Source organism: Dipodomys merriami, unplaced genomic scaffold, assembly GCF_024711535.1.
Source record: "Dipodomys merriami isolate MVZ:Mamm:240054 unplaced genomic scaffold, mDipMer1.0.p SCAF_47, whole genome shotgun sequence".
Taxonomy (NCBI): domain Eukaryota; kingdom Metazoa; phylum Chordata; class Mammalia; order Rodentia; family Heteromyidae; genus Dipodomys; species Dipodomys merriami.
The window spans coordinates 6,317,172-7,435,572 of NW_027206035.1; positions in this window are offsets into that span (position 1 = coordinate 6,317,172).

The window sequence follows — 1,118,401 nt, forward strand, 5'->3', positions numbered from 1 at the left end:
GTTAGGGTTAGGTTTAGTGTTAGGATGAGGATTAGGTAAAGGGTAGGTTTAGGGTTAGGTTGAGGACTAGGGTGAGGGTGAGGGTGAGGCTAGAGTTAGGGTTACAGTGAGGGTTAGAGTGAGAGTAAGGGTTAGGATGAGTGTTAGTGTTAGGATTAGGGAGGGATAGGGTGAGAGTTAGGGTTAGATTTAAGGTTAGGGTTAGGGTGAGGGTTAGGGTTAGGGTTAGTGTGAGGGTGAGGGTTAGGGTTAGGTTTGGGGTTACGGTTAGAGTGAGGGTGACAGCATTAGGTCTAGGATTAAGTTTACGGTTAGTGTTTGGCTTAGGGTCAGGGTGGGAGTGAGGATTAGAGTTAGCATTAGAGTTAGGGTTAGGGTTAGGGTGATGTTTAGGGTGAAGGTGAGGGTTAGGGTGAGGGTGAGGGTTAGGTTTAGGGTGAGGGTATGGGGGAAGTTTAGTGTTACGGTTAGGTTTAGGGTGAGGTTTAGGTTGGGGTTTAATGTTAGGGTTATTGTTAAGATTAGGGTTAGGGTTTGGTTTAGGGTTAGGGTGAGGGTAAGATTTAGGGTGAGTTTTAGGTTGAGGGTGAAGGTTAGGGATAGTGTTAGGGTTATTGTGAGGGTTAGATTTAGATTTAGGTTTACAGTAAAGGTTACGGTTAGCGTTCGGGTTAGAGTTAGGTTGAAGGTGAGGGTGAGGGTTATCGTGAGGGTGAGGGTTAGGTTTAGGGTTCAGTTGACGGTTAAGGTGACAGTGATGTTTAGGGTGAGGGTTTGGGTTCCTTTGAGGGTTAGGGTTAGGGTGTGGGTGAGGCTTACTGGTAGGGTGAGGGTTAGGGTTAGGGTGAGTGTTACGGTGAGGGTGCGGGTTAAAGTGAGGGTTAAGGTGAGGTTTAGTATTAGGGTTAGTGTGAGGGATAAGGTTAGGGTTAGGGTTAGGGTGAGAGTAAGGTTAGGGTGAGGCTTAGGGTGAGGTTGATTGTTAGGTTTAGCGTTAGCATGCAGGTTAGTGTTAGGGTGAGGTTTAGGGTTAGGGTTAGCGTTAGGGTTAGGTTGAGTTTTGGGTTAGGGTTAGGGTTAGAATGAGGGATAGAGTGAAGGGTAGGGTTAGGGATAGGGTGAGGTTTGGTTTAGTGTGAGGGTTAGGGTTAGGGTGAGGGTGAGGGTTAGGGGTAGGATGAACTTTAGGGTTAGGGTGAACCTTAGTGTTAGGGTTAGGGTTAGGTTTAGGGTGAAGATATGGGTTAGGGTGAGGTTTAGGGTGAGCGTTAGGTTAGCATTGGGATTAGGATGAGGTTTAGTGTGAGGGTTAAGTTTAGTGTTAGGGTTAGGGTCAGAGTGAGGGTGAGGGTTAGGGTTAGGGTAAGGGTTAGGGTTAAGGTGAGGTTTAGGGATAGTCTTAGGGTTAGGATGAGGGAGAGGGATAGGATTAGGGTTAGGGTTAGAATACGGGTGAGAGTGAGGGATAGGGTTAGGATTAGGGTTAGGGTTAGGTTTAGGCTGGGGTGTGGGTAAGTATGATGGTGAGGGTTAGGGTTAGGGTTAGGGTTACGGTAAGGGCTAGGGTGAGGGTGAGAGTTAGGGTTAGGTTTATGGTGAGGTTTAGGGTGAGGGTGAGGGTTAGGGTTAGTGTTAGGGTGAGGGTCAGGGTGATGGTGTGGTTTAGGTTGAGGGTGAATGTTAGTGTTAGGTTAGGTTTAGGTGAGGATTAGGGTTAGGTTTAGGGTTAGGGTGAGGGTTAGCGTGGGGTTAGGGTTACGGTTAGGGTGAGAGTTAAAGTTAGTGTGAGGTTAGGATTAGGGTTTGGATTAGGGTGACTGTAAGGGTTAGTGGGAGGGTTATGGTTTGTGTGAGCGATCGGTTTAGGGTGAGGGTTAGGGTGAGGAAATGCGTGTGGGGGAGGGGGAGGTTTAGAGTATGGGTGAGGGTTAGGGTGAGGATTAGGTTAAGGGTGAGGATTAGCGTTAGTGTGAGGGTTATGGTGAGGGTTAGGTTGAGGGTTATGGTGAGGTTAAGGGTTAGGGTGAGGTTTACGGTGATGGTTAGGGTTAGGTTTAGTATGAGGGTTACGGTGAGGAGAAGGGTCAGGTATATGGTGAGCGTTAGGGTTAGGGTGAGGCTTGGGGTGAGGGTTAGTGTTAGGGTTAGGGTTAAGATGAACCTGAGGGTTAGGTTTAGTGTGATTGTTCAGGTGAGGGTGAGGGTTAGGGTGTGGGTGAGGGTTATGGTTAGGGTGAGGGTGATGTTTACGGTTTTGGTTAGGTTGAGGGTGGGTGTTAGTGTTAGGCTTAGGATGAGGGTTTATTTAGGGTTAGTGTTAGGTTAGGGTTAGGGTTAGGTTTAAAATTAGGGTGAGGGTGAGGGTGAGGACTACGGTTAGGATTAGGTTTAGGGTTAGGGTTGGGCTGAGGGTAAGGGTGAGGGTGAGTGTTAGGTTTAGGATTATGGTTAGGGTTAGTGTTAGGCTCAGGGTGAGGGTGAGGTGAGGGTGAGTGTTAGGGTGATGGTTAGGTTTAAGGTTATGTTGAGGGTTAGGGTTAGTGTGATATTTAGGGTGAGAGTGAGGGTTAGGGTTAGGTTGATGTTTAGGGTTAGTTTTAGGGTGAGAGTAAGGGTTAGTGTGAGGGTTAGTGTAGGGTTAGCTTTTGCATGAGGTTTAGGGTTAGGGTAAGGATTAGGTTTAGTGTTAGGTTTACGGTGAGGGTTAGGGTTAGGGTTAAGGTTAGAGTTAGGGTGAGGGTGAGGGTGAGGGCTAGGTTTAGGATTAAGTGTAGGGTTAGGGTTAGGCTGAGGGTGAGGGTGCGTGTGAGGGTGAGTGTTAGATTTAGGATTAGGGTTAGGTTTAGTGTTAGGCTTAGGTTGAGGGTGAGGGTGAGGTTGAAGGTGCGGGTTAGGGTGCAGGTTAGGTTTAGGGTTAGGGTGAGGGTTAGGGTTAGTGTGATATTTAGAGTGAGGGTGAGGGTGTGGATGTTGGTTAGGGTGAGAGTGAGGGTTCATGTTATGGTGAAGGTTAGGGTGTGTGTGAGGGTTATGGTTAGGGTGATGGTTAGGTTGAAGGTGAGGTGTAGGTTTAGGGCTAGGCTTAGCGTTAGGGTGATGGTTAGTGTTAGGGTTAGGGTTTGGGTGATGGTTAGGGTATTGGTTAGGGTTTTGGGTTAGGGTTAGTGTGAGGATTAGGGTTAGGGTTAGGGTTACGGTTAGGGTGAGGGTACATTTAGGGTGAGGTTTAGGGTGAGGTTAGTGTTAGCGTTAGGTTTAGGGTGTGGGTTAAGGTGAGGGTTAAGGTTAGGGTTAGGGTTAGTGTGAGGGTGAGGATTAGGTTGAAGGATATGGTTAGGGTTAGGGTTATATTTAGGGTTAGGTTAAGGGTGAGGGTGAGTGTGAGGTTTATGGTTAGGGTGTGGGTTAGGGTTAGGGTTAGGGTTAGGGTGAGGGTGAGGGTTAGGGTGAGGGTTAGTGTGAGCATTAGGTTTAGGGTTAGGGTAATGGGATGGGTGAGTTTTAGGGTTAGGGTTAGTGATAGGGTGAGGATTAGGGTTAGGGTTAGTGTTAGGGTGAGTGTTAGGCTGAGGGTTAAGTTTAGGGTTAGGGTGAGGGTTAGCTTAGTGTGAGGGTTAGGGTTAGTGTGAGGGTGAGGGTGAGGGTTAGGGTTTGGGTTAGGGTTAGAGTAAGGTTTAGGGTGAGAGTTAAAGTGAGTGTGAGGGTTAGGGTTAGTGTTAGGGTGAGTGTTAGGCTGAGGGTTAAGTTTAGGGTTAGGGTGAGGGTTAGCTTAGTGTGAGGGTTAGGGTTAGTGTGAGGGTGAGGGTGAGGGTTAGGGTTTGGGTTAGGGTTAGAGTAAGGTGTAGGGTGAGGGTTACAGTGAGTGTGAGGGTTAGGGTTAGCGTTTGCGTGACGTTTAGGGTTAAGGTGAGGGTTAGTTTTAGGGTTAGATTTAGCTTAAGGGTGAGGAGTAGGGTTAGGGTTAGGGTTAGAATTAGGGTGAGGGTGAGGGTGAGGTCTATGGTTAGGATTAAGGTTAGGGTTAGGGTTAGGCTGAGGATGAGTGTGAGTTTTAGTTTTAGGTTTAGGATTAGGGTTAGGGTTAGTGATAGGCTCAGGGTGAGGGTGAGGGTTTAGGTGATGGTTAGGGTGAGGGTTAGGGTTATGGGTAACGTGAGGGTTAGTGTTAATGTGATGTTTAGAGTGATGGTGAGGGTGTGGATGAGGGTTAGTTTGAGAGTGAGGGGTCAGCTGAGGGTGAGGGTTAGAGTGTGTGTGAGGGTTTGGGTTAGGGTGATGGTTATGTTGACGGTGAAGTTTAGGGTTAGAGTTAGTGTTATCGTTAGTGTGATGGTTAGGGTTAGGGTTAGGGTTAGTTTGATGGTTAGAGTTAGGGTTAGGTTTAGGGTGAGTGTAAGTGTTAGGGTGAGGTTTAGTGTGAGGGTTAGGGTTGGTGTTAGGGTTAGGGTGTGTGTTAGGGTGAGGGTCAAGTTTAGTGTTAGGGTTAGGGTTAGGGTGACGGTTAGGGTGAGGTTTTTGGCAAGGGTTAAGATTACGGAGAAGGTGAGGGTTAAGGTTAGGGTTATCGTGAGTGTTCGGGTTAGGTTGAAGGTTAGGATAAGAGTTAGGCTTACCGTGAAGTTGAGGGTGTGGGTTGGATTTAGGGTTAGGTGATGGTTAGCGTTAAGGTGAGGGTTAGGGATTGAATGAACCTCAGGGTTAGGGTGAGGAAATGGGTTTGGGTGAGAGTCATGGAAAGGGTGAGGGTTAGGGTGAGGGTGAGGGTTAGGTTTAGGTTTAGGGTAAGGGTTAGCTTTAGGATTAGGGTGAGGGTTAGGGTTAGGGTACGGGTGAGGATTAGGGTGATGGTGAGGGTTTGCGTTAGGGTTAGGGTTAGGGTGACGGCTAGGTAAGGGTTGGGGTTAAGGTTAGTTTAGGTCAGGGGTAGTGTTAGGGTTAGGGTTAGTGTTAAGGTTAGTGTCAGGGTGAGGGTTAGTGTGAGGATTAATGTTAGGGTTAGCGTTAGGGTTAGGGTGAGGGTTAGTGTTAGGGTGTAGGTTCGGGTTAGAGTGACGGTTAGGGTTAGGGTTAGTGTGAGGCTGAGGGCTAGAGTGAGTGTGAGGGTTACGGTTAGGGTTAGTGCTAGGGTGAGGATTGGGGTTAGAGTTAGGGTTAGTGTGAGGGTTAGGCTGAGGTGTAGACTTTGGTGTAGGGTGCGGGTCAGGGTGAGGGTTAGGTGTAGGATTAGGGTTACGGTTAGGGTTAGGCATAGGGTGAGGGTGAGGGTAAGGTTTAGGGTGAGGGTAAGGGTTAGCGTTAGGGTGACAGTTAGGGTTAGTGTGATGATTAGCGTGAGAGTGAGGTTTAGGGTGAGCGTGAGGGTTCGGGTGAGGGTGAGGGTTATTGTGTGGGTGAGGGTTAGGTTTAGGTTGAGGGTTAGGTTTTTGGTTTGGGTTAGAATGAGGGTGAGGTTTAGGGTTAGGGTTAGGGTTACAGTTAGGTGAAGGTGAGGGTCAGGGCCAGGGTTAGGGTGAGGGTTAGACTGAGGGTGAGGGTGAGTGTGAGGGTGAATGTGAGTGTTAGGTTTAGAATTAGGGTTAGGGTTAGGCTTAGGCTTAGGGTGAGGTTGAGGGTGACGTTGAGGTTTAGGGTGAGGGTTAGGGTTAGGGTTAGGGTGAGGTTAAGGGAGAGTGTGATGTTTAGTGTGAGGGTGAGGGTTAGGGTGTGGTTTAGGGTGAGGGTTAGTGTTAGGGTTAGGGTTACGGTGAGAGGTAGGGTGAGGGTTAGTGTAAGGGTCAGGGTGAGGGTTAGGGTTAGGGTTAGTGTGAGGGTTATTTTTAGTGTTAGTGTTAGGCATAGGTTTAGGGTGAGAGTGAGGGTGAGGGTCAGGTTTAGCATGAGGGTTAGGGATAGTGTTAGTGTTATTGTGAGGGTGAGTGTTAGGGTTAGGGTTAGAGTTAGGTTGAGGGTGAGGGTGAGGTTTAGAGTTAGCGTTAGTTTTAGAGTTAGGGTGAGGTTGAGGGTGAATTTTTGGGTTAATATGAGAGTTAGGTTTAGGGTTAGACTGACAGTGAGGGTGAGGGTGAGGGTTAGGGTTAGGGTGAGGTTTAGGATTACGTTTCAATTTCGGGTAAGGGTTAGGGTGAGGATTAGGGTTAGGGTTAGGATGAGGTTTAGGCTGAGGGGTATGGTTAGGGTTAGGGTGAGGGTTAGGGTTAGTGTGAGTGTTAGGGTTAGGGTTAGGGTGAGGGTTAGGTTGAGGGTGATGGTTAGGTTTAGGGTTAGGGTTAGGTAGAGGGTTAGATTGAGTGTTAGGGTTAGGGATAGGGTGAGTTTGAGAGTGAGGGTGATGGGTAGGGTTAGGGTTAGGGTGAGGTTTAGGTTTAGTGTAAGTGTTAGGGTTAGTGTGAGGGTCAGGGTTAGGGTGAGGGTAAGGATTAGGGTGAGGGTTAATGTGAGAGTGACGGTTAGGGTGCTGGTGAGACTAAGGTTTATGGTAGGGTTCGTGTTATCGTGAGGCTTATGGTTAGGGTTAGGCCTTGGCTTAGGGTTAGGGTTAGGGTCAGGGAGAGGGTTAGAGTGAGTGTTAGGGTTAGGGTTAGGGTTAGGGTGAGGGATAAGTTGAGGGTGAGGTTTAGGTTTAAGGTGAGGGTTAGGGTTAGGGTAAGGGTTAGGGTTAGGTTTAGGGTTAGGGTTAGGGAGAGGGTTAGAGTGAGTGTTAGGGTTAGGGTTAGGGTGAGGGTGAGGGTGGGCATGAGGGGTAGGGTTAGGGTTATGGTGAGGTTTAGGTTTAGTGGGTTAGGCTTAGTGTTAGGTTTACGGTGAGGGTAATATTTAGGGTTAGGGTTAGGGTGAGAGTGAAGCTTAGGGTGCCCGTGAGAGTAAGGTATAGGGTTAGGGTTAGCGTTATCGTGAGGCTTATATTTAGGGTTAGGCTTAGGCTTAGGGTTTGATTTAGCGTTAGGGCGAGGGTTAGAGTGAGTGTTAGGGTTAGGGTGAGGGTGAGGGTGAGTGTGAGGGTGAGGCGTAGGGTTAGGGTTATGGTGAGGTTTAGGTTTAGTGTAAGGATTAGGGCTATGTTTCATGTTAGGTTGAGGGTTAGGGTTTGGCAGAGGGTTAAGTTTAGGGTTAGGGTGATGGCTAGGGTGAGGGTTAGTGTTAGGGTGAAGTTTACGGTGAGGATGAGGGTGAGGGTTACAGTTAGGGTTAGGGTTATGGTGAGGGTGAGGGTGAGGTTTAAGTTTAGGATTATGGTTAGGTTTAGGGTTAGGCTGAGCGAAGGAGGAGGGGGAGAGTGAGGGTGAGGGTTACAGTTAGGGTTATGTTTAGGATGAGGGCTAGGGTGTGGGTTTGGGTGGTAATGGTTTCGGTTAGGTAAGGGTTTAGTTAGAGTTAGAGTGAGGATTAGGTTGAGGGTGAGGGTTAGGGTGCTGGTTAGGGTTAGTGTGAGGTTTAGGGTTAGGGTTAGGCTGAGGGTGAGGGTTAGGGTGAGGATTATGGTGAGCATGAGGTTTAGGGTTAGACTGAGGGTGAGGGTGAGGGAGAGGGTTAGGTTTAGGGTGAGGGTTAGGATTAGGTTTCAGTTTCAGGTAATGGTTAGGGTGAGGATTAGGGTTAGGGTTAGGATGAGGTTTAGGCTGAGGGTTATGGTTAGGGTCAGGGTGAGGTTTAGGGTTAGGGTTTTGGTTAGGGTTAGGGTTAGGGTTAGGGTGAGGTTTAGAGTTAGGGTTAGGGTTAGGGTTAGCGTTAGTGTTAGCATTAGGGTTATTGTTAGGGTTAGGGTGAGGGTGAGGGTAAGGGTGAGGATTAGGTTTAGGGCTAGGTTTAGGGTGAGGTGAGGGTGAGGATTATGGTTAGGGTTAGGGTGAGGTTTAGGGTTAGTTTTAGGATGAGGGTTAGGCTGAGTAGTAGAGTTAGGGTTAGGGTGAAGGTTAGGGTGAGACTGAGGGTTAGGGTGCAGTTGAGGGTAAGGTTTAGGGTTAGGTGTAGCGATAGAGTGAGGCTTATGGTTATGGTTAGGGTTAGGCTTAGGGTTACGGTAAGTGTTAGGGTTAGGGTTAGGGAGCGGGTTAGAGTGTGTGTTAAGGTTAGGATTAGGGTTAGGGTGAGGGTGAGGGTGAGGGTGAGGTGTAGGGTTAGGGTTAGGGTGAGGTTTAGTTTTAGTGTAAGTGATAGGGTTTGGTTTAGTGTTAGAGTGACGGTAAGGGTGAGGGTTAGTGTTAGGCTGAGGGTGAGTTTGATGGTTAAGGTTAGGGTTAGTGTTAGCTTGAGGATGAGGGTTAGGGTTACGGTTAGGGGTAGGGTGAGGGCTAGGGTGTGGGTTTGGGTGAGGGTGAGTGTGAGGGTGAGGGTTTTAGTTAGGTAAGGGTTTACTTACAGTTAGGGTGAGGATTATGTTGAGTATTATGGTTAGGGTGCAGATTAGGTTTAGGTTTAGGGTTAGGTTTAGGGTGATATTTAGGGTGAGGGTGAGGGTTAGGGTGTGGATGAGGGTTAGGTTTAGAGTGAGGTTTAGGGTGATTGTTAGGATTAGGGTGACGGTTAGCGTTAGGGTGTGGTCAGGGTGAGGGTAGAGTGAGTGTTAGGGTTAGGGTTAGGTTTAGGGTGGCGGTTAGGGGTAGGGTGAAGGTTAGGTTTAGGGTTAGGATTAGGGTTAAGTTGAGGGTTAGGGCGAGGTTGAGGGTGAGGGTGAGACTTAGGGTTAGCATCAGGGTTAGGGTGAGGGTTAGGGTTAGGGTTAGAGTTAGTGTGAGGGTTAGGGTTAGGGTGAGAGTTAAGGTGAGGCTTATGTTTAGGGTTAGGTTTAGGTTGAGGGTTAGGGTTAGGGTTGGGTTAGGTTTAGGATGAGGGTGAGTGTTAGGGTTAGGGATAGAGTTAGTGTGAGCGTTAGGGTGAGGGTAAGTGTTAGGGTGAGAGTTAGGGTGAGGCTTATATTTAGGGTTAGGGTGAGGGTGAATGTAACGGTGAGGTTGAGGGTTAGAGTTAGGTTGAAGGATAGGGTTTGGGTGTGGATTAAGTTTAGGATTAGGGTTAGGGTATGGTCTAGGGTGAGGGTGAGGGTTAGGGGTAGTGTGAGGGTTAGGGTGATGGTTAGGGTGAGGTTTAGGTTTAGTGTGTTTGCGTTAGGGTTAGGGTTAGGGTGAGGGTTAGGGTGTGGGAGAGGGTAAAGTTTAGGTTTCGGTTGAAGGTTAGGGTGAGGGTTAGTTTTAGGGTGAGGGTTACTGTGAGGGTGAGGGTGAGGGTTACATTTAGGTTTAGGGTTAGGGTCAGGGTGAGGGTGAGGTTAGGGTTAGGATTAGGGTTAGGGTTAGGGTTAGGCTGAGGTGAGGGGGAGGGGGAGGGGGAGGATGAGGGTTAGAGTTAGGGTTATGTTTAAGGTGAGGGATAGGGTGTGGGTTTGGGTGAGGGTGAGGTTTTTAGTTAGGTAAGGGTTCAGTTAGAGTCAGAGTGAGGATTATGTTGAGGGTGAGGGTTATGGTGCGGGTTAGGGTTAATGTGAGGTTTAGGGTTAGGGTTAGGATTATGGAGAGAGTGAAGTTTAGTGTTAGTGTGAGTGTTAGGGTGAATGTTAAGGTGAGGGTTAGGATTAGGGTTAGGTTTAGGGTGAGGGTGAGGTTTAGGGTTAGGGTTTAGTTTTCAGTTAGGGTTAGGGTTAGGGTGAGGTTTAGAGTTAGGGTTAGGGTTAGGGTTAGTGTTATTGTTAGCATTAGGGTTATTGTATGGTTTAGGGTGGGGTTGAGGATGCCGGTGAGGATTAGGTTTAGGGCTAGGTTTAGGGTCAGGGTGAGGGTGAGGGTTAGGGTTAGGGTGAGGTTTATTTATAGTGTAAGTGTTAGGGTTAGGATTGGGGTTAGGGTTAGGGTTAGGGTGAGTGTAAGGATTAGGGTGAAGGTTAGGGAGAGAGTGAGTGTTAGGGTGCCAGTGAGGCTAAGGTTTAGGGTTAGGCTTAGCGTTAGCATGAGGCTTATGGTTAGGGATAGGCTTAGGCTTAGGCTTTGGTTAGGGTTAGGGTTAGGGAGAGGGTTAGAGTGCGTGTTAGGGTTAGAGTTAAGGTGAGGGCTAGGGTGTGGGTTTGGGTGAGAGTGAGTGTGAGGGTGTGGGGTAGGGATAGGATTAGGTTTAGGTTTAGGTTTAGTGTAAGTGTTACGGTTAGGGTTAGGGTTAGGGTAAGGGTTAGGGTGTGGGAGAGGGTTAAGTTTAGGCTTAGGGTGACGTTTACGGTGAGGGTTAGTGTTAGGGTGAGGGTTTGGGTGAGAGTGAGGGTTAGGGTGTGGGAGAGGGTTAAGTTTAGGGTTAGGGTGACGGGTATTGTGAGGGTTAGTGTTAGGGTGAGGGTTTGGGTGAGGATGAGGGTGAGGGTTACGGTTGTGTTAGGGTTAGGGTGAGGGTGAGGGTGAGGGTTAGGGTTAGGATTAGGGTTAGGGTTAGGATTAGACTGATGTAAGGTTTGGGTTAGGGTTAGGGTTAGGGTGAGGGTTAGGGTGTGGGTTTGGGTGAGGGTGAGTATGAGGTTGTGGGATTCAGTTAGGTAAGGGTTTAGTTACAGTTAGAGTGAGGATTAGGTTGAGGGTGAGGGTTAGGGTGTGGGTTAGGGTTAGCGTGAGGTTTAGGGTTAGGGTTAGGTTTAGGGTGATGTTTAGGTGAGGGTGAGGGTTAGGGTGATGGTGAGGGTCTGGGTGAGGTTGAGGGTTAGGTTGTGGGTGAGGGTTAGGTTTAGGGTGAGGTTTAGGGTGACTGTGAGGATTAGGTTGAGGGTTAGGGTTAGGGTTAGGCTGAGGGTAGGGTGAGGGTTAGGTTTAGGGTTAGGGTTAAGGGTAGGAGTAGGGGTAGGGAAGGTTATGTTTACGGTTAGGATTAGGGTTAAGGTGAGGATTAGTGTGAGTATTAGGGTTAGGGTTAGTGTGAGGGTAATGGTAAGTGTTAAGGGGAGGTTTAGGGTGAGGTTGAGACTTAGAGTTAGCATTAGGGTTAGGGTGATGGTTAGGGTTAGGGTTACTGTTAGAGTTAAGATGAGGGTGAATGTTAGGGTTAGGATTAGTGTTAATGTGAAGTTTAGGGTGAGGGTTCGGTTACGTTGAGAGTTAGGGTGAGGCATATTGTCAGGTTTAGGGTTAGGGTGAGGGTTAAGTTAAAGGTGATGTTTAGTGTTATGGTGAGGGTTAGGGTAACGGTGAGGCTTAGGTTTAGGATTAGGGTTAGGGTGAGAGTAAGTGTTAGGATTAGGGTTAGTGTGAGGGTTAGGGTTAGGCTTAGGGTTAGGGTGAGGGTTATTGTTAGGGTTAGGGTTAGGGTTAGTGTTAGGATTATTGTTAGGGTTAGGGTTAGGGTTAGGGTGAGGGTGAGGGTGAGGATTATGGTTAGGGTTAGTTGTAGGATGAGGCTGAGTGTGAGGGTTAACGATAGGGTTAGGGTGAGTGTTAGACTTAGTGTTAGGGTTAGGGTGAGTTTTTGGCTGAGGGGTAGAGTTAGGTTCAGGGTGAGGGTTAGGGTGAGGGTGAGGGTTAGTTTTAGAGTTAGGGTTACCGAGGGGGGTAAGGGTAAGGCTTAGGGTTAGGGTTGGGTTAGGTTGAGGGTGAGGGTGAGGGGTAGGGTTAGGATTAGGGTAATTGTTAGTGTTTGTCTCACACGGTTAGGGTGAAGCAAAGTGTTAGGTTGAGATTTAGGGTGAGGATTATGGTGAGGGTGAGTGTTAGGTTTAGGATTAGGGTTATAGTGTTACGGTTAGGGTTAGGGTGATGTTGAGGGTGAGGGTTAGGTTGAAGGTTAGGGTGAGGGTTATGATTAGTGTGATGTTAAGGGTGAGGGTGAGGGTTAGGGTGAGTGTGAGTGTTCGGGTGAGTGTGAGAGTTTGCGTGAGAGTTAGGGTTAGGTTTAGGGAGAGGGTTAAGGTGACGGTGAGGGTTAGGGTCAGTGTGAAAGTGAGAGTTAGGGTTAGGGTTAGCAATAGGGTGAGGGGTAGGGTTAGGTTAGGGTTAGGGTGAGGGTTAGGGTTAGGTTTAGTGTGAGATTTAGGGTTAGGGTTAGGGTTAGGTTGAGGGTTAAGGATAGGATTAGGGTTAGGGTGAGGGTGAGCGTGAGGGTGAGGGTTATGCTTAGGGTTAGCGTTAGAGTTAGGTTGAGGGTGAGGTTGGAAGTTAGGGTTAGTGTTAGGATTAGGGTTAGGGTGAGGGTTAGGGTGAGGGTGAGGGTTAGGGTTAGGTTTAGGTTTAGGGTTAGGTTTAAGGTCAGGTTTAGGGTTAGGGTGAGGGTTAGGGTTCGGTTTACGGTTAGGGTTAGGGTTAGAGGTAGGGTTAGGGTAAGTATCAGGGTTAGGATTAGGGTTAAGGTGAGGGTGAGGGTGAGGTTGAGGGGTAGGGTTAGTGTCAGGGTGAGGTTTAGGTTTAATGTATGTGTTAGGGTTAGGGTTAGGTAATGTTTAGGGTGAGGGTTAGGGTGAGAGTGAATGTTAGTGTTAGCGTGAATGTTAGGGTGGGGGTTAGTGTCAGGGATAGGGCTAGGGTTAGGTGTAGTTTTAGGGTTAGAATGAGGGTGAGGGTTAAGTTTAGGTAAGGGTCAGGGTAAGAGTTAGGGTGAGAATAAGGTTGACTGTGCGGGTTAGTGTGCGGATAAGTGTTAGGGCGATGTTTAAGGTCAGTTTGAGTGTTAGGGTGAGAGTGAGGGCTCGGGTAAGGGTGGGGGTTTCGGTGTGGGTGAGGGTTATGTTTACGGTGAGTGTTAGGGGGACTGTGAGTATTAGCCTGAGGATGAGGTTTAGGTTAAGGTTAGAGTTAGGGTGAGGGTTAGGGTGAGGGGTATGGTTAGGGTTAAGGTGAGTGTTAGGTTTATGGTGAGGGTTATGTTTAGTGTTAGGGTGAGGGTGTGGGTTAGGTTTAGGGTGACAGTTTGGGTTAGGGTGAGGGTTAGGGTGAGTGCGAGTGTTATGGTTAGGGTTAGCGTTAGGGTGAGGTTAGGGTGAGGATCGCGGTTAGGGTTAGGTTGAGGTTGGGGTGAGGATCACGGTTAGGGTTATGGTGAGGTTAGGTTGAGGGTTAGGGTTTGTGTGAGGGTTAGGATTAGGGTTAGGTCTGGGTGAGGGTTAGGGTAAGGGTTAGGGTGATGGTGAGGGTAAGTTTTAGGCTGAGCGTTAGGGTGAGGTTGAGACTTAGGTTTAGCACTAGTGTTAGGGTGAGGGTTGGGGTGAGGGTTAGGGTTAGGGTTAGCGTTAGGGTTAGCGTGAGTGTTAGGGTGAGGGTTAAGGTGAGGTTTAGGATTTGGGTTAGGATTAGGGTGAGGGTGAGTTTAGGGTTAGGGTTAGGGTGAGGGTTAGAGTTAGGGTTAGGGTTAGGGTTAGGGTTATGGTGAGGGTGCTGGTTAGTGTTAGGTTTAGGTTTAGGGTTTCGGTTAGGCTTAGGGTTAGGGTGAGCATTAGAGTTAGGGTTATGCTGAGAGTGAGGTTGAGGGCGAGGGTGAGGCTAAGGGTTTGGTTCAGGGTTAGTGATAGGTTTGGTGTTAGGGTTAGTGTGAAATTTGTGGTTAGGTTTAGGGTTAGGGTGAGGGTTATTGTTCCCGTTAGGGTTAGGGTGAGGGTGAGGGTGAGGTTTAGGATTAGTATTAGTGTTAGGTTTAGGGTTAGGCTGAGGGTGAGGGGGAGGTGGAGGTTGAGGATTAGGTTTAATCTTTGGATTAGGGTTAGGGTGAGGGCTGGGTGAGGGTGAGGATTAGGGGGAGGGGGAGGTTTTCAGTTAGGTAAGGTTTAGGGTGAGGGTTAGGGTTAGTGTGATGTTAAGGGTGAGGGTGAAGGTTTGGGTTAGATTTCAGCTGAGGGTGTGGGTGAGGGTTAGGGTGAGGGTGAGGGTTAGGGTTAGGCTGAGATTTAGGGTTAGGTTTTGGGTTAGGTTAAGTGTGAAGATTAGGGTTAGGTTAAGGATAAGTTTTAGACTGAGGAGTAGTGTTAGGGTTACGGAGAAGGTTAGGCTTAATGTGAGGTTTAGGATTTGGGCTAGGGTGAGGGTAAGGTTTTGGATGAGGTTTAGGGTGAGCGTGAGTGTTAGGGTTAGGGTTATGGTTAGGGTGAGGCTTAGGGTGAGAGTTAGGATTAGGGTTAGGTTTAGGGTGAGGGTTAGGGTGAGGGTGAGGGTTTGGGTTAGGTTTAGGTTTTGGGTGAGGTTTAGGGTTCGATTTTGGGATGAGGTGAGGGTTAGGGTTAGGTTTACATTTAAGGTTAATGTTAGAGTTAGGGTTAGAGTGAGTGTTAGGGTTAGGATTAGGGTTAGAGTGAGGGTGAGGGTGAGGGTGAGGTATAGGGTTAGGTTTAGGTTTATTGTAAGTGTTAGGGCTGGGTCAGGTTTAGGGTAAGTGTAAGGTTTAGGGTGAAGATTATGGTGAGAGTGAAGGTTAAGGTTAGCGTGAGTGTTAGGCTGAGGGTTAGTGTGAGGGTTAGGTTTAAGATTAGGTTTAGTGTTAGGGTTAGGATGAGGATGAGTGTTAAAATTAGGTAAGGGTTAGGGTTAGAGTTAGGGTGAGGTGAGGACTAGGTTGAGGGTGAGTGTTAGGGAGCAGGTTCGGGTTCGGGTGAGGTTTAGGCTTATGGTTAGGGTTTGGGTGATGTTTAAGTTGAGGGTGAGGATTAGGGTGAGGGTGAGGGTTCGTTTGAGGGGGCGGGTTAGGGTGTGTGTGAGAGTTCGGTTTAGGGTGAGGGTTAGGGTGACTGTGAGTGTTTGTCTGAGGGTGATGGTTAGGTTTAGGTTTAGGTTTAGGGTGAGGGTTAAGGTGAGGGGTATGGTTAGGGTTAGGGTGAGGTTTAGGGTTACTGTGAGGGTTAGGGTTAGGGTTAGTGTGAGGGTGAGGTTTAGGGTTAGGGTGAGGGTTAAGATGAGGGCTAAGGTGAGGGTCATGGTTAGGTTTAGGGTGAGGGTTAGGGAAAGGGTGAGGGTTAGGTTTAGGGTGAGAGTTGGGGTTAGGGTGAGGGTTAGGGTGAGTGTGAGGGTTAGGGTTAGAGTTAGGGTTAGGGTGTGGGTAGGGTGAGGATTAAGGTTAGGGTTAGGGTGAGGGTGAGGTGTAGAGTGAAGTTTAGTTTTAGGTTTAGGTTTAGGGTTAGTGTTATGATGAGGGTTAGGGTGATGGTTAGGGTTAGGATTAGGTTGATGGTTGGGGTTAGATTGTGGGTTAGGGTAAGGGTGAGTGCAGTGTTTAGATTTAGGGTTAGTGTGAGGGTTAGTGTGAGGGTTATAGTTAGCCTAAGTGTTAGGGTGAGGTTTAGGGTTAGGGTTAGGTTGAGGATTAGTGTTAGGGTTTTGTTTAGGGTTAGGGTTAGTGTGAGGGTTAGAATTAGGGTAAGGGTCAGGGTTGGGTTTAGGCTGAGGTTGAGGTTTAGAGTTATGGTTAGTGTTAGGGTTAGACTGAGAGTGAGGTTGAGGTTGAGGGTGAGGATTAGGGTAAGGTTGAGGGTTAGGGAAAGGCTTAGAGTTAGGGTGAGGGTGAGTGGGAGGGTGAGAGTTAAGGTTAGGGTGAGGGTGAGGGTCAGGGTTCGGATTTGGGTAAGGGTTAGTGTGAAGTTTAGGGTTAGGGTTAGGGTGATGTTGAACGTTAGTTTTAGCGTTAGGGTTATGGTGAGGGTTAGGGTTAGAGTTAGGTTTAAGGTAAGGATAATGGTTAGGGTTAGTTTTAGAGTTAGGGTGATGGTGAGGGTGAGGTTTAGCGTGAGGTGAGGGTTAGGTTTCGGGTTCGGGTTCGGGTTCGGGTTAGGGTTAGGGTTAGGTTGAAGTTTAGGGTAAGGGTGACGGTTAGGGTTAGGGTTAGGTTTAGGGTGAGGCTAAGGGTGAGGGAGAGTTTTAGGTTTAGGATTAGGGTTAGAGTTAGGGTTATATTTAGGGTGAGGGTGAGGCTTAGCGTGAAGGTGAGGGTTAGGGTATGGTTGAGTTGTAGCGTTAGGGTGAGGGTTTGGGTGACGATGATGGTTAGTGTGAGAGTGAGGGTTATGGTTAGGGTTAGCATTAGGGTGAAGTTTAGGGTTAGTTTTCGGGTTAGGGTGAGGGTTACGTTTAGGGTTAGCATTAGGGTTAGGGTTATTTTTAGGCTGAAGTTTAGGTTTAGGTTAATGTTTTAGGTGAGGGTTAGGGTTAGGTTTAGGGTGAGGGTTAGCATTAGGGTGAGGGTTTAGGGTTAGGGTTAGGGTGATGGTGAGGGTGAGGGTTAGGGTGAGGATGAGGGTGAGGGTTAGGGTTGGGGTTAGAGTTAGGGTGAGGCTGATGGTGAGAATTAGTGTTCGGAATACGGTTAGGGTTAAGGTTAGGCGGAGGGTGAGGTGAGGGTTAGGGTTAGGGTTATGGTGAGAGTGAGGTTTAGGGTGAGGATGAGGGTTAAGGTGAGATTTAGGGTTAGGATTAGGGTTATGGTGAAGGATAGGGTGAAGGTGAAGTTTAGGGTTAGGGTTAGGGTGAGGTTGATGGTTAGGTTTAGTGTGATGTTTAGGGTTAGTGTTAGGGTGATCATAAGCGTAAGGGTGAGGGTTAGGCTGAGAATGAAGGTTAGGGTTAGCGTGAGTGTTAGGGTCAAGTTTAGGTTGAGAGTTAGGGATACGGTTAGGTTTAGGGTTAGGGTGAGGTTGAGGGTGAAGGTTAGCATTAGGATTAGCGTGAGGTTTAGGGTCAGGTTTAGGGTTAGGGTGAGGGTTATGGTTTTCTGAAGTTTAGGATGAGGTTGACGGTTAGGGTTAGGGTCAGGGTTAAGTTGAGGTTGAGGTTGAGTGTTAGGGTTAGTGTGAGGGTTAGGGTAAGGGTGAGGGTTAGTTTTAGGGTTAGGGTGAGAGTGAGGGTGAGGTTTAGGGTTAGGGTTATCTTTAGAGTGAAGGTGAGGGTTAGGGTTAGGATTAGGGTTAGGGTTAGAGTTAGGCTGAGGGTGAGGGTGAGGGCTAGGGTGAGGGTTAGGTTAAGGTTGAGAGTGAGGGTGAGGTTGAAGGTGAGGGTTTCGGGTACATAAGGGTTAGGGTTAGGGTTAGGATGAGGATTAGGATGAGGTTGAGCCTTAGCTTGAGGGGTAGGGTTAGGGTGAGGTTTTGGGTTTGGGTTAAAGTGACTGTTAGGGTTAGGGTGATGTTTATGGTCAGGGTGAGGTTTAGATTGAGGGTGAGGATTCTAGTGAGGGTGAGGGTTAGTGTGTGCGTGAGGGTTAGGGTTAGGTTGAGGTTAGGGTGCGGGGTAGCTTTAGGGTTAGGGTGAGGTTTAAGCTTAGTGTGAGTGTTAGGCATAGGGTTAGGGTTAGTGTGAGCATAAGGGTTAGGGTGAGGGTTAGGGTGATGGTGAGGGTTAGGGTTAGCGTTAGGGTTAATGTGAGGGATAGGGTGAGTGTTATGCTTATGGTTAGGGTGAGGGTTAGTGTTAGGGTGAGGTTTAGGGTTAGAGTTAGGGTTAGGGTGAGGGTGATGGTTAGGGTTAGTTTTACGGTTTGGGTGAGGGTGAGGGAGTCATTTAGGTTTAGTTTTGGGGTTAGTGTTAGGGCTAGGCTTAGAGTGAGTTTAACGGTTAGGGTTGGGTGAGGGTTATGGTTAGAGTTAGGGTGAGGGTTAAGGTTAGGGTGATGTTTAGGCTGAGGGTAAGTTTTAGGGTAAGGGTGAGGGTTCTGTTGAGGGTTAGGGTTAGGGTGTGATTGAGTTGTAGTGTTAGGGTGAGGGTTTGGGTGACGGTGACGGTTAGGGTGAGGGTGACAGTTAGGGTTAGTGTTAGCATGAGGGTGAAATATAGGGTTAGGGTGAGGGTTAGGGTAAGGTTTACAGGTAGGGTTAGCATTAGGGTTAGGTTTATTTTTAGGTTGAAGTTTAGGTTTAGGGTTATTGTTAGTTTGAGTGTGAGGGTTAGGATTAGGTTTCTATTGAGGGTTAGTGTTAGGGTGAGGTTTAGGGTTAGCGTTAGAGTGAGGGAGAGGGTGAGTGTTAGGGTGAGGTTGAAGGTGAGGGTGAGTTTTCGGGTTCGGTTTAGGGTTAGGGTTAGGTTGGGGGTGGGGGTTAGGTGTAGGGTTATTGTGAGGTTGAGGTTTAGGGTTAGGATGAGTGTTAAGGTTAGGGTGAGAGTTAAGGTTAGGTTTAGGGTTCGGGTGAGGGCTACACTGAAGGTGAGGTTTAGGGTTAGGGTTAGATTTGGGTGAGGGTGATGGTTAGGTTTAGTATGAGGGTTAGGGTTAGTGTTAGTGTGTGCGTAAGTGTTACGGTGAGCTTTAGGGTGAGAGTGAAGTTTAAGGTTAGCGTGAGTGTAAGGGTGACTGTTAGGGTGACATTTTGTGTTAGGGTTAGGATAGGGTTAGGGTGAGGGTTAGGGTTAGGGTTAGGGTGAGTATTAGGGTTAGGGTTAGGATTATATTTTGGTTTAGGGTTAGGTTTAGGGTGAGGGTGTGGGTTAGGTTTAGGGTTAGGTTTAGGATTAGGCTGAGGGAGGGTGAGGGGTAGGATTAGGGTGAGGTTTAGTTTTAGGGTGAGGGCTAGGGTGAGGGTGAGGGTGAGGATGAGGGTTAGGGTGAGGGTTAAGTTTAGGGTTAGTGTGAGGTTTACATTTATGGTGATGTTTAGGGTGAGGGTGAGGCTTAGGGTGAGTGTGAGGTTTCGGGTGAGGATGAGGGTTAGGGTGTGGGAGAGGGTTATGTTTAGGGTTAGGGTGATGGTTTGGGTTAGGGTGCTGTTTAGGGTGAGGGTGAGGGTTAGGGTGAGTGTGAGGGTTAGGGTGTGGTTGAGGGTTAGGTTTACGATGAGATTTAAAGTGAGGGTGAGTGTGAGGGTTAGCGTTAGTGTTAGGGTGAGGTTTAGGGTAAGTGTTAGGGTTAGGGTTAATGTTAGGGTGAGGGTTAGGGTGAGTTTTAGGTTTAGGGGGAGGTTTAGGGACAGAGTTAGGATTAGGGTGAGGGGGAGGGTGAAGGTTAGGGTTAGGTTTAGGGTTAGAGTTAGTGTGATGGTGAGGGTGAGGTTTAGGGTGTGGGTGAGAGTTAGCATTAGGGTGAGGTTTAGGGTGAGGTTGAGAGTTAGGTTTAGCGTTAGGATTAGGGTGAGTGTAAGGTTGAGGGTTAGAGTCAGGGTTAGAGTTAGGGTTAGGTTGAGTGTTAGGGTTAGGATGAGGGTTCAGGTTAGGATTCGGGTAAGAATGAAGGTTAGGCTGAAGGGTATGGTTAGAGGTAGACTGAGGGTTAGGGTTAGGTTTAGGGAGAGCGTTAGGGTTAGGGTTAGGGTTAGGATTAGGGTGAGGGTTAGGGTTAGATTTAGGGTTAGGGTTAGGGTGAGGGTGGGTGTTAGGTTTAGGGTTAGGGTTAGGATGAGGGTGATGGTGAGGGTTAGGGTGAGGGTTGGGGTTTGGGTTAGGGTGAGGGTTAGGATGAAGGTTAGGGTTAGGGTTAGAGTCAGGTTTAAGGTGAGGGCTAGTGTGAGGGTTAGGGTTAGTGTGAGGGTTAGTGTGAGGGTTAGGTTTAGGGTGAGGGTTAGGGTTAGGGTTAGGGTGAGGGTTAGGGTTAGGGTGAGTTTTATGGATAGAGTTAGGGTTAGGGTGAGGGTGAGGTTGAGGGTTAGGTTTAGGGATAGGTTTAGAGTTAGTGTGACGGTGAGTGTGAGGGTTAGGGTTAGGATTAGGATTAGCGTTAGGTTTAGGATGAGGCTGAGGGTGATGTTGAGGGTTAAGGTTGAGGGTTAGGGGGAGGTTTAGGGTGAGTGTTAGGGGTAGAGTTAGTGTTAGGATAAAGCTGAGGGTTAGGGTTAGGTTTAGACTTAAGTTGAGGACTAGGGTGAAGGTGAGGTTAGGCTTAGGTTTAGGATTAGGGTTAGGTTGAGAGTGAGGTTTAGGGTTAGGGTTAGGGTTTTTGTTAGGGTTTGGGTTAGGGTGAGGGTTGGGGTTAGGGTGAGGGTGAGGGTGAGGGTTAGGGTTAGTGTTAATGTTAGGGTTATTATTAGTATTAGGGTTAGGTTGATGTTTAGGGTGAGGGTGAGGATGTGGGTGAGGGTTAGGGTTAAGGTTAGGGTTAGGGTAAGGGTTAGGCTGTGGGTTAGTGTTAGGGTTAGGGTGAGGTTTAGGGTTAGGGTGAGGGCTAGGGTAAGGTTGAGTTTTAGGTTGAGGGTGAAGGTGAGGGTGAGGGCGAAGGTGAGGTTTACGGTGAGAGTTAGGTTTAGGGTATGGTGAGGGTTAAGTTTGGCGTGAGGTTTAGGGTGAGCGTGAGGGTTAGTGTGAGTGTGAGGGTGAGTGTGAGGGTGAGTGTTAGGTTTAGGGCTACGGTTAGGGTGAGGGTGAGGGTGAGGCATAGGGTTAGGGCTCAGGTTAGGTTTAGGGTTAGGGTGAGGGTTAAGTTTAGGTTGATGTTTAGGATGAGGGTGAGTGTTAGGGTGAGGGTGATGGTTCGGGAGAGGGTGAGGGTTAGGTTGTGGGTGAGGGATAGATTTAGGGTGAGGGTTAAGGTGACGGTGAGGGTCAGGGTGAGGGTGAGTGTTAGGGTTAGGGTTAGCATTAGGGTGAAGTTTAGGGTTACGGTTACGGTTAGGTGAGGGTGAGGTTGAGGGTTAGGGTTAGGATTAGTGTGAGGTTCAGGGTTAGTGTTCGGGTGAGGGTGAGGGTAAATTTTAGGATGAGGTTTAGGGTGAGGGTGAGGATGAGGGTTAGGTTTAGGGTTATCGTGAGGGTGAGGTGTAGGATGAGGGTGATGGTAAGGGTTAGGTTTAGGGTTACTGTTAGTGTTAGGCTGAGGGTGAGGGTTAGGGTTAGCGTGAGGTTTAGGTTTAGGTTTAGGGTTAGGGTTAGGGTGAGGGTTACCGTTAGGGTGATGTTTAGGGTGAGGGTGAAGCTTAAGGTGAGTGTGAGGTTTAGGGTTTTGGTGAGGGTTATGTTGAGGCTTAGGGTTATGGTTAGGGTTAGGGTGACGGTTAGGTTTAGGGGGATATTTGGGGTGAGAGTGAGGGTTAGGTTGAGTGTGAGTGTAAAGTTGTAGGTGAGGGTTAGTGTTACGGTGAGATTTACAGTGAGTGTTCGAGTTAGTGTTCGGGTTAGGGTTGGGGTGAAGGTTAGGGTGAGTGTTAGATTTAGTATTAGGGTTAGGGTTAGGATTAGGCTAAGGGTGAGCATGAGGGTGAGTATGAGGGTTAGGGGAATGATTATGGTTAGGTTTAGGGTGAGGGCTAGGGTGAGGGTGAGGGTTATGGTGAGGGTGAGGATGAAGGTGAGGGTTTCTGTTAGGTAAGGTTTAGGGTTATGGTTAAGGTGAGGGTTAGTTTTAAGGTGATGTTTAGGGTGAGGCTGAGGGTTAGGGTGAGAGTAATGGGGAGGTTGTGGGTTAGGGTTAGGGTTAGCTTTGTGGATACGTTTAGGGTGCTGGTTAGTGTTAGGATGAGGGTTCGGTTTAGGGTAAGGGTTAGGATGAAGGTTAGGCTGATATGTATGGTTAGGGTAAGGGTAAGGGTTAGGTTTAGGGTTAGGGTGAATGTTAGGTTTAGGGTTAAGATTAGGATTAGGGTGAGTGTTAGGTGAGAATGTGAGGGTTAGGGTTAGGGTAAAGGTTAAGGTTAGGGTTAGGGTTAGGTTGAGGGTGAGGTTTTAGATTAGGGTTAGAGTTATTGTTAGGGTTAGGGTTACGGTGAGGGTTAGGGTATGTGTGAGGTTTAGGGATAGATTTAGGGTTAGGCTGAGGGTGAGGGTTAGGTTTAGATTGAGAGTTACGGTTAGGATGAGGTCTAGGGTGAGGGTGAGGTTTAGGCTGAGGGTGAAGGTGAGGTTGAGGGTGAGGGTGAGGATTAGGGTGAGGGTTAGTGGATAAGGTGAGGGTCATGGTTAGAGTGATGTTTAGGGTGAGGGTGAGGGTTAGGGTGAGTGTGAGGGTTGGGATGAGGGGGAGGGTTAGGGATTGGGTGAGGGTTATGGGGAGGGTTAGGCTTAGGGTTAAGTTTAGGGTGAGGATGAGTGTTAGGCTTAGGGTTAGGGTGAGGGTTAGGTTGAGGGTTAGGGTTAAAGTTATGCTTAGGGTTATATATAGGGTTAGGTTTAAGGTTAGGGTGAGGGTGAGCATGAGGGTTAGGGTTAGGGTTAGGTTTAGGGTTAGGGTGAGGCCTAGGGTGAGGTTGACGGTTAGGATGAGGGTGAAGGTGAGGGTGAGGGTAAGGGTGAGGATTAGGGTGAGGGTTAGTGTTAGAGTTATTGTGAGGGTTATGGTTAAGGTGATGTTTAGGGTGAGGGTGAGGGTTAGGGTGAGTGTGAGGGCTGCTGTGAGGGTGAGGTTTAGGGTGTGGGTGATGGTTAGGGTGAGGATTAGGGTTCTGGTTAGGGTGAGGGATAGAGTTAGTGTAATGTTTAAGGTGAGGTCAGGGTTCGGGTGAGTGTGAGTGTTCAGGTGAGGGTGACGATTAGTTTGTGCGTGAGGTTTAGGGTTAGGGTGAGGTTTAGGGTGAGGTTGAGGGTTAGTGTTAGCGTTAAGCTTAGGGTGAGGGTTAGGGTGAGGGTGCAGGTTAGGGTTAGGGTTAGTGTGAGGGTGAATGTTAGGGTTAGAGTTAGGGTGAGGGTTAGGGTTAGGATGAGGGTTCGGATTAGGGTTAGGGTTAGGATGAAGGTTAGGCTGAGGGTTATGTTTAGCGTTAGTGTGAGTGCACAGCTGACGGTGAGGGTTTCCGTTAGGTAAGGGTTAGGGATAGGGTTAGGGTGAGGGTTATGTTTAGGGTGATGTTTAGCGAGAGGGTGAAGGTTAGGGTGAGGGTGAGGGTGTGGGTGAGGTTTAGGGTTAGGGTTAAGTTTAGGGTAAGAGTGAGTGTTAGGTTTATGGTGAGATTTAAGATTAGGTTAAGTGTTAGGGTTAGCGTTATTGTTAGGATGAGATTTAGGATGAGTATTAGGGTTAGGTTTAGGGTTAGTGTGAGGGTGAGGGTTAGGGTTAGGGTGAGGTTTATTGTTAGGTTGAGGTTTAGGAATAGAGGTAGGATTAGGTTTAGGGTGAGGTTGAGCGTTAGGTTTAGGGTTAGGGTGAGAGTTAGTGTGAGGTTAAGGATGAGTGTTAGGGTGTGGGTGAGGGTTAGAGTTAAGGTGAGGTTTAGGGTGAGGGTCAGAGTTAGGGTTAGCGTTATGGTTAGGGTGAGCGTTTGGGTTATGGTTAGGATTAGTGTGATATTGAGGGTTAGGGTTACGGTTAGGGTGAGGGTAATGGTTAGGGTTATGTTTAGGGTGAGGGTGAGGGTTAGGCTTAGGGTTATGGTGAGGTTTAGGGTGACGGTTAAGGAGAGGGTTAGTGTTAGACTTAGGTTTATAGTTAGGGTTAGGATAAGGGCGAGGGTGAGGTTGAGGTTTAGGATGAGGGTTATGGTGAGGGTGAGGTTTAGAGTTAGGGAGAGGGTTAGGGTTAGTGGGAGGGTGAGGGTTAGGTTTAGGATTAGGGTTAGGGTGATTGCTAGGGTGAAGGTGAGGTTTTGGGTTAGGGTTAGGATTAAGGTGAGTGTTAGGGTTAGGTTTAGGGTGAGGGTTCGTTTGAGGGTTAGGGTTAGGTTTAGGGTTAGGGTGAAGGTCAGGGTGAGGGTTAGTGTGAGAGTGAATTTTAGGGTTAGCCTGAGTGTTAGTGTGAGGGATAGATTTAGGGTTATGTTTAGGGTGAGGGTGAAGTTGAGGGCTAGGTTAAGGGCTAGGGTGAGCGTTAGGGTGAAGGTTAGGGTGAGGGTTAGGTTTAGGCTTAGGCTGATTGTGAGGGTTAGTGTTAGGGTGAGGGTTAAGGTTAGGGTGATGGTTAAGGTTAGGGTGAGGTTTAAGATTAGGGTGAGTGCTAGGGTGTGGGTGTGGGTTAGGCTGAGGGTGATGTTGATGGTGAGGTTGAGGACTAGGGTGAGGGTTAGGCTTAGGTTGAGAGTGAGGGTTATGGTTAGGGTTCTGTTTAGGGAGAGGATGAGGACTAGGGTGAGTGTGAGGGTTCAGGTGAGAGTGAGGGTTAGGTTTAGAGTGAAGGTGAGGGTTTGGGATTGGGTTAGGTTTATGGTGAGGGTTATGGTGAGGGTTAGGGTGAGGGTTAGGGTTAGGGTTAAGGTGAGGGTTAGGGTTGGGGTGAGGTTTAGGGTTAGTGTTAAGGTTAGGCTGAGGGTTAGGGTTACAGTTATGTTTAGGGGAAGGGATAGGGTTAGGGTTTGAGTTAGGGTATGGGTGAGGGTGAGGTTTAGGGTGAGGGTGAGGGTTAGGGTTAAGGTTAAGGTGAGGGTTAGGGTTAGTGTTAGGATGAGGGTTAGGCTGAAGGTGAGGCTGAAGGTGAGGGTGAAGATTAGGTTGAGGGTTAGGGTTAGGGTGAGGGTTTGGGATTGTGTGAGGATTAGGATTAGGGTTATGGTTATGGTGAGGGTTTGGCTGAGGGGTAGGGTTAGGGTTAGGGTGAGGGTTAGGATTTCTGTGAGGGTTAGGGTTAATATTAGGGTGAGGTTAAGGGTTAGGGTTAGTGTTAGGGTGAGGTTGAGAGTTAGGTTTAGTTTTAGGGCGAGGGTTAGCTTTATGGTGAGGTTTAGTATTAGGTTTAGGGTGAGTGTGAGGGTGAGGTTTAGGGTTAGGGTGAGGGTCAGGGGTAGGTTAGGGTTAGGCTGAGGGTGAGGGTGTGGGTTAGGGTTAACGTGAGGGTGAGGTTTAGGGTTAGAGTTTGATTTAGGGTTAGGTTTTGGTTTAGGGTTAGTTTGAGGGTTAGTGTTCGCGTTAGGATTGGGGTGAGGTTTAGGGTGAGTGTTAGATTTAGTATTAGGGTTAGTTGTAGGATTAGGCTGAGCGTGAGGATGAGGTGAGGGTGAGGGTTAGGGAAATGGTTAGGGTTAGGTTTAGGGTGAGGGCTATGGTGAGGGTGAGTGTTATGGTGAAGGTGAGGTTGAAGGTGAGTTTTTCGGTTAGGTAAGGTTTAAGGTTAGGGTTAGGGTGTGGTTAGTTTTAGGGTGATGTTTATGGTGAGGCTGAGGGTTAGGGTGAGGGTGAGGTGAGGGTTAGGGTTAGGGTTAGGGTTAGGGATAGGTTTAGGGTGTGAGTGAGGGTTAGGGTTTGGGTTCGGGTTAGTGTAAGGGTTAGGATCAATGTTAGGCTGAAGGGTATGTTTAGGGTTAGGCTGAGGGTTAGGGTTCGGGATAGGTTGAGTGTTAGGTTTAGGGTAAAGTTAGGAATAGGGTGAGGGTTAGGTTTAGGTTTAGGGTTAAGGTGAGGGCTAAGGAGAAGATGAGGGTTAGGGTTAGGGTTAGCATTAAGGTTAGGTTTAGGGTTAGGGTGAGTGTGATGGTTTGTGTTAGGGTGAGGGTTTTTGGTTAGGGTTAGGTTTAAGGTTACTGTTAGGGTTAGGGTTAGAGTGAGGTTTAGTTTGAGGGGTAGGGTTAGGGTTAAGGTGAGGGTTAAGTTTAGTGTGAGGGTTAGGGTTAGGTTTAGTGTTAGGGTGAGGGTAAGGGTTAGGGTGAGGGTTAGGGTGAGAGTGAAGTTTAGGATTAGCGAGAGCGTTAGGGTGAGGGTTAGGTTGAGGGTTAGGTTTAGGGTTAGGTTTAGGATTAGTGTGTGTGTGAGGGTTAGGGTTACGGTGAGGTTTAGGGTGAGGGCAGAGTTAGGGTTAGCGTTAGGGTTAGGGTGAGCGTTAGGGTTGGGCTTAGGGTTAGTGTGAGAATGAGGGTTAAGGTTAGGGTTAGGTTGAGATTTGGGGTTAGGGTTAGGTTTAGGGTGAGTGTGAGGGTGAGGGTTAGGGTTAGGGTGAGGGTTAGGTTGACGACTATGATGAGGGTTATTGTTAGATTTAGGGTTAGGGTTATAGGTAGGGTTAGAGTTAGGGTTAGGTTTATGTTTAGGCTGAGGTTGAGTGTTAGGTTTAGGATGAGGGTGATGGTGAGGGTGAGGTTTAGATTGAGGGAGAGGGTTAGGTTTAGGGTGTGGGTTAAGGTTAGGATTAGGATTAGGGTTAGAGTGAGGGCTAGGGTGAAGTTGAGGTTTTGGGTTAGGGTTAGGGTGATGGTTAGGGTTAGGTTTAGGGTGAGGGTTAGTTTGAGGGGTAGTGTTAGGTTTAGGGTGAGTGTTAAGATTAGTGTGAGCGTTAAGGTTAGGTTAAGGGTTAGGGTTAAGGTCAGCGTTAGGTTGAGGTTTAGGGTGAGAGTGAAGATTAAGGTTAGCATGAGTGTTAGGGTTAGGGTTAGTGTGAGTGTAAGTCTGAGGGAGAAGGTTAGGGTTAGAGTGAGGTTAAGGGTTAGGGTGAGGTTTAGGGATAGAATTATGCTTAGGGTGAGTGTGAGTGTGAGCATTAGGGTTAGGGTTACAGTTAGTGTGAGGGTGAGGGTGCGGGTTAGGGTGTGGGTGAGGGTTAGGGTTATGGTGAATTTTAGGGTGAGGGTGAGAGTTAGGGTTAGCGTTAGTGTTAGGGTGAGGGTTAGGTTTAGGGTTAGGTTTATTGTGGGAGTGAGGTTAAGGGTTAGGATTATGGTGAGTGTTAGAGTTAGGGTGAGGTTTAGGGATAGAGTTAGACTTAGGATGAGAGTGAGGGTGAGGGTTAGGGTTATTTTAATGATTAAAGTTAGTGTGAAGTTGAGAGTGTGGGTTAGGGTTAGGCTTAGGATTAGTGTTAGACTGATGGTGAGGGTGAGGGTGAGTTTATGGGTTAGGATTTGGGTTAGTGTGAGGTTTAGGGTGAGGTTTAGGTTTAGGGTTAGGTTTAGGGTTACGGTGAGGGTTAGGGTGAGGGTGAGGGTTAGGGTTAGTGTGAGGGTTAGGATTAGGGTTAGGGTGAAGTCTAGGGTGAGGGTGAGTATTAGGGTTAGGGTGAGGGTTAGTGTGAGGGTTAGGGTGACGGTTAGGGTTAGTGTTAGGGTGAAGATTAGGTTTACTGTGAGGATTAATGTTAGGGTTAGGGTTAGGGTGAGGGTAAGTATTAGGGTGAGGATTAGGGTGAGAGTGAGATTTAGGGATAGGTTGAGTGTTGGGGTGAGGGTTAGGGTTATGGTTAGGGTTAAGGTGAGGGTGTGGGTCAGGGTTAGGTTTAGGGTTAGGGTTAGTGTTTGGTTTATGGTTAGGGTTAGGTTTAGTGTTATGCTTAGTGTTAGTGTTAGGGTTAGGGTTAGGGTTAGGCTAAGGCTGAGGGCGAGGTTGAGGTTTAGGGTTAGGTTGAGGGTTAGGGGTAGGTTAGGGTTAGGCTGAAGCTGAAGGTGAGGTTTAGGGTTAGGGTGAGGATGAGGTTTAGGGTTAGAGTTAGGTTTAGTGTTTGGTTTAGGGTCAGGGTTAGGTTTAGGGTTAGGTTCAGGGTTAGTGTTCGGGTTAGGATTGGGGTGAGGATTAGGGTGAGTGTTAGATTTAGTATTAGGGTTAGGGTTAGGATTAGGCTGAGGGTGAGGATGAGTTGAGGGTGAGGGTAAGCTAAATGGTTAGGGTTAGATTTAGGGTGAGGTCTAGCGTGAGGGTGAGTGTTATGGTGAGATTGAGGTTGAAGTTGAGTTTTTCGGTTAGGTAAGGTTTAGGGTTAGGGTTAGGGTGTGGTTAGTTTTAGGGTGATGTTTATGGTGAGGCTGAGGGTTAGGGTGAGGGTGAAGGTGAGGTTTATTGTTAGGGTGAGTGTTGGGGATAGGTTTAGGGTGAGGGTGAGGGTTAGAGTTCGGGTTCGGGTTAGAGTAAGGGTTAGGATGAATGTTAGGCTGAGGGGTATGGTTAGGGTTAGGCTGAGGGTTAGGGTTCGGGATAGGGTGAGTGTTAGGTTTAGGATTAGGTTTAGGAATAGTGTGAGGGTTAGGGTTAGGTTTAAGGTTAAGGTGAGGGCTAGGGAGAAGGTGAGGTTTAGGGTTAGGGTTAGCGTTAAGGTTAGGGTTAGGGTTAGGGTGAGTGTGAAGGTTTGGGTTAGGGTGAGGGTTTTTGCTTAGGGTTAGGTTTAGGGTTATTGTTAGGGTTAGAGATAGAGTGAGTTTTAGTTTGAAGGGTAGGGTTAGTGTTAGGGTGAGGGTTAAGTTTAGTGTGAGGGTTAGGGTTAGATTTAGGGTTAGGGTGAGGGTAAGGGTTAGGGTGAGGGTTAGGGTGAGAGTGAAGTTTAGGGTTAGAATGAGTGTTAGGGTGAGGGTTAGGTTGAGGGTTAGGTTTAGGGTTAGGTTTAGGATGAGGGTGAGGGTTAGGGTTAGGGTTAGGGTGAGGTTTAGGGTGAGGGTTATGGTGAGGGTTAGGGTTAGAGTTAGGGTGAGGTTTAGGTTGAGGGTTATGGTGAGGGTTAGGGTAAGAGATAGGTTTAGGGTTATATTTAAGGTTAGGTTGAGTGTGCGGCTGAGTGTGAGGGTGAGGGTTAGGTTTAGGGTTAGGCTGAGGGTGAGGGATAGAGTGTGTGTGAGGGTTAGTGTTAGGGTGAGGTCTAGGGTGAGGGTAAATATTAGGCTGAGCGTGAAGGTGAGGATGAGGGTGAGGGTGAGGATTACGGTGAGGGATAGTTTTAGGGTTAGTGTGAGGGTTATGTTTAGGGTGATGTTTAGGGTGAGGTTGAGGGTGAGGGTGAGTGTGAGGGTTGGGGTGGAGTGAGGGTGAGGGTGTGGGTGAGGGTTAGGGTGAGAGTGATATTTAGGGTGAGGGTGAGAGTTAGGGTGTGTGTTAGGTTTGGGTGAGGGTGAGGGTTAGGGTGTGTGTGAGGGTGAGGCTGAGGTTGAGGGTTAATTTAGGGTGAGGGTTAGGGTTAGGGTGAGTGTTAGGGTTAGGGTGATGGTCAAGGTTAGGAATAGGGTTAAGTTGAGGGCTAGGGAGAGGGTTATGTTTAGGTTTAGTGTTAGGGATAGTTTGAGGATTAAGTTTAGGGTTAGGTTTATGGTGAGTGTGTAGGGTTAGGGTTAGGGTTAGGGTGTGGGTTAGGATTACTGTGAGGGTTAGTGTTAGGGTTAGGGTTAATGTTAGGGTGAGGTTAAGGGTTAGGGTGAGGTTTAGGGTGAGGGTGAGGGTTAGGGTTAGCATTATGTTTATGGTTATTATTACACTGCAGGTTAGGGTTAGGGTAAGTGTTAGCGTGAGGGTGAGGGTTAGGGTTAGGTTTAGGGTGAGGGTTAGCGTTAGGATGAGGGTTGGGGTTAGCGTTAGTGTGAGGGTTAGGTTTAGGGATATGTTGTAGGTTAGAATGAGGGGTAGCTTTAGCATTAGGTTGAGGGTTAGGGTTAGTGGGAGGGTTAGGTTTAGGGATAGGATGAGGGATAGGGTGATGGTAAGGGTTCGGGTTCGGGTTAGGATGAGGGTGAGTTTTACTGTTAGTGTTAGGGTTAGGGTGTTGGTTAGGGTGAGGGTTAGGTTCAGGTTTAGATTGAGGGTGAGGTTAACGGTTAGGGTTAGGGTTAGGGTGAAGGTTAGGTTTACGGTTAGGGTGAGGGTGAGGGTTAGGTTTAGGATTAGTGTTAGTGTTAAGGTTAGGGTGAGGGTTTCGGTTCGGGTTAGGGTGAGGGTTAGGGTTAGTTTTAGGGTTTGGGTAAGGGTATGTGAAGGTTAGATTTGGGGTTAGGCGTAGGGTGAATGTAATGTTAGTGTTAGGATTAGGGTTTCAGTTAGGGTTAGGCTGAGTTTGAGAGTGAGGGTTAGGGTTAGCTTGAGGGTTAGTTTGAGGGTGAGGTTTAGATTGAGGGTTAGGGTGGAGGTTAGGTTTATGGTTAGGGTGAGGGTTTGGGTGAGGGTAAGGGTTAGGGTGGTGGTTAGGTTAGGGTTAGGTTTAGGTTGAGGGTTAGGGTGAAGGGTATGTTTAGGGTTAGTGTGAGCCTTAGTGTTAGTGTGAGAGTTAGGGTTAGGGTTACCGTGAGGGTAAGGGTAAGGGTGAGGGTTAGGATGAGGGTGAGGGTTAGGTATAGGGTTAAGGTGAGGGTGAGTGTTAGGGTGAGGATGAGCGTTAGGGTTAGGATTAAGGTGAGTGTTAGGGTTAGGGTGAGGCTTAGGTTTAGGTTTAGGTTTAGGGTGAGGGTGAGGCTTATGGTTAGGTTAAGGGTTAGGGTGAGGGGTAGGGTGAGGTTTAGGGTTATGGTTTTGGTTAGGGTCAGGGTGAGGGTGAGGGTTAGGGTTAGGGTTAGGGTGAGTTTGAGGGTGAGGTAAATGATAGGTTTAGGGTTAGGGTTATGGTTAGTGTTAGGCTTAGAGTTGGGGTGAGGGTAAGGGTTAGGGTTAGGGAGCGGGTTAGGGTTAGGGTGATTTTTAGTGTGAGGGTGAGGGTTAGGGTGAGGGTGACTGTTCGGTGAGGGTTCGGCTTAGGGTGTGGGTGAGGGTTATGGTTAGGGTGAGTGTTAGTGTGACGGTGAACTTTAGGGTTAGGTTTATTGTAAGTGTTAGGCAGAGTGTTAGGGTGAGCGTGAGGGTTAGGGTTAGGTTTAGGGTTAGTGTTAGGTTTAGTCTTTGGGTGAGTGTTAGGGTTAGGGTTTGGGTTAGGGTTAAGGTAGGTTGAGGGTTAGGGTTACTGTTTGGTTTAGGCTGAGGGCTAGGGTGAGGTTGAGAGAAAGGGTGAGTTTGAGGGTGAGGGTTAGAATGTCGGTGAGGGTTACGGTCGGTTGAGGGTTAGGGTGACAGTGAGGATTAGGGTGAGGGTGAGGTTTAGGTTGATGGTTAGGGTTATGGTGAGGTTAAGGGTTAGGGTGATGCTGAGGTTTAGGGTTAGGATTAGGGTTAGGGTGAGTGTAATTGTTAGGGTGAGGGTTAGGATGAGGGTGAGGTTTAGGGTTAGGGTGAGGGTTAGGGTGATGTTTAAGGTTAAGGTTAGGGGTTAGGTTAGGGTTAGGGTCAGGGTGAGAGTTAGGGTGAGGGTAAGGGTTAGGTTGATGGTGAGGATTAGGGTGAGGATTAGTGTTAGGGTTAGGGTTAGGTTTAGGGTGTGGACTAGGGTGAGGGTGAGGGTTAGGCTGAAGGTGAGGGTGAGGCTTAAGTTCAGGGTATGGGTGAGGGTTGGGGTTAGGGTGAGGGTTACCGTGAAGGTGTGGGTTAGGATGAGGGTGAGGGTTAGGGGTAGTGTTAGGGTTACGGTGAGGATTAGGTTTAGTGTAATGGTTAGGATGAGGGTTAGGTTGAGTGGTAGGGTAAGGGTTAGTGTCAGGGTTAGGGTTAGTGTGAGGGTTAGGCTTAGGTTTAGAGTTAGGGTGAGGGTCAGGGATAGGGTGAGGGTTAGGATGAGGGTGAGCGATAGGGTTAGGGTGAGGGTCAGCGTGATTTTTAAGCTTAGGGTTAGGGTTAGGGTTAGGGTGAAGTTGAAGGTGAGGGTTATGGTTAGGGTGAGAGTGAGGGTTCGGTTTAGGGATAGGGTGAGGTTGAGAGTTAGGTTTAGGATTAGTGTTAGGGTGAGGATTAGGCTTAGGGTGAGGGTGAGGGGTAGGGTGAGGGTTTGGGTTAGGTTTAGGGTTAATGTGAGGTGAGGGTTAGGGTGAGGGTTAAGGTGAGGGTTAGGGTTAGGGTTTGGGTGAGTGTCAGGGTGCGGGTGAGGTTTAGGGTTAGGGTTAGGTTTAGGGAAGGGTGAGGGTAAGGGGTATGGTGAGGTTTAGTTTTAGGCTAAGAGTGAGGTTTATGGTTAGGTTTAGGATTAGTGTGAGCGTTAGGGTTAGGGTTTGGGTTAGGATGAGGGTCAGGGTGAGGGTTAGGTTTATGGTTAAGTTGACAGTGAGGGTGAGGGTGAGGTTTAGGGTTAGCTTGAGGGTTAGGGTGAGGGTGAGGGTTAGGGTTAGAGGTAGGGTTAGGGTTAGGTTTAGGGATAGGGTGAGGGTAATTGTTAGGGTGAGGGTTATTATGAGGGTAAGGGTTAGGGTTAGGGTGAGGGTTAGGGTGATGTTTAAGGTTAAGGTTAGCGGTAGTGTTTGGGTTAGGGTCAGGGTGAGATTTAGGGTGAGGGTAAGGGTTAGGTTGAGGGTGAGGATTAGGGTGAGGATTAGTGTTAGGTTTAGGGCTAGGTTTATGGTGTGGACTAAGGTGAAGGTGAGGTTTAGGGTGAGGGTGAGGGTGAGGCTTAAGATTAGGGTATGGGTGAGCGTTAGGGTTAGGTTGAGGGTTACCGTGAAGGTGAGGGTTTGGATGAGGGTGAGGGTTAGTGTTAGTGTTAGGGTTAGGGTGAAGATTAGGTTTAGGGTTATGGTTAGGATGAGGGTTAGGTTGAGTGGTAGGGTTAGGGTTAGGGTGAGGGATAGGGTTAGGGTGAGGTTTAGGGTGATTTTTAAGGTGAGGGTTAGGGTTAGGGTTAGGGTGAGGGTGAATGTGAGGGTTATGGTTAGTTTGAGAATGAGGGTTAGGTTTAGGGATAGGGTGAGAGTGAGAGTTAGGTTTAGGATTAGTGTTAGGGTTAGGATTAGGGTTAGGGTGAGGGTGAGGGGTAGGGTGAGGGTTTGGGTTAGGGTTAGGTTTAATGTGAGGTGAGGGTTAGGGTTAGGGTTAGTGTTAGTGTTAGGGTTTGGGTGAGTGTTAGGGTGCGGGTGAGATTTAGGCTTAGGGTTAGGGTTAGGGAAGGGTGAGGGTAAGGGTGATGGTGAGGTTTAGTTTTCAGTTGAGGGTGAGGTTTAGGGTTAGTTTTAGGATTAGTGTGAGCGTTAGGGTTAGGGTTAAGGTTAGAATAAGGGTTACGGTGAGGGTTAGGGTTAGGGTTAATTTGAGGGTGAGGGTGAAGGTGAGGTTTAGGGTTAGCGTGAGGGTTAGGGTTAGGTTTAGGATGAGGGTTAGGGGGAGGGGTCGGTTTAGGTTTAGGGTTAGTGTGAGGGTTAGGGATAATGTGTGGGTTAGAGTTAGGGTGAGGGTTATGGTGAGGTTTAGAGTTAGCGTTAGGGTTAGGCTGAGGGCTAGGATGAGGGTGTGGGTTAGGGTGAGGGTGAGGGTGAGGGTTAGGATGTCGGTGAGGGTTAGGGTAGGGTGAGGGTTAGAGGGACGATGAGGATTAGGGTGAGGGTGAGGGTTAGGGTGATGGTTACGGTTAGGGTAAGGTTAAGGGTTAGGGTGATGGTGAGGGTTAGGTTTAGGGTTAGCGTGAGGGTAATTGTTAGGGTGAGGGTTAGTATGAGGGTGAGGGTTAGGGTTAGGGTGAGGGTTAGGGTGATGTTTAAGGATAAGGTTAGGGGTTGGGTTAGGGTTAGGGTTAGGGTGAGAATTAGGCTGAGGGTAAGGGTTAGGATGAGGGTGAGGATTAGGGTTAGGATTAGTGTTAGGGTTAGTGTTAGGGTTAGGGTGTGGACTAGGTTGAGCGTGAGGATTAGGGTGTTGGTGAGGGTGAGGCTTAAGTTTAGGGTATGTATGAGGGTTAGGGTTAGGGTGAGGGTTAGGGTAAAGTTTAGGATGAGGGTTAGGGTGAGGAGTAGGGTTAGGGTTAGAGTTAGTGTGAGGGTTAGGGTTAGTTTGTGGGTTAGGTTTAGGGTGAGGGTTATTTTGAGGGTTAGAGTTCGCGTTAGTGTTAGGCTGAGGGCTAGGATGAGGGTGTGGGTTAGGGTGAGGGTGAGGGTGAGGGTTAGAATGTCAGTGAGGGTTAGAGTAGGGTGAGGGTTAGGGGGACGATGAGGATTAGGGTGAGGGTGAGGGTTAGGTTTATGGTTAGGGTTAGGGTTAAGGTCAGGTTGAGGATTAGGGTTACAGTTATGGTTAGGATGAGGGTTAGCGTGAGGGGTAGCATTAGGGTTAGTTTAAGGGTTAGCATGAGGGTAAATGTTAGGGTGAGGGTGAGGGTTAGGGTTAGGGTTAGGCTTATGGTGAGTATAAATTTTAGGGTGAACATTAGGATGAGGGTGAGGGTTAGGGTTAGGGTGATGTTTAAGGTTAAGTTTAGGGTTAGGGTTAGGGTTATGGTGTGGGTGAGGGTTAGGGTGAGGTTGATGGTTAAGGTTAAGTTTAGGGTTAGTGTTAGGGTTAGGGTGAGGGTTAGGGTAGGGGGAGGGTAAGGGTTAGGTTGATGGTGCGGATTAGGGTTACGTTTAGGGTTAGTTTGAGGGGTAGGGTTAGGGTTAGGGTGAGGGTTAGGTTTAGTGTGAGGGTTATGGTTAGGGATAGGGTTAGGGTGAGGGTAAGGGTTTGGATGAGGGAAGGGAGAGAGTAAGGTTTAGGGTTAGCATGAGTGTTAGGGTGAGGGTTAGGGTTAGGTTTAGGGCTAAGGTGAGGGTTGGGTGAGGGTGAGGGTTGGGCTGTGGTTCAGGGTTAGGGTAAAATTGAGGGTTAGGTTGACGGGGAGGTTTAGAATGAGGGCGAGGGTTAAGGTTAGGCTTAGGGTGATGGTGAGGGTGAGGGGTATAGTTAGGGTTAGGGTGAGGGTTAGGATTAGTGTGAGGGTTAGTGTTAGTGTTAAGGTTAGGGTGAGGGTAAGGGTTAGTGTGAGGTTATGGTGAGGTTTAGGGTTAGTGTTAGAGTTAGGGTTAGATTGATGGTTATGGTGAGGTTTAGAGTTAGGGTGAGGGTCATGTTTAGGGCCAGGGTAAGGGTGAGTGTTAGGGTTAGGTTGAGAGTTACAGTTAGGGTTAGGGTGAGGGTGAGAGTTAGGGTTAGTGTTAGGGTTAGAATTAGGGTGAGGGTGAGGGTGAGGAATAGGGTTAGGATTAGGGTTAGGGTTAGGCTGAGGGTGAGGGTGAGTGTTAGGGTTAGGGTTAGAGTTAGGGTGAGGGTTAGGGTTAGGCTTAGGGTTAGGATGAGGTTTAAGTTGTGGGGTAGGGTTAGGGTGCGGGGGAGGGTTAGGGTTAGGGGGAGGGTAACGGTTAGGGTGAGATTTAGGATGAGGGCGCGCGTGAGGGTGAGGGTTAGTGTGTGGGTTAGGTTTAGGGTTAGGGTCAGGGTTCCGGTTAGTGTGAGGGTCATTTTTAGGGTTAAAGTGAGGTTGAGGCAGAGGTGTGAGGGTGAGAGTGAGTGTTAGGGTGAGGTTTAGGGTTCAGGTTAGGGTTAGCTTGAGGGTGAGGATGAGTGCTATTTTTTGGATTAGTATTAGGGTTAGGGTTATTCTGAGGCTGAGCATGAGGGTGAGGGTGATTGTTAGTGTTAGGTTTATGATGAAGGATAGATTTATTGTGGGGGTTAGGGTGAGGATGAGGGTAATGTTTAGGTTGAGAGTTTGGGTGATGGGGAGGGTTAGAGTGAGGATTAGGGTGAGGTTTAGTGTTAAGTTTAGGGTTACTTTTAGGTGAGGGTTAGGGTTAATGTTAGGGTTAGTTTTAGGGTAAGGGTTAGGGTTAGGGTTAGAGTTAGCGTGAGGGTTACGTTTAATTTTAGTGTGAGGGTTAGGGTTAGGTTTCGTGTTAGGGTGAGGGTGAGGTTGAGGGTTAGGGTTGGGGTTAGGTTTATGGTGAGGGTGAGGTTAGGATTAGGATTAGGGTTTGGGTTAGGGTTAGGCTGAGGGTGAGGGTGAGGGTTAGGGTTAGCATGAGGGTTAAGTTTAGGGTTAGGTTTAGGTTGAGGTTTAAGGTGAGGGGTAGGTTTAGGGTTAATGTTAGGGTGAGGGTGAGGGTGAGGGTTAGGGTGAGGGGTATGGTTAGGGTTACTGTGATCCTTACTGTTAGTGTGATGGTTAGGGTTAGGGTTAGGGTTACAGTGATGTTATCGGTAAGGTTGAGGGTTAGGATGAGGGTGAGGTTTAGGGTTAGGGTTTGGGTGAGGTTGAAGGTTAGGGTGAGGGTTAGGGTTAGTGTTAGGGTGAGGGTTTGGGTGAGTGTAGGATGCGGGTGAGGGTTAGGTTTAGGGTTAGGGTTAGGGAAGGGTGAGGTTAAGGGTTATGGTGAGGGTTAGTGTTATGCTGAGGATGAGGGTGTGGGTGAGGTTTAGGGTTAGGTTTAGGATTAGTGTGAGTGTTAGGGTGAGGGTTAGGGTTAGGATGAGGGGTAGGATGAGGGGTAGGCTTAGGGTTAGTTTGAGGGTGAGGGTGAGGGTGAGGTTTAGGGTTAGGGTGAGGGTTAGGGTTAGGGTTAGGGTGAGGGTCAGGATTAGGTTTAGGATGAGGGGTAGGGTGAGGGGTAGGGTTGGGTTTAGTGTGAGGGTTAGGGTTAGGTTTAGGGTTAGGGTGAGGGTTAGGGTTAGGGTTATGGTTAGGCTGAGGGCTAGGGTGAGTGCCTGGGTTAGGGTGAGGGTGAGGATGAGGGTTATGGTGTCGGTGAAGTTTAGGGTAGGGTGAGGGTTAGGGGGACGGTGAGGGTTAGGTTTATGGTTAGGGTTAGGTTCAGGTTGAGGATTAGGGTTAAGGTGAGTGTTAGGATTAGTGTGAGGGTTACGGTTAGATTTAGGGTTAGAGTGAGGGTAAGTGTTAGGGTGAGGTTTAGGGTGAGGTTTATGGTTAGTGTTAGGGTTAAGGTTATGTTGAGGGTTAGGGTGAGGTTTAGAGTTAGAGTGAGGGTGAGGGTTAAGGTTAGGGTTATGGTTAGAATTAGGGTGAGGTTGAGGGTGAGGAATAGGGTTAGGATTAGGGTTAGGCTGAGGGTGAGGGTGAGTGTTAGGGTTAGGGTTAGGGTGGGTGTTAGGTTTAGTCTTGGGGTTAGGATAAGTGTTAAGTTGAGGTGTAGGGTTAGGGTTAGGTTGAGGGTTACGGTTAGTGTGAGGGTAAGGGTTAGGGTTAGGGTTAGTATGAGGCTGAGGGTTCGGTGAGGGTTAGAGTTAGGCTGAGTGTTAGGTTTAGGGTTAGGGTGAGGGCCAGGATGAGTGTAAGTGTTAGGGTGGAGCTTAGGGTTAGGTTTAGGTTTAGATTGACTGTTAGGGTGAGGGGTATAACTAGGGTTAGTGTGAGCGTTAGTGTTTTTGTGAGGGTTAGGGTGAGGGTTAGTTTTAGGGTTACCGTGAGGGTAAGGGTAAGGGTGAGGGTTAGGGTGATGGTTTGGGTTTGGGATAGGGTTAGGGTGAGGGTGAGTGTTAGGGTGAGGATGAGGGTTAGGGTTAGGGTGAGGGTTAGGGTTAGGTTTAGGGTTAGGGTGAGGGTGAGGTTTAGGGATAGGTTAAGGTTTAGGGTGAGGGGTAGGGTGAGTTTTTAGTTAAAGGTTTTGATTAGGGTTAGGATGAGGGTGAGGTTTAGAGTTAGGGTTAGGGGGAGTGTGAGGGTGAGGTTTACTGCTCGGTTTAGGTTTAGGGTGAGTGTTAGGTTTAGGATTAGTGTTAGGTTTAGTGTTAGGCTTAGGGTTAGTGTGAGGGTGAGGGTTAGGGTAAGGGTGATGGTTAGGGTTAGGGTTAGGATGCAGGTTAGTGTTAGGGTGATTTTTAGTGTGAGGGTGAGGGTGAGGGTTCGGGTGAGGGTGAGCATTAGGGTGTGGGTGAGTGTTACGGTTAGGGTGAGTGTTAGGGTGATGGTGAGTTTGAGGGTTAGGTTTAGGGTAAGTGTTAGGGTGATTGTTAGGGTCAGCGTGATGGTTAGGGTTAATTTCAGGATTAGTGTTAGGGTTAGGCTTTGGGTGAGTGAAAGGGTTAGGGTTATGGTTAGGGTAGGTTGAGGGTAAGTTTTAAGGTGAGGGTTAGGGTTAGGCTAAGGTTGAGGCTCACCCTCAGGGTAAGGGTTAGGATTAGGGTTAGGGTGAGGTTTAGGGTGAGGGGTATAGTTAGGGTTAGGGTTACAGTTAGAATTAGGGTGTATGTGAGGGTGAGGAATAGGGTTAGGATTAGGGTTAGGGTTAGGGTTAGGCTGAGGGTCAGGGTGAGTGTTAGGGTTAGGGTTAGAGTGAGTGTTAGCGTTAGGCTTAGGGTTAAGATGAGGGTTAAGGTGAGGGGCAGTGTTAGGGTTAGGGTGAGGGTTAGGTTAAGGATGAGGGTGAGGGTTAGGGTTAGGGAGAGAGGGTTAGATTTAGGTTTAGGGGTAGGGCTAGGATGAGGTTGAGGTTTAGGGTGAGGATGATGGTGAAGGTGAGGGTTAGGGTTTGGGTTAGGGTTAGGGTTACGTTCAGGGTTATGGTTAGGGTTCGGGTTAGGGTTCGGGTCAGGTTTGGGTTGAGGTTGAAGGTGAGGTTTAGTGTTAAGTTTATGGCGAGGGTTAGGTTTATTGTGGGGATAGGGTGAGGGTGAGGGTAAGGGTAACGTTGAGGGTTAGGGTGAGGGGGAAGGTTAGGTTTAGGGTTAGGGTTAGTGTGAGTGTTAGGGTGAGGGTTAGGTTTAAGTTAAAGGCTAGGTTTAGGGCGAGAAATAATGTAAGGGTTATGTTTAGGGTAAGGTTTAGGGTTTATCGTTAGGGTTAGGGTGAGTTTTAGGGTTAGGGTGATGGTTAGGGTTAGGATTAGTGTTAGGGTGAGGGCTAGAGTGAGTGTGAAGGTTAGGCTTAAGCTTAGGGTTAGTGTTAGGGTTATGGTTAGGGTGAGTGTGAGTGTGAGGGTTTGGGTGAGGGTGAGTGTTTGGTTAGGGCGAGGGTTAGGGTTAGAGTGAGAGTGAGCCTGAGGTGAGGGTTAGGTTTAGGGTAAGGGTGAGGGTTGGGTGAAGGCGAGGGTTGGGTTGTGGTTGAGGGTTAGTATTAAGGTTAGGGTGAGGGCTAGGGTGAGTGTTAGGCTTAATGCTTAGGGTTAGGGTTAGGGTTAGGGTTAGGATGAGGGTGAGGGTGAGAGTTAGATTTAGGGTTTGTGTGAGGGTGAGGGTTAGTTTTAGTGTTAGTGTGAGTGTTAGGGTGAGGATGAGGTTAAGGTTTAGGTTGAAGGTTAGGGTGAGGGTGAGGGTTAGCGTTAGGGTTAGTGTTAGGGTGAGGGTTAGAGTGATGGTTAGGTTTAGGCTGAGGTTGAACGTGAGGGTGAGGGTGAGGGTTAGTGTTAGGGTTAGGGTGAGTGTTAGGTTTATTGTGAGGTTTAGTGTGAGGATGAGCGTAAGGATTATGTTGAGGGTTAGGATGAGTTGGAGGGTTAGCGTGAGGGTGAGGGATAAGTTTAGGGTTCGCTTTAGGGTGGGTTAGGGTTAATATTAAGGTTAGGTTTATGGCAAGGGTTAGGTTAGGGTGAGAGTTACGGTTAGGTTTAGGGTGAGTGTTAGGATTAGGGTGAGGGTTAGTGTGAGGGTTAGGTTTAGGGTTAGGGTTAGGGTTAGGATGAGGGCTAGGGTGAGGGTTAGGGTTAGGGTGAGGGTGAGGTTGAGGATGTCAGTGAGGGTTAGGGCAGGGTGAGGCTTCGGGGGACGTTGATGGTTAGGGTGAGGGTTAGGGTTATGGTTAGGTTTAGGGTTAGGGTCAGGTTGAGGATTATGGTTACGGTTAAGGTTAGGGTGAGGGTTAGGGTGAGGGTTAGGTTTAAGGTTAGTTTTAGGGTTAGGATGAGGGTGAGGGTTAGGGTGAGGGTGAGGGTTAGGGTTAGGGTTAGGGTTAGGGTTAGGATGAGGGTAATTGTTAGGGGGAGAGTTAGGGTGAGGGTGAGGGTTAGGGTTAGGTTTGTGTTTAAGGTTAAGGTTAGGGTTAGGGTTAGGGTTAGGGTGAGAGTGAGGGTTTGAGTGAAGGTAAGGTTTAGGTTGAGGGTGCGGATTAGGGTTAAGATTAGGGATAGTGTGAGGGGTAGGGTTATTTTGCGAGTTATGGTTAGGGATAGGGTTAGGGTGAGGGGAAGGGTTAGGATGAGGGTAGGGTGACAAAGAGTTTTAGTGTTATCATGAGTGTTAGGGTGTGGGTTAAGTTTAGGTTTAGGGATATGGTGAGGGTTGGGTGAGGGTGAGTGTTGGGTTGTGGGTGAGGATTAGGGTAAAGGTGAGGGTTAGGTTGACGGGGAGGGTTAGAGTGAGGGCAAGATTTAAGGTTAGGGTTAGGGTGATGGTTAGGGTTCGTATTAGTGTTAAGGTGAGGGTTAGACTGAGGGTTATAGTTAGGGTTAAGGTGAAGGTTAGGATTAGTGTGAGGGTTAGGGTTAGGGTTATTGTTAGAGTGAGGGTAAGGGTTAGGGTGAGGTTTTGGGTGAGGTTTAGGGTCAGGGTTAGAGTTAGGGTTAGGTTGAGGGTTAGGGTCAGGTTTAGAGTTAGGGTGAGGTTGAGGGTTTGGTTTAAGATAAGGGTGAGTGTTAGGGTTAGGGTGAGAGTTAGAGTTAGGTTTAGGGTGAGGGTGAGCGTTAGGGTTAGTATTAAGGTTAGAATTAAGGTGAGGGTGAGGGTGAGGAATAAGGTTAGGATTAGAGTTAGGTTTAGGTTTAGGCTGAGGGTGAGGGTGTGTGTTAGGGTTAGTGTAAGGTTTAGGGTGAGTGTTAGGGTTAGACTTAGAGTTAGAATGAGGTTTAAGGTGAGGGTTAGGGTTAGGGTGAGGGTTAGGGTTAGGTTGAGGATAAGCGTTACGTTGAGGGTTAGGATGAGGCTGAGGTTTAGTGTGAGGCTTGGTGTTAAGGTGAGGTTTAGGGTTAATTTTATCGTTAGAGTGAGGGTGAGGTTGAGGGTTAGGATTGGGGTTAGGGTTAGGGTGAGTGTGAGGCTTAGGGTTAAGATTCGGTTTTGGGTTAGGGTTAGATTGAGGGTGAGAGTGAGGGTTAGGTTTAGCGTGAGGGATAGGGTTAGGGTTAGGTTTAGGATAAGGGTTAGGCTGAGGGTGAGCTTGAGGGTGAGGGTGGGGGTTAGGGTGAGGGTGAGGGTAAAGGGTGAGGGTTAGTTTTAGGGTTAGGTTTGGGTTTTGGGTTAGGGTTCAGGTTAGGGTGCGGGTTAGGGGTAGCGTGATGTTTAGTGTGAGAGTGAGTGTTTGGGTGAGGGTGAGGGTGAGGATGAGGGTGAGGGTTATGGTGTGGGTGAGGGTTAGGGTTAGGGTGTGGGTGAGGGTTAGGCTTAGGGTGAGTGTTAGGGTGACGGTGAGTTTATGGTTTAGGGTAAGTGTTAGGGTGATTTTTAGGGTGAGGTTGAGGGTTAGGTTTAGATTTAGGGTTAGGCTTAGGGTTAAGTTTGGTGTGAGTGTTAGGGTTAGGGTTAGGGTAGGGTGAGGGTAAGGTTTAGGGTGAGTGTTAGGGTTAGGCTGAGGGTGAGGGTGAGGGTTAGGTTTAGGTTTAGTTTTAGGGTTAGGGTGAGGGGTATAGTTAGGGTTACGCTTAAGGTTAGAATTTGGGTGAGTGTGAGGGTTAGGAATAGGATTAGGATTAGTGTTAGGGTCAGGGTTAGGCTGAGGGTCAGGGTGAGTGTTAGGGTTAGGTTTAGGATGAGTGTTAGGGTTGGGCTTAGGTTTAGGATGAGAGTTAAGGTGAGGGGTAGGGTTAGGGTTAGGGTTAGAGTTAGGGTTAGGAAGAGGGTAAGGGTTAGGGTGAGTGTTAGGATGAGGGTGAGGGTTAGGGTGAGGGTTATTGTAATGGTGAGTGTTAAGGTTAGAGTTAGGATTAGGGTGAGTGCTAGGGAGAGGGTGAGGGTTAGCATGAGGGTGAGGGTGTGGGTGAGGGTTAGAGTGTGGGTTAGGGTTAGGGTTAGGGTTAGGTTCAGGGTAGGGTTAGGGTGAGGGTTAGGGATAGGGTTAGGGTGAGGGTGAGGTTGAGGGTGAGGGTTAGGTTTTGGGTTGGGGTTAGGGATAGGGCAATGGTTTGCGTGAGGGTTAGGTTGTGTGTGAGGGTTCGGGTAAAGGTGAGGGTTAGGTTGACAGGGAGGGTTAGAGTGTGGTCGAGGGTTATATTAGTGTTAGGGTGATGGTTTGGGTTCATATTAGTGTTAGGTTGAGGGTTATGGTTAGGGGTATAGTTTGGGCTAAGGTGAGGGTTAGGATTAGTGTGAGGGTGAGGGTGAGGCTTTGGGTTAGGATTAGGGTTTGGGTTAGGGTTATGCGGAGGGTGAGGGTGAGGGTTAGGGTTAGCTTGAGGGTTAGGGTTAGGGTTAGGTTCAGGTTGATGGTTAGGGTGAGGGCTAGGTTTAGGCTTTGGGGGAGGGTGAGGGTGAGTGTTAGGGTTAGAGTTAGGGTGCGGGTTAGGGTTAGGGTGATGTTTAGTGTGAGGGTGAGTTTTAGGGTGAGGGTTTGGTTTCGGGTGAGAGTGAGGGTTAGTGTGTGTGTGAGGGTTAGGGTTAGTGTGAGTGTAAGGGTGACGGTGAGTTTGAGTTTTAGGTTTATGGTAAGGGTTAGGGTGAGTCTTATGGTGAGGTTGAGGGTTAGGGTTAGGTTTTGGGTTAGTGTTAACTTAGGGATTGGGTTTGGGTTACCGTGTGGGTAAGTGTAGCAGTGTGGGATAGGATGAGGGTGGGGTTAGGATTAAGGTTAGGGTTAGGGTTAGGGTGAGGGGTAGGGTGAGGGTTAGGTTTAGGCTTAAGGTTAGTGTTAGGGTGAGGGTTAGGGTTTGTGTTAAGGTTAGGGTTTGGTTGTGTGTTAGGTTGCGGGTTTTTGTTAGGGTTAGGGTTAGGGTGAGGGTGAGGGTTAGTTTGAGTGTTAGGGTTAGTGTTGTGGTTAGGGTTTGGTTTAGGCTGATGGCTAGGTTGAGGGTGAGGGTTAGAGTGATGGTGATGGTGAGGGTGAGGGTTAGGGTGTCGGTGAGGGTTAGGGTAGATTGAGGGTTAGGGTGAGGGTTAGTGTTAGGTTGAGGGTGAGGGTGAGGGTGAGGTTTAACGTTAGGTTTAGGATGAGTGTGAGTGTTAAGATTAGGGTTAGGTTTAGTATGAGGTTCAGTTTGAGGGGTAGGGTTAGGGTTAGGGTTAGGTTTAGGATGAGGGTTACGGTGAAGGATACCGATAGGGTTAGGCTTAGTGTGAGGTTTAGGGTTAGGTTTAGGGTTAGGGTGAGGCTTAGGTTTAGGGTTAGAGTTAGGCTGAGGGCTAGGGTGACGGCTAGGGAGAGGGTGAGGGTGAGGGTGAGGTTGAGGTTTACGGTGTCGGTGAGGGTTACTGTAGGGTGAGGGTTACGGGGACTGTGAGGGTTAGTGTGAGGGTTAGGGTTAGGGTTAGGGTGAGGATTAGGTTTAGGGTTAGGGGGAGGGGGAATGTTTGGTTTAGGATTAGTGTTAGGGTTAGGGCTAGGCTTAGGGTGAGGGTGAGGGGTAGGGTCAGGTTTTGGGTTACTTTTAGGTTTATGGTGAGGTTGAGGGTAAGGGTGAGGGTTAGGGTTAGGGTGAGGTGTAGGGTGAGGGTTAGGGTTAGGGTTATGGATAGGGTAGGGTGAGGTTTAGGGTGAGGTTTAAGGTTAGTGTTAGGGTTAGGGTTAGGCTCAGTGTTAGGGTTAGGTTGAGGTTTAGGGTTAGGGTTAGGTTTGCTTAGGGTGAGGGTAAGGTTTATGGTGAGGGTTAGAGTGAGGGTGAGGGTTAGAGTTAGTGTGAGGGTTAGGCTGAGGAGTAGGGTTAGGGTTCGGGTTAGGGTTAGGGTGAGGATTACGGTGAGGGTTAGGTTTAGGGCTAGGTTGAGGGTGAGGGTTAGGGTGAGAGTTAGAGTTAGGGTTATGGTGAGGGTGAGGGTGAGTCTTAGTGTTAGGGTTAGTGTGAGGGTAGGGTGAGGATGAGGGAAAGGTTTAGGTTGAGGGTTAGGGTGAGGGTTAGTGTTAGATGTAGGTTTAGGGTGAGGGTTAGGGTGAGGGTTATAGTTAGGCTGAGGGTGAGCGTGAGGGAGAGGGTTACTATTAGGTTTTTGGTGAGGGTTAGGTTTATTGTGAGGGTTAGGTTGAGGATGAGGGTAAGGATTAAGTTGAGGGTTAGGGTAAGGGGGAGGTTTAGGGTTAGGGTGAGGGTTAGGGTGAGGGTTAGGGTTAAGTTTAGGGTTAGGTTTTGGTTGAGGGTTAGGGTTAATGTTAGGGGTAGATTTATGGTAAGGGGTAAGAATAGGGTTAATGTTAGGGTTAGGTTTAGGGTTACGGTTAGGTTTAGGGTTAGGGTTAGGGTTAGGGTGAGGTTTAGGGTTAGGTTTAGGGTTAGGGTGAGGGTGAGGGTGAGGGTTAGGGTGAGGGTTAGGGTTAGGGTGAGGGTTACGGTTAGTGTTAGGTTTTGGTTGAGGGTAAGGGTGAGGGGTAGGGTTACGGTTAGTGTGAGCCTTAGAGTTAGTGTGAGGGTAAGGGTTAGGGGTAGGGTTAGGGTTACCGTGAGGGACAGGGAAAGGTTGAGGGTTAGAATGAGAGTGAGGGTTAGGGATAGGGTTAGCGTGAGGTTTAGGATTAGGGTTAGGGTGAGTGTGAGGGTTAGGTTTAGGTATAGGATGAGGGTTAGGGTGAGGGGTAGGGTTAGTGTTAGTGTGAGGGTTAGGCTTAGTGTGAGATTTAGGGTTAGGTTTAGGTTTAGGGTGAGGGTTAGATTTAGGTTTGGGGTTAGGCTTAGGACTAGGGTGAGGGTGAGGGTTAGGGTGCGGGTGAAGTTTAGGGTGAGGTTTAGGGTGTCGTTGAGGGTTAGTGTAGAATGAGGGTTAGGGTGACGGTGAGGTTCAGTGTGAGGGTGAGTGTTAGGTTTAGGGTTAGGGTGAGGATTAGGTTTAGGGTTAGGGGTAGGGGGAGGGTTTGGTTTAAGATTAGTGTTAGGGTTAGGGTTAGGCTTAGTGTGAGAGTGAGGGGTATGTTGAGGATTTTGGTTAGATTTAGGGTTAGGTTGAGGGTGAGGGTTAGCGTGAGGGTTGGGTCTAGGGTGAGGCCTAGGTTGAGGGTTAGGGTTAGGGTTATGGTTAGGGTAGGGTGAGGGTTCGGTTGAGGTTTAAGGTTAGTGTTAGGGTTAGGGTTAGGCTGAGGGTTAGGGTTAGGTTGAGGTTTAGTGTTAGGGTTAGGGTTAGGTTTAGACTTAGGGTGAGGGTAAGTGTTAGGGTGAGGTTTAGAGTGAGGGTGAGGTTTAGAGTTAGTGTGAGTGTTAGGCTGAGGAGTAGGGTTATGGTTCCGGTCAGGATCAGTTTTTGTGTGGGGTTTAGGTTTAGGGTGAGGGTTAGGGTGAGGGTTAGGTTTAGGGTTAGGGTGAGGGTGAGGGTGAGAGTGAGGGAGAGATTTAGGTTTAGGATTAGGCTGAGGGTGAGCATGAAGGTGAGGGTTAGTTTTAGGGTTAGGTTTAGGGTGACGATGAGAGTCAGAGTGAGGGTGAGGGTTAGGGTTAGTGTTAGGATTAAGGTAAGTGTTAGGGTTAGGGTTAGGTTTAGGGTGAGGGTTAGGGTTTGGATTAGGGTTAGGGTGAGGGCTAGGGTGAGATTGAGAGTTAGGGTTAGGTTTAGGATTAGGCTGAGGTTAAGGGTTACTGTTAGGGTTAGGGTAAGGGGTAGGTTTAGGATTAGGGTGGGGGTTAGCTTTAGTGTGAGGGTTAGGGTTAGGGTGAGTGTTAGGTTTAGGTTTAGGGTTAGGGGGAGGGGGAGGTTGAGTGTGAAGTTTAGGGTTAGGGTTAGGGTGAGGATCAGGGTTAGGGTGAGTGTTAGGGTTAGGATTACGGTTAGGGTGAGGGTGATGTTGAGGTTGAGGGTTAGGCTGAGGGTGAGTGTGAAGGTGAGGGTTAGGGTTAGGATTAGGGGTAGGGTGAGGGTGAGCGTTAGGGTTAGGATTAGGGTTAGGGTTAGGCTGAGGGTGAGGGTGAGGGTGAGGATGAGGGTGAGGTTTAGTTTGAGTGTTAGGGTTAGGGTAAGGTTTACGATGAGGTTTAGGGTTAGTGTGAAGATTTGGGTTAGGGTTAGGGTTAGGTTTAGGGTTAGGGTGAGGGTTAGTGTTAGTGTGACCGTTAGGGTTAGGGTTGGGCTTAGGTTTAGGGTGAGAGTAACGGTTAGGTTGAGGGTAAGAATTAGGTTGAGAATGAGGGTAAATTTTGGGGTTAGGGTTAGTGTGAGGGTAAGAGTTAGGGTGAGTGTTAAGTTTAGGGTTAGGTTGAGCGTTAGAGTGACGGTTAGGGTGAGATTTAGGTTTAGGATTAGTGTTAGGTTTAGGGTTAGGCTAAGGGTGAGGATGAGAGTGAGGTTGAGGGTGAGGGTTAGGATGAGGTTTAGGGTTAGTGTGAGGGTGTGGGTTTGGGTTAGGGTTAGAGATAAGGTGAGGGTTAGGGTTAGGTTTAGGATTAGTTTGAGTGTTAAGTTTAGAGTTAGGTTAGGGTTAGGGTTAGTGTAAGGGTTAGGGAGAGGTTTAGAGTGAGGTTGAGGGTTAGAGTTAGCCTTAGGGTTAGGGTTAGTGTTTTGGTGAGGGTTAGGGTTAGTGTGAGGGTTAGGCTTAGGGTTGGGGTTAGGGTTAGGTTGAGGGTAAGTGTTAGGAGGAGGGTTAGGGTTACGGTGAGGGTTAGGGTTAAGGTGAGTGTACGTTTTAGGGTTAGGGTTAGGGTGAGGTTTAGGTTTAGCATTTGCGTGAGGGTAAGGGTTAGAGTGAGGGTGAGGATTAGGGTTAGGGTTAGGGTTAGGGTGAGGGTGAGGGTTAGGTTTAGGATTAGGTTAGGGTGACTGCTAGGGTGAGGGTGAGAGTTAGGGTTAGGCTTAGGGATAGCGTGAGGGTTAGGGTTACTGTTAGGGTTAGGGTGAGGGTTAGGGTTACTGTTAGGGTTAGGGTGAGGGGTAGGTTTAGGATTAGGGTGGGGGTTAACTTTAGTGTGAGGGTTAGGGTTAGGTTTAGGGTTAGGGTTAGTGTTAGGGTTAGGATTACGTTTAGGGTGAGGGTGATTGTGAGGCTGAGGCTTAGGCTGAGGGTGAGCGTGAAGGTGAGAGTTAAGGTTAGGGTTAGGGTTAGGGTGAGAGTGAGTGTTAAGGTTAGGATTAGTGTTATTGTTAGGCTCAGGCTGACGGTGAGGTTCAGGGTAATTTTGAGGGTTAGGTTGAGGGTAAGTGTAAGGTTTAGTGTGAGGTGTAGGGTTAGTGTGAGGATTTTGGTGAGGGTTAGGGTTGGGTTTAGGTTTAGGGTGATGGTTAGGGTTTGTGTGAGGTTTAGGGTTAGGGTTGGGCTTAGGGTTAGGGTGAGGGTAACGGTTAGGGTGAGCATAAGAGTTAGGTTGAGAGTGAGGGTTGGGGTTGGGCTTAGGATTAGAGTGAGGATAAGGGTTAGGGTGAGGTTTACGGTGAGGGTGAGGGTGAGATTGAGGGTGAGGGTTAGTGTGAGGGTTAGGGTTAGGGTTAGGGTAAGAATTAGGGTTAGTGTGAAGTTTAGGGTGAGGGTGAGGTTTAGGGTTAGGGTGAATGTTCAGGTGAGGGTGAATTTAAGGGTGTGGGTGAGGGTTAGGTTTAGGTTGAGGGTTAGGGTGATGGTGAGGGTTATTGTGAAGGTGAGGTTTAGGGTTAGGGTTAGGATTATTGTGAGGGTTAGGGTTAGGTTAGGGTTAGGGTTAGTGTAAGGGTTAGGGAGAGGTTTAGGGTTAGGGTGAGGGTTAGTGTTAGCCTTAGGGTTAGGGTGAGGTTTAGGGTTAGTGTGAGGGTTAGGCTTAGGTTTGGGGTTAGGGTTAGTGTGAGGGTAAGTGTTAGGGGGAGGGTTGTGGTTACGGGGAGGGTTAGGGTTAAGGTGAGGGTAAGGGTCAGGGTTAGGGTTAGGGTGAGGTTTAGGGTTAGGATTAGGGTGAGGGTAAGGGTTAGGGTGAGGTTTAGGGTTAGGGTGAGGGTTAGCTTTAGGGTGATGTTTTTGGTGAGGGTGTTTTTTAGGGTTAGGTTGAGTGTTCCGTTGCGGGTGAGGGTTAGGGTGTGGGTGAGGGTTAGGGTTAGGGTTAGGGTTAGTGTCACGGTTAAGGTTAGGGTTAGGATAAGTTTAGGGTTAGTGTAAGTGTTAGGGCGAGGTTTATTGTCACGACCGCCTTGACCAGCAAGGAAGACGCGACACCAAGCTCTTCTCTCTGCAGTTTATTCTGGACCTTTGAGCAATCTTCTGACCCCAACCCCGGGGAGAATTCCCCACAGCCTTAAGTACCCGCTGGGTAGCCAACCCTGATATACCACGTGGGAACCACCAATAGGTTCAGGTGCGCGGAAGCAAGCCAGATTCTTTGCCTTAGCCATATAAGGAGTTGTTTACCACAGAGAGCACTCGCCATTGGGAAGGCGGAGGGCAGAAGCCAGCACCATCTTTCAGGTGCGGCTGCACGCAGCTCTCTAGAGTTTATGGTGAGGGTGAGGGTTAGAGTTAGCCTCAGGGTTTGGGTGATGTTTAGGGTGAGGGTTAGGGTTAGGTTTAGAGTTAGGATGAAGGTGACAGTTAGGGTTAGGTTTAGGGTTAGGTTGAGTGTGAGGGTGGGGCTTGGGGTTTGGTGAGGTTTAGAGTTAGGGTGAGTTTAGGGTTAGGTTTCTGTAAGGGTTAGAGTTAGGGTGAAGGTGAGGGTGAGGGTTAGGGTTAGGATTAGGGTTAGGGTTAGGGTTAGCATTAGGATTATGGTTAGGGTTAGGCTTTGACTGACGGTGACGGTGGGGGTGAGGGTGAGGGATTGTGTTACGGTGAGGGTTAGGGTTAGGTTTAGGGTGAGGGTGAGGGTTAGGTTTAGGTTTAGGGTTAGGGTTAGGATGAGTGTTAGTTTAAGGGGTAGGATTACTGTTAGGTTGAGGGTTATATTTAGTGTGAGGGATAGGGTTAGTGTTAGGTTTCGGGTTAGGGTGAGGGTTAGGGTGAGGGTTAGGGTTAGGGTTAAGGTAAGGGTTAGGGTGAGGGTTAGGTTGAGCGTTAGGGTGATGGTGAGGGTTATGTTGACAGTGAGGGTCAAGGTAAGGTTAAGGGTGAGGGTTAGCGTGAAGTTGAGTGTTAGGTTTAGGGTTAGGATTAGGGTGAGTGTTAGGGTCAGGGTGAGGTTTAGGGTTAGGGTTAGGATGAGGGTGAAGGTTAGGATGAGGGTTAGGGTTAGCTTTAGCGTTATGGTGAGGGCTAGGTTGAGGGTGAGGGTTAGGTTAGATTTAGGGATAGGGTGAGAATTAGGGTTAGGTTTAGTGTTAGGGTGACGGTTAGGCTGAGGGGTAGGGTTATGGTTGGGGTGAGGGCTTGGTTTAGTCTGAGCATTAGGGTAAGGTTTAAGGTTACGCTTAAGGTGTGGGTAAGTGTTATGGTGAGGGTTAGGGTGAGGGTGAGGTTTAGTGTTAGCATTTCGGTTAGGGTGAGGGTTAGGGTGAGTGTGAGGGTGAGTGTTAGGGTTAGGGTAAGTGTGAGGGTGAGGGTTAGCATTAGGGTTAGGGTGAGAATTAGGGATAGGGTGAGGGTTAGTGTTATGACTAAGGTGAGGGTGAGGGTGAGGATGAGGGTTAGGTTGAGGGTGAGTCTGAGGGTGAAGTTTAGGGTTAGGGTTAGTGTTAGGGTGAGGGTGAGGTTGAGCGTTAGGGTTAGGTTTAGGGTTAGGGTTAGAGTTAGGCTGAGGGTGAGGGTGAGGGTGAGGGTAAGTGTTAGAGTGAGGTTTAGGATGAGAGTGAGGGTTAGGGTTTGCCTGAGTTTTAGGGTGAGGGTTAGGGTAAGGGTTAGGCTGAGGAGTAGGGTTATGGTTATGGTGAAGTGTAGATTTAGTTTGAGGGTTAGGGTTAGGGTTAACATTAGGGTTAGGGTAAGATTGAAGGTGAGATTTAGGGTTAGTGTGAGGTTTAGGGTTAGGGTTAAGGTGAGGTTGAGGGTTAGGGTGAGGGATATGTTTTGGGTTAGTGTTAGGGTTAGTTTGAGGTTTAGGATTAGGGTTAGGGTTAGGGTTAGGGTGAAATCTAGGGTGCGGGTTAGCGTTAAGCTTAGTGTTAGGGTTAGGGTTAGAGTTAGGGTGAAGGTGAGGGTGAGATTTAGGTTTAGGACTAGTTAAGTTTAATGTTAGGCTTAGGGTGAGTGTGAGGATGAGGGTGAGGGTGAGGGTTAGGGTGAGGGTTAGGGTTAGGGTTAGGGTGGGGATTAGGGTTAGTGTGATGATTAAGGTGAGGGTGAGGTTTAGTGTTTGGGGGAGTGGTCCCCTGAGGGTGAGGATTAGGGTGTGGGTGAGGGATAGGTTTAGGGTGAGGTTTAGGGTGACGGTGAGGGTTAGGCTGAGGCTGAGGTTTATGGTTATGGTTAGGGTTAGGTTGAGGGTTAGGTTGCAATTTAGGGTTAGGGTGAGCGTTAGGTTTAGGATTAGGGTTACGGTGAAGTTCAGGGTCAGGGTGAGGATTAGGATTAGGGTGAGGGTGAGGGTTAGGGTGAGGGTTAGGTTTAGGTTTACTGTTGATGATCGGGTTAAAGTTAGTGTTCGGGTGTGGGTTAGGGTAAGGTTTAGAGTTAGGTTTAGGATTATTTTTAGGGTTAGGGTAAGGGTTAGGGTCAGGGTGAGGTTTAGGGTTAGGGTTAGGTTTGGGGTGAGGGTGAGAGTCAGAATTAGGGTTAGGATTAGGATTAGGTTTAGGGTTATGCTGAGTTGGAGAGGGAGGGGGAGGGTGGTTTAGGCATAGGGTTAAGTTTAGTATTAGGGTTAGGGTGAGGGTTAGGGTTAGGGTTACGGTTAGTGTTATTGTAAAGGTTAGGGTGAGGGTGAGAGTGATGGGAAAGGTAGGGGTAGGGCGAGGTTTCGGGTTAGGGTTAGGTTTTAAGTGAGGGTGAGAGTGTGGGTTAGGTTTATTATTTGGATTAAGGTTAGGGTTAGGCTGAGGGTGAGGTCAGGGGTGGGTGAATGTTGGGTTTAGGGTTAGGGTTAGGGTTAGGGTGAGCGGGAGGGGGAGGGTGAGTGTTAGGTTTAGGGTTAGGGTTAGGGTTTGGGTGAGGGTGAGGGTTAGGGTTAGGGTGAGGGTTAGGCTGGGGGGTAGGGTTAGGGTGAGGGTGAGGGTTAGGTATAGTTTTAGGGTTAGTGTTAAGTTTAGGGTTAGGTTTAGGGTGAGGTTAAGGGTGAGGGTAAGTGTGAGAGTGAGGGTGAGGCTTAGGGTTAGCATTAGGGTGAGGGTGAGGGTTAGAGTGAGGGTTAGGTTTAGGTTTAGTTTGAGGGTGAAGGTGAGGGTTAGTTTAAGGGTTAGGGTGAGGTTTAGGTTTAGGGTGAGGGATCAGGTTAGGGTTAGGGTTAGGGTGAGGTTGAGGATGAAGTTCATGGTGAGAGTGAAGGTGTGGATTAGCGTTAGTGTTAGGTTTAGGGTGAAGGTGAGATTGAGGGTTAAGGTTAGGATTAGGGTTAGGTTTTGGGTTAGGCTGAGTGTGAGTGTGAGGGTGAGGGTGAGGGTTAGGGTTAGGGTGATTTTTAGAGTAAGTGTGAGGGTTAGTGTGAGGGCGAGATTAAGGGTAAGGTTGAGACTTAGGGTGAGGATGAGCGTTAGGGTTAGGGTTAGTGTTAGGGGGAGGGTTCGGATTAAGGTTAGGGTTTTGTGTAAGGGTCAGAATTAAGGTTAATGTTAAGTTTAGGATTAGGGTGAGGGTTTGGGTTAGTGTGAGGTTAGAGTAAGGGTGAGTGTAAGGTTTAGGTTGAGGGTTAGGGGGAGGGGAGGGTTAGCTTCAGGGTTTGGTTTGTGGTGAGGTTTAGGTTGAGAGTTAGTTTAAGGTTAGGTTTAGTGTTAGGGTGATGGTTATGGTTAATGTTAGGGTTAGGGTAAGGGTTAGGATGAGGGTGAGCTTTAGTGTTAGGGTGAGGGTTAGGGTTAGGGTGAGGTTTAGGGTTAGGATTAGGGTTAGGGTGAGTGCTAGGGTGAGGGTGAGGGTTAGTGTTAGGCTTAGTTTAGGGTGAGTTTTAGGGATGCTGTTAATGTTAGGGTGAGGGGTAGGTTTAGGATTAGGGTAAGTGTTAGGGTGAGGGTAAGGGTTAGGTTGAGGGTTAGTGTGAGAATGAGGGTTAGAGTTAGCGTGAGTTTTAGGGTGAGGGTTAGGGTGAGGGTTAGGGTTAGGATTAGGGTTAGGGTTACAGTTAGGTTGAGGGTGACTGTTAGGGTTAGGGTTAGTGTGAGGGTTAGGGTTAGGGTTAGGTTTAGGGTGAGGGTTAGGGTTAGGGTAAGTTTTATTATTAGGGTTAGGGTTAGGCTTAGGGTGACGGTGATGGTGAGGGTGAGGTTTAGGTTTAGGGTTCATTTTAGGGTGAGGTTGAGGGTGAGGGTTACGGTTAGGATTAGGAATAGGTTTAGGGTTAGACTGAGGGTGAGGGTGAAGGTGAGGGTTAGGGTTAGTGTTAGGGTGAGGTTTAGGGTTAGGGTGAGGGTTAGGGTTGGAGTTAGAGTTAGGGTGAGGGTGTGGGTGAGAGTTCGGGTTCGGGTTAGCTTTAGGGTTAGGGTGAGGTTGAGGGTGACGGTTAGGGTTAACATTAGGTTTAGGGTGAATTTAGGGTTAGGGTGAGGGTTAGGGTTAGGCTTGGGGTGAGGGTGATGGTGAGGGTGAGGTTTAGGGTTAGGGTTCATTTTAGTGTGAGGTTGAGGGTGAGGGTTACGGTTAGGATTAGGATTAGGTTTAGGGTTAGACTGAGGTTGAGGGTGAGGGTGAGGGTTAGGGTTAGTGTTAGGGTGAGGTTTAGGGTTAGGGTGAGGGTTAGGGTTAGAGTTAGAGTTAGGGTGAGGTTGTGGGTGAGGGTGAGGTTTCAGGGTAGCTATAGGGTTAGGGTGAGGTTGAGGGTGACGGTTAGGGTTATCATTATGGTTAGGGTGAGGTTTAGGGTTAGGGTGAGAGTTAGGGTTAGGGTTAGAATTAAGGTGAGGGTGTTGGTGAGGGTGAGGGTTAGGGTTAGGATTAGGGGTAGGGTGTGGGTGAGGGTGAGGGGTAGGGTTAGGATTAGGTTTAGGGTTAGGCTTAGGCTGAGGGTGAGGGTTTGGTTTAGGGTTAAAGTTAGGGTGAGGGTAAGGGTGAGGGTGAGGGTTAAGGTTAGGGTGAGGGTTAGGAATAGGTTAGGGTGAGGGTTGGGTTAGGGTGATGTTTAGGGTGAGGTTGAGGGTTAGTGTGAGGGTGAGGGTAAGGGTGAGGTTTAGGGTTAGGGTTAGAGTTATGTGAGGGCTAGGGTGAGGGTAAGGGTTAGCGGTAGGTTTAGGGATAGGGTGAGAATTAGGGTTAGGGTTAGGGTGTGTGTTAGGGTTAGGGTTAGGGTTAGGGTTAGGGTGAGGGTGAGGGTAAGGGTTAGTGTGAGGGTTAGAGTGAGGGTGAGGGTAAGGGATAGGTTGAGGCTTAGGGTGAGTGGGACGATTAGGGTTAGGGTTTGGGTTAAGGTGAGGCTTAGGTTGAGGGTTAGGGTTAAGGTTAGGGATAGGTTTCGGGTGAGGGTTAGGGTTAATGTTAAGGTTAGGGTTAGCATAAGGGTTAGGCTGAGGGTTAGGGTTAGGGTTAGGCATAGAGTTAGGGTGAGAGTTAGCATTAGTTTTAGGGCTAAGTGAGGTTTAGGTTTAGGTTTAGGGTGAGGGTTAGGTTTAGTGTGAGGGTTAGGGTTCGGGTTTGGGTGTGGATAAGCTTTAGGGTGAGGGTTAGTGTGAGAGATAGGGTTAGGGTTAGCGTGAGTGTTCAGGTGAGTGTTATGGTGAGGGTTAGTGTGAGGGTTAGGTTTAGGGTTGTGGTTAGGGTGAGCGTTAGGGTATGGGTTAGGGTTAGTGTTAGATTTAGGTTTAGGGTTAGGCTTAGTGTGAGGGTTAGGGTAAGGGTTATTTTTAGGGTTAGGGTTAGGCTGAGGGTGAGGGTGACTGTGAGGTTGAGGGTGAGGTTTCCAGTTAGGTTTAGGTTTAGTCTGAGGGTGAGGATGAAGGTTAGGGTTAGGGTTAGTGTTATGCTTAATTTTAGGTTGAGGGTTGGGTGTGTGAGTGTTAGGTTTAGGGTTAGGTTTAGTTTGAGGGTAAGGGTTAGCGTGAGTTTTATGGTGAGCGTGAGGTTTATGCTTAGGGTTAGGGTTAGGAGTATTGTGTAGATGTGAGTGAGTGTTAGGGTTAGGGTGAGCTTTAGGGTTAGTTTGAGGGTTAGGGTTAGGGTTAGGGTGAGGGAAAGGCTTAGGGTGAGGGTGAGGGTTAGGATTAGGATTAGGGTTAGGTTTAGGGTTAGTGTTAGGGTTAGGCTGAGGGTGAGTTTGAGGGTGAGGGTTAGGGTTAGGGTGAGGGTTTGGTTTAGGGTTAGGTTTAAGGGTAAGGTGAGGGTTAGGGTCAGGGTTAGGTTTAATATGAGTTTTAGGCTGAGGGTTAGGGAGAGGGTTCGTGTGATGGTAAGGGTTAGGGTGAGGGTTAGGGTGAGGGTGAGGGTTAGGGTTAGGCTTAGGTTTAGGGTGAGGGTTATTGTTATGATAAGGGTTAGGGTGAGTGTTAGGGTGAGGGTTAGTGTTAGGGTGAGTGTTAGGGGTTGGGTTAGTGTTAGGTTTAGGGTTAGGGTTAGGGTGAGGTTTAGGGTGAGGGTAAAGTTTAGGGTGAAGTTTAGGGTGACGCTGAGGTTTAGGATGAAGGAGAGGGATAGGGTTAGGGTTAGGGTAATGGTTAGGGTTAGAGTGAGGGCTAGTGTGAGCGTGAGGGTTAGGGTGAGTGTGAGGGTTAGGGGTAGGGTTAGGTTTAGGGTTAGGGTTAGGCTGGCGTTTTGGTTAGTGTGAGTGTGAGGGCTACTTTTAGCATTAGGGTTACGGTTAGGGTTATGCTGAGGGTGGGGGGGAGGGTGATGATGAGGGTGAGGGTTAGGGTTAGTTTTAGGTTGAGGGCTAGGGTGAGGGTGACGGTTAGTGTGACGGTTATGGTGAGCATGAGAGTTTCCGTTAGGAAAGGCTTAGGGTTAGGATTAGGGTGAGGATTAGGGTGAGGGTGAGTTTTAAGGTGAGTGTTAGGTTTAGAGTGAGGATTAGGGTTAGGGTTAGGGTGAGGGTTAGGATTAGGGTGATGTTTAGGGTGAGGGTGAGTGTTAGGGTGAAGGCAAGTGTGAGGGTTAGGGTTTAAGTGAGGGTTAGGGTTAGGGTGAGTGTTAGCGTGACGGTGAAGTTTAGGGTTAGGGTGAGGTTTAGGTTTAGGGATAGGGTGAGGGGTTGGATGAGTGGTAGGGTAAGGGTTTGGTGTGAGGGTTAGGGTTAAGGTGAGGGTTAGGGTTAGGTTTAGGGTTAGGGTGAAGTTTAGGATTAGGGTTAGGCTTAGGGTGAGGGTTATTGTGAGTGCTAGGGTTCGTGTTGGGGTGAGGGTTAGGGTTAGTGTGAGGGTTACGGTTAGGGACAGGGTTAGGGATAGTGTGAGGATAAGGGTTAGGTTGAGGGTTAGATTGAGGGTGAGGGTTAGGGTTAGCGTTAGGTTAGGGTGAGGGTTAGGGTGAGTTTTAGGGTTAAAGTGAGTGTTAGGTTTGGGGTTAGGATGAGGGTTAGGGTTAGGGTGAGGATTCGTTTTAGGATTGGTGTTAGGGTGAGTTTTATGGTTAGGTTTAGGGTTAGGGTGAGGGTTAGGGTTAGGAATAGTGTTAGGGTTAGTGTTAGGATAATTGTTAGTGTTTCCGATTGGGTTAGGGTGAGTGTAAGAGTTAGTGTTAGGGTTAGGGTGAGTGTTAGGTTGAGGTTTAGGGTTAGGGTGAGGGTTAGGGTTAGGAATAGGGTTAGGGTTATTGTTAGGATAATTGTTAGTGTTTTCGATAGGGTTAGGGTGAGTGTAAGAGTTAGTGTTAGGGTTAGGGTGAGTTTTAGGGTGAGGTTTAGGGTTAGGGTGACTGTTAGTGTTAGGGTTAGGGTTAGGGTGAGGGTAGTGGTGAGGGGTAGGTTTAGGATTAGGGTTAGTGTTAGGGTTGGGGGAGGGGAGGGAAGGGGGAGGGTGAGGTTTAGAGTTAGGGTTATGGTGAGGGCTAGCATGAGGGTGAAAGTTAGGGTGAGGGTGAGGGTGAGGGTGAGTGTTTCGGTTAGGAAAGGGTTCGGGTTATTGTTAGGGTGAGGATTAGGTTGAGCTTGAGGGTTAGTGTGAGATTTAGGGTTGGGTGAGTGTTAGGGTTAGGGTTTTGGTGAGTGTTAGGATTAGTGTGAGGTTTAGGGTGAGGGTGAGGTTTAGGGTGATGGTTAAGTTTCGGTTGAGTTTGAGAGTTAGGGTGTGGGTGAGGGTTATCCTTAGGGTTAGGGTGAGGGTTAGGTTTCGAGGTTAGGTTGAGGGTTAGGTTTAGGGTGAGGGTATGGGTGACTGTGAGGGTTAGGGAAAGGTTGAGGGTGAGGGTTAGGGTTAGAGTTAGGTTTAGGGTTAGGGTGATGGTTAGGGTGAGGGGTAGGGTTAGGTTTAGGGTGAGGCTTAGGGTTAGGGTTAGTGTGAGTGTGAGGGTTAGGGTTAGGGTTAGGTTTAGGGTTTGGGTTAGGATGAGAGTGAGGGTCAGGGTTAGGGTTAGGGTTAGGGTGAGGTTTAGGGTGAAAGTGAGGGTGAGGGTTTCAGTTAGGTAAGGTTAATGTTAGGGTTAGGGAGAGGATTAGGTTGAGGGTGAGGGTTAGGTGGACGGTTAGGATTAGGGTGAGGGTTAGGGTTATGGATAGAGTGTGGGTTATGGTAAGTGTGAGGTTTCGGGTAGGGTTAGGGTTAGGGTTAGGTTAGATTTAGGGTTAAGGTTAGGGTTAGGGTTAGGATTATTTTTAGGGTTAGGGATAAGGTTAGGGTGAGGGTGAGGGTTATCCTTAGGGTTAGGGTGAGGGTTAGGTTTCGAGTGAGGTTGAGCCATAGCGTGTGGGTGAGGTTGAGGTTTAGGTTGAGGGTTAGGTTGACGGTGAGGCTTAGGGTGACTGTGACGGTTAGGGATAAGTTTAGGATGAGGGTTAGGGTTAGGGTAAGGGTTAGGGTTAGGGTGACGCTTAGGGTGAAGGGTAGGGTTAGGATTAGGTTGAGGTTCAAGTTTAGTGTGAGGGTTAGTGTTAGTGTTAAGGTTAGGGTTAGGTTGAGGGGAAGGGTTAGGGTGAGTGTTAGAGTGAGGGTAAGCGTTAGGGTTAGGGTTAATGTGAGGGTTACTGTTAGAATTAGGGTTAGGTTTATGGTTAGGGTGCGGGTGAGGGTGAATGTTAGGGTTAGGGTTAGGGTTAGGCTGAGGCCGAGGGTGAGGCTGAGGGTTAGGGTTTGGGTTAGGCTTACGGTGATGGTGAGGGTTTGGGTGACGCTGAGCTTTCGGGTGAGGATGAGGATTGGGTGTGTGTGAGGGTTATGGTTCGGGTGAGTTTTTGGGTGACGGTGAGGGTAAGGGTGAGGGTGAGTGTTAGGGATAGGGTTAGGGTTAGAATTAGGGTGAGGTTTAGCATTAGGATTAGGGTTAGGGTTAGAGTTAGGGTGAGGGTGAGTGTGAGTGTGAGGGTTAGGGTTTGGATTAGGGTTTGTGTGAATTTGAGGGTTAGGGTTAGGTTTAGGGTTAGTGTGAGGATCAGGGTTAGGGTGAGGTTTAGAGTGAGGGTGAGGGTGAGGGTTAGAATGAGCTTGAGGGTTAGGGTGAGGGTGAGGGTTTGGGTGAGGTTTAGGTTTAGGGTGAGTGTTAGGTATAGGTTTAGGGTAAGGGTTTGATTTAGGGTAAGGGTGAGGGTTAGGTTTAGAGTTAGTGTGAGAGTGAGGGTGAGGGTAAGGGTTAGTTTTCAGGTTAGGAGGAGGGTGGGGGTGAGGGTTTGGTTTAGCATTAGAGTTAGGTTTAGGGTGAGGTTTAGGTCGAGTCTGAGGGTGAGGGTGAGGTTTAGGGTTAGGGTGAGGATAAGGGTGAGGGTGAGTGTTAGTTTCACTGTTATATTTAGGTTGAGGGTTAGTGTTGGGGTTAGGGTGAAGGTTATGTTTAGGGTGAGGTTTAGGTTGAGCGTGAGGGTTAATGTGAGGGTGAGGGTTCGGGTTAGCGTGAGCATGAGGGTTAGGTTGTGGGTTAGGTTTATGGTTCGCGTGAGTTTTAGGGTGACGGTGAGGGTGAGGGTTAGGATTAAAGTTATGATTAGGGTGTGTGTTAGCGTTAGGGGTAGGGTTAGGGTGAGGTTTAGGGTGAGGGGTAGGGTTAGGGTTAGGGTGAGGGTTAACGTTAGTGTGAGAGTTAGGGTTATGTATAGGGTTATTATTAGTGTGAGGATAAAGGTTAGGGTTAGGGTTAGGGTGAGGGTGAGGGTTAGGGTTAACCTTAGGGTTGGGGTGCGGTTTAGGATGAGGGTTAGTGTTAGGGTTAGGGTGAGTGTTAGGGTGAGGTTTAGGGTTAGGGTCATATTTAAGGTTAGGGTGAGGGTTAGGGTGAGACTGAGGCTTAGGGTTAAAGTTAGGGTTAGGGTTAGGGTTATGGTGAGTGTGAGTATGAACGTGAGTGTACTGGCCAGGTTGAGTGTTAGGTTGTGGTTGACGGTTAGGGTTAGGGTGAGGATTAGGGTTAGGGGTAGGTTTAGGGTTATCGTGAGGGTAAGGGTTAGGGTTAGGGTGAGGGTGAGGTTGAGAGTTAGGGTTAGCACTAATGTTAGGGTCAAGGTGAGAGTTAGGGATAGGGTTAGACTTTTGGTGAGGCTGAGGTATAGGTTTAGGGTTAGGGTTAGGATTGGGGTTAGGTTAAGTTTAGGCTGAGGCTGAGGGTGAGGATGCGTGTTAGGGTTTTGAGAGAGGGTTAGGGTTAGGGTTCGGGTTAGGATGAGCGTTAGGCTGAGGGTTAGGTTTAGGGTTAGTGTGAAGATTAGGGTTAGTGTTAAAGTTAGGTTGAGGGTAAGTGTTACGGTGAGGGTTAGGGTGAGTTTCAGGTTTAGGGTTAGGGTGAGCTTTAGGGTTAGGGTTAGGGTTAGGGTTAGGGGGAGGTTTAGGGTGAGGGTTAGGGTGAGGGTTAGGGTTAGTTTTAGGGTGAGGGTTAGGGTGAGGGTAAGGGTTAGAGTGAGGGTTATGATGAGGGTGAGAGTTAGGGTTATGGTGAGGGTAAGATTTAGGGTGAGGGTGAGGGTGAGGGTTAGTATTAGTGTTAGGTTGAGGGTGAGGGTTAGGGTGTGGGTGAGGGTAAGGTTTAGTTTTAGGGTGAGGGTTAGGGTGAGGGTAAGGGTTAGAGTGAGGGTTATGATGAGGGTGAGAGTTAGGGTTATGTTGAGGGTAAGATTTAGGGTGAGGGTGAGGGTGAGGGTTAGTATTAGGGTTACGTTGAGGGTGAGGGTTAGGGTGTGGGTGAGGGTGAGGGTTAGTTATAGTGTTTGTGATAGAGTTAGTATGAGTGTAAGGGTGAGGGTTAGGGTGAGGGTGTGGGTTAGGGTTAGCCTTAGGTTTAGGGTGAGGGTTATTGTTGGGGTTAGGGTTAAGGTGAGGGTTAGGGTAAGGCTTAGGATTAGAGTTAGGGTAAGGGTTAGGGTGAGAGTTAGGGTTAAGGTTAGAGTTAGGGTGAGGGTGAGGGTTACGGTTAAGGTTAGGGTTAGAGTGAGATTTAGGGTTAGTGTTAGGGTTAGGGTTAGTGTAAGGGATAGATTTAGGGTGAGGGTTAGGTTTAGGGTTAGGGTGAGGGTGAGGTTTCGGGTTAGGGTTAGGGTTAGTGTTAGGGTGAGGGTGAGGTTGAGGGTTAGTGTGAGGTTTAGGTTTAGGGTGAAGGCTACGGTGATGGTGAGGGTTAGAGTGAGTGTGAGGGTGAGGGTGAGTTTTTCCCTTAGATAAGGGTTAGCGTTAGGGTTAGGGTGAGTATTAGGTTAGGTGAGGGTTATGTTGAGGGTTAGGGTTATGGTGAGGGTTAAGGTGAGGGTGAGGGTGCAGGTGAGCGTGAGAGTTCAGTTGAGGGTGAGGGTGAGTTAGGGGGTGAGGGTTAGGGTGTGGGTTAAGGCTAGGTTTAGGGTGAGGATTAGCGTGATGATGAGGGTTAGGGTGAGGGTGAGGGTTAGGGTTAGGGTGAGGGTTAGGGTGAGGGGTAGGGTTAGGGTTAGGGAGAGGGTTAGGGTTAGTGTGAGGGTTAATGTTAGCTTTAGAGTAAGGTTTAGTCAGAAGATAATGGTTAGGGTGAGGTTTAGGGTTAGGTTTAGGTTTAACGTTAGGGTTAGGGTGAGGTTTATTGTTAGGTGATATTTAATGTGAGGGTGAATGTTAGGGTGAGGGTGAGGTTGAGTATGAGGGTTAGGGTGTGGGTGAGGTGAGGTTGACGGTGAGGGTTATGTTTAGTTTGAGGGCAAGGCTTAGGTTTAGGATTCGGGTTAAGTTTAGGGTTAGGCTGAGGGTGAGGGTGAAAGTGCGGGTTAGGGTTAGGGTTAGGGTGAGGGTTAGGGTGCGTTTGAGGGTTAGGGTGAAAGTGAGTTTGAGGGTGAGGGTTAGGGTGAGGGTGAGGGTTAGGTTTAGGATTAGGGTTACGGTAGGGTGACGGTTAGGGTTAGGATTCGGGTTAGGGTGAGGGTGAGGTTCAGGGTTAGGGTTAGGATTAGTTTTAGGGTGAGGGTTAGGTTTAGGTTTAGGGTTAGGGTAAGGGTTAGCGTGAGGGTTTGGGTTAGTGTTAGGGTTAGTGTGAGAATGAGGGTTAGGATTAGGGTTAGTTTTAGGGTTAGAGTTAGGGTGAGGGTTAGGCTTAGGGTTATTTAGGGTGATATTTAGGGTGATATTTAGGGTGAGGGTGAGGTTTAGGGTTAGGGTTAGGGTGAGGGTGAGGGTTAGGGTTAGGTGTAAGGTTAGTGTTAGGGTTAGGGTTAGAATGAGTGTGAGCATGAGGGTGAGGTTGAGGGCGAGGTTGAGTGTTAGGGTGTAGTTGAGGGTTAGGGTTAGGGTGAGGATTAGGGTTAGGTTTAGGTTTAAAGTTAGCTTTAGAGTTAAAGTGAGGTTTAGGGTGAGGGTGAGGTTTAAGGATAGCAATAGGTTTAGGGTGAGGATTAGTGTAAGTGTTAGTTTTAGGGATAGGATGAGGATGAGGGTTAGGTTTAGGATTAGGGTTAGGGTTAGAGTTTTTGTGTGGCTAAGGGTGAGGCTTAGGGTTAGGATTAGCGTTAGGGTTAGGGTTAGGATGAGGGTTAGGTTTAGGGCGAAGGTTAGGGTTAGGGTGAGTGTTACTGTGAGGTTTAGGGTTAATGTTAGGGTTAGGGTGAGGGTTAGGGTTACAGTGAGGGTTAGGGTTAGGGTGATTTTTAGGTTGAGGGTGAGGGTTAGGGTTAGTGTTAGGGTTAGGCTGAGGGTGATGTTGAGCCTCAGTGTGAGGGTTAGGGTAAGGTTGAGGGTTAGGTTTAGGTTTAGAGTTAGGGTTAGTGTTAGCATGAGGGTTAGGGCTAGGGCGAGGTTTAGGTTTAGTGTGATGGCAAGGGTTAGGTTGAGGCTTAGGCAGATTTTGAGAGTTAGGGTAAGGGTGAGTGTTAAGTTGAGTTTTAGGTTTAATGTTAGGGTTGGGGTTAGGGTGAGGGTTAGGGTTAGGGTTAGGGTTAGGTTTAGGGTGCGGGTTAGGGTGAGGGTTATCTTTAGGTTTAGGCTTAGGGTTAGGTTGAAAGTTAGGGTTAGGGTGAAGTTTAGGGTGATGGTGAGGGTTAGGGTGCGGGTGAGGTTGAGTGTGAGGATTAGGGTGAGAGTGAGTTTAAGGTTAGGGTTAGGGTTAGTGTGAAGGTTAGGATTAGGATTAGGGTTAGGGTTAGGGTTAGGGTTATTGTTAGGGTTAGGGTTAGGGTCAGAGTTGAGAATGAGGTTTAGGTTAGGGTTAGGATGAGGTTTAGGTTTAGGGTGAGGGCTACGATGAAGTTGAGGTTTAGGGTGAGTGTGAGGGTGAGGGTGAGGGTAATAGTTAGGATTTGGTTTAGGGTTATGTTTAAAGTGAGGATGACGGTGTGGGTGAGGGTGAAGGTTAGGGTTAGTGTGAGGGTTAGGGTTAGTGTGAGTGTTAGGGTTAGGGTTAGTGTTAGGGTAAGGGTTAGGTTGAGGGATAGGGTGAGGGTGATGGTTAGGGTTAGCGTTAGGGTTCATGTGAGGGTTAGGGCTAGGGTTAGGGTTAGGGTGAGGCTGAGGGTTAAAATGAGGGTTAGGGTTAGGGTTAGGGTGAGGATGAGTGTTAGGCTTAGCATTAGGGTTAGATTGCGGGTGAGGGTTAGGGTGAGGTTTAGGGTTAGGTTTAGGGATAGGGTGAGGATTAGGGTTATTGTGAGGGTGAGGGTTAGCTTTAGAGTTAGGGTTACATTTAGGGTGAGGGTTAGGATTAGAATTAGGATTAGACTTAGGATTAGAGTTAGGATGAGGTTGAGGGTGAGGGTTAGGGTTTGGATTAGGGTGAGGGTTACGGTGAGGTTTAGGGTTAGGGTGAGGGTTAGGGCTAGGGTGAGGTTTAAGTTGAGGGTGAGGGTGACGTTGTGGGTTAGGTTGAGCTTTAGGTTTAGGTTTGGGGTGAGGGTTAGGGTGAGATTTAGGGTTAGGGTGAGGATTAGAGCTAGGGTGATGTTTAGTGTGAGGGTGAGGGTTAGGGTGAGGGATTTGGTAAGGGTTTGGGTTAGGGTCAGGGTGAGGCTTATGGTAAGGATTAGGTTTAGGTTTAGGTTTAGGGTGAGGGTGAAGGTGAGGGTTAGTGTTAGAGTTCGGGTAAGGGTTAAGTTTAGGGCGAGGGCTAGGGTAAGGGGGAGGGTTAGGGGGAGGTTGAGCATTTCAGTTAGGAAAGTGTTTCGTTTTGGGTTACGGTGAATATTGGGTTGAGGGTGTGGGTTAGATTGAGTGTTAGGTTTAGGGTGAGGGTTAGGGTTAGGGTTAGTGTGAGGGTTAATGTTAGGGTGATGTTTAGGGTGAGGGTTCGGGTGAGGGCTCAGGTGAGGGTGAAGATTAGTGTTAGGGTAAGGGTTTGGGTGAGGGTTAGTATTAGCATTAGGGTTAGGGTCAGGGTTAGGGTTAGGGTTAGGGTTAGGGTTAGGGTTAGGGTTAGTGTGAGGATAAGTGTTAGGGTTAGGTTTAGTTTGAGGGTGAGGGTTAGGGTTAGCTTTAGGGTTAGGGTGAGGGTTTTGTTTAGGGTGAGCGTTAGGTGTATGGTTAGGGTGAGGGTTAGTGTAAGGGTGAGGGTTAGGGTTAGGTTTAGGGTTAGGGTGAGTTATAAGGTTTGGTTTAGTATTAGTGTGAGAGTCAGCGTTATGATTAGGTTTAGGGTTAGGGTTACCGTTATTCTTAGGGTGAGGGTTAGGGTTAGGTTGAGGGTGAGGGTGCGGGTTAACATTAGGGTTATGGTTAGTGTAAGTTTGAGTGAGGGGGTAATGGTTAGTTTTAGGGTTAGGGTTAGGCTTAGGGTTAGGCTGAGGCTGAGAGTGAGGCTGAGAGTGAGGCTGAGGTTGATGGTAAGGCTGATTGTGAGGGTTATTTTTAGGATTAGGTTTAGAGTGAGTGTGAGGGTTAGGGTTTGGATTAGGGTTTGGTTAAGGGTTAGGCTGAGTATGAGGGTGAGTCTGAGGGTTAGGGTTAGGGTTAGGGTGAGGGCTTGGGTTAGTGTGAGGTTTAGGGTGAGGGTGATGTTGAGGGTCAGGGTTAGGGTGAAAGTTACAGTGAGGGTGAGGTTTAGGGTTAGGATTAGGGTTCAGGTGACTTTTAGGTTTAGGGTTAGGGTTAGTTTGAGGGTTAGGGTTAGTATTAGGGTTAGGGTTGGGGTTATTGTTAGGGTTAGGTTTAGGGTTAGGGTTAGGGTAAGAGTGAGCTTTAGGGTTAGGTTTAATATGTTTTAGTTTAGGCTGAGGGTTATGTTGAGGGTGAGGTTTAGGGTGAGTGTAAGAGTGAGGGTGAGGGTAAGTTTTACGATTTGGGTGAGGGTTATGGTTAGGCTGAGGGTGATGGTGAGAGTGAGGGCGAAGGTTCGGGTTAGGGTTAGGGTTAGGATTAGGCTGAGCGTGATAGTGAGTGTGAGGGTGAAGTTTAGGTTTAGGGTTAGGGTTATGGTTAAGGTGAGGTCCAGGGTGAGTGTGCAGGTTAGGGTGAGAATGAGAGTGAAGGTGAGTGTTTTGGTTAGGTAAGAGTTAAGTTTATTGTTTGGGTGAGGATTAGGTTGAATGTGAGGGTTAGTGTGAGGGTTAGGGTTATGGTGAGGGTTAGGTTTATGGTTAAGGTTAGGGTGAGGGTGAGGTTGAGGGTGAGGGTGAGGGTGAGGGTGACAGTGAGGGTTAGGTTTAGGGTGAATGTGAGGGTTAGGTTTAGAATAGGGTTAGGTTTTGGGTTAGACTGAAGTTGCCGTTCAGGGTGAGGGTTAGGTTTTTGGTTAGGGTGAGTGTTAGAGTTACTTTGAGGGTTAGGGTGAAGGTGAGTTTGAGGGTGAGGATTAGGGTGAGGGTGACAGTGAGGGTGAGGGTGAGGGTTAGGGTTACGTTTAGGGTTCGGGTGATGGTGAGGGTGAGGGTTATGGTTAGGTTTAAGGTAAGGATTAGTGTTAGGGTGAGGGTTAGTGTTAGGGTTAGTTTGAGGTTTAGGGTTAGGGTTAGTTTTAGGTTGAGGGTTAGGGTTAGGGTTAGGGTGAGGTTGAGGGTGAGGGTGAGGGGTAGGTTTAGGTTTAGGGTAAGGGTAAGTGTTAGGGTGAGGGTTAGGGTTAAGTTTAGGCTTAGGTTGAGGGTGATGGTGAGGGTTAGGTTTAGGGTTAGGATTAGGGTGAGTGTTAGCGTTAGGTTTAGGGTTACTGTGAGGTTTAGGGTGAGGGGTATGGTTAGTGTTAGGGTGAGGGTTAGGTTAGTGTGAGGGTTAGGGTTAGGTATAGGGTTAGGGTTAGTGTGAGGATGAGGGTTACGGTGAGGGTGAGGGTTTGGGTTAAAGTTAGGGTTAGGCTGAGGTTACGATGAAGGTTAGGGTTAGGGTTAGTGTTAGGGTTAGGTTTAGGGTGAGGGTTAGTGTTAGGGTGATATTTTGGGTGAGGGTGAGGTTTAGGTTCTAGGGTTAGGGTTAGTGTGATTGTGAGGTTGAATTTTAGGGTTAGAGTTAGGGTTGGGTTGAGGGTAAGGGTTAGGTTTAGGGTTAGGGGAAGGGTTAGGTTTTGTTTGAGGTTTAGAGTTAGTGTTAGGGTGAGGCTTAGGTTTAGGGTTAGGGTTAGGGTAAGAGTTAGGGTGAGGGTTAGTGTTAGGTTTAGTGTGAGGTTTAGAGTGAGGTTTAGGGTTAGGGTTAGGGTGAGGGTGAGGGTTAGGGGGAGGGGGATGGTTAGGGTTAGAATAAGGGTTGAAAGACCCTAGTCCCCTAGGATACTTTCGTCAATGGGAGTGCGCCCCAGAAAACTCAGACTCCAGGCCTGGAGATGCAATAAGCAAGAGGAGTTTATTCAACGTTTGTGCAAACGGACTCCCTGCCCCGGGTGGTCAGGGAGCCCTGATCAGCGGTTAGAAGCCTTCTTTTAAAGGCAAAAACCACAAGATTAATGCATAACACAACGCATGCCATGATTGGTCCATTTAAAGGTCATCATATACGCCAACAATCACTTTGCCAAGCGGGAAATTTTGTAACACTCTTTGTAAAATGACTGGCCCATGGTTGGTTTAAGGGGGGGTTTACATGGTTACAGGCCCATGATTGGTTGACACTTGGCTCAGCTTGTGGTCTTGCCAGGTGGTCGTTATCTCAAGGTCCTGTCTGGGGAATTTCTAAATGGGAACTGAGGAACACGTACTGTCTGTTCTTTATCTATGACCACTGACCTTGTCCTGGGGCCGGCATCTGGTCCCTGAAACTTCTTAACTCATTTCTGGGAAGGGAAGGGTCAATGCTAGTGTAAGCAAGTTTACAGAAGCAGAATCAGCAGTTAGCAAGTTAGTAATGGTAATGGTCAATTTTTAATCTTTCATTTTCCCCACTTCTTCTCTGAACTAATTTTAATCTTAAAATTTAGGGTGTCTCTATATTATTTTGTGGGGTGTCACTTGTTCTTAGTGCTTGGTAATGAGACCCCAGAACTAATAGACGGACTGCGCTGATTTTTTTTTTTACAAAAGACATCAGTCTGTTGAGTATACAAGGTCCGATTGTAACAAAAGTAACAGTACCAGAGCCCCTTACATTTTTTTTACCTGTCCTGCATCCGTGTATCACAGTTAACTTAATTTTATACCAGTTGTACTTGTAAGCTCCAATTTTAAGACATACTCATACTATTTGCGACATACTCATACCATTTGCGACATACTCATACTATTTGCTACATACTTAAACTTTCTGAGGTTTGTCTTCTTTCCCTTTTCCAAACAATAAAAGACAATCCTTACTTTTCAAATCCTTTCTTATCTAAAGGGGATACCAATTTTTCCCCAATTCCCTTCCCAAGGCTTTCTTTACTACCCCCTCTCCTTTATAATTCCTTTTCCAAGGCTTTCTTTACTACCCCCCTCTCCTTTACAATTTTCATTGATAACACACTCAGGTTATTACCATACCAGAGCCAAACTAGGCTGTGACCATAGAGTGGATTTTCAGTCACTATGCACAGAAGTGCCTAAGACAAGCAAGCCACCGTTATCCTTGTCCTCAATATCCACTGTGGGAAGAGAGGGTTTCTGGATATCACCCAAAAGAATGTCCCACAAGAACTTAGATTTAGCAGCAGTCAACCAGGAAGCAGACTCAGGTGATGGAATCAGGCAGGAGTTCCTCCAGGTGGCTGTCAGGCCGTCGTTGAACTTTACCCATCAGGGTATGCAGCAGCAGCAGCAACAGCAGCAGCAGGGTCTCTCAGTGGCTCCAAGGGACTGTCACACCTCATGCTCGGCTGTAAATTCCTACACAGACTGGCTAAAAATACATTGCATAGGCTTGGCAGGCTTTGATCCTGCTGATTGTTATGATCTTTAAACAATAGTCCAGGACAATTTACCAAAATCACAACTTTCTACTAACCAGATATTTTTGTAAATAGACACAGAAGGCTCAGAAGGCTTAGTCTTGTAGCCATCTCTGACAGATGCAGTCTTTACACCTTTACACCGACAACTGTTAACACTATTTTTTTATGCCATCTATTTTGTCTCATTTTTTTCAAAACTGAATCTGGACCCTTGATCTTAAAATGGGGTAGAAGGGCGAAGGTCCATCTTCTGTAACTTCTTCAAGCTGACTTCAGGGGAGTTGAACCTACCTAGCCAGGAACCTATAACCTTAGCCTATTTTACAAAGAGGCCATCAGGGTTAGATGTCATTAAGAACAATATTTAACTGTTGACAACTCCACAGACCTTTTTTCCGGCTACAGCAGTGTAGCTTGTTTAGCACTCTGGTTTGCAAAAGCAACTTTCTAGATGGCTTAGGAATGTGATCTCTAATGATCCCAAACAATGCCTAAGTTACCTGTGTAGGCCTTTAGACAGATATCAAATAGAAACACACTCTCAGGTTTACAAACTTTTTCCTGAGCAGATGAACTTCATGTAACTAGTGTCAGCTCAATTAGAGCTTTTGGCACATAAAGGGGTTGAGATTTAAACTATCCCCCACATTTTATAACATTGGCTTTTACTGTCACAGAGGACTGGCAAGTTCCTGTCCCTTACAAGGTAGATAGTCATGGACATTTGGCATGCTTATAAACTGTTTTTATGACCTCCCGGCTCTGACCAGTTTTGAAGGGCCACGCACAAGTGACTCTAGGATCTGACATTTTTGCCATCCAAGCAATAGCTTACTTCCTCTGGATGCTCCTCCATTGCTTTTGTCCCAGGAGTGTCTTCTTGACATTGGAAAAAATGCCTCATTGGCATTTCCCGTTAGCTGGTCGCTGGACTTGAACTCGGGGCCTGAGCACTGTCCCTCAGCTCTACAGCTCAAGGCTAGCACTCTGCCACTTTGAGTCCCAGACTTGGGGCTTGAGTGCTGTCCCCTAACTCTTCAGTCCAGGGCTAGTACTCTGCCACTGTGAGTCTCGAGCTTGGGGCTTGAGTACTGTCCCCTGACTCTTCAGTCCAGGGCTAGTACTCTGCTGGCTGAATAGAGGTGACAGTCTCACAGGAACCTTTTTGTGCCCGGGCTGGCTTTGAACCAGTTTGCAGATCAGTGAGTCTTATAAAAGGCCATTTTACTCCAATTAAAAGCAACAAGGTGGTCAACATAGAAGTAGCTTTTAAGCATGCTCTTACCTGAAACTTATTAAGAGTCAAAGTTACATCTGACAAACTTTTAAGAATCCTCTGTGCTTTGCTCTGGGCTTGCTGGAAACTTAAAAAAACAACCTATAAGACCAAACTGGAATAGCAATTATTTTGGTAATCCTAATTTTTTCCTTTGTGTACATTGAGGCCAATTTTAAGGACAATTTTACATTTAAACTTTATATCCAAAAATCCATTTCTAATTTTTTTAAAACCTCTTATTTGCATTTTGAAAAGATCCCTTGAAATCTTGAGGCCAAGTGTCACTCATTGCCTCTTAGTTGCTTGTTTTAAAACAGACACACATTAAGATTTTTAAACTCAAATGACAATTTTTCCTTAATGCGAAAATAACAATCATCATAACTGAACCAAAAAGCCAGACTTAGCGTCTTTATGACCTTTAATCATCCTAATTGTAAAACATTAAAAGCGAGTCACATTATACAAATAACTTTTTAGCCCTCTTTTTAAGGCCTTCCTAATTTTAATGTTAACATATCCAAGGGGAAGTTTTAGCAATACTAATCAGATCATCACATCTCTTATTTTAACCATCATATTTTCAGTGTCTATCTGCATGGAAAAGAGAGAACAAAGATGGGCCACTCAGCCCCTTCTATGGAATGGGTACACACCCAATCCGACGTTTTAGGGTTAGATGAACTGCGTTTGTGCCAGCTTGCCATCTTTCACCATGCATGGACTCTTCCCAGGACCTGTCCCACCATGCATGACTAGCTGAATTGCAGTTCTGCTTGTTCACCCCTTATCCCTAAAGATAGGTCTTCTGTTGGCTTCTAAGTTTTTCCCCGTCTCTTTTCTTGGTTCTTGAATGAAATACACAGTTTTTAGACAGACAGAACAGGTAATATCTTTGACAGTGTTAAACTAACTTTTACATTTAAATTTTTAATATTTATCCCAAATTTTAGCCAAGGGAACCAGATCCCAAACAGCGAATGCATTTTGTTAAGCCAGATAACTTGATTACAGTAAAAGCAGTCTTATGCATTTAAAATATTAGTTTTTTAAAATACCAGATTTTCTAATTTGCAAGTTAAAAAAATCTTTAAAAAGCCATTTAAAACAATGTGAAGATTTTTTTAGAATTTTTGGTAATGTCCAAACCTCATAACCTTTTGAATTTTAAATTTAAACTCACCCAATTGTTACAGCATGCTGACAATTCTTATCTTTGAACATGTTCACAGACACACACAAAACACTCACACAGATAGACAAGAGCACTTTACAAATTGTTACATTGTCAGGACTAGCTGAAAAAGTCCAAACTAGGCACACAGCCTTCTACACCCTCCCTGCTGGCAGCCTCCACAAGGAGAAAATGCAGCCTGAGGCTTGAAGGGAACCAAACTAGCTCAGTAACCTTCCATGCCTCTGGGGGGTGGGGGTGGGGGGTGGGCATAGCAGGTCTGTGACTGAGCCCAGCTGGAACTTTTATTTCCCCAGAGATGTTCAAATAAATAACAAAAACACAGATAAACACAAAAACCAAGAATCCACATTTAAAACTGGTACCAATTCTAAAACAGAACTAGACAAGAACTGAAGGCTGAGTTGGGGACTCATGGGCCCCAGTTTATCCCTACCGGAACTCTGTGCTGTTCTCACTCAGCAAGCTGAACCCAGAGTCTGTTGGGTGAGCCTGCCACACTCACCCAGAACTTCCCTATCCCAGAAAACATAAAACAAACACACACACTAAAGTAAACAAGACAAAAAAGTGACCACAAACACAAAATCAGGTCTCAGTGAATGGGGCGACATCTCACCACCATTCACTTACCAGGGGACTCAACACCACTACTCACCTCCGGAGGATTTTTCTCTTAGATTCCTGCAGATGTTGACCCAGAGGCCTTCCAAGGTGGAGGAGAATTGCCAGTCATCTTGGGGCAAGGGAAAGAAGTCCCTAGCGGCCATCTCCTCAGACTGACAGGTTCTCCCCCACGTTTAGACCCCCCCGAGCCAAGGCCCGAGGCTGAGATCTAACTGAGGCCACTCGCAGGTGGTCAATGGCAGCTTCATAATTGACAAACAAGCAAGTTACAAAAGCAGAACCAGCGGTTTTTGTTTTTAAATGAACTAGGACAAGGTCTCAGGTGTCCTAGGAGTGGATTCAATTTTTGACCCATTTCCTTGAAAGTCACAAAACAAACACCAAAGACAATTAACGTCAGACAGACACAGACAAGACTAGACAAATGCCGCGCGGTCCCCGAGTGAGCACAAATGAGGAGAGAAACTTCAGAAGGGAGAAGCCGGCTGTGCCTTAACTCCCCCGAACACAGAGACACTCGGATCTCATCCCCCCTCCACGCGACCCTGGAGTAGGACTCCAGGGCGGGACTAGGGTAGTGGCCACGTCTGCTTTTCCCTCTAGTACACCACAAATTCATGCACCCTGGAGTAGAACCCCAGGGCGGGACCAGGGTAGTGGGCACGTCTGCTTTTCCCTCTGGTCCACCACACACTTACTGTACAGGCACTTTTGGATCCCCAAAACATAAGACGAACACGACAAACACGAAAGACAAGAGCTCTATCTTACCTCCTGCTTGTCCTGGAATCTGGGGTTTGGGGGTGCCTGGTTCCCGGCCAATGCACCAAATGAAAGACCCTAGTCCCCTAGGATACTTTCGTCAATGGAAGGGCGCCCCAGAAAACTCAGACTCCAGGCCTGGAGATGCAATAAGCAAGAGGAGTTTATTCAACGTTTGTGCAAACGGACTCCCTGCCCCGGGTGGTCAGGGAGCCCTGAGCAGCGGTTAGAAGCCTTCTTTTAAAGGCAAAAACCACAAGATTAATGCATAACACAACGCATGCCATGATTGGTCCATTTAAAGGTCATCATATACGCCAACAATCACTTTGCCAAGCGGGAAATTTTGTAACACTCTTTGTAAAATGACTGGCCCATGGTTGGTTTAAGGGGGGGTTTACATGGTTACAGGCCCATGATTGGTTGACACTTGGCTCAGCTTGTGGTCTTGCCAGGTGGTCGTTATCTCAGGGTCCTGTCTGGGGAATTTCTAAATGGGAACTGAGGAACACGTACTGTCTGTTCTTTATCTATGACCACTGACCTTGTCCTGGGGCCGGCATCTGGTCCCTGAAACTTCTTAACTCATTTCTGGGAAGGGAAGGGTCAATGCTAGTGTAAGCAAGTTTACAGAAGCAGAATCAGCAGTTAGCAAGTTCGTAATGGTAATGGTCAATTTTTAATCTTTCAGGGTTTGGGTTAGGTTGAGGGTTAGAGTTAGGGTTAGCGTTACGGTGAGGGTAAGGGTGAGGGTGAGGGTTAGGGTTAGGGTTAGGGTGATGGTGAGTTTGAGGGTTAGGATTAGGGAAAGGGTTAGTATGAGGATAAGGGTTAGGGTGAGGGTTAGGGTGAGGCTGAGGTTTAGGGTTATCGTTATGTTTAGGGTGAGGGTTAGTGTTAGGGTTAGGGTTAAGGTGTGGGTTAGAGTTAGGGTTAGGGTTAGGCTGAGATTTAGGGTTAGAGTTACAGTAAGAGTTAGAGTTAAGGTGAGGGATAGGGTTAGGGTGAGGGTTAGGGTGAGGGTTTGGGTTAGGGTTAGTGTTAAGGTCAGGGTGAGGGTGAGGGTTAGTGTGAGGTTTAGGTTTAGGTTGAGGGCTAAGTTGATGGTGATTGTTAGGGTGAGTGTGAGTGTGAGGGTGAGGGTTTCTGTTAGGTTAGGGTTAGCATTAGGGTTAGTGTGAGGATTAGGGTTAGGGTGAGGGTTAGGTTGAGGGTTTTGGTTAGTGTGAGGATGAGGGTTAGGGTTAGGATGATATTTAGGCTGAGGGTGAGGGTTATGGTTAGGGTTAGGTTTAGGGTAAGTGAGGGTGAGGGTGAGGATTAGGTGTAGGATTAGGGTTAGGTTTAGGGTTAGAGTGAATGTGAGTGTTAGGGTGAGGGTGAGGGTGAGTTTGAGTGTTAGGGTATGGTTGAGGTTTAGGGTTAGGGTTTGTATTAGTGTTAGTGTTAGGGTTAGGGTTATAGTGAGCTTTAGAGTTAGAGTGAGGTTTAGGGTGAGTGTGAGTTTTAGGGTTAGCAATAGTGGTAGGGGGAGGATTAGGGTAAGGGTTAGGTTTAGGGATAGAGTGAGGGTGAGGGTTAAGTTTAGGATTAGGGTTAGTGTTAGAGTTATGGTGAGGCTGAGGGTGAGTGTTAGGGTTAGGTTTAAGATTAGGCTGAGGCTGAGGGTGAGCATCAGTGTTAGGGTTAGGGTAAGGGTGAGGGTTAGGTTTAGGGTTAGAGTTAGGGTTAGGTTAGGATGAGGGTTAGGGTTAGGGCGAGGGTTAGGTTTAGGGTGATGGCAAGTGTTAGGTTGAGGTTTAGGGTGAGTTTGAGGGTTAGGGTTAGGGTGAGTGTTAGGGTGAGTTTTAGGGTTAATGTTAGGGTTAGGGTTAGGGTGAGGGTTAGAGTTAGGGTTAGGGTTAGGGTTAGTGTGAGGTTCAGGGCTAGGGTGAGGGTTAGGGTGAGGGTGAGGGTGAGGGTTAGCGTGAGCTTTAGTTTTAGAGGTAGAGTGAGGGTTAGGGTGACGTTTAGTGTGAGGGTGAGGGTTAGGGTTAGGGTGAGGGATAGGGTTTGGGTGGCGGTTAGGGTGAAGGTTAGGGTTAGGGTTAGGGTGAGGGTTATGGTGAGGTTTAGGTTTAGGGTTAGGGTTAGGGTGAGGCTGAAATTGAGGGTTAGGGTTAGGGTGAGGGCTAGGGTGAGGATGAGGGTTAGGGTGAGGGTGAGGATGAGGGTGAGGGTTTCTGGTAGGTAAGGTTTAGTGTTTGGTTACGGTGAGGATTGGCTTGACAGTGAGGATTAGGTTGAGGGTTAGGGTTAGGGTGAGGGTTAGGGTTAGGGTTAGGGTGAGGGTTAGTGTTAAGGTGATGTTTAGGGTGAGGTTTCAGGTGAGGGTGAGGGTTCCGGTGAGGGTGAGAGTTAGTGTTAGGCTTAGCGTTAGGGTGAGGGTTAGGATTAGGGTTAGGGTTATTGTTAAGTTGAGTGTGAGTGTGAGGGTTAGCATTAGGGTTATGGTTAGGATTAGGGTGAGGGAGGCGTTGAGGGTTAGGTTTAAGATTAGGGTTAGGCTTAGGGTTAGGCTGAGGGTGAGGTTGAGGGTTAGGGTTAGGGTGAGGGTTTGGGTTAGTGTTAGGATGAGGATTAGGGTGAGGGGTATGGTTAGGGTTAGGGTGAGGGATAGGGTGAGGTTTAGGGTGAGGGTTAGGGTTAGGGTTAGGTTTAGGGTTAGGTTGAGGGTTAGGGTTAGTTTGAAGTTTATGGTGATGGTGAGTGTTAGGGTGAGGGTGAAGTTGAGGGTGAGGTTAGTGTGAGAGTGAGGGTGATGGTGAGGATTATTGTTAGGGTTAGGTTTAGGGTGAGTGTGACATTTAGGTTTAGGATTAGGGTTTGGTTAAGGGTTAGGCTGAGTGTGAGGTTGAGGGTGAGGGTTAGGCTTAGGGTTAGTGTGATGGTTAGGTTTAGTGTGAGGGTTAGGGTGAGGGTGAGGTTGAGGTTCAGGTTTAGCGTGACGGTGACAGTGAGGGTGAAGGTTAGGGTTAGGATTAGGGTTAGGGTTAGTTTTATTGTTAGGGTTAGGATTAGGGTGAGGGTTAAGTTTAGGATTAGGGTTAGTGTTAGGGTTATTGTTAGGGTGAGGTTTAGGGTTAGGGTTAGATTTATGGTCATGGTTAGGTTGAGAGTTAGGATTAGGGTTAGGGAGAGTGTTAGAGTTAGTGTGACAGTTAGCGTTAGGGTTAGAGTTAGGGTTGGTATGAGGAGAAAGCTTAAGTTGAGTTTTAGGGTGAGCGTGAGGGTAAGGTTTATCGTTAGGGTTACGGTGAGGGTTAGGGTTAGGCTTAGGTTTAGGGTAAGGGTTAGGGTTAGGGTGATGTTTACGGTGAGGGTGAGGGTTAAGGTGATGGTGAAGTTGAGGGTGAGGGGCAGGGTTAGGGTGAGGGTGAGTGTGAGGGTGATGGTGAGGGTTAGGTTTAGGGTGTGGATGAGGGTTAGGGTGAGGATTAGGGTTAGTTTTAGGGTTAGGGTGATTTTGAGGGTTAGGTTTAGGGTTAGGTTGAGGATTAGGGTTAGTTTGAGAATTAGCGTGAAGGTGAGGTTGAAGGTGAGGGTTAGGGTGAGGGTGCCAGTGAGGGTGTGGGTTAGGTTTTAGGTTTAGGGTTAGGGTGAGTGTGAGAGCTAGGGTTTAGTGTTAGTGTTAGGGTTATTATGAGGATAAAGGTTAGGGTGAGGGTTAGGGTTAGGGTTAAGATCAAGGTTAGGTTTAGGGTGAGAGTTAGGTTTAGGGTGATGTTTAGGCTTAGGGTGAGGGTTAGGGTGAGGGTGAATTTGAGGGTGATGTTGAGGGTGAGGATGACGGTGAGGGTTAGGTTTAGGGCGAATGTGAGGGTTAGGGTTATGATTAGGGTTAGGTTTAGGGTTAGGCTGAAGTTGAGGGTGAGGGTGAGGGTTAGGGTTAGGGTTAGGGTGAGATTTAGAGATAGTTTGAGGGTTAGGGTGAAGGTGAGTTTGAGGGTAAGGATTAGGGTGAGGGTGACGTTGAGGGTGAGGGTTAGGATTAGGATTAGGGTTAGTGTTAATGTTAGTGTTAGGGTGAGGGTGAGGGTGAGGGTTAGAGTTAGGGTTATTGGTAGTGTGAGGGTTAGCGTTATGGTTAGGGTAAGGATTAGGGTTAGGGTGAGGCTTAGGGTGAGGGTTAGGTTGAGGTTTACGGTTAGGGTTATATTTAAGGTGAGGGTTAGGGTTAGGGTTAGGGTGAGGGTGAGGGTTAGGGTTAGGTTTAGGATTAGGTTGAGGGTGAGGCTTAGAGTTAGGTTTAGGTTTATGGTGAGGGTTAGGGTAAGGGTTAGGGTTAGGGTGAGGTTTAGCTTTAATTTTAGGTTTAGGCTGACTGTGATGGTGAGTGTTAGGGTTAGGTTTAGGTTTAGGGTGAGGGTTAGAATTTGCGTGAGGGTTAGGGTTAGGGTGACCCTGAGGGTTAGGGTGACCATGAGGGTTAGGGTGAGGGTGAGGGTTAGGGTTAGGTTTAGGGTGAGGGTTAGTGTTAGGGTTAAGTTTAGGCTTAGGGTGAGGGTTAGGTTGAGGGTTAGGGTTAGGGTTAGGGTGAGGGTTATTATTAGTGTGAGGGTTAGGGTTATGTTTAGACTTAGGATTAGTGTATAGTATAGTGTATAGTTCGTTTGAGGGTTAGGGTTAGTGTTAGGGTTAGGGTTAGATTTAGGTTGAGGGATAGGATGATGTTTAGGTTTAAGCTTAGGTTTAGGGTGAGGGTGAGAGTTAGTGTTAGGGTTAGGGTGAGGGTTAAGTTTAGGGTGAGGGCTAGTGCCGAGGACCGGCTCTGTTGGGACGACTGAGCATACTTAGGGGAGGAACCTGGAATAGGGGAGGAGATGGCAAACAGACAACTCACACACAAGAGGAGTGGATGCTGAATGCGATTTAATGCAGAGGATAACAAACTTTTATAGCAGAAAGTCTCCATATGAAAAGGGCAAAAGTTTACACAATCTTGCTACAGGGCTTCATTCTTGGATGGTCACCAGCTGGTCGCCTGAAAGGGCTAAAGTTTAAACAATCTTGCTGCAGGGCTTCATTCTTGGTTGGTCACCCCAGCTGGTCGCCTGAAAGGCACTTGTTTCCAGCTTATCTCTAAGAAATATAATGCGTTTCGACGTTTGTCACCATCTATAGAGGCCTTAATTGTCCCATAAGATTTTTCCTGTTCCTTCTTTAATAGTAAGGTCATGGAGGCCTACATCTAGCAAGTCTCTTAGTAAATGAAAGAGAATAACAGGAAGTTCTTTCTCCCAAGTAGTTATCTCAGCAATTGCCATACATTCTTTCTGTTCTAGCCGCACCTACAGCTTCTTGTAAATCTCTTACAGACAATTCCTTCTGCTGAAGTGACTTGGTGAAACCCCCAATACTTTTATATTTGCTTATGACTTGTCTACTAGTGTCAATAAGAGGGCTTCCAGGGTAGCACTTAACTCTGGTGAGTTAGTCATATTTTTAAGAAATTCATCATGTATTGGAGTCGTCAACACTCTTAAGAAAGAGCTTTGACTAAGGGAACGTTGACAATGAATAAGTACAAAGAGCAGTAGAAACAGTAAAAGATTAATAGGCACTCATACAGTGAAGAAAAGAAAGGCAGAAACACATCTTTCCCAGGGGTTTGCCAGCCTTTCCAGGAGTAGGCCTCTTAGAAGCCCTATTCTCCGAGGTAGACTTTGGTGAAATCCCAATACTCAGAGATAGGTCTCTGAAAAACCCCATTCTCTGAGGTAGACTTCGGTGAAGTCCCAATACTCAGAGATGGGTCTATGAAGCCCCATTATCAGGTCTGAAAGCTGGTTTCCCATCCTAAGAAGACTCCACTGGAGTAGGCATGGCAGGCTAGGGAGAGGGTAAGGGTTAGGTGGGGGTGAGGGTGAGGGTGAGGGTTTCGGTTAGGTAAGAGTTCGGTTTAGGTTTATGGTGAGGATTAGGGTGAGGGTGAGGGTGAGGGTTAGGTTGAGGGTTAGGGTTAGGGTGAGGTTTAGGGTTAGGGTTAAGGTGAGGGTTAGGTTTAGGGTGATGTTTAGGGTGAGGGTGAGGGTTAGGGTGAGGGTTAGGGTTAAGGTGAAGGTTAGCATAAGGTTAGAGTTAGGGTCAGGGCTAGTGTGAGGGGTTGGGTTAGGGTTCAGGTGAGGGTTAGGGTTAGTGTGAGGTTTAGGGTTAGGGTTAGGGTTAGTGTGAGGATAAGGTTTAGGGTGAGGGTTAAGTTGAGGGTTAGGGTTCGGGTGAGGGTTAGAGTTAGTGTGAGGTTTAGGGTTAGGGTTAGGGTTAGTGTGAGGATAAGGGTTAGGGTGAGGGTTAAGTTGAGGGTGAGGGTTAGGGTTAGCGTTAGGGTTAGGGTGAGGGAAAGGCTGAGGTTTAGGGTTAGGGTAAGTGTTAGGGTTAGGGTTAAGGTGAGAGTTAGGTTTAGGGAGAGGGTTAGGGTTAGGATTGGTGTTAGGGTGAGTTTTAGCGTTAGGTTTAGGGTTAGGGTGAGGTTTAGGGATAGGATCAGGTTTAAGGTTAGGGTAAGTGTTATTGTTAGGGTTAGGGTTAGGGTTAGGATTGGGGTGAGGGTGAGGGTTAGCGTTAGGGTTAGGGTCAGGGTTAGGGTTAGGGTTAGGTTTAGGGTTAGTGGGAGGGCTAGGGTGAGGGTGAAGTTTTGGGTGTGGGTGAGGGTGAGGGTAAGGTTTTCAGTTAGGTAAGGGTTAGGGTTATTGTTAGGGTGAGGATTAGGTTGAGGGTGAGGGTTTGTGTGAGGGTTAGTGTTAGGGTGAGGGTTAGCGTTACTGTTTTGGTGAGGGGTGGGGTTCGAGTGAGGTTTAGAGTATGGGTGAGGGTTTGGGTGAGTGTTAGGGTTTGGGTGATGTTGAGCGATAGGGTGTGGGTGAGGTTTTGGGTAAGGATGACGGTTAGGGTGACGGTGAGGGTTAAGGTGACTGTGAGTGTTAGGGTGAGGCTTAGGGTTAAGTTTAGGGTTAGAGTTAGGGTGAGGGTTAGGGTGAGGTTTAGGGTTAGGGTTACTGTGAGGGTGAGGGTGAGGGTGAGGGTTAGGGTTAGGGTGATGGTGAGGGTTAGGGTGAGAATGAGGGTGAGGGTGAGGGTTTCGGTTAGGTAAGGATTATGGTTAGGGTTAGGGCGAGGATTAGGGTGAGGGTGAGGTTTAGGTTGAGGCTTAGGGTTAGGGTGAAGGGTAGGGTTAGGGTTAGAGTTAGGGTTACGGTTAGGTTGATGTTTAGGGTGAGGCTGAGGGTTGGGGTGAGATTGAGGGATCAGGTGAGGGTGAGGTTTCGGGTGAGGGTGATGGTTAGTTTGTGGATTAATGTTAGGGTTAGGTTGAGGGTTAGGGTTAGAGTGAGGGTTATGGTGAGGGTGAGGGTTAGTGTTAGGTTGAGGATGAGTGTTAGGGTTAGGGTGAGGGTGAGGGTTAGGGTTAGGGTGAAGGTGAGGGTTAGGGTGAGGGTTAGGGTTAGTGTGAGGTTTAGGGTTAGGGTTAGAATTAGTTTTAGTGTGAGGTTAAAAGTTAGAGTGGGGGTTAGGGTGAGGATGATGGTAAGTGTTATGGTTACGGTTAGTGTGAGGGTTAGGGTTTGGATGAGGGTTATGGTTAGGGATATGGTGAGTGTTAGGGTGTGAGTACTGCTTAGGGTGAGGGTGAGGGTTAGGTTTAGGGTCAGGTTGAGGGTGAGTGTTAAGATGACTGTGAGGGTGACGGTGACGGTGAGGTTTAGGGTTAGGGTAAGGGTGATGTTGAGGATGAGGGTTAGGTTTAGGATTAGGCTTAAGTGTTTGGTAAGGCTTAGGGAGAGTGTGAGGGTGAGGGTCAGAGTTAAGTTTAGGGTGATGGTTAGGGTTAGGGTTAGGGTTAGGGTTAGGTTGAGGGTGAGGGTGAGGTTTAGGTTGAAGGTGATGGTGAGGGTGAGGGTGGGGGTTAGGTTTTGGGTAAGATTTAGGGTTATGGTTATGGTTAGGTTGAGGGTGAGGGTGAGGGGTAGGGTGTGTGTGATGGTGAGGTTGATGGTGAGGGTGAGGATTAGGGTTTGGGTGAGGGATAGGGTTAGGGTTAGGGTTAAGGTTAGGGTGAGGGGTAGGGTTAGCTTTAGGGTTAAGATGAGGGTTAGGCTGAGGGTTAGGGTTAGGGTTAGTGTAAGGGTTTGGGTGAGGATGAGGGTTAGGATTAGGTTTAGGGTTAGGGTTTGGTGAGGGTTAAGGATAGGTTTAGGGTTAGGGCGATGGTTTTGTTTAGGGTTAGGTTTAGAGTTAGGGTGATGGTGAGGGTGAGGGTTAGGGTTTGGATTAGGGTTAGTGTTAGGGTAAGGTTGAGGGTGAGGTTTAGTGTGAGCGTGAGGGTTAGGGTTAGGGTGAGGGTTAGGTTTAGGGTTAAGGCTAAGGTGAGGGTTAGGGTTAGGGTTAAGTTTAATATGAGGGTTAGGCTGAGTTCGTGTGAGGGTAAGGGAAAGGGTGAGTGTTAGGGTGAGGGTTATGGTTAGGGTTAGGCTTAGGGTTAGGGTGACGGTTAGGGTGAGGGTTAGTGTTAGGGTTATGGTTAGGGTTAGGTTGACAGTTAGGTTGAGGGTAAAGGTTAGGGCAAGTTTTATGATGACGGTGAGGCTTAGTGTGAAGGAGAGGGTTAGGGTTATGGTTAGGGTGAGGGTAAGGTTATGGGTTGTGTTTGGGTTAGGGTTTGGCTGAGGTTTAGGGATAGTGTGAGGTTGAGGGCTAGTTTAAGCATTAGGGTTAGGGTTAGGGTTAGGGTGAGGGTGAGGGTGAGGGTGAGGGTGAGGTTGAGGTTAGGGTTACCGGTAGGGTTAGGCTGATGGTGAGGGTGAGGATGAGCATGACGGTGAGGGTTAGGATTAGTTTAGGGTGAGGGCTAGGGTGAGGGGGAGGGTTAGGATGATGTTTAGGGTGAGGGTGAAGGTTTCAGTTAGGAAAGGCTTAGGGTTAGGATTAGGGTGAGGATTCGGGTGAGGGTGAGGTTTAAGTTGAGAGCTAGTGTTAGGGTGTAGGTGAGGGTTAGATTTAGGGTGAGGGTTAGGATTAGGGAGATGTTGAGGGGGAAGGGGAGAGCTAGGGTGAGGGCGAGTGTGAGGGTTCGGGTGTAGGTGAGGGTTAGTGTTAGGATGAGGGTTAGGGTGAAGGGGAGTGTTAAGTCAAGTTGAGGTTTAGAGTTAGGGTTAGGGTTAGGGTTAGGGTTAGGGTTAGGGTGAGGGGTTGGGTGAGGGGTAGGATAAGGGTTAAGTGAGGGTTAGCGTTAATGTGCGTGTTAGGGTTAATGTTAGGGTTAGTTGAGTATAAGGGATAGGGTGAGTGTAAGGTTGAGAGTGAGGGTTAGGGTTAGCCTTAGGGTTAGTGTGAGGTTTAGGGTGAGGGCTTATGTGAGGGTTAGGCTTAGGGTTAGTGTTAGTGTGAGGATAAGGGTTAGGGTGAGGGTAAATTTGAGGGTGAGGTTTAGGGTTAGTGTTAGGGTTAGTGTGAGGGTTAGGGTGAGCTTTAGGGTTAGTGTGAGTTTTAGGTTTAGGGTTAGGGTGAGGGTTAGGTTTAGGGTGAGGGTTAGGGTTAGGATTGGTGTTAGCGTGAGTTTTAGCATTAGGTTTAGCTTTAAGGTGAGCGTTAGGGATAGGATTAGGGTTAGGGTTAGGGTTATTGTTAGGGTTAGGGTTAGGGTTGGGGTCAGGTTTAGGGTTAGACTGAGGGGGAGGGGGAGAGTGTGGGTGAGGTTTAGCGTTAGAGTTAGTGTTAGGGTTAGTGTGAGAGCTAGTGTGAGGGTGAAGTTTTGGGTGACGGTGAGGGTGTGGGTAATGGTTTCAGTTAAGTAAGTGTTAGGGTTATGGTTTTGGTGAGGGTTAGGGTTAGAGTGAGGTTTAGTGTATGGTTGAGGGTTAGGGTGAGTGTTAGGGTTCGGGGTATGTTGAGCGATCGGGTGTGGGTGAGGTTTAGGGTAAGGATGAGGGTTAGGGTGACGGTGAGGGTTAAGGTGATTGTGAGGTTTAGGGTTAGGATTAGGGTTAGGTTGTGGATAAGGGTTAGGGTGAGGTTTAGGGTGAGTGTAAGGGTTAGGATTAGCGTTAGTGTTAAGGTGAGGGTGAGGGTGAGGGTTAGGGTTAGGGTTAGGTTTAGAGTGAGGGTTAGGGTGAGGGTTAGGGATAGAGTTAGGGTTATTGTGATGGTGAGGGTGAGGGTTAGGGTTAGGGTTATGGTGAGGTTTAGGGTGAGAGTGAGGGTGTGGGTGAGTGTTTCGTTTAGGTAAGCGTTATAGTTAGGGTTAGTGTGAGGATTAAGGTGAGGGTGAGGTTTAGGTTGACGGTTAGGGTGAGGGTTTGGGTTAGGGTTAGAGTGCGGGTTAGGGTTAGGGTGATGTTTAGGTTGAGGCTGAGTGTTGGGGTGAGATTGAGGGTTCAGTTTCGGGTGAGGTTTGGGGTGAGTGTAACGGTTAGCTTGTGGGTTAGGTTAGGCTTAGGGTGAGGGTTAGTGTGACAGTGAGTGTTAGGGTGAGAATGAGGGTTAGGGTTATGTTGAGGGTGAGGGTTAGGGTTAGGGTGAGGGGGAGGGGGAGGTTTAGCGTGAGGGTGAGGGTTAGGGTTAGGGTTAGGGTTAGGGTTAGGTTTAGTGTGAGGTTAAAAGTTAGGGTTAGGGTTAGGGTGAAGGTGAGGGTAAGTGTTATGGTTAGGGTTATGGTGAGGGTTAGGGTGTGGGTTAGGTTTGGGATGGGGGTTATTGTTAGGGTTAGGGTGAGGGTTAGGATGAGACTACTGCTTAGGGTGAGGGTGAGGTTTAGGCTGAGGGTGAGATTGAGGGTGAGTGTTAAGGTGATGGTGAGGGTGACGGTGACGGTGACGGTTAGGTTTAGGGTTAGGATTATGGTTAAGGTTAGGGTCAGGTTTAGATTTAGGGTGAGGATGAAGGTGAGGGTTAGGTTCATGATTAAGCTTAGGTGTATGGTAAGGCTTAGAGTGAGTGTGAGGGTGAGGGTCAGAGTTAAGTTTAGGGTGATGGTTATGGTTAGGGTTAGGTTTAGGGTTATGGTTAGGGTTAGGGTGAGGGTGAGAATGAGGGTGATGGTGAGGTTGATGGTGAGGTTGAGGGTTAGGGTTTGGGTGAGTGATAGGGTTAGGGTTAGTGTTAATGTTAGGGTGAGGGTTAGGGTTAGGGTTAGGGTTAGGGTAAGCTTTAGGGTGAGGGTGAGTGTTAGGATTAGGTTTAGGTTTAGAGTTAGGGTGTGGGTTAGGGATAGGTTTAGGGTTAGGGTGATGGTTTTGTTTAGGGTTAGAATTATGGTGAGGATGAGGGTGAGGGTTAGGCTTTGGATTAAGGATAGGGTTTGGATTAGGGTTAGTGTTATGGTTAGGCTGCGGGTGAGGTTGAGGGTGAGCGTGAGGGTTAGGGTTAGGGTGAGGGTTAGGTATAGGGTTAGGATTAAGGGTAAGGTGAGGGTTAGGGTTAGGGTTACGTTTAATATGTGGGTTAGGCTGAGTGTTATGTTTAGGGTTCTTGTGAGGGTAAGGGTTAGGGTGAATGTTAGGGTGAGGGTGAGGGTTAGGGTTAGGGTTAGGTTTCAGTTTAAGGTGAGGGTTAGTGTTAGGGTTAGGTTTCGGTTTAAGGTGAGGGTTAAGGTGAGGGTAAGGGCTAGGGCGAGTTTTAGGGTAACGGTGAGGGTTAGTGTAAAGGAGAAGGTTAGGGTTGGTTTAATGTGAGGGTTAGGTTTAGGGTGATGGCTAGTGTGAGTGAGAAGGTTGGTGTTAGGGTGAGGGTTAGGGGCAGGTTTAAGGTTAGGGTTACGGTTAAGCTGAGGGTTAGGGTTAGTGTGAGGGTGAGGGCTAGTTTTAGCATTAGGGTTCGGGTTAGGGTTAGGGTGAGGTTGAGGGTGAGGGTGAGTTTGAGGTTAAGGTTAGGGTTAGGGTTAGGTTGAGGGTGCGGGTGAGGGTGAGTGTGAGAGTGAGGGTTAGGGTTAGTTTTCAGGTGAGGGCCAGTGTGAAGGTGAAGGTTAGGGTGACAGGGTGAGGGTGAGGGTTTCGGTTAGGAAAGGCCTAGGATTAGGATTACAGTGAGGATTATGGTGAGGGTGAGGTTTAAGGTGAGAGTTAGGTTTAGGTTGAGAATTAGGGTTAGGCTGAGGGTTAGCGTTAGGGTTACGGTTAGGGTAAGGGTAGGGTGAGGGTGAGGTTTAGGATTAGTATTAGGTTTAGGGTTAGGGTGAGGTTTAGGGATAAGTTTAGGGTTAGGGTGAGCGTTTTGTTTAGGGTTAGGTTTAGAGTTAGGGTGAGGGTGAGGATGAGGGTTAGGGTTTGGATTAGGGTTAGTATTAGGGTTAGGCTGAGGGTGATGTTGAGGTTGAGCGTGAGGGTTAGGGTGAGGGTTAGGTTTAAGGTTAGGGTTAAGTGTAAGGTGAGGTTTAGGGTTAGGGTTACGTTTAATATAAGGGTTAGGCTGAGTGTTAGGGTTAGGGTTCCTGTGAGGGTAAGGGTTAAGATGAGTATTAGGGTGAGGGTTAGTGTCAGGGTTAGGGTTAGGTTTAGGGTGAGGGTTAGGGTGAGGTTAAGGGTTAGGCCGAGTTTTAGGATGACGGTGAGGGTTAGGGTGAAGGAGAAGTTTAGGTTTAGGGTGACGGTGAGGGTTAGGGTTAGGGTGAAGGCTAGTGTGAAGGAGAGGGTTAGGGTTTGGTGAGGGTTAGGGGTAGGGTTAGCATTAGGTTGAGGTTTAGGCTGAGGTTTAGTGATAGTGTGAGTGTGAGGGCTAGTTTTAGCATTAGGGTTCAGGTTAAGGTGAGGGTGAGGGTGAGAGTGAGGGTGAGGTTGAGGTTAGGGTTACGGTTAGGGAAATGCTGAGGGTTGGGGTGAGGGTGAGGGTGAGGGAGAGGGTTAGGGTTAGTGTTATGGTGAGGGCCAGGGTGAGGGTGAGGGTTAGGGTGACGTTTAGGGTGAGGGTGAAGGTTTCGGTTAGGAAAGGCTTAGGGTTAGGATTAGGGTGAGGATTAGGGTGAGGGTGAGGTTTAAGGTGAGGGTTAGGTTAGGGGGAGCATTAGGGTTAGGGTTAAGGTGAAGGTTCGGATTAGGGTGATGTTTAGGTTGAGGGTGAGAGTTAGGTGAGGGCGAGTGTGAGGGTTAGGTTGTAGGTGAGTGATAGGTTTAGGGTGAGGGTTAGTGTGACAGGGAAGGTTAGGGTCCAGGTGAGGGTTAGGGTTATGGGTAGGGTGAAAGTTAGGGCTAGGGTTACGGTGAGGGTTTGCGTGAGGGGTAGGGTAAGAGTTTTGGTGAGGGTTAGCGTTAATGTGAGGGTTAGGGTTAGGGTTAGAGTTATTGTGAATATAAGGGTTAGGGTGAGGGTTAGGTTGAGAGTGAGGGTTCGGGTTAGCGTTAGGGTTATGGTGAGGTTTAGGGTGAGGGATAAGGTGAGGGTTAGGTTTAGTATGAGGGTGAGGGTTAGAGTTAGTTTTAGGGTGAGGGTTAGGGTTAGGGTGAGGTTTAGGGTAGGGTTCACGTGAGGGTGAGTGTTCGGGTGAGTGTGAGTTTTAGGGTGTGGGTGATGGTTAGGGTTAGGGTGAGGGTTAAGGTGATGGTGAGGATTAAGGAGAGGGTGAGGGTTAGGGTTACTGTGAGCATTAGGTTGAGGGTTAGGGTTAGGGTTAGTGTTAGAATTAGGGTTAGGTTTAGGGTTATAGTGAGGCTAAGGTTTAGTTTGTGGTTTAGGGTAGGGTGAGGGTTAGGGTTAGCATTAGGTTTATGATTAGGGTTTGTGTTAGGATTAGGGTGAGGGTTAGCGTGAAGGTTTGGGTTAGCTTGAGGGTTAAGGTTAGGGTGAGGAACAGGGAGCATGTGAGTGTGAGCATGAGGGTGAGAATGAGGGTGAGGCTTTAGTTCAGGTAAGGGTTAGAATCAGGGTCATGGTGAGGATTATGGTGAGGGTGAGAGTTAGGTTGAGGGTGAGGGTTTCTGTTAGGTAAGGGTTAGGGTTAGGGTTAGGATGAGAATTAGGTTGAGGGTGAAGGTTAGGTTGAGGGTTAGATTTAGGGTGAGTTAGGGAAGCGGTTAGGGTGAGGGTTAAGGTTAGGTTGATGTTTAGAGTGATAGTGAGGGCGAGTGTTAGGGTGTGGGTGAGGGTTAGGTTTCAGCTGTGTGTTAGGGTGACGATGAGGGTTAGAGTGAGGGTGAGGGTTATGGTTATGGTTAGTGTTAGCGAGAGGGTTAGGGCTAGGGGTAGTGTTAGGGTGAGGGATAGGGTTAGGGTTAGGACCAGGGTTAGGGTGAGGGTTAGGTTTAGGGTGATATTAAGGGTGAGGGTGAATGTTAGGGTGAGGGTGATGGTTAAGGTTATAGTTAAGTTCAGGGTTAAGTTCAGGGTGAGGTATAGGTATAGGATTAGGGTTAGGGTTAGGGATAGGGTAGTGTAAGGGTTCAGTTGAGGAATCGGGTGACCTTGAGTGTTAGGGTTTGTGTGAGTGTTAGCGTTAGGGTTCATATTAGTGTTAGGGATAGGGTCAGGGTTTTGGTGAGTTTAAGGGTTCGGGTGAGGTTTAGGGTGAGGGTGGGTGTTAGGATTAGGGTTAGGGTGAGGGTGAGGGTTAGGGTGAGGGTTTGGGTCAGGATTAGGGTGAGGGTGAGGGTGAGGCTTAGGATTAGGGTTCTGGTTAGACTTAGGGTGAGCCTGAGTGTGTGGTTTAGGGTAAGGATTAGGTTTAGGGATAGGGTTAGCCTGAGGCTGAGGGTGAGGCGGAGGGTTAGGGTTAGGGTGCCGTTTAGGTTTAGGGTTATGTTTAAGGTTAGGATATGGTATAGGCTGAGGGTTAGGTTTAGGGTTAGTGTGAGGGTTAAGCTTACTTTTTGGTTTAGGGTTAGTGTGAGGGTAAGGGTTAGGATGAGGGTGAGGGAGAGTTTGAGGGTTAGGGTTAGGGTGAGATTTAGGTTTAGGTTGAGGTTTAGGGTTAGGGTGAGGGTTAGGGTTGGGTTTAGGGTTAGGGTTTTGGTGGTGGTTAGGGTGAGGGTAAGGGTTAGGCTGAGGGTTAGGGTTAGATTTAGGGTTAGGGTGAGGATTAGGGGTAGTGTGATCATTAGGGTTAGGGTTAGGATTAGTGTTAGGATTAGGGTTAGGGTGAGGGTGAGAGTGAGGGTTAGGGTTAGGGTTAGAGTTAGGGTGATGGTGCAGGTGAGGGTTAGTGTTAGGATTAGGGTTAAGGTTAGGGTTAGGGTGAGAGTGACGGTGAATATTAGGGTTAGGGTCAGGATAAGGGTTACAATTAGTGTGAGGATAAGGGTTAGAGTGAGGGTTAGGGTGAGGGTGAGGTTGAGGGTGAGGGTTAGCGTGAGGTTGAGGATTAAGGTTATGTTGAGGGTTAGGGTGGGCGATAAGGTTAGGGTTAGATATAGGTTGAGGGATAGATTGAGGTTTAGGGTTAAGCTTAGGTTTAGGATGAGGGTGAGAGTTAGTGTTTGGGTTAGGGTGAGGGTTAAGTTTAGGGTGAGGGCTAGGGTGAGTGTGAGGTTTAGGGTGAGGGTGAGGGTGAAGGTGAGGGTTTCGGTTAGGTAAGAGTTAGGGTTAGCATTATGATGAGGATTAGGGTGAGGGTGAGGGTTAGGGTTAGGGTGAGGGTTAGGGTGAGGTTTAGGGTTAGGGTGAGTGTTAGCGTTAGGGTTAGAGTGAGGGTTAGGTTTAGGGTGAGGGTTAGGGTTAGGATTGGTGTTAGGGTGAGTTTTAGCGTTACATTTAGGGTTAGAGTGAGGGTTATGGATAGGATTAGGTTTTGGGTTAGGGTTAGGTTTAGCGTTAGGTTTGGGGTGAGGTTGAGGGCTAGCGTTAGGGTTAGGGTCAGGGTTATGGTTAGGCTGAGGGGGAGGAGGAGTGTGTGGGTGAGGTTTAGGGTTAGGTTGAGGGTAAGGGTTAGGGTGAGGGCTAGGGTGAGGGTGAGGTTGAGGGTGAGGGTGAGGTTTAGGGTAAGTGTTTTGGTTAGGTAAGGGTTAGGGTTATTGTTAGGGTGAGGATTAGATTGAAGGTGAGGATTTGTGTGTGGGTTAGTGTAAGGGTGAGGGTTAGCGTTATGGTTTTGGTGAGGGTTAGGGTTAGAGTGAGGTTTAGAGTATGGGTGAGGGTTAGGGTGAGTGTTAGGTTTTGGGTGATGTTGAGCGATCGGGTGTGGGAGAGGTTTAGGGTAAGGATGAGGGTTAGGGTGACAGTGAGGGTTAGGGTGACTGTGAGAGTTAGGGTTAGGGTTAGGGTTAGGTTGAGGGTAAGGGTGAGGGTGAGGGTTAGTGTGAGGGTGAGTTTGAAGGTGAGGTTTGGGATTAGGTTTAGGTTTACTGTGAGGGTGAGGGTTAGGGTGAGGTTTAGGGTTAGGGTTAGGTTGAGAGTTAGGTTGAGAGTGAGGGTGAGGGTGAGGGTTTAAATTAGGTAAGGGTTATGGTTAGGGTTAGGGTGAGGATTAGAGTGAGGGTGAGGTTTAGGTTGAGGGTTAGATTTAGGATGAGGGTTAGGGTTAGGGTTAGAGTGAGGGTTAGTGTTAGAGTGAAGTTTAGGATAAGGCTGAGGGTTGGGGTGAGATTGAGGGTTCTAGTGAGGGTGACTATTAGTTCGTGGGTTAGTGTTAGGGTTAGGGTGAGGTTTAGGGTGACATTTAGGGTTAGGGTGAGGGTGAGGGTTAGGGATAGGTTCAGGGTGACGGTTAGGGTTAGGGTGAGGGTGATTGTTAGGGTTAGGTTGAGTGTGAGGTTCAGGGTTAGGTTTAGGATTAGGCTGAGGGTTAGGGGAGGGGTAGGGTTAGAGTTAGGGTGAGGGTAGGGTTAGTGTGAGGGTTATGGTTAGCGTTAGAAGGTTAGTGTGAGGTTAAAGGTTAGGGCGGTGGTTAGTGTGAGGGTGAGGGTAAGTGTTATGGTTAGGGTAAATGTGAGGGTTAGGGTGAGGGTTAGGGTTAGGATGAGGGTTCTGGTTAGGGTTAGGGTGAGAGTTCGTATGAGAGTACTGCTTAGGGTGAGGGTGAGTGTTAGGGTGAGGGTGAGGGTGAGGGTGAGTGCTAAGGTGACGGTGACGGTGACGGTGAATGTTAGGTTTAGGGTTAGTGTTAGGGTGAGGGTGAGGGTTAGGTTTAGGATTATATTTAGGCCGAGTTTTAGGGTTAGCGTTAGGGATAGGGTTAAATTTAGGGTGAGGGTTAGGGTTAGGGTTAGGGTTAGGATGAGGGTTAGGCTGAGGGTTAGGGATAGGTTTAGGGTGAGGGTGAGCATTTTGTTTAGGGTTAGGTTTAGAGTTAGGGTGAGGGTGAGGGTAAGGGTTAGGGTATGTATTAGGGTTAGTGTTAGGGTTAGGCTGAGGGTGAGGTTGAGGGTGAGGGTGAGGGTTAGGGTTAGGGTCAGGGTTTGGTTTAAAGTTAAGGTTAAGGGTAAGGTGAAGGTTAGGGTTAGGGTTAGGTTTAATATGAGGTTTAGGCTGAGGGTTAGGGTTAGGGTTCGTGTTAGATAAGGGTTAGGGTGAGTGTTAGGGTGAGGGTGAGGGTTAGGGTTAGGCTTTGGTTTAGGGTGAGGTTTAGGGTGAGGTTTAGTGTTATGGTTAGGGTTAGAGTGAGGGTTAGGGTTAGGATTAGGGTAAGGGTTAGGGTGAGGGTTAGGGAGAGGGTTAGGGTTAGGGTTAGGGTGAGGGTAAGGATTAGGGCGAGGTTTAATGTAACAGTGAGGTTTAGGGTGAAGGAGAGTGTTAGAGTTAGGGTTATGGTTAGGGTGAGTTTTAGGGTTAGAGTGAGGGCTAGTGTGAGGATGAGGGTTAGGGTGAGGGTGAGTGTTAAGGTAGGGTTGGGGTTACGGTTAGGGTTAGGCTGGGGGTTTGGTTAGTGTGAGGGTGAGGGCTAGTTTTAGCATTAGAGTTAAGGTTAGGTTTAGGGTTAGGGTGAGGATGAGGTTGAGGGTGAGGTTGAGGTTAGGGTTAGGATTAGGATTAGGCTGTGTGTGGGGGTGAGGGTGAGGGTTAGGTTTAGTTTTAGGTTTAGGGCTAGGGTGAGGGTGACGGTTAGTGTGATGGTTAGGGTGAGGGTGAGAATTTTGGTTAGGAAAGGCTTAGGGTTAGGGTTAAGGTGAGGATTAGGTTGACGGTCAGTTTTAAGGTGAGGGTTAGGGTTAGGGTGAGGATTAGGGTTAGGGTTGGGTTGAGGGTTAGGCTTAGGCTGATGTTTAGGGTGAGGGTGAGTGTTAGGGTGAGGACACGTGTGAGGGTTAGGGTATAGGTGAAGGTTAGGGTTAGGGTGAGGGTTAGCGTGACGGTGAGTGTTAGGGTTAGGGTTTAGGGATGGGGTGAGGGGTTGGATGAGGGGTAGGGTAATGGCTGGGGTGAGGGTTAGGGTTAATGTGAGGGTTAGGGTTAGGGTTAGTGTTAGTGTGAGGATAAGGTTTAGGGTGAGGGTTAGGTTGAGATTGAGGGTTAGGGTCAGTGTTAGGGTTAGGATGAGGTTTTGGGTGAGGGATAAGGTGAGGGTTAGGGTTAGTATGAGAGTTAGGGTTAGAGTTAGTTTTAGCGTGAGTGTTAGGGTTAGGATGAGGTTTAGGGTTGGGTTAGCGTGAAGGTGAGTGTTCGATTGAGGGTGAGGTTTAGGGTGTGGGTGATGGTTAGGGTTAGGGTGAGGGTTAAGGTGACGGTGAGGGTTAGGCTGAGGGTGAGGGTTAGGGTTACGGTGAGCGTTAGGGTGAGGGTTAGGGTTAGAGTTATTGTGAGGTTTAGGGTTAGTTTTAGGGTTATGTTGAAGGTAATGGTTAAAGTGAGGTTTAACGTAGGGTGAGGGTTAGGGTTAGAGTTATGTTTACGGTGAGGTTGAGGGTGGGTGTTAGGGTTAGGGTGAGGGTTAAGGTTAGGGTGATGGATAGGGAGAGCGTGAGCGTGATTGTCAGGGTGAGGGTGAGGTTAGGGATTTTGGTATTGTAAGGGATAAGGTTAGGGTTATGGTGAGGATTAGGGTGAGGGTGTGTGTTAGGTTGAGGGTTAGGGTTAGGGTGAGGGTTAGGGTTAGGTTTAGGGTGAGGGTTAGGGTGAGGGTAATGTTTAGGGTGAGGGGGAGGGTTAGGGGGAGGGTGATGGTTTGTGTGAGGGTGAGGGTAAGGGTTAGGATTAGGGTTGCGGTGAAGTTTAGGATTAGGGTTAGGGTTAGGGTGTGGGTTAGTTTGAGGGGTAGGGTTTGGGTTAGGGTGAGGGTTAGGGTTAGGTTTAGGGTTAGGGATAGTGTTAGGATAAGGGTTAGGGTGAGGGTTAGGTTGAGGGTGAGGGTTAGGTTTAGCCTTAGGGTTAGAATGAGGGTTAGGGTGAGTTTTAGGGTTATGGTGAGTGTTAGGATTAGGGTGAGGATTTGTGTTAGGATTTCTGTTAGGGTGAGTTTTAGGGTTAGGTTTAGGGTTAGGGTGAAGGTTAGGGTTAGGATTAGGGATAGGTTAGTGTTAGGATTATTGTTAGGTTTCCCGATAGGGTTAGGGTGAGGGTGAGGTTCAGCATTAGGGTTAGGGTGAGGGTTAGGGTGAGGTTTAGGGTTAGGGTGACTGTTAGTGTTAGGTTTAGGGTTAGGGTGAGGGTGGGGGTGAGGGTTAGGTTTAGGATTAGTGTTAGTGTTAGGATGAGGGGGAGGGGAAGAGAAACGTGTGGTTTAGAGTTAAGGTGAGGGTGAAGGCTAGCATGAGGTTGAAACTTAGGGTGAGTGTTTCGGTTAGGAAAGGGTTAGGGTTATTGTTAGGGTGAGGATTAGGTTGAGCTTGAGGGTTAGTGTAAGATTTAGGGTTGGGTGAGTGTTAGTGTTAGGGTTTTGGTGAGTGTTATAATTAGGGTGAGGTTTAGGGTTAGGGTGAGGTTTAGGGTGAGGGTTAGGGTTCGCGTGAGGTTGAGCATTAGGGTGTGGGTGAGGATGAGGCTTAGGTTGAGGGTTAGCGTTAGGGTGAGGGTTAGGGTGACTGTGAGGTTTAGGGATAGGTTTAGGGTGGGGGTTAGGGTTAGAGTTAGGGTTAGGGTTAGGGTGATGGTTAGGGTGAGGGGTAGGGTTAGGTTTAGTGTTAGGGTGAGGGTTAGGGTTAGTGTGAGGGTGAGGGTTAGGGTTAGATTTAGGGTTAGTTTGAGGGTAAGGGTTAGAGTGAGTGTTAGGGTGAGGGTAAGCCTTAGGGTTAGCATTACGGTTAGGGTCAGGGTTAGGGTGAGGCTGATGTTTAGGGTTAGGTTTAGGGTGAGGGTTAGGGTGAGAGTGAGGGTGAGGGCTTCAGTTATTTAAGGGTTAGGGTTAGGGTTAGGGAGAGGATTAGGTTGAGGGTGAGGGTTAGGTGGACGGTTAGGATTAGGGTGCAGTTTAGGGTTAGGGATTGAGTGAGGGTTATGGTTAGTGTGAGGTTTAGGGTAGGGTTGGCATGAGGGTGAGGGTTTGGGTGAGGGTGAGTATTAGTGTGTGGGTGAGGGTTAATGTGAGTGTGAGGGAGAGGGTGAGGTTTTTGGTTAGGTAATGTTTAGGGTTAGGGTTATGGTGAGGATTAGGGTGAGGGTGAGGATTAGGTTGAGGGATAGGGTTAGGGTGAGGGTTAGGGTTAGGGTAATGTTTAGGGTAAGGGGGAGGATTAAGTTGAGGGTGAGGGTTATGGTTTGGGTTAGGGTTAGGGTGAAGATTAGGATTAGGGTTAGGTTTAGGGTGAGGGTTATTGTGAGGGTAGGGTTGGGTTAGGGTGAGGGTTGGGGTTAGTGTGAGGGTTAGGGTTCGGGTTAGCGTAAGAGTTAGAGGATAAGGGTCAGGGTGAGGGTTAGGTTGAGGGTGAAGGTTAGAGTTAGCTTTAGGGTTAGGGTGAGGTTTATTGTGAGGTTTAGGTTTAGGGTGAGTGTTAGGTTGAGGGTTATGATTGGTGTTAGGGTGAGTTTTACGGTTAGGTTTAGGGTTAGGGTGAGGATTAAGATTAGGATTAGGATTATTTTTAAGGGTAGCTATATGGTTAGTGTGAGGTTGAGGGTTATCATTACTGTTAGGGTGAGGGTTAGGGTTCGAGTGAGGTTGAGCATTAGCATGTAGGTGAGGTTGAGGTTTAGGTTGAGGGTTGGCTTACGGTGACTCTTAGGGTGACTGTGAGGGTTAGGGATATGTTTAGGATGAGCGTTAGTTTTAGGGTAAGGGTTAGTGTGAGAGTTAGGGTTAGGATGAGGGTTAGGGTTAGGGTTATTTTTAGGGTTAGGGTTAGGGTTAGGGTGAGAGTGAGGTTTAGGGTTAGGGTTAGGGTGAGGTTTAGTTTTAGGGTGAGGGCTACGGTGAGGTTGAGGTTTAGGGTGAGTGTCAGGGTGAGGGTAATGGTTAGGATTTGGGTTAGGGTTATGGTTAAGCTGAGGATAACGGTGTGGGTGAGGGTGAAAGTTAGGGTTAGGGTTAGTGTAAGGGTTAGGGATAGTGTGAGGGTTAGGGTTAGTGTTAGGGTTAGGGTAAGGTTTAGGTTGAGGGTTAGGGTGAGGGTGAGGGTTAGGTTTATTGTTAGGGTTAATGTGAGGTTTAGGGCTAGGTTTAGGGTTAGGGTGAGGGTTAGGTTTAGGGTTAGGGTGAGGACGAAGGTTAGGGTTAGCATTAGGGTTAGGTTGAGGGTGAGGGTTAGGGTGAGGTTTAGGTTTAGTGTTAGGGATAATGTGAGGATTAGGGTTAGTGTGAGGGTGAGGGTGAGTGTTAGAAGTAGGATTAGAGTTAGGTTTAGAGTTGGATGAGGGTGGGGGTGAGGGTTAGGGTTTGGATTAGGGTGAGGGTTAGGGTGAGGTTTAGGGTTAGGGCGAGGGTTAGGGCTAGGGTGAGGTTTAAGGTGAGGGTGAGGGTGTGGTTAGGGTGAGCTTTAAGGTTCGGGTTAGGGTGAGGGTTAGGGTGAGGTTTAGGTTTAGCGTGAGGATTAGAGCTAGGGTGATGTTTAGGGTGAGGGTGAGGGTTAGGATGAGGGATAGGGTAAGGGTTTGGGTTAGGTTTAGGGTGAGAGTTATTTAAGGATTAGGTTTAGGTTCAGGTTTAGGGTGAGGGTGAAGGTGAGGGTTTTTGTTAGTGTTAGGGTGAGGGTTAAGTTTAGGGTGAGGGCTAGGGTGAGGGTGAGGATTAGGGTGAGGGTCAGGGTGAGGGTGAGCATTTCGGTTAGGAAAGTGTTACGGTTTGGGTTACAGTGAGGATTGGGATGAGGGTGAGGCTTATGTTGAGGGTTAGTTTTAGGATGAGGGTTAGGGTTAGGGTTAGGGTGAGGGTTAATGTTAGGGTGATGTTTAAGGTGAGGGTTCAGGTGGGGGTTCAGATGAGGGTGAGGGTTAGTGTTAGCGTTAGGGTTAGGGTAAGCGTTAGGATTAGGTTTAGGGCTAGGGTCAGAGTTAGTGTGAGGGGTAGGGTTAATGTTAGGGTGAGGGTTAGGTTAAGTGTGAGGGTTAGGGTTAAGGTTAGGTTTAGGGTTAGTTTGAGGATAAGGTTTAGCGTTAGCATTACGTTGAGGGTGAGGGTTAGGGTTAGCTTTAGGGTTAGGCTGAGGGTTAGGGTGAGGGTTATGTTCAGGATGAGGGTTAGGGGTAGGGGTAGGGTGAGGGTTAGTGTTAGGGTGAGTATTAGGGTTAGGTTTAGGGTTAGGGTGAGTTATAGGGTTAGGTTTAGGGTTAGAGTGTGGGTTAGCGTTAGGCATAGGGTGAGGGTTAAGGTTAGGGTTAGTGTTATGGTTAGGGTTAATGTGAGGGTAAGGGTTAGGGTGATATTTCGGGTGAGGTTGAGTGTTAGGGTTAGGGTTAGGGTGAGGGTGAGGTTGAGGGTTAAGTGTAGGGTTAGTGTTAGGGTTAGGGTTAGAGTGAATGTGAGCATTAGGGTGAGGGTGAGGTTGAGGTTGAATGTTAGGGTGTGGTTGAGGTTTAGGGTTAGGGTGAGTATTAGTGTTAGTGTTAGGGTTAGGGTTATAGTGAGCTTTAGAGTTAGAGTGAGGTTTAGGGTGAGCAATAGGGTTATGGAGAGGATTAGGGTAAGGGTTAGGTTTAGGGATAAGGTGAGCGTGAGGGTTAGGGTTAGGATTAGGCTTAGAGTTTTGGTGAGGCTGAGGGTGAGTGTTAGGGTTAGGATTAGGCTGAGGTTGAGGGTGACCGTCAGTCTGAGGTTTAGGGTAAGGGTAAGGGTTAGGTTTAGGGTTAGAGTTAGGGTTAGGTTAGGATGAGGGTTAGGGTTAGGGCGAGGGTTAGGTTTAGGGTGATGGCAAGTGTTAGGTTGAGGTTTAGGGTGAGTTTGAGGGTTAGGGTTAGGGTGAGTGTTAGGGTGATTTTAGGGTTAATGTTAGCCTTAGGTTTAGGGTTAGGGTGAGGGTGAGGATGAGGGTGAGGGTTAGCGTGAGCTTTAGGTTTAGAGTTAGAGTGAGGGTTAGGGTGACGTTTAGGGTGAGGGTGAGGTTAGGTTTAGGTTGAAGGATAGGGTGTAGGTGAGGTTTAGGGTTTGGGTTAGGGTGAGGGTTTGGGTTAGGCTTAGGGTGAGGGTTATAGTGAGGATTAGGTTTAGGGTTAGGTTTAGGGTGAGGGTGAATTTGAGGGTTAGTGTTAGGGTTAGGTTGAGGGTTAAGTATAGGGTGAGGACTAGGGTGAGGTTGAGGTTTAGAGTGAGGGTGATGTTGAGGGTGAGGGTTTCCAGTAGGTAAGAGTTAGTGTTTGGGTTACGGTGAGGTTTGGGTTGACAGTGAGCATTAGGTTGAGGGTTAGTGTTAGGGTGAAGGTTAGGGTTAGTGTTAGGGTGAGGGTTAGTGTTAAGGTGATGTTTAGGGTGAGGTTTCGGGTGAGGGTGAGCATTCCGGTGAGAGTGAGGGTTAGTGTAAGGGATAGCGTTAGGTTGAGGGTTAGGATTAGGGTTAGGTTTAGGGTCAGGGTTAGTGTGAGGGCTAGGGTTAGTGTTAGGGTGAGGGTTAGGTTTAGTGTGAGGGTCAGAGTTAGTGTTAGGTTTAGGGTTAGTGTGAGGATAAGGTTTAGGGATAGGGTTAGGTTGAGGGTGAGGGTTAGGGTTAGGTTTAGGGTTATTTTGAGGGTTAGGGTTAGGATTAGGTTTAAGGTTAGGGTAACAGTTATTGATAGGGTTAGTGTTAGGGTTAAGTTGGGTGTGAGGGTGAGGGTTAGCATTAGGGTTATGGTTAAGTTTAGGGTGAGGGAGGGGTTGAGGATTAGGTTTAAGATTAGGGTTAGGGTTAGGGTTAGGCTGAGGGTAAGGGTGAGGGTGAGGTTGAGGGTTAGGGTTAGGGTGAGGTTAGGGTTAGATTTAGGATGAGGGTTAGGGTGAGGGGTAGGGTTAGGGTTAGGTTGAGGTTTAGGGTGAGGATTAGTGTTACGGTAGGGTTTAGGGTTAGGTTGAGGGTTAGGGTTAGGGTGAAGTTTAGGGTGACGGTGAGTGTTAGGGTGAGGGTGAGTTTGAGGGTGAGGTTGAGGGTGAGAGTGAGGGTGATGGTGATGGTGAGGGTGTTTGTTAGGGTGAGGGCTAAGTTAGTGTGAGGGTTAGGGTTAAGATTAGGGTTTGGTTAAGGGTTAGCCTGAGTGTGAGGTTGAGGGTGAGGGTTAGGCTTAGGGTTAGGGTGAGGGTTAGGTTTAGTGTGAGGGTTAGTGTGAGGGTGAGGTTGAGGGTCAGGGTTAGATTGACGGTGACAGTGAGGGTGAGTTTTAGGGTTAGGATTAGGGTTAGGGTGAGTTTTAGGGTCAGGGTTAGGGTTAGGGTCAGGGTTAGGGTTAGGATTAGGGTTAGGGTTAGGGTTATTGTTTGTGTGAGGGTTAGGTTTAGGGTTAGGTTTACGGTGAGGTTTAGGTTGAGGGGTAGGATTAGGGTTAGAGAGAGGGTTAGGGTTATTGTGACGGTTAGCATTAGGGTTAGAGTTAGTGTTAGTATGAGGAGAAAGCTTAAGTTGAGTTTTAGGGTGAGCCTGAGGGTAAGGTTTATCATTAATGTTAGGGTGAGGGTTAGGGTTAGGGTTATTTTTGGGGTGAGGGTTATTCTTAGGGTGATGTTTACGGTGAGGGTGAGGGTTAAGGTGATGGTGAAGTTGAGGGTGAGGGTTAGGGTTAGGGTGAGGGTGAGGGTCAGGGTGATGTTGAGGGTTAGGTTTAGGGTGAGGGTGAGGGTTAGGGTGAGGGTGACAGTGAGGGTGCGGGTTAGGGTTAGGATTAGTGTTAGGGTGAGTGTGAGAGTTAGGGTTAAGTTTATGGTGAAGGTGAGGTTGAGGTTTAGGGTTAGGGTTAGGGTTAGAGTGAGGGTAAGTGTTAGGTTTAGGGTTAGGGTAAGCGTTAGGTTTACGGTGAGGGTTAGAGTTAGGGTTAGGGTGAATGTTTTGGTTAGTTTTAGGGTTAGGGAAAGATTTATGGTTAGGGTGAGGCTTAGTGTTTGGTTTAGGGTGAGGGTTATATTTAGGGTTAGGTTTAGAGTAAGGTTTAGGGTTAGGGTTAGGGTGAGGGTGAGGGTTAGGGTTAGGTTTAGTGTTAAGGTGAGGGTTAGGGTTAGGGTGAAGTTTATGGTGACAGTGAGGGTTAGGGTGAGGATGAGGTTGAAGGCGAGGGTTAGGGTGAGGGTGAGGGTGTGGGTGATGGTGAGGGTTATTGTTAGTATTAGGGTTAGGGTGAGTGTGAGGGTTAGGGTTAGGATTAGGGTTTGGTTAAGTGTTACACTGAGTGTGAGGGTGAATGTGAGGGTTAGGCTTAGGGTTAGGGGGAGGGCTATGGTTAGTGTGAGGGTTAAGGTGAGGGTGAGTTTGAAGGTCAGGGTTAGGTTGATGGTGACAGTGAGGGTGAGGGTTTGGGTTAGGATTAGTGATAGAGTGAGTTTTAGGTATAGGGATAGGGTTAGGATGAGGGTTAGGGTTAGGGTTAGGGTTAGGATTTGGGTTATTGTTAGGGTTAGTTTTAGGGATAAGGTTAGGGTAAGAGTGAGGTTTAGGGTTAGGGTTACAGTGAGGTTTAGGTTCAGCGTGAGGGCTATGGTGAGGGTGAGGTTTAGGGTGAGTGTGAGTGTGAGGGTGAGGGTAAGGGTTACGATTTGGGTTAGAGTTATGGTAAGGCTGAGGGTGACAGTGAGGATGAGGGTGAAGTTTAGGGTTAGGGTTAGGGTTACGGTGAGAGTGAGTTTGAGGGTTAGGTTTAGGACTAGGGTTAGGATTAAAGTTAGGCAGTGGGTGATGGTGAGGTTGAGGTTGAAGATTAGGGTTAGGGTTAGGTTTAAGGTGAGGGCTAGAGTGAGTGTGAGGGTTAGGGTGAGAATGAGGGTGAAGGTGAGGGTTTCAGTTTGGTAAGAGTTAGGGTTCATGTTGGGCTGAGGATTAGGTTGAATGTGAGGGTTAGTGTGAGGGTGAGGGTTAGTGTGAGGGTTAGGGTTAGAGTTAAGGTGAGGGTTAGAGTTAGGGTTAGGGTTAGGGTGAGGGTGAGGTTTAGGGTGAGAGGTAGGTTTAGGTTTAGTGTGAGGGTTAGGGTTAGGTTTAGTGTGAGGGTTAGGGTTAGTGTGATGGTTAGGGTTAGGGTTAGGGTCAGGTTGAGGGTAAGGGTTAGGTTGAGTGTTAGTGTGAGGGTAAGGTTTAGGGTTCGCGTTAGGGGTAGTGTGAGGATTAATGTGAGGGTTAGATTCAGGGTTAGGGTTAGGTTGAGGGTGAGGTTTAGAATGAGAGTTATTGTTAGGGTTTGGGTGAGGGTGAGGGTGAGGTTTAGGGTTAAGGTTAGGGTGAGGTTTAGGTTTAGGGTGAGTGCTATGGTGAGGGTTCAGGTTAGGGTGAGTGTGAGGGTGAGAGTGAGGTTTTCAGTTAGGAAAGGATTAGGGTTAGGGTTAGGGTGAGGATTAGGTTGAGGGTTCGGGTGTGATTTAGGGTTAGGTTTATCGTGACGGTTAGGGTGACGGTAAGGTTTAGGGTTAGGGTTAGGGTAAGGTTTAGGTTTAGGGTGAGGGTGAGGGTTAGGGTTAGGTTTAGGTTTAGGGTGAGGGTGAGGGTGAGGGTTAGGGTTAGGTTTAAGGTGAGGTTTAGGGTTAGGGTTAGGGTTAGGGTTATGGTGAGGGTGAAATTGAAGTTTAGGTTTAAGTTTAGGGTTAGGATTAGGGTTAGGCTAAGCGTGACAGTGAGGGTGAGGGTGAAGGTTAGGTTTTGTGTTAGTGTTAGGGTGAGGGTGAGTTTGAGGGTTAGGTTTAGGAATAGGGTTAAGGTTAGTGTTAGGCTGAGGGTGACCTGAGGGTGAGTGTGAAGATTTGGGTTAGGTTTAGGGTTAGGGGTAAGGTGAGGACTAGCGTGCGTGTGAAGGTTAGGTTGAGAATGAGGTTGAACGTGAGGGTTTCGGTTTGGTAAGAGGGAGGGTTATTGTTAGGGTGAGAATTAGGTTGAATGTGAGGGTTAGTGTGAGGGTTAGGTTTAGGGTGAGGTTTAGGGTTAGGGTGAGGGTGAGGGTTAGGGTGAATTATAGGGTTAGGGTTAGTGTGAGGGTTAGGGTTAGTGTGAGGGTTAGGGTTAGGGTTAGGGTTAGGGTGAGGGTGAGGCTTAGGGTTAGATTTAGGCTTAGTGTGAGGATTAATATGAGGGTTAGGGTTAGGGTGAGGGTGAGAGATAGGGTGAGGTTTAGTGTTAGGGTTAGGGTTAGGGTGAGGTTGAGGGTGAGGTTTAGGGTTAGGGTTAGGTTGAGGTTTAGGTTTAGGGTGAGGGCTACGGTGAGGGTGTGGGTTAGGGTGAGTCTGAGGGTGAGGGTGAGGTTTTCAGTTAGGTAAGGATTAGGGTTAGGGTTAGGGTGAGGATTAGATTGACGGTGACGTTTACTTTGAGTGTTAGGGTTAGATTGAGGGTTAGGGTTAGGGTGATGGTTAGGGTGAGTCTGTGGGTTAGGGTGAGGGTGAAGTTTTGGGTGAGGGTGAGGGTGAGGGTGAGGTTTAGTGTGTGGTTTAGTGTTAGGTTTATGGTGAGGGTTAGTGTGACGGTGAGGGTTAGGGTGAGGGTGAGGTTTAGGGTTAGCTTTAGGATGAGGGTTATGGTTAGGTTTAGGTTTAGTGTGAGGGTTAGTTTGAGGGGTAGGATTAGGGTTAGGGAGTGGGTTAGGGTTAGTGTGATGGTTAACTTCATGGTTAGAGTTAGCGTTAGTATGAGGATAAAGCTTAGGGTGAATTTTAGGGTGAGCGTTAGGGTAAGGTTTATCGTTAGGCTTAGGGTGATGGATAGGGTTAGGGTTAGGGTGAGGGTTAGGGTTAGGGTGATGTTTACGGTGAGGGTGAGGGTGAAGGTGAGGTTGAAGTTGAGGGTGAGGGTTAGGGTGAGGGTGAGGGTGATGGTGAGTGTTAGGTTTAGGGCGAAGTTGAGGGTTAGGGTGAGGATTAGCGTTAGATTTAGGGTTAGGGTGAGGATGTGGGTGAGGGTTAGGGTTAGGGTGAGGGTGAGGGTTAGGGTTAGTTTGTGGGTTAGGGTGAAGGTGAGGTTTACGATGAGGGTTAGAGTGAGGGTGAGTGTGAGGGTGTGGGTTATGATTAGGATTAGGGTTAGGGTGAGTGTGAGAGTTAGGCTTAAGTTTAGGGTGAGGGTGACGTTGAGGGTTAGAGTTAGGGTGAGAGTTAGGGTGATGGTTAGTTTTAGGGTTAGGGTTAGGGCGAGGGTTGGGGTTAGGGTGAGGTTTACGGTGAGTGTGAGTGTTAGGATGAGGGTGAGGATGAAGGTGTGGGTTAGGGTGATGGTGAGGGTGAGGGAGAAGATAAGGGTGATAGTGAGGTTTAGGATTAGGGTGAGGGTGAGGGTTAGGCTGAGCATTAGTGTTAGGTTTAGGATTAGGGTGAAGGTGAGTCTGAAGGTGAGGGTGAGGTTAGGGTTATTGTGAGGGTGAGGGTTAGGTTTAGTTTGAGGGTTAGTGGAAGGTGAGTTTGAAGGTGAGTTTTAGGGTGAGAGCGAGAGTGAGGGTGTGGGTTACGTTTAGGATTAGGGTTAGGGTGAGTGTGAGAGTTAGGGTTAAGTTTAGGGTCTGGTTGAGGTTGGTGGTTAGGGATAGGGTTAGGGTTAGGGTGAGATAAGCGTTAGGGTAAGGGTTAGGTTTAGGTTTAGAGTGAGGTTTAGGTTTAGGGTTAGGCTGAGGGTGAAAATTAGCGTGAGGGGTAGGGTTAGGGTTAGGTTAAGGGTTTGGGTTAGGGTGAGTATTAGGGTTAGGGTTAGTTTGAGGTTGAGGGTGAGGGTGAGGGTTAGGTGTAGGGTGAGGTTTAGTGTGAGTGTTAGGGTTAGGGTTAGGGTATGTGTTAGGGTTAGGGTGAGGGTTAGGGTTAGGGTTAGGGTTAGGGTTAGGGTGATGGTGAGGGTGAGGGTTAGGTTTAGGGTTAGGGTGATGTTGAGGGTGAGGGTTAGGGTTAGGGTTAGGGTTAGTGTGAGAATAAGTGTTAGGATGAGGTTTAGGATGAGGGGGAGGGTTAGTGTTAGTGTTAGGTTTAGGGTGAGGGTTAGTGTTAGGGTTAGGGTTAAGGTCAGGTTTAGGATGAGGGTGAAGGTTTGGGTTAGGGTTAGGGTTACGGTGAGATTTAGGGTTAGGTTTAGGGTTAGGGTAAGGGTTAGAGTTAGGGTGAGGGTTATGGTTATGGTTAGGGTTAGGGTTAGGTTGAGTTTTAGGTTTAGGTTAGGGTTAAGCTTAGGTTTATGGTGAGGGTGAGTGGTAGTGTTAGGATTAGGGTGAGGGTTAAGGTTAAGAGTTAGGATTATGGTTATATTGAAGATTATGGTGAAGGTTCAGGTTAGGTTGAGGGTTAGGGTTAGGTTGAGGTTTAAGGTTAGGTTTAGGGTGAGGGTTAGGTTTAGGGTGATATTTAGGGTGAGGGTGAGGGTTAGGGTGAGGGTTCGGGGGAGGGTGGGAGTGAGGGTTAAGGTTAGGGTTAGTGTTATGGTGAGGGTTAGCATTAGGGTTAGAGTTAGGGTGAGGGTTAGTGTGAGGGTTAGGGTTAGGGTTCAGGGGAGGGTTAGTGTTAGTGTGAGGATTAGGGTTAGCGTGAAGGTAAGGGTTAGGGTGAGGGTTAAGTTGAGGGTGAGGTTTAGGGTTAGCGTTAGGGTTAGGGTGAGGGTTAGCGTGAGGTTTAGGGTTAGGGGGAGTGTTAGGGTTAGGGTTAGGGTGAGGGACAGGTTTAGGGTGAGGGTTAGGGTTAGGATTGGTGTTAGCGTTAGTTTTAGCATTATGTTTAGGGTTAGGGTGAGGTTTAGGGATAGGATTAGGTTTAGGGTTAAGGTTATGTTTAGGGTTAGGTTTCGGTTGAGGTTGAGGGTTAGCGTTAGGGTTAGGCTCAGGGTTAGGTTTAGTCCGAGGGGGAGTGGGAGGGTGTGGGTGAGGTTTAGGGTTAGGGTTAGGGTTAGGGAGAGTGTGAGCGCTAGGGTGTGGTTGAAGTTTTGGGTGCGGTTGAGGGTGAGGATAAGGGTTTCGGTTAGTTAAGGGTTAGGGTTATTGTTAGGGTCAGGATTAGGTTGAGGGTGAGGGTTTGGGTGAGGGTTAGTGTTAGGGTGAGGCTTAGCGTTACTCTTTTGGTGAGGGTTAGGGTTAGAGTGACGTTTAGAGTATGGGTGAGGGTTAGGGTGAGTGTTAGGGTTCGGGTGATGTTGAGCGATCAGGTGTGGGTGAGGTTTAAGGTAAGAATGACGGTTAGGGTGATGGTGAGGGTTAGGGTGACTTTGAGGGTTAGCGTTAGGGTTAGGTTGAGGATAAGTTTTAGGGTGAGGGTTAGGGTGAGTGTGAGGTTGAGGGTGAGGGCTAGGGTGAGGTAAGGGTTTTGGTTAGGTAAGGGTTAGGGTTATTTTTCGGGTGAGGATTGGTTGAGGGTGAGGGTTTGTGTGATGGTTAGTGTTAGGGTGAGGGTTAGCATTACGGTTTTCGTGAGGGTTAGGGTTAGAGTGAGGTTTAGAGTATGGTGAGGGTTAGGGTGAGTGTTAGGTTTCGGGTGATGTTGAGCGATCGGGTGTGGGTGAGGTTTAGGGTAAGAATGACGGTTAGGGTGACGGTGAGGGTTAGGGTGACTTTGAGGGTTAGCGTTAGGGTTAGGTTGAGGATAAGGTTTAGGGTGAGGGTTAGGGTGAGGGTGAGGTTGAGGGTGAGGGCTAGGGTGAGGTAAGGGTTTTGGTTAGGTAAGGGTTAGGGTTATTTTTCGGGTGAGGTTTGGTTGAGGGTGAGGGTTTGTGTGATGGTTAGTGTTAGGGTGAGGGTTAGCATTACGGTTTTCGTGAGGGTTAGGGTTAGAGTGAGGTTTAGAGTATGGTGAGGGTTAGGGTGAGTATTAGGGTTCGGGTGATGTTGAGCGATCGTGTGTGGGTTAGATTTAGGGTAAGGATGAGGGTTAGGGTGACAGTGAGGGTTAGTCTGACTGTTAGGGTTAGGGATAGGGTTAGGTTGAGGGTAACGGTTAGGGTAAGGGTGAGCGTGAGGGTTTCTGTTAGGTTAGGGTTATGGTTAGGGTGAGGATTAGAGTGAGGATTAGAGTGAGGGTGAGGGTGAGGGGTAGGGTTAGGGTTAGGCTGAGGGTTAGGGTTAGTGTGAGAGTGAGGGCTAGTTTTAGCAATTGGGTTAGGGTTAGTGTAAGAGTTAGGGTGAGGGTGAAGGTGAGGGTGAGGTTGAGGTTAGGGTTAGGATTAGGGTTAGGCTGAGGGTGGGGGTGAGGTTGAGTGTGAGTGTTAGGGTTAGTTTGAAGGTGAGGGCTACGGTAAGGGTGACGGTTAGGGTGACAGTTAGGGTGAGGGTGAGGGTTTTGGTTAGGAAAGGCTTAGCGTTAGGGTTAGGGTGAGGATTAGGGTGAGGGTGAGTTTTAAGGTGAGGGTTTGGTTTAGGGTGAGGATTAGTGTTAGGGTTAGGGTTAGGTTTATTATTAGGGTGATGTTTAGGGTGAGGGTGAGAGTTAGGGTGAGTTCAAGTGTGAGGTTTAGGGTGTATTTCAGGGTTAGGTTTAGGGTGAGGGTTAGCGTGACTGTGAGGGTTTGTATTAGGGTTGGTGAGAGTTAGGCTGAGGTGTTGGATGAAGGTAGGGTAAGCGTTGGGGTGAGGGTTATGGTTAATGTGAGGTTTAGGATTAGGGTTAGTGTAAGTGTGAGGATAAGGGTTAGGGTGAAGTTTAGGTTGAAAGTGAGGGTTAGGGTTAGCATTAGGGTTAGGATGAGGATTAGGGTGAGGGATAAGGTGAGGGTTAGGGTTAGTATGAGGGTTATGGTTAGAGTTAGTTTTAGGGTGAGGGTTAGGTTTAGGATGAGTTTTAGGGTAAGGTTAGCATGAAGGTGAGGGTTCGGGTGAGGGTGAGTTTTAGGGTGTGGGTGACGGTAAGGATTAAGTTGAGGGTTAAAGTGACGGTGAGGTTAGGGTTAGGGTGAGGGTTAGGGATAGGGTTAAGGTTATGGTGAGGGTAATGTGTAGAGTGAGGTTTATGGTAGGGTGAGGGTGAGGGTTAGCGTTAGGTTTAGGGTGAGGTTTAGGGTGAGTGTTAGGGTTAGGGTGAGGGTTAAAGTTAGGGTGAGGGATAGGAGAGGGTGAGGGTGAGTGTGAGTGTGAGGGTGAGGTTAAGGGTTTTCGTTAGGTAAAGGTTAGGTTTAGGGTTATGGTGAGGATTAGCTGAGGGTGAGGGTTAGGTTGAGGGTGAGGGTTAGGGTGAGGTTTAGGGTGATGTTTAGGGTGAGTCTTAGGGTTAGGGTGAGTGTTAGGACTAGGGTTAGGTTGAGGGTTAGTGTTAGGGTGAGGTTTCAAGTTAGGATTGGTGTTAGGGTGAGTTTTAGGGTTTGGTTTAGTGTTAAGGTGAGGGTTAGGGTTAGGATTAGGGTTAGGGTTAGGGTTAGGATTGTTGTTAGAGTTACAGATAGGGTTAGGGTGAGGGTGAGGGTTAGCGTTATGGTTAGGAAAGGGTTAGGGTGAGGTTTAGGGTTAGGGTGACTGTTAGTGTTAGGTTCAGTGTTAGGGTGAGGGTGGGGGTGAGGGGTTGGTTTAGGATTATGGTTAGTGTTATGTTTAGGGTGAGGGTGAGGGGCGGGGGAGGGTGAGGTTTAGGGTTAGGGTTAGGGTTAGGGTGAGGGCTAGCATGAGGGTGAAAGTTAGGGTGAGGGTGAGGGTGAGGGTGAGTGTTTCGGATAGGAAAGTGTTAGGGATATTGTTAGGATGAGGATTAGGTTGAGTGTGAGGGTTAGTGTTTGAGTTAGGGTTGGGTGAGTGTTAGGGTTAGGGTTTTGGTGAGTGTTAGGATTAGGGTGAGGTTTAGGGTGAGGGTGAGGTTTAGGGTGAGGGTTAGGTTTCGGGTGAGGTTGAGTGTTAAGGTGTGGGTGAGGATGAGGGTTAGGTTGAGGGTTAGGGTTAGGGTTAGGGTTAGTTTGAGCTAAATGTTACAGTGAGTGTTAGGGTGAGGGTAAGTGTTAGGGTTAGCGTTAGGGTTAGGGTGAGGGTTAGGGTGAGGTTTAGGGTTAGGGTTAGGGTTAGGATGAGTGTTTGGGTGAGGGTTAGGTTTAGGGTTAGGATTAGGATGAGGGTGAGGGACAGGGTTAGGTTTAGGAATAGGGTGATGGTTAGGGTGAGAGTGAGGGTGAGGGTTTCTGTTAGGTAAGGGTTAGGGTTAGGGTGAGGTTCAGGGTTAGTGTGAGAGTTAGGGTTACTGTTAGGGTTAGGGTTAGGTTGAGCGAAAAAGTTAGGGTGAGTGTTAGAGTGAGGGTAAACGTTAGGGTTAGCTTTAGGATTAGGGTTAGGGTGATGGTTAGGGTTAGGGTTAGGGTTAGGTTTAGGCTTAGGGTGAGCGTGAGGGTGAGAGTTAGGCTTAGGGTTAGGGTTAGGCTGAGGGCGAGGGTGAGGGTGAGGGTTACGGTTAGGAAAACGGTGAGGGTGAGGGTGAGGGTGATGCTGAGGGTTCGGTTGAGGATGAGGGTTAGGGTGTGGGTGAGGGTTATGGTTCGGGTGAGTTTTTGGATGACGGTGAGGGTTAGGGTGACTGTGATGGTTAGTGATAGGGTTAGGGTTAGACTTAGGGTGAGGGTGAGGGTAAGGTTTACAATTAGGATTAGGGTTAGGGTTAGAGTTAGGGTGAGGGTGAGGGTGAGCGTGAGGGTTAGGGTTAGGATTAGGGTTAGTGTGAGGTTGAGGATTAAGGTTAGGTTTAGGGTTCGTGTGAGGATCAGGGTTAGGGTGAGGTTTAGAGTGAGGGTGAGGATGAGGGTTAGAGTGAGCTTTAGGGTTAGGGTTAGGGTGAGGGTTAGGGTTAGAGTGAGGGTTAGGTATAGGGTTAGGGTAAGGGTTTGAATTAGGGTGAGGGTTAGGGTTAGGTTTAGAGTTAGAATGAGGGTGAGTGTGAGGGTGAGGGTCAGGGTTAGGATTAGGAAGAGGGTGGGGGTGAGGGTTTGGTTTAGGATTAGAGTTAGGGTTAGGGTTAGGCTTAGGTCGAGTTTGAGGGTGACGGTGAGGGTTAGGGTTAGGGTGAGGGGTAGGTTTAGGTTTAGGGTTAGGGTGAGGGTAAGGGTTACGATGATGGTTAGGGTGAAGATCAGGTTTAGTGTTGGCATTAGGGTTAGGGTTACGGTGAGGGTGAATGTGAGGGTGAAAGTGAGGTTGAGGATGAGGGTTTCGGTTAGGTAAGGGTTAGGTTTAGGGTGAGGATTAGGGTCAAGGTGAGGGTTAGGTTTAGGGTTATGTTTAAAATGAAGGTTAGGCTTAGGGTTAGGTTTAGTGTTCGTGTGAGGGTCAGGGTTAGGTGAGGGTTAGGTTGAGGGTGAGGGTTAGGCTTAGGCTTAGGTTTAGGGTTAGGGTTAGGGTGAGTGTTAGTGTTATGGTTAGTGTTAGGGTGATGGTTAGGGTGAGAGTTAGTGTTAGGGTTAGGCTTAGGGTTAGGGTGAGTGTTAGGGTGAGAGTTAGGGTTATTTTAAGGGTGAGGGCTAGGGTGAGGGTGAGGGTTAGGGTGACGATTAGGGTGAGGGTGAGGGTGAGGGTTAGGGTGACGATTAGGGTGAGGGTGAGGGTTTCGTTTAGGAAAGGCTTAAGTTAAGGGTTAGGGTGAGGATAAGGGTGAGGATGAGTTTTAAGGTGAGGGTTTTTGTTAGAGTGAGGATTAAGGTTAGGGTTAGTGTAAGGGTTAGGATTAGGGTGATGTTTAGGGTGAGGTTGAGGGTTAGGGTGAGGGCAAGTGTGAGGGTTAGGGTGTAAGTGAGGGTTAGAGTTAGGGTGAGGGTTAGCGTGATGGTGTGTGTTAGGGTTAGGGTTAGGGTGAGAGTTAGGGTTAGGGTAAAGGTGAGGGTTTGGATGAGGTGTAGGGTCAGGTTTGGGGTGAGGGTTAGGGTCAATGTGAGGGTTAGGGTTAGGGTTAGTGTTAGTGTGAGGATAAGGGTTAGGGTGAGGTTTAGGTTGAGAGTGAAGGTTAGGGTTAGGGTTAGGGTTAGGGTGAGGTTTAGGGTGAGGGATAAGGTAAAGGTTAGGGTTAGTATGAGGGTGAGGGTTAGAGGTAGTTTTAGGGTGAAGGTTAGGGTTAGGATAAGGTTTAGGGTAGGGTTAGCATTAAGGTGAGGGTTCGGGTGAGGGTGAGATTTCGGGTGTGGGTGACGGTTAGCATTAGGGTGAGGGTTCAGGTGACAGTGAGGGTTAGGGCGAGGGTGACGCTTAGGGTTACGGTGAGGGTTAGGGTGAGGGTTAGGGTTAGGGTTAGTGTGAGGATTAGGGTTAGTTTTAGGGTTATGGTGAGGGTAATGTTTAGAGTGAGGTTTAATGTAGGGTGAGCATTAGGGTTAGCGTTAGGTTTAGGGTGAGGTTGAGGGTGAGTGTTAGTGTTAGGGTGAGGGTTAAGTTTAGGGTGAGGGATAGGGAGAGGGTGAGGATGAGTGTGAGTGTGAGGGTGAGGTTAAGGTTTTTGGTTAGGTAAGGGTTAGGTTTAGGGTTATGGTGAGGATTAAGGTGAGGTTGAGGGTGAGCTTGAGGGTTAGGGTTAGGTTTAGGGTGTGGTTTAGGGTTAGGGTGATGATTAGGGTGAGGGGGAGTTTTAGGGTGATGTTGAGGGTTTGTGTGAGGGTGAGGGTTAGGGTTAGGGTTAGGTTTAGGGTGAAGATTAGGATTAGGGTTAGGGTTAGGTTGAGGGTTAGTGTGAGGGGTAGGGTGAGGGTAAGAGTGAGCTTCAGGGTTAGGGTTAGGGTAAGTTTGAGGGTGATGGTTAGTGTTAGGGTGAGGGTTAGGGTTAGCGTTAGTGTTAGGGTGAGGCTGAGGGTTAGGGGTAGTGTGAGGTTTAGAGTTATAGTGAGGGTGAGGGTGAGGGTGAGATTTAGGGTTAGGGTTAGGAGGAGGGTGGGGGTGAGGGTTTGGTTTAGGATTAGAGTTAGGGTTAGGCTTAGGTCAGGTTTGAGGGTGAGGGTGATGGTTAGTATTAGGGTGAGGGGTAGGGTTAGGGTTAGGGTTAGGGTGAGCGTAAGGGTTACGGTGATGGTCAGGGTGAAGTTCAGGTTTAGGCTTGGCATTAGGGTTAGGGTTAGGGTGAGGGTGAGGGTGAGGGTGAGAATGAGGGTGAGGGTGAGGGTTTTGGTTCGGTAAGGGTTAAGGTTTGGGTGAGGATTAGGGTCAGGGTGAGGGCTACGGTGATGGTGAGGGTTAGGGTGAATATGAGGGTGATGGTGAGGTTTTCCCTTAGGTAAGAGTTAGCGTTAATTTTAGGGTGAGGATTAGGGTTAGGTTGAGGGATAGGTTGATGGTTAGGGTTAGGATGAGGGTTAAGTTGAAGCTGAGGGTTAGGGTGAGGGTGAGGGTTCAGGTGAGGGTGAGGGTAAGGGTGAGGGTGAGTGTTAGGGTGTGGGTTAGGGTTAGGTTTAGGGTGAGGATTAGAGTGACGATGAGGGTTAGGGTGAGGATGAGGGTTAGTGTTAGGTTAGGGTGAGGTTTAGGGTTAGGATTAGGGTTAGGGTGAGGGTTAGGGTGAGTGGTAGGGTTAGGGTTAGGGAGACGGTTAGGGATAGTGTGAGGGTTAGTGTTAGCTTTAGAGTAATGATTAGGCTGAAGATAATGGTTAAGGTGAGGGTTAGGGTTAGGGTTAGGTTTAACGTTAGCGTTAGGGTGAGAGTTAAATTTACGGTGATGTTTAGATTGAGGGTGAATTTTAGGGTGAGGGTGAGGTTGAATAAGAGGGTTAGGGTGTGGGTGAGGGTGAGTTTGACGGTGAAGGTTATATTTGGGGTGAGGGTGAGGGTTAGGGTTAGGATTAGTGTTAGGTTTAGGGTTAGGCTGAGGGTGAGGGTGAGGGTGGGGGTTAGGGTTAGGGTTAGGGTGAGGGTTAGGTTTCATTTTAAGGTTAGGGTAAAGGTGAGTTTGAGGGTGAGGTTTAGGTTGAGGGTGAAGGTGAAGGTGAGGGTTAGGTTTAGGATTAGGTTTAGGGTAGGGTGAGGGTTAGGGTTAGGGTTCGGGTTCGGGTGAGTGTGAGGTTGAGGGTGAGGTTTAGGGTTAGGTTTAGGGTTAGTGTAAGGGTTAGGTTTATGGTTAGGGTAAGGGTTAGCATGAGGGTTAGGGTTAGGTTTAGGGTTAGTGTGAGGATGAGGGTTAGGGTGAGAGTTAGGGTTAGCATTAGGGTTAGGGTTAGGGTTAGTTTTAGGTTTAGGGTTAGGGTGATATTTAGGGTTAGGGTGAGGTTTAGGGTTAGGGTTAGGGTTAGGGTGAGCGTGAGGGTGAGAGTGAGGTTTAATTGTAGGGTTAATGTTAGGGTTAGGGTTAGAGTGAATGTGAGTGTGAGGGTGAGGGTGGGGGTGAGGTTGAGTGTTACTGTGTGGTTGAGGGTTAGGGTTAGGGTGAGGATTAGGGTTAGGGTTAGGGTTAGGGTGATTATCAGGGTTAGGGTGAGGTTTAGGGTGTGGTTGAGGATGAGGGCTAGGGTGAACTTGAGGGTTAGGTTTAGGGTGATGGTTAGGTGAGGGTGAGGGTTAAGGATAGGGTTAGGTTAAGGGTTAGGTTTAGGGAGAGGTTTAGGGTTATGGTTATGGTGAGGGTGGGGTTGAGGTTTTGGTTTAGGATTAGGGTTAAGTTTAGGGTTATGCTTAGGACGAGGTTGAGGGTGAGGTTGAGGGTTAGGGTTAGGTTGTTGGGTAGGTTTATGGTTAGGGTAAGGGTTAGGGTTAAGGTTAGGGTTAGTTTTACATTGCGGTTAGGGTGAGGGTAATGGCAAGAGTGAGGGTTATGGTGAGGGTGAGGGTTAGGGTTAGGGTTTGGGTAAGGGTATGGGTTAGGGTGAGGGTTAGTATTAGTGTTAGGTTGAGGGTTAGAGTTAGTGTGAGGGTGAGGATGAGGGTTAGAATTAGGATTAGGGTTAGGATTAGAGTTAGGGTGAGGTTGAGGGTGAGCTTGAGTTTTAGGGTTAGCATTAGGGTTAGGGTGAGGGTGAGGGTGAGGGTTTCCCTTAGGTGAGGGTTAGTGTTAGGTGAGTATTAGGGTGAGGATGAGAGTTAGAATGGGGGTGAGTTTTAGGGTTGCGGTTTGGGTGAGGGTTAATGTGAGGGGTAGGGTTCGGGTGAGGGTGAACGTTAGGGTTAGAGTGAGGGGTAGGGTTAGTGTTAGGGTTAGTGTGAGGGTGAGGATTAGGGTGAGGGTGACAGTGAGGGTGAGGATTAGGTTTAGGGTGAGGGTTAGTGTTAGGGTTAGGTTGAGGTTTAAGTTTAGGGTCAGGTTTAGGGTGAGGGTTAGAGTTAGGGTGAGGGGTAGGTGTAGGGTTAGTGTAAGGTTTAGGGGTAGGGTGAGGATTAGGGTTAGGATTAGGGTTAGGTTTAGGGTGAGGGTGAGGTTTAGGGTTAGGGTTAGGGTGAGGGTTAGAGTGTGGGAGAGGGTTAGGGTTAGGGTGAGGGTTAGGGTGAGCGTGAGGGTTAGCGTGAGGGTGAGTGTTAGGTTTAGGGTTAGGATTAGGGTGAGGGTTAGCATTAGTGTTAGGGTTAGCGTGAGGTTTAGGGTAAGGTGTAGGGTTATTGATAGGGTGAGGGTTAGGTTAGCGTGATGGTTAGGGTTAGGGATAGGGTTAGGGTAAGTGTGAGGATGAGGGTTAGGGTGAGGTGAGGGTATGGGTGAGCGTTTGGGCTAGGCTGAGGGTTACGGTGAGGGTTAGGGTTAGGATTAGTGTTAGGGTTAGGGTGAAGGTTAGGGATAGGCTGATATTTAGGGGGGGTGAGGGTTACGGTTAGGGTTGGGTTAGGGTGAGGGTGAGGGTGAGGGTTAAGTTTAGGGTGAGGGTGAGGTTGAGTGTTAGTGTTAGGGTTAGGGTTAGGGTTTGGGTGAGGGTAAGGGTTAGGGTTAGGGTTAGGGTAAGGTTTAGGTTTATGGCGAGTGTTAGTGTTAGGATTAGGGTGAGGGTTAGGGTAAGGGTTAGGGTAAGAGTTAGGGTTAGCTTGAGGGTTAGTGTTAGGGTTAGGGTGAGGGTTAGTGTGAGTGTTAGGTTTAGAGTGAGGTTTAGGGTTAGGGATAGGGTGAGGGTGAGGGTTAGGATGAGGGGTAGGGTTAGTGTTAGGGTAAGGGTTTGGGTTAGGTTGAGGGTTAGGGTTAGGTTTAGGGTTATGGTGAGGGTGAGCGTGAGGGTTAGGGTTAGGTTTCGTGTTAGGGTGAGGGTTAGATGGAGGTTTAGTGTTAGGGTAAGTGTTAGGGTTAGGGTGAGGGTTAGGGTTAGGGTGAGGGGTAGGGTGTTGGTGAGGGTGAGGGTTATTGTTAGGGATAGGCTTAGCGTGAGGATAAGGGTTAGGGTGAGGGTGAGGGTTAGGGTTAGCGTTAGGGTGAAACTTAGTTTTAAGGTGATGTTTAGGCTGAGGTTTCTGGTGAGTGTGAGGGTTCCGGTGAGGTTGAGGGTTAGTGTTAGGGTTAGCATTAGGGTGAGGGTTAGGATTAGAGTTAGGGTTAGGGTCAGGGTTAGTGTGAGGGCTAGGGTTAGTGTTAGGGTGAGGGTTAGGGTTAGTGTGAGGTTTAGGGTTAGCGTTACGTTTAAGGTTAGTGTGAGGATAAGGGCTAGGGTTAGGGTTAGGTTGAGAGTGACGGTTAGGGTTAGGTTTTTGGTTCATATGAGGGTTAGGGTTAGGATTAGGTTTAGGGTTAGGGTTACAGTTTTTGTTAGGGTTAGGGTTAAGTTGAGTGTGAGGGTGAGGGTTAGCATTTGGGTCATGGTTAGGATTAGGATGAGGGAGGGTTTGAGGTTTAGGTTTAAGATTAGGGTTAGGATTAGCGTTAGGCTGAAGGTGAGGCTGAGGGTGAGGTTGAGGGTTAGGTTTAGGGTGAGGGTTAGGTTTAGGGTTAAGATGAGGGGTAGATTGAGGGGTAGGGTTAGGGCTAGGGAGAGGGTTAGGGTTAGGGTGAGGGTGAGGGTGAGGGTTAGGGTGAGCTTTAGGGTTAGTGTTAGGGTGAGGTTTAGGTTTAGGGTGAGGATTACAGCTAGGGTGATGGTTAGGGTAATGGTTTGGGTTAGGGTTAGTGTGAGGTTTATGGTAAGGATTAGGTTTAGGATTAGGTTTATTGTGAGGGTGAAGGTGAGGGTTAGTGTTAGGGTAAGGGTGAGGTTAAGTTTATGTTGAGAACTAGGTTGAGGGTGAGGGTTAGGGTGAGGGTGAGGGTGACAGTGAGCATTTCGGGTAGGAAAGTGTTACGCTTTGGGTTACAGTGAGGATTGGGTTGAGGGTGAGGATTAGGTTGAGGGTTAGGTTTAGGGTGAGGGTTAGGGTGAGGGTTAGGGTGAGGCTTAATGTTAGGGTGATGTTTAGGGTGAGGGTTCGGGTGAGTTTTCAGGTCAAGGTGAGGGTTTGTGTTAGGGTTAGGTTTAGAGTGAGGGTGAGGGTTAGGATTAGGGTTAAGGTTAGGGTCAGGGCTAGTGTGAGGGGTAGGTTTAGTGTTAGGGTGAGGGTTAGGGTTAGTGTGAGGGGGAGGGTTAGTGTGAGGGATAGGGATAGGGTTAGGTTTAGGGTTAGTGTGAGGATAAGGCTTAGGGATAGGGTTAGGTTGAGGGTGAGGGTTAGGGTTAGATTTAGGGTTAGGGTGAGGGTTAGGGTGTGGGTTAGGGTGAGGGTTAGGTTTAGGGTGAGGGTTAGGGGTAGGGTTAGGGTGAGAGTTAGTGTTTGGGTGAGGGGTAGGGTTAGGTTTAGGGTTAGGGTTAGTTATAGGGTTATGTTTAGGGTTAATATGAGGGTTAGCGTTATGATTAGGTTTAGGGATAGGGTTAGAGTTGTTAGGGTGAGGGTTAGGGTTAGGTTGAGGGTGAGGGTTAGGGTTAACATTAGGGTTATGGTTAGTGTTAGGGTAAGCGAGGGGGTGAGGTTTAGGTTTAGGGTTGGGTTAGTTTTATGGTTAGGCTGAGGCTGAGGGTGAGCGTGATGGTGAGGGTTAGGGTTAGGGTGGGGGTTACGGTAAGGGTTAGAGTTAGGGTTAGGGTGAGGGTTAGGGTTAGGATGATGTTATTGTTAGGTTTATGGTGAGGGTTGGGGTGAGGGTTAGGGTTAGGGTTAGGGTTAGTGTTAGAGCGAGGGTTAAGGTTAGTTAGATGTTTAGGGTGATGGTGAGGGTTAGGGTAAGGGTGAGGATGAGGGTGAGGGTTAGGGTGAGGGTGAGTTTTAGGGTTAGGTTTAGTATGAGGGTTAGATTGAGCGGTAGGATTAGGGTTAGGGAGAGGGTTAGGGTTAGTTTGACTGTTAGCGTTAGGGTTAGAGTTAGGGTTAGTATGAGGTTAAACCTTACGGTGAGTTTTAGAGTGAGCATGAGGGTAAGGTTTATCATTTGGGTTAGGGTGAGGGTTAGGGTTAGGGTTAGGTTGAGGGTGAGGGTTAGGTTTCGGGTGATGTTTTCAGTGAGGGTGAGGGTTAAGGTGAGGTTGAATTTGAGGGTAAGGGTTAGGGTTCGGGTTAGGGTGAGGGCTAGGGTTAGTGTGAGGGTTAAGGTGAGGGTGAGGTTGAGGGTCAGTGTTAGGGTGAGGGTGAGGGTGATTTTGAGGGTTATTGTTAGGTATAGGGTTAGGGTGAGTGTGAGGGTTAGTGTTAGGATTAGGGTTTGGTTAAGGGTTAGGCTGAGTGTGAGGGTGAGGGTGAGGGTTACGGTTAGGATTAGGGTTAGGGTGAGTTTTAGGTTTAGGGTTAGGTTTAAGGTGAAAGTTAGGGTTAGGATTAGGGTTAGGGTTAGGGTTATTGTTAGTGTTAGGGTTAGGGTTAGGGTTAGGGTTAGGGTAAGAGTGAGGTTTAGGGTTAGGGTTATTGTGAGGTTTAGGTTTAGGGTGAGGGCTATGGTGAGGGAGAGGTTTAGAGTGTGAGGGTGAGGGTGAGGTTAAGCGTTATGATTTGGGTGAGGGTTATGCTAAATCTGAGGGTGATGGTGAGGATGAGGGTGAAGGTTAGGGTTAGGGTTAGGGTTAGGTTGAGGGTGAGATTGAGGGTTACGTTTAGGAGTAGGTTTAGGGTAAGGTTAGGCTGAGCGTGAGGGTGAGGTTCACGGTGAAGTTTAGGGTTAGAGTTAATGTAAGGGTTAAGGTGAGGTCCAGGGTGAGTGTGCGGGTTAGATTGAGAATGAGGGTGAAGATAAGGGTTTTGGTCAGGTAAGAGTTAGGGTTATTGTTAGGGTGAGGATTAGGTTGAATGTGAGGGTTAGTGTGAGGGTTAGGGTTAGGGTGGGGGTTAGGGTTAGAGTTACGGTGAGGGGTAGGGTTAGGTTGATGTTTAGGGTGAGGGTAAGTGTTGGGGTCAGGGTTAGGGTTCGGTTGAGAGTGAGCGTTAGGGTTTGGGTAAGGGTTCGGTTTAGGGTGATGTTTAGGGTGATGGTGAGGGTTAGGGTTAGGGTTAGGGTTAGGGTTAGGGTGAGGATTAGGTTGAATGTGAGGGTTACTGTGAGGGTTAGGGTTAGGGTGGGGATTAGGGTTAGAGTTAGGGTGAGGGTTAAGTTTAGGGTTAGGGTGAGGGTTAGGGTGAGAGGTAGGTTTAGGGTGAGAGGTAGGGTTAGGGTTAGTGTGATGGTTAGGGTTAGGGTCAGGTTGAGGGTAAGGCTTAGCTTGAGGGTTAGGGTGAGGGTGAGGGTTAGGGTTAGCGTCAGGTTTAGGGTGAGGATTTATGTGAAGGTTAGGATTAGGGTTAGGTTTAGGGTGAGTTGAGGGTGAGGGTTATGGTGAGGGTTAGGGTTAGGGTTAGGGTTAGGGTGAGGGTGACGGTGAGTGTGATTGTGAGGGTTATTGTTAGGTATAGGGTTAGGGTGAGTGTGTGGGTTAGAGTTAGGATTAGGGTTTGGTTAAGGGTTAGGCTGAGTGTGAGGGTGAGGGTGAGGGTTAGGGTTAGGATTAGGGTTAGGGTGAGTTTTAGGTTTAGGGTTAGGGATAGGGTGAGGGTTAGGGTTAGGATTAGTGTTAGGGTTAGGGTTATTGTTAGTGTTAGTGTTAGGGTTAGGGTTAGGGTAAGAGTGAGGTTTAGGGTTAGGGTTAATTTGAAGTTTAGGTTTAGGGTGAGGGCTATGGTGAGGGTGAGGTTTAGGCTGAGTGTGAGTGTGAGTGTGAGGGTAAGCGTTAGGATTTGGTGAGGGTTATGGTAAATCTGAGGTTGACGGTGAGGCTGAGGGTGAACGTTAGGGTTAGGGTTACGGTTAGGTTGAGGGTGAGGTTGAGGGTTACGTTTAGGATTAGGGTTAGTGTTAGGTTTAGGCTGAGCGTGAGGGTGAGGTTCACGGTGAAGGTAAGGTTTAGGGTTAGGGTTAGGGTTAAGGTGAAGTCCAAGGTGAGTGTGAGGTTTAGGGTGAGAATGAGGGTGAAGGTGAGGGTTTTGGTTAGGTAAGAATTAGGGTTATTGTTAGGATGAGGATTAGGTTGAATGTGAGGATTAGTGTGAGGGTTAGGGTTAGGGTGGGGTTTAGGGTTAGAGTTAGGGTGAGGGTTAGGTTTAGGGTAAGGGTGAGGGTTAGGGTGAGAGGTACGTTTAGGGTGAGAGGTCGGGTTAGGGTTAGTGTGAGCGTTAGGTTTAGGGTCAGGTTGAGGGTAAGGCTTAGCTTGAGGGTTAGGGTGAGGGTGAGGGTTAGGGTTAGCGTCAGGGTTAGGGTGAGTATTTATGTGAAGGTTAGGATTAGGATTAGGTTTAGGGTGAGGTGAGGGTGAGGGTTAGGGTGAGGGGTAGGGTTAGGGTTAGGGTGAGGGTGAGCGTGAGTGTGATTGTGAGGGTTATTGTTAGGTATAGGTTTAGGGTGAGTGTGTGGGTTAGAGTTAGGATTAGGGTTTGGTTAAGGGTTAGGCTGAGTGTGAGGGTGAGGGTGAGGGTTAGGGTTAGGATTAGGGTTAGGGTGAGTTTTAGGTTTAGGGTTAGGGTTAGGGTGAGGGTTAGCGTTAGGATTAGTGTTAGGGTTAGGGTTATTGTTAGTGTTAGTGTTAAGGTTAGGGTTAGGGTAAGAGTGAGGTTTAGGGTTAGGGTTAATTTGAGGTTTAGGTTTAGGTTGAGGGCTATGGTGAGGGTGAGGTTTAGGGTGAGTGTGAGTGTGAGTGTGAGGGTAAGCGTTAGGATTTGGGTGAGGGTTATGGTAAATCTGAGGGTGACGGTGAGGCTGAGGGTGAACGTTAGGGTTAGGGTTAGGGTTAGGTTGAGGGTGAGGTTGAGGGTTACGTTTAGGATTAGGGTTAGGGTTAGGGTTAGGCTGAGCGTGAGGGTGAGGTTCACGGTGAAGGTTAGGGTTATGGTTAGGGTTAGGGTTAAGGTGAAGTCCATGGTGAGTGTGAGGTTTAGGGTGAGAATGAGGGTGAAGGTGAGGGTTTTGGTTAGGTAAGAATTAGGGTTATTGTTAAGGTGAGGATTAGGTTGAATGTGAGGATTAGTGTGAGGTTTAGGGTTAGGGTGGGGGTTAGGGTTAGAGTTAGGGTGAGGGTTAGGTTTAGGGTTAGGGTGAGGGTTAGGGTGAGAGGTAGGTTTAGGGTGAGAGGTCGGGTTAGGGTTAGTGTGAGCGTTAGGTTTAGGGTCAGGTTGAGGGTGAGGCTTAGCTTGAAGGTTAGGGTGAGGGTGAGGGTTAGGGTTAGTGTCAGGGTTTGGGTGAGGATTTATGTGAAGGTTAGGATTAGGATTAGGTTTAGGGTGAGGTGAGAGTGAGGGTTAGGGTTAGGGTTAGGGTGAGGGTGAGGGTGAGTGTGATTGTGAGGGTTAGTGTTAGGTATAGGTTTAGGGTGAGTGTGAGGGTTAGGGTTAGGATTAGGGTTTGGTTAAGGGTTAGGCTGAGTGTGAGGGTGAGGGTGAGGGTTAGGGTTAGGATTAGGGTTAGGGTGAGTTTTAGGTTTAGGGTTAGGGATAGGGTGAGGGTTAGGGTTAGGATTAGTGTTAGGGTTAGGTTTAGGGTTAGGGTAAGAGTATGGTTTAGGGTTAGAGTTATTGGGAGGTTTAGGTTTAGGGTGAGGGCTATGGTGAGTGTGAGGTTTAGGGTGAGTGTGAGTGTGAGGGTGAGGGTAAGCTTTACGATTTGGGTGAGGGTTATGGTAAATCTGAGGGTGACGGTGAGGCTGAGGGTAAAGGTTAGGGTTAGGTTGAGGGTGAGGTTGAGGGTTATGTTTAGGATTAGGGTTAGGGTTAGTGTTAGGCTGAGCGTGAGGGTGAGGTTCACGGTGAAGGTTAGGTTAGGGTTAAGGTGAGGTCCAAGGTGAGTGTGAGGTTTAGTGTGAGAATGAGGGTGAAGGTGAGGGTTTTGGTTAGGTAAGTATTAGGTTTATTGTTAGGGTGAGGATTAGGTTGAATGTGAGGGTTAGTGTGAGGGTTAGGATTAGGGTGGAGGTTAGGGTTAGAGTTAGGTTGAGGGTTAGGTTTAGGGTTAGGGTGAGGGTTATGGTGAGAGGTAGGTTTAGGGTGAGAGGTAGGGTTCGGGTTAGTGTGAGGGTTAGGGTTAGTGTTAGGGTTAGGGTCAGTTTGAAGGTAAGGCTTAACTTGAGGGTTAGGGTGAGGGTGAGGGTTAGGGTTAGCGTTTGGGTTAGGGTGAGGATTTATGTGAAGGTTAGGATTAAGTTTAGGTTTAGGGTGAGGTGAGGGTGAGGGTTAGGCTGAGGGTTAGGATTAGGGTTAGGGTGAGGGTGAGGGTGAGTTTTATGTTTAGGGTTAGGGTGAGGTTTAGGTTTAGGCTGAAGTCAACGGTGAGTGTATGGGTTACAGTGTGTGTGAGGGTGAGGGTGAGGTTTTCAGTTATAAGTATTAGTGTTAGGGTTAGGGTGAGGATTAGGTTGAGGGTGAGGGTTAGTTTGAGGGTTAGGTTTAGGGAGAGGTTTAAAGTTAGCGTTAAATAGAGGGTTAGAGTTAGGGTGATGTTTAGGGTGAGGCTGATTGTTACAGTGAGGGTGCTGGTTCAGGTGAGGGTGAGTGTGAGGTTTAGGGTGTGGTTTAGGGTTAGGTTTATGGTGAGGGTTGGGGTGACGGTGAGGGTTATGGTGAGGGTGAAGGTGAGGGTTAGGGTTAGGGTGAGGGTTAGGTTTAGGTTTAGGTTTACGGTGACGGTTAGGTTGAGGGGTAGGATTAGGGTTAGGGAGAGGGTTAGGGTTAGTGTTACAGCGTTAGGGTTACAGTTAGGTTTAGCATGAGGATAAAGCTTACGGTAAGTTTTAGGGCGAATGTTAGGGTGAGGTGACAGTGAGGGTGTGGGTTAGGGTTAGGATTAGGGTTAGGGTGAGTGTGAGAGTTAGGGTTAAGTTTAGGGTGAGGGTGAATTTGAGGGTTAGTGTTAGGATTAGGGTTAGGGTGAGGTTAAGGTTTAGGTTTAGGGTTAGGGTAAGCATTAGGTTTAGGATGAGGGTTAGAGTTAGGGTAAGGTTGCGGGTTAGGGTTAGGGTAAGAGTTAGGGTTAGGGTGAGGGTTAGTGTGAGGGTTAGCGTGAGGTTTAGGTTTAGGGTTAGGTTTAGAGTTAGGTTCAGGGTTTGGTTTATGGTGAGGGTGAGCGTTAGGGTTAGGTTTAGGGTTAGCGTGAGGGTTAGGTTTAGGGTGAACTTTAGGGTAACGGTGAGGGTTAGGGTGACGGTGAGTTTGAGGGTGAGGTTTCGGGTGAGGGTCAGATTGTGGGTGATGGTGAGTGTTATTGTTAAGATTAGGGTTAAGGTGACTGTGAGGGTTAGGGATAGGATTAGGGTTTGGTTAAGTGTTAGGCTGAGTGTGAGGGTGAGGGTGAGGGTTAGGGTTAAGGTTAGGGTGAGGGCTAGGGTTAGTGTGAGGGTTAGGGTGAGGGTGAGGTTGTGGGACAGGGTTAGGGTGACGGTGACAGTGAGGGTGAGGGTTAGGGATAGGATTAGAGTTAGGGTGAGTTTTAGGTATAGGGTTAGGGTTAGGATTAAGGTTAGATTTAGAATTAGGGTTAGGGTTAGGGTTATTTTTAGGGTTAGGGTTAGGGTTAGGGTAAGAGTGAGGTTTAGGGTTAGGGTGAGGTTTAGGTTCAGGGTTAGGGCTATGGTGAGGGTGAGATTTAGGGTGAGTTTGAGAGTGAGGGTGAGGGTAAGTGTTACGATTTGGGTTAGGTTTATGGTAAGGCTGAGGGTGACAGTGAGGGTGAGGGTGAAGGTTCGGGTAAGCATTAGGGTTAGGGTGAGGGTGAGGTTAAGGGTAAGGTTTAGGACTAAGGTTAGGGTTACAGTTAGGCTGAGGGTGATGGTGAGGGTGAGGGTGAAGATTAGGGTTAGGGTTAGGGTTGGGGTTAAGTTGAGGGCTAGGGTGAGTGTGAGTGTTAGGGTGAGAATGAGGGTGAAGGTGAGGGTTTCGGTTAGGGAAGAGTTAGGTTTAATGTTAGGGTGAGGATTAGGTTGAATGTGAGGGTTAGTGTGAGGGTTAGGGTTAGGGTGAGGGTTAGGGTTAGAGTTAGAGCGAGGGTTTGGGTTATGTTTAGGGTTAGGGTGAGGGTGAGGGTTAGGGTTAGAGGTAGGGTTAGGTTTAGTGTGAGGGTTATGGTTAGTGTCAGAGTTAGGGTTAGGGTTAGGGTCAGGTTGAGGGTAAGGGTTAGGTTGAGTGTTAGTGTGAGGGTGAGGTTTAGTGTTAGCTTTAGGGTTGGGGTGAGGATTAATGTGAGGGTTAGGTTTAGAATTAGGGTTAGGATGAGGGTGAGGGTTAGGGTTAGGTTTAGGATGAGGGTGAGGTTTATGGTTAGGTTTAGAGTGAGGTTTAGGTTTAGGTTGAAGGGTACGGTGAGGGTGTGGGTTAGGGTGAGTGAGAGTGTAAGGGAGGTGTTTTCAGTTAGGTAAGGATTAGGTTTAGGGTTAGGGTGAGGATTAGGTTGAGGGTGAGGATTAGTTTTAGGGTTAGGGTTAGGGTGATGTTTAGAGTGAGGCTGAGGTTTAGGGTGAGCGTGACGGTATGGGTGAGGGTGAGAATGAGGGTTAGGGTGTGGTTTAGGGTTAGGTTGAGGGTGACGGTTAGGTTGAGGGTGAGGGTTAGGTTTAGGGTTAGGGTAAGGTTTAGGGTTAGGGTGAGGGTTAGGGTTAGTATTAGGGCTAGGGTTAAGGTGAGGGTGAGGGTGAGGGTTAGGGTTAGGGTTAGGTTTAGGGTGAGGGTTAGGGTTAGAGTTAGGGTTAGGGTTAGGGTGAAGGTTAGGTTTAAGGTTAGGGTTAGTGTAAGTGTTAGGTTTAGGTTGAGGGTTAGGTTTAGGGTGATCTTTAGGGTGATTGTGAGGGTTAGGGTGAGGGTGAGGGTGAGGGTCAGGGTGACAGTTAATGTTAGGGTCAGGGTTAAGGTTACGGTGAGGGTGAGGGTTAGGGTTAGGGGTACAGTTTTTGTTAGGTTAAGGGTTAGGGTTAGGGTGAGGGTAAGTTTAAGGGTTAGGGTTAGGGTGAGAATGAGGATGAATATCAGGGTTATGGTTAGATTTAGGTTTAGGGTGAGGGTTATTGTGAGGGTTAGGTTAGGGTTAGTGTAAGGGTTAGGGTTAGGGTGAGGGTTAGGTTTCAGTTTAGGGTTAGGGTGAGGGTGAGGTTGAGGGTTAGGCTTAGGGTTAGTGTGAGGATAAGGGTTAGGGTGAGGGTTAGTGTGAGAGTTAGGGTTAGGGTGAGAGTAAGTGTTAAGGTTAGAGTGAGGGTTAAGTTTAGGGTTACAGTTAGGTGAGGGTGAGGGTGAGGGTTACTGTTAGGGTTAGTGTGAGGATACTGGTTAGGGTGAGGTTTAGTGTGATCGTCAGTGTTAGGGTTTGCATTAGGGTTTGAGTGAGGGTTAGGGTTAGGGTTAGGGTTAGGGTTATGTTGAGGGTTAGGTTTAGGGTTAGGGTTAGTGTAAGGGTTAGGGTTAGGTTGAGGGTTAGGTTTAGGGTGATGTTTAGGGTGACGGTGAGGGTTAGGGTGAGGGTGAGGGTGAAGGTGACATTGACGGTTAATATTGGGTTTAGGGTTAGGGTTACGGTGAAGGTGAGGCTTAGGGTTAGTGTTAAGGTTAGGGTAAAGGATAGGATGAGGGTGAGGGAGAGGGTGAGAGTGAGGGTTAGGGATAGGTTTAGGGTGAGGGTGAGGGTTAGGGTTAGCGTTAGGGTTAGGGTCAGGTTGAGGGTTAGGGTGAGGGTTAGGGTTACGATTAGGGTCAGGGTTAAGGTGAGATTTAGGTTGAGGGTTAGAGTTAGGGTTAGGGTGAGGGTGAGGGTTAGGGTTAGGGTTATGTTTAGGTTTAGGTTTAGGTTGAGGGCTATGGTGAGGGTGAAGTTTAGGGTTAGTGTGAGGGTGAGGGTGAGATTTTCGGTTAGGTAAGGGTTTGAGTTATGTTTAGTGTTTCAGTTAGGGTTAGGTTTAGAGTGAGGGTTAGGTTTAGGGTGATGTTTAGTGTGAGGCTGAGGGTTAGGGTGTGGGTGAGGGTTCAGGTGGGGGTGAGGTTTGGGTTTCAGGTTCGGGTTAGGTTGTGGGTTAGGGTTAGGTTTAGGGTGAGGGTTAACCTGACGGTGAGGGTGAGGGTGAGGGTTTGGTTGAGGGTTAGGGTTAGGGTTAGGATTAGGGTGAGGGTGATGGTGATGTTTAGGGTGAGGTTGAGGGCTAGGGTGAGGGTTAGGGTTCAGGTTAGCATGCGGTTTAGGGTGTGGGAGTGGGTTAGGGTTAGGTTGATGTTTAGCGTGAGGGGTATGTTTAGGGTTATTGTTATGTTGAGGGTTAGGGTGAGGATGATGGTGAGCGTTATTGTTAGGGTTAGGGTTAGGGTGAGTGTGAGGGTGAGGGTTAGGGTTAGGATTAGGGTTACGTTGAGTTTTAGGTTTAGGGTTAGGTTCAGGGTGAGGGTTAGGGTTAGGATTAGGGTTATGGTTCGGTTTATTGTTAGGGTTAGGGTTAGGGTTAGGGTAAGAGTGAGGTTTAGGGATAGTTTTAGGGTGAGGTTTAGGTTTAGGGTGAGGGCTATGGTGAGGTTTTCGTTTTGGGTGAGTGTGAGATTGAGGGTGAAGGATAGGTTTAGGGTTAGGGTTAGACTGAGCGTGACAGTGAGGGTGAGGTGAAGATTAGGGTTAGGGTTAGGGTTAGGGTTAAGGTGAGGGATAGCGTGAGTGTGAGTGTTAGGGTGAGAATGAGGGTGAACATGAGGGTTTCGATTAGGTACGAGTTAGGGTTATTGTTAGGGTGAGGATTAGGTTGAATGTGAGGGTTAGTGTGAGGGTTAGGGTTAGGGTGAGTTTTAGGGTCAGAGTTAGGTTGATGGTTAGGATTAGGGTTATGTTTAGGGTTAGGGTGAGGGTGAGGTTTCCTGTGAGAGGTAGGGTTAGGGTTAGTGTGAGGGTTAGGCTTAGTGTGAGGTTTAGGGTTAGGGTTAGGGTTAGGGTCAGGTTGAGGGTAAGGGTTGGTTTAAGGGTTAGGGTGAGTGTGAGGGTTAGGGTAGCTTTAGGGTTATGGTGAGAATTAATGTGAGGGTTAGGGTTAGGGTTATGGTTAGGGTGAGGGTGAGGGTTAGGGTGATGTTTAGGTTAGGGTTAGGGTTAGGGTTAGGGTGTGGGTTAGGGTGAGGTTTAGGGTTAAGTTTAGGTTGAGGTTTAAGTTTAGGGTGAGGGCTACGGTGAGGGTGTGGGTTAGCGTTAGTATGAGGGTGAGGGTGAGGTTTTCAGTTAGGTAAGGATTAGGGTTAGCTTTGGGGTTAGGATTAGGGTGAGGGTAAGGGTTAGAGTTATGGTTAGGGTTAGGTTTAGAGTAAGTTTTAGGTTTAGGGTTAGGCTGAGGGTGAGGGTTAGAGTGAGGGGTACGGTTAGGGTTAGGGTAAGGGTTGGGGTTAGGGTGAGTGTTAGGGCTAGGTTTAGGGTGAAGGTGAGGGTGAGGGTTAGGCTTAGGGTTAGGATTAGGGTGAGGGTTAGTGTGAGGGTTAGGGTTAGGCTTAGGGTACGTGTTAGCATTAGGGTGAGGTTTGGGTTAGGGTTAGGTTTAAGGTGATGGTGAGGGTGAGGGTTAGGTTTAGGGTTAGGGTTAGTGTTAGGATAAGGATTAGTGTGAGGGTTAGGGTGAGGGTTAGGGTTAATATTAGGTTTAAGATGAGGGTTAATTTTAGGGTTAGTTTTAAGGTGAGTTTTACGGTGAGGGTGAGGGTTTGGTTTAGGGTTAGGGTTAGGGTGAGATTTAGTGTTAGGGTTAGGGTTAGGGTAATGTCAGAGTTAGGGTGAGGGTTATGGTAAGGGTTAGCGTTAGGGTTAGGGTGAGGGTTAGAGTGAGGTTTAGGGTTAGGGTTAGGGTTTGGATGAAGGTGAGGGTGAAGGTTAGTGTGGCGTTAAGGTTTAGGGTGAGGGCTACGGTGATGGTGAGTGTTAGGGTGAGTGTGAGTATGAGGGAGAGGTTTTCTGTTAGGCAAAGTTTAGGGTTATGGTTAGGGTGAGGATTAGATTGAGGGTGAGGGTTAGTTTGAGTGTTAGGGTTAGGGTGAGAGGTAGGGTTAGGGTGAGTGTGAGGGTTAGGGTAAGGGTTAGGGTCAGGTTGAGGGGAAGGGTTAGGTTGAAGGTTAGTGTGAGGATGAGGGTTAGGGTTAGCTTTAGGGTTAGGGTGAGGATTAATTCGAGGGTGAGCTTTAGGGTTAGGGTGATGGTGAGGGTGAGGGTTAGGGTTAGGGTTAGGGTGAGGGCTAGGGTAAGTGTGAGGGTTAGGGTGAAGGTGAGGTTGTGGGTGAGGGATAGGTTGACAGTGACATTGAGCGTGAGCGTAAGGGTTAGTATTAGGATTAATGTGAGTTTTAGGTATATGGTTAGGGTAAGGATGAGGGTTAGATTTACAATTAGGGTTAGGGTTAGGGTTATTGGTAGGGTTAGAGTTAGGGTAAGAGTGAGGTTTAGGGTTAGGGTTAGGGTGAGGTTTAGGTTCAGGGTGAGGGTGAGGTTTAGGGTAAGTGTGAGTGTGAGTGTGAGGGTAAGTGTTATAATTTGGGTTAGGGTGAGGTTGACGGTGAGGTTGAGGGTGAAGGTTAGGTTTAGGGTTAGGGGTAGGGTGAGGGTGAGTTTGAGGGTTAGGTTTAGGACTAGGTTTAGGGTTAGAGTTAGGCTGAGGGTGATGCTGAGGGTGAGGGTGAAGATTAGGGTTAGGCTTAGGGTTAGGGTTAAGGTGAGGGCTAGGGTGAGTGTGAAGGTTATGGTGAGAATAAGGGTGAAGGTGAGGGTTTCGGTTAGGGAAGAGTTAGGTTTAATGTTAGGATGAGGATTAGGTTGAATGTGAGGGTTAGTGGGAGGGTGAGGATCAGGTTGAGGGTTAAGGTGAGAGTTAGGGTGAGGGTTAGTGTTAGGGTTAGGGTGAGGGTGAGGGTTAGGGTTAGCTTTAGGTTTAGGGTGAGTATTAATGTGAGGTTTAGGATTATGTTTAGGGTTAGGGTGTGGATGAGGGTTAGGGTGAGGGTTAGACTTAGGGTTAGGGTGAGGGTGAGGGTGAGGTTTAGGGTTAGGGTTAGGGTGAGGTTTAGGTTTAGGGTGAGGGTTAGGGTGAGGTTTAGGATTATGGTTAGGGTTAGGATGAGGTTGAGGGTTAGGGTGAGGGTTAGAGTTAGGGTTAGTGTGAGGGTGAGGGTGTGGTTTAGGGTGAGTGTGAGGGTGATGGTGAGGTTTTGAATTAGGTAAGGATTAGGGTTAGGGTTAGGGTGAGGATTAGGTTGAGGCTGAGGGTTAGTTTTAGGATTAGGGTTAGGGTGAGGGTTAGGGTTAGGGTTAGATTGAGGGTTAGGTTTAGGGTGAAGTTTAGGGTGAGGCTGAGGATTAGGTTGAGGGTGAATTTTCGGGTGAGGGTGAGGGTGAGGGTTAGGTTGTGCTTTAGGGTTAGGGTTATAGTGAGGGTTAGGGTGACGGTGAGGGTTAGGGTTCAGTTTAGGGTAAGGTTTAGGTTTAGGCTGAGGGTTAAGGTTAGTGTTAGGGCTAGGGTTAGGGTTAGGGTTAGCATGAGGGTGAGTGTAAGGGTTAGGGTTAGGGTTAGCGTGAGGTTAGGTTTATGGTTAGGGTTAGTGTAAGTGTTAGGGTTAGGTTGAGGGTTAGTGTTAGGGTGAAGTTTAGGGTGACTGTGAGGGTTAGGGTGAGGGTAAGAGTGACAGTGAATGTTGGGTTTAGGGTTAAGGTTAGGGTGAGAGTGAGAGTTAGGGTTAGGGTAAGGGTAAGGTTCAGGTTTAGTGTTAGGTCAGGGTTAGGGTGCAGGTGAGGGTTAGGGTTAGGTTTAGGGTTAGGGTTCGGCTTAGTGATTGTTAGGGTTAGGGTTTATGTAAGGGTTATTTTAAGGGTTAGTGAAAGGGTTAGGTGAGGGTGAGGGTTAGGTTTCTGGTTAGGGTTAGGGTGAGGGTAAGGTTGAGTGTTAGGCTTAGGGTTAGTGTGAGGATAAGGGTTAGGTTGAGGGCTAGTGCGAGTGTGAGTGTTAGGGTGAGAATGAGGGTGAATGTGAGGGTTTCGGTTAGGTAAGTGTTAGGGTTATTGTTAGGGTGAGGATTAGGTTGAATGTGAGAGTTAGTGTGAGGGTTAGGTTTAGGGTGAGTGTTAGGCTCAGAGTTAGGTTGACGGTTAGGATTAGGGTTAGGTTTAGGGTTAGGATTAGGGTTAGGTTTAGGGTTAGGGTTAGGGTGAGGGTCAGGGTTAGGGTGAGGGTTAGGTTAGGGTTAGGGTTAGGGTGAGGGTGAGGGTGAGGTTTAGGATTAGGGTTAGTGTGTGGTTTAGGTTTAGGGTTAGGGCTATGGTGAGGTTGTGGGTTAGGATGAGTCTGAGGGTGTAGGTGTGGTTTTCAGTTAGGTAAGAATTAGGGTTAGGGTTAGGGTTAGGGTTAGGGTGAGGGTAAGGGTTAGGGTTAGGGTTAGGTTTAGGTTTAGGGTGAGGTTTATGTTTAGGTTTAGGCTGAGGGTGAGGGTTAGGGTGAGGAGTAAGGTTAGGGTTAAGGTAAGGGTTTGGGTAAGGGTGAGGTTTAGGGTTAGTGTTAGGGTGATGGTGAGGGTGAGGGTGAGGGTGAGGTTGAGGTTTAGATTTAGGATTAGGGTGAGGGTGAGGGTGAGTGTTAGGCTTAGTGTTAGTGTGAGGATAATGGTTAGGGTGAGCGTTATTGTGTGGATTAGGGTTAGGGTTAGAGTTATTGTTAAGGTTAGAGTGAGGGTTAAGTTTAGGGTTAGGGTTAGGGTGAGGGTGAGGTTGAGGGTGAGGTTTAGGTTTAGGGTTTGTGTGAGGATAAGTGTTAGGGTGAAGTTTAGGGTGAGGGTGAGATTTAGGTTTAGCATTAGGGTTAGGGTGAGGGTTAGGGTTAGGGTTAGTGTTAGGGTTAAATTGAGGGTTAGGGTTAGGTTTAGGGTTAGTGTAAGTGTTAGGGTTAGGTTGAGGCTTAGGATTAGGATGATGTTTAGGGTGACGTTGAGGGTGAAGCTTACAGTGATGGTGAATGTTGGGGTTAGGGTTAGGGTTACGGTGAAGGTGAGGCTTAGGGTTATGCTAACTGTTAGGCTAAGGGATAGGATGAGGGTGAGGGTGAGGTGAGGGTGAGGATTAGGGTTAGGGTTAGCGTTAGGGTTAGGGTGAGGATGAGGGTTAGCATGAGGGTTAGGGTTACGGTTAGGGTTAGGATTAGGGTGAGGTTTAGGGTGAGGGTTTGGGTTAGGGTTAGGGTGAGGGTGAGTGTTAGGGTTAGGGTTAGGGTTAGGTTGAGGCTGAGGTTGAGGGTTAGGCTTAGGTTTAGTGTGACGATAAGGGTTAGGGTGAGCGTTAGTGTGAGGGTTAGGGTTAGGGTTAGAGTAATTGTTAAGGTTAGAGTGAGGGTTAAGTTTAGGGTTTGGGTTAGGGTAAGGGTGAGTTTGAGGGTTAGGGATAGGATTAGGGTTAGTTTTAGGGTGAGGTTTAGGTTTAGGGTTAGGCTGAGGGTAAAGGTTAGGGTGAGGAGTAGGATTAGGATTATGATAAGGTTTTGGGTTATGATGAGGATTAGGGTTAGTGTGAGGGTGAGGGTTAGGTTTAGGGTTAGGTTTAGGGTGAGGGTGAGGTTGAGGATTAGGCATAGTGTTAGTGTGAGGATAAGGGTTAGGGTGATCGTTAGTGTGAGGGTTTGGGTTAGGATTAGAGTAATTGTTAAGGTTAGAGTGAGGGTTAAGTTTAGGGTTAGGGTTAGGGTGAGGGTGAGGGTGAGGGTTAGGTTTCGGGTTAGTGTGAGGATAAGGGTTAGGGTGAGGTTTAGGGTGAGGGTGAGTGTTATGGTTAGCATTAGTTTAGGGTGAGGGTTAAGGTTAGTTTTAGGGTTAGGGTTAAGTTGAGGGTTAGGGTTAGGGTTAGGGTTAGTGTAAGGGTTAGGGTTAGGTTGAGGGTTAGGGTTAGGGTGATGTTTAGGGTGACGGCAAGTGTTAGGGTGAGGGTTAGGCTGAAGGTGACGTTGACGGTGAATGTTGGGGTTAGGATTAGGGTTACGGTGAAGGTGAGGGTTAGGGTTATGGTTACGGTTAGCGTAAGGGATAGGATGAGGGTGAGGGTGAGGGTTAGGGTTAGTGTTAGGGTGAGGCTGAGAGTTAGGTTTAGCGTTAGGGTTAGGGTTAGGGTGAGGGTTAGGGTGAGGGTTAGGGTTAGTGTGAGGTTTAGGGTGAGGGTTAGGGTTAGCGTTAGGGTTAGGGTGAGGTTTAGGGTTAGGGTTATGTTGAGGTTTAGGTTAAGGTTGAGCGCTACGGTGAGGGTGAGTGTTAGGGTGAGTGTGAGCGTGAGGGTGTGGTTTTAGGTTAGGTAAGAGTTTGTTTACGGTTAGTGTTCTGGTTATGGTTAGGTTTAGATTGAGGGTTAGGGTTAGGGAGATATTTAGTGTGAGGCTGAGGGTTAGGTTGAGGGTGAGGGTTCAGGTGAGGTTGAGGGTTCAGGTTCGGGTGAGGGTTAGGTTGTGGGTTAGGGTTAGGGTTAGGGTGAGGGTTAGGCTGACGCTGAGGATGAGGGTAAGTGTTACGGTTAGCTTGAGTGTTAGGATTTGGGTTAGGATTTGGGTGAGGGTGAGGGTGATGTTTAGGGTGAGGGTGTATGCTAGGGTGAGGGTGTATGCTAGGGTGAGGGTTAGGGTTAAAGTTAGCATGAGGTTTAGGGTGTGGGAGTGGGTTAGGTTTAGGGTGAAATTTAGGATGAGGGGTAGGGTTAGAGTTAGTGTTACGGTGAGGGTTAGGGTGAGGATGATGGTGACCATTATTGTTAGCATTAGGTTTAGGGTTAGGGTGAGTGTGAGGGTTAGGGTTAGGTTTAGGGTGAGGATTACGGTTAGTTTGAGGGTTAGGGTGAGGATGAGGTTTAGGGTCAGGGTTATGGTGACAGTGACAATAAGGGTGAGGTTTAGGTTTAGGATTTTGTTTACGGTGAGTTTTAGGTTTAAGGTTAGGGTTAGGGTGAGGTTTAGGTTTAGGATTAGTGTTGGGATTTGGGTTATTGTTAGGGTTAGGGTTAGGGTTATGGTTAGGGTAAGATTCAGGGTTAGGTTTAGGGTGAGTGTGAGGGTGATGGTGAGGGTTAGGGTTAGTTTTAGGGTTAGGGTGAGGCTTAGTGTGAAGTTTATGGTTAGGGTTAGTGTAAGGTTTAAGGTTAGGGTGAGGGTTAGGTTTCAGGTTAGGTTTAGGGTGACGGTGAGGTTGAGGGTTAGGCTTAGGGTTAGTGTGAGGATAAGGGTTAGGGTGCGGGTTAGTATGAGGGTTAGGGTTAGGGTTAGAGTAAGTGTTAAGTTTAAAGTGAGGGTTAAGTTTAGGGTCAGGATTAGGCTGAGGGTGAGGGTGAGGTTTAGCTTTATGGTTAGTGTGAGAATAAGTGTTAGTGTGAGGTTTAGGGTTAGGGTTAGGTTTTGAGTTAGGTTTAGGTTTAGGGTTAGGGTTAGGGTAAGGGGTAATATGAGGGTGAGGGTGAGGGTGAGGGTGGGGGTGACCTTGAGGGTTAGGTTTAGGGTGAGGATGAGGGTTAGGGTGAGGATTAGGGTTAGTTTTAGGGTTAGGGTTAAGGTGACGTTGAGGGTGAGGGTTAGCGTTAGTTTGAGGTTTAGGGTGAAGGTGAGGTTGACGGTGAGTGTTAAGGTGAGGGTGACAGTGAAGGTGTGGGTTAGGGTTAGGTTTAGTGTTAGGGTGAATGTGAGAGTTAGGGTTTTGTTTAGGGTGAGGGTGAGGTTGTGGGTTAGGTTTAGGGTTAGGGTTAGGGTGAGGGTAGGGGTTAGGTTTAGGGTTAGGGTAAGTGTTAGGTTAAGGGTGAGAATTAGAGTTTGGTTTAGATTGAGGGTTAGTGTAAGGGTTAGGGTTAGGGTAAGAGTTAGGGTTAGGGTGAGGGTTAGTTTTAGGGTTAGGCTGAGGGTTAGGGTTAGGGTTTGATTTAGAGTGAGGTTTAGCTTCAGGGTTAGGGTGAGAGTGAGGGTTAGGGTTAGGTTTAGGATTAGGGTGAGGGTTTGGGTTGGGGTGAAGTTTAGAGTGATGGTGAGGGTTAGAGTGACGGTGAGGGTGAGGGTGAAGGTTAGAGTGAGGGTGATGGTGATGGTGATGGTGAGGGTTATTGTTGGATTTTGGTTAGGGTGAGTGTGAGGGTTAGGTTTAGGATTACGGTTTGGTTAAGTGTTAGGCGGAGTGTGTGTGAGGGTGATGGTTAGGGTTAGGGTTAGGGTGAGGGCTAGGGTAGGTGTGAGGGTTAGGGTGAGGGTGAGGTTGAGGGTCAGGGTTAGAGTGACGGTGACATTGAGGGTGAGGTTTAGGGTTTGGATTAGGGTCAGGGTGAGTTTTAGGTATAGGGTTAGTGTTAGGATTTGTTTTAGAATTAGGATTAGGATTAGGGTTAGGTTATTGTTAGGGTTAGGGTTAGGGTTAGGGTAAGAATGAGATTTAGGTTTAGGATTAGGGTGAAGTTTAGGTTCACGGTGCGGTCTATGGTGATGGTGAGGTTTAGGTTGAGTGTGAGGGTCAGTGTGAGGTTAAGGGTTACGATTTGGGTTAGGGTTATGGTAACGCTGAGGTTGACGATGAGGGTGAAGGTGAAGATTAGGGTTCGAGTGTTAGGTTGAGAATGAAGGTGAACGTGAGGGTTTCGGTTAGGTAAGAGTTAGGTTTATTGTTAGTGTGACGATTAGGTTGAATGTGAGCGTTAGTGTGAATGTTAGGGTTAGGGTGAGTTTTAGGGTCAGAGTTAGGCTGAGGGTTAGGGTTAGGGTTAGGGTTTGGGTGTTGGTGAGGGTGAGGGAAAGTGTTAGGGTTAGGGTGAGGGTGAGGGTGAGGGTGAGGGTTAGTTTTAATATTAGGGTTAGGTTGCGGGTCAATGTGAGGGTTAGAGTTAGGCTTAGGGTAAGTGTTAGGGTTAGGGTGAGGGTTAGGGTTAGGGTTAGGGTTTGGGTGTTGGTGAGGGTGAGGGAAAGTGTTAGGGTTAGTGTGATGATGAGGGTTAGGTTTAGGTTTGGGTTAGTTTTAGTGTGAGGATAAGGGTTAGGGTGAGGGATAGGGTGAGGGTTAGAGTTATGGTGAGGATTATGGTTATCGTCAGGGTTAGGGTTAGGTTGAGGGTTAGAGTGGGGTTAGTGTTAGGGTTAGGTTTAGGGTGAAGGTGAGGGTGAGGGTTATTGTGACGTTTACGTTTAGGGTGAGGGCTATGGTTATGGTGAGTGTTAGGTTAAGTGTGAGGGTTTCCATTAGTTAAGGGTTAGGGTTATGGTTAGGTTGAGGATTAGGTTGAGGGTGAGGGTTAGTTTAAGTGTTAGGGTTAGGGTGAGGGTTAGATTTAGGGTTAGAGTGAGGGTTAGGGTTAGGGTTATGTTTAGGGTAAGGCTGAGGTTTACCGTGAGGGTGACGGTTCGGGTGAGGGTGAGGGTGAGGGTTAGGGTGTGGTTTAGTGTTACGGTTAGGGTGAGGGTTAGGGTGACTGTGAGGGTTAGGGTGAGGTTTATTGTTAGGTTTAGGGTGAGGGTTAGGGTTAGGGTTAGGTTTACTATGGGGGTTAGATTGAGGGGTAGGATTAGGGTTAGTTAGAGTGTTAGGGTTAGTTTGACGGTTAGCATTAGGATTAGAGTTAGGGTTAGTATGAGGATAAAGCTTACGGTGAGTTTTAGAGTGAGCATGAGGGTAAGGTTGATCGTTTGGGTTAGGGTGAGTTTTAGGGTTAGGGTTAGGTTTAGGGTGAGGGTTAGGGTTCGGGTGATGTTTTTGGTGAGGGTGAGGTTTAGGAGGAGGGTGAAGTTGAGGGTGAGGGTTAGGAAGAGGGGGAGGGGGAGGGTGATCTTGAGGATTAGGTCTAGGGTGAGGATGAGGGTTAGGGTGAGGATGAGGGTTAGTTTTAGGGTTAGGATTAGGGTGAGGGTGAGGGTGAGGGTTAGGGTTAGTTTGAGGGTAGGCGTGAAAGTGAGGTTGACCGTGAGGGTTAGGGTGAGAGTGACAGTGAGTGTGTGGGTTAGGGTTAGGATTAGGGTTAGTGTGAGTGTGACAGTTAGGGTTAAGTTTAATGTGAGGGTGAGGTTGAGGGTTAGGGTTAGTTCAGGGTAAGGGTTAGTTTTATGGTTAGGGTCAGCGTTAGTTTTAAGGTGAGGGTTAGAGTTAGGTTTAGGGTGATGGTTAGGGTTACGGTTAGGGTAAGAGTTAGGGTTAGTGTGAGGGTTAGTGTTAGGGTTAGGGTGAGGGTTAGGTTTAGGGTTAGGTTTAGAGTGAGGTTTAGTGTTAGGGTGAGGTAGAGGGTTAGGGTTAGGGTTAGGGTTAGGGTGAGAGTTAGGGTTGGGGTGAAGTTTAGTGTGATGGTGAGTGTTAGGGTGAGGGTGAGGTTGAGGGTGAGGGTTAGGGTGAGGGTGAGGGTGAAGGTGATGGTGAGGTTCATTGTTAGGATTAGGGTAATGGTGAGTGTGAGGGTTAGGGTAATGGTGCGTCTGAGGGATAAGATTAGGATTAAGGCTTGGTTAAGTGTTAGGCTGAGTGTGAGGGGTGAGGTTTAGGGTAAAAGTGAGGTTTCGGGTTAGGGTTAGGGTGAGGTTTAGGTTCAGGGTGAGGGCTATGGTGAGGGTGAGGTTAAGGGTTAGTGTGAGGGGTGAGTGTGAGGGTAAATGTTATGATTTGGGTTATGGATATGGTAAGGCTGAGGGTGATGGTGAGGGTGAGGGTTAGTGTTAGGGTTAGGGTTAGGATGAGGGTGAGGTTTAGGGTGAGGGTTAGGGTTAGGGTTAGGGTGAGGGTGAGGGTGAGATTTAGGGTTAGGTTTAGGTTGAGGTTTACGTTTAGGGTGAGGGCTATGGTGATGGTGTGGTTTAGGGTGAATGTGAGGGTGAAGGTGAGGTTTTCAGTAAGGTAAGGATTAGGGTTAAGTTTAGGATGAGGATTAGGATGATGGTGAGGGTTCTTTTGAGGGTTAGGTTTAGGGTGAGCTTTAGGGTTAGGGTTAGATTGAGGGTTAGGGGTAGGGTGAAGTTTAGGGTGAGGCTGAGGGTTACGGTGAAGTTGACGTTTCCGGTGAGGTTGATGGTGAGGGTGAATGTTAGGGTGTGGTTTAGTGTTAGGTTTATCATGAGGTTGACGGTGAGGGTTAGGGTGAGGGTGAGGTTTAGGTTTAGGGTGAGGATTAGGGTTAGGGTTAGGTTTAGGGTGACGGTTAGGTTGAGGGGTGGGTTAGGTTTAGGGAGAGGGTTAGGGTTAGTGTGACGGTTAGCGTTAGGGGTAGTGTTAGGGTTAGTATGAGTATAAAGCTTAGGGTGAGTTTTAGGGTGAGCGTGAGGTTAAGCTTTATTGTTAGGGTTAGGGTGAGGGTTAGGTTTAGGTTTAGGGTTAGGGTGGGGTTAGGTTAGGGTGATGTTTACGGTGAGGATGAGGGTTAAGGTGAGGGTGAAGTTGAGGGTGAGGGTTAGGGTGAGGGTGAGGGTGAGGGTGATGGTGATGGTGAGGGTAAAGTTTAGGGTGAGTGTGAGGGTTAGGGTGAGGATTAGGGTTAGGTTTAGGGTTAGGGTAAGGGTGATGGTGGGGGTGAGGTTTGGGGTTAGGGTTAGGGTGAGTGTTAGGGTTAGTTTGAGGGTTAGGGTGAAGATGAGGTTGACGGTGAGTTTTAGGGTGAGGGTGACAGTGAGGTTGTGGATTAGGGTTAGGATTAGGTTTAGGGTGAGTGTGAGGGTTAATGTTAAGATTACGGTGAGGGTGAGGTTGAGAGTTAGGGTTAGTGTTAGGGTTAGGTTGAGGGTAATGTTTAGTGTTAACCTTAGGGTTAGATGTAGAGTGAGGTTTAGGATTAGTGTTTGGCTGAGCGTGAGGGGTAGGGTGAGGGATAGGGTGAGGGTTAGGGTAAGGTTTTGGGTTAGGGTGAGTGTTATGGTGAGGGTTAGGTTTAGGTTTAGGGTTAGGTGAGGGTGAGGGTTAGTGTGAGGGTTAGGTTTAGGGTTAAGGAAAGTGTTAGGTTTAGGGTGAGGGTTAGGGTTAGGGTTAGTGTTAGGGTGATGGTGAGGGTGAGGGTTAGGGTTAGTCTTAGGGTGATGGTGAGGGTGAGGGTTAGGATTAGGGTTAGGATTAGTGTGAGGATAAGGTTTGGGTGAGGGTTAGAGTAAGTGTGAGTGTTAGGGTTATTGTTAGGTTTAGTGTGAGGGTTAGTGTTAGGGTTAGGTTTAAGATGAGGGTTAGGGTGAGGGTGAGTTTTGGGTTAGGGTTAGGGTTAGGGTGAAATTTAGGGTTAGGGTTAGGCTTAGGGTAAGTATTAGAGTTAGGGTGACGATTATTTTTAGGGTTAGGATTATGTTTAGGTTGAGGATTAGGGTTAGGGTGAGGGTTAGGGTTAGGGTTAGGGTTAGGCTGAAGTTGAGTGTAAGGGTTATTGTGACGTTTAGGCTTAGGGTGAGGGCTACGGTGATGGTGAGGGTTAGGGTGAGTGTGAGGGTGAGGGTGAGGGTTTCCTTTAGGTAAGGGTTAGTGTTATGGTTAGGGTGAGGATTAGGATTAGGGTGATGTTTAGGTTGAGGTTTATGTTCAGGGTGAGGGTTAGGGTGAGGGTGAGGGTTAGAGTCAAGTTTAGGGTTAGGTTCAGGGTGAGGGTGATTGTGAGGTTTAGGGTTAGGGTTAGGGTGAGGTTTAGTTTTAGGGTGAGGGCTAGGGTGAGGGTGTAGGTTAGGGTGAATGTGAGGGTAAGGGTGAGGTTTTCAGTTAGGGAAGGATTAGGGTTAGGTTTAGGGTTAGGTTTATGTTGAGGGTGAGGTTTAGGTTGAGTGTTAGGGTTAGGGTGAGGGTTAGGGTTAGGGTTAGATTGAGGGTTAGTAATAGGGTGAGGTTTAGGGTTAGGCTGAGGGTTAGGGTGAGGGTGACAGTTAGGGTGAGGGTGAGGGTGAGGGTGAGGTTTAGGGTGTGGTTTGGGGTTAGGTTTATGGTGAGGGTTAGGGTGACGGTGAGGATTAGGTTGAGGGTGAGGGTTAGGGTTAGGGTTAGGGTGAGGGTTAGGGTTAGGGTTAGGTTTAGGGTGAGGGTTAGGTTGGGGGGTAGGTTTAGGGTTAGGGAGAGGGTTAGGGTTATTGTGCCGGTTAGCATTAGGGTTAGACTTAGGGTAAGTATGAGGATAAAGCTTAGGTGGAGTTTTAGAGTGAGCATGATGGTAAGGTTTATCGTTAGGGTTAGGGTGAGCGTTAGGGTGAAGGTTAGGATAGGGTTAGGGTTAGGGTGAAGGTCAGGGTGAGGGTGAGGGTTAGGGTTAGGGTGAGGGTTAGGGTTTGGTTTAGGGTTAGGGTAAAAGTTTGGGTAAGAGTGAGGGTTAAGTTTAGTGTTAGAATTAGGGCGATGGTGAGGGTGAGTGTTAGGGTTAGGGTTAGAATGAGGATAAGGGTTAGGGTGAGGTTTAGGGTGAGGGTGAGTGTTAGGGTTAGGATTAGGTTTATAGTAAGGGTTAAGGTTAGGATTAGGTTTTGGGTGAGGGTAAGGGTTAGGGTTAGGTTTAGGATGAGGCTGAGGGTGAGGTTTAGGGTTAAGGTTAGGGTGAGGTTTAGGTTTAGGGTTAGGGTTAGTCTTAGGTTGAGTTTTTCCCTTAGGTTAGGGTTAGGTTTATGTTTAGGGTGAGGCTTATGGTTAGGTTTTGGGTAAAGGTTAGGGTTAGGTTGAGGGTTAGGGTTAGGGTGATGTTTAGGGTGAGGTTGAATATTAGGGTGAGGGTGAGGTTGAGGGTGAGGGTTAGTTTGAGTGTGAGGGTGAGGGTGATGTTGAGAGTTATGTTTACGGTGAGGGTGAGGGTTAGGGTTAGGATTAGTGTTATTTTTAGGTTGAGGGTGTGGGTTGGGGTTAGGGTTAGGGTGTGGGTTAAGGTTCGTTTGAGGGTTAGGGTGAAGTTGAGATTGAGGTTGAGGGTTAGGGTGAGGGTGATTGTGAGGGTGAGCTTTAGGTTTAGGATTAGGGTTATGGTAGGGTGACGGTTAGGGTTAGGGTTAGGGTTAGGGTGAGGGTGAGGTTGAGGGTTAGGGTTAGGGTTAGGGGTTAGGGTAAGGGTTAGGGTGAGTGTTAAGGTTAGGGTTAGTGTTAGTGTGAGGATGAGGGTTAGGGTTAGGGTTAGTTTTAGGGTTAGGGTTAGGGTGAGGGTTAGGGTTAGGGTGATATTTAGGGTGAGGGTGAGATCTAGGGTTAGGGTTAGGTTTAGGGTGATGGTGAGGGTGAGGGTTAGCTGTAGGGTTAGTGTTAGGGTTAGGGTTAGAGTGAGTGTGAGCGTGAAGGTGAGGCTGAGGGTGAGGTTGATTGTTAGGGTGTGGTTGAGGATTAGGGTTAGGGTGAGGATTAGGGTTAGGGTTAGTATTAGGGTTATAGTGAGCTTTAGAGTTAGAGTGAGGTTTAGGGTGAGGGGGAGGTTTAGGGTTAGCAATAGGGTTAGGGTGAGGATTAGTGCAAGGGTTAGGTTTCGGGATAGGGTGAAGGTGAGGGTTAGGTTTAGGATTAGGGTTAGGGTGGATTTTTGGTGAGGCTGAGGATGAGGGTTATGGTTAGGATTAGGATTAGGGTTAGGGTTAGGATGAGGGTTAGGGTTAGGGCGAGGGTTATGTTTAGGGTGATGGCACGGGTTAGGTTGAGGCTTAGTGTGAGTTTGAGGGTTAGGGTTAGGGTGAGTGTTAGTGTGAGGTTTAGGGTTAATGTTAGGGTTAGGGTGAGGGTTAGGGTTACAGTGAGGGTTAGGTTTAGGGTGACATTTAGGGTGAGGGTGAGGTTTAGGGTTAGGTTTAGGCTGAGGGTGAGGCTGAGCGTCAGTGTGAGGGTTGGTGTAAGGGTGAGGGTTAGGTTTAGGGTTAGAGTTAGGGTTAGGGTTATGATGAGGGTTAGGGTTAGGGCAAGTGTTAGGTTTAGTGTGATGGCAAGGGTTAGGTTGAGGGTTCCCGTGAGTTTGAGGGTTAGGGTCAGGGTGAGTCTTAGGGTGAGGTTTAGGTTTAATGTTAGGGTTAGGGTTAGGGTGAGGGTTATGTTTAGGGTTAGGGTTAGGTTTAGGTTGCGGGTTAGGGTTAGGGTTAGCGTTAGGTTTAGGTTTAGGGTTAGGGTGAATGTTAGGGTTAGGGTTAAGTTTAGGGTGATGGTGAGGGTTAGGGGGAATGTGAGGTTGAAGGTGAGGATTAGGGGGAGGGTTAGAGTGAGGGTGATGGTGAGGGTTATTGTTAGAGTTAGAGTTAGTGTGAGTGTGAGGGTTAGGGTTAGGATTAGGGTTTTGTTAAGGGTTCGGCTTAGTGTGAGTGTGAGTGTGTGGGTAAGGCTAAGGGCTAGGGTGAGGATTAGGTTTAGTGTGAGGGTTAGGGTGAGAGTGAGGGTTAGGGTTAGTGTTATTGTGAGGATAAGGGTTAGGGTCAGGTTTAGAATGAGGGTGAGGGTTAGGGTTAGCATTAGGTTTAGGGTGGGGGTTAGGGTTAGGGTTATTGTTAGAGTTAGTGTGAGGGTTCGGGTTAGGGTTAGGGTAAGGTTTAGCATTAGGCTGAGTGTTAGGGTTATGGTTAGGGTTAGGGTGAGGGTGAGGGTGAGTGTGAGGGTTAGGTTTAGGGTGAGGATTAAGTTTAGGTTTAGGGTTAGTGTAAGGGTTATGGTTAGGTTGAGGGTTAGGCTTAGGTTGTCGTTTAGGGTGACAGTGAGGGTTAGGGTGAGGGTGAGTTTGAGGGTGAGGTTTAGCGTGAGGGTGACTGTGAGGGTGAGGGTGACGGTGAATGTTGGGGTTAGGGTTAGAGTTATGGTGATCGTGAGTGTTAGGGTTGGGGTTATGGTTATGGTAATTGTTAGGATGAGGGTGAGTGTGAGGTTGAGGGTTAGGGTTAGGGTTAGGGTGAGGGTGAGTGTGAGGTTTTGGGTTAGAGTTAGGTTTAGAGTGAGGGTGAGAGTTAGGGTGAGGGTTAGTGTTATATTTAGGTTTAGGGTTAGGGTGAGGTTTAGGGTGAGGTTTAGGGTAAGGGTTAGGCTGAGGGTTAGGTTTAGGTTTAGGGTGAGGTTTAGGTTTAGGGTGAGGGCTACGGTGAGTGTGAGGGTTACATTGAGTGTGAGTGTGAGGGTGAGGTTTTCGGTTAGTAAGGTTTTGAGTTAGGGTTCGTGTGAGGGTTAGTTTTAGGGTAAGAGTGAGGGTTAGGGTTAGGGTAGGGTGATATTTAGGGTGAGGCTGAGGGTTAGTGTGAGGGTGAGGTTTCAGGTGAGGTTGAGGGTTCGGGTGAGTTAGAGGGTTATGTTGTGGGTTAGGGGTAGGTTTAGGATGTGGGTTAGGCTGATGGTGAAGGTGAGGGCGAGGGTTAGGGTTAGGTTGAGGGGTAGGGTAAGGGTTAGGTTGAATGTGAGTGTGATATTTAGTGTGAGGTTGAGTGCTAGGTTGAGGGTTAGGGTTCAGATTAGGGTGAGGTTTAGGGTGTGGGAGAGGGTAAGGGTTAGGGAGAAGTTTAGGGTGAGGGGAAGGGTTAGGGTTAATGTTAGGGTTAAGGTGAGGGCTAGGGTGAGTGTGAGGGTTAGGGTGAGAATGAGGGTGAAGGTGAGCGTTTCGGTTAGGTAAGACTTAGGTTTATTGTGAGGGTGAGGATTACGTTGAATGTGAGGGTTCCTCTGAGGGTTAGGGTTAGGGTGAGGTTTAGGTTTAGGGTTAGGTTTAGGATAAGAGTTAGGGTTAGGGTGAGGTTTAATATTAGGGTTAGGGTGAGGGTTAGGGTTAGGTTAGGTTTACAGTGAGGTTTAGATTTAGGGTTAGGAGGAGGGGAGGCTTAGTTTAAGGGTTAGGGTTAGGGTTAGGTAAGGGTTTGGGTTAGTGTGAGGGTTAGGTTTAGGTTTAGGGTGAGGGTGAGGGTGAGAGTTAGGATTAGGATTCGGTTAGGGTGAGGGTTACTGTGAGGGTTAGGGTTAGGGATATGGTAAGTGTTAGGGTTAGGGTGAGGCTTAGGTTTAGGGTTAGGGTTAGGGTGAGGGTGAGGGTTAGGGTTAGAGTTAGGGTTAGTGTGAGGATACGGGTTAGGATGATAGTTAGGGTGAGGGTGAGTGTTAGGGTTAGCGTTAGGTTTAGTGTGAGGGTTAGTGTTAGGATTAGGGTTAAGGTGAGGGTTAGGGTGAGGCTTAGGATTAGGGTTAGGGTAAGGGTTAGGTTTAGGGTGGGAGTTAGGATTAAGGTTAGGGTTAGGGTGAAGGTGAGGGTTAGGGTATGTCAGGGTTAGTTTGAGATTTAGGGTTAGGGTTAGGGTGAGGGTGAGGGTTAGTGTGAGGTTTATGTTGAGGTTGAGGGCTATGGTGATGGTGAGGGTTAGGTTGACTGTGAGTGTGGGTGTGAGTGTTTCCCTTAGGTAAGGGTTAGGTTTATGGTTAGGGTGAGGTTCAGGGTTAGGGTGAGGGTTAGGTTGAGGGTTAGGGTAAGGGTAAGGTTTAGGGTGAGGCTCAGGGCTAGGGTGAGTGTGAGGGTTCAGGTGAGGGTGAGGGTTCCGGTGAGTGTGAGGGTTAGGGTGTGGTTTAGTGTTAGGTTTAGGGTGAGGGTTAGAGTGACGATGAGGGTTAAGGTGATGGTGAGGGTTAGGGTTAAGATTAGGGTGAGGTTAAGGGTTAGATTTAGAGTTAGGTTGAGGGTTAGGGTGCGGGGTATTGTTAGGGTTAGGGAGAGAGTTAGGGTTAGTTTGAGGGTTAGGGTTAGGTTTAGAGTAAGGGTTAGTCTGAACATAAAAGTTAGGGTGAGTGTTAAGGTTAGGGTTAGGATAAAGGTTAAGGTTGGGATGAGCATTAGGGTTAGGGTGATGTTTAGGGTGAGGTTGAATATTAGGGGGAGGGGGAGGTTGAGGATTAGGGTTGGGTGAGTGTGAGGGTGAGGGTGACGTTGAGGGTTATGTTTAGGGTGAGGGTGAGGGTTAAGGTTAGGATTAGTGTTAGGTTTAGGGTTAGGCTGAGAGTGACGGTGAGTGTGGGGTTTAGGGTTAGGGTTAGGATGAGTGTTCGGGTTTGTTTGAGGGTTAGTGTGAAGGTGAGTTTGAGGGTGAGGGTGATGCTGAGGGTGACGGTGGGGGTGAGGATTAGGGTTAGGATTAGCGTTAGGTTAGGGTGACGGTTAGGGTTAGTGTTAGGGTTAGGGTTGAGGGTGAGGGTGAGGGTTAAGGGTTAGGTTTATGGTGAGGGTGAGGGTTAGGTTTAGGGTTAGGGTTAGGGTAAGGGTTAGGGTGAGGTTTAGGGTTAGGGGTGGGTTAGGGTGAGGGTTAGGTTTAGGGTTAAGTTTAAGGTAAGGGTTAGGTTTAGGGTGAGGGTTAACGTTAGGGTAAGGGTGAGGTTTAGGGTGAGGGTTAACGTTAGGGTAAGGGTGAGGTTACGGTTAGGGTTAGGTTTAGGGTGAGGGTTAGGTTTTGGTATAGGGTGTGGGATAGGGTTAGTGTTAGGGTGAGGATTAGGGTTAGGGTTAGGTTTAGGGTTAGGGTTAGGGGTAGGGTTAGGGTCAGGGTGAGGTATAAGGTGAGGGTTAGGGTTAGGGTTAGGGTAAGTGTTAGGTTTAGGGTGAGTGTTTGGTTCAGGGTTAGGTTTAGGTTGAGCGTGAGTGTGAAGGTGAGAGTTAGGTTTAGGGTTACGGTTAGGGTGAGAATTAGTGTGAGGGTTATGGTTAGGGTTAGTGTAAGGGTCAGGGTGAGGGTTAGGTTTAAGGTTAGGGTTAGTGTGAGGGTGAGGTTGAGCTTTAGGGTTAGGTTTAGTGTGAAGATAAGGGTTAGGGTGTGGGTTAGTGTGAGGGTTAGGATTAGGGTTAGGGTAAGTGTTAAGGTTGGAGTGAGGGTTAAGTTTAGTGTTAGGGTTAGATTGAGGGTGAGGGTGAGGGTTAGTGTTAGGATTAGATTTAGGGTTAGGATGAGGGTTAGGTTTAGGCTGGGAGTTAGGGTTAGGGTGATGTATATTGTGAGGGTGATGGTTAGGGTAAGAGTGAGTGTTAGGGTGAGGGTGAGTGTTCGGGTGAGTGTGAGGGTTAGGGTGTGGTTGAGGGTTAGGGTTAGGATGAGGGTTAGGGTGATGGTGAGTGTTAGGGTGAGGGAGAGGTTTAGATTTAGCGTTAGGTTTTTGGTGAGGTTTAGGGTTAGTGTGAGGTTTAGGGTTAGGATTAGTGTTAGGGTGAGGATGAAGTTGAGAGGCTGAGGGTGAGGGTGAGGGTGAGAGTTAGGGTTAATTTTAGGCTTAGGGTGAGGGTGAGAGTGAGGGTGAGGGTGAGTGTTAGGGTTAGGATTAGGGTTAGTGATATGCTGAGAGTGAGGGTTAGCATTAGGATTAGGTTTAGGTTTAGGGTGAGAGTGGGGTTGAGTGTTAGGGTGAGAATTAGGGTTAGGGTTAGGGTAAGGCTGAGGGGGAAGGGGAGGTTGAGGGTTATGTTAATGATTATGGTTAGGATTATGGTTAGGGTTAGCATGAGGTTTAGACTGATGTTTATGGTTAGGTTTAGTGTGAGGGTTAGGGTTAGGATTAGGGTTAGGTTTAGGGTGAGGATTAGGGTTAGGCAGAGGGTTAGAGTTAGGGTTAGTGTGAGGGTTAGGTTTAGGGTTATGGTAAGTGTTAGGGTTAGGGTAAAATTTAGGGTGAGAGTTAGGGTGAGGGTGAGGCTAAGAGTTCGGTTGAGGGTTAGGGTCAAGGTTAGGTTTATGGTTAGATTTAGGTTGAGTGTTAGGGTGTGGGTAAGTGTTAGCGTGAGGTTTAGGGTGAGTGTGGGTGTTAAGGTTCGGGTGAGGGTAAGGGTAAGGATGAGGGTTTGGTTGGGAGTGAGGGATAGGGTGAGGGTTTGGTTTAAGGTTGAGGATAGGGTGAGGATTTGAGTTAGGTTTAGGGTTAGAGTTAGGCTGAGGGGTAGGGTTAGGTTAAGTATGAGGTTTAGGTTTAGTGTGAGGGTTAGGGTTAGGGTTAGGGTGACGGTAAATATTAGGGTGAGGGTTAGAGTGAGTGTGAGGTTTAGTGTTAGAATTAGGTTTAGGGTTAGGGTTAGGATGAGTGTTAGGGTTAGGTTTATGGTTAGGGTTAGGGTGAGACTGAGGGTTAGGTTTAGGGTTAGGGTGAGGGTTAGTGTTAGGGTGAGTACTAGGCTTAGGGTGAGGTTTAGGGGGAGGCTAATGGTGAGGGTGAAGTTTTTGGTAAGGTAAGAGTTAGGGCTAGTTTTAGGGTGACTATTAGTGTTAGGGTTTGGGTTAGGGTTATTTTGAGGGTGAGGGTGAGGTTGAGGTTTAGTGTTAGGATGAGGGTTCGGTGAGGGTGAGGGTGAGGGTGAGGGTTAGGGTTAGGGTTCATGTGCGGGTTAGGATTATGGTGAGGGTTAGGGTTAGGGTGAGGGTTAGAATTAGGGTAAGTGTGAGGGTGAAGTTTAGGGTTAGGGTGATGTTTAGTGTGAGGGTTAGGGTGAGCGTGAGTGTTCAGGTCAGAGTTAGGATTAGGGTCACGTTTAGGGATAGGTTTAGCTTGAGGGTTAGGGTGAGGGTGAGGGTTAGGGTTAGTGTTAGGTTTAGGGTGATGTTTAGGGTGAGCGTTAGGGTTAGGGTTAGTGTTAGTTTGCAGGTTAGGGTGAGGGTAAGCGTTAGGACAAGATTTAGGGTGAGGGTTAGGGTGAGGATTAGGATGAGTGTGAGGGTTAGGGTTAGGTTTATGGTTAGTGTGAGGATAAGGGTTAGGGTGAGGGTTAGTTTCAGGGTGAGGTGTAGGGTTAGCGTTAGGAATAGGGTGAGCGTTAGGGTGAGGGTTAGGTTTAGGGTTAGGGTTAGGGTTAGGTTTAGGGTGAGGGTTAGGGTTAGGGTGATGTTTATGGTGAGGGTGAGTGTTAGGGTGAGAGTGAGGGTGAGGGTAGGATTAGGGTTAGGGTTAGGGTTAGGGTTAGGTTGAGGGTGAGGGTGAGGGTGAGGGTTCGTGTGAGGGTGAGGGTTAGGGTGTGGGCAAGGGTTAGGGTTAGGGTGAGGATTAGGGTTAGAGTTAGGGTTAGGGTTATGGTGAGGGTAAGGGTTAAGGTGAGGTTTAGGGTGAGGGTTTAGGGTGAGGGTGAGAGGTAGGGTTAGCATTAGAGTTAGGGTGAGGCTGAGGTTTAGGATGAGGGTTATGGTTAGGGTTAGGGATAGGGTTATGTTTAGGGTTAGGGTGAGGGTGAGGGTGAGGGTTAGTGTTAGGATTAGGTTTACGGTTAGGGTGAGTGTTAAGGTTGGACTGAGGGTTTGTGTTAGGGTGATGTATATTGTGAGGGGGAGGGTTAGGTTGAGGGTGAGTGTTAGGGTGAGGGTGAGGGTTAGATTTAGGGCTAGGGTTATGGTGAGGTTTAGTGTTAGCGTTAGGGTTATGGTGAGAGTTACGGTGAGGTTTAGGGATAGGGTTAGGGTGAGGGTTAGGGTCAGGGTGAGGGTTAGGGTTAGCGTTGGGGATAGGGTGAGTGTGAGGGTGAGGGTGAGGGTTAGGGTGAGTGTGAGGGTGAGGGTTTCGGTTAGGTAAAGATTAGGGTTAATTTTAGGGTGAGGATTAGGTTGAGGTTTAGGGTTAGTGTGAGTGTTAGGGGTAGGGTGAGGGTTAGGGTTAGGTTTTGGGTGAGGGTTAGGGTTAGGGTGAAGTTTAGGGTGATGTTTAGTGTTAGGGTTCGCGTTCGGGTGAGGGTTTGGGCGTGGGTGAGGGTTAGGGTTAGATTGAGTGTTAGGGTGACTGTGAACGTTAGGGTGAGAGTGAGGGTTATGGTTACGTTTAGGCTGAGGGTTAGGGTTAGGGTGAGGGTTAGGGTGAGGGTTAGTGTGAATGGTAGGGTTAGGGTTATGTTGAGAGTTAGGGTTATGGTTAGGGTGAGGGTAAGGGTTAGGGTGAGTGTTAGGGTGAGGGTGAGGGTGAGGTTGAGGGTTTTGGTTAGTTAAGAGTTAGGTTTAAGGTTAGGGGTAGGTTTAGGTTTAGGGTGAGGTTTAGGGGAGTGTGAGGGTTAGGTTGAGTGTTATCGTTAGGGTGAGGGTTAGCGTTAGGGTTAGGGTGAGTGTTAGCGTTAGGGTGATGTTTAGTAGGAGGGTGAGGTTTACTGTGATGGTTAGCCTTAGGGAAAGAGATAGGGTTAGCGTTAGGGATAGGGTGAGGGTTAGAATGATAGGTAGGGTTAGTGTTAGGGTTAGGGTGAGGGTTAGGGTTAGGGTAAGGGTTAGGTTTAAGTTTAGGGTTAGGGTGAGGTTTAGTGTTAGGGTGAGGGCTAGGGTGAGGGTGAGGTTTAGTGTGAGGGTGAAGGTGACGGTGAGGTTTTTGATTAGGTAAGGTCTAGGGTCAGGTTCAGGATGAGATTTAGGGTGAGGGTGTGAGTTAGGGTTAGGGTTAGGGTGAGGGTGAGGGTGAGGGTGAGTGTTAGGATGAGGTTTAGGGTGAGGATGAGGGTGTTGGTGAGGTTAAGGGTTATGGTTAGGATTAGTGTGAGGGTTAGGGTTATGGTGAGGTTTAGGGTTAGGGTGAGGATTAGGGTAGGGCTTAGGGTCAGGGTTAGGTTTGGGGTGAGGTTTAGGCTGAGGGGTAGGGTTAGGGTTATGGTTAGTGTTATGGTGAGGGAAAGGGTTAGGGTGAGGTTTAGGGTTAAGTGGACAGTAAGGTTAGCGGTAGGATTAGGATTAGGGTTAGGGTTAGGGTGAGGGTTAGGTTTAGTGTGAGTGTTAGGTTTAGGGTGACGCTTAGGGTTAGGGTAAGGTTTAGGGTGAGGGTTAGGGTTAACGTTAGGTTTAGGTTGAAGTTCAGGGTGAGGGTTAGGGTTAGGTAGTGGGTTAGGGTTAGGCTGAGCGGTAGGATTAGTGTGATGTTTATTGTGAGGGTGAGGGTTAGGTTGAGGGGGAGTGTTAGGGTAAGGGTTAGTCTGAGGTTTAGGGTGAAGATAAGTGTTAGAGTGAGGGTTAGTGTAAGGGTGTGGGTTAGGGTTAGGTTAAGTTAAAGTTAGCGTTAGGGTGACATGTACGGTTAGGTTTAGGGTGAGGTTTAGGGTTAGTGTGAGGATTAGGGTTAGGGTTTGGGTTAAGGTTAAGGTGAAGTTGAGGGATAGGATTAAGGTGAGGGTAAGGCTTAGGGTGAGGTTTAGGATGAGGTTGAGGGTTAATGTTACCATTAGGGTTACGGTTAGGGGTAGGGTTAGGGTGAGGGTTAGGGTTATGGTTAGCTATAGGGTGAGGATTAGGGTTAGGGTTAGGTTTAGGGTGAAGTTTAGGCAGAGGGGTAGTGTTAGAGTTAGGGTTAGGGTGAAGTTGAGGATGAGGGTAAGGGTTAGGGTGAGCGTTAGGGTGAGGTTTATGTTTAGGATGAACATTAGGTTTAGGGTGAGGGTTAGGGTTAGGATTAGGGTTAGGGTTGGGGTGAGGGCTAGTGTTAGCATTAGTGTTAGTGTTAGGGTGAGGGTTAGGGTGAGGGTGAGTATGATGGTTAGGGTTAGTTTTAGGATTATGATTAGGGTTAGGGTTAGGCTGAATTTGGGGGTGAGGTTGAGTGTGAGGGTTAGGGTTAGGGTTAGTTTTAGGGTGAGGGCTAGGGTGAGGGTGAGGGTTAGGGTGAGGTTCAGGGTGAGGGTCAGGTTTTCGGTTAGGAAAGGCTTAGGGTTAGGTTTAGGGTGTGGATTAGGGTGAGGGTGAGGTTTAAGTTGAGGATTAGGGTTATGTGAGGATTGAGGTTAGGGTTAGGATGAGGGTTAGGGTTAGGGTGATGGTTAGGGTGAGGGTGAGTTTTAGGGTGAGGGTGAGTGTGAGGGTGAGGGTGTAGATGAGGGTTAGGGTTGGGGTGAGCGTTAGGATGACAGGAGTGTCAGGGTTAGGGTTAGGGTGAGTGTTAGGGTTATGGTTAGGGTATGGATTTGGATGAGGCTTAGGGTGAGGGTTAGGTTTAGGGATAGTGTTAGAGTTAGGGTGACGGTGAGGGTGAGGGTTAGGGTTCAGCTTAGGCTTAGGGTGTGGGTGAGGGTTAGAGTTAGTGCTAGGGTTAGTTTTAGGGTATGGGTAAGTTTTAGGGTGAGGGTTAGGTTTAGGGTGAGGTTTAGGGTTAAGTTGAGGGTTAGGGTGAGCGTTAGGGTGAGGCATAGTTTTAGGTTTAGGGTTAGGTTGAGGGTTAGCGTGAGGTTTAGTGTTAGTGTTAGGGTTAGGGTGAGGGTGAGGTTTAGGGATAGAATTGGGGTTAGGGTTAGGGTTAGGGTGAGGGTTAGGGTTAGGGTAAGGGTGAGGGTTAGTGTTAGGTTGAGGGTTAGAGATAGGGTTGGAGTTAGGGTGAGGGTCATGGTTAGGGTTAGGGTTAGAGTTAGGATGAGGGTGAGTTTGTGGTTTAGGGTTAGGATTAGGGTTAGGGTTAATTTAGGCTGAGGGTGAGGGTGAGGGTGAGGGTGAGGTTTAGGTTTAGGTTGAGGGTTACGTTTAGGGTTAGGATTAGGGTTAGGTTGAGGGTTAGGTTTAGGATTAGGTTGAGGGTTGGGGTTAGGGTTAGGAAAAGGTTTTGGCTGAGGGTTACTGTTAGGGTTAGGGTGAGGGTTAGAGTTAGAGTGAGGGTTAGGATTAGGGTTAGGTTTAGGATAAGGATTGAGGAAAATGTATAGGGTCAGTGTTAGGGTCACTGTGAGGGTTAGGGTGAGGGTGAAGGTTAGGGTGAGCATTAGAGTCATTGTTAGGGTTAGGTTTAGGGTTAGGTAGAGGGTTAGGATGAGGTTTAGTTTTAGCGTTAGGGTTAGTGTTAGGGTGAGGGTAAGTGTTAGGGTTAGGGTGAGGGTAAGGGTTAGAGTGAGGGTTAGGGTGAGAATGAGGATTAGAAATGGCATTAGGTTTAGGGTTTGTGGTAGGGTTAGGTTTAGGGTTGCGGATAGGGTTAAGGTGGGGGTAAGGGTGAGGGTTATGTTGAGGGTTAGGTTTAGGGTTAGGAATAGTGTTAGGGTGAGTTTTGGGGTTAGGGTGAGGGTGAGGGTTAGGGTTAGGTTTAGGGTTAGGGTGAGAGTTAGCGTTAGAGTGAGGGTTAGTGTTAGGTTGAGGGTTAGAGTGACAGTGAGGGTAAGGGTTAGGTTGAGGGCTAGGGTTAGGTTTAGGGTAAGGGTTACTGTGAGGGTTAGGGTTACGATGAGGGTTAGGATATGTTGAGGATTAGGGTTAGGGTGACGGTGAGGATAAGGGTTAGGTGAGTGCTAGGGTAGGCTTAGGCTTAGGCGGGGTTTTAGGTTTGGGTGAGGGTGAGGGTGAGGGTTAGGTTTAGGATTAGGATTAGGTGTAGGGTTAGGCTTAGGGTGAGGGTGAGGGTGGGGGTGAGGGATAGGTTTAAGGTGAAGGTAAGGTTTAGGGCAAAGTTTAGGGTGAGGTTGAGGGTTAATGTTAGCATTAGATTTATTGTGAGGCTGAGGGTTAGGGTGAGGGTTAGCGTTAGGTTTAGGTATAGGGTAAGGATTAGTGTTCGGGTTAGGGTTAGGCTGAGGGTTAGGCTGAGGGGTAGGATTAAGGTTAGGGTTAGGGTGAGGGTTAGGGGAGGGTTAGGGTTACGGTTACTGTTAGGGTTAGGTTGAGGTTGAGGTTGAGGTGAAGGGTTAGGGTGAGGTTTAGGGTGAGGTTGAGGTTTAGGGTTAGCATTTGGTTTAGGTTTAGTGTGAGGGTTAGGGTTAGGGTTAGGGTTAGGTTGAGGGTGGGGGTGAGGTTGACGGTGAGGGTTATGGTGAGGCTTAGGGTGAGGGTGAGGGTAAGGGTTAGGGCTAGAGTGAGGGTTAGGGTGATGGTGAGGGTTAGGATGAGTTTGAAGTTTAGGCTTAGTGTTAGGGTTAGGAAGACGGTAAGTGTCAGGTTTAGGTTAAAGTTAGGGTTAGGGTGACGTGTAAGGTTATGTTTAGGGTGAGGATTAGTGTTAGTGTGAGGATTAGTGGTAAGGTTAGGATGAGGGTTAGGATTAGGGTTAGGGTTAGAACGAGGGTGAGGCTGAGGGTTATGGTTAGGGTTCAGGGGAGGGTAAGGGTAAGGGTGAGGGTAATGTGAGGGTTAAGGTTAGGCTTAGGGTTAGGGTGAGGATTAGGTTGAGGGTTAGTGTTAGGGTTAGAGTGTGGGTTAGGGTTAGGGTTAGGTAAAAGTTAGGGCTAGGGTGACATATACTGTTAGGTTTAGCGTGAGGTTTATGGTTAGTGTGAGGATTAGGGATAGGGTTAGTTTTAAACTTAGGGTGAAGGTGAGGGATAGGGTTAAGGTGAGGGTAAGTGTTAGGGAGAGGTTAAGGGTGAGGTTGAGGGTTAATGTTAGCATTAGGGTTATGGTGAGGGGGAGGGTTAGGGTGAGGGTTAGGGTTAGGGTTAGCTATAGGGTGAGGATTAGGGTTAGGGTTAGGGTTAGTGTGAAGTTTAGGCTGAGGGGTAGTGTTAGGGTTAGGGATAGGGTGAGGGTTAGTGTTGGGGTGATGTTTAGGGTGAGGGTGAGTGTTATGGTGTGGGTGAGGGTGAGGGTGAGGGTGTAGGTGAGAGTTAGGGTTGGGGTGAGCATTAGGGTGATGCTGAGGTTTAGGGTGAAGGTGTGGTTTAGTGTTAGGTTTAGGGTTATGGTGAGGGTATGGGTTAGGATGAGGTTTAGGGTGAGGTTGAGGTTTAGGGATAGTGTTAGATTTAGGGTGAGAGTTAGAGTTCAGGTTAGGCTTAGGGTGAGGGTGAGGGTTAGAGTTAGTGTTAGGGTTAGTGTTAGGATGTGGGTAAGATTTAGGGTGAGGGTTACGTTTAGGGTGAGGTTTAGGGTTAAGTTGAGGGTTAGCGTGAGAGTAAGGGTGAGGGTTAGGTTTAGGTTTAGGGTTAGGGTGAGGGTTAGGGTGAGGTTTAGTGTTAGTGTTAGTGTTAGGGTGAGGGTGAGGGTTTGGGATAGCATTAGGGTTGGGGTTAGGGTTAGGGTTAGGGTGAGGGTTAGGGTTAGGGTTAGTTTGAGGTTTAGTGTTAGGTTGAGGGTTAGGGATAGGGTTGGTGTTAGGGTGATGGTCAGGGTTAGGGATAGGGTTAGGGTTATTGTGAGGGTGAGTCTGAGGGTTAGGGTGAAGGTAAGTGTTAGGGTTCGGTATAGGGTGAGGATTAGGTTAGGGTTAGGTTTAAGGTGAGGGTTAGGCTGAGGGGTAGGGTCAGGGTTAGGGTTAGTGTGAGGGTAGAGGTGAGGGTTAGGTTTAGGGTGAGGGTAAGAGTTAGGGTAAGAGTGAGGGTAAGTGGTAGAGTGAGGGTTAGGGTGAAGGTGAGGGTTAGAAATAGCATTAGGGTTAGGGTTTGGGTTATTGTGAGGGTTAGTGTTACGGTGATGTTTAGGGTGAGGATGAGTGTTAGCGTGAGGGTTAGGGTGAAGGTGAGGGTTAGGGTTAAGGTTATGGTGAGGGCGAGGGTGAGGAGTAAGGTTAGGGTGAGGGAGAGGGTTAGGGTTAATGTGAGGGTTAGTGTTAGGGTTAGGGTTAGTGTGAGGATAAGGGTTAGGGTGAGATTGATTGTTAGGGTTACCGTTAGGGTTAGGGTGAGGGTGAAGGTTAGCGTTAGGTTTTGTATGAGGGTGAGTGTTAGAGTTAGGTTTAGGGTGAGGATTAGTTTTAGGGTGAGGTAGGGTACGGTTATGGTGATGGTGAGGGTTCGTGTGAGGGTGAGTTTTAGGGTGTGGGTGACGGTTAGGTTTAGGGTGAGGGTTAAGGTGTCGGTGAAGGTTAGGGTGAGGGTGAGGGTTAGGGTTGCGATAGGATTAGGGTTAGGGTTAGGGTTAGGGTTAGGGTTATGGTGAGGGTCAGGATTAGAATGAGGTTTAGGGTGAGGGTGAGGTTTAGGGACAGCGTTAGAGTTAGGGTGAGAGTTAGGGTGAGGGTTGGGGTTCAGGTTAGGGATAGGTTGAGCGTGAGGGTTAGAGTTAGGGTTAGGGTTAGGTTTAGGTTTAGGGTAAGGTTTAGGGTGAGGGTTAGTGTGAGGGTGAGGGTTAGGGTTAGGTTGAGGGTTAGGGTGGGCGTTAAGGAATGTGTTAGGTTTAGGGTTAGGGTGAGGTTAGGGTTGGTTTAGTGTTAGAATTGGGGTTAGAATTAGGGTGAGTGTTAGGGTGAGGGTAAGGGTTAGAGTGAGGTTTAGGGTGAGGGTGATGGTTAGGGGTAGCATTACGGTTAGGGTTAGGGTTTGGGTGAGGTTTAGGTTTAGGGTTAGGGTGAGGGTTAGGGTTAGGTTGAGGGTTAGGGATAGGGTAGGTGTTAAGGTGAAAATCAGCGTTAGGGTTAGGTTTAGAGTTAGCATGAGGGGTAGTGTGAGGTTTAGGGTTAGGATTAGGGTTAGGGTTAGGCTGAGGGTGAGGTTGTGGGTGAGGGTGAGGTTTAGAGTTAGGGTGAGGCTCAGGTTTAGGTTTAGGGTTAGGGCTAGGCTGAGGATGAGGGTGAGGGTGTAGGTGAGGTGAGGTTTAGGGTTAGGGTTCGGGTGAGGGTTAGGTTTAGAGTTAGTGTGAGGGGTAGGGTGAAGTTTAGGGTTAGTTTTAGTGTGAGGGTTCGCCTTAATATGCGGTTAGGGTTAGGGTTACTGTGAGGATAAGGGTTAGTGTGAGGATTAGGGTGAGAGTGAGGGTTAGGGTTAGCGTTAGGTTTAGGTTGAGGGATAGGGTGAGCTTTAGGGTGAGGATTACGTTTAGGTTTAGGGTTAGGGTGAGGGTAATATTTAACGTGAGGTTAATTGTGAGCGTGAGGGTTAGGGATAGCATTAGGGTTAGAGTTAGGGTTAGGGTAAGGGTTGGGTAAGGGTTAGGGTGAGGTTTAGTGTTAGTTTGACGGTTAGGGTTAGGGTTGGGGTTAGGGTGAGGGTGAGGATGAGGGTGAGGTTTAGGGTTAGGGTGAGAATTAGGTTTAGGGTTAGGGTTAGTTTTAGGTTGAGGGTTAGGGTTAAGGTTAGGAAAAGGGTTTGGCTGAAGGGTTAGGGTTAGTGTCAGCGATAGGGTTAGTGTGATGGTTAGGCTTAGGGTTAGGTTTAGGATTACGGTGATGGAAAGTTTTTGGTTGAGTGTTAGGTTGACGGTGAGTGTTAGAGTTAGGGTGAGGGTTAGGGTGAGCGTTAGGGTGAGGGTTAGTGTTAGGTTTAGGCTTAAGGTGAGGGTTAGGTTGAGGTTTAGTTTTAGGGTTAAGGTTAGAGTTAGGGTGAGGGTAAAGTTTAGAGTGAGATTTAGGGTAAGGGTGAGGTTTAAGGATAGCATTAGGTTAGGGTTATGGTTAGGGTGAGGGTTAGGGTTACTGTTAGGGTTAGGGTGAGTGTGAGGTTGAGTGTTATGTTGAGTGTTAGGGTTACGGTTAGGGTTAGGGTTAGGGTGAGGGTTAGGGTTAGGGTTAGGTTTAGGATGAGGGTTATGGTTATGGTGAGGTTTAGAGTGGTGGTGAGGGTAAGGGTTAGGGTGAGGGATAAGGTTAGGTTTTGGGTTAGGGTGAGGTTTAGGTTTAGGGTTATGGTTATGGTTATGGTGAGGGAAAGGGTTAGGGTTAGGGTTAGGTTAGGATGAGGGTTAGGGTGTGGGTGAGGTTTACGTTTAGAGTGAGGGTTAGGGTGATGATGAGGGTTAAGGTGAGTTTGAGGTTTAAGGTAGGTTTAGGGTTAGGGTGAGGGTTAGTGTTAGGGTTAGGTTAAAGGTAGGGTTAGGGTGATGTGTACGGTTAGGTTTAGGGTGAGGGTTAGGGTTAGTGTGAGGATTAGGGTTAGGTTTAGGGTTAAGTTTAGGGTAAGGTTTAGGGTTAGGTTTAGGGTTAGGCTAAGGGTTAGGGTTAGGGTTTGTGGGAGGGTAAGGGTAAAGGTGAGTGTAATGTGATTGTTAAGGTTAGGCTTAGGTTTAGGGTGATGATTAGGGTGAGGGTTAGTGTTAGTGTTAGGTTGTTTGTTAGGGTTAGGGTTAGGTTAAAGTTAGCGTTAGGGTGACATGTACGGTTAGGTTTAGGTTGAGGGTTAGGGTTAGTGTGAGGATTACAGTTAGGGTTAGGGTTAAGCTTAGGGTGAAGGTGAGGGATAGGGTTAAGGTGAGGGTAAGGGTTAGGGCGAGGTTTAGGGTGAGGTTGAGGCCTAATGTTAGCATCAGGGATACGGTGAGGGGGAGGTTTTGGGTGAGGGTTAGGGTTAGGGTTAGCTATAGGGTGAGGATTAGGGTTATGGTTAGGTTTAGTGTGAGGTTGAGGCTAAGGCATAGTGTTAGGGTTAGTGTGAGGGTGAGGGTTAGGTTGAGGATTAGGGTGAGCGTTAGGGTGAGTTTTAGGTTTAGGGTTAGCATTATGTTTAGGGTGAGGGTTAGCGTTAGGATTAGGGTTAAGGTTGTGGTGAGGGCTAGTGTTAGCATTAGTGTTAGAGTTAGGGTGAGGGGTAGTGTGAGGGTGAGGGTGAGGTTTAGGGTTAGGTTTAGGATTAGGTTTAGGGTTAGGGTTAGGCTGAAGTTGGGGTGAGGTTGAGGGTGAGGGTTAGGGTTAGGGTTAGTTTTTGGGTGAGGACTAGGGTGAGGGTGAGTGTTAGGGTGAGGGTCATTGTGAGGGTGAGGGTTTCGGTTAGGAAAAGCTTAGGGTTAGGTTTAGGGTGAGGATTAGGTAGAGGGTGAGGTTTAAGGTGAGGGTTAGGCTTATGTGAGGATTAATGTTAGGGTTAGGGTGAGGGTTCGGGTTAGGGTGATGTTTAGGGTGAGGGTGAGTGTTAGGGTGAGGGTGCGGGTGAAGATGAGTGTGAAGGTGAGGGTTAGGCTTAAGGGTGAGGGTTAGGTTTAGGGTTAGGGTGAGGGATAGGGTGAGACTGAGGGTTAGGGTGAGCTTTAGGGTTAGGGTGAGGGTTAGGGTGAGGGCTAAGGTGAGTGCTAGGGTTAATATGAGGGTGAGAGTTAGAGTTAGGTTTAGGGTGAGGGTTATGTTTAGGGTGAGGTTTTGGTTAGGGTTAGGATGAGGGTTCGGGTTCGGGTTAGGGTGAGTTTTAGGGTGTGGGTGGTGGTTAGTGTTATAGAGAGGATTAAGGTAATGGTGAGGGTTAGGGTGAGGGTGAGGGTTAGGGTTTTGGTGAGGATTAGGTTTAGGTTTAGGTTTAGATTTATGGTGACAGTAAGGGTTACGATGAGGTTTATGGTGAGGGTGAGGTTTACAGATATGGTTAGATTTAAGGTGTAGGTTAGGCTTCAGGTTAGGCTTAGGGTTAGCATGAGTGTAAGATATATGGTGAGGATGAGGGTCAGGTTGAGGGTTAGAGTTATGGTTAGCGTTAGGGTGGGGGTGAGAGTGAGGTTTAGGGTGAGGGTGATGGTGAGTTTGAGGGTGAGGGTGAGGGTTAGGGTTTGGGTGAGGGTTAGGGTTAGGGTTAAGATTAGGGTGAGGGTTAGGGTTAGGGTTAGGGTTAAGGTGAGGGTTAGGCTGAGGGTGAGGATTAGGGTTAACCTGAGGGTTAGTGTAAAGGATAGGGTGAGGGTTTGGTTTAGGGTGAGGTGTGTGTAAGGGTTAGGGTGAGTGCTAGGGTTAGGGTTAGTGTTAGTGACAGGTTTATGTTTAGGGTTGGGGTGGGGTTTATTATTAGGCTCAGGTGTAGGGTTAGGCTTAGGGAGAGCTTGAGGGTGAGGGTCAGATTTAGGTTTAGGGTGAGGTTTAGGCTTGTGTTGAGGGTTAGTGTGAGGGTGAGGTTGAAGGTTAGGGTGAGGGTAATGGTGAGGGTGAGGGTGAGGGTTAGCTTTAGTGTGAGGGTTAGGGTTATGGTTAGGGTTAGGGTGAGAGTGAGGTTGAGGGTTATGGTGAGGGTGATGTTGAGGTTGAAGGTGAGGGTGAGAGTGAGGGTTAGGGTTAGGGCTAGGATTAGGATTAGGGTTAGGGTTCGCCTGAGTGTGGGGATGAGGTTGAGTGTGAAGGTTAGGGTTAGGGTTAGTTTTAGGGTGAGGGCTAGGGTGAGGGTGAGGGTTAGCGTGAAGGTTAGGGTGAGGGTGAAGGATTCGGTTAGGAAAGGCTTAGGGTAAAGGGTAGGGTGAGAATTAGGGTGAGGGTGAGGTTTAAGGTGACGGTTGTGGTTAGGGTGAGGATTAGGCTTAGGGTTAGGATGAGGGTTAGGTTAGGGTGATATTTAGGTTGAGGGTTAGGGTGAGGGTGAGGGTGAGTGTTAGGATGGGGGTTAGGGTGTAGGTGAGGTTTAGGTTTAGGGTGAGGGATAGGGTGACGGTGAGGGTTAGGGTGAAGGTGAGGGTTAGGGTTACTTTTAGGGTGAGTGTTAGGGTGAGGCTTTGTGTGAGGAATAGGGTTAGGTTTAGGGTTATGGAGAGGGTAAGGTTTAGGGTGAGGTTTAGGGTGAGGATGAGAGTTAGGGCTAGCATTAGAATAAGGGTGAGGTTTAAGGAGAGTGTTAGGGTTAGGTTGAGGGTGAGGGTTAGGGTTAGGGTGAGGGTTGGGGTTCGGGTGAGGGTCAGGGTTACTGTTAGTGTTAGAGTTAGGGTGATGGTGAGGGTGAGGGTTAAGATTAGGGTTAGAGATAGGGTTAGCCTGAGGGTTAGGGTGAGGGTTAGGTTTAGGGTGAGGGTTAGGGTGAGCATTAGGCTGAGGATTAGGTTTAGGTTGAGGGTTAGGGTGAGGGTTAGGGTCAGGCTTAGTGTTAGTGTTAGGGTTAGGGTTAGGGTGAGGTTTAGGGTGAGGGTAAGGGTTAGAGTGATGGTTAGGTTGAGGGTGAGGCTGAGGATGAGGGTGATGGTGAGGGTTAGGGTCAAGGTGAGTGTTAGGAGTAGAATTAGGCTGAGGGTTAGGGTTAGGGTTAGGGTGAGGGGTAGGGTGAGGGGTAGGTTTAAGCTTAGCGTGAGTGTTAGGTTTAATGTGAGGGTTTGGGTTAGGGTTCAGGTTAGTGTGAGGATAAGTGTTAAGGTGAGGTTTAGGTAGAGAGATAGGGTTAGGGTTAGAGTTAGGTTTAGGGTGAGTGTTAGGTTTAGGGTGTGGTTTAGGGTAGGGTTAGGGTGAGGGTGAGGGTGAGGGTGAGTTTTAGTGTGGGCGTGATGGTTATGGTTAGGGTGAGGGTGAGGGTTAGGATTACGTTAAGGATTAAGGTTAGGGTTAGGGTTATGGTGAGGGTAAGGGTTAGGATGAGTTTTTGGGTGAGGGTGAGGTTTAGGGATAGCGTTAAAGTTAGGGTGAGGGTTAGTGTGAGTGTTAGGATTCGGGTTAGGCTTAGGGTGAGGTTGAGGGTTACAGTTAGGTTTAGGGTTAGGGTTAGGCTGAGGGTAAAGTTTAGGTTGAGGGTTAGGATTAGGGTGAGGTTGAGGGTTAGGGTGAGGATTAGGTTTAGGGTTAGGTTGAGTTTGAGGGTCAGGTTTAGGATTAGGCTTAGGGGTAGGTTTAGGCTTAGGGTGAGGATGAGGGTGAGGGTTGGGGTGAGGGTGAGGGTTTCGTTTAGGAAAGGTTTATTGTTAGGGTTAGGGTGAGGATTATGGTGAAGGTGAGGTTTAATGTGAGGTTTAGGTTTAGGGTGAGGATTAGGGTTAGGGTTAGGGTGAGGGTTAGGGTGAGGGTTAAGGTAAGGGTTAGGTTTAGTATGAGGATGAGGGTTAGAGTTAGGTTTAGGGTGAGGGTTAGGTTTCGGGTGAGGTTTAGGGTAAGGTTACGGTGAGGATGAGCTTGAGGGTGAGGGTGAATTTTAGGTTGTGGTTGACGGTTAGGGTTAGGTTGTGTGTTAAGGTGACAGTGAATGTTAGGGTGAGCGTGAGGGTTAAGTTTGTGGTGAGGATTAGGTTTAGGTTTAGGGTTAGGTTTATGGTGAGGATAAGGGTTAGAATGAGGGTGAGGGTGAGGGTGAGGTTTAGGGACAGTGTTAGAGTTAGGGTGAGGGTTAGGGTGAGGGTTAGTGTTCAGGTTTCGCTTAGGGTGAGGTTGAGGGTTAGAGTTAGTGTTAGCATTACCGTTAGGGTGAGGGTAAGTTTTAAGGTGAGGTTTAGGGTTAGGGTGAGGGTTAGGGTTAGGTTTAGTGTTAGTGTTAGGGTTAGGGTTAGGGTGAGGGTTGGGATGAGGGTAAGGGTTAGAGTGAGGGATAGGGCGTGGGTGAGGTTTAGGGATAGAATTAGGGTTAGGGTTAGGGTGAGGTTGAGGGTTAGGGTTAGGATTACGATTAGTGTTAGAGTTAGGCTGAGGGTGAGTGTGAGGCTGAAGGTGAGGTTTAGGGTTACGGTGAGGGTTAGGTTTAGGGTTAGGTTTAGGGTTAGGCTAAGGGTGAGGGTCAGGGTGTATGTGAGGGTCAGGTTGAAGGTGAGGGTTAGGGTTAGGGTTAGGGTGAGGATTAGGGTTAGGGTTAGGGTGAGGGTTAAGGTGAGGTGTAGGGTTAGGGTTAGGGTGAGGGTTAGCATTAATGTGCGGTTTAGGGTTAGGGTTAGGGTTGGGGTTAGGGTTTGGCTTACAGTGAGGCGAAGGGTTAGGAATAGCTTTAGGGTGAGGGTGAGGTTTAGGGATACCATTAGAGTTAGGTTGAGGGTTAAGGGTGAGGGTTAGGGTTGAGGTAAGGCTTAGGGTGAGGGTGAGAGTTAGAGTTAGGATTTGGTTTAGGGTTAGGGTGAGGGTAAGGTTTAGGGTGAGGGTTATGGTGAGGGTCAGGGTTAGGGTTAGAGTGAGGGTTAGTATGAGGTAGAGGGTTAGGGATAGCATTGGTGTTAGGTTTAGGGTTAGGGTGAGGGTTAGGGTTCATGTGAGGGTTAGGTATAGTGTTAGGGTTAGAGTTAGGATAAGGGTTAGGGTGATAGGGTGAGAGTGAGCATTAGGGTTAGTGTTAGGGTTATAGGGTGAGGATTAGGGTGACGGTTTAGGTGAGCGTTAGGGTTAGTATGAGGATGAGGGTTAGAGTTAGGTTTAGTGTGAGGGTTAGGGTTAGGATGAGGTTTAGGGTAAGGTTAGGGTGAGTGTAAGGGTTTAGGTGAAGGTGAGTTTTAGGGTGTGGGTGAAAGTTAGGGTTATGGTGAGGGTTAAGGTGACGGTGAGGGTTAGGGTGAGGGTGAGGGTTAGGGTTGCGGTGAGGATTAGGATTAGGGTGAGGGTTATGGTTATGGTGAGGGTATGGGTTAGGATGAGTTTTAGGGTGAGGGTGAGGTTTAGAGATAGCATTAGAGTTAGGGTGAGGTTTAGAGTTCAGGTTAGGCTTAGGGTGAGGATGAGGGTTAGAGTTAAGGTTAGGGTTAGTGTTGAGGTGAGGGTAAGGTTTAGGGTAAGGGTTAGTTTAGGGTGAGGCTTAGGATTAAGTTGAGGGTTAGGGTGAGAGTTAGAGAGAGGGATAGGTTTAGGGTTAGGGTTAGGTTTAGGGTGAGATTTAGTGTTAGGGTTAGGGTGAGGGTGAGGTTTAGGGATAGCATTAGGGTTAGGGTTAGGGTTAGGTTTAGGGTAAGAGTGAGGGTTAGTGTTAGGTTGAGTGTTAGGGATAGGTCTGGAGTTAGGGTGAGGGTCAGGGTTAGGGTTAGGGTTAGGTTTAGGGTGAGGTTTAGGGTAGGGTTAGGGTGAGGGTGAGGGTTCGGGTGAGGGTGAGTTTTAGTGTGGGCATGATGGTTAGGGTTAGGGTGATGGTTAAGGTGAAGTTTAGGGTTAGGGTGAGGGTGAGGGTTAGGATTACGTTAAGGATTAGGGTTACGGTTAGGTTTAGGGTTATGGAGAGGGTAAGGGTTAGGATAAGTTTTAGGGTTAGGGTGAGGTTTAGGGATAGCCTGAAAGTTAGGGTGAGGGTTAGTGTGAGTGTTAGGATTCGGGTTAGGCTTAGGGTGAAGTTGAGGGTTACAGTTACGTTTAGGTTTAGGGTTAGGCTGAGGGTAAAGTTTAGGGTGAGGGTTAGGATTAGGTGAGGTTGAGGGTTAGTGTGAGGATCAGGTTTAGGTTTAGGTTGAGGTAGAGGGTCAGGTTTAAGATTAGGCTTAGGGGTAGGTTTAGGCTTAGGGTGAGGCTGAGGGTGAGGGTTGGGGGTGAGGGTGAGGGTTTCGTTTAGGAAAGATTTATTGTTAGGGTTAGGGTGAGGATTATGGTGAAGGTGAGGTTTAATGTGAGGTTTAGTTTTAGGGTGAGGATGAGGGTTAGGGTTAGCGTGAGGGTTAGCCTGAGGGTTAAGGTATGGGTTAGGTTTAGTATGAGGATGAGGGTTAGAGTTAGGTTTAGGGTGAGGTTTAGGGTAAGGTGCTGGTGAGGATGAGCTTGAGGGTGAGGGTGAATTTTGGGGGGTGGGTGACGGTTAGGGTTAGGTTGAGTGTTAAGGTGACAGTGAGGGTTATGGTGAGGGTTAGGGTTAGGGTTGTGGTGAGGATTAGGTTTAGGTTTAGGTTTAGGGTTATGGTGAGGACAAGGGTTAGAATGAGGGTGAGGGTTAGGGTGAGGTTTAGGGACAGTGTTAGAATTAGGGTGAGGGCTAGTGTTCAGGTTTCGCTTAGGGTGAGGTTGAGGGTTAGAGTTAGTGTTTGCATTAGCGTTAGGGTGAGGGTAAGTTTTAGGGTGAGGTTTAGGGTGAGGGTGAGGGTTAGGGTTAGGTTTAGTGTTAGTGTTAGGGTTAGGGTTAGGGTGAGGGTTAGGGTGAGGGTAAGGGTTAGAGTCAGGGTTAGGGCAAAGGTGAGGGTTAGGGATAGCATTAGGGTTAGGGTTAGGTTTAGGGTTAGTGTGAGGGTAAGGGTTAGAGTGAGGGTTAGGGTGAGGGTGAGGGTTAGGGATAGCAGTAGGGTTAGGGTTAGGGTGAGGGTGAGGGTTAGGGTTAGGATTACGGTTAGTGTTAGAGTTAGGCTGAGGGTGAGTGTGAGGCTGAGCGTGAGGTTTAGGGTTACGGTGAGGGTTAGGTTTAGGGTTAGTTTTAGGGTTAGGTTTTGGGCCAGGCTGAGGGTGAGGTTCAGAGTGTATGTGAGGGTTAGGTTAAAGGTGAGGGTTAGGGTTAGGTTTAGGGTGAGGTTTAGGGTTAGGGTTAGGGTGAGGGTTAGGGTGAGGTGTAGGGTTAAGGATAGGGTGAGGGCTACCGTTAATGTGCGGTTTAGTGTTAGGGTTAGGGTTAGTGTGAGGATAAGGGTTCGGGTGAGTCTTAGGGTGAGAGTGAGGGTTAGGGTTAGCGTTAGGGTTAGGGTGATGGTAAGGGTGAGGGTTAAGGTGAGGGTTAGGCTTAGTATGTGGGTGAGGGTTAGAGTTAGAATTATGGTGAGGGTTAGTGTGAGGATGAGGTTTAGGGTAAGTTTAGGGTGAGTGTGAGGTTTCGGCTGAGGGTGAGTTTTAAGGTGTGGGTGACGGTTAGGGTTTGGGTGAGGTTTAAGGTGATGCTGAGGGATAGGGTTAGTGTGAGGTTTAGGGTTGCAGTGAGGATTAGGGTTAGGGTTAGGGTTCGGCTTACAGTGAGGCTAAGGGTTAGGAATAGCTTTAGGGTGAGGGTGAGGTTTAGGGATACCATTAGAGTTAGGGTGACGGTTAGGGTGAGGGTTAAGGTTCAGGTAAGGCTTAGGGTGAGGGCGAGAGTTAGAGTTAGGATTAGGGTTAGGGTTAGGGTGAGGGTTAGGGTGAGGGTCAGGGTTAGGGTTAGAATGAGGGTTAGTATGAGGGAGAGGGTTAGGGATAGCATTGGGGTTAGGTTTAGGGTTAGGGTGAGGGTTAAGGTTAGGGTTAGGGTGTTGGTTAATGTTAGGTTGAGGGTTAGGGACAGAGTAGTGGTTAGGGTGAGGGTCAGAGTTAGGGTTAGGGTTATTGTTAGGATGAGGGTGAGTGTGAGGGTTAGGGTTAGGATAAGGGTTAGGGTTAGGGTTAAGCTGAAGGTGAGGGTGAGGGTAAGGGTGAGTTTTAGGGTTAGGTTGAGGGTTAGGTTTTGCGTTATGGTTATGGTTAGGCCGAGGGTGAGGGTGAGGGTGTAGGTGAGGGTTAGGGTGAAGGTGAGGGTTAGGGTTAGGGTTAGGGTGAGATTTAGGTTTAGGTTTAGGGTGAGGGGTAGGGTGAGGGGTATGCTTAGGGTTAGAGTGAGTGTTAGGGTTCATGTGAGGGTTAGGGATAGTGTTAGGGTTAGAGTTAGGATAAGGGTTAGGGTGAGAGTTAGGGTGATAGTGAGCATTAGGGTTAGTGTTAGGGTTATAGGGTGAGGATTAGGGTGAGGGTTTAGGTCAGCGTTAGGGTTAGTATGAGGATGAGGGTTAGAGTTAGGTTTAGTGTGAGGGTTAGGGTTAGGATGAGGTTTAGGGTAAGGTTAGGGTGAGTGTGAGGGTTTAGGTGAGGGTGAGTTTTAGGGTGTGGGTGAAAGTTAGGGTTATGGTGAGGGTTAAGGTGACGGTGAGGGTTAGGGTGAGGGTGAGGGTTAGGGTTGCGGTGAGTATTAGGATTAGGGTGAGGGTTATGGTTATGGTGAGGGTATGGGTTAGGATGAGTTTTAGGGTGAGGGTGAGGTTTAGAGATAGCGTTAGAGTTAGGGTGAGGTTTAGAGTTCAGGTTAGTCTTAGGGTGAGGATGAGGGTTAGAGTTAAAGTTAGGGTTAGTGTTGAGGTGAGGGTAAGGTTTAGGGTAAGGGTTAGGGTTAGGGTGAGGCTTAGGATTAAGTTGAGGCTTAGGGTGAGCATTAGAGAGAGGGATAGGTTTAGGTTTAGGGTTAGTGTTTGGGTGAGGGTGAGGTTTAGGGATTGCATTAGGGTTAGGGTTATGGTTAGGGTAAGAGTGAGGTTTAGTGTTAAGTTGAGGGTTAGGGATAGGTTTGGAGTTAGAGTGAGGGTCAGGGTTAGGGTTAGGGTTAGGTTTAGGGTGAGGTTTAGGGTAGGGTTAGGGTGAGGGTGAGGGTTCGGTTGAGGGTGAGTTTTAGTGTGGGCGTGATGGTTATGGTTAGGGTGAGTGTTAAGGTGACGTTTAGGGTTAGGGTGAGCGTGAGTGTTAGGATTACGTTAAGGATTAGGGTTACGGTTAGGGTTAGGCTTATGGAGAGGGTAAGGGTTAGGATGAGTTTTAGGGTGAGGGTGAGGTTTAGGGATAGCGTTAAAGTTAGGGTGAGGGTTAGTGTGAGTGTTATGATTCAGGTTAGACTCAGGGTGAGGTTGAGGGTTACAGTTAGGTTTAGGGTTAGGGTTAGGCTGAGGGTAAAGTTTCGGTTGAGAGTTAGGATTAGGGTGAGGTTGAGGGTTAGTGTGAGGATTAGGTTTAGGGTTAGGTTGAGGTTGAGGGTTAGGCTTAGGATTAGGCTTAGGGGTAGGTTTAGGCTTAGGGTGAGGCTGAGGGTGAGGGTTGGGGTGAGGGTGAGGGTTTCATTTAGGAAAGGTTTATTGTTAGATTTAAGGTGAGGATTATGGTGAAAGTGAGGTTTAATGTGAGGTTTAGGTTTAGGGTGAGGATTAGGGTTAGGGTTAGGGTGAGGGTTAGGGTGAGGGTTAAGGTAAGGGTTAGGTTTAGTATGAGGATGAGGGTTAGAGTTAGGTTTAGGGTGAGTGTGAGGGTTAGGGTTAGTATTAGGGTTATGTTTAGGGTTAGGATGAGGGTGAGTGTTAATGTGAGTGTGAGGTTTAGGTTTAGGGTGAGGATTAGGTTTAGGGTTAGGGTTAGGGTTAGGTTGACGGTTAGTGTTAGGGTTAGTTTGAGGGTTAGGGTTAGGGTTAGTAAGAGGGTTTGTCTGAGGGTTACGGTTAGGGTCAGGGTGAGGTTTAGGTTTAGTGTGATGGTTATTGTTACGGTTAGGGTTAGGGTGCGGGTAAGGGTTAGGTTGAGAGTTAGGGTTAATGTGAGGTTAAGGGTTAGGGGTAGGGATAGGGTTAGCGTTAGGGTGAGTGTGAGGGTTAGTGTTAGCTTTAAGGTTAGGGTGAGGGTTAGGGTGAGGGTTAAGTTGAGGGTTAGGGTTAGTATGAGGGTATGGGTGAGGATGAGTTTTAGGGTGTGACGGTTAGGGTAAGAGTGAGGGTTAAGGTGACGGTGAGGTTAAGGGTGAAGGTGAGGTTTAGGGTTGTGGTGACGATTAGGGTTAGGGTTAGGGTTATGGTGAGGGTAAGTGTTAGGACGAGGTTTAGGGTGAGGGTGAGGTTTAGGTATAGCGTTAGAGTTAGGGTGAGGTTTAGGGTGAGGGTTAGGGTTAAGGTTAGGCTTAGGGTGAATGTGAGGGTTAGAGTTAGGCTTAGTGTTAGGGTTAGGAAGAGGGTTTGTCTGAGGGTTAATGGTTAGGGTTGGGGTGAGGGATAGGTTAATGTGAGGGTTAGGCTTAGGGTTAGGGTTATTATTAGGGTGAGGGAAAGGTTTAGGGTTAGGGTTAGGGTGACACTGAGTGTTAGGGTTAGGGTGAGGATTAGGGTGAGCGTTAGGTTGAGGGTTAGGGTTAGGTTTAGGGTTAGGATGAGGGTTAGGGTGAGGTTTAGTTTTAGGGTTAGGGTTAGAGTTAGGGTGAGGGTAAGGGTTACAGTGAGATTTAGGGTGAGGGTGAGGGTGAAGGATAGCATTAGGGTTAGGGTTAGGGTTAGGGTGAGGGTTAGGGTCACGGTTAGGGTTGGGGTAAGGGTGAGGGTGAGGTTTATGTTGAGAGTTACGGTTAGGTTAAGGTTAGGTTGGGGTTAGGTTTAGGTTTAGGGTTAGGGTGAGTGTGAGGGTGAGGGTTAGCGTTAGGGTTAGGGTGAGGTTAATGGTTAGGGTGAGGGTTAGAGTGTAGGTGAGGGTAAGAGTTAGGTTGAGGGTTAGGTTTAGGATCATGCTTAGGTTTAGTGTTAGGCTTAGGATGAGCTTGAGGTTGAGGGTCAAAGTTAGGTTTAGGGTGAGGGTTAGAGTTATGCTTAGGGATAAGGTGGTGAGGGTTAGGGTGAGGGTGATGGTGAGGATGAGGGTGAGGGTGAGATTTAGGTTTAGGGTTAGGTTTATGGTTAGTTTTAATTTGGGGTTAGGGTGAGGGCTAGGGTGAGGCTGAGGTCTAGGGTTAAGGTTAGGATTAGGGTGAGGATTAAGTTTAGGGTGAGTGTTAGGGTCAGGGGTAGAGTTAGCGTCATTGTTAGGGTGAGCATTAGGTTTAGTTTGAGGGTTAGGTTTAGGGTTAGGGTTAGGGTGAGTGTAAGTGTTAGGGTTAGGTATATGGTCAGGATTAGGGTTAGGGTTAGGTTTAGAGTGAGGGTTAGGCTGAGGGTTAGGGTTAGGGTTAGGGTGAGTGTGAGGGTTAGGGGGAGGGTTAGGTTTAGGGTGAGGGTAAGGGTTAAGATTAGGGTGAGGGTAAGGGTTAGAGTGAGGGTTAGTGTGTGTTTGAGTGTTAGAAATAGCATTAGGGTTAGGGTTAGTGTGGGGATGAGGGTTAGGGTTGCGGTTAGGTTTAGGGTGAGGGTAAGGGTGAGGGTTATGTTGAGGGTTGGGTTTTGGGTTAGGAATAGGGTTAGGGTGAGGTTTATGGTTAGGGTTAGGGTTAGGGTGAGGGTGAAGGTGAGGGTTAGGTTTAGGGGTAGGTTGAGGGTTAGCGTTACGGTGATTGTTAGAGAGACGGTGAGGTTATGTGTTCGGGTGAGGGTTAGGGTTAGGATTAGGTTTAGGGTAAGGTTTAGGTTTAGTGTGAGTATGAGTTTGAGGTTTAGGTTTAGGTTTAGGCTTAGGTTTAGGGTTAGGCATAGGTTTAGCGTGAGGGTGAAGGTCAGAGTTAGTTTTAGGGTGAGGGTTAGGGTTATGGTTAGGTTTAGGGTGAGGGTGAGGGTGAGGGTTATGGTGAGGTTGATGGTGAGTATGAGGGTGAGGGTGAGAGTTATGGTTAGTGTTAGTTTTATGGTTAGTGTTAGGTTTAGAGTTAGGGTGAGTGCTAGGGTGAGGCTGAGGGCTAGGGTTAAGGTTAGGATTAGGGTAAGGTTTATTGTTATGGTGAGTGTTAGTGTGAGGGGTAGGGTTAGCTTTATTGTTAGGGTAAGGGTTAGGTTTAGTGTGAGGGTTAGGCTTAGGTTTAGGGTTAGGGTGAGTGTAAGGGATAGGTTGAGTGTTAGGGTTTGGTTGAGGGTTAATGTTAGCATTTGGGTTACGTTGAGGGTGAGGGTTAGGGTAAGGGTTAGGGTTAGGTTTAGGGATAGGTTGAGGATTAGGGTTAGGGTTAGGTTTAGGTTGAGGGTTAGGCTGAGTCCTAGGATTAGGCTTAAGGTTAGGGTGAGGGTTAGGGTGAGGTTTAGGGTTAGGGTTAGATTTATGGTTAGGGTGAGGTTGAAGGTGAGGGTAAGGGTTAGGGTGAGGGTTAGGTTGAGGTTGAGGTTTAGGGTTAGTATTAGTGTTAGGGTGAGGGTTAGGGTTAGGATTAGGGTTAGGGTGAGGGTGAGGGCTAGTTTTAGCAATAGAGTTAGTGTTAGGGTTAGGGTTAGTTGAGGGTGAGGGTGAGGGTTAGGGTTAGGTTTAGGATTAGGTTTAGGGTTAGGGTTAGGCTGAAGTTGGGGGTGAGGTTGAGGGTGAGGGTTAGGGATAGGGTTAGTTTTAGGGTGAGGTCTAGGGTGAGGGTTAGGGTTAGGGTGAGGTTTAGGATGAGGGTGAGGGTTTAGGTTAGGAAAGGCTTAGGGATAAGGTTAGGGTGTGGATTAGGGTGAGGGTGAGTTTTAAGGTGAGGGTTAGGGTTATCTGAGGATTAAGTTTAGGGTTAGGGTGAGGGTTAGGTTGAGGATGAGGGTGAAGGTGTATTTGAGGGTTATGGTTGGGGTGAGGGTTAGGGTGACGGTGAGAATTAGGGTGAAGGAGAGGTTTAGGGTTAGTGTTAGAATGAGTGTTAGGGTTAGGGTTAGGGTGAGGGGTAATGTGAGGGGTAGGTTTAGAGTTAGGATGAGGGTTAGGGTTTATGTGAGGGTTAGTGTTAGGGTTAAGGTTAGTGTGAGGATAAGGGTTAGGGAGAGGTTTAGGGTGAGACTGAGGGTTAGGCTTAGCCTTAGGGTTAGGTTGAGGGTTAATGTGAGGGTTAAGGTGAGGGTTAGGCTTAGTATGAGGATGATGGATAGATAGGTTTCGGGTGAGGTTTAGGGTTAGGGTGAGGTTTAGGGTAGGGCTACGGTGAGGGTTCGGGTTCGGGTTCGGGTGACTTTTAGGGTGTGGGTGGCCGTTAGGTTTAGAGTGAGGGTTAAGGTGACTTTAAGGGTTAGGGTGAGGGTGAGGTTTAGGTTTATGTTTAGGGTTAGGGTTGTGAGTGTTAGGGTGAGGGTAAGTGTTAGGATGAGTTTTGGGGTGAGGGTGAGTTTTAGGGATAGCGTTAGAGTTAGTGTGAGTTTGAGGGTGAGGTTTAGGGTTCAGTTAGGCTTACGGTGAGGTTGAGGTTTAGAGTTTGGTTTAGTATTATTGTTAGGGTGAGGGTAAGGTTTAGGGTGAGGGTTAGGGTGAGGGTGACCGTTAGGTTTAGGTCGAGGGTTAGAGTGAGCGTTACGTTGAGGGCTAGTTTTAGGTTAACTTTAAGGCCAGGATTAGGGTGAGGTTTAGTGTTAGTGTTAGGGTTAGGGTTAGGGTGAGGGTTAGGATGAACATAAGCGTTAGAATGATGGTTAGGGTGAGGGTGAGGGTTAGTGATAGCATTAGGTTTAGGTTTAGGGTTAATGTGAGTGTTAGGTTTAGGTTTAGGGTGAGATTTAGGGTTATGGTTAGGGTGAGGGTGATGGTGAGGTTGAGGTTGAGGCTGAGGGTTAGGGTTTGCGTGAGGGTAAGGGTTAGGGTTAAGGTTAGGGTGAGGTTTAGGGTTAGGGTTAGGGTTAGAATGAGAGTTAGGCTGAGGGTTAGGCTTAGGGATAGGGTGAGGTTAAGGTTAGGTTGAGGCTGAGGGTTAGGTTTAGGATTAGGGTTAGGGTTAGGGTGAGGTTTAGGGACAGGGTTAGGGTTAGGGTGAGAGTTTTGCTTAGGGGTAGGTTTAGAGTTAGGGTGAGGGTGAGTGTGAGGGTTTGAATTAGTGTTAGGGTTAGGGTTAGATTGAGGTTGAGTTTGAGGCTGAGGGTGAGGGTTAGGGTTAGGGTGATGGTTAGGATTAGGGTAGGGTTAAAGTTAGGGTGAGTGTTAGGGTTAGGGTTAGGTTTAGGATGAGGGTTAGGCTGATTGTTAGGTTTTGGGTTCAGGGGAGTATGAGGGTTAGTGTGAGGGTTAAGGTGAGTTTGAGGGTTAGGGTTAGGCTTAGGGTTAGGGTGATGGTTAGTGTTAGGGTTAGGGTTAGTGTTAAGGTTAGGGTGAGGTTGAGGGTGAGGTTAAGGGTTAGGGTGAGGGTTACGGTGAGGTTGAGGTTTAGGGTTAGCATTAGGGTTAGGGTTTGGGTTAGTGTGAGCGTTAGGGTAAAGGTTCGGTTGAGGGTGGGGTGCACTTGAGAGTGAGTGTTTAGGTTAGGGTTAGTTTTAGGGTGAGGGCTAGGGTGAGGGTCAAGGTTAGGGTGAAGGTTAGGGTAAAGGTGAGGTTTAAGGTGAGGGTTAGGTGTAAGATGAGGTTAGGGTTAGGTTTAGGGTGGGGTTAGTGATAGGGTGATGTTTAGGGTGAGGGTGAGGTTTAGGGTGAGGGTGAGGGTGAAGGTGAGGGTTAGGGTGTAGATGAGGGTTAGGGTTAGGGTGAGGGTTACGGTGACAATGAGGGTTAGGGTGAAGTGGAGTGTTAGGGTTAGGGTTAGGGTGAGGGTTAGGGTTAATGTGAGTGTTTGGGTTAGGGTTAGGCATAGTGTGAGGATAAGGATTAGGGTTAGGGTTAGGGTGAGAATGAGGGTTAGGGTTAGTGTTAGAGTTAGGGTGAGAGTTAGGGTGACTGTTAAGTTGAGGGTTAGGGTTAGTATGAGATTGAGAATTAGAGTTAGGTTTAGGGTGAGGTTTAGGGTTAGGGTGAGGTTTAGGGTAGTGCTATGGTGAGGGTTATGGTTCGGATGAGGGTGAATTTTAGGGTGTGGATGGCAGTTAGGTTTAGAGTGAGGGTTAAGGTGACAATAAGTGTTAAGTTGAGGGTGAGGGTTAGGGTTATGGTGAGGATTAGGGTTAGGGTTAGGGTTAGGGTTATGATGAGCGAAAGGGTTAGGATGAGGTTTAGGGTAAGGGTGAGGTTTAGGTATAGCGTTAGAGTTAGGGTAAGGTTGAGGGTTAGGGTTCAGGTTAGGCTTAGGGTGAGGGTGAGGGTTAGAGTTAGGTTTAGGGTTATTGGTAGTTTGAGGGTAAGTTTTAGGGTGAGGGTTAGGGTGAGGGTGAGGTTTAGGGTTAGGTCGAGGGTTAGGGTGAGCGTTAGGCTGAGTGTTAGGTTTAGGGTGAGGGTTAGGGTTATAGTTAGGGTTAGGGTGAGGGTGAGGTTCAGGGTTAGGGGGAGCGTGATGGTGAGGTTGAGGGTGAGGGTGAGGGTTAGGGTTTTGGTTAGGGTTAAGTTTAGGGTGAGGTTTAGGGTTAGGTTTAGTGTTAGGATGAGTGTTAGACTGAGGGTTAGGCTTCGGGATAGGGTGAGGGTAAGGTTTAGGTTGAGGGTGAGGGTAAATTTTAGGAGTAGGGTTAGGGTAAGGGTGAGGTTTAGGGACAGGTTTAGGGTTAGGGTGAATGTTATGGTTAGAGTTACGTTTAGAGTTAGGTTGAGGGTGAGGGTTAGGGTTTGAATTAGGGTTAGTGTTAGGGTTAGTGTTGAGGTTGAGGTTGAGGCTATGGGTGAGGTTGTTAGGGTGAGGGTTAGTGTGAGGTTGAGGTTTAGCGTTAGGTTGAGGGGGGGTCATGTTGAGGGTGAGGGTTAGGGTTAGGGTTAGTTTTAGGGTGAGGGCTAAGGTGAGGGAGAGGGTTAGGGTGGGGTGAGGGTTTCAGTTCGGAAAGGCTTAGGGTTAGGATTAGGGTGAGGACTCGGGTGAGGGTGAGGTTTAAAGTGAGGGTTAGGGTTAAGGTGAAGTTAGGGTTAGGGTAAGGGTTAGGGTTAGAGTGATGTTTATTGTGAGGGTGAGGGTTAGGGTGAGGGTGAGGGTGTAGATGCGGTTTAGGGTTAGGGTGAGGGTTATGGTGACAGTGAGGCTTAGGGTGAAGTTGAGGGATAGGGTTGGGGTTAGGGTTATGGTGAGGGGTAGGGTGAGGGGTAGGGTGAGGGTTAGGGTGATATTTAGGGTTAATGTGAGTGTTAGGGTTAGGGTTAGGAATAGTATGAGGATAAGGATTAGGGTTAGGGTTAAGGTGAGAGTGAGGGTTAGGGTTAGCGTTACAGTTAGGGTGAGGTTTAAGGTTAGGGTTACGGTTAGTATTAGGGTGAGGGTTACAGTTAGGTTTAGGATGAGGTTCAGGGAAAGTTAAGGGTGAGGTTGAGGTTTCAGTTGAGGGTGAGTTTTAGGGTGTGGGTGACTGTTAGGGTTAGGGTGAGGGTAATGTGACGGTGAGGTTTAGGGTGATGTTGAGGGTTAGGTTTGCGGTGACAATAGGGTTAGGGTTATAGTTAGGGTTATGCTGAGGGTAAGGGTTAGGATGAGGTTTAGGGTGAGGATAGGTTTAGGGAGAGAGTTAGAATTAGGGTGAGGTTTAGGGTTTGGATTAGGGTTCAGGTTAGGCTTAAGGTGATGGTGAGGCTTAGAGTTAGGGTTAGGGTTAAGGTTAGGGTGAGGATAAGCTTCAGGCTGAGGTTTAGGGTGAGGGTGAGAGTTAGGGTTAGGTTGAAGGTTAGTGTGAGCGTTAGGGTGAGGGTTATGTTTAGGTTTAGGGTTAGGGTGAGGGTTAGGGTGAAGTTTAGTGTTAGTGTTAAGGTTAGGGTTTGGGTGATGGTTAGGGTGAGGGTAAGGATTAGAGTGAGGGTTAGGGTGAGGGTGAGGTTTAGGTATAGCATTAGGGTTAGTGTTAGGGTTAGGGTTAGGGTGATGTTTAGTTTGAGGGTGACGGTTAGGGTGAGGTTTCATGTTCGGGTTAGGGTGAGGATTAGGGTTTGGGTGAGGGTTAGGTTTAGAGTGAGGGTTAGGTTGAAGGTGAGGGTTAGTGTGAGTTTGAGGTTTAGGGTTAGGATTAGGGTTAGTGTGAGGATTAGGGTTAGGTTTAGGGTTAGTGTGAGTGTAAGGGTTAGGAAGAGAGTTAGGGTAAAGTTTAGGGTTAGGGTTAGCATTAGTGTTAGCATGAGGTTTAGGGTGAGGATTAGGGTTAGGTTTAGGGTTAGCGTTAGGGTGAGGGTTAGGGTTAGGGTGAGGGTTAGGGTTAGGGTTAGGGTAAGGTTGAGGGTGAGGGTGAGGGTGAGGGTTAGGGTTAGGTTTAGGGTGAGGATGAGGGTTTGGGTTAGTTTTAGGGTGAGGGTTAGGGTGAGGGTGAGGGTTAGGGTTAGGGTTAGCTTTAGGGTGAGGTTTAAGGTGAGGTTTAAGTTTATGTTTAGGTTTAGGTTTAGTGTGAGGATTAGGGTTAGGATCAGGGTTAGGTTTAGGGTTGGGGTTAGGCTGAAGGTGAGGGTGAGGTTTAGTCTTAGGGTTAGGTGAAATGTTAAGTTTAGGTTGAGGGTTAGGGAGAGAGTGAGGGTGAGGGTAAGGGTAAGGATGAGGGTGAGGGTGAGGGTGAGGGTGAGGGTTAGGCTTTGCATTAGAGTTAGGGTTAGGGTTAGAGTTAGGTTTAGGGTAAGTGTAAAGGTTAGGCTGAGGATTAGGGTTAGGGTTATGGTGATGTTTAGGGTAAGGGTGTGGTTTAGAGTAACCGTGAGTGTTTGGGTGAAGGGGAGGGTTAGGTTGTGTGTGAGGGTTAGATTTAGGGTGAGTGTTAGTGTGACGGTGAGTGTTAGGGTGAGGGTGAGGGTTAGGGTTAGGGTTAGGGGTAGGGTGTGATTTAGGGTTAGGGTTAGGTTTGGGTTGGGTTTAGGTTGATGGGTAGGGTCAGGTTTAGGGTGAGGGTTAGGGTTATTTTGAGGGTTAGGGTTAGGTTTAGGTTTAGTGATAGGATAAGGGTTAGGGTGAGTGTTAGGGTTATGGTGAGGGTCAGGGTTAGCCTTAGGATTAGTCTGAGGGTTGGGGTGAGGGTGAAGGTTAGCGTTAGGTTTAGGTTGAGTGTGACGTTAACGCTTATGTTTAGGGTGAGTGTTAGAGTTAGGGTGAGGGTTACGGTTAGGGTTTGGTTTAGGGTGAGGGTGAGGTTGAGGGTTAGGTTTAGGATTTTGGTTAGGTTTACAGCTAGGCTTAGGGGGAAGGTGAGGTTGATGGTGAATATTAGTGTTAGCGTGAGGATTAGGGTTAAGTTTAGGGTTAAGGGGAGGGTGAGGTTTAGGTTGAGGGTGAGGGTGAGGGTGATAGTGAGGTTTAGTGTGTGGGTGAGGGTTAGGGTAAGGTTTAGGGTTAGAGTAAGGGTTAGGGTGAGGCTTAAGGTGAGGGTGAGGGTTAGGGTGAGGGTGAGAGCGAGGGTTAGGGTTAGGGTTGTTTGAGGGTTAGGTTTAGGGTCAGGGCTAGGGTGAGGGTGAGATGGTGAGGTTGAGGGTGAGGGTTTCAATTAAGTAAGGGTTAGGGTTAGGGTTAGGGTTATGGTTAGGGTAATGTTTAGGTTGATGGTCAGGGTTAGGGTGAACGTGAGGTATCAGGTGAGGGTGAAGGTTCAGGAGAGTGTGAGTGTTACAGTGTGTGTGAGTGTTCGGGTTCTGGTGAGTGTTAGGGTGACGGTGAGGATTAGGGTGAGGGTGAGGGTTAAGGTTAGGGTTAGGTTTACAGTGAGGGTTAGGGTTAGTGTTGGGTTTAGGGTGATGCTTAGTTTGAGGGGTAGGTTTAGGGTTAGGGTTATGCTAAGGGTTAGTGTGAGGATAAATGTTAGGGTGAGGTTTATGCTTAGAGTTAGGGTGAGTTTTAAGGTTAGGTTGATGTTTATGGTGAGAGTGAGGTTTAGGGTGAGGTTTAGGTTTCGGCGGGGGATGAGGTTTACCGTTAGGTTTAGGGTGAGGGTTAGGTTGAGTGTTAGTGTGAGGGGTAGGCTGAGGGGTAGGGTTACGGTTAGGGTGAGGGATAGGGGTAGGGTTAGTGTGATGATAATTGTTAGGTTGAGTGTTAATGTGATGGTGAGGGTTAGGGTTACAGTTATTGTTATGGTGAGGGTTAGGGTGAGGGTGAGGGTTAGGATTAGGGTGAGGGTTAGGGTTAGGGTTAGCATTAGTGTGAGGGTAAGGATTAGGGTAAGGGTTAGGGTGAGGGAAAGGGTTAGGGTGAGGCTTAGGTTGAGGGTGAGGGTTAGGGTGAGGGTGAGAGTGAGGGTTAGGGTTAAGGTTAGGGTGAGGGTTAGGTTTAGGGTCAAGGCTAGGGTGAGGGTGAGAGTTAGGCTGAGGGTGATGGGGATGTTGAGGGTGAGGGTTTCAGTAAGGTAAGGGTTAGGGTTAGGGTCAGGATGAGGATTAGGTTGAGGGTGAGGCTTAGTTTGAGAGTTAGGGTTCGGGTGAGGGTTAGTGTTAGGGTAAGGGTTAGGGTTAGGGTGATGTTTAGGGTGAGGGTCAGGGTTAGGGTGAAGGTGAGGTTTCGGGTGAGGGTGAGGGTTCGGGAAAGGGTGAGGTTTAGGTGTGTGAGGGTTTGGGTTCGGGTGACTGTTAGGTTGGCGGTGAGGGTTAGGATGAGGGTGAGGGTTGAGGTTAGGTTTAGGGTTACAGTGAGGATTATGTTAGGTTTAGGGTGAGCCTTAGTTTGAGGGGTAGGGTTATGGTTAGGTTTAGGTTTAGGGTTATTGTGAGGATAAGTGTTAGGGTGAGGTTTTGGGTGAGGGTGAGGGTTAGGGTTAGCGTTAGGATGAGGGTGAGAATTAGGGTTAGGGTGAGGGTTATGGTTAGGGTTAGGGTGAGGGTTAGGTTTAGTGTGATGTTTAGGCTGAGGATGAGGGTTAGGTTAGTGTTAGGGTGAGGATTAGGCTGAGGGATAGGCTTACGGTTAGGGTGAGCATTAGGTTTAGTGTGAGGGTTAGGGTTAGGTGTAGGGGTAGGGTTAGTGTGAGGATAAGGGTTAGGGTGAGTGTTTGGGTGAGGTTGAGCAGTAGGTTTAGTGTGAGGGTTACGGTTAGTGATAGGGTAGGGTTAGTGTTATGATAAGAGTTAGGGTGAGAGTTAGTGTGATGTTGAGGTTTAGGGTTACCGTTAGGGTTAGGGTGAGGGTTAGGGTGGGGGTGAGGTTGAGGGTGAGGGTTAGGATTAGGGTGAGGGTTAGGGTTAGGGTTAGCATTAGTGTGAGGGTAAGGATTAGGGTAAGGGTTAGGGTGAAGGGAAGGGATAGGGTGAAGCTTAGGTTGAGGGTTAAGTTTAGGGTGAGAGTGAGACTGAGGGTTAGGGTTAGGCTTAGGGTGCGGTTTAGGTTTAGTATCAAGGCTAGGGTGAGGGTGAGAGTTAGGCTGAGGGTGATTGTGATGTTGAGGGTGAGGGTTTCAGTAAGGTAAGGGTTAGGGTTAGGGTTAGGATGAGGATTAGGTTGAGGGTGAGGCTTAGTTTGAGAGTTAGGGTTCGGGTGAGGGTTAGTGTTAGGGTAACGGTAAGGGTCAGGTTGATATTGAGGGTGAGGGTCAGGTTTAGGGTGAAGGTGAGGTTTCAGGTGAGGGTGAGGGTTCGGGAGAGGGTGAGGTTTAGGTGTGGATGAGGGTTCAGGTTCGGGTGAGTGTTAGGGTGACGGTGAGGGTTAGGATGATGGTGAGGGTTAAGGTTAGGTTTAGGGTTACATTGAGGGTTAGGGTTACTGTTCGGTTTAGGGTGAGCCTTAGTTTGAGTGGTAGGGATAAGGTTAGGTTTAGGGTTAGGGTTAGTGTGAGGATAAGTGTTAGGGAGAGGTTTAGGGTGAGGCTGAGGGTTAGGGTTAGCGTTAGTGTTGGGGTGAGGTTTAGGGTTAGGATGAGGGTTACCGTTAGGGTTACGGTGAGGGTTAGGTTTAGGGTGATGTTTAGGGTGTGGATGAAGGTTAGGGTGACTGTTAGGGTGAGGGTTAGGCTGAGGGGTAGGCTTAGGGTTAGGGTGAGCATTAGGTTTAGTGTGAGGGTTAGGGTTAGGGGTATTGTTAGGGTTAGTTTGAGGATAAGTTAGGGTGACGGTGAGGGTGAGGTTTAGGCTTAGGGTTTGCATTAGTGTTAGGGTGAGGGTTAGGGAGAGAGTTAGGGTTAGATTTAGGATTAGGGTGAGGGTTTGGGAGAGGGTGAGGTTTAGGGTGTCTGTGAGGGTTCGTGTTCGGGTGAGTGTTAGGGTGACGGTGAGGTTTAGGTTGAGGATGAGGGTTATGGTTATGGTTAGGGTTACAATGAGGGTTAGGGTTAGTGTTGGGTTTAGGGTGAGGCTTAGTTTGAGGGATAGGGTTAGGGTTAAATTTAGGGTTAGGGGTAGTGTGAGGATAAGTGTTAGGGTGAGGTTTATGGTGAGGGTGAGGGTTAGGGTTAGCGTTATGGTTAGGGTGAGGGCTAGAGTGATTGTTAGGGTTAGGGTGAGCGTTAAGTATAGTGTTAGGTTGAGGGTTACGGTTAGGGTTAGGGTGAGGGTTAGGATTAGGGTGATGTTTAGGGTAAGGTTGAGGGTTAGGTTGAGGTGAGGGTTAGTGTTAGATTTAGTGTTAGGGTTAGGGTGAGGGTGAGTGTGAGGGTTAGGTTTAGGATTAGGGTTAGGTTTAGAGTTAGAATTAGTTTTAGGGTGAGGGTGAGGGTGAGGGTGAGTGTTAGGTGATGGGTGAGGGTTAGGGTTATGGTGAGGATTAGGTTTAGGGTTAGGGTTTGGGGTATGGTGACGGTAAGGGTTAGGCTGAGGTTTAGGGTGAGGGTGAGGTTTAGGGATATCGTTCGAGTTAGGGTGAGGGTTAGGGTGAGGGTTATGTTTCAGGTTAGGCTTACGGTGAGGTTGAGGTTTACAGTCAGGATTAGGTGGAGGGTTAGGTGTAGGGTTCGGGTTAGGGTGAGGGTGAAGGTGTGGGTTAGAGTAAGGGTTAGGTTTAGAGTTACGTTGAGGCTGAGGGTGAGCATTGGGGTTAGGATTAGGATTAGGTTTAGGGTTAAGCTTAGGCTGAGGCTGAGGATGAGGGTGAGGGTGAGGTTAGGGTTAGGGTGAGGGTTAGGGTTAGTGTTAGGTTTAGGGTGAGGTTAAGAGTGAGGTTTAGGTTTAGGGTGAGGGTTAGGCTGCGGGTTAGGCTGAGGGTAAGGGTTAGGGTGAGGTTTAGGTTCAGGGTGAGGCTTAGGGTTAGGATGAGGGTAAGGGTTAGGGTGAGGGTTAGGGTTTGGTTTAGCATTAGTGTTAGGGTGAGGGTGAGAGTTAGTTTGAGGGATACGGTTAGGGTTAGGGATAGGTTGAGGGAGAGGGTTAGTGTGAGTGTTAGGGTTAGTGTGAGGATAAGGGTTAGGGTGCGGGTTAGGTTGAGGCTGAGGTTTAGGTTATCGTTCGGGTTAGGTTGAGGGTTAGGCTGAGTGTTAGGGTTAGGGTGAGGGTTAGGTTTTGGGTTAGATTGAGAGTTAGGGTTAGGTTGATTTTTAGGGTGTGGGTGAGTGTAAGGGTGAGGGTGATGGTGAGGGTGACGTTTAGGGTGAGGATGAGAGTGAGGGTGAGGGTTACGGTAATTGTTAGGGTTAGGGTGAGGGTTAGGGTTAGGGTTAGAGTGAGGGCTAATGTTAGGGTGATGTTCAGGGTGAGGGTGAGTGTAATGGTGAGGGTTAGGGTGAGGGTGAGGTTTAGGTTGAGGGTGAGAGTGAGGGTGAGGGTTACAGTTAGGGTTAGGGTTAGGGTGTGGTTTAAGTTTAGAGTTAGGGTGAGTGTTAGGGTTAGGGTGATGTTTATGGTGAGGGTGAGTTTTAGGGTGAGGTTTAGGTTTCGGGTGAGGGTAAGGTTTAAGATTAGGTTTAGGGTAAGGGTTAGGGTGAGTTTTAGGGTGAGGGGTAGGCTGAGGGGTAGGGTTAGGTTTCGGGTGAGCATTAGGTTTAGTGTGAGGGTTAGGGTTAGGGATAGGGGTAGGGTTAGTGTGATGATAAGTGTTAGGGTGAGGGTTAGTGTGATGGTGAGAGTTAGGGTTAGCGTTATGGTTAGGGTGAGTATTAGGTTGAGGATTAGGTTAGAGTTAGGGTGAGGATGAGGGTTAGGTTTAGGGTTAGGGTTAGGGTGATGGTGCGAGTTAGACTTAGGATTAGCGTTAGGGTTAGGCTTAGGGTGAGGGTGAGGGTGAGATTGAGGGTTAGGATTAGGGTGAGGGTTAGGGTTAGGGTTAGCATTAGGGTGAGGGTAAGGGTTAGCGTAAGGTTTAGGGTGAGGATAAGGTTTAGGTTGAGGCTTAGGGTGAGGTTGAGGGTTAGGGTTAGGGTGAGAGTGAGGGTTACGGTTAGGGTGAGGGTGAGGTTTAGGTTTAGGTTCAGTGTTAGGGTGAGGGTGAGAATTAGGTTGAGGGTGATGGTGAGGTTGAGGGTGAGGGTTTCAATAATGTATGGGTTAGGGTTAGGGTTTGCATGAGGATTAGGTTGAGGGTGAGGCTTAGTTTGAGGGTTCGGGTTCAGGTTCGGGTTAGGATTAGGGTAAGTGTGATGTTTAAGGTAAGGTGATGTTTAGGGTGAGGGTCAGGGTTAGGGTGAACCTGAGTTTTCCGGTGAGGGTTGAGGGTTCGGGAGAGGGTGAGGGTTAGGGGGTGGGTGAGGGTTCGGTTTTGAGTGAGTGTTAGTGTGACAGTGAGGTTTAGGTTGAGGGTGAGGGTCAAGGTTAATGTTAGGGTTACAGTGAGGCTTAGGGTTAGTGTTAGGTTTAGGATGAGGCTTACTTTGAGGGGTAGGGTTATGTTTAGGGTTAGGGTTATGGTTAATGTGAGGATAAGTGTTAGGGTGAGGTTTAGGGTGAGGGTGAGGGTTAGGGTTAGCGTTAGGGTTAGGGCGAGGGTTAGGGTGGGGGTGAGGTTTAGGCTGAGGGTGAGAGTGAGGGTGAGTTTTACGGTTAGATTTAGGGTTAGGGTGTGGTTTAGGGTTAGAGTTAGGGTGAGTGTTAGGGTTAGGGTGATGTTTATGGTGAGGGTGAGGTTTAGGGTGAGGTTTAGGTTTTGGGTGAGTGCGAGGTTTAGGGTTAGGTTTAGGGTGAGGGTTAGGGTGAGTGTTAGGGTGAGGGGTAGGCTGAGGTGTAGGGTTAGGGTTCGGGTGAGGATTAGGTTCAGAGTGAGGGTTAGGGTTAGGGATAGGGGTAAGGTTAGTGTGATGATATGTGTTAGGGTGAGGGTTAGTGTAATGGTGAGTGCTAGGTTTAGCATTAAGGGTTAGGGTGAGGGTTAGTGTGAGGGTTAGGGTTAGGTTGAGGGTGAGGGTGAGGGTTAGGGTTAGGTTGAGGGTGAGGGTGAGGGTTAGGGTTAGGATTAGGGTGATGGTGAGGGTTAGATTTAGGATTAGGGTTAAGGTTAGGTTTAGGGTTACAGTGAGGTTTAGGGTTACTGTTAGGTTTAGGGTGAGGCTTAGTTTGAGGGGTAGGGTTAGGGTTATTGGTTAGGGTTAGGGTTAGTGTGAGGATAAGTGTTAGGGTGAGGTTTAGGGTGAGGGTGAGGGTTAGGGATAGCGTTAGGGTTAGGGTGAGTGTTAGGGTTAGGATGAGGGTTACGGTTATGATTAGGGTGTCGGTTAGGTTTTGGGTGATGTTTTGGGTGAGCATGAGGGGTTAGGGTGAGTGTTTGGGTGAGGTTTAGGCTGAGGTGTAGGGTTAGGGTTAGATTGAGCATTAGGTTTAGTTTGAGGGTTAGGGTAATGGATCGGGGTAGGGTTAGTGTGATGATAATTGTTAGGGTGAGAGTTAGCGTGATGGTGAGGTTTCGGGTTAGCGTTAGGGTTAGGGTGAGTGTTAGGGTGAGGGTTAGACTTAGTGTTAGGGTGAGGGTGAGGGTTATTTTTATGGTTAGGGTTAGGCTGATGGTGAGCGTTAGATTTAGGATTAGGGTTAGGGTTAGGATTAGGGTGAGGGTGAGGGTGATGGTGAGGGTTCTGATTTGGGTGAGGGTTAGGGTTAGGGTTAGCATTAGTGTGAGAGGGTAAGGGTTAGTTTAAGGTTTAGAGGGAGGGTAAGGTTTAGGGTGAGGCTTAGGGTGAGTGTGAGGGTTAGGGTTAGGTTGAGAGTGAGGGTTAGGTTTAGGGTTAGTGTGAGGGATAGGTTTAGGTTCAGGGCTAGGGTGAGTGTGAGAGTTAGGCTGAGAGTGATGGTGAGGTTGAGGGTGAGGGTTTCATGTAGCTAAGGGTTAGTGTTAGGATTAGGATGAGGTTTAGGTTCAGGTTTAGGCTTAGTTTGAGTGTTAGGGTTGGGGTGAGGTTTAGGGTAAGGGTTAGGCATAGGTTTAGGGTGATGTTTACAGAGAGGGTCAGGGTTAGGGTGAAGGTGAGGTATCGGTTGAGGGTGAGGTTTCGGGAGAGGGTGAGTGTTAGGGTGTGTGTGAGGGTTCAGGTTCGGGTGAGTGTTAGGTTGACGGTGAGGGTTAGGGTGAGGCTTAGGTTTAAGGTTAGGGTTAGGGTTACCATGAGGATTAGGGATAGTGTTGGGTTTAGGGTGAGGCTTATTTTGAGGGTTAGGGTTATGGTTAGAGTTAGGGTTAGTGTGAGGATAAGTGTTAGGTTGAGGTTTAGGGTGAGGGTGAGGGTTAGGATTAGTGTTAGGGTTAGGTTGAGGGCTAGGGTGAAGGTTAGGGTTAGGGTGAGGATTATGGTTAGGCTTAGGGTGAGGGTTATGGTTAGGGTTAGGGTGAGGGTTAGGATTAGTGTGATGTTTAGGCTGAGGGTGAGGGTTTTTGTGAGTGTTAGTGTGAGGGTTAGGCTGAGGGGTAGGATTAGGGTTAGGGTGAGCATTAGGTTTAGTGTGAAGTTTAGGGTTAGGGGTAGGGGTAGGGTTAGTGTGATGATAATTGTTAGGTTGAGGGTTAGTGTGATGGTGAGGGTTAGGGTTATCATGAGGGTTAGGGTGAGGGTTAGGGTGAGAGTTAGGGTTAGGGTTAGGGTGAGTGTGAGGGTCATGGTTAGGGTTAGTGTGATGGTGATGGTTAGATTTAGGATTAGGGTGAGGGTTAGGCTTATGGTGAGGGTGAGGTTGAGTTTGAGGGTTAGGATTACGGTGAGGGTTAGGGTTAGAGTTAGCATTAGTGTGTGGGTAAGGTTTAAGGTAAGGGTTAGGGTGAGGTTAAGGGTTACTGTGAGGCTTAGGGTGAGGGTGAGGGTTAGGGTGAGGGTGAAGTTGAGGGTTAGGGTTAGGGTTAGGGTTACGATGAGGGTTAGGTTTTGGGTCAGGGCTAGTGTGAGGGTGAGAGTTAGGCTGAGGGTGATGGTGAGGTTGAGAGTGACGGTTTCAATTAGGTAAGGATTAGGGTTAAGGTTAGGATGAGGATTAGGTTGAGGGTGAGGCTTAGTTTTAGGGTTAGGTTTCGGGTGAGGGGTAGTGTTAGTGTAAGGGTTAGGGTTAGGGTGATGTATGGGGTGAGGGTCAGGATTAGGGTGAAGATGAGCGTGAGGGTGAGGGTTCGGGAGAGGGTGAGGGTTAAGGTGTGTGTGAGGGTTCGGGTTCGGGTGATTGTTAGGGTGACGGTGAGGGTTAGGGTGAGGGTGAGTGTTAAGGTTAGGGTTAGGGTTAGAGTGAGGGTTATGGTTGTTTTTAGGTGTAGCGTGAGGCTTAGTTTGAGGGTAGGGTTAGGGTTAGGGTTAGGGTTAGTGTGAGGGTAAGTGTTAGGGTGAGGTTTAGGGTGAGGGTGAGGGTTAGGGTTTGCTTTAGGGTTAGGGTGAGGGTTAGGTTTAGGGTGAGGGTAATGTTTAGCGTTAGGGTGAGGGTTACAGTTAGGGTTAGGGTGAGGGTTAGGATTAGGGTGATGTTTAGGTTGAGGGTGAGGGTTAGGGTGAGGATGAGGTTTAGGGTTTGGTTTAGGGTTAGGGTTAGGTTGAGGGTGAGCATGTGTGTTAGGTTTAGGATTACGGTTAGTGTTAGAGTTAGGGTGAGTGTTAGGGTGAGGGAGAGGGTGAGGGTGAGTGTTAGGGGATGGGTGAGGTTTAGGGATAGGGTGAGGATTAGATTTAGGGTTTGGGTTATGGTTAGGATAAGAGTAAGGATGAGGTTTAGGGTGAGGGTGAGGGTTAGGGATAGCGATCCAGTTAGGTTGAGGGTTAGGGTGCTGGTTAGGTTTCAGATTAGGCTTACGGTGAGGGTGAGGATTAGAGTCAGGGTTAGGGTGAGGGTTACGGTTAGGGGTCTGGTGAGGGTTAGGATGTGGGTGAGGGTTAGGCTTAGGATGTGGGTTAGGGTGACGACGAAAGTGAGGGTGAGTTTGACGTTTAGGGTTAGGGTTAGCATTAGTGTGAGGGTAAGGGTTAGGATGAGGGTAAGGTGAGGGTGAGGCTTAGGGTTAGTGTTAGGTTTAGGATTAGGGTGAGGATGAGGGTTAGGGTTAGGTTCAGGGTTAGTGTGAGGGTTTGGTTCAGGGTTAGTGTGAGGGTTAGGGTTAGGGTTAGTGTTTGGCTGAGGTTGACGTTGAGGATGAGGTTTAGGGTTTGGGTTAGGGTTACGGTTAGGTTAAGTGTGACGGTGAGGGTTAGTGTTAGGATTAGGGTTAGGTTTAGGGTTAGACTGAGGGTGAGGTTGAGGGTGAAGGTGATTGTTAGGGTTAGGGTTTCTGTTAGTGTGATAGCTAGGGTGGGGGTGAGAGTGAGTATTTCGGTTAGGTAAATGTTAGGGATAGGATTATGGTGAGGATTAGGGTGAGGGTTAGGGTTAGGATTAGGGTGAGGCTTAGGGTGAGAGGTAGAGTTAGGTTTAGGGTGACAGTTAGGGTTACTGTGAGGGTTAGGGTTAGGTTTAGGGTTAGGGTTAGGGTTAGAGTTACTGTGAGGATAAGGGTTAGGATGAGGGTTAGTGTGAGGGTGTGGGTTAGGTTTAGCGTTAGGGTTAGGGTGAGGGTCAGGGTGAGGTTTAGGGTTAGGATTAGGGTGAGGGTGAGGTTTAGTGATAGGGTTACGGTTAAGTTGATGGTGAGGGGTAGATTTAGGATTAGGTTTAGGGTTAAGGTTATGCTTAGGGTGAGGATGAGTTTTAGGATTATCCTTTGGATTAGGGATAGGGTTAGCATTAGTGTGAGGGTAAGGGTTAGGGTGAAGGTTAGGGTGATTGTTCGGGTTTGGGTTAGCATTAATGTTTGGGTGGGGGTGAGTTTTAGGGTGAGTTTTAGGGTTATTCTTAGGGTTAGGGTGAGGGTTAGAGTGAGGGTTAGTCTGAGGATTAGGGTTAGGTTTAGAGTTAGTGTGAGGGTGGCGTTGAGGCTTAGTGTTAGGGTGAGGGTTAGTGTGAGCGTTAGTTTGAGGGGTAGTGTTAGTGTGAGAGTTAGGGTTAGCGTTATTGTTAGGGTGATGGTGTGGGTTAGGGTTAGCGTTAGAGTTAGGGTGAGGGTTAGGGTGAGGGTAAGGGTTTGGGTGAGCGTACGGTGAGGGTCAGTGTCAGGGTTAGGGTTAGGGTGAGGGTGAGGATTAGATTTAGGATTAGGGTTAGGGATATGCTTAGGCTTAGGGTGAGGGTGAAGGTGAGGGTGAGGGTTAGGATTAGGTTGAGGGTTAGGGTTAGGATTAGCATTAGAGTGAGGATAAGGTTTAGGGTTAGCGTTAGGGTGAGGGTGAGTGTTAGAGTTCAGGGCTAGAGTTAGTATTAGTGATATGGTGAAGATTATGGTTTGGGTAACGGTTAAGATGGAGGTTAGTGTGACGGTTAGGTTGAGATTTAGGCTGAGGGGTAGGTTTAGTGTTAGTGTGAGTGTTAGGTTTAGCGTGAGTGTTAGGGTTAGGGTACAGGTTAGGGTGAGGGTAAGGGTTTGGGTGAGGGTAAGGTGAGGTTGAGGGTTAGTGTAAGCATTAGGGTTAGGGCTAGTGTTAGGGTGGGGTTTAGGCTTGGGGTAAGGGTTAGGGTGAGGGTGAGGGTGAGGGTGAGAATTAGGTTGAGGGTGATGGTGAGGTTGAGGTTGAGGTTTGCAGTTAGGTAAGTGCTACTGTTAGGGTTAGGATGAGGATTAGGGTGAGGGTGAGTCTTAGTTTGATGGTTAGGGTTAAGGTGAGGTTTAGGATTAGGATGAAGTTTGGGGTGAGGGTGAGGTTTAGAGTAACAGTGTGGTTTCGGGTGAGGGTGAGGTTCAGGAGAGGGTGAGGGTTAGGTGGTGGGTGAGAGTTCAGGTTCTGGTGAGTGTTAGGGTGACGGTGAGGGTTAGGGTGAAGGTGTCAGTTAGGGTTAGGGTTAGGGTTAAGGTGAGGGATAGGGTTAGGGTTAGGTTAAAGGTAAGGTTTAGGTTGAGGAGTAGGGTTAGGGTTAGGATGAGGGTTAGGGATAGTGTGAGGGTTAGGGTTAGGGTTAGGGTTATTGTGAGGATAAGTGATAGGGTGAGGTTTAGGGTGAGGGTGAGTGTTAGGGTTAGTGTTAGGGTTAGGGTGATGGTTAGGGTGAGGTTTAGGGTTAGGGTTAGGGTTACGGTTAGGGTTAGGGTGACGGTTAGGTTTAGGGTGATGTTTAGGGTGAGGGTGAGGGTTAGGGTTAGGATGAGGGTGAGGGTTAGTGTTAGGTTTAGGGTGAGGGTGAGCATGTGGGTTAGGCTTAGGATTAGGGTTAAGTTTAAGGTTTGGGTGAGTGTTAGGGTGAGGGTGAGGGTGAGGGTGAGTGTGAGGGTGGGGGTTAGGGTCAGGGTTAGGGTGAGGATTATGGTTAGGGTTAGGGTTAAGGTTAGGGTGAGGATTATGGTTAGGGTTAGGGTTAAGGTTATGGTAAGAGTAAGGGTTTGGATGAGGTTTAGGGTGAGGTTGAGGGTTAGGGATAGCGTTAGAGTTAGGATGAGGGTTAGGGTGAGGTTTAGAGTTAGGGTTATTGTGAGGGTTAGATTTAGGGTGAGTGTTAGGGATAGGGTTAAGGTTAGGGTGAGGGTGAGGTTGTTGTTTAGGGTTAGAGTTAGGGTGAGGCTTAGGGTGAGGGTTAGAGTTAGGATTATGGTTAAGGTTAGGGTTATGCTTAGAATGAGGCTGAAGCTGAGGTTGAGGGTAAGGTTAGTCTTAGGGTGAGGGTTAGGGTTAGGGTTAGGGTTAGGGTGAGTGTAAGGGGTTAGGGTTAGGTTTAGATTGAAGGTGAGGCTTAGGGTTAGGATGAGGGTAAGGGTTATGGTTAGTGTGAGGGTTAGGGTTATCATAAATGTTAGTGTGAGCGTGAGGGTTAGGGTGAAGGATAGAGTTAGGGTTAGGGATAGGCTGAGGGTTAGGGTTTGTGTAAGTGTTAAAGTGAGTGTTAGGTTGAGGGTTAGTGTTAGGGTTAGGGATAGGGTGAGGATTTTGCTTAGGATTAGGGTTAGGGTGAGGCTGAGGGTTAGAGTTAGGGTTAGAGTGAGGGTTAGATTTAGGGTGAGTCTTAGGGTTGGAGTTAGGTTTAGGGTGAGGGTGAGGGCGAGGGTTAGGTTTAGGATTATGCTTAGGGTTAGGGTTAGGCTTAGGCTGATGTTGAGAATGAGGGTGAGTGTGAGGTTAGGGTTACGGTGAGGGTTAGGATTACGGTTAGGGTTAGGGTGAGGGTAAGGGTGAGGGTTAGGGTTAGGCTTAGAGTGCAGGTTAGGGTGAGGGTAAGGGTTAGGGTGAGGTTTAGTTTGAGGATGAGGCTTAGGGTTAGAATGAGGGTAAGGGTTATGGTGAGGTTTAGGGTGAGGGTGAGGGTTAGGGTTATCATTAGTTTTAGGGTGAGGCTGAGGGTTAGGTTGAGGGATAGGGTTAGGTTTAGGGATAGGGTGAGGGTTAGGGTTAGTGTGAGTGTTAGGGTTAGTGTGAGGATAATGGTTAGGGTGAGGGTTAGGGTTAGAGTGAGGGTTAGGGTTAGGGTGATGTTTAGGGTAAGGGTAAGTGTAAGGGTGAGGGTGAGGTTTAGGTTGAGGGTGAGAGTGAGGGTGAGAGTTATGGTTAGGATTATGGTTAGGGTGAGGCTTAGGGTTAGAGTAAGGGTGAGTGTTAGGGTTAGCGTGATGTTTAAGGTGAGGGTGAGTTTTCAGGTGAGGTTTAGGATTCGGGTTCGGGTGACGTTCAGTGTTAGGATTAGGGTGAGCGTTAGAGTGAGTGTTAGAGTGAGAGTTAGGTTGAGGGGTATTGTTAGGGTTAGGGTGAGCGTTAGGGTTAGTGTGAGGGTTAGATTTAGGAATAGGGTTAGGTTCAGTGTGATATAAGGTTTAGGGTGACGGTTAGGGTGATGGTGAGGGTTAGGGTTAGCGTTAGGGATAGTGTGAGGGTTAGGGTGAGGTATAGGGTGAGGGTCAGGGTTAGGGTTAGGGTGAGGGTGAGCGTTAGGGTTAGGGTTAGGGTTATTGTGACTGAGAGGGTTAGATTTAGAAATGGTTTTAGGGTTAGGTTTAGGATAACGGTGAGGTTTAGGATTACGGTGAGGGTTAGGGTTGGGATTAGCATCAGGGTGAGGGTAAGGGTTAGGGTGAGGGTTAGTGTGAGGTTGAGGTTTAGTGTTAGGATTAGATATAGTGTGAGGATTAGAGTTTGGGTAAGTGTTAAGGTGAGGGTTAGGGTGAGGGTTAGGTTTCGGGTTAGGGATAAGGTAAGGATTAGGTTTAGGTTTAGGGTTAGGTTGAAGTTTAGGCTGTTAGGTTTAGGGTTAGGGTGAAAGTTAGGTTTAGTGTGAGTGTTAGGGTTAGGGTAAGGTTTAGGTTGAGGGTAAGGGTTAGGGTGATGGTTAGGGTGAGGGTGAGGATTAGGGTTAGCATTAGGGTTAGGGTTAGGTTTAGGGTGTGGGTTAGGTTTAGGCTTTGGTTTAGGGTAAGGGTGAGGGTTCGGGTTCGGGTTCGCGTTAGAGTGATGTTTAGGGTTAGCGTGAATGCTATGGTGAGGGTAAGGGTTAGGTTGAGGTTGTGGGTGAGGGTGAGATATTCACTTAGGTAAGGGTTAGGGCTAGGGAGAGGATTAGGGTGAGGTTGAGGGTTATTTTGAGTGTTAGGTTTAGGATGAGGGTTAGGGTTAGGGTTAGGGTGAGGGTTAGGGTGAGGGTTATGTTTAGAGTGAGGGTGAGCTTTAGGTTGAGGGTGAGGTTGAGGGTGAGGTTGAGGGTTGGGGAGATTGTGAGGGTTAGGGTGTGGGTGAGGTTTCGGGTTTGGGGGAGTGTTAGGGTGACGGTGAGGGTTAGGGTTAGGGTTAGGCTTAGGGTTAGGGTTGGGGTGAGATTTAGGGTGAGGGTCAGGGTTAGGATTAGGATAAGGCTTAGGGTTAGGGTGAGGCTTAGGTTGAGGGTTAGGGTGTGGTTGAGTGTTAGGCTTAGGATGAGGGTTAGGGATATGGTGAGCGTTAGGGTGAGGGTGAAGTTTAGGATTAGGGTTAGCGTTAGTGTGAGGGTGAGGTATAGGATGAGGGTAAGGTGAGGGTGAGGATTAGGGTTAGGGTTAGATTTAGGATTAGGGTGAGGGTGAAGGTTAAGGTTAGGGTCAGGGTTAGGGTTAGGGTGAGGGTTATGGTTAGGGTTAGTTTTACGTTTAGGGTGAGGTTGAGGGTGATGGTGAGGGTTAGGTTTATCGTTAAGTTTAGAGTTAGACTGAGGGTGAGGGTGAGGGTGAGGGTGAGGGCTAGGGTTAGGGTGAGGGCTAGGGTGAGGCTGAGGGTGAGGGTTTCTGTTAGGTAAGTGTTAGGGTTAGGGTGAGGATTAGGGTGAGGGTTAGGTTAGGGTTAGGATGAGGGTGAGGGTTAGGATTAGGCTGAGGGTCAGGGTTATGGTTAGCATTAGGGCGAGGGTAAAGGTTAGGTTGAGATTTAGGGTAGGATGAGGGTTAGGGTTAGGGTTAGCATTAGGATTAGTGATAAGGTGAAGATTCGGGTTTGGGTTGGTGTTGACATGAGGGAAGGGATAAGGTGAGGGTTAGGGTTAGGGTTAGGTTGAGGTTTAGGCTGAGGGGTGGTTTAGGGTTAGGGTGATGGTTAGGTTTAGTGTGAGTGTTAGGGTTAGGGTAAGGTTTAGGGTGAGGTTTAGGTTTAGGGTGATGTTTAGGGTGAGGGTGAGGATTAGGGTTAGCATTAGGGTTAGGTTTAGGGTTAGGGTTAAGGTTAGGGTTAGGGTAAGGGTTAGAGTGAGGATTAGGGTTAGCGTTAGGATTAGAGTGATGTTTAGGGTTAGCATGAAGGCTATGGTGAGGGTGAGGGTTAAGTTGAGGCTGAGGTTGAGGTTGAGGTTTTCAGTTAGGTATGGGTTAGGGTTAGGGTTAGGGTGAGGATAAGGGTGAGGTTGAGGGTTATTTTGAGGGTTAGGGTTAGAGTGAGGGTTAGGGTAAGAGTTATGTTTAGAGTGAGGTGAAGGTTAGGGTGAGGGTGAGGTTTGGTGAGGTTGAGGGTCCGGGAGAGGGTGAGGGTTAGGCTGTGGGTGAGGGTTTGGGTTCGGGTGAGTGTTAGGGTAATGGTGAGGGTTAGGGTGAGGGTGAGGGTTAGGGTTAGGGTTAGGGTGAGGTTTAAGTTGAGGGTGACTTTTAGGTTTAGGATTAGGGTTAGGGTTAGGGTTAGGCTTAGGGTGAGGGTTAGGGTGTGGGTGACGATTAGGCTTAGGATGAGGGTTAGGGATACAGTGAGGGTTAGGGTGAGGGTTAAGGTTAGGGTTAGGGTTAGCGTTAGTGTGAGGGTAAGGGTTAGGATGAGGGTAAGGTGAGGATGAAGATTAGGGTTAGGGTTAGGTTTAGGATTAGGATGATGGTGAGGGTTAGGTTTAAGTTCAGGGTTAGGGTTAGGGTGAGTGTTAGGGCTAGGTTTATTGTTAGCTTTAGGGTGAGGGTGAGGGTGATGGTGAGGATTAGGTTTATGGTTAAGTTTACTCTTAGACTGAGGGTGAGGGTGAGAGTGAGGTTGAAGGGTAGGGTTAGGTTTAGGGTTAGGGTGAGGGCTAGGGTGAGGCTGAGGGTGAGGGTTTCAGTTAGGTAAGTGTTAGGGTTAGGGTGAGGATTAGGGTGAGGGTTAGGTTAGGGTTAGGCTGAGGGTTAGGGTGAGGGGTAGGGTTAGGATGAGGGTGAGGGTTAGAATTAGGCTGAGGGTCAGGGTTATGGTTAGCATTAGTGCGAGGGTAAGGGTTAGGGTGAGGGTTAGGGTAGGATGAGGGTTAGGGTTAGGGTTAGCATTAGGATTAGTGATAGGGTGAAGATTAGTGTTTGGGTAAGTGTTAAGGTGAGGGATAGGGTGAGGGTTAGGGTTAGGGATAAGGTGAGGTTTACGGTTAGGGTTAGGGTTAGGTTGAGGTTTAGGCTGAGGGGTGGTTTAGGGTTAGGGTGAGGGTTAGGTTTAGTGTGAGTGTTAGGGTTAGGGTAAGGTTTAAGGTGAGATTTAGATTTAGGGTGATGTTTAGGGTGAGGGTGAGGATTAGGGTTAGCATTAGGGTTAGGTTTAGGGTTAGGGTTAAGGTTAGGGTTAGGGTAAGGGTTAGGGTGAGGATTAGGTTTAGGTTTAGGATTAGAGTGATGGGTAGGGTTAGCATGAAGGCTATGGTGAGGGTGAGGGTTAAGTTGAGGCTGAGGTTGAGGTTGAGGTTTTCAGTTAGGTATGGGTTAGGTTTAGGGTTAGGGTGAGGATAAGGGTGAGGTTGAGGGTTATTTTGAGGGTTAGGGTTAGGGTTAGGGTAAGAGTTATGTTTAGAGTGAGGGTGAAGGTTAGGGTGAGGCTGAGGTTTCGGTGAGGTTGAGGGTTCGGGAGATGGTGAGGGTTAGGTTGTGGGTGAGGTTTTGGGTTCGGGTGAGTGTTATGGTAATGGTGAGGGTTAGGGTGAGGGTGAGCGTTAGCGTTAGGGTTAGGGTGAGGTTTAAGTTGAGGGTGACGGTTTGGTTTAGGATTAGGGTTATGGTTAGGGTTAGGCTTAGGGTGAGGGTTAGGGTGTGGGTGAGGATTAGGCTTAGGATGAGGATTAGGGATACAGTGAGGGTTAGGGTGAGGTTTAAGGTTAGGGTTAGGGTTAGCGTTAGTGTGAGGGTAAGGGTTAGGCTGAGGGTAAGGTGAGGATGAGGATTAGGGTTAGGGTTAGGTTTAGGATTAGGGTGATGGTGAGGGTTAGGTTTAAGTTCAGGGTTAGGGTTAGGGTGAGTGTTAGGGCTAGGTTTATTGTTAGCTTTAGGGTGAGGGTGAGGGTGATGGTGAGGATTAGGTTTATGGTTAAGTTTACTCTTAGACTGAGGGTGAGGGTGAGAGTGAGGTTAATTTAAGGTTTATGGTTAGGGTGAGGATTAGGGTTTGGTTTAGGGTGAGGGTTACGGTTAGGTTTAGGGTTAGGGTAAGTTTTAGGGTTAGGGTGAAGGTTAGGGTTAGGGATAGGTTTAGGATTAGGGTGAGGGTTAGGGTGAGGCTGAGGTTGAGGGTTAATGTTAGGGTGAAGATTAGGGTTAGGGTTAGGATGAGGGTTAGCGTGAGGGGTAGGGTTAGGGTTAGGGTGAGGATTAGGGTGAGGGTTAAGGTGAGGGTTAAGATTAGGGTTAAGTTTGGAGTTAGGGTGAGGGTTAGGGTTAGGGTGAAGTTTAGGGTGACGGTGAGGGTTAGGGTGAGGGTGATGGTGACGGTTATTTTTAGGGTTAGTGTTAGGGTGAGTGTGAGGGTTAGGGTTAGGATTAGGGTTTGATTAAGGTTTAGGCTGAGTGTGAGGGTGAGGGTGAGGGTTAGGGTTAGGATTAGGGTGAGGGTTAGGTTTAGTGTGAGGGTTAGGGTGAGAGTGAGGTTGAGGGTCAGGTTTAGGGTGACTGTGACAGTGAGGGTGAGGGTTAGGTTTAGGGTGAGTTTTAGGTTTAGGGTTAGGTTTATTGTTAGGCTTAGGGTTAGGGTTAGTGTAAGAGTGAGGTTTAGGGATAGGGTTAGGGATAGGTTTAGGTTTAGCGTGAGGGCTACGAGGAGGGTGAGGTTTAGGGTGAGTGTGAGGGTTAGGGTTATGGTAAGGGTGAGTGTGACGTTGAGGTTGAGGGGGAAGTTTAGGTTTAGGGTTAGGGTTAGGGTGAGGGTGAGGTTGAGGGTTAGGTTTAGGATTAGGGTTAGGGTTAGGTTTAGGCTGAGGGTGACGGTGAGTGTGTGGGTGAAGGTTAGGAATAAGGTTAGGGTTAGCGTTAAGGTGAGGGCTAGGGTGAGGGTGAGGGTTAGAGTGAGAATGAGGGTGAAGGTGAGGGTTTGGGTTAGGTCTGAGTTAGTGTTATTGTTAGGGTGAGGATTAGGTTGAATGTGAGGGAGAGTGTGAGGTTTAGGGTTAGGGTGAGGGTTAGGATTAGAGTTAGGGTGAGGGTTAGGGTTAGGTTTATGGTTAGGGTGAGGGTTAGTGTTAGGGTGAGGGTTAGGGTTAGGGTTAGGTTTAGGGTCAGGTTGAGGGTAAGGTTTAGGTTGAGGGTTAGGGTGAGTGTGAGGGTTAGGGTTAGGGTGAGGTTGAGCATTAGCGTGTGGGTGAGGTTGAGAGTTAGGTTGAGGATTAAGGTGATGGTGAGGCTTAGGGTGACTGTGAGAGTTAGGGATATGTTTAGGTTGAGGGTTAGTGTTAGGGTAAGGGTTAGGGTTAGGGTGATGGTAAGGGTGAGGTTTAGGGTTTGGGTTCGATTGAGGGTCAGGGTTAGTGTGAGGGTTAGTGTTAGTATTAGGGTTAGTGTTAGGTTGAGGGAAAGTTTTAGGGTGTGTGTTAGGTTGAGGGTAAGCGTTAGGGTTAGCATTAGGGTTAGGGTTAGGGTGAGGTTAGTGTTAGGATCAGGGTTAGGTTTAGGGTGAGGATTATTGTTAGGGCTAGGATAAGGGTTAGGGTGAGTGTGAGGGTGAGGGTTAGCGTTAGGGTTAGGGTTAGGGTGAGGGTGAGGGTGAGTGTTAGGGTTAGGGTTAGGGTTAGGTTTAGGCTCAGGGCGAAGGTGAGGGTGAGTGTAAGGATTAGGGTTAGGGTTAGGGTGAGGGTTAGGGATAGCGTTAGTGTTAGGTTGAGGGTGATAGTTAGGGTGAGGGTTAGGTTTAAGGTTAGGGTGAGGGTTAGTTTTAGTGTGAGTATTAGGGTTAGGGATAAGTTTGGGTTAGTGTGAGGTTAAAGTTTAGGGTAAGGGTTTGGGTGAGGGTGAGGGTTAGGGTTAGGGTAAGGTTTAGGGTGAGTGTTAGTGTTAGCATTGGGGTTAGGGTTAGGGTTATTGTTAAGGCTAGGGTCAGGTTTAGGGTGAGTGTGAGGGTGAGGGATAGCATTAGGGTTAGTGTTAGGGTGAGGATGAAGTTGAGTGTTAGGGTTAGAGTTAGGGTTAGGCTGAGGGCGAGGGTGGGGGTGAGGGTAAGGGTTAGGGTTAGGGTTAGGGTGAGGGCTAGGTTGAGCGTGAGGGTTAGTGTGAGAGTGAGGGTGAGGGTGAGGTTTTCGGTTAGGGTGAGGTTTAAATTGAGGTTGAGGGTGAGTGTGAGGGTTAGGGTTAGGGTTAGGGTTATGATATGGTTTAGGGTTAGAGTGAGGATTAGGGTTAGGGTTAGGGTGAGGGTGAGAATTAGGGTTAGCGTTAGGGTTAGGATGAGGGTTAGGGTGAGGGTTAGGGTTAGGGTATGGTTAGGGTGAGGGTTAGAGTTAGGGTGACTTTTAGGGTGAGGGGTAAGTTTAGAATTTCGTTGAGGGTTAAGATTAGGGTTAGGATGACGGTTATGGCGTGGGTGAGGGTTAGGTTTTGGATTAGGGTAAGCATTAGGGTTAGGCTTAGGGTGAGGGTTTGAGTGAGGGTCAGCGAGAGGGTTAGGGTTAGGGTTATAATGAAGGTTAGGGTTAGTGTGAGGGTTAGGGTGAGGGTGAGGTTGATGGTGAGGGTTAGGGTGAGGGTGAGTGTTAGGGTGAGTTTTAGCATTAGGGTTAGTGTCAGGGTTAGGGTGAGGTTGGGGGTTAGGTTAAGATTAGGGTTAGGGTTTGGGTTAGGCTGAGGCTCAGGGTGAGGGTGAGTTTGAGGTTTAGGATTAGGCTGAGGTAGACGGTGAGAGTCAGTGTTAAAGTTCGGGTGAGGGTTAAGTTGAGGGCTAGGTTGAGGTTGAGCATTTCGGTTATGTAAGGGTTAGGGTTATTGTTAGGGTGAGGTTTAGGTTGAGTGTGGGGGTTAGTGTGAGGTTTAGGGTGAGGGTGAGGGTTAGGGTTAAATTTAGTGTGAGGGTTAGGTTTAGGTTGACGTTTAGGGTGAGGGTGAGCGTTAGGGTGAGGGTAAGAATTCTAGTTCATGTGAGGGTTAGGTTATGGGTGAGGGTTAGGGTGACGGTGAGGGTTAGGGTGAGGGTTAGGGTGAGGGTTAGGTTTAGGGTTAGTGTGAGGGTTAGGGTTAGTGTGAGGGTTAGGTTTAGGGTTAGTGTGAGGATAAGGGTTATGTTGAGGGTTAGGAAGAGGGTGAGGGTTAGGGTTAGCGTTAGGTTTATTGTGAGATTTAGGAAGAGGGTTAGGGTTAGGGTGAGGGTTATGGTTAGTGTGATGTTTAGGGTGAGGTTGACGGTTAGGTTGATGGATGAGGGTGAGGGTGAGTGTTAGGGTGAGTGTGAGTGTGAGGGTGACGGTGAGGGTTAGGGTTAGGGTTAAGGTTAGGGTGAGGGTGAGGTTTATTTTTAGGATTACGTTTAGGGTTAGGGTTAGGCTGAGGGAGAAGCTGAGGGTTAGTATTAGGGTTCGTATTAGTGTTAGGGTGAGGGCTAGGGTAAGGGTGAGGTTTAGGGTTAGAGTGAGTTTGAGGGGGTGTGTTACGGTTAGGGTTAGGGTTAGGCTGAGGGCGAGGATGTGGTTGAGGGTAAGGGTTAGGGTTTGGGTTAGGAGTGTTAGGGTTAGGTTGAGTTTGAGGTTTAGGGTGAGGTTTAGGGTGAGAGTTAGGGATATGGTGATGTTTAGGGTGAGGGTGAAGGTTAGGGTGAGGATTAGGGTTCGGTTTCAGTTGAGGGTTAGTGTGAGGGTGAGGGTTAGGATTATGTTTAGGATGAGAGTTAGAGTTAATGTTATGGTTATGGTGAGGGTTAGGGTGAGGGGTAGGGTTAGGGTTAGGGTGAGGGTTAGGGTTAGTGTGAGGGTTGGGTTTAGTGTTAGGGTTAGTGTGAGGATAAGGTATATTTTGACGGTTAGGATTAGGGTGAGGATTAGCGTTGGCGTTAGGGTTAGGGTGAGGTTTAGGGTGAGGTTTAGGGATAGGGTAAAATTTAGGGTAAGGTTTAGGTTTAGGGTGAGGGTTAGGTTTAGGTTTAGGGTAAGGGTGAGTTTGCGGGTCAGGGTTTGGTTTAGGATAAGGTTAGGGTTAGGGTTAGTCTTAGGGTGAGGGTGAGGGTGCGATTGAGGGTTACCGTTAGGTTGAGGGGTAGGGTTAAGTTTAGGATTAGGGTGAGGGTAAGGGTTACGCTGAGGGTTTGGGTGAGGGTGAGGGTTAGGTTTAGGGTTAGGGTGAGGGTGAGGGTGAGGGTGAGGGTAAGGGTTAGGTTGAAGTTTAGAGTTAGGATGAGGGCTAGATTGAGGGTGAGGGTTAGGGTTACCATGAGGGTTAGGGTTAGGTTTAGGGTGAGGGTTAGGCTTTGGTTAGGTTTATGGTGAGGGTGAGGCTGAGGGTTAGGGTTAGGTTGAGTGTTAGGATTAGGGTGAGGGCTAGGGTGAGGGTGAGCGTTAGGGTGAGAGTGCGAGGGAGGGTGTGGGTGAGGGATTCGTTTAGGTAAGGGTTAGGGTTAGGGTGAGGTTTAGGGTGAGGGTGAGGGTTAGGGTGAGTGTTAGGTTTTTCGTGAGGGTTAGGGTTGTAGTTAGGGTGAGGGTTAGGGTTAGGTTGATGTTTAGGATGAGGGTGAGGGTTCGCGTGAATGTTCGGGTTCGGGTTCGGGTTCGGGTTCGAGTGAGGATGAGGGTTAGGTTGTGGGTGATGGTTAGGGTTCGGGTGAGATTTAGAGTAAAGTGTGGTCTAGGGTGAGGCTGAGGGTTAGGCTTCAGTTTATGATTAGGGTGAGTGTTAGCGTTAGGTTTAGGGTTAGGGTGAGGCTTAGGGTGAGAGGTAGGGTTAGGGTTAGATTGAGGGTTAGGATTAGTGTGAGGGTTAGGGTTATCTATAGGGTTATTGTTAGTGTGAGGATAAGGGTTAGGGTGAGGGTTAGGGTGAGGGTGAGTGTTAGGGTTAGGGTGAGGTGAGGGTTACTATGATGGCTTGGATGTGAGTCAGGGTTAGTGTTAGCATAAGGGTTAGGGTTAGTGTGAGGGTGAGGTTGAGGGTGAGGGTGAGGGTTTTGGTTAGGTAAGGGATAGGGTTAGGGTGAGGATTAGGGTGAAGGTGAGGGTTAGATTGAGGGTGAGGCTTGGGGTTAAGGTGAGGGTTAGGGTTTGGGTTAGGGTGAAGGTTAGGTTTAGGTTGATGTTTAGCTTGAGGTGGAGGGTGTTAGGGTGAGGGTGAGGGTTAGTATGAGGGTGAGGATTAGGGTTTGTGTTAGGATTGAGGTGAGGGTTAGCATTAGGTTTAGGGTTAGCTTGAAGTTTAGGGTGAGGGTTAGGGTTAGTGATAGGGTGAGGTTTAGGTTTAGTGTGAGGGTTAGGGTTAGGTATAGGGTTAGGGTTAGTGTGAGGATGAGGTTTAGGGTGAGGGTGAGGATTAGGGTTAGCTTTAGGGTTAGGGTGAGTGTTACGGTGAGGGTTAGGGTTAGGGTTAGGGTGATATTTATGGTGAGGGTTAGGGTTAGGGTTAGGGTGAGAGTGAGGGTGAGGGTGAGGGTGAGGGTTAGGTGTAGGATCAGGGTTAGGTTTAGGGTTAGAGTGAGTGTGAACGTGAGGGTGAGGGTGAGGGTGAGGTTGAGTGTTAGGGTGTGGTTGAGATTTAGGGTTAGGGTGAGGATTAGGGTTATTCTTAGGGTTAGGGTTATAGTGAGCTTTACAGTTAGAGTGAGGTTTAGGGTGAGGGTGAGGTTTAGCGTTAGCAATAGGGTTAAGTTGAGGATTAGGGTAAGGTTTAGTTTTAGGGATAGGGTGAGGGTGATGGTTAGGTTTAGGATTAGGGTTTGGGTTAGTGTTTTGGTGAGGCTGAAGGTGAGGGTTAGCATTAGGATTAGGTTTAGGTTTAGGGTTACAGTTATTGTTAGGGTTACGGTTATGGTTGAGTGTGTGTGAGGGTTAGCATTAGGGTTATGGTTAGGATTAGGGTGATGGAGGGGGTGAGTGTTAGGTTTAAGTTTAGGGTTACGGTTTGGGATAGGCTGAGGGTGAGGGTGAGGGTGAAGGTGAGGATTAGGTTTAGGGTGAGGGTAGAGTTAGGGTTAGGATGAGGGTTAGGCTGAGGGGTAGGGTTAGGCTTAGTGTGAGGGTTATGTTTAGGCTTAGTGTGAGGGTTAGGGTGAGGGTTAGGTTGAGATTTAGGGTTAGGATTAGGTTTAGGGTTAGGGTGAGGATTAGGGTTAGGGTAAAGTTTAGGGTGAGGGTTAGTGGTAGGGTTAGGGTGAGGGTTAGTGTTACGGTGAGGGTTAGGGTTAGTTTTAGGGTGAGTTATAGGGTTAGGTTTAGGGTTAGTGTGAGGTTTAGGGTCAGGATTAGGGTTAGGGATAGGATATCATTCATTGTTAGTGTTATGGTTAGGGTTAGGTTGAGGTTAGGGTGAGGGTTAGCATTAGGGTTATGGTTAGTGTTAGGGTGAGTGAGGGGGTGAGGGTTATGTTTAGGATTAGGGTTAGGGTTAGGCTGAAGCTGAGGCTGAGGGGGAGGGGGAGGGGGAGGGTTAGGGTTAGGGTGAGGATTAGGGTTAGGGTTAGGATGGGTGTTCGGGTGAGAGTTAGAGTTAGGGTTAGTGTGAGGATTAGGGTGAGGGTTAGGATGAGGGTTAGGGTTAGGGTTAAGTTTGGGGTTAGGGTGAGGGTTAGGGTTAGGGTGAAATTTAAGGTGATGTTGAGTTTTAGGGTGAGGTTGAGGGTGAGGGTGAGGGTTAGGGTAAGCCTGAGTGTGAAGGTGATGGTGAGGGTTATTGTTAGGGTTAGGGTTAGGGTAAGTGTGAGGATTAGGGTTAGGATTAGGGTTTGGTTAAGGGTTAGGCTGAATTTGAGGGTGAGTGTGAGTGTGAGGGTTAGGCTTAGGGTGAGGGTTAGGGTTAGTGTGAGGGTTAGGGTGAGGATGAGGTTGAGGGTCAGGTTTAGGGTGACTGTGACAGTGAGGGTTAAGGTTAGGGTTAGTATTAGGGTTAGGGTTAGGGTGAGGGTGAGGGTTAGGGTTAGGATTAGGCTTAGGTGTAGGGTTATTATTAGGGCTAGGATTAGGGTTAGGGTAAGAGTGAGGTTTAGGGTTAGGGTTAGGGTGAGGTTTAGGTTTAGCGCGAGGGCTACGGCGAGGGTGAGGTTTAGGGTGAGTGTGAAGGTAGGTTGTGGGTAAGGGTTACGATTTGGCTTAGGGTTATTGTAAGGCTGAGGGTGACGGTGAGGCTGAGGGTGAATGTTAGGTTTAGGGTTAAGGTTAGGGTTAAAGTGAGGGCTAGGTTGAGGGTGAGGGTTAGGGTGAGAATGAGGGTGAAGGTGAGGGTTTCAGTTAGGTAAGAGTTAGGGTTATTGTTAGGGTAAGGATTAGGTTGAATGTGAGGGATAGGGTGAGGGTTAGGTTAGAGTTAGGGTGACGGTTATGGTTAGGTATAGGGTTAGGGTGAGGGTTAGGCTTAGGGTGAGGGTGAGGGTTAGGGTGAGAGTTAGTGTTAGGGTTAGTCTGAGGGTTAGGGTTAGGGTTAGGGTCAGGTTTAGGGTAAGGGTTAGGTTGAGGTTTATTGTGAGGGTGAGGGTTAGGGTTAACGTGAGTTTGAGCATTAGCGTGTGTGTGAGGTTGAGGGTTAGGTTGAGTGTTAGGGTGACGGTGAGGCTTAGGGTGACTGTGATGTTTAGGTATAGGTTTAGGGTTAGGGTTAGTGTTATTGTAAGGGTTAGGGTTAGGGTGACGGTAAGGGTGAGGGGTAGGGTTAGGGTTAGGTTGAGGGTCAGGGTTAGTTTGAGGGTTAGGGTTAGTGTTAGGGTTAGGGTTAGGTTGAGGGAAAGGTTTAGTGTTTGTTTGAGGGTGTGGTTAAGCGTTAGGTTTAGCGTTAGGGCTAGGGTTAGGTTTAGGGTGAGTGTAAGGGGAGGGTTAGCGTTAGTTTTAGGGTGAGGTTTAGGGTGAGGTGTAGGGTTAGGGTTAGGTTAAGGGTTAGGATTAGTGTGAGTTTTAGGGTTAGGGTTAGGTTTAGCGTAAGGTTTAGTGTTAGGGTGAGGGTGAGGGTTAGGGTTAGGGTGAGGGTGAGGGTTAGGGTTAGCGTTAGGGTTAGGGTGAAGGTTAGAGTTAGGGTTAGGGTTAGAGTAAGGTTTAGGTTTAGGGTTAGGTTTAGGGTGAGGATTAGGGTGAGGGTTCGTGTGAGGGTTCAGATTCAGGTGATGGTGAGGGTTAGGGGGTGGGTTAGGGTTAGGGATAGGGTCAGGTTAGGGTGATGGTGAGGGTTAGGGTGAGGGTGAGGGTTAGGGTTAGGTAAGGGTGAATGTTAGGGTGAGGTTTAGGTTGAAGGGTAGGGTTAGGTTTAGGGTGAGCCTTAGGGTTAGTTTGAGTGTTAGGGTTAGTGATAGGGTTAGGGTTAGTGTGAGGTTAAATTTTAGGGTGACGGTTAGTGTCAGGATGAGGGTTAGGTTGAGGGTTAGGGTTAAGTTAGGTATGCGGTTATGTTTACAATAAGGGTTATGTTTAGGGTGATGTTTAGGGTGAGAGTGAGGGTTAGGATGATTGTGAGGTTTCGGGTGTGGGTGAGGGTTCAGGTGAGGGTGAGGGTTAGGGTGTGGGTTAGGTTTAGGGTTAGGGTCGGGTTACGGTGACATTGAGGGTTAGGGTGACAGTGAGGGTTAGGGTTAGTGTTAGGGTGATTGTTAGGGTGAGGGTTAGGTTGAGCGGTCGGTTTAGGGTTAGGGTGAGGTTTAGAGTTAGTGTGAGGGTTAGTGTTTGGGTTAGGGTTAGGGTTAGTGTGAGGTTAATGTTTAGGATGAGGGTTAGGGTGAGGGTGAGGGTTAAGGTGACAGTGAGTGTTAGGGTGAAGCTGAGGGTTAGGGTTAGGGTGTGGGTTCAGGTTAGGGTTAGGGTGAGGGGTTAAGTGAGGGGTAGGGTAGGGTTAGGGTGAGGGTTAGGTTTAGGATGAATATGAGGGTTATGGTTAAGATTAGGGTTAGGTTTAGGGTTACGGTGTAGTTGAGGGTGAGAGTGAGGGTTAGGGTTAGGTTTAGGGTTATGGTGAGGGTAAGGTTGAGGGTGAGGTTTAGGTTATGGTGAGGGTTAGGGTTAGCGTTATGTTTAGGGTGAGGCTTAGGCTGAGTGTTAGGTTTAGGGTTGAGGGTAAAAGTTAGGGTGAGGGATAGGGAGAGGTTGAGGATGAGCGTGAGGGTGATGGTGAGGGAGAGGGTTTTGGTTAGGTTAGGGTTAGGGTTAGGATTATGGTGAGGATTAGTGTGAGGGTGAGGGTTAGGTTGAGGCTTAGGGTTAGGGTGAGTGTTAGGGTTAGGTTTAGGGTGAGGGTTAGGGTTAGGGTGATGTTTATGGTGAGAGTTAGGGTGACAGTGAGGATGAGAGATTGGGTGAGGGTGAGGGTTAGGGTTAGTGTTAGGGTGAAGGTTAGGATTAGGGTTAGGGTTAGGGTGAGGGTTAGTGTGAGTTGTAGGTTTCAGGTTATGGTGAGGGTTATGGTTAGTGTGAGGGTTAGGGTTAGGTTTAGGGTTAGTGTGAGGATAAGGCTTAGGGTTAGGGTTAGATTGAGGGTGAGGTTTAGGTTTAGCGTTAGTGTTAGGGTGAGTTTTAGGGTTATGGTGAGTGTTAGGGTTAGGGTTAGTGTTAGAGTTAGGGTGAGGGTGAGGGTGAGGGTGAGGGTTAGGTTTAGGTTTAGGTTTAGGGTTAGGGTTAGTGTTAGGGTAAGGGTGAGGATGAGGTTGAGTGTTAGAGTGTGGTTGAGGGTTAGGGTTAGGGTGAGGATTCAGGTTAGGGTTAGGGTTAGGGTTAGAGTGAGCTTTAGATTTAGAGTGAGGTTTAGGGTGAGTGTGAGGTTTAGGGTTAGCAATAGGATTAGGGTAATGGTTAGGTTTGGGTATAGTGTGAGGGTGAGGGTTAGGTTTAGGATTAGGGCTAGGGTTAGAGTTTTGGTGAGGCTGAGGGTGAGGGTTAGGGTTAGGATTAGGTTTAGGTTTAGGGTTACAGTTATTGTTAGGGTTTGGGTTAGCGTTAAGTTGAGTGTGAGTGTGAGGGTTAGCATTAGGTTTATGGTTAGGATTAGGGTAAGGGAGGGGGTGAGGGTTAGGTTTAAGATTAGTGTTAGGGTATGGGTGAGGCTGAGGGTGAGTGTGAGGTTGAGGGTGAGGGTTAGGATGAGGGTTAGGGTGAGGAGTAGGGTTAGGGTTAGGGTGAGGGTTATAATGAGGGTCAGGGTGAGGGTTAGGGTTAGGGTTAGGTTTAGGGGTAGAGTGAGTGTTAGGGTGAGGTTTAGGGTGAGTGTTAGGTTTACCAGTGGGTGAGGCTTGGTGTAAGGATTAGAGTTAGGGTGAGCGTTAGATTGAGGGTGTGGGAGAGGTTTAGGTTTAGTGTTAGGGTGAGGCTGAGGGTGAGGTTTTGGTTTAGGATTATGGTTAGGGTTAAGGTTAGGCTTAGGGTGAGGGTGAGGGTGAGGTGGAGGGTTAGGGTTAGGGTGAGGGGTAGAGTGAGAGTGAGGTTTAGGTTGAGGGTTAGGGTTAGGTTTCGGGAGATGTTTAGGTTGAGGGTGAGGGTTAGGGTGAGGTTTCGGTTTCGGGTTCAGGTTCCGTGAGGATGAGGGTTAGGGTGTGGGTGAGGGTTAGGTTTCGAGTGAGTTTTAGGGTGATGGTGAGGATTAGGGTGAGGGTGAGGTTTAGGGTTAATGTTATTGTTAGGGTGAGTGGTAGCGTTAGGGTTAGGGTTAGGGAGAGGGTTAGGGTTTGGGGTAGGGTTAGGCTTAGCGTGAGGTTTAGGGTTATTGTGAGGGTTATGTTTAGGGTTATTGTTTAGTTATTGTTAGTGTGAGGATAAGGGGTAGGGTGAGGGTGAGGGTTAGGGTTAGGATTAGGGTTTGGGTAAGGTTTATGGTGAGGGTTAGAGTTAGGGTGAGTGTGAGGGTTAGGGTTAGGGTGAGGGTTATTGTTAGAGTTAGGGTTAGGGTTACGCTTAGTGTTATTGTTAGGTTTACGGTTAGGGTGAGGGTGAGGGTGAGGTTTAGCGTTAGGGTTAGGGTTAGGGTGAGGGTGAGGGTGAGTGTTAGTTTTAGCGTCAGGGTGAGGGTTGGGGTGAGGGGTAGGTTAGTGTTAGGGAGAGGGTTAGGGTTAGGGTTAGAGTTAGGTTTAGTATGAGGATAAAGGTTAGGGTGAGGGTTCAGGTTAGTGTTAGCGTTAAGGTTAGGGTTAGGGTGAGGGTAAGGGTTAGGGTGATATTTAGGGTGAGGTTGAGCATTAAGGTGAGGGTGAGGTTGAGGGTAAGGGTGACGGTGACGTTGAGGGTTAGGTTTAGGGTGAATGTGAGGGTTATGTTTAAGATTAGGGTTAGGTTTAGGGTTAGGGTGAAGTTGAGGGTGAGGGTGAGGGTTAGGGTTAGTGTGAGGGTTAGGATTAGTTTGAGGGTTAGGGTGAAGGTGAGTTTGAGGGTGAGGTTTAGGGTGAAGGTGATGGTGAGTGTGAGTGTTAGGTTTAGACTTAGGGTTAGGTTTAGGGTTAGGGTTAGTGTTAGGTTGAGGGTGAGGGTGAGGGTAAGGGTTAAGGTTCACGTTAGGGTGAGTGTTGGGGTTAGAGTTAGGGTAAGGATTAGTTTTAGGGTTAGGGTTAGTTTGAGGTTTAGGTTTAGGGTTAGGATTAGGGTGAGCTTTAGGGTTATGGTTAGGGTGAGGGTGAGGTGTAGGTTTAGGGTTAGGGTAAGGTTTAGGGTTATGGTGAGTGTTAGGGTTAGGTTTAGGGTTAGGTTGAAGGTGAGGGTGAGCTTTAGGGTTAGGGTTAGTTTTAGGGTGAGGGTTAGAGTGTGGTGAGGGTTCGGATTAGTGTGAGCGTCAGGGTGTACGTGAGGGTTAGGGTGAGGTTGAGGATCAGGGTTAGGTTTAGGTTGAGGCTTAGTGTTAGGGTTAGGTTTAGGCTTAGGGTGAGAGTTAACACGAGGTCTAGGGTTAGAATTAGGGTGAGGGTTAGTGTTAGTGTGAGTGTTAGGGTTAGGTTCAGTCTCAGGTTTAGTGTATGGTTAAAGGTTAGGCTGAAGGTTAGGGTGAGGGTGAGTGTTAGGGTTATCGTTAAGGTTAGGGTGAGGGTTAGTGTGAGGGTTAGGTTTAGGGTGAGGTTACGGTGAGGGTAAAATTTAGGGTTAGGGTTAGGGTTAGGGTGAGGGATAGGGTTAGTGTGAGGGTTAGTGTTAGGGTTAGGGTTAGGGTTAGTGTGAGGTTAAAGTTTGGGATGAGGGTTAGGGTGAGGGTGAGGGTTAGGGTGATTATTAGGGTGTTGGTTAAGGTTAGGTTGAGGGTTAGGTTTAGTTTTAGGATGAGGGTTAGGGTGAGGGTGAGTGTTAGGGTTAGGATTAGGGCCAGGGTGAGGGCTAGGCTGAGGGTGAGGGTTTGGTGAGGTTGAGCGAGAGGGTTAGTGTTAGGTTTACCATGAGGTTTAGGGTGAGGGTGAGTGTTAGGGTTAGAATTAGGGCCAGGGTTAGGGTTAGGCTGTGGGTGAGGGTTTGGTGAGGGTGTGTGAGAGGGTTAGGGTTAGGGTTAGGATGAGTGTTAGTGTTAATGTTAGGGTTAGGGTGAGGGTCAGGTTGAGTGTGAGGGTTAGGGTGAGGGTGAGTGTGAGAGTTAGGGTTAACGTTAGGGTTAGGTTTAGGGTTAGGGTGAGGTTCGGGTTAGGTTTAGGATTAGGGTTAGGGTTTGGGTTAGGCTGATTCTGAGGGTGAGGTTGAGGGTTTTAGGGTTATTCTGAAGTTGAGAGTGAGAGTTAGGGTTAAAGTTAGGGTGAGGGTTAAGGTGAGGGCTAGGGTGAGGGTGAGGGTTTCACTTAGGTAAGTGTTAGGGTTATTGTTAGGGTGAGGTTTAGGTTGAGTGTGGGGGTTAGTGTGAGGTTTAGGGTTAGGGTGAGGGTTAGCGTTAGAGTTAGGGTGAGGGTTAGGTTTAGGGTGATGTTTAGGGTGAGGGAGAGGGTTAGGGTGAGGGTTAGGTTTCGGGTTCAGGTGAGGATTAGTTTATGGGTGAGGGTTAGGGTGAAGGTTAAGGTGACGGTGAGGGTTAGGGTGAGGGTGTGGTTTAGCGTTATGATTAAGGTGACAATTAGGGTTGAGGTTAGGGTAGGGTGAGGGTTTGCGTGAGGGTTAGGGTTAGGGTTAGTGTGAGGGTTAGGGTTAGGGTTAGTGTTGAGGATAAGGGTTATGTTGCGGGTTAGGAAGAGGGTGAGGGTGAGGGTTAGCTTTAGGGTTATTGTGAGGTTTAGGGAGAGGGTGAGGGTTATGGTGAGGGTTAGGGTTAGGGTGATGTTTAGGGTGATGTTGAGGGTGAGGGTGAGGTTTTGGTGTGAGGGTGAGGGTTAAGGTGAATGTGAGAGTGAGGGTGAGGGTGAGGTTTAACGATAATGTTAAGGTTAGGGTGAGGGTTTGGTTTATTCTTAGAATTAGGGTTAGGGTTAGGGTTAGGATGAGGGAGAGGCTGAGGGTTAGTGTTAGGGTTAGGATTAGGGTTAGGGTTAGGTTGAGGGCTAGGATGCGGGTGAGGGTTAGGGTTAGGGTGGTTTAGGGTGAGTGTTAGGGTTAGGGTTAGGCTGAGGGCGAGGATGGTGTTGAGTGAAAGGGTTAGGGTTAGGGTTAGGGTGAGGGTTAGGGATAGGGTGATGTTTAGGATGAGGGTTAGGGTGAAGGTTAGGGTTCGGTTTCAGGTGAGGGTTATGGTGTGGGTGAGGGTTAATTGTAGGGTGAATTTTAGGGTGACAGTGAGGGTTAGGGTGAGGGTGAGGGTTAGGCTTATGTTTAGGTTGAGAGTTAGAGTTAATGTTAGGGTTATGGTGAGGGTTAGGGTGAGGGGTAGGGTTAGTGTTAGGGTGAGGTTTAGGGTTAGTGTTAGGGTTAGTTTTAGGGTTAGGGTTATTGTGAGGATAAGGGTTATGGTGAGGGTTAGGATTAGGGTGAAGGTTAGGTTTTGTCTTAGGGTTAGTGTGATGTTTAGGGTGAGGGTTAGGGTTAGGGTTAGGGTAAGGGTAAGGGTAAGGTTTAGGATTAGGTTTAGGGTTAGGGTTAGGCCTTGGGTGAGGGTGAGGGTGAGATTGAAGGTTACGGTTAGTGTGAGGGGTAGGATTAAGGTTAGGATTAGGTTGATGGTAAGGTTTATGCTGAGGGTTTGGGTGAGGGTGAGGGTTAGGTTTAGGATAAGGGTTAGTGTGAGGGTGAGGTTGAGGGTCAGAGTTAGGTTGAGGGTTAGGTTTAGGCTGAGGGCTAGATTGAGGGTGAGGGTTAGGGTTAGCATTAGGGTTAGTGTTAGGTTTAGGGTGAGGGTTAGGCTTTGGTTAGCGTTAGGGTGAGAGTGAGGGTGAGGGTTAGGGTTCAGTTGAGGGTTAGGGTTAAGGCTAGGGCTAGGGTGAGGGTGAGCGTTAGGGTGAGGGTGAGAGGGAGGGTGAGGGTGAGGTTTCGGTTAGGTTAGGGTAAGAGTTAGGGTGAGGTTTAGGGTGATGGTGAGGGTTAGGTTGAGTCTTAGGTTTAGCGTGAGGGTTAAGGTTGGGGTTAAGTTGAGAGTTAAGGTTAGGTTGATGTTTAGGTTGAGGGTGAGGTTTAGGGTGAGGGTGAGTGTTCGGATGAGGATGAGGGTTAGTGTGTGGGTGAGAGTTAGGGTTCAGTTTATGATTAGGGTGATGGTTAGCAATAGGGTTAGGGTTACGGTGAGGGTTAGGGTGAGGGTAGGGTTAGGGTTCAGTTTATGATTAGGTTTAGCATTAGGGTGAGGGTTAGGGTGAGGGTACGGTTAGGGATCGTGTGAGGGTTAGGGTTAGTGTGAGGGTTAGGGTTATGTATAGGGTTAGTGTTATTGTGAGGATAAGGGTTAGGGTGAAGTTTAGGGTGAGGGTGAGGATTAGGGTTAGGGTATGGGTAAGGGTTACGGTGATGTTTAGGGTGAGGGTCAGGGTTAGGGTTATCATTTGGGTTAAGGTTAGTGTGAGGGTGAGGGTGAGGGAGAGGTTGAGGGTTTCAGTTTGGTAAGGTATAGGGTTAGGGTGAGGATTAGGGTGAGGATGAGGGTTAGATTGAGGATGAGAGTTATTGTTAGTGTTGGGGTTAGGGTGAGGCTTTAGGTTTAGGGTGATGTTTAGGTTGAGGGTGAGGGTTAGGATGAGGGTGACGGTTCATGTGAGGGTGAGGGTGAGGGTGGGGGTGAGTGTTAGTGTGTAGGTGAGTGTTAGGGTTCGGGTGAGTTTTAGGGTGATGGTGTTAGTGTGAGGGTGAGGGTTCGGTTAGGGTTAGGATTAGGGTTAGGGTTAGTTTTAGGGATAGGGTTAGTGTGAGGTTTAGGGTGAGGGGTAGGGTTAGGGTTAGGGTGATGGTTAGGGTTATTGTGAGGGTTAGGTTTAGGTGTAGGGTTAGGGTTAGTGTGAGGATGAGATTTAGGGTGAGGGTGTGTGTTAGGGTTAGCGTTAGGGTTAGTGTGAGGGTTATGGTGAGGGTTAGGGTTAGTGTTAGTGGTAGGGTTAGGGTGATATTTAGGGTCAGGGTGAGGGTTAGAGTTAGGGTTAGGGTGAGGGTGAGGGTTAGGTGTAGGGTTAGTGTTAGGGTTAGGCTTAGAGTGAGTGTGAACTTGAGGGTTCGGGTTCGTGTGAGGTTGAGTGTTAGGGTGTCATTGATGGTTACAGTTAGGGTGAGGATTAGGGTTAGGGTTAGGGTTAGGGTTATAGTGAGGTTTAGAGTTTGAATGAGGTTTATGGTGAGGGTGAGGTTTAGGGTTAGCAATAGGGTTAGGTTGAGGATTAGGGTGAGGTTTACGTTTAGCGATAGCGTGAGGGTGAAGGTTAGGGTTAGGATTAGGTTTAGGGTTAGGGATACAGTTATTGTTAGGGTTAGGGTTAGGGTTAAGTTGAGTGTAAGTGTGAGGGTTACCATTAGGGTTATGGTTAGGATTAGGGTGAGGGAGGGGGTGAGGTTTAGGTTTAAGATTAGGTTTAGGGTTTAGGTTAGGCTGAGGGTGAGCGTGAGGGTGAGGGTGAGGGTTAGGGTTAGGGTGAGTGTTAGGTTTATGGTTAGAATGAGGGTTAGTTTGAGGGTAGGGTTAGGGTTAGGGTGAGGGTTAAGTTGAGGGTTAGATTTAGGGTTAGGGTGAGGGTGAAGTTTAGGGTGAGGGTTAGGGGTAGGCTTAGTGTGAGGTTTAGTGTTAGGGTGAGGGTTAGGGTGAGTTATAGTGTTAGGTTTAGGGTTAGTGTGAGGGTTAGGGTTAGGATTAGGGTTAGGTTTAGGGTTTCAGTTATTGTTAGGTTTAGGGTTAGGGTTAGGTTGAGGTGAGGGTGAGGGTTAGCATTAGGGTTACGGTTAGTGTTAGGTTGAGTGAGGGTGTGAGGATTAGGTTTAGGATTAGTGTTAGGGTTAGGGTTAAGCTCAGGCTGAGGGTGAGGGTGAGGGTGAGGATTAGGGTTAGGTTGAGGATTAGTGTTAGGGTTAGAATGAGGGTTAGGGTGAGGGGTAGGGTTAGGGTTAGGGTGAGGGTTAGGCTTAGGGTTAAATTTGGGGTTAGGCTGAGCATTAGGGTTAGGGTGAAGTGTAGGGGGACGGTGATGGTTAGGGAGAAGGTGAGTGTGAGAGTGAGGGTTACAGTAAGGGTGAGGTTGAGGGTGATATTGAGCGTTATTGTTATGGTTAGGGTTATGGTGAGTGTGAGGTTTAGGGTTAGGATTAGGGTTTGGTTAAGGGTTAGGCTGAGTGTGAGAGTGAGTGTGAGGGTTAGGGTTACGGTTAGGGTGAGGGTTAGGGTTAATGTGATGTTCAGGGTGAGGATGAGAATTAGGGTGACGGTGAGGGTTCATAAGAGGGTTAGGGTTAGGCTGTGGATGAGGTTTAGGCTTAAGGTGAAGGTTAGGGTGATGCTGAGTGTTAGGGTGAGGGTTAGTGTTAGGGTGAGTGTTAGGGTGAGGGTAAGTGTTAGGGTGAGGGTTAGGGTGAGGTTGAAGTTTAGGGCTAGGGTTAAGGTGAGGGTTAGGGTTAGCATTAGGGTCAGGGTAAGGCTTAGATTGAGGGTTAGGGTGAGGGTGAGGTTTAGGGTTGAGGGGAGGGTTAGGTTTAGCAATAGGGTTAGGATGAGGGTAAGGTTAGGGTGAGGTTTCGGGTTAGGGTTAGGGATAGGTTGAGGAATAGGGTTATGGTTAGGTTTAGGGTGAGGTTTAGGCTGAGGTGTAGTGTTAGGGTTAGTGTGAGGGTTAGGTTTACTGTTAGGGTTAGGATTAGGTTTAGGTTTAGGGTGAGGTCAGGGTTAGGGTGAGGGTTAGGGTTAGGGTGATGTTGAGGGTAAGAGTGAGGGTTTCGGTTAGGTAAGTGTTAGGGTTAGGGTGCAGATTAGGGTAAGGTTGAAGGTTAGGTTTAGGCCGAGGGTTAAGTTAAGGGTTAGGATGAGTTTTAGGGTTAGGCTGAGGGGTAGGGTGAGGCTTAGGTTGAGGGTTAGTTTTAGGGTTAATTTTAGGGTAAGGGTTAGGGTGAGGGTTAGTGTGAGGGTTAGGGTTATTGTAAGAATTAGGGTTAGAGTGAGGGTTAAGTTTAGGGTTAGGGTTAGGTTGAGGCTGAGTGTGAGGGTTAGGATTAGACTTAGTGTGAGGATAAGGGTTAGGGTGAGGTTTAGGGTGAGGGTGTGGGTTAGGGTTAGGATTAGGTTTAGGGTAAGGGTTAGGATGATGGTGAGGGTGAGTTTTAGGGTTAGGTTTAGGGTTAGGGTGAGGGTTAGTGTTAGGATTATTGTTAGGGTTAGGCTTAAGTTGAGAGTGAGGTTGCGGTATATGTTTAGGATTAGTGTTATTGTTAAGGTTAGGCTTAGGGTTAGGTTGAGGGTGAGAGTTAGGTTTAGGATGAGGATTAGGCTTAGGTTTAGGGTGAGGGTTAGGGTCAGGGTGATGTTCAGGGTGAGGATGACGATTAGGGTTAGCTTGTGGGTGAGGGTTAGGCTTAAGGTGAGGTTTATGGCGATGGTGATGGTTAGGGTTAGGGAAGGTTTAGGGTTAGGGTTAGTGTTAGGGTGAGGGTAAGGGTTAGGGTGAGGGTTAGGGCGAGGGTAAGTTTAGGGTTGGGCTGAGGTTTAGGGTTATTGTGAGGGTTAGGAGTAGTGTTAGGGTTTGGGTTAGTGTGAGGATAAGGGTTAGGGTGAGAGTTTGGGTGAGGATTAACGTGAGGGAGAGGGTTAGGGTTACGATTAGGTTTAAGCTGAGGGTTAGGGTGAGGGTTAGGGTTAGGGTAAGGATTAGGGTTAGGGTGAGGGTTAGGGTTAGTGATAGGGTTATGGTGAGGTTGAGGTTGAGGGTTAGGGTTAGGTTTATGGTGAGGGTTAAGGTGAGGGTGAGATTTAGTGTTAGGGTTAGTGTTAGGGTGAGGATGAGGGTGAGGGTTAGGTTTAGGATTAGAGTTAGGGTTAGTGTAAGGGTGAGGGTAAGGGTGAGGGTGAAGGTTCAGGTGTGGGTGAGGGTCAGGGTGTGGTTGAGGGTTAGGGTTAGAGTGAGTGTTAGGGTGAGGGTTAGGGTGATGGTGAGGGTTAGGGTGAGGGTGATGGTGAGGGTTAGGTTGAAGGTTAGTGTTAGGTTATTGTTAGGTTGAGTGTAAGGCTTAGGGTGAGGGTTCGGGTGAAGGTGAAGTTTAGGTTTAGGGTTAGGGTTAGGTTTAGGGTGAGGGTTAGGGTTAGGTTGGGGGTTAGGGTCACGTTGAGGTTAAGGATTATTGTGAGGGTTGACAGTTAGGGTAAGCTTTAGGGTTAGGGTGAGGGTTAGGGTTAGGATGAGGTTTAGGGTGAGGGTTAGGCTTAGGATTAGGGTTAGGGTGAGGGTTAGGTTTAGGGTTAGGGTGAGGACTAGGTTTAGGGTGAGGGCTACGGTGAGGGTGCGGGTTGCAGTGAGTGTGAGGGTGATGGTGAGGGTTTCAGTTAGGTAAGGGTTAAGGTTAGGGTTAGGTTTAGGGTTAGGGTTAGAGTGAGTGTTAGAGTTCTGGTGAGGGTTCACTTGAGGGTGAGGGTGATGGTGAGGGTGGGGGTTATAGGGTGTGGGTACGGGTTACGTTTAGGTTGAGGTTTAGGCAGATGGTGAGTGTGAGGGTGAGATTTAGGGTTAGTGTGAGTGTTATGTTTAGGATTAGAGTTAGGGTAATTGTGAGGATAAAGGTTAGGGTGATAATTAGGGAGAAGGTGAGGGTTAGGGTGAGGATTAGGGTTAGGTTTAGAACTAGGGTGAGGATTAGATTTAGGGTGATGTTTAGGGTGAGGGTGAGGGTGATGGTGACTGTTAGGGTTAGGGTCAGGGTGAGGATTAGGGTTAGGATTAGGGTTAGTTTTAGGGTTAGGCTGAGAGTGAGGGTGACGGTGAGGGTGAGGTTTAGGGTTAGGGTTAGGTTGAGGGTTAGGGTTAGTGTGAGTGTTAGGGTGAAGGTGAGGGTGAGGGTGAAGTTTAGGGTGAGGGTGAAGTTGAGGATGAGTGTTAGGATTAGGTTAAGGATTATTGTGAGTTTTAGGGTTAGAGTTAGGGTTAAGGTGAGAGTTAGGGTTAGGATTAGGGTTAGGTTTAGGTTTATGGTAATTGTTAGGGTTAGGTTTAGGGTTAGGGTGAAGATGAGGGTGAGGGTTACAGTTCTGTTTTTGTTTAGGATTAGGGTGAGGGTGAGGGTGAGGGTTAGGGTTAGGATTAGGGTTAGGGTTAGGGTTAGGCTCAGGGATAGGGAGAGGTTGAGGTTGAGGGTTAGGTTTAGTTTTAGGGTTAGGGTGAGTGCTATTGTGAGGTTTAGGATTAGGTTGAGGTTGAGGGTGAGGTTTTCTTTTAGGGAAGGTTTAGGGTTATTGTTAGGGTGTTGATTAGGTTGAGGGTGAGGGTTAATGTGAGGCTTAAGGTTAAGGTGCAGGTTAGTGTTAGAGTTAGGGTGAGGGTTAGGGTGAGGGTTAGGTTTCGGGTGAGGGTGAGGGTTAGGGTGTGGGTGAGGGTTAGGTTGAGGGTGAGGGTTAGGGTTTGGTTTAGGTTGAGGGTAAGGGTTAGGGTTAGGGTTAGGGTGAGGGGTAGGGTGAGTGGTAATGTTAAGGTTAGGGTGACAGTTAGGGTTAGAGTGAGGGTTAGGGTTAAGATTAGTATTAGGGTTAGAATAAGTGTTAGAGTGAGGGTTAGGGTGAGGGTGAGGGTTAGTGTGAGGGTTAGGGTTAGGATTAGGATTAGGGTGAGGGTTAGGGTTAGGATTAGGGTAAGGTTTATGGTTAGGATGAGGGTTATGGTTAGGGGTAGGTTTAGGGTGAGGGTGAGGCTGAGTTTGAGGGTGAGGGTGAGGGGAAGGTTTAGGGTTAGGTTGAGGCTGAGGGTGAGGGTTAAGTTTAGGATTAGATTTGGGGTTAGGTTTAGTCTTAGGGTGAGGGTGAGAGTGAGGTTGAGGGTTAGGGTTACCCTGAGGGTTAGGTTTAGGGTTAGGGTGATTGTTAGGGTTATGGTGATGTTTAGTTTGAGGGTAAGGGTTAGCGTTAAGTTGAGGGTTCGCGTGAAGTTTAGGATTATGGTGTGGTTGAGGGTTAGGCTTAGGGTGAGCGTTAGGGTGATGGTGAGTGTTAGGGTGAGGGTTAGTCTCAGGTTGAGTTTTAGGGTTAGGATTAGGGTGAGGGTGAGAGAGGGTTAGGTTGAGGTTTAGGGTTAGGATGAGGGTTAGAATTAAGGTGACTATTAGGGTGAGCGTGAGAGTTAGGGTGAGGGTTAGGGTTAGGGTGAGAGATTATGTTGAAGGTAAGGGCTGGTTGAAAGTTAGGGTGAGATTGAGGGTTAAGGTTAGCATTATGGTTAGGGTGAGCGTGAGGGATAGGGTGAGGTTTTGGGTTTCGGTTAGGGATAGGGTGAGGATAAGTGTTAGGGTGAAGGTTAGGATGAGGGTGAGGGTTTCCTTTAGGTAAGGGATAGGGTTAGTTTTATCGTGAGGATAATGGTAAGGTTGAGTTTAGGGTGAGGGTTAGTGTTAGGGTTAGGCTGAGGGTTCGGGTTAGGGTGATGTTTAGTGTGAGAGTGAGCGTTAGCGTGAGGGTTAGGCCGAGGGTTAGGGTTAGAGTTAGGGTGAGGGTGAGGGTTAGAGTTAGGGTGAGGGTTAAGGTTAGGGTTAGGGTTAAGGTGAGGGTGAGGGTTAGGGTTAGCGTTAGGGTTAAAGTGAGGTCTAGTGTCAGGGTGAGTGTTAGGGTTAGGGTTAGGGTTAGGGTGAGGGTTAGCCTGAGGTTTAGGGATAAGGTTAGGGTGAGGATTATGGTGAAGTTTAGGGTTAGGGTTAGGGTTTGGGTTAGGGTGAGGGTTAGGGTGAGTGTAAGGGTTAGGGTTAGTTTTAGGGATAGGGTTAGGATTAGAATTAGGATTAGGGTTAGGGTGAGGTTTAGGCTGTGGAGTAGGGTTAGGGTTAGGGTGAAGGTTCGGGTGAGGTTGTGGGTTAGGGTTTGAGTGAGGGTTAGGCTTCGTGTGAGGATTAGGGTTATGGTTAGGTTTACGGTGAGGGTAAAGGTTAGGGTTAGGGCTGAGGCTAGGCTGAGGGTTAGGGTTAGGTTTAGGTTTAGTGTGAAGGTGAGGGTTCGTGTGAGAGTTAGCCTTTGGGTTATGGTTAGGTTTAGGGTTAGGATAAGGTTAAGGTGAGGTTTAAGGTGAGGGTGAGATTTTACATTAGTGTTAGGGCTAGGTTTAGGGTGAGGGTGAGGGTTAGGGTTAGGATTAGGGTTGGGGTTAGGGTTAGGATGAGGGTTAGTCTGTGGATTAGGGTTAGGGATAGTGTGAGGGTTAGTGTAGTGTGAGTTTTAGGGTTAGGATTAGGGTTAGGGGTAAGATTAGGTAAGGGTTAGGGTGAGGGTTAAGTTGAGGGTTAGATTTAGGGTTAGGGATAGGGTTAGTGTTTGGTTAAGGTGAGGGCTAGGGTGAGTGTGAGTCTTAGGGTTAGGGTTATGGATAGGGTGAAGATTAGGTTTAGGGTTAGGGTTAGGGTGAAGGTTAGGCTGAGGGCTAGAGTTAGGGTTAGGGTGAGGGTTAAGTTTAGTGTGAGGTTTAGAGTTAGGGTTAGGGATAGAGTGAGGATAAGTGTTAGTGTTAGGGTTAGGGTGAGGTTTATGCTCTGGAGTAGGGTTGGGGTTAGGATGAGGGTTAGTTTTAGTGTGAGGTTTTGGTTTAGGGTTAGGGGTATGGTTAGAGTTATGGTAAGGGCAAGGCTTAGGGTAAGGGTTAGAGTGATGATGAGGTTGAGGGTTAGGTTTATGTTGAGTGTTAGTCTTAGTGTGAGGGTTAGGGTTAGGTTTAGGGTGAGGGTTAGGGTTAGGGTTAGGGTGAGGATGAGGGTAAGGTTTAGGGTAAGGGTTACACTGTGGGTGAAGGTTAGGGTTCGGATTAGGTTGAGGGGGAGGTTGAGGTTTAGGGTTAGGGTTAGGGTTAGGTTTAGGGTGAAGATTAGGATTAGTGTTAGCGTTATGTTGAGGGTGAAGTTGAGAGTTAGGTTTAGGTTTAGGGTTAGGCAGAGAGTGAGGTTGAGGGTGAGGTTGAGGGTTAGGGTTAGGTTTAGGGTGAGGGTTAGGGTGAGGGTTAGAGTTAGTGTGAGTTTGAGGGTGAGGATTATGTTTACATAAGGGTTAGGGTTAGGGTGAGGATTAGTGTTCGGGTGAGGGTGAGGTTTCGAGTTACGGTGAGTGTTAGGTTGTGTGTGAGGATTTGCATTTGTGTGAGGGTTAGCGTTAGGTTTAGGTTGAGTGTGAGGGTGAGGATTAGGGGTAGGGTGAGGGTTGGGGTGAGGGTAAGGGTTAGTGTGAGGGTTAGGGTGGGGTTAGTGTTAGGGTTAGGGTGAGCGTTAGGGTGAGGGTGAGCGTTAGGGTGAGTGTGAGGGAGAGGGTGAAGTTTACATTTAGGTTTAGGGTTAGGGTGAATATTAGGGTGATGGTGAGGGTTCGGGTGAGGGTGAGGGTTAGGGTTAGGATGAAAATTAGGGTTAGGGTTAGGGTGAGGTTTATGGTTAGGTTAAGGTTTAGGTTGAGGTTCAGTGTGAGGATTTGGGTTAGTATTAGTTTTAGGGTTAATGTAAGGGTAGGATGAGGGTGAGGGTTAGGGTTAGGGTTAGGTTGAGGTTGAAATATAGGGTGAGGTTTAGGGTTATTGTGAGGGTTATGGATAGGGTTAGGGTGAGGGTGAGGTTTTAGGGTTAGTGTTAGGGTGAGGGTGAAGATTAGGGTTCGGATGAGTTTTAGGGTTAGGTTTAGGGTTAGGGTGAGTGTTAGGGTTTGTATGAGCGTTAGGCTGAGGGTTAGGGTTAGGGTTAGGTTTAGGGTGAGTGTTAGTTTTATATTTAGGGTGAGGGTTAGCGTTAGAGTGATGTTTAGTATGAGGGTGAGGGTTATTGTTAGGGTTAGCATTAGGGAAAGTCTTAGGTTTAGTTTTAGGGTTAGGGTGAGGGTTAAGGTTAGAGTTAGGGTTAGTATGAAGATAAGTGTTAGGGTGAGGATTAGGTTGAGGGTGAGGTTTAGGGTTAGGATTAGGTTTAGGGTTAGGGTTAGGCTGAGGGTGAGGGTGAAAATGAGGGTGAGGGTTAGGGTTAGGGTGAGGGTTAGGTTTAGGGTGAGGGTTAGTGTGATGGTGAGGATCAGGGTGAGGGTGATGGTTAGAATGAGGGTGAGGGTGAGGGTGATGTTTAGGGTTAGGATTAGTGTTAGGTTGAGTTTTAGGGTTAGGTTTATGGTCAGTGTTAGGCTTATTGTTAGGGTTAGGGTTAAGTTGAGGGTGAGAGTGAGGGTGAGGGTTAGCATTAGGTTAGGGTTAGGGTTAGGCTGAGGGTGGGGTTGAGGGTTTGTGTTAGGATTGGGGTTAGGGTTAGGGTAAGGCTGAGGGGGAAGGGGAGGTTGAAGGTGAGGGTTAAGGTTGTGGTGAGGGTTATGGTGAGGGTGAGGGATAGGGTGAGGGTGAGGGTTCGTGTTAGGGCCAGAGTTAGGGATAGGGTGATGTTTAATGTGAGGGTGAGTGTTAGGGTGAGGATGAGGGTTAGGGTTAGGGTTAAGTTTAGGGTGAGGGTTAGCGTTTGGGTGATGTTTAGGGTCACGGTGAGGGTTAGGTTGAGGGTGAGGGTTTGGATGAGGGTGAGGGTTAGGGTGTGGGTGAGGTTTAGGGTTAGGGTGAGGGTTCGTGTTAGGTTTAGGGTTAGTGTGAGGGTGCGGGTTAGGGGAAGTGTTAGGATTAGGTTGAGGGTTAGGCTTAGGGTTAGGCTTAGGGTGAGGTGTAGGGAGAGGTGTAGTTTTAGGTTTAGGGTAAGTTTTAGGGTGAGTGTGAGGTTTAGAGTGAAGGTAAGTGTGAGGGTGAGGGTTGGGGCTAGGATTAGAGTTAGGGTGAGTTTGAGGGTGAGGTTTAGGATTAGGGTTAGGGTTAGGGTTAGGGTGAGTGTTAGGGTGAGGGTGAGAGTTAGGTTGACAGAGAGAGCTATGGTGTGGGTGAGGGTTATGGTTAGTGTTAGGATTAGGTTTTGGGTTAGGTTTAGGGTTATGGTGAGGGTAAGGATTAGGGTGAGTTTTAGTGTGAGGATGAGGGTTAGGGTGAGTGTTAGGGTGAGGGTTACGATCAGGGTGAGGGTTAGGGATAAGTTTAGGGTTAGGGTGAGGTTGAGGGTGAGTGTTAGCGTTAGGTTTAGGGTTAGAGTTAGGGTGAGGGTGAGGGTGAGGGTTAGGATTAGGGTTAGGATTAGGGTTAGGCTGAGGGTGATGGGGAAGGTGAGAGTGAGGGTTAGGGTTAGGATGAGGGTTAGACTTAGGGTTAGGGTTATGGTTATGGTTAGGGTTAGGGTGAGGTTTAGACTGAGGTTTAGGGTTAGGTTTAGTGAGAGACTTAGGGTTAGGGTTAGGGTTAGGGTGAGGTTGAGGCTTAGGGTTATATTGAGGTTTAGCGTGAAGGTTAGGTTTATGGTTAGGTTTACGGTGAGTGTAAGGGTGTGGCTAAGTGTTAGGGTGAGGGTTAGGGTGAGAGTGAGTGTTAGGGTTCTTGTGAGGGGAAGGGTAAGTGTTAGGTTTAGGGTGAGAGTGAGGGACAGGGTGAGAGTTTGGGTTAAGATTAAGGATAGGGTTAGGATTTGGGTTAGGGTTAGGTTTAGGGTGAGGGTTAGGCTGAGGGAAGGTTTACGTTAAGGGTGAGGGTTAAGTTTAGTGTGAGGGTTAGATTTAGGGTTAGGGTGACAGCAATTGTTAGAGTGTGGCTTAGGGTGAGTGTGAGGTTTAGGGTTAGGATTCGGTTTAGTTTTAGGTTTAGGATAAGTGTTGGGGTTAGGTTTATGGTGAGGGTTAGGGTGAGGGTTAGGTTTAGGATTAGGGTGAGGGTTAGTGTTAGGGTGAGTGCTAGGGTGAGGGTGACGTTTAGGGTGAGGGTAAAGGTGAGGGTGATGTTTTTGGTTAGATAAGGGTTAGGGCTAAGTTTAGGGTGAATATTAGGTTGAGGGTATGGGTTAGGGTTAAGGTTAGGGTTAGGGTTAGGTTGAGAGTGAGGGTGAGGGTGAGGGTTAGTGTTAGGATGAGGGTTAGGATTAGGGTGAGGGTGAGGGTGAGGGTTAGGGTTAATGTGAGAGGTAGGGTTTTGGTGAGGGTTAAGGGTTAGGGTGAGGGTTAGGATTAGGTAAGGGTTAGGGTGAGGGTTAGGGTTAGGGTGATGTTTAGTCTGAGGGTTAGGGTGAGCGTGAGTGTTCAGGTCAGATTTTGGATAAGGGTTAGGGTTAGGGATAGGGTTAGGGTGAAGGTGAGTGTTATGGTGAGGGTGAGTGTTCGGTGAGGGTGAGGGTTTGGGCGATGGTGAAATTTAGGGTGTGGTTGAGTCTTAGGTTTAGTGTGAGTGTTATGGTGACGGTGAGTGTTAGGGGAGGGTGAGGGTTGGTTTAGGGTTAGGGTTAAGGTGAGGGTTTGGATTAGGGTTAGGATTAGGGTGAGAGTTAGGTTGAGATGTCGGGATAGGTTTAGGGTGAGCGTTAGGGTTATGATTAGGGTTAGTGTGAGGATAAGGGTTATGGTGAGGGTTAGAGTGAGGGTGAGGGTTAGGGTTAGGTTTAGGGTGAGGGTTAGGGTTAGGGTGATGTTTAAAGTGAGGTTGAGGGTTAGTGTGAGGGTGAGTGTGAGGTTGAGGGTTAGGTTGAGGGTGCGGGTGAGGGTGAGTATGAGGGTGAGGGTTAGGGTTAGGGTTAGGGTGAGGATTAGGGTTAGGATTAGGGTTAGGGTTAGGTTTAGGCAGAGGGTGAGGGTGAAAGTGAGGGTGAGGGTTAGGGTTAGGGTTAGTATGAGGGTTACGGCAGGCTGAAGGTTAGGTTGAGGGTTAGGGTTAGGGTGAGTGTTAGGGTTATGTTTACGGTGAGGGGTAGCATTAGAATGATGTTTAGTATGAAGGTGAGGGTTATTGTTAAGGTTAGCGTTAGTGAAAGGGTTATGGTTAGGATTAGGTTGAGGTTTAGGGTGATGGGTATGTTTAGGTTTAGGGTAAGGGTTGAGGTTAGTATAACGGTAAGGGTTAGGGTTAGAGTTAGGGTTAGTGTGAGGATAAGTGTTAGTGTGAGGATTACATTGAGGGTGAGTTTTAAGTTTAGGATTAGGGTTAGTGTTAAGGTTAGGCTGATGGTGATGGTAAAAGTGAGGGTGAGGGTTAGGGTTAGGGTGAGGGTTGGGATAGGTGTTAGTGTTAGTGTGATGGTGAGGGTCAGGTTGAGGGTGAGGATTCGGTGGAGGGTGATGTTTAGGGTTAGGATTAGGGTTAGGTTGAGTTTTAGGGTTAGGGTTAGGTTTATTGTTAGGGTTAGGGTGAGGGTGAGGGTGAGGGTTAGCATTAGGGTTAGGGTTAGCTTTAGGCTGAGGGTGGGGTTGAGGGTTAGTGTTAGGATTGGGGTTAGGGTTAGGGTAAGGCTGAGCGGGAAGGGTAGGTTGAGGGTGAGGATTAGGGTTGGGCTGAGGGCTAGGATGAGGGTGTGGGTTAGGGTGACGTTGAGTTTGAGGGTTTCATTTAGGTAAGGGTTAGGTTTAGGGTGAGGGTTAGGATTTGGGTTAGGATGATGGTTAGGGTTAGGGTGATGTTTAGGGTGAGGGTGATGGTTAGGGTGAGGGTGAGGGTGAGGGTGAGGGTGAGGGTTAGGGTTAGGGTTACTTTTAGGATGAGGGTGAGGGTGTGGGTTAGGATTAGGAATAGGGTTAGAGTTAGTGTTGGGCTGAGGGTGAGGGTCAGGGTGAGGTTGTAGGTTATGGTTAGGTTTATGGTTAGGATAAGGGTTACGGCTTGTGTGAGGGTTATGGTTAGTTTTAGGGTTAGGGTTAGGATGAGGATAAGGGTTAGGGTGAGGGTTATGTTGAGGGTGAGGATTAGGGTTAGGGTGAGGGTTAGCGTTACGTTTAGTGTTAGTGTGAGGCTGAGGTTTACTGGTAGGGTTATGGTTAGGATTAGGGGTACGGTTAGGGTGAGGGTTAGGGTGAGGGGTAGGGGTAGGGTTAAGGTGAGGTTTAGGGTGAGTGTGAGGGTTAGGGTGAGTGTGAGGGTGAGGGGTACTTTTAGGGTTAGTGTTAGGGTGATTTGGAGGGTGAGGGTTAGTTTTAGGATTAGGGTTAGGTTTAGGGCTACAGTGAGTAATAGGGTTAGGTTTAGGGTTAGGGTTGTGTTAGGGTGAGGGTCATTGTGAGGGTTACGATTAGGTTGAGGGTTAGTTTTAGGGTGAGGGTTAGGGTTAGTGTTAGGGTGAGAGTTAGGCTTAGGATGATGTTTATTATGAGGGTGAGGGTTAGGGTGAGGGTGAGGATTAGGGTTAGGATTAGGTTTCGGGTGAGGGTGAGGGTGAGGGTGAGGGTTAGGATTAGGAATAGGGTTAGGGTTAGGGTTAGGCTGAGGGTGAAGGTCAGGGCGAAGTTGAAGTTTAGGGTTAGGGTTATGTTTAGGGTTAGGGTGAGGGATACGGTTAGTTTGAGTGTTATATTTAGGGTTAGTTTTAGGGTTAGGGTGAGCAAAAGGGTTAGGGTGAGGGTGAGGTTTAGGGTTAGGGTTAAGTTTAGGGTGAGGGTTAGCGTTTGGGTGATGTTTAGGGTGTGGGTGAGGGTTAGGTTGAGGGTGAGGGTTCAGGTGAGGTTGAGGGTTCAGATGAGGGTGAGGGTTAGGGTGTGGGTGAGGTTTAGGGTTAGGGTGAGGGTTCAAGTTAGGTTTAGGGTTAGTGTAAGGGTGAATGTTAGTGGAAGTGTTAGGGTTAGGTTGAGGGTTAGGCTTAGGGTTAGGGTTAGGTTGAGGGTTAGGGAGAGAGGTTGGGTTAGGGTTAGGGTGAGATTTAGGATGAGTGTGAGGTTTAGAGTGAAGGTGATTGTGATGGTGTGGGTTAAGGCTAGGGTTAGAGTTAGGGTGAGTTTGAGGGTGAGGGTTAGGTTTAGGATGAGTGTTAGGATTAGGGTTAGGGTGAGTGTTAGGGTGAAGGTGAGAGTTATGGTGACGGAGAGAGTAAGGGTGTGGGTGAGGGTTATGGTTAGTGTTAGGATTAGTGTTTGGGTTAGGTTTAGGGTTATGGTGAGGGTAAGGATTACGGTGAGGTTTAGTGTGAGAATGAGGTTTAGGGTGAGGGTTAGGGTGAGGGTTAGGGATACGTTTAGGGTTAGGGTGAGGGTGAGGGTAAGTGTTAGCGTTAGGTTTAGTGTTAGACTTAGGGTGAGGGTGAGGGTGAGGGTTAGGATTAGGATTAGGATTAGAGTTTGGCGGAGGGTGAAGGGGAAGGTGAGGGTGAGGTTTAGGCTTAGGATGAGTGTTAGGGTTATGGTTAGGGTTAGGATGATATTTAGACTGAGGTTTAGGTTTAGGTGTAGTGTGAGACTTAGGGTTAGGTTTAGGGTTAGGGTTAGGGTGAGGATTAGGGTTAGGTTTAGATTTATGAAAAGGCTTAGGCTGAGGGTTAGAGTTAGGGTTAGTGTGAGGGTTAGGTTTAGGGTTAGGGTAAGTGTTAGGGTGCGGGTAAAGGTTAGGTTGAGGGTTAGGGTGAGGGTGAGGATTAGGATTAGATTGAGGTTTAGGTTGAAGGTTAGGTTTATGGTTAGGTTTAGGGTGAGTGTTAGGGTGTGGGTAAGTGTTAGGGTGAGGGTTAGGGTGAAAGTGAGTGTTAGGGTTACAATTAGGTTTAGGGTTAGTGTTAGGATGAGCGTTGGTGTTAGGTTTATGGTTAGGGTTAGGGTGAGTTTTAGGGTAAGGATTAGGGTGAGGATTAGTGTTAAGGTGAGTGCTAGGGTGAGTGTGAAGTTTAGGGTGAGGGTAAGGGTGAGGGTGAAGTTTTTGGTTAGATAAGGGTTAGGGATAGGTTTAGGGTGAATATTAGGTTGAGGGTGTGGGTTAGGGTTAGGGTTAGGTTTAGGGATAGGTTGAGGGTGAGGGTGAGGGTGAGGGTTAGTGTTAGGATGAGGGTGAGGGTGAGGGTGAGGGTGAGGGTGAGGTTGAGGTTTAGGGTTAATGTGAGAGTTAGGTTTTCGGTGAGTGATAGGGTTTGGGTGAGAGTTAGGATTAGGGTAAGGGTTAGTGTGAGGGTTAGTGTTAGTGTGATGTTTAGTGTGAGGGTGAGGGTTAGGCTGAGGGTGAGGGTGAGGTGAGAGATAGGGTGAGCGTTAGGGTTAGGGTTAGGTTTAGTTTGCATGTTATAGTGAGGGTAATGGTTAGGGTGAGGTTTAGGTTGAGGGTTACGCTGGGGTGAGAGGTAGGGTTAGCATTAGAGTTAGGCTGAGGGTGAGGATTAGGGTGAGGGTTAGGGATAGGGTGAGGATTAGGGTTAGGGTGAGTGTTAGGGTTAGGGTTAGTGTTAGAGTTAGTGTGAGGATAAGGGTTAGGGTGACGGTTAGGGTGAGGGTGAGGTGCAGGGTTTGTCTTATGGATAGGGTTAGCGTTAGGCTGAGGGTTAGGTTTAGGGTGAGGGTTAGGTTTAGGGTTAGGTTTATGGTGAGGGTTAGGGTTAGGGTGATGTTTATGGTGAGGGTGAGCGTGAGGGTGAGGTTTAGGTTTAGGGTTAGCGTTAGGGTTAGGGTTAGGTTGAGGGTGTGGGTGAAGGTGAGGGTTAGGTTTAGGATGAGGGTTAGCTTTAGGGTTAGTGTGAGTGTTAGGGTGAGGATGAGGGTGCAGGTGATGGTGAGGGTTAGGGTTTGGGCGAGGGTTAGTTTCAGGGTTAGGATTAGGGTTAGAGTTAGTGTTAGGTTTATGGTGAAGTTAAGGGTTAGGGTGAGGTTTAGGGTGAGTGTTAGAGTGAGGCTGACAGGTAGGGTTAGCATTAGAGTTAGGGTGACGGTGAGGGTTAGGATTAGGGTTCGGGTGAGGGTTAGGCTTAGGGTTAGGGTGAGGGTGAGGGTTAGTGTTAGGATTAGGGTTAGGGTTTAGGTGAGGGTGAGGGTTAGGCTGAGGGTTAGTGTTAGGGTTAGGGTTTGGGTTAGGGTGAGGTTTATTGTTAGGGTGAGGTTTAGGGTCAAGGTGAGGGTAAGGCTTAGCGTTAGGGTTAGGATGAGGGTTAGGGTGAGGGTTAGGTTGAGGGTTAGCGTTAAGGTGAGGGTTAGAGTGAGGGTGAGGTTTAGTGTTAGGATTAGGTTTAGGGTTAGGGGTATTGTGAGGGTGAGGGTCAGGGTTAGGGTTAGGGTTAGTGTGAGGTTTAGGGTTAGGGTGAGTGTTAGGATGAGGGTGAGGTGTAGGTTTAGCATTAGGAATAGGGTGAAGTTAGGGTGATGGTTAGGTTTAGGCTAAGGGTGAGGGTTAGGGTTAGTTTTAGGATGAGGGTTAGGGTTTGGGTGATGTTTATGGTGAGGGTGAGTGTTAGGGTGAGGGTGAGGGTTCGTGTTCGGTTTTGGATTAGAGTTAGGGATAGGGTGAGGGTTAGGGTGAGGATTAGGGTTAGAGTTAGGGTTATGGTGAGAGTAAGGGTTAGGGTGAGTTTTAGGGTGAAGGTGAGGGTTAGGGTTAGCGTTAGAGTTAGGATGAGGTTTAGGGTGAGGGTGAGGGTTAGGTTTAGTGTTACGGTAAGGGTTAGAGTGATGGTCAGGGTGAGGCTTACTGTTAGGTAGAGGGTTAGGGTTAGGCTGAGGGGTAGGGTTAGGTTATTGTTTATTGTGAGGGTTCGGGTTCGGGTTCGGGTTAGGGTTAGGGTGATGGTTAGGGTGAGGTTTAGTGTTAGGGTAAGGTTTAGGTTTCGGGTGAGTGTGAGGCTTAGGGTGTGGGTGAGGCTTTGAGTTAGGTTGAGTGTTAGGGTGACAGTGAGGGTTAGGGTTAGGTTCAGGATTAGGGTTAGGTTTAGGGTGAGTGTTAGGCTTAGCGTGAGGGTTAGGGTGAGGGGTAGATTTAGGTTTAGGGTGAGGGTTAGGTTTAGGGTGAGGGTTAGAGTTATGTTTAGGGTTAGGGTCAGGGTTATGGTGAGGGTTAGGTTGAGGGTGAAGGTGAGGGTGAGGGTTTCGTTTAGGAAAGGGTTAGGGTTAGAGTTAGGGTGAGGATTAAGGGAGGTTGAGGTTTAGGTTGAGTGGTAGGTTTAGGGTGAGGGTTAGGTTTAGGGTTAGGGTTAGTCTTAGAATGATGTTTAGTATGAGGGTGAGAGTTAATGTTAGGCTTATAGTTAAGGAAAGGGGTAGGGTTAGAGTTAGGGTGAGGGTTAGGGTGAGAAGTAGGTTTAGGTTTAGGGTGAGAGTTAGGGTTAGTGTGAGGGTTAGGGTTAGGGTTATAGTTAGGGTTAGTGTGAGTATAAATGTTAGGGTGAGTGTTAGGGTAAGGATTAGGGATAGGATTAGGGTTTGGGTTAGGGTGAGGGTTAGGGTTAGGGTGATCTTTAGGGTGAGGGTGAGGGTTAGGGTGAGGGTGATGTTGAGGGTTAGGTTGAGGGTGAGGGTGAGGGTTATGATTGGTGTTAGGGTTTTGGTGAGGGTGAGGGTTAGGTTTAGGGTGATGGTTAGGGTTATAGTTAGGGTTAGGGTTAGGGTGAGTGTAAGGGTTAGGGTTAGGGAAAGAATGAGGGTAATGTTTAGGGTGAGGGTTAGGGTAAGGATAAGGTTTAGGGTTAGGCTGAGGGTGGGGGTGAGGTTTAAGGTTAGGGTTAGTGTGAGGGTGAGTTTTAGGGTTAGGTTTAGGATTAGGGTTAGGGTTAGGGTTAGGCTGAGGTTGAGGGTTTGGGTGAAGGTGAGAGTTAGAGTTAGTTTTATGGCTGAGGGTTAGGGTTAAGTTTAGGTTGAGGTTTAGGGTTAGTGTTAGTGTGAGGGTGAGGTTGAGGTTTAAATTTAGGGTGAGGGTGAGGAAGAGGGTGAGGGTTAGCGTTAGGATTAGGGTAGGGTGAGTTTTAGGGTTAGGGTTCTTGTTAGGATTAGGGTTAGGATGAGGGCGAGGTTGAAGATGAAGGTTAGGGTTAGGGATAGGATGAGGATTAGTGTTTTGGGAGAGGGTGAGGGTTAGGTTTAGGGTGAGCGTTAAGGTTAGGGTGATGTTTAGTTTGAGGATGAGTGTTAGGTGAGCGTGAGGGTGAGGTTTAGGCCTAGGGTGAGGGTGAGTGTGAGGGTTAGGTTTAGGATTAGGGTTAACTTAAGGGTTAGAGTTAGGGTGAGGGTTAGTTTTAGTGTGAGGGTTAGGGTTAAGGTTAAGGTGAGGGTAAATATTAGGGTGAGGGTTAGAGTGACAGTGTTAGGATTAGAGTGTTAGGATTAGCGTGAGTGTTAGTGTGAGGGTTAGGATGAGAGTAGGGTGAGGGTGAGGGTTAGGGTGAGGCTGAGGGTTACTGTTAGGTTGATTTTTAGGGTTATTGTTAGGGTTAGGGTTAGGGTGAGAGTGCGAGTTAGGTTTAGGGAAAAGATGAGGGTAAGTTTTACCGTGAAGGTTCTGGTGAGGATAAGGTTTAGGGTTAGGCTGAGGGTGGGGGTGAGGGTTAAGGTTTGGGTTCGGATGACGGTGAGTTTTAGGGTTAGGTTTTGGATTAGGGTTAGGGTTAGGGTTAGGCTGACCTTGAGGGTTTGAGTGAGGGTGAGGGTTAGGGTTAGGTTTAGGGGTGAGGGTAAGGGTTAGGTTTAGGTTTAGGGTTAGGGTTAGTGTGAGTGTTAGGGTGAGGGTGAGGTTGAGGGTGAAGTTTCGGGTGAAGGTGGGGAAGATGGTGAGGGTTAGCATTAGGATTAGGGTTAGGGTGAGTTTTAGGGTTAGGGTTAGGGTTATTGTTAGGATTAGGGTTAGGATGAGGGCTAGGTTGAAGATGAGGGTTAGGGTTAGGTATAGGATGAGGATTAGGTTTTGGGTGAGGGTTTGGGTTAGGTTTAGGGTGAGGGTTAGGGTTAGGGTGATGTTTAGTTTGAGGGTGAGTGTTAGGGTGAGTTTCAGGGTGAGGGTGAGGCTTAGGGTGAGGATGAGTGTGAGGGTTAGGTTTAGGATTAGGGGTAGGTTAAGGGTTAGTGTTAGGGTGAGGGTTAGGTTTAGTGTGAGGGTTAGGGTTAAAGTTAGGGTGAGGGTAAATATTAGGCTGAGGGTTAGAGTGAGAGTGAGTGTTAGGATTAGCGTGAGTGTTAGTGTGAGGGTTAGGATGAGAGTTAGGTTTAGGGTGAGGGTGAGGTTGAGGGTGAGGGTGAGTGTTAGGGTTAGGTTTAGTGTGAAGGTTAGTGTAAGGGTGAGGGTTAGTTTTAGGGTGAGGTTTAGGGTTAGGGTAATGGTTAGGTTGAGGGTTAGAGTTAGGGGTAGGGTGAGGGTCCGGGTGAGGTTTAGGGTTAGGCTGAGGGTTAGGGTTAGGGTGAGGTTTAGGGTTACTGTTAGGTTGAGACTTAGGGTTAGTGTGATGTTTATTGTGAGGGTGAGTGTTCGGGTGATGGTGAGGGTGTGGGTGATGGTGAAGGTTAGGCTGTGGTTGAGGCGTAGGGTTAGAGTGAGTGTTAGGGTGACGGTGAGGGTTAGGGGAAGCTGAGGGTTAAGCTTAGGGTTAGGTTTAAGGTGAGGGTTATGGTTAGGTTTAGGATTATGGTGAGAGTTAGGTTTAGGTGTCGGGATAGGGTTAGGCTGAGGGTTAGGGTTAGGGTTAGGGTTAGTATGAGGATAAGGGTTAGGGTGAGGTTTAGGGTGAGGGTGAGGTTTAGGGTTAGGGCTAGGGTTAGGGTTAGGGTTAGGGTGAGGGTTAGGGTTAGGGTTAGGGTGAGGGTTAGGGTTAGGGTGAGGGTTAGGGTTATGGTGATGTTTAAATTGAGGTTGAGTTTTAGTGTGAGGGTGAGTGTGAGGGTGAGGGTTAGGTTGAGGGTGCATGTGAGGGTGAGGTTGAGCGTGAGGGTTAGGTTAGGTTTAGGGTGAGGGGTAGGGTTAGGGTTAGAGTTAGTGTTAGTGTGAGGATAAGTGTTAGGGTGAGGATTATATTGAGGATGAGTTCTAGGGTTAGGATTAGGGTTAGGGTTAGTGTTAGGCTAATCGTGACGCTGAAAATGAGGGTGAGGTTTAGGGTTAGTGTGAGGGTTAGGGTTAGTGTTAGGTTTAGTGTGATGGTGAGGGTCAGGGTGAGGGTGAGGGTTCGAATGATGGTGTGGTTGAGGGTGATGTTCAGGGTTAGGATGAGGGTTAGTTTGAGTTTTAGGGTGACGTTTAGGGTTAGGGTTAGGCTTATTGTTAAGGTTAGTGTTAGGGTGAGGTTGAGGGTGAGGGTTAGGGTTAGGATGAGGGTGGTGTAGAGGGTTAGGGTTAGTATTGGGGTTAGTGTTAGGGTAAGGATGAGGGGGAAGGGGAGGTTGAAGGTGAAGGTTAGGTTTAGGATTAGGGCTAGGGTGAGGGTGAGGGTGTGGGTTAGGGTGAGGGTGAGGGTTTCGGTTAGGTAAGGGTTAGGGTTAGGTTTAGTTTTAGGGTGAGGGTGAGGTTGAGGGTTAGGATTAGGAATAGGGTTAGCTTTAGTGTTATGCTGAGGGTGAGGGTCAGGGTGAGGTTGAAGATTATGGTTAGGGTTAGGGTTAGGGTAAAAGTTACGGCTAGTGTGAGCGTTATGGTCAGTGTTAGAGTTAGGGTTAGGGTTAGGATAACGATTCGGGTGAGTGTGATGGTTAGGATTAGGTTTAGGGTGAAGGTTAGGGTGAGGGTGAGAGTATGGTTTAGGGTTAGTGTTAGGGTGAGGTTAGGGTTAGCATTTGGGTTTGGGTGAGTGTTAGTGTGAGGTGTTGGGATAGGGTTAGGGAGAGGTTTAGGTTTAGGGTGAGGGTTAGGGTTAGGGTTAGGGTTATTGTTAGGATTAGGGTTATGGTGAAGGTTAGGGTGAGGGTGAGTGTTAGGGTTAGCGTTAGGGTTAGGGTGAGGGTTAGGGTTAGGTTTTCGCTTAGGGTATGTTTTAGGGTGAGAGTTCGGTTTAGGGTCATGATTAGGGTGTGGTTGAGGGTTAGTGTGTGGGTGATGGTGAGGGTGAGGTTGAGGGTTAGGTTGAGGGTGCGGTTGAGGGTGAGGTTGAGGGTGAGGGTTAGTGTTAGGGTTAGGTTTAGGGGGAGGGGGAAGATTAGGGTTAGGATTAGGGTTAGGTTTAGGGTTAGGCTGAGTGTGAGGGTCAAAGTGTGGGTAAGGTTTAGCGTTAGGGTTAGGGTGAGGATTAGGGTTAGTGTGAGGGTTAGTGTGATGGTGACGGTCAGGTGAGGGTGAGGTTTAGAACGAGGGTGAGGGTGAGGGTGAGGGTTAGGGTTAGGATTAGGTTTACGGTGAGTTTTAGGGTTAGGGTTAGGGTTAGAGTTAGGGTTATTGTTAGAGTTACGGTTATGGTTACAAAGAGGGTGAGGGCAAGGGTTAACATTAGGATTAGGGTTAGGGTTAGGGTGAGGGTGGGGTTGAGTGTTAGGGTTAGGATTAGGGTTAGGGTAAGGCTGAGGGGAAAGGGGAGGTTGAGGGTGTGGGTTAGTGTTAGGGTTAGGGTTAGGGTGAGTGTGAGGGTGAGGGAGAGGGTTAGGCTTAGGGTAGGGGAAGGGTTAGGGTGAGGTTTAGAGTGAGGGGTAGGGTGAGGGTGAGAGGTAATGTTCGCATTAGAGTTATGGTGAGGGTGAGGGTTAGAATGAGGGTTAGGGTGAGGGTTAGGGCTAGGGTTAGTGTTAGGGTGAGGGTGAGGTTGAGGGTGAGGGTTAGTGTTAGGATTAGAGTTACGGTTAAGGTGACGGTTAGGGTTAGGCTGCGGGTTAGCGTTAGGGTGATGTATATTGTGAGGGTGAGGGTTAGGGTGAACATGAGTGTTGGGGTGAGGGTTCGGGCTCGGGTGAGTGTGAGGGTAAGGGTGTGGTTGATGGTTAGGGTTAGGGTTAGGATGAGGGTTAGGGTGAGTGTGTGGTTTAGATTTAAGTTTAGGGTTATGGTGAGATTTAGGGTTAGGGTTAGTGTTAGGGTTAGGGTGAGAGTTACGGTGAGGTGTTGGGATAGGGTTAGGTTGATGTTTATTGTGAGGGTGAGGGTTAGGGTGAGGGTGAGTGTTCGGTGAGGGTGACGGTTCGGGTGAAGGTGAAATTTAGGGTGTGGTTGAGAATTAGGGTTAGGGTAAGTGTTAGGGTGAAGGTGAGGGTTAGGGTGAGGGTGAGGGTTAGGGTCAGGGTGAGGGTTAGGGTTAGGGTGAGAGTTATGTTGAGGTGTCAGGATAGGGTTAGGGTGAGGGCTAGGGTTAGGGTTAGAGTTAGTCTGAGGATAAGGGTTAGGGAGAGGGGTAGGTTTAGGGTGAGGGTTAGGGTTAGCGTTAGGTTTTGGGTTAGGGTTAGGGTTAGAGTGAGGGTCAGGTTTAGGGTTAGTTTGAGGGTTAGGTTAAGGGTGATGTTTATGGTGAGGTTGAGTGTTAGTGTGAGGGTGAGTGTGAGGGTGAGGGTTAGGTTGAGGGTGCGTGTGAGGGTGAGATTGAGGGTGAGGGTTAGGGTTAGGTTTAGGGTGAGGATTAGGGTTAGGGTAAGGATGAGGTTTAGGATCAGGGTTATGCTGAGGGTGAGGGTGAAATTGAGGGTGAGTGTTAGGGTTCGTGTGAGGTTTAGGCTTAGTGTGAGGGTTAGGGGAAGGTGTGATGGGTAGGTTTAGGATGATGATTAGGGTTATGATTAGGGTGAGGATTAGCGTTAGAGTGATGTTTAGTATGAAGGTGGGGGTTACTGTTAGGATTAGCGTTAGGGAAAGGTTTAGGGTTAGGGTAAGGGTTAGGCTTAGAGTTAGGGTTAGTGTGAGGATAAGTGTTAGGCTGAGGATTAGGTTGAGGGTGAGGTTTAGGGTTAGGATTAGGGTTAGGGTTAGGTTGACGATGAAGGTGAGGGTGAAAGTGAAGGTGAGGGTTAGGGTTAGGGTGAGTGTTAGGGTTAGTGTGAGGGTTAGTGTGATGGTGATGGTGAGGGTGAGGGTGAGGGTTAGAATGAAGGTGAGGGTGAGGGTGATGTTTAGGGTTAGGATTAGGGTTAATTTCAGTTTTAAGGTTAGGTTTAGAGTTAGGATTAGGCTTATTGTTAGCATTAGCCTTAGGGTGAGGGTGAGGGTGTGGGTGAAGTTTAGCGTTAGGGTTAGGGTTAAGGTTAGGGTGAGGCTGGAGTTGAGCGTTAGGGTTAGGATTGGGGTTAGGGTTAGGGTAAGGCTTAGGGGGAAGGGGATGTTGAGGGTGAGGTTTAGGGTTAGGGTTAGGTTGAGGGCTAGGATGAGGTGAGGCTTAGGCTGAGGGTGAGGATGAGTGTTTCGGTTAGGTAAGGGTTAGGGGTAGGGTGCAGTTTAGGTTGAGGGTGATTGTTAGGCTGAGGTTAGTTTTAGGGTGAGGGTTAGGGTTAGGGTTAGGGTGAGGGTGAGGGATTGGGTTAGGGTTAGGGGTAGGGTGAGGGTCAGGGTGAGGGTTACTGTTAGGTTGAGGGTTAATTTTAGTGTGAGGGTTAGGGTTAGTGTTAGGGTGAGAGTTAGGGTTAGGGTGATGTTTATTGTCAGGGTGAGGGTTAACGTGAGGGTGAGGGTGAGGGTTAGGGTTAGAGTTAGGTTTTGGGTGAGGGTGAGGGTTAGGATTAGGAATAGGGTTAGGGTTAGGGTTAGGCTGAGGTTGAGTGTCAGGGTGAGGTTGAAGTTTAGGATTAGGTTTAGGATTAGGGTTAGGGTTAAGGTGAGGGTTACGTTTAGTGTGAGGGTTATGGTTAGGATTAGGGTTAGGTTGAGGGTAAATGTTAGGGTGAGGTTTAGGGTGAGTGTGAGGTTCACGGTTAGGGTTAGGTTTAGGGTGAGGATTAGGGTTTGGGTGATGTTTAGGGTGAGGGTGAGAGTTATGGTGAGGATGAAGGTTTAGCTGAGAGTGAGGGTTCGGAAGAAGTTGAGGTTTAGGGTGTGGGTGAGGAATAGGGTTAGGGTGAGGGTTAGCGTTAGGTTTAGGGTTAGGGTGAGGGTTAGGGAGAGGGGTAGGGTTAGGGTTAGAGTGAGGGTAAGGGTTAGGTTGAGGGTTAGGGTGAGGGGTAGGTTTAGGATTAGGATGAGGGCTATTATGAGGGTGAGGGTTAGGTTGAGGGTGAGGGTGAGGGTGAGGTTTTCGGTTAGGTAAGGGTTAGGGTTAGGGTTCGGATGAGCTTTAGGGGAGTGTGAGGGTTAGGTTGAGGGTTAGGGTTTGGATGAGTGTTAGGGTTAGGTTAGGGTGAGGGTTTTAGCTTTTGGGTGATGTTTAGTAGGAGGGTGAGGGTTACTGTCAGGGTTAGCCTTCGGGAAAGAGTTAAGGTTAGTATTAGGGTTAGGGTGAGGGTTAAAGTGATGGGTAGGGTTAGCGTTAGTTTTAGGTTGAGGGTTAGGGTAAGAGTGAGGGTTAAGGTTTGGGTTGGGATGAAGTTTAGTTTTAAGGTGATGTTTAGGGTGAGGTTGAAGGTTAGTGTGAGGGTGAGGGTGAGGGTGAGGGTTAGGGTCATCGGGCGGGTGAGGGTGAGGTTGAGTGTGAGGATTAGGGTTAGGGTTAGGGTGAGGGTGATGGTTAGCATTAGAGTTAGGCTGAAGTTGAGGGAGAAAGTGAGGGTGAGGGTTAGGGTTAGGGTTAGGTGAGGGTTAGGGTTAGTGTAAGAATAAGTGTGATTGTGAGGGTCAGGATGAGATTGAGGGTTAGAATTAGGGTGAGGGTGAGGGTGAGGGATTGGGTTAGGATTAGGGTTAGGGTGAATTTTAGGGTTAGGTTTAGGGTTAGGGTTAGGGCTATGTTTAGGGTTAGGGTTAGGGTGAGGATGATGGTGAGGGTTAGCTTTAGGGTTAGTGTTAGTGTTAGGATGAGGGTGGGGTTCAGGGTTAGGGTTATGATTAGGGTTACGGTTAGCGTAAGGCTGAGGGGGAACGGGAGGTTGAGAGTGAGGGTTAGGGTTACGGTTAGGGTGAGGGCTAGGTTCAGGGACAGGGTGAGGGTGAGGGTGAGGTTGAGCGTTTCATTTAGGTAAGGATTAGAGTGAGGTTTACGCTGAGGTTAGTTTAATGGTTAGGGTTAGTGTTAGGGTTAGGGTTATGGTGAGGGTAAGGGTTAAGGTGTGGTTTAGTGTGAGGATGAGGGTTAGGTTTAGTGTTAGGGTTAGTGTGAGAGTTAGTGTGAGGGTTAGGGTTAGGGATAGGATTAGGGTGAAGGTGAGGTATAGGGTGAGGGTTAGAGTTGGGGTCAGGGTTGGGGATACGTTGGGGTTAGGGTGAAGGTGAGGTATAGGGTAAGGGTTAGAGTTGTGGTCAAGAGTTAGGGTAAGGGTGACGGTGAGTGTTAGGGTTTGGTTTCGGGTTAGAGTTAGGGTGAGGGTGAGGGTGAGGTTTAGGATTAGGGTTAGGATTAGGGTTAGGCTGAGGATAATGTGGAGAGTGAGGGTGAGGGTTCATGTTAGGATGAGGTTTAGGGTTTGGGTTCGGGTTAGGGTTATTATTAGGGTAAGAATGAGGTTTAAACTGAGGGTTAGGTTTAGGTATAGTGTGAGGGTTAAGGTTAGGGTTAGGGTTAGGTTTAGTGTGAAGGTGAGGGTTAGGTTTAGGGTTATGATAAGTGTTAGGCTGAGGGTTAGAGTTAGGGTTAGTGGGAGGATTAGGGTAAGTGTTAGGGTGAGGGTAAAGGTTAGGGTGAGGGTTAGGTTGAGGATGAGGCTTAGGTTTAAATTGAGGAATAAGGTGAAAATTAGGTTCATTGTTAGGTTTAGGGTGAGTGTTAGGGTGTGGGTAACTGTTAGGGTGAGGGTTAGGTTGAGGATGAGTGTAAGGGTCCGGGTGAGGGTAAGGGTAAGAGTCAGGGTTAGGGTGAGAGTGAGGGATAGGGTGAGGTTTTGGGTTAAGTTTAAGGATAGAGTGAGGATTTGGGTTAGGGTTAGCTTTAGGGTGAGTGTTAGGCTGAGGGCTATGGTTATGTTAAGGGTGAGGGTTAGGTTTAGGGTGTTTGTTAGGGTTAGGGTTAGGGTGTCGGTAAGTGTTAGGGTGAGGTTTAGGGTTAGGGATAGGGTGAGGGTTAGTGTTAGGGTGAGTGCTAGGGTGAGGGTGAGGTTTAGGGTGAGGGTAATGTTGAGGGTGATTTTTTTGTTAGATAAGGGTTAGGGCTAGGTTTAGGGTGAGTATTAGGTTGAGGGTGTGGTTTAGGGTTAGGGGTAGCGTTAGGCTTAGGTTGGGTTAGGGGTGAGGGTGAGGGTTAGGGAATGGTTTAGGATTAGGGTAAGGGTTAGCATGAGGGTTAGGGTTAGGGTAATGTTTAGTGTGAGGGTTAGGGATAGGGTGCGGATTTGGGTTAGTGTGAGGGTTAGGGTGAGGGTGAGGTGTAGGGTTAGCGTTAGGGATAGGTTGAGCATTAGGGTGAGGGTTATGTTTAGGGTGAGGGTTAGGATTAGGTTTAGGGTGAGGGTTAGGGTTAGGGTGATGTTTATGGTGAGGGTGAGTTTTAGGTTGAGGGTGAGTGTGAGAGTGAGGATTAGGTTTAGGGATAGGGTTAGAGTTAGGTTGAGGGTGAGGGTGAGGGTGAGGGTTAGGTTTAGGATTAGAGTTAGGGTTAGGGTTAGTGTGAGTGTTAGAGTGATTATGAGGTTTCGGGTGATGGTGTGGGTTAGGGTGTTGGCGAGGGTTAGGGTGAGGGTGAGGTTATGGTTTAGAGTTGGTGTTAGGGTTATGGTGACAGTAAGGTTTCGGTTGAGGGTTAGGGTGAGGGTTAGTGTGAGGGTGAGAGATAGGGTTAGCATTAGAGTTAGGATGAGGGTGAGGGCTAGGATAAGTGTTAGGGTGAGGGTTAGGGTGAGGGTGAGTGATAGGGTGAGGGTTAGGGGGATGGATAGGGTTAGGGTTAGTGTGAGGGTAAGGGTTACTGTGAGAGTTAGGGTGAGGGTGAGGGTTAGAGTGACCGTTTGGGTTAAAGTTAAGGATAGGCTGAGGATTAGGGTTATGGTTAGGTTTTGGGTGAGGGTTAGGCCGAGGGTTAGGGTTAAGGTTAGAGTGAGTGTTAGGTTTAGTGTGGAGGTTAGGGTTAGGGTTAGGGTGAAGGTAAGGGTTAGGTTGAGGGTTAGGGTGAGTGTGAGGTTTAGGGTTATCATTAGGTTTAGGTTTAGTGTTAGGATGAGTGTTAGGGTTAGGATTAGGTTTAAGGTTAGGGTTAGGTTAAGGTTAGGGGTATGGTTAGGGTTAGGTTGAGGGTTAGTGTTAGTTTGAGGGCTAGGGTGATGGTGAGTTTTAGTGTGAGGGTGAGGTTTTTGGTTAGGTAAAGTTTAGGGTCAGGTTCAGGGTGAGAATTAGGCTGAGGGTGTGTTTTAGGGTTAGGGTTAAGGTGAGGGTGAGGTGAGGGTGAGTGTTATGATGAGGGTATTGTTAGGGTGAGGGTGTGGGTGAGTGTGAGGTTGAGGGTTAAGCTTAGTGTGAGGGTTAGGGTTACGGTGATGGTTAGGGTTAGGCTTAGTGTGAGGGTTAGGTTTAGGGTGATGTTTAGAGCGAGAGTGAGAGTTACGGTGAGGGTGGGTGCTCTGGTGAGAGTTAGGGTTAGGGTTAGGGACAGGGATAGGGTTAGTGCGAGGGTAAGAGTTAGGGTGAGGTTTAGGGTGAGGGTTAGGGTGAGCATTAGGTTTAGGGTTCGGGTTAGTCTGGGGGTTAGGGTAAGAATAAGGGTTAGTGTGAGATTTAGGGTGAGGGTTAGGGTTAGGATGAATGTAACGTTTAGGGTAAGGGTTAGGGTGAGGGTGAGACTTAGGGTTAGCATTAGACTTAGGTTGAGTGTGAGGGTTAGGGTTAGGGTTAGGGATTGGGTGAGGATTAGGGTTAGTGTGAGGTTTAGGTTTAGGGTTAGTGTTTGGGATAGTGTAAGGAAAAGTGTTAGCTTCAGGTTTAGGTTGAGGGTGAGGTGTAGCGTTAGCGTTAGGGATAGTGTGAGCGTTAGGGTGAGGGTTAAGTTTAGGGTGAGGGTTAGGGTTAGGTTTAGCAAGGAGAGGGTGAGGTTGAGGGTTAGGTTTAGGATTAGTGATAGGGTTAGGTTTAGTGTGAGTGTTAGTGTGAGGATGAGCATTCGGGTGATGGTGACGGTTAGGGTGTGGGCGAGGGTTAGGTTTAGGGTGAGGATTAGGGTTAGGGTTAGGTTGAGAGTTAGGGTGAGGTGTAGGAATAGGGTTAGTGTGAGGGTTAGGGTGAGGGTGAGGGTTAGGGTTAGTGTTAGGTATAGGGTGACTGTTAGGGTGAAGGTTAGGGTTAGGGTTAGGGTGAGGGTTAGGGTGAGGGTAAGGGGTAGGGTTAACGTTAGGGATAGGGTTAGGATTAGGGTTAGGGTGAGGGCTAGGGTGAGGTTGAGGGTTAGGGTGAGAGTGAGGGTGCGTTTTTCATTTAGGTAACGGTTAGGGTTATTTTTAGGGTGAGAATTAGGTTGAGATTGAGGGTTAGTGTGAGTGTTAGGGTTAGGGGGAGGGTTAGGGTTAGGATTTGGGTGAGGGTTAGCCTTAGGGTTATGTTTATGGTGAGGTTTAGGGTTAGGGTGAGGGTTAGTGTTTGGGTGAGGGTGAGGGTTAGGGTGTGGGTGAGGGATAGGGTTAGGTTGAGTTTTAGGGTGACAGTGAGGTTTAGGGTGAGGATGAGAGTTATGTTTAGTTTTAAGGTGAGGGTTAGGGTTATGCTGAGGGTTAGTGTGAGTAGTAGGCTGAGTGGTAGTTTTAGCGTTAGGGTCTGTGTTAGGGTTAAGTTTAGTTTGAGGGTAAGGTTTAGGGTGAGGGTTAGGTTGAGGGTGAGGGCTTCGTTTAGGTAAGGTTTAGGGTGAGGGATAGGGTGAGGATTAGGGGAGGGTGAGGGTTAGGTTCAGGTTTAAGTTTAGGGTGAGTTTTAGGGTTAGGGTTAGGGTGAGGGATTGCGTTAGGGTGATGTATACTATGAGGTTGAGAGATACTGTTAGGGTTAGATTTAGGGAAAGGGTTAGGGTTAGTGTAAGGGTTGGGTTGAGGGTTAGGTTGAGGGGTAGGTTTAGGGTTATGGTGAGGGTTAGTGTTCGTGTGAGGGTAAGGTTTAGGGTTAGAGGTAGGGGTTAGTGTGAGGTTAAAGGTTAGGGTGAGGGTTAGGTTGAGGGTGAGGTTTAGGGTTATCGTTAGGGTTAGGGTGAGGGTTAGGATTAGGCTTAGGGTTAGGGTGAAGGTTAGGGTTAGGGTGATATTTAGGGTGAGGGTGAGGGTTAGGTTGAGGGTGAGGGTGAGGGTTAGGTTGAGTGTTAGGGTTTGGTTTAGGTTTAGGGTTAGGTTTGGGGTTAGGCTGACGTTGAGGGTTTGGATGAGGGTGAGGGTTAGGGCTAGGTTTAGGGGTGAACGTTATGGATAGGTTTAGGGTGAGGGTTAGGGTTAGTGTGAGGTTTAGGGTGAGGGTGAGGTTGAGGGTGAAGGTTAGGGTGAGGGTGAGGAAGAGTGTGAGGGTTTGCCTTAGGATTTGTGTTAGGGTGAGTTTTAGGATTAGGGTTAGGGTTATTGTTAGGATTAGGGTTAGGATGAAGGCTAGGGTGAACGTGAGGGTTAGGGTTAGGTTTAGGGTGAGGTTTTGGGTTAGGGTGATGTTTAGGTTGAGGGTGAGAGTTAGGTTGAGGGTGAGGGTGAGGGTGAGGGTTAGGTTTAGGATTATGGTAAGGTTTAGGGTTACAGTTAGAGTGAGAGTTAGTGTTAGGGTTAGGGTGCAGGTAAGTGTTAGGTTGAGAGTTAGGGTTAGAGTGAGGGTTAGGATTATTGTGAGTGTTAGTGTGAGGGTTAGGGTGAAGGTTAGGGTTAGAGTTAGGTTTAGGGTGAGGGTGAGGGTAAGGGTTAGGGTTAGAGTGAGGGGTAGGCTTACAGTGAGTTTTAGGGTGTGTTAGGAAGAGGGTTAGGGTTAGGGTGGGGGTGAGGGTGAGGGTTAGTGATAGAATTAAGGTTAGGGTTCGGGTTAGAGTGAGGGTGAGGGTGAGGGTTAGGGTTAGGGTAAGTGTGAGTTCTAGGTTTAGGGTGTGGGTTAGGGTTAGGGTAAGGGTTAGTGTGAGGGGTAGGGTTAGGGTTAGTGTGAGTGTTAGGGTTAGGGTGAGGGTTAGCGTTAGCGTTAGGTTGAGTATTAGGGTTAGGGTGGTGTTTATTGTTTGGGTGAGGGTTAGGGTTAGGGTGATTGTTCGGGTGATTATGAGGGTTAGGATGAGGGTGAGGTTTATGGTTAGAATTAGCATTAGGGTGAGGGGTATGGTGAGTGTGAGGGTTAGGATTAGGTTTAGGGTTAGATTTAGGTTTAGGGAGAGGGTAAGGCTTAGGGTGAGGGTGATGGTGAGAGAGACGGTTACTGTGTGGGTGATGGTTATGGTTAGTATATGGGTTAGGTTTAGGGTTACGGTTAGGGTTAGCGTGAGGGTAAGGTTTAGGGTTAGGGTGAGGTTGAGGGTGAGGTTTATGGTAAAGGTGAGGGTGAGTGTAAGAGTTAGCGTGAGGGTTAGGGTGAGGGTGAGGGTGAGGGTTAGGGTTATTGTTAGGGTTTGGATTAGGGTGAGGGTGAAGGAGAGTGGTAGGGTTAGGGTGAGGGTTAGGGTTAGGGTGAGGGTTATGGTTATGGATAGGGTTAGGGTTAGGTTTAGGTTGAGGTTGAGAGTAAGTGTTAGGGTGAGCTTTAGGATGAGGGTGAGGGTTAAGGTTAGTGTTAGGTTTAGGATTTGGATGAGGGTTAGGGTTAGTGTTAGGGTTAGGATTAGGGTGACTGTGAGGGTTAGGATTAGGGTTAGGGTAAGTGTGAGGGTAAGGGTTAGGGTGAAGATTTGTTTGATGGTGAGTTTTAGGGTTATGCTTATGGTTAGGGTTACCTTTAGGCTGAGGGGGAGGGGGAAGGGGAGGTAGAGGGTAAAGGTTAGCGTTAGGGTTAGGGCTGGGTCTCGGGTGAGGGGGAGGGTTAGTGAGAGGGTGAGTGTGAGGATTTCATTTACCTTAGGGTTACGGTTAGGGTGAAGATTAGGTTGAGGGTGAGGTTTAAACTGAGTTTAGGGTTAGGGTGAGGGATAGGGTTAGGCTTAGGGTGATGGTTAGGGTTAGGGTGATGTTTAGGGTAGGGTGAGCGTTCGTTAAGGGTGAGGTGAGTGTCAGGGTGAGGGTTAGTGTTAGGGTTAGGTTTAGGATGAGGTTGGTTGTGAGGGTTAGGATTAGCAATAGAGTTAGGGTTAGAGTTAGGCTGAGGGTAAGGGTCAGGGTGAGGGTGAAGTTTAGGGTTAAGGTTAGGTTTAGGGTTAGGGTGTGTGTTATGGTTAGTGTAAGGATTATGATTATTGTTAGGGTTAGCTTTAGGGTGAGGGTAAGAGTTAGGGTGAGGTTAAGGGTGAGGGTGATGGTGAGGGCTAGGGATAGGTTTAGGCTGAGAGCTACGGTGAGGGAGAGGGTTAGTGTGAGGGTAGGGTGAGGGTTTCTTTTAGGTAAGGGTTAGGGTAATGGTGAGGATTCGGGTGAAGTTGAGGGTTAGGTTGAGGGTTACGGTTAGGGAGAGGGTTAGGGTTAGGTTTAGGGTAAGGGTTAGGGTTTGGGTGATGTTTAGGGTGAGGGTGAGTGTTAGGTGAGGGTTCAGGTGAGGGAGAGGGTTGGGGTGTGGGTGTGAATTAGGGTTAGTGTGAGGGTTAGTGTTAGGGTTAGGGTTAGTGGGAGGGTGAAGGTTAGGGATAAGGTTAGAATTAGGTTTAGGGTTAGGGATAGGTTTAGTGTTAGGGTGAGGGTTAGAATGAGGGTGAGGGTTATTGTGAGGGTGAGGGGGAGGGTGAGGCTTTTGCTTAGGTAAGAGTTATTGTTAGGGTTAGGATTAGGGTGAGGGTGATGGTTATGCTGAGGTTAGGTTTAGGGTGAGGGTTAGGATTACGGTTAGGGTGAGGGATAGGGTTAGAGTGATATTTAGGGTGAGGTTGATGGTTAGGGTGAGGGTGAAGGTGAGGGTTATGGTTAGGGTTAATTTTAGGGTGAGGGTTAGGATTAGAAACAGGGTTAGCGTTAGTATTGGGATGAGGGTGAGGGTCAGGGTGAGGGTGAAGATTATGGTTAGGGTTAGGGTTAGGGTAAAGGTTATGGTTAGTGTGAGGGTTATGGTCAGTATTAGGTTTAAGGTTAGGGTGAGGATAAGGGTTAGGTTGAGGGTGATGGTTAGGATTAGGGTTAGGGTGACGGTGAAGGGTAGGGTGAGCGTGAGGGTTAGGTTTAGGGTTAGGGTTAGGGTGAGGGTTAGGGTTAGGGTATGGGTTAGGGTGAGAGTTAGGGTGAGTTGTCGGGATAGGGTTAGGGTGAGGTTTAGGTTTAGGGTGAGGGTTAGGGTTAGGCTTAGGTTTAGGGTTAGGCTTAGGCTGAGGGTGTGGGTGAAATTGAAGGTGAGGGTTAGGGTTAGGGTGAGCGTTAGGGTTAGTGTGAGGGTTAGTGTGATGGTGATGGTGAGGGTGAGGATGAGGGTTAGAATGAGGGTGAGTGTGATGTTTAGGTTTAGGATTAGGGTTAGGTTGAGTTTTAAGTTTAGGTTTAGGGTTAGGTTTAGGCTTATTGTTAGCGTTAGTCTTAGGGTGAGGGTGAGGGTGTGGGTTAGGGTTAGCGTTAGGGTTAGGATTAGGGTGAGGGTGGGGTTGAGCGTTAGGGTTAGGATTGGGGTTAGTGTTAGGGTAAGGCTGAGGTGGAAGGGGAGGTTGAGGGTGAGGGTTAGGGTTAGGGTGAGGGCTACGGTGAGGGTGAGGATTAGGGTGAAGTTGAGGGTGAGTGTTTCGGTTAGGTAAGGGTTAGGGTTAGGGTGAGGATTAGGGTGAGGTTGATGGTTAAGCAGAGGTTAGGTTTAGGGTGAGGGTTAGGATTACGGTTAGGGTGATTGTTACGGTTAGGATGATGTTTAGGGTAAGGGTGATGGTTAGGGTGAGGGTGACGGTTAGGGTTAGGGTTAGTATTAGGGTGAGGGTGAGGGTGAGGGTTAGGATTAGAAATAGGGTTAGCATTAGTGTTGGGCTGAGGGTGAGGGTCAGGGTGAGGGTGAACGTTATGGTTAGGGTTAGGATTAGGTTAAGGGTTAAGGCTAGTGTGAGGGTCATGGTCAGTGTTAGGGTTAGGGTTAGGGTGAGGGTGAGTGTGAGGATTAGGATTAGGAATAGGGTTAGATTTAGGCTGAGGGTGAGGGTCAGGGTGAGGGTGAAGGTTAGGTTTAGTGTTAGGGTGAGAATAAGTGTTAGGGTGAGGGTTAGGGTGGGGGTTAGTTTTAGGGTTAGGGTTAGGGTGAGGGTTAAGGTTTGGGTGATGTGTAGGATGAAGGTTAGGTTGAGGCTGAGGGTTCGGTTTAGGCTGAGGGTGAGGGTTATGGTGTGGGTGAGGATTAGGTTTAGGTTGAGGGTTAATGACAGGTTTAGGTTTAGTGTTAGGTTTAGATTTAAGGGGAGGGTTACGGTTAGGGTTAGGTTTAGAGTGAGGGTTAGGGAGAGGGGTAGGGGTAGGATTAGGGTGAGGTTTAGGGTGAGTGTGAGATTTGGGGTGAGGGTGAGGTTGAGGGTGAGGGTTAGGGTTAGGGTTAGGTGTAGGGTGAGTTAGATGGTGAGGGTGAGTGTTAGGGTTAGGATTGGGTTACTGTGAGGGTAAGAGTGAGGGTTGTGTTTAGGTTGAGGGTTAGTTTTAGGGTGAGGGTTAGGGTTAGTGTTAGGGTGAGAGTTAGGGTTAGGGTGAGGTTTATTATGAGAGTGAGGGATATGGTGAGTGTGAGTGTTCAGGTGAGGGTTAAGTTTAGGGTTAGGATGAGTGTTAGCGTTAGGGTTTGTGTTAGGGTGAGATTTAGGGTGAGGTGTCGGGATAGTTTTAGGGTGAGGTTTAGGGTTAGTGTGAGGGCAAGGGTTAGGGTTAGGGTTAGGGTTAGTGTGAGGATAAGGGTTAGGGTGAAGGTTAGGGTGAGGGTGAGAGTTAGGGTTAGCTTAAGGGTTAGGGTGAGTGTTAGTTTTAGGGTGAGGGTTAGGGTTAGGGTTAGGGTGAGGATTAGGTTTACGGTGATGTTAAGGGTGAGGTTGAGGGTTAATGTGAGGGTGAGTGTGAGTGTATGGATTAGGGTGAGGGTGTGGGTGAGGGTGAGGTTGAGCGTGAGGGTTAGGTTTAGGGTTAGTGTGAGGGTAAGTGATAGTGTGAGGGTTAGTGTGATGGTGAGGGTCAGGTGAGGGTGAGGGTTAGAATGAGGGTGAGGGTTAGGATTAGGATTAGGTTTAGTGTGACTTTTAGGGTTAGGGTTAGGGTGAGTGTGAGGGTGAGGGTTAGCGTTAGGATTATGGTTAGGGTTAGGGTGAGGGTGGGGTTGAGTGTTAGGGTTATGATTAGGGTTAGGGTTAGGGTATGGCTGAGGGGTAAGGGGAGGTAGAGGGTTAAGTTTAGGGTTAGGTTTGGGGTTGGGGTGAAGTTTAGGGTGAGGTTGAGGTTTAGGGTGAGGGTTAGTTTGAGGGTGAGGGTGAGGTTGAGCGTGAGGGTTAGAGTTAGGATGAGGGTGAGGGTGAGGGTTAGGTTTAGGATGAGGGTGAGAGTGAGGGTTAGGGTTATGTTTTGGGTTAGGGTGAGGGTTAGGTTTAGGGTTAGGCTTAGGGTGATGGTTAGGCTGTAGGTAAGGTTTAGGTTGAGGGTTAGGATGAGGGTGAAGTTTACGGTTAGGGTTAGGGTAAGGGTTATTGTGAGGGTTAGGTTGAGGGTGAGGGTTAGTTTTAGCATGAGGGTTAGTGTTAGGGTGAGGGTTAGGGTGATTGTTAGGGTTAACTTTAGGGATAGGGTGAGGATTAGGGTTAGGGTTAGGTTTAGGGTGTGGTTTAGGCTGAGGGGTAGGTTTAGGGTTAGTTTGAGTGTTAGGTTTAGTGTGAGGGTTAAGGTTAGGGTGAGGGTAAGGGTTAGAGTGAGGTTAAGGGTGAGGATGAGCTTTAGCTTTAGCATTAGGTTTACCGTTAGGGTTAGGGTGAGGGTGAGGGTTAGTGTTAGGGTTAGTGTGACGGTTACTGCTAGGGTGAGGTTTAGGGTTAGGGTAAGGGTTTGGGTTAGGGTTAGGTTGAAGGTCAGGGTGAGGGTTAGGTTTAGGTTGAGGGTTAGGGTTAGGGTGAGGGTTAGTGTTACGGTTAGGGTGAGATTTAGGGTTAGGGTGATGTTTATTGTAAGGGTGAGTGTTCAGTTGAGGGTGAGCATTAGGGTGAGGGTGAGGGTTAGGGTGTGGTTGAGGGTTAGGGTTAGTTTGAGTGATAGGGTGACGCTGAGTGTTATGGTGAGGGTTAGGGTTAGGTTTAGATTTAGGGTAAGGGTGAACGTTATGTTTAGATTTAGGTTCAGTGTGATTGTTAGGGTGAGGTGTCGGGATAGTGTTAGGGTTAATGCTAGGGTTAGGGTTAGGTTAGGGTTAGTATGAGGATAAGGTTTAGGGTGAGGGTTAGGGTGAGGGTAAGGTTTAGGGTTAGCGTTAGGGTTAGAGTAATGGTTAGGGTGAGGGTTAGTGTTAGTGTGATTGTTAGGGTTAGGGTTATGGTTAGGGTTAGGTTTGGGCTGAGGGGGAGGGGGAGGGCAAGGTGGAGGGTAAGGGTTAGTTTTAGGGTTAGGGTGAGAGCTAGGGTGAGTGTTAGGGTTAGTGTGAGGGTGGAGGTGAGGTTTTCATTTACCTTAGGGTTAGGGTTATGGTGAAGTTTAGATTGAGGTTGAGGGTTAAGCTGAGGTTAGGGTTAGGGTGAGGGTTAGGGTTAGGGTGATGTTTAGGGTGAGGGTGAGCGTTCGGTGAGGGTGAGGGTGAGGGTGAGGGTGTGGGTGAGTTTTAGTGTTAGGGTTAGGTTTAGGGTGAGGGTATGTATGAGGGTTAGGATTAGGAATAGGGTTAGCGTTAGTGTTAGGCTGAGGGTATGGGTTAGGGTGAGGTTATGGGTGAGGGAGCGGGTTAGGGTTAGGGATAGGTTTAGCCTGAGGGCTAGGGTGAGGAGAGGGTTAGTGTGAGGGTTAGGGTGAGGGATTCTTTTAGGTAAGGGTTAGGGTTATGGTGAGGATTAGCGTGAGGTTGAGGGTTAGTTTGAAGGTTACGGTTAGGGTGAGGGTTAGGGTTAGGTTTAGGGTAAGGGTTAGGGTTTGGGTGATGTTTAGGGTGAGGGTGAGTGATAGGGTGAGGATGAGTGTTCGGGGAAGTGTGAGTGTTCGGGTGAGGGAGAGGGTTTTGGTGTGGGTGAGGATTAGGGTTAGGTTGAAGGTTAGTGTTAGGGTTAGTGTTAGTGGGAGGGTGAGGGTTAGGGATAGGGTTAGAATTAGTTTGAGGGTTAGGGTTAGGGTTAGTGTTAGGGTCAGGGTTAGGGTAAGGGTGCGGGTTATTGTTAGGGTGAGGGTGAGGGTTAGGGTTAGGGTTAGTTTGAGGGTGAGGGTTAGCTTTAGGATTAGGGTTAGGTTTAGGGTTAGGTTGAGTGTTACGGTGAGGGTGAGGGTGAGGGTTAGGGTTAGTGTGAGAATTAGGGTTAGGGTTAGGCTTAGGGTTATGGTGAAGGTAAGGGTTAGGGTGATGTATAGTGTGAGGATGAGGATTAGGGTTAGTGTTAGGGTTAGGGTGAGGGTTAGGGTGAGGCTTAGGCTTACATGTAGTTTTAGGTTGAGGTTGAGGTATAGGGTGAGGGTTATCGCTATGGTAAGGGTTAGGGATAGGGTTAGATTGAGGGTGAGGGTGAGTGTTAGGTTTAGTGTTAGGGTGAGGGTGAGGGTGAGGGTTAGGAATAGAGTAAGTATTAGGGTTAGGATGAGGGTGAGGGTGACAGTAAGTGTGTGGGTTAGGGTTAGGTTGAGGGTTAGGTTTAGGGTTAGGGTTAGGGGGAGGTTTAGGGTGTGGGTAACTTTTAGGGTAAGGGTTAGGGTGAGGGTAAGGTTTAGGGTTAGGGTGAGGGAAAGGGTTAGGTTCAGGGTTAGGGTGAGGTGGAGGCTTAGGGTTAGCATTAGGGTTATGGTGAGGGAGAGGTTTGGGGATAGGGTTAAGATTAGGGATAGGGTGAGGATTATGGTTAGGATTAGTTTTAGGGTGAGGGTTAGGATGAGGGGTAGGTTTAGGATTAGGTTGAGGGTTAGCTTTAGTGTGAGGTTTAGGGTTAGGGTTAGGGTGAAGGATAAGTTTAGTCTGAGGGTTAGGGTTAGGGTTAGGGTGAGGGTAAGGTTTCGGGTGAGGGTTAGGCTGAGGGTGAGATTTAGGGTTAGCATTATATTTAGGGTTAGGGTTAGGATGAGGGTTAGGTTTAGGGTGAGGTTGAGGTAGAGGGTGAGGAAGAGTGTTAGTTTTAGGTATAGTATGTGGGTTCGTGCTAGGGTGAGTGTTAGTTTTAGTGTGAGTGTTAGGGTTAGGGTAAGGTTTAGGGTGAGGGTTAGGGTTAGGGTTGGGTTAGGTTGAGTTTCAGGGTGAATGTTAGGGTTAGTTTAAGGCTTAGGTTTAGAGTGAGGGTTAGGGTTAGTGTTAGGGTGAGAGTTAGGGTTAGGTTGATGTTTATTGTGAGGGTGAGCGTTAGGGTAAGGGTTAGGGTTAGGGGGAGGGTGAGGGTTAGGGATAGGTTTAGAATTACGTTGAGGGTTACGGTTAGGGTTAGTGTTAGGGTGAGGGTTAGGGTTAGCGTCCGGGTTATTGTCAGGGTGAGGGTGAGGGTTAGGGTTAGGATTAGGGTAAGTTTGAGGGTGAGGGTTAGGTTTAGGATTAGGGTTAGGGGGAGGTTTAGGGTGTGGGTAACTTTTAGGGTAAGGATTAGGGTGATGGTAACGGTTAGGGTTAGGGTGAGGGAAAAGGTTAGGGTGAGGGCTAGGGTGAGGTGGAGTGGTAGGGTTAGCATTAGGGTTAGGGTGAGGGTGAGGTTTGGGGTTAGGGTTAAGATTAGGGATAGGGTGAGGATTAGGGTTAGGGTTAAGTTTAGGGTGGTTAGGATGAGGGGTAGGGTTAGGATTAGGGTGAGGGTTAGGTTTAGTGTGAGGTTTAGGGTTAGGGTTAGGGTGAGGGATAGGTTTAGTCTGAGGGTTAGGGTTAGGGTTAGGGTGAGGGTAAGGTTTCGGGTGAGGGTTAGGCTGAGGGTGAGATTTAGGGTTAGCATTATGTTTAGGGTTAGGGTTAGGATGAGGGTTAAGGTTAGGGTGAGGGTGAGGTCGAGGGTGAGGAAGAGTGTTAGATTTAGGTATAGTGTTTGGGTTAGTGCAAGGGTGAGTGTTAGTTTTAGGGTGAGTGTTAGGGTTAGGGTAAGGTTTAGGGTGAGGTTTAGGGTTCGGGTTGGGTTAGGTTGAGTTTCAGGGTGAAGGTTAGGGTTAGGTTGAGGCTTAGGTTTAGGGTGAGGGTTAGGGTTAGTGTTAGGTTGATAGTTAGGGTTAGGTTGATGTTTATTGTGAGGGTGAGCGTTAGGGTAAGGGTTAGGGTTAGGGGAAGGGGGAGGGTTAGGGATAGGGTTAGAATTAGGTTGAGGGTTAGGGTTAGGGCAAGAATTAGGGTTAGGGTTAGGGTTAGGGTTATGGTGAATTAAGGGTTAGGGTGATGTATAGTGTGACGATAAGGATAAGGGTTAGTGTTAGGGTTAGGGTGAGGGTTGGGGTGTGGCTTAGGCTTTCATTTAGTTTTAGAGTGAGGTTGAGGTATAGGGTGAAGGTTAGCGCTATGGTGAGCGTTATGGATAGGGTTAGGGTGAGGGTGAGGGTGAGTGTTAGGTTTAGAGTTAGGGTGAGGGTGAGGGTGAGGGTTAGGAATAGGGTAAGTATTAGGGTGAAGATGAGAGTGAGGGTGACAGCTAGGGTGTGGGTTAGGGTTAAGGTGAGGCTTATTTTTAGGTTAGGGTTAGGGGGAGGTTTTGTGTGTGGGTAACTTTTAGGGTGAGGGTTAGGGTGAGGGTAAGTGTTAGGGTTAGGGTGAGGGAAAGGGTTAGGGTGAGGGTTAGGATGATGTGGAGGGTTAGGGTTAGCATTAGGGTTAGGGTGAGGGTGAGGGTTGGGGTTAGGGTTAAGATTAGGGATAGTGTGAGGATTAGGGTGAGGGTAAGGTTTAGGGTGAGGGATAGGCTGAGGGTGAGATTTAGGGTTAGCTTTATGTTTAGGGTTAAGTTTAGGATGAGGGTTAGGTTTAGGGTAAGGGTGAGGTAGAGGGTGAGGAAGAGTGTTAGTTTTAGGTATAGTGTCAGGGTTAGTGGTAGGGTGAGGGTTAGTTTTAGGGTGAGTGTTAGAGTTAGGGTAAGGGTTAGGGTGAGGATTAGGGTTAGGGTTGGGTTAGGGTGAGATTCATGGTGAAGGTTAGGTTAGGTTGAGGCTTAGGGTTAGCGTGAGGGTTAGGGTTAGTGTTAGGGTGAGAGTTAGGGTTAGGGTGATGTTTATTTTGAGGGTGAGGTTTAGGGTAAGGGTGAGTGCTTGGGTGAGGGTGAGGGGTCGGGTGAGAGTGAGGGATAGGTTGTGATTGAGGCTTAGGTTTAGGGTGAAGGTTAGGGAGACGGTGAGGTTTAGGGTGAGGGTTAGGTTTACGGTTCAGATTAGGGTGAGGGTTAGGGTTAGGGTTAGGTTTAGGGTTATGGTGACAGGGTGAGGTGTCGGGATAGGGTTAGGGTAAGGGTTAGGGTTAGTTTGAGGTTTAGGGTTAGGGTTATGGTTATTGTAAGGTTAAGGATTCGGGTGAGGGTTAGGGTGATGGTGAGGGTTAGGGTTAGTGTTAGTGTTAGGGTTAGGGTTAGGGTGACGGTGAGGTTTAGGGTTAGGGTGATGTTTAATGTGAGGTTTAGTGTTAGTGTGAAGGTGAGGGTGAGGGTGAGGGTTAGTGTGAAGGTGTGGGTGAGGGTGAGGTTGAGGATGAGGGTTACGGTTAGGGTTAGGGTGAGGGTGAGGGTGAAAGTGAAGGTGAGGGTTAGGGTTAGGGTGAGGGTTAGGATTAGGGTTAGGGTTAGGATGATGTTTAGGCTGAGTGTTAAGATTATGGTTAGTGTGAGGGTTAGGGTTACGTTGCGGGTGAGGGTGAGGTTGAGGTTTAATTTTAGGGTGGATTTTAGGGTTACAGTTAGAGTTAGAGTTAGGGTTATTTTTAGGGTTATGGTTAGGGTGAGGGTGAGGGTGAGGGTTTCGTTTAGGTAAGGGTTAGGTTTAGGGTGAGAATTAGGGAGAGGGTGAGGGTTAAGCTGAGGTTAGGGTTAGGGTGAGGGTTATGGTTAAGGTTAGGGTGAATTTTAGGGTTAGGGTGATGTTTAGGGTGAGGGTGAGGGTTAGGGTGAGGGTGAGGGTGAGGGTGTGGTTGAGGGTTAGGGTTAGTGTTAGGTTTATTTTGAATATGTGGGTAAGGGTTAGGATTAGGAATAGGGTTAGGGTTAGGGTTAGTCTGAGCTTGAGGGTCAGGGTGAGGGTGAAGTGTAGGTTTAGGGTTAATTTGAGAGTTACAGAGAGGGGTAGGGTTAGGGTTAGGGTGAGGTTTAGGGTGAGTGTGAGGATTAGGGTGAGGGTTAGTGTTAGGGTTAGGGTTAGAGCTAGGGTGAGTTTGAAGGTGAGGGTTAGGTTTAGGATTAGGGTTAAGGTTAGGGTTAGGGTGAGTGTTAGGGTGAGGGTGAGGGTTCTGGTGAGGTTTAGGGTGTGCATGAGGGTTAGGGTTATGGTGAGGATTAGAGTTAGGATTAGGGTTAGGGTTCTGGTGAGCTTAATGATTAGGGTGTGGTTTAGTGTGAGGATGAGGGTTAGGGTTAGTGTTAGGGATAGGGTGAGGGTTATGTTGAGTGTTAGGGTTAGGGTTAGGGTTAGGGATTCGGTTAGGGTTAGGGTGAGGGTGATTGTGAGTGTTAGGGTTAGGTTTAGGGTTAGAGTTAGGGTGAGGGTGAGAGTGAGTGTTAGGATTAGGGTTAGGATTAGGGTTAGGAGGGTGATGTGGAGGGTGAGAGTGAGGTTTAGGATTAGGATGACGGTTAGTGTTAGGTTTAGGGTTAGTTTTAGGTTAAGGTTGAGGGTTAGGGTTAGGTTTAGGGTTAGGATAAGGATTAGGCTGAGGGTTAGAGTTAGGGTTAGTGTGAGGGTTAGGTTTAGGGTTATGGTAAGTGTTAGGGTGAGGGTAAAGTTTAGGGTGAATATTAGGGTGACAGTGAAGTTTAGTGTTAGGGTGAAGGTTTGGTTTATTGATCGGTTTAGGGTGAGTGTTAGCCTGTGGGTAAGTGTTAGGGTGAGTGTTAGGTTGAGGGTGAGGGTTAGGGTTCAGGTGAGGGTAAGGATAAGGGTGAGGGTTAGGGTTAGGGTGAGGGATAGGGTGAGGTTTGGGGTTAAGGTTAACGATAGGATGAGGATTTGGGTTAGGGTTAGGTTTAGGGTGAGGGTTAGGCTGAGGGGTAGGGTTAGGGTTATGGTTAGGGTTAGTGTGAGGATAAGGGTTATTGTGAGGGTTAGGGTGAGCGTGAGATGTAGGGTTAGCGTTAATGATACGGTGACGTTAGGGTCAGGGATAGGGTTAGGTTTAGGGTGAGGGTTAGGTTTTGGTTAAGGATGAGGGTTAAGGTTTGGGTGATGTTTATGGTGAGGGTGAGTGTTGGGGTGAGGGTGAGTGTGAGGGTTAGGTTTTCGGTTAGTGTTAGGGTTAGGGTGAGGTATCGGTTGAGGATTAGGGTTAATGTGATGGTTAGTGTTAGTGTTAGGTTGAGGGTTAGTTTGAGGATAAGGGTTAGGGTGAAGGTTAGGGTGAGGGTGAGGTGTAGGTTTAGCGTTAGCGATAGGGTGAGAGTTAGGGTGAGGGTAGGTTTAGGCTGAGTGTGAAGTTTAGTTTTAGGTTTAGGTTTAGGCTTAGGGTGAGGGTGAGGGTGAGGGTTAAGTTTATGATAAGGTTTAGGGTTAACATTCGTGTGAGTGTTAGGGTGAGGATGAACGTTCGGGTGATGGTGATGGTTAGGGTGTGGGCGAGGGTTAGGTTTACGGTGAGGATTAGGGTTCGGTTAGCCTTAGGGTTATGGTGAGGGTAAGGGTTAGTGTGAGGATTAGGATCAAGGTGAGGTTTAGGGTTACCGTTAGGGTTAGGGTTAGGTTTAGGGTGACGGTGTTGGTAAGGGTTAGGGTTAGGTTTAGTTTGAGGTTTAGGGTTAGGGTAAGGGTTAGGGTAAGGTTTAGGATTAGCGTTCTGATTAGTGTGAGGGTCAGGCTGCGGGGTATGTTTAGGTAGAGGGTTAGGTTTAGGCTCAGGGGTAGGGTTAGGGTGATGTTTATTGTGAGGGTGAAGGTTAGGGTGAGGGTGAGTGTTAGGGTGAGGGTTTGGGTTCGGGTAAGTTTAGGCTTCAGGTGGGTGTGAGGGTTAGGGTGTGAGTGAAGGTTTGGGTTAGGTTGAGTGTTAGGGTGACAATGAGGTTTGGGGTGAGGGTGAGGGTTAGGGTTAGGTTTAGGGTGAGGGTTAGGGTTAGGGTGAGGGTTAGGGTGAGGGATAGGGTTAGGATTAGGGTGAGGGCTAGGGTGAGGGTGAGGGTTAGGTTGAGGGGTAGGGTTAGGGTGAGGGTTAGTGTTAGGGTTAGGGTGAGGGTTAGGGTTAGTTTAATGTTTAGTATGAGGGTGAGGTTTATTATTAGGGTTAGCGTTAGGGAACGGGTTAAATTAGGTTTAGGGTTATGGTGAGGGTTAGGTTTAGTGTGAGGGTAAGGGTTAGGGTTAGGGTTAGGTTTAGTGTGAGGTTGAGTGTTAGGGTGAGGTTTAGGTTGCATGTGAGTGTTAGGTATATCGTTGAGGTTAGGGTGAGGGTTAGGGTGAGGGTGAAGTTTAGTGTGAGGGTGAGGGTTAGGGTGAGGGTGAGGTTGAGGGTTAGGTTGAGGGTGAGGTTGAGGGTGAGGGTTACACTTAGGGTTAGGGTTTGGGTGAGGGTGAGGGTTAGGGTTAGTGTGAGGTTTAGGGTTAGGCTGAGTTGAGGGTGAGGTTGAGGGTGAGGGTTAAGTTTAGGGTTAGGTTGAGGGTGAGTGTTAGGGTTAGGTTTAGGATTAGGGTTAGGGTTAAGGTTAATCTGAGGTTGAGGGTTTCGGTGAGGGTGAGGGTTAGGGTTAGGTTTAGGGGTGAGGGTTAGTGTTAGGTTTAGGTTGAGGGTTAGGGTTACTGTGAGTGTTAGGGTGAGGGGTAGGTTTAGGGTGTAAGTTAGGGTGAGGGTGAGGAAGAGGGTGAGGGTTCGCGTTTTGATTAGGGTTAGGGTGAGTTTTATGGTTAGGGTTAGGGTTATTGTTAGGATTAGGGTTAGGATGCGGGCTAGGGTGAAGATGAGGGTTAAGGTTAGGGTAGGATGAGGGTTAGGGTTTTGGGTGAGGGTTAGGGTTAAGTTTAGGGTAAGGGTTAGGGTTAGGGTGATGATTAGGGTGAGGGTGATGGTTAGGGTGAGGGTGAGGGTGAGGTTGAGGGTGAGGGTTAGGATTAGGAATAGGGTTAGTGTTAGTGTTGGGCTGAGGTTGAGGGTCAGGGTTAGGATTAGGGTTAGGGTTAAGGGTATTGTGAGGGTGAGGGTGAGGTTCAGTGTTAGGGTTAGTGTGAGGGTTAGGTTTAGGGTGATGGTTAGGTTTAGGGTGAGGGTTAGGTTTAGGGTGAGGTTTAGGGTGAGGGTTAGGTTGAGGGGTAGGTTTAGGGTGAGGGTGAGGATTAGGGTTAAGTTTAGTGATAGGGTGAGGATTAGGTTTAGGTTTAGGTTGAGGGTGAGGGTTAGGCTGAGGGGTAGGTATAGGGTAGGTTGAGTGCTAGGTTTAGTTTGAGGGTTAGGGTTAGGGTGTCAGTAATGGTTAAGGAGAGGGTTAGTGTGAGTGTAAGGTTTAGGGTTAGAATTAGGGGTAGGGTTAGTGTTAGGATCAGGGTTAGGGTTAGGTTTAGGTTTAGGGTGTGGGTGATGATGAGGGTTAGGATTAGGGTTAGGGTGAGGTTTAGAGTTAGGGTGATGGCTAGGGTGAACGTGAGGTTTAGGCTGAGGGTGAGGGTGAGGGTGAGGTTTTCGGTTAGGTATGGGTTAGGGTTAGGGTTAGGGTGAGGATTGGGTGAGGGTGTGGATTAGTGTTAGGGTTAGGGTTCGGGTGAGGGTGAGGGTAATGGTGAGGGTTAGTGTGAGGGTTACGGTTACATTGAGGATAGGTTTAGGGTGAAGGTTGGGGTTAGTGTCAGGGTGAGGGTTAGGATGAGGGTGAGGGTTAGGGTGAGGGTGAGGGTTAGGGATAGGGTTAGGGTTAGGGTGAGGTCAATGGTTAGGTTTATGGTGAAGGTGAGGGTTAGGGTTATGTTTAGTGTTAGGGTGAGGGTTAGGTTTAGGGTTAGGATAAAGGTTAGGCCGAGGGTTAGGTTTAGGGTTAATGTGAGTGTTAGGTTTACGGTTAGGGTTTGGGTTAGGTTGAGGGTAAAGGTTAGGGTGACGGTTCGGTTGAGGGTGAGGTTTAGGGTGAGGGTGAGGGTTAGGATGAGGGTTAGGTTTAGGGTTATGGTTAGTCTTAGGAAGAGGCTTAAGGTGAGTGTTAGGTTTAGGGTTAGCATTAGGGTGAAGTTTAGGGTGTGGGAAAGTGTTAGGGTGAGCGTTAGGGTGAGGATGAGCGTTAGGGTTAGGGTGAGGGTAAGTGTTAGAGTGAGGGTTAGGGATAGGGTTAGGTTAGGGTGAGGCTCAGGGTGAGGGTTAGGATTAGGGTGAGGGTTAGGATTAGGGTTAGGGTTAGGTTGAGAGTTAGGTTGAGGTGTCGGGATAGGTTTAGGGTTAGGGTTAGTGTTAGTTTGAGGGTTAGGGTTAGGGTTAGGGTTAGTGTGAGGATAATGGTTATGGTGAGGGTTGGTGTGAGAGTGAGGGTTAGTGTTAGCGTTAGGGTTAGCGTGAGGGTTAGGGTTAATGTGAGGGTTAGGTTTAGAGTGATGTTTAGGGTGAGGTTGAGGGTTAGTGTGAGGGTGAGGGTGAGGGTTAGGGTGAGGGTGCGGGTGAGGGTGAGGCTGAGGATGAGGGTTAGGTTTAGGGTTTGGGTCAGGGTGAGTGTTAGGGTTAGGATTAGAGTTAGGGTTATGGTTAGGCTGAGGGTGAGGGTGAAAGTGAGGGTGAGGGTTAGGTTTAGGGTGATGGTTAGGGTTAGTGTGAGGGTTAGTTGATGTTGAGGCTCAGGGTGAGAGTAAGGTTGAGGGTGAGGGTGAGGGTGAGTGTGAGTGTTAGGGTTAGGATTAGGTTTAGGGTGAGTTTTAGGGTTAGGGTTAGGGTTAAAGTTATGGTTATTGTTAGGATTAGGTTTAGGGTTAGGGTGAGGGTGAGGATGAGGGTTTCCATTAGGTAAGTGTTAGGTTTAGGGTGAAGATTAAGGTGAAGGTGAGGGTTAAGCTGAGGTTAGGTTTAGGGTGAGGGTTAGGGTTAGGGTTAGGGTGAGGACTAGGATTAGGGTGATGTTTAGGGTGAGGGTGAAATTTAGGGTGAGGGTGAGGGTGAGGGTGAGGGTGAGGTTTAGTGTTAGCATTAGGTTTACCATTAGGGTTAGGATGAGGGTTAGGGTTAGGGTGAGGGTGAGGGTGAGGGTTATGGTGAGGGTTAGTGTTAGGGTTAGTGTGACAGTTACTGTTATTGTGAGGGTTAGGTTTAGGGTGAGGGTTAGGGTTAGGGTAAGGGTTTGGTTTTGGGTTGGGGTGAGGGTGAGGGTCAGGGTGAGGGTTAGGATTAGTTTGAAGTTTAGGATTAGGGTGATGGTTAAAGATAGGTTTAGGTTGATTGTAAGTGTTAGGATTAGGGTTAGGATGAGCGTAATGGTTAGGTTTAGGGTTAGGGTTAGGTTTAGTGTTAGGGTGAGTGTGAGGGTTAGAGTCAGGTTTGGGGTTAGGATAAGGGTTAGGCTGAGGTTTAGGGTAAAGGTTAGTGTGAGTGTTAGGTTTAGGGTTAGGGTTTTGGTTAGATTGAAGGTAAAGGTTAGGGTGAAGTTTAGGGTGAGTTTGAGGGTTAGGGTTAGGGTGAGTGTTAGGGTCAGGGTTAGGTTTAGGGTTATGGTTAGGTTTAGGTTGAGGGTTCGGGTGAGGGTTAGGTTTAGGTTTAGGGTTCGGATCAGGTTTAGGATGTGGGTAACTTTTAGGGTGAGGTTTTGGGTGAGGGTGAGGTTTAGGGTTACGGTGACGGTAAGGGTTAGGGTGAGGGTAAGGATGAGGTGGAGGGTTATTAGGGTTAGGGTGAGGGTGAGATTGAAAGTGAAGCTGAGGGTTAGGGTTAGGGTGAGTGTTAGTGTTAGGTTAGGGTTAGGATGAGGTTTAGACTGAGTGTTAAAGTTATGATTAGTGTGAGGGTTAGTTTGAGGGTGTGGGTGAGGGTGAGGTTTAGGGTTAGTTTTAGGGTGAGGATGAGGGTTAAGCTGAGGTTAGGTTTAGGGTGAGGGTTAGGGTTAGGTTTAGTTTTAGGTTGCATGTGATGGTAAGTGTTAGGAATAGGAATAGGGTTAGGTTCGGGTTAGGCTGAGCTTGAGGGTCAGGGTAAGCGTGAAGGTTAGGGATAGGGTTAGTGTTAGGTTGAGAGTTATGGAGAAAGGTAGGGTTAGGGTTAGGGTGAGGTTTAGGATAAGTGTGAGGATTAAGGTGAGGGTGAGCGTGAGGGTTAGGGTTAGGGTTAGAGTTGGAGGTAGGGTGAGTTTGAAGGTGAGGGTTAGGTTTAGGATTAGAGTTAAGGTTAGGGTTAGGGTGAGTGGTAGGTGAGGGTTCAGATTCGGGTTCGGGTGAGGGTTAGGGTGTGCATGAGTTTTAGGGTTATGGTGAGGATTAGGGTTAGGATTAGGGTTAGGGTTCTGGTGAATTTAAGGATTAGGGTGAGGTTTAGTGTGAGGATGTGGGTGAGGGTTAGTGTTAGGGATAGGGTGAGGGTTACGGTGAGTGTTAGGTTTAGGGTTAGGGTTAGGGTGAGGGTGAGGTATAGGGTGAGGCTTAGCGTTAGGGTGAGGGTTAGGGATAAAGTTAGGGTTAGTGTCAGGGTGATGTTGAGTGTTAGGGTTAGGTTTAGTGTTAGATTTAGGGTGAGTGTTAGGATTAGTGTTAGGATTAGGGTTATGCTGAGGGTGATGTGGAGGGTTAGTGTAAGGGTTAGGGTTAGGATGATTGTTAGTGTTAGGGTTAGGGTTAGGGTTAGGTTTAGGGTGAGGGTTAGATTTGGTTTATGTTTAGGATAAGGTTTAGGCTGAGGGTTAGTGTTAGGGTTAGTGTGAGGTTTTGGTTTAGCGTTAGGGTAAGTGCTAGGGTGAGGGTAAAGTTTAGGGTGAATATTAGGGTGATGGTGAAGTTTAGGGTTATGTTGAGGGGTAGGTTGAAGGTTAGGTTTATGGTTGGGGTTAGGGTGAGTGTTAGGGTGTGGGTAAGTGTTAGGGTGAGGGTTAGGTGCGAGTGAGGGTTAGGGTGAGGGTGAGGGATAGGATGAGGGTTTGTGTTAAGGGTAAGGATAGGATGAGGATTTAGCTTAGGATTAGGTTTAGGGTGAGGGTTAGGGTGAGGGTTAGGGTTAGGGTTAGGGTGAGGCTTAGTTTTAGTGTGAGGGTTAGGGTTAGGGTTAGGGTGACAGTAAGGGTTACAGTGAGGGTTAGTGTGAGTGTGAGGTTTAGGGATAGCATTAGGTTTAGGGTTTGGGTTAGTATAAGTGTTTTGGTTACGTTTAGGGTTAGGATTAGGATGAGGGTGAGATTTAGCGTCAGGGTTAGTTTGAGGTTTAGTGTTAGGTGTGGGCTAGGGTGAGGTTTAGGGTTAGGGTGAGGGTTAGGTTTAGGGTTAGGGTTAAGGTGAGGGTGAGGGTCAGGGTTAGGGTTAGGGTTAGGGTGAGGGATAGGCTGAGGGTTAGGGTTAGGGTTAGTGTGAGGGTTAGGGTTAAGGTTAGGGTTTGGGTTAGGGTGTGGTTTAGGGTTAGTTTTAGGGTTAGGATAAGGGTTAGGCTGAGGGTTAGGGTTAGGGTCAGTGTGTGTGTTAGGTTTAGGGTTAAGGTTTGGATTAGGTTGAGGGTAAAATTTAGGGTGAGTGTTAGGGTGAGGGTGAGGGTTAGGGTTATATTTAGGGTTAGGGTGAGTGTTAGGGTGAGGGTTAGATTTAGGGTTAGGCTTAGGCTGAGGGTTAAGGTGTAGGTAAGGGTTAGGGAGAGGGTTAGGTAGAGGGTGAGGTTTAGGTTTAGTGTGAGGGTTAGGGTTAGGGTCATGGTGAGTTTTAGGTTTAGTGTGAGGGTTAGGGTGAGGTTGAGGGTTATTGTTAGGGTGAGGTTGAGGGTAAGGTTTAGGGTGAGGCTTAGGGTGAGGATGAGGTTTACGTTTAGCATTAGGTTTACAGTTAGGGTTAGGATGAGGGTTAGGTTTAGGGTGAGGGTGAGGGTTAGGGTTAGGGTCAGTGTGATGGTTAGTGTTAGGATGATGGTTAGGTTTAGGGTGAGGGTTAGGTTTAGGGTAAGTGTTAGGGTGAGGGTTAGGGTTAGGGTTAGGGTTAGGGTTAAGGTGACGGTCAGGGTGAGAGTTAGTGTTAGGTTGAGGGTTAGGGTTAGGGTAAGGTTTAGGGTTAGGGTTAGGATGCGCGTTAGGGTTAGGGTGAACTTTAGTATAAGGTTGAGGGTTAGGGTGAGGGTGAGTGTTCGTGTGTGGGTTAGGGTTCGGGTGAGTGTGAGGGTTAGTGTTAGGGTGAGGGTTAGGGTGACAGTGAGGGATAGGGTGAGGGTGAGGGTGAGGTTTAAGTCTAGAGTTAGGGTTAGGTTGAGGTTTAGGGTAAGATTTATGGTTAAGGTGAGAGTTAAGGTAAGGTTTCGGGATAGGGTTAGTGTGAGGGTTAGGGTTAGTGTGGGGGTTAGGCTTAGGGTTAAGGTTAGTGTGAGGATAAGGTTTAGGGTGAGGTTTAAGGTGAGGGTTAGGTTTAGTGTTAGGGTTACAGTGAGGGTTAGGGTGAGGGTTAGCATTGGGTGAGGGTTAGGGTTAGGTTTAGGGTGAGGGTTAGGTTTAGGGTGATGTTTAGGGTGAGGGTGATGGTTAATGTGAGGGTGAGGGTGAGGTTTAGGGTGAGCATGAGGCTGAGAGTTAGAATTAGGATTAGTGTTAGGGTTAGGGTTAGGCTGAGGGTGAGTGTCAGCGTGAGGGTGAAGGTTAGGGTTAGGGTTAGCTTTAGGGTTAGAATCAGGGTTACGGTTAGTGTGAGTGTTATGGTTAGGGTTACGATTAGGGATAGGGTGAGGGTAAGGGTTAGGGTGAGGGTTAGTGTGAGGGTTAGGGTTAGGGTTAGGGTTAGGGTGCGGGTTAGGGTTAAGTTGATGTTTAGGTTGAGGTTGAGGGGTAGGGAGAGGATGATGGTTCGGGTGAGGGTGAGGGTGTGGGTGAGGATTAGGGTTAGGATGAGGGTTAGGGTTAGGTTTAGGTATCTTGTGAGGGTTAGTGTTAAGGGTAGGGTTACGGTTAGGTTGAGGGTTAGGGTTAGGGAGAGTGGTAGGAATAGGTTTAAGGTGAGTTTTTTGGGTTAGTGTGAGGGTTAGAGTGACGGTGAGGGTGAGGGTTAAGTTTAGGATTAGGGTTAGGGTTATGTTGAGTTTGAGGGTGAGGGTTAGTTTTAGGATTAGGGTTAGGGTTAGGGTTAGAAAGAGTGTTAGAGTGAGGGTGAGGTTTCGGGTGAGGTTAAGAGTTAGGGTTTGGGTGTGGGTTAGGTTTAGGGAAACGATTAGGGTTATGGTGAGAGTAAAGTTTATGGTGAGGTTTAGTGTAAGGATGAGTGTAAGGTTAGTGTCAGGGTTAGGGTGAGGGTTAGGGTGAGGGTCAGGGTTTGGTTTAGGGTTAGGTTGAGGGTGAGGCATAGGGTTAGGGTTAGGGTAAAGGTAAGGGATAGGGATAGGGACAGGGTTAAGGTTAGGGTGAGGGTGAGTATGAAGGTTTGGTTTAATGTTAGGATTAGGGTTAGGCTGAGGGTGATGGGGAGGGTGAGGTTGTGGGTTAGGGTTAGGGTTAGGGAAGGGTGAGGGTGAGGGTTAGGTTTAGGATTATGGTTAGGATGAGGGTTAGGTTGAGGGTTAGAGTTAGGGTTAGTGTGAGAGTTAGGGTTAGGGTTAGGGTTAGGTTTAGGGTGAGGGTTAGGGTTAGGTTTAGGGTTAGGATAAGTCTTATGCTGAGGGTTATGGTTAGGGTTAGTTTGAGGGTTCGTTTTAGATTTAGGATAAGGTTTAGGGTGAGGATAAATGTCAGGGTGAGGGTTAGAGTGAGGATGAGTTTTGGGATTAGGGTTAAGGTTAGGGTGAGGGTTAGTTTTAGGGTTAGGGTGAGGTTTAGGTTATGGTTAAGTGTAAGGGTGAGGGTTAGGTTGAGGGTGAGGGTTAGGGTTAGGGTGAGGGTACGGGTTAGGGTGAGATTTAGGGTGATGTTTAGTGTTATTGTTAGCATTAGGGTTAGGGTGAGGGTGAGGGTTAGGGTGGGGGTTTGGTTTATGTTTAAGGATAGGGTGAGGGTTAGGTTTAGGTTTAGGTTTAGCGTGATGGTTAAGCTGAGGATTAGGGTTAGAGTTAGTGTGAGGTTAGGTTTAGTGTGAGCATTAGAGTTAGGGGTATGGTGATGGTATCAGTTAGGGTGAGGGTTAGGGTGAGTGTGAGTTTTAGGGTTAGCATTAGTTTTAAGGTTAATGTTAAGATTAGGGTTAGGGTGAGGGTGAGGGTGAGGGTTAGGGTTCGGGTTAGGGCGAGGGTTAGAGTTACTGTGAGGGATAGTATGAGGGTGATGGTTAGGTTGAGGGTGAGGGTGATGGTGAGGTTTTCTGGTTGATAAGGTTTAGGGTTAGGGGTAGGGTGAGGTTTAGGTTGAGGGTGAGCGTGAGGGTGAGGCTTAGTGTTACGATGAGGGTTAGGGTTTGGGTTAGGGTGTGGGTGAGGATGAGGGTGAGGGTTAGGATTAGGGTTAGTGTGAGGGTTAGGGTTAGGTTGAGGTTTAGGGTTAGGGTGAGGGTTAGGGTTAGGGTGATTTTTGGTGTTAGGGTGAGGGTTAGGGTGAGGCTGAGTGTTCGTGTGAGAGTTAGGGTTAGTTTTAGGTTTATGGATAGGTTTATGTTGAGGGTAAGGGTTCAGGTGACGGTCAGTGTGAGGGTGAGTGTGAGGGTTAGGGTTAGTGTGAGCATTAGGGTTAGTGTTAGGGTTAGGGTGAGGGTGAAGGTTAGGGTTAGTATTAGGTTTGGGATCAGGTTTAGGATGAGGGTTAGGTTTAGGGTTAGTGTGATGGTTAGGGTTAAGGTTAGGGTTAGGTTTAGAGTTAGCGTTAGGGTTATGGTGAGGGTTAGGGTTAGGGTGAGGATTAGGATTAGGGTTAGGTTGAGGGTTAGTGTTAGGGAGATGTTTAGGGTGAGGTTGAGAATTAGTGTTGAGGGTGAGGGTGAGGGTGAGGGTGAGTTTGAGGTTGAGGGTGAGTGTTAGGGTTAGGGTTAGGATGAGGGTGAGTGTTACGGTTAGGATTAGGGTTAGGGATAGGTTTAGGCTGAGGGTGAGGGTGAGGGTTAGGGTGAGGGTTAGGGTTAGTGTGATGGTGAGGGTCGGGATGAGGGTGGGAGTTAGCATTAGGGTTAGGGTTAGGGTGAGGGTCAGTTTGAGGTTTAGGCTTAGTATTAAGGTTAGGTTTAGTGTAAGGGAAGGGGAGGTGGAGTTTGAGGATTAATGTTAAGGGTAGGTTTAGGGTGAGGGTGATGGTTAGGGTGAGTGTGAGGGTTTCGGTTAGGTAAGGGTTAGGGTTAGTTTGATGATTAGGGTGAGGGTGAGATTTAAGCTGAGGTTAGGTTTAGGGTGAGGGTTAGGGTTAGGGTTACGGTGAGTGTTAGTTTTACGGTGATGTTTAGGGTGAGGATGTGGGTTAGGGTGAGGGTGAGGGTTAGGGTGAGAGTGAGGGTGAGTGTGAGGGTTAGGGTTAGGGTTAGGTTTAGGCTGAGGGTGAGGGTGAGGGTTAGGAATAAGAATAGGGTTAGGGTTAGATTTAGGTTGAGGGTTAAATTTAGGGTTAGGGTGAGTGTTAGGTTGTGGGTAAGTGTTAGGGTATGGATTAGTTTGAGGGTGAGGGTTAGGATTATGGTGAGGGTAAGGGTTAGGTTGAGGGTTAGGGTGAGTGTGAGGGTTAGGCTTAACATAAGCGTTAGGGTGAGGCTGAGGGTTATGGTGAGGGTTTGGTTAAAGGTTAAGGATAGGGTAAAGATTAGGGTTGGGGTAGGTTTAGGGTGAGGTTTAGGCTGAGGGGTAGAGTTAGTCTGATGATTAGTTTTAGTGTGAGGGTTAGGGTTAGGGTTAGGGTGACGGTAAGGTTTAGGGTGAGGGTTAGGGTGAGTGTGAGTTTTAGGGGTAGCATTAGGTTTAGCGTTAGTGTTAGGATGAGTGTTTGGGTTATGGTTAGGTAGAGGTTGAGGGTGAGTTTTAGGGTTAGGGTTAGGGTGAGGGTTAGTGTTAGGGTGAGGGATTGGGTGAGGGTGATGGTTAGGGTGAGAGTGAGTTTGAGGGTGAGTTTTTCGGTTAGGAAAAGTTCAGGGTTAGGGTTAGGGTGAGGATTAGGGTGACCGTGTGGGTTAGGGTTAGGGTGAGGGTGAGGATGAGGCTGAGAGTTAGTGTTAGGATGAGGGTTAGGGTTAGGATTAGGGTGAAGGTGAGGGTGAGGGTGAGGGTTAGGGTTAGGGTTAGTGGGAGTGTTAGGGTTACGGTGAGGGTTAGTGTTAGGGTTAGGGTGAGATTTAGAGTTAGGGTGAGGGCTAGTGTGAGGGTGAGGTTTAGGATGAGGGTGAGGGTGAGGGTGAGGTTTTCTGTTAGGTAATGTTTAGGGTTAGGGTTAGGGTGAGGTTTAGGCTGAGGGGAAGGGGGAGGGTGAGGGTGAGGGGGAGGGTTAGGGTTTGGGTTAGGGTGTGGGTGAGGATGAGTGTGAGGGTTAGGGTTAGGGTTAGTGTGAGGGTTAGGGTTAGGGTTAGTGTGAGTGTTAGGGTTAGGTTGAGGGTTAGGTTTAGGGTGATTTTTGGTGTTAGGGTGAGGGTTAGGGTGAGGCTGAGTGTTCGTGTGAGAGTTAGGGTTAGGTTTAGGTTTAGGGATAGGTTTATGTTCAGGGTAAGGGTTAGGGTGAGGGTTAGGGTGAGGGTGAGGGTGAGGGTTAGGTTTAGTGTGAGGATTATGGTTAGTGTTAGGGTTAAGATGAGGCTGAGGTTTATGGTTAGAATTAGGGTTGGGATGAGGGTTAGGCTGAGGGTTAGGGTTAGGGTTAGTGTGAGGGTGAGGGTTACAGTTATGGTGATGGTTAGGGTAAGGGCTAGGATAAGGGATAGGCTGAGGATTATGGTAAGGGTTAGTGTGAGTGTTAAGTTTATGGTTAGGGTGTGGGTTAGGTTGAGGGTAAAGTTTAGGGTGAGGGTTAGGGTGAGGGTGAGGTTTAGGGTTAGGTTGAGGGTTAGGGTCAGGGTTAGGCTTATGGTTGTGGTTAGGGTTAGGGTGAGGTTAAGGGTGAGATTTAGTTTTAGAGTTAAGGTGAGGGTTAGGGTGTGGGTAAGTGTTAGGGTGAGGTTTATGGTGAGGGTGAGGGATAGGGTTAGGGTGACGGAAAGGTTTAGGGTGAGGGTTAGGTTTAGTGTGAGGGTTAGGGTTAGGGTGAGGGTGAGGTTTAGGGTTAGCATTAGATTTAGGGTTAGGGTTACGATGAGCGTTAGGGTTAGGGTGAGGGTGAGGGTGAGGGTGAGGGTGAGTGTTAGGTTTAGGTTTAGTGTAAGGGTTAGTGTTAGGGTGAGGGTTAGGTTTAGGGTGAGGGTTAGGGTTACCTTGAGGGTTAGGATTAAGTTGAGGGTTTGGGTTAGTGTTAGGGTGAGAGTTAGGGTTAGGGTGATGGTTATTGTGAGGTTGAGGTTTAGAGTGAGGGTGAGTGTTCGGGTGAGGGTCTAGTTCTGGTGAGGGTGAGGGTTAGGGTGTGATTGAAATTTAGGGTTAGGTTGATGCTGGGGGTTACGATGAGGGTGAGGGTTAGGCTTAGGGTTAGAGTTAGTGTGAGGGTTAGGGTTAGTTTTAGGGTTAGGGTGAGAGTTAGTGTAAGTTGTCGGCATACACTTAGGGTGTGGGTTAGGATTAGTGTGAGGGTTAGGATTAGGTTTAAGTTTAGTGTGAGGATAAAGGTTAGGGTGAGGGTTAGGGTGAGGGTTAGGGTTAGGGTTAGCGTTAGTGTTATGGTGAGGGTTAGGGTTAGGGTCAGGCTTAGGATTAGGGATAGGTTGAGGGTTAGTGTTAGGGAGATGTTTAGGGTGAGGTTGAGAGTTAGTGTGAGGGTTAGGGTGAGGGTGAGGTTGAGGTTGAGGGTGAGTGTTAGGGTTAGGGTTAGGATGAGGGTGAGTGTTAGGGTTAGGATTAGGTTTAGGGATAGGTTTAGGCTGAGGGTGAGGGTGAGGGTTAGGGTGAGAGTTAGGGTTAGTGTGATGGTGAGGGTCAGGGTGAGGGTGAGGGTTATGATGAGGGTGAGGGTGTGGGTGAGGGTTAGCGTTAGGTTTAGTGTTAGGGTGAGTTTTATGGTTAGGGTTAGGGTTAGGGGTAGGGTTATGGTAATTTTTAGGCTTAGGGTTAGGGTTAGGGTGAGAGTGAGGGTGAGGGTTAGCGTTAGGGTTAGGGTGAGGGTTAGGGTGAGGGTGGGGTTGAGGGTTAGGTTTAGGATTAAGGTTAGGTTTAGGGTAAGGCTGAGGGGGAAGGGGAGGTGGAGGGTGAGGATTAGGGTTAGGGTTAGGTTTAGGGTGAGGGCTAGGGTGAGGGTGAGGTTTAGGGTGAGGGTGAGGGTTTCGGTTAGGTAAGGGTTAGGGTTAGGGTGAGACTTAGGGGGAGGGGGAGGGTTAGGGTGAGGGTGAGGTTTAGGGTTAGGATTAGGGCTGGGATGAGGGTTAGGCTGAGGGTTGGGGTTAGGGTTAGTGTGAGTGTTAGGGTTAGGGTTAGCGTTACGGTTATGGTTAGGGTTAGGTTTAGGGCTAGGATAAGGGTTAGGCTGATGGTTAGGGTAAGGGTTAGTGTGAGTGCTATATTTATGTTTAGGTTTTTTGTTAGGTTGAGGGTAAAGTTTAGGGTGAGGTTTAGGTTTAGAGTTAGGGTTAGGGTCAGGGTTATACTTAGGGATGTGGTGAAGTTTAGGGTGAGGTTTAGGGTGAGAGTTAGTTTTAGGGTAAGGGCGAGGGTTACTGTGTGGGTAAGTGTTAGGGTGAGGGTAGGGTGAGGGTGAGGGTTAGGTTTAGGGTGACGGAAAGGTTTAGGGTGATGGTTAGGTTTAGTGTGACGGTTAGGGTAAGGGTGTGGGTGAGGTTTAGGGTTAGCATTAGGTTTAGGGTTAGGGTTAGGATGAGGGTTAGGGTGAGGGTGAGGGTGAGTTTGAGGGTGAGGGTGAATGTTAGGGTTAGGTTTAGTGTGAGGGTTAGTGTTAGGGTGAGGGTTAGTTTTAGGGTGAGGGCTAAAGTTAGGTTGAGGGTTAGGATTACGTTGAGGGTTAGGGATAGTGTTAGGGTGAGAGTTAGGGATAGTGTTAGGGTGATGGTTATTGTGAGGGTCAGGTTTAGGGTGATGGTTAGTGTTTGTGTGAGGATCGGGTTCTGTTGAGTGTGAAGGTTAGGGTGTGGTTGAAATTTAGGGTTAGGGTGAGGGTTAGGGTGAAGGTGAGGGTTACGGTGAGGGTGAGGGTTAGGCTTAGTGTTGGGGTTAGGGTGAGGATTAGGGTTAGTTTTAGGGTAAGGGTGAGAGTTAGGGTGAGTTGTCGGGATAGGGTTAGGGTTTGGGTTAGTGTGAGGGTTAGGTTTAAGTTTAGTGTGAGGATAAAGGTCAGGGTGAGGGTTAGGGTGAGGTTGAGGTGGAGGGTTAGGTTGAGGGTTAGTGTTAGGGTGATGTTTATTGTTTGATGAGAGTTAGTGTGAAGGTGAGGGTGAGGGTGAGGTTGAGGTTGAAGGTGAGTGTTAGGGTTAGGGTTAGGATGAGGGTGAGTGTTAGGGTGAGGATTAGGGTTAGGTTAAGGGTTAGGCTGAGGGTGAGGGTGTGGGTTAGGATGAGGGTCAGGGATAGTGTGATGGTGAGGGTCAGGATGAGGGCGAGGGTTAGGATGAGGGTGAGGATTAGGGTGAGGGTTAGAGTTACGTTTAGGGTTAGGGTGAGATTTATGCTTATGGTTAGGGTTAGGGCTAGGGTTATGGTAATTTTTAGGGTTAGGGTTAGATTTAGGGTGACGATGAGGGTGAGGGTTAGCATTAGGGTTAGTGTTAGGGTTAGGGTGAGGGTGGGGTTGAGGGTTAGGTTTAGGATTAAGGTTAGGTTTAGGGTAAGGCTGAGGGGGAAGGGGAGGTGGAGGGTGAGGATTAGGGTTAGGGTTAGTTTTAGGGTGAGGGCTAGGGTTGAGGGTGAGGGTTAGGGTGAGGGTGAGGTTTTCATTTACGTAAGGGTTAGGGATAGGGTGAGGATTAGGGTGAGGGTGAGGGTTAAACTGAGGTTAGGTTTAGGTTGAGTGTTAGGGTTAGGGTTACGGTGAGTGTTAGGTTTACGGTGATGTTTAGGGTGAGGATGAGGGTTAGTGTGAGGGTGAGGGTTAGGGTGAGAGTGAGGGTGAGGGTGATTGTGAGGGTTAGGGTTAGGGTTAGGTTTAGGCTGAGGGTGAGGGTGAGGGTTAGGAATAAGAATAGGGTTAGGGTTAGGTTTAGGGTGAGGGTTAAATTTAGGGTTAGGGTGAATGTTAGGGTGTGGGTAAGTGTTAGGGTGAGGATTAGTTTGAGGGTGAGGTTTAGGTTTAGAGTGAGGGTAAGGGTTAGGGTGAGGGTTAGGGTGAGTGTGAGGGTTAGGGTTAACATAAGCGTTAGGGTGAGGATGAGGGTTATGGTGAGGGTTTGGTTAAAGGTGAAGGATAGGGTAAAGATTAGGGTTGGGTTAGGTTTAGGGTGAGGTTTAGGCTGAGGGGTAGAATTAGACTTAGTCTGATGATTAGGTTTAGTTTGAGGGTTAGGGTTAGGGTTAGGGTGACGGTAAGGTTTAGGGTGAGGGTTAGGGTGAGTGTGAGTTTTAGGGTTAGCATTAGGTTTAGCTTTAGTGTTAGGATGAGGGTTAGGGTTAGGGTTATGGTTAGGTAGAGGGTGAGGGTGAGTTTTCGGGTTAAGATTAGGTTGAGCGTTAGTGTTAGGGTGAGGGATTGGATGAGGCTGAAGGTTAGGGTGAGGGTGAGGTTCAGGGTGAGTTTTTCGGTTAGGAAATGGTTAGGGTTAGGGTTAGGGTGAGGATTAGGGTGACCGTGTGGGTTAGGGTTAGGGTGAGGGTGAGGATGAGGCTAAGAGTTAGTGTTAGCATGAGGGTTAGGGTTAGGATTAGGGTGAAGGTGAGGGTGAGGGTGAGTGTTAGGGTGCAGTTGAGGGTTAGGGTGAGTATGAGGGTGTAGGTGAGGGTTAGGTTTAAGGTGAGGGTTATGGTGAATGTGAGGTTTATTGTGAAGGTGAGGGTAAGAGTTACGGTTAGGGTGAGGGTTTGGATTAGGTTAAGGTGAGGGGTAGAGTAATGGGTAGGGTTAGAGTTAAGATGAGGATTAGGCTTAATGTGAGGTTTAGGATTAGGGTTAGGGTTAGTGTGAGAACAAGTTTTAAGGTGTGGTTTAGGGTGAGAGTGCGGGATAGGTGTAGCGTTAGTGTTACAGTGGGGGTGAGGGTAAGGGTGAGGGTTAGGCTGAGGTTGAGGGTTAGGGTTAGGTTTAGGGTTAGGGTGAGGGAGAGGGTGTGGTTTAAGGTGATGGTAAGGGTTAGGGTGAGCATGAAGATTAAGGTGAGCATTAGGGTGAGGGTTAGGGTTAGGTTTAGTGTGAGGATTAGGGTTAGGTTAAGGGTTAGGGATATGGTGAGTGTAAGGCTTAGGGTGAGGTTTAGGGTGAGGGTGAGGTTTAGGGTTAGCTTTAGGTTTTGGGTGAGGGTTAGGGTTAGGGTGACGGTGAGGGTTAGGGTTAGGGTGTGGGTGTGGGTTAGGTTTAGGATGAGGGTTAGGGATATTGTTAGGTTTATTGTGAGATTTAAGTTTAGGATTAGAGTTATTGTGAGGGAAAGGCTTGGGATGAGGTATACGGTGAGGTTGACGCTTAGGGTGAGGGTGAGGTTGAGGGTTAGGGTTTGGATTAGGGTTAGGGTTAGGCTGAGTGTGAGTTTGAATGTGATGGTGAGGGGTAGGGTTGGGGTGAGTGTTAGGGTTGGGGTTAGGGTTAAGGTTAAGGTGACAATTAGGATTACGGTTGGGTTAGGCTGAGAGTTGGCTGAGGGTTAGGGTTAGGGTTAGGGTGAGGGTAAGGGTTAGGGTGAGGTTTAGGGTGAGAGTGAGGGTTAGGGTCAGGTTTAGGTTTTGGGTGAGGGTTAGGGTTAGGGTTAGGATAGGGTGAAGATTAGTGTTAGGGTTAGGATAGGGTGGGGGTTAGGCTGAGGGATAGGGTTAGGGTTAAGGTTATGTTGAGGGTTAGTGTGAGGGTTAGGGTTAGGATTAGGGTGAGGGTGAGGGTGAGGGTAAAGGTTAGGGTGAGTTTTAGGCTGAGGTTGAGGTTTAGGGTTAACATTCGGATTAGGGTTAGGGTGAGGGTTATGGTTAGGGTTAGGGTGAGGGTTAGGTTTAGGGTTAGGCTGAGGGTAGGGGTGAGGGTGAGAATGAGGTTTAGGGTTAGGTTTAGGTTTATGGTGAGGGCTAGGGTGAGGATGGGAGTTAGAAAACGGGTATGGGTGAGGGTGAGTGTTTCGGTTAGGAAAGGCTTATGGTTAGGTTTAGGGTGAAGGTGAGGGTTAGGGTGAGGGTGAGGGTGTAGGTGAGTGTTAGGGTTAGGTTGAGGTTTAGGGTGTCTGTGAGGGTTAGGGTGAAAGTGAGTGTTAGGATTAGGGTTAGGGTATGGGTTACTCTTAGGTTTAGGGTGAGGGGTAGCATGAGGGCTACGGTTAGGGTTAGGGTGAGGGTGAGGGTTAATGTGACGTTTCAGTTTAGGGTTAGGGTTAGTGTGAGGATAAGGTTTAGGGTGTGAGTTATTGTGAGAGTGAGGGTTAGGGTTAGTGTTAGGGTTATGGTGGGGGTTAGGGTTAGGGTGAGGGTTCGCGTGAGGGTGAGGGTTAGGGTTAGGTTTAGGTTTAGGGTGAGAGTTAGGTTTATGTTTAGGGTGAGGGTAAGCATGAGGGGCAGGGTTAGGTTTTGGTTAAGGGTTTGGGTGAGCGTGAGGGTTAGGGTGTGGGTGACGGTTAGTGTTATGGTGAGGGTTAAGTTGACCGTAAGGGTTAGGGTGAGGGTGAGCATTAGGATTAGGGTGAGTGTTAGGGCTAGGGTTAGTGTGAGGATTAGGTTTAGATTTAGGGTTATTGTTAGGATTATGGTGAGGATGAGGGCTAGGGTGAATGTGAGGGTTAGGGTTAAGGTTAAGATGAGGTTTAGGGTTAGCTGAGGGTTAGGGTTAGGTTTAGGGTGAGGGTTAGGGTTAGTGTGATGTTTAGGTAGAGGGTGAGGTTTAGGGGGAGGGTGAGGTTTTGGGTTAGGCTTAGGGTGAGTGTGAATGTGAGGGTTAGGTTTAGGATTAGGGTTAGGTTTAGGGTTAGATTTGGTGTGAGGGTTAGGTTTACTGTGAGGGCTGAGGTTGAGGTTTAGGGATAGCATTCGGATTAGGGTTAGGGTGAGGGTTAGGGTTACGGTTAGGCTTAGAGTGAGGGTGAGGGTTAGTGTTAGCATTAGGGTTAGGATTAGGTATAGTGTAAGGGTTAGGGTTAGGGTTAGGATTAGGGTTAGGTTTAGGGTTTGGTTGAGGTTGGGGGTGAGGGTGAGTGTGAGGGTTAGGGTTAGGGTTAGGTTTAGGGTGAGGGCTAGGGTAAGGGTGGGTGTTAGGATGTGGGTATGGGTGAGGGTGAGGGTTTCGGTTAGGAATGGCTTACAGTTAGGGTTATGGTGAGGAATAGAGTGAGGGTGAGCTTTAAGGTGAGGAATAGGTTTAGGGTTATTCTTAGATTGATGTTTAGGGTGAGGATTAGGGTTAGGGTGAAGGTGAGGGTAAGGGTGACTGGAAGGGTTAGGGTGAAGGTGAGGGTTAGGGTTAGCGTGAGGGTTGGGGTTAGGTTTAGGGTGAGGGGTCCGTTGAGGGCTAGGGTTAGGGTTAGGGTGAGGGTGAGGGTTAATTTGAGGGTTAGGGTTAGGGTTAGGTTTAGGGTGAGGATAAGGTTAATGGTGTGAGTTATTGTAAGAGTGCGCGTTAGGGTTTGGCTGGGGGTTAGGGTTAGGTTGAGGGTTCGGATTCGGGTGAGGGTTCAGGTTAGGTTTAGGTTTAGGGGGAGGGTTAGGGTGAGGTTTAGGGTGAGGGTAAGCGTGAGGGGCAGGGTTAGGTTTTGTGTGAGGGTTCGGGGGAGGGTGAGGGTTAGTGTGTTCGTGACGTTTAGGGGAATGTTGAAAGTTAAGGTGATGTTAAGGGTTAGGATAAGGGTTAGGATTAGGGTTAGAGTGGGCATTAGGGTGTGGTAGGGTTAGTGTTAGTGTGAGGAATAGGGTTAGGGTTAGGGTTAGGGATATGGTGGGGGTAAGGGTTATGGTGAGGTTTAGGGTGAGGGTGATGGTTAGGGTTAGCGTTAGGGTTTGGGTGAGAGTTAGGGTGAGGGTTAGGGTTAGGGTGAGGGTGAGGGTGAGGGTTAGGGTTAGGGTGAGGTTGAGGGTTAGGTTTAGCATGAGGGTTTGGGTTAGGTTGAGAGTTAGGGTTAGGGTTAGTAATATTGTTAGGGTGAGTTTAAGGCTTAGGGTGAGGGATAGGGTGATGTTTAGGGTTAGGTTTAGGGTGAGGGTGAGGGTAAGTGTTAGGGTGAGGGCTAGGGTTAGGGTTAGGTTTTGGGTGAGTGTTAGGGTTATGGTGAGGGTGATGGTGAGGGTTAAGTTTAGGATTAGGTTTGTGGTTAGCATGAGGTTTATGGATAGGGTTAGGGTTAGGGTGAGGGTGAGGGTTAGGGTTAGGTTTAGAGTTAGGGTGTGGGTGAGGGTGAGGGCAAGTTTTTGGATTAGGGTTAGGGTAAGGGTTAGGGTGAGAGTTAAGCTGAGGGGTAGGGGTAGAGTTAGGGTTAGGGTGAGTGTGAGGGTAAAGTTGAGAGTGAAGGCTAGGATTTGGGTGAGGTTTAGGGTTAGCATTAGGGTTAGGGTTAGGCTTAGTGTGAGATTTAGGATTAGGGTTAGGGTTAGGGTGAGGGTTAAGTTTAGGGTTAAGGTTAGAATTAGGGTGAGCGTGAGGGTGAGGGTTAGGGTTTGGATTAGGGTTAGGGTTAGGTTTAGGCTGAGGTTGAGGTTGAGGGTGAAGGTCACGGTTAGGGTTAGGGTGAGTGTTAGGGTTGGGGTTCGGATTAAGGTTAGGGTGATGTTTAGTGTTATTGGTAGGGTTAGGATGAGGGTTAGGCTGAGGTTTAGGGTTAGGGTTAGGGTGAGGTTAATGGTTAGAGTGAGGGTTAGTGTGAGGGTGAGGGTTAGGACTAAGCTTATTGTTAGGATGATATTTAGGGTGAGGGTTACTGTTAGGATGAGGGTTAAGGTTAGGTTTAGGGTGAGGATAAGAGTAAGGGTGAGTTTTAGGGTGAGGGTGAGGGTTAGGATTAGGCAAAGGATTGGGGTGAGTGTTTGGGTGAGGTTTAGGGTTAGGGATAGGGTTAGGATGAGAGTTAGGCTGAGGCTTAGGTTTAGGGTTAGGGTGAGTGGAAGGGTTAGGGTGAGGGTTAGGGTTAGGTTAAGGGGTAGGTTTAGGGTTAGCGTTAGGGTGAGGGTTAATGTGAGGGTTAGGGTTAGGGTTTGGGTGAGAGTGAGGGGAAGGTTTAGGGTGAGGGTTAGGGTGATGTTGAGGTTTAGGTTTAATATTAGGGTTAGGGTTAAAGTTAGGGTGAGGGTTAGAGTTAGGGTTAGAATGAGGGTGAGGGTTAGTGTTAGCATTAGGGTTAGGGTTAGGGTTAGTCTGAGGGTTAGGGTTAGGGTTAGGGTGAGGGCGAGGGTGAGGGTTAGGGTGAGTGTTAGCAGTAGGGTAAAGGTTAGTTTTAGGCTGAGGGTGGGAGTGAGGGTTAGGGTGAGGGTGAGGGTGAGGTTTAGTGTTAGCATTACGGTTAGGGTTAGGTTTAGGGTTAGGGTGAGGATTAGGGTTAGGCTTAGGGTTAGAGTTAGAGTGAGGGTTACAGTGAGGGTAAGGGTTAGGGTGAGGGTTAGGTTGAGTTTGAGGTTTAGATTTAGCATTAGGGTTAGGGTTAGGGTGAGGTTTAGGAACAGGGTTAGGTTAGGGTTAGGGTCAGGTTTAGGGTTAGGTCTAGGATTAGGCATAGGGTGAGGGTTAGCGTTAGGGTTAGGTTTAGGATGAGGGTTAGGTTGAGGGTGAGGATTAGGGTGAGGGTTAGGATGAGGGTGAGGGTAACAGTGTTAGGGTGAGGCTTAGGATGAGGGTGAGGGTTAGTGTTAGCATTAGGGTTAGTGATAGGTTTACGGTTAGGTTGAGAGTTAGGGTTAGGGTTAGGGTTAGAGTTACAGTGAGGGTGAGGTTGAGGGTTAGGGATTTGATTAGGGTTAGTGTTAGGGTTAGGTTGAGGGTTAGGCTGAGGGGTAGGGTTAGGGTTAATGTGAGATTGAGGGTGAGTGTTCAGGTTAGGGTGAGGGTTAGGGTGAGGTTGAGGGGTAGGGATAGCATTAGGTTTAGGGTTAGGGTTAGGGTGAGGGTTAGGGTTAGGATTAGGATTAGGTTTAGAGTAACTTTTAGGATTAGGTTTAGGGTTAGGGTTAGAGTTAGGGTTACTGTTAGGGTTACAGTTATGGTAAGGGTGAGGGGGAGGGCATGGGTTAGCGTTAGGATTATGGTTAGTGTTAGGGTGAGGGTCTGGTTGAGTGTTTTGGTTATGTTTTGGGTTAGGGTGAGGGTTAGGGTGAGGGTTAGTTTTAGGGTTAGGCTTAGGGTGAGGGTTAGGGTTAGGGTAAGGGTTAGGGTGAGTGTTAGGATTAGGGTGAGGGTTAGGGTTAGCATGAGCATTATTGTGAGGGTGAGGGTTAGGGTGAGTGTTAGGGTTAAATTTAGGGATAGGGTGAGTATTAGGGTTAGGGTTAGGTTTAGGGTGTGAGTTAGGCTGAGGATTAGGTTTAGGGCTAGGTTGAGTGTTAGGTTTAGTGTGAGGGTTAAGGTTAGGGTTAGGTTCAGGATAAGGGTTAGAGTGAGGTTTAGGGTGAGGATGAGTTTTAGGTTTAGCATTAGTTTTACCGTTAGTGTTAGGATGAGGGTTAGTGTTAGGGTGAGGGTGAAGGTGAGGTTGAGGGTGAGGGTTAGTGTTAGGGTTAGTGTGACGGTTACTGTTAGGGTGAGGGTTAGGGTTAGGGTAAGCGTTAGCATAACGGTTTGTGTTAGGGTTAGGGTGAGCTTTAGGGTTAGGGTGATGTTTATTGTTAGGGTGAGCTTTAGGGTTAGGGTGATGTTTATTGTGAGGGTGAGTGTTAGGGTGAGGGTGAGTGTTCTGGTGAGGGTGAGGGTTAGGTTTAGATTTTGGGTAAGTGTGAACCTTAGGGTTAGGTTTAACGTTAGGGTGAGAGTTAGGGTGAGGTGTCGGGATAGGGTTAGGGTGAGGGTTATTGTTAGTGGGAGGGTTAGGGTTAGGTTAGGGTTAGTATGAGCATAAGGTTTAGGGTTAGGGTTAGGGTGAGGGTGAGGTTTAGGTTTAGCGTTAGGGTTAGGGTAAGGGTGAGTGTTAGGGTGAGTGTTAGGGTGAGTGTTAGGGTGAGGGTTAGGGTTAGGGTGCGGTTTAGGGTGAGGTTGAGTGTTAGTGTGAGGGTGAGGGTGAGGGTGAGGGTTAAGGTGAAGATGAGGGTCAGGGTGAGGGTCAGGGTTAGAGTTAGGGTTAGGGTTAGGGTGAAGGTGAGGTGTGGGTTAGGTTAGGATGAGGGTTAGGGTTAGGGTTAGGCTGAGGTTGAGGTTGAAAATGAAGGGTGAGTGTTAGGGTTAAATTTAGGGTGAGAGTTAGGGTTAGTGTGAGGGTTAGTCTGATGATAAGGGTCAGGGTGAGGGGGAGGGTTAGAATGAGGGTGAGGGTGACGATGAGAGCTAGGGTTAGGATTAGGATTAGGGTCAGTTTTAGGGTTAGGTTTAGAGTTAGGCTGTGGGTTATTGTTAGGCTTAGGTTTAGGGTTAGGTTGAGAGTGAAGCTTAGCGTTATGGTTAGGGTTAGGGTTGGAGTGAGGTTGGGGTTGAGGGTTAGGTTTAGGATTAGGGTTAGTTTTAGGGTAAGACTGAGGGGGAAGGGAAGTTTGAGGGTGAGTTTTAGGGTTAGAGTTAGGTTTAGGGTGAGGGCTAAGGTGAGGGTGAGTGTTAGGGTGAGGGTTTCAGTTAAGTAAGGGTTACGGTTACGGTGATGGTAAGTGTTAAGCTGAGTATAGGTTTAGGTTGAGGGTTTGGGTTATGGTTAGGGTGAGGGTTAGGGTTGGAGTGATATTTAGGGTGAGTGTGAGGGTGAGGGTGAGGGTGAGGGTTAGGTTTAGGGTGAGGGTGAGGGTGAGGGTTAGGATTAGGAATAGTGTTAGGTCTAGGGTTAGGCTGAAGGTGAGGGTCAGGGTGAGGGTGAATGTTAGGTTTTGGGTTAGGATTAGGGTTAGAGAGAGTGTTACGGTGAGGGTTTGGGTGAGGGTTCGGGTGAGGGTTACATTGTCATTGAGGGTGATGGTTTGGGTGAGGATTAGGGTTAGGTTTAGGGTTATGGTGAGGGTAAGGGTTAGGTTGAGGTTTATTGTGAGGATGAGGGTTAAGGTTAGTGTTAGTTTTAGGGTGAGGGTTAGGGTTAAGGTTAGTGTTAGGGTGAGGGTGAGGGAGAGTTTTAGGGTTAGGTTTAGTGTTAGAGTTAGGGTTAGGCTGAGGGTGATGGGGAGGGTGAGGGTGAGGGTTAGGGTTATGGTGAGGGTTAGGGTTAGGGTTAGGGTGAAGGTTACTTGAGGGTTAGGATTAGGATGAGGGTTAGGCTGACAGTTAGGCTTAGGATTAGTTTGAGGGTTAGGGTTAGGTTTAGGGTGAGGGTTAGGGTTTGATTTAGGGTTAGGATAAGGGTTAGGCTGAGGGTTACGGTTAGGGTTAGTGTGAGGGTTAGATTTAGGGTTAGGATAAGGTTTAGGGTGAGGGTAAATGTTAGGGTGAGGGTTAGTGTGAGGGTGAGGGTTAGGGTTGGGGTGAGGGTAAGTGTTATTTTGAGGGTTAGGGTGAAGATGAGGGTTAGGTTTATCATTAGGGTTAGGGTTAGCGTTAGGCTGAGGGTGGGGTTGAGGGTTAGTGTGAGGTTTAGGGTTACGGTGAGGTTAGGGTTAGGGTGAGGGTTAGGGTTAGTGTTAGGTTGAGGGTTACGTTTAGGGTGATGTTTAGTGTGAGGGTGGGGGTTAGGGTGAGGATGAGTGTTCGGTTGAGAGAGTTAGGTTTAGTGTTAGGGATATTGTGAGGTTGAGGGTAAGATTTAGTATGAATGTTAGGGTGAGTTTGAGAGTTAGGGTTAGGGTGAGAGTTAGGGTGAGGGTTATGGTTAGGGTGAGGTTAAGGGTTAGGTTTAGGGTGAGGGTGAGGTTTAGAGTTAGGGTTAGGGTTAGGAAGAGAGTTAGGCTGACGTTTAGGTTAAGGGTTAGGGTGAGGGTTAGGGTTAGGTTTAGGGTGAGGGTGAGGGTTAGGGTTAGCGTTAGGGTTAGGGTGAAGGTTAGTTTTAGGGTGAGGGTGAGGGTTAGAGTTAGGGTGATGTTTAGGGTGAGGTTGAGGGTTAGTATGAGGGTCAGGGTGAGGGTGAGGGTTAGGGTGAAGTTGCGGGTGAGGGTGACGTTTAGGATGAGGGTTAGGCTTAGGGTTAGGTTGAGGGTTAGGATAAGGGTTAGGCTGGGGGTTAGGGTTAGGGTTAGTGTGAGTGTTAGGTTTAGGGTTAGGGTTTGGGTTAGGTTGAGGGTGAAGGTTAGGTTGAGGGTTAGGCTGAGGGTGAGGGTTAGGGTTATGATGAGGGTTAGGATGAGGGTTAGGTTTAGGGTTATGTTTAGGCTTAGGTTACTGAGAGGGTTAGTTTAGGGTTAGGGTTAGGTTTAGTATGAGGATAAGGGTTAGGGTGACCGTTGGGGAGATGGTGAGGGTTAGGGTTAGCGTTAGGGTTAGGGTGAGGTTTAGGGTTAGGGTGAGGGTGAGGGTTAGAGTTAGGGTGATGTTTAGAGTGAGGTAGAGGGTTAGTATGAGGGTCAGGGTGAGGATGAGCTTTAGGGTGAGGATGCGGGTGAGGGTGAGTTTGAGGATGAGGGTTAGGGTTAGGATTAGTTTTAGGGTTAAGGTTAGGGTGAGATTCAAGTTTTGGGCGATGTTTAGGGTGAAGGTTAGGGTGAGGCTGATGGTTCGGGTGAGGGTTTGTGTTCAGCTGAGGGTGTGGGTGAGGATTAGGTTTAGGTTGAGGGTTATAGTTAAGTTTAGGATTAGTGTGAGGTTTAGGTTTAGGGGTAGGGTTAGGGTTAGGGTTAGGGTTAGGTTGAGGGTTAGGGAGAGGGGTAGGTGTAGGATTAGTGTGAGGTTTAGGGTGAGTGTGAGATTTGGGGTGAGGGTGATGGTGAGGGTTAGGGTTAGGGTTAGGGTGAGTTTGATGTTGAGGGTGAGCGTTAGAGTTAGGATTAGGTGTAGGGTGAGTTTTAGAGTTAGGTCTAGGGTTAGAGTTATGGTTATTGTTAGGGTTAGGTTTAGGGTGAGGGTGAGGTTGAGGGTTTTGGTTAGGTAAGCGTTAGGTTTAGGGTGAGGATTAGGGTGAGGTTGAGATTTACACTGAGGTAGGTTTAGGGTGAGGATTAGGGATAGGGTTAGGGTGAGGTTTAGGGTTAGGGTGATGTTTAGGGTGAGAGTGAGGTTCACGGTGAGGGTGAGGGTTAGGGTTAGCGTTAGGTTGAGGGTTAGGGTTAGGGTGATGTTTATTTTGAGGGTGAGGGTTAGGGTTTGGGTGATTGTTCTGGTGAGGGTGAGGGTTAGGATGAGTTTGAGGGTTAGGGTTAGAGTTAGGGTTAGGGTGAGGGGTATGTTGGGCATTTGGTTTTGGATTAGGGTTAGGGTTAGGGTTAGGATTAGGGTTAGGGTTCGGGTTAAGATTAGGGTAAGGGTAAGGATTAGGGTGAGGTTGAGGGTGAGAGTGATGATTAAGTTGTGGGTGAAGGTTAGGGTTAGTGTGATAGTTAGGTTTAGGGTTAGGGTTAGGGGTAGGGTGAGGGTAAGAATTAGGGTTAGGGTGATGGTGAGGGTGAGGGTTTCGGTAAGGGTGAGGGTGAGTGTAAGTGTTAGGGTGAGGGTTAGGGTGAGGGTGAGAGTTAAGGTTATTGTTAGTATTTGGATTAGGGTGAGGGTGAGAGAGAGGGTTAGTGGTTAGGTTTAGGGTTAGGGTGTGGGTTAGGGTTAGGGTAAGGTTGAGGGTTAGGTTTAGGGTGAAGGTTTGGGTGATGGTGAGGGTTAGGTTTAGGGTTATGGTTAGGTGTAGGTTTAGGCTGAGGGGGAGGGGGATGTTGAGGTTGAGCGTAAGTTTTAGGATTAGGGTTAGGGTGAGGGCTATGGTGAGTGTGAAGGGAAGTGTGAGGGTGGAGGTGAGGGTTTCATTTACCTTATTGTTATGGTTAGGGTGAAGTTTAGGTTGAGAGTTAAGGTCAGGTTAGGGTTATGGTGAGGGTTAGGGATAGACTTAGGGTGAGGGTTAGGGTTAGGGTGACGTTTAGGGTGAATGTGAGCGTTCGGTGAGGGTGAGGGTGTTGTAAGGGTGAGGGTTAGTGTTAGGGTTAGATTTAGGGTGAAGGTACATATGAGGCTTAGGATTAGGAATAGGGTTAGCGTTAGTGTTAGGCTGAGGGTATGGGTTAGGGTGAGGTTAAGGGTGAGGGAGAGGGTTAGGGTTAGGGATAGGTTTAGCCTGAGGGCTAGGGTGAGGAGAGGGTTAGGGTGAGGGATTCGTTTAGGTAAGGGTCAGGGTTATGGGGAGGATTAGCGTGAGGTTGATGGTTAGGTTGTGGGTTATGGTTAGGGTGAGGGTTAGAGTTAGGTTTAGGGTAAGGGTTAGGGTTTGGGTGATGTTTAGGGTGAGGGTGAGGTTTAGGGTGAGGATGAGTATTCGGGGAAGGGTGAGGGTGAGGGTGAGGGAGAGGGTTAGGGTGTGGGTGAGGATTAGGGTTAGGGTGAGGGTTAGTGTTAGGGTTAGGGTTAGTGGGAGTGTGAGGGTTAGGGATAGGGCTAGAATTAGGTTGAGGGTTAGGGTTAGTGTTAGGGTGAGGGTTAGGTTTAGGGAGCAGGTTATTGTGAGGGTGAGGGTGAGCATTAGGGTTAGGGTTAGGGTAAGTTTGAGGGTGAGGGTAAGGTTTAGGATTAGGGTTATGTTTAGGGTTAGGTTGAGTGTTACGGTGAGGGTGAGGGTGAGGGTTAGGGTTAGGGTGAGAATTAGGGTTAGGGTTAGGCTTAGGGTTATGGTGAAAGTAAGGGTTAGGGTGAGGTATATTGTGAGGATGAGGGTTAGGGTTAGTGTTAGGGTTAGTGTGAGGGTATTGTGAGGGTGAGGGTGAGTGTTAGGTTTAGAGTTAGGGTGAGGGTTTGGAATAGGGTAAGTATTAGGGTTAGGATGAGGGTGAGGGTGACAGTAAGGGTGTGGGTTAGGGTTAGGGTGAGGGTGAGGGTTAGGAGGAGGTTTAGTGTGTGGGTAACTTTTAGGGTGAGGGTTAGGGTGAGGGTAAGGGTTATGGTTAGTGTGAGGTAAAGGGTTAAGGTGAGGGTTAGGGTGAGGTGGAGGGTTAGGGTTAGCATTAGGGTTAGGGTGAGGGTAAGGGTTGGGGTTAGGGTTAAGATTAGGGGTAGGGTGAGGATTAGGGTTAGGTTTTGGGTGAGGGTTACGATGAGGGGTAGGGTTAGGATTAGGGTGAGGGTTAGGTTTAGTGTGAGGTTTAGGGTTAGGGTTAGGGTGAGGGATAGGTTTAGTCTGAGGGTTAGGGTTAGGGTTAGGGTTAGGGTAAGGTGTAGAGTGAGGGTTAGGCTGAGTGTGAGATTTAGGGTTAGCGTTATATTTAGGGTTTTGTTTAGGATGAGGATTAGGGTTAGGGTGAGGGTGAGGAAGAGTGTTAGATTTAGGTATAGTGTCAGGGTTAGTGGTAGGGTGAGGGTTAGTTTTAGGGTGAGTGTTAGGATTAGGGTAAGGGTTAGGGTGAGGTTAAGGGTTAGGGTTGGGTTAGGGTGAGTTTCAGGGTGAAGGTTAGCGTTAGGTTGAGGCTTAGGGTTAGGGTGAGGGTTAGGGTTAGTATTAGGGTGAAAGTTAGGGTTAGGGTGGTGTTTATTGTGAGGGTAAGGTTTAGGGTAAGGGTGAGTGTTCGGGCGAGGGTGAGAGGTCGAGTGAGGGTGAGGGTTAGGGTGTGGTTGAGGCTTAGGGTTACGGTGAAATTTAGGGTGACGGTGAGGGTTATGGTGAGGGTGATGGTTAGGTTTACGGTTAGGGTTAGGGTGCGGGTTAGGGTGAGGGTTAGGGTTAGGGTTAGGGTTAGGGTGACAGTTAGGTTGAGGTGTCGGGATAGGGTTAGGGAGAGGGTTAGGGTTAGTTTGAGGGTTAGGGTTAGGGTTAGGCTTAGTGTGAGGTTAAGGATTCGGGTGAGGGTTAGGTTGATAGTGAGGGTTAGGTTTACTGTTTGTTTTAGGTTTAGGGTTAGGGTTAGGGTGACGGTGAGGATTAGGGTTAAGGTGATATTTAATGTGAGGTTTAGTGTTAGTGTGAGGGTGAGGGTGAGGGTGAGGGTGAGGTTGCGGGTGAGGGTGTGGTTGAGGATGAGGGTTAGGGTTAGGGTTTGGGTGAGGTGAGGGTGAAAATGAAAGTGAGGGTTAGGATTAGGGTGAGGGTGATGGTTTAGGTTAGGGTTAGAATGAGGTTTAGGCTGATTGTTAAGGTTATGATTAGTGTGAGGGTTAGGGCTAGTGTGCGGGTGAGGGTGAGGTTTAGGTTTAGTTTTAGGATGAGTTTTAGGGTGAGGGTTAGAGTTAGTGTTAGGCTTATTTTTAGGGTTAGGGTTAGGGTGAGGGTGAGGGTGAGGGTTTCGTTTAGGTAAGGGTTAGGGTTATGGTGAGGATTAGTGTGAGGGTGAGGGTTAAGCTGTGGTTAGGTTTAGGGTGAGGGTTATAGTTAAGGTTAGGGTGAAGGTTAGGGTTAGGGTGATGTTTAGGGTGAGGGTGAGCTTTAGGGTGAGGGTGAGGGTGAGGGTGAGTGTTGGGGTGAAGGTGAGTGTGAGGGTTAGATTTTCGGATAGGGTTAGGTTTAGGGTGAGGTATAGGTTGAAGTTTTAGGTTAATGTGAGGGTTAATGTTAGTGTTAGGGTGAGGGTTAGTGTGAGGATAAGGGTTAGGTTGAGGGTTATGGTGAGGGTGAGGAGTAGGTTTAACGTTAGTGATAGGGTGAGCGTTAGGGTGGGGGTTAGGTTTAGGCTGAGGGTGAGGTTTAGGTTTATGTTTAGGGTTAGGGTTAGGCTTAGGGTGAGGGTGAGGGTGAAGGTTAAGTTTATGATAAGGGTGAGGGTTAGGGTTAGGCTTACTGTGAGGGTCAGGGTGAGGGTTATGTTTAGGTAGAGGGTTAGGGTTAGGCTCAGGGGTAGGGTTAGGGTGATGTTTATTGTGAGGGTGAAGGTTAGGGTGAGAGTGAGTGTTAGGGTGAGTGTGAGGGTTCGTGTGAGGGTTAGGGTTAGGGTGATGTTTGGGGTGAGGTTTAAAGTTAGGGTAAGTTTTAGGCTTCGGGTGAGAGTGAGGGTTAGGGGGTGGGTGAGAGTTTGGTTTAGGTTGAGTGTTAGGGTGACGATGAGGTTTGGGGTGAGGGTGAGGGTTAGGGTTAGGTTTAGGGTGAAGGTTAGGGTTAGGGTGAGGGTTAGGGTGAGGGGTAGGGTTAGGATTAGAGTGAGGGCTAGGGTGAGGGTGAGGGTTAGGTTGAGGGTTAGGGTGAGGGTGAGGGCTTCGTTTAGGTAAGGGTTAGGGTTAGGGTTAGGGTTAGGGTTAGGGTTAGTTTGATGTTTAGTATGAGGGTGAGGGTTACTATTAGGGTTAGCGTTAGGGAAAGGGTTAGATTAGGTTTAGTGTTAGGGTGAGGGTTAGGGTTAGTGTGAGAGTAATGTTTAAGGTTAGAGTTAGGGTTAGTGTGAGGATAAATGTTAGGGTGAGGTTTAGGTTGCATGTGAGTGTTAGGTTCATCGTTGGGGTTAGGGTGAGGGTTAGGTTTAGGGTTACGATTTGGGTTAAGGTGAGAATTAGGGTTTAGGTGATGTTTAGGGTGAGGGTGAGGGTTAGGGTGAGGGTGAGGTTGAGGGTTAGGTTGAGGGTGAAGTTGAGGCTGAGGGTTACGGTTAGGGTTAGGGTTTGGGTGATGGTGAGTGTTAGGGTTAGGGTGAGGTTTAGGGTTAGGCTGAGTTGAGGGTGAGGGTGAGGGTGAGGGTTAAGTTTAGGGTTAGTTTGAGGGTGAGTATTAGGGTTAGGTTTAGGATTAGGGTTAGGGTTAGGGTTATTCTGAGGTTGAGGGTTTGGGTGAGGGTGAGGTTTAGGGTTAGGTTTAAGGGTGAGGGTTAGTGTTAGGTTTAGGTTGAGGGTTAGGGTGTGAGGGTTACGGTGAGGGGTAGGTTGAGGGTGAAAGTTAGGGTGAGGGTGAGGAAGAGGGTGAGGGTTAGCGTTTTGATTAGGGTTAGGGTGAGTTTTATGGTTAGGGTTAGGGATATTGTTAGGATTAGGGTTAGGATGAGGGCTAGTGTGAAGATGATGTTTAGGGTTAGGGCTAGGATGAGGGTTAGGTTTTTGGGTGAGGGTTAGGGTTAGGTTTAGTGTGAGGGTTAGGGTTAGGGTTATGTTTAGGCTTTGATCGAGGGTTAGGGTGAGGGTAAGGTTTAGGGTTAGGGTTAGGGTGAGGTTTAGGGTGTGGGTAAGTGTTAAGGTGAGCGTTACGGTGAGGATGAGGGTTAGGGTTAGGGTGAGGGTAAGGGTTAGGGTGAGGTTTAGGGTGAGTGTGTGGGTTAGGGTTAGCATTAGGGTTAGGGTGTGGGTGAGGGTTAGGGTTAGGGTTAAGTTTATGGATAGGGTGAGTATTAGGGTTAGGTTTAGGTTTAGTGTGATGGTTAGGCTGAGTGGTAGGGTTAGGATTAGGGTGAGGGTTAGGTTTACTGTGAGGTTTAGGGTTAGGTTTAGGTTGAGGGTTAGGTTTACTATGAGGGTTAGGGTTAGGTTGAGGGTGAGGGTAAGGGTTTGGGTGAGTGTTAGGCTGAGGGTGAGTTTTAGGATTAGCCTTAGGTTTACGGTTAGGGTTAGGATGATGGTTAGGGTCAGGGTGAGGGTGAGGTAGAGGGTGAGGATGATTGTTAGGTTTAGGTTTAGTGTGAGGGTTAGTGTTATGGTGAGGTTTAGGTTTAGGATGAGTCTTAGGGTTAGGGTAAGGTTTAGAGTGAGGGTTAAAGTTAGGGTTAGTTTAGGGTGAGGTTCAGGGTGAGGGTTAGGGTTAGGTTGAAGCTTAGGTTTACGGGGGAGGGTTAGGGTTAGTGTTAGGGTGAGAGTTAGGGTTAGGGTCATGTTTATTGTGAGGGTGAGGGTTAGGGTAAGGGTGAGTGTTAGGGTGAGGGTGAGGATTCGGGTGAGGGTGAGGGTTAAGATGTGTTTGAGTCTTAGGGGTAGGGTGAGTGTTAGGGTGATGGGGAGGGTTAGGTTGAGGGTGAAGTTTAGGTTTACGATTAGGGTTAGTTTGAGGGTTAGGGTTAGGGTTAGGGTTAGTGTGAGGATAAGGTTTAGGGTGAGGGTGAGGGTCAGAATTAGCATTAGGGTTACGGTGAGGTTTAGGGTTAGGGTGAGGGTTAGGGTTAGAGTGATGTTTAGGGTGAGGTTGAGGGTTAGTGTCAGGGGGAGGGGGAGGGTTAGGGTGAGGGTGCAGGTGAGGGTGAGGCTGAGGATGAGGGTTAGGTTTAGGGTTTGGGTCAGGGTGAGGGTTAGAGTTAGGATTAGAGTTAGGATTAGAGTTAGGCTTAGGGTTAGGGTTATGCTGAGGGTGAGGGTGAAAGTGAGGGTGAGGGTTAGGGTTAGGGTGATGGTTAGGGTTAGCGTGAGGGTTAGTGTGATGTTGAGGGTCAGCGTGAGAGTGTGGGTTAGAAAGAGGGTGAGGGTGCGGGTGAGGGTTAGGGTTAGGATTAGGTTTAGGGTGAGTTTTAGGGTTGGGATTAGAGTTAGAGTTATGGTTATTTTTAGGGTTAGGGTTAGGGTGAGTGTAAGGATGAGGGTTTCCGTTAGGTAAGGGTTAGGTTTAGGGTGAGGATTAGGGTGACTGTGAGGGTTAAGCTGAAGTTAGGTTTAGGGTGAGGGTGAGGGTTAGGGTTACGGTGAGGATTAGGGTTAAGGTGATGTTTAGGGTGAGGGTGAAGTTTAGGGTGAGGGTGTAGGTTAGGGTGAGGATGAGGTTTAGGGTTAGCATTAGGTTTACCGTTAGGGTTAGGATGAGGGTTAGGGTTAGGTTGAGGGTGAGGGTGAGGGTGGTGGTGAGGGTTAGTGTTAGTGTTAGTCTGATTGTTATTTTTATGGTGAGGGTTAGGTTTAGGGTGAGGGTTAGGGTTAGGGTGAGTGTTAGGGTGAGGGTTAGGTTTAGGGTTATGGTTAGGGTTACGGTGAGGGTTAGGGTGAGGGTTAGGTTTAGGTTGAGGTTTAGGATTAGGGTGAGGGTTAGGGATAGGATTAGGTTGAGGGTGTTAGGATGAGGGTTAGGGTGAGGGTGATAGTTAGGGTTAGGGTGAGGGTTAGGGTTAGAGTTAGTTTGAGTGTGAGGGTTAGGGTCAGGTTTGGGGTTAGGATAAGGGTTAGGCTGAGGGTTAGGTTTAAGGTGAGTGTGAGTGTTAGGTTTAGGTTTAGGGTTTGGGTTAGATTGAAGGTAAAGTTTAGGGTGAGGTTTAGGGTGAGTGTGAGGGTTAGGGTTAGGGTGAGTGTTAGGGTGAGGGTTAGGTTTAGGTTTATGTTTAGGGTTACGGTGAGGTTGAGGGTGAGGGTTAGGTTTAGGGTTAGGGTTAGGGTGAGGTTTAGGATGTGGGTAACATTTAGGGTGAGGGTCAGGGTGAGGGTGAGGTTTAGGGTTAGGGTGAGGGAAAGGGTTAGGGTGAGGTTTAGGGTGAGGTGGAGGGTTAGGGTTAGCGTTAGGGTTAGGGTGATGGTGAGGTTGAAAGTGAAGGTGAGGGTTAGGGTTAGGGTGAGTTTTAGGGTCAGGTTAGGTTTAGGATGAGGTTTAGGCTGAATGTTAAGGTTAAGATTAGTGTGAGGGTTAGGGTGAGGGTGCGGGTGAGGGTGTGGTTTAGGGTTAGTTTTAGGGTGAGTTTTAGGGTTAGGGTTAGGGTCGGAGTTAGGGTTAGTTTTAGGGTTAGTGTTAGGGTGAGTGTGAGGATGAGGATTTCATTTAGATAAGGGTTAGGGATAGGGTGAGGATTAGGTTGAGGGTGAGGGTTAAGCTGAGTTTAGGTTTAGGTTGAGGGTTAGGGTTAGGGTTTGGGTGAGGGTTAGTGTTAGGGTGATGTTTAGTGTGAGGGTGAGGGTTAGGGTGAGGTTTAGGTTTACGGTGAGGGTGAGGGTGTAGGTGAGGGTTAGAGTTAGGGTTAGTTTTAGGTTGCATGTGAGGGTAAGTGTTAGGAATAGGAATAGGGTTAGGGTTAGGGTTAGGCTGAGGTTCAGGGTCAGGCTGAGGGTGAAGTTTAGGGTTAGGCTTAGTGTTAGGTTGAGAGTTATGGAGAAGTGTAGGGTTAGGGTTAGGGTGAGGTTTAGGGTGAGTGTGAGGATTAAGGTGAGGGTGAGAGTGAGGGTTAGGGTTAGGGTTAGGGTTAGAGTTAGGGTGAGTTTCAAGGTGGGGGTTAGGTTTAGGATTAGGCTTAAGGTTAGGGTTAGGGTGAGTGTTAAGGTGAGGTTGAGGGTTCGGGTGAGAGTGAGGGTTAGGGTGTGCATGAGGTTTAGGGTTTCGGTGAGGATTAGGGTTAGGATTAGGTTTAGGGTTCTGGTGAATTTAAGGATTAGGGTGAGGTTTAGTGTGAGGATGAGGGTGAGGGTTAGTGTTAGGGATAGGGTGAGGGTTACAGGGAGTGTTAGGGTTAGGGTTAGGGTGATTTTGAGGTATATGGTGAGGCTTAGGGTTAGGGTGAGGGTTAGGGTTACGGTTAGGGTTAGTGTGAGGGTGATGGTGAGTGTTAGGGTTAGGTTTAGGTTTAGAGTTAGGGTGAGGGTGAGGGTGAGTGTTAGGATTAGTGTTAGGATTAGGGTTAGGCTGAGGGTGATGTGGAGGGTGAGGGTAAGGGTTAGGGTTAGGATGTGGGTTAGTGTTAGTGTTAGGGTTAGGGCTAAGTTTAGGGTGAGGGTTAGAGTTAGGTTTAGGGTTAGGATAAGAGTTAGGCTTAGGGTTAGGGTTAGTGTTAGTGTTAGGGTTAGGTTTAGCGTTAGGGTAAGTGCTAGGGTGAGGGTAAAGTTTAGGGTGAATATTAAGGTGACGGTGAAGTTTAGGGTTAGGTTGAGGGTTAGGTTGAAATTTAGGTTTATGTTTAGGGATAGGGTGAGTGTTAGGGTGTGTGTAAGTGTTAGGGTGAGGGTTAGTTTGAGGGTGAGGGTTAGGTTGAGTGTGAGGGTTAGGGTTAGGATTTGTGTTAAGGTTAAGGATAGGATGAGAATTTGGGTTAGGTTTAGGTTTAGGGTGAGGTTTAGGCTGAGGGGTAGGTTTAGGCTTAGTGTGAGGCTTAGGTTTAGTGTGAGGTTTAGGGTTAGGGTTAGGGTGACAGTAAGGGTTACAGTGAGGGTTAGGGTGATTGTGAGGTTTAGGGTTGGCATTAGGTTTAAGGTTAGGCTTAGGATGAGTGTTAGGGTTAGGTTTAGGTTTAGGATTAGGATGAGAGTGAGGTTTAGGGTTAGGGTTAGTTTGAGGCTTAGTGTTAGGTATGGGCTAGGGTGAGGGTAAGGGTTAGGGTGAGGGTGAGGGTGAGGTTTTAGGTTAGGTAAGGTTTAGGGTTAGGGTTAAGTTGAGGATTAATTTGAGGGTGTTGGTTAGGGTTAGTGTTAGGGTTAGGGTGAGGGTGAGGTAGAGGGTGAGGGTGAGTGTTAGAATGAGGGTTAGGGTTAGGTTTAGGGTGAGGGTGAGGGTGAGGGTGAAGGTTAGGGTTAGGGTTAGGATGAAGCTTAGGGTTAGGGTGACGGTTAAATTTAGGGTGAGGGTTAGGTTTAGGGTGACGTTGAGGGTAAGGGTTAGGGTGAGGGCTAGGGTTAGGGTTAGGGTTAGGGTTAAGGTGAGGATGAGGGTCAGAGTTAGCATTAGGGTTAGGGTTAGGGTGAGAGTGAGGAATAGGATTAGGGTTAGGGTTAGGATGAGAGTTAGGCTGAGGGTTAGGGTTAGGTTTTGGGTGAGTGAAAGTATAGGTTGAGGGTTATGGTGAGGGTTAGGATTAGGGTTAATTTTCGGGTGCGGGTTAGTGTGAGGGTTAGTGTTAGGGATAGGGTTAAGGTTAGGTTGTGGGTTAGGCTGAGGGTAACTTTTAGCGTGAGGGTTTTGCGGAGGGTGAGGGATATGGTTAAGGTGAGGTAAAGGTTAGGGCGAGGTTTAGGTTATGGTTGAGGGTTAATGTTAGCAATAGGTTCATGGTGACGTTGAGGGTTAGGGTGAGGTTGAGGGTAAGGGTTAGGGTGAGGACTAGGGTTAGGGTGAGGGTTCATGTTAGGTTTAGTGTTAGGGTTAGGGTGAGGGTTAGAGTTAGGATATGTGTGAGGATTAGTGTTAGGTTTAGGGTTATGGTGAGGGTAAGGGTTGGTTGAGGTTTGTGGTGATGGTGAGGGTTAGGGTTAGGATTAGGGTTAGAGTGATGGTTAGGGTGAGGGTTAGGGCTAGTGTGAGGGTTAGGTTGGGGTTAGGTTTAGGGTGAGGTTTAGTGTTAGGGTGGGGGTTAGGGATAGGTTTAAGTTTAGGGTGAGGTTAAGGGTTAGGGTTAGAGTTAGGGTGAGGTTGAGGGTGAGGGTTAGGTTTAGGATTAGGGATAGGGTTAGGGTTAGGGTGAGGGTTAGGGTTAGGTTTAGGTTGAGGGTTGGGGTTAGTGTTAGGATGAGGTTTAGGCTTAGGCTTAGGGTTAGGGTTAGTATGAGGGTTAGGTTTAGTGTGAGGGTTAGTGTTAGGGTTAGGGTTTAGCTTAGGGTGAGGTAAGGGTTAGGGTGTGGGTTAATGTGATGGTGAGGATTAGGGTTAGGGTTAGGTTGAGAGTGAGCGTTAGGTTGAGAGTTAGGGTTAGGTTTAGGGTTAGGGTGATGGTTAGGGTGAGGGTTATTCTTAGTGTTAGGGTTAGGGTTAGTATGAGGGTTAGGTTTAGGGTTAGAGTTCGGGTGAGGTTGAGGGTGAGGGTTAGGGTTAGGGTTTGGTTTAGGTTGAGGTTGAGGGTGAGGGTTTCAGTTAAGATAGGCATAGGGATAGGGTTAGGGTGGGGGCGAGGTTTAAGGTGAGGGGTAGGGTGAGGGTTATTGTGAGGTTGAAGGTTTCAGTTAGGAAAGGCTTAGGGTTAGGATTAGGGTGAGATTTAGGTTGAGGGTGAGGTTTAAGGTAAGGGTTACGGTTAGGCTTAGGGTGAGGGTGAGGGTTATGGTTAGGCATAGGGTTAGGATGACGATTAGGCTGAGGGTTACGGTTAAGGTTCAGGTTAGGGTAAGGGTTAGGGTGAGGGTTAGGGTGAGGGTGAGGGTGAGGTTTAGGCTTAGGGTTAGGGTGAGGGTTAGGTTTAGGGTTAGTGTTAGGGTTAGGATTATGGTGAGGATTAAGTTTAGGGTTAGGTTTAGGATGTGGGTTAGGCTGAGGGGATGGGTTAGGGTTAGGGTTAGGGTTAGGTTTAGGTTGAGAATTAGGGTAAGGGTGAGGATGAGGGTTAGGTTGATGTTGAGGGTGAGGGTAAGTGTTAGGGTGCCAGTTAGGGTGAGGTTGAGGTTGAGGGTTAGCATTAGGGTTAGAGTTTGGGTTAGGGTCAGGGTTATTGTTAGGGTTAGGGTTAGGGTGAGGGTGAGGGCTAGTGTGAGCATTAGGGTTAGGGTTAGAGTTAGGGTTAGGGTGAGTTTTAGGGTTAGGTTTAGGATTAGGGTTAGGTTTAGGTTTAGGCTGAGGTTGAGGGTGAGAGTGAGCGTGAGTTTTAGGGTGTTGGTGGTGGTTAGGGTTAGGGTGAGGGTTAAGGTGATGTTGAGGGTTAGGTTGAGGGTGATGGTAAGGATTTCGATGAGTATTAGAGTTATGGTTAGGGTTAGGGTTATGGTGAGTGTAAGGGTTAGGGTGACGCTTAGTGTGAGTGTGAGGTTTAGGGTTAGGGTTAGAGTTAGGGTGAGGGTTATTTTGAGGGTAAGGCTGAGGGAGAGTTTTAGCGATATACTTAGAGTTAAGGTGAGGGTTTGGGTGAGTGTTAGGGTTCAGGTTTGGCTTAGGGTGAGGGTGAGGTTAAGATTTAGGGTTAGGGGTAGGGTTAGGGTGAGGATAAAGTTTAGTGTGAGGGTTAGTGTTAGGATTAGGGTTTAGGTTAGGGTGAGGGTAAGGGTTATGGTGAAGGTTAGTGTGAGGGTGAGGATTAAGGTTAGGGGTAGGTTGAGAGTGAGTGTAAGGTTGAAGTTTAGGGTTAGGTTTAGGGTTAGGGTGATGGTTAGGGTGAGGGTTAGTGTTAGGGTTAGAGTTAGGTTTAGTGTGAGGGTTAGGTTTAGGGTTAGAGTTAGGGTGAGGTTTAGGGTGAGGTTAGGGTTAGGGTTTGGTTCAGGGTGAGGGCTAGGGTGAGGTTGAGGGTAAGGGGGAGGGTTAGGGTGAGGGGGAGGGTTTCAGTTAGGATAGGCGTAGGGTTAGGGTTAGGGTGAGGGTGAGGTTTAAGGTGAGGGTTAGGTGAGGGTTAGTGTGAGGCTGAGCGTTTCAATTAGGAAAGGCTTAGGGTTAGGGTTAGGGTGAGGATTAGGGTGAGGGTGAGGTTTAAGGTGAGGGTTAGGGTTAGGCTTAGGGTGAGGGTGAGTGTTATGGTTAGGAATAGTGTTAGGATGAGGATTAGGCTGAGGGTTATGCTTAGGGTTCAGGTGAGAGTAAGTGTTAGGGTGAGGGTTAGGGTCAGGGTGAGGGTTAGGGTTAGGCTTAGGGTTAGGGTGAGGGTTAGGTTTAGGGTTAGTGTTAGGGTTAGGATTATGTTGAGGATTAGGTTTAGGGTAAGGTTTAGGGTGTGGGTTAGGCTGAAGGGATGGGTTAGGGTTAGTGTTAGGTTTAGGGTTAGGGTGAAAATTAGGGTGAGGGTTAGGTTGAGGTTGAGGGTGAGGATAAATGTTAGGGTGCCGGTTATGGTGAGGTTGAGGTTGAGGGTTAGCATTAGGGTTAGAGTTAGGTTTATGGTGAGGGTTAGGGTTAGGGTTAGGGTGAGGGTGAGTGTGAGGTCTAGTGTGATCATTAGGGTTAGGGTTAGGGTTAGAGTCAGGGTTAGGGTGAGGGTGAGGTTTAGGGTTAGGGTTAGGATTAAGGTTAGGGTTAGGTTTAGGCTGAGGTTGAGGGTGAGAGTGATGTTGAGGGTTTGGGTTTGGGTTAGTTTTAGGGTGAGGGCTAGGGGGAGGGTTAGGTTTAGAGTGATTATTAGGGTGAGCATGAGGGTTTCAGTTAGGAAAGGCTTAGGTTTAGAGTTTGGGTGAGGTTTGGGGTGAGGGTGAGTTTTAAGGTGAGGGTTAGGTTTAGGGTGAGGATTAGGGTTAGGGTTAGGGTTAGTGTTAGGCTTAGGGTTATGTTTAGGGTGAGGGTGAGAGTGAGGGTGAAGGTGAGGGTGAGTGTTAAGGTGTAGGTGATGGTTAGGTTTAGGGTTAAGGTGAGGTTTAGGGTTTGGGTGATATTTAGGGTGAGTGTGAGGGTTAGGGTTAGCTTTAGTTTTAAGGTGAGGGTTAGGGTGAGGGTTAGGGTTAGGGTGAGGTGAGGGTCAGGGTTAGGGTTAGGGTTTGAGATAGGGTGATGGTGAGGTTTAGGGTTAGGATTAGGGTTAGCTTTAGGGTTAAGGTGAGGTTTAGTGTTAGTGTAAGGGTTAGGGTTAGGGTGAGGGTCAGGGTTTGGGTGATATTTAGGGTGAGTGTGAGTGGTAGGGTTAGCGTTAGGATTAGGGTGAGGATTAGGGTTAGGGTGAGGGTCAGGGTCAGGTTTAGGGTGAGTGTTGGGGTTAGGTTGAGGATCAGGGTAGTATTAGGTTTAGAGTTAGGGTGTGGGAAAGTGTTAGGGTTAGGATTAGGTTTAGGATTAGGGATAGGCCGAGGGTGAGGGTGAGGGTTAGGGTTCCGGTGAGAGTTAGGTTTAGGTTTAGGGTTAGGGTTATTTTGAAGGTTAGGATTAAGTTTAGGGTTATGGTGAGGGTGAGGTTTAGGGTGAGGGTTAGGGTAATTGTGAGGGTTAGGGTTAGTTTGAGGATTATGTTGAGCATTAGGGTAACGGTTAGGTTTAGGTTTAGGGTTAGGTTGAGGGTTAGGGTGAGGTTTAGTGTTAGTGTTAGGATTAGGGTTAAGGTGAGTGTTAGAGTGACAGTAAGGGTTAGAGTGAGTTTTAGCGTGAGGGTGAGGGTGAGGGTGAGGTTTAGTGTTAGCATTAAGGTTAGGGTTAGGTTTAGGGTGAGGGTTAAGTTTAGGGTAAGGGTTAGGTTGAGGGTGAGTGTGAGGGTTAGGGTTAGGTTAAGGTTAGCTTGAGGGTTAGGTTGAGGGTGAGGGTGAGGGTTAGGGTTAGGATTAGGCTTAGGTGTAGGGTTAGGCTTAGGGTAAGGGTGAGGGTGGGGTCAGAGTTTATTTTAGGGTGAAGTTTATGGTTATGTTTAGGGTTAGGGTGAGGGTGAGTGTGATTGTTAGGGTAAGGGTGATGGTGAGCGTTAGGGTGAGGGTTAGGTTTAGGGTGAGGGTTAGGGTTATGGTTAGGGTTAGGGTGAGGGTGAGGGTGAGGGTGATGGTGAGGTTGAGGGTGAGGGTGAGGCTTAGGGTTTGGGTGTGGGTTAGGGTTACGGTTAATGTGAGACTTAGCCTGAGGGTTAGGGTTAGGGTTAGCGTGAGGGTAAGTGTTATGTTGAGGGTGAGCGTTAGGTTTTGGATTACGGTTAGTGTTAGGTCGAGGGTTAGGCACAGGGTTAGGGTTAGGGTGAGGGTTTTGTTTAGGGTTAGGTTTAGAGTTAGGGTGAGGGTGAGGGTGAGGTTTAGTGTTTGGATTAGGGTTAGGTTTAGGGTTAGGCTGAGGGTTAGGTTGAGGGTGAGGATTCGGTTTAGTGTTAGGGTGAGGGTTAGGGTTTGTGTTAGGGCTAAGGTCAGGATGAGGATTAGGGTTAGGGGGTTAGGGTTAGGTTTAGGATGAGGGTTAGGCTGTGGGTTAAGTTTACTGTTTGCTTGAGGGTAAGGGTTAGGGTGAGTGTTAGGGTGAGGGTTAGGTTTAGGTTTAGGCTTAGGGTTCGGATGAGGGTTAGGGTGAGGTTTAGTGTTAGTGTTAGGGTTAGGTTTAGCTTGAGGTTTAGCGAGAGTGTAAGGTTTAGGTTGAGGGTTAGGATGAGGGTGAGGGATAGGGTTAAAGTGAATGTAAGTGTTAAGGCGAAATTTAGGGTGAGGTTGAGTGTTAATGTTAGCATTAGGGTTAACGTGAGGGTGAGGGTTAGGGTGAGGGATAGGGTTAGGGTTAGGGATAGGGTGAGGATTAGTGTTAGTGTTAGGTATAGGTTGAGGATAAGGCTGAGCGTTATGGTTAGTGTTAGGGTTAGGGTGACGGTTAGGGTGAGTGTTAGAGTGAGGGTGAGGGTTAGGGTGAGAGTTGTGGTTAGGTTTAGGGTTAGGGTGAGGTTGATGGTGAGGGTAAAATTTAGGGTGAGGTTTAGGGTGAGGTTGAGGTTTAGGGTTAGCATTAGGGTTAGGGTTATGTTTAGGTGAGGGTTGGGTTTAGGGTTAGGGTTAGGGTGAGGGTTAGGTTTAGGGTTAGGGTGAGGGGTAGAGTGAGGGGTTAGGGTGAGGGTTAGGGTTAATGTGAGGGTTAGGGTTAGCGTTAGCGTTAGTGTGAGGATAAGGGTTAGGGTGTGGGTTAGGCTGAGAGTGAGGGTTAGGGTTAGCCTTAGGGTTAGGTTGAGGTTTAGAGTGAATGTTAAGATGAGGGTTAGGGTTATTATGAGGGCGAGGGTTAGGGTTAGGTTTAGGGTGCAGGTTAGAGTTAGGTTGAGGTTTAGAGTAGGGTTAGGGTTCGGGTGAGGTTTCGGGTGAGGGTGAGATTTAAGGTTATGTTTAGGGTTAGGTTGAGGGTTAAGGTGATGGTGAGGGATAGGGTGAGCGTGAGGGTAAGGATTACGGTGAGTATTAGGGTTAGGGTTAAGGGTAGGGTTATGGTGAGGGTAAGGGTTAGGATGAGGTTTAGGGTGAGGGTGAGGTTTAGGGGTAGCGTTAGATTTAGGGTGAGAGTTAGGGTGAGGGTTAAGGTTCAGGTTAGGCTTAGGGTGAGGGTGAGGGTTAGAATTAGCGTTAGGGATAGGGTTAGGTTGAGGGTTAGGGTGAGCGTTAGGGTGAGGGTTAGGTTTAGGGTGAGGGTTAGGTTGAGGTTTCGTGTTAGTGTTTGGGTTAGGGTTAGGGTGAGTGTTAGGCTGAGGGTAAGGGTTAGAGTGAGGGTTAGGGTGAGGGTGAGGGTTAGGGATAGCATTAAGGTTAGGGTTCCGGTTTGGGTGAGAGTTAGCCTTAGGGTTAGGGTGATGGTGAGTGTTAATGTGAGCTTTAGGGTTACGGTTATGGTGAGGATGAGAGTTAGCGTTAGGGTTAGGGTGAGGGTTGGGGTTAGGGTGAGGTTAAGGTTAAGGTGATGGTGAGGTTAAGGGTTAGTGTGAGGGCTAGGGTTAGGGTTAGGATTAGAGTGAGGTTTAGGTTTAGGGTGAGGGTGAGTGTTAGGTTTAGGATTAGGCTTAGGTGTAGGGTTAGGCTTAGGGTGAGGGTGAGGGTGAGGGTCATAGTGAGGTTTAGGGTGAGGGTTAGGGTTATGGTTAGGTTTAGGGTGAGGGTGAGTGTGAGGGTTAGGATGATGGTGAGGGTGAGGATGAGGGTGAGGGTGAGGGTGAGGGTTAGGTTTAGGATGAGTGTTACAGTTAAGGTTAGTGTTAGGTTGAGGGTGAGTGTAAGGGTTAGGGTGAGGGTGATGGTGAGGTTGATGTTGAGGGTGAGGGTTACGGTTTGGGTGAGGGTTAGGTTTAGGTTTAGGGTTAGGATGAGTGTTAGGTTGATGGTTAGGGTTAGGGTTAGGGTGAGGGTAAGGTTTAGGGTGAGGGTTAGGGTTAGGGTAAGGGTAAGTATCATGTAGAGGGTGAGGGTTAGGATTAGAATTAGGGTTAGGGAGAGAGTCAGGGTTAGGGTTAGGATTAGGGTGAGGGTTTTGGTTAGAGTTAGGTTTAGAGTTAGGGTGAGGGTGAGGTTCAGGGTTTGGATTAGGGTTAGGATTAGGGTTAGGCTGTGGCTGAGGTTGAGGGTGAGTTTGAGGGTAAGGTTAAGGTGAGGGTGAGCATTAGGGTTAGTGTTGGGGTTACAGTTAAGTTGAGAGTTAGGGTTAGGTTTAGGATTAGCCTGAGGGTTAGGGTCTGGGTTTGAATGAGTGTAAGGGTTAGGTGAGGGTTAGGGTGAGGGTGAGGGTGAGGGTTAGGCTTAGGGTTAGTGTGAGGGTAAGGGTTAGAGTGAGGGTTAGGGTGAAGGTGAGGGTAGGGTTAAGGTGAGGTTAAGGGTAAGGGCTAGGTTTAGGGTTTGGTTGATGTTTATTGTTAGCATTAGGGTTATTGTGAGGGTCAGGTTAGGGTGAGGGTTAGGGTTAGGGTTAGGAATAGGGTGAGGATTAGTGTTGGTGTTAGGTGTAGGGTGAGGGTTAGGCTGAGGTTTAGGGTTATGTTTAGTGTTAGGGTGAGGGTTAGGTTGAGGGTTAAGGTTAGGGTTAGGGTTAGGTTAGGGTGAGGGTTTGGGTTAGGGTTAGGTTTTGGGTGAGGGTGAGGGCTAGTGTTAGCATTAGGGTAAGGGTTAGGGTTAGAGTTAGGGTGAGGGTGAGCGTGAGGATTACAGTTAGGGTTAGGATTAAGTTTAGGGTTAGGGTTAGACTGAGGGTGAGGGTGAGGTTGAGGGTGAGTGTTAGGGTTAGGGTAAGTTTTACTGTGAGGGCTAGGGTGAGGGTGAGGGTTAGGATGAGGGTTAGTGTCAGGGTGAGGTTTAGGTTGAGTTTTAGTGTTAGAGTGAGGTTTAGGGTAGGATTAGGTTTCGCTGAGATTTCAGGTGAGGTTTCGGGTGAGGGTGAGTTTTAGGGAGTTGGTGATGGTTAAGGTTAGGGTGAGGATTAAGGTGATGGTGAGGGTAAGGGTGATGGTGAGGGTAAGGATTTCCGTGAGGATTAGGGTAGGGTTAGCGTTAGGCTTATGTTGAGGGTAAGGGTTAGGATGAGGTTTAGGCTGAGGGTGAGTTTTAGGGATATAGTTAGAGTTAGGGTGAGGGTTTGGGTGAGGGTTAGGGTTCGGGTTTGGCTTAGGGTGAGGGTGAGGGTAATATTTATGGTTAGGGTTAGGGTTAGGGTGAGGATAAGGTTTAGTGTGAGGGTTAGGATTGAAGGTGAGGTTTAGGGTTAGGTTGAGGGTTAGGGTGAGCATTAGGGTGAGGTTGAGGTTTAGGTTTAGGGTTAGGGTAAGGGTTAGGTTGAGGTTTAGTTTTAGGGTTAGGCTTAGGGTTAGGGTGAGGTTAGGGTGAGGGTAAGGGTTAGGGTGAGGGTAAGGGTAAGAGTGTTAGGGTGAGGGTGAGTCTTAGGGAATGCATTAGTGTTATGTTAGCTTTAGTTTGAGTGATAGGGTTAGGATTAGGGATAGGGTGATGGTGAGGTTTATGGTGAGAATTAGGTTAGGGTTAGGGTGAGGGTGAGGGTTAGGATTAGGGTTAGGTTTAGGGTCAGAGTGAGGGTGACGCTTAGGGTTAGGGTTAGGGTGAAGTTTTGAGTTAGGGTGAGGGTTAAGGTTAGGGTGAGGGTTAGGGTTAGGGTGACAGTAAAGGTAAGGGTTAGGGTGAGGGCTAGGGTTAGGGTTAGGGTTAGGGTGAGGGTAAGGTTTAGAATGAGGGTTAGGGTGAGGGTGAGTGTTAGGTTTAGGATTAGGTTTAGGTCTAAATTTAGGCTTAAGGGTGAAGGTGAGGGTGAGGGTCAGAGTTAGCTTTAGGATTAGGGTTAGGGTGAGGGTGAGGGTTAGGATTAGGGTTAGAGTTAGAATGAGAGTGAGGGTGAGGGTAAGAGTTAGGGTTAGGATGAGGGTTAGGCTGAGTGTTAGGTTTAGGGTTCGGGTGAGTGAAAGGTTAGGTTGAGGGTTAGGGTGAGGTTCAGTGTTAGCATTAGGGTAAGGTTTAGTGTTAGTGTTAGGGTGAGAGTGAGGGTGAGGATTACGGTTAATGTTAGGATTATGGTTAGGGTTAGGGTTAGACTGAGGTTGAGGGTGAGGTTGAGGGTGATGGTTAGGGTTAGGGTTAGTTTTAGGGTGAGGGCTATGGTGAGGGTGTTGGTTAGGGTGAAGTTTTCGGTTAGAAAAGGCTTAAGTTTAGTTTTAGGGTGAGGTAAGGGTGAGGGTGATGTTTAAGTTGAGGGTTAGGGTTATGGTTAAGGTGAGGATAAGGGTTAGGGTTAGTATGAGGGCGAGGGTTAGAGTTAGGTTTAGGGTGAGGGTTAGGGTTAGGGTGAGGTTTAGGGTAGGGTTAGGGTTCGAGTGAGGGTTCGGGTAAGGGTGTTTTAGGGAGTGGGTGATGGTTAGGGTTAGGGTGAGGGTTAAGGTGACAGTGACGTTTAGGGTGAGGGTTAGGATTATTGTGAGGATTAGGCTTAAGGTTAGGATTATGTTGAGTGTAAGGGTTAGGATGAGGTTTAGGGTGAGGGTGAGTTTTAGGGATAGAGTTAGAGTTAGGGTGAGGGTTTGGGTGAGGTTTAGGGTTCGGTATTGGCTTAGAGTGAGGGTGAGGGTAAGAGTTAGGGTTAGGGTTAGGGTTAGGGTGAGAGTAAGGTTTAGTGTGAGGTTTAGGGTGAGGGTGAGGGTTATGGTTAGGTTGAGGGTTAGGGTGAGCGTTAGGGAGAGGTTTAGGTTTAGGTTTAGGGTTAGGGTGAGGGTTAGGGTGAGGTTAGTGTTAGGGTTACGGTTAGTGTTAGGGAGAGAGATAGGGTGAGGTTAAGGATTAGAGTGAGGTTTAAGGTGAAGTTTAGGTTTAGACAGTTAGGGTTAGTGTTAGGTTGAGGGTGAGTGTGAGGGTTAGAGTGAGGTGATTGTGAGGTTGATGTTGAGGGTGAGGGTTACGGTTTCGGTGAGGATTAGGTTTAGGGTTAAGTTTAGGATGAGTGTTAAGCTGACGGTTAGGGTTAGGGTTAGTGTGAGGGTTAGGGATAGGGTAAGGGTTAGGGTTAGGGTAAGGGTAAGGATCAGGTTGAGGGTGAGGGTTAGGATTAGGATTAGTGTTAGGGTAAGGAAGAGGGTTAGGGATAGGGTTAGGGTTAGGGTGAGGGTTTTGGTTAGTTAGGTTTAGAGTTAGGGTGAGGGTGAGTGTGATGTTTAGGGATTGGATTAGGGTTAGGGTTAGGCTTAGGCTGTGGCTGAGGTTGAGTGTGAGGTTGAGGGTTAGGGTTAGGGTGAGGGTGAGCGTTAGGGTTAGTGTTGAGGTTAAAGTTAGGGTGAGGGTTACGGTTAGGTTTAGGATTATTCTGAGGGTTAGGCTGAGGGTTAAGGTCTGGGTTCAAATGAGGGTAAGGGTAAGTACGAGGTTTAGGGTGAGGTTGAGGGTTATTTTTAGCATTAGGGTTACTGTGAGGGTGAGGTTAGGTTGAGGGTTAGAGTTAGGGTTAGGAATAGGGTGAGGATTAGTGTAGGTTTTAGGTGTAGGGTGAGGGTTAGGCTGAGGGATATGGTTAGGGTTAGGGTTAGTGTCAGGGTTAGGTTGAGGGTTAGGGTTAGGGTTAGGGTTAGGTTAGGGTGAGTGTTTGTGTTAGGGTTAGGGTTTGGGTGAGGGTGAGGGCTAGTGTTAGCATTAGGGTAAGGGTTAGGGTTAGGGTTGGGGTGAGTGTGAGCGTGAGGATTACAGTTAGGGTTAGGATTAAGTTTACAGTTAGGGTTAGACTGAGGGTGAGGGTGAGGTTGATGGTGAGTGTTTGTGTTAGGGTTAGTTTTAGGGTGAGGGCTAGGGTGAGGGTGAGGGTTAGGGTGAGGGTTAGGGTCAGGGTGAGGTTTAGAGTTCGGTTTAGGGTGAGTTTTAGTGTTAGGGTGAGGTTTAGGGTAGGGTTAGGGATCGGTTGAGGGTTCGGGTGAGGGTGAGTTTTAGGGAGTGGGTGATGTTTTAGTTTAGGGTGAGTATTAAGGTGATGGTGGGGTTTAGGGTGAGGGTTTGGGTGAGGGTTAGGTTTTGGGTTCGGCTTAGGGTGAGGTTGAGGGTAAGAATTAGGGTTAGGGTTAGGGTTAGGGTGAGGAAAAGGTTTAGTGTGAGGGTTAGGATGAGGTTGAGGTTTAGGGTTAGGTTGAGGGTTAGGGTGAGCATTAGTGTGAGGTTTAGGTTTAGGGTTAGGGTTAGGGTGAGGGTTAGGGTGAGGTTTAGTGTTAGTGTTAGTGTTAGTGTTAGGGTGAGGGTTAGGGTAAGGGTAATGTTTAGAGTGAGCGTTAGAGTGAGGGTGAGTGATAGGGACAGCATTAGTGTTAGGGTTAGGTTTAAGGTGAGTGTTAGGGTTAGGGTGAGGGTGTGGTTTAGGGTGAGGGTTAGGGTTAGTGTTAGGATGAAGCTTATGATTAAGTTGACGGTTAAGTTTATGGTGAGGGTTAGGGTTAGGGTGATGGTGAGGGTAAGGGTTAGGGTGAAGGCTAGGGATAGGTTTAAGGTGAGGGTGAGGTTCAGAGTTAGCATTAGGGTTAGGGTTAGGGTGAGGGTGAGGATTAGGTTTAGGGTTAGAGTTAGGGTGAGAGTGAGGGTGAGGGTAAGAGGTAGGGTTAGGTTTAGGGTTAGGATGAGGGTTAGGCTGAGGGTTAGGTTTAGGGTTCGGTTGAGTGAAAGTTTAGGTTGAGGGTTAGGGTGAGGGTTAGGTTTAGGCTTAGTTTTCGGGTGAGGGTTAGTGTGAGGGTTACTGTTAAGGTTAGGGTTAAGGTTAGATTTTGGGTTAGGCTGAGGGTAACTTTTTGGGTGAGGGTTTTGGTGAGGGTGAGGGATATGGTTAAGGTGATGGAAAGGGTAGGGCGAGTTTTAGGGTATGGTTGAAGGTTAAAGTTAGCAATAGGTTCATGTTGACTTTGAGGGTTAGGGTGAGGTTGAGGGTAATTGTTAGGGTGAGGACTAGGGTTAGGGTGATGTTTAGGGTGAGGGTTCATGTTAGGGTAAGTGTTAGGGTTAGGGTGAGTGTTAGGGTTAGGATATGTCTGAGGATTTTTGTTAGGGTTATGGTGAGGGTAAGGTTTAGGTTGATGTTTATGGTGAGGGTGAGGGTTAGCATTAGCATTAGGGTTAGAGTGATGGTTAGGGTGAGGGTTAGGCCTAGTGTGAGGGTGAGCTTTAGGGTTAGGTTTAGGGTGAGGATTAGTGTTAGGGTGAGGGTTAGGGATAGGTTTTGGTTTAGCTTGAGGTTCAGGGTTAGGGTTAGGTTTAGAGTTAGGGTGAGGCTGAGGGTGAGGGTGAGTTTTAGGATTAGGGATAGGGTTAGGGTTCGGCTGAGGGTGAGGGTGAGGGTGAGGTTGAGGGTTAGGGTTAGGGTGAGGGATAGGTTTAGGTTTAGGTTGAGGGTTGGGGTTAGTGTTAGGATGAGGTTTAGGCTGAGGGTTAGGGTTAGGGTTAGTGTGAGCGTTAAGGTTAGTGTGAGGGTTAGTGTAGGATTAGGGTTTAGCTTAGGGTGAGGTAAGGGTTAGGGTGAGGGTTAGTGTGAGGGTGAGGATTAGGGTTAGGGTTAGGTTGAGAGTGAGCGTTAGGTTGAGGGTTAGGGTTAGGGTTTGGGTTAGGGTGATGGTTAGGGTGAGGGTTAGTGTTAGTGTTAGGGTTAGGGTTAGGGTGAGGTTTAAGTTTAGGGTTAGAGTTAGGGTGAGATTGAGGGTGAGGGTTAGGTTTAAGGTTGGTTTAGGGTGCGGGCAAGGGTGAGGGTGAGGGTAAGGGGGAGAGTTAGGTGGAGGGTTTCAGTTAGGATAGGCGTAGGGTGAGGGTTAGGGTGAGGCTGAGGGTTTCAGTTAGGAAAGGCTTAGGGTTAGGGTTAGGGTGAGGATTAGGGAGAGGGTGAAGTTTAAGGTGAGAGTTAGGGTTAGGCTTAGGGTGAGGGTGAGGGTTATATTTAGGGATAGGTTTAGGATGAGGATTAGGCTGAGGTTTCAGGTTAGGTTTAGGGTGAGGGTGAGGTTTGGGGTTAAGCTTAGGGTTAGGGTGAGAGTTAGGGTTAGTGTTAGGGTTAGTGTTAGTGTTATGGTGACGATTAGGGTTAGGGTTAGGTTTAGGGTGTGGGTTAGGCTGAGGAGATTGGTTAGAGTTAGGTTTAGGGTTAGGGTTAGAGTGAGAATGAGGGTAAGGTTTAGGGTGAAAGTTAGGTTGAGGTTGAGGGTGAGGGTAAGTGTTAGGGTGCGGGTTAGGATGAGGTTCAGGTTTAGGGTTAGCATTAGGGTTAGAGTTAGGGTTAGGGTGAATGTTAGGGTTAGGGTTAGGGTGAGGGTGAGGGCTAGTGTGAGCATTAGGGTTAGGGTTAGATTTAGGGTTAGGGTGAGGGTGATGTTTAGGGTAAGGTTTAGGATTAGGGTTAGGGTTAGGTTTAGGCTGAGGTTGAGGGTGAGAGTGAGGGTGAGGGTTGGTGTTGGGTTAGTTTTAGGGTGAGGGCTAGGGGGAGGGGGAGGTTTAGAGTGATTATTAGGGTGAGGGTGAGGGTTTCAGTTAGGAAAGGCTTAGGTTAGCGTTAAGGTTAGGGTGAGTGTTAGGGTTATGGTTATGTTTAGGGTGATGGTGAGAGTGAGGGTGAGGGTGAGGCTGAGGGTGAGGGTGTAGGTGAGGGTTAGGTTTAGGTTTAGGGTGAGGGTTAGGGTTTGGTTGATATTTAGGTTGAGTGTGAGGGTTAGGTTTACCGTTAGGGTTATGTGGAGGGTTAGGGTAAGGGTGAGGGTGAGGATCAGGGTTATGGTGAGGAGTGGGGTTAGGGTGAGGGTCAGGGTAATGTTAGGGTTAGAGTTAGGGTGAGGGTGAGTGTTAGGGTTAGGATTAGTGTTAGGGTGAGGGTTAGGTTTAGGTTTAGGGTTAGGATGAGGGTTAGGGTGAGGCTTAGTGTTAGTATTAGGGTTAGCGTTAGCGTGAGAGTTAGGGTGAGGGTTAGGGTTAGAGTGAGGGTTAGGGTGAGGGTGAGGTTTAGGGTTAGCATTATGGTTAGGGTGAGGGTGACATTTAGGGTTAGCATTATGGTTAGGGTTAGGGTTAGGGTGAGGGTTAGGCTTAAGGTTAGGGTTAAGGTGAGGGTGATATTTAGTATTAGCATTAGGGTTAGGGTTAGGGTTAGCTTGAGGGTTAGGTTAGGGTTAAGGTTAGGGTGAGGGTGAGCGTAAGGGTTAGGGTTATGGTTACCGTGAGGGTTAGGGTTAGGGTGAGGGTTAGGGTTTGGTTTAGGGTGAGGGTTAGGCTTAAGATTAGGCTTAGGTGTAGGGTTAGGCTTAGGGTGAGGGTGAGGGTGAGGGTCACTGTTAGTTTTAGGGTGAGGGTTAGGGTTATGGTTAGGGTTAAGGTGAGGGTGAGGGTGAGGGTTAGAGTGAGTGTGATGGTGAGCGTGAGGGTGAGAGTTAGGTTTAGGGTGAGGGTTAGGGTTATGTTTATGGTTAGGGTGAAGGTGAGGTTGAGGGTTAGGGTGAGGGTAATGGGGAGGTTGAGGGTGAGGGTGAGTTTTAGCGTTTGGGTGTGGGTTAGGTTTAGGTTTAGGGTTAGTAGGAGAGTTAGGCTGATGGTTAGGTTTAGGGTTAGGATGATGGTTAGGTTTAGGGTGATGGTGAGGGTTAGGTTTTGGATTAGTGTTAGGGTTAGGGTGAGGGTTAGGCATAGGGTTAGTGTTAGGGTGAGGGTTTTACTTAGGGTTAGTGTTAGAGTTAGGGTTAGGGTGAGGGTGAGTTTTAGGGTTAGTATTAGAGTTAGGGTTAGGTTTAGGCTCAGGGTGAGTTTGAGTGTGAGGGTGAGGGTTAGGTTCGGTTGAGGGTTAGGGTTTGTGTTAGCGCTAAGGTCACAGTGAGGGTCAGGTTTAGGGTTAGGTTTAGGATGAGGGTTAGGCAGAGGGTTAGGGTTAGTGTTCGTGTGAGGGTAATGGTTAGGGTGAGTTTTAGGGTGAGGGTTAGGTTTAAGTTTAGGCTTAGGTTTCGGGTGAGGGTTAGGTTGAAGGGTATTGTTAGGGTTAGGGCTAGGGTTAGCGTAAGGGTTAGGGTGAGTGTAAGGGTTAGGGTGAGGGTTAGGGTGAGGGATAGGGTTAAGGTGAAGGTAACGGTTAGGGCGAAGTTTAGGGTGAGGTTGAGGGTTAATGTTAGCATTAGCGTTAAGGTAAAGATGAGGGTTAGGGTGAGGGTTAGGGTTAGGGTTAGGGATAGGGTGCGGATTGGCCTTAGGGTTAGGTTTAGGTCGAGGATTAGGCTGAGGGGTAGGGTTTGGGTAAGGGTGAGGGTGAGGGTTAGGGTGAGGATAAAGGTTAGGGTGAGGTTTAGGGTGAGGTTGAGGTTTAGTGTTAACCTTAGGATTAGGGTTAGCGTTAGGGTGAGGGTTAGGTTTAGGTTTACGGTTAGGGTGAGGGTTAGGTTTAGGGTTAGGGTGAGGGTTTAGGTTGAGGGCTAGGGTTAATGAGAGGGTTAGGGATAGGATTAGCCTTAGTGTGAGGATAAGAGTTAGGGTGTGGGTTAGGCTAAGAGTGAGGGTTAGGGTTAGCGTTAGGGTTAGTTTGAGGTTTAGGGTGAAGTTTAAGGTGAGGGTTAGGGTTAGTATGAACGTCAGGGTTAGAGTTAGTTTTAGGGTGAAGGTTAGAGTTAGGGTGAGTTTTAGGGTAGCGTTAGGGTGAGGGTGAGGGTTAGGTTAAGGGTGAATTTTAAGGTGTGGGTGATGGTTAGGCTTAGGGTGAGTGTTAAGGTTATGGTGAGGGTTAGTTTGAGCGTGAGGGTAAGGATTACGGTGAGTATTAGGGTTATGGTTAGGGTTAGGGTTATGGTGAGGGTAAGGGTTAGGATGAGGTTTAGGGTGAGGGTGAGGTTTAGGGGTAGTGTTAGAGTTCGGGTGCGGGTTAGGGTGAGCGTTAGGGTTCGAGTAGGCTTAGGGTGAGGGTGAGGGTTAGAGTTAGAGTTAGCTACAGGGTTAGGGTGAGGGTAAGGTTTAGGTTGAGGGTTAGGATAAGGGTGAGGTTTAGGGTTAGGTTGAGGGTTAGGGTGACCGTTAGGGTGAGGGTTAGGTTTAGATTTAGGGTTAGGGTGAGGTTTAGTGTTAGTGTTATGGTTGGGGTTAGGGTGAGTGTTAGGGTGAGGGTAAGGGTTAGAGTGAGGGTTAGGGTGAGCGTGAGAGTTAGGGATAGTTTTAAGGTTAGGGTTAGGGTTTGGGTGAGTGTTAGAGTTAGGGTTAGGGTGATGGTGAGTGTTAGGGTTAGATTTAGGTTTAGGGTTAGGATGAGGGTGAGGGTTAGTGTTAGGGTGAGGGTGAGGGTTAGTGTGACGGTGAGGGTTAGGTTTAGGGTGACAGTGACGGTAAGGGTTAGGGTGAGGGCTAGGGTTAGAGTTAGGATTAGGTTTTTGGTTAAGGTTATGGGGAAGGTGGGGCTGAGGTTGAGGGTGAGGGTTAGGGTTAGGGTTAGTTTTATGGTGAGGGCTAGGGTAAGGGTAAGTGTTAGGGTGAGGGTGAGGGTATGAGTTAGGAAAGGTTTAGGGTTAGGTTTAGGGTGAGGATTAGGGTGAGTGTGAAGTTTAAGGTGAGGGTTAGGGTTATGTGTGGATTAAGGTTAGGGTTAGAGTGAGGGTTATGATTAGGGTGATGTTTAGGGTGAGGGTGAGGATTATGGTGAGGGAGAGGGTGAGGGTGGTGGTGTGGGTGATGTTTAGGGTTGGGGTGATATGTTGGGAAACGGTGAGGGTTAAGGTGAAAGTGAGGGTTAGGTTTAGGGTTAGAGTGAGGGTTAGGTTTTGGTTTAGGGTGACTGGTAGGGTGAGGGGTAGGGTAAGGGTTAGGGTGAGGGTGATGGTGAGGTTGAGTGTGAGAGTGAGGTTTAGGGTTGGTGTGAGGGTTAGGGTTAGGGTTAGTGTGAGGGTTAGGGTTAGGGTTAGGGTTAGTATGAGGGTGAGGTTTAGAGTTAGGTTTAGGGTGAGTGTTAGGGTTAAGGTGAGGTTTAGGGTTAGTGTTAGGATGAGGTTTAGGGTGAGGGTAAGGTTAAGAGTTAGGTTTAGTGTGAGGGTTAGGGTTATGGTTAGGGTTAGGGTGAGGGTGAGGGTGAGGGTTAGTGTGAGGGTGATGGTGAGGGTGAGGTTGAGGGGTAGGTTTAGTGTGAGTGTTAGTGTTATGGTTAGGGTTAGGTTGAGGGTGAGGGTGAGGGTTAGCTTGAGGGTGATGGTGAGGTTGAGCGTGAGAATGAGGTTTAGGGTTTGGGTGAGGTTTAGGGCTAGGGTTAGTGTGAGGGTTAGGGTTAGGGTTAGGGTTAGTATGAGGGTGAGGTTTAGAGTTAGGTTTAGGGTGAGTGTTAGGGTTAAGGTGAGATTTAGGGTAGGATTAGGGTCAGGGTGAAAGTTCGGGTGAGGGTGAGTTTTAGGGAGAGGTCGATGGTTAGGTTTAGGGTGAGGGTTAAGTTGACTGTGAGAGTTAGGGTGAGGGTGACGGTTCGATTATGGTGAGGATTAGGGTTAGGGTTAGGTTTGGGGTTATGTTGAGGGTGAGGGTTAGGATGAGGTTTAGGGTGAGGGTGAGTTTTAGGGGTATCATAGTTAGGGTGAGGGTTTGGGTGAGGGTTAAGGTTCGGGTTAGGCTTAGGGTGAGATTGAGGGTTAGAGTTAGGGTTAGGGTTAGGGTTAGGGTGAAGGTAAGGTATAGGGTGAGGGTTAGGGTGAGGGTCAGGATTAGGGTTAGGTTGAGGGTTACAGTGAGCATTAGGGTGAGGGTGAGGTTTAGGTTTAGGGTTAGGTTGAGGGTTTGGATGAGGTTTAGTGTTAGGATTAGGGTTAGGGTTAGCGTGAGCATTAGGGTGAGGGTTAGGGTTAGAGTGAGTGTTAGGGTGAGAGTGAGGGTTAAGGATAGCATTAGGGCTAGGGTTAGGGTTAGGGTGAGGGTTAGAGTTATGGTGAGGGTTATGGTGAGGGTAAGGGTGAGGGTTAGGGTTAGCATTAGGGTTAGGTTTAGGTTTAATGTGAGGGTTAGGGTTAGAGTTAGGGTGAGGGTGTGGGTTAGGGTTAGGGTTAGGGTGAATGTTAGGTTTAGGTTGAGGATTAGTGTTAGGGTGATGGTGAGAGTGTTAGGGTGAGGGTAGGTTTAGGCTTAGGATTAGGCTGATTTTTAGGTTTCGGTGAGGGGGAGGTGGAGGGTTAGGTTTAGGATTTGGGTTAGGTGTTGGGTTAGGCTTAGGGTGAGGGTGAGGGTGAGGGTCAGAGTTTGGTTTAGGGTGAGGTTTAGGGTTATAGTTATGGTTAGGGTGAGGGTGAGGGTGAGGGTTAGGATGAGGATAATGATGAGGGTGAGGGTGATGGTTTGCTTTATGGTGAGGTTTAGGCTTATGGTTAGGGTTAGGGTGAGGGTGAGTGTCAGGTTTAGGGTGAGGGTGATGATGAGGTTGGGGGTGAGGGTGAGGGTTAGTGCTAGGGTTAGTGTTAACATTGCAGTGAACGTTAGGGTTAGGTTTAGGGTTAGTATGAGGGTTAGGCTGAGGTGTAGGCTTAGCGTTAGGGTGAGGGTGAGGTTTAGGGTGAGGGTGAGGGTTAGGTTTAGGATTAGGTTTAGGGTTAGTGTGATGGTGAATTTGGGGGTTAGGGTGAGGGTTAAGGTGAGCGTTAGAGTGAGGGTTAGGATTAGTTTTAGGGTGAGGATTAGGGTTAGGGTTACATTTAGGGTGAGGTTTAGGCTGAGGGTTAGGGTTATGGTTAGGGTTAGGGTTAGTGTGAGGGTTAGGGTGAGGGTTATGGTTAGGGTTAGTGTTAGGGTTAGGGTGAGGTTGAGGGTGAGGGTAAGGGTTAGGGTGAGTTTTAGGGTGAGGTTGAGGATTAGGCTTAGCATTAGGGTTAGGTTTAGGTTTAGGTTGAGAGTTAGGATTTGGGTTAGATTGAGGGTGGGGGTGAGGGTTAAGGTGAGCGTTAGAGTGAGGGTTAGGATTAGTTTTAGGGTGAAGATTAGGGTTAGGGTTACATTTAGGGTGAGGTTTAGGCTGAGGGTTAGGGTTATTGTTAGGGTTAGGGTTAGTGTGAGGGTTAGGGTGAGGGTTAGGGTTAGGGTTAGTGTTATGGTTAGGGTGAGGTTGAGGGTGAGGGTAAGGGTTAGGGTGAGTTTTAGGGTGAGGTTGAGGATTAGGCTTAGCGTTAGGGTTAGGTTTAGGTTTAGGTTGAGAGTTAGGATTTGGGTTAGTTTGAGGGTGGGGGTGAGGTGGAGGGTGATGGTTAGGGTTAGGGTGAGGATTAGTGTTAGGTTTAGGTTGAGGGTTAGGGTAGGTTTAGGGTTTCGGGTGAGGGTTCAGGTGAGGGTGAGTTTTAGGGTGTGCGTGACAGTTAGGGTAAGGGTGAGGGTTAAGGTGACCGTTAGGGTTAGGGTGAGGTTGAGGGTTATGGTTGTGGTGAGGATTAGGGTTAGTGTTAGGCTTAGGGTTATGGTGATGGTAAGGGTTAGGATGAGGTTTAGGGTGAGGGCTAGGGTAAGTTTAGGGTTTCGGGTGAGGGTTCAGGTGAGGGTGAGTTTTAGGGTGTGCGTCACAGTTAGGGTTAGGGGGAGGGTTAAGGTGACCGTTAGGGTTAGGGTGAGGTTGAGGGTTATGGTTTGGTGAGGATTAGGGTTACTGTTAGGGTTAGGGTTATGGTGAGGGTAAGGGTTAGGATGAGGTTTAGGGTGAGGGTGAGGTTTAGGGACAGCGTTAGAGTTACGGTGAAGGTGAGGTTGATGGTGTGGGTTCAGGTTAGGCTTAGGGTAAGGGTGAGGGTCAGAGTTAGTGTTAGGGTTAGGGTTAGGATGAGGTTATGGCTGAGGATCAGGGTTAGGGTTAGGGTGATGGATAGAGTTAGTGTGAGGGTTAGGTTTAGGGTTAGGGTTAGGATTAGCGTGAGGGAAAGGTTTAGGTTGAGGGTTAGGTTTTTGGTGAGTGTTAGGGTTAGAGTGAGGGTTAGGGTGAGCATTAGGGTGAGGGTTAGGGTTAGGTTTAGGGTGAAGATTTGGGTTAGGGTTACGTTTAGGGTGAGTGTTAGGCTGAGGGTTAAGGTTAGGGTTAGTGTGAGGGTTAGGGTGAGGGTTAGGGTTAGGGTTAGTGTTAAGGTTAGGGTGAGGTTGAGGGTGAGGGTAAGGATTAGGTTGAGGTTTAGGGTGAGGTGGAGGTTTAGGACTAGCATTAGTGTTAGGTTTATGATTAGGGTGAGAGTTAGGGTTAGGGTTAGTTTGAGGGTGAGGGTTAGGTTGAGGGTGAGGATTAGGGTTAGGGTAAGCTTTGGGGTGAGGCCTAGGGTGAGGGTGAGGGTTAGGGAAAGAGTTATGGTGAGGATGAGTGTTTCGTTTAGGAAAGGCTTAGGGTTAGGGTTAGGGTGAGGATTAGGGTGAGGTGGAGTTTTAGGACTAGCATTTGGGTTAGGTTTAGGGTTAGGGTGAGAGTTAGGGTTAGGGTTATTTTGAGGGTGGGGGTGAGGTTGAGTGTGAGGGTTAGGGTTAGGGTAAGCTTTAGGGTGAGGCCTAGGGTGAGGGTGAGGGTTAGGAAAAGAGTTATGGTGAGGGTGAGTGTTTCGTTTAGGAAAGGCTTAGGGTTAGGGTTAGGGTAAGGATTAGGTTGATGGTGAGGTTTAAGGTGAGGGTTATTGTTAGGGTGAGGATTAGGGTTAGGGTTAGGTTGAGGGTTAGGATTAGGGTTATATTTAGGGTGAGGGTGACAGTTAGTTTGAGGGTGTGAGTGATGTTGAGGGTGAGGGTGTAGGTGAGGGTTCGGGTTAGCGTGTTGTTTAGGGTGAATTGAGGGTTAGGTGGAAGGTAAGGGTTAGGGTTAGGGTTAGACTGAGGCTTAGGGTTAGGTTTGGGTTGAGGGGTAGGATGAGGGGTTGGGTAAGGTTTAGGGTTAATGTGAGGGTTAGGGTAAGGGTTAGGGTTAGTGTGAGGATAAGGTTTAGAGTGCGGGTTAGAGTGAAAGTGAGTTTTAAGGTTAGCATTAGGGTTAGTGTGATGGATAGGGTGAGGGTTAAGGTGAGGGTTAGGGTTAGTATGAGCGTAAGGGTTAGAGTTAGGTTTAGGGTGAGGGATAGGGTTAGTCTGAGGTTTAGGGTAAGGTTACAATTCGTGTGAGGGTTTGGGTGATGGTGAGATCTAGGGTTTGGGTGTCGGTTATGGTTAGGGTGAGTGCTAAGGTGATGGTTAGGGTTAGTATGAGGGTGAGGCTTAGGGTTGCAGTGAGGATTAGGGTTAGGGTTAGGGTTAAGCTTATGGTGAGGATAAGGATTAGGATGAGGTGTAGGGTGAAGGTAAGGTTTAAGGATAGCGTTATATTTAGTGTGAGGGTTAGGTTGAGGGTTAGGGTTTAGGTTAGGCTTAGGGTGAGGGTGAGGCTTAGAGTTGGATTTAGGGTTAGGGTTAGGGTGAGGGTAAGGTTTACGGTGAGGTTTAGGATGAGGGTGAGGGTTAGGGTTAGGTTGAGGGTTAGGGTGAGCGTTAGGTTGAGTTAAGTTTATGTTTAGGGTTAGGTTGAGGGTTAGGATGAGGTTTAGTGTTTGTGTTAGGGTTAGGGTTAGGGTGATGGTAAGGGTTGGAGTGAGGGTTATGGTGAGGGTGAGGGTTAGGGATAGCATTAGCATTAGTGTTAGGGTTAGTGTTAGGGTTAGGTTTAGGGATAAAGTTAAGTTGAGGGTTAAGGTTACGGTTAGGATGAGGGTTAGGCTGAGGGTTATGCTTAGGGTGCTTAGGGTTAGGATGAGGGTAAGGTTTAGGTTGAGGGTGAGGGTTAGGATTAGGATTAGGGTTAGGGTTAGGGTGAAGGTTAGGGATAGGGTTAGGGTTAGAGTGAGGTTGAGGGTTTTGGTTAGGGTTGGGTTTAGAGTTGGTGTGAGGGTGAGAATTAGGGTTTGAATTAGGGTTAGGTTTAGGTTGAGGTTGAGGCTGAGGGTGAGGGTTAGGTTTAGGATGAGGGTTAGGATTAGGGTTGGGGTTAAGGTTTGGTTGAGGGTTAGTGTTAGGATTAGGTTTAGGATGAGGGTTAGGGTTATGGTGAGGATAAGGGTTAGGGGGAGGTTTAGGGGGAGGGGGAGGGATAGGGTTAAGGTGAGGGTAAGGTTTAGGGCGAGGTTTAGGGTGATGTTGAGGGTTAATGTTAGCATTAGTTTTATGGTGAGGGTGAGGGTTAGGGTGAGGTTTAGGGTTAGGATTAATTATAGGGTGAGGATTTTGGTTAGGGTTCTTGTTAGGGTGAGGGTTAGGTTTAGTGTGAGGGTTAGGGTTAGGGTTAGGTTTAGGGTGAGGGTAAGGTTTAGGGTGAGGGTTAGGTTGAGTTTGAGGGTTAATGTTAGCATTAGGGTTACGGTGAGGTTGAGATTTAGGGTGAGGGCTAGGGTTAGGGTTAGGGATAGGGTGAGGATTAGGTTTAGGGTTAGGTTTAGAGTGAGGGTTAGGCTGAGGTGTATGGTTAGGGTTACGTTTAGGGTGAGGGTTAGCGTGAGGATTAGGGTTAGGGTTAGAGTTAGGGTTAGGGTGAGTTTGAGGGTGAGGGTAAGGTTTAGGATGAGGGTTAGGGTGAGGTTGAGGTTTAGGGTTAGTATTAGGGTTAGGGTGAGGGTTAGGGTTAGGATTAGGGTTAGTGTGAGGGTGAGGGCTAGTGTTAACATTAGAGTTATGGATATGGTTAGGGTTAGGGTGAGGGTGAGGGTGAGGGTTAGGATTAGGTTTACTTTTTGGATGAGGGCTATGGTGAGGGTGAGGGTTAGAGTGAGGGTTAGAGTGAGGGTGAGGGTTCCGGTTAGGAAAGGCTTAGGTTTTGGGTTAGGGTGAGGATTAGGGTGAGGGTGAGGTTTAAGGTGAGGGTTAGGTTTATGTGAGGATTAAGGTTAGGTTTAGGGTGAGGGTTAGGGTCAGATTCAGGGTGAGGGTGAAGGTGTAGGTAAGGGTTAAGGTTGGGGTGAGGGTTAGGGTGATGGTGAAGGTTAGGGTGAAGGTGAGAGTTAAGGTTAGGGTTAGGGCTAGTGTTAGGATTAGGGTTAGTTTGAGGGTTGGTGTGAGCATTAGGGTGAGGGTCAAATTTAGGTTTAGGATTAGAGTGAGGGTTAGGGTGAGGTTTAGTGTTAGTGTTAGTGTTAGTGTTAGGTTCAGGGTTAGGGTGAGCGTTAGGGTGAGGTTTAAGTTTAGGTTTAGGGTTAGGGTGAGGGTTAGGGTGATGGTAAGTGTTGGAGTGATGGTTAGGGTGAGGGTGAGGGTTAGGGATAGCATTAGCGTTAGGGTTAGTGTTAGGGTGTGGGTTAGGGTTAGGGTTAGGGTGAGGGTTATGGTTAGGTTGAGGGTTAGGGATAGGGTTGGGATTAGGGTGAGGGTCAGTGTTAGGGTTAGGGTTAGAGTTAGATTGAGGGTGAGTGTGAGGGTTAGGGTTAGCATTAGCGTTAGGGTTAGGGTTAGGCTGAGGGTGAGGGTGAATGTCAGATTTAGGTTTTGGGTGAGATTTAGCTTTAGGTTTAGGCTTAGGGTTAGGATAAGGGTTTTGCTGAGGGTTAGTTAGGGTGAGAGAAAGGTTTAGGGTGATGGTGAGGGTTAGGGTGAATCTGAGCGTTAGGGTAAGTGTTAGGTTGAGGGTTAGGGTTAGGTTTAGTGTGAGGGTGAGAGTTACGGTGAGGTTTAGGTTTACGGTTAGGGTTAGGGTTAGGGTAACGGTAACGGTTAGAGTGAGGGTTAGGCTGAGGTTGAGGGTTAGATATAGCATTAGGGTTAGGATTATGGTTAGGGTGAGGGTTAGGGTTGAGGTTAGGGTTAGGGTGAGGGTAAGGGTGAGGGTTATGTTGAGGGTTAGGGTTAGGTTTATGGTTAGTGTGAGGTTTAGGTTTAGGGTTAGGGTTAGGGTGAGGGTGAGGCTCAGGGATAGGGTTAGTGTTAGGGTGAGGGTTATGGTTAAGGTGAGGGTTAGAGTGATGGTGAGGGTAAGGGTTAGGGTGAGGGCTAGGGTTAGGGTTAGGTTTAGGGTGAGATTTAGGTTTAGGGTGAGGGTGAGTGTGAGGTTTAGGTTTAGCATAAGGCTTAGGTTTAGTGTTATGCTTAGGGTGATTGAGAGGGTGAGGGTCAGAGTTAGTTTTAGGATGAGGGTTAGGGTTAGGGTTAGGTTAGGGTGAGTGTGAGGGTGAGGTTTAGGGTGAGGGTGATGGTGAGGGTGAGGGTGAGTGTGAGGATTAGGGTTAGGGTTAGGTTTAGGGTGAGGGTTAGGCTGAGGGGTAGGGTTAGGGTTAGGGTGAGGGTTAGTGTGAGGTTTAGGGTTGGGCTTAGAGTTAGGGTTAGGGTTAGGTTGCGGGTGAGGGTAAGGTTTAGGGTGAGGTTTAGGGTGAGCTTGAGGTTTAGGGTTTGTATTATGGTTAGGGTGAATTTTAGGATTAGGATTAGGGTTAGGGTGAGTGTGAGTGCTAGTGTTAGCCTTAGATTTAAAGTTAGGGTTAGCGTGAGCGTGAGTGTAAGGGTTAGATTTGGGGCTAATATGAGGTTTAGGGTTAGGGTTAGGCTGAAGTTGGGGGTGAGGTTGAGGGTGAGGGTTAGGGTTAAGGTAAGTTTTAGGGTGAAGGCTTTGGTGAGGGTGAGGGTTAGGGTGAGGATTAGGGTGAGGGTGAGGGTTTCTGTTTAGGAAGGCTTAGGGATAGGGTTAGAGTGAGGATTAGGATAAGGGTGAGGTTTAATTTGAGGGTTAGGGTTATGTGAGGATTAAGGTAATGGTTAGGGTGAGGGTTAGGGTGAGGGTGAGGGTCAGGGTCAGGGTGTAGGTGAGGGTTAGGCTTAGGGTGAGGGTGAGGGTTAGAGTTAGGTTTAGGGTTCTTGTCAGGGTGAGGGTAAGGTTTAGGGTGAGAGATAGTGTGAGGGTGAGGTATAGGGTTAGGTTGAGGGTTAGGGTGAGCATTAGGCTGAGAGTTAGGTTTAGGTTTAGGTTTAGGGCCATGGTTAGCATGAGGTTTAGTGTTAGGGTTAGGGTTAGGGTGAGGGTTAGGGTGTAGGTAAGGGTTAGAATGAGGGTGAGGGTGAGGGTGAGGGTTAGGGATAGAATTTGGGTTATGTTTAGGTTTAGGGTGAGGGTTAGGGTTAGGTTTAGGGTTATGGTGAGTGTGAGGGTTAGGGTTAGCATTAGGGTTAGGGTTAGGTTTAGGGTGAGGGTTAGAGTTAGGATTAGGGTTAGGGTGAGGGTGACGGTAAGGGTTAGGTTTAAGGTTAGGGTTAGGGTGAAGGTTAGGGTTAAGGTGACGGTGAGGGTAAGGGTTAGGGTGAGGGCTAGTGTTAGTGTTAGGGTTAGGGTGAGGTTTAAATTTAGGGTGAAATTGAAGGTGAGAATTCGGTTTAGGATTAGGCTTAGGTGTAGGGTTAGGCTTAGGGTGAGGGTGAGGTTGAAGGTCAGAGTTAGGTTTACGGTGAGGGTTAATGTTATGTTTAGGGTTAGGGCGAGGGTGAGGGTGAGGGATAGGTTGAGGTTGATGGTCAGGGTGAGGTTGAGGGTTAGGTTTAGCGTGAGGGTTAGGGTTAGGGTTATGGTGATGGTGAGGTTTAGGGTGAGGGTGATGGTGAGGTTGAGGGTGAAGTTGAGGGTTAGGGTTTGATTGAGGGTTAGGGTTATTAGGTTTAAGGTTTGGGTGAGGTTTAGGGTTAGGGTTAGGGTTAGGATGAGTGTTAGGCTGAGGGTTAGGCTTAGGGTTATGGTGAGGGTAAGTGTTAGGGTGAGGGTGAGGGTTAGGTTTAGGATTAGGGTTAAGGTTAGGGTGAGGTTAGGGATAGGTTCAGGGTTAGCGTGAGGGTTTTGGTTAGGGTTAGGTTTAGAGTTAGGTGAGGGTGAGGGTTAGGGTTTGAATTAGGGTTAGGTTTAGGGTTATACTGAGGTTGAGGTTGAGGCTGAGTGTGAGGGTTAGGGTTAGGGTGAGGGTTAGGATTAGGGTTAGGGTTAAGGTTAGGGTGCGGGATAGAGTTAGGGTTAGGTTTAGGATGAAGGTTAGGTTTAGTGTTCGGGGGAGGACAAGGGTTAGGATAAGGATTAAGGTTAGTGTGAGGGTTAGGGTTAGGCTTAGGGTTAGGGTGAGTGTTAGGGTGAGTGTTACTGTTAGGTTTAGGTTTAGAGTTAGGTTGAGGGTTAGGGTGAGGTTAAGGATTAGGGTGAGGGTTAGGTGGAGGGTGAGGGATAGGTTTAAGTTGATTGTTCATGTTAGGGCGAGGTTTAGGGTGAGGTTGAGGGTTAATGTTAGCATTAGGTTTATGGTGAGTTTGAGGTTTAGGGTGAGGTTTAGGGTTAGGGTTAGGTATAGGGTGAAGATTAGGGTTTGGGTTAGGTCTAGGGTGAGGATTAGGCTGAAGGTTAGGTTTAGGGTTAGTGTGAGTGTTAGGGTGAGTGTTAAGGTTAGTGTTAAGGTTAGGGTGAGGTTGAGGGTGAGGGTAAGGCTGAGGGTGAGGGTTAGGGTGAGGTTGAGGTTTAGGGTTAGCATTAGGGTTAGGGTTAGTGTTAGGGTGAGTGTTAGGTTTAGTGTTAGGTTGAGGGTAGGGTGAGCTTGGGTTTGAGGGTTAGGGTTAGTGTCAGTTTTAGGGTGAGGTCTAGGGTGAAGGAGAATGTCAGGGTGAGGGTTAGGGTGAGGGTGAGGGTGAGATTTAGGTTTAGGTTTAGGTTTTGGGTAAGGGTGAGGGTTAGGGTGTCGATGAGGGTTAGGGTGAGGGTTAGGGTGAGGGTTAGGGTGAGGGTGAGGATTAGGTGAAGGGTGAGTATTAGGGTTAGGGTTAGCATTAGGGTGAGGGTTAGTGTTCAGGTTAGGATTAGGTTAAGTGTTAAGGTGAGGGTTAGGGTTATGGTTAGGTTTAGGGTTAGTGTGAGAAATAGGGTTAGTGTGAGGGTTAGGTTTAGGGTTAGGGTTAGGGTGAAGGTGAGGGTGAGGTTTAGGTTTAGGGTTAGGTTGACGGTTAAGCCTAGGGTGAGGTTTAGGGTGAGTGTGAGGGTGAGGGTTTGGGTTTAGAATGAGGGTTTGGGTGAGGGTGAGGTTTAGGCTTTGCATTTGGTTTAGGGTTAGGGTGAGCGTTAGGTTTAGGGTTAGGGTTTGGGTGAGGGTGAGCTTGAGGTTTAGGGTTAGGGTTAAGGTTAGGATTTGGATTAAGGTTAGGGTGAGGGCTAGGGTGAGGGTGAGGTTTAGGTTTAGGGTTAGGTGGAGGGTTAGGTTTAGGGTGAGTTTTATGGTGAGAGGTAGGTTTAGTGTTATGTTTAGGTTGATGGTTAAGTTTAGTGTGAGGGTTAGGTTTAGGGTTAGAATTAGGTTTATGTTAAGTGTAAGGGTTAGGCTGAGGGTTAGACTGACAGTGAGGGATAAGGTTAGCGTGAGTGTGAGGGTGAGGGTTAGGGTGAGTTTCAGGGTTAGGGTTCTGGTGAGGGATTATGGTTAGGGTGAGGATGAGAGTTAGGGTTAGGGTGATGTTTAGGGTAAGGGTACGGTTAGAGTGACGGTGAAGGTTCGGGTGAGGGTGAGGGTTAGGTTGTCCGTGAGTGTTAGACTTAGAGTGAGGGTAAGGTTGACGGTGACTGTTAGGGTGAGGGTGAGGATTAGGGTTAGGTTTCGGGTTAGGGTGTGGTTTAGGGTTAGGTTTAGGGTGAGGTTTAAGATGAGGGGTAGGGTCCGGGTTAGGGTGAGGGTTAGGGTTACTGTGAGGGTTAGGGTTACGGTTAGGGTTAGTGTTAGGATAAGGGTTAGGGTGAGGGTTAGGGTGAGGGTGAGTGTCAGGGTTAGCCTTAGGGTTACTGTGAGGGTTAGGGTGAGGTTGAGAGTTAGGGTTAGGTTTAGGGTGAGTGTGAGGTTAAGGGTTAGGGTTAGGGTGAGTGTTAGGGTTAGGGTGTGGGTTAGCGTTAGGGTTAGGGTAAGGGTGAGTATGAAGGTGAGGTTTAGGTTTAATTTTAGGGTGAGGGAGAGGTTGACTGTTAGGTTTAAGATTAGGGTTCGGGTTAGGGTTAGGCTTAGGGTGAGGGTGAGGTTGAGGCTGAAGGTTAGGGTTAGCGTGAGGATTAGGGTTAGGGTTAGGGTTAGGGTGAGGGTGAGGTTTAGGTTAAGGGTGAGGGTGAGGTTGATGGTGAGGTTTAGTGTGTGGGTAAGGAATAGGGTTATGTTGAGGATCAGGTTGACAGTGACGGTTAGGGTGATGGTGTGGGTTAGGGTTCGGATTAGTGTTAGTGTGAGGGTTAGGGTTAGGATTTGAATTAGGGTGAGGGTTAATGTGAGGGTTAGTGTTAGGTTTAGGTTTAGGGTTACTATGAGGATTAGGGTTATGTTTAGGTTTAGGGTTAGGGTGAGGTTTAGCGTAGGTTGAGGGTTAGGGTTAGCGATAGGGTTAGTGTGGGGGTTAGTGGGAGGGTTAGGGGTAGGGGTAGGGTAGGATGAGGGTTAAGGTTATGGTGAGGGTTAGGCTTAGGGTGAGGGTGAGGGTGATGGTGAGGATTAGGGTTCGGGTGAGGGTTAGAGTCTCGTTTAGGTTGAGGGTTAGGGTTAGGGTGATGTTTAGGGTTGAGGTTCGGGTGAGGGTGAGAGTTACGGTGTGGGTGAAGGTTATTTTGACGGTGAGGGTTAGGGTGACAGTGAGGATTAAGGAGAGGGTGAGGATTAGGGTTAGGGTTAGGTTGAGGGTTAGGGTGAGGGTTAGGGTGTAGGTCAGGGTTAGGGCGAGGAGTAGGGTTAGAGTTAGGGTTAAGTTTAGGGTTACTGTGGGGATAAGGGTTAGGGTGACGGTTATGATTGGGGTGAGGGTTAGGGTTAGGGTGACAGTGAGGATTAAGGAGAGGGTGAGGATTAGGGTTAGAGTTAGGGTGAGGGTTAGGGTGAGGGTGAGGGTGAGGGTGAGGGTTAGGGTGAGGAGTAGGGTTAGAGTTAGGGTTAAGTTTAGGGTTACTGTGGGGATAAGGGTTAGGGTGAGTGTTATGATTGGGGTGAGGGTTTGGGTTAGCGTTAGGTTTAGGGTGAAGTTTAGGATGATGGTTAAGGTTTAGGGGAAGTGTTAGGATGAGGGTGAGGTTTATCGTTAGGTTTAGGGTGAGGGATAAATTGAGGGTGGGGGTGAGGGTTAGGTTTTGGGTGACGGTGATGGATATGTTTAGGGTTAGGGTGAGGGTTAGGTTTAGGGTTAGGGTTAGGGTTAGGGTGAGGGTGAGGGTTAAGTTTAGGATTAGGTTTAGGGTGAGGGTGAGGTTTAGTGTGAGGGTGAGGGTGATGGTTAGGGTGAGGGTTAGGGTTAGGTTTAAGGTGAGGATTAGGGTTAGGGTTAGGGGTATGGTGATGGTGTGGTTTAGGGTGAGAGTGAGTGTGAGGGTGAGGCTTAGGGTTAGTTTTAGGGGCAGGATTAGGGTTAGGGTTAGGGTCAGTGTGAGGTTTAGGGTCAGGGTGAGGTTTCCTGTGAGGGTGAGGTTTATGGTGTGGATGTGGGTTAGAGTTAGGGTGAGGGATATGGTGACGGTGAAGTTTAGGGTGAAGGTTAGGGTTAACGTTAGATTTACCGTGAGGGTTAGGTTTAGGTTTAGGATTAGGGTGAGCGTGAGAGTGATCATTAGGTTAGTGTAAGGTTAGGGTTAGTGTGAGGATTAGGGTTATGGTTAGGTTGAAGTTAAGGTTTAGCGTGTGGTTCAGGGTGAGGGTTAGGGTGAGGTTTAGGGTGAGGGTGAGTGTGAGGGTGAGGGTTAGGTGGTGGGTGAGGATTAGGTTTATTTTGAGAGTTAGAGTGAAGGTGAGGGTTAGGGTCAGGGTGATGGTTAGGGTTAGGGTTAGCTTTAGGGTGAGTATTAGGGTTAGGTTTAGTATTAGGTTGAGGGTGAGGGTGCAGCTTAAGTTTAGGGTTAAGTTTAGTGTTTGTGTGAGGATTAGGGTAATGGTTATAGTTAGGGTGAAGGTAAGGTTTAGGGTGAGGTTTAGGGTGAGGGTAATGGTTAGCGTTAATATTCGGGTGTGGGTTAGGGTGAGGGCCAGGGTTAGGATTAGGGTTAGGTTGATGGTGAGGTTTAGGGCTATGGTTATCGTGAGAGTTAGGGTTAGGGTGAGGGTTAATGATAGGATTACGGTTAAGTTTAGGGTTAGGGTGAGGGTTAGGGTTCGGTTTAGGGTTAGATTTAGGCTGAGGGTGTTGGTGATGGTTAGGGTTAGGATGAGGGTTTGGGATAGGCTGAGTGTGAGTGTGAGGGTGAGCGTGAGGGATAGAGTTCGGGTGAGGGTTAGGGTTAAGTTTAGGGTTAGGGTGAGGGTTTGGTGTAGATTTAGGGTTAGGATGAGGGTTAGGCTGAGGAGTAGGTTTAGGTATAGGGTGAGGGTTAGAGTTAGTGTGAGGGTTAGGGTTAGTGTTAGGGTTAGGTTGAGGGTAAAGGTTAGGATGAGTGTTAGGGTGAGGGTGTGGTTTAGGGTTAGGGTTAGGGTTATTGTGAAGGGTAGGGTGAGGATTAGGCTGAGGGTTAGGTTTAGGGTTAGGTGAGGGATAGTGTTAGCATTAGAGTTAGGGTTAGGGTTAGGGTTAGGGTGAGGGTGAGAGTTAGGGTTAGGTTTAGAATTAGGTTTAGGATTAGGGTTAAGTTGAAGTTGGGGGTGAGGTTGAGGGTGTAGGTGAGTGTTAGGGTTGGGGTGAGGGTTAGGGTGACGGTGAGAGTTAGGGTGAAGGTGAGGGTTTGGGTTAGGTTTTGGTGAGGGTTAGGGTTAGGGTTAGAGTTAGGGTGAGGGGTAATATGAGGGGTAGGTTTAGGGTTAGGGTTTATGTGAGGGTTAGGTTTAGGGTTAGTGTGAGGATAAGGGTTAGGGTGAAATTTAGGGTGAGAGTGAGGGTTAGGGTTAGCGTTAGGGTTAGGGTGAGGTTTAAGGTGAGGGTAGGGTTAGTATGAGGGTGATGGTTAGAGTTAGGTTTAGGGTGAGGGTTAGGTTTAGGGTGAGGTTTAGGGTAGGGCTAGGGTGAGGGTGAGGGTTCGTGTTCGGGTGAGTTTTAGCGTGTGGGTGGCAGTTTGGTTTAGAGTGAGGGTTAAGGTGACTGTGAGGGTTACGGTGAGTGTGAGGGTTAGGATTATAGTAAGGATTAGGGTTAGGTTAAGGTTAAGGGTTATGGTGACGGTAAGGGTAAGGATGAGGTTTAGGGTGAGGGTGAGGATTAGGGATAGCATTAGAGTTAGGGTGAGGGTAAGGGTGAGGGTTAGGGTTCCTGTTAGTCTTAGGGCGAGGGTGAGGGTTAGATTTATGTTTAGGGTTATTGTTAGTGTGAGGGTAAGTTTTAGGGTGAGCGTTAAGGTGAGGGTGAGGGTTAGGTTTATGTTGTGGTTTAGGGTGAGCATTAGGGTGACTTTTAGGTTTAGGTTTAGGCTTAGGGTCAGGGTAAGTGTGATGTTTAGTGTTAGTATTATGGTTAGGGTTAGGGTGAGGGTTAGAATGAAAGTAAGGGTTAGAATGAGGGTTAAGGTGAGGGTGAGGGTTAGGGATAGCATTAGGGTTAGATTTAGGGTTAGGGTGAGGGTTAGGGTCAGATTGAGCTTTAGGCTTAGCATTAGGGTTAGGGTTAGGGTTAGGGTTAGGGTGAGGTTAGGGTTCGGGTTAGTTTGAGGGTGGGGTGAGGTTGAGGGTGACTGTTAGGGTTAGGGTCAGTTTTTGGGTGAGGGCTAGGGTGAGGGTGAGGCTTAGGGTTGCGGTGAGGATTAGGGTTAGGGTTAGGGTTAGGGTTATGATGAGGGTAAGGGTTAAGATGAGGTTTAGTGTGAGGGTGAGGTTTAGGGATAGCGTTAGATTTAGGGTGAGATTTAGGGTGAGGTTTAGGGTTCAGGTTAGGCTTAGGGTGATGGTGAGGGTTAGAGTTAGGGTTAGGGTTAGGGTTAGGTGGAGGTTAAGTTTTAGGGTGAGGTTTAGGGTGATGGTGAGGGTTAGGGTTAGGTTGAGGGTTAGGGTAAGCGTTAGGGTGAGGGTTAGGTTTAGGTTTAGGTTTAGAGTTAGGGTTAGGGTGAGGTTGAAGTTTAGGGATAGCATTAGGGTTAGGATTAGGGTTAGGGTGAGGGTTAGGGTTAGTGTTAGGGTGAGGGTTAGGTTTAGGTTGAGGTTTAGGTATAGGGTTGGGGTTAGGTTTAGGGTCAAGTTTAAGGTTAGGGTTAGAGTTAGTGTGAGGGTGAGTGTGAGGGTTAGGGTTAGGATTAGGGTTAGGTTTTGGTTTAGGCTGAGTGAGAGGGTGTGAGTGAGGGTTAGGGTTAGAGTTAGGGTTAGGGTTAGGGTTAGGGTTAGGGTTAGGGTTAGGGTTAGGGTTAGGGTTAGAGTTAGAGTTAGGGTTAGGGTGAGGCTTAGGGTTAGGGTTAGGGTTAGGGTTAGGGTTAGGGTGAGAGTTAGAGTTAGCATTAGGCTGAGGCTGAGGGTTAGTGTTAGGGTTATTGTTAGGGTTAGGGTGAGGATAAGGGTAAGTTTTAGGTTGAGGGTTAGGGTGAGGGGGAGGGTTGGGATTAGGGTTAGGGTGAAGGTTAGGGTTATGTTTAGGGTTAGGTTTAGGGTTTGGGTTAGGGTGAGGGTGAGCGTGAGGCTGAGGGTTAGGATTAGGGTTAGAGTTAGGGTTAGGCTTAGGGTGAGTGTGAGCATTAGGGTTAGCATGAGGGTTAGGGTTAGGGATAGGTTTAGGTTGAGGGTTAGGGTGAGGGCTATGTTTCGGGTTAGGGTGAGGGTGAGGGTGAGGGTTAGGGTGCGGGTTAGGGTTAAGGTGAGGGGTAGGGTTAGGTTTAGGTTTAGGTTGAGGATTAGGTGAGGGGTAAGGTTAGGGTTAGTATGAGCCTTAGAGTTAGTGTGAGGGTTAGAGTTAGGGTTAGGGTTAGGGTTACCGTGAGGGTAAGGGTAAGGGTGAGGGTTAGGGTGAGGGTGAGGGTTAGGGATAGTTTTAGGGTGAGGGTGAGTGTTAGGGAGAGGATGAGGTTTAGATTTACGGTTAGGGTGAGGGTTATGGTTAGATTTAGGTTTAGGGTGACGGTGAGGGTTAGGGTTAGGTTAAGGGTTATGGTGAGGGGTAGGGTGAGGGTTACGGATAGGGTTTTAGTTAGGGTAGGGTGAGGGTGAGGGTTAGGGTTATGGTTAGGGTGAGTGTGAGGATGTTTTAGGGATAGGTTTAGTGTTAGGGAGAGGGTGAGTGTTAGGTTTAGGATTATTGTTAGGGTTAGGCTTAGGCTTAGGGTTAGGGTGAGGTTGAGGGTTAGGGTTAGCGTCAGGGTTAGGGTTAGTGTTAGGGTGCGGATTAGGGTTCGGGTGATGTTTAGTGTGAGGGTGAGGGTTAGGTTGTGGGTGAGGATTTGGTTGAGGGTGAGGGTTAGGTGTGGGTGAGGGTTAGGATTAGGGTGAGTGTTAGGATGAGGGTGAGGGTTAGGGTTAGGTTTAGGGTTAATGTTAGGGTTAGGGTTTGGGTGAGTGTTAGGGTTAGGGTTAGGTTTAGGGTAGGATGAGGGTAAGGTTTAGGGTGAGGGTTAGGGTTAGGCTAAGAGTGAGAGTGATGGTGAGGGTTAGGGTTAGGTTTAGGTTTAGGGTGAGTGTAAGGTTTAGGGTTAGGGTTAGGATGAGGGTTATGGTGAGGTGTGGGATTAGGGTTAGGGTGAGGGTGGGCTGAGGGTTAGTGTTAGGGTGAGGGTTAGGCTTAGGGTTATGGTGAGTATTAGGGTTAGTGTTAGGTTTAGAATGAGGGTTAGGGTGAGTTCTAGGGTTAGGCTTAGTGTGAGGGGTAGGGTTAGTGTGAGGTTTAGGGTTAGGGTTAGGGTTACCGTGAGGATATATGTAGCGGTGAGGGTTAGGATGAGGGTCAGGGTTAGTGTTAGGGTTAGTGTTAGGGTGAGGGTGAGTGTGAGGGTGAGGATTAGGGTTAGGTTTAGGATTAGTGTGAGTGTTAGGGTTACGGTTAGGATGAGGTTTATTGTGAGGGTTAGGGTTAGGGTTAGGTTGAGGGAGAGGGTGAGGGTTTGGTTTAGGGTGAGGGTGAGTGTTAGGGTTAGAGTTAGGGTGAGGGTGATGGTTAGGGTTAGGTTTAGGATGAGGGGTAGTGTGAGGGGTAGGGTTAGTTTTAGTGTGATGGTTAGGTTTAGTGTGAGGGTTAGGGTTAGGCTTAGGGTTAGGATAAGGGTTAGGTTTAGGGTTAGGGTTAGGCTGAGGGTAGGGTGAGGATTATGGTTAGGGTTAGTTTTAGGGTTAGGGTTAGGGTGAGAGTTTTGATTACGAATAGGTTTAGGTTGAGGGTAAGTGTTAGGATGAGAGTAGGGTGAGAGTAAGGTTTAGGGTTAGCATGAGTGTTAGGGTGAGGGTTAGGGTTAGGTTTAGGGATTGGGTGAGGGTGAGGGTTTGGGTTAGTGTGAGTATTAGGGTTAGGGTTTAGAGTTAGGATGAGGGCGAGGGTATGGGTTGGGGTGAAGTTTAGTGTGAGGGTGAAGGTTAGTGTTAGTGTGAGTGTTAGGGTGAGGGTTAGGGTTAGAGTTAAGTTTAGTGTAAGGGTTAGGGTTAGGGTTAGGTTTAGAGTAAGGGTGAGGGTTAGGGTGAAGTTTAGGGTGAGGGTGAGGTTAAGGGTTAGGGTTAGGTTTAGGGTGAGGGTTAGGGTTAGTGTTACGTTGAGGGTTAGGCTGCGGGTGATGGTGAGGGTGAGGGTTAGGTTTACGGTTAGGGTTACGGTTAGGCAGAGGGTGAGGGTTAGGGTTTGGGTGATGGTTAGTGTTAGAGATAGGGTTAGAATGAGGGTGAGTGTGAGGGTGAGAGTTAGGGTTAGGATTAGGGTTAGGGTTACAGTTAGTCTGAGAGTTAGGTTGAGGGTTAGGGTTATTATGAGGTTTATGGTAAGGGGGAGGTTTAGAGTGATTGAGAGTGTTAGGATTAGGGTGTGGTTAGGGATAGGATTAGGGTTAGGGTGAGGCCTGGGTCAAGTTTTGTGTTAGGGTTAGGGTGTATGTTAGGGTTAGGTTTATGGTGAATGTTAGTTTGAGGGGTACAGTAAGGGTTAGGGTGAGGGTTAGGTTTAGTGTGAGGGTTTGGGTTAGATTTAGGGTGAGGGTAAGGGTTAGGTTTAGGGTTAGGGTGAGAGTGAAGTTTAGGGCTAGCGTTAGTGTTAGGGTGAGGGTTAGGGTGAGGGTTAGGGTTAGGGTTAGGTTTGGGGTGAGTGTGAGGTTTAGGGTTAGGGATAGGGTGAGGTTTAGGTTTAGGGTGATGGTGAGGGTTAGGGTTAGGGTTAGAGTTAGGGTTATATTTATGGTTAGGGTGAGGGTTAGGGTGAGGCTGAGGGTGACGGTGAGGGTTAGGTTTAGGTTTAGGCTTAGGCTGAGGTTGAGGGTTAGGGTTAGGGTTAGGCTGAGGGTGAGGGTTAGGGTTAGGGTGAGGATAGGTTTAGGGTGAGGGCTAGGGTGAAGGTGAGTGTTAGACTGAGGGTGAAGGTGAGGGTGAGGGTTAGGATTAGGGTGACGGTAAGGGTTAGGCTTAGGGTGAGGGTTAGGTTTCGGGTGAATTTTAGGGTGAGGGTGAGGTTTACGTTGAGTGTGAGCTTTGGGGTGAGGGTGAGGCTTAGGTTGTGGTTGAGGGTTAGGGTGAGGGTTAGGGTTAGGGTGAGGTTTAGGTTTAGGATGATATTTAGGGTGAAGTTGATGGTTAGGGTGACTGTGAGGGTTCAGGTGATCGTGAGGGTAAGTGGTTAGGTTGAGAGTGAAATTTAGGGTTAGCGTTAGTGTTAGGGTGAGGGTTAGCGTGAGGGTTATGGTTAGTATGAGGGTTACAGTGAGGGTGAGGGTGAGGGTCAGGGTTAGGTTTAGGTATAGGGTTAGGCTGAGGGTGAGGGTTAGGGTTAGGTTTAGGCTGAGGGTGAGGGTTAGGTTTAGGGTTAGGATAGGGTTAGGGTGAGGGCTAGGGTGAGGGTGAGGTTTAGGGTGAATGTGAGGGTTGGGGTGTGGGTGAGGTTTAGGGTTTGGGTGAGGGTTAGGGTGAGGGTTAGGTATAGGGTTAGGGATAGGGTGGGGGTGAGGTTTAGGATGATATTTAGGGTGAAGTTGAGGTTTAGGGTGAGTGTGAGGGTTCAGGTGAGGGTGAGGGTAAGGGTTTGCTTGAGGGATAGGGTTAGGGTGAGGGTTAGGTTGAGAATGAGTTTTAGTGTTAGCTTTAGGCTTATGGTGAGGGTTCGGGTGAGGGTTAGTGTTAGCTTTAGGGTTAGTGAGAGGGTGAGGGTTAGGTTTAGGATTAAGGTGAGGGTTAGAGTTAGGGTGAGGTTTAGGGTTAGAGTTAGTGTTAGGGTGAGTGTTACATTTAGGATGAGGTTTCGGGTGAGGGATAGGATTAGGATGAAGGTTAGGCTGAGGGGTATTGTTAGGGTTAGGGTGAGGGTGAGGTTGAGGTTGAGGGTTTTGGTTACATAAGCGTTAGGGATAGGGTTAGGGTGAGGGTTAGGGTTAGGGTGATGTTTAGGATGAGGGTGAGCTTTAGGGTGATGGTGAGGGTGAGGGTGTGTGTTAGGCTGATGGTGAGGGTTAGGGTGAGTGTGAGGATTAGGATTAGAGTGAGGTTTAGGGTTAGGTTTACGGTTAGGGTGAGGGTGAGTGTTAGGGTTAGGAGGAGCTTTAGGGTTCTTATTAGGGATATGCTTAGGTTGAGGGTTAGGGTTAGGCTGAGTGTGAGGCATAGGATTAGGGTTAGGGTGAGGGTTAGGTTTAGGGTTAGGGTTAGGGTGAGGTTTCTGGTTACGTTTAGGGTTAGGGTTATAGTTAGGGTTAGGTTTAGGGGTAGGTTTAGGGTGAGGGTTCGGGTGAGGCTTCGGGTTATGGTTAGGTTTAGGGTTAGGTTGAGGGTGAAGGTTAGGGTTAGGGTTAGTTTGTGGGCTAATGTGATTGTGAGGGTTAGGGTTAGGGTGAGTGTGAAGTTGAGGGTGAGGGTGAGTGTGAGGGTTAGAATGAGTGTTACCGTTAGGGTTAACGTGAGAGTTATGGTTAGATTGATGTTTAGGGTTAGGGTGAGGGTTAGGGTGAGTGTGAGGGCTCAGGTGAGGGTGAGGGTTAGGGTGTGGGTGAGGGTTAGGTTGAGGGTTAAGGTTAGTGTTAGTGTTAGTGTGAGGGTTAGGGTTAAGGTGAGATTTAAGGTGTGGATGAGGGTTAGGGTTAGCATTAGGATTATGGTGAGGCTTAGGGTGAGTGTTAGTGTTAGTGTTAGTGTTAGTTTGAGGGTGAGGGATAGGGTAGTGTTATGGTGAGGGTTAGTGTGATGTTTAGGGATAGAGTTAGGGTTAGGGTGAGGATGAGGTTGAGGGTTAGGGTTATGGTTAGGGTTAGAGTTATTGTGAGGGTGAGGGTGATGGTTAGGGTGTGGGTGAGTTTAGTGTTACGTGAGGTTAAGGGTGTGGCTGAGAGTTAGGGTTAGCATTAGGTTTAGGGTAAGGGTTAGGGTGAGGGTTAGGGTAAGTGTTAGTGTTACTGTGAGGGTGAGGGTTAGGGTTAGGGTTAGGGTGAGGGTTAGGGTTAGGGTGAGGTTTAGGGATAGATTTAGGATTATGGTGAGGATGAGGGTGAGGGTTAAAGTTAGGGTTAGGGTTAGAGTTAATGTGAGGGTGAGGGTGAGGGTTAGGATTAGGGTTATTGTTAGGCTGATGGTGAGACTGACGGTGAGGGTGAGGTTTATGGTTAGGGTTAGGGTTAGAGGTAGGTTTAGGGTTAGGGTTAGGGTTAGGGTTAGTCTAAGGGTTAGGGTTAGGTTTAGGGTTAGGGTTAGTGTGAGGGTTAGTGTTAGGGTTAGGGGTAGCATGAGGGTTAAGTTGAAGTTTAGGGTTAGGGTTAGTGTGAGTATTAGGATTAGGGTTAGGGTTAGGGTGAGGTTGAGGTTAAGGGTTAGGGTGAGGTTTAGGGTGAGGGTGTAGGTTAGGGGTAGTGTGAGAGCTAGGGTGAATGTTAGGGTTACAGTTAGGTTTAGGGTAAGGTTTAGGGTGATGGTTAGGTTTAGAATTAGGGGTAGGGTGAAGGTGAGGATTAGGGTTAGGGTGAGGGTTAGGGTGAGGGTTAGGTCGAAGGGTAGGGTTAGTGTTAGGGTGAGTATTAGGTTTAGTGTGAGGGTTCGGGTTCGGATTAGGGTTAGGGTTAGGTTGAGGGTAAGGGTTAGAGTGAGGATTAGGGTGAGAGTGAGGTTTAGGGTTGGCGTGAGTGTTGGAGTGAGTATTAGGGTGAGGGTTAGGGTTATGGTGAGGGTTAAGGTGAGGCTGAGGGTTAGGTTAAGCGTTAGGGTGAGGGTTACGGTTAGAGTTTAGGTTAGGGTTAGGGTTAGTGTTAGGGTTAGGGTTAGAGTTAGTGTTAGGTTTAGGGTTAGCGTTAGGATTATTGTTAAGGTTAAGGTGAGGGTGAGGTTTAGAGTTAGGGTTAGGTTTAAGGCTAGTGTTAGGTTTATTGTTAGTGTTAGGGTAAGGGTGAGGTTGAGGGTGAGTATTAGGGTTAGGGTTAGGTTTAGGGTTAGGTTTAGAGTTAGGCTGAGGGTGAGTTTGAGGGTCAGGGTCAGGGGGAACGTTAGGGTTATCGTAAGGGTTAGGGTGAAGCTTAGGGTTAGTGTGATGGTTAGGGTTAGAGTTAGGATTAGGGTGAGGGTAAGGGTTAGGGTTTGGGTAAGGTTGAGTTTTAGGGTGAGGGTGAGGGTTAGGGTTAGAGTTAGGGTAAGGATTAGGGTGAGGGTGAGGGTGAGGGTTAGGGTTAGTGTGAGGGTTAGGGTAAGGTTGATGGTTAGGTTAGCGTTAGGGTTATAGTGAGGGTGATGGTGACCGTGAGGGTTAGGATTATTGTTAGGGTTATTGTGAGGGTGAGGGTGAGTGATGGGTTAGGATTAGGGTTAGGGTTTTGGTTAGGATAAGGGTGAGGGTGAGGTTGAGGGTGCGGCTTACGTTTCGAGTGATGGTGAGGATGAGGGTTATGTTGAGGGTGGGGCTTAGGGTGACAGTGATGGTGAAGGTGATGATTTCGGTTAGGTAAGAGTTAGGGTAGGGTTAGGGTGAGGATTAGGTTGAGAGTGAGGGTAACCTTGAGGGTTAGGGTTAGGGTGAAGTTTAGTGTTAGGGTTATGGTGAGGGTTAGGGATAGGTTTAGCGTTAGGGTTAGGGTGTGGGTGAGGGTTAGGTTTAGGGTGAGGATTAGGGTTATGGTGAGGGTTAGGGTGAGGGTTAGGGTTAGGGTTTGGGTTAGCATTAGGGTGAGGGTCAGGTGGAGGGTTAAGTTTAGGTTTCTGTTAGTATGAGGATTAGGTTTAGGTTAAGGTTAGGGTTAGGTTGAGAGTTAGGGTAAAGGTGAGTATGAGCGTGAGGGTGAGAGTGAGAGTGAGGGTGAGAGTGAGTGTGAGGGTGAGGGTTAGGGTTAGGGTTACGGTGAGGGCGAGGTCAGATTTAGGGTTAGGATTATGGTTAGGGTTACAGTTAGGCGGAGGGTGAAGGTTAGGGTGAGGGTTAGCGTTAGCCTGAGGGTTGATGTTCCTTGAGGGTTAGGGTTAGGGTTAGGGTTAAGGTTAGGGTGAGGGTTAAAGTTAGGGTTAGGGTTAGGGTTATGGTGAGGGTTAGGCTGAGGTGTAGGGTTAGGGTTAGGGTGAAGATTAGGATTACTGTGAGGGTTAGTGTTAGTGTTAGGGTTGGGTTACAGTGAGGGTAAGGTTTAGGGTGAGTGTTAGGTTGAGGGTGAGGTTTAGGGTTAGCATTAGGGTTAGGGTTATTGTTACCCTACAGGTTAGGGTTAATGTTAGTGTTAGGGTGAGGGTTTGGGTTTAGGGTTAGGTTTAGGGTGAGGGTTAGGGTTAGGGTGAGGGTTAGGTTTCGGGTGAGGGTGAGGGTGAGGGTGAGAGTGAGGCTGAGAGTGAGGGTGAGAGTGAGGGTGACGATCAGGGTTAGGGTTAGGGTTAGGTTGAGGATGAGGGTCAGAGTTAGGGTTAGGAATATGGTTAGGGTTTCGGTTAGGCTACGGATGAGGGTGAGGGTTAGTGTTAGGGTTAAGTTGAGGGTGATGTTTAGGGTGAGTGTGAGGGTTAGGGTTAGGGTGAGAGTTAGGGTTAGGATTAGGGTTAGGTTGAGGGCTAGGGTGAAGTTGAGGTTTACGGTTAGTGTTAGGTTTAGTGTGAGGTTGAGTGTTAGGTTTAGTGTGAGGATTTAGGTTACTATTAGGGTGAGTTTAAGGGTTAGGGTGAGGGTTAGGTTGAGATTGAAGTTTAGGGTTAGTGTGAGTGTTAGTGTGAGGGTAAGGTTGAGAGTGTTAAGGTTAGGGTTAGGGTCTGGTTTAGGGTTAGGTTTAAGGTGAGGGTGAGTGTGAGGGTGAGGATTAGACTTAGGTTTAGGTTTAGGGTTAGTGTTAGAGTTAGGCTGAGGGTGAGGGTGAGGGTGAGGGTTAGGGTTAGCTTGAGGGTTAGGGTGAAGGTTAGGGTTACTTTGAGGTTTAGGGTTAGTGTTAGGTTGAGTGTAAGGGTTAGGGTTGGGGTAAGGGTGAGGGTTAGGTTCAGGGTGAGGGTTAGTTTCAGGGTGAGGTTTAGGGTGAAGGTGATTGTGACGGTGAATGTTGGGGTTAGATTTAGGTTTACGGTGAAGGTGAGGGTTAGGGTTATGGTTATGGTTAGGGTAAGGGATATTATGAGGGAGAGGGTGAGGGTGAGGGTGAGGGTTAGGGTTAGATTTAGGATGAAAGTTTGGCTGAGGGGGAAGTTTAGGGTTAGGCTGAGGTTTAGGGTTAGTGTTAGGGTGAGTGTTAGATGTAGGGTTAAGTTTAGCATTAATGTGAGGTTTAGGGTTAGGTTTAGGGCTAAGGTGAGAGCTAGTGTGATGGTGAGGGTTAAGGTTAGGGTTAGGTTTAGGGTTAGGGTGAGGGTGAGGGTTTGTGTTAGAGTTAGGTTTATTATTACGGTTAGGGTTAGGGTGAGGTTTAGGGTGTGGGTGAGGTTTAGGTTTAGAGTTATTGTGAAGGTTAGGGTTAGGGTTAGGGTTAGGTGTATTGTTAGGGTTAGGGTTAGGGTCACGGTTAGGGTTAGGGTGAGGGTGAGGGTGTGGGTGAGGGTTAGGGTTAGGGTTATTCTGAGGATGACGGTTAGGTTTAGGGTGAGGGTTAGGATGAGGGCTAGGGTGAGGTGGAGGGTTAGGTTGAGGGTGAAGGTGAGGGTGAGGGCGAGTGTGAGTTTGAGGGTGAGAGTTAGGTTTAGGATTCGTGTGAGGGTTATGATTAGGGTGATGTTTAGGGTGAGGGTGAGGGTTAGGGTGAGTGTGAGTGTGAGGGTGAGGGTTAGGTTTAGGGTTACGGTTAGGGTGAGGGTGAGGGTGAGCGTTAGGTTTAGTATTATGGTTAGGGTTAGGGTTAGGCTTAGTGTGAGGGTGAGGATTCGGGTGAGGGTGAGGGTTAGGGAGTGGGTGAGGGCTACTGTCAGGTGAGGGTTAGGGTGACGGTGAGAGTTAGGGTGAGGGTGAGGGTCAGGGTTATGGTTAGCGTTAGGTCGAGGTTTAATGTTAGGGTTAGGGTTAGGTTGAGGGTGAGGTTGAGGGTTAGGGTTAGGGTTAGTTCGGGTATTAGGGATAGGGTTAATGTTAGGGTGAGGGTGAGGGTAAGGTCAAGGGTTAGTGTGAGGTTTAGGGTAAGGTGAAATTTAGTGTTAGTGTGAGTGTTAGGGTGAGTGTCAGGGTTAGATTTAGGTTGAGTATAAGGGTTAGGGTTAGGGTTAGGTTTAGAGTAAGGGTGAGGGTGAGGGTTAGGGTTAGGGTGAGGGTGAGGTTTACGGTTAGGTTTAGCGTTATTGTTAAGGTTAGGTTTAGGGATTGGGTGTGTGTGAGGGGGAGGGTTGGCATTAGGGTTAGGGTTAGGGTGATGGTGGGGGTGAGGGATAGGTTTAGGATTAGGATTGGGGTTAGGCTGATGCTGAGGGGGAGAGTGAGGGTGAGGTTTAGGGTTAAGATTAGGGTTAAGGTGAGGGATATTTTGAGGATGAGGGTTAGGGTGAGGGTGAGGTTGAGGGTGAGGGTTTCGGTTAGGTATGGGTTAAGGTTATTGTTAGGGTGAGGATTAGGTTGAGTGTGAGTGTTCGTGTGAGGCGTAGCGTGAGGGATAAGTTTGGGGTGAGTTAGAGCGTTAGGTAGTGGGTGAGAGTTAGGGTTAGTTAGAGGGTTAGGTTGAGGGTGAGGGTTAGGGTGACTGTGAGGGTTAGGGTTAGATTTAGGATGAGGTTTAGGGTTAGGGTTAGAGTGAGAATAAGTGTTAGGGTGAGGGTTAGGGTGAGAGTGAGTGTTAGGGTTATCATTAGAGTTAGGGTGAGCGTTAGGGTGAGGGTTAGCGTTAGGGGAAGGTTTAGGGTTAGGGTTTGGGTGAGGGTTATGGTTAGGGTTAGGATTAGGGAGAAGGTGAGTGTTATTGATAGGGTTAGGGTGAGTGTTAAGGTTAGCGTGAGGGTTAAGGTTAGGGTGAGGGTTAAGGTTAGGGTGAGGGTTAAGGTTAGGGTGAGGCCTAGGGTGAGGGTGAGGGTTAGAGTGAGGGTGATTGTGAGGTTTTCGGTTAGGTAAGGTTTAGGGTTAAATTTATGGTGAGGATTAGGGTGAGGGTGAGGGTTAGGTTGAGGGTTAGGGTTAGGGTGAGTGTTAGGGTGATGGTTAGTTTTAGGGTTATGGTTAGGGTGAGGGTGATGGTTAAGGTGAAGGTTAGGGTGAGGTTTAGGGTTAGGGTTAGTTTTAGGGTGAGGGTGAGTGTTTGTTTTAGGGTTAGGGTTAGGTTTAGGGGTAGTGTGAGGTTTAGCGTTAGGGTTAGGGTTAGGGTTAGGGTTAGTGTGAGGATAAGGGTTAGGGTGAGGGTTAGGTTGAGGGTGAGGGTTAGGGTTAGTTTTAGGTTGAGTGTTAGGTTTAGGGTTAGGCTTAGGGTGAGGGTTAGGATTAGGGTTAGATTTACAGTGAGTTTTAGGGTTAGAGTTAGGGTTAGGGTGAGGGATAGGGTTAGGGTAAGGGTAAGGGTTAGGATTAGTGTTATGGTGAGTTTTAGGGTTATGGTTAGGTTTAGGGTGAGGGTTAGGTTTAGGGTCAGGGTTAGGTTTATAGTTAGGGTTAGGGTTAGGGTATGGGTGAGGGTGAGGGTGAGGGATGGCATTAGGTTAGTGTTCAGGTTAGGGTGATGGTGGGGGTGAGGGGAAGTTTTAGTATTAGCGTTACAGTTAGGCTGAGGTGGAGGGAGTGGGTGAGGATGAGGTTTACGTTTAAGGTTAGTGTCAGGGTTACGGTGAGGGCTATATTGAGGGTGTGGGTTAGGGTTAGGGTGAGGGTTAGGGTGAGGGTGAGGGTTCAGTTGAGGGTCAGGGTTAGGGTTAGGGTTAGGGTGAGGGTTAGGATTAGGATTAGTGTTAGGGTTAGTGTGAGGGGTAGCGTTACGGTTAGGGTGAGAATTAGGGTTAGTGTGAGGGTTAGGGTTAGGTTTAGGTTTAGTGTGAGGATAAGGCTTATGGTGAGGGTCAGGTTGAGGGCGAGGTATAGGGTTAGCGTTAGGATTAGTGTGAGAGTTAGTGTGAGGGTTTGGGTAAGGGTTTGGGTGTGGGTGAGGGTGAGGTTTGGCCTTAAGGTTAGGTTTAGAGTTAGGGTGATGGTGAGGTGAGGGATAGGTTTAGGATTAGGGTTAGGTTTACGCTGAGGCTGAAGGGGAGGGTGAGGGAGAGTTTTAGGATTAGGGTTAGGGTTAAGGTGAGTGCTAGTTTGAGGGTGAGAGTTAGGATGAGGTTGAGGGTGATGGTGAGGGTTTCGGTTAGGTAAGGGTTAAGGTTATTGTTAGGGTGAGTATTAGGTTGAGTGTGAGTGTTAGTGTGAGGGTTACGGTTTGGGTGAGGGTTCGGGTTAGGGTTTTGGTGACAGTTATGGTTAGCGTGAGGTTTAGGGTGAGGGTGAGTCTTAGGGTAAGGGTTAGAGTTCGGGTGAGATTGAGCGTTAGGTAGTAGGTGAGGGTTAGGTTTAGGAAGAGGGTTAGGGTGACGGTGAGGGTTAGGGTTAATGTGAGGGTAAGGATTTGATTTAGGATGAGGTTTAGGGTTAGGGTGAGGGTTAGGTTGAGGGGGAGGGTTAGGGTTGGGGTTAGAGTGAGGATAATTTTTAGGGTGAGGGTTAGGGTGAGGGAGAGGGTTAGAGTTATCATTAGAGTTAGGGTGAATGTTAGGGTGAGGGGTAGTGTTAGGGTAAGGTTTAGGTTTAGGGTGAGGGTTATCGTTAGGGTTAGGGTTAGGGAGAGGGTGAGTGTTAGTGATAGAGTTAGCGTGAGGTTTAAGGTTAGGGTGAGGGTTAAGGTTAGGGTGAGGCCTAGGGTGAGGGTGAGGGTTAGAGTGAGGGTGAGTGTGAGGTTTTCAGTTAGGTAAGGGTTAGGGTTAAGTTTATGGTGACGATTAGGGTGAGGGTGAGGTTTAGGCTGAGGTTTAGGTTAGGGTGAGGGTTAGGGTGAGGGTTAGTTAGGTTGAGGGTTAGGGTTAGGGTTAATGTGAGTGTTAGGTTTAGAGTTAGGATAAGGTTTACGCTGAGGGTTAGGGTTAGGGTTAGGGTTAGGGTTAGGGTTAGGTTTAGGGTTTGGTTTAGGTTAAGGGTAAAGGTTAGGGTGAGGGTTAGGGTGAGGGTGAGGGCTAGGGTTAGGGTTAGGGTGACGGTAAGGTTTAGGGTGAGGGTTAGGGTGAGTGTGAATTTTAGGGTTAGCATTAGTTTTAGGGTTAGTGTTAGGATGAGTGTTAGGGTAGGATTAGGGTTAGGGTGAGGGTGAGGGTGAGGTTTAAGTTTAGGGTTGGGGTGAGGGTTAGAGTTAGGGTGAGGGCTAGTGTGAGGGTGAGGGGTAGGGTGAGGATAAGGGTGATGGTGAGGTTTTCGTTAGGTAAGGGATCGTGTTAGGGTTAGGGTTAGGATTAGGGTGAGGGTGTGTGTTAGGGTTAGGTTTAGGGTGAGGGTGAGGGTTAGGGTGAGGGTTAGGGTTAGGGTTAGTGTGCGGGATAGGGTTACAGTGAGGGTTAGGATTAGGGTGAGGTTTAGGGTTAGCTTTAGGGTTAGCGATAGGGTTATGTTGAGGGTAAGGGTAAGGGTGAGGGTGAGAGTTATTGTTAGAGTGAGAATTATGGTTAGTGTTAGGGTTAGGGTGAGGGTGAGGGTTAGGGTTAGGATTAGGGTTAGGATGAGGATTAGTTAGGTTGAGGGTTAGGGTTAGGTTTAATGTGAGTGTTAGGGTTAGGGTTAGGGTTATGGTTATAGTGATGGTAGGGTTAGGGTTAGGTTTAGGGTTCAGATTAGGGTTAGGCTGAGGTTTAGGGTAAGTTTTAGTGTGAGTGTTAAGTTTAGGGTTAGGGTTTGGGTTAGGTTGAGGGTTAAGTTTAGGGTGAGGGTTAGTGTGAGGGTGAGGTTTAGGGTTAGCATTAAGTTTAGGTTTAGGGTTAGGATGAGGGTTACTGTTAGGTTGATGGTGAGTTTGAGGGTGAGGTTGAGTGTTAGGGTTAGATTTAGTGTGAGGGTTAGTGTTAGGGTGAGTGTTAGGCTGAGGTTGAGTGTTAGGGTTTGGTTGATGGTGAGTTTTAGTGTGAGTGTGAGTTTTAGGTTTAGCATTAGATTTAGGTTTAGTGTTAGAATGAGGGTTAGGGTTAGGATTAGGGTTAGGGTTAGGGTGAGGGTGAGGGATAGGGTTAGGGCTGGGGTGAGAATTTGAGTTAGGGAGAGGGCTAGTGTGACGGTGAGTGATAGGGTGAGGGTGAGGGTGAGGGTGAGGTTTTCGGTTAGGTAAGGGTTAGGGTTAGGGTTAGTGTGAGGGTGAGGATGAGGGTGAGGGTCATTGTTAGGATTAGGGTTAGGGTTACAGTTAGTGTGAGGGTTAGGGTTACGGTGAGGGTTAGGGTTACGGTGAGGGTTAGGGTTAGGATGAGGGTTAGGGTTAGGTTTAGTGTGATTTTTGGTGTGAGGGTGAGGGATAGGGTGAGGTTGAGTGTTCGGGTGAGAGTTGAGGTTAGGTTTAGGGTTAGGGATAGGGTTAGGCTGAGGGTAAAGTTTAGGGTGAGGTTTAGGGTGTGGGTTAGGTTTAGAGTTAGGGTGAGGGTTAGGGTCAAGGTTAGGCTTACGTTTATGTTTAGGGTAAGGGTGAGGTTTAGCGTGAGGGTTAGTTTTAGGGTTAGCGTGAGGGTTAGAGTGTGGGTAAGAGTTTGGGTGAGAGTTAGGGTGAAGTTGAGGGTTAGGTTTAGGGTGACGGCAAGGTTTAGGGTGAGGGTTAGGGTGAGCGTGAGGGTTAGAGTTAGCATTAGGGTTAGGGTGAGGGTGAGGGTTAGGGTGATGTTTAAGTTTAGGGATAGGGTGAGGATTAGGGTGAGGGTTATGTTTAGGATGAGGGTTAGGATGAGGGGTAGGGTTAGGGTTAGGTTGAGGATTAGGTTCAGTGGGAGGTTTAGGGTTAGGTTTAGGGTGAGGGTGAGGTTTAGGTTTAACATTAGGTTTAGGGTTAGTGTTAGGATGAGGGTTAGGGTTAGGGTGAGGGTATGGTTGAGGGTCAGGGTGAGTGTTATGGTTAGGTTAAGTGTGAGGGTTAGTGTCAGGGTGAGGGTTAAGTTTAGGGTGAGGGTTAGGGTTAGGTTGAGGGTTAGGGATAGGTTGAGGTTTAGGGTTTGTGTTAGTCTGCGAGTTAGGGTTAGAGTGATGTTTATTGTGAGGGTGAGGGTTAGGGTGAGGGTGAGTGTTAGGGTGAGGGTGAGGGTTCATGTGAGGGTGAGGGTTAGGTTGTGGTTGATGGTTAGGGATAGGGTGAGGGTTAGAGTGACAGTGAGGTTTAGGGTGAGGGTGAGGGTTAGGTTGAGGGTGAGGGATAGGCTTAGGGTTAGGGTTAGGGTTAGGGTTAGGGTTATGGTGAGAGTTAGGCTGAGTTGTTGGGTAGGGTTAGGGTGTGGGTAAGGTTAGTGTGAGGGTTAGGGTTAGGGTTAGGTTTAGTGTGAGGGTAAAGGTTAGGGTGAGGGTTAGGGTGAGGGTGAGGTTTAGGGTTAGCATTAGGGTTAGGTGAGGGTTAGGGTTAGGGTGAGGGTTAGGATTAGGTTTAGGTTGAGGGTTAGGGTTAGGGTGATGTTTACGGTGAGGTTGAGTGTTAGTGTGAGGATGAAGGTGAGGGTGAGGTTGAGGTGCATGGTGAGTGTTAGGGTTAGGTTTAGGATGAGGGTGAGTTTTAGGTTTAGGATTAGGGTTAGGGTTAGGGTTAGGCTGAGTGTAAGTGTGAAAGTGAGAGTGAGGGTTAGGGTTAGGGTTAGGGTGAGGGTTAGTGTTATGTGATGGTTAGTGTGATGGTCAGGGTCAGGGTGTGGGTGAGGGTTAGGATGATGGTGAGGGTGAGGGTGAGAGTTAGGGTTAGGGTGAGATTTAGGGTTAGGGTTAGGTTTAGGGCTAAGGTTAGGGTTATTTTTAGGGTTACTGTTAGGGTTAGTGTGAGGGTTAGCGTTAGGATTATGGTGAGGTTTAGGGTGTGGGTATGTGTTAGGGTGACCGTTAGGTTGAGGGTGAGGGTTAGTGTTAAGTTGAGGGTAAGGGTTAGGGTGAAGGTTAGGGTGAGGTTTAGGGTTATGTTTATGTATAGGGTGAGGATAAAGGTTAGGGTTAGGTTTAGTGTGAGGATTAGGCTGAGGGGTAGGGTTTGATTTAGTTTGAGAGTTAGGTTTAGTGTGAGGTTTAGGGTTAGGATTAGGGTGACGGTAAAGTTTAGGGTGAGGTTTAGTGTGAGTGTGAGTTTTAGGGTTAGCATTAGGTTTAGGGTTAGTGTTAGAATGAGGGTTAGGATTAGGGTTAGGGTGAGGGTGAGGTTGAGGGATAGGGTTAGGGCTGGGGTGAGGTTTTGAGTTAGGGAGAGGGCTAGTGTGAGGGTGAGGGTTAGGGTGAGGGTGAGGGTGAGGTTTTCGGTTAGGTAAGGGTTAGGGTTAGGGTTAGGGTTAGTGTGAGGGTGAGGATGAGGGTGAGGGTAAGTGTTAGGATGAGGGTTAGGGTTAGGGATAGTGTGAGGGTTAGGGTTACTGTGAGGTTTGGGGTTAGGATGAGGGTTAGGGTTAGGGTTAGGGTGATTTTTGGTGTAAGGGTGAGGGTTAGGGTGAGGTTGAGCGTTGCGGTGAGAGTTGAGGTTAGGTTTAGGGTGAGGGTTATGGTTAGGTTGAGGGTTAGGGATAGGTGGATTGTTAGGGTTAGTGTTAGGGTGAGAGTAAGGTTTAGGGAGATGTTTACTATGAGGGTGAGGGTTAGGGTGAGGGTGAGTGTTCGGGTGAGGGTGAGCGTTCGTGTGAGGATGAGAGTTAGGGTGTGGTTGAAGGTTAGGGTTAGGGTGAGGGTTAGGGTGACGGTGAGGGTTAGGGTGAGGGTGAGGGCTAGACTTACGGTTAGGGTTCGGGTTCGGATTAGGGTTAGGGTTAGGGTTATGTTGAGGGTTAGGGTTAGGGTTAGGTTTAGGGTTAGGATAAGGTTTAGGCTGAGGGTTAGGATAAGGGTTAGTGTGAGTGTTAGGTTTAGGGTTAGGGTTTGGGTTAGTTTGAGGTAAAGTTTAGGGTTAGGTTTAGGGTGAGGGTGAGGTTTAGGGTTAGGGTGAGGGTTAGGGTCAGGGTTAGGCTTAGGGTTATGTTTAGGGTTAGGGTGAGGTTTAGCATGAAGGTTAGTATTAGGGTTAGGGTGAGGGTTAGGGTGTGGGTAAGTGTTAGGGTGAGGGTAAGGGTGAGGTTGAGGGTTAGGGTTAGGGTGATGGCAAGTTTTAGGGTGTGGGTTAGGGTGAGCATGAGGGTTAGGTTAGCATTAGGGTTAGGCTGAGAGTGAGGGTTAGCGTGAGGTTTAAGTTTCGGGATAGGGTGAGGATTAGAGTGAGAGTTATGTTTAGGATGAAGGTTTGGCTGAGGGGTTAGGGTGAGGATTAGGTTTAGTGTGAGGTTTTGGGTTAGCATTAGGGTGAGGTTTAGGTATAGTGTGAGAATTAGGTTTAGGGTTAGGGTGAGTGTGAGGTTTAGGTTTAGCATGAGGTTTAGGGTTAGGGTTAGGATGAGGGTTAGGTTTAGGGTGAGGGTGAGGTTGAGGGTGAGGGTGAGTGTTAGGTTTAGGTTTAATGTTAGGGTTAGTGTCAGGGTGAGGGAGAGGTTTAGGTTGAGGGTTAGGGTTAGTTTGAGGGTTAGGGAAAGGTTGAGGGTTAGCGTTAGGGTTAGTGTTAGTTAGGGTTAGGGTGATGTTTATTGTGAGGGTGAGGGTTAGGGTGAGGATGAGTGTTCGGGTGAGTGTTCGGGTTCATGTCAGGGTGAGGGTGAGGGTGTGGTTGAAGGTTAGGGTTAGGGTGAGGGTTAGGGTGACGGTGAGGTTTAGGTTGAGGGTGAGGTTTAGGCTTAGGGTTAGGGTTCGTGTGAAGGTTTGGGTTAGGGTTATGGTTATGGTGAGAATTAGGGTGAGGTGTCGGGTAGGGTTAGGGTGTGGGTAAGGTTAATGTGAGAGTTAGGTTTAGGGTCAGGTTTAGTGGGAGGATAAAGGTTAGGGTGTGGGTTAGGGTGAGGGTGAGGATTAGGTTTAGCATTAGGGTTAGGCTTAGGGTGAGGTTTAGTATTAGGGTTTGGTTGAGAGGGTTAGGGTGATGTTTAGGGTGAGTTTGAGGGTTAGTGTGAGGTTGAGGATGAGGATGAGTTTGAGGTTGAGGGTGAGTGTTAGGGTTAAGGTTAGGATGAGGGTGAAGGTTAGGGTTAGGGTGAGGGTTAGGGTTAGTGTTAGGTTTAGGTTGAAGGTGAGGGTTAGGATTAGGGTTAGGGTTAGGATTATGGTTACGCTGAGGTTTAGGGTTAGGGTTAATGTGAGGGTTAGGGTTTGGGTTAGGGTTCGGGTTATGGTGAGGCTTAGGGTTAGGGTTAGGTTTAGGGTTAGCATAAGGATTAGTCTGAGGTTTAGGGTTAGGGTTAGTGTGAGTGTTAGGTTTCGGGTTAGGGTTTGGTTAGGTTGAGGGTAAAGTTTATGGTGAGGGTTAGGATGAGTGTGAGAGTTAGGGTTAGTGTGAGGATTAGGGTGAGGAGTAGACCTAGGGTAATGGTTAGGATTAGGGTGAGGTTTACGGTGAGGGTTAGGTTTAGGGTTAGGTTTAGGGTGAGGGTTAGGGTGTGGGTAAGTGTTAGGGTGAGGATGATGGTTAGGTTTAGGGTGAGGGTAAGGTTTATGGTGAGGGTTAGGGTTAGCATTAGGGTTACGGTGAGAGTGAGGGTTAGGGTGAGGGTTAAGGTTAAGTTTAGGGATAGGGTGAGGATTAGGGTTAGGGTTAGGTTTAGGGTGAGGGATAGGTTGAGGGTTAGGGTTAGGGTTAGGGTTAGGATTAGGTTTAGTGTGTGGTTTAGCGTTAGCGTTAGGGTGAGGGTTATGTTTAGTGTGACGGTTAAGGATAGGGTTAGGGTGAGGGTAAGGTTTAGGGTGAAGGTTAGGGTGAGGGTGAGGTTTAGGGTTAGCATTAGTTTTAGAGTTAGGGTTAGGATGAGGTTCAGGGTTAGGGTGAGGGTGAGGTTGAAGTTGAGGTTGAGTGTTAGGGTTAAGTTTAGTGTGAGGGTTAGTGTTAGGGTGAGTGTTAGGTTTAGGGTGAGGTTTAGGGTTAGGTTTAGGGTGAGTGTTAGTGTTAAGTTGAGGGTTAGGGATTGGTTGAGGGTTAGGGTTAGTGTTAGGGTGAGAGTAAGGCTTAGGGTGATGTTTATTGTGAGGGTGAGGGTTAGGGTGAGGTTGAGTGTTCGGGTGAGGTTGAGCGTTCGTGTGATGGTGAGGGTTAGGGTGTGGTTGAAGGTTAGGGTTAGGGTGAGGGTTAGGGTAACGGTGAGGGTTAGGGTGAGGCTGAGGGTGAGGCTTAGGGTTAGGGTTCGGGTGAGGGTGAGGGTTAGGGTTCGGGTTATGGTGAGGGTTGGGGTTAGGGTTAGGTTTAGGGTTAGGATAAGGTTTAGGCTGAGGGTTAGGATAAGGGTTAGTGTGAATGTTAGTTTTAGGATTAGGGATTGGTTTAGGTTTAGGGTAATGTTTAGGTTTAGGGTTAGGGTGAGGGTGAGGTTTAGGGTTAGGCTGAGGGTTAGGGTCAGGGTTAGGCTTAAGTTTATGGTTAAGTTTAGGGTGAGGTTTAGCGTGAGGGTTAGTATTAGGGTTATGGTGAGGGTTAGGGTGTGGGTAAGTGTTAGGGTGAGTTTGAAGGTGAGGATGAGTGTTAGGGTTAAGTTTAGTGTGAGGGTTAGTGTTATGGTGAGTGTTAGGTTTAGGGTTAGGTTTAGGGTGAGTGTTAATGTTAAGTTGATGGTTAGGGATTGGTTGAGTGTTAGGGTTAGTGTTAAGGTGAGAGTAAGGCTTAGGGGGATGTTTATTGTGAGGGTGAGTGTTAGGGTGAGGTTGAGTGTTCGGGTGAGTTTGAGCATTCGTGTGAGGGTGAGGGTTAGGGTGTGGTTGAAGGTTAGGGTTAGGGTTAGGGTTAGGGTGACGGTGAGGGTTAGGGTGAGGGTTAGGGTGAGGCTTAGGGTTAGGGTTCGGGTGAGGGTTACGGTTAGGGTTCGGGTTATGGTGAGGGTTGGGTTTAGGGTTAGGTTTAGGGATAGGATAAGGTTTAGGCTGAGGGTTAGGATAAGGGTGAGTGTGAGTGTTAGGTTTAGGGTTAGGGATTGGTTTAGGGTGTGGGTAAGTGTTAGGGTGAGGGTTAGAGTGAGGTTGAGGGTTAGGGTTAGGGTGAGGGCAAGGTTTAGGGTGAGGGATAGGGTGAGCTTGAGGGTTAGGGTTAGCATTAGTTTTAGGGTTACGGTTAGGATAAGGTTTAGGGTTAGTGCGAGGGTGAGGTTGAAGGTGAGGTTGAGTGTTAGGGTTAAGTTTAGTGTGAGGGTTAGTGTTAGGGTTAGTTTTAGGTTTAGGGTGAAGTTGAGGGTTAGGGTTAGGTTTAGGGTGAGTGTTAGCGTTAGGTTTAGGGTTAGGATTAGGGTGAGAGCTAGGGTGAGGTGCCGGGATAGGGTTAGGGTTAGTGTGAGGATAAGGTTTAGGGTGAGGGTTAGGGTTAGGGTTTGGTTTAGGGTTAGGTTAAGGTTAGGGTGAGAGTTAGGGTGAGGTGCTGCGATAGGGTTAGGGTGAGGGTTAGGGTTAGTGTGAGAATAAGGTTTAGGGTGAGGGTTAGGGTGAGGGTGAGGGTGAGGGTTAGCCTTAGGGTTAGTGTGAAGGTTAGGGTGAGGGTAAGCCTTAGGGTCAGGGTTTAGGAATAGGTTTAGGGTCAGGGATAGGCTTAGGGTGATGTTTAGGGTGAGGTTGATGGTTAATGTGATGGTGAGGGTGAGGGTTAGGGTGAGGGTCAGGGTGAGGATTAGGGTTAGATTTAGGTTTTGGGTGAGGGTGAGGCTGAGAGTTAGAATTAGGAATAGTGTTAGGGTTAGGGTTAGGCTGAGAGTGAGGGTCAGGGTGAGGGTGAAGTTTAGGGTTACAGTTAGAATTAGGTTTAGAGTGAGGGTTACGGTTAGTGTGAGTGTTATGGTTAGGATTAAGATTAGGGATAGGGTGAGGGTAAGGTTTAGGGTGAGGGTTAGGTTGATGGTTAGGGTTAGGGTTTTGATTAGGGTGAAGGTAAAGTTTTGGGTGAAGTTTGGGGTGAAGTTCTGTGGTAGGGAGAGGATGATGTTTCAGGTGAGGGTGAGAGTGAGGGTTAGGTTTTGGGTGAGGATTAGGGTTAGGGTGTGGGTTAGCGTTCGATTTAGGTTTAGTGTGAGGGTGAGGGTTAGGGGTAGGGTTAGGGTTAGGTTGAGTGTTAGGGTTAGGGTTAGGCTTAGGGAGAGGGGTAGGGTTAGGTTTAGGGTGAGTTTAGGGTGAGTGTGAGGGTTAGGGTGATAGTGAGGGTTTGGGTTAGGGTTAGGATTAGGTTTAGGGTTAGGATGAATTTGAGGGTGAGGGTTAGGTTTAGGATTAGGGTTAGGTTTAGGGAGAGTGTTAGGGTGAGGGTGATGGTTAGGCTTAGGGTTAGGGTTAGGGTGAGAGTTAGGGTGAGGTTTCGGGATAGGGTTAGTTTGTGGGTTAGGGTTAGTGTGAGGGTTAGGGTTAGGGTTAGGTTAAATGTGAGGATAAACTTTAGGTTGAGGGTGAGGGTTAGGGTTAGCGTTAGGGTTAGGGTGAGGGTTAGGATTAGGGTGAGGGTTAGGATTAGGGCTAGGTTGAGGGTTAAGCTGAGGGTAGGTTTAGGGTGAGGATTAGGGTAGGGTTAGAGTGAGGGTTAGGTTTAGGGTGATGTGTAGGGTGAGGATGAGGGTTTGGGTGAGGGTGAGGGTTAGAGTGAGGGTGAAGGTGAGGGTGAGTGTGAGGGTTAGGGTTAGGTTTAGGTTTAAGATGAGGGTGAGGGTGAGGTTTAGGAATTAGAATACGGTTAGGTTTAGGTTTAGGCTGAGGATGATTGTCAGGGTGAGGGTGCTGGTTAGGGTTAGGGTGATGATAACGGTTAGTATGAGGGTTATGGTTAGGTTTATGGTTAGGGTTAGGTTGAGGGTAAGGGTTAGTGTTAGGCTTTTGGTGACGGTGAGGGTTAGTGTTTGGGTTAGGGTTTGGGTTAAGGTTTGTGTGTTGTTTAAGGTGTGGGTTCGGGTTTGGGTGAGGATGAGGGTCCCGGTTTGGGTGAGGCTTAGGGGGTGGGTGAGGATTAGGGTTATGGTGAGGGTGAGCGTTAGGTGTAGTGTTAGTGTGTGGGTGAGGGTTAGGGGTAGGGTTAGGGTTAGGTTGAGGGTTAGGGTTAGGGTTAGGATTAGAGTTAGGGTTTGGGTTAGACTGATGGTGGGGGTAACGGTGAGGGTGAGTGTTAGGTTTAGTGTGAGGTCTAGGGTCAATGTGAGGGTTAGAATGAGGGTGAGGGTTTCTTTTAGAAAAGGCTTAGGTTTAGGGTGAGGATTAGTGTGAGGGTGAGGTTTAAGGTGAGGGTTAGGGTTAGGTTGTGGGTGAGTGTGAGAATGAGGATTAGTGTTAGGGTTAGGATTAGGGCTAGTGTTAGGGTTAGGTTGAGAGTGGGGGTGAGGGTGAGGGTGAGGGTGAGGCTTAGGCTGTATGTGATTTTTTGTGTTAGGGTGAGGGTTAGGGTGACGGTGAGGGTTAGGGTGAAGGTGAAGGTTACGGTTAGGGTGAGGGGTAGGGTGAGGAGTAGGGTGAGGGGTAGGGTTAGGGTTAAGATGAGGGTTAGGGTTAATGTGTGGTTTAGGTTTAGGTTTAAGGTTAGAGTGAGAATAAGGGTTAGGGTGAGGGTTAGGGTGAGAGCGAGGGTTAGAGTTAGCGTTAGGGTTAGGGTGAGGGTTAGGGTGAGGGTTAAGGTGAGGGTTAGGTTTAGGGTTAGTGCTAGAATTAGAGTAAGGGTTAGGGTTTGGATTAGGGTTATGGTTAGGTTTAGGCTGAGGTTGAGTTTGAGGGTGAGGGTGAAGGTTAGTTTTAGGGTGAGTGTTAGGGGTAGGGTTGGGGTTAAGGTTAGGGTGAGGGTTAGTGTTAGGGTTAGGGTTACGGTGAGGGTTAGTCTGAGGGTTAGGAACAGGGTAAGGGTGAGTGTAAGGGTTAGGGTAAGGGTTAGGGTGAGGTTGAGGGTTAGGATTAAGCTTAGGGAGAGTGTTAGGGTGAGGGTTAGTGTTAGGATGGGGGTTAGGCTGAGTGTTAGGTTTAGGGTTAGGGTGAGGGTAAGGGTTAGGGTCAGCGTTAGGGTGAGGGTGATGGTTAGGATCACGCTAAGGGTCAGGGTGAGGGTTATGGTGACTTTAGGGTTAGGGATAGGGTTATGATGAGATTTAGGCTGAGGGTTAGGTTTAGGATAAGGGTGAGGGTAAGGGTTAGGGTGAGGGTTAGGGTTAGGCTAAGGGGTAGGGTTAGGGTTAGGGTGAGTGTGAGGGTTAGGGTGAAGGTTAGGGTGAGGGTGAGGGTTAATGTGAGGGTTAGGGTTAGGGTTAGGGTTAGTGTGAGGATAAGGGTTTTGGTGAAGGTTAGGTTGAGAGTGACCATTAGGGTTAGCGTTAGTGTAACACTAACGCTGTAACCGTAACAGTGAGTGTTAGGGTGAGGGTTTAGGTGAGGTTTAGGGTTAGTATGAGGGGGAGCGTTAAGGCTAGGTTTAGGGTGAGGGTTAGGGTTAGGGTGAGGGTTTGGGTAGGGTTAGGGTGAGGATGAGGGTTCGGTGAAGGTGAGTTTTAGGGTGTGGGTTGCGGTTAGGTGTAGTGTGAGGGTTAAGTGATGGTGAGTGTTAGGGTGAGGGTGAGGGTTTGGGTTATGGTGAGGATAAGTGTTAGGGTTAGCTATAGGATTATGGTGATGGTAAGGGTTGTAATGTGGTTTAGGGTGAGGGTGAGATTTAGGGATAGCGTTAGAGTTAGGGTGAGGTTTAGGGTTCAGGTTAGGCTTAGGGTGAGAGTGAGGCTTAGAGTTAGGGTTAGGGTTATGGTTTGGGTGAGGGTAAGGTTTAGGGTGAGGGGTTAGGGTGAGGGTGAGTGTTATTGTTAGATTGAGGGTTAGGGTGAGGGTTAGGTTTAGGTTTATGGTTAGGGTGAGGGTAAGAATGAGGTTTAGTGTTAGGGTTAGGTTTAGGCTTAGGGTGAGGATGAAGGTTAAGAATAGCATTAGGGTTAGTGTTAGGGTGAAGGTTAGACATAGGGTTAGGGTTAAGGTGAGGGTGAGTGTGAGGGTTAGGGTTAGCATTAGGGATATGTTTAGGGTTATGGTTAGGGTGAGGGTTAGGGTTAGGGATAGGGTTAGGGTGAGGGTGAGGGTGAGGGTTAGGGTTAGGGTTAGGGTGAGTGTTAGGCTTAGGTTGAGGATTAGAATTAGGTTGATGGTGAGGGTAAGGCTTAGGGTGAGTGCTAGGGGTTGGCTTAGGTTTAGGCTGAGTTTTAGGTTTGGGTGAGGTTGAGGGTGAGGCTTAGGTTTAGGATTAAACTTAGGTGTAGGGTTAGGCTTAGTGTGACGGTGAGGGTGAGGGTCAGAGTTAGGTTTAGGGTGAGTGTTAGGGTTATGGTTAGGGCTAGGGTGAAGGAGAGGGTGAGTGTTAGGGTGAGGTTGATGATGAGGGTGAGGGTGAGGGTGATGGTTAGGTTTAGGGTGAGGTTTATGGTTATTGTTAGGGTTGGGGTGAGGGTGAGTGTGAGGGTTAGGGTGAGGGTGATGGTGAGGTTGAGGGTTAGGTGTAGGGTTAGGCTTAGGGTGACGGTGAGGGTGAGGATCAGAGTTAGGTATAGGTTGAGGGTTAGGGTTATGGTTAGGATGAGGGTAAGGCTGAGGGTGAGGGTTAGGGTGAGGGTCATGGTGAGGGTGAAGGTGATGCTTAGATTTAGGCTGAGGGTTAGGATTAGGGTTAGGGTTAGGTTGAGGGTGAGTGTGAGGGTTAGGGTGAGGTTGAGGGTGAGGGTGAGGGTTAGGGTTAGGGTGAGGGTTAGGGTTAGGGTTAGCGTTAACGTTAGGGTGAGGGTTAGGCTGAGGGTTAGCCTTAGAGTTAGGGTGAGGGTAAGGGTTAGGGTGAGGGTGAGGGTTAGGTTTAGGATTAGGATTAGGATTAGGAGTAGGATTAGTTTAGGGATAAGTTTAGGATTAGACTGAGGGTTTTGGTTAGGGTTAGGTTTAGAGTTAGGTTGAGGGTGAGGGTTAGGGTTTGAATTGGGGTTAGGGTTAGGGTTAGGGTGAGGTTGAGGTTGAGGCTGAGGGTGAGGGTGAGGGTTAGGGTGAGGTTTAAGGTGAGGTTTAGGGTGAGTAATAGGGTGAGGGTGAGAGTTAGGTTTAGGTTGATGGTTAGGTTTAGTGTAAGGTTATGTTGAGGGTGAGGGTTCGGGTGAGCTGAGTTTTAGGGTGTGCGTAACGGTTTTGGTTAGGGTGAGGGTTAAGTTTAGGGTGAGGGTTCGGGTGAGTGTTACTTTAGGGTTAGGGTGAGGGTTAGGGTTAGGGTTAGTGTTAAGGTTAGGATGAGGGTTAGGGTTAGGGTTAGGTTTAGAATGAGTGTTAAGCTGACGGTTAGGGTTAGGGTTCAGGGAGGGTAAGAGTTAGGGTGAGTGTTAGGGTGAAGGTGAGGTTTAGGGTGAGGGTAAGCATAAAGGTGAGCATTAGGGTGAGCATGATGTATAGGGTTAAGTTGAGGGTAAGTGTTAGGAAGAGGTTTAGGGTGAGTTTGAGGGTTAATATTAGCATTAGATTTATGGTGAGGGTGAAGGTTATGGTGAGGTTTAGGGTTAGGGTTAGGTATACGATGAGGATTAGGGTTAGGGTTAGGTTTAGGGTGAGGGTTAGGCTAAGGGTTAGTGTTAGTGTTAGGGTTAGGGTGAGGGTGAGAGGAGGGTTAGGGTTAGAGTTTGTGTTAGGCTTAGGTTGAGGGTTAGGGTGAGCCTTAGGGTGAGTGTTAGGGTGAGGATAAGGGTTAGAGTGAGGGTTAGGGTGAGGGTGAGAGTTAGGGATAGCATTAAGTTTAGGGTTAGAGTTTGGGTGAGGGTTAGCGTTAGGGTTAGGATGATGGTGAGTGTTTGGTTTAGCTTTAGGGTTAGGGTTATGCTGAGGGTGATGGTGAGTTTGATGATGAGGGTGAGGGTTAGGGTTTGCGTGAGGGTTAGGTTTAGGGTTAGGATTAGGATGAGGTTTAGGCTGAAGGTTAGGTTTAGGATTAGGTTGAGGGTAAGGGTTAGGGTGAGGGTTAGGGTTAGGGTGAGGGTACGGATTACGTTGAGAATGAGGGTTAGGTTTAGGATTAGTGTTAGGGTTAGGGAGAGGGTTAGGGATAGGGTTAGGGTTAGAGTGAGGGTTTTGGTTAGAATTAGGTTTAGAGTTAGGGTGAGGGTGAGGGTGAGGTTTAGAGTTTGTATTAGGGTTAGGTTTAGGGTTAGGCTGAGGCTGAGGTTGAGGGTGAGTGTGAGGGTTAGGGTTCGTGTAAGGGTGAGGGTTAGCGTTAGTGTTGGGGTTACGGTTAGGCTGAGGGTTAGAGTTAGGGTTAGGGTTACGCTGAGGGTTAGGGTCTGGGTTTTAGTGAGGGTAAGTTTTAGGGTGAGGGTGAGTTTGAGGGTTAGGCTTAGTGTTAGGGTGAGGTTTTGGGTGAGGGTAAGGGTTAGGGTGAGTGTTAAGGTGAGGGTGAGTGAAGGTTTAAGATGAGGTTAAGGGTTAGGGCGAGGTTTAGTGTGAGGTTGAGGGTAATTTTTAGCATTAGATTTATGCTGAGCATGAGGGTTAGGGTTACGGTTAGGGATAGCGTGAGGATAAGGGTTGGGGTTAGGTGTAGGTTGAGGGTTAGGCTGAGGGTTAGGGTTAGGGTTAGGGTTAGGGTGAGGGTCAGGTTGAGGGTTAGGGTTAGGTTTAGGGTTATGGTTACGGTGAGGTTGAGGGTGAGGGCAAAGTTTAGGGTGAGGTTTAGGCTGCGGTTGAGGTTTAGGGTTAGTATTAGTGTTAAGGTTATGTTAGGGTGAGGGTTTGGGTCAGGGTTAGGGTCAGGGTGGGGGTTTCAGTTAGGAAAGACTTAAGTTTAGGTTTAGGGTGAGGATAAGGATGAGGGTGATGTTTAAGGTGAGGGCTAGGGTTATGGTTAGGGTGAGGGTTAGGGTTAGGGTGATGTTTAGGGTGAGGGTGAGGTTGAGGGTGAGGGTTAGGGTGTAGGTGAGGTTTAGGGTTAGGGTGAGGGGTAGGGTGAAGGTGAGGGTTAGGGTGAAGGTGAGGGTTAGTGTTAGGGGGAGGGGGAGGTTGAGGGGTATGTTTAGGGTTAGGTTGGGTGTTAGGGTTAGTGTTAGGGTTAGTTGAGGATAAGGTTTAGGGTAAGGGTTAGGGTGAGAGTGAGGGTTAGGGTTAGTCTTAGGGTTAGGGTGAGGAAAAGGTGAAGGTTAAGGTGAGAGTTAGGGTTAGGGTTGGTATGAGGGTGAAGGTTAGAGTTATGTTTAGGGTGAGGGTTAGGGTTAGGGTGAGGTTTAGGGTAGTGTTAGGGTGAGCTTGAGGGTTTGGTTGAGGGTGAGTTTTAGGGAGAGGGTGATGGGTAGCATTAGGGTGAGTGTTAAGATGACGGTGAGGTTTTGGGTGAAGGTGAGGGTTAGGATTACGGTGAGGACTAGGGTTAGGGTTAGGGTTTGGCTTATGTTGAGGTTAAGGGTTAAGATGAGTTTTAGGGTGATGGTGAGTTTTAGGGATATAGTTAGAGTAAGGGTGAGGGATTGGGTGAGGGTTAGGGTTCGGGTTTGGCTTAGGGTGAGGGTGAGGTTTAGAGTTAGGGTTAGGGTAAGGGTTAGGGTGAGGGTAAGGTTTAGTGTGAGGGTTAAGGTGAGGGTGAGGGATAGGGTGAGGTGGAGGGTTAGGGTGAGTGTTAGGGTGAGGTTTATGTTTAGGTTTAGGTTTATGGTGAGGTTTAGGGTGAGGTTTAGTGTAAGGTTAGGGTTAGCGTTAGCGTTATGGTGAGGGTTAGGGTGAGGGTAAGGGTTAGAGTGAGGGTTAGGGTGAGGGTGAGTGTTAGGGATAGAATTAGCTTTAAGGTTAGGTTTTGGGTGAGTGTTAGGGTTAGGATTAGGTTTAGGGTGAGGGTGAGGGTTAGGGTTAGCATTAGGGTGAGGTTTAGGGTGAGGGTGAGGGTTTGGATTAGGGTTAGGGTGAGGGTGTGTGTTTTGGATAGGGTTAGGTTTAGAGTTAGGGTGAGGGAGAGGGTTAGGCTGAGGTTGAGGTTTAGGATTAGGGTGAGGGTTAGGATTAGTGTTTGCGTTAAAGTTAGGGTGAGGGTTAGGGTTAGGGTTAGGATGAGATTTAGGCTGAGGTTTAGGGCTAGGCTTCGAGAGAGTGAAAGGTTTATGTTGAGGGTTAGGTTGAGGGTTAGTTTTAGGCTTAGTTTTCAGGTGAGGGTTAGTGTTAGTGTTAGGTTAAGGTTAGGTTGAGGGTTAGGTTGAGGGTAATGGTTAGAGTGAGGGTTATGGTGAGGGTGAGGGATAGGGTTAAGGTGAGGGAAGGGTTGGGGTGAGGTTTAGGGTATGGTTGAGTGTTAATGTTAGCATTAGGTTTACGGAGAGGGTGAGGGTTAGGGTGAGGTTATGGGTTAGGGATAGGGTGAGGATTAGGGTTAGGGTTAGGTTTAGGGTGAGTGTTAGGCTGATGGGTAGAGTTAGGGTTAGGGTTAGGGTTAGGGTGAGGTTGAGGGTGAGGGTAAGTGTTAGGGTGAAGGTTTGGTTGAAGTTGAATTTTAAGGTTAGCATTTGGGTTAGGGTGAGTGTTCAGGTTCGCGTTAGGGTGAGGATTAGTGTTAGGGTGAGGGCTAGAGTTAGCATTAGGTTTAGGGTTAGGGTTAGGGTGATGGTGATTGTTAGGTTTAGGGTTAGTATTCCGTTTAGGGTTAGGGTTAGGCTGAAGGTGGGGTGAGGATGAAGGTGAGGGTTAGTTTTAGTGTGAGGTCTAGCGTGAGGGTGAGGGTTAGGGTAAGTGTGAGGGTTTTGGTTAAGAAAGGTTTAGGGTTAGGGTTAGGGTGAGGATTAGGGTGAAGGTGAGTTTAAGGTGAGGGTTAGTGTTATGTGTGGATCAAGGTTAGGGTTAGGGTGAGGGTTATGGTTAGGGTGATGTTCAGGGTGACGGTGAGGATTAGGTGAGGGAGAGGGTGAGAGTGAACATGTAGGTGATGGTTAGGGTTGGGGTGAGAGTTAGGGTTACGGTGAGGGCTAGGGTTAGGCTTAGGTATAGGCTGAGTTTTAGGTTTGGGTAAGGGTTAGTGTGAGGGTTAGGGTGAGGATGAGGTTTAGGCTTAGCATTAGGTTTAGGGTTAGGTTTAGGGTTAGGGTTAGGGTTAGGGTTAGGTTGAGAGTGGGGGTGTGGTTGAATGGGACGATTAGGGTTAGGGTTAGTTTTAGGGTTAGGGTTAGGGTTAGGAGTAGGTTGAGGGTTAGGGTTAGGGTTAGGAAGAGGGTTTGGTTGAGGTTTTGGGTTAGGGTGAGGTTGAGCGATAGGGTTAGTGTGAGGGTGAGGGTGAGGGTTAGTTTTGGGATTAGGGTGAGGGGAAGTTTTAGGGTGAGGGTTAGGGTGAAGGTGAGTGTTAGGGTTATGGTGAGGGTTAGGGTGAGTGTTAGCCTGAGGGTGAGGTTTAGGTTTAGGGCTAAGCTGAGGTTTAGGGTGAGGTTTAGTTTGAGGGTTAGGCTTAGGGTGAGGGTGAGGGTGAGGTTCAGAGGTAGTTTTAGAGTGAGAGTTAGGGTATGGTTAGGGTTAGGGTGATTGTGAGGGTGAGAGTTAGGGTGAGGATGATGGTGAGTGTGAAGGTGAAGGTGAGAGTTATGTTTAGGGTTAGGGTTATGGTTCCTTTTAGGTTTAGGTTAGGGTGAGGGCTATCTTGAGGTTGAGGTCTAGGGTTAAGTTTAGGATTAGGGTGAGGTTTAGGGCTAGTTTGACTGTTAGGGTGAGGGGTAGAGTTAGCGTTATTGTTATGGTGAGGGTTAGGGTTAGGTTTAGGATTAGGGTGAGGGTAAGGGTTAGGGTGAGGGTTAGGGTGAGAGTGAAATTTAGGGTTAGCCTGAGTGTTAGGGTGAGGTTTACGGTTAGGGTTAGGTTTAGGGTTAGGGTTAGTTTTAATGTTAGTGTGAGGGTGAGGATTATGGTTAGTGTTAGGGTGACGGTTAGGGTTAAGGTGATGTTTAGGTTGAGGGTGACAGTTAGGGTGAGTGTTCAGGTTCAGGTTAGGGTGTGTTTGAGGGTTAGGGTTAGAGTGAGGGTTAGGATGATGGTGAGGATTAGGGTGAGTTTGAGGTTTAGGGTTAGGTATAGGTTTAGGGTGAGGTTTAGGTTTAGGGTTAGGTTAACGTTAGGGTTAGGGTGATGTGTATGGTTAGGTTTAGGGTGAGGGTTGGCTTAGTGTGAGGATTAGGGTTAGAGTTAGGTTTAGGGTTATGGTTAGGTAGAGGGTTAGGGTTAGGGTTATGTTTAGGATCAGGGTTAGGCTGAGGGTTAGGGTTAGGGTTTGGTGGAGGGTAAGGTTTTGGTGAGGGTAATGTGAGGGTTAGGGTTAGGCATAATTTTAGGGTGAGGTTTAGGGTTAAGGTTAGTGTGTGGGTTAGTGTGTGGGTTAGGGTTAGGGTTAGATTAAAGTTAGCGTTAGGGAGACGTGTACGGTTAGGTTTAGGGTGAGGCTTAGGGTTAGTGTGAGGTTTAGGGTTAGGGTTAGTGTTAAGGTTAGGGTGATAGTGATGGATGGGGTTAAGCAGAGGGTAAGGGTTAGTGCGAGGTTTAGGGCGAAGTTGAGGGTGAATGTTAGAATTAGGGTTACATTGAGTGGGAGGCTTAGGGTGAGGGTTAGGATTAGGGTTAGGGATAGGGTGAGGATTAGAGTAAGGGTTAGGTTTAGGGTGATTTTTAGGCTGAGGGGTAGTGTTAGGGTTAGGGTTAGAGTGAGGGTTACAGTGAGGGTTAGGGTTAGGGGTAGTGTTAGGGTGAGTTTGAAGGTGTGGGAAAGGGTTAACAGGTGAGGTGTTGGTTTAGGGTTAGCATTAGGTATAGGGTAAGGGTTAGGGTTAGGGTTAGGGTGGGGTTGAGCACTAGTGTTAGCATTAGGATTAGAGTTACGGTTAGGTTCAAGGTGAGGGTGAGGGTGAGGGTTAGGGTTAGATTTAGGATTAGGTTTAGGGTTATGGTTAGGCTGAATGTGGGGGTGAGGTTGAGGGTGAAGGTTTGGGATAGGGTTAGTTTTAGGGTGAGGGCTAGGATGAGGGTGAGGGTTACAGTGAGGGTTAGGGTTAGGGTGAGGGTGAGGGTGAGGATTACGGTTAGGTTTAGGATTAAGATTAGGGTTAGGGTTGGACTGAGGGTGAGTGTTAGTGTTATGGTTTGTTTTAGGGTGAGGCCTAGGGTGAGGGTGAGGGTTAGGGTGAGGGTGAGGCTGAGGTTTTTGGTTAGGAAAGGCTTAGGGTTAGTATTTAGGTGAGGATTAGGGTGAGGTTGAGGTTTAAGATGAGGGTTAAGGTTATGTGAGTATTAAGGTTAGGGTTAGGGTGAGGGTTTGGGTTAGGGTGGTTTTTAGGGTGGGGGTGAGAGTTACGGTGAAGGTGAGGGTGAGGGTGAGGGTGTAGGTGACTGTTACGGATGGGGTGAGCATTAGGGTGACCGTGAGGGTGAGGGTAAGTGTGAGTGTTAAGGTTAGGGTTAGGGTGAGTGTTAGGGTTAGGGTTAGGTTGAAGGGTAGGGTGAGACGGAGGGTTAGGGTGAGCGTTAGGGTTAGAGTGAGGGTTATAGTGAGGGTTAAGGTGAGCGTTAGGGTTAGAATGAGGGTGAGTGTTATAGTTAGGTTTAGGGTGAGGGTTAGGTTTAGGGTGAGGTTTTGGGTACGGTTAGGGTGAGGGTGAGGGTTCGGGTTAGGGTGAGTTTTAGGCTGTGGGTGGTGGTTAGGGTTAGAGTGAGGGTTAAGGTGACTGTGAGGGTTAGGGTGAGGGTCAGTTAGGGTTTTGGTGAGGATTAGGTTTATGGTTAGGTTTAGGGTTATGGTGATGGTAAGGTTTTTGATGAGGTTTAGGGTGATGGTGAGGTTTATGGATACGGTTAGAGTTAGGGTGAGGATTAGGGTTCAAGTTAAGCTTAGAGTTAGGGTGAGGGTAAGGGTTAGGGTGAGGGTTAGGGTTAGGATGGGGGTGAGAGTGACAGTTAGGGAGAGGGTGATGGTGAGGTTGAGGGTGAGGGTGAGCGTTAGGGTTTTGGTGAGGGTTTCGGTTAGGGTTAGTTTTAGGGTTAGGGTAAGAGTTTTGCTTAGGGTTAGGATTAGAATTAGTGTGAGGGTGAGGGTTAGGTTTGAATTAGGGTCAGGGTTAGGGTTAGGCTCAGGTTGGGGTTGAGGCTGAGGGTGAGGGTGAGGGATAGGGTTAGGGTTAGGGTTAAGGTTAGGGTGAGGTTTAGGGTTAGGCTTAGGTTTAGGATGAGGGTTAGGGTGCTGGTTATTGTTCAGGGGAGGGTAAGGATTAGAGTGTGGGATAGGGTGAGGGTGAGGATTAGCGTTAGGCTTAGGCTTAGGTTTAGGTTTAGGGTGAGGGTGAGGGTGAGGGCTAGGGTTAGGTTTAGGGTGAGGGTTAGGTTTAGGATTAGGGTTAGGGTGAGGGTGAGGATGAGGGTTAGGGTTAGGTTTAGGGTTAGGGTCAGGTTTAGGGTTAGGGTTAGGTTTTGGTTTAGGGTGAGGGTTATGGTTATGGTTAGGGTTAGGGTTAGGGTGAGGGTGAGGGTGAGGGTTAACATTAGGGTTAGTTTTAGGGTGAGGGCTAGGGTGAGGGTGAGGGTTAGTCTGAGGGTTAGGGTGAGGGTGTGGGTTTCGTTTAGGAAAGTCTTAGGGTTAGGGGTAGGGTGAGGATTAGGGTGAGGATGAGGTTTAAGGTGAGGGTTAGGGATAGGGTGAAGATTAGGGTTAGGGTTAGAAGGAGGGTTATGGTTAGGGTGATATTTAGGTTGAGAGTGAGGGTGAGGGTGAGGGTGAGGTTTAGGGTGAGGGTTAGGTTGTAGGTGAGGGTTAGGTTTAGGGTGAGGCTTAAGCTGACAGTGAGGTTTAGGGTGAAGTTGAGTGTTAGGGTTACTTTTAGGATAAGTGTTAGGGTGAGGGTTAGTGTAAGGATTAGGGTTAGGTTTAGGGTTATGGAGAGGGTAATGGTTAGGGTGAGGTTTAGGGTGAGGGAGAGGGTTTGGGTTAGCGTTAGAGTAAGGTTGAGGGTTAAGGTGATTGTTAGGATTAGAGTGAGGGTGAGGGTTAGGGTTAGGGTGAAGGATGGGGTTAGGGTGAGGGTCAGGGTTAGTGTTAGTGTTAGAGTTAGGGTGATGGTGTGGGTTAGGGTTAAGATTAGGGTTAGGGTTAGGGTTAGGCTGAGGGTTAGGTTGAGGGCTAGGTTTAGGGTGAGGGTTAGGTTTAGTGTTAGGGTTCGTGTTAGTTTGAGTGTTAGGGTTAGGGTTAGGAAGAGGGTTTGGCTGAGGGATGGGTTTAGGTTTAGGGTTATGTTGAGGGTAACGTTTAGGGTGAGGGTTAGGGTGAGGGTGATGATTAGGGTTAGGTTGAAGGTTAGGGTGATAATTAGGGTGAGGGTTAGCTTTAGGTTGAGGGTTGGAGTGAGGGATAAACTGAGGTTTAGTATTAGGGTTAGGGTTAAGTTTATGGTGAGGTTTAGGATGAGGGTTAGGGTTAGGGTGAGATTGAGGTTTAGTGTGAGCTTTAGGGATAATGGTAGGGTTAGTGTGATGGATAGGTTTAGGGTTAGGGTTAGGGTGAGGGTGAGGGTTAGGGTTAGTGTAAGGGTGAGGGTTAGGCTTAGGTTGAGGGTTAGGGTTAGCGTGGCGATGAGGGTAAGCGTTAGGGTGAGAGCTAGTGTTAGGGTTAATGTTAGGATGAGGTTTAGGGTGAGTGTGAGGTTCAGAGTTAGGTTTAAGGTGAGAGTTAGGGTTATGGTTGGGGTTAGGTTGAGGGTGAGGGTGAGAGTGATGGTGAGGGTGAGGGTGAGGGTTAGGTTTAGGGTGAGGGGTAGGGGTAGGGGTAGGGTGAGGGTGAGGGTGAGGGTTAGGGTGAGGGTGATGTTGAGTTTGAGGGTGCGTGTGAGGGTTAGGGTTTGGGTGAGAGTTAGGGTTAGGGGTAGGATTAAAGTTAGGGTGAGGTTTAGGTTTAGGGTTAGGGTTAAGATGAGGGTTAGGGTGCGGGTTAGGGTTATGGTTATGGTGAGGTAAGGGTTAGGGTGAGGGTGAGGGTTAGGTTTTGGATTAGGGTTAGGGTTATGGAGAGGGTTAGGGATAGGTTTAGTGATAAGTTGAGGGTTTTGGTTAGGGTTAGGTTTAGAGTTAGGGTGAGGGTGAGGGTGAGGTTTAATGTTTTGATTAGTGTTATGGTTAGGTTTAGGGTGAGGGTAAGGTTGAGGGTAAGGGTGAGGGTTAGGGTTAGGGTGAGGGTTATGGTTAAGGTTAGGGTGAGGGTTAAGTTTAGGGTTAGGATGAGGGTTTGGCTGAGGGTTAGGTTTAGAGTTCAGGTGACGGTAAGGTTTAGGGTGAGCGTTAGGGAGAGGGTGAAGGTTAGGCTGAGGCTTGGCTTAGTGTTAGGCTGAGTGTTAGTGTGAGGGTAAGGTTGAGGGTAAGTGTTAGGGTGAGGGTTAAGGTGAAGGTGAGCGATAGGGTTAAGGTGAGGGTAAGATTTAGGGCGAGGTTTAGGGTGAGGTTGAGGGTTAATGTTAGCATTAGGTATAAGGTAAGGGTGAAGGTTAGGGTTAGGATTAGGTGATAGGGTGATGCTTAGGGTTAGGGTTAGGTTTAGGGTGAGGGGTAGGCTGAGGGTTTGGGTTAGGTTTAGGCTTAGGGTGAGAGTTAGAGTGAGGTTTAGGGTTAGGTTTAGGGTTAGGGTTAGGGTGAGGTTGAGGGTGAGTGTAAGAGTTAGGATGAGGGTTAAGGTTAGGATTAGTTTTACGGTGAGGGTTAGGGTGAGGGTGAGGTTTAGGGTGAGAGTTAGGGTGAGGGTGACAGTTTCGGTTAGGAAAGGCTTAGGGTTAGGGTTAGTTTGAGGATTAGGATGAGGGTGAGGTTTAAGGTGAGGGTTAGTGTTAGGGTGAGGATTAGGGTTAGGATTAAGGTGAGTGTTAGGGTTAGGGTGAAGTTTACGGTGAGAGTGATTGTTAGTATGAGGGTGAGGGTGAGGGTTAGGGTGTAGGTGAGGGTTAGGTTTAGGGTGAGCGTTAGGGTGATGGTGAGCGTTAGGTTCAAGGTGAGGGTTAGAGCTAGGGTTAGGGTGAGGTTTAGTGTTAGGGTTAGGGTGAGGGGTAGTGTGAGGTGTAGGTTTAGGTTTAGAGTGAGGGTTAGGGTTAATGTGAGAGTTAGGGTTAGGGTTAGGGTTAGTGTTAGGGTGATATTAAGGGTGAGGTTGAGGATTAGGTTTAGCGTTAAATTTAGGGTGAGGGTTGGATGAGGGTTAAGGTGAGAGTTAGTGTTAGTATGAGGGTGAGGGTTAGAGTTAGGTTTAGGGTGAGGATTAGATTTAGGGTGAGGTTGAGTGTGAGAGTTAGGTTTCGAATTAGGCTTAGGGTTAGTTTTAGGCTGAAGTTGGGGGTGAGGTTGCGGGTGCGGGTTAGGGTTAGGGTTAGTTTTAGGGTGAGGGCTATGGTGAGGGTGAGGGTTAGGGTGAGGCTTAGAGTGACGGTGAGGATAATGGTAAGGGTGAGGGTTAGGTTTATTGTTAGGTTTAGGGTGAGTTTTAGGTTAAGGGTGAGTTTGAGTGTGAGGGTTATGTTTAGGATTAAGCTTAGGTTTAGGGTTAGGCTTAAGGTGTGGCTGAGGGTGAGGGTCAGAGTTAGTTTTAGGGTAAGGGTTAGGTTTATGGTTAGGGTTAGTGTGAGGGTGAGGGTGAGGTTTAGGTTGAGGGTGATGGTGAGGTTGAGGGTGAGGGTGAGATTTATGTTTAGGTTTAGTTTTATGGTTAGTGTCAGGTTTACAGTTAGTGTGAGGGCTAGGGTGAGGCTGAGGGCTAGGGTTAAGGTTAGGATTAGGGCGAGGGTTAGGGTTAGGGTGAGTGTTATTGGGAGGGGTAGGGTTAGGGTTTGGGTAAGGGTTAGGGTGAGGGTTAGGGTGAGGTTAAGGTTTATGGTTAGTATTAGGGTTAGTTTGAGGGTTCGGGTTTGGTTTATGGTTAGGGTGAGGGTGAGGGCATTAGAGTTAGGGTTAGTTTTAAGGGTAGGGTGAGCGTGAGGGTTTCGGTTAGCCTGAATATTAGGGAGAGGGTTGCGGTGAGGGTTAGGTTTAGGGTTAGGGTTAGTGTTAAGGTTGTGGTGAGGGTGAGGATTTTGGTTAGTGTTAGGTGGAGGGTTAGGGTTAAGGTGAAGTTTAGGTTGAAGGTCACGGTTAGGGTGAGTGTTCGGGTTCTGGTTAGGGTGAGGGTGAGGGTGAGTGTGACGGTCAGAGTTAGTTTTAGGGTGAGGGTTATGGTTACGGTTAGGGTGAGGGAGAGTGTGAGGGTGAGGGTTAGGGTGAGTGTGATGGTGAGATTGAGGGTGAGGGTGAGAGATATGTTTAGGTTTAGTTTTATAGTTAGTGTTAGGTTTAGAGTTAGGGTGAGGGCTAGGGTGAGGCTGAGGGTAGGGTTAAGGTTACGATTAGGGTGAGGGTTAGGTTTAAGGTGAGAGTTAGGGTTAGGATTAGGGTTAGGGTGAGGGTGAGTGCTAGTGTTAGCATTAGAGTTAGGGTCAGGGTTAGGGTTAGGGTAAGGGTGAGGATGAGCGTTAGGGTTAGGGTTAAGATAAGGTTTAGAGTTAGGGTTAGGCTGAAGTTGGGGGTGAGGTTGAGGGTGAGGGTTAGGGTTACGGTTATTTTTAGGGTGAGGGCTAGTGTGAGGGTGAGGGTTAGTGTGAGAGTAAGGGTGAGGGTGAGCATTTCGGTTAGGAAAGGCTTAGGGTTAGGGTTAGGGTTAGGATTAGGGTGAGGGAGAGGCTTAAGGTGAGGGTTAGGGTTATGTGAGGATTAAGGTTAGGGTTGGGTGAGGGTTAGGGTCAGGGTCAGGGTGAGGGTGAGGGTGAGGGTTAGGGTGAAGGTGAAATTAGGGTTAGGGTTAGGGCTAGGGTTAGGATTAGGATTAGGTTGAGGGTTAGTGTGAGCGTTAGAGTGAGGGTTAAGTTTAGGTTTAGGGTTAGGGTGAGGGTTAGGGTGAGGTTTAGTGTTAGTACAAGGGTTAGGGTTAGGTTCAGGGTTAGGGTGGTCGTTAGCGTGAGGGTTAATTTTAGGTTTAGGGTTAGTGTGAGGTTTAGGGTGAGGTTTAGTGTTAGTGTTAGCGTTAGGGTTAGGGTGAGGGTTAGGATGATGGTAAGGGTTGGAGTGAGGGTTAGGGTTAGGGTTAGGTTGTGGGTTAGGGATAAGGCTGGGATTAGGTGAGGGTCAGGGTTAGGTTTAGGGTTAGAGTTAGAGTGAGGGTTAGCATTAGGATTATGGTTAGGGTTATGCTGAGGGTGAGGGTGAGAGTGAGGTTTAGGTTTAGGTTGAGTGTTAGGTTTAGGTTTAGGGTGAGGGTTAGATTTAGTGTGAGGGTTAGGCTAAGTGTTAGGGTTAGTATTAGGGTGAGGGAAATGTTTAGGGTGTGGGTTAGGGTTCAGGTGAGTCTTAGGTTTAGGGTGAGGGTTAGGGTGAGCGTTAGGATGAGGGTTAGGCTTAGGTTTAGGGTGAGAGTGAGGGTTAGAGTGAGGTTTAGTTTATGGTTAGGGATAGGGGTAGGGTGAGGGTAAGGGTTAGAGTGAGGGTTAGAGTGAGGGTGAGGGTTAGAAATAGCATTAGGGTTAGGATTAGGCTTAGACTGAGTGTTAGGGTTGTGGTTAGGGTTAGGATGAGGGTAAGGGTGAGGGTTATATTGAGGGTTAGGTTTAGGGTTAGGGTTAAGGTAATGTTTAGCGTTAGGGTTAGGGTTAGGGTGAGGGTGAGGGTGAGGATTAGGGTTAGTGTTAGGGTGAGGGTTAAGTTTGGTGTAAGGGTTAGAGTGAAGGTGAGGGTAAGGGTTAGGGTGAGGGCAAGGGTTATGGTTAGCGTTAGGGTGAGTTTAGGTTTAGGGTGAGGGCGAGGTTGAAGGTTAGGTTTAGGATTAGGCTTTGGTTTAGGGTTACTCTTAGGGTGTACGAGAGGGTGAGGGAAAGAGTTAGTTTTAGGGTGAGGGTTAGGGTTATGGTTAGGGTTAGTGTGAGTGTGAGTGTGAGGTTTAGGGAGAAGGTGATGGTGAGGGTGTGGGTGAGGATTAGGGTTAGGGTTAGGTTTAGGGTGAGGATTTGGCTGAGGGGTAGGGTTAGTGTTAGGGTTAGGTTGAGGGTGAGGGCTAGTGTTAGCATTAGAGTTAGGGTAAGGGTTAGGGATAAGTTGAGTGTGAGGGTTAGGGTTAGGGATAGGATTAGGTTTAGGTTTAGGGTTAGGCTGAATTTGGGGGTGAGGGTGAGGGTTAGGGTTAAGGTTAGTTTTAGGGTGAGGGCTAGGGTGAGGGTGAGTGTTAGGGTGAAGTTGAGGGTTTCGGTTAGGAAAGGCTTAGGGATAGGATTAGGATGAGGATTAGTTTGAGGGTGAGGTTTAAGGTGAGGGTTAGGGTCATTTGAGGATTAAGGTTAGGGTTAGGGTGAGGGTTAAGGTGAGCGAGAGGGTTAGAGTTAGGTTTAGGGTTATGGTTGGGGTGAGGGTAAGGTTTAGGGTGAGGGTTAGGCTAAGGGTGAGGGTTAGGGTTAGTTTGAGGGTTAGGGTGAGCGTTAGGGTGAGGTTTAGGTTTAGTTTTAGAATTAGGGCCAGAGTTATGGTGAGGTTTAGTGTTAGTGTTAGGGTTAGGGTTAGGGTGAGGGTTTTGGTGAAGGTAAGGGTTAGAATGAGGGTTAAGGTGAGGGTGAGGGTTAGTGATAGCATTAGGGTTCGTTTTAGGGTTAGGGTGAGGGTTAGGGTTAGGGTTAGGGTTATGGTGAGGGTGAGGGTTAGTGTTAGCATTAGGTTTAGGGTGAGAGTTAGGGTTAGGTTTAGGGTTTGGGTAAGGGTGAGGGTGAGGGTTAGGTTTAGGGTTAGGGTTAGGGTGAGGGTTAGGGTTAAGGTGATGGTGAGTTTAAGGTTTAGGGTGAGCACTAGGTTTAGGGTTAGGGTTAGGCTGAGGGTGGTTGTGAGATTGAGGATAAGTGTTAGGGTTAGGATTCGTTTTAGGGTAAGGGCTAGGGTGAGGGTGAGGTTTAGTGTGAGGCTTAGGGTGAGGGTGAGAGTTTCGTTTAGGAAAGGCTAAGGGTTAGGTTTAGTTTGAGTATTAGGATGAGGGTGAGGTTTAAGGTGAGGGTTATGGTTAGGGTGAGGATTAGGGTGAGGATTAGGGTGAGGATTAGGGTTAGAGTGATGTTTAGGGTGAGAGTTAGTGTTAGGGTGAGGGTGAAGGTGAGGGTGAGGGTGTAGGTGAGGGTTAGGGTTAGGGTGAGGGTTAGGGTGACGTTGAGGGTTAGGGTCAAGGTTTGGGTTAGGGCGAGGGTTAGGCTGATTGTTAGGGTTACTGTTAGAGTGAGGGGTAGGGTGAGGAGTAGGTTTTGGGTTAGGGTGAGGGTTAGGGTTAATGTGAGGGTTATTGTTGGAGTAAGGGTTAGGGTTAGGATTAGGGTATTATTTAGTGTGAGGGTGAGGGTTAGGGTTAGCTTTAGGTTTAGGGTGAGGGTTGGGTGAGGGTTAAGGTGAGAGTTAGTGTTAGTATGAGGGTGAGGGTTAAATTTACGTTTAATGTGAGGGTTCTGGTTAGGGTGAGGTTTTGAGTAGGGTTAGGATGAGGGTGAGGGTTTGGGTGAGAGTGAGTTTTAGGGTGTGGGTGATGGTTAGGTTTAGGGTGAGGGTTAAGGTGAAGGTGTGGGTTAGGGTATGGGTGAGGGTTAAGATTACGGTGTTAGGCTTAGGGTTAGTGGTTATGGTGAGGGTAAAGTTTAGGATGAGGTTTAGGGTGAGGGTGAAGTTTAGGGATAGCGTTAGATTTAGGGTGAGGGTGAGTTTGAGGGTTAGGATTCATGTTAGGCTTAGGGTGATGGTGAGGTTTACAGGTAGGCTTAGGATTAGGGTTAGGTTGAGGGTAAGGTTTATGGTGAGGGTTAGGGTTATGAGGGTTAGGGTGAGGGTGATGGTGAGGGCGAGGGTGAGGGTGAGGGTTAGGTTTAGGGTGAGGTTTAGGGTTATGGTTAGGGTTAGGGTGAGGGTGAGGGTCAGGGTGAAGGTGGTGGTGAGGTTGAGGGTAAGGGTGAGGTTTAGGGTTTGGGTGAGGGTTAGGTTTAGAGATAGCGTTTGGCTGAGGCTGAGGTTGAGGGTGAGGGTGAGGGTTAGCGTTAGCGTTAGGGTGAGGGTTAGGGTTAGTGTTAGGGTTACGGTTAGGATGATGGTTAGCTTTAGGGAGAGTGTTAGGATGAGGATTAAGCTGAAGTTTATGGTTAGGGTTCGGGTGAGGGTAAGGGTTAGGGTGAGGTCTAGGTTGAGGTTGAGGGTATGGTTAGGCTTAGGGTTATGGTGAGCTTTAGGGTGAGTGTAAGGGTTAGGGTGAGGGTTAGGGTGAGGGTGAGGATAGGGTTAAAGTGAGGGTAAGTGATAGGGCGAGGTTTAGGGTGAGGTTGAGGTTTAATATTGGCATTAGGGTTATGGTGAGTGTGAGGGTTATCGTGAGGGTTACGGTTAGGTTTAGGGATAGTGTGAGGATTTGGGTAGGTTTAGGTTTAGGTTGAGAGTGAGGCTGAGGGGTACAGTTACAATTAGGGTTAGGGTGAGGGTTAGGTTAAGGATTAGGGTTAGGATTAGGGTTAGGTTTAGGGTGAGTTTGAGGGTGAGGGAAAGGGTTAGTATGAGGGTTAGCATGATTTTGAGGTTTAGGGTTAGCATTAGGGTTAGGGTTAGGGTTCGGGTGAGGTTTCGGGTTAGGGTTAGGGTTATGGTGAGTGTGAGGGCTAGTGTTAGCATTAGCGTAATTGTTAGGTTTAGGGTTAGGGTGAGAATGTGGGTTACACATTGGGTTAGGATTAGTGTTAGGATTAGGGTTAGGCTGAGGGTGGGGGTGAGGTTGAGGGTGAGGGTTAGCATTAGGGTTAGTTTTAGGGTGAGGGCCAGGGTGAGGGTGAAGGTTAGGGTGAGGTTTAGGGTGAGGGTTTTCAGTTACGAAAGACGTAGGTTTCTGGTTAGGGTGAGTATTAGGTTGAGGGTGAAGTTTAAGGTGAGGGTTAGGGTTAAGGTTGAGGATTAGTTTTAGGGTTAGGGTGAGGGTTAGGTTTAGGGTGATGTTTAGTGTGACGGTGAGGGTGAGGTTGAGGTTGAGGGTAAGTGTGTAGGTGAGTTTTAGGGTTAGGTTGAGGGTTAGGTTGAAGGTGAGGCTTAGGGTTAGGATTAGGGTGAGGGTTAGGTTTAGGGTTAGGAGGATGGGTAGGGTGAGGGGTGGGTTTAGGGTTAGGTTGGGGGTTATGGTTAATGTAATTGTTAGGGTTAGTGTTAGGGTTAGTGTGAGGATAAGGATTAGGGTGAGGGTTAGGGTGAAAATGAGGGTTAGGGTTAGCCGTAGGGTTAGGGTTAGGATTTGGGTGAGGGTTAAGGTTAGGGTTAGGGTTTGTGTTAGTATGAGGGTGATGTTTAGAGTTAGGTTTAGGGTGAGTGTTAGGGTTACGCTGAGGTTTAAGTTAAGGTTATGGTGAGGGTGAGGGTTCAGGTTCTGGTGATTATTAGGGTGTGGGTGAAGGTTAGGATTAGGGTGAGGTTTAAGGTGAAGGTGAGGGTTAGGGTGAGGGTTAGGGTTAGGGTTGCGGTGAGGATTAGGGTTAGGGTTAGGTTTACGGTTATGGTGAGGGTAAGGGTTAGAATGAGGTTTAGGGTGAGGGTGAGGTTTAGGGACAGCATTAGAGTTAGGGTGAGGTTTAGGGTGAGGGTTAGAGTACAGGTTACGCTTAGGGTGAGGGTGAGAGTTATTGTTAGGGTAAGGGTGAGAGTTAGTGTTAGGTTGAGGGTTAGGGATAGGTTTGGAGTTAGGGTGAGTGTAAGGGTTAGGGTTAGTGTTAGAGTTAGGGTGAGGGTGTGTGTGAGGGTTAGGGTTAGTATTAGGGTTAGGATTAGGGTTAGGCTGAGGGTGAAGTTGAGGGTGAGGGTGAAGTTTAGGGTTAGGATGAGGGTTAGGTTTAGGTTTAGGGTTAGGGTTAGGTTGAGGGTTAGGGTTAGGATTAGGGTGAGGGTTAGGTTTAAGGTTAGGTTGAGGGTTAGGGTTAGGGTTAGGAAGAGGGTTTGGCTGAGGGTTATGGTTATGTTTAGGGTAAGGGTTAGGGTTAGTGTGAGGGTTAGGATTAGTGTTAGGGTTAGGATTACGGTAAGGGAAATGCTTAGGATGAGTTTTAGGGTGACTGTGATGGTTAGGGTTAGGGTGAGTGTTAGGGTGAGCATTAGGGTGAGGGTTAGGGTTAGGTTTAGGGTTAGGGTGAGGGTTAGGATGAGGTTTAGTTTTAGGGTTAGGGTTAGGGTTAGGGTGAGGGTAAGAGTTAGGATGAGGTTTAGGGTGAGGGTGTGGTTTAGGGATAGCGTTCGAGTTAGGGTGAGGGTTAGGGTTCAGGTTAGGCTTAGGGTGAGGGTGAGGGTTAGAGTTGGGGTTATGGTTAGGGTTAGGGTGAGGGTAAGGTTTAGGGTGATTGATAGGGTTAGGGTGAGCGTAAGGGGTAGAGTGAGGGTTAGGGTGAGGGTGAAATTTAGGAATAGCATTAGGGTTAGGGTTAGAGTTAGGGTGAGTGTTAGGGATGCGGTTAGGGTTGGGGTGAGATTAAGGCTGAGGATTATGTTGAGGATTAAGGTTAGGGTTCTGGTTATGGTTAGGGTGAGGGTTAGGGTTAGGGTGAGGTTTAGGGATAGAATTAGGGTTAGGGTGAGAGTGAGGGTTATGTTGAGGGTTAGCGTTAGGGTTAGGGTTAGATTTAGGGTTACAGTTAGGGTTAGGGTTAGGGTTAGCGTGAGGGTGAGGGTGAGGGTTATGGTTAGGGTGAGGGTTAGAGTGATGATTTGGGTAAGGGTTAGGGTGAGAGCTAATTTAGGGTTAGGGTTAGGGTTAGGGTCAGGGTGAGGTTAAGGGTTAGGGTGAGGGTTAGTGTGAGGTTGAGGGTTAATGTTAGCATTAGGGTTAGGGTGAGGTTGAGGTTAGTGTGAGGGTGAGGGTTAGGGTTAGGGATAGGGTGAGGACTAGGTTTAGGGTTAGGTTTAGTGTGAGGTTTAGGCTGAGGGGTAGGTTTAGGGTTAGGGTTAGGGTGAGTGTGAGGGTGAGGTTTAGGGTTAGGTTTAGAGTTAATGTTAGGGTGAGGTTGAGGTTGAGGGTAAGGGTTAGGGTGAGGGTTAGGGTGAGTTTGATGTTTAGGGTTAGTATTAGGGTTAGGGTGAGGGTTAAGTTTAGGATTAGGGTTAGTGTTAGGTTGAGGGCTAGTGTTAGCATTAGAGTTAGGTTAGGGTTAGGGTGAGGGTGAGGGTGAGGGTGTGGAGTAGGGTTATGTTTAGTATTAGGTTTAGGGTTAGGGTTAGGCTGAAGTTGGGGGTGAGGTTGCGGGTGAGTTTTAGGGTTAGGGTTAGTTTTAGTGTGAGGTCTATGGTGAGGGTGAGGGTTAGGGTGAGGCTTAGGGTGACAGTCAGGGTAAGGGTAAGGGTGAGGGCTAGGTTTAGGGCTAGGTTTAGGGTGAGTTTTAGGTTAAGGGTGAGGGTGAGTATGAGGGTTAGGTTTGGGATTAAGCTTAGGTTTAGGGTTAGTCTTAGGGTGAGGGTGAGGGTGAGGGTCAGAGTTAGTTTTAGGGTGAGGTTTAGGTTTATGGTTAGGGTTATTGTGAGGGTGAGGGTGAGGGTTAGGTTGAGGGTGATGGTGAGGTTGAGGTTGAGGGTGAGATTTATGTTTAGGTTTAGTTTTATGGTTAGTGTTAGGTTTAGAGTTAGGGTGAGGGCTAGGGTGAGTCTGAGGACTAGTGTTAAGGTTAGGATTAGGGTGAGAGTTAGGTTTAGGGTGAGGGTTAGGGTTAGGATTAGGGTTATGGTGAGGGTGAGTGCTAGTGTTAGCATTAGAGTTAGTGTTAGGGCTAGAGTTAGGGTTCGGGTTAGGTTGAGGGTTAGGGTGAGCGTTAGGGTGAGGGTTAAATTTAGGTTTAAGGTTAGGGTGAGGGTTAGGGTTAAGGTGAGGTTGAGGGTTAGGGTTAGGGTTAGATTGAGGTCTAGGCTGAGGGAGAGGGTTAGGGTTAGGGTGAGGGTTAGGGTGAAGTTTAGGGTTAAGATTAGGTTTAGGGTGAGGAAAACATTTAGGGTGAGTGTTAGGTTGAGGGTTAGGTTTTAGTTTACGATTAGTTTAGGGCTAGCGTTAGGGTGATGGTTAGGGTTAGGGTTAGGGTGAGGGTGAGGTTCAGGTTTAGGATTAGGGTTATGGTTAGTATTAGGGTGAGGGTTAGGTTTAGGGTTAGGGTGAGGTTGTGGGTGAGGGTAAGGGTTAGGGTTAGGTTTAGCATTGGGGTGAAGGTTAGGGTTAGGGTGAAGGTTAGGGATATAGTTAGGGTTAGGGTGAGAGCGAGTGTGAGTGTTAGGGGTAGGGTTATGCTTAGGTTGCGGGTGAGGGTGAGCGTGAGTGTTAGGGTAAGGGTTAGGGTTAGTGTTAGTGTTAGGGTTAGGGTGAGGCTGTGGCTTAGGTTTCGGGTGAGGGTTTGAGTTAGGGTGAGGTTTAGGGATTGGTTAGGGTTAGGGAGAGGGTATGGGTGAGGGTTAGGATTACGGTTAGTGTTAGCATTAATGTGAGGTTGAGAGTTAGGGTTAGGATTAGGATTAGGGTTAGGGTCAGTCTGAGGGTGAGGTTAAGGGTGAGGGTTATGGTTAGCGGTAGGGTGAAGGTTAGGGTGATGTTGAGGGCTAGGGTTAGCGTTAGGGTTAGGTTGAGCTTTAGGGTGAGGGTTAGGGTTAGAGTTAGGGTTAGGGTGAGCATGAGGGTTATTTTTATGGTGAGGGGTAGGGTGAGGTTTAGGGTTCGGGTTATGGTTAGGCTGGGGCTAGGGTTAGGATTTGGGTTAGGGTTAGAGTTAGGGTGAGGGTCAAGAATAGGCTTAGGATTTCGCTTAGGGTTAGGGTTAGTCTGAGGGTGAGGTTAAGGTTGAGGGTTAGGGTTAGGGTTGGGGAGAGTGTTAGGGTTAGGGTAAGGATTAGGTTTAGGCTGAAGGGTAGGTTTAGGGTTAGGGTGAGGTTTAGGTTTAGGGTGATGGTGAGGGTTCAGGTTCGGGTGAGGATTAGGTTTATGTGTAGGGTTAGGGTTAGGGATAGTGTTAAGATTAGGGTTCGGGCTAGGGTTAGGATGAGGGGAAGGATTAGGGTGAGGTTTTGTGTTAGCGTTAGGGTTAGTGTGAGGGTTAGGGTTAGTGTTAGTGTTAGGGTTGGGGTGAAGCTGCGACTTCGGTTTTGGTTGAGGGTTAGGGTTAGGATGAGGATTAGGGATTGATTATGGTTAGGGAGAGAGTATGGGTGAGGGTGAGGATTAGGGTTAGGGTTAGAGTTAGGGTGAGGGTGAGTGTTAGGGTTTGGATTAGGGTTAGCGTTAGAGTTAGACTGAGGGTGAGGTTAAGGGTGAGGGTTAGGGTTAGGGTTGGGGAGAGTGTTAGGGTTAGGGTAAGGATGAGGGTTAGGCTGAGGGGTAGGGTTAGGGTTAGGGTGAGGGTTAGGGTGTGGGTACGGGTTGGGTTAGGGTGACAGTGAGGGTTAGGGTGAGTGTGAGGGTTTGGGTTAGTGTTAGCGGTAGGGTGAGGCATAAGGTTACGGTTAGGGTTAGGTTGATGGTTAGGGTGATGGTTAGGGTTAGGTTTAGTGTTAGGGTAAGGGTGAGGGTTAGAGCTAGGATTAGCGTTAGTATGAGGGTTAGGCTGAGGGGTAGTGTTACGGTTAGGGTTAGGATTAGTTTTAGCATGAGAGTTAGGATTAGGGTTAGGGTTAGGTTGAGGTTAAGGGTTAGGGTGAGGGTTAGGGTTAGTGTTAGGGTTAGGGTGATGGTGATGGATAGGGTTAGAATTAGTGTTAGCGTTTTGTTTAGGTTGAGCTTTACGGATAGGGTTCGTTTAGGGTGAGGATGATGTTGATGGTTAGGATTAGTGTTAGGGTTAGAGTTAGGGTGAGGGTGAGGGTGTGGATTAGGGTTAGGATTAGGGTTAGGGTTAGGATTAGGCTGAGGGTGTGGGTAAGGGTGAGGTTGAGGGTGAGAGTTAGGGTTAGGTTGAGGGTAAGTGTTAGGGTTAATGTTAGGGTGAGGTTAGGGTTAGGGTTAGGATTAGGATGAGAGTTAGGCTGAGGGGTAGGGTGAGGGTTAGCACTAGGGTGAGGGTTAGGGTTAGGGTCAGGGATAGGGTGAGAGTAAGGGTTAGGGTGAATGTGAAGTTTGAGCTCAGGATGAGGGTTAGGGTGTGGCTGAGGGTTAGGTTTAGGGTGAGATTAAGCTTTAGGGTGAGGGTTAGGGTGAGGGTGAGGTTTAGGGTTAGGATTAGGCTTAGTGTGAGGGTGAGGGTTGGGGTTAGGTATAGCATGAGGTTTAAGGATAGGGTTAGGTTTAGGGTGAGGGTGAGGTTGAGGGTTAGGATTAAGGTTAGCGTTAGAGTTAGGGTGAGGGTGAGGGTGAGGGTTACAGTTAAGTTTATGGTTAGGGTTAGGCTGAGGTTGTGGGTAAGGGTGAGGGTGAGGGTTATGGTTAGCGTGAGGGTTAGGTTAGGTTTAGTGATAGGGTGAGGTTTAGGGTGAGGGTTTGGGTTAGTATGAGGGTTAGGCTGAGGGGTAGGTTTAGGATTAGGGTGAGGATTAGTGTTAGTGAGAGCGTTAGGGTTAGGGTTAGGGTTACGTTGATGTTAAGGGTTAGGGTGAGTGTTAGGGTTGGTGTGAGGGTTAGGTTCAAGGTTAGGGAGAGGGTTAGGGTAGGGTGAGGGTAAGTTTTAGGGTGAGGGTTAGGGTCAGGGTGAGGTTTAGGGTTAGGATTAGGTTTAGGGTGTGGGTGAGGGTTAGGGTTAGTTTTAGGGTTAGGGTGGGGGGTAGGTTTAGGGTGATAGTTAGGTTTAGGGTTAAAATGAGTGTTATTTTGAGGGTGAAGGTTAGGGTTAGGTTTAGGGTGAGGGTTAGGGTGGTGGTGAGGGTTAGGTTGAGGGGGAGGGCTGGGTTAGGATTAGGGATTGGGTGAGGAATGGGTGAGGTTACGGTTAGGGTGAGGGTTAGGTTGAGGTTTATGGTTAGGGTTAGGGTGAGGGTAAGGGTTAGTGTGATGGTTAGGGTTAGTGTTAGGTTTAGGGTGAGGGTATGGTTTAGTGTGAGGGTAAGGTTTTGTGTGAGGATTAGGGTTAAGGTTAGGCTTAGGGTGAGGAAAACAGTTGGGGTGAGGTTTAGGGTGAGGTTAAGGTTTAGTTTAGGATTAGATTTAGGGTTAGCTTTAGGGTTAGGGTGCTAGTTAGGGTGAGGGTTAGGGTTAGGGTTAGGGTGAGGGTTATGTTTTGTCTGAGGGTTAGGGTTAGGGTAGGGTTAGGGTGAGAGTTTGGGTTAGGGTTAGGGTGAGGGGGAGGGGGAGGGTGAGGGTTAGGGTTAGGTTTAGCGTTGGGATGAGGGTTAGGGTTAGGGTGAGGGTTAGGGATATGGTTAGGTTTAGGGTGAGAGCGAGGGTAAGTGTTAGGGTTAGGGTTACACTTAGGTTGAGGTTGAGGGTGAGCTTGAGGGTTAGGGTTAGGGTGAGGGTTAGGGTTAGTGTGAGGGATAGGGTGAGGTTTAGGGTTAGAGTTAGTGTTAGGATGAGGTTTAGGCTGAGGTATAGGGTTAGGGTTAAGTTGAGGGTTAGGGTTAGGGTAACGGTTAGGGTTAGGGTTAGGGTTATTTTTAGGGTTAGGGTTACGGTGAGGTTGACAGTGAGGGTGAGAGTTACGGTTATGGTTAAGTTTGGGGTTAGAGTGAGGGTGAGGCTGAGGGTTATGTTTAGGATTAGGGTTAGGGTTAGGTTTAGGCTGAGTGTGAGGATGAGGCTGAAGGTGAGGGTTAAGGTTACGGTTAGGGTTAGGTTTAGGGTTAGGTTTAGGGTTAGGGTTATTTTTATGGTTAGAGTTTGGGTGAGGGTGATGGTGAGGGTGAGGTATAGGTTTAGGGTTAGGTTTAGGTTTAGGTTAGGGTTAGGCTGACAGTGAGGTTGAGGGTGAGTTTGAGGGTTAGGGTATGTGTGATGTTTAGGTTGAGGTTGAAGGTCAGGGTGTGAGTGAGGGATCGGGTGAGGGTGAGGGTTAGGTTGTGGGTGAGGATTAGGTTTAGGGTGAAGGTTAGGGTGAGAGTAAGGATGAGGGTGAGGTTTAGGGTGAGGGTGAGGGTTAGGGTTAGCATTCACGTGAGGGTTATGTTTAGGGTGAAGGTTAGGGTTACGGTTAGTGTTAGGGTTAGGATTAGGGTGAGGGTTTGGGTTAGGGTTAGATTTAAAGTGAACTTCAAGGCGAGGGCTAGGGCTAGGATTAGGGTTATGGTTAGATTTTGGCTGAATGTTACGTGAGGGTGAGCATTCGGATTAGGTTTTGGTTTAGGGTTAGGGTTAGGATGAGGGTGAGGGTTAGGGTGAGGGTGACGGTTAGGTTTAGGGTTAGATCAAGGGTTAGATTTAGGGTTAGGGAGAGGGTTAGGGTGAGGATTAGGGTTTGTGTTATCGTTAGGGTGATGTTGATACTTAGGGTTAGATTTTGTTTAGGTTTAGGGTTAGGTTGAGTGTTAGGTTTAGGGTTAGGGTGAGGGTGAGGGTGAGTTTTAGGCTGAGCGTGAGGGTTACCATTAGTTTTACCGTAATTGTTAGGGTTCGGGTGAGGTTTAGTGTTAGGGTTAGGGTGAGTTTGAGGGTTAGAGCTAGGGTTAGGCTTAGGGTGAGGTTTAGGCTGAGGGTGACGGTGAAGGGGAAGGTTAGGTTTAGGATTATATTTAGGGTCAGGCTTAGGGTGAGTGTGAGGGAATGGTTGAGGGTTAGGTTTAGTGTTAGTTTGAAAGTTAGGGTTAGGGTTAGGGGGAGGGTTAGGTTTAGGGTGATGTTTACGGTGAGGGTGATGATTAGGGCGTGGGTGAAGTTTAGGGTTCGGCTAAGGGTTAAGTTGACGGTGAAGGTTAGGGTTAGGGTTAGCATTAGGGTGAGTGTTAGGGTTAGAATTAGAGTGGGGTGAGTGTTAGCGTGAGGGTTAGATTTAGGGTTAGGTTTAGGTTGAGGGTAAGGGTTAGGGTGAGGGTTAGGGTGAGGGTTAGGGTTAGTGTTAGGGTTAGGATGAGGGTGGGGGTTAGGGTTAGGGTTAGGGTGAGGGTTAGGGTTAGTGTGAGGTTTAGGGATAGGGTTGCTTTAGGGTTAGGGTGAGGTTGAGGGTTAGGACTAGGGTTAGGATTATTGTTAGGGTGATGGTGAGAGTGTGGGTTAGGGTTAGATTAGGGTTAGGGTTAGGGTTATGCTGAGGGCGAGGGTAAGGGTGAGGTTGAAGGTGAGAGTTAGGGTTAGGGTGAGTGTTAGGCTTAGGTTTAGTGTTAGGGTGAGGGCTAGGGTTAGGATTAGGATGAGGGTTAGGCTGAGGGGTAGGGTGAGGTTTAGCTTTCTGGTGAGAGTTAGGGTTAGGGTCAGTGATAGAGGGAGGGTAAGGGTTGGGTGAGGGTTAGGTTTAGAGTGAGGGTTAGGTTGATGGTTATGGTGAGTCTTAGTGTTGAGGTGAGGTTAAGCGTTAGGGTGAGGGTTAGGGTGAGGGTGAGGTTTAGCGTTATGATTAGGCTTAGTGTGAGAGTGAGGGTTAGGGTTAGGTTTAGGGTTAGGGTGAAGGCTAGGGTGAGGGTGAGATTTAGGGTTTGGGTTAGGGTGAGGATTAGGGTGAGGGTGACGTTTAGGGTTCGGGTTATGTTTAGGGTGAGCTTTAGGGATAGGGTTAGGGTTAGGGTGGGGTTGAGGTTGAGGGTTAGGATTAAGGTTAGTGTTAGAGTAAGAGTGACGGTGAGGGTGAGGGTTAGGGTTAGGATTAGGGTTGGGGTTAGGCGGAGGGTGAGATTAAGGGTGAGGGTGAGGGTTAGCGTTAGGGTGAGTGTTAGGGTTAGGGTTAGGTTTAGTATGAGGGTTAGGCTGAGGGTGATGGTTAGGATTAGGTTGAGGATTAGTTTTAGTGTGAGAGTTAGGATTAGGGTTAGGGTTAGGTTGAGGTTAAGGGTTAGGGAGAGGTTTAGGGTTAGTGTGAGGGTTAGGTTGATGATTAGGGTGAGGGTTAGGGTTAGGGTGATGGAAAGGGTTAGGGTGAGGTTTAGGGTGAGGGTGAGTTTTAGGGTTAGGGTTAGGATTAGGGTGAGGTTGAGGGTGAGATTTAGGGTTAGTTTTAGGGTTAAGGTGGGGGCTAGGGTTAGGGTGACAGTTAGGTTTAGTGTTAGGATGAGGGTTATTTTGAGGGTGAGGTTTAGAGTTAGGGTTAGGGTGAAGGTTAGGTTGACGGTGAGGGTTATGTTGAGGGTGAGGCACAGGGTTAGGATTAGGGATAGGTGAGGATTAGGGTGAGGTTTAGGGTTAGGGTGAGTGTTAGGGTGAGGTTTAGGATTAGGGTTAGGGTGAGGATTAGGCATACTGTGAATGTTAGGGTTAGGGTTAGGGTTAGAGTGAGGGTAAGGATTAGGGTGAGGGTAAGGATTTGTGTGAGAGTTAGGGTTAAGATTAGGTTTTGGGTGAGCAAAAGGGTTAGGGTCAGGGTTAGGGTGAGAGTTAGTGTTTCGCTTAGGATTAGATTTAATGTTAGCGTTTGGTTTAGGGTGCTAGTTAGGGTGAGGGTTAGGGTTAGGGTTAGGGTTAGTGTTAGGGTGAGGGTGAGGGTGATGTTGAAGGTTAGGGTTAGGGTTAGGGTGAGGGTGAGGGTGACGGTTAGGTTTAGGATTAGGGTTTGGGTTAGAATTAGGCTTAGGGTGAATTCGAGTGTTGGGGTTAGGGTTAGGGTGATGGATAGGGTTTGTTTGAAGGTTAGGGTTAGGGGTAGGGTGAGGGTCAGTGTGAGGGTGAGGGTGAGGGTGAGATTTGGGGTTAGGTTTAGGGTGAGGGTTAGGGTTAGTGTGATGTTTAGGGTGAGGATGAGGGTTAGGGTGAGTGTGAGGGTTCGGGTTTGGGTTCGGGTGAGGGTATGGGTGAGAGTTAGGGTTAGGGTGAGAGTTAGGGTTCGGGTGAGTGTGAGGGTTAGGGTTAGGGTGAGGGTTAAGGATAGGGTTAGGGTTAGGGTGAGGCGAAGTTTGAGGGCTAGGTTTAGTGTTAGGCTTAGTGTGAGGGTGAAGTTTAGGGTTAGCGTGAGGATTAGGGTTAGGGTGAGGGTGAGAGTTAGGGTTAGGGTTAGGTTTAGTGTGAGGGTTAGGGTTAGGGTTAGGGTTAGGATGAGGTTTAGGCTGAGGAGTAGGCATAGGGTTAGGGTGAGGATTAGGGTTAGTGTGAGTGTTAGGGTTAGGTTTAGGGTTAATATTAGGGTGAGGGTTAGGGTTAGGGTAACGGTTAGGTTAGGGGTAGGGTTCTGGTAGTGTTAGGGTTAAGGTGAGGGTGAAGGTTAGGGGTAGGATTAAGATTAGGATTAGGGTTAGGCAGAGGATGAGGGTGAGGTTGAAGGTGAGGGTGAAGGTTAAGGTTAGGTTGAGGGCTAGACTGAGTGTAAGGGTTAGGGTGACGGTGAGGGTGAGGGTTTCGGTTAGGTAAGTTTTAGGGTTAAGGTTAGGGTGAGGATTAGGTTGAGGGTGGGGTTTAGGGTGCCGTTTAGAGTTAGGGTGAGGGTGAGGGTGTGGGTTAGGGTTAGGGTTAGGGTTATGGTTAGGATTAGGCTGAGGTTGAGTGTAAGGGTGTGGTTGAGGGTGAGAGTAAGGTTTAGGATGGGGGCAAGTGTTAGAATTAGTCTGAGGGTGAGGGTAAGAGTGAGGTTGAGGGTGAGAGTTAGGATTAGGGTGAGGGTAAGTGTTAGGGTTAATGTTAGGGAGAGGGTTAGTGTTAGGGTTAGGATTAGGATGAGAGTTAGGCTGAGTTGTAGGGTGAGGGTTAGCATTAGGGTGAGGGTTAGGTTTAGGGTCAGGGATAGGGTGAGAGTAAGTGTTAGGGTGAGTGTGAGGTTTGAGCTCAGGGTGAGGGTTAGGGTGTAGCTGAGGTTAAGGGTTAGGGTGAGATTAATCTTTAGGGTGAGTGTTAGGGTGAGGGTGAGGTTTAAGGTTAGGATTAGGCTTAGTGTGAGGGTGAGGGTTAGGGTTAGGTTTAGGGTGAGGTTTATGGATAGGGTTAGGTTTAGGGTGAGGGTGAGTTGGAGGGTTAGGATTAGGGTTAGGGTTTGAGTTAGGGTGAGGGATAGGGTTAGGGTTAGTGATAGGGTGAGGTTTAGGGTGAGGGTTTGGGTTAGTATGAGGGTTAGGCTGAGGGGTAGGTTAAGGATTAGGGTGAGGATTAGTGTTAATGAAAGTTAGGGTTAGGGTTAAGATTAGGTTGATGTTTAGGTTTAGGGTGAGTGTTAGGTTTGGTGTGAGGGTTAGAGTTAGGGTGATTGTAAGGTTTAGAGTGAGGGAGAGGGTCAGGGTGAGGGTTAGCGTTAGGTTTAGGGTTAGGGAGTGTGTGAGGGTTAGGGTTAGTTCTAGGGATAGGGTGGGGGCTAGGTTTAGGGTGATAGGTTTAGGGTTAGGATGAATGTTATTTTGAGGGTGAGGGTTAGGGTTAGGGTGAGGGTGAGGGTGAGGGTGACCGTGAGGTTTAGGTTGAGGGTGAGTGTTAGGGTTAGTATTAGGGGTTGGATGAGGAATGGGTGAGGGTTAGGGTTAGGGTGAGGTTTAGGGTTAGTTTTAGGGTGAGGGTAAGAGTTAGTGTGAAGGTTAGGGTTAGGGTTAGGTTAAGGGTGAGGGTAAGGGTTAGGGTGAGGGTAAGATTTTGTGTGAGGATTAGGTTAAGGTTATGGTTAGGGTGAGGAAAACATTTAGGGTGAGGGTTAGGGTGAGAGGGTTTGGCTTAGGTTTAGTTTTAAAGTTAGAGTTAGGTTTACGGTGCTAGTTAATATGAGGGTTAGGATTAGAGTTAGGGTGAGCGGGAGGGTTAGGGTTAGGATTAGGGTTAGGTTTAGGGTTAGGTTGAGGGTTAGGGTTAGGTTGAGGGTGAGTGTTAGGGTGAGTTTGTGGTTGAGTGTAAGCGTTAGTGTTAGGGTGAGGGTTAGGGTTATGGAGAGGGTGAGGGTTAGGGTTAGGGGTAGCGATGGGGTGAGCATTAGGATTATGGTGATGGTTAGAGTGAGGGTTAGGGTTAGGGTGAGGGTAAGAGTTAGGGTGAGGCTTATGTTGAGGGTTAGGTTTTGGGTTAGGATGAGGGTTAGAGTGAGGGGTAGGGTTAGTGTTAGGGTTTAGTTTAGGATTAGTTTTAGGGTTATCTTTAGGGTTAGGGTGCTAGTCAAGGTGAGGGTTAGGGTTAGGGTTAAGGTGAGGGTGAGGGTTAGAGTTAGGATTAGGGTTAGGGTTAGGGTTAGGGTGAGAGTTAGGGTTAGGTTTAAGGTGAGGGTGAGAGTGAGGGTTAGGGTTAATTTTAGCGTTGGGGTGAGTGTTAGGGTTAGGGTGAGGGTTAGGGATATGGTTAGGGTTAGGGTGAGAGCGATGGTGAGTGTTAGAGTTAGGGTTACGCTTATGTTGAGGGTGAGGGTGAGCTTGAGGGTTAGGGTTAGGGTGAGGGTTAGGGTTAGGGTTAGGGATAGGGATAGGGTGAGGGTTAGGGTTAGAGTTAGTGTTAGGATGATGTTTAGGCTGAGGATTAGTGTTAGGGTTAAGGTGAGGATTAGGGTTAGTGTGAGGGTTAGGGTTAGTGATAGGGTTTGGGTTAAGTTTAGGGTGAGGGTTAGGGTTAGGGTAACGGTTAGGGTTAGGGTTAGTTTGAGGGTGATGGTGAGGGTGAGAGTTACGTTTATGGTTAAGTTTAGGGTTAGACTGAGGGTTAGGGTGAGGGTTATTGTTAGGATGAGGGTTAGGGTTAGGTTTAGGCTGAGTGTGAGGGTGAGGCTGAAGGTGAGGGTTAGGGTTAGGGTTAGGTTTAGGGTTGGGGTTATTTTTAGGGTAGAGTTAGGATGAGGGTGAGGGATAGGTTTAGTGTTAGGTTTAGGTTTAGGTTTAGGGTTAGTCTGAGAGTGAGTTTGAGGGTGAGGGTGAGGGTTAGGTTTTGTGTGCTTTTTAGGTTGAGGTTGAGGGTCAGGGTGAGTGTGAGGGTTCAGGTGAGGGTGAAGGTGAGTTTGTGGGTGAGGATTAGGGTAGGTTGAAAGTTAGGGTGAGAGTAAGGGTTAGGTTGAGGTTTAGGGTGAGGGTGAGTGTTAGGGTTAGCATTAGAGTGAGGGTTAGGGTTAGGGTGAAGGTTAGGTTGACGGTAAGGGTTAGGGTGAGTGTTAAGGTGAGGGTTAGGGTTAGTGTTAGGGTTAGGATGAGGGTGGGGGTTAGGTTTAGGGTTAGGGTGAGGGTTAGGGTTAGTGTGAGGTTTAGGGATAGGGTTGCTTTAGGGTTAGGGTGAGGTTGAGGGTTAGGACTAGGGTTAGGATTATTGTTAGGGTGATGGTGAGAGTGTGGGTTAGGGTTAGATTAGGTTTAGGGTTAGGGTTATGCTGAGGGCGAGGGTAAGGGTGAGGTTGAAGGTGAGAGTTAGGGTTAGGGTGAGTGTTAGGCTTAGGTTTAGTGTTAGGGTGAGGGTTAGGGTTAGGATTAGGATGAGGGTTAGGCTGAGGGGTAGGGTGAGGTTTAGCTTTCTGGTGAGAGTTAGGGTTAGGGTCAGGGATAGAGAGAGGGTAAGGGTTGGGTGAGGGTTAGGTTTAGAGTGAGGGTTAGGTTGAGGGTTAAGGTGAGTCTTAGTGTTGAGGTGAGGTTAAGCGTTAGGGTGAGGGTTAGGGTGAGGGTGTGGTTAAGTCTTATGATTAGGCTTAGTGTGAGAGTGAGGGTTAGGGTTAGGTTTAGGGTTAGGGTGAAGGCTAGGGTGAGGGTGAGATTTAGGGTTTGGGTTAGGTGAGGATTAGGGTGAGGTTGAGGTTTAGGGTTCAGGTTATGTTTAGGGTGAGGTTTAGGGATAGGGTTAGGGTTAGGGTGGGGTTGAGGTTGAGGGTTAGGATTAAGGTTAGTGTTAGAGTTAGGGTGACGGTGAGGGTGAGGGTTAGGGTTAGGATTAGGGTTGGGGTTAGGCTGAGGGTGAGATTAAGGGTGAGGGTGAGGGTTAGCGTTAGGGTGAGTGTTAGGGTTAGGGTTAGGTTTAGTATGAGGGTTAGGCTGAGGGTGATGGTTAGGATTAGGCTGAGGATTAGTTTTAGTGTGAGAGTTAGGATTAGGGTTAGGGTTAGGTTGAGGTTAAGGGTTAGGGAGAGGTTTAGGGTTAGTGTGAGGGTTAGGTTGATGATTAGGGTGAGGGTTAGGGTTAGGGTGATGGAAAGGGTTAGGGTGAGGTTTAGGGTGAGGGTGAGTTTTAGGGTGAGCATGAAGGTTCGGGTGAGGGTGAGGTTTAGTTTGTGGGTGAGTGTTATTTTTAGGGTGATGGTAAGGGTCATAGTGAGTGTTAGAGTTAGGGTTACCTTTAGGGTTAGGGTTAGGGTGACAGATAAATTTAGGGTTAGCTTTAGGGTTAAGGTGAGGGTGCGGGTTAGGTTTAGCATTATGTGAGTCTTAAGGTTAGGGTGAGTGTTAGGGTTAGGTTTAGAGTGAGTGTGAGAGTGAGGGTTAGGGTTAGGGTTAGGTTTAGGGTGAGGGTGAGGGTGAGGATTAGATTTAGGATTAGTGTTAGGGTTAGGGTTAGGCTTATGGTGAGTAACAGGGTGAGGGTGAGGGTTAGGATAAGTTTAGGGTTAGGGTTAGGGTTAGGGTGATTGTTAGGGTGAGGGTTAGGGTTAGGGTTAGCCTTATGGTGAGGGTTAGGGTTAATGTTAGTGTTAGTGTTAGTGTGAGGGTTAGGGTGAGCGTTAGGGTTAGTATTATGGTGAGTGGTGGGGTGAGGTTTAGGGTTAGGTTTAGGGATAGGCTGAGGGGTAGGGTTAGGATTAGGGTGAGGGTGAGGGTGAGGGTTTTGGTTAGGGTGAGGGTTGGCGTTAGGTTTAGGGTTAGGGTGAGGGGTTGGGTTGGGTTTTGGGTGAGGGTTAGGTTAGGTGTGAGAGTTAGTAATAGGGATAGGGTTAGAGTTAGGGTGAGGGTAAGGGTTAGGGTGAGAGTTAGGGAGAGGTTTAGGGTTAGGTTTAGCGTTAGGATTAGGGTGAGGGTTAGGGTGAGCTTTATGTTTAGGTTTAGGGTAAGGTTTAGGGTGAGGGTGAGGGTTAGTTTGAGGTTTAGGGTGAGGTTTAGGTTTAGAGTTAGGGGTTGGGTGAGGGTGAAGGTAATGGTTAGGGTGAGGGATAGGGTGATGGTGAGTGTTAAGGTTAGGGTTAGAGTTATGGTGAAGGTTAGGGTGAGGGTTAGGGTTAGGTTTAGGGTGAGGGTGAGGTTTAGCGTGTGGGTGAGGGTTAGTGTTAGGGTGAGGGTTAGGGTGAGGTTTATGGTGAATGTTACACTTAGGGTGAGGGTGAGGTTTAAGTTGAACGTGAAGGTTAGGGTTAGGTTTTGGCTGAGAGTAAGGATTAGTTTGAGGGTTAGGGTGAGGGTTAGGGTTAGGGTGAGGGATAGGGTTAAGATGAGAGTTAGGGTTAGGATGAGAGTATGGGTTAGTGTGAGGGTTAGTGTGAGGGTGAGGGTAAAGGTTAAGGTGAGGGTTAGGGTGAGGATGAGTATTATTATTAGGGTTAGGGTAAGGGTGAGGTTGAGGGTGAGGGTTAGGTTTAGGGAGAGGGTTAGGGTGAGGGGCAGTGTGAGGGGTAGGGTTAGGGTTATTTTGAGGGTGAGGATAGTGTGAAGGTTAGGGTTAGGGTTAGGGTTCAGTTAGTGGAGGGATAGCGTTAGGGTTAGTTGAGGGTTAGGGTTAGGGTTTGGTTGCGTGTTAGTCTGAGGCTTATAGTGAAGGTTAGGGTTAGTGTTAGGGTTAGGGTGACTGTGAGGTTTAGGGTCAGGGTTAGGGTGAGGGTTAGGGTTATGCTTTCGGTTAGGGTTAGGGTTAGGGTGAGGGTTAGTATTAGGGATAGTTTTAGGGTGAGAGTGAGGGTGAGAGTGAGGGTGAGGGTGAGGATTAGGGTTAGTGTTACGTTTACGGTGAGGGTGATGGTGAGGTTTAGGTTTATGATTAGGGTTAAGGTAAGATTTAGGGTGAGGATAAGGGTGAGGGTGACGGTGAGGATTAGGATTAGGATTAGGGTTAGGGTTAGGGTTAGGGTTAGGGTGAAGTATAGGGTTAGTGTGAGGATTAGGTTTAGGTTTAGGTTTAGGGTGAGGGTAAGGTTTAGGGTGAAGTTTAGTGTGAGGGTGAGGATTAGGGTTAGGTTTAGGTTTAGCCTGAGGGTGAGGGTGAGGTTGACAGTGAGTGTTACTGTTAGGGGTAGGGTGAGAGTTAGGGTTAGATTGACTGTGAGGGTGAGGGTGAGGATTTCACTTAGGTAAGGATTAGGGTTAGGGTTAGTGTGAGGATTAGGGTGAGGGTGAGTGTTAGCATGAGTGTTAGGGTGAGGGTGAGGTTTTAATGTAAGGTTTAAGTTGAGGGTTAGGGTTAAGGTGATGTTTCCGGTGAGGGTAAGGGTTAGGGTAAGGGTGAGTGTTATGGTAAAGGTGAGGGTTAGGGTGTGGTTGAGGGTTAGCTTTAGGTTAAGGGTTTTTTTTATGGTGAGGGTTAGGGTGAGGTTGAAGATTCAGGTTAGGGTGAGGTTTAGGGTTAGTGTGACAGTTAGGATTATGGTTTGGGTTAGGCTTATTTTGAGGGTGAGGTTGAGGTTTAGGGTTAGGGTTAGGGTTAGGGTGATGTTTAGGGTGTGGGTGGGGTTTAGGGTGAGGGTGAGGGTTCGGTGTGGGTGTGGGTGAGGGTTATGTTTATGGTGAGGGTTAGGGTGACTGTGAGGTTTAGGGTGAGTGTGAGGCTTATGATTAGGGTTAGGGTTAGTGTGAGGTTTAGGGTTTAGGTTAGAGTTAAGGTGAGGGTTATGGTGAGGGGTAGGGTTATTGTTAGGGTGAGGGTTAGGTTTAGTGTGAGGTTAGGTTTAGGAGTAGGGTTAGGGTTAGGGTGAGGTTGAGGGTGAGGGTGAGGGTTAGGTTTAGTATTAGCGTTAGGGTTAGGATTAGGCTTAGGGTGAGTTGAGGTTTAGGGTTAGGTTTAGGGTGAGGGCTAGGGTTTGTGTGAGGGTTAGGGTTTGGGTTTGGGTGAGTGTGAGGGTGAGGGTGAAGGTAGTGGTTAGGGTTAGGTTGAGGGTTAGGTGTAGTGTAATGTTTAGGGAGAAGGTGAGTATGAGTGTTCGGGTTCGAGTGAGGGTCAGTGTGTGGGTGAGTGTTAGGGTTAGGGTGAGAGTTAGTGTGACGGTTAGGGTGAGGGTGAGGGTGAGGGTTAGGGTTAGGGTGGGGGTAAGGGTTAGGGAGAGGTTTAGGCTTATGGTTAGGGTTATTGTTAGGGTTAGGTTAGGGTTAGGGTGAGGGTGGGATTGAGGTTTAGGGATAGGGTTAGTGTGAGTGTTAGGTTTACTTTTAGCGTTAGGGTTAGTGTTAGGTTGAGGGTGAGGGTTAGGGTGAGGGTGAGCGTTAGGGTTAGAGTGAGGGTTAGGTTGAGTGTTAGTGTGACGGTAAGGGTTATTTTGATCGTTAGGGTTAGGGTTAGTCTGAGGTTGAGGATGAGGGTGAGAGTGAGGGTTAGGGTTAGTGTTAGGGTTTGGCTTAAGCTGAGGACTAGCATGAGGGTGAGGGTGAGGTTGACGGTGAGGGGTAGGGTGTGGGTGAGGTTTAGTATTACGTTGAGGTTTAGTGTGATGGTGAGGGTTAGGGTTACGGTTAGGTTTAGGGTGAGGCTTAGGGTAAGGGTTAGCTTTAGGGTTAGGGTTTGTATTAGGGTGAGGGTGAGGGTTAGGGTGAGGGTGTGGGTGAGGGTGAGGATTTCGGTTAGGTAAGGGTTAGGTATAGGGTGAGGGTGAGGATTAGGCTGAGGGTGAGGGTTAGGGTGAGGGTGAGTGTTAGGGTGAGGGTCAGTGTTCGGGTTTGGGTTCGGGATAGGGTTTGGGTGAGTGTTAGGGATACGGTGAGTGTTAGTCTTACGGTGAGTGTTAGGGTGAGGGTGAAGGTTAGGATTAGGGTGAGTATTTGGGTTAGTGTGAGAGTTAGGATTATGGTTAGGGTTAGGCTTAGGGTGGGGTTTAGGGTGAGGTTAGGGTTAGAGTGAGGTTTAAGGTTAGGGTGATGTTTAGGGTGAGGCTGAATTTGAGCCTGATAGTGAGAGTTCGGGTTCGGGTGTGGGTGAGTTCTAGGGTTAAGATGAGGGTTAGGGTGACGGTGCCGGAAAAGGAGAGGGTGAGGGTGAGGGATAGGTTTCGGGTTAGCCTTTGGGTGAAGGTTAGGGTTAGGGTGAGGGTGAGGGTGAGGGTTATGGTTAGGGTGAGGGTTAGTGTGAGGATTAGGGTTAGGGTTAGGGTTAGGGTGAGGGTAAGGGTTAGGGTGAGGTTCAGGGTGAGTGTGAATGTTAGGGTTAGCATTAGGGTTAGGGGGAGGGTTACGGGGAGGGTTATAGTGTGAGAGTTAGGTTAAAGGTAAGGGTAAAGGTTAGTGTTTGTTTAGGGTTAGGGTGAGGGTGAGGGTGAGGTTTAGCTTGAGGGTGAGGGTTAGTTTTGGGTTAGGGTGACGTTTAGGGTGAGGCTAGGGTGGGGGGTAGGGTTATGGTTAGCGTGAGGGTTAGGGTTAGTGTGAGGTTTAGGGTTAGGTTTAGGTTTAGTGTTAGGTTGAGTTTAAGGGTTATGTTGAGAGTTTGGGTGAGGGTTAGAGTTAGGTTTAGCGTTAAGTTGAGGGTTAGGGTGAGGGTAAGTGTTAGGGTAAGTATAAGGATGAGGGTGAGTTTTAGGGTTAAGTTTAGGGTGAGGAGTAGGGTTAGGGTTAGGGTTAGGGTTAGGGTGAGGATTAGGGTTAGGGTGAGGATTAGGGTAAGAGTGAGTGTTAGGGTGATTGTGAGGATTATGGTTAGGTTTAGGATTAGGGTGAAGCTTAGGATAAGTGTGAGGGTTAGGGTTAGTGTTAGGGTTACGGTGAGGGTGAGGGTCAGAGTTAGGGGTAATGTTAGGGTTAGGGTGAGGCTGAGGGTGAGGTTTAGATATAGGATTAGGGTTAGGGTTAGGATTAGGCTTAGGATGAGGTTGAGGGTGAGGGTTCTGTTTAGGGTGAGGGTTATTTTAAAGGTTAGTGTGATGGTTAGAGTTAGGGTTAAGGTTATGGTGAGGTTGAGGGTTAGGGTTAGGGTTAGGTTTAAGGTGAGGGTAAGGGTTAGGATGAGGGTTAGGGTGAGTGTGAGGGTTAGGATTTGGGAATGGCTAACTGTTAGGGTGAGGGTTATGGTGAGGGTGAGGCTTAGGGTTAGCATTAGGGTTAGGTTGACGGTAGGGTTAAGGCTAGGGTGAGGGTTAGGGTGAGGGTGAGTGTTAGGGTTAGGGTGAGGATAAGGGTTAGTGTGAGGGTTACGGCGAGACTTAGGGTTAAGGTTATTGTTAGGGTTAGGGTTAGGGTTTCCATGGGGGTCTGATTGAGGTTTAGTGTTTGGGTTTGTGTGAGGGTTAGTTTTAGGTTTAGGATTAGGATTAGTGTTAGGGTGATGGTGAGGGTTAGCTTGAGGGTGTGGTTGAGTGTGAGGGTGAGGTTTAAGGTTAGGGTTAGGGTTATTGTGAGTGTTATGGTTAGGGTTAGGCTGATGTTTAGGGTGAGGATGAGGGTGAGGGTGAGGATATTGGTTAGGTAAGGCTTACGGATAGGGTCAGGTTGAGCATTAGGCTAAGGGTGAGGGTTAGGGTGAGGGATAGGTTTAGGGTGAGGGTTAGGGTTTGGGTTAGGGTGAGGGTTAGGGTTAGGGTGAAGTATAGTGTGACGTTGAGTGTTATGGTCAGGGTGAGGGTTCGGGTGAGGGTGAGGGGTAGAGTCTGGTTGAGGTTTAGGATTATGTTGAGGGTTAGGGTGATGGTGAGGGTTAGGGTTACGGTTAGTGTTAGGGTGAGGCTTAGATTTAGGTTTAGGGTTAGGGTTAGGGTTTGGAATAGGGTGAAGGTGAGGGTTAGGGTGAGGGTGTGGGTGAGGGTGAGGCTTACTGAGCGGTTAGGTTGAGGGTTAGTGTGACAGTAAGGGTTATTGTGAGTGTTAGGGTTAGGGTTTGGCTGAGTTTGAGGGTGAGGGTGAGGGTGAAGTTTAGGGTTAGTTTTAGGGTTAGGGTTAGGGTGAGGGCTAGGATGAGGGTGAGTGTTAGGGTGAGGGTGAGTGTGAGGGTGAGGATTTCGGTTAGGTAAGGTTTAGGGTGAGGATTAGGCTGAGGGTGAGGTTTAGGGTGTGGGTGAGGTTTAGGGTGAGGGTTAGGGTTTGGTTTAGGGTGAGGGTTAGGGTTAGGGTGATGTATAGAGTGAGTGTGAGTGTTAGGGTCAGTGTGAGGGTTCGGGTGAGGGTGAGGGGTAGGGTGTAGGTGAGGTGTAGGATTACGTTGAGGTTTAGGGTGACGGTGAGTGTTAGGGTTACGGTTAGGGTTAGGGTGAGGCTTAGAGTTAGGGTGACGGTTAGGGTGAGGGGTAGGGTTAGAGTAAGAGTGAGGGTTTTGTTTAGTGTGTGGGTTAAGTATAGGATTAGGGTGAGGGTAAGGGTTAGGGTGAGGATTACAGTGAGGGTGAGGTTTAGGGTTAGTGTAATGGTTAGGGTTAGGATTAGGGTTAGGGTGAGGGCTAGGATGAGGGTGAGGGTTAGGGTGAGGGTGAGTGTGAGGGTGAGGATTTCGGTTAGGTAAGGTTTAGGTGACCCGTCCAGCAGGCCAGGTAATTTGGTGGGGGATCCGAGGGGGCACATCCTGAAAGAACCAAGGGGTGCGAGAGAGGATCGAGACCAAGCCCATTAAGAAAGACAGAGCCACTCTGAGTCGCGTCAAGGTCTGCTTTATTAAAGTGAGTCAGGGTTTATATACCCGAAGGGACAGGGGAAGGGAATGAAAAAACTTTGCAGGAGCAGGTTGAGAAGTCCCGGGGTCAGGGATGGGTCGTGCTTATCCTTTGGCCGTTGTGCTAATCTTAAAGGTATCTCCTGTGATTTCATTAAGAGGCATTTATGGTTAGCCAGGCGCCGTTTGCTTAGGGCTAGAGATAAGAGAAAGTTTATGGTTAGCCAAATGTAGTTTAATTAGGGCTAAAGGAATATTTATGGTTAGCCAAATGTAGTTTACTTAGGGCTAAAGGAATATTTATGGTTAGCCAAATATTATCTAAATATGCACCTTGGAATTTCCAAGAACGGCTACTTGTCAATTAGGTGTTTGAAAGAGGTCAGAGCATTCTCAGGCAGGTTTCGGGTCTCCAACAATTCCCCCTCCTTTTATAAAAATGGCCAGAGTTCACTTTTGGCTCGGCTGAGAGAGCCCTGTCTTAGGCTATATGGGGTGCCTCCTGCTTCTGGCAACGTGCCATGTTGAGCCGGTCTCGACGACCTCTGTATGTTGTGCCTCCAGCGCAGGCCCCATACTAATCCAGTCATTGAGTATTCTCTAGCTAGCCCAGGCGGGGAGGTCGGGACCGAGAGGCGCTGAACCTGAGCCCTTGCTCTGCCTCAACAGCCTGTTCTTGGGTTTCCACTTGATGGTAGTGTACTGAAACGGTTTTGGTAAGGGTCGAATCGATCTGGTTTTTAATAAACTGAGTTAGCCGTTGAAAAGCCCAAGGGCCAAAGGAAATAAGCAAAAGTAATCCAACAAGGGGACCCAGGAGGGGAAGAACATAGGGTAAAAGTCCCCCCCAAGCAGCCCAAATAGGGCGCTCAAAAACTCATGTCGCCGTCTTTCAATCTCCTTCTGATATTTTTTAACTCGATCTCTTACAATGCCAGACTTATTGGCATAAAAACAGCACTTTTCCTGTAAAGTTAAGTAAATGCCACCTCTGTCAGCAGTTAAAAGATCTAAACCGATTTTGTAAAGCCACCTCAGCTAATGAATCTAACTGATCCTGAAGATCTTTATCAGATTGATAAGCTTTAGTAATATCATCAACAAGCTTGGAGTATGAGGAGTATGAGGAGACAGCAGTGGCTAATCCTGCAGTCCCAGTGCCTAAAGCACCAGCCACTCCAAGTCCTATCAGTAGGGGAATAAATTGTACCACCCTTTTATGTCGGGGAACAAAATAATCAAAGGCAGGAATGGGTACTGGTTCATCTCTGGAAATCAAGTCAATGTCTGGGAGCAAAATAGCTGGAATACAGAGCCCTGTCCAATTTTGTGGAAGTACAGTGTAGGCCATATTATTGCCACAAACAAAAACCTGGCTCTGTTGTGAGTATAGGGAGGCAAAACATTAATAACATTGTTGCACAGGGAAAAAGAGGATATCCCAACATCAATGTCATACTACCTGGGGAAGTTTATAACACTCTTTGCAATAAAACAATTAGCGTGGATGATCAAACTGAGGTAGTCACTCTGGGAGGTAAGGGTTAGGGAATCTACAGTGTTACAGGCTTGTGATTAACACTTGGCCTAGTCTGCTGGGCTCATCAAATGGCCCTTATCTTGAGCCCCCTAAATCGGGAGTTTTTACACAGGAATGCGGAGGAACATACTCCTTGTTTCTTATCTTGGGTCCCATTTGGCCATTTAGGGAATTTACTTGTTAGCCCTTTAATTACTACTACAGAGCTTGTCCCAGGGCCAACACCTAGACCCCGAAACCTTTTCTATATCTCCAGGGAGGGGAAGGGTCAGTGCTAGCGCAAGCAAGTTTACAGAAGCAAAACCAGCAGTTAGCAATTGTAAAATGTAACTCTAATTTTTAATCTTTTATTCCCCCATTTTTGGGGGCTAATTTTAATCTTAAAATTTAGGGGTTTTTATCTCAGTCGTAGGGGTGTCTCTATATTATCTTGTGGGGTGTCAGTTGTTCTCAATGCTTGGTATTTGGATCTCAGAACTAATAGAAGGACTGCGCTGATCTTTTTCTTTTACAAAAGACACCAGTCTGTTGAGTATACAAGGTCCGATTGTAACAAAAATAACAGTACCAGAGCTCCTTACATTTTTTTTTCAAGGCTTTCTTTACTACCCTCTTTTTTACGATTTTTTGAGCATCTTTGTGGCTGTAGTTTAAAACTGCCCAATTTTCCTTTGGCTTGCAGAACCTTTATCTTAAAACAGCCTAAAGGCACCACTGTGATGCAGAAGCTTGCTAGATTTTAAGGCTAAGAGTATTACCTCCACTGATAACACACTCAGGTTATTACCATACCAGAGCCAAACTAGGCTGTGACCATAGAGTGGATTTCCAGTCACTATGCACTGAAGTGCCTAAGGCAAGCAAGCCAGTGATATTCTTGTCCCCAGTATCCACTCTGGGAAGAGAGGGTTCCTGGATATCACCCAAAAGAATGTCCCACAAGATCTTAGATTTAGCAGCAGTCAACCAGGAAGCTGACTCAGGTGATGGAATCAGGCAGGAGTTTTTCCAGGTGGCTGTCAGGCCATCGTTGAACTTTACCCATTAGGGTATGCAGCAGCAGCAGCAGCAGGGTCTCTCAGTGGCTCCAAGGGACTGTCACACCTCATGCTGGGCTGTAAATTCCTACACAGACTGGTTAAGGATACATTGCATAGGCTTGGCAGGCTTTGATCCTGCTGGTTTTTAAGATCTTTAAACAATAGCCCAGGACAATTTACCAAAATCACAACCTTTTTACTAACCAGATATTTTATAAATAGACACAGAAGGCTCAGAAGGTTTAGTCTTGCAACCATCTCTGACAGATGCAGTCTCCACACCTTGCACACCAACAACTGTTAACACTATTTTTATGTCTTTTTTTTTCTTTTTTTTTTAACTGACTCTAGACCCTTGATCTTAAAATGGGGGTAGAAGGGCGAAGGTCCATCTTCTGTAACTTCTTCAAGCTGACTTTAGGGGCGTTGACCTTACCTAGACAGGGACCTATAACTTTAGCCTATTTTACAAAGAGGCTATCAGGGTTAGATGTCATTAAGAATAATATTTTAACTTTTGACAACTGCACAGACCTTTTCTCTGGCTACAGCAGTGTAGCTTGTATAGCACTCTAGTTTGCAAAAGCATGTTCCTAGATGGCTTAGGAATGTGATCTCTAATGATCCCAAATAATGCCTAAGTTACCTTTGCAGGCCTTTAGACAGATATCAATGATATCAATAGAAACACACTCTCAGGTTTACAAACTTTTTCCTGAGCAGATGAACTCTATGTAACTAGTGTCAGCTCAATTAGAGCTGCCAATTAGAGCTTTTGGCACATAAAGGGGTTGAGATTTAAACTATCTCCCACATTTTATAACATTAGCTTTTCACTATCACAGAGGACTGGCAAGCTCTTGTCCCTTACAAGGTAGTCATGAACATTAGGCATGCTTCCAAACTATCTTCCTATGACCTCCCGGCTTTGACCTGTTTTGAAGGGCCATGCACAAATGACTCTAGGATATGATATTTCTGCCATCCAAGCAGTGGCTTACTGCCTCTGGATGCTCCTCCATTGCTTTCGTCCCAGAAATGTCTTCTCCACATTGGGATAAATGCCTCATTGGCATTTTCCTTAGCTGGTTGTTGGACTTGAACTCGGGGCCTGAGCACTGTCCCTCAGCTCTACAGCTTAAGGCTAGCTCTCTGCCATTTTGAGTCCCAGACTCGGGGCTTGAATGCTGTCCCCTAACTCTTCAGTCCAGGGCTAGTACTCTGCCACTGTGAGTCTCGAGCTTGGGGCTTGAGTACTGTCCCCTGACTCTTTAGTCCAGGGCTAGTACTCTGCTGGCTGAATAGAGGTGACAATCTCACAGGAACCTTTTTGTGCCCAGGCTGGCTTTGAACCAGTTTGCAGATCAATGAGTCTTACAAAAGGCCATTTTATTCCAATTAAAAGCAACAAGGTGATCAACATAGAAGTAGCTTTTAAGCGTGCTCTTACCTGAAACTTATTAAGAGTCAAAGTTACATCTGACAATTTGTAACAATCCTCTGTGCTGTGCTTTGGGCTTGCTGGAAACTTAAAAAACCTATAAGAGCAAACTAGAATAGCAATTATTTTGGTAATCCTAAATTTTCTTTGTGCACATTGAGGCCAATGTTAAGAACAATTTCATATTTAAACTTTATATCCAAAAATCCATTTCTATTTTTTAAACCTCTTATTAATTACCTTTAATATTTTATACTTCAGTTTTTATTTACATTTCGAAAAGATCCCTTGAAATCTTGAGGCCAAGTGTCACTCATTGCCTCTTGGTTGCTTGTTTTAAAACAGACACACATTAAGATTTTTAAACTCAAATGACCATTTTTCCTTAATGCAAGAATTACAGTCACCTTTACTATATCACGAAGCTAGACTTAACACCTTTATAACTTTTAAAAGCATCCTAATTGTGGAACATAATTGAAAGTAAGCCACATTATATAAATAACTTTTTAGCCCTCTTTTAAGGCCTTCCTAATTTTAATGTTAACACATCCAAGGGGAGGTTTTAGCAATACTAATCAGATCATCACATCACTCATTTTAACCATCTTGTTTTCAGTGTCTATCTGCAGAGAAAAGAGAGAACAAAGATGGGCTACCCAGCCCCTTCTATGGAATGGCCACACACCCAATCTGACTCTTTAGGGTTAGATGAACTGCATTTGCATCAGCTTGCCCTCTTTTACCATGCGTGGACTCCTCCCAGGGCCTGTCCCACCATGCATGACAAGCTGAACTGCACTTCTGCTTGTTCACCCCTCACCCCTAAAGATAGGTCTTCTGTTGGCTTCTAAGTTTTTCCTTGTCTCTTCTCTTGGTTCTCGAATGAAATACACAGTTTTAGACAGACAGAACAAGTAACATCTTTGACAGTGTTAAACTAACCTTTACATTTAAATTTCTAATACTTATCCCCAAATTTTAGCCAAGGGAACTAGATCCCAAACAGCCAATGCATTTTTGTTAAGCCAGGCAACATGATTACAGTATAAACTGTCTTATGCATTTTAAAATATTAGTTTTTAAATACCAGATTTTTTAATTTGCAAGTTAAAGAATTCTTACAAAGCCATTTAAAACAATGTGAAGATTCTTTAAAATTTTTGGTAATGTCCAAACCTCATAACCTTTTGAATTTTTAAATTTAAACTCACTCAATTGTTACAGCATGCTGACAATTTTTATCTTTGAACACGTTCACAGACACATTCAAAACACTCACACAGATCTTAAATCACCCAAAAATCAAAATCAGTTGTACGTACACCTTTTAAAGTTTTTAAACAAAAATTTAAGACAGTATTTCTTTTAAACCAGGTACCTTTGTTGGCCTTCATTTTCCCAGAGCTTGCTTATCTAGCAAGGCAATTCACTAGTCTTTTGAATCTCTGTGCTGTTCTCATTCAGCAAGCTGAATACAGAGTCTGCTGAGTGAGCCTGCCACACTCACCCAAATCTTCCCTACTTCAGAAATCATAAACCGAACACACACACTAAACAAGACAAACAAGTGGCCACAAAGACAAAATCAGGTCTCAGTGAATGGGGCGACATCTCACCACCATTTACTTACTAGGGGACTCAACACCTCTACTCACTTCCGGAGGATTTTTTTTTTTTTTTTTGATTCCTGCAAGCATTGACCCAGGGGCCTTCCGAGGCGGAGGAGAATTCCCAGTCATCTTGGGGCAAGGGAAAAAAAATCCCTAGCGGCCGTCCCCTCAGACTGACAGGTTCTCCCCCATGCTCAGACCCCCTGAACCAAGGCCCAAGGCTGAGATCTAACTGGGGCCACTCGCAGGTGGTCAGTGGCAATTTCATAATTGACAAACAAGCAAGTTCCTAAAACCTGACAATCTGGGCTCGAGCTGTAACTTTTTTCCAGTGATCTAAAGTCAGACTTAAGGGGGTTGTTAGTTGCTGCCCCTTCCCTTTAAGGACAACAAGACAGACAACAGAGACAATCAACACTAAACAGAAACAGAGGAAACCAGACAGGCGCTGCGCAGCAGTCGAAGGACTGCAAACAGAAAAGCAACTTCAGATGGTAATGGCCATCTGAACATGTTTTTTGTTTATGATAGCCTGAGCCTCTGCCTTATCTATAAATTCAGCCTTCCAGGTTAAGAACTGGCTTCCAGTCAGGACTGACTGAACCACTTTAACCCACTCGTGAGGCAGCAGGCTGCCTCCTTGGCCCAGTCCTTCAAGTATAGAAAGGGTGAAGGGTGCATTAATACCATAATTTTTTACTGCTGAATGTAAGTCTTTTAGATGTTTAATTTTTAATTTTTTATATATGGCCTGGCCCACAGTACCTCCCCCTCGTTCTTCCTCTAATTCTTCCCCCTCTCCCTCAGAGGCCGAGGTCCCTTGTTCAGCATCTTCATCCTCTGAGTTATCACCCTGGGTGGTGTCTACCTGATTTCCCTGAGTACCAGAACGGGTCATTACTGGAAAAGAGAGTGACACTGAAGTTGGTGTCTTGCTACTTTTACTTATCCTTGGCCTGGCCTGTGCTCTGGGTAAGGAACCCACACGAGGCAAAACAAAGCCAACTTCTGTAATTCCTGTATTTGTTGGGTGAGATCTCTTAATTCCCTTTTTATGGAAAGGACATCTTTTAAAGAGGAGACCTGTCTTAACAGGGAGTCTTTAGTTTTTAAGAGTCCTTCTATCCCTGGAATCTGGGTAAGAGGAACTAAATTATTTGGGGGGGCGCTTGGAACATTGGGGGTACATGGCCCATATGGAGGTGGAGAGGGCCAGTGGAGTTGTCTGGGATGTTCCCGGTCTGCTATAAAAGCTTGGGACTGATATTGAGGGCGGGACCCGTATTTTTCCTCCTCATATCTGGCAGCCTCCGTCTCGAGGCTGGCCTGCTGTGAGGGGTCAAGCCAATCATCGTCAGGGACATTTTGATGAATTACAGGATAGAGTGCCTTATTTTTTAACGATTTATTTGGAGGAGGTGGCCTCAATAAAGGGGGGGCCAACTTCGTGGGGATAGGCTCATCAATAAGGGATGGGGAGGGCGAAGCCGCGCCAGTGGCAGCCTCATACAGGCCTGATGTCCCTTTTTCCAAATTAGTTTTATTTTTTGAAGGGGCGGTTGGCGAACTGACCTTGGAGCAAGGTTCATGTTCTGCCGGGGGACAAGTAAAGAGGTCATCCGCAAGAGCTAAGAGATGGGAAAATCGTCCATCTCCCTCCACATCTTTTAAGATGGCCCTGATGACCCCATAAAAACTAAAAAAGGCTTCAGGAACCTCTTCTCCATCTCTGAGGAGTTTGTTAATGTCCCTTCCTACCTTATTCCAGGTAAGAGGGTGAATTCCTGGACCATGTAACACTAACCATGGACATTTTTCTTCCACAAAACAAAAAAAATTTATGCAAGTCCTTTTTCTTAACTCTAATTCCTCTCTCCCTGATACTATTTTTCATTTCCTTATTGAAAAGACCTTCTTTAGACAGACTACTTCCCATGGTCAGTTAACAGCAATGCTTACCCCGAGACCTTTCCGGTGCACGAGCGATGCAGTCCGGCTGTCTCTACCTCGCGTCAGGAGCTCCTTGTTTGTCCGCTGTCCGGTAGGTCACCGCGTCTCGGGCCCCATGTTGGGCGCCACTTGACCCGTCCAGCAGGCCAGGTAATTTGGTGGGGGATCCGAGGGGGCACCTCCTGAAAGAACCAAGGGGGGCGAGAGAGGATCGAGACCAAGCACATTAAGAAAGACAGAGCCACTCTGAGTCGCGTCAAGGTCTGCTTTATTAAAGTGAGTCAGGGTTTATATACCCGAAGGGACAGGGGAAGGGAATGAAAAAACTTTGCAGGAGCAGGGTGAGAAGTCCCGGGGTCAGGGATGGGTCGTGCTTATCCTTTGGCCGTTGTGCTAACCTTATAGTTATCTCCTGTGATTTCTTTAAGAGGCATTTACGGTTAGCCAGGCGCCGTTTGCTTAGGGCTGGAGATAAGAGAAAGTTTATGGTTAGCCAAATGCAGTTTACTTAGGGCTAAAGGAATATTTATGGTTAGCCAAATGTAGTTTACTTAGGGCTAAAGGAATATTTATGGTTAGCTAAATATTATCTAAATATGCACCTTGGAATTTCCAAGAACCGCTACTTGTCAATTAGGTGTTTGAAAGAGGCCAGAGCATTCTCAGGCAGGTTTCGGGTCTCCAACATTTAGGGATAGGATTAGGGTGAGGATTAGGCTGAGGGTGAGGGTTAGGGTGAGGGTTAGGGATAGGGTGAGGGTTAGGGTTTGGGTTAGGTTGAGGGTTAGGGTTAGGGTGATGTATAGAGTGAGGGTGAGTGTTAGGGTCAGTGTGAGAGTTCGGGTGAGGGTGAGGGGTAGGGTGTAGGTGAGGTGTAGGATTACGTTGAGGGTTAGGGTGACGGTGAGTGTTAGGGTTACGATTAGGGTTAGGGTGAGGCTTAGAGTTAGGGTGACGGTTAGGGTGAGGGGTAGGGTTAGAGTAAGGGTGAGGGTTTGGTTTAGTGTGTGGGTTAAGTATAGGATTAGGGTGAGGGTAAGGGTTAGGGTGAGGGTTACAGTGAGGGTGAGGTTTAGGGTTAGTGTAATGGTTAGGGTTAGGATTAGGGGATAGGATGAGGGTGAGGGTTAGGGTGAGGGTGAGTGTGAGGGTGAGGATTTCGGTTAGGTAAGGTTTAGGGATAGGGTTAGGGTGAGGATTAGGCTGAGGGTGAGTGTCAGGGTGAGGCTTAGGGATAGGGTGAGGGTTAGGGTTTGGATTAGGGTGAGGGTTAGGGTTAGGGTGATATATAGAGTGAGGGTGAGTGTTACGGTCAGTGTGAGGGTTCGGGTGAGGGTGAGGGGTAGGGTGTGGGTGAGGTGTAGGATTACGTTGAGGGTTAGGGTGACAGTGAGTGTTAGGGTTACGATTTGGTTTAGGGTGAGGCTTAGAGTTAGGGTGACGGTTAGGGTGAGGGATAGGGTTAGAGTAAGGGTGAGGCTTTGGTTTAGTGTGAGGTTTAAGTATAGGATTAGGGTGAGGGTAAGGTTTAGGGTGAGGGTTACAGTGAAGGTGAGGGTTAGGGTTAGTGTAAGGGTTAGGGTTAGGGTTAGGGTTAGGGTGAGGGCTAGGGTGAGGTTGAGGGTTAGGATTAGGCTTAGGGTTAGGGTGAGGTTTGGGGAGACTTTGAGGGTTAGGGTTATGGTTAGGGTTAGGTTGAGGGTTAGGGTTAGGGTGAGGGTTAGGGTTAGTGTGAGATTTAAGGTTAGCGATAGGGTTAGGGTTAGGTTGAGGGTAAGGGTTAGGATGAGGGTGAGGTTGAGGGTTGGTTTAGGGTTAGCATTAGGGTTAGGGTGAGGGTTAGGATGACGGTTAGGTTTAGGGTTTGGGTAAGGGTTACGGTGAGGGTTAGGGTTAGAGTTAGGGATTGGGTTAGGGTGAGGGTTATCTTTATGCTGAGGATTACGTTGAGGTTGAGGATAAGGGTTAGGTTTAGGGTTAGGATGAGGTTTTGGGTGAGAGTTAGAGTTAGGTTTAAGGTTAGGGTGATGGTTAGGGTGAGGGTGAGGCTTAAGGTTAGTGTTAGCGTTAGGCTTAGGGTTAGGGTTAGGATGAATATTAGGTGTAGGGTTAGAGTGAGGGTTAGGGTGAGGATTAGGGTGTGGGTGAGGGTTATTGTTAGGGTGAGAGATAGGGTTATGCTGAGGGTTAAAGTTAGGGTTAGGGTGAGGTCTAGGATGAGGGTGAGCATGAGGGTTAGGGTTAGGGATAGGGTGAGGATTAGGGTTAGGGTTAGGGTTAGGGTGAGGCTTAGGCTGAGGGGTAGGGTAAGGGTTAGGGTGAGGGATAGATTTAGTGTGAGGGTTACGTCTAGGGTTATGGTTAGGGTTAATTTTAGGGTGAGCTTAAGAGTTAGGGTGAGAGTTAGGGTTAGGGTTAGGGTTAGGGTTAGCATTAGTGTTATGATGAGGGTTAGGGTGAGAGTTACGTTTAGTGTTAAGTTTAGGGTAAGCGTGAGGTTGAGGGTTAGGGTGAAGTTTAGGGTGAGGGTTAGGTCTAGGGTGAGGCTAAGTGTTAGGGTAATGGGTAGGGTGAGGGTGAGGGTCAGTGTGAGGTTTACGGTAGGTGTGAGTGTGAGGGTTAGGGTTAGGGTTAGTGTTAGGGTTAGGGTTAGGATGAGGGTGAGGGTGAAGTTTAGGGTTAGGGTTACATTTATTGTGAGTGTGAGTGCGAGGGTTAGGGTTAGGATTAGGGTTAAGGTTAGGGTTAGGCTGAGGGTGAGAGTGAGGGGGAGGGGGAGGGTTAGGGTTAGGATTAGAGTTAGGGTGAGGGTGAGGGTTAGTTTTAGGATTAGTGTTAGGGTTAGGGTGAGGCTTGGGGTGAGGGTGAGTGTGAGTTTGAGGGTTAGGTTTAGGGTGAGGGTTAGGTTTAAGGTGAGGAATAGCATTAGGGTTAGGGTTAAGTTGAGGGTTAGGTTTAGGGTTACGGTTAGGATGAGGGTGAAGGTTAAGTTTAAGATTAGTGATAGGGTTAGGGTTAGGCTTAGGGTGAGTGTGAGGGTGAGGGTTAGGGTTAGGATGAGGGTTAGGGTGACAGTGAGGGTTGGGGTAAGTGTGAGGGTTAGGGTTAGGTTTAGGGTGAGGGTGAGGGTTAGGGTTAAGTTTAGGGTTAGGGTTAGTGTGAGGGTGAGGTTTAGGGTTAGGGTTAGGGTTAAGTGAGTGTTAGGCTTAAGGTGAGGATTAGGGTTAGGGTTAGGGTGAGCGTTAGGGTTAGGTTGATGTTTAGGGTGAGGGTGAGGTTTAGGGTGAGAGTGAGGGTGCAGGTGAGGTTTTCTTTGTGGGTGAGGGTTATTTTTAGGGTGAGGTTTAGGGTGATAGTGAGTGTTAGGGTAAGGGTGAGCTTTAGGGTTAGTGTTAGGGTGAGGGTTAAATTTAGTGTTAGGGTTAGGGTTATTGTGAGGGTGCGTGTTAGGGTTAGCTTTAGGTGAGGCTTAAGTTTAGGGTGAGTGTTAGGGTTAGGCTTAGGGTTAGGGTGAGGGTTAGGGTGAAGGTTAGGATTAGGGTTAGGATTAGGGTGAGGGTGAGGGTGAGGGTTAGATTTAGGATAGTGTTAGGATTAGGGTTAGGCTTATGGTGAGTGAGAGGGTGAGGGTGAGGGTTAGGTTTAATGTTAGGGTTAGGGTTAGTGTGAGGGTAAGCGTGAGGGTGAGGGTGAGGGTTAGCGTTAAGGTTAGGGATAGGTTGAGGTTTAGGGTGACGGTTAGGATTAGGGTTAGGGTTAGGGTGAGACTGAGGGTTAGTTTTATGGTGAGGGGTAGGGTGAGGTTTAGGGTTTGGTTAAGGGTTAGGCTGAGGGGTAGGGTTAGGGTTAGGATGAGGGTGAGTGTTAGGGTTAGGTTTAGGTTTATGGTGAGGGGTTGGGTTAGGGTTAGTGTGAGGGTTAGGGTTAGTGTGAGAGTTAGGATTAGGGATAGGGTTATGGTTAGGGTGAGGGTAAAGTTTAGGCTGAGAGTTAGGGTGAGGTTTAGGGTTAGGTTTAGCGTTAGGTTTAGGGTGAGGGTTAGGGTGAGGTTTATGTTTAGGGTAGGGTAAGGTTTAGGGTGAGGGTGAGGGTTAAGGTTAGGTTTAGGGTGAGGGTTATTTTAAGGGTTAGGCTTTGGGTGAGGGTGAGGGTAATGGTTAGGGTGAGGGATAGGATGAGGGTGAGGTTTAGGGTTAGGGTTAGGGTTATGGTGAGGTTTAGGTTGAGGGTTAGGGTTAGGTTTAGGTTTAGGGTGAGGGTGAGTTTGAGGGTTAGGGTGAAGTTTAGCGTGAAGTTTAGGGCTAGGGAAAGGCTAAGGGTTAGTTTTAGGGTTAGGGTTAGGATGAGGGTGAGGGTGAGAGTTAGGGTGAGTTTGAGGGAGAGGGTTAGGGTTAGTGTTAGGGTTAGTGTTAGGTTTAGGGTTAGGCTGAGGGTGAGGGTGAAGTTTAGGGTTAGGGTTACGTTCATTGTGAGCTTGAGGGTGAGGGTTAGGGTCAGGATTAGGGTTATGGTTTGGGTTAGGCTGGGGGTGAGCGTGAGGTTGAGGGTGAGAGTTAGGGTTAGGATTAGGTTTAGTGTGAGGGTGAGGGTTAGCTTTGTGATTAGTGTTAGGGTTAGGCTTAGGCTTAGGGTGAGGGTGAGGGTGAGTATGAGGGTTAGTTTTAGGGTGAGGGTTAGGTTTATGGTGAGGGATAGCATTAGAGTTAGGGTTAGGGTTACGGTTAGGGTGAGGGTGAAGGTTAGGTTTAGGATTAGTGATAGGATTAGGGTTAGGCTTAGGGTGAGGGTGAGGTGAGCGTAATGGTTAGAGTGAGGGATAGGATGAGGTTGAGGGTTAGGGTTAGGGTTAGGGTTATGGTGAGGGTGAGGTTGACGGTTAGGGTGAGGGTGAGGTTTACCGTGAGCATTATTATGAGGGTTAGTGTTAGGGTGAAGGGTAGGGTTAGGTTGAGGGTGATGGTTAGGGTTAGGGTTAGGGTTAGCTTTTTGCTGATGGTTAGGTTTAGGTATTGGGTTCGTTTAGGGTGAGGATGAGGTTGATGGTTAGGATTAGTTTTAGGGTTAGAGTTAATGTGAGGGTGAGGGTGTGCGTTAGGGTTAGGATTAGGGTTAGAGTTAGGATTAGGCTGAGCGTAAGGGTAAGGGTAAGGTTGAGGGTGAGAGTTAGGGTTAGGGTGATGGTAAGTGTTAGGGTTAATGTTAGGGTGAGGGTTAGTGTTAGGGTTGGGATTAGGATGAGTGTTAGGCTGAGGGGTATGGTGAGGGTTAGCATTAGGTTGAGGGTTATTGTTAGGGTCAGCGATAGGGTGAGAGTAAGGGTTAGGCTGAGTGTGAGATTTGAGCTGAGGGTGAGGATAAGGGTGTGGATGAGGTGTAGGGTTAGAGTGAGATTAAGGGTTAGGGTGAGGGTTAGGGTGAGGGTGAGGTTTAGGGTTAGGATTAAGCTTAGTGTTAGGGTGAGGGATAGAGTTAGGTTTAGGGTGAGGTTTAGGGATAGGCTTAGGTTTAGGGTGAGGGTGAAGTTGAGGGTTAGGATTAGGGTTAGGGTTAGAGTTAGGGTGAGGTTGAGGGTGATGGTTACCGTTAGGATTAGGGTTAAGGTTAGGCTGAGGTTGTGGGTAAGTGTGAGTTTGAGGGTTATGTTTAGGATGAGGGTTAGGGTTAGGGTTAAGATGAGCTTTAGTGTTAGGGTTTGGGTTAGTATGAGGGTTAGTTTGAAGGGTAGGTTTATGGTTAGGGTGAGGATTAGTGTTAGTGAGAGAGTTAGGGTTAGGGTTAGGGTTAGGTTGTTGTTAAGGTTTACGGTGAGGGTTAGGTTTGGTGTGAGGGTTAGGTTCAGGGTTAGGGTGAGGGTAAGGGTTAGGGTGAGGGTAAGGTATAGGGTGAGGGTTAGGGTGAGGGTGAGGGTTAGGGTTAGGATTAGGGTTAGGGTGAGGGTGAGGGTTAGGGTTTGTTTTAGGGTTAGGGTGGTCTAGGATTAGGGTGACAGTTAGGTTTAGTGTTAGGATGAGTGTAATTTTGAGGGTGAGGGTTAGGGTTAGGTTTAGGGTGAGGGTTAGGGTGACGATAAGGGTTAGGTAGAGCGTGAGGTTTACGGTTAGGATTAGGGATAGGGTGAGGAATGGGTGAGGGTTAGGGTTAGGGTGAGTGTTAGGGTGAGGTATAGGGTTAGGGTTAGGGTGAGGGTTCGTCTTAGTGTGAAGGTTAGGGTTAGGGTTAGGGTGAGGGTAAGGGTTAGGGTGAGGGTAAGATTTTGTGTGAGGGTTAGGGTTAATGTTACTGTTAGGGTGAGGAAAACAGTTAGGGTGAGGGTTAGGGTTTAGTTTAGGATTAGTTTTAGGGATATCATTAGGGTTAGGGTGCCAATTAGGGTGAGGGTTAGGGTTAGGGTGAGGGTGAGGGTTAGGGTTAGGATTAGGGTTAGGGTTATGGTTAGGGTTAGGGTGAGGATGAAGGTGAGTGTTAGGGTTAGGTTTAGCGTGGGGTGACGGTTAGGGTTATGGTGAGGGTTAGGGATTTAGTTAGGATTAGGGTGAGAGTGAGTGTGATTGTTAGGGTAAGGGTTATGCTTAGGTTGAGGGTGAGGGTGAGTGTGAGGGTTAGGGTTAGGGTGACGGTTAGGTTTAGGGTTAGGGATAGGGATAGTGTGAGGGTTAGTGTTAGAGTTAGTGTTAGGATGAAGTTTAGGCTGAGGAGTAAGTTTAGGTTTAATGTGAGGGTTAGGGTTAGTGTGAGGGTTAGTGTTAGGGATAGGTTTACGGTTAAGATTAGGGTGAGGGTTAGGGTTCAGGTAACTGTTAGGCTTAGGGTTAGGGTTATTGTTAGGGTTAGGGTTAGGGTGACAGTGATTATGAGGGTGAGAGTTACGGTTATGTTTAGGTTTAGGGTTAGAGTGAGGGTGAGAGTGAGTTTATGGTTAGGATTAGGGTTAGAGTAAGGTATAGGCTGAGGGTGAGCGTGAGGGTGAAGGTGAGTGTTAGGGTTAGGTTTAGGGTGAGGGTTAGGGTTAAGGTTAGGGTTATTTTTAGGGTTAGGGTTAGCGTGAGGGTGAGGGTGAGGTTTAGGGATAGGTTTAGGGTTAGGTTTAGGTTTAGGGTTAAGGTTAGGAGGGAGAGGGTTAGGGTTTGTGTGATGTTTAGGGTGAGGTTGAGGGTCAGGGTGAGTGTGAGTGTTCGGGTGAGCGTGAGGGTTAGGTTGTGGTTGAGGATTAGGGTTAGGTTGAAGGTTAGGATGAGAGTAAGGGTTAGGGTGAGGTTTAGGGTGAGGGTGAGGGTTAGGGTTAGCATTAGCATGAGGGTTAGTGTTAGGGTGAAGGTTAGGGTTAGCGTTAGTGTTAGGGTTAGGATTAGGGTGAGGGTTAGGGTTAGGGTTAGATTTAGGGTGTATGTCAGGGTGAGGGCTAGGCCTAGGATTAGGGTTATGTTTAGGTTTTGGCTGATTGTGAGGGTGAGGGTGAGCATCAGGATTAAGTTTTGGTTTAGGGTTAGGGTTAGGATTAGTGGGAGGGTTAGGGTGAAGCTGAGGGTTAGGTTTAGGATTAGGGTAAGTGTTAGCTTTAGGGTTAGGGAGAGGTTTAAGGTGAGGATTAGGGTTTGTGTTAGGGTGAGGGTGAGGTTGAGATTTAGGGTTAGGTTTGGGTTTAGGGTTAGGGTTAGGGTGAGGGTTAGGGTTAGGTTAAGGGTGAGGGTGAGGTTGAGTTTTAGGCTGAGGGTGAGGGTTACCATTAGTGTTACCTTAAGGGTTAGGGTTAGGCTGAGGATTAGGGTTAGGGTTAGGGTGAGGTTGAGGTTTAGAGCTAGGGTTAATGTTAGGGTGAGGTTTTGGCTGAGGGTGACGGTGAGGGGGAGGGTTAGGTTTTGGAATAAGGTTTGTGTTATGGTAAGGCTTAGTGTGAGGGTGAGGGAGAGGGTGAGGTTTAGGTTAATGTTAGGTTGAGGGTTAGGGTTAGGGTTAGGGTGAAGGTTAGGTTTAGGGTGGTGATGTTTACGGTGAGGGTGAGGATTAGGGCGTGGGTGATGTTAAGGGTTCGGGTAACGGTTAGGGGGACGGTGCAGGTTAGGGTTAGGGTTATCGTTAGGGTGAGGGTTAGGGTTAGAATTATGGTTAAGGCGAGTGTTAGTGTGATGGTTAGGTTTAGGGTTAGGTTTAGGTTGAGGGTAAGGGTTAAGGTGAGGGTTAGTGTGAGGGTTAGGTTTAGTGTTAGGGTTAGGAAGAGGGTGAGGGTTATGGTTAGGGTTAGGGTGAGGGTTAGGGTTAGTGTGAGGTTTAGGGATAGGTTTGCTTTACCGTGAGGGTGAGTTTGAGGGTTAGGACTAGGTTTAGGGTTATTGTTATGGTGAGGGTGAGAGTGTGGGTTAGGGTTAGGATTAGGGTTAGGGTAAGGTTATGCTGAGGGTGAGGATAAGTGTGAGTTTGAAGTTGAGAGTTAGGTTTAGGGTGAGGGTTAGGCTTAGGTTTAGTGTTAGGGTGAGGGTTAGGCTTAGGATTAGGATGAGGGTTAAGTTGAGGGTTAAGGTGAGTTTTAGTGTTGAGGTGAGGTTAAGGGTTAGGGTGAGGGTTAGGGTGAGGGTGAGGTTTAGGGTTAGGATTAGGCTTAGTGTGAGGGTGAGATTTAGGGTTAGGTTTAGGGTTAGGGTGAAGGCTAGGGTGACTGTGAGATTTAGGATTAGGGTTAGGGTCAAGATTAAGGTTAGGTTGACAGTAAGGGTTAGGGTTAGGGTGAGGTTTAGGGATAAGGTTAGGGTTTGGGTGGAGTTGAGGTTGAGGGTTGGGATTAGGCTTAGGGTTAGAGTTAGGGTGACGGTGAGGGTGAGGGTTATTGTTAGGATTAGGTTTAGGGTTAGGCTGAGGGTGAGGTTAAGGGTGAGAGTGAGGTTTAGGGTTAGGGTTAGGATTAGGGTTAGGTTAAGGTGAGGGTTAGGTTTAGGGTTAGGGTTAGTATGAGGGTTAGGCTGAAGGTTAGATTAAGGGTTAGGCTGAGGATTAGTTTTAGTGTGAGAGTTAGGATTAGGGTTAGGTTTAGGTTGAGGTTAAGAGTTAGGGTGAGGGTTAGGGTTAGTGTGAGGGTTAGTTTGAGGATTAGGGTGAGGGTTAGGCTTAGGGTGATGGGAAGGGTTAAGGTGAGGTTTAGGATGAGAGGGAGGGTTAGGGTTAGGATTAGGAATAGGGTGAGGGTTAGGGTTAGGGTTAGTTTTAGTGTTAAGTTGGAGGCTAGGGTTTGGGTGACAGTTAGGTGTAGGGTTAGGATGAGGGTTATTTTGAGGGTGAGTTTTAGGGGTAGGGTTAGGGTGAGGGTTAGAGTTAGGGTGAATGTTAGGGTGACAGTGAGTCTTAGGTTGAGGGTGAGGAATAGGGTTAAGATTAGGGATAAGGTGAGGATTAGGCTGAAGTTTGGGGTTAGGATGAGGGTTAGGGTGAGGTTTAGGGTTAGGGTTAGGTTGAGGATTAGGCTTAGTGTGAAGGTTAGGGTTAGGGTTAGGGTTAGAGTTAGGGTAAGGATTAGGGTGAGGGTAAGGTTTTGTGTGAGGGTTAGGGTTAAGATTAGGGTTAGGTTGAGGAAAACATTTAGGGTGAGGGTTAGGGTGAGAGTTAGTGTTTGGCTTAGGATTAGTTTTAAAGATAGAGTTAGGTTTATGGTGCTTGTTAGTGTGAGGGTTAATGTTAGGGTTAGGGTGAGCGGGAGAGTTAGGGTTAAGATTAGGGTTAGGTTTAGGGTTAGGGTGAGGGTTAGGGTTATGGTTAGGTTTGGGTTGAGGGTGAGTGTTAGGGTGAGTTTGTGGGTGAGTGTAAGCGTTAGTGTTAGGGTGAGGGTTAGGGAGATGGTTAGGGTTAGGGTTATGGATAGGGTGAGGTTTAGGGTTAGGGTTAGGGTTAGGGTGAAATTGAGGGTTAGGGTTAAGTTTAGGGTGAGGGTAAGAGTTAGGGTGAGGCTTATGTTGAGGGTTAGATTTTGGGTTAGGATGAGGGTTAGGGTGAGGGGTAGGGTTAGGGTGAGGGTTAGCGTTAGGATTAGGGTTATGGTCAGGGTTAGAGTGAGGGTTAGGGTTAGGGTTAGGGTTAGGATGATGGTGAGTGTTATAGTGAGGTTGTGGGTGAGTGTAAGCATTAGGATTAGGGTGAGTGTAAGTTTAGGGTTAAGGTGAGGGTTAGGGTGAGGGTTAGGGTGAGGGTGAGTGTTAGCGTTAGGGTGAGGGTTAGGGTGAGATTTATGGTGAGGGTTAGGGTTTGGGTTATTGTTAGGGTTAGGGTTAGGGTTAGGGGGAGGTTGGGATTGAGCTTTAGGGTTAGGGTTAATATGAGTGTTAGGTTAAGTTTTAGGTTTAGGATTAGTGTTAGGTTGAGTGTGAGGGTTAGGGTGAGAGTGTGGGTTAGGGTGAGTGTTTTATTTAGAGTGTGGGTAAGGTTGAGGGTGAGAGGGAATGTTAGGTTTAGTGGTAGGATTATGGTTAAGGTGAGTGCTAGGATGAGGGTGAGGTTTAGGGTGAATGTGAGGGTGAGGGTGTGGATTTCGGTTAGGTAAGGGTTAAGTATATGGATTGGGTGAGGATTAGGCTGAGGGTGAGTATTAGGGTGAGGGTGAGGATTAGGGTGAGGGTCAGGGTTCGGGTGAGGGTTCAGGATAGGTGTGGGTGAGGGTTAGGTATAAGGTGAGGGTTAGTGTTACAGTGAGTGTTAGGTTGAGGGCCAAGTTTAGGATTAGGGTGAGTATTAGGGTTAGTGTGAGAGTTAGGATTATGGTTAGGGTTAGGCTTAGGGTGAGGTTTAGGGTTAGGTTAGGCTTAGGGTGAGGTTTAAGGTTAGGGTGATGTTTAGGGTGAGGGTGAAGGTTAGCCTGATGGTGAGGGCTCGGGTTCGGGTGAGGGTTATGGTGTGGGTGAGGGCTAGGGTTAAGGTGAGGGTTAGGGTGACGGTGATGGCTAAGGTGAGTGTGAGGGTTAGAGTTAGGTTTAGTTTAGGGTGAGGTTGAGTGTGAGGTTTAGGGTGAGGGTGAATGTTTTAGTTAGGAATGTGTTAGGGTTAGGTTTAGGGTGAGGATTATGGTGACTGTGAGGATTAGGGTGAAGGTTAGGTTTTGGGTGAGGTTTAGGGTGAGAGTTCGGGATAGGATTTCGGTTAGGGTTAGGGTGAGGGTGAGTGTGAGGGTGAGGGTTAGGGTTAGGGTTAGGGTGAGGTTGAGAGTAAGGGTTAGGTTTAGGATTAGGGTTAGAGTTAGGGTTAGCATGAGGGTAAGGGTGAGGGTGAGGGTGAGGGTGAGCATGAGGTTTAGGGTGAGGTTGAGGGCTAGGGTGAGGGTGAAGGTTAGGGTGAGGTTTAGGGTGAAGGATAGGGATAGGGTTAGGGTGAGGATTAGAGTTAGTGTGAGGGTTTGCATTAGGGTTAAGTTTAGGGTTAGGGTGAAGATAAGGGTTAGGGTGAGGGTTAGGGTGACGGTGAGGGTTAGGGTTAGCGTCAGGGTTAGGGTAAGTGTTAGGTTGAAGGTAAGTGTGAGGGTGAGGTTTAGGGTTAGGATTAAGGTGAGGGTGAGGGTGAGGGTGACGGTTAGTGTGAGGGTTAAGGTTAGTGTTAGGGTTAGGGTTAGGATTAGGTTTAGGGTGAGGGTTAGGGTGAGGGTCACAGTTAGGGTTAGGGTTAGGTTTATGGTGAGGGTTAGGGTGAGGTTAAGGGTTAGGATGAGTGTTAGGGTAAGGATGAGGTTTAGGGTTAGTGTGAGGGTAAGGGTTAGGGTGAGGGTTAGGGTGACGGTGAACATTAGTGTTAGGGTGAGGGTGAGTTTTAGGCTTAGGGTTAGGGTTAGGGTGAGGTTGAGGATTAGGGTTAGGGCTAGGGAGACATTTAGGGTGAGGGTCGGGGTTATGGTTATGGTTAGGGTGAGGGTTAGGTTTAGTGTGATGGTTAGGGTGAGGGTTAAGGTTAGGGTGAGTGTGAGGGTCTGGGTTAGGGTGAGGGTTAGCGTGAGGGTGAGGGTTAGATTGAGCCGTAGGTTAAGGGTTAGGGTGAGCATTAGAGTTAGGGTGAGGGTTAGGGTGAGTGTTAGGGTTAGGGTTAGGGTACTGTGAGGGTGACGGTTAGGATTATGATTAGGGTTAGGGTTGGGGTGACAGTAGGTTGAGGGGGAGGTTTAGGGTGAGTGGGAGGTTGAGAGTGAAAGTTTTGGTTAGGTAAGGGTTGGGTTATGATTAGGGTTAGGGTGAGGTTTAGGGTGAGGGGTTAGGTTTAGGGTTAGGGTTCGTGTGAGGGTGAGGTTTCTTGTGAGGGTTAGGGTGAAGGTGAGGGTTAGGTTGAGAGGTAGTTTTAGGGTTAGGTTGAGCGTTAGGTTTAGGTTGAGGGTTCGGGTTCGGGTTAGGGTTAGGGTTAGCTTTAGTGTGAGGGTGAAGTTTAGTGTTAGGATTAGGGTGAGGGTAAGTGTTAGGGTGTGGGTTAGGGTGAGTGTTAGTGTTAGGTTTAGGAAAGTTTTAGGGTGAGGGTGAGGGTGATGATAAGGCTTAGGGTGAGGGTTAGGGTTAGGGTTAGGGTTAGGGTTAGGGATAGTGTTAGGGTGATGATTAGGGTGAGGGTTAGTGTTAGGGTTAGGAAAGGTTTAGGGTGAGGGTGAGGGTGAGGGTTAGGGTTAGCGTGAGTTTTAGGGTGAGGGTTAGGGTTTGGGTTAGGGTTAGTGTGAGGGTGAGGTTTAGGATTAGGGTGAGCTTTAGGGTTAGGGTGAGGGTTAGGGTGAGGGTTAGGGCTAGGGTTAGTTTACTGTGAGTTTGAGGGTTAGGGTTAGGATTAGGGTGACAGCTAGGTTGAGGGTGAGGGTGAGTTTGATGGTGAGGGTTTTGGTTAGGTAACGGTTGGGTTAGGATTAGGGTTAGGGTTAGGGTTAGGGTGAGGTTTAGGTTGAGGGATAGGTTTAGGGTTAGGGTGAGGGTGAGGTTTAGTATGAGAGTTAGGGTGAGGGTTAAGGTTAGGGTGAGGGTGAGGTTAAGGGTTAGGGTGAGGTTTAGTGTGAGGGTGAGGGCTAGGTTGAGGGGTAGTTTTAGGGTTACGTTGAGCGTTAGGGTTAGGGTTAGGATTCGGGTGAAGGTTAGGGTTAGGTTTAGGTTTAGTGTGAGTGTCAGGTTTAGGGTTAGGATTAGGGTGAGTGTAAGTGTTAAGGTGAGGGTTAGGGTGAGGGTTAGTGTTAGGGTTAGGAAAGGTTTAGGGTGAGGGTGGGGGTGAGGGTCATGGTTAGGGTGAGGGTGAGGGTTAGGGTGATGGTTAGGGTTAGGTTTAGGGTTAGGGTGATATTTAGGCTGAGGGTTAGCGTTAGGGTTAGGGTTAGGGTTAGAGTTAGGTTGAGGGTAAGCATGAGGTTTAGGGTTAGGATTAGGGTTAGGGTTAGGTTTAGGATTAGGTTTAGGATTAGGTTTAGGTTTAGTGTTAGGCTGAAGGTGAGGCTGATGTTTAGGGTGAATTTTAGGGTTAGGGGTAGGGTGTGTATGTTAGGGTTAGTTTGAAGGTTAGGGTTAGTTCGAATGTAAGGGTTAGGGTGAGAGTGTGAGCTTGAGGTTTAGGGTTTGGATTAGGGTGAGTGTTAGGGTGAGGGTGAGCGTTAGGGTGAGGGTGATTGTTAGTGGTAGGGTGAGGAATAGGGTTAGGGTGAAGTCTAGGGTGAGGGTGAGGTTTAGGATTAGGGTTATGGTGAGGTTCATTGTTAGCGTTAGGTTGAGGATTAGTGTTATAGTGTGGGTTAGAGTTAGAATTAGCGTGAGGGTTATTTTTAGTGTGTGGGTTAGTTTAGGGTTATTTTTAGGGTTAGGGTTAGGGTGAGGGTGAGGGTGAGGGTGAAGGTTAGAGTTAGGGTTAGGTTAGGGTGAGGGTGAGGGTGAGGGTGAGGTTTAGGGTTAGAGTGAGGGATAGGTTGAGGGTGAGGTTTAGGGTGAGGGTGAGGGTGAGGGTGAGTGTTTTAGTTAGGAAAGTGTTCGGGCAAGGGTTAGGGTGAGAGTGAGTGTTAGGGTCAGGGTTAGTGTTATGCTGAGGGTTTGTGTAAAGGGTAGGGTGTGGGTTAGGGTTAGGATGATGTTTGGGGTGAGGTTGAGGGTTAGGGTGAGGGTTCGGGTTCGGGTTAGGGTGAGGGTTAGGGTGTGGGTTAGGGCAAGGGTGAGGGTTAGGGTTTTGGTTAGGTAAGCTTTTGTGTTAGGATTAGGGTTAGGGTTAGCATTAGGGTGATGGTTACGGTGAGGAATAGGGTTAGGGTCAGGGTGAGGGTTAGGTTTAGTGTGAGGGTTAGGGTGAGGTTTAAGATTAGGATGAGTTTGAGGGTAAGGCTTAGGGTGAGAGTTAGGGTGAGGGTGAGGTTTAGGGTTAGGGGTAGGTTTAGGGTTAGGGTGAGTGTTAGGGTTAGGGTGAGTGTTAGGATGAGGGTTAGTTTTAGGGTTAGTGTGAGGACGAGGTTTAGGGACAGGATTAGGGTGAGGTTAAGGCTTAAGGTGAGGGTTATGATGAGGGTTAAGTTTAGGGTTAGGATGAGGTTTATGGTCACGGTGAGGGATAGGGTTAGGGTTCGTGTGAGGGTTAGGGTTAGTGTGAGGTTTAGGATTAGATTTAAGTTTAGGGTAAGGGTGTGCATTAAGGTGAGGGTGAGGGTTAGGGATAGCATTAGGGTTAGCGTAAGGTTTAGGTTGAGGGTAAGGGTAAGGGTGAGGGTTAGGGTTTGGACTAGGTTTAGGGTGAGTGTTAGGGTGAGGGTTAAAGTTAGGGTTAGTGTTAGGATGAGGTTTAGGGTTAGGGTTAGGGTGAGGGTGAGCGTTAGGCTAAGCGTTACTGTTAGGGTTAGGTTTAGAATGAGGATAAGGGTGAGGTTAAGGGTTATGGTGAGTGTTAGGGTGAGGGTGAATTTTACGGTTAGTGTGAGGTAAGGGTTAGGGTGTGGGTTAGGGTGAGTGTTAGCATTAGGGTTAGGGAGAGGGTGAGGTTTAGCATTAGGATTAGGGTTAGGGTAAGGGCTAGGGTGAGGGTGAGGGTGAGGGTTAGGGTTAGGGAGAACGTTAGGTTGAGGTTGAGGTTTAGGTTTAGGGATAGGTTGAGGTTTAGGATGACGGAGAGGGTTAGGGTGACAGTGAGGTTGAGGGTGAGTGTGAGAGTTAGCGAGAGGGTTAGGGTGACTGTGAGTGTTAGGTTTAGGTGAGTGTAAGGGATAGGGTGAGTGTGGGTGAGGGTGAGGGTATGGGATAGCATTAGGGTTAGGGTTAGGGTGAGGGTAGGATTAGGTTTAGGGATAGGGTGAGGGCTAGGTTGAGGGTGAGGGTTACGGTAAGGGTTAGGGATAGGGTGAGAATTAAGGTTAGGGTTAGGGTGAGGGTTAGGGTGAAGAGTAGGGTTAGGGTTAAAGTGAGGGTTAGGTTTAGTGTGAGGGTTAGGGTTAGGGTTAGCTATAGGGTTAGGTTGAGATTAAGGGGTAGCGTGAGATTTAGGGAGAGGGTGAGGATTAGGGTTAGCATTAGGGTTCGGGTCAGTGTTAGGGTGTGTGTTAGGATTAGGGTTAGGGTTAGGGTGAGGGTAATGGTTAGGGTAAGGGTCAGGGTTAGGTTTAGTGTGAGGGTTAGGTTTACGGTTAGAGTTAGGGTGAGGGTAAGGGTTAGGGTGCGGCTTATGGTGAGCATGAGGTTTAGGGCTAGCATGAGTTTTAGGATGAGGGTCAGTGTGAGGATTAGGGTGAGGGAGAGTTTTAGGGTGAGGGTGAGGGTGAGGGTTAGGTTTGGGGTGAGGGTGAGGGTGAGGGTTAGGATTAGGTTTAGGGTGAGGGTTTGGTTTTGGGTGAGTGTTAGGGTTAGGGTTAGATTAGGGTGTGGGTGAGGGTGAGGGTTAGGGTGAGAGTGAGTTTGAGGGTTAGGGTGAGGGTGAGGGTTAGGGTTAGTTTTAGGATTACGGTGAGGGTGAGGGTTAGGGTTAGGATTAGGGTTAGGGTTATTGTTAGTCTGAGGGCGAGGCTGAGGGTGAGGTTGAGGGTTAGAGTTAGGGTTAGGTTGTAGGTAAGGGTTAGTGTGTGGGTTAGGGTGAGTGTGAGGGTTAGGGTTAGCGTTAGGCTTAGGGTAAGGTTTAGGTTGAGGTTAAGGGTAAGTGTGAAGGTTAGGGTTACGAGAAGGGTTAGGGTGTGGGTGAGGGTTAAGGTGAGGGTTAATATTAGGATTAGGTTTAGGATGAGGGTTAGGATAAGGTTAATGTGAGGGTGAGGGTTAGGCTAAGCGTTAGGCTTAGGGTTATGTTTAGGGTTATGGTGTGGGTTAGGGTTAGGTTAAGAATAGGGGAGTGTTAGCATGATGGTTAGGGATAGGGTTAGTGTGAGGGTAAGGGTTAGGGTGAGTGTTAGGGTGAGGGTGAGCATTAGGGTTAGGGTTAGGGTGAGATTTAGGGTTAGGTTTAGGGTTAGGCTGACGGCTATGTTGAGGGTGAGGGTTAGGGTTAGCGTTAGGGAGAAGGTTAGGGTGAGGGTGAGGGTTAGGGTTATGGCTAGTGTGAAGGTTAGGATGACGGTGAGGGTTAGTGTAAGGGTGTGGGTTAGGGTTAGGGTGAGTGTGAGGTTGTGGGTGAGGGTAAGGATTAGGGTGAGGATTAAGGTGAGGGTGAGGGTAAGGGTTAGGTTGAGAATTAGGGTGAGGGTGAGGGTTAGGGAGAGGGTGATGGTTAGGGTTAGGGTTAGCCTGAGTGTGAGGTAAAGTTTAGAGTTGGGGTTAGGGTGAGGGTTAGGGTTAGTGTGAAGGTTAGGGTGAGGGTGAGGATAAGGATTAGGTGAGAGTTAAGGTGTGGGTGAGGGTTAGGGTTAGGGTTAGGGTGAGCATGAGGGTGAGGGTGAGGTTTAGGTTGAGGTGTAGGGTTAGGGATATTGTTAGGGTTAGTTTGAGGGTGTGGGTTAGGGTTAAAATTAGGGTGAGGGTTAGGGTGAGAGTTAGGGTTAGAATGAGGGTTTGGGTTAGGGTTAGGAAAGGGTTGTGGTGAGGGTGAGGGTTAGGGTTTGGATTAGGATGAGGGTTAGGGTGAGGGTGAGGGTGAGGTTTAGGGTTCGGGTTAAGGTGTGGGTGAGGGTGAGTGTGAGGGTTAGGGTTTTGGTTAGCTAATGCTTAGTGTCAGGATTAGGTTTAGAGTTATTTTTAGGCTGAGGGTTAGTGTGAGGGGTATGATTAGTGTTAGGGTTAGTGTGAGGGTGAGGTTTACGGTTAGGATTAGGGTGAGTGTAAGGGTTAGTGTGAGGGTTAGGGTGAGGGTTAGGTTTATGGTTAGGATGAGGTTGAGGGTGAGGGTGAGGGATAGGGTTAGGGTTAGGGTGAGGTTTACGGTTAGGTTTAGGATTAGGGTGAGGGTGAGGGTTAGGGTTAAGATTAGCATTAGGGTTTGTGTTATCCTGACGGTGAGGCTGAGGGTGAGGGTGAAGTTTAGGGTTAGGTTTAGGGTGTAGGTTAGCGTTAGTGTGAGGGTTAGTGTGAGTTTGAGAATAAGGGTTAGGGTGAGAGTTACTGTGAGCGTGAGGTTTAGTGTTAGGGTTAGGGTGAGCGTTAGGGTGAGGGTGAGGGTTAGGGTGAGGGTGATTGTTAGGGTTAGGGTGAGGATTAGCGTTAGGATTAGGGTTAGGGTGAAGTTGAGGGTATGGGTGAGGGTTAGGGTAAGAGTTATGGTTAGGGTTAGGGTTAGGGTGAGGGTTAGGGTTAGGTTAAAGTTTATGGTGAGTGTAAGAGTGAGGTTGAGGTTTACGGTTAGTGTGAAGGTAAGGGTTAGGTTCAGGTTTAGGGTGAGGGTGAGCATTAGGTTTAGGGTGAGGGTGAGGTTTAGGGTTAGCGTTAGGGTTAGGGTTTAGGTGAGGTTGAAGGTGAGGGTTAGCGTTACGGTTAGTGTTAGGGGGAAGGCTAGGGTGAGGGTTAGGTTTAGGGTGAGGATTAGGGAGATAGTGAAGGTTAGGGTCAGGGTAAGTTTTAGGGTTAGGGTTAGTGTTAGGCTGAGGTTGAGGTTGAGGGTTAGAGTTAGGGTTAGGGTGAGCGTTAGGGTAATGGTTAGTGTGAGTTTTAGTTTGAGGGTGACCGTAAGGTTAGGGTGAGAATTAAGGTGAGGTTGAGGGTTATGGTTAGGGTTAGGGTTAGAGTTAGGGTGAGGGCTCGGTTGATGGTGAGGGTTAGGGTGAGGGTGAGGGTGAGACTGAGGGTTTTGCTTAGGTAAGGGTTTGGTTTAGTTTTAGGTTTAGGGTTAGAGTGAGGGTTAGGGTGAAGTGTAGGTTTAGGGTTAGCTTGACCGTTAAGGTTAGGGTGATGGTTAGGGTGAGGGGTAGGGTTAGGGTTAGGGTTAGTGTGAGTGTGAGGGTTATGGTTATGGTTAGGATTAGGGTGAGGTTAAGGGTTAGGCTTAGGGTTAGGTTGAGTTTTAGGATTAGGGTTAGGATGAGAGTGAGGGTTAGGGTGTGGTGAGTGTGAGGGTGTGGGTTAGGGTTTTGGTGAGGCAAGTGTTAGGGTTAGGATTAGGGTTATGGTTAGTGTGAGGGTAAGGGTTGAGGGTGAAGGTTAGGGTGAGGGTTAGGGTGAGGGGTAGGTTTAGGGTTAGTGTGAGCATTAGGGTTAGGGTGATGTTAGGGTTAAGGTTATTGTGAGGGTGAGGTTTAGGTTTAGGGTTAAGCTGAGGGTAAGGGTTAGGGTGAGGGTTAGGGTGAGGGTGAGGGTTAGGGTTAGCGTTAGGGTTAGGATAATGTTTAGGTTGAGGGTAAGGGTGAGGGTGAGGGTTAGGTTTAGGAATAAGGTTAATGTGATGGTGAGTGTTAGGGTGAGGGTTAGGTTTAGCGTTAGGTTTAGGATGAGGGTTTGGGTTAGGGTTAGGTTGAGGATGAGGGTTAGGGTAAAGGTTAGGGTTAGGGTTAGCATTAGGGAGAGTGTTAGGGTGAGGTTAAGTGTTAGGGTGAGTGTTAGGGTGAGGGTAAGGCTAAGGGTTAGTGTAAGGGTAACGGTTAGGGTCAGGGTGAGGGTGAGGGTGAGGTTTGGGTTTAGGGTGAGGTTTAGGGTGAGGGCTAGGGTGAGGGTGAGGTTTAAGTTAGGTTTAGGGAGAAGGTTAGGGTGAGGCTGAGGGTTAGGGTTAGGTTGAGGTTGACAGTGAGGTTTTGTGTTAGAGTCAGGATTAGGGTGCGGGTGAGGGTTTCGGTGAATGTGAGGGTTACGCTTAGGGTTAGGGTTAGGCTGATGGTGAGGGTGAGGTTGAGGGTTAGTGCTAGGGTTAGGGTGAGGGTTATTTTTAGTGTGAGGGTTAGGGTTAGGGTTTTTTTTCAGGGTTAGGGTGAGGGTGAGGGTGAGGTTTAAGGTTCGGATTAGGGTTAGTTTTAGGGTTAGGCTGAGGGTGAGGGTGTGGGTTAGGCTTACAGTTAGGGTTAGGGTTAGTGTTAGAGTGAGGGCTAGGGTGAGGATGAGTGTCAGGTTTAGGGTGAGGGTGAGGTTGAGGGTGAGGGTGAGGGTGAGGTTTAGGGTTAGGTTTAGGGTTTGGGTGAGGGTGAAGTTTAGGGTTACGATTAGGGTTAGGGTTAGTGTTAGGCTGAGGGTGAGGCTGAGAGTGAGGGTGAAGTGTAGGGTTATGGTTAGGGTGGAGGTTAGGGTTAGTGTGAGGGTTAGTGTGAGTGTGAGTGTAAGGGTTAGGATGAGGGTTAGTGTGAGTGTACGTTTTAGGGTTAGTGTTAGGGTGAGTGTTCGGGTGAGGGAGAGGGTTAGGGTGAAGTTGATTGTTAGGGTTAGGATGGGGATTAGTTTTAGGATTAGTGTTAGGGTTAGGGCTGGGGTGAGGTTGAGGTTTAGGGTTAGAGTTAGGGTTAGGGTGAGGGTTAGGGTTAGGTTGAGGGTGAGTGTTACTGTGTGGCTAAGTGTTAGCATTAGGGAAAGGGATATTTTCAGTTTAAGGGTTAGGGTTAGGGTTATTTTTAGTGTTAGGTTTAGGGTGAGGGTTAGGGTTAGGGTTAGGTTATGGTGAGGGTGAGGGTGATGGTGAGCGTGAGGGTTAGGATTAGTGTTAGGGTTAGGGTTAGGCTGAGGGTGAGGGTGAAAGTGAGGGTTAGGGTTAGGATTAGGGTTAGAGTTAGGGCTAGGGTGAGGGTGAGGCTTAGGTGAGGGTGAGCGTGAGGGTGAGTCTTTTAGTTAGGAAAGTGTTACGGCTAGGGTTAGTGTGAGGATTAGGGTGAAGGTGAGGGTTAGGGTGAGGGTTAGGGTTAGGCTGAGGTTTAGGGTTAGGGTAGGGTGAGGGTTAGGGTTAGAGTGATGTTTAGGGTGAGGTTGAGGGTGAGGGTTAGGGTCTTTGTTATGTAAAGTTTTGGGTTGGGATTAGGGTTAGGGTTAGCGTTAGGGTGAGGTTTATGGTGAGGAGTAGGGTTAGGGTTAGGGTGAGGGTTAGGTTGGGTGTGAGGGTTAAGGTGAGGGTTAAGGTTAGGATGAGGGTAAGGGTTAGGGTGATGGTGAGGGTTAGGGTTAACATTAGGGTGAGGGTGAGGGTTAGGTTAAGGGTTAGTGTGAGGGTGAGTTTTAGGATTAGAGAGAGGGTAAGTTTTAGGATGAAAGTTAGGATGAGTGTGCGGGTTAGGTTAAGCTTTAGGGTTAGGTTGAGGATAGGGTTTGTTTAGGGTGAGGGGGAGGGGGAGGAGGAGGGTTAGGAGTAGGGTTAGGGTGAGGGTGAGGGTTAGGGATAGGGATAGGGTTATGTTTATTTTTAGGGTGAGGCTGAGGGATAGGGTGTGGAGGAGGGGAAGGGTTAGAGGTAGGGTTAGGGTGAGGGTGAGGGTTAGGGATAGGGATAGGGTTAGGTTTATTGTTAGGGTGAGGGTGAGGGATAGGGTGAGGGGTAGGGGGAGGGTTAGGGGTAGGGTTAGGGTGAGGGTGAGGTTTAGGGATAGGGATAGGGTTAGTTTTATTGTTAGGGTGAGGGTTAGAGATAGTGTGTTGGGGAGGGTTAGGGTTAGGGGTAGGGTTAGGGTGAGGGTGAGGGTTAGGTATAGGGATAGGGTTAGGTTTGTTGTTAGGGTGCAGGTGAGGCATAGGGTGAGGGGGAGGGGGAGGGAGAGATTTAGGGTTAGGGTGAGGGTTAGGGTGAGGGTGAGGGTTAGGGTGAGGGTGAGGTTTAGCTTTAGGATTGGGATTAGGGTGAGTGTTTCGGTTAGGCTTAGGGATCGGGTGAGGTTTAGGTTGAGGGTTAGGGTTAGGGTTATTGTGAGGGTTAGGGTGATGGTTAGGTTTAGGGTTAGGGTTAGGGTGAGGATTAGGGTGAGGTTGAGTGCTAGAGTTAGGGTTAGGGTTAGGGAAAGGGGGAGGGTTAAGGTTAGGGTTAGGGTTACGTTCAGGTTTAGGGTGAGGGTTAACTTGAGGGTGAGGGATAGCGTGTGGGTGAGGGTTAGGGTTAGGGTTAGGTTCAGGATTAAGGTGAGGGTGAGGTTGAGGGTTAGGGTTAGGGTGAGGGTTAGTGTTAGGTGGAGGGTTAGCGTTAGGTTTAGGGTTATGGTGAGGGTGAGGGTGAGGGTTAGGGTTAGGGTTAGGGTGAGGGGAGGGTGATGGTTTCCGTTAGGAAAGTGTTACAGTTAGGTTTAGGGTGAGGGTGAGGTTTAGGGTGAGGGTTAGGGTTAGGGTGAGGGTTAGGGTTAGAGATAGGGTGATGCTTAGGGTGAGGGTGAGGGTTAGGTTGAAGGTTAGGTTTCAGGTGAGGGTGAGGGTTAGGTTGTGGATGAGGTTTATGGTTAAGGTGAAGGTTAGTTTGAGTGTTAGGTTGAGGTTTAGTTTGAGAGTTAGGGTTAAGGTGAGGATTAGGGTGAGGGTTAGGGTTAGGGTGATGGTAAGATTTATGGTGATGGTAAGTGTGATGGTGAGGGTTAGGATGATAGGTAGGGTTAGGGTTAGGGTGAGGGTTAGGGTTAGTTTGAGCGTTAGGGTGAAGTTTAGGTTGAGGGTTAGGGTGAGCTTTAGGATTATGTTTAGGGTGAGGGTGAGGATTAAGGTTAGGTTTAGGGTTAGGGGGAGGGTTAGGATTAGGGTTAGGGAGAGGTGTAGTGTTGGGGTGAGGGTTAGGGTTTGTGTGAGTATTATGGTTAGATTTAGGGTTAAGGTTAGTGAGAGGGTTAGGATTAGGTTTAAGGTTAGGGACAGGTTAAGGATAAGGGTTACGGTGAGGGTTAGGGTGAGGGCTAGGGTGAGTTTGTGATTTACCGTAGTTTTAGGGTTAGTTTGAGGGTAAGGGTTAGATTTAAGGTTAGGTTTAAGGTGATGGTTAGGGTGAGGGTGAGGGTAAGGGTGAGGGTAAGGGTTAGGGTGAGTGTGAGGGTTAGGGTGAGCGTGAGGTTTAGGTTTACTGTTAGGGTTAGGGTTAGGGTAAGGTTTAGGTGAGGTTGATGGTGAGGGTTAGGGTGAGATTAGGGTGAGGGTTACTGTGAGTGTTAGGGTTAGTGTGAAGTTTAGGGTGAGGGTATGAGTTAGGGTGAGTGTGAGGGTTTGGGTGAGGGCGAGGGTTAGGGTGTGGGTAAGGGTTATGGTTAGGGTTAGGGTTATGGTTAGGGTTAGAGTTAGGGTGAGGTTGAGTGTGAGGCTGAGGTTGAGGTTTAGTGTTAGGGTTAGGATGTGGGTGCGGGTGAGCATGAGTGATAAGTTTAGGATTAGGTTTACGGTTAGGGTTAGGCTGAGGGTGAGGGTGAGGCTGAGGTTTAGGGTTAGGATTAGGTTTAGGGTTAGGGTTAGGCTGATGGTGAGGGTGAGGCTGAGGGTTAGGTTTAGAGTTAGGGTTCGGGTGGGGGCTAGGGTGAAGGTGAGGTTTAGGGTGCAGCTTTGGGTGAGGGTTTCAATTAGGTAAGGGTAGATTTAGGTTAAGGATTAGGGTGAGGGTGAGGGTTTGGGTTAGGGTGAGGGTTAGGGTTTGGGTTAGGGTTAGGGTGAGGGGTAGGGTTAGGTTTAGGGTGAGGTTTAGGATATCTGTGAGGATTTGTGTTAGGGTTAGGGTTAGGCTTACGGTGAGGAAAAGGGTTAGAGTGAGGGTGAGGGTTAGGTTGAGGGTGAGGTTTAGGTTTAGGATTAGGGTTAATTTTAACGTTATGGTTAGGGTGAGGATGAGTGTGAGGGTGAGGGTGAGGGTTAGGTTGAGTGTGAGGGTTAGGGTTAGCATTAGGTTTAGGGTTAGTGTTAGGTTGAGGGTTAGAATTAGGGTTAGGGTGACAGTTAGGGTCAGTTTGATGTTTACGGTGAGGGTGAGGGTTAGGTGAAGGTCAGGGTGTGGGTTTGGGTGAGAGTGAGGGTTATGTTGTGGGTGAGGGTTAGGATTAGTTTTAGTGTTAGTGTGAAGGTGAGGTTTTGGGTGAGGGCGGGGGTTAGGGTTAGGGTTAGGTTTAGGAAGAGTCTTAGTGTGAGGGCTAGGGTTAGGGTGAGGGTGAGGGTTAGGCTTAGTTTGAGGGTTAGGTTGAGGGTTAGGGTTAGGGTGAGGATAAGTTTTAGGGTGTGTGTTAAGGTGAGGTTGAAGGTTAGGGTGAGTGATATGGTGAGGTTTAGGTTTAGGGTGAGAGTTTGGGTGAGGGGGATGTCTAGGGTTAGGATGAGAGTGAGGGGTAGGGTTAGGGTGAGGGTGAGGGATAGGATGAGGTTTCAGGTTAGGATTAACATGAGGGTTAGGGTGAGTTTGAGGTTTAGGGTTAGGGTTAGGGTTAGGGTGAAGTCTAGTGTGAGGGTGAGGCTTAGGGTTAGGGTTAGTTTTAGGGTTAGTGTGAGGGTCAGGGTGAGGGTTAGCTTTAGGGTTAGGGTGAGGTTTAGGGTGACAGTGAGGATTAGGGTGACGGTGAGGGTTAGGTTTAGGGTGGGGGTGAGGGTGAGGTTGAGGGTGAGGCTGAGGGTAATGTTAGGGTGAGGGTGAGGGTTAGGCTGAGGGTACGGGTTAGGGTTAGGGTTAGGCTGAGGGAGAGGGTTAGGGTGAGTGTTAGAGTTAGGGTTAGGGTGAGGGGGAGTGTTAGGTTGAGAGTTAGGGTGAGTGTGAGGTTTAGGGATAGGGTGAGAGTTAAACTGACAGTGAAGGTTAGGGTTAGGGTTAGGGTGAATGTGAGGGTTAAGTTTAGGTTTAGGGTTAGTGTTTGGGTGAGGGCTAGGTTGAGGTTGATTGTTTGGGTGAGGGTGATGGTTAGGATTAGGGTTAGGGTTTGGGTGAGGCTGAGGGTGAGGCTAAGGGTGAGGGTGTGTGTGAGGGTTAGGGTTAGCTTTAGGGTTAGTTATAGGTTGAGGGTTAGGGTGATGGTAAGGGTTAGGGTGAGGGTTAGGGTGAGGGTGAAGTTTAGGGTTAGGGTGAGGGTTAGGGTTAGTGTGAGGGTTAGGTTGAGGATAAGGGTTAGGATGAGGTATAGGGTGAGGTTGAGGGTTAGGGTTAGGGTTAGGGTAAGGATTATGGTTCAGCTTAGGGTTAGTTTTAGGGTTAGGATGAGGGGTAGGTTGAGGGGTAGGATTACTGTTAGGGTGAGGATTAGAGTCAGTGTGAGGGTTAGGGTTAGGGTAAGGGTTAGGTTTAGGTTGAGCGTAAGGGTTAGGTTGAGGTTTAGGGTGAGGGTGAGGGTTAGGGTTAGGGTTTGGGTTAGGGTGAGGGTTAGGTTTATTGTTAGGTTATGGTTAGGGTGAGGGCTAGGGTGAGGGTGCGTGTTAGGTTGAGAGTGACGGTGAGGGTGAGGATTTCGGTTAGGTAAGGGTCAAGGTTAGGGTTAGGGTGAAGATTACTGTGAGGCTGAGGGTTAGGATAAGCGTTAGAGTTAAAGTGAGGGTTAGGAATAGGGTTAGGGTGAGGGTTAGAGTTATAATGATGTTTAGGTCAAGGGTGAGGTTTAAGGTGAGTGTGAGGTTTCGGGTGAGGGTGAGTCGTAGGGTGTGGTTTAGGGTTAGGGTTAGGGTGAGGGTTAAGGTGACAGTGAGGCTTTGGGTTAGTGTTAGGGTTAAGGTGAGGGTGAGGGTTATGGTTAGGGTTAGGATTAGGGTTAGGATTAGGCTGAGCAGTAAGGTTAGGGTTAGGGTGTGGGTAAGGGTTAGTGGGAGGGTTATGGTTAGGGTGAGGGTAAGATTTAGGGTGAAAGATAGGGTGAGAGTTAGTGTTAGGAGTAGCGTGAGTGTTAGGGTGAGGGGTAGGGTGAGGATTAGGGTTAAGGTTAGGATTATGTGAGGGTGAGGGTTAAGGTTAGGGTTAGGCTGAAGGTTAGGATTACGGTGAGGGTGAGGGTTATTGTTAGGGTTACGGTTAGGATGAGGTTGAGGGTGAGGGTTAGAGTTAGGGTTATGGTTATGGTTAGGTTGAGGGGATGGTGAGAGTTTCCAATAAGTCAGGGTTAGGGTTAGGGTGAGGATTAGGGTGAGGGTGAGTTTTAAGGTGAGGGTTAGGTTTAGGGTTAGGGTTAGGGTTACGGTAAGGGTTAGGGTGATGTTTAGTGTGAGGGTGAGGGTTAGTGTGAGGGTGAGGTTTCAGGTAAGGATGAGTGTTAGGTGTGGGTGAGGGTTAGGGTTAGGGTGAGGGTTAGGGTGACGGTGAGAGTTAGGGTGAGTGTGAGGTTTATTGTTAGGTTTAGGTTAAGAGTGAGGGTTAGGGTTAGGGTTAGCGTTAGGGTGATGGTTAGGGTGAGGATTAGTGTTAGGGTTAATGTGGGGGTTAGGTTAAGTGTGATTGTTGGGGTGAGGGTTACTGTTAGGATGAGGTTGAGTGTAAGGTTTAGGATATGGGTTAGGGTGAGTGTGAGGGTTAGGATGAGGTTTAGGATTAGGGTTAAATTTAGGGTTAGGTTGAGGATAAGGGTTAGGGTGAGGGTTAGGGTGCGTGTGAGGGTTAAGGTTACCTTTAGGATCAGGGTGAGGTTTAGGGTGAGGTTTAGGGTTAGGTTGAGTGTGAGGGTGAGAGTTAGGGTTAGGTTTAGGGTGAGAGTTAAGGTGACGGTGAGGGTTAGAGTGAGGGTGAGGGTTAGTGTTAGGGCTAGGGTGAGGATTAGGATGAGGGTTAGAGTTAGGGTTAGGGTGAGGTTCAGGCTCCGGGTGAGGGTTAGGTTTAGTATTAGAGTTAGCATTAGGGTTAGGCTTAGGGTGAGGGTGAGTGTGAGGGATAGGGTTAGTGTTAGGTTTAGCATTAGGGTTAGCGTTAGGGTGAGGGTTGGTTGAGAATTTCCATCAGGTAAAGGTTATGGTGTGGGTTAGGGTTAGGGTTAGGGTTAGGGTCAGGGTTAGGCTGAGGGATAGGGTTAGGTTTTGGGTGAGGGATACGGTGAGGATGAGTGTGAGGGTGAGGGTTAGGTTGAGGTTGAGGGTTAGGGTGAGGTTTTGGGTTAAGGTTGGGTTAGTATTAGTGTGAGGATTAGGGTTAGGGTTTGGGTTAAAATTAGGTTGAATGTAAGGATTAGGGTGAGGTTTAGGGTGAGAGTGAGGGATAGGGTTAGCTTTAGGGTTAGGCTGAGTTTGAGGGTGAGTGTGAGGGTTAGGGTTAGGGATTGGTTTAGGGTCAGGTTTGGGATTAGTGTTAGGGTTAGGGTGAGGTTTAGGGTTAGGGTTAAGTTTAGGTTAAGTTCACTGTTAGTGTTAGAGTTAGGGTAAGGTTGAGGTTAAGGGTGCAGGTTAGGGTAAGGGTTAGGTTGAGAATTAGGGTGAGGGTTAGGGTGAGGATTAGGGTTAGGATGAAGGATAGGGATAGGGTTAGGGTGAAGTTTAGGTTTAGTGTGAGGGTTAGGGTTAAGGTTAGGTGGAGGTTTAGGGTTTGTGTGATCTTTAGGTTGAGGGTGATGGTTTGTGTGAGTGTGAGGCTTCGGGTGAAGGTGAGGGTTAGTTTGTGGGTGAGGGGGAGGTTTACGGTGAGGATTAGGGTGACGGTGAGAGTTAGGGTGAGGGTGAGGGTTTAGGTTAGGTTTAGTGATAGGGTGAGGTGTAGGGTTAGGGTTAGTGTGAGGGTTAGGGTTAGGGTTTAGTTAGTATTTGTTTGAAGATTAGGGTTAGGATTAAGTTTAGAGTTGGGTTTTGGGTAAACGTTAGGGCGAGGTTTAGGGTGAGGGTGAGGCTTAGGATTAGCTTTAGGGTTAGGGTGAGTTTTAGGGTGAGGTTGAGGGTTAGGGTTAGGGATAGGATTAGTGTTAGGGTTTGGGTTATTGTTAGGGTTAGGGTGAGGGTTAAGGTTTGGGTTAAGGTTAGGTTAAGGTTACTGATATGGTTAGAATTAGGGTAAGAGTGAGGGTGAGGCTTAGGGTTAGGGTTATGGTGAGGGTTATGTGAGTGCGAGGGTTAGGGTTTGGATTAAGGTTATGGTTAGGGTTAGGTTTAGGCTTAGGGTGAAGTTTAGGGTGAGCGTGAGTGTGAGGGTTAGGGTTAGTATGAGGGTTAGCGTGAGGGTGAGTGTAAGGGTTAGGGTGAGAGTTAGTGTGAGGATGAGGTTTAAGGTTATGGTTAGCGTTAGGGTGAGGGTTAGGGTGAGTGTTAGGGTTAGGGTTAGGGTTAGGGTGAGGGTGAGGGTTGGGGTGAGTTTGAGGGTTAGGGATAAGGTGAGGATTAGTGTTAGGATTAGGGTTAGGGTTAGGGCTAGGGTGAGTGTGAGTCTTAGGTTTAGGGTTAGAGTTAGGGTGAGGGTTAGGCTTAGGGTGAGGGTGAGTGTTAGGTTTAGTGTGAGGGTTAGGGTTAGGGTTATTTTTAGGGTTAGGGTTATGCTTAGGGTATGGGTGAGGGTGAGGATTAGGTTTAGGATTAGGGTTAGGGTTAGGTTTAGGCTGAGGCTGAGGGTGAGGGTGAGGGTAATGTTTATGGTTAGGGTTAGGGTGAGGGCTAGGGTGAGGGTGTGGGTTAGGGTTAGGGTGAGGGTGAGGGTGAGGGTTTTGGTTAGGTAAGGGTTAGGGTTAGGGTGAGGATTAGGGTGAGTTGAGGGTTAGGTTTACCGTGAGGTTAGGGGTAGGGTGAGGGTTATGGTTAGGGTGATGTTTAGGGTGAGGGTGAGGGTTAGTTTTAGGGTGAGAGTTAGGTTGACGGTGAGAGTTACGGTGAGTGTGAGGGTTAGGGTTATGTCTAGGGTTAGGGTTAGGCTGACTGTAAGTGTTATGGTGAGGCTTAGTCTGAGGTTTAGGGTTAGGGTTAAGATGAGGGTTAGGGTGAGTGGAAGGGTTAGGGTTAGGGTTATGGTGAGGTTAAGGGTTAGGGTTAGGGTTAGGGTGAGGAAAAGGGTTATGGTGAGGGTTAGTGTTAGGTTGAGAGTGAATGTTAGGTTTAAGGTTAGGGTTAGGGTTAGGCTTAGGCTTAGGGTGAGGGTGAGTGTGAGGGTTAGGGTGAGGGTTAGGGTTAGGTTTATAGTGAGGACAAGGGTTATGTGATGTTTAGTGTGAGGGTGAGGGTTAGGGTGAGTGTGAGGGTTCGGGCGAGGGTGAGGTTTAGGGTGTGGGTGAAGGTTAGGGTTACGGTGAGGTTGAGGGTGACGGTGAGGGTTAGTGTGAGGGTGAGAGTGAGGGTTAGGATTAACGTTAGGGTGAGGTGTAGTGTTAGGATTACAGTTTGGGTGAGGGTTAGGGTTAGGATTACTGTGATGTTTAGGGTTAGGGTTAGTGTTAGAGTAAGATTGAGGGTAAGGGTTAGGGTGAGGTTTAGGGTGAGGGGGAAGGTTTGGTTTAGGGTGAGGGTTAGGGTTAGTGTGAGGGTTAGGGTTAGGTTTAGGTTAGGGTTAGAGTAAGGGTTAAGGTGAGGGTTAGGTTGAGGGTGAGGGTTAGGGTTACGTATAGGGTTATGGTGAGGGTTAGGGTTTCTGTGAGGGTTAGGGTAGTTTTATGGTTAGGGTGAGGAAAAGAGTTAGGGTGAGAGTTAGGGTCAGGGTGAGGGGTAGGGTTAGAGTTAGCTTTAGGGTGAGGTGTAGGGTTAAGGTTAGTTTGAGGGTTAGGGTTAGTGTTTATTTAGTATTTGTGTGAGGATTAGGGTTAGGGATAGGATTAGCGTTAGGTTTAGCATAAGGGTTAGGGTGAGGAAAAGGGTTAGGGTGAGGGTTAGTGTGAGGGTGAGGGTTAGGTTGAGAGTGAGGGTTAGGTTGAGAGTGAGGGTTAGGTTTAGGATTAGGGATAGGGTTAGGCTTAGGCTTAGGGTGAGGGTGAGTGTGAGGGTTAGGGTAAGGGTTAGCATGAGGATTAGGGTTAGTGTGATGTTTAGGGTGAGGGTGAGGTTTTCGGGTGAGGGTGAGGGTTCTGGTTAGGGTGAGTGTTAGGTTGTGGGTGAAGGTTAGTGTTAGGGTGAGGGTGAGGGTGACAGTGAGGGTTAGGGTGAGGGTGAGAGTGAGAGTTAGGGTTAATGTTAGGGTGAGGGGTACGTTTAGGGTGAGAGTTAGGGTGAGGTTTATGGTGAGGTTTAGGCTTAGGGTTAGAGTTAGGATTAGTGTGAAGATTAGGATTAGGGTTAGGGTTAGAGTTAGGTTGAGGGTAAGGTTTAGGGTGAGGTTTAGGGTGAGGGGGAGGGTTAGGGTGAGTATGAGGGTTCAGGTGAGGGTGAGGGTTAGGGTGTGGGTGAAGCTTAGGGTTAAGGTGAGGGTAAGGGTGACGTTGAGGGTTAGGGTGAGGGTGCGAGTGAGGGTTAGGATTAACGATAGGGTGAGGGGTAGGGTTAGGATTACAGTTAGGGTGAGGGTTAGGGTGAGGTTTAATGTTAGGGTTAGAGTTAGGATTATTGTGATGATTAAGATTAGGGTTCGGGTTAGGGTTAGGGTTAGGTTAGGGTTAGACTAAGGGTTAAGGTGAAGGTTAGGTTGAGGGTGAGGATTAGGGTTAGGTTTAGGGTTATGGTGAGGGTTAGGGATTGTATGAGGGTTAGGGTAGTTTTATGGTTAGGGTGAGGAAAAGAGTTAGGGTGAGGTTTAGGGTGAGGGTTTGTGTGACAGTGAGATGTAGGTTGAGGGTGAGGGTTAGGGTTAGAGTCTGCGTTAGGGTGATTTGTTGGGTTAAGGTTAGTGTGAGGGTTAGGGTTAGGGTTTAGTTACTATTTGTGTGAGGTATAGGGTTAGCGTTAGGGTTAGATTTAGGTTTAGCGTAAGGGTTAGGGTGAGGTTTAGGGTGAGGGTGAGGGTTAGGGTGAGCATTAGGTTAGGGTGAGGATTAAGGTTAGAGTTAGGGTGAGGGTTAGGTTTAGGGTGAGGGTGAGGGTTACGGTGTGGGTGAGGGTGAGGGTGAGGTTGAGGTTTAGGGTGTGGGTATGGGTTAGGTTTAGTGTGAGAGATAGGTGGACAATGAGGGTTATGTTGAGGGTGAATGTTAGTTTTAGGTTTAGGGTTAGGGTTAGGGTGAGGATAAGGGCTAGTTTGAGGCTTAGGCTCAGAGTTAGGGTTACAGTTAGGATCAGGGTTAGATTGAATGGGAGGGTTAGGGTTAGGGTCAGCATGAGGGTAAGGGTTAGCTTGAGGCTTAGGGTGAGGGTTAGGGTGATGAAAAGGGTTAGGGAGAAGGTTAGTGTAAAGGTGAGGGTTAGGTTGAGAGTGAGGGTTAGGTTTAGGATTAGGGATAGGTTTAGTCTTAGGCTTAGGGTGAAGGTGAGTGTGAGGGTTAGGGTGAGGGTTAGGGTAAAGTTTAGCGTGAGGGTTAGGGTTAGTGTGATATTTAGGGTGAGGGTGAGGTGTAGGGTGAGGGTTCGGGTTCGGGTTAGGGTGAGGGTTAGGTTGTGGGTGAACGTTACTGTTAGGGTGAGGGTGAGGGTGACAGTGAGGGTTAGGGTGAGGGTGAGATTGAGGGTTAGGGTTAACGTTAGGGTGAGGGCTACGGTTAGGGTGAGAGTTAGGGTGAGGGTAATGGTGAGGTTTAGGCTTAGGGTTAGATTTAGGATTAGTGTGAAGATTAGGGTTAGGGTTAGGGTTTGAATTAGGTTGAGGGTAAGGGTTAGGGGGAGGGGGAGGGTTAGGGTTAGCATCAGGTTTAGGGTGAGTTTTAGGGTGAGGGTGAGGGTTAGGGTTAGGGTTAGGGTTAGTGTTAGGGTTAGGGTGATAGTAAGGGTTAGGGTTAGGGTTAGGGTTATTGTTAGGGTTAGAGTTAGTGTGAGGGTTATGTTGAGGTTTTGGGTTAGTGTTAGGTTCAGGTTTAGGATGACGGTGAGGGGTAGGGTTAGTATTATGGTTATGGTTAGGGTTAGGCTGAAGGTGAGGGTAGGGGTGAGGGTTAGGTTTAGGATTAGGTTTAGAGTTAGGGTTACCATGAGTAAAAGGTTTAGATTGAAGTTTAGGGTGAGGGTGAATGTTAGGGTGAAGGTGAGGGTTAGGTTTAGGTTTATGATTAGAGTTAGGGTTAGGCTTAGGGTGAGGGTGTACGTTAGGGTGAGGGTGAGTGTTAGGGTGAGTGTGAGTGTTAGGGTGAGGGTGACGGTTAGGGTGTGGGTGAGGTTTAGAGTTAGGGTGAGTGTTAGGGTGATGGTGAGGTTTTGGTTGATGGTGACGTTAGGGTTATGGTTAGGGTTATGGTTAGGGTGAGAGTAAGGGTTAGGATGAGTGTTAGGGTGATGGTGAGGGTGAGGGTTAGGGTTAACGTGAGGTTTAGAGTTAGGCTTAGGTGTAGAGTGAGGGTGAGTGTGAGGGTTAGGGTTAGGTTTAGGGTGAGGATTAGGGTTAGGATGAGGATTAGGGTTAGGTTTAGGGTTAGGGTGAGGGTGAGGTTGGGCATTAGGTTTAGGGTTAGTGTTAGCCTGAGGGTGAGGGTTAGGGTTAGGATTAGGTTTAGGATTAGGCTGAGGCTGAGGGTGAGGGTGAGGGTTATGGTTAACATGTGGTTTAGAGTTAGGCTTAGGTTTAGAGTGAGGGTTTGGATTTGGGTAGGGTGAGGTTGAGGTTTCGAGTGAGGTTTAGGTTTAGGGTTAGCACTAGGGTTAGGGTGAGTTTGAGGGTGAGGGTTAGGGTTAGGGTGAGGGTGAGGGTCAGGGTGAGGGGTAGGGTTAGGTTCAGGGTTAGGGTTAGTGTGAGAGTTATGGTTAGGGTTCGGATTAGGGTAAGGGTTAGGGTGAGGGTTAGGGTGAGTGTGAGGGTTAGGGTTAGCGTTAGGGTTAGGGTGAGCTTTAGGGTGAAAGTTAGGTTTAGTGTTAGGATTAGGTTGAGGGTGAGGGTGAGGTTTAGGGTTAGGTTTAGGTTTAGGGTTAGGGTTAGTGTGAAGATTAGGGTTAGGTTTAGGGATAGGGTGAGGGTGAGGGTCAGGATTAGCTTTAGGTTTAGTGTTAAGGTGAGGGTGAGGTTGAGTATTAGATTTAGGGTTAGGGTTAGGGTGAGCGTGAGGGTTAGGGTTAGGTTTAGGGTTAGGGTTAGGCTGAGGGTGAGGGTGAGGGTTATGGTAAGCGTGAGGGTTAGACTTAGGCTTAGGGTTAGGGTGAGGGTTAGGGTTAGTGTTAGGTTTAGGCTGAGGGTTAGGGTGAGAGGAGCGTTAGGCTGAGGTTTAGGGTTTCGCTGAGGTTGAGGGTTATTGTTAGGGTTAGGGTTAGGTGAGGGTGAGGGTGAGGGTTAGGGTTAGGGTGAGGGTTAGGATTACGGTTAGGCTTAGGGTGAGGTTTAGTGTGAGGGTGAGGGTTAGGGTGAGTGTGAGGTTTCGGGTGGGTGTGGGGTTATGGTGAGGGTGAGGGTTTGGGTTAGGGTGAAGGTTAGAGTGACGATGAGAGTTAGGGTGAGGGTGATGTTTAGGGTTTGGTTTAGGTTTGGGGTGAGGGTTAAGGTAAGGGTTAGTGTTAGAGTCAGGGTTAGGGTGAAGGGTATGGCTAAGGTTAATGTGAGGGTTAGGTTTAGTGTGAGGGTTAGGGTGAGGGTTAGGGTTAGGATAAGGCTCAGGGTAAGGGTTAGGTTGAGGGTCAGGGTGAGGGTGAGGGTTATGGTAAGGTTTAGGATTAGGGTTAAATATAGGGTTAGGCTGAGGATAAGGGTTGGGGTGAGGGTTTTGGTGCGGCTGAGGGTTAAGTTTACCGTTAGGATCAGGATGAGGGTTAGGGTGAGGGTCAGGGTGAGGGTGAGGGTTAGGGTTAGGGTTAGGTTGAGGATGAGGTTTAGGGTTAGTGTTAGGGCGAGGGTTAAGGTTAGGTTGAGGTTTAGGTTTATGTTTAGTGTTAGGGTGAGGGTGAGGGTTAGGGTTAAGGTTAGGGTGAGGGTTAGGGTGAGGGTGAGGGTGAGGGTTAGGTATAGCATTAGGGTTAGGGTTAGGGTTAGGCTTACGGTGAGGGTGAGGGATAGGGTTATTTAGGGTTAGTGTTAGGGTTAGGGTTAAGGTGAGGGGAGGGTGAGAGTTTTGTTATATAAGGGTTATGATGTGGGTTAGTGTTAGGCTTAGGTTTAAGCTGAGGTTTAGGATGACGGAGTTAAAGTTAGGGTTAGGGATAGGGTGAGGGTGAGGGTGAGGGTAAGGTTGAGGTTGAGGATTAGGGATAGGGTTAGGGTGAGGAGCAGAGTTAGCCTTAAGGTGAGTGTTACGGTTAGTGTGAGGGTTAGGGTTAGGTTTAGGGTTATGTTAAGGGTAAGGGTTAGGGTAAGGGTTAGGGTGAGGGTGAAGGTTATGGTTAGGGTGAGGGCTAGGGTGAGGGTGATGTTTAGGGTTAGGGTTAGGGTTAGTATTTAGGTGAGGGTAAGGGCTAGGGTGAGGTTGAGGGTGAGGTTTAGGGTGAGGTTTAGGGTGAGGGTTTGGTTGAGGGTGAGGTTTAGGGTTTGGGTGAGGGTTAGGGTTAGTCTGACGGTTAGGGTTAGGGTTATGGTAAGGGTTAGGGTTAGGCTTAGGGTTAGGTTTAGGGTTAGGATGAGGGTTATGTTGAGGGGTATGGTTACTGTTAGGGTGAGATTTAGGGTCAGTGTGAGAGTTAGGGTTAGGTTAAGGGTTATTGTTAGGTTGAGGGTAAGTGTTAGGTTGAGGGTTAGGGTGAGGGTGAGGGTGAGGGTTAGCGTTAGTTTTAGGGTTTGGGTGAGGGTTAGGGTGAGGTTTAGGTTTAGGGTAAGGTTGAGGTTTAGGGTGAGTGTTAGGGTGAGGGTAAGGTTTAGAGTGATGGTTAGGGTGAAAGTGAGGGTTAGGGTTAGTGTGAGGGTGAGGGTTAGGGTTAGGGTTAGGGAGATTTTTAGTGTTAGGTTTAGGATTAGTGTTAGGGTGAGAGTTAGGGTTAGGATTAGGGTAATTGTTAGGGTTAGGGTGAGGGTGAGGGTGAGGGTTAGGGTTAGGGTTAGGGTGAGGGGGAGGGGTAGGTTTAGGATTAGTGTAATGGTTAGGCTAAGGGTGAGGGTGAGGGTGAGGGTAGGGTTTAGCCTGAGGGTTAGAGTTAGGTTTAGGATAAGGGTTAGGGTATGGGTTAGGTTTAGGTTGAGGGTTAGGGTAAGGGGTAGGATTAGGGTTAGTGTGAGGGTTAGGGTTGTTGTTTGGGTTAGGGTTAGGATTAGGATTAGTCTGAGGGTTAGGGTGAGGGTGAGTGATAGTGTTAGGGTTAGGGAGAGGGTTAGGGTTAGTGGGAGGGGTAGGGTGAGGTTTAGGGTGAGGATTAGGGTGACGGTGAGAGTTATTGTGAGGGTAAGGGTTTGGGTTAGGCTGAGTTTGAGGGTGAAAGTGAGGGTTTGGGTTAGGTTAGGGATAGGGTTAGGGTTAGGGTGAGGCCTAGGGTGAAGGTGTGTGTTTGTGTGAGGGTGAGGGTGAGGATTTCGTTAGGTAAGTGTCAGGTTTAGGGTTAGTTTGAGGATTAGGGTGAGGGTTAGGGTTAGGGTGAGGGTTAGGTTTAGGGTTAAATTTAGGTTTATGGTGAGGATAAGGGTTAGGGTGCGGGTGAGGGTTAAGGTTACCGTTAGGATCAGGGTGAGTGTTAGGGTTAGGTTTAGGTTGAGGTTGAAGATTAGGTTAGGGTCAGGGCCAGATTTAGGGTTAGGGTAAGGTTAATTGTTATGTTTACGGTTAGGGTGAGAGTGAGGGTGAGTGTGAAGGTGAGGGTGAGGGAGGGTTAGGTTCAACATTAGGGTTAGTTTTAGGGTTAAGCTTAGTGTGAGGGTGAGTGTGAGGGTGAGGGATAGGTTTAGTTAGGGTTATGGTTAGGGTGAGGGTTAGGCTGTGGTATAGGGTTAGGGTTAGGTTTAGGGATAGGGTGAGTGTGAGGATTAGTGTGAGGGTTAGGGTTACAGTTAGGGTGAGGGTAAGGGTTAAGGTGAGCGTTTGAGTTAGGGTTAGGTTGAGGTTTAGGGTGAGGGTGAATGTGAGGGTTAGGTTTAGGATGAGGTTTAGGTTTAGGGTGAGGTCTAGGGTTAGGGTTAGTGTTAGGGTGAGAGCTAGGGTGAGGGTGAGGTTTAGGGTTAGGGTTAGTGATGGGTTGTGGATTAGAGTTAGGGTTAGGGTTAGGTTGAGGGTTAGGCTGAGGGGTAGGTTTTGGGTTGGGGGAGGTTTAGGTTAGTGTGAGGTTAGGGTGAGGGTTAGGGTTATGGTGAGGGTGAGGGTAAGGGTTATGGTGAGGGTGAGGTTTAGGGTTAGCGTTAGGGTTAGGGTGTGAGTTAGGGTAGGGTTTGGGTTAGGGTTAAGATTATGTTGAGGGTGAGGGTTATGGATAGTGTTAGTGTGAGGTTTAGGTTTAGGGTTATGATTAGGTTTAGGGTTAGGGTGAGGGTTAGGTTTAGGGTGAGGTTGAGGTTGAGGGTTAGGGTTAGCATTAGGGTTAGGGTTAGGGTGAGGGTGAGGTTTAGGGTGAGGTTGAGGGTGAAGGTTAGGGTTAGCATAAGGGTTAGTGTGAGTGTTAGGGTGAAGGTAATGGTCAGGTTTAGGGTTAGGTTTAGGGTGAGGGTTTGTGTTAGGTTTAGGTTTAAGGTTAGGGTCTCGGACAGGGATAAGCTTAGGCTCAGGGTTAGGCTGATGGTGAGGGTTAGGGTTAGCATTAGGGTTAGGGTTAGGGTTAGTGTTAGGGTGATGGTGAGGGTGAGTGTTAGATTTAGTGTTAGGCTTATGGTTAAGGTGAGGGTTAGGGTTAGGGTTAGGTTGAGGGTTAGGGTTAGGGTTAGGGTGAGTGTTAGAGTGACGATGAGGATTAGGGTGAGGGTGAGGGTTAGGTTGAGGTTTGGAGTTTGGGTTAGGATAAGGGTTAGGTTTAGGTTTACAGTAAGGATTAGTTTGAGTTTTAGGTTTAGGGTAAGGGTTAGGTTGAGGGCTAGTTTTAGGGACAGGGTTAGGGTTAGGGATAGTGTGAGGATTAGGGTTCAGGTTAGGGTTAGGTTTAGGTTTAGACTGTGGTGTAGCGTTAGGGTTAGGGTGAGGGTTAGGTTTATTGTGAGGGTTAGTGTTAGGGTTAGGGTTAGGTTGAGGGTAAGGGTTAGGGTGAGATTTAGGGTGAGAGTGAGGCTTAGTTTATCATTAGGGTTAGGCAGAGGGTTAGGGTAAAGTTCAGTGTTTGGGTGAGTGTGAGGTTGAGGGTTAGGTTTACAGTGAGGTTTAGTGATAGGGTGAGGGTTAGGGTGAGGTTGAGGGTGAGGGGTAGGTTTAGGATTAGGGTTATGTTTAGGGTTAGGCTGAGGATGAGGGTGAGGGAGAGGGTGAGTGTTAGGTGTAGGGTTAGGGTAAAGGTTAGGGTGAATGAGAGGCTTAGGGTTAGGGTTAGGATGAGGTTGATTGTTAGAGTGAGAGTGATGGTTAGGGTTACTATTAGGTTAGGGTGAGGGCCAGGGTGAAGTTGAGGTTTAGGGTTAGGGTTAGGTTTATAGTGAGGGTTAGGGTTAGGTCTAGGGTGAGGGTTAGTGTGAGGGGTAGGGTTAGGGTGAGGGTTAGCGTTAGGGTTCGGATTAGGGTGAGGGTAAGGGTGAGAGTGAGGGTTAGGGTTAGTGTAAGTGGTAAGGTGAGGGTTAGGGTTAAGGTTAGGTTAAAGGTTAGGGTGAGGGCGAGGGTTAGTGTTAGGTTGATCTTAGGGGTGCGGTTTAGGGTTAGGGTTATGGTTAGGGTTAGGGTGAGCGATAGTGTTAGGTTTAGGGTTAGAATGAGGGTTTCTGTTAGGATTAGGGTGAGGTTTAGGGCTAGGTTTAGGGTGAGGGTTAGGGGTAGGTTGATGTTTAGGGTGAGAGTTAGTGTGATGGTGAGTGTTCAGGTGAGGGTGAGGGTGATGTTTAGATTTAGGGTGAGGGTTAGAGTTTTAGGGTTAGAGTTAGGGTGAGGCATAGGGTTAGATTTAGGGTTAGTTTTAGGGTGAGGGTTAGGGTGAGGGTAAGTGTTAGGATGAGGGTTAGGGTGAGCCTGAGGTATTTAGGGTTAGGGTGAGGGTTAAGCTCAGTGTGAGGGTTTTGGTTTAGATTAGGGATAGGTTGTGGGTAAGGGTTAGGATGAGAGTTAGGGTTAGGGCAATGGTTAGGGTGAGGGATAGGGTTAGGTTTAGGGTTAGGATGAGGGTTAGATTGAGGGGTAGGTTTAGTGAAAGTGTGAGGATTAGGGTTAGTGTTAGGTTTAGGGTGAGTGTTAGCCTGAGGGGTAAGTTTAGTGTTAGGGGGAGGGTTAGGTTTGTATGAGGGTTAGGGTGAGTTTAGGATGAGGGTTAGGGTGAGGGTAAGCGTTAGGGTGAGGGTTAGGTTGAGGGTAAATATTAGGTTGAGGGTTAGGGTGAGAGTGAGTGTTTGGGTTAGCGTGAGTGTTAGGTTGTGGGTTAGTGTTAGGGTTATTGTGAGGGTAAGGGTTAGGGTGAGTGTTAGCGTGAGGTTGAGGTTTAGGGTTAGGATTAGGGTTAGGGTTAGGGTTAGGCTGAGGGTGAGGGTGAGGGTGAGGGTTAGGGTTAGAGTTAGGGTGAGGGTTAGGTTTAGTGTGAGTGTTAGGGTGAGTGTTAGGGTTAGGGTGAGAGTGTGAGGTTGACGTTTAGGGTTAGGGTTAGTGTTAAGGTGAGGGTTAGGGTGAGGGTTAGGGTTATGGTTAGGGTTAGTTTTAGGGTGAGGTTTAGGGTGTGTGTTAGGGTTAGGGTTAGGGTTAGGGTGAGAGTTAGTGTGAAGGTGAGGGTAAGGGTGAGGGTGAGGTTTATGGTTAGGGTGAGGATTAGGGTAAAGATTAGGGTTAGGGTGAGGGTGAGGGTTAGTGTGTGGTGAGGATGAGGGTTAGGGTGAAGGTCAGGATGAGGGTGAGACTTAGGGTGAGGGTGAGGGTTAGGGTGAGGGTTAGGGTGAGGGTTAGCATTAGTGTGAGGTATAGGGTTAGGTTTAGGTTGAGGGTTAGAGTGACGGTTAGGTTTCGGGTTGAGTTAGTATGACTGTGAGGATTAGGATTAGGTTTAGGTTTAGAGTTAAGTTAAGGGTAAGGGTTAGGGTGAGGTTTAGGGTAAAGGTGAGGTTTAGGGTTAGCGTTAGGTTTAGGCTGATTTTAGGGTGAGGGTGAGGGTTAGGGTTAGGGATTGGTTTGGGGTTACGGTTAGGATTAGTTTTAGGGTTAGGGTGAGTTTTAGGTTTAGGGTTAATGTTAGGTTAAGGTTACTGTTAGGGTTAGAGTTAGGGTAAGGTTGAGGGTGGGGTGAGGGTTAGGTTTAGGGTTACGGTGAGGGTTAGGGTGAGGGTTTGGGTGAGGGTGAGAGTTAGGGTTAGGATGAAGATTAGGGTTAGGTTTAGGGTTAGGCTTAGGGTGAATTTTAGGGTGAGGGTGAGTGTGAGGGTTGGGGTTAGGTTTAGGGTGAGCATTAGGGTGATGGTGAGTGTTAGGTTGAGGGTGAGGGTTAGGGTTAGGTTTAGGTATAGGGTGAGGATTAGGGTGAGGGTTATGGTGAGGGTTAGGGTTAGGGTTAGTGTTAGGGTGTGGGCTAGGGTGAGGGTGAGGGTTAGGGTAAGTTTTAGTGATAGGGTGAGGATTAAGGTTAGGGTTAGTGTTAGGGTGAGTGTTAGCCTGAGGGGTAGTGTTAAATTTAGGAGGAGGGTTAGGTTAGTTGAGGATTAGGATGATGGTTAGGATTAGGGTTAGGTTGAGAGTAAGCGTTATTGTGAGGGTTAGGTTGAGGTTGAGGGTGAGGGTTAGGTTTATGATTAGGCTTAGGGTTAGGTTAATCTGAGGGTGAGGATGAGGTTTAGGGTTAGGGTGAGGGTGAGGGTAAGGGTTAGTCTGAGGATTAGGGTGAGAGTGATGGTAAGGGTTAGAGTGAGTGTTAGGGTTAGGGTGAGTTTTGGGGTTAGGGTTAGGGTTAGGGTGAGGGTTAGGGTGAGGTTTAGGTTTAGGGTTATTGTGAGCGTTAAATTACTGTGAGGGTTAGGGTTAGGTTTAGGGTTAGAGTGAGGGTAAGGGTTAGGGTGAGGGTTACGGTGAGAGTGAGGGGTAGAGTTAGCGTGTTAGAGTAAGGTTTAGGGTGACTGTTAGGGTTAGGGTCAGGGTTAGGTTTAGGGGTAGTGTTAGGTTGATTGTTAGGGTTAGGGTGAGTTTTAGGGATATGGTAAGGGTTAGGGTAAGTTTGAGGTTGAGGGTTAGGATTAGGGTGAGGGTTAGATTTAGGCTGAGGGTGAGGGAGAGGGTTAGGTTTAGGATTAGGGTTATGGTTAGTGTGAGACTGAAGGTTAGGGTAAGGGTGAGGGTGAGGGTGAGGGTTAGGGTTAAGGTTAGGGTTAGGGTGAGTGTGAGGGTTATTGTTAGGTACAGGGTTACTGTTAGGGCTAGGGTGAGGGTGAGAGTTAGGGTTAGTTTTAGGTTGAGAGTTAGGTTGAGGGTGAGGTTTAGGGTTGGGGTTAGGTTGTCGGTTAGGGTGAAGGTGAGGGTTAGGTTGAGGGTGAGTGTTGGGTTTAGGTTTAGGAATAGGGTGAGGATTAGGGTTAGGGGGTGTGTTAGGGTTAATGTGAGGGTTAGGTTGAGTGTGAGGGTAAGGTTTAGGGTGAGAGTTAAGTTGAGTGTGAAGGTTAGGATTAGGGTTAGGGTGAGGGTGAGGGTGAGGGTTAGGTTTAGTTTTAGGGTTAGTGTTTGGGTGAGGGCTAGGTTGACGGTGAGGGTTAGGTTTAGTGTGAGGGTTAGGGTTAGGGTGAGGGTAAGGTTTAGGGTGAGAGTTATGGTAAGAGTGAGTGTTAGGGTTAGCGTGATTATTATGATGTGGTTTAGACTCAGGGTTCGAGTGAAGGTGAGGGTTAGGGTTAGCGTTAGGGTTAGGGTGAGGTTTAGGGTGAGGTTGAGGGTTAGGCTTAGGGATAGGGTTAGTGTTAGGGTTACGGTTTGGGTGAGGAAAATGGTTAGGCTGAGGGTTAGGGTTACGGTGAGGGTGAGGGTGAGGGTGAGGGTGAGGGTTAGGGTGAGGGTTTGGGATAGGGTAAGGTTTAGTATGATATTTAGGGTGAGCGTGAGGTTTTGGGTGAGTTGGAGGGTTCGGGTGAGGGTGAGGGTTAGGGTTAAAGTTAGGGTGAGGGTTAGTGGGACGGTGAGGGTTATGGTGAGGGTGAGGGTTAAGGTTAGGGTTAGCGTTAGTGTGAGGGTTAGGGTTAGGGTTAGGGTTAGTGTGAGGGTTAGGGTTAGGGTTAGGTTTAAGGTTTGTGTGAGATTTATGGTTAAGTTTAGGGTTAGAGTTAGGTTGAGGGAAAGGGTTATGGTGAGGGTTAGGTTTAGCGATGAGGTTAGTGTTAGGTTTAGGGTTTGGGTTATTGTTAGGCTTAGAGATAGGGTGAGGGTGAAGTTGACGGTTAGGTTTAGCGTTAGGTTTAGGGTGAGGGTGAGCGTGACAGTTAGGGTTAGGATTAGGTTCAGTGTTAGGTTTTTGCTGATTGTGAGGGTGAGGATGAGGGTGAGGGTTAGGGTTAGGTTTATCTTTAGGGTTAGGGTTAGGGTTAGGTTGAGGGTGAGGTTGAGGTTGAGGGTGAAGGTTAGGGTTAGGGTGGCGATGAGGGTAAGGGTGATGGTGAAGGTTAGGGTGAGGGTGAGGGTTAGGGTTATGGTAAGAATAAGGGTTAGTGTGAGAGTTAGGGTGATTGTGAGGGTTGGGGTTAAGATTAGCGTGAGAGTTAGGTTTACGGTGAGTGTTAGGGTTAGGGTTAGGGTTAGGTTGAGGGTTATTTTTAGGGTTAGGTTTACTTTTAGGGTTAGGGTTAGGGTGAGTGTGACTGTGAGGGTTGGAGTTAGGGTTAGTGTGAGGGGTAGGGAGAGGGGTAGGATTAGGGTGAGGGTTAGGCTTAAGGTGAGGATTAGGGTGAGTGTCAGGGTTAGCCTGAGAGTTAGGGTTAGGGTGAGTGTTTGGGTTTCGTTTAAGGTGAGTGTTAGGGTTAGGGTGATGTTTACGGTGAGGGTGAGGGTTAGGGTGAGGGTGTGGTTTAGTGTAAGGGTGAGGGTAAGATTGTGGGTGAGGTTTAGGGTTAGGGTGAGGGGTAAGTGAGGTGTAGGTTTGGGATTAAGGTGAGGGTTAAGGTTAGAGATAGGGTTAGGCTTAGGTTTATGGTTAGTGTGAGGATAATGGTTAGGGTCAGGATTAGGAAGATGGTGAGAGTTAGGGTTAGCGTTAGCCTTAAGGTGAGATTTAGGGTTAGAGTTAGGGTTATGGTGAGGGTGAGGGTGAGGGTTAGTGTTAGGGTTAGGCTGAGGGTGAGGGTGAGGGTTATGGTTAGGGTGATGTTTAGGGTTAGGGTGAGTTTGAGGGTTCTGGTGAGGGTGAGGGTTAGGGTGTGGGTGAGGGTTAGGATTAGAGTTAGCTTTAGGGTGAAGGTTAGGGTTTTGGTTAGGAGTAGGGTGAGGGATAGGGTGAGGGTTATGGATAGGGTTAGTGTTAGTGTGAATATTAGGGTTAGGGTTAGTGTTAGGGTTGGGATGAGGGTAAGGTTTTGGGTGAGGTTTAGGGTGAGTGTGAAGGTTAGGATTAGCATTAGGGTTAAGGTCAGGGTTAACGTTAGAGTTAGGTTTAAGGTAAGGATTAGGGTTATGGTTAGGGCTAGAGTTAGGGTGAGGGTGAGGGTGAGCGTCAGGTTGAGGGTGAGGATTAGGGGTAGGGTTAGGGTGAGTGTTAGGGTTAAGGTTAGAGTCAGGGTGAGGGTGAGGGTTAAGATAAGGATCATGTTTAGGGTGAGGGTGAGAGTGATGGTTAGGGTTAGGATGAGGGTTAGGGTTAGGGTTAGCCTGAGGGTAAGGTGAGGGCTAGGGTGAGGGTGAGGGTGAAGGCTAGGGTTAGGATTAAGGTTAGGGTTTGGGAGAGGCTGAGATTGAGGGTGAGTGTGAGGTTTAGGGTTAGGGTGAGCTTTAGTATTAGGGTTAGGGATAGGGGAAGTTTAGGGTTAGGGTTAGTTTGAGGGTTAGGGTTAGGGTGAGGGTTAGAATGAGGGTTAGGTTTAAGATGAGGTTTAGGGTGAGGGTGAGGGTTAGGGTTAGGTTTAGGGTGAGTGTTAGGTTTAGTGTGAGGGTTAAGTTTAATAGGTTGAGGGTCAGGATTAGGTTGAGGGTGGTGTTTAGGGTGAGGGTGAGGGTTTGGGTGAGGGTTTAGGTAAGGGTTATGTTTAGGGTTAGGGTTAATGTGAGGGTTAGGGTTAGGGTTAAGGTTAGGGTGAGAGCAAGGTTTAGGGTGAGGGTTAGGTTGATGGTGAGGGTCACGGTTAGCGTTAGCATGGGGGTTAGGTTTAGGGTGAGGGTTAGTGTTAGGGTTAGGGTAAGGGTGAGGGTGAGAGTTAGGGTTAGGGTTAAGGTTAAAGTTAGGGTGAGGGTCAGGGCTAGGTTTAGGATTAGGGTTAGGGTTAGGGTGAGGCTTAGAAGGAAGGTGAGGGTGAGGGTGAATGTTAGGTTTAGGATGAGGTCTAGAGTTAGGGTTAGGGTTAGGGAGAGGATTAGGATGATGTGTAGGGTTAGGGTAGGGTGAGGGTTAGGGTTAGTGTGAGGGTTAGAGTTAGGTTTAGGCTTAGGTTTTGGTTGAGGGTAAGGGTTAAGTTGAGGGTCATGGGGAGGGTGAGGGTTAGGGTTAGGGTTAGGGTGAGGATTAGGTTGATGTGTAGGTTTAGGTTTGGGGTGAGAGTTAGGGTGAATTGTAGGGTTAGGGTAAGGCTGAGGGTTAGGTTTAGAGTTAGTGTGATGGTTAGGTTTAGGGTTAGGCTTAGCCTGAGGGTAAGGGTTAGGTTGTGGTTTTGGGTCAGGGTGAGGGTTAGAGGTAGTGTTAGTGTTAAGGTGAGGGTTAGGGTTAGGGTTAGGGTTAGGGTGAAGGTTAGGGTTAGTGTGAGGATTAGGTTTAGGGTTAGGGTTAGGGTGAGGGTAAGGGTTAGGGTGACGGTTAGTGAGAGAGTGAGTTGTCAGGTTAGGATTAGGATTAAGGTGAGGTTGAGGGTGAGGGCTAGTGTTAGTGTGAGGGTAAGGGCAAGGGTGAGGGTTAGGGTTAGGGTTAGGTTTATGATGAAGGTGAGAGTGAGGGTGAGAGTTAGGGTTAGGTTAGGGTTAGTTTGGGGTTAGGGTTAGGTTTAGGGTGAGGGTGAGTGTGACGTGAGGGTTAGGGCTCTGATGAGGTTTAGGGTTAGGGTTAGGCTGAGGGTGAGGGTGAGGGCTATGGTGAGGGTGAGGCTATGGTGAGGGTGAAGGTTAGGTGAGTGTGAGGGTGGGGTTGAGTGTGAGGGTTTCGGTTAGGTAAGTGTTAGGGTTAGGCTTAGGGTGAGGATTAGGATGAGGGTGAGATTTAGCGTGAGAGATAGGGTTATGGTGAAAGTTTTGGTTAGGGTTAAGGTGAGGGTTAGGGTTAGGTTGATGTTTACGGTGAGGGTGATGGTTACAGTGAGGTTGTGGTTTCGTGTGAGTTTGAGGGTTAGTGTGTGGGTGAGGGTTAGGTTTAGGGTGATGGTTAGGGTGAGGGGTAGGTTTAGGATTAGGGTGAGGTTTAAGGTTAGTGTGAGGGTTTGGCTGAGGGTTTCGGTTAATGTGAGGATAAGTGTTAGGGTGAGGGTTAGCGGGATGGTGAGGGTTAGGGTGAGGGTGAGGTTTAGGCTTAGTGTTAGGGTGAGGTTTAGGGTTAAAGTGAGGGTTAGTGTGAGGGTGAGGATAAGGGTTAATTTGAGGGTTAAGATGAGTGGGAGTTTTAGTTAGAGGGTTAGTGTTAGGGTGAGGGTTAGGGTGAGGGGTAGCTTTAGGATTAGGGTGAGGTTTAAGGTTAGTGTGAGGGTTAGGCTGAGGGTTTTGGTTAATGTGAGGATAAGTGTTAGGGTGAGGATTGGGGGATGGTGAGGGTTAGGGTTAGCGTTAGGGGTAGGATGAGGGTTAGGGTTAGAGTTCGGCTTACAGTGAGGGTGAGGGGAAGGTTAGGTTTAGGGTTAGTGTTAGGGTGAGGGTGAGGGTGAGGGTTAGGGTTAGGGTAATGTTTAGGGTGAGGGTGAGGGTTAGGGTGAGGGTGAGGGTTCTGGTTAGGGTGTGAATGAGGGGTAGGGTTAGAGTGAGGGTTTGGTTGACGGTGACGGTTAGGGTGAGGGTAAGGTTTAGGGTTAGAGTTAGCGTTAGGTTGAAGGTTAGGGTTAGTGTTAGGGTTATTGTGAGGGTTGGTGTGAGGGTTACGGTTAGGGTTAGTGTTAGTGTGAGGATTAGGTTTAGGGTTAGGGTTAGGGTATGGATGAGGGTAAGGGTTAGGGTGAGGTTTATGGTGAGGGTGTAGGTTAGGGTTCCGTTAGGGTTAAGGCGATGTTTAGGGTGAGGTTTAGGGTTAGAGTTAGGTTTAAGGTAAGGGTTAGGTTTAGGTTTAGAGTTAGGGTGAGGGTGTGGGAGAGTGTTAACGTGAGAGCGAGGGTTAGGTTTAAGGTTAGGGTGATTGTTAGGGTGAGGCTGATATTTAGTTTGAGGGTGAGGGTGAGGGTGAATGTTAGGCTTAGGGTGTGGATGAGGCTTAAGCTTAGCGTGAGTGTTAGGGTGACAGTGAGAGTTAGGGTGAGTGTTAGTGTGAGGTTTTAAGTGAGGGTTAGGATTAGGGTAAGATTTAGGGTTAATGTGAGGGTTAGGGTTAGGGGTAGTGTGAGGGTTAGGGTAAGGGTGAGAGTTAGGGTTAGTGTTAGGGTGAGGGTGAGGATGAGGGTTAGGGTAAGTGTTAGGTTTAGGGTGAGGGTGAAGGTGAGGTTTAGGGTTAGTATAAGTGTTAGGGTTAGGGTTAAGCTGAGGGTGAGGGTGAGGGCTGGTTTGAGGGTGAGAGTAAGGGTGAGGGTTAGGTTGAGCTTGAGGGTGAGGATTTTCGTTATGTCATGGTTAGGATGAGGGTTAGGGTGAGGATTTGTTTGAGGGTGAGGGTGAGGGTTAGGTTTAGGATTTGGGTTAGCGTTAGGGTTAGGCTGAGGTTGAGGGTCAGGGCTAGGGTCAGTGTGAGGTTTAGGGTTAGGATTAGGGTTAGGGTTAGGGTTAGGTTGAGGGTGAGGGTGAGGGCTAGGGTGAGGGTGAGGGTGAGGGCTAGCATTAGGATTAGGGTTAGGGTTAGGGAGAGGCTGAGATTGAGGTTGAGGGTGAGGGATAGTGTTAGGGTGAGCTTCAGGATTAGGTTTAGATATAGGGGAGGGTTAGGGTTAGGGATAGGTTGAGGGTTAGGGTTAGGGTTAGGGTTAGGTTGAGTTTTAGGGTTAAGATGACGGTTAGGGTGAGGGTGACGGTTAGAGTAAGGTTTAGGGTGAATGTTATATTTAGTGTGAGGGTTTGGTTTAGGGTTAAGTTTAGTATAAAGTTGAGTGTCAGGGTGAGGTTGATGGTGATGTTTAGGGTGAGGGTGAGGGTTTGGGTGACGGTGAGGGTTAGGGTTTGGGGGAGCTTTAGGGTGAGGGTTAAGGTAAGGGTTAGGTTTAGGGTTAGGGTTAATGTGAGGGTTAGGGTTAGGGTTAGGGTGAGACCAAGTTTTAGGGTGAGGGTTAGGGTGATGGTGAGGGTCAGGGTTAGCGTTAGCGTGAGGGTTAGCTTTATGGTGAGGGTTAAGGTTAGGGTTAGGGTTTGGGTGAGGGTGAGGGTTTGGGTTAGGCTTAGGGTTAGAGTTAGGGTGAGGGTCAGGGCTAGGTTTAGGATTAGGGTTAGGGTTAGGATGAGGCTGAGAATGAAGGTGAGGGTGAGGGTGAATATTAGGTTTAGGATGAGGTTTAGAGTTAGGGTTAGGGTTAGGGAGAGGATTATGGTGAGGTGTAGGTTTAGGGTTAGGGTGAGGGTTAGGGTTAGTGTGAGGGTTAGAGTTAGGTTTAGGGTTAGAGTTAGGTTGAGGGTAAGGGTTAGGTTGAGGGTTAGGGGGAGGGGGAGGGTTAAGATAAAGGTTAGGGTTAGGGTGAGTATTAGGGTGATGTTTAGGTATAGGCTTAGGGTGACAGTTAATGTTAGGGAAGCATTAGGGTTAGTGTGAGTGTTAGGGTTAGGGTTAGGGTTAGGATTAGGCTGAGGGTAACTGTTAGGTTGAGATTTAGGGTGAGGGTGAGGATTAGGGTTAGGGTTAGTGTGAGAGTTAGCATGAGGGTCAGGGTGTGGGTTAGGGTTAGGTTGAAGGTTAGGTTGAGGGTTAGTGTTAAAGGTTATGGTTAGGTTTAGGGTGAGGTTAAGGTTTAGCTTGAGTGTTAAGCTTAGGGTTATGGTGAGGGGTAGGTTGAGAGTTAGGGTTAGTGTGAGGGTGTGGTTTAGGTAAAGAATTCGGGTTAGGGTTTGTGTTAGGGTTAGGCTGAGGTTTAGAGTGAGGCTGAGGGTTAAACTTAGGGTGAGGATTACGGTTAGTGTTAGTGTTAGGGTTAGTGTGGTTGTGAGGGTTAGGGTTAGGATTAGGTTGAGGGATAGGTTTAGGTTTAGGGTGAGTGTGAGGGTTAGGTTTAGGGTTCATGTTCCGGTTAGGGTGAGGGTGAGGGAGAGCGTTATATATAGGATTAGGTTTAGGGTTAGTGTTAGGCTTAGAGTGAGGGTGAGGGTGATGGTTAGGGTTAGGTTAGGGTTAGGATTAGGGTTAGGTTTAGGGTTAGGGTGAGGTTTAGGGTGAGGGTGATGTTTACTGGGAAGGTTAGGGTGACGGTGAGGGTTAGGCTGAGGGTGAGGGTTAGGGTGAGGGTTAAGGTGAGGTTTAGGGTTAGTGTGAGGATTCGGAGTAGGGTTAGAGTTAGGGTGAGAGTAAGGGTTAGGGGGAGGGATAGGGAGAGGGGGAGGGTTGGAGTTAGGGTTAGGATTTAGTGAGGGTGAGGATGAAGGTTAGGGTTAGGTAGAGTGTTAGGTTTAGGGTTAGTGCGAGGGTGAGCATTAGGGTTAGGGTGAGGGTGAGGGTGAGGGTGAGGGTTAGGGTTATGGATAGGGTTATGTTGAGGGGATGGTGAGAGTTTCCTTTAGGTAAGGGTTAGGGTTAGGGTGAGGGTGAGGATCAGGGTGAGGGTGAGTTTTAGTGTGAGGGTTAGGGTTAGGGTGAGGGTTAGGATTATGGTTAGGGTTAGGGTGATGTTTAGGGTGAGGCTGAGGGTTAGGGTGAGTGTGAGTTTTCGAATGAGTGTGGTGTTATGGTGTGGGTGAGGGTTTGGGTTAGGGTGAAGGTTAGAGTGACGGTGAGGTTTAGGGTGAGGGTGAGGTTTAGGATTTGGTTTAGGTTTGGGGTGAGGGTTAAGTTTAGGGTTAGGGTTAGTGTCAGGGTTAGGGTGAAGGATACGGCTAGGGTTAATATGAGGGTTAGGTTTAGTGTGAGGGTTAGGGTGAGGGTTAGGGTTAGGATGAGGCTGAGGATAAGGGTTAGGTTGAGGGTTATGGTGAGGGTGAGGGTTAAGTTAATGTTTAGTATTAGGGTTAAATTTAGGGTTAGAGTGAGGATAAGGGTTAGGGTGATGATTTCGGAGCGGGTGAGGGTTAAATTTACCGTTAGGATCAGGATGAGGGTTAGGGTGAGGTTTAGGGGTAGGCTTAGGTTGAGGTTGAGAGTTAGGGTTAGTGTTAGGGCGAGGGGTAGTGTTAGGTTGAGGTTTAGGGTTATGTTTAGTGTTAGGGTGAGGGTGAGGGTTAGGGTTAAAGTTAGGGTGAGGATGAGGGTGAGAGTGAGGGTTAGGTTTTGGGTTAGGCTTACGGTGAGGGTGAGGGATGGGGTTAGTTAGGGTTAGTGTTAGGATTAGGGTTAGGGTGAGGGGAGGGTGAGAGTTTTTGTTATATAAGGGTTTTGGTGTGGGTTAGTGTTAAGCTTAGGGTTAATGTGAGGTTTAGGCTGACGGATATTGTTAAAGTTAGGGTGAGCGATAGGGTGAGGGTGAGGCTGAGGGTTAGGTTGAGGTTGAGGGTGAGTGTTAGGGTGAGGGTTAGGGTTATGGTTAGGGTTATGGTGAAGGTTAGGGTTAGTGTGAGGGTTAGGTTTAGGGTTAGGGTTAGAATGAGGTTAAGGTTTAGTGTGAATGTTAGCATGTCGGTGAGGGTTAAAGTTAGGATCAGGATTAGTGTGAGGGTGAGGGTGAGGATTAGGGTTAGTGTGAGGGTAAGGGTAAGGGTGAGGGTTAGGGTTAGGGTTAGGGTGAGGGTGAGGGTGAGTGTGTGGGTGAGGGTTAAGGTTAGGGTTAGGGTTAGGGTGATGGTGAGTGTGTGGGTGAGGGTGAGAGCTAGGTTGAGGGTGAAGTTTATGTGAGTGTGAGGGTGAGGTTGAGTGTGAGTGTTTTGGTTAGTTAAGGGTTAGGGTTAGGGTTAGGGCGAGGATAAGGGTGAGGGTGATTTTTAGTATGAAAGTTAGGGTTAGGGTGAGGGTTTGAGTTTGGGTTAAGGTGAGGGTTAGGGTTAGGCTGATGTTTACTGTGAGGGTGAGGGTTAGGGTGAGGGTGAGGTTTCTTGTGTGGGTGAAGGTTAGTGTTTGGGTGAGGGTTAGGGTGAGAGTGAGGGGTAGGGTGAGGGGTAGGTTTAGGATTAGATTGAGGGTAAAGGTTAGTGTGGGTTAGGCTTAGTGTTACGGTTAGTGCGAGGATAAGGTTTATGGTGAGGGTTAGGGTTAGAATTAGAGTTAGGGTTAGGGTTAGCCTGAGGGTGAGGGTGAGGGCTAGGGTGAAAATTAGTTTTAGGGTTACGGAGAGGCTGAGAGTGAGGTTGAGGTTGAGGGTCAGGTTTAGGGTGGGTTTTAGTTTTAGGTTTAGACTTCGGGTTAGGTTGAGGGTTAGGGTTAGTGTTAGAATGAGGTTTAGGGTTAGGATGAGGGTTAGGGTGAGGGTGAGGGTGAGCCTTAGGATTAGGGTTAGGGTTAGGGTTAGGATGAGGGTTAGGTTGAGGGTTAGTCTTAGGGTTAGTGTTAGAATTAGGTTGAGGGTTAAGGGGAGGGGAAGGGTTAGGGTAAGGTTTAGGGTTAGGGTGAGGATTAGAGTAAGGTGTAGGTATAGTTTTAGCGTGAGAGTTTCCTTGATGGGAAGGTTTCGGTTAGGGTGAGGGTTAGGGTTAGTGTGAGGGTTAGGGTTAGGGTTAGGATTAGGATGAGGGTAACTGTAAGGTTGAAATTTAGGTTGAGGGTGAGGGTTAGGGTTAGTGTTAGGGTTAGGGTGAGAGTTAGCATGAGGGTTAGGGTTAGGGTTAGGATTAGGGTGAGGGTTAGTGTTAGGGTTAGGGTGAGGGTGAAGGTTAGGGTGAGGGTAAGGATTAGCGTGATCGTTAGGGTTAGGGAGAGGTTGAGGGTTAGGGTGAGAGTTAGGGTTGGTGTTAGGGTGACTGTTAGGGTGATGGTTAGGGTGACGGTTAGGGTGAGAATTCGGGTTATGGTGTGTGTTAGGTTTAGGCTGAGGGTTAGGGTGAGGGTGAGAGTTATAGTTAGGGTGCGGGTTAGGGTTAGGGTGAGGGTTAGGTTGAGGGTTAAGGTAAGGTTTAGGGTTAGGGTTAGGGTTAGTTTTAGAGTTAGTGTGAGGTTTAGGGTTAGGGTTAGGGTTAGGGTGAGAGTAAGGTTTAGGGTGAAGTTTAGGGTGATATTGAGGTTCAGTGTTAGCGTTAGTGTGAGGGTTAGGTTTAATGTGAGGTTTAGTGTTAGGTTTAGGGTTAGGGTTATGGTTCGGGTTAGGTAGAGGCTGAGATTGAGGGTGAGGGTGAGGGCTAGGGTTAGGATTAGGGTTAGGGTTAGGGAGAGGCTGAAAATGAGGGTGAGTGTGAGGGTTAGGGTTAGGATGAAATTTAGGGTTAGAATGAGGATTAGGGTGAGGGTGAGGTTTAGGGTTAGAATTAGGGTTAGAGTTAGGGTGAGGGTGAAGGCTAGGTTTAGGATTAGGTTTAGGGTTAGGGTGAGGCTGAGAATGAAATTGAGGGTAAGGGTGAATATTAGGATCAGGATGAGTTTTAGAGTTAGGATTAGGGTTAGGGAGAGGATTAGGGTGAAGTGTACTTTTAGAGTTACATTATGGGTTAGGGTTAGTGTGAGGGTTAGAGTTAGGGTTAGGCTTAGGGTTAGCTTGAGGGTAAGGTTTAGGTTGAGGTGTAGGGGGAGGGTTAGTGCTAGGTTTAGTGTTAGGGTGAGGATTAGGGTGAGGTGTAGGTTTAGGATTAGGGTGAGATTTAGGGTGAGGGGTAGGGTTAGGGTTAGGCTGAGGGTAAGGGTTAGGTTGAGGTTTGGGGTGAGGGTGAGGGTTAAGTTTAGGGTTAGTGTGATTATTTGGGTGAGGGTTAGGGTTATGGTTAGGGTTAGGGTGAAGGTTAGTTTTAGTGTGATGGTTAGGTTTATGGTTAGGGTGAGGGTGAGTGTAAGGGTTAGGGTGAAGGTTAGAGTGAGGGTGAGGGTTAAGGTTAGGATAGGATTAAGGTGAGGGTGAGGGTGAGGGTTAGGGTCAGTGTGAGGTTAAAGGTAAGGGTGAGGGCGAAGTTTAGGGTTAGGGTTAAGGTGATGGTGAGTGTGTGGGTGAGGGTTAGTGTTAGGGTTAGGTTCAGGGTGATGGTGAGTGTGAGGGTGAGGGTTAGGGCTAGGATTGCTGTTAGGGTTAGGGTTAGGCTGAGGGTGAGGTTGAGGGCTAGGTTGAGGGGGAAGTTTAGGTGAGTGTGAGGGTGAGATTGAGAGTGAGGGTTTCGGTTAGGTAAGGGTTAGGTTTAGGGTTAGGGTGAGGATTAGGGTGTGGGTGAGATTTAGTGTGAGAATTATGGTTAGGGTGAGGGTTTGGGTTAGGGTTAAGGTGAGGTTTAGGATTAGAGTGATGCTTACAGTGAGGGTGAGGGTTAGGGTGAGGGTGAGGTTTCGTGTGAAGGTGAAGGTTAGGATTTGGGTGAGGGTTAGTGTTAGGGTGAGGGTTAGGGTGAGGTGTAGGTTTAGGATTAGGGTGAGGGTTAAGGTTAGTGTGAGGGTTAGGCTTAGGGTTACTGTCAGTGTGAGGTTAAGGGTTAGGGTGAGGTTTAGGATCAGGATTAGGTTTAGGGTTAGGGTTAGCCTGAGGGTGAGGGTTAGGGCTAGGGTGAGGGTGAGGGTGAGGGCTAGGGTTAGGATTAGGGTTAGGGTTAGGGAGAGGCTGAGAGTCAGGGTGAGGGTGAGGTTAGCGTTAGGGTGAGTTTTAGGGTTAGGTTTAGGGTTAGGGTTAGGTTGAGGTTTAGTTTTAGGGTTAGTGTTAGGATGAGGCTTAGGGTTAGGATGAGGGGTAGGGGGGAGGGGTAGGGGGAGGGTTAGGGTTATAGTAAGGGTGAGGGTGAGGGCTAGGTTTAGGATTAGGTTTAGGTTTAGTGTGAGGCTGAGAAGGAAGGTGAGGGTGAGGGTGAATGTTAGGTTTAGGATGAGGTTTAGATTTAGGGTTAGGTTTGGGAAGAGGATTACGTGAGGTGTAGGGTAAGGGTTAGGGTGAGGTGTAGGGTTAATATGAGGGTTAGGCTTAGGGTTACGTTTAGTTTGAGGATAAGGTTTAGGGTGAGGGTTAGGGCGATTTTGAGGGTTAGGGTTAGCCTTAGGGTTTGGGTGAGGGTTAGGGTTAGAGTTAGGGTTAAGGTGAGGGTGAGTTTGAGGGCTAGGTTTAGGGTTAGTGTTAGGGTGATTGTGAGGGAGAGCGTTAAGTTTAGGTTTAGGTTTAGGGTTAGGGTTTTGCTTAGGGTGAGGGTGAGTGTTAGGGTTAGGTTTAGGGTGAGTGTTAGGTTTACGGTAATGTTTAGGGTGAGGGTAAGGGTTATGGTGAGGGTGAGGGTTCTGGTGAGGGTGAGGGTCAGGGTGTGGGTGTGTGGTAGGGTTACGGTGAGGGTTTGGTTGACGTTGACTTTTAGGGTGAGGGTGAGGGTTAGGGTTAGAGTTAGCGTTAGGGTGAAGGTTAGGGTTAGTGTTAGGGTTAGGATGAGGGTTAGGTTGAGGGTTACGGTTAGGGTGAGTGTTATTGTGAGTATTAGGGTTAGGATTAGGGTTAGGTTTTGGATAACGGTAAGGGTTAGGGTGAGTTTTAGGGTGAGGGTGAAGGGTAGGGTTAGTGTTATGGTTAGGGTGAATGTTAGGGTGAGGTTTAGGGTTAGATTTAGGTTTAAGTTAAGGGTTAGGGTTAGGGTTAGGTTTAGAGTTAGGGTGGGGTGAGGGAGAGGGTTAACGTGAGAGTGAGGGTTAGTTTTCGGGTCCAGTTGATGGTTAGGTTGAGGCTGATATTTAGGGTGAGGATTAGGGTTCGGGTGAGGGTTACAGTTAGGGTATGGGTGAGGCTTAAGCTTAGAGTGAGTGTTAGGGTAACGGTGAGAGTTATGGTGAGCGTGAGGGTTAGGGTGAGGTTTAAGACGAGGGTTTGGGTTAGGGTAAAGGTTAGGGTTAATGTGAGGGTTAGGGTTGGGGTTAGGTTGAGGGTTAGGGTAAGGGTGAGATTTAGGGTTAGGGTTAGGGTAGGGGTGAGGGTGAGGGTAAGGATAAGGTTTAGGTTTAGAGTGACGGTGTTGGTGAGGGTTAGGGTTAGGGTTAGTCTGAGGGTGAGGGTGAGGGTTAGGTTGAGGGTGAGAGTTAGGGTCAGGGTGAGGGTGAGCTTGAGGGTGAGGATTTCTGTAGGTAAGGGTTAGGATGAGGGTTAGGGTGAGGATTAAGGTGAGGGTGATGTTGAGGGTTAGGGTTAGGATTAGGGTTAAGGTTAGGGTTAGCCTGAGGGTGAGGTTGAGGGCTAGGGTGAGGGTGAGGCTGAGGGCTAGGGTTAGGATTATGGTTAGAGTTAGGGAGAGGCTGAGGTTGAGGGTGAGGTGTAGGGTTAGGTGTAGGGTTAGGTTTAGGTTGAGGGTTAGGGTTAGTGTTAGGATGAGGTTTAGGTTTAGGATGAGGTTTAGGGTGAGGGTGAGGGTTAGGATTAGTATTAGGGTTAGGGGTAGAGTTAGGGTGAGGATTGGGCAAGGTTTAGGATTCGGGTTAGGGTTAGGGTGAGGCTGAGCAGGAAGGTGAGTGTGAATATTAGGTTTAGGATGAGGTTTAGAGTTAGCGTAAGGGTTAGGAAGAGGTTTAGGGTGAGGTGTAGGGTTAGGGTTAGTATGAGGGGTAAGATTAGTGTGAGGGTTAGAGTTAGTGTTAGGCTTAGGGTTAGGTTTAGGGTAAGGGTTAGGTTGAGGTTTACGGGGAGTGTAAGGGTTAGGGTTAGGGTAAGAGTGAGGATTAGGGTGAGATGTAGGTTTAGGGTTACGGTGAGAGTTAGGGTGAGGCGTAGGGTTAGGGTTGGGGTTAGGTTAGGGTTAGGGTTAGTGTGAGGGTTAGGGTTAGGGTTAGGCTGAGGGTAAGGGTTAGGTTGAGGTTTAGCGTGAGGGTAAGAGTAAGGTTATGGTTAGGTTCAGGGTGAGGGTTTGGGTGAGGGTTAGGGTTAGGTTTAGGGATAGGGTGAGCGTTAGCTTGAGGGATAGTGTTAGGGTTAGGCTTAGGGTGAGTTTTGGGGTGAGGGTAAGGTATAGGGTGAGCCTTAGGGTTAGGGTTAAGGTGAGGGTTAAGGTGAGGATTAGGGTTAGTGTTTGTATTAAGCTTAGGGTGAGGGTTAGGGTGAGGGTGAGTGTTAGGGTTACAGTGAGGGTTACGGTTAGTGTTAGGGTTAGGGTTAATGTGAGGGTGAGTGTTAGGGTTAGGGTTAGGTTGAGGGTTAGGGTTAGGGTGAGTGTTAGGGTTAGGCTGAGGGTTAGGGTGAGGGTGACGTTTAGGGTTAGGGTTAGGGTTATGGGTAGGGTGAGGGTGACTGAGAGCGTTAGGTTTAGGATTACTTTTAGGGTTAAGGTTAGGGTTAGCATTATGGTTGGATTAAAGGTAAGGGTTAGGTTGAGGGTTAGAGATAGGGTAAGGGTTAGGGTAAGTGTTTGGGTTACTGTTAGGGTTAGGGTTAGGTTGAGGGTTAGGGTGAGGATTACCGTTAGGGTCAGCATTAGTGTAAGGGTGAGGTTTAGGTTGAGGGTGAGGATTAGGATTCGGGTTACGGTGAGGGTTAGGGTTAGTGTGAGGGTTAGTGTTAGGGTTAGGTTTAGGGTGATGGTTAGGGTCAGGGTTAGGGTTAGGGTGAGTGTGAGGGTTAGGGTGAGGGTTAATGTGAGGGTTAGGTTTAGGGTGACTGTTAGGGTGAGGGTAAGGGTTAGCGTGAGCGTTAGGGTTAGGGTTAGGTTGAGGGGTAGGCTGAGATTTAGGGTTAGTGTTAGGGTTAGGGTTAGGGTTAGGGTGAGGGTTAGGGTGAGAATTCGGGTTATGTTTTTTGTTAGGGTTAGGCTGAGGTTTAGGGTGAGGGTGAGGGTTATAGTTAGGGTGAGGATTTTTAGCGTTAGGGTTAGGGTTAGTGTGAGGTTAAGTGTTAGGTTAGGGTTAGGTTGAGGGTTAGGGTTTGGGTTAGCGTGAGGGTGAGGGTTAGGGTTAGGGTACCATTTCCGGTTAGGGTGAGGGTGACGGAGAGCATTAGATATAGGATTAGGTTTCGGGTTAGTGATAGGCTTAGAATGAGGGTGAGGTTGAGGTTTAGGTTTAGGTGAGGGTTAGGATTAGAGTTAGGTTTAGGGTTAGGGTGAGGTTTAGGGTGAGGGTTCGTGTTAGGGTTAGGGTTAGGGTTAGTGTGAGCAATAGGGTTAGGGTTAGGGTTAGGGTGAGGGTAAGGGTTAGGGTGATGTTTAGGGTGAGGTATAGGGTTAGTGTTAGGGTTAGGCTGTGATTTAGGGTGAGGGTTAATGTTACTGTTAGGGTTAGGGTGAGTGTGACGGTTAGGGTGAGGGTTAGGGATAGGATTAGGGTTATGGTGAGGGCGAGGGTGACGGTTAAGGTGAGGGTTAGCGTTATGGTTTGGGTTACGGTGATGGCAAGGATGACGGTTAGGGTTAGGGTTAGGGTTAGGTGAGGGTTAGTGTTAGGGTGAGGATTAGGGTTAAGGTTAGGGTGAGCGTTAGTGTTAGTGTTAGTGTTAGGGTGAGGGGTAGGGTGAGGTTTAGGGTTAGTATTAGGGTTAGGGTTAAGGTTAGTGTGAGGTTAGGGTTAGGGTAAGGGTTAGGGTGAGCGTTAGTTTTATGGTTATGGTGAGGTGTAGGGGGAGGGTTAGGGTTAGTGTTATGTTTAGGGTTAGTTTTAGGGTGAGGCTTTTGGTTAGGGTTATTGATAGGGAGAGGATTTGGGTTAGGGTTAGGGTTAGGGTTAGGGTGAGGGTTAGGCTGAGCGGTAGGGTTAGGGTTAGGGTCAGGCTTACGTTAGGGCTAGGGTTAGGGTTGTGAGGGTGAGAGTAAGGGTGAGGGTGAAGGTGAGGGTGAGGGTGAGGGTGAGGGTTTGGGTTATGGTTAGGGTGATGGTGGACGTTAGTGTTAGGGTTAGGGTTAGGATTAGAGTTAGGTTGAGGGTGAGGGGGAATTTTAGGTTTAGGATTAGGGTTACAGTTAGGGTTAGGCTGACGTGAGGGTGAGGGTGAGGATTAGGGTTAGGGTGAGGGTTAAGTTTAGAGTTAGGTTTAGGGTGATCATTAGGGTTATTGGAGGGTTTGTTTTAGGATTAGGGTGACGGGTAGGGTGAGTATTAGGTTTAAGTTTAGGGTTAGGTTTAGGGTGAAGTTGAGGGGTATGGTGATGTTTAGGGTTAGGTTTAGGTTAGGGTTAGTGGAGGGTTAGGATGAGGGTTAGGTTGAGGGTTAGGGTTAGGGTTAGGGTGAGTATTAGGGTTAGGGTTAGGTTTAGGGTTAGGGTTAGGGTTAGGGTGAGGGTTAGTGTGAGGGTGAGGGTTATGGTTAGAGTGATGTTTAGATTGATGGTGAGGGTAAGGGTTAGGGTGAAGGTTAGTGTTAGGGTGATGGTCTGGGGTAGGGTTAGGGTTAGGGTGATGGTTAGGGTTCAGGTTCGTGTTAGGGTTAGGGTTAGGGTTAGTGTGAGCATTAGGGTTAGGGTTAGGGTTAGGGTTATGGTGAGGGTAAGGGTTAGGTTGAGGTTTAGGGTGAGGTTTAGGGTTAGCGTTAGGGTTAGGGTGTGGGTTAGGCTGAGGGTTAAGGTTACTGTTAGGGTTAGAGTGAGGGTGATGGTTAGGGTTAGGGTTACGGTGAGGGTTAGGGTTAGGGTTAGGGTTAGGGTGAGGGCGAGAGTGACGTTTATGTTTAGGGTTACGGTTAGGTGAGGGTTAGTGTTAAGGTGAGGTTTAGGGTTATGGTTAGGGTTACGCTAAGGCTTAGGTTTAGTGTTAGGCTTAGGGTGAGGGTTAGGGTTATGTTAAGGGTTAAGGTGAGCGTTAGTGTTAGGGATAAGGTGAGGGGTAGGGTTAGGGGTAGGGTTAATGTTAGGGTTATGGTTAGGGTTAGGGTGAGGGTTACGGTTAGCGTAAGGGTTAGGTTGAGCGATAGTTTTAGGGTTAGAGTGAGGTGTAGGGTGAGGCTTAGGGTTATTGTTAGGGTTAGGGTTATGTTTAGGGTTAGGGTTAGTGGTAGGGTTAGGGTTAGGGTGAGGGTGAGGGTTAGGGTTAGGCTTAGTGTGAGGGTTTGGTTTAGTGTTAGGTTTAGTATCAGGATGAGGTTCAGGGTTAGGGTTAGCGTAAGGGTTAGGGTTAGGTTGAGTGTGAGGGTTAGGTTTAGGAGTAGGTTTTGGGTTAGGATTTTGCTTAGGGTGAGGGTTAGGTTTAGGGTGAGCTTTTGGTTTAGGGTTATGTTGAGGGTTAGGTTGAAAGTGATGTTTAGGGTGAGGGTGAGTGTTCAGGTGATTGTGAGTGTTAGGGGGAGGGTTAGGGTTAGGATGAGAGTAAGGTTTAGGGTGAAGGTTAGGGTATTGGTGAGGGTCAGGTTTAGCGTTAGGGTGAGGGTTAGGTTTAAGGTGAGAGTTAGTGTTAGGGTTAGGTTTAGGGTGAGGGTGAGGGTTAGGCTTAGGGTTAAGTTTAGAGTTAGGGTGAGGTTGAGGGCTAGGTTTATGATTAGGGTTAGGCTGAGAATTAAGGGGAGGGTGAGGATGAATGTTAGGTTTAGGATGAGGTTTAGAGTTAGGGTTAGGGTTATGGGGAGGATTAGGGTGAGGTGTAGGGTTAGGGTTAGAGTGAGGGTTAGGGATAGTGTGAGGGTTAAAGTTAGGCTTTGGTTTATGGTTATGTTGAGGGTAAGGTTAGGTTGAGGGTTAAGGGGAGGGCTAGGTTTAGGGTTTGGTTTAGGGTGAGGATCAGGGTGAGGTGTAGGTTTAGGTTTAGGGTGAGAAATAGCCTGAGGGGTAGGGTTGGGGTTAGGGTCAGTGTGAGGGTTACGCTTAGTGTTAGGTTTAGGCTGAGGGTAAGGGTTAGGTTGAGGTTTGGGGTGAGGGTGAGGGTTAGGGTGAGGGTTAGGGTTATGGTTACGGTTAGGGTTTAGGTTATCATTAGTGTGAGGGTTAGGTTTAGGGTTAGGGTTAGGTTGCGGGTGAGGGTAAGGGTTAGGTTGAAGTTTAGCCTGAGTTTGAGATTTAAGGTGAGGATTAGGAATAGGGTGAGGTGAGGGTGAGGGTTAGGATTATTGTGAGGTTAAGGGTAAGGGTGAGGTTTAGGGTTAAGGTTAGGGTGAGGGTGAGGGTGAGTGTGTGGGTGAGGGTTAGGATTAGGGATAGTGTTAGGTTTAGGGTGAGGGTGAGTGGGAGGGTGAGGTTTAGGGCTAGGATTGGGGTTAGGGTTAGGTTTAGGCTGAGGGTGTGGATGAGGGCTAGGTTGAGGGTGAAGGTTAGGTGAGTGTTAGGGTATGGTTGAGTGTGAGGGTTTCGGTTAGGTAAGGGTTAGGGTTAGGGTTAGGGTGAGGATTAGGGTGAGGGTGAGGTTTAGCCTGAGAGTTAGTGTTAGGGTGAGTGTTTGGGTTAGTGTTAAGGTGAGAGTTAGGATTAGGGTGATGTTTACGGTGAGGGTGAGGTTTCGTGTGATGGTGAGGTTTAGGGTTTGGGTTAGTGAGACGATAAGGGTTAGGGTTATGGTGAGGGTTACGGTTAGCTTTAGGGTTAGGATGTGGGTTAGGGTTATAGTTAGGGTTAAGGTGAGGGTGAGGGTGAGGTTTAGTTTTATGGTTAGGGTGAGGATTAAGGTAATTGTGAGAGTTAGGCTTGGGGTTACGGTTAGTGAGAGGATAAGGGGTAGGGTTATGGTGAGGGTTAGGGTTAGCAGTAGTGTTAGGGTGTTGGTTAGGGTTAGAGTTAGGATTTTGGTGAGGGTGAGGGTGAGGGTTAGGTTTAGTATTAAGGTTAGGTTGAGGGTGAGGGAGAGCTTTAAGTTTAGGATTAGGGTTAGGATTAGGGTTAGGCTTAGGGTGAGGGTGAGTGTTAGGGTTAGGGTTAGGGTTAGGGTTAGGGTGAGGGTTAGGGTTAGGGTGATGTTTAGGGCGAGGTTGAGGATTAGGGTGTGGGTGAGGGGTAGGGTTAGGGTTAGGGTTAGGGTTAGCGTTAGGGTTAGGGTTAGGGTTAGGGTGTGGGTGAGGGGTAGGGTTAGGGTTAGGGTTAGGGTTAGGGTTAGGGTGATGGTGACGATTAGGGTGAGGGTGAGGGTTAGGGATAGAGTTAGCGTTAGGGTGAAGGTTAGGGTTAGGGTGAGGGTTAGGGTGAGGGTTAGGTTGAGGGTTTAGGTTAGGGTGAGTGATAATGTGAGGATTAGGGTTAGAGTTAGGTTTTGGATGAGGTTAAGTGTTAGGGTGAGATTTATGGTGAGGGTGAAGTTTAGAGTTAGCGTTAGAGTTAGGGTGAGGGTTAGGGTGAGGTTTAGGTTTAGAGTTAGGTTTAAGGTAAGGGTTATGGTTAGGTTTAGGGTTAGAGTTAGGGTGTGGGTCAGGGAGAGTGTTAAAGTGAAAGTCAGGGTTAGCATTAGGGTTCGGGTGATGGTTAGGGTTCGGGTGATGTTTAGGGTGAGGGTGAGGGTTTGGGTGAGGGTTACGGTTAGGGTGTGGGTGGGTGAGGCTTAAGCTTAGGGTGAGTGTTATGGTGACGATGAGTGTTACGGTGAGGGTGAGGGTTAAGGTTAGGGTTAAGTTGAGAGTTAGGGTTATGGTTAGGGTTAGGGTGAGGATTATGGGTAAGAGTGAGAGTTAGGGTTAGGGTTAGGGTGAGGGTGAGAGTTAGGGTAAGGGTTAGGGTTAATGTGAGGGTTAGGTTTAGGGTTAGGGTAAGGATGAGAGTTAGGGTTAGGGTTAGGCTGAGGGTGAGGGTGAGGGCTAGGTTGAGGATGAAGTTTAGTTGAGTGTGAGAGTGTGGTTTGTGTGAGGGTTTCCGTTAGGTAAGGGTTAGGGTTATGGTTAGGGTGAGGATTAGGGTGAGGGTGATGTTTAGCGTGAGAGTTAATGTTAGGGTGAGGGTTTGGGTTAGAGTTAAGTTGAGGGTTAGGGTTAGGGTGATGTTTACGGTGAGGGTGAGGGTTAGGTTGAGGGTGAGATTTCCTGTGAGTGTGAAGGTTAGGGTTTGGGTGAGGGTTAGAGTTAGGGTGAGGGTTAGAGTGAGGGGTAGGTTTAGCATTAGGGTGAGGGTTAAGGTTAGTGTGAAGTTTATGCTTAGGGTTACGGTTAGTGTGAGGATAAGGGTTAGGGTTAGGGTTAGCCTGAGGGTGAGGGTTATGGTTAGCCTGAGGGTGAGGGTGAGGGCTAGGGTGAGGGTGAGGGTGAGGGCTTGGGTTAGGATTAGGGTTAGGGGTAGGGAGAGGCTGAGAGTGAGGGTGAGGCTGAGGGTTAAGGATAGTGTGAGTTTTAGAGTTAGGTTTAGGGTTAGGGGTAGGTTGAGGGTTCGGGTTAGGGTTAGTGTTAGGATGAGGTTTAGGGTTAGGATGAGGGTTAGGGTGAGGGTGAGGGTTAGGGTTAGTTTAAGGGTTAGATTTAGGGTGAGGGTGAGGGCTAGGTTTAGGATTAGGGTTAGGGTTATGGTGAGGCTGAGAAAGAAGGTGAGCGTGAGGGTGAATATTAGGTTTAGGATGAGGTTTAGAGTTAGGGTTAGGGTTAGGGAGAGGATTATGGTGAGGTGTAGGTTTAGGGTTAGGGTGAGGGGTAGGGTTAGTGTGAGGGTTAGGCTTAGGGTTACGGTTAGTTTGAGGATAAGGGTTAGGGTGAGGGTTAGGGTGATGGTTAGGGTTAGGGTTAGCCTTAGGGTTAGGGTGAGGGTTAGGGTTCGAGTTAGGGTTAAGTTGAGGTTGAGGTTGAGGGTTAGGTTTCGGGTTAGGCTTAGGGTGAGGCTGAGTGTTAGGGTTAGGGTTAGGGTGAGGGTTAGGTTCAGGGTGATGTTTAGGGTGAGGGTGAGTGTTAGGTTGAGGGTTACGGTTATGGTGAGTGTTAGGGTTCATGTTAGGCTTAGGGTGAGTTAACGTGAGGGTTAGGGTGAGGGTTAGGTTGAGGTTTACAGTTAGGGTTAGTGTGAGTATTACGGTTAGGGTTAGGTTTAGGGTTAGTGTGAATGTAAGGGTTATTGTGAAGTTTAGGGTGAGGGTGAAGTTTATGGTTAGCATTAGGTTTAGGTTGCAGGTTAGTTTTAGTGTTATGTTTAAGTTAAGGTTTAGGGATATTGTTAGGTTTATAGTTAGGGGGAGGGTGAGCATGAAGGTTAGCGTGAGTGTGAGGGTTAGGTTTAGGTTTAGGGTGAGGGTTAGGGTGAGGGTGATGTTTAGGTTGAGGGTTATGGTGACGGTGAGGGTTAGGGTGAGGGTGAGGGTTAGGGTGAGTGTTTAGGTGAGGGTTAGTGTTAGGGTTAGGGTTAGTGTGAGGATTAGAGTTAGGGTTAGAGTTAGGGTGAGAGTAAGGGTTAGGGTCAGGGTTAGGGTGAGCATGAGGGTAGGGGTAGCATTAGCGTGAAGGTTACTGTTAGGGAGAGGTTTAAGATTAGGGTTAGGTTTAGGAATAGGTTGAGGGTTAGGGTTAGGATTAGTGTTAGGATGAGGGTTAGAGGGAGGGGTAGAGTTAGGGTTAGGGTGAGGGTTAGGTTTAGTGTGAGGGTTATGGTTAGGGTTAGCGTTAGGGTTGGGTTGAGGGTAATGGTTAGGCTGAGGGTTAGGGTTAGTGTTAGGGTTAGGGTGAGGGTGAGGGTTAGGGTTATGGTTAGAATGAGAGGTAGGGTGACGGTAATTATTAGGGTCAGGGTTAGAGTGAGGGTGAGGTTTAGGGTTAGGGTTAGGGTAAGATTTAGGGTTAGGTGAGGGTTAGGTTTAGAGTTAGGACTAGGGTGAGTGTGAGGGTTAGGGATAAGGTTAGGATTACAGTTAAGGTGAAGCTGAGGGTGAGCGTTAGGTTTAGGATTAGGGTTAGTGTAAGGATAAGGCTTAGGGTGAGCCTGAGGGTGAGGGTGAGTGTTAGGGTTAGGGTTAGGGTTAGGGTTAGGCTTAGGGTGATGTTTTGAGTGATGTTGAGGGTTAAGATGAGGGTGAGTGTTCGGGTGAGGGTGAGGGTTATGGTGTCGGTGAGGGGTAGGTTTAGGGTGAGGGTTACAGTTAGGGTTAGGGTGAGTGTGAGGATTAGGTTTAGGGTTAGTGTTAGGTTTAGGTTGACGGTGAGGTTTAGGGTGAGAATGAGGATTAGGCTGAGGTTAAGATAAGGGTTAGCGTTAGGTTTAGTGTGAGGGTCAGGGTTAGTGTTAGAGTTCAGGTGAGAGGAAGGGTTAGTGTGAGGGTTAGGATGAGGGTGCAGTTTAGGGTTAGCGTTAGCATGAGGGTTAGAGTTAGTGTGAGTGTTAGTGTTAGGATTAGGGTTTGGGTGAGCGTGAGTGTTAGGGTGAGGATTAGGGTTAGTGTTAGGTTTAGGGTGAGGGGTAGGATTAGGATTAGGGTTCTGCTGATGATGAGAGTGAGGGTGAGGGTGACTGTTAGGGTGAGGTTTAGGGTTAGGTTTACGGTTAGGGTTAGGTTGAGCGCTAGGGTTAGGTTTAGGCTTAGGATGAGGGTTAGGGTGAGGAGTAGAGTTAGGGTGAGTTTTAGGGTTAGGGTTAGGGTTAGGGTGAGGGTGAGGGTTAGAGTAAGTGTTAGGGTGAGAGTTGGTTTTAGGGTTAGGGTGAGTGGTAGGGTGAGTGTTAGGCTTAGAGTTAGGGTTAGGGTTAGGTTTAGGGTGAGGTTTAGGGTGAGGGTAAGGGTTAGAGTGAGCGTTAGTGTTAGTGTTAGGGTGAGGTGTAGGGTGAGGGTTAGGGTTAGTTTTAGGGTTAGGGTTAGGGTTAGGGTGAGAGTTTGGGTTAGTGTTACTGATAGGGTGAGGATTAGGGTTAGGGTTAGGCTGAGGGTTAGGCTGAGGGCTAGGGTTAGGGTTAGGGACAGGGTTGGGTTAGTGTGAGGTTTAGGGTTAGGGTGAGGGTGAGGGTAAGGTTTAGGGTGTGGGCTAGTGTGAGGGTGAGGGTGAGGGTTAGTTTTAGGGTGATTGTTAGGGTTAGGGTTAGGGTTAGGTTGAGGGTTAGGGTTTGGGTTAGGGTTAGGATGAGTGTTAGGGAGAAGGGTAGCGTTAGGCTTAGGGTGAGGGTTAGGGTTATTGGAGGGTTAATGTTAGGGTTGGGGTGACGGATTCGGTGAGTATTAGGGTTAGGGTGAGGGTTAGGGTTAGGGTGAAAGTGAGGGGTATGGTGATGGTTAGTTTTAGTGTGACATGTAGGGTTAGTGGAGGGGTAGGGTTAGGGTTAGGTTGACGGTTAGGATTAGGGTTAGGGTTATGGTGAGGGTTAGGGTGAGGTTGTGGGTTAGGGTTAGGGTTAGGGTATGGGTTAGGGTTAGGGTTAGTGTAAGGAGAAGGCTTTAGGTTGAGATTTAGGGTTAGGGTTATTTTAGGGTTAAGTTGAGGGTGAGGGTTAAGTTTAGTGTTAGGGTGAGGTTTAAGGTTAGGGTGAGGGTTAGGGTTAGAGTTAGCATTAGGGTGAGGGTTAGGGTTAGGGTTAAGGTTAGGGTTACAGTTAAGTTGAAGCTGAGGGTGAGCGTTAGTTTTAGGATTAGGGTTAGGTTTAGGATTAGACTTAGGGTGAGCCTGAGGGTAAGGGTGAGTGTTAGGGTTTGGGTGAGTTTTAGGGTTAGGGTTAGGGTGAGGGTTAGGCTTAGGGTGATATTTTGGGTTAGGGTGAGGATTAGGGTGACGGTGATTGTGAGGCTGAGTGTGAGGTTTAGGGTGTGTGTGAGGGGTAGGTTTGGAGTGAGGGTTATAGTGACGGTGACGGTTAGGGTGAGGGTGAGGGATAGGGATAGGGTTAGTGTTACAGTGAAGGTTAGGGTTAGTGAAAGGGTTTGGATGAGGTTTAGGGTGAGGGTTATGGTTAGTGTTAGTGTTAGTGTGAGGATTAGGGTTAGTGTTAGTGTTAGGGTTAGGGTGAGGGTAAGGGTTAGGTTGAGGTTTAGGTTGAGGATGAAGGTTAGGGTTAGGGTGAGGATGAGGGTTAGGGTGAGGGTGAGGGTGAGGTTTAGGGTTAGGGTAAGGGTTAGTATGAGGGTGATATTTAGGGTGAGGTTGAGGGTTCGTGTGAGGTTTAGTTTTAGGGTGTGGGTGAGGCTTAGTATTAGGGTGAGGGTTAGGGTGACAGTGAGGGTTAGGGTGAGGGTGAGGATTAGGGTGAGGGTTAAGATGAGGGTTAGGGTTAGGGTTAGTGTGAGGTTTAGGGTTAGTGTCAGAATTCGGGTGAGAGTAAGGATTAGTGTGAGGTTTAGGATGACGTTGAAGATTAGTGTTAGTGTTAGGGTTAGGGTGAGTGTTATGTTAGGGTTAGGGTGAGGGTGAGGGTGAGTGTTAGGATTAGGGTTAGGATTAGGTTTAGGTTTAGGGTAAGGGTGAGGGCTAGGATTAGTATTAGAGTTAGGGTGAGTATGAGAGTGAGGGTGAGGTTTATGTTTATGTTTAGGGTTAGGGTTAGGTTGAGCGCTAGGGTTAGGTTTAGGTTTAGGATGAGGGTTAGGGTTAGTTTGAGGTTTGGGGAGAGGGTTAGGGTTAGGGTTAGGGTTCGGTTGAGGGTAAAGGTTAGGTTGAGTGTTAGGGTGAGGGTTAGGGTTAGTGTTAGGGTTACAATGAGGCTTAGGGTGAGGGATAGGGTTAGGGTTAGTGTTATGTTGAGGGGTAGGTAGAGTTAGTGTTAGTGTTAGTGTTAGGGTTTGGGTAAGGATTAGGTTTAGGTTTAGCATTAAGGTTAGGGTGAGGGTTAGGGTGAGGGTTAGGGTTAGGTTAGTTTTAGAGTGAGGTTGATGTTTAGTGTGGGAGTTAGGCTTAGGGATAGGGTGAGGTTGAGTGTGAGGGTGAGGGTTAGGGTTAGGGTTAGGGTGAGGGTGAGTGTTAGGTTTAGGGTTAGGGTTAGAGTGAGGGTTAGGGTGAGGGTAAGGTTTAGGTGAGCGTTAGTATTAGGGTTAGGGTGAGGGGAAGGCTGAGTTTCGGGGTTAGGTTGAGGGTTAGGGTTAGTTTGAGGGTTATGGTTAGGGTTAGTGTTAGGGTGAAGGCTAGGTTGAGGGTGAAGTTTAGGGTTAGGCTTAGTCATATCGTGAGGATTAGGGTTAGATTTAGGGTTAGGCTGATGGTTAAGATGAGGAGTAGATTTAGGGAGGGGTGAGTGTTAGGTTAGTGCGAGGGTTAGGGTTAAGGTGAGAGTGAGGGTGAAGGTAAGGGTGAGGGTGAGTTTTAGGGTGAGGGTGAGGGTTAGGATTAGCATTAGGGTTAGGCTGAGTGTTAGAGTGAGGGTTAGGTTTAAGATCAGGGTGTAGGTTAGGGTTAGGCTTAGGGTGAGTGTGAGGGTGAGGGTGAGGGTTAGGGTGAGTGTTAGGTTTAGGGTTAGGGTGACGGTTAGGGTGAGTGTGAGGGTTCGGGAGAGTTATGAGGGTTAGTGTGTGGGTGAAGGTTAGGGTTAATGTGAGGGTTAAGTTTAGGTTGAGGGTGAGGTTTCTGTTTATGTTTAGGTTTAGGGTTAGGGTGAGAGTAAGGGTTAGGGTGAGGATTAAGGTGAGGATGAGGTTTAGGGTTAGCATTAACATGAGGAGTAGGTTTAGGGTGAGGTTTAGGATTAGTGTTAGGTTTAGGGTGAGGTTGAGGGTTAGGGTTAGGGTTAGGGTTAAGGTTATGGTAGGCGGAGGATGAGGGTGAGGGTGAGGGCAAGTGTTAGTTTTAGGATTAGGTTTAGGGTTAGGTTTAGGCTTAGTATGACGGTGAGTGTGAGGGTTAAGGTGAGGGCTAGGGTTAGGGTGAGGGTGAGGGTTAGGGTTAGTTTGATGTTTAGAGTGAGGGTGAGGGTTAGGGTGGGGGTGAGTGTGAGGGTTTGTGTGAGAGTGCTGGTTCGGGTGAGGGTGAGAGGGTGTGTGTGATGGTTAGTTTGAGTGTGAGGGTTCGGGAGAGTTATGAGGGTTAGTATGTGGGTGAAGGTTAGGGTTAGGGTGAGGGTTAAGTTTAGGATGAGGGTTACATTTATGTTTAGGTTTAGGGATATTGTGAGAGTAAGCGTTAGGGCGAGGGTTAAGGTGAGGATGAGGTTTAGGTTTAGTATTAACGTCAGGGGTAGGTTTAGGGTGAAGTTTAGGATTAGGGTTAGGTTTAGGGTGAGGGTGAGCATTAGGGTTAGGGTAGGCGGAGGATGAGGGCGAGGGTGAGGGTGAGTGTTAGGTTTAGGATTAGGTTTAGGGTTAGGGTTAGGCTTAGGGTGAGGGTGAGTGTGAGGTTTAAGGTGAGGGTTAGGTTAGGGTGAGGGTGAGGGTTAGGGTTAGTTTGATGTTTAGAGTGAGGGTGAGGGTCAGGGTGGGGGTGAGGGTGAGATTTGGGGTGAAGTTTAGGTGACAGTGAGGGTTAGGATTAGGTTAGGGTGATAGTTAGGGTTAGGTTTAGGGTGAAGTTTAGGGTTCAGGTTAGTTTTAGTGTTAGGGTTACTGTTAGGATTAGGGTTAGGGTTGGGGTTCTGGTTAGGGTGAGGGGAAGGGGGATGGTAAGGGTATGTGTGAGGGTTAGGTTGAGGGTGAGGGTTAGGGTTAGAGTTAGCTTTAGGGTGAAGGTTAGGTTTAGGGTTAGAGTTAGGTTGAGGGTTAGGGTGAGGGTTACCGTTAGGTTTAGTGGTAGTGTGAGGATTAGGGTTAGTGTTAGGGTTAGGGTTTGATGAGGGTAAGGGTTAGGGTGAGGTTTAGGGTGAGGGTGACGTTTTGGGTTAGCGTTAGCAGTAGGGTGAGGGTTAGGGTGAGGTTTAGGATTAGAGTTATGTTTTATGTAAGGGTTAGGGTTAGGGTTAGGGTTAGAGTTAGGGTGAGGGTGAGGGAGAGGGTTAACGTGAGAATGAGGATTAGGTTTAGGGTTCGGGTGATGGTTAGGATGAGGCTGAAATTTAGAGTGAGGGTGAGGGTTCCGGTGAGGGTTATTCTTAGGGTGTGGGTGAGGCTTAAGCTTAAGATGAGTGTTAGGGTGACCGTGTGAGTTAGGGTAAGGGTGAGGGTTAGGGTGAGGGTTAAGGTAAGTGTTAGGTTTAGGGTAAGGGTTAGGGTTAGTGTGAGGGTTAGGGTTAGGGTGAGGGTTAAGGTGAGTGTTAGGTTTAGGGTAAGGGTTAGGGTTAGTGTGAGGTTTAGGGTTAGGGTTAGGGTGACGGTTAGGTTAAGATTGAGGTTTAGGGTCAGGGTTAGGATGAGGGTGAGGGTAAGAGTTAGGGTATGGGTTAGGTTTAGGGTGAGGGTGAGGGTAAGGATTAGGGTTTGGATTAGGGTTAGGGTTAGGGTTAGTTTGAGGGTGAGGCTGAGGGCTAGGTTGAATGTGAGAGTTAGGATGTGGGTGAAGTTGATCTTGAGGGTGGGATTTTCGGTTAGGTAAGGGTTAGGATGAGGGTTAGTGTGAGGATTAGGGTGAGGGTTAGTTTTAGGATTAGCGTTGGGGTTAGGGTTAGGCTGAGGGTGAGGTTCAGGGCTAGGGAGGGTTAGCATTAGGGTTAGGTTTAGGGTGATTTTTAGGTTTAGGGCGAGCGTTTGCTTTTGTTTTAGTTTTGGGATGATAGGGTCAGGTTTAGGGTTAGGGTAATGGTTAGGGGTAGGGTGAGGTTGAGGGTGAGGTTTAGGATTAGTGTTAGGGTTAGGATTAGGATTAGGGTAAGGGTTAGGTTTAGAGTGAGAGTTAGGTTTACGTTTAGGGTAAGGGTTAGGTTTAGGGTGAGAATTAGTGTGAGGTGTAGGTATAGGTTTAGGGTTAGAGTTAGTTTGAGGGGTAGGATTAGGGTTAGGGTGAGGTTTAGGGTTAGTGTGAGGGTTAGGGTTAGGGTTAGGATTAGGCTGAGGGTAACTGTTAGGTTAGGTTTAGGGTGAAGAATAGGTTTTGGGTTTGTGTTAGTGTTAGGGTGAGGTTTAGGGTGAGGGTGAGGGTTATAGTTAGGGTGAGGGTTATGGTTAGTGTTAGGGTTAGGTTTAGTGTGAGGGTGAGTGTTAGTGTTAGGCTTAGAGTTAGGGCGAGGGTGAGGGTTAGGGTTATGTGAGAGTTAGGTTTATGGTGAGGGTTAGGGTAAGGGTGATGTTTAGAGTGAGGGTGAGCGTGACGGAGAGGTTTAGGGTGAGGGTGAGGATTAGGGTGAGGGTTAAGGTGAGGGTTAGGGTTAGGGTTAGGGTTCGTGTGAGGATTAGGGTCAGGGTCAGAGTTAGGGTGAGAGTAAGTGTTAGGGTGAGGGTTAGAGTTAGTGTGAGGGTTAGTGTTAGGGTTAGGATTAGGCTGAGGGTAACTGTTAGGTTGAGGTTTAGGGTGAGGGTTAGGGTTAGGATTAGGGTTAGGGTTTGTGTTAGGCTTAGGTTGAGGTTTAGGGTGAGGGTGAGGATTATAGTTAGAGTGAGGGTTATGGTTAGTGTTAGGGTTAGGTTTAGTGTGAGGGAGAGTGTTAGTGTTAGGCATAGAGTGAGGGCGAGGGTGAGGGTTAGGGTTAAGTGAGGGTTGGGTTAGGGTGAGGTTTGGGTGAGGGTGATGTTTACAGTGAGGGTGAGGGTGAAGGAGAGGTTTAGGGTGAGGGTGAGGGTTAGGGTGACGGTTAAGGTGAGGGTTAGGGTTAGGGTTCGTGTGAGGATTAGTTTAGGGCTATAGTTAGGGTGAGAGTAAGGGTTATGGTGAGGGTTAGGGTGAGCCTGAGGGTTGGCGTTAGCGTTAGCGTGAGGTTTAGTGTTAGGGACAGGTTTATGGTTAGGGTTAGGGTTACGATTAAGTTGAGGGTTAGGGTTAGAGTTAGGGTAAGCGTAAGTGTTAGGGTGAGGGTTAGGGTTAGTGTGAGGGTTAAGGTTAGGGTTAGCGTTCGGGTTGGGTTGAGGTTCAGGGTTAGGGTTAAGGTTAGGCTTAGGGTTAGCATGAGGGTTAGGGTGAGGGTTAGGTTTAGGGTGTGGGTTAGAGTGAGAGGTAGGGTGAGGGTAAGGATTAAGGTCAGGGTTAGGGTGAGAGTCAGGGTTAGGGTTTGGGTTAGGGTGAGGGGTAATGTAAGTGTTTGGGTTAGTGTTAGGTTTAGGGTTAGGGTGAGGTTTAGGGTGAGGATTACGGTTAAGGTTAGCATTAGTGTTAGGGTGAGGTTTAGGGTGAGGGTCAAGGTTAGGGTTCAGGTTAGGTTGAGGGTTAGGGTTAGTGAGAGGGTTAGGGTTAGGGTGAGGGTAAGGGTGAGGTTAAGGGTGAGGCTGAGGGTTAGGGTGAGGGTGAGGGTTAGGGTTAGCCTTAGGGTTAGTCTGAGGTTTAGGGTGAGAGTTAGGTTTAGGATTAGGGTTACAGTTAGGGTTAGGCTTAGGGTGAGGGTGAGGGTGAGAGTGAGGTTAGGGTGTGGGTAAGGGTTAGGTGTAGGGTGACAGATAGGGTTAGTGTGATGTTTAGCGTGAGGGTGAAATTTAGGGTGAATGTGAGTGTTCGGGTGAGGGTGATGGTTAGGGTTAGGGTGAGGGTTAGGGTTAAGGTGAGTGTTAGTGTGAAGGTGAGGTTAGGGTTATGTTTAGGTTAAGGGTTAGTTTGAGAGTAAGGGTTAGGGTGAGTGTTAGAGTGCGGGTGAGGTTTAGCGTTAGCGTTAGCATGAGTGATAGGGTTAGGGTGAGGGTTAGGTTTAGGGTTAGGTTTAGGGTTAGGGTGAGGGTTAGGCTGGGGGTAGGGTTAGTTTTAGGGTGAGTGTTAGGTTAGTGTGAGGATAAAGGTTAGGGTTAGGGTTACAGTTAGGTTGTAGGTGAAGGTGAGAGCTTGGGGGAGGATTAGGGTTGGGGTTAGGGTTAAAGTTAGGCTGAAGATGAGGGTGTGGTTGAGGGTGAGTGTTAGGTTAAGGATTGGGATTCGGGTTTGGGGTAGGCTTATGGTGAGGGTGAGGGTGAGGGTTAGGGTGAATGTTAGGGTTAGGGTTAGGTTTAGGGTTAGTGTGATGTTTATGGTGAGGGTGAGGATTAGGGTGAGGGTGATGGTTATGGTGAGAGTGAGGGTTCGGGTGAGGGTGAGGGTTAGGGTGTGTGTGAGGGTTAGGGTTAGGGTGATGGTTAGGGAGAAGGTGACAGTTAGGTTTAGGATTAGGTTTAGCATTAGGGTGATGGTTAGGGTTAGGGTAAGGGAGATAGGGTTCGGATTCGGTTTAGGATTATGGTTAGGGTTAGTGTGAGGATTAGGGTTAGGGTTAGGATTAGGGGTAGAGTGAGGGTGAGGGTTAGGGTTAGGGTTAGCGTGTGGTTTAGGGAGAGGGTGAGGGTGAGGGTGAGGGTTAAGGTTAATGATAGGGTGAGGATTAGGGTTATGGTTAGACTTAGCGTTAGGGTTAGGCTGAGGGTTAGAGTGAGAGTTAGGTTTAGGATTAGGGTTACAGTTAGGGTTAGGGTTAGGATGAGGGTGAGGTTGAGAGTGAGTTTTAGGGTGAGGGAAAGGGATAAGGTTAGGGTGATGGTTAGGGTTAGTGTAATGTTTAGGGTGAGGGTGAGGGTTAGGATAAGTGTGAGGGTTCGGGTGAGGATGAGGTTTAGGGTGTGCGTGAGAGTTAGTGTCAGGGTCAGTTTTAGGTTTACAGTGAGGGTTAGGGTGATGGTGAGGGTTAGGCATATATTTAGATTTAGGGTTATGGTGAGAGTAAGGGTTTGGTTGAGGGTTAGGTTGAGGTTGAGGGTTAGGGTTAGCGTTAGCGTGAGGGTTAGTGTTAGGGTGAGGGCTAGGGTTAGGCTGAGGGTTAGGGTTAGGGTTAGTGATAGGGTGAGGATTAGGGTTAGTGTTATGGTGAGGGTGAGGGTTAGGCTGAGGATTAGGGTTAGGGTTAAGGTGAGGGTTAGGTTATTGTGAGGGTTAGGGTTATGGTTATAGTGAGGGTGAGGTTAAGGTTTAGGGTGAGGGTTAGGTTGAGGGTGAGCGTGAGGTTTAGGGTTAGGGTTAGAGTTAGGGTGAGGGTGAGGGCTAAGTTTAGGATTCGGTTTAGGTTTAGGGTTAGGCTGAGGGTGAGTGTGAGGGTGAAGGTGAGTGATAGGTTTAGGATGAGTGTTAGGGTTAGATTTATGGTTAGCGTGAGGGTGAGGGTGAAGGTTACGGTGAGGGCTAGGGTTAGGGTTAGGGTGAGGGTTAGGATTAGTGTGATGTTTAGGGTGAGGGTGAGGGTTAGGTTGAGGATGAGGGTGAGGGTTAGGGTGAGAGTGAGGGTTCAGTTGAGGTTGAGGTTTAGGGTGTGTGTGAGGGTTAGAGTTAGCGTTAGGGTTAGGGTTAGTGTTAGGCTTAAATTGAGGGTGAAGGTCAGGGTTAGGTTTATTTGAGGATTAGGGTTAGGCTTAGGGTTAGGGTTAGGGTGATGTTTAGGGTGACGGTGAGGGTTAGGGTGAGGGTGAGGGTGAGGAAATGGGTGAGGGTTAGGGTTAGGGTGAGGGTGAATGTTAGGTTGGGTGAGGGGTAGGGTTAGGCTTAAAGTTTGGGTGACATTGAGGGTTAGGATGAGTTTGAGGGTTAGGGTTACGGTTTGCGTTAGGGAGAAGGTTAGGGCTAGGTATCGGTTTAGGTTGAGGGTTAGGCTGAGGTGTACAGTTAGGATAAGTGGGAGGATTAGGGTTAGGGTTAGGTTTAGGTTTAGGGTGAGTGTAAACGCTGGGGTGAACTTTAGTGTTAGCGTTAGGGTTAGGTTGAGGGTTAGGTTCAGATTTAGGTTTAAGGTAAGGGTTAGCGTTAGTGTTAAGCATAGAGTTAGCGTGAGGTTGAGGGTGAAGTTTGGCGTGAGTGTGAGGGTTAGGTTTAGGGTTAGGGTGAGGTTTAGGGGGAGGGGGAGGGTTAGGGTGAGGGTTACGGTGAGGGTTAGGGTTAGGTTTAGGTTTAGGATGAGGGTTCGCGTGAGGGGTAGTGTTAGGGTTAGGATGAGGTTTAGGGTTAGTGTGAGGGTTCAGGTTAGGGTTACGGTTAGGGTTGGGTTGAGGGTTAGGGTTAGGCTTAGGGTTAGAGTTAGGGTGAGGGTTAGGGTGAGGGTTAGGGTTAGGGGTAGGGTTAGGGTTAGTGTTAGAATGAGAGGTAGGGTGAGGGTAAGGATTAGGTTTAGGGTTAGGGTGAGGGTGAGGGTTAGATTTAGGTTGAGGGGTAGGGTAATGGATAGGGTTAGGGTTAGCTTTAGTGTTAGGGGGATGTTTAGGGTGAGGGTTAGGGTGAGGGTTAGGGTGCGGGTTAGGGTTAGTGTGAGGGTTAGGGTTAGAGTTAGTGTGAGTGTCAGGTTCACGGTTAGGGTTAGGGTTAGGGTGAGGTTGAGGGTGATGATGAGAGTTAGGTTTAGGATTAGGTTTTGGGTTAGGATTAGGCTAAGGGTGAGGGTTAGTGTTAGGGTGAGGGCTAGGGTGAGGCTGAGGGTTAGGGTTAGGGACAGTGATACGGTGAGGATTAGGGTTAGAGTTATGTTTATTGTGAGATTTAGGCTGATGGGTAGGGTTAGGGTTAGGGTGAGGTTAAGGTTAGTGTGAGGGTTATTGTTAGGGTGAGGGTGAGGGTTATTGTTAGGGTGAGGGTGAGGGTTAGAGTTAGCATTAGGGTTAGGGTGAGAGTTTGGGTGAGTGTTAGGTTTAGGATTAGTGTTAGGGTTAGTGTTAGGCTTAGGGTGAGGGTTAGGGTGAGGGTTAGTGTTAGGGTTACATTGAGGTTTAGTGTTACTGTGCTGTTTAGGGTGAGGGTGAGGGTTAGGATGAAGGTGAGGGTTAGGTTTAGGGTGAGAGTGAGGTTTCGGGTGAGGGTGAGGGTTAGGGTTTGTGTAAGGGCTAGGGTTAGGGTGATGGTTAGGTTGACTGTGAGGGTTAGGGTTAGCGTTAGGGTTCGCATTATGGTGATGGTTTGGGTTATGTTTAGGGTTAGGGTAATGTTTAGGTTTAGGGTTCATCTTAGGGTTAAGTTAAGGGTTAGTGTGAGGATTTGGGTTAGGTTTAGGGTTAGGGTGAGAGTAAGGCTTAGTCTGAAGTTTAGGGTGAGGGTTAGGGTTAGCGTTAGGTTTAGGGTGTTGGTTAGGGTGAGGGTTAAGATTACTGTTAGGGTTAGGGTGAGGGTGACGGTTACGGGGAGGGTTTCAGTGAGGGTTAGGGTTAGGGTTGGGTTAGGTGAGCGTTAGTGTTAGGTTGATGGTTAGGGTTAGGGTTAGGGTGAGGGTGATGGTGAGGATTAGGGTAAGGGTTATGGTGAGCGTTAGTGTTAGGTTTATGGTGAGGGTTAGGGTGAGGTTTAGGGTTAGTGTTAGGGTTAGGGTGAGTGTTAGTGTTAGGGTAAGGGTTAGGGCGAGCTTTAGTGTTTGGTTAGGGTGAGGGGTAGGGTGAGGGGTAGGGTTAGTATTAGTTTTAGGGTTAGTGTTAGTGTGAGGGTTAGGGTTATGTTAGGGTTAGGGTGAGGGTGAGGGTTATGGTGTGGTTGAGAGGTAGGGTTAGGGTGAAGGGTTGGGTGCCAGTGAGGGTTACATGAGTTTGAGGGTTACTGTTAGGGTTAGCGTTAGGGTGATGGTTAGGGTTAGGGTTCGGTTTAGGTTGAGGGTTAGGTTGAGGTATACAGTTAGGGTTAGTGGGAGGATTAGGTTTAGGGATAACTTTAGGGTTAGGGTTTGTGTAAGGGTTAGTGTGAAGTTTAGGGTTAGCATAGGGTTAGGGTGAGGTTCAGGTTTAGAGTTAGGTTTAAGGTAAGGGTTAGGGTTAGTGTTAGGGATAGAGTTAAGGTGAGAGTGAGGCTGAAGGTTAGCGTGAGTGTGAGGGTTAGGTTTAGGGTTAGGGTGAGGGTTAGGCTGAGGGTGAGGGTTTGGGTGAGGGTTAGGTTTAGGGTGTGTGTGAGGCTTAGGGTTAGGGTGAGGGTTAGGGTGATGGTGAGGGTTAGGGTGAGGGTGAGGTTTGGGGTGACGGTTAAGGTCAGAGTAGGTTTAGGTTTAGTGTTAGTGTCAGGATTAGGGTTAGGGTTAGAGTTAGGGTGAGAGTAAGGGGTAGGGTGAGGGTTAGGGTGAGCGTGAGGGTTGGGGTTAGTGTTAGCATGATTGTTAGTGTTAGGGAGAGGTTTAGGATTAGGGTTAGGTTGAGGGTTAGGATGAGGGTTAGCGTGAAGGGTAGGGTTAGGGTTAGGGTGAAGGTTATGGTTAGTGTGAGGATTAAGGTTAGGGTTAGGTTTAGGTTTGGGTTGGGGGACGGGTTAGGTTGAGGGTTAGGGTTAGGGTTAGGGTGAAGGTTATGGTTAGTGTGAGGATTAAGGTTAGGGTTAGGGTAAGGTTTGGGTTGGGGGACGGGTTAGGTTGAGGGTTAGGGTTAGGTTTAGGGTTAGGTTTAGGGTTAGGGTTAGGGTGAGGGTTAGGGTTATGGTTAGGGTTAGAATAATAGGTATGGTCAGGTGAAGGATTAGGGTCAATGTTAGGGTGAGGGTGAGGGTTAGGGTTAGGGTGAGGGGTAGTGTAAGGGATAGGGTTATAGTTAGGGTTAGGGTTAGGGCAAGGGTTAGGGTGAAGATTATGGTTAGGGTTAGGATTATTGTTAGGGTGAGGATTAGGGTGAGAGTGAGGGTTAGGGTTCGGGTTAGGGTTAGGGTCAGGGTCAGGGTCAGGGTTAGGTTTAGGGTTAGGTGAGGGTGAGGATGATGGTGAGGGTCATGTTTAGGATTAGGTTTTGGGTTAGGATTAGGCTAAGGTAGAGGGTTAGTGTTAGGGTGAGTTCTAGGGTGAGGGTGACATTTAGCCTTACAGTTAGTGATGGGATAAGGATTAGGTTTAGAGTTAGGGTTATGGTGAGTTTTAGGCTGTTGTGTATGGTTAGTTTTAGGGTGAGGTAAGGTTAGTGTGAGGGTTAGGGTTAGGGTTAGGATGAGGGTGAGGCTTAGGGTGAGGGTGAGGGTTAGGGTTAGCATTAGGGTTAGGGTGAGAGTAGGGTGGTTGTTAGGTTTAGGTTTAGTGTTAGGGTTAGTGTTAGGCTTAGGGTGAGGGTTAGGGTGAGGGTTAGGTTTAGTGTTAGGTTGAGGTTTAGTGTTACTGTGATGTTTAGAATGAGGGTGAGGGTTAGGATGAGGGTGAGGGTGAGGGTTAGGGTGAGTGTGAGGTTTCGGATGAGGGTGAGTGTTAGGGTTTGGGTGAGTGTTAGGGTTAATGTGATGATTAGGTTGACAGTGAGGGTTAGGGTTAGGGTTAGGGTTACCGTTACGGTGATGGTTTGGGTTATGTTTAGGTTTAGGGTGATGGTTAGGGTTAGGGTTTGTGTGAGGGTTAGGGTAAAGGCTAGTGTGAGGATTAGGGTTAGGGTTAGGTTTAAGGTTAGGGTCAGGGTAAAGGTTAGGGTGAGGTTTAGGGTGAGGGTTAGGGTTAGAGTTAGGGTTAGGATGTGGGTTAGGGTGCGGTTTAAGGTTACTGTTAGGGTTAGCGGGAGAGTGATGGTTAGGGTGAGGGTCAGGGTGAGGGTTAGGGTTAGGATTACAGTTAGGGTGAGGGTCAGGGTAAGGTTTAGGGTTAGGGTTAGGTGAGGGTTAGTGTTAGGGTGATGGTTAGGGTTAGGGTTAGAGTTAAGTTGAGGGTGAGGATTAGGGTCAGGGTTAGATTGAGCATTAGTGTTAGGGTTAGGGTGAGGTGTAGGGTGTGGGTTAGTGTTAGTGTTAGGGTTAGTGTTAGGTTTAGGATGAGGGTTAGGGTTAGGGTAAGGTTTAGGGTGAGCTTTAGTGTTAGGGTTAGTTTGAGGATTAGGGTTAGGGTTAGTGTTAGGGTGAGGGCTAGTGTTAGGGTTAGGGTTAGGGTTAGGGTTAGGTTTAGGCTTAGAGTGAGGGATAGGGTTCGGGTTAGGTTTAGGTTGAGGGTGAGGGTTAAGTTTAGGGTTAAGGTGAGGTTTTAGGTTAGGGTGAGGATTAGGGTTAGAGTTAGGATTAGAATGAGGGTTAAGGTTAGGGTTAAGGTTAAGGTGAGGCTGAGGGAGAGTGTTAGGTTTAGGATTAGGGTTAGGGTTAGGCTTAGGGTGAGCGTGAGGGAAACTGTGCGTGTTAGTTTTAGGGTGAGGGTTAGTGTTAGGTTTAGGGTGAGGGTTATGATTAGGGTGATGTTTTTGGTGAGGGTTAGGGTTAGGATGAGGGTTAGGGTTAGTGTGATATTTAGGGTGAGGGTGAGGGTTAAGGTGAGGGTGAGGGTCAGGGTTAGGGTGAGAGTGAGTGTTCAGTTGAGGGTGAGGGTTAGGGTGTGTGTGAGGGTTAGGGTTAGGGTGATGGTTAGGGTAACGGTGAGGGTTAAAGTTAGGATTAGTTTTAGCATTATGGTGATGGTTACGGTTAGGGTTAAGGTGATGGTTTGTTTCCGGTTAGGGTTAGGTTTAGGTTTAATGTGAGGATTAGGGTTAGGGTTAGCATTAGGGTGAGTTTGAGGTTAAGGGTGAGGGTGAGGCTTAGGGTGAGCTTAGGGTTAGGCTGAGGGTTAGGGTGAGGGTTAGGTTTAGGATTTGGTTTATGGTTAGGATTAGCCTTAGGGTGAGGGTGAGGGTGAGGGTGAGGGTGAGGGTTAGGATGAGGATAAGTGTAAGGGTTTGGGTGACCTTAGGGTTAGTGTGAAGTTTAGGGTGAGGGAAAATGTTAGGGTGAGTGTGAGTGTACCGGTGAAGGTGAGGGTTAGGATGTGGGTGAGGTTAGGTTTAGGTTTAGGTTGAGTGTTAGGGTTAGGGTGAGGATTAGTGTGAGGGTGAGGGTTAGGGTTATGGGTAGGTTTAGGGTTAGGTTGAGAGTAAGGTTTAAGGTGAGGTTCAAGGTGAATGTGAGGGTTAGGGTTAGCGTTCACGTGAGGATTAGGGTTAGGGTGAGGGCTACGTTTAGGTTTACGGTTAGGGTGAGGGTGAGGGTGAGGCGTAGGGTGAAGGTTAGGGTTAGGTTTAGGTCTAGGGTTAGTGGATAGTTAGGGTTAGGGTTAGTTTTAGGGTTAGGGTTAGGGTTAGGGTGAGTGTTAGGGTGAGGGTTAGGGTGAGGGTTAGGGTTAGGTTTAAGGTGAGGGTAGGGTGACGGTGAGGGTTAGGGTTAGGTTTAGGGTGAGCGTAAGGGTTTGGTTTAAGTTAAGGGTTAGGGTAGGGTGAGGGTTAGGTTTAGAGTTAGGTTTAGGTTTAGGCTTAGGGTTAGGGGAAGTGTGAGGATTAGCGTAAGGGTTAGGGTTAGGGGGAGGTTAAGGATTAGGATGAGGTTTAGGGTGAGGGTTAGGGTTGGGGTTAGGGTTAGGGTGAGGATTTGGGTTAGTGTTAGGGTTAGGGTGAGGTTTACTTATAAGGTTAGGGATATGGTGAGGGTGAGGGTGAGGGGTTGGATTAGGTTAAGGTTAGAGTTAGGGTGAGCATCAGGGTGAGAGATATGTTTTGTATTAGGTTTAGTTTTAGGGTTAGTCTGAGGGTGAGGGTAATGGTGATGGTGAGGGTTAGGGTTAGGGCGAGGGTTAGGTTTTGGGTTAGGGTTAGAATGAGAGTTAGGCTGAGGGGTATGTTTAGGGTTAGGGTGAGGGTTAGGACTAGTGTGAGGGTTAGGGTTAGGGTTAGGCTTAAGGTGAGGGAAAGGGTTAGGGTGAGGGTTATTTTGAGTGTGAGGGTTAGTGTTAGTGTTAGGGTTAGGGTGATGGTGAGGCTTAGGGTTTAGCATTAGGGTGAGGAGTATGGTTAGGGTTAGGCTTACGATTAGGGTGAGGGTAAAATTGACCATTTGGCTGAGGGGTAGCATTAGGTTTAGGGTAAGGGTGAGGATAAGGGTTAGGTTTAGGATTAGGGTTGTGGTTAGTGTTAGGCTAAGGGTGATGGTGAGGGTGAGGGTTAGGGTGAGGGTAAGAGTTAGGGTTAGGGTGAAGGTTAGGGTTAGTGTGAAGTTTAGGTTGAGGGTAAGTGTTAGGGTGAGTGTGAGGTTTCAGGTGAGGTTGAGGGTTAAGGTGTGGGTGAGGGTTAGGGTTAGGGTGAGGGTTAGGTTTATGATTTTGTTTAGAATGAGAGTGAGGGTTAGGGTTAGGGTTACGCTTACACTTAGGCTGAAGGTGAGGGTGAATCCAGGGTAAGGATTAGGGTTAGGGTTAGGGTTAGTTGGAGGGTGAGGTTGAGTGTGACAGTGAGGGTGAGTGTTAGGTTTAGGATTAGGGTTAGGGTGAGGGTTAGACTTAGGGTGAGAGTGAGGGTGAGGTTGAGGTTTAGGCTGAGGGTTAGGGTTGGGGTTATTGTGAGGGTTAGGGATAGTGTGATGTTTAGTGTGAGGGTGAGCGTTAGGGTGACGGTGGGGCTAAGGTTTAGGGTGAGAATGAGGGTTCTGGTGAAGGTCAGGGTTAGGTTTTGGGTGAGGGTTATATTTAGGGTGATGGTTAGTGTGACCGTGATGGTTAGGGTTAGGGTTAGCGTTAGAGTGAGAGTTAGGCTTAGGGTTAGGGTTAGGGTGATGGTTAGGTTTCAGGTTCGGGTTCGGGTTAATGTTAGGGTTACTGTGTGGATTAGGGTGAGGTTAAGTGTTAGGGTGAGGTTTAGGGTGAGGGTTAGGTTTAGCGTTACGGTTAGATTGTGGGTTCGGGTGAGGGTTAACGTTAGTGTTAGGGTTAGGGTGAGGGTGACGGTTAGGGTCAGGGTTACGATTAGGGTTAGGTTTAGGGTTAGTGTGAGGGTGAGGGTTAGGGTTAGTGTTAGCATGAGGGTTAGGGTTAGGCTGAGGGTGAGGGTTAAGTTTAGGGTTAGGGTGAGGTTGAGAGTGAGGTTTAGCGTTACAGTTAGGGTGAAGGTGAGGGAGAGCATTAGGTTTAGGATTAGGATTAGGGTAAGGCTTAGGTTGAGGGTGAGGGTGAGGGTGAGCCTGAGGGTTAGGGTTAAGGTGCATGTTAGGTTTAGGGTTAGGGTGAGGGCAAGTTTGAGGGTTAGGGTTAGAATTAGTTTTAGGGTAAGGTTTAGGGTTAGGGTTAGGGTATGTGTTAGGGTGAGGATTAGTGTGAGGGTTAGGGTTAGGGTGAGGGTGAGGTTTAGGGTGAGAGTTATGGTTATGGTTAGGGTTAGGGTGAGGGTGAGGGATAGTGTTAGGGTTAGGGTTAGGGTGAGGGTGAGGGGTAGTGTTAGGGTTAGGGTGAGGGTGAGGGCTAGTGTTAGGGTGAGGGTTAGGGTTAGGGTTAATGTTCGGGTGAGGACTAAAGTGAGTGTGAGGGTTAGTGTTAGCGTTAAGGAGAGGGTGATGGTTAGGGTTAGGGTTAGGGTTCGGATGAGGGTTAGGCTGAGGTGTAGGGTTAGGGCTAGTGTGAGTGTTTGGTTAGTGTGAGGGTTAGGGTTAGGGTGAGGGTTATGGTTAGGCTTAGGGTGAGGGTAAGGGTTAGGGTGAGGGTTAGGGTTAGAGTTAGGTTTAGGGTAAGGGTTAAGGTTAGGCTTAGGTTAAGGGTTAGTGTAAGGCTGAGGGTGAGGGTGAGGGTTAGGGTTAGGATAAGGGTTAGGGTTGGGGTTAGGCTGAGGGTGAGGGTGAGGGTGAGGGTTAGGGTTAGGAATAGTTTTATGGTTAGGGTTAGGCTGAGGGTGAGGGTTAGGGTTAGGTTTAGGGTTAGGTTTAGGGAAAGGGCTAGCCTGAGGGTGAGGGTTAAGGTGAGGGTGAGGGTGATGGTGAGGGATAGGGTGAGGGTTAGGTTTAGAGTAAGGGTTGGGTTTAGGATAAGGGTGAGGATTAGGGTTATTGTTTGGGTTAGGGTAAGGTTTAGTGTGAGGGTGAGGGTTAGATTTAGCATTAGAGTTAGTTTTAGTGTTAGGATGAGGGTTAGGGTGAGGGTGAGGTTTAGGGTGAGTGTTAGAGTTAGGGTTAGGGTGAGGGTTAGGGTTAGTGTGATGTTTAGGGTGAGGGTGAGAGTTAGGTTGAGTATGAGAGTTCGGGTGAGTTTTCAGGTGAGGGTGAGGGTTCGTGTTAGGGTGAGGGTGAGTTTTAGGGTTAGGGTGAGGGTTAGGGTGAGGGTGTGGGTAGGGTTATGGTTATGGTTAGGGTTAGGGTGACAGTACGTGTTAAGGTGAGGATTAGGATGAGGGAGAGCGTTCAGGTGAGGGTTAGGGTTAGTGTTAGGGTTAGGGTTAGGATGAGGGTGAGGGTTAGTGTGAGGGCTCAGGGTAGGCTTAGGCTTAGATTGAGGGTATGGGTTAGGGTTAGGTTTAGGCTGAGGGTGAGGTTAAGGTTGAAGGTGAGGATTAATTTTAAGGTGAGGTTGAGGGATAGTGTTAGGGTTAGGGATAGAGCTAGGGTGAGGGTTAATTTTAGGGTTAGTGTTAGCCTGAGGGTTAAGCTGAGAGGTAGGGATAGGGTTAGGTTGAGGTTAGGGTTAGTGTGAGGGTTAGGATGCGGGTGAGGGTTAGATTTATGATTAGGGTGAGGGTTAGGGTTAGTGCGATCATTAGGGTGAGGGTGTGGATTAGGGTGAGGGTGAAGGTGAGAGTTAGGATGAGGATGAGGGTTCGATTGAGGGTTAGGGTTTGGGTTAGGGTTAGGGTTAGGGTTAATTTGAGTACTAGGGTTAGGGTTAGGGTTAGATGTAGGGTGAGGGTAAAGGTTAGGGTGAGGTTTAGGTTGAGATTTAGGGCTAGAGTTAGTGTTAGGTTGAGGGTTAGGGTGAGGAGTGGGGTTGGTGTTAGGGTTAGGGTGAGGGTCAGGTTTAGCGTTAGGGTTAGGGTGAGGGTTAGGGTTAGAGTGAGATTTAGGGATAGGGTTAGGATTAGGGTGAGGGAGAGGGTTAGGATTAGGGTTAGGTTTAGAGTTAGGGTGAGGGTGATGATGAGGGTGAGTGTTAGGGTTAGGATTAGGGTTAGGGTTATGCTGAGGTTGAGTTTAAGGATTAGGGAGAGGTTAAGTGTTAGTTTCAGGATTAGGGTTAGGGTTAGGGTAAGGGTTAGTATGAGGATTAAGGTAGGGGCTAAGTTTAGGGTGAAGGTAAGTTTTAGGTTGAGGCTTGGTGTGAGGGTGAGAGTTAGGTTTAGGTTTAGGGTGAGGGTTAGGTTGAGGGTTAGGGTTAGGTTGAGGGTAAGGGTTATGGTGAGGGTTGGAGTAAGGGTAGGTTTAGGGTAAGGGTTAGGTTTAGGGTGAGGGTTAGGTTGAGGGTTAGTGTGAGGGTTAAGTTTAGGGTGAGGGTTAGGATTAGTGTGAGGATTAGGGTTAGGGTGAGGGTTAGGGTGTGGGTTAGGGTTAGGGTTAGGGATTTGGTGAGGATGAGGGTTAGGTTAAGGGTTAGGGTCATTGTGAGGGTTAGAGTTAGGGTTAGGGTGAGAGTTATGTTTAGTCTTAGGGTGAGGGTAAGAGTTAGGGTTAGGGTTATTGTGAGGGTTAGGTTGAGGGATAGTGTAAGAGTTAGGTTTGTGGTAAAGGTTAGGGTTAGGATTAGGTTTATGATTAGGGTTAGGCTGAGGGTGAGAGTGAGGGTTAGGTTTAGGATAAGGGTTAGGGTTAGGGTTAGGCTGAGGAAGAGGGTGAGGGCTAGGGTTAGGATTAGTTTTAGGGTTAGGGTTAGGCTGAGGGTCAGGGGGAGGGGGAGGGGGAGGGATAGGGTTAGGTTTAGGGTTAGGGTGAGGGTTGGGTTTAGGGTAAGGGTGAGGTTTAGGGTTATTGTTAGGCCTGGGGTAAGGTTTAGTGTGAGGGTGAGGGTTAGATTTAGGATTAGGGTTAGGGTTAGGGTTAAGTTGATGGTTAGGGTGAGGGTGAGTTTTAGAGTTAGGGATAGGGTGAGGGTTAGTGTGATGTTTAGGGTGAGGGTGATGCTTAGGGTGAGTATTAGGTTTCGGGTGAGGGGGAGGGGGAGGGGAGGGTTAGGGTTAGGTTGAGGGTTAGGGTTAGGGTGAGGGTGTGAGTAGGGTTATGGTTATGGTTTGGGTTAGGGTGAGAGTAAGTGTTAGGGTGAGGGTTAGGATGAGGCTGAGCGTTCGGGTGAGGGTTAGGGTTAGGGTTAGGGTTAGGGTTAGGCTGAGGTTGAGGGTGAGTGTGAGGATTACGTTGATAGTTAGTGTTCTTGTGATTTTTAGGGTTAGGGTGAAGATTAGGGTGAGGGTGAAGATGAGGGTTAGGATGAGGGTTCGGTTTCGGGTGAGGATTAGTGTTTGGGTTAGGTTTAGGGTTAGGGTTAATTTGAGTATTAGGGTCAGGGTTAGAGTTAGGTTTAGGGTGAGGGTAAGGGTTAGGGTGAGGTTTAGGGTGAGATTTAGGGTTAGCGTTAGGGTTAGGGTGAGGGTTAAGATGAGGATGGGGTTGGTGTTAGGGTTAGGGTGAGGGTGAGGGTTAGGTTTAGGCTTACGTTGAGAGTTAGGGTTAGGGTGAGGTTTACGTATAGGGTTAGGGTTAGGGTGAGTGTGAAGGTTAGGATTAGGGTTAGGTTTAGAGTTAGGGTCAGGGTGATGGTGATGGTGAGGGTTAGGTTTAGGATTAGTGTTAGGGCAAGGTTTAGGCTGACGTTGAGGTTAAGGATTAGGGAGAGGTTAAGTGTTAGTTTGAGGGTTAGGGTTAGTGTGAGGATTAAGGTAGGTGTTAGGGTTAGGATGAAGGTAAGGTTTAGGGTGGGGCTTGGGGTGAGGGTGAGATTTAGGGTTAGGTTTCGAGTGGGGGTTAGGTTGAGGGTTAGGGTTAGGGTGAGGGTTGGAGTGAGGGTAAGGGTTAGGGTTAGTGTGAGAGGTAGGTTGTGGGTTAGGTGAGGGTTAGGTTTTTGGTGAGGGTTAGTATTAGTGTGAGGGTTAGGGTTAGGGTGAGGGTTAGTGTGACTGTTAGGTTTAGGGTGTGGGTGAGGGTTAGGGTTAGGTTTAGGGTGAAGATGAGGGTTTCGTTAAGGGTGAGCATTAGGGTGAGGGTTAGAGGGAGGGTTAGCTTAGGGTGGGGGTTAGATTTAGGGTTAAGTTGAGGGTAAGGGTTAGGGTTAGGGTGAGTGTGAGGGTTAGGGTTAGCATTTGGTTTACCGTAAGAATTAGGGTGAGGGTTAGGTTTAGGATTTCGGTTATGTTTAGGGTTAGGCTTAGGGTGAGGGTTAAGGTTAGGGTAAGGTTTAGGTTTAGGGTGAGGTTTAGGTATAGTCTTAGGTTTAGGGTGAGGGTGAGGTTGAGGTTTAGGATGAGAGTAAGTTTTAGGGTGAGAGTTAGGGTGAGGTTTAGTGTTAGGGTTACGGTTATGGTGAGGGTAAGGGTTAGGTTTTAGTGTTAGGGTGAGGTTTAGGGTGATGGTGAGGCATAGGGTGAGGGTGAGGGTGAGGGTTAGGGTTAGGGTTAGGGTATGGACTAGGGTGAGGGTGAGAGTTAGGGTTAGGTTTAGGGTGAGGGTTAGGGTGAGGGTGAGGTTTAGGGTTAGTGTTAGGGTGAGGGTCAGGCTGACTGTGTGGTTTAGGGTGAGGGTGAGGTTTAGGGTTAGGTTTAGGGATTGGGTGAGGATTAGGTTTAGGGTGAGGTTTAGGATGGGGTGTAGGGTTAGGGTTAGGGTGAGGGTTAAGGTTAGTGTGAGGGTTAGGGTTAGGGTTAGGGTGACTGTAAAGGTTAGCGTGAGGGTTATGGTTTGTGTCAGCGATAGGGTTAGGTTGAGGAAAACGGTTAGGGTGAGGGTTTGGGTGAGGGTGACGGTTAGAGTGTGGGTGAGGATCAGTGTGAGGATTAGGGTTAGGGTTAGGATTAGGGTTAGTGTGAGGGTTAGGGTGAGGGTTATGTTTAGGGTTACGGTTAGGGTTACAGTGAGGGTAAGGGTTAGGGTGAGGTTTACGGTGAGGGTTACAGTTATGGTTAAGGAGAGGGTTACGGTGACAGGAAGGGTTAGATTTATGTTGAGCGTTAGAGTTAGGGTAAGGGTTATGGTGAGGGTTAGGGTTAAGATGAGCTTGAGTGTTAAGTTTAGTGTGATATTTATGTGTGGGTTAGGGTTAGTGTTAGGGTGAGGGTTAGGGTGAGGGTAAGGGTTAGGGTGAGGTTTAAGGTGAGGGTTAGGGTTAGGTTTAGGATGAGAGTTACAGTGATGGGAAGGGAGGATTATAGTGAGTGTTAGGGTTAGGGTGGAGCTTAGGGTGAGGATTATGGATAGGGTTAGGGTTAAGATGAGGGTGAGGGTTAGGGTTAGTGTGATATTTAGGGTAAAGGTGAGGGTTAGGGTGAATGTGAGTGTTCAGCTTAGGGTGAGGTTTAGGATGTGGGTGAGGGTTAGTGTTAGGCAGACGGTGAGGGTTCGGGTGAGGGTGAGTGTTAGGGTTAGGGTTAGCTTTAGGGTGAGTGGTATGTTTAGGTTTAGGGTTACGGTGAGGGTTAGGGTGTGGTTTAGGGTTAGGGTTAGGCTTAGTGTTAGTGTAAGATTTAGGGTTAGGCTTAGGGTTAGAGTTAGGTTGAGGTTAAGGTTTATGGTGAGGTTTAGGGTGAGCGTGAGGGTTAGGGTTAGCATTGGGGTTAGGGTGAGGTTTAATTTGAGGGTGAAGATGAGGGTTAGGGTTAGGCTGAGGGTTAGGGTTACGGTTAGCGTTAGTCTTAGGGTTAGGGTGAAGGTTAGGTTTAGGGTTAGGGTTAGGGTAATTGTTAGTTTTAGAGTTAGGGTAAAGGTGAGAGTGATGGTGAGGTTTAGGTTTAGAGTTAGGTTTTGGTTGAGGGTGAGTGTGAAGGTTAGGTTTAGGTTTAGGTTTTGGGTTAGGCTGAGTGTGAGGGTGTGGGTAAGGTTTAGGGTTAGTATGATATTTAGGGTAGGGTGACAGTTAGAGTGAGTGTGAGGCTTCAAGTGAGCATGCGGGTTAGGTTGTGGCTGAGGGTTAGGGTGACGGTGAGTGTTATGGTGATGGTGAGGGTTAGGGTGAGGTTGAGGGTTAGGGTTATGGTTATGGTTAGTGTTAGGGTAAGAGAAATGGTTAGGGTGATGGTTAGGGAGAGGTTGAGGGTTAGGGTTAGCGTTAGCGTCAGGGTTAGGATTAGGTTTTGTGTTAGGGTGAGGGTTAGGGTGAGGGTTATGTTTAGAGTTAGGGTGAGTGTTACTGTGAGTAATAGGTTTAGGGTTAGGGTTAGAGTGAGGATGAGGGCTAGGGTTAGGATTAGAGTTAGGGTTAGGATTAGGTTGAGGGTGCGGGTGAGGTTGAGGTTTAGGGTTAGGGTGAGGGTGAGGGTGGTTAGGGTTAGTGTTAGAGTTAGGCTGCGAGTAAGGGTTAGGGTGAGGGTAGAGTCAGGTGGAGGGTTAGGGTTAGCATTAGCTTTCCCGTTAGCATGAGGGTTAGGCTGAGGGGTAGGGTTGGGGTTAGGATGAGGGTTAAGATTACAGTGTGGGTTCAGTTTAGGGTTAGGGTTAGGATGAGGGTTAGGCTGCGGGGTTCCGTTAGGTTAGGGTGAGGGTTAGGGTGAGGGTAAGGGTGAGATTAAGGGTTAGGGTAAGGGTTAGGGTGAGGGTTAGGGATAAGGTGAGGGTTATTGTTAGGGTTAGGGTTAGGGCTAGGTTTAGGATTAGGGTGAGGTTTGGGATTAGTGTTATGGTGAGTGTTAGGCTGAGGGTTAGGTTTTGGGTTAGGGTGAGGGTTATGGATAGTGTGTGGGTTAGTGTTCGGGTTAGGGTAAGAGTGAGGGTAAGGGTTAGGTTGAGGGTTCGATTAAGGGTTAGGGTGACAGTGAGGGTTAGGATGAGGGTGAGGGTTAGGTCTAGGTTTAGGGTGAGGGTAAGTTTTATTGTTAGGGTTAGAGTGAGGTTGAGGGTGACGGTTAGGGATAGGGTTAGGATTAGGGTTAGGCTGAGTGTTAGGCTGAGGGTTAGGTCTAGGGTGAGGGTGAGGGTTATGGTTAGCTTTAGGGTGAGGGTTAGTGTTTGGCTTTGGGTTAGGGTGAGGGTTAGGATGTGGGTTATGGTTAGGGTTAGTGTTAAGTTTAGATTTAGTGTGAGGATTAGGGCTAGGTTTAGGGTTAGGCTTAGGGTGAGGGTAAGGTATAGGTTGAGGTTTATGGTGAGGTTGAGGGTTAGGATTAGGGTAAGTGTTACAGTTAGGGTGAGGGTGAGGGTGAGAGCTAGGTTTAGGTTGTGGGGTAGGGTTAGGGTTAGGGTCAGAGCCAGGGTTAGTGTGAGGGTTAGGGTTAGGGTTTGGTTTAGGGTGAGGGTAAGGGTTAGGGTGAGGGTTAGTTTTTGTGTGAGCATTAGGGTTAGGGATAGGGTTAGGGTGAGGAAAAGGTTTAGGGTGAGGGTTAGGGTTATTTTTAGGGTTAGAGTTAGGTTGAGGGTGAAGGTGAGAGTAAGGTTGAGGGTTTGATTTAGATTTAGGTTTAGGGTGACGGTGAGGGTGACGGTTAGGCTTAGGTTTAGTTTTAGGGTTGGGTTTAGTCTGAGGGTAAGTGTGAGGGTGAGTGTTAGGGTTAGTGTGATATTTAGCAGGAGGGTGATGGTTAGGGTGAGAGTGAGGGTTCGGTTGACGATGAATGTTAGGCTGATGGTGAGGGTTAGGGTTAGGGTGAGAGTTAGGGTTATGGTTAGGTTTAGAGTTATGGTGAGAGTAAGGGTTAGGGTGAGGGTTAGGGGGAGGTTGAGGGGTAGGGTTAGGGTTAGCATGAGGTTTAGGGTTAGGGTGAGAGTTAGGGTAATGGTTAGGTTTAGAGTTATGGTGAGAGTAAGGTTTAGGGTGAGTGTTATGGTGAGGTTGAGGGTTAGGGTTAGCGTTAGCATGAGGGTTAGGGTTAGGGTGAGTGTTAGGATTACTGTTAGGGTTAGGTTGAGGGGGAAGTTTAGGGTTAGGGTTAGGTTTAGAGTTAGGGTGAGGGTGAGCATGAGGACTAGGCTTAGAATTAGGTTTAGGGTTAGGCTTAGGCTGAAGGTGAGGGTGAGTGTGAGGGTGAGGGTTACAGTAAAATTTAGGGTGAGGTTTAGCTTTAGGGTTAGTGTTAGGGTGAGGGTTAGGGTGAGGGTTATGGGTAGGGTTAGGGTTAGGGTTAGGGTTAGTGTGAGGATTAGGGTTAGGGTTATTGTTAGCATTAGGGAGAGGGTAAGTGTTAGGGTGAGGTTTAGGGTGAGGGTTAGTTAAGCGTTTTTGTTAGGGTGAGGGTGAGAGTTAGGGTGAGGTTTAGGTTTAGTGTTAGGGTTAGGGAGAGGGTGAAGATTAGGGTTAGGGTGAGTGTTAGAGTTAGGGTGAGGTTTTCGGATAGAGTTAAGATTAGGTAAGGGTGAGGGGGAGGGTTAGGATTAGGGTTAGTGTTAGAGATAGGGTGAGGGTGAGGACTAGGATTAGGTTTAGGTTTAGGGTTAGGGTTAGGCTCAGTGTGCGGCTGAGGGTGGGGGAGAGGGTTACAGTTAGATTTAGGGTGAGGTTTAGCTTTAGGGTTAGTGTTAGGGTGAGGGTTAGGGTGAGGGTTAGGGGTAGGGTTAGGGTTAGGGTTAGGGTTAGTGAGGATTAGGGTTAGGGTTACTGTTAGGTTTAGGGAGAGGGTAAGTGTTAGGGTGAGCTTTAGGGTGAGGGTTAGTTTAGCGTTTTTGTTAGGGTGAGGGTGAGAGTTAGGGTGAGGTTTAGGTTTAGTGTTAGGGTTAAAGAGAGGGTGAAGGTTGGGGTTAGGGTGAGTGTTAGAGTTAGGGTGAGGTTTTGGGATAGAGTTAAGGTTAGGGTAAGGGTGAGGGTGAGGGTTAGGATTGATAGAGTTAGGGTGAAGGTGAGGGTGAGTGCTAGGATTAGAATTAGGGTTAGGATTAGGTTTAGGCTGAGGGTGAGGCTTAGGTTTAGGGTGAGGTGTAGGTTTAGGTTTAAGGTGAGGGTTATGGTTTGTGTTAGTGTTAGGGTTAGGGTTAGGGTTAGTGTGAGGGTTATAGTTAGGGTTAGGGTAGGATGAGGGCAAGGGTTAGGGTGAGGGTTAGGGTGATGGTTAGCATAACTGTTAGGGTTAGGGTGAGTGTGAGGTTTAGGTTTAGGATTAGGGTGAGGACTACTGTGAGTGTGAGTTAGGGTTAGGGTTAGGGTGAGGGATAGGGATATGGTGAGGATTAGGGTTAGGGTTAGGGTTACGGTGAAGGTTAAGGTGCGTGGTAATGTGAGGGTTAGGGTGCGAGTTAGGGTTAGTGTTAGGGTTACAGTTAGGGTTAGGTTTAGGGTTAGGGTAAGGCTTAGGGTGAGGGTTAGGGTTTGTGTGAGCATTAGGGTTAGGGTTAGGGTTAGGGTGAGGGTTAGGGTTATTGTTAGGGTTAGTGTTATGTTGAGTGTGAGGGTGAGGGTAAGGGTGAGGGTTTGTTTTAGTGTTAGGTTTAGGGTGAGAGTGAGGGTGACGGTTAGGGTTAGGTTTAGTTTTAGGTTTAGGTTTAGGCTGAGGGTGAGGGTTAGCGTTAGTGTGATGTTTAGGGTGAGGGTGAGGTTTAGGGTGACAATGAGGGTTTGGGTGATGGTGAGGGTTAGGTTGATGGTGAGGGTTAGGTTTAGGTTTAGTGTTACAATTAGGGTGAGGGTGAGGGTTAGGTTTAGGATTAGGATAAGGGTTAGGTTTAGGCTGAGGGTGCGGCTGAGTGTCTGGGTTAGCGTGAGGGGTAGGGTTAGGGTTAGAGTGAGGGTTTCGGTTTGGGTTAGGGTAAGGGTTAGGTTTAGGGTTAGGGTGAATGTTATAATTAGTGTTAGGATTAGGATGAGGTAGAGTTTAGGGTGAGGTTTAGGGTGATGGTTAGCATAACTGTTAGGGTTAGGGTGAGGGTTAGGGTTAGGATTAGGGTGAGGGCTACTGTGAGGATTAGAGTTAGGGTGAGGTTTAGGGCTTGGGTTAGGTTGACGGTGACGGTGAGGGTTAGGGTGAGGTTAAGGGTTAGGTTTAGGGTTAGGGATAGGGTGAGGATTAGGGTTAGGTTTAGGGTTAGGCTGAGGGTTAGGGTGCGGGATAGGGTTAGGGTTAGGTTAAGAGTTAGGGTTAGTGTGAGGGTTAGGGTTAGGTTTAGGTTTAGGGTGAGGGTAAGGCTTAGGGTGAGGTTTAGGGTTTGTGTGAGCATTAGAGTCAGTGTTAGGGTTAGGGTGAGGGAAAGGGTTAGGTTGAGGGTTAGGGTTATTGTTAGGGTTAGTGTTAGGGTGAGTGTCAGGGAGAGGGTAAGGTTTGTTTTTGTGTTAGGTTTAGGGTGAGGGTGAAGGTGACGGTTAGGGTTAGGTTTAGTTTTAGGCTGAGGGTGAGGGTGAGGGTGAGGGTTAGCGTTAGTGCGATGTTTAGGGTGAGGTTGAGGTTTTGGGTGAGATTGAGGGTTCTGGTAACGGTGAGGGTTAGGTTGATGGTGAGGTTTAGGGTTAGGGTGAGGGTTAGGGTTAGGGTTATGGTGAGAGTAAGGGTTAGGATGAGGGTTAAGGTGAGGGTGAGGGTTAGGGTTAGCCTTAGCATGAGGATTAGGGTTAGGGTGAGTTTTAGGGTTAGGTTTAGGTTGAGGGTGAGGGTTAGGCTTAGGTTTAGGGTTAGAGATAGGGTGAGGGTGAGGGTGCGGGCAAGGTTTAGGATTAGGTTGAGGGTTAGGGTTAGGCTGAGAGTGAGAGTGAGAGTGAGTGTTTCGGTTAGCTTTAGGTTGAGGTTTAGGGTTTGGGTTACATTTAGGGTGAGGGTTAGGGTGCGGGATAGGGTTAGGGTTAGTGTGAGAGTTAGCGATAGTGTGAGGATTAGGGTTATGATTAGGTTTAGGGTGAGGGTAAGGCTTAGGGTGAGGGTTAGGGTTAGGGTTAGGGTGTGGGAAAGGGTTAGGGTGAGGGTTAGGGTTATTGTTAGGGTTAGTGTTAGGGTGAGTGTGAGGGAGAGGGTAAGGGTGAGGGTTTGTTTTAGTGTTAGGTTTAGGGTGCGGGTTAGGGTGACGGTTAGGGTTAGGTTTAGTTTTAGGCTGCGGGTGAGGGTGAGGATGAGGGTGAGGGTTAGTGTTAGTGTGATGTTTATTGTGAGGTTGAGGTTTTGGGTGAGAGTGAGGGTTCTGGTAACGGTGAGCGTTAGGTTGATGGTGAGGTTTAGGGTTAGGGTGAGGGTTAGGGTTATGGTTAGGGTTAGGGTTATGGTGAGAGTAAGGGTTAGGGTGAGGGTTAAGGTGAGGGTGAGGGTTAGGGTTAGCATTAGCATGAGAGTTAGGGTTAGGGTGAGTGTTAGGGTTAGGTTTAGTTTGAGGGTGAGGGTTAGGATTAGGTTTAGGGTTAGAGTTAGGGTGAGGGTGAGGGCCAGGGTTAGAATTAGGTTTAGGGTTAGGGTTAGGCTGAGGGTGAGAGTGAGATTGAGTGTTACGGTTAGATTTAGGGGGAAGTTTAGGGTTAGGGTTACGTTTAGGTTGAGGGTTAGGGTGGGGTTTATGAGTAGGGTTAGTGTTAAGGTTAGGGTTATTGTGAGGAATAGGGTTAGGGTTAGGGTGAGGCTTAGGGTTAGGGTGAGTTTTGGGGATAGGGTTATGTTTAGGGTGAGGTTGAGAGTGAGGGTTAGGATTAGGGTTAGTGTTAGAGTTAGGGTGAGGGTGAGGGTAAGTGTTAGGGTTAGGGTTAGGATTAGGGTAGGGTTAGGGTTAGGCTGAGTGTGTGGGTAAGTGTGAGGCTGAGGGTTAGGGTTAGGATGAGGGTTAGGGTTTGGGTTAGGGTTAGGGTTAGGTTTAGGGTGAGGTTTCGGTTTAGGGTTATAATTAGGATGAGAGATAGGCTGAGGGGTCGGGTTAGGGTTAGGGAGAGAGTTAGGGTTAGTGTGAGGGTTAGGGTTAGGGTTAGGTTGAGGGTAAGGGTTAGGGTGAGGTTAGGGTGAGGGTTAGGGTGAGGGTTAGGTTTAGGGTTAGGGTTAGGATTACGGTGAGGCTTCAGGTTATGTTTATGTTGAGGGTTAGTGTGTGGGTTTGTGTTGGGGTGAGGGTTAGTGTGAGGATGAGGGTGAGTGTTAGAGTTAGGCTTATTTTTAGTGTTACAGTGAGGGTGAGACTGAGGTTTATGGTAAGTTTTAGGGTTAGGGTGAGGGCTACTATGAGGGTTTGGGTGAGGATGAGGCTGAGGGTGAGGTTTTCGTTTAGGTAAGGTTTAGGGTTAGAGTTAGGGTGAGGAATAGGTTGAGGGTGAGGGTTAGTGTGCGGGTTAGGTTTAGGGTGAGGTTTAGTGTTATGGTTAGTGTTAGGGTGATGTTTAGGGTGAGCATGAGGGTTAGGGTGAGGGTGAGGGTGAGAGTGAGAGTACGGGTGATGTGAGGTTTAGTGTGACTGTGAGGGTTAGGGTGAGGGTGAGGGTTAGGATTAAGTTTAGGTTTAGGGTTAGGGTGAGGGTTAGGATGAGTGCTAGGTTGAGGGTTAGGTTTAGGGTGAGGGTTACAGTTAGGGTGAGGTTTAGCGTGAGATTGAGGGTTAGGGTTAGGGTTAGGGTTAGGTTGAGGGTAGGGTGAGGGTTAGGTTGTGGGTTACGGTTAGTGTTAGGGTGAAGGTTAGGGTGAGGTTAGGGTTAGGGTTAGGGTTAGTTTTTGTGTGAGGATGAGGGTTAGGTTGAGGATTAGGTTGAGGGTGAGGGTTAGGATTAGCTTTAGGGTTAGGGTTAGGGATAGTGTGAGGATTAGGGTTAGTGTGAGGGTTACGGTGAGGTTTATGTTGAGGGTGAGGTTTAGGGTTAGCCTTAGGGTCACAGTGAGCGTTAGGGTGAGTGTTAGGGATAGGGTGAGGGTTAGGATTATGTTTAGGTTGAGGATTAATTTTAGTGTGATGTTTATGGTGAGGGTGAGTGTTAGTGTGAGGGTGAGGATGATGGTTAGGGTTAGGGTTAGGGTTAGGTTTAGGGTGAGAGTGAGGGTGAGGGTGAGGGTGAGGTTTAGGGTTAGTGTTAGGGTGAGGATTAGGGTTAGGGTTAGGGTTATGGTGAGGGTAAGTCTTAGGGTGATGTTGAGTTTTAGGGTTACTGTAAGGGTAAGGGTGAGGGGTGGTGTGAGTGTAAGAATTAGGGTTAGGGTGAGGGTTATTGTTAGGGTTAGGGTGGGGGTTAAGTTTAGGGTGTGGTCTAGGGTGAGGGTGAGTGTTAGGGTTAGGGTTAGTGTGAGGGGTAGGGTTAGGGTTAGGGTGAGGGTTAGGGTTAGTATGAGGGTTAGGGTTAGGTTTAGGATTAGGGTTAGTGTGAGGATAAGGGTTAGGGTGAGGGTTAGGTTGAGGTTGAAGTTTAGGGTTAGCGTTAGGGTTGGGGTTATCGTTAGTGTTATGGTGAGGGTTAGGGTGAGTCTTAGGGTTAGGGTGAAGTTTAGGTTGAGGGTGAGCCTTAGGTTTAGGTTTAGGGTGAGGGTTAGGGTGAGGGTTAGAGTGGGGGTTAGTGTTAGGGTGAGGGTTAGGTTAGGATTAGGGTTACGGTGAGTTTTAGGGTTAGGGTTATGGTTAGGGTAAGGGTTAGGGTTAGGATTAAGGTTAGATTGAGGGTTAGGGTTATTGTTAGGGTTAGGCTTAGGGTGAGGGTGAGGGTGAGGGTTGGCGTTAGGGTTAGGGTTAGTTTCAGGGTGATGGTGGGAGTGAAGGGTAAGTTTAGGATTAGGGTTGTGGTTAGGCTGAGGGGAAGGCAGAGGATGAGGGTGAGATTTAGGGTTAAGGTTAGGTTTAGAGTTACGGTGAGGGCTAGGGTGAGGGTGAGGGTTAGGTTGAGGGTTATTGTTAGAGTGAGGGTTAGGGTGAGGCTAAGTGTTAGGGTTCGGGTGAGGGTTCGGGTGATGGTGAGTGTGAGGGTGAGGTTGAGATTTAGGTTGTGACTTAGGTTTCAGGTTAGGGTGAGGGTTACAGTGAGGTTTAGGGTTATGGTTAGGGTTAGGTTGAAGGTGAGGGTTAGGGTTAGGTTTAGGGTTAGGTTGAGGGTTAGGGTTAGGTTTAGGGCTAGGGTGAAGGGTAGAGTTAGGGTTAGGGTGAGGGTTAGGGTTAGTGTGAGGGTTTGGGTTAGAGTTAGGGTTAGGGTGAGTGTTAGGTTTAGGGTTAGGGTGAGAGTTAGGTTTAGGTACTGTTTAGCGTGAGGGTGAGTGTTAGGGTGAGGGTTAGGTTTAGGGTGATGTTTAGGGTTAGGTGAGGGTTAGGGTTATGGTGTGGGTTTGGGTTTAGTTTAGGTTTCGGGTGAGGGTGAGGGTTAATGTTAGGGTTAGGTTGGGGTTTAAGGTTAGGGTGAGGTCTAGGGTGAAGGTGAGGGTTAGGGTGAGGGTTAGTGTGAGGGTTAAGGTTAAGGTTAGGGATAGGGTTAGGGTTAGGTTTAGGTTTAGTGTGAGGATAAGCGTTAGGGTGAGGGTTAGGTTGAGTGTGAGGGTTAGAGTTAGGGTTAGGGTTAGTGTGAGGGTTAGGTTTAGGATTAAGGTTTGGTTTTTGGTTAGGGTTATTTTTAGGGTTAGTGTTAGGGTTTGGGTGAGAGTGAGGGTGAGGTTTGGTGTTAGGGTTAGGGTTAGGGTTAGGGTGAGGGTGGGGGTGAGGGTTAGGTTTAGGATTTGGGTTAGGTTTAGGCTGAGGGGGAGGGGGAGGTTTTGGGTTAGGGTGATGTTTCGGGTTAGGGTTAGGTTTAGGGTTACAGTGAGGGCTAGATTGAGGGTGAGGGTTAGATTGAGGGTGAGGTTGAGGGTGAGGCTGAGGGTGAGGGTTAGGTTTAGGGTGAGGGTTAGGTTTAGGGTTAGTGTTAGGGTAAAGTTTAGGGTTATGGTGAGGGTTAGGGTAAAGGTTCGGGATAGGGTGAGTGTGAGGATGAGGGTCAGGGTTAGGGTTAGGGTGATGGTTAGGGTTAGGGTGAGGGTTAGGGTAAGGGTTAAGGTTAGGGTGAGGGTTAGGGTTTGGTTTAGGGTGAGTGTTAGGGTTAGGTTTAGGGTTAGGGTGAGGGTTAGGGTTAGGGTTAGGGTTAGGGTGAGGGTGAGGGTAAGGGCGAGGGGGAGGGTTAATTTTAGGGTTAGCATGTGGGTAAGGGTTAGGGTGAGATTTAGTGTTAGGGTTAGGGTGAGGGTGTGGGTAAGGATGAGGCACAGAGAGTCCGTTTGCACAAACGTCAAATAAACTCCTCTTGTTATTGCATCTCCCGGCCTGGATTCTGAGTTTCTGGGGCGCCCTCCCGTTGAGGAAAGTATCCCAGGAGTCTGGGGTCTTTCATTTGGTACGTTGGCCGGGAACCAGTCTCCCCCAAAGCCCAGATACCAGGACCGGCAGGAGGTAAGATAGAGCTCTTGTCTTTTGTGTTTGTCGTGTTCATTTTATGTTTTGGGGATCCAAAAGTGCCTCTACAGGAAGTGTGTGGTGAACCAGAGGGAAAAGCAGACTTGCCCACTACCCTGGTCCCGCCCTGGGCTTCTACCCCAGGTGCGTGAATTTGTGGTGGACTAGAGGGAAAAGCAGACCTGCCCACGACCCTAGTCCTGCCCTGCAGTCCAACTCCAGGGTTGCGAGGAGGGGGAACGAGATCCGAGTGTCTCTGTGTTAGGGGGAGTTAAGGCACGGACGGCCTCTCCCTTCTGAAGTTTCTCTCCTCATTTGTGCTCACTCGGGGACCGCGCGGCGTTTTTCTAGTCTTGTCTGTGTCTGTCTGACGTTAATTGTCTTTGGTGTTTGTTTTGTGACTTTCCAGGAAATGTGTCAACAAGCGATTCCACTCCTAGGACACCTGAGACCTTGTCCTAGTTCGTTTAAAAACAAAAACCGCTGGTTCTGCTTTTGTAACTTGCTTGTTTGTCAATTATGAAGCTGCCACTGACCACCTGCGAGTGGCCTCAGTTAGATCTCAGCTTTGGGCCTTGGCTCGGGGGGGGGGTCTCAACGTGGGGGAGAACCTGTCAGTCTGAGGGGATGGCCGCTAGGGACTTCTTTCCCTTGCCACAAGATGAGTGGCAATTCTCCTCCGCCTTGGAAGGCCCCTGGGTCAACGTCTGCAGGAATCTAAGAGAAAAATCCTCTGGAGGTGAGTAGGGGTCTTGAGTCCCCTGGTAAGTGAATGGTGGTGAGATGTCGCCCCATTCACTGAGACCTGATTTTGTCTTTGTGGCCAGTTGTTTGTCTTGTTTACTTTAGTGTGTGTGTTTGTTTTGTGTTTTCTGGGGTAGGGAAGTTCTGGGTGAGTGTGGCAGGCTCACTTATCAGACTCTGGATTCAGCTTGCTGAGTGAGAACAGCACAGAGTTCCGGTAGGGATAAACTGGGGCCCATTAGTCCCCAACTCAGCCTTCAGTTCTTGTCTAGTTCTGTTTTAGAATTGGTACCAGTTTTAAATGTGGATCCTTGGTTTTTGTGTTTATCTGTGTTTTTGTTATTTATTTGAACATCTCTGGGGAAATAAAAGTTCCAGCGGGTCTTGGTCACAGACCTGCTATGCCCACCCCCCCCTGAGGCATGGAAGGTTACTGGGCTAGTTTGGTTCCCCTCAAGCCTCAGGCTGCATTTTCTCCTTGTGGAGGCTGCCAGCAGGGAGGGTGTAGAAGGCTGTGTGCCTAGTTTGGATTTTTTCAGCTAGTCCTGACAATGTAACAATTTGTAAAGTGCTCTTGTCTATCTGTGTGAGTGTTTTGTGTGTGCCTGTGAACGTGTTCAAAGATAAGAATTGTCAGCATGCTGTAACAATTGGGTGAGTTTAAATTTAAAATTCAAAAGGTTATGAGGTTTGGACATTACCAAAAATTCTAAAAAAATCTTCACATTGTTTTAAATGGCTTTTTAAAGATTTTTTTAACTTGCAAATTAAAAAACCTGGTATTATAAAAAAACTAATATTTTAAATGCATAAGACTGTTTATACTGTAATCACATTATCTAGCTTAACAAAATGCATTGGCTGTTTGGGATCTGGTTCCCTTGGCTAAAATTTGGGATAAATATTAAAAATTTAAATGTAAAGGTTAGTTTAACACTGTCAAAGATGTTACCTGTTCTGTCTGTCTAAAAACTGTGTATTTCATTCAGGAACCAAGAAAAGAGAAGGGGAAAAACTTAGAAGCCAACAGGGGTGAACAAGCAGAAGTGCAGTTCAGCTAGTCATGCATGGTGGGACAGGTCCTGGGAAGAGTCCATGCATGGTGAAAGAGGGCAAGCTGGCACAAACGCAGTTCATCTAACCCTAAAGAGTCGGATTGGGTGCGTACCCATTCCATAGAAGGGGCTGAGTGGCCCATCTTTGTTCTTTCTTTTCCCTGCAGATAGACACTAAAAACATGATGGTTAAAATGAGTGATGTGATGATATGATTAGTATTGCTAAAACTTCCCCTTGGATGTGTTAACATTAAAATTGGAAAGGCCTTAAAAAAAGGGTTAAAAAGTTATTTATATAATGTGACTTGCTTTTAATGTTTTACAATTAGGATGTTTTTAAAAGTCAGAAAGACACTAAGTCTAGCTTTTTGGTTCAGTTATGATGATTGTTATTTTCGCATTAAGGAAAAATTGTCATTTGAGTTTAAAAATCTTAATGTGTGTCTGTTTTAAAACAAGCAACTAAGAGGCAATGAGTGACACTTGGCCTCAAGATTTCAAGGGATCTTTTCAAAATGCAAATAAGAGGTTTTAAAAAAAATTAGGAATGGATTTTTGGATATAAAGTTTAAATGTAAAATTGTTCTTAACATTGGCTTCAGTGTACACAAAGGAAAAAATTAGGATTACCAAAATAATTGCTATTCCAGTTTGCTCTTATAGGTTGTTTTTTTTAAGTTTCCAGCAAGCCCAGAGCAAAGCACAGAGGATTCTTAAAAGTTTGTCAGATGTAACTTTGACTCTTAATAAGTTTCAGGTAAGAGCATGCTTAAAACCTACTTCTATGTTGACCACCTTGTTGCTTATAATTGGAGTAAAATGGCCTTTTATAAGACTCACTGATCTGCAAACTGGTTCAAAGCTAGGCCTGGCACAAAAAGGTTCCTGTGAGACTGTCACCTCTATTCAGCCAGCAGAGTACTAGCCCTGGACTGAAGAGTCAGGGGACAGTACTCAAGCCCCAAGCTCGAGACTCACAGTGGCAGAGTACTAGCCCTGGACTGAAGAGTTAGGGGACAGCATTCAAGCCCCGAGTCTGGGACTCAAAGTGGCAGAGTGCTAGCCTTGAACTGTAGAGCTGAAGGGACAGTGCTCAAGCCCCGAGTTCAAGTCCAGCGACCAGCTAAAGGGAAATGTCAATCAGGCATTTTTCCCAATGTGAAGAAGACACTCCTGGGACAAAAGCAATGGAGTAGCATCCAGAGGCAGTAAGCCACTGCTTGGATGGCAGAAATGTCAGATCCTAGAGTCACTTGTGCGTGGCCCTTCAAAACTGGTCAGAGCCGGGAGGTCATAAAAAGAGTTTATAAGCATGCCAAATGTCCATGACTATCTACCTTGTAAGGGACAGGAACTTGCCAGTCTTCTGTGATAGTAAAAGCCAATGTTATAAAATGTGGGGGATAGTTTAAATCTCAACCCCTTTATGTGCCAAAAGCTCTAATTGAGCTGACACTAGTTACATGAAGTTCATCTGCTCAGGAAAACGTTTGTAAACCTGAGAGTGTGTTTCTATTTGATATCTGTCTAAAGGCCTGCAAAGGTAACTTAGGCATTGTTTGGGATCATTAGAGATCACATTGCTAAGCCATCTAGAAAGATGCTTTTGCAAACCAGAGTGCTAAACAAGTTACACTGCTGTAGCCGGAAAAAAAGGTCTGTGCAGTTGTCAAAAGTTAAATATTGTTCTAAATGACATCTAACCCTGATTGCCTCTTTGTAAAATAGGCTAAGGTTATAGGTTCCTGGCTAGGTAAGATCAACAAGTTACAGAAGATGGACCTTCGCCCTTCTACCCCCATTTTAAGATCAAGGGTCCAGAGTCAGTTTTGGAGAAATGAGGCAAAATAGATAAAATAATTTTTTTAAAAAGGCATAAAAATAGTGTTAACAGTTGTCGGTGTACAAGGTGTAAAGACTGCATCTGTCAGAGATGGCTAAAAGTCTAAGCCTTCTGAGCCTTCTGTGTCTATTTACAAAAATATCTGGTTAGAAAAAAAGTTGTGATTTTGGTAAATTGTCCTGGACTATTGTTTAAAGATCTTAAAAATCAGCAGGATCAAAGCCTGCCAAGCATATGCAATGTATTTTTAACCAGTCTGTGTAGGAATTTACAGCCGAGCATGAGGTGTGAAACTCCCTTGGAGCCACTGAGAGATCCTGCTGCTGCTGCTGCTGCTGCTGCTGCTGCTGCTGCTGCTGCATACCCTAATGGGTAAAGTTCAAAGACGGCCTGACAGCCACCTGGAGAAACTCCTGCCTGATTCCATCACCTGAGTCTGCTTCCTGGTTGACTGCTGCTAAATCTAAGATCTTGTGGGACATTCTTTTGGGTGATATCCAGAAACCCTCTCTTCCGACAGTGGATATTGAGGACAAGGATATCACTGGCTGGCTTGTCTTAGGCACTTCAGTGCATAGTGACTGAAAATCCACTCTATGGTCACAGCCTAGTTTAGCTCTGGTAATAACCTGAGTGTGTTATCAATGAAAATTGTAAAGGAGAGGGGGGTAGTAAAGAAAGCCTTGGAAAAGGAATTATAAAGGAGAGGGGGGTAGTAAAGAAAGCCTTGGGAAGGGAATTGGGGAAAAATTGGTATCCCCTTTAGATAAGAAAGGATTTAAAAAGTAAGGATTGTCTTTAATTGTTTGGAAAAGGGAAAGAAGACAAACCTCAGAAAGTTTAAGTATGTAGCAAATGGTATGTAGCAAATGTGTATGTCACAAATGGTATGAGTATGTCTTAAAATTGGAGCTTACAAGTACAACTGGTATAAAATTAAGTTAACTGTGATACACGGAGGCAGGACTGGTAAAAAGAAAATGTAAGGGGCTCTGGTATTGTTACTTTTGTTACAATTGGACCTTGTATACTCAACAGACTGATGTCTTTTCTAAAAGAGAAAAATCAGCGCAGTCCATCTATTAGTTCTGAGGTCTCAATACCAAGCACTGAGAACAACTGACACCCCACAAAATAATATAGAGACACCCTAAATTTTAAGAATAAAATTATTCCAGAGAAGAAGTGGGGAATGAAGAATCAGAAAAATTAGGGCTGCGTCCATTTTACAATTTATGAACTGCTGACTCTGCTTCTGTAAACTTGCTTGCTTGAGCTAACACCAACCCCCAACCCCTGGAAATAAGGAATTGGGTAAAGTCCAGGTGTCGGCCCCAGGACAAGGTCAGTGGTCGTAGATAAAGAACAGACAGTACGTGTTCCTCAGTTCCCATTTAGAAATTTCCCAGACAGGACCTTGAGATAACGACCACCTGGCAAGACCACAAGCTAAGCCAAATGTCAACCAATCTTAGGCCTGTAACCATGTAAACCCCCTTTAAACCAACCATGGGCCAGTCATTTTACGAAGAGTGTTACAAAATTTCCCGCGTGGCAAAGTGATTGTTGGCGTATATGATGACCTTTAAATGGACCAATCATGGGATGCTTTGTGTTATGCATTAATCTTGTGGTTTTTGCGTTTAAAAGAAGGCTTGTAACCGCTGCTCGGGGCTCCCTGTCTGCTCAGGACAGAGAGTCCGTTTGCACAAATGTCAAATAAACTCCTCTTGCTTATTGCATCTCCTGGCCTAGAGTCTGAGTTTCTGGGGCGCCCTCCTGTTGACGAAAGTATCCCAGGAATCTGGGGTCTTTCAATGGTTAGTGTGAGGGTGAGGTTGAGGGTTAGGGTTAGGATTAGGCTTAGTTTTAGGGTTAGGCTGAGAGAGAGGGTGAGGGTGAGGCTGAGGGTGAGGTTTATGTTTAGGGTTTGGGTTAGGGTGAGGGCTAGTGCATGGGTGAGGGTGAGGGTTTCGGGTAGGTAAGTGTTAAGGTTAGGGTGAGGATTAGGGTGAGGTTGACGGTTAGTGTGAGTTAGGGTTATGGTGAGGGTTAGGGTGACTGTGAGGGTTAGGGTGAGGGTAAGGGTGAGGGTAAGGGTTAGGGTAAGGGTTAGGGGGCTGGTGAGGGTTAGGGTTAGCATTAGTGTTAGGGTCAGGGTGAGGGTTAGGGTGAGGTTTAGGGATAGGGATAGGGTTAGGATTAGGGTTAGGGTTAGAGTTAGGGTGAGGGTTAGGCTGAGGGGTAGGGTAAGGGTTAGGGTGAGGGTTAGGTTTAGTGTGAGGATTAGAGTTAGGTTTAGAGTTAGGGTGAGGGTAAGGATTAGGCTGTGGGTTAGGGTGAGTGTGAGGGTTAGGTTTAGCATTAGGGTTAGTGTTAGGGTGAGGGTTAGGATTAGGGTCAGGGTTAGGGTGAGGGTGAGGGTGAGGATTAGAGTTACTCTTAGTTTGAGGGTTTGGGTTAGGGTTTGGGTTAGGGTGAGGGTGAGGGTGAGGTGAAGGTTTCGGTTAGGTAAGGGTTATGTTTAGGTTAGGGTGCGGATTAGGTTGAGTGTGAGGGTTAGATTGAGGGTTAAGTTTAGGGTGAGGGTTAGGGTTAGGCCTAAGGTGAGGGTTAGGTTTAGTGTGATGTTTAGGGTGAGGGTGAGGGTTAAGGTCAGGGAAAGGATTAGGGTTAGAATTAGGGATAGGGTGATGATTAGTGTTAGTGTGAGGGTTAGAGTTAGGGTTAGGGTTACTGTGAGCATAAGGGTTAGGGTGAGGGTTATGGTGACTGTGCGGTTAGGGTTAGCCTTAGGGCTATGGTGAGCGTTAGGGTGAGAGTTAGGGTTAGGGTGACGGTTAGGGTTATATTTAGGTTGAGTATTAGGTTTAGTGTGATGTTTATGGTGAGGGTGAGTGTTAGTGTGAGGGTGAGGATGAGGGTTAGGGTTAGGTTTAGGTTTAGGTTTAGGGTGAGAGTGAGGGTGAGGGTGAGTATAAGGGTTAGTGTTAGTGTGAAGATTAGGGTTACAGTTAGGGTTATGGTGAGGGTAAGTCTTAGGGTGAGGTTTAGGGTGAGGTTGAGGTTTAGGGTTAGCGTTAGGGTAAGGGTGAGGGTTGGTGTGAGGGTTAGAGTTAGGGTTAGGGTGAGGGTTATGGTTAGGGTTAGGGTGAGTGTAAGAATTAGGGTGAGGGTTCCGGTGAGGTTGAGGGTTAGGGTTATCATTAGGGTTAGGGTGAGGTTAGGGTTAGGGTGTGTTTATTGTGAGGGTGAGTGTTAGGCTGAGGGGGAGGTTGAGGGTTAGGTTTAGGGTTAGGGTTAGGTTTAGGGTTAGGGTGAGAGTCAGGGTGAGGGAGAGGGTTAGGGTTCGGATGCGAGTGAGGGTGAGCATTACTCTTAGGGTTATGGTGAGGGTTAAGGTTAGGTTGAGGGCTCGGGTGAGGGTGAGGATGAGGGTGAGGGTGAGTGTGAGGGTTTTGGTTAGGTAAGGATTAGGGTTAGGGTTATGGTGAGGATTAGCATGATGGTGAGGTTTACGTTGAGGGTTAGGGTTATGGTGAGGGTTAGGGTGAGGGTTAGGGTGAGGGTTAGGGTTAGGGTTAGGGTGAGGGTTAGTGTGAGGTTTAGGGTTAGGGTTAGGTTTAGGGTGAGGGTGAGAGTTAGTGTTAGGGTTAGGGTGAGGTTAAGTTTAGGGTGTGGGTTAGGGTGATGGTGAGGGTTATGGTGAGGGTGAGGGTGAGGTTTTCTGTTAGGTAAGTTTTAGGGTTAGGGATATGGTGAGGATTAGGGTGAGGGTGAGGGTTAGGTTGAGTGTTAGGGTAAGGGTGAGGGTTAGGGTAAGGTTTAGGGTGAGGGGTAGGGTTAGTGTGATGTTTAGGGTGAGGTTGAGTTTTAGGTTTAGGGTGAGGGTTCGGGTTAGGTTTCGGGTTAGGGTTAGGGTGTATTTATGGTGAGGATGAGTGTTAGGGTGAGGGTGAGGTTGAGCGTTAGGTTTAGGGTTAGATTTAGGGAGAGAGTGAGGATGAGGGTGAGGTTTAGTTTTCGGGTGAGGGTGAGGTTGAGTGTGAGGGTTAGGGTGAGGGTGAGGGTTTCGGTTAGGTAAGTGTTAGGGATCGGTTATGGTGAGGATTATGGTGAGATTGAGGGTTAGCCTGAGGGTTAGGGTTAGTGTGAGAGGTAGGTTTAGGGTTAGGGTTATTCTGAGGGTTAGGTTTAGGGTTAGATTTACGGTTAGGGTGAGGATAAGGGGTAGGGTGAGGGTTAGTTTGAGGGTGATGGTTAGGGTTAGCTTTAGGTTTACAGTTAGTATTAGGGTTAGGATGAGAGTTAGTGTTAGGATGAGGGTTAGGTGGAGCGTGAGGTTTAGGGTTAGGTTTAGGTTCAGGGTTAGGATTAGGATTTGGGTGAGGGTTAGGGTCAGGGTTAGGTTTAGGATTAGGGTGAGGTATAGTGTTAGGTTTAGGTTGAGGGTTAAAGTTAAGGTGAGGACTAGGGTGAGTGTGAGGATTAGGGTGAGGGTAAGGGTGAGTGTTTCCGTTAGGTAAGGTTTAGGATTTGGGTTATGGTGAGGATTAGGGTAAGGGTGAGGGATAGGTTGGGGGTTAGGTTAAGGGTGAGGGTGAGGGTTAGGGTTAGGGTTAGGGTGAGGGTTAGTGTTAGGTTGAGGGTTAGGATTAAGTTTAGGGTTAGGGTTAGGGTTAGTGTGAGTGGTAGGTTTTGGTAGGGTGAGGTTTAGGGTTATGGTTAGCGTTAGGGTGCGGGTGAGGGTGATGTTGAGTGTTAGGTTTAGGATTTTGTTTATAGTTAGGTGAGTGTTAGGTTTAGTGTGAGGGTTAGGGATAAGTTTCGGATTAGGGAAAGTGTGAGGATAAGGGTTAGGGTGAGGGTTAGTTTGAGGGTGAAGTTAAGGGTTAGCGTTATGGTTGGAGTTAGCGTTAGGGTTAGGGAGAGGGTTAGGGTGAGTGTTAGGGTTGGGGTGAAGTTTAGCTTGAGGGTGAGCGTTATGGTTAGGTTTAGTTTGATGGTTAGGTTTAGGGTTAGGTTTAGGTTGAGGGTTAGGGTTAGGGTTAGAGTGAGGGTTAGTGTTAGTGTGAGGGTTAGGGTTAGGATTAGAGTTACAGTGAGTTTTATGGTTACGGTTATGGTTAGGGAAAGGGTTAGGGTTAGGATTAAGGTTAGATTTAGGGTTATGGTTATTGTTACGATTAGGAGTAGGTTTAGGGTGAGGGTGAGGGTGAGGGTGGGCATTAGGGTTAGGGTTAGGTTTAGGGTGATGATGGGGGTGAGGGGTAGATTTAGGATTAGGGTTATGGTTAGGCTGAGGGTGAGGCAGAGTGTGAGGGTTATGTTTAGGTTTAGAGTTATGGTGAGGGCTAGGGTGAGGGTGAGGGTGAGGTTGAGGGTTAGGTTTAGGGTGAGGGTTAGTGTTAGAGTTAGAGTGACGGTTATTGTTAGGTTGATCTTTAGGGTGAGGCTGAGTGTTAGGGTTCGGGTGAGGGTGAGTGTGAGGGTGAGGGTGAGGTTTAGGGTGTGGCTTAGGGTTAGGTTTTGGGTGAGGGTTAGGGTGAGGTTTAGGATTAGGGTCAGGGTTAGGTTGAAGTTGAGGGTGAAGGATAGGGTTAGGGTTAGGTTGAGGTTTAGGATTATGTTGAGGGCTAGGGTGAGGGTGAGGGTTAGGTTGAGGGTTAGGGTTAGGGTTAGGTTTAGAGTTAGTGTTAGGGTAAGGGTTAGGGTGAGGGCTAGAGTTTGGGTTAGGTTGAGGGTTAGAGTTAGTGTGAGGGTTTGGGTTAGAGTTAGGGTTAGTGTGAGGTTAAAGTTTAGGGTGAGGGTTAGGGTGAGGGTGAGGGTTAGGTTTATCATTAGGGTTAGGGTGAGGGTTAGGGTTAGGGTGATGTTTAGGGTGAGGAGAGGGTTAGGGTGAGGATGAGGGTGAGGTTTAGAGTTATGGTTAGCGTTAGGGTGCGGGTGAGGGTGATGTTGAGTGTTAGGTTTAGGATTTTGTTTATAGTTAGGTGAGTGTTAGGGTGAGGGTAAGTATTCGGGTGAGGGTGAATTTTAGGGTGTGGTTGAGGGTTAGGTTTAGGGTGAGGATTAGGGTTAGGGTATGGGTTATGGTGAGGGTAAGTATTAGGGTGTGGTTTAAGGTGAGGTTGAGGTTTTGTTTTAGCGTTTGGGTTAGGGTGAGTGTTAATGTGAGGGTTAGGTTTAGGTTTAGGGTGATGGTGAGGTTTAGAGTTAGGGTTAGGTGGAGGGTTAGGTTTAGGATTAGGGTGATGGTAAGGGTTAGGTTGAGGGTTAGGGTGAGTTTGAGTGTTAGGGTTAGCATTATTGTTAGGGTGAGAGTGAGGGTTAGGGTGAGGGTTAGGGATAGGGTTTGGGATAGGGTGAGGATTAATGTTAGTTTGAGGGTTAGGGTTATATTTAGTGTGAGGATAAGTGTTAGGGGGAGGGTTAGGGTGAGGGTGAGTGTGAGGGTTTCAGTTACTTAAGGGTTAGGGTTAAGGTTATGGTTAGGATTAGGGTGAGGGTGCTGGTTAGGTTGAGGATTAAGTTTAGGGTTAGGGTTCGTGTGAGGGTTAGGGATAGGGATAGGGTTAGGTTGATGGTGGGGGTGAGATGTAGGTTTAGGATTAGGGTTAGGGTTAGGCTGATGGTGAGGGGGAGGGGGATGGGGAGGTTTTGGGTTAGGGTTAGGGTTAGGTGATGGCTAGATTGAGGGTGAGTGTTAGGGAGAGGATGAGGGTGAGGGTGAGGGTTAGGGATAACTTTAGGGTTAGGGTGAGGGTTAGCGCGATTGTTAGGTTTAGGTTTTGAGTTAGAGTGAGAGTGAGGGTTAGGGTCCAGTTTAGGAAAAGGGCTAGGGTTAGGGTTAGGGTGAGTTTTAGGGTTAGGGTTAGGGTTAGGTTGAAGGTGAGAGTAAGGGTTAGGGTGAAGTTGAGTGTTAATGTTAGCATTAGGGTTAGGGTGAGAGTGAGGGTTAGGGTGAGGGTTAGGGTTAGAGTTAGGGATAGGGTGAGGATTATGGTTAGTGTAAGGGTTAAGGTTAGGTTAAGAGTGAGGATAAGTGTTAGGGTGAGTGTTAGGGTGAGGGTTAGCATTAGGGTGAGGGTTAGTGTTAGTGTTAGGGTGATGGTTAGGGTTAGGTTTAGGGTTAGGGAGAGGGTGAGGGTTAGTGATAGGGTTCGGGTAAGGTTTAATGTTATGTTGAAGATTAAGGTTAGGGTGAGGGCTAGGGTGAGGGTAAGGGTTAGGGTGAGGGTGAGTGTGAGTGTTTCGTTTAGGTAAGGGTTAGATTTAAGGTTATGATGAGGATTAGGGATAGGGTGAGAGTTAGAGTGAGGGTTAGGGATAGGGTAATAGTTAGAGTGAGGGTTAGGGTTAGGGTTAGGGTTATGGTGAGGGTTAGGGTGAGGGTTAGGTTTAGGGTTAGGGTTAGGTTTAGGGTGGGTGTTAAGGTTAGGGTGAGGTCTAGGGTGAGGTTGAGTGTTAGGATGAGGGTTACGTGAGGGGTAGAGTTAGGCTTATGGTAAGGTTGAGGGTTACGCTGAGGGTGCGGGTGAGGGTTAGGCATAATATTAGGGTTAGGGTGAGTGTTAGGGTGAGGGTTAGGTTTACCTTTAGAGTTAGGGTGAGGGCGAGGGTTAGGTTTCGGGTTAGGGATAGGGTTATCGTTAGGGTTAGGGTGAGGTTTAGGGTTAGTGTTTGGTTATGTTGAAGGAGAGGTTGAGCGTTAGGGTTAGGGTTAGGTTGAGGATTAAGTTGAGGGTGAGGGTTAGGTTGAGGGTTAGTATTATGGTGAGTGTTAGGGTTGGAGTTAGGGTGAGGGTTAGGGTTAGGGTGATGTTTAGGATGAGGATTAGGGTTAGGGTGAAGGTGAGGGTTCGGGTGAGTGTGAGTGTTCGGGAGATGGTGAAGGTTAAGTTGTGGGTGAGGATTAGGTTACGGAGCAGTGTTAGGTTGACAGTGAGTGTTAGGGTGATGGTGAGGGTTAGGGTTAGGGTTAGGGTTAGGGTGAGTGTTAGGGTTAGGGAAAGGGTAGGGTTAGGGTCAGTGTTAGGGTTAGGGTTAGGGTGAGGTTGAGGGTTCGGGGGAGTGTGAGTATTCAAGTGAGGATGAGGGTTAGAGTGTGGGTGAGGGTTAGGTTTCAGCTGAGTGTTAAGGTGATTGTGAGGGTTAGGGTTAGGGTAGCATTAGGTTTAGGGTGAGGGTTACGTTGAGGGTTAGGGTTAGGGTGAGTGTTAGGGTTAGGGTGATTTTTCAGTTGAGGTTGAGTTTTAGGTTCTGGGTGAAAGTTAGGTTTAGGGTGAGGATTAGGGTTAGGGTTAGGTTTAGGGTTATGGTGAGTTTAAGGGATAGGTTGAGGTTTCGTGTGAGGTTGAGGGTTATGGTTAGTGTTAGGCTTAGGATGAGGGTTAGGCTTAGGGTGCGGGTTAGGTTGACAGGGTTAGGGTGAGGGTGAGGGTGAAAGTTAGGGTTAGGGTTAGGGTTACAGTTAGGGTGAGGGTGAGATTAGGGTTAGAATTTGGATTAGTGTTAGGGGTAGAGTGTGCGTGAGGGTGAGGTTTAGGGTTAGGATTAGAGTTAGGGTGAGAGTGAGGGTGAGGTTCAGTGTTAGGATTAGGGTTAGGGTGAGTGTTAGGGTTAGGTTTAGGGTTAGGGTTAGGGTTAGGGTGAGTGTTAGGGTTAGGGTTAGGATGATGTTGAGGGTTCAGGTGAGTGTGAGTGTTCGCGTGAGGGTGAGGGTTAGAGTGTGGGTGAGGTTTAGGTTTCGGCTGAGTGTAAGGTGAAGGTGAGTTTTAGGGTTAGAGTTAGCGTTATGGTTAGGGTGAGGGTTACGGTGAGGGTCAGTGTTAGGGTGAGTGTTAGGGTTAGGGTTAGGCTTAGGGTTAGGGTGATATTTAGGTTGATGGTGAGGGTTAGTGTGAGGGTGATGGTTAGGGTTAGGGTTAGGGTGAGGGTTAGATTTAGTATTAGGGTTAGGGTTAGGGTTAGGGTGAGTGTTAGGGTGAGGGTGAGGTTTCAGGTCAGGTTTAGTTTTGAGTTTGGGGTGAGAGTTAGTGTTAGGGCGAGGATTAGGGTTAGGTTTAGGGTTAGGGTTAGGGTGAATTTAAGGGTTAGGGTGAGGTTTAGGGTGAGGCTGAGGGTTACGGTTAACATTAGGTTTGGGGTGAGGGTTAGGGTTAGGTGAGGGTTAGGGTGAGGTTTAGGGTTAGGGTGAGAGTGAGGGTGAGGGTTAGGGTTAGGGTTAGGGTTAGAGTTAGGTTGTGGGTTAGACTGAGGGTGAGAATTTGGATTAGGGTTAGGGTTAGTATTAGGGTGAGGTTGAGGGTTAAGATTAGATTTAGGGTGAGAGTGAGGGTGAGGTTCAGTGTTAGGATTAGGGTTAGGGATAGGGTTAGGGTGAGGATACGGGTAAATGTTAGGGTTAGTGTTAGGCTTACGGTTACTGTGAGTATATGGGTTAGGGTGAGGTTTAGGGAGAGGTTGAGGGTTAGGGATGGGTGATGTTTAGGGTTAGGGTTAAGGTGATGGTTAGGGTTAGGATGAGATTTAGGGTGAGGGTTAGGTTTAGGGTTAGGGTTAGAGTGAGGGTTAGGGTTAGGTTTAGGATTAGGGTGAAGGTGAGGGTTAGTGTTAGGGTTAGGGTGAGGTTAAGGTTAGGATGAAGGCTAGGGTGAAGGTGTTGCTTAGGGTGAGGGTGAGTGTGAGGTTGAGTGTTTCTGTTAGGTAAGGGTTAGGGTTAGGGTTATGATCAGGATTATGGTGAGGGTGAGGTTTAGGTCGAGGATTAGGTTGAGGTTGAGGGTTAGGGTTAGTTTTAGGGTGAGGGTTGGGGTTAGGGTGGTGTTTAGTGTGAAGTTGTGGTTTACTGTGAGTTTTAGGGTTCGGGTTAAGGTTATTGTATGGTTTAGGGTTAGGGTTAGGGTGAGGGAGAGGGTAGGGTTAGCGTTAAGGTTAGTGTGATGGTGGGGGTGAGGGGTAGCTTTAGGATTAGGGTTAGGGTTAGGCTGAGGACTAGGGTGAGGTTGAGGGTGAGGGTGAGGGTTTATGTTAGGTAAGGGTTACGGTTATTGTCAGGTTGAGGATTAGGTTGAGGTTGAGGGTTAGGGTCAGGGTGAGGGTTAGGGTTACCGTTTTGGTGAGGGATAGGGTTAGGGTGAGGTTTAGGGTGAGGGTGAGTGTTAGGGTGAGCGTTAGGGTTCGGGTGAGGTTGATGGTTAGGGTGTGATTGAGGGTTAGGCTTAGGGTGAGGTTTAGGGGGTCGGTGAGGGTTAGGTTGACTGTGAGGGTTAGGGTTAGATTTAGGGTGAGAATTAGGGTTCGGGTTAAGGTTAGGGTGAGGTTTAGGGTGAGTGGTAGTGTTAGGGTTAGGGTGCGGCTTAGGATTAGTTTGAGGGTTAGGGTTAGGTTTAGGGTTAGGTTGAGTGTAAGGGTCAGCGTGAGGGTTAGGGTGAGGGTAAGGGTTAGGGTGAGAGTTAGGGTGAGGGTAAGGGTTAGGGTTAGCGTTAGGTTTAGGGTGAGTGTTAAATTGAGGGTTAGGGTTTGGGTTAGATTTAGGGTTATTGTGAGGGTTAGGGTGAGGGTTAGGGTTCTGTTTATGCTTAGGGTGAGGGTGAGGGTTAGGGTTAGGTTTAGGGTAAAGGTTAGTGTGAGAGTGAGGGTGAGGGTGAGGGTGAGGGTTTCTTTTAGATAAGGGTTAGGGTTAGGGTGAGGATGAGGGTGAGGGTGAGGATTAGGGTGAGAGTGAGGGTTAGGTTGAGGGTTAGGGTTAGGTTTACGGTTAGGGTGAGGGTGAGGTTGAGGCATAGGTTTAGGGTAAGGGTTAGATTTAGGTTGACGTTGAGGATTAGAAATAGGATTAGGTTTAGGGTTAGAGTTAGGGTGAGGTTGAGGGTGAGGGTGAGGGTTAGGGTTAGAGTTAGTGTGGGGGTGAGTTGAGGGTTACTGTTAGGATTAGGGTTAGGGTTAGGGTTAGGGTGAGGGTGAGCGTGAATTTTAGGGATAGTGTTAGGGTTAGGGTTATTTTGAGGATAAGGGTTAAGTTGAGGGTTAGGTTGAGGGTGAGGGTGAGGGTGAGGGGTAGGCTGAGGTTGAGGGTTAGGGTTAGGTTTAGGGTGAGTGTTAGGGTTAGGGTTAGGTTGAGGCTTAGGTTTAGGGTGAGGTTTAGGGTTAGGGTGAGTGTTAGGGTTAGGGTTTGGTTTAGGGTGAGAGTGAAGTTTAGTGTTAGGGTTACGGTGAGGGTTAAGTTTAGGGTGAGGGCTAGGGTGTGGGTGAGGTTTAGGGTGAGGGTGAGGGTGAGGGTGAGGGTTTCTGTTAGGTACGGTTTAGGGTTAGTGTTATGGTGAGGATTAGGATGAGGTTTAGGTTTAGTTTGAGGGTTAGGGTGAGGATGATGGTGAGTGTTAGGGTTAGAGTCAGGGTGAGGGTTGGGGTGAGGGGTAAGGTTATTGGTAGGGAGAGGGTTAGGGTTAGGGTTAGGGTTAGAGTCAGGTTTAGTATGAGGATAAAGGTTAGGGTGAGGGTTAGGTTTAATGTTAGGGTTAAGGTTAGGGTTAGGGTGAGTTTTAGTGTTAGTGTTAGGGTTAGCATTAGGGTGAGTGTTGGCGTTAGGGTTAGGGTAAAGATTAGGGTGAGGGTGAGGGTTAGGGTTAGGGTTAGGTTGAGGTTTAGGGTTAGGGTTAGGTTTAGGGTGAGGGTTAGGTTTAGGGTTAAGGTGAGGGTGAGGGTTCTGTTGAGGGGTAGGTTTAGGGTTAGGGTAAGGTTTAGCGTTAGGGTGAGGGTTAGGGTTAGGTTTAGGGTTAGGTTGAGGGTGAGTGTGAGGGTGAGGGTTAGGGTTAGGTTTAAGTGAGGGTTGAAGTGTGGGTGAGTGTTAGGGTTAGGGTGACCGAGAGGGTTAGAGTGAGGGTGAGGATTAGGGTTAGGTTTAGGGTGAGGGTTAGTGTTAGGGTTAGGTTCAGGCTTAGGCTGAGCGTTAGGGTGAGGGGTAAGTGTTAGACTTAGGGTGAGGGTTAGTGTTAGTGTGAGGGTTATGGTTAGGGTTAGACTTAGGGTTAGTGTATGATTAAATGTTAGGTTGAGGGTTAGGGTGAGTGTGAGTGTTAGGGTTACCGTTAGGGTTAGGTTGACGGTTAGGGTGAGGGTTAGGTTTAGGGTGAATATTAGTGTGAGAGTACTTTTTAGCATGAGGGTGAGGGTTTGGGTGAGGGAGAGGGTTAGGGTTAGATTTAGGGTTAGGGTGAGGGTTAGGCTTAGGGTTAGGGTGAAGGTCAGGTTGAGGGTTAGAGTTAGTGTTAATTAAGGGTTAGTGTTAGGGTGAGGATTAGGTTGAGGGTGAGGGTTAGGTAGAGGGTTAGGGTTAGGGTGAGGGTTAGGGTAGGGGTTAGGGTTAAGGTTAGGGTTAGGTTGATGTTTAGGTAAGAGTGAGGGTTCGGGTTCGGGTGAGGGTTAGGGTGTGGGTGAGGGTTAGATTTCGGCTGAGTGTTATGGTGACGATGAGGGTTAGGGTGAGGTTGAGCATTAGGGTTATGATTAGTGTTAGGGTGAGGGTTAGAGTTAGGGTTAGTCTTAGGGTGTGGGTTAGGGTGAGGGTTAGTGTTAGGGTTAGGGTCAGGTTTAGGTTTAGTGTGAGGGTTAGGGTTAGGTTATGGTTAGGGTTTCTGTTAGCATAAGGGTGAGGGTGAGGGTTAGGTTGAGGGTGAGGTTGAGTGTTAGGGTTAGTGTTAGCGTAAGGGTGATGATTACGGTGAGTGTTAGGGTTAGGGTGAGTGTTAGAGGTGAGGGTTAGGGTGAGGGTTAGGTTTAGGGTGTTATTTAGGGTGAGGGTGAATATTAGGCTGAGGGTGATGGTTAGGGTTAGGGTTAGGGTTAATGTTATGGTGAGGGAGAGGTATAGGATTAGGGTTAGGGTTAGGGTTAGGGTGATTGTAAGGTTTCATTTGATGTTTCGGGTGACCTTGAGTCTTAGGGTTTGGGTGAGGGTTAGTGTTAGAGTGCATATTATGGTTAGGGTTAGGGTCAGGGTTTTATTGAGTTTAAGGTTTAGGGTGAGGTTTATGGTGAGGGTTAGGGTTAGGATTAGCGTGAGGGTTAGGGTGAGGGTTAGGGTGAGGGTTTGGGTTAGGTTTAGGCTGAGGGTTAGGGTGAGGGTTAGGGTTAGGATGAGGGTTATGGTTAGGGTTAGGGTGAGTGTTAGGTTGAGAGTTTTGCTTAGGGTGAGGTTGAAGGTCAGGGTGAGGGTGAGGTTGAGTGATAGTGTTAAGGTGACAGTGACGGTGACGGTGACGGCGAGGGTTAGGTTTAGGGTTAGGGTTAGGGTGAGGGTGAGGGTTAGGCTTAGGATTGGGGTTAGGGTTAGGTTTAGGCTGAGGGTTAGGGTGAGCGTGAAGTTTAGGGTGAGGGTGAGGGTGATGGTGAATGTTAGGGTTAGGATTATGTTTAGAGTGAGTTTTAGGGTTAGGGTTAGGGTGTGGGTGAGGGTTAGGTTTCGGCTGAGTATTAGGGTGACGGTGAGGGTTAGGGTGAGTGTGAGGGTTAGGGTTATGGTTAGGGTCAGGTTTAAGTTTAGGGTGAGTGTGAAGGTGAGGGTTAGGTTTAGGATTAGTCTTAGGTGTTTGGTAAGGCTTAGGGTGAGTGTGAGTGTGAGGGTCAGAGTTAAGATTGGGGTGAGAGTTATGGTTAGGTTTAGGGTTAGGTTGAGGGTGAGGGTGAGGGTTAGTTTGTGGGTGATGGTCAGGGTGATGGTGAGGGTGAGGTTTAGGTTTAGGTAAGGTTTAGGGTTATGTTTATGGTAAGAGTGAGTGTGAGGGTGAGGGGTACTTTGAGGGTGATGGTGAGGTTGAGGGTGAGGGTGAGGGTTAAGGTTTGGGTTAGGGTTAGGGTTAAGGTTAGGGTGAGGGTTAGGGTTAGGGTTATGGTTAGGATGACGGTTAGGCTGAGGTTTAGGGTTAGGGTTAGGATGAAGGTGAGGGTTAGGATTAGGATTAGGGTTAGGGTCAGTTTGAGCATTAGGGATAGGTTTAGGGTTAGGGACAGGGTTTGTTTAGGGTTAGGTTTAGAGTTAGGGTGAGGGTGTGGGTGAGGGTTAGGGTTTGGATTAGGGTTAGTGTTAGGGTTAAGCTGAGGGTGAGATTGAGGGTAACTGTGATGGTTAAGGTAAAGGTGAGGATTAGGATTAGGGTTAGGGTTAAGGGTTAGGTGAGAGTTACGTTTAGGATTAAGTTTTATATTAGGGTTAGGCTGAGGGTTAGGGTTAGGGTTTGTGGGAGGGCAAGGGATAGGTTGAGGGTTAGGGTGAGGGTGATGGTTAGGGTTAGGCCTTAGGGTTAGTGTGAGGGTGAGGTTGAGGGTTAGTGTTAGGGTTAGGGTTAGGGTTAGGCTGAGGGTAAGGGTTAGGGTGATTTTTAGGGTGAGGGTTAGTGTTACGGTTAGGGTTAGGGCTAGGGTGAATGTTAGGGTGTGGGTCAGTGTTAGGGCGAGGTTTATGGTGACAGTGAGGGTTAGGGTCAAGGAGAGGGTTAGGGTTAGGGTTAGGGTGAGGGTTAAGTTTAGGGTGAGGGCTAGTGTGTTGGAGAGGTTTAGGGTGAGGGTGATGGGTAGGGGTAGGTTTAGCGTTAGGGTTAAGGTTAGGCTGAGTGTTCGGGTTAGTGTGAGGGTGAGGGCAAGTTTTAGCATTAGGGTTAGGGTTAGGTATAGGGTTAGGGTGAGGGCGAGGGTGAGATTGAGGTTGAGGTTAGGGTTAGGGATAGGGTTAGGCTGAGGGTGGGGGTGAGGGTGAGGGTGAGGTTGAGGGTTATGGTTAGTTTTAAGGTGAGGGCTAGTGTGAGGGTGAGGGTTAGGGTGATCTTTTGGTTGAGGATTAGGGTGAAGTTGAGGTTGAGGTTGAAGATGAGGGTTAGGTTTAGGGTGAGGATTAGGTTTAGGGTTAGGGTGAGGGTTAGGATTAGGGTGATGTTTAGGGTGAGGGTGAGAGTTAGGGTGAGGGCGAGTGTGAGGATTAGAGTGTAGTTGATTGTTAGGTTTGGGTGAGGGTTAGTGTGACGGTGATGGTCAGGGTGAAGTTGAGGGTTAGAGTTAGGGTTAGGGTGAGGTTTAGGGTTAGGTTTAGGGTGAGGGGTTAAGTGAGGGGTAGGTTAAGCTTTAGGGTGAGTGTTAGGGTTAATGTGAGGGTTAGGGTTAGGCTTAAGGTTAGTGTGAGGGTAAGGTTTAGGGTGAGGGTTAGGTGGAGAGTGAGGGTTAGGGTTAGCCTTAGTGTTAGGGTGAGGTTTAGGGTGAGGGATAAGGTGAGGGTTAGGGTTAGTATGAGGGTGAGGTTTAGAATTAGTTTTAGGGTGAGGGTTAGGGTTCGGTTGAGGTTTAGGGTAGGGTTAGGGTCATGGTGAGGGTGAGGGTGAGGGTGAGTTTTAGGGTGTGGATGATGGTTAGGGTTAGGGTGAGGGTTATGGTGATGTTGAGGGTTAGGATGAGGGAGAGGTTTAGGGTTACGGTGAGCATTAGGGTGAGGGTTAGGTTTAGGTTTAGTGTGAGGATTAGGGTTATGGTAAGGGTTAGGGTGAGGGTAAGGGTTAGGGTGACTGTTAGGTTGAGAGTGAGGGTTAGGGTTAGCGTTAGGGTTAGGGTGAGGTTTAGTGTGAGGGATAAGGTGAGGGTTAGGGTTAGTATGAGGGTGAGGGTTAGAATTAGTTTTAGTTTGAGCGTTAGGGTGAGGGTTAGGGTTAGGGTTAGTGTGAGGATTAGGTTTAGGGTTAGGGTTATGGTGAGGGTAAGGGTTAGGGTGAGGTTTAGTTTAGGGTTAGGGTTAGGGTTAGGGTTAGGTTTATACTGAGGGTTAGGGTGAGTGTTAGGGTTAGGTGGAGGGTTAAGGTTAGGGTGAGGGATAGGGATAGGGTGAGGGTGAGCGTGAGGATGAGGGTGAGGGTTTTGGTTAGGTTAGGGTTAATGTTAGGGTTATTGTGAGGATTAGGGTGAGGGTGAGGGTTAGGTTGAGGTTTAGGATTATGGTGAGTGTTAGGGTTAGGTTTAGGTTGAGGGTTATTGTTAGGGATATGTTTAGGGGGAGAGGGAGCATTTGAGTGAGGGTGAGGGTTTGGGTGAGGGTGAGGGTTAGGGTTAGGATTAGGGTGAAGATTAGGATTAGGGTTAGGGTTAGGGTGAGGATTAGTGTGAGGGTTAGGGTTAGGGTTATGGTTAGTGTGAGGATAAGGGTTAGGGTGAGGGTTAGTTTGAGGCTGAGGGTTAGGGTTAGCGTTAGTGTTAGGGTGAGGGTTAGGGTGAGTTTTAGGGTTAGGGTGAGTGTTAGGGTTAGGGATAGGGTTAGAGTTAGGGTGAGGGTGAGGTTAAGGGTGAGGGATAGGTGTAGGGTTAGTGTCGCGACCACCTCGACCAGCAAGGAAGACGCGACCCGGGATTCTTCTCAATGCGGTTTATTCAGGACCTTGTTACAATCTTCTCTCCTGCTTCTCTCCTGCCTGCTTCTTCCCACTTCTCTCTGCCCCCTGCACCCGCGCTCCGGTTATAAGCCTCCTGGATGGCCAATCCCTAAGCGCCACGTGGCATATACCGATAGGTTCGCAAACACGGAAGCAAACTAGGTGCCAAGTCATAGCCATATAAGGAGTTGTTTTTACAGAGAGCACTCGTCACCGGGAAGACGGAAGGTGGGAGCCACTGCCATCTTACCAAGGAGTTACAATATTGCTTTTGTGGCCGCTCCATACGGCCGCGCCGTCTTTGGTCGCGGCTCCCGCAGCCTCTCCACAGTTCCCCCTTTTTTGTTTAATTAAGCAAAAGGTAAGAGTAGAGGTTGGGCCTCTGTCTAAAACATTAATGAGAGGACCTTGCACTGGTCTTCGCCTGAGGGGCGCCTTCCCCAATGATGACCAGGCCCGTCCGATGCCTTTTTTGCAGAGGTGGGATCTCGGGCATCAACCCACTTGCAACCCAACATGCTCTTCTTGGGCTCACGCCAGGGAGTGATTCCCAAGTGCAGTGCATTTGCCTCGCACCCTGTGCTATTCCTTTAACGTGGCAAGCCACGCGTAGGGGGACTGTCTGGCCTCAATGGCAGTGAAGGCCTGGACCACCGTAGCCATACTCCTGCACTGCAAGCCCCTAATCCGGCATATGCACCACAGGCACAGCAAGATCACCAATGCCAGGATACCAATAAGGGAGCCCATTCCCACCCACTCCTTCAAATGATCCACAGCTGTCAAAATCCAGGAGGAAACATCTTGTAACAGGGCATCATCCATCCGGGTAGAGTTTATTGCGACAATGGCCAATCGTAGCTGCAACATCAATTGGTTGAATTCCCCCGTCCAGTTGCCTAAAAGATAACTTGACAGTTGTTTAGACAAATTTGCTGCTTGGGTAGAGTTATAATACTGAATAGCAGTAATACAAAGCCCTTCATATTTTTGAACACATCCCAGCTGAGACAACTGCCACAGGATATCAACTTGCTCCTGCACAAGGTCAACCCTTAGATTTAACAGCATCAGTCCTCCTTTTAATTGTGCACCGGCCGCTTGTTGTAAATCCATAGCTCTAGCTGTAGTAGCCGACAAGTTATTTAAAGTCTGAGCCGTCTGCACAGTATGTGACATGGCGACAGCGGCAGCCGTCGCACCCGCAGCAGCCACAGCTATAGCAGTTACAATGGCCGCAGTGATGCCAAAATCTCTCTTATGCCTAAACAAGGTTACAGCTTGAGAAGCATCTACTGGCACAGGCACCCAACGTGGGATCCGTGTAACTATAGCTAACGGATACTGAGAACTCCAGCAGGTAGCATAATAGCAGGTTTCATTAGTGCAAGCACATACATCATCTGAGCATATAGAGGTGTTGTTAATTACCAAAAACACAAAAGGGGAAACCACACACACGGGTGTAGGCTGATAGCTAAATACCATATAATTCTTACTAAAATGACAATTGGCACCCACAGTACGGGCAGTACTAGTCAAATTGCAAGCCATGTTTGCTATAAAAAAGTGACCTCCTTGCAGCATAACTATAGGTTCGGCCTGCAAGCAACTTCCATTAAGACCACATAACAGCCAATTATTAAAGGGATTAATTCCAGCCCAGAATTGTACACTAGCATTGGACAAAACACTAGGGGAGAATGAAAAACGCTCAGACTCATCAGCCCAAACAGCGCGTCGTGATTGGCGACCTGTCCAAGGCCAAGCCTCCCCCATATGGTCAGGAGAGCAAAAAGGGGCCTATTTAGGTTGCTTTACAATCCACGGGTCAGTACTTAACTTTAAGCTTTCATAATATCTGCCTAAGACAGTACCAACAAATCCAGTAGCATTTGCCCAAACCTCAGTTGATCCAGATTCCCATACCAATATCTAAAATAAGCGGCCGGGGAACGAGTCAAGGCCATGCAACTACCATTAAGGGTCACATCACTTACGCAAAAGCATAGCGTGCCCATCAAGCTAATATTTCTAGCTTCACCTATCCCTGCTATTTGTTTATCCTCTGGGTAAAAGGGAAGGTTAAGAGTCTTATTTGTAGTGAAAAATCTAGGGAAAAGAGAGGCATCATGTCTCACGGGCATGGGCCTCGGGAATGCAGACAGTATCCCCCATCTCGCTACCATCTGCCCCTGTTGGATCATCAGGAGCTGTATGATCAGCAACGCAATCTTTTGTTTCTTCCGTGTTCCGTTCATCTTGGACTCGCCGCACAAGTCGTTCGGGCACCCACACTGGATCCGAACGATTTTGAGGAAAAAACACAAACAGATCCTCGTGCCCATTCCAGCACGGGGTTAGGCCCGTTCCAGAGGCCCGTGAGCACATCCTTCCACAAAGCCGATCCTAAGGCCGAAGGAATGGAACAGTTATGCCTATCCACCGCTGAGCGACCAGCGTTATCCAAATTCAAAAAATTTAGGGTGAAAAGTGTCATGGCTATTCTTTGTCTTGCTGTAGCCACCAGGGGTCCAGCTCCCCCTTTTTGTTTTATTAACATTTCCTTGATAGTACGATGAGTTATTTCCACAATTCCTTGTCCTTGAGGGTTATAGGGCAGTCCATGCACCAGGGTAACACCCATTTGAGTGCAAAAGGAAACAAAGCGCTGCCCAGTATAGGCTGGACCATTATCAGTTTTTAGCTGTTTTGGCATTCCCCAGGCCGCCCACGCTTCCAGGCAGTGAGATATTACATCAGTAGCCTTTTCCCCTGACAGGGAGGGTGGCAAGTATAACACCCGAAAAGGTGTCAACAGAAACATGTAGATATTTTAAGCGGTCAAATTCTGGTACATGAGTTACATCCATTTGCCATACTTGTAAGGGTTTTAAACCACGTGGATTAACTCCAAACGTAGGGGGCTTATGGTAAATAATACATCGGGGACACTCCTTTACCACTTTACATGCATCCGCTCTAGAAAGGGAAAAGCGGCTTTGTAAAGTCCTGGCGTTTATATGAAATTTGGCATGAAAATCTTTTGCTAAGTCAACAGAAGAAGCATGGAGCGCCCACTCAGCACGAGTGTGTGCATCAGCCAGGGCATTACCCTTTGGCAGTGGTCCTGGGAGGCTCGTATGTGCTCGAATATGCATTGGAAAAAAGGGTTCCTTGCGTTGCCATACAAGGGATTGTAGCAAGGTAAAAGGAGCTAGAACAGAACTGGTAGCCTTTATTGTACCAACCGCTTCCAATATTTTTAAATCATTTATTACATAGGCTGAATCTGATATTAAATTAAAGGCACAAGGGAAAGCTTTAAATACTTCAATTACAATCATCAACTCAACAATCTGTGGGTTACCAGGGACAAATTGATGCTGCACGGGGTCTTGGTTACCTGCGACATATACCCCGCATCCCATTTTGGAACCATCTATAAAAATATTTATAGCCCCTCCAATAGGCTTTTGGGCAGTTACCTTTGGAAAAATCACTGGATGTTCCTTTACAAATCTCAGTAGGGGGTCTTTGGGCAAATGATTATCAATATCTCCTGGAAACATGCATCTCAAAATGGACCAATTATCAATAGTGGCACATAAAGTCTGAACTTGGTAGGCATTGTAGGGAACAATGATGGAGTGTGGATAAATTCCAAAAAATTGTAAACTCTGTTGAACTCCTTGCAGAGCTAAGCCCGCCACCGCCTCAGGGTAATAGTCCAGCGCCTTTCCGGGGGAAACATGAGAGTGTAACCACATCAACGGCCCCTCTTGCCAAAGTACCCCAGTTGGTTGGGTCTCAGTGGGAAGAATGCATAAATCAAAGGGTTGGTCATCTTGTAGCCTGTTTAAACAGGCAGCACTTAAAGCCTCCTCCACCCTTTTGAGAGCAAATCGGGCGCTCTCAGTCAGGTCTCGTGGGGACTTTAAATCTATATCTCCTTTTAACATATCAAAAAGGGTTTTAATTCATAATTTGGCAATTTCAAATACTCCCTTATCCAATTAATATCCCCCAACAATTTTTGAAAATCATTTAAAGTCTTTAAGTTATCTTTTCTCAGGGTCAATTTTTGGGGCATGATGGACCTGGGATGTATCTTAGCTCCCAGGTACTCCACCACTCTGCCTGTTTGTATTTTTTCTGGTGCTGGATAAAAACCCTGTTCCCTTAAGGCAAAAACCAATTCTGCATAGTCCTTTTGTAACCCAGCTTCTTCCTTATGAGCTATCAAAATGTCATCCATATAATGGACCACCCTGAGTTCAGGATGCCGTTCTTTAACAGGAGCTATAGCCCTGCCGACAAACAGCTGACACATAGTGGGGCTGTTGGCCATACCCTGAGGCAGCACGACCCACTCATATCTTTGGTCAGGTTCTTCATGGTTACAGGAGGGCACAGTAAAGGCAAAACGTTCACAATCAGCAGAATGCAAGGGGATAGAAAAGAAACAATCTTTTATATCTATTACCATAATAGGCCAATGGGCAGGGAGTGCAGAAAGCAAAGGTAACCCTCTTTGTACAGGGTCCATAATTTGCATTTGTGCGTTTATGGCACGCAAATCATGAAGTAATAGCCATTTACCCGACTTCTTTTTTATCACAAATATTGGAGTATTCCATGGTGAAACTGAGGGTCTCACATGGCCCAGGGCTACTTGTTCTTCTACCAGTTTATGAGCGGCTAAAAGCTTTTCGGAGGATAGAGGCCACTGAGCTACCCATACCAGTACCTCCGTCTTCCAGGTAATGGGAACTTGATTCTCAGCGGCCCCTATGAAAAACCCAGCCCATGTCTATCAAGGTTTTGGTGGACATCAATAGGCTCTTTACAGCCTTGCAAGTTTTTTCCCAGTCCATGCCCTGGGCAGTAGCCCATTTGTAACATCATTTCCTTTGAGGTAGGAGAATATTCATTACTAAGGCAAAACCCCATCTCTTTTAGTAAATCTCGACCTCACAGGGAGACAGGCAATTCTAAAACATAAGGCTGGATGTTTCCAGAGTGTCCCTCTCCATCCTTCCAGTTGAGGGGTCTTGCACTTATGTCAGGGGCTTTGGCATAGCCCAACCCTCTCAGGGTTTGTTCTGAGGCCTGCAATGTTCTGAGGCCACCTTCTCGGCCAGTCCTTTTTGGCAATAATGGTACGATTGGCCCCTGTGTCTAACAGTCCTATAATCATTTTTCCTTCAATCTCCAGCTTAAGCGTGGGTCTCTGGTCTAAATCCAGGGCTAGGTACACTGACTCAATTCCGGAGGAGCCAAAACCCTTTTTACCTCTCTCAGACTGTATGGCAGGAAATTTTTCATGTAGGCTAGGCAGGAGTAACAATTGGGCAATTCTGTCTCCAGGGGAAATTGCTACAATACCTTTTGGAGCTTCTACCATGATTTTAACTATACCTGTATAATCTGGGTCAATAACTGCTGGGTGAATTTTAAGCCCTCTAAGAGTAATGGAAGACCGGCTAAGTAGTAACCCCACTGTGCCCCGTTCTAGAGGACCTTGAAAATCTGACTCTATCAACTGAACGCCCATTTGCGGGGTTAGTACGAGTCTGGTAGTGGCACGGAGGTCCAGAGCCTGTAGTGGCTCTCCGCGGTTCTTGGGATGCCTCAGGGTAGGCCATCCTTCTTGGGAAATTTCCTCGTTTGGGCTCTCCATTGCCCCATACATTTGCGGTCCCTGGGGACAGGGGCCCCTGTGCCCGTTTTTTGGCTGCATGATGGGGCCCAAGGCCTGGCCATTAATATCTTTGACTGATCTACATTCATTGGCCCAATGCTTTCCTTTCTTACATCTGGGGCACAGCCCTGGCTGTTTACCCATTTTAACTCCTCCAGCCCTTCCGGTTCCTTTTCTCCCTGGGCAATCTCTCTTAAAATGACCAGCTTAACAAACTTAAATCATACTCCAGATGTCACTCCAGAGCCACCCCGCCTATTTGAATACTGGAGTACTGCGGCAGCAAGGCCTGTATTAGTTAGAGGTCCTCCCAGCTCCCTGCACACTTTCATCCATGCCTCCAACCCTCTATTTTTATACGGGGTAATGGCGGCTTTGCATTCTTTGGTGCATTGCTCATAGACTAATTGTTTTATAAGAGGCATAGCCATGTCAGGATTCCCAAAAATTCTGCATGCTGCTTCCACCATTCTCGCCACAAAATCTGAAAAAGGCTCGGTAGCCCCTGCAGGATCTTGGTGAGATTGCCGCTAACTTCCCCCTTATTTGGTAGTGATTTCCATGCCTTAATGCAAATATCATTTACCTGTTGATACACTTCAGGGGGATATCCTATCTGAGCATTAGCAAGGCGGCCTTATCCTAGGAACATGTCTCTGTCCCAAGCCTGACATCCGTTCGCTTGATTGATGGCTGCCTGTTCATTACAAAATTCCAGCATAAATGCCCTCCAATCCAAGTATTGGCCTGGACTCAAACATGCCCGTGCTAGGCTTGCCCAATCAGAGGAGGTCATGCAATATCTCTTTATAGCTTCCACTTGAGCTATGGTAAAAGAGGCTGTAAGCCCATACGTCCGAACAGACTCAACCAGGGACTTAATTACCTTAAATTCTAGAGGGTCATGGAATCTCTGTTGATTATTGTCTTGAAAAACTGGGAAGGCGAGTTCTGCTCGAGCAGTTCGCCAAGTGTCCGGGCAAAATGTGTGCCCATTGGCTCCATGTTGATATGGAGGAGGAGCTAAAGGGGTCTGACCGGAAGTTCTTTCTATGTCCTCATTAAGTGCAGGTTGGCTTAGCTTATGTTCCCCTTGTTTTATACAGCTCCTTTTCATCTGTTGAATAAGTGCTCTCACTTCTTCCTCCTCTAACTCTCTGGAACTCCCTCTTTCCGATTTTAGCTTGGACAGATCTGGGTATAGTCACCACCTTTTGCCCTGTTCACTGTCTCCCTTTTCACTGATCGCCTTCTCTGACCTCTCCTCCTGTAACTGCTCCAGTGCTGACTGTCCATTTTCTATAATCTCACAGCAGCTCTGATCCTCCAGGCAGCCACTAATCAATCTCCAAATGGGGCGGACTCCTGCTTTAATGTGCCCTGTTCATAGGCAAAGTCCAAATCCCTCCCTAATTTATCCCATGAGGCTATTGTAAGGCTCCTGGACACTATGAACCAAGGAGCTACAATGTTGCATTCTTCAAGGAACCTCTGTAAAGTACCCTTCTTTAACTTTAGTCCTTTTGAGCGTATTAGCTCTTCCAGGGCCAGAAAAATTGGATGTGATGTCGCTGCACCAATCATAGTTATTAAATATTTTATTTTTTGTTACTTTCAATTTAGGCCTGTATTTTATTTCTTCCCGGGTTTCTGCTCTCTCTTTTATCTACAGAAAAGAGCCCGGTATTATGCCCGGTTTAATCGCGGATTCCCACTTCACCTGGGAACTTACTCTTGTCGCAGATTCCCCCTTTTCCTGGGAACTTACTGGTGCACCACCCTGCCTGCAAAGAGTTCTGAATTCCCCATATGGGCCAACAGCTGTCGCGACCACCTCGACCAGCAAGGAAGACGCGCCCAGGGATTCTTCTCAATGAGGTTTATTCAGGACCTTGTTACAGGCTTCTCTCCTGCTTCTCTCCTGCCCACTTCTTCCCACTTCTCTCCGCCCCCCGCCCACCCGCACTCCGGTTATAAGCCTCCTGGATGGCCAATCACGAAGCGCCACGTGGCATATACTGATAGGGTCACAAACACGGAAGCAACCCAGGAGCCAAGTCATAGCCATATAAGGAGTTGTTTTTACAGAGAGCACTGGTCACCAGGAAGACCGAAGGCGGAGCCAGCGCCATCTTACCAAAGAGCTACAATGTTGCTTTTGCGGCCCCGCCTTACGGCCGTTCTGTCTTTGATCATGGCTACCCCAGCTCTCCACAGCTTACGGTTAGGGTTAGGGTTAGAGTGAGTGTGAACGTGAGGGTTCGGGTTCGGGTTAGGTTGAGTGTTAGGGTGTGGTTGAGGGTTAGGGTTAGTATGAGGATTAGGGTTAGGCTTAGTGTTAGGGTAATAGTGAGCTTTAGAGTTAGAGTGAGGTTTAGGGTGAGGGTGAGGTTGAAGGTTAGCAATAGGGTTAGGGTGAGGATTAGGGCAAGGGTTAGGTTTTGGGATAGGGTGAGGGTGTGGGTTAGGTTTAGGATTAGGGTTAGGGTTAGAGTTTTGGTGAGGCTGAGGGTGAGGGTTAGGGTTGGGATTAGGGTTACAGTTATTGTTAGGGTTAGGGTTAGGGTTAAGTTGAGTGTGGGTGTGAGAGTTAGCATTAGGGTTATGGTTAGGATTAGGATGAGGGAGGGGGTGAAGGTTAGGTTTAAGATTAGGGTTAGGGTTTGTGTTAGGCTGAGGGTGAGGGTGAGGGTTAAGGTTAGGATGAGGGTTAGGTTTAGGGTTAGGATGAGGGTTAGGGTGAGGGGTAGGGTTAGGGTTAGGGTGAGGGTTAGGGTGAGGGTTAGTGTTATGGTTAGGGTTAGGGTAAGAGTGAGGTTTAGAGTTAGTGTTAGGGTGAGGTTTAGGTTTAGGGTGAGGGCTATGGTGAGGGTGAGGTTTAGGGTGAGTGTGAGGGTGAGGGTGAGGGTAAGGGTTATGATTTCCGTTAGGGTTATGGTAATGCTGAGGGTGCCAGTGAGTGTGAGGGTGAAGGTTAGGGTGAGGGTTAGGGTTATGTTGAGGGTGAGGTTGGGTGAGGGTGAGGGTTATGGTGAGAATGAGGGTGAAAGTGAGGGTTTCGGTTAGGTAAGAGTTAGGGTTATTGTTAGGGTGAGGATTAGGTTGAATGTAAGGGTTAGTGTGAGGGTTAGGGTTAGGGTGAGGGTTAGGATTAGGTTTAGGTTTAGGGTGAGGGTTAGGGTTAGGGTGAGGGTGAGGGTTAGGGTGAGGGTGAGGGTTACGGTTAGTGTTAGGGTGAGGGTGAGGGTTAGGGTGAGGGGTAGGGTTAGGGTTAGTTTGAGGGTTAGGTTTACTGTGAGGGTTAGGGTTAAGGTTAGAGTTAGGGTTAGTGTGAGGTTAAAGGCTAGAGTGAGGGTTAGGGTGAGGGTGAGGGTTAGGGTTAGGGTTTGGGGTTGGGTGAGTGTGAGTGTGAGGGTGAGTGTTAGGGTTAGGGTTAGGTTTAGGGTTAGGCTGAGGGTGAGGGTGAGGTTGAGTGTAAGGGTTAGGTTTAGGGTTAGGGTTAGGGTGAGGGCTAGGTTGAGGGTGACGGTTAGGGTGAGATTGAGGGTGAGTGTGAAGGTTTTGGTTAGGTAAGGGTTAGGGTTATTGTTAGCGTCAGGTTTAAGTTGAGGGTGAGGGTTAGTGTGAGGGTTAGGGTTAGGTTGAGGGTTACGGTTAGAGTTAGGGTGAGGGTTAGGTTTAGGGTGATGTTTAGGTTGAGGGTAAGGGTTAGGGTGAGAGTTAGGGTTCGGTTGAGAGTGAGGGATAGGGTGTGGTTGAGGGTTAGCATTAGGGTGAGGTTTAGGGTGACGGGGAGCGTTAGGGTGAGTGTGCTAATTAGGATTCGTTTTCGGGTGGTGGTTAGGGTTAGGGTTAGGGTGAAGGTGAGGTTTAGGTTGAGGGGTAGGTTTAGGGTTAGTGTGAGGGTTAGGGTTAATGTTAGGGTTAGGGTGATGGTTATGGTTAGGTTTAGTGTGTGAATAAGTGTTAGGATGAGGGGTAGGGGGATGGTGAGGGTTAGGGTTAGTGTTAGAGATAGGGTGATGCTTAGGTTGCGGGTTAGGGTTAGGGTTAGGGTTATGGTGAAGATTAGGGTGAGTGTTAGGGTTAGGTTTAGGGTGAGGGTTATAGTTAGTGTGGTATTTAGGCTGAGGGGGAGGTTTAGGGTGAGGGTGAGGGTTTGGGTGAGTATGAGGGTTAGGGTTAGGGTTAGGGTGAAGATTAAGATTAGGGTTAGAGTTAGTGTGAGGGTTAGGGTTAGGATAGTGTGAGGATAAGGTTTAGGGTGAGGGTTAGGTTGAGGGTGAGGGTTAGGGTTAGCGTTAGTGTTAGAGTGAGTTTTAGTGTGAGTTTTAGGGTTAGGGTGAGTGTTAGGGTTAGGGTTAGGGTGAGGTTTAGAGTTAGGGTGAGGAATAGGGTTAGGATTTTTATTAGGCTGAGTTTTAGGGTTAGGTTTAGGTTTAGGGTGAGGGTGAGGGTTAGTGTTAGGTTTAGGGTGTGGATTAGGGTGAGGTTTAGGGTTAGGGTGAGTGTTAGTGTTAAGGATAGTGTTAGGGCGAGGGTGGGGGTGAGGGGTAGGTTTTGGATTAGGGTTAGAGTTTGGGTTATCCTGAGGGGGAGAGGAGGGTGAGGGTGAGGTTTAGAGTTAGGGTTAGGATGAGGGCTAGGGTGAGGGTGAAAGTTAGGGTGAGGATGAGGGTGAGGGTGAGTGTTTCGTTTAGGTAAGGTTTAGCGTTATTGTTTGGGTGAGGATTAGTTTGAGGGTGAGGGTTAGTGTGAGAGTTAGGGTTGAGTGACTGTTATGGTAAGGGTTTTCATGAGGGTAAGGATTAGTGTGAGGTTTAGGGTGAGGGTGAGAATTTGGGTGATGGTTAGGGTTCCGGTGAGGTTGAAGTTTAGGGTGTGCGTGAGGTTGAGGGTTAGGGTGACGTTGAGTGTTAGGGTGAATGTGAGGGTTAGGGATAGGTTTAGGGTGAGTGTTAGGGTTAGGGTTAGGGTTAGTGTGATGGTTAGGGTGAGGGGTAAGGTTAGGGTTAGGGTTAGGGTGAGGGTTAGGTTTAGTGTGAGGGTTAGGGTTAGGGTTACTGTTAGGGTTAGGGTTAGTTTCAGGGTAAGGTTTAGAGTGAGTGTTAGGGTTAGGGTAAGCGTTAGGGTTAGCATTAGGTTTGGGGTGAGGGTTAGGGTGAGGCTTAGGGTTAGGATTAGGGTTAGGGTGAGGGTTAGGGTGAGGGTTATTTTTAGGCTTAGTGTTAGGATGACGGTGAGGGTCAGGGTGAGGGTGAGAGTGAGGGTGAGGGTTTCCGTTATGTAAGGGATAGGGTTAGGGTTCGGGAGAGGATTAGGTTGAGGGTGAGGGTTAGGTGGATGGTTAGGATTAGGGTGTGGGTTAGAGTTAGGTATAGAGTGAGGGTTAGGGTTAGGGTGAGGTTTAGGGTAGGGTTAGCATGAGGGAGAGGGTTTGGGTGAGTGTGAGTTTTAGGGTGTGGGTGACGGTTAGGTTTAGGGTTAGCTTAAGGTGACGGTGAGGGTTAGGGTGAGGGTGAGGGTTAGGTTTAAGGTGAGTGTTAGGTTGAGGATTAGGGTTAGGATTAGTGTGAGGATTAGGGTTAGGTTTAGGGTTATGGTGCAGGTAAGGTTTATGGTGAGGTTTAAGGTAAGGTGAGAGTTAGGGTTAACGTTAGGTTTAGGGTGAGTTTTACGGTGAGGGTTAGGTTTAGGGTGAGGGTTAATGTTAGGTTGATGCATCAGTAAGGGTGATTGTTAGGGTGAGGGTGAGGGAGAGGATGAGGGTTTTGGTTAGGTAAGGGTTAGGTTTGTTGTTAGGGTGAGGTTTAAGTTGAGGGTGAATGCTAGTGTGAGGGTGAGGGTTAGGGTGAGGTTTAGGGTTAGAGTTAGGGTGAGGGGTAGGATTAGGGTGATGTTTAGGGTGAAGGTAAGGGTTAGGGTGAGGGTGAGGGTTCGGTTGAGAGTGAGGGATAGGGTATGGGTGAGGTTTAGGGTTAGGGTGAGATTTAGGGTGACGGTGAGTGTTAGGGTGAGTGTGTGGGTTAGGCTTAGGTTTCGGGTGAGGGTTAGGGTTAGGGGGAGGGGGAGGTTTAGTGTGAGGGGTAGGTTTAGGGTTAGGGTGAGGGTTAGGGTTAGGGTTATGGTTAGTTTTAGTGTGAGGATAGGTGTTAGGATGAGGGTTAGGGTGAGAGTGAGGGTTAGGGTTAGGTTTAGGGTAAGGTATATGTTTAGAGTGAGGGTTAGAGTTAGGGTTAGGATTAGGGTTAGAGTGAAGTGAGAGTTAGGGCTAGTGTTAGGAATAGGGTGACCGTTAGGTTGAGAGTTAGGGTTAGGTTTAGGGTTAGGGTGAGGGTTAGTGTTAGGGTTAGGTTTAGGGTAAGTTTTAGAGTTAAGGTGAGGGTTAGGGTTAGGGTTAGGGTTGGGGTGAAGTGAGTGGTAGGGTTAGCGTTAGGGTTAAGGCGAGGGTTAGGGTGAGGGTTAGGGTTCGGGTGAGGGTTAGAGTTATGGTTAGGGTTAGGGTAAGGTTTAGGGGTAGGGTGTGGGTTAGGGTTAGGGTGAGGATTAGCGTGAGGGTGAGGGTTAGGTTGAGGGTTAGGTTTAGGGTTAGGGTTAGAGTGAGATTTAGGGTTAGGGTGATGTTTAGGGTGATGCTGAGTGTTAGGGTGAGGGTGAGGGTTCTGTTGAGTGTGAGGGTTCGGGTCCGGGTGAGGGATCAGGTGTGGGTTAGGGTTAGGTTTAGGGTAACTGTGAGGGTTAGGGTAAAGGTGAGGTTTAGGGTTAGGGTTAGGGTGAGTGTTAGGGTGAGGGTTAGGGTTAGGGTGAGGGTTAGTGTTAGAATTATGGTTAGGGGTAGGGTTAGGCTGAAGGTGAGCATAAGGGTGAGTTTGAGAATGAGGGTTAGGGTTAGGGTGAGGGTTATGGTTAGTGTGAGGGTTATGGTGAGGTTTAGGGTGAGTGTTAGGTTTAGGGGTAGGTTGAGGGTTGGGGTAAGAGTTAGAGTTAGGGTGAGGGTTAAATTGAGGGTGCGGGTGAGGGTTAGGTTTATGGTTAGGGTGAGGGTGAGGTTTTGGTTTAGGATTATGGTTAGGGTTAGGGTTAGGCTTAGGTTGAGGTGAGGGTGAAGTTGAGGGTTAGGGTTTGGGTGAGGGGTGGGGTGAGGGTGAGGTTTAGGTTGAGGGTTAGGGTTAGGATGAGGGTTAGGGTCCGGGTAATGTTTAGGTTGAGGGTGAGGGTTAGTGTGAATGTGAGGGTTCGTGTTCGGGTTCAGGTTCGGTAAGGATGAGGGTTAGGGTGTGGGTGAGGGTTAGGGTTGGGGTGAGGGTTAGGGTGATGATGAGCGTTAGGGTGAGGGTGAGCGTTAGGGTTTTGGTTAGTGTTAGGGTGAGGGTTAGGGTTAGGGTTAGGATTAGGGTGAGGGTTATGGTGAGTGGCAGGGTTAGGGTTAGGGTCAGGTTAGGGTTAGTGTGAAGGTTAGGGTTAGGGTTAGGGTTAGTGTTAGGAGACGGGTGAGAGTGAGGTTTTGGGTGAGGGTGAGGGTTAGGATTAGGATTAGGGTTAGGATTAGGGTGAGGTTTAGGGATAGGTTTAGGGTTATGGTGAGGGATTGTTTAGGGTTAGGTTTAGAGTTAGGGTGAGGGTGAGGGTGAGGCTTAGGGTTTGGATCATGGTTAGTGTTAGGGTTAGACTTAGGATAAGGTTGAGTTTGAGTGTGAGTGTTAGGGGAAGGGTGAGTGTTAGGTTTAGTCTTAGGGTTAAGGATGAGGTGAGGGTTAGGGTTAGGGTTAAGTTTAATATGAGGGTTAGGCTGAGTGTTAGCTTTAGGGTTCATGTATGGGTAAGGGTTAGGGTGAGGGTTAGGGTGAGGGTTAGGGTGAGGGTTAGTGTTACTCTTAGTTTTAGGGTTAGGGTAAGGGTAAGGGTTAGGGCTAGTTTAGGGTGAAGGTGAGGGTTAGGGTGAGGGAGAGGTTTAGGGTGAGGGTGAGGGGTAGGGGTAGGGTTAGGGTTAGGGTTAGGTTTAGGCTGAGGGTTAGGGTTAGTGTGAGGGTGAGGGCTAGTTTTTGCATTAGGGTTAGGATTAGGGTTAGGGTTAGTGTGAGGGGGAGGGGGAGGTTGAGGTTGAGGTTAGGGTTAGGATTAGGGTTAGGCTTAGGTGGGGGTGAGGGTGAAGTTGAGGGTGAGGGTTAGGGTTAATTTTTGGGTGAGGGTTAGGGTGAAGGTGAGGGTGAGGGTGACGGTTAGGGTGAGGGTGAGGATTTCGGTTAGAAAAGGCTTAGGGTTTGGGTTAGGATGAGGATCAGGGTAAGGGTGCGGTTTAAGGTGATGGTTAGGGTTAGAGTGAGGATTAGGGTTAGGGTGTAGGTGAGGGTTATGGTTAAGTTGAGGGTTAGGGTGACAGTGAGGATTAAGGTGAAGGTGAGGGTTAGGGTTAGGGTGAGGGTGAGGGTGAGTGTTAGGGTTAGGGTGAGCTGTTAGGTGAGGTGTAGGGTAAGGGTCGGGGTGAGGGTTAGGGTTAATGTGAGGGTTAGGGTTAGGTTTTGGGTTAGTGTTAGGATAAGGGTTAGGGTGGGGGTTAGGTTTAGAGTGAGGGATAGGGTAAGCTTTAGTGTTAGGGTGAGTGTGAGTTTTAAGGTGAGTGTAAGGGTGAGGGTTAGGGAGAGGGATAGAGTTAGGTTTAGTGTGAGGTTAAATGTTGGGATGAGGATTAGGGTGCGCGTGAGGGTTAGGGTAAGGGTTAGGGTTAGGGTGAGTGTTAGTGTTAGGATTAGGGTTAGGTTTAGGGTTAGGGTTATTGTTAGGGCTAGGGTTAGGGTCAGGGTGAGTGTGAGTGTGAGGGTTAGCGTTAGGGTTAGGGTTAAGATGAGGATGAGTGTGAGTGTTAGTGTTAGGGTTAAAGTTAGGCTGCGGGAGAGGCTTTGGGTGAGGGTAAGTGTTAGGTTTAGGGTTACGGGGAGGGCTAGGTTGAGCGTGAGTGTTAGTGTGAGGGTAAGTGTGAGGGTGAGGGTTTCGGTTAGGTAAGAGTTAGGGTAATTTTTAGGGTGAGGTTTAAATTGAGGGTGAGGGTTAGTGTGATGGTTAGGGTTAAGGTGAGGGTAAGGTTTATAGTTAGGTTGAGGGTTAGGGTTGGGGTGATGTTTCGGGCGAGGGTGAGGGTTAGGGTGAGGGTTAGGGTGAGGGTGAGTATGAGGGTTAGTGTGTGGGTGATGGTTAGGATTACGGTGAGGGTTAGTGTGATGGTGAGAGTTAGGTTGAGTGTGAGGGTTAGGGTTAGGTTTTGGGTGAGGCTTAGGGTTATTTTTAGGGTGATGGTGAGGGTTAGGGTGAGGTGTAGGGTTAGGGTTAGGGTGAGGGTTAGGGTTAGTGTGAGGGTTAATGTTAGGATTAGCATTAGGGTAAGGTTTAGGGTTAGGGTGAGGGTTAGGGTTTGGGTTAAGGTTAGGGTTAGTGTTAAGGTTAGGGTTAGGGTTAGGGTTAGGCTAAGGGTCAGGTTAGTGTGATGGTGAGGGTTAGGATGAGGGTGAGGTTTAGGGTTAGGGTTAGGGTGAATGTTAGGGTGAGGGTTAGGTTGAGGGGTAGGGTAGGGTTAGGGTGAGCCTTAGGGTTAGTGTGAGGGTTAGGGTTAGGTTTAGGGTTAGGGTTAGTGTGAGGTTAAAGTTAAGGGTGAGGGTTATTGTGAGGGTGAGGGTTAGGGTGTGGTTTAGGTTTAGGGTTAGGGTCGGGTTAGGGTGACATTGAGGGTTAGCGTGACGTGAGGGTTAGGGTTAGTGTTAGGGTCATTGTTAGGGTGAGGGTTAGGTTGAGCGGTAGGGTTAAAGTTAGGGTGAGGTTTAAGGTGAGGGCTATGGTGAGGTTGAGGGTTTCGTTTAGGTAAAGCTTAGGGTTATTGTTAGGGTGAGGTTTAGTTTGAGTGTGGGGGTTAGTGTGAGGTTTAGGGTTAGGGAGAGGGTTAGGATTAGAGTTAGGGTGAAGGTTAGGTTTAGGGTGATTTTTAGGGTGAGGGTGAGGGTTAGGGTTTGGGTTAGAGTTCAGGTTCAGGGGAGGGTTATGTTATGGGTAACCCTTAGAGTGAAGGTTAGGGGGACGGTGAGGGTTAGGGTGAGGGTGTGGGTAAGCGTTATGTTTAAGGTGATGGTTAGGGTTAAGGTTAGGGTGAGGGTGAGGGTTAGCGTGAGGATTAGGATTAGGGTTAGTGTGAGGGTTAGGGTTAGTGTGAGGGTTAGGGTTAGGTTTAGTGTGAGGATAAGGGTTATGGTGAGGGTTAGGGAGAGAGTGAGTGTTAGGTTTAGCGTTAGGGTTATTGTGAGATTTAGGAAGAGGGTTAGGGTTAGGATGAGAGTTACGGTTAGGGTGATGTTTTGGGTGAGGTTGAGGGTTAGGGTGAGGGTTGAGGGTGAGGGTGAGCGTTAGGGTGAGTGTGAGGTTGTGGCTGACGGTGAGGGTTAGGGTTAAGGTTAGAGTGAGGGTGAGGTTTATTGTTAGGATTACGGTTAGGGTTATGGTTAGGCTGAGGGAGAGGCTGAGGGTTAGTGTTAGGGTTAGGATCAGGGTTAGGGTTAGGGTGAGGGCTAGGGTGAGGGTGAGGGTTAGGTTAAGGGTGAGGTTGAGGCTGAGTGTTAGGTTTAGGGTTAGGGTTAGGCTGAGGGCGAGGGTGGGGTTGAGGGTAATGTTTAGGGTTAGGTTTAGGGTTAGGGTGAGGATTAGGTTGAGGTTGATGTTTAGTGTGAGGGTTAGAGTGAGGATTAGGGTTAATGTGATGTTTCGGGTGAGGGTGAGGGTGAGGGTGAGGGTTAGGTTTCGGTTCCACATGAGGGTTAAGGTGTGTGTGAAGGTTAGTGTTAGGGTGAAGGTTAGGGTGACGGTGAGGGTTAGGGTGAGGTTGAGGTATAGGATTATGTTTTTAGGGTGAGAGTTAGCATTAATGTTAGGGTTAGGGTGAGGGGTAAGTTGAGGGGTAGGGTTTGGGTTAGGGTGAGGGTTATGGTTAGTGTGACGGTTAGGTTTAGGTTTAGGGTTAGTGTGAGGATAAGTGTTATGGTGAGGGTTAGGATTAGGGTGAGGGTTAGGGTTGGCATTAGGGTTAGGGTGAGGTTTAGGGTGAGGGTTAGGGTGAGGGTTAGTTTAAGGGTTAGGGTTAGTCTGAGGGCGAGGGTGAGGGTTATTGTATGGGTTAGGGTGAGGGTTAGATTTAGTTTGAGGATTTGGTTTAGGGATAGAATTAGGGTTAGTGTGAGGTTAAAGTTTAGGGGGAGGTTTAGGGTTAGGTTGAGGGTTAGTGTTAGGATTAGGTTTAGGGTTAGGGTTAGGGTTAGGGTTATGGTTAGTGCTAGGGTTAGGGTAAGGGTGAGTGTGAGGGTGAGGGTTACCCTTAGGGTTAGAGTTAAGGTGACGATGAGGGTGATATTTAGGGTTAGGTTTAGGGTTAGGCTGAGGGCGAGGGTGAGGGTGAGGTTAAGGGTAAGGGTTAGGGTTAGGATGAGGGCTAGGTTGAGCCTGAGTGTTAGTGTGAGAGTGAGGGTGAGGGTGATGGTTTCAGTTAGGTAAGAGTTAGGATTATTGTTAGGGTGAGGTTGAAATTGAGGGTGAGGGTTAGTGTGAGGGTTAGGGTTAGGGTGAGGGTAAAGTTTATATTTAGGTTGAGGGGTAGGGTTAGGGTGATGTTTAGGGTGAGGGTGAGGGTTAGGGTGAGGGTTAGCTTTAGGGTAAGTGTGAGGGTTAGGGTGTGGGTGAGGGTTAGAGTTACGGTGAGGGTTAGTGTGACGGTGAGGTTTCGGTTGAGTGTGAGGGTTAGGGTTAGGTTTTGGGTGAGGGTTAGGGTTAGTTTTAGGGTGATGGTGAGGGTTAGGGTGAGGTTTAGAGTTACGGTTAGGGTGGGAGTTAGATTCAGGGTTTAGGGTTAGGGTGAGGGTGAGGGTTAGGGTTAGCGTTAGGGTTAGGATGAGGGTTAGGATGAGGGTTAGGGTTAGGGTTAGGGTGAGGTTTAAAGTTAGGGTTAGGGTTAGCTCAAGGTTTAGGGTTAGGGTTAGGTTTAGGGTGAGGATTAGGGTGACGGTGAGGGTGAGGGTGAGGTTTCAGGTGAGAGTGAGTTTTAGGGTGTGGGTTAGAGTTAGGGTTAGATCCAGGTTAGGGTGACGGTGAGGGTTAGGGTGAGGGTGAGGTTTAGGGTTAGGGTTAGGGTGAGTGTTAGGGTTAGTGTGATAGTTAGGGTTATGGTTAGGGTTAGGGTGAGGGTGAGGCTTAGGGTTAGCGTTAGGGTTAGGGTGAGTGTTAGGTATAGGGTTAGGGTTAGGGTGAGGATTAGGGTGAGGGTTTGAGTGAGGGTTAGGGTTAGTGTTAGGGTTAGGATTAGGGTTAGGCTGAGGGTTAGGTTTAGGGTTAGGGTTAGAGTTAGGGTTTAGCTTAGGGTAAGGTTTAGGGTTAGGATTAGGTTTAGAGTTTAGTTTACAGTTTTTGTTAGGGTTAGGGTTAGGGTTAAGTTGAGTGTGAGTGTGAGGGTTAGCATTAGGGTTATGGTTAGGATTAGTGTGAGGGAGAGGGTGAAGGTTAGGTTTAAGATTAGGGTTAAGGTTTGGGTTAGGCTGAGGGTGAGGGTGAGGTTGAGGTTGAGGGTTAGGGTTAGGTTCAGGGTTAGTGTTACTGTTATGATGAGGGTTAGGTTGAGGGGAAGGTTTAGGGTTAGGGTGAGGGTTAGATTGAGGGTTAGGGTGAGGGTTAGGTTTAGGGTTAGGGTGAGGGTTATGATTAGGGTGAAGTTTAGTGTGAGGGTTAGGGGTAGGCTTAGGGTGAGGGTTAGTGTTAGGGTGAGAGTTAGGGTTAGGGCTAGGGTGAGTGATAGGGTTAGGTTTAGTGTTAGTGTGAGGGTTAGGGTTAGCATTAGGTTTAGGGTTAGGGTTTCAGTTATTGTTAGGTTTAGTGTTAGGGTTTGGTTGAGGTGAGGGTAAGGGTTAGCATTACGGTTATGGTTAGTGTTAGGGTGAGTGAGGGGGTGAGGGTTAAGTTTAGGATTAGAGTTAGGGTTAGGGTTAAGCTGAGGCTGAGGGTGAGGGTGAGGGTGAGTGTTATGGTTAGGGTGATGATTAGGGTTAGGGCTAAGGTGAGCGTTAGGGTGAGGGGTAAGGTTAGGCTTAGTGTGAGGGTTAGGGTTAGTGTGAGGGTAAGGGCTATGTATAGGGTTAGTGTTAGTGTGAGGATAAGGGTTAGGTTGAGGGTTAGGGTGAGGGTGAGGGTTTGTGTTAGGGTAACGGTAAGGGTTACGTTGATGGTTAGGGTGAGGGTCATGGTTAGGGTTAGAATTAAAGTTAGGATTAGTGTGAGGGTGATGGTGAGGTTTTGGTTGAGGGTTTCGGTTAGGCAAGGGATAGGGTTAGGGTGAGGATTAGTGTGAGGATGAGGGTTAGATTGAGGGTGAGGGTTAGAGGTACGGTGAGGGTTAGGGTTGGCGTTAGGGTGAGGGTTAGGTTTACGGTGATGTTTAGGTTGAGGGTGAGGTTTCGGGTTCGGGTGCGGGTGAGGTTTAGTGTGTGGGTAAGGGTTAGGGGTCGGGTGAGTTTTAGGGTGATGGTGAGTGTTAGGGTGAGGGTGAGGATTAGGGATAGGGTTAGTGTTAGGGTGAGGGTTAGGGTTAGTGTGAGGGTTAGCGTTAGGTATAGGGTTAGGGTTAGTGTGAGGATGAGGGTTAGGGTGAGGGGTAGAGTTAGGGTTAGGGTGAGGGTTAGGTGAGGTTTAGGTTTAGTGTTAGGGTGAGGGTTATGGTTAGGGCTAGGGTGAATAATATGGTTAGGTTTAGGGTTATTGTGAAGGTCAGTGTTAGGATTAGGTTTAGGGTTTGGGTTACGGTAAGTGTGAGGGTGAGGGTGATTTTGAGCTTTATTGTTAGTGTTAGGGTTAGGGTGAGTGTGAGGTTTAGGGTTAGGGTTAGGGTTTAGTTAAGGGTTTGGCTGAGTGTGAGGGTGAGTGTGAGGGTTAGGGTTAGGGTTCGGGTGAGGGTTAGGGTTAGTGTGAGCCCTAGGGTGAGGGTGAGTTTGAGGGTCAGGTTTAGGCTGACTGTGACAGTGAGGGTGAGGGTTAGGGTAAGGATTATGTTTAGGGTGAGTTTTAGTGTTAGGGTTAGGGTTAGGGTGAGGGTTAGGGTTAGGATTAGGGGTAGGATTAGGGTTATTGTTAGAGTTAGGGTTAGGGTTAGGGTTAGGGTTAGGGTTAGGGTAAGGGTTAGGGTTAGGGTTAGGGTTAGGGTTAGGGTTAGGGTTAGGGTGAGGGTTAGGGTTAGGATTAGGGTTAGGATTAGGGTTATTGTTAGAGTTAGGGTTATGGTTAGTTTATGAGTGAGGCTTAGTGTTAGGGTTAGGGTGAGGTTTAGGTTTCGGGTGAGGGCTAGGTTGAGGGTGAGTTTTAGGGTGAGTGTGAGGGTGAGGGTGAGGTTAAGGGTTACGATTTGGTTTAGGCTTATGGTAAGGCTGAGGTTGACAGTGAGGGTGAGGGTGAAGGTTAGGGTTAGGGTTAGGGTTAGGGATAAGGTGAGGTCTAGGGTGAGGGTGAGCGTTAGGGTGAGAATGAGGGTGAAGGTGAGGATTTCGGTTAGGTAAGAGTTAGGGTTATTGTTAGGGTGAGGATTAGGTTAAATGTGAGGGTTATGGTAAGGGTTCGGTTTAGGGTTAGGGTAAGGGTTAGGTTAAGGGTGAGGGTTAGGGTTAGGATTAGGGTTAGGTTAAGGTTTAGGTTTAGGGTGAGGGTTAGAGTTAGGGTTAGGGTGAGGGTTAGGGTTAGGGTTAGGTTTAGAGTGAGGTTTAGGGTTAGGGTTAGGGTTAGGGTGAGGAGTAGGGTAAGGGTTAGGGTAAGTGTTAGGGTTATGGTGAGGTTTAAGGTGAGGACTAGGGTTAGGGTGAGGGTTAGGTTGAGGGTTAGGGTGAGGGTGAGGTTTAGGCTGAGGCTGAGGGTTAGGGTGAGGGTGAGGGTTCAAGTGAGGGTGAGGGTTCGATTGAGGGTGAGGGTTAGGGTGTGGGTTAGTGTTAGGTTTAGGGTGAGGCTTAGAGTGATGATGAGGGTTAGGGTGAGTGTGAGTATTAGGTTTAAGGTTATGGTGAGATTTAGGGTTAGGTTTAGGGTTAAGGGGAGGTTTAGGGAGAGGGTTTGGGTTAATGTGAGTGTTAGGGTTAGGTTTAGAGTAAGGGTTAGTCTGAAGATAAAGGTTAGGGTGAGGGTAAGGGTTAGGTTTAGGGTAAGGTTAGGCTTAGGGTGAGGGTTAGGTTTAGGGAGATGTTTAGGGTGAAGGTGAATGGTAGGGAGAGGGTGAGGTTGAGGATGAGGGTTAAGGTGATGCTGAGGGTGAGGGTGACGGTGAGGGTTATGATTAGGGTGAGGGTGAGGGTTAGGGTTAGGATTAGGGTTAGGTTCAGGGTTAGGTTGAGAGTGAGGGTGAGGGTTGGGATTAGGATAGGGTTAGTTTGAGGGTTAGGGGGAAGGTGAGTTTAAGGGTGAGGGTTAGGTTGAGGGTAACTGTGAGGGTGAGGGTTAGGGTTAGGATTAGGGTTAGCATAGGGTGAGGGTTAGGATTAGGGTGAGGGTGAGGATGAGGGTTATGGTTAGGGTTAGGGTGACGGTTAGGATTAGGGTTAGGGTGAGGTTTAGGGTGAGGGATAGGGTTTGGCTTAGGGTTAGGGTGAGGGTTAGGTTTAGGTTTAGGGTGAGGTTTAGTTTTAGAGTGAGGTCTAAGGTGAGGGTGAGGGTTACAGTGAGTGTGAGGGTGAGGGTGAGGTTTTCAGTTGGGTATGGGTTAGGGTTAGGGTTAGGTTTAGAGTGAGGGTTAGGTTTAGGGTGAAGGTTCAGGTGAGGGTGAGGGTTCGGGTGATGGTGAAGGTTATAGGTTGTGAGTTAGGGTTAGGTATAGGGTGAGGTTTAGGCTGATGGTGAGTGTGAGGGGGAGGGTTAGGGTTAGGTTGAGGGTTAGGGTTAGGTTTAGGGTTAGGGTGAGGGTGAGTGTGAGGGTTAGGGTCAGTGTTAGGGTTAGGATGAGGTTTAGAGTGAGGGTGAGTGTTAGCATTAGGGTTTGGGTTAGGGTAAGGGTGAGGGTGAGGGTGAAGGTTAGTGTTAGGATTAGATTTAGGGTTATGGTAAGACTGAGGATGAGGGTGAGGGTGAGGGTGAGGGTTAGGTTTAGGTTTACGGTTAGGGTGAGTGCTAGTGTGAGGGTGAGGTTTAGAGTGGGGGTGAGGGTGAGGGTGAGGTTTTCACTTAAGTAAGGGTTAGGGTTTTTGTTAGTGTGAGAATTATGTTGAGGGTGAGGGTTACTGTGAGGGTTAGTGTTAGGGAGTTTTAGGGTTAGAGTTACGGTGAGGGTTAGGGTTAGGGTGATGTTAAGGGTGAGGGTGAAGTCGAGGGTGAGGTTTAGGGTTGAGGTTAGGGTGAGGTTTTGGGTGTGGGAGAGGGTTAGAGTTAGGGTGAGGTTTATGGTAAGGGGTAGGGTTTGGCTTAGGGTTAGGTTGAGGTTGAGGGTGACGGTTAAGGTTAGGGTTAGTATGACAATAAGGGTTAGGGTGAGGGTTAGGGTGAGGGTGAGGTTTAGGGTTAGCGTTAGGGTTGGGGTGAGGTTTAGGGTTAGGGTTACGGTGAGGTTTAGGGTGAGGGTTATTTTTAGGGTTAGTGTTAGGCTGAGGGTGAGGGTGAAGTTAGGTTTAGGGTTAAGTTCAGCGGGAGGGTGAGGGTTAGGTTTAGGATTAGGGTTAGGGTTAGGCTTAGGGTGAGAGGGTGAGGGTTAGGTTTAGGATTAGGGTTAGGTTTAGGGTTAGGCTTAGGGTCAGGGTGAGGGTGAGGGTTATGTTTAGGGTGAGGATTAGTTTAGGTTTAGGGTGAGGGTTAGGATTAGGGTGATGTTCAGGGTGAGGGTGAGGATTAGAGTTAGGTTGTGGGTGAGGGTTAGGCTTAGGGCGATGGTGAGGGTTAGGGTGAGGGGAGGTTTAGGGTTAGGCTTAGCATTAGGGTGAATATAAGAGTTAGGGTGAGGGTTAGGGTTAGGGATGGGGTGAATTTGAGGTTGAGGTTGAGGGTTAGGGTTAGGTTTATGGTGAGGGTTAGGGTGAGGTTGAGAGTTAGTGTTAGGGTTAGTGTTAGTGTGAGGAAGAGTGTGAGGGATAGGTTTAGGAAAAGGGTTAGGGTTAAGGTAAGGGGGAGGATTAGGGTGAGGGTGAGGGTTCAGGTGAGGGTGAGGGTTAGGGTGTGGTTGAGGATTGGGGTTAGGGTGAGGGTTAGGGTGAGGATTAGGGTGATGGTGAGGGTTAGGGTGAGGGTGAAGCTTAGGGTTTCGGCGAGCGTTAGGGTGAGGGTTAGGCTTAGGGTTACGGTTTGGGTTAGTGTGAGGATTAGGGTTAAGGTTAGGGGTTGGGATATGGTGAAGTTAAGGGTTAGGGTGAGCTTTAGGGTGAGGGTGAGGGTTAGGGTTAGGATAAGGTTTAGGGTGAGGGTTAGGTTTAGGTTTAGGGTTAGGATTAGGGTGAGGGTGAGGGTTAGGGTTAGGGTTTGGATGAGGGTTAGGGTTAGGGTGAGGGTTACAGATAGGGTTAGGGTTAGGGTGAGGGTGAGGGTGACAGTTAGGGTTAGGGTTATTGTTACGCTGAGGGTGAGAGTGAGGGTGAGGTTGAGGGTTAGGGTTAGGGTTAGGGTTACGTTTAGGGTAAGGGTGAGGGTTAGGGTTCAGGTGAGGGTTCAGGTGATTGTGAAGTTTAGGGTGTGGCTGAGTGTTAGGTTTAGGGTGAGGTGAGTGTTAGTGTGAGGGTGAGTGTTAGGGTTAGGGTGAGCGTTAGGGTGAGGGTTAGGTTTAGGGTTACGGTTCTGTTTAGTGTGAGGATTAGGGTTAGGGTTAGGGTTAGGGATATGGTGAAGGTAAGGGTTAGGGTGAGCTTTAGGTTCAGGGTGAGGGTTAAGTTTAGTGTTAGGTTTAGGATAAGGGTTAGGGTGAGGGTTAGTTTAGGGTTAGGGTTAGAGTGAGGGTGATGGTTAGGGTTAGGGTTCGGTTGAGGGTTAGGTTTAGGGTGAGGGTTAGGTATAGGTTTAGGGTTAGGGTGAGGGTGAGGGTGAGACTTAGGGTTAGGGTTAGAGTTACGGTGAGGGTGAGAGTGAGGGTTAGGGTGAGGGTAGGTTTAGGTTAAGGGTTAGTGTTTGGCTGAGGATGAGGGTGAGGGTGAGGGTGAGGGTGAGTGTTAGGGTTAAGTTTGGGGTTATGATCAGGGCTAGGGTGAGTGTGAGGGTTAGGGTGAGTGTGAGGAAGAGGGTTTTGGTTAGGTAAGGTTTAGTGTTAGTGTTAGGGTGAAGATTAGGGTGAGGTTGAGGGTTAGGGTGAGGGTTAGGGTTAGGGTTAGTGTTAGGGTTAGGGTTATATTTAGGGTGAGGGTGAGGATTATGGTGACGGAGAGGGTATGCATGAGGGTTAGGGTTAGGGTGTGTGTGAGGTTTAGGTTTAGGGTGAGTGTTAGGGTGATGGTGAGGGTTACGGTGAGGGTTAGTGTTAGGGATAGCACTAAGGTGAGGGTAAGGGTTAGGGTGAAGGTTAAGGTGAGGGTGAAGTTTAGGCTTAGGTTTAGGGTTAGGATTAGGGTGAGGGTTAGAGTTAGGCTTAGGGTAAGGGTAAGGCTTATGATAAGGGTTAGGTTGAGGTTGAGGTTTAGGGTTAAGGTTAAGGTTAGTTTTAGCATTAGGGTTAGGATGAGGGTAAGGTTAGGGTGAGGTTTCCGGTTAGGGTTAGGGATAGTGTGAGGATTAGGCTTATGGTTAGGTTTAGGGTGAGATTTAGGCTGAAGGGTAGTGTTAGGGTTAGTGTGAGGGTTAGGTTTACTGTTAGGGTTAGGATTAGGGTTAGGGTTAGGGTGAGGTCAGGGTTAGGGGGAGGGTTAGGGTTAGGGTGATGTTGATGGTGTGGGTGAGGGTTAGGTTTTGGCTGAGGGTTAAGTTTAGGGTGAGGGTGAGGTTTAGGGTTAGGGTGATGTTTAAGGTGAGGGTTCGGGTGAGGTTGAGGGGTAGGGTGTTGTTGAGGGTTAGGGCTAGAGTGAGTTTTAGGCTGATGGTGAGAGTGAGGGTGAGGGTTAGGGCGAGGGTGAGTGTTCGAGTGAGGGTTCCTGTGAGGGTGAGGGTTAGGTTGTGGGTTAGGGTTACGGTTAGGGTTCGGGTTAGAGTGAGGCTTAGGGTGAAGGTGAGGGTTAGGGTGAATGTGAGGGTTAGGGTTAGGGTTACGGTGAGGGTTAGGTTTAGGTTTAGGGTGAGGGTTAGTTTGAGGGGTAGGTTAAGTTTAGGGTGAGGTTGAGGGTTAGTGTGAGGGTTAGGGTTAGGATTAGGGTTAGGGTAATTTTGAGGATAAATGTTAGGGTGATGTTTAGGGTGAGGGTGAGGGTTAGGGTTAGGGTTAGTTTAGGATTAGGGTGAGGTTTAGGTTTAGGTTGAGGGTTAGTGTGATGGTGAGTGTTAGGGTTAGGGTCAGGGTGAGGGTTAGGTTTAGGATTAGGGTTAGTTTTAGGGATAGGCTGAGAGTGAGGGTGACGGTGAGGGTGAGGGTTAGGGTTATTGTTAGGGTGAGGGTTAGGGTTAGTGTGAGGGTTAGGGTGAGGGTGACGGTTAGGGTGAGGGTGAAGGTGAGGGTGAGTGTTAGGATTAGAATTAGGATTATGGTGAGTTTTAGGGTTAGGGTTACGGTGAGGGTGAGAGTTAGGGTTATGATTAGGGTTAGGGTTAGATTTAGGGTAATTATTAGGGTTAGGGTTAGGGTTAGGGTGAAAGTGAGGCTGAGGGTTAGAGTTAAGTTTATTGTTAGGGTTAAGGTGAGGGTGAGGGTTAGGGTTAGGATTAGGGTTAGGGTTAGGGTTAGGCTCTGGGTGAGGTTGAGGGTGAGGGCTCGGTTTAGGTTTAGGTTTAGGGTTAGGGTGAGTGCTAGTGTGAGGCTTAAGATTAGGGTGAGGGTGAGGATGAGGGTTTTGGTTAGGGAAGCTTTAGGTTTATTGTTAGGGTGTTGATTAGCTTGAGGGTGAGGGTTAATGTGAGGTTTAGGGTTAAGGTGGAGGTTAGTGTTAGAGTTAGGGTGAGGGTTAAGGTTAGGATGATGTTTAGGGTGAGGGTGAGGTTTAGGGTGAGTGTTAGGTTTCGGGTGAGGGTGAGGGTTAGTGTGTGGGTGAGGGTTAGGGTGAGGGTGAGGGTTAGGGTTTGGTTTAGGTTAAGGGTTAGGATTAGGGTTAGGATTAGGGTGAGGGGTAGTGTGAGTGTTAATGTAAAGGTTAGTGTGATGGTTAGGGTTAGTGTGAGGGTTAGGGATAAGTTTAGGTTTAGAGTTAAGATAAGTGTTAGGGTTAGGGTTCGGGTTCGGGTTAGGGTTAGGATTAGCATTAGAGTTAGGGTTAGCGATAGGGTAAGGTTTAGGATTAGGATGAGGGTTACGGTTAGGGTTAGGGTTAGTGTTAGGGTGAGGGTGAGGTTGAGGGTTCGGGTTAGGTTTAGGGTTATGGTGAGGCTGAGGGTAAACGTTAAGTTTAGGATTAGGGTTATGGTTAGGGTTAGGGTTAGTCTTAGGGTGAGGGTGAGGGTGAGGTTGAGGCTTAGTGATAGTGTTAGGCTTAGGGTGAGGGTTAGCATGAGCATTAGGCTGAGGGTTAGTTTTAGGTTTAGTGTAAGCGTTAGGGTTAGTTTTAGGGTTAAGATGTGGTTTAAGGTTAGGTTTAGGGTTAGGATAAGGGATAGGCTGAGGGTTAGGGTTAAGGTTAGTGTGAGGGTTAGGTTTAGGGTTAGGGTTAGGGTGAGGGTAAAGTTTAGGGTGAGGGTTAGGGTTAGGCTTATGGTGAGGGTTAGGGTGAGGGTTAGGGTTAGGTTTATGGTTAGGATTAGGGTGAAGGTTAGGGTGAGGGTTAGGGTTAGGGTTAGGGTGAGGGTTAGGGTGTGGGTAAGGGTTAGTGTGAGGGTTAGGATGAGGGTGAGGGTTAAGTTTAGGGTGAGGGTAAGGGTTAAGGTGAGGGTTAGGGTGAGGGTGAGGGTTAGGGTTATCATTAGGGTACGGGTGAGGGTGAGGCTTAGTGTGAGGTTTAGAGTTAAGGTTAGGGATAGGGTGAGGACTAGGGTTAGGGTTAGATTTAGGGTGAGGGTTAGGCTGAGTTGTAGGGTTATTGTTAGAATGAGGTTTAGGATTACTATGAGCTTTACGGTTAAGGTTAGGGTTAGGGTGAGGGTAAGGTTTAGGGTCAGGGTTAGGGTTAGGGTGAGGGTTCGGGTGAGGATTCGGGTTAGGGTGTGGGGGACGGTTAGGGTTAGTGTGAGGGCTAGATTCCGGTTAAGGGTTAGGGTGAGGGTAAGGGTTAGGGTTAGGGTGATTCTAATGTTGAGCGTTAGGGTTAGGGTTAGGGTTATGGTGAGTTTGAGGGTTAGGGTTAGGGTTATGGTGAGGGTGAGAGCTGAGGTGAGGCTGAGGGTTAGTGTGAGGTTGAGGTTGAGGGTTAGGATTAGGAATAGGGTTAAGGTTAGGGTTAGGAGGAGTGTTAGGTTTAGTGTTACATTTAGGTTGAGGGTTAGCGTTAGGGTTAGGGTTAGGGTTAGGTGAGTTTGAGGATGAGGCTTAAGGTTAGGATTGGGGTTAGGTTTAGGTTTAGGGTGAGTGTTAGGGTGAGGGTGAGGGTTCGGTGAGGGTGAGGCTTAGGGTTTGGGTGAGGGTTAGGGTTAGGGTGAAGTTAGGGTTAGGGTTACTGTAAGGGTTATGTTGAAGTGAAGGGTTATGGTGAGGTTTAGTGTGAGGATGAGGGTTAGGGTTAGGGTGAGGCTTAGGGTGAGAGTTAGGGTGAGGTTTAGGGTTGGGTTTAGGGTTAGGTTGAGGGTGAGGTATGGGGTGAGGGTTACGTTTAGGGTGAGGGTTAGGGATAGTGTTAGGGTGAGGGTGGGGGTCAGGGTGAGTGTTAGGGTTAGGTTTACGGTTAGAATTAGGGTGAGGGTGATGGTTAGGATTAGGGTTAGGATTAGGGATAGGATTAGGGTGAGGGTGAGGGTTAGGGTTAGGGGGAGTGTTAGGGTTAGTGTTACAGTTAGGGTGAGGGTTAGCGTTACTGTTAGGGTTAGGATGAGCATTAGGCTGAGGGATAGTTTTAGGGTTAGTGTGAGCGTTTGGGTTAGATTTATGGTTAAGATGAGGTTTAGGTTTAGGTTTAGGGTTAGGATAAGGGATAGGCTGAGTGTTAGGGTTAAGGTTAGTGTGAGGGTTAGGTTTAGGGTTAGGGTTACGGTTAGGGTGAGGGTAAAGTTTAGGGTGAGGGTTAGGGTTAGGGTTATGGTGAGGGATAGGGTGAGGGATAGGGTTAGGTTTATGGTTAGGATTAGGGTGAAGGTTAGGGTGAGGGTTAGGTTTAGGGTTAGGGTTAGGGTGAGGGTTAGGGTGTGAGTAAGGGTTAGGGTGAGGGTTAGGGTGAGGGTGAGGGTTATGGTTAATGTTAGGTTTAGGATTAGTTTGAGGGTAAGTGTTAGGGTGAGGTTTAGGGTGAGGGTGAGGGTTAGGGTTAGGGTTAGGATTAGGGTGAGGGCTAGGGAGAACGTGAGGGTTAGTTTGAGGGTTAGGGTGAGGGTTTCTTTTAGGTAAGGGATAGGGTTATGGTGAGGATTAGGGTGAGGGTGAGGTTTAGGTTGAAGGTTAGAGTTTGGGTGAGGGTGAGGGTGAGGATTAGGTTGAGGGTTAGGGTGAGGGTGAGGGTTAGTGTTAGGGTTAGGGTTAGATTGAGGGTGAGCATTAGTGTGAGTGTGAGTGTTTGGGTTAGTGTGAGTGGGAGTGTGAGGATTAGGTTTAGGGTTAGGGTGAGAGTTAGGCTGAGGGTGTGGGTGAGGGTTAGGTATAGGATTAGGGTTAGGGTTAGGGTTAGGCTTAGTGTGAGGCTTCAGGTTCGGGTTCGGGTTAGGGTTAGGTTTAGGGTGAGGGTTCGGGGTAGAGTTAGGGTTAGGGTTAGGATGAGGGTTAGGGTTAGGATGAGGGTTAGGCTGAGGGTTAGTATTAGGGTTAGGGTAAGGGTTAGGGTTAGTGTGAGGATTAGGGTTAGGGTTCGGGTTAGTGTGAGGGTTCGAGTAAAGGTGGAGGTTAGGGTGTGGGTGAAGATTATGGTTAGGTTGAGTGCTAGCCTTAGGTTTAGGGTGAGTGTGAGGGTGAGGGTTAGGGGTAGGGTTACTGTTAGGTTGAGGGTTAGGATTAGGGTTAGTGTTAGTGTGAGGGATAGGGTGAGGTTCAGGGTTAGGGTTGGGATGAGGGTTAGGCTGAGGGTGAGGGTTAATGTGAGGGTGAGGGTGATGGTTAGAGTTAGGGTTAGACTTAGGTGAGTTTGAGGATGAGGATTAGGGTTAGGATTAGGGTTAGGTTTAGGGTTAGAGTGAGTGTTAGGGTGAGGGTGAGGGTTCGGTGAGGGTGAGGCTTAGGGTTTGGTTGAGGGTTAGGTTTAGGGTGAGGATTAGGGTTAGGGTTACTGTAAGGGTTATGTTGAGGTGAAGGGTTATGGCGAGGTTTAGTGTGAGGATGAGGATTAGGGTTAGGGTGAGGGTTAGGGTGAGACTTAGGGTGAGTGTTAGGGTTAGGTTTACATTTAGAATTAGGGTGAGGGTGATGGTTAGGATTAGGGTTAGCATTAGGGTTAAGTTGAGGGTGAGGGTGAGGGTAAGGGTTAGGGTGAGGGTTAGGGTGAGTGTGAGGGCTAGGGTTAGCATTAGTGTAAGGGTGAGCGTGAGGCTTAGTGTGAGGGTTAGAGTTAAGGTTAGGGATAGGGTGAGGGTTAGGGTTAGTGTTACTGTTAGGGTGAGGGTTAGTCTGAGGGGTAGGGTTACTTTTAGGATGAGGTTTAGGTTTAGTGTGAGGTTTATGGTTAGGGTTAGGTTTAGGGTGAGGGTAAGGTTTAGGGTTAGGTTGAGGGTTCGGGTGAGGATTCGGGTTACGGTGTGGCTGACGGTTAGGGTTAGTGTGAGGGCTAGGTTCCGGTTTAGGGTTAGGGTGAGGGTAAGGGTTAGGGTTAGGGTGATGCTAATGGTGAGTGTTAGGTTTAGGGTTAGGGTTATGGTAAGGGTGAGAGCTGAGGTGAGGCTGAGGGTTAGTGTGAGGTTGAGGTTGAGGGTTAGGATTAGGAATAGGGTTACTGTTAGGGTTAGGATGAGTGTTAGGTTTAGTGTTACGGTTAGGGTGAGTGTTAGCGTTAGGGTTAGGTTTAGGACGAGCTTTAGGCTGAGGGTTAGGTTTAGGGTTAGTGTGAGTGTTAGGGTTAGGGTTAGCATTAGGTTTAGGGTTAAGTTTAGGATGAGGGTTAGGGTTAGGTTTACGGTTAGGGTGTGGGTGAACGTGAGAGTTATGTTTAGGGTTAGGCTGAGGGTTAGTTTTGGGGTGAGGGCTATGGTGAGTGTGAATGTTAGGTTGAGGGTGACGATGAGGGTGAGGTTTCCGGTTAGGTAAGGGTTATGGTTAGGTTTAGGGATTAGGATGAGAGTGAGGGTTAGTGTTATGTTGAGGGTTAGGGTGAGGTTGAGGTTTAGGGTTAGTGTTTGGATGAGGGTTAGGGTTAGGGTAAGATTGAGGGTGAGGATGAGGGTGAGGGTTAGTGTTAGAGTTAATGTGAGGGTTAGGGTTACCGTGAGGGTTAGGGTTAGGTTTAAGTTTAGGGTGAGGGTGAGGGTGAAGGTTATGGTTAGGGTTAGGTTTAGTATGAGGGTTAGGCTGAGGGTTAGGGTTAGGGTTAGTGTAAGTGATAGGGTTAGGGTTGCGGTGAGGGTTAGGGTTAGGTTTAGGGTTAGGGTTATCGTTAGGGTTAGGGTCAGATTAACATGAGGGTTAGATTTAGGGTTACTGTTAGGGTGAGTATTAGGGTGTGGGTAAGGTTTAGGGTGAGGGTTAGGGTGTAGGTAATAGTTAGAGTAAGGGTTAGTATGAGGGTGAGGTTTAGGGTTAGGCTGAGGGTGAGGTTTAGGGTTAGGCTGAGGGTAAGGGTTAGGGTTAGGGTTAGCATGAGGGTTAGGGTGAGGGTGAGGGTGAGGGTTAGGGTTAGGGTGAGGGTGAGGTTTAGGGTTAGGGTTAGGGTGAGGGTAAGGGTTAGGGTAAGTGTTAGGGTGAGGGTGAGGTTTAGGTTTAACATTAGGTTTACCGTTAGGGTTAGGATGGGTGTTAGGGTTAGGGTGAGGGTCAGGCTGAGGGTGAGGGTCAGGGTGAGGGTGAGTGTGACGGTTAGTGTTAGGGTTAGTGTGACGGTTACTCTTAGGGTGTGGGTTAGGTTTAGGTTGAGGGTTAGGGTTAGTTTAAGGGGTAGGGTAAGAGTTTGAGCTATGGTTAGGCTTAGGGTCAGGGTGAGGGTTAGGGTTAGGGTGAGGTTTAGGATGAGGTTGAGTATTAGTGTGAGGGTGAAGGTGAGGGTGAGGGTGAAGGTTAGGGTGAAGGTCAGGGTGAAGTTGAGGGTGAGGGTTTGGGTTAGGGTTAGGGTTACGGTGAAGGTGAGGGTGATGGTTAGGTTAGGATTAGGGTTAGTGTTAGGGTTAAGTTGAGGGTAAAGTGTGAAAGTGAAGGGTGAGGGTTAGGGTTAGGGTTAGGGTGAGGGTTAGTGTTAGTGTGAGGTTTAGTGTGATGGTGAGGGTCAGGGTGAGGATGAGGTTTAGGGTTAGGATTAGGGTTGGGGTGAGTTTTAGGGTTAGGGTTAGAGTTAGGTTTAGGTTTAGGGTTAGGGTTATTTTTGGGTTAGGTTTTGGGTTAGGGTGAGGGTGAAGCTTAGCGTTAGGGTTAGGGTTAGGGTTAGAGTGAGGGTGGGGTTGAGGTTTAGGTTTAGGATTGGGTTTAGGTTTAGGGTAAGCGTGAGGGGGAAGGGGAGGTTGAGGTTGAAGGTTAGGGATAGGGTTAGGTTTAGGGTGAGGGCTAGGATGAGAGTGCGGGTTAGTGTGAGAGTTAGGGTGAGGGTTTCATTTATGTAAGGGTTAGGGTTAGGGTGAGGATTACTTTGATGGTGAGGGTTAAGCTGAATTTAGGTTTAGATTAAGGTTTAGGATTAGGGTTAGGGTGACTGTTATGGTTAATTTGATGTTTAGGGTGAGGGAGAGGGTGAGGCTTATGGTGAGGGTGAGGGTGAGAGTGAGGGTTAGGTTTAGGTTTAGGGTGAGGATGAGGGTGAGGGTTAGGATTAGACATAAGTTTAGGGTTAGGGTTAGGCTGAAGTTGAGGGTAAAGTTGAGGGTGAAGGTTAGGTTTAGGGTTAGGATTAGGGTTAGGGAGAGTGTTAGGGTGAGTGTGAGTGTTTGGGTGAGAGTGACGGTTAGGTTGTGGGTGATTGTTATGGTTAGTGTGAGGATTAGGGTTAGGGTTAGGGATAAGGTTATGCTGAGGGTAAGGGTTAGGGTGAGTTTCAGTGTGAGGATGTGGGTTAGGGTTAGTATTAGGGTTAGGGTGAGGTTTAGGATTAGGTTTAGGGTTAGGGTGAGGGTGAGGTATAGGGTGAGGGTTAGGGTTAGGGTGAGGGTGAGGTATAGGGTGAGGGTTAGGGTTAGGGTGAGGTTTAGGGTTAGGGTTAGTTTTAGGGTGAGAGTTAGGGTGAGGTGTCGGGATAGGGTTAGGGTGAGGGTTAGGGTTAGGGTTATGGTTAGTGTGAGGATAAGGGATAGGGTGAGGGTTAGGGTGAGGGTGAGGGTTAGGGTTATCGTTAGGGTTAGGGTTAGGGTTAGGGTGAGGGTGAGTGTTCGGGTGAAGGTTAGGTTTATGGTTCGGGTTAGGGTGAGTGTTAGGGTGTGGGTAAGTGTTAGGGTGTGGGTTATGTTGAGGGTGAAGGTTAGGGTTCGGGTGAGGGTAAGAATAAGGATGAGTTTTAGGGTGAGGTTGAGGGATGGGGTGAGGGTTTGGGTTAAGGTTAAGGATAGGTGAGGATTTGGGTTAGGGTTAGGTTAAGGGTGAGGTTTAGGCTGAGGGGTATGGTTAGGGTTAGGGTGAGGGTTAGGTTTAGTGTGAATGTTAGGGTTAGGGTTAGGGTGACAGTAAGATTTAGCATGAGGTTTAGGTGAGTGTGAGTTTTAGGGTTAGCATTAGGTTTAGGTTTAGGGTGAGTGCTGGGTTAGGTTTAGGGTTAGGGTTAGGGTGAGGGTGAGGGTTAGGGTTAGGGTTAGGTTGAGGGTTAGTGTTAGGGTTAGGGCTAGGATGAGGATGAGGGTTAGGGTGAAGCTCAGATTTGTGTTTAGGTAAGGGTTAGGTTTAGGGTTAGGTTGAGCATTAGGGTGAGGGTGTGGGTTAGGGGTAGGGTGAGGGTGAGGGTGATGGTGAGTGTTAGGATGAGAGTTAGTGTTAGGGTAGGGTGAGGGTGAGGGTGAGGTTGAGGGTTAGGGTTAGGCTTAGTGTGAGTGTTAGGGTTACAGTGAGGGTTAGGGTTAGGGTGAGGGTTAGGGATAGGTTTAGGGTGAGGTTTATGGTCATGTTTAGTGTGAGGATGAGGTTTAGGGTGAGGGTGAGAGTTAGTGTTAGGTTTACGGGTAGGAATAGGGTTAGCATTAGAGTTAGGGTTAGGGTTAGCCTGAGGGTAGGGTTGAGGGTTAGGGTTAGGATTGCACTTAGGGTTAGGGTAAGGCTGAGGGGGAATGGGAGGTTGAGGGTGAAGGCTAGGTTGAGGGTGAGGTCTAGGTTGAGGTTGAGGGTGAGTTTGAGGGTTTCAGTTAGGTAAGGGTTAGGGTTAGGGTGAGGATTAGGGTGAGGGTGATGGTTAAGCTGAGGTTAGGTTTAGGGTGAGGGTTAGGGTTAGGTTTAGGGTGATGTTTAGGGTGAGGATGATGGTTAGGGTGAGGGTTAGGGTTAGTGTTAGGGCGAGAGTTAGGGTTAGGATGCTGTTTATTGTGAGGGTGAGGGTTAGGGTGAGGTTGAGGGTTCGGGTTAGGGTTAGGTTTAGGGTGAGTGTGAGGGTGAGTTTAAGGATTAGGAATAGGTTTAGGGTTAGGGTTAGGCTGAAGTTGAGGGTCAGGGTGAGGTTGTAGTTTAGGGATAGGGTTAGGGTTAGGTTTAGGGTGAGGGTTACGGTTAGTGTGAGGGTTATGTTTAGGGTTAGGGTTAGGGATAGGGTGAGCATAAGGGTTAGGGTGTGGGTTAGGGTGAGGGTGAGGTTTAGGGTTACGGTTAGGTTTAGGGTGAGGGTTAGCGTTTGGGTGATGTTTAGGGTGAGGGTGAGGGTTAGGGTGAGGATGAGGGTTCAGCTGAGGGTTCGGGTTCGGATGAGGGTGAGGGTTAGGGTGGCGGTGAAGGTTAGGGTGAGTATTGGGTTTAGTTTTAGAGTTAGGTTTAGGGTGCTCTTTAGGGTTACAGTTAGAGTGAGGTGTAGGGATAGGGTTAGGGTGAGGGTTAGGGTTAGTGTGAGGGTTAGGGTTAGGGTTAGGGTTAGTGTGAGGATAAGGTTTAAGGAGAGGGTTAGGATGAGGGTGAGGTTTAGGGTTAGTGTTAGGGTTAGGGTAAGAGTTAGGGTGAGGGTTAGCGTTAGGGTGAGTGTTAGTGTTAGTGTTAGGGTGAGGGTTAGGTTTAGGGTGAGGTTGATTGTTAGTGTGAGGGTGAGGGTGAGGCTGAGTTTTGAGGTGAGGGTGAGTGTGAGGGTGAGTGTGAGGGTGAGGCTTAGGGTTAGGGTTAGGGTTAGGGTGAAGGTGAGGGTGAGCGTTAAGTTAGGATTAGGGTTACGGTTAGGTATGGATGAGGGTGAGTGTGAAAGTGATGGGTGAGGGTTAGGGTTAGGGTTAGGGTGAGGGTTAGTGTTAATGTGAGGGTTAGTGTGATGGTGGGGGTCAGGGTGAGGCTGAGGGTTGGGGTTAGGATTAGGGTTAAGGTGAGTTTTAGTGTTATGGTTAGGGTTAGGTTTAGGGTTAGGGTTAGGGTGAGAGTGAAGCTTATCGTTAGGGTTAGGGTTAGCGTTAGAGTTTGTTTTGGGTTGAGGGTTCGGTTTAGGATTATGGTTAGGTTTAGGGTAAGGCTGAGTGGGAAATTTAGGTTGAGGGTGAGGATTAGGGTTAGGGTTAGGTTTAGGGTGAGGTCTAGGATGAGGGTGAGGGTTAGGGTGAGGGTTTCAGTTATGTAAGTGTTAGGGTTAGGGTGAGGATTCCGGTGATGGTGAGGGTTAAGCTGAGTTTAGGTTTAGGTTGAGTCATAGTGTTAGGGTTAGGGTGAAGTTTAGGGTTAGTGTGATGTTTAGGTTGAGGGTGAGGGTGAGGCTTAGGGTGAGGGTGATGGTGAGGGTGAGGGTTATGCTTAGGGTTAGGGTGAGGGTGAGGATTAAGATTAGGAATAAAGTTAGGGTTAAGGTTAGGCTGAAGGTGACGGTCAGGGTGAGGGTGAAGGTTAGGTTTAGGGTTAGGATTAGGGTTAGGGAAAGTGTTAGGGTGAGGGTGAGTGTTTGGCTGAGGGTGAGGGTTAGGTTGTGGGTGAGCATTATGGTTAGGGTGAGGATTAGGGTTAGGGTTAGCGTTAAGGTTATGGTGCGGGTAAGGGTTAGGGTGAGGTTTAGTGTGAGGATGTGGGTTAGCGTTAGTGTTAGGTTTAGGGTGAGGGTTAGGGTGAGGTTTAGGGTTAGGATTAGGTTTAGGTTGAGGGTGAGGTATAGGTTGAGGGTTAGGGTTAGAGTGAGGGTTAGGGTTAGGGTTAGGGTTAGGGTGAGGGTTAGGATGAGGTTTAGGGTTAGGGTTAGGTTTAGGGTGAGGGTGAGTTATAGGTTGAGGGTTAGGGTTAGAGTGAGGGTTAGGGTTAGGGTTAGGGTTAGGGTGAGGGTGAGGGTGAGTGTTAGGGTTAGGTTTAGTGTTAGAGTTAGGGTTAGGCTGAGGGTGATGGGGATGGTGAGGGTGAGGGTTAGGGTTAGGATAAGGGTTAGGGTTAGAGTTAGAGTGAGAGTTAGTGTTAGGGTTAGGGTTAGGGTTAGGATAAGGGTTAGGCTGACGGTTAGGGTTAGGATTAGTGTGAGAGTTAGGGTTAGGGTCACGGTTAAGGTCAGGTTTAGGGTGAGGATAATGGTTAGGCTGAGGGTTATGGTTAGGATTAGTGTGAGGTTTAGGGTTAGGGTTAGGTTGAGGGTGAGGGTGAGGCTTAAGGTTAGGGTGAGGGTTAGGGTGAGGGTGAGTGTTATGGTTGGGCTGAGGATTAGGGTGAAAGTTGGTTTAGGGTAATGTTAGGGTGAGGGTTATTGTGTGGGTAAGTGTTAGGGTGAGGGATTGGTTGAGGGTGAGGTTTTGGGTTAGGTTGAGTGTAAGGGTTATGGTGAGGATTAGGGTGAGAGTGAGTGTTCGGTTTAGCATTAGGGTTAGGGTGAGGGTGAGGGTTAGGGTGAGTGTTTGTGTTCAGGTTAAGCACAGGGTGAGGATTAGGGTTAAGGTTGGGTTTAGGGTGAGGGTTAGGCTGCGGGATAGGGTTAGAGTTAGTGTTTGGGTTAGGTTTAGTGTGAGGGTTAGGGTGAGTGTAAGGTTTAGGGTTAGAATGACGGTTAGGGTTAGTGTTAGGATGAGGGTTAGGGTTAGGTTGAAGTTTAGGGTGAGGGTGAGGGTGAGGCTTAGAATTAGGGTTAGGGTAAGGGTTAGTGTTAGGGTGAGGGCTAGGGTAATGGTAAGGGTTAGGGTGAGGTTGAGTGTGAAGGTGAGGTTTTTGGTGAGGTATGGGTTACGGTTAGGGTAAGGGTGAGAATTAGGGTGAGGGTGGGGGTGAAGGTTATGGTTACGCTTAGTGTTAGGGTAAGGTTTACGGCTAGTGTGAGGGTTATGGTTAGTGTTAGGGTTAGGGTTATGGTGAGGTTAGCTTTAGGGTGAGGGTTAGGGTTAGGGTTAGTTTGAGGGTTATGGTTAGGGTGATGTTTAGTGTGAGGGTGAGGGTTAGGGTGAGGTTGAGTGTTCGGGTAAGAGTTAGGGTTAGGTTTAGGGTTATGGATAAGGTTAGGTTGAGGGTAAGTGTTAGGATGAGGGTTAAGGTTAGTGTGAAGTTTAGGGTTAAGGTAAGGGTTAGGGTTTGGGTTAGGGTTAGGCTGAGGGTAGGGTTAGGGTTAGGGTTAGGGTTTGGACGAGGGTTAGGCTAAGGGTTAGGTTTAGGTTAGGGTGAGGGTTAGGGTTAGGGTTAGGGTGAGGGTGAGGGTGAGGGTTAGAGTTAGTGTTAGGTTTAGGGTTAGGATAAGGGTTAGGCTGAGGGTTAGGTTTAGGGTTAGTGTGAGTGTTAGGTTTAGGGTTAGTGTTTGGGTTAGGTTGAGGGTAAAGGTTCTGGTGAGGGTAACGGTTAGGGTGAGGTTTAAGGTCAGGGTGAGGGTCAGGATTAGCTTTAGGGTTTGGGTGAGGGTTAGGGTTAGAGTTAGGTATAGGGTGAGGATTACTGTTAGGGTTATATTAGGGTGAGGGTTAGGCAGAGGGGTAGGTTTAGGGTTAGGGTTAGGGTGAGGGTTAGGGTTAGGGTTAGGATTAGGGTGAGGCTGAGGGTGAGGGTAAGGGTTAGGGTGAGGTTTAGGTTGAGGTTGAGGTTTAAGGTTAGCATTCGGATTAGTGTTACGGGGAGGGTTAGGGTTAGGGTTAGGCATAGAGTGAGGAAGAGGGTTAGTGTTAGCATTAGGGTTAGGATAAGGTATAGTGTAAGGGTTAGGGTTAGAGTTAGGATTAGGGTTATGGTTAGGGTTAAGCTGAGGGTGGGGGTGAAGGTGAGGGTGAGGTTTAGGGTTAGGGTTAGGTTTAGAGTGAGGGCTAGAGTGAGGGTGTGGGTTAGGATGAAGGCATGGTTGAGGGTGAGGGTTTCGGTTAGGAAAGGCTTACAGTTAGGGTTAGGGTGAGGATTAGAGTGAGGGTGAGCTTTAAGGTGAGGATTAGGGTTAGTGTGAGCATTAGGGTTAGGGTTAGGGTTAGGGTTATTGTTAGATTGATGTTTAGGGTGAGGGTTAGGGTTAGGGTGAAGGTGAGGCTGAGGGTGAGTGTAACGGTGTAGGTGAGGTTTAGGTTTAGGGTGAGGGTTAGGGTGACTGTGAGGGTTAGGGTGAAGGTTAGGGTTAGGGTTAGGTTTAGGGTGAGGTTTATGATTAGGTTAAGGGTGAGGGGTAGGGTGAATGGTAGGGTTAGGGTTAAGGTGAGGATGATTGTTAATGTGAGGGTTAGGGTTAGGGTTAGGGTTAGTGTGAGGAAAAGCTTTAGGGTGTGAGTTTTTGTGAGAGTTCGGGAAAGGGTTAGCGTTAGGGTTAGGGTGGGGGTTAGACTTAGGGTTAGGTTTAGGGTTAGAATAAGGGTTAGGCTGAGGTTTAAGGTTAGGGTTAGTGTGAGTGTTAGGTTTAGGGTTAGGGTTTGGGTTACGTTGAGGGTAAAGTTTAGGGTGAGGCCTAGGGTGAGGGGGAGGATTAGGGTTAGGATGCGGATTAGGGTGAGGGTTAGGCTTAAGGTAATGGTTAGGATTAGGGTGAAGTTTAGGGTGAGGGTTAGGTTTATGGTTAGTTTAGGATGAGGGTTAGGGTGTGGGTAAGTGTTATGGTGAGGGTTAGGGTGAGGGTGAGGGTTAGGTTTAGTATTAGGGTTAGGGTGAGAGTGAGGGTTATGGTGAGGGTTAAGGTTAAGATTAGGGATAGGTTGAGGATTAGGGTTAGGGTTAGGTTTAGGGTGAGGGTTAGGCTGAGCGTTAGGGTTGGGGTTAGGGTGAGTCTTAGGTTTAGTGTGAGGTTTAGGGTTAGCTTTAGGGTGACTGTTAGGTTTAGTGTGAGGGTTAGGGTTAGGGTTAGGGTTAGGGTGAGGGTAAGAGTTAGGTTGAGGGTGAGGTTTAGTGTTAGCATTAGGTTTAGGGTTAGGGTTAGGATGAGGGTTAGGGTTAGGGTGAGGGTGAAGTTGAGGGTGAGGGTGAGTGTTAGGGTTAAGTTTAGTGTGAGGGTTAGTGTTAGGGTGAGGGTTAGGTTTAGGGTGAGGGTTAGGTTTAGATTAAGGGTTAGGGTGAGGGTTAAGGTTATGGTTATGTTTAGGGTTAGGGTGAAAGTTAGGGTGATGTGCCGGGATAGGGTTAGGGTGAGGGTGTTTGTTAGTGCGAGTATAAAGTTTAGGGTGAGGGTTAGGGTGAGGGTGAGGATTAGGGTTAGCGTTAGGGTTAGGGTGCGGGTTAGGGTGTGGATGAGGGGGAGGGTGAGTGTGAGGGTGAGGGTGAGGGTTAGGTTGTGGTTGAGGATTAGGGTTAGGGTGAGGGTTCGCATTAGGTTTAGGTTTAGTGTGAGTGTAAGGGTTAGTGCTGGATTACGGTTAGGTTGAGAGTTAGGCTTAGGGTTAGGGTTAGGGAGAGGGGTAAGGTTAGGGTTAGGGTGAGATTTAGGGTGAGTGTTAGGGTTCAGGTAATGGTGAGGGTGACCCTAACCCTCACCCTAACCCTCACCCTAACCCTTACACTAACGCTAACCCTCACAATCACCCTAAACCTCACCCTAAACCTAACCCTACCCCTCTCCGTAACCCTCAAACTAACCCTAACCCTAAGCCTAGTCCTCAACCTAACCCTAACCCTTCCCCTAACCCTCACACTCACACTAACCCTAAACCTAAAACTAATCTTCACCGTAACCCTAATCCTCACATACACACTAACCCTCACCCTCATCCGAACCCTCACCATCAACTGAAATCTCATCCTCCTCCTAACCCTCACCCTAAACCTCACTCTAACCCTAACCCTCACCCTAACCCTTACCCTAACCCAAAACCTCATCCTCACACTAACCCTCATCCTAATCATTACCCTAATCCTAACTTTCACCCTAAACCTAACCCTAACCCTTACCCTCAATATAACCCTAAACCTAACCCAACCCTAATCCTCACCGTAAACCTAACCCTCGCCCACACCCTAACCCTCATCATCACCCGAAACCTCATCCTCACCCTAACACTCACACTAACTCTAACCCTAACCTTTATCGTAAACCTAACCCTCACATTCACCCTAAGCCTAACACTAACCCTAACCCTAAACCTAACCCTCACCCTCACCCTAAACCTAATCCTCACCCTAATGCTCATCCTATCCCTAAAGCTAACCCTACACCTCACCCTCACCCAAACCCTCACCATAATCCTTATCCTCACACTAACCCTAACCATAACCCTAATCCTCAACCTATCCCTAACCCTAAACCTAACCTTCACCCTATCCCTCACCCTCACCATAACTCTAATTCTAACCCTAACTCTCAGCCTCACCCTAAACCTCAACCTAAACCTTAACCTCACCCTAAGGCTAACCCTCACCGTCACCCTAAATCTCACCCTAAACCTTACACTAACTCTAACCCGCAAACTAACCCTAACCCTAACGATCACCCTAACCCTCACCCTCACCCTAACCCTAAACCTAAGCCTAACCCTCAACCTAACCCTAATCCTCACACTCACACTAACCCTCACCCTTACCCTGACCCTCAAACTAACCCTTTCCCTAACCCTATCCCTAACCCTAACTATCACCAGAACACTCACCCTCACCCTAACCCTCACACTCACACTAAACATCACCCTAAACCTAACACTCACCCTAAACCTAACCCTCACCCTAACCCTAACCCTCACCGTAACCCTAACACTCACACTAACCCTCACCCTCACCCTCACCCTCACCCTCACCCTAAACTAACCCTAACCCTCATCCTAACACTCACCCTCACCCGTACCCTAACCCTAACCCTAACCCTAAGCCACAAGTCAACCTAATCCTCACCCTAACCCTAACCCTAACCTTTACCTAAACAAAAACCTCACCCTCACCCTCACCCTAACCCTCACCCTCACCCTAGCCCATACCCTAACACTAACCCTCAACCTAACCCAAACCCTTATCCTCACCCTAACCCTAACCCTAAACCTAAACTGAACCCTAACACTCATCCTAACCCTAACCCTAAACCTAATGCTAACCCTAAAACTCACACTCACCCTAATCCTCACCATAACCCTTACTGTCACCCTAACCCTAACGCTAAGCCTCACACTAAACCTAACCCTAACCCAAATCCTCATCCTATCCTTAACCTTAACCCAAACCCTTACCCTATCCCTCATCCTCATCCTAACCCTCACACTTATCCTTACCCTCACCCAAACCCTAACCCTCACCCTCAACCTAACCCTCACCGTAACACTTTCCCACACCCTAACACTCACCCTAACCCGAACCATAAACCAAAACTTCACTCTAACCCTCAAACTAACCCTAACCTTAACCCTCACCATAATATTCAACCTAAACTTTACCCTCACCCTAACACTTACCCTAACCCTTAACCTAACCCTCAGACTAACCCTAACCTCAACCCTAACCCTCAACCTAACCTTTATCCTAACCCTAAACCTAAACCTAACCCTCACCCTAAACCTAACCCTAACCCTAACCCTACCCTCACACTAACCATAACCTTAACACTCATAACCCTAACCCTAACCCTAACCCTCATTTTAACCCTAATCCTCAACCTCACCCTCCACATCACCCTCAGCCTAACCCTAATCCTAAGCCTAATCCTAACCCTAATCGTAACCCTCACCCTCAACCTCACACTAACTCTAAACCTAAACCTAAACCTAACACTCACCCTCACCCTCACCCTAACCCTAACTGTATCCCTAACCCTCACCCTAACCCTATCCCTCACCCTATACCTCACCCTCACCCTAACCCTAACCCTAACCTGAACCTGAACCTGAACCCGAACCCGAACCCGAACCCTAACACTCACCCTAACCCTAACCTTATCCCTAATCCTAAACCTAACCCTCACCTTCAAACTGACCCTAACTCTAACCTTAAACCTAAACCTGACTCTCACTCTCACCCTCACCCTAATCCTCACCCTCACCCTAAACATCAAACTAAACCAAAACTCAGCTTAACCATCAAGCTGACCCTAACCCTAACAATAACCCTCTCCTTCACCCTAACCCTCACCGTCACCCTAAATCTCGCCCTAACCATTACCCTCAGCCTAAACCTTACCCTAACCCTAACCCTAACAGTAACACTAACCCTCACCCTAACAATCATCCTAACACTTACCCTAACTCTCACCCTAACCCTAACCCTAACGCTAACCCTAACACTAACCCTCACCCTAACCCTCACCCTAACCCTAAGGCCTAACCCTAACCCTCACCCTCACCCTAACCCTCACCCTAACCCTTACCGTCCCACGAACCCTAACCCTAATCCTCAGCCTAACCCTCATATTAAACTTAATCCTAACCCTAAACCTCACCTTACCCTTAACCCTAACCCTAATCCTAAACCTCACCTTAACCCTACCTCTCACACTCACCTTCAACCTCACCCTCAGCCTAACCCTAACACTATTGCTAATCCAAACCGTAACCCTCACCCTCACCCTAACTCTAAACCTAACCCTAAACAAGCCCTCACCCTAACCCTAAACCTATCCCTAAACAAGCCCTCACCCTAACCCTAAACCTATCCCTAAACTTCCCCCTAACCCTAATCCTAATCCTAAATCTAAACCTCACCCTCACCCTCACCCTCACCCTAACCCTAACCCTCACCCTAACCTTAACTGTAACCATAACCTTAACCCTCACCCAAACCCTAACCCTCACCCTCACCCTCAACCTCACCATCACCCTCAACCTACCCCTCACCCTCACACTCACTCTAACCCTAACCATAACCCTAAACCTTACCCTAAACCTAACCCTCAACCTCACCATCACCCTCACCATCACCCTCAACTTAACCCTCACACTCACCCTCAACATAAACCTAACCCTAACCATAACCCTCAACCTAATCTTTTTTTTTAATTTAATTTAATTTTATTTGTGAACATACTGTACAGAGGGGTTACAATTTCATGGGCAGGATAATGCGTACATTTCTTACCAAGCATTGCAGCCTCCTCCTTTGGTTTAGCATTCTTACCAAACACCTAAGCCTAATCCTAAAACTAACCCTCACCTTCACCCTCACCCTAAACCTAAATCTGATCCTAACCCTAACCATAACCCTAACACTCACACTCACCCTATCCCTCCCCGTAACCCTAACGGTCAGCCGAAACCTCACCCTCACCCACACCCTAACCCTAACCCAACCCTAAAACTCACCCTAAACATAATCCTAACCCAAACATTCACCATCACCCTCACCCTCACCCTAACCCTCACCCTCACCCTCACCTTCAGCCTAAACCTAACCCTAAACCCAATCCTAACACTCACCGTCAACTTAACACTAACCCTCAACCTCAACCTCACCCTAACCCTCACCCTCACCCTAAGCAGTACTCTCACCCTAACCCTCACACTAACCCTAACAAAAACCCTCATCCTAACCCTAACCCTCACCCTAACCCTCACCCTAAGCTAACCCAAAGCCTCACTCTAACCCTCACCCTAACCCTAACGCTAACCCTAACCCTAACCCTCACCATAAACCTCACCCTAACCCTTAAACTCAACAAAACCCTGACCCTAAACCTAACCCTAATATGCACTCTAACGCTAACCCTCACCCAAAACCTAACACTCAATTTCACCCAAATCATCAACCGAACCCTTACAATCACACTAACACTAACCCTAACCCTAATTCTATACCTATCCCTCACCCTAACCTTAACCCTAACCCTAACCCTAACCATCACCCTCACACTAACTTTCACCCACACCCTAAATAACAACTTAAACCTAAGCATCAACCTAACAATAACACTCACCCTAAATCTAACACTCATGGTAAACCTCACCCTAACCCTAACACTAACCCTAACCCTCACTCTCAACCTAACCCTCACCCTCACCCTTATCCTAACACTAACCCTAACCCTCACCCTAACCCTAACCCTCACCCTAACCCTAACCCTCACCCTAACACTAACCATAACCCTAACGCTCACAATCACCCTCACCTTCACCCGAACCCTCATCCTCACCAGAACCCTCACTCTCACACTAAATATCAACCTAACCCTAACTTTCACCCTAACCCCGACCTTAACCCTCACCCTAAACCTAACCCTCTGCCTAACCCTCACCCTCAACCTGATCCTCACCCTAACCCTAACCCTAACCCTTAATTAACCCTAACCCTAACCCTCAACCTGACCCTCACCCTAACCCTATCCCTAACCCTCACCCTAACGCTAAACAGTACACTCACACTAACACTCACCCTAAACCTAACCCTCACCCTAACCATCACCCTAACCCTAACAATAACCCTAACACTCACACTCACCCTAACCCTCACACTAACCTTTAACCATACACTAACCCTAAGTCTAATCCTAACCATAACTGTCACACTAACAATAACCCTCACCCTAACTCTAATCCTAACCCTCACCCTAACCCTCACCCTAAGCCTAAACCTAACCCTATCACTAACCCTCACCCTAACCCTAACCCTAACCCTCACCCTCACCCTAACCCTCACGGTCACCCTAACCCTAACCCTTACCCACACTCTAAACCTCACCCTAAAACTAACACTAACCCTCACCCTCACCCTCACCCTCAACCTAACACTAAACCTAACCCTAAGGCTCACCCTAACCCTAACCCTTACCCTAACCTTAAACCTAACCCTCAAACTAATCCTAACCCTAAACCTAACCCTAATCCTAAACCTCAACCTAAACCTAACCCTAACCCTCACCCTAAACCAAATCCTTACCCTAACCCTAACCCCAACACTCACCCTAACGCTAACCCTAACACTAACCCTCACCCTCACCCTCAACCTAACCCTAACCCTAACCCTAACCCTAATCCTAACCCTCACACTCACCGTCACCCTCATCCTCAACCTCACCCTCACCCTAACTCTCACTCTCACCCTAAACCTAACCCTAAAGCTAAACCTCACCCTCACACTCACTCTAACCCTAACCCTAACCCTAACAATAACACTAACCCTAACCCTAACCGTAATCCTAACAATAACACTCACCCTAACCCTAACCCTAACACCCACCCTAAACTTAACCCTCAACATCAACCTCACTCTAACACTAATGCTAACCCTAACCCTCACCCTAACCCTTATCCTCACACTAACACTAACCCTATACATAACCCTAACCCTCATACTAACCCTAACCCTCACCTTAAACCTAACCCTACCCCTCCTCCTAACATTCCCCTAACCCTAACCCTAATGCTAACCCTCACCCTAACCATAATATTAACCCTAACTCTCAAACTCACCCTAAGCCTCACTGTCACCCTAAAACTCACCCGAAGCCTAACCCTCACCCACACCCTAATCCTCATCCTCACCAAACCCTAACCCTCACCCACATCCTAACCCTCATCCTCACCGAACCCACACCTGAACCCTCACCCTAACCCACAGCCTCAACCGAAACATCACCCTAACCCTAACCCTCACCCTAATCCCCACCCTAACCCTCACATTAACCCTAACCCTCAACCTAAACCTCACTCCCACCTTACCCCTCACCCTAACCCTATCCTTCAACCTCACCCTCACCCTCACCCTAAGCCTAACTCTAACTCTAACCCTAATCCTAAACAAAACCTCACCCTAACCCTAAAACTAACCCTCACTGGCACCCTCAACCTAACCCTAAACTTAAACCTAACCCTCACCCTAACTCTAACGCTTACCCTGACCCTCACCCTACACTTAAACCTAACACTCAGCCTAAACCTCATCCTAACCATCAAAGTAACCCTAACCCTCACCCTAACACTAACCTAACCCTCACGCTCACCCTCACCCTCACCCTCACCGTCAGCCTAACCCTAACCCTAACCCTAATCCTAACCCTAAACCTCACCCTCACCCTAACCCTCCCCCTAACATTTAACCTCACACTAACCCTAACCCTAAACCTAACCCTAACACTCACACTAACCCTAACTTTCAGCCTAACCCTAACCCTACCCCTCAACCTAACCCTCACCCTAACCCTAATCCTCACCCTAACACTCACCCTGACCCTTGGCCCAACCCTCACCCTTACCCTAACTCTCACAGTTACCCTAAACCCAACCTAACCCTAACCCTAACCAACACCCTCACCCTCACCCAAAACAGAACACTCAGAATAACACTCACCCTCACCCTCACCCTAACCCTCATCCTCACCCTAAACCTCAGCCTAACCCTAACCCTCACCCAAACCCTAAACCTTACCCTAACCCTAAACCTAACTCTAACACTAACCCTGACCCTAATCCTCACCCTAACCATCGCCCTAATCATAACGATAACCCTAACCCTTACTTCATACTAAACTTAACCCTAACCCTAACCCTCACGCTAACCCTAACCCTAACCCTAAACCTAACCCTAAACCTTACCCTAACTCTAACACTAACCCTCACTCTAACACTAACGCTAACCCTAACCCTCAACCTAACTGTCACCCTATCCCTAACGCTAACCCTAACCCTCACCCTCACCCTAACCCTCATCCTAGCACTTAACCTCACAATAAACCTAAGCATAACCCTAACCCTAACCCTCACCTTAACAGTAACCCTCACCCTAACCCTAAACCTACCCCTCACCCTAATCCTCACCTTCAATCTAACCCTAAACCTAACCCTCACCTGAAAACTAACACTAACCCGCACATTCACCCTAAAGTTCACCATCACCCTAAATCTTAACCTAAACCTAACCCTCACCCATAACCTAACCCTCACTCTCAACCGAACCCTAACCCTCACCCTAACCCTTATCCTCACCTTAAACATCACCCAACCCTACCCCTCATCCTTAATCTAACCCTAACCCTCACCCGAAACCTAACTCACCCTCAACTTAAACCTCACCCTAACAATAAGCCTAACCCTTACCTAACCGAAAACCTCACCCTCACCCTCAATCTCACCCTAAAAATTACCCACAACCTAGCCCTCAACCTAACCCTAACCCTAAACCTAAACCTTACTCTCAACCTCACCCTCGCCCTCAGCCTAACCCTTACCCTAACCCTAACCCTAACACTCACCCTCACCCTCACGCTCACCCAAAACCAAACCCTAATCTTAACCCTAACACTAAACGTCACCCTAACACTAAACCTACCTTTAACTTCACACTAACCACAACTCTAACCCTAACCCTAATCTTCACAGTAAACCTAACCCTCAAGCTAACCCTAACCCTACTCCTCACACTAAGCCTCACCCTCACCTAACACTAAGCCAAAACCTCAACCTCACCCTAACCCTCACCTTCACCCTAACCTAACCCTAACCCTCACCCTCAACCGAACCCTCATCCTCACCGAAACCCTCACCCTCACCATAAACCTCACCCTAACCTTTATCCTCATACTAACCCTAACTCTAACCCTAACCCTAACCCTCACCCTAACCCTAACCCTAACCCTAACCCACACCTTAAACCTAACCCTAACCCTCACCCTCACCCTAACCCTCACCGTCACTTTAACCCTCACAATAAACCTAACACTAACCCAAAGTGTAACCCTCCCCATCACCGGAACACTCATCCTCACCCGAACCCGAACCCGAACCCTAACCCTCAGCCTCACCCTAAACATCACCCTAAATATAACCCTCAAACTAACCCTCACCCCCACCCTAATCGTCACCCTAACCCTAACCCTAATCCTTACCTAACCGAAAACCTCACCCTCACACTCAGCCAAAACCTCACCCTAACCATAGCCCTCACCCTAAATCTAAACCTCACCCTAACCCTAACCCTAAACCTGAACCTCACCCTCACACTAAACCTAACCACATCCCTAAACCTCAGAATAAACCTAACCGTTACCCTTACCCTAACCCTAACACTCACACTCAACCAAACCCTCACCCTAAATCTAAACCTAATCCTAACCCTACACTTCACCCTCACTCTCACCGTCACACTCACCCTAATCCTAAACCTAACCCTAACACTAACCCTAAAGTTTACTCTCACCCTAACCCAAAAAATAACCATAAACCTAACCTTAACCCTAATCCTAACCCTAACCCTCAACCTTATCCTAAACCTAACCCTAAAAGTCACCCTAAACCTAATCCTAACCCTATCACTCACCATCACGCTCACCCTTACCCTGACCCTCATCCTCACCTTCACCCTCACCCTCAGCCTAAACCTAACCCTAAACCTAATCCTAACCCTAACCCTCAACCTCACCCTAACCCTAACCCTAAACCTAACCCTCACTGTGACCGTCACCCTCACCGTCACCTTAACACTCACCTTGAACTCACCCTCACCCTAAACCTCACCCTCACCCTAAGCAGTACTCTCAAACTAACCCTCACCCTAAACCTAACCATAACATTCATCCTAACACTAACCCTCACCCCAAACCTCCCCCTAACCATAACCATAACCCTTAACCTCACCCTCACCGTAAGCCCCACCCGAATCTGCAACCTCACACTAACCCTAACTCTAACCCTAACCCTACCCCTCACCCTAACCCTCAGCCTAAACCTAATCCTAAACATAAACCTCACCCTCACCCTAACCCTCAACCTCAACCTAACCTTGACCCTCACCCTCACTCTAACCCTCACTCTCCCCCTAACCCTCACCCTAACTCTAACCCTAACCCACAAAAGAAACGTCACCCTCACCCGATCCCTCACGCTCACCCGAACCCTCAATCCCACTCCAACACTCAGCCTCACCCTAAAATTCACCATAACTCTAACCCACAATCTAACCCTAACCCTAACTCTCATCCTAACCCTAACCCTCAACCTAAACCTCACCCTCACACTAATCTTCACCTTAACCCTAACCCTAACCCTTACCTAACCAAAACCCTCACCCTAACCCTCACCCTCACTCTCACCCTAACCCTCACACTATTCCTAACCCTAACCCTCACCCTAACCCTAACTCTAACCCTCATCCTCACCCTCACCCTCACCCTCACAGTAACCCTAACCCTAACCCTACACCTCACCCTAACCCTCACCCTAACCCTAATGCTAAACTAACCCTCACCCTAACCCTAACCCTAACCCTCAGCCTAACCCTAACCCTTACCCTTACCCTAACTCTAACACTCTCACTCACCCTAACCCTCACCCTAAACCTAAACCTAATCCTAACACTAAAATTCACCTTCACCCTCATTGTCATCCTCTGCCTAACCCTAACCCTAACCCTAATCCTAACCCTAACCCTCACCCTCACCATCAACCTAAACCTAATCCTAACCCTAACCCTAACCCTAAACTTTACTCTCAACCTATACCTAACAATAACCCTAACCCTAACCCTAATCCTAACCCTAACCCTCAACCTAACGCCAAACCTAACGCTATAATTCCTCCTAACCCTAATCCTAAACCTAACACTCACCATCACCCACACCCTCACACTAACCCTCACCCTCACCCTCAACCTCAGCCTAAACCTAACCCTAACCCTAATCCTAACCCTAACCCTCAACCTCACCCTAGCCCTAACCCTAAACCTAAACCTCATCGTAACCATCACCCACACCGTCACCTTAACACTCAACCTCAAACTCACCCTCATCCTAAGCAGTACTCTCACCCTAACCCTCACCCTAACCCTTATCATAAGCCTCATCCTAACTCTAACCCTCACCCTAACCCTCACCCTAACCCTAACCATAACACTTACCCTCACCCTAAACCTAACTCCAACTCTACACTTCAACCTCAAACTAACCCTAACTCTAAGCCTAACCCTAACCCTCACACTAACACTAACCCTCAACCTAACCATAAATCTACCCCTCACCATAACCCTCAGCCTAAACCTAACACTAACCCTAAACCTCACCCTCACCCTAACCCTAACCCTTACCCTCAACCTAACCCTGACCCTCACGCTCACCCTAACCTTCACTTTCACCCTAACCCTCACCCTAACCCTAACCCTAACCCACAAACTAACCGTCACCCTCACCCGAACTCTCACCATCACCCGAATGCTCAATCTCACCCCAACCCTCAGCCTCACCCTAAACATCACCCTAACCCTAACCCTCACTCTAACCCTAACCCGAACCCTCACCCTAACCCTAACCCTCAACCTAAAACTCAACCTCACCATAATCCTCACCCTAACCCTAACTCTCACCCTCACCCTTACCCTCACTATCACCCTAACCCTCACCCTAACCCTAACCCTCACCCTCAAACTCACCCTCACAGTAACCCTAATCCTAAACCTAACCTTCACCCTAACCCTCACCCTAACCCTCACCCTAACCCTTATGCTAAACCTAACCCTTACCCTCCCCCTAACCCTCAACCTAGCCCTTACCCTCAACCTAAACTTAACCCGAACCCTAAACCTCAGAGTCACCCTAACCCTCACCGTCACCCTAAACCTCATACTTACCCTAAACCTCAGCCACACCCGATCGCTCAACATCACCCGAACCCTAACACTCACCCTAAACCTCACCCATAATCTAAACCTCAGTCTAACCCTAACCGTCACCAAAACCGTAACGCTAACCCTCACCCTAACACTAACCCTGACACAAACCCTCACCCTCAACCTAATCCTCACCCTAAAAATATCCCTAACCCTTACCTAACCGAAACACTAACTCTCACCCTCACTCAAAACCTCACCCTCATCCTAGCACTCACACTAACCCTAACCCTAACCCTAACCCTAAACCTCACCCCCACTCTCACCCTCACCCTCAGGCTAACCCTAACCCTGACCATAAACCTAACGCTAACCATCAACCTCACCCGAAACCTAATCATAAACCTAACCCTAACAATAACCCTAACCCTAAACCTAAACCGAATCCTATCCCTAACCCTCACTCTATACCTAAACCTAACGATAAAACTCACCCTAATACCAATTCTAAACCTAACCCTCACCGTAAACCTAACCCTCACGATAACCCTTACCCTAACACTCACCCTAACCCTAAACCTCCCCCGAACCCTAATGCTAACGCTAACCCTCACCCTCAACTTAACCCTCACCCTAACCCTCACACGAACCCTAACCCTACCCTCACACTAACCATCACCCTAACCCTGACCCTCACCATAACACAACCCTATCCCTAACCCTCACACCCACCCTCCCCCAAACACTCACCCTAACCCTCACCCTGAACCTAAACATCACACTAAACCTAACCCTCACCCTCACCCAAAACCTAACCCTCAACCTAATGCTCACCCTTAACCTAATCCTCACCATACCCCTAACCCTAACTCTTACATAACCGAAACCCTCACCCTAATACTCACCCTCACCCTAAACCTCACCCTCACAATAGCCCTCACCCTAACCTTATCTCTCACCGTAAACCTAACACTAAATCTCACCCTCACCCTATACCTAAGCTTAACCCTAAACCTCATCCTATCCATCAACCTAAACTAAACCTAAACCTAACGCTCACCTTAAACCTCAAACTAACCTCACCCTCAACCTCCCCCTAACCCTCACTCTAACCCTTATCCTCACACTACCCGCAACACTAATCCTGACCCCAACCCTAACATTCACCCTCACTCTCACCCTAAGCCTAACCTTAACCCTAATCCTAACACTAACCCTCAACCGCACACTCACCCTAAACCTAAACCTAACCCTAACCCTAACCCTAACCCTAATGCTAACACTAACCCTAATCCTCACCCTATACCCAACTCTAACCCTAACCCTCACCCTAACCCTCACCCTCAACCTAACCCTAATGATAACCCTAACCCGCACCCTCACCCTTATCCTTACCCTCAACCTAATCCCAACCCTCATCCTCACCCTAACCCTAAACCTAACTCTAACCCTCACCCTAACACTCAACCTAACTTTAACCCTAACCCTAACCCTAAACCTCATTCTATCCCTAACCCTCAAACTCACCCTAACCCTCACCCTAACCCTTACATTCACCATAACCCTAACCATAACCCTAAGCTTAACCCTCACACTATACCAAAACCTAACCCTCATCCAAACGCTAAAACCTAACACTAAACCTAAACCGCACCCTAACCCTAAACTTCACCCTAAGCCTCAGCCTCAGACTAAACCTATCCCTAAACCTAATCCTAACCCTAACCCACAAACTCAGATTCACCCTAACTCTGACCATAACATTAATCCTAAACTTTCCCCTCTCCCTTACCCTAACCCTAACCCTTACCCTAACCCTAAACCTACCCCTCAACCTAATCCTCAGACTCACCCTCCCCCTAACCCTCCCCCTCCCCCTATCCCTAACCCTAACTCTCACCCTAAACCTAACCCTAACACTCACCCTAGTCATCACCATAAACCTAATCCTAACCCTAACCCTAACCCTCAACCTAACAGACACCCTAACCCTAAAGCTAATCCTAACCCTCACCCTCACCCTAACCCTCATCCTAACACATATCCTCACACTAAACCTAACCATAAACCTAACTCTAACCCTCACATTAACCCTACACCTCACCCTAACCCAAAACCTACCCCTCACCCTAACACTCACCCTCAACCTAATCTTCACCCTAATCCTAACCCTAACCATTACCTATCTGAAAACCTCACCTTCACCCTCACCGTAACCCTCACCCTCACTCTAGCCCTCACCCTTACCCTAGCCCTCACCCAAACCCTAACCCTAAACCTCAAACTCACCCTCATCCTAGCCCTCACCCTCACCTTAAACAGTTCCCTAAACCTAACCCTCACCCTAACCATAACCCTAACCCTCACCCTAAACTTTAAAAATACACTAACCTTAACACTATCCCTAACCCTAACCCTCACACTAAACCTAACCCTCACCCTAATCCTCACCCTAACCCTAACCCTAACTCTCACCCTCACCCTAACCCTCACCTACACCCTAACCCTCACCCTAACCCTAACCCGAACCCACACTCTAACCCTCACCCTCACCCTCACCTTCACCCTCACCCGAACCCTATCCCTCAGCCTCACCCTAAACATCTCCCTAACACTAACCCTCACTCTAACAATAACCCTAACCCTCACTCTAACCCTTACCCTCAACCTAACAATCACCCTCACCCTAATCCTCACCCTCACTCTAACACTAACACTTACCTAACCGAAAGCCTCACCCTCACCCTCACTCTCACCCTAACCCTCACCTTAACCCTAACCCTAAACCTCAGACTCACTCTCAGCCTAAGCCTAAACCTAACACTCACCCTAACCTAACCATAAACCTATCCCTCACCCTAAACTTCACCCTAACCCTAACGCTATCCCTAACCCTTAACCTCACCATAAACCTCACCCTAACCCTTACCCTCAACCTAACCCTAACACTCACACTAACCCTAACCCTCACCAAAACCCTAACCCTAACACTCACCCTTACCCTAACCCTCACATTAACCCTCACCCTCAACGTAATCCTCACCCTAACAATAACCCTAACCCTTACCTAAACGAAACCCTCACCCTCACCCTAATCCTTAGCCTCACCCTCACCCTCACCCTAAACCTAAACCTACCCCTAACTCTAAACCTCACCCTCAACCTCCCCCTCCCCCGCAGCCTAACCCTAACCCTAACACTAATCCTAAACCTAACCCTCACCCCCACCCTCACCCTAAACCTAACCCTAACCTTAATGCTAACCCTCACCCTCAACCTCACGGTAACCCTAAACCTAACAATAACTCTAACCGTAACCCTAATCCTAACCCTAACCCTCACCCTAACCCTAATCCTAACCCTAAAACTCACCCTAACACTAATCCTAACCCTAACATTCACCCTAACCCTAACCCGTACTCTAACCCTAGCCCTAACCCACACCCTAAACCCTATCCTCACACTAAACCTCAACCTATCCCTAACGCTAACCCTAACCCTCACCCTAAACCTAACCCTCACGCTAACCCATATCCTCACACTAACCCTAACCCTAATCTTAACCTTAACCTTTACCCTCACACTAAACCTCATCCTAACCCTCACCCTAACCATAACCTACCCCTCACACTAACCCTCCCCCTAACCCTAACACTAATACTAACCCTTACCCTAAATCTAACCCTAAGCCTAACCCTCAGCCTCACCCTCAAACTCACCCTAACACTCACCCTCACCCTAACCATCACTCAAACCTTAACTCTCAACCTAAACCTAACCCTAATCCTCACCCTCACCCTAACCCTCAAACTAAACCAAAACCTTGTCCTAATCCTCACCATAACACTAACCCTAACCCTTACCCAACAGAAACCCTCACCCTCACCATAAACCTCACCCTCCCAAGCCCTCACTCTAAACTTAACCCACACCGTAAACCTAACACTAACCCTCACTCTCACCCTAACCCAAACCCTAACCCTAACCCTCACCCTAACACTCACACTAATCCTAAACTTCACCCTAACCCTAAACCTCACCTAAACCCGAACCCTAACCCTCACCCTAACCCTAACGCTAACCCTCAACCTCAGCCTACCACTCACCCTCACACTCACACTCACCCAAACCCTCAACTTAACCCTTATCCTCACATTAACACTAAACCTAACATTCACCCTCACCCTCACCCTCACCCTAACTCTAACCCTAACCCTAACCCTCACCCTCAACCTCACCCTAACTCTAACCCTAAACTTAATCCTATTTCTAATCCTCACCCTCTCCCTAAATCTAACCCTAACCCCAACCCTATACCTCACCCTCTCCCTCACCCTAACTGTAACCCTAAACCTAACCCTCAAGCTAAACCTCACCCTCACCTTAATCCTCAGCCTAACCCTAACCCTTACCTAAACGTTTCCCTCACCCTCACCCTCAATCTCACCCTAATCCTTACCCTAAACCTAACCCTAACACACACCCTCACCCTCACCTTCAGTCTAACCCTAACCCTATCCCTCACCCTAACCCTCACAATAAACCTAAATCTAACCCAAAACCTAACCCTCAATATAACCCTCACCCTAAACCTAACACTAACCCTAAACCTTATCCTCACCCTAGCTCTCACCCTAAACTTTACCCTCACCCTAACCCTCATGCTAAACCTTACCCTCAATGAACCCTAACCCTAACCCTAACCCTCATACTAATCCTAATCCTCACCCTACCCCTAACCCTACCCCTCACCCTAAACCTCACCCTAATCTTAACCCTAAAATTAATTCTCACCCTAAATCTACCCTAACCCTCACAGTCACCCTAACCCTCACCGACACCCTAACCCTCACCCTAACCCTAACCCTCACCCACACCCTAACGCTCAAACGCACCCGAACCCTAACGCTCACCGTAACACTCACCCTCACCCTAAACCTCACCCTAAGCCCAACCTTCACCAAAACGGTAACCCTAACACTCACCGTAACCCTAACCCTCACACTTATACTCACCCTCAACCTAATCCTCACCCTGACAATAACCTTAACCCTTACCTAACAGAAACCCTCACCCTCACCCTCACCCTCAACCTCACCCTAGCTCTCAGCCTAACCCTAACACTAATCCTAAAACTACCACTCACCCCCACCCTCACACTAACCCTAATGCTAACCCTACCCTCACTCTCACTATAACCCCAACCCTAACCCATACAATAACCCTAACCCTAACACTAAAACTCACACTAAACCACATCTTCACCTTAACCACCACCCTAAACCCAACCCTCATCCTAAACCTCACCCTAACCCTCAACCTCAAACTAACCCTCAACCTAAACCTTACCCTCACCTTAATCCTCACCCTCACCCTAACCCTCATCCTCACCCTAGCCCTCAACCTAACCCTAAACCTAACCCTCAGCCTCACCTTCAACCTAACCCTAACCCTAACCCTCAGCCTCATCTTCAACCTAACCCTAACCCTAACGTAAACCTGACCCTAACCCTAACGAAAACCCTATCCCGAACCCGAACCCAAAACCTCACACTCACCCTAACTCTAAACGTAAACCTTACCCTCACGATAACCCTCACCCTAACCCTAACGTTATCCCTAACCCTCACACTCACCCTCACCCTCACCCTCACCCTAATCCTCACCCTCAACCTAACCCTAACCCTAACCCACAACCTAACCCTCAAAATAACCCTAAATCTAACCCAAACCCTAACCCTCAATGTAACCCTCACCCAAAACCTAATGCTAATCCTAACCCTTACCCTCAACCTCACTCTCACTCTAAACCTTACCCTCACCCTAACCCTCACGCTGACCCTTACCTCAAACTAACCCTAACCCTAACCCTAAACCTCAAACTTATCCTAAACCTCACCCTAACCCTAACCCTACCCCTCATCCTAAACCTCACCCTAACCTTAACCCTAACCCTAATTCTCACCCTAAATCTAACCCTAACCCTCAACGACACCCTAACCCTCACCCTAACCCTAACCCTAACCCTCACCCACACCATAACGCTCAACCTCACCCGAAACCTAACGCTCACCCTAACACTCACCCTCACCCTAAACCTCACCCTAACCCTAACCCTAACAAAAACGGGAATCCTAACCCTAACCCTCACACTAACCCTTACCCTCAACCTAACCCTCACACTACCCCTCACACTAACCCTCATCCTAACCCTCACCCTCAACCTAAACCTAACCCTAACCCTAACCCTCACCCTAAACCTCACCCTAACCCTCACCCTAACCCTAAACCTAACCCTAACCCTAACCCTCACTCTCACCCTCACCCTAACCCTAATCCTCATCCTAACCCTCACCCTCAACCTAATCCTCAGCATAACCCTAAACCTAACCCTTACTTAAATGAAACCCTCACACTCAGCCTCACCCTAACCCTCACCCTCACCCTAGCCCTCACCCTAACATTAATCCTCAACCTAACATTAACCCTCACCCGAACCCTATCACTAACCCTCACCCTCTCCCTAACCCTAACCCTAACCCTAGCTATCACCCTAAACCTAACCCTAACCCTCAACCTAACTCTCACCCTAACCCTAATGCTAACCTTAACCCTCACCCTCACCCTAACCCTCACCCTAACACTTATCTTCACACTAAACCTAACCCTAACCCTCACACTAACCCTAATCCTCACCCTATCCCAAACCCTAATCCTAACCCTCACCCTAACCCTCACTCTGACCCCAACCCTAATGCTAACCCTCACACTCAAACTCACCCTAACCCTCAAACTAACACTTACCATCACCCTAACCCTAAACCTAACCCTCCCACTTTCCCTAACTCTAAACATCACCCTCACCCTAACGCTAAACCTAACCCTAACCCTCTCACTAACCCTCACCCTAACACTTACGCTAACCCAAAACCTCAACCTCACCCTAAACCTCACCCTAATACTTACCCTCACCATAACCCTAACCCTAACCCTAATCCTCACCTTAAACCTAACCCTCACCGACACCCTAACATTCAGCCTCATTCGAATCCTTACCCTCACCGTAACACTCACCTTACTCTAAACAAAATCCTAAACCTAAACTTCAACATGACCCTCAGCCTCACACTAACGCTAACCCTAACCCTAAACCTCACCCTCATCCTCACCCTAACCCTCACCTCACCCTAAATATCACTCTAACCCTCACCGTAACCTTGACCCTCACGCTAAACAGTACCCTAAACCTAACTCTCACCGTAACCCTAAACCTAAACCTAACCCTCACCCTAACCCTCACCCTAACCCTAAACATAACCCTAACCCTCACACTCATCCTAACCCTCTCCCTAAACTTTAACCTCACACTAACCCTAACTCTAACCCAAAACCTCACACTAACACTAACCCTCACCCTAACCCTAATTCTACCCCTCACCCTAACCCTAACTCTAAACCCAAACCTCACCCTAACCCTCACCCTAATCCTCCCCCTCACCTTAGCCCTCAACCTAACACTAACCCTCAACCTAACTCTAACCCTAACCCTCACCCTCACCTTCAACCTAACACTAATCCTAACCCTAAACCTCACCGTTATCCTCACCCTAACCCTAACCCTTAGCCACACCCAATACCTCACCCTCACCCTCACCCTCACCCTCACCCGAACCCTCACCCAAACCCTCACCTGAATCCTAACACTCAGCCTCACCCTAAACATCAACCTAACCCTTACCCGCACTCTAACCCTAACACTAACCCTCACCGTAACCCTAACCTTCAACCTAACACTCACCTTCACCCTAGCCCTCAATGTAACTCTAAACCTAACCCTAAACCTAAACCTCCCCCTCCCCCTCTGCCTCCCCCTCAGCCTAACCATAACCCTAATCCTAAAACTACCCCTCACCCCCAACATCACCCTAAACGTTACCCTAACAATAACGCCAACCCTCACCCTCACACTCACCATAACCCTAACCCTATCAATAACCCTAACCATAAAACTCACCATAACCCTAATCCTAAAACTAACCCTCAACCTAACCCTCAAAGAAAACCTAACCCTAACCCTAACCATGAACGTAAACCCTACCCTAACGCTCACCCTCAACCTAAAACTCACCCTAACCCTAACACTCACCCTAACCCTCACCCTAACCCTAATGTTAACCCCAACCCTCGCGCTAACCCTAAATTTCACCATCAACCTAACCCTCACCCTAACCATTATCATCACATTAAACCTAATCCTAAACCTAACCCTAACACTCATACTAACCATAACCCTCACCCTAACCCTAATCCTACCCCTCACACTAGCCCTCACCCTAAACCTCAACCTAATCCAAACCCTCACCCTAACCCTCACCCTAACCCTAAACCTAATCCTCACCCGAACCCGAACCTGAACCCTCACCATAACCCTCAACCTCACCCTAAACATCACCCTTATACTAACCCTCACTGTAATCCTAACACTCACCCTCACCCTTAACCTAACCATCAAACTAACACTCACCCTCATACTGATCCTCACCATAACCCTAACCCTAAACCTTACCTTACTGAAACACTCACCCTCACCCTGACCCTAATCCTCACCCTCATCCTAGCCCTCACCTTAACCTTAACCCTCACCCTAACCCTAACACTAACCCTCACCCTCACCCTAAAACTAACTCTAATCCTAACCCTCAAACTAAACCTCACCCAAACACTAACCCTAACCCTAACCCTCACCCTAACCCTCACCCTAACCATAACCCTAACCCTAACCCTCAACCAAACCCTCACCCTAAACCTAAACCTCACCTTAACCCTAATGCTAACCATTAACCTAACGCTAACCCTAACCATCATCCTCAAACTAACACTCACCCTAACCCTTATCCTCACACTAACCCTAAACCTAAATCTAACCCTAGCACTCACCCTCACCCTAACCCTCACCGTCACCTTAACCCTCACAATAAACCTAACACTAACCCACACCCTAACCCCCCCCTCACCTGAACCCTGATCCTCACCCGAAACCTCAACCTCACCCTAAACATCACCCTAACCCTAACCCTCAAACTATCCCTCACCCCCACCCTAATCGGCACCCTAACCCAAACCTCACACTCACCCTAAACCTCACCCAAAATCTAAACCGAATCCTAACCCTATACTTCAACCTCACCCTCACCGTCACCCTCAGGTAACCCTAACCCTAACCCTAATCCTAACCCTAACACTAACCCTAAACTTTACTCTCACCCTAACTAACCCTAACAATAACCCTAAACCTAACCCTAACCCTAATCCTAAACGTAACCCTCAACCTTATCCTAAACCTAACCCTAAAAGTCACCCTAACCCTAATCCTAACCCTAACACTCACCCTCACCCTCACCCTAACCTTAAACCTAACCCTAACCCTAACCCTAAACTTTACTCTCAACCTAAACCTAACAATAACCCTAACCCTAACCCTAACCCTAATCCTAACCCTAACCCTCAACCTAACTATAAACCTAACGCTAAAATTCACACTAACCCTAATCCTAACCCTAACACTAACCATCACCCACACCCTCAACCTAACCCTCACCCTCACCCTCACCCTCAGTTTAAACCTAACCCTAACCCTACCCTCAACCTCACCCTAACCCTAACCCTAAACGTAACCCTCACCGTCACCGTCACCCTCACCGTCAACTTAACAGTCACCCTCAACCTCACCCTCACCTTAAGGAGTACTCTCACCCTACCCCTCACCCTAAGCAGTACTCTCACCCGAAACTCACCCTAACCCTAACCATAACACTCACCCTAACCCTAACCCTCACCCTAACCCTCACCCTAACCCTAACCATAACACTTACCCTCACCCTAAACCTAATCCCCAACCTAACCTTCAAGCTCAAACTAACCCTAACTCTAACTCTAACCCTAACCCTCCCACAAACACTAACCCTCAACCTAACCCTAACCCTACCCCTCACCCTAACCCTCAGCATAAACCAAACTCTAACCCTAAACCTCAGTCTCACGCTAACGCTAACCCTCACCCTAACACTAACGCTCACACAAACTCTCACCCTCAACCTAATCCTCACTCTAAAACTATCCCTAACCCTTACCTAACCGAAACACGTACTCTCATCCTCACCCTCACCAAAAACCTCACCCTCATCCTAGCACTCACACTAACCCTAACCCTCACCAACACGCTGCCCCTCCCCCTCAGCCTAAACCTAACCCTGACACTAAATCTAACGCTAACCCTCACCATCACCCCAACCCTAACCCTAAACCTAACCCTAACAATAACCCTAACCCTAAACCTAAACCTAATCCTATCCCTAACCCTCACTCTATGCCTAAACCTAACGATATAACTCACCCTAACACCAATTCTAAAGCTAAACCTCATCCTAAACCAACCCTCACCCTAACCCTAACCCTAACACTCACCCTAAAACTAAAACTCACCCTAACCCTAACGCTAACCCTAACCCTCACCCTCAACTTAACCCTCCCACTAACCCTTATCCTCACACTAACACTAACCCTAACCCTAACCCTCACACTAACCCTAACCCTCACCCGAACCCTAAATCTACCCCTCACACTAACCCTCACCCTTACTCTGACCCTAATGCTAACCCTCACCATAACCCAACCCTAACCCTAACCCTCAAACCCACCCTCCCCTGAACCCTCACACTAAACCTCACCCTCACCATAAACATCACCCTAAACCTAACCCTCACCCTAACCCTAGCCCTAACCCTAACCCTAACCTTTAACCTAATGCTCACCCTCAGCCTAATCCTCAACATACCCCTAACCCTAACTCTTACATAACCGAAACCCTCACCCTCAAACTCACCCTCACCCTAACCCTCACCCTCACAATAGCCCTCACCCTAACCTTAACTCTCACCCTAAACCTAACACTAACTCTCACCCTCAACCTAAACCTATGCTTAACTCTAAACCTCATCCTATCCATCAACCTAAAAATAACCCTAAGCCTAAAGCTCACCGTAAACCTCAAACTAACCCTAACCCACAACCTCACCCTAACCCGCACCCTCACTCTCAGCCTCACCCTAACCCTCAACCTAACCCTGATCCTCACACTAACTGTAACCCAATTCTGACCCTAACCCTAACATTCACCCTCACTCTCAACCTAACCCTAACCTTAACCCTAATCATAACACTAACCCTCAACCGCACACTCACCTTAACTCTAACCCTAACCCTAACCATCACTCTCACCCTCACCCTAAACCTAAACCTAACGCTAACCCTAACCCTAACTCTAATGCTCACACTAACCCTAATCCTCACCCTATTCCCAACTCTAACCCTAAACCTCATCGTAAACCTACTCCTCACCCAAACCTTTATCCTCACACTAACCCTAACCCTAACTTTAACCTTAACCCTCACACTAACCCTCACCCTCACCCTAAAACTAACCCTAAACCTCACACTATCCCTCACAATAAACCTAACCTTAATAGTAACCCTCACCCTAAACCTAACCCTAAGCTTAACCCTCACCCTCACCCTCAATCACACCCTAACACTCACCCTCACACTAAACAACCCCCAAACCCTAACTCTCACTCTAAACCTAACCGTAAACCTCACCCTCACCATAACCCTCAAACTAAACCAAAACCACATCCTAATCCTCACCATATCACTAACCCTAACCCTTACCAAACAGAAACAATCACACTCACACTCACCCTAACCCTAATACCAACCTTCTTCCTCAAGCTAACCCTCACCCTAACGCTTACCCTCACCCTAACCACCACCCAAACCCTAACCCTAACCCTAAACCTAACCCTAAAACTCACCCTATCCCTAACCTTCAAACTCACCCTAACCCTCACCCTAACCCTTACCCTCACCCTAACTCTAACCCTAACACTAAGCTTAACACTTACACTAAACCAAAACCTAACCCTCAGCCTAACCCTCATCCAAACCCTAACCCTAACCCTAACCCTAACCCTAAACCTAAACCGCACCCTAACCCTAAACCTCACCCTAAGCCTCAGCCTCAGCCTAACCCTACCCCTAACCCTAATCCTAACCCTAACCCACAACCTCAGATTCACCCTAACTCTAACCATAATATTAATACTAAACCTCACCCTCACCCTCACACTAACCCTAACCCAAACTCTCACCCTAAACCTCAGCCTAACCCTAACGCTAACCCTAACCCTCACGCTCACCCTAAACCTCAGCTTAACCATTAAACTCACCAAAACCCTGACCCTAACCCTAACCCTAATATGCACCCTAAGGCTAAACCTCACCCAAACCCTAACACTCAAGGTCACCCGAATCCTCAACCAAACGCTTACACTCAACCTAACCCTAACCCTAACCCTATATCTATAACTCACCCTAACATTAACCCTAGCCCTAACCCTAACCATCACCATGACCCTAACATTCAACTTCACCCTAAATATCACCCTAAAGCTAAACCTCACCGCAACCCTAACGCTAACACTCACCCTCACCCACACTCTAAACCTCACCCTTAACCTAAGCATATCCCTAACCCTCACCCTCACTCTCAACCTAATCCAAAACCTAAAACTAACCCTCACCCTAACCCTAACCCTTAACCTAACGCTAAACCTACCCCTCACCCTAAACCTCACCCTTAACCTAACGCTAACCCTAACCCTCACCCGAAACCTAACCCTAACCATAAACCTCAACTTATCCCTAAACCAAAACTTCACCATAACCCTAACCCTAAACCTAACCCTCACCCTCACCCAAACCCTCACCCTCACCCTAAACCTCCCCGTCACCCTGAGCATCACCCTTACCCTAACCCTCACCATACACCTAACCCTAACACTCACCCTAAACCTCACCATAAACCTAACCCTAACCCTAACCCTAACCCTCAACCTAACCATCACCCTATCCCTAACGCAAACCCTAACCCTCACCCTCACCCTAAACCTCATCCTAAAACTTACCCTCACTCTATACCTAACCCTAAACCTAACCCGAACCCTCACATTAACCCTACCCCTCACCCTAACCCTAAACCTACCCCTCACCCTAAACCTCACCCTCACCCTAACCCCAAACCTAACCCTCAACCGAAACCTAACCCTAACCCGTACACTCACCCTAACGCTCACCGTCACACTAAACCTCACCCACACCCTAACCCTCACTCTCAACCGAACCCTAACCCTCACCCTAACTGTAACCCTCACTCTCACCCTAAACAACACCCTAACCCTCACAATAACCCCTACCCTAATCCTCACCCTAACCCTATCCTCAACCTAACACTCATCGTCAACCTAATCTTCACTCTAATCCTAACCCTAACCATTACCTAACCAAAAACCTCACACTCACCGTCACCGTAAGCCTCAACCTCACCCTAGCCCTCACCCTTACCCTAGCCCTCATCCAAACCCTAACCCTAACCCTCAACATCACCCTCACACTTAACCTCACCCTCACCTTAAACAGTTCCCTAACCTTAACCCTCACCCTAACCATAACCCTAACCCTCAACCCAAACCTAACCCTGACCCTAACCCTAAGGATAACCCTACCCAAACCCTCACCCTAACCTTTAACCATACACTAACATTGACTCTATCCCTAACCCTAACCCTCACACTAAACCTAACCCTCACCCTAACCCTAATCCTAACCCTCTCCATAATCCTCACCCTAACCCTAACCCTAACACTAACCCTAGCCCTCACCCTAATCCTAACCCTCACCCTCACCCTAACTCTCAACGACACCCTAACCCTCACCCTAACCCTAACCTGAACCCACACTCTAACCCTCACCCTCACCCGAACCCGAACACGAACCCGAACCCTATCCCTCAGCCTGACCCTAAACATCACCCTAACCCCAACCCTCACTCTAACAATAACCCTAACCCTCACCCAAACCCTAGCCCTAAACCTCAACCACACCCTCATCCTTACCCTCACCCTCACCTTAAACAGTTCCCTAACCCTAATCCCCACCCTAACCATAACCCCAAACCTCACCCCAAACCTAACCCTCACCTTAACCCTAAGGATGACCCTACCCAAAACCTCACCCTAACCTTTAACCATAAACTAACATTAACTCTATCCCTAACACTAAACCTCACACTAAACCTAACCCTCACACTAACCCTAAACCTAACCCTCACCCTAATCCTCACCCTAACCCTAACCCTAACCCTAACCCTAACCTTAGCCCTCACCCTAACCCAAACCCTCACCCTCAACCTCACCCTAACCCTAACCCGAACCCACACTCTAACCCTCACCCGAACACGAACCCGAACACAAACCCGAACCCTATCCCTCAGCCTGACCCTAAACATCACCCTAAGCCTAACCATCACTCTAACAATAACCCTAACCCTAACCCTAACCCTTACCCTCAACCAAACCCTCACCCTCACCCTAATCTTCACCCTCACCCTAACGCTAACCATTACCTAACCGAAAGCCTCAGTGTCACCCTCACTCTCACCCTAACCCTCACCCTAAACCTAACCCTAAACCTCAGACTCACTCTCAGCCTAAGCCTAACCCTATCCCTCACCCTAACATCACCCTAACCCTAACACTAACCCTAACCATTACCCTCACACTAAACCGCACCCTAAACCTTACCCTCAACCTAACCCTAAACCTAACACTCACACTAACCCTAACCCTCACCATAACCCTAACCGTACATGTCACCCTAACCCTCACCATAACCCTAACCCTAACCCTCACCATAAACCTACCCGTAAACCTCAGTCACCCTAACCCTCGCCGTCACTCTGAACCTCACCATAAACCTAACCCTCACCCACAGCCTAACGCTCAATCTCACCCTCACCCTAAACCTCAACCTAACCCTAACCCTCACCAAAACCCTCACCCTAATAATCACCCTTACCCTAACCCTCACACTAAACCTCACCCTCAACCTAATCCTCACCCTAACAATAACCCGAACCCTTTCCTAAATGAAACCCTCACCCTCACCCTAAACCTCAGCCTCACACTCACCCACACCCAAAACCTAAACCTAACCCTAAACCTCACCCTCAACCTCCCCAAACCCCACAGCCTAACCCTTACCCTAACACTAATCGTAAACCTAACCCTCACCCCAACCCTGACCCTAAACCACCCTCACCCTCACCCTAACCCTAACGCTAAAACTCGCCCTAACACTAATCCTAACCCTAACACTCACCCTAATCCTAACCCCCACTCTAACCCTATCTCTAACCCTCTCCCTAAACCTAATCCTCACCCTAAAGCTCACCCTAACCCTAATGCTAACCCTAACCTTCACCCTAAACCTAACCCTCACCCTAACCCTTATCCTCACACTAACCCTAACCCTAACCTTAACCCTCACACTAACCCTCACCCTCACCCTCACCCTAACTCTAACCCTAACCCTCACACTAATGCTCACCCCAACCCTAACCCTAATAGTAAGCCTCACCTTAAACCTAACCCTAAGCCTAACCCTCACCCTAACCCTCAAACTAAACCAAAACCTCATCCTAATCCACACCATAACACTAACCCTAACCCTTACCTAACAGAAACCCTCACCCTCACCCTCACCCTCACCATAAACCTCACCCTCACCCAAGCCCTCACCGTAAACCTAACACTAACCGTCACTCTCACCCTAACTCAAACCCTAAACCTAACACTCACCCTAACCCTAAACTTCACCCTAACCCTAACCCTTACACTCACACTAACCTTAAACCTAACCCTAATCCTCCCACTAACCCTAATACTAACCCTAAACCTCAAACTCACCCTAACCCTCACTGTCACCCTAACCCTCACTCTAAACCTAACCCTCACCCAAACCATAACCCTCAGCCTAACCCGAGCATGTAACCTCACCCTAACCCTCACCCTCAACCTAAATATCATCCTAACCGTAACCCTCACCCTAAAACTAACCATAAACATCACCCTCAATCTAACCTTAACCGTAACCTTAACCCTAAGCCTAACCCTCATCGTAACCCTCACCCTAACACTCAGGGTAACCATAACCCTCACTCTCACCCTAACAATCACCCTAAAACTTACTCTCACCCTAAACTTAAGCCGAACCCAAACGCTCACACTAAACCTAACCCTCACCATAACAATAATGCTAACCCTACCCCTCACCCTAACCCTAACCCTCACCCTAATCCTAAACTTAACCCTAGCCCTCAACATCATGCTAGCCCTCACCTTAACCCTAAACCTAACACTAACCATACAACTAACCCTAAAACTAACTCTAACCCTCACCCTCACCCTCACCATTACCCTCACCCTAACCCTCACCCTCACCCTACCCTAACCCTAAACCTTACCCTCACCCTAACAATAACCCTAAACCTAACTCTAACCCTCACCCTCACCCTAAGCCTAACCTGAACCCTAACCCTCACCCTCACCCTAACTCTAAAGCTATCCCTAAACCTCACCCTCACGCTAAACCTCATCCTAACCCTTTTGCTCACCATAACTCTAACCCTAACACTAACCCTAACACTCACATTAACCCTAACCCTCACTCTAACCTTAACCCTAACACTCAACTTCACCCTAAACCTCACTCTCACCCTAACCCTAACCCTAACCCTAACCCTAACCCTAACCCTAACCCTCATCTACACCCTCACACTCACTTTCACCCTCACCCTCACCCTAACCCTCACCTCAACCTAAACATCACCCTAACACTAACCCTCACCCTAACCCTAACCCTAACCTCACCTTAACCCTAACCCTCACCTTAAACCTGACCTTCACCCTAACTTTCACCCTAACCGTCACCCTCACCATAGCCCTCACCCTAAAACCTTCACACTAACCCTCATCCTCCCTTGAACCCTAACCCTAAAAATCAGCCTAACCCTCATCCTAAACCTAACCCTAACCCTATCCCTCACCCTAATCTTAACCCTAACCCTAATCCTAACGCTCACCCTAACCAGAACCCTCACCCTCCAACTCAAGCTCAACCTCAATCTAACCCTAACCCTAACCCTAATTCAAACCTTCACCCTCACCCTCACCCTAACTCTAAAGCTAACCCTAAGCAAAACTCTCACCCTAACACTAACCCTGTCCCTAAACCTCACCCTAACCCTAACCCTAATCCTTAACCTAACCCTCACCCTCAACCTAAACTTACCCTCAACATATTCCTAAGCCTAACCCTCATTCTAACCCTCATCCTAACCATAAACCTCACCCTAAACTTAACCCTAAACCTAACTCTCACCCAAACCCTTACCCTCACCCTGACCCTCAACATCACCATCACTCTCATCCTAACCATAACCCTAAATCTCACAATAAACCTAAATCTGACCCTCACCCTCACCATCACCCCAAGCCTAACCCTATAACTAAACCTAATCCTAAACCTAAATCTCACCCTCACCCTCACCCTAAACCTAAATCTCACACTAAGCCTAACCATAACCCTAGCCCTCACCCTAACCCTTACCCTCACCATCACCTCAACCCTAACCCTCAACCTAAACCTAAACCTAAACCTAACCCTCACCCTCACCCTCAATCTAACCCTAACCCTAACCCTAACACTCACCCAAACCCTAAAACTAGACCAAATGCTATCCCTAACCCTCCCCTCACCCTAAACCTCATTCTAATCCTTACGTTTACCCTAACCCTCACCCTCACCCTAACCCTAACTCTAACACTAAACCTCAACCTAATCCTGGCCCTAAACCTAAACCTAAACCTAACCCTCACCGTAACGCTCACTCTAACCCTCAAACTAAACCTAACCTTCACCCTCACGCTAACTCTCACCCTAAACCTTACCCTCACCCTAACAATAACAGTAAACCTAACTCTAACACTCACACTCATCCTAAGCCTAACGTAAACCCTAACCCTCACCCTCACCCTCACCCTAACTCTAACGCTTTCCCTAAAACTCACCCTCACCCTAAACCTCATCCTAACCCTTACCCTCATCCTAACAATACCCTCATCATAACCCTAACCCTAACCATAACCTTAGCCCTCACCCTCACCCTAACCCTTACTGTCACCTTAACCCTCACTCTAAACCTAACCGCCACCCACACCCTAAAACTCACCCAAACCCGAACACGAACCCTCACCCTTACCCTAGCCCTACCCTAAACCTCACCCTATACCTAAACCTCACCCTAAACCTAACTCTATCCATCACCCTCATACTAACCCTAACCCTCACCTTAACCCTCACCTTAACCTTCACCCTAACGCTAAGGCTAACCCTAACCCTCACTCTCACCCTAAACCTCACCCTAAACCTTATCCTCACACTCACCGTAACCCTAACCCTAACCCTCACATAAACCCTAACCCTCACCCTTACTCTAAACCTACCCCTCACATTACCCCTCACCCTAACCCTAACCCTATCCCTCACTCCAACCCTAACCCTAAACTTCTCCTTCACCCTAACTCTCACCGTCACCCTAAATCTTACCCCAACCCTAAACCTCACCTACACCCTCACCCTCACCCTCACCCTAACCCTCACCCTAACCCTAACCTTAATCCTCACATAACCCTAACCCTCACCTTAAACCTCACCCTCACTGTAATCCACACCCTAACCCTATCCCTAAGTCTTTCCTATCCTACACCCTCACCGTCACCCTAAACCTCACCCTAACCCTAACCCTCACCTTAGCCCTCACCCTAAAACTAACCCTAACCCTAACCCTCACCCTCAACCTCACCCCCAACTTCAGGCTAACCCTAATCCTAACCCTAACCCTAACCCTCACCCTCACCCTCAACTAACCATAACCCTAACCCTAACTCTAATGCTAAAACTAGCCCTGACTCTCACCCTAACCCTAATCCTAACCCTAACCTTCACCCTAACCCTAATACTAACCCTAAACCTCTACCTCAACCTAACCGTCACCCTAACCCTTACCCTCACCCTCAAACTCATCCTAACCCTAAATCTAACCCTAACCCTGAACCTCACCCTTACCCTCACCCTAACGCTAACCCTAAGCCTAACCCTCAGCCTAACCCTCACCCTAAACCTAACCCTTGACCTAATCCTCTTCCTATCCCTAACCCTAACCCTAACCCTTACCCTAACCTCAGCCTCACCGTAACACAAATGCTAACATTAACCCTCAACCAAATCCTAACACTCAACCTCACCCTTACCCTCACCCTAACCCTAACCCTAACCCTAACCCTCACACTAAACCTAACTCTTACCCTAAAAATAACGCTAACCATACCACTCACGCTAACACTAACCATAACAATAAACCTCACCCTAATACTAATCTTAACCCTAGCCCTCAGCCTCACCCTAGACCTCACCTTAATTCTAAACCTAACACAAACCATAAAATTAACCCTAACCATAACTCTCACCCTCACCCTCATGCTCACCATCAACCTCAACATAACCCTCACCCTCACCCTCTCCCTAAACCTAACCATAACCCGAACCCTCACCCTAAAACTAACTCTGAACCTCACCCTCACGCTAACCCTATGGCTAACCCTAAACCTAAGCCTAAACCTAAACCTAAACCTAAACCTCACCCTCACACTAAACCTAAACCTCACCCTAACCCTAACCCTAACCCTAGCCCTCACCCTAACCGTTAACCTCACTGTCACTCTAACCTTCACATTAACCCTAACACTCACCCTAACCCTAACCCTATCCATCACCCTCACCCTCACCCTAACCCTAACCCTAACCCTCACCCTAACCCTAACTCTAACCCTAATCCTACACCTCAACATAACCCTCACACTCAACCTAACCCTAACGGTTACCCTACCCCTCACCCTAATATTAACCCCAACCCTAAAGCTATCCCAAACATTCACCTTCAACCTAACCCTCACTCTAAGCCTTACCCTCACCCTAAACCTAACCCTAACCCTAAACCTAAACCTCACCCTAAACCTAACCCTAACCCTATCCCTCACCCTAACTCTTACCCTCACCGTCACTCTAACCCTCTCCCTAACCATCAAACTCACCCTAACCCTAACGCTAACCCTCACCCTCACCCTCACCCAAACCCTAAACCTAACCCTAATCCTCACCTTAACCCTAACCCTAACCATAACTCTCAACATAACCCTCACCCTCACCCTAACCCTAACCGTAACCCTAACCCTCACTCTAACCCTAACCCTAAACTTAATGCTATCCTTCACCCTCACCCTCACCCTAAATCTCAGTCTAACCCTTACCCTCACCCTAACTCTAACCCTAACCCTTAAACTAAACCTCACCCTAGCCCTCAGCCTAAACCTAAACCTAACCCTAACCCTCAACCTAAGGCTCACTCTAACCCTCACCCTAACCCTAACACTCACTGTCACCCTAACCCTCACCCTAAACCTTTCGGTCACCCTAATCCTAACCCTAACCCTAAGCTTAACCCTCACACTAACCCTATCCCTCCCTCTAACCCTAACCCTAACCCTCAGCCAAACCCTCTTCCTAACCATAACTCTAAGCCTAACTCTAAGCCTCACGCTCACCCTAAGCCTAACCTGAACCCTAACCCTCACCCTCAACCTCACCCTAACTCTAACACTATCCCTAAACCTCACCCTCACCCTAAACCTCATCCTAACACTTACCCTCACCGTAACCCTAACCTAACCCTAATCCTCACCACAACCCTAAACCTCAACTTCACCCTAACCATCACCGTCACCTTAACCCTCACCCTTACCCTTACCGTCACACACACCCTAAAACTCACCCTCACACAAACCCTCATAGTAACACTAACCCTCAACTTAACCCTCACCCTAACCCTCACCCTAACCTTAACGCTAACCCTAACCCTCACACTCACAATAAATCTCACCCTAACCCTTACCCGCACCCTAACCCTAACCGTAAGCATAACCCTCACACAAAACCTAACCCTCACACTAAACCTAACAGTAACCCTCAGCCAAACCCTCTTACTAACCCTAACCCTAACCCTAGCCCTACCCCTCAACCTAACTCTAACCCTACCCCTAACCCTAACCCTGACCCATACCCTAACTCCAAAACTATACCTAACCCTCAAACTAACATTAACCCTCACAATTACCCTAACCCTAACCCTCACCCTAACCCTAAACCTCACATTCACCCTCACACTCATCCTCAGCCTACCCCTAAACCTAACCCTAATAATAAACCTAACCCTTACACTCACCCTCCCCCTAACTCTAACCCTAACCCTAACCCTGACCCTCACAATAACTCCAACACTATACCTAACCCTCAAACTAACATTAACCCTCACAATTACCCTAAACCTAACCCTCACCCTAACCCTAACACTAACCCTAATGCTATCCCTAACCCTCACCCTCACCCTAACCCTAACACTAACACTAAAACTCACCCTAACCCTCAACCTAACGCTAAACCTAAACCTAAGCCTCACCCTAACGCTCACCCCAACCCTCAACTTAACCCTAACTCTCACCCTAACCATAAACCTTACCTTAAACCTTACCCTCACCTTAACACTAACCCTAACACTAACCCTAACACTAACTCTAACCCTCACCCTCACCCTAAGCGTAACATGAACTCTAACCCTCACCCTAAATCTAACGCTATCTCATTCTGTCCACTACGCTCACCATAACCATAACCCTAAACCTAATCCTAATCCTCACCGCAACCCTAACCCTCACCCTCTCTAACCCTTACCGTCACCTTAAAGCTCACCCTAACCCTAACCGTCACCCACACTCTAAAACTCACCCTCACCTAAACCCTCACACTCACCCTAACCTTACCCTAAACCGCAACCGCACCCTCACCCTCAACCTTATTGTAACCTTTGCCCTCACCAAAACATTATCCATAAAACTAACCCTAATCCTCACCACAACCCTAACCCTCAACCTCACCCTAACCCTCACTGTCACCTTAACCCTCAACCTAACCCTAACCGTAACACACACCCTAAAACTCACCCTCACCCTCAAGCTCACCCTCACCATAACCATACCATAAACCTCAACCTAAACCTAACCCTCACCCTAAACCTAACTCTAACCCTCATCCTCATACTAACCCTAACCCTCACCTTAACCCTCACCCTAAAGCTAACACTAACCCTAACCCTCAATCTCAAACTAAACCTCACCTTAACACTTATGCTCACACTAAACAGAACCCTAACCCAAAATCTCACATTAACCCTAACACTCACGCTAACCCTAAACTTACCCCTCACCCTACCCCTCACCCTAACCCTAACCCTAACCCTCACACTAACCCTAACCCTAACCCTCACATTGACCCTAACCCTCACTATCATCCTCACCTAACCATCACTCTAACCCTTACCCTCAACCTAAACCTCACCCTAAACCTAACCCTAACACTAACACTAAACCTGACTCTAACCCTCACCCTAACCCTCAACCTAAAACTAATCCTCACCTTAATGCTCACCCTAACCCGCAACCTAACCAAAATCCTCAGCCTCACACTCACCCTAACCCTCACCCTAAACTTTACCCTCACCATAACCCTAACCCTTACCCCAACCCTCAGCCAAACCCTCTTCCTAACCCTAACCCTAAACCTAACCCTAAGGCGAACCTTCACCCTCACCTTAACCCTACCCTAAACCTCACCCTAACCCTAACACTCAACTTAAACCTAACTCTAACCCTCACCCTCATACTAACCCTAGCCCTCACCTTAACCCTCACCCTAACCCTAAAGCTCACCCTAACCATCAGTCTAACCCTATCCCTCACCCTAACCCTAACCCTAAAGCTCACCCTAAACAACACCCTAACCTTAACCCTCTCCCTAACCTTAACTTTAATCCTCACATAACCCTATCCCTCACCTTAAACCTCACCCTCACCCTAATCCTCACCCTAAATCTAACCCTAAGCCTTTCCTAACTGAAACCCTCCCCTCACCCTGACCCTCACCCTATCCCTCACCCTCACCATAGCCCTCACCCTAAAACTAACCCTAACCATAACCCTCACCCTCAACCTCACCACCAACTTCAGCCTAACCTTACCCCTAAACCTAACCCTAAACCTAACCCTAACCCTCACCCTCACCCTCACCCTAATCCTAACACTAACACTAAAGCTAATACTAGCCCTCACCCCAACCCTAACCCTAATCCTAACCCTAACCCTGACCCTAAACCTAATACTAACCCTAAACCTAAACATCACCCAAACTCTCACCGTAACCATTACCCTCACCCTCAACCTCAAACTAACCCTAACCCTCACCCTAACCCTAACCCTAACACTACGCCTCAGCTTAAACCTCTCCCTATATCTAACCCTAACCCTAATCCTCACAGTATAGCTAACCCTAATCCTCACTCTCACCCAAAACGTCCCCCACACCGTATCCCTAATGCTAAGAAATAAACCTCAACCTCAACCTGAACCTCGCCCTAACCCTTACCCTCACCTTAACCCTATCTCTCACCTTCCCCCTAAGCTTAAACCTAACCCTAACCATAATCCTCACACTAACCCTAACTCTCATCCTATACCTAACCGTATATGTCTTCCTAATGCTAACTTTAACCTAACTCTAACCCTAAACCACAACCCAAACCTAACACTAACCCTCACCCTAATCCTCACCCTAAACCTAAGCCTAACCTTAACCCTAACATTACACGCATCCTTACCCTTACCCTCCCCCGAACCCCAACCCTAACCCTAACCATCAGCCTAACCATCATCCTAACCCTAACCCTAACCCTAACCCTCACCCTAACTGTAACACGAACCCTAACCCTAATCCTCACACTAACCATAACCCTCACCCTAAACCTAACCGTACACATCACTCTAACCCTAACTTTAACCTAACCCTAACCCTAACCTTCACCCTAACCCTTACCCTAAACCTAAACCTCAAATTCACCCTAACCCTGACCTTCACCCTAACCCTCACTCTAACCGTAAAGCTCAGCCACACCCTAACCCTCACCCTAACCACCCTAACCCTAACCCTAACCCTAACCCTTACCCTCACCCTAACCCTAACCCTAACCCAAATCTAAACCTCACCCTAACCCTAACCCTAACCCTAACCCTCACCCTAACCCTTACCCTCACTGTCACTCTAAACCTCACCCTAACCATAACCCTCATCCTAAACCTAATCCTAACCCTACCCCTCACCCTAACACTAATCCTAACCGTAACCCTAACCCTCAATATAACCCTCAACCTCACACTCACCTTAACCCTAACCATAACCCTAAACCTCACGCTAACCATAACCTTAACCCTAATGCTATCCTTTACACTCACCCTCACCCTAAATCTCACTCTAAACCTTATCCTCACCCTAACCCTAACCCTAAAACTAAACCTCAATCGAACCCTCACCTTAACCCAAAACCTAACCCTAACCCTCAACCTAACGCTCACCCTAACCCTCACCCTACCCCTAACATTCACCGTCACCCTAACCCTCAACCGAAAACTTTCTCTCACCCTAATCCTAACCCTAACCCTAAGCCTAACCTTCACAATAACCCTATCCCTCCCACTAACCCTAACCCTAACCCTCAGCCAAACTCTTTTCCTAACCTTAACCCTAATCCTCAACCTAAACCTAACATTAAACCTAAACCTAAACCTCACCCTCACCTTCACCCTCACCCTCAGGCTAACACTAACCCTAACCCTAATCCTTATCCTAACGGTCACACTCACCCTAAACCTAACCCTGACCCTCACCCTAACCCCAACCCTATCCCTAACCCTCAACCTAACACTAACCCTCAACTTAAACCTTAACCTAACCCTCACCTTAAACCTAACCCTAGCCCTAATGCTATCCCTAACCCTCACCCTCACACTAACCCTCACTCTAATTCTTACCCTCAACCTAACCCTCACGCAAACCCTAAACCTAAACCTAACGGTCACGCTATCCCTCAACCTAAACCTAACTCTAACCCTAACCCTCACTCTCACCCTAATCCTCACACTAACCCTTTTCCTCATAGCAACCCTAACCCTAACCCGCACATTAAGGCTAACCCTCACCCTAACAGTAACCCTAAACTTCACCCTACCCCTCACCCTAACCCTAAACCTAACTCTTAACCGATCCCTAACCCTAACCCTCAACTTCACCCTAACCCTCACTTACACCCTCACCCTCACCCTCAGCCTAAACCTAACCCAAACCCTAAATCTGATCCTCACCCTAAACCTAAACATCACCATCACCCACACCCTCACCCTCAGCCTAACCCTAACCCTAACACTAATCCTAACCCTAATACTCACACTCCTCCTCACAATAACTCTAACCCTAATCCTAACGCTGACTTTCACCCTAACACCAACCCTATCCCTAACCCTCAACCTAACCCTAACCCTTACCCTAACCCTAATACTAAACATCACCCTAACCCTAACACTAACCCTAATTCTAACCCTCACTCTCAACCTAAGACTAACGTGAACCCCAACTCTCACCCTAACTCTCACCCAAACACTAACGCTGTCCCTAAACCTCACCCTCACCCTAGACCTCATTCTAACCCTGACCCTCACCATAACCCTAACCCTAACCCTAACCATAATCCTATCACAACCCTAACCCTCTCCATCATCTTAACCCTCATCCTAACCCTAACCGTCACCGACACCCTAAAACTCACCCTCACCTGAACCCTCACCATCACCATAACCTTACCCTAAACCTCACCCTAAACTTAACCCTCATCCTAAACCTAAATCTAAAAATCACCCTCATACTAAACCTAACCCTCACCTTAACCCTCACCCTAACCCTAACACTAACCCTAAAAATCGATCTCACACTAACCCTCACCCTAACCCTAAACCTAATCCTCACCCTAACCCTAACCCTCACTTTAAATCTCACCGTCACCCTAATCCTCACCCTAACCCTAACCCTAAGCCTTTTCTAACTAAAACCCTCACCCTCACCCTAATCCTCACTGTAACACTCACACTCAACATAGCCCTCACCCTAAAACTAACCCTAAACCTAACCGTCACCCTCAACCTCACTCCCACCATCAAGCTAACCCAAACCCTAACCATAACCGTCACCCTAATCCTAAACCTAATGCACCCGTAAACCTGAAACTCACTCTAAACCTCACCCTAACCCTTACCTGCAACCTCAAACTCAACCTAACCCTAACACTCACCCTAAACCTAACCATAACCCTACACCTCAGCCTAACCCTCACTCTAACCCTTACCCTCAACCGAAACCTAACCTTAACCATCAGTCTAACCTTAACCCTAATCCTACCCCTAACCCTCACCCAAACCCAAACCTCAACCTCAACCTCAAGCTCAACCTCAGCCTAACCCTAACCCTAATCCTAATTCAAAACCTAACCCTCACCCTCACCCTAACTCTAAACCTAACCCTAATCAAAACACTCACGCTAAACCTAACTCTATGTCTAAAGCTCACACTAAACCTAAACATAACCCTAAACCTAAACCTCCCCCTCACCCTAACACTTACCCTCACCCTAACCCTAAGTCTAACCCTCAACCAAACCCTAAACCTCACCATCACCCTCAACCTCACCATCACACTCATCCTAACACTCACAATCACCCTCAATATAAACCTCACCCTAACCCTAACCATAACCCTAACCCTCACCCTAAACCTAACCATCACCCTCACTCTCACAGTGAACCTCACCCTCACCCTCACCCTCACCCTAAGTCTAACCCTAAACCTAATCCTAATCCTAAACCTAACCGTCACCCTCACCCTCACCCAAACCTAAAACTCAGTCTAACCCTAAGCCTAACCCTTACCCTCACCGTCACCTTAACCCTAATCCTCAACATAACCTAACCCTAATCCTAAACCTAACCCTCACCCTCACCCTCACCCTAAACCTAACCCTAGCCCTCACCCTAACCCTTACCCTCACCGTCAAGCTAACCCTCACCCTAACCCTAACCCTCACCCTAACCCTAACCCTTAACCTAACCCTCACTCTCACCCTAACCCTAACCCTAAACCTAAACCTCACCCTTACCCTATTCCTAACCCTAAACCTAACCCTCAACATAACCCTGACCCATACTGTCACCCTCACCCTAACTGCAAGCCTAACACTCCCCTAACCCAAAACCTAACCCTAATGCTATTTCTAACCCTCACCCTCACCCTAACCCTCACTCTAACACTTACCCTCAACCTAACACTAACCCTTACCCTCACCCTAAACCTAAACCTCACACTAACCCTAACCCTAACCCTACCCCTCAGCCTAACCCTCACCCTAAACCTAACCCTAACCCTAATTCTCACCCTATACCTAACCCTATCCCTTACACTCACCCTAACCCTAACAGTAACCCTAATCCTCACACTAAACCTGACCCTCACCCTAAAAATAACGCTAACCCTACACTTCACCCTAACACTCACCCTAAACTTAATCCTCACCCTAATCCTAAACTTAACCCTCGACATCAGCCTCACCCTAGCACTAACCCAAACCCTAAACCTAAAACTAACAATAACCCTAACCCTAAACCTAACTCTTACCCGCACCCTCATCCTCACCATCACCCTCACCCGAATCCTCACCCTCAACCTCACCCTAAACCTTACCATAATCCTAACCCTCACCCTAAACCTAAATCTGACCCTCACCCTCACTCTCAGCCTCAGCCTAACCCTAAACCTAAGCTTAATCCCAAAACTAACTCTCACCCTCACGCTCACGCTCACCCTAAACCTAAACCTCACCCTAACCCTAACACTAACCCTAGCCCTCACCCTAACCTTACTCTCACTGTCACTCTAACCCTCACATTAACCCTAACACTCACCCAAACCCTAAACGTAAACCTCACCCTCATTCTCACCCTAACCTTAACCCTAACCCTCACCCTAACCCTAACCCTAATCCTAAACCTAACCATACAACTCAACATAAGCCTCACCCTCAACCTAATCCTAACGGTTACGCTAATCCTCACCCGAAACTTAACCCTAACCCTAATGCTATCCCTAAACTTCACCCTCACCGTAACCCTCACCCTAACCCTTACTCTCACCTTAATCCTAACCCTAAACCTAAACCTAAAACTCATCCTAAACCTAACCCTAACCCTATCCGTCACCCTAACTCTTACCCTCACCGTCACTATAGCCCTTACCCTAACCATCACCCTCACCCTAACCCTAACCCTAAACCTCACCCTCAACCTCACCATAACCCTAACCCTAACCCTAACCCTCACCCTAACCCTCAGCCTAACTGTAACTCTTAATCATAACCCTCACCCTCAACCTCACCCTCACCCTTACCAAAGCCAAAGCCTCACCCTAACCCTAACCCTAAACCTAATGCTATCATTAACACTCACCCTCACCCTAAATCTCACTCCAAACCTTACCCTCACTCTAACCCTAACGCTAACCCTAAAACTAAACCTCACCCTAACCTTCATCCTAACCCTAAATCTAACCCTAACCCTCACCCTAACGCTCACCCTAACCCTCACACTAATCCTAACACTCACCGTCACACTAACACTCACCCTAAACCTTTCCCTCACCCTAATCCTAACCATAACCCTAAGCCTAACACTCACACTAACCCTATCCCTCACGTAAACCTAACCCTAACCCCCAGCCAAAGCTCTTCCTAACCCTAAACCTAACCCTAACTCTAACCCTCACCCTCACCCTTAGCCTAACCTGAACCATAACCCTTACCCTCACCCTCACCCTAACTCTAACGTTATCCCTAAAGCTCACCCTCACCCTAAACCTCATCCTTACCCTTACCCTCACCATAACCCTAACCCTAACCCTAACCCTAATCCTCACCGCAACCCTAAGCCTCACCCTCACCCTAAACCTCACTGTCACCTTAACCCTCACCCTTACCCTAACTGTCACTCACACCCTAAAACTCATGCTCACCTGAACCCTCACCCTCACCCTAAACTTATCCTAAACCCCAGCCTAACCCTAACACTCACCCTAATCCAAAGTCTAACGCTCACCCTCATACTAACACTAACCCACAACTTAACCCACACCCTAAACCACACACTAAACTTAACGCTAACCCTAACCCTCACACTCACCCTAACCCTCATCCTTACTCTTACCCTCAACGTAACTCTAACCCTAACCCTAACCCTCACACTAAACCTAACCTTCACCCTACCCTAATATTAACACTAACCCTAACCCTCAACATAAGCCTCACCCACACCCCTACGCTAACCTTAACCGTAAACTTAACCTTCCCCGTAACTCTAACCAAAACCCTAATGCTATCCCTAAAACTCACCCTCACCCTAACCCTCACTCTTACCCATACCCTCACAATAACCCTAACCCTAAAACTAAACCTCATCCTAACCCTCACCCAAACAATAAACCTAAACTTAACAATGACCTTAAAGTTCACCCTAACCCTCACCCTAACCCTAACCCTCACAGTGACACTAACACTGACCCTAAACCTTTCCCTCACCTTAATCCTAACCCTAACCCTAATCCTAACCCTCACTCTAACCCTAACCCTCACCCTAAACCTAACATTAAACCTCAGCCAAACCCTTTTCCTAACCCAAACCACAAACCTCAACCTAATCCTAACCCTAACCCTCAACCTAACCCTAACCCTAATCCTAAACCCAAACCTCACCCTAACCCTAAATCTCACACTCAGCCTCACTCTCACCCTCAGCCTAACCCTAACCCTAACCCTAATCCTAAACCTAACCCTCACACTCAACCTCACCCTAACTCTAACCCTAACCCTAAACCTGACCCTCACCCTAACTCCAACCCTATCCCTAACCCTCAACCTAACACTAAACCTCATCCTTAACCTAACCCTAACCCTCACCCTAACCGTAACCCTAACCCTAATGCTATCCCTCACCCTCACCCTCACCCTAACCCTAGCACTAACACTAAACCTCACCCTAACCCTCACCCTAACCCTAAACCTAAACCTAACCCTCACCGTAACGCCACCCTAACCCTCAACTTAACCCTAAACATCACCCTAAACCTAACCTCAACCTAAAACTTACCCACACCCTAACACTAACCCAACAGTAACTCTAACCCTCACCCTCACCCTAAGCCTAACCTGAACTCTAACCCTCACCCTAACTCTAACACTATCCCGAAAACTCAACCTCATCCTAACCCACATCCTCACCAAAACCCTAACCCTCACCCTAACCCTAACCCTAACCCTCACCTTCACCCTAACCCTCACCGTCACCCTAACGCTCACCCCAACCATAACCCTCACCTAAACCATCACCCTCAACCTAACACTCACCCTCACCCTAAACATCACTGTAACCCTAACCCTCACCCTAACCCTAACGCTCACCTTAAACCTCACCCTCACCCTAATCCTCACCCTAATCCTAACCCAAAGACTTTCCTAAATAAAACCCTCACCCTCACCCTCACCCTCACCCTACCACTCACCTCAACCTAGGCCTCACCGTAAAACTAACCCTAACTCTAACCCTCAACCTCAAACTCACCCCCACCTTCAGCCTAACCCTAACCCTAAACCTAATCCTAAACCTAACCCTAAACCTCACCCTCACCCTCACCCTCATCCTAAACCTAACCCTAACCCTAACCCTAATGCTAACACTAGCCCTCACCCCTACCCTAACCCTAATCCTAACCCTAACCCTCACCCTAAACCCAATGCTAACCGTGAACCTAAACCTCACCCTAACGCTCAATCTAACCTTTACCCTCACCCTCAACCTCACCCTAACACTAACCCTAACGCTCACCCTAACCCTAACCCTAACACTACCCTTCAGCCTAAACTTCACCCTAAACCTAACCCTAACCCTAATCCTCTCCCTATAGCTATCCCTAACCCTAACCCTCCCCCTAACCCTCCCCCTCACCGTAACCCTAATGCTAACATTAACCCTCAGCCTCACACTAAACCTTGCCCTAACCCTTACCCTCACCTTAACCCTATCCTTCACCTTCACCCTAAGCTTAACCCTAACACTTACCCTAATCCTCACACTAACCCTAACCCTCACGCTAAACATAACCGTACATGTCAACATAACGCTAACTTTAACCTAACCCTAAACCTAACCCACACCCTAACCCTAACACTAACTCTCACACTAATCCTCAGCCTAAACCTAAGCCTAACCTTAACCCTCATATTACACTCACCCTTACCCTTACCCTCCCCCGAACCCTAACCCTAACCCTCAGCCTGACCCTCATCCTAACCCTAACCCTAACCCTAACCCTCACCCTAACCTTTACCCTAACCCTAAACCTAATCCTCACACTAACCCTAACCCTCACCCTAAACATCACTGTACACGTCACCCTGACCCTAACTTTAACCTAAGCCTAACCCTAACCGTCATCCTAACCCTAACCCTACCCCTAAACCTCAAACTCACCCTAACCCTCAATCTAACCCTAACCGTCACCTACAACCTAAGCCTCACACTAACCCGAATCCGAACACTCAACCTAACTGTCACCCTCATACTAAATATCACCTTAACCATAACCCTCACCCTAACATTAACCATAATCCTCACCCTCATCCTAACTTTAACACTAACCCCAACCTTAAACCTAACCCTCAAGGTAACCGTCACCCTAACACTCAGGTTAACCCTAACCCTGACTCTCACCCTAACCCTCACCCTAACCCTAACCATTAGCCTAACCCTCACACTAAACCTAACTCTAACCCTAATCCTAAACTTAACCATAGACCTCAACCTCACCCTAGCCCTCACCCTTACCCTAAACCAAAACTAACCATAACCCTAAACCTAAACCTAACTCTTACCCTCACCCTCACCCTCACCCTCACCCTAACCCTCACACTCACTCTCACTTTAAACCTAAAACTAACCCTAACCCTCAACCTAAACCTAACTGTGACCCTCACCCTCATTCTCACCCTCACCATAAGCCTAACCCTAAACCTAAGCCTAGTCCAAAAATTAACCCTCACCTTCACCCTCAACCTAAATCTAAACCTCACCCTATCACTAACACTATACCTAGCCCTCAACCTAAGCCTTACCCTCACCTTCACTCTAACCCTCACCCTAACCATAACCCTCACCCTAACCCTAACCCCAAGCCTCACCCTCACCCTCAACCTAACCCTAACCCTCACGCTAACCCTAAACCTAAACCTAACCCTAAACCTCAACATAACCCTCAACCTCACCCTAACCCTAACGGTAACCGAAACCCTCACCCTAACCCTAACCCTAACCCTAATGCTGTCCTTAAACCTCACCCTCACCCTAAATCTCAGTCTAACCCTTGTCATCACCATAACACTAACCCTAACCCTAAAAGTAAAACTCAACCTAACCATCACCTTAAATCTAAACCTAACCCTAACGCTCAACCTAACGCTCACCCTAACCCTAACACTCACCATTAACCTAACCCTCAACTTAAAACTTTCCCTCACCCTAATCCTAAACCTAACCCTAAGCCTAACCCTCACACTAACCCTATCCCTCACCCTAACCCTAACCTGAACCGTCAGCCAAAGCTCTTCCTAACCTTAACCCTAACCCTCAACCTAACAATAACCCTAAACCTAATTCTCACAATAACCCTAAACCTCACCCTCACCCTCACACTCACCCTCAGCCTAACCCTAACCCTAACCCAAATCCTAACCCGAAACCTCACACTCATCCTCACCCTAACTCTAACCCTAACCCTAACCCTGACCCTCAACCTAACCCCAACCTTATATCTAATCCTCAACCTAACTCTAACCCTCACCCTAAACCTTACCCTAACCCACACCCTAACCCTAAACCTAATGCTATCCTTAACCCTCACCCTCACCCTTACCCTCATTTTAACTCTTACCCTCACCCTAACCTTCAGCCTAACCCTAAACCTAAACCTAACCCTAACTCTTATGCTCACCCTATACCTCAACCTAAACCTAACGCCAACCCTAACCGTCACTCTCACCCTAATCCTCACACTAACCCTTATCCTCAGAGTAACCCTAACCCTAACCCTAACTCGCACATTAACGCTAACCCTCACCCTAACCCTAACCCTACCCTTCAACCTAACCCTAAACCTAATCTGCACCGTCACCCTAACCCTCACCTACACCCTCACCCTCCACTTCAGCCTAACCCTAACACTAACGCTAAACCTGACCTTCACCCTAACCCTAAACCTCACCCTCACCTACACCCTCACCCTCAGCCTAACCCTAACCCTAACACTAATCCTAACCCTAACCCTCACACTCCCCCTCACAATAACTCTAACCCTAACCCTAACGCTGATTTTCACCCTAACACCAACCCTATCCCTAACCCTAATCCTAGCCGTAACCCTCAACCTAACCCTAACCCTAAACCTGACCCTAACCCTAACCCTAACACTAAGGCTAACCCTAACCCTCACCCTCACCTTAACCCTCATTCTAACCGTTACCCTCACAGTAGCCCTCACCCTAACCCTCACACTAACACTAACACTAAACCTCACCCTAACCCTCAACCTAAAAATAAACCTAAACCTAACACTCTACTTAACGCTCACCCTAACCCTCAACCTAACCCTAACCCTCACACTCACCCTAACCCTCACCCTAAACCTTACCCTAACCCTAATCCTAACCCTAACCCTAACTCTGTCCCTCACCCTGAACCTAACCCAAACCTGAAACCTAACCCTTACCCTAACCCTCACGCAAAATCTAACGCTGTCTCTAAACCTCACTCTCACCCTAAACCTCATTCTAACCCTTACCCTAACCATAACCCTAACGCTAACCCTAATCCTACTGCAACCCTAAACCTCACCCTCACCCTAAATGTCACCGTCACCTTAACCCTCACCCTCACCCTAACCATCACGCACACCCTAAAACTCACCCTCACCAGAATCCTCACCCTCACCATAACCTTACCCAATACCCTAAACATAACCCTCACCCTAAACCTAACTCTAACACTCACCCTCATACTAAACTTAACCCTCAACTTAACCCTCACCCTAACCCTAACGCTAATGCTAACCCTCAATCTCAACCTAACCCTCACCCTAACCCTTATCCTCACACTAACCATAACCCTAACCCTCACCCTAAACCTGATTCTGACCCTCAACCTCACCCTCATACTAAGCCTAACCCTACACCTAAGCCTAATCCTAAACCTAACCATCACCCTCAAACTCACCCTAAACCTAAACCTCACCCTAACCCTCACCCTACACCTCAACATAACCCTCACCCTCAACTTAATTTAACGGAAAACCTAACTCTCACCCTAAGCCTAAACCTAACCCTCACCATCACCTTAACCCTAACCCTAACCCTAACCCTCACCCTAACCCTATCCCTAACCGTAACACTAACCCTCACCATAACCCTAACCCTAAGCCTAATGCTATCCCTAACCCTCACCCTCACCCTAAATCTCACACTAACCCTTACCCTCACCCGAACCCTAACCCTAACCATAAAACTAAACCTCACCCTAACCCTGACCCTAAACCTAACCCTCTCCCTAACGCTCAGCCTAACCCTAACACTCACAGTCACCCAACCCTCACCCGAAAACTTTCCCTCACCCTAATTCTAACCCTAACCCTAACCCTCATTTTAACCCTATCACTCACCCTAACCCTAACACTAACTCTAACCCTCACCCACACCCTAAGCCTAAACTATCCCTAAACCTCACCCTCAACCTAAACCTCATCCTAACCCTTACCCTCACCATAACCCTATCCAAAACCCTAACCCTAATCATGACCGAAAAGCTAACCCTCAACCTCACCCTATCCCTCACCGTCACCTTAACCCGCACCCTTACCCTAACAGTCACCCACACCCTAAAATTCACCCTCACCCGAACCCTCACACTCACCCTAAACTTACCCTAGCCCTCACCCTAACCATTCCCCTCACTGTCACTCTAACCCTCACATTAACCCTAATTCTCACCCTAACCCTAACCCTAAACCTCAACCTCACCCTCACCCTAACCCTATAACTAACCCTCAACCTAACCCTAAAGCTAAACCTAACCCTACACCTCAACATAACTCTCACACTCAACCTAAACCTAACGGTAACCCTAACCCTCACCCTAACCCTGACCCTAACCCTAAAGCTATCCCTAACTTTCACCCTCACCCTAACACGCACTCTCACCCTTACACACACCCTAACCCTAACCCTCACCCTAAACCTAAACCTCACCCTAACCCTAACCCTCACGCTAAACCTAAGTATAACGCTCACCCTCAGACTAAACCTAACCCTCAACTTAACCCTCACCCTAACCCTCACCCTAACCTTATCGCTAACCCTAACTCTCACACTCACCCTAACCCTAACACTAACCCTAAACCTCACACTAAACCTAACCCTCACCCTAACCCTAACCCTAACCCTAATCCTCAACATAACCCTCACCCTAACTCTAACCTAAACCCTAATTCTATCCCTAAACCTCACCCTCACCCTAACCCTCACTCTAACCCTTACCCTCACCCTAAACCTAAACCTAACCCTAACAATCACCCTAACCCTCAACCTAACCCTAACCATCACATTCACCCTAACATTGACCCTAAACCTTTACCTTACCCTAATCCTCACCCTAACCCTAACCCTCAACCTAACCTTAACCGTACACTTCACTCTGAACCTAAGTCTAACGCTCACCCTCATACTAACACTAAATCTCATCTTAACCCTCACCCTAACCCTCACCCTAAACTTAACGCTAACCCTAACCCTCACACTCACCCTAACCGTCAGCCTAACCCTTACCCTCACCCTAACCCTAACCCTCACACTAAACCTAACCCTCACCCTAACCCTAACCCTAACCCTCAACATCACCCTCACCCTCACCCTAACCCTAACCCTAACCATAAACCTAAACCTCCCCCAACTCTAACCTAAACCCTAATGCTATCCCTAAACCTCACCCTCACCCTAAACCTCACTCTAAGCCTTACCCTCACCCTAACTCTAACCCTAACCCTGAAACTAAACTTCATCCTAACCCTCACACTAACCTAAACCTAACCCTAACAATCACCGTAACGCTCACCCTAACCCTAACCCTACAATCACCCTAACACTGACCCTAAACCTTTCCCTTACCCTAATCCTAACCTTAACACTAATCCTAACCCTTACTCTAACCCTAACCCTCACCCTAAACATAACCCTCAGCAAAACCCTCTTCCTAACCATAACCCTAACCCTCAACATAATCCTAACCTTAACCCTCAACATAATCCTAACCCTAACCCTCAACCTAACCCTCTCCCTAACCCTAAACCTCATCCTCACCCTCACATTCACCCTCACCCTAACTCTAACCCTAACCCTAACCCTGACCCTCACCCTAACTCCAACCCTACCCCTAAACTTCAAGCTAACACTAACCCTCACCCTTACCCTAACCCTAACCCTCACCGTAACGCTAACCCTAACCCTAATGCTATCCCTAACCCTCACCCTCACCCTAACCGTAACACTAACAGTAAACGTTACCCTAAACCAAACCCTAACCCTAAAACTAAATCTAAACCTCACCCTAACGATCACCCTAACCCTCAACTTAACCCTAACCCTCACCCTAACCCTAACCCTCACCGAAAACCTTACCCACACCCTAAAACTAACCCTAACACTGACTATAACCCTCAGCCTCACCCTAAGCCTAACCGGAGCACTAACCCTCACCTAACCCTAACGCTAACCCTAAGCCTCATCCTAACCCTAACCCTTAAACTAAACATTACCCACACCCTAACACTAACCCTAACCCTCACATTAACCCTAAACCTTACCCTATCCCTAACCCTACCCCTCACCGTAACCCTCACCCTAATCCTAAACCTAAACCTCACCCTAAACCTAACCCTAACCCTCACCTTCACCCTAAACCTCACCTACACCCTCACCCTCACCCTCAGCCTTACCTTAACCCTGAACCTAAACCTAACCCTCACCCTAAACCTAAACCTCACCCTCACCTTAACCCTCACCCTCAGCCAAACCCTAACCCTAAACCTAATCCTAACCCTAATCCTCACACTCACTCTAACCCTAACCCTAACCCTAATCCAAAAGCTGACTTTCACACTAACCCCAACCCTCTCTCTAACCCTCAACCTAACACTCACCCTCAACCTAACCATAACCCTAACCCTAACCCTAACCCTCACCCTAACCCTCACACTAAACCTTACCCTCACCCTAACCCTAATCCTAACACTAACCCTCACCCTCACCCTCACCCTAAGCCAACCTGAACCTTAACCCTCACCCTAAAGCTCACCCTAACTCTAACGCTATCCCTAAACCTCACGCTCACCCTAAAGCTATTCCTAACCCTTAAACTCACCATAACCCTAACACTAACCATAACACTAATCCTAACCGCAACCCTAACCCTCACACTCACCCTAACCATCACTGTCACCTTAACCCTCACCCTAACCCTAACCATCACCCACACCCTAAAACTCACCCTCACCCGAAACCTCACACTCACCCTAACCTTACCCTAAAAGTCATCCTAATCCTAACCCTCACCCTAATTCTAATACTAAACCTCACCCACATACTAACACTAACCCTCACCTTAACCCTTACCCTAACCATCACCCTAACCCTAACGCTAACCCTAACACTCACTCAGACCCTAAGCCTCACCTTAACCTTATCGTCACACAAACGCTAACCTAACCCTAACCCGCACATTAATGCTAACCCTCACCCTATCCCTAACCCAACTCTTCACCCTACCCCTCATCCTAACCCTAACCCTAACCCTAACCCTAACCTTCACCTTCACCCTAAACCTCACATACACTCTCACACTCACCCTCAGCCTAACCCTAAAACTAACCCTAAACCTAACCCTCACCCTAACCCTAAACTTCACCCTCACCCTCAAACTTACCCTCAGCATAACCGTAACCTTATCCCTAATCCTAACCCTAACCCTCACATTCACCCTCACCCTAACTCTAACCCTAACCCTAAAGCTGACTTTCACACTAACCCCAACCCTATCCCTAACCCTCAACCTAACCCTAACCCTCACTGTAACCCTCACCCTAACCCTCACCCTAACCCTAACCCTAAATCTAATGCTAACCCTAAACCTCACCCTCACCCTAACCACAACCATAACGCTAACCCTCAACCTAAACCTAACCCTAACCCTAATGCTAACACTAAATCTCACCCTCACAATAACCCTCATCCTAAAACTTAATCTCAACCTCACCCTCACCCTCATCCTAACCCTAACCCTAACCCTCACCCTAACTTTCACACTAACCCTAACCCTAACCCTACCCCTCAGCATAACCCTCACCCTAAACGTAACTCTAACCCTAATCCTCAGCCTATCCCTAACCCTAACCCTAAACCTCATCCTAACCTTCACCCTCACCCTAACAATAATGCTAACCCTAACCCTCAACCTTACCCTAACCCTCGCCCTAACCCTTACCTTGACCATAACCCTATACCTCACCCTCACCCTAACCCTCATGCTAAACCTTACGGTCACCCTAATCCTCACCATAAACCCAACCCTAACCCTAACCCTAACCCTCACCCTAACCCCCACCCTAACTTTCACCCTAACCCTCACGCTAACCCTAACCCTCATTCTCACCCTAACCCTCACCCTAACCCTTATACTAACACTAACACTAATCCTAATCCTAACCCTATCCCTCACACTAAGCCTAACCCTCACCATAACCCTAACCCTACCACTCAAACTATCCCTCACCTTAACCCTAACTCTAAACCTCACACTAAACCTAACCCTAACCCTAATCCTGACACTAACCATAAACCTAACCCTATCCCCATCCTTCTCCCTAAACCTCACCCTAATTCGAAACCTATCCCTAACCCTCATGCTAATGCTACCCCTAACCGGAACCCTAAACCTTACCCTAACCCTCTCAGACACCCTAACTCTCACCCTTAAAATCATCTTCACCCGAACACTCACTCTCACCATAAACCTCACCCTCACCCTAACCTTAAAAAGAATCCAAACCCTCATACTAACCTAACCCTCACCTTCACCCACACCCTCACATTCATCCTCAACCTAAACCTATCCCTAACACTAACACTAACAATAACCCTCACCCCTCACCCTCACAATCACCCTTACCCTAACCCTCACCCTAACACTAACCATAACCCTCATCCTCACCCTAAAGCTAACTCTAACCTAACCATCGCCCTAACCCTCACACTAACACTCACGATAATCCTAACCCTCACTCTCACCCTAACCCTCACCGAAACACTTACTTCACCCTAACCCTAACACTAACCCTCACAATAAACCTAACCCTCACCGCAACTCTAACGCTAAACCAAACCCTAATCCTAAACCTAACCCTCACACTTACCCTCACCCTAAGCCTAACCCGAACCCTCACTTTGACCCTAACCCTCAGCCTCAAATGAAACATCACACTAACCCTAACCCTCACCCTAAACCTTACCCTAACCCTCACCTAAACCTAACCCTCTTCCTAACCTAAACCTAATCCTAACCCTCACCTTCACCCTAGCTCTCATCCTAACCGTAATCCTAACAATAAACATAAACCTAACCCTAAAGCTCAAACTAACACTAACGCTAACACTCACCCTCACCCTTACTCTAACCTTAACCATAACCCTCACCCTCACCCTCACCCTAAGCCTTACCCTAAGCCTCACCCTCACCCTAACCCTCACCCTAATCCTTAACCTCATCCTAACCGTAACCATAACCTTCACCCTTACCCTAACCCTAACCTTAACAATAACCCAAACCCTCACGGTAAACCTAAACCTCACCATAACCCTAACCCTCTCCCTCACCCTAACAGTGACCCTAATTGTAACACTCACCCTAACCCTCACCCTCAACCTAACCCTCACCCTCAACCTCAACCTAACCCTCACTCTCACCCTAAACATCACCCTAACCCTAACCCTCACCCTCGTACTAACCCTAACCCTAACCCTCACCCTACCCTTACCCTAAACCTAACGATAATCCTAACCCTCACCGTCAACCTAAACCTCACCCTAACCCTTATCCTCACACTAATCCTAACCCTAACACTAACCCTAACCCTCACACTAACCCTAAACCTCCCGCTAACCCTAACAATACCCCTCACCCTAACCCTCACCCTAACCCTCACGCTAAACCTAACCCTCACCCTAAGCCTAACCCTAACCCTCACAATTACACTAATGCTCACCATCACCCTAACACTCATCCTAACCCTAACCTTCACCCACATCCTAACCATCACCGAAATCTTAACCCCAAACCTCACGCTAAACCTAACACACATGAACCCTCAATCTCAACCTAATCCTCACCCTAAAAATAACGCTAACCCTTACCTAACAGAAATCATCACCCTCAACTTCACCCTAACCCTCACCCTCATCCTAAACCTAAACCTCAACCTAACCCTCTCCCTAACTCTAACACTAACGCTAACCCTCACCCTCACCCTAACCCTCAACCTAACCCTATCCCTACACCTCACAATAACTCTCACAATAACCCTAACCCTAACCCTAAACCTCACCCTAACCCTAAACCCAAACCTAAACCTCAAGCACACCCTCACCATCACACTAACTCTCACACTAACCCTAACCCTCCCCCTAACCCTAACCCTAACCCTCACACTTACTTTCAAACTCACCCTCAGCCTAACACTAACCCTAAACTTAATCCTAACCCTAACCCTCACACTCACCCTAAACCGAACCCTAAGCCTCAGCCTCAACCTCACCCGCACCCGCACCCTCAACCTAACCCTCACCCTCACCCTCACCCTCACACTAACCCTCAACCTCACACTAAACATCAACCTACACCTAACCCTCATCCTAAACCTTACCCTCACACTAACCACAACCCTAACCTTAAACCTCACCCTAACCGTATCCCTAACCCTAACCCTGACCCTAACCCTAACCCTAAAGCTAACTTCCACACTAACCCCAACCCTAACCCTCACCCTAACCCTCACCCTAACCCTAAACCTAACCCTCATCCAAACCGTAAACCTCACCCTAACCCTCAACCTAAACTTTAACCTCAATGTAACCCAAACACTAACCCTAAGCCTAACACTCACACTAACCCTAAGCCTAACCCTCAGCCTAACCCTCATCCTAACCCTAACCCTAACTGTAACCCTCACCCTCACCCTAACCCTCCCTAACCCTAACCCTTACCATAACCCTAAACTTAACCCTAACACTCACCATAACCCTAACCCTAACGCTAAACCTAACCCTCACACTAACCCTAACCCTAACCCTCAGCCTAACCCTCATCCTAACCCTAACCCTAACCATAATCCTCACCCTCACCCTAACACTAACCCTAACTCCAAACCTCAAAATAACCCTAACTCTAACGCTAACCCTAACCCTCACACTAACCCTAACCCTATCCCTCAGCCTAAACCTCATCCTAAACCTAACCCTCACCCTAAAACTTACCTTCACCCTAACCCTATCCCTAAACCTAAACCTAACCCTAACTCTCACCCGAGCACTCCCCCTCACCCTAAACATCACACTCACACTAAAAATTGCCCTAACCCTAATCCTCACCGTAACCCTAACCCTCAACGTAACCCTAACCCTAACCCTAACACTAACCCTCACCCTCACCCTCACCCTCACCCTCACCCTAAACCTCACCCTATCCCTCATCCTAACACTATCCCTCACCATAACCCTAACACTAAAACTCACCCTCAACCTCACCCTAACCCTAAACCTAACCCAAACCCTCATCCTAACACTATCCCTAAACCTAATGCTAACCCTAAAACTCACAATCACCCTAACCTTCACCCTAAACCTTACCGTCACCCTAACCCTAACCCTAACCCTCACACTAAACCTAACCCTCAAATTAACTCTAACCCTACCCCTTAGCCTAATCCTCACCCAAAACCTAACCCAACCCTAATCCACAACCTATCCTTAACCTTAATCCAAACCCTCACCCTAACCCTCACACTCACCCTAACCCTAATGCTAACCCTAAAACTCACACTCACCCTAACCCTCACCCTACGCTGACCCTAAACCTAACCCTCGTCCTCAACCTAACCCTCACCCTAACACTTACCCACTCCCTAAACCTAACCCTAACCCTAAACCTCACCCTCACTCTAACAATAATCCTCAACTTCATCCTCGCCCTAACCCTCACCCCAACCTTTACCCTGACCCTAAACTTTATCCTAACCCTAAACCTAACCCTCACACTAACCCTAACCTTAACCCTCAGCCTATAACTTATCCTAACAGTAAGCCTAACCCTAACCCTCACCCTAACCCTAACCATAACCATAACCCTCACACTAACCCTAACCCTCACACTAACCCTAACCCTAACCCTCAGCCTAAGCCTCATTCTAACCCTAACCATAACCCTAACCCTTACCCTCATCCTAACCCTCACCATAACCCTAACCCTCACCCTCACACTAACACTCAACCTAACCTTTATCCTCAAACTAACCTCAACCCTAATCCTAAACCCAACACTCACACTAACCCTAACCCTAACCATCAGCCTAACCCTTATTCTAACCCTAAACCTAACCCTAAACCTCACCCTAACCCTAACCATAACCCTAATACTAACACTAACCCTTACCCTAACACTCACACTAATCCTCACACTCACCCAAACCTCACCCTAAACCTACGCCTATCCCTCTCCATAACCCTCACCCTAACCCAAACCCTCAAACTAACAATAACTCTACCCCTAAGCCACACCCTCACACTGACCCTAAATCTATTGCTAACCCTCACGCTAACCCTAATCCTCACCCACACAATAACCCTCATCTTTACCCTCACCCGAACACTCACCTGAACACTCATCCTCACCCTGAACCTCATGCTCACCCTAAGCATCACCCAAACCCTAACCCAAACAATAACCCTAACCATATCCCTAACCCTCACCCTCACTCTCACTCACACCTTAACCCTTACCCTCAACTTAACCCTAACCATTAACCTAACCATAACCCTCACACTAAGAGTAACCCTCACTCTAACCCTAATCCTAAACCTAACCGTAAACTTCACTCTCACGCTGAACGTCACCCTCAGCCTAAACCTAAACCTAACCCTATTCCTAATCCTAACCCTCACCCTCACCCTAAACCTAAACCTAAACCTAACCCTCACCTACACCCTCAACCTCAAGCTCACCCTGAAACTAAACCTAACCATAACCCTCACGCACACCCTCACCCTCACCCTCACACTAACCCTAACCCTCACCTTAACCCTCATCCTCACCCTAAACATCACCTTAAACCTAACCCTCACCCTAACCCTAACCCTATCCCTCAACGTAAACCTAAGCTCAGCTTAACCCCCACCATCACCCTAATCCTATCCCTAACCCTAACCCATACCTAACAGAAACCCTCACCCTCACTCTAACCATCACCCACACCCTAGCCCTCACCCTAAAACTAACCCTAATCCTAACCCTCAAGCTCAACCTCCCTTTCACCCTCAGCCTTACCCTAAACCTAACCTTAATCCTAACCCTAACATGCAACACCATCCTAACCCTAACCCTAACCTTAATCCTAACACTAAACCTCACCCGCACCCTCAACCTAACCCTAAACCTAACCCTAACAATAACCCTAACCCTAGCCCTAACCATAACCGTAACCCTAAAACTCACCCTAATCCTAATCCTAACCTTAACCCTCACCCTCACACTCATCCTAAACGTCACCCTCACCCTGACCCTCACCATCACACTAACCATCACACTAACACTAAACCCTAACCCTCACCATAAACCTAAACCTAACCTAAATCCTCACCCTATCCTTAACCATAACCCAAACCCTCACCATAACCCTCACTCTCACCTAACCCTAATGCTAACCCTAACCCTAAACCTCACCCTTAACCTCACCCTAACCTTACCTTCACTCTAACCTTAACACTCACCCTCAAACTAACCCTCACCCTAACACTTACCCATACCCTAACCCTCACCCTAAACCAAATGCTAACCCTCACCCTAAATTTAACCCTAACCCTAAACCTCACCCTCACCCTAACCCTCACCCTCACCCTAACCATAAACCTATCCGTAACCCTAAACCTCACACTAATCCTAACCATAACCCTCACCCTCACCAACACCCTCATCCTCACCCTAACCCTCATCCTAACACTCACACTCACCCTCACCCTCACCCTAACCCTAACCCTAACCCTAATCCACACCCTCACCCTAATTCTAACCCTGAACCTGACTCTTAACCTTACCTAACCAAAAACCTCACCCTCATCCTCAACCTCATCCTAAACCTCACCCTCTCCCTAGACCTCACCCTAACACTAAACCTCACCCTAACCTGAACCCTAACGCCGATCCTCACCCTAACTTTAACCCTAACACTAAACCTCACACTCACCCTAACCCTCACCCTGACCTTTACCCTCTTCCTAAACCTAACCCTAATCCTTACCCTAACCAGTAAACTAACCCTAACCCTAACCCTCAACCTAACCCTCATCCTATCCCTAATCCTAACCCTAACCCTCACCCTCACCCTGCCCTAAACCTAACCTTCACCCTAAACCTAACTGACACCATCCCCCTCCCCATCACCCTCAGCCTAATCCTTATCCTAACCCTAATCATAAACCTCACCCTCACACTCACCCTAACTCTAATTCTAAACCTAACCCTAACACTCACCGAAAGCCTCACCCTAACCCTAACCTATCCCTATCCCTCACCCTAACCCTAACACTCTCCCTATACCTCACCCTCACCCTAACCCTAAACCAAACCCTAACCCTCACCCTAAACCTCAACCTAACTCTAACACTAACCCTAACCCTCATCCTCACACTAAACCTCACCCTAACTCTTACACTCACCATAACCCTAACCCTTAACCTAACCCTAATCCTCAACCTAACCCTAACCCTCACCCACACCCTAACTCTCAACCTGACCCGAACCCTTACCCTCACCCTAACACTCTCCCTAACCCTAACCTAACCCTAATGCTAAACCTAACCCTCACCCTCAAACTCACCCAAACCCTAAACCTAACCTTAACCCTCACCCTAACCCTAACCCTAACCCTCACGATCACCCAACAACTCCCCTTAAACCTAACCCTACTCCTCACCCTAACCCTAACCCTAACCCTCAACCTAACCTTAACCCTACCCCTAACCCTCACCCTCATGCTAAACTGAAACCTAATGCTAACTCTCACCCTAACTCTAATCCTCACCCACACCCTAATCCTCACCCACACCCTATCCCTCACCCTCACCCGAACCCTCACCCGAACCCTCATATTCTCCCTAACCCTCAACCTCACCCTAAACATCACCCAAACCCTAACTCTCATCCTAATCCTAACGCTACCCTAACCCTCACCCTAACCTCACCTTAACCCTTACCCTCACCCTATCCCTAATCTTAAGCCTAAGCATAACCCTCACACTAACCATAACCCTCACTCTAACCCTAATGCTAACCCTCACCCTAAACTTCACCTTCACTCTAACCCTCACCCTCAGCCTAAAGCTAAACCTAACTCTATTCCTAATTCTATCTCTCACTTCAACCAGACCCTAAACCTAACCCTAAACCTCACCCTCACCATGACCCTCACCCTAACTCTCACCCTCACCCTCACACTTTCCATCAACATCACACTAAACATCACCGTAACCCTAACACTCACCCTAACCCTAACCCTCACCGTAATGCTAACCCTCACCCTAACCCTCACCCTAACCCTAACCCTCACCGTAATGCTAACCCTCAACCTAACCCTCAACCTAACCCTAAACCTAATCCAAATCCTAACGCTAACATTAACCCTCAACTTAACCCTAAACCTCACACTAACCCTTACCCTCACCATAACCCTAACCCAAACCCTAACCATACCCCTCTGCCTAACCCACACCCCAAACCTAACCCTGACCCTAAGCCTAACCCTAAACCTCACTCTAACCCTAACCCTAACCGTAAACCTAACCCTCACACTAATCCTAACCATAACCCTCACCCTAACCAACACCCTCATCCTCACCCTAACCCTCATCCTAACACTCACCCTCACCCTCACCCTCACCCTAATCCTAACCCTAACCCTAACCCACACCCTCACCCTAATTCTAACCCTGAACCTGACCCTAAACTTTACCTGACCAAAAACCTCACCCTCACCCTCACCCTCATCCTAAACCTCACCCTAGACCTCACCCTAACACTAAACCTCACCCTAACCCTAACCCTAAATCTAACCCTCACCCTAACCCTAACCGTCAACCTAACCCTAACACAAACCCTACCCATCACTCTAATCCTCACCCTAAACCTAACGCTAAGCCTAACCCTTTCAATAAGGCTGACCTTAACAGTAACCCTCATCCTCATACTAAACATCACCATAAAGCTAACCCTCACCCTAACCCTAACGCTAACCTCACCCTAACCCTAACCCTCAACCTAACCCTCACACTCCTCTAAACCTCAACCTAATCCTAACCCTACCCTTCAAACTAACCCTAACCCTAACCCTTACCTAAACGAAACCCTCACACTCACCCTCAACCAAACCTTCACCCTAACCCTAGCCCTCACTCTAACCCTAAACCTACGCCTCACCCTAACCCTCACCCTAACCATTACCCTCACCCTAACCCTAACCCTCTCCCTCACACTAACCCTAACCCTCACCCTAACCCTAACCCTACACCTTACACTAACCCTCACCCTAACCCTAAACCTCACCCTAAACGTAACCATAACCCTCACCCTCACCCTAACCCTCACAGTCAAACTAACACTCAACCTAACCTTAACACTCACCCACATTCCTAACACTCACCTTCACCCTAACTCTAAACCTCACCGTAAACATCACCATAACCATAACCCTCACACAAATCCTAACCCTAACACTCACCCTAACCCTAACACTCACACTAACCCTCAACCTCAACCTAATCCTCACCCTACAAATAACCCTAACCCTTACCTAACCGAAACCCTCACACTCACACTCACCCTAACCCTCAACCTAATCCTATCCCTAAACCTCACCGTAACTCTCACCCTAACCCTAACGCTAACCCTAAACCTCACCATAACCCTAACCCTAAATCTAACCCTCATCCTCACCCTAACACTCACCCTCACCCTAACACTCCCCCTCACAATATACATCACCCTAACACTAACCCTCAGCCTAACCATAACCTAAACCTAATCCTAACACTAACCCTCACCCTCACCCTCACCTCAAACATAACCCTATCTGAAACCCTCACCGTAACCCTCATCCTAAACCTCAGCCTCACCCTAACTCTATTGCTAACCCTACCTCTCACCCTCACCCTAACCCTCACCCTAAACCTCACCCGAACCCTTACCCTCACCATAACCCTAACCCTAATTCTAACCCTAATCCTCACCCTAACCCTAAACCTCGCCCACAACCGAACCCTCACCCTCAAGCTAACCCTAACCTTAACCCTAACCCTAAACCTAATCCTCACCCTAACCCTAACCCTCACCCTAAACCTAATCCTAACCCTAACCCTAAACCTAAATCTCACCCTAATGCTCACCCTATCCCTAACGCTAGACCTCACCCTGATCCTAACCCTCACCTAATCCTTATCCTCACACTAACCCTAAACTTAACCCTAGCCCTCACACTAACCCTAATCCTCACCGTATCCCTAAACCTCACCCTAACCCACACCCTCACCCTAACCCTAATGCTAACCCTACCTCTCACCCTCACCCTAACCCTCAACCTAAACCTCACCCTAACACTTACCCTCACCCTAACCCGCAAACTAATACTAACCCTAACCCTAACGCTCACCCTAACCACCCTAAACCTAACACTAACCCTGATCCTCACCTTCACCCTAACCCTCACCCTAACCCTATCCCTAAACTTAACCCTAACCCTAACTCTGACCTGAAAACTCACGCTCACCCTAACCCTCACACTAAACATCACCTTAACCGTAAAATTCACCCTAACACTTACCCTAATTCTAACCCTAACCGTCACCGTAATCCTAACCCACACATTAACCCTAACCATAACCCACACCCTCACCCTCGCCCTCACCCTCACCCTAACCCTCATCCTAACACTAACCCTCACCCTCACCCTCACCCTCACTCTAATGCTAAACCTAACCCTAATACTCACCCAAACACTCACCCTAACCCTAACCTATCCCTATCCCTCACCCTAACTCTAACCCTCTCCCTATACCTCACCCTCACCCTAACCCTAAACCAAACCCTAAACCTCACCCTAAACCTCACCCTAAGCCTAAGATTAACCCTAACCCTCATCCTCACACTAAACCTCACCCTAACGCTTACTCTCACCATAACCCTAACCCTAAACCCAACCCTAATCCTCACCCAAACCCTAACCCTCACCCACACCCTAATTCTGAACCTGACCCGAACTCTTACCCTCACCCTAACACTCTCCATAACCCTAACCTAACATTAATCCTAAAACTAACCCTCACCCTCAAACTCACCCAAACCCTAAACTTAACCCTATCCCTCACCCTCACCTTAACCCTAACCCTCACAATCACCCTACAACTCCCCCTAAACCTAACCCAACCCCTCTCCCTAACCCTAACACTAACCCTCAACCTAACCCTAACCTTTCCCCTAACCCTCACACTCACACTAAACCTAAACCTAACGCTAACACTCACCCTAACCCTAATCCTCACCCACACCCTATCCCTCACCCTCACCCTCACCCAAAACCTCATCCTCTCCCTAAACCTCAACCTCACCCTAAACATCACCCAAACCCTAACCCTCACCCTAATCCTAACCCTAACCCTAACCCTCACCCTAACCCTCACCTTAACCCTTACCCTCACCCTATCCCTACTCATAACCCTAATCATAACTCTCCCACTAACCATAACCCTCACTCTAACCCTAATGCTAACCCTAAACCTAACCTTCACCCTCACCCTCACCCTCACCCTCAGCCTAATACTAACCCTATCACTATTCCTAATTCTATCTCTCACCCTCAACCAGAACCTAAACCTAACCCTAACCCTCACCCTCAACATGACCCTCAACCTAACGCTCACCCTCACCCTCACACTTACCATCAACATCACCCTAAACATCACCCTAACCCTATCCCTCACCCTAACACTAACCCTCACCATAATGCTAATCCTCACCCTAACCCTCACCCTAACCCTAACGCTAACCCTAAACCTCACCCTCACACTAAACCTCACCCTAAACCTTATCCTCACAGTAACCCTAAGACTCACCCTAACCCTAACCCTCACCCTACTCCTAACCCTAAACCTAACCCCCACCCTCACCCTAACACTCACCGTCACCCTAACCCTCACCCTAAGCCTAACCCTCAAGCAAACCCTAACCCTCACCTTCACCCGAACATTCACCCTCACCCTAACACTCCCCCTCACCCTAACCCTCACCCTCACAATAAACATCACCTTAATCCTACCCCTCAGCCTAACCCTAACCCACTACCTAACCCTAACCCTCAACCTGATTTTCAGCCTAAACCTAACCCTGGCCCTAACCCTTGCCGTAACCCTAAACGTCACCCTAAACTTAACTCTCACCCTACCCCTAACCCTCACACTAACCCTAACCCTAACCCTCACCCTCACCTCACCCTCACCCTAACCCTAACCCTAATCCTAATCCGAACGCTAACCTTAACCCTCAACTTAACCCTATACCTCAAGCTAAACCTTACCCACACCATAACCCTAACCATAACCCTAACCCTACCCCTCAGCCTAAGCCACACCCCAACCCTAACCCTGTCCCTAAGCCTAACCCTCAACCTCAACCCTAACCCTAACCCTAACCGTAACCCTAACCTTCACACTAATCCTTACCATAACCCTCACCCTCAACAACACCCTCATCCTCACCCTAATCCTCATCCTAACACTCACCCTCACCCTCACCCTCACCCTCACCCTAACCCAAACCCTAACCCACACCCTAATTCTAACACTGAAACTGACCCTAAACCTTACCTAACCAAAAACCTCACCCTCACCCTCACCCTCATCCTAAACCTCACCCTCACTCTAGACCTCACCCTAACACTAAACCTCACCCTAAACCTCACCTTAAGCCTAACATTCAGGAAAGCCCTAACCCTCACCCTCACCCGAACATTCACCCTCACCTTAACACTCCCCCTCACCCTAACCCTCACCCTCACAATAAACATCACCTTAATCCTACCCCTCAGCCTAAACCTAACCCACTACCTAACCCTAACCCTCACCCTTACCTTCACCCTAAACCTAACCCTGGCCCTAACCCTTACCCTAACCCTAAGTGTCACCCGAAACCTAACTCTCACAATAATCCTAAACCTCACACTAACCCTGACCCTACCACTCACCCTCACGCTCACCCTCACACTAACCCTAACCCTAATCCCAATCCTAACGCTAACATTAACCCTCAACTTAACCCTAAACCTCAAGCTAACCCTTACCCTCACCATAACCCTAAGCCAAACCCTAACCTACCCCTCAGCCTAACCCACACCCAACCCTCACCCTGACCCTAAGCCTAACCCTCATCCTCACCCTAACCATAACCCTAACCGTAACCCTAACACTCACACTAATCCTAACCATAACCCTCACCCTCACCAACACCCTCATTCTGAACCTAACCCTCATCCTAACACTCACCCTCACCCTCACCCTCACCCTCACCCTAAACCGAACCCTAACCCACACCCTCACCCTTATTTTTACCCTGAACCTGACCCTAAACCTTACCTAAACAAAAACCTCACCCTCACCCTCACCGTCTTCCTAAACCTCACCCTCACTCTAGACCTCACCCTAACACTAAACCTCACCCTAACCCTAACTCTAAACCTAACCCTAAACCTCACCCTAACCCTCACGCAAAACCTACCTATCAATCTAACCTTCACCCTAAACCTATCGCTAACCCTAACCCTTTCCCTAAGGCTAACCTTAACAGTAACCCTCACCCTCATACTAAACATCACCCTAACGCTAACCCTCACCCTAAACCTAACGATAACCCTCACCCTAACCCTAACCCTCAACCTAACCCTCACACTCCCCTAAAACTCAACCTAAACATAACGCTCCCCGCAACTTAACCCTAACCCTAACCCTTACCTAAACGAAACCCTCAATCTCAGCCTCAACCTCAACCTAACCTTCACCCTCACCCTAGCCCTCACCCTAACCCTAAACCTACCCCTCACCCTACCCCTCACCCTAACCTTTACCCTCAAACTAACCCTAACCCTATCCCTCACACTAACAATTACCCTAACCCTAACCCTACCCCTCACACTAACCCTCAACCTAACCCTAAACCTCACCCTAAATGTAACCATAACCCTCACCCTCACCCTAACCCTCACAGTCACCCTAACACTCAACCTAACCTTAACCCTCACCCAAACCCTAACCCTCACACTCACCTGAACCATAACCGTCACACTAAACCTAAACCTCATCCTAAACATCACCCTAACCCTAACCCTCACCCAAATCCTAAACCTAACCCTCACACTCACACTAAACCTCAACTGTAACCTAATCCTCACCCTAAAAATAACCTTAAGCCTTACCTAACAGAAACCCTCACCCTCACACTCACCCTAACCCTCAACCTAACCCTATCCCTACACCTCACCGTAACTCTCACCCTAACCCTAACGCTAACCCTAAACCTCACCATAACCCTAACCCTAAATCTAACCCTCATCCTCACCCTAACCCTCCCCCTCACAATATACATCACCCTAACGCTAACCCTCAGCCTAACGATAACCCTCACCCTAACCCTAAACCTAATAATAACACTAAACCCTCACCCTCACCCTCACCTCAAACATAACCCTATCCGAAACCCTCATCGTAACCCTCATCCTAACCCTCAGCTTCACCCTAACTCTAATGATAACCCTACCTCTCACCCTCACACTAACCCTCACCATAAACCTCACCTAAACCCTTAACCTCACCATAACCCTAACCCTAACACTAACCCTAATCCTCACCCTAACCCTAAACCTCGCCCACAACCTAAACCTCACCATCACCTGAACCCTCATCCTCACCCTAACACTCACACTAACCCTAACCCTAACCCCAATCCTAACCCTCACACTCACCCTCAACCTAACCCTAACCCTAAACCTAAACCTAAACCTAATCGTCACCCTCATCCTAACTCTCACCCTAACACTCACATTCACCATAAACATCACCCTAACCCTAACCCTCACCCTAAACCTAACCCTAACCTTAACCCTAAACCTAAATCTCACCCTAACGCTCACCCTATCCCTAACGCTAACCCTACACCTCACCCACCCACACCCTCACCCTAACTCTAATGCTAACCCTCTCTCACACTCACCCTAACCCTCACCCTAATGCTCACCCTAATGCTTACCCTCACCCTAACCCGAAAACTAACACTAACCCTAACCCTAACGCTCACCCTAACCGTCACCCTAAACCTAACACTAACCCTCATCCTCACCCTCACCATAACCCTCACCCTAACCCTATCCCTAAAACTAAGCCTAACCCTAACTCTGAACTGAACACTCACGCTCACCCTAACCCTCACAGTAAACATCACCCTAACCAAAAAATTCACCCTAACACTTACCCTAATTCTAACCCTCACCCTCACCCTAACCCTCACCATAATCCTAACCCGCACATTAACCCTAACTCTAACCCTGACCCTGACCCTGACCCTCACCCTAACCCTCATCCTAACACTAACGCTCAACCTCACCCTCACCCTCCACATAACCCTAACCCAAACCCTAACCCTAACAGTCACCCTAAACCTAACCCTAACCATTACTTAACCAAAACCTTCACCCTCACCATTACCCTCCACCTAAATCTCAACCTCTCTCTAGCACTCACCCTAACACTAACCCTCACACTAACCCTAACCCTAACCCTAACACTCATCCTAATTCTAACCCTAAACCTAATTCTAACCCTAAACCTCACACTCACCCTAACCCTCACCCTAACACTTACCGTCACCCTAACCCTAATCCAAACCCTCACACTAAACCTAAACCTCACCCTTAACCTAACCCTAACCCTCAGCCTAAGTCTAACCCTAAACCTAACCCTAACCCTAATCCTTACCTTATCCTTAACCTTAAACCAAACCCTGACACTATCCCTCACTCTCAATCTAACCCTCACCCTTACCCTTAACCTCACACGAACCCTAACACTCACCCTCAACCTAACCCTCACCCTAACACTTACCCACACCCTAACACTCACCCTAAATCTAACCATAAACCTAAACTTCATCCTAACCCTCAATCTAACCCTTAGACTCATCCTCACCCTAACCATCACCCTAAACTTTACCCTCACACTAACACTTACCCTAACCCTAAAACTAACCCTCACACTAACCCTAACACTAACCCTCTGCCTAACCCTTATCAAAACCCTAAACCTAAACCTAACCCTCACCGTAAACCTAATCCTAACCCTAACCCTAACACTCACACTAATCCTAACCATAACCATCAGTCTAAATCTCACCCTAAACCTAACCATAACCCTAACCCAACCCTAACCCTAACCATAACAATAACATTCAACCTCCCCTTCTCCCTCAGTCTTACCATAACCCTACCCATAATACTAATACTAACACTCAACCCCACTCTCATGCTAACCCTAAACCTAATCCTAAAGCTAAACCTCAACCTCAGCCTAACCCTAACGCTAATCCTAACCCTAACACTCACCCTCACCCTCACTCTCACCCTCTAAGCCTAAACCTAACCCTAATTCTCACGGTCAACCTCACACTCACCCTAACTCTCACTTTCATCCTCACCCTAACACTAACCCTAACCCAATCTCTCACCCTCACCCTCACACTAACCCTAAACCTAACCCTAAACCTCACCATAACCCTAACGCTAAATCTAAACCTCACCATCATTGTAACACTCACCATCACCATAACCGTCACCTTAACACTAACCCTCAACCACACCCTAACCCTCACACTCACCCGAACCCTCACCCTCACCCAAACACTCACCCTCACCCAAAACCTCACCCTCACAATATACATCACCGTAACCCTAAACCTCAGCCTAACACTAACCCTCATCCTATCCCTAAACATAATCCTAACACTAACCCTCACCCTCACCATTACCCTCCACCTAAATCTCACCCTCTCTCTAGCACTCACCCTAACACTAACCCTCACACTAACCCTAACCCTAAACCTAACCCTAACCCTAACCCTAACTCTCACCCTAACCCTAACCATAAACCTTACCCTCAAGTTCACCCTAAAACTCACCCTGAGGTTTTATCCTCATACTAACCCTAACTCTAACCCTATCGCTAACCTTCACACTAACCCTAACCCTCTCCCTAACCATAATTGTAACACTCACCCTCAACCTAATCCTCACCGTCACCCTAACCCTCACCATAAACCTAACCCTAAACCACACCCTAACCCTCACCCTCACCCTCACCCTCAAAACGAACCGTCACCCTCACCCTAAGCCTCAGCTTCACCTTAAACCTCACCCTAATCCTAACGCTCAATCTAACCCTAACCCTAACTCTCACACTAACCCTAACACTGAAACAAACCCTCACCCTCAACCTAACCCTCACCCTAACCCTAAGCTTAATCCTTACCTAACTGAAAACCTCATCCTCACACTCACACTCACCCTAACCCACAACCTCACCATAGACCTCACCCAAAACCTAAACCTCACCCTAACCCTAACCCTAACCTCAACCCCACCCTCACCCTAACCCTAACCCTAACCCTCACCCTAACCCTAACCCTCACCCTAACCCTCACAATAAACCTAACCCTAAACCACACCCTAACCCTCACCCTCACCCTCACCCTCACCCGAACCGTCACCTTCACCCTAACCCTACCCTTCACCATAAACCTCACCGTAACCCTAATCCTAAACCTATCCCTTACCATAACCCTAATCCTAAACCTCACCCTAACCCTCACCTTAACCCGAACCATAACACTAACCCTCGCCCAAAACCTAATGCTAACCATAACACTCACCCTCACCCTAACCCTTATCCTCAAACTAACCCTAACCCTAACCCTAACCCTCACCCTCACCCTCACTCTCATCCTCATCTTAAACCTTACACTAACCCTAATCCTAACCCTAACACTCACCCTCACCCTAAACTTCAACCTAAACCTTATTCTCACTCTAACCCTAAACCTAAACCTCACCATCACCCTCACGCTAATTCTAACCCTAAACTTAACCCTCAATCTAACCCTAACACTTACCCTAACATTAACGCTAACCCTAACACTAACCCTCAACCTAACCCTAAACCTAACCCTCACATTCACCCTCACCCTCACCATAACCTAACCCTAACCCTAAACTTCACCCTAACGCTCACCCTAAACCTAACGATAAACCTTACCCTCATGGTCACTCTAAAACTCCCCCTAAGCTTTATCCTCATACTAACCCTAAGTCTAACCCTAACACTAACTGTCATACTAACCCTAACCCTCTCCCTAACCCTAACCCTACCCCCCTACCTAACCCTCACCCTAACCCTAAACCTTACCATAACCCTCACCCTAACCCTAACCCTCACCGTCACCCTAACCCTCACCATAAACCTAACCCTAAACCACAAACTAAACCTCAACTTCACCCTCACACTCACCCGAACTGTCACCATCAACCTAACCCTCAGCCTCACCCTAAACATCACCCTAAACCTAACCCTCAATCTAACCCTAACCCTAACCCTCACCCTAACCCTAACACTCAAACTAACCATCAACCTCAACCTAATTCTCACCCTAAACCTAACCCTAATCCTTACCTAACTGAAAACCTCACCCTTACCCTCACATTCACCCTAACCCACACCCTCACCCTAGTCCTCACACTAAACCTAAAGCTCACCCTAACACTTATCCTAAACCTCACAATCACCCTCACCCTAACCCTAACCCTAACCCGAAACCTTACCCTAACCCTCAACCTCAACCTAACCCTCACCCTAACCCTAAACCTCAACCTAAACTTCACCCTAACCCTAAACCTCACCCTAACCATAATCCTAACCCTTACCTAAAGGAAACCCTCACCCTCACCCTCACACTCACCCTAACCCTCAACATCACCATAGCCCTCACCCTAAGCCTAAACGTAACAATAAACCTTACACTCAACTTCACCCTAACCCTAACCCTAACCCTAACCCTCACCCTAAACCTCACCCTAATCATAATCTTAACCCTAACGATAACCCTCAACCTAAATCTAATCCTTACCTTAACACTAACCCTAACCCTAAATCTCATCCTAACCCTAACCCTAACCCAAAACCTCACCCTGACCTAACCCTCACCTTAACCCTAACCCTAACAATAACCCACACATTAAACCTTTCACTAACCATAACCCTCACCCTTACCCTAAGCCTCACCCAAACCTTATCCTCACACTAATCCTAACCCTAATCCAAACCCTCACCCTCATCATCACCCTAACCCTAACCCTTACCCTCACCCTCACCATCACCCTACCCTAAAACTAACCTAAACCCTCACCCTAACCCTAACACTTACCCTACCCTAATCCTAACCCTCACACTAACCCTCACCCTCACCCTAACCCTAAACCTAACCCTCACCATCAACCTCATCCTCACCCTAACCCTAACCCTAAACCTTACCCTAAGCCAAACCCTTACCCTAACCCTCACCCTCAGCCTAACCCTAAACCTAAACCTCACTCTAAACCTAAACCTAACCCTAACCGTACCCCTTACCCTCACCCTAACCATAACACTAAGCCTAACCCTCAATCTCACCCTCACCCTAAACTTAAACCTAACTCTCACACTCACCCTAAACCTAATCGTAAACCTAACCCACACCCTCACTGTCACCTTCACCCTAAACCTCACTGTCAACCTCACCTTCATCCTCACCCTCAAAGTAACCCTAACCCTCACTCTAACCCTAACCCTAACCCTCACCCTCACCCTCACCTTTACCCTAACCCTAAACCACAACCTAAACCTCACCTTCACCCTCACACTCACCAGAACTGTCAACCTCACCCTAACCTTCAGCCTCACCCTAAACATCACCCTAAACCTAACCCTCAATCTAACCCTAACCCTAACCCTCACCCTAACCCTAAAACTCAAACTAACCATCAACCTCAACCTAATCCTCACCCTAAACCTAACCCTAATCCTTACCTAACTGAAAACCTCACCCTTACCCTCACGTTCACCCTAACCCACACCCTCACCCTAGTCCTCACACTAAACCTAAACCTCACCCTAACACTTATCCTAAACCTCACAGTCACCCTCACCCTAACCCTAACCCTAACCCGAAACCTTACCCTAACCTCACCCTCAACCTAACCCTCACCTTAACCCTAAACCTCATCCTAAACCTCACGCTAACTATAACCCTAACCCTTACCTAAAGGAAACCTTCACCCTCACCCTCACACTCACCCTAACCCTCAACATCACCATTGCCATCACCCTAAGCCTAAAGGTCACAATAAAGCTTACACTCAACTTCACCCTAACCCTAACCCTAACCCTAAACCTCACCCTAATCCTGACCCTAACCATAATCTTAACCCTAACGATAACCCTCAACCTAAATCTAATCCTTACCCTAACACTAACCCTAACCCTAAAGCTCACCCTAACCCTAACCCTCACCCAAAACCTCACCCTGACCTAACCCTCACCTTAACCCTAAGCCTAACACTAACCCACACATTAAACCTTTCACTAACCCTAACACTCACCCTTACCCTATGCCTCACCCAAACCTTATCCTCACACTAATCCTAACCCTAATCCTAACCCTCACCCTCACCATCACCCTAACCCTAACCCTAACCCTAACCCTCACCCTAACCCTAACACTTACCCTACCCTAATCCTAACCCTCACACTAACCCTCACCCTCACCCTAAACCTACACCTACCCCTCACCCTCAAACTCACCCTCACCCTAACCCTAACCCTAACCCTTAACCTAACCCAAAACCTTACCCTAACCCTAACCCTATCCCTCACACTAACACTCACCCTCAGCCTAACCCTAAACCTAAACCTCACTTTAAACCTAAACCTAACCCTAACCCTACCCCTTAGCCTCACCCTAACCCTAACACTAAGCCTAACCCTCAATCTCACCCTCACCCTAAACTTAAACCTAACTCTCACACTCACCCTAAACCTAATCCTAAACCTAAGCCACACCCTCACTGTCACCTTCACCCTAAACCTCACCGTCAACATCACCTTCACCCTCACCCTCAAAGTAACCCTAACCCTCACCCTAACCCTAACCCTAAACCTCAACCTCACACTCACCCTTACCCTAACCCTAAACCACACCCTAAACCTCACCTTCACCCTCACACTCACCCGAAGAGTCAGGCTCACCCTAACCCTCAGCCTCACCCTAAACATCACCCTAAACCTAACCCTCAATCTAACCCTAACCCTAACCCTCACCCTAACCCTAACACTCAAACTAACCATCAACCTCAACTTAATCCTCACCCTTAACCTAACCCTAATCCTTACCTAACTGAAAACCTCACCCTTACCCTCACATTCACCCTAACCCACACCCGCACCGTAGTCCTCACACTAAACCTAAACCTCACAATAACACTTACCTAAACCTCACAATCACCCTCACCCTAACCCTAACCCTAACCCGAAACCTTACCCTAACCCTCACCCTCAACCTAACCCTCACCCTAACCCTAAACCTCTACCTAAACCTCACCCTAAACCTAAACCTCACCCTAACCATAACCTTAACCCTTACCTAAAGGAAACCCTCACCCTCACCCTCACACTCACCCTAACCCTCAACATCACCGTAGCCCTCACCCTAAGCCTAAACGACAGAATAAACCTTACACTCAACTTCACCCTAACCCTAACCCTAACCCTAACCCTCACCCTAAACCTCACCCTAACCATAATCTTAACCCTAACGATAACCCTCAACCTAAATCTAATCCTTACCCTAACCCTAACCCTAACCCTAAATCCCACCCTAACCCTAACCCTAACCGAAAAGCTCACCCTGACCTAACTGTCACCTTAACCCTAAACCTAACACTAACCCACACATTAAACCTTTCACTAACTCTAAACCTCACCCTTACCCTAAGCCTCACCCAAACCTTATCCTCACAGTAATCCTAACCCTAATCCTAATACTCACCCTCACCATCACCCTAAACCTAACCCTAACCCTAACCCTCACCCTAACCCTAACACATACCCTAACACATACCCTACCCTAATCCTAACCTTCACACTAACCCTCACCCTCACCCTAACCCTAAACCTAACCCTCACCCTCAACCTTACCCTAACCCTAACCCTAACCCTAACCCTAACCCTAACCCTAAACCTAACTCTAACCCTAACCCTAACCCTAACCCTCACCCTAACCCTAACCCTCACCCTAACCCTAACCATAACCCTAACCTCATCGTCAACCTCAACTTCACCATAACCCTCAAAGTAATCCTAACCCTCACCCTAACCCTAACCCTAACCCTCACCATCACCCTCACCCTTACCCTAACCCTAAACCTAAACCTAATCCTCACCCTAACCCTCACACTCACCCTAAACCTTACCCTCACCCTCACCATCACCCTCACCCTAAACCTCACCCTCAACTTCACCCTCAACTTAACAGTCACCCTCACCGTGAACATCACCCTAACCTAACCCCCACCCTCACCCTCACCCTAAACCTAACCCTCACCCTAACCCTAATGACAAACCTTACCCTCATGCTCACCCTAAAACACACCCTAAGCTTTATCCTCATACTAACCCTAACTCTAACCCCAACGCTAACCGTCACAGTAACCTAACCCTCTCCTTAACCCTAATCCTACCCCTCAACCTAACCGTCACCCAAAACCTAACCCTAACCCTAACCCTTACCCTAAACCTAAACCTCACCCTCACCCTAACCCTCACCTTCACACTAACGCTTACCATAAACCTAACACTAAACCACACCCTAACCCTCACCCTCACCCTCAAACTCACCCAAAACGTCACCCTCACCCTAGCCCTCAGCCTCACCCTAAAACTCACTCTAACTCTAACCCTCAATCTAACCCTAACCCTAAACCTCACCCTAACCCTAACATTCAAACCAAACCTCACCCTCAACTTCACCCTCAGCTTAACCCTCATCCTCACCGTAAACATCACCCGAATCCTAACCCTAACCCTAAACCTAACCCTAACTCTAACCTTCTACCTAACCCTAACGATAAACCTTACCCTCATGCTAACCCAAAAACTCACCGAAAGCTTTATCCTCATACTAACCCTAACTCTAACCCTAACGCTAAACATCACACTAACCCTAACCCTCGCCCTAACCCTAATCCTACCCCTCAACCTAACCCTCATTGTAAAGTTAAACCTATCCCTAACACTCACCCTAAACCTATCCGTCACCGTCACCCTCACCATAACTCTCACTGTCACCAGAACCCTCACCTAACCCTAAACGACACCCTAACCGTCACCCTCACCCTCACCCTCACCCTAACCCTAACCCTAACCCTAACCTAACCCTAACCCTAACCCTAACCCTAACCCTAAACCTAACCCTATCCTAACCCTAACCTTAACCCTAACCCTAACCCTAACCGAAACCCTAAGACTCAAACTAAACCTAACCCTACCCCTCACCCTCACAATACCCCTAACCCTACTCCTAACACTGATTCACACCCTCACCCTCACCCTAACCCTAACCCTCACCCTAACTCTCATCCTAAACCTAACGCTAACCCTAACCCTCACTTTCACCCTAAACCTCACCCTAACCCTGACCCTCACCATAACCTTAAACCTAACCCTAATCCTCACACGAAACCTAACCCTCGACCACACCCTAACCCTCACGATCAACCGAATCCTCATCCTCACCCGAACACTCACACTAACTCTAACCCTAACCCTTATCCTAAACATAACCCTCATCCTCACCCTCACCCTAAGCCTAAACCCTAACCCTAAACCTAACGCACACCCTCAACCTAACCCTCACCCTAACCCTATCCTTAACCCTAACCATAACCCTAACTCTGACCTGAACACTCACCGTCACCCTAACCATCACACTAAACATTACCATAACCCTAACCCTCACCCTAACCCTTTCCCTAATCATAAACCTCACCCTAACCCTAAACCTCACCGAAACCCTAACTCTCACATTAACCCTAACCCTAAGTCTCACCATCACCCTCACCCTCACCCTAAGCTTAACCCTCATCCTAACACTAACCCTCACCCTCACCCTCACCCTCAACCTAACCCTAACCCTAACCCCGACCCTAACCCTCACCGTAACCCTAACCCTAACCCTAACCCACACCCTCAACCTAATATTCACCCTAAACCTAGCCCTAACCCTTATCTAACCAAAAACTTCACCCTCACCCTTACACTCACCCTAAACTTCACCCTCACTTTAGCACTCACCCTAACACTAACCCTCACCCAAATCCTAACCCTAACCCTCACCCTAACCCTAACCCTGACCCTAACCCTCACCGTAACCCAAAGCCTAACCCTAAACCTAACCCTCACCATACCCCTCACCTTATCCCTTACCCAAACCCTAATACCCAACCTATCACTAATCCTAACCCTAATCTTAACCCTAAACCTCACCCTCACGCTAAACCTCATCCTAACCCTTACACTCACACTAATGCTCACCCTAACGCTAACCCTCACCCTAATCCTAACCCTCAACCTCACCCTAAGCCTAACCTTAACCCTAACCCTAATCTTAAATCTAACCCTCACTGTCACCCTAACACTAAGCCTAACCCTCACCTTCACCCTAACCCTCATCCTAACCCTAACCCTAACCCTCACCCTAACCCTAACCTTCACCCTCACCCTAACCCTCACCATCACACTAACAGTCCACCGAATCTGAACACTCACGCCCTAACACTCACCCTCTCAGGAACCGTTACACTCACCCAAAATCTCACCCTCACCCTAACTCTAACCCTCACCCTAAACCTAACCCTAAACTTATCCATCATCCTAACCCTATCCCTAACCTTCACCCTAAATCTAACCCTCAAACTAACCCGCACCCTCACCCTAATCCTCAACCTAACCCTAACCCTAAACCTTACCTAAGTGAAAACCTCACCCTCAACCTCACCCTCACCCTCAAACTAACCCTCACCTTCACCCAAGCCCTCACCCTAATCCTAACCCCCACCCTAACCCTAAACCTAACCCTCACCCTCACCATCACCCTCACCGTCACTCTAACCCTAACCCTAAACCTAACCCTAACCCTCACCCTCACCCTTCCCTCACCCTCATACTAAAAATCACCCTAAACCTTACCCTCACCCTAAACCTTACACTGACCCTAACACTCACATTAACCTAACCCTCACCCTAACCCTAAACCTACATCTCAGTCTAAATCACACCCTAATCCTAACCCTAAACCTCACCCTACACCTCACCTTAACCCTTACCCAAAACCTAATACTCAACCTATTACTAATCCTAACCCTAATCTTAACCCTAATCCTCACCCTCACCCTAACCATCACCCTAACCCTTACACTCATTTTAATGCTAACCATAACCCTAACACTCAGCCTAATCCTAACATTCACCCTCACCCTAAGAGTAAACTTAACCTTAACCCTAATCCTAACTCTAACCCTCACAGTCACCCTAACCCTAACCCTAACCCTCACACTCAACATAACCCTAACCCTAACCCTCACCCTGACACTCACCCTAACCCTAACACTAACCCTAACCCTCACCCTCACACTAACCCTCACCCTAACCCTTATCCTCACACTAAACCTAACTCTAGCCCTAACCCTAAACCTCACACTATCCCTAACGCTCACCATAACTCAAACCCTACACCTCACCCTAACCCTCATCCTAACCCTCACCCTAATCCTCACCCTAACCATAACACTTACCTAACCGAAACCCTCACCCTCATCCTCAACCTAGCCCTCACCCTAACCCTAACCCTCACCCTGACCCTCACCCTCAACCTCAGTCGAACCCTAAACCTAACCTTATTCCTAACCCTAACCCTCACTCTCACACTCACCCTAACTTTAACACTAAACCTAACCCTAACCCTCACCCACACCCTAACCCTCACCCTCTCGTGCACCCTCACCTCACCCGAAACCTCACCCTCACCCTAACCCTCAAACTGACTCTAAACATAACCCTAACCCTAACCCCCACCCTAACCCTCAAAATAACCCTCAACCTCAACCTAATGCTCATCCTAACCCTAACCATAACCCTTACCTAATTGAAACAATCACCCGCACCCTCACCCTCAACCTCAACCTAAACCTCACACTCACCCTAGCCCTCAAGAAACCCTAACCCTCACCCTAACCCTAAACCTCACCCTCACCCTCACCATTACCCTAACCCTAAGCCTAAACCTCACCCTAACCCTAACCCTAACCCTAATGCTAAAGCTAATCCTCACTCTCACCCTAACCATCAGCCTAACACTTACCCTCATAATAAACCTTACCCTAACCCTAACATTCACACTAAACCTAACCCTCACCCTAACCCTAAACCTTGCCCTCAGCCTAAACCTCAACCTATCCCTAATCATAACCCTAATCCTCACCCTATCCCTAAGCCTAACCATAACCCTCACCCTAACCCTCACTTTAACACTTACCCAAACCCTAATAATCACCCTATCACTAATCCTAACCCTAACCCTAAACTTCAACCTCACCATAACCCACACCCTAACCCTTACCCTCACCCTAATGCTAACCCTATCCCTAACCCTCACCCTAACCCTAAACCTCACTGTCACCCTAACACTCACCCGAACCGGAACCCTCACTCACACCCTATCCCTCACCCTCACCGTAAACATCACCTTAAGCCTAACCTTCACCATAACCCTAACCGTAACCCTCACCCTAACCCTATCCCCCACCCTTACCCTCACTGTAACCCTAAGCCTAACCCTAAACCTCACCCTCATCCTAACCCTCACCGGCACCTTAACACTAACGGTAAACCTAACCCTAACCCTAACCCTCAACTTAACCCTCACCGTAACCCTAATCCTAACCCTAAACCTCACCCTCACCCTAACCCTCACAATCACCCTAACACTCATCCCAACCCAAACTCTCAGCCACACCCTAACCCTCACCTTCTCCTGAAACTCACCCTCACCCGAAACCTCACCCTCATCCTAAAATTCACGCTCACCCTATCCCTAACCTAACCCTAACCCTCACCCTAACCATAACCTTAACCCTTATCCTCACCCTAACCTTAACCTTAATCCTAAACCTAATTCTAACCCTAACCCTCACCCACAGTCTAACCATCACCCTAACCCTTACCCTCACCCAAATCCTTAACCTAACAATAAATCAAATTAAACCTAAACTTCACCCTAACCCTAACCCAACCCCTCAGCCTAAACCTCACACTCACACTATCTCTAAACCTAATCCTCACCCTATCCCTAACCCTAACCCTAACCCTCACTTAACCCTCACCTTAACCCTTACCCAAACCCTAATCCTCACCCTATCACTAATCCTAAGCCTAACTCTAACCCTCAACCTCACTCTAAACCTCACCCTAAACCTTATCCTCACCCTAATGTTAACCCTAACCCTAACCCTCACCCTAATCCTAACCCTCATCCTCACCCTCACCCTAACCTTAAACTTAATCCTAAATCTAACCCTAACCCTAACACTTACCATCACACTAACCCTAACCCTCACCCTAACCCTAACCCTCACCCTCATAACACTCACCCTAACCTTAACACTCACCTACACGCTAAACCTCCCCCTAACCCGACCCATAAACCTCACCCTAAGCCTCACCCTCACCGTAAACATCACACTTAACCCTAACACTCACCCTAAATCTAACCCTAACCCTCACCTTAACCCTAACCGTAATTCACACCCTCACTCTCACCCTCACCCTCAACCTCACCCTAACCCTAACCCTAACCCTCAAACTCATCCTAAACATCACACTAACCCTAAAGCTCAACCTAACCCTAATCCTCACCCTAACACTCATCCTAAACCTAACTATAACCCTGACCTTCACCCTCACTCTAACCCTCATTCTAACCCTTATCCTCACACTAACCCTAACCCTCACACGAACCCTAACCCTCAGCCTTACCCCAATACTACCCCTCACCCTAACCTTCAACCTAACACTAACCCTAATACTCACACTTACTCTAACCTTCACCCTAACCCTAACCCTTAACCTAAACCTCACCCTAAACCTAACGATAACCCTAATCCTCACCTTCACGCTATCCCTCACCCTAACACTTATCCTCACACTAACCCAAACCGTCACACTAACCCTAACGCTCATCCTAACCATAACACTTACCCTCAACCTAAACCTAACCATAACCCTAAACCTAAACCTCACCCTCAACCTAACCCTCACCCTAACCCGTACCGTCACCCTAACACTAACCCTAATCCTCACACTAACCCTAAACTTCACCCTCAACCTAAAACTCACCCTCACCCTCACCCTAACACTCACCCTAACATTAACACTAACCCTAATAATAAACCTAACCCTCATGCTCACCCTCAACCTAACACTAACCCTAAAGCTAACCCTAACCCTCACCCTCACCGTAACGCTCACCCACACCCTAAACATCACCCTAACCCTAACCCTCACCCGAACCTTAAACCTAACCCTCATCCTAAACCTAACCCTCACCCTAAGCCTCAACATAACCCTAAGCCTAAACCTAACCCTCACCCACACCCTAACCCTCACTGTCACCCTAACACTCACCGGAACCCGAACCCTCACCCACACCCTTAACCTCACCCTCTCCTGAACCTCACCCTCACCTTAAACCTCACTCTTATCCTAACCCTCACCCTCACCCTACCCCTTACTTAACCCTAACACTCACCCTAACCCCAAACTTAACCCTCACCCTCACCTTCAACCTCACCCTAACCCTAACACTAACCCTAAACCTCACCATAACCATAACACTAAAACTAATTCTAACCCTAACCCTCACCCTAGGCCTAAACATCACCCTAACCTTAAACCTCACACTAACCCTCACTCTCACCCTCACCCTAAACCTACCCCACAGCCTAACACTAATCCTAAACCTAGCCCTAACCCTAACCCTCACCCTAACCCAAACCTTCATCCACACCCTCACCCTCAGCCTAACCCTAACCCTAATATTAATCCTAAACCTAAGCCTTACCCACACCCTCATCCTAACTATAACCCTAAAACTATACCTAACCCTCACCCTGACCTTCACCCTCACCCTCATCCTAACCCTAACCCAAAATCTAACCCTAATACTCGCCCTCACCCTCAGACTAACCCTAACCCTCACCCTCATTCTAAACATCACCCTAACCCTAACCCTCAACCTAAACTTAATCCTCACCCTAACTCTCACCCTAAACCTAACAATAACACTTACCTTCACCCTCACTCTAACCCTCACTCTACACCTTATCCTCACACTAACCCTAACCCTCACACGAACCCTAACCCTCAACCTTACCCCAACACTACCCCTCACCCTAACCCTCAACTTAACTGTAACCCTAATACTCACACTAACTCTAACCTTCACCAGAAACCTAACCCTCACCCTAACCCTCACCTAACCCTAACGATAACACTAACCATCACCCTCACCATAACCCTCACCCTAACCCTCACCCTAACCCTTATCCTCACACTAACCCTAACCCTAACACTAACCCTAACACTCACCCTAACCCTAATCCTTACCCTCAATGTAAACCTAACCATTACCCTAAACTTAAACCTCACACTAACCCTCACCCTCACCCTAAACCTACCCCACAGCCTAACACTCATCCTAAACCTAACCCTAACCCTAACCCTCACCCTAACCCAAACCTTCACCCCCAACCTCACCCACAGCCTAACCCTAACCCTAACCCTAACCCTAATCATAAACCTAACCCTTACCCACACGCTCACCCTAACTATAACCCTAAACCTATTCCTAACCCTCACCCTCACCCTCACCCTCATCCTAACCCTAACCCAAAACCTAAACCTAACACTCACTCTCACCCTAACCCTAACCATAACCCTAAACCTCAACCTAACACTACCCTAACACTAATGCTACACTTAACCCTCACACTCAGACTAACCATCACCCTAACCCTTACCCTCACCTTAAACCTTATCCTAAGCCTAACACTCACACTAAACCTAACCCTCACCCTAACCCTAAACCACCTGTGAGCCTAAACCTCACCATAATCCTAGCCCTAACCCTAATCCTCCCCATCCCTAACCCTAAACCTAACCTTCACCCAAACCATCAGCTTATACCTTACCCAAACCTAATCCTCAACCTATCACTAATCCTAACCCTAACACTAACCCTAACCCTCACCCTAATCCTAACCCTCACCCTAATCCTACCCCTCACCATAACCCTAAGCATAACCCTAACACCAATCCTAAATCTAACCCTCACCGACACACTAACCCTAACCCTAAACCTAACCCTCACACTCACCCTAACCCTCACCATCAGACTAACCCTCACCCTAACCCTTATATCACACTGAACCTAAACCTATTCCTAACCCTAACCCTCACACTAATCCTAACCCTCACCCTAACCCTAACCATACCCCTCAACCTAACCCTCACCCTAACAATCACACTATCCCTCACCGTAAACCTAAACCTGAACCTCACCAGAACCCAAATACTAAACCTCACCCTAAAACTCACCCTCACCATAAACATCACGCTAACCCTAACACTCACCATTACTCTAACCCTAAGCCTCACCTAAAATATAACTCTAACCGTTTCCCTCACCATCACACTCACCCTCAACCTAAACCTCACCCTCACCCTTACACTCACCCTCACCCTAAACATCACCCTAACCCTAACCCTCACTCTAACGCTAACCCTAAACCTCACCCTAACCCTAACACTCACCTTAACCCTCAACTTAACCCGAACAATAACTCTAACCCTCTTCCCTCACACAAACCCTCACCCTAACCGTTATCCTCACACTAACCCTAACACTCACACTAACCCTAGCCCTCACCCTATCCCTAACCCTAACCCTATCCCTCACCCTAACCCTCACCCTCACCCTAAAACTAATGATAACTCTAACACTCACCTTAACCCTAAACCTCACCATAACCCTTACACTCATCCTAACCCTAAGTCCCACCCTCAAACTAAACCTCACCCTCACCCTTACCCTCACCCTAACCCTAACCCTAACCTTAACCCTCACCCTAATCCTAACCTCACCCTCACCCTCACACTCAACCTCAGCCTAAGCCTAACCCTAACCCTAACCATAATCCTAAACCTAACCCTCGCCCTCAGGCTCACCCTAACCATAACCCTAACCAACACCCTCAACCTCACCCTGAGCCTAAATCTATCCCTAACACTCACCCTAAATCTAACCCTCACTCTAACCCTAACTCTAACCCTCAGCCTCACCCTAAGCCTAACCCGAACCCTAATCCTCACTCTAACCCTTACCCTAAATCTAACACTCTCCCTAACCCTCACCCTCACCCTAAACCTCATCCTAACCCTTAACCTCACCATAACCCTAACCCTAAACCTAACCCTAATCCTCACCCTAACCCTAACCCTCACCCACACGCTAACACTCACCCTCACATTCACTCTAACACTCAGCCAAACCCTAAACCTTACCCTAATCCTAAATCTAACCCTCACGCTGACACTCACCCTAAACCTAACCCTAAACCTAACCCTACCCCTCACCCTCTTCCTAACCCTAACCCTAACCATAATGCTAACCATATCCCTTACCCTCACCCTAAACCCCACCCTAACATTTATCCTCACACTAACCCTAACCCTAACACTAACCCTCACACTAAACCTAACCCTCAACCTAATCTTAACCCTACCACTCAACCTAAGCCTCACCCTAAACCTAACCCTAACCTAACCCTCACCATAAACCTAACCCTAACCCTCACCGTCACACTCACCATAACCTTCACCCTAACCGTCACCTAAACCCGAAACCTGACCCACACCATAACCCTCACCCTCTCATGAACCTCACCCTCACCTTACCCACATCTTAACCCTTACCCTCACACTAACGCTAACCTAACCCTAACCTTCACCCTCACCTCGTTGTCACCCTAACCCTCACCCTAAGCCTAACCCTCACCCAAACCCTAAACCTCACCCTAAGCCTAACCCAAATCCTATCCCTAATCCTAAACTTAACCCTCACTCTAACCTCAAACCTCAAACTAACCCTAACCCTCACCGTCACACTAACCCTCACCGTCACCCTAACACTCACCCGAACACGAACCCTCACCCAGACACTAACCCTCACCCTCCCCCGAACCCTCACCATCACCCTAAACATCAACCTACTCCTAACGCTCACCCTAACCCTAAACCTAACCCTCACCCTTACCCTAAGCCTCATCGTCATCCTAACACTCACACGAATCCGAACCCTCACCCACACCCTTAACCTCACCCTCATCCTAACCCTCACCCTCACCCTAAACATCACCCTACCCCTAACCCTGACCCTCACCCTCACCCTAACACTCAAAATAAACCTCAACCTCACCCTAACCCTAACCCTAAACCTTACCTAACTGAAAAGCTAACCCTCAACCTCACCCTCATCCTCACCCACAGTCTAACCCTCAACCTCACCATAGCCCTCACCCTAACCCTAAAACTCACCCTAACCCCAAACCTAACCCTCACCCTGACCCTAAACCTAACCCTAACCCTAAAACTCACCCTAACCCTAAACCTAACCCTAAAGCTAAAGCTAATCCTCACCCTCACACTAAACATCACCCTAAACTTTACCATCACCCTAAACCTTACCCTAACCCTAACACTCACACTAAACCTAACCCTCACCCTAAACCTAAACCTACCCCTCAGCCTAAACCTCAACCTAACCCTAATCCTAACCCTAATCCTCACTCTATCCCTAACCCTAACATTAACCCTCACCCTAACACTCACCTTAACATTTACCCAAACCCTAACCCTCACCCTATCCCTAACCCTAACTCTATCCCTCACCCTAAACCTCACGCTCACCCTAACACTAATGATAACCCTAACCCTCACCCTCACCATAACACTTACCTCATCCTAACCTTAAGCCTCACCCTCAGCCTGAACCTCACCCTAACCCTTACCCTCACCCTAACCCTAACCCTCACCCTAACCCTAACCTCACCCTCACCCTCACCCTCAGCCTCAGGCTCAGCCTCAGCCTAAGCATAAACCTAACCCTAACCATAATCCTAACCCCAACCCTCACCCTCAGCCTCACCTTTACTCTAACCCTAACTCTAAACCTAACCAACAACCTAACCCTCACCCTAACCCTAACACTATCCCTAACACTCACCTTAAATCTAACCCTCAGCCTAATCCTAACTCTAACCCTCAGCCTAACCCTAAGCCTAACACGAATCCTAAACCTCACCCTAACCCTCATCCTAAATCTAACGCTATCCCTAACCCTCACCCTCACCCTAAACCTCATCCTAACACTTACCCTCACCATAACCCTAACCCTAACCCTAACCCTAATCCTCACCCTAACTCTAACCCGAACCCACACCCTAACACTCACACTCACCCTCAACTTCATCCTAACACTCACCCAAACCCTAACCCTAACCCTAATCCTAAGCCTAACCTTCACGCTCATCCTCACCCTAAACCTCACCCTATCACTTATCCTCACACTAACCCTAACCCTAACCCTAACCCTCACACATTCCCTAACCCTCATCCTAACCCTAATCCTATCCCTCAACCTAAACCTCACCCTAAACCTAACCCTAACCCTAAACCTCACCTTAACCTTAACCCTAACCCTAACCGACACCTTCACCCTAACACTCACCGTCACCCTAACACTCACCCGAACCGGAACCCTCACCCACAACCTAACATTCGTCCTCTCCTGAACTTCACCCTCATCCGAAACCACACAGTCACCCTAACCCTCACCCTCACCCTAAACTTCATCCTAACCCTACCCATCACCTTAATCCTAACCATCAAACTAAGACTCACCCTCACCGTAATGCTCTACCTAACCCTAACCCTAACACTTACCTAACTACAACCCTCACCCTCAACCTCACCATCAACCTCAGCCTAATTCTCACCCTCACCCTAGCCCTCACCACAAACCTAAACAATACCCTAACCCTAACTCTAACCCTCACCCTCACCCTCACCCTAACCGTTACTCTAAGCCTAAACCCCACCCTAACACTAGCCCTAACCCTAATGCTTACCCTAACCCTCACCCTCACCTTACCTCACCCAAACCCGTACCCTAACCCTAACACCCACACTAAACTTAACACTCAACCTAACACTAAACCTCCCCCTCAGCCTAAATCTCAACCTAACCCTCACCCTAACTTTCACCTTAACTGTTACCCAAACCCTAATCTTCACCATATCAATAATCCTAACTCTAGCCCTAACCCTAACACTCACCCTCACACTAAACCTAACCCTAAAACTTATCCTCACCCTAATGCTGATCTTAACCCTAAACCTCATCCTAATCCTAACCCTCACCCTCACCTTCACCCTCACCCTAAGCCTAACCATAACCCTAACCCTAATCCTAAATCTAATCCTCACCCTCACCCTAACCCTAACCCTGACCCTGACCCTCACCTTACCCTCACCCAAACACTTACCCTCACCTTAACCCTCACCCTAACTCTAACGCTAACCCTAACCCACACCATCACCCTAACAATAATGCTAAGCCTAACCCTCACACTAACACTACCCCTCACACTAACTCTCACACTAAACCTTACCCTAACACAAACCCTCACAGTCACCCTCACACTAACTCTAACCCTAACCCTAATCCTCAGACTAGTCCACACTCTCAACCTCACCTAACCCTAAGAATAACCCTAAAACTCACCCTAAAACTCACCCCCACCCAAACATTAATGCTAACCCAAACCCGAACCCTCACCCTAACCCTTACGCTCACCCTAATGCTAACCCTATCCTTAACCCTCACCATAATCCTAAACCTCATCCTCACCCTAAGCATAACCTTAACCCTAACCCTAATCCTAACTCTACCCCTCACTATCACCTTAACCCTAACCCTAACACTAACCCTCACCTTCACCCTAATCCTAAACCTAACCCTCACCCTGACCCTCACCCTAACCCTCACAGCCTAATCCTCACCCTAACCTTAACAATACCCCTCACCCTAACCCTCACCCTAATCCTAACCCTAACCCTCACCCTAATCCTCACCCTATCCCTAACATTTACCTAACCGAAACCCTAACTCTCACCCCCACCCTAGCTCTCACCCTAACACTAACCCTAACCCTAACAATCACCCACACCCTCACCCTCACCCTCACCCTCAGTCTAAACCTAAACCTCACCCTAATCCTAACCCCAAGCTTCACCGTCACCCTCACCCTAACCGTAACCCTAACCCAAACCCTAAACCTCATCCTCACCTTCAACCTCACCCTAACACTAACCCTAACCCTAAGCTTCCCCCTAACCCTAAACCTGACCCTAACCCTAACCCTCACCCTAACCCTAATCCTAAACCTAACACTAACCCTAACCCTCACCCTCACCCTCACCTTACCCTCATCCTAACACTTACCCTCACACTAACGCTAAACCTAACCCTAAACTTCACCCTCACCCTTAATCTCATCGTCTCCCTAACCCTCATCCTAAGCCTAACCCTCACAAACATGCTAATCCTCACCCTAAACCTAACTTTAACCCTCACCCTAAACCTAACCGTAACTCTCACCCTAACCCTGACTCTAACCCTCACCCTCAATTTAAGCCTAATCTGAAACCTAACCATCACCCTAACCCTCACCCTAACTCTATCACTATCCCTAACCCTCACCCTAAGCCTCATCCTAACCCTTACCCTCACCATATAACAAAGCCTAAACCTAATCCTCACCCTATCCCTAAACCTCACCCATCACCTAACAGTCAACCTCATCCTCACCCTCACCCTAACACTCACCCTAACTCTATCCCTAACCCTAATCCTAAACCTAACCCTCACGCTCACCCTCAACCTAAACCTAACCTTAAACCTAACCCTAACCCTCACCCTCACCCTCACCCTAAACATCACCCTAATCCTAACCCTCACCCTAACCCTAACCGTAATCCTCACCCTAACCCTAACCCTCACCCTAACCCTAACCTTAACACTCACCCTAAACCTAAACCTCAACCTAACCCTCACTCTAAACCTAAACGTAACCCTCACCCTAACCCTAACGCTAACCCTAACCCTCACCCTCAACCTAAACCTTACCCTAACACTTATCCTCACACTAACCCTAACCCTAAACCTAATGCTAACCCTACCCCTCAAACTAAGCCTCAACCTAAACCTAACACCAACCCTAACCCTCACTGTAACCCTAAACCACACCTTAAACCTCACCCTCAACCTAAAACTCACCATCACCCTAACACTCACCCGAACCCGAACCTCACCCACACCCTAACCCTCACCCTCTCCCGAACCCTCACCCTCACCCAAAAATTCACCTTCACCCTAACCCTGACCATCACCCTAAACATCACCCTAACCCTAACCCTTACCCTAACACTAACCCTCACCCGAACCCTAACCCTAAAATCAAGCTTCACACTCAACCTAATCCTTATCCTAACCATAACCCTAACCCTTACCTAATTGAAACCCTCATTCTCAACCTCAGCATCACCCTCAGCCTTACTCTCACCCTCACCCTAGCTCTGACCCAAAACCTAACCCTCTACCTAACCCTAACCCTAACCCTCACCCTCACCCTCACCCTAAACCTCACCCTCACCCTAAGCCTCACAGTAACCCTTACCCTCAACCTAAACCTTACCTTAACCCTTACCCTCACAATAATGCTAACCCTAACCCTAACCCTCACCCTAATCCTAACCCTCAACATAACCCTCACCCTGACCCTCACCCTCACCCTAACCCTAATCCTAAATCTAATTCTCACCATCACCCTAACCCTAACCCTAACCCTAAACTTTACCCTCACCCTCAGCCTAACCCTAAAACTAACTCTCAGCCTAACCCAAAGGCTAATCCTAACCCTCACCATCACACTAACCCTACCCCTTTCTCTAACCCTAACCTTCACAATAAACCTAATGCTAACCCTAACCCTAAACCTAATCCTCACCCTAACCCTAACCCTCACCCATCTCCTAACACTCACCCTCACCCTCACCCTAACACTCACCCTAACTGTAAACCTAACCCTAATCCTAAACCTAACCCTCAAACTCAACCTCACCCTCAACCTAACCCTAAATCTAACACTAACACTCACCCTCACCCTCACCCTAACCCTCAACCTCACCCTAAACATCACCATCTTCCTAACCCTCACGGTAACCCTAACCGAAACCCTCACCCTAACCCTATCCGTAAACCTCACCCTAAGCCTAACCCTCACCCTAGCCCTCACCCTAACCCTAATGATAACCCTAACCCTCACCCTCACCCTAAACCTCACCCTAACACTTATCCTCACACTATCCCTAACCCTAACCCTAACCTTAACCCTCAAACTAAGCCTCACCCTAAACCCAACACTAACCCTAACCCTCACTGTAACCTTAACCCTAACCTTAACCCTCACCCTCACCCTAAACATCACCGTCACCCTAACACTCACCGGAACCCAAACCCTCACACACACACTAACACTCACCCTCTCCCAAACCCTCACCTTCACCGGATACCTCACCTTCACCCTAACCCTGACCATCACCCTAAATATCACCCTAACCCTAACCCTTACCCTACCCCTAACCCTCACCTGAACCCTAACCCTCAAACTAAGCCTCACCCTAAACCTAATCCTCATCCTAACCCTAACCCTAAGCTTTACTTAATTGAAAACCTCACCCTCAACCTCACCATCACTCTCAGCCTAACTCTCACCCTCAACCTAGCCCTGACCCTAAACCTAACCCTCACACTAACCCTAAACCCTCACCTTCACTCTCACCCTCACCCTCACCCTAAGCCTCACCCTAACCCTTATCCTAACCCTAAACCTTACTCTAACCCTCACCCACACACTAAAACTCACCATTACTCTCACATTAACCCTCACCCTAAACCTCACCCTCACCCTAATCCTAAACTTAACCCTAATCCTTACCCTAACCCTAACCTTAAACTTCACCCTCACCCTCACTCTAATCCTAACCCTAACACTAACCCTAATCCTCTCCCTCAACTTAACCCTCACCCTAACCCTAACCCTAACACTAACCCTCACCCTAATCTTAACCCTCATCCTAAACCTAAACTTCCACCTCACCCTCACCCTAAACCTAGCCCTAACAGTAACGTAAAACCTCACTCTTACCTTAACCCAAACCCTACCCTTATCCTCATCCTAAACCTAACCATAACCCTAATGCTAACTCTCACACTAACCCTAACCTTCAACCTAAACCTAACCCTCACCCTCACCCTAATCTGCACCCTAAGATAACAATTACCTAACAGAAACCCTCACCCTCAACATCACCCTCACCCTAACCCTCACCCTAACCCGGACCTCACCCTAACCCTAACCCTAATCCTAACCCTGACAGTAAACCTAATCCTCACACTAACCGTAACAATACCCCTCAGCCTAAACCTCACCCTAAACATAACCATAACCCTAATCCTCACCCTATCCCTAACCCTAACCCGAAACCTCACCCTAACCTTACCTTCACCCTAACCCTACTGCTAAACCTAATCCTCAGCTTAACCCTAAACCTCACCCTCACCCTAACCCTCAATATGAGCCTTACCCTTACCCTCACCCTAACCCTAACCTTCACCCTAATCCTAAACCTAACCCTAACCCTAAACTTCACCCTCATCCTAACCCTCACCCTAAACATTACCCTCACCCTAATGCTAACCCTAACACTAACCCTCACCCTAACGCTCTCCATCACCCTAATCCTCAACCTCACCCTAAACATCACCCTAACCCTAAACCTCACCCTTATCCTAACCTTCACCCTAACCTTCAACCTCACCCTAATCCTCACCCTAACACTAACCCTAACCCTTACCTAATCAAAACCCTCTTCCTCACCCTCACCCTTACCCTCACCCTCATTCTAGCCCTGACCATAACAATAACCCTAACCCTAACTCTCATCCTCACTCTCACTCTCATCCTCAGCCTAACCCTAACCCTTAACCTATCCCTAACCCTCACCCCCAACCTCACTCTCACCCTCACCAAAACTCTAACCCTAAACCTAACACTCACCCTCACCCTCACCCAAACCCTAAACCTATGCCTAACCCTCACCCTAAGCCTAACCCTCACCCAAACCCTAACCCTAACACTCACCCTCACCCTAACCCTAAACCTAAACCTAAACCTCAACCTAACCCTTATTCTAAACCTAACCCTCACCCTAACCCTCACCATAACACTAACCCTAAACCTAAACCTAACCCTCACCCTAACCCTCACTGTCACCATACACTTCACCCTAACCCTAATCCTCACACTAATCCCAAATTAACCCTAACCCTAACCCTCACCCTAACCCTCACCCTAACCCTAAACCTACCCCTCACCTAACCCTAACCCTAATCCTCAACCTAACACTAACCCTCACTCTCACCCTCACCCTCAGCCTGAGCTTAACCCTAACCCTAACGCTAATCCTAAACCTAATACTCACACTCTCACAAACCCTAATACTAATCATAACCCTAATACTAACCCTCACCCTCACTCAACCTTAGCCTAACCTAAACCAAACAATCACTGAAACCCTAACCCTAACCCTAATCCTAACCCTAACCCTCACACTAACCCTAAACCTAACCCTATAATTCACCCTAACCCTAAACCTAACCCTCACCCTAACACTAACCCTCACCCTAAGCCTACCCCTAAACCTCACCCTAAACTTCACCCTAACCCTAACCCTCACCCTAACCCGAAATCTAACCCTCACCCTAACCCTCACCCTAACCCTAACGCTACCCTCAAACTAACCCTCATCCTAACCGTAACACTGACACTCACCCTAAACCTAACCCTCACCCTCACCCTCACCCTCACCCTGAGCCTCACACAAACCCTACACCTAATCTTAAACCTAACCCTCACCCCCTCCCTCACCCTAATCCTAAACATAAGCCTAATGCTAACCCTCACACTTACACTCAACTTAACCCTAACCCTAACCCTAACAATAACTGTAACCGTAACCCTAAACCTAATCCTAACCCTAACCCTCACCCTCAGCCTCACCAACACTCTAACCCTAATACTAATCCTAAGCCTAACCCTCACCCTCACGCTATCCCTAAACCTAAACCTCACCCTAATCCTCAACCTAACCCTATTGCTAACCCTAAACCTCACCCTCACTCTAAACCTCATTCTAGCTCTAAAGCGCACTATAACCCTAAGCCTAACCCTAAACCTAATCCTCACCCTAACCGTAACCCTCAATGACACCCTAACACTCAACCTCACCAGAAACCGAACCCTCATGTTCACACTCAATCTAACCCTAACCCTACCCTAACCCTACACTTAACCCTCACCCTCACCCTCACCCTCACCCTCACCCTCACCCTAACCCTAACCCTAACACTCACCCTCACCCTAAATATCACCCTAACCCTAAACCTAAAACTAACCCTGACCGTAACCATCACCCTAACCCTAACACTAACCCTAACACTCACCCTCACCCTAAACCTCATCCTCACACTAACCCTAAGCCTATACCTAACCCTAACCCTCACACTATCCCTAACCCTCACCTGAACCCTAAACCTACCCCTCATCTTAAACCTCACCCTAACCCTAACAATAAAGCTAACCCTAACCCTAATCCTAACCCTCTCCTTCACCCTAACACTCACCATCACCCTAAATCTTACCTGAATCCTAACCCTCACCCACACACTAACCCTCACCCCCACCCTCACACTCACCCTCACCCTCACCCTCACCCTAACCCTCACCCTCAACCTAAACATCACCTAAGCCTCACCCTAATCCCAACCCTAACCCTCACCCTAACACTAACCCTCACCCTCAATCTTACCCTCATCCTCACCCTAATCCTCACCCAAACCCTATCCCTTACCTAACTGATACCCTCAACCTCACCCTCACCCTCACCCTCACACTAACCCTAACCCTAATGCTAACCCTAACCCTGACCCTCACGCTAACCATCCCCATAACCCTTACCCGTACTCTAAACCTAACCCTCATCCTAACCCTAACTCTTACCCTCACACTAACACTAACCCTATACATAACCCTAACCCTCACACTAACCCTAACCCTCACACTAACCCTAACCCTACCCCTCACCCTAACCCTAACTCTAACGCTAACCCTCACTCTAATCATAAACTGAACCCTAACCCTCAACCACACCCTAACCCTCATCCTCACCGGAAACCTCACCCTCACCCTAACCCTCACCCTCAATCGAAATATCAACCTAACCCTAACCCTCAACCTAACCCCAACCCTAACCCTCACGCTAAACCTAACACTCAAGGTAACCCTCACCCTCACCCTAAACCTCACCCTAACCCTAACCCTTCCCTAACCGAAACCTCACCCTCACCCTCCCTCTCACCCTCACCCTAACGCTCACCCTCACCCTAGCCCTCGCACTAACCCTTACCTTCAACCTAATCCTAACCCTCAACCTCACACTCACCCTAACACTAACCAAAGCCTAACCCTCACCCTAAACATAACCCTAACCCTAATGCTAACCCTAACCCTCATCGTCAATCTAGCCCTCAGCCTAAACCTAACTCTCAACCTAAACCTAACCCTCAACCTCACACTCACCCTCACCCTAACCCTGAACCCAAACCTCACCCTCACCCTAACCCTCAGCATAACGCTTACACTCACCCTAATCCTAACCTTAATCCTACCCCTCACCCTAAACGTATCCGTCAATCTCACCCTCACCCTCACCCAAAGCATAGCCCTAACCCTAACCCTAATCCTAAACCTTACCCTTACCCTTACCCTAACCCTCACCCTAAACCTCACCCTAACCCTAAGACAAAACCTAACCCTCACCCTAATCCTAACCCTCAACATAACCCTTATCCTCACACTAACCCTAACCCTAAATCTTACCCTAACACTAACCCTAACCCTCACCCTAACCCTAACTCTACCCCTCAGCCTAACCCTCACCATAACCCTAACACACAACCACAACCTCACGCTAACCTTAACCCTCAACTTCACCCTAGCCCTCACCCTAAACCCAACCCTAATCCAAACCCTAAAACTAACCCTCAGCCTCTCCCTCAGCCTAACCCTAACTGTAACCGTAATCCTAACAATAAACCTCACCCTAACCCTAACCTTATACCTAACCCTAACCCTCACAGTCACCCTCACCCTCACACTCACCATAACACTCACCCTCACCCTAGACCCGCAACCTAACCCTCAACCTCACCCTAAACATCACACTAACCATAATCCTCATCCTAACCCTAACCCTCTTCTTAAATCTCACAATAACCCTAACGCTAACAGTAACCCTCACCCTCTTCCTAACCCTCACCATAACCCTTATCCTCACACTAAACCTAAACCTAACCCTCACACTAACCCTAAACCTAACCCTCACCCTAACCCTCACCGTCACTCTAAACTTCACCCTAACACTCATCCATAACCTAACCCTCACCTGAACCCTCACCCTAACACTCACCCTCACCCTAAACATCACCCTAAACCTAACCCTCACCCTAACTCTAACCCTAACCCTCACCCTAACCCTAAACCTCACACTAACCCCCACACTCAACCTAAACCTCACCCGAAAAATAACCCTAACCCTTACCTAACCGAAAGCTCAAACTCACCCTAGCCCACACCTTAACACTCACCCTATCTTTAACCCTGACTCTCACCCTCAACCTCAGCCTAATCCTAAACCTTAACCTCACACTCACCCTCAGCCTCAGCCGAACCCAAACCATAACCTTAATCCTAAACCTAACCCCCAACCTCACCCTAACCCTAACACTAACCCTAACGCTAACCTTCACCATCACACTCACCCTCACCCTAACCCTCAACCTCAACCTCACCCTCACCCTAACCCTCACACTAACCCTAACCTTCATCCTAACCCTAATCCTAACTCTCTCGCTCACCCTCACCCAAAACCTCACCCTTAGCTCAACCCTAACCCTGACCCTAATCCTAACCCTAACCCTCACCCTCGCCCTAACCCTCATCCTAACCCTAATCCTAACCTTCAACCTAACCCTAACCAACACCGTAATCCTCACCTAACCCTCACCCTCACCCTGACCCTCATCCTAAACTTTAAAATCACACTAACCTTAACCCTAACCCTAACACTAACCCTCACACTAACCCTAACCCTCTCCCTAACCCTAAACCTACTGATCAACCTAACCCTCACCCTAACAATCACCCTAACACTAACCCTAACCCTCACCCTCACCCTAACCCTCAATGTCACCCTAACCCGACTCTAATCCTAAACCTAACCCACACCCTAACCCTCACCCTGACCTGAAACCTCACCCTCACCCAAAACCTCACACTCATCCTAAAGCTCGCCCTCACCCTAAACATCACCCTAACCATTACTCTCACTGTAAACCTAACCCCAACCCTACCTTAACACTAACCCTCAAACTAACCCTCATCCTAACACTAACCCTCACCGTAAACTTTAACCTCACACTAACCGTAACCCTACCACTAACCCTAACCCTCACACTAACTCTAAGGCTTACCTAAACCTAACCCTACCCCTCAACCAAAACCTCACCCTAACTTATACCCTAACCCTAACCCTCACCCTCACCCTAACCCTCACTGTCAACCTAACCTGATGCTAAACCTAACCCACACCCTAACTCTCAACCTCACCTGAACCCTCACCCTCACCCAAACACTCACCCTAACCCTAACCCTAACCCTAAACCTTACCCTAACCCTACCCTAACCCTAAACCTTACCCTAACCCTAACCGTAACTCTAACCCTCACCCTAACCCTACCCTAACCCTAACACTTACCCTAAACCTCAACCTAACCCTAAGGCTAACCCTAACTCTCACCCTCACCCTAAACCTAACCCTAACCCTAACCCTCACTCTAACCCTAAACATTACCATAACCCTAACCCTAACCCTAACCCTCACACTAACCCTCACCCTCAATTTAAACCTCACCCTAACAATAACCCTAACTCTTACCTAACCGAAAACCTCACCCTCACCCTCAATCTCACACTAACCCTCACGCTCAACCTAGCCCTCAACCTAACCCTAACCCTAACCCTTACCCTCACCCCCAACATCGCCCTCAGCCTAATCCTATCCCTAACACTAACACTCAACCTCATCCTCACCCTAACACTAACCCTAACGCTATCCCTCACCCTCACACTCTACCTAACCCTAACCCTAGCCCTAACAATAACCCTAACCCTAACCCTAATTCTCACACTAAAACTAACCCTCACCCTAACCCTAAACCTAACCCTCACCCTAACCATCACCCTCACCCTAACACTAACGCTATCCCTAACCCTCACCCTAAACCTAACCCTAATCCTTACACTCACCCTCACCATCGCCCTCAGCCTAACCCTAACCCTAACGCTAACCCTCACCCTCACACTCACCCTATACCTAACCCTAGCCCTAACAATAACCCTAACCCTAACCCTAACCCTGATCCTAACACTAACCTCACCCTAACCCTAACCCTAACGCTAATCCTAACCCTTAAACTCACCCTAACACACACCTTAAATATTTCCCTCAACCTAACACTAACCCTAACCCTCACATTAAACCTGACCCTCAAACTAACCCTAACCCTAACACTCACCCGTACCGTCACCCTAACCTTAACCCTTGCCCTAACACTAACCCTCACCCTAAACATATCCCTAACTCTCAAAGTCACCCTAAGCCTCACCGTCACCTTAACACTCAACCTAACCATCAACCTCACCCACATGTTAATGCTCAAACTCACCCTAACCCTAACTCTCACACTCACCCTAACCCTCAACCTAACCCTTAACCTCAACCTGACCCTAACACTAACCCTAACCCTAAACCTCACACTAACCCTAACCCTCACACTAAACCTAACCCTACCTCCCACTCTGACCCTCACCCTCACCCTAAAACTAACCCTCACCCTAACCTTAACCCTAACCCTAACCCTCAACCTCACCCTCAACCTAAACTTAACCCTAACTCTCACACTCACCCTAACCCTAATCCTAACCCTAACCCACAGCCTCACTGTCACCCTCACCCAAACCCTCACCGTCAACCTCATCTTCACCCTAACCCTCAAACTAACCCTAACCCTCACCCTCACCCCAACTCTAACCCTAAAACTAATCCTAATCCTCACCCTAACCCTGATCCCCACCCTAAACCTAATCCTTAAGATCACCCTCACCCTCACCCTTATCATAACCCTCACCCTCAACTTCACCCACAGCTTAACCCTCACCCTCACTTAAAACATCACCAGAACCCTAACCCTCACCCTAAACCTAACACTAACCCTAACCCTCACCCTATCCCAAACGATAAACCTTACCCTCATGCTCAGCCTAAAACTCACCCTAAGCTTTGTCCTCATACTAACCCTAATGCTAACCATCACACTAATCCTAACCCTCTACCTAACCCTAGTCCTACCCCTCAATCTAACCCTCATCGTAAACCTAAACCTAACCCTAACCCTCACCCTAACCCTAACCCGAAACCTCACACTCACCCTAACCCTCACCACCAACCTAACCCTCACCATAAACCTAACCCTAAACCACACCCTAAAAATCACCCTCACACTCACCCAAACCGTCACCCTCACCGTAACCCTCAGCCTCACCCTAAACATCACCCTAACCCTGACCCTCAATCTAACACTAACCATAACCCTCACCTTAACCCTAACACTCAAAATAACCCTCACCCTCAACCTAAACCTCACCCTAACCGTAACCCTAACACTTATCTAATTGAAACCCTCACACTCATCCTCACACTCAACCTAACACTCACCGTCACTGTAGCCCTCAACCTAAACATAAACATCACAATAACCCTCACCCTCACCTTCACCCTAAACCTAACCCTAACCCTAAGCCTCACTCTAAGCCTCAACCTAACCCTAACCCTGACCATAACCATAACCCTCACCTTAACTCTAACCCTCAACCTCACCATCAGCCTAACCCACATCCTAAACCTAACCCTAACCCACAACATAACCCTCTAACTCACCGGAACCCTCAACCTCACCTGAAACCTCACCCTCACCCTAACCCTCAGCCTCACCCTAAATATCACCCTAACCCTAACCCTAACCCTCACTCTAAACCTAACCCTAACGCTAACACTAACCTAACCCAAAACCTTACCAAACCGAAAACCTCACCCTCAACCTCACACTCACCGTAGCCCTCACCCTAAAACTAAACCTCACCCTAAACCTAAACCTAACCCTTACACTAACCCTCACCCTAAACCTCACCCTAACCCTAACCCTAAAACTAACCCTAACTCTCACCCTAACCCTCACCCTCACTATAACACTAACTCTAACCCAAACGCTCACCCTCACCCTAACCCTAACCCAAACCCTCACCCTCACCCTAACCCTAATCCTAACCTTCAACCTGACCCTCACCCTCACCCTCATCCTAACAATTACCATAACCATAACCCCAACCCTAACCCTCAGCCTCAACCTAACACTATCCCCAACATTCACCGTCACCCTCACCCTCACCCTCAACCTCATCCTAAACCTCACCCTCACCCTAACCCTCACTTTCACCCTAAACATCACCCTAAGCCTCACCCTCATCCTAACCCTAACCCTTACACTAACCCTAAACCTAAACCTAACCCTCACCCTAAACCTAACCCTAACCGTCACCCTCAGCCTAACCCTAAACCTTACTCTAACCCTAATCCGAACCCTCACCCTAACCCTAACCCTAAACCTAATCCTAACCCCCACCTTAACCCTAATGCTAACCCTAACTCTCACCCTCACCCTAAACCTGACCCTAACCCTTATCCTCACACTAACACTAACCCTAAACCTCACCCTCACCCTAAACCTCACACTAAACCTAACTCTCACCCTAGACTTAAGCCTTACCCACACGCTCACCCTCACACTCAGCCGAACCCTAAACCAAACCCTAATCCTAATTCTAACCCTCACACTCATCTAACACTAACCCTAACAATAACCCTCACCATTACCCTCACTCTCACCCTCATCCTAATCCTCATCCTCAACCTCACATTCACCCTAACCCTCACCCAAACCCTAACCCTAACCCTCATGCTAACCCTAACCCTAACTCTAACCCTAAACCTAACCCTCACCCTTACCCCAACCCTCACACTGACGCTCAGCCTCACCCTCAGCGTAACCCTAACCTTCACCCTCACCCTCACCCTAAATGTCACCCTAACCCTAACCCTCACTGTAACCCTAACCCTCACCCTAACATTAACCCTAACATTTACCCTAAAACACACACTAACACTCACCCTCATCCTAACCCTCAAACTCCCCCTAAGCCTCAACATAACCCTTGCCATCACCCTAAACCTAACCCTCGCCCTAACACTAAGCCTCATCCTAACCCTAACCCTAATCCTAATCCTAACCCTAACCCTCATCCTCAGCCTCACCAAAACTCTAAGCCTAACCCTAATCCTAATCCTAACCCTCACCCTCACCCTATCCCTAAACCTAACCCTTGCACTAATCCTCACCCTAACCCTATTGCTAACCCTAAATCTCACCCTCACCCTAAACCTCACTCTAACTCTAAAGCTCACTATAAACCTAACCCTAACCCTGACCCTAATCCTCACACTAACCCTAAACCTCAACCACACCCTAACATATAACCTCACGCTCACCCTAACCCTAACCCTAATCCCAAACCTAAATCTCACCCTCAACATCACCCTCACCCTAACCCTCAACCTGAAACTCACCTTCACACTAACCCTCAAACGAACCCTAACCCACACCCTCACCCTCACCCTCAGCCTAACCCTAAACCTAACACTAATCCTAACCCTAACCCTCACCTTCAACCTAAACATAACCCTCAACATCACCCTCAACCTCACACTCACCCTAACCCTCAACCTCAATCTCACCCTCACCCTAATATTCAACCTCACCCTAAAAATCACCCTAACCCTAACCCTCAACCTAACCATAACCTTTACCCTAACCCTAACCCTAACCCTCATCCTATATTTTATCTTCAGACTAACCCTTACTCTAAACTTAACCCTAACACTCACACTAACCCTAACTCTCTCCCTAACCCTAAACCTACCCCTCAACCTAACCCTCACCCGAACTCTAAACCTAACCCTTAATCTCACCCTAACCCTATCCCTAACCCTCACCGTCACCCTAACCCTCATCGTCACTCTAACCCTCACCCTAAACCGAACAATAACCCACACCCTAACACTCACCCTCACCGGAAACCTCATCTTCACCTAAACCCTCACCCTCACCCTAATCCTCAGCCTCACCCTAACCCTTACCCTAACCCTAACCCTCAACCTAATCCTCACCCTAACCCTAATGCTCACCCTAAACATAAACCTAACCATTACTAAGGGAAACACTCACCCTAAACCTAACCCTAACCCTAAGACTAAACCTCACCCTAACCCTTACCCTCAACCTCACCCTCACCCTCACCCTAACCATAACCCAGACCCAAAACCTCAACCTAACCCTAATCCTAACCCTAACCATAACTCTCAACCTCACACTAACCCTCAACCTAACCCTTACCCTCAACCTGACCCTAAACCTAACCCTAAACCTAACCCACACACTAACCCTAACCCTCACAATAACCCTAACCCTACTCTCACTGTAACCCTCACCCTCACCCTAACCCTAAACGTAAACCTAACCCTAACCTTCCCATTAACTCTGACCCTAACACTCACCCTAAACCTAACCCTCACACTAACCCTCACATTAAACCTAATCCTCACCCTAACAATAACCCTAACTCTTACCTAACCAAAACTATCACGTTCACCCTCATTCTCACCCTAACACTCACACTCACCCTAGCCCTCACCTTAAACCTAACCCTAACCCTAACCCTAATCTTCACCCTCACCCTCACCCTCACCCTCAGCTTAACCCTAACCCTAACCCTAATCCTAAACCTAACCTTCAACCTAACCCTCACCCTAACCCTAAACCTAAAACTAAGCTTCACCCTCACCCTCACCGTCACCCTCAACCTTACCATAACCCTAACCCAAATCGTAACCCTTAACCTCACACTCACCCTCACACTCACCCTTAACCTAACCCTCACCATAGCCCTCACCCTGAACCTAAACCTCAACATAACCCTAATCCTAAACCTCACTTTTACCTTAACCCTAAACATAAACCGAACCCTGACAATAACCCTAACCCTAAACCTAATCCTAACTCTAACCCTCATCCTAACCCTAAGCCTATACCTAAAACTCTCCATAACACTAATCCTAACCCTAACCCTCACCCTCACTATCACCGTCACCCTAACCCTGAACCTCAAGCTCACCCTCACCCTAACACTCACCATCACCCTAACCCTCACCCTAACCCTAACCCTCAACCACACCCTAACCCTCACACTCACCCGAACCCTAACACTCACTTTCACCCTAACCCTCACCCTCACAATATACAACACCCTAACCCTAATCCTCAGCCTAATCCTAACCCTCATCCTAAACCTAAACCTAATCCTAACACTAACCCTCACACTCACCCTAACCCTATCCCTAACCCTCACCCTAACCTTCACCCTAACCATCAAACTCACCCTTACTCTAATGCTAACCCTACTTCTCACCCTCACACTAACCCTCACCCTAAACCTCACCCTAACCCTTACCCTCACCATAACCCTAACCCTAACTCTAACCCTAACCCTCACCCTCACCCTCAAGCTAACCCTATCCCTAACCCTAAACCTCAACCTAACCCATACCGTGACCCTAACCCTAACCCTGACCCTAACCCTCACCTTAAAGCTAACGGAAACCCTAAACCTCACACTAACCCTAACCCTCAGCATAAACCTAAACATGACCTCAACCTCACCGTAAACCTAACTCTAACCCTAACTCTAACCCTAACCCTAACCCTCACACTAACACTAAACCTAACCCTAAAACTCACCCTAGCACCAATCTTAACCCTAATCCTCACCCTAGCCCTAACCCTCACCGTAACCTTAACCCTAACACTCACCCTAACCCTAAAATTAACCCTAACCCTTACGCTAACCCTAACGCTAACCCTAACTCTCATCTTCAACCTAACTCTTACCCTAACCCTTATCGTCATAATAACCCTAACCGTAACCATAACCTTCACACTAACCCTAACCCTCACCCTAACCCTTACTGTCACCCTAACCCTAACCCAAACCCTCACACTAAACCTAAACCTCATACTTAACCTAACCCTACCCCTCAGCCTAACTCTAACCATAAACCTAACCCGAAATCAAATCCTCACCCTATCCATAACCTTAAACCAAACCCTCACCCTATCCCTCACTCTAAACCTAACCCTCACCCTTACACTTACCCTTACCCTCACCCGAACCCTAACACTCACCCTCACCCTAACCTTCACCCTAACACTTACCCACACCCTAACACTCACCCTAAATCTAACCATAAACCTAACCTTCACCCTAACCCTCAATCTAACCCTTAGGCTCAACCTCACCCTAAACTTTACCCTCACCCTAACACTTACCCTAACCCAAAACCTAACCCTCACACTAACCCTAACTCTAACCCTCTGCCTAACCCTTATCATAACCCTAAACCTAACCCTAAAACTCACCCTAAACCTAAACCTAACCCTAACCCAAACCCTCACACTAAACCTTACCATAACGATCAGTGTAAACCTCATGCTAACCCTAACCATAACCCTAACCCTAATCCTAACCATAACCGTCAACCTCCCCTTCCCCCTCAGCCTTACCCTAACCCTAAACCTAATCCTAACCCTAACATTCAACCCCACTCTCACCCTAACCCTAAACCTAATCCTAAGGCTAAACCTCACCCTCAGATTAACCCTAACCCTAATCCTAACCCTCACACTCACCCTCACCCTCACCCTAAGCCTAAAATTAACCCTAACTCTCACCCTCACCCTCACCTTCAGCCTAACTCTCACCTTCATCCTCACCCTAACAATAACCCTAACCCTCACCCTCACACTAACCCTAAACCTAACCCTAAACCTCACCATAACCCTTACGCTAAATCTAAAACTCACCCTCACCCTAACATTCACCATCACCCTAACCCTCACCCTAATCATAACCCTCAACCACACCCTAACCCTCACACTCACCCAAACCATCACCCTCACCCTAACACTGACTCTCACCCTAACCCTCACCCTCACAATATACATCACCCTAACCCTAACCCTCAGCCTAACCCTAAACCTCATCCTAACCCTAAACCTAATCCTAACACTAACCCTCACACTCACCCTAATCCTATGCCTAACCATCACCCTAACTTTCATCCTAACCATCAACCTCACCCTAACCCTAATGCTAACCATATCTCTCACACTCACCCTAACCCTCACCCTAACCCTCACCCTAACCCTTACCCTCACCATAACCCTAACCCTAACTCTAACCCTAATCTTCACCCTCACCCTCACCCTCAGACTAACTCTCTTCCTCATCCTCATCCTAATACTAACCTTAACCCTAACCCTAACCCTCACCCTCACCTCACACTAACCCTAACCCTAACCCTAACCCTCACCCTCACTTTCAAACTAACCCTATCCCTAACCCTAACCCTCAACCTAACCTTAACTGTGACCATAAACCTAACCCTCACCCTAACCCTCACCTTAAACCTAACGGTAAACCGAACTCTCACACTAACCCTAACCCTCAGCATAACCCTAAACCTGACCCTAACACTTATCCTCACACTAACACTAAACCTAACCCTCACCCTCACCCTAACCCTCACACTAAACCTAACCCTCACACTAGACCTAAGCCTTACCCGCACCCTCATCCTCACACTCAGCAGAACCCTTAACCAAACCCTAATCCTAACCCTAACCCTAACCTTCACCCTCACCCTCACTCTCACTCTCATCCTATCCCTTACCATAACCGTAACCATAAACCTAATCCTCACATTCACCTTAAACCTAAACCTAACCCCAACATTCACCGTCACAGTCACCTTCACCCTCACCATCACACAAAACATCACCCTAAACTTAACCCTCAACCTAACCCTAACCCTAACCCTAACCCTAACCCTCACCCTAACCCTAATGCAAACCCTAACTCTCACCCTCCCCCTAAACCTCAACCTAACCCTTATCCTCACACTAACCCTAAACCTATCCCTCACCCTCACCCTCACCCTAACCCTAACCCTAAACTTAACCCTCACTCTAACTTTAACAATTACTCTAACCCTAACCCTAACACACACAATAACGCTCACCCTACCCCTTATCCTCACACTAAGCCTAACCCTCACACTAACCCCAACTTTACCTCATACCATAACCCTCACCCTCACGCTAACCCTAAACCTAACCGTAACCCTAACCCTCACAATAATTCTGACTCTAACACTCACCCTTACCCTAACCCTCACCCTAACCCAAACCCTTACCCTAACCCTACCCCTACCCCTCACCCTCAGCCTAACCCTAAACCTCATTCTAAATCTAACCCTAACCCTTAACCTCACCCTAACACTAACCCTAACCCTAACACTAATCCTTACCTAACTGAAGCACACACACTCACCCTCAGACTAACCCTAAACCTCACCCTCACCGTAGCCCTCACCCTAAACCTAAACCTCAACCTAACCCTAAACCTCACCCTCACCCTCACACTAACCCTAACCTAACCTAACCCTCACCCTAAACCTCACCCTCACCCTAACCCTAACCCTAACCCTAAAACTCACATTAATCCTCACCCTAAACCTAACGCTAACACTAAACCTTACCCTCACCCTAACCCTCTACCTAACCCTTACCCTCAACCTCTCACCCTAACACTAACCCTAACCCTAACACTCACTCTAACCCAAACCCTTACCCTAACCTTAACCCTACCGCTCACACTAACCCTCAACTTCAGCCTAAACCTAAACTTAAATCTCAGTCTAAACCTAACCCTAACCCTAACCCTTACACTCACCCTAATCCTAACCCTCACACTAACCCTAACCCTCACACTAACCCTAACCCTCACACTAACCCTAACCCTACCTCACACCGTAACCCTCACCCTCACCCTAACCCTAAATCTAACTCTCACCCTAAACCTCACCCTCACCCTCATCCTCACCCTCACCCTAAACCTAACCCTCACCCTAACCCAAACCCTTACTGTAACCATAACCCTACCCCTCACCCTCAGCCTAACCCTAAAACTAAACCTCACTCTAAACCTAACCCTAATCCTAAACCTAACCCTTACCCTCACCCTAATCCTAACCCTAAACCTAACCCTAACCCTCACACTAACCTTAACCCTACCTCTCACCGTAACCCTCACCCTCACCCTAACCCTAAAACTCACACTAACCCACACCCTAACCCTAACTCTGACCCTAACACTCACCCTAAACCTCACCCTCACACTAACCCTCATATTCAACCTAATCCTCACCGTAACAATAACCCTAACTCTTACCTAACTGAAGCCCTCAGGTCTACCCTCATTCTCACCCTAACACTAACACTCACGCTAGCCCTCACCTTAACCCTAACCCTAATCCTAACCCTCATCTTCAGCCTCACCCTCACCGTCACCCTCAGCCTAACCCTAACCCTAACCCTAATCCTAAACCTAACCATCAACCTCACACTCATCCTAACCTTAACCCTAAATCTAACCTTCAACCTCACTCTCACCGTCATCCTCAGCCTTAACATAACCCTAACCCAAATCTTAACACTTACCCTCACCCTCACCCTCACACTCACCCTAAACCACACCCTCACCATAGCCCTCACCCTAAACCTAAATCTCACCCTAAACATAACCCTAAACCTCACTCTTACCCTAACCCTAACAATAACTCAAACCCTAAGCCTAATCCTAACCCTAACCCTAACCATAAACCTAAAACTCACTGTAACTCTAATCCTAACCCTATCCCTCAAACTCACTGTCACCGTAACCCTAACCCTGACCCTCAACCTCACCCTCACCTTAACCCTCACAGTAACCCTAACGCTCACCCTAACACTAATCCAAACCCTCACACTCACCCTAACCCTAACCCTAACCCTAACAATAACGCTCACCATCATCCTCACCCTAATCCTCACTGTAACACTAACCCAAACCCTACCCCTCACCCTAAACTTCACCCTAACCCTAACCCACTCCCACACCCTAAACCTCATGCTAACCTGAACCCTTACCCACAACCTAGGACTCACCCTCACCCTAAACATCACCCTCACACTCACCCTAATCCTAACTCTAATACTAACCCTCAACCTAACCCTAAACCTCACCCTCACCCTCACCGTCAGACTAACCCTCACCCTAAACCTAACCCGACCCCTCACATTAATCCTCTCCCTAACTCTAAAGCTAACCCTAACCCTCACCCTCACAATAACCCTCAACCTAACCCTTACCCTCAACCCGATCCTAACGCTAACCCTAACACTCACACTAACCCTAACCCGCACACTAATCCTAACCATACTTCTCACCCTAACCCTAACACTCAAACTAACCCTCACCCTCAACCTAATCTTCACCCTAACCATAACCCTAACCTTTACCTAAGGGAAACCCTCCCCGTCACACTCACAATCACCCTAACACTCACCATCACCGTAGCCCTCACCCTAAACCTAAACGTCACACTCACCCTCACCCTCACCTTAACCCTAACCCTAAACCTAAACCTAACCCTCACCGTAACCCTAAGACTTACCCTAAACCTAAATCTAACCCTCACACTAACCCTCACCCTAACTCTAACCCTAACCCTAACCCTCACACTCACCTTCACACTAAACCGAAACCTAACCCAAACCATCACCCTAACCCAAAACCTTACCCTAACTCTAAACCTAACCCTCACCCCAACCCTCACCCTCAGCCTAACCCTAAACCTAAACCTCATTCTAAACCTAACCCTAAACTATCCCTAACCCTTACCCTCACCCTCACCCTAACCCTAACCGTAATCCTTACCTAACTGAAAACATCACCCTCACTCTCAGACTCACCCTAACACACAACCTCACCATAGCGCTCACCCTAAACCTAAACCTCACCCTCACCCTCACCCTCACCCTCACCCTAACCCTAACCCTAAACCTAACCTAACCCTCACCCTAAACCTCACCCTCAACCTCACTCTAAACCTAAACCTAACCCTCACATTAAACCTCACTCTAACCCTAACGCTAGCCCTCACCCTCACCCTAACACTCAAACTAACCCTTACCCTCAACCTGACCCTAACCCTAACCCTAACCCTAACCCTCACACTAACCCTAACCCTCACCCTAACTCTGACCCTAACACTCACCCTAACCCTCACCCTCACACTAACCCTCACATTCAAACTTATCCTCAACCTAACATTAAACTCTTCCCTAACCGAAACCCTCACCGTCACCCTCAGCCTAACCCTAAACCTTACCCTAATCCTAAACCTAACCCTCAACCTCACCCTCACCCTAACAGTAACCCTAATCCTAAACTTCACCCTCACTCTCACCGTCATCCTCAGACTTAGCATAACCCTAGTCCAAATCATAACCCTTACCCTCACCCTCACCCTCACACTCACCCTAAACCACACCATCACCATAGCCCACACCCTAAACGTAAACCTCACCCTAAACCTAACCCTAAACCTCACTCTTACCCTAACCCTAACCCTAACCCTATCCCTAACAATAACCCAAACCCTAACCCTAATAATAACCCTAAACCTCACCCTAACCCTAACCCTAAACCTAAAAGTCACCATAACCCTAATCCTAACCCTAACCCTCACCCTCACTGTCACCATCACCCTAACCCTAACCCTAACCCTAACCCTCACCCTAACCCTCACACTAACCCTAACTCTCACCCTAAACCTAACCCTAACCCTCACACTCACCCTAACCCTCAGCCTCACACTAAACATCTCCCTAACCCTAACCCTCACTCTAAACCTAACCATAACCCTCACACTAACCATAATCCAAACCCTTACCTAACTGAAAACCACACCCTCACCATCACACTCACCCTAACGCTCATCCTCACCATATACCTCCACCTAAACCTAAACCTCAACATAACCCTAACCCTAACCCTCACTCTAACCCTAATCCTAAACCTAAACCTCACCCTAAATCTCACCCTAACCCTAACCATAACCCTAACCCTCACCCTCACCCTCAACCTCACCCTCATAATATCCCTTACCCTAACCGTAAACATAACCATAAACCTCACCTTCACCGTAAACCTAAACCTAACCCAACATTCACCGTCACAATCACCTTCACCCTCACCCTCACACTCACAATCACCATCACCCTAAACAGCACCCTAATCCTAACCCTCAACCTAACCCTAACCGTTACACTAACCCTAACCCTAATCCTAAACCTCAACTTAACCCTAACCCTAACACTCACCCTAACCATAATGCTAACCCTAACACTCACCCTCACCCTAAACCTCACCCTAAACCTTATCCTCACACTAACCCTAAACCTAACCCTCACCCTCACCCTCACCCTAACCCTAACCGTAAACTTAACCCTCACTCTACCCTTAACAATTACTCTAACCCTAACCCTAAACCTCACACTAACCCTCACCCTAAACCTATCCTCACACTAACCCTAAGCCTAAACCTCACCCTCACCCTCAACCTAACCCTAACCTGAAACCTAAACCTCACCATAACCATAACCCTTTCTCTAACCCTTAAAATAACCCTTACACTAACCCTAACCCTAACACTGACACTAAGCCTCACCGTAACCCTAAACCTAACCCTAACCCTCACCTTCACCCTCACCATAACCCTAAACTAAACCTGAAACTTACCCTAACCAAAACCCTACCCCTACCCCTAACCCTCACCCTCACGCTAACCCTAACCCTAACCCCAACATTCATTGTCACCCTCACTCTCACCCTAACCCTCACAGTCACCCTTCACATCTCCCTAACACTAATCCTCAACCTAAACCTAACACTTACACTAACCCTAACCCAAAACCTAACCCTCACGCTAACCCTAACTCTAACCCTAACTCTCACCCTCACCCTATCCCTACCCCTAAACCTAACCATAACCCTCACCCTCACCCTAACCCTAGCCCTAACCCTAACCCTAAACCTCAGCCTAACCCTAAACCTTCCCCTAAACCTAACCCTTACCCTCACCTTCACCTTCACACTCACCCTAAACCACACCCTCACCGTAGCCCTCACCCTAAACCTAAACCTCACCCTAAACCTAACGCTAAACCTCACCCTCATTCTCACCCTAACCCTAACCCTAACCCTCAAAATAACCCTCACCCTCAACCTAACCCTCATACTCACCCTAACCCTAACCATAATCCTAACCCTCACATTAATCCTCACCCTAACCCTAAAGCTAACCCTAACCCTCACCCTCACATTAACCCTCAACCTAACCCTTACCATCACCCTGACCCTAACCCTAACCCTAACCCTCACACTAACCCTAACCCTCACACTAACCCTAACCCAACCTCTCACCCTAACCCTCACCCTCACCCTAACGCTAACCCTAACCGTAACCCTCAACCTCACCCTATCCCTACCCCTAACCCTAACCCTAACCCTCACCCTCACCCTAACCCTAGCTCTAACCCTAACCCTATCCCTCAACATAATTCTAAACCTTCCCCTAAACCTAACCCTAACCCTCAACGTCACCCTAACCCTCATTATAAACCTAATCATAAACCACAACCTAGCCCTCACCCTTACCATCACCCAAAGCTTCACCCTCACACTAACCCTCACATTCAACCTAATCCTCACCCTAACATTAAACCTAACTCTTCCCTAACCGAAACCCTCAACTTCACCCTCATTCTCACCATAACCCTCAAACTCACCCTAGCCATCACCTTAACCCTAACCCTAACCCTAACCCTAATCTTCACCCTCAGCCACACCATCACCCTCAGCATAACTCTCACCCTAACCCTAGTCCTAAACCTAACCCTCAACCTCATCCTCACCCTACCCCTAAACCTAAACCTAACCTTCACCCTCACCCTCACTGTCACCCTCAGCCTTACAATAACCCTAACCCAAATCGTAACACTTACCCTCACCTTCACACTCACACTCACCATAAACCTCACCCTCACCATAGCCCTCACCCTGAACCTAAACCTCACCCTAAAACTAACCCTAAAACTCACTCTTACCCTAAGCCTAACCCAAACCCAAAAATAAACCTAACCCTAACCCTAATTCTAAATCTAACCCTCATCCTAAAACTAACCCTATATCTAAAACTCACCCTAATCCTAATCCTAACCCTAACACTCACCCTAACCCTAACCCTAACACTAACCCTAACCCTAACCCTAACCCTCACCACCACCCTCACACTCAGCCTAAGTCTTAACCAAACCCTAATCCTAACCCTTACCCTCACACTCACCCTAACCCGAACCTTCACGCTCACAATAACCCTCAGCCTCACCCTAAACATCACCCTAACCCTCAATATAACCCTACCCCTAACCCTAACCCTAAAACTAAACCTCACCCTCAACCTAATCCGCACCCTAACCCTAACGCTAATCCTTACCTAACTGAAAACCTCACCCTCACCCTCACACTCACCCTAACCCACACGCTTACCATAGCTCTCAACCTAAACTGAAACCTCACCCTAACCCTAACCCTAACACTAACCCTAACCTTCACCCTCACACTCACTGTCACCCTCAGCCTTACCATAACCCTAACCCAAATCGTAACCCATACCCTCACCCTCACACTCACACTCACCCTAAACCTCACCCTCACCATAGCCCACACCCTGAACCTAAACCTCACCCTAACCTAACCCTAAACATCACTCTTACCCTAACCCTAACCCTAAACCTAACAATAACCCTAACCCTAAACCTAATTCTAAATCTAACCCTCATCCTAACCCTAACCCTATACCTGAAACTCACCCTAACACTAATCCTAACCCTAACACTCACCCTCACTGTCACCGTCACCCTAACATATAACGAAACCCTAATTCTAACCCTAAACCTCACACTAATCCTAACAATAACCCTCACCATCACCCTCACCCTCACCCTCACCCTAACCCTCATACTCAAACTCAGCCTAACCCTAACACTCACCGTCACCTAAAACTCCACCCTAACCCTAACACTCACCCTAACCCTAAACTTATCCCTAACCCTCACCCTCACCTTAACCCTAAACCTAAACCTAACTGTAAACCTAAACCTAAACCTAACCCTCACCCAAAATGTTATCCTCACAATAACCCTAACGCTAGCACTCACCCTCACATTCACCCTAACCCTAAACCTAAACTTAACCCTCACTCTAAACTTAACACTTACTCTAACCCTAATCCTAACCCTCACACTAAACCTCACCCGAACCCTTATCCTCACACTAACCCTAAGCCTAACCCTCAACCTCACCCTCACCCTAACCCTAACCTGAAACCTAACCCTCAACCTAACCCTAACCCTTACACTAACCCTAACACTAACCTTCACACTAAGCCTCACCCTAAACCTAAACCAAACCCTAACCCTCAACTTCACCCTCACACTCACCCTAAATCACACCCTCACCGTAGCCCTCACCCTAAACCTAAACCTCACCCTAACCCTAACCCTAAACCTCACCGTCTCCCTCACCCTAACCCTAACCCTAACCCTCACACTAACCCTCACCCTAATGCTAACCCTAAACCTAACGCTCACATTAATCCTCACCTTAACCCTAAAGCTAACCCTAACCCTCCGCCTCACACTAACCCTCAACCTAACCCTTACCTTCAAACTGACCCTAACCCTAAACTTAATCCTCACCCTAACCCTAACACTCACACTTACCCTAACCCTACCTCTCACACTAACCCTAACACTGAAACTAACCCTCACCCTCAACCTAATCCTCACCCTAACCATAACCCTAACCTTTACCTAAAGGAAACCCTCCACCTCACACTCACACACACCCTAACACTCACCATCACCGTAGCCCTCACCCTAAACCTAAACATCACACTAACCCTCACCCTAAACTTCACCCTAACCCTAACCCTAACCCTCACTCTAACCCTCACCATAACGCTAACCCTAACACAAACCCTCACCCGCACACTAACCCTCACCTTAACACTAACCCTAACACTAACCCTCACCGTAAACCTAACACTAACCCTAACCCTCACCCTCAACATAAACCTCACCCTAGCCCATATCCTCACACTAACACTAACCCTAAGGCTAACCCTCATTCTCACCATCACCCTAACACTAACACTAACCCTCATCCTCATCACCACCCAAACCCTAACCCTAACTAACACCCTCATCATCACACTAACCCTAACCCTAACACTAACCCTCACCCTAACCCTAACACTTACCCTAACCCTAACACTAACACTCACACTAACCCTCACCCTCATCCTAACATTAACACTAACCCTCACCCTCACCCTCACACTCACACTCACCCTAACCCTAACCCTCACCCTAACCCAAAACTTTACCCTAACCCTAACCCTACCAGTCACCCTAACTCTCACCCTCAACCTAACCCTAAACCTAAACCTCATCCTAAACCTAACACTAACCCTAACCCTTACCCGCACCCTAACCCTAACCCTAAACCTAATACTTACCTAACTGAAAACCTCAGTATCACCCTCAGTCTCACCCTAACACACACCCTCATCGTAGCCCTCACCCTAAACCTAAACCTCACCCTAACCCTAACGCTAAACCTCACCCTCACTTTCACCCTAAACCTAACCCTAACCCCAACCTAACCCTCACCCTAATCCTCACCCTCACCATAACACTAACCCTAAACCTCACCCTCACATTAATCCTCACCCTAACCCTAACGCTAACCCAAAAGCTCAACCTCACCCTAAACCTCAACCTAACCCTTAACCTCAACCTGAACCTAAGCCTAACCCAAACCCTAACCCTCACACTAACCCTAACACTCACACTAACCCTAACCCTACCTCTCACCGTAACCCTCACTCTCACCTTAACCCTAACCCTAAACCTAACCCTCACATTAATCCTCACCTTAACCCTAAAGCTAACCCTAACCCTCAGCCTCACAGTAACCTCAACCAAACCTTACCCTCAACCTGACCCTAAACCTAGCCCTAACCCTCACACTAACCCTAACCCTCACACTAACCCTAACCCTACATCTCACCCTAACCCTAACCCTAATACTCATCCTAACCCAAACCCTTACCCTAAGCCTAACCCTACCCTCACCCTAACCCTCACCCTCAGCCTAACCCTAAACCTAAACCTCACTCTAAACCTAACCCTAAACCTAACCCTAACCCTTACCCTCACCCTAATACTAACCCTAACCCTAACCCTATTCCTTACCTAACTGAAAGCCTCACCCTCACCCTCACACTCACGCTAATCTACACCCTCACCATAGCCCTCACCCTAAACCTAAACCTCAACCTAAGCTTAACCCTAACCTTTACCAACAGTAAACCCTCCCCCTCACACTCACACACACCCTAACACTCACCATCACCGTAGCCCTCACCCTAAACCTAAACGTCACAGTAACCCTCACCCTAACCTTCACCCTAATCCTAAACCTAACACTAACCCTCACTCTAACCCTCACCCTAACCCTAACCATTAACCCTAACCATAACCCTCACCCTAACTCTAACACTTACCCTAACACTAAGTCTAACCCTAAATCTCATCGTAACCCTAAACCTAACCCAAACCCTGTCGCTCACACTAAACCTCAGCTTAACATTAACCCTAACACTAACCCTCACCATAAACTTAACACTAACCCTTACCCTCACCCTCAACCTAACCCTCACCCTAATCCTTATCCTCACACTAACCCTAACACTAAGGCAAACCCTCACCCTCACCCTCACCCTAACACTGACCCTAGCCCTCAACCTCACCATCACCCTAACCCTAACCCGAACCCTCAACCTAACCATAACCCTAAATCTCACCCTCGCATTAATCCTCACCCTAAACGTAACACTAAACCGAACCCTCACCCTCACCCTAACCCTCACATTAACGCTTATCCTAACACTAACACTAACCCTAACCCTAACCCTCATACTCACCATCACGCTAACCCTAACCTAAACCTAACCCTAACCCTCACCCTAACCCAAACCCTCACCCTAACCCTAACCTTAACCCTCACACTAACCCTCACACTAACCCTAACCCTAACCCTCACCCTCACCCTCACCCTCACCCTAACCCTAACCCTAACCCTCACACTAACCCTCACTCTAACCCTAACCCTAACCCTAAACCTCACCCTCACCCTAACCCTAACCCTCACCCTAAAACAAACCCTTACCCTAACCGTAATCCTAACCCGCACCCTAACCCTCACCCTCAGTCTAACCCTAAACCTAAACCTCACTCTAAACCTAAACCTAACCCCAACCATAAACCTGACCCTCACCCTAATCCTAAACCTAACCCTAATCCTTACCTAACTGAAAACCTCACCCTCACCCTCACACTCACCCTAACCCACACCCTCACCATAAACCTAAACCTCAACCGAAACTTAACCCTCACCCTCACCCTAACCCTAACCTAACCCTCACCCTATCCCTCACCCTCACCCTAAACCTAACCCTAAACGTAACCCTCACATTAATCCTCACCATAACCCTCACCCTAACCCTCACCCTAACACTCATGCTAACCCTAACCCTAAACCTCACTCTCACCCTAACCTTAACCCTAACACCCTCACATTAATCCTAACCCAAACCCTAACCCTAACCCTCACACTAAACCTAACCCTCCCCCTAACCCTAACCCTAACCCTAACCGTCACCCCCTAACCCTAACCCTAACCCTAACCGTCACCCTAACCCTCAACCTAACCCTTACCATAACCCTATCCCTCAACCTCACCCTATCCCTCAGCCTAACCCTTAACCTCACATTCACCTTAACCCTCACACTAACCCTAACCCTGACCCTAACCCTAACCCTATACCGCACCTTCACCCTCACCCTCAACTTCAGCCTAACACTCACAATAACCCTAAACCTAACCTTAACCCTAAATCGCACCCTACAGGTAACCATAACCCTAACCCTAACGCTCAAACTTACCCTAACCCTCACACTAACGCTGACCCTCACCCTAAACCTCACCTTAACCCTAACCCTAACCCTAAACCTAAACCTAAACTAACCTAAAACCTCACACTCAACCTCAATCACACACTAACACTCACCCTCACACTAGCCCTCACCCTAACCCTAACCCAAAGCCTAATCCTAAACCTCACCCTCACCTTCACACTCAATCTCACCCTCAGCTTAACCCCAATGCTAACCCTAATCCTAACCCTCACCCTCACCCTAACCCTAATACTAACCCTGACCATCACCCTTACCCTAACCCTAACCCTAACCCTAAACCTCACCAGAACACTAATCCGAAGCCTAATTCTAACACTCAGACTAACACGCACCATAATCCTAACCCTAACCCAATCCCTAAAGCTCACCTTTACCCTAACCCTCACCCTAACCCTTGCCCTCAACTTAACCCTAACCCTATTCCTAAACCTCACAGAAATGCGAACCCTAACCCAAACACTAACCCTAAACCTCACCCTCACCCTTAGCTTTACCCTAACCCTAATCCTAATCCTAACCCTAACACTCAACCTAACACTCACGCTAACCCTAACCCTCATTCTCACCCTAACTTGAACCCTAATCCTTACCCTTACCCAAATTCTAACACTAACCCAAACCCTCACACTAAACCTAACCCTCCCCCTAACCGTAACCCTAAACCTAACCCTAACCGTCATTCTTACCCTAACACTCAACCTCACCCTATCCCTCACACTAACCCTTAACCTCACCTTCACCCTAACCCTCACACTAACCTTATTCTCACCCTAACACTATCCCTATACTGCACCCTCACCTTCACCCTCAACCTCAGCCTAACCCTCACAATAACCCTAACCCTAACCTAACCCTAAATCTCACCCTAAACCTCACCCTAACCCTCACCCTCAACCTCACTCTAACTACCCCTAAGCCTCACCTACACACTAACCCTCAACCTAAGCCTAAGTCTCACCCACACCCTAACATTCACACTCATCCGAACCGGAACACTCACCTTAACCCTGACCCTCACCCTAAACATCAACTGAACGCTAACGCTCAACCTAAACCTAACCCTAACCCTAACCCTCACACTTACCCTCACCCTCACCCTAAGCCTAATCCTAAGCCAAACCCTAATCCTAAACCTTACCCTCACCCTCACCCTAACCCTAACCCTAAACCTAATCCTCACCTTCACCCTCACCCTAAACCTAACCCTAACCCTAAACCTAAACCTCACCCTAACACTCACTGTCGCACTAAGCCTATCCCTAAATCTCAACCTCAACCTAACGCTATCCCTAACCCTAACCCTCACCCTAAACCTCACCCTAACCCTAACGGTAACCTGAACCCTCACTGGCACCCTAATCCTCACCCTAACCCTTATCCTCACCCTAACCCTAAATTTAACCCAAATCCTAACCCTCACTCTAAAACTCACCCTCACCCTAACCCTCACCCTAACCCTTACACTCAGCCTCGTCCTATCCCTAACGCTCCCCCTAACCCTCACACTAAACCTAACCCTCACGCTAAACCTAACCCTACGCCTCACCTTAACCCTCACCCTCACCCTAATCCTAACCGAAACCTAACCCTCACCCTCACCCTCACCCTAACCCTAACCTAAAACCTAACCCTCACCCTCACCCTCACCCTAACCCTAAACCTAACACTAACCCTCACCCTAACACTAAACATCACCTTAAACCTAACCCTAACCCTCACTCTCACCCTAATCCTAACCCTAAACCTAACTCTCACCCTAACCCTCACCCTAATCCTAATGCTATCCCTAAACCTTATACTCACCCTAACACTCACCCTAAACCTTACCCTCACCCTAACCCAAACCATAACCGTCACACTAACCCTAACCCTCACCCTAACACTAACCCTATATCTTACACTACACCTCACCCTAACCCTAACCCTCACCCTAACCCTAACCCTACATCTTACACTACACCTCACCCTAACCCTAACCCTCACTCTAAGCCTAACCCTCACCCTCACCCTCACCCTAACCCTTACCCTCAACCTAATCCTCACCCTAACCTTAACCCTAACATTTACCTAAACGAAATCCTCAGTTTCACCCTCACGCTCATGCTAACCCGCACCCTCACCATGGTTCTCACCCTAACGCCAACCCTAACTCTCACCCTCATCATCACCCTCAACCTCAGCATAACCACAACCCTAAAAGTCACAATAACCCTCACCGTCACCCTAACAATCACCCTCAACCTCACCCTCACCCTAACCCTCACCCTAACCCTCACCCTCACCCTAGCCCTCACTCTTAACCTTACCCTCACCTAACCCTAACCCTCACACTAAACCTAACCCTCACCCTAACCCTAAGCTTCACCCTGAACCTAGTCCTCACCCTAACCATAATCCTAACCCTAATCCTCATCCTAACGCTAACATTCACCCTCACCCTAAACATCACCCTCACCCTCACCCTCACCCTAACCCTAACCCTAAACCTCACCGTCACACTAAGTCTCACCCTAACCCTTACACTCACCCTCACCCTAACTTTCAAACTAACCCTAACCTACACCCTAACCCTAACTCTAACCCTCACCCTCACCCTCACCCTCAGCCTAATACTAACCCTAACCCTAATCGTATCCCTTACCCTCAACCTCATCCTACCCTAAAACTAAGCTTAAACCTCAACCTCACCCTCACCCTGAACTTCACCCTCCTCCTAACAATCACCCTCACCCTCACCCTATTCCTAACCCTAACCCTCTCCATCACCCTATCCCTCAACCTAACCATTACCCCAACACTAACACTCAACCTCACCCTATCCCTCCCCTAACCCTTAACCTCAACTTCACCCTAACCATCAAACTAACCCAAACCCTCATCCTAACCCTATCCCTATCCTGCATCCTCACTCTCAACTTCAACCTCAGCCTAAACCTCACAATAACTCTAACCCTAACCCTAACCCTAAATCTCACCCTACAATTCACCCTACTCCTAACCCTAACCCTAAACCTCAACCTCACCCTAACCCTCACCCTAAAACTTAACCTCAACCTAACCCTCACCGTAACCCTAACAATAACCCTAACCCTCACTCTAACCCTCACAATAACCCTAAGCCTAAACCTAACCCTCAACCTAAATGTCACCCTAATACAAACACTAACTGTAACCCTCAACCTAAACCTAATCCTAAACCTAACCCTCAAACTCACCCTAACTCTCACCCTCACCATAACCGTCACCATAACCCTAACCCTCACCCTCACCTTAACCCTAACCCTCACCCTCACCCTAACCCTATCCCTAACCTCACCCTCATCCTAACCCTCACCCTTACCTTTGGCTCACGGTAACCCTAAACCTAACCCTAACCCTAACCCTCAAACTAACACTAAAGCTCACACTAACCCTAACCCTACCCCTAACCCTAACCCTCAACCTAAACCTAACCTTAACCCTAACCCCCACCCTAACCCTAACCCTCACCATAACCCTCACCCTCACTCTCACCCTCACCCTCACCCTAACCCTAAACCTAGCCCTCACCCTAACCCTCAACCTAACCGTTACCCCAACCCTAACACTCAACCTCACTGTATACCTTATCCTAAACCTTAACCTCACCTTCACCCTAACCAACACACTAACCCTAACCCTCACCCTAACCCTATCCCTATCTCGCAACCTCACCCCCACCCTCAACCTCAGCCTAACCCTCAGAACAACCCTAACCCTAACCCTAAATCTCACCCTACCACACACCATAACCCTAACCCTCACCCTCAAACTCATCCGAACCCTCAACCTAACACTTACCCTCAACCTAACCCAAACCCTAAACCTAATACTAACCCTAACCCTCATTGTAACCCTCACAATAACTCCAAGCTTAAACTACCCCTCAAACTATACCTCACCCTAACCCAAAACCTAACCGTAACCCTCAATCTTACCCTAACCCTCACCCTCACCCTAACCGTCACCCAAACCCTAACCCTCACTCTCACCCTAGCCCTCACCCTCACATTAACACTAACAGTAACCCTAACCCTAACGCTAACCCTCACCCTAACCCTCCTCCTCCCCCTCACCCTAACCCTAACTCTCACTCTCACCCTAACCCTATCCCTAATCCTCACCCTCATCCTAAACCTCACCCTTACCCTTAGCTCACGGCTACCCTAAACCTAAGCCTAACCATAACCCTCACCCTAACACTAAGGCTCACACTAACCCTAACCCTACCCCTCACCCTAACCCTCAACATAAACCTAACCCTAACCCTAACCCTCACCCTTAACCTCACACACACCCACACCCTAACACTAAACCTAGCCCTCACCCTAACCCTCAACCTAACCATTACCCCAACCATAACACTCAACCTCATCCTATACCTCACCCTAAACCTTAACCTCACCTTCACCCTAACCATCACACTAACCCTAATCCTCACCCTAATCCTATCCCTATCTCGCACCCTCACCCACACCCTCCACATCAGCCTAACCCTCACAATAACCCTAACCCTAACCCTAACCCTAAATCTCACCCTACAACTCAACCTAACCCTCAAACTCACCCTAACCCTCACACTAACACTTACCCTCAACCTAACCCTCACCCTAACCTTCATTGTAACCCTCACAATAACCCTAAGCCTAAACCTAACCCTCAACTTAAACGTCACCCTAACCCAAAACCTAACCGTAACCCTCAACCTAACCCTAATCCTAAACCTAAAACTCAACCTTACCCTAACCCACACACTCTCCCTAACCCTCACCCTAACCCTAACCCTCACCCTCACCCTAACCCTCACCCTCACATTAACATTAACAGTAACCCTAACCCTAACGCTAACCCTCACCCTAACCCTAATCCTAAACCTAACACTCAACCTTACCCTAACACTCACACTCTCCCTAACCCTCACCCTAACCCTAAACCTCACCCTCACCCTAACCCTCACCCTCACATTAACACTAAAGGTAACCCTAAACCTAACGCTTACCCTCAACATAACACTTCCCCTCACCCTCACCCTAACCTTAACTCTAACATTAACGTTAACCCTAATCCTAAACCTCACCCTAGCCCTCACCCTCACCCTGATCCTCACCCTCACCCTAGCCCTCACCCTGACCCTCACTATAATCATTATCCTCACCCTAGCCCTAACCATAACCCTAATCCTAACCCACACACTAACACTAACCCTCACCCTAACGCTGCACTTATCCCTCACCCTAACCCTCAAAATAACCCTCACCCTCAACCTCACCCTAGCCCTAACCCTCACCATAACCCTAAGCCTCATTCACACCCTAACACTCAACCTAAACCTAAGCAACACTCACACCTTAACCCTCACCCTCACCAGAACCCGAACCTTTACACTAAACCTAACCCACACCCTAAACATCAACCTAACGCTAACCATCACCCTAACCCTAACCCTAACTCTCACCCTCACACTCACCCTCACCCTAAGCCTAACCCTAACCCTCACCCTATCCCTAACCCTAAACCTAAACCTCACCCTAATCCTAACCCTCCACTTCAACCTAACACTAACCCTAACCCTAAACCTAACCATGACCCTAAGCCTCACCATAAACCTAACGGTAACCCTAACCCTCACCCGCATGCTAACCCTCACACTAACCATTATCCTCACCATGACCCTAATGTTAACCCAAATCCTAACCTCACCCTAACCCTTTCCCTCAACCTCGTCTGATTCCTAAACCTCACCCAAACCCTCACAGTAAACCTAACACTCACCCTAACCCTAACCCTACCCCTCACCCTACCCTTCACCCTAACCCGAACCCTAACCCTATCCCTCACCCTCACCCTAACCTCCACCGTCATCCTAACCCTCACCCTAAAACTAACCCTCACACAAACACTAACCCTCACCATTACCTGAAACCTCACCCTCACCCTAACAATCACCCTCACCCTAAACATCACCCTAACCCTAACCCTAACCATAGCCCTCACACTAACCCTAACCCTGACCCTAAACCACACCCTCAACCTAACACTCACCCTAACCATTACGCTCACCTTATCGCTAAACCTAACCCTAAACCTAACCCTCACACTACTCTAACCCTCACCTTAAACCTAACCCTACTCCTCAGCCTAACCCTCATCCTAACCCTAAACCTCAACCTAACCCTAACCCTAACCCTCACCCAACCCTAATCCTCACACATACCCTAACCCTCACCCTTACCTGAAACCTCACCCTCACCCTAAACATCACCCTAACCCTAAACCTAACCCTAGCCCTCACACTAACCATAACCCTGACCCTAAACCAAACCCTCACCCTAACACTCACCCTAACCATTACGCTCACCCTAACCCTAAACCTAACCCTATCCCTAACCCTCACCCTAACCCTAACCCTCACCCTCACCCTCAATAAACCTCAACCTAACCCTAACCCTCACCTTAACCCTCACCCTAATCCGAACTCTAAACCTAACCCTCACACTATCTCTAATCCTAACACACAACCTCATCGTAACCCTGACCGTCACCCTAAACCTCAACCTAAACCTAACCTTCACCCACACACTAAACCTCACCATCATCCGAACCCGAATCCTCACCCTAACCCACACTCTAACCCTAAACCTAACCCTAATCCTAGCAGTAATCCAAACACTAAACCTCACCCCAACGCTAACCCTAACACAAACCCTCACCCTAAATCTTATACTAACCCTCATCCTCAGCCTAAACCTAACACTAACCCTAATCCTGCACCTAAGCCTCACCAACACCCTCACCCTATCTATAACCCTAAACCTATCCCTAAACCTCACCCTCACCCTCACCCTCAACTTCACCCTAAGCCAAACCCTAACCCTCACCCTAATTCTAACCTAAACCTCACCTTCACACTCACCTGAAGCCTAACCATAACCCTTACACTAATCCTAAAACCTAACCATCACCCTCACCCTCACCCTAACCCTAAACCTAACCCTAACCTTAACCCTCACCCTTACCCTCACACTAACCATAACCCAAACCCTATCCCTTACCCTCACCCTAACCCTAACCCTCACCCTAACCCTAACCCTAACACTCACCCTCAACCTAACCATAAACTTAACCCTAACACTCACCCTAACCTTCACCCTAACCCTAAACCTCACCCTCATTCTAATCCTCACCCTAACCCTTATCCTCACACTTACTTTAACTCTAACCCAAACCCTAACCCTTACACTAAGCCTAACTCTCACCATAACCATAACCCTAACCCTCACCCTAACCCTAACCCTAACCCTCACCCTAACCCCAAACCTCACCTTAACCCTCCCCTCAACCTAATCCACACCACATCCCTAAACCTAACCCTTAACAAAAGGAAAACCTCACCCTCACCCTAACACTCACCGTCACCCTAAAATTCACCCTCACCCTAGTATTCACCCTTATCCTAACCCTAACCCTCAGACTCATCCTCACTCTCAGGCTAACCCTAATACTAACCCTAATCCTAACACTAACCCTCACACTCACCCTCATCCTAAACCTAACCCTAACCCTAACCCTCAACCTCACCCTCACCCTAATACTAAAAGTAAACCTAACCCTCACCCTAACCCTAACCATCACCCTAAACCTAACCCTCACCCTCGCACAAACTCTCACCCTAACCCTTACCCTCATCCTAACCCTAACACTAATCCTCACAGTAATCCTAACCCTAACTCTAACCCTCACCCTAACCCTCAACCTCACCTTAACACTAATGCTAACATTAACCCTCAGCCTCACCCTAAACTTCGCCCTAACCCTTACCTTCACCTTAACCCTATCCCTCACACTCACCCTAACCCTCACTCTAACCCTTATGCTCACCCTAACCCTCACGCTAACCCTATCCCTAATCCTAACACTACCCTTCAACCTAACCCTCAACCAAAACCTAAGCCTAAACCTAACCCTAAGACTCACGCTAACCCTTACCTCACAGGAACATTAACCCTAACCCTCTGCCTAACCCTCATCCTAAACCTAACCCTAAACCAACCATCACCCTGACCTTAGCCCTAACACAAACCCTAACTCTAACCCTAACACTAATCTTCACCCTCACCCTCACACTTACCCTAAGCATAAGCTAACCCTAACCGTAATCCAAACCTTAAACCTAACCCTCACCCTAACTCTAAACCTAACCCTAAACAAAACTCTCACCCTAATCCTAACCCTATGTGTTACCTCACCCTACACCTAATTCAAATCCAATACCTGATCCTTACCTTACCCTAACCCTTACCATCACCCTAACCCTAACCCTAACCCTCAGCCTAACTCTCATCCAAACCCTAACACTAACACTAACCCACACCCAAACGCTAACCCTCACCCTCACCCTCACCATCACCCTTATCCTAACAGTCACCCTCACCCTCACCCTAACCTTAACCATAACACTGACCCTAACCCTAAACGTAAGTCTGAACCTCACCCTCACCCTCAACCTAAGCCTAAACCTACACCTAAGCCTAATCCTGAACCTAACCCTCACCCTCAACCTAAACCTAACCCTCACCCTAACCATAAACCTCACCCTAACCATAACCCTAACATTAAGCTCACCCTCACATTACCCCTAACCCTAACCGTAACCCTCAACCTAACCCACACCCTAACCCTAATGCTAACACTAAACCACACCCTCACCCTAAACCTAACACTAAGCCTAACCCTCACCCTCAACCTAAACCTAACTGTAATGCTAACCTTAACCCTCTCCCTCACCCTAACCCTCACTCTAACTCTTACCCTCACCCTAACACTAACACTAAACCTCACTCTAACCCTCATCCTAACCCTAAACCTAAACCTAACCCTCACCCTAACGCTCATCCTAATCCTCAACCTAACACTAACCCTCACCCTAAACCTTACCCTCACCATAACCCTAAACCTAACCCTAACCCTAACCCTCAACCTAACCCTAACCTTAACCCTAAACCTAACCCTCACCGGATCCCTAACCCTCACTCTCACCCTCAGCCTAAACCTCAACCTAAACGTAATCCTAACCCTAACCCTCATCTTCACCCTAACTCTAACCCTAACACTACCCTGACCCTGACCTTAACCCCAACCCTCACTTTAACCCTGACTCTCACCCTCACCCTAACCCTAACTCTCACCATAACCCGAACACTAACCCAAACACTCACGCTCACCCTAAATATCATCCAAAACCTAACCCTCACCTACATCCTAACCCTCACTCTCACCCTCACCCTCACCCTCACTCTCACCCTCACTCTAAACATAAGTCTAAACCTAACCCTCACCCTAACCCTAACCCTAATCCTCACCCTAACCCTAACCCGCACCTTAAACCTCAACCTAAACCTAAACCTCACCCCAACCCTAACCCTAAGACTTTCCTATCCGAAACCCTCACCCTCACCCTAATCCTCACTCTAACCCGCACCCTCCCCCTAGCCTTCACCCTAAACCTAACCTAAACCCTAACCCTCACCCTCACCCTCACCCACAACCTTAGACTAAACCTAACCCTAAACTTAATCCTAACCCTAACCCCAAACCTCACTCTCACCCTAACTTTAACTCTAACCCTAACCCTAACCCTAATGCTCACACTAGCCCTAACCCTCACCCTAAACCTAACCCTAAAACTAACCCTCACCCTAACCCTAACTCTAACCCTAATGCTAACACTAAACCTCAACCTCAACCTAACCCGCACCCTAACACTTACCCTAAACCACAAACTCACCCTAACCCTCACCCTAAACCTTACCCTAATCCTCAACCTAACCCTAACCCTAACCCTCACCCTAACCCGACCCATCAACCCCACCCACACCTTCAATGTAACCCTAACCCTAATCCTCAACCTATCCCTAATCATAACTCTAATCCTCACCCTAAGCCTCTCCCTCACCATAACCCTAATGCTAACATTAACCCTCAACCTCACCCTAAACAGCGACCTAACACTTATCCTCACCATAACCCTATCCCTCACTCGAAACCTAACCCCCAGCCTAACCCTTACCCTCACCCTAACCCTCACCCTAACCCTAACCCTAAACCTAACACTAACTCTCACCCTAACCCTCACCCTAACCCTAAGGGGAACCCCAACCCTTACACTCACCTTACCCTCACCCTAACCCTTAACTTCACCCTATCCCTAAACCGAACCCACAGCGTAACCCTCATCCTAACCCTATCCCTCAGCCTAACCCTCACCCCCAAACTAACCCTAACCCTAACCCTCACCTTAAACCTCACCCTCACCCTAATCCTCACACTAACCCTAACCCTAAGCCTTTCCTAAGTGAAAGCCACAGCCTCACCCTAACCCTCACCCTAACCCTTACCTTAAACTTCACCCTCAACCTAACCCTAACCCTATGCCTATCCTATATGAAACCCTCACCCTCACCATAACCCTCCCCCTTAACCTCCCCCTCCCGACAGCCCTCACCCTCAACTTAACCCTAACCCTAACCCTCACCCTTAACCTCATCCTAATTCTAACCCTAACCCTAACCCTAACCCTAACACTAACACTAACCCTCAACCTAACCATCACCATAAAACTAAACCTAACCCTAATACTCAACCTGAGGTTCACTCTCACCCTAACCCTAACCCTAATACTCACCCTCAACCTAACCCTCACCCTAAACCTTACCCTCACCCTAACCTAAACCCTAATCCTAACACTAACCCTCACACTAAACCTAACACTCACCCTAACCCTAACCCTAAACCTCAGCCTAAACCTCATCCTAACACTAACCCTAACCCTCAACCTAAACCTAACCCTCACCCTAACCCTAACCCTCAACCTCACCCTCACCCTCACTCTCAGCATTAATAATAACCCTAACCCTAATCCTAAACCTAACCCTCACCCTCAACCTCACCCTAACTCTAACCCTAACCCGAACCCTGAACCTCACCCTAAACCTAAAACTATCCCTGACACTCACCCTAACCCTAAGCCTCACCCTAAACTTAACTCTAAACCTCACCCTCACCCTAATCCTAACCCTCACCCTAACCATCACTCTAACCCTAATGCTAACCCTAAACCTCACCCTCACCATAAACCTAACCCTAACCCTTAACCTCACCATAACCCTAACCCTAACCCTAATCCTCACACATATCCTAACCATAACCCTCACCCTAAACCTAACCCTCACCCTAACCCTAACCCTCACCCTAACCCTAACCCTAACCCTCACCCGCACTCTCACCCTAACCCTAAACCTAACACTCATCCAAACCCTAACACTCACCCTCACCATCAACTTCACCATCACCCTCACCCTAACCCTCACAATCACCCCCACCCTAACCCTAAACTTAAACCTAACGATCACCATAAACCTAATCCTCAACCTCACCCTCACCCTCACAATCAACCTCACCCTCACCCTCACCCTCACCCTAAACCTAACCATAAACATAACCCTCACCCTAAACCTAACTATGACCCTCACCCTCAACCTCACCCTAAGCCTAACCCTACACCGAAGCCTAATCCTAAACCTAACCCTCACCCTCACCCTCACAGTAAAGCTAAACGTCACCCTAACCCTAACCCTAACCCTAGCCCTTACCCTAACCCTTAACCTAATCGTCACTTAACCCTAACCATAACCCTAACCCTAACCCTCACCCTCACCCTAACCCTAACCCTAAAACTAACCCTAACACTCACAATCACCCTAAACCTAACCCTAACCCTCACCCTCACCCTAACCCTAACCCTAAAGCTAACCCTAACACTCACAATCACCCTAAACCTAACCCTAACCCTCACCCAAACACTAACCCTAAACCTAATGCTATCCCTAACACTCACCCTCACCCTAACCCTCACTCTAACCCTTACCCTCAGCCTAACACTCAGCCTAACTCTAACCCTAACACTAACACTAAACCTCACCCTACCCCTCGCCCTAACCCTAAACCTACATAAACCGCTCACCCTAACGCTCACCCTAACCCTGAACTTAACGCTAAACCTCACCCTCACCCTAACCCTCACCCTAAAACTTACCCTCACCCTAAACATATACCTAACCCAAATTCTAAACCTCACACTCACCCTAAGCCTAACCCGAACCCTAACCCTCACCCTAACCCGCACACTAACTCTAACCCTACCCCTAAACCTCACCCTCACCCTAAACCTCATCCTAACCCTTAACTTCACCATAAACCTAACCTTAACCCTAACCCTAATACTCACCGTAATCCTTACCTTCACCCTCGCAATAACCCTCACCATCACCTTAACCGTCACCCTAACACTAACCATCACCCACACCCTAAAACTCACCTTCACCACAACCCTCACACTCACCCTAACCCTACCGTAAACCTCATCCTAACTCTAACCCTCACCGTAAACCTAACTCTAACCCTGACCCTCATACTAACCCTTACCCTCACCTTAACATTCACCCTAAACCTCACCCTAACATTAACGCTAACCTTAACCCTCACTCTCAGCCTAACCCACACCCTAACCCTTATCCTCACACTAACGCTAAACCTAACCCTCATATTAACCCTAACCCTGACCAGAACCCCTCAACCTAACCCTCACCCTAACCCTAAACCTAACCCTCACGCTAACCCTAACCCTAAACCTAACCCTCACCCTAAACCTAACCCTAACACTAATGCTAACCCTAAACCTCAACCTCACCTTTAATCTCACCCTAAACCTCACCCTAATCTTTACCCTCACCCTCAACCTCACCCTAACCCTAACCCTAACCCTAATCCTCACACATATCCTAACCATAACCCTCACCCAAAACCTAACCCTCACCCTAACCCTAACCCTCACCCTCACCCTAAACCTAACCCTCACCCTCTCTCTCACCCTAACCCTAAACCTAACACTCATCCAAACCCTAACACTCACCCTCACCATCAACCTCAACATCACCCTCACCCTAACCCTCACAATCACCCCCACCCTAACCCTAAACCTAAACCTAATGTTCACCCTAAACCTAATCCTCAACCTCACCCTAACCCTAACCATCAACCTCACCCTAAACCTCACCCTCACCCTCATCCTAAACCTAACCATAATCCTAACCCTCACACTAAACCTAACTATGACTGTCACCCTCACACTCACGCTAAGCCTAACCTTACACCTAAGTCTAATCCTAAACCTAACCCTCACCCTCACCCTCACCCTAAAGCTAAACGTCACCCTAAACCTAACCCTAACCCTAGCCCTTACCCTAACCCTTAACCTCATCGTCACTTAACCCTAACCTTAACCCTAACCAAACCCTAACCCTCACCCTCACCCTAACCCTTACCCTAAAGCTAACCCTAACACTCACATTCACCCTAAACCTAACCATAACCCTCACCCAAACCCTAACCCTAATCCTAATGCTATCCCTAACACTCATCCTCACCCTAACCCTCACTCTAACTCTTACCCTCAGCCTAACACTCAGCCTAACCCTAACCCTAACACTAACACTAAACCTCAACCTAACCGTCACCCTAACCCTAAACCTACATCTAACCCTCACCCTAACGCTCACCCTAACCCTCAACCTAACCCTAAAACTCACCCTCACCCTAACCCTCACCCTAAAACCTACCCTCACCCTAACCCTATACCTAACCCTAATTCTAACCCTCACCCTCACCCTAAGCCTAACCCGAACCCTAACCCTCACCCTAACCCTCACCCTAACTCTAACGCTACCCCTAAACCTCACCATCACCCTAAACCTCATCCTAACCCTTACCTTCACCATAAACCTAACCTTAACCCTAAGCCTAATACTCACCGTAATCCTTACCTTCCCCCTCACCATAACCCTCACCATCACCTTAACCGTCACCCTAACCCTCACCATCACCCACACCATGAAACTCACCCTCACCAGAACCCTCACACTCACCCTTACCCTCCCCTAAACTTCACCCTAACTCTAACCCTCACCCTAAACCTAACTCTATCCCTGACCCTCATACTAACCCTTACCCTCACTTTAACATTCACCCTAAACCTCACCCTAACTCTAACGCTAACCCTAACCCTCACTCTCAGCCTAACCCACACCCTAACCCTTAACCTCACACTAACGCTAACCCTAACCCTCACATTAAACCTAACCCTGACCATAACCCGTCACCCTACACCTCACCCTAACCCTAAACTTAACCCTCACCCTAACCCTAACCCTAAACCTAACCCTCACCCTAAACCTAACCCTAACACTAATGCTAACCCTAAACCTCAACCTCACCCTAAACCTCACCCTAACCATAACCCTCACCCTAACCCTCACCCTATCCCTAACCCTAACCCTAACACTAACCCTAACACTAACACTCACCTTAACACTCACGCTAACCCTAAGCCGAACCCTAACCCTCACCCTCACCTTAACCCTGACCGTAACCTTTACCCTCACCCAAAACCTAACCCGAGCCCTCAGCCCAACCCTCATCCTAACCCTACCCCTAACCCTAACCCTCACACTCACCCTAACCCTAACTCTATTCCTCACCTTAAACCTCACCCTCACCCTAATCCTCACACTATCCTAACCCTAATCCTTTCCTAAATGAAAGCCTCAGCCTCACCCTAACCCTCACCCTAACCCTCACCTTAAACTTCACCTTCATCCTGACCCTATCCCTACCCCTATCCTAACTGAAACCTTCCCCCTCCCCCTAACCCTCCCCATTACCTTCCCCCTCCCCCTAGCCCTCACCCTAAACCTAACCCTAACCCTCAGCCTCACCCTAACTCTAACCATAACCCTAACCCTTACCCTTACCCTAAGCCTAACACTAACACTAACACTCACCCTAATCATCACCCTAACCCTAAACCTAACCTAACCCCCAACCTAATGCTCACTCTCACCCTAACCCTAACCCTAATCCTCACCTTCATCCTAACCCTCATCCTAACCCTTACTCTAACCCAAACCTAAACCCTAATCCTAACACTAAACCTAAACCTGACCCTAACCCTAAACCTAACCCTGACCCTAACCCTAAACCTAACCCTCAGCCTAAACCTTATCCTAAACCTAACCCTAAACCTCAACCTAAACCTAAACCTAACCCTCACCCTAAGACTCAACATCACGCTCACCCTCAACCTCAGCTGAAACCTAACCCTAAACCTAATCATAAACCTAGTCCTCACCGTCAACCTCACCCTAACTCTAACCGTAACACTAACCCTGAACCTCACTCTCAAACTCAGCTTCAGCCTAACCCAAACCCTAACCCTAATCCAAACCCTAAACCTCACCCTCACCCTCACCCTAATTCTAAACCTAACTCTAACCAAAAGCCTCACCCTAACCTAACGCTATCCCTAACCCTCTTCTTAACCCTAACCCTAATCCTAATCCTAACCCTCACCCGTAACCCAATCCTTACCCACATGCTAACCCTAACCCTCAACCTTACCCTTACCCTCACCCTCACCCTAACCCTAACCCTCAGCCTAACCCTCATCCTAACCCTAATCCTAAGCCTAACCCTCACCCAAACCTTAACCCTCACCCTCAACATCAACCTCACCCTAACCCTAACCCTCACAATCACTCTCACCCTAACCTTAACTCTATCCCTAAAACTCACCCTAAACCTAACCCTCACCCTCACCATCAAACTCACCCTAACCCTCACCCTCAACCTCACCCTAAAACTTACCATAATCCTAAACCTCACTCTAAACCTAACTATGACCCTCACCCTCACCCTCACCCTAAGCCTAACCCTACACCTAAGCCTAATCCAAAATCTAACGCTCACCCTCACCCTAAATCTAAAACTCACCCTAAACCTAACCCTAACCCTAGTCCTCACCCTAACCCTTACTTTACTGTCACCCTAACACTAACCTTCACTTTAACCCTAACCCTCACCCTCACCCTAACACTAACCCTCACCCTCACCATAACCCTAACCCTAAAGCTACCCCTAACACTCACAATCACCCTAAACCTAACCCTAACCTTCACCCAAAAGCTATCTCCAACCCTAATGTTATACCTAAACCTCAACCTCACGCTAACCCTCACTCTAACCCTTACCCTCAGCCTAACACTCACCCTAACCCTAACACTAACTCTAACACTAATCCTCACCCTAAACCTCACCCTAACCCTAAACCTACATATATCACTCACCCTAAAGCTCAAGCTTACCCTCAACCTAAGCCTAACCTTCACCGTCACCCTAACCCTAAACCTAAACCTTACCCTCACCCTAAACCTATACCTAACACTAACTCTAACCTCACCCTCACCCTAAGACTAACCCAAACCCTAACCCTAACCCTAACCCTGACCCTAACTCTAACGCTACCCCTAAAAGTCACCCTCTGTAGGGAGCCGAGGCGAGACTCCGCCCACTCCCTTGCAGCTTTGAGGTTTCCACCCCTAACGGTGCTTGGTGGGAGGCCTGGGCTGTGCGCGTGCACGAGCCAGGTAGAGTTCCCAGCCAATCCCATGACACCTGGTGACGGTGAAAGGCAGGCGACCAACAATAGAAAGACCCGTGTTCCAATTCCCTATATAAGCGGCTGTGTTTCGGGTGCATGCTCTCTCGCGCCCAAGCTCTCCTACAACTAAAAGGCTCTCCAATAAAGCGTGATCTGAGAAGACTCCTGGTGTGGTGGTCGTTTTTCCTCGCTGGTCGAGTAGACGGTAACTACAACTGGTGCCGAAACCCGGGAACAAACCAGGGACGGGACCCGCGCGAGAGGCCGAATCGGAGCCAGAACTCAACACGCGGAGAGGAGACGTCGGTAAATATCCCCCGGTATGCTGTTCACTGTAGATTTAGATATTTATTGGTTGCTTGCATTGCTTCTTCCCTTGTGGCTTGTCTTTTTGATGGTGCGCACTTGCCTCGAGGAGGGAGGGTTTGATTTAATCCAGGAAGGATGCAAAGTACTAACACGGCATCAGGATAGTCTATCAGAGTCAGCATACAGTAATGGGGAGGAAAAGAGGCCTAAAAGAAAAAGGGAAAAAAGAGAAAAGGATCCTAAAGAATTAAAGCAAGAGGGGCTGCAGCCCTCACAAAAGGAGAAGGGTTTCAGAGAGGACAGGGTTTCAAGGAGACTCCCGCGCCCTTCTTTAAAAGCAAACCGGTTCTCAGCCCTACATGTGGAAGGGCGGGACCAAGAATATAGTAATCTTGTGAGTGACTCAGAGGAAGAAATGTTAGAGGAGGAGGGAGAGCAGCTCGATCCAGCTGATAGTGAAGAGTTAGAAGAGGCTGCGGCGGAGCACGTGGCAGACAGATATGGAGGGTGGCGCCCCCTAGGGGTGGGAGTACCGCAGCAGCCAGGGAGAGGAAACGGAGCTGCCCCTCACCCGTCGGCCCCCCTGCCGTGCCCGCCAGCAGGGAAGAGTCACTTTATAAAAGGCAGCACCTAGTCGCCATTAGCGGCCGCTTTTCCAGTCTTTGAAAATCCAATTACTAATTAGAGAATTCTTGAGCCGGTTTCCTACTCCCAGTTAAAAGATTTAGTTGAGGCAGTCAGGACTTATGGAGTGACGGCCAATTATACCACTGCCTTGCTTCAAAGGCTAACTATTAATGCTATGATTCTGTGGGAGCAAAAACTGTTCAATATTTTCCTGAATTAGTGGCTAAACAGGCAATTTTGATCTGAGAAGAAAAAAATAAAAATAAAAAAAATAAAAATAAAAAAAAGGCAATTTTGGGTATAAAGTATTGTTTGATGCACTTTGCAAAAATTCCAGATAAATTAATTATTCCATACACCCGTGAACAAGTTGAAATTTTAGCAGCCACAATGGATATGTGGGCAATTCTTGTTTGCTCATTTCCAAATGTAATTGATAATCATTATCCTAAGCATCCTCTGCTTGCCATAGTTAACAAAAATTTAGTGTATTTTCCTATTGTCACTTCAAAGGAGCCCTTGGCTGATACTCTAACCATCTTTACGGATGGATCAAAATCTGGACAAGGTGCCTTTTTTGTTCAAGGACACAAACAGCCGGTAGTCTTTAATTTTCGGCCGAATGTCCCACAGGCTGTTGAATGTTTAATTGTGCTTGAAGTTTTTAAAAGATTTGATCAACCTTTTAACTTATTTTCTGATTCATTATATGTTGTAAATGCCTTTGCTTCTCTTGAAGTTGCTGCTTCAGTTAAGCAGGCCAGTACAATTTCTAATGTTTTGTTACAGATTCAGTCCCTTATCTTAAACAGAAAACATCCTTTTTATATTGGACATATTCGCGCCCACTCTATGTTACCGGGCCCAATGGCAAAGTGTAATGATTTGGTGGACCAGGCAACTCGGGCTGTGGCTCTGGTCGCTGCTGATCCTGTAGAATTGGCAAAAGACTTTCATAGATTGTATCATGTACCTGCTAATACCCTTAAGAAAAGATATAATTTGTCCAGGCATGTGGCAAGAGATATTGTTAAAGCCTGTAAATCTTGTGTTACCTTTCTTCATCCTCCCCATGTGGGGGTAAACCCCAGGGGGTTGAGACCAAACGCCCTATGGCAAATGGATGTTACTCATCTGACAGAATTTGGTAAGTTGAAATATTTACATGTGTCTGTGGACACCTTTTCCGGTGTCATTCATGCCACACCTTTGGCAGGAGAAAAGGTGTCTCACGTCAGAATACACTGCTTAGAAGCTTGGGCAGCTTGGGGAAAGCCCCTTAGACTCAAGACGGATAATGGCCCTACTTATACTTCCCATGGTTTTCGCGCCTTTTGCGCACAAATGCAGGTTGCCCACACCACCGGATTGCCCTACAATCCTCAAGGACAAGGTATAGTGGAAAGAGCTAATAGAAGCATAAAAGAAATGCTTCAAAAACAAAAAGGGGGAGTTGCTGAGTCCGCGTCCCCCAGGGAAAGACTTTCTCTTGCGCTCTTTACCCTTAATTTTTTAATTCTAAATGACAACGATCAGTCTGCCGCAGATCGGCATATGACAAGAGACTCCATGGATACTAAAGACATGGTTATGTGGAAGGATGTTATTAATAATAAATGGTATGGACCGGATCCGGTAATAACGAGATCCAGGGGAGCTGTTTGTGTTTTTCCACAGAGTCAAGAAGTACCTCACTGGGTGCCAACGAGACTGACCAGGCCGGTGGAGACTGCAGCAGAACCCGCTCTTGAAGATGCAGCTGATCTTCCTGCTGTTAGCAACAGTGCTAATAGCAATCCCTGTGATAGCTAAACCAATGATGCTGTGGGCTGTTACAATTTACTGACTGGATTGCCTCTGCGGTGTCCTTTTCCAAAGAGTGGGTGGGAGTCGGAATGTTTTTAGCCTGCTGCTTGGGAGGATGCGTGGTCTGCCTATGGTTGGTCTGTCGCCTTCGAGCCCAAACCAGAAGGGACAAGGTTGTTATCTTGCAAGCATTAGCCACTTTGGAGAGTGGATCCTCACCCCAGATTTGGCTGTCGGCCCTAAGAGGCAGTTAAGCCTTACCATTCTGCATAGCCTTAGCACCCCGAGGGATCAGGGGATCCCATTGCACCGGGACAGGTATGCAATTTGCAATTTGGGACAGGGTGCAAGGCAAGTGCACTGCACTTGAGGAGATGGTTCTCATCTCCTCAAGAAGAGCATGCTGGGTTGCAAGTGGGTTGATGCCCAAGATCCCACCTCTGCAAAAAAGGCATCGGACGGGCCTGGTCATCACTGGGGAAGGCGCGCCCCTCAGGCGAAGGCCAGTGCAAGGTCCTCTCATTAATGTCTTAGACAGAGGCCCAACCTCTACTCTTACCTGTTGCCATAAAACAAAGAAGGGGGAACTGTAGGGAGCCGAGGCGAGACTCCGCCCACTCCCTTGCAGCTTTGAGGTTTCCACCCCTAACGGTGCTTGGTGGGAGGCCTGGGCTGTGCGTGTGCACGAGCCAGGTAGAGTTCCCAGCCAATCCCATGACACCTGGTGACGGTGAAAGGCAGGCGACCAACAATAGAAAGACCCGTGTTCCAATTCCCTATATAAGCGGCTGTGTTTCGGGTGCACGCTCTCTCGCGCCCAAGCTCTCCTACAACTAAAAGGCTCTCCAATAAAGCGTGATCTGAGAAGACTCCTGGTGTGGTGGTCGTTTTTCCTCGCTGGTCGAGTAGACGGTCACTACAACCCTCAACATAAACTTCATCCTAACCCTTACCCTCACCATATCTCTAACCTTAACCCTAACCCGAATACTCACCGTAATCCTTACCTTCACCCTCACCATAACCCTCACCATCACCTTAACCATCACCCTAACCTTAACCATCACCACACCCTAAAACTCACCCTCACCAGAACCCTCACACTCACCCTAACCCTACCCTAAACCTAACCCTAACTATAATCCTCACCCTAAACCTAACTCTAACCCTCATCCTCATACTCACCCGAAGCCTCACCTTAAACATCATCCTAAACCTCACCCTAACACTAACTCTAACCCTAAACCTCACTCTCAGCCTAACCAACACCCTAACCCTTATCCTGACACTAACGCTAACCCTAACTCTAACCCTCACATTAACGCTAACCCTCACCCTAACCCCTCACCCTACCCCTCACCCTAACCCTAAACCTAACCCTGAACCTAACCCTAACCTAACCCTATCCCTCAGCCTAATCCTCAACCTAAACCTAACCCTAACACTAATCCTCACCCTATCCCTAACCCTAACCCTAACCCTCACCCTAACCCTCACCCTCACCTTAACACTAATGCAAACATTAACCCTCAGCCTCACCCTAAACTTCGCCCTAACCCTTACCTTCAACTTAACACTATCCCTGACCCTCACCCTAACACTTACCCTAACCCTTACACTCACCCTAACCCTCACACTAACCCTAACCCTAAACCTAACACTACCCTTCACCCTAACCCTCTCCCAAGACCTAAGCCTAAACCTAACCCTAACATTCACCCTAACCCTTACACTCACATGAACACTAATCCTAACCCTCAGCCTAACCCTCATCCTAAACCTAACCATAACCCTAAACCTCACACTGACCTAAGCCCTAACCCTCCCCTAACCCTAACCCTCACCCTCACCTTCAACCTCACCCTCAGCCTAACCCTAACCCTAAACCTAATCCAAACTCTAAACCTCACCCTCACCCTCACACTAACAGTAAACCTAACTCTAAGCAAAACCCTCACCCTAACTGTAACCATATGCCTAACCCTCACCCTAACCCTAACCCTAATCCAAAACCTAACCCTCACCCTCACCCTAAGCCTCACCCTCACTCTAATCCTAACCCTAACCCTCTGCCTAACTCTCATCCTAACCCTAACCCTAAATAATCCAAACCCTAAAGCTGACCCTCACCCTCAACATCACCATCACCCTCACCGTAACCCTCACCCTCATCCTCACCTTAACCCTAACCACAACATTACTCTCACCCTAAACCTAACCCTCACCCTCACCATCACCATCACCCTTACCCTAACAATCACCCTCACCCTCACCCTCACCCTCACCCTAACCCTAACCCACACGGGCACCCTCACCCTCAACCTAACCCTAACCCTAACCCGCACCCTTAGCCTAACACTAAAACTAATGCTAACACTAAACCTAAACCTCACCCTCAACCTCACCCTAAACCTAAGCCTAACACTCACCCTAACCCTAACCCTAATGCTATCCCTAACCCTCACCCTAAAACTCATTCTAACCCTTACTCTCACCCTAACCCTCTCCCTAACCCTAACCCTAACACTAACACTAAACCTCACCCTAACCCTCAGCCTAACCCTAAACCTAAACCTAACCCTCAGTCTAACGCTCAACCTAACCCTCAACCCAAGCATAACCCTCACCTTCACACTAAACCACACCCTAAACCTTATCCTCACCATAACCCTAACCCTAAACCTAACCCTAACCCTCAACCTAACCCTAACCCTAAACCTAAACCTAAACCTCACCGGAAACCTAACGCTCACCCTCACCCTAAGCCTAACCCTAAACCTAACCCTTATCCTAAACCTTACCCTCAAACTCATCCTGACTCTAACCCTAACCCTAAACCTGACCCTCCCCCTCCCCCTAACCCTAACCTTCACCCTAACCATAACACTAAACCTAACCCTCACACTCACCCTAAATATCACCCAAACCCTAAACCTCATCCTAACCCTAAACCCAATCCTCACCTACACCCTAACACTCACTCTCACCCTCACCCTCACTCTCACCCTCACCCTAAACCTCACCCTCACCCTAACCCTCACCATAACCCTAACCCTAATCCTCACCCTAACCCTAACCCTAACCTTAAACCTCACCCTCATCCTAAACCTCACCCCAACTCTAACCCTAAGCCTTTCCTAACTGAAACCATCACCCTCACCCTAAACCTCACCCTCACCCTAACCCTCACCATAACCCTTACCCTCACCCTAAACTTAACACTAATCGTAACACTAAGCCTCACACTAAACTTAAACCTCACCCTAACCCTAGCCCTAAACCTCAGCCTAAACCTCATACTAAACCTAACCCTAACCCCCAACGTAAACCTAAACCTAACCCTCACCCTAACCCTAACCCTCAACCTTACCCTCACCCTCACCCGCAGCCGAAACCTAACCCTAAACCTAATCCTAAACCTAACCCTCACCATCAACCTCACCCTAACTCTAACCCTAACCCAAACCCTGAACCTCACCCTAAGCCTAAACCTATCCCTAACACTCACCATAACCCTAACCTTCACCCTATACCTAACCCTAAACCTCACCCTCACCCTAATCCTAAACTTAACCCTAACCATCACTCTAACCCTAACGCTAACCCTCACCCTCACCCTCACCATAAACCTCACCCTAAACCTTCCCCTCACCATAACCCTAACCCTAACCCCAATCCTCACACATATCCTAACCCTAACCCTCACCCTAACCCTAACACTAACCTTAACACGAACCCTCACCCTAACCATCACCCTAACCCTAGTCCTCACCCTAAACCTTACCCTCAACCTCACCCTAACCCTCACCCTCACCGAAAACCTAATGCTAACATTAACCCTCAACCATACCCTAAACCTCACCATAACCCTTCCCTCACCTTAACCCTATCCCTCACCCTCACCATAACCCTCATCATAACCTTTACCCTTAGCCTAACCCTCACCCTAACCTTACCCCTAACCCTAACACTAATCCTCACTCTAACACTCACCCGAAACCTAAGCCTCAACTTAACCCTCACATGAACCCTCACCCTAACCCTTTCACTCACCCGAACCCTAACCCTAACCCTCAGCCTAACCCTCATCCTAACCCTAAACCTAACCCTAACTCTTACCCTCACCCTCACTCTCACCCTAACGCTAATCCTAATACTAACCCTCACCCTCACCCTATCCCTAACCCTAATTCAAACTCTTAGCCTCACCCTGACCTTCACCCTTAGCCTAACCCTACACCTAAGCCTAATCCTAAACGTAACACTCACCCTCACCCTAATCCTAAAACTCAACCTAACCCTAACCCTAACCCTAGCCCTCACCCTAACCCTCACACTAACTCTTTCCCTCACCCTCACCCTAAGCCATACCCGAACCCTAACCCTGACCCAAACCTTCACCCTAAACCAACTATATCTCTAAAACTCACCCTCACCCTAAACCTCATCCTAACCCTTACCCTCAACATAAGCCTAACCCTAAACCTAAACCTAATCCTCACAGTAATCCTAACCCTCACTCTCACCCTAACCCTCACCGTCACCTTAAACCTCACCCTAATCCTAACCATCACACACTCCCAAAAACTCACCCTCACCCGAACCGTCACCCTCACCCTAACCCTACATTAACCTCACCATAACCCTTACCCTCACCCTAAACCTAACTCTAACCCTCACCTTCATACTAACAATAACCCTAACCCTCACCTTAACCCTCACCCTAATCCTCACCCTAACCCAAAGACTAACACTTACCCTCACTCTCACCCTAAACCTCACCCTAAACCTTATCCTCACACTAAACCTAACACTAACCCTAACCCTCAAATTAACCCTAACATCCAACCTAACCCTAAACCTACCCCTCCCCCTAAACCTAACCCTAACCCTCACCTTCACCCTAAACCTCACCTTCACCCTAACCCTCCCCCTAACCCTAAACCTCACCTAAAACCTATCCCTCACCCTCAACCTCACCCTCACCCTAAACATCACCGTAAACCTAACCCTCACCCTAAACCTAACACTTATCCTCACCTTAACGATAACCTTAACCCTCGCCTTAAACATCACCCTCACCCTAACCCTAAACTTAAGCCTTTTCTAACCAAAACCTTACCCTGACCCTAACCCTGACCCTAACCATCACCCTCACCTTAGACCTCACTCTAAAACGAACCCTAACCGTAACCCTCACCCTCAACCTCACCCTCACCCTAAGTCTAACCCTTACTCTAACCCTAATCCTAAACGGAACTGTAATCCTCACCCTCACCCTCACCCTAACCCTACCCTAACCCTTACCCTAATGCTAACACTAGCCCTCACCCTCACCCAAACCCTAACCCTAACCCAAACACTCACCCTAACCTAACCCTAAACCTAAACCTAACCGTCAACTTAGCCCTCACCCTAACCCTAAGCCTAACCCTACTCCTCAGCCTAACCCTCACCCTTCACCTAACTCCAACCCTAATCCTCACCCGATCCCTAACCCTAACCCTAACCCTCACCCTAACCTTAAACTTCACCATAACCCTAATGCTAAAAATAACCCTCAACCTCAACCTAAACCTCTCCCATACCCTTACCCTCATCTTAAACCTACCCTCACCCTCACGCTAATCCTCACCCTAACCCTTACCCTCACCCTAAACCTCACCCTAACCCTAAGCCTAACCCTCACCCTCAACATAACCCTAACCCTCACCCTAACCCTTACCCTCACTCGAACCTAAACCTCAGCCTAACACTCATCCTAACTCTAATCCTAATCCTCACCCTAACTGTAACCCCAACACTAACCTTAACCCTCACCCTTACGCTAAACCTCACCCTCACCCTCACCCTCAACCTCAGCCTCAGCCTAACCCAAACCTAACCCTAATCCAAACCCTAAACCTCACCGGCAACCTCACACTAACTCTAAACCTAACTCTAACCAAAACCCTCACCCTAACCCTAAATTTATCCCTAACCCTCTCCTTAACCCTAACACTAATCCTACTCCTAACCCTCAACCTCAACCTAATCCTTACACTCACCCTAAACCTAACCCTCACCCTAACCCTTACCCTCACCCTCACCCTAACCCTAACCCTCAGCCTAACCCTCAGCCTAACCCTATCCCTAAATCTAACCCTCACCCAAACCCTAACCCTCAACACACCATCAACCTCACCCTAACCCTCAAAATCACCCTCACCCTCACCCTAATCCTAACCCTCAATATCACCCTCAACTTCACCATCACCCTCAACTTCACTATCACAATCACCCTAACGCTCACCCTCAACTTCAACCTAAATCTTACCATAACCCTAAACCTCACCCTCAACCTAACTATGACCCTCACACTCACCCTCATCCTAAGCCTAACCCTACACCTAAGCCTAATACTAAACCTAACCCTCACCCTCACCCTCACCCTAAACCTAAACCTCACCCTAACCCTAACCCTAAACCTAGCCCTCACCATAATCCTTAACCTCACCATCACCCTAATCCTAACCCTCAGCCTAACCCTAACCCTCACCCTCACCCTAACCCTAAATATAAAGCTAACACTAACTCTCACAATCACCCTAAACATAACCCTAACCCTCACCCAAACACTAACGCTAACCCAAATGCTATCCCTAACCCTCACCCTCACCCTAACCCTCACTCTAACCCTTACCCTCAGCCTAACACTTAGCCTCACCCTACCACTAACACTAACACTAAACCTCACCCTAACACTCACCCTAACACTAAACCTAAACCTAACCCTCACCCTAACGCTTACCCTAACCGTCAACCTAACACTAACCCTCACCCTCACCCTAACCCTCACCCTAAACCTTACCCTCACCCCAAACCTATACCTAAACCTTACTCTAAGCCTCACCGTCACCCTAAGCCTAACCTGAACCCGAAACCTCACTATAACCCTCACCCTAACTCTGTTACCCTTAAACCTCACCCTCATCCTAAACCTCATCCTAACCCTTACCCTCACCATAACCCTAACCCCAACCCTAACCCTAATACTCACTGTAATCCTTACCCTCACCCTCATCCTAACCCTCACCATCACCTTAACCGTCACCCTAACCCTAACCATCACCCACACCCTAAAACTCACCCTCCCATGAACCCTCACCCTCATCCTAACCCTACCCTAAACCTCACCCTAAATCTAACTCTCACCCTTAACCTAACTCCAATGCTCACCCTCATACTAACCCTACCCTTCAGCCTAATCCTCAACCTAAACTTAAACCTAACACTAATCCTCACCCTATCCCTAACCCTATCCCTAATCCTCACCCTCACCTTAACACTAATGCTAAAATTAACCCTCAGCCTCACCCTAAACTTCGCCCTAACCCTTACCTTCACCATAACCCTATCCAACACCCTCACCCTATTCCTCACGCTGAACCTTACACTCACCCTAACCCTCACGCTAACCCTAACCCTAACCCTACCAGTACCTGAAACCTGAAACCTAAGCCTAAACGTAAACCTAACCCTCACCCTAACACTCACCCTAACCCTTATGCTCGCACGAACACTAACCCTAACCCTCAGCCTAACCTTCATCCTAAACCTAACCCTAATCCTAACCCTCACCCTGAACTTAGCCCTAACACAAACCCTAACATTCACCCTAACCGTCACCCTCACCCTCACCCTCAACCTCACCCTCAGCCTAACCCTAAACCTAACAGTAATCCAAACCCTAAACCTCACCCTCACCATCACCCTAACTGTAAACGTAACACTAAGCAAAACCCTCAGCCTAACCGTAATCCTATGCCTAACCCTCACCCTAACCCTAACCCTAATCCAAAACCTAACCCTCACCCTCACCCTAACACTCAACTTCATCCTAATCCTAACCCTAATCCTCAGCCTAACTCTCATCCTAACCTTAACCCTAACCGACATCCAAACCCTAAAGCTCACCCTCACCCTCAACATAACGATCACCCTCACCTAAACCCTCACCCTAACCCTCCCGCTAACCCTAACCATACCCTTACCCTCACCATAAACCTAACCCTCAACCTCACCCCCACCATCGCCCTTACCCTAAAAATCACCCTCACCCTAACCCTAACCCTTAACCTCACCCTAACCCTCACCCTAACCCTACCCCTTAACCTCACCCTAACCCTCACACTAACCCTAACCATAACACTAATAATAAACCTCACCCTAACCCTCAGCCTTAACCTAAACTGAAACCTAATCCTCACCCTAACGCTCACCCTAACCCTCAACCTAACCCTAACTGTCACCTTCAACCTGACCCACACCCTAAACCTTATCCTCACCATAACCCTATCCCTGACCCTAACCCTAAACGGCAACCTAACCCTAACCCTAATCCTAAACCTAACCCTCACCGGAACACAAACCCTCACCGTCATCCTCAGTCTAACTCTAAACCTAACCCTAAACCTAACCCTAACCCTTACACTCACCCTAACTCTAACCCTAACACTACCCTGACCCTCACCCTAAACCCAACCCTCACCCTAACCCTGACCATTAACCTCACCCTAACCCTAACCCTCACTCTAACCCTCACCCTAAACCTAACGCTAACCCTAACACTCACACTCAATCTAAATATCAACCAAACCCTAAGCCTCACCCTAACCCTAAACCTAACACTCACCTACACCCTAACACTCACCCTAACCGTCACCCTCAATCTCACCCTCACCCTAAACATGACCCTAACCATAACCCTCACCGTAACCCTAACCCTAATACCCAACCCAACCCTAACCCACACCTTAAACCTCACCCTCACGATAATCCTCACCCCAACCATAACCCTAAGCCTTTCCTAACTGAAACCCTCACCCTCACCCTAATCCTCACCCTAACCCTCCCCCTCCCCCAGCCCTCACCCTAAAATTAACCCAAACCCTAACCCTCACCCTCACCTTCACCCTCAACCTCAGCCTAACCCTAACCCTAACCCTATTCCTAACACTAACCCTAAACCTCACCCTTACCCTAACCCTAACCCTAACCCTAATGCTAACACTAGCCCTCACCCTCACCCTCACCCTAACACTCACCCTAACCCTCACCATAACCCTACACCTCAGCCTAACCCTCACTCTAAAACCAATCCTAAAACTAATCCTCACCCTATCCCTAATCCTAACTCTAACCGTCACCCTAACCCTCACCCTCATCATAAGCCTAATGCTAACATTAACCCTCAACCTCACCCTAAACCTTGTCCAACACTTACCCTCATCCTAACCCTATCCCTCGCCCTCACCCTAACCCCCACGCTAACCCTTAACCTCACCCTAAAACTAACCCTCACCATCAACCTCACCCTAACTCTAACCCTAACCCAAACCCTGAACTTCACCCTAAATTTAAACTTATCCCTAACACTAACCTAACCCTAAACCCCAGCCTCACCCTAAACCTAACGCTAAGCCTAACCGTCACCCTACCCTAACCCTAACCCTCACCCTAAACCTAACGCTAAGCCTAACCGTCAACCTCACCGTAACCCTCACCCTATACCTTATCTTCACACTAACCTTAACCCTAACCCTAAGCCTCAATCTAACCCTAACCCTCAACCTAACCCTAACACTAACCCTAACATGAACGCTCACCCTACCCTTCACCCTAACCCTAGTCCTTACCCTAAACTTTACCCTCAACCTCACCCTAACCCTCACCCACACCGTAAACCTAATGCTAACATTAACCCTCAACCATACCCTAAACCTCGCCCTAACCCTTCCCTCACCTAAACCCTAACTCTCACCCTCATCATAACCCTCACCCCAACCGTTACCCTCAGCCTAACTCTCAACCTACACTTAACCCTCACCCTAACCCTAACCCTAACCCTAACCCTCACACTAACCTTAATGCTATCCCTAACCCTAACCCTCACCCTAGTCCTAGCCCTCACCCTCACCCTCAAAATCACCCTAACTCTAAACCTAACCCCAACCAAACCCACACTCTAATCCTAACCCTATTCCTAACCCTCACCCTAACCTTAACCCTAATCCTAATTCTAATCCTCCACCTAAACCTTACACTGAACCTAACCCTAACCCTAACCCTCAGCCTAACCCTCACCCTAAACTTAACCCTAACCCTAACCCTCACCTTAACCTTAACCCTCACCCTAATCCTAACCCTCACCCAAACACTAACCCTCACACTCACCCTCACTCTCATCATCAACCTCAACCTAACCCTCACCCTCACCCTCACCCTAAACCTAAGCATAACCCTAACCCTCACCCTAAACCTAACTCTGACCCTCACCCTCACCTTCACCCTTAGCCTAACCCTACAGCTAAGCCTAATCCTAAACTTACTACTCACCCTCACCCTAATCCTAAAATTCACCCTAACCCTTAACCTAACCCTAGCCCTCACCTTAACCCTTACCCTCACTGTCACCCTAAACCTAACCCTCACTCTAACCCTAACCCTCATCTAAACCCTAAGCCTCAACCTCACCCTAACCCTAACCCTCACCCTCAATCTCACCCTAAACCTAACCCTAATCCTAACCCTCACCCTCACCCTAACCCTAAACAAATGCTAACCCTAACCCTCATCCTCACCCTAACCCTAATCCTAATGCTAACACTCACCCTAAACCTAACCCTAACACTAATGCTATCCCTAACACTCACCCTCACCCTAACACTCACTCTAACCCTCACCCTAATCCTCATCATCACCCTAACCATAACCCTAACCCTAACATTAAACCTCACCCTAACCTTCACCCTAACCCTAAACCTAAACCTAAACTTCACCCTAATGGTCACCCTAATCCTCAACCTAAACCTAACCCTCACCCTCACCCTAACCCTCACACTAAATCTTATCCTCAACCAAACTCTAACCCTAACCCCAAATCTTACCCTCACCCTCACCCTAAGCCAAACCTGAAACGTAACCCTCAACCAAACCCTCACCCTAACTCAAACTATATCCCTAAAACTCACCCTCCACTAAACTACATCCTAAACCTTACCCTCAACATAAGCCTAACACTAACCCTAACACTAATCCTCACCATAATCCTAACCCTCACCCACACCCTAACCCTCACCATCACCTTAACCCTCACCCTAACACTCACCATCACCAACACCCTAAAACTCACCCTCACCCTCACTCTAACCCTAGCCTAAACCTCACCCTAATTCTAAACCTCACCCTAAACCTAACTATAACCCTCACCCTCATACTAACCCTAACCCTCACCTTAACGTTCACCCTAAACCTCACCCTAACCCTAAAGCTAACCTTAACCCTTACTCTCAGCCTAACCCACACCCTAACCCTTATCCTCACACTAACGCTAACCCTAACCCTCACATTAAACCTAACCCTGACCATAACCCATCACCCTACAACTCACCCTAACCCTAAACCTAACCCTCACCCTAAACCTAACTCTAACACTAATGCTAACCCTAAACCTCAACCTCACCCTAAACCTCACCCTAAACCTCACCCTAATTTTTACCCTCAACCTCAACCTCACCCTAAACCTCACCCTAACCATAACCCTCACCCTAACCCTCACCCTATCCCTAACACTAACCCTAACACTAACACTCACCCTAAAACTCACGCTAACCCTAAGCCGAACCCTAACCCTCACCCTCAGCCTAACCCTGACCCTAAACTTTACCCTCACCCGAACCCTCAGCCCAACCCTCATCCTAACCCTAACCCTAACCCTAACACTCACAGTAACACTCAACCTATCCCTAACACTATCCCTAACCCTCATCCTCACAGGAAACCTCACCCTAATCCTTAAACTCACCATAACCCTAACCCTAATCCTAACCCTAATCCTCACCATAACCCTAACCCTCATGCAGACCTAACCCTCACCCTAAACCTCACCCTAATTTTTACCCTCAACCTCAACCTCACCCTAAACCTCACCCTAACCATAACCCTCAACCGAACCCTCACCCGAGCCCTCAACTTAACACACAACCTAACCCTAATGTTAACCCTAACCCCCTCCTTCAAACTCACCCTAACTCTAACCCTAACCCTCAATCTCACCATCGCCCTAATCCTCACACTCAAGCTAAACTTTACCCTAACCCTAACCCTAGCCCTAAACTTCACCCTCACCCTGACCCTCAACCTCAGCCTAAACCTAAACCTAAACCTATTCCTAATCCTAACACTTACCCTCACATTCAACCTAAACCTAACCCTAACACTAACCCTCAACCACACACTCACCCTCACCCTAACCCTCACCCTCACCCTAACCCTCACCCTCACCCTAAACTTCACCCTAACCCTAACCCTCACCCTAACCATAACCCTAACCCTCACCTTAAACCTAACCTCAGCTTAAACCTCACCCTCACCCTAATCCTCACCCTAAACCTAACCCTTACCTAAACGAAACCCTCACCCTCACCCTCACCCTCAACCTAACCCTAACACTAACAATAACCCTAACTCTAAACCTAACCCTAACCCTAAAACTCACCCTAAACCTAACTCTAAATTTCACCCTTCCCGCACCATCACCCTAACCCTCACACTAACCATAACCTTAACAATCAGCCTAAACCTCATCCTAACCCTAACCCTAACCCTAACCCTCAACCTAACCCTAAACCTCACCTTCAGGTTCACCCTCACCCTCACCCTAACCCTAACCCTAACACTAACCCTCATCCTCAACCTCACCCTCACCCTCACCCTAACACTCAACCTCATGCTAACCCTCACCCTAACCCTAACCCTAACACTAACCCTAACCCTCACCCTAACCCTATCCCGACACCTCACCCTAACTACCACCCTAACCCTAACCCTAACACTAACCCTCACCCTAACCCTAACCCTCAACCTCACCCTAAACCTAAGCCTCAACAACACAGTAACCCTCACCCTCACCTGAACCCTCACACTCACCCGAACACACCCTCACAATAAACATCACTGTAACCCTAACTCTCACCCTAACACTAACCCTAAACCTCACCCTAAACCTAAGCCTCAACCTAACCCTTACCCTCACCCTGACACTCACGCTAACCCAACCCTAACCCTAACCCTCACCCTAAAACTTACCCTAACCATAACACTCACCCTGAAACTACACTCCCCCTAACACTAACCCTCACACTATACCTAAACCTAACACTCATCCTCACCTTCTACCTCCCCCTCACCCTAACCCTAACCCTCATCCTTAAACCTAATGCTAACCCTAAAACTCACCCTCAGCCTAACGCTCACCCTAACCCTTACCCTCACACTAACGCTAACCCTCAGACTAAACCTATCCCTCACCCTTAACCTAACCCAAAACCTCACACTAAACCTAACAATCACCCTAATCCTAACCCTACCCCTCATCCTAACCCTCACCCTACACCTAACCCTAACCCTAATCCTCACCGTATCCGTAACCTTAACCATAACCTTCACCCTAACCCTAACCCTCACCCTCACCCTAAATCTAACCCTCAACCTAAACTTCACCCTAACCCTAACCCTCACCCCAACCCTAACCCTCACCCTAATCCTAACCTCAGCTTATCCCTCACCCTCACCCTAATACTCACCCTAAACCTACCGTTACCTAACCGAAACCCTCACCATCACCCTCATCCTCGCCCTAACCTTAACCCTAACAATAACCCTAACTCTAAACCTAACCCTAACCCAAAACTCACCCTAAACCAAATCCTAACCCTAACCCTCACTCTCATCCTCACCCTCATTCTAACACTCACACTCAACCTGACCTTCACCATCACACTAACCCTCACAATTACCCTAAACATCACCCTAACCCTACCCCTCACTCTCATTTTCTCCCTCACCCTAACCCTAACAATAACCCTAACCCTCATCCTCAACCTCACTTGCACCCGTACCCTCACCCTAAACCTCACCCTCACACTAACCCTCAACCTCACCCTAAACCTAACGCTAAGCCTAACCGTCACCCTACCCTAACCCTAACCCTCACCCTAAACCTAACGCTAAGCCTAACCGTCAACCTCACCATAACCCTCACCCTATTCCTTATCTTCACACTAACCTTAACCCTAACCCTAAGCCTCAATCTAACCCTAACCTTCACCCTAACCCTATCCCAACACCTAACCCTAACACTCACCCTAACCCTAACACTCACCTGACCCTCACCCTAACACTAACCCTAACTCTAACCCTCACCATGACCCTCACCCTCACCCTAAACACCACCCTCAACCTAAACCTAACCCTAAACCTAACCCTCACCCTCACCCTAACCCTCACCCTCACCCTAACCGTAAACCTAACCCGCACCCTCACCCTAACCCTCCTCGTCACCCTAACCCTCACCCTAATCCTAAACCTCAACCACACCCTAACCCTCACACTCAACCGAACCCTCACCCTCACTCGAACACTCACCCTCACCCTCAGTATAAACATCTACATAATCCTAACTCACACCCTAACACTAACCCTTACCCTCACCCTAATCCTAAGCCTCAACTTAACCCTAACCCTCACCCTGACCCTCACCCTAACCCTCACCCTCACACTAACCCTTAACCTCACCCTAAATATCAACCTAACCCTAACCCTCACCCTCACCCTATCACTAACACTCACCCTAACCCTAACGCTAAGCCTAACCATCACCCTCACCCTGACCCTAATGCTAACCCTAAACCTCACTCTCACCCTAACCCTAAACCTAACCCTTACCCTCACCCTCACCCTAACGCTCATTCTAACACTTACCCACATCCTAAACCTCACCTTAACCCTAACCCTAAACCTAACGCTCAACCTAAACCTTACCCTAACCCTAAACATAACCCTACTCATAACCCTCATCCTAACCCTCACCCTAAACCTAAACCTCACCCTCACACTAACCCTCAACCTCACCCTAAACATCACCGTAAACCTAACCCTCGCCCTCACCCTAACCCTAACACTCACCCTAAACCTAATGCTAAGCCTAACCATCACCCTCACACTAACCCTTTTCCTCACACGAATCCTAACCATAACCCTAACCCTCAATCTAACCCTAACCCTCACCCTAACCCTATCCCGACACCTCAACCTAACTCTCACCATAACCCTAAACCTAACCCTAACCCTCACCCTAACCCTCCCATTCACCCTAACACACACCCTAATCTTAAGCCTCAACCAAACCCTGAACCTCATCCTCAACTGAACACTCACCCTTACCCTAACCCTCACCATCACAATAAACATCACTGTAACCCTAACTCTCACCCTAACACTAACCCTAACACTCACCCTAACCGTAAGCCTCAAACTAACCCAGGCCCTCACCCTGACCCTCACCCTAACCCTCACCCTCACACTAACCCTCATCCTCACCCTAAACCTCACCCTAACCCTACCGCTCACCCTAAGCCTTACCCTAACCCTAAACATAACCCTACTCCTAACTCTCATCCTAACCCTCACCCTAACCCTAACCCTCATCCTCACCCTAACACTCACCCTAAACTTTACCTTCAACCTAACCCAAACCCTAACCCTAAACCTAACACTCACACTAACCCTAACCCTAACCCTCAGCCTAACCCTTATCCTAAACCTAATCCTAACCCTAACCCTAAACCTCACACTCACCCTAACCCTAAACCTAACCCTCACCCTAAACCTAACCTCAGCTTAACCCTCATGCTCACCCTAATCCTCACCCTAAACCTAACCCTTACCTAACTGAAACCCTCAACGTCACCCTCATCCTCACCATAACCCTACCCCTAACAATAACCCTAACTCTAAACCTAACCCTAACCCTAAAACTCACCCTATACCTAATCCTAACACTAACCCTCACCCTATCCTCACTCTCATTCTAACACTCACTCTCACCCTGATCCTCACCATCACACTTACCCTCACACTTACCCAAAATGTCACCCTAACCCTACACCTCACCCTCACTTTCACCCTCACCCTCACACTAACCCTAATCCTAACCCTCATCCTCAACCTCAGCCGCACCCGTACCCTCACCCTAACCCTCACCCTCACACTAACCCTCAACCTCACCCTAATTATCACCCTAACCCTAACCCTCACCCTCACCCTAACCCTAACCCTCACCCTAAACCTAATGCTAAGCCTAACCGTCACCCTCACCCTAACCCTGACCCTAAACCTTATCCTCACACTAACCCTAACCCTAAACCTCACCCTAACCCTATCCCAACACCTCACCCTAACTCCCAACCTAAGCCTAACCCTAACCCTAACCCTCACCCTCATCCTAACCGTAAACCTAACCCTAACCCTCACCCTAACCCTCCTCGTCACCCTAACACTCACCCTAATCCTAAGCCTCAACCACACCCTAAACCTCACCCTCAACCGTACCCTCACTCTCACTCGAAAACTCACCCTTACCCTAACCCTCACCCTCACAATAAACATCACCATAACCCTAACTCACACCCTAACACTAACACTAACCCTCACCCTAACCCTAAGCCTCAACTTAACCCTCACCCTCACCCTGACCCTCACCCTAACCCTCACCCCCACACTAACCCTCACCCTAACCCTAACACTAAACCTCAGCCTAACCCTCATCCTAACACTAACCTGAACCCTAGCCTTCACACTCAACCTTACCCTAACCCTAACCCTAACCCTCACTCTAACCCTAAACCTCACCCACACCTTAACCCTCATCCTAACACTTACTCTCAACCTAACCCTATCCCAACCCTAAATATAACCCTAACTCTCACCCGAACACTCAACCTCACCCTAATCCTCACCCTCACACTAAACATCACCCTAACCCTAACTCTCACCATAAAACTAAACCTAACCCTCACCCTGACACACACCCTAATCCAAACATAACCCTAACACTCACCCTAAAACTTACCCTAACCCTAACGCTATCCCTAACCCGAACCCTAACCCTAACCCACACCCTCACCCTAATCTACACCCTAACCCTAACCGTAACCCAAACCTAACCTAAAACCTCACCCTCAACCTCACCCTCACCCTAACCCTCACCCTCACCCTAAACCTAACCCTAACCCTAACCCACACCCTCACCCTAATCCTCACCCTAAACCTAACCGTAACCCATACCTAACCTAAAACCTCACCCTCACCCTCACTCTAACCTTCACCCTCACCCTAGCCCTCACCCTAACAATAACCCTCACCCTAACCCTAATCCTAACTCTCACCGTCACCCTCTCCCTAACCCTAAACCTAACCCTAACCCTCATCCTAACACTAACTCTAACCCTAATTCTCACCCTAAACCTTAAACTCACCCTCAGCTTCACCCTAAACCTTACCGTCACACTAACCTAACATTAACCCTCACACTAAACCTAATGCAAACATTAACTCTAACCCTACCCCTCAGCCTAACCCTCACCCTAAACATAAACCTAACCCTAATACTCACCCTGTCCTTAACCTTAACCCAAACACTCACCCTAACCCTCACTCTCACCCTAACACTAATGCTAACCCTAAACCTCACCCTCACCCTAAACCTCACCATAACCCTTACCCTCACCCTAACCCTAACCCTCACCCTCAACCTATCCCTCACCCTAACACTTAGCCACACCCTAACTCTTACACTAACCATAAACCTAAACCTAAACTTCACCCTAAACCTCACCCTAACCCTAAACGTCACCCTCACCCTAAACATCACCCTAACCTTTACCCTCACCCTAACCCTTATCCTAACCCTAAACCTAACCCTCACATTAACCCTAACCCTAAACCTCATCCTAAACCTTATTCTAACCATAAACCTAACCCTAACCCTCACCCTAACCCTAACCCTAACCCTCAAACTAATCCTAAACATAACTGTCAGCCTAAAGCTAACCATAACCCTAAACCTCACCCTAACCCTAACCCTAACCCTAACCCTCAAACTAATCCTAAACATAACTGTCAGCCTAAAGATAACCATAACCCTAAACCTCACCCTAACCCTCATCTTAACCCTAACCCTCACCCTCACCCTCAACATCACCCTCAGCATAACCCTAACTCTAACCCTAAACCTAACCCTAACACTCACCCTCACCCTCAATCTAAGCCTAACCCTAACCCTAACCCTCACCCTAACCCTATTACTAACCCTAACCCTCATCTTCACACTAAACCTCACCCTAACACTTGCCCTCACCATAACCCTATCTCTAACCCTAACCCTAATCCTCACCCTAACCATAACCCTCACCGAGAACCTAACACTCACCCTCATCCGAACCCTCACAGTCATCCTAACACTCTTCCTAATCCTAATCCTAAATCTAACCCTAACCTTCACCCTCAACCTGACACTCACCTTCAGCCTAACCCTAGCCCTAACCCTATTTCTAATCCTAACCCTCACCCTCACTCTCACCCTAAACCTAACCCTCACCCTAAACCCTCACCTATACTCAGCTTAACGCTCACCATCACCATAATCCTCACCCTAACCCTAAACCTTACCTAACTGAAACCCTCACCCTAACCCTCACCCTCACCCTAGCCCTCACCCTAAACCTAACACTTACACTAACCCTCACCCTCAAACTACACTTCCCCCTCAGCCTTACCGTAAAACTAAACCTAATGCTAAACCCTACCCTCAAACCCACCCTCACTCTAACCTAACCCTAACCCTAACGCTAAGCTTCACCCTCAACCTAACCCTAAAACTAAACCTAACAATAACCCTAACCCTAACCCTAACCCTAAAACTCACCCTAACCCTAATCCTAACCCAAACTCTCATCCTCACCCTCAACCTCATTCTAACCTTCGCCATCACCCTGACTCTCAACATCACACTAACCCTCACACTAATCCTAACCCTCACCCTAACTTTAACCCTAACGCTCACCCTTCACTTTCACCCTCACCCTCAGCCTAACCCTAACCCTAAACCTAATCCTAACCTAACCCTCACACTCACCTTCACCCTAACTCTAACCCTAACCCAAACCCTCACCCTAACCCTCACACTAACCCTCAACCTCACCCTAAATCGCAACCTAACCCTAATCCTCACCCTAACACTAACCCTAACACTCACCCTAACACTAACCGTGACCCTAACCCTTACCCTAACACTAACGATAACCCTAAACCTCACCCTCACCCTAACCCTCACCCTAACCCTCACCCTAACCCTTATCCTCACACTAACCCTAACCTAACCCTAACCCTCACATTAACACTAACTCTCACCCTAAACCTATCCCGACACCTCAACCTAACTCTCACCCTAACCCTAAAGCTAACCCTAATGTTCACCTTTACCCTAACTCTAAACCTAAACCTGACCCTCACCCTTACCCTCAAATTCACCCGATACCTCACCCTAACCCTAACCCTCAACCACACCCTAACCCTCACCCTCACCCTAACCCTCACCCTCACGTGAACTCTCACCCTTACCCTAACCCTTACCATCACAATAAACATCACCCTAACACTAAATCTCACCCTCACCTTAACCCTTACCCTCACCCTAACCCTAACCATCACCCTCAATCTATCCCTCACCCTAACACTAACCCAAAACCTTACCCTAACCCTTACCCTAACCCTAACCCTCACCCTAACTGTAACCGTTACACTAACCTTAACACTAACCCTCACCCTCACCCTCACCCTCACCCTCACCCTCACCGTAACACTAACCCTCATCGTAACCCTAACGTTAAACCTAATGCTAACCCTAAAGCTCATCCTTACCCTAACCTTTACCTCAACATAACCCAAACGCTAACCCTAAACCTAACACTCACACGAACCCTAACCCTAATCCCCAGCCTAAACCTTATCCTAACCCTAACCCTCACCCTCACCCTCACCCTAACACTAACCCTCATCCGAAACCTAACGTTAAAACTAATGCTATCCCTAAAGCTCATCCTTACCCTAACCTTTACCTCAACCTAACCCAAACCCTAACCCTAAACCTAATACTCACACTAACCCTAACTCTAACCCTCAGCCTAACCCTTATCCTAACCCTAAACATAACCCTAACACTAACCCTCACACTCACGCTAACCCTCATCCTAACCCTAACCTCACCATAAACCTAACCCTCACACTAACCCTAACCCTAACCCTTACCCTCACCCTAACACTAACCCTAACCCTAACCCACACCCTCACCCTAATCCTCACCCTAACCCTAACCGTAACCCATACCTAACCTAAAACCTCACCCTCACCATCACCCTAACCCTCACCCTAACCTTAGCCCTCACCCTAGCACTAACGCTCACCCTAACCCTAATCCTAACCCTCACCGTCACCCTCACCTTAACCCTAAACCTACCCCTCAGCCTAACCCACACCCTAAAACTAACTCTAACCCTAATCCTCACCCTATCCCTAAACTTAACCCTAACCCTCACCCTAACCCTAACCCACAACCTAACCCTCATGCTAAGCCTAACCCTAACCCTCACCCTAAGCCTAACCCTAAACCTAACCCTCACCCTAACCCTAAACATAACCCTAACCCTAACTGTCACTCTAATCCTCACCCTGACCCTAACCCTCAACCTCACCGTAACCCTCACCCTTGCCTTTACCCTCAACCTAACCCAAACCCTATCCCTAAACCTAACACTCACACTAAGTTTAACCCTAACCCTCAGCCTAACCCTTACCCTAACCCTAAAACTAACCCTAACCTTCAGCCTAACCCAATCCCTAACCTTAACTCTAACCCTCACACTAACCCTAAACCTAACCCTCAGATTAACCCTCACCCTAACCCTAACGGTAACCCTAACCCTCACCCTCACCCTCACCCTAACCCTACCCCTACCCCTAAACCTAACCCTCATCCTTAATATCACCTTCACCCTCAGCCTAAACCTAATCCTTTCCCTAGTCCTAACCCTCACACTCACCCTAACACTAAACCTAACAGTCTCCCTCACCCTAACCCTAATTCTCATCCTAACACTAATACTCACCCACAACCTAACCCGAACATGAACCCGAACCCGAACCCGAACCCTTACAATCAACCTACCCCTAACCCTAACCCTAATCTTAAACCTAACCCTCACCATCAAACTCACCCTAACCCTAACCCTAACCCTCACCCTCACAATAAACCTCACCCTCATCCTATCCCTCACCGTAACACTAACCCTAACCCTAACCGTCAACCTAATGCGAACCCTATTCCTAAACCTCACCCTCCCACTTACCCTAAACCTAACACTAACCCTCACCCTAACCCTCACCCTCACCCTAAACATCACCCAAACCTTAACCCTTACCTTAACCTAACCCTATCCCTCACCCTAATCATAACCCTCAACCTAACCCTCAACCTCACGCTAATCCTCACCATAACCCTAACCCTTGCCTAAAAGAATCCCTCACCCTAAACCTCACACTAACCCTCTCCCTAAAATTAGCCCTCAACCTAAACCTATCTCTAGCCCTAACGCTCACCCTCACCTTAACCTCACCCTAACCCTTATCCTCACCCTAACCCTAACTCTAACACTAATCATGATCCTCACACTAACCATAACCCACACCCTAACCCTAACACTAAACTGCACCCTCACCCTGACCCTTACCCTCAGCCTAACCCTAACCCTATTCCTAATACTAACCCACACATGCAACCTCACCCTAAACCTAACCCTAACACTAACCCCCACCCTCACCCTCAACTCACCCTCAACCTAAACCTAAACCTAACCAAAACCATAACAATAACACTCATCCTAACCCTAACCCTCACCCTAACCCTAACACACTCCCTCAAGCTCACATTAATCCGAACGCTAACAATAACCCAAACTCTCACCCTCACCCTAACCCTCACCCTAAATCTTACATTCACCATCACCATCACCCTCACCCTAACCCTTACCCTCACCCTAACCCTAACCCTAACCATAAACCTAACCCTCAAACTAAACATAACCTTCACCCACACCCTAACCGTCAATCTCACCCTCACCCTCACCCTAAACCTTACCCTCACCCTAAACCTAAACCTAACCCTAACCCTAAACCTAACCCTAACACTCACCATACCCCTTACCCTAACCCTAACTCTAACCCTAACCCTCACCCTCATCCTAACCCTCATCGTCACCCAAACAATCAGCCCAACCCTAAACCTCACCCTCACAATAAACATCACCCTAACCCTAACCCTCAACCTAACGCTAACCCTAACCCTAACATTCACCCTAACCCTAACTCTCACCCTGACCCTCACCCTAACCCTAACCCTAAGCGTAAACCTCACCTTAACCCTTACCCTAACACTAACCCACACCTTAAACCTAGCCTTCACACTTACCCTAATCCTAACCCTCACCCTCACCCTCACCCTAACCCTAACCCGAACCTTAATCTTATCACTAACCCTCACCCTCACCCCCACCCTTACCCTAACCCTAATCCTAACCCTCACCCTAACCCTCACGAAACCCTAACCCTCACACTAACCCTAACCCTTGTCCTCAACCTCAACCTAAACCTACCTCTAACATTACCCCTCACCCTAATCCTCACACTAACACCCACGCTAATCCTAACCCTCACTCTCACCCTAACCCTCAACCTAACACTTACCCTCACCCTAGCCCTAACCTTAACCCTCACACTAAACCTAACCCTCACCCTAACTCTAACCCTAAACCTAACCCTAATCCTAAACCTAACGCTCACACTCACCCTCACCCTAAGCCTAACCGTCACCCTAAATCTCACCCTCAACCTAAACATCAAGCTAACCCAAAACCTCACCCTAAACCTAATCCTAACCCTCACCTTCACCCTAGCCCTCATCCTAACCCTAATCATAACAATAATCATAACCCTAACGCTAAAACTCACCCTAACACTAATCCTAACGCAAAACCTCACCCTCTTCCTCACCGTCACCCTAACCTTCACTTTCAACCTCACCCTCACCCTAACCCTCACACTAACCGTAAACCTCACCCTAAACCTACCACTAACCCTCACCACTAAACCTAACCCTAACCCTCACCCTCACCCAAAGGCTCAAACTCAGCCTAACCTAATCCTAACCCTAAACCTAAACCTAAACCTAAACCTAACACTCACCCTCTGCCTAACTCTAACCTTAAACCTCACCCTCACCCTCACCCTCACCATAAACCTAAGCCTAATCCTAAACCTCACCCTCACCTTAACCCTTACCCTAAACCTTACCCTCATCCTAACCCTAACCCTAACACTCACCCTCACCTTAAAACTAACCCTAACCATAACACTCACCCTTAACCTAACCCTCAACCTCACCCTCAACCTAACCCTCACCCTCAAATTAACCCTGACACTAAACCTTATCCTCATACTAACCCTACCTCTAACCCTAACCCTACCCTCACACTAACCCTAACCCTCACCCTAACCCTAAACCTACCCCTCACCCTAACCCTCCACCTAACCCTTACCCTAACCCTAACACTTTCCCTAAATCTAATCCTAGTAAACATTACCATAACTCTAACCCTCACCCTAACCCTAACCCTAATCTTAAACGTGAACCTAAACCTCAACCTCCCCCAATCCTCACCCTAACCCTAACCCTAACACTTACCTAAACGAAACCCTCACCCTCAGCCTCAACCTAACCCTCACCCGAACCCTTACCCTCAACCTAAACCTAACCCTAACCCTCACCCTATCCGTAACACTCACGGTAACGCTAAACCTAGCCCTCAGCCTACCCCTCACCCTAACAATCAGCCTAATCCTAACCCTCACCCTAAACCTAACCCTAAACCTCACCCTCACCCTAACCCTCACCATTACCCTAACACTCAACCTAACCCTAACCCTAACCCTATCCCTATCGCTAACCCAATCCCTTACCCTCACCCTAACCCTAACCCTAAACTTCACACTATCCCTAACACTTACCCTAACCCTCACCCTCACCATAACCCTGACCCTAACCCTATCGCTACTCCTCACCCTAACTCTCAACCTAACCCTAACCCTAATCCTCACCCTATCCCTAAACCTCAATGACACCCTAACCCTAACCATCACCCGAATGCTCTTCCTCACCATAAAACTCACACAAAACCTAACCCTAACCGTAATCCTAAACCTAACCCTCAACCTCAGCCTCTCCCTAAGCCTAACACTCACCCTCACCATAAACATCACCCTAATTCTAACCATCACCCTAAACCTATCCCTAACCCTCACCCTAACGCTCACACTATCCCTAACGCTAACCCTACACCTCACCCTCACCCTAACTCTCATGCTAACCCTTATCCTCACACTAACCCCAACAGTAACCCTAACCCTAACCCTCACACTAACCCTAATCCTCACCCAATTCCTAACCCTAACACTAAACCTCATCCTAACCCTCACCCTCATCCTAAGGCTAATGCTAACCCTAACTCTCACCCTAATCCTCATCCTCACCCTAAATCCCACCCTAACCCTTACTCTCACCCTAACCCGCAGACTAACCCTAACCCTAAACCTAACGCTCACACTAACCCTCAACCTAACCCTCACCCTAACACTTACCATCACACTAACCCTATCCCTCTCCCTAACCCTAACCCTAACTCTCATCAGAGCACTCACCCTCACAGAAAATCTCACTCTCACTCTAAACATCACCCTCAACCTAACCCTCACCCTAACCCTAACCCTCACCCTAACCCTAACCCTAACCCTCACCCTAACCCTAACACTCACCGTAACCCTAACCCTCACACTAAGCCTAACCCTCACCCTCAAACTCACCCTAACCCTAACCCTCATCCTAACATTCACCCTCAACCTCACCCTCACCCTAAACCTAACACAAAGCCTCACCCTAATTTTCACCCTGAACCTGACCCTAAACCTTACCTAACCAAAAACCTCACCCTCACCCTAAAACTCACCATCACCCTAGCCCTCACCCTAACACTATCCCTCACCCTAACCCTAACCCTACAATTCACCCTCACCCTAACCCTAAACCTAAACCTAACCCTAACACTCATCTTAACCCTAATCATAAACCTAATGATAACCCTAAACCTCACACTCACCCACTAACCCCAACACTACCCCTCAGCCTAACCCTCACCCCAAACCTACCTCTAACCTTAATACTTATCCTATCCTTAACCTTAACCCAAACCCTCACTCTAACCCTCACCCTGACCCTATCCCTCACCATAACCCTTACCCTCACAATAACCCAAACCCTAACCCTCCCCCTAAACCTCACCCTAACACTTACCCTAACCCTAAACCTAATCCTAACTCTCACCCTCACCCTCACCTTAACCCTCACCGTAAACCTAACCCTCACCCTCACCCTAATTCTCACCCTGAAGCTGACCCTAAACCTTACTTAACAAAAACCTCACACTCACCCTCAACCTTAACCTCACCCTCAACCTAAACCTCACGCTAGCCCTCACCCTAATACTAACGCTAAGCGTACACATCACTCAAACCCTCACCTTAACCCTAACGCGAACCCTAACACTTTCCATAAGGCTAACCCTAACAGTAACACTCACCCTCATACTAAACATCACCCTAACGCTAACCCTCACATTAACCCTAACCCTAAACCTCACTGTAACCTTAACCCTCAACCTAACCCTCACACTTCCCTAAAGCTCAGCCTAAACCTAACCCTAACCCTTACCTAACGGAAACCATCACCCTAACCCTCACCCTCAACCTAACCCTCACCCTGAACCTAACCCTAACCCTATACCTCAGCCTAAACCTCACCCTCACCCTCACCTTCACACTAAACCTAACCCTAAAACTCACACTTATTCTAACCTTCACTCTAACCCTAACCATATCCCTCCCACTAATCCTCTCCCTAAATCTCACCCTAACCCTAACCCTCAAACAAAACCTAACCATAACCCTCACCCTCACCCTAAACCTCACAGTCACCCTAACACTCAACTTAAACATAACCCTCCCCCACACCCTAACACTCACCATCACCCGAACCGGAACCCTCACCCTAACTCTAAACCTCACCCTAAACATCACTCTAACCCTAATAGTCAACCAAATCCTGACCCTAACCCTCACCCTAAAACTAACACTCACACTAACCCTCAACCTCAACCTAATCCTCAAACTAAAAATAACCCTAACCCTTACCTAACCGAAACCCTCACACTCACACTCACCCTAACCCTCACCCTCACCCTAACCCTCACCCTATCCCTAACTGTAACCCTAACCCTCACCCTCACCCTAACCCTCACACTAACCCTAACCCTACACCTCACTGTAACTCTCACCCTAACCCTAAACCTCACCATAACCCTAACCAAATATCTAACCCTCACCCTCACCCTAACCCTCACCGTCACCCTAACCCTCACTCTAACCCTAACCCTCAACCACACCCTAACACTCACTCTCACCCGAACCCTCACACTCACCCTAACACTCACCCTCACCCTAAACCTCACCCTCACAGTATACATTACAAAAAGCCTAACACTCAGCCTAACCTTAACCATAACCCTAACCCTAATCCTAACACTAACTCTCATCCTCACCCTCACCCTCACCCTAACACTAACCCTAAACCTAACCCTCACCCTTACACTCATCCTATCCCTCAACCTCACCCTAACTCTAATGCTAACCCTACCTCTCACCCTCACCCTAACCCTCTCCCTAAACCTCACCCGAACCCTTACCCTAACCATAACCCTAACATTAACTCTAACCCTAATCCTCACCCTAACCCTATCCCTTGGCCACACTCTAAAACTTACCATCACCCAAAAACTCATCCTCACCCTAACACTCACTCTAACACTCAATCTAACTCTAATCCTAAACCTAACCCTCACCCTCACCCTCAACCTAACCATAACCCTACCCTAACCCTTAAACTAACCCTCACCCTCACCCTCACCCTCACCCTAAAACTCACCCTCACCATAAATATCACCCTAACCCTAACCCTCATGCTAAACCTAACCCTAACCCTCACCCTAAACCTTATCCTCACCCTATCCCTAATCCTCACCCTAACCCTCACCCTCACCCTAACTCCAATGCTAACCTTACCTCTCACCCTCACCCTAACCCTCACCCTAAACTTCACCCTAACCCTTATCCTCACCCTAACCCGCAAACTAACCCCAACCCTAACCCTAACGCTCCCCCTAAACGTCACCCTAACCCTAAACCTAACCCTAACCCTAATCCTCACCCTCACCCTTACCCTCACCCTAACCCTATCACTAAACCTAACGCTAACCCTAACTCTGAAATGAACACTCACGCTCACCTGAACCCTCACACTAAACATCACCCAAACACTAACCCTCACCCTAACCCTTACCCTCATCCTAATCCATGTCCTAACTCTAACCCTCACCATAACCCTAACCTTCACATTAACCCTAACCCTAAACCTCACCCTCAATCTCACCCTCAAGCGAACCATAACCCTCACCCAAACACTAACCCTCACCCTCAACCTCAATCTAACACTAACCCTTATCTAACTGAAACCCTCATCCTCACCCTCACCCTCACACTCACCCTGATCCTAGCAATCACCCTAACCGTAACCCTAACCCTCACCCTCAACCTCAACTTCCCCCTCAGCCTTACTCTAAACCTAACCCTAATCCTAACTCTAACCCTCAACCCCACCCTCCTCCTAACACTAACACTAACCGAATTGCTAACCCTCACCCTCATCTTCACCCTAACCCTAATCCTAACAATAACCCTAACCCTAATCCTAACCCTAACCCTAAAACTCACCCTAACCCTAATCCTAACCCTAACCCTCGCCATCACCCTCACCCTCATTCTAACTCTCAATCTCATCATGACCCTCACAATCACAATTACCCTCACAATAACCCTAACCCTCACCTAATAATAACCCTGTACCTCAACCTCACTTTCTCCCTCAACTTCAGCCTAACCCTAACCCTAACCCTAATCCTAACCCTAACCCTCACCCTCACCCTAACCCTAACCGTAACCCTCATCCTCAACCTCACCCTCACCCACCCCTAACCCAAACCCTCACCCTCACCCTCACCCTCACACTAACCCTCAACCTCACCCTAAAAATCACCCTAAACCTTACACTCACCCTAACCCTAAACCTAACCCTCTCCCTTACCCTAACCCTCACCCTCACCCTAATGCTAATCCTACCCATCACTCTAACCCTCAACCTAAACATAAAGCTAACCTTAACACTTTCCTGAAGTTTAACTCTAACAGTAACCCTCACCCTCATGGAAATCTCACCCTAACGATAACCCTCACCCTAACCATAACCATAACTCTCACCCTAACCCTAACCCTCAACCTAACCCTCACACTCCCCTAAACCTCAACCTAACCCTAACCCTAACCCTTATCTAACTGAAAACCTCACCCTCACCCTCAACCTAACCCTCACCCTCACCCTAGCCCTCACCCTAATCCTAACCCTAACCCTCACCCTAACCCTTACCCTCACCCTAAACCTAACCCTACCCCTCTCCCTAAACCTCACACTAAACCTAACCCTAAGGCTAACCCTCAATCTATCCCTAACACTTCCCCTAACCCTCACCCTCACACTAACCCTAAACCTAACGCTAACCCTCACCCTAACCCTAATCCTTACCCACACCCTAAACCTCACCCTCATTCAAACCCTCACCCTCACCTGAACCCTAATCCTCACCATAACTCTCAACCTCACCCTAAACATCACCCAAACCCTAACCCTCACCCTAACCCTAACCTTAACCCTAAAACTCACCCTCACCCTAACCCTTACCCTAACAGTTACCCTCACCCTCACCCTAAACCTAACCCTAAAGATAACCGTCAGACTAACTGTAACCCTCACCCTAACCGTAACACTACCCTTAAAGCTAACCCTAAACTTCAAGCACAACCTGACCCTCAACCTCAGCCTAACCCTTACGCTAACCCTACTCCTAATCCTAACCCTCACCCTCACCCTAAACCTAACCCTAACCATAACCCTAAACCTCATCCTCACCCTTACCCTCACCCTAACCCTCACCCTTACAATAAACATCACCCTAACCCTAACTCTCACCCTAACGCTAACCCTAACCCTCACCCTAAAACTAACCCTCAACCTAACCGTAACCCTCACCCTGACCCTCACCCTAGCGCATCCCTAACCCTAATCCTCACCCTATCACTCACCCTAACCCTAAACCTAACACTAATCCTAAACCAGCCCTCACCCTCAAACTAACCCTGAAACTAACACTAACACTAACCTTCTCACTCACACTCACCCTAATCCTCAATCTCACTTTAAACCTCACCCTAACACTACCTCTACCCCTCTCCCTAACCCTCACCCCAAACCTACCCCTAACCATATCCATAACCCTACCTCTAACCGTCACCCTCACACTAACCCTAAACCTAACGCAAACCGTAACCCTAACACTAATCCTCACCCACAACCTAACCCTCACATTCACCCGAACACTCACCCTCAACCGAAAGGTCATCCTCACCCTAATCCTCACCCTAAACACTTATCCTCACCCTAACCCTAACACTAACCCTAACCATAACCCATACACTAACCTTTAATCTCACACTAAGCCTAACCCTAACCCTAAGCCTAAACTTCAACCTCACTCTGACCCTCAACTTCAGCCTAACCCTAACCCTAACCCTATTCCTATTCCTAACCCTCACCCTCATCCTCACACTAACCCTAATCCTCTCCTGCACCCTCACCCTCACCCTAACCCTCAACCTCACCCTAAACCTCAACCTCACCCTAAACATCACCCTAACCCTACCCCTAACCCTACCCCTCAACCTCCGCTTTCCCCTCAGCCTTACCCTAACCCTAACCCTAATCGTAACCCTAACACTCAACCCCACCCCCACCCTAACCCTAACCATAATCTTAATGCTAACCCTCGCCCTCACTGTCACCCTAACAATAACTGCAACCCTAACCAAAACCCTAACTCTAACCCTAACCCTACCCTAAAAGTCACCCTAAACCTAACCCTAACCCTAACCCTCACCCTCATTCTAACCCTCACCCTCACCTGACCCTCACCATCACACTAACCCTCACATTAACACTAACCCTCATCCTAACCATAATCCTAACCCTCACCCTCACTTTCACCCTCACCCTTAACCTAACACGAACCCTAACCCTAATCCTAACCCTAACCTAACCTCACCCTAACACTAACCCTAACCCTCACCCTCAACCTCACCCTCAACCGCACCCTCACACTAACCCATACTCTCACACTCACCCTCACACTAACCCTCAACATCACCCTAAACTTCACCGCAAACCTAACCCTCACCCTAACCCTAACCCTAACACTCACCCTAACCCAAACCCTCACCTTAATCCTAACGCTAACCCTAACTCTCACCTTCACCCTAACCTTCACCCTAACCCTTATCCTCACATTTACCCTAACCCTAACCCTAACCCTCAACCTAACACTCACCCTCACCCTAACCCTATCCCGACACCTCACCTTAAATCTCACCCTAAACTAAACACTAACCCTAACCCTCACCCTAACCCTAACCCTCACCCTCAACCTAACACTCACCCTCACCCGAACATTCACCCTCACCATAACACTCACTCTCACAATAAACATCACCCTAAACCTAACTCTCACCCTAACAGTAACCCTAACCCTCACCCTAAAACTAACCCTCAACCTAACCGTAAGCCTCACTCTTACCCTCACACTAACCCAAACCTAACCCTAACACTCACACTAACACTCAAACTAACCCTAACCATAACCCTAATCCTAAACCTAACCCTCAACATCAAACTCACCCTAATCCTAAACCTAACCCTAACCACCACCCTCACCCCAACTCTCATACTCACCCTAAACCTCACCCTAATCCTACCCATACCCCTCTCCCTAACTTAACCCTAACCCTAACCCTACCGCTAAACCTAAACCTCACACTAACACTAAACCTAACGTTAACCTTCACCTTAACCCTAATCCTCATCCACACCCTAACCCGAACGCTCACCCGAACCCTCTCCCTCACTCGAACCCTCATCCTTACCCTAAACCTCATCGTCACAATAAACATCACCCTAACCCTAACTCTCACCCTAACACTAACCCTAACTCTTACTGTAACCCTAACCCTCACCCTAACACTAACTCTCACCCTGACCCTCACCCTACCCCTAACCCCAACCCTCACCCTAAACCTTACCCTAACCCTAAACCTCACCCTAAACCTAGCCCTCACCCTAATACTAAGCTTCACACTAAACCTAACCCTAACACTCACCCTCACCCTCAACCTCACCCTCGCCCTAACCCTAAGTCTCATCCTAACCCTAACCTTAATCCTAATGCTAACCCTAAACCTCAATGTCACACTAACCCTAACCCTGACCCTCACCCTAACCCTAAACCTAACCCTCACCCTCACCCAAATATTCACCCTCATCCTACCCCTCAACCTCACACTAACCCTAAACCTAACCCTCACCCTCACCCTCACCCTAACCCTAACCCTCACCCTAACCCCAACATAACCCTAAACTTAACCCTCATCCTCACCATAACCCTAACTCTAACCCTAACCCTCACCCTAACCCTCACACAAACACTCACGCTAATCTTAACCCTCACTCTCACTCTAACCCTCACCCTAATATTTACGCTCACCCTAATCTTAACCCTCACACTAAACCTAACCCTCACCCTAACTCTAACCCTTAACCTAACCCTAATACTAAACCTAACCCTAACATTCATCCTCACCCTAAGCCTAACCCTCACCCTCACTCTCAACCTAACCCTCACCCTCAAACTAAACATCATCCTAAATCTAACCCTCACCCTAAACCTAACACTAACCCTCACCCAAAACCTTAATCCTCATCCTATTCCTAACCCTAAACCTCATCTTCAGCCTAGCCCTCATCTTAACCCTAATCCTAACAGTAACCAAAACCCTAACCCTAAAATTCACCCTAACCCTAATACTTAAACTAACCCTCACCCTCTTCCTCACCATCACCCTAACCTTCACCCTCAACCTCACCCTCACCCTAACACTCACAATAACCCTAAACCTCAACCTAAACCTAAACCTAACGTCACCCCTAAACCTAACCCTAACCCTCACCCTCACCCAAACCCTCAAACTCAGTCTAACCCACACCCTAACCCTAATCCTAAACCTATCCCTAACACTCACCCTCACCCTAAACCTCACCTCAACCCTCATCCCCACCCTCAGCCTAACCCTAACCCTTATCCTCACCCTAAACCTCACCCTAACCCTTACCCTCATGCTTTCCCTAAACCTAACGGTCACCCTCACCCTAACCCTAACCCTAACAATAACCCTCACCATCAACCTAACCCTAAAACTCACCTTCACCCAAACCCTAACCCTAACCGTAACCCTCACCGTCATCCTCACGCTAAACATCACCCTAACCCTAACCCTCACCCTAACCCAAACCCTAACAGTAACACTAACCCTCACCCTAACCGTAATGATAAACCTAAACCTCACATTCAACCTAACACTCACCCTAACACTTATCCTCACACTAACCCTAAATCTCACCCTAACACTCACCCTAACCCTACACCTAACCCTCACCCCAACCCTACCCCTTAACCTAACCCTCACCCTCCCCTAATCTTCACCCTAACTCTAACCCTAACCATTACCTAAACGAAACCCTCACCATCAACCTCACTCTCAACCCGACCCTCACCATAACCCTAACCCTAACCCTCACCCCAAACCTAACCCTCACCCTAACCCTAAACCTAACTCTCACCCTAACCCTCACCTTAACCTAACTCTAACCCTCACCCTAAACCTAACCCTCACCCTGAACCAAAACCTACCCCTCACCCTAACCCTCAAACTAACCATCACCCTAACCCTAACACTCAGGCTAACTCTCAAACTCACCCTAAACGTCACCGTCAACGTAACACTCAACCTAACCCAAACCCTTACCCACACCCTAACCCTCACACTCACCCGAACCCTAAACCTAACCCAAACCCTAAACCTCACCCTAAACATCACCCTAACCCGAACCCTCTACCTAACCCTAAACATCACCGTGATCCTCACCCTAACCCTAATCCTAACCCTCAACCTAACCCTTACCGTAACCCTAACCCTCACCCTAAACCTAACCCTCACCCTAACTCTAACCCTCACACTAAACCTAACCTTAACCTTCACCCTCACCCTCACCCTCACAATACCCCTAACCCTAACCCCAATCATAAAAGTGAACCTCACCCTCACCCTCAACCTAACCCTAAACCTAACCCTAACCCTCATCCTAACCTTAACGCTAACCCTAACCATCACCTTCACCCTAAACCTCACCCTAACCCTTACCCTCACCATCACCCTAAACCTAACCCTAATCCTCACCTAAACCCTAACCCTTGCTCACGCCCTAACCCTCACCATCACCCGAACCCGAACTCTCACCCGAACACTCACACTAACTCTAACCCTAACACTTATCCTAAACCTAACCCTCACCCTCACCCTCACCCTAAGCCTAACACTAACCCTATCGCTAAAAGTAACCCTCAACCTCACCCTAAACCTAACCCTCACCCTAACGCTAACCCTATCCCTAACGCTAACCCTACACCTCACCCTCACCCTAACCCTCAACCTAACCCTTATCCTCACACTAACCCTCACCCTAACACTAACAGTAACCCTCACACTATCCCTAATCCTCACCCTATCCCTCACCCTGACCCTAACCCTAACCCAAAACAAAACCCTCACCCTCACTCTCACCCTAACACTCACCCTCAGCATAAACATCACCCTAACGGTAACCATCATCCTAAACCTAACCCTAACCCTCACCCTAAACCTAACCCTAAACCTCACCCTAACTTCACCCTATTCCTAATGTTATCCCTAGACCTCTCCCTTACCCTAACCCTCACCCTAACTCTAAACCTCACACTAACGCTAACCCTAACCCTGACCCTCAACCCTCAGCCACACAATACCCCTACAACTAAACCTAATCCTTACACTAACCCTCACCCTCACCATCACCCTCAAAATACCCCTACCCCTAAACCTAATCCTAACACTAACCCTCACCCTCACTCTAACCCTAAACCCTCACCCTAAACCTCACCCTAACCCACATCCTAATCCTAACGCTAACCCTAACCCTAAACTTCACCCTAAACCTCACCCTAACAATAACCCTCACCATAACTTTAACCCTAACCCTAACCCTAATCCTCACCCTAACCATAACGCTCACCCACAACCTAACCCTCACCCTCACCCGAAAACTCACCCTAGCCCTAACACTCTCCCTAACCCTATTCCTAACACTAAACCAAACTTCACCCTCACCCTGACCCTCACCTTCAGCCTAACCCGAACCCTAACCCTATACCTAATCCTAACCATCACCCTCACCCTCACGCTCACCCTATCCCTCAACCTCATTCTCACTCTAAACATCACACTAAATGTAACCCTCACCCTAACTCTAACCCTACCCGTCAACCTAAACCTAAACTCAGCTTAACCTCACAATCACCGTAATCCTCAACCTACCCTAACTCTTACATAACTGAAACCCTCACCCTAACCCTCACCTTAATCCTCACCCTCATCCTAGCCCTCACCCTAAATCTAACCGTAACCCTAACCCTCACCCTCAACCTCCCCTTACCCCTCAGCCTTACCCTAAACCTAACCCTAACCCTAAACCTAAACCTCAACCCCACCCTCACTCTCAACCTAACCCTAACCCTCACGCTAAGCTTCACCCTCACCCTAACCCTAATCCTAAACCTAAAGATAACCCTAAACCTAACCCTAACCCTAACCCTAACCCCAAAACTCACCCTAACCCTAATCCTAACCCTAACCCTCATCCTCACCCTGACCCTCACCATCACACTAACCCTCACACTAACACTAGCCCTCACCCTAACCCTAACCCTTTCCCTCACCCTTCACTTTCACCCTCACCCTCAGCCTAACCCTAACCCTAATCCTAATCCTAAACTAACCCTCACCCTCACCTTCACCCTAAACCTAAGCCTAAGCCTAACCCTCACCCTCACCCTCACCCTGACCCAAACACTCACCTTAAACCTCACCCTCACACTAACACTCAACCTCACCCTAACCCTCACCCTAACATTAAACCTAACACTCAGCCTAACGCTAACCCTCACCCTAAACCTAATGCTAACCCTAAACCTCACACTCACCCTAACCCTCACCCTAATCCTTATCCTCACACTGACCCTAACCTTAACCTTAACCCTCACACTAACCCGAACCCTCACCCTAACCCTATCCCGACACGTCACTCTAACTGTAACCCTATCCCTAACTCTAAGCCTAACCCTAACCCTCACCCTAACCCTCACCGTCACCCTAACCCTCACAGTCACCCTAACCCTCACCCTCACCCAAACACTCACCATCACCCTAACCCTCACCCTCACAATAAACATCAGTTAACCCTAACCCTCACGCTAACACAAACCCTAACCCTCACCCTAACCCTAATCCTCAACCTAAACCTAACCCTCACCCTGACCCTGACCCTAACACTAAACCTTAACCAAACCCTTACCCTAACCCTTACCCTAACCCTAACCCTCACCCTAAACCTAACCCTCACCCTAACAGTAACCTTCACACTAACACTATCACTAACCCTCACCCTAACCCTCATCCTGACACTCACCCTAACCCTAAACCTCACCCTCAACCTAAACCTAACCCTCAACCCCACCCTCACTCTAAACCTAAACCTAACCCTAACACTAAGCTTCACCCTCACCGTAACCCTAAACCTAAAACTAAAAATAACCCTAACCCTAAACCTAACCCTAACCCTAACCCTAAAACTCACCCTAACCCTAACCCTAACCCTAACTCTCATCCTCACCCTGACCCTCACCATCACACTAACCCTCACACTAAACATAAGCCTCAGCCTAACCCTAACCCTAAACCTCACCCTTCACTTTCACCCTCACCCTCAGCCTAACCCTAACCCTAACCCTAATCCTAAACTACTCCTCACCCTCACCTTCATCCTAACCCTAAGCCTAAGCCTAACCCTCACCCTCACCCTCACCCTCACCCTCACCTTAAAGCTCATCCTCACCATCACCATCACACTAACACTCAACCTCACCCTAAACCTCACCCTAACCCTAACCCTCACCCTAAAACTAACCCTAACACTCACCCTAACGCTAACCCTCACCCTAACCCTTACCCTAACCCTATCGATAACCCTAAACCTAACCCTCACCCTAACCCTCACCCTAATCCTTATCCTCACACTAACCCTAACCTTAACCCTAACCCTCACACTAACCCTAACCCTCACACTAACCCTATCCCGACACCCCACTCTAACTGTAACCCTAACGAGCACCCTAACCCTAACTCTAAACCTAACCGTAACCCTCACCCTAACCCTCACTGTCACCCTAACATTCACCCTAACTCTAACCCTCACCCTCACCCGAACACTCACCCTCACCCTACCCCTCACCCTCACAATAAACATCACCTAACCCTAACCCTCACGCTAACACAAACCCTAACCCTCACCCTAACCCTAACCCTCAACCTAAACCTAACCCTGACCCTGATCCTGACCCTAAACCTAACCCTAAACGAAACCCTTACACTAAACCTTACCCTAATCCTAACCCTAAGCCTAACTCTAACCCTACCACTCAGACTCACCCTAACCCTAATCTTCACCCTAACCATAACCCTCACCCTAACCCTAACCCTCAACCTCCCCCTCACCCTAATCCTAACCCAACACTAACCCTAACCTTCACCCTCATTGTAACCCTCACCCTAACCCTTACTCTCATCCTCACCCTAACCCTAACCCTATCCCTAATCCTAACTCTTTCACTAACCCTAACCTTCACCCTAAACCTTAGCCTATCCCAAACCCACAGCCTAGCCTCAACCTAATCCTACCCCTTACCCTCACTGTAAACCGAACCATAACCCTAACCCTCACACTAACCCTAACACTCACCCAAACCCTAACCAACATCCTCAACCGAACCTTCACCATCACTATAACCCTCACCCTCACAATAACTCTCACCCAAACCCTAACCCTAAATGAAAACCTAACCCTCACACTAAACCTATTCCTCACCCTAACCCTTCCCGTACCCCTCAGGCTAACCCTCACCCTAACCCTAACCCTAATCCTAAACCTCACCCAATCTCTAACCCTAACCCTAACTCTCACACACACCCTAGCCCTCACACTAACCTCACACTAACCCTAAACCTAACCCTTACCCTAACCATAACCCTAAACCTCACACTAACCCTAACCCTCACCCTAAACCTGACCCTACCCCACAGCCTAACCCTCATCCTAAACCAAAACCTAACCCTAACCCTCACCCTAACTCTAACCCTAAACCTAAACCTAACCCTCACCCTAACCCTAACCCTCACACTCACCCTCACATTCAGCCAAACCCTAACCCAAATCCTAAACCTAACCTTCACTCACACCCTCACCCTAAATATAACCCTAACCCTAACACTAATCCTCACCCTCACCCTCACCCGAACACTCACCCTCACCCTAAACCTCACCCTAACCCTCACCCTCACCCTAAACATCACCCTAACTCTTATACTCACACTAAAACTAACTCTAATCCTAAACCTAACCCTCACTCTAACCCTAACCCTCACCCTAACCCTAAAGCTACACCTCACCCTAACCCTAACCAAAGCCTAACCCTCACCCTAATACTAACCCTAACCCTAATGCTAACACTAACCCTCTCCCTCAATCTAGCCCTCACCCTAACCCTAACCCTCAACCTAACCCTAACCCTCAACCTCACCCTCTCTCTCAAACTAACCTTAAACCTAACCCTCAACCTCACCCTAACCCTCACCCTAACCCTTACCCTCACCCTAATCATAACCTTAACCGTACCGCTCGCCCTAACCGTAACCCTCAATCTCACCCTCACCCTCACCCTAAGCCTGACCATAACCCTATCCCTAATCCTAAACCAAACCCTCACCCGCAACCTCACCCTTACCATAAACCTAAACCTTATCCTCACCCTAAACCTAAACCTTACCCTAACCCTTACCCTAACCCTAACCCTAACCCTCACCCTAAACTTCACCCTAACCCTAACGCCAGCACTAACCCTCACCCTCATCCTAGCCCTCATCATATCCTTATCCTCACACTAACCCTAACCCTAAACCTAACCCTCACACTAACCCTAACCCTCACCCTAACCCTAACCCTACCCCTCACCATAACCCTCACCCTAACCCTAACATTAACTCTAAATCTCACCCTAAAAATAACCGTAATCCTCACTCTCACCCCAACACTCACCGTCACCCTAACCTTAACCCCAACACTAACCCTCACCCACACCCTAACCCTCACCTGAAACCGAACCCTAACCCTCACCCTAACCCTCACCCTAAAAATCACCCTATCCCTAACCCTCACCCTAACTTTCACCCTAAACCTCAACTTCAACCTAATCCTCACCCTAACCCTAACCCTTAACCTAACCCTTACCCTCATCCCCACCCTCGCCCTACGCCTAACCCTAAACCACACTCAAACCCTAACCCTAATGCTCACCCTCATCATAACTCTCACCCTAACCCTTACCCTCACACTAAACCTAACCCTAACCGTCAAGCTAACACTCACCCTGATCTTAACCTCACCCTAAACCTCACCATAACCCTAACCCTAATTCTAACCCTAACGCTTAGCCTAACCCTCACCCTCACACTAACCCTAATCCTAACCCTCATCCTAAAACTAACCCTAATATTAACCCTCACCCTAACACTCACCTTCACCCTAACCCTAACACTAAAAATCACGCTAACCCAACTCCTAACCCTAACCATCACACTCACCCTAAACTTCACACTATCCCTAATCTACACCCTAACCCTAACCCTAACCCTCAACCTCACCCTCAGCCTCGTCCTCAGCCTAACACTAACACTAAACCTAATGCTAACGCTAAGCCTCACCCTCACCCTAACCCTAAAACAAACCCTAACCCTCACCCTCACCCTAACCCTCAAACTCACCCTCACCCTAACTCTCACCCTCACCCTCACCCTAACCCTAACCCTAACCCTAACACTCACCCAAACCTTAACCCTCACCCTAAAGATAATCCTAACCCTCACCCTCACCCTCACGCTAATCCTCACCCTAACCCTCACCCTCACCCTAAACCTAACCCTAATCCTAACCCTCATTCTAAACCTATCCCTCCCCCTAATTCTCAATCTATTCCTAACCCTAAATCTAACCCTCACCCTCACCCTAACCCTAACCTAACACTAACCCTAACCCTCAACCTAACTCTCATCCTAAAACTCACGCTGACCCTAAACCTCACGCTCACCGTAAGACTCATCCTAACTCTTACCCTCACCCTAACTCTAACCGTAAACCTAACCCTCACACTCATCATAAGCCTTAACCTCACCCTTATCCTCACTGTAAACCTAACCCTAACCATAAGGCTTAGCCTAACCCTCACCCTCACCCTAACCCTAACCCTAAACCTCATCCTAACACTAACCCTCACCCTAACACTCACCCTCACCCTCACCCTAACCCTAACGCTCACCCTAAACCTAGTCCTAACCCTAACCCTCACTCTTACCCTTACCCTCAACCTAAACCTTACCGTAACCCTAACGCTAACCCTAACGCTCACCCTCACCTTAACGCACACCCTAACCCTTATCCTGACCCTAACACTAAACTTAACTCTAATCCTAAACCTCACACTAACCCTAACCCTCACACTAACCCTAACCCTATCCCTCACCGTGACCCTAAACCTCATCCTAACCCTAAATTTAACCCTCAGACTAACCCTCACCTTAAGCCTTAACCTCACCCTAATCCTGTCCCTAAACCTCATCTTCACACTAACCCTAACCCTAACCCTCATCCTAACACTCACCCTAACCATAACACTCACCCTAACCCTAACACTCACCCTAACCCTAAAACTACCCCTATCCCTAACCCTCACCCTAAACCTAACCCTCAAGCTAAGCCTTACCTTCACACTCATCCTAACCTTAACCCTCACCCTAACCCTCACACTAAACCTAACCCTCACCATAACCCTAACCCTATTCCTCACCATAACCATCACCCTAATGCTAACCCTAACCCTAATCCTAACACAAAACCTTACCTAACCAATACCCTAACCCTCACCCTTACCCTCAACCACACCCTAACCCTCACCCTGACCCTTACACTCACCCTCACCCTAAACCTCAACCTCACCCTAAACATTACAATAACCCTAACCCATACCCTACCCCTTACCCAAACCCTCACCCTAACCCTCACCCTCACACTAACACTCAGCCTAATTCTAACCCTAAACCTCAAGCTCATACTAAATCTCACCCTAATCCTTACACTCGAACTCACCCTAACCTTCTAACTAACCCTAACCTACACACCCTAACCATAACCCTAAAATTCACCCTAAACTTCAGCCTCAACTTCAGCCTAACACTAAACCTAAACCTAATCCTAACCCTAACCCTAACCCTAACCCTAACCCTAAACCTAACCCTCAACCTAAGCCTCACCCTAAACCTAACCCTAATGCTAACCCTGAGCCTAAATATCATCCTAACCCTAAACCTAACCCTAACCCTCACCCTAAACCTAACCTTCACCATAACCCTAACCCTCACCCCCAACATCACCCTAAACCTTTCCTAACCCTAACACTAACACTCACCCTAACCCTCACCTTAACACTTACCCTCACCCTAATCCTAATCCTAAACCTCACCCTCACACTAAACCTAAACCTAACCCGAACCCTCACCCGAATCCTCAACCTAATTCTAACGCTCAACCTAACCCTAAAACTACCCCTCAACCCACACCTCACCCTCACCCTAAACCTTACCCTAACCATTAACCTCACCCTCACCCTAACATTAACCCTCACGCTAACTCTCACACTAAACCTCACCCTCACCCTAACCCTAAACCTATCCCTCAACCTAAACCTCACCATAACCCTAACCCTAACCCAAACATTACCTTACCAAAACCCTCACCATCAAACTCACCCTCACCCTAAACCTCACTCTCAACCTAGCTGTCACCCTAATCCTAACCCTAATCATATTCCTAACCCTCACCCTCACAGTAAACTAACCCTAGCCCTAACCCTCACCCCAACCCTCAACCTAACCCTAAAGCTCACCCTAATCATAACCCTCACCCTCACACTAACCTTAATCCTAACCCTAACCCTCACCCTAAAACTCACCCTAACCCTAACCCTCACCCTCACCCTCACCCTAAACCTTTCCTAACCCTAACAATAACCCTCACCCTAACCATCACCCTAACATTAACCTTAACCCTAACACTCACCCTAACCCTAAGGCTCACCCTAAGCCTCACCCTAAGCCTTATCATCACCCTCACCCTCACCCTAAAACTTTCCTAAACCTAACACTAACACTCACCCTAACCCACACCCTAACACTTACCCACACCCTAATCCTAACTCTAACCTTCACCATCACACTAAACCTAACCCTAACCCTAACCCACACCTGAACCCTCAAGCTAACCCTAACGCTCAACCTAACCCTAAAACTACCTGTCAACCTAACCCTCACCCTCACCCTAACCCGCACATGAAACATCACCCTCACAGGAACCCTAACCCTAACCCTAACCCCTCACCCTAAACCTCACCCTAACCCTAATCATAACCCAACACTTACCTAACCAAAACCTACACCCTCAACCTCCCCCTCAACCTAAACCTCACCCTCAACTTAACTGTCACCCCAACCCTAACCCTAATCATAATCCTAACCCTCACCCTCACAGTACCCTAACCCTAACCCTAACACTCACCCTAACCTTAACCCTCACCCTAACCCTCACCATAAACCTAACCCTAACCCTAACCGTCACTCTCACCCTAACCCTCACCCTAACCCTAATTCTAACCCTAACCCTAAACTTAACACTCACCCTAACCCTCACCTCACCCTAAACCTAACCCTAACCCTCACCCTAAGACTAACCCTAACCCTAAACCTCACCCTCACACTTACCTTCAACCTAACCCTTACCCTAACCCTGATGCTAACCCTAACCCTCACCCTAACCCTCACCCAAACCCTTATCCTCACCCTAAACCTAAACTTAACCCTAATCCAAACCCTCACACTAACTCTAACCCTCACCCTAACCCTATCCCTATCCCTCACTCTAAACCTCACCCTAACCTTCACCTTCACCCTAGCCCTCACCCTCACCCTAAACCTCACGCTCATCCTCAACCTCACCCTAAAACTTACCCTCACACTAACACTAACCCTAACCCTAATCCTAAACCTAACCCTTACCCTCAACCTCACCCTAACCCTAACCCTAACCCTCACCCTAACACTGAACCTCATCCTAACCCTAACCCTAATCCTATTCCATACTCTCACCCTTACCCTCAGCCAATCCCTAACCTTCACCCTAACCCTCACCTTCACCATAATCCTCACACTAACCCTAACCCTAACACTTTCCTAACTAAAAAACTCATCCTTTCCCTAAGCCACACCCTCAACCTCAACCTGAACCTAACCTAACCCTAACTCTAACCCCACACTCACCCTCAACCTAAACCTAACCCTAAAAATAACCCTAACCCTTACACTCACACTAATCCTAACCCGAAACCTAACCCGAACCCTAAACCACAACCTAACACACACCTTCACACTAAACCTAAGCCTCAATCTAACCCTAACCCTAAAACTTACCCTAACCGACACCCTCACTTTAGACCACACCCTAACCCTAATCCTAACCCTAATCCTCACCCTAACCCTAACACTCACCCACACCCTAACCCTCATCCTCAACCTAACCCTCACCCTAACCCTAACCCTAAACCTCACCCTCACACTAACTCTCACCCTAACCCTTACACTCACCCTCAACCTTACCATCACACCAAAACTAAACTACACCCTAACACTAATCTTAACCCTCACCCTCGACCTCACCCTCACCCACAGCCTAACACTAGCCCTAACCCTAATCCCAAGCCTAATCCTCATCCTCACCCTCACATTCACCCTAACCCTAACACTAACCCTCACCCTCACCCTCACCCTAAACCATTCCTAACCCTAACACTAACCCTCACAATATCTCTCACCCTAACACTTACTCTCACCCTAATCCTAACCCTAACCCTCACCCTCACACTAAACCTAACCCTAATGCTCAACCTAACCCTAAAACTACCACTCAACCTAACCCTCACCCTCACCCTAACCCTCAACCTAACCCTTAACCTCACACTTATCCTAACCTTAACCCTCACCATAGCCCTCACACGAAACCTCACCCTAACCATAACCATAACCCTAATCTTAACCCAACCCATACCTAAACAAAACCCTCACCCTCAACCTCACCCTCACCTTAAACCTCACCCTCAACCTTACCCTAACACTAATCCTAACCCTAACCCTCACGCTCACAGTAACCTAAACCTAATCCTAAGCCACGCCCTAACCCTCACCCTAACACTAAAGCTCACTCTAACCCTAACCCTAACCCTCAAACTAACCCTAACCCTAACACTAAACCTCACCCTAAAGCTCACCCTAACACTAACCCTCACCTTAACCCTCACCCTAACACTAACCCTCACCCTCACACTCATCCTAAAACTTTTCTAATCCTAACCTTAACCCTCACCCTCACACTAAACCTAACCGTAACCCTAACCCTCACCCAAACACTCAACCTAAACCTAACGCTCAACCTAACCCTAAAACAACCCCTCAACCTAACCCTCACCCTCACCCTAACCCTCACCCTAACCCTTAACCTCAACCTTACCCTAACCTTTACACTCACCCTAACCCTCACACTAAACCTCACCCTCACCCTAACCCTAACCCTACCCCTCACACTAAAACTCTACCTAACCCTAACCATACCCCTAAACCTAACCCAACTCTTACCTAACCAAAACCCTCACCCTCAACCTCACCCTCACCCTAATCCTCAACCTCAACCTAGCTGTCACCCTAACCCTAACCCTAATCCTAACCCTAACCCTCACCCTCACAGTAACCTAACCCTAATCCTAACTCCCACCCTAACAGTAACCCTAACCTGAACGCTCACCCTAATCCTAACCCTCACCCTCACACTAATCCTAACCCTAACCCTAACCCTCAGCCTAACCCTCACCCGAAACCTAACCCTCACCCTCACACTCACCCGAAACTTTTCCTAACCCTAAAACTAGCCCTCACCATCACCCTAAACCTAATCCTAACCATAATCCTCACCCTCACCCTAACCCTAACCCTCACCCTAACCTTCACCTAACCCTAACCCGCACCCTCACCCTACCCTAAACTTTTTCTAAACCTAAGAGTAAACCTCACATTAAACCTCACCCTAACACTTACCCTCACCCTAACCCTAAACCTAACCCTAACCCTAACCCTAACCCTCACCCGAACCCTCAACCTAACCCTAACGCTCAACCTAACACTAAAACTACCCTCAACCTAAACCTCACCCTCACCCTAACCCTCACCATAATGCTTAACCTCACCCTTACCCTAACAATTACCCTCACGCTAACCCTCACACTAATATTCACCCTCACCCTAACCCTAACCCTAAACTTCACCCTAAACCTCACCCTAACCCTAACCCTAACTAATCCTAACCCAACCCTTACCTAACCAAAACCCTCACCCTCAACCTCACCCTCACCCTAAACCTCACCCTCAACCTAGCTGTCACCCTAACCCTAACCCTAATCCTAACCCTAATCCTCACCCTCACAGTAACCTAAACCTAACCCTAACACTCATCCTAACCCTCACCCTAACCCTAACGCTATCCCTAACCCTAAACCTACGGCTCAACCTAATACTCACCCTCACACTAACTTTCACCCTAACCTTAACCCTCACCCTCAACCTCACTCTAAACCTTTATTAAACCTAACACTAACCCTCACCCTAACCCTCACCCTAACACTTACCCTCACCCTAATCCTAACCCTAACCATCACCCTCACACTAAAAGTAACCCTAACCCTAACCCTCACCCGAACCCTCAACCTAACCCTAATGCTTAACCTAACCCTAAAACTACCCCTCAACCTAACCCTCACCCTCACCCTAACCCTCACCCTAACCCTTAACATCAACCTTACCCTAACCTTTACCCTCACCCTAACCCTCACCCTAAATCTCACACTCACCCTAACCCTAAACCTACCCCTCACCCTAACCCTAACCCTAACCCTAATCCTAACTCAACTCTTACCTAACCAAAACCGTCAGCCTCACCCTCACCCTCACCCTAAACCTCACACTTAACCTAGCTGTCACCCTAACCCTAACCCTAATCCTAACCCTAACCCTCACCCTCACAGTAACCTAATCCTAACCCTAACACTCACCCTAACCCTCACCCTCAACCAAACGCTCACACTAACCCTAAACCTGCGCCTCAACCTAACCCTCACCATCAACCTAACCCAGAACCTCACCCTCAACCTTACCCAGAACCTCACCCTCAACCTAACCTTAACCCTCACCCTAATCCTCACACTAAACCTAACCCTCACACTAACCCTAACCCTACCCCTCAAACTACCCCTCACCATAACCCTAACCCTAACCATAATCCTAACCCAACCCTTACTTAACCAAAACGCTCACCCTCAACCTGACCCTCACACTAAAGCTTAACCTCAACCTAGCTGTCACCCTAACCCTAACCCTAATCTTAAACCTCACCCTCCACTTAACTCTCACCCTAATCCTTACCCTCATCCTCACCCTCACCCTAACCCTAACCCTAACCCCCACCCTCACCCTAAACATCTCCCTGAACCTAACCCTAACCCTCAACCTCACCCTAGCCCTCACCCTAACCCTAACCCTAAGCCTAAAACTCCCCCTCACCCTAACCCTAATGCTCACCCTCACCCTAACCCTCACCCTAACCCTTACCCTCACACTAACCCTAAATCTCATCCTTACCCTAACACTCATCCTAACCCTTAACCTCACCCTAACCCTCACCCTCACTCTAATCCTGAGCCTAACCCTAACCCTAACCTTAACCCTCACACTAACCCTCACCCTCATCCTCACCCTAACCCTAACCCTAACCCTCACCTCGCACTTACCTTCAACCTAAATCTTACCCTAACCTTGACGCTAACCCTAACCCTCACCGTCACCTTAACCCTCACCCTAACCCTTATCCTCACCCTAACCCTAATCTTAACCCTAATCCAAACCCTCACACTAACTCTAACCCTGACCCTAACTCTATCCCTATCCCTCACCCTAAACCTCACCCTAACCTTCACCCTCACCCTAGCACTCACCCTCACCCTAAACCGCACGCTCACCCTCACCCTCACCCTCACACTTACCCTCATGCTATCCCTAACCCTAACCCTAATCCTAAACCTAACCCTTACCCTCAACCTCACCCTAACCTTAACCCTAACCCTCACCCTCACACTCACCTTCACCCTAACCCTAACCCTAATCCTATCCTGAACTCTCACCCTAAACCTCACCCAAAACCTAACCTATACCCTAATCCTCACAGTCACCATAATCCTCACCCTAACCCTAACCCTAACACTTTCCTAACTAAAACATTCACCCTCACCCTAACCCTCACCCTCAAACTCACCCTAACCTAACCCTAACTCTAACTTCACACTCACCTTAGCCCTCACCCTAACCCTAATCCTAACCATAATCCTCACCCTAACCCAACACTCACCCGCACCCTAAACCTCAGCCTCAACCTAACCCTCACCCTAACCCTAACCCTAAACCTCATATTCATCCTCACACTCACCCACAGCCTAACACTAACCCTAACCCTAATCCTCACCTGCAGCCTAATACTAATCCTAACCCTTCCCCTCAACTAACCCTTATACTCACACACACCCTAACCCTTACCCTAACCCTAATGTTAACCCTAATACTCACCCTCACACAAACCCTCACCCTAACCCTTATTCTCACCCTAACCCTAACCCTCACTGTAACCCTTACGCTCACACTAACCCTAACCCTAACCCTCACCCTCACACTCACCTTCAACCTCAACCTAAACCACACCCTCACCCTAATCCTAACTCTAAATATGACCCTCACCCTGAACCTAACCCCCAACCTAATCCTAACCCTAACCCTAAACTTACCCCTCACCCTCACCCTAACCCTAACACTAAACATACCTCTCAACCTCACACTCACCCTAACCCTAAACCTAACCCTAAACATAAAAATAACCATAAACCTAACCCTAACACTAACCCTCTCACTAAGCCTTATTCTCACACTAACCCTAACTGTAGCCCTCACCCTAACCCTCACCCTCAGCCTAACCCTCACCCTAACTCTAAACCAAAGCCTCACACTCATCCTAACCATCTCCATAACACTAAACCTGAACCTCACCCTCACCCTAACCCTAATCTCACCCTCACCCTAAACCTAATCCTAACCCTAATCCTCACTTAACCCTAACCCTCACCCTCAGACTAACCCTCACCCTCACCCTAACCCTCACCCTAACCCTAACCCTAACACTAAACCTAAACATCACTTTCACCCTAACCCTCACACTAAACCTAACCTTCACCCTAACGCTAACCCTAACCCTCACTCTCACCCTCACCCTCAGCCTAACCCTAACCCTAACCCTAATCCTAAACCTAAACCTCACCCACACCCTCACCCTCTCCCTAAACCGCACCCTAACCCTCACACTAACCGTTACCCTCACCCTCATCCTAACCTTAACCGTACCCGAACCCCAACCCGAAACCAAACCCTAACCCCCATCCTCACCCTTAATATAACCCTAACCGTAACCCTCACCGTACCCCTAACCCTAAACATCTGCGTAAACCTAACCCTCATTCTAGCCCTCACCCTCACCCTAATGCTCACCCTAACCCTAACCCTAACACATTCCTAACTAAAACACTTACCCTCACTCTCACTCTCACCTTAACCCTTACCCTCACTAAACCTAACCCTCACACTCACCCTAACCCTCACCCTCTCCCTAACCCGAACTTTACCCTCAGCCTAACCCTAATACTAACACTAACCCTCACCCTCACCCTAACCCTTACTCTCACTCTAACCCTAACCCTCACCCTAAATCTTACCCTCACCCTAATCCTAACCCTAACCCTCACCCTCACCTTAATCCTAACCCTAAACCTCACTCTAACCCACAAATTAACCCTATGCTCACGCTAACCCTCACCCTACACCTCAACCTAAGCCTCATCCTAAACCTAAACCTAACCCTCACCCTAACCCTAACCCTCACCCTAACACTAGCCGTAAACCCTCACCCTCACACTCACACTCAGCCTAATCATAAACCTAACCAAAAACCTAACCCTAACCCTCACCCTCACCCTCAACCTCACCCTAACCCTAACACTAAACATAACTCTCTCCCTCAAACTCACCCTCACCCTACACCTAATTCTAACCGTAAAAATAACCCTAAACCTAACCCAAACCCTCTCACTAAACCTTACCCTCACACTAACCCTAACCATAACGTTCACGCTAACCCTCAAACTCACCCTAAACCTAACCCTCACCCTCACCCTAACCCTAACCCTCACCCTCACCCTAGCCCTCACCCTAACCCTAATCCTAACCCTAATCCTCACCGTAAACCTAACCCTCTCCTTCACACTAAACCTCACCCTCATCCTAACCCTCACCCTCACCCTAACCCTAACCCTAACCCTCCTTTTCACCCAACCCTCACACTAAACCTAACCATCACCCTAACCCTTAACCTAACGCTCACCCTCACCCTCACCCTTATCCTAACCTTAACCCTAACCGTAATCCTAAACCTCACTCTCACCCTCACCCTAACCCTAACACTCACCCTCACCCTCAGACTCACCCTCACCCTAACTCTAACCCTAACCCTAACTCTAAAACTCACTCTCAAAATAACTCTCACACTAACCCTTACACTCACACTCACCCTAACCCTCAATCTAACACTAATCCTAAACCTCATGCTCACACTAATTTTCAACCTAACCATTACACTCACCCTCACCCTAACCATCACACTAACTCTAACCTACACCCTAACCCTAAACTTAACCCTCAACCTCACCGTCACCCTCAACCTCTGCCTAACACTAACCCTAACCCTAATCCTAACCCTACCCCACACCCTCACTCTCACCCTAACCCTAACCTATCAATAACCCTCACCCTCACCCTCAACCTCAACCTCAACCTCAACCTCACCCTCACCCTAACCCTCACTCTCACCCTCACCGTAAACCTAAACTGAATCCTAACACTTACCCTAACCCTAACTCTCACACTCACTCTAACCCTCACCCTAACCCACACACAAAACCTAACCATCCCCCTAAGCCTAACTCTAACCCTCACCCTCACCATCATCCTCAGCATAACCCTAACCCCAACCCTAACACACACCCTCACCCTAAATCTCACCCTCACCCTAATCTTCACCCTAACCCTAACCCTAACCCTAACCGTAGCCTTCACCCTCACCCTAACCCTAATCCTAAAGCTAACCCTAAACCTTACCCTAAACCTAAGGCTAACTCTAACCCTCACCCTCACCCTAAACCTCTTCCTAACTCTGACACTCACTCTAACCCTAACCATAACCCTCACACTAATCCTAACCCTTACCCTAACCCTAAATTTCAACCTAACCCTCATCCTAACCATAACCCTCACCCACACCCTAATACTCACCCTCATGCCAACACTCACCCTAACCCTAAACCTCACCCTCACCTTAATCATCACACTAACCCTAACCCCCACCCTAAACCTAACCCTAACCCTCATCCTCAACCTCATCCTCACACTCACCTAAACCTAAACCTAAACCTAAGCCTAAACCTAACACTAGTCCTAAACCTAAATCTCACCCTAACCATCACCCTAACGCTAACCCTAAACCTAAACTTAACCCTCACCCTCACCATAGATATCACCCTAACCCTAACCCTCACCCTAACCCTCAACCTAACCCTTACTGTCCCCTTAAACCTAACCCTCACCCTAACCCTAACACTCACCCTAACCCTTACACTCACCCTAACCCTAACCCCAACGCTAATCCTAACCCTCAGACTAACCATAACCCTAAACCTAACCCTAACCCTACCGCTCACCCTAACTGTAAACCTAACCTTAAACCTAACCCTAATCCTCAAACTAACCCTAAATCTCACCCTCACCTTCACTCTAACTCTAACGTTAACCCTAACCCTAAACATCAGACTAAACCTATACCTCACCATAACCATAATCCGACCCCTCAGACTAACCCTCACCCTAAACCTCACCCTAACACTCAGGCTAACCCTAACCCTCACTCTCATCCTAACATTCGCTCTAACACGTACCCTCACCCTAACCCTAATCCTAACCCTAACGCTCACCCTCACCCTCACCCTCAGCCTAACCCTAACCCTAATCCTAACCCTAACGCTCACCCTCACCCTCACCCTAACACTAACCCTAACCCTAAACTTCACCCTCAGCCTCACCCTCAACCTAAACCTCATCCTCACTCTCACCCTCACATTAAACCTAACGCTAACCCTCACCCTAACCATAATTCTCACCCTAACGCTAACCCTAACACTCACCCTCAACCTTAGCGTAACCCTAACCCTTACTCTCATCCTAACCCTCACCGTAACCGAAATGCTAACACTAAACCTCACACTCACCCTATCCCTCACTGTAACCATTACCCTCACTGTAAGGGTAAACTTAACCCTTACCCTTTCGCTCAGACTAAACCAAATCCTCCACCTAACCCAAACCCTACCCCTCAGCCTAACCCTCACCCTAACACTAAACCTAAACCTAATCCCTAAACCTAACCCTAACCTTCACCCTCACCCTAGCTCTCACCCTATTGGTAGCCCTAACCCTAACCCTCACCCTCATCCTAACCCTAACCCTAAAGCTCACCCTGACCCGAACCCGAACCCTAATCCAAACCCTAATTCTAACACTAACCCTTACTTTCACCCACACCCTCACCCTAACCTTAACCTAACACTAACCATCACCCTAACCCCCAACCTAACACTAAACCTAACCCTAAGCCTCAACCTAATCCTCACCCTAAACATTACCCTAACCCTCACCTTCACCCTAACCCTCACGCTAACCCTTACCCTCACCCTAACCCTAAACCTAATCTTAAACCTATCCCTCACACTAAAGCTAACACTCACATTAACAGTAATCCTACCCCTCACCCTAACTCTCATCCTAACCCTAACCCTAAACCTAACCTAACCCTCACCCTCACTCTAAACCTAACCCTAACCCTCACTGTAACAAAAACCCTCACCCTCACTCTCTCCCTCAGTCTAAGCCTCACCCTAACCCTAATCCTAACTCTAACTCTAACTTTAATCCTAACCCTAAACCTCACCCTCACACTCACCCTAACTCTCTTACAAAAACCTAACTCTAAACCTCACCCTAACTCTAACCCTTACGGAACCCCAAACCTCACCCTCATACTCACCTTAACCCTAACCCTCACCCTCCTCCTAATCCTAATCCTAACCCTAACCCTCACCCTAAACATCACCCGAATCCTAGGGCTAACTCTAACCTTCACCCTCACCCTAAACCTCTCCCTAACCCTTACACTAACCCTAAACCTATCCTAACCCTAACCCTAAACCTCACACTAATCCTGACCCTAACCCTAACCCTAACCTTAAACTTGACCCTAACCCTAAACCTAACCCTCACCCTCACCCTAACCCACAACACTAACCCTCACCCTCACCCTAACTCTCACCTTAAACCTAACCCTCACCCACACCCTGACTCTCACCCTCACCGGAACACTCACCTTAACCCTAAACCACACCCTCACTCTAAACATCACCCTAACGCTAACCCTAACCTCACGCTAAACCTAACCCTCGCCCAAACCCTTACCCTCACCCTAATCCTAACCCTAAACCTCACCTTATCCCTAACCCTAACCCTTAACCTCACCTTAACCCTAATCCTCTCCGTAACCCTAACCATCCCCCTAACCCTTACCTTCACGCTAACCTTAACCCCAACCCTAAGCCTAACCCTCACCCTAACCCTAACCCTAACCCTAAGACTAACTCTAACCCTCACCCTCACCCTCACCCTAAACCTCTCCCTAACCCTTACACTAACCATAAACCTAACCTAACCCTAACCCAAACCTTCACACTAAACCTAACACTAACTCTAACCCTAACCGTTACCCTCAACCTTACCCTAAGTCCAACTCTAACCCTAACCCTCACACTAACACTAACCGTCACCTTAAACCTAAACCTAACCCTAACCCTAACTCTAATCCTCACACTAATCCTAAACCTCACCCTAACCCTAACATTCACCCTAACCCTCACCCTCACCCTCAACCTCATCCTCACCCTCAGCCTAACCCTAACCCTAACCCTAATCCTAACCGTAACACTCACCCTCACCCTAACCCTAACCCTAAACCTAACCCTCAGCTTCACGCTCACCCTCAGGGTAACCCTCAGCCTCACCATCACTCTCACCCTAACCAAAACCCAAACCATAACACTCACCCTAACCCTAAACCTCACCCTAACCCTAACCCTAAACTTCACCGTCAACCTCACGCTCACCCTAACATTAACCCTCCCCCTAACCCTAAGGCTAACTCTAATCCTCACCCTCACCCTAAAACTCTCCCAAAACCTTACACTCACCCTAACCTTAAACCTAAACCTAACCCGCACACTAATCCTAACCCTAATCCTAACCCTAAATTTCAACTTAACCCTAACCGTAACTGTAACTCTCACCCTCACCCTAACCCTCACCGTCAACCTAACCCTCACACTCACCCTCATACTCACTCTAACCCTAACCCTAAAACTCACCTTCACCCTAAGCCTCACACTAACCCTAACCCTCACCCTAACCCTAACCCTAAACTTCAACCTCACCCTAACCCTAATGGTCCCCCTTAACCTAAACCTCAGCCTAACACTTACCCTCACACTAACCCTAACACTTACCCGCACCCACACACTCATCCTAACCCTTAACCTCACCTTAATCCTCACCCTAACTCTAACCCTAACCGAAACCCTAACTCTCACCCTAACCCTAACCCTAACCCTTATCCTCACCTTAACCCTCACACTTACCCTCACCCTAACCCTAACCCTAACCCTCACCCTCACCCTTACCCTCAACCTGAACCTTACCCTAACCCTAACGCTAACCCTAACACTCACCCTCACCATAATCCTCACCCTAAACCTTATCCTCAGTCTAATCTTAACCTTAAGCCTAATCCTAACCCTCACACTAACCTTAACACTCACCATATCCCTAACTCTATCCCTCACACTAACCCTCACCCTAACCCTCACCTTAGCCTTCACACTCACCCTAACCTTTACCCTCACCCTAACGTTAACCCTAACCCTAATCCTAAATCCAACCCTCACCCTCTCGCTCACCCTAACACTAACCCTAACCTTCACCCTCAACCTCAACCTCACCCTAACCCTAACCCTAACCCTCAAACTAACCCTAACCCAGACCCTAAGCCTAACCCTAACCCTCACCCTCACCCTCAACCTAACCCTAACCCTAACACTCACCCTAACCCTCACATTAACACTCATGCTAACCCTAAACCTCAATCTCACTCTACCCTCATCCTAACCATTACCGTCTCCCTAACCCTATCCCTAACCATAACCCTCACACTAAACCTAACCCTCACTCTGACCCTAACCCTACCCCTGACACTAACCCTAAACCTAACCCTAATCTGCATCCTCAACCTAACCATTACCCTCACCCTAACCCTCACCCTAAAATTAACACTAACCCTAACCCAAACCTTAACTTTAAACATCACCCTAACCCTTACCCTAAGCCTAACCCTCACCCTCATCCTAACCCTCACCCTAACAATTACTGTCATCCTAACCCTAACCCTAAACCTAACCCTAACCCGCACCTTAACTTTTACCCTCACTCTAACCCTATCCCTAACCCTAAAAATACCCCTCACCCTAAACCTCATCCTAACCCTAACCATAACCCTAATCCCCACCCTGACCCTAACCCTAACCCTAACCCTAACCGTCACCCTCACCCTACCCTAAACTTCTGAGACAACCTCACCCTCACCTTCACCCTCACCCTCACCCTAAACCTCACACTCACCCCAGCCCTCAGCCGAACACTAATCCTAACCCTAACCCTCACCCTCACCCTAATCCTAACCCTATCCCTAACCCTCACACTAACCCTAACCCTCACACTAACACTAAGCCTGCCCCTCACACTAACCCTCATCCTAAACCTAATATTTACCCTCACCCTCACCCTAAACCTAACCCTAACCCTCACAGTAACCCTAAACCTCACACTCACCCTCAGCCTCAACCTAACCCTACCCGTCAAACTAAAACTCATCCTAACCCGAAGACTAACCCTAACACTCACACTAATCCTAAACCAAACCCTAAAACTCACCCTCACTCTCACTAACAGCCGAACACTAAACCTCACCTTAACCCTCAACCTAGCCTAACCCTCACCTACATCCTAAATCTCACCCACACCCTCACTCTCACCCTAACCCTCACCCTAACCCTTACCTTCATCCTAACCCAAAACCTAACCCGAACATTAAACCTAACCATCACCCTAACCGTCACCCTCACGCTAACCTTAACCGAAACCTAACCCAAACCCTACCCCTCACCCTAACCCTAACCCTCACCCTCATCCTAACCCTGACCGTTACACTTACCCTCACGGTAGCCCTAATCCTAATTCAAACCCTCACACTAACCCTACCCCTCACACTAACTCTAACCCTACCCCTCACCCTAACCCACATCCTAAATCTAATGCTAACCCTAACACTCACCCTAACCCTAATCCTGACCGTAACCCTCACGCTCACACTCACCCTCACCCTCACCCTAGCCCTCACCCTAATCCTAACTCTAACCCTAACACTCACCCAAACCCTAAATCTAACACTAACCCTAAACCTTAACCTCAAACTCAACGTCACCCTAACACTCACCCTAACCCTATCCCTAAACCACACCCTAACCCTCACCCTCACCCGAACCCTCATCCTAAACCTAACTCTAACCCTGACCCTCACGCTAACCCTAACCCTCACCCTCATGCTCAGCCTAACCCTAAGCCAAACTCTAATCGAACCCTCAGCCTCACTCTCACCCTCACCCTAACCCAAACACTAATCCTAACCCTAAGCCTCACCTTCAGACTCACCCTGAACCTAAACCTAAATCTAACCCTCAACCTAACCATAACCCTCACCCTAAACCTAACCGTGACCCTCACCCTAACCCTAACCCTAACCCTAACCCTCATCCTCTCCCTAACACTCCCCCATACCCCTAATCCTATCGCTAACCCTCACACTCATCCTAACCCTCACACTTTCCCTTACCCTCACGGTAAACCTAATGCTAACCCTAACCTTATCCCTCACAATAACCCTAGCCCTCACCCTAACCCTCAACCTAAACCTAACCCTAATCCTAACTCTCACGCTAACCCTAAACCTCACCTCATGCTCGGCCTAACCCTAACCCAAACCCTAATCCTAACCCTAAGCCTCACCCTCAGCCTCACCCTAACCCTAAAAGAAAACCTAACCCTCACCCTAAACTCTCCTCCTAACCCTAACCTTAACCCTAACCCTAACCCCAAACCTCACCCTCACCCAAACCCTAACCCTAACCCTCACCCTAAACCTCACCCTAACCCTAAAAATGACCCTAACCCTCACCCTCACAATAACCCTCACCCTAAACCTTAACCTCACCCTAATGCTCACACAAACCTTAACCCTAACCCTCATCCTCAACCTAACCCTAACTCTCACATGAATCCTCACCTCACGGTTACCCTCACCCTCACCCAAAACATCCCCCTAACACTTACTATCACCCTAACCCTAACCCTAACACTCTCCCTAAACCTAACCCTCGCTCTAACACTCAAACTCACCCTAACCCTCAACTTAACCCTTACCCTCACCCTAACCCTAACTCTAATACTCTCCCTAAACCTAATCTTAAACATCACCCTAACCCTAACCCTCACTCTCATCCTAACACTCAGCCTAACAATTACCCTAACCCTAACCCTAACTGTAACACTAACCCTCACCCTCACCTAACCCTTACCCTCTCCCTAACCCTAACCCTAACCCTACCCCTCACCTTAACCCTCATGCTAACACTAACCTTAACAGTACTCCTCAACCTGACCCTAACTCTAACCCTAACACTAACTCTAACCCTCACACTCAAGCTAACACTCTAACCCTCACCCTACCCTAATCCTTACCGACATCCTAACCATCACTCTCACCCTCACCCTAAACCACACTCTCACAGTAGCCATCAGCCTAACCCTAACCCTAACCTTAACACTCACCCTAATCCTAACCCTCACCCTAAACCTCACCTTCATCCTAACCCTCACAATAACCCTTACCCTCAACCTCAAACTAACCCTAAACCTAACCCTCACACTTACGCTTACCCTCACCCTAACCCTCACCCTCACCCTTTCCCTAAACCTATCCCTCACCCTAACCCTCACCCTCACCCTAAACATGACCCTAATTCTGACCCACACCTTAATCCTAAACCTAAACCTCACCCTAATGCTAAACCTCACCCTAAACTTCACCCACACTCTAATCCTCACCCTAAACCAAATCCTAAATCTTACCCTAACCCTAATCCTCACCCTCACCCTCAGCTTAAGCCAAAACCTAACCCTAATCCTAACACTAACTTTCATCCTCACCCTAAACCTAATCCTAACCGTTACCCTAACCCTCACCCTCATCCTCATCCTAACCCTAACCCTAACCCTAACCCTAACCCTAACCCTCAAACTAACCCTAACCCTAACCCACACCCTAACCGTCATCCTAACCCTAACACGAACCCTAACCCTAACTTTCATGCTAGACCTCACCCTAAACTTAACCCTTATCCTAACCCTCATCCTTACCCTAACCCTCAGCCTAACAATTGCCCTCACCCTCACCCTAAACCTAACCCTCACACTAACCCGAAATTTTACCCTAGCCCTCACGACAACCCTAATCCTAGCCATCACCCTAACCCTAACGCTAACCCTCACCCATACCCTAAGCCTCACCCTCACGCTAACCCTCACTGTCAACCTAACCCTCACCCTAACCCTAACCCTCACCCACACCCTATCCCTCATCTTCACCCTCAACTTCAACCTCACCCTAACCCTCACACTCAACCTAACCCTATCTCTCACCCTCATCCTAAGCCTCACCCTAAACATTACCCTCACCCTAACCATAACCCTAAACCTAACCCTTACACTAACCCTAACCCTCACCGTAACCCTAACCCTAACCCTCACCCTAACCCTCATCCTGACTCTAATCCTCACCCTAAACCTAACCCTAAGCCTAACCCTCAGCCTCACCATAAACCTCACCGTCACTCTAACACTCACCCTAACCCTAACCCTCACCCACACCCTAACCCTTAACCTCACTCTCACCCTCACCCAACACCTCACACTTAACCTAGCCCTCACAGTAAACCTAAACCTAAATCTTACCTAACCGAAAACCTCACCCTCACCCTCACCCTAAACCTCACCCTCACATTAGCCATCAGCCTAACCCTAACCCCAAACCTAACACTCACCATAATCCTAACCCTAACCCTAACTCTCACCTTTACCTAACCCTCACAATAACCCTTACCCTGAACCTAAAACTAACCCTAAACCTAACCCTCACACTAAACCTTACCCCAACCCTAACCCTCACCCTCACCCTAAGCCTAACCCTCACCCTAAGCCTCACTCTAATCCTAAACCTAACCCTAAACCTCACCCTCATCCTAACCCTCACCCTTACCCTTACCCTCACGGTAACCATAACCCTAACGCTAAACCTAACCCTCACACTAACACTCACCCTCAGTCCAACCCTAACCCTCACACTAAAACTTACCCTCACCCTACCCTAACTCTAACCCTAACCCTAACACTCACCAAAACCGTAACCCTAACACTAACACTAAACCTAACCCTAACCCTCACCCTCACCCTAACACTAACCCTAACCTTTACCCTAAACCTAACCCTCAAACTCACTGTCACCCTAACACTCACCCTAACCCTTACACTCACCTACACCCTAACACTCACCCGAACACTCACCCTCACTCTAAACCTCACCCTCACACTAAACATCACCCTAACCCTAACCCGCACCCTAAACCTAACCCTAACCCTCACGCTCACCCTAAAACTAACACTCAACCTCACCCTAACTCTAAGCCTAATGCTAACCCTAACACTAATCCTAAACATAACACTCACCCTCACACTAAACCTAAACATATCACTAAACCTCACCCTCACACTCACCCTAAACCTAAGACTAACCATCATCCTCACCCTAACCCTAAACAAAACCCAACCCTAACCCTCACCCAAACCCTAACCCTCACCCTCACCCTAACCCTCACCCCAACCTTAACCCTAAACTTCATCCTCACCCTAACACTCACCCTCACCCTAAACCTATGCCTAACCCTCACCCTCAACCTAAACCTAACCCTGAAACTAACCATCACGCTAACCCTAACCCTCACCATCACCCTCAACCTAACCTTAACCCAAATCCTAATCCTAACCCTCACCCTCACCCTCACCCTCACCCTAACCCTAACCCCAACCATAACCCTCACCCTCACCGTCACCCTCACCCAAACCCTAAACCTAACCCTAACACTCACCATAACCTAACCATTACCCTCACCCTAATCCTAACCCTAACCCTAACCCTTACCCTAAACCTAACCCTAACATTAACGCTAACCCTCAAGCTAAACCTAAACCTAAGCTTAACCCTAATGCTAACCCTCCCCCTCCCCCTAACCCTCAACCTAACACTTGCCCACATCCTCACCCTAACCCTCACAATAAACATAACCCTCACCCTAACCCTACCACTAACCCTCACCCTCACACTCACGCTCACCCTCAGCCTAACCCTAACCCTAACACTAATCTTAACACTAACCCTCATCCTCAGCCTCAAACTCACCCTAACCCTAAACCTAACCCTCACCCTAACCGTAACCCTGACCCTAACATTAACCATAACCCACAGCCTATCCCTCACCCTAACCCTAACCCTCCCCATAACCCTAACCTTACCACTCACCTTAACCCTTATCCTAACCCTATGCCTAACCGTAACACTCACCCTAACCCAAACCCTAACCCTAACACTCATCCGCACCCTCAGCCAAACCCTAAACCTAACTCTAATCCTAACGCTATAACTCACCCTCATCCTCACACTAATTCTAACCCTAACCCTAACCTTAACCCTCAACCTCACCCTAACCCTAACTCTAATTTTCACCATAATCCTAGCCCTCACCCGAACCCTAACCCTAACCATCACCCTCACCCTAAATCTAAACCTCCCCCTAACCAGCAACCTAACCCTAACTCTAAACCTAAACCTAAACCTCACCCTAAACCTCACCTTAACCCTTACCCTCACTCTAACCCTAACCTTAACCCTAACCCTCACACTAATCCTAACCTTCACTTTAACCTTAAGTATACCGCTCATCCAAACCCTCACCCTAACATTAATACGAACCCTAAACTTCACCCTAACCCTAACCTTAACACTCACCCTCACTCTAACCCTCCCTGTCATACTAACCCTCACCTTTAACCTAACCCTCACCCACAACCCAACCCTCACCCTCACCCTATACCTAACCCTAACCCTAACCCTAATCCTCACCCTCAACCTCACCCTCAACCTAACCCTTACCCTAACCCTCACACTAACCCTCACCCTAACACTCATGGTAAACCTAAACCTCACTCTCACCCTACCCTCATCCTAACCCTGACCCTCACACTAACTCTATCCCTAACCATAACACTCACACTAAACCTAACCCTCACCCTAACCCTACCCCTACCCCTCACACTATCACTAAACCTAACCCTAACCCTAAACCTCACCCTAACCCCAAGACTAATCCTAACCCTCACCATCACCCTAGCCCTCACCCTAACCCGAATCCTAACCCCAACCCTCACCCTAACCCTAAAACTCACCCTAACCCTAAACCTCACCCTCACCCTAACCCTTACCCTAAACCTAACCCTAACATTAACCCTAACTCTCACCCTAAACCTATCCCTTAACTTAACCCAAACCCTCACGCTAACCCTCACCCTAACCCTAACCATAACCCTCCCCCTCATCCATACCCTGAACCTAACCCTTACCCTCATCCTCACCCTAACCCTCACAATAAACCTATCCCTCTTTCTAACCCTAACACTAAGTATCACGCGCACCCTCACACAGACCCTCAGACTAATCCTAATCCTAACCCTAATCCAAACACTAACCCTCACCCTCACCCTCAACCTAACCCTAACCCGAACACTAACCCTCCCCTCACACTCAACCTCACCCTCAACTTAAACCTCAGCCTCACCCTCACCCTCAACCTAACCCTAACAGTAACCCTAAAAAGCACACTAAACCTAACCCTGACCCTAAACCACAACCTAACCCTTACCCTCACCCTAAACCTCAACCTCACTCTAGTCCTTACCCTAATCCTAACTCTAATCCTAACCCTCACCCTAACCCTAACCCTCACCCTAACCCTAACCCTCAACCTAACCCTCACCCTCATCCTAAACATCACCCTAAACCTTATCCTCATCCTCATCCTAAACTTCACACTAACCCTAACCCTCACCTTAACCCTAACCCTACCCCTCTCCTTAAACCTCATGCTAACCCGAAGCCTAACCCTAACACTCACCGTAACCCTAACCCTAAAACTAACACTTAATTCTGACCGTCAGCCTAACCCTAACCCTAACCCTAATGCTAACCATATTCCTCAACCTCACACTCACCCTAATGCTAACCCTTACCCTAAGCCTAAATATACCCCTCACCCTAACCTTCACCCTAACCCTAAACCTAACCCTAACCCTCACCCTCACCCTCACTCTCAGTCTAAACCTAACCCTCACCCTAAAGCTAACCTTCACCCTACCCTAACCCTCACACTACCCCCAATTCTAACCCTTACCCTAACCCTAACCGTAACCCTAACCCTAAACCTCACCCTCACACTTACCCTCAATCTCACCCTAACCCCCACCCTAACCCTAAACATCACCCACACTCTAACCCTCATCCTCAACTGAACACTCACCCTACCCCTAATCCTAACCCTTACCCTAAAAATCACACTAAACCTAACCTTCAACCTAACCCTAGCACTAACTCTCACGCTAACCTTTACCCCCACCCGAACACTCACCCTCACCCTGATCCTCAGCCTAAACCTAAACCTAACCCTAAAACTCACTCTAACCCTAATCCTAACCCTAAAGCTAACCCTACCCTAAACCTAACCCTCAACCTCACCCTAACCCTCACCCTCACCCTAACCCTAACCCTCACCCTCAACCTAATTCTAACTGTTACCCTTACCCTCACCCTCACCCTAACCCTCATACTAACCCTAACCCTAAACCTAACCCTAACCCTAACCCTAATCCTCACACTAAACCTAAACCTCAACCTAACACTAACCCTAACCCTAAACTTCACCCAAACACTTACCCTCAACCTAACCCTAATCTTAACCCTAACCTGATCCCTCAGAGTAAAACTAATACTCACACTAAACCTAACCCAAACCCTCAGCCTAACCCTCAACCTAACCCTCACCCTTATCCTCAGCCAAACCCTAACTTTAACCCTAATCCTAAACCTCACACTAACCTTAACCCTCACCATAACCCTAACCCTATCCCTCACACTAAACCTCACCCTAACAATCACCCTAGCACTCACAATTACCCTAAACTTTACCCTCACCCTAACCTTAACGCTAACCATAATCCTAAATCCAACCCTCACCTTCTCGCTCATCCTAACACTAACCCTAACCCTGAACCTCAACCTCACCCTCACCCTAACCCTAACCCTCACACTAACCCTAACCCAGACCCTAAACCTAACCCTAACCCTCACCCTCACCCTCAACCTAACCCTAACCCTCACACTAACCCTAACCCAGACCCTAAGCCTAACCCTAAACCTCACCCTCACCCTCAACCTAACCCTAACCCTAACACTCACCCTAACCCTCACATTAACATTCATGCTAACCCTAAACCTCAATCTCACTCTACCCTAATCCTAACCCTTATGGTCACCCTAACCCTATCCCTAACCATAACCCTCAAACTAAACCTAACCCTCACTCTGACCCTAACCCTACCCCTCACAATAACCCTAAACCTAACCCTAATCCACATCCTCAACCTAACCCTTACCCTCACCCTAACAATCTCCCTAAAATTAACCCTAACCCTAACACAAACCTTAATCTTAAACATCACTCTAACCCTTACCCTAACCCTAACCCTCACCCTCCTCCTAACCCTCACCCTAACAATTACCGTCATCCTAACCCTAACCCTAAACCTAACCCTCACCCTCACCTTAACTGTTACCCTCAATCTAACCCTATCCCTAACCCTAAAACTACTCCTCACCCTATCCCTGATCCTAACCCTAACACTAACCCTAATCCCCATCCTGACCCTAACCCTAACCCTAACCCTCACCCTAACCCTAGCCCTCAGCCTAACCCTAAACCTAACCCTAACACTAACCCTAACCATCACCCTCACCTAATCCTCACCCTCACCTTAACCTTAAGCCTAACCTAAACACTCACCCTAACACTCAACCAAACCCTAACCCTAACACTAACCCTAACCCTCACCCTAACACTAACCTTTAGCATAACCCTAAGCCTCAACATACCCTAACCCTAACTCTAACCCTCACACTATCCTTACACCTCACACTAACTCTAACCCGACCACTCACCCTAACCCTCACCCTAAACCTAACGCTAACCCTAACACTCACCCTAACCCTAATCCTAACCCTAACCCTCACCCTTACACTCACCCTCACACTCACCTTAAACCTAAGCCTCAGCCTCAACCTCAACGTAACAGTAAACCTAAACCTAACCATCAACCTAACGGTAACCCTGAACCCAACCATAACCCTAACCCACACCCTAACACTCACCCTAACCCTAACCCTCACCCTAACCCTCACCCTAACCCTAACCCTAAACCTAAACCTCACCCTAAACCTAACCCTCACCTTAAATCTAACCGTAACCCTCACCCAAACTAACCCTTGCCCTAAACCTAACCCTTATCCTAAACCTAACCCTAATATAAACCCTAACCCTCACCCTAAATCTAAACCTAAACTTAACCCTAAACCTCACCTAATCCTTACCCTCATCCTCACCCTAACCCTCACAATAAACCTAACCCTCTTTCTAATCCTAACACTAACCCTCACCGTCACCCTCAAGCTCACCTTAAGCCTAACCATAACCCTCACCCTAACCCTAACACTAACACTCACCCTCACTCTATCCCTAACTCTAACTCTCACCCTAACCCTAACCCTAACCCTAACCCTCACCCTCACCCTCACCCTAACTCTAATCCTCACCCTAAACCTCAACCTAACCCTAACACGAACCCTAACCCAAACCCTCACCCTCACCCTAAACCTAACCCTAAACCTAACCCTTACCCTAAACCTAACTCTAACATTAACACTAACCCTCACCCTAAACCTAACCCTAAACTTAACCCTAACCCTCACCCAAACCCTAACCCTTACCCTAACCCTCCCCCTCCCCATAACCCTCAACCTAAAACTTACGCTCATCCTCACCCTAACCCTCACCCTAAACCTAACACTAAACCTCACCCTCGCCCTCACTCTAACTCTCACCCTAACCTTAACCCTAACCTACACCCTCACCCTAAATCTAAACCTCCCCCTAACCTTCAAACTAACCATAACTCTAACAATAACCCTAAACCTCACCCTAAACCTTACCTTCACCCTAACCCTAACCCTAACCCTAACCCTCATCCTCACCCTATCACTCCCCCATCCCCCTAACCCTATCCCTATCCCTCACCCTTATCCTAACCCTCACCCTTTCCCTTACCCTCACGGTAACCCTAATGCTAACCCTAACGCTATCCCTCACCATAACACTAAGGCTCACACTAACCCTAACCCTAACCCTCACACTAAACCTCAACCTAAACCTAACACTCACCCTAAACCTAACCCTCACCCTCACCCTCAACCTCACCTTCACCCTAACCCTAAACCTAGCCCTCACCCTAACCCTCAACCTAAACCTAACCCTAACCCTAACTCTGACACTAACCCTAAACCTCACCCTCATGCTCAGATTTACGCTAACCCAAAACCTAATCCCATCCCTAAGCCTCCCCCTCAACCTCACACTAACCCAAACCCTAATCCAAATCCTTAGCTTCAGCCTCAGCATCACCCTAACCCTAAAACTAACCCTAATCATCACCAAAACCCTAACCCTCACCCTATACATACCCTAATCATCACCAAAACCCTAACCCTCACCCTAAACATAACCATGGCCCTCACCCTAACCCTTACCCTAAACCTAACCCTAACATTAACCCTAACCCTCACCTTAAACTAACCCTAACCTTAAACCTAACACTCATGCTAACCCTCACCTTAACCCTAACCCTAACCCTAACCCTCCCCCTCACCCTATGCCTCAACCTATTCCTTACCCTTGTCCTCACCCTATCCCCACAATAAACCTAACCCTCACCCTAATACTAAAACTAACCCTCACCCTCACCCTCACGCTCACCCTCATCCTTACCCTAAGCCTAAGCCTAAGCCTAACCCTAACCCTAATCTTATCCCTATTCCTCACCCTCTCCTTCACCCTAATTCTAACCCTAACCCTAACCCTCACCCTCACCCTAAACCTAACTCTAACACTCACCCTAACCCTAACACTCACCCTCAGCCTAACCCTAACCCTCACCCTCACCCTAACTCTAAACCTCACCATAACAATCAACCTAAACCTAACTCTAACCCTAACCCTTAACCTCACCCTAAACCTCACCCTAACCCTTACCCTCATTCTATCCCTAACCCTAACCCTAACCCTCACACTAATCCTAACCCTCACCTGAACCCTAAAATTACCCCTCACCTTAACCCTCACCCTAACACTAATACGAACCCTAGCCATCACACTAACCCTAGCCTTAAACATTGCCTTCACTCTGACCCGCCCCGTCAACCTAACCCTCACCCTAAACCAACCCTCACCAACAACCCAACCCTGACCCTCACCCAACCATCACCTTATCCCTAAACCTAAACCTAACCCTCAAACTAACATTCATGCTAAGCTTAAAATTCAAGCTCACCTTACCCTTATTGTAACCCTTAACCTCACCCTAACACTATCCCTAACCATAACCCTCACACTAAACCTAACCCTCACCCTACCCTAACCCTACCCCTCACACTAACCCTAACCGTAACCCTAATCCGCACCTTCAACTTAACCCTTAAACTCACCCTAAACCTCACAATCACCCTAACCCTAACCCTAACCCTAACCTAAACTTTAAACATAACCCTAACCCTAACACTCACCCTCATCCTAACCCTCACCCTAAAAATTACCCTTACCCTAAACCTAACCCAAACCCAAACCCTCACCCTCACCCTAAACTTAACCTCACCCTAACCCTAAACCTAACCCTAAACCTACCCCTCACCCTAACCCTCATCCTAACCCTTACCGTAACCCTCATCCTCAACCTGACCCTAAACCTAACCCTAACCATAACCCTAACCCTCACCCTCACCCTAACCCTAGCATCCCCCGAACCCTCACCCTACGCTAATCCTCACCTACAGCCTAACCCTCACCCTCACCCTCACCCTCAGCCTAACCCTCACCCTAAACCTAGCCCTCAACCTAACCCTAACCCTAACCCTCACACTAACCGTATCCCTCACCGTAACCCTCATCCTAAAACTAACCCTAAACCTCTCCCTCACCCTCAACCTCAACCTATCCCCAAACCTAGCCCTCACCCTAACCCTCATGCTAACCCTAACCCTAACCCTAACACTCAAACTAATCCTAAACCTAACCCTAAAGCTCACCCTCAGCCTAACACTAACCCTCACCCTAAGCCTTAACCTCACCCTTCCCTAACCATAAACCTAACCTTAACCCTCACCCTCAAGCTAACACTCACCCAAACCCTAACCCTAACCCAAACCCTCACCATACCCCTCACCTTCACCATAAGTCTAACCCTAACCCTTACACTAATCCTAAACCTAAAACTCACACTCACCCTTTCCCTAAACCTAACCCTCACCGTAACCCTAAACCTAACCCTAAACCTCACCCTCACTCTCACCCTAACCCTAACGCTAACCTAACCTTAAACATCAACCTAACCCTCACCCTAACCCTAACCCTCAACCTCACCCTAACCCTCACCCTAACCCTTACCCTCACCCTAACTCTAACCCTTAACCTAGCCCTCACACTAACCCTAACACTCACAATAATCTTAACCCTAAAATTCAACCTAACTCTCATCCTAACCCTAACCCTAACCCGAATCCTCACCCTAGCCCTAACACTAACCCTAACCCTCACCCGCATCCTAATTCTCACCTTCCCGGTAACCCTCACCCTAAAGCTAACCCTCACCCATACCCTAAAAATAAGCCTCACCCTCACCCTAACCCTAACCCTCACGCTCACCCTTGTCCTCACCCTAAACCTAAATCTAACCCTAATCTAAACCTCACCCTAATTCTCACCCTCAACCCATCCCTTAGCCTCACCCTTATCATCACCCTGACTCTAAACCTCTCAACCCTAACCTTAACCTTAAACATCACCCTAACCCTAACACTAATCCTAAACCTAACCCTAACCCTCACCTTCACCCTAACCCTTAACCTCACTCTAAACCTAACCCTAACCCTCACGCTAACACTCATCCTAAATCTAACCGTAACCCTAACACTCAAACCTCATCCTGATCCTAACACTAACCCTCCTAACACTAACCTTTACCATCACCATAACCCTCACCATAACCCTCACCGTCACCCTAACCCTCACCCTAACTTAACCCTCACCGACACTCTAACCCTGACCCTCAACCTCACACTCACCCTCACCTTAGACCTCAGCCTAACCCAAACCTTAACCCTAACCCTCACCCTACCCTAACCGTAACCCTAACCCTAACCCTAAACCTAACACTCACCCAAAGCCTAACCCTAACACTAACACCCTAACACTAACCCTAAACCTAACCCTAACCCACATGCTCAACCTAACACTCAACCTATTACTTACCCTAAACCTAACCCTCAATCTCACTGTCACCCTAACACTCACCCTAACACTAAACCTCACCAACACCCTAAACCTCACCCTCACTCTCACCCTCACCTTCACCCTAACCCTCACCCTCACACTAACCTTAACCCTCATCCTCAAGCTAACACTCAGCCTCACCCTAACCCTATTCCTAACCCTCACCCTCATCCTAACTCTCACCCTTACCCTTACACTCACGGTAACCCTAACCCTAACCCTAACCCTAACCCTCACCCTAACCCTAGCCCTCAGCCTAACCCTAAACCTAACCCTAACACTAACCCTAACCATCACCCTCACCTAATCCTCACCCTCACCCTAACCTTAAGCCTAACCTAAACACTCACCCTAACACTCAACCAAACCCTAACCCTAACACTAACCCTAACCCTCACCCTAACACTAACCTTTAGCATAACCCTAAGCCTCAACATACCCTAACCCTAACTCTAACCCTCACACTATCCTTACACCTCACACTAACTCTAACCCGACCACTCACCCTAACCCTCACCCTAAACCTAACGCTAACCCTAACACTCACCCTAACCCTAATCCTAACCCTAACCCTCACCCTTACACTCACCCTCACACTCACCTTAAACCTAAGCCTCAGCCTCAACCTCAACGTAACACTAAACCTAACCCTAACCATCACCCTAACGGTATCCCTGAACCCAACCATAACCCTAACCCACACCCTAACACTCACCCTAACCCTAACCCTCACCCTAACCCTTACCCTAACCCTAACCCTAAACCTAAACCTCACCCTAAAATAACCCTAAACTTAACCCTAAACCTCACCCTAACCCTAACCCTAATCCTAACCCTCCACCTCACCATAACCCTCATCCTACACCTTACCATCATCCTCACTCTAACCCTCACAAGGTACCTAACCCTCACCCTAAACCTAACTCTAACCCTCACCCTCACCCTCATGCTCACACTCAACCTAACCCTAACCCTAACACTAATCCAAACTCTAACCCTCACTCTCACCCTCAACCTAACCCAAACCCGAACCCTAACCCTCACCCTCACCCTCACCATAAAACACAGCATCAGCCTCAACCTCATCCTAACCGTAACACTAACCTGCACCCTAACCGTAACCCTGTCCCTAACCCTAACCCTAATCCACACCGTAACCCTCACCCTCACCTTCACCCTCACCCTCACCCTCACCCTCAACCTAGCCTTCACCCTAACCCTAAACCTAACTCTAACCCTAACCCTAACTCTAACCCTCTCCCTAACCCTCAGTGTCATCCTAACCCTCACAAAAATCATTACCATCACCCTAACCCTAACCCTCACACTAACCTGAACCCTCACCCTAATACAAACCCTACCCCTCAACTTAACCCTCATCCTAACCCTAAGCTTAAACCTAACACTCATCCTAACCCTAAGCCTAACACTCAACCTGCCCCTCATCCTAACCCTAACTCTAACCCAAATCCTAACCCTATTCCTCACCCTCACCATAACCCTAATTCTAACTCTAACACTAACCCTAACCCTCAGCCTCACCCTAACCCTAACTCTAACTCTCATCCTAACCTTAACCCTCACTCTAACCCTAACCCTAACCCTAACCCTCACCCTCACCCAACACTAAACCTCACCCTAAGTCTCAAACTAACCCGAACTCTACCCTTAAACCCAAACCTCACCCTAATCCTCACCCCAAACCTTACCCTCACTCTAAACCTAACCCTAATGCTAACCCTCACACTAATCCTAACCCTCACCCTAACCCTAACTATACCCCTCACCCTAATCCACACCCTAACACTAATACGAACCCTATCCATCAACCTAACACTAACTTAACCCTAGCCCTCACCCTAAACCTCACCGTCACCCTAACCCTCACCCTACCCTAACCCTCACCGACACTCTAACCCTCACCCTCAACCTCACACTCACCCTCACCTTTGCCCTCAGCCTAACCCAAAACCTAACCCTAGCCCTCACCCTACCCTAGCCCTAACCCTAACCCTAAACCTTACAGTCACCCAAAGTCTAACCCTAATACTAACCCAAAACCTAACCCTAAACCTCACGCTCACCCTAAAACTCACCCTAGCACTTACGCTAAACCTAACTCTCAAACTCACCGTTACCCTAACACTCACCCTAACCCTTACCCTCACAAACACCCTAACCATCACCTTCACTCGAAACCTAACCCTCACCCAAACCCTCACCCTCACACTCAAAATCATCCTAACCCTAACCCGCTCCCTAAACCTAACCCTAAACATCACCCTAACCCTAACCCTCACCCTCAAACTAACGCTAAGCGTAACCCTAACCCACACACTAATCCTAAGCCTAACACTCACCCTCACCCTAACCCTAAACCTATCAGTAAACGTCACCCTCACACTCACCCTAACCCTAACCCTAACCCTCACCATCACCCTAACCCTAATCAAAACCCTAACCCTTCACCTTAACGCTAAATCTAACCCTAACCCTCACCCTAACCGTAACCCTTACCCTAACGCTAACCTTCACCCTCACACTCACCCTTACCCTCACGGTAACCCTAACTCTTACCCTAACCCTAACCCTAACCCTCAAACTAACACTAAGGCTCACACTAACCCTAAGCAAAACCCTCACCCTAACCCTCAACCTAAACCTAACCCTAACCCTAACCCCCACCCTAAACCTTACCCTCACCCTAACACTCACATTCACCATCACCCTCACCCACATCCTAACCATAAACCACCCCTCACCCTACAACTCAACCTAAACCTAACCCTAAACCTATCCCTCACGCTAACACTAACACTCACCATCACCCTCAGCCTTGGCCTCAGCCTAACCCAAACCCTAATACTAAACCTAAGCCTAACCCTCACCCTAACCCTAACCCCAAACCTAACCCTCACCCTAACCCTCAGCCTCAGACTCAGCCTAACCCTAACTCAAAAACTAAACCTACTCTAAGCCTCAGCCTCAGCATCACCCTAACTCAAACCCTAATCCTAACCCTAAGCCTCACCCTAACCCTCACCCTAACCCTAACCCTAACCCAAACCCTCACCCTAAACCTAACCCTCACCTTAAATCTAACCATAACCCTCACCCTAACTAACCCTTGCCCTAAACCTAACCCTTACCCTAAACCTAACCCTAATATAAACCCTACCCCTCACCCTAAATCTAACCCTAAACTTAACCCTAAACCTCACCTAATCCTTACCCTCATCCTCACCCTAACCTTCACAATAAACCTAACCCTCTTTCTAATCCTAACACTAACCCTCACCCTCACCCTCAAGCTCAACCTAACCTTAACAATAACCCTCACCCTAACCCTCACCCTAACCCTAACGCTAACACTCACCCTCACTCTATCCTTAAATCTAACTCTCACCCTAACCGTAACCCTAACCCTAACCCTCAAACTTACCCTAACTCTAAACCTCACCCTAAACCTCACCCTAACGCTCACCCTGACCCTAACACGAACCCTAACCCAAAACCTCACCCTCACCATAAGCCTAACCCTAACCCTAACACTAATCCAAAACCTAACCTACACCCTCAATATAACCCTAAACCTAATGCTCACCCTAACCCTAACCCTAATCCTCACCATCACCCTAACCCTCACAGTCTCCCTAACCCTCAACCTCAACCTCACCCTCACCCTAACCGTCACCCTTACCCTACCCTCAGCCTAATCCTAACCCTAACCGTAACCCTCACTCTAACCCTAAGCCTAACCCTAACCCTCACACTAACCCTAACCCTCACACTAACCCTAACCCTACCCCTCACACTAACCCTCATTCTAAACCTAACCCTAACCCTCACCCTCAAACTAACCCTAACCCTAACCCTCACCATAACCCTAAACTTCAACCTCACTTTCACCCTTAACCTCACCCTAACCCTACCCCTCACCCTAAACTTCATCCTAACCCTAACCCTAACCTTAATGCTCACAATAATCCTAAACCTTACACTAAACCTCACCCTCACCCTCACCCTCAGCCTAACACTAACTCTCACCCTAACCCTCACCCTACCCTAACCCTCACGGACACCCTAAACCTCACCCTCACCCTCACCCTCACCCTAACCCTCACCCTCACCCTAGCCCTCAGCTTAACCCAAGCCCTAAGCCTAACCAAACACTAACCCTCACCCTAAACCTCACCCTCATGTAACCCTACCCCTAACCCAAACCCTCACTCTAACACTCAAACAAACCCTAACCCTAACACTAACCCTAACACTCACTATAACACTAACTTTAATCCTAACCCTAACCCTCATCCTACCCTTATAATAACCCTAAAACTAACCCTAACCCTGTCCCTCACCCTAACCCTAACCCTAACCCTCAATCTCATCCTAACCCTCACAGTTACACTTACCCTCACGGTTGAACCTAAACCTAATCCTATCACTCACACTAACGCTAACCCTCACACTATCCCTAACCCTACCCCTCACCCTACCTCTCATCCTAAACCTAACACTAACCCTAACACTCACCCTAACACTAAGCCTAACCCTCACCCTAACCCTAACTTTCACCCTCACCCTCACACTAACCCTAATACTACACCTCACGCTAACCTTCATCCTAACCCTAACCCTTACACTCACCCTAATGCTAACCCTCACCCTAACCCTCACCCTCACCCTCACCCTAACCCTCAACCTAGCCCTCACCTTAAACCTGAACCTAAAACTACCCTAACACTAACACTCACGCTAACCCTAAACCTCACCCGCACCCTCAACCTAAACATAACTCAAACCCTAAACCTAACATTAAGCCTCACCCTAAACCTAACCCTCACCCGAAACCTAACTGTAACAATCACCATAAGCGTAACCCTTACCCTAACCCTAACCCATACCCTAAATTTAACCCTACCATTAACCCTAACCCTCACCCTAAACCTAACCCTAAACTTGACCCTAACCCTCACCCTAACCCTCACCCTAACCCTAACCCAACCCCTAAACCTCCCCCTCCCTCTAACCCTCAACCTAATCCTTACCCTCATCCCCACCCTAACCCTCACCCTAACCCTAACACTAACCCTCACCCTCACCCTAACCCTAATTCTAACTCTCACCCAACCCTAACCCTCAGCCTAACCCTCACCCTCACCCTCACCCTCATCCTAACTCTAAACCTCACGTTAAACCTTAACCTAACCCTTACTCTAACCCTATCCTTAAACGTCACCCTAAACCTCACCCTAACCCTTACCCTCACTCTTACCCTAACCCTAACCCTAACCCTCACACTAATCCTAAACCTCACCTTAATCCTAACTATACCTCTCACCCTCACACTCACCCTAAAACTAATATGAACCCTAACCATCACCCTAATACTTACCTGAACCCTCGCCCTCACTCTAACCATCACCGTCAACCTAACCCACACCTTTACCCGAACCCTCTCCCAAAACCCAACCCTCACCCTCACCCAACCCTCAACCTATCCCTAAACCTAACCCTAACCCTCGCCCTAACACTCATGCTAACCCTAAACCTTACTCTCACCCTACCCTCAGCCTAACCTTTACCCTCAACCTAACCCTATCCCTAACCATAACCTCACACTAAACCTAACCCTCACCCTTACCCTAACCCTACCCCTCACACTAAACCTAACCGGAATCTTAATCTGCACCCTCAACCTAACCCTTACCCTCAGCCTAAACCTCACCATCACACTAACCCAACCCTAACCCTAAACTTCACCTTAAATATCACCCTAACCTTAACCATCACCCTCATCCTAACCCTCACCCTAACAATTACCCTCACCCTAACCCTAAACCTAACACTAACCCTCACCTTCAAACTAACCCTTAACCTCAGCCTAACCCTAACACTAACCATAAACTTAACACTCACCCTTACCCAAACCCTCACCTCCGCCCTAACCCTCACCCTACCCTAACTCTCAGAGACACCCTAACCCTCACCCTCACCATCACCCTCACCCTAACCCTCACCCTTACCCTAGCCCTTAGCCTAACTCTAACCCTAACACTAAACCTCACCCTAACCCTAACCCTAACCCTCACACTAACCCTAACCCTCACACTCAACCTAAGCTACCCGTTACCATAACCCTCATCCTAAACCTAACCCTAACCCTCACCATCACACTAAACCTAACCCTCACCCTCACCCTAACCCTAAACTTCACCCTCATCCTCACTCTCAACCTAACCCTAACCCTAACTCTCACTCTAACACTCATGTTATAGCTAACCCAAACCCTATTACTCACACTAATGCTTAACCTAACCCTAAACCTCAATCTCACCCTACCCTCAGCCTAACCCTAACCCTAACCCTAACCCTCACCCTAACCCTAAGCCTAACCCTAACCCTCACACTAACCCTTACACTCACACTAACCCAAACCATACCCCTCACATTAACCCTCAACCTAAACCTCACCCTCAGCCTAACCCTAACCCTAATCCTAATCCTAACCCTAACTCTCACCCTTACCCTCACACTCAACCTCATCCTAACACTAAAGCTACCCTTCACCCTAACCTTCAACCTAAACCTAAGCATAAACCTAACCCTCACGCTAACCCTAGCCCTCACTCTCACCCTCAGCGTAAACCTAACCCAAACCATAATCCTAACCCTAACCTCACCATCACCCTAACACTAATCCCAACCCTAAACCTCACCTTCACCCTAACCCTAAACCTAACCCTAATCCTCACCCTAAACCTAACCGTAACCCTAAACCTAACCGTAATCCTCACCCTAACCCTAACCCTAACCATAAACCTTACCCTAAACATAACCCTAACATTAACCCTAACCCTCACCCTAAAAGTAACCCTGAACTTAACCCTAAACCTCACCCTAACCCTCACCCTATCCCTTACCCTAACCCTAACTCTCTCCGTCACTCTAACCCTCAAACTAACCCTTACCCTCATCCTCATCGTAACACTCACAATAAACCTAACCCTCACCCTAAACCTAACACTAACCCTCCCCCTCCCCCTCACGCTCACCCTCAACCTAACCCTAACCCTAACATTAATTGAAACACTAACCCTCACCCTCAACCTAACCCTGACCCGAGTCCTAACCCTCACCCTCACACTCACCCTCACCCTCACCTTAAAACTCAGCCTCAGCCTCAACTACATCATAAACCTAACCCTAAACCTCACCCTAATCGTAATCCTGACCATAATCCTAACCCTGACCCACAATCTAACACTCAACCTCACCCTAACCCTAAACTTAGCCCTCACCCTAGCCCTCAGCCTAACCCTAACCCTAACCCTAACCCTCTCACCCTCAACCTAACTCTAACCATAACACTTAGCCTCACCCTCAGCCTAACCCTAACTCTAGGCCTAATCCTAACCCTATTCCTCCCACTCTCCCTCACCCTAATTCTAACCCTAACCCTAACTCTAACCCTCAAACTCACCTTCACGATAAAGCTCTCCCTAACCCTAACCTACACCCATACCCTAAACCTAAGCCTCAACCTCAACCTCAACCTAACCTTAACCCTCACCCTTGTCCACACCCCAAACCTAACCCTAAACCTAACACTAATCCTCACCCTCAACCTAACCCTTAACCTCACCCTAACTCTCACCCTGACCCTAACCCTAACCCAAGCCCTAAACTTAACCTTAAACATCACCCTAACCCTCAGCCTAACCCTAACTCGCACCGACACCCTAACCCTCACGCTAACAATTACCCTCAACCTAACCCTAAACCTAACCGTAACCCTGACCCTCACCCTAACCCTTAACCTCACCCTAACCCTAACCCTAACACTCACCCTAACAGTTAACCTAAACCTAACCGTGACCCTAAACCTCACCCTGAACCTAACACTAACCCAACTAACACTAACCCTCACGCTCACCCTAACCCTCAACCTCACCCTAACCCTCACCCTTACCCTCAACCTCACCCTAAACCTAAACCTACCTCTCACCCTACCCCTCAACCTCAACCTAACCCTAAACCTATCCCTCACGCTAACACTAAACCTCACCCTCGGCCTCAGACTAAACCTAACCCAAACCCTAATCCTAACCCTAAGCCTAACCCTTACCCTCACCCTAACACTTACCCTCACCATCACCCTCACCCTCAACCTAAACATAAACCTACCCCTCACCCTACAATTCAAAATAAACCTAACCCTAAACCTATCCCTCAGCTAACCCGAACCCTCACCCTCACCCTCAGCCTCAGCCTAACCCAAACCCGCATCCTAACACCAACCCTAATCCTCACCCTAACCCTAACCCCAACCCTAACCCTCACCCTCACCCTCACCCTCAGCCTCAGCCTAACCCTAACTCAAACCCTAATCCTAACCCTAAGCCTCACCCTAACCCTCACCCTAACCCTAAACCTAAACCTAACCCTCACCCTAAACCTAAACCTCACCCTAAATCTAACCCTAACCCTCAACCTAATTCTAACCCTTGCCCTAAACCTAAGCCTTACCCTAAACCTAACCCTAATATTAACCCTAAACCTCACCCTAAATCTAACCCTAAACTTAACCCTAACCCTCACCTAAACCTTACCCTCATCCTCACCCTAACCCTCACAATAAACCTAACCCTCACTCTATCCCTAACAATAACCCTCACCCTCACCCTCAAGCTCACACTCAGCCTAACCATTACCCTCACCCTAAACCTCACCCTAACCCTAACACTAACCCTCACCCTCACCCTAACTCTAAACCTCACCCTAAACCTCAACCTAACCCTAACTCTAACCCTAACCCTAATCCTCACCCTAAACTTCACCCTAACCCTCACCCTCACCCTAACCCTAACCCTAACCCAAACCCTCAGCCTCACCCTAAGCCTAACCCTATCCCTAACCCTAATCCTAAACATCACCCTGACCCTCACCGTCACACTAACCCTCACCCTCACCCTTAACCTCATCCTAACCTTCACCCTCACCCTACACTCAGCATAACCCTAACCCTAACCCTAAACCCTACCCTAAACCTAAGCCTAACCCTAACCCTCACACTAACCCTAACCCTCACACTAACCCTAACCCTACCCCTCACACCAACCCTCATCCTAAACCTAACCCTAAAACTCACCATCAACCTAACCCTAACACTAACACTCACCATAACCCTAAACTTCACCCTCACCCTCACCCTCAACCTAACCCTAACCCTACCCCTCACCCTACACCTCATCCTAATCCTATCCCTAACACTATCACTCACACTAATACTAAACCTAACCCTAAACCTCACCCTCATCCTCACCCTCAGCCTAACACTAATCCTCACCCTAACCCTCACCCTACCCTAACCCTCAACGACATCCTAAACCTCACCCTCACCCTCACTCTAACCCTCATCCTCATCTTAGCCCTCAGCCTAACCCAAACCCTAACCCTAACCTAACACTAACCCTCACCCTAACCCTCACCCTTTCCTAACCCTATCCCTAATCCAAACCCTCACCCAAACACTCAAACAAACCCTAACACTAATACTAACCCCTACACTCACCCTAAAACTACCCTTAAGCCTAACCCTAACCCTCATCTTACCCTTACAATAACCCTAAAACTAACCCTCACCCTATCCCTCACCCTAACCCTAACCCTAACACTATCCCTCAGCCTCATCCTAACCCTCACGGTTACAATTACCCTCACGGTAACCCTAACCCTAACCCTATCACTCACACTAACCCTACCCCTCACACTATCCCTAATACTACACCTCACCCTAACCCTCATCCTAAACCTAACACTAACTCTAACAGTCACCCCAACCCTAAGCCTAAACCTCACCCTAACCCTAACCCTCACCCTCACCGTCACCCTCACCCTAATCCTACATTTCACCCTAAACCTCATCCTAACCCTAACTCTAACCTTTACACCCACCCTAACTCTAACCCTCACCGTAACCCTCCCCCTCCCCCTCCCCCTCACCCTCACCTTAACCCACAACCTAGCCCTCACCTTAACCCTCAACCTAAACCTAACCCTAATCCTAACCCTACCACTCAATGTAACCCTTACCCTAACCATTACTCTAAAACTAATCCTCTCCCTAACCCTAACACTAACCCTGACCCTAAGCCTCATCCTACGCAACACGCTTACCCTTACCCTCACGGTAACCTTATCCCTAACCCTAACCCTCACACTATCCCTAATCCTACCCCTCACCCTAACGCTCATCCTAAACCTAACCCTAACCTTCAACCTCATCCTAAGCCTAAACCTAACCCTTACACTTACCCTAAACCTCACCCTCACCCTCAACCTCAACCTATCCCTAAACCTACCCCTCACCCTAACCCTCATCATAACCCTCACCCTCACCCTAACAATCACCCAAACCCTAAACCTAACACTAACCTTAACCCTCATCCTAACCCTCACCCTTACCTTAACCCTAACCCTAACCCAAACTCTCACACTACCACTCACCCTCACCCTAAGCCTAATCCTAAAACTAACCTGAAATATCACCCTAACCCTCACCTAACCCTAACACTCACCCTCATCTTAACCTCACCTTAAACCATAACCTCACCCTAAATCTAACCCTAACCCTCACCCTAACCCTATCTCTAACCCTTACCCTCAAACTAAACCTCACTCTTACGCTTACCCTCACTGTAACCCTAACCCTAAACCTCACACTAATGCTAAGGCTCACACTAACCCTAACCATACCCCTCACCCTAAACCTCAACCTAAACCTAACCCTAACCCTAACCCGCACACTAAACCTTACCTTCACCCTAACCCTCACCCTCACCCTCACCCTCACCCTAACCCTCACCCTCACCCTAGGCCAAACCCTAACCCTACCCCTAACGCTAACACTCACCCTATCTCTAAACCTCAACCTAACCCTCAGCCTCATCCTAACCCTCACCTTAACCCTTACCCTCACCCTAAGCCTAACCCTAACCCTAACCCTAACCCTCACCCTAACCCTAATCCTACCCCTCACCTTAACCCTCGTCCTAAACCTAAGCCTAAATATAACACTAACACTAACCCTAACCCTAACCTTAACACTCACCGTCACCCTCAGCCTAACCCTAAACCTAACCCTAATCCTAAAACCTATTCCTCACCCGCACCCTCACCCTAAGTCTAACCCTAAACTAACCCTAACCCTCACCCTAAACCTAACCCTAAATCTAACTCTCACCCTAACCCTAACCCTCACATAACCCAAAACCTAACACTCACACTTACCATAAACCTCACCCTCACCCTCAAAGTCAACCTAACCGTAAAACTATCCCTCACTCTAACCCTCACCATAACCCTCACCCTCACCCTAACACTCACCCAAACCCTAACAATAACACTGACCCTAACCCTCAGCCTAACCTTCACCCTCAGCCTAACACTCACACTCACCTTAAACCTAACCCTAACCCAAACCCTCACCCTACCCCTCACCCTCACCATAAGCCTAACCCAAACACTAACCTGAAACATCACCCTAACCCTCACCCTAACCCTAACCCTCACTCTCATCGTAACGCTCAGCTTAAACCTTAGCCTCACCTTAACTCTGACCCTAACCCACACCCTCAACGTAACCCTAACCCTAACCCTCATCCTCACCCTAACCCTATTCCTAACCCTCACCCTCAACCTAAACCTCACCCTTACCATTACCCTCACTGTAACCCTAACCCTAACCCTCACACTAATGCGAAGGTTCACACTAATCCTAACCATACCCCTCACCTTAACCCTCAACCTAAACCTAACCCTAGCCCTAATCCCCACACTAACCCTTACCCTCACCCTCACCCTCACCCTCACCCTCACCCTCACCCTAACCCACACCCACACCCTAGCCCAAACCTAACCCTAAACCTAACGCTAACACTGACCATAACTCTAATTCTCAACCTAACCCTCAGCCTCATCCTAAACCTCACCCTAAACCTTTCCCTCACCCTAAGCCTAACCCTTACCCTACCCCTAACCCTCACCCTAACCCTAACCCTACCCTCACCTTAAACCTCATCCTAAACCTAAGCCTAAATGTAATACTAACACTAATCTTAACCCTAACCTTAACACTCACTCTCACGCTCAGCCTAACCCTAACCCTAACCCTAATCCTAAACCTATTCCTCAACCGCACCCTCACCCTCATTCTAACCCTAACCTAACCCTAAATTTCACCCTCACCCTAACCATAACTCTAACTCTCACCCTAACCCTAACCCTCATCCTAAACCTAACCCTAACCCTCACACTCACCCTAACTCTAAACCTCACCCTATCTTTAATCCTCACCCAAAACCTCAACCTAAACCTCACCCTAACCCTTACCCTCACTCTAACCCTAACCCTAACCCTATCCCTCACACTAATCCTAACCCTCACACTAACCCTAAATATACCCCTCACCCTAACCCTCACCCTAACACTAATACAAACTCTAACCATCACCCTAACCCTAACCTTAACCCTCGCCCTCACTCTAACCCTCCCCGTCAACCTAACTCTCAATTTTACCCTAACCCTCACCCACAACCCAACACTCACCCTCACCCAACCCTCACCTTATCCCTTAACCTAACCCTAAACCTCACCCTAACACTCATGCTATCCCTAAACTTTACTCTCACCCTACCCTAATCCTAACCCTTACCCTCGCCCTCACCCTATCCCTAACCATAACCCTCACACTAAACCTAACCCTCACCCTAAACCTAACCCTACCCCTCACACTAACCCTAACCGTAATCCTAATCTGCACCCTCAACCTAAACCTGACCCTCACCCTAACCCTCACCCTCACACTAACCCAACCCTGACCCTAAACTTCACCTTAAACATCACTCTAACCCTAACCCTCACCCTCATCCTAACCCTCACCCTAACAATTACCCTCACCTTCACCCTAAATCTAACCCTGACGCTCACCCTAACCCTTACCCTAATGTTAACCCTAAACCTAACGCTAAACCTACACGTCACCATAACCCTCAATCTAACCCTAACCGTAACCCTAATCCTCAAGCTGAAACTAACCCTAACCATTACCGTAACCCTAATCCTCACCCTCACCCTAACCCTCATCGTCCCCCTAAACCTCACCCTACCCTAACGCTCACCGACACCCTAAACCTCACCCTCACCCTCACCCTAGCCCTCAGCCTAACGCTAACCCTAACCCTAACCCTCAACATAACCCTAAACCTACCCTAACCCTCATACTAACCCTAACCCTCACCCTCACCCGCTACGTAAACCTAACCCTACCCCCCACCCTAAACCTCATCCTAACCCTAACTCTAACCCTAAACCTCACACTAATCCTAAACCTAACCCTAAACCTCACCCTCACCCTCACCCTCAGACTAACACTAACCCTCACCATAACCCTTACCCTCACACTTCCTTAACCCTAACCCTATAACTAATCCTAAACCTAACGCTCACCCTCATTTTATCCATGAACCTAACTCTCACCCTCAGCCTAACCATAACCCTCATCCTAACCCTAACCTTAAACATCACCCTAACACTCACTCAAACCTAACCTTCAGGGACACTCTAACCCTCACCCTCAACCTCACCCTTTCCCTCACCCTCACCCTCACATAAGCCATCAGCCTAACTCAAACCCTAAACCTATCCCTCACCTTAACTCTAACCCTCATCCTAACCCTCACCCTCATCCTAAACCTCACCATTACCCTTACCCTCACGGGAAAACTAACCCTAAACCTAACCCTAACCCTCACACTAACTGTAACACTCACACTATCCTTAACCCAAACCGTCACCCTAACCCTCATCCTATCCCTAAAGCTAACCCTAAACCTCACCCTCACCCTCACCCTCAGCCTAACACTCACCCAAACCCCAACCCTAACACTAACCCTATCCCTCACCCTCACCCTAACGCTAATCCTTACCCTAACCCAAACCCTCACCCTTCCCCTCACCCTCACCCTAAGCCTAACCGTACCACTATTCCTAAACCTAACCCTCACCCTCACCCTAAACCTAAACCTAACCCTCACCCTCACCCTAAACCTAAACCTAACACTCACCCTCACAATAACCCTAACCGTCACCCTCACCCTCAACCTAAACCTAACCCTTACCCTCACCCTAAAAGACACCCTAAACACAACGGTAACCTTAAACCTCACCCTCATCCTAACCCTCACCCTAACCCTTACCCTCACCGTATCCCTAATCCTATCCCTAAACCTAACCCTCACACTTACCCTAACCCTCACCCTAACAATACCCTAACCCTCACCCTAACCCTAACCCTAACGATAACCATAACCATAACCCTAACCCTCACCCTAACCCTTACCTTAACACTAACCCTAATCCTAAACCTAACACATACACTAACCCTGACCCTCACCCGAAACCTCACCCTCACCCTAACCCTAACCCTAACCATAACCCTCAACCTAACCCTCACCCTAAACCTAACCCTCACGGTAACCCTAACCCTCACCCTCATCCTTACACTCAACCTTAACCTTACCCTCATAGTACTCCTAAACCTAACCCTAACCCTAAACCTCACACTAACCCTAACCCTCACACTATCCCTAACCCTACTTCTCACTCTAACCCTCATCCTAAACCTAACCCTAACCTTCACCCTCACCCTAACCCAAGAGCTAACCATCACTTTTACCCCAAACCTCACCCTCACCCTCACCCTCAACCTAACCCTTAACCTACCCCTCACCCTAACCCTCATCATTACCCTAACCCTAACACTAACACTCACACTAAACCTAAACCTAAACCTAAACCGCACCCTCACCCTCACCCTCAGCCTAACACTAACCCTCACCCTAACCCTTGCCCTCACCCTTCCCTAACCCTAACCCTATCCCTCACCCAAACCCTCATCCTCATCCTAACACTCACCCTTACCCTTACCCTCACGGTAACCCTAAACCCTACACTAACCCTAATCCTCACACTAACACTAAGGCTCTAACCCTAACCCTAGCCCTCACCCTAACCCTCAACCTAAAGCTAACCCTAACCCTAACCCTCACCATAAACATAACCCTCACCATAACCCTCACCCTCACCCTCACCCTCAACCTAAAATTAGCCCTCACCCTAACCCTCAACCTAAACCTAACCCTAAGCCTAACCCTCTTGCTAACTCTAATGCTCACCCTCACCCTCAGCCTAACCCTAACTCAAACACGACTCCTAACCTAAGGCTCACCCTCAACTTCACCCAAACCCAAACCCTAATCCTAAACCTAAGACTCACCCTCACACTTACTCTAACCCTAAACCTACCCCTAACCCTCACCCTAAACCTAACCCTCACCCTAAACCAAACCATAACCCTCACCCTAACCCTAACCCTTACCCTAATCCTAACCCTTACCCTAAACCTAACATTAACCCTAACACTCACCATTAACCTAACCCTAAACTTAAGACTAAGCTTCACCCTAACACTCACCCTAACCCTAACCCAACTTTAAATCTCCCCCTCACCCTAACCCTCAACCTAATCCTTACCCTCATCCTCACCCTGACCCTCACAATAAACCTAACACTACCCTAACCCTAACACTAACCCTCACCATCACCCTCACGCTCACCCTCAGCCTAACCCTAACCCTCACCCTAAACCTAACCCTAACCTTAACCCTCACCCTCACCCTAATCCTCAACCTAAACCTTACCCTCATCCTCACCATAACCCTCACCCTAACCCTAACAGTAACCCTCATCCTCAGGTTAACCCTAACTCTAACTCTCACGCTATCCCTAACCCTCACCCTAACCCTAACCCTAACCCTCACCCTCACCCTAATTCTAACCTCACCCTAACCCTCAGCCTAATCCTAACTCTAAGCCTAACCCTAAACCTCATCATAAACCTCACCCTAAACCTTACCCTCTCTCTAACCCTAACCCTAACCCTAACCCTCACAATAATACTAACCCTCACACTAACCCTAATTATACCCCTCACCCTCACCCTCACACTAACACTAATACGAACCCTATCCATCACCCTAAACCTTACCTTAACCCTCGCCCTCACTCTACCCCTCCCCGTCAACCTAACCCTCACAATTACCCTAACCCTCACCCACAACTCAACCCTCACCCTCACCCAAACCTCACCCTATCCCTTAACCTAACCCTAACACTCACCCTAACACACATGATAACCCTAAAACTTAATCTCACCCTACCCTCATCCAAACCCTTACCCTCACCTTAACTCTATCCTTAACCATAATCATCACAGTAAACCTAACCCTTACCCTAACCCTAACCCTACCCCTCACACTAACCTTAACCGTAACCCTAATCGGCAACCTCAATCTAACCCATACCCTCACCCTAACCCTCACGCTTACCCTAACCCTAACCTTAAACTTAAACATCACCCTAACCCCAACCCTCAATCTCATCCGAACCCTCACCCTAAAAATTACACTCACCCTAACCCTAACTTAACCCTAACGCTCACTTTCACCCTAACACTTACCCTCAACCTAACCCTAACCGTAACCCTAAACTTACCCCTAAACCTCACCCTCACCCTAACCCTCACTGTCGCCCTTACCCTCACCCTACCCTAAACCACACCGACACCCAAAACCTCACCCTCACCCTCACAATCACCCTAATCCTCACCCTCAACATAACCCTCAGCCTAACCCTAACCCTAAACCTAACCCTCACCCTAACCCTAACCCTAAGCCTCACATTAATCCTAAACCTCAAACTAAACCTAACCCTGCTGCACAACATAACCCTCATCCTATACCTAACCCTAACCCTCAACCTCACACTCATCCTAACACTAACCCTCACCCTAACCCTTACCGTCACCCTTCCCTAACCCTAACCCTCACCTTAACACTCACCAAAACCCTAACCCTAACACTAAACCTAACCCTCAGACTAACCCTAAACCTAACCCTAACACTAACCCTAACCCTCAGCCTAACCCTAAACCTAACCCTAACCCAAAACCTCACCCTACCCCTCACCCTCACCCTAAGCCTAATCCTAACCCTAACACTAATCCTAAAACTAAAGCTCACCCTCACCCTATCCCTAAACCTAACACTAACACTAACCCTAATATTAAACATCACCCTAAACCATACCCTAACCCTAACCCTCACCCTCATCCTAACCCTCTCCCACAACCTAAACCTCACCCTAACCCTTACCCTCACCCTAATTCTAACCGTATACGTAACCCTCACCCTAACCCTAACCATACCACTAACCTAACCCTAATCCTAAGGTTTAAGGTTAGTGTTAGGGTTAGGGTTAGGTTGAGTGTTAGGGTTAGGGTTAGGTTGAGTGTTAGGGTTAGGGTTAGGTTTCGGGTTAGGGTTAGGGTGAGGGTAAGGGTTAGGGTGAGGGTTAGAGTGAGGGTGAGGGTTAGGGTAAGTTATAGGATTAGGATTAGGGTCAGGGTAAGTGTGAGTGTTAGGGTTAGTGTGAGGGTTAGTCTGAAGGGTTATCCGCACCCTAACCCTAACCGTAGCCCTCACGCTAACCCTCATCCTATCCCTAAACCTAACCATAACCCTAACCCTAAACCTAACCCTTACCTAAAGAAAACCCTCACCCTCAGCTTCACCCTAACCCTAACCCTCAACCAAACCCTAACATTTACCCTAACCCTAACCCTCACCGAAACCCTAATCCTCTCCCAAACCCTAAACCTAACCATTACATAACTCAAACTCAAACCCTCACCCTCACCTAACCCTAACCCTACTCTTCAGACGAACCATCACACTAACCCTAACTCTCACACATACCCTGACCCTAATCCTAAACCTATAACTTACCCTAACCCTCACCCTCACTCTAACCCTCACCCTAACCCTGACCCTCACCCTAACCCTAACCCGAAACCTAACCCTAACCCTAACACTCAACCTAACCCTAACCCTAACCCTAACCTTAAACCTCACCCTAACCTTCACCCTATCCTAATCATAAAACTAACACTAACCCTCACCTTACCCCACACCCTAACCCTAACCTCACCCTAAGCCTCAACCTCACCCTAACGCTAACCCTAACCCAAACCCTCACACTTCTGCTCACCCTCACCCTAAGCCTAACCCAATCACTAACTCAAATCCTAAACCTAACCCTACCCTTCACTCTAAACCTCATCCTAACCCTAAACCTAACCCTAACACTCACACTAATCCTATACCTAAACCTCACTCTCACCCTCACCCTCACCCTTAGACTAACCCTAACTCAAACCTAATCCTAACTCTAAGCCTCACCCTCACCCACACCTTAACTCAAACGCTAATCCTTACCCTAGCCTCACCCTCACCCTCACCCTAATCCCAAACCTAAATCTGGCCCTCACCCTAAACCCAACCCTCACCCTAACCCTAACCCTTACCCTAAACCTAAACCTTATCCTAAAACTAACAATAATATTAAAATTAACCCTCACCCTAATTCTAACCCTAAACTTAACCCTAACCCTGACCTAATCCTTAATCTCATCAAAACCCTAATCTTCACAATAAACCTAACCCTAACCCTAACCCTAACCCTAACCCTAACCCTACCCCTCACCCTAACCCTCAACCTAAACCTAACCCTCACCCTCACCCTAACCCTCACCCTAACCCTAACACTAACCCTCACCCGCACTCTATCCCTAAATCTAACTCTCACCCTCACCCTAACCCTCACACTTACCCTCACCCTAACCCTAAACCTCACCCTAAACCTCACCCTAACCCTTACACTCACTCTAACCCTAACCCTAACCCTAATCCAAACACTAACCCTCACCCTCACCATCAACCTAACCCTAACCCGAAACCTAACCCTCACCCTCACACTCACCCTCACCTTCACCTTAAAACTCAGCCTCAGCCTGAATCTCACCCTAACCCTAATCCTAACATTAACCCTCACCCTAACCGTAATCTTGACCCAAACCCTGACCCTAACGCACACCCTAAACCTCAGCCTCACCCTGACCCTCACGCTAACTCTCACCCTCACCCTAGCCCTCACACTAATCCTAACTCTAACCCTAACCCTCACCCTAAATCTAAACCTATCAATAAACCTCACCCTCACACTCAACCTAACCCTAATGCTAACCCTCACCCTCACCCTAACCCTAAACAAAACCCTAATCCTAAACCGCACCCTACCACTCACCTTAACCCTTAACCTAAGCCTAAACCTCAACCTGAACCGAACTCTAAATCTAACCCTAAGCCACACCCTAATCAAAATCCTCACCCTAACCCTAACCCTAACCCTCATCTTCACCCTAACAGTCACCCTCACCCAAACCCTAACCCTAACCCTCAGCCTCATCCTAACCCTCACCGTTACCCTTACCCTCAAGGTAACCCTAACCCTAACCCTAACCCTCACACTAACACTAAGGCTCACACTAACCCTAACGCTACCACTCACCCTAACCCAAAACCTAAACCTAACCTGAACCTAAACCTCACCCTAACCCTTACCTTCACCCTCACCCTCACCCTCATCTTCACCCTCACCCTAACCATAAACCTACCCCTCAACCTAACCCTCAACCTAAACCTAAACCAAACACTAAGCCTCACGCTAACCTTAACCATCACCTCAACCTCAGCCTAACCCTAACCCAAACCCTAATCCTAAACCTAAGCCTCATCCTCACCCTCACCCTAACCCTAAACCTACCCATCACCCTAATGCTCACCCTAAACCCAACCATAACCCTCACCCTAACCCTAAACCTTACCCTAAACCTAACCCTAACATTAACCCTAACCCTCACACTAAAACTAACCCTAAACTTAACGTTAAACCTCACCCTAACCCTCATCCTAACCCTAACCCTCCCCCTCCCCCTAACCCTCAACCTACCCCTTACCCTCATCCTCACCCTAACCCTCACATTAAACCTAACCCTCACCATCACACTCATGGTCAACCTCAGCCTACCCTAACCCTAACACTAATACAAACACTACACCTCACCCTCACCCTCAAACTAACCCTAATCCGAACCCTAAACCTCACCCTGACACTCACCCTCACCCTCAAATTAAAACTCAGCCTCAGCCTCAACCTCACCCTAAACCTAACCATAACCATCACCCTAAATGTAACCCTGACCCTAACCCTAACCCTAACTCACACCCTAAACTTCACCCTCACCCTCATCCTCACCCTAAGCCTCACCCTCACATTAACCCTCACCCTAACCTTCACCCTAACCCTAGCCCTCACCCTAACTCTAACCCTCGACCTAATCCTCAGCCTCATCGTAACACTCACCATAACCCTTACCCTCACCCTAACCCTAAACCTCTCCCTAACCCTAACCCTCACCCTAACCCTAACCCTACCCCTCACCATAACCCTCATCCTAACCCTAAGCCTAACACTAACACCCTAACCGTAACCCTAACCCTAGCACTCACCCTCACCCTCAGCCTAATCCTAACCCTAATCCTAACCCTATTCCTCACCCTCACCATCACCCTAATTCTAATCTTAACCCTAAACCTTACCCTCACCCTAACCCTAACCCTGACCCTAACCCTAACCAACACCCTAACCCTCACCCTCACCCTCACGCTAACGCTCACCCTAACCCTTACCCTATCCCTCAACTTAACCCTCATCCTAACCCTAAGCCTAACCCTAACACTCACCCTAAATATAACCCTAACCATAGCAATCACCCTGACCCTCAGCTAAACCCTAACCCTAACCCTAACCCTGTTCTTCACCCTCACACTCACCCTAATTCTAACCCTAACCCTAACCCTAACTCTACCCCTTATCATAACCCTCACCCAAACCCTAAACCAAACCCTAACCATCACCCTGACCATCACCCTCAGCCTAACCTTAAACCTCACCAAAAACCTTACCCTCACCCAACCCTAACCTTAACCCTAACCCTAACCCTAACACTCTCCCAAACCCTATCTTTAACACTAACCCTAAAAGTAAACCTAACCCTAACACTAATCCTAAACCTAACACTCACCCTAAGCCTAAACCTAACAGTAAACCTCACCCTTACCCTCACCCTAACCCTAAACCTAAACCTCACCCTCACCCTAACCCTAACTCTAAATCTCACCCTAACCCAAACCCTCACCATAAACCTATTTCTAACCCGCACCCTCACCCTAACTCTAAATATCACCCTAACCCTCAACCTAACCCTAACTCTAAACCTATGCCTCAACCTCAACCTAACCACACCCTAACCCTTAGGCTCACCCTAACCCTAACCTTATGTCTAACCCTCACACTATTCCTAACCCTCACCCTAACCCTAAGCATGCCCCTCACTCTGACCCTCACCCTAGCACTAATACTAACCCAAACCATCACCCTAACCCTAACCCTAAACCTCAACCTCACTCTAACACTCCCTGTCACCCTAAACCTCACACTTAACCTAACCCTCACCCACAACCCAAACCTCACCCTCACCAAAAACCTCACCCTATACCTAACCCTAACGCTATCCCTCACCCACAACCTCACCTTCACCCTCACACTAACCCTCACCCTCACCCTAAACATCACCCTAACTCTAACCCTTACCTAATCCTAAACCTAAACCTCACCCTAAAGTTAACCCTCACCCTAAACTTCACCCACACTCTAATCCTAACCCTAACCCTAACCCTAGATCTTACACTAACCCTAACACTAATCCTCACCCTAACCCTCACCCTCAACCTAAACCAAACCCTAACCCTAATCCTAACCCTAACTCTCACCCTCACCATAAACCTAACCCTAATCTTTACCCTAACCCTCACCCACATCCTTACCCTAACCCTAACCCTAAGCCTAACCCTAACCCTCAAACTAACCCTAACCCTAACACTCACCCTAACCCTCATCCTAACCCTAATCCGAACCCTAACCCTAATCCACATACTAGACCTCAACCTAACCTTAACCCTAATCCTAACCCTCATCCTTAACCTAACCCTCAGCCTAAACATTGCTCTCACCCTCACCCTAACCCTAACCCTCACACTAACCCGAAACTTCACCCTATCCCTCACGATAACCCTAATCCTACCCCTCACCCTAACCCTAACCCTAACCCTAACGCTAACCCTCACCCGTACAATAAGCCTCACCCTCATGCTAAACCTCAATGTCAACCTAACCCTCACCCACACCCTAACCCTCATCTTCAACCTTACCTAACCCTAACACTCACCCTAACACTAACCCTCACCCTAAACATAACCCTGACCCTAACCGTAACACTCACCCTCATCCAAAACCTCACCCTAAACCTTATCCTCACCCTAACCCTAACCCTAAATCTAACCCTCACCCTAATCCTAACCCTAACCCTCACCCGTACCCTTATCCTGATCCTAATCCTCACCCTAAACATAACCCAAAACTTAACCCTCAGCCTCACAATAATCCTCATCTTCACTCTAACCCTCACCCTAAACCTAACCCTCACCCACACCCTAACCCTCAACATCACCCTCACCCTCACCCAAAACCTCACCCTTAACCTAGCCCTCACCGTAACCCTAACCCTAAACCTTACCTAAACGAAACCCTCACACTCACACTCACCTTCACCCTAACCCTAACCCTCACCCTCAACCTAACACTTACACTCACCCGAACCCTCAGGCTAACCCTAACCCTCACCCACACCCGCACCCTCACGGTCACCCTCACCCTAACCCTAACCCTCAAGCTTATCCTAACCCTTACCCTCACCCTAACCCTCATCCTCACCCGAACCCTCACCTCAGGGTAACCCTCACCCTCACTCAAAACATCACCCTAACCCTAACCATCACCCTAATCCTATCCCTAAACCTCACCCTAATCCTAACCCAACATGTAACCTTCAAATTCACCCTAAACCTCACTCTAACCATAACCCAAACCCTTATCTAACCGAAACCCTCATCCTCACCCTCACCCTCAACCTAGCCCTAACTCTCATCCTAACCCTAACCTTAACCCTAACTCTCACCCTAACCCTAAACCTAAACCTCACCCTCACCAAAACCCAACCCTAACCCTCACCCTAAACCTAAAACTAACCCTAAACCTCACCCTCAACCTAACCCTCACCCTAAACCTTAACCTCACCCTAATCCTCACACAAACCCTAACCCTAACCCTCATCCTCACCCTAACCCTCACCCTCACTCGAACCCTCACCTCACGGTAATCCTCAACTTCACCCAAAACATCACCATAAAACTATCCCTCACCCTAACCATAACCCTAAACCTATCCCTAAGGCTAACCCTCCCTCTAAACCTCAAACTCACCCTAATACTCACCCTAATCATAACCATAACACTTACCTAAACGAAACTCTCACCCTCACCCTCACTCTCACCCTAAACCTCATCTTCACTGTAGCCCTCAGCCTAACGCTAACCCTAACCCTAACTTTCAACCTCACACTCACCCTCACCCTAAAACTATCCCTAACCTAAAAACTAATCCTAACCCTAAACTTGGCCCTGACCTTCACAATCACCCTAAAGCTAACACTAACCCTCACCCTAACCCTAACGCTCACCCTAACCCTTACCCTAGCCCTAACCTTAAACCTAACCCTCACCCTACCCCTCACCCTAACCCTAACCCTAAACATCACCCTCATCCTAAACTTCACCCCAACCCATACTGTCACCCTAACCCTCATCCTGAACCTATCCCTAACACTAACCCTAACCCTCACCCTAACACTCACCCTAAACCTAATCCTAACCTTAAACATTACGGTAACCCTAACACTCACCTCATCCTAAACCTCAACCTAACATTTACCCTCACCCTCACTCTAACCCTAAACCTAACCCTCACCCTCAGCCTAACCCTAACTCTAACTCTCACCCTAACCCTAACCGTCACCCTAAACCTAATCCTAACCCTAACCTACACCCTAAACCTTACCCTCACACTAACCCTCACACTAACCCTAACTCTAAACCTAACCCTAACCCTAACACTAACCCTAACCCTAACCCTAAACATCACCCTAACCCTCACCCCAACCCTAAACCTCACCCTCATCCTAACCCTCATCTAACCCTTACCCACACCCTAAACATAACCCTAACCCTCACACTAACCTTAACCCTCACCCCAACCCTAACCCTACCCTTCATCCTAACCCTCATCCTGACCCTAATCCACATGCTAAACCTAACCCTAACCCCAACCCTCATCCTCACCCTAACCCTAACCCTAACCCTAACCCTCACCCTATCCCTAACCCTCACCCTAACCCTAACCCTCACACTAACCATATCCCTCACCCAAACCCTAACCCTACCCCTCATCCTAACCCTCATCCTGACCCTAATCCTCACGCTAAACCTAACCCTAACCCCAAACCTCAGCCTCACCCTAACCCTCATTGTCACTCTAACCCTCACCCTGACCCTAACACTCACCCACACCCTAACCCTCAACCTCACCCTCACTCTCACCATAAAACTCACCCTTAACCTAGCCCTTACCCTAACCCTAACCCTAAACCTTACCTAACTGAAACCCTCACCCTCAACCTCACCCTCACCCTAACCATATCCCTCAACTTCACCCTAACACTTACCCTCACCCTAACCCTAACCAAACCCCTCAACCTAATCCTCTTCCTGACCCTAATCCTCACCCTAAACCTAACCCTAAACCTAACCCTCAGCCTCACCATAAACCTCACCGTCATTCTAAGCCTCACCCTAAACCTAACCCTCACCCACACCCTTACCCTCAACCTCACCCTCACCCTCACCCAAAACCTCACCCTTAACCTAGCCCTCACCATAACCCTAACCCTAAACCTTACCTAACCGAATCCCTCACACTCACCCTCACCCTCACCCTAACCCTAACCCTCACCTTCACCCGCACCCTCACGGTCACCCTCACCCTAACCCTAATCCTCACCCTCACCCTAACCCTTACCCTCACCCTACCCCTCACCCTCACCTGAACCCTCACCTCAGGGTAACCCTCCCCCACACCCAAAACATCACCCTAAACCTAACCATCACCCTAACCCTAAGCCAAAACCTCACCATCAACCTAAACCTCCCTCTAACCCTCAAATTCACCCTAATCCTAACCATAACCATAATCCTAACCCTTACCTAGCCGAAATCCTCACCCTCACACTTACCATCAACCTAACCCTCACCCTCACAGTAGCCCTCAGCCTAACCCTAACCCTCACCCTCACCCTCACACTCACCCTCACCCTCAGACTATCCCTAACCCTAAAACTATTCCTAACCCTAAACTTCACCCTGACCCTCACCCTCACCCTAAACGTAACCCTAACCCTCACCCTAACCCTAATGCCCATTCTAACACTTACCCTAACACTAACCGTAAACCTAACCTTCACCCTACCCCTCACCCTCACCCTAACCTTAACCATCACCCTCACCCTAACCTTCAAACTAACCCTTACCCTCACCCTAACCCTCATCCTAAACCTATCCCTAACACTAACCCTAACCCTCCCCCTAACCCTAATCTTAACCTTAAACATCACCCTAACCCTAACAGTCAAGTCATCCTAACCCTCAACCTAAACCCAAACACTCACCCTAAGTCTAAACCTCACCAAAACCCTAACCGTAACCCTAAACCTCACCCACACCCTAAGCTTCACGCTAACCCTTACCCTCACACCAACCCTCACACTAACCCTACCTATAAGCCTAACCCTAACCCTCACACTAACCCTAACCCTAACCATAACCATAAACATCACCCTAACCCTCTCCCTCACCCTAACCCTAAACCTCACCCTCATCCTAACCCTCAGGCTAACCCATACTCTCACCCTAACCCTAACCCTCATCTTGAACCTAATCCTCACCCTAAACCAAACCCTAACCCTCACCCACACCCTAACCCTCAACCTCACCCTCACTCTCACCATAAACCTCACCCTTAAATTAGCCCTTACCGTAACCTTAACCCTAAACCTTACCTAACTGAAACCCTCACGCTCACCCTCACCCTCACCCTAATCATAACCCTCACCCTGACCCTAACACTTACCCTCACCCTAACCCTCACGTTAACCCTATCCTTCACCCTCACTCTCACCCTCACGGTCACAGTCACCCTAACCCTAACCCTTACCCTCACCCTATCCCTCACCCTCACCCTCACCCTCACCTCACGGTAAACCTCACCCTCACCCAAAACATCACCCTAAACCTAAACGTCACCCTAACCCTAACTCTAACTATCACCCTAACCCTAACCCTCCCTCTAACCCTCAAACTCACCCTAATCCTCAATCTAAACATAAGCCTGACACTTACCTAACCCAAACTCTCACCCTCACCCTCACTCTCACCCTAACCCTCACCCTCACTGTAACCCTCAGCCTAACCCTAACCCTAACCCTAACCCTCACCCTCACACTCACACTCACGGTGAAACTATTCCTAACCCTAAAACTAATCCTAACCCTAAACTTCAACCTGACCCTCACCCTCACCCTAACCCAAACCCTCAACCTAACCCAAACCCTCACCCTAACCCTAACCCTAACCCTAATCCAAACCCAAACACTAAACCTCACCCTAAACTTTACCCGAACCCTAACCGTAAACCTAACCCTCACCTTACCCCTCACCCTAACCCTAATTCAAACCATCACCCTAACCCTTACCCTCACCCTAACCCTCGTCCTAAACCTATCCCTAACACTAACCTTAAACCTCACCATAACCCTCACCGTAACCTTAATCCAACCTTAAACATCACGCTAACCCTATCACTCACCTCATGCTAACCCTCAACCTAACACTTACCCTCACCCTAACTCTAACCCTAAACCTAACCCTCACCCTCAACTTAACCCGAACTCTAACTCTCACCCTAACCCTAACCCTCACCCTAAACCTGACCCTATCCCAAACACTCACCCTAAGTCTAAACCTCACCCTAACCCTAATCCAAACCCTAAATCTCACCCTCACCCTAACCTTCACCCTAACTTTTCCCTCACCCTAACCCTCACACTAACCCTAACTCTAACCCTAACCCAAACCCTCACATTAAACCTAACCCTAACCCTAACCCTAAACATCACCATAATCCGCACCCTCACCCTAACCCTAAAACTCACCCTCATCCAAAACCTCACCCTAACACTTACCCTCACCCTAACCCTTACCCTCACCCTAAACCTAACTCTAACACACTCCCTAACCCTCACCCTCCGTCTAACCCTCAAACTCAACCTAACACTCACCCTAAACCTTATCCTCACCCTAACCCTCAAGCTAAGCCTAACCCTAACACTAACACTAACCCTAAACTTAAACATTACCCTAACCCTAACCCTCACCCTCATCATAACCATCAGCCTTACAATTACCCTACCCCTAACCCTAACCGTAACCATAACCCTCACGCTCACCTAACCCTTACCCTCACCGTAAACCTAACCCTAACCCAACCCCTCACCCTAACCCTCATGCTAACCCTAAATTTAACAGTAATTCTCACCCTGACACTAAACCTAACCTTAACTCTAACCATCATTCTCACCCTAACACTCTAAACCTCACCCTACCCTAATCCTCACCGACACCCTAACCCTCACACTCACCCTAACCCTTACCCTCACAGTAGCCATCAGACTAACCCTAACCCTAACCCTAACACTCACCATAATCGTAACCCTCACCCAAACTCTCAACTTTATCCTAACCCTCACAATAACCCTTACCCTCAACCTAAACCTAACCCTAAACCTAACCCTCACACTAAACCTTACCCCAAACCTAATCCTCACCCTCACCCTCACCCTAACCCTAACCCTCACCCTAAGCCTCACCCTAACCCTAACCCTAACCCTAACCCTCAGCCTCATCCTAACAATCCCCCTTACCCTTACCCTCACGTTAACCCTAACCCTAACCCTAACCCTAAACCCAACCCTCACACTAACTCTAACCCTTACACTAACACTCACCCTCAGTCTAACCCTAAACGTTACCCTCACCCTACCCTAACACTAACACTAACCCTAACACTCATCAAAACCCTAACCCTAACACTAACCTTAAAACTAACCCTAACCCTCACCCTCACCCTAACACTAACCCTAACCCTTACCCTAAACTTAACCCTCAAACTCACTGTCACCCTAACACTCACCCTAACCCTAACCTTCACCCACACCCTAACCCTCACCTGAAAACTCACCCTCAACCTAAAACTCACCGTCACACTAAACATCACCCTAACCCTAACCCGCACCCTAAACCTGACCCTAAACCTCACCCTCACCCTAACCCTAAACCTAACCCTCAACCTCACCCTAACTCTATGCCTAACCCTAATCCTAACACTAATACTAAAAATAACACTCTCACACTAAACCTAAACCTATAACTAAACCTCACCCTTACACTCACTATAAATCTAACACTAACCCTCACCCTCACCGTAACCCTAAACAAAACCCTAACCCTCACCCTTCCCCTCACCCTAACACTTAATCTAAACCTAAACCTCAACCTCACCCTAAGTCTAAACCTAACCATAAACCTCTCCCTAACCCTAACACTCACCCCAAACCTAAACCTAAATTTCATCCTCACCCTAACACTCACCCTCACCCTAAGCCTATCCGTAACCCTCACACTCATAATAACCCTCAACCTTACCCTTACCCTCACGTTACCCCTAATCCTAACCCTAAAGCTAACCCTCACACTACCACTAAGGCTCACACTAACCCTAACAGTACCCCTCACCCTAACCCTCAACTTAAAACTAACTCTAACCCTTACCCTCAACATAACCTTAACCCTCACCCTAACCCTCAACCTCCCACTCACTCTCACCCTTAACCTTACCCTTAACCTACCCCTCACCCTAACTCTCAACCTAAACCTAACCCTGAAACTAACCCTCACGCTAACCCTAACCCTCACCCTCATCATCAGCCTAACCCTAACCCAAACCCTAATCCTAAGCCTAAGCCTCACCCTCGCCCTCACCCTAACCCTAACCCCAACCATAACCCTCCCCCACCCCCTCCTCTTAACCATAAACCTAACCCTAACCTCACCTTAACATAACCATTACCCTCACCCTAATCCTAACCCTAACCCTAACCCTAACCCTTACCCTAAACCTAAACCTAACATTAACCCTAACCCTCAAACTAAACCTAACCCTAAGCTTAACCCTAACCCTGACCCTCCTCCTCACCCTAAATCTCAACCTAATCCTTACCCTCATCCTCACCCTAACCCTCACAATAAACTTAACCCTAAGCCTCACCCTCACACTCACCCTCACCCTCACTTTAAACCTCATTCTCAGCTTCAACCTCATCCTAACCCTCACCCTAACCGTAACCCTGACCCTAACATTAACCATAACACACACCCTAACCCTCATCCTAACCCTAACCCTAACCCTAACCGTCACCCTCACCCTAAACCTAACCCTAACCCTAACCCTCAACCTAACCCAAATCCTCACCCTCACCCTCTCCTTCACCCTCAGCCTAACCCTAACCCTAACTATAATCCTAACCCTATAACTCACCCTGACCCTCACGCTAATTCTAACCCTAAACCTAACTTTAATTCGAAATCTCACCCTAACCCAAACTCTAACTTTCACCCTAATGCAAACACTCAACCGAACCCTAACCCTAATCGTCACCCTCACCTTAAATCCAAACCTCACCCTAACCTCAACCTAACCCTAACTCTAACCCTAACCCTAAACCTCACCCTAAACCTCACACTAACCCTTACCCTCACTCTAACACTAACCTTAACCCTAACCCTTACACTAATCCTAAACCCTCACATTAACCCTATCTATACCCCTCACTCTAACCCTCACCCTAAACCTCAACCTCACCTCAACCCTCACCCTAATACTAATGCTAACCCTAACCTTCAACCTAACCCTAACCTTAATCCTCTCCCTCACTCTAACCGCCCCTGTCAAATTAACCCTCGCCTTTAACCTAACCATCACCCACAACCTAACCCTCACCCTCACCCTAACCCTCACCCTACCCTCACCCTAACCCTAAGCCTAACCCTAACCCTCACCCTAACCCTAAACCTCACCCTAACCCTAACACTCACCCTCACCCTCACCCTTACTCTAAACCTAACCCTAATATTAACACTAACTCTCACCCTAAACCTAACCCTTAACCCTCACCCTCACCATAAACCTCACCCTAACCCTAACCCTAACCCTAACCCTGCCCCTCACCCTAACCCTAAACCTAACCCTTACACTCATCCTCACCCAAACCCTCACCATAAACCTATCCGTCACCCTAACCCTAACACTACCCATCACCCTCACATTCACCATCACCCTCAGCCTAACCCAAACCCTAACCCTGATCCAAACACTAAAACTCACAGTCACCCTAAACCTAACGCTAACCCAAAACCTAACCCTCCCTTCACACTGACCCTCACCCTCACCTTAAACCTCAGCCTCAGCCTCACCCTCAACTTAACCCTAAACTTAACCCTAACAAGCACACTAACCATAACCCTGACCCTAACGCTAAACCACACCCTAACCCTCAAGTTCACCCTAACCCTCAACCTCACCATAGCCCTCAACCTAATCCTAACTCTAACCCTAACCCTCACCCTAACCCTAACCTTCACCCTAACCCTCACCCTCATCCTAACCCTCACCCTAAACCTTACCCTCACCCTAACCCTAAACTTCACACTAACCCTAACCATCACCCTAACCCTAACCCTACCCCTCACCTTAACCCTCATCCTAACCCTAAGCCTAACCCTAACACGCACCCTAAACCTAACCCTAACCCTAACACTCATTTTGACCCTCAGCCTAAACCTAACCCTCACCCTAATCCTAACCCTATTCCTCACCCTCACACTCACCCTAATTCTAACCCTAACCCTAACCCTAGCTATACCCCTCACCCTAACCCTCACCCTAACCCTAAACCTAACCCTAACACTCACCCTCACCCTCACCCTCATCCTAGGCCTATCCCTCACCCTAAATCTTACCCTCACCCTACCCTAACCCTAACCCTAAACCTAACCCTAACACTCACCCAAACCCTAATCCTAATACTAACACTAACCCTAACCCTAACCATCACCCTCAACCTAACACTCACCCTAACACTTACCCTAAACCTAACACTCAAACTCACTGTCACTCTAACACTCACCCTAACCCTAACCCTCACCCGCACCCGAACCCTCACCCTCACCCGAACCCTCACCCTCAACCTAACCATCACCCTCACACTAAACATCACCCTAAACTTAACCCTCAACCTCACCCTAACCCTAACTCTAACTCTCACCCTAACCCTAACCCTCACCCTAACCCTAACCGTTACCCTCACCCTAAATCTAAACCTCACCCTAACCATCAACCTAAAACTAACTCTACCCCTAACATTAAACCTCACATTAAACCTCATCCTAACCCTTAACCTCACTCTAACCCTAACCCTAACCCTCACACTAATCCAAACCCTAACCTTAACACTTGCCCTCACTCTAACCCTCCCTGCCAACCTAACCCTCACCTTTAACTTAACTGTCACCCACAATCCAACCCTCACCCTCACCCAAACCCTCACCCTATCCCTAACCCTAACCCTAACCCTAACCCTCACCCTCAACCTCACCCTCAACTTTACCCTAAACCTAACCCTCACACTAACCCTCACCCTAACACTCATGCTAACCCTAAACCTCACTCTCACCCTACCCTCATCCTAACCCTTACCCTCACCCTAAACCTATGCCTAAGCATAACACTCACAATAAACCTAACCCTCACCCTAAACCTAACCCTACCCCTCATTCTGACACTAAACCTAACCCTAACCCTAAAGCTCACCCTAAACCTAAGCCTAAACCTAACCTTCACCCTCACCCTAACCCTAACCCTAAACCTAACTGTAACCCTAACCCTCATACTAACTCCCATCCTAACCCTAAAGCTAACCCTAACCCTCACCCTAACCCTAACCCTAAACCTAAACCTAACCGTAACCCTCACCCTAACCCTAACCCTAACCCAACCCTTACCCTAAACCTAACCTGAACATTAACCCTAAACCTCACCCTAAACCTAAAACTAAACTTAACCCTAACTCTCACCCTAAAGCTCACCCTAACCCTAACCCTAACCCTAACTCTCCCCCTCACCCTAAACCTCAACCTAACCATTACCCTCATCCTTACCCTAACCCTTACAAGAAACCTAACCCTCACACTAATCCTAACACTAAACCTTACCTTCACCTTCACGCTCACCCTCAGCCTAACCCTAAACCTAACACTAGTCCAAACACAAACCCTTAACCTCACTCTCAAGCTAACCCTAACCTGAAACCTAACCCTGACCCTCAACTTCACCCTCAACCTCACGTTAAACCTCAGCTTCAGCCTCAACCTCACCTTAAACCGAACCATAACCCGAAAACTCACGCTAACTCTAAACCTCAACCTAACCCTCAACCTAACCCTAACTGTAACCCTAACCATCAGCCTGACCCTGGTCCTCACCCTAACCCTAACCCTCACCCTAACTCTAACCCTCACCCTAACCCTCACCCTCATCCTAACCCTCACCCTAACCCGTACTCTTACACTAACCCTAGGCCTCACCCTAACCGTAACCCTACCCCTCTCTTTAACCCTCATCCTAACCCTAACCCTAACCCTAACACTCACCCTGAGCCTCAGCCTAACCCAAACCCTAACCCTCACCCTAATCCTAAAACTAACCCTCACCCTCACACTCACCCTTATTCTAACTCTAACCCTAACCCTAACTATACGCCTCACCTGAAACCTCAGCCTAACCCTAAACCTAACCCTAAGCCTCACCCTCACCCTCAGCCTCAGCCTAACCCTAACCCTCACCCTAAACCTTACCTGCACCCTACCCTAACCCTAACCCTAACCCTAAATTTCACCCAAAACCTAAACCTCACACTAACCTTTAATCTAACCCTAAACCTCACCCTCACCCTAACCCTTACCCTAAACCTAACCCTCAAACTCAACGTCACTCTAACATTCACCCTAAACTTAACCCTCACCAACAACCTAACCCTAACCCTACCCTCCCCCTCCCCCTAACCCTCACAGTAACCCTTACCCTCACCTTAACCCTAACATTGTACCTCACACTAACCCTAACCCTCATCCTAACCATAACCCTATGCCTTACCCTACCCCTCATCCTAACCCTACACCTAAACCTAACACTCACCGTCAACCTCGCCCTAAACCTAACCCTCCCCCTATCCTAAAACCTCACCCTCACCCTCACCCTCAGTCTAACCCTAACCCTAAACGTACCCTTAACCCTAATCCTAACCCGCATCCTCACCCTAACACTCACCCTCACCCTAAACCTATCCCTAACCCTCACCCTCATCCTTACACTTACACTCATGGTAACCCTAACCCTAACACTAATCCTAACCTCAAACTAACATTAAGGTTCACACTAAGCGTAACCCTATCTCTCACACTTACCCTCAACCTAAAAGTAACCCTAACCCTAAACCTCAACCTAACCATAAACCTCAGCCTAACCCTCACCCTCAACCTCACCCTAAACCTGAACCTAACCCTCAGGCTAGCCCTTAACCTAAACTTAACCCTAACCCTAACACTCACGCTAACCCTCACCCTCACCCTCAGCCTAAAACTAACCGAAACACTAATCCTAACCCTAAGCCTCACCCTCACCCTCACCCTCACTCTAACCCTAATCCCAAACCTAACCCTCACTCTCACCACCACCCTAACCCTAAACCTATCCCTAACCCTCACCCTAACCCTAACCCTCACCGTAAACCTAACCGTAACCCTCACCCTAAACATAACCCTAACCCTAACCCTTACCCTAAACCTAACCCTAACATTATCCCTAACCCTCACCCTAAACCTAAACCTAAACTTAACCCTAACCCTCACCCTCACACTAACCCTAACCCTCACCCTCACCCTAACCCTCAACCTAACCCTTACCTTCATCCTCACCTTAACCCTCACCATAAACTTAACCCTCGACCTCACCCTCACGCTCACCCTCTGCCTAACCCTATCCCTAACACCAATCCAAAAACTAATCCTCACCCTCAAGTTAATCCTATCCCGAACCCTAACCCGAACCCTCACACGCAATATCAAACTCACCTTAAACCTCAGCCTCAGCATCAACCTCACCCTAACCCCAACCATAACCCTTACAAAAGCGAATCCCTGATCCTAAATCTAACCCAAAACCCACACACTAACCCTCACCCTCACCCTCACCCTCACCCTAACCCTCACCCTCACCCTAGCCCTCAACCTAACCCTAACCCTAACTCTAACTCTCACCCTAACCCTAAATTTCACCCTAACCCTAAACCTAACACTCAACATCACCGTAACTCTAAACCTCATCCTAACCCTCAACCTAATGCTAACTCTAGCCATAACCCTAAACCTCACCCTAAAGTTCATGTTAACCCTAAACCTAACTCTCACCCTACCCTCATCCTAACCCTTACCCTCACCCTAACCCTATCCCTAACCATAACCCTCACACTAAACCTAACCCTCCCCTTAACCCTAAACCTAACCCTCACACTAATCCTAACCCTAAACCTAATCTGCACTCTCAAGTTAACCCTTACCCTCACCCTAACCCTCACCCTAACCCTAACCCTAATCCAAACCCTAACCTTAACCTTAAACATCACCCTAACCCTTACCCTAATCCTAAACCTCATCCTCATCCTAACCCTCACCCTAACAGTTACCCTCACCATAATCCTAAACCCGACCCTCACCCTCACCATAACCCTTAACCTCACTGTAACCCTAACCCCAATCATAAAACTACCCCTCACCCTAAGCTTCATCCTAACACTAACAGTAACCCTAATCCTCACCCTGTCCCTAACCCTAACCCGAACCCTTACCCTCACCCTCAATCTAAATATCACTGTCACCCTAACCCTCACCCTCACCCTCACCCTCACCCTCACCCTAACCCTCACCCTCACTCTAGCCCTGGCCTAACCGTAAACCAAACCCTAATCATTACCCTAACCCTAAACCTAACCCTAACTGTCAAACTAACCCTAACGTTAACCCTAACCCTAACCCTAACCCTCACACTAACCCTCATCCTAAACCTAACCCTAACCCTCACGCTCATCCTAACCCTAACACTAACCCTCACCCTAACCCTAAACCTCACCATCACCCTCACCCTCAACCTAACCCTAAACCTACCCCTCAACCTAAACCTCATCCTAACACTAACCCTAACCCTAACACACGCACTAATCCTAAACCTAACACTAAACCTCACACTCAACCTCATCCTCACCCTAAGCTAACCCTACACTTCACACTAACCCTCATCCTAACCCTAACCATAACCCTAGCCCTAATCGTCACCATCACCCTAAACCTAACCCTAACACTTAAACCTCAACCTAAACCAAACACTCACCCTCACCCTCACCCTCAGTCTAACCCTAACCCTAACCGTAATCCTAACCCTAACCCTCACCCTCACCCGCACCCTAACCTCACCCTAAACCTAACCCTCACCCTAACCCTAACCCTCACCCTAAACCTCACGCTAAACCTAACCCTAACCCTCACGTTCACCCTAACCCTAAACTAAACCCTAACCCTAAACCTCACCCTACCCCTCACACAAACCCTTAACCTAACCCTAATTCTAACCCTCACCCTAACCCAAAAACTAACCCTCACCCTCACCCAAACCCTAACCCTCACCCTAACCCTAACCCTAACATTCATTCTCACCTGAACACTCACCTTCACCCTAAACATATCCCTAACCCTCACCCTCATCCTAACCCTCACCTTTACACTTACCCTCACTGTAACCCTAACCCTAAACCTAATCCTAACCCTCACACTTACACTAAGGCTCACACTAACCCTATCCCTACCCCTCACCCTAACCCTTAACCTAAACCTAAACCTGACCCTAAACCTCACTGTCACCCAAACCCTCATCCTACCCTAAACCTCAGTGACACCCTCACCCTCACCTTCTCTCTCAACCTCACCATAAACCTCACCCTCACCCTAGCCCTCAGCCTAACCCTAACCCTAAACCTATCCCTAACCCTCACAATAACCCTAACCCTCACACTAACCCTAACCCTACCCCTCACACTAACCCTCATTCTAAACCTAACCCTAACCTCACCCTCACCCTTACCCTAAAAATAACACTCACCCAAACACTAAACCTCACCCTCACCCGCAAACTCAACCTAACTGTAACCCTACCCCTTACACTAAACCTCATCCTAACCCTAACCCTAACCCTAACACTCACACTAATCCTAAACCTAGCCCTAAACCTCACCCTCACCCTCACTATCAGCCTATCACGAAACCTCACCCTAACCCACACCCTAGCCTAACCCTCACCTACACCCTAAACCTCACCCTCACCCTCACCCTCAGCCTAAGCCTCACCCTAAACCTAGCCCTCAGCCTAACCCATACACTAACCCTAACACTAACCCTAACCCTCCCCCTAACCCTCACCCTCACCCTAAACCTAAGCCTAAGCCAAACACTCACCCTAACACTCAACCAAACCCTAACCCTAACACTAACCCTAACCCTTACTCTAACACTAACCTTTAGCCTAACCCTAACCCTCACACTACCCTAACCATAACCCGAACCCAAACCCGAACCCTAAGCTCACCCTCACCCTCACCCTAACTTTAATCCTCACCCTAACCCTCAACCTAATCATAACTCTAACACAAACCCTAAAACTCACGCTAAACCTCACCCTAATCCTTACCCTCATTCTAACCCTAAACCTAACCCTAACCGTCACACCAATCCTAACCTTCACCCTAACCCTAACTATACCCCTCACCCTAAACCTCACCCTAACACTAATACAAACCCTAACCATCACCCTAACTCTAACCTTAACCCTCACCCTCACTCTAACCCTCCCCGTCAATCTAACCCTCACCCTTACCCTAGCCCTCACCCACAACCCAACCCTCAACCTCACCTAAACCCTCACCCAATCCCTAACCATAACCGTAAACCTAACCCACAACCTCAACCTCACCCTCACAATAACCCTAACCCTAACCCTCATCCTAAGCCTAACCCAGACCCTAACACTAACCCTAAGCCTAACCCTCACCCTCACCCTAACACTTACCCTAACCCTAAGCCTAATCCTAACCCTCACCCTCACCCTAACCCTCACCCTCACCCTCAAACTCACCCTAACCCTCACCCTTACACTACTACTCACCCTAATCCTAACTTTGACCCTAACACTCACCCAAACCCTAACAACAACACTAAACCTAAACCTAACCATCAAACACACCATCACACAAACACTCACTCTAATCCTAATTCTCACCAACGACATAACCCTCACCCTCACCTGAACACGAATACTCACCCTACACCTCACGCTCACACTAAACATCACCTAACCCTAACCCGGACACTAACCCTAACACTAACACTCACGCTATCCCTAACCCTCAACCTCACCCTAACCATAAGCCTCAGCTTAACCCTAAACCTCACCCTCATCCTAACCCTCACCATTCCACTTACCCTCACGGTAAGCCTAACCCGAACTCTAACCCTCACACTAACCATAACTCTCAAACTAACCCTAACCCTACCCCTCAACCTAACCCTCATACTAAACCTAACACTAACCCTAACACTCACCCTAACACTAATCCTAACCCTAACTCTCACCCTCACCCTCACCCTCACCTTCACCTAAAACCTCAGCCTCAGCCTCAACCTCAACCTAACCCTAACCCTAACCATAACCCTCACCCTAATGGTAACCCTGACCCTAACCCTAACCCTAACCCACACCCTTACCCTCACCCTCACCCTCACCCTCAAACTAACCCTCACCCTCAACCTAGCCCTCACCCTAACCCTAACTCTAAACCTAACACACACCCAAACCCTAAATCTAACACTCACCCTAACCCTAATCCTCACCAAAACCCTAACCCACACCCTCACCCGAACCCTCATCCTAAACCTAACCCTAAACCTAACCCTCACGCTAACATTAACCCTCACCCTCATGCTGAGCCTAACCCTAAGCCAAACTCTAATCGAAGCCTAAGCCTGACCCTCACCCTCACCCTAACCCAAACATTAATCCTAACCCTAAGCCTCACCCTCAGCCTCACCCTAACCCTAAGCCTAAATCTAACCCTCACCCTAAACATTACCCTCTCCCTAAACCTAACAGTGACCCTCACACTAACCCTAAGCCTAACTTTAACATTCACCCTAACCCTAAACCTAAGACACACCCTGACCCTCAGCCTAACCCTAACCCTAACCCAAATCTGAACCCTATTCCTCATGCTCACACTCACCCTAATTCTAAACCTAACTCTAACCCTAAATATACCCCTCACCCTAACCCTCACCCTAACCCTAAACCTAACCCTATCCCTCATTCTCACCCTTACCCTCAACCTAAACCTAACCCACAGCCTAAAACTTACCCTCACCTTACCCTAACCCTAACCCTAACCCTACCCCTAACACTCACGCAAACCTTAACCCTAACACTAACCCTAACCCTCACCCTCACCCTAACACTCACCCTAACCCTTTCACTAAACCTAACCCTCAAACTCACGGTCACCCTAACACTCACCCTAACCCTAACTCTCACCCACAACCTAACCCTTAGCCTCACCCGAACTCTCACCCTCACCCTAAACCTCACCCTCACACTAAACATCACCCTAATCCTAACCCCCACCCTAACCCTAACCCCCAACCTAACCCTAACCCTAAACCTCAACCTAATCCTAATCCTCACCCTCACCCTTAACCTAAGCGGAACCCTAAGCCTAACACTAATCCTAAACCTAAAACTCACCCTCACCCTAAACCTAAACCTATCAGTAAACCTAACACTCACCCTCAACCTAAACCTAAACCTATCAGTAAACCTCACCTCACTCTCACCCTAACCCTAATCCTAACCCTCACCCTCACATTAACCCTAAGCAAAATCCTAACCCTAAACCTCACCCTACCCCTCACCCTAACCCTTAACCTAACCCTAACCCTCACCCTCAAACTCACCTTCACGCTAACCCACACACTAAGCCTAGACTTTACCCTAAAACTAACTCTAACCCTAAACCTCACCCGAACCCTAACCCTCACTCTCAACCTACTCCTACCCCTCACCTTAACCCTCATCCTAACCCTAAGCCTACACCTAACACTCACCCAATCAATAACCTTAACTGTAACACTCAACCTGACACTCAGCCTAACACTAATACGAAACCTAACCACCACCCTAAACCTAACTTTATCCTTCGCCATCACTCTAACCCTCCCCTTCAACCTAACCCTCACCTTTACCCTAACCCTCACCCACAACCCAACCCTCACCCTATCCCTAACTCTAACCATAACCTAACCCTCACCCTCAAACTCACTCTCACCCTAACCCTAAACCTAACCCTATCATAACCCTAACCCAGACCCTAACCCTAACCATAACCCTCACCCTCACACTCACCCTAACCCTAACCCTAACCCTAACCCTAAGCCTAATCCTAACCCTCACCTTCACACTAGCCCTCACCCTAACACTAATACTAACCCTAACCCTCACCCTAAACCTAAACCTCACCCTAACCCTAACCCTCACACTAACCCTAAACCTTACCCTAAACATAACGCTAACATTAACCCTAACTCTCACCATAAACCTAAACTTTAACTTAACCATAATCCTCACCCTAACCCTCAACCTAACACTAACCCTAAACCTAACCTTCTCCCTCACCCTATTCCTGAACCTAACCCTTACACTCATCCTCACCCTAACACTCAAAATAAAGCTAACCCTCACCCTAACCCTAACACTAACATTCACACTCACCCTCATGCTCACCCTAACCCTAACACTAATCCAAACACTAATCCTCACGCTTAAGCTCAACCTAACCCTAACCCGAACTCTAACCCTCACCGTCACACCAACCTTCAACCTCACCTTAAACCTCATCCTCAGCCTAAACCTCACGCTAATTCTAACCCTAACCTAACCCTCACCCTCACCATAACCCTGACCCTAAACCCAACCCTAACCCACCCCCTATCCCTCACCCCCACCCTCCCCCTAAACCTCACCCTCATCCTAGCCCTCACCCTAATCCTAACTCTAACCCTAAACCTCACCCTAACCCTAATCTTCACCCTAATCCTCACCCTCACCCTAACCCTTATCCTCATCCTAACAGTAACTCTCAACCTAACCCTAAATCTACACCTCACCTTAAATTTCATCCTAGTCCTAAGCATAACCTAACACTCACCCTAACCCTAACCCTAACCCAAACACTCACCCTGACCCTCAGCCTAACCCTAACACTAACCCTTATCCGAACCCTATTCCTCACCCTCACACTCACCCTAATTCTCACCCCTAACCCTATCTATACCCCTTACCATAAACCTCATCCTAACTCTAAACCAAACCCTATCCCTCACCCTCACCCTCACCCTAACCCTAAATCTAACTCTCACCCTAACCCTAACCCTCACCCTAAACCTAACCCTAACCATCACCCACAACCTAACTCTAAACCTCACCCTAACACTCAACCTAACCGTAACTCAAAGCCTAACCCTAAACCTCACCCTAAACCTCAACCTAACCCTTATGCTCACTCTAACCTTAACCCTAACCATCACACTAATCCTAACTCTCACCTTAACCCAAACTATACCCCTCACCCTAACCCTCACCCTAACACTAATACAAAAACTATCCATCACCCTAACCCTACCCTTAACCTCGTCCTCACTCTAAACCTCACCTTCAATCTAAACCTCACCTTTACCCTAACCCTCACCCACAACCCAAACCTCACCCTCACCCAAACCCTCACCATAACCCTAACCCTAACCCTAACTCTCACACTAACCCTAACACAGATCCTAAGACTAACCCTAACCTTCACCCTCACCCTCACCCTAACCCTAACCCTAACACTCACACTAACCCTCACATTAACACTCATGCTAACCCTGAAACTCAATCTCACTCTACCGTCATCCTAACCCTTACCGTCACCTTAACCCTATCCGTAACCATAACCCTCCCACTAAACCTAACCGTCACTCTAACCCTAACCCTACCCCTGACACTAACCCTAACCCTAACCACCTAACCCTTAGCATTACCCTAACCCTCAATCTCAAATTAATTCTAACCCTAACCCAAACCTTAACCTTAAAAATCACCCTAACCCTTACCCTAACCCTAACACTCACCCTCTTCCTAACATTCACCCTAACAATTACCGTCATCCTAACCCTAAACCTAAACCTAACCCTCACCCTCACTTTAAACGTTACCATCACAATAACCCTAACCCTAATCCTAAAACTACCCCTCACCCTAAACCTCATCCTAACCCTAACCATAACACTAATCCGCACCCTGACCCTCACCCTAAACCTAACCCTCACCCTCACCCTAGCCCGCACCGTCACCCTAACCCTCACCCTACCCTAACCCTCAGCAACACCCTCACCATCACCTTGACCCTCACCCTCACCCTAAACCTCACACTCACTCCAGCCCTCAGCCTAACACTAACCCTAACCCTATCCCTCACCCTAAACCTAACCCTAAACCTATCCCTAAACCTCACACTATCGCTAACCCTCACACTAATACTAACCCTACCCCTCACACCAACCCTCATCCTAAACCTAATCCTAACCCTCACCCTCACCCTAACCCTAACCCTAACACTCACCCTAACCCTAAACCTCACCCTCACCCTCACCCTCAACCTAACCCTAACCCTACCCCTCACCCTAAACCTCAACCTAACCCTAACCCTAACCCAAACACTCACACTAATCCTAAACCTAACCCAAAAAAATCACCCTCACCCTCACTATCAGCCTAACACTAACCCTCACCCTAAACCTCACCCTAACCCTAGCCCTCAGCCTAAACCAAACCTAACCCTAACACTAACCCTAACACTCACCCTAACCCTCACCCTCAACCTAACCTTAAGCCAAACCCAAACACTCACCCTAACACTCAACCAAACCCTAACCCTAACACTAACCCTAACCCTCAACCTAGCACTAACCTTTAGCCTAACCCTAAGCCTCAACCTACCCTAACCATAACCTGAAACCTAAACCGAACCCTACCCCTCACCCTAACCCTAACCCTAACCCTAACCCTAACCCTAAACCTCATTCTAACCCTCACCGTTACACTTACTCTCATGGTAACACTAAACCTAACTCTAACCCTCACATTAACCCTACCCCTCACACTAACCCTAACCCTACCCCTCAACCTAACCCACATTCTAAACCTAACGCTAATCCTAACACTCACCTAACCCTAATCCTAACCCTCACACTCACCCTCACCCTCACCTTAAATCTCAGCCTCAGCCTCAACCTCAACCTAAAACTAAACCTAACACTAACCCTCACCCTAACGGTAATCCTGAGCCTAACCTTAACCCTAACCCACACCCTAAACCTCACCCTCACCTTCACTCTCACCCTAACCATCACCCTCACCCTAGCTCTCAACCTAATCTTAACTCTAATCCTAACACTCACCCAAACCCTAACTCTAACACTAACCCTAAATCTAATCCTCAAACTCAACATCACCCAAACAAACACCCTAAACCTAACCCTAAAACACACCCTAACCTTCACCCTCACCGGAACCCTCATCCTAAACCTAACCCTAAACCTAACCCTCACGCTAACCCTAACCCTCACCCTCATGCTCAGCCTAACACTAAGCCAAACGCTAATCGAACCCTAAGACTCACCGTCACCTCACCCTAACCCAAACACTAATCCTAACCCTAAGCCTCACCCTCAGCCTCACCCTAACCCTAAACCTAACTCTAACCCTCACCCTAAACATAACCCTCACCCTAAACCTAACCCTGACCCTCACCCTAACCCTAAACATAACCCTTACCCTAAACCTAACCCTAACATTAACCCTAACCCTAAACCTAAACCAAACCCTAACCTTAACCCTAAACCTCACCCAAAACTTAACCCTAACCCTAAACCTCCCCCTCCCCCAAAACCTCTACATAAACCTTACCCTCATCCTCACCCTAACCCTCACCCTAAACATAACACTAAACCTCACCCTCACCCTATACCTTACTCTAACTCTCAACCTAACCCTAACACTCACCCTCACCCTAAACATAACCCTCTTCCTCACCGTAACTCTAAACCTCACCCTAACCCTCAACCTAACCCTAACGCTAACAGTAACCCTAAACCTCACCTTAAATCTTACCCTAAACCTTACCCTCATTCTAACCCTAACCCTCACACCAATTCTAACCTTCACCCTAACCCTAAATATACCCCTCACCCTAAAACTCACCCTAACACTAATACGAAACCTAAACATCACCCTAAACCTAACCTTAACCCTCGCCCTCACTCTAAGCCTCCCAGTCAATCTAACCCTCACCTTTACCCTAACCCTCACCCACAACCCAATCCTCACCCTCACCCAAACCCTCACCTTATCCCTAACCCTAACCCTAAACCTAATCCACACCCTGAACCTCACTCTCACCCTAACCCTAAACCTAGCCCTCACCCTAACCCTAAAAGAAACCATCACTCTAACGCTAACACTAACCCTAATCCTCACCCTCACACTCACCCTAACCCTAACCCGAACCCTAACTCTCAACATAACCCTCAATCTCATCCTAACCCTAACCCTAACCATAACCCTCACCCTATACCTAACCCTAAACCTAATTCTATCCCTAACCCTCAGCCTAACCCTAACCCTCACCCTCACCCTATCCCTAATCCTAAACCTAAACCTCACCCTAACCCTAACCATAACCCTAACCCTAACCCTCAACATATCCCTCAGCCTTACCCTCACACCAACCCTAACCGCAACCCTAACCCTCACCCTAACGCTAACCCTAACCCTACTGCTATTCCTAACCTTCACCCTCACCCTAACCCTCATTCTAATCCTTACTCTCACCCTAAACCTAACTCGCACCCTAAACCTTACCCACAACCTAACCCTGACCCTAAGCCCAACCCTAAACATCACCCTCATCCTAAGCCTATCCCTCACCCTAACCCTCACCCTAACCCTCACCCTTACCGTAACCCTAACACTATCTCTAAAACGAACCTCATCCTAACCCTCACCCTAACCCTAAACGTAACCCTAACCCTCACCCTAATGCTCACCCTAACCCTCACCCTAACCCTAACCCTCACAGTCATCCTAAAACGCACCCTAAACCTTTCCCTCAGCCTAATACTAACCCTAACCCTAATCCTAACCCTCACACTAACCCTAACCCTCACCCTAACCCTAACCATAAACCTCAGCGAAACCCTCTTCTTAACCCTAAACCTAACCCTCAACCTAACCCTAACCCTAACCCTCAACCTAACCCTAACCCTAAACACCTAACCCTAACCCTAACCCTAAACCTAACACTAAACCTCACCCTCACCCTCAGCCTAACCCTAACCGTAACCCTAATCCTAACCCTAACAATCACACTCATCCTCACTCTAACACTAACCCTAATCCTGACCCTCACTCTAACTCCAAACCTATCCCTAACCCTCAACCTAACACTAACTCTCACCCTTACGCTAACAATAGCCCTCACCCTAACCCTAACTCTAATGCTATCCCTCACCCTCACCCACACCCTAACAATAACCCTAACACTAAACCTCACCCTAACCGTCACCCTAAACATAAATCTAATATTAACATTAACGCTCAACCTCACCCTAAATCTCGCCTTAACCCTAACCGTCACCTTAACCCTATCCCTCACCCTCACCCTAACCCTCGCCTTAACCCTTACCCTCACACTATGGCACAACCTCACCCTAACCCTCACCCTAACCCTTATCCTCCCCCGAACCCTAAACCTAACCGTCGGCCTATCCCTCATCCTAAACCTAACCCTAACTCTCACCCTAACCTTAACCCTAACCCTAACCCTAACCGTAACCCTAACCCAAACCCTCACCCTCAGCCTCAACCTCAACCTCAGCCTAATCCTAACTCTAACCCTAATTCAAACCCTAACCCTCACCCTCACCCTAACTCTAAACCTAGCCCTAACCAAAACCCTCACGCTAAACCTAACCCTATCCCTAACCCTCACTATAACCATAAACCTAATCCTAATCCTAACCCTCACCCTCACCCTACTCCTTAACCTCACCCTAACCCTGACTAACCCTCATACTAACCCTAACCCTAACCTCACCCTCATACTAACCCTCACCCTAAACCTTACCCTCACCGTAACCCTAATCCTATCCCTAACCCTAACCCTCAATCTAAACCTAACTCTCACCTACACTCTAACCCTCACCCTAACACTCACCCTCACCCTCATCCTGACCCTCAACCTAAACATCGCCCTAACCCTAACCCTCATTCTAAATCTAACCCTAAATCTCACCCTAACCCTAACCCTCACCTTAAACCTCACCCTCAACCTAATCCTCACTCTACCCTTAACCCTAAGCCTTTCTTAACTGAAACCTTCACCCTCACCCTAAACCTCACCCTAACCCTCACCCTCACACTAGCCCTCCCCCTAAAACTAAACCTAACCCTAACCCTCAACCTCAACCTCACCGCCACTCTCAGCCTAACCCAAACCCTAACCCTAAACCAAGCCCTAACCCTAACCCTCACCCTCACCCTCACCCTAATCCTAACCCTAATCCTAACCCTAATGCTAACACTAGCCCTCAGCCTCACCCTAACCCTCACCCTCACTGTAACCCTAATGCTAACATTAACCCTCAACCTCACCCTAAACCTCGCCCTAAACCTTACTCTCACCTAAACGCTAACCTCTCATTCTCCCCAACCCTCACCCTAAGCCTTACCCTCACCCCAAAGCTCACCATAACCCTAAGCCTAACCCTCGACTCACCCTCATCCAAAACCTGACCCTAACCCTTACCCTCACCCGAACCCTAACCCTAACCCTCAGCTTAAACCTCATCCTAACCCTAACCATTACCCTAACCCTCAACCTAACCATAACCCTAACACTAACCCAACCCTCACCCTCACCCTAACTCTCACCCTCACCCTCACGCTCAACCTCATCCTCAACCTAACCCTAACTCTAACCCTAACCCTCACCCAAACCCTCATCCTGACCCTTACCCTCAACCTCAACACCACCCTCACCCTAAACCTCCCCCTCCCCCTCAACCTAACCCTAACCATATCCCTAACCTTCACCCTAAACCTAATTCTGACCCTCACACTCACCCTCCCCCTCAGCCTAACCCTACACCTAAGCCTAATCCTAAACCTAAACCTCACACTCAACCTCACCCTAAACCTAATTCTCACCCTAATGCTCATCTTAACCCTAAACCTCACCCTCACCCTAACTCTCACCCTGAAGCTTACCCTCACCCTAACCCTAATCCTAACCCTAACTGTAACTCTCACCATCACCCTAAGCCTAACCCGAATCCTAACCCTCACAATAACCTTCACCCTAACTCTATAGCTATCCCTAAACCTCACCCTCACCCTAATCCTCATCGTAACCCTTACCCTCACCATAACCCTAACACTAACCCTAAGCCTAATCCTCACTGTAATCCTTAACCTCACCCATAACCTAACCCACACCATCACCTTAACCCTTACCCTATCCCTAACCATCACCCTCACCCTAAAATTCACCCTCACCAGAACCCTCACCCTCATCCGAACCCTACTCTAAACCTCACCCTAACCCTAACCTTCACCCTAAACCTAACTCTAACCCTCACCATCATACTAACACAAACTCTCACCTTAAACTTCACCCAACCCTCACCTTTAACCTAACGCTAACCCTAACCCTCACCCTCACCTTAAATATCACCCTAACTCTAAACCTAACCATAACCCTCACATTAAAACTCTAACACTCCCCCTATCCCTAAACATACCCCTCACCCTACCCCTCACCCTAAACCTAATCCTAACCCTCACCTTAACCCTAGCCCTAACCCTCACCTTGATGTAACCCTAGCCCTAACCCTCACAGTCACCCTAACCCTAACCATCACCTACACCCTCACCCTAACCCTCACCCTCACCCTTACACTCAATCTCACCCTAAACATCACCCTTACCCTCACCGTCACCCTAAACCTAACCCTCACCCTAACCCTAACCCTAACCCTCACCCTAACCCTAAAACTAACCCTCACATTAACCCTAACCCTAACACTAATGCTAACCCTAACCCTCAACCTCACCCTCACCCTCACCCTCACCATAACCCTAACCCTAACTGTAACCCTCACCCTCTCTCTAACCCTAACCCTAATGCTATCCTTAAACCTCACCCTCACCCTAACCCTCACTCTAACCCTTACCCTCACCCTAACCCTCACCCTAACCCTCACGCTAACCCTAACAATAACCCTAACATTAAACCTCACACTAAACCTCACCCTAACACTAAACCTAAACATAACCCTCACCCTAATGCTCACCCTAACCCTAATTCTAAGCCTCACCCTCACCCTAACCCTAACCCTCACCCTAAACCTTACCCACACCCTCACCCTAATTCTAATGATATCCCTAAAACTCACCCTCATGCTAAACCGCATCCTAACATTTACCGTCAACATATCCCTAACCCTAACCCTAACCCTAATCCTCACCGTAATCCTAACCCTCACCCTCAACCTAACCCTCAATGTCACCTTAACCCTCACCCTAAACGTAACCATCACAGTCTCCCTAAAATTCACCCTCACCCTCACCCTCACCCTGACCCTAATCCTACCCTAAACCTCACCGTAACCCTAACACTCACACTAACCCTAACACTAACCCTAACGCTTACATTAGCCATAACCCCAAAACTAACCCTAAACCTACCCCTCACCCTACAACACCCCTAACCGTAATCCTAACCCTCACCCTAAGCCTAACCCTAACCCTCACCTTCAACCTACCCCTCAACCTAACCCTAAACCAAACCTAAACTCTTATCCTCAACTTCAACCTCAGCCTCACACTAAACATCACCCTAAACCTAACCCTCACCATAACCCTAACCCTAATCCTCACCCTAATCATAACTATGACCCTCACTCTCACCCACACCCTAAGCATAACCCTACACCTAAGCCTAATCCTAAACCTAACCCTTACACACTCACTAAACCTAAACCTCACCCTAACCCTAACCCTAACCCTAAAGGTAACCCTAACACTCACCATCACCCTAACCGTAACCCTAACCTTCACCCAAACTCTAACCCTAACCTTAATGCTATCCCTAACTCTCACCCTCACCCTAACCCTCACTCTAACCCTTAACCTCACCATAACACTCACCCTAACCCTAAACCTAACACTTATAGTAAACCTCACCCTAACCCTGACCCTAACCCAAAACCTAAACCTAAACCTCAACCTAACGCTCACCCTAACACTCAACCTAACCCTAACACTAACCCTAACCCTAACCCTCCTCCAACCCTCACCCTAACCCTAACCCTAACATTAAACTTTAGCCTAATGCTCACCCTAAATGTAATCCTAACCCTAATCCTCACCCTATACCTAACCCTAAACCTAAACCTCACCCTAACCTTCACCCTCGCCATAAATCTAATGCTAAAATTAACCCTCAAAACCATCCTAAACGTCGTCCTAACCCTTACCCTCACCTTAAACCTATTGCTCACCCTCACCCTAACCCTCACCTTAACGCTTACCCTCACCCTAAACCTCACCCTCACCCTAACACTCACCCGAAACCTTACCCTCCCACAAACCCTCACCCTAACCGTCAGCCTAACCCTCATCCGAAACCTAACCCTAACCCTAATCCTCATCCTAACCTTAACCCTAACCCTAACCCTAACCCTAAAACTCGCCCTCACCCGAACCCTAACCCTAAACTTAACCCTCACCCTAACCCTAACCGTCACCCACACCCTAAAACTCACCTCACCCGAAACCACACCCTCACCATAACCTTACCCTAAACCTCACCCTAAACATAACCCTCACCCTACACCTAACTCTAACCCTCACCCTCATACTAACCCTAAACCTCACCTTAAAACTCACCCTAACCCTCACCCTCAGCCCCAACCTCAACCTCACCCTAACCCTACCACTAACCCCAATTCAAACACGAACCCTCACCCTCACCCTAACTCTAAACCTAACCCTAACCAAAACCGTCACTCTAAGCCTAACCTTATCCCTAACCCTCAACCTAAACCTAATCCTAAACCTAACCGTCACACTTACCGTAACCTTTATCCTCACCCTAACTCTAAGGCTAACCCTCAGCCTAACCCTCACCCTAACCTTAACCCGAACCCTAACCCTAACCCTCACCCAAACCCTAAGCCTCAACCTCACCCTCAACCTCACCATCGACCTGACCCTATCCCTCACACTCACCCTCACCCTTACCCTAACCATAACCCTTACCCTAACCCTAAACCTAACCATCACCCTCACCCTCACCATGACCCTCACCCTAACCCTCACCCTCAACCTAACCATAACCCCAACCCTCAACCTAAAACTAACTCTGACCCTCACCCTGACTTTCACCCTAAGCCTAACCCTACATCTAACCCTCACCCAAACACTAACCCTCACCCTCACCCTCAACCTAACCGTCACCCTCACCCTAACCCTCACACTCACCCTCACCCTAAACCTAACCATAACACTAAACCTCACCCTAAACCTAACCATCACCCTCACCCTCACCATGACCCTCACCCTAATCCTCACCCTCTTCCTCACCCTAACCCTAACCATAACCCTAACGCTCACCCTAAACCTAACTGTGACCCTCATCCTCACCTTCACACTAAGCCTAACCCTACACCTAAGCCTAATCCTAAAACTAAGCCTCACTCTCCCCCTCACACAAACCTAAAACTCAGCCTAAACCTAAGCCTAAACCTAGCCCTCACCCTAACCCTTACCCTCACCATCACCCTAACCCTAATCCTCAAACTAAACCTAAACCTCACCCTAACCCTCAAGCTCAACCTCATCCTAACCTATCCCTATCCCTCACCCTCACTCCAACCCTAACCCTAACCCTATCCCTAATGCTAACCCTAACCCTCACCCTCACCCTCACCTTAACCCTAACCCTAAGACTAACCCTCAACCTAACCCTAACCCTAATGCTATCCATAACCTTCATCCTCACCCTAACCCTAAAACTAACCCTAACACTAAACCTCTCCCTTACCCTCACCCTAACCCTAAACCTAAACCTAACTCTCACCCTAACGCTCATCCTAACCCTCAACCAAATCCTAACCCTCACCCTCACACTAACCCTCACCCTAAACCTTACCCTCACCCTAAACATAACTGTAATCCTAACTCTAACCCTCACACTCACCCTTAGCCTAACCTGAACCCTAACCCTCACCCTAACTCTAACGCTATCCCTAAATCTCACCCTCACCCTAAACCACATTATAACCCTTACCAACACCATAATCCTAAACCTAATCCTCACCCTCACCCTAAGGCTCACCCTCACCCTAAGGCTCACCCTCACCTTAACCCACACACTACACCTAACCGCCACCCACACCCTAAAATTCACCCTCATCCAAATACTCATCCTCACCCTAACCCTACCATAAACCTCACCCTAACCCTAACCCTCACCCTAAACCTAACTCTAACCCTCACCTTGATACTAACCCTAACCCTCACCTTAATCCTCACGCTAACACTCACACTAACACTAACGCTAACCCTAACCCTCACCCTCACACTAACCCTCACCAAAACCCTTATCCTCATTCTAACCCTAAACCTAACCCTAACCCTCACAATAACCCTAACCCGCACCCTAACCCTAACCCTACCCCTCACCCTACCACTCACCCTAACACAAACCCTAACCCTCACTCTAAACCTAACCCTAACACTCACCTTCACCGTAACTCTCACCATAACCCTAACCCTCACCTCAACCCTAACCATCACCTACACCCTCACTCTCACCGTCTTCCACACCTAACACTCACCATCACCCTAAACATCACCCTAACCATAACCCTCACCCTAACCCTAACCTTAATCAACACATAACCCTAACCCTCACGTTAAAGCTCACCCTCACCTAAATCCTAACCCTAAACCTTTCTTAACCGAAACCCTCATTCTCACCCTAAACCTCACCCTCATACTAGACCTCTCCCTAAAACTAACCCTAACCCTAAACCTCACCCTCAACCTCACCCCACCTTCAGTCTAACCCTAAACATAAACCTAATCCTAACCTGAAACCTAACCCTCAACCTCACGCTCACACTAACTATAACCCTAAACCTAAACCTAATGCTATTTCTAGCCCTCACCGTCACCCTAACCGTCACCCTAACCCGAACCTGAACACTCATCCTAATCCAAATGCTAACCCTAAATCTCAACCTCACCTAACCCTCACCCTAAACCTTACACTCACCCTCAACCTCACCCTAACCCTAAACCTAATCCTAAACCTAACCCTCACCCTAACCCTCAAACTAACCCTAACCCTAACCATACCCCTCAGCCTAACCCTCACCCTAAACCTAACCCTAACCCTAATCCTCACCCTATACCTAACCCTAACCCTCACCCTAACACTCACCCTCACCGTAAACCTAATGCGAACATTAACCCTCAACCATACCCTAAACCTCGCCCTAACCCTTCCCTCATATTAACCCTATCCCTCACCCTCACCATAACCCTCACCCTAATCGTTACCCTCAGCCTCACCCCCAACCTAAACTTAACCCTAACCATAACACTAACTCTCACACTAACCCTCACCTGAATTCTAAGCCGAAACCTAACCCTAACCCTAACGCTCAACCTAACCTTAACGCAAACCCTAACCCTAACCCTCACCCTCAGCCTCACCCTCACCCTCACCCTAACTCTAAACCTAACCCTAAACAAAACACACACCCTAATCCTAACCCTATCCCTAAGCCTCACCCTAAACTTAACCCTAATCTTAATCCTAACCCTCAAACTTAACCTTACCCTCACGCTAACCCTAATGCTAACCCTCAGCCTAACCCTCACCCTAACACTAATCCTATCCCTAACACTCACCCTAACCTTAACCCTAACCCTAAACTAACCCTCATCCAAACACTAACCCTCACCCTCACCCTCAACCTCACCATCACCCTCACCCTCACCCTCACCCTAACCATAACCTTAACCGTCACCCTAAACCTATCCCTCACCCTCAACCTCACCCTCATCATCAACCTCACCCTAACCCTCACCAATACCCTCACCTAACCCTAAGCATAACCCTAACCCTCACCCTAAACCTAACTGTGACCCTCACCCTCACCTTCACCCTTAGCCTAACCCTACACCTAAGCCTAATCCTAAACCTAACACTCACCCTCAACCTAATCCTAAAACTCACCCTAACCCTAACCCTAACCCTAACCCTCACCATAAACCTTACCCTTCCCCTAACCCTAACCCTCACCCTAACCCTAATCCTAACCCTCACCCTCAACCTAACACTAACCCTAATGCTAACCCTAACCCTCACCCTCACCCTAACCCTAATCCTAAACCTAACACTCACCCTAAAACTAACCCTAATCCTAATGTTATCCCTAAAACTCACCCTAACCCTAAAACTCATGCTAACCCTTACCCTCACCCTAACCCTCATCCTAACGCTAACCCTAACCCTAACACTAAACCTCACCCTAACCCTCACCATAAACCAAAACTTAAACCTAAACCTCACCCTAACGCTCACCCTAACCCTCAACCTCACCCTATCCCTCACCCTCACCGTAACCCTCACACTAAAACTTACCCTTCACCTTAACCCTAACCCTAACCCTAACTCTAACCCTCACCCTCACCCTAAGCGAAACCCGACCCCTAACCCTCACCCGAACACTCACCCTAACTCTAACTATATCCCGAAAACTCACCTTCACCCTAAACCTCATCCTAACCCTAACCCTCAACATAAGCCTAAGCCTAACCCTAACCCTAATCCTCATAATCCTAACCCTCACCCTCATCCAAACCCTCACTGTCACCTTAACTCTCACCCTAAGCCAACCCATCACCCACTCCCTAAAACTCACCCTCAACCGAACCCTCACCCTCACCCTGACCATACCCTATACCTCACCCTAACCCTAACCCTCACCCTAAACCTAACTCTAACCCTCAACCTCATACTAACCCTAACCCTAACCCTGATCTTAATCTCCAACTTATCCTAACCCTAACCCTTTGATTAACCCTAACCCTCACTCTCACCCTAACCCTCAACCTAACCCTTATCCTCACGCTAACACTAACAGTAACCCTAACCCTCACAATAAACCTAACCCCCAACCTAACCCTAAAACTACCCCTCCCCCTCCCCCTCCCCCTAACCCTAACCCTCACCTTCACCCAAACCCTTAACTTCACCCTAACCCTCAACCTCACCTACACCCTAACCCTCACCCTCAACCTCACCCTCAGCCTAAACATCACCCTAACCCTAAAACTCACCCTAAGCCTAACCCTAATCCTCACCCTAACCCTAACCCTCACCCTAAACCTCACCCTCACCATAACCTTAATGCTAAAAATTACCCTCAACCTCACCCTAAATCTCGCCCTAAACCTTACCCTCACCTTAACCCTACATTCACCCTCACACTAACCATCACCCTAACCCTTACCCTCAACATAAAACTCACCCTAACACTAAGCCTAACCCTCACCCTCACCTTCACCCTAACCCTCACCCTAAAAATTACCCTCACTCGAACCCAGACCCTAACCCTCAGTCTAACACTAAACCTAACCCTAACCCTCACAATAACCTTAACCCCAACACTAACCCTAACCCTCATGCTCACCATAAGCCTAACCCTCACCCTCACCCTCAATGTCAGCCTCAGCCTAACCCTAACCCTAACCCTAATACAAACCCTAAACCTCACACTCACCCTCACCCTAACTTTAAACCTAACTCTAACCAAAACCCTCACCCTAACACTAACCCTATACCTAAACCTCTCCCTAACCCTGACCCTAAACCTAACCCTAACCCTCACCCTCACCCTAACCCTATCCCTCACCCTAACCCTTACCCTCAACCTAACCCTAAACCTAACCCTCAGCCTAACCCTCATCCTAACCCTAACTCTAAACCTAAACCTCACCCAAACCCTAACCCTCACCCTCATCCTCAACCTCAAAATCACCCTCACCCTAAAACTAACCCACACCCTAAACCTAAAAATAACCCTAACACTCACCCTAAACCTAACTATGACCCTCCCCCTCCCCCTCACCCTAAGCATAACCCTACACCTAAGCCTAATCCTATACCTAACCCTCACCCTTACCCTAAACCAAAACCTCATCTTAAACCTAACCCTAACCCTAGCCCTCACCCTAACCTTAACCCTAAAGCTAACCCTAACAATCACCATCACCCTAACCCTAACCCTAACCCTCACCCAAACTCTAACCCTAAACTTAATGCTATCCCAAACTCTCACCCTCACCCTAACCTTCAATCTAACCCTTACCATCACCCTAACACTCACCCTAACCCTAAACCTAACAATAACACTAAACCTGACTCTAACCGTCACCCTAACCCTAACCCTAAACCTAACCCTCACCCTAACGCTTACCCTAAACCTCAAAATAACCCTAACACTCACCCTCACCCTGATTCTCAATCTAAACCTTACCATCACCATAACCCTATCCCTAACCCTAACTCTAACCCTCACCCTCACCCTAAGCGTAACCCGAACCCTAACCCTCACCCTAACCCTCACCCTAACTCTAACGCTACCCCTAACCCTCACCCTCACCCTATCACTCGCCCTCAGCCTAACCCCAACCTTAATCATAATCCTAAACCTAACCCTCACCCTCAACCTCACCCTCACCCTAAATCTAACCCTAAACCTCACCCTCACCCTATCCCTAACCCTCACGTAACCATCACTCTAACCCTCACGCTAACCCTAACCCTCACCCTCACCATAAACCTCACCCTAACCCTTACCCTCACCATAATCCTAACCCTAAACCAAATCTTCACACATATCCTAACCCTAACCCTCACTCTAATCCTAACACTAACACGAACCTTCACCCTAACCATCACCCTAGCCCTAGTCCTCACCCTAACCTTTACCCTCAACCTCACCCTAACCCTCACCCTCACCGTAAACCTAATGCTAACATTAACCCTCAACCATAACCTAAACCTCGCCCTAACCCTTCCCTCACCTTACCCCTATCCCTCACCCTCACATAACCCTCACCCTAACCGTTACTCTCAGCCTAACCCTCAACCTAAACTTAACCCTAACCCTAAAACTAACCCTCACCAGAAACCTAAGCCTAAACCTAACCCTCAACCTAACCTTTCACTCACCCGAACCCTAACCCTAACACTCAGCCTAACCCTCATCCTAACCCTAACCCTAACCATAAACCTCACCCTAACCTTAATGCTAACCCTAACCCTCACCCTAACACTCACCCTAAGCTTAATGCTAACTCTAACCCTAAACCTCACCCTAACCCTAAGCCTCACCCAAACCCTAAACCAAACCCTAAGCCTAACCCTCATTCTAACCCTATCCCTTACCCTAACCCTCACCCTCACCCTAACCCTAACCCTAAGCCTTTCCTAACTGAAACCCTCAGCCTCACCCTAACCCTCACCCTAACCCTCACCTTAAACTTCAACCTTCATCCTCAGCCTAACCCTACGCCTATCCTAACTGAAACCCTCACCCTTACCCTAACCCTAATCGTCACCCTAACCATAACCCTAACCCTCACCTTAAATAACACCCTCACCCTAATCCTCACCCTAACCCTAAACTTAAGCCTTTCCTAACCGAAAACCTCACCCTGACCCTAACCCTCACCCTAACCTTCACCCTCACCCTAGCCCTCACCCTAAAACTAACTCTAACCCTAACACTCACCCTCAACCTCAACCTCACCCTCAATATAACCCTAAACCTAACCTTAATCCTAAACCTAAACGTAATCCTCACCCTCACCTTCACCCTAACCCTAAACTCTATCCTAATGCTAACACTAGCTCTCACACTCAACCAAATCCTAACCTTAACCCAAAACTCAGCCTAAAATAACCCTAACCCTAACAATCACCATCACCCTCACCCTAACCCAAACCATAATCAAAAAGCTCACCCTAAATCTAACTCTGACCCCCACCCTCACCCTAACCCTAAGCCTAACCCTAATGTTCATAGAAACACTAACCCTCAACCTAACCCTTAACCTCACCCTAAACGTAACCCTAAACCTAACCCTCACACTAACCCTAACTCTCACCCTAACCCTAACCCTACCCAGCACCCCAAACCTCACCCTAACCCTCAGCCTAAGCCTAAGCCTAACCTTTACCCTCTCCCTAACCCTCACCCTCACCCTAACCCAACCCTAACTCTCACACTTACAGTTGCCCTCACCCTAACCCTAAACCTAAACCTCACCCTCACCCTCACCCTAACCCTAATATTCAGCCTAACCATCACCCTAAACCTCATCATAAACCTTACCCTCATCCTAAACCTAACCCAAACCTTAAACTTCACCATAACCCTAGCACTCACCCTCACCCTCACCCTAAATGTAACACTAAGCCTAATCCTAAACCTCACCCTCACTGTACACCTCACCCAATAACTTACCCTAAACCTAAGCCTAACCCTAAACCTAACCCCAATCTTCACACTAAACCTAACCCTAACTCTAACCCTAAACATACCCCTCATCCTAAGCCTCACCCTAACCCAAACCTTAACACTAACCCTCACCCTAAAGCAAACCATAAACCTCACCCTCACCCTAGGCCTAACCCTCAGCCTAACCCTAACCCTAGCCCTAATCCTAACCCTATCCCTCACCCTCTCCCTCAACCTCATTCTAACTCTAACAATAAACCTTACCCTCACCCTAACCCTAGCCCTAACCCTCACCCTCATCCTAACCTTCACCGTCACCCTAACCCTCAATAGAACCCTCACCCTAACCCTTAACCTCACCCTTACCCTAACCCTAACAATAATCCACACACTAACCGTAACCCTCACCCTAACCCCAAACCTAACCCTCATCCTAACCCTAACCCTAAACCTAACCCTCAACCTAATCCTAACCCTAGCCCTAAACCTAACCCTAAACATAACCCTAACCCTATCCTTAACACTCACCCTAACCCTCACCCTAACCCTTACCTCACCCTAACCCTAACCTTAACCCACAAACTTACCATAACCCTCATTTAACCCCAACTTACCCCGCAGCCTAACCCTCATCCTAACCCTAACCCTAACCCTAACCCACACAGTAACCCTAACCCTCACCCAAACCCAACCCTACCACTAAACCTAACCCTCATCCTTACGCTCAAGCTAAAGCTAACCATAACCCTCAACCTTACCCTAAACCTCACCCTAACCCTTATTCTCACCCTAACCCTAATACTAACCCTAACCCTCACCTTCACCCTAACCCTAACCCTCACCTTCACCCGCACCCTCAGCCTAACCCTAACCCTAACTTTAATCCTAACCCTAGCCCTCACCCTCACCCTCAACATCACCCTAACACTCATCGTCACGCTAACCCTCACCCACAACCTAACCCGCACCCTCACCCGAACCCTAACACTCACCCTAACCGTCACCCTACCCTAAATATCCCACTAAAACTAACCCTTACCCTTACCCTCACCCTCAGCCTAAACCTAAACCTAAACCTAACCCTAACCCTCACCCTCACCCTCACACTAACCCTAAAACTAAACCTCACCCTCACCCTCAACTTTACACTAATTCTAACCCTAAAAATAACCCTAACCCTAACCCTAACCCTAACCTTCACCCTATCCCTAACACTAACCCTAACCCTAACCCTCAGCCTAACCCTGACCCTCATCTTCACACTCACCTTAAACCTCACCATAACCGCAATGCTATCCCTAACCCTCATGCTCAACCTAAACCTCACCATAAACCTTAACCTCAACTATCTCTAACCCTAAACCTAACCCTAAACCTCACCCTAACCCTAACCCTAAACCTAATCCTCAAGTTCATCCTAACCCTCACCCTAACCCTAAACCTAACCATACCACTCACCCTAATGCTAACCCTAACCCTAACCCTCACCCTCACCCTAAGCCTAACCCACACCGTCACCCTAAACCTCACCCTAACCCTAACCCTCACCCTCACCCTAAGCCTCAACCTCACCTGAACACTCACACTCACCCTAACCCTCACCTTCACCTTAAATATCACACTAACCCTAACCCTAAACATCATCTTAACCCTAACCATAACCGTAATCCTCACCCTAAGCCTCACCCTAACCCTAAAGCTCACCATAATCCTCCCTTCCCCTCACCATAAACTTCATGCTAAACCTAACCCTAACCCTCACCATAAACCTCACCCTAACCCTTACCCTCACCCTAACCCTAACCCTCAACCTAATCCTAAAACTAACCCTCACCCTAACCCTAACCCTAACCCTAACCCACACCCACACCATAACCCTCACCCTCAACCAAACCCTATCCCTCAACCTAATACTTATCCTAACCCTAACACTAACCCTAGCATTCACCCTCACCCTGACCCTCACCCTCAGCCTAAACCTAACCCTAACCCTTTTCCTAATCCTAACCGTCACCCTCACCCTCACACTAACCCTAAACCAAACATTAACCCTAACACTCACCCTCACCCTAGCCCTCACCCTAAACCTCAACCTCACCCTAAACATCACCCTAACCCAACCACTCACCCTAATCTTAACACTAACCCTAACCCTAACCCTCACCCTTAACCTCCCTTCCCCCTCAGCCTTACCCTAACTCTAACCCTAATCCTAACCCTAACACTCAGCCAAACCCTCACCCTAACCCTAACCTTAAACCTAAGGCTAAACCTCGCCCTCATCCTCACTCTAACCGTAAAAATAACCCTAACAATAACCCTAATTCTAACCCTAACCAGAACCATAAAACTCACCATAAACCTAATCATAACCCTAACCCTAACTCTCACCCTCACCCTCATTCTAACCCTCACCCTCACCTGATCCTCACCATAACACTAACCGTCACACTAACCCTAACCCTCACCCTAACCCTAACCCTAACCCTCACCCTAAATTTCACCCTCAACCTCAGCCTAACCCTAACCCTAAACCTAATCAAAACCCTAACCCTCACCCTCACCCTAACCATAATCCTACCCCTCACCCTCAACCTCAACCTCACCTGCAACCTCACCTAACCCATACCCTCAACCTCACCCTCACACTAACCCTCAACCTTGCCCTAAACATCACCGTAATCTACCCTCACACTAACCCTAACCCTCACCCTAACTCTAAACCTCACCTTCACCCTAACCTCCACCCTAACCCTTATCCTCACACTAACCCTGACCCTAACCTTCACACTAACCCTAAACCTCACCCTGACCATATCTTGACACCTCACCCTAACTCTCACCCTAAGCCAAATCCTAACCCTAAAACTCAACCTAACCCTAAACCTAAACCTAACCCTCACCCTCACCCTAACCATCACCGTCACCCTAACACTCACCCTAACCCTAAACCTCAACCACACCCTAACCCTCACCCTCACACAAACCCTCACCCTCACCCGAACACTTGCCCTCACCCTAACCCTCACCCTCACAATAAACATCACCCTAACCGTAACCCTCACTCTGACCCTCACCCTAACCCAACCCTAAACCTAATCCTCACCATAACACTCACCCTAACTCTAACCCTAACCCTAATCCTAAACCTAACCCTCATCCTCAAAATCACCCTAAACTTAACCCTAAACCTAATCCTCACCCTCACCCTCACCCTAACCCTAACCCTAAACTTAACCCTAACCCAACACTTAACCCTCAACCTCACATTAACCATAAAGGTAACGTTAACCCTCACCCTAACCCTAATCCTCACTCACACCCTAACCCTCAAACTCACCTGAACCCTCACCCTCAACCGAACCCTCATCCTCACAATAACCCCGATCCTAAACATCAACCTAACCCTAAAACTCACCTAACCCTAACCCTAACCATCACTCTCACCCTAACCCTTATCCTCACCCTAACCCTAACCCTAACACTGACCATAACCCGCCCACTAGCCGTATCCCTTACCCTAACCCTAACCCTAAACCTAACCTTCATCCTCACCCTGACCCTCACCCTCAGCCCAAAACTAACGCTAACCCTATTCTAATCTTAACCTCACCCTCACCCTAAAACTAACCCTAACCCTAACCCTCACCCTAACCCGAACCCTCATCCTAACCGTAACTATAACCCTCACCCTAATCCTATCTTCTGCTGATCCATCACCTTCACCCTAATCCTCACCGTAACCCTTACCTAACCGAAACCCTCACCGTCACCCTCACCCTAACATTCACACTCACCCTAGCCCTCACAGTATCCCTTACCCTAACCCTCACCCTCAACATCCTCTTCCCCCTCAGCCTTACCCTAACCCTAATCCCAATCATAACCCTAACCCTCAACCCTCACCCAAAACCTAACCCTAACCCTAACTCTAACGCTAACCCTCACCGAAACCCTAACCCTCACACTAACCCTAACCCTCACCCTAAACCTCACCCTCACCCTAACCCTCACCCTAACCCTAACCATAACCATAACCCTCACACTAACCGTAATTCTCACCTTAACCCTAACCCTAACCCTAACCCTAAATTTCAACCTCACCCTAACACTCAACCTCAGGCTAACCTTAACCCTAACACTATTCCTAATCCTAACCCTCACCCTCACCCTCACCCTCACCCTAACCCCCATCCTCACAGTAAACATCACCCTAACCCTAAATCTCACCCTAACACTAACCATAAATCTCACCCTAACACTAACCCTCAACCTAACTGTAACCCTCATGCTGACCCTCACCCTAACCCAACCCTAACACTAACCCTTACTCTATCACTCACCCTAACCCTAACCCTAACCCTAATCCTAAACCTAACCCTCACCCTCAAACTCACCCTAACACTAAGCCTACACCTCTCCCTAACCCTCACCCTAACCCTACCACTAACCCTAAACCTAACCCTAACCCAACCCTTAACCCTCATCCTCACACTAACCATAAACCTATCGTTAACACTCACCCTAATCCTAACCCTCACCCTACGCTGAACCCTCACCCTAACCGTAACCGTAACCCTCACCCTAAACCTAACCTCAGCTTATCCATCACCCTCACACGAATCCTCACACTCACCCTACACCTCACCCTAACCCTAAACCTAAACCTAACCTTCAACCTCCCCTTCCCCCTCAGCATTACCCTAACCCTAAACCCAATCATAACCCTAACTCTCAACCCTCACCCAAACCCTAACACTAACCCAAATCCTAACGCTAACCCTCACCGAAACCCTAACCCTCACCCTAACCCATACCCTCACCCTAACCTTAACCTTAACCATAACCTCACACTAACCGTTACTTTCACCCTCACCTTAACCCTAACACTAACCCTAAACTTCACCCTCACCCTGACACTCAACCTCAGCCTAACCCTAAACCTAACCCTATTCCTAATCCTAACCCTCATCCTCAACCTCACCCTAACCCTAACCCTAACCCTCACCCTCACCCTCACCCTAACCCCCATCCTTACAATAAACATCACCCAAACCCTCACCCTCAGCCTAACACTAACCCTAACCCTAATCCTCACCCTACCTTCACCCTCAACCAAACCCTAACCCTAACCCTCACCCTCAACCTCACCCTCACCTGCACCCTCAACCTAACCCATACCCTCACCCTCACCCTCACACTTACCCTCAAGGTCACCCTAAACATCACCGTAAACCTAAACTTCACCCTAACCCTAACCCTAAGCCTGCCCTAACGCTCACCCTCACCCTAACCGTAACGCTAACCCAAACCCTCATCCTGACCCTAACCCTAACCCTAACCCTACCCCTAAACGTAAACCTCACACTAACACTAAGCCTAAGGTAAACCTTCACCCTCAGGCTAATCCTCCCCCACACCCTAACCCTCACCATCACCCGAACCCTCACCATCACCCGAAACCTCATCCTCAACCTAACTGTCAGCCTAAACATCACCCAAACCCTCACCCTCACCCTAACCCTAACCCTAACCCTCACCCTCAACCTAACCTTAAACCTCATCCTAATACTTATCCTCACCCGAACACTAACCCTAAAATTCACCCTCACCCTGACCCTCACCTGAGCCTAACCCTAACCCTTACCCTATTCCTAATCTTAAGCATCACCCTCACCCTCACCCTAAACCTAACACTAACACTAACCCTAACCCTCACCGTCACCCTCATCCTAGCCCTCACCCTAAACATCAACCTCACCCTAAATATCACCCTAACCCTAACCCTCACCCTAATCCTAACCCTGACCCTAACCCTAAACCTCACCTTCAACCCCCCTACTCCCTCAGCCTTACCCTAACCCTAACCCTAATCCTAACCATAACACTCAACCCCACCCTCACCCTAACGCTAACCCTAATCCTAAGGCTAAACCTTGCCCTCACCCTCACCCTAACCGTAACGATAACTCTAACAATAACCCTAAACACAACCCTAAAACTCACCCTAAACCTAATCCTAACCTTAACCCTCAATCTCACCCTCACCCTCATTCTAACCTTCACCCTCACCTGCCCCTCACCATAACACTACCCGTCACCCTAAACATAACCCTCACCCTCACTTTCACCTTCAACCTCAGCCTAAACCTAACACTAACCCTAATCAAAACCCTAACCCTCACCCTCACCCTAACCATAATCCTAACCCTCACGCTCAACCTCACCCTCACCTGCACCTTCTCCCTAACCCATACCCTCAACCTCACCTTCACACTAACCCTCAACCTCACCTTAAACATCACTGTAATCCTAAACCTCACACCAACCCTAACCCTTACCCTCATCCTAACCCTAACCCTCACCCTAACCCTAACACTCACCCTCACCCTAACCTTCACCCTAACCCTTATCCTCACACTAACCCTGACCTTAACCTTCACACTAACTCTAAACCTCACCCTGACCCTATCCCGACACCTCACCCTAACTCTCACCCTAAGCCAAATCATAACCCTAAACCTCATCCTAACCCTAACCCTAACCATCACTCTCACCCTAACCCTTATTCTCACCCTAACACTAACCCTAACCATAAGCTTCACCCTCACCCTCACCCTCAGCCCAACATTAACACTAAACGTATTCCTAATCCTAACCTCACCCTCACCCTAAAACTAACCCTAACCCTAACCCGAACCCTCAACCTAACCGTAAACGTAACCCTCACACTAAACATAACCTCAGCTTATCCATCACCCTCACCGTAATCCTCAAACTAAACCTAACCATTACCAAACCCAAACCCTCACCCTCACCCTAACCATAACCCTCACCGTCACCCTAGCCCTCACCATAACCCTAAACCTCACCCTAACCCTAACCCTAACCCTAAACCTTTCCCTAACCCTAACCCTAACAGTAACCCTCATCCTCATACTAAACATCACTCTAACGCTAACCCTCACCTTAATCATAACCATACCCTTCACCCTAAACCTAGCCCTCAACCTAACCCTCACCCTAAACCTCACCCTAACCATACCCCTCACACTAACCCTAAGCCTCAACCTAACCCTAACCCTAACCCTAACCCAAATCTTCAAACTCACCCTGACCCTCAACCTCAGCATAACCCTAAACCTAACCCTTTCCCTAACGCTAACCCTAACCGTAAATGTCACCCTCATACTAAACATCACTCTAACACTAACCCTCACCCTAATTATAACCCTCACCTAAGCCTATCCCTCAACCTAACCCTCACCCTCCCCTAACCCTTACACTAACCCTAACCCTCACCCTAACCCTAACCCTCACCCTCACTTTCAACCTCACCCTCAGCCTAACCCTAACCCTAAACCCAATCCTAAACCTAACCCTAACCCTTACCCTAACCCTAACCTAACCCTCAACCTCAACGTCAATCTCACCCCCACTCTCAACCTAACCCTCACCCTCACACTCCCCCTCACACTAACCCACAACCTCACCTTAAACATCACCCTAACCCTAAACCTCCCCCAACCCTAACCCTAACTGTCAACCTAACCTTAACCCTAACCCTAGCGCTAAAAGTAACCCTCACCCTAACCCTAACCGTTACCTTCACACCAACCCTAACTCTAAACCTAACCCTCACCCTAACCTATCCCGACACCTCAACGTAACTCTCACCCTAACCCTAACCCTAAACCTAACCCTCACCCGCACCCTAACCCTCACCGTCACCCTAACCCTCACCCTAACCCTAACCTTCAACCACACACTAACCTTCACCCTCACCTGAACCCTCAGACTAACCGAAAACTCACCCTCACCCTAACCCTCACCCTCACAATAAACATCACCCTAACCCTAACTCTTACCCTAACACAAACCCTAAACCTCTACCTAACCCTAACCCTCAACCTAACCGTAACCCTCACCCTGACCCTCACCCTATCCCTAACCGTAACTCTCACCCTAACCCTTACCATAACCCTAAACCTCACCCTAAACCTAATCCTCACCCTAACACTAACCCTCACACTAAACCTAACCCTAACAGTCACCCTCACCCTCAACAACACCCTCACCCTTTAGGTTTAGGGTTACCTCACACTCACCCGAAGCCTAAACCTAACCCTTATTCAAACCGTAACCATCACCCTAAACCTAACCCTCGTCCTACCCCTAACCCTCACACTAACACTAACCCTAACCCTCACCCTCAACCTCACCCTCACAATACCCCTAACCCTAACACTAATCCTAACACTAAACCTCCCCCTCACCCTCACCCTAACCCTAACCCTCACCCTAACACTTAACCTAACTCTAACACTCACCCTAAACCGAACCCTCACCCTAACACTAACCGTCACTCTAAACCTAAACCTAACACTCATCTTCAACCTCTACCTCACCCTCTCACCCTAAACCTAATCCTCATCCTTACCCTAACCCTAAAGCTAATGCTAACCCTAAATCTCATCCTCAGCCTAACCCTCACAATATCCCTTACCCTCACCGTAAACCTAACCCTAACCCTAAAGCTAATGCTAACCCTAAATCAATCCCTCAGCCTAACCCTCACGCTATCCCTTGCCCTCACCCTAAACCTAACCCTAACCCTCACACTAAACTTAACCCTCACCCTAACCCTAACCCTAAACCTCAGACTATACGTAACCTTCACCCTAATCCTAACCCTACAACTCAACCTAACCCTCACCCTAAACCTAACCCTAACACTAATCCTCACCCTATCCCTAACCTTAACCCTCACCCTCACCCTCATCCTAACCCTAATGCTAACCCTCACCTTCACCCTCACCCGAACCCTCACCCTAACCCTAAATCTCACCATAACCCTAAAACTCACCCTCACCCTAACACTTACCCACAACCTAAACCTCACCCTAACCCTAACCATAAACCTAACCCTCACCCTAACCATCACCCTAACCCTAACGATAACCCTAAACCTAAACCTCAACCTAATATCACCTTAACCCTAATCCTCACCCTCACGCTATCCCTCACCCTAATCTTTACCCTCAACCTAACCCAAACCCTAACCCTAAACCTAACACTCACCCTAACCCTAACCTTAAACCTCAGCCTAACGCTCGTCCTAAACCTAACCCTAACCCTAACCCTCACCCTCACCCTCACCCTAACCCTAACCCTAACCCTCACCCTAACCCAAAACTTAACACTCACCGTAACCCTCATCCTAACACTTACCCTCAATCTAACCCTAACCCTAACCCTAAACCTAACCTTAACTCCCACCCAAACACTCACCCTGACCCTAACCCTCAACCTCACACTAAACATCACCCTAAACCTAACCCTCAACCTAACCCTAACCCTAACCCTCACCCTAACCGTAACCTCACCGTAACCCTAACCCTCACACTAACCCTAACACTAACCCTCACACTCACCCTAATGCTAACCCTAACCCTAACCCACACCCTCACCCAAATCCTCATCGTAACCATAACCGTAACCCATACCTACCCAAAAACCTCACCCTCACCCTCATGCTCACCTTAACCCTCACCCCCCCAGCCCTCACCCTAACACTTACACTCACCTTAAACCTAATCCTAACCCTCACCCTCACCCTCACCCTAACGTAAACCTAACCCTAACACTCATCCTAACACCAACCCCAACCCTAATTCTTACTCTAAACCTTAAACTCACCCTAACCCTCACCCTAAACCTTACTGTCACTATAACCCTAACCCTAACCCTCACACTAAACATAACCCAAACACTAACTCTAAAACTATCCCTCAGCCTAACCCTCACCCTAAACCTAACGCTAACCCTAATCCTCACCCTTTCCTTAACCTTAACCCAAACACTCACACTAAACCTCACCCTCACCCTAAACCTAAGGCTAACCCTAACCCTCACCCTCAGCCTAAACCTCACCATAACCCTTACACTCAACTTAACCCTAAATCTCACCTTCAACCTATCCCTCACCCTAACACTTACTCACACCCTAACACTCACCCTAACCCTAAACCTAAACCTAACCTTCACTCAAATCCTCACCCAAACCCTAAACATCACGCTTACCCTAACCCTCACCATAAACTTTAGCCTCACCCTAACCCTTAACCTAACCCTAAACCTAACCCTCACACTAACCCTAACCCTAACCCTCAGCGTAAACCTTATCCTAACCCTAAACCTAACCCTAACCCTGACCCTAACCCTAATGCTCACACTAATCCTAACCCTAACAATCAGCCTAACCCTTTCCTAATTCTAACACTAACACTAACCCTCACCCTAACCCTAACCCTCATCCTAACCTCAACCCTCACCCTCACCCTCATCACGCTCAGTATCACTCTAGCACTAACACTAAACCTAACCCTAACACTCACCATCAACTTCACCCTAACCATAACCCTAACCCTAACCCTCACCCTATACCTCACCCTCACCCTATCCCTAAACCTAACCCTATCCCTCACACGAACATTCACCCTAACCCTAACACAAACCCTAAACCACATCCTCACACTAAACCTCACCCTATCCCTTACCCTCACCATAACCTTAACCCTAACCCTAACCCTAATCCTCACCCTAACCATAACGCTCACCCACAACCTAAACCTCACCCTCAGGCAAACAGTCACCCTCACCCTAACACTCTCCCTAAATCTAATCCTAACCCTAACCCTAACCTTCACCCTCACACTGATCCTCAATTTCAGTCTAACCCGAACCCTAACCCTATTCATAATCCTAACCCTCACGCTCACGCTCACCCTAAATCAAACCCTAACCCTCACCCTCACCCTCACCCTCACTCTAAACATCACGCTAACCCTAACCCTCACCCTAACCCTAACCCTCACCCTAAGACTAACCCTAAAACTCACCCTAATGCAAACTCTCACCCTAACCCTTACCCTAACCCTAAAACTAACCCTAAACCTAACCCTCACCCTAACCCTCACCCTATCCCTTAACCTCACACTAACCCTAACCCTAACCCTCACACTAACCCTAACCCTCACCCTAAACCTATCCCGACAGCTCACCCTAACTCTAACCCTAACTAACACCCTAACCCAACTCTAAACCTAACCTTAAACCTCTCCCTAAACCTCACCGTCACCCTAACCCTCACCGTAACCCTAACCCTCACCCTAACCCGAACAATCACCCTTACCCTAACCCGCACCCTCACCTTAAATATCACCCTATCCCTAACTCTCACCCTAACCCTAACCCTAACTCTCACCCTAACCCTAACCCTCAACCTAAGCCTAACCCTCACCCTGACCCTGACCCTAACCCTAACCCTAACCCAAACCCTTACCCTAACCATTACCCTAACCCTAACCCTCAACCTAAACCTAACCCTCACCCTAACAGTAACAGTCACACTAACCCTAACAGTGAACCTCACCCTCACCCTCATCCTGAACCTCACCCGAACCCTAACCCTCATCTTAACCCTAACGGTAAAACTAATTCTAACCCTAAATCTCAACCTCACCCTGTAGGGAGCCTAGGCGAGACTTCGCCCACTCCCTTGCAGCTTTGAGGTAACCACCCCAGACGGTGCTTGGCGGGACGCCTGGGCTGTGCGCGTGCACGAGCCAGGTAGAGCCCCCAGCCAATCCCATGACACCTGGTGACGGTGAAAGGCAGGCGACCAACAATAGAAAGACCCGTGTTCCAATTCTCCTATATAAGCGGCTGTGTTTCGGGTGCACGCTCTCTCGCACCCAAGCTCTCCTACAACTAAAAGGCTCTCCAATAAAGCGTGATCTGAGAAGACTCCTGGTGTGGTGGTCGTTTTTCCTCGCTGGTCGAGTAGACGGTCGCTACAACTGGTGCTGAAACCCGGGAACGAACCTGGGACGGGACCCGCGCGAGAGGCCGAATTGGAGCCAGAACTCAACACGTGGAGAGGAGACGTCGGTAAATATCCCCCGGTATGCTGTTCACTGTAGATTTAGATATTTATTGGTTGCTTGCATTGCTTCTTCCCTTGTGGCTTGTCTTTTTGATGGTGCGAACTTGCCTCGAGGAGGGAGGATTTGATTTAATCCAGGAAGGATGCAAAGTACTAACACGGCATCAGGATAGTCTATCAGAGTCAGCATACAGTAAGGGGGAGGAAAATAGGCCTAAAAGAAAAAGGGAAAAAAGACAAAAGGATCCTAAAGAATTAAAGCAAGAGGGGCTGCAGCCCTCACAAAAGGAGAAGGGTTTCAGAGAGGAGGGGGTCTCAAGGAGACCCCCGTGCCCTTCTTTAAAAGCAAACCGGTTCTCAGCCCTACATGTGGAAGGGCGGGACCAAGAATATAGTAATCTTGTGAGTGACTCAGAGGAAGAAATGTTAGAGGAGGAGGGAGAGCAGCTCGATCCAGCTGATAGTGAAGAGTTAGAAGAGGCTGCGGCGGAGCACGAGGCAGACAGATATGGAGGGTGGCGCCCCCTAGGGGTGGGAGTACCGCAGCATCCAGGAAGAGGAAACGGAGCTGCCCCTCACCCGTCGGCCCCCCCGCCGTGCCCGCCGGCAGGGAATAGTCACTTTATAAAAGGAAGCACCTGGTCGCCTTTAGCGGCCGCCTTTCCAGTTTTTGAAAATCCCATTACTAATGAGAGAATTCTTGAGCCGGTTTCCTACTTCCAGCTTAAGGATTTAGTTGAGGCAGTCAGGACTTGTGGGGTGACGGCTAATTATACCACTGCCTTGCTTCGAAGGCTAACTATTAATGCTATGAATCTGTGGGAGCAAAAACTGTTCAATATTTTCCTGAATTAGTGGCTAAACAGGCAATTTTGGTCTGGAAAAAAAAAAGAGAAAAAATAAAAAAAAAAAAGAGGCAATTTTGGGTATGAAGTATTGTTTAATGCATTTTGCAAAAATTCCAGATAAATTAATTATTCCATACACCCGTGAACAAGTTGAAATTTTAGCAGCCACAATGGATATGTGGGCAATTCTTGTTTGCTCATTTCCAAATGTAATTGATAATCATTATCCTAAGCATCCTCTGCTTGCCATAGTTAACAAAAATTTAGTGTATTTTCCTGTTGTCACTTCAAAGGAGCCCTTGGCTGATGCTCTAACCATCTTTACGGATGGATCAAAATCTGGACAAGGTGCCTTTTTTGTTCAAGGACACAAACAGCCGGTAGTTTTTAATTTTCGGCCGAATGTCCCACAGGCTGTTGAATGTTTAATTGTGCTTGAAGTTTTTAAAAGATTTGATCAACCTTTTAACTTATTTTCTGATTCATTATATGTTGTAAATGCCGTTGCTTCTCTTGAAGTTGCTGCTTCAGTTAAGCAGGCCAGTACAATTTCTAATGTTTTGTTACAGATTCAATCCCTTATCTTAAACAGAAAATATCCTTTTTATATTGGACATATTCGTGCCCACTCTATGTTGCCGGGCTCGATGGCAAAGTGTAATGATTTGGTGGACCAGGCAACTCGGGCTATGGCTCTGGTTGCTGCTGATCCTGTAGAATTGGCAAAAGACTTTCATAGATTGTATCATGTACCTGCTAATACCCTTAGGAAAAGATATAATTTGTCCAGGCATGTGGCAAGAGATATTGTTAAAGCCTGTAAATCTTGTGTTACCTTTCTTCATCCTCCCCATGTGGGGGTAAACCCCAGGGGGTTGAGACCAAACGCCCTATGGCAAATGGATGTTACTCATCTGACGGAATTTGGTAAGTTGAAATATTTACATGTGTCTGTGGACACCTTTTCTGGTGTCATTCATGCCACACCTCTGGCAGGAGAAAAGGTGTCTCACGTCAGAATACACTGCTTAGAAGCTTGGGCAGCTTGGGGAAAGCCCCTTAGACTTAAGACGGATAATGGCCCTGCTTATACTTCCCATGGTTTTCGCGCCTTTTGCGCACAAGTGCAGGTTGCCCACACCACCGGATTGCCCTACAATCCTCAAGGACAAGGTATAGTGGAAAGAGCTAATCGAAGCATAAAAGAAATGCTTCAAAAGCAAAAAGGGGGAATTGCTGAGTCCGCGTCCCCCAGGGAAAGACTTTCTCTTGCGCTCTTTACCCTTAATTTTTTAATTCTAAATGACAACGATCAGTCTGCCGCAGATCGGCATATGACAAGAGACTCCATGGATACTAAAGACATGGTTATGTGGAAGGATGTTATTAATAATAAATGGTATGGACCGGATCCGGTAATAACGAGATCCAGGGGAGCTGTTTGTGTTTTTCCACAGAGTCAAGAAGTACCTCACTTGGTGCCAACGAGACTGACCAGGCCGGTGGAGACTGCAACAGAACCCCATCTTGAAGATGCAGCTGATCTTCCTGCTGTTAGCAACAGTGCTAATAGCAATCCCTGTGATAGCAAAACCAATGATGCTGTGGGCTGTTACAATTTACTGACTGGATTGCCTCTGCGGTGTCCTTTTTCAAAGAGCGGGTGGGAGTCAGAATGTTTTTAGCCTGCTGCTTGGGAGGATGCGTGGTCTGCCTATGGTTGGTCTGTCGCTTTCGAGCCCAAACCAGAAGGGACAAGGTTGTTATCTTGCAAGCATTAGCCGCTTTGGAGAGTGGATCCTCACCCCAGATTTGGCTGTCGGCCCTAAGAGGCAGTTAAGCCTTACCATTCTGCATAGCCTTAGCACCCCGAGGGATCAGGGGATCCCATTGCACCGGGACAGGTATGCAATTTGCAATTTGGGACAGGGTGCAAGGCAAGTGCACTGCACTTGAGGAGATGGTTCTCATCTCCTCAAGAAGAGCATGCTGGGTTGCAAGTGGGTTGATGCCCAAGATCCCACCTCTGCAAAAAAGGCATCGGTCGGGCCTGGTCATCACTGGGGAAGGCGCACCCCTCAGGCGAAGGCCAGTGCAAGGTCCTCTCATTAATGTCTTAGACAGAGGCCCAACCTCTACTCTTACCTGTTGCCATAAAACAAAGAAGGGGGAACTGTAGGGAGCCGAGGCGAGACTCCGCCCACTCCCTTGCAGCTTTGAGGTAACCACCCCAGACGGTGCTTGGCGGGACTCCTGGGCTGTGCGCGTGCACGAGCCAGGTAGAGCCCCCAGCCAATCCCATGACACCTGGTGACGGTGAAAGGCAGGCGACCAACAATAGAAAGACCCGCATTCCGATTCTCCTATATAAGCGGCTGTGTTTCGGGTGCACGCTCTCGCGCCCAAGCTCTCCTACAACTAAAAGGCTGTCCAATAAAGCGTGATCTGAGAAGACTCCTGGTGTGGTGGTCGTTTTTCCTCGCTGGTCGAGTAGACGGTCGCTACCTCACCCTACGCCTCACCCGAAGCCTCACACTAACCCTTACCCACACCCTAACCCTGACCCTAAACCTAACCCTAAAGGTAACACTCACCCTAACCCTAACATAACCCTAACCCCAACACGCACCCTAACCCTCAACCTAACCGTATCCCTCACCCTCACGCTAACCCTCACACCAACCTTTACCCTCAACCTAACCCAAACCCTAACCCTAAACCTAACACTCACACTAACCCTAACCATAACCCTCACCCTGACCCTAACACTCACCCTAACCCTCCCCCTTACCATCAACCTCTACGTCAGCTTAAACCTAATCATTACCCTAATCCTAACCCTCACCCTTAACGGCACCCTAACTCTAACCCTAAACTGCACCCTCACCCTAACCCTATCCCTAACCCTAGCCCTCAACCTACACCTCACCTTCACCCTAACCCTAAACCTAACACTAACCCTCATCCTAACCCTCACCCTAGCACTAACACTAACACTAACCCTTATCATTACACTAAACCTTACCCTCAACATAACCCTAATTCTCATCCTCCCCGGAAACCTCACGTTCACCCTAACCCTCAACCTAACCCTAACCCTAACCCTGAACCTAACCCCAACCCTAATCCTAAACCAAAACCTCACCCTCAAACTAACCCTAACCCTAAGCCTAAACCTCACCCTCACCCTCACAATAACCTTCACACTCAACCTAACACTCACCCTAACACTAACCCTAACACTCACTCTAACACTAACCCTAAACGTATCCCTCAACCTAACCCTAACCCTAGCCCTAACCCTCACCCTCACACTAACCCTAAACCTAACGCTAACCCTCACCCAAACCATAACCCTCACCTTAACCCTAACCCTCACCTTAGCCCTGAGCCAAACCCTAACCCTCACCTTCACGCTAATCTTCACCATAACCCTAATGCTAAACTTACCCCTCAACCTCACCCTAACCCTCATCATAACCCATACCCACAACCTAAATTTACCCTAAACGTAACCCTCACCCTCTACCTAACCCTAATCCTAACCATTACCCTAAGCCTAACCCTCACCCTAATCATCACCCTAACCCTCACCCTAAACCTAACCCTCAGCCTCACCCTAACCCTCACCCAAAACTATACCCTCAACCTAACCCAAACCCTAATCCTAAACCTAACAGTCACCCTAACCCTAACCCTAACCCTCAGCCTAGCCCTTATCCTAAACCTAATTCTAACCCTAAAACTAACCCTCACCCTAACCCTAACAATAACCCTAACCCTCAGCATAACCCTAACCCTCACCTTCACCCTAACCCTCTCCCTAACCCTTACCCTCAACATAAACATATCCCCAACCCTAAACCTAACCCTAAATCTCAACCAAAAACTCTACCTCACCTTAACCCTCACCCTCACACCAAAAATCACCCTAAACCTAACCCTCAACCTAACTCTAACCCTAACCCTCACCCTCACTCTCACACTCACCCTAACATTAACCCTAACCCTAAACCTCACCCTCACCCTATCTATCCCTCACACTGACCTTTACCTCACCCTAACCCTTATCCTAACCCTAAAAATAACCCTCACACTAACCCAAACCCTAACCCTCAGCCTAACCCTTATCCTAACCCTAAACCTAACCCTAACCCTAAACCTCACACTAACCCTCATACTAACACTCAACCTAACCCTCATCATAACCTTAATTCTAACCCTAACCCTAACCCTCACCCTAACCCTAAGCCACAGCCTCACCCTCTCCATCACCCTAATCCTTAGCAAAATCCTAACCCTAATCCTAACCCTCACCCTCACCCTAAATCTAATGCTAAACCTAACCCTACCACTCACCCACACCCTAACCTTAAACCTATCATTATAGCTCACCTTAACCCTAATCCTCACCCTATACCTCACCCTCACCCTAACCATAAACCAAACCCTAACCCTCATCCTAACTCTCACCCTAACCTTAACCCTAACCCTAACCCTCACACTCACCTTAAAACAAACCCTAACCCTATCCCTAACACTCACCCTCACACTAAACCTAAACCTCTCTAACCCTAACCCAAACCCTAATCCTCACACACACTCTAACCCTCACCCTCACCTTCCCCCTGACCCACACCCTTGCCCGAACCCTCTTAATCACCCTAAACCTCAACCTCACCCTAAACATTATCCAAACCCTGACCCTCACCCTACTCCTCACCCTGAACCTAAACCTCAAACTAACGCTCACCCTAACCCTTACCCTCACACTATCCCTAAGCATAACCATAACCATACCCTCACTCTAACCCTAACCCTAACCCTAACCCTAACCCTAACTTTCAACCTCACCCTGACCCTCACCCTCAGCCTAACCCTAACCCTAACACTATTCCTAATTCTAACTCTCACCCTCACCCTCACCCTTAACCTAATCCTATCGCTCAACCTCACCCCTACCCTCACCCTCATCCTCACACTAACCATCAACCTCACCCTAAACATCACCCTAACCCTAACCCTCAACTTAACCCTAACCCTAACCCTCACACTAACCTTCACCCTAACCCTAATGCTAACCCTAACCGTCATCCTCACACTAAACCTCACCCTAAACCTTATCCTCACACTAACCCAAACCCTAAGCCTAACCCTCACACTAACCCTGACCCTCACCCTAACCCTATACCGACAGCTCATCCTAACTCTCACCCTAACATTAACCCTAACCCTAACTCTCACCCTAACCCTAACTCTAAACTTAACCCTCACACTCACCCTAACCCTCACCATCACCCTAACCCTCACCCTAACACTAACCCTCAACCATACCTAAACCCTCACCCTCACCCGAACCCTAACCCTCACACAAACACTCACCCTCACCCTAACCCCTCAACCTCATAATAAACATCACCCTAATCTTAATTCTCACCCTAACCCTAACCCTAACCCTTACCCTAAACCTAACACTCAACATAACACTAACTCTCAACAAAACCCCCAACCTAACCCTTACCTTATCCCTAATCCTCAACCTAAACTTAACCCTCACCCTAATACTAACCCTCACACTTAACCCTAACCCTAAACCTCACCCTCACCCTCAACCTAAACCTAAGCCTCATCCTAACCCTAACGGTAAACCTAATGCTATACCTCAACCTCACCCTCACCCTAACCCTCACCCTAATCATTACCCTCAACCTAACCCTAACCCTAACCCTCACACTAAACCTAACCCTCATCCTAAACCTAACCCTACCCCTCAGCCGAACCCTCACCCTAAACCTAACCGTAACCCGAAACCTCATCCTAACCTTAACCTTAACCATAACCATCACACAACCCCTCACCCTCATCCTAACCCTCATGCTAACCCTAAAACTCACACTCACACTAACCTTCACCCTAACCCTTACCCTCACCCGAAACCTAAACCTCACCCTCATCCTAACCCTCACCCTAACCCTTACCTACACCCTAACCCTCACCCTAAGCCTAACCCTAAACCTAACCCTCACCCTAATCCTCACCCTAAACCTTACCCTCATTCTAACCCTAACCTTAACCGTCAACCTCACCCTCACCCTAACCCTTACCGTAACCCTTACCCTCAATCTAACGTTGACACTAACCCTAACCTTAACCCTCACCCTCACCCTAAAACTAAGCCTAATCCTAAATCTAACCCTCACCCTAACCCTAACCCTAACACTCACCCTAAACCTTCCGCTACCCCAAACCCTAACCCTCACCCTGAACCTCACCCTAATCGTAACCATAACCCAAAACCTCACCCTCAAACTAACCCTCACCCTAACCCTTATCCTCACACTAACCCTACCTCTAACCCTAACCCTTATCCTCACACTAACCGTAATCCTCACCCTAAATCTAAACCTACCCCTCATCCTAAACCTCAACCTAATCCTTACCCTTACCCCAACCCATTCCCTAAAGCTAACCCTAATATTAACCCTAACCCTCATACTAAACATCACCATAACGCTAACCCTCACCCTAACCCTAACCCTAACCCTCACCCTAACCCTAACCCTCAACCTAACCCTCACGCTCCCCTAATCCTCACCCTAACGCTAACCCTTCCCTAAACGAAACCCTCACCCTCACACTCACATTCAACCTAACCCTCAACCTAACGCTTACCCTCAACCTAAACCTAACCCTAACACTCACCCACCCCTAACCCTCACCCTAATGCTAAACCTACCCCTCACCCTATCCCTCACCCTAACCCTGAGCCTAACACTAACCCTCACCCTAAACCTAAAGATAACCCTCACCCTCACCCTAAACTCACCGTCAACCTAACACTCAACCTAAACGTAACCCTCACCCAGACCCTAACCCTCACCCTCATCTGAACCCTAACCCTCACCCTAACACTAAACCTCACCCTAAACATCTCCGTAACCCTAACCATCACCGAAATCCTAACCCTAACCCGCAGCCTAACCCTAACATTCACACTAACCCTCAATCTAAACATAATTCTCACCCTAAAAATAACCCTAACCCTTAACTAAACGAAAACCTCACCCTCACCTTCACCCTAACCCTCAGACTGACCCTAGCCATCACCCTAACCCTAACCCTAACCCTATCCGTTACTGTCACCCTAAGCCTCACCCTCACCCTAACCCTAACCCTCACCCTAACAGTCACCCTATCCCTAACGCTAAGCCTAACCCTCACCCTCATCCTAACCCTCACCCTAACTATATCCCTACACCTCACCATAACTCTCACCTTAACCCTAACCCTAACCCTCACCCTAAACCTAACCCTCAACCTAACTCTCACCCTCACTCTTAAACTCACCCTCACCGTAACCCTCACCCTAACCCTAACCCTCAAGGACACCCTAACCCTCACCCTCTCCCGAACCTCCAACCTTAACCTAACACTCTCCCTCACCCAAACCCTCACCCTCACAATAAACATCACCCTAACCCTACCCCTCAGCCTAACCCTAACCCTCTACCTAACCCTAAACCTCACCCTAATCCTCACCCTAACAATAACCCTAACCCGAAACCTCACACTAACCCTTAACCTAACCCTAAGCCTCACCCTAAACCTAGCCGTCACTCTACCCCTAACCCTCACACTAACCCTAAACCTCGCCCACATCCTAACCCTCACCATTACCCGATAGCTCATCCTCACCCTAACATTCACACTAACCTTAACCCTAACCCTAATCCTAAACCTAACCCTCAACCTCACACTCACCCTCACCATAAGCCTAAACCCAGCCCTAAACCTAAACCTAACCCTCCCCCTCACCCTAAACCTAACCCTCACCCTAACGCTTATGTTCACACTAACCCTAACCCTAATCCTAACGCTAAACCTCACACTAACCCTAATCCTCACCGTATCCCTAACTCTAACCCTAACCCTAACATTAACCCTAAACCTAACCCTCAACCTCACCCTCACCCTAACACTCCCCATATCCCTAAGCCCAATCCTACACCTCACCCTCAACCTAACACTCAGGCTAACCATTATCCTCAAACTAACCCAACCACTAATCCTAACCCTAACCCTCACACAAACCCTAATCCTCACCCTATCCCTAACACTAACCCCAACCCTCATCTTAACCCTCACCATCACCCTAAGTCTAATGCTAACCCTAACTCTCACCCTCACCCTAACCCTCACGCTAAACCATACCCTCGTCCTAACACTAACCCTCACCCTCACCATAAATCTCACCCTAACCCTTATTCTCACCTTAACACGCAAACTAACCCTAACACTAACACTAACATTAAACCTCACCCTAAACCTCACCCTCAAACTCACCCTAAGACTCACCCTATCACTTACCCTCACACTAACCCTATCCCTGTCCCTAACCCTAACCTTAACTCTCACCAGAACACTCACCCTCACCGTAACCCTCACTCTCACTCTAAACATCACCCTAAACCTCACTCTCACCCTAAGCCTAACCCTAACCCTCACCCTAACCCTAACACTAACCGTAACCCTATCCCTCACACTAACCCTAACCCTCACCCTCACCCTCACCCACATACTCACCCTAACCCTAATCCTCATCGTAACACTCATGCTCACCCACACCCTCTCCCTAACCCTAACCCAAACCCTAACCCACACCCTCACTCTAATTCTCACCCTGAACCTGACCCTAAACTTTACCTAACCAAAAACCTTACCTTCAACCTCTTCCTCATCCTAACCCTCACCCTCACTCTAACCCTCACCCTAACCCTATCCCTACACCTCACCGTAACTCTGACCCTAACCTTAACGTTAACCCTAAACCTCACCATAACCCTAACCCTAAATATAACCCTAACCCTAACCCTAACCCTCAACCTCACCCTAACCCTAAACCTAACCCTCACTCTCACCCTAACCCTAACCATAAACCTAAACCTAACACTCATCCTAACCCTAATCCTAAACCTAATTCTAACCCTAAACCTCACACTCACCCTAACCCTCACCCTAACATTTACCGTCAGCCTAACCCTAACCCTAACCCTCACACTAACCCTAACCCTCACACTTAACCTAACCGTACACCTCAGCCTAACCCTCACCCTAAACCTAACCCTAACCCAAATCCTCGCCCTATCCTTAATCTTAACCCAAACCCTCACCCTTATCCCTGACTCTCACCCTAACTCTCACCCTCACCCGAACCCTGAGACTCACCGTCACCCTTACTCTCACCCTCACACTTATCCACACCCTAACACTCACACTAAACCTAACCATAAACATAAATTTCACCTTAACCTCAAAATAACCCTAAGCCTCACCCTCAACCTAACCCTCACCCTAAACTTTACCCTCACCCAAACACTTACCCTAACCCTAAACCTAACCCCCATACTAACCCTAACTCCAACCCTCAACCTAACCCTTATCATAAACCTAAACCTAACCCTAACCCTCACCCTAACCCTAACCCTAACCCTCACCTTCACCCTAGCCCTCATCCTAACCCTATTCCTAACAATAACACTAACCCTAACCCTAATACTCACCCTAACACTAATCCTAAAGCTAACCCTCACCCTCTTCCTCACCCTCACCCTAAACTTCACCCTCAACCTCACCATCACCCTAACCCTCACACTAACCCTAACCCTCACCCTAAACCTAACCCTCACCCTGACCCCTAAACCTAACCCTAACCCTCACCCAAACCCTCAAGCTCAGCCTAAACCTAAACCTATCCCTAATCCTAAACCTAACCCTAACACTCACCCTCACCCTAACCCTAACCTTAAACCTCACTCTCAACCTCACCCTCACCATAAACCTAAGCCTAATCCTAAACCTCACCCTCACCCTAACCCTCACCCAAACTCTTACCCTCATCCTAACCCTCACCGTAAACCTCACCCTCACCCTCACCCTAACCCTAACCATAACCCTCAACCTCAACCTAACCTTCACCCTAAGCCTAACCTTAACCCTCACCCTCACCCTCACCCTCACCCTAAACCTAAGCCTAATCCTATACCTAACCCTCACCCTAACCCTCACCCTAACCCTAACGCTAACACTCACCCAAACCCTTCCCCTACCCCAAACCATATCCCTCACCCTAAACCTCACCCTAATCCTAACCATAACCCAAAACCTCACCCTCAAACTAACCCTCACTCTAACCCTTATCCTCACACTAACCATACCTCTAACCCTAACCCTTACCCACACACTAACCCTAACCCTCACCCTAACCCTCAACCTAACCCCTAACCTAACCCTAGCCCTTTCCTTAAAGGTAACCATAATATTAACCCTAACCCTCATACTAAACATCACCCTAAGGCTAACCCTCATCCTAACACTAACCCTAACCCTTACCCTAACCCTAACCCTCATCCTAACCCTCACCCTCCTCTAATCCTCAACCTAACCCTAACCCTTACCTAAACGAAACCCTCACCCTCATCCTCAAACTCAACCTCAACCTCAACCTAAACCATACCCTCAACCTACACCTAACCCTAACACTCACCCACCCCTAACCCTCATCCTAACGCTAAACATACCCCTCACCCTAACCCTCAGCCTAACCTTTACTCTCACCCTAACACTTACCCTAACCCTAAACCTAACCCTCACAGTAACCTTAACTCCAACCCTCAGCCTAATCCTTATACTAAACCTACCCCTACCCCTACCCCAAACCATAACCCTCACCCTAAACCTAACCCTAATCCTAACCCTAATCCTAAAACTCACCCTCATCCTCATTCTAACTCTAAACCTAAACCTAAACCTAACACTCAACCTCCCCCTCCCCCTCAACATGAGTCTAAACTTAACCTTAAACCTAAACCTAATCCTCCCCCTCACCCTAAACCTAACCCTCACCCTAACGCTCACCCTATCCCTAATGCTAACCCTACACCTCACCCTCCGCCTAACCCTCACCCTAACCCTTATGTTCACACTAACCCTAACCCTAATCCTAACGCTAAACCTCACACTAACCCTAACCCTCACCGTATCCATCACTCTAACCCTAACCCTAACATTAACCTTAAACCTAACCCTCACCCTCACCCTCACCCTAACACTCACCCTCACCATAAATATCACCCTAACCCTAACCGTCACCCTAAAACTAACCCTAACACTCACCCTAAACCTAACCCTCACACTAAGGCTTACCCTATCCCTAATGCTAACCCTACACATCATCCTCAACCTAACCCTCACTCTAACCCTTATCCTCAATCTAACCCTAACCCTAACCCTAACCCTCACACTCACCCTAAACCTCACCCTATTCCTAACACTCACCATAACCCTCACCTTCACCCTAACACTAATCCAAACTCTACATCTCATCCTCACCCTAACCCTCACCCTAAACCTCACCATAACCATCATCCTAACCCTAACCCTACCCCTCACCCTAACCCTACCCCTCACCCTAACCCTATCCCTAACCCTAACCCTAAACCTAACTCTGACCTGAACACTCAGGCTCACCCTAACCCTAACCCTCATCCTAACACTAACACTCACCCTCAACCTCACCCTCACCCAAGCCCTCAACCTAACCCAAACCCTAATCCTAACCCTCACACTAACTCTAACTATCACGTTAATCCTAACCGTCACATTAATCCTAACCCTAACTCTAACCTCACCCTCACCCTCACCCTAACCCTAACCCTCATCCTAACCCTAACCCACACCCTCACCCTAATACTCACCCTAAACCTAGCCCTAACCCTTACCTAACCAAATCTTCACCCTCACCCTTACCCTCACCCTAAACCTGACTCTCACCCTAGCACTCACCCTAACACTAACTCTCACCATATCCCTAAACCTAACCCTCACCCTCACCCTAAACCTAACCATAAACCTAACCCTAACACACATACTAAACCTAACCCTAATCCTAATTCTAACCCTAAACCTCACACTCACCCTAACCCTCACACTAACACGTACCGTCATCCTAACCCTAATCCTAACCCTCACACTCAACCTAACCCTCACACTTAACCTAACCTTACCCCTCAGCCTAAACCTCACCCTAAACTTAATCTTAACCCAAACCCTCACCCTATCCTTCACTCTCACCCTAACCCTCACCCTTACCCTTACCCTCACCCGAACCCTAAAACTCACCCTCACACTTACCCTCACCCTAAAATTTACCCACACCCTAACACTCACACTAAACCTAACCATAAAACATTCACCTTACCCTCAATCTAACCCTAAGCCTCATCCACACCCTAAACCTCTCCCTAAACTTTACCCTCACCCTAACACTTACCCTAACCCTAAACCTAACCCTCACACTAACCCTAACTCCAACCCTGAGCTTAACCCTTATACTAACCCTAAACCTAACCCTAACCCTCACCCTAAACCTAACCCTAACCCTAACCCTAACCGTCACATTAAACCTAACGCTAACCCTCATTCTAAACCTCATCCTAACCCTAAACATAACCCTAACCCTAACCCTAAATATTAACCTCATCCTAACCCTAACCTTCACCCTCACCCTCCCCATCACCCTCAGCCTAACCCTAATCTTAACCTTAATCCTAACCCTCACCCTCATCTTCATGCTAACTCTAACCCTAAACCTAAACCTAACACTCACCCACACTCTCACCCTAACCCTAAACGTATCCCTAAACCTGACCTTAACTCTAACCCTCACCCTATACCTTACCTTCACCCTAATCCTAACCCTGACCCTAACCATCACACTAACCCTCACCCTAACACTAACACTAACCCTAAACCTCATCCTTACACTAAACCTCACCTTAACCCTTACCCTCAGCATAAACCTAAACCTAACCCTAACCCTAATCGTCACCCTAACACTCACACTAACCCAAACCCTAAACCTAATCCTAAACCTAACCCTCACCCTCAAACTCACATTAACACTAACCCTAACCCTAACCTTCACCCTCACCCTCACCCTAACCCTCACACTCACCCTAAACTGCACCCTAACCCTACACCTCCCCCCTCCCTAACTCTCACCCAAACCCTCAGCCTAACCCTCAACCTAACCCTAACCCTACCCCTAACCCTCACCCTCACACTAACACTAAACCTAAGGCTAACCATCACCCTAAACCTAATCCTCACCCACACCCTAACCCTCACACTCACCCTCACCCTCACCCTCACCCGAACCCTCATCCTCACATTAACCCTCACCCTTACCCTAAACATCACCCAAACCTTAACCCTCACCCTAACCCTAACCCTAACCCTAACCCTCACCCTCAACCTAACCCTCACCCTAATGTTACTCTCTCCCTAACCCTAACCCTAACCCTATCCATAACGCTCACACTAACCATAACCCTCACCATAACCCTAAACATAAGCATAAACCTGACCCTAACCTTCACCCTCAACCTGACCCTCACTCTCAGCCAAACCCTAACCCTAACTCTATTCCTAATCCTAACCCTCACCCTCACCATAAACCTAACCATTACCCTAACCCTCACCCTCACCCTCACCCTCGACCTCACCCTAATCCTCACCCACACACTAACCCTCACCATCACACTAAACATCATCATAACCCTAAACCTCTCCCTAATCTTAACCCTCAGACTCACCTTAATCTTCACTGTAACCATAACCCTTACCTAACGGAAACCCTCATCCTCACGCTCAACCTCACCCTCACAATGAACCTAGCCCTCACCCTAACCATAACCCTTACCCTCACCCTCAACCTCCCCTTACCCCCCAGCCTTACCCTAACCCTAATCCTAATCCTAACCCTAACCCTCCACCCCACCCTCATTCTAACACTAACACTAACCCTAAAGCTGACCGTCACCCTCACCCTCACCCTAACCCTAACCCTGACAATAACCCTAACCCTAACCATAACCTTAACCCTAAAATTCACCCTAAACCTAATCCTAACCCCAACTCTCACCCTCAATCTCACCCTCATTCTAACCCTCACTCTCATCCTGATCCTCAAAATCACACTTACCCTCACACTAACCCTAACCCTCACCCTCACCCTAACCCTAACCCTCACCCTCACTTTCACCCTCAACTTCAGACTAACCCTAACCCTAACCCTTATCCTAACTCTAACCCTCACCCTCACCCTAAACTTAACCCTAAACCTCACACTCAACCTCACCCTCTCCAGCCCCCTCGCCCTAACCCTCACCCTCACCCTTACACTAACCCTCAACCTCACTCTAAATATCACCCTAAACCTAAACCTAACACTAAACCTAACCCTATACCTCACCCTAACCCTAATCCTCACGCTAACCCTAACGGTAACCCTACCCATCACTCTAACCCTCACCCTACCCCTAACGCTATCCCTAACCCTTTCCCTAAGGCTAACCCTAACAGTAACCCTCAACCTCATACTAAACATCACCCTAACACTAACACTCACCATAACACTATCCCTAATCCTCACCCTAAACCTGAACCTCAACCTAACCATCACACTCCCCTAAACCTCAAAATAACCCTACCTAATTGAAAACATCACACTCACCCCCACCCTCAACCTAACCCTCACACTCACCCTTGCCCTCACCCTAACCCTCACCCTAACCCTATCCCTAACCCTCACACTAACCCTAACCCTCACCCTAATCCTAAACCTACCCCTCACCCTAATCCAAACCCTACCCCTCACCCTCAACCTAACCCTCACCATTACCCTAACACTCAAACTAAACCTAACCCTCACCCACACCCTAACCCTCACCCTCACCCTAACCCTCACCCTAACCCTAAACCTCACCCTAAACATCACCTAAACCCTAACCCTCACCCAAATCCTAACAGTAACCCTCTCCCTAACCCTAAAACTAACACTAACCCTCAACCTCAAACTAATCCTCACCCTAAAAATAACCCTACCCCTTACCTAATGGAAACTCTCACACTCACACTCACCCTACCCTCACCCTCAACCTAACACACACCCTATCCCTAACGCTAAACATAACCCTCAACCTGACCCTAACCCTCACATTAATCCTATCTCTACACCTCACCGTAACTCTCACTCTAACCCTAACCTTAACCCTAAACCTCACCATAACCCTAACCCTAAATCTAACCCTCACCCTCACCCTAAACCTCACCCTCAAAATATACATAACCCTAACCCTAACCAACAGCCTAATCTAACCCTCACCCTAATCCTAACACTAATCCTAACACTAACCCTAAACCTCACCATAACCCTAACCCTAAATCTAACCCTCACCCTCACCCTAAACCTCACCCTCAAAATATACATAACCCTAACCCTAACCAACAGCCTAACCTAACCCTCACCCTAATCCTAACACTAATCCTAACACTAACCCTCACCCTCACACTCACCCTCACCCTAACTCTAACCCTAACACTCACCCTAACCCTCACCCTAACCCTCACCCTCACCCTAACTCTAATTTTAACCCTAACTCTCAGCCTCAGCCTGACCCTCACCCTAAACCTCACCCTAACCCTTACCCTCACCATATCCCTAACCCTAACTCTAACCCTAATCCTCACCCTAACCCTAAACCTCGCCCACACCCTAACCCTCATCATCACCCGAACCCTCATCCTCACCCTAACACTCACAATAAACCTAACCCTAACCCTAATCCTAGACCTAACCCTCACCCTCAACCTAACCCTAACCCAAAACCTAAACCTAAACCTAAACCTCACCCTCACGCTCACCCTCACACTAACACTCACCCTCACCATAAACATCACCCTAACCCTCACCCGAATCCTCACCCTCACCCTAAGCTTAGGGTGAGGGTGAGTGTTAGGTAGAATGTTAGAGTGAGGGTGAGTGTTCGCTGAGGTTGAGAGTTAGGGTGTGGGAGAGGGTTAGTGTTAGGGTTAGGATTAGGGTTAGGGTTAGGGTTAGGGTTAGGGTTATGGTATGAGTAAGGGTTACGGTGAGGTTTAGTGTGAGGATGAGGGTTAAGGTTAGTGTTAGGGTTAGGTGAGGGTTAGGGTGAGGGTTAGGGTGAGGGTGAGGTATAGGGTGAGAATTAGGGTTAAGGTGAGGGGTAGGGATAGGGTTTGTTAGGGTTAGGTTGACCATTAGAATTAGGGTGAGGCTGAGGGTGAGGGTTAGGATTAGGGTTACGATTAGGGTTAGGCTGAGGGTGATGCGGAGGGTGAGGGTGTGGGTTAGGGTTCGGGTGAGTGTTAGGGTTCGGGCACGGTGAGGGTGAGGGTAAGGGTTAGTATTAGGGTTAGGATGAGGGTTAGGTTTAGGGTTAGGGTGAGGGTTAGTGTGAGGGTTACGATTAGGGTTAGGGTTAGGTTTAGGGTTAGGATAAGTGTTAGGCTGAGGGTTAGGGTTAGGGTTTGTGTGAGGGTTAGTTTTAGGTTTAGGATGGGTAAAGGTCCGGGTGAGGGTGAGGGTGAGGATGAGGTTTAGGGTTAGGGTGAGGGCAAGAGTTAGGGTGAAGTTTGGGGTAAGGTTGAGGGTTAGGGTGAGTATTAGGGTTAGGGTGAGGGTTAAGATGAGGTTAGGTTTAGGGTGAGGGTTAAGGTTAGGGTTACGGTGAGTGTTAGGGTAGGGTGATGTTTAGGGTGAGGATGAGGGTTAGGGTGAGGGTGAAGGTTAGGGTGAGGGTGAGGGTGAGGGTGAGGGTTAGGGTTAGGTTTAGTTTTAGGGTGATGGTGAGGGTGAGGGTTAGGAATAAGAATATTTTTAGGGTTAGGTTTAGGCTGAGGGTGACTGTCAGGGTGAGGGTCAAGGTTAGGCTTAGGGTTTGGGTTAGGGTGAGTGTTATGGTTAGTGTGAGGGTTATGGTTAGGTTTATGGTTAGGGTTAGAGTGAGGTGTAGGGTGAGTGTGAGCGTTAGGGGGAGGGGGACCGGGAGGGTTAGGGTTACGGTTAGGGTGAGTTTGAGTGTGAGGGTTAGGTTTAGGATTAGGGTTAGGTTTAGGGTTAGGGTGAGTGTTAGAGTCTGGGTGAGGGTTCAGGTGAGGGTTAGGGTTAGTGTGAGGGTGAGGTAAAGGGTGAGATTTAGGGTTTGGGTGAGGTTGAGGGGGAGTGTTTGGGTTAGGTTTAGCTATAGAGTTAGGGTGAGGGTGAGGGTGAGGGTAGCGATTAGGGTTAGGATTAGGGTTAGTTTGGCAGAGGGTGATGGGGAGGGTGAGGGTTAGGGTTAGGATTAGGATGAGGGTTAGGGTTTAGGTTAGGGGTAGGATGAGGTTTAGGCTGAGGTTTAGGGTTAGGGTTAGTGTGAGGGTTAGGGTTAGGGTTAGGGTTAGGGTGAGGGTTAGAGTTAGGTTTAGTATGAGTTTTAGGTTTAGTGTTAGGGTAAGGGTTAGGGTGAGGGTAAAGCTGAGGGTGAGGTTTAGGGTAAGGGCGAGGGTAAGCGTTAGGGTGAGTGTTAGGGTGAAAGTTAGGTTTAGGGTTAGAGTTAGGGTGAGTTTTAGGGTTATGGTTAGCGTGAGGGTTACTGTTAGGGTGATGTTTAGGGTGAGGTTGAGGGTTAGGGTGAGGGTGAAGGTGAGGGTTAGGGTGAGCGTGAGCGTGTGGGTGAGGGTGAGTGTTAGGGTTAGGTTTAGGGTTAGAGTTAGTGTTTGGGTGAGGGTTAGGGTTACGGTGAGGATTAGGGTTATGGTTAGGGTTAGGATGAGGGTTAGTTTTAGGGTTAAGGTTAGGATGAGTGTTAGGCTGAGGGTTAGGTTTAGGGTTAGTGTGCGTGTTAGGGTTAGGGTTAGGTTGAGGGTTAGGGTGAGGGTTAGGGTGTGGGTAAGTGTTAGGGTGAGGATTAGGTTGAGGGTGAGGGTTAGGGTTAGGGTTAGGGTGAGGATTAGGGTCAATGGTGAGGGTTAGTTTTGCGGTGAAGTTTAGAGTGACAGTGACGGTAAGGGTTAGGGTGAGGGCTAGGGTTAGGGTTAGGGTTAGAGTGAGGTTTAGTTTTAGGATTAGAGTTAAGGTTAGGGTGAGTTTAAGGGTTAGAGTGAGTGTTAGGGTTAGGGTGAGGTTTTGCTATAGCATTAGGTGTAGAGTTAGGTTGAGGGATAGGGTTACGGTTAGGGTTAGCGTGAGGGTGGGGGTTATGTTTAGTGTTAGAGTTAGGGGTAGGGTTAGGGTTAGGGTGAGTGTTAGGGTTAGGGTTAAGTTTAGGGTGAGGGTGAGGGTTAGGTGTGTGTTATGTTGTGTGTGAGGGTTAGGTTTACAGTGAGGGTTAGGGTGAAGGTTGGGGTTAGGTTGAGTTTGAGGTTTAGGGTTAGGGTTAGGGTTAGTGTGAGGATTAGGGTTAGGATTAGGCTTAGTGTGAGGGTAAGGGTTAGAGAGAGGGTTAGGGTAAGGGTGAGGGTTAGGATTTGCATTAGGGTTAGGTTGAGGTTTAGGGTGAAGTTTAGGGTTAGTTTTAGGGTTAGCGTTAGGGTGAGGGTTAGAGTTATGGTTAGGGTGAGGGTTAGGGTGAGGGTTAGGGTTAGGGTTAGGGTAAGGTTGAGTGTGAGGGTGAGGGTGAGGTTTAGGGTTAGGTTTAGGTTTAGGGTGATGGTGAGGGTTAGGTTTAGAATTAGGGTTAGGTTTAGGGTTAGGCTAAGGATGAGGGTGAGGGTGAGGGTGAAGGTTAGGTTTAGTGTGAGGATTAGTGTTAGGGTTAGGATTAGGGTGAGGGTTAGGTTGAGGGTGAGGGTTAGGGTAAGGGTGAGGTTTAGGGTTAGGGTTTGCGTTAGGGTGAGGGTTAGTGTTAAGGTTAGTATTAGGGTAAGGGTTAAGGTGAGGGTTAGGGTTATGGTTAGGTTTAGGGTTAGTGTGAGGATTAGGGTTAGGGTGAGGTTTAGGTTTAGGGTTAGGGTTGGGGTGAAGTTGAGGGTGAGGTTTAGGGTTAGGCTTAGGTTGATGGTTAAGCCTATGGTGAGGTTTAGTTTGAGGGTGAGGGTAAGGGTTAGGATGAGGGTTAAGGTGAGGGTGAGGGTTAGGCTTTGCATTTGGGTTAGGGTTAGGGTGAGGGTTTGATTTAGGGTTAGGGTTTGGGTGAGGGTTAGGTTGAGGTTTAGGGTTAGGGTAAGGGTTAGGTTTAGGGTTAGGGTTTGGATTAGGGTTAGGGTGAGGTCTATGGTGAGGGTGAGGTTTAGGGTTAGGGTTAGGGTGAGGGTTAGGTTTAGGGTGAGTTTTATGGTGAGGGCTAGGTTTAAGGTTAGGGTTAGGGTGAGGGTTATGTTTAGTGTGAGGTTAGGGTTAGGGTTAGAGTTAGGTTTAGGGTAAGTGTAAGGGTTAGGCTGAGGGTTAGACTGAGAGAGAGGGTTAAGATTAGCATGAGTGTGAGTTTGAGGGTTAGGGTGAGTTTCAGGGTTAGGGTTCGGGTGAGGGTGAGTGTTATGGTAGGGTGAGCGTGAGGGTTAGGGTTAGGGTGACGTTTAGGTAAGGATGAGGGTTAGAGTGACAGTGAGGGTTCTGGTGATGGTGTGGGTTACGTTGTCCGTGACGGTTAGATTTAGAGTGAGGGTTAAGGTGATGGTGAGTTTTAGTGTGAGGGTGAGGATTAGGGGTAGGATTCAGGTTAGGGTGTGGTTTAGGGTTAGGGATACTTTTAGGGTGAGGTTTAGGATGAGGGGTATGGTCCGGGTTAGGGTGAGGGTTAGGGTTACTGTGAGGGTTAGGGTTAGGTTTAGGGTTAGTGTTAGGATAAGGGTTAGGGTGAGGGGTAGGGTGAGGGTGAGTGTCAGGGTTAGCCTTAGGGTTAGCGTGACGGTTGGGGTGAGGTTGAGGTTTAGTGTTAGGGTTAGGATGAGTGTGAGGTTAAGGGTTATGGTTAGAGTGAGTGTTAGGTTTAGGGTGTGGGTTAGGGTTAGGATTAGGTTAAGGGTGAGAATGAAAGTGAGGTTTAGGTTTAGGTTTAGGATGAGGGTGAGGGTGAGGGTTAGGTTTAGGATTAGGGTTCAGGTTCGGGTTAGGCTTAGGGTGAGGGTGAGATTAAGGCTGAAGGTTAGGTTTAGGGTGAGGATTAGGTTTAATGTTAGTGTTAGGGTGAGGGTGAGGGTTAGGGTTATGGTGAGGGTTAGGGTGACGTTGAGGGTTCGGGTGAGTGTGAGCATTAGGGTTAGGTTTAGGGTGAGGGTTATGTTTAGGGTGATGTTTAGCTTGAGGCTGAGGGTCAGGGTGAGATTGAGGGTTAGGGTTGGGTGAGGGTTAGAGTTAGAGTGAAGGTTAGGGAGGGATTAGGGTTAGAGTTAGACTGAGGCTGAGGGTGAGGTTAAGGGTGACGGTTTGGTTTAGGTTGAGGGTTAGGTTTAGGGTTAGGGTGAGGGTAAGCATGACGGTTATGGTTAGGGGTAGTATGAGGGTTAGGACGAGGGGTAGGATTATCATGAGGGTGTGGGTTAGGGATACTGTGAGGGTTAGGGTTAGGGTTAAGTTTAGGTTTAGGGAGACGGTAAGGGTTAGCGAGACGGTAAGGGTTAGCGTGAGGGTTAGGGTTAGGGTTAGGGTGATGGTTATGGTGAGGGTTAAGGTTAATGTTAGGGTTAGGGTTAGGGTGAGGGCTTGGGTGAGAGTAAATGTTAGGGTGAGGATTAGGGAGAGTGAGGGTTAGTGTTAGGGTTAAGGTTAGGGTTAGGATGAGGTTTAGAGTGAGGGATTGGGTTAGGGTTAGGGTTAGTGTTAGGGTGAGGGTTAGGGTCAAGGTGAAGGATAGGTTTAAGGTTAGGGTTAGTGTTAGGGTGAGTGTGAGGCTGAGGGGTAGGGTTAGGATTAGGGTGATTGTTAGGTTTCGTGTGAGGTTTAGGGTTAGAATTAGGGTTAGGGTTAGGGTGTGGGTGAGGTTTAGGTTTAGAGTTAGGTTTAGGGTGAGGGTGAGAGTGAGGTTTAGGGTTAGGATTAGGGTTAGGCTTAGGCTCAGGTTTAGTGTGAGAGTAAGAGGGAGGGTTAGGGTTAGGGTTCGAGTTAGGGTTAGGGTGAGGGTGAGGGTTAGGGTTATGGTGAGGTTTAGGGTTAGGTTGAGGGTTAGGGTTAGGTTTAGAGTTAGGGTGAGGGGGTGGGTGAGGTTGAGGTTTTGGGTTAGGGTTAGGGTTAGGGTTAGGGTGAAGGTGATTGTTTGGTTTAGGATTACGTTTAGGATTAGGTTTATTGAGTGGTTGATCGTTAGAGTTATTGTTAAGTTTAGGGTGAGGGCTAGGGTGCGGGTCAGGGTGAGGGTGAGAGTGAGGGTGAGGGTTTCGCTTATGAAAGGGTTAGTTTTTGGTTAGGTTGTGGATTAGGTTGAGGGTGAGATTTAGGTTGAGTGTTAGGGATAGGGTGAGGGTTGGAGTTAGGGTTAGGGTGAGGGTTAGGGTTAGGTTTAGGGTGATGTTTAGTATGAGGTTGAGGGTTAGGGTGAGGGTGAGGGTTCGGATGAGGGTTATGGATAGGGTTATAATTAGGGTGAGGGCTACAGTGAGGTTGATGGTTAGGGTTAGGTTTAGGGAAAGGTTGAGAATTATAGTCAGGGTTAAGGTTAGGGTGAGGGTTAGGCTGAGGTGTAGGGTTAGGGTTAGGGTGAGGTTTAGGGTTAGGGCATGGTTAGGTTTAGGGTTAGGGTAAGGGTTAGGGTGAGGTTTATGCTGAGTTTGAGGTTTAGTTTTAGCATGAGGATTAGGGTGAGGGATAAGGTGAAGGTTAGGGTTTGGGTTATGGTTAATGTGAGAGTGAGGGTTAGGGTTAGGTTGAGGTTTAGTGTTAGGGTGAGGGTTAGGGTTAGGGTGCTGGTGAAGGTGAGGCTGAGGGTTAGGATGAAGGTGAGGGTGAGGGTGAGGTTTAGGGATAGGGTTAGGATGACGGTGAGGCTGAGGGTTAGGGTTAGGATTATGGTTAGGGTTAGTGTTAGGTTGAGGGTGAGGGTGAGGATGAGGGTTAGGGTTAGGGTTAATGTGAGGGCTAGCGTCAGGGTGAGAGTTAGGGTTAAGCTTAGGGTGAGAGTAAGGTTTAGGTTTAGGATTAGGGTTAGGTTTAATTGAGGGGTAGGTTTAGGGTTAGTATGAGTTTTAGGTTTAGTGTGAATGTTAGGTTTAAGTTTAGTGTTAGGATTTGTGTGTGAGTGAGGGTCAGGGTGAGGGTTAGGGTGAGGGTTAGGTTTAGGATGCAGGTTAGGCTTAGATTCAGGGTTAGGGTTAGGGTGAAGTTTAGGTTTAGGATTATGGTTAGGGTGTGGGCTAGGGTGAAGGTGAGGGTTAGGGTTAGCTTTAGGGTTAAGGTGAGGGTTAGGGTTAGGTTTAGGGTTAGGGTTAGTGTGAGTTGCAGTTTTAGAGTTATGGTTAGAGTTAGGTTTAGTGTGAGTGTTAGAGTTAGGTTTAGGTTTAGGGTGAGGCTTTGGTTTAGGGTGAGGGTGAGGTTTAAGGTGAGAGTGAGTGTTAGGGTTAGCATGAGTGTTAGGGTGAGGGTTACTGTTAGGGTTAGTGTTAGGGTTAGGGTTAGGGTGAGGGTGAGGGATAGTGTTAGAATTAGGATTAGGGTTAGGGTTTATATTAGAGAGAGGTTGACTTTGAGGGTTAGGGTTAGGGTGACAGTGCGGGTCAGGGTGAGGGTTTGGGTTAGGGTTTGGTTTAAGGGTAGGGTGAGGATTAGTGTTAGGGTTCTGTATAGTGTGAGGGTTAGGCTGAGGGATAGGGTTACCTTTAGGGTGAGGGTAAGGTTTAATGTGAGAGTTAGCGTTAGGGTTAGTGTTAGGGTGAGTGTTAGGGTTAGGGTTAGGTTTAGATTTGGGGTTATTGTTAGGGTAAAGGTGAGGGTGATGTTGACAGTGAGGGTGAGGTTTAGGGGTATGGTTAGGATTAGAGTGAGTGTGGGAGAGAGGGTTAGAGTTAGAATTAAGATTAGGGTTAGTGTTAGGCTGAGGGTGAGTGGGAAGGGGAGGGGAAGGTTAGGGTTAGGGGTAGGTTTAGTGTTAGGGTTATGGTGAGAGTTAGGGTTAAAGTTATTGTTAGGATTAGGGTGAAGGTGAGGGTGAGGGTTCAAGTGAAGGTTAGGGTTAGGTATAGAGTTAGGATGAGGGCTAGGGTGAGTGTGAGATTTAGGTTTATGGTTAGGGATAGGGTGAGAATTAGGGTTAGGGTTAGGGTTAGTGTGAGGTTGAGGTTTAGTCTGAGGGTTACGGTTAGGTTTAGGGTTAGGTTTAGGCTTAGGGTGAGGGTAAGGGTTAGGGTGAGGGTTAGGGTTAGGGTGAGGTTTAGGGTTAGGTTTCGGGTAAGGGTTGGTTGAGGGTTAGGGTTAGTGTTAGGGTTAGTGTGAGGGTGAGGGTTAGGCTTAGGGTTAGGGTGATGGTGAGAGTGAGGCTGAGCATTAGGGTGAGGGTGAGGGTGTGGGTGAGTTTGACGGTTAGGGTTAAGGTGAGGGTAAGGGTAAAGATTAGGGTAAGGCTTTGGGTTAGGATTAGGGTTAGGCTGAGGATGAGATTTAGGGGGAGGTTGATTGTGAGGGTTAGGGTAAGGATTAGGGTTAGGATTAGGGTTAGGCTGAGGATGAGCTTGAGGGTGAGGGTGAGGGTTAGGGTTAGGGTTAGGGTGAGGGTTAGGGTTAGTTTGAGGGTTAAGGTGAGTGTAAGGGTAAGGTTTAGATTGAAGTTAGGGTGAGGCAGAGGGTTAGGGTTAGGGTGAGGATGTGGGTGGGGTTAGGATGAGGGTTAAGTTTAAGTTTAGCCTTAGGGTTAGGGTGAGGGTTAGGGTTAGTGTGAGGGTTACGGTTAGGTTGAGGTTTAGGGTTAGGATTAGGGTTAGCGTGAGGTGTAGGTTTAGGGTGAGGGTTAAGGTTAGTCTTAGGGTTAGGGTGATGGTTAGGGTTGAGTTGACAGTTTGGGTTAGGGTGAGGGGTAGGTTTAGGTTTACGGTGAGGCTTAAGTTTAGTGTGAGTGTTAGGGTGAGGATAAGGTTTCGGGTGAGGGTTTGCTTGACAATGAGGGTTAGGGATAGCGTAAGTGTTAGGGTGAGGTTTAGATTGAGGGTTAGGGTTAGGGTTAGGGTGAGGGTGAGGGTTACAGTTAGGGTTAGGGTGAAGATAAGGGTTAGCGTTAGCTTTAGTGTGAAGGTTAGGTTTAGGGTTAGGATTAGGGTTATTGTTAGGGTTAGGTTAAGGCTGAGGGTGAGGGTGAGGTTGAGGTATTGGTTAGGTTTAGGGTTAGGGTGTGGGTGAGAGTGAGGGATAGGGTTTGGATTTGAATTAGGGTTAGGGTTAAGCTGAGGGTGAGGGTGACAGTGAGGGTTAGGATTACGGTGAGTGTTAGTGTTGGGATTAGGTTGAAGTTTAGGGTTAGTGTGATGGTGAGGGTTAGGGTTAGGGTGAGGGGTAGGGTTAGGGATAGGATGAGGGTTAGGGTTAGTGTGAGGGATAGCGTTAGGGTTAGGATGAGGGTAAGGTTTAGGGAGAGGGTTAGGGTGAGGTTGAGGTTTAGGGTTAGGGTGAGGGTAAGGGTTAGGGTGAGGGTTAGGGTGTGGGTTAGGGTTAGGCTTAGGGTTAGGGAGAGTGCTAGGGTGAGGGTGAGAGTTAGGGTTAGGTTTAGCGTTAGGGTTTGCCTTAGGGTGAGGGTGAGGGTGAGGGTGAGGGTGAGAGTTAGGTTTAGGATTAGTGTTAGGTTTAGGGTTAGACTTAGGGTGAGGGTGAGGGTGAGGGTAAGGGTTAGGATGAGGGTTAGGGTTAGGGTTAGGGTGAGGGTTAGGTAAAGGTTGATGTTTAGGGTGAGGGTGAGGGTTAGGTTTAGGGTTAGGATTAGGGTGAGTGTTAGGGTTAGGGTTAGGGTTACGGTGAGTGTGAGGGTTAGGATGAGGGTTAGGGTTAGGGATAGGGTTAGATTGAGGGTTACGGTTAGGGGGAGGATTAGTGTTAGTGTTAAGGTGAGGGTGAGGGTGAGGGTTAAGTTTAGGATTAGTGTTAAGGTTAGGGTTAGACTTAGGTTGTGGGTTAGGGTGAGAGTGAGGTTTAAGTTTAGGGTGAGGGTTAGTGTGTGGGTGAGGGTTAGGATTAGGATGAGAATTAGGGTGACAGTGACGGTTAGAGTGAGCGTGATGGTTAGGCTTAGGGTTAGGGTGATGTTAGGGTTAATGTTAGGGTTAGGGTGAGGGTGAGGATAAGGGTTAGACTGAGGGTTAGGATGAGTGGGAGCTTTAGGGGTAGGGTGAGGATTAGGGTGAGAGTTAGGGTTATGGTTAGGTTAGGGTTAGGGTGAGGGTTAGGGTTATTGTTAGGTTTAAGGTTAGGGAAACTGTTAGGGTGAATGTTAGGTTTAGGGTGAGGGTTAGGTATAGGGTGTGGGTTAGGGTTAGAATGAGGGTTAGGGTTAGGGCGAGGTTTAGGGTTAAGATTATTGTTAGGGTTATGGCTAGGGTGAGGGTGAGTGTTAGGGTTAGGCTTAGGGTTAGGGTGAGGGTTAGGGTTAGGTTTAGGCTTAGGGTTAGCCTGAGGTGTAGTTTTAGGGTTAGGGTGAGGATTAGGTTTAGTGTGAAGTTTAGAGTTAGTGTTAGGGTTAGTGTGAGTGTTATGGTGAGGGTTAGGGTAATGGTTATTGTTAGGATTAATGTTATTTTTAGGGTTAGGGTTAGGTTGAGGGTGAGTGTGACGTGGGGGTGAGGTTTAGGGATAGGGTTAGGTTTAGAGTGAGGGTGGGAGTGATGGTTAGGGTTAGTATTAGGATTAGGGTTAGGGTTAGGCTGAGGATGAGTGGGAAGGAAAGGGGGGAGGGTTAGGGGTAGGGTTAGGGTTACAGTGAGAGTTAGGTTAAAGTTATTATTAGGATTAGGGTGAGGGTGATGGTGAGTGTGAGGGTTCGGGTGAAGGTTAGGGTTAGGGATAGAGTTAGGGTGAGGGCTAGGATGAGTGTGTGGGTTAGGGTTATGGTGAGGGATAGGGTGAGAATTAGGGTTAGGGTTAGGGTTAGGGTGAGGGTTAATCTGAGGTGTAGGGTTAGGGTTAGGGTGAGGGTTATGTTAATTCTGAGGTTTACGGTTAGATTTGGTGTTAGGTTAGGCTTAGGGTGAGGGTAAGGGTTAGGGTGAGGGTTGGGGTGAGGGTGAGGTTTAGGGTTAGGTTTAGGGTGAGGGTTGGGTGAGGGATAGGGTTAGGGTTAGGGTTAGGGTGTGGGTGAGGTTTACGTTTCGGGTTAGAGTTAGGGTGAGGGTGAGAGTGAGGCTAAGGGTTAGGGTGAGGGTGAGGGTTAATCTCAGGTGTAGGGTTAGGGTTAGGGTGAGGTTTATGTTAAGTCTGAGGTTTACGGTTAGATTTTGGGTTAGGTTAGGCTTATGGTGAGGGTAAGGGATAGGGTGAGGGTTAGGGTGAGTGTGAGTTTTAGGGTTAGGTTTAGGGTGAGGGTTGGGTGAGGGATAGGGTTAGGGTTAGAGTTAGGATGTGGGTGAGGTTTACGTTTAGGGTTAGAGTTAGGGTGAGGGTGAGAGTGAGGCTAAGGTTTAGGGTGAGGGTTAGTTTTAGGGTTAGGGTTAAGGTGAGGGTAAGTGTGAGGATTATGGTAAGGATTTGGTTTAAGATTAGTGTTAGGTTGAGGGTGAGCTTGAGGGTGAGGGTGATGTTTAGGGATAGGTTTAGGGTGAGGGTTACGGTTAGGTGTAGGGTTAGGGTTAGGGGCAGGGTGAGGGTTAGGGTCAGGGTGAGGGTTACGGTTAGGGTGAGGGTGAGGGTGAGGGCTAGGGTGAGAGTGAGGGTTAGGCTGAGTGTGAAGGTGAGGGTTAGGGTTAGCATAAGGTTTAACTTTAGGGTTAGGGTGAGGATTAGGACTTGAAGATTAGGGTGACAGTAAGCGTTAGTGTGAGGGTTAGCGCTAGGGTTAGGGTGAGGATGAGGTTTAGTGTGAGCGTGAGGGTTAGGGTGAGAGTCATGGTTCGGGTTAGGGTTAGGGTTAGGGTTAGGGTGAGGGTGAGGTTGAGGGTTAGGGTTAGGTTAGCGTTAGGGTTAGGGTGAAGGTGAAGGTGAGTATTAGTGTGTGGGTTAGGGTTAGAGTTAGCATTAGGGTAAGGATGAGAGTGAGAAGTAGGTTTAGGATTAGTGTTAGGTTTAGGGTTAGCCTTAGGGTGAGGGTGAGGGTGAGGTTTAGGGTTAGGGATAGGGTTAGGGTAAGGGTGAGGGTTAGGCCTAGGGTGATGTTTAGGGTTAGTGTTAGGGTTAGGGTGAGTTTTAGGGTTAGGGGTAGGGTTAGGTTTAGGGTTAGGGTTAGGGTTAGGGTGAGGGTTAGGGTTAGGGTTAGGCTTAGGCTGTGAATGAGGGTGAGGGTGAGTGTTAGGTTTAGGGTGAGGCTTAGCGTTAGGGTTTAGGTGAGGGTTATCTTTAGGGTGATGTTTAGGGTGAGGCTGAGGGTCAAAGTGAGAGTTAGGGATAGGTTGTGGGTGAGGGTTAGGGTTATGTTGAGGGTTAGGTTGACGGTGAGGGTGAGGATTTGGGTTAGGGTTAGGGTGAGGTTTAGGGTTAGTGTTAGGGTTAGGGTGAGTGTTAGGGTTAGGGTTAACATTAGGATTAGTGATAGTGTTAGGGTTAGGGTTAGGGTTAGGGTGAGGGTGAGGGTTAGGGTTAGGGATAGGATGAGGGTTACGGTGAAGGTTAGGGTTAATGCTAGGGTTAGGGTTAGGGTTAGGGTGAGGGTGAGGGTTAGGGTTAGTGTTAGGATGAGGGTAATGTTTAGGGTGAGGGTTAGTGTTAGTGTTAGGTTTAGGGTGAGTGTTAGGGTGAGAGTCAAGTTTAGGATTAGTGTTAGGATTAGGGTTAGGCCAAGGGTTAGAGTGAGGGTTAGGTTGTTGGTGAGGGTTAGGTTTATGGTGAGGGTGAGGCTTAGGTTTAGGATTAGGGTTAGGCTGAGTGTTATGGTTAGGGTTAGGTTTAGGGTGAGGTTTAGGGTGAGGTTTAGGGTTAGGGTTAGGTTTAGGATTAGTTTGAGGGTTAGGGGGAGGTTAAGGTTTAGGGTCCTGGTTAGGGATCGGGTTAGGGTTATGGTTAGGTTTAGGTTGCAGTTTAGAATCAGGGTTAGGGTGAGGATTAGGCTGACGGGTAGTGTAAGGGTTAGGCTGAGGGTTAGATTTCGTGTAAGAGTTAGGGATAGGGTTAGTGGTAGGGTGAAGTTTAGGGTTATGGTTAGGGTGAGGATCTGGGTTGGTCTGAGGGGTAGGGTAAGGGTTTGGGTGAGGGTTAGGTTTAGGGTTATTTTTAGTGTTAGGGTGAGGGTGAGGGTGAGGTTGAGGGTGAGGGTGAGGTTGAGGGTGAGGGTTAGGGTTAGGGTGATGGTTAGGGTGAGGTTTAGGGTTAGGGTTAGGGTTAGGCTGAGGATTAGAGTGAGGGTTATGGTGAGGTTAAGCTTTAGGCCTTGGGTTAGGGTGAGGGTTAGGATTATGGTTAGGTTTAGGGTGCATGTTAGGGTCAGGGTTAGTGTGAGGGTTATGCTGAGGGGTAGGGTAAGGTTTAGGGTGAGGGTTAGATTTAGTGTGAGGCTTAGGGTTAGGGTTAGGTTTAGTGTTAGGTGAAGGTTAGGGTTAGGGTGAGGGTGAGGGTTACGCTGAGGAATAGGGAAAGGGTTGGGGTGAGAGTTTGGGTTAGGGTTAGGGTTATTGTTAGTGTTCGGGTGAGGGTGAGGGTGAGGTTGAAGGTGTGGGTGAGTTTTAGGGATAGGGTTAGTTTTAGGGTGAGGGTGAGATTGAGGATTAGGTATAGGATTAGGATTAGGGTTAGGGTTAGGCTGAGGATGAGAGTGAGGGGTAGGGGGAGAGTAGGGTTACAGTTAGGGGTAGGTTGAGGATTAGGGTGAGGGTTAGGCTGACGGGTTAGGGTTAGGTTGAGCAATAGGTTTAGTGTGATTTTTAGGGTTAGTGATAGGTTTAGTGTGATTGTTAGGGTTAGGTTTAGGGTTAATGTTAGGGTTAGGGTGAGAGTTAGGGTTAGGGTTAGGGTTAGGGTAAGGGTGAGGGTTAAGGTTACGCTTTGGGTGAGGGTGAGGGTAACGGTTATGCTGAGGGTGAGGGTGAGGGTGAGGGTTAAGTTTAGGGATAGTTTGAGGATTAGGGTTAGGATTAGTGTTAGGGTGAGTGTTAGGCTGACGTGTAGGGTTAGGTTTAGGTTGAGAGATAGGTTTAGTGTGATAGTTAGTGTTCGGGTTAGGGTTAATGTTAGCGTTTGGATGAGGGTTAGGGATAGATTTAGGTTTAGGCTGAGGGTGAGGGTTAGGGTTAAGTGTAGGAAGAGGGTTATGGTTAGGATTAGGTTGAGGTTGAGGGTGAGGATGAGGGTTAAGGATAGTGATAGCTTAAGGGAGACGGTGAGGTTGAGGGTTAGGGTTATGTTTTGGGTGAGGGTTAGATGTAGGGTGAGGGATAGGGTTAGGGTTAGGATTAGGGTTAGGCTGAGGGTGAGGGTGAGGTTTAGGTTTAGGGTTAGAGTTAGGTTTAGGGTGATGGTTAGTTTTAGATTTAGAATTACTTTTAGGGTTAGTTTTAGGTTTATGGTGAGGATGAGGGTTAGGGTTAGGGTGAGGGTTAGGGTTTTGGGGAGGGTTAGGTTTAGGGTGATGTTTAGAGTGATGGTGAGGGTTAGGGGAAGGGGGAGGGGGATGGAGAGTGTGTGAGTGTTGGTTAGGGTTAGGGTTCGGGTGAGATTTAGGGTGACGGTGAGGGTAAATTTGAGCGTGAGTGTTAGGGATAGAGTTCGGGGGAGGTTTATGGTTAGGGTTAGGGTGAGGGTTTGGGTGTGGCTTAGGTTTAGGGTGAGGTTTAGGGTGTGAGTGAGGGTGAGGGTGAGGGTTAGTGTTACGGTTAGGGTTACTGTGAGGGTGAGGGTTAGGTTTAGGATTAGTGTTAGGGTTAGGGTTAGGCTTAGGTTGAGAGTGAGGGTGAGGGTGAGTTTTAGGGTTAGGATGAGGGTTAGGTTTAGGGTGATGGTGAGAGCTCAGGTGAATGTGAGTGTTAGGGTTTGGTGAGGGTTAGGTTTAGGGTGAGGGTTAAGTTGAGGGTGAGGGTTAGGTTTAGGTTAAGGGTTATGGTGAGGTTTAGGGTTAAGGTTAGGTGTAGGGTGAGGGTTAGGGTGAGGGTTAGGGTGAGGGTTAGGGTTAGGGTGAGGTTTAGGGTGAGGGTGAGGGTAAAGTTTAGTGTTACAGTTAGGGTTAGTGTGAGGGTGAGGGTTAGGTTTAGGATTAGTGTTAGGGTTAGGGTTAGGCTTAGGTTGAGAGTGAGGGTGAGGGTGAGTTTTAGGGTTAGGATGAGGGTTAGGTTTAGGGTGATAGTGAGAGCTCAGGTGAATGTGAGTGTTAGGGTTTGGTGAGGGTTAGGTTTAGGGTGAGGGTTAAGTTGAGGGTGAGGGTGAGGGTTAGGTTAAGGGTTATGGTGAGGTTTAGGGTTAGGGTTAGGTGTAGGGTGAGGGTTAGGTTGAGGGTTAAGTTTAGGGTTAGTTTTAGGGTAAAGGTTAGGGTTAGTGTGAGGTTTAGGTTTAGGGTTAGGGTTAGGATAAATGTAAGGGTGAGGTTGAGTTTTAGGGAGAGGGTGAGGGTTAGGGTTAGCTTTAGGGTTAGGGTCAGGGTTAGGATTAGGGTGAGGGTGAGGTTGACTGTTAGGATTGGGTTAGGGTTAGACTTACGGTGAGGGTGAGGGTTAGAGTTAGGATTAGGGTTGGGGTTATGTTTAGGCTGGGAGTTAGGGTGAGGATGAGGGTTAGGTTAAGGGTGAGGGTTAGGGTCAGGGTTAGTGTTAAGATTATTGTAAGTGTTAGGGTTAGGGTGAGGGTTAAGATGAGGGTTAGGGTGAGGGGTAGATTTAAGGCTAGGGTGAGGGTTAGGTTTCATTTGAGGGTTAGGTTTAGGGTTAGGGTTAGGGTTATGGTGAGAGTAAGGTTTAGGGTTAGGGTGAGGGTTAGGAATAGGGTTAGGATTAGGGTTAGTGTCAGGGTTAGGGTCAGCCTTAGGGTGATGGTTAGGGTTAGGGTTAGGGTTAGGGTGAGGTTAAGTTTCTGGGTGAGGTTTAGGGTGAGGGTGAAAGTTAGGTTTAGGATGAGTGGAAGGGTGAGTTTTAGGGTTAGTGTTAGGTTTAGGGTGAGCGTGTGCAAGAGGTTTAGGGATAGGGTGAGGATTAGGGTTAGGGTTAGGGTCAGTGTGAGTTTTAGGCTGAGTGGTAGGGCTAGGGTAAGGTTGAGGGATAGTTTTATTGTGAGGGTGAGGTTTAGGGTTAAGGCTAGTGTGAGGGTGAGGGTTTGGGTGACGCTATGGGTTAGGGTGATGGTTAGGGTGAGGGTTAGGGTGAGTGTGAGTGTGAGGGTTAGGGGTAGGATTAGGTTTAGGTTTAGGGTTAGTCTGAGGGTGAGGGTGAGTGTTAGGGTTAGGGTTAGATTTAGAGTGCGCCTGAGGATGAGGGTTAGTGTTTGGATTAGGGTTAGGCTGAGGGTGAGGTTGAGGCTGAGGGTGAGGGTTAGTGTTAATGTTAGGGTTAGGGTGAGGGTGAGGGTTAGGTTTAGATTTAGTGTTAGGCTTAGGGGTAGGCTTAGAGTGAAGGTAAGGGTGAGGGTAAGGGTTAGCTTTAGGGTGAGGGTTAGGTTTAGGGTGAGGAATAGGGTTTGGATTAGGGTGAGGGTTATGGTCAGGGTGAGGGTGTGGGTAAGGTTTAGGATTAGTGTGAGGGTTTGGTTTAGGCTTAGGGTGAGTGTGAGGGTGAGGGTTAGGGTTAGGGTGAGTTTTGGGGTTAGGGTTATGGTGAGAGTTCGGTTTAGGGTGATGTTTAAGGTGAGGGTTAGGGTGAGGGTAATGATTAGGGTTAGTGTTAGCGTTAGGGTTAGTGTGAGGGTTAGGTTTAGGGTTAGATTAAGAGTTAGGGTGAGGTTGAGGTTTAGGGTTAGTGTTAGGGTGAGCATTAGAGTTAGGGTTAGGGTGAGGGTGAGGTTTCGGGTCAGGGTGAGGATTAGATTGTGGGTGAGGGTTAGGTTTAGGGAGAGGGTTAGGTTGACAGTGAGAGTTAGGGTAAGGGTGAGGATTAGGGTTAGATTTAGTGTGAGGGTTAGTGTTAGGGTTTGGGTTAGGTTTACTTTGAGGGTTAGGGTTAGGTTTACGGTTATATGTGGTTTACTATTAGGGTGAGGGTTAGGGTTAGTGTTAGGGTTAGGGTGAGGGTGAGGGTTAGGGTTAGGTTTAGGGTCAGGGTGAGGGTGAGGGTTAGGTTTAGGAATAGTGTTAGGGTTATGATTAGGCTTAGGGTGTGTGTGAGTGTGAGGGTGAGGGTTAGGTTTCAGGTGAGGGTTAGGTTGAGGGTTAGGCTGAGGCTTAGGGTGAGGGATAGGCGTAGGGGTAGTGTGAGGGTTAGGTTGAGGATTAGGGTTAATGTTAAGGACAGGATTAGGGGGAGGGTTAGTTTGAGGGTGAGATTTAGCGTTAGGGTGAGGGTTAGGTTTGGGGTTACGGTGAGGGTTATGTTTGAGGGTAAGTGCTACGGTTAGGCTTAATGTGAGGGTGAGGGTTAGGATTAGGCTTAGGGTTAGGGTTATGCGGAGGGTCAGGGTTAGGTTTAGGGTGAGGGTGAGGGCTAGGTTGAGGGTGAGGGTGAGGTTTAAGGTTAGGGATAGGGCGAAGATTAGGGTTAGTATTAGGGTTAGGGTGAGGGTTAGAGTTAGGCTGAGGGTGCGGGTGAGGGTTAGGGTTAGGTTTACCTTTAGGGTGATCATGAGGATGTGTTAGGGTGAGGATTTATTGTTAGGGTTCGGCTTATGGTGAGGGTGAGGGTTAGGGTTAGAGTGAGGGTTAGGGTTACGTTGATGTTTAGGTTGAGGGTGAGGGTTTGGGTGAGGGTGAGTTTTCCGTGAGGTTGAGGGTTAGGGTGTGGGTGAGGTTTAGGATTAGGGTTAGTATGAGGGTGATGGTGAGGTTTAGGGTGAGGGTGATTGTTAGGGTTACGGTTAGGGTTAGTGTGAGGTTTAGGGTTAGGGTTAGGTATAGAGTGAGGATTAGAGTGCTTGGTTGGGTTAGGGTTAGGGTTATTGTGAGGGTTAGGGTTAGGGTTAGGGCTAGGTTGAGGTTAAGGGTTAGGCTTAGTGTTAGGGTTAGCGTTAGGGTTAGGGTGAGGATTAGGGTGAGGGTTAGGTTTAGGGTTATTTTAAGGGTTAGGTTAAAGTTGACGGTTAGAGTTAGGCTTAGGGTGAGCGTTCGGGTTAGGGTTAGGTTTAGGGTGAGGTTTAGGGTTAGGGTTAAGGTAAGGGTTAGGATAATGATTAGGGTGAGGGATAGGGTGAGGTTGAAGTTTAGGGTTAGGGTGAGGGTTAGGTTGAGGGTTAGGGTTAAGTTTAGGTTTAAGGTCAGGGTTAAGTTGAGGGTTAGGGTTAATGTTAGGGTGAAGGTTAGAGTGACAGTGAGGGTTAGGCTTTGGGTTAAGGTTAGGGTACGGGTGAGGGGTTGGGTGAGGATTAGGATTAGTTTTAGTGTGAGGGGTTGTGTGAGGGTTAGGATTAGTGTTAGTGTGAGGGTGAGGGTTAGGATTTGTGTGAGGGTTAGGGTTAATGTTAGGGTTAGGGTGAGGGTAAGTGTTAGGGTTAGGTTGAGGGTTAGGTTTAGTGTGAGTGTTAAGGTTAGGGTTCTCGTTAGGGTTAGCGTGAGGTTAATCGTTAGGGTGAGGGTTAGGATTAGGGTGAGGGTTAGGTTTAGTGTTAGGGTTAGGTTTAGGGTCAGGGTTAGGGTTAGGTTGAGGCTTAGTCTGAGGGGTAGGTTTAGGGTGAAGGTGAGGGTTTGGGTGAGGGTGATGGTTCGGGTCAGTGTAAGGGTTAGGGTTTGGTTGAGTGTTATGTATAGGGTGAGTGTAAGGGTGACGGTGAGTGTTAGGGTGAGGGTTAGGTTTAGGTTTAGGGATAGGTTTAAGGTCAGGATGAGGAGTTGGGTTAGGTTTCGGGTGAGGGTTAGGTTTAGTGTGAGGGTTAGGGTTAGGGGTAGGGTTCGGATGAGGTTAAGGGTTAGGGTTATAATTAGGGTGAGGTTTAAGGTGATTGTGAGGGTTAGGGTTAGGGTTACGGTTAGGGTGAGGGTAAGAGTTAGGTTGATTGTTAGGTTTAGGGTAAGGGTTAGGGTTAGCATTAGGGTTAGGATGAGGGTTAGGGGGAAGGTTAGGTTTAGGGTTAGTGTTAGGGTGAAGGTGAGGGTGAGGGTTAGGTTTAAGTTTAGGGTTTGAGTTAGGATGAGGGTTAGGGTGAGTGTGAGGGTGAGTGCTAGGGTTAGGAGTAGGGTTAGGGTGAGGGTTAGGCTGAGGGTGAGGTTGAGGCTGAGGGTGAGGTTTAGGGTTAGGGTTGGGTTAGGGTTAGCATTAGGGTGAGGGTTAGGTTTAGGATTAGTGTTAGCTTTAGGGGTAGGCTTAGGGTGAGGGTAAGTGTGAGGGTGAGGTTTAGGGTTAGAGTGAGGTTTCGAGTAAGGGTGAGGTATAGGGTTAGGCTTAGGGTTAGGGTGAGGGTTAGGTTTAGGGTTAGGATTAGGGTGAGGGATAGGTTTAGGATTTGTGCTGGATTAGGGTTAGGCTCAGGGTGAAGGTGAGTGTGAGGGTGAAGGTTAGGGTTTGGGTGAGTTTTCGGGTTAGGGTTAGGGTTAGAGTGATTTTGAGGTTGAGGGTGAGGATTAGGGTTCTGGTGAGTCTGAGGTTTAGGGTTTGTTTGAGAGTTAGGGCTAGGATGATGGTTATTTTGACAGTCAGGTTTAGGGTCATGGTGAGGGTTAGGATTAGGGTTAGGTTGAGGGTTAGTGTGAGGTTTAGTGTTAGGGATAGGGTGAGTGTTGGGGTAGGGTTAGGTTTAGAATGAGAGTTAGGTTAAGGTTTAGGGTTATGGTTAGGGTGAGGTTTAGCTTGAAGGGCAGGGTTAGGTTTAGTTTGAGAGTTAGGGTTAAGTTTAGGGTTAGGGTGAGGACTACGGTGAGGGTGAGGGTGAGGGTTAGTGTTAAGGATAGGGTGAGTATTAGGGTTAGGTTTAGGGTAGGCTGATGGGTAGGGTTAGGGATAGGCTGTGGGATAGGTTCAGTGTGTGGGTTAGGGTTAGGTTTAGGGTTAATATTAGGGTTAGGCTAAGGGTTAGGGTGAATTTTAGGGTTATGGTGAAGTTTAGGTTTAGCATTCGGTTTAGGATGAAGGTTAGGGTGAGGCTAAGGGATAGGGTGAGGTTAAGTGTTAGGGTGAGGGTCAGGCTGAGGGTGATTGTTAGGGTAAGGATTAGGCTTATGAGGAGGGGTAGGGTTAAGTTTAGGGTTAGTGTGAGTGTTAGGTTAAGGGTTTTTGTTAGTGTTAGGGTTAGGGTGAGGGTGAGGGTTAGGGTCATGGTGAGGGTTAGGGTTAGGGTGAGGGTTAGGGTCATGGTGAGGGTTAGGGTTAGGGTGAGGGTTAATGTTAAGTTTAATGTTAGGGTGAGGGTTAGGGTCGGTATGAGGGTGAGGGTTAGGGATACGGATAGGGTGAGGATTATTGTTAGGCTTATGGTTAGGGTAAGGGTTAGGCTGACGGTTAGATTTAGGGTTAGGCTGAGGGATTGGATTAGTGTGAGGGTTAGGGTTAGGGTTAGGGTTATTTTTAGGGTGAGGGTAAGTGTTAGGTTGAGGGTTAGAGTTAGGTTGAAGTTTACGGTTAACATTCGGTTTATGATGAGTGTTAGTGTGAGGGTTAGTGTTCGGGTTAGTGTTAGGGTGAGGGAGAGGTTTAGGGTTAATGTTAGTGTGAGGGTTAGTTTTAGGTTGAGGCTAAGGGTTGGGGTTAGGGTTAAAGTGTGGGTGAGGGTGAGGGTGAGGTTTAGGGTGAGTCTGAGGGTGAGGGTTACAGTTAGGCTGAGGGTGAAGGTGAGCGTTAGGGTTAGGGTTAGGTTTAGGGTGAGCGTGAGGGTGAGGGTTAGGTTTATGGTTATGGTTAGGGTTATTGTGAGGTTTAGGATTAGAGTAAGGGTTAGGGTTTAGGTAAGTGTGAGGCTGAGGTTTAGGGTGAGGGTGAGGGCTAGGGCTAGCGTTAGGGTTAGGGTGAGGGATAGTGTGAGGGTTAGGAGTAGGGGTAGGTTGAGGTTGAGAGTTAGGGTTAGGGTTAGTTTGAGGGTTAGAGTTAAGGTGAGGGTTAGGGTTAGGATAGGGTTAGGGTGAGGGTGAGTGTTAGTGTTAGGGTTGGGTTAGGGTTAGAGTTAGGATGATGGTGAGGATTAGGGTAAGGATTAGGGTTAGGGTGAGTTTTAGGCTGGGGGTGAGGGTGAGGATGAGGGTTATGTTCAGGGTGAGGGTTGGGGTTAGGGGCAGGGTTAGGGATAGGGTGAGTGTTAGGGTTAGGATGAGGGATAGGTTGTGGGGTAGAGTTAGAGTTAGTGTGAGGGGTTGGTTTAGTGTGAGGGTTAGGTTTAGGGTTAGCTTTGGGGTTAGGGTTAGGGTGGGGGTGAGGGTTAGGGTTATGATGAGATTTAGGTTTAGGGTGAGGGCTAAGGTGAGGGTGAGGGTTGGAGTGAGTGTTTGGGTGAGGATCAGGGTTAGGGTTAGGGTTAACTTTAGGATGAGGGTTAGGATGAGGGTGAGGGCTAGGGTTAGTGTTACGCTGAGGGTGGAGGTGAGTGTGAGTATGAGGGGTACGTTTAGGTTTCGGTTGAGGTTTAGGGTTAGGGTGAGGATTAGGGTTAGGGTTAGAGTGAGGGTTAGGGTTACATTGATGTTTAGGGTGAGGGTGAGGGTTTGGGAGAGAGTGAGGTTTCGGTGAGTGTGAGGGTAGGGTGTGGGAGAGGTTGAGGTTTAGGGTGAGTGTTAGGGTGAATGTGAGGGTTAGGTTGAGGGTGAGTGTTAATGTTACGGTTATGGTTAGTGTGAGGTTTAGGGTTAGGGTTAGGGATAGAGTGAGGGCTAGGGTGCTTTGTTGGGTTAGGGTTAAGGTGAGGGTTAGGGTTAGTGTGAGGTTTAAGGTAAGGGTTAGGGTTAGGGTTAGGGCTAGGGTGAGTTTAAGGGTTAGAGTGAGGTTTAGGGTGAGGGTGAGGGTTAGGTTTTGTGTTAGGTTTAGTGTGAGGGTTAGGGTGAGGTTTAGGTTTAGGGTTAGATTAAGGGTTAGGGTGAATATGAGGGTTAGGGTTAGGTTTAGGGTGAGGGTTAGGGTTAGGGTTAGGGTTAGGGTGATGGTAAGGGTGATGGTTAGGTTTAGGGTTAGGGTGAGAATAAGGCTAAGGGTGAGGGATAAGGTGAGGGTGAGGGTTAGGTTTAGGGTTAAGTTTAGTTTGAGGTTTAGGTTGAGGGTTAGGGTTAGGGTGAGGTTTAGGTTGAGGGTTAGGGTGAGGGTTAGGGTTAGGGTTAGGTTTAGGGTGAGGGTTAGGTTGAAGGTTACGGTTAGTGTTAGGGTGAAGTTTAGGGTGACGGTAAGTGATCGGCTTAGTGTTTGGGTTAGGGTACGTTTGAGGGGATGGGTGAGGTTTAGGGTTAGGGTGAGGGTGAGGCTTAGGGTTAGGATTTGTTTTGGGGTTAATGTGAGGGGTAGTTTGACGGTAAGGTTTAGTGTGAGGGTTAGGGTGAAGATGAGGGTTTGGGTTAGGTTTAGGGTGAGGGTTGGGTGAGGGTTAGGGTTAGGGTTATGGTGAGGGTTAGAGTTACTGTTAGGGTTAGGGTTATGTTTAGGGTTAGGGTGAGGGTTAGGATTAGTGTGAGGGTTAGGGTTAGGGTTAATATTAGGGTTACGGTTTGGGTAAGGGTTAGGGTTAGGTTGAGGTTTAGGGTTAGTGTGAGGGTTAGGGTTAGGGTTTGTGTTAGGGTTAGAGTGAGGGTAAGCGTTAGGGTGAGGGTTAGTATGAGATTGAGGGTTAGCATTAGGTTTAGGGCTAGGTTTAGGTTGAGGACTGGGTAAGGTTGAGGCTTAGGCTCTGGGATAGTTTTGGGTGAGGGTGAGGGTTAGGGTGAGGATACAGGTGAGAGTAAGGGTTAAGGTATGGTTGAGGTTTAGGGTTAGGGTGAGTGTTAGGGTGAAGGCGAGGGTTAGGGTGAGGGTTAGGTTTACGGTTAGGGATAAGGTGAAGGTTAGGGTGAGGGTTTGGGTTAGGGTTAGGGTGAGGTTTAGGTTTAGTGTGAGAGTTAGGGTTAGGGTGAGGTTAAGGGTTTGGAAGATGTTTAGGGTGAGGGTGAGGGTGAGGGTTAGCGTGTGGGTTAGGGTTTGGGTTAGGTTGAGGGTTAGGTTGACAGTGAGAGTTAGGGTAAGGATTAGGGATAGGGTTAGGTTTAGGGTGAAGGCTGGGTTAGGTTGAGATTTAGGTTGAGGGGTAAGGTTAGGGTAAGGGTGAGGTTTAGGATGAGGATACGGTTGTGGGTAAGGGTTAAGTTATGGTTGAGGGTTAGGGTTAGGGTGAGTGTTAGGGTGACGGTGAGGGTTAGGGTGAGGTTTAGTTTTGGGTTAGGGATAGGGTGAAGGTTAGGGTGAGGGTTTGGGTTAGGGTTAGGGTGAGGGTTAGGTTTAGTGTGAGAGTTAGGGTTAGGGTTATGGTTAGGGTGAGGTTAAGGGTTTGGAAGATGTTTAGGGTGAGGATGAGGGTAAGGGTCAGGGTGAGGGTTAGCGTGTGGGTTAGGGTTTGGGTTAGGGTGAGGGTTTGTTTGACAGTGAGAGTTAGGGTAAGGGTGAGGATTAGGGTTTGGTTTAGGGTTTGGGTTCGGGTTAGGGTTTGTGTTAGGGTTAGTTTGAGGGTGAGGGTTAGGTTTAGGGTTAGGTGGGGGTTACGGTTAGGGTGAGGGTTAGGATTAGGGTTAGGGATAGGGTTAGGCTGAGGGTGAGGTTGAGTGTAGGGATGAGGGGTAGGTTTAGGTTTAGGTTGAAGTTTAGGGATAGTGTGAGGGTTAGGGTTAGGGTTCGAGTGAGGGTAAGGGTTAGGTTGATGTTTAGGTTGAGGGTGAGGGTTTGAATGTTGGTGAGGTTTAGGTTTAGGGTGAGTGTTAGGGTGACTGTGAGGGTTAGGGTGAGGGTGAGTGTTAGGGTAACGGTTAGGGTTAGTGTGAGGTTTAGGGTTAGGGTTAGGGATAGAGTGAGTTTTAGGGTGCTGGGTTGGGTTAGGGTTAGGGTGAGGGTTAGGGTTAGTGTGAGGGTTAGGTTTAGGTTTAGGGTTAGGGATAGGGTGAAGTTAAGGGAAAGGGTGAGGGTTAGGTTGAGGGTGAGGGTTAGATTTTGCTATAGGGTTAGAGTGAGGGTTAGGTTGAGATTTAGGTTTAGGTTTAGATTAAATGTTAGGGTCAATGTGAAGGTTAGGGTTAGGGTTACGGTGAAGTTTAGGGTTAGGTTTAGGCTTAGGGTGAGGGTAAGTGTAATGGTTAGAGTTTGGGTGAGAATAAGGGTTAGGGTGAGGGATAGGGTGAGGGTTAGGGTGAGGGTTAGGGTTAGGGTTATTTTAGGGTGAGGGTTAGGTTGAGGGTTAGAGTTAGTGTTCGGGTGAGTGTTAGGGGGAGGGGGAGGGTTAGGCTTAGTTTTTGGGTTAGGGTACGGGGTGAGGGGTTGGGTGAGGTTTAAGGTTAGGGTGACGGTGAGGCTTAGGGTTAGGTTTCGGTTTAGGTTTAGGGTGAGGGGTTGTTTTAGGGCAATGTTTATGGTGAGGGTTAGGGTGAGGATGAGGGTTAGGGTTAGGCTTAGGGTGAGGGTAAGTGTGAGGATTAGGGTTAGGGTTAGGGTGAGAATAAAGGTTAGGGTGAGGGATAGGGTGAGGGTGAGGGTTAGGTTTAGGGTTAGGGTTAGGGTGAATGTTAGGTTCAGGGTTAGGGTGAGGGTTAGGTTTAGGGTTAGGGTTAGTTTAGGGTGAGGGTTAGGTTGAGGGTTAGGTTCAGGGTTAGGGTGAGGGTTAGGGTGACATTGAGGGTTAGTCTTAGATTTTGGGTTAGCCTACGGGTGAGGGGTTGGGTTAGGGTTAAGGTTAGGGTGACGGTGAGGCTTAGGGTTAGGGTTCGGTTTAGGGTTAGGGTGAGGGGTAGTTTGAGGGTAAGGTTTAGGGTGAGAGTTTGTGTGAGCATGAGGGTTAGGGTTAGGTTTAGGGTGAGGGGTTCGGTGAGGTTTAGTGTTAGGGTTATGGTGAGGGTTAGTTTTAGGGTTAGGGTTAAGGTTAGGGTTAGCTTGAGGGTTAGGATTAATGTGAGGGTTAGGGTCAGGTTTAATGTTAGGGTTAGGGTAAGGGTAAGGGTTAGGGTTAGGGTGAGGGTTAGGGTTAGGGTTAGTTTAGGGTGAGGGTTAGGTTGAGGGTTAGGTTCAGGGTTAGGGTGAGGGTTAGGGTGACAGTGAGGGTTAGTCTTAGATTTTGGGTTAGCCTACGGGTGAGGGGTTGGGTTAGGGTTAAGGTTAGGGTGACGGTGAGGCTTAGGGTTAGGGTTCGGTTTAGGGTTAGGGTGAGGGGTAGTTTGAGGGTAAGGTTTAGGGTGAGAGTTAGTGTGAGCATGAGGGTTAGGGTTAGGTTTAGGGTGAGGGGTTCGGTGAGGTTTAGTGTTAGGGTTATGGTGAGGGTTAGTTTTAGGGTTAGGGTTAAGGTTAGGGTTAGCTTGAGGGTTAGGATTAGTGTGAGGGTTAGGGTTAGGTTTAATGTTAGGGTTAGGGTAAGGGTAAGGGTTAGGGTTAGGGTGAGGGTTAAGGTTAATTTGAGGGTTAGGGTTAGAGTTTGGGTTAGGGTTAGGGTGAGGGTAAGGGTTAGGGTTAGGGTGAAGGTTAGGATGAGGTTGAGAGTTGGTGTTTGGTTTAGGGTTAGGTTTAGGGTGAGGGCTGGGTTAGGTTGAGGCTTAGGCTGAGGGGTAGGTTTAGGGTGAGGGTGAGGGTTTCGGTAAGGGTGAGGGTACGGGTGAGGGTAAGGGATAAGGTTTGCTTGAGGGTTAGGATTAAGGTGATTGTTAAGGTAACGGTAAGGGTTAGGATGAGGGTTAGGTTTACTGTTAGGGTTAGGTTTAGGGTTAGGGTTAGGGTGAGGTTAAGATTTAGGGTGAGGGTGAAGGTTAAGGTTAGCTTTAGGGTTAGGGTGAGGGTTAGGGTGAGATTTGGTTTAGGGTTAGGTTAAGGATTAGGGTGAGTGTGAGTGTTAGGGTTAGGCTGAGGCTCAGTGTTAAGGTTAGGTTTAGGGTATGGGTGAGGATTATGTTTAGGGTGAGGGTTAAGGTGACAGTGAGGGTTAGGTTTAGGATTTGGGTTAGGGTGAGTGTTAGGGTGAGGTTTAGGGTTACGTTTAGATTTAGGGTGAGGGTTAGGTTGAGGGTTAGGGTAAGGGTTAGGATTAGTGTGAAGGTTAGGGTTAGGGTTAATGTTAGGGTTAGGGTGAGGGTAAGGGTTAGGGTTATGGTGAGGGTTAGGGTTAGTGTGAGGTTTAGGCTTAGGTTTTGGGTTAGCGTTAGGGTGAGGGTAAGGGTTGGGGTGAGGTATAGGATGAGGGTGAGGGTTAGGGTTAGGTTTAAGGTGAGGGCTGTGTTAGGTTGAGGCTTAGGCTGAGGGTTAGGGTTAGGGTGAGGGTGAGGGTTTGTGTGAGGGTGAGGGTACGGGTGAGGGTAAGGGTTAAGTTTTGGTTGAGGGTTAGGCTTAGGGTGAGTGTTTGGGTAACGGTGAGGGTTAGAGTAAGGCTTAGGTTTAGGGTTAGGGATAGGGTGAAGGTTAGGGTGAACGGTTGGGTTAGGGTTAGGGTGAGGGTTAGGTTTACTGTGAGGGTTAGGGTTAGGGTTAGGGTTAGGGTGAAGTTAAGGTTTAGGGTGAGGTTTAGGTTCAGGGTGAGGGTTATCATTAGCATTAGGGTTAGTGGGATGGTTAGGGTGAGGTTTGGTTTAGGGTTAGGTTAAGGGTTAGGGTGAGGGTGAGTGTTAGTGTTAGGCTGAGGGTGAGGTTTAGGGTTAAGTTTAGGGTATGTGTGAGGATTATGTTTAGGGTGAGGGTTAAGGTGATGGTGAGGGTTAGGTTTAGGGTTCGGGTTAGGGTGAGTGTTAGGTTGAGGGTTAGGGTTACGTTTAGATTTAGGGTGAGGGTTAGGTTGAGGGTTAGGGTTAATGTTAGTTTTAGGTTTTGGGTGAGGGTTAGGGTGACGGTGAGGGTCAGGGTTAGGGTTAGGGTTAGGTGTCGGTGAGGGTTAGGTGAGGGTAAGTGTTAGGGTGAGGGTTAGGGTGAGTGTGAGGGTGAGGGTTAGGGTTAGGATTAGGGTTAAGGTTAGGGTCATTGTTAGGCTGAGGGTGAGGGTGAGGATTAGGGTTAGGTTTAGGTTTCGGGGGAGCTTGAGTGTGAGGGTTAGCTATAGTGTGAGGATTAGGGTTAGAGTTAGGGTCAGGATGAGGGATAGGCTGAGGAGTAGGTTTAGGATTAGGTGAGGGATAGGTTTATTGTGAGGGTTAAAGTTAGGGTTAGGGTTAATGTTAGGGTGAGGATATGAGTTAGGGTGAGGGTTAATGTTAGGGTGATGGTTAGGGTTAGCATGAGGGTGCAGGTTAAGTTTTGGATTGGTGTTAGGTTTAGTGTTAGGGTTAGGATGAGGGTTAGGTTTAGGTTTAGGGTAAGGGTAAGGGTGAGTGTGAGGGTTAGGGTGTGTGTGAGTTTTAGGTTTAATGTGATGGTTAGGGTGACGGTGAGTGTTAAGATGAGGGTGAGGGTTAGGGTTAGGGTTAGGGTTACGGTGAGGTTTAGGTTTAGCGTTTGGTTTAGGGTGAGGGTTAGGGTGAGTGTTAGGGTTAGGGTTAGGGTTAGGGTTATGGTTAGTGTGAGGTTTAGGTTTAGGATTAGGTTTAGGGTAAAGGTAAGAGTGAGGGTGAGGTTTAGGGTGAGGGTGAGGGTTAGGGTTAGTGTTAGGGTTAGTGTGAGGCTTAGTGTGAGGGTTAGGATTAGTGTTAGGTTGAGTTTGAGTGTTAGGGTTAGAGTTAGTGTGAGGGTTATGGTTAGGTTGAGGGGTAGGGTTAGGATTAGGGTTAGGGTGTGGGTGAGAGTGAGGGTTAGGGTTGGGTTAGGTTTAGAGTTAGGGGGAGGGTGAGGGTTAGGGTTAACTTTTGGGTTAGTGTTAGGGTTAGTGTTAGGCTTAAGGTGAGGATGAGAGTGAGATTGATGGTTAGGGTTAGGGTTAGGTTGAGGGTTAGGGTTAGTGTGAGGGTTAGGGTTAGGATGAGGGTTAGGGTGAAAGGGAGGTTTAGTGTAAGTGTGAGGGTTAGGGTTAGGGTTAGGGTGAAAGTGAGGTTTAGTATCAGGGTGAGGGTTAGGGTTAGTGTGAGGGTGATTGTTATGGTTAGGGTTAGGAGTAAGTGAGGGTTAGGGTTAGGGTGATGGGTAGGTTTAGGGTTAGGGTGAGGGTTAGGGTTAGGGTGATGTTTAGGGTGAGGGTGAGGTTTAGGGTGAAGCTGAGGGTGAGGGTGAGGGTGAGGGTTAAGTTGTGGGTGAGGGTTAGGTTTAGGGTGAGGGTTAGGGTAAGGGTGAGGATTAGGGTTAGGGTTAGGGAGAGGGTTAAGTTTAGGGTTAGGGTTATCTTTAGTGTGAGACTGAGGGTTAGGTTTAGGGTTATTTGAGTCTTAAGGTTATGTATAGAGTTAGGGTGAGGATAAGGGTTAGGGTGAGGGTGAGGGTTAGGATTAGGGTTAGTTGAGGCCTACGGTTAGGGATAGGGTTAGGGATAGGCTTAGGGTTAGGTTGGGGGTGAGGGTGAAGTTTAGGGTTACGGTTAGGATTAGGGTAAGGGTGAGGGTGAGGGTTAGATTTAGGATTAGTGTTAGTGTTAGGGTTAGGCTTATTGTGAGTGAGAGGGTGAGGGTGAAATTTAGGTTAATGGTGAGGTTTAGGGTTTGGGTTAGGGTGATTATTAGGTTTAGGTAGAGGGTTAGGGTTAATATTAGGGTTAGGGTCAGGGTGAGATTTATGGTGAGGGTGAGCGTTAGGTTTAGGGTGAGGGTCCGGCTTATGGTTATGATTAGGATGTGGGTGAGGGTTAGGGTTGGGTTAGGGTTAGAGTTAAGGTGAGGGTGAGGGTGAAGTTTAATGTTAGTGTGAGGGTTAGGGTGAGGGTTAGGGTTAGGGTGTGGGTGTGGGTTAGGTTTGGGTTAGGGTTAGAGTTAGGGTGAATGTGAGGGTGAGGTTTAGGTTTAGGGTGAGAGGTATGGTGAGGGTTAGGGTTAGGGTTAGACTGAGGGGTAGGGTTAGGTTTAGGTTGAGGGTGAGAGCGAGGGTTTTGGTTAGGTAAGGGTTAGGGTTGGGGTTACTGTGTGGTTTAGTATGAGGGTTTGGTTGAGGGTGAGGGTTTTGGTGATGGTTAGGGTTAGGGTTAGGGTTAGGGTGATTGATTGGTTTAGGGTTAGGGTGAGGGTTAGGGTTAGTGTGAGAGTTAGGGTTACGGTTAAGGTGAGTGTAAGGGTTTGGGTTAGCGTTAGGGTGAGGGTTAGGGTTAGGATTAGCGTTAGGGTTATTGTCAGGTTTAGGGTGAGGTTTAAGTTTAGGGTTACGGTAAGGGTTAGGGTTAGGGTGAGGGTTAGGTTTAGTTATAGGGTGAGGGTTAGGGTTAGTTTTAGGGTTTTGGTGAGGGTGAAGGTAATTTTTAGGGTGAGGGATTGGATGAGGGTGAGGGTTAGGGTTAGGGATAGGGTGAGGGTGAGGGTTAGGTTGAGGGTTAGGGTGATGGTGAGTTTTGAGGTTATTGTTATGGTTAGGGTGAGGGTTAGGCAGAGGTTGATGTTGAGGGTGAGCGTTAAGGTGAGGGTTAGGGTTAGGGTGAGGGGGAGGGTGAAGTTTAAGGTTAGAATTAGGGTTAGGTTTAGGGTTAGGGTGAGCTTGAGTTTGAGGGTGAGGGTGAGGGTTAGATTTAGTTATAGGGTTAAGTTTAGGGTTAGGGTTAGGGTGAGGGCTAGGTTGAGGGTGAGGGTTAAGGTCAAGCTGAGGGTTAGTGTTAGAATGAGAGTTAGGGTTAGGGTGAGGGTTAGGTTTAGGGTTAGGGTTAGGGTGAGGTTTAGGGTTAGTGTTAGGTTTAGGTTGAGCGGGAGGGTGAGGGTTAGGGTTAGGATCAAGTTAGGGTTAAGGTTTGGCTGAGGGTGAGGTTGAAGCTGAGGTTTAGGGTTAGATTTAGGGTTAGGGTTAGGGCGAGTATAAGGGTGAGGGTTAGGTTTAGGATTAGTGTTAGGGTTCTGGTTAGGCTTAGGGTGAGGCTGAAGGTGAGGTGGACGGTTAGTGTTAGGGTGAGCGTTAGGTTTAGGGTGAGGGATAGGGTGAGTGTTAGGGTTAGGGTGAGTTTCAGGGGTAGGGTGAGGGTGAGGGTGAGGGTTCAGTTTAGGATTATCGTTATTTTTAGAGTTAGGCTTACGATGAGTGTAAGGGTTAAATTTAGGGTGAGGGTTAGGTTGACAGTGAGGGTTAGGGTACGTGTGAGGTTTAGGGTTAGGCATAGGGTGAGTGTGAGGGTTAGGATCAGGGTTATGTTTAGGGTTAGTGTGAGGGTGAGGGTTAGGGTTAGGGTGAGGTTTTGGGATTGGTTAATGTTAGGGAGAAGGTGAGGGTGAGGCTTAGGATTAGGGTTAGGGTTAGAGTTAGGGTGAGGTTGAGAGTTAGGGTTAGGATTAGGGTTAGCGTTAGGGTTAGTCTGAGGGTGAGGTTAAGGGTGAGGGTTAGAGTTAGGGTTGGGGAGAGGGTTTAGGGTTAGGGTTAGGGTTAGTATGAGGGTTAGGCTGAAGGGTAGGGTTAGGGTTAGGGTGAGGGTTAGGGTTGGGGAGAGGTTTAGGGTTAGGGTAAGGATGAGGCTGAAGCTGAGGGGTAGAGTTTGGGTTAGTGTGAGTTTTAGGTTTAGGGTTATTGTTAGGGTAAATGTAAGGGTAAGGGTGAGGTTTAGGTTGAGGTTTACGGTGAGGGTGAGGGTTAGGGTTACCGTTAGAGTTAGTGTGAGGGTGACTTTGAGTGTTAAGATTAGGGTTAGGTAGAGTTTGAGTTTTAGGGTTAGAGTTAGTGTGAGGGTTAGGGTTAGGGTGAGGTTTAGGGTTAGGGTGAATGTGAGAGTGAGGGTTAGGTTTGGGTTAGGGTTAGAGTAAGGGTGAAAGTGAGGGTCAGGGTTAGATTTAGGCTTAGGGTTACTTTTAGGCTGAGGGTGAGGGTGAGGATGATGGTTAGGTTTAGGGTGAAGTTTAGGGTTATAGGTAGGGTCAGAGTTAGGGTGAGTGTTAGGGTGAGGGATAGGTTTAGGATGTGGTTTAGGGTAAATGGTAGAGTTAGGCTTAGGGTGAGGTTTAGGTTTAGTGTTTGGGTTAGGTTTAGGATTAGGATTAGGGTGAAGGTGAGGTAAGGTTTGGGGTGAGCGTTAGGAAGAGGGTGAGTGTTAGGGTTAGGCTTAGGGTTAGGATGGGTGTTAGGTTGAGGGTTAGGGCTAGGGTTAGGCTGAAGGTTAGGGTGAGCATTAGGGTGACGGATAGGGTTAGGGTTAGGGTGAGGTTTAGGGTGAGGGCAAGTTTTAAGCTGAGGGTTAGATTGAGGGTGAAGGTTAGGGTTAGGGTGAGGGGAAGGGTGTGGTTTCGGGTTAGGGTTAGGGTTAGGCTGAGGAGTAGTTTTAGGGTTAGTGTGAGGTTGAGGGTGAAGTTTTCATTTAGGTAAGGGTTAGGGTTAGGGTTAAGGTGAGGATTAGGGAGATGGTTCGGGTGAGGGTTCTGGTTAGGGTTTGGGTGAGGGTTAGGATTAGTGTGAAGGTTAGGGTGACAGTAAGGGTTAGTGATGGTGATGGTGATGTTTAGGTTTACGTTTAGTGTTAGTGTTAGGGTTAGGGTTAGGGTTAGGTTGAGGGATAGCATTAGGTTTAGGGTTAGGGTGAGGGTTAGGGTTAGGGTTTCGGTTAGGGTGAGGGTGACCGTTAGGTTTAGGATTAGTGATAGGGTTAGGGTTAGGCTTAGGGTGAGGGTGAGGGTGAGGGTTAGGGTTAGGTTGAGGTGAGGGTGACTGTGAGGGTTAGGGTAATTGTGAGGGTTAGGGTTAGGGTTAGGGTAAGGGTGAGGGTTAGGATCATGTTTAGTCTTTTGGTTAGCGTGAGGGTGAGGGTTAGGGTTAGGGTTAGGGTGAGGGTGAGGGTGAGGGCTAGGGTTAGGATTAGGTTGACAGGTAGGGTTAGGGTAGGGTTAGGCTTAGGGTTGGGGATAGGGTGAGAATTGGGATGAGGGGTTGGGTTAGGGTTAAGATGAGGGTTAGGTTTAGTGTGAGAGTTACAGATAGGGATAAGATTAGGGTTAGGGTGAGGATAAGGGTTAGGGTGAGTGTGAGGGTGAGGTTTAGGATTAGCTTTAGTGTTAGGGTTAGTGTGAGTGTTAGGATGAGGTTTAGGTTTAGGGTTTGGATAAGGGTTAGATTGAGGGTTAGGGTTAGGGTTAGGGTTTGGGTGAGGGTGAGGGTAATCTTTATGCTGAGGATTAGGGTGATGTTGAGTATTAGGGTTAGGTTTAGGGTTAGGGTGAGGGTGAGGGTTAGGGTGAGTGTTAGGGTGAGGGTGAGGTTTAGGGTTAGGGTTAGCTTTAGACTTTGAGTGAGGGTTAGGATGAGGGTTAGGTTTAGGTTTAGGGTGAGGGTTAGGGTGAGTGTCTGGGAGAGTGTGACGGTTAGGGTTAGGGTGAGAGATAGGGTTAGGTTGAGGGTTAGGGTAAGGGTGAGGTCTAGGAAGAGGGTGAAGGTGAGGGTTAGGTTTAGGGATAGGGTGAGGATTAGGGTTAGGGCTTGGGTTAGGGTGAGGGTTAGGCTGAGGGGTAGGGTAAGGGTTAGGGTGATGGATAGATTTAGAGGGTTACGGTTAGGGTTAATGTTAGGGTGAGCATTAGTGTTAGGATGTGTGTTAGGGTGAGAGTTACTTTAGGATTAAGGTTAGGGTGCGGGTGAGGTTGAGGGTTAGGTTTAGGGTGAGGGTTAGGTTTAAGTTGAGGGATAGCATTAGGGTTAGGGTTAGGGTGAGGGTTAGGTTTAGGGTTACAGTTAGAGTGAGGCTGAAGGTTAGGTTTAGGATTAGTGATAGGGTTAGGGTTAGGCTTAGGGTGAGGATGAGGGTGAGGGTTAGGTTTAGGGTGAGATTTAGGGTGACAGTGAGGGTTAGGGTAAGTGTGAGGGTTAGGGTTAGGGTTAGGTTGAGTGTGAGGGTGAGGGTTAGGGTTCGCTTGAGGGTGCGGTTTAGGTTGTGGTTGAAGGTTATTTTTAAGGTGAGGATTAGTGTGATAGTGAGGGTTCGGGTAAGGGTGAGCGATAGGGTTAGGGTTAGGGTGAGGGTTAAATTTAGGGTTAGGTTTAGGGTTACGCTGAGGGTGAATGTTAGGTTTACCGTTAGGTGTGGCTTAAGGTTAGGGTGAGTTAGGCTTAGGGTTAGGGTTAGGCTTAGGGTGAGGGTGAGGGTTAGGGTTAGGGTTAGGTTTAGGGTGAGGGTGAGGGTGAGGGTTAGATTTAGGATTAGATTTATGGTGAGGGTTAGAGTTAATGTTAGGGTTAGGTTTAGTGTGAGGGTTAGGGTGAGGGTGAGGGTTAGCATTAGGGTTAGGGTTAGGTTGAGGTTTAGGGTGACCGTTAGAGTTAGGGTTAGGGTTAGGGTGAGCGTGAGGGTTAGTTTTATCTTGAGGAGGTAGGGTGAGGTTTAGGGTTAGGCTGAAAAGTAGGGTTAGGGTTAGGGTGAGGGTGAGGGTGAGGGTTTCAGTTAGGGTGAGGGTTAGGGTTAGTTTTAGGGTTATGGTGAGGGGTTGGGTTAGGGTTAGGGTGAGGTTTAGGGTAGGTGTGAGAGTTAGGATTAGGGATACGGTTAGGGTTAGGGTGAGGGTAAGGGTTAGGGTGAGATTTAGGGTGAGGTTTAGGGTTATGTTTAGCGTTAGGGTTAGGTTGAGGGTTAAGGTGAGGTTAATGTTTAGGGTTAGGGTAAGGGTTAGGGTGAGGGTGAGGGTTAGGGTTAGGTTTAGGGTGAGGGTTAGGGTTAGGGTTAGGTTTTGGGTGAGGGTGAGGGTAATCGTTAGGGTGAGGGATAGGGTGAGGGTGAGGGTTAGATTTAGGGTTATGGTGAGGTTTAGGGTGAGGGTTAGGATTAGGTTTAGGTTTAGGGTGAAGGTTAGGGTGAGCGTGAGGGTTAGGGTTAGGGTTAGGTTGAGGGTTAGGGTGAGGTTTTGGTTGAGGGTGAGGGTTAGGGTTAGGGTGAGGGTTAGGATTAGTATTAGGGTTAGGGTGATGTTTAAGATAGGGTGAGGCTTAGGGTGAGGGTGAGGGTGAGGGTGACGGTGTGGGTGAGGTTTAGGTTTATGGTGATGGTTAGGGTGACTGTGAGGTTTAGGGTGAGTGTGAGGCTTATGGTTAGGGTTAGGTTTAGTGTGAGGTTTAGGGTTTGGGTTAGGTTTAGGGTGAGGGTTAGGGTAAGGGGTAGGGTTATTATTAGGGTGAGGCTTAGGTTTAGTGTGAGGGTTAGGGTTAGGGTTAGGGTTAGGGTGAGGCTGAGGGTGAGGGTTAGTTTTAGGATTAGGTTTAGGGTTAGGGTTAGACTGAGGGTGAGGGTTAGGTTTAGGGTTAGGGTTAGGGTGAGGATGAAGGTGAGGGTTAGGTTTACTATTAGTGTTAGGTTTCTGGTTAGGCTTAGTGTGAGTGTGAAGGTGAGGTTGAGGTTTAGGCTTAGGGTGAGGGTTAGGGTTAGGATTAGGGATAGGGTTAGGGTTAGGCTTAGGGTGAGGGTGAGGGTTAGGTGTAGGGTTGGGTGAGTGTGAGGGTCAGGGTTAGGTTTCGGATTAGTGTTATTGTTAGGGTTAGGCTTAGGGTGAGGGTGAGGGTGAGGATTAGGGTTAGGGTGACGTTTAGGTTGACAGTGAGGGTCAGGGTAAGTTTGAGGGTTATCCTTAGGGTTAGGCTGAGGGTTAGGATTAGGGTTAGGTTTAGGGTTAGTGTGAGGGTGAGGGTTAGGGTTTGGGTTAGGTAAGGGTTAGGGTTAGGGTTAGGTATAGGGTGAGGGTGAGGTTTAGGTTTAGGATGATGTTTAGGGTTAGGGTGAGGTTTAGGGTTAGTGTGAGGGTTCGGTTGAGGGTGAGCCTTAGGGTGTTGGTTTGGGTTAGGGTTAGGGTGAGGGTTAGGGTGACAGTGAGTGTTAGGGTGAGGGTGAGCGTTAAGTTTAGGGTTAGGCTGAGGGTCAATTTTAGGGTTAGGGATAGGGTTAGGGTGAGGATTAGGGTTAGGGTTAGGTGAGGCTTACAGTTAGGATGAGGCTTAGAGTTAGTGATAGGGTTAGGATGAGCGTGAGGTTTAGGGTTAGGGTTAGGTTCAGGGTGAGGATGAGGGTGAGGGTTAGATTTCAGATTAGTGTTAGGGTTAGCCTTAGTCTTAGGGTGAATGAGAGGGTTCGGGTGAGGTTTAGTGTAAGGGTGATGTTTAGGTTTAAGGTTAGGTTGATTGTTAGGGTGAGGCTTAGTGTTACGTTTAGGGAAAAGTTTAGGGTGATGGTTAGGGTTAATGTTATGATTAGGGTTACAGGGAGTATTAAGGTGAGGGTAAGGATTAGTGTTAGGGTTAGCGTTAGGGTTAGGGTGAGTGTGAGGGTTAGGGTTAGGTTAAGGGATAGGGTGTGGGTTAGGCTGATGGGTAGAGTTAGCGGTAGCTTGAGGGATTGTTTTATTGTGAGGGATACTGTTAGGATTAGGGTGAGAGTAAGGGTTAGGATGAGGGTTAGGGTGAGGATGAGGGTTAGGGTTAGGGTTAGGATTAGGGTTAGGGTTAGGGTTAGAGTTAGTGTGAGGGTCAGGGTTTGTGTGAGTGTTAGGGATAGGTTTAGGGTTAGGGTGAGGTTAGGGTTAAATTTAGGATTAGGTTTATGTTTATTTTTAGTCTTAGGGGGAGTGGGAGGGGGAGGCGGATGGTTAGGGTGAAATTTAGGCTGAGGGTTAGGGTGAGGGATTGTGTTAGGGTTAGGGTGAGCGTTATTTTTAGGTTGGTGTTTAGGGTGAGGATGAGTGTTAGGGTGAGGGCGAGGCTTAGGGTGAGGGTGAGGGTTAGGGTGTGAGTGAGAGTCAGGGTTAGGCTGAGGCTTAGGGTGACGGTGAGGGTTAGGGTTAGTGTGAGGGTTAGCGTTAGGGTGAGGTTTAGGTTTAGGGTAAGTGTAGGGTGAGTGTTAGGGTGAGGGTTAGGTTTAGGTTTAGGGTTAGTGTTACTGTTAGGATTAGGGTTAGTGTTACGGTCATGTTGAGGGTAAGCATTAGGGTGAGGTTTAGGGTGAGGGTTAGGTTTAGGATTAGGGTTTGGGTTAGGATTAGGCTTAGCGTGAATGCAAGTGTTAGGGTTGGGTTTAGGGTGATTGTTAGGGTTTGTGTGAACGTTAGGGTTCGGGTTAGAGTGAGGGTCAGTGTGAGGGTGGGGGTTAGGGTGAGATTTAGGTTTAGTTTTAGGGTGAGGATTAGGGTTAGTGTGATGTTTAGGGTGAAGGTGAGGGTTAGGGTGAGATTGAGGGTTCGGGTGAGGGTTCGGGTGAGGGTGTGGGTGAGGGTTGGGGTTAGGGTGAGAGTTAGGGTTATGGTGAGGGTAAGGGTTAGGTTTAGGGTGAGGGTTAAGCATATGGTTAGGGTTAGGGTGAGTCCGAGGTTGAGGGCTAGGTTTAGTGTTAAGTTTAGGGTGAGGGCGAGGGTTAGGGTGAGGGTGAGGTTTAGGGTTAGGGTGAGGGTGAGAGTTATGGTTAGGGTTCGGTTTAGTGTGAGGGTTAGGTTTAGGGTTAGGTTTAGGATGAGGTTTAGGCTAAGGAGTAGGCTTAGGGTTAGGGTGAGGGTTAGGGTTAGTATGAGGGTTTGGGTTAGGTTTAGGGTTAATATTAGGAAGAGGGTTAGGGTTAGGGTAACGTTTAATGTTAGGGTTAGGCTTCTGGTAGTGTTAGGGTTATGGTGAGGGTAAGGGTAACGGTGAGGGTTAGGGGCAGGTTTAAGATTAGGGTTAGGGTTAGGCAGAGGATCAGGGGGAGGGTTAAGGTGAGGGTGAAGGTTAGGGTTAGGTTGAGTGCTAGACTGAGTGTAAGGGTTAGGGTGATGGTGAGGGTGAGGGTTTCGTTTAGGTAATGGTTAGGATTAGGGTTAGGGTGAGGATTAGGTTGAGGGTGATATTTAGGGTGCGGGTTAGGGTTAGGGTGAGGGTTAGGGTTAGGATTAGGGTTAAGGTGATGTTTAGAATAGGGTGAGGGTTAGGGTTAGGGTGAGGGTGAGGGTGAGGGAGTGGATGAGGTTTAGGTTTATGGTGATGGTTAGGGTGACTGTGAGGTTTAGGGTGAGTGTGAAGCTTATGGTTAGGGTTAGGGTTAGTTTGAGTTTTAGGGTTTGGGTTAGCTTTAGGGTGAGGTTAGAGTAAGGGGTAGGGTTATTGTTAGGTTGATGCTTAGGTTTAGTGTGAAGGTTAGGGTTAGGTTTAGTATTAGGGTTAGGGTGAGGGTGTGGGTGAGGATTAGTTTTAGGATTAGGGTTAGGGTTAGGATTTGGCTTAGGGTGAGTTGAGCATTAGGGTTAGGGTTAGGGTGAGGGGTAGGGTTTGTGTGAAGGTTAGGGTTAGGTTTAGGGTGAGGTTGAGGGTGAGGTTGAGGGTTAGGTTTAGGGTTTGGTTGAGGGTTAGGTTTAGTGTGATGTTTAGGGTGAGGGTGAGGGTTAGGGTGAGTATGAGGATTCGTGTGAGGGTTACTTTGTGGGTGACAGTTGGGGTTAGGGTGAGAGTTAGGGTGACGGTTAAGGTTAGGGTGAGGGTGAGGGTTAGGGAGAGGGTAAGCGTTAGGGTGAGGGGTAGGGTTATGGTTAGGGTTAGGGTGAGGTTTAGGGTTAGGGTTACGGTTAGTGTGAGAATTAGGGATAGAGTTAGGGTTTTAGTTATGTTGAGGGTAAGGTTTAGGGTGAGTTTTAGGTTGAGGGTGAGGGTTAGGTTAAGCGTTAGTGTTAGGGTGAGGGTTAGGGAGAGGGTTATTCTTAGGGTTAGGGTGAAGGTGAGGGTTAGGGTTAGGGTTAGCGTTGGGGTGAGGGTTAGGTTTAGGTGAGAGTTAGGGATATAGTTAGGGTTAGGGTGAGAGTGAGTGTGAGGGTTAGGGTGAGAGTTAGGGTTAGGGTTACGGATAGGGATAGGGTGAGGGTTAGGTTTACGGTTAGGGTTAGGATGAGGGTTAGGGTTAGGGATAGGGTTAGGGTTAAGATTAGGGTGAGGGTTATGGTTCGGGTAAATTTTAGGGTTAGGTTTAGGGTTATTGTTAGTGTTAGGGTTAGGGTGAGGGTGAGGTTGAGTGTGTAGTTGAGGGATAGGATTAGGGTTAGTGTGATGGCTAGGGTGAGGATTAGGGTTAGTGTGAGGGTGAGGTTGAGGTTTTCGGTTAGGGTTAGGGTTAGGATGAGAGTTAGGGTTAGTGGAGGGTTAAGGTTAGGCTTAGGTTTAGTATTAGGGTTAGGGTAAGGGGTAGGGTGAGTGTTAGGGTCAGGTTTAGGGTTAGAGTGAGGGTTAGGGTGAGAGTGAGGGTTAGAGTTAGTGGAGAGTTAGGGTGAGGGTAAGTGTAAGGGTTAGGTTTAGGGTTAGGTTGAGAGTTAGGGTGAGGGTGAGGGTTAGGGTTAGGGTGAGTGTTTGGGTTAGGGTGAGGGTGAGGGTTAGGTTGTGGGTGAGGGTTAGTTTTATGGTGACGGTTAGGGTGAGGGTTATGGTGAAGGTTACGTTTAGGGTTAGGGTGATGGTTAAAGTGAAGTTGAGGGTTAAGTTTAGGTTTAGGCTGAGGTTTAGCATTTGTGTTAGGTTTAGGGTGAGGGTTAGGGTGAGGGGTAGGGTTATTGTTAAGGTGAAGGTTAGGTTTAGTGTGAGGGTTAGGGTTAGGTTTACGGTTAGGGTGAGGGTGAGGGCAAGGGTTAGGGTGAGGTTTAGGGTTAGGGTTATCGTTAGGGTTAGGGTTAGGGTGAGGGTGAGGGTGGGATTGAGGTTTAGGGTTACGGTTAGTGTGAGGATTAGGTTTTTTTTAGGGTTAGGGTTAGTGTTAAGTTGAAGGTGAGGGTTAGGGTGAGATTGTGGTTGAGGGTAAGCGTTAGGGTTAGGGTGAGGGTTAGGGAGAGTTTTAGGGTTAAGGTTAGGGAGAGGGTAAGGTTTAGGGTTAGGGTTAGCATTGGGGTGAGGGTTAGGGTTAGGGTGAAGGTTAGTGTGAGGATTAGGTTTAGGGTTAGGGTTAGGATGAAGGTGTGGTTTAGGGTTATGTTTAGGGTGAGGGTAAGGGTTAGAGTGAGGCTTAGGTTGAGGGTTAGTTTTAGGGTTAGGATGAGGGGTAGGATGAGGGGTAGCTTTAGGGTTAGGGTGAGCATTAAGGTTAGGGTGAGGATTAGGGTGCTGGTTAGGGTCAGGGTTAGAGTTAGGGTGAGGTTGAGGGTTAGGGTTAGGGTTAGGTTTAGGGTGAGGGTAAGCGTTAAGGTGAGGGTTAGGTTGAGTGTGAGGGTTAGGATATGGGAAAGGGTAAGTGTTAGAGTGAGGGTTATGGTGAGGGTGAGGTTTAGGGTTAGCATTAAGGTTAGGGTGAGGGTTATGGTGAAGGTTACGGTTAGTGTTAGGGTGATGGTTAAGTTGAAGTTGAATGTTAGGGTTAGGGTTAGGCTGAGGTTAAGCATTTGGGTTAGGGTTAGGGCGAGAGGTAGGGTTATTTTTAAGGTGAGGGTTTGGTTTAGTGTGAGAGTTAGGGTTAGGGTTAGGGTTAGGGTTAGGTGAGAGCAAGTGTGAGGGTGAGGTTTAGGGTTAGGGTTATTGCTAGGGTTAGGGTTAGGGTTAGGGTGAGGGTGGGATTTATGTTTAGGGTTACGGTTAGTGTGAGGAGTAGGTTTAGTTTAGGGTTAGGGTTAGTGTTAGGTTGAGGGTGAGGGTTAGGGTGAGGGTGTGGGTGAGGGTAAGCTTTAGGGTTACGGTGACAGTGAGAGTTAGGGAGAGGGTTAGGTTTAGTGTTAGGGAGAGGGTAAGGTTTAGGGTTACGGTTAGCGTTGGGGTGAGGGTTAGGGTTAGGGTGAGGGGTAGTGTGAGGGTTAGGGTTAGGATGAAGTTGAGGTTTAGGGTTATGTTTAGGGTGAGGATAAGGGTTAGGGTGAGGCTTAGTTGAGGGTTAGTTTTACGGTTAGGATGAGGGGTAGGATGAGGGGTAGCTTTAGGGTTAGGGTAAGCATTAGGTTTAGGGTGAGGATTAGGGTGATGGTTAGGGTTAGGGTAAGGGTTAGGGTGAGGTTGAGGGTTAGGGTTAGGGTTAGTTTTAGGGTGAGGGTTAGGGTTAGGTTTACCTTTAGGGTGAGGGTGAGGGCAAGGGTTAGGGTGAGGGTTAGGTTGAGTGTGAGGGTTAGGATATGGGAAAGGTAAGTGTTAGAGTAAGGGTTATGGTGAGGGTGAGGTTTAGGGTTAGCATTAGGGTTAGGAAGACGTTAGGGTTAGGGTTAGGGTTAATGTGAGGGTGAGGGTTAGGGTTAGGGTGAGGAGAAGGGTTAGGGTGAGGTTTATGGTGAGGGTTAGGGTTATTGTTAGGGTTAGGGTTATGGTTAGGGTGAGGGTGGGATTGAGGTTTAGGGTTAGGATTAGAGGGAGTGTTAGGTTTAGTTTTAGGGTTAGGGTTAGTGTTAGGTTGAGGTTGTGGGTTAGGGTGAGGGTGAGGGTTAGTTTTAGTGTGAGGGTTAGGTTGAGGGTTAGTTTGACGGTAAGGGTTATTGTGATTGTTAGGGTTAGGGTTAGTCTGAGGTTGAGGGTGAGGGTGAGAGTTAGGTTTAGGGTTAGTGTTATGGGTAGGGTTAAGGTGAGGACTAGGATGAGGGTGAGGGTTAGGGTGAGGGTGAGGGTGAGGGTGAGGATTTCCGTTAGGTAAGGATTAGGTATATGGTTAGGATGAGGATTACGCTCAGGGTGTTGGTGAGGGTTAGGGGTAGGGTCAGGGTTGGGATGAGGGTTCGGGTTAGGGTGTGGGTGAGGGTTAGGGATAGGGTGAGTATTAGGGTTAGTGTGAGAGTTAGGATTATGGTTAGGATTAGGCTTAGGGTCAGATGTAGGTTGAGGTTAGGGTAAGGGTGAGGGTTAAGGTTAGGGTGATGTTTAGGGTGAGGGTGAAGGTTAGCCTGATGGTGAGGGTGAGGGTGAGGGTGAGGGTTAGCGATTGGGTGAGGACTAGGTTTAAGCTGAGTGTTAGGGTGATGGTGACGGTTAAGGGGAAGGTGAGGATAAGGGTTAGGGTTAGGGTTAGAGTGAGGCTAATGGTTAGGGTGAGGTTTAGGGTGAGGGTGAAGGTTAAGGTTAGCGTTAGGGTTAGGGTGAGGGTTACGATGTTGGTTAGTGTTGGAGTTACGTATAAGGTAAGGGTTAGGGTTAGGCTTCACTTAGGGTTAGGGTGAGGATGAGGGTGAGGTTTAGGGTGAGGTTGACGGTTAATTTTAGGTTTAGGGTGAGGTTTAGTTTGAGGTTTAGGGTGAGGGTTAGGGTTAGGGTTAGCGTTGGGGTGAGGGTTAGGTTTAGGTGAGAGTTAGGGATATAGTTAGGGTTAGGTGAGAGTGAGTGTGAGGGTTAGGGTGAGAGTTAGGGTTAGGGTTACGGATAGGGATAGGGTGAGGGTTAGGTTTACGGTTAGGGTTAGGATGAGGGTTAGGGTTAGGGATAGGGTTAGGGTTAAGATTAGGGTGAGGGTTATGGTTCGGGTAAATTTTAGGGTTAGGTTTAGGGTTATTGTTAGTGTTAGGGTTAGGGTGAGGGTGAGGTTGAGTGTGTAGTTGAGGGATAGGATTAGGGTTAGTGTGATGGCTAGGGTGAGGATTAGGGTTAGTGTGAGGGTGAGGTTGAGGTTTTCGGTTAGGGTTAGGGTTAGGATGAGAGTTAGGGTTAGTGGAGGGTTAAGGTTAGGCTTAGGTTTAGTATTAGGGTTAGGGTAAGGGGTAGGGTGAATGTTAGGGTCAGGTTTAGGGTTAGAGTGAGGGTTAGGGTGAGAGTGAGGGTTAGAGTTAGTGGAGAGTTAGGGTGAGGGTAAGTGTAAGGGTTAGGTTTAGGGTTAGGTTGAGAGTTAGGGTGAGGGTGAGGGTTAGGGTTAGGGTGAGTGTTTGGGTTAGGGTGAGGGTGAGGGTTAGGTTGTGGGTGAGGGTTAGTTTTATGGTGACGGTTAGGGTGAGGGTTATGGTGAAGGTTACGTTTAGGGTTAGGGTGATGGTTAAAGTGAAGTTGAGGGTTAAGTTTAGGTTTAGGCTGAGGTTTAGCATTTGTGTTAGGTTTAGGGTGAGGGTTAGGGTGAGGGGTAGGGTTATTGTTAAGGTGAAGGTTAGGTTTAGGGTGAGGGTGAGGGTTCTGTTTAGGGTGAGGGTTAGGTTTAAGGTTAGGGTGAGGGTTAGTGTGAGGATTAGAGTTAGGGTTAGGGTTAGGGTGAGGTTGAGGGTAAGGATTAAGGTTAGGTTTAGTGTGAGGGTAAGGTTCGGGTGAGGGTTAGGGTTAGGGTTAGGGTTAGGGTTATTGTGAGGGTTAGGTTTAGGGTTAGGGTCGGGGTGGGATTGAGGTTTAGGGTTTGGGTTAGTGTGAGGGTTAGGTTTAGGTTTAGGGTTAGGTTTAGTGTTAGGGTTAGGGTGAGGGTTATGGGGAGAGTGTGGGTGAGGGTAAGGGTGAGTGATAGGGTTAGAGTGAGGGTTAGGTTGAGGTTTAGTGTGACGGTAAGTGTTATTGTGAGTGTTAGGGTTACGGTTAGGCTGAGGTTGAGGGTGAGGGTGAGGGTGAGGGTTAGGATTAGTGATAGGGTTAGGGTTAGGGTGAGGGCTAGGATGACGGTGAGGGTTAGGGTGAAGGTGAGGGTGAGGGTGAGTATTTCAGTTTGGTAAGGCTTAGGGATAGTGTTAGGGTGAGGATTAGGCTGAGGGTGAGGGTTAGGGTGAGGGTTAGGTTTAGGGTGAGGGTTAGGGTTTGGGTTAGGGTGAGGGTTAGGGTTAGGGTGATGTATAGAGTGAAGTTGAGGGTTATGGTCACTGTGAGGGTTCGGGTGAGGGTGAGGGGTAGGGTGTGGTTGAGGTTTAGGATTGCGTTGAGGGTTTGGGTGATGGTGAGGGTTAGAGTTACAGTTATGGTTAGGATAAGGGTTAGGTTTAGAGCTAGGTTTAGGGTTAGTTTTTGTATTAGGGTGAGGGTAAGTGTTAGGGTGAGGGTGTGGGTGAGGTTGAGGGTGAGGGTTAGGCTTACACTGAGGGTTAGGTTGCGGGTTAGTGTGATGGTAAAAGTTATTGTGAGTGTTAGGGTGAGGGTGTGGGTGAGGTTGAGGGTGAGGGTGAGGGTGAGGGTTAGGGTTAGGGTGAGGGTGAGGGTGAGGGTTAGGGTTACGGTTAGGGTGAGGGCTAGGATGAGGGTGAGGGTTAGGGTGAGGGCGAGGGTGAGGGTGAGGATTTCGGTTAGGTAAGCCTTAGGGATAGCTTTAGGGTGAGGATTAGGCTGAGGGTGACGGTTAGGGTGATTGTTAGGGTTAGGGTCAGGATGAGGGTTTGGGTGAGGGGGAAGCTTAGGTGAGGGTTAGGATCAGCGTGAGGGTTCGGGTGAGGGTTCGGGTTAGGGTCTGGTTGAGGTTTAGGATTACGTTGAGGGTTAGGGTGATAGTGAGGGTTACGGTTAGGGTTATGGTTAAGGTGAGGATTAGAGTTAGGGTGACTGTTAAGGTGAGAGGTAGGGTTAGAATTAGGGTGAGGGTTTTGTTTAGTGTGAGGGTTAATTATAGGATTAGGGTGAGGGTAAGGTTTAGGGTGAGGGTTAGAGTGAGGGTGAGGGTTAGGGTTAGTATAAGGGTTAGGGTTACAATTAGGTTTAGGGTGAGGGCTAGGGTGAGGGTGAGGGTTAGGATTAGGCTTAGGGTTAGGGTGAGTTTTGGGGAAACGGTGAGGGTTAGGGTTAGGGTGAGGGTTAGGGTTAGTGTGAGAGTTAAGGTTAGGGATAGGGTTAGGGTTAGGTTGAGGGTAATGTTAAGGGTGAGGGTGTGGGTGAGGATTAGGTTTAGCGTTAGTTGTAGGGTGAGGGTTAGGATGAGGGTTAGGTTTAAGGTTAAGTTGAGGTTGAGGGTTAGGGTTAGAGTTAGTGTGAGGTTTATGGTTAGGGTGAGGGTTAGGGTTAGGGTTAGTGTTATGCTGAGGGTGAGGGTGAGGGTTAACTATAGGGTTAGTGTTAGGGTTAGGATTAGGCTTAGGGCGAGGGTGAGGTTGAGATTGAGGATTAGGTTTAGGGTTATGTTGAGGGTTTGAGTGACAGTGAGGGTTAGTGTAAGTGTGACGGTTAGGGTTAGGGTTAGGGTGAGGGTGAGGGTTAGGGTCAGGGTTAGGCTTGGGGTTAGGGTTAGTGTGAGGGTGAGCGTTAGGGTTAGGGTCAGGGGTAAGTGAGGCTGTGGGTTATGGCTAGGATTGGTGTTAGGGTTAGAGTTAGCCTGAGGCTCAGTGTGAGGGCTAGGTTGAGGGTGAAGGTTAGATGAGTGTGATGGTGAGGTTGAGTGTGAGTGTTTTGGTTAGGTAAGGGTTAGGGTTTGGGTTAAGGTGATTGTTAGGGTGAGGGTGAGGTTTAGCGTGACAGTTAGGGTTAGGGTGAGGGTTTGGGTTAGGTTTAATTTGACGGTTAGGGTTAGGGTGATGTTTACGGTGACGGTGAGGGTTAGGGTGAGGGTGAGGTTTCGTGAGAGGGTGAGGGTTAGGGTTTGGGTGAGGGTTAGTGTTAGATGAGGGTTAGGTTTATTATTAGGGTGAGGGTTAAGGTTAGTGTGAGGGTTAGGCTAGGGTTACGGTTATTGTTAGGATAAGGGTTAGGGTGAGGGTTAGGGTGATGGTGAGGGTTAGGGTTAGTGTTCGGGTTAGGGTGAGGGTTAGGGTTAGAGTTAGGAATATGGTGAGGGTAAGGATGAGGGTTAGGTTTAGTGTTAGGTTTAGGGTGAGGGTGAGGGAGAGAGTTAGGTTGAGGATTCGGGTTAGGGTTAGGGTTAGGCATAGGGTAAGTGTGAGTGTTAGGGTTAGGGTTAGGGTGAAGGTGAGGGTGAGGTTTAGGGTAATGTTTAGGTTTAGTGTGATGGTGATGGTGAGGGTTAGGGTTAGCATTAGGGTTAGGGTTAGGGTTTGGCTGAGTGGGAGGGTGAGGGTTAGGTTGAGGGTGAGAGTTAGGGTGAGGGTGAGGGTGAGCTTGAGGGTGAGGATTTCGGTTAGGTAAGTTTTAGGATGAGGGTTAGGGTGAGGATTAGGGTGAGGGTGAGGGTGAGTGTTAGCGTTAGGATTAGTGTTAGGGTTACGGTTACCTGAAATTGAGGGTCAGGACTAGGGTGAGGGTGAGGGTTAGGGTTAGGATTAGGGTTAGCCTTAAGGTTAGGCTGAGGGTGAGGTTGAGGTCTAGGGTGAGGGTGAGGGCTAAGGTTAGGATTAGGGTGAGGGTTATGGAGAGGCTGAGAGTGAGGGTTAGGGTTAGGGTGAGTTTTAGGATTAGGGTTAGGGATAGTGGAGGGTTAGGTTTAAGGTTAGTTTGAGAGTTAGGTTTACGGTTAAGGTTATGATGAGGGTTAGGTTTAAGATGAGGGTTAGGGTTAGGGTTAGGGTAAGGGTTAGGGTTAGGGTGAGTGTGAGTGTTAGGTTTAGGATTAGGGTTAGGGTTAGGTTTAGGCTTAGGGTGAGGAATAGGTTTAGGGTGAGGGTTCGGTTTAGGGTTAGGGTGAGGGTGAGGGTTAGGGTGAGGGTTAAGGTTAGAGTTAGGGTTAGGGTTAGGGTTAATGTTAGTGTGAGGGTTAGGGTTAGGGTGTCAGTAAGGTTTAGGGTGAGGGTTAGGATGATGGTGAGTGTCAGGGTTAGCATTAGGGTGAGGGTTAGGTTTAGGGTGAGGTTTAGTTTTAGGTTTAGGATTAGGGTGAGGATGAGTGTGAGGGTTAGGATTAGGGTTAGGGTTAGACTTAGGGTGAGGGTGAGGACTAGGTTTAGGATTAGGGTTAGGTTTAGGGTGAGGCTGAGAATGAATGTGAGAATGAAGGTGAGGGTGAATGTTAGGTTTTTGATGAGGTTTAGAGTTAGGGTTAGGGTTAGGATTAGGGTGAGGATTAGGGTGAGGTGTATGTTTAGGGTTAGGGTGAGAGTTAGGGTGAGGGGTAGGGTTAGGGATAGGCTTAGGGTTAGGTTGAAGGTTAGGGAGAGGGTGAAGGTTAGGGTTAGCGTTAGGGTTAGGGTGAGGATTAGGGTGAGGTGTACGTTTAGGTTTAGGGTGAGAGTTAGGGTGAGGGGTAGGGTTAGGGTTAGGGTGAAGGTTAAGTTTAGGTTTAGTGTTAGTGTTAGGGTTAGGTTTAGGTTGAGGGTAAGGGTTAGTTTGAGGTTTGGGGTGAGGGTGAGTTTTAGGGTTAGTGTTAGGGTTAGGGTGATGGTTAGGGTTACGTTTAGGGTTAGGGTGAAGGTTAGGGTCAGTGTGACGGTTAGGTTTAGGGTTAGCGTTAGGTTGAGGTTAAGGGTTACTGTGAAGGTTAGGGTGAGGGTGAGGGTTAAGTTTAGGATTAGGATTATGGTGATGGTGAGTGTGAGGGTTAGGGTTAGTATTAGTGTTAGGGTAAGGGTGAGGGTTAGGGTTAGGGTTAGGGTTAGGTTTAGGGTTAGGGTGATGGTGAGGGTTAGGTTTAGGATTAGGGTTAGTGTTAGGGTTAGGCTGAGGGTGAGGTTGAGGGCTAGGTTGAGGGTGAGGGTGAGGTTGAGGGTGAGGGTGAGGTTTAGGGTTAGGGTGAGGGGTAGGTTTAGTATTAGGGTGAGTGTTAATGTTATTGTGAGGGTTTCGCTTAGGGTTAGGGTTAGTGTGAGGATAAGGGTTAGGGTGAGGTTTAGGGTACTGGTGTGGGTTAAGGTTAGAGTTAGGGTTAAGGTGAGGTTTAGGGTGAGTGTTATGGTCAGGGTTAGTGTTAGGGTGAGTGTGAGATTTAGGGTTAGGGTTAGGGTGTGCGTGAGTGTTAGGGTGAGGTTTAGGGATTGGTTTAGGATTAGGGTGAGGGTGAGGGTGAGTGTTAGAATTAGGGTTAGGATTATAGTTAGGGTGAGGGTGAGGTTGAGAGTTAGGGTTAAGTTTAGGGTTAGGGTTAGGGTTAGGCTGAGGGTCAGGGTAAGGGTGAGGGTTAGGATTAGGGTTAGGGTGATGGTTAGGGTTAGGTTTAGTGTTAAGATGAGGGTTAGATTGAGCGATAGGTTTAGCGTTAGGGTGAGGGTTAGGGTTATTGTGAGGGTTAGGGTTAGGTTTAGGTTTAGCGTGAGAATAAGGGTTAAGGTGAGGGTTAGGTTGAGGGTGAGGGTTAGGGTCAGGTTTAGGGTTATGGTGAGGGTTAGGTTTTGTGAGGGTTAGGGTTAGGGTTAAGGGTAGGGTGAGAGTAAGGGTTAAGGTGAGGGTTAGGTTGAATATGAGGCTTAGAGTTAGGTTTAAGGTTATGGTGATGGTTAGGGTTTGTGTGAGGGTTAGGGTTAGGGTTAGGGTGAGGAAAATGGTTAGGTTGAGTGGTAGGGTGAGGGTGAGGTTGAGGGTGAGGTTGAGGGTTAGGTTTACGATTATTGTTAGGTTTAGGTTTAGGCTTAGGTTGAGGGTGAGTGTGAGGATAAGGGTTAGGGTGAGGGTTATGGTTTGATTTTGGGTTAGGGTTAGGTTGAGAGTTAGGTTGACGTTGAGGGTTAGGGTCAGGGTGAGGGTTAGGGGTTGGGTTAGCGTTAGGGTAAGGGTTAGTGTTGGGTTTAGGGCTAGGGTGAGGTTTAGGTGAGGGTTAGGCTTCGGTTTACATTAAGTGTGAGGATTAGGGTTAGGGTTAGGGTTAGAGTTAGGTTGAAGTTAAGGTTTATGGTGAGGGTGAGGTTTAGGGTTAGTATTGGGGTTAGGGTGAGTATTAGGGTGACAGTGAGGGTTAGCGTTAGGTTTAGGTTTAGAGTTAGGGTTAAGCTGAGGGTTCGGATAGGGGTTCAGGTGACGGTGAGAGTTAGGGTGTGTGTGTGTGGATTAGGGTTTGGGTGAGGGTTAGTGTGACGGTGCGGTTAGGGTTATTGTGAGGATTAGGGTGAGGATGAAGTTTAGGGTTATGTTTAGGGTTAGGGTGAGAGTAAGTGCAAGGATGAGGTTTAGGGTTAGGGTGAGTCATAGGGTGAGGGTGAGGGTTAGCGTTAGCGTTAGCTTGAGGGTTAGGGTTAGGGTTAGGATTAGGGATAGGTTGAGGGTGAGGGTTAGGTTTAGAGTTAGGGTGAAGGTGAGGGGAGGGTGATGGTTATGATTAGCATTAGGGTTAGGGTTAGGCTGAGGGTGAGAGTGATGCTTAGGGTTAGGGTTAGGGTGAGGTGTAGGGTTAGGGTTAGGGTGAGGTGTAGGGTTAGGTTTAGGGTGAGGGTTAGGTTTTGTGTGAGGATTAGGGTTAGGATTAGGGTTAGGGTTAGGGTGAGGTAAAGGGTTAGGTTGAGGGTTAGGGTAAGTCTGAGTGTGAGGAAGAGGGTAAGGGTTAAGTTTAGGATTAGGGTTAGGGTTAAGGTTAGGCTTAGGGTGAGGGTGAGTGTGAGGGTGAGGTTTAGGGTGAGGGTGAGGTTTAGGGTGAGGGTTCGGGTTCGGTTGAGGGTGAGGGTTAGTGTGTAGGTGAGGGTTAGGGTTAGGGTGATGGTTAGGGTGAGGGTGAGTTTTAGGTTTAGGGTTAGAATTAGCGTTAAGTGAGGTTTAGTTTTAGGTTTAGGGTAGGTTTGGGGTTAGGGTGAGGGATATGTTTAGAGTTATGTTTAGGGTTTGTGTGAGGATTAGGGTTAGGGTTAGTTTGAGGATAAGGGTTAGAGTGAGGTTTAGGGTGAGGTTAGGATTAGTGTTAGGGTTAGGGAGGGTTAGGGTAAGGGTTACTGTTAGTGTTAGGGTTCGTGTGTGGCTGAGCTTTAGGGTTAGGGTGAGGGTTAGGGTTAGGGTGAGTTTTAGGGTTTGGGTTAGGTTTAGGGGAAGGGGGTCTGTGAAGTTTAGCATTAGGGTTAAGGTTCGACTTAGGGTGAGGATGAGGGTGAGATTTAGGTTGAGGGTGAGGATTAGGGTTAGGGTTCGGTTTAGAGTTAGGGTTAGGCTGAGGGGGAGGGTAATTGTGAGGTTGCGGGTTAGGTTAAGATGAGGGTTAGGCTTAGGGTTATGGAAAGGATGAGGTTTAGGGCTAGGATTAAGGTTAGGATGAGAGTTCGGCTGAGGGTAGGGTTAGGGTGAGGGTTAGGGTTAGTGTGAGGCTTAGGTTTACGTTTAGAGTTAGGGTGAGGATAATGTTTAGGATGAGGGTTAGGGTGAGGGTGAGTGTTTGGTTTAGGGTTAGGGATAGGGTGAGGATTAGAGTTAGGGTTAGGGTTGGGTGATGGGTAGGTTGAGAGGTAGGGTTAGGGTTAGGGTGAGCGTTAGTTTTAGGGTGAGGGTTGGGGTGAGGGTGAGTGTTAGGGTTAAGCTTAGGGTTAGGGTGAGGGGTAGGGTTTGTGTGAGGGTTAGGGTTAGGGTTAGGTTGAGGAAAAGTGTTAGGGTGAGGATTAGAATGAGCGAGAGTTTAAGGGTGAGGGTGAGGGTTAGGTTTAGGATTTGGGTTAGTGTTAGGGTTAGTTTTAATGTGAGGGCCAGAGTGAGGGTAAAGGTGAGGTTTAGGGTGAGGGTTTGGGATAGGGTTAGGGTGAGTGTTAGGGTGAGTGTGATGTTTAGGGTGAGCGTGAGGGTTTGGGTGAGTATGAGGTTTCGGGTGAAGGTGAGGGTTAGGGTGTGGATTAAGGTTAGGGTTAGAATGAGGGTTGGGGGATGCTGAGGGTTAGGGTGAGCGGTAGGGTTAGATTTAGGGTTAGGGTGAGGGTTAGGGTTAGGTGAGGTTTATGTTTAGCATGAGAGTTAGGCTAGGGTTAGGGTTAGGGTTAGGGTGAGGCTTAGGTTTAGTGTTAAGCTTAGGTTTAGGATTAGGGTTAGGGTGAGGATAAGGGTTAGGATGAGGGTTAGTGGTAGGGTGAGTGTTAGGGTTAGGGTTAGGGTTAGGGTGAGGGTGAATATTAGGGTTAGGGTCAGGGTCAGGCTTAGGGTGAGGGTGAGGTTTAGGTTGAGGTTGAGTGTTAGGTTTTGTGTTAAGGATAGGGTGAGGATTAGTGTTAGAGCTAGGGTTGGGTGAGGGGTAGGTTGAGGGGTAGGGTTAGGGTTAGAGTGAGGGTTAGGGTTAGGGTGAGGGTTGGGGTGAGGGTGAGGGTTAGGTTTAGGCTTAGGGTTAGGGTGAGGGGTAGGGTTTGTGTGAGGGTTAGGGTTAGGGTTAGGGTTTGGGTTAGGTTGAGGAAAAGGGTTAAGGTGAGAGTTTGGGTGAGCGAGAAGGTAATGGTGAAGTTGAGGGTTAGGTTTAGGATTAGGGTTAGGTTTAGGGTTAGGCTTAGTGTGAGTGCGAAAGTGAGAGTTAGTGTGAGGATTAGGGATAGGGTTAGGGTGAGGGTTAGTGTTAGTGTGATGTTTAGGGTGAGCGTGAGGGTTTGGGTGAGTATGAAGGTTCGTGTGAGGTGAGGGTTAGGGTGTGATTTAGGGTTAGGGTTAGGATGAGGGTTAGAGGGACGGTGAGGGTTAGGGTGAGGGTGAGGGTTAGGGTTAGGGTTAGCGTTAGGGTGAGGTGTAGGGTTAGGTTTAGGGTTAGCGTGAGGGTTAAGGTGAGGGTTAGTGTTAGGCTTAGGTTCAAGGTTAGTGTGAACATTAGGGTTAGGTTTAGCGTTAGAGTTAGGTTGAGGGTAAGGTCTAGTTTGAGGTTTAGTGTGAGGGTGAGGTTTAGGGTAAGCGTTGGGTTTTGGGTTAAATTTAGGGTTAGGGTTATTTTTAGGGTTAGATATAGGATGAGGGTGAGGGTGAGAGTTAGGTTTAGGGTTAGGTTTATGGTAAGGGTGATGGTGATGGTTAGGGCTAGGATTAGGGTTAGTGTTAGGTTTACACTGACTGTGAGGGTTAGGGTTAAGCTTAGGGTTAGGTTTAGGGTTAGGGTTAGGCTGAGGCTGAGATTGATGGTGAGGGTGAGCGTTAGGGGTACTCTGAGGGTGAGGGTGAGTGTGAGGTTTAAGGTGTGATTGAAGGTTAGGATTAGGATGATGGTGAGTGTTAGGGTGATTGTGAGGGTTACGGTGGGGGTGAGTGTTAGGTTTAGTTTTAGGGTTAGTGTGAGGTATATGGTTTGGATTAGGGTTAGGGTGAGGGTTAGGTTGAGGGGTAGGGTTATTTTTAGGGTGAGGGTTAGGGTTAGTGTGAGGGTTAGTGTTAGTTTTAGAGTGAGGGTGAGGGTAATGTTTAGGGTGAGGGTTAGGGTGAGGGTGAGGGTTGGGTTAGCATTGTGTTTAAGGGGAGGGTTAGCTTGAGGTTGAGGGTTAGGGTTGGTATGAGGTTTAGGTTGAGGGTTATGGTTAGGGTTAGGGTGAGGGTTAGGGTGAGGGTGAGGGTAGGATGAATGTTAGGGTTAGGTTTTGGGTTAGGATTAGTGTAGGGTTAGGGTGAGGTTTAGGTTGAGGGTTATGGTTAGGGTTAGGTTTAGGGTGAGGGTGAAGGTGAGGGTTAGGTTTAGGGTTAGAGTTAGGGTGAGCTTGAGGGTGAGGGTTAGGATTACGGTTAGGGTTAGTCTTAGGCTTAGGGTGAGAGTGAGGTTGAGGGTTAGGGTTACGGTGAGAGTTAGGGTGAGGTTTAGGCATAGGGTTAGGGTGAAGAAAAGGGTTAGGGTTAGGGTTACGGTGATGTTTGGGGTGAGGGTGAGGGTTAGGATGAGGGTGAGTGTGAGGGTGAGAGTCATTGTGAGGGTGAGGGTTAGGTTTAGTTTTAGGGTTAGTATGAGGTTTAGGGTTTGGGTTAGGATTAGGGTGAGGGTTAGGGTGAGTGTAGGGTTTTTTTTAGGGTGAGGGTTAGGGTTAGTGTGAGGGTTAGGGTTAGGGTTTCAGTTAGGGTGAGGGTAAGTTTTGGGGTGAGGGTTAGGGTGAGATTGAGGGTTCGGGTTAGCATCATGGTTAGGGGGAGGGTTAGGGTTAGGATTAGGGTTAGGTTGAGGTTGTGGCTTTGGGTTAGTGTTAGGGTTAGGGTGAGAGTGAGTTTGAGAGTTATGTTTAGGGTGAGGGTGACGAGAGCATTAGGTTTAGGATTAGGGTTAGAGTTAGGCTTAGGCTTAGGATGAGGGTGAGTGTAAGGGTTAGGTTGAGGGTTATGGTGATGGTGAGGTTTAGGGTGAGGGTGAGGGTTTGGATTAAGGGGAGCGTTAAGGTTGTTATTAGGGTTAGGGTGATTGCTAGCGTGAGGTTGAGGGTTAGTGTTAGGTTGACGGTTAGGGTGAGGTTTAGGTTTAGAGTGTTAGGGTGAGGTAAGGGTTAGGGTGAGCGTTAGGGTTAGGCTTAGTGTGAGGATTATGGTGAAGTTTCGGGTTAGTGTTAGGCTTAGGGTTAGAGGCAGGTTTAGGGTGAGGATTAGGTTTAGGGTTAGCCTTAGTATTAAGGTTAGGGATACGGTGAGGGTGAGGGTTAGAGTTAGGGTGACGGTTAGGGTTAGGGATAGGGTGAGGGTTATGGTTAGGGTTAGTCTTAGGGTGAGAGCAAGCGTGAGGGTGAGCTTTAGGGTTAGGGTTAGTGATAGGGTGAGGATTAGGGTTAGGGTTCGGATTAGGGTGAGTGTTAGGCTGAGGTGTAGGGTTAGGGTTAGGGTGAGAGTTAGGTTAGTGTGAGAGTTAGGGTTCGGTTTTGGTGAGGGTGAGGTTTAGGTTTAGGGTTAGGGTTAGAGTTAGGGTGAGGGTGAGGGTGAGTGTGAGCATTAGAGTTAGGCTGAAAGTGATTGTGAAGTTTCGGGTGAGGGATTGGTTTAGGGTTACGTTGAGGGTTAGGGTGAGTGTTAGGGTGAGGGTAAGGGTAAGGGTTACTGTGAGGGTTAGGGTGAGGTTTAGGTTTAGGGTCAGGTTGTGGTGTAAGGTTAGGGTTAGAGTGAGTGTTAGGGTTAGTGTGAGGGTTAGATTTAGGGTTAGGGTTAGTGTGAGGATAAGGGTTAGTTTGATGGTGAGGGTTAGGGTTAGCGTTAGGATTGAGATGTGGGTTAGGGTGAGGGTTAAGGTTAGGGTTAGTTTGAGGCTTAGGGTTAGGGTTAGAGTGAGGTTTAGGGTTAGGGCGAGGGTTAGGGTTAGTGTTAGGATGAGGGTGAGGATGAGGGTGAAGGTTATGGTTATGGTTAGTGTGAGGGTGAGGGAGAGCATTAGGTTTAGGATTAGGGTTAGGGTTAGGGTTAGGCTTAGGGTGAGTTTGAGGGTGAGGGTTAGGGTGAGGTTTAGGGTTACGGTGAGGGTTAGGGTTGGGTTTAGGTTTAGGATGAGTGTTAGGGTGAGCGTTAGGGTTAGTGTGCGTGTTAAGGTTATTGTAATGGTTAGAGTTAGATTGAGGGTAAGGTTTTGGTTGAGGGTTAGGGTGAGGGTGAGGGTTAGGGTTAAGGTTAGGGTTAGCGTCAGGATTAGGGTTAGGGTTAGGGTTAGGGTGAGGGTTAGGTTTAGAGTTAGGGTGACGTTTAGGATGAGGTAAGGTTTAGGGTGAGCGTTACGGTTATGGTTGGACTTAGGGTTAATGTGAGGGATAGGGTGAGGGTGAGGGTTAGGGTTAGGGTGAGGGTTAGCAATAGGGTGAGGGTTATGGTTAGGGTTAGTGTTAGGGTGTGAGCAAGGCTGAGGGTGAGGGTTAAGATGAGGGTTATGGTTAGGGTTACTGTGAGGGTTAGGGTGAGGGTGAGGTTGAAGGTTAGGATTAGGTGTAGAGTTAGGGTGAGGTATAGGGTTAGGGTTAGGGTGAGGTTTAGGTTTAGTGTGAGGGTTAGGGTTAGGGTTAGGTTTAGTGTGAGAATAAGGGTTAGGGTGAGGGATAGTTTGATGGTGAAAGTTAGGGTTAGGGTTAGGGTTAATGTGAGGGTTAGGGTGAAGGTTATGGTTAGGTTTCAGGTTATGGTGAGGATTAGGTTTAGGGTTAGGGTTAGTTGTAGTGTTAGGATGAGGGTTACAGTTAGGGTTAGGGTGAGGGTGAGGGGACGGTGACGGTGAAGGTTACGGTTATGATTAGGTTGAGGGTGAAGTAGAGCCTTAGGTTTAGGATTAGGGTTAGGGTTAGGGTTAGGGTTAGGCTTAGGATGAGGGTGAGTGTAAGGGTTAGGGTGAGGTTTATGTTGAGGGTGAGGTTTAGGATGAGGGTGAGGATTTGGGTTAGGAAGAGGGTTAGGATTGTGATTAGGGTTAGGGTGAGTGCTTGCGTGAAGTTGAGGGTTAGGGTTAGGTTGAGGATTAGGGTGAGGGTTAGGTTTAGAGTTAGGGTGAGGGTTAGGGTGAGGTAAGTGTTAGGGTGAGCGTTAGGGTTAGGGTTAGGGTGAGGATTAGGGTGACTGTTAGGGTTATTGTTAGGGTTAGGGTTAGGGGGAGGGTTTGGGTTAGGATTAGGATTAGGGTTAGCCTAAGCGTTATGTTTAGGGATATGGTGAAGGCGAGGGTTAGGGTTAGGGTGAGGGTTATGGATAAGGTTAGGGTTAGGGTTAGGGTTAGTCTTAGGGTGAGAGCAAGGGTGAGGGTGAGGGTTAGGGTTAGTGTTAGTGATACGGTGAGGATTAGGGTTAGGGTTCGTGTTAGGGTGAGTGTTCAGCTGAGGGGTAGGTTTAGGGTTAGGTTGAGGGTTAGGTTAGTGTGAGGGTTAGGGTTAGGTTTAAGCTGAGAGTGAGGGTTTGGTTTAGGGTTAGGATTAGAGTTAGGGTGAGGGTGAGGGTGATGCCTAGGGTTAGGATTAGGGTTATGGTTAAGGTTAGGCTTAGGGTGAGGGTGAGCTTTAGGGTTAGGCTGAGGGTGAGGGTTAGGTTTAGGGTGAGGGTTAGGTTTAGGTTTAGGGTATGGGTTAGGGTGGACATTAGGGTGAGGGTTAGGTTTAGGGTAACTCTGAGGGTTAGGTTTAAGGTTAGGGTTAGTGATAGGGTTAGGGTTAGTGATAGGGTGAGGTGTAGGATTAGCCTTAGGGTTAGGGTGAGTGTTAAGCTGAGGGGTAGGTTTAGGTTTAGGGTGAGTGTTAGGGTGAGGTGTAGGGTTAGGGATAGGCTGTGGGTTAGGTTTAGGGTTAGTGTGAGGGTTAGGTTTAGGGTTAGTGTTAGGCTGAGGGTAAGGGTTAAGTTGAGGTTTTGGGTGAGGCTGAGGGTTAGGGTTAGGGTTAGGGTTAGCATGAGGGTTAGGGTGAGGGTTAAGGTTATATTTTGGGTTAGGTTGAAGGTTAGTGTTAGTGTCAGTGTTACGTTTAGGGTTAGGGTTAGGGTGAGGGTAAGGGTTAGGGTAAAGGTTAGTGTGAGGGTGAGGGTTAAGTTTAGGATTAGGATTAGGGTGAGGGTGAGGGGGATTGCTAAGGTTAGTGTGAGGGTAAGACTAAGGGTGAGGGTTAGGGTTAGGGTTAGGGTTAGGTTTAGGGTTAGGGTGAGGGTGAGGTTGAGGGTTAGGGTTAGGTTTAGGGTGAGGGTGAGGGTGTTGGTTAGGGTTAGGGTTAGGGTTAAGTTTAGGTTTAGGGTGAGGGTGAGTGTGAGGGTGAGGGTTAGGTTTAGGATTAGTTTTAGGGTTAGGGTTAAGCTGAGGGTGAGAGTGAGGGCTAGGGTGAGGGTGATGATTGGGTGAGTGTGAGGGTGAAGTTCAGTGTGAGGGTTTCGGTTATGTAAGGGTTAGGTTTAGGGTTAGGTTGAGGATTAGGGTGAGGGTGAGTGTTAGCTTGAGAATTAGGGTTAGGGTGAGGGTTTGGGTTAGGGTTAAGTTGAGGGTTAAGGTGAGTGTGAGGGTTAGGCATAGGGTTACGGTTAGTGTGAGGATAAGTGTTAGAGTGAGTGTTAGGGTGATGGTGAGGGTTAGGGTTATCATTAGGGTTAGTATGAGGGTTAGGTTTAGAGTTAGGGTTACAGTGAGGGTGAGGGTTAGATTGAGGGTTAAGGTGAGGGTTAGGTTTAGGGTTAGTGTGAGGATTAGGGTTAGGGTTAGAATAAGGGTGAGGGTGTGGTTAGGGTTATGGTTATGGTTAGGGTGAATGTTAGGGTGAGGTTTAGGGTTATGGTTAGGGTTAGGGTGAAGGTTAGGGTTAGTGTGAGGGTTAGGTTTAGGGTTAGGGTTAGGTTGAGGTTGAGGGTTAAGGTTAGGATTAGGATTAGGGAGAGGCTGAGGGTTAGGGTTAGTGTGAGGGTAAGGTTAAGGGTGATGGTTAGGGTTAGGGTTAGGCTTAGGGTTAGTGGAGGGTTAGGGTGAGAGTTAGGTTGAGGGTTAGAGTTATGGTTAGGGTTAGGGTGAGTGTTGGGGTGAGGTTTAGGTTGTGGATTAGGGTTAGTTTTAGTGTGAGGGTTAGGGTGAGGGTGAGGGTTAGGGTTAGGGTTATGGTTAGATTGATGTTGACGGTTAGAGTTAGTATTAGGGTTAGTGTTAGGGTTAGGGTTAGAGTGACTGTAAGGGTTAGGGTGAGGGTTATGGTTTGTGTGAGTGATAGGGTTATGGTTAGGAAAAGGGTTAGGGTGAGGTTTAGAGTGAGGGTGAGGGTTAGAGTGAGGGTGAGGGTGAGTGTGAGGATTAGGGTTAGGGTTAGGATTAGGGTTAGTGTGAGGTTTAGGGTGAGGGTTAGGTTTAGGGTTACTGTTAGGGTTAGGGTGAGGGTAAGGGTTAGGCTGGGGTTTAGGGTGAGGTTTATGGTTAGGGTTAGGGTGAGGCTTAGGGTGAGGGTTAGAGATAGTGTTTGGGTTAAGATGAGCGTGAGTGTTAGCTTTAGTGTGATATTTAGGGTCAGGGTGAGGGTTAGTGTCAGTTTGAGTGTTCAGGTGAGGGTGAGGGTTAGGTTGTGGGTAAGGGTTAGGGTTAGGGTAAGGGTTAGGGTGAGGGTTAGGGTGAGGCTTAGGGTTAGGGTTAGGTTTAGGGGTAGGCTTAGGGTGAGGGTAAGGGTTAGGGTGAGGTTTAAAGTGAGGGTTAGGGTTAGGTTTAGGATGAGGGTTAGAGTGAGGGGAAGGGAGGATTATGGTGAGCTTTAGGGTTAGGGTAAGGCTTAGGGTGAGGAATAGTGTCATGGTTAGGATTAAGATGAGGGTGAGGGTTAGGGTTAGTGTGATATTTAGGGTGAAGATGAGGGTTCGGTTGAGTGTGAGTGTTCAGGTGAGGGTGAGGGTTAGGGTGTGGGTGAGGTTTAGTGTTAGGGTGAGGGTTAGTGTGATGGTGAGGGTTAGGGTGAGGGTGAGGGTTAGGATTAGGGTTAGCGTTAGGGTGAGTGATATGGTTAGGGTTAGGATTAAGGTGAGGGTTAGGGTGATTTTTAGGGTTAGCGTTAGGGTTAGCGTTAGTACGAGGATTAGGGTTAGGGTTGTGGTTATAGTTAGGTTGAGGTTAAGGTTTATGGTGAGGTTTAGGGTGAGCATGGGGGTTAGGTTTAGCATTGGGGTTAGGGTAAGGTTTAAGTTGAGGTTTTGGGTTAAGCTGAATGTTAGGGTTAGAGTTATGGTTAAGGTGAAGGTTAGGGTTAGGGTTAGGGTTAATGTTAGGGTTAGATTTAGGGTAAAGGTGAGGGTGAGGTGAGGTTTAGGTTTAGGTTTAGGTTTAGGGTGAGAGTGAGGGTGAGGGTTAGCTTTAGGTTTAGGTTTAGGGTTAGGCTGAGCGTGATGGTGTGGGTAAGGGTTAGGGTTAGTGTGATATTTAGGGTAGTGTGACGGTTAGGGTGAATGTGAGGGTTCGGGTGAGGGTGCGGGTTAGGTTGTGTGTGAATGTTAAGGTGACGGTGAGTGTTAGGGTGATGGTGAGGGTTAGGGTGAGGGTGAGGTTTAGGGTTATGGTTATGGTTAGGGTTAGTGTGAGAGTAATCTTTATGGTGAGGGTTAGGGTTAGGTTGAGGGTTAGGGTTAGCGTTAGCATCAGGTTTAGGGTTAGGGTTTGGGTTAGGGTGAAGTTTAGGGTGAGGGTTATGGTTAGAGTTAGAGGTAGGGTGAGGGTTAGTGTGAGGATTAGGGTTCGGGTTAGGGTTAGGGTTAGGCTGAGTGTAGGGGTGAGGTTGAGCATTAGGGTTAGGGTGAGGGTGAGGGTTAGGGTTAGTGTGATGTTTATGGTGAGGTTGATGGTTAGGGTGAGAGTGAGATTTCGGGTGATGGTGAAGGTTAGGTTGATGGTGAGGGTGAGAGTTAGGGTTATGTTTACGTTTAGGGTTATGGTGAGGGTTAGGGTGAGAGTGAGCATTAGGGTTAGCGTTAGCATGAGGATTAGGGTTTGGGTGAGTATTAGGGTTAGGGTTAGGGTTAGGTTGAGGGGGATGGTTAGGGTTAGGGTTAGGTTTAGAGTTAGGGTGATGGTGAGGTTGAAGGCTAGGGTTAGGATTAGGTTTAGGTTTAGGGTTAGGCTGAGGGTGAGGGTGAGGTTGAGGGGAGGTTTACAGTTAGATTTAGGGTGAGCTTTAGCTTTATTGTTAGTGTTAATGTGAGGATTAGGGTGAGGGATATGGGTAGGGTAGGGATAGGGTTAGGGTTAGTGTGATTATTAGGGTTAGGGTTAAGTTTAGGGTTAGGGTGAGGGTGATAATTAGGGTGAGGTTTAGGTTTAGTGTTAGGGTTAGGGAGAGTGTGAAGGTTAGGGTTAGGGTGAGTGTTAGTTTTAGGGTGAGGTTTTGGGATAGGGTTAGGTTTAGGGTAATGGTGAGGGTGAGGGTTAGGATTAGGGTTAGTGTTAGAGTTAGAGTGATGGTAAGGGTGAGTCTAGGGTTAGGATTAGAGTTAGGGTAGGATGAGGGCAAGGGTTAGGTTGAGGTTTAGGGTGATGTTTAGCATAACTGTTAGGTTAGGGTGAGGGTGAGGTTTACGGTTAGGATTAGGGTGAGGGCTACTGTGAGGGTGAGAGTTAGGGTTAGGTTTAGGGTGAGGGTTAGGGATAGGCTGAGGATTACGGTTAGGGTTAGGGTTAGGGTGAGGGTTAAGGTGCAGGGTAGGGTTAGGGTTAGGGTGAGAGTTAGGCTTAGTGTGAGGGTTATGGTTAGGGTTAGGTTTATGGTAAGGGTAAGGCTTAGGGTGAGGCTTAGGGTTTGTGTGAGCATTAGGGTTAGGGTTAGGGTTAGGTTGAGGAAAAGGACTAGGCTGAGGGTTAGGGATATTTTTAGGGATATTGTTAGGGTGAGTGAGAGGGTGAGGGTAAGTTTAAGGATTTGTTTTAGTGTTACGTTTAGGGTGAGGTTGAGGGTGACGCTTAGGGTTAGGATTAGTTTTAGGATTACGTTTAGGCTGAGGGTGAGGGTGAGGGTGAGGGTTAGCGTTAGTGTGATTTTTAGGGTTTAGGGTGAGGTTTAGGGTGACAGTGAAGGTTTGGGTGACGGTGAGGGCTAGGTTGATTTTGACGTTTAGGGTTAAGGTGAGGGTTAGGGTTAGGGTTAAGGGTAGGGTTATGGTGAGAGTAAGGGTTAGGGTGACCTTAGGGTGAGGGTGAGGCTTAGGGATAGTGTTAGCGTTAATGTGAGGTTTAGGGTTAGGGTGAGGGTTAGGGTTAGGGTTAGTGTTAGGTTGAGGGTGAGGGTTAGTGTTAGTGTTAGGGTTAGAGTTAGGGTGAGGGTGAGGGTGAGGGCTAGGGTTAAGATTAGGTTTAGGATTAGGCTTAGGCTGAGGGTTAGGGTGAGGGTTACGGTTAGATTTATGGTGAGGTTTAGGGTTAGGGTTACATTTAGGGTTATTGTGAGGATTAGGGTTAGTGTTATGGTTAGGGTTAGGGTGAGGGTAAAGTTTAGCGTGAGGTTTAGGGTGAGGGTTGAGTTAGCGTTAGGGTTAGGGTGAGTGTTAGGGTGATGTTTAGGTTTAGTGTTAGGGTTTAGCTGAAGGTGAGGGTTAGGGTTAGGGTTAGGGTGAAGTTTTGGGATGGAGTTAGGGTTAGCGTGAGGATGAGGGTGAGGGTTAGAATTAGAGTTTGTGTTAGAGTTAGGGTGAGGGTGAAGGTAAGGGTTTGGGTTAGGGTTAGGATTACGGTAGTGTTAGGGTTAGGCTGAGGGTGAGGGTAAGTGTGAGGGTGAGTGTTAGGGTTAGGATGAGGGTTAGTTTTAGCGTTAGGGTTAGGATTAGGTTGAGAGATTGGATGAGGAATCGGTTTAGGGTTAGGGTGAGTGTTAGGGTTAGTGTGAGGGTTAGGGTTAGGTTTGGGTTGAGGGTAAGGATTAGGTGAGGTTAGAGTGAGGGTTAGGGTGTCGGTGAGGGTTAGGGTGAGGGTTAAGGTTTGGGTTTGGGTGAGGGTTAGGATTAGTGTGAGGGTTAGGATTTGGGTGAGGGTTAGGATGAGGTGAGGGTTAGAGTTAGGGTTAGGGTGAGGGTTAGGGTGACGGTGAGGGTTAGGGTGAGGATGAGGGTCATGGTTAGTGTTAGGGTGAGTGTTAGGGTGACGGTGAGGATTAGGGTGAGGGTGAGGGTTAGGGCTAGGGTGAGGGTTAGGGTGAGTGGTAGGGTTAGGGTTAGGGTTAGGTTGAAGGTTAGGGTTAGGTTGAGGCTTAAGGTTAGGGTGAGGGTTAGGATTAGGGTGAGGTTTTGGGTTATGGTTAGGGATAGGGTGAGGATTAGGCTTAGGGTTAGGGTGCAAGTTAGGTTAAGGACTAGGGTAAGGGTTAGTGTTAGGATTATGGTGACGGTTAATGTGAGGTTTAGGGTTAAGTTTAGGTTTAGGGTGAGGGTGACGTTTAGGGTTAGGGTTGGGATTAGGTTTAGTGTTAGTTGAGGGTTTGGGTTAGGGTTAGAGTTAGTGTTAGGGTTAGGTTTAGGGTGTGGATTAGGGTTAGGATGAACTTTAGGGTTAGGGTGAATCCTTTTGTTAGTGTTAGGGTTAGGTTTAGGGTGATGGTATGGGTTAGGGTTTATGGGTTAGGGTGAGCATTAGTTAAGCGTTAAGGTTAGGAGTAGGTTTAGTGTGAGGGTTAGGTTTAGTGTTAAGGTTAGGGTTAGGATTAAGATAAGGGTTAGGGTTAAAGTGAGGTTTAGGGATAGTCTTAGGATTAGGGTGAGGGTGAGGTTTAGGATTAGGGTTAGGGTTAGATTTCAGGTGAGAGTGAGGGTTAGGTTTAGGTTTAGGGTTAGGTTTAGGGTTAGGCTGAGGGTGAGGGTAAGTGTGCTGGTGAGGGTTAGGGTTAGGATGAGGGTTAGGGTTAGGGTTGGGTTAGGGTTAGGATTAGGGTTAGGGTAAGGGCGAGGGTGAGGTTGAGATTTAGGGTTAGGTATAGGGTGAGAGTTAGGGTGAGGGTGAGGATTAGGGTTAGTGTTAGAGTGAGGGTAAGTGTGACGGTTTGGTTAAGGTTGAGCGTGATGTTTAGGGTTAGGTTTAGGGATAGGGTGAGGATTAGGTTTAGGTTTAGGGTTACGGTGAGGGTTAGGGTGGGGGTAGGGTTAGGTTTAGGGTGAGGGTTAAAATTAGTGTGAGGGTTATGGTTAGGGTTAAGGTTTGGGTGACTGCAAGGGTTAGGGTGAGGATTATGGATAGTGTGAGCGATAGGGTTAGGGTTAGGGTTAGGGTGAGGAAAAGGGTTAGGGTGAGTTTTAGGGGAAGGGGGAGGATTAGAGTGAGGGTGAGGGTTAGTTTGAGGATTAGAGTAAGGGTGATGATTAGGGTTAGTGTGAGGGTTAGGTTGAGGGTTAGGGTGAGGGTGAGGGTAAGTGTTAGGGTGAGGTTTACAGTGAGGGTTAGGGTTAAGGTTAGTATGAGGGTTACGGTGAGGGAAAGGGCCAGGTTTATAGTGAGCTTTAGGATTAGGGTGAGGGTTAAGGTTAGGGTTATGGTTAAATTAACGTGAGGGTTAGGTTTAGTGTGATATTTAGGGTCAGGGTGAGGGTTAGTGTTAGTGTGAGTGTTCAGGTGAGGGTGAGGGTTAGGGTGTGGGTGAGGGTTATGGTTAATGTGAGGGTGAGAGTTATGGTTAGGGTGAGGTTTAGGGTTAGGGTTAGGGTTAGTGTGAGGGTTAGGGTAAGGATTAGGGTGAGGTTTAAGGTGAGGGTTAGGGTTAGCTTTAGGATGACAGTTACTGTGAAGGGAAGGGAGGTTTATGGTGAGCGTTAAGGTTAGGGAGAGGCTTAGGGTGAGAGTTAGGGTTACTTTTAGGGTTAGGTTGTGGGTGAGGATTAGGGTTAGTGTGATATTTAGGGTGAAGGTGAAGGTTAGGGTGGGTGTGAGGGTTAGGGTTAGGTTGAGGCTTAGGGTGAGGGTTAGGGTTAGGGTTAGGATGAGGGTTATGTTCAGGGTAAGGGAGGTTTATGGTGAGCGTTAGGGTTAGGGGGAGGCTTAGGGTGAGGGTTACGGTTAAGGTTAGGGTTAGGATGACGGTGAGGATTAGGGTTAGTGTGATATTTAGGGTGAGGGTGAGGGTTAGGGTGAGTGTGAGTGTTCAGGTGTGGGTGAGGGTTAGGTTGTGGGTGAGTGTTATGGTGACGGTGAGGGTTAGGGTGACGGTGAAGTTTAGGGTGACTGTGAGGGTTAGGGTTAGGGCTATCGTTAGGGTGAGTGGTATGTTTAGGGTTAGTGTTAGGGTGAGGGTTAGTGTGATGATTAGGGTTAGGTTTATTGTTAGGTTTAGTGTGAGGTTTAGGTTTAGGGTTAGGGTTAGAGGTAGGTTGGGGTTAAGGTTTATGGTGAGTTTTAGGGTGAGTGTGAGGGTTAGGGTTAGTGTTGGGGTTAGGGTGAGGTTTAAGGTGAGGGTGAGGATGAGGGTTAGGTTTAGGCTGAGGTTTAGGGTTAGTGTTAGTGTTAGGGTGAGGGTTAGGGTTAAGGTTATTGTTAGGGGTAGATTTAGGTTAAGGGTGAGGGTGAGGGTGACGTTTAGGTTTAGGGTTAGGTTTAAGGTGAGGGTGAGGGTCAGAGTTAGTGTACGCGTGAGGGTTAGCGTTAGCGTTATCGTGAGGGTTAGGCTAAGGGTGAGTGTTAGGGTTAGGGTTAGACTTAGGTTGAGGGTGAGGGTTAGGGTTAGGGTTCGGTTTATATTTAGGGTAAGGGTGAGGGTGTGGGCTAGGGGTAGGATTAGGTTTAGGTTTAGGGTTAGGCTAAGGGTGAGGAGAGGGGGAGGGGGAGGGTTACGGTTAGATTTAGTGTGAGATTTAGCTTTCGGGTTAGGGTTATGGTGAGGGTTAGGGTGAGGTTTATGGGTAGGGTTAGGGTTAGGGTTAGGGATAGTTTGAGGATTAGGGTTAGGGTTACATTTAGGGTTAGTTTGAGGGTAAGGTTTAGGGTGAGGGTGAGGTTAGTGTTAGGGTTAGGATGAGGGTGAGGGTTAGGTGAGGGTTCAGTTCAGTGTTAGGGTTAGGGTCAGGGTCAGGGTTCGGTTCAGGGTGAGTGTTAGGGTTAGGGTGAGGTTTTGGTATAGGGTTAGGTTTAGGGTGAGGCTGAAGGATTAATTTTAGTGTTAGAGTTAGGGTGAGGGTGATGTTGAGGGCTAGGTTTAGGAGTAGGGTAAGGATTAGGGTTAGGCTGAGCATGCAGCTGAGGGTGAAGGTTAGGGTTAGTGTGAGGAGTAGGGTTAAGGTTAGAGTGTGGGTTACAGTTTGGATTAGTGTTAGGGTTAGTGTTAGGTTTAGTGTGAGCGTTATAGTTAGGTTTATGTTTAGGATGAGGATAAAAGTTACGGTGTGGTTTAGGGTGATGGTTAGCATAAGTGTTAGGGTTAGGGTGAGGGTTAGGGTGAGGATTAGGGATAAGGTGAGGATTAGGGTTAGGGTTAGGGATAGGCTGAGGGTTAGGGTGTGGGATAGGTTTAGGGTTAGGGTGAGAGTTAGGGTTAGTAATGAGGGTTAGTGTTAGGTTTAGGTTTAGATGAGGGTAAGGCTTAGGGTGAGGGTTAGGGTTTGTGTGAGCATTAGGGTTAGGGTTAGGGTGAGGAAAAGGGTTAGGGTTAGGGTTAAGGTGAGGGTGAGTGTTAGTGTTGGTGTTAGTGTGAGGGTTAGGGTTAGGGTGACTTTTAGGGTTAGGTTTAGGTTGAGGGTGAGGGTTAGGGTTAGGGTTAGTGATAGAGTTACGATGAGGGTGAGCGTGAGGGCTAGGGTTAGGATTAGGTTTAGGGTTAGGGTTAGGCTGAGGGTGAGAGTGAGAGTGAGGTTTAAGGTTAGATTTAGGGTGAGGTTTAGGGTTAAGGTTTAGGGTGAGGGTTATGGTGAGGTTTATGGGTAGGGTTAGGTTTAGGGTTACTGTGAGGATTAAGGTTAGGGTTACGGTTATGGTTAGGGTGAGGGTAAGGGTTAGGATGAGGTTTAGGGTGAGGGTTAATTAGCGTTAGGGTTAGGGTGAGAGTTAGGGTGAGGGTTAGGTTTAGTGTTAGCATTAGGGTGAGGGTGAGGGTTAGGGTTAGGGTTAGGGTGAGGGTGAGAGTTAGGATGAGGTTTTGGGATAGGTTTAGGGGTTTGGGTGAGTTTGAGGGTGAGGGTTAGTATTAGGGTTAGTGTTAGAGTTAGGGTGATGGTGAAGTTGAGGGTTAGGGTTAGGGTTAGGCTGAGGGTGAGAGTAAGTGTGAGGATGAGGGTTAGGTATAGAATGAGGTTTAGGGTTAGGGTTAGGGTTAGATTGAAGGTTAGGTTTAGGGTTATGATTAGGATGAGAGATAGGCTGAGGGGTCGGGTTAGGGTTAGGTGAGTGTTAGGGATAGTGTGAGGGTTAAGGTTAGGGTTAGGGTTAAGTTGAGGTTAAGGGTTAGGGTGAGGATAGAGTGAGGGTTAGTGTGACGGTGAGGGTTAGAGTGAGGGTGAGGCTTAGGGTTAGTGTTAGGATGAGGGCTAGGGTGAGGGTGAGAATTACGGTTAGGGTTATGGTGAGAGTTAGGGTGAGGGTTAGAGTTAGGGTTAGCTTTAGGGTGAGGATTAGGTTGAGGTTTAGAGTTAGGGTTAGTGTGAAGGTTAGGGTTAGGGTTAGGTTTAGGGTTCGGGTGAGGGTACGGGTTAGGGTGAGGTGTAGGGTGAGGGTGAAGATTAGGGTTAGCCTTAGGTTTAGGGTGAGGTTTAGGTTAGGGTTAGGTTTAAGTTAAGGGTTACGGTTAGGGTTAGGGTAAAAGTTAGTGTGAGGGTGAGGTTGAGGGTTAGCATGAGGGTGAGGGTTAGATTTAGGGTTATGGTGAGGGTTAGCCTAAGTGTGATGTTTAGGGTGAGCGTGTGCGTTCTGGTGAGCGTTAGGGTTAAGGTGTGGGTCAGGCTTACGGTTTGGTTGAGGATTAGGGTGATGTTGAGTTTTAGGGTGATAGTGAAGTTTAGTGTGAGGGTTAAAGTGACGCTTAATGTTAGGGTTATGGTTAGTGTGAGCATTAGGGTTAGGGTTAGGGTTAGGTTGACAGTAAGGGTTAAGGTGAAGTTTAGGTTGAGGGTGAGGTTTAGGGTTAGCGTTAGCGTGAGGGTTAGTGTTAGGTTGAGGGTTAGGGTTAGGATGAAGATTAGGGTGATGGGTAGGGTTAGGCTTAGGGTGAGGGTGAGGGGTAGTGTGAGGTTAGCGTTAGGGTTAGAGTTATGTTGAGGGTAAGGTTAGGTTGAGGGTTAGGGTGAGGGTGATGGTTAGGATTAGGGTTAGGGTGAGGGTAATGGTTAGGGTTAGGGTGAAGGTCAGGATTAGAGTGAGGGTTAAGTTTAGTGTTAGGGTTAGGTTGAGGGTGAGGGTTTGTGTTAGGGTGAGTGTTAGGGTTAGGGTGAGGTTTTAGTATAGGGTTAGGTTTAGGGTGAGGGTGAATGTTAGGATTAGGGTTACTGTTAGAGTTAGGGTGAGGGTCACGGTGAGGGCTAGGTTCAGGATTAGGGTAAGGGTTAGTGTTAGTCTGAGGGTGCACCTGAGAGTGGGGCTGAGGGTGAGTGTTAGTGTTAGTGTAAGTGTTAATGTGAGGGTGAGGGTTAGGGTGAGGTTTAGGGTTAGGGTGAGGGTTAGTTTTAGGATGAGGGTTACTGTGAGGGGAAGGGAGGTTTATTGTCAGCGTTAAGGTTAGTTTGAAGCTTAGGGTGAGGGTTATGGTTAGGGTTAGGGTTAGGATGAGGGTGAGGGTGAGGGTTAGTGTGATATTTAGGGTGAAGGTGATGGTTAGGGTGATTGTGAGTGTTCAGGTGAGGGTTAGGGTGAGGGTTAGGGATAGTGTGAGGGTGACGGTAAGGGTTAGTGTGAGGTTTACTGTGAGGGTTAGGGTTAGGGTTAGGATAAGGGCTACGTTTTGGGAAAGGGAGGTTTATGGTGAGCGTTAGTGTTAGGGTGAGGCTTAGGATAAGGGTTAGGGTTACGGTTAGGATTAGAATGATGCTGAGGATTAGGGTTAGTGTGATATTTAGGGTGAGGGTGTGGTTTAGGGTGAGTATGAGTGGTCAGGTGTGAGTGAGGATTAGGTTGTGGGTGAGGGTTAGGGTTAGGGTGAAGGTGAGGGTTAGGGTGAGGGTGAGGGTTAGAGTTAGGGATAGCGTTAGGTTGAGTGGTATGTTTAGGGTGAGGGTTAGGGTGAGGATTCGTTTTAGGGTTACGGCTAAGGTTAGTTTGAGGGTAAGGTTTAGGGTGAGTTTTAGGGTGAGGGTGAGAGCGTTAGGGATATGGTGAGGTGAGTGTAAGGGTGAGGGTTAAGTTTAGTGTTAGGGTTGAGGGGGAGTGTGAGGGTTAGGGTTAGGTTGAGTGTTAGGGTTAGTTTGAGGTTTTGGTATAGGGTTAGGTTTAGGGTGAGGGTGAGGGTTAGGATTAGGGTTAGTGTTAGAATTAGGTGAGGGTGATGCTGAGGGCTAGGTTTAGGGTTAGGGTAATGGTTAGGGTTAGGCTGAGGGTGCGGCTGAGGGTGCGGCTGAGGGTGAGTGTTAGGGTTAGTGTGAGGGCTAGGGTTATGGTTAGGGTGAGGGTTATAGTTAGGGTTAGGTTTAGGATGAGGATAAATGTTAGGGTGAGTGTTAGGGAGATGGTTAGCATAACTGTTAGGGTTAGGGTGAGGGTTAGGGTTAGGCATAGGGATAGGGTATGGATTAGGGTTAGCGTTAGGGTTAGGCTGAGGGTTAGATTGTGGGATAGGGTTAGGGTTAGGGTGAGAGTTAGGGTTAGTAATGAGGGTTAGGGTTAGGTTTAGGTTTAGGGTGAGGGTAAAGCTTAGGGTGAGGGTTATGATTTGTGTGAGCATTAGGGTTAGGGTGAGGAAAAGGTTTAGGGTGAGGTTTAGGGTTATTGTTAGGGTTAGTGTTATTGTGAGTGTGACGGTGAGGGTAAGGGTGAAGTTTTGTTCTAGTGTTAGGTTTAGGGTGAGGGTGAGGGTGACGGTTAGGGTTAGGTTTAGTTTAAAGCTGAGGGTGAGGTTGAGGGTGAGGGTGAGGGTTAGTGTTAGTGTGATGTTTAGGGTGAGGGTGAGGTTTAGGGTGAGAGTGCGGGTTCACGTAACGGTGAGGGTTAGCTTGATGGTGAGGGTTAGGATTAGGGTGAGGGTTAGGATTATGGTTAGGGTTAGGGTTATGGTGAGAGTAAGGGTTAGGGTGAGGGTTAAGGGGAGGGTGAGGTTTAGGGTTGACGTTAGCGTGATGGTTAGTGTTTGGGTGAGTGTTAGGGTTAGATTTAGGTTGATGGTGAGGGTTAGGGTTGGGGTAGTGTTAGAGTTAGGGTGAGGGTGAGGGTGAGGGCTAGGCTTAGGATTAGGTTTAGGTTTAGGATTAGGCTGAGGGTGAGAGTGAGAGTGAGGGTTAGGGTTAGATTTAGGGTGAGGTTTAGGGTTAGGGTTAGGGTTAGCGTGAGGGTTACGGTGATGTTTATGGGTAGGGTTAGGGTTAGGTTTAGGGTTATTGTGAGGATTAGGGTTAGATTTCCGATTAGGTTTAGGGTGAGGGTAAGGGTTAGGGTGAGGTTTAGGGTGAGGGTTAATTAGCGTTAGGGTTAGGGTGAGAGTTAGGGTGAGGATTAGTTTTAGTGTTAGTGTTAGGGTGAGGGTGAGGGTTAGGGTTAGGGTTAGGGTGAGGGTTAGGTTTACGAAGAGGTTTTGGGATAGGGTTAGAGTTATGGTGAGGTTGAGGGTGAGGGTTAGGATTAGGGTTAGTGTTAGAGTTAGGGTGAGGTTGAAGGTAAGTGTTAGGGTTAGGTTTAGGATTAGGGTAGGGTTAGGGTTAGGCTTAGGGTGTGGGTAAGTGTGAGGATGAGGGTTAGGGTTAGGATGAGGGTTAGGGTTAGGGTTAGGGTTAGGTTGAGGGTTAGGTTAAGGGTTATGATTAGGATGAGAGATAGGCTGAGGGGTCGGGTTAGGGTTTGGGTGAGGGTTAGGGTTTGTGTGAGGGTTAGGTTTAGGGTTAGGTTGAGGTTTACAATTAGGGTTAGTGTGAAGGTTAGGTTTAGGGTTAGGTTTAGGGTTAGGTTTAGGGTTAGGGTGAGGGTACGGGATAGTGTGAGGTGTAGGGTGAGGGTGAAGTTTAGGTTTAGCCTTAGTGTTACGGTGAGGTTTAGGTTTAGAGTTAGGTTTAAGGTAAGGGTTACGGTTAGAGTTAGGGTTAGAGTTAGGGTGAGGGTGAGGGTGAGGGTTAGCGTGAGGGTGAGGTTTAGGTTTAGGGTTAGGGTGAGGTTTAGCCTGAGGGTGATGTTTACGGTGAGAGTGTGTGTTCAGGTAAGGGTTAGGGTAGGGTGTGTGTGAGGCTTATGGTTAGGTTGAGGGTTAGGGTGACGGTGAGGGTTAGGGTGAGTGTGAGGTTTAGGGTGAGGGTTAAAGTGAGAGTTACGGTTAGGGTTAGGGTTAGGGTTAGGGTTAGGTTGACAGTAAGGGTTAATGTGAAGTTTAGGTTGAGGGTTTGTTTTAGGGTTAGCGTTAGCGTGAGGGTTAGTGTTAGGGTGAGGTTTAGGTTTAGGGTTAGGGTTAGTGTTAGGTTGAGGGTTAGGGTTAGGGTTAGGATGAGTGTTAAGGTGAGGGGTAGGGTTAGGCTTAGGGTGAGGGTTAAGGGTAGTGTGAGGGTTAGCGTTAGGGTTAGAGTTATGTTGACGGTAAGGGTTAGGTTGTGGATTAGGGTGAGGGTGATGATTAGGGTTACGGTTAGGGTGAGGGTGAGTGTTAGTGTTAGGCTTTGGATGAGGGTTTGGTTTAGGGTAATGCTAGGTTAGGGTGAGGGTTAGGGTTAGGGTTAGTGTGAGAATTAGGGTGAGGGTGAGGGTGAGGACTACGGTTAGGATTAGTGTTAGGGTTAGATTTAGGCTTAGGGTGAGGGTGAGGGTGAGTGTTAGGTTAGGTTTAGTTAGTGTTAGGCTGAGGGTGAGGGTGAGGGTGAGGGTTAGGATGAGGGTTAGCGTGAGGGTTAGGGTTAGGGTGTGGGATAGGGTTAGATTTACTGTTAGGGTGAGGGTGAGGGTTAGGGTGAGGTTTAGGGTGAGCACTAGGTTTAGGGTTAGGGTAATGGGTAGGGTGAGGGTTAGGTTTAGTGTTAGGGTTAGGGTTAGGATTAGGGTGAAGGTTAGAGTTAGGTTTACTGTTAGGGTGAGGGCTAGGGGGAGGGTGAGTTTTAGGGTTAGGGTTAGTGATAGGGTGAGGATTAGGGTTAGGGTTACTGTTAGGGTGAGTGTTAGGCTGAGGGTTAAGGATAGGGTTAGGGTGAGGTTTAGCTTAGTGTGAGGGTTAGGGTTAGGGTGAGGTTGAGGTAAGCCTTAGGGTTAGGCTTAGGGTGAGTGTGAGTTTTAGGGTTAGCGTTTGATTTACGGTGACAGTTAGGGTGAGGTTTAGGTTTAGGATTACGGTTATGGTTAGGGTTAGGCTTAGGGAGAGTGTGATGGTGAAAGTGAGGGTTATGTTGACAGTGAGGGTTAGGGAAATGTTTAGGGTGAGGGTGAGGGTTAGGTTTAGTGTTAGGGAGAGGGTTAGGTTTAGGGTGAGTGTTAGGGTGAGGGTGAAGGTCAAGGTTATGGTTAGGGTTAGGGTTAGGGTGAGAGTATGTGTTAGGGTGAGAGTTAGGGTGAGGATGAGGGTTAGTGTTAGCGTTTGCGTGAGGTTTAGTATTAGGGTGAGGGTTAGTTTTAGGGTTAGGATTAGGGTGAGGATGAGGGTTAGGGTCAGGGTTAGTGTTAGAATTAGGGTGAGGATGAGGGTGAGGACTAGGGTTAGGATTAGTGTTTGGGTTAGGGTTAGGCTGAGGTTGAGGTTGAGGGTGTGTGTTAGGTTTAGGATTAGGGTTAGGGTTAGGGTTAGGCATAGGGTGAGGGTGAGGGTTAGGGTTAGCGTTAGTGTGATATTTAGCATGAGGGTAAGGTTTAGCGTGAGAGTGAGGGTTCCAGTAACGGTGAGGGTTAGCTTGATGGTGAGGGTTATGGTTAGGGGGAGGGTTAGGGTTATGGTTAGGGTTAGGGTTAAGGTGAGACTAAGGGTCAGGGTGAGGGTTAAGGTGAGGGTGAGGTTTAGGGTTGGTGTTAGCGTGAGGGTTAGGGTTTCGATGAGTGTTAGGTTTAGGTTTAGGTTGAGGGTGAGGGTTAGGGTTAGGGGTAGTGTTAGAGTTAGGGTGAGGGTGAGGGTGAGGGCTAGGGTTTGGATTAGGTTTAGGTTTAGGGTTAGGCTGAGGGTGAGAGTGAGAGTGAGGATTACATTAGATTTAGGGTGAGGTTTAGGGTTAGTGTTAGGGTTAGGGAGAGGGTTAAAGTGAGGTTTATGGGTAGGGTTAGGGTTAGGGTTAGGGTTATTGTGAGGATTAGGGTTAGGGTTACAGTTAGTGTTAGGGTGAGGGTAAGGGTGAGGGTGAGGGTTAATTAGCGTTAGGGTTAGGGTGAGTGTTAGGGTGAGGGTTAGATTTAGTGTTAGTGTTAGGGTGAGGGTGAGGGTTAGGGTTAGGGTTAGGGTGAAGGTTAGGGTTAGGATGAGGTTTTGGGATAGGGTTAGGGTTAGGGTGAGGTTGAGGGTGAGGGTTAGATTTAGAGTTAGAGTTAGTGTGATGGTTAGGGTTAGGGTTAGGGTTAGGGTTAGAATTAGGGTGAGGGTGAGGGTGAGGGCTAGGTTTAGGATTAAGGTTAGGGTTAGGGTTAGGCTGAGGGTGAGGGTGAGGGTGAGGGTGAGGTTTAGTTTTAGATTTAGGATTAGGGTTAGGGTTAGTGTTAGGCTTAGGGTGAGGGTGAGGGTGAAGTTGAGGATTAGGGTGAGGGTTAAGTTTAGGGTTAGGGTGAGTGTTAGGGTTAGTGTGATGTTTAGAGTGAGAGTGAAGGTGTGCATGAGAGTTAGGTTGAGAGGGAGGGGTCAGGTGAGGGTGAGGGTTAGGGTGTGTGTGAGGGTTTGCGTTAGGGTGATGGTTAGGTTGACGGTGAGGGTTAGGATTAGAGTTAGGGTTATCGTTAGGGTGACAGTTATGGTTATGGTTAGGGTTAGGTTGATGGTTAGAGTTAGGGTTAGGGTTAGGGTTAGTTGAGTGTAAGGTTTTTAGGGTGAGGGTTAGGGTTGGCGTTAGGGTTAGCGTGTATGTTAGGGTGAGGGTAAAGGTTAGTGTTAGGATTAGGGTGAGGGTGATGGTTAGTGTGAGGTTTTGGCTACGGTTAGGATTAGGGTGAGGTTGAGGGTTAGGATTAGGGTTACCGTGAGGGTTAGGGTTATGGTGAAGGTTAGGATTAGAGTTAGGCTTAGGGTGTGGGTTAGATTTTGGTTTAGGTTAGGGTTAGAATTAAGGTGAGGGTTAGGGTTTGAGTGAGCCTTAGGGTTTGGGTGAGGAAAAGGGTTAGGGTGAGGGTGAGGGTTTGGTTTAGGCTTAGGGTAAGGGATAACTTTACGATTAGGGTGAGAGTTAGGGTTAGGGTACTGGTGAGGGTTAGGGTGAGGATGAGGGTTAGGTTTAGGCTGAGGGTTAGGGTTAGTGTTAGGGTTAGGGTGAGGGTTAGGGTTAGGGTTATTGTTAGGGTTAGATTTAGGTTAAGGGTGAGGGTGAGGGTGAAGTTTAGGTTTAGGTTTAGTTTTAGGGTGAGGGTGAGGGTCGGGGTTAGTGTAAGGATGAGGGTTTGGGTTAGCGTTAGCGTGAGGGTTAGGGTAAGGGTGAGTGTTAGGTTTAGGGTTAGGGTTAGGTTGAGGGTGAGGGTTAATGTTAGGGTTCCATTTATAATTAGGGTGAAGGTGAGGGTGAGGGCTTGGGTTAGGATTAGGTTTAGGTTTAGGGTTAGGCTGAGGGTGAGGGTGAGTTTGAGGGGGAGGGTTATGGTTAGATTTAGGGAGAGGTTTATTTTTAGGGTTAGGTTTACGGTGAGGTTTAGGGTGAGGGTTATGGGTAGGGTTATTTTTAGGTTTATGGCTAGTGTGATGGTTAGAGTTATGGTTACGGTTAGGGTTAGTTTGAGGGTAAGGTTTAAGGTGAGGTTTAGGGTGAGGGTGAGGTTAGCGTTAGGGTGAGGGTTAGGGTGAGTGTTAGGGTGAGGGTTAAGTTTAGTGTGAGGGTTAGGGTGATGGTGAGGGTTAGGGTTAGGGTGAGTGTTAGTATTAGGGTGAGGTTTTGGTATAGGGTTAGGTTTAGGGTGAGGATGAGGGTTACATTAGGGTTAGTGTTAGAGTTAGGGTGAGGGTGATGGTGAGGGCTAGGTTTAGGATTAGGGTAATGGCTAGGGATAGGCTGAGGTTGCGGCTGAGGATGCGGCTGAGGGAGAGGGTTAGTGTTAGTGTGAGGCGTATGGTAAGGGTTAGGGTGAGGATTACGGTTTCATTTAGGGTTAGGGTTAGGGTTAAGGTGAGGGTTATAGGTAGGGTTAGGTTTAGTATGAGGATAAAGGTTAGGGTGAGGGTTAGGGTGATGTTTAGCACAACTGTTAGGGTTAGGGTGAGGGTTAGGGTTAGGTTTAGGGATAGGGTTTGGATTAGGGTTAGGGTTAGTGTTAGGCTGAGGGTTAGGGTGCGGGATAGGGTTAGGGTTAGGGTGAGAGTTAGGGTTAGTATTCAGGGTAGGGTTAGGTTTAGGTTTAGGGTGAGGGTAAGGCTTAGGTTGAGGGTTAGGGTTTGTGTGAGCTTTAGGATTAGGGTTTGGGTTAGGGTGAGGGTAAGGCTTAGGGTGAGGGTTAGAGTTATTGTTAGGGTTAGTGTTAGGGTGAGTGTGATGGTGAGGGTAAGGATGAGGGTTTGTTTTAGTATTAGGTTTAGGGTGAGGGTAAGGGTGACCGTTAGGGTTAGGTTAATTTTAAGCTGAATGGGAGGGGGAGGGTTAGTATTAGTGTGTTGTTTAGGGTGAGGGTGAGCTTTAGGATTAGAGTGAGGATTCGGGTAATGGTGAGGGTTAGCTTGATGGTGAGGGTTATGGTTAGGGTGAGGTTTTGGGTTATGGTTAGGGTTAGGGTTCTGGTGAGATTAAGGGTTAGGGTGAGGGTCGTGAGGGTGAGGGTTAGTGTTGGCGTTACCGTGAGGTTTAGGGTTTGGTTGAGTGTTAGGTTTAGGTTTAGGTTGAGGGTGAGGGTTAGGGTTAGGGTTAGTGTTAGAGTTAGGCTGAGGGTGAGAGTGAGAATGAGGGTTACAGTTAGTTTTAGGTTGAGGTTTAGGGTTAGGGTTAGGGTAAGGTTGAGGGTGAGGGTGAAGTTTATGTGTAGGGTTAAGGTTAGGGTTAGTGTTATTGTGAGGATTAGGGTTAGGGTTACGGTTAGGGTGAGGGTGAGGGTAAGGGTTAGGGTGAGGTTTAGGGTGAGGGTTAATTAGCGTTAGGGTTAGGGTGGGATTTAGGGTGAGAGTTAGGTTTAGTGTTAGGGTTAGGGTGAGGGTGAGGGTTAGGGTTAGAGTTAGGGTGAGGGTTAGGTTTAGGATGAGGTTTTGGTATAGGGTTAGGGTTAGAGTGAGGTTGAGTGTGAGGGTTAGATTTAGGGTTAGAGTTAGGGTGAGGATTAGGTTTAGGGTTAGGGTTAGGGTTGGAGTTAAGGTGAGGGTGAGGGTGAAGGCTAGGGTTAGGATTAAGTTTAGGGTTAGGTTTAGGATGAGGGTGAGGTTGAGGGTGAGGGTGAGGTTTAGTTTTAGATTTAGGATTAGGGTTAGTGTTAGGGTTAGGCTTAGGGTGAGAGTGAGGGTGAAGGTGAGGGTTAGGGATAGGGTTAGGGTGATGGTTACGGTTAGGGTTAGGGTTAGGGTTAGATGAGTGTAAGGGTTAGGGTGAGTTTTAGGGTTGGCTTTAGACATAGGGTGTGTGTTAGTGTGAGTGTTAAGGTTAGTGTTAGGGTTAGGGTGAGGGTAACGGTTAGGGTGAGGGTTTCGGCTAGGGTTAGGATTAGGATGAGGGTGAGTGTTAGGGTTAGGGTTAGAGTGAGGGTTAGGGTTAGGGTGAAGGTTAGGATTAGAGTTAGTATTAGGGTGTGTGTTAGATTTAGGGTTAGGTGAGGGTTATTGTGAAGGTGACGGTTATGGTTTGAGTGAGCCTTAGGTTTAGGGTAAGGAAAAGTTTTAGGGTGAGGGTGAGGGTTTGGTTTAGGTTTTGGGTAAGGGTTATCTTTAGGATTAGTGTGATGGTCAGTGTTAGGGTACAGGTGAGGGTTAGGAAGAGGGTGAGGGTTAGGGTTAGTGTTAGGGTGAGGTTGACGGTGAGGGTTAGGGTTGGGGTTTGAGTTAGTGTTAGGGTTAGGGTTAGTGTTAGTTTTAGGTTCAGGGTGAGAGTTAGTGTTAGGTTGTACGTTAGTGTTAGGGTTAGGTGTAGGGTGAGGGTGAGGATGAGGGTTAGGGTTATGGTTAAATTTAGGTTGAGGGTGAGGGATAGGTTTAGGATTAGGGTTAGGGTTAGTGTGAGGCTGAGAATGAAGGTGAGGTTGAGGGTGAAGGTTAGGTTTAGGGTGAGGTTTAGGTTTAGGGTTAGGGTGAGTTTTAGGGTTAGTGTGAGGTTTAGAGTTAGTTTTAGTGTTAGGGTTAGGTTGTGGGTAAGGGTTAGGTTGAGGGTTAGGGGGATGATGAGTGTTAGGTTTAGGGTTAGGTTTATTGTTAGGATGAGGATTAGGTGAGGGGTAGGTTTAGGGTTAGGTTGAGGACTAGGGTGAGGGTGAGGGTGAAGCTAGGGTTAGGGTTTCAGTGAGGGGTAGGGTGAGAGTAAGGGTTAGGGTGAGTGTTAGGGTTAGGATTAGGGTTAGGCATAGTGTGAGAGTTAGGGTTAGTTTTAGGGTTAGGGTTAGGGTGAGGGTTAGTGTGAGTATTAGGTTTAGGGTTTGCATCAGGGTTATTGTGAGATTTATGGTAAGGGTGAGTGTTAGGGTTTGGGTTAGGGTGAGGGTTAGGGTTAGGGTTAGGTTTAGGGTGAGAGTGAGGGTCAGGGTTAGTTTTAGGGATACGGTTAGGGTGACGGTGAGAGAGAGCGTTAGGTTTAGGATTAAGTTTAGGGTTAGTGTTAGTCTTAGGGTCAGGGTGAGCGTGAGGATTAGGGTTAGCATTAGGGTTAGGGTTAGGGTTAGGGTGATGTTTAGCATGAGGGTGAGGGTTAGTGTGAGGGTTATGGTGAGTGTTAGGGTGAGGGTGAGGGTTAGGGTGATGGTGAGGGTTAGGCTGTGGATGAAGGTTAGGATTAGGGTGAAGGTTTGGGTGAAGTTTGGGGTTTCGTTTAGGTTTAGGGTGAGGTTTAGGTTGGGGTTTAATGTTAGGGTTATTGTTAAGATTGGGGTTAGTGTTCGGTTTAGAGTTAGGGTGAGGGTAAGATTTAGGGTGAGTTTTAAGTTGAGGGTGAAGGTTAGGGTTAGCGTTAGGGTTATTGTGAGGGTTAGGTTTAAATTTAGGTTTAAGGTAAGGGTTATGGTTAGAGTTAGGGTTAGAGTTAGGGTGAGGTTGAGGGTGAGGGTTATCGTGAGGGTGAGGTTTAGGTTTAGGGTTCAGGTGACGGTTAAGGTGAGAGTGATGTTTAGGGTGAGGGTTTGGGTTCCGGTGAGTGTTAGGGTTTGGGTGTGGGTGACGCTTAGTGTTAGGGTGAGGGTTAGGGTTACGGTAAGTGTAAGGGTGAGGGTGAGGGTTAGAGTGAGGGTTAAGATGAGGGTTAATATTAGGGTTAGTGTGAGGGTTAGGGTTAGGGCTAGGGTGAGAGTAAGTGTTAGGGTGAAGGTTAGGGTGAGGGTTAGGGTTATGGTTAGCATTAGCATGCAGTGTAGTGTTAGGGTGAGGTTTAGGGTTAGGGTTACGGTTAGCGTTAGGGTTAGGTTGAGGTTTAGGTTTAGGGTTAAGGTTAGGATGAGGGGTAGGGTGAAGGGTAGGGTTAGGGTTAGGTTGAGGTTTAGGTTTAGTGTGAGTGTTAGTGTTAGGGTGAGGGTGAGGGTTAGGGTTAGGATTAGTGTTAGGTTTAGGGTTAGGGTTAGAGTGAAGATATGGGATAGGGTGAGGTTTAGGTTGAGCGTTAGGTTAGCGTTAAATTTAGGATTAGGTTTAGTGTCAGGATTAGGTTTAGTGTTAGGGTTAGGGTCAGAGTGAGGGTGAGGGTTAGGGTTAGGTATGGGTTAGGTTTTAGGTGAGGTTTAGGGATAGTCTTAGGGTTAGGGTAAGGGTGAGGGTTAGGATTAGGGTTAGGGTTAGAGTTCCGGTGAGAGTGAGGGTTAGGCTTAGGATTAGGATTCGTGTTAGGGTTAGGCTGGGGGTGAGGGTAAGTGTGATGGTGAGGGTTAGGGTTAGGATGAGAGTTAGGGTTAGGGTTACAGTAAGGGCTAGGGTGAGGGTGAGAGTTAGTGTTAGGTTTAGTGTGAGCGTTAGGTTGAGGGTGAGGGTTAGGGTTAGTGTTAGGGTGAAGGTCACGGTAACGGTTTAGGGTGAGGTTTAGGCTTACGTTTAGGCATAGGGTGAGGATTAGGTTTAGGTTTAGGTTTAGTGTGAGGGTTAGCGTGGGGTTAGCGTTAGGGTTAGGGTGAGGGTTAAAGTTAGTGTGAGGGTTATGGTTAGGGATAGAGTTAGGGTGAATGTAAGGGTTAGGATGAGGGTTATGGTTTGTGTGAGCGATAGGGTTAGGGTTAGGGTGAGGGTGAGGAAAAGGGTTAGGTTGAGGGTTGGGGGAGGGGGAGGGTTAGAGTGAGGGTGAGGGTTGGGGTGAGGATTACGGTTAGGGTGAGGATTAGGGTTAGTGTGAGGGTTAGGGTGAGGGTTAGGGTGAGGGTAAGGGTTAGGGTGAGGTTTAAGGTGAGTGTTAGGGTTAGGGTTAGTATGAGGGTTACGGTGAGGGGAGGGTCATGTTTATGGTGAGCATTAGGTTTAGGGTGATGCTTAGGGTGAGGGTTACGGTTAGGGTTAGGGTTAACATGAACTTGAGGGTTAGGTTTAGTGTTATATTTAGTGTTATATTTAGGGTGAGGGTGAGGGTTAGGTTTAGGATGAGGGTTAGGGTTAGGGTTAGCGTGAGGGTGAGGGTGATGATAAGGGTTAGGGTTAGGTTTACGGTGAGGGTTAGGGTTAGTTTTAGGATGAGAATTACAGTGAGGGGAAGGGAGGTTTATGGTGAGCGTTAAGGTTAGGGTGAGGCTTAGGGTGAGGGTGAGGGTTAGGGTTAGGTTTAGGGTGAGGATGAGGATTAGGGTTAGTCTGATATTTAGGGTGAAGCTAAGGGTTAGGGTGAGTGTGAATGTTCAGGGAAGGGGTAGGGTTAGGGTCTGGGTGAGGGTTAGGGTTAGGGTGAGGGTTAGGGTGAGGGTTAGGGTGAGAGTTAGGGTTAGGGTGAGGGTGACGGTAAGGGTTAGTGTGAGGTTTACGGTGAGAGTTAGTGTTAGGGTTAGAATGAGGGTTACGTTCAGGGGAAGAGAGGTTTATGGTGAGCGTTAGAGATAGGGTGTGTCTTAGGATCAGTGTTAGGGATACGCTTAGGGTTAGGATGATAGTGAGATTTAGGAGTAGTGTGATATTTAGGGTGAGGGTGAGGGTTAGGGTGAGTGTGAGTGTTCAGGTGTGGGTGAGGGTTAGGTTTTGGGTGAGGGTTAGTGTTAGGGTGAGGGTTAGGGTGACGGTGAGTGTTAGGGTGAGGGTGAGGGTTATGGTTAGGGATAGCGTTAGGTTGAGTGGTATGGTTAGTGTTATGGTTAGGGTGAGGTTTAGGGTGAGGATTAGGGTTAGGGTTAGGGTTAGGGTTAGTGTGAGGTTTAGGGTTAGGTTAGGGTTAGAGTTAGGTTGAGGTTAAGGTTTATGGTGAGTTTTAGGGTGAGCGTGAGGGTTAGGGTTAGCGTTAGGGTTAGCGTGAGTTTTAAGGTGAGGGTGAGGATGAGGGTTAGGTTTAGGCTGAGGGTTAGGGTTAGTGTTAGGGTTAGGGTGAGGGTTAGGACTAGGGTTATTGTTAGGGTTAGATTTAGGTTAAGGGTCAGGGTGAGGGTGAGATTTAGTTTTAGGGTTAGGTTTAGGGTGAGGTTGAGGGTGAGGGTTAGTGCAAGGGTGAGGGTTAGGGTTAGCGTTAGCGTGAGGGTTAGGGTAAGGTTGAGGGTTAGAGTTAGTGTTAGGGTTAGGTTGAGGTTTATTGTTCGGGTTAGGATTAGGTTTAGGTTTAGGGATAGGCTCAATATGAGGGTGAGTGGGAGGGGGAGGGTTACAGTTAGATTTAGGGTGAGGTTTAGCTTTAGTGTTAGGGTTAGGGTGAGGGATATGGATGGGGTTAGGGTTAGGGTTAGGGATAGTGTGAGGATTAGGGTTAGGGTTACGGTTAGGGTTAGTTTGAGGGTAAGTTTTAGGGTGAGGTTTAGGGTGAGGGTGAGGTTAGCGTTAGGGTGAGGGTGAGGGTGAGGGTTAGGGTGAAGGTTAAGTTTAGTGTTACGGTTAGTGTGAGGGTGAAGGTTAGGTTTAGGTTGAGTTTTAGGGTTAGGGTGAGGTTTTGGTATAGGGTTAGGTTTAGGGAGAGCGTGAGGGTTAAAATTACGGTTAGTGTTAGATTTAGTTTGAGGGTGATGGTGAGGGCTAGGTTTAGGAATAGGGTAATGGTTAGGGTTAGGCTGAGGGTGTGGCTGAGGGTCGGGATGAGTGTGAGGGTTAGGGTTAGTGTGAGGGGTAGGGTTAGGGTTAGGGTGAGTGTTACTGTTTGGTTTAGGTTTATGGTTAGAGTTAGGGTGAGGGTTATAGTTAGGGTTAGGTTTTTGATGAGGATAAAGTTGAGGGTGAGGTTTAGGATGATGGTTAACATAACTGTTAGAGATAGGGTGAGGGTTAGGGTTAGAATTAGGGATAGTGTTTGGATTAGGTTTAGGTTAGGGTTAGGCTGATTGTTAGGGTGCGGGATAGGGTTAGGGTTAGGATGAGAGTTAGGGTTAGTAATGAGTGTTAGGGTTAGGTTTAGGTTTAGGTTCAGGGTAAGGCTTAGGGTGAGAGTTAGGGTTTGTGTGAGCATTAGGGTTAGGCTTAGGGTTAGGGTGAGGAAAAGGGTTAGGGTGAGGGTCAGTGTTATTGTTAGGGTTAGTGTTAGGTTGAGTGTGAGGGTGAGGGTTTGTTTTAGTGTTAGGTTTAGGGTGAATGTGAGGGTGACAGTTAGGGTTAGGTTTAGTTTTAAGCTGAGGGTGAGGATGAGGGTAAGGGTGTGGGTTAGCGTTAGTGTGATGTTTAGGGTGAGGGTGAGGTTTAGGGTGATAGAGAAGGTTCGAGTAATGGTGAGGGTTAGCTTGATGGTGAGGGTTATGGTTAGGATGAGGGTTAGGGTTATGTTTAGGGTTAGGGTTATGGTGAGAGTAAGGGTTAGGGTGAGGTTTAAGGTGAGGGTAAAGGTTAGGGTTGGTGTTAGCGAGAGGGTTAGGGTTTGGGTGAGTGTTAGGGTTAGGTTTAGGTTGATAGTGAGGGTTAGTGTTAGGGTTAGGGTGAGGGTGAGGGTGAGGGCTAGGGTTAGAATTAGGATTAGGTATACGTTTAGGCTGAGGTTGAGAGTGAGAGTGAGGGTTACAGTTAGATTTAGGGTGAGGTTTAGGGTTAGGGTTAGGGTGAGGGTGAGGGTTAGGGTGAAGTTTACGAGTAGGTATAGGGTTAGGGTTAGGGTTATTGTGAGGATTAGGTTTAGGGTTACGGTTATGGTTAGTGTGAGTGTCAGGGTTAGGGTAAGTTTTAGGGTGAGGGTTAATTAGCATTAGGGTTAGGGTGAGAGTTAGGGTGAGGGTTAGGTTTAGTGTTAGCTTTAGGGTGAGTTTGAGGGTTAGGGTTAGGGTTAGGGTGAGGGTTAGGTTTAGAATGAGGTTTTGGGATAGGGTTAAGGTTAGGGTGAGGTTGAGGGTGAGGGTTAGGATTAGGGTTAGTGTTAGAGTTAGGGTGAGGGTGAAGGTAAGGGTTAGTGTTAGGATTAAGATTAAGTTAGGGTTAGGGTGAGGCTGAGGGTGAGGGTAAGTGTGAGGATGAGGATTAGGTTTAGGATGAGGGTTAGGGTTAGGGCTAGGGTTAGGTTGAGGGTTAGGGTTAGGGTTATGATTAGGATGAGAGATAGGCTGAGGTGTCGGGTTAGGGTGACGGTGAGGGTTAAGGTTAGTGTGAGGGTTAGGTTTAGGGCTATGGTTAGGTTTAGGGTGAGGGTGAGCCTTAGTGTTAGTGTTAGGGAGAGGGCTAGGGTGAGGGTGAGAATTAGGGTTAGGGTTATGGTGAGAGTTAGAATGAGGGTGAGGGTTAGGTTTAGGATGAGGGTTAGGGTGAGGGGTAGGGTTAGGCTTAGGGTGAGTGTTTGGTTGAGGTTTACAGTTATTGTTATTGTGAAGATTAGGGTTAGGGTTAGGTTCATGGTTAGGGTGAGGGTATGGATTAGGGTGAGGTGTACGGTGAGGGTCTCGTTTAGGGGTAGCCTTAGGGTTATGGTGAGGTTTAGGTTTAGAGTTATGTTTTAGGTAAGAGTTATGGTTAGAGTTAGGGTTAGAGTTAGGGTGAGGGTGAGGGTGAGGTTTAGCGTGAGGGTGAGGGTTAGGGTTAGGGTTAGGGTGTGGGTGTGGCTTACGGTTAGGATGAGGGTTAGGGTAACGCTGAGGGTTACGGTGAGGGTGAGGTTTAGGGTGAGGGTTAAAGTAAGGGTTACGTTTAGGGTAAGATTTAGGGTTAGCATTAGCATGAGGGTTAGGGTTAGGGTGAGGTTTAGGTTTAGGGTTAGGATTAGAGTTAGGTTGAGGGTTTGGGTTAGGGTTAGGATGAGGGTTAAGGTGAGGGGTAGGGTTAGGGGTAGTGTGAGGATTAGCCTTAAGGTTAGAGTTATATTGAGGGTAAGGGTTAGGTTGAGGGTTAGGGTGACGGTGATGGTTAGGGTTAGGGTTAGGGTGAGGGTGAGTGTTAGTGTTAGGCTTGGGATGAGGTTTTGGTTTAGGGTTAGTGTTAGATTAGGGTTAGGGTTAGGGTTACAATTAGGGTGAGCGTGAGGGTGAGGACTACAGTTAGGATTGGTGTTAGGGTGAGGGTGAGGGTGAGTGTTAGGTTTAGGATTAGGGTTAGGGTTAGTGTTAGGCTCAGGGTGAGGGTGAGGGTGAGGGTGAGTGTTAGGGTGAGGGTTAGGTTTAGGTTTAGGGTGAGGGTTACGTTTAGTGTGATGTTTAGGGTGAGAGTGAGGGTTAAGGTTAGGGTGATGTTTAGGGTTAGGGTTAGGTTGAGAGTAAGGGTTAGTGTGAGGGTTAGAGTGAGGGTGAGGGTAAGGTTAGATTTTGTGTGAGGTTTTGAGTTAGTGTGAGGATTAGGTTAAGTGTTAGGTTTATGGTGAGGGTTAGGGTTAGGGTTAGAGTTAGGGTGAGGGTGAGGGTGAGGGCTAGGTTTAGGATTAAGTGTAGGGTTAGGGTTAGGCTGAGGTTGAGGGTGAGGGTGAGGGTGAGTGTTAGATTTAGGATTAGGGTTAGGTTTAGTGTTAGGCTTAGGGTGAGGGTGAGGGTGAAAGTGAGGGTTAGGGTGCAGGTTAGGTTTAAGGTTAGGGTGAGGGTTAGGCTTATTGTGATGTTTAGAGTGAGGGTGAGTGTGTGGATGTCGGTTAGGTTGAGAGTGAGGGTTCAGGTTATGGTGAAGGTTAGGGTTTGTGTGAGGGTTATGGTTAGGGTGATGTTTAGGTTGATGATTAGGGTTAGGTTTAGGGCTAGGCTTAGCGTTAGGGTGATGGTTAGGGTTAGGGTTAGGGTTTGGGTGATGGTTTGGTACGGGTTAGGGTTTTGGTTTAGGGTTAGTGTGAGTATTAGGGTTAGGGTTAGGGTTACGGTTAGGGTGAGGGTACGTTTAGGGTGAGGTTTAGGGTTAGCGTTAGGTTTATGGTGTGGGTTAGGGTGAGGGTTAAGGTTAGTGTTAGGGTTAGGGTGAGTGTGACGATTAGGGTGAGCGATACGTTTAGGGTTAGGGTTAGGGTTAGGTTAAGGGTGAGGGTGAGGGTGAGGGTTAGGTTTAGGGATAGCATGAGGGTTAGGGTTAGGGTTAGTGTGTGGGTTAGGGTTAGGGTTAGGCTGAGGGTGAGGGTTGGGGTGAGGGTTAGGGTGAGCATTATGTTTTGGGTTAGTGTAATGGGTAGGGTGAGTTTTAGGGTTAGGGTCAGTGATAGGGTGAGGATTAGGGTTAGGTTTAGGGTTAGGGTGAGTGTTAGGCTGAGGGTTAAGTTTAGGTTTAGAGTGAGGGTTAGCTTAAGTTGAGGGTTAGGGTTAGGTTGAGGGTGAGGGTGAGGGTTAGGGTTTGTCTTAGGTGTAGAGTAAGTGTTAGAGTGAGGGTTACAGTGAGTGTGAGGTTTAGGGTAAGCGTTTGCGTGAGGTTTAGGGTTAGGGTGAGGGATAGATTTAGTGTTAGAATTAGCTTAAGGGTGAGGGGTAGGGTTAGGGTTTGGGTTAGAATTAGGGTGAGGGTGAGGGTGAGGCTACGGTTAGGATTAAGTTTAGGTTTAGGCTGAGGGTGAGGGTGAGGTTTAGTTTTAGATTTAGGATTAGGGTTAGGGTTAGTGTTAAGATTAGAGTGAGGTTGAGGGTTTAGGTGAGGGTTAGGTTGAGCGTTAGGGTTAGGATTAGGGTGAAGGTTAGGGTTAGTGTGATGTTTAGAGTGAGGTTGAGGGTGTGGGTGTGGGTTAGGTTGAGAGTGAGGGGTCAGGTGATTGTGAGGGTTAGGGTGTGTGTGAGTGTTTGGGTTAGGGTGATGGTTATGTTGACGGTGAGTGTTAGGGTTAGAGTTAGGGTTATCGTTAGGGTGATGGTTAGGTTCAGGGTTAGGGTTAGTTTGATGGTTAGGGTTAGGGTTAGGTTTAGGGTTAGGGTGAGTGTAAGAGTTAGGGTGAGGTTTAGGGTGAGGGTTAGGGTTGGCGTTAGTGTTAGGGTGTGTGTTAGGGTGATGGTTAATATTAGAGTTAGGGTTAGGTTGAGGGTCACGGTTAGGGTGAGGGTTTTTGCTCGGGTTATGATTACGGTTAGGGTGTGGGTTAGGGTTAGGGTTACCGTGACGATTAGGGTTAGGGTGAAGGTTTGGATTAGAGTTAGGCTTAGGGTGAGGATGCGGGTGTGGGTTAGATTTAGGGTTAGGTGAGGGTTAGTGTTAAGGTGAGGTTTAGGGTTTGAGTGAGCCTTACGTTTATTGTTGGGAGCCAAGAAAGTGTATGGAAAGATAAGATTCCTCCAGCCCTAAGCAAACTACATTTGGCTAACCATAAATATTCCTCCAGCCCTCAGCAGACAACATTTGACTAACCATAAACATTTCTCTTATCTCCAGCCCTCAGCAAATGGCGCCTGGCTAATCATAAATATTTCTTAGAACGACTAGCACAACGGCCAAAGCATGACCCATCCCTGACCCCCAGAATTCTCACCCTTGCTTCTGCAAAGTTTTTTCATGCTTTCCTTTCCCCTGTCCCTCCATTACTTTAATAAAGCAGAACTTGACGCGACTCAGACTGACTTTGTCTTTCTTTATGCGCTTGGTCTCATTTCTCTTTCACCACCATGGTTCTTAGGAGGTGCCTCCTCGAGTCTAATGAATAACTGAACCTGCTGGACGGGTCAAGTGGCGCCCAACGTGGGGCTCGAGGCGTGGTGAACTACCCGACGGCGCTGGAGATGGGGATCCCCAATCATTTAATGGTAGAGACGCCCACATCACATCACTCGTGCACCATGGGAAGTCTTGAGGTAAGTTTGCCGCAATTAACCATGGGAAAAGCAGGCTTTATTTATAAAGGAAATGAAGGAAGCTCTTAGGGAGAGAGGAATAAGAGTAAAAAGAATGGATCTTGTAAATTTTTTTTGTTTTGTTGGGAAAAATGTTCTTGGCTAATTTTGAGTGGCCCCGACATTCATCCCCTTACCTGGAGTAAAGTAGGGAAAAATATTAATGATTTAGAGGCTAAAGGAGAAGAAATTCCCGAGGCCTTTTTTAGTTTTTATGGGATTATCAGGGACATTTTAAAAGAGGTAGAAAAGGGAAGAGATGGTGCCCGCTTATTGATTTTAACGGAGGACACCTGCTGCCTCATGAATGGAATAGGATTGTACAATCGGTCCGGACCAGAGGTCAATATTTAACCTGGAAGGCTGAATTTATAGATAAGGCAGAGGCTCAGGCTATCATAAACAAAAACATGTTCAGATGGCCACTCCCATCTGAAGTTGCTTTTTCTGTTTGCAGTCCTTCGACTGCCGCGCAGCGCCTGTCTGGTTTCCTCTGTTTCTGTTTAGTGTTAATTGTCTCTTTTGTCTGTCTTGTTGTCCTTAAAGGGAAGGGGCGGCAACTAACAACCCCCTTAAGCCTGACTTTAGATCACTGGAAAAAAGTTACAGCTCGAGCCCAGATTGTCAGGTTTTAGGAACTTGCTTTTTTATCAATTATGAAATTGCCACTGACCACCTGCGAGCGGCCCCAGTTAGATCTCAGCCTTGGGCCTTGGTTCAGGGGGTCTGAGTGTGGGGGAGAACCTGTCAGTCTGAGGGGATGGCCGCTAGGGATTTTTCTTTTCCCTTGCCCCAAGATGACTGGGAATTCTCCTCCACCTTGGAAGGCCCCTGGGTCAACGTCTGCAGGAATCTAAGAGAAAAAATCCTCCGGAGGTGAGTAGGGGTGTTGAGTCCCCTGTTAAGTGAATGGTGGTGAGATGTCGCCCCATTCACTGAGACCTGATTTTGTCTTTGTGGCCACTTGTTTGTCCTGTTTAGTGAGTGTGTTTGTTTTATGTTTTCTGAGGTAGGGAAGACTTGGGTGAGTGTGACAAGCTCACTCAGCAGACTCTGGATTCAGCTTGCTGAATGAGAACAGCACAAAGATTCAAAAGACTAATTAGTGAATTGTCTTTCTAGGTAAGCAAGCTCTGGGAAAATGAAGCCCAACAAAGGTACCTGGTTTAAAAGAAATACTGTCTTAAATTTGGTTTAAAAGAAATACTGTCTTAAATTTTTGTTTAAAAACTTTAAAAGGTGTACATACAACTGATTTTGATTTTTGCGCACTTTAAGATCTGTGTGAGTGTTTTGTGTGTGTCTGTAAACGTGTTCAAAGATAAAAATTGTCATCATGCTGTAACAATTGGGTGAGTTTAAATTCAAAATTCAAAAAGTTATGAGGTTTGGACATTGACAAAAAAATCTTCGCATTGTTTTAAATGGCTTTGTAAAGATTCTTTAACTTGCAAATTAGAAAATCTGGTATTTTAAAAGAATAATGTTTTAAAATGCATAAGACTGTTTATACTGTAACCAAGTTATCTGGTTTAACAAAAATGCATTGGCTGTTTGGGATCTAGTTCCCTTGGCTAAAATTTGGGGATAAATATTAAAAATTTAAATGTAAAGGTTAGTTTAACACCGTCAAATGTGTTACTTGTTCTGTCTATCTAAAACTGTGTATTTCATTCGAGAACCAAGAGATAAAAAAAGGGAAAACTTAAAAACCAACAGAAGACCTTTAGGGGTAAGGGGTGAACAAGCACAAGTGCAGTTCAGCTAGTCATGCATGGTGGGACAGGTCCTGGGAGAAGTCCACGCATGGTGAAAGAGGGCAAGCTGGCACAAACGCAGTTCATCTAACCGACTCTTTAAGTCAGATCGGGTGTGTGCCCATTCCATAGAAGGGGCTGAGCGGCCCATCTTTGTTCTCTTTTTTCTCTGCAGATAGACACTGAAAACATGGTGGTTAAAATGAGTGATGTGATGATCTGATTAGTATTGCTAAAACTTCCCCTTGGATGTGTTAACATTAAAATTAGGAAGGCCTTAAAAAGAGGGTTAAAAAGTTATTTATATAATGTGGCTTACTTTCAATTATGTTCTACAATTAGGATGTTTTTAAAAGTTATAAAGGCGTTAAGTCTAGCTTCGTGGTATAGTGATGGTGACTGTAATTCTTGCATTAAGGAAAAATTGTCATTTGAGTTTAAAAAACTTAATGTGTGTCTTTTTTAAAACAAGCAACCAAGAGGCAATGAGTGACACTTGGCCTCAAGATTTCAAGGGATCTTTTCAAAATGCAAATAAAAACTAAAGTATAAAATAGTAAAGGTGATTAATAAGAGGTTTTAAAAAAATTAGAGATGGATTTTTGGATATAAAGTTTAACTGTAAAATTGTTCTTAACATTTGCCTCAAAGTGCACAAAGAAAGAATTAGGATTACCAAAATAATTTCTAATCTAGTTTGCTTTTATAGGTTTTTTAAGTTTCCAGCAAGCCCGGAGCAAAGCACAGAGGATTCTTACAAGTTGTCAGATGTAACTTTGACTCTTAATAAGTTTCAGGTAAGAGCATGCTTAAAAGCTACTTCTATGTTGACCACCTAGTTGCTTTTAATTGGAGTAAAATGGCCTTTTGTAAGACTCATTGATCTGCAAACTGGTTCAAAGCCAGCCCGGGCACAAAAAGGTTCCTGTGAGACTGTCACCTCTATTCAGCCAGCAGAGTACTAACCCTGCACTAAATAGTCAGGGGACAGTACTCAAGCCCCAAGCTCAAGACTCAAAGTGGCAGAGTGCTAGCCTTAAGCTGTAGAGCTGAGGGACAGTGCTCAGGCCCCAAGTTCAATTCCAGCAACCAGCTAAAAGGAAATGCCAATGAGTCATTTATCCCAATGTGGAGAAGACACTCCTGGGACAAAAGCAATGGAGCAGCATCCAGAGGCAGTAAAGCCACTGCTTGGATGGCAGAAATGTCAGATCCTAGAGTCATTTTGTGGCCCTTCAAAACTGGTCAAAGCCGGGAGGTCATGGGAAGAGTTTGTAAACATGCCTAATGTCCATGACTATCTACCTTGTAAGGGACAGTAACTTGCCAGTCCTCTGTGATAGTAATAAAAAGCTAATGTTATAAAATGTGGGGGATAGTTTAAATCTCAACCCCTTTATGTGCCAAAAAGGTCTAATTGGCAGCTCTAATTGAGCTGACACTAGTTACATGAAGTTCATCTGCTCAGGAAAAAGTTTGTAAACCTGGAGTGTTTTTCTATTGATATCTGTCTAAAGACCTGCAAAGGTAACTTAGGCATTATTTGGGATCATTAGAGATCACATTCCTAAGCCATCTAGGAAGATGCATTTGCAAACCAGATTGCTAAACAAGCTACACTGCTGTAGCCGGGGAAAAGGTCTGTGCAGTTGTGAAAAGTTAAACATTGTTCTTAATTACATCTAACCCTGATAGCCTCTTTGTAAAATTGGCTAAAGTTATAGGTTCCTGGCTAGGTAAGATCAACGCCCCTAAAGTCAGCTTGAAGAAGTTACGGAAGATGGACCTTTGCCCTTCTACCCCCATTTTTAAGATCAAAGGTCCAGAGTCAGAAATTTTGGAGAAATGAGGCAAAATAGATGAAAAAAAGGCATAAAGAATAGTGTTAATTGTTGTAGGTGTTCAAGGTGTGGAGACTGCATCTGTCAGAGATGGCTACAAGACTAAGCCTTTTGAGCCTTCTGTGTCTATTTACAAAAATATCTGGTTAATAAAAAGAGTTGCGATTTTGGAAAATTGTCCTGGGCTATTGTTTAAAGATCTTAAAAACCAGCAGGATCAAAGGCTGCCAAGCCTATGCAATGTATCCTTAACCAGTCTGTGTAGGAATTTACAGCCCAGCATGAGGTGTGACAGTCCCTTGGAGCCACTGAGAGACCCTGCTGCTGCTGTTGCTGCTGCTGCTGCTGCTGCTGCTGCATACCCTGATGGGTAAAGTTCAACGACGGCCTGACAGCCACCTGGAGGAACTCCTGCCTGATTCCATCACCTGAGTCTGCATCCTGGTTGACTGCTGCTAAATCTGAGATCTTATGGGACATTCTTTTAGGTGATATCCAAAAATCCTCTGTATTCCCACAGTGGATACTGAGGACGAGAATATCACTGGCTTGCTTGCCTTAGACACTTCAGTGCATAGTGACTGAAAATCCACACAATGGTCACAGCCTAGTTTGGCTCTGATATGGTAATAACCTGAGTGTATTATCAATGAAGGTAATATGCTTAGCCTTAAAATCTAGCAAGCTTCTGCATCACAGTGGTGCCTTAAGGCAGTTCTAAGATAAAGGTTCCACAAGCCAAAGGAAAATTGGGCAGTTTTTAAATTCTAGCCACAAAGATGCTCAAGAAATTGTAAAAAAAAAAAAAAAAAAAAAAAGGTAGTAAAGAAAGCCTTGGAAAGGGAATTGGGAAAATTTAAAAAGTAAGGATTGTCTTTAAGACAAACCTCAAAAAGTTTAAGTACGTAGCAGATGGTATGAGTATGTCTTCAAATTGGAGCTTACAAGTAAAGCTGGTATAAAATTAAGTTAACTACGATACACGAGTCAGTACTGGTGGAAAAAAAATGTAAGGGGCTCTGGTACTGTTACTTTTGTTACAATGGGACCTTGTATACTCAACAGACTGGTGTCTTTTGTAAAAGAAAAAGATCAGCGTAGTCCGTCTATTAGTTCTGAGATCCAAATACCAAGCATTGAGAACAACTGACAACCCACAAGATAATATAGAGACACCCCTACGATTGAGATATGAACCCCCTAAATTTTAAGATTAAAATTAGCCCAAAGAAAAAAGAGGGAATAAAAGATTAAAAATTAGAGTTACATTTTACAATTGCTAACTGCTGGTTTTGCTTCTGTAAACTTGCTTGTGCTAGCACTGACCCTTCCCCTCCCTGGAGATATATAAAAAGTTTCGGAGTCTAGATGTCGGCCCTGGGACAAGCTCTGTAGTCGTAAATAAAGGGCTAACAAGTAAATTCCCCAAATGGCCAAATGGGACACAAGGTAAGGAACAAAGAGTATGTTCCTCCGCATTCCTGTGTAAAAATTCCCGATTTAGGGGGCTCAAAATAAGGGCCATTTGATGAGCCCAGCAGAGTAGGCCAAGTGTTAATCGATCACAAGCCTGTAACACTGTAGATTCCCTAACACTTACCGCCCAGAGTGACTACCTCAGTTTGATCATCCGCGCTAATTGTTTTATTGCAAAGAGTGTTATAAACTTCCCCAGGTAGTATGACATTGATGATGGGATATCCTCCTTTTCCCTGTGCAACAATGTTATTAATGTTTCTGCTTCTCTATGCTCACAACAGAGCCAGGTTTTTGTTTGTGGCAATAATATGGCCTACACTGTACTTCACCAAAATTGGACAGGGCTCTGTATTCCAGCTATTTTGCTCCCAGACATTGACTTGATTTCCAGAGATGAGACAGTACCCATTCCTGACTTTGATTATTTTGTTCCCCGACATAAAAGGGGGGTGCAATTTATTCCCCTACTGATAGGACTTGGAGTGGCTGGTGCTTTAGGCACTGGGACTGCAGGATTAGCCACTGCTGTCTCCTCATACTCCCAGCTTTCACAACAATTAGCTGATGTTATTACTAAAGTTTATCAATCTGTTAAAGATCTTCAGGATCAGTTAGATTCATTAGCTGAGGTGGCTTTACAAAATCGCAAAGGTTTAGATCTTTTAGCTGCTGAAAGAGGTGGCATTTGCTTAACTTTACAGAAAAAGTGCTGTTTTTATGCCAATAAGTCTGGCATTGTAAGAGATCGAGTTTAAAAACATCAGGAGGAGATTGAAAGACGGTGACACGAGTTTTTTGAGCGCCCTATTTGGGCTGCTTGAGGGGGACTTTTAACCTATGTTCTTTCCCTCCTGGGTCCCCTTGTTGGATTACTTTTGCTTGTTTCCTTTGGCCCTTGGGCTTTTCAGCGCCTTAAGCGCTTTATAAAAAATCAAATAGATTCTGCTCTTCCAAAAATTTGATCTAGGTGCATTATCATCGCTTGGAGACTCAGGAGGACCCCACGGAGCACACCGCAGCCACCCCTAGAGAAGGACTGCAAATCCATACACTTCTTCCCTAATGATTCCTAAAAAAGCTAGAAAACATCCAATGATGGGAGTATTATGAAGCTTACCCTGGGTAGCACTACATATAGAGGCCGTACAGGCTGGCTCAACAAGGCATGTAGCCAGTGGTAACGTGGCCCTCCATACAGCCTAAGATAGGATGTTTTCTCATAACCTACCTTTGGAAAATTTGTTGATAAAACAGGTGCATGGCTTGCTATAACCCAGGGGAAACCTTCCCCCTGAGGATGATGCCTTTTCTCTTACAGATGCAGCTAGAACTCCAGACTTGGTGCTTCCTGTCTGAATTTACTAAATAACAGATAAATCTCTGGTCTTCTAAGCCCATACAGGTTCATCACCATCACCTCAATATGGAGGACTAAGGCATTGAGATCGAGCATTTACCCTAGGCTTTTAATTAGTCCTTTGCCGTGAGCTTGTTCCAGTGGGAAACAGCCCCCCTTTTCTTTTTCTTATTTAGAAAATCTTTCTTCTTATTCGTAACTTCTGACCATTCAACGGGAAAGACCTTTTGGCATAAGGGATAAGTTCACCCCTCCTCCTATAGGCCCCTCCGCTTGGAGAAGGATGCACCTATGGGAGGAAGAAGAAATGTTCTAATCAAGGGTGCAGGTAAGACTGCAGGGGGATGGATCCGCGATATCCCAAAACCCAAGACCCCTGAGTGTCAAGCTCTGGTGCTTGACGGTTGGCATTCATAAACAAGAGCCGTCTCCTCAAAAAACATGCCAAGGCCTGTAAAACTCCCCTCCCCTAGTGAGGACGCTCACTCGGGAGTGGAAAAAAACCCTGGGCCCATAGAGGAACAGAGCCTCTGTCACCCCCTTAAAAAGAGCAGCCAACAATTGATGGTCAATTTTCTAAATAAGAAAGGGGGATTTTTTGGGAGCCAAGAAAGTGTATGGAAAGACAAGATTCCTCCAGCTCTAAGCAAACTACATTTGGCTAACCATAAATATTCCTCCAGCCCTCAGCAGACAACATTTAACTAACCATAAACATTTCTCTTATCTCCAGACCTCAGCAAATGGCGCCTGGCTAACCATAAATATTTCTTAGAAAGACTAGCACAACGGCCAGAGGAAAAGCATGACCCATCCCTGACCCCGGGACTTCTCACCCTTGCTTCTGCAAAGTTTTTTCATTCTATCCCTTCCCCTGTCCCTTCAGGTATATAAACCCTGCCTCACTTTAATAAAGCAGACCTTGACGCCACTCAGACTGACTTTGTCTTTCTTTATGCGCTTGGTCTTGTTTCCCTTTCACCCCCATGGTTCTTAGGAGGTGCCTCCTCTAGTCTAACGAATAACTGAACCTGCTGGACGGGTCAGGTTAGGGTGAGGAAAAGGGTTTGGGTGAGGGTCAGGGTAAGGGTTAGGGTTAGGGTGAGGGTGAGGGTTAGGTTTAGGTTTAGGGTAAGGGTTAGCTTTAGGATTAGGGTGATGGTTAGGTTTAGGGTACAGGTGAGGGTTAGGGTGATGGTGAGGGTTAGGGTTAGGGTGAGGGTGACAGTTAGGGTTAGGGTTGGGGTTAGGGTTAGTGTTAGGTGAGGGTTAGTGTTAGGGTTAGGGTTAGTGTTAGGGATATGGTCAGGGTGAGGGTTAGTGTTAGGGTGAATGTTAGTGTTAGGGTTAAGTTTAGGTTGAGGGTGAGGATGAGGGTTAGGGTTAGGGTTAGGGTTAGGGTGAGCATGAGGGATAGGTTTAGGATTAGGGTTAGGGTTAGGGTGAGGTTGAGAACGAAGGTGAGGGTGAGAGTGAAGTTTAGGGTTAGGGTGAGGTTTAGTGTTAGGGTTAGGGTGAGGTTTAGGGTTAGTCTGAGGTTTAGAGTTAGTGTTAGGGTTAGGGTTAGGTTGAGGGTAAGGGTTAGGTTGAGGGATAGGGGGAGGATGAGGGTTAGGGTTAGGGTTAGGTTTAGGTTTAGTGTTAGGATGAGGATTAGGTGAGGGGTAGGTTTAGGGTTGGGTTGAGGACTAGGGTGAGGGTGAGGGTGAGGCTAGGGTTAGGGTTACAGTGAGGGTTAGGGTGAGAGTAAAGGTTAGGGTGAGTGTTAGGGTTAGGATTAGGGTGAGGTATAGGGTGAGAGTTAGGGTTAGATTTAAGGTTAGGGTTAGGGTGAGGGTTAGGGTGAGTATTAGGGTTAGGGTTTGCGTCAGGGTTAGGGTGAGGTTGTTAGGGTTAGGGTGAGGGTGAGGTTGAGGGTTAGGGTTAGGGTGAGGGTGAGGGTTAGGGTTAGGTTTAAGGTTACGGTTAGAGTGAGGGTGACAAAGAGCATTAGGTCTAGGATTAAGTTTAGGGTTATTGTTAGCCTTAAGGTCAGGGTGAGGGTGAGGAATAGGTTTAGCATTAGAGTTGGGGTTAGGGTTAGGGTGATGTTTAAGGTGAATGTGAGGGTTAGGGTGAGGGTGAGGTTTAGGGTGAGTTTTAGGGTGAGGGTGAAGTTCAAGGTTATGTTTATGGTTAGGGTTAGGGTTAGACTAAGTGTTAGGCTGAGAGTTAGGGTGAGCATGAGGGTTAGGGTTAGGGTTTCCATGAGGTTTAGTATTAGGGTGATGGTTTGTTTTAGGGTTAGGATTAGCGCGAGGGTGAGGGTTAGGGTTAGAGTTAGGGTAAGGGTGAGGGTGAGGACTAGGGTTAGGATTAGTGATAGGGTTAGGGTTAGGCTGAGGGTGAGGGTTAGGGTGAGTGCTAGGTTTAGGATTAGCGTTAGGGTTAGTGTTAGGGTTAGGGTGAGGTTGAGGGTGAGGGTGATGGTTAGGTTGAGAGTTACCGTTAGGGTTAGGGTCAGGGTTAGTGTTAGTGTGATATTTAAGGTGAGGGTGAGGGTTAGGGTTAGGGTTAGTGTTTGGGTTAGGGTTAGATTAAGGTTTAGGGTGAGGGTTACCATGAGTGTGAGGGTTAGGGTTAGCGTTTCGTGAGGTTTAGTATTAGGGTGAGGTTTAGATTAAGATTAGAGTTAGGGTAAGGGTGAGGGGTAGGGTTAGGTTTAGGGTTAGAATTAGGGTGAGAGTGAGGGTGAGGGCTAGGGTTAGGATTAAGGTTAGGGGTAGGGTTAGGCTGAGGGTGAGTGTGAGTTTTAGTTTTAGATTTAGGATTATGATTAGGGTTATTGTTAGGCTTAGGGTGAGGGTGAGGGTTTAGGTGAGGGTTAGGGTGAGGGTTAGGGTTAGGGTTAGGGTCAGGGTTAGGGTTAGTGTGATGTTTAGAGTGAGGATGAGGGTGTGGATGAGGGTTAGGTTGAGAATGAGGCGTCAGGTGAGGGTGAGGGTTAGAGTGTGTGTGAGGGTTTGGGCTAGGGTTATCGTTATGTTGATGGTGAAGTTAGGGTTCGAGTTAGGGTTATATTTAGGGTGATGGTTAGGGTGAGGGTTAGGGTTAGTGTGATATGTAGGGTGAAGGTGAGGGTTAGGGTGAGTGTGAGTGTTCTGGTGAGGGTTAGTTTAGGGTGTGGGTGAGGGTTAGGGTTACGATGAGGGTTAGGGTGAGGGATAGGGTTAGGGTGAGGGTGACGGTAAGGGTTAGTGTGAGGTTTACTGTGAGGGTTAGAGTTCGGGTTAGGATGAGGGTTACGTTCAGGGGAAGTTAGGTTTATGGTGAGCGTTAAGGTTAGGGTGAGGCTTAGGATGAGGGTTAGGGTTACGTTGAGGGTTAGGATGACAATGAGGTTTAGGGTTAGTGTGATATTTAGGGTGAGGATGAGGGTTAGAGTGAGTGTGACTGTACAGGTGTGGGTGAGGGTTAGGTTGTGGGTGAGGGTTAGGGTTAGGGTTAGACTGAGGGTGAGTGTGAGGGGGATGGTTACGGTTAGATTTAGGGTGAGGTTTTGCTTTAGAGTTAGGGTTACCGTGAGGGTTAGGGTGAGGGTTATGGGTAGGGTTAGGGTTAGGGTTAGGGCTAGTGTGAGGATTAGGGTTAGAGTTACAGTTAGGGTTAGTTTGAGGGTAAGGTTTAGGGTGAGGTTTATGGTGAAGGTGAGGTTAGAGTTAGTGTTAGGGTTAGGGTGAGGGTTAAGTTTAGTGTTAGAGTTAGGGTGAGGGTGAGGGTTAGGGTTAGGTTGAGTGTTAGGGTTAGGGTGAGCTTTTGGTATAGGTTTAGGTTTAGTGTGAGTGTGAGGGTTAGGGTTAGGTTTAGTGTTAGACTTAGGGTGAGGGTGATGGTGAGCGCTAGGTTTAGAGTTAGGGTAAGGGTTAGAGTTAGGCTGAGGGTGCGGCTGAGGGTGAAGGTTAGGATTAGGTGTGGGTGAGGGTTACCGTTTGGGTTAGGGTTAGGATTAGGTTTAGGGCTATGGTGAGGGTTATAGTTAGGGTTAGGTTTAGGATGAGGATAAAGGATAGGGTGGTGGTTAGCATGTTAGGGTTAGGGTGAGGGTTAGGGTTAGGTTTAGTGATAGGGTGAGGATTAGGTCTAGGGTTAGTGTTAGGTTTAGGGTTAGGGTGTGGGATAGGGTTAAGGTTAGGGTGAGAATTAGGGTTAGTAATGATGGTTAGGGTTAGGTTTAGGTTTAGGGTGAGGGTTAGGCTTAGGGTGAGGGTTAGGTTTGTGTGAGTATTAGGATTAGCGTTAGGTTTAGGGTGAGGAAAAGGGTTAGGGTGAGGGTTAGGGTTATTGTTAGGGTTAGTGTTAGGGTGAGTGTGAGGGTAAGCGTGAGGGTTTGTTTTAGTGTTAGGTTTAGGTTAAGGGTGATGGTGACGGTTAGGGTTAGGTTTAGTTTTAGGCTGAGGGTGAGGGTGAGGGTTAGCGTTAGTGTGATGTTTAGGGTGAGGGTGAGGTTTAGGGTGAGAGTGAGGATTATGGTTAGGGTTAGGGATATGGTGAGAGTAAGGGTTAGGGTGAGGGTTAAGGTGAGTGTGAGTGTTAGGGTTGGCGTTAGCGTGAGGGTTAGGATTAGGTTGAGTGCTAGGTTTAGGATTAGGTTGAGGGTGAGGGTCAGGGTTAGGGTTAGTGTTAGACTTAGGGTGGGGGTGAGGGCGAGGGTAAGTGCTAGGGTTAGGATAAGGTTCAGGTTTAGGGTTAGGCTGAGTGTGACAGTGAGAGTGATGGTTACGGTTAGATTTACGGTGAGGTTTAGTGTTAGGGTTATGGTTAGGGTGAGGGTTAGGGTGAGGTTTATGGGTAGGTTTAGGGTTAGGGTTAGGGTTATTGTGAGGATTAGGGTTAGGGTTACGGTTAGGGTTAGGGTGAGGGTAAGGGTTAGGGTGAGGTTTAGGGTGAGGTTTAATTAGCATTAGGGTTAGGGTGAGAGTTAGGGTGAGGGTTACGTTTAGTGTTAGGGTGAGGGTGAGGGTGAGGGTTAGGTTTTTGGTTAGGGTTAGAGTAAAGGTTAGGATGAGGGTTACAGTGGTGTGAGGGTTAGTGTTAGCGTTTGCATGATGTTTAGGGTTAGGGTGAGGGTTAGATTTAGGGTTAGAGTTAGCTTAAGGAAGAGAGGTAGGGTTAAGGTTAGGGTTAGAATTAGGGTGAGGGTAAGGGTGAGGGCTAGGTTTAGGATTAAGGTTAGGGTTAGGCTGAGGGTGATTGTGAGGTTTAGTTTTAGATTTAGGATTAGGGTTAGGGTTAGTGTTAGGCTCAGGGTGAGGGTGAGGGTTTAGGTGAAGGTTAGGGTGAGGGTTAGGGTTAGGTTTAGGGTGAGGGTTAGAGTTAGTGTGATGTTTAGAGTGAGGGTGAGGGTGTGCATGTGGGTGAGGTTGAGAGTGAGGGTTCAGGTGAGGGTGAGTGTTAGAGTGTGTGTGAGGGTTTGGTTTAGCGTGATGGTTATGTTGAAGCTGATGGTTAGGGTTAGAGTTAGGGTTATCGTTAGGGTGATGGTTAGGGTTAGGGTTAGGGTTAGTTTGATTGTTAAGTTTATCGTTAGGGTTAGTGTGAGTGTAAGGGTTAGGGTGAGGTTTAGGGTGAGGGTTAGGTTTGGCGTTAGGGTTAGGGTGTGTGTTAGGGTGAGGGTTAAGGTTAGTGTTACGGTTAGGGTGAGGGTGACGGGTAGGGTGAGAGTTTCCACCAGGGTTAGGATTAAGGTGAGGGTGAGTTTTAGGGTTAGGTTTACCATGAGTGTTCGGGTTAGGTTGAAGGTTAGGATTAGAGTTAGGCTTAGCGTGAGGTTGAGGGTGTGGGTTAGATTTAGGGTTAGGTGATGGTTAGTGTTAAGGTGAGGGTTAGGGTTTGAGTGAACCTTAGGTTTAGGGTGAGGAAAAGGGTTTGGGTGAGGGGCATGGTTAGGGTGAGTGTTAGGGTGAGGGTGAGGGTTAGTTTTAGGTTTTGGGTAACGGTTAACTTTAGAATTAGGGTGAGGGTTAGGGTTAGGGTACTGGTGAGGGTTAGGGTGATGGTGAGGGTTAGGGTTAGGGTTAGGGTTAGGGTTGAGGGTGACGGTTAGGGTTAGTATTGGGGTTAGGGTTAGTGTTAGGTGAGGGGTAGTGTTAGGGTTAGGGTTAGTGTTAAGGTTAGGGACAGGGTGAGGGTTAGTGTGACAATTAATGTTAGGGTTAGCGTTAGGGTTAGGGTGAGGGTTAGGGTGTGGGTGAGGGTTAGCGTTAGGGTGAGGGTTTGGGTTAGAGTGAAGGTTAGGGTTAGGGTTAGTGTGAGGCTGAGGGCTAGAGTGAGGTGAAGTTTATGGTTAGGGTTAGTGCTAAGGTGAGGATTAGGGTTAGAGTTTGGGTTAGTGTGTGGTTTAGGCTGAGGTGTAGCCTTTGGTTTAGGGTTCGGGTCAGGGTGAGGGTTAGGTTTAGGATTAGGATTACAGTTAGTGTTAGGCTTAGGGTGAGGGTGAGGGTGTGGGTTAGGGTGAGGGTAAGGGTTAGGGTTAGGGTGACGGTTAGGTTTAGTGTGATGATTAGGTTGATTGTGAGGATTAGCGTGAGCATGAGGGTTCGGTTGAGGTTGAGGGTTAGTGTATGGGTGAGGGTTAGGTTTAAGTTGAGGGTTAGGTTTTTGGTTTGTGTTAGAATGAGGGTGAGGTTTAGGGTTAGGGTTAGGGTTACAGTTAGGTGAAGGTGAGGGTGAGGGCCAGGGTTAGTATTAGGGTTAGGGTTAGGCTTAGGCTTAGGGTGAGGTTGAGGGTGACGGTGAGGTTTAGGGTGAGGGTTAGGTTTAGGGTTAGGGTGAAGTTTAGGGATAGTGTGATGTTTAGTGTGAGGGTGAGGGTTAGGGTGTGATTTAGGGTGAGGGTTAGGGTTAGGGTTAGGGTTACGGTGAGGGTTAGGGTGAGGGTTAGGGTAAGGGTTAGGGTGAGGTTTAGGGTAAGGGTTAGAGTGAGGGTTATTTTTAGTGTTAGTGTAAGGGATAGGTTTAGGGTGAGAGTGAGGGTGAGGGTCAGGTTTAGCATGAGGATTAGGGATAGGGTTAGAGTTAGGTTGAGGGTGAGGGTGAGGTTTAGATTTAGCGTTAGGGTCAGAGTTAGGGTGAGGTTGAGGGTGAATTTTAGGGTTAATATGAGAGTTAGGTTTAGGGATAGATTGAGGGTGAGGGTGAGGGTGAGGGTTAGGCTTAGTGTGAGGGTTAGTATTAGGTTTCGGTTTCTGGTAAGGGTTGGAGTGAGGATTAGGGTTAGGGTTAGGATGAGGTTTAGGCTGAGGGGTATAGTTAGGGTTAGGGTGAGGGTTAAGGTTAGTGTGAGGGTTAGGGTTATGGTTAGGCTGAGGGTTAGGTTTAGGGTTAGGATTAGGGAGAGTTTGAGGGTGAGGATGAGGGGTAGGGACAGGATTAGGGTGAGGTTTAGGTTTAGTGTAAGTGTTAGGGTTAGTGTGAGGGTTAGGGTGAGGGTGAGGGTTAGTGTGAGAGTGAGGGTTAGGGTGCTGGTTATGGTAAGGTTTCGGGTTAGGGTTAGCGTTATCGTGAAGCTTATGGTTAGGGTTAGGGTTAGGCTTAGGGTTTGGGTTAGGGAGAGGATTACTTTGAGTGTTACAGTTAGGGTTAGGGTGAGGTTGAGTGTGTGGGTGAGGGGTAGGGTTAGGGTTAGGGTGAGGTTTAGGTTTAGTGTAAGTTTTAGGGTTATGGTTAGGGTTAGGGTGAGGGTTAGGGTGTGGGAGAGGGTTATGTTTAGGGTTTCGGTGATGGCTAGGGTGAGGGTTAGTGTTAGGGTGAGGTTTAGGGTGAGGGTGAGGGTGAGGATTACGGTTAGGGTTAGGGCTATGGTGAGCGTGAGGGTTAAGTTTAGGATTATGGTTAGGTTTAGGGTTAGGCTGAGGGAAGGGGGAGGGAGAGGGTTAGAGTTAGGTTTATGTTTAGGATGAGGGCTTGGGTGTGGCTTTGGGTGAGGGTGAGGGTTTCGGTTAGGTAAGGGTTTACTTAGAGTTAGAGTGAGGAGTAGGTTGAGGATGAGGGTTAGGTTGCGGATTAGGTTTAGGGTGAGATTTAGGGTTAGGGTTCGGTTTAGGGTGATATTTAGGGTGAAGGTGAGGGTTAGGGTGAGGGTGAAGGTTAGGGTGTGGATGAGGGTTAGGTTTAGAGTTAGGTTTAGGGTTATTGTTAGGGTTAGGGTGACGGTTAGGGTTAGTGTTAGGGTCAGGGTGAGGCTAGGGTGAGGGTTAGGGTTAGGGTTAGGGTTAGGTTTAGGGTGAGGCTTAGCGGTAGGTTTAGGGTTAGGATTAGGTTAAGGTGAGGCTTAGGCTGAGTGTTAGGGTTAGGGTTATTGTGAGGGTACGGTTAAGGTTTAGGGCAAGGTTTAGGGTGAGGTTGAGACTTAGGGTTAGGTTAAGAGTTCGTGTGAGGGGTATGGTGAGGTTTAGGGTTAGGGTGAATGTTAAGTTGAGGCTTATGTTTAGGGTTAGGGTTAGGTTGAGGGTTAGGTTGAGGGTGAGGGTTAGAGTTAGGTTGAGGTATAGGGTTAGGGTGTGGCTTAGGTTTAGGATTAGGATTAGGGTGTGGTCTAGGGTGAGGGTGAGGGTTAGGGATAGTGTGAGGGTAAGGGTGATGGTTCGGGTGACGGGTAGGGTTGGGGTTAGGCTGAGGCTTAGGTTTAGGGTGAGGTTTAGAGTTACGGTTAGGGTTATGGTTAGGCTGAGGATAAGGGTTAGTGTGAGGATTATGGTGAGAGTGAGGGTTAGGTTTAACATGAGTGTTAGGGTGAGTGTTAAGGTGAGGGTTAGGGTTAGGGTTAGGATTAGGGTGAGGGTGAGGTTTAGGGTTAGAGTTAGAGTGAGGGTTAGGGTTAGGGTTTCGATTAGGGTTAGGGTTAGGGTGAGGTTTAGAGTTAGGATTAGGCTTAGGATTAGTTTATTGTTAGGGTCAGAGTTATTGTTAGGGTTAGGGTTAGTGTGAGGGTGAGAGTGAGGATTAGGCATAGGGCTAGGTTTAATGTGAGGGTTAGGGTTAGGGTTAGGTTTAGGTTTAGGGGGATGGTTGGCGTTAGTATTAGGATGAGGGTTAGGCTGAAAGGTAGAGTTAGGGTTAGTTTGAGGGTGAGGGTTAGAGTGAGCTTTAGCGTTAGGGTTAGGGTCAGGGTGAGGGTGAGGTTTAGGGTTAGGATTAGGGTTAGGGTTAGGGTTAGGCTGAGCTGAGTGGGAGGGGGAGGGGGAGGATGAGGGTTAGAGTTAGGGTTATGTTTAGGGTGAGGGATAGGGTGTGGGTTTGCGTGAGGGTGAGGGTTTCTGTTATGTAAGGGTTCAGTTAGAGTTAGAGTGAGGATTAGGTTGAGGGTGAGGGTTATGGTGCGGGTTAGCGTTAATGTGAGGTTTAGGGTTAGGGTTAGGCTGAGGGTAAGGGTTAGGGTGAGGATTATGGAGAGAGTGAGATTTAGGGTTAGTGTGAGTGTTAGGGTGAAGGTTAATGTGAGGGTTAGTATAAGGGTTAGGTTTAGGGTTAGGGTGAGGTTTAGGTTTAGGATTAGGGTGAGGTTTAGAGTTAGGGTTAGTGTTAGGGTTAGTGTTATTGTTAGCATTAGGGTTATTGTTTGGGTTAGGGTGAGGTTGAGGATGAGGGTGAAGATTAGGGTTAGGGCTAGGTTTAGGATGAGGGTGAGGGTGAGGGTTAGGGTTAGGATGAGGTTTATTATTAGTGTAAGTATTAGGGTTCCGGTTGGGGTTAGGGTTATGGTTAGGGTGAGTGTAAGGGTTAGGGTGAGGGTTAGGGAGAGAGTGAGTGTTAGGGTGCCAGTGAGGCTAAGGTTTAGGGTTAGGCTTAGCGTTAGCGTGAGGCTTATGGTTAGGGTTAGGCTTAGACTTATGCTTAAGGTTAGTGTTAGGGTTAGGGAGAGGGTTAGAATGAGTGTTAGGGTTAAAGTTAGGGTGAGGGCTAGGGTGTGGGATTGGGTGAGAGTGAGTGTGAGGGTGTGGATTAGGGATAGGATTAGGTTGAGGTTTAGGTTTAGTGTAAGTGTTAGGGTTAGGTTTAGGGATAGGGTGAGGGTTAGGGTGTGGGAGAGGGTTAAGTTTAGGGTTAGGGTGATGTTTACGGTGAGGGTTAGTGTTAGGGTGAGGTTTTGGGTGAGAGTGAGGGTTAGGGTGTGAGAGACGGTTAAGTTTAGGGTTAGGGTGACAGTTAGTGTGAGGGTTAGTGTTAGGGTCAGGGTTTGGGTTAGGGTTAGGGTGAGAGTTACGGTTGGGTTAGGGTTAGGGTGAGGGTGAGGGTGAGGGTGAGGGTTAGGGTTAGGATTAGGGTTAGGGTTAGGGTTAGACGGATGTACGGTTAGGGTTAGGGTTAGGGTTAGGATTAGGGTTAAGGTGTGGGTTTGGGTTAGGGTGAGTATGAGGTTGAGGGTTTCAGTTAGGTAAGGGTTTAGTTACAGTTAGAGTGAGGATTAGGTTGAGGGTGAGGGTTAGGGTGTGGGTTAGGGTTAGGGTGAGGTTTAGGGTTAGGGTTAGGTTTAGGGTGATATTTAGGTGAGAGTGAGGGTAAGTGTGATGGTGAGGGTCTGGGTGAGGTTGAGGCTTAGGGTGTGGATGAGGGTTAGGTTTAGGGTGACTGTGAGGATTAGGGTGAGGGTTAGGGTTAGGGATAGGCTGAGGGAAGGATGAGGGTTAGGGTTATGGTTAGGGTTAGGGTGAGGGTTAGGGGTAGGGAAGGTTAGGTTTAAGGTAAGGATTAGGGTTAAGGTGAGGATTAGTGTGAGGGTTAGTGTGATGGTAAGGGTAAGTGTTAAGTGGAGGTTTAGGGTGAGCATGAGACTTAGGATTAGGATTAGGGTTAGGGTGATGGTTAGGGTTAGTGTTAGGGTTAGGATGAGGGTGAGTGTTAGGGTTAGTGTTAGTGTTAATGTGAGGTTTAGGGAAAGGATTACGGTTAGGTTGAGAGTTAGGGTGAGGCTTATGGTCAGTTTTAGGGTTAGGGTGAGTGTTAGGATGAGGGTGAGTGTTAGGGTTAGGGTTAGTGTTAATGTGAGGTTTACGGTGAGGATTACAGTTAGGTTGAGAGTTAGGGTGAGGCTTATGGTCAGGTTTATGGTTAGGGTGAGGGTTAGGTTGAAGGTGAGGGTTAGTGTTACGGTGAGGGTTAGGGTAACAGTGAGGGTTAGGGTTAGGATTAGGGTTAGGGTGAGAGTAAGGGTTATGATTAGGGTTAGGGTGAGGGTTAGGGTTAGGATAAGGGTTAGGGTGAGGGTTAGGGTAAGGTTTCGTTTAGGCTTAGGGTTAGGGTGAGGGTTAGAGTTAGGGTTAGGGTTAGGGTTAGTGTTAGGGTTATTGTTAGGGTTAGGGTTAGGGTTAGGGTGAGGGTAAGGGTGAGGATTATGGTTAGGGTTAGGTTTAGGATGAGGGTTAATGATAGGGTTACGGTGAGTGTTAGGGTTAGTGTTTGAGTTAGGGTGAGTTTTAGGCTGAGGGGTAGAGTTAGGTTTAGGGTGAGGGTTAGGGTAATTTTGGGGGTTAGCGTTAGGTTTAGGGTGAGGGTTAGAGTGAGGGTGAGGGTTAGGTTTAGGTTTAGGGTTACCTAGCGGGATAAGGGTAAGGGTTAGGGTTAGGGTGAGGGTGAGGGTGAGGGGTAGGGTTAGGATTAGGGTAAGGATTAGGTTTTGTCTCACACGGTTAGGGTGAGGAAAAGTGTTAGGTTGAGGTTTAGGGTGAGGGTTAGGGAAAGGGTGAGTGTTAGGTCTAGGATTAGGGTTAGGGTTAGGGTTAGGCTTAGGGTGAGGTTGAGGGTGAGGGTTAGGTTGAAGATTTAGGGTGAGGGTTAGGGTTAGTGTGATGTTAAGGATGAGGGTGAGGGTTTGGGTGAGTGTTCGGGTTCGGGTGAGTGTTCGGGTTTGGGTGAGGGTTAGGGTTAGGGTTAGCAACAGGGTGAGGGGTAGGGTTAGGTTAGGGTGAGGGTGAGGGTTTGGGTTAGGGTTAGTGTGAGATTTAGGGTTAGGGTTAGGGTTAGGGTGAGGGTTAGGGATAGGGTTAGGGTTAGGGTGAGGGTGAGCCTGAGGGTGAGGGTTAGGGTTAGGGTTAGAATTAGAGTTGTTTTGAGGGTGAGTTTTGAAGTTAGGATTAGAGTTAAGATTAGGAATAGTGTGAGGGTTAGGGTGAGGATGAGCGTTAGGGTTAGATTTAGGGTTAGGGTGAGAATTAGGGTTCAGTTTTGGTTTAGGGTTAGGGTTAGAGTTAGGGTTATTGTGAGTGTCAGGGTTAGGATTAGGGTTACAGTGAGGGTGAGGGTGAGGGGTAGGGTTAGTGTCAGGTTGAGGTTTAGGTTTAATGTATGTGTTAGGGTTAGGGTTAGGGTAAGGGTAAGGTTTAGGTTGAGGGTTAGGTTGAGAGTGAGTGTTAGGGTTAGTGTGAGTGTTAGGGTGAGGGTTAGTGTCAGGGATAATGTTAGGGTTAGGTGTAGTTTTAGGGTTAGGTTGAGGGTGAGGGTTAACTTTAGGTAAGGGTCAAAGTTAGAGTTATTGTGAGGGTAAGGTTGACTGTGAGGGTTAGTGTGCGGGTTAGGGTTAGGGCGATGTTTAAGGTGAGGGTGAGGTTTAGGGTGAGAGTGAGGGTTCAGGTGAGGGTGAGGGTTTGGGTGTGGGTGAGGGTTAGGTTTAGGATGACTGTGAGTATTAGGCTGAGGCTGAGGGTTAGGTTTAGGGTGAGGGTTAGGGTGAGGGGTATGGTTAGGGTTTAGGTGAGGGTTAGGGTTATTGTGAGGGTTAGTGTTAGGGTTAGGGTGAGGCTGTGGGTTAGTTTTAGGGTGACAGTTTGGGTTAGGGTGAGGATTAGGGTGAGTACGAGGGTTAGGGTTAGGATTAGGCTTAGGGTGAAGTTAGGGTGAGGGTCACGGTTAGGGTTAGGGTGAGGATAGGGTGAGGGTCACGGTTAGGGTTAGGGTGAGGTTAGGGTGAGGGTCACGGTTAGGGTTAGGGTGAGGTTAGGGTGAGGGTCACGGTTAGGGTTATGGTGAGGTTAGGGTGAGGGTTACGGTTTGTGTGAGGGTTAAGATTAGGGTTAGGTTTAGGGTGAGGGTTAGGGTAAGGGTTCGGGTGATGGTGAGGTTAAATTTTAGGCTGAGTGTTAGGGTGAGGTTGAGACTTAGGGTTAGCACTAGGGTTAGGGTGAGGGTTGGGGTGAGGGTTAGGGTTAGGATTAGGGTGAGGGTGAGTGCTAGGGTTAGGTTTAGGGTTAGTGTGTGGGTTAGGGTGAGGGTTAGGGTTAGCGTGTGTGTTAGGGTGAGGGTTAAGTTGAGGTTTAGGATTTGGGTTAGGATTAGGGTGAGGGTGAGTTTAGGGTTATGGTTTTAGGGTTAGAGTTAGGGTTAGGGTTAGGGTTAGGGTTAAGGTGAGGGTGCGGGTGAGGGTGAAGTTTAGGGTTAGGGTTAAGGTTAGGATGAGGGTTAGAGTTAGGGTTAGGCTGAGAGTGAGTTTGAGGGTGAGGGTGATGCTTAGGGTTTGGTTGAGGGTTAGGGTTAGGATTTGTGTTAGGGTTAGTTTGAAATTTGGTGTTAGGTTTAGGTTTAGGGTGAGGATTAGTGTTTCCATTAGGGTTAGGGTGAGGGTGAGGGTGAGGGTGAGTGTTAGGATTAGTATTTGGGTTAGGTTTAGGGTTAGGCTGAGGATGAGGGTGAGGGGGAGGTTGAAGCTTAGGTTTAATCTTAGGATTAGGGTTAGGCTGAGGGCTGGGTGAGGTGAGGATTAGGGTGAGGGTGAGGTTTTCAGTTATGTAAGGTTTTGGGTGAGGGTTAGGGTTAGTGTGATGTTAAAGGTGAGGATGAGGGTTTGTGTTAGGGTTAGGGTTAGAGTTCAGATGTGGGTGTGGGTGAGGATTAGGGTTAGGGTGAGTGTTAGGTTTAGGGTTAGGCTGAGGGTTAGGGTGAGGGTTAGGGTTAGGGTGAGATTTTGGGTTAGGTTTCCGGTTAGGTTAAGTGTGAAGATTATCGTTAGGTTAAGGATGAGGTTTAGGCTGAGGTGTGGTGTTAGGGTTAGGGCGAGGATTAGGCTTAATGTGAGGGTTAGGATTTGGGCTAGGGTGAGGGTAAGGTTTAGGATGAGGTTTAGGGTGAGTGTGAGTGTTAGGGTTAGGGTTATGTTTAGGGTGAGGCTTAGGGTGAGGGTTAGGATTAGGGTTAGGTTTAGGGTGAGGGTGAGGGTTAGGGTTAGGTTTAGGTTTAGGGTGAGGGTTAGGGTTAGATTTAGGGATAAGTTGATGGTTAGGGTTAGGTTTACGTTTAAGGTTAGGGTTAGAGTTAGGGTTAGGGTGAGTGTTAGGGTTAGGATTATGGTTAGGGTGAGGGTGAGGGTGAGGAATAGGATTAGGGTCAGGATGATTTTTAGGTTTACTGTAAGTGTTAGACTTAGGGTTAGGTTTAGGGTAAGTGTAAGGTTTAGGGTGAAGATTATGGTGAGAGTGAGGGTTAAGGTTAGCGTGAGTGTTAGGGTGAGGGTTAGTGTATGGCTTAGGGTTAAGGTTAGGTTTAGTGTTAGGGTTAGGATGAGGATGAGTGTTTAGGTTAGGTAAGGGTTAGGGTTAGAGTTAGGGTGAGGACTAGGTTGAGGGTGAGTGTTAGGAAGCGCGTTAGGGTTAGGGTGAGGTTTAGGCTTATGGTTAGGGTTTGTGTGATGTTTAAGTTGAGGGTGAGGATTAGGGTGAGGGTGAGGGTTCGGTTGAGGGTGAGGGTTAGTGTGTGGGTGAGGGTTAGGTTTAGGGTGAGGTTTAGGGTGACTGTGAGTGTTTGGCTGAGGGTGATGGTTAGGTTTAGGTTTAGGTTTAGGGTGAGGGTTAAGGTGAGGGGAATGGTTAAGTTTAGGGTGAGGTTTAGGTTTAGTGTGAGTGTTAGGGTGAGGGTTAGTGTGAGGGTGAGGGTTAGGGTTAAGGTGAGGGTTAAGATGAGGGCTAGGGTGAGGGTCAGGGTTAGGTTTAGGGTGAGGGTTAGGGAGAGGGTGAGGGTTAGGTTTCGGGTGAGAGTTGGGATTAGGGTGAGCGTTAGGGTGAGTGTGAGTGTTAGGGTTAGAGTTAGGGTAACGGTGAGGTTAGGGTGAGGTTTTGGGTTAGGGTTAGGGTGAGGGTGAGGGGTAGAGTGAAAGTTAGTTTTAGGTTTAGAGTTAGGGTTAGGGTTATGATCAAGTTTAGGGTGAGGTTTAGGGTTAGCATTAGGGTGTGGGTTGCGGTGAGGGTGAGGGTTAGGGTAAGGGTGAGTCCGGTGTTTAGATTTAGGTTTAGTGTGAGGGTTAGTGTGAGGGTTAGGGTTAGCCTTTATGTTAGGGTGAGATTTACGATTAGGGTTAGGTAGAGCATTAGGGTTAGGGTTAGTGTGAGGGTTAGAGTAAGGGTTGGGTTTAGGCTGAGGTAAAAGTTTAGGGTTCTGGTTAGGGTTAGGGTTAGGCTGAGAGTGAGGTTGAGGTTGAGGGTGAGGATTAGGGTTAGGTTGAGGTTTTAGGGTAAGGGTTTGGGTTAGGGAGTGGGTGAGTGTGAGGGTGAGTTTTAAGGTTAGGGTGAGGGTGAGGGTTAGGGTTGGGGTTTGGGTAAGGGTTAGTGTGAAGTTTAGGGTTAGGGTTAGGGTGAGGTTGAAGGTTAATATTAGCGTTAGGGTTATGGTGAGGATTAGGGTGAGGTTTAGGGTTAGAGTTAGGTTTAAGTTAAGGATAAGGTCAGGGTTAGGTTTAGAGTTAGGGTGATGGTGAGGGTGAGGTTTAGCGTGAGGCTGAGGGTTAGGTTTCGGGTTTGGGTTCGGGTTCGGGTTCGGGTTAGGGTTAGGGTGAAATTTAGGGTAAGGTTGAGGGTTAGTGTTAGGGTTAGGGTTAGGTTTACAGTGAGGCTAAGGGTGAGGGAGAGTTTTAGGTTTAGGATTAGGGTTAGGGTTAGGGTTATGTTTATGGTGAGGGAGAGGGTTAGCGTGAGGGTGAGGGTTCTGATGAGGGTGAGGGTTAGGGTGTGGTTGAGTTATAGCGTTAGGGTGACCGTTTGGGTGACGGTGATGGTTAGGGTGAGAGTGAGGTTTAGGCTTAGGGTTAGCATTAGTGTGAAGTTTAGGGTTAGTTTTAGGGTTAGGATGAGGGTTAGGGTGAGGGTTTCAGTTAGGGTTAGCATTAGGGTTAGGGTTATTTTTAAACTGAAGTTTAGGTTTAGGGTTAATGTTAGGGTGAGGGTTAGGGTTTAGGGTGAGGGTTAGCGTTAGGGTGAGGGTTTAGGGTAAGTGTTAAGGTGATGGTGAGGGTGAGGGTTATGGTAAGGGTGAGGGTGAGTGTTAGGGTTGGGGTTAGACTTAGGGTGAGGCTGAGAGTGAGAGTTATTGTTCGGATTAGGTTTAGGGTTAAGGTTAGGCGGAGGGTGAGGTGGGGGTTAGGGTTAGGGTTATGGTGAGACTGAGGTTTCGGGTGAGGATGAGGGTTAGGGTGAGATTTTGGATTAGGATTAGGGTTAGGGTGAAGGATATGGTGAAGGTGAAGTTTAGAGTTAGGGTTAGGGAGAGGTTGGTGGTTAGGTTTAGTGTGAGATTTAGGGTTAGTGTTAGGGTGATCATAAGCGTTAGGGTGAGGGTTAGGGTGAGAATGAAGGTTAGGGTTAGCGTGAGTGTTAGGGTGACGATTAGGTTGAGAGTTAGGGATATGGTTAGGTTTAGGGTTAGGGTGATGGTGAGGGTGAAGGTTAGCGTTAGGTTTAGCGTGAGGGTTAGGGTTAGGTTTAGGGTTACGGGCAGGGTTAGGTTTGTCTGAAGTTTAGGGTGACGTTGAGGGTTTGGGTTAGGGTTAGAGTCAGGGTTAGGTTGAGGGAGAGGTTGAGGGTTAAGGTTAGTGTGAGGGTTAGTGTAAGGGTGAGGGTTAGGTTTAGGGTTAGGGTGAGAGTGAGGGTGAGGTTTAGGGTTAGGGTTAGCTTTAGGGTGAAGGTGAGGTTTAGGGTTAGGATTAGGGTTAGGGTTAGAGATAGGCTGAGGGTGAGGGTGAGAGCTAGGGTGAGGGTTAGGGTTAGGTTGAGAGTGAGGGTGAGGTTGAAGGTGAGGGTTTCGTTTAGGTAAGGGTTAGGGTTAGGGTTAGGGTGAGGATTAGGATGAGGTTGAGCGTTAGCATGAGGGTTAGGGTGAGGGTGAAGTTTTGGGTTTGGGTTAAAGTGAGAGTTAGGGTGATGTTTATGGTGAGGATGAGGTTTAGATTGAGGGTGAGGATTCTGGCGAGGGTGAGGGTTAGTGTGTGCGTGAGGGTTAGGGTTAGGTTGAGGGTTAAGCTGCATGGTAGCTTTAGGGTTAGTGTGTGGTTTAAGCTTAGTGTGAGGGTTAGGCTTAGGTTTTGGGTTAGTGTGATCATAAGGGTTAGGGTGAGGTTTAGGGTTAGCGTTAGGTTTACTGCGAGGGTTATGTTGAGTGTTATGGTTATGGTTAGGGTGAGGGTTAGTGTTAAGATGAGGTTTAGGGTTAGAGTTAGGGTTAGGGTGAGGATGACGGTTAGGGTTAGTTTTACGGTTTGGATGAGCGTGAGGGAGAGCTTTAGGTTTAGTTTTGGGGTTAGTGTTAGGGCTAGGCTTAGAGTGAGTTTAACGGTTAGGTTTGGGTGTGGTTGAGTTGTAGGGTTAGGGTGAGGGTTTGGGTGATGGATACGGTTAAGGTGAGGGTGACGGTTAAGGTTAGTGTTAGTGTTAGGGTGAAGTTTAGGGTTAGGGTGATGGTTAGGGTGAGGGTTAGGGTAAGGTTTACGGGTAGGGTTAGCATTAGGGTTAGGGTTATTTTTAGGTTGAAGTTTAGGTTTAGGGTTACTCTTAGTTTGAGTGTGAGGGTTAGGGTTAGGTTTCCGTTGAGGGTTAGTGTTAGGGTGAAGATTAGGGTTATGGTTAGGGTGAGGGTGAGGGTGAGGGTGAGTTTTAGGGTTCAGGTTAGGGTTAGGGTGAGATTGGGGGTGAGGGTGAGGTTGGGGGTGAGGGTTAGGGTTATTGTGAGGGTGAGGTTTAGGGTTAGGATGATTGTTAGGGTGAGAGTTAGGGTTTGGTTTAGGGTTCGTGTGAGGGCTAAGCTGAAGGTGAGGTTTAGGGTTAGGGTTAGATTTAGCGTGAGGGTTATGGTTAGGTTTAGTGTTAGTTAGGTTTAGTGTTAGTGTGAGCGTAAGTTTTTGGGTGAGGGTTAGGATGAGAGTGAAGATTAGGGTTAGCGTAATTGTAAGGGTGACTGTTATGTTGAGATTTAGGGTTAGGGTTTGGATAGGGTTAGTGTGAGGGTTAGGGTTAGGGTTAGGGTGAGTGTTAGGGTTAGGGTTAGGGTTAGGGTGAGGGTTAGGGTTAGGTTTAGGGTTAGGTTTAGGATTAGGCTGAGGTAGGGTGAGGGGTAGGTTTAGGGTGATCTTTAGTTTTAGGGTGAGGGATAGGGTGAGGATGAGGGTTAGGGTTAGGGTGAAGGTGAGTGTGAAGTTGAGGCTTGGGGTGAGTGTGAGGGTTCTGGTGAGGGTGAGGGTTTGGGTGTGGGAGAGGGTTATGTTTAGGGATATGGTGACGGTTTGGGTTAGGGTGATATTTAGTGTGAGGGTGAGGGTTAGGGTGAGTGTGAGGGTTAGGGTGTGATTGAGAGTTAGTGTTACGATGAGATTTAAAGTGAGGGTGAGTGTGAGGGTTAGCGTTAGTGTTAGGGTGAGGTTTAGGGTAAGTGATAAGGTTAGGGTTAGGGTTACTGTTAGGGTGAGGGTTAAGGTTAGTATGAGGGTGAGTTTTAGGGTTAGGGGGAGGTTTAGGGACAGAGTTAGGATTAGGGTGAGGGTGGGGTGAAGGTTAGGGTTAGGTTTAGGGTAAGAGTTAGTGTGATGGTGATGGTGAGGTTTAGGGTGTGGGTGAGAGTTAGCATTACGGTGAGGTTTAGGGTGAGGTTGAGCGTTAGGTTTAGCGTTAGGATTAGGGTGAGGGAAAGGGTGAGGTTTAGAGTCAGGGTTAGAGTTAGGGTTAGGTTGAGTGTTAGGGTTAGGATGAGGGTTCAGGTTAGGTTTAGGGTAAGAATGAAGGTTAGGCTGAGGGGTATGGTTAGGGGTAGGCTGAGGGTAAGGGTTAGGTTTAGGGTGAGTGTTAGGATTAGGGTTCGGGTTAGGATTAGGGTGAGGGTTAGGGTTAGGTTTAGGGTTAAGGTGAGGGCTAGGGTGAAGTTGAGGGTTAGGGTTAGATTTAGGGTTACGATTAGGGTGAGGGTGAGGGTTAGGTTTAGGGTTAGGGTTAGGAAGAGGGTGAGGGTGAGGGTTAGGGTGAGGGTTGTGTTTAGGGTGAGGGTGAGGGTTAGGATGAAGGTTAGGGTTAGGGTTAGGGTGAAGGTTAGGCTGAGGATTAGGGTGAGGGTTAGGGGTAGTGTGAGCGTGAAGGTTAGGGTTAGGTTTAGGGTGAGGTTTAGAGTTAGGGTTATGGTGAGGGTTAGGGTTAGGCTGAGTTTTAGGGATAGAGTTAGGGTAGGGTGAGGGTGAGGGTGAGGGTTAGGTTTAGAGTTAGTGTGAGGGTGAGGGTGAGTGTTAGGTTTAGGATTAGGATTAGCGTTAGGTTTAGGATGAGGGTGAGCGTGAGGTTTACGTTTAGGTTGAGGGTTAGGGGAAGGTTTAGGTTGAGTGTTAGGGGTAGAGTTAATGTTAGGATTAAGGTGAGGGTTAGGGTTAGGTTTAGAGTTAAGTTGAGGTCTAGGTTGAAGGTGAGGGTTAGGCTTAGGTTTAGTGTTAGGGTTAGGTTGAGGGTGAGGGTTAGGGTTAGGGTTAGGGTTTTTGTTAGGTTTTGGGTTAACGTGAGGGTTGGGGTTGGGGTGATGGTGAGGGTTATGGTTAGTGTTAATGTTAGGGTTATCATTAGTGTTAGGGTTAGGGTGATGTTTAGGGTGAGGGTGAGGATGTGGGTGAGGTTTAGGTTTAAGGTTAGGGTTACGGTTAAGGTTAGGCTGAGGGTTAGGGTTAGGGTTAGGGTGAGGGTTAGGGTGAGGGTGAGGGCTAGGGTAAGGTTGAGTTTTAGGTTGAGGGTGAAGGTGAGGGTTACGGCGAAGGTGAGGTTTAGGGTGAGGGTTAGGTTGAGGGTAGGGTGAGAGTTAAGTTTAGGGTGATATTTAGGGTGAGCGTGAGGGTTATTGTGAGTGTGAGGGTGAGGGTGAGTGTGAGGGTAAGGACTAGGTTTAGGGCTACGGTTAGGGTGAAGGTGAGGGTGAGGTTGAGGCTTAGGGTTCTGGCTCAGGTTAGGTTTAGGGTTAGGGTGAGGGTTAGTTTTAGGTTGATGATTAGGATGAGGGTGAGTGTTAGGGTGAGGGTGATGGTTCGGGTTAGGGTGAGGGTTAGGTTGTGGGTGAGGGATAGATTTAGGATGAGGGTTAGGGTGACGGTTAGAGTTAGGGTGAGGGTGAGTGGTAGGTTTAGGGTTAGCGTTAGGGTGAAGTTTGGGCTTACGGTTACGGTTAGGTGAGGGTGAGGTTGAGGGTTAGGGTTAGGGTTAGTGTGAGGATTAGGGTTAGTGTTTGGGTGAGGGTGAGGGTAAGGTTTAGGGTGGGGTTTAGGGTGAGGGTGAGGTTGAGGGATAGGGTTAGGGTTATCGTGAGGGTGAGGTTTAGGGTGAGGGTGATGGTAAGGGTTAGGTTTAGGGTTACAGTTAGTGTTAGGCTGAGGGTGAGCGTTAGGGTTTGGGTGAGGGCTAGGGTAAGGTTGAGTTTTAGGTTGAGGGTGAAGGTGAGGGTGAGGGCGAAGGTGAGGTTTACGGTGAGGGTTAGCTTTAGGGTAGGGTGAGGGTTAAGTTTATGGTGATGTTTAGGGTGAGCGTGAGGGTTGGTGTGAGTGTGAGGGTGAGGGTGTGTGTAAGGGTGAGGGTTAGGTTTAGGGCTACGGTTAGGGTGAGGGTGAGGCTTAGGTTTAGGGCTCAGTTTAGGTTTAGTGTTAGGGTGAGGGTTAGGTTTAGGTATATGTTTAGGATGAGGGTGAGTGTTAGGGTGAGCGTGATGGTTCGGGTGAGGGTGAGGGTTAGGTTGTGGGAGAGGGATAGATTTAGGGTGAGTGTTAGGGTGATGGTGAGTGTTATGTGAGGGTGAGTGTTACGGTTAGGGTTAGCATTAGGGTGAAGTTTAGGGTTACGGTTACGGTTAGCTGAGGGTGAGGTTGAGGGTTAGGGTTAGTGTGAGGATTAGGGTGGGGGTAAGGTTTAGGGGGAGGTTTAAGCTGAGGGTGAGGTTGAGGGTTAGGGTTAGGGTTATCGTGAGGGTGAGATTTAGGGTGAGGGTGAGGGTAAGGGTTAGGTTTAGGGTTACTGTTAGTGTTAGGCTGAGGGTGAAGGTTAGGGTTAGCTTGAGGGCTAGGTTTAGGCTTAAGGTTAGGGTTAGGGTGAGGGTTACCGTTAAGGTGATGTTTAGTGTGAGCATGAGGCTTAAGGTGAGTGTGAAGGTTAGGGTTTGGGTGAGGGTTAGGTTGAGGCTTAGGGTTATGGTTAGGGTGACGGTTAGGGTTAGGGGTATATTTAGGGTGAGGGTGAGGGTTAGGGTGAGTGTGAGTGTTAGGTTGTGGGTGAGGGTTAGGGTTACGGTGAGATTTACGGTAAGTGTTCCGGTTAGTGTTCGGGTTAGGGTTGGGGTGAGGGTTAGGGTGAGTGTTAGATTTAGTATTAGAGTTAGGGTTAGGATTAGGCTTAGGGTGAGGATGAGGGTGAGGGTGAGGTTTAGGGGAATGGTTATGGTTAGGTTTAGGGTGAGGGCTAGGGTGAGGGTGAGGGTTATGGTGAGTGTGAAAATGAAGGTGAGGGTTTCGGTTAGGTAAGGTTTAGGGTTATGGTTAGGGTGAGGGTTAGTTTTAGGGTGATGTTTAGGTGAGGCTGAGGGTTAGGGTGAGAGTGAGGGTGAGGGTGAGGGTTAGGGTTAGGGTTAGGTTTGGGGATAGGCTTAGGGTGATGGTTAGTGTTAGAATGAGTGTTCGGTTTAGGGTAAGTGTTAGGATGAAGTTTAGGCTGAAAGGTATGGTTAGGGTAAGGCTGAGGGTTAGGGGTAAGGTTAGGGTGAATGTTAGGTTTAGGGTAAAGATTAGGATTAAGGTGATGGTTAGGGTTAGGTTTAGGGTTAAGGTGAAGGCTAGGGAGAAGATGAGGGTTAGGGTTAGGGTAAGCGTTAAGGTTAGGTTTAGGGTTAGGTTGAGGGTGAGGATTTGGGTTAGGGTGAGGGTTTGGGTTAGGGTTCGAATTATTGTTAGTGTTAGGGTTAAGGTGAGGGTTAGGGGGTGGGTGAGGGTTAGGGTTAGATTTAGGGTTAGGCTGAGGGTGAGGGTTAGGTTTAGGGTGAGAGTTACGGTTAGGGTGAGGGCTAGGGTGAGGGTGAGGGTTAGGCTGGTGGTGAAGGTGAGGTTGAGGGTGAGGGTGAGGATTAGAGTGAGGGTTAGTGTTAAGTTTAGGGTTAGGGTTATGGTTAGAGTGATGTTTAGGGTGAGGGTGAGTGTTAGGGTGAGTGTGAAGGTTGGGATGAGGGTGAGGGTTAGGGTGTGGGTGAGGGTTAGGGGGAGCGTTAGGGTTAGGTTTAGGTTTAGGGTGAAGGTGAGGGTTAGGCTTAAGGTTAGGTTGAGGGTTAGGGAGATGGTTAGGGTTAAAGTTAGGGTTAGGGTTATATTTAGGGTTAGGGTTAAGGTTAGGGTGATGGTGAGCGTGAGGGTGAGGGTTAGGGTTAGGTTTAGGGTTAGGCAGAGTGTGAGGTTTAGGGTTTGGGTAAGGGTTAGGGTTTGGGTGAGGGCTAGCGTGAGGGTGAGGGTTAGGCTTAGGGTGAAGGTGAGGGTGAGGGTGAGGGTGAGGATTAGTGTGAGGGTTAGTGTTACAGTTATTGTGAGGGTTATGGTTAAGGTGATGTTTAGGGTGAGGGTGAGGTTTAGGGTGAGTGTGAGGGTTGGGGTGAGGGTGAGGGTTAGGGTGTGGGTGATGGTTAGGTTGAAGTTTTGGGTTCTGTTTAGGTTGAGGGTTAGGGTTAGGGTTAGGGTGAGGGTTAGGGTGAGGGTGAGGGTGAGGGTTAGGGTTAGAGTTATGGTTAGGGTTAGGGTGTGGGTGAGCGTTAGAGTTAGGATTAGGTTTAGGGTTAGACTGAGTGTGAGAGTTAGGTTTAGTGTGAGGGTTAGGATTAGGGTGAGGGCTAGGGTGAGGGTGAGGTTTAGACTGAGGGTAAAGTTGAGGATGAGGGTGAGGGTGAGGATTAGGGTGAAGGTTAAGGTTAGTGTGAAGGTTAGGTTTAGGGTGTGGTTTAGGGTGAGGGTGAGGGTTAGGGTGAGTTTGAGGTTTGGGGTGAGGGTGATGATTAGGATGTGGGTGTGGGTTAGGGTGAGGTTTAGGGTGTGGGTGAGGGTTAGGGTGAGGGTTAGGGTTAGGGTGATGTTTAGCGTGAGGGTGAGGGTGAGGGTGAGTGTGAGGGTTCAGGTGAGGGTGAGGGTTAGGGGTGCGTGAGGGTTTGTGTTAGGGTGAGGTTTAGACTGGGGGTGAGTGTTATTCTTAGCGTTAAGCTTACGGTGCGTGATAGGGTGAGGGTTAGGGTTAGGGTTAAGGTTAGTGTGAGGTTGAAGGTTAGGGATAGTGATAGGGTGAGGGTTAGGGTTACGGTGAGGTTTAGGGTTAGGGTTAGGGTTAGGGTTAGGGTGAGGGTTGGGGTTAGGATGAGGTTTCGGGTTAGGCTTAGGGTTAGGATGAAGGTTAGGTTGAGGGGTATGGTTAGGGTTAGGGTGAGGGTGAGGGTGAGGGTGAGGGTTTCAGTTAGGTAAGTGTTAGGGATAGTGTTAGGGTGAGGGTTATGGTTAGGGTGATGTTTATCGGGAGGGTGAGGGTGAGGATGAGGGTTAGTGTGAGGGTGAGTTTTAGGGTAAGGATGAGGGTTCGGGTGAGGGTTAGGTTTAGGATGAAGTTTAGGCTCAGGGGTATGGTTAGGTTTAGTCTGATGGTTAGGGTTAGGGTTAGGGTGAGTGGTAAGGTGGGAGTGAGGGTTAGGGTGAGTGTGAGGTTTAGGGTTTGGGTTATAGTTAGGGTTAGGGTTAGGGTGAGGGTGCGGGGAGGGTGAGGGTTATGGTTATGGTTAGGCTTAGGGTGAGGGTTAGGGTTAGGGTGGTGCTTAGGGTTAGGGTTAAGGTGAGGGTTTGGGTTAGGTTTAGGGTTAGGGTGAGGGTGAATTTGAAAGTGAGGGTGATGGTTTCGGTATGGTAAATGTTAGGGTTAGGGTTCAGGTGAGGACTAGGTTAGGGTGATGGTTAGCCCGAGGGTTAGGTTTAGGGAGAGGTTTAGTGTTAGTGTTAGGGTGAGGGTTAGGGGAAGGGTTAGCCTTAGGGTTAGGTTGTGGGTGAAGTGTAGGTTTAGGGTGAGTGTTAGGGTTACAGTGAGGGTTAGGGTGAGGTTGAGGGTTAGGGTTCGGGTTAGCGTTAGGGTGAAGTTTAGGGTAAGGTTTATGGTGAGGGTCAGGTGGAGGGTTAGGGTTAGGTTTCAGTTAGTTTGAGGATTAGCTTTAGGTTTAGGGTTAGGGTTAGGGTGAGGGTAAGTGTTAGGGTGAAGGTTAGGGTGAGGGTGAAGGTTATGGTTAGGGTGAGGGTTATTGTTAGAGTTAGGATTAGGGTAAGAGTTAGCGATAGGGTTAGGGTTTGAGTTAGCGTGTGGGTGAGGGTGAGGTTTAGGGTGAGGGTGAGGGTTAGGGTTAGGTTTAGGGTTAGGGTTAGTGTTAGGGTGAGGGTTAGGCTGAGGGTGAGGGTTAATATTAGGTTGAGGTTTAGGCTTAGGGTGAGGGTTAGGGTTAGAGTCAGGGTTAGGGTGTGGGTTAAGCTTAGAGTTAGGGTTAGGTTGAGGGCTAGGGTGAGGATTAGTGTTAGGGTTAGTTTTAGGGATTGTGTGAGCATTAGGATTAGGGTTATGGTTATGGTGAGGCTTAGGCTGAGGTGTAGGCTTAGGGTTAGGGTGAGGGTTAGGATTACTGTGATTGTTAGTGTTAGGATTAGGGTTAATGTTAAGATGAAGTTAAGGGTTAGGGTTAGTGTTAGGGTGAGGGTGAGAGTTAGAGTTAGGTTTAGGGTGAGGTTGAGGGTTAGGGTTACGTTTAGGGTTAGGGTTAGTGTTAGGGTGAGGTTTAGGCTGAGGGTGAGGCTGAGGGTGAGGGTTAATATTAGGTTGAGGTTTAGGCTTAGGGTGAGTGTTAGGGTTAGAGTTAGGGTTAGGGTGTGGGTTAAGGTTAGGTTTAGGGTTAGGTTGAGGGCTAGGGTGAGGATTAGGGTTAGGGTTAGTTTTAGGGATTGTGTGAGCATTAGGATTAGGGTTATGGTTATGGTGAGGCTTAGGCTGAGGGGTAGGCTTAGGGTTAGGGTGAGGGTTAGTATTACTGTGATTGTTAGTGTTAGGATTAGGGTTAATGTTAAGGTGAAGTTAAGGGTTAGGGTTAGTGTTAGGGTGAGGGTGAGAGTTAGGGTTAGGTTTAGGGCGAGGGTTACCGTTAGGGTGAGGTTTAGGGTTAGGGTTAGGGTGAGGGTGAGGGTGAGGTTTAGGGTGAGTGTGAGGGTGAGCGTGAGGGTTGGGGTTAGTGTTAGGCTTAGGGTGAGGGTGAGGGTAAATGTTAGGGTTAGGTTTATCGTGAGAGTGAGGCTTAAGGTGAGGGTGACGGTAAGGGTTAGGTTTAGGGTTACTGTTAGGGTTAGGCTGAGGGAGGTTAGGGTTAGTATGACGGTTAGGTTTAGGGTGAGGGCTAGGTTGAGAGTGAGGAATAGGGTGAGGGTGAATATGTGGGAAAGGGTGCAGTTGAAGGTGAGAGTGAGGGTGAGGGTTAGGGTGAGGGTTAGGGTTAGGGTTAGGGTGAGGTTTAGGGTTAGGTTGAGGTTTAGGGTGATGTTTAGGATTAGCGTTAGGGTTAGGGTGAGGTTTAGGTTGAGTGTTAGTGTTAGGGTTAGGGATAGTGGGAGGGTGAGGGTTAGAGTTAGGGTTAGAGTGAGGGTTATGGTTAGGGTGAGGCTTAGGGGTAGTTAGGGTTAAGGTGAAGTTGATTGGTGACGGTTAGGTTTAGGGTTAGGGTTAGAGTTAGTGTGAGGGTGAGGGTGAGGGTTAGGGTTAGGATTAGAATTAGGGTTAGGGTTAGGCTAAGGTTGAGGGTGAGTGTGAGGGTGAGGTTTAGGGTTAGGGTGAGGGTTAGGGTTGGTGTTAGGGTTAGGCTGAGTGTGAGGGTGAGGGTTAGGGTTAGGGTGAGGGTGAGGTTTAGGGTGAGGGTTAGGGTTAGTGTTTGGTTTATGGTTAGGGTTAGGTTTAGTGTTAGGGTGAGGGTTCGTGTTCGTGTTACGGAGTGGTGAGGGTGAGGGTGAGTGTTAGATTTAGTATTAGGTTTAGGGTTAGGATTAGGCTGAGGGTGAGGATGAGAGTTAAGGTGAGGGTTAGGGAAAGTGTTAGGATTAGGTTTAGGGTGAGGGTGAGGGATTTGGTGAGGGTGAGGTTGAAGTTGAGGGTTTCTTTTAGGTAAGGTTTAGTGTTAGGGTTATGGTGAGGTTTAGTTTTAGGGTTATGTTTAGGGTGAGGCTGAGGGTTAGGGTGAGTTTGAAGGTGAGGGTGAGGGAGAAGGTTAGGGTAAGGGTGAGGGTTGGGGATAAGTTTAGTGTGAGGGTTAGGATGAGGGTTAGTCTGAGGGGTATTGTTAGGGTAAGGATGAGGGTTAGGGTTAGAGTTAGGGTGAGTGTTAAGTTTAGGGTTAAGGTTAGGATTAGGGTGAGGGTTAGGGTTAGGTTCAGGGTTAAGGTGAAGGCTAGAGAGAAGGTGAGGGTTAGGTTTAGTCTTAGCCTTAGTGTTAGTGTTAGGGTTAGGGTGAGAGTGGAGTTTCGGGTTAGGGTGAGGGTTTGCGTTAGGGTTAGGGTTATTGTTAGGGTTAGGGTTAAGCTGAGGGTTAAGTTTCGTGTGAGGGTTAGGGTTAGGGTAAGGGTTAGGGTGAGGGTGAAATTTATGGTTAGCGTGAGTGTTAAGGTGAGGTTTAGGGTGAGGGTTAGTGTGAGGGATAGGGTTAGGGTTAGGGTGAGTTTTAGCATTAGGGTGAGGTTTAGGGATAGAATTATGGTTAGGGTGAGGGTGAGGGTGAGGGTTAGGGTTAGGGTTAGAGTTACTGTGAGGGGGAGGAGGAGGTGTAGGGTGAGTGTTAGGGTGAACATTAGGGTTAGGGTTAGGATTAGTGTGAGAGTGAGGGTTATGGTAAGGGTTAGTGTGAGTGTTAGAGTTAGGATGAGTTTTAGGGATAGAGTTAGACTTAGGGTGAGGGTGAGGGTGAGGCTGAGGGTTAGGGTAAGGCTTAGTTTTAGTGTGAGGTTGAGGGTGTGGGTTAGGGTTAGGATTAGGATTAGGGTTAGTGTTAGACTGATGGTGAGGGTGAAAGTGAGGTTTAGGGTTATGGTGAGGGTTATGGGTAGGTTTAGGTTTAGGCTGAGGGTGAGGGTGAGTGTGAGGGTTAGGTTTAGGGTGAGGGTGAGGGTTAGGTTTAGGGTTAGGGTTAGTATGAGGGTTAGGGTTAGGGTGAGGGTAAGTTTTAGGGTGAGGGATAGGGTGACGGTGAGACTTAGGGTTAGCATTAGTGTTAGGTTGAGGGTTAGTGAGGGTTATGTTTAGGGCGAGGGTGAGTTTATGGATTAGGGTTAGGGTTAGTGTGAGGTTTAGGGTGAGGGTTAGGTTTTGGGTTAGGTTGAGAGTTAGGGTTAAGATTAGGTTTAGGTTTAGGGTCAGGGTTAGGCTTAGGTTGAAATTTAGGATGACGGTGAATGTTAGGGTGAAGGTGAGTTTGAGGGTGAGGGTTAGGGTGAGGGTCATGGTGAGGGTGATTGTGAGGGTTATTTTTAGGGTTAGGGTTAGGGTGAGTGTGAAGGTTAGGGTTAGGATTAGGGTTTGGTTAAAGGTTAGGCTGAGTATGATGGTGAGGGTGAGGGCTAGGTTTAGTGTGAGGGTTAGGGGGAGGGGGAGGTTGAGGGTCAGGGTTAGGGTGATGGTTACAGTTAGCGTGAGGTTTAGGGTTAGGATTAGGGGTAGGGTGAGTTTTAGGTTTAGGTTTAGGGTTAGGGTGAGGGTTAGGGTTAGGATTAGGATTAGGGTTAGGGTTAACATTAGGGTTATGGTTAGTGTTAGTGTGAGTGAAGGGGTGAGGTTTAGGTTTAGGGTTAGGGTTAGGTTTAGGGTTAGGCTGAGGATGAGGGTGAGGGTGAGGGTGAGAGTTAGTGTTAGGGTGTGGGTTAGCGTTAGGGTTAGAATGAGGGTTAGGTTGAGGTTATGGTTAGGATGAGGGTTATTGTTAGGTTTAGGGTGAGGGTTAAGGTGAGGGTTAGGGTGAGGGTTAGGGTTAGGGTTAGGTTTAGGTTTAGGGTGAGGGTTAGGGTTAGGAGGAAGTTTAGGTTGACGGTGACGGTTAGGGTAAGGGTGAGTTCGAGGGTGAGGGTGAGAGTGAGTGTGATGGAGAGGGTGATTGTGAGGGTTATTGTTAGGGTTAGGGTTAGGGTGAGTGTGAAGGTTAGGGTTAGGATTAGGGTTTGGTTAAAGGTTAGGCTGAGTATGAGGGTGAGGGTGAGGGTTAGGGTTAGGGTGAGGGTGAGGTCTATGGTTAGTGTGAGGGTTAGGTTGAGGGTGAGGTTGAGGGTCAGGGTTAGGGTGATGGTTACAGTGAGGGTGAGGTTAAGGGTTAGGATTAGGGTTAGGGGGATTTGTAGATTTAGGTTTAGGTTTAAGGTGAGCGTTAGGGTTAGGATTAGGGTTAGGGTTAGGGTTATTTTTAGGGCTAGGGTTAGGTTTAGGGTTAGGGTAAGAGTGAGGTTTAGGGTTAGGCTTAATGTGAGGTTTAGGTTTAGGGTGAGGTCTATGGTGACGGTGAGGTTTAGGGTGAGTATGAGTGTGAGGGTGAGGGTAAGGGTTACGATTTGGGTGAGGGTTATGATAAGGCTGAGGGTGATGGTAAGGGTGAGGGTGAAGGTTAGGGTTAGGGTTAGGGTTAGGTTTGGGTTAGGGTTAGGCTGAAGTTGAGGGTGAGGGTAAAGGTTAGGTTTAGGGTTAGGGTGAGTGTTAGGGTTACATTGAGTTTTAGGGTGATGGTGAGTTTGAGGGTGAGGATTAGGTTGAGGGTGACCGTGAGGGTGAGGGTTAGGGTTTGGATTAGGGTTAGGCTTAGGATTAGGGTTAGGGTGATGGTGAGGGTGAGGGTTATGTTTAGGGTTAGGGTAAGGATTAGGGTTAGGGTGAGGGTTAGGGTGAGTGTGAGGGTTAGGGTTAGGTTAAGGTTTAGGGTTAGGGTTAGGTTTTGAGTGAGGGTGTGGGTTAAGGTTAGGGTGAGGGTGAGGGGCAGGTTTAGGGTTAGAGTAAGGGTAAGGGTTAGGGTGAAGTTTAGGTTTAAGTTTAGGGTTAGGTTGAGCGTGAGGGTGAGGTTTAGGGTCAGGGTTAGGGTGAGGGTTACAGTGTGGGTGAGGATTAGATTTAGGGTGAGGTTTAGGGTGACTGTGAGGTTTAGGGTGTCCATGAAGGTTAGGGTTAGGGTTAGGATTAGGGTGAGGGTTAGCGTTAGGTTTAGGGTTAGTGTGAGGTTTAGGGTGAGGTGTATGGTTAGTGTTAGGGTGAGGGTTAGGTTAGTTTGAGGGTTAGGGTTAGGTATAGGGTTAGGGTTATGGGAGAATGAGGGTTACGGAGAGGGTGAGGGTTTGGGTTAGCTTTAGGCTTAGGCTGAGGGTTACAGTGAAAGTTAGGGTTAGGTTTATTGTTAGGGTTAGGGTTAGGGTGAAGTTTAGGTTTAGGGTGATATTTTGGTTGAGGGTGAGGGTTAGGTTCGAGGGTTAGGGTTAGGGTGAGGGTGAGGTTCAGTGTTAGATTTAAGGTTAGGGTTAGGGTGAGTGTTAGGGTTAGGGTGAGGTTTAGGGTGAGGCTGAGGTTTAGGGTGAGGTTGAGGGTCCAGGTGAGTTTGAGGGTGAGGGTTAGGGTGTGGGTTAGGGTTAGGTTTAGGGTGAGGGTTAGAGTTAAGATGAGGTTTAGGGTGAGGGTGAGGGTTAGGGTTAGGGTTAGGTGAGGTTAAGATTTAAGTTTAAGGTTTGGGTGAGGGTTAGGGTGAGGGGTAGGGTTAGGTTTAGGTTTAGTGTTAGTGTGAGGATAAGGGTTAGGGTTAGGTTGAGGTTGAGGTTGAGGATTAGGTTTAGCTTTAGGTTTAGGGTGAGTGTTAGAGTGAGGGTTAGGTTAAGGTGTGGGTTTGGGGTAGGGTTAGGGTGAGGGTTAGTGTTAGGGTGAGGGTTAGGGTTAGGTTTAGGGTTTGGGTTAGTTATAGTGTTAGGTTTATGGTTAATGTGAGGGTTAGCGTTATGATTGGGTTTAGGGTTAGGGTTACAGTTATTGTTAGGTTTAGTTTGAGTGTAAGGGTGAGGGTTAGGTTTAGGATTAGATTGAGGGTTAGGGTTAGGGTGATTTTAAGGGTGCGGCTGAGCATTAGGGTGAGGTTGACGACTCTGGTGAGGGTGAGGGTGAAGGTTAGGTTGTGGTTTAGGGTTAGGTTTATGGTGAGGGTTAGGGAGACAGTGAGGGTTAGGGTTAGGTTTAGGGTAAGGGTTAGGGTTAGGGTGAGGTTTAGGTTCAGGGTTAGGGTTAGGGTGAGGGTGACGGTGAAGTTGAGGGTTACGGTTAGGGTTAGGGTTAGGGTGAGGGTTAGGTTTCAGGTTAGGGTTAGGTTGAGGGTGAGGTTGAGTGTTAGGGTTAGGGTTAGTCAGAGGATAAGGGCTAGGGTGAGGGTTAGTGTGAGGGTTAGGGTAAGTATTAAGGTGAGAGTGAGGGTTAAGTTTAGGTTTAAGGTTAGGGTGAGGGTGAGGGTGAGGTTTAGTGTTAGGGTTAGTGTGAGGATATTGGTTAGGGTGAGGTTTACGGTGAGGGGGAGAGTTAGGGTTAGCATTAGGTTTAGGGTGAGGTTTAGGGTTAGGCTGAGGGTCAGGTTTAGGCTGAGGGTTAGGGTTAGGGTGAGTGTGAGGTTAGGATTAGGGTTAGGGTTAGTGTAAGGGTTTGTCTTAGGTTGAGGGTTAGGGATAGGGTGATGTTTAGGGTGACTGTGAGGGTTAGGGTGAGGGTGAGGGTGAGGGTGAATGTTAGCATTAGGGTTAGGGTTACGGTGAAACTGAGGGTTAGGGTTAGGGTTATGGTTAGGTTAAAGGATAGGATGAGGTTGAGGGTGAGGATGAGGGTGAGGGTTAGGGTTAGGGTTAGGGTGAGGGTGAGGGTTATGGTGAGGGTTAGGTTTAGGGTTAGGGTGAGTTTAGGGTGAGCGTTAGGGTTAGGGTGAGGGTAAGGGTGAGGTTTAGGGTGAGGATTAGGATGAGAGTGAGGGTTAGGTTGAGGTTTAGTTTTAGGGTGTGGTTTAGGCTTTGGTTTAGGCTGAGGGTTAGGTTTAGGGTGTGGGTGAGGGTGAGTGTTAGTGTTTGGGTTATGGGTAGTGTTAGGCTGAGGGCGAGGGTGAGGATGAGGGTTAGGGTTAGGGTTACGTTGAGCGTGAGGTTTTGGGTGAGGCTGAGGGTTCGGTTGAGGATGAGGGTTAGGGTGTGAGTGAGGGTTATGGTTCGGGTGAGTTTTTGGGTGACGATGAGTGTTAGGGTTTAGAGTTAGGGTGAGCGTGAGGTTAAGGGTTAGGGTTAGTTTTAGGAAGAGGGTGGGCTTGAGGGTTTGGTTTAGGTTTAGAGTTAGGGTTAGGATTAGGCTTAGGTGGAGTTTGAGGGTGAGGGTGAGGGTTAGGGTTTTGGTGAGGGGAAAGGTTAGGGTTAGGGTTAGGGTGAGCGTAAGGGTTATGGTGATGGTTAGGGTGAATGTCAGGTTTTGGGTTGGCATTAGGGTTAGGGTTAGTGTGAGCGTTAGGTTGAGGGTTAGAGTGAGGTTGAGGGTGAGGGTTTCGGTTAGGTAAGGGATAGGTTTAGGGTGAGGATTAGGGTCAGGGTGTGGGTTAGGTTGAGGTTGAGGGTTAGCATGAGGGCTAGGGTGAGGGTCAGCACTATGGTGAGTGGGAGGGCGAGGTGATGGTGAGGGTTTCGGTTAGGTAAGGGTTAGGGTTAGGGTGATGATAAGGGTGAGGGTGAGGGATAAGTTGAATGTTAGATTTAGGGTGAGGGTTAGTGTTGGGGTTAGGGTGAAAGTTAGGGTTAGGGTGAAGTTTAGGTGCAGCGTGTGGGTTAATGTGAGGGTTCGGGTTCGGGTTATGTTGAGGATGAGGGTTAGGTTGTGGGTGAGGATTAGGGTTCGGGTGAGTTTTAGGGAGATGGTGAGGGTTAGGGTGAGGGTGAGGGTTAGGGTTAAGGTTATGATTAGGGTGAGGGTTAGCATTAGGTTTAGGGTTAGGATGAGGGTTAGGGTGAGGGGTAGGGTTAGGGTTAGGGTTAGTGTGAGGGTTAGTGTTATGTATAGGATCATTGTTAGTGTAAGGATAAGGGTTAGGTTTAGGGTTAGGGTGAGGGTTAGGGTTAGGGTTAGGGTTAGCGTTAGGGTTAGGTTGAGATTTATGATGAGGGTTAGGGTTAGGGTGAGTGTTAGGGTTAGGGTTAGGGTGATTGTTAGGGTTAGGGTGGTATTTAGGGTGAGGGTTAGTTTAGTGTGAGGGATAGGGTTATGTATAGGATTATTGTTAGTGTGAGGATAAGGGTTAGCGTTAGGGTTAGTGTTAGGTTGAGGGTTAAGGGTAGGGTTAGGGTAAGACTTAGGTTTAGGGAGAGGTTTAGGGTTAGAGTTAGGGTGAGGATGGGGTTGAGGGTTTGGTTTAGGATTAGGGTTAGGTTTAGGGTTAGGCTTAGGACGAGGTTGAGGGTGAGGGGTAGGGTTAGGGTTAGGGTGAGGGGTAGGTTTAGGGTTAGGGTGAGGTTAAGGGTTACGGTGATGGTTATGGTGAGGGTCACGGTTAGGGTTAGCATTAGGGTTAAGGTAAGGCTTAGGGTGAGGTTTAGGGTGAGGGTTAGGGTTAGCAGTAATGTTAGCGTGAGGGTGAGAGTTAGGGTTAGGGTTAGAGTTTTGGTGAGGCTGAGGGTTAGGGTTAGGATTAGGTTTAGTTTAGGGTGAGGCTGAGGGTGAGGGTGAGGATGAGTGTTTGGGTTAGGATGAGGGTTAGGGTTAGGGTTTGGTTTAGGATGAGCATTAGGCTGAGGCTTAGGTTTAGGGTTAGTGTGAAGGTTAGGGTTAGGGTTAAGGTAAGTGTGAGGGTAAGTGTTACGGTGAGGGTTAGGGTGAGTTTGAGGTTTAAGGTTAGGGTGAGGTTTAGGTTCATGGTTAGGGTTAGGGTGAGGTTTAGTGTGAGGGTTATGGTTAGGCTTAGGGTTAGTTTTAGCGTGCCATTAGGGTGAAGGTAATGGTAAGAGTGAGGGTTTTTGTGAGGGTGAGGGTTAGGGTGAGGGTGAGGGTATGGGTAAGGGTGAGATTGAGGGTGAGGGTTAGGTTGAATGTGAGCGTTAGGGTGAGGGTGGGGGTTAGGGTTAGTTATAGGGTTAGGGTTAGTGTTAGTGTGTGGGTGAGAATGAGGGTTAGAATTAGGATTAGGGTTAGGATTAGAGTTAGGGTGAGTTTGAGGGTGAGTTTGATGTTTAGGGTTAGCATTAGGGTTAGGGTGAGGGTGAAGGTGAGGGTGAGGGTTTCACTTAGGTGAGGGTTAGTATTAGGGTGAGGATTAGGGTGAGGATGAGGGTTAGATTGAGGGTGAGGGTTGGGGTTGGGGTTTGGGTGAGGGTTAGTGTGAGGGGTAAGGTTCGGGTTAGGGTGAAGGTTAGGGTTAGAGTGAGGGGTAGGGTTAGTGTTAGGGTTAGTGTGAGTGTGAGGGTTAGGGTGAGGGTGACAGTGAGGTTGAGGATTAGGGTTAGGGTGAGAGTTAGGGTTAGGGTTAGGTTGAGGTTTAGGGTTAGGGTTAGGTTTAGGGAGAGGGTTAGATTTAGGGTGAGGGTGAGGGGTAGGTTTAGGGTTAGGGTAAGGGTTAGGGTTAGGGTGAGTATTAGGATTAAGGTGAGGATTAGGGAGACTGTGAGGGTTACCGTGAGGTTGAGGGTTAGGATTAGGGTTAGGATTAGTGTTAGGGTTAGCTTGAGGTTTAGGGTAAGATCTAGGGTTAGTCTTAGCGTGAGGGTTATGTTATTGTGTGGGTTAGGGTTAGGTATAGGGTTAGGGTTAGTGTGAGGATGATGGTTAGGATGAGGGTGAGGGTATGGGTGAGCATTAGGGCTAGGATGAGGGTTACGGTGAGGGTTTGGGTTAGGGTTAGTGTTAGGGTTAGGGTTAAGGTGAGGGTTAGGGTTAGGATGATATTTAGGGTGGGCTTGAGGGTTAGGTTTAGGGTTAGGTTTAGGGTGAGGGTGAGGGTGAGGGTTAAGTTTAGGGTGAGGGTGAGGTTGAGTGTTAGGGTTAGAGTTAGTGTTAGGGTGTGGGTAAGGGTTAGGGTTAGGGTTAGGGTAAGGGTTAGGTTTAGGGTGAAGGTTAGTGTTAGGGTTAGGGTGAGGGTTAGGGTTAGGGTTAGGGTAAGACTTAGGGTTATGGTGAGGGTAAGTGTTAGGGTTAGGGTGAGGGTTAGGGTGAGGGTTAGGTTTAGAGTGAGGTTTAGGGTTAGGGTTGGGGTGAGGGTGAGGGTTAGGGTGAGGGGTAAGGTTAGGGTTAGTGTAAGGGTTTGGGTTAGGGTGAGGGTTAGGGTTAGGGTTACGGTTAGGGTGAGGGTGAGCATGAGGGTTAGGGTTAGGTTTCGTGTTAGGGTGAGGTTTAGTGTGAGGTTAGGTTTCGGGTAAGTGTTAGGGCTAGGGTGAGGGTTAGGGTTAGGGTTAGGTTTAGGGTGTTGGTGAGGGTGAGGTTTAGGGTTAGGGATAGGGCTAGCGTGAGGATAAGGGTTAGGGTGAGGGTTAGGGTTCGGGTTAGCATTAGGGTTAGGGTTAGTATTAGGGTGAGGCTTAGTGTTAAGGTGATGTTTAGGGTGAGGTTTCGGGTGAGGGTGACGGTTCCGGTGAGGGTGAGGGTTATTGTTAGGTTTAGCATTAGGGTGAATGTTTGGATTAGGGTTAGGTTTAGGGTCAGGGTTAGTGTGAGGGCTAGGGTGAGTGTTAGGGTGAGGGTTAGTGTGAGGGTTAGGGTTAGGGTTAGGTTTAGGGTTAGTGTGAGGATAAGGGTTAGGTTTAGGGTTAAGTTGAGGGTGAGGGTTAAGGTTAAGTTTTTGGTTCGTATGAGGGTTAGGGTTAGTATTAGGTTTAGGGTTAGGGTTACAGTTATTGTAAGGGTTAGGGTTGAGTGTGAGGGTGAGGGTTAGCATTAGGGTTATGGTTAGGATTAGGATGAGCGAGTCGTTGAGGTTTAGGTTTAAGATTAGGGTTAGGATTAGCGTTAGGCTGAGGGTGAGGGTGAGGATGAGGGTTAGGTTTAGGGTGAGGGTTAGGTTTAGGGTTAGGATGAGGGTTAGGTTGAGGGGTAGGGTTAGGGCTAGGGTGAGGGTTAGGGTCAGGGTGAGGGTCAGGGTGAGGGTTAGGGTGAGCTTTAGGTTTAGGTTTAGGGTTAGGGTTAGGGTGAGATTTAGGGTTAGGGTGAGGATTAGAGCTAGGGTGATGGTTAGGGTGAGGGTGAGGTTTAGGGTGAGGGTTAGGTAAGGGTTTGGTTTAGGGTTATGGTGAGGGTTATGGTAAGGATTAGCTTTAGGGTTAGGTTTAATGTGAGGGTGAAGGTGAGGGTTAGTGTTAGGGTAAGGGTGAGTGTTTAGGTTGAGGACTAGGGTGAGGGTGAGGGTTAGGGGGAGGGGGAGGGTGAGCATTTTGGGTAGGAAATTGATACGCTTTCGGTTACGGTGAGGATTGGGTTGAGTGTGAGGGGTAGGTTGAGGGTTAGGGTTAGGGTTAGGGTGAGGGTTAATGTTAGGGTGATGTTTAGGGTGAGGGTTCGGGTGAGGGTTCAGGTGAGGGTGAGGGTTTGTGTTAGGGTTAGGATTAAAGTGAGGGTTAGGATTAGGGTTAGGTTTAGGGTCAGGGTTAGTGTGAGGGGTAGGGTTAGTGTTAGGGTGAGGGTTAGGGTTAGTGTGAGGGATAGGGTTATGGTTAGGTTTAGGGTTAGTGTGAGGATAAGGCTTAGGGATAGGGTTAGGTTGAGGGTGAGGTTTAGGGTTAGATTTAGGGTTAGGATGAGGGTTAGGGTGAGGGTTATATTTAGTGTGAGGGTTAGGGGTAGGGTTATGGTGAGGATTAGTTTTAGGGTGAGGGGCAGGGTTAGGTTTAGGTTTAGGGTGAGTTATAGGGTTAGGTTTAGGGTTATTGTGAGGGTTAGCGTTATGATTAGGTTTAGGGTTAGGGTTACAGTTATTGTTAGGGTGAGGGTTCGGGTTAGGTTGAGGGTGAGGGTGAGGGTTAACTTTAGGGTTATGGTTAGTGTTGGGTGAGTGAGGGGGTGAGGGTTAGGTTTAGGTTTAGGGTTAGGTTTAGGGTTAGGCTGAGGCTGTGGGTGAGGTTGCGGGTGAGGTTTAGGGTTAGGGTGGGGGTTATGGTTAGGGTTAGAGTTAGAGTTAGGGTGAGGGTTATGGTTAGGATGAGGGTTATTGTTAGGTTTAGGGTGAGGGTTGGGGTGAGGGTTAGGGTGAGGGTTAGGTAAGGGTTTGGTTTAGGGTTATGGTGAGGGTTATGGTAAGGATTAGCTTTAGGGTTAGGTTTAATGTGAGGGTGAAGGTGAGGGTTAGTGTTAGGGTAAGGGTGAGTGTTTAGGTTGAGGACTAGGGTGAGGGTGAGGGTTAGGGGGAGGGGGAGGGTGAGCATTTTGGGTAGGAAATTGATACGCTTTCGGTTACGGTGAGGATTGGGTTGAGTGTGAGGGGTAGGTTGAGGGTTAGGGTTAGGGTTAGGGTGAGGGTTAATGTTAGGGTGATGTTTAGGGTGAGGGTTCGGGTGAGGGTTCAGGTGAGGGTGAGGGTTTGTGTTAGGGTTAGGATTAAAGTGAGGGTTAGGATTAGGGTTAGGTTTAGGGTCAGGGTTAGTGTGAGGGGTAGGGTTAGTGTTAGGGTGAGGGTTAGGGTTAGTGTGAGGGATAGGGTTATGGTTAGGTTTAGGGTTAGTGTGAGGATAAGGCTTAGGGATAGGGTTAGGTTGAGGGTGAGGTTTAGGGTTAGATTTAGGGTTAGGATGAGGGTTAGGGTGAGGGTTATATTTAGTGTGAGGGTTAGGGGTAGGGTTATGGTGAGGATTAGTTTTAGGGTGAGGGGCAGGGTTAGGTTTAGGTTTAGGGTGAGTTATAGGGTTAGGTTTAGGGTTATTGTGAGGGTTAGCGTTATGATTAGGTTTAGGGTTAGGGTTAAAGTTATTGTTAGGGTGAGGGTTCGGGTTAGGTTGAGGGTGAGGGTGAGGGTTAACTTTAGGGTTATGGTTAGTGTTAGGGTGAGTGAGGGGGTGAGGGTTAGGTTTAGGTTTAGGGTTAGGTTTAGGGTTAGGCTGAGGCTGTGGGTGAGGTTGCGGGTGAGGTTTAGGGTTAGGGTGGGGGTTATGGTTAGGGTTAGAGTTAGAGTTAGGGTGAGGGTTATGGTTAGGATGAGGGTTATTGTTAGGTTTAGGGTGAGGGTTGGGGTAAGGGTTAGGGTGAGGGTTAGTGTTAGGGTTAGGTTTAGTGTTAGAGGGATGGTTAGGTTTAGGATGAAGTTTAGGGTGACGGTGAGGGTTAGGGTGACTGTGAGGATGAGGGTGAGGGTTAGGGTGAGGGTGAGGGTGAGGGTGATTGTGAGGGTTATTGTTAGGTATAGGTTTAGGGTGAGTGTGATGGTTAGGGTTAGGATTAGGGTTTGGTTAAGAGTTAGGCTGAGTGTGAGGTTGAGGGGTAGGGTTAGGTTTAGGGTTATGGTGCGTGCTAGGGTTAGTTTGAGGGTTAAGGTGAGAGTGAAGTTGAGGGTCAGGGTTAGGGTGAGGGTTAGGGTGAGGGTGATTATGAGGGTTATTGTTAGGTATAGGGTTAGGGTGAGTGTGAAAGTTAGGGTTAGGATTAGGGTTTAGTTAAGGTTTAGGCTGAGTGTGAGGGTGAGGGTGAGGGTTAGGGTTAGGATTAGGATTAGGGTGAGTTTTAGGTTTAGGGTTAGGGTTAGGGTAAGGGTTAGGGTTAGGATTAGGGTTAGGGTTAGGGTTATTGTTAGTGTTAGGTTTAGGGTTAGGGTTAGGGTAAGAGTGAGGTTTAGCGTTAGGGTTATTGTGAGGTTTTGGTTTAGGGTGAGGGCTATGGTGAGGGTGAGGTTTATGGTGAGTGTGAAGGTGAGGGTGAGGGTAAGGGTTACGATTTGGGTGAGGGTTATGGTAAATCTGAGGGTGACGGTGAGGGTGAGGTTGAAGGTTAGGTTTAGGGTTAGGGTTAGGTTGAGGGTGAGGTTGATGGTTCGGTTTACAATTAGGGTTAGGGTTAGTGTTAGATTGAGGGTTGAGGTTAGGGTGATGTTTAGGGTGAGGCTGAGGGTTACAGTGAGGGCTAGCATGAGTGTGAGTGTTAGGGTGAGAATGAGGGTGAAGGTGAGTGTTTTGGATAGGTAAGAGTTAGACTTATTGTTAGGGTGAGGATTAGGTTGAATGTGAGGTTTAGTGTGAGGGTTAGGGTTAGGGTGGGGGTTATTGTTAGAGTTAGGGTGAGGGTTAGGGTCAGGGTTAGGGTGAGGGTGAGTGTGAGGGTTAGGGTGAGGGTGAGGGTTAGGGTTAGGGTTAGGGTAGGGTTACGATTTATGTGAAGGTTAAGATTAGGGTTAGGTTTAGGTTGAGGTGAGGGTGAGGGTTAGGGTGAGGGTTAGGGTGAGGGTGAGGGTTAGGGTGAGGGTGAGGGTGAGGTTTAGTTTTAGGGATAGAGTGAGGTTTAGGTTTAGGCTCAGGGCTACGGTGAGGGTGTGGGTTACAGTGAGTGTGAGGGTGAGGCTGATGTTTTCAGTTAGGTAATGATTAGTGTTAGGGTTAGGGTGAGGATTAGGTTGAGGGTGAGGGTTAGTTTGAGGGTTAGGTTTAGGGTGAGAGTTAGGGTTAGCGTTAGATTGAGGGTTGGGGTTAGGGTGATGTTTAGGGTGAGGCTGAGGGTTACGGTGAGGGTGCCGGTTCGGGTGAGGGTGAGGGTGAGGGTTAGGGTGTGGTTTAGGGTTAGGTTTATGGTGAGGATTAGGGTGATGGTGAGTGTTATGGTGAGGGTGAGGGTGAGGATTAGGGTTAGAGTGAGGGTTAGGATTAGGGTTAGGTTTACGTTGAGCGTTAGGTTGAGGGGTAGGATTAGGGTCAGGGTGAGGGTTAGGGTTAGTGTGACAGTTAGCATTAGGGTTAGTGTTAGGTTTAGCAGGAGGATAAAGCTTACGGTAACTTTTAGGGTGAGCGTGAGGGTAAGGTTTATCCTTAGGGTTAGGGTGAGCTTTAGGGTTAGAGTTAGGTTTAGGGTGAGGTTGCGGGTTAGGTTTAGGGTGACGTTTAGGGTGACGGTGAGGGTTAGGGTGTGGGTGAGTTTGAGGGTAAGTTTTAGGGTGAGGGTGAGGGTGAGGGTGATGGTGAGGGATATGGTTAGTATTAGTGTTAGAGTGAGTGTGAGGGATAGAGTTAGGATTAGAGTTTGGTTAAGTGTTAGGCTGAGTGTGAGGGTGAGGGTGTGGTTTAGGGTTAGGGTTAGGGTGAGGTCTAGGGTTAGTGTGAGGGTTAGGGTGATGGTGAGTTTGTGGGTCAGGGTTAGGGTGACGGTGACAGTGACAGTGAGGGTTAGGGTTAGGATTAGGGTTATGGTGAGTTTTAAGTATAGGGTTAGGGTTAGGGTGAGGGTTAGATTTAGAATTAGGGTTAGGGTTAGGGTTATTATTAGGGTTAGGGTTAGGGTAAGAGTAAGGTTTAGGATTAGGTTTACGGTGAGGTTTAGGTTCAGGGTTAGGGCTATTGTGAGGGTGAGGTTTAGGGTGAGTGTGAGGGTGAGGGTGAGGGTAAGTGTTACGATTTGGGTTACGGTTATGGTAAGGCTGAGGGTGATGGTGAGGGTGAGGGTGAAGGTTAGGTTTAGGGTTAGGGGTAGGGTGAAGGTGAGGTTGAGGGTTAGGTTTAGGAATAGGGTTAGGATTAGAGTTAGGCTGAGGGTGATGGTGAGGGTGAGGGTGAAGATTCGGGTTAGGGTTTGGATTAGGGTTAAGGTGAGGGCTAGGGTGAGTGTGAGGGTTAGGGTGAGAATGAGGGTGAATTTGAGGGTTTCGTTTAGGGAAGAGTTAGGTTGAATGTTAGGGTGAGGATTAGGTTGAATGTGAGGGTTAGTGTGAGGGTGAGGGTCAGGATGAGTGTTAGGGTTAGGGTTAGGTTTAGGGTTATGGTGAGGGTGAGGGTTAGGGTGAGAGGTAGGGTTAGGTTTAGTGTGAGGGTTAGGGTTAGTGTGAGGGTTAGGGTTAGGGTTAGGGTCAGGTTGAGGATATAGGTTAGGCTGAGAGTTAGTGTGAGGGTTAGGGTTAGGGTTAGCTTTAGGGTTAGGGTAAGGTTTAGGTTTAGGTTGAGGGCTACAGTGAGGGTGTGGTTTAGGGTGAGTGTGAGGGTGATTGTGAGGTTTTCAATTAGGTAATGGTTAGGGTTAGGTTTAGGGTGAGGATTAGGTTGAGGGTGAGGTTTAGTTTTAGGATTATGGTTAGGTATATAGTGAGGGTTAGGGTGAGGGTTAGGGTTAGGGTTAGGTTTAGGATAAATTTTAGGGTTAGGGTGAGGGTTAGGGTTAGTGTTAGGGCTAGGGTGAGGGTGAGGGTGAGGGATAGGTTTAGGGTTAGTGTTATGGTGAGGGTGAGGGTTACGGTTAGTGTTAGGGTTAGTTTGAGGGTTAGGTTTAGGTTTAAGGTTAGTGTAAGTGTTAGTGTTAGTGTAAGTTAGGCTTAGGTTGAGGGTTAGTGTTAGGGTGATGTTTAGGGTGACTGTGAGAGTTATGGTGAGCGTGATGGTGACAGTGAATGTTGAGTTTAGGTTTAGTGTTAGGGTGAGGGTGAGAGTTAGGGTTATGGGTAGGGTTTTGGTTAGGGTAATGGTTAGGGTTAGGGTGAGGGTAAGGTTCAGGTTTAGGTTTAGTGTCAGGGTGAGGTTGAAGGTGAGGGTTAGGGTTAGGTTTATGTTTAGAGTGAGGCTTAGTGTGAGTGTTAGTGTTAGGGTTAGTGAAAGGGATATTTTAAAGGTTAGTGAAAGGGTTAGATTTAGGGTGAGGGTTAGGTTTCAGGTTAGGGTTAGTGTGAGGGTGATGTTGAGGGTTAGGATTAGGGTTAGTGTGAGGATAAGGGTTAGGGTGAGTGTTATTGTGTGGGTTAGGGTTTGGGTTAGAGTAAGTGTTCAGTTTAGAGTGAGGGTAAGTTTAGGGTTAGGTTTAGGGTGAGGGTGAGGGTGAGGTTTAGGGTTAGTGTGAGGATAATGGTTAGGGTGCGGTTTAGGGTGAGGGTGAGTGTTAGGGTTAGCATTAGGGTTAGGGTTAGGGTTAGGGTTAGGGTTAGGGTTAGGGTTTAGTTGAGGGTTAGGGTTAGGGTTAGGGTTCGTGTAAGGGTTAGGGTTAGGTTGAGGGTTAGGGTTAGGGTGATCTTTAGGGTGACGGTGAGGGTGAAGATGACAGTGACGGTGAATGTTGGGGTTAGGCTTAGGATTACGGTGAAGGTGAGTGTTAGGGTTATGGTTACGCTTAGGGTAAGGGATAGGATGAGAGTGAGGGTGAGGGTGAGGTTGAGGGTTAGGGTTAGGGTTAGGGTGAGGGTGAGAGTTAAGGTTAGCGTTAGGGTTAAGGTGAGGATGAGGGTTAGGGTGAGGGTTAGGGTTACGGTTAGGATTAGGATTAGGCTGAGGTTTATGGTGAGGGTTAGGGTGAGGGTTAGGATTAGGGTGAGAGTTAGTGTTAGGGTTATGTTGAGGTTTAGGTTTAGGTTGAGGGCTACGGTGAGGGTCAGGGTTAGGGTGAGTGTGAGGTTGAGGCTGTGGTTTTTGGTTAGGTAAGTGTTTGGGTTATGGTTAGTGTTAGGGTTATGATTAGGTTTAGAGTGAGGGAGATGTTTAGTGTGAGGCTGATGGTTATGGTGAGGGTGAGGGTTCAGGTGAGGTTGAGGGTTCGGGTTCGGGTTAGGGTTAGGTTGTGGGTTAGGGTTAGGTTTATGGTGAGGGTTAGGCTGACGGTGAGGGTGAGGCTGAAGATTAGTGTTAGGGTTAGGCTGAGGGTTAAGGTGAGGGCTAGCGTGAGTGTGAGTGTTAGGGTGAGAATGAGGGTGAACGTGAGGATTTCTGTTAGGTAAGGTTTAGGCATATTGTTAGGGTGAGGATTAGATTGAATGTGAGGGTTAGTGTGAGGGTTAGGTTTAGGGTGCGTGTTAGGGTCAGAGTTAGGTTGAGGGTTAGGATTAGGGTTAGGGTTAGGGTTAGAGTGAGGGTGAGGGTTACGGTGAGAAGTAGGGTTAGGTTTAGTGTGAGGGTTAGGGTTAGTGTGAGGGTTAGGTTTAGGTTGAGGGTTAGGGTTAGCATTAGGGTTAGGGTGAGGTTTAATGTGAGGGTTAGGTTTAGGTTTAGGTTTAGGGTGAGTGTTAGGTTGAGGGTTAAGTTAGGGTTAGGGTTAGGGTGAGGGTGAGGGTGAGGTTTAGGGTGTGGGTTAGGGTGAGGTTTAGGTTTAGGGTAAGGGCTACGGTAGGGTGTGGATTAGGGTGAGTCTGAGGGTGAGGGTGAGGTTTTCACTTAGGTAAGGGTTAGGGTTAGGGTTAGGGTGAGGATAAGGGTTAGGTTTAGGATTAGGGTTAGGTTTAGGGTGAGGTTTAGGTTTAGGGTTAGGCTGAGGGTGAGGGTTAGTGTGAGGAGTAGAGTTAGCGTTAGGGTAAATGTTTGGGTTAGGTTGAGGGATAGGGTTAGGGTTAGGGTAAGGGTGAGCGTGAGGGTTAGGGTTAGGGTTAGGGTTAGGGTGAGGGTGAGATTGAGGGTTAGTCTTAGGGTTAGTCTGAGGATAAGGGTTAGGGTGAGCGTTAGTGTGAGGGTTAGGGTTAGGTTTAGAGTAATTGTTAAGGTTAGAGTGAGGGTTAAGTTTAGGTTTAGGGTTAGGTTGAGGGTGAGGGTAAGGGTTCGGTTTAGGGTTAGTGTCAGGATAATGATTAGGGTGAGGTTTAGGGTGAGGGTGAGTGTTAGGGTTAGCATTATGGTTAGGGTGGGGGTTAAGGTTAGTGTTAGGGTTAAGGTTAAGTTGAGGTTTAGGGTTAGGGTTAGGGTTAGTGTAGGGGTTAGGGTTAGGTTGAGGGTTAAGTTTAGGGTGATGTTTAGGATGACGGTGAGTGTTAGGGTGAGGCTGAGGGTGAAGGTGAAACTGACGGTGAATGTTGGGTTAGTGTTAGGGTTACCGTGAAAGTGAGGGTTAGGGTTATGGTTACGGTTAGGGTAAGGAATAGGATGAGGGTTAGGGTGAGGGTGAGGGTGAGGGTGAGGGTTAGGGTTAGGGTTAGGGTTAGGGTGAGGCTGAGAGTTAGGGTTAGCGTTAGTGTTAGGGTGAGGGTGAGGTTTAGGGTGAGGGTTAGGGTTAGGTTAGGGTTAGGGTGAGGGTTAGGGTAGGGTTATGTTGAGGTTTAGGTTTAGGGTGAGGGCTACGGTGAGGATGATTGTTAGGGTGAATGTGAGGGTAAGGGTGTGGTTTTCAGTTACGTAAAGTTTTGGTTATGGTTAGTGTTAGGGTTATGGTTAGGTTTAGAGTGAGGGTTAGGGTTAGGGAGATGTTTAGTTTGAGGCTGAGGGTTAGGGTGAGGTTGAGAGTTCAGGTGAGGTTGAGGGTTTGGGTTCGGGTGAGTGTTAGGTTGTGGGTTAGTGTTAGGTTTAGGATGAGGGTTACACTGACAGTTAGGGTGAGGGTGAGGGTTAAGGTTAGTTTGAGTGTTAGGGTAAGGGTTAGGATTAGGGTGAGTGTGAGGGTGATGTTTAGGGTGAGGGTCAGTGCGAGGTGAGGGTTAGGGTTCAGGTTAGCATGAAGTTTAGGGTGTGGGAATGGGATAGGTTTAGGGTGAAGTTTATGGTGAGGGGTAGGGTTAGGGTTAGTGTTATGGTGAGGGTTAGGATGAGGATGATGGTGAGCGTTATTATTATGGTTAGTGTTAGAGTTAGGTTTAGTGTGAGGGTTAGGGTTAGGGTTAGGGTGAGGGTTAGGGTTAGTGTGAGGATTAGTGTGAAGGTGAGGTTGAGGGTCAAGGTTAGGGTGACAGTGAATGTGAGGGTGAGGTTTAGGGTTAGGATTAGGGTTACGGTGAGTTTTAGGTTTAGGTTTAGGGTTAGGGTTAGGTTTAGGTTTAGGGTTAGGTTTTGGGTTAATGTTAGGGTTAGGGTTAGGGTTAGGGTAAGGGTAAGGTTCAGGGTTAGTGTTAGGGTGAGTGTGAGGGTGAAGGTGACGGTTAGGGTTAGGTTTAGGGTTAGGGTGAGGCTTAGTGTGAGGTTTAGGGTTAGGGTTAGTGTAAGGGTTAGGGTTAGCGTGAAGGTTAAGTTTCAGTTTAGGGTTAGGGTGAGGGTGAGGTTGAGAGTTAGGCTTAGTGTTAGGGTTAGGGTGAGGGTGAGGGTGACGGTTAGCATTACGGTTAGTGTGAGGATAAGGGTTAGGGTGAGGGTTAGGGTTAGGTTTAGGTTTTGAGTTAGGTTTAGGTTTAGGGTTAGGGCGAGGGTAAAGGTTTTCATGAGGGTGAGGTTGAGGGTGAGGGTGGGGGTGATCTTGAGGGTTAGATTTATGGTGAGGATGAGGGTTATGGTGAGGATTAGGGTTAGTTTTAGGGATAGGGTAAAGGTGAGGGTGAGGGTGAGGGTGAGGGTTAGGGTTAGTTTTGGGTTAGGGTGAAGGTGAGGTTGACGGTGAGTGTTAGGGTGAGGTTGACAGTGAAGGTGTGGGTTAGGGTTAGGATTAGGGTTAGGGTGAGTGTGAGAGTTAGGGTTAAGTTTAGGGTGAGGGTGAGGTTGAGCGTTAGGGTTAGGGTTAGGGTTAGGTTGAGGGTAAGGCTTAGGTTTAGGGTTAGGTTAAGCGTTAGGTTTAGGGTGAGGGTTAGATTTAGTGTTAGGTTGATGGTTAGTGTTAGGGTTAGGGATAGGGTAAGAAATAGGGTTAGGGTGTGGGTTAGTGTTTGGGTTAGGGTGAGGGTGAGGGTAAGGGTTAGGTTTAGGTTTAGGGTGAGGGTTAGGGTTGGGGTGAAGTTTAGGGTGATGGTGAGGGTTAGGGTGAGGGTGAGGGTGAGGGTTAGGGTGAGGGTGAGGGTGAGGGTGATGATGAGGTTTATTGTTGGATTAGGGTTAGGGTGAGTGTGAGGTTTAGGTTTAGGGTTAGGGTTTTGTTAAGTGTTAGGCTGAGTGTGAGGGTGAGGGTGAGGGTTAGGGTTAGGGTTAGAGTGAGGTCTATGGTTAGTGTGAGGGTTAGGGTGAGGGTGAGGTTGAGGGTCAGGGTTAGGTTTACTTTTATATTGAGGATAAGGCTTAGGGTTTGCATTAGGGTCAGGGTGAGTTTTAGGTATAGGATTAGGGTTAGGATTTGGATTTGAATTAGGATTAGGGTTTAGGGTTACGGTTATTGTTAGTGTTAGGGTTAGGGTTAGGGTAAGAATGTGGTTTAGGTTTAGGGTTAGGGTGAAATTTAGGTTCAGGTTTAGGTCTATGGTGAGGGTGAGGTTTAGTGTGAGTGTGAGGGTGAGTTTGAGGGTAAGGGTTACGATTTGGTTTAGGGTTATGGTAAGGCTGAGGTTGATGGTGAGGGTGAGGGTGAAGATTAGGGTTAGGGTTAGGGTTAGGGAGAAGGTGACGCCTAGCGTGAGTGTGAGTGTTAGTTTGAGAATGAGGGTGAAACTTAGGGTTTCGGTCAGGTAAGAGTTAGCGTTATTGTTAGTGTGAGTATTAGGTTGAATGTGAGCGTTAGTGTGAATGTTAGGGTTAGGGTGAGTTTTAGGTTCAGAGCTAGTCTGAGTGTTATGGTTAGGGTTAGGTTTAGGGTTAGGGTGAGAGTGAGGGTTAGGGTGAGAGGTAGGGTTAGGGTTAGTGTGAGAGTTAGGATTAGTGAAAGGGTTAGGGTTAGGGTTAGGTTGAGGGTAAGGGTTAGGATGAGGGTTAGGGTGAGTGTGAGGGTTAGGGTGAGGGTTAGTTTAGGGTTAGGGTTACGGTTAGGGTGAGGGTTGAGGGTGAGGTTTAGGGTTAGGGTTAGGGTGAGGTTTAGGTTTAGGGTGAGGACTACGGTTCGGGTGTGGGTTAGGGTGAGTCTGAGGGTGAGGGTGAGGTTTTCAGTTATGTAAGGATTAGGGTTAGGTTTAGGGTTAGGGTTAGGGTGAGGGTAAGGGTTAGGGTTAGGGTTAGGTTTAGAGTGAGGTTTAGGTTTAGGGTTAGGCTGAGTGTGAGGGTTAGGGTGAGGGGTAGGGTTAGGGTTAGGGTAAGGGTTTGGGTTATGGTGAGCATTAGGGTTAGGGTTAGGGTGAGGGTGAGGGTGAGGGTGAGGGTTAGGTTTAGGGTTAGGGTTAGGGTGTGGGTCATTGTGAGGGTTAGGGTTAGGGTTAGGGTGAGGGTGAGGGTTAGGTTTAGGGTTAGGGTTAGGGTTAGGTTGAGTGTGATGGTTAGGGTTAGGATTAGGTTTTGTTTAAGTGTTAGGCTGAGTTTGAGGGTGAGCGTGAGGATTAGGGTTAGGGTTAGGGTGAGGGCGACGATTAGTGTGAGGGGTAGGGTGAGGGTGAAGTTAAGGTTCAGGGTTAGGGTGACAGTGACAGTGAGGGTGAGGGTTAGGGTTAGGATTAGGTTTAGGGTGAGTTTTAGGTATTGGCTTAGGGTTAGGATGAGGGTTAGAGTTAGGATTAGGTTTAGGGTTAGGGTTATTGTTAGGGTTAGGGTTAGTGTTAGGGTTAGGGAAAGAGTGAGGTTTAGGGTTAGGGTTAGGGTGAGGTTTAGGTTCAGGGTGAGGGCTATGGTGAGGTGAGGTTAAGGGTGAGTGTGAGGGTGAGTGTGTGGTTAGGGTTACGATTTGGGTTAGGGTAATTGTAAGGCTGAGGGTGACGGTGAGGTTGAGTGTGAAGGTTAGGTTTAGGTTTAGGGTTATGGTGAGGGTGAGGTTGAGGGTTAGGTTTAGGATTAGGGTTAGGGTTAGGTTTAGGCTGAGGGTGACGGTGAGGGTGATTGTGAAGATTAGGTTTAGGGTTAGGATTAGGGTTAAGGTGAGGGCTAGCGTGACTGTGAGTGTTAGTGTGAGAATGAGGGTGAACGTGAGGGTTTTGGTTAGGTAAGAGGGTTATTGTTAGGGCGAGGATTAGGTTGAGTGTGAGGGTTAGTGTGAGGGTTAGGTTTAGGGTGAGTGTTAGGGTCAGAGTTAGGGTGAGGGTTAGGGTTAGTGTTAGGTTGAGGGTGAGGGTTAGGTTGAGAGGTAGGGTTAGAGTTAGTGTGAGGGTTGGGTTAGTGTGAGGGTTAGGGTTAGGGTTAGGGTCAGGTTGAGGGTAAGGATTAAGTTGAGGGTTAGTGTGAGGTTGAGGATTAGGGTGAGGGTTAGGGTTAGGTTGAGGGTGAGGTTTAGGGTGAGGGTTAGGGTTAGGGTTAGGGTGAGGGTGAGGGTGAGGTTTAGGGTTAGAGTTAGGATGAGGATTAGGTTGTGGATGAGGGTTAGTTTGAGGGTTAGGGTTAGGGTGGGGGTTAGGTATAGGGTTAGATTGAGGGTTAGTATTAGGGTGTGGTTTAGGGTGAGGCTGAGGGTTAGGGTGAGGGTGACAGTTCAGGTGAGGGTGAGGGTGAGGGTGAGGTTTAGGGTGTGGTTTAGGGTTAGGTTTATGGTGAGGGTTAGGGTGACGGTGAGGGTGATGGTGAGAGTGAGGGTTAAGTTTAGGGTAAGGGTGAGAGTTAGGGTTAGGGTTAGGTTTAGGGTGAGGGTTAGATTGGGGTGTAGGACTAGGGTTAGGGAGAGGGTTAGGGTTAGTGTGACGGTTAGCCTTAGGGTTAGTCTTTGAGTTAGTATGAGGCTAAAGCTTAGGGGGAGTTTTAGAGTGAGCATGAGGGTAAGGTTTATCGTTAGGGTTAGGGTGACGTTAGGGTGAAGGTTAGGGTTAGGGTTAGGGTTAGGGTGAGGGTGAGGGTTTGGGTTAGGGTTAGGGTTAGGGTTAGGGTGAGGGTTAGGGTTAGGGTTAGGGTAAAAGTTAGGGTTAGAGTGAGGTTTAAGTTTAGGGTTAGAATTAGGGTGATGGTGAGGGTGAGGATTAGGGTTAGGTTTAGAGTGGGGATAGGGGTTAGGGTGAGGTTTAGGGTTAGGGTGAGTATTAGGGTTAGGATTAGGTTTTTGGTAAGGGTTAGGGTTAGGATTAGTGTTATGGTGAGGTTTTGGTTGAGGGTTAGGGTTAGGGTTAGGATTAGGGTGAGGATGAGTGTGAGGGTGATGGTTAGGGTTAGGTTTAGGGTGAGGGCTAGGGTTAGTGTGAGGGTTATGGTGAGGGTGAGGTTGAGGTTCAGGGTTAAGGTGATGGTGACAGTGAGAGTGAGGTTTAGCGTTAGGGTTAGGATTAGCGTTAGTATTGGGGTTAGAGTTAGGATTAGGTTTAGGTTTAGGGTTATTGTTAGGGTTAGGGTTAGTGTTAGGTTTAGGGTAATAGTGAGGTTTAGGGTTAGGGTTAGGGTGAGATTTAGGTTCAGGGTGAGGGCTATGGTGAGGGTGTGATTTAGGTTGAGTGGGAGGGTGAGGGTGAGGTATTCAGTTAGGTAAGGATTAGGATTAGGGTTAGGAAGAGGATTAGGTTGAGGGTGAGGATTAGTTTGAGGGTTAGGGTTAGGGTGACGGTAAGGGTTAGGGTTAGATTGAGGGTTAGGTTTCGGGTGACGTTTAGGGTGAGGCTGAGGTTTAGGGGGAAGGTGACAGTTCGGGTTAGGTTTAGGGTGAGGGTTAGGGTGTGGTTTAGTGTTAGGTTTATGGTGAGGGTTATGTTGACGGTGAGGGTTAGGGTGAGGGTGAGGTTTAGGGTTAGGGTAAGGATTAGGGTTAGGGTTAGGTTTAGGGTGACAGTTAGGTTGAGGGGTAGGATTAGGGTTAGTGAAAGGGTTAGGGTTAGTGTGACCGTTAGCTTTAGGGTTAGAGTTAGGGTTAGTATGAGGATAAAGCTTAGGGTGAGTTTTAGGGTGAGCATGAGGGTAAGGTTTATCGTTAGGGTTAGGGTGAGGGTGAGGGTTATGTTGAGTTGTAGGGTTAGGGTTAGGTTTAGGGATAGGGTGAGTGTTAGGGTTAGGGTGAGGGTGAGGTTGAGGCTTAGGGTTAGGGTTAGTGTTATTGTTAATGTTAGGGTGAGTGTTAGAGAGACTGTGAGTGTAAGGGTTAGTGCGAGGGCTAGGTTTAGGGTTAGTGTTAGGGTGAGGTATAGGTTTAGGTTGAGAGTGAGAGTGAGGCTTAGTTTTAGGACTAGGCTTATGTTTAGGGTTAGGTTGAGGGTCAGAGTTAGGTTTAGGGTGAGGGTTAGGGTTATGGTTAGGGTGAGGGTGAGGGTGAGGGTTAGGGTGAGGGTCATGGTGAGGTTGAGGTTGAGGGTGAGATTTAGATTTAGGTTTAGGGTTATGGTTAGTTTTAGTTTAGGGTTTGGGTGAGGGCTAGGGTGAGGTTGAGGTCTAGGGTTATGTTTAGGATTAGGGTGAGGGTTAGGTTTAGTGTGAGGGTTAGGGTTCCAGTTAGGGTTAGTGTGAGGGTAAGAGTTAGGGTGAGTTTTAGGGTGAGAGTCAGGGTTAGGGTTAGCCTGAGTGTTAGGGTGAGGGTTACGGTGAGGTTTAAGTTTAGTGAGAGTGAGGGTGTGAGTTATGGTTAGGGTTAGGGTTAGTGTGAGGGTTAGGGTTAGATTTAGGGTCAGTGGTAGGGTTAGGGTGATGTTTACGGTGAGGGTGGGGCTTAGGGTGAGGTTTAGGTTTCGGGTGAGGGTGAGGTTTAGTGTGTGTGTGAGGGTTAGGATTAGGGTGAGAGTTAGGGTGACGGTGAGGATTAGGATGAGGGTTAGGTTTAGGGTTAGGGATAGCGTGAGGATTAGGTATAGGTTTAGTGTTAGGGTGAGGTTTAGGCTGAGGGGTTGGGTTAGGGTTAGGGTGAGAATTAGGTTTAATATAAGTTAGTGTTAGGTTAAGGATTAGAGTGAGGGTAATGGTTAAGGTGATTGTTAGGCTGAGGGTGAGGGTTAGGGTTTGAATGAGGTTTAGGGTTATGGTTATGGCGAGGTTTAGGGTTAGGGTTAGGGTTAAGGTGAGGGTGAGGGTGAGGGTGAGGTTTATGGTGAGGGTGAGGGTTAAGTTTGGGTGAGGGTTAGGATCAGGGTGAGGTTTCGGGTGAGGGTGAGGTTCAGGAGAGCATAAGGGTTAGTGTGTGGGTGAGGGTTCGGGTTCCGGTGAGTGTTAGGGTGACAGTGAGGGTTGGGTGAGGGTGAGAGTTAGGTTTAGGCTTAGGGTTACAGTGAGGGTTAGGGTGAGGGTTAGATTTAGGCTGAGGGTTAGGGTTAGGGTTCGGGTGAGGTTTAGGGTTAGGCTGATGTTTAGGGTGTGGGTGAGCGTTCGGGTGAAGTGAGGGTTAGGGTTAGTTTTAGGGTTAGGGTTAGGGTGAGGGTGAGCATGAGGGTTAGGTTTAGGATTAGGGTTAGGGTTAATGTTAGGGTGAGTGTTAGGGTGAGGGTGAGGGTGAGTGTAAGGTGGAGGGTGAGGGTTAGGTTTAGTGTGAGTATTAGGGTTAGAGTCAGTGTGACGGTACGGGTTAGGGTGAGGTTTAGGGTGAGGGTGAGGTTTAGGTTAAGGGTTATGGTTAGGTTTAGGTTGAGGGTAAGTGTTAGGGTTAGGGTGAGTGTTAGGTTTAGTGTGAGGGTTTGGATTAGTGTGAGGATAAGGGTTAGGGTGAGGGTTAGGGTGAAGATGAGGGTTAGGGTTATCGTTAGGGTTAGGTTGAGGTTTAGGTTGAGCGTTAGGTTTAGGGTGAAGGTTAGGGTTAGTGTGAGTTTTAGTGTTAGGTTAGGTTGAGGGTTAGGGTGAGGGTTAGGGATAGTGTGAGGATAAGGGTTAGAGTGTGGGTGAAGTTAAAGGTTATAGTTAGGTTTAGGGTGAGGGTTAGGGTGAGGGTTAGGGTTAGGTTGAGGGTTAGTGTTACGTTTAGAGTGAGTGTTAGGGTTAGGGTGATGTTAAGGATGAGAGTGAGGGTTAGAGTGAGGGTGAGGGTGAGAGTGAGGGTGTGAGTTATGGTTAGGTTTAAGTTTAGGGTGAAGGGTAGGGTTAGATTTAGGGTGAGTGTTAGGGTTAGGGTGAGGTTTACGGTGATGATGAGGCTGAGGGTGAGGTTTAGGGTGAGGGTGAGGATGAGGTTTAGCGTGTAGGTGAGTGTTAGGATTAGGGTGAGAGTTAGGGTGACGGTAACGATTAGGGTGAGGGTGAGGGTTAGTTTTGGGGTGAGGGTTATGGTTAGTGTGAGGGTTAGTGTTAGGGTTAGGTTTAGGGTTAGTGTGAGGATAAGGGACAGGTTGAGGGTTAGGTTGAGGTTGAGGTTTAGGGTTTGTGTTAGGGTTAGAGTGAGTGTTAGGGGGAGGGTTAGGGTTAGATTTAGGATTAGGTTTAAGGTTAGGGTTAGGCTTAGGGTGAGGTTGAGCATGAGGGTTAGGATTAGGGTGAGGGTTAGGGTTAGGGTTTGCATTAGGGTGAGGGCAAGGTTTAGGGTGAGGGTTAGGGTGAGGGTGAGGGTTAGAATAAGGTTTAGGATTAGTGATAGGGAGCGGATTAGGGATTGGGTAAGGTTGAAGGTGAGGGTTAATGTGAGGGTTAGGGTTAGGGTTAGGGATATGGTGAGGATTACGTTTAGGGTAAGTGTTAGGGTGAGGTTTAGGTTGAGGGGTTGGGTTAGGGTTAAGGTGAATATTAGGTTTAATGTGAGTTTTTGTTAGTTTAAGGATTAGGGTGAGGGTAAGGGTTAGGGTGATGGTTAGGCTGAGGTGAGGGTTAGGGTTAGAATTAGGGTTAGGGATAAGGTGAGGGTGAGGGTGAGGGTTAGGATAAGGGTGAGGTTTCAGGTGAGGGTGAGGTTCAGGAGAAGGTGAGGATTAGGGTGTGGGTGAGGGTGAGGGTTCGGATGATTGTTAGGGTGACAGTGAGGGTTAGGGTGAGGGTGAGGGTTAGGGTTAGGCTTAGGGTTCCAGTGAGGGTTCCGGTGAGGGTTAGGGTTAGGGTGAGGGTTACGGTTAGGTTTAGGGTTTCGGTGAGGTTTAGGGTGAGGGTGAGGGTTAGGGTTAGGCTTAGGGTTACGGTGAGGGTTAGGGTGAGGGTTAGGGTTAGGGTGAGGGTTACGGTTAGCGTTAGGGTGAGGGTAAGGGTTAGGGTGATGTTTAGGGTGAGGGTGAGGGTTAGGGTGAGGGTGAGGGTTACGTTTAGGTTTAGGGTTAGGGTTAGGGTGAGGGTGAGCATGAGGGTTAGGTTTTTAATTAGGGTTAGGGTTAGTGTTATGGTGAGTGTTAGGGTGAGGGTGAGGGTGAGGATGAGTGTGAGTGTTAGGGTGAGGGTGAGGGTTAGGGTTATGGTGAGGATTAGGGTTAGGTTTAGTGTTAGGGTTATGGTGAGGTAAGGGTTAGGATGAGGTTTAGGGTTATGGGTAGGGATAGAGTTAGAGTTAGGGTGAGGGTTAGGGTGAAGATGAGGGTTAGGGTTAGAATTAGGGTTAGGGTTAGTGTTAGGGTGAGGTTTAGTGATAGTGTTAGGGTTAGGGTGAGGTTGAGGGTGAGGGTTAGGGTTAGGGTGAGGGTTAAGGTTCTGTGAGGGCTAGGGTGAGGGTGAGGGTCAGGTTGACGGTGAGGGTGAGGGTGAGGGTTTCAGTTAGGTAAGGGTTAGGGTTATGGTGATATTAAGTGAGGGTGAGGGTTAGGGTTTGGGTGAGGGTTCAGGTTCGGTTGAGTGTTAGGGTGACGGTGAGGGTTAGGATGAGGGTGAGGGTTAGTGTTAGGGTTAGGGTTCTGGTGAGGGTTAGGTTAGGGTTAGGTTTCGGGTGAGGCTTAGGTTGAGAGGTAGGTTCAGGGTTAGGGTGAGGGTTAGAGTTAGCGTTAGTGTTAGGGTGAGCGTTAGGGTGAGTGTTAGGGTTAAAGTGAGGGTTAAGGTTAGGGTTAGAGTGAGGGTTAGGGTTAGGGTGATGTTTAGGGTGAGGGTGAGGGTTAGCGTAAGGGTGAGGTTTAGGGTAAGTTTTAGGGTTAGTGTAATGGTGAGGGTGAGCAGGAGGGTTAGGTTTAGGATTAGGGTTAAGTTTAGCGTTAGGGTGAGTGTTAGGGTGAGGGTGAAGGTGAGGGTGAGTTGAGTGGTAGGGTCTGGATGAGGGTTAGGGTTAGGTTGAGGATTAGGGTTAGGGTTAGTGTTAGTGTTATGGTGAGGGTAAGGGTTAGGATGAGGTTTAGGTTGAGGGTGAGGGATAGGCATAGTTTTAGCGGTAGGGTGAGGGTGAGGATGAGGGTGAGGAATAGGGATAGGATTAGGGATAGGGTGAGGTTTGGTGTTTGTGTGAGTGTTAGTCTCAGTGTGAGGATAGGGTTAGGGTGAGTGTTAGGGTTCAGGTTAGGCTTATGGTGAGGATGAGGGTTAGAGTTAGTGTTAGGGTGAGGTTTACAGTTAGGGTAAGTGGTAGGGATAGGTTTAGGGTTAGGGTGAGGCTGAGGGTGAAGGTTAGTGTTAGGATTAGGGTTAGGTTTATGTTTAGGCTTAGGCTGAGGCTGAGGGTGAGGGTGAGCTTAGGGTAGGGTGAGGGTTAGGGTTAGGGTTAGGATTAGTGTGAGGGTAAGGTTGAGGGTAAGGTTTAGGTTGAGTTTTAGGTTGAGACTGAGCCTTAGGGTTAGAATGAGGGTCAGGTTTAGGGTGAGGGTTAGGGTAAGGTGAGGGTTAGGGTTATCATTATTGTTATAGGGGGAGGGTGAGGGTTAGGGTTAGGGATAGGGTGAGGTTTAGGGTTAGTGTGAGTTTTAGGGTTGTGTGAGGATAAGGTTTAGGGTGAGGGTTAGTGTAGGGTGAGGGTGAGGGTTTGGTTTAGGTTTAGAGTGAGGGTAGGGTTAGGGTGATATTTAGGGTGAGGGTGAATGTAAGGGTGAGGGTGAGGGTGAGGGTGAGGGTGAGGTTTAGGTTGAGGGTGAGAGTGAGTTTGACGGTTACTGTTAGGGTTAGGGTTAGGGTGAGGGTTAGTGTTAGAGTTAGGGTGAGGGTTAAGCTTAGGGTGATGTTTATGGTGAGGGTGGGTTTTTACGTGAGGTTTAGGGTTCGGGTTCGGGTGAGGTTTAGGGTTAGGTTTAGTGTGAGGGTTAGTGTGAGTGTTAGGGTGAGAGATAGGGTGAGGGGAAGGGTTAGGTTTAAGGTGAGCGTTAGGGTTAGTGTGAGGGTAAGGGTTTTGGATAGGGTTAGGTTTAGTGTGATGATAAGGGTTAGGGTGATGATTTGTGTGATGGTGAGGATAAGGGTTAGCGTTAGAGTTGGGGTGAGGGTTAGGGTGAGCGTTAGGGTTACTGTTCGGGTGAGGGTTAGGGTGAGAATTAGGATTAGGGTTAGCATGAGGGCGAGGGTTAGGGTTAGTTTTAGTGTTAGGGTGACAGTGAGGGTTAGATTTAGGATTAGGGTTAGGATTAGGCTTAGGGTGAGTGTGAGGGTAAGGGTGAGGTTTAGGATTAGGGTGAGGTTTAGGGTTAGGGTTAGCATTAGGGTGAGGGTAAGGGTTAGGGTGAGGGTTATGGTGGGGTTGAGCGTAAGGGTTAGGGTTAGGGTTAGGAATAGTGATAGGGTGTGGATTAGGGTTTGGGTAAGTGTTAAGGTGAGGGTTAGCATGAGGGTTATGATTAGGCTTAGGGATAGGGTGAGGATTAGAGTTATGGTTAGGGTTAGTTTGAGGTTTAGGCTGAGGGGTAGGTTTAGGGGTAGGGTGAGGGTTAGGTTTAGTGTGAGTGTTAGAGTTATGGTAAGGTTTGGGGTGAGGGTAAGTGTTAGGGTGATGGTTAGGGTGAGGGTGAAGATTATGTTAGCATTAGGTTTAGCGTTAGGGTTAGGGTGAGTGTTAGGTTTAGGGTTAGGGTTATTGTAAGGGTGAGGGTGAGGGTGAGGTGAGGGTTAGGATTAGGGTGAGGTTTAGGGTTAGGGTGAGGGCTATGGTGAGGGTGAGGATTAGTGTGAGGTTGAGGGTTATTTTGAGGGTTAGGTTTTGGGTGAGGTTTATGGTGGGGGTTAGCGTTAGGGTTATGTTTAGAGTTAGGGTGAGTTTTAGGTTGAGAGTGAGGTTTTGGGTGAGGGTGTGGGTTCAGGAGAGGGTGAGGGTTAGTGTGTGGGTGAGGGTTCAGGTTCGGGGGAGTGTTAGGGTGATGGTGAGTGTTAGGGATAGTGTGAGAGTTAGGGTGACGGTGAGGGTTAGGGTGAGGGTGAGGGTTAGGGTTGTGGTGAGGGTTAGGGTTAGTGTGAGGTCAGTGTTAGGTTTACGGTTAGGGTTAGTGTGAGGATAAGGGTTAGGGTGACGGTTAGGGTGAGGTTGAGAGTTAGGGTTTGCGTTAGGGTTAGGGTGAGGGTTAGGGAGAGGGTTAGAGTTAGATTTAGGATTAGGGTGAGGGTTCAGGAGAGGGTGAGGGTTAGGGTTTGGGTGAGCATTCGGGTTCGGGTGATTGTTAGGGTGATGGTGAGGGTTCGGTTGAGAGTGAGGGTTAAGATTAGGGTTAGGGTTACAGTGAGGGTTAGGTTTAGTGTTAGGTTTAGGATGCGGCTTAGTTTGAGGGGTAGGGTTAGGGTTAGGGTTAGGGTTAGTGTGAGGATAAGGGTTAGGGTGAGGTTTAGGGAGAGGTTCAGATTTAGGGTTTGCATTAGGGTTAGTGTGAGGGTTAGGGTGAAGGTTAGGGTTGGATTTCGTGTTAGGTTTAAGGTTAGGGTTAGGCTTAGGGTGAGGGTGAGGATGAGGGTTAGGTTTAGGGTGAGGGTGGGGGTTAGCGTTAGGGTTAGGGTGAGGGTTAGGGTGAAGGTGAGGGTTAGGCTTAGGTTTAGGGTTAGGGTGACAGTGAGGGTTAGATTTACGATTAGGTTTATGGTTAAGGTTAGGCATAGGGTGTGGGTAAGTGTTAGGATTGGGGTGAGGTTTAGCGTAAGGGTTAGCATTAGAGTGAAGGTAAGGGTTAGGGTCAGGGTTAGGGTGAGAGTTAGGGTTAGGGTTAAGGTTAGGGTTAGGATTAGTGATAGGTTGAGTATTTTGGTTTGGGTAAGGGTTAAGGTGAGGGGTAGGGTGAGGGTTAGGGTTAGCCTTGGCTTAGGGTTATGGTGAGGGTTAGGGTGAGGTTTAGGTTTAGGGTGAGGGTTAGGTTTAGGGTGATGTTTAGGGTGTGGGTGAGCGTTAAGATGAGGGTGAGGTTTAGGGTAAGTTTTAGGGTTAGTGTAATGGTGAGGGTGAGCATGAGGGTTAGGTTTAGGATTAGGGTTAAGTTTAGCGTTAGGGTGAGTGTTAGGGTGAGGGTGAGGGTGAGGGTGAGGGTGAGTGTTAGGGTGAGGGTGAGGGTTAGGGTTAGGTTGAGGATTAGGGTTAGGGTTACGGTTAGGGGTATGGTGAGGATTAGTGTTAAGATAAGGTTTAGGGTGACGGGTAAGAATAGCGTTAGAGTTAGGGTGAGGGTTAGGGTGCGGGTTAGCTTGAGGGTTAGGCTTATGGTTAGGGTTATGGTTAGGGTGAGGGTTAGTGTTAGAGTTAGGGTGAGTATTAGGGTTAGGGTGATCTTTATGGTGAAGGTGAATTTTAACGTGAGGTTTAAGGTTCGGGCGAGGGTGAGGTATAAGGTTAGGTTTAGGGTGAGGGTTAGTGTGAGTGTTAGGGTGAGTGTTAGGGTGAGGGGCAAGGTTAGGTTTAGGGTGAGCCATAGGGTTAGTGTGAGGGTTACGGTTAGGGATAGGGTTCGGGTTAGTGTGATGATAAGGGTTAGGGTGATGGTTAGTGTGATGGTGAGGGTAAGGGTTAGCGTTAGGGTTGGGGTGAGGGTTAGGATGAGCGTTAGGGTTAGGGTTAGGGTGAGGGTGAGGGTTAGGGTTAGGGTTAGGGTTAGGGTTAGGGTTAGGGTGATGGTGAGGCTTAGTTTAGGATTAGAGTTGGGATTAGTCTTAGGGTGAGGGCGAGGGTTAGGTTTAGGCTTAGGGTTAGCATTAGGGTTAGGGTTAGGGTGAGGTTTAGGGTTAGTGTTAGGGTTAGGATAATGGTGGGGGTGAGGGTGAGGTTTAGGGTTAGGGTGAGGGTGAGGTTTCGGGTGAGGATAAGGGTGATGTTGAGGGTGAGGGTTAGGGTGTGGGTGAGCATTCAGGTTCGGTTGAGTGTTAGGGTGACGGTGAGGATTAAGGTGAGGGTGAGTGTTAGGGTGACGGTGAGGGTTAAGGTGAGGGTGAGGGTTAGGGTTAGTGTGTGGGTTAGGTTTAGTGTAGGGTTAAGATTAGGTTGAGGGTTAGGCTTAGTGTGAGTGTTAGGGTCAGGGTAAGTTTTAGGCTGAGGGTGAGGGTTAGGATGATGTTTACCGTGAGGGTGAGGGTTAGGTGTAACATTAGGGTTAGGGTTAGGTTTAGGGTGAGTGTTAGGGTTAGGGTTAGTGTTAGGGTGAGGGTGAGTGTTAGGGTTAGGGTGAGGGTGAGGGTGAGGGTGAGGATTTCAGTTAGGTAAGGTTTAGTGTTTCGGTTAGGTTGAGGATTAGGTTGAGGTTGAGGGTTAGTTTGAGGGTTAGGGTTAGGGTTAAGGTTAGGGTTAGGGTGAGGGTAAGGTTTAGGTTTATATTTAGGTTTAGTGTTAGGTTAGGGTGAGGGTGAGGTTTCTGGTGAGAATAAGGGTTTGGGTGAGGGTGGGGTTAGGGTGTGGCTGAGCGTTCAGATTCGGTTGAGTGTTAGGGTGATGGTGAGGTTGAAAATGAGGGTGAGGTTTAGGATTAGGGTTATGGTGAGGGTTAGGGTTAGGTTTAGGGTTAGTGTGTGGGTTAGGTTGAGGGGTAGGGTTAGGGTTAAGGTGAGCATTAGGGTTAGTGTAAGGGTTAGGGTTAGGGTTAGTGTGAGGATAAGGGTTAGGGTGAAGTTTAGGGTGAAGGTTAGCGTTAGCATTAGGGTTAGGGTAAGGGTTATTGTAAGGGTTAGGTTTAGGTTGAGGTTTAGGGTAAGGGTTATGGTGAGGGTTAGGGTTAGGGTGAGGGTGAGGGTTAGGGTTAAGGTTAGGATTAGTGACAGGTTGAGGATCAGGGTTGGGTAAGGGATAATGTGAGTGTTTGGGTGAGGGTTAGGCTTAGGGTTAGGGATAGGGGTAGGATTAGGCTTAGGGTTAGGATTAGGGTGAGGTTTAGGCTGAGGTGTAGGTTTAGGGTTAGGGTGAGGTTAGGTTTAGTATGAGTGTTAGGGTTAGGGTAAGGATTAGGGTGAGGGTAAGGGTTAGGGTGATGGTTAGTCTGAAGGTGAGGGTTAGGTGTAGCATTAGGTTTAGGGTAGGGTTAGGGTGATGGTTAGGGTTAGGGTTAGGGTGAGGGTGAGGGTGAGGGTGAGTGTTAGGGTTAGGATTAGGGTGAGGGTTAGGTTTATTTTGAGGGTTTGGGTTAGAATGATTGTTAGGGTTAGGTTGAGGGGTAGGGTTAGGGTTAGGGTGAGGGTTAGGGTTAGTGTGAGGGTTAGGGTTAGGTTTAGGGTTAGAGTGAAGATAAGGGTTAGGGTGAGGTTTAGGGTGAGGCTGAGGGTTAGGTTTAGCCTTAGGTTTAGAGTGAGGGTTAGGGTTAGGGTGAGGGTGAGTGTTAGGGATAGGGTGATGTTTACAATGAGGTTGAGTGTTAGGGTGAGTGTGAGGGTTAGGGTTAGGATTTTGTTTAGGGTTAGAGTTAGGATGAGGGTTAAGTTTAGTGTTAGGGTTAGGGTTAGGTTTAGGAGGAGGTTTAGGGTTAGAGTTCGGGAGATGGTAAGGGTAGTGTGACGTATAGGGTGAGCTTGAGGCTTAGGTTTAGGCTTAGGGTTAGGGTGAGAGTTAGGGTGAGTGTTAGTGTTAGGGTTAGGTTTAGGGTTAAGGTACAGTTTAGGGTCGGAGTAAGGGTTAATGTGAGGGTTAGGGTGAGGGTGATGAATAGGTTAAGTTGAGGGTTAGGGTTACTGTTAGGGTGAGGGCTAAGGTTATTGTGAGTTTTAGGTTTAGGGTTAGGGTTAGGGTTTGGGTGAGGGTTAGGATTAGGTTTAGGTTTAGGGTTAATGTTAGTGTGAGGGGTAGGGTTAGGGTTAGGGTTAGGGTGAGGGTTAGAGTTAGTGTGAGGGTTAGGGTTAGTGTGAGGGTTAGGGTTAGGGTGAAGGTAAGGGTTAGCGTTAGGGTTGGGGTTAGCGTTAGGGTTAGGTTGAGGTTTATGTTGAGGGTGAGCGTTATGATTAGGTTTAGGTTAATGGTTAGGATTACGGTTAGGTTTAGGGTGAGGGTTAGGGTGAGAGTTAGAGTGAGGGTTAGTACTAGGGTGAGGGTTAGTTTTAAGATTAGGGTTACGGTGAGTTTAAAGATAGGGTTATGTTTAGGGTAAGTGTTAGGGTTAGGATTAAGGTTAATTTTAGGGTTAGGATTATAATTAGGGTTAGATTTTGGGTGAGGGTGAGGCTGAGGGTTGGCGTTAGGGTTAGGCTTAGGTTTAGGGTCATGGTGGGGGTAATGGGTAGGTTTAGGAATAGGGTTATGGTTAGGATGAGTGGAAGGCAGAGGGTGAGGGTGAGGTTTAGGGTTAGGTTTAGGTTTAGAGTTATGGTGAGGGCTAGGTTGAGGGTGAGGTTTAGGTTGAGGGTTAGGCTTAGGGTGAGGATTAGGGTTAGGATTAAAGTGATGAATAGGGTTAGGTTGATGTTTAGGGTGAGGGTTAGGGTTAGGGTTAGTTTGAGGGTTAGGGTTAGGTTGAGAGCTAGGGTGAGTGTGAGTGTTAGGGTGAGGGTTAGGGTGAGGTTTAGGTTTAGATTTAGGGTTAGGTTGAGGGTTAGGGTCAGGGTGAGGGTTAGTGTTATAGTTAGGGTTAGGATGAGGGTTAGGGTGAGGCTTAGGTTTAGGTTGAGGGTTAGGTTTAGGTTTAGGATGAGAGTTAGGGTTAGGGTACTGTTTAGCGTGAGGGTGGGGGTGAGGGTGAGGGTGAGGGTAAGCATTAAGGTTATTGTTAGGTTTAAGGTGAGGGTGGGGGTGAGGGGTAGGTTTAGGATTAGTGTTAGGTTTAGGGTTAGTCTTAGGTGGAGGGTGAGGGTGAGGGTGAGGTTTAGGTTTACTGTTAGGGTTAGGGTGGGTGTTTAGTTTAGGGTGAGGTCCAGGGTGAGGGTGAGGGTTAGGGTGTGGGTTAGTGTGAGGGGTAAGGTTAGTATTAGGGTTAGGGTGAGTGTGAGGGATAGGGTGAGGGTTAGGTTTAGGGTTTGGGTTAGGGTGAGGATTAGGGTTAGTGTGAGGGTTAGTTTAGGTTTAGTGTGAGGATAAGTGTTAGGTGGACCGTTAGGGTGAGGTTGAGGGTTAGGGTTAGCATTAGGGTTAGGGTGGAGTGTAAGGGTGACAGTTAGCTTTAGGTTGAGTTTTAGGGTTAGGATTAGGGTGAGGGTTAGGGTTAGGGTTAGGAAGAGGGTGAGGGTTAGTTATAGGGTTAGGGTGAGGGTTAAGATTAGGGTGAGGGCTAGATTGAGGGTGAGGGTTAGTGTGAGGGTGAGTGTGAGGGTTCGGTTAGGTAAGGGTTAGGGTTAAGGTTATGGTGAGGATTAGGGTGAGAGTGAGTGTTAGTGTTAGGTTTAGGGTGAGGGTTAAGTTTAGGGTGAGAGTTAAGTTTAAGGTGAGTGTTAGAGTGAGGGTGAGTGTTAGGGTGAGGGTGAGGGTTTTGGTTAGAGTTAGGGTTAGGGTTAGTGTGAGGTTAAAGTTTAGGGTGAGGTTTAGTGTGAGGGTGAGTGTTAGGGTTATCGTTAGGGTTAGGGTGAGAGTTAGGGTGAGGGTTAGGTTTAGGGTTAGGATGAGAGTTAGGGTTAGGGTACTGTTTAGAGTGAGGGTGAGGGTTAGGGTGAGGTTTAGGGTTAGGGTGATGTTTAGGGTGGGATGAGGGTTACAGTGAGGATGAGGCTGAGGGTTAGGGTTAGGGTTAGCGATAGTGTGCGGGTGAGGGTGATGTTGAGGGTTAGACTTAGGATTTTGTTTAGAGTAAGGTGAGTGTTAGGGTGTGGGTAAGGATTCGGATGAGGGTGAATTTTAGGGTGGGGGTTAGGGTTATTTTTAAGGTGAGGATTAGGGTTAGGGTTAGGGTTATGGTGAGGGTAAGTATTAGGGTGAGGTTAAGGTGAGGTTGAGGTTTGGGTTAGCGTAAGCGTTAGGGTGAGGGTTAGTGTAAGGGTTAGGTTAGGTTTCATGTTAGGGTGAGGGTGAGTTTTAGAGTTAGGGTTAGGGGGAGGGTTACGTTTAGGGTTAGGGTGATGGCAAGGGTTAGGGTGAGGGTTAGTGTGAGTTTGAGTTTAGGTTTAGCATTAGGGTTAGGGTGAGAGTGAGGGTTAGGGTGAGGGTTAGGATTTTGGTTTGGTATAGGGTGGGGATTAGGGTTCGTGTGAGGGTTAGGGTTAGGTTTAGTGTGAGGATAAGTGTTAGGAGGAGGGTTAGGTTGAGGTTGAGGGTGAGATTTTCGGTTAGGTAAGGATTAGGGTTAAGGTTATGGTGAGGATTAGGGTGAAGGTGGGGGTTAGGTTGAGGATTAGGGTTAGGGTGAGGGTTTGGGTGAGGGTTAGGGATAGGTTTAGGGTTAAGGTGATGGTGGGGGTGAGGTGTAGGTTTAGTAATAGGGTTAGGGTTAGACTAAAGGTGAGGCGGAGGTTGAGGGGGAGGTTTAGGGTTAGGTTAGGGTTAGGTGAAGGCTAGGTTGAGGGTGAGCGTGAGGGAGAGTGTGAGGGTGAGGGTGAGAGTGAGGGTTAGGGATAACTTTAGGGTTAGTGTGAGGGTTACCATGAGGGTTAGGTTTAGGTATTGAGTTAGGGTGAGGGGAGGGTTAGGGTTCAGTTTAGAGATATGGTTAGGGTTAGGGTTAGGGTGAGGTTTAGGGTGAGGGTTAGGGTTAGTTTGAAGGTGAGAGTAAGTGTTAGGGTGAAGTTGAGTGTTAGGGTTAGCATTAGGGTTAGGGTGAGCGTGAGGGTTAGGGTGAGGGTTAGGGTAAGAGTTAGGGATAGGGTGAGGATTACTGTTAGTGTGACGGTTAGGGTTAGGTTTAGTTTGAGGATATGTGTTAGGCTGAGGTTTAGGTTGAGGGAGAGTGTTAAGGTTAGCATTAGGGTTCGGGTGAGCGTTAGGGTGAATGTTAGCGTTATGGTGAGGGTTAGGGTTAGTGTTAGGGTGATGGTTAGAGTTAGGGTCAGGGTTAGGGAGAGGGTGAGGGTTAGTAATAGGGTACGAGTGAGGGTTAATTTTAGGTTGAGGATTAAGTTTAGGGTGAGGTCTAGGGTGAGGGTGAGGGTTAGGGTGAGGCTGAGTGTGAGGGTTTCCTTTAGGTAAGGGTGAGGGTTAAGGTTTTGGTGAGGATTAGGGTGAGGTTGAGGATTAGGGTTAGGGTGAGGGTTAGAGTGAGGGTTAGGGTTATGAATAGGGTTATGGTGAGGGTTAGGGTGAGGGTTAGGGTTAGAGTTAGGTTTAGGGTGAGGGTGAGGGTTAGTGTTAGGGTTATGGTGGGGGCTAATGTTAGAGTGAGGTCTAGGGTGAGGGTGAGGGTTAGAATGAGGGTTAGTGTGAGGCGTAGTGCTAGGGTTAGGTTGAGGATGAGGGTGAGCGTGAGGGTGAGGGTGAGGGTTAGGGATAACGTTAGGTTTAGGGTGAGGGTTAGCGTGAGGGTTAGGTTTAGGTTTAGAGTTAGGGTGAGGGTGAGGGTAAGGGTGAGGGTGAGGGTAGGGTTAGTGTTTAGGGTTAGGGTGAGGGTTGGGGGTGAGTAGTAGGTTTAGGATTAGGGTTAGGGTTAGGCTGAGGGCTAGGGTGAGGTTGAGGGTGAGGGTGAGGGTTTCTGTTAGGTAAGCATTATGGTTATTGTCAGGGTGAGGATTAGGTTCACGGTGAGGTTTAGTGTGTGGTTAGGGTTGGAGGAGTGTTAGGGTTCCCATTTTGGTGAGGGTTAGGTTTAGGGTGACGTTTAGGGTGAGGGTGAGTGTTAGGGTGAGCGTTAGTGTTCAGGTGATGTTGAGCGTTAAGTTGTGGATGAGGGTTAGGGTTAGGGTGAGGGTTAGGGTGTCAGTGAGGGTTAGGGTGACTGTGAGGGTTAGGGTTAGATTTAGGGTGAGAATTAGGGTTAGGGTTAAGTTTAGGGTGAGGTTTAGCGTGAGGGGTAGGGTTAGGGTTAGGATTATGTTGCGGGTTAGGGTTAGGGTTAGGTTGAGGGCAAGGGTCAGCAAGAGGTTTAGGGTGAGGGTAAGAGTTAGAGGAAGAGTTAGGGTGGGGGTAAGGGTTAGGGTTAGCGTTAGGTTTAGGGTGAGGGTTAAATTGAGTGTTAGGTTTTGGGTTAGATTTAGGGTTATTGTGAGGGTTAGGGTGTGGGTTAATGTTAGGGTTAGGTTGAGGGTGAGGTTTAGGTTGAGGGTGAGGGTGAGGCTGAGGGTGAGGGTGAGGGTTAGGGATAACTTTAGGGTTAGGGTGAGGGTTAGCGTGAGGGTTAGGTTTACGTTTAGAGTTAGGGTGAGGGTGAGGGTTAGGGTTCGTTTTAGGGATAGGGTTATCATTAGGGTTAAGGTGAGGTTTAGGGTAAGGGATAGGGTTAGGTTGAAAGTGAGGCTGAGGGTTAGGTTTAGGGTTAGGATGAAGATGAGGCTGAGGGTTAGGGATAGGGTTAGGTTGAGGGCTAGGGTGAGGGTGAGGGTTAGGGTGAGGGTGAGGGTGAGGGTGAGGGTTTTGATAAGGTAAGTGTTAGGCTTAGGGTCAGATTGAGGATTAAGTTGAGGGTGAGGGTTAGGTTGAGAGCTAGGGTTAGCGTGAGTGTTAGGGTTGGGGTTAGGTTGAGGGTTAAGGTTAGGGTGATGTTTAGGGTGAGGATGACTGTTAGGGTGTAGGTGAATGTTCGGGTGAGTGTGAGTGTTCGGGAGATGGTGAAGGTCAGGGTGTGGGTGAGGATTAGGTTACGGAGTAGTGTTAGGGTGAGGGTGAGGGTTAGGGCTACAGTTAGGGTTAGGGTGAGTGTTAGGGTTAGGTTTAGGGTTAGGTTTAGGGTCAGTGTTAGGGTTAGGGTTTGGGTGAGGTTGAGGGTTCGGGTGAGTGTGAGTGTTCAGGTGAGTGTGAGGGTTAGAGTGTGGGTGAGGTTAAGGTTTCGGGTGAGTGTTAGGGGGATGGTGAGGGTTAGGGTTATGGTTAGTGTTAGGGTTAGGGTGAGGGTTACATTGAGGGTTAGGGTTAGGGTGAGTGTTAGGGTTAGGGTGATGTTTAAGTTGAGATTGAGTTTTAGGTTGTGGGTGAGAGTTAGGGTTAGGGTGAGGATTATGGTTAGGGTTAGGTTTAGGGTTATGGCGAGTTTAAGGGATAGGGTGAGGATTAGTGTGAGGTTGAGGGTTATGGTTAATGTTAGGGTTAGGGTGAGGGTTAGGCTTAGGGTGAGGTTTAGGGTGACAGTTAGGGTTAGGGAGAGGGTGAGGGTGAAAGTTAGGTTTAGGGTTAGGGTTAGAGTTAGGGTGAGGGTGAGAGTAGGGTTAGAATTTGGATTAGGGTTATGGTTAGAGTTAGGGTGAGGTTGAGGATTAGGGATAGGATTAGAGTTAGGGTGAGAGTGAGGGTGAGGTTCAATGTTAAAATTAGGGTTAGGGTTAGGGTTAGGGTGAGTGATAGGGTTAGGGTCAGGGTTAGGGTTAGGGTTATGGTTAGGGTGAGTGGTAGAGTTCGGGTTAGGGTGAGGTTGAGGATTCGGGTTAGTGTGACTGTTCGTGTGAGGGTGAGGGTTAGAGTGTGGGTGAGGGTTAGGTTTCGGCTGAGTGTTAGGATGATGGTGAGTATTAGGGTTAGATTTAGCGTTCCGGTTAGGGTGAGGGTTACGGTGAGGGTTAGTGTTAGGGTGAGTGTTAGGGTTAGGGTGAGGGTTAGGGTTAGGGTGATATTTAGGGTGATGGTGAGAATTAGTGTGAGGGTGATGGTTAGGGTGAGGGTTAGGTTTAGGATTAGGGTTAGGGTTAGGGTTAGGGTGAGTGCAAGGGTGATGGTGAGGTTTCGGGTGAGATTGGGTTTTGGGTTTTGGGTGAGAGTTAGGGTTAGGGCGAGGATTAGGGTTAGGTTTAGGGTTAGGGTTAGGTTGAGTTTAAGGGTTAGGGTGAGATTTAAGGTGAGGGTGAGGGTTATGGTTAGCGTTAGGATTGGGTTGAGGGTTAGGTTTAGGGTGCGGGTTAGGGTGAGGCTTAGGGTTAGGCTGAGAGTGAGGGTGAGGATTAGGGTTAGGGTTAATGTTAGAGTTAGGGTGAGTGTGAGACTGAGGGTTAGAATTTGGATTAGGGTTAGGGTTAGAATTAGGGTGAGGGTGAGGGTTAGGATTAGAGTTAGGGTGAGAGTGAGGTTGAGGTTCAGTTTTAGGATTTGGGTTAAGGTTAGGTTTAGGGTGAGGATACGGGTGAACGTTAGGATTAGGCTTAGGGTTAGGGTTAGGGTGAGTGTTAGGGTTCAGGTTAGGGTGAGGATGAGGATTCGGGTTAGTGTGAGTGTTCGTGTGAGGGTGAGGGTTAGAGTGTGGGTGAGGGTTAGGTTTCGGCTGAGTGTTAGGATGATGGTGAGTATTAGGGTTAGATTTAGCGTTATGGTTAGGGTGAGGGTTACGGTCATGGTTATTGTTAGGGTGAGTGTTAGGGTTAGGGTGAGGGTTAGGTTTAGGGTGATATTTAGGGTGATGGTGAGGGTTAGTGTGAGGGTGATGGTTAGGGTGAGGGTTAGGTTTAGGATTAGGGTTAGGGTTAGGTTTAGGGTGAGTACAAGGCTGAGGGTGAGAGTTAGGGTTAGGGCGAGGATTAGGGTTAAGTTTAGGGTTAGGGTTAGGGTTAGGCAGAGGGCTAGGGTGAGGTTGAGGGTGACGGTGAGGGTGAGGGTTTCTATTACGTAAGGGGTATGTTTATTGTCAGTGTGAGGATTAGGTTGAGTGAGAGGGTTAGTGTGAGGGTTCGGGTTAGGGTGAGTGTTAGGGTTACCGTTTTGGTGAGGGTTAGGCTTAGGGTGAGGTTAAGGGAGAGGGTGAGATTTAGGGTGAGCGTTAGGGTTCTGATGAGGTTGAGTGTTAGGGTGTGGGTGAGGGTTAGGGTTAGGGTGAGTGTTAGGGTGTCGTTGAGGGATAGGGTGACTGTGAGGTTTAGGGTTAGATTTAGGGTGAGAATTAGGGTTAGGGTTAAGGTTAGGGTGAGGTTTAGGGTGAGGGGTAGGGTTAGAGTTAGGGTGAGGGTTAGGATTAGGTTGAGGGTTAGGGTTAGGGTTAGGGTTATGTTGAGGGTAAGGGTCAGCATGAGTGTTAGGGTGAGGGTAAGGGTTAGGTTGAGAGTTAGGGTGAGGGTAAGTGTTAGGGTTAGCGTTAAGTTTAGGGTGAGGGTTACATTGAGGGTTAGAGTTTAGGTTAGATTTAGGGTTATTGTGAGGGGTAGTTTGAGGGTTAGGGTTAGGGTTAGGGTTAGGCTAAGGGTGAGGGTGAGGGTTGGGGTTAGGTTTAGGGTAAGGGTTAGGGTGAGAGTGAGGGAGATGGTGAGGGATTCGTTTAGGTAAGGGTTAGGGTGAGGGTGAGGATTAAGGTGAGAGTGAGGGTTAGGTTGTGGGTTAGGTTAAGGGTTATGGTTAGGGTGAAGGTAATGTTGAGGTATAGGTTTAGGGTTAGGGTTAGATTTAGGGTGAGGGTGAAGATTTGATATAGGATTAAGAAGAGGGTTAGAGTTAGGCTGAGGTTGAGGTTGAGAGTTAGGGTTAGGGTTAGAGTTAGGGTGAGGGTGAGGGTGAGGGTTAGTGTTAGGATTAGGGTTAGGGTTAGGGTTTGGGTGAGGGTGAGGGTGAATGTTAGGGTTAGGGTTAGGGTTATTGTGAGGATAAGGGTTAAATTGAGGGTTAGGGTGAGGGTGAGGGTGAGGCTGAGTGGTAGAGTGAGGTTGAGGATTAGGGTTATGGTTAGGGTGAGGGTTAGGGTTAAGGGTTAGGGTGAGGCTTAGGGTTAGGGTGAGGTATAGGGTTAGGGTGAGTGTTAGGGTTAGGGTTTGGGTTAGGGTGAGAGTGAGGGTTAGTGTTAGTGTTACAGTGAGGTTTAAGTTTAGGGTGAGGGCTTGAGTGAGTGTGAGGCTTATGGTGAGGGTGAGGGTGAGTATGAGGGTTTCTTTTAGGTAAGGTTTAGGGTTAGTGTTATGGTGAGGATTAGGATGAGGTTTTGGTTTAGTTTGACGGTTAGGGTGAGGGTGAGGGTTAGGGTTAGGTTTAGGGTGAGAGTTAGGGTTTGGATGATGTTTAGGGTGAGGGTGAGATTTAGGGTGAGTTTGAGGGTGAGGGTGAGGGTTAGGCTTAGGGTTAGGTTTAAGGTGAGGATTAGTATTAAGGTTAGGGTTAGGGTGAGGGTTAGTGTGAGGGTTAGGGTTAGGGTTAGGGTGAGGGTGAGGGTTAGTGTGAGGGTTAATGTTAGGGTTAGGATTAGGGTTAGTGTGAGGATAAGGGTTAGGGTGAGTGTTAGGTTTAGGGTGAGGTTTAGGGATAGCGTTAGGGTTAGGGTGAGGTTTAGGGTGAGGATTAGGTTTAGGGTGAGTGTTATGGTTAGGATTAGTGTTAGAGTGAGTTTTAGGGTTAGGCTTAGGGTTAGGGTGACGGTTAGGTTTAGGATTAGGGTTAGGATTAGGGTTATTGTTAGGGTTAGGGGTAGGGTGAGGGTGAGGGTGAGGGTGAGGGTTAGTGTTATGTTTAGGGGTAGGTTTAGGGTGAGGGTGGGGGTGATGGTTAGGTTTAGGATTACTGTTATGTTTAGGGTTAGGCTGCGGGTGTGGGGGAGGTTGAGGGTGAGGTTTAGGTTTAGGGTTAGGTTTAGGTTTAGGGTGAGGGTGAGTTTGAGGCTGAGGTTTAGGGTGAGGCTGAGGGTTTCGTTTAGGTAAGGGTTTGTGTTATTCTTAGGGTGAGGATTAGGTTGAGGCTTAAGGTTACTGTGAGGGTTAGGGTAAGGGTTAGGGTTAGGGTTAGGGTTTTGTTGAAGGTTAGGTTTAGGTTGAGATTTAGGGTGAGGGTGACGTTTGGGGTGAGGGTTAGGGTGAGGGTGAGGGTGAGCGTTAGGTTGTCAGTGAGGGTTAGGTTTAGGGTGAGGCTTAGGGTGACAGTGAGTGTTAGGGTGTCTGTGAGGTTTAGGGTTAGGTTTAGGGTGAGGGTTAGGGTTAGGGTTATGCTGAGGTTAGGGTGACGGGTAAGGTTAGGGTTATGGTGAGGTTTAGGGTTTGTGTGAGTGTTAGGGTTAGGGTTAGGTTGAGGGTAAGGGTTAGGGTGAGGTTTAGGGTGATGGTAAATGTTAGGGTTAGCGTTAGGGTTATGGTGAAGTTTAGGGTGAGGGTTAGGTTTATGGTTAGGTTTAGGGTGAGTGTTAGGGAAATGGTTAGGTTTAGGGTTAGGCTAAGAGTGAGTCTAAGGCTTAGGGTTATGTTTAGGGTTAGGGTTAGGGTGAGAGTGAGGGTGAGGTTGAGGCTTTCGGTTATGTAAGGGTTAGTGTTAGGGTGAGTGTGAGGATTAGGGTGAGGGTGAGGGTTAGGTTGAGGGTTAGTGTTAAGGTTAGGGTTAGGGTTAGGGTGAGGATAAGGGTGAGGGTTAGGGTTAGGGTTAGGGTGAGGGTTAGGTTTAGTGTGAGGGTTAGGGTTAGGGATAGATTTAAGCTTAGCGTGAGGGTTAGGGTGAGGGTTTGGGTAGGGTTATCCTTAGAGTTAGGGTGAGGTTTAGGTTTGGGGTGAGGGTTAGGGTTATGGTTAGGTTGAGGGTTAGGGTGAGGGAACTGTTGAAGGTGAGGTTGAGGGTTAGGGTGAGGGTGAGTTTGAGGGTTAAGGGTAGGTTTTGTTGAGGGCTAGGGTAAGGCTGAGAGCTAGGGTGAGGGTGAGTGTTACAGTGAGGGTGAGGGTGAGGTTTTCGGTTAGGTAAGGGTTAGGGTTAGGATTAGGGTGAAGATTAGGTTTCGGTTGAGGGTTAGCTTGAGAGTTAGGGTTAGGGTGAGGGTTAGGATAGGGGTTATTGTGAGGGTTAGGGTGTTGCTTAGGGTGAGAGTGAGGTTTAGGTTTAGGGTGAGGGTTAGGATTCGGTTGAGAGTGAGGGTTAGGGTGTGGGTGAGGGTTAAGATTAGGGTGAGGTTTAGGGTGACGGTGAGCGTTAGTGTGAGTGTGCAGGTTAGGGTTAGGTTTCAGGTGACGGTTAGGTTTAGTGTTAGGGTGAGGGTGAGGTTTAGGGTGAGGGGTAGGTTTAGGGTTAGGGTGAGGGTTAGGGTTGATATGAGTGTAAGGGTTAGGGTTATGGTTTGGTTTAGTTTGAGGATAAGTGTTCGGATGAGGGTTAGTGTGAGGGTGAGGGTTAGGGTTAGTTTGAGGTTTAGGGTGAGCGTTAGGTTTAGGGTTAGATTTAGGTTGATGGATAGGATGAGGTTTAGGGTTAAGCTTAGGTTTAGAGTGAGGGTGAGAGTTAGTGTTAGGTTTAGGGTGAAATTTAAGGTTAGGGTGAGGGCTAGGGTGAGGGTGAGGCTTAGGGTGAGGGTGAGGTTGAGGGTGAGGGTTTCGGTTATGTAAGATTTAGGGATAGGGTTATGGTGAGGATTAGGGTGATGGTGAGCATTAGGTTGAGGGTTAGGGTTAGGGTGAGGGTTAGGGCTATGGTTAGGGTGAGGGTTAGGTTTAGCGTGATGTTTAGGGTGAGGGTGAAGGTTAGGGTGAGGGGGAGGGAGAGGGTGGGTGTGATGGTTAGGGTTAGGGTTGGGTTATGGTGAGGGTTAGCATTAGTGTCAGAGTTACGTGAGACTTCGTGTGAGGGGTAAGGTTAGGTTTCTGGTGAGGGTTAGGGTTAGTGTGAGGGTTAGGGTTAGGGTTAGGTTTAGTGTGAGGATAAGGGTTAGGGTGAGGGTTAAGTTGAGGGTGTGAGTTAGCGTTAGGGTTAGGGTGAGGTTTAGGGTTAGGGTGAGAGTTAGGGTTAGGGTTAGGGTGAGGGTTAGGTTTAGGGTGAGGGTTAGGTTTAGAATTGGTGTTAGGGTGAGTTCTGGTGTTTTGTTTAGGTATAGGGTGAGGGTTAGGGATAGGATTAGGTTTAGGTTTAGGGTTAGGGTTATTGTTAGGGTAAGGTTTAGGGTTACGGTTGGGGTGAGGGTGAGGGTTAGCGTTAGGGTTAGGGTCAGGGTTAGGATTAGGCTGAGGGGGAGGGGGAGAATGTGGGTGAGGTTTAGGGTTAGGGTTAGGGTTAGGGATAGTGTGAGGGCTAGGATGAGGGTGAGGTTTTGGGTGAGGGTGAGGGTGAGGGTAAGTTTTTCGGTTAGGGAAGGGATAGGGATATTGTTAGGGTGAGGATTAGGTTGTGGGTGAGGGTTTGTGTGAGGATTAGTCTTAGGATGAGGGTTAGTGTTATGGTTTTGGTGAGGGTTAGGGTTAGACTGAGGTTTAGAGTATGGGTGAGGTTTAGGGTGAGTATTAGTGTTCGGGTGATGTTGAGTGATCGTGTGTGGCTGAGGTTTAGGGTAAGGATGAGGGTTAGGGTGATGGTGAGGTTTAGGGTGACTGTGAGGGTTAGGGTTAGGGTTAGGTTGAGGGTTAGGGTTAGGGTGAGGGTTACGGGTAGGGTTAGGTTTAGGGGTAGCATTAGGGTTAGGGAGAGGGTGAGCATGAGGGTTATGTTAGCGTTACGGTTAGGTTTAGGGTGAGGGTTAGGTTTAGGGTTAGGGTTACTGTGAGGATGAGGGTGAGGGTTAGGGTTAGGGTTAGGGTTAGGGTGAGGGTTTGGGTGACAGTGAGGGTGAGGGTGAGGATTTCATTTAAGTAAGGGTTAGGGTTAGGGTTAGGGTGAAGTTTAGGGTGAGGTTGAGGTTTACGTTCAGGGTTAGGGTTAGGGTGAGGGTGAGGGTTAGGGTTAGAGTAAAGGTTAGGGTTACGGTGATGTTTAGGGTGAGGCTGAGGGTTGGGGTGAGATTGAGCGTTCTGGTGAGGCTGAGAGTTCGGGTGAGGGTGACGGATAGTTTGTGGGTTAAGGTTATGGTTAGGGTGAGGGTTAGGGTGACAGTGAGGGTTAGGGTGAGGATGAGGGTTAGGGTTAGGGTGAGGGTGAGAGTTAGGGTTAGGGTGAAGGTGAGGGTTAGGGTTAGGGTGAGGGTGAGAGTTAGGGTTAGGGTGAAGGTGAGGGTTAGGGGTAGGGTGAGGGTGAGGTTTAGGGTTAGGTTTACGTTTAGGCTCAGGGTTAGTCTGTTGGGTAGCGTTAGGGTTAGGTTGAGGGTTAGTGTTAGTGTGAGGGTTAGGGTTAGGGATTGAGTTAGGCTTAGTTTAAGGTTGAAGGGTAGGGTGGGGGTTAGGGTGAGGGTGAGGGTAAGTGCTATGTTTATGGTTAGGGTGAGGGTTAGGGTGAGGGTTCGGTTAGGATGAGGGTTATGTTTAGGGTTAGGGTGAGGGTTATGGTGAGAGTAATGCTTAGGGTGAGGGTGAGGTTGAGGGTGAGTGTTAAGGTGACGGTGAAGGTGACCGAGACGGTGAGGTTTAGGTTTAGGGTTAGGGTTAGGGTGAGGTTGAGGATTAGGGTTAGGATTATGGTTAGGGTTATGGTTTAGGCTGAGGGTGAGGGTGAGGGTGAGGGTTAGGTTTAGGGTGAGAGTGTAGGTGACGTTGAATGTTAGGGTTAGGATTAGGGTTAGGGTAACTTTTAGCGTTAGCTTTAGCTTTAGCTTGAGGGTTAAGGTTAGGGTTAGGATTAGGGTTCAGGTTAGGGTTAGGGTTATTTTTAGGTTTAGGTTGAGAGTAAAGTTTAGAGTTAGGGTTAGGGTTAGAGTTAGGGTTAGGGTGAGGGTGAAGGTGAGGGTTAGGGTTAGGATTAGGGTTAGGGTTAGGTTTAGGCGGAAGGTGACAGTGAGGGTGAGGGTGAAGTTTAGGGTTAGGGTTAGATTTAGGTTTAGGGTGAGGGTTAGTGTGAGTTTGAGGGTTAGGGTTAGGGTAAGGGTGAAGGTGAGGGTAGCGTTAGGGTTAGGGTGAGGGTGAAGGTGAGGGTTAGGGTTTGGGTTAGATTTAGGGTTATTGTGATGGTTAGGGTGAGGGTTAGGGTTAGGGTTAGGGTTAGGCTGAGAGTGAGGGTGAGGGTTAGGGTTAGGTTTATGGTAATAGTTAGGATGAGAGTGAGGTTGAGGGTGAGGGATTTGTTTAGGTAAGGGTGAGGATTAGGGTGAGGGTGAGGGTTAAGTTGAGGGTTAAGGTGAGGGTTTCGGTTAGGGTGAGGGTGAGGTTGAGGAATAGGGTTAGGGTTAGGGTTAGATTTAAGGTGAGGGTGAGGATTAGAAATAGGATTAAGTTTAGGGTTAGAGTTAGGGTGAGGTTGAAGGTGAGGGTTAGGGTTAGGGTTAGACTTAGGGTGAGGATGAGTGTTAGTGTTACGATTAGGGTTAGTGTTAAGTTTAGGATGAGGGTGAGGGTGAATGTTAGGGTTAGGTTTAGGGTTAGGGATATTGTGAGGATATGGGTTAAGTTGAGGGTGAGGGTCAGGGTGAGGGTGAGTGGTAGGGTGAGGTTGAGGGTTAGCGTTAGGTTTAGGGTTATGGTGAGGGTTAGGTTTAGGGTTAGGGTTAGGGTTAGGGTTTGGTTTAGGTTGAGAGTGAGGGTTAGTTTTAGGATTATGGTGAGGGTTAAGTTTAGGTTACGGGCTTGGGTGAGGGTGAGGTTTATGGTGAGGGTCAGGGTGAGGGTGAGGGTTTCTGATAGTTAAGGGTTAGGGTTAGTGTTATGGTGAGGATTAGGATGAGGTTTTGGTTGAGTATGAGGGATAGGGTGAGGGTGAGGGTTAGGGTTAGGTTTAGGGTGAGAGATAGGTTTTGGGTGATATTTAGGGTGAGGGTGAGAGTTAGGGTGAGCTTGAGGGTGAGGGTGAGGGCTAGGCTTAGGTTTAGGTTTAGGGTGAGGGTTAGTATTAGGGTTAGGGTTAGGGTGATTGTTAGTGTGAGGGTTAGGGTTAGGGTTAGGGTGAGGGTGAGGGTGAGGGTTAGTGTGAGGGTTAATGTTAGGGTTAGAGTTAGGGTTAGTGTGACGATAAGTTTTAAGGTGATGGTTAGGTTTACGTTGAGGGTTAGGGTTAGCGTTAGGGTTAGGGTGAGTTTTAGGGTGAGGATTAGGTTTAAGGTGAAGGTTAGGGTTAGGGTTAGAGTGAGGATTAGGCTTAGGTGAGGGTTAGGGTTAGGATTAGGGTTAGGGTTAGGGTTATTTTTAAGTTTAGTGTTAGGGTGAGGGTGAGGGTGAGGGTGAGGTTTAGCTTTAAGTTTAGGGTTAGGTTTAGGGTGAGGGTGGGTGTGAGAGTTAGGTTTAGGATTACTGTTAGGGTTAGGTTTTGGCTGCGGGGGAGGTGGAAGTTGAGGGTGAGGTTTAGGGTTAGGTTTAGGTTTAGAGTGAGGGTGAGTGTTTTGGGCGACGGTAAGGGTTAGGGTGAGGGTTAGGGTGAGGATGAGGTTTGGGATTAGGGTGAGGGCAAGGATAAGGGTGAGGGTTAGGTTGAGGGTACGGGTTAGGTTTATCATTAGGGTTAGCTTGAGGGTGAGTGTTAGGGTGAGCGTTAGGGTTAGAGTTGGGTATAGGGTGGGGATTAGGGTTAGGGTTAGGGTTAGGTTTAGGGTTAGGTTTAGGGTTAGGGTTAGGTTTAGGTTTAGGGTGAGGGTGAGAGTGAGGGTTAGGGTTAGGGTTAGAGTTAGTGTGAGTGTGCGGTTGAGGGTTAGTGTTAGGATTAGGGTTAAGGTTAGGGTTAGGTTGAGAGTGAGGGTGAATGTTAGGGTTAGTTTCAGGATTAGGGTTACGATTAGTGTGAGGATAAGCGTTAGGGTGAGGGTTAAGGTGAGGGTGATGGTGAGGGTTATGTTGAGGTTGAGGGTTAGGGTTAGTTTGAGGTTTAGGGTGAGCGTTAGGGTTAGGGTTAGATTTAGGTTGATGGATAGGATGAGGTTTAGGGTTAAGCTTAGGTTTAGGGTGAGGGTGAGATTTTGTGTTAGGTTTAGGGTGAGAGTTAAGGTTAGGGTGAGGGCTAGGGTGAGGGTGAGGCTTAGGGTGAGGGTGAGGTTGAGGTTGAGGTTTTCGGTTATGTAAGAGTTAGGGTTAGGGTTATGGTGAGGATTAGGGTGAGGGTGAGCATTAGGTTGAGGGTTATGTTTAGGGTAATGGTTAGGGTTAGGTTTAGGGTGAGGGTTAGGTTTATGTGTGATGTTTTGAGTGAGGGTGAGGGTCCGGGGGAGGTTGGGTGTGAGGATTAGGGTTAGTGTTGGGTTATGTTGAGGGTTAGCATTAGGGTCAGAGTTAGGGTTAGGGTTAGTGTGAGGGGTAGGGTTAGGGTTCGGGTGAGGGTTAGGGTTAGTGTGAGGGTTAGGGTTAGGGTTACGGGTAGTGTGAGGATAAGGGTTAGGGTGAGGGTTAAGTTGAGGGTGAGGGTTAGCGTTATAGCGTTAGGGTTAGTGTGAGGTTTAGGATTAGGGTGAGTGTTAGGGTTAGGGTGAGGGTGAGGGTTAGGTTTAGGGTGAAGGTTAGGTTTAGAATTGGTGTTAGGGTGAGTTTTAGCGTTAGGTTTAGGTATAGAGTGAGGCTTAGGGATAGGATTGGGTTGAGCTTTAGGGTTAGGGTTATTGTTAGGGTTGGGTTTAGGGTTAGGTTTGGGGTGAGGGTGAGGGTTAGCGTTAGGGTTAGGGTCAGGGTTAGGGTTAGGCTGAGGGGGAGGGGGAAGGTGTGGGTGAGGATTAGGGTTAGGGTTAGATTTAGGGTTAGTCTGAGTGCTAGGATGAGGGTGAGGTTTTGGGTGAGGGTGAAGGTGAGGGTAATAGTTTAGGTTAGGTAAGTGTTAGGGATATTTTTAGAGTGAGGATTAGCTTGAGGGTGAGGGTTTGTGTGAGGGTTAGTGTTAGGGTGAGGTTTCGCCTTACGGTTTTGGTGAGGGTTAGGGTTAGACTGAGGTTTAGAGTATGGGTGAGGTTTAGGGTGAGTGTTAGGGTTCGGGTGATGTTGAGCGATCGGGTGTGGCTGAGGTTTAGGTTAAGGATGAGGGTTAGGGTGATGGTGAGGTTTAGGGTGACTGTGAGGGTTAGGGTTAGGGTTAGGTTGAGGGTTAGGGTTAGGGTGAGGGTTACGGGTAGGGTAAGGTTTAGGGGTAGCATTAGGGTTAGGGAGAGGGTGAGCATGAGGGTTATGTTAGCGTTACGGTTAGGTTTAGGGTGAGGGTTAGGTTTAGGGTTAGGGTTACTGTGAGGATGAGGGTGAGGGTTAGGGTTAGGGTGAGGGTTTGGGTGACAGTGAGGGTGAGGGTGAGGATTTCGTTTAAGTAAGGGTTAGGGTTAGGGTTAGGGTGAAGTTTAGGGTGAGGTTGAGGTTTACGTTCAGGGTTAGGGTTAGGGTGAGGGTTAGGGTTAGGGTTAGAGTGAAGGTTAGGGTTAGGGTGATGTTTAGGGTGAGGCTGAGGGTTGGGGTGAGATTGAGCGTTCTGGTGAGGCTGAGAGTTCGGGTGAGGGTGATGGTTAATTTGTGGGTTAGGGTTAGGGTTAGGGTGAGGATTAGGGTGACAATGAGTTTTTGGGTGAGGGTGAGGGTTAGGGTTAGGGTGAGGGTGAGAGTTAGGGTTAGGGTGAAGGTGAGGGTTAGGGGTAGGGTGAGGGTGAGGTTTAGGGTTAGGTTTAGGTTTAGGCTGAGGGTTAGTCTGAGGGGTAGCGTTAGGGTTAGGTTGAGGGTTAGTGTCAGTGTGAGGGTTAGGCTTAGGGATAGAGTTAGGGTTAGTTTAAGGTTGAAGGGTAGGGTGGGGGTTAGGGTGAGGGTGAGGGTAAGTGTTATGTTTATGGTTAGGGTGAGGGTTAGGGTGAGGGTTCGGTTAGGATGAGGGTTATGTTTAGGGTTAGGGTGAGGGTTATGGTGAGAGTAATGCTTAGGGTGAGGGTGAGGTTGAGGGTGAGTGTTAAGGTGACGGTGAGGGTGACCGAGACGCTGAGGTTTAGGTTTAGGGTTAGGGTTAGTGTGAGGTTGAGGGTTAGGGTTAGGATTATGGTTAGGGTTATGGTTTAGGCTGAGGGTGAGTGTGAGGGCGAGGGTTAGGTTTAGGGTGAGAGTGTGGGTGATGGTGAATGTTAGGGTTAGGATTAGGGTTAGGGTGACTTTTAGCGTTAGGTTTAGCTTTAGCTTGAGGGTTAGGGTTAGGATTAAGGTTCAGTTTAGGGTTAGGGTTATTGTTAGGTTTAGGTTGAGAGTAAAGTTTAGGGTTAGGGTTAGGGTTAGGGTTAGGGTGAGGGTGAAGGTGAGGGTTAGGGTTAGGATTAGTGTTAGGTTTAGGTTTAGGCGGAGGGTGACAGTGAGGGTGAGGGTGAAGTTTAGGGTTAGGATTAGATTTAGTTTTAGGGTGAGTGTTAGGGTGAGTTTGGGGGTTAGGGTTAGGGTAAGGGTGAAGTTGAGGGTAGGGTTAGGGTGAGGGTGAGGGTGAGGGTTAGGGTTTGGGTTAGATTTAGAGTTATTGTGATGGTAGGGTGAGGGTTAGGGTTAGGTTTAGGGTTAGGCTGAGAGTGAGGGTGAGGGTTAGGGTTAGGTTTATGTTAATAGTTAGGGTGAGAGTGAGGGTGAGAGTGAGGGATTGTTTAGGTAAGGGTTAATGTTAGGGTGAGGATTAGGGTGAGGGTGAGTTTTAGGTTGAGGGTTAGGGTGAGGATTTCGGTTAGGGTGAGGGTGAGGTTGAGGAATAGGGTTAGGGTTAGGGTTAGATTTAGGGTGAGGGTGAGGATTAGAAATAGGATTACGTTTAGGGTTAGAGTTAGGGTGAGGTTGAGGGTGAGGGTTAGGGTTAGGGTTAGAGTTAGGGTGAGGGTGAGTGTCAGTTTTAGGATTAGGGTTAGTGTTAAGGTTAGGATGAGGGTGAGGATGAATGTTAGGGTTAGGTTTAGGGTTAGGGATATTGTGAGGATATGGGTTAAGTTGAGGGTGAGGTTCAGGGTGAGGGTGAGTGGTAGGGTGAGGTTGAGGGTTAGCGTTAGTGTTAGGGTTATGGTGAGGTTTAGGTTTAAGGTTAGGGTTAGGGTTAGGGTTTGGTTTAGGGTGAGAGTGAGGGTTAGTGTTAGGATTATGGTGAGGGTTAAGTTTTGGGTGAGGGCTTGGGTGAGGGTGATGTTTATGATTAGGCTGAGGTTGAGGGTGACGGTTTCTGTTAGGTAAGGGTTAGGGTTAGTGTTATGTTGAGGATTAGGATGAGGTTTTGATTGAGTATGAGGGTTAGTGTGAGGGTCAGGGTTAGGGTTAGGTTTAGGGTGAGAGATAGGGTTTGGGTGATATTCAGGGTGAGGGTGAGAGTTAGGATAAGCTTGAGGGTGAGGGTGAGGGCTAGGCTTAGGGTTAGGTTTAGGGTGAGGGTTAGTATTAGGGTAAGGGTTAGGGTGATTGTTAGTGTGAGGGTTAGGTTTGGGGTTAGGGTGAGGGTGAGGGTGAGGGTTAGTGTGAGGGTTAATGTTAGGGTTAGGGTTAGGGTTAGTGTGACGATAAGGTGAGGGTTATGGTTTGGGTGATGTTTAGGTGAAGGTTAGGGTTCGGGTGAGGGTTCGGGTGAGGGTGTGGTTGAGGATTAGGGTTAGGTTGAAGTTAACCTTAGGTTTAAGATTAGTGTGAGTATTAGGTTTAGGGTTAGGGTTAGGGTTAGGGTTAGGCTTAGGGTGAGGGTTAGGGAGAGGGGTAGGGGTACTATTAGGGTGAGGTTTAGGGTGAGTGTGACATTTAGGGTGAGCGTTAGGTTTAGGGTTAGGGTGAGTTTGATGGTGAGGGTGAGCGTTAGGGTTAGGATTAGGTGTAGGTTGAGATTTAGGGTTAGGTTTATGGTTAGAGTTATGGTTATTGTTAGGGTTATGGTTAGGGTTAAGGTGAGGGTGAGGGTGAGGGTTTCGGTTAGGTAAGGGTTAGGTTTAGGGTGAGGATTAGGGTGAGGTAGAGGGTTAAGCTGAGGTTAGGTTTAGGGTGAGGGTTAGGGAGAGGGTTAAGGTTAGGGTGATGTTTTGGGTGCGGGTGAGATTCAGGGTGAGGGTGAGGGTTAAGGTTAGCGTTATTGTGAGGGTTAGGGTTAGGGTGATGTTTATTTTGAGGGTGAGTTTTAGGGTTTAGGTGATTGTTCGGGTGAGGCTGAGGGTTAGGATGAGTGTGAGGATTAGGGTTAGAGTTAGCGTGAGGGTGAGGGTTATGGTGAGCATTTGGTTTAGGATTAGGGTTAGGTTTAGGGTTAGGATTAGGGTTAGTGTTAGAGTTAGGTTTAGGGTGAGGGTAAGGTTTAGGGTGAGGGTGAGGATGAGAGTGGTTTTTAAGGTGTGGGTGAAGGTTAGGGTTAGTGTGAGGGTTAGGTTTAGGGTTAGGGTTAGGGGTAGGGTGAGGGTAAGGGTTAGGGTTAGGGTGATGGTGAGGGTGAGGGTTTCGGTAAGGGTGAGGGTGAGTGTAAATGTTAGGGTGAGGGTTAGGGTGAGGGTGAGGTTTAGGGTTATTGTTAGGATTTGGATTAGGGTGAGGGTGAGAGAGAGGGTTAGTGGTTAGGGTTAGGTTTAGGTTTAGGGTTTGGGTTAGGATTAGGGTGAGGGTGAGGGTAAAGGTGAGGGTTAGGGTTAGGGTAATTTTGAGGGTACGTGTCAGTGTGAAGGTTTGGGTGATGGGGAGGGTTAGGTTTATGGTTATGTTTAGGGTTAGGTTTAGGCTGAGGGGTAGGGGGAGGGAGAGGTTGAGGGTAAGGGTTAGGTTTAGGGTTAGGGTGAGGGCTAGGGTGAGTGTGAGGGTTAGTGTGAGGGTGAAGGTAAGGGTTTCATTTACCTTAGGGTTAGGTTTTGGGTGAAATTGAGGTTGAGGGTGAGGGTTAAGCTGAGTTTATTGCTAGGGTGAGGGTTAGGGTTAGGCTTAGGGTGAGGGTTAGGGTTATGGTGATGTTTAGTGTGATGGTGAGCATTCGGTGAGGGTGAGGATGATGGTGAGGGTGAGGGTGAGGGTGAGGGTTAGTGTTAGGGTTAGGTTTAGGGTGAGGGTGCGTATGATGGTTAGGATTAGGAATAAGGTTAGCCTCAGTGTTAGGCAGAGGGTATGGGTTAGGATGAGGTTAAGGGTGAGGGAGTGGGTTAGGGTTAGTGATAGGTTTAGCCTGAGGGCTAGGGTGAGGAGAGGGTTAGTGTGAGGGTTAGTGCGAGGGATTCTTTTAGGTAAGGGTTAGGGTTATGGTGAGGATTAGCGTGAGGTTGAGGGTTAGGTTGAGGGTTATGGTTAGGGTGAGGGTAAGGGTTAGGTTTAGGGTAAGGGTTAGGGTTGGGGTGAGGTTTAGGGTGAGGTTGAGGGTTAGGTGAGGATGAGTGTTCGGGGAAGGGTGAGGGTTTGGGTGAGGGAGAGGGTTAGGGTGTGGGTGAGGATTAGTGTTAGGGTGAGGGTTAGTGTTAGGGTTAGGGTTAGTGGGAGGGTGAGGGTTAGGGATAGGGTTAGAATTAGGTTGAGGGTTAGGGTTAGGTTTAGTGTTAGGGTGAGGGTTAGGGTTAGGATTATAGTGAAGGTAAGGGTTAGGGTGAGGTATGGTGTGTGGATAAGGGTTAGGTTTAGTGTTAGGTTTAGGGTGAGGGTTAGGTTGACGCTTATGCTTACATTTAGTATTAGGGTGAGGTTGAGGTATAGGGTGAGGGTTAGCGCTAAGGTGAGGGTTAGGGATAGGGTTAGGGTGAGGGTGAGGGTGAGTGTTAGGTTTAGAGTTAGGGTGAGGGTGAGGGTGAGGGTTAGGAATAGGTAAGTATTAGGGTTAGGATGAGGGTGAGTGTGACAGTAAGGGTGTGGGTTAGGGTTAGGGTCAGGGTTAGGTATAGGGTTAGGGTTGGGGGAAGTTTAGGGTGTGCGTAACTTTTACGGTGAGGGTTAGGGTGAGGGAAAAGGTTAGGGTGAGGGTTAGGGACAGGTGGAGGGTTAGGGTTAGCATTAGGGTTGGGGGAGGGTGAGGGTTGGGGTTAGAGTTCAGATTGGGGATAGGGTGAGGATTAGGGTTAGAGTTACTTTTAGGGTGAGGGTTAGGATGAGGGGTAAGGTTAGGATTAGGGTGAGGGTTAGATTTAGTGTGAGGGTTAGGGTTAGGTTTAGGGTGAGGGATAGGTTTAGTCTGAGGGTTAGGGTTAGGGTTAGGGTGAGTGTAAGGTTTAGGGTGAGGGTTAGGCTGAGGGTGAGATTTAGGGTTAGCATTATGTTTAGCGTTAGGGTTAGGATGAGGGTTAGGGTTAGGGTTAGGGTGAGGTAGAGGTTGAGGAAGAGTGTTAGTTTTAGGTATAGTGTGAGGGTTAGTGTTAGGGTGAGGGTTAGTTTTAGGGTGAGTGTTAGGGTTAGGGTAAGGGTTAGGGTGAGGTTTAGGGTTACGTTTGGGTTAGGGTGAGTTTCAGGGTGAAGGTTAGTGTTAGGTTGAGGCTTAGGGTTACGGTGAAGGTTAGGGTTAGTGTTAGGGTGAGATTTAGGGTTAGGGTGATGTTTATTTTGAGGGTGAGGCTGAGGGTAAGGGTGAGTGTTCGGGTGAGGGTGAGGGGTCGGGTGAGGGTGAGGGTTAGGGTGTGTTTGAGGCTTAGGGTTAGGGTGAAGGTTAGGGTGACGGTGAGGGTTAGGGTGACGGTGAGGGTTAGGGTTAGGGTTAGGATTAGGGTGACAGTTAGGGTGAGGTGTCGGGATAGGTTTAGGGTGAGTGTTAGGGTTAGTTTGAGGGTTAGAGTTCGGGATAGGGTTAGTGTGAGTTTAAGGATTAGGGTGAGGGTTAGGGTGATAGTGAGGCTTAGGGTTAGTGTTAGGGTTAGGTTTAGGGTGACCGTGAGGTTTAGGGTTAGGGTGCTGTTTAATGGGAGGTTTAGTGTTAGTGTGAGTGTGAGGGTGAGGGTGAGGGTTAGTGTGAGGGTGCGGGAGAGGGTGAGGTTGAGGATGAGGGTTAGGGTTAGGGTTAGGGTGAGGGTGAGGGTGAAAATGAAGGTGAGGGTTAGGATGAGGTTGAGGGTTAGGTTTAGGGTTAGGGTTAGGATGAGGTTTAGCCTGAGTGTTAAGGTTATGGTTAGTGTGAGGGTTAGGGCTAGGGTGCGGGTGAGGGTGAGGTTTAGGCTTAGTTTTAGGGTGAGTTTTAGGGTTAGGGTTAGAGTTAGTGTTAGGCTTATTGTTAGGGTTAGGGTTAGGTTGAGGGTCAGGCTGAGGGTTTCATTTAGGTAAGGGATAGGGTTAGGGTGAGGATTAGGGTGATGGTGAGGGTTAAGCTGAGTTTAGGTTTAGGGTGAGGGTTATGGTTAAGGTTAGGGTGAAGGTTAGGGTTAGGGTGATGTTTAGGGTGAGGGTGAGGGTGAGGGTGAGGGTGAGGTTGTGGGTGAGGGTTAGGGTTAGGGTTATGTTTAGGTTGAAAATGTGGCTAAGCGTTAGGATTAGGAATAGGGTTAGGATTAGTCTGAGGTTGAGGGTCAGGGTGAGGGTGAATGGTAAGGTTAGGGTTAGGGTTAATTTGAGAGTTACGGAGAGGTGTAGGGTTAGGGTGAGTGTGAGGATTGGGTGAGGGTGAGAGTGAGGGTTAGGGTTAGGGTTAGGGTTAGTGTTAGGGTGAGTTTGAAGGTGAGGGTTAGGTTTAGGATTAGGGTTAAGGTTAGGATTGGGGTGAGTTTTAGTTTGAGGGTAAGGGTGAGGGTGAGGGTTAGTGTGTGCATGAGGGTTAGGGTTATGGTGAGGATTAGGGTTAGGATTAGGGTTAGGGTTCTGGTGAGCTTAAGGATTAGGCTGAGGTTTAGTGTGAGGATGAGGTTTCGGGTTGGTGTTAGGGATAGGGTGAGGGTTACTGTGAGTGTTAGGGTTAGGGTTAGGGTTAGGGATACGGTTAGGATTAGGGTGAGGGTGATTGTGAGTGTTAGGGTTAGGTTTAGTGTTAGAGTTAAGGTGAGGGTGAGGGTGAGTGTTAGGATTAGTTTTAAGATTAGGGTTTGGCGGAGGGTGATGTGGAGTGTGAGGGTGAGGGTTCGGTTAGGATGAAGTTTAGTGTTAGGGTTAGGGTTAGATTTAAGTTTAGGTTGAGGGTTAGGGTTAGGTTTAGGGTTAGGATAAGGGTTAGGTTGAGGGTTAGGTTCAGGGTTAATGTGAGGGTTAGGTTTAGGGTTAGGGTAAGTGTTAGGGTGAGGGTAAAATTTAGGGTGAATATTAGGGTGATGGTGAAGGTTACGTTTAGGTTGAGTCTTAAGGTGCAGGTAAGGTTTATGGTTTGAGTTAGAGTTAGTGTTAGCGTGTGGGTAAGTGTTAGGTTGAGGGTTAGGTTGAGGGTGAGGGTTAGGGATAAGGTGAGGGTAAGGATAAGTGTGAGGGTTATGGTGAGGTTGAGGGATAGGTTGAGGGTTTGGGTTAAGGTTAAGGATAGGATGAGGATTTGGGTTAGGTTTAGGTTTAGGGTGAGGGTTAGGATGAGGGGTAGCGATAGCGTTAGGGTGAGGCTTAGGTTTAGTGTGAGGGTTATGGTTATGGTTATGGTTAGGGTTAGTGTGAAGATAAGGGTTTTTGTGAGGGTTAGGGTGAGGGTGAGGTATAGGGTTAGCGTTAGTGATAGGGTGACATTAGGGTGATGGTTAGGGTTAGGTTTAGGGTGAGGGTTAGGGTTCGGTTTAGGATGAGGGTTAAGGTTAGGGTGACGTTTATGGTGAGGGTGAGTGTTGGGGTGAGGGTGAGTGTGAGGGTTAGGTTTTTGGTTAGGGTTAGGGTGAGGGTGAGGTATAGGTTGAGGATTAGGGTTAATGTGGGGGTTAGTGTTAGAGTTAGGGTGAGGGTTAGTGTGAAGATAAGGGTTAGAGTGAGGGTTAGGGTGAGGCTGAGGTGTAGGTTTAGCTTTAGCGATAGGGTGAGCGTTAGGGTTAGAGGAGGGTTTGGTTTAAGGTGAGGTTTAGTGTTAGGGTAGTTTTAGGGTGAGGGTTAGGGGTAGGGGTAGGCTGAGCATCAGGGTGAGGGTTAGAGTTAGGTTGAGGGTTAGGTTTAGGGTGAGGGTTAGGGTTAGTGTTAGTGTGAGAGTTAGGTTTATGTTGATGTTTATTGTGAGGGTGAGATTAGGGTGAGGTTGACTGTTCGCGTGAGGTTGAGGGTTCGGGTGAGGGTGAAGGATAGGGTGTGGTTGAGTGTTAGGTTTAGGGTGAGTGTTAGGGTGACAGTGAGGATTAGGGTGAGGGTGAGGGTAAGGTTTAGGGTTACGGTTAGGGTGACGGTTAGGGTTAGGGTTAGGGTTAGGTGAGAGTAAGGTTGAGGTGTCGGGATAGGGTTAGGGTGAAGGTTAGGGTTAGGTTGAGGGTTAGTGTGAGGATAAGGGTTAGGGTGAGGGTTAGGTTGTGGGTGAGGTTTATGGTTCGCGTTAGGGTTAGGGTTAGGGTGAGGGTGAGGGTTAGGGTTAGGTTTAGGTTGAGGGTTAGGTTTAGGGTTAGAGTGAGGGTTAGGTTTAGGGTGATGTTTAAGGTGAGGTTGATGGTTAGTGTGAGGGTGAATCTGAGGTTGAGGGTTAGGTTGAGGGTCCGGGTGAGGGTGAGGGTGAGGATGATGGTTAGGGTTAGGGTTAGGGTGAGGTTTATGGTTAGGGTTAGGATTAGGGTTAGGGTTAGAATTAGGCTGAGGGTGAGGGTGAAAGTGAGGGTGAGGGTTAGGGTTAGCGTGAGGGTTAGGGTTAGTCTGAGTGTTAGGGGAGGGTGAGGGTTAGGTTGAGGTGTAGGGTTAGGGGGAATGTTAGGGTTAGGGTGATATTTAGGGTGAGGGTGAAGGTTAGGGTGATGGTGAGGGTGAGGGTGAGGGTGACGATTAGGGTTAGGGTTAATTTTACGGTGATGGTGAGGGTGAAGTTTATGGTTAGAGTTAGGGTTAGGGTAAGGGTTACGGCTAATGTGACGGTTATGGTTAGGGTTAGGGATAGGGTTAGGGTGAGGATAAGTGTTAGGGTGAACGTTAGGGTGTGGGTGAATGTTAGGGTTAGGGTTAGGGTGAGGGTTAGGTTTTGCGTGATATTTTGGGTGAGGGTTAGGCTGAGGATGAGGGTTCGGGTTATTGTGAGGGTTCACGTGAGGTTGAGGGTTAGGCTGTGGGTGAGGATTAGGGTTAGGGTGAGGGTTAACGTTAGGTTTATGGTTAGTGTGAGGGTGAGGGGTAGGGATAGGGTTAGAGTTGGGTTTAGGGTTAGGGTTAAGGTGAGGGTGAGGTTTAGGGATAGGGGAAGGGATAGGGTTAGGTTGAGGTTTGTGGTGAGTGTGAGGGTTAGCGTGAGAGTGAGGGTGAGGGTTTGGCTTAGGGTTAGGGTTAGGGTGAGGGTGAGGGTCAGTGTTAGGATTAGGGTTAGGGTTATGGTTATTGTGAGGGTGAGGGTGAGGGTGAGGGTTAGGGTTAGGGTTAGTGAGAGGATTAGGTTTAGGGTGAGAGTTAGGTTTAGGGTGTGGATTAGGGTTAGGGTGAGGGTTAGGCTGAGGTTTAGGGTTAGGTAGAGGGTTAGGGTTAGGCTGAGGGATAAGGTTAAGTTGAAGTTTATTATGAGGGTGAGGGTGAGGGTGAAGTTTAGGGTTAGGGTGATGTTTAGGGTGAGGATTAGTGTTAAGGTATGGTATAGGTTTCGGGTGAGTGTGAGGGTTAGGGGGTGGGTGAGGGTTTGGGTTAGGTTGAGTTTTAGGGTTACGGGGAGGGTTAGGTGAGGATAAGGGTTAGTTTTAGGTTAAGGGTGAGAGATAGGGTGAGGGTGAGGTTGAGGTTGAGGGTGAATGTTAGGGTTAGGGTTAGGATGTGGTTGAGTGTTAGGGTTAGGATTAGTTTTAGGGTTATGGTTAGGCTGAGGTTGAGGGTGAGGTTTAAGGTGAGGGTTAGGGTTAGTGTGATGGTGAGGGTCAGGGTGAGGGTGAGGGTTAGGATGAGGGTGAGGGTGATGGTGAGGGTTAGGGTTATGCTTAGGGTTAGGGTGAGTTTTATGGTTAGGGTTAGGGCTAGGTTTATGGTAATTTTTAGGGTTAGGGTTAGGGTGAGGGTGGGGTTGAGTGTTAGGGTTAGGATTAAGGTTAGGTTTAGGGTAAGGCTGAGGGGGAAGCGGAGGTGGGGGTTGAGGATTAGGTTTAGGGTTAGGTTTAGGGTGAGGGCTAGTATGAGGGTGGGGGTTAGGGTGAGGTTGAGGGTTTTGGTTAGGTAAGGGTTAGGGTTAGGGTGAGGATTAGGGGGAGGGGGAGGGTTAGGGTGAGGGGGAGGGTTAGGGTTAGATTTAGAGTTGGGATGAGGGTTAGGCTGAGGGTTAGGGTTAGGGTTACTGTGAGGATTTGGGTTAGGGTTAGGGTTACGGTTGTGGTTATGGTTATGGTTAGGGTTAGGGTTAGGATAAGGGTTAGGCTGAGGGTTAGGGTAAGGTTTAGTGTGAGTGTTAGGTTTAGGGTTAGGGTTTGGGTTAGGTTGAGGGTAACGTTTAGGTTGAGGGTAAGGGTGAGGGTGAGGTTTAGGGTTATTGTGAGGGTTAGGGTCAGGGTTAGGCTTAGGGTTGTGGTTAGGCTTAGGGTGAAGTTTAGGGTGAGAGTTAGTTTTAGGGGTAGGGTGAGGGTTAGGGTGTGGGTAAGTGTTAGGGTGAGGGTAGGGTGAGGGTGAGGGTTAGGGTTAGGGTGACGGCAAGGTTTAGGGTGATGGTTAGGTTTAGTGTGACGGTTAGGGTTAGGGTGAGGGTGAGGTTTAGGGTTAGCATTAGGTTTAGGGTTTGGGTTAGGATGAGGGTTAGGGTTAGGGTGAGGTTGAGGTTGAGGGTGAGGGTGAATGTTAGTGTTAGGTTTAATATGAGGGTTAGTCTTAGGGTGAGGGTTAGGTTTAGGGTGAGGGGTAGGGTTAGGTTGAGGGTTAGGATTAGGTTGAGGGTTAGGTTTAGTGTTAGGGTGAGAGTTAGTGTTAGGGTGATGGTCATTGTGAGGGTCACGTTTAGGGTGCAGCTGAGTGTTCAGGTGAGGGTCGAGTTCTGGTGAGGATGAGGGTTAGGGTGTGGTTGAAATTTAGGGTTAGGGTGAGGGTTAGGGTGATGGTGAGTGTTACGGTGAAGGTGAGGGTTAGGCTTAGGTTTAGGGTTAGGGTGAGGGTTAGGGTTACTTTTAGCGTTAGGGTGAGTTGTCGGGATAGGGTTAGGGTGTAGTTTAGGGTTAGTGTGAGGGTTTGGGTTAGGGTTAGGTTTAGTGTGAGGATAAAGGTTAGGGTGAGGGTTAGGGTGAGGGTTAGGGTGAGGGTGAGGGTTAGGGTTAGGGTTAGGGTTACAGTGAAGTTTAGGGTTAGGGTGAGGCTTAGGATTAGGGTTAGGTTGAGGGTTAGTGTTAGGGTGATATTTAGGGTGAGGTTGAGAGTTAGTGTGAGGGTGAGGTTTAGGTTGAGAGTGAGTGTAAAGTTTAGGGTTAGGATGAGGGTGAGTGTTAGGGTTAGGATTAGGGTTAGGGTTAGGGTTAGGCTGAGGGTGAGGGTGAGGGTTAGGGTGAGGGTAAGGGTTAGTGTGATGGTTAGGGTCAGGTTCAGGGTGAGGTTTAGGATGAGGGTGAGGGTGAGGGTGAGGGTTTGGGTTAGGTTAAGGGTTAGGGTGAGTTTTATGGTTAGGGTTAGGGTTAGGGCTAGGGTCATGGTAATTTTTAGGGTTAGGTTTAGGGTTAGGATGAGGATGAGGGTGAGGGTTAGTGTTAGGGTTAGGGTTAGGGTTAGGGTGAGGGTGGGGTTGAGGGTTAGGGTTAGGATTAAGGTTAGGTTTAGGGTAAGGCTTCGGGGGAAGGGGAGGTGGAAGGTGAGGATTAGGTTTAAGGTTAGGTTTAGGGTGAGGGCTAAGGTGAGGGTGAGTGTTAGGGTGAGGATATGGGTCTCGGTTAGGTTAGGATTAGGGTTAGGGTGAGGATTAGGGTGAGGGTGAATGTTAAGCTGAGGTTAGTTTTAGGGTGAGGGTTAGGGTTAGGGTTATGGTGAGTGTTAGGGTTACGGTGATGTTTAGGGTGAGGATGAGGGTTAGGGTGAGGGTGAGGGTTAGGGTGAGAGTGAGGGTGAGGGTGAATGTGAGTGTTAGGGTTAGGTTTAGGTTTATGCTGAGGGTGAGGGTGAGGGTTAGGAATAAAAATAGGGTTAGGGTTATGTTTAGGCTGAGGGTGACGGTCAGGTTGAGGGTGAAGATTAGGCTTAGAGTTAGGGTTAGTATGAGGGGCACGGTTAGTTTGAGGGTTATGGATAGATTTATGGTTAAGGTTAGGGTGAGGGTTAGGGTGAGGGTGAGGGTGAGGGTTTCGGTTAAGGTTCGGGTTAGGTTTTGGGTTATGGTTTGGGTGATGTTTAGTGTGAGGGTTCGGGTTAGGGTGAGGATGAGGTTTCGGGTGAGGTTGAGTTTTCGGGTGAGCATGAGGGTTAGGGTGTGGGTGAGGATTAGGGTTAGGATGAGGGTTAGCGTTAGGTTTAGGGTTAGTGTGTGGGTGAGTGTTAGGGGTAGGGTTAGTGTTAGGTTGAGTGTTAGGATTAGGGTGAGAATTATGGAGTGGGGTAGGGGTAGGGTTAAGTTGAGGTTGTGGTGAGTGTGAGGGTTAGGGTGAGGTGAGGGTGAGGGTTAGTGTTAGGATTAGAGTTAGGGTTAGGGTTAGGGTGAGGGTAAGGGTTAGGTTTAGGGTTAGGATAAGGGTTAGGCTGAGGGTTAAGGTTAGGGTTAGTGTGAGTGTTAGGTTTAGGGTTAGTGTTTGGTTTAGGTTGAGCGTAAAGTTTAGGATGAGTGTTAGTGTGAGGGTGAGGGTTAGGGTGAGGGTAAGGGTTAGGGTTATGGTTAGCGTTAGGGTGAGGGTGAGGGTGAGGGTTAGGTTTATTGTTAGGGTTAGCGTGAGGGTTAGGATGTGGGTAAGGGTTAGGGTGAGGGTTAGGGTGAGGGTGAGATTTAGGGTTAGGGTGTGGGTAAGGGTTAGGTTGAGTGTTAGGGTGAGGGTGAGTGTTCGTGTGAGGGTTAGGGTTCGGGTGAGGGTGAGGGTTTGGGTGTGGTTTTGGGTTAGGTTTCCGGTGAGGTTTAGGGTGTCCGTGAGTGTTAGGGTGAGGGTGAGGGTTAGGTTTAGAGTGAGGGTTAGTGTTAGGCTTAGGGTGAGGGTTAGGTTTAGAGTGAGGGTTAAGGTTAGGGTTATGGTGAGAGTTAGGGTGAAGTGTCGGGATAGGATAAGTGTGAGGGTTAGGGTTAGAGTGAAGGTTAGGATTAGGTTTAGGGTTAGTGTGAGAATAAGTGTTAAAGTGAGTGTTAGGGTGAGGGTGAGGTTTAGGGTTAGCGTTAGGGTTAGGGTGAGATTTAGGGTGAGGGTTAGCGATAGGGTGAGGTTTAATGTTATGGTTAGCGTGAGAGTTAGGGTTAGGGTGAGGTTTAGGGTGAGGTTGAGAGTTAGTGTGAGGGTGAGTGTGAGGGTTAGGGTGAGGGTGAGGGTGAGGGTTAGGATTACGGTGAGGATTAGGGTTAGGGTTAGGGTTAGGGTTAGGTTTAGGTTTAGGGTTATGATGAGGGTTAGGCTGAGGGTTAGGTTTAGGGTTAGTGTGCGGGTTAGGATTAGGGTTAGGTTTAGTTTATGGTTAAGTTTATGGTTAGGGTGAGGGTTAGGGTGTGGGTAAGTGTTAGGGTGAGGATTAGTTTGAGGGTGAGGGTTAGGATTAGGGTGAGGGTAAGGTTTAGGGTGAGGGTTAGGGTGAATTTGAGGGTTAGGGTTAACATTAGTGTTATGGTGAGGGTGAGGTTTAGGGTGAGGGTTTGGTTTAAGCTTAAGGATAAGTTAAGGATTAGGCTTGTGTTAGGTTTAGGGTGAGGTTTAGGCTGAGGGGTAGAGTTAGAGTTAGTCTGATGGTTAGGTTTAGTGTGAGGTTTAGGGTTAGGATTAGGGTGACGGTAATGTTTAGGGTGAGGGTTAGGGTGAGTGTGAGTTTTAGGGTTAGCAGTAGGTTTAGGGTTAGTGTTAGGATGAGGGTTAGAGTTAGGTTGATGGTTAGGGAGAGTTTGAGGGTGAGTTTGAGTGTTACGGTTAGGGTGAGGGTTAGTGTTAGGGTGAGGGATTGAGTGAGCGTGAAGTTTAGGGTGAGGGTGAGGTTGAGGGTGAGTTTTTCGGTTAGGTAAGGGTTAGGGTTAGGGTTAGGTTGAGGATTAGGGTGACCGTGTGGGTTAGGGTTAGTGTTAGCGTTAGGGTGAGGGTGAGGATGAGGCTGATAGTTAGTGTTAGGATGAGGGTTAGGGTTAGGATTAGGGTGAAGGTGAGGGTGAGGGTGAGGGTTATGTTAGGGTTAGTGTGACTGTTAGGGTTACGGTGAGTGTTAGGGTTAGGGTGAGGGTTAACCTGAGGGTGAGCTTTAAGGTGAGGATTAGGGTTAGGTTGAGCATTATGGTTAGGGTTAGGGTTATTGTTAGATTGATGTTTAGGGTGAGAGTGAGGGTTAGGGTGAAGGTGAGGGTGAGGGTGAGGGTGAGGGTGTAGGTGAGGTTTAGGGTTAGGGTAAGGTTTAGGGTAACTGTGAGGGTTAGGGTGAAGGTGAGGGTTAGGGTTAGGGTTAGGGTGAGGGTTACGGTTAGGTTTAGGGTGAGGGGTAGGGTGAAGGCTAGGGTTAGGGTTAGGGTGAGGGTGAGGATAATGTTTAGGGTGTGTGTTATGGTGAGAGTGAGGGTTAGGGTTAGTGTTAGGGTTAGGGAGGGGGTTAGGGTTAGGGTGAGGGTGAGGATAATGTTTAGGGTGTGTGTTATGGTGAGAGTGAGGGTTAGGGTTAGTGTTAGGGTTAGGGAGCGGGTTAGGGTTAGGGTGAGGGTTCGGGTGAGGGTGAGGTTTAGGGTTAGGTTTAGGTTTAGGGTGAGGGTTTTGTTTAGGTTTAGGGTGAAGGTAAGCTTTAGGGGCAGGGTTAGGTTTTGGGTGAAGGTTCGGGTGAGAGTGAGGGTTTGGGTGTGGGTGACGGTTAGGGTTATGGTGAGGGTTAAGGTGACGGTAAGGGTTAGGGTGAGGGCGAGGATTAGGGCTAGGGTGAGCATTAGGGTGAGTGTTAGGGTTAGGGTTAGTGTGAGGATTAGGGTTAGGGTTACAGTTATTGTTAGGATTATGGTGAAGATGAGGGCTAGGGTGAAAATGACGGTTCGGGTTAAGGTTAAGATGAGGGTTAGGGTTAGGTGAGGGTTAGGGTTAGGTTTAGGGTGACGGTTAGGGTTAGTGTGTTGTTTAGGTTGAGGGTGAGGTTTAGGGTGAGTGTGAGTGTTTGGGTTAGGTTTAGGGTGAGGGTGAATGTGAGGGTTAGGTTTCGGATTATGTTTGGTTTAGGGTTAGATTTGGGGTGAGGGTTAGGTTTAGTATGCGGGTTAGGGTTAGGGTTAGGGTGAGGGTAAGTATTTAGGTGAGGGTTAGGGTGAGAGTGAGGGTTAGGATTAGCGTGAGTGTTAGTGTGAGTTTTAGGGTGAGGGTTAGGTTTAGAGTTAGGGTTAGGGTGAGTGTGTGGGTTCTGGTTAGGTTTAGGGTGAGGGTTAGGTTTAAGGTGATGTTTAGGCTGAGGGTGAAAGTTAGGGTTAGGGCTAGAGTGAGTGTGAATGGGAGGGTGAGGGTTAGGGTTAGGGTTAGGGTTAGGGTAAGTGTGAATTTGAGGGTGAGGGTTAGGGTTATTGTTAGTGTTAGGGTTAGTGTGAAGGTGAGGGTTCGGATGAGGGTGATATTTAGGGTGAGAGTTAGGGTGCCTCTGAGAGTTAGGGTAAGTGTGATGGTTCAGGATTGGGGTAGCATTAGCCTGAGGGTTAGTGTTAGGGTTAGGATTAGGGTGAGGGTTAGGGTGAAGGATGGGGATAGGGTTAGGGTTATGGTTAGTGTGAGTATTAGGGTTAGCATTAGGGTTAGGGTGAGGGTTAGCGTTAGGGTTAAGGTGAGGGTTAGGGTGAGAGGTAGGGTTAGGTTTAGGGTTAGATTTAAGGTTTGGTTGAGGATGAGGGTTATGGTTAGTGATAGGGTGAGGATTAGTGTTAGGGTTAGGGTTAGGGTGAGGGTTATGATGAGGGTTAGGGTTAGGATTGGGGTTAGGGTGAGGGTTAGTGTGAGGGTTAGGGTCAGGGTAAGGATTAGGGTGAGGGTGAGGGTGAGGATAAGGGTTAGGGTGAGGTTTAGGGTGAGTTTGAGGTTTAGATTTAGCATTCAGATTAGGATTAGGGTGAGGGTTAGGGTAAGGGTTAGGCTTAGAGTGAGGGTGAGGGTAGTGTTAGCATTAAGCTTAGGATTAGGTATAGTGTAAGGGTTAGGGTTTGGAGTAGGGTTATGGTTATGGTTAGTCTGAGGGTGGGGGTGAAGGTGAGGGTGAGGTTTAGGGTTAGGGTTAGGTTTAGGGTGAGGGCTAGGTTGAGGGTGTGTGTTAGGATGTGGATATGGGTGAGGGTGAGGGTTTCGGTTACGAAAGGCTTACGGATAGGGTTATGGTGAGGATTAGAGTGAAGGTGAGCTTTAAGGTGAGGATTAGGGTTAGGGTGAGCATTAGGTTTAGGGTTATTTTTAACTTGATGTTTAGGGTGAGGGTTAAGGGTTAGGGTGAATATGAGGGTGAGGGTGAGGGTGAGGGTGAAGGTGAGGGTTAGGGTTAGGATTAGGTTGAGGGTTATGATTACATTTAGGGTGAGGGATAGTGTGAAGGCTAGTGTTAGGATTAGGGTGAGGGTGAGAGTTAATGTGAGGTTTAAGGTTAGGGTTAGTGTTAGTGTGAGGATAAGGTTTAGCGTGTGAGTTATTGTGAGAGTGCGGGATAGGGTTAGCGTTAGGGTTAGGTTTGGGGTTAGGGTTAGGGTGAGTGTTCGGGTTCGGGTTCGGGTTAGGGTTAGGGTTAGGTTTAGGGTGAGGGTTAGGATGAGGTTTAGGGTGAGGGTAAGCGTGAGGGGCAGGGTTAGGTTTTGTGTGAGGGTTCAGGTGATGGTGAGGGTTAGGGTGTGGGTGACGGTTAGGGTTAGGGTGAATGTTAAAGTGACGGTAAGTGTTAGGGTAACGGTGAGGATTAGGGTTAGGGTTAGCATTAGGGTGTGTGTTAGGGTTAGGGTTAGTGTGAGGATTAGGTTTAGGGTTAGGTTTAGAGATATGGTGAGAATAAGGATTAGGGTGAGGTTTAGGGTGAGGGTGAGGGTTAGGGTGAGGGTTGGGGTTTGGGTGAGGGTTAGGGTGAGGGTTAGGTTAGGGTGAGGGTGAGGGTGAGGGTTAGGGTTAAGGTGAGGGTGAGGGTTAGGTTTAGCATGAGGGTTTGGAATAGGGTTAGGTTTAGTGTGAGAGTTAGGGTTAGGCTTAGTATTAGAGTTAGGGTGATTTTAAGGCTTAGGTTGAGGGATAGGGTGATGTTTAGGGTTAGGCTTAGGGTGAGGGTGAGGGTAAGTGCTAGGGTGAGGGCTAGGTTATAGGTAGGGTTTGGGTGAGTGTTAGGGTTATGGTGAGTGTGAGTGTGAGTGTTAAGATTAGGCTGAGTTTTATTGTTAGCATGAGGGTTATGGATAGGGTTAGGGTTACGGTGAGGGTTAGGGTTAGGGTTAGGTTTAGGGTTAGTGTGAGTGTTATGATTAGGGTTAGGGTTAGGGTGAGGGGTAGGGTTAGCATTAGGGTTAAGGTTAGGTTTAAGTTGAGGGTTGGGGTTAGGGTAGGGTTAGGGTGAGTGTGAGGGTGAGGGTTAGGGTTAGGGTTAGGGTGAGTTTTAGGGTTAGGGTTAGGGTTAGGTTTAGGGTTAGAGTGAGGCTTAGGTTGAGGGTTAGTGTTAGGGTGAGGGTTATGGTGAGGGTGAGGGTGAGGGTAAGGGTTAGGGTGAGGGTGAGGTTTAGAGGTAGTTTTAGGGTTAGAGTGAAGATTGGGTTAGTGTTTGCATTAGGGTTAGGGTTAGGCTTAGTGTGAGGGTTAGGGTTAGGGTTAGGATGAGGGTGAGGATGAGGTTAAGGGTTAGGGTTAGGTTTAGGGTGAGGGCTAGGGTGAGGGGGAGGGTTTAGCTGAGGGTTAGGGGGAGGATGAGGGTTTCGGTTAGGAAAGACTTAGTGTTAGGTTTAGTGTGAGGTTTAGGGTGAGGGTGAGGTTTAAGGTGAGGATTAGGGTTAGTATGAGGATTAGGGTTAGCGTGAGGGTGAGGGTTAGGGTTAGGGTGATATTTAGGGTTTGGGTGAGGTTTAGGGTAAGGTTGAGGGTGAGGGTGACGGTGTGGTTGTAGGTTGGGGTTAGGTTTAGGGTGAGGGTTAGGGTGACGGTGATGGTTAGTGTGAAGGTGAGTGTTAGGGTTAGGGTTAGTGTGAGGGTAAGGGCTAAGTTTAGGTTGAGGTTTACGGTTAATGTGGGGGTTAGGTTTAGGGTTAGGATTACTGTGAGGATAAGGTTTAGGGTGTGGATTAGGGTGAGAGTGAGGGTTAGCGTTAGCGTTAGGTTAGGGTGTGATTTAATGTTACGGTGAGGGTTATGGTGAGGGTTAGGGTTAGTTGGAGGCTTTGTGTTAGTGTTCGGGTTAGTGTGAAGATATGGGTTAGGGGAAGGTTTAGGGTGAGAGTGAGGGTTAGGGTTAGCATTAGGTTTAGGGGGAGGTTTGTGGTGAGGGTTAGGGTTAGGGTGACGTTGAGGGTTAGATTCAGGTTTAAGGTGTGGGTTAGGTTTATGGTTAAGGTAACGGTGAGGGTGAGGGTGAGGGTGAGGGTGAGGGTGAGGTTTAGGGTGTTGGTGACGGTTCGGGTTAGGGGGAGTGTGAAGGTGAGTGTGAGGGCTAGGGTTAGGGTTAGGGTTATGATGAGGTTAAGAGTTAGGGTGAGGTTTAGGGTGAGGGTGGGGATTAGGGTTAACGTTAATGTGGTGAGGTTTAGGGTGACGGTTAGGGTTAGGGTCAGGGTGAGGGTGAGGGTTAGGGTTAGGGTTAGGGTGAGGGTTAGGATTAGGGTGAGGATTAGGGATAGGGTTAGGGTTAGGATGAGGGTTAGGCTGAGAGTTAGGTTTAGGGTTAGAGTTAGGTTTAGAGTTAGGGTGAGGGTAAGGGTTAGGGTGAGGGTTAGGGTGAGTTTGAGGGATAGGGTTAGGGTTAGGTTTAGTGTGGGCATTAGGGTGAGGTTTAGAGTTTGTTTTAGGATAAGGGTTAGGGTGAGGATTAGGGAGAGGATAAGGGTTAGGGTGAGGGTGAGGGTGGGTGTTTAGGGTAGGGTGAGGGTATGGTGAGTGTGAGGGTTAGGGATAGCATTAGGGTTAAGGGTAGGGAAGGGTGAGGGTTAGGGTTAGGGTTAGGGTGAAGTTTAGGGTTAGGGTTAGATTTAGAGTGAGGGGGAGGTGAGGTTTAGGGTTTGGATTAGAGTTAGTGTTAGGGTTAGTGTGAGGGTTAGGTTGAGGGGTAGGGTTAGGGTCATGGTGAGGGTGAGGGTGAGGTGTAGATTTAACATCAGTGTTTCAGTTAAGGTTATGTTGAGGGTTAGGGTTAGGGTAGGTTAGGGTGAGTGTGAGAGTGAGCGTTAGGGTTAGGGTTAGGGTCATGGTTAGGGTTAGGGTGAGGGTTAGGGTTAGGGTGAGGTTGAGGGTGAGGGATAGGGTTATGATGAGGGTAAGGATTAGGGTGAGTGTTAGGGTTATGGTGAGGGTGAAGGTGAGGGTTAGGTTTAGGATTAGGGTTAGGGTCAGTGTGAGGTTTTGGGATAGGTTTAGGGGTAGGGGTAGTGTTAGAATTAGGGTGAGGTTGAGGGTGAGGGTTACGATTTGGATTAGTTTTATGTTTAGGTTTAGGCTGAGGGTGAGTTTGAGTGTGAGTGTGAGGGTTAGGGTTAGGGTGAGTGTTAGGATTGGGGTTAGGGTTAAGGTTAAGGTGAGGGTTAGGGTTAGGGTTAGGATGAGGTTTAGGCTGAGGGTTAGGGTTAAGGTTAGGTTGAGGGAAAGGTTTAGGTTGAGTGTGAGGGTTAGGATTAGGCTTAGAGTTAGGGTGAAGTTTAGGGTGAGGGTTAGAGTTTGGGTTAGGTTTAGGGTTAGGGTGATGGTTAGGGTGATTGTTAGGGTTAGGGTGAGGGTGAGGGTGAGGGTAAGGCTTAGGTGAGGTTTAGGGTGAGGGTGAGGGATAGGGTTTTTGGTGAGGGTGAGGGTTAGGGCGAGGTTTAGGGTGAGGGTGAGGGATAGGGTTATGGTGAGGGTAACGGTTAGGGCGAGGTTTAGGGTGAGGTTGAGGGTTAATGTTAGCATTAGTGTTACGGTGAGCGTGAGGGTTAGGGTGAGGGGTAGGATTAGGGTTAGGGAGAGGGTGAGGATTAGGGTTAGGGTTAGGGTTAGGGTGAGGGTTAGGCTGAGTGTTAGGTTTAGTGTAAGGTTTAGTGTGAGGGTTAGGGTGAGGTTTAATGTTAGGTTTAGGTTTAGGGTGAGGTTAAGGATGAGGGTAAGGTTTAGGGTGAGGGTTAGAGTGAGGTTGTGGTTTAGGGTTAGCATTAGGGTTAGGGATAGGGTTGGGCTTAGGGTTAGTTTTAGTGTTATGGTTAGGTATAGGGTGACATTGAGATTGAGGGTTAGGTTTAGGGTTAGGTTTAGGGTGAATTCTATGGTCATGGTGAGGGTTAGTGTGAGGGTGAGTGTTTCGGTTAGAAAAGGCTGAGGGTTAGGGTTAGTATGAGGATTAGAGTGAGGGTGAGGTTTAAGGTGAGGGTTAGGGTTAGGGTTAAGGTGAGGGTGAGGGTGAGGCTGAGGATTAGGGTTAGGGTTAAGATTAGGGTTAGGGTTAGGACAGGCTGAGCGTGGGGGTAAGGGTGAGGCTTAGGGTGTAGGTGAGGTTTTGGGTTAGGGTGAATGTTAGGGTGATGGTGAGGGTTAGGGTGAAGGTGACGGTTTCAGTTAGGGAGATGCTTAGGGTGAGGGATAGGATGAGGGGTAGCGTTATATTTAGGATGAGCGTTATGTTTAATGTGTGTTTTAGGTTTAGGTTTAGGGTTAGAGTGAGAATAAGGTTTAGGATGAGGGTTAGGGTGAGAGTGAGGGTTAGAGTTAGCATTTCGGCTAGGGTGAGTGTTAGGGTGAGGGTTAAGATGAGGGTGAGTGTGAGGGTTCGAGTTAGGCTTAGGGTGAGGGTTAGGGTTAGGTTGAGAATTAGGGTAGGGTAAGGGTGAGGGTGTGGGTCTGGGTGATGGTGAGTGTTAGGATGTGGGTGAAGGTTTGGGTTAGGGTGAGGGTTAAGGTGACAGTGAGTGTTTGGGTGAGGTTGAGGGTTAGGGTTACGGTGAGCATTAGGGTGAGGGTTATGGTTAGGGTTACTGTGAGGATTAGGGTTAGGGTTAGGGTTATGGTGAGGGTAAGGGTTAGGGTGAGGTTTAGGGTGAGGGTGGGGTTTAGGGTTAGCATTAGAGTTAGGGTGAGGGTTAGGGTGACGGTGAGGGTTAGACATAGTTTTGGGGTTAGGGTCAGGGTCAGGGTTAGGGTTAGGTTTAGAGTTAGGGTGAGGGTGAGGGTTAGAGTTAGGATTAGGGTTAGGGTTAGGGTTAGTCTGAGGGAGAGTGTGAGGGTGAGGGTGAGGGTTAGGGATGGGGTGAGGGTTAGGGTGAGAGTTATGGGTAGATTTAGGTTGAGGGTTATGGTTAGAGTTAGGAAGAGGGTTTGGCTGAGGGTTAGGGTTCGAGTTTGGCTGATGGTTAGGGTTCGTGTGAAGGTTAGGGTGAGTGTTATTGTGAGAGTTAGGTTTAGGGAGAAGGTTAGGGTGAGGGTTAGGTTTAGGGTGAGGGTTAGGTTTAGGGATAGGGTGACGATAAAATTTAGGGTGAGGGTTAGGGTGAGGGTGAGGGTTGGGGTTAGGGTGAGGGTTTGTATGAGCGTTAGGGTGAGGTTTAGGGTTAGGTTTAGGTTTAGGCTGAGTTTTAGGGTGAGGTTTTATGTTAGTGTTAGGGATAGGGTTAGGGTGAGGGTTAGGGTGAGGGCAAAGGTTAGAGTCAGGGTTAGGTTGAGTTTGAGGGTAAGGGATAGCATTAGGGTAAGTGTTACCTTTAAGGTGAGGGTTAGGGTTAGGGTTAGGATTAGGGTGCAGGTGAGGGTTTTGGTTATCATTAGGGTTAGGGTTAGGGTTAGGGTGAGGGTTGGGTTAGGGTGAGGGTTAGGGTGAGTGTGAGGGTGAATGTGAGGTTTTGGGTTAGGGTGAGGGTTAGGATTAGGGTGGGGGTTATGTTTAGGGTGAAGGTGAGGGTAAGGGTTAGGGTGAGGGCTAGATTTAGGGTTAGGGTTAGGGTGAGGTTTAGGTTTCGGGTGAGGGTGAGGGTGGGGGTCATTTTTAGGATTAGGCTTTGGTATAAGCTTAGACTTAGGGTGAGGGTGAGGTTGAGGGTCAGATTTAGGTTTAGGGTGAGGGTTAAGGTTATGGTTAAGGTTAGGGTGAGCCTGAGGGTGAGGGTTAGGCTGAGGGTGATGCTGAGGTTGACAGTTAGGGTTTGGGTGAGGGTTAGGGTGAGAGTGAGTTTTAGGGTTAGCGTTAGGTTTAGGGTGAGGGTTATGGTGAGGGTTCGGGTTAGGGTTAGGCTGAGGGTTAGAGTTAGGGTTAGGGTGAGGATTAGGATTGGGGTGAGGGTTAGGGTTATGATTACAGTGAGAGTGAGGGTGAGGGTGAGACTGAGTTTTAGGGTTTGAGTGACGGTTAGGGTTAGGTGGAGGGTTAATTTGAGGATGAGGATTAGCGTGATGGTGAGGATTAGGGTAAGGGTTGAGGGTTAGGTTTAGGGTTATTATGAGGATTAGGGTTAGGGTAAAGGTTATGGTGAGGGTAATGATTAGGGTGAGGTTTAGGGTGAGGGTGAAGTTTAGGGTTAGGGTGAGTGTGAGGGTTAGTTTTAGCGTGAGGGTTAGAGATAGGGTTAGGGTTAGGATTAGGGTGAGAGTTAGGGTTAGGGTTTGGATTAGAGTTAGGGTGAGGGTGAGGGTGAGGATTAGGTTTAGGATTAGGGTTACGGTTAAGTTTAGGCTGAGGATGAGGGTGAGGGTGAAGCTGAGGTTTAAGTTTAGGATTAGGGTTAGGGTTAGGGTTAGGGTCAGGGTTAGGGATAGCGTTAGGGTTAGGGTGAGTGTTAAGGTTAGCTTTAGGGTTAGTGTTAGAGTGAGGGTGAGGGTGAGGGTTAAAGTTAGTGTGAATGTTAGGGTGAGGATGAGGTTTAGGGATAGCATTAGGGTTAGGATTAGGGTTAGGGTTAAATTGAGTTTTAGGGTTATTGTTAGGGTGAGGGTGAGGGTTAAGTTTAGGATTAAGGTTAGGTTTAGGGTGAGGGTTAAGGATAGAGTTAGGGTTAGGGTGATTTTTAGTGTTAGGGTGAGGGTCAGGGTTAGAGTTAGAGTGAGGGTGAGGGTTAAAGTTTGGATTAGGGTTAGTGTTAGGGATAGACTGAGGGTGAGGGTGAGGGTTAAGTGTAAGGTGAGGTTTAAGGTGACGGTGAGGTTTAGGGATAGCATTAGGTTTAGGTTTATGGTTAGTGTTAGGGTGAGGGTGATATTTAGATTTAGCATTGGGGATATGGTTAGTGTTAGGTTGAGGGTGAGGCTTAGGGTAGGGTTACGGTGAGTGTGAGGTTGAGGGTTAGGGTTAGGGTTAGGGTGAGGGTGAGGGTTAGGGTTAGGGTGAGGTTGAGGGTAATGGTTAGCGTGAGGACTAGGGTTAGTGTGATGGTTAGGGTGAGGGTTCATGTTAGGGTTAGTGTTAGGTTTATGGTGAGGGTTAGGATTAGGATATGTGTGAGAATTAAGATTAGTGTTAGGGTTATGTTGAGGTAAGGGTTGGTGTGAGGTTTATGGTGACATTGAGGTTTAGGGTTAGCATTAGGGTTAGAGTGATGGTTAGGGAGAGGGTTAGGGTTAGGGTGAGGGTGAGGTTTAGGGTTAGGTTTAGGGTGAGGGTTAGGGTTAGGGTGAGGGTTAGGGATAGGTTTAGGTTTAGGGTGAGGTTCAGGGTTAGGATTAGGGTTAGAGTTAGGGTGAGGATGAGGGTGAGGATTAGCTTTAGGATAAGGGTTAGGGTTAGGGTGAGGCTGAAGTTTAGGCTGAGGGTGAGGGTGAGGGTGAGGGTTAGGGTGACAGTTAGGGTTAGGGTTAGGGTTGGTTTAGGTTGAGAGTTAGGGTTTGCGTTATGATGAAGTTTAGGCTGAGGGTTAGGGTTAGGTTTAGGGTGAGGGTTAGGTTTAGTGTGAGGTTTAGTGTTAGGATTAGGGTTTAGTTTAGGGTGAGGATAAGGGTTAGGGTGAGGGTTAGCGTGAGGGTGAGGGTTAGGCTGAGGGTGAGGATTAGGGTTAGATTTAGGGTTAGGGTGAGAGTGAGCGTTAGGTTGAAGGGTAGGGTTAGGTTTAGAGTTAGGGTGATGTTTAGGGTGAGGGTTAGTGTTAGTGTTAGTGTTAGGGTTAGGGTGAGGTTTGGGGTTAAGGTTAGAGTTAGGGTGAGGGTGGGGATGAGGGTTAGGGTTAGGTTTAGGTTTAGGGTGATGGCTAGGATGAGGGTGAGGATAGGGGGGAGGGTTAGGGTGAGGGTGAGAGTTTCAGTTAGGATAGGTGTAGGGTTATGTTTAGGGTGAGGGTGAAGTTCAAGTTGAGGGTTAGGGAGACGGTTAGGGTGAGGCTGAGGGTTTCAGTTAGGACAGGCTTAGGGTTAGGGTTAGGGTGAGGATTAGGGTGAGGGTGAGGTTTAAGGTGAGGGTTAGGGTTAGGGTAAGGGTGAGTGTGAGGGTTAGGGTGAGGGATATGGTTAGGATGAGGGATAGGTTTAGGATGAGGGTTAGGCTGAGGGTTCGTGTTAGGGTTTGGGTGAGGGTAAGGGTTAGGGTGAGGGTTAGGGTGAGGGTGAGGTTTAGGGTTAGGCTTAGGGTTTGGATGAGGTTTAGGGTGAGGGTAGGGGTTAGGGTGGGAGTTAGGGTGAGGGTAAGGAATAGGGTTATGGTGAGGGTAAGTGTTAGGGCGAGGTTAAGGGTGAGGTTGAGGGTTAATGTTACAAATAGGGTTATGGTGAGGGTGAGGGTTAGTGTGAGGGTTAGAGTTAGGATTAGGGACAGGGTAAGGATTAGGGTTAGGGTTAGGTTTAGCGTGAGGGTTAGGCTGAGGGTTAGGGTTAGTTTGAGGGTTAGGTTTAGGGTTAGGGTGAGAGTTAGGGTAAGGGTTACAGTTAGGGTTAGTGTGAGGTTGAGGGTGAGGGTAAGTGTTAGGGTGAGGGTAGGGTGAGGTTGAGGGTGAGGGTAAGTGTTAGGGTGAGGGTTAGGGTGAGGTTGAGGTTTAGGATTAGCATTAGGGTTAGAGTTAGGGTTCGGGTGAGGGTTAGGGTTGGGGTTAGGGTTAGGGGGAGGGGGAGGTCTAGTGTTAGCATTAGGTTTAGGGCTAGGATTAGAGTTAGGCTTAGGGTGAGGGTGACGTTTAGGGTTAGGGTTAGGAATAGGGTTAGGGTTAGGGTTAGGCTGAGGTTGAGTGTGGGGGTGAGGTGAGGGTTAGTGTTTGGGTTAGTTTTAGGGTGAGGACTAGGGGGAGGGGGTGGTTTAGGGTTAGGATTGGGGTGAGAGTGAGTTTTTTAGTTAGGAAAGGCTTAGGGTTAGGGTTGGGGTCAGGGTTAGGGTGAGGGTGAGGTTTAAGGTGAGGGTTAGGGATAGGGTGAGGATTAGGGTTTTGGTTAGGTTGACGGTTCGGGTTAGTGTTATGATTAGGGTGAGGGTGAGAGTGAGGGTGAGAGTGAGTGTGCGGTTTAGGGTGTAGGTGATGGTTAGGTTTAGGGTTGGGGTGGGGTTTAGGTTTTGGGTGATATTTAGGGTGAGGGAGAGGGTTAGGGTTAGCGTTAGGGTTAGGGTGAGGGGTAGGATTAGGGTGAGGGTGAGGGTCAGGGATAGGGTGAGGTTTGGGGCTAGATTGAGGGTCAGCATAGTGTTAGGGTTAGAGTTAAGTTTTGGGTGAGGGTTAAGGTTAGGATTAGGTTTAGGATTAGGGTTAGGCTGAGGGTGAGGGTGAGGGTTAGTGTCCTGGTGAGAGTTAGGTTTAGGGTTAGGGTTAGGGTTAGGTTGAGGGTGAGGGTTAGGGTTAGGGTTATGGTGAGGGTAAGGTTTAGGGTGAGGGTTAGGGTAACGGTGAGGGTTACTGTTAGTTTGAGTGTTAGGGTGAGCGTTAGGGTGACGGTTAGGTTTAAGTTTAAGGTTAGGCTGAGGGTTAGGGTGAGGTTTAGTGTTAATGTTAGGATTAGGGTTAGGGTGAGTGTTAGGGTTAGGTTAAGGGTTAGAGTGAGGTTTACGGTTAGGGTGAGGGTTAGAGATAGCATTAGGGTTAGGATTAGAGTGAGCGTTAGGTTTAGTGTTAGGGTTAGGGTGAGAGTGAGCGTGAGGGTTAAGGTTATGGTGAGGATTGGGTTAGGGTGAGGATTAGGGTTAGGGTGAGGATTAGGGTTAGTGTGAGGGTGAGGATTAGGGTTGGGTTTAGGATTAGGCTTAAGTTTAGGGTTTGGCTTAGGATAAGGCTGAGGGTGAGGGTCAGAATTTGGTTTAGGGTGAGGTTTATGGTTATGGTTATGGTTAGGGTGAGGGTGAGGGTGATTGTTAGGTTAAGGGTGATGGTGAGGGTGAGGGTGAGGGTTAGGTTTAGGGTGAGGGTTAGGGTTATGGTTAGGGTTACGGTGAGGGTGAGGGTGAGGGTTAGGGTGAGAGTGATGGTGAGGTTGAGAATGAAGGAGAGGGATAGCTTTTGGGTGTGGGTTAGGGTTAGGTTTAGGATAAGAGTTAGACTGAGGGTTAGGGTTAGGGTTATCGTGAGGGTAAGGGTTAGTTTGAGGGTGAGGGTTAGGTTTTGGATTATCTTTAGGGTTAGGGCGAGGATTAGTCATAGGGTTAGGGTTAGGGTGAAGGATTTGCTTAGGTTTAGGTTTAGAGTTAGGGTGAGGGTGAGGATGAGGTTTAGGGTTTGGATTATGGTTAGGGTTAGGGTTAGGCTGAGGGTGCGGTTGAGGTTGAGGGTGAGGGTTAATGTTAGTGTGAGGGTTGTATTTTGTTTTAGGGCTAAGATCAGTATGAGGGTTAGGGTTAGGGTTAGGTTTAGGATGAGGGTTAGGCTGAAGGTTAGGGTTAGTGTTCGTGTGAGGGTAAGGGTTAGGGTGAGTGTTAGGGTTAGGTTTATGCTTAGGTTTCAGATGAGGGTTAGGGTGAGGTTTAGTGTTAGTGTTAGGGTTAGGGTTAGCGTGAGGGTTAGGGTGAGTGTAAGGTTTAGGGTGAGGGTTAGGGTGAGGGTGAGGGATAGGGTTAAATTGAAGGTATGGGTTAGGGCGAAGCTTAGGGTGAGGTTGAGGGTTATTGTTAGTATTAGTGTTAAGGTGAGGGTGAGGGTTAGGGTGAGGGTTAGGGTTAGGGTTAGGGATAGGGTGAGGATTAGTGTTAGGGTTAGGTTTAGGTTGAGGATTAGGCTGAGCGGTATGATTATGGTTAGGGTTAGGGTGAGGGTTAGGGTGAGGTTTATGCTTAAGGTTAGGGTTAGGGTGAGGTTGAGGGTGAGGGTAAAATTTAGGGTGAGGTTTAAAGTGAGGTTGAGGTTTAGGGTTAGCATTATGGTTAGGGTTAGCTTGAGGGTTAGGTTCAGGGTTATGGTTAGGGTGAGGGTGAGGGTTAGGTTTAGGGTTACGGTGAGGGGTAAGGTGAGGGGTTAGGGTGAGGGTTAGGGTTAATGTGAAGGTTAGGGTTAGGGTTAGCTTTAGTGTGAGGATAAGGGTTAGGGTGTGGGTTAGGCTGAGAGTGAGGGTTAGGGTTTGCATTAGGGTTAGGGTGAGGTTTAGCGTGAAGGTTAGAGTTAGGTTGAGGTTTAGGGTAGGGTTAGGGTTCAGGTTTGGTTTCAGGTGAGGGTGAGTTTTAGGGTGTGGGTGATGGTTAGGCTTAGGGTGAGGGTTAAGGTGATGGTGAGGGTTAGGTTTAGGGTTAGGGTTAAGGATAGAGTTAGGGTGAGGGTTAGGGTTAGTGTTATGTTGAGGTTTAGGTTTAGGGTGAGGGCTTCGTTGAGGATGAGGGTTGGGGTGAGTGTGAGGGTGAAGGTGAGGTTTTCGGTTAGGTAAGGATTTGGGTTATGGTTAGTTTTAGGGTTAGGGTTAGGTTTACAGTGAGGGTTAGGGTTAGGGTGATGTTTAGTGTGAGGCTGAGGGTTAAGGTGAGGGTGAGGGTTCAGGTTCGGGTTCGGTTTCAGGTTAGGGTTCGAGTTAGGTTGTGGGTTAGGTTTAGATTCAGGGTTAGAATCAGGCTGAAGGTGAGGGTGAGGGTGAGGGTTACGATTAGGTTGAGGGTTAGGATTAGGGTTAGCATCAGGGTGAGGGTGAATGTGATGTTTCGGGTGAGGGTGAATGATAGGGTGAGGATTAGGGTTCAGGTTAGCGTGAGGTTTAGGGTGTGGGAATGGGTTAGGGTTAGGGTAAAGTTTAGGGTGAGGGGTAGGGTTAGGGTTAGGGTTACGGTGAGGGTTAGTGTGAGGATGATGGTGAGCGTTATTGTTAGGGTAAGGGTTAGGTTAGCGTGAGTGTGAGAGTTAGGGTTAGAGTTAGGGTGAGGGTTAGGGTTAGTTTGAGGGTTAAGGTGAGGGTGAGGTTGAGGGTCAGTGTTAGGGTGATGGTGACAGTGAGGGTGAGGGTTAGGGTTAGGATTAGGGTTACGGTGAATTTTAGGTTTGGGGTTTGTGTTAGGGTGAGGGTTAGGGTTAGGCTTAGGGTTAGGGTTAGGGTTATTGTTAGGGTTAGGGTTAGGGTAAGAGTGAGGTTTACGGTTAGGTTTAGGGTGAGGTTTAGGTTTAGGGTGAGGGCTATGATGAGGGTGTGGTTTAGGGTGAGGGTGAGGGTGAGGGTGAGGGTAAGGGTTACAATTTTGGTTAGGGTTATGGTAAGGCTGAGGATGACGGTGAGAGTGAGGGTGAAGGTTAGGTTTAGGGTTAGGGTTAGGGTGAGGGTGAGGTTGAGCGTTAGATTTAGGATTAGGTTTAGGGTTATGGTTAGGCTGAGGGTAACGGTGAGGGTGAGTGTGAAGATTAGGGTTAGCGTTAGGTTTAGGGTTAAAGTGAGTGCTAGCGTGAGTGTGAGTGTTAGGATGAGAATGAGGGTGAACGTGAGGGTTTCGTTTAGGTACGAGTAAGGGTTATTGTTAGGGTGAGGATTAGGTTGAATGTGAGGGTTACGGTTAGGGTTAGGGTTAGCGATAGGGTGAGGGTTAGGGTTAGGGTTTGGGTGAGGATGAGGGTGAGGTTTAGGGTTACGGTTAGTGTGAGGTTTAGGTTTAGGGTGAGGGCTAGGGTGATGGTGTGTTTTAGGGTGAGTGTGAGGGTGAGGGTGAGGTTTTCAGTTAGGTAAGGATTACTGTTAAGGTTAGGATGAGGATTAGGTTGCGGATGAGTCTTAGTTTGAGTGTTAGTGTTAGGGTGAGGGTTAGGGTTAGAGTTGCATTGAGGATTAGTGTTAGGGTGATGTTTAGGGTGAGCCTGAGGGTTAGGGCTAGGTTGAGGTGAGGTGGAGGTGAGGTGGACGGTGAGGTTGAGGGTTATGGTGTGGTTTAGTGTTAGGTTTATGGTGAGGGTTAGGGTGACGGTGAGGATTAGGGTGAGGGTGAGGGTTAGGGTTAGGGTGAGGATTAGGGTTAGGGTTAGTGTTAGGTTTAGGGTGACTGCTAGTTTGAGGGGTAGGATTAGGGTTAGGTAGAGGGTTAGGGTTAATGTGATGTTTAGCGTTAGGGTTAGAGTTAGGGTTAGTATGAGGATAAAGTTTAGGGTGAGTTTTAGTGTGAGCGTGAGCATAAGGTTTATCGTTAGGGTTAGGGTGAGGGTTAGGGTTAGGGTTAGGGTTAGGGTGAGGGTGAGGGTGAGGGTTAGGGTTAGGTTTAGGGTGATGTTTAGGGTGAGGTTGAATATTAGGGTGAGGGTGAGGTTGAGGGTGAGGGTTAGGGTGATTGTGAGGGTGAGGGTGACGTTGAGGGTTATGTTTAGAGTGAGGGTGAGGGTTAAGGTTAGGATTAGGGTTAGGTTTAGGTTTAGGCTGAGGGTGAGGGTGAGGGTGGGTGTTAGGGTGAGGGTTAGGGTGAGGGTTCAGGTTAGTTTGAGAGTTAGGGTGAAGGTGAGTTTGAGGGTGAGGGTGATGGTGAAGGTGACAGTGAGGGTGAGGATTAGGTTTAGTATTAGGGTTAGGGTAGGGTGAGGGTTAGTTTAGGGTTATGGTTAGGGTGAGGGTCAGGGTGAGGGTTAGGGTTAGGGTGAGGGTGAGGGTTATGGTTAGAGTAAGGGTTAGCGTTAAGGGTGGGTTGGAGGGAGGGTTAGGGTTAGGGTTAAGTTTAGGGTAAGGGTTAGGGTTAGGGTGAGGGTTAGGTTTAGGGTTAGGGTGAGGTTTCAGTTAGGGTTAGGTTTATGGTGAGGGTTAGGTTTTGGTATAGGGTGAGGGATAGTGTTAGTGTTAGGGTGAGGATTAGTGTTAGGGTTAGGTTTAGGGTTAGGGTTATGGTTAGGGTTAGGGTGAGGTTTACGGTGCGGGGTAGGGTTAGGGTTAGTGTAAGGGTTAGGGTTAGGGTGAGGGTTTGGTTCAGGGTTAGGTTTAGGTTGAGGGTGAGGGTGAAAGTGAGGGTTAGGTTTAGGGTTACGGTTAGGGTGAGAGTTTGTGTGACGGTTATGGTTAGGGTTAGTGTAAGGGTGAGGGTTAGGTTTAAGGTTAGGGTTAGTGTGAGGATAAGGGTTAGGGTGTGGTTTATTGTGAGGTTTAGGGTTAGGGTTACGGTAAGTGTTAAGGTTAGAGTGAAGGTTAAGTTTAGTGTTAGGGTTAGAGTGAGGCTGATGGTGAGGGATAAGGTTAGTGTTAGTGTGAGGATAAGGGTTAGGGTGAGGTTTTGGGTGAGGGTGAGGGTTAGGGTTAGCATTAGGGTTAGGGGTGAGGATTAGGATTTAGCTTAGTGTTAAGGTTAGGCTGAGGGTGAAGTTTAGCGTGAGGGGTAGGGTTAGGGTTAGGGTAAGGGTTAGAGTTAGGGTGAGGGTTTGGTTCAGGTTTAGGTTTAGGTTGAGGGTGAGTGTGAAGGTGAGGGTTAGGGTTAGGGTTACGGTTAGGGTAAGAGTTAGTGTGAGGGTTATGGTTAGGGTTAGTGTAAGGGTTAGGGTTAGAGTGAGGGATAGGTTTAAGGTTAGGGTGAGGGTGAGATTGAGCATTAGGGTTTGGTTTAGTGTGAGGATAAGTGTTAGGGTGTGGGTTAGTGTGAGGGTTAGGGTTAGGGTTAGGGTAAGTGTTAAGGTTAGAGTGAGGGTAAAATTTATTGTTAGGGTTAGATTGAGGGTGAGGGTGAGGTTTAGGGTTAGTGTTAGTGTGAGGATAAGGGTTAGGGTGAGGTTTAGGGTGAGGGTGAGGGTTAGGGTTCGCATTAGGGTTAGGGTGAGGGTTAGAGTTAGGTTTAGGGTTAGGGTTAGGGTGAGGGTTCGGATTAGGTTTAGGGTAATGGTTAGGGTTAGGCTGAGGTTTAGTGTTAGGGTTAGGGTTAGTGTGAGGCTGATTGTGAGGGTTAGGTTTAGAGTTAGGGTGAGGGTTAGGTTTAGGGTTAAGTTTAGTGTAAGGGTTAAGGTTAGGTTGAGGGTTAGGGTTAGACTGATGTTTAGGGTGACAGTGAGGTTTAGTGTGAGGGTGAGGGTGAGGGTGAGGTTTAGTGTGAAGGTGAGTATGAGGGTGAGGGTGAAGGTGCATGTTGCGGTTAGGGTTAGGTTTAAGGTGAGGGTTATGGTTGGGTTTATGGTTAGGGTAAGTTTTAGGATGAGGGTGAGGGTGAGGGTGAGGTTGAGGGTTAGGGTTAGTGTTAGGGTGAGGGTGAGGATTTGGGTTAGGGTTAGGGTTATGGTGAGGGTGAGGGTTAGGGTGAGTGTGAGGTTCAGGGTGAGGGTTAGGGTTAGGGTTAGGGTGAGGGTTAGGGTTACGTTTAGGGTTAGGGTGAGGTTTAGGTTTAGGGTGAAGGCTACGGTGAGGATGAGGGATAGGGTGTGTGTGGGGTGAGGGTGAGATTTTCGGTTAGGTAAGGGTTTGGGTTAGGTTTAATGTTAGTGTTAGGATTAGGGTTAGAGTGAGGGTTAGGGTTAGTGTTAGGGTGATGTTTAGGGTGACGCTAAGGGTTAGGGTTTGGGTGAGGGTTCAGGTTAGGGTGAGAGTTCCATTGAGGTAGAGAATTAGGTTTTGGGTTATGGTTAGGTTTAGGGTGTGGGTTAGGCTGATGGTGAGGGTGAGGGTGAGGTTTAGTGTTAGGTTGAGGGTTAGGGTTAGGGTTAGAGTGAGGGTGAGGTTGATGTTTAAGGTGAGGGTGAGTGCTAGGGTGAGGTTTAGGATTCAGATTAGGGTGAGGTTTAGGGTGTGGGAGAGGGTTAGGGTTAGGGTGAAGTTTAGGGTGAGGGGAAGGGTTAGGATTAGAGTTAGGGTTATGGTAAGGCTGAGGGTGACGGTGAGGGTGATGGTGAATTTTAGGGTTAGGATTAGTGTGAGGGTGAAGTTGAGGGTTAGGTTTAGGATTAGGGTTAGGGTTAGTGTTAGACTGAGGGTGCTGGTGAGGGTGAGGGTGAAGATTAGGATTAGGGTTAAGTTTAGGGTTAAGGTGAGGGCTAGGGTGAGTGTGAGGGTTACTGTGAAACTGAGGTTGAAGGTGCGGCTTTCGGGTAGGTAAGAGTTATGGTTCTTGTTAGGTTGAGGATTAGGTTGAATGTGAGGGTTAATGTGAGGGTTAGGGTTAGGGTTAGGTTTAGGGTTAGATTTAGGGTGAGGTTTAAGGTTAGGGTTAGGGTTAGGGTGAGGGTGAGGGTTAGGGTGAGAGGTAGGGTTAGGATTAGTGTGAGAGTTAGGTTTAGTGTGAGGGTTAGGGTTAGGGTTAGTGTTAGGGTCAGGTTGAGGGTAAGGGTTAGGTTGAGGGTTAGGGTGAGGGTTAGGGATAGCGTTAGGGTTAGGGTGAGGATTAATGTGAGGGTTAGGTTTAGGTTTAGGGTTACGGTGAGGTTGAGGGTAAGGGTGAGGGATAGTGTTAGGGATTGTGTGAGGATAAGTTTTAGGGTGAGGGTTCACGTTAGGGTTAGGGTTAGGTTGGGAGTGAGGTTTAGGCTTAGGGTTAGGGTTAGTGTGATGGTGAGGGTTAGCGTGAGGGTTAGTGAGAACGTTAGCGTTAGGGTGAGGGTAAGGGTTAGTGTGAGCGTTAGGTTGAGGGTGAAGTTTAGGGTTAGGGTTAGGTTTAGGATTTGGGTGAGGGTGAGGGTGAGGTTGAGGGTTAGGATTAGGGTGAGGGTTAGGGTTAGTGTGAGGGTTATAGTTAGGGTTAGTGTTAGTATGAGAATAAGGGTTAGGGTGAGAGTTAGGTTGAAGTTGAGTGTTAGGGTTAGCGTTAGGGTTAGGGTGAGTGTTAGGGTGAGTTTTAGGGTTAGGGTGAATGTGAGGGTTAGGGTGTGGTTGAGGGTTAGGTTTAGGGTGAGGATTAGTGTGATGGTGAGTGTTAGGGTGGGGGTGAGGTTTAGGTTTAGCGTTAGGGTTATGGTGAGTTTTAGGGTTAGGGTTAGGGTGATGGTGAGGGCGAGGCTGAGGGTTTTTGTTAACGTAAGCGTTAGGGTGAGGGTAAGGGTTAGGGTGAGGGTTCGCGTGAGGGTTAGGGTTAGGGTGAGTGTTAGTGTTAGGGTTAGGGTGAGGGTTAGGGCTAGGGTGAGGATTATGGTTAGGGTTGGTGGTAGGGTGAGTGTTAGGGTTACGGTTAGGGTTAGTGTGAGTGTGAGAGTGAGGGTTAGAGTTAGTGTTAGGGTTAGGTTTAGGGTGTGGGTGAGGTTATTTTTAGGGTTATGCTGAGGGTTAGGTTTAGTGTGAGGGTTAGGGTTACCGTTAGGTTTAAGGTGAGGGTTAGGGTGAGTGTTAGAGTTAGGGTCTGGGTTAGGTTTAGGGTGAGGGTTAGGGATAGGGATAGGGTTAGGTTAAGGATGAGGTGTCAGGGTGAGGTTTAGGGTTAGGGTTAGTGTGAGGGTGAGAGGTATCGTTAGCATTAGAGTAAGGATGAGGGTTAGGGTTAGGATGAGGGTTAAGGTGAGGGTGAGGGTGAGGGTGAGGCTTAGAGTTAGAGTTAGGGTTAGGGTTATGGTGAGAGTAAGGGGTAGGGTGAGGTTCAGTGTGAGGGTGAGAGGTAGGGTTAGCATTAGAGTTAGGGTGAGGGTTAGGGTTAGGATGAGGGTTAGGTTGAGGGTTAGGGATGGGGATAGGGTGAGGTTGAGGGTTAGTGTTAGGATTAGTTTTAGTGTTAGGGTGAGGGTTAGGGTTAGGCTGAGGGTTAGGGTTAGGGTGATGTATATTGTGAGGTTGAGGGTTAGGGTGAGGGTGAGTGTTAGGGTTCGGGTGCTGGTTCGGGTGAGTGTGATGGTTAAGGCGTGGTTCATGGTTAGGGTTAGGATGAGGGTTAGGGTGATGGTGAGTGTTAGGGTGAGGGTGAGGTTTAGAGTTAGCTTTAGGTTTTTGGTGAGGTTTAGGGTTAAGGTTAGGGTTAGTGTGAGCGTGAGGGGGAGGGTTAGGGTTAGGGTTAGTGTTAGGGTGAGGAAGAAGGTGAGAGTTAGGCTGAGGGTGGGTGTGAGGTTGAGAGTTAGGTTTAGGTTTAGACTTAGGGTGAGGTTGAGAGTGAGGGTGAGGGTGAGTGTTATGGTTAGGATTAGGGTTCAGGTTAGGCTGAGGGTGAGGGTTTGCTTTAGGATTAGGTTTAGGGTTAGGGTGAGAGTGGTGTTGAGTGTTAGTGTTAGGATTAGGGTTAGGTTTAGGGTAAGGCTGAGGGCTAAGAGGAGGTTAAGGGTTATGGTTATGGTTATGGTTATGGTTAGGGTGAATGTTATGGTTAGGGTTAGGGTGAGGTTTAGACTAATGGTTATGGTTAGGTTTAGTGTGACGTTTAGGGTTAGTGTTAGGATTAGGTTTAGGGTGAGGTTTAGAGTTAGGTTTAGGGTTATGATAAGGGTTAGGCAGAGCGTTAGATTTGGGGTAAGTGTGAGGGTTAGGTTTAGGGTTAGAGTAAATGTTAGTGTGAGGGTAAAGTTTAGGGTGAGTGTTAGGGTGAGGGTGAGGCTAAGGGTTAGCTTGAGGGTTGGGGTGAAGGTTAGGTTTATGGTTAGATTTAGGGTGAGTGTTATTGTGTGTGTAAGTGTTAGGGTGAGGGTTAAGGTGAGGGTGAGTGTTAAGGTTCAGGTCAGGGTAAGGTTAACTGTGAGGGTTAGGTTTAGGGTTAGAGTAAATGTTAGTGTGAGGGTAAAGTTTAGGGTGAGTGTTAGGGTGAGGGTGAGGCTAAGGGTTAGATTGAGGGTTGGGGTGAAGGTTAGGTTTATGGTTAGATTTAGGGTGAGTGTTATTGTGTGTGTAAGTGTTAGGGTGAGGGTTAAGGTGAGGGTGAGTGTTAAGGTTCAGGTCAGGGTAAGGTTAACTGTGAGGGTTAGGTTGAGAGTGAGGGATAGGTTGAGGGTTTGGTTTAAGGTTAAGAATAGGGTGAGGATTTGGGTTTTGTTTAGGTTTAGGTTTAGAGTTAGGCTGAGGGGTAGGGTTAGGTTAACGGTGAGGCTTAGGTTTAGTGTGTGGGTTTGGATTAGGGTTAGGGTGACGGTAAGTGTTAGGGTGAGGGTTACAGTGAGTGTGAGATTTAGGGTTAGAATTAGGTTTAGGGTTAGGGTTAGGATGAGTGTTAGGGTTAGGTTTATTGTTAGGGTTTGGGTGAGGGCGAGGGTTAGGGTTAGGGTTAGGGTGAGGTTTAGTGTAAGCGTGAGTGCTAGGGTGAGGGTGAGGTTTAGGGGGAGGGTAATGGTGAGGGTGAAGTTTTGGGTTAGGTAAGGGTTAGAGCTAGGTTTAGGGTGACTATTAGGGTTAGGGTTTGGGTTGGGGTTATGTTGAGGGTGAGGATGAGGGTGAGGGTTAGTGTTAGGATGAGGGTTAGGGTGATGGTGAGGGTGAGGGTGAGGGAGAAGGTTAGGGTTAGGGTTAATGTGCGGGTTAGGATTACGGTGACGGTTATGGTTAGGGGGAGGTTTAGAATTAGGGTAAGTATTAGGGTGAAATTTAGGGGTAGGGTGATATTTAGTGTGAGGGTTAGGGTGAGCGTGAGTTTTGAGGTCAGAGTTAGGGTTAGTGTTAGGTTTAGGGATAGGGTTAGGGTGAGGGTTAGGGTGAGGCTGAGGGTTAGGGTTAGTGTTAGGTTTAGGGTGATGGTTAGGGTGAGCGTTAGGGTTAGGGTTAGTGTTAGTTTGCGGGTTAGGGTGAGGGTAAGCGTTAGGGTGAGATTTAGTGTGAGGGTGTGGGTTAGGGTGAGGGTTAGGGATAGGATGAGGATTAGGTTTAGTGTGAGGATAAGTGTTAGGCTGAGGGTTAGTATCAGCGTGAGGTGTAAGGTTAGAGTTAGGGATAGGGTGACCGTTAGGGTGAGGTTTAGGTTTAGGGTTAGGGTTAGGGTTAGGTTTAGAGTGAGGGTAAGGGTTAGGGTGATGTCTATGGTGAGGGTGAGTGTTAGGGTGAGAGTGAGGGTGAGGGTGAGGATTAAGTTTAGGGTTAGGGTTAGGGATAGGGTTAGGTTGAACATGAGGGTGAGGGTGAGGGTTAGGTTTAGGATTATTGTTAGGGTTAGGGTTAGTGTGAGTGTTAGGGTGAGGATGAGGGTTCGGGTGATGCTGAGTGTTAGGGTGTGAGTGAGGGTTAGGGTTAGTGTGAGGATTAGGGTTAGATTTAGGGTTAGTGTTATGGTGAGGGTAAGGGTTAGGGTGAGGTTTAGGGTGAGGTTGAGAGGTAGGGTTAGCATTAGAGTTAGGGTGAGGCTGAGGGTTAGGATGAGGGTTATGTTTAGGGATAGGGATAGGGTTATGTTTATGGTGAGGGTGAAGGTGAGAGTTAGTGTTAGGATTAGGTTTAGGGTTAGGGTTAGGATGAGGGTTAGTGTTAGAGGGATGTATATTGTGAGGGTCAGTGTTAGGGTTCGGGTTCGGGTTCGGGTGAGTGTGAGGGTTAGGGTGTGGTTGAGGGTTAGGGTTAGGGTGAGGGTTAGGGTGATGGTGAGTGTTAGGGTGAGGGTGAGGTTTAGATTTAGCATTAGGGTTCTAGTGAGGTTTAGGGTTAGTGGTAGGGTTAGTGTGAGGGTTAGGGTGAGGGTTAGGGTTAGGGTTAGTGTTAGTGTGAGGATGAAGGTGAGTGTTAGGCTGAGGGTGAGGGTGAGGTGAGAGTTAGGGTTAGGTTTAGGCTTAGGGTGAGGGTGAGAGTGAGGGTGAGGGTGATGGTTAGGGTTAGGTTCGGGTTAGGATTAGGCTGAGGTTTAGTTTTAGGGTGAAGTATATTGTGAGGGGAGGGTTAGGTTGAGGGTTAGATTTAGGGTTAGGGTTATGGTGAGGTTTAGGGTGAGGGCTAATATGAGGGTTAGTGTGAGGTTGAAGGTGAGGGTGAGGTTTACGGTTAGGTAAGGGTAAGGATTAGGTTTAGGGTGAGGATTAGGGTGACGGTTAGTGTTAGGATAAGGGTTAGTTTTAGGGTTAGGGTAAGGGTGAGTGTGAGGGTGATGGTTAGGGTTAGGTTTATTTTGAGGGTTAGGGTTACGGTGAGGGTAGGGTTAGGGTGACGGTTAAGGTTAGGGTTAGTGTGAGGGTTAGTGTTAGGGTGATTTTTGGTGTTAGGGTGTGGGTCAGGGTGAGGGTGAGTGTTCAGGTGAGAGTTAGGGCTAGGTTTAGGGTTAGCAATAGGGTTAGGTTGAGGGTAAGAATTAGGGTGTGGGTTAAGTTGAGGGTGAGGGTTAGGGTTAGGGTTAGTGTGAGGGTTAGGGTTAGGGTTAGGATTAAGTTTAGGGTTATGGTGTGGGTCAGAGTTAGGGTTAGGTTTAGGTTTAGGATAAGGGATAGGCTGACGGTTATGGTTAGGTTTAGTGTGAGTGTTAAGTTTAGGGTTAGGGTTTGGGTTAGGTTGAGGGTAAAGTTGAGGGTGATGGTTAGGGTGAGGGTGAGGGTTAGGGTGAGGGTGACGGTGAGTTTGAGGGTCAGGGTTAGGGGGTGGTTGAGCGTTAGGTTTAGGGTGAGGGTTAGAGTGATGGTGAGGAATATGGTGAGGGTGAGGGTAAGCTTTATGTTTAGGTTTAGGGTGAGTGTTAGGGTGAGTGTTTGTGTTAAGGTTAGGGTTAGGGTTAGGGTGAGAGTTAGGGTGAGGTGTCGGATAGGGTTAGGTGGTGGGTTAGCGTTAATGTGAGGGTTAGGGTTAGGGTTAGATTTAGTATGAGGATAAAGTTTAGGGTGAGGTTTAGGGTGAGAGTGAGGGTTAGGTTTTCCGTTAGGGTTAGGGTGAAGGTTAGGATTAGGTTTAGGGTGAGTGTTAGTGTTAGGGTGAGGTTGAGGGTTAGTGTGAGGGTGAGTGTGAGGGTGACGGTTTGGTTGAGGGTCCAGTTGAGGTTGAGGTTAAGGGTGAGTGTTAGGGTTAGGGTTAGGGTTAGGGTGAGGTTTAGGGTTAGGATTAGGGATAGGGTAAGGGTTAGGCTGAGGGTGAGCATGAAAATTTGGGTGAGGGTTAGGGTTAGGTTTAGGGTGAGGGTTAGGGTTAGTGTGATGGTTAGTGTGATGGTGAGGGTCAGGGTGAGGGTGAGGATAAGGGTTAGGGATAGGGTGAGCATTAGGCTTAGTGTTAGTATAAGGGTTAGTGGGAGGGTGAGGGTTAGGGTTAGGGTTAGGGTTAGGGTGAGGGTGAGCGTGAGGGTGAGGGTTAGTGTTAGGGTTAGGGTTAGGGTTATGGTGAGGGTAGTGTTGAGTGTTAGGGTTAGGATTAAGGCTAGGTTTAGGGTAAGCCTGAGGTGGAAGGTGTGGTTGAGGGTGATTGTTAGCATTAGGGTTAGGTTTAGGGTGAGGGCTAGGGTGAAGTTGATGGTAAAGGTGAGGGTGAGGCTTTCGGTTAGGTAAGGGTTAGGGTTAGGGATAGGATTAGGGTGAGGGTGAGGGTTAATCTGATGTTAGGTTTAGGGTGAGGGATAGGGTTAGGGTTAGGGTGAGGGTTAGGTTTAGGGTGTTTAGGGTCAGGATGAGGGTTAGCGTGAGTGTCAGGGTTAGGGTGACGTTTAGGGTGAGGGTGTGGGTGAGTGATAGGATTAGGTTTAGGTTTAGGGTGAGTGTGAGGGTGAGGGTGAGATTTAGGATTAGGAATAGGGTTAGGGTTAGGTTTAGGCTGAGGGTGACGGTCAGGGTGAGGGTGAAGGTTAGTGTTAGTGTTAGGGTGAGGGTGAGGGTTACGGTTAGTGTGAGGGTTATGGTTACGTTAATTGTTAGGGTTAAGTTGAGGGTAAGGGTTAGGTTGTGAGTTAGGGTTAGGGTGAGGGTGAGGGTTAGGGATAGGATTAGGGTTAGTGTTTGGGTTAGGGTTTGGGTGATGTTTAGGGTGAGGGTGAGGGTTAGGGTGAGGATGAGGGTTCAGGGGTGGGTTCTGGTGAGGGTGAGGGTGTGGTTGAGGATTAGGCTTAGCATGAGGGTTAGAGTTAGGTTTAGGGTAAGTGTGAGGGTGAGGGTTAGGGGTAGAGTTAGGGTTAGGTTGAGGGTTAGGTTTAGGGTGAGGTTTATGGAGAGGGGTAGTGGTAGGGTTAGGGTGAGGTTTGGGTGAGTGTGAGGATTAGGGTGAGGGTTAGGGTGAGGGTGAGTGTTAGTATTAGGGTTAGGGTTAGGGTTAGGGTTAGGGTTAGGGTTAGGATTAGGGTAAGGCTGAGGCTGCTGGGGAGGGTGAGGGTGTGGTTTAAGGTTATTGTGAGGGTTAGGGTTAGGGCATGGTGAGGGTTAGGGTTAGGGTTAGGATTAGGGTTATGATGAGGGTTAGGTTGAGTGTTAGTGTTAAGGTTAGGGTTAGTTTGAGGGTTAGTTTTAGGGTTAGGATACGGGTTAGGGTGAGGGTAAAAGTCAGAGTGAGAGTTAGGGTGAGGGTGAGGTTTAGGATTAGAGGTTAAGTTAGGGTGAGTGTTAGCATTAGGGTTAGGGTGACGGTTAGGTTGTGGGTGAGTGTTAGGGTTAAGGTGAGGGTAAGGGTTAGGTTGAGGTTTAGGGTGAGGGTGAGGGTTAGGGTTAGCATTATGTTAGGGTTAGTGTTAGGATGAGGGTTAGTGTAAGTATTAGTGTTAGGTTGAGGGTGAGGGTGAGGGTTTGGGTTATTGCTGGAGTGAGGGTTAGAGTTAGTGTGAGGGCTAGTGTGAGGTTGAGGGTTAGGGTGAGGTTGAGGGTGAGGGTGAGTTTTTCGGTTAGGTTAGGGTTAGAATTAGGGTTAGGGTGAGGATTAGGGTGAGGGTGTGGGTTAGGGTTAGGTTTCGGGTGAGGGTGAGGGTGAGGTTTGGGTTAGGATGAGGTTGAGGGTTAGGGTTAGGGTGAGGGTGAGGGTGAGGTGCGGGTTAGGGATAGGGTTAGTGTGAGGGTTAGGGTTACTGTGAGGGTTAGGGTTAGGGTGAGGGTTAGGGTTAGGATTAGGGTGAGAGTTTGTGTTAGGGTGATTTTTTGTTTGAGGTTGAGGGTTAGGGTGAGGTTGAGTGTTCGAGTGAGAGTTAGGGTTAGGTTTAGGGTCAAGGATAGGGTTAGATTGAGTGTAAGGTTTAGGGTGAGTGTTAGGTTGAAGGTGAGTGTTAGGGTTAGAGAGAGGGTTAGGGTTAGTGTTAGGTTTAGGGTGAGGGTGAGGGTAAGGATTAGGATTAGGGTAAGGATTAGGGTTAGGCTGATGGTTAGGATTAGGGTGAGGGTGAGGTTGAGGGTGAGGGAGAGTGTTAGGGTTAAGTTTAGTTTGAGGGATATTGATAGGGTGAGGGTTACGTTTAGGGTGAGGGTTAGGGTTAGGGTAAGGATTAGGGTGAGGTTTAGGGTTAGGGTTAGGGTTAGGGTTAGGGGGAGAGTTAGGTTGAGGTGCCGTAATAGGGTTAGGGTGAGGCTTAGGGTGAGGGTTAGTATTACGGTTAGTGTTAGGGTGAGGGTTAGGGTAAGGGTCAGGGTTAGGGTGATGTTTAGGGTGATGTTGATGGTAAGTGGGAGGGTGAGGGTGAGGGTTAGGGTGAGGGTCATGGTAAGGGTGAGGGTTAGGGTTAGGGTTAGGTTGAGGTTGAGGTTGAGAGTTAGAATTAGAAATAGTGTTAGGGTTAGCGTTAGGCTGAGGGTGAGGGTCAGAGCGACGGTGAAGGTTAGGGTTAGGGCTAGCATTAGGGTTAGAGTGAGGGTTATGGTTAGTGTGAGGGTTATGGTTAGGGTTATGATTAGGAATAGGGTGAGGGTAAGGATTAGGGTGAGGTTTAGGATGAGGTTTAGGGTTAGGGATAGGATTAGGGTGAGTATTAGAGTTTGGGTGATGTTTAGGGTGAGGTTGAGGGTTAGGGAGAGGATGAGAGTTCAGGTAAGGGTTCGGCTGAGGGTGAGGGTGAGGGATCAGTGGGGGTGAGGATTAGGGTTAGGGTGAGAGTTACCGTTAGGTTTAGGTTTAAGGTGAGGATGAGTGTTAGGGGTAGGGTTAGTGTTAGGTTGAGGGTTAGGGTTAGGGTTAGGGAGAGGGGTAGGGTTAGGGTTAGGGGGAGTTTTAGGGTGATTGTGAGGGTTAGGGTGAGGGTGAGGGTGATGGTTAGGGTTAAGGTTAGGGTGAGTTTGAGGGTGAGGGTTAGGTTTAGGATTAGGTTTAGGTTAGGGTTAGGCAGAGTGTTAGGGTGATGGTGAGGGTGAGGTTCAGGATGAGAGTTAGGGTGTGGGTGAGGGTTAGGTTTAGGGTTAGGGTTACGGTTAGGTTTAGGATGAGGGTTAGGGTTATGGTGATGTTTATGGTAAGGATGAGTGTTATTGTGAGGGTGAGGGTGAGGGTTAGGTTTAGGGTTAGGGTTAGTGTGAGGGTGAGGGTGAGTCTTAGGTTTAGGGTTAGCCTTATGGTTATGGTTAGTGTGAGTGTTAGGGTGAGGATGAGGTTTCGGGTCATGGTGAGGGTTCGGTGTAGGCGAGGGTTAGGGTTAGGGTGAGGATTAGGGTAAGGGTTAGGGTTAGGGTTATAGTGAGGGTAAGGGTTAGGGTGAAGTTTAGGGTGAAGGTGAGGTTTAGGGTTAGCGTTAGGGGTAGGATGAGGGTTAGGGTGATTGTTAGGGTTACGGTTAGGGTTAGGGTTAGGGTGAGGTTAAGGTTTAGTGTTAAGATTAGGGTTAGGGTTAAGATTAGGCTGAGCATGAGGGTGAGGTTTAGGGTGAGCGTTAGGTTTAGGATTAGGTTTAGTTTGCAGGTTAGGGTTGCGGTTAGGTTTAGGGTTAGGGTTAGTGTGAGGGTAAGGTTAAGGGTGAGGGTTAGGGTGAGGGTGAGGGTTAGAGTGAGTGTAAGGGATAGGATGAGGCTTAGGGTGAGGGTGAGAGTTAGGATTAGAATTAGAGTTAGGGTGAGGGTTAGGGTTACGGTGAGCGATAGGGTTAGGGTTAGGGTTAGGGTGAGCATTAGGGTTAGTGTGAGGATAAGGGTGAGGGTGAGGTTTAGGGTGAGGATAAGGTGTAGGGTGAGGTTTAGGCTTAGGTTTAGGGTGAGGGTTATGGTGAGGTTGATTGTGAGGGTTAGGTTTAGGGTTAGTGTGAGGGTGAGGTTGAGGGTTAGGTTTAGGATTAGCTTTATGGTTATGGATAGTGTGAGTGTTAGGGTGAGGATGAGGGTTTGGGTGATGGTGAGGTTTAGGGTGTAGGCGAGGGTTAGGATTAGCGTGAGGATTAGGGTAAGGGTTAAGGTTAGGGTGATGGTGAGGGTAAGGTTTAGGGTGAGGTTTAAGGTGAAGATGAGGTTTAGGGTTAGCGTTATGGTTACGGTGAGTGTTAGGGTTAGGGTTAGGTTTAGGGTGAGGGTGAGGGTTAGTGTTAAGATTTAGGTTAGGGTTAGGGTGAGTGTTAGGTTTAGGGTGAGGGTTAGCTTTAGGGTAAGGGTTAGGGTTAGGATTAAGTTTAGTGTTAGGATTAAGGTGAGGGTCAGGGTGAGGGTTACTGTTATGTTGAGGGTTAGGGTTAGGCTGAGGTTTAGGGTTAGGGTGATATTTATTGTGAGAGTGAGGGTTAGGGTGAGCATGAGTGTTAGGTTGAGAGTGAGGGTTTGGGTGAGTTGAGGGTTATGGTGTGCTTGAGGGTTAGTTTTAGGTTTCGGGTTAGGGTGAGGGTTAGGGTTATGGTTAGGGTTAGGGTGAGAGTTATTGTGAGGTGTAGGGATAGGGTTAGTTTAAGGGTGAGGGTTCTGGTAAGCATTAGCGTTAGGGATAGGGAGAGGGATAGGTTGAGGTTTAGGTTTAGGGTGAGGGTGAGGGTTAGGGTGAAGGTGAGGGTGAGGGTTTCTGTTATGTAAGGGTTAGCGTTATTTTTAGGGTGAGGATTAGGTTTAGGTTGAGGGTTAGTGTGTGTGTTAGGGTTAGGGTGAGGGTTGGGGTTAGGATTTGGGTGAGGGTTAGGGTGTGGGTGAGGGTTAGGGTTAGTTTGAGTGTTAGGGTGAGGTTTAGTTTGAGGGTGAGGGTTAGGATTATCGTTGGGGTTAGGGTAAGTATAGGGTGAGGGTTAGGTTTAGGGTTAGGGTGAGGGTGAGGGTTAGAGTTAGGGTGATGTTTAGGGTGAGGGTGAGGGTTAGGGTGAGGATGAGGGTGAGGGTTAGTTTGAGGGTGAGGGTGAGGGTGAGGGTTACATTTAGGGTCAGGGTTAGGGTGAGTGTGAGGGTTAGGGTTAGGATGAGGATTAGGTTTACTGTGAGGTTTAGGGTTATTATTACAGTTAGGGTTAGGGTGAGGGTGAAGGTTAGGGTAACTGTTAGGATGAGGTTAAGGGTTAGGGTCAGGGTTAGGGTGAGGGTGAGGCTTAGGGTAAGGCTTAGGGTGAGGGTGAGGTTTAGGGTTAAGGTTAAGGTTAGGGTGAGGGTGAGTGTTAGCGTTAGGGTTAGGGTGAGCTTTAGGTTTAGGTTTAGGTTTATTGTTAGGATTACAGTTAAGATGAGAGCTAGGGTGAAGTTGAGGGTTAGGGTTAGGGTTAGGGTTAGGATGAGGGTTAGGTTTAGGTGAGGTTTAGGGTTAGTGTGAGTGTTTAGGGTGAGGGTTAGGGTTAGTGTGATGTTTAGTTTGAGGGTGAGGGTTAGGGTCAAGGTGAGGTTTTGGGTTAGGTTTAGGGTGAGGGTAAGTGTGATCGTTATGTTTAGGATTAGGGTTAGATTTAGGGTTAGCGTTGAGGTGAGGGTTAGGTTTAGTGTGAGGGTTAGGTTTAGGGTTAGGGTAAAGTTAAGTATTAGGGTGAGGGTTAGGGTGAGAGTGAGGGTTAGGATTATCGTGAGTGTAAGTGTGAGGGTTAGTGTGAGGTTTAGGTTAGAGTTAGGGTTATGGTGAGGGTGAGGGTTATTGTTAGGGTTAGGGTTAGGTTGAGTGTGAGTGTGAGGGTGAGAGTGAAGGTGAGGGTTAGGGTTAGTGTGAGGGTTTGGATTATTTTTAGAGTTAGGGTGAGGGTGAGGTTTAGGGTGAGGATGAGGGTTCTGGTGGGGATGATGGTAAGGGTGAGAGTTAGGGTGTCTGTGAGGGTTAGGGTAAGGGTGAGGGTTCTAGTTAAGGGTAGCATTAGCATGAGGGTTAGGGATACGGTTCGAATTAGGGTGAGGTTTAGGGAGAAGGATGGGGATAGGGTTAGGCTTATGGTTAGTGTGAGGATTAGGGTTAGGGTTAGGGTTAGGGAGAGGTTTAGAGTTAGGGTTAAGGTGAGGATTAGTGTGATAGGTAGGGTTAGGGTTATGGTGAGGGTTAGGCTTAGTGTGAGGGTTAGGGTTAGGGTTAGGATTAGGGTTAGGGTGTGTATAAGGGTTAGGGTGAGGCTTAGTTTGAGAGTGAGGGTTAGGGTTAGCGTGAGGGTTAGGGTGAAGGTTAGAGTGGGGGTTAGGGTGAGGGTTATGGTTAGGGTTAGAGTTGAGGATTAGGGTGAGCGTAAGTTTTAGCATGAGGGTTAGGGTGAGGGTGAGGTAAAGGGTTACGGTCAGGGTAAGGGTTAGGGCGAGGGTTAGGGTAAGGTTGAGGGTTAGGTTAGCATTTTTATTAGGGTGAGGGTGAAGGTTAAGGTGAGGTTTAGGGTTGGGGTTAGGGATAGGGTGAGGATTAGGGTTATGGTTACGTTTAGGGTGAGGGTTAGGCTAAGTGGTAGGGTTAAGGTTAGGGTTAGTGTGAGAGTTAGGGTGAGGGTTATGGTTTGGGTCAGGTTAGGATGACGGTGAGGGTGAGGTAGAGGTTAAGTTTTAGGGTGAGAGTTAGTGTGAGGGTGAGGTTTAGGATTAGCATTAGGGTTAGGGTTAGGGTTAGGTTGAGGGTTAGCGTTATGGTTGTGGTTAGGGTGAGTGTGAGCTTTAGGTTTAGCATTAGGGATAGGGTTAGGGTTAGGGTGAGGTTTACGGTTAGGCTTATGTTGACTGTGAGGGTGAGGGTTAGGTTTAGGATTAGGTTTAGGGTTAGGGTTAGGCTGAGAGTGAGGGTGAGGGTGCGGATGAGGGTTAGGGTAAGGGATAGGTTTAGCGTGAGGGCGAGGGTCAGTGTGAGGGGTAGGGTTAGGGTTAGGGTGAGGGTGAGAGTTTTGGTTAAAAAAGGGTTACGGTTAGGGTTATGGTGAGGATTCGGGTGAAGTTTCCGGTGATAGTGAGGGTTAGGGTTAGTGTGAGGGTTAGGGTTAGGGTGAGTGTTAGGGTGACGGTGAGGGTTAGGGTTAGTGTAAGGGTTAGGGTTAGGGTGAGTGTTAGGGTGACGGTGAGGGTTAGGGTGAGGGTTATGGTGAGGGTGAGGGTTAGGGTTAGGGTTAACGTGAGGGTTAGGGTGAGGGTTAGGGTGAGGGGCAGGGTTAGGTTTAGTGTGAGGGTTAGGGTTAGTGTGAGTCTTAGCGTTTGGGTTAGGGATAGTGTGAGGATAAGTGTTAGGTTGAGGGTCAGGGTGAGAATGAGGGTTTGGGTTAGCGTTAGGATTAGGGTGAGGGTTATGGTGATGGTTAGGGTTAGATTTAGGGTTAGTGTGGGGGTGAGGGTTAGAATTAGTATTACTGTGAGGGTTAGGGTTGGTTGAGGGTTAGGGATAGGGTTAGGTTTAGTTTGAGGGTTCGGGTGAGGGTTCGGGTGTAGGTGAGGGTTAGGGTCTGGGTGACGGTTAGGGTTAGGGTGAGGGTTCACGTGACAGTAAGGGTTAGGGTGAGGGTGAGGATAGGGTTAGGGTGAGCGTTAGGGTTTGGGTGAGGGTTAGGGTTAGTGTGAGGATTACGGGTAGGGTTAGGGTTATGCATATGTTGAGGGTAAGGGTTAGGGTGAGGTTTAGGGTGAGGGTGAGGGTTAGGGTTAGTGTTAGGGTTTGGGTGAAGGTTAGGGTGAGGTTTAGGGTTAGGGTGAGATTGAGGGTGAAAGTTAGGGTTAGGGTTAGTGTGAGGTTTAGGGTTAGGATGAGGGTTAGGGATAGGTTTAGGGTTATGGTGAGAGTTAGAGTAAGGGTTAGAATTAGAGTTAGGGTGAGGATATGGCTTAGGGTGAAGTTTAGGGTTACGTTGAGGGTTAGGGTGAGGGTGAGGGTGAGAGTAAGTGTTAGGGTGAGTGCTAGGGTTAGGGTTATGTTTTGGGTGAGTGTTAGGTTTATCGTGAGTGTGAGGGTGAAGGTTAGGTTTAGGATTAGTGTTAGGGGTAGGGTGAGGCTTATGGATAGGGTTAGGGTTAGGGTGAGCATTAGGCTGATGGGTTGGGGTAGCGTTAGGGTGAGGGTGAGAGTAAAGTTAACGGTGATGGTTAGGGTTTGGGTGAAGATTAGGGATAGCATTAGGATTAGGGTTAGGGTTAGGGTTAGTGTTATGGTTAGGTTTAGGGTGAGGGTGAGGGTTTCTGTTAGGAAAGGCTTAGGGTGAGGGTGAGGGTAATGGTGAAGGTGAGGGTATAGTTGAGGGTTAGGGTTAGGTTGAGGGTAGGTTGATGGTGAGGGTTAGGGTGAAGTTGAGGGTTAGGGTTAGGGTGAGGGTGAGGGCTAGGGTTAGGTTTAGGGGGAGGGTTAGGGTTAATGTGAGGGTTAGGGTTAGGGTTAAGGTTAGTGTGAGGATTAGAGTTAGGGTGAGGGTTAGGGTGAGATTGAGGGTTAGTTTTAGTGTTAGGGTTAGGGTGAGCGTTAGGTTGAGGGTTAATGTGAGGTTTAGGGTTAGTATGAGGGTGAGTGTTAGAGTTAGGTTTAGGGTGAGGGTTAAGTTTAGGGTGAGGTTTAGTGTAAGATTATTGTGAGGGTGAGAGTTCAGGTGATTGTGAGTTTTAGGGTGTGGGTGACGGTTAGGGTTAGGGTAAGGGTTAAGGTGATGGTGAGGGTTAGAGTGAAGGTGAGGGTGAGGGTTAGGGTTGTGGTAGGATTGGTGTTAGTGTTAGGGTTAGGGTTATGGTGAGGGTAAGGGATAAAATGAGGTTTAGGGTAAGGGTGAGGTTTAGGGATCAGCGTTAGAGTTAGGGTGAGAGTTAGGGTGAGGGTTAGGGTTAGGGATAAGTTAAGGTTTAGGGTGAGGGTTAGGGAGAGGGTACGGGTTAGGGTTAGTTTGAGGATTAGGGTGGGCCTTAAGGACAGTGTTAATTTTAGGTTTAGGGTTAGGTTGAGGGTTAGGGTGAGGTTTAGTGTTAGTGTTAGGGTTAGGTTTAGGATGAGGGTTAGGGTGAGGGTAAGGGTTAGAGTGAGGGTTAGGGTAAGGGTGAGGGTTAGGGTTAAGCATTAGGGTTAGGTTTAGGGTTAGGGTGAGGTTTAGGGTTAGGGTTAGGGTTAGTTTGAGGGTTAGGGATAGGGTTGGTGTTAGGATCAAAGTCAGCTTTAGGGTTAGGGTTACAGTTAGGGTTAGTGGGAGTGTGAGGGTTAGGGTTAGGATTAGGGTTAGGGTTAGGTTTAGGCTGATTGTGAGGCTGTGGGCTAGGGTGAGGTTTAGGGTTAGGGTGAGGGTCAGGTTTAGGGTTAGGGTTAGGGTTAGACTGAGGGTAAGGGTGAGTTTGAGGCTGAAGGGCAGGGTTAGGGTTAGGGTTAGCATGAGGGTTAGGGTTAGGGTTAGGGAGGGGTAGGGTGAGGAGTAAAGTTAGGGTTAGTGTGAGTTTTAGCATTAATGTGAGGGTTAGGGTTAGGGTTAGGATTACTGTGAGTATAAGGGTTAGTTTGAGGATTAGAGTGAGAGTGAGGGTTAGGGTTAGCATTAGGGTTAGGTTGAGGGATCAGGTGAGCGTTTGGTTGAGGGTTAGGTTTAGGTTTAGGGTTAGGGTAAGGATTAGGGTGAGGGTAAGATTTAGAGTGAGGGTTAGGGTGAGAGTGAGAGTTAGGGATAGCATTAGGGTTAGGATTAGGTTTAGGTTGAGGGTTAGAGTGAGGGTTTGGGTGACGGTGAGGTTTAGGGTGAGGTTGAGGTTTAGGGTTAGGGTTAGGGTTAGGGTTAGGATGAGTGTTAGGGTTAGGTTTAGGTTAAACTTAGGGTTAGGGTGACATGTACGGTTAGGTTTAGGGTGAGGGTTAGGGTTAGTGTGAGGATTAGGGTTAGGGTTACGGTTAAGTTTAGGTTGAGGGTTAAGGTTAGGGTGAGGGTTAGGATGAGGGTTAGGCTGAGGGTTAGGGTTAGGGTTCAGGGGAGGGTAAGGGTTAGGGTGAGGGTTAGAGTAAGGTTAAGGTAAGGGTTAGGGTGAAGATGAGGGTTAGGATTAGGATTAGGGTTAGGGTTAGGGTGAGGGTTAGGGATAGGGTTAGAGTGAGGGTTTTGGTTATATTTAGGTTCAGAGTTAGGTTGAGGGTGAGTGTGAGGTTTAGCGTTTGGATTAGGTTTAGGCATAGGCTTCAGCTGAGGCTGAGGTTGAGTGTGAGGGTGAGGGTTAGGGTTAGGGTTAGGGTTAGGGTGAGGGTGAGGGTGAGTGCTAGTGTTAGCCTTAAGGTTTGGGTTAGGGATAGGGCTAGGATTAGGGTGATGGCTAGGGTGAGCGTGAGGGTTAGCGTGAGGGTTTCAGTTAGGAAAGGTTTAGTGTTAGGGGTAGGGTGAGGATTAGGGTGAGGTTGAGTTTTAAGGTGAGGGTTATGGTTAGGGTGAGGATTAGGTTTAGGGTTAGAATAAGGGTTCGGGTTAGTGTGATGTTTAGGTTGAGGGTGAGATTGAGGGTGAGGGTAAGGTTTAGGGTGAAGCTTAGGGTGTAGGTGAGGGTTAGGTTTAGGTTGAGTTTTAGGGTGACGGTGGGGTTTAGGATGAAGGTGAGGGTTAGGGTCACTTTTATGGTGAGTGTTAGGGTGAGGCTTAGTGTGAGGATTAGGGTTAGGTTTAGGGTTATGGAGAGGGTAAGGGTTAGGGTGAGGTTTAGGGTGAGGGTGAGGGTTAGGGTTACCGTTAGAGTAAGGGTGAGGTTTAAGGTGAGTGTTAGGGTTAGGGTGAGGTTGAGGTTTAGGTTTAGGGTGAGGGTTGAAGTTAGGATGAGTGTCATGGTTAGTGTTAGAGTTAGAGTTAGGGTGATGGTGAGGGTTAGGGTTCAGATTAGGGTTAGGCTGAGGGTTAGGCTGAGGGTTAGGGTGAGGGTTTGGTTTAGGTTGAGGGTTAGGTTTAGGGTTATTTTTAGGGTTAGTTGTGTGTTTGGGTTAGGGTTAGGAAGAGGGTTTGGCTGAGGGTTGGGGTTAGGTTTAGGGTTATGGTGAGGGTAAGGTTTAGGGTGAGGGTTAGGGTGAGGGTAAGGGTGAGGATTAGGGTTAGGTTGAGGGTTAGGATGAGCATTAGGGTGAGGGTTTGTTTTAGGTTGAGGGTGAGGGTGAGCGTTAGAGTGAGGTTTAGTGTTAGTGTTAGGATTAGGGTTAGAGTGAGGTTTAGGGTGAGGGTAAGGGATGGAGTGATGGTTAGGTTGAGGGTGAGGGTGAGGGTGAGGGTGATGGTGAGGGTTAGGGTGAGGGTGAGGGTTTTAGTTAGAAAAGGCTTAGGGTTAGGGTTCGGGTAGGGATTATGGTGAGGGTGAGGTTTATGGTGAGGGTTAGGGTTAGGGTGAGGATTAGGATTAGGGTTAGGGTGAGGGTGGGTGTTAGGGTGAGGTTGAGGGTGATGGTGAGGGTGAGGGTGTAGGTGAGGTTTAGCGTTAGGGTGAGGGTACAGTGACGGTGAGGGTTAGGGTGAAGGTGAGGGCTAGGGTTAGGGTTAGGGCGAGGGTTAGGGTTACGGTTAGGGTCAGGGGTAGGGTGAAGGATAGGGTTAGGGTTAGGGTGAGGGTTAGGGTTAATGTGAGGTTTAGGGTTAGGGTTAGGTTTACTGTGAGTAAAAGGTTTAGGGTGAGGGTTAGGGTGAGATTGAGGGTTAGGGTTAGCGTTAGGTTTAGGGTAAGGTTTAGGGTGAGGGTTACGGTGAGTTTTAGGGTTAGTATGAGGATGTGGGTTAGAGTTAGGTTTAGGGTGAGTGTTAGGTTTAGGGTGAGGTGTTGGGTAAGGTTATGGTGACAATGAGGGTTCAGGTGAGGATGAGTTTTAGGGTGTGGTGAAGGTTAGGGTTAGGGTGAGGGTTAAGGTGACGGTGAGGGTTAGGGTGAGGGTGAGGTTTAGGGTTGTGGTGAGGATTAGGGTTACGGTTAGGGTTAGGGTTATTGTGAGGTTATGGGATAGAATGAGGTTGAGGTTGAGGGTGAGGGTGAGGTTTACGGACTGTGTTACATTTTGCGTGAGGGTTAGGGTGAGGGTTAGAGTTAGGTTTAGGGTTAGGGTTAGGGTGAGGGTTAGGTTTAGGGTGAGGGTAAGGGTGAGGGTGAGGGTTAGGGTTAGGTTGAGGGTTAGGGTGGACGTTAGGGTGAGTGTTAGGTTTACTTTTAGGGTTAGGGTGAGGTTTAGGGTATGGTTTAGTGTTAATGTTTGGTTTAGGGTTAAGGTTTGGGTTAGGGTGAGGGTAAGGGTTAGAGTGAGGTTGAGGATTAGGGATAGCATTAGGGTTACGGTTATGTTTAGGGTGAGGGTTAGGGTTATTGTTAGGGTGAGGATTAGGTTTAGGTTGAGGGTTAGGAATAGGGCTGGGGTTAGTGTGAAAGTCAGCTTTAGGGTTAGGGTTAGAGTTAGGGTGAGCGTGAGTGTGAGGGTTAGGGTTAGAATTAGGGTTAGCGTTAAGGTTAGGCTGAGGGTTAGGTTTAGGGTTAGGCTGAAGGTGAGGGTGAGGGTGTAGGTGAGGGTTGGGGTGAAGGTGAAGGTGAGGGTAAGGTTTAGGGTGAGGATAAGGTTTAGGGTGAGGCTTAGGGTGAGAGTGAGTGTTAGGGTTAGCGTTAGGGTTAGGGTGATGGTTAGGATGAGGGTTAAATTGAGAGTTAGTGTTGTTATGTGGGTGAGGGTTAGAGTTAGAATTAGGGTTAGGTTAGGATTAGGATGAGGTTTAGGCTAAGGTTAGGGTGAGTGTGAGGGTTCGGGTGAGGGTGAGTTTTAGGGTGTGGGTGATCGTTAGGGTTAGGGTGATGGTTAAGGTGACGGTGATGTTTAGTGTGAGTGTGAGGGTTAGGAATGCGGTGATGATTAGGGTTAGGGTTAGGGTTAGGGTTATGGTGAGTGTAAGGGTTAAGAATAGCTTTAGGGTGAGCATGAGGTTTAGGGATAGCGTTAGAGTTAGGGTGAGGGTTAGGATTCTGGTTATGCTTAGGGTGAGGGTGAGGGTTAGGATGAGGTTTAGTTTAAGTTTTAGGGATAGAGTTAGGGTGAGGGTAATGGTTAGAGTGAGGGTTAGGGTGAGGGTGAGGTTTAGGGAAAGCATTAGGATTTAGGTTAGAGTTGGGGGAGGGTTAGGTTTACGGTTAGGGTTAGGGTGAGGGTAAGTGTTTGGGTGAGAGTTAGGGTGAGTGTGAGGGTTAGGGTTAGCGTTAAGGTTAGGGTGAGGTTTAAGTTGAGGGTTAGTGTTACTATGAGGGTGAGCGTTAGACATAGCTTTAGCGTGAGTGTTAGGGTTAAGGTTAGGTTGAGGGTTAGGGTTAGGGTTAGGAAGAGGGTTTTGCTGAGAGTTACGTTTAGGGTTAAGGTGAGTGTTAGGTTTAGAGTAAGGGTTAGGATTAGGGTTAGGGTTAGGATTAGGGGAAGGGAAAGTTTTAGGGTCAGTATTAGGGTGACTGTGAGGGTTAGGGTTAGGGTGAGGTTTAGGGTGATTGTTAGGGTTAGGTTTCGGGTTAGGGTGAGGTTAAGGCTTAGAGTGAGGGTTAGGGTGAGGGTGAGGTTCAGGGATAGTATTAGGGTTTATGTTAGTGTTAGGGGGAGGGTTATGTTTACAGTTAGGTTTAGGGTGAGGGTGAGGGTGAAGGTTATGTTGAGGGTTAGGGTTAGTGTTAGGGTTAGGGTAAGGGTTAGGGTTAGGGTGAGGGTGAGTGTTAGGATTAGTGTGAGGGTTAGGGTTAGGGTTAGTGTTAGGGTGAGGGTAAGGGTTAGGGTGAGGGTTAGGGTGAGTGTGAGGGTTAGGGTTAGCGTTAAATTTAGGGTGAGGATTAGGGTGAGTGTTAAGTTGAGGATTAGGTTTAGTATGAGGTTGAGCGTTAGGCTTAGGTTTCGGGTGAGGGTTAGGGTTAGGGTGAGGTTTAGGTTTAGGTTGAGGGTTAGGGTTAAGGTGTGGGTAAGGGTTAGAGTGAGTGTTAGGGTGAGGGTGAAGTTTACGGATAGATTTAGTGTTAGGGTTAGGGTGAGGGTTAGGGTTAGTGTTAGGGTGAGAATTAGGGTTAATGTGAGTGTTAGAGTGACAGTGAGGGTTAGCGTTAGGGTGAGGACTAGGGTAAGTTTCGGGTGAATCTGAGGGTTCGGGTGAGGGTTAGTTTTAGGGTGTGGGTGACTTTTAGGTTAAGGGTGAAGGTTAAGGTGACGGTGAGTGTTAGCGTGAGGTGAGGATTAGGTTTGCGGTGAGGATTAGGGTTAGGGTTATGAATAGGGTTATGGTGAGATTAAGGGTTAGGATGCGGTTTAGGGTTAGGGTGAGGTTTAAGGATAGCGTTAGAGTTAGGGTGAGGGTGAGGGTGAGGGTGAGGGTTAGGGTTCAGTTTAGGCTTAGGGTGTGGGTGAGGCATAGACTTAGGGTGAGGTTTAGGGTTAGAAAGAGGGTTTGGCTGAGGGTTAGGTTTAGGGTTAGCATGTGGGATAGGGTTAGTGTGAGGGTTAGGCTTTGGGTTAGGGTTAGGATTAGGGTGAGGGAAAGGTTTAGGGTGAGGGTTAGTATGATAGTGAGTGTTAGGGTTAGGGTAAGGGTTAGGGTGAGCGTTAGGGAGAGGGTTAGTGTTAGGTTTAGTGTTAGGTTGAGTGTTAGGGTGAGGTTTAGTTTTAGGGTTAGGCTTAGGGTTAGGGTGAGGGTAAGAGTTAGAGTGAGATTTAGGGTTAGGGTGAGTGTTAAGGATAGCATTAGGGTTAGGGACAAGGTTATGGTGAGGGTTAGGTTTACGGTTAGGTTTAGGGTGAGGGTGAGGTTGAGGGTTATGTTGAGAGTTACAGTTAGGGGTAGGGTTAGGGTTGGGTTTAGGGTGAGGGTGAGGGTTAGGTTTAGGCTTAGGGTGAGGGTTAGGGTTACCTTTAGGATTAGGTTGAGGGTGAGGGATATGTTGAGGTGTAGGTTTAGGGTTAGGGTTAGGGTTAAAGTGAGGGTTAGTTTTAGGGTTAGGTTGAGGGTGAGGGTGAGGGTTAGGGTTAAGGTTAGGGTGAGTGTTAGGGTTAATGTGAGGGTTAGAGTGATGGTGAGGGTAAGCGTTAGGGTGAGGGCTAGGGTTAGGGTTAGGGTTAGAGTGAGGTTGAGGTTTAGGGTGAGGTTGAGGGTGAAGGTTAGGTTTAGGATTAGGCTTAAGTTTAGGGTTAGGCTTAGGATGAGGGTGATGGTGAGGGTCAGAGTCAGGTTTAGGGTGAGGGTTAGTGTTATGGTTAGGGTTAAGGTGAGGGTGAGGGTGAGGGTGAGGGTGAGGATCACCATCACGGTGAGGATGAGGGTGAGGGTGAGAATTAGGTATTTAGGGTTAGGGCTATGGTTAGTTTTAGGTTTAAAGTTAGAGTGAGGGTAGGGTGAGGCTAAGGTCTAGGCTTAAGGTTAGGATTAGGGTGAGGATTAATGTTAGGGTGAGTGTTTGGTTGAGGGGTAGGTTTAATGTGAGGGCTATGGTTAGGGTTAAGGTTAGGGTGAGGTTTAGGTTTGGGTTGAGGGTTAGGTTTAGGGTGACAGTGAGGGTAAGGTTTAGGTGAGTGCTAGGTTTAGGCTTAGGGTTATGGTGAGGTTTAGGTTTGGATGAGGGTAAGGGTGAGGGTTAAGTTTAGGATTAGGCTTAGGTGTAGGGTTAGGCTTAGGGTGAAGTTGAGGGTGAGGGTCAGAGTTAGGTTTAGGGTGAGGGTTAGGGTTATGGTTATGGTTAGGGTGAGTTTGAGGGTGAGGGTTAGGGTGAGGGTCATGGTGAGGGTGAGGGTGATGGTTAGTATTAGAGTGTGGGTTAGGATTATGATTAGGGTTAGGGTGAGTGTGAGTGTGAGTGTGAGTGTGAGGGTTAGTGTGAGGGTGAAGGTGAGTCTGAAGGTGAGGGTGAGGGTTAGGGTTTTATTGAGCGTTAGGGTTAGGGTTAGGGTTAAGTTTAGGTTTAGGGTTAGGTTTAAGGTTAGGGTTAGTATGAGGGTTAGGCTTAGGGTTAGGCTTAGGGTTAGGGTGAGGCTAAGGGTTAGGGTGAGGGTGAGGGTTAGGTTTAGGATTAGGTTTAGGGTTAGGGTGAGTGTTAGGGATAGAGTTAGTGTTAGCGTGATGGTTTTGGTTAGGGTTAGGTTTAGAGTTATGGTGAGCTAGAGGATTAGGGTTTGAATTAGGGTTTGGGTTAAGGTTTGGCTAAGGTTGAGCTTGAGTCTGAGGGTGATGTTTAGGCGTACGGTGAGGGTGAGGGTGGGGGTGAGGGATAGGTTTAAGGTGAGGGTAAGGGTTAGGGCAAAGTTGAGGGTGAGGTTGAGAGTTAATGTTCGCATTAGATTTATGGTGAGGGTGAGTGTTAGGGCGAGGGTTAGCGTTAGGTTTAGGTATAGGGTAAGGATTAGAGTAAGGGCTAGGGTTAGGGGGAGGTTTAGACTGAGGGGTAGGGTTAGGGTTAGGGTTAGGGTGAGTCTTAGGGGAGGGTTAGGGTTAGGGTTAATGTTAGGGTTAGGTTTAGGTTGAGGTTGAGGGTAAGGGTTAGGGTGATGGTTAGGGTGAGGTTTAGGTTTAGGGTTAGCATTAGGGTTAGGGTTAGGTTGAGGGTTAGGATTAGGCTTAGGTTGAGGGTGCGGGTGAGGTTGATGGTGAGGGTTACGGTGAGGTTTAGGGTGAGGGTGAGGGTTAGGGTTAGGGTGAGGGTAGGGTAACAGTGAGGGTTAGAGTGAAGGTGAGGGTTAGGGTTAGGGTTAGGGTGAGGATTAGGGTTATGGTTAAGGTGAGGGCTAGGGTGAGGAGTAGGGTTAGGGTTAGGGTGAGGGTTAGTGTGACGATAAGGGTTAGGGTTAGATTGAGTGTTAGGGTTAGCGTTAGGGTTAGGGTGAGTGTTAGGGTGAGGGCTAAGGTTAGTATGAGGATGAGTGTTAGAGTTAGGTTTAGGTCGAGGGTTAGGTTTATGGTGAGGTTTAGGGTAAGGTTATGGTGAGCGTGAGGGTTCGGGTGAGGTGAGTTTTAGGGTGTGGGTGATGGTTAGGGTTAGGGTGAGGGTTAAGGTGACAGTGAGGGTTAGGGTGAGGGTGAGGGTTAGGGTTGCGGTAGGATTAGGGTTAGGGTTAGGGTTAGGGTTATGGTGAGGGTAAGGGTTAGAATGAGGTTTAGGGTGAGAGTGAGGTTTAGGGACAGCTTTAGGGTTAGGGTGAGTGTTAGGTTGAGGGTTAGGGTTCAGGTTAGGTTTAAGTTGAGGGTGAGGGTTAGAGTTAGGGTTAGGGTTAGGATTAGGGTTAGGGTAATGTTTAGGGTGAGGGTTAGGGTGAGGGTGAGGGTTAGGGTTAGGTTGAGGGTTAGTGTGGGCGTGGAGGAGAGTGTTAGGTTTAGGTTTAGGGTTAGGATGAGGGTTAGGGTGAGGTTTAGTGTTAGTGTTAGTGTGAGGGTTAGGGTGAGGGTAAGGGTTAGGGTTAGCATTAGGGTTAGGGTTAGGATTAGGGTGAGGTTTAGGGTTAGGGTTAGGGTGAGGGACAGGGTTAGGATGAGGATTAGGAATAGGGTTGGTGTTAAGGTGAAATTCAGCCTTAGGGTTAGGTTTAGATTTAGGTTTAGGGGGAGTGTGATGTTTAGTGTTAGGATTAGGGTTAGGATTAGGTTTAGGCTGAGGGTGAGGGTGTGGGTGAGGTTTAGGGTTAGGGTGAGGGTCAGGTTTAGGGTTAGGTTTAGGGTTAGGCTGAAGTTGAGGGTGAGGGTGTAGATGAGGCTTAGGGTGATGATGAGGGTTAGGGTTAGGGTTAGGGTGAGGGGTAGGGTGAAGGGTAGGGTTAGGGTTAGTGTGAGGGTTAGCCTTAATGTGCGGGTTAGGGTTAAGGTTAGGGTTACTGTGAGGATAAGGGTTAGTGTTAGGATTAGGGTGAGAGTGAGGGTTAGGTTTAGCGTTAGGGTTAGGTTGAGGGATAGGGTGAGCGTTAGAGTGAGCGTTAGGTTTAGGTTTAGGGTTAGGTTGAGGGATAGGGTGAGGGTAAGTGTTAGAGTGAGGGTAATGGTGAGCGTGAAGGTTAGGGATAGCATTAGGGTTAGGGTTAGGGTTAGGGTGAGGGTTAGGGCAAGGTTTAGGGTGAGGGTTAGAGTTAGGTTGAGGGTTAGGGATAGGGTTGGGGCTAGGGTGAGGGTCAGGATTAGGGTTAGGGTTAGAGTTAAGGTGAGGGTGAGTGTGAGGGTTCGGTTTAGGATTTGGGTTAGGGTTAGGGTTAGGCTGAAGGTGAGGGTGAGTGTGAGGGTGAGGTTTAGGGTTATTGTGAGAATTAGGTTTAGGGTTAAGGTTATGTAGAGGTTAGAGTTAGGGTTAGGAAGAGGGTTTGGCTGAGTGTAAGGGTTAGGGTTAGGGTGAGGGTAAGGGTTAGATTGAGGGTTAGGGTGAGGGTGAGGTTTAGGGATAGCATTAGGGTTTAGGTTAGAGTTAGGGGGAGGATTAGGTTTAGGGTTAGGGCTAGGGTGAGGGTGAGGGTGAGGTTTATGTTGAGGTTTAGGGTTAGGGTTAGGAATAGTGGTAGGGTGAGGGTTAGGTTTATGTGAGGGATAGGGTTAGGGTTAGCGTTAGGTTGAGTGTAAGGGTTAGAGTGAGAGTTAGGGTGAGTGTGAGGGTTAGGGTTAGCGTTAAGGTTAGGGTGAGGGTTAGGGTGAGAGTTAAGTTGAGTGTTAGTGTTAGTATGAGGGTGAGCATTAGACTTAGGTTTAGGGTGAGGGTTATGGTTAGGATGAGGTTTAGGGTAAGTTTAGGGTGAGGTGAGGATTCTGGTGAGCGAGAATTTTAGGGTGTGGGTGACGGTGAGGGTAAGGGTCAGGGTTAAGGTGACGGTGAAGGTTAGGGTGAGGGTGAGGCTTATGGTTGTGGTGAGGATTAGGGTTAGGGTTAGGTTTAGGGTTATGGTGAGGGTAAGGGTTAGGATGAGGTTTACCGTGAGGGTGAATTTTATGGATAGTGTTACAGTTAGGGTGAGGGTGAGGGTGAGGGTTAGGGTTCAGGTTAGGCTTAGGGTGATGGTGAGGGTTAGAGTTAGGTTTAGTTTTAGGGTTAGATAGAGGGTTTGGCTGAGGGTTAGGCTTAGGTTAAGGGTGAGGGATAGGGTTATTGTGAGGCTTAGGCTTAGGGTTAGGGTTAGGATTCATGTGAGGGAAAGGTTTAGGGTGAGGTTTAGGGTGACGGTGAGTGTTAGGATTAGGGTGAGGGGTAGGGTGAGCATTAGGGTGAGGTTTAGGGTTAGATTTAGGGTTAGGGTGAGGGTTAGGGTGAGGTTTAGTTTTAGGATTAGGGTTAGGGTTAGGGTGAGGGTAAGGGTTAGAGTGAGGGTTTGGGTGAGGGTGAAGGTTAGGGAAAGCATTAGGGTTAGGGTTAAGTTTCGGGTGAGGATTCGGGTTTCCATTAGGATTAGGTTGAGGGTGAGGGTTATATTGAGTTGTAGGGTTAGGTTTAGGGTTCGGTGAGGGTTAGGGTTAGGGTTAGGGTGAGAGTGAGGGTGAGGGTTAGGTTTAGTGTGAGGGTTATGGTTATGGTTAGGGTTAGGGGGAGGGTAAGGTTTAGGATTAGTTATAGGGTGAGGATTAGGGTTAGGTTTAGTGTGAGGGTTAGGCTGAGGAGTAGGTTTAGGGTTAGGTTAGTGTGAGGGTTAGGGTGAGGTTTATGTTTAGGGTGAGGATAAGGGTCAGTGTTAGGGTGAAGGTCAGGGTTAGAGTGAGGGTTAGGGTGAGGGTGAGGATTAGAAATAGCATTAGGGTTAGGGTTAGGGTTAGGGTTAGGGTGAGGGATAGGGTGAGACTGAGTGTTAGGGTGAGGTTTAGGGTTAGGGTGAGTATTAGGGTGAGGTAAAGGTGAGGGCAAGGATCAGTATGAGGGTGAGGGTTAGAGTTAGGTTTAGGGTGAGGGTTAGGGTTAGGGTGAGGTTTAGTGTAGGGTTAGGGTGAGGGTGAGTGTGAGGGTTAGGTTGAGTTTTAGGGTGTGGGTGGCAGTTAGTGTTAGAGAGAGGGTTAAGGTGTTGGTGAGGGTTAGCGTGAGAGTGAGGGTTAGGGTTTTGGTGAGGATTAGGTTTATGGTTAGGTTTAGGTTTAGGGTTACAGTAAGGGTTATGATGAGGTTTAGGGTGAGGGTGAGGTTTATGGATATGGTTAGAGTTAGGGTGAGGGTTAGGGTTCAGGTTAGGCTTAGGCTTAGGGTGAGGGTTAGGGTTAGGGTGATATTTACGGTGAGGGTGAGTGTTAGGGTGAGGGTGAAGGTGAGCGTGAGGGTTAGGGTGAGGATTAGGCTTAGGGTTAGTGTGAGGGATAGTGTGAGACTGAGGGTTAGGGTGAGTTTTAGGGTTAGGTTGAGGGTTAGGGTGAGGGTTAGGGTGAGGGTGAGTGTTAGGGTGAGGGTTAAGGTTATGTTTAGGGTTAGGGTGGAGTGAGGGTGAGGTTTAGGGCAAGGGTGATTTTGAGGTTGAGGGTGAGGGTTAGGGTTTGGGTGAGGGTTAGGGTTAGGGTTAAGGTTAGGGTGAGCTATAGGGTTAGGGTTAGGGTTAAGATGAGGGTTAGGCTGAGGGTTAGGCTTAGGGTTAGTGTGAGGGTAAGGGTTAGGGTGAGGGTGAGGTATAGGTTTAGGATTAAGGTTAGGGTTAGGGTGAGGATTAGGCATAGGGTTAGGTTTAGGGTTAGGGTGAGAGTTTGGTTAGGGTTAGGATTAGAATTAGGGTGAGGGTGAGGGTTAGGGTTTGAATAAGTGTTAGGTTTAGGGTTAGGCTGTGATTTAGGTTGAGGCTGAGGGTGAAGTTTAGGGTGAGGGTGAGGGATAGGGTGAGGGTTAGAGTTAAGGTTAGGTTGAGGATTAGGGTTAGGGTTAGATTTAGGATGAGGTTTAGGCTGACGGCTAGGGTTAGGGTTCAGGTAAAGGTAAGGGTTCGGGTGAGGGTTAGGGTTAGGATTAGTGTTAGTTTGAAGTTGAGGGTGAGGGTATGGGTTAGGGTGAGCGTTAGTGTGAGGTTTAGGTTTAGGGTTAGCATTAGGTTTAGGGTGAGGTTTAGGGTTAGGAGTAGGGTTAGAGTTGGGTTGAGGGCTAGTGTTAGCATTAGTATTAGGGTTAGGGTGAGGGTGAGGGTGAGAGTGAGGGTTAGGGTTAGTTTTAGGTTTAGGATTAGGGTTAGGGTTAGACTGAAGTTGGGGGTGAGGTTGAGGGTGAGGGTTAGGGTTAGAGTTAGTTTTAGGGTGAGAGCTAGGGTGAGGGTGAGTGTTAGGGTGAGGTTCAGGGTGAGGGTCAGGGTTTCGGTTTTGAAAGTCGTAGGGTTAGGTTTAGGGTGAAGATTAGGGTGAAGGTGAGGTTTAAGGTGAGGGTTAGGGTTATGTGAGGATTAAGGTTAGGGTTAGGGGGAGGGTTAGGGTTAGGGTGCTGTTTACGGTGAGGGTGAGTGTTAGGGTGAGAGTGAGGCTGAGGGTGAGGGTGAAGGTGAGGGTGAGGGTTAGGGTGAAGATTAGGGTTAGGGTTAGGGTGAGGGATAGGGTGACTGAGGGTTAAGGTGAGCTTTAGGGTTAGGGTGAGGGTTAGGGTGAGGGTTAGGGTGAGGGTTAAGGTGAGGGCTAGCTTTAGTATGAGGGTGAGGGTTAGAGTTAGTTTTAGGGTGAGGGTTCGGGTTAGGGTGAGGTTTAGTGTGTGTGTAGGTTAGGATTAGAGAGAGGTTTAAGGTGATGGTGAGGGTTAAAGTGAAGGTGAGGGTTAGTGTTTTGGTGAGGATTTGGTTTAGGGTTAGTTTTAGGTTTATGGTGACAGTAAGGGTTATGATGAGGTTCAGGTGAGGGTGAGGTTTACGGATATGGTTAGAGTTAGGGTGAGGGTTAGGGTTCAGTTTAGGATTAGGGTTTGCATGAGGGTAAGGGATAGGGTGAGGGTGAGGGTGAGGGTTAGGGTTTTGGTTAGGGTTAGGGTGGGGGTGAGGGTGAAGTTTAGGGTGAGGGTGATGGTGAGGTTGTGGGTGAGGGTGAGGGTTAGGGTATGGGTGAGGGTTAGGGTTAGGGTGAGGGTTAGGGTGAGGATTAGGTTTAGGGTTAGGTTGAGGTTGAGGGTTAGGGTAAGGTTGAGGGTTAGGGTGAGGGTTAGGGTGACGGTAAGGTGTAGAGTGAGGGTTAGTGTGAGGGAGAGGGTTAAGGATAGCATTGGATTAGGATTGGATTAGGATAGCTAGGATTAGGCTTAGAGGTAGGTTTCGGCTTAGGGTGAGACTGAGGGAGAAGATTAGGGTGAGGGTTGGGCTGAGGGTGAGGGTTTCGTTTAGGAAAGGCTTAGGGTTAGGGTTAGGGTGAGGATTATGGTGAAGGTGAGGTTTAAGGTGAGGTTTAGGGTTAGGGTGAGGATTAGGGTTAGGGTTAGAGTGATGGGTAGGGTGTGGTTTAAGGTTAGGGTTAGGGTTAGTATGAGGATGAGGGTTAGAGTTAGGTTTAGGGTGAGGGTTAGGTTTAGGGTGAGGTTTAGATTAAGATTATGGTGAGGGTGAGCTTGAGGGTGAGGGTGAGTTTTAGGGTTTGGGTGACAGTTAGGGTTCGGTTGAGGTTTAAGGTGACAGTGAGGGTTAGGGTGAGGGTGAGTGTTAGGGTTGTGGTGAGGAGTAGGGTTAGGCTTAGGGTTAGAGTTATGGTGAGAGCAAGGGTTAGAATGAGGTTGAGTGTGAGGATGAGGTTTAGGGACAGCGTTAGAGCTAGGGTGACGGTTAGGGTGAAGGTTAGGGTTCTGGTTTCGCTTAGGGTGAAGTTGAGGGTTAGAGTTAGGGTTAGGATTAGTGTTAGGGTGAGGGTAAGTTTTAGGGTGAGGGTTAGGGTTAGGGCGAGTGTTAGGGTTAGTTTTAGTGTTAGTGTTAGTGTGAGGTTTAGGGTGAGGGTAAGGGTGAGGGTAAGGGTTACGGAGAGCATTAGGGTTAGGGTTAGGGTGAGGGTGAGGGTTAGGGTTAGGCTTAGGGTGAGGGTTAGGGTTAGGTTGAGGGTTAGGGATAGGGTTGGGGTTAGTATGAAAGTCTGCTTTAGGGTTAGGCATAGAGTTAGGGTGAAGGTGAGTGTGAGGGTTAGGGTTAGGATTAGGGTTAGGTTTAGGTTTAGGCTGAGGGTGAGGGTGAGTGTGAAGGTGAGGTTTAGGGTTAGGGTGAGGGTTAGGTTTAGGGTTACGTTTAGGGTTAGGCTGAGGGTAAGGGTGAAGGTGTAGGTGAGGGTTAGGGTGAAAATGAGGGTTAGGGTTAGGGTTAGAGTGAAGGTTAGGTTTAGGGTTAGGGTGAGGTGTAGGTTTAGGGTTAGTGTGAGGGTTAGCGTTAATGTGTGGTTTAGGGTTAGGGTTAGGGTTAGTGTGAGGATAAGGGTTAAGGTGAGGCTTAGGTTGAGAGTGAGGGTTAAGGTTAGCCTTAGGGTTAGGGTGATGTTTAGGGTGAGGGTTAAGGTGAGGTTTAGGTTTAGTATGTGTGTGAGGGGTAGAGTTAGAATTGCGGTGAGAGTTAAGGTTAGGATGAGGTTTAGGTTAAGGTTAGGGTGAGTGTGACGGTTCGGCTGAGGGTGAGATTTAGTTTGTGGGTGACGGTTAAGGTTTGGGTGAGGGTTAAGGTGACGGTGAGGGTTAGGGATAGTGTGAGTGTTAGGGTTCGCTGAGGATTAGGGTTAGGGTTACAGTTAGTCTTACGGTGAGGGTAAGGGTTAGGAATAGCTTTAGGGTGAGGGTGAGGTTTAGAGTTAGGATTAAGGAAAGTGTTAGTGTAAGGGTAAAGTTGAGGGTGAGGGTTAGGTTGAGGGTGAGGGTTAGGGTTAGGTTGAGGGTTAGGGTGAGTGTTAGGGTGAGAGTTAGTTTTAGGTTTAGGGTTAGGGTGAGGCTTAGGGTGAGGGTAAGGTTTAGAGTGAGGGTTAGTGTGAGGGAGAGGTTTAGGGATAGCATTAGGGTTAGGTTTAGGGTTAGGGTGAGGGTTAGGTTTAGGGTGAGGGTTAATGTTAGTTGAGGGTTAGGGACAGAGTAGGGGTTAGGTTGAGGGTCAGTGTTAGGGTTAGGGTTAGAGTTATGGTGAGGGTGAGTTTGAGGGTTAGGGTGAGGATTAGGTTTAGGGTTAGGGTTGGGGTTAGGCTGAGGGTGAGGGTGAGGAAGTAGGTGAGGGTTAGGATGAAGGTGAGGGTTAGGGTTAGGGTTAGGGTGAGATTTAAGGTTAGGTTTATGGTGAGTTTTAGGATGAGGGGTAGGCTTCCAGTTAGGGTGAGGGTTAGGGTTCATGTGAGGGTTAGGCATAGTGTTAGGGTTAGAGTTAGGATAAGGTTTAGGGTGAGGGTTAGGGTGAGAGTGAGCATTAGTGTTAGCGCTAGGGTTAGGGTGAGGGTTGGGGTGAGGGTTTAGGTGAGCGTTAGGGTTAGTATGAGGGTGAGGGTTAGAGTTAGGTTTAGGGTAAGGTTAGGGTGAGTGTGAGGGTTTAGGTGAGGGTGTGTTTTAGAGTGTGGATGACGGTTAGGGTTAGGGTGAGGGTTAAGGTGACGGTGAGGGTTAGGGTGAGGGTAAGGGTTAGGGTTGCGGTGAGGAATAGGATTAGGGTTAGGGTTTTGGTTATGGTGAGGGTATGGGTTAGGATGAGGTTTAAGGTGAGGGTGAGGTTTAGAGATAACATTAGAATTAGGGTGAGGGTTAGAATTCATATTAGGCTAAGGGTGAGGATGAGGGTTAGAGTTAATGTTAGGGTTAGTGTTAAGGTGAGGGTAAGGTTCAGGGTGAGGGTTAGGGTAAGGGTTAGGGTTAAGGTTAGGGATAGAGTGAGGATAAGGGTAAGGGTTAGGTTTAGGGTGAGACTGAGGGTTAGGCTTAGCCTTAGGGTTAGGGTGAGGGTTAAGGTGAGGTTTAAGGTGAGGGTTAGCGTTAGTATGAAGTTGATGGATAGAGTTGGTTTAGGGTGAGGTTTAGGGTTAGGGTGAGGTTTATGGTAGGGCAAGGGTGAGGGTTAGGGTTCAGGTGAGGGTGAATTTTAGGGTGTGCGTGGCAATTTGGTTTAGAGTGAGGGTTAAGCTGATGGTAAGGGTTAGGGTGTGGGTGAGGGTTAGTGTTATGGTTAGGGTTAGGGTTATGATTAGGGTAAGGGTTAGGTTGAGGGTAAGGGTTAGGATGAGTGAGGGTGAGTTTTAGGCATAGCGTTAGAGTTAGGGTAAGGGTAAGGGTGAGGGTTTGGGTTCACATTAGGCTTAGGGTGAGGGTGAGGGTTAGAGTTAGGTTTACTGTTATTGTTAGGGTGAGGGTAAGGTTTAGGGTGAGGGTTAGGGTGAGGGTGACAGTTAGGTTTAGGTCGAGGGTTAGAGTGAGCGTTATGGTGAGGGTTAGGTTTAGGTTTAGGTTTAGGGCCAGGAGGAGGGTGAGGATTAGTGTTCGTGATAGGGTTAGGGTTAGGGTGAGGGTTAGGGTGAACGTAAGGGTTAGAATGAAGTTTAGGTTGAGGGTGAGGGTGAGGGTTAGGTTTAGGGTTAATGTTAGTTTGAGGGTTAGGGATAAGATGATGGTGAGGGTAAAGGTTAGGGTGAGGGCTAGTGTTATGGTTAGGTTTAGGGTGAGCTTTAGGTTTAGGGTGAGGGTGAGGGTGAGATTTAGGTTTAGGATTAGGCTTAGGTATAGGGTTAGGCTTGGGGTGATGGTGAGGGTGAGGGTCAGAGTTAGGTTTAACATGAGATTTAGGGTTATGGTTAAGGTGAGCGTGATGGTGAGGTTGAGGGTGAGGATGAATGTTAGTTTTGGGTGAGGGTTAGGTTTAAGGTTAGGGTGAGTTTTATGGTTAGGGTTAGGGTTAGGATGAGGGTTAGGCTGAGGGTTAGGCTTAGGGATAGCGTGAGGGTAAGGTTAGGTTTAGGGTGAGGTTTAGGTTTAGGATTAGGTTTAGGTTTAGGGTGAGGTTTAGGGACAGAGTTAGGGTTAGAGTGAGAGTTTTGCTTAGGGTTAGGTTTAGAGTTAGGGTGAGGGTGAGGGTTTGAATTAGGGTTAGGGTTACGGTTAGATTGAGGTTGAGGTTGAGGCTGAGGGTGAGAGTAAGGGTTAGGGTGAGGGTTAGGATTAGGGTTAGGGTTAAGGTTAGGTTGAGGGTTAGGGTTAGGGTTTGGTTTAGGATGAGGGTTAGTCTGATTGTTAGGGTTAGTGTACAGGGGAGGATGAGGGTTAGGGTGAGGGTTAAGGTGGGGTTGAGGGTTAGTGTTAGGCTTAGTTTTAGGGTGAGGATTAGGGTGATGGTTAGTGTTAGGGTTAGAATGAGGGTTAGGGTGAGGCTTAGGGTTAGGGTTAGTGTTAAGTTTAGGGTGAGGTTGAGGGTGTCGGTAAGGGTTAGGGTGAGGGTGAGGGTGGGGTTGAGGTTTAGGGTTAGCATTAGGGTTAGGGTTAGGGTTAGGGTTAGTGTGAGCTTTAGGGTTAGGGTTAGGTTGAGCGTGGGGTGAGGTTGAGGGTGAGGGTTAGGGTTGGGTTTAGTTTTAGGGTGAGCGCTTGGGTGAGGGTGAGGGTTAGGGTGAATATTAGGGTGAAGACGAGGTTTAAGATGAGGGTTGGGGTTTAGGTCAGGTTAGGGTCAGGGTTAGGGTGAGGGATAGTTTTAGGGTGATGTTTAGGGTGAGGGTGAGGTGTAGGGTGAGGTTGAGGGTGAAGGTGAGGTTGAGGTTGTAGATGAGGTTTACAGTTAGGGTGAGGGTTAGGGTAACAGTGAGGGTTAGGGTGAAGTTGAGGGTTAGGTTTAGGGATAGTGTGAGGATAAGAATTAGGGTTAGGGTTAGGGTGAGACTGAGGGTTAGGGTTAGCTTTAAATTTAGGGTGAGAGTTAGGGTGACTGTTAAGTTTAGGGTTAGGGTTAGTATGAGGGTGAGGGTTAGAGTTAGGTTTAGGGTGAGGTTTAGGGTTAGCGTGAGGTTTACGTTAGGGCTAGGGTGAGGGTGAGTGTTCGGATGAGGGTGAGTTTTAGGGTGTTGGTGGCAGTTAGGTTTAGATTGAGGGTTAAGCTGACAGTAAGGGTTAGGATGAGGGTGAGGGTTAGGGTTATCGTGAGGATTAGGGTTAGGGTTAGGGTTAAGGTCATGTTGAGCTAAAGGGTTAGGGTGAGGTTTAGGGTGAGGGTGAGGTTTAGGGATAGCATTAGAGGTAGGGTGAGGCTGAGGTTAGGGTTCAGGTTATGCTTAGGGTGAGGGTGAGGGTTAGGGTTAGGTTTAGGGTTATTGTTAGGGTGAGGTTTAGGTTTAGGTCGAGGGTTAGGGTGAGCATTAGGATGAGGGATAGGTTTAGGATGAGGGTTAGGGTTATAGTTAGATTTAGGGTGATGGTGAGGTTGAGGGTTAGGGGGAGCGTGATGGTGAGGTTGAGGGTGAGGGTGAGGGTTAGGGTTTTGGTTAGGGTTAAGTTTAGGGTGAGGTTTAGGGTTAGGTTTAGGGTTAGGATGAGGGTTACGCTGAGGGTTAGGCTTAGGGAAAGGGTGAGGGTAAGGTGTAGGTTGAGGGTTAAGTTTAGGATTAGGGTTAGGGCAAGGGTGAGGCTTAGGGACAGGTTTAGGGTTAGCGTGAGGGTTATGGTTAGGGTTAGGTTTAGAGTTAGGTTGAGGGTGAGGGTTAAGGTTTGAATTAGGGTTAGGGTTAGGGATAGTGTTGAGTTTGTGGTTGAGGCTAAGGGTGAGGGTGAGTGTTAGGGAGAGGTTTAGGGTGAGCTTGAGGTTTAGGGTTAGCATTAGTGTTAGGGTTAGTGTGAGGGTTAGGTTAAGTTTAGGTTGAGGGTGGGGTGATGTTGAGGGTGAGGGTTAGAGTTAGGATTAGTTTTAGGGTGAGGGCTAGGGTGAGAGTGAGGGTTAGGGTGAGGGTGAGGGTCTTGGTGAGGAAAGGTTTAGGGTTATGGTTAGGGTGAGGATTAGGGTGAGGGTGAGATTTAAGGTGAGGGTTAGGGTTAAGGTGAGGTTAGGGTTAGGGTTAGGGTAACGGTTAGGGTTAGGGTGATGTTTATTGTGAGGGTGAGGGTTAGGGTGATTGTGAGGGTGAAGGTGAGGTTGAGGGTGTGGATGAGGTTTAGTGTTAGGATGAGGGTTAGGGTGACAGTGAAGTTTAGGGTGAAGTTGAGGGTTAGAGTTAGGGTTAGGGTGAGGGTTAGGGTTAGGGTTATGGTGAAGGCTAGGGTGAGGGTTAGGGTTAGGTTTACGGTGAGGGTTAGGGTTAATGTGAGTGTTAGGGTTAGGGTTAGGCATAGTGTGAGAATAATGATTAGGTTTAGGGTTAGGGTGAGTGTGAGGGTTTGGGTTAACATTAGAATTAGGGTGAGAGTTAGGGTGAGGGTTAAGGTGAGGGTTAGGTTTAGTATGAGGGTGAGGGTTAGAGTTAGGTTTAGGGTGAGGGTTAGGTTTAGGGTGAGGTTTAGGGAAAGTTAAGGGTGGGGATGAGGTTTCAGTTGTGGGTGAGTTTTAGGGTATGGGTGACGGTTAGGGTTAGGGTGAGGGCTAATGTGACGGTGAGGTTTAGGGTGAGGGTGAGGGTTAGGTTTGCGGTGAGAATTAAGGTTAGGGTTAGGGTTATGATGAGGGTAAGGGTTAGGATGAGGTTTAGGGTGAGGATGAGGTTTAGGGATAGCGTTAGAATTAGGGTGAGGTTTAGGGTAAGGGTTTGGGTTCAGGTTAGGCTTAGGGTGATGGAGAGGGTTAGAGTTAGGGTTAGGGTTAGGCTTAGGGTGCGGATAAGGTTTAGGGTGAGGTTTAGGGTGAGGGTGAGGGTTAGGGTTAGGTTGCAATTTAGGGTGAGCATTAGAGTGAGGGTTATCTTTAGCTTTAGGGTTAGGGTGAGGTTTAGTGTTAGTGTTAGGGTTAGGGTTAGGGTGATGGTTTGGGTGAGGGTAAGGTTTAGATTGAGGGTTAGGGTGAGGGTGAGGTTTAGGGATAGCATTAGGGTTAGGGTTAGGGTGAGGGTGAGGGTTAGGGTTAGGGTTAGTGTGAGGGTTAGGGTTAGTTTGAGGGTTAGGGCTAGGTTTGGGGTTAGGGTCAGGGTCAGGGTTAGGGTTAGGGTGAGAGTTAATGTGAGGGTGAGTGTGAGGGTTAGTGTTTGGAATAGGGTTAGGGTTAATGTTAGGCTGGGTGTGAGGGTGAGGGTGAGGGTGAGGTTTAGGGTTAGGTGAGGGTTAGGTTTAGGGTTAGGGGTAGGGTTAGGTTGAGGGTTATGGTTAAGTTTAGGAAGACGGTTTGGCTGAGGCTTAGGGTAAGGTTTAGTATTAGGGTGAGGGAAAGGTTTAGGGTTAGGTTGAGGGTTAGGGTTAGGGTGAGGGTTAAGCTTAGGGTTAGGTTTAGGGTGAGGGTTAGGATGAGGTTTAGTTTTAGGGTTAAGGTTAGGTTGAGGGTAAGAGTTAGAGTGAGGGTTAGGGTGAGGGTGAGGGTTAGGGCTAGGTTTGGGGTTAGGGTCAGGGTCAGGGTTAGGGTTAGGGTGAGAGTTAATGTGAGGGTGAGTGTGAGGGTTAGTGTTTGGAATAGGGTTAGGGTTAATGTTAGGCTGGGTGTGAGGGTGAGGGTGAGGGTGAGGTTTAGGGTTAGGTGAGGGTTAGGTTTAGGGTTAGGGGTAGGGTTAGGTTGAGGGTTATGGTTAAGTTTAGGAAGACGGTTTGGCTGAGGCTTAGGGTAAGGTTTAGTATTAGGGTGAGGGAAAGGTTTAGGGTTAGGTTGAGGGTTAAAGTTAGGGTGAGGGATAAGCTTAGGGTTAGGTTTAGGGTGAGGGTTAGGATGAGGTTTAGTTTTAGGGTTAAGGTTAGGTTGAGGGTAAGAGTTAGAGTGAGGGTTAGGGTGAGGGTGAGGGTTAGGGATAGCATTAGGGTTAGTGGTAGGTTTAGGGTGAGGGTTATGGTTACAGTTAGGTTTAGGGTGAGGGTGAGGGTGAGGGTGAGTTTGAGGGTTATATTGAGGGTTAGGGTTAAGGTTAGGTTTAGGGTGAGTGTTAGGATAAGGCTTAGGTTTAGGGTGAGGGTGAGGGTTAAGTTTAGGCTTAGTGTGAGGGTTAGGGTTACGATCAGGTTTAGAGTGACCGTCAGGGTAAGGGTTAGGGTGAGGGCTATTGTTAGGGTTAGGGTTAGAATGAGGTTTAGGTTTAGGGTTAGTGTTAGGTTTAGGGTGAAGTTAAGGGTTAGAGTGAGGGTTAGTGTGAGGGTGAGGATTTGGGATAGCATTAGGGTTAGGGTTAGGGTTAGGGTGAGTTTTAGGGTTACAGTTAGGTTTAGGGTGAGTGTGAGGTTTATGTGGAAGGTTAGAGTTAGTGTTCAGGTGAGGGTTAGTGTGAGGATTAGGGTTAGGGTTAGGGTGAGGGTTAGGCTGAGGGTTAGGTTTAGGGTAGGGTGAGGGTGATGATTAGGGTTAGGGTGATGGTGAGGGTGAGTGTGAGGGTTAGAGTTAGGTTTAGGGTTAGTTTTATTGTTAGGGTTAGGGTGAGGATTAGGGTTAGGGTGAGGGATAGGGTTAGCATTATTGTTAGGGTGAGGGTTAGGTTTAGTGTGAGGGTTTGGGTTAGGCTTAAGTTTAGGGTGAGAGTAAGTAAGGTTTAGGGTGAGTGCTAGGGTGAGATTGAGGGTTAGGGTTAGCCTGAGTGTTAAGGTGTTGTTTAGGGTGAGGGTGAGGTCTAGGGTGAGGTTAAGCTTCAGGTTAGGGTGAGGTTTAGGGTGTGGGAGAGGGTTAGTTTAGGGTGAGATTTAGGGTGAGGGATAGGGTTAGGGTTAGGATTAGGGTGAGGGTCAGGGTGAGGTTTAGGGTTAGGGTTAGTATGAGAATAAGGGTTAGGGTGAGGGTTAGGGTCAGAGTGATTTTTAGGGTTAGCTTTAGGTTTACGGTGAGGGTTTGGTTTAGGGTTACGGTGAGGGTTTCGGTGAGGGTTACTGTTAGGGTTATGATTAGGGTGAGGGTGACGGTGAAGGTTAGGGTTAGGGTTAGGTTTAGGGTGAGGGTGAGGGTGAGGGTAAGGTTTAGGATTAGGGTTAGGGTTAGGCTTAGGGTGAGTGTGAGGCTGAGGGTTAGGTTTAGGATTATGTTTGTGGTTGGGTTAGGCTTAGGGTGAGAGTGAGAGTGAGGGTTAGGTTTAGGATTAGGTTTAGGGTTAGGCTTAGGGAGAGGGTGAGGTTTAGCTTTAAGGTGAGGATTTGGCTTAGGTTTAGGGTGAGGGTTAGGGTTAGGGCGATGTTTAGGGTGAGGGTGAGGATTAGGGTTAGGTTGTGGGTGATGTTTAGGCTTAGGGTGAGGGTAAGGTTGATGGTGAGGGTTAGTGTGAGGGGAGGTTTAGGGTTAGGGTTAGCGTTAGGGTGAGGGTAAGGGTTAGGGTAAGGGTTAATGTGAGGTTATGTTTAGAGTTAGGCTGAGGTTTAGGGTTACTTTGAGGCTTAGGGTTGGTGTTAGGGTTTGGGTAAGTGTGAGGATAAGGGTTAGGGTGAGGTTTAGGGTGAGGGAGAGGGTTAGGGTTATAGTTAGGTTTAAGGTGAGTGTTAGGGTGAGGGTTAGGTTTAGGGATAGGATTAGGGTTAGGGTTAGGGTGAGGATGATTGTCAGGGTTCAGTTTAGGATTACGTTTAGGGTTAGGGTAAAGGTGAGGGTTAGGGTGAGGGTAAGGGTACAGGTGAGGTTAAGAGTTAGGGTGTAGCTGAGAGTTAGGGTTAGGCTGAGGGTGAGGGTTAGTATTAGCGTTAGTGTTAGGGTGAGGATAAATGTGAGGGTTATGTTTAGGATTAGGGTTAAGTTTAGGGTAAGTTTGAGGGGTAGGTTGAGGGTGAGGGTTCAGATGAGGGTGAGGTTTAGGTTGTGGCTGAGTGTTAGGGTTATGGTTACGGTTTGGGTTAGTGTGAGGATTAGGTTTAGGGTTAGTGTTAGGGATATGGTGAAGGTAAGGGTTAGGGTGAGCTTTAGGGTGAGGGTGAGGGTTAGGGTTAGTGTTAGGTTTAGGATAAGGGTTAGGGTGAGGGTTAAGTTTAGGGTTAGTTTTAGGGTGAGGGAGAGGGTTAGGGTTAGAGATTGGGTAAGGGTTAGGGTTAGGGTTAGGGTGAGGGCTAGGAGTAGGGTTAGGGATAGGGTGAGGCTGAGGTTGAGAGTTAGGGTTAGGGTTAGAGTTACAGTGAGGGTGAGAGTGATGGTGAGGGTGAGGGTTACGATTAGGTTAATGGTTAGGGTTTGGCTGAGTGTGAGGTTGAAGATGAGTGTGATCGTTAGCGTTAGATTTAGGGTTATGGTCAGGGCTATGATGAGGATGAGGGTTAGGGTGAGGGTGAGGAAGAGGGTTTCGGTTACGTAAGGGTTAGGGTTAGTGTTAGTGTGAGGATTAGGGTGAGGTTGAGGGTTAGGTGAGGGTTAGTGTTACGATTAGGGTGAGCGTTAGGTTTACGTTTATTGTTAGGCTTAGGGTTAGGGTTAGGGTTAGGGTTAGCGTAAGAGTGAGGGTTAGGTTTAGCGTGAGGGTTAGGGTTAGGGTTAAGGTTAGGGTGAGGGTGAGGGTGAGGTTTAGTGTTAGGATTAGGGTTAGGGTTAGGGTCAGGTGAGGGTGAGGTTGAAAATTATGATTAAAGTTAGGGTTAGGTTTAGGGTGATGACTAGGGTGAGGGTAAGTTTTGGGGTGATATTGAGGTTGAGGGTGAGGGTTAGTGTGAGGGTTAGGCTTAGGGTTAGGGTGAAAGTTAGGGTGAGGGTGAGGTTTAGGGTTAGGTTAAGGGTTAGGTTTAGGCTGAGGGTGAGGGTGAGGATGAGTGTTAGGGTTAGGGATAGGGTAATGGTCAGGGCTAGGGTGAGGGTGACGGTTAGGGTTAGGGTGACGAAGAGGTTTTCGTTTAGGGAAGGGTTAGGGTTAGTGTTAGGGTGAGGATTAGGGTGAGGTTGAGGGTTAGGGTGAGGGTTAGTGTTAGGGTGAATGTTAGGGTTAGGATGATGTTTATGGTGAGGGTGAAGATTAGGGTGACAGTGAGGGTTCACATGAGGTTTAGGGTTAGGGTGTGGGTGAGGTTTAGGCTTAGGGTGAGGGTTAGGGTGATGGTGAGGATTAGGGTGAGGGTTAGTGTTAGGGTTAACATTAGGGTAAGGGTAAGGATTAGGGTGAAGTTTAGGTTGAGGGTGAAGTTTCAGGTTAGGGTTAGGGTTAGGATTAGGGTGAGGGTTAAGGTTAGGATTAGGGTAAGGGTAAGGTTTAGATTGAGGGTTAGGTTGAGGGTGAGGTTTAGGGTTAAGGTGAGGGTTAGGTTAAGCCTTAGGTATAGGGTGAGGATTAGGGTTATGGTTAGGTTTAGGGTGAGGTTTACGCTGAGGAGTAGTGTTAGGGTTAGTGTGAGGGTTAGGTTTACTGTTAGGGTTAGGATTAGGGTTAGGGTTAGGCTGAGGTCAGGGTTAGGGTGAAGATTAGCATTAGGGTGATGTTGAGGGTAACGGTGAGGGTTTCGGTTAGAGTGATGTTGAGGGTGAGGGTGAGGGTTTCGGTTAGGTAAGTGTTAGGCTTAGGGTGCAGATTAGGGTGAGGGTGAGGGTTAGGTTTTGCTGAGGGTTATGTTTAGGGTTAGGGTGATGTTTAGGGTTAGAGTGAGGGGTAGGGTGAGTGTGAGGTTGAGGGTTAGTGTTAGGGTTAGTGTTAGGATAAGGGTTAGGGTGAGGGTTAGTGTGAGGGTTAGGGTTAGGGTAAGATTTAGGGTTAGATTGAGGGTTAAGTTTAGGTTTAGGTTGAGGGTTAGGGTTAGTGTGAGGGTAGGGATATAGTGAGGTTGAGGGTCAGGTTTACGGTGAGGGTGACGGTGAGAGTGAGGGTTAGGGTTAGGATTATGGTGAGTTAGGGTTAGGTTTTGGGTTAGGGTGAGGGTTAGTGTTAGGATTAGGGTTAGGTTTAGGTTTAGGGTTATTGTTAGTGTTAGGGTTAGGGTTAGGGTTAGCATAAGATTGAAGGTTAGGTTTATCGTGAAGGTGAGGATTAGGGTTACCATTAGGGTGAGGGTGAGGGTGAAGTTTAGGGCTAGGATTAGGGTTAGGGTTAGGGTCAGGTGAGGGTGAGGTTGAAAATTAGGATTAGTGTTAGGGTTAGGTTTAGGTTGATCACTAGTGTGAGGGTAAAGTTTAGGGTGATATTGAGGAGGAGGTTGATGTTTAATGTGAGGGTTAGGGCTAGGGTGAGAGTTGAGGTTAGAGTTAGGGTGAGGGTTAGTGTTAGGGTAAGGGTTAGAGTGAGGGTTAAGGTTAGGTTTAGTGTTAGGGTCATGTTGAGGTTTAGGGTTAGGTTGAGGGTTAGGGTCAGGGTGACGTTTAGTGTTAGCTTTAGGGTTAGGGTGAGGGTGAGGGTTAGGTTGAGGGTTAGTGTTACGGTTAGGGTTAGGTTTAGGGTGAGGTTTAGGGTGAGGATTAGGGTTAGGGTGAGGGTGAGGATTAGGGTTAGGGTTATGGTTAGGTTGAGGTTTAGGGTTAGGGGTAGGGTTAGGGTTAGGTTTAGGGTGAGGGTTAGGGTTAGCGTTATGGTGAGGTTTAGGTTTAGGGTGATGTTTAGGGTGAGGCTGAGGGCTAGGGTGAGAGTTAGGGTTCAGGTTAGGGTGAGGTTTAGGGTGTGGGATAGGGTTAGGGTTCGTGTGAGGTTTAGGGTGAGGGGTAGGGTTAGGGTTAGAGTTAGGTTGAGGGTGAGGGTGAGGGTTCGGTTTAGGGTTAGTATGAGAATAAGGGTTAGGGTGAGGGTTAGTGTGAGGGTTATTGTTAGGATTAGGGTTAGGGTGAGGGTGAGGGTGAAGGTTGGGGTTAGGGTTGGGTTTAGGTTGATGGTGAGGGTGAGGGTTAGGTTTAGTTTTAGTGTTATGGTTAGGGTTAGGCTTAGGGTGAGTGTGAGGGTGAGGCTTAGGTTTAGGATTAGGTTAAGGTGTAGGGTTAGGCTTAGGGTGAGAGTGAGGGTGAGTGTTAGGTTTAGGATTAGGTTTAGGGTTGGCTGAGGGTGAGGGTGAGGGTTAGGTTTAGGGTGAGGTTAGGCTTAGGTTTAGGGTGAGGGTTAGGGTGAGGGTGATGTTCAGGGTGAGGGTGAGTTTTGGGTTAGGTTGTGGGTGAGGGTTAGGCTTAGGGTGAATGTTAGGGAGATGGTGAGTGTTAGGGTGAGGGAAGGCTTAAGGTTAGGGTTAGCGTTAGGGTGAGGGTAAGTGCTATGGTGAGGGTTAGGGTGAGGTTAGGTTTAGGGTTAGGCTGAGGGTTAGGGTTAGTGTGAGGGTTAGGGTTAGTTGTAGGGTTTGGGTTAGTGTGAGGATAAGGGTTATGGTGAGGGTGAGGGTAAGGGTTAGGTTTAGGTTTAGGTTGAGGGTTAGGGTGAGGGTGAGGGTTAGTGTTAGTTTTAGTGTTAGGGTGAGGATGAGGGTCAGGTTTAGGTTTAGGATTAGGGTTAGAGTGAGGGTAACGGTGAGGGTTTGGTTGAGCGTGAGGGTTGAGCTAAGGGTGAGAGTTAGGGTGTAGCTGAGGGTTAGGTTTAAGGTGAGGGTGAGGGTTAGGGTGAGGTTGAGGGTTAGTATTAGCGTTAGTGTTACAGTGAAGATGAGGGTGAGGGTTAGGTTTAGGATTAGGGTTATGGTTAGGGTAAGGGTGAGGGTTAGGGTGAGGGTGAGGGTTCAGGTGAGGTTGAGGTTTAGGGTGTGGCTGAGTGTTAGTATTAGGGTGAGGATTAGGGTGATGTTGAGGGTTAGGGTGAGGGTGAGGGTTAGGGTGAGCGTTTGGGTGAGGGTTAGGTTTAGGGTTATGGTTTGGTTAGGGTTAGGTTTAGGGTTACGGATATGGTGAAGGTAAGGGTTAAGGTGAGCTTTCGGGTGAGGGTGAGGGTTAGGGTTAGTGTTAGGTTTAGGGTAAGGGTTAGGGTGAGGGTTAGGATTAGGGTTAGGGTTAGGGTGAGGGTGAGGTTTAGGGTTAGGGTTTGGGTGAGTGATAGGGTTACGGTGAGGGTTAGGGATAGGGTTATGGTGAGGGTGAGAGGTAATGTTAGGGTTAGAGTTACGATGAGGGTGAGAGTGAGGGTGAGGGTGAGGGTTGGGGTTAGGTTAAGGGTTAGGTTTAGGCTGAGGGTGAGGGTGAACGTTAGGGTGAGGGTGAGGCTTAGGCTTAGGGTTAGGGTTATGGTCAGGGCTAGGGTGAGGGTGAGGGTTAGGGTGAGGGTGAGGAAGAGGGTTTCGGTTAGGTAAGGGTTAGGGTTAGTGTTAGGGTGAGGATTAGTGTGAGGTTGAGAGCTAGGGTGAGGGTTAGGGTGAGGCTTAGGGATAGGGTGATGTTTAGGGTGAGGGTGAGGATTAGGGTGACGGTGAGGGTTCACGTGAGGGTAAGGGTTAGGGTGTGGGTGAGGTTTAGGCTTAGGGTGAGGGTTAGGGTGATGGTGAGTTTTAGGGTGAGGGTTAGTGTTAGGGTTAGCGTTAGGGTGAGGGTACGAGTTAGTGTGAGGGTTAGGGTGAGGGTGAAGTTTAGGGTTAGGGTTACGGTTAGGATTATGGTCAGGGTTAGGGTTAGGGTTAGGGTAAGGGTAAGGCTTAGATTGAGGGTTAGGATGAGGGTGAGGTTTAGGTTTAAGGTGAGGGTTAGGTTTAGCATTAGGGTTAGGGTGAGGGTAAGGTTAGGGTGAGGTTTCGGCTTAGGGTTAGGGATAGGGTGAGGATTAGGGTTATGGTTAGGTTTAGGCTGAAGGGTAGTGTGAGGGTTAGGTTTACTGTTAGGGTTAGGATTAGGGTTAGGGTTAGGGTGAGGTCAGGGTTAGGGTGAGGGTTAGGGTTAGGGTGCTGTTGAGGGTGAGGGTGAGGGTTTCGGTTAGGTAAGTTTTAGGGTTAGGGTGCAGATTAGGGTGAGGGTGAGGGTTAGGTTTAGGCTGAGGGTTAAATTTAGGGTTAGGGTAAGTTTTAGGGTTAGGTTGAGGGGTAGGGTGAGGGTGAGGCTGAGGTTGAGTGTTAGGATTAGGGTTATTGTTAGGATCAGGGTTAGGGTGAGGGTTAGTGTGAGGGTTAGGGTTAGGGTAAGAATTAGGGTTAGATTGAGGGTTAAGTTTAGGGTTAGGTTTAGGTTGAGGGTGACGGTGAGGGTTAGGATTAGACTTAGTGTGAGGATAAGGGTTTGGGTGAGGTTTAGGGTGAGGGTGTGGTTTAGGGTTAGGATTGGGTTTAGGGTAAGGTTTAGGATGAGGGTGAGGGTGAGGGTGAGGGTGAGGGTTAGGGTGAGGGTTGGGGTTAGTGTGAGTGTTAGGGTTAGGGTGAGGTTGAGTGTCAGGTTTAGGGTAAGGATGACGGAGAGAGTGAGGATTAGGGTTAGGACTAGGATTAGGGTGAGTTTGAGGGTTAGGTTTAGGGTTACGGTGAGGGTTAGTTTTAGGATTATGGTTAGGGTTAGGTTTAGAGTTATTATTATGGTTAGGTTTAGGGTTAGCATAAGAATGGGGGTTAGGTTTAGTGTGAGGGTTAGGTTTAGGATTACAGTTATGGTGAGGGTAAGGGTGAGGTTTAGGGTTAGGATTATGGTTGGTTTAGGGTCAGGTGAGGGTGAGATTGAAAATTATGATTAGCTTTAGGGTTAGTTTTAGGGTGATGACTAGGGTGAGGGTAAGGTTTAGGGTGACATTGAGGTTGAGGGTGAGGGTTAGTGTGAGGTTTAGGGTGAGGATGAGAGTTGGGGTTAGAGTTAGGGTGAGGGTTAGGGTTAGGGTAAGGGTTAGAGTGAGTGTTAGGGTTAGGGTTAGACTTAGTTTCATGTTGAGGGTAAGGGTTAGGTTGAGGGTTATGGTGAGGGTTACTTTTAGGGTTAGCTTTAGGGTTATGGTGAGGGTGATATTAGTGTGAGGGTTAGGGTTACGGTTATGGTTAGGGTTAGGGTGAAGTTTAGGTGAGGGTAACGGTTAGGGTTAGGGTTAGGGTGAGGTTTAGGTTTAGGGTGACGGCTAGGGTGAGTGGGAGGGTTATGGTGAGTGTGAGGGTTAGGGTGTGGGTTAGGGTTAGGTTTACGGTGAGGTTTAGGCTGACAGTGAGTGTGAGTTTGAGGGTTAGGTTTAGTTTGACGGTTAGGCTTAGGTTTAGGGTTAGGGTGAGGGTGAGGGTGAGGGTGAGGGTTAGGGATAGTGTTAGGGTTAGAGTGAGGGTTAGGGTGAGGGTGAGGGTTAGCTTTAGGGTTAGGTTTAGGGTAAGGGTGAGGGTGAGGGTGAAGGTTAGTGTTAGGATTAGATTTAGGTTTATGGTAAAGCTGAGGGTGAGGGTGAGTGTGAGGGTTAGGTTTAGGGTTAGGGTGAGGGCTAGTTTGAGGGTGCGGTTTAGATTTGAGGTGAGGGTGAGGGTGAGGGTTTAGCTTAGGTAAGGGTTAGGGTTATTGTTAGGGTGAGGATTAGGTTGAGGGTGAGGGTTAATGTGAGGGTTAGGCTTAGGGAGTGTTAGGGTTAGAGTTAGGGTGAGGGTTAGGGTTAGGGTGAGGTTTAGGGTGATGGAGAGGGCTAGGGTGAGGGTTTGGGTTCAGGTTAGGGTGAGATTTATGGTGACGGAAAGGGTTAGGGTTAGGGTGTGGTTTATGGTGAGGGGTAAGTTTAGTGTTAGGGTTTGGGTGAGGGTGAGGGTGAGGGTTAGGGTTAGGGTTAGTATGAGAATAAGGGTTAGGGTGAGGGTTATTAGGGTGAGTGTGAGGTTTAGGGTTAGCAGTAGGTTTACGGTGAGGGTTAGGGTTAGGGTTACGGTGAGGTTTAGGGTGAGGGTTATTGTTAGGGTTAGGGTTAGCGTGAGGTTGAGAGTGCAGGTTATTGTTAGGTTTAGGTTTAGGGTTAGGTTTAGGGTTAGGCTTATGGTGAGTTTGAGGGTGAGGGTTAGGTATAGGATTAGAGTTAGGGGTAATGTTAGGCTTAGGGTGAGAGTGAGGGTGAGGTATAGGTTTAGGATTAGGGTTAGGGTTAGGGTTAGGATTAGTGTGAGGGTGAGGGCGAGGGTTAGGTTTAGGGTGAGGATTAGGTTTAGGGTGAGGGTTAGGTTTAGGGTGATGTTCAGGGTGAGGTTGAGCATTAGGATTAGGTTGTGGCTGAGGGTTAGGCTTATGGTGAGGGTTAGGGCGATGGTGAGGGTCAGGGTGAGGGGATGTTTAGGGTTAGGGTTAGGGTTAGGGTGAGGGTAAGGGTAAGGGTTAGGGTGAGGGTTAGGGTGAGGTTAGGTTTAGGGTTAGGCTGAGGGTTAGGGTTACTGTGAGGGTTAAGTTAGTGTTAGGGTTTGGGTTAGTGTGAGGATAATGGTTAGGGTGAGGGTTAGGTTTAGGGATAGATTTAGAGTTATGGTGAGGGTTAGCGTTAGGGTTAGGGTTATTGTTTGGGTTAGTGTGAGGGTCAGGTTAGGGTTAGAGTTAGGGATATGGTGAAGTTAAGGGTTAGGGTGAGCTTTAGGGTGAGGGTGAGGGTTAGGGTTAGTGTTAGGTTTAGAATAAGGGTTAGGTTGAGGGTTAAGTTTAGGTTTAGGGTTAGGGTGAGAGTGAGTGTTAGGGTTAGGGTTTGGGTGAGGGTTAGGCTTAGGGTGAGGGTTAGGGATAGGGTTAGGGTTAGGGTGAGGGTGAGGATGGGAGTTAGGGTTAGGGTTAGAGTTACGGTGAGGGTGAGAGTGAGGGTGAGGGAGAGGATTAGGGTTAGGTTAAGGATTAGGTTTAGGCTGAGGTGGAGGGTGAGGGTGAGGGTGAGAGTTAGTGTTAGGGTTAGGGTTATGGTCAGGGCTACTGTGAGGGTGAGGGTTAGGATGAGGTTGAGGAAGAGGGTTTCGGTTAGGTAAGGGTTAGGGTTAGTGTTAGGGTGAGGATTAGGATGAGGTTGAGGGTTAAGGTGAGGGTTAGGGTGAGGGTGAGGAAGAGTGTTATGGTGATGTTTAGGGTGAGGGTGAGGATTAGGTTGACAGTGAGGGTTCGCATGAGGGTTAGAATTAGTGTGTCGATGAGGTTTAGGCTTAGGGTGAGGGTTAGGGTGATGGAGAGGGTTAAGGTGAGGGTTTGTGTTTAGGTTAGCGTTAGGGTGAGGGTAAGGGTTAGGGTGAGGTTTAGGGTGAGGTTGAAGTTTAGGGTTAGGGTTGGGGTTAGGATTAGGGTGAGGGTTAGTGTTAGAGTTAGGGTAAGGGTAAGGCTTAGATTGAGGGTTAGGGTGAGGTTGAGGTTTAGGGTTAATGTGAGGGTTAGGTTTAGCATTAGGGTTATGGTGAGGGTAAGGTTAGGGTGAGGTTTCGGCTTAGGGTTAGGGATAGGTTGAGGATTAGGCTTATGGTTAGGTTTAGGGTGAGGTTTAGGCTGAAGGGTAGTGTTAGGGTTATTGTGAGGGTTAGGTTTACTGTTAGGGTTAGGATTAGGGTTAGGGTTAGGGTGAGGTCAGGGTTTGGGTGAGGGTTAGGTTTAGGGTGATGTTGAGGGTGAGGGTGAGGGTTTCCGTCAGGTAAGTCTTACGCTTAGGGTGCAGATTAGGGTGAGGGTGAGGGTTAGGTTTAGGCTGAGGGTTAAGTTTAGGGTTAGGGTGCGGTTTAGGGTTAGGGTGAGGGGTAGGGTGAGGCTGAGGTTGAGGGTTCGGGTTAGGGTTACTGTTAGGGTAAGGGTTAGGGTGCGGGTTAGTGTGAGGGTTAGGGTTATGGTAAAAATTAGCGTTAAAGTGAGGTTTAAATTTAGGGTTAATATTAGGTTGAGGGTAAGTGTGAGGGTTAGGATTAGACTTAGTGTGAGGATAAGGGTTTGGGTGAGGTTTAGGGTGAGGGTGTGCGTTAGGGTTTGGTTTGGGTTTAGGATAAGTGTTAGGATGAGGGTGAGGTTGAGTTTTATGGTTAGCTTCAGGGTTAGGGTGAGGGTTAGTGTTAAGATTAGGGTTAGGGTTAACGTTAGGCTTAGGTTGAGAGTGAGGGTGAGGGATAGGTTTAGGATTAGGGTATTGTTAGGGTTAGGCTTAGGGTTAGGGTGAGGGTGAGTGTTAGGTTTCGGATGAGGGTTAGGCTTAGGTTTAGAGTGAGGGTTATGGTTAAGGTGATGTTCAGGGTGAGGATGACGATTAGGGTTAGCTTGTGGGTGAGGGTTAGGCTTAGGGTGAGGTTTACAGCGATGGTGATGGTTAGTTTGAGGGGAGGTTTAGGGTTAGCGTTAGTTTGAAGGTAAGAATTAGGTTGAGAGTTAGGGTGAGGTTAAGATTACGTTTAGGCTGAGGTTTAGGGTTACTTTGAGGGTTAGGATTAGTGTTAGGGTTTGGGTTAGTGTGAGGATAAGGGTTATGGTGAGGGTTAAAGTGAGGCGAACGTGAGGGAGAGGGTTAGGTTTACCGTTAGTTTTAAGGTGTGGGTTAGGGTTGGGGTAAGGTTTAGGGTTAGGTTGAGGGTTAGGGTTAGTGATAGGGTTAGGGTGAGGGTGAGGTTGAAGGTTAGGTTTATGTTTATGGTGAGGGTTAAGGTGAGGGTGAGAGTTAGTGTTAGGGTTACTGTTATGGTGAGGATGAGGGTGAGGTTTAGGTTTAGGATTAGGGTTAGGGTTAGTGTAAGTGTGAGGGTTAGGGTGAGGATGAGGTTTCAGGTGAGGGTGAGAGTTAGGGTGTGTTTGAGGGTTAGGGTTAGAGTGAAGGTTAGGGTGAGGGTTTGTGTGATGGTGAGGGTTAGGGTGAGGGTGAGGGTGAGGGTTAGGTTGAGGGTTAGTGTTAGGGTTAGCGTTATGGTGATGGTAAGGGTTAGGGTGAGGGTTAGGTTGAGGGTGAAGTTTAGGTTTAGGGTTAGTGTTAGGGTTAGGGTGAGGGTGAGGGTTAGGGTAAGGGTTAAGGTTAGGGTTAGGCTTAGGGTTAGGGTGAGGTTAAGGGTGAGGGTTAGGGTTAGGCTTAGGGTTAGGGTGAGGTTTAGGTTTAGGGTGAGGGCTATATTGAGGGTGCGAGTTAGAGTGAGTGTGAGGGTGATGGTGAGGGTTTCAGTTAGCTAAGGGTTAGGGTTAGGCTTAGGGATAGGGTTAGAGTGAGGGTTAGGGATAGGGTGAGGGTTCACATGAGGGTGAGGGGTCGGGGGAGCGTCGGGCTTATAGGGTGTGGGTAAGAGTTAGGTTTACTGAGTGTGAGGGTGATGGGTTGTGTGAGGGTGAGGGTTGGGGTTAGTGTGAGGGTTAGGTTTAGGATTAGGGTTAGGGTAATTGTGAGGATAAAGGTTTGGGTGATGGTTAGGGTGAGGGTGAGGGTTAGGGTGAGGGTTAGGGTTAGGTTTAGAATTAGAGTGAGCTTTAGGTTTAGGGTGAGGTTGAGAGTGATGGTGACTGTTAGGGTTAGGGTCAGGGTTAGGGTCAGGGTTATGGTGAGGCTTAGGGTTAGTGTGAGGTTTAGGGGTAGGGGGAGGGGGAGGGTGACGGTTAGGGTGAGGGTGAAGTTAAGGGTGAGTGTTAGGATTAGGATTAGGATTATGGTGAGTTTTAGGGTTAGGATTAGGATTAGGGTATGGGTTAGGATTAGGATTAGTGTGAGGGTAAGGTTTAGGGTAATTGTTAGGGTTAGGATTAGGGTTAGGGTGAAGGTGAGGGTGAGGGTTAGAATTAGGGTTATGGTTAGGGTTAGGGTGAGGGTGAGGGTGAGGGTTAGGTTTAAGATTTGGGTTAGGTATAGGGTTAGGCTTAGGGTGAGGGAGAGGGTGAGGGTATGGGTTAGGATTAGGTTTAGGGTCAGTGCTAGTGTGAGGGTTAGGATTAGGGTGAGATTGAGGGTAAGTTTTTCGGTTAAGGAAGGTTTAGGGTTTTTGTTAGGATGTAGATTAGGTTGAGGGTGAGTGTTAATGTGAGGCTTAGGATTAAAGTGGAGGTTAGTGTTAGAGTTAGGGTGAGGGTTAGGTTTCGGGTGAGTTTGAGGGTTAGGGTGTGGGTGAGGGTTAGGGTGAGGCTGAGTGTTAAGGTTTGGTATAGGTTGAGGGTTAGGGTTAGGGTTAGGGTTAGGGTGAGGGGTAGGGTGAGTGGTAATGTTAAGGTTATGGTGACAGTTAGGGTTAGTGTGAGGGTTAGGGTTAAGATTAGGGTTAGGGTTAGGATAAGTGTTAGGGTGAGGGTTAGGGTGAGGGTGAGGTTTAGGGTGAGGCTTAGGGTTAGGATTAGGATTAGGGTGAGGGTTAGGATTAGGATTAGGGTAAGTTTTAGGATTAGGAGGAGGGTTATGGTTAGGGTTAGGGTGAGGGTGAGGGTGATGGTGAGGATGAGGGTTCGGGTTAGGTTTAGTTTTAGGTTGAGGCTGAGGGTGAGGGTTAAGATTCGCATTAGGGGTGGGGTTAGGTTTAGTCTTAGAGTGAGGGTGAGGGTTAGGGTTACCCTGAGGTTGAGGGTTAGGGTTAGGATGATTGTTCGGGTTAGGGTGATGTTTAGTTTGAGGGTGAGGGTTAGCGTTAAGTTGAGGTTTAGGATTAAGGTGTGGTTGACGGTTAGGCTTAGGGTGTGGGTTAGGATGAGGTTTAGGGTTAGGGTGAGGGTTAGAATTAGGGTTACTATTAGGGTGAGCATGAGAGTTAGGGTGAAGGTTAGGGTTAGGGTGAGGGATACGATTATGTTGAAGGTAAGGGCTGGGTGAAGTTTAGGGTGAGGTTGAGGGTTTCGGTTAGCATTATGGTTTGGGTGAGGGTGAGGGTTAGGGTGAGGATTCTGGTTTAGTTTAGGGATAGGGTGAGGATTAGTGTTAGGGTGAAGGTTAGGGTGAGAATAAGGGTGAGGGTGAGGGTTTCGTTTAGGTAAGGGATAGGGTTAGGTGTAGGGTGAGGATAAGTGTAAGGTTGAGGGTTAGGGAGAGGGTTAGGGTTAGGGTTAGTCGGAGGGTTCGGGTTAAGGTGATGTTTAGGGTGAGAGTGGGCATTAGGGTGAGGGTTAGGCTGAGGGTTTGGGTTAGATTTAGGGTGAGGGTGAGGGTTAGAGTTAGGGTGAGGGTTAAGGTTAGGGTTAGGGTTAGGGTGAGGGTTAGGGTTAGGGTTAGCGTTAGGGTTAAGGTGAGGTTTAGTTTCAGGGAGAGTGTTCAGGTTAAGGTTAGGGTTTGTGTGAGGGTTAGCATGAGTGTTAGGGATAAGGTTAGGGTGAGGGTTATGTTGAAGTTTAGGTTTAGTGTTAGGGTTTGGGGTAGGGTGAGGGTTAGGGTGAGTATCAGGGTTAGGGTGAGGGTTAGGGTGAGAGTGAGTTATAGGGTTATGGTGACGGTAAGGGATTGCTGAAGTTTAGGGTGAGGGTGAGGGTTAGGTTGAGGTTTAGGCTGAGTTTTAGTGTGAGGGTTAGTGTAAGGGTTAGGGAAATGGTAAGGATTAGGTTTAGGGTTAGGGTGAGGTTTAGGCTGTGGAGTAGGGTTATTGTTAGGGTGAAGGTTTGTGTGAGGATGTGGGTTAGGGGTTGGGTGAGTGTTAGTGTTACTGTGAGGGTTAGGTTTATGGTTAGGGTTACGGTGAGGGTAAGGGTTAGGGTTAGAGTGAGGCTAGGCTGAGGGTTTCGGTTAGGGTTAGGTTTAGGGTGAAGGTTAGGGTTCGTGTGAGAGTTAGCATTAGGGTTACGGTTAGGGATATGGTGAGGATAAAGGTAGGTGAGGGTTAGGGTGAGGGTGAGGATTTAGGTTAGTGTTAGGGTTAGCTTTAGGATGAGGGTGATGGTGAAGTTTAGGTTTAGGATGAGGGTTAGGATTAGGGTGAGGGTTAGTGTTAGGGTTAGGGTTAGAGTGAGGGGTAGGGTGAGGGTGAGGGTTAGGATTAGTGTTAAGGTTAGGATTAGGTTTAGGGTGAGGGTGAAGCTTAGGGTTAGGGTGAGGGTTAGGGTTAGGATTAGGGTGAGGGTGAGAGTTACGATTAGGGTTAGTGTTAGGGTAAGGTCTAGGGTGAGGGTGAGGTTTAGGGTGAGGATGAGGGTTTAGTTTAAGTAAGGGTTAGGGTTAGGTTAGAATGAGTATTAGGCTGAGGGTGAGGGTTAGGGTGATGTTTTTGGTGAGGTGAAGTTTCGAGTGAGGTGGAAGGTTAGGGTTAGGGTTAGTGTGAGGGTTACTTTAGGTTTAGGGTTAGGGTGAGGGTGAGGGTGAAGGTTAGGGTGAGTGTGATGGTGAGGGTGAGGGTTAGGGTTAGGGTGAGGGTTTGGGTTAGGGTTAGGGTTAGGGTGAGTGTGAGCGTTAGTGTGAGGATGAGGTTTCAGGTGAGGGTCAGGGGGAGTGTGAAGTTTAGGGTTAGGGTTAATGTTAGGGTTAGGGTGAGGGTTTGGGGAAGGGTTATGTTTAGGATTAGGGTTAGGTTTCAGGTTACGCTAAGGGTGAGTGTGAAGGTGAGGGTGAGGGTTAGCGTTAGGGTGAGGGTGAGGGTTAGGGTTAGGTTGAGGGTGAGGGTTAGGTTTAGGGTTAGGGTTAGGATGAGGGTTAGGCTGTGGATTAGGGTTAGGGTTAGTGTGAGGGTTAGTGTAGTGTGAGTTTTAGGGTTAGGGTAAGGGTTAGGGTTAGGATTAGGAAAGGGTTAGGGTGAGGGTTAAGTTGAGTGTGAGATTCAGGGTTAGGGATAGTGATAGAGTTTGGTTAAGGTGAGGGCTAGGGTGAGTGCGAGTCTTAGGGTTAGGGTTATGGATAGGGTGAAGATTAGGTTTAGGGTTAGTGTTAGGTTGAGGGTTAGGCTGAGGGTAGGGTTAGGGTTAGGGTGAGTGTTAGGTTTAGTGTGAGGGTTAGAGTTAAGTTTAGGGATAGGGTCAGGATTAGGGTTAGGGTTAGGGTGAGGTTTCGCCTCTGGAGTAGAGTTGGGGTTAGGGTGAGGGTTAGGCTTAGTGTGAGGGTTTGGTTTAGGGTTAGGGTTAGGGTTAGGGTTAGGATAAGTGCAAGTCTTAGGGTAAAGGTTAGAGTGATGGTGAGGGTGAGGATGAGGGTTAGGGTGAGTGTTAGGCTTTGTGTGAGGGTTAGGGTTAGGGTTGGGGTGAGGGTTAGGGTGAGGGTTAGGGTGAGGATGAGGGTAAGGGTTAGGGTAAGGGTTACAGTGAGATTGAAGGTTATGGTTAGTGTTAGGGTTCAGATTAGGGTGAGGGTGAGGTTGAGGGTTAGGTTTAGGATGAGGGTTAGGGATAGTGTGAGGTTGAGGGTGAGGATTATGTTTACGTAAGGGTTAGGGTTAGGGTGAACATTAGGGTACGGGTGAGGGTTAGTGTTCGAGTGAGGGTGAGTGTTAGGGTGTGGGTGAGGTTTTGGGTTAGTGTGAGTGTTAGCGTTAGGTTTAGGGTGAGTGTGAGGGTGAGGCTTAGGGGAAGTGTTAGGGTTAGGTTGAGGGTTAGGCTTAGGGTTAGGGTTAGGGTGAGGGATTGGGTGAGGGTGAAGTTTAGGGTTATGGTTAGGTTTTGGGTGAGGGTTAGCGTTTGGGTGATATTTAGGGTGAGGGTGAGGGTTATGGTGAGTATGAGGTTTCAGGTGAGTGTGAGGGTTCGGATGAGGGTGAGGGTTAGGGTCTGGGTGAGGATTAGGGTTATGGTGAGGGTTCGCATTAGGTTTAGGGTTAGTGTGAGGGTGAGGGTTAGGGGAAGTGTTAGGATTAGGTTGAGGGTTAGGGTTAGGGTGAGGGTTAGGGAGAGGGGTAGGGTTAGGGTTTGGGTGAGTTTAAGGGTGAGTGTAAGGTTTAGAATGAAGGTGAGGTTGAGGGTGAGCGTTAGGACTAGTGTTAGAGTTAGGGTGAGTTTGAGTGTGAGCGTTATGTTTAGGATTAGGTTAGGGTTAGTGTTAGGGTTAGGGTGAGTGTTAGGATGAGGTTGAGAGTTAGGGTGACAGAGAGATTTAGGGTGTGGGTGAGAGTTATGGTTAGTGTTAGGATTAGGGTTTGGGTTAGGTTTAGGGTTATGGGGAGGGTAAGGTTTAGGGTGAGGTTTAGTGTGAGGATGAGGGTTAGGGTGAGGGTTAGGGTGAGGGTTAGGGTTAGGGTTAGGGTGAAGGTGAGGGTGAGGTATCGCATGAGGGTTACAATCAGGGTGAGGTTTAGGGATACGTTTAGGGTTAGGGTGAGGGGGGGTGTGAGTGTTAGCGTTAGGTTTAGGTTTAGAGTTAGTGTGAGGGTGAGGGTGAGGTTTAGGATTAGTGTTACGATTAGGGTTATGCTGAGGGTGATGGGGAAGGTGAGGGTGAGGGTTAGTGTTAGGATGAGGGTTAGGGTTAGGGTTAGGGTTAGGGTTCTGGTTAGGGTTAGGATGAGGTTTAGACTGAGGTTTAGGGTTTAGTTTTATTGTGAGTCTTAGGGTTAGGATTAGGGTTAGGGTTAGAGTGAGGTTTAGGGTTAGGTTTAAGTTTATGATAAGGGGTAGGCTGAGAGGGTTAGAGTTAGGGTTAGTGTGAGGGTTAGGGTTAGGGTTAGGGTAAGTGTTAGGGTGAGGGTAAAGGTTAGGGTGAGGTTTAGGGTGAGGGTGAGGCTTAGAGTTAGAATGAGGTTTAGGGTGAAGTTTAGGTTTATGGTTAGATTTAGGGTGAGTGTTAGGTTGTGGGTAAGTGTTAGGGTGAGGGTGAGTGTTAGGGTTCCAGTGAGGTGAAGGGTAGGGGTGAGGGTTAGGGTGACAGTGAGGGATAGGGTGAGGGTTTTTGTTAAGGTTAAGGATAGGGTGAGGTTTTGGATTAGGTTTAGGTTTAGGGTGAGGGTTAGGCTGAGGGTAGGTTTAGGTTAAGGGTGAGGGTTAGGTTTAGTGTGAGGGTTAGATTTAGGGTTAGGGTGACGATAAGTGTTAGGGTGTTGGTTAGGGTGAGTGTGAGGTTTAGGGTTAGAATTAGGTTTATGGTTAGGGTTAGGATGAGTGTTGGGGTTAGGTTTATGGTTATGGTTAGGGTGAGGGTTAGGGTTAGGATTAGGGTGAGGGTTAGTGTTAGGGTGAGTGCTAGGGTCAGGGTGAAATTTAGGGTGAGTGTAAGGGTGAGGGTGAAGTTTTTGCTTAGATAAGGGTTAGGGCTAGGTTTAGGGTGAATATTAGGTTGAGGGTGTGGGTTAGGGTTAGGGTTAGGGTTAGGGTTAGGTTGAGGTTGAGGGTGAGGGTGAAGGTGAAGCTTAGTGTTAGGATGAGGGTTAGGGTTAGGGTGAGGGTGAGGGTGATGGTGAGGCTTAGGGTTAGAGTTAATATGAGTTAGTGTTTCAGTGAGGGTTAGGGTTAGGGCGAGGGTTAGGATTAGGGTAAGGGTTAGTGTGAGGGATAGGGATAGGGTGATGTTTAGTGTGATGGTTAGGGTGACCGTGAGTGTTCAGGTCAGAGTTAGCGTTAGGGTTAGGGTTAGGGATAGGGTTAGGGTGAGGGTTAGGATGAGGATGAGGGTTAGGTTTAGGGTTAGGGTTAGGGTTAGGCTTAGGGTGAGTCTGAGGATGAGGGTTATGTTTAGGATAAGGGTTAGGGTTAGAGTTAGTGTGAGTGTACGGGTGAGGATGAGGATTCATCTGATCTTGAGGGTTAGGGTGTGGGCGAGGGTTAGGGTTAGTGTGAGGATTAGGGTTACGGTTAGGGTTATGGTGAGGGAAAGGGTTAGGGTGAGGTTTACTGTGAAGTTGAGGGTTAGGGTTAGCGTTAGGTTTAGGATGAGGGTTAGGGTGAGGGTTAGGGTTAGGGTGAGGGTGAGTGTGAGGGTGAGGGTCAGTGTTAGGAGTAGGATTAGGGGTATTGTGAGGATGAGGGTGAGGGTTAGGGTTAGGGTTAGAGTGCGGGTTAGGGTTAGGGTTACGTTAAGAGTTAGGGTGAGGGTCAGGGTGAGGCTTAGTGTTAGGTAGAGGGTTAGGGTTAGGCTGAGGGGTAGGTTTAGGGTGATGTTAATTGTGAGGTTTCAGGTGCGGTGAGGGTTAGGGTTAGGGTGATGTTTAGGGTGAGGTTTATTGTTAAGGTAATATTTAGGTTTTGGGTGAGTCTGAGGGTTAGGGTGTGGGTGAGCGTTTGGGTTACGTTGATTGTTAGGTTGACGGTGAGGGTTAGGGTGACGTTCAGGGTTAGGGTTAGGTTTAGGGTGAGTGTTAGTTTTAGGGTGTGGTTAGGGTGAGGGGTAGATTTAGGTTTAGGTTGAGGGTTAGGTTCAGGGTGAGGGTTACTCTTATGTTTAGGGTATGATAAGGGTTATGGTGAGGGTTAGGTTGAGGGTGAAGTTGAGGGTGAGGGTTTCATTTAGGTAAGGGTTAGGGTTAGAGTTATGGTGAAGATTAGGGGAGGGTGAGGTTTAGGTTGAGTTGTAGGGTTAGGGTGATGTTAGGGTTAAGGTTAGGGTTAGGGTTTGGGTTAGGGTTAGAGTTAGGATGATGTTTAGTATGTGGATGAGAGTTAATGTTAAGGTTAGCGTTAGGGAAAGAGTTAGGGTTAGAGTTAGGGTGAGGGTTAGGGTGAGATGTAGGTTTAGGGTTAGGGTGAGGGTTAGGGTTAGTGTGAGGGTAAGAGTTAGGGTTAGAGTTAGAGTTAGTGTGAGCATAAATATTAGGGTGCGGGTTAGGGATAGGGTTAGGGTTTGGGTTAGGGTGAGGGTTAGGGTTAGGGTGATGTTTAGGGTGAGGGTGAGGGTTAGGGTGAGGGTGAGTTTGAGGGTTATTTTGAGGGTGAGGGTGAGGGTTACGATTAGTGTTAGGGTTTGGGTGAGGGTGAGGGTTAGTGTTAGGGTGATGGTTAGGGTTAATGTTAGGGTTAGGGTTAGGGTGAGGGTGAGGGTTAGGGTTAGGGAAAGGATGAGGGTGAGGGTTAGGGTGAAGGTTAAGGTGAGGATAAGGTTTAGGCTTAAAGCTGAGTGTGGGGGTGAGGCTGAGTTTTAGGGTTAGGTTTTGGATTAGGGTTAGGGTTAGGGTTAGGGTTAGGGTTAGGCTGAGGTTGAGTGTTTGGTTGTGGGTGAGGGTTAGGGTTAGGTTTAGGTGTCAGGGTTAGGGTTAGGTTTAGGTTGAGTTTTAGGGTTAGTGTGAGTGTTAGTGTGAGGGTGAGGTTGAGGTTGAAATTTAGGGTGAGGGTGAGGGCTAGCGTTAGGATTTGGGTTAGGGTGAGTTTTAGGGTTAGGGTTAGGTTTATTAGTAGGATTAGGGTTAGGATGAGGTCTAGGGTGAAGAAGAGGGTTTGGGTTAGGGATAGGATGAGGATTAGGTTTTTGGGTGAGGGTTAGGGTTAGGTTTAGGGTGATGGTAAGGGTTAGGGTGATGTTTAGTTTGAGGGTGAGTGTTAGGGTGAGGGTGAAGCTGAGTGTTAGGCTTAGGGTGAGGGTGAGTGTGAGGGTTAGGTGTAGGATTAGGGTTAAGTTAAGGGTTAGAGTTAGGGTGAGGGTTAGGATTAGTGTGAGGGTTAGTGTGAGGGTAAATATTAGGGTGAGTTTTAGAGTTGTAGTGAGTGTTAGGATTAGCGTGAGTGTTAGTGTGAGGGTTAGGATGAGAGTTAGGGTGAGGGTGAGGGTTAGGGTGAGGGTGAGGTTGAGGGTTAGGTTGAGGGTGAGGGTGAGGGTGATGGTGATGGTTACGATGAGGGTTAGTGTTTGGTTGAGGGTGAGGGTTAGGGTTAGGGTGATGGTTAGGGTTATGGTTAGGGTGAGGGTGAGGGTTAGGGTTACGGAAAGGATGAGGGTAAGGGTTAGGGTGAGGGTTAGGAGGAGGATAAGGTTTAGCGTTAGGCTGAGGGTGGGGTTGAGGGTTCGGGTGAGGGTGAGTTTTAGGGTTAGGTTTAGGATTAGGGTTAGTTGTTAGGGTTAGGTTGAGCTTGAGGGTTTGGGTGAGGGTGAGGGTTATGGTTAGGTTTAGGGGTGAGAGTTAGGGTTATGTTTAGGTTGATTGTTAGGGTTAGGGTGTGTGTTAGGGTGAGGGTGAGGTTGAGGTTGAAGTTTAGGGTGAGGGTGAGGAAGAGGGTGAGGTTTAGCGTTAGGATTAAAGTTAGGGTGAGTTTTAGGCTCAGGGTTAGGGTTATTGTTAGGATTAGATTTAGGATGAGGGCTAGGGTGAAGATGAGGCTTAGGGTTAGGGATAGGATGAGGATTAGGGTTTTGGGTGAGGGTTAGGGTTAGGATTAGGGTGAGGTTTAGGGTTAGGGTGATGTTTAGTTTGAGGGTGAGGTTTAGGGTAAGGCTGAGTGTTAGGTTTAATGTGAGGGTAGGGTTAAAGTTAGGGTTCGTGTAAATATTAGGGTGAGGGTTAGAGTGAGAGTGACTGTTAGGATTAGCCTGAGTGTTAGTGTGAGGGTTAAGATGAGAGATAGGTTTAGATTGAGGGTGAGTTTGAGGGTTAGGGTGAGTGTTAGGGTTAGGTTTAGTCTGAAGGTTAGTGTTAGGGTGAGGGTTAGGTTCAGGGTGAGGTTAAGGATTAGGGTAAGGGTTAGGTTGAAGGTTAGAGTTAGGGGTAGGGTGAGGGTCAGGGTGAGGGGTAGGGTTAGGCTGAGGGATAGGGTTAGGGTGAGGGTTAGACTTAGTGTTAGTGTGAGACTTAGGGTTAGGCTGATGTTTATTGTGAGGGTGAGTGTTACGGTGAGGGTGAGTGTTCGGGTGAGGGTGAGGCTTTGGGTGATGCTGAAGTTTAGGGTGTGGTTGTAACTTAGCGTTAGAGTGAGTTTTAGGGTGACAGTGAGGGTTAGGGGAGGGTGAGGGTTAGGTTTAGGGGTAAGGTTAGGGTGAGGGTTAGGGTTAGGTTTAGGATTAGTGTGAGAGTTAGGTTGAGGTGTTGGGGTAGGGTTATGGTGAGGGTTAGGGTTAAGGTTAGGGTTATTGTGAGGATAAAGTGTTAGGGTGAGGGTGAGGGTTAGGGTGATTTTTAAAGTGAGGTTGATGGTTAGTGTGAGTGTGAGTGTGAGAGTGAGGCTTAGGTTGAGGGTGCGGGTGAGGTTGAGGTTGAGAGTGAGGGTTAGGGTTAGGGTTAGGATGAGGTTTAGGGTTAGGGTTAGGAATAGGGTTATGGTTAGGGTTAGGGTGAGGGTTAGGGTTAGTATGAGGGTTAGGGGAGGGTGAGGGTTGGGTTGAGGGTTAGGGTTAGGGTGAGGGTTAGGGTTATGATTAGGGTGAGGGTTAGCGTTAGAATGATGTTTAGTATGAGGAAGAGGGTTACTGTTAGGGTTAGCGTTAGGGAAAGGGTTAGGGTTAGGATTAGGGTGAGGTTTAGGGTGACGGGTAGGTTTAAGGTTAGGGTGAGGGTAAAGGTTAGTGTGAGGGTAACGGTTAGGGTTAGAGTTATGATTAGTGTGAGGATAAGTGTTAGGGTGAGGATTAGGTTGATGGTTAGTTTTAGGGTTAGGATTAGGTTTATGGTTAGGTTTAGGCTGATGGTGACGGTGAAATTGAGGGTGAGAGTTAGGGTTAGGGTGAGAGTTACGGTTAGTGTTAGGTTTAGTGTAATGATGAGGGTCAGGGTGAGGGTGAGGGTTAGAATGAGGGTGAGGTTGAGGGTGATGTTTAGGGTTAGGATGAGGGTTAGGTTGAGTTTTAGGGTTAGGTTTAGGGTTAGGGTTAAGCTTATTGTTAGGGTGAGGGTGAGGGTTAGGGTGAGGGTGGTGCAGAGGGTTAGGGTTAGGATTGGGGTTAGGGTTAGGGTAAGGCTGAGGGGGAAGGGGAGGTTGAGGGTGAGGGTTAGGGTTAGGGTGAGGGTGAGGGTTAGGTGCAGGGTTAGGGTTAGGTTGAGGGTTAGGTTTAGGGTTTGGGTTAGGGTGAGAGTTAGGGTGAGGTGTCAGGATAGGGTTAGGGTGAGGTTTAGGGTTAGGTTGAGGGTTAGGGATAGGGTTAAGGTTAGAGTTAGTGTGAGGATAAGGGTTATGGTGAAGGTAAGGGTGAGGGTGAGGGTTAGGGTTAGCGTCTGGGTTAGGTTGAGGGTTAGGTTTAGGGTTTCGGTTAGGGTTAGGTTTAGGGTGAGAGTTAGGTTTAGTGTCATGTTTAGGCTGTGGTTGAGGGTTAGTGTGAGGATGATGGTGAGGTTGAGGGTGAGGGTTCGGGTGAGGGTGCAGGTGAGGGTGAGGTTTTGAGGTTTAGGGTGAGGGTTAGGGTTAGTTTTGGGGGGAAGGGAAAGGGTTAGGGTTAGGATTAGGGTTAGGGTTAGGGTTAGGCTGAGGGAGAGGTTGAAAGTGAGTGTAAGGTTTAGGGTTAAGGTTAGGATTAGGGTGAGTTTTAGGTTTAGTGTGAGGGTTAGGGTCAGGTGAGGGTGAGGTTTAGAACAAGGGTGAGGTTGAGGGTGAGGGTTAGGGTTAGGATTAGGTTTAGGGTGAGTTTTAGGGTTAGGGTTAGGGTTAGAGTTAAGGTTATTGTTAGGGTTACAGTTATGGTTACGAAGAGGGTGTGGACAAGGGTTAGCATTAGGGTTACGGTTAGGGTTAGGGTGAGGGTGGGGTTGAGTGTTAGGTTAGGGTTAGGGTTAGGGTTTATGGTGAGGTTTAGGCTGATGGTGAGTGTGAGGGGGTTATGGCGGCTCTGCATTCCTTAGTGCACTGCTCGTAAACAAGCTGTTTAATTAATGGCATGGCTGCGTCTGGGTCACCAGAAATTCTGCCAGCAGCCTCGACCATACGGGCAACAAAGTCCGAAAACGGCTCCATAGAGCCCTGCAGGATTTTGGTGAGATTGCCACTCACCTCGCCTTTATTTGGTAAGGCCTTCCATGCCTTTATGCCACTTTTATTGATTTGTTCATAAACTTGGACCGGGTAGCCTATCTGCTGATTGGCGAATCTCCCCTGTCCAAGCAGCATATCTCTGTCCCAAGCTGGGTTTCCCCCAGCCTGATTGGCCGCAGCCTCTTCACTAGCAAATTCAATCAAAAAAGCCTTCCAATCTAAATACTGACCTGGGCTCAAACAAGCTCGTGCGAGCCCACTCCAATCACCGGGTGTCATGCAGTGTCTGTTTAGGGCCTCCACCTCGGCTACAGTAAAGGAGGCCGTGATTCCGTATGTCCGCACAGACTCAGCTAAAGATTTTATCACCTTAAAATCTAAGGGTTCATGATACCGCTGTCCCTGTGGATCCTGAAATATTGGACAGGCTAGATGTAACTCGGTTCTGACCGCTTTCCACACGCCTGGGCTGAAAGAACAGCCGGGGCTGCCACTTCCAGGGTCCTCCGCATAGAGCGGAGGGGCCGAAGGTGTGGGGCGGTGCACGGAGGGTGTGCATTCGTCTTTATCTGGGTCCTCTCTCTCCTTCCTTTTCCTCCTCTTTCTTATCTTTGTTTTTTCTATTTGTTCTATGAGTGGTTGTAGTTCCTCTGAGTCTGTAGACTCAGAGGTCTCTAGTTCGGCAAAATCAGGGCATGACCCCCCCCTGCTCTCCTCCTTTTCGCTGTCTGCCCTTTCTGATCTTTCTTCCTGCAGCATTTCTAAGGCGGCCTGACCATTCTCTACCGCCTCACTGCAACGCTGGTCCTCGAGACAGCCTCTTATCAGTTTCCATATTGGTCTCACTCCGCTCTTAAGCGTTCCTTGTTCAGAGGCAAAATCTAGGTCCCTCCCTAGTTTCTCCCAAGAGGCCACCATGAGGCTTCCAGAGACAGCGAACCATGGGGCAACGGTGTCACATTCATTCAAAAATCTCTCTAAAGTACTCTTTTTTATTTTTAACTTTTTTGAGTGCAGTAGCTCATTGAGAGCCAAAAAAATTGGGTGCGAAGAAGAAGCGCCCATGTTTTAAACATTTAAAGCTGGTAAACAAACTTTTACTTTCACTTTTGGCTACTCTATTGACTAGCCCCGGGTTCTCACTCTCTGTCTACCGAGAAGAGCAAAAATCCCCCCGCTCTTGTGGCGGATTCCCCTTTTACCTGGGAACTTACTCCCCGCTCTTGTGGCGGATTCCCCTTTTACCTGGGAACTTACTCCCCGCTCTTGTGGCGGATTCCCCTTTTACCTGGGGACTTACCCCCGCTTTTGTCGCGGATTCCCCTTTTACCTGGGGACTTACCGGTGCACCACCCTGACCGCAGAGAGTTCTGAGTCCTCGTTGGGGTTATGGCTGAGTCCCCGTACGGGCCACCACGTGTCGCTACCGCCTCGACCAGCAAGGAGACGCGACACTGGACTCTTCTCTCTGCCGTTTATTCAGGACCTTTTTTAATCTTGTGACCCCAACCCCGGGGAGAATTCCCCACAGCCTTAAGTACCCGCTGGGTAGCCAACCCTGATACGCCACGTGGGAACCACCAATAGGTTCAGGTGCGCGGAAGCAAGCCAGATTCTTTGCCTTAGCCATATCAGGAGTTGTTTACCACGAGAGCACTCGCCATCGGGAAGGCGGAGGGCGGAAACCGGCACCATCTTACAGGTGCGGCCTCTCGCAGCTCTCTACAGATGAGGTTTAGGGTTAGGGGTAGCATGAGGGTTAGGGTTTTGGATGAGGGTTAGGGTTAGGTTTAGGGTGAGGGTTAGGGTTAGTGTGATGATTAGTTTGAGGGTGAGTGTTAGGGTGATGTTGAGGGTGAGGGTTAGGCTTAGGGTGAGGGTGAGTGTGAGGGTTAGTTTTAGGATTAGGGTTAGGTTTAGGGTTAGAATTAGGGTGAGGGTTAGGTTTAGTGTGAGGGTTAGGGTTAAGGTTAGGGTGAGGGTAAATATTAGGGTGAAGTTTAGGGTGAGAGAGAGGGTTAGGATTTGCTTGAGTGTTAGTGTGAGTTTTAAGGTGAGGGTTAGGGTTAGAGTTAGGGTTAGGGTGAGGTTGAGGGTTAGGGTTAGGGTTATGGTGGGGGGTTAGGTTTAGGGTGAGGGTTAGGGTGAGGGAGATGGTGAGGGTGAGGGTTAGGTTTAGTGTTAGTGTGAGGGTTCTGGTTAGGGTTCGGGTTCGGGTGAGGGTGAGGGTGAGGGTGAGGGTTAGGGTTAGGGTGAGGGTCAGCGTTAGGATTAGTGTGATCTGGAGGTTTAGCTTTAGCATTAGGATTAGGGTTAGAGTTAGGATGAGAGTTAGGGTTAGGGGAAGGGTGAGGTTGAGAGTGAGTGTTTGTGTTAGGGTTAGGTTTAGTGTGGGGGTTAGTGTTAGGGTGAGGGTTAGATTTAAGTTGAGGTTTAGTGTTAGGGTAGGTTTAGGGTGAGGGTTAGGGTTAGGCGTAGGGTGAGGGTCAGGTGAGGGTTAGGGTTAGGTTCAGGGTTAGGGTTAGGGTGAGGGTTAGGGTTACCGTTAGGGTGACAGTTAGGGTTAGGTTGATGTTTATTGTGAGGGTGAGGTTTAGGTTGAGGGTGAGTGTTCGAGTGAGAGTGAGGTTTCGGGTGAGGGTGAAGGTTAGGGTGTGGTTGAGGCTTAGGGTTAGGGTGAGTGTTAGGGTGATGGTGAGGGTTAGGGTGAGGGTGAGGGTTAGGTTTAGGGTTAGGGTTAGGGTTAGTGTTAAGATTCGGGTGAGAGTTAGGTTGAGGTGTCGGGATAGGGTTAGGGTGAAGATTAGGGTTATGGTTAGGGTTAGTGTGAGGATGAGGCTTAGGGTTAGGGTTAGGGTGAGGGTTAGTGTTATGGTGATGTTTAAGGTGAGTTTGTGGGTTTGTGTGTGGGTGAGTGTGAGGGTGAGGGTTAGGTTGAGGGTGGGGGTGAGGTTGAGGTTGTGGATGATGTTTAGGCTTAGGGTTAGGGTGAGGGTTAGTGTTAGGGTGATTTTTAAGGTGAGGTTGTGGGTTAGTGTGAGGGTGTTAGGGTGAGGGTTAGGTTGAGGGTGGGGGTGAGGGTGAGGTTGAGGGTGATGGATAGGGTTAGGTTTAGGGTGAGGTTTAAGGTTAGGGATAGGATTAGTTTTAGTGTTATTGTTAGGCTGACGGTGGGGGTGAAAGTGATGGTGAGGGTTAGGGTTAGTGTGAGGATTAGGGTTAGTGTGAGGGTTAGGGGAGGGTGAGGGTTAGGTTCACCTTTAGGGTTAGGGTGAGGTTTAGAGTTAGGGTAATATTTAGGGTGAGGGTGAAGGTTAGGGTGAGAGTGAAGGTTATATTTAGGGTTAGGGTGAGTGTAAGATTTACGGCTAGTGTGACGGTTATGGTTAGTGTTAGGGTTAGGGGTAGGGTGAGGATAAGGGTTAGGGTGAGGGTTAGGATTAGGGTTAGGGTTAGGGTGATGGTTAGTTTTTGGGTGATGTTTAGGTTGAGGATTAGGGTGAGGATGAGATTTCGGGTGAGGGTGAGGGTTCAGGTGAGGTTGAGGGTTAAGGTGTGGGTGAGGATTAGGGTTAGGGTGAGGGTTAACTTTAGCTTTAGGGTTAGTGTGAGGGTGAGGGTTAGGGGTAGGGTTAGGGTTGGTGTTAGGGTTAGGGTTTGGGTTAGGGTGAAGGCTAGGGAGAGGGGTAGGGGTAGGGTTAGGGTGCGGTTTAGGGTGAGAGTGAGGGTTAGTGTTAGAGTGAGGTTGAGGGTTAGGCTTATGGTTAGGGTTAGCCTGAGGGTGAGTGTGAGGGTCAATGTTAGGATGAGGGTTAAGGTTAGGGGTATTGTGAGGGTGAGGGTTAGGGTGAATGTTAGGGTTAGGGTTAGTTTGAGGCTTAGGGTTCGGTTTAATGTGAGGTTTAGGCTTAGCGTGAGGATTAGAGTGAGGGTTAGGGTTAGGGGTAGGTTTAGGGTGAGTGCGAGGGTTAGGGTTACGTTTAGGGATAGGGTGAGGATTATGTTTAGGGTTAGGTTTAGGGTGAGGTTTAGGCTGAGGGGTAGGTATAGGATAGGTTGAGTATTAGGTTTAGTGTGAGGATTAGGGTTAGGGTTAGGGTGACAGTAAGGGTTAGGGTGAGGGTTAGGGTGAGTGTAAGTTTTAGGGTTAGAATTAGGGTTATGGTTAGTGTTAGGATGAGGGTTAGGGTTAGGTTTCCTGTTAGGGTGAGGGTGACCATGAGGGTTAGGATTAGGGTTAGGCTGAGGGTTAGCATTAGGTTGAGGTCTATGGTGAGCGTGAGGGTTAGGGTGAGGGAGAGGGTGAGGGTGAGGTTTTCGTTTAGGTATGGGTTATGGTTAGGGTTAGAGTGAGGATAAGGTGAGGGTGTGGATTAGTGTTAGAGTTAGGGTTAGGGTGAGTGTGAGGGTTAGGGTTAGGGATAGTGTGAGGGTTAGGATTACGGTGAGGTTAGGGTTAGGGTTTGGGTGAGCGTTAGGGTTAGGGTGATGTTTAGTGTGAGGTTGAGGTTTAGGGTGAGGGTGAGGGTTAGGGTGAGGATTAGGGTGTGGGTGAGGGTTAGGGTTAGGGTGAGTTTTAGGTTGAATGTGAGGGTAAGTGTTAAGAATAGGAATAGGATTAGAGTTAAGGTTAGGCTGAGGTGGAGTTCAGGGTGAGGGTTAAGGTTAGGGTGAGGGTGAGGGTTAGGGTGAGGATTAGGGTGTGGGTGAGGGTTAGGGTTAGGGTTAGTTTTAGGGTGAGTGTGAGGATTAAGGTGAGGGTGAGAGTGAGGGTTAGCTTTAGGGTTAGGGTTAGAGTTAAGGTGAGTTTGAAGGTGAGGATTAGTTTTAGGATTAGGGTTAAGGTTAGAGTTAGGGTGGGTGTTAGGGTGAGGGTTCGGGTGAGGGTGAGGGTGAGGATTTGGGTGTGCATGAGGGTTAGGTTTATGGTGAGGATTAGGGTTCGGTTTAGGGTTAAGGTTCTGGTGAACTTAAGGATTAGGCTGACGTTTAGTGTGAGGATGATGGTGAGGGATAGTTTTAGGGATAGGGTGAGGGTTACGGTGAGTGTTAGGGTTAGGGTGAGGGTGAGGGTGAGGTATAGGGTGAGGCTTGGGGTTAGGGTGAGGGTTAGGGATACAGTTAGATTTAGGGTGAGGGTGATGGTGAGTGTTAGGGTTAGGTTTAGGTTTAGAGTTAGGGTGAGGTTGAGGGTGAGTGTTAGGATGAGGGTTAGGCTGATGGTGATGTGGAGGGTGAGAGTAAGGGTTAGGGTTAGGATGAGGGTTAGTGTTAGGGTTAGGGTTAGGTTTAGGTTTAGGTTGAGTGTTAGGGTTAGGTTTAGGGTTAGGACAAGGGTTAGGCTGAGGTTTAGGGTTAGGGTTAGTGTGAGGGTTAGGTTAAGGGTTAGGGTAAGTGTTAGGGTGAGGTTAAAGTTTAGGGTGAATATTAGGGTGACGGTGAGGTTAGGGTTAGTTTGAGGGTTAGGTTGAAGGTTAGGTTTATGGTTCGGGTTAAGGTGAGTGTTAGGGTGTGTGTAAGTGTTAGGGTGATGTTTAGGTTGAGGGTGAGCTTTAGGGTTCGGTTGTGCGTAAGGATAAGTGTGAGGGTTAGGATGAGGGTGAGGGTTAGGGTGAGGGTTTGGGTTAAAGTTAAGGATAGGATGAGGATTTGGGTTAGGGTTAGGTTTAGGGTGAGTGTTAAGGTGAGGGGAGGTTTAGGGTTAGGGTGAGGCTTAGGCTTAGTGTGAGGGTTAAGGTAAGGGTTAGGGTGACAGTAAGGGTTAGAGTGAGGGTTAGGGTGAGTGTGAGGTTTACGTTTAGCATTAGGTTTAGGGTTAGGGTTAGGATGAGTGGTAGGGTTAAGTTTAAGGTTAGGATTAGGGTGAGGGTGAGGTTTAGGGTTAGGGTTAGTTTGAGGTTTAGTGTTAGGTGTGGGCTAGGGTGAGGGTAAGGGTGAGGTTGAGGGTGAGGGTGAGGTTTTTGGTTAGGTAAGGTTCAGGGTTAGGGTTAGGTTGAGGATTAGGTTGAGGGTGTGGGTTAGGATTGGTGTTAGGTTTAAGGTGAGGGTGAGGGTGAAGGTTAGGGAGAGGGGCAGGGTTAGGGTTAGGGTGCGGTTTAGGGTGAGTGTGAGGGTTAGGGTGAGAGTGAGGGTGAGGGTTAAGCTTATGGTTGGGGTTAGCCTGAGGGTGAGGGTGAGGGTGAGGGTCAGTGTTAGGATTAGGATTAAGGTTCGGGGTATTGTGAGGGTGAGGGTGAGGATGAGTGTTATGTTTAGGGTTAGTTTGAGGGTTAGGGTTAGGGTGAGGGTTAGGTTTAGTGTGAGGGTGAGGATTAGGGTGAGGGTTAGGGTGAGGGGAAGGTTTAGGGTGAGTGTGAGGGTTAGGATTATGTTTAGGGATAGGGTGAGGATAAGGTTTAGGGTTAGGTTTAGGGTGAGGGTTAGGCTGAGGGGTAGGTATAGGGTAGGTTGAGTGTTAGGTTTAGTGTGAGGATTAGGGTTAGGGTTAGGGTGACGGTAAGGGTTAAGGTGAGGGTTAGGGTGAGTGTAAGTTTTAGGGTTAGAATTAGGGTTATGGTTAGTGTTAGGATGAGGGTTAGGGTTAGGTTTCCTGTTAGGGTGAGGGTGACCATGAGGGTTAGGATTAGGGTTAGGTTGAGGGTTAGAGTTAGTTTGAGGACTAGGGTGAGCGTGAGGATTAGGGTGAGGGAGAGGGTGAGGGTGAGGTTTTCGTTTAGGTATGGGTTATGGTTAGGGTTAGAGTGAGGATAAGGTGAGGGTGTGGATTAGTGTTAGGCTTAGGGTTAGGGTGAGTGTGAAGGTTAGGGTTAGGTTTAGTGTGAGGGTTAGGATTACGGTGAGGTTAGGGTTAGGGTGAGGGTTGGGGTTAGTGTTAGGTTGAAGGTTAGGGTTAGGGTGATATTTAGTGTGAGGTTGAGGCTTAGGGTGAGGGTGAGTGTTCGGGTGAGAGTTAGGGTTAGGTTTAGTGTAAGGGATATGGTTAGGTTGAGGGTAAGTTTTTAGATGAGGGTTAGGGTGAGGGTGAGGGTTAGGTTTAGGGTGAGGGTTAGGGTTAGGGTTAGGGTGAGGTTAAGTTTTAGGGTTAGGGTGAGGGTGAGCGTTAGGGTTAGGGTTAGGGTTAGGGTTAGGACGAGGGTTAGGCTGATGGTTAGGGTGAGGGTTAGGGTGAGGTTTAGGGTTATGGTTAGGGTTAGGGTGAGTGTGAGGGTTAGGGTTAGGGTTAGGTTTAGGGTTAGGATAAGGATTAGGCTGAGGGTTAGGCTTAGGGTTAGTGTGAGTGTTAGGTTTAGGGTTAGGGTTTGGGTTAGGTTGAGGGTAAAGTTTAGGGTGAGTGTTAGTGTAAGGGTGAGGGTTAGGGTGAGGGTGAGGGTTAGGATGAGGGTTAGGTTTAGGGTTATGGTTAGGCTTAGGGTGAGGTTTAGGGTGAGGGTTAGGTTTAGGGTTAGGGTTAGGGTGAAGTTTAGGGTGTGGGTAAGTGTTAGGGTGAGGGTTAGGGTTAATATTAGGGTTAGGGTGAGGGTAAGGGTTAGGGTGAGCATTAGGGTTAGGGTTAGGGTGAGAATTAGGGTTAGGGTGTGGGTGAGGGTTAGGGTTAGGGTTAAGTTTATGGATAGGGTGAGGATTAGGGTTAGGGTTAGGTTTAGGTTGAGGGTTAGGCTGAGTGGTAGGGTTAGGTTTACGGTGAGGGTTAGGTTTACTGTGAGGTTTAGGGTTAGGGTTAAGTTGAGGGTTTTGTTTACTATGAGGGTTAGGGTTAGGTTTAGGTTGAGGGTAAGGGTTAGGGTGAGGGTTAGCCTGAGGTTGAGTTTTATTGTTAACCTTAGGTTTAGAGTTAGGGTTAGGGTGAGTGTTAGGGTTAGGGTAAGGGTGAGGTAGAGCGTGAGGATGAGTGTTAGGCTTATGTTTAGTGTGAGGGTTAGGGTTAGTGTTAGAGTGATTGTTAGGGTTAGGGTCATGTTTATTGTGAGGGTGAGGTTTAGGTTAAGGGTGAGTGTTCGGCTGAGGGTGAGGGTGTGGGTGAGGGTGAGTGTTAGGGTTTGGTTGAGGCTTAGGGTTAGGGTGAGGGTTAGGGTCACGGGGTGTTAGGGTGAGGGTGAGGGTTGGTTTACGTTTAGGGTTAGGTTGAGGGTTAGGGTTAGGGTTAGGTTGAGAGTTAGGGTGAAGTGTCGGGATAGGTTTAGGGTGAGGGTTAGGGTTAGCATTAGTTTTACCGTTAGAGTTAGGATGAGGGATATTGTTAGGGTAAGGGTGAGTGTGAGGGTGATGATGAGGGTTAGTGTTAGGGTTAGTGTGACTGTTACTGTTATGGTGAGGTTTAGGTTTAGGGTGAGGGTTAGGGTTAGGGTAAGGGTTTGGGTTAGGGTTAGGCTTAGGGTGAGAGTCAGGGTCAAGTTTAGGTTTAGGTTGAGGTTTAGGGTTAGGGTGAGTGTTAGGGATAGTGTTAGGTTGAGGGTAAGTGTTAGGATGAGGGTTAGGGTGAGGTTGATGGTTAGGGTTACGGTGAGGGTTTGGGTTAGGGTTAGGGTGAGTGTGAGGGTTAGGGTTAGGTTTGGGGTTAGGAAAAGCGTTAGGCTGAGCGTTAGGGTTAAGTTTAGTGTGAGTGTTAGGTTTAGGGTTAGGGTTTGGGTTAGATTGAAGGTAATGTTTAGGGTGAGGTTTAGGGAGAGTGTGAGGGTTAGGGTTAGTGTGAGTGTTAGGTTTAGGGTTATGGTTAGGGTTAGGGTGAGGGTTAGGTTTAGGGTTAGGGTTAGGGTGAGGTTTAAGATGTGGGTAACTTTTAGGGTGAGGGTTAGGGTGAGAGTGAGGGTTAGGGTTAGAATTAGGGTTAGGATGAGGGTGAGGGTGAAAGTGAAGGTGAGGGTTAGGGTTAGGGTGAGGTTTAGGGTTAGGGTTAGGATGAGGTTTAGGCTGAGTGTTAAGGTTATGATTAGTGTGAGGGTTAGATGAGGGTGAGGGTGAGGGTGAGGTGTAGGGTTAGTTTTAGGGTGAGTTTTAGGGTTAGGGTTAGGGTTAGCGTTAGGGTTATTGTTAGGGTTAGTGTTAGGGTGAGGGTGAGGATGAGTTTTTCGTTTAGGTAAGGGTTAGGGTTAGGGTGAGGATTAGGCTGAGGGTGAGGGTTAAGCTGAGGTTACATTTAAGGTGAGGGTAAGGGTAAGGTTAGGGTGAGGTTAGGGTAAGGTTAGGGTGTGGGTGAGTGTTAGGTTTATGGTGAGTTTTAGGTTGAATGTGAGGGTAAGTGTTAGGAATAGGAATATTGTTAGGGTTAAGGTTAGGCTGAGTTTGAGGGTCAGGGTGAGGGTGAAGATTAGGGTTAGGTTTAGGGTTAGGTTGAGAGTAATGGAGAGGGGTAGGGTTAGGGTAGGTTGAGTTTTAGGGTGAGTGTAAGGATTAAGGTGAGGGTGAGAGTGAGGTTTAGGTTTAGGGTTAGCGTTTGAGTTAGGGTGAGTTTGAAGGTGAGGGTTAGTTTTTAGATTAGGGTTAAGGTTAAAGTTAGGGTGAGTGTTAGGGTGAGGGTTCGGGTTCGGGTTCGGTTGAGGGTTAGGTTGTGCATGAGGGTTAGGGTTATGGTGAGGAATAGGGTTAGGATTATCGTGAGGATTAGGGTTAGGATTAGGGTTAGGGTTCTGGTGAACTTAAGGATTAGGCTGAGGTTTAGTGTGAGGATGATGGTGAGGGTTAGTTTTAGGGATAGGGTGAGGGTTACGGTGAGTGTTAGGGTGAGGGTTAGGGTTAGGGTTAGGGTGAGGTATAGGGTCAGGCTTGGGGTTAGGGTGAGGGTTAGGGATACGGTCAGGTTTAGGGTGAGGGTGATGGTGAGTGTTAGGGTTAGGTTTAGGTTTAGAGTTAGGGTGAGGATGAGGGTGTGTGTTAGGATTAGGGTTAGGCTGAGGGTGATGTGGAGGGTGAGGGTAAGGGTTAGGGTTAGGATGAGGGTTAGTGTTAGGGTTAGGGTTAGGTTTAGGTTTAGGTTGAGTGTTAAGGTTAGGTTTAGTGTTAGGATAAGGGTTAGGCTAAGGTTTAGGGTCAGGATTAGTGTGAGGGTTAGGGTAAGTGCTAGGAGAGGGTAAAGTTTAGGGTGAATATTAGGGTGACAGTGAAGTTTAGGGTTAGGTTGAGGGTTAGGCTGAAGGTTAGATTTATGGTTCGTGTTAAGGTGAGTGTTAGGGTGTGGCTAAGTGTTAGGATGATGGTTAGGCTGAGGGTGAGCTTTAGGGTTCGGGTGAGAGTAAGGATATGAGTGAGGGTTAGGATGAGGTTGAAGGTTACAGTGAGGGTTTGGGTTGAGGTTAAGGATAGGATGAGGATTTGGTTTAGGGTTGGGTTTAGGGTGAGGGTTAGGCTGAGGGGTAGGTTAGGGTTAGGGTGAGTCTTAGGTTTAGTGTGAGGGATAAGGTTAGAGTAAGGCTGACAGTAAGGGTTAGAGTGAGGGTTAGGTTTAGTGTTAGCATTAGGTTTAGGGTTAGAGTTAGGATGAGTGTTAGGGTTAAGTTTAGGGTTAGGATTAGGTTGAGGGTGAGGTTTAGGGTTAGGGTTAGTTTGAGGTTTATTGTTAGGTGTGGGGTAGGGTGAGGGTAAGGGTAAGGGTGAGGGTGAGGGTGAGGGTGAGGTTTTTGGTTAGGTAAGCTTTAGGGTTAGAGTTAGGTTGAGGATTAGGGTGAGGGTCTGGAATTAGGGTTAGTGTTAGGGTTATGGTGAGGGTGAGGGTGAGGGTGAGTGTTAGGATGAGGGTTAGGGTTAGGCTTAGGGTGAGGGTGAATGTGAGGGTGAGGGTGAGTGTTAGGATGAGGGTTAGAGTTAGGGTTAGGGTGAGGGTGAGTGTTAAGGTTAGTGTTAGTGTGAATGTTAGTGTTACGGTGAGGGTTAGGTTTAGGGTGAAGTTTAGGGTTAGGTTTAGGGTGAGGTTTAGGTTTAGGGTGATGTTTAGTGTGAGGGTGAGAGTTAGGGTGAGGGTTAGGGTTAGGGTTAGGGTTATGGCTAGGGTTAGTGTGAGGGTAATGGTTATTGTGATGGTTAGGGTGAGGGTGAGGGTTACGGTTAGGGTGAGGGTTAGGGTTAGGTTTAGGGTTATGGTGAGGGTGAGGGTTAGGGTGAGCATTAGGCTTAGGGTTAGGGTTAGTTTGTGGGTTAGAGTGAGTGTGAGTGTTAGGGTGAGATTTAGGGTGAGGTTGAGGGTAAGGGTTAGGGTGAGGGTTAGGGTGAGTTTGAGGGTAAGGGTTAGCATTATAGTTAGGGTGAGGGTGAGGGATAGGGTGAGGGTTAGGGATAGGGTGAGGATTAGTGTTAGTGTGAGGGTTAGGGTTAGGGTTATGGTTAGGTTTAGTGTGAGGATAAGGGTTATGGTGAGGGTTAGGGTGAGGGTGAGGTTTAGGGTTAGTTTTAGTGATAGGGTGACGTTAAGTTTAGTTTTAGGGTAAGGGTTAGGGTTCGGTTTAGGATGAGGGTTAGGGTTAGGGTGATGTTTATGGTGAGGGTGAGTGTTGGGCTGAGTGTGAGGGTGAGGGTTAGGTTTTGGGTTAGGGTTAGGGTTAGGGTGAGGTATAGGGTGAGGATTAGGGTTAATATGAGTGTTAGTGTTAGTGTTAGGGTGAGGCTTAGGGTGAAGATAAGGGATAGGGTGAGGGTTAGGGTGAGGGTGAGCTGTATGTTTAGCGATAGGGATAGGGTGAGCGTTAGGGTGAGGGTTAGGTTTAGGGTGAGGATGAGGGTTAGGTTTAGGTTTAGGATGAGGGTGAGGGTGAGGGTTAAGTTTATGATAAGATTTAGGGTTACAGTTAGTGTGATTGTTAGGGTGAGGATGAGGGTTTGGGTGATGGTGAGGGTTAGGTTTGGGCGAGGGTTAGGTTTATGGTGAGGATTAGGGTTGGGTTAGGGTTAGAGTTATGGTGAGGGTAAGGGTTAGTGTGAGGATTAGGGTGAAGGTGAGGGTTGGGGTTCGCATTAGTGTTAGGTTTAGGTTTAGGGTTATGGTGAGGGTAAGGGTTAGGTTAGGTTTAGGCTGAGGGTTAGGGTTAGGGTAAGGGTTAGGGTGAGTGTGAGAGTTAGGGTTAGGGTTAGGGTTAGGGTGAGGGTCAGGGTGAGGGTTAGGTTTAGGTAGAGGGTTAGGGTTAGGCTAAGGGGTAGGGTTAGGGTGATGTTTATTTAGAGGGTGAAGTTTAGGGTGAGGGTGAGTGTTAGGGTGAAGGTGAGGTTTTGGGTGAGGGTTAGGGTTTGAGTGATGTTTAGGGTTAGGGTAAGTTTTATGCTTCGGGTGAGTGTGAGGGTTAGGGTGTGGGTGAGAGTTTGGATTAGGTTGAGTGTTATGGTGACGGTGAGGTTTGGGGTGAGGGTGAGGGTTAGGATTAGGTTTAGGGTGAGGGTTAAGGGTAGGGTTAGGATTAGGGTGAGGGCTAGGGTGAGGGTGATGGTTAGGTTGAGGGTGAGATTGAGGGCTTCATTTAGGTAAGGGTTAGGGTTAGAGTTAGGGTTAGGATTAGGGGAGGTTGAGGGTTAGGTTGAGGGATAGGGTTAGGGTGAGGGTTAGCGTTAGGTTTAGGGGGAGAGTTAGCGTTAATTTGATGTTTAGTATGAGGGTGAGAGCTAATATTAGGGTTACCGTTAGGGAAAGGTTTTGGGTTAGGGTTAGGGTTAGCGTGAGGGTTAGGGTGAACGCTAGTTTTAGGGTTACGTTGAGGGTTAGGGTTAGTGTGTGGTTAAGGCTTAGGTTTTGAGTTAGGGTTAGTGTTAGGATAAGTGTTAGGGTGAGGGTTAGGTTGAGTGTGAGTGTTAGGTCTATCGTTGGGGTTAGGGTGAGGGTTAGGGTGAGACTTAGGGTTAGGGATAGGGTTTGGGTTAGGGTGAGGATTAGGGTTTGGTTGATGTTTAGGGGGAGGGTGAGGGTTAGGGTGAGGGTTAGGTTGAGGGTTAGGTTGAGGGTGAGGTTGAGGTTGAGGGTTACGGTTAGGGTTAGGGTTTGGGTGAGGGTGAGGGTTAGGGATATGGTGAGGGTTAGGGTTATTGTTAAAGTTAGGGTTAGGTTGAGGGTGAGGGTTAGCGTTAGGGTTAGGGTTAGGGTTAGGGTTAGGGTTAGGATGAGTTTAACGGTTAGGGTTAGGGTGAGGGTTAGGGTGACGATGAGGTTTAGAGTTAAGCTGAGGGTGAGGGTTAAATTTAGGGTTAGGGTTAGGGTTAGGGTTAAGTTAGGATTAGGTTTAAATTTAGGGTTTTTCTGAGGTAGAGGGTTTGGGTGAGGGTGAGGGTTATTAGGTTTAGGTGTGAGGGTTAGGGTTAGGTTTAGGTTGAGAGTTAGGCTTAGTGTGAGGGTTAGGGTGAGGGGTAGGTTGAGGTTGAAGGTTAGGGTGAGGGTGAGGAAGAGGGTGAGTTTTACAGTTTTGTTTAGGGTTAGGGGGAGTCTTAGGGTTAGCGTTAGGGTTATTGTTAGGATTAGGGTTAGGATGAGGGCTAGTGTGAAGATGAGGGTTAGGGTTAGAACTAGGATGAGGGTTATGATTTTTGTGAATGTTAGGTTTAGGTTTAGGTTGAGGGTTATGGTAAGGGTGATGTTTAGTTTGAGGGTTATGTTTAGGGTGAGGTTGAGTGTGAGGGTGAGGCTTAGGGTGAGGGTGAGTGTGAGGGTTAGGTTTAGGATTAGGGTTTGGTTTAGGGTTAGAGTTAGGGAAAGGGTTAGGTTTAGTGTGAGTTTTAGTGTTAAGGTTAGGTGAGGGTAAATATTAGGGTGAAGATTAGGGTGAGAGAGAGGGTTAGGAATTGCGTGAGTGTTAGTGTGAGGGTTATGGTGAGGGTTATGGTTAGAGTTAGGGTTAGGGTGAGGTTGAGGGTTAAGTTTAGGTTGATGGTGGGGGGTTAGGGTTAGGGTGAGTGTTAGGGTGAGGGAGAGGGTGAGGGTGAGGGTTAGGTTTAGGGTTAGTGTGAGGGTGAGGATTAGGGTGAGGGTACGTGTTCGGGTTCGATTTCGGGTCAGGGTTAGGGTTAGTGTGATGTTGAGGTTTAGGTTTATCATTAGAATTAGGGTTAGGGTTAGGATGAGAGTTAGGATTAGGGTAAGGGTGAGGTTGAGGGTGAGGTTTTGTGTTAGGGTTAGGTTTAGTGTGAGGGTTAGGTTTAAGGTGAGCTTTAGTGTTAGTGTAGTTTTAGGGTGAGGGTTAGGGTTGGGGTAGGGTGAGGGTCAGGGTGAGGGTTAGGGTTAGGTTGAGGGTAAGGGTTAGGGTGAGGGTTAGGGTTAGTGAAAGGGTGAGAGTTAGGGTGAGGTTGATGTTTATTGTGAGGTGAGGTTTAGGGTGAGGGTGAGTGTTCAAGTGAGGGTTCGGGTTCAGGTTCCAGTTAAGTATAGTGTGTGGTTGAGGGTTAGGTTTAGGGTGAGTGTTAGGGTGACTGTGAGGTTTAGGGTGAGGGTGAGAGTAAGGTTTAGGGTTAGGGTTAGGGTTAGGGTTAGGGTTTGGGTGATGTTTAGGGTGAGGGTTAGGGTGAGGATGAGGGTTTGGGTGAGGGTGAGGGTTCAGGTGAGGTTGAGGGTTAGGGTGTGGGTGAGGATTAGGGTTAGGGTGAAGGCTAACGTTAGGTTTATGGTTACTGTGAGGGTGAGGGTTAGCGGTAGGGTTAGGGTTGGGGTTAGGGTTAGGATGAGGGTTAGTGAGAATGCTAGGGGTAGGGGTTGGGTGAGGTTTAGGGTGAATGTGAGGGTAAGTGTGAGAGTGAAGCTGTGGTTTAGACTTAGGTTTACTGTGAGGGTGAGGGTGAGGGTCAGTGTAAAGATTAGGGTTAGGGTTAGGGGTATTGTGAGGGTGAGGGTGAGGGTGGGTTTAGGGTTAGGGTTAGTGTGAGGGTTAGGGTTAGGGTGAGGGTTAGTTTTCGGTTGAGGATTAGGGTTCGGCTAAGGGTTAGGGTGAGGGTCAGGGTGAGGTTTAGGGTTAGGTAGAGTGTTAGGGTTAGGCTGAGGGGTAGGGTTAGGGTGATGTTTATTGTGAGGGTGAGGGTTCGGGTGAAGGTTAGGGTTAGGGTGATGTTTAGGGTGAGGTTTAGGGTTAGGGTAAAGTTTAGCTTTCGGGTAAGTCTGACGGTTAGGGTGACGGTGAGGGTTAGGGTGAGAGTTAGGGTGAGGGGTAGGTTGAGGGTTATGTTGAGGGTTAGGTTTAGGTTGAGGTTTAGAGTTAGGTTTAGGGTGAGGTTAAGGGTTATAGTGAGGGTTAGGTTGAGGGTGAGGTTTTCGTTTATGTAAGGGTTAGGGTTAGATTTAGGGTGAGGATTAGGGGAGGGTGATGGTTAGGTTGAGGGGTAGGGTTAGGGTGAGGGCTAGGGTTAGGGTTAGGGTGAGGGGTAGTGTTAGAGTGTTGTTTAGTATGAGGGTGAGGGTTAATGTTATGGTTAGCATTAGGGAAAGGGTTAGGGTTAGGGTGAGGGTTAGGTTGAGAGGTAGGTTTAGGGTTAGGGTGAGGGTTAGGGTTAGTGTGACGGTAAGGGTTAGGGTGAGGGTTAGGGTGAGGGTGAGGGTAGGGTTAAGGTGAGGGTAAGGGTAAGGGCGAGGTTTAGGGTGAGGTTGAGGTTTATTTGTAGCATCAGGGTTACTGTGAGGGTGAAGTTAGGGTGACGGTTAGAGTTAGGGTTAGGGATAGGGTGAGGATTAGTGTTGGGGTTAGGTGTAGGGTGAGGGTTAGGCAGAGTAATATGGTTAGGGTTAGGGTTATTGTGAGGGTTAGGGTTAGGTTTACGGTTAGGATAGGGTGAGGGTTTGTGTTAGGGTTAGGGTTTGGGTGAGGGTGAGGGCTAGTGTTAGCATTAGGGTAAAGGATAGGGTTAGGGTGACGGTTAGGGTTAGGGTGATGTTTAGGGTGACGGTGAGTGTTAGGGTGAGGGTGACGGTGAAGGTTACAGTGACGGTGAATATTGGGGTTAGGGTTAGAGTTACAGTGAAGGTGAGGGTTAGGGTTAGGGTTACGGTTAGGGTAAGGGATAGGATGAGGATGAGGGCGAGGGTGAGGGTGAGGGTTAGCGTTAGGGTTTGGGTGAGGTTGAGGGTTAGGGTGAGGGTTAGGGTTACAGTTAGGTTTAGGGTGAGGTTTAGTGTGAGGGTTAGGGTTAGGGTTAGGGTGAGGGTTAGGGTTAGGGTTATGTTGAGGTTTAGGTTTAGGGTCAGGGTTGCAGTGAGGGTGAGGGTTGGGGTGAGTGTGAGGTTGAGTGTGAGGTTTTCGGTTAGGTAAGGGTTTGGGTTATGGTTAGTGTTAGGGTTAGGGTTAGGTTTAGAATGAGGGTTAGAGTTAGGGTGATGTTTAGTGTGAGGCTGATTGTTAGGGTGAGGGTGAGGGTTCAGGTGAGGGTTCGGGTTTGGGTTCGGGTGAGGGTTAGGTTGGGGGTTAGGTTTAGGTTTAGGGTGAGTGTTAGGTTGACGGTGAGGGTGAGGGTGAGGTTTACGGTTAGGTTAAGGGTTAGGATTAAGGTTAGGATTAGGGTGAGTGTGAGGGTGATGTTTCAGGTGAGGGTGAGGGCTAGGGTGAGGGTAAAGGTTCAGGTTAGCATGAGGTTTAGGGTGTGGGAGTGGGTTAGGTTTAGGGTGAAGTTTAGGGTGAGGGGTAGGGTTAGGGTTAGGGTTAGGGTGAGGGTTAGGGTGAGGATGATGGTGAGCGTTATTGTTAGGTTAAGGGATAGGGTTAGAGTGAGTGTGATGGTTACCGTTAGGGTTAGGGTGAGGGTTAGGGTTAGGATTAGGGTTAGGGTTTGGGTTATTGTTAGGGTTAGGTTTAGGGTTAGGGTAAGAGTGAGGTTTAGGGTTACATTTAGGGTTAGTTTTAGGTTTAGGGTGAATGCTATGGTGAGGGTGTGGTTTAGGGTGAGTGTGAGGGTGACGGTGAGGGTAAGGGTTACAATTTGGGTTAGGGTTATGGTAAAGCTGAGGATGACAGTGAGAGTGAGGGTGAAGGTTAGGTTTAGGGTTAGGGTTAGGGTGAGGGTGAGGTTGAGGGTTAGGTTGAGGATTAGGGTAAGTGTTAGGGTTAGGCTGAGGGTGACGATGAGGGTGAGAGTGAAGATTAGGGTTAGGGTTAGGGTTACGATTAAGGTGAGGGCTAGCGTGAGTGTGAGTGTTACAGTGAGAATGAGGGTGACGACGAGGATTTCGGTTAGGTAAGAGTTAGGGTTATTGTTAGGGTGAGGATTAGGTTGAATGTGAGGGTTAGTGTGAGGGTTAGGGTTAGGGTGAGTGTTAGGGTCAGAGTTAGGGTGAGGGTTAGGGTTAGGGTTAGGTTTAGGGTTATGGTGAGGTTGAGGGTTATGGTGAGAGGTAGGGTTAGTGTTAGTGTGAGTGTTAGGGTTAGTGTGAGGGTTAGGGTAAAGGGTTAGGGTTAGGGTCAGGTTGAGGGTAAGTGTTAGGTTGAGGATTTGGGTGTGGGTGAGGGTTAGGGTTAGCTTTAGGGTTAGGGTGAGGATTAATGTGAGGGTTAGGTTTAGGGTAGGGTTAGGGTGAGGGTGAGGGTAAAGGTGACGGTTAGTTTAGGGTTAGGGTTAGGTTTAGGGTGAGGGAGTGTGGGAAGTTTAGGGTTAGGGTTAGGGTGAGGTTTAGGTTTAGGGTGAGGGCTACGGTGAGGGTGTGGGTTAGGGTGAGTCTGAGGGTGAGGGTGAGGTTTTCAGTTAGGTAAGGATTGGGGTTAGGTTTAGGGTTAGGGTTAGGGTGAGGGTAAGGGTTAGGGTTAGGTTTAGGTTTAGAGTGAGGTATAGGTTTAGGGTTAGGCTGAGGGTGAGGTTTAGGGTGAGGGGTAGGGGTAGGGTTAGGGTGAGGGTTAGGATTAGGGTGAAGGTGAGGGTGAGGGTGAGGGTGAGGGTTAGGTTTAGGGTTAGTGTTAGGGTGAGGGTTATTGTGAGGGTTAGGGTTAGGGTTAGGGTAAGTGTTAGGGTTAGGGTGATGGTTAGGTTTAGGGTTAGTGTTAGGGTGATGGTGAGGGTGAGGGTAAGGGTTAGGGTTAGTGTGATGATGAGGGTGAGGGTGAGGTTTTGGGTTAGGGTTAGTGTGAGGATAAGGGTTAGTGTGAGGGTTAGTGTGAGGGTGAGGCTTAGGGTTAGTTTTAAGTTTAGGTTGAGGGTTAGTGTTAGGGTTAGTGTTAAGGTGAGGGTTATGGTGAGGGTGAGGGTTTGAGTTAGGGTTAGGGTTAGGGTGAGATTTAGGGTTAGGATTAGGGTTAGGATAAGGGTTAGAGTTAGGGTGAGGGTTATGATTATGGTTAAGGTTAGGGTTAGGTTGAGGATTAGAGTGAGGGTTAGGGTTAGGGTTAGCGTTATGGTGAAGGTGAGGGTGAGGGTTAGTGTGACGGTTAGGTTTACGGTGAGGGCTAGGATGATGGTGAGTGTTAGGTTGAATGTGAGGGTGAGGGTGATTCTTTCTGTTAGGTAACGGTTAGGGTTATGGTTAGGGTGAGGATTAGGTTGATGGTGAGAGTTAATTTCAGTGTTAGGGTTAGGGTTAGGGTTAGATTGAGGGTTATGGTTAGGGTGATGTTTAGGGTGAGGCTGAGGGTTGCAGTGAGCGTGACTGTTCGGCTGAGGGTGAGGGTGAGTGTTAGGGTGTGGTTTAGGGTTATGTATATGGTGAGGGTTAGGGTGACGGTGAGTGTTAGGGTGAGGGTGAGGATTAGGGTTAGTGTTAGGGTTAGAGTTAGGGTTAGGGTTATGTTTACGATGAGGGTTAGTTTGAGGGGTAGGATTAGGGTTAGGGAGAGTGTTAGGGTTAGTGTGATGGTTAGCATTAGGGTTAGAGTTAGGGTTAGTATGAGGATAAAGCTTATGGTGAGTTTTAGGTTGAGCATGAGGGTAAGGTTTATCGTTAGGGTTAGGGTGAGGGTTAAGTTTAGGGTTAGGTTTAGGGTGAGGTTTAGGGTTTGGGTGATGTTTACGGTGAGGTTGAGGTTTAAGCTGAGGGTGAAGTTGAGGGTGAGGTTTAGGATGAGGGTGAGGGTGAGGGTGAGGGTGACCTTGAGGTTTAGGTTTAGGGTGAGGATGAGTGTTAATTTTAGGGTTAGGGTTAGGGTGAGGGTGAGGTGAGGATTAGGGTTAGTTTGAGGGTTCGGGGGAAGGTGAGGTTGACGGTGAGTGTTAGGGTGAGGTGACAGTGAGGGTGTGGGTTAGGGTTAGGATTAGGGTTAGGGTGAAGTGTGAGAGTTAGGGTTAAGTTTAGGGTGAGGGTAAGGTTGAGGGTAAGGGTTAGCGTTTAGTAAGGGTGAGGGTAAACTTTAGGTTTAGTGTTAGGGTAAGCATTAGGTTTAGGGTGAGTGTTAGAGTTAGGGTTAAGGTGAGGGTTAGGGTTAGGGTTAGGCTAAGAGTTAGGGTTAGGGTGAGGGTTAATGTTTGGGTTAGGGTGAGGGTTAAGGTTATGGTTAGGTTTAGAGTGTGGTTTAGAATTAGGGTTAGGGTGAGGTTTAGGGTTAGGGTTAGGTTTAGGGTTAGGGTGAGGTTTAGGGTTAGGGTGAAATTTAAGGTGATGGATGGATGGTTGAGGTTGAGGGTGAGGGTTAGGGTGAGGGTGAGGGTGATGGTGAGATTTATTGTTAGGATTAGGGTTAGGGTGAGTGTGAGGGTTAGGGTTAGGCTTAGGGTTTGGTTAAGTGTTAGGCTGAGTGTGAGGGTGAGGTTTAGGGTTAAGGTTAGGGTTAGGGTGAGGTTTAGGTTCAGGGTGAGGGCTATGGTGAGGGTGAGGTTTAGGGTGAGTGTGAGGGTGAGTATGAGGTTAAGGATTACGAATTGGGTTAAGCTTTTGGTAAGGCTGAGGGTGACAATGAGGGTGAGCGTGAAGATTAGGGTTAGGGTTAGGGTTAGGTTTAAGGTGATGGCTAGCGTGAGTGTGAGTGTTAGGTTGAGAATGAGGGTGAACGTGAGGGTTTCGGTTAGGTAAGAGTTAGGGTTAATGTTAGGGCGAGGATTAGGTTGAATGTGAGGGTTAGTGTGAATGTTAGGATAAGTTAGAGTGAGTGTTAGGGTCAGAGTTAGGGTTAGAGTTAGGGTGAGGGTTTGGTTTAGGGTTAGCGTGAGAGTGAGGGTTACGGTGAGAGTTAGGGTTAGGGTTAGTGTGAGTGTTAGGGTTAGTGTAAGAGTTAGGGTTAGGGTTAGGGTCAGGTTGAAGGTAAGGGCTAGGTTGAGGGTTAGGGTGAGGATGAGGGTTAGGATTAGCATTAGGTTTAGGGTGAGGATTAATATGAGGGTTAGGTTTAGGGTTAGGTTTAGGGTGAGGGTTATTGTGAGGGTTAGGGTTAGGGTTAGGGTAAGTGTTAGGGTTAGGGTGAGGGTTAGGTTTAGGGTTAGGGTTAGGGTGAGGGTTAGGTTTTAGGTTAGGGTTAGTTTGAGGATAAGGGTTAGGGTGAGTGTTAGGATGAGGGTGAGGGTTAGGGTTAGTGTTAGGTTTAGGGTGAGGGTTAGTGTTAAGGTTAGGGTTAGGGTGAAGTTGAGGTTGACGGTGAGTGCTGGGGTGAGGGTGACAGTTAGGGTGTGGGTTAGGGTTAGGATTAGGGTTAGGGGAGTGTGAGAGTAAGCGTTAAGTTTTGGATGAGTATGAGGTTGAGTGTTAGGGTTAGGGTTAGGATGAGGTTAAGGGATAGGTTTAGGGTTAGGGTAAGCGTTAGGTTTAGGGTGAGGGTTAGAGTTAGGGTTAGGGTGAGGGTTAAGGTTACGGTTACGGTTAGGGTAAGAGTTAGGGTTAGGGTGAGGGTTAGTGTTTGGGTTAGGGTGAGGGTTAGAGTTAGGGTTAGGTTTAGAGTGAGGTTTAGGGTTACAGTTACGGTGAGGGTGAGGGTTAGGGTTAGGGTTAGGGTGAGGGTGAGGGTTAGGGTTGGGGTGAAGTTTAGGGTGATGTTGAGGGTTAGGGTTAGGGTGAGTTTGAGGGTGAGGTTTAGGGTGAGTGTGAGGGTGATGGTGAGGGTTATTGTTAGGATTAGGGTTAGGTTGATTGTGAGGGTTAGGGTTAGGATTAGGCTTTGGTTAAGTGTTAGGCTGAGTGTGAGTGTGAGGGTGAGGGTTAGGGTTAGGGTGAGGGCTAGGGTTAGTGTGAGGGTTAGGGTGAGGGTGAGGTTGAGTGTCAGGGTTACTGTGACGGTGACAGTGAGAGTGAGGGTTAGAGTTAGGATTAGGATCAGGGTGAGTTTTAGGTGTAGGTGTAGGGTTAGGATTTGGGTTAGAATTAGGATTAGGGTTAGGGTTAGGGTTATTGTTAGGGTTAGGGTTAGGGTTAGGGTAAGAATGAGGTTTAGGGTTAGGGTTAGGGTGAGGTTTAGTTTCAGGGTGAGGGCCATGGTGAGGGTGAGGTTTAGGGTGAGGGCTACGGTGAGGGTGTGGGTTAGGGTGAGTCTGAGGGTGAGGGTGAGGTTTTCAGTTAGGTAAGGATTAGGGTTAGGTTTAGGGTTAGGTTTAGGGTGAGGGTAAGGGTTAGGGTTAGGGTTAGGTTTAGAGTGAGGTATAGATTTAGGGTTAGGCTGAGGGTGAGGTTTAGGGTGAGGGGTAGGGTTAGGGTTAGGGTGAGGGTTTGGGTTAGGGTGAGGGTTAGGGTTAGGGTGAGGGTGAGGGTGAGGGTGAGGGTTAGGTTTAGGGTTAGTGTTAGGGAGAGGGTTATTTTGAGGGTTAGGATTAGGGTTCGGTTGAGCGTTTTGGGTGAGGTTGAGGGTTAGGTTTAGGGTTAGGGTTAGGGTGAGGGTTATTTTGAAGGTTAGGGTTAAGGTTAGGGTAAATGTTAGGGTTAGGGTGAGTGTTACATTTAGGGTTATGGTTAGGGTGATGGTGAGGGTGAGCGTAAGGGTTAGGGTTAGGGTGATGTTGAGGGTGAGGGTTAGGGTTTGGGTTATGCTTAGTGTGAGGATAAGGGTTAGGGTGAGGGTTAGGGTGAGGGTGCGGGTTAGGTGTAGTGTTAGGTATAGGGTGAGGGTTAGTGTTAGGGTTAGTGTTAAGGTGAGGGTTAGGGTGAGGGTGAGGGTTGGTGTTAGGGTTAGGGTTAGGGTGAGATTTAGCTTAGGGTTAGGGTTAGGCTAAGGGTTAGAGTTTGGTCGAGGGTTATGGTTATAGTTAGTGTTAGGGTTAGGTTGAGGGTTAGAGTGAAGGTTGGGGTTAGGGTTAGGGTTAGGGTGAAGGTGAATGTGAGGGTTAGTGTGACGTTTAGGTTTAGGGTGAGGGCTACAGTGATGGTAAGTGTTAGGTTGAGTGTGAGGGTGAGGTTGAGGGTTTCCGTTAGGTAAGGGTTAGGGTTATGGTTAGGGTGAGCATTGGGTTGAGGGTGAGGGTTAGTTTGAGTGTTTGAGTTAGGGTGAGGGTTAGGATTAGGGTTAGATTGAAGGTTAGGCTTAGGATGATGTTTAGGGTGAGGCTGAGTGTTACGGTGAGGGTGAGGGTTGGTGTGAGGGTGAGGGTGAGGGTTGGGGTGTCATTTAGGGTTAGGTTTATGGTGAGGGTTAGGGTGACGATGAGGGATAGGGTGAGGGTGAGGGATAGGGTTAGGGTTAGGGTTATGTTTACAATGAGGGTTAGGTTGAGGGGTAGGATTAGGGGTAGGGAGAGTGTAAGTGTTAGTGTGACGGTTAGAATTAGGGTTAGAGTCAGGGTTAGTATGAGGCTAAAGCTTAGAGGGAGTTTTAGAGTGAGCATGAGGGTAAGGTTTATCGTTAGGGTTAGGTAGAGTGTTAGGGTTAGGGTTAGGGTGAGGGTGAGGTTTACGGTGAGAGGGAGAGTTAGGATTAGTGTGAGGGTTAGGGTTAGTGTGAGGGTTAGGGTTAGGGTTAGGGTTAGGGCCAGGTTGAGGGTAAGGGTTAGGTTGAGGGTTAGGGTGAGGGTGAGGGTTAGGGTTAGCATTAGGTTTAGGGTGAGGATTAATTAATGTGAGGGTTAGGTTTAGGGTTAAGGTTAGGGTGAGTGTGGGGGTTTGGGTGAGGGTTAGGTTTAGGTTTGGAGTGAGGGTTGGGGTTAGGTTTAGGGTTAGGGTGAGATTTAGCTTAGGGTTAGGGTTAGGGTAAGGGTTAGAGTTAGTTAGAGGATTATGGTTATAGTTAGGGTTAGGGTTAGGTTGAGGGTTAGAGTGAGGGTTTGGGTTAGGGTTAGGGTTAGGGTGAAGGTGAGGGTGAGGGTTAGTGTGACGTTTAGGTTTAAGGTGAGGGCTACAGTGATGGTGAGTGTTAGGTTGAGTGTGAGTGTGAGGGTGAGGGTTTCCGTTAGGTAAGGGTTAGAGTTATGGTTAGGGTAAGGTTTAGGTTGAGGGTGAGGGTTAGTTTGAGTGTTAGGGTTAGGGTGAGGGTTAGGGTTAGGGTTAGATTGAGGGTTAGGTTTAGGGTGATGTTTAGGATGAGGCTCAGTGTTATGGTGAGGGTGAGAGTTGGGGTGAAGGTGAGAGTGAGAGTTAGGGTGTCGTTTAGGGTTAGGTTTATGGTGAGGGTTAGGGTGATGGTGAGGGTTAGTGTGAGGTTGAGTGTTAGGATTAGGGTTAGGGTGAGGTTTAGGGTTAGTGTTAGCTTTACGATGAGGGTTAGGTTGAGGGGTAGAATTAGGGTTAGGGAGAGGATTAGGGTTAGTGTGACGGTTAGTGTTAGGGTTAGAGTTAGGGTTAGTATGAGGATAAAGCTTAAGGTGAGTTTTAGTGTGCGCATGAGGGAAAGGTTTATCGTTAGGGTTAGGTATAGAGTTAGAGTTAGGGTTAGGTTTTGGGTGAGGGTTAGGGTTTGGGTGATGTTTATGGTAAGGGTGAGTGTTAAGCTGAGGGTGAAGTTGAGGGTGAGGGTTAGGATGAGGGTGAGGGTGAGGGTGATCTTGAGGTTTAGGTTTAGGGTGAGAATTACAGTTAGGGTGAGGATGAGGGTTAGTTTTAGAGTGAGGCTTAAGGTGAGGATGAGGGTGAGGGTTAGGGTTAGTTTGAGGGTTAGGGTGAAGGTGAGGTTGACGGTGAGTGCTGGGGTGAGGTTGTCAGTGAGGGTGTGGGTTAGGGTTAGGATTAGGGTTAGGGTGAGTGTGAGAGTTAGGGTTAAGTTTAGGGTGAGGTTGAGGTTGAAGGTTAGGGTTAGGGTTAGGTTTAGGGTGAGGGTAAGGTTTAGGTATAGGGTTAGGTTAAGCGTTAGGTTTAGAGTGAGGGTTAGAGTTAGTGTTAGGTTGAGGGTTAGGATTAGGGCTAGGGTTAGGGTAAGAGTTAGGGTTAGGGTGAGAGTGTTTGGTTTAGGGTGAGGGTTAATGTTAGGGTTAGGTTTAGAGTGAGGTTTAGGGTTAGGTTTAGGGTGAGGGTGAGGGTTAGGGTTAGGTTTAGGGTTAGGGTTAGGGTTGGGGTGAAGTTTAGGGTGATGGTGAGGGTTGGGTTGAGGATGAGGTTGAGGGTGAGGTTTAGGGTGAGTGTGAGGGTGAGGGTGATGGTGAGGGTTATTGTCAGGATTAGGGTTAGGGTGAGTGTGACCGTTAGGGTTAGCATTAGGGTTTTGTTAAGTGTTAGGCTGAATGTGAGAGTCAGGATGAGGGTTAGGGTTAGGGTTAGGGTGAGGGTTAGTGTTAGTGTGAGGGTTAGTGTGAGGGTGAGGATGAGTGTCAGGGTTAGGGTGACGGTGACAGTGAGGGTGAGGGTTAGTGTTAGGATTAGGATCAGGGTGAGTTTTAGGTTTAGGGTTAGGGTTAGGATTTGGGTTAGAATTAAGATTAGGGTTAAGGTTAGGGTTAGTGTTACGGTTAGGGTTAGGGTTAGTGTAAGAATGAGGTTTAGGTTTAGGGTTAGGGTGAGGTTTAGGTTCAGGGTGAGGGCTATTGTGAGGGTGAGGTATAGAGTGAGTTTGAGGGTGTATGTGAGAGTAAGGGTTACAAATTGAGTTAGGGTTATGGTAAGGCTAAGGGTGACGTTGAGGGTGAGTGTGAAGATTAGGGTTAGGGTTAGGGTTAGGGTTAAGATGACGGCTAGTGTGAGTGTGAGGGTTAGGTTGAGAATGAGGGTGAACTTGAGGGTTTCGGTTAGGTAAGAGTCAGGGTTATTGTTAGGGTGAGGATTAGGTTGAATGTGAGGGTTAGTGTGAATGTTAGGGTTAGGGTGAGTGTTAGGGTCAGAGTTAGGATGAGGGTTAGTGTTAGGGTTAGGGTTAGTTTTAGGGTTAGGGTGAGGATGAGGGTTACGGTGAGAGGTAGGGTTAGGGTTAGTGTAAGGGTTAGGGTTAGTGTAAAGGTTAGGGTTAGGGTTAGGGTTAGGGTCAGGTTGAGGTTAAGGGTTAGGTTGAGGGTTAGGGTGAGTGTGAGGGTTAGGGTTAGAATTAGGTTTAGGGTGAGGATTAATGTGAGGGTTAGTTTTAGGGTGAGGGTGAGCGTTAGGGTGATGGTTAGCGTTAGGGTTAGGGTGAGGGTGAGGGTGAGGTTTAGGGTTAGGGCTATGGTGAGGGTGAGGTTTAGGGTGAGGGTGTGGGTTAGGGTGAGTCTGAGGGTGAGGGTGAGGTTTTCAGTTAGGTAAGGATTAGGGTTAGGGTTAGGGTTAAGTTGAGGCTAAGGGTTAGTGTTGGGGTTAGTGTTAGAGTGAGGTTTAGGTTTAGGGTTAGGCTGAGCGTGAGGGTTAGGGTGAGGGGTAGGGTTAGGGTTAGGTTATGGGTTTGGGTTAGGGTGAGGATTAGGTTTAGGGTGAGGGTGAGGATGAGGGTGAGGGTGAGGGTTAGGTTTAGGGTTAGGGTCAGGGTGATTGTTTTTGTGAGGGTTAGGGTAAGGGTTAGGGTAAGTGTTAGGGTTAGGTTGAGGGTTAGGGTTAGGGTGATGGTGAGGGTGATCGTAAGGGTTAATGTTAGGGTGATGGTGAGAGTGAGGGTTAGGTTTAGGGTGAATTTTAGGGTGATGGTGAGGGTTAACGTGAGGGTGAGTTTGAGGGTGAGGGTTAGGGTGAGTGTGAGGGTTAGTGTTAGGATTAGGGTTAGGGTTCGGATTCGGGTTTGGGTGAAGTTTAGGGTGATGGTGAGGGTTAGGGTGAGGGTGAGATTTAGAGTTAGGGTTAGGGTAAGGATTAGAGTTAGGGTGAGGGTTATCGTTAGGGTTAGTGTTATGGTTAGGGTGAGGTTTAGGGTGAGGGTTAGGGTTAGGGTTAGGGTTAGGTTGAAGTTGAGTGTAAAGTTTATTGTGACGTTTAGGCTTAGGGTGAGGTCTACGCTGATGGTGAGTGTTAGGGTGAGTGTGAGGGCGAGGGTGATGGTTTCCGTTAGGTAAGGGTTAGGGTTATGTTTAGGGTGAGGTTTAGGGTTAGGGTGAGGTTTGGGTTGAAATTTAGGTTTAGGGTGAGGTTTAGGGTGAGGGTGAGGGTTAGGGTAAGAGTTTGGGTTAGGGTTAGGGTTATGGTGAGGTGTATTGTGAGGTTTAGGGTAGGGGTTAGGGTAAGGTTTAGGATTAGGATGAGGGCTACGGTGAGGATGTGGGTTAGGGTGAATGTGAGGGTAAGGGTGAGGTTTTCAGTTAGGTAAGGATTAGGGTTAGGTTTAGGGTGAGGCTTAGGTTGAGGGTGAGGTTTAGTTTGAGTGTTAGGGTTAGGGTGAGGGTTAGGGTTAGGGTTAGATTGGGGGTTACATTTAGGGTGATGTTTAGGGTGAGGCTGAGGGTTAGGGTGAGGGTGAGGGTGATTAGTGTGAGGGTTTGGGTTACGGTTAGGGTAAGGGTTAGGTTGAGGGTTAGGGTTAGGCTTAGGGTCAGGGTTAGGTTTTTGGTGTGGGTAAGGCTGAGGGGTAGGTTTAGGGTTAGGGTTAGGGTTATGGTGAAGGTAAGGGTTAGGGTGAGGTTTAGGGTTAAGTTGAGGGTTAAGGTTAGTGTTAGGATTAGGATTAGGTTTAGGGTTAGGATGAAGGTGAGGTGAGGGTGAGGATTAGGGTTACGGTTAGTGTGAGGGTTAGGGTTAGTGTGAGAGTTAGGTTTAGGGTGACGCTTAGGGTTAGGGTGAGGGTTAGGGTCAGGGTTAGGTTGAGGGTGAAGGTCAGGGTGAGGGTTAGGGTTAGGTAGTGGGTTCAGTTTTGGCTGAGGTGTAGGATTAGGTGATGTTTATTGTGAGGGTGAGGGTTAGGGTGAGGGGAAGTATTGGGGTGAGGGTGAAGGTTCGGGTGAGGGTGAGGTTTAGGGTGTGCTTGAGGGTTAGGGTGAGGGTTAGAGTGACGGTGAGTGTTAGGGTGAGGGTGATGTTTAGGTTTAGGGTTAGGTTTAGGGTTAGGGTTAGGGTTAGGGTGAGACTTATGGTTATTGTGAGGATAAGATTTAGGTTGAGGGTTAGGGTGAGGGTGAGGTTTAGGGTTAGCGTTAGGTTTAGTGTGAGGGTTAGGGTGAGGGTTAGCATTACGGTGAGGGTTAGGGTTAGTGTGAGGTTTAGGGTGATGTTGATGGTAAGTGTGAGGGTGAGGGTGAGGGTTAGGGTGAGGGTCATGGTGAGGGTGAGCGTTTGGGTTAAGTTTAGGGTCTGGTTGAGGGTGAAAGATAGAATTAGGAATAGTGTTAGGGTTAGCGTTAGGCTGAGGGTGAGGGTCAGGGTGAGGGTGAAGGTTAGGGTTAGGGTTAACATTAGGGTTAGAGTTATTAGAGTTATGGTTAGTGTGAGGGTTATGGTTATGCTTACGATTAAGGAAAGGGTGAGTGTAAGGATTAGGGTGAGGTTAGGGTGAGGGTTAGGGTTAGGGTTAGGATTAGGGTGATAGGTTTTGGGTGATGTTTAGGGTGAGGTTGAGGTTTAGGGAGAGGATGAGGGTTCGGGTGAGGTTGAGGGTGAGTGTGAGGGTGAGGGATAGGGTGTGGGTGAGGATTAGGGTTAGGTTGAGAGTTAGCGTTAGGTTTAGGTTTAGTGTGAGGGTGAGGGTTAGGGGTAAGGTCAGGGTTAGGTTGAGGGTTAGGGTTAGGGTTAGGGAAAGGGGTAGGGTTAGAGTTAGGGAGAGTTGTAGGGTGATTGTGAGGGTTAGGGTTAGGGTGAGTGTTAGGGTTAGGGTTAGGGTTAGGGTTTGGGTGAGTTTGAGGGTGAGAGTTAGGTTTAGGATTAGGGTTGGGTTAGGGTTAGGGAGAGTGTTAGGTTGAGGGTAAGGGTTCGGGTCAGGTTGCGAGTTAGGGTGTGGGTGAGGGTTAGGGTTAGGGTGAGGATTTGGGTTAGGGTAAGGGTTAGGGTTATGGTGAGAGTAAGGGTTAGGGTGATGTTTAGTGTGAGGATGAGGGTTAGGGTTAGTGTTAGGGTTAGGGTGAGGTTTAGGGTGAGGGTTAGGCTTTGGTTTAGGGTTAGGGTGAGGGTGAGGTATAGGGAGAGTGTTAGGGTAAGGGTAAGGGATAGGGATAGGTTTGGCTTAGGGTGAGGGTTTCGGTGAGTGTTAGGGTTAGGTTTAGCATTAGAGTTAGGGTGAGGGTGAGGGTGAGGTTTAGGATTAGGGTTAGGATAAGGATTAGGCTGAGGGTGATGGGGAGGGTGTGGGTGTCGGTTAGGGTTAGGGTGAGGGTTAGGTTTAGGGCAGGGTGAGGGTTAGGGTTAGGGTTAGGATTAGGGTTAGGATGAGGGTTAGTTTGAGGGTTAGGGTTAGGGTTAGTGTGAGGGTTAGGGTAAGGTTTAGCATTAGATTTAGGATGAGGATAAAGGTCAGGTTGAGTGTTAGGGAGAGGGTGAGGTTTAGGGTTAGGGTTAAGGTTAGGGTGAGGGTTAGCATTATGGTTAAGGTGAGGGTTAGGGTATGGGTAAGTGTTAGGTGAGGGTTAGTTTGAGGGTGAGGGTTAGGGTTAGGACGAAGGTAAGTTTAGGGTGAGGTTTAGGGTGAGGTTGAGGGTTAGGTTTATCATTAGGGTTAGGTGAGTGTGAGGGTTGTGGTGGTGGTTTGGGTTATGTTTAAGGATAGGGTGAGGATTTAGGTTAGGTTTAGGTTTAGGGTGAGTGTTAGGGTTAGTGTGATGGTTAGTGTGATGGTGAGGGTCAAGGTGAGGGTGAGGGTTAGGATGAGGGTGAAGGTGAGGGTTAGGGTTAGGATTAGAATTAGGGTGAGTTTTAGGGTTAGGGTTATGGTTAGGGCTAGGGTTAGGGTTATTGTTAGGGTTAGGTTTAGGGTTAGGGTGAGGGTGCAGGTGAGGGTTAGTGTTAGTGTTAGGGTTAGGGCTAGGGTTAGGGTTAGGGTGGTGTTGCGTGTTAGGGTTAGGATTAAGGTTAGGTTTAGGGTAAGGTTGAAGGGGAAGGGGAGGTTGAGCGTGAGGGTTAGGATTAGGGTTAGGTTTAGGGTGAGGGCTACGGTACGGGTGATGATTACGGTGAGGGTGAGGATTTCGGTTAGGTATGGGTTAGGGTGAGGGATAGGATTAGGGTGAGGGTGTAGGATAAGCTGAGCTTAGGTTTAGGGTGAGGGATAGGGTTAGGGTTAAGGTGAGGGTTAGGTTTAGGGTGATGTTTTGGGTGAGGATGAGGGTTAAGGTGAGTGTTAGGGTTAGGGTGAGGGTGAGGGTGAGGGTGTGGGTGAGGGTTAGGGTTAGGTTTAAGTTCAGGGTGAGGGTGAGGGTGACGGTGTGGGTGAGGGTTAGGTTTAGGTTTAGTTTTAGGGTGAGGGTGAGGTTGAGGGTGAGGGTTAGGATTAGGAATAGGGTTAGGGTTAGGTTTAGGCTGAGGGTGACGGTCAGGGTGAGGGGGATGCTTAGGGTTAGGGTTAGGGTGAGGGTGAGGGTTACGGTTAGTGTGAGGGTTATGGCTAGGTTAATGGTTAGGGTTAAGTTGAGGGTAAGGTTTAAGGTGTGAGTGAGGGTGAGGGTGAGTCTTAGGGATATGGTTAGGGGTATTGTTTGGGTTAGGGTTTGGGTGATGTTTAGGGTGAGGATTAGGTTTAGGATGAGGATGAGTGTTCGGGTGAGGGTTCGGGTGAGGGTGAAGGTAAGGGTTAGGGTGTGGGTGAGGATTAGGGTTAGCGTGAGGGTTAGCGTGAGGTTTAGGGTTAATGTGAGGGTGTGGGTTAGGGGTAGAGTTAGGCTTACTTTGAGGGTTAGGGTTAGGGTTAGGGTTATGGAGAGGGGTAGGGGTAGGTTTAGGGTGAGGTTTGGGTGAGTGTGAGGATTAGGGTGAGGGTTAATGTTAGTATTAGGGTTATGGTTACGGTTAGGGTGAGGGTTAGGGTTAGGTTTAGGGTTAGGATAAGGGTTAGGCTGATGGTTAGGGTTAGTGTGAGTGTTAGGTTTAGGCTTAGGGTTTGGGTTAGTTTGAGGATAAAGGTTAGGTTGAGGGTTAGTGTGAGGGTGAGGGTTAGGGTTATGGTGTGGGTGAGGGTGAGGGTAAGGGTTAGGGTTATGGTTAGGGTTACGGTGAGGCTTAGGCTGAGGGTTAGGGTTAGGGTTAGTGTGAGGGTTAGGTTTAGGGTTAGGGTTAGGTTTAGGGTTAGGATTAGGGTTAGGATAATTTATAGGCTGAGGTTAGGGTTAGGGTTAGTGTGAGGGTTAGGTTTAGGGTTAGGATAAAGTTTAGGGTGAGGGTAAAGTTTGGGGTGAGGGTTAGGGCGAGGGTGATGGTTAGGGTTATTGTTACGGTGAGGGTGAGGGTTAGGGTTAGTGTTAGGTTTAGGGTGTGGTAAGTGTTAGGGTGAGGGTTAGGTTAAGGGTCAGGGTAAAGGTTAGGGTTAGGGTTAGGGTGAGTGTGAGGGTCAGGGTTAGCATTAGGGTTAGGGTGAGTGTGAGGGTTAGGGTGAGGGTTTGGATTAAGTTTAAGGATAGTGTGTGGATTAGGGTTGGGTTAGGTTTAGGGTGAGTGTTAGGCTAAGGCGTAGGGTTAGAGTTAATTTGAGGGTTCGGTTTAGTGTGAGGGTTTGGGATAGGGTTAGGGTGTCGGTAAAATTTAGGGTGTTCGGTTAGTGTGATTGTGAGTTTTAGGGTTAGCATTAGGTTTAGGGTTAGTGTTAGGATGAGGGTTAGGGTTAGGTTTAGGGTTAAGGTGAGGTTGAGGGTGAGTTTTAGTGTTAGGGTTAGGGTGAGGGATAGTGTTAGGATGAGGGTTAGGGTGAGGGTGAGGGTGAGGGTGAGGGTTAGGGTTAGGGTTAGTGTTAGTGTTAGGGTTATGGTGTGGGTTCTGGTTAGGGTTACGGTGAGTTTTAGTGTTAGGGCAATTTTTAGTGTGAGGGTGATATTTAGGGTGACGGTGAGTGTTCGGGTGAGAGTTCGGTTTAGGTTTATGTTTAGGGATAGGATTAGGTTGAGGGTAAGGTTTAGGGTGAGGGTTAGGTTTAGGATGAGGTTTAGGCTGAGGGTTAGGGTGAGGGTTAGTTTGAGGGTTAGGGTTTGCGTTAGGGTTAGGGTTATTGTGAGGGTTAGGGTTAGGGTTAGTGTTAGGGTGAGGGTGAGGATTACGGTTAGGGTTAGAGTTAGGATGAGGGTTAGGCTGAGGGTTAGGGTTAGGTTTAGTGTGAGGATTAGTGTTAGCGTTAGGGTTAGGGTTATGGTGAGTGTTAGGGTTAAGTTAAGGGTTATGATGAGGGTTAGGGTTAGGGAGGGTTAGGGTGAGGGTGAGGGTTTCAGTTAGGGTTAGGGTTAGGATGGGGTTTAGGCTTAGTGTTAGTGTGAGTGTTAGGCTTAGGGTTAGTGTTTTGGTTAGATTGAGGGCAAAATTTGCGTTGAGGTTTAGGGTGAGGTTTACGGTTAGGATGAGGGTTACATTTAGGTTTACGGTGAGGGTTAGGGTGAGGGTTAGGGTTAGGGTTATGGTTATGGTTCTGGTTAGGTTTAGTGTAGGGATTAGTGTGAACGTCAGCTTTAGGTTTAGGGTTAGGGTCAGGGTTAGGGTTAGGGATAGGGTTAGCGTGAGGTTTAAGGTTAGGTTTGTGGTTAGTGTGAGGGTAAGGTTTAGGGTGAGGGTTTGGGGTAGGTTGATGTTTAGTGTGAGGTTGTGGGTTAGTGTGAAGGTGGGGGGAGGGTGAGGGTTAGGTTGAGGGTGCGGGTGAGTGTGAGGTTGAGGGTGAGGCTTAGGGTTAGCGTTAGGATGAGTGTGAGGTTTAGGGTTAGGATTAAGTTTAGGGTTAGTGTTAGGCTGAGGGTGAGGTTGAAAGTAAGTGTGAGGGTTAGGGTTAGGGTTAGGGGGAGGGTTAGTGTGATGGTGAGGGTGAGGTTGAGGTTTAGGGTTAAGATTAGGTTTAGGGTGAATTTTAGGGTTAGGGTTAGGTTAGGATAATTGTTTGGATTAGGGTTTGGGTGAGGGTGAGGGTGAGGGTGAAGGTGAGGGTTAGGGTGACGGTGAGGGTTTCGGTTAGGTAAGGGTTAGGTTTTGGGTGAGGATTAGTGTGAGGATGAAGGTTAAGCTGAGGTTAGGTTTAGGGTGAGGGTTAGGGTCAGGGTGAGGATGAGGGTTAGGGTTTGTGTGATGTATAGGGTGAGGGTGAGTGTGAGGGTTACGGTTAGGGTTAGGTTTAGGGTGCGGTTGAGGGTGAGGGTTAGGAATAGGAATAGGGTTAGGGTTTGGGTTGGGCTGAGGTTGAAGGGCAGTGTGAGAGTGAAGCTTAGGGTTAGGGTTAGGGTTAGGGTGAGGGTTACGTTTAGTGTGAAGGTTATGGTTAGGGTTAGGGTTAGTTTTAAGGTTAGGGTGAGGTTTAGGTTGTGGATGATGTTTAGGGTTTAATGTTGGGGTTAGGGTGTGTGTTAGGTTATGGGTGATGTTCAGGGTAGGGTGAGGCTTAGGGTGAGGATGAGGGTTCTGGTGAGGGATGGGGTCGGGTTCGGGTGAGGTTTAGGGGTGGGTTAGGATTAGCGTTAGGGTTAGGGTGAGGATTAGGGAGAGTGGAAGGGGTAGGGTTAGGGTGAGGTTTAGGATGTGGGTAAGTGTTAGGGTGAGGGTTAGGGTGAGGGTGAGGGTTAGGGTTAGAGTGAGGGTAAGGGTTAAGTTGAGGGTTAGGGTGAAGTTTAGGGTGAGTGTTTGGGTTAAGGTTAAGGATAAGGTGAGGATTAGTGTTAGGGTTAGGGTTAGGCTGAGGGTTAGGCTAAGGATTAGCGATAGGGTTAGGGTGAGGGTTAGGTTTAGTGTGAGAGTTAGGGTTAGGGTTAGGGTTAGGGTGACTCTAACGGTTATGATGAGGTTTAGTGTGTGAGGTTTAGGGTTAACATTAGGTTGAGGGTTAGGGTTAGGATGAGTGTTAGGGTTAGGGTTAGGGTTATGGTTAAGGTGAGGGCTAGGTTGAGGGTGATGGTTAGGGTGAGGGTGAGGTTGAGGGTGAGGTTTTCAGTCAGGTAAGTGTTAGGGTTAGGGTTAGGGTGAGGATTAAGGTGAGGGTGTGGGTTAAGGTTAGGGTTAGGGTTAGGATTAGGGTGAGCGTGAGTGTAAGGGTTAGGGTGAGTGTGAGGGTGAGGGTTATGGTTAGGGTTAGTGTGAGGGTTAGGGTTATAATTAGGGTTAGGGTTAAGGTGAGGGTTATGGTTAGGGTTAGGGTGAGTGTTAGGGTTAGGGTGATGTTTAGTGTGAGTGTGAGGGTTAGGGTGAGGGTGAGTGTTCTGGTGAGAGTTAGGTTTAGGGTTATTGTTAGGGATAGGGTTAGTGTAGGGGTAAGGGTAAGGGTGAGGGTCAGGTTGAGGGTGAGGTTTAGGGTTAAGATGAGGGTTAGGGTTAGGGTAAGTGTGAGGGTGAAGGTGAGGGTTAGGGTGAATGTTAGGCTTAGGATTAGGTTTAGTTTGGGGGTTAGGGTGAGGGTAAGTGTTGGGGTGAGGTTTAGGTTGAGGGTGAAGTTTAAGTTTAGGGTGTGTGTTGGGGTGATGGTGAGAGGGTTAGCATTAGAGTAAGGGTGAGGGTGAGGGTTAGGGTGAGCGTTAGGGTTAGGGTTAGGTATAGGGTGAGCTTTAGGGTTAGTGTGAGGATAAGGGTTAGAGTGAGGGTTAGGGTTAGGGTGAGGGAGAGGTTTAGTGTTAAGATTAGGGTTAGGGTTAGGATTAGGTTGAGCGTGAGGGTGAGTGTTAGGGTGAGCGTTAGGGTTAGGATTAGGTTTAGTTTGCAGGTTAGGGTTATGGTTAGGTTTAGGGTTAGGGATAGGGATAGGGTTAGTTTGAGGGTAAGGGTAAGGGCGAGGGTTAGGGTGAGGGTGAGGGTTAGGGATAGGGTGAGCATTAGGGTTAGTGTGAGGATAAGGGTTACGGTGAGGGTTAGGGTGAGAGGAAGGTGTAGGGTGAGGGTTAGGGTTAGATTTAGGGTGAGGGTGAGGATTAGGGTTATGTTTATGCTAGGGATGAGTGTTAGGGTGAGGTTGAGGGTGAGGGTTAGGTTTAGGGTTAGGGTTAGTATGAGGGTGAGGTTGAGGGTTAGGTTTAGGTTTAGCTTTATGGTTATGGTTAGTGTGAGTGTTAGGGTGAGGATGAGGGTTCGCGTGATGGTGAGGGTTAGGGAGTAGGCGAGGGTTAGGGATATGGTGAGGATTAGGGTAAGGGTTAGGGTTTGGGTTATGGTGAGGGTAAGTGTTAGGGTAAGTTTTAAGGTGAAGATGAGGGTTAGGGTTAGCATTAGGGTTAGGGTTAGGGTTAGGGTGAGGTTGAGGGTTAGTGTTAAGATTAAGGTTATGGTTAAGGTTAGGGTGAGGGTGAGGGTGTGGGTGAGGGTTAGGTTTATTGTTAGTGTGAGGGTTAGTCTTAGGGTGAGTGTTAGGTTTAGGGTGAGGGTTAGGTTTAGGGTAATGTTTAGGGTGAGGGTGAAGGTTAGGGTTAGGGTGATGGTGAGGGATAGATTTAGGATTAGGGTTAGGGTGAGGGTGAGGGTGATGTTGAGGGTGATATTTATTGTGACAGTGAGGGTTAGGTTGAGGATGAGTGTTAGGGTTCGAGTGAGGGTTCGGGTGAATTGAGGGTTAGGGTGTGCTTGAGGGTTAGGTTTAAGTTTAGGGTTATGGTGAGGGTTAGGGTTAGTGTTAGGGTTAGCGTGAGATTTATTGTGAGGTGTTGAGATAGGATTAGGTTGAGGGTTAGGGTGAGGGTGAGGGTTACCATTAGCGTTAGGGTTAAGGAGAGGGTTAGGTTGAGGTTTAGGTTTAGGGTGAGGGTGAGGGTTAGGGTGAAGGTGATGGTGATGATTTCTGTTAGGTAATGGTTAGCGTTATTTTTAGGGTGAGTATTAGGTTGTGATTGAGGGTTAGTGTGAGAGTTATGGTAAGGTTGAGGGTTGGGGTTAGGATTTGGGTGAGGGTTAGGTTGTGGGTGAGGGTTAGGGTTAGGTTGAGTTTTAGGGTGATGGTGTGCATTAGGGTAATTGTGAGGGTTAGGTTTGAGTTTAGGTTGAGGGTTAGATTTAGAGTGAGGGTCAGGGTGAGGGTTAGGGTGAGGGGTATTGTTAGGGTTAGCGGGAGGGTTAGGGTTAGTGTGAGGGTTAGGGTTAGTGTTAGAGTTAGGGTTAGTGTGAGGATAAGGGTTAGGGTGAGGTTTAGGTTAAGGGTGAGGGTTAGGATTATCGTTAGGATTAGGGTAAGTTTAGGGTGAGGGTTAGGGTTAGGTTTAGGGTTAGGATGAGGGTGAGGGTTAAGGTTAGGGTGATGTTTAGGTTGAGGGTGAGGGTTAGGTTGAGGATGAGGGTGAGGGTTAGGTTGAGGGTGATGGTGATGGTGAGGGTTAGGGTGAGGGTTAGGGTTAGGGTTAGTGTGAGGTTTAGGTTTACTTTAAGGGTTAGGGTTATTGTTAAGTTTAGGGTTAGTGTGAGGATGAAGGTTAGGGTTACGGTTAGGATGAGGTTAAGGTTTAGGGTGAGGGTTAGGGTGAGGGTGAACCTTAGGGTAATGCTTAGGGTGAGGGTGAGGGTGAGGGTTAGGGTGAAGTTTAGGGTTAGGATTAGTGTGAGGCTTAGGGTTAGGTTTAGGGTGAAGGTAAGTATTAGGGTGAGGGTTAGGGTGATAGTGAGGGTTAGGATTATCGTGAGTGTTAGTGTGAGGGTTAGGTTGAGTGTTAGGTTAGAGTTAGGGTTAGGGTTAAGGTGAGGGTGAGTGTTAGCGTTACTGTTAGGTTGAGCTTTAGGGTTAGGTATAGGTTTTTTGTTAGGATTACGGTTAGAATGAGAGCTAGAGTGAAGGTGAGGTTTAGGGTTAGGTTTAGGTTAGGATGAGGGATAGGTTTAGGAGAGGATTAATGTTAGGTTTAGGGTGAGGGTTAGGGTTAGTGTGATGTTAAGTTTGAGGGTGAGGTTTAGGGTCAAGGTGAGGGTTCGGGTTAGGCTTAGGGTCAGGGTAAGTGTGAGGGTTAGGTGTAGGATTAGGGTTAGGTTTAGGGGTAGAGTTGCAGTGAGGGTTGGGTTTAGTGTGAGGGTTAGAGTTAGGGTTAGGGTGAAGGTAAGTATTAGGGTGAGGGTTAGGGTGATAGTGAGGGTTAGGATTATCGTGAGTGTTAGTGTGAGGGTTACGGTGAGTGTTAGGTTAGAGTTAGGGTTAGGGTGAGGGTGAGGGTTATGGTTAGTGTTAGGGTTAGGGTTAGGTTAAGGGTGAATGTGAGGGTGAGGGTTAGGGTTATTGTTATTGTTAGGGTTAGGGTTAGGTTGAGAGTGAGTGTGAGGGTGAGGGTGAAGGTGAGGGTTAGGGTTAGTGTGAGGGTTTGGATTATTTTTAAAGTTAGGGTGAGGGTGATGGTAAGGGTGAGAGTTAGGGTGTCTGTGAGTGTTAGGGTAAGGGTGTGGGTTCCGGTTAGGGGTAGCATTAGCATGAGGGTTAGGGATAGGGTTCGAATTAGGGTGAGGATTAGGGAGAAGGATGGGGATAGGGTTAGGGTTATGGTTAGTGTGGGGATTAGGGTTAGGGTTAGGTTTAGTGTGAGGTTTACACTTAGGGTTAAGATGAGGGTTAGGGTTAGGGTTAGGATTAGTGTTAGTGTGAGTATAAGGGTTAGGGTGAGAATGAGGGTTAGGGTTAGCCTGAGGGTTAGGGTTAAGGTTAAAGTGGGGGTTAGGTTGAGGGTTAAAGTTAGGGTTAGGGTTGGGGTTAGGTGAGGATTAGGGTGAGCATAAGGTTTAGCATGAGGGTTAGGTGAGGGTGAGGTATAGTGTTATGGTCAGGGTAAGGGATAGGGCGAGGGTAAGGGTAAGGTTGAGGGTTAGGGTTAGCATTATTGTTAGGGTGAGGGTGAATGTTAGGGTGAGGTTTAGGGTTAGGGTTAGGGATAGGGTGAGGGTTAGGGTGAGGGTTAGAGTGAAGGTTAGGGTTAGGATGAGGGTTAGGAATAGGGTTGGGCTTAGTGTGAAAGTCAGCTTTAGGGTTTGGGTTAGAGTTAGGGTGAGGGTGAGTGTGAGGGTTAGGGTTAGGATTAGGGCTAGTGTTTGGGTTATGCTGAGGGTAAGTGTGAGGGTGAGGGTGAAGTTTAGGGTTAGGGTGAGGGTTAGATTTAGGGTTAGTTTTAGGGTTACGCTGAGGGTGAGGGCGAGAGTGTACGTGAGGTTTAGGGTGAAGGTGAAGGTTAGGGTTTGGGTGAGGGTTAGGTTTAGGGTTAGGATGAGGGGTATGGTGAGGGGTAGGGTTAGGGTGAGGGTGAGGGTTAGGGTAAGGTTTCGTGTTAGTGCTACGGTTAGGGTGAGGGTGAGGTTTAGGGATAGCATTAGGGTTAGCGTTAGAGTTAGGGTGAGGGTTGGGTTAGGGTAAGGGTGAGGGTTAGTGTTAGTTTGCGGGTTAGGTATAGGGTTGGAGTTGGGTCAGGGTGAGGGTTAAGGTTAGGGTTAGATTTAGGGTGAAGGTGAGGGTGAGTGTGAGGGTGAGGGTGAGTTTTAGGTTTAGGGTAAGGGATAGGTTGAGGGTTAGATTTAGTGTTAGGTTGAGGGTTAGGGTTAGGATTAGGAAGAGGGTTTGGCTGAGGGTTACGATTAGGGTGAGGGTTAGGGTTAGAGTAAGGTTTAGGATTAGTGTTAGGATTAGGATTAGGGTAAGGGAAAGGTTTAGGGTCAGTGTTAGGGTGACTGTAGTGTTAGGGTTAGGGTTAGGTTTTGGGTGAGCGTTAGGGTGATTGTTAGGGTTAGGTTTAGGGTTAGGGTGAGGGTTAGGATGAGGTTTAGTTTCAGGGTTAGGGTTAGAGTTAGGGTGAGGGTAACGGTTAGAGGGAGGGTTAGGGTGAGGGTGAGGTTTAGGGATAGCATTAGGGTGTAGGTTAGAGTTAGGGGGAGGGTTAGGTATACGGTTAGGTTTAGGGTGAGGGTGAGGGTGAGGGTGAGGGTTATGTTGAGGGTTAGGGTTAGGGTGAGGGTTAGGTTTAGTGTGAGGGTTAGGGTTAGGGTTAGGGTTAGGGTGAGGGTAAGGGTTAGGGTGAGGGTTAGGGTGAGTGTGAGGGTTAGGGTTAGCGTTAAGTTTAGGGTGAGGGTTAGGGTGAGGGTTAATTTGAGGGTTAGTGTTAGTATGAGGGTGAGCGTTAGACTTAGGTTTAGGGTGAGGGTTAGGGTTAAGGTTAGGTTGAGGGTTAGGGTTAGGGTTAGGAAGAGGTTTTAGCTGAGGTTTACTTTTATGGTTAGGGTGAGGGTTAGGATTAGAGTAAGGGTTAGGATTAGGGTTAGGGTTAGGATTAGGGTAAGGGAAAGTTTTAGGGTCGGTGTTAGGGTGACTGTGATGGTTAGGGTTAGGGTGAGTGTTAGGGTGATTGTTAGGGTTAGGTTTCGGGTTAGGGTGAGGGTAAGGGTTAGAGTGAGGGTTAGGGTGAGGGTGAGGTTTAGGGGTAGCATTAGGGTTTAGGTTAGAGTTAGGGGAAGGGTTAGGTTTATGGTTAGGGTTAGGGTGAGGGTGAGGGTGAGGTTTATGTTGAGGGGTAGGGTTAGGTTTAGGGTTTCGGTTCGGGTGAGGGTTAGGTTTAGTGTTCGTTTTAGGGTTAGTGTGAGGGTAAGGGTTAGGTTGGGGGTTAGGTTGAGTGTGAGATTTGGGGTTAGCTTTAAGGTTAGCATGAGGGTTAGGGTGAGGTTTAAGTTGAGGGTTAGGGTTAGTATGAGGGTGAGCGTTAGAATTAGGTTTAGGGTGAGGGTTAGTGTTAGGGTGAGGTTTAGGTTTAGGGTGACAGTTAGGGTTAGGGTGTGGGTAAGGGTTAGAGTGAGTGTTAGGGTGAGGGTGTTGGTTAGGGATAGCTTTAGTTTTAGGGTTAGGGTTAGGGTGAGGGTTAGAGTTACCTTTCGGGTTAGGTTGAGGTTGAGGGTTATGTTGAGGTGTAGGTTTAGGGTTAGGGTGAGGGTAAGCGTGAGGGTGAGGGTTAGGGTTAGGGTGAGAATTAGGGTTAATGTGAGGGTTAGAGTGACGGTGAGGGGAAGGGTTAGGGTGAGGACTAGGGTAAGTTTCGGCTGAATGTGAGGGTTCGGGTGAGGGTGAATTTTAGTGTGTGGGTGACTGTTAGGGTAAGGGTGAGGGGAAAGGTGACGGTGAGGTTTAGGGTGAGGTTGAGGGTTAGGTTTGCGGTGAGGATTACGGTTAGGGTTATGGATAAGGTTATGGTCAGGGTAAGGGTTAGGATGGGGTTTAGGGTGAGGGTGAGGTTTAGGGATAGCGTTAGAGTTAGGGTGAGGGTGAGGGTTAGGGTTCAGTTTAGCCTTAGGGTGTGGGTGAGGGTTAGAGTTAGGGTTAGGGTTAGGGTTAGGAAGAGGGTTTGGCTGAGGGTTATGGTTATGGTTAGGGTGAGGGATAGGGTTAGTGTGAGGGTTAGGGTTAGGGTTATATTTAGGGTGAAAGAAAGGTTTAGGGTGAGGGTTAGGGTGACGGTGAGTGTTAGGATTAGGCTGAGCGTTAGGGACAGGGTTAGGATTAGGGTGACGGTTAGGGTGAGGTTTAGTTTTATGGTTAGGGTTAGGGTTTGGGTGAGGGTAAGGGTTAGAGTGAGATTTAGGGTGAGGGTCAGGGTTAACGATAGCATTAGTGTTAGGGTTAGGGTTATGGTGAGGTTTAGTTTTATGGTTAGGGATAGGGTTAGGGTGAGGATTAGGGTTAGGGTTATGGTTAAGGTGAGGGTGAGGGTTAGGTTTAGGCTTAGGCTGAGGGTTAGGTTACCGTTAAATTAGGTTGAGTGTGAGGGTTATCTTGAGGTGTAGGGTGAGGTTTAGGTTTAGGGTGAGGTTGAGGGTGAGGGTTCATTTTAGGATTAGGCTTAGGTTTAGGGTTAGGCTTAGGATGAGGGTGAGGTTGAGGGTCAGAGTCAGGTTTAGGGTGAGGGTTATGGTTATGGTTATGGTTAGGGTGAGGGTGAGGGTGAAGGTTAGGGTGAGGGTGATGGTGAGAATGAGGGTGAGGTTGAGAGTTAGGTTTAAGGTTAGGGTTATGTTTTGTTTTAGGCTTAGGGTTAGTGTGAGGGCTAGGGTGAGGCTGAGGTCTAGGGTTAAGTTTAGGATTAGGGTGAGGATTAAGGTTACGGTGAGTGTTAGGGTGAGGGGTATGGTTAGGGTTAGGGTGAAAGTGAGGGTGAGGGTTAGGGTTAGGGTGGGGGTTAGGTTTAGGTTGAGGATTAGGTTTAGAGTGACAGTGAGGGTAAGGGTTAGGTGAGAGCTAGGGTTAGGCTTAGGGTTAGGCTGAGTTTTAGGTTTGGGTGAGGGTGAGGGTGAGGGTTAGGTTCAGGATTAAGCTTAGGTGTAGGGTTAGGCTTAGGGTGAGGTTGAGGGTGAGGGTCAGAGTTAGGTTTAGGGTTATGGTTAGGGTTAGGGTGAGGGTGAGGGTGAGGGTTAGGGTGAGGGTCATGGTGAGGGTGAGGGTGATGTTTAGGATTAGTGTGTGGGTTAGTTTTATGGTTAGGGTTAGGGTGAGGGTGAGTGTGAGGAGTAGTGTTAGGGTTAGGGTGAGGGTTAGGTTTAATGTGAGGGTTAGGTTTAGGGTTAGGGTTAGTGTGAGGATAAGGGTTAGGGTGAGGGTTAGGGTGAGATTGAGGGTTAGGGTTAGCGTTAGTGTTAGGGTCAGGGTTAGGGTGAGGGTTAAGGTGAGGGTTAAGGTTAGTATGAGGGTGAGTGTTAGAGTTAGGTTTAGGGTGAGGGTTAGGTTTAGGGTGAGGTATAGGGTAAGATTATGGTGAGGGTGACGGTTCGGGTAAGGGTGAGTTTTAGGGTGTGGGTGATGGTTAGGGTTAGGGTGAGGGTAAAGGTGACGGTGACGGTTAGGGTGAGGGTAAAGGTTAGGGTTGCGGTAGGATTAGGGTTAGGGTTAGGGTTAGGGTTATGGTGAGGTTAAGGGTTATAATGAGGTTTAGGGTCAGAGTGAGGTTTAGGGACAGCTTTAGAGTTTGCGTGAGGGTTAGGGTGAGGGTTAGGGTTCAGGTTAGGGTTCGGTTGAGGGTGAAGGATAGAGTTAGCGTTAGGGTTAGGATTCGGGTTAGGGTTCGGGTTAAGGTTAGGTTGAGGGTTAAGGTTAGGGTGAAGGTCTGGGGGAGGGTTACGGTGAGGGTAAGGGTTAGATGAGGGGTAGGGTGATGGTGAGGGTTAGGGTTAGCCTTAGGGTTAGGGTTAGGATTAGGTTGAGGTTTAGGGTTAGGTTAAGGTTGAGGGTTAGGGTTAGGATGAGGGTTAGGGATAGGGTTGGTGTTAGGGTGAAAGTCAGCGTTAGGGTTAGGGGTAGAGTTAGGTTGAGCGGGAGCGTGAGGGTTAGGGTTAGGATTAGGGTTAGGGTTAGGTTTAGGCTGAGGGTGAGGGTGTGGGTGAGGGTGAGGTTTAGGGTTAATGTTAGGGTTATGATGACGGTGAGGGTGAGGGTGTAGGTGAGGTTTAGGGAGACAGTGCAGGTTAGGGTTAGGGTTAGGGTTAGGGTGAGGGGTAGGGTGAAGGGTGGGGTTAAGCTTAAGGTGAGGGTTATCCTTAATGTGCTTGTTTGGTTTAGGGTTAGGGTTACTGTGAGGATAAGTGTTAGTGTGAGGATTATGTTGAGAGTTACGGTTAGGGTTAGCGTTAGGGTTAGGTTGAGGGATAGGGTGAGCGTTAGGTTTAGGGTTAGGTTTAGGTTTAGGGTTAGGGTGAGGGTAAGTGTTAGAATGAGGGTAAGGGTGAGGGTGAGGGTTAGGGATAGCATTAGGGTTAGGGTTAGGGTGAGGGTTACGGTAAGGTTTAGGGTGAGGGTTAGAGTTAGGTTGAGGGTTAGATATAAGTTTGGGGTTAGGGTGAGAGTCAGGATTACGATTAAGGTTAGAGTTAGGGTGAGGGTGAATGTGAGGGTTCGGTTTAGGATTTGTGTTAGGGTTAGGGTTAGGCTGAGGGTGAGGGTGAGGGTGAGGGTGAGGTTTATGGTTATTGTGAGAATTAGGTTTACGGTTAGGGTTAGGGTGAGGGTTAGGGTTAGGGTTAGGAAGAGGGTTTGGCTGAGGTTAGGGTTAGGGTTAGGGTGAGGGATAGGGTTAGTGTGAGGGTTAGTCTTAGGGTTACGGTTAGGATTAGAATGAGGGAAATTTTTAGGTTGAGGGTTAGGGTGATGGTGAGTGTTAGGTTTAGGGTGAGCATTAGGGTGAGGGTTAGGTTTAGGTTTAGGGTTAAGGTGAGGGTTAGGTTGAGGTTTAGTTTTAGAGTTAGGGTTAGTGTTAGGATAAGGATAAGGGTTAGAGTGAGATTTATGGTGAGCGTGAGGGTTAAGGATAATATTAGGGTTAGGGTTAGGGTTAGGGTGAAGGTTACGGTTACCGTTAGGGTTAGGGTGTGATTGAGGGTTATGTTGAGGTGTAGGGTTAGGTTTAGGTTTAGGGTTAGGGTGAGGGTTAGGGTTAGGGTGAGGGTGAGGGTGAGGCTAAGGTTTAGGGTTAGGGTGAGGGTTAGCGTTAGGGTGAGGGTTAGAGTGAAGGTGAGGTTAATGGGTAGGTTGAGGGCTAGTTTTAGGGTTAGTGTTAGGTTGAGGTATAGATTTAGGTTGAGGGTGAGGGTGAGGGTTAAGTTTTGGACTAGGCTTAGGTTTAGGGTTAGGCTTATGGTGAGGGTGAGGGTCAGAGTTAGGTTTAGGGTGAGGGTTAGGGTTATGGTTAGGGTTAAGGTGAGGGTGAGTGTGAGGGTTAGTGTGAGGGTGATGGTGAGAGCGAGGGTGAGGGTGAGAGTTAGGTTTAGTTTTAGGGTTATGGTTAGATTTAGGTTTAGGTTTAGGGTGAGGACTAGGGTGAGGTTGATGTCTAGGGTTAAGTTTAGGATTAGGGTGAGGGTTAGGTTTAGTGTGAGGGTTAGTGTGAAGGTTAGGGTTAGGGTGAGTGTAAGAGTGAGGTTGAGGGTTAGGGTGAGAGTGAGGGTTAGGGTTAGCCTGAATGTTAGGGTGAGTGTTACGGTGAGGGTTAGGTTTAGGGTTACGGTTAGTGTTACGTTTAGGTTGAGGTTGAGGTTGAGGGTAAGGGTTAGGGTGAGGGTTAGGGTGAGTTTGAGGTTTAGGGTTAGCATTAGGGTTAGGGTTAGGGTGAGGGTTAGGGTTAAGGGTAGGGGTAGTTTGAGGGTGGGGGTGAGGTTGAGGGTGAGGGTTAGGTTTATGGTTAATTTTAGGGTGAGGGCTAGGTTGAGGTTGAGGGTTACTGTGAGGGTTAGGGTGAGGATGAGGTTTTTGGTTAGGCAAGGCTTAGGGTTAGTGTTAGGGTGAGGATCAGGTTGAGAGTGAGATTTAAGGTGAGGGTTAGGGTTAGGGTGAGGATTAGGGTTAGGGTTAGGGTGAGTGTTTGTAGCGACCGTCTACTCGACCAGCGAGAAAAAACGACCACCACACCAGGAGTCTTCTCAGATCACGCTTTATTGGAGAGCCTTTTAGTTGTAGGAGAGCTTGGGCACGAGAGAGCTTGCACCCGAAACATGGCCACTTATATAGGGAATAGGAACACGGGTCTTTCTATTGTTGGTCGCCTGCCTTTCACCGTCACCAGGTGACATAGGATTGGCTGGGGACTCTACCTGGCTCGCGCACGCGCACAGCCCAGGCGTCCCGCCAAGCACCGTCTGTGGTGGTTACCTCAAAGCTGCAAGGGAGTGGGCGGAGTCTCGCCTCGGCTCCCTACAAGTGTTAGGTTTAGGATGATGTTTAGGGTGAGGATGAGTGTTAGGGTGAGGGTTAGGGTGAAGGTGAGGGTTAAGGTTATGGTTAGGGTGAGTGCTAGGGTGAGGGGTAGGGTTAGGGTTAGGGTGAGGGTTAGGGTTAATGTAAGGGTTAGGGTTAGGGTTAGGGTTAGTGTGAGGATAAGGGTTAGGGTGAGATTGATTGTTAGGGTTAGCTTTAGGGTTAGGGTGAGGGTTAGGGTGAGGGTTAAGGTGAGGGTTAGGTTTAGTATGAGGGTGAGTGTTAGATTTAGGTTTAGGATGAGGGTTAGGATTAGGGTGAGGTTTAGGGTAAGGTTATGGTGATGGTGAGGGTTCGGTTGAGGGTGAGTTTTAGGGTGTGGGTGACAGTTAGGTTTAGGGATAGGGTTAAGGTGATGGTGAGGGTGAGGGTGAGGGTGAGGGTTAGGGTTGAGATAGGATTATGGTTATGGTTAGGGTTAGGTTTATGGTGAGGGTCAGGGTTAGGATGAGGCCTAGGGTGAGGTTGCAGTTTAGGGACAGCGTTAGTGTTAGGGTGAGGGTTGGGGTTCACGTTAGGGTTAGGTTGAGGTTGAGGATTAGAATTAGGGTTAGGTTTAGGGTTAAGGTGAGGTTTAGGATTAGGGTTAGTGTGAGGGTTAGGGTTAGGTTGAGGGTTAGGGATAGGGTTCGTGTTAGGGTGAAAGTCAGCGTTAGGATTAGGGTTAGAGATAGGGTGAGGGGAAGTGTGAGGTTTAGGGTTAGGATTAGGTTTGGGTTAGGGTTAGGCTTAGGGTGAGTGTGTGGGTGAGGGTGAGGTTTAGGGTTAGGGTGAGGGTCAGGTTTAGGGTTTGGGTTAGGGTTAGGCTAAGGGTGAGGGTGAGGGTGTAGGTGAGGGTTAGGGTGAAGGTGAGAGTTAGGGTTAGCATAGGGTGAGGGTTAGGCTTAGGGTTAGGGTGAGGGGTAGGGTGAAGGTTAGGATTACTGTTAGGGTGAAGGTAAGCGTTAATATGCGGGTTAGGGTTAGGGTTGCTGTGGGGAAAAGGGTTAGTGTGAGGATTAGGGTGAAAGTGAGATTTAGCGTTAGCGTTAGGTTTAGGTTGAGGGATAGGGTGACCGTTAGGGTGAGGGTTAGGTTTAGGTTTAGGGTTAGGGTGAGGGTTAGGGTAAGAGTAAGAATTAGAGTGAGGGTTAGGCTGAGGGTGAGGGTTAGGAATAGCATCAGGGTTAGGTTTAGGGTTAGGGTGAGTGTGACAGTTAAGGTTAGGATTAGGGTTAGGGTTAGGGTTAGGCTGAGGATGAGGGTGAAGGTGAGGGTGAGGTTTAGGGTTAGGGTGAGAATAAGGTTTAGTTTTAGGGTTAGGTTGAGGATTAGGGTAAAGGTTAGGAAAAGGGTTTGGCTGAGGTTTAGGGTTAGGGTTAGTGTGAGGGATAGGGTTATTGTGAGGGTTAGGCTTATGGTTAGGGTTAGGATTAGGGTGAGAGAAAGTTTTCGGTTGAGGGTTAGGGTGACGGTGAGTGTTAGGGTTAGGGTGAGGGTTAGGGTGAGCGTTAGGGTGAGGGTTAGGTTATGTTTTGGGTTAATTTGAGGGTTAGGTTGAGGTTTAGTTTTAGGGTTAGGGTTAGGGTTAGGGTGAGGGTAAGGATTAGAGTGAGATTTAGGGTGAGGGTGAGGGGTAAGGATAGCATTAGGGTTAAGGTAATGATTAGGGTGAGGGTGAGGGTTAGGGTTACGGTTAGGGTTAGGGTGAGTTTGAGGTTGAGGGTTATGTTGAGGGTTAGGGTTACGGTTAGGGTTAGTGTTAGGGTGAGGGTTAGGGTTAGGGTTAGGTTTGAGATGAGGGTTATGGTTAGGGTGATGGTTAGTGTGACGGTGCGGGTAAGGGTTAGGGTGAGGGATAGTGTTAGGTTTAGGGTTAGGGAGAGCTTTAGATTTAGGGTTAGGGTTAGGGTTAGGGTGAGGGTAAGGGTTAGGATTAGGGTTAGGGTTAGGTTTATGGTGAGGATTAGGGTGTGGCTGAGGTTTAGGGTTAGAGTGAGGTTTAGGGTGACGGTGAGGGTTAGGGTGAATTTGAGGTTTAGGGTTAGGGTAAGGGATAGGGTGAGGGTTAGGGATAGGGTTAGGTTAAAATTAGGGTTAGAGTGATGTTTACAGTTAGGTTTAGGGTTAGGGTTAGGGTTAGTGTGAGGTTTAGGGTTAGGGTTAGGGGTAAGGTTAGGGTGAGGGTTAGGGTTAGGGTTAGGGTTAGGATGATGTTTAGGCTGAGGGTTAGGATTAGGGTTCAGGGGAGGGTAACGGTAAGGGTGAGTGTAATGTGAGGGTTAAGGTTAGGCTTAGGTTTAGGGTGAGGCTTAGTGTTAGGGTTAGGTTGTGATTTAGGGTTAGGTTAAATTTAGCGTTAGGGTGACATGTACGGTTAGGTTTAGGGTGAGGGTTAGGGTTAGTGTGAGGATTAGTGTTAGGGTTATGGTTAAGCTTAGGGTGAAGGTGAGGGATAGAGTTAAGGTGAGAGTAAGGGTTAGGGTGAGGTTTAGGTTGAGGTTGAGGGTTATTTGTTAGCATTAGGGATACGGTGAGGGGGAGGTTTTGGGTGAGGGTGAGGGTTAGGTTTAGCTATACTGTGAGGACTGGGGTTACGGTTAGGTTTAGGGTGAGGGTTAGAGTGAGGGTTAGGGTTAGGGTTAGGATTAGTGTTAGTTTGAGGTTGAGGGTGAGGGTAAGGGTTAGCGTGAGCGTTAGGGTGAGGTTTAGGTTTAGGGTTAGCATTAGGTTTAGGGTGAGGGTTACAGTTAGGATTTGTGTTACAGACGGGGTGAGGGCTCGTGTTAGCTTTAGTGTTAGTGTTGGGATTAGGGTTAGGGTGAGGGTGAGTGTGAGGGTTAGGGTTACGTTTAGGATTAGGTTTAGGGTTAGGGTTAGGCTGAAGTTGGGGTTGACGTTTAGGGTGAGGGTTAGGGTTAGGGTTAGTTTTAGGGTGAGGGCTTGGGTGAGTGTGAGGGTTAGGTTGAGGGTGAGGGTTTTATGATAGTAAAGGCTTAGGGTTAGGTTTAGGGTGAGGATTAGGGTGAGGGTGAGGTTTAATGTGAATGTTAGGGTTATGTGAGGATTAAGGTTAGGGTTAGGGTGAGGGTTAGGGTTAGGGTGATGTTTATGGTGAGGGTGAGTTTTAGGGTGAGGGTGAGCATTAGGGTGAGCGTTAGGGTTAGGGTTAGGGTGAGGGATAGGGTGAGACTGAGGGTTAGGGTGAGCTTAAGGGTTAGGGTGATGGTTAAGATGAGGGCAAGAGTTAGTATGAGGGTGAGGGTTAGAGTTAGGTTTAGGGTGAGGTTTAGGGTTAGGATGAGGTTTAGGGTAGGGTTAGGGTGAATGTGAGGGTTCGGCTTAGGGTGAGTTTTAGGGTGTGGGTGGCGGTTAGGGTTAGAGAGAGGTTTAAGGTGATGGTGAGGGTTAGGGTGAGGGTGAGTTTTAGGGATTTGGTTAGGATTAGGTTTAGGGTTATGTTTAGGTTTACGGTGACAGTAAGGGTTACGATGAGGTTTAGGGTGAGGGTGAGGTTTACGGATATGGTTAGAGTTAGGGTGAGGGTTAGGGTTCAGGTTAGGCTTAGGGTTAGCATGAGGGTAAGGAATAGGTTGAGGTTGAGGGTGAGGGTGAGGATTAGGGTTATGGTTAGGGTTAGGTTGGGGGTGAGGGTGAGTTTTAGGATGAGGGTGATGGTGAGGTTGAGGGTGAGGGTGAGGTTTAGGGTTTGGGTGATGGTTAGGGTTAGAGTTAATGTTAGGGTGAGGGTTAGGGTTAGGGTTAGGGTTAAGATGAGGGTTAGGCTTAGGGTTAGGGTGAGGGTAAGTGTTAGGGTGAGGGTGAGGGTTAGGTTTAGGATTAGGGTTAGGGTTAGGGTGAGGATTAGGCACAGGGTTAGTTTTAGGGTTAGGGTGAGAATTTTGGTTAGGCTTAGGATTAGAATTAGAGTGAGGGTGCGGGTTAGGGTTTGAATAAGTGTTAGGTTTAGGGTTAGGCTGAGGTTTAGGTTGAGGGTGAGGGTGAGGCTTAGGGTGAGGTTGAGGGATAGGGTTATGGTTATGGTTAAGGTTAGGGTGAGGATTAGGGTTAGGGTTAGTTTTAGGATGAGGTTTAGGATGTCGGCTAGGTTTAGGGTTCGTGTGAAGGTAAGGGTTACGGTTAAGGTTTAGGGTGAGGGTGAGGGTTAGGGTTAGCGTTAGAGTAAGGGTGAGGTTTAAGGTTAGTGCTAGGGTTAGGGTGAGGGTGAGGATTGGGGTTAGGCTGAGGGTTGGGGTTAGGGTGAGGGTCAGGGTTAGTGTTAGTGTTAGAGTTAGGTTGATGGTGAGGGTTAGGGTTCAGATTAGGGTTAAGTTTAGGGTTAGGCTGATGGTTAGGGTGAGGGTTAGGTTTAGGGTGAGTTTTAGGTTTAGGGTTAGGGTTAGGTTTAGTTTGAGTGTTAGGTTTAGGGTTAGGAATAGGGTTTGGCTGAGGGTTGGGTTAAGGGTTAGGGTTATGGTGAGGGTATGTTTTAGGGTGAGGGTTAGGGTCAAGGTGAGGGTTAGTGTTAGGGTTAGGGTGAGGGGTAGACTGAGGGGTAAGGTTAGGGTTAGCTTGAGTGTTAGGGTTAATGTGAGAGTTTGGGTTAGGGTTCGGGTTAGTGAGAGGATAAGGGTTAAGGTGAGGTTTAGGTTGAGATTGAGGGTTAGGGTTAGCGTTAGGTTTAGGGTTGAGGGTTAGGGTGAGGGTTAAGGTGAGGGTTAGGGTTAGTATGAGGATGAGGGTTATAGTTAGGTTTAGGGTGAGGGTTAGGTTTAGGGTGAGGTTTAGGGTAAACTTATGGTGAGGGTGAGCTTGTAGGTGAGGGGGAATTTTAGGGTGTGTTTGACGGTGAGGGTTAGGTTGAGGGTTAAGGTGACAGTGAGGGTTAGGGTGAGGATGAGGGTTAGGGTTGTGGTGAGGATTAGGGTTAAGGTTAGGGGTAATGTTATGGTGAGGGCAAGGGTTAGAATAAGGTTGAGGGTGAGGTTTAGGGACAGCGTTAGAGTTAGGGTGAGGGTTAGTGTGAGGTTTAGGGTTCAGGTTACACTTAGGGTGAGGTTGAGGGTTAGAGTTAGGGTTAGGATTAGCGTTAGGGTAAGGGTAAGTTTTAGGGTGACGGTTAGGTTTAGGGTGAGGTTTAGGGTTAGGTTTAGTGTTAGTGTTAGGGTTAGGGTTATGGTGAGGGTTAGGGTGAGGGTAAGGGTTAGAGTGAGGGTTCGGGTGAGGGTGAGGGTTAGGGATAGCATTAGCGTTAGGGTGAGGGTTAGGTTTAGGCTAAGGGTGAGGGTTAGGGTAAGTTTGAGGGTTAGGGATATGGTTGGGGTTAGTGTGAAAATCTGCTTTAGGGTTAGGGATAGAGTTAGGGTGAGTGTGAGTGAGAGGGTTAGGGTTAGGATTAGGGTTAGGCTGAGGGTGAGAGTCAGGGTGAGGGTGAGTTATAGGGTTAGGGTGAGATTTAGGTTTAGGGTTAGGTTTAGGGTTATGTTGAGGGTGAGGGTGAGGGTGTAGGTGAGGGTTAGGGTGAAGGTGAGGGCTAGGGTTAGGTTTAGAGTGAGGGTTAGTGTTAGAGTTAGGGTGAGGGTTAGGTTGAGGTGTAGGGTTAGGGTTAGTTTGAGTTTTAGCGTTAATGTGCAATTTAGGGTTAGGGTTAAGTTTAGTTTGAGGATAAGGGTTAGGGTGATGGTTAGGGTGAGGGTTTAGGTGAGCATTAGGGTTAGTTTGAGGGTGAGTGTTAGAGTTAGGTTTAGGGTGAGGGTTAGGGTTAGGTTGGGTTTAGGGTAAGGTTAGGGTGAGTGTGAGAGTTTAGGTGAGGGTGAGTTTTAGGG